This window comes from Schistocerca americana, chromosome 1, assembly GCF_021461395.2.
Source record: "Schistocerca americana isolate TAMUIC-IGC-003095 chromosome 1, iqSchAmer2.1, whole genome shotgun sequence".
NCBI classification, from domain to species: Eukaryota; Metazoa; Arthropoda; class Insecta; order Orthoptera; family Acrididae; genus Schistocerca; species Schistocerca americana.
Window position 1 is genome coordinate 1,027,631,893 of NC_060119.1, and position 808,602 is coordinate 1,028,440,494.

Here is an 808,602-nt window from a genome sequence, read left to right on the forward strand (position 1 = left end):
CTTATGGCTCTGAGAAGAGAATGTGACCTACCCAGCAAGCAGGCGCAGGAGTTCTACGGGGCAAATTACAGCCATCATAGGCGTCGGCGAGATAGTTAGGGGGAATCTGGGTGCAGACTTCTTATTCATTACAGAGCTCTCTCGTATTTCTAGGAACCGTTGTCTGCAGCTCTACTGTACTGCTGATTTAACACTGAAGACCGCGACGAGAAACAATGCAGCTTTACCAGTCACTATACAGGGTGTTTATAAACAAATATCGGGGTTTTAATGATTTATAATATTTTTTACATTAAACTTACAGTTATAAATGATATGTCAAATGAAAGAGCAACTCCAACAGTTTTACCAATAATCTTATAAATGTTCAATGTGAGCACCATTTGTCACACGGCCTTTCTTTTTTGGTGAACCTACTGTAACCTGCGCTTCTTACATTCATACACTATAGCAATTGCTCTTTCCTCAGCTGGAAGAAGATGAACCAGAGAACTTCATTTTCCAGCAAGATGGTACGCCACCTCACTGGCATAGCGAAGTACGCGATCGATTGAATTTCACTGTACCCAAGCGCTGGATAGGCCGCAAGGGGCCCAATGACGGGGCTTGCTTTGCTTGGCCTCCACGTCCACCCGACCTAACGCCATGCGATTTGTTCCTTTGGGGCTTCATCAAGGATCGTGTGTACGTGCCTCTGCTGCCAGCAGACCTCCCTGAATTAAGAAAGCGGATTGAACCATAACTGAAGACACACTTATCAACGGTTGGGAGGAACTCAGCTATAGACGTGATGTGTGCCGTGTGACAAATGGTGCTCACATTGAACATTAGAAGGATCTTTGTGCAAATGTTTGAGCTGCTCTTTCATTTGATATATCATTTATAACTGTAAGTTCAATATAATAAAATTATAAAGCGTTAAAACCCCGATATTCATCTATAAACACCCTGTATAGTTTAGGTTTTCTTAGTTGTCGCCCAGTTCGTGGAAAATAATCCCGATTCCTTGGTGCGGTTGCGATTTCAGCGTTGGTCAAGTTGGGTGCCAACCTGTACAGAACCGCTCCGAAATCATGACTTCAGTCAGTCTCGTCCCTGTTCAGGCCTTACTGAGCTGCTGAGATAAGGTACTGGTCTGATACCCTGGTGCACTGATTCAGTCGCAGAGTCCAAACAAACACGGCAGTAGCCCATGTGCCAGTCATCTGCCCCAGTTCCCGTAAGGAATGTTCAGAGGTAATGATATACACCCTGATCACTTCCTAGTTACTTTCTAAATTGAAATTAGGGTAAGATGGAGGAAACAAACGTCTGCAAAGAAAACCCAAAGCCAAAACTTGAAATATAAAGTTCATCTGCTACAGGAAGATAACGTAAGGCACTTACATCAGGAAAGACTCACACAGGAATTCCAAATGGTTGAAACTAAAGACAATATTGAAGAAGAATGAGAAAAATTAGAAACATCAATGCTGAAAATAGCTAATGAGGTACTAGGGGAAAGTAAAGTGTCAAACCAAAAAAGCGGTACGAAAATATAGAACACAGTAAGAGTTGACAATATTAAAGAAAAAAAAAATGCTCATGACACCTACTTACAAACAAGGACAAATGAAGCCTGCGAAATATATGAAAAGAAAAGAAATAATGCAAAGACATTTGCCTGGAGCGATTTAGGGAAATTTAAGTCAAGATGGCCAGACGCATATGAGCCGTAGTCCATTTGAAAGCCAGTACAATGTGTTTACCACTGCACCACCTCGTTCGCTAACACCCAACAACAATGGTTCAAATGGCTCTGAGCACTATAGGACTTAACATCTGAGGTCATCAGTCCCCTAGAACTTAGAACTACTTGAACCTAACTAAGCTAAGGACATCACACACATCCATACCCGAGGTAGGATTCGAACTTGCGACCTTCGAGGTCGCGCGCTTCCAGACTGAAGCGCCTAGAACCGCTCGGTCACTTCGGCCGGCCAACAACAATGTGAGCAATTAGAAATACATCTAATGTCAGCGAACGTGTAACTTCATTTACACGGATCACGAAAGTTACACACATCAAAGAGTTTTGCATCACCCCAGTTTAAAGAACTCCTGAAGATAGATGTTGACTGTGGATGTTGTACCACAGTCTGTTTGACTGTTCAGAGATGTCACTAAACCCGGCCAAAGATGTAAACAACCATGCATGAGCAGCGCCTATTAGACGGAAGGGGTCAGACAGCCGATCAGCTCCGGTTATTCCACCTGGAAGGAGGAACACGGCTTGTGTTGTCTGTAGTTCAACCATGCCTAGACGGTCAATACCACGGTTCGATCGCGTCCACATTGTTACTTTGTGCCAGGAAGGGCTCTCGACAAGGGAAGTGTCCACGCTGTCGGAATAAGCCAAAGACATGTTGTTTGGACATGTAAGAGATACAGAGAGACAGGAACTGTCAATGACATGCCTCGCTCAGGCCGCCCAAGGGCTACTACTGTAGTGGATGACCGCTACCAACGGATTATGGCTTGGAGAAACCCTGACAGCAACGCCACCATATTGAATAACGCTTTTCGTGTAGCCACAGGACATTGTGTTACGACTCAAACTGTGCGCAATAGCCTGCATGATGCGCAACTTCACTCCCGAAGTCCATGATGAGGTCCATCTTTGCGACCACGACACCATGCAGCGAGGTACAGATGGGCCCCACAACATGCCAAATGGACCGCTTAGGATTGGCATCACGTTCTCTTCACCGATGAGTGTCGCATATGCCTTCAACCAGACACCCGTCGGAGAAGTGTTTGGAGGCAACCCGTTCAGGCTGAACGCCTTAGACACACTGTCCAGCGAGTGCAGCAAGGTTGACGATCCCTGCTGTTTTTGGATGGCATTAGGTGGGGCCGACGTACGCTGCTGGTGGTCGTGGAAGGCCCTGTAACAGCTGTACGATACGTGAATGCCATCCTCCGACCAATACTGCAACCATATTGACAGCATTTGGCGAGGCATTCGCCTTCAAGGACGGCAATTCGCGCCCCCATCGTGCACGTTATTGAGTTCCTTCAGGATAACGACATTGCTATATTATAGTGGCCGGTACGCTCTCCAGACATGAACCCAATCGAACATGCTTGGAATAGACTGAAAAGGGCTGTTAATGGACGACGAGACCCACCAATCACTCTGGGGGATCTACGCCGATTCGCCATTGAGGAGTGGAACAACTTGGACCAACAGTGCCATGATGAACTTGTGGATAGTATGCCATGACGAATACAGGCATGCATCAATGCAAGAGGACGTGCTACTGGGTATGAGAGTTACAGGTGTGTACAACAGTCTGGACCACCAACCTCTGAAGGTCTCGCTGTATGGTGGTACTATATGCAATGTGTGGTTTTCACGAGCAATAAAAATGGCGGAAATGATGTTTATTTTGATCTCTATTCCCATTTTCTGTACAGGTTCTGGAACTCTCGGAACCGAATTCAGATTTTCAAATGTGTGTGAATTCTTAAGGGACCAAACTACTGAGGTCATCGGTCCACAGAGTTACACACTACTGAAATTAACTTAAACAAAATAATGCTAAGAACAACACACACACCCATGCACGAGGAAGAACTCGTACCTCCGGCGGGAGAGGCCGCGCAATCCGTCACAAGGCGCCTTTAGACTGTACGGCAACTCCGCCCGACTCTTGGAACCGAGGTGATGGAAAACTTCTTTTTTGTATGTGTGTACATAGCGCCGTTAGCTGAAAACGCAGATACGCCGTTTAACGATCCTCCACATCCTCCTCACTCTTATCTACCTCCAAAAAACCATGACCAGCTGGACAGACCAGGTGAGGTGCCTCCCATCGGCAGCGACTAGGATGGCTGTGCGTGGCACTCCATGTCTGCCTTCTTTCTGATGTTGCACTGTTGCCTTCTCCGCATGTGCCATGGGGTGACGTATTCTTGCAGAAAGACGACGGCACCGACTTCGATGTTCATTGATCTCCCATTTGGTCTTTTGACATAGTGGAAACAATGGAAGAGCTTGTGCTAAACCTTGACCTAGTGCTTCCACTGCTGACTCAGTGCTGTACTCAGACGGAGCCTGAATTCTCTCGTCAAGTCTGTTACGTCTGGAGGCTCGGGTGTGGAATGCTTGGATGTCGTCACTACAAATGGTGCGTGGAATGCAGCGTCCGCCAACAAATCTTCTCTACTGTAAATTAACCGTATAAATCAAAATGGTTCAAATGGCTCTGAGCGCTATGGGACTCAACATCTGAGGTCATCAGTCCCCTACAACTTAGAACTACTTAAACCTAACTAACCTAAGGACATCGCACACATCCATGCCCGAGGCAGGATTCGAACCTGCGACCGTAGCGGTCACGCGCTTCCAGACTGAAGCGCCTATAACCGCACGGCCACACCGGCCGGCCCGTATAAATCCATCTTGTCAATTAATTTACATTTCAATCGGAGAACATGGGGTGTGACCCGCCCCAGTTTTCAGAGTCAATTAAATTTTTTAATATATGTCAGTACCTGGGGCGTCTCCATCAGGAGATACTGTGGATCTGTGTGCGAGGTTTCAGTCTCCGGAAAATAAACTTGTGATGTTCATTTGGCCAGCGATCGGGCTGTTGTAAATGCCACGACGACCCATGTCATCATATATCTCTTATACGAAGTTTGAGGCGTTTTTCTTCTTGACGTACGATTCGCAAGATCGTCCCTATAATGTCTCCATTGGGGTGGCGAGGTGTTCGTTGAATTTCCGTAGTCCAGATACATGCAAAAAATTTTAAAGTATCGGGACTATAACTTAACCAATGATGTATCACCATGGGATCTGTCCCGTTAGCATTGCAACAGTAACGAAGATGTCTCATCGTCATTAATACTGTCAAAAATTCCAATCGTGACAGCGTAACGCTCTTCACAGTTGTTTGTCTGCTTATTAACAAAAGTGGCCAACTGACGAATGGTGAATTACTGAGGAAGAAGAAAAAATTATTCCACAGCCTTGTTTAACAGTCCATTTTCTGGAATGTGTGAGACTAATAATGCCTAGTCTAAAAATTGTTTATAGCTGCTATGATGAGTTGTATCAACTAGTTACCCCTTATTGCAATAAATGAAGCAATTATGTTTTAAGTTAATCATTAAAATTACGTGAAAGTAACAACCTACACTCCCGGAAATTGAAATAAGAACACCGTGAATTCATTGTCCCAGGAAGGGGAAACTTTATTGACACATTCCTGGGGTCAGATACATCACATGATCACACTGACAGAACCACAGGCACATAGACACAGGCAACAGAGCATGCACAATGTCGGCACTAGTACAGTGTATATCCACCTTTCGCAGCAATGCAGGCTGCTATTCTCCCATGGAGACGATCGTAGAGATGCTGGATGTAGTCCTGTGGAACTGCTTGCCATGCCATTTCCACCTGGCGCCTCAGTTGGACCAGCGTTCGTGCTGGACGTGCAGACCGCGTGAGACGACGCTTCATCCAGTCCCAAACATGCTCAATGGGGGACAGATCCGGAGATCTTGCTGGCCAGGGTAGTTGACTTACGCCTTCTAGAGCACGTTGGGTGGCACGGGATACATGCGGACGTGCACTGTCCTGTTGGAACAGCAAGTTCCCTTGCCAGTCTAGGAATGGTAGAACGATGGGTTCGATGACGGTTTGGATGTACCGTGCACTATTCAGTGTCCCCTCGACGATCACCAGTGGTGTACGGCCAGTGTAGGAGATCGCTCCCCACACCATGATGCCAGGTGTTGGCCCTGTGTGCCTCGGTCGTATGCAGTCCTGATTGTAGCGCTCACCTGCACGGCGCCAAACACGCATGCGACCATCATTGGCACCAAGGCAGAAGCGACTCTCATCGCTGAAGACGACACGTCTCCATTCGTCCCTCCATTCACGCCTGTCGCGACACCACTGGAGGCGGGCTGCACGATGTTGGGGCGTGAGCGGAAGACGGCCTAACGGTGTGCGGGACCGTAGCCCAGCTTCATGGTGACGGTTGCGAATGGTCCTCGCCGATACCCCAGGAGCAACAGTGTCCCTAATTTGCTGGGAAGTGGTGGTTCGGTCCCCTACGGCACTGCGTAGGATCCTACGGTCTTGGCGTGCATCCGTGCGTCGCTGCGGTCCGGTCCCAGGTCGACGGGCACGTGCACCTTCCGCCGACCACTGGCGACAACATCGATGTACTGTGGAGACCTCACGCCCCACGTGTTGAGCAATTCGGCGGTACGTCCACCCGGCCTCCCGCATGCCCACTGTACGCCCTCGCTCAAAGTCCGTCAACTGCACATACGGTTCACGTCCATGCTGTCGCGGCATGCTACCAGTGTTAAAGACTGCGATGGAGCTCCGTATGCCACGGCAAACTGGCTGACACTGACGGCGGCGGTGCACAAATGCTGCGCAGCTAGCGCCATTCGACGGCCAACACCGCGGTTCCTGGTGTGTCCGCTGTGCCGTGCGTGTGATCATTGCTTGTACAGCCCTCTCGCAGTGTCCGGAGCAAGTATGGTGGGTCTGACACACCGGTGTCAATGTGTTCTTTTTTCCATTTCCAGGAGTGTATAATTAACGAATGACAATATTTCGAGTCCAACAAATGTAATATAAAGTATATGTGTTTTTGAGCATACTATAATACTGTAAAATACATTATAGCCGTACATAATCACGATACGAAGTACGTTCAAATGATAAACAAATAACTCGCTTTTTCACAATGCTTTGAACGTAAGACACTGAACGCTTTTTTATAAAAACTTTATAGCAGTAACTTTTCACAAAACTGTCCTATGTGCATAGAAAAATGGATAAGTAGTTTGTGACCAGAGGTGGCTTGTTCTAGTCACTTTTCAGTCATCTTTTCTTCTTATGTGGTAGCCTAGGTGTTCAGCTTACTTGATGTGAATATGTAATATACTGTACTTCAGTATTTTAGCAATATAATCTTTCTTCTTCTTGAAACTTCCTGGCAGATTAAAACTGTGTGCCCGACCGAGACTCGAACTCGGGACCTTTGCCTTTCGCGGGCAAGTGCTCTACCAACTGAGCTACCGAAGCACGACTCACGCCCGGTACTCACAGCTTTACTTCTGCCAGTACCTCGTCTCCTACCTTCCAAACTTTACAGAAGCTTTCCTACGAACCTTGCAGAACTAGTACTCCTCAAAGAAAGGATATTTCTTCTTCTTGTTTATCGCAGCTTTTCCACCACATACTTCTCTTTAACGGAGCCCAGTCTTCTAGTTGGGAAAATATGTCCTGGCTATCACTAATGCATGAGCTTCAGGTTCTACAAAAATGCTCTAGCAACTTTTTGCCCTTTCTCTTTTGACATGTACCCATAGTACAGAAACCGGTGGGGAGAAAATGACACTTTGTCATGTTTTCTAGTGGTCCTCCTATTTTTTGAGCTGAGATGATGACATTTGTTTATAAATGGATCCATCAAGTGTTAAAATTCATTGTTTCTTTTGTTTCTGCTGCATAAACTTTAAAATGACCAAGGCTGCTGGATTCGGTGATAAGTTATATATACCGATCTGCAATAAGCACTCATTCGCCCATTGTCGTGGTCATATGGTAGATAAGAGTGCCCTCTAATGGGAACTAGTGACGGCTTTTACTAAATTTGTCACTATCTGTTAAAAACAGTAACATTTCTATAGCTGTATGACTGTGATTTTGACTTCCAAATGCATCTCCGTACAAGTGTCGGTCTTTTATGTTTTTGGAGACAAGGTACTCGATGTAATGGTTAGAAAGATGCCTACTGCATTAGGGTCTTTCTTAATTTGACCCACATGACAACAATAACAAATACCTTTCTTTGTTTTCATGGGCTGTATCTCAAAATTTAAAAAATCGTAGCATACTAAAACGCAATCAAGTTTTTTTGTTTTATTGCTTTTCATCATTATTTTAAACTCCAAATTCTGAGGTCCACATACTGATTCAGCACGACTCCTATCCTGACACAAGTTTATTTCTAAAATGTGACAACCCCTGGAGTTCTCCCCTACGAGAAACAATTGCGTAGTTAAATTCGCTTTCTACAAGCAACATAGCAATGACGACCTCCAGTTTTAATTTCAATTGATGCCTCTGTGTCAAGAAACTGAAACCTACAAAATATGCATTTCCAATGTTTGAGGAATTATCCGCTTTTAGAAATGAGCGATTCAGTTGGACATGAGACTCAGTATCTAGTGCGCCTGACACATAAGACCTCACGATATTGTCGCTCGGAAGCGTGACAGAAACGATAGGTGCAAATTTTACCCTCTTCGAAGTTTTGATACATCTTGGTATATAAGTTTGTAATGGCTAACATCCGGGTGTGGCATTGAGGCAAGATACCGAGGCAAAAATTTATTCCACCCAAATAGCCAAGAGTCTCTAAAGTTTTCCTATTGTGAATACTGGGGTTGGTAAGCCCAGGTGATCATAAAAAGTAGCGGTTACTTACAACGACCTTCTTCTGCTGCCTGTACTTTAACGGCGACTTGACACTGATCTGTGCAAACTATATCACCTACCACCAACAAGTGACAAATCTCGTGATCTCTTTGCCTTTTCATGTCCATAGTTCGACCTGTCTGCAACTGTGTACCTCTACGATTGCTAGGCTCATAACCACCTGAAAATGGCTTTGGTGGCTAAAACTGGTGGCAGTGTTAGAAAATAAAACTGCGGCTGGGGCTGTACTTTTTGCACCATTAATTACTACACTTGCAGATACCCACAACCATCATTTGTCACGTCCAACATATAGACAAAAAGTAAAACTCAGAAAAATTATTCACGATTTAGAAATGTTGTGTTTTTTGCTGTGTATAATACTTGCACGTATACAATGTAAAGTGAAAAATTGTATTTTTTTATAAAACTTTATTTGTTACTCAACTGTTTTCAGCAGAACATTCAGCGATTCGCCTTGTGAAACCTGAGCAAGCACTGACATGCGCGCGAGACGTCGTTTACCTCGAGAAGTGGAGGCTGTACACAACAAATTTTCAAGTACAGATACCATTTGGAAAATATAGTCCTTGATTTTTTACTACCTCCCAGTTTACAACGACAGGTAAAAATTTTTCATCTAGAACTCAATGAACAGTCGAACACCAAAGGTCAAAAATAAAAATAATTAAATGAACTTCCGGCATGATTGCTCGGAACCTTCGGTTGTCAGTAATTTGGTCGACCTGTGTTTGTATATATAAGGAAACTTTTCTCTCTGAGAAGCTCCTGCACATACGCTAATGAGAACCCTTGTTCACAGCGTGTAGTCTGCCAGCGTGTCACAGCCTTCACGCAATTTAATTGACTTCAGTGAATGAGAGTGGGCCTTTCCTAGTAATTGCCCTTTGTTACTAGACCTTTCCGGCTTCCACGGTGGTAATTAGAGTGATGCAGTACTTCCTGATTCCAGCGAAGCTTGCTACACTCGGGTAGCACGATTTCGTCGCGCCACCAAAAGTAATAATTCAGCAGAGATACGTGAAAGCAAAAATAAAGGGAAAAATGTTGCATGTGATGAAAAACAATAAAGAGTAGGACGGATTTCATTGTGAATAAAATATGACAACGCTGTTTTGCTTTCACAGAAATGTTAGTATCTACAGCGGCTTCCACGACCAGCAGAGTATTATATACACCCAATTAATTTAGCAGTAAGTTAGTGGCACAGTTTCCACGCGTCATCTGCACGATAAATCGTAGTAATGTGGAACAAGTCATTTCTTCATCTTCACACCACAAACGAATTCGTAATTTTTTTTTTTTTTTTTTTTTTTTATTTTTTTTTTTTTTTTTTTTTTTTTTTTTGGGGGGGGGGGGGGGAGTTACTCTCAGCCACGCGAGGAATTGGAGCTATGGGACAACCGATTGGTTTTAACAAACGATTGTTTCTTCTGTTCAGTCAATTTTTTTTTTCAGTCGAATAGAACAACCAAATGAAACTAGTCTCTCCGGACATATCAGATATATAAATGTTTTCACTCAATCTATGAAGTTTTCATACTTTTGGCATTAAATATTAGTTTGTTTTGAGAAGTTAATAGCTCATGCTACATTATGAATTTCTATTTAAATACATTAACAATAAGTTTATTATTTAAATTTACTGAAGCTCTGTCTGCTTCTTCCCGCAGGTTAGCACCAGTCATCGATAATTCTCCCCCCTGCGGGTCTGGGGTAAGAATAGGCCCGAGGTTTTCCCGCCTGTCGTAAGAGGCGACTAAAAGAAGTTTCAACCATTTCGGCCTTCCATGTGATGGTCCCCCTTGGGGTTTGACCTCCATTTTTCAAAGTTCTACAGAAGTACGAGCCTTTTGGGGAAGGACGCCTTACGTGGTGTACCACTGGTCCTCAGTGCACTAAGACCTTGCCACTCAGCATTGTAACGGCGTTGTAACCATACCCACTATTCCTCAAATTGGGCCTAAACACCTGATGGGTTGTACAAGTTACGCCCATAGTGCGTCCCCATCTGCACCTACGATCATGATGGACTTTCCATGGCACCAGAAATCCAGCACGGTAGCCAGCCCGTTGTGGTGGGGTCGTCATGTACCCTCTAGGTTGTAGCCCCCTGTCAACACAGGGATCGTACTGCCGATACCTGAGCTGCACCCTCCCCACGTCAGCCAAGGAGTAGATGCCAGTCTTCTTGGGGCATCAGGACTCCCGGCAACAGTCATCCTGCCAGGTGGCCCTTGCTGAGGCTGGGTGGCGCCCGTGGGGAGAGCCCCTGGTCAGAGTGGGTGGTATCGGGGCGGACGTTTCGCAGATGAAACGTCAACACGTTATCAGGTCGCTCTGCGCCTGAGTCTTTCAAAAGGAAAGGTACTGTCTCTGTCTCTGGTTCTGGTTCTCCTGCCCTTTCCCCCTTGGCCACTCCCCGGGAGGAAGGACAGGCCCGCCGGCTTGGGGCTAAGTACTTCCCCCGCTATTTGGTCTGTTCTCGAACCGATGGGGGGATGTTCGCCACCTCCAAGCCCATGTTCTTTGTTCAGCACATAGAGGACATCTTCGGGGAAATCGAGGCTCTCAGTAAGATGCGTTCGGGGTCCGTTCTGCTAGAGACCACATCCGCCACACAGTCGGTGGCGCTCCAGGCGTGCGACCGACTAGGGGACATCCCAGTGTCCATTGTCCCGCATCTGGCACTAAATAGGACGCAGGGGGTTATGTTTCATCGGGACCTCCTGCTGCAATCTGATGAGGAGCTCGGGGCCAACGTGGAGCGCCGAGACGTGCATTTCATCCGGCGAGTCCAGCGCGGCCCCAAAGACCGTCGCATCGACACCGGGGCCTTTATCCTCGCCTTCAAGGGGGACGTTCTCCCGGAGAAGGTAAAGGTGATGTATTACCGGTGCAATGTGCGACCTTACGTCCCGCCTCCTATGCGCTGTTTTCGGTGTTTGCACTTTGGGCACATGTCGTCATGGTGTGAGGCTGAGCCCCTTTGTGGCAATTGTGGACGTTCTCTTCGTGAGGAACATACATGCACCCCACCACCTCGGTGCATTAATTGTCCTGGCATCCACTCGCCTAGATCCTTAGACTGCCCATATCAGAAGTAGAAGAAGATTCAAGAACTCAAAACTTTGGATCGTCTCTCTTATTCTGAGGCCAGGAAGAAGTATGACCGCCTCCATCCCGTGACGTTGACCACTTCGTTTGCCTTAGTTGTGTCCACTCCTTCCACAGTATCCTCACCCCTATCCTGTCCCCCCTCCACCTCCTCCCCCTATCCGCGGTCTATGCCTCCACCTCCCAAATCCCTCCCTTCCAAATCCTTCTCCCCCATGGCCCCCGCCCCCTCTGCCCCAGGGGCCACCCTTCCTCCTCCTCCTCCCCCCCCCCCCCCCCGCCAACTGAGAAGCGATCCTCTTCTCAGGCGTCCATCGGAGAAACGTTCCGGACCCCAGCTTCCGAGGTCCGGCATTCCATAACGGACCCCGCGCGTGAGGACCTTCTTTGAGTCCAGCCCACCATCCCTGTGCCTCATCGGACTTCCAAGAAGGCCTCCAAGAAGAAGTCTCTATCCCCCTCTCCACCCCGGCGCGTTTCGTCTGACGCTCCATCCGTGAGTCGCTGCTCCCGCCTGTCTTCAGTTTCGCCGGGATGCTCTGCTGCCAGGCGCTCAGCTGGCCTCTCGTCGGCAAATGATGCTGCCCCTCCTACACAACCCGGGACAGAGGCCGCAGCTGGTGACGACTTGATGGAACAGGATCCACCTCCCGCCGGTTGTAGCGAAACCTGGCCCTCCGCGGCCGTCGAGGTGACCAGCTCTTCCCCCATCTCGTTCCCTCTCTTTTTTGACTAGCGATGGCCTTGTTACATTGGAACATAAGAGGTATTTGATCTAATCAGGAGGAATTACAACTGCTCCTCCGCCTGCACTGTCCACTCGTCCTTGGTCTCCAGGAAACCAAGATGTGCCTGACTGACTGTATTGCGTTTACCCACTGTACCTCGGAGCAGTATGACCTCATCCCTGTGGACGGTATCCCAGCTCATGGTGGGGTCATGTTACTCGTTCGGGACGATGTCTATTACCATCCCATCCGATTAACAACCCCACTCCAAGCAATAGCTGTCCATATTACTCTTTCTGCTTTTACTTTTTCAGTTTGTACCATCTACACTCCATCGTCATCCGCCGTTAGTCGGGCTGACATGATGCACCTGATTGTTCAGCTTCCCCCGCCGTTTTTATTGTTTGGCGACTTCAATGCCCATCATCCCCTTTGGGGCTCTCCTGCATCCTGTCAACGAAGCTCACTCTTGGCGGATGTCTTCGACCATCTCAATCTTGTCTGCCTCAATACTGGTGCCCCGACTTTCCTCTCGGACTCTACTCATACCTACTCCCACTTGGACCTCTCGATCTGTTCTACCACTCTTGCCCGTCGGTTCGAGTGGTATGTCCTTTCTGACACCTATTCGAGCGACCACTTCCCCTGTGTCGTTCGTCTCCTGCACCACACCCCATCCCCACGTCCTTCGAGCTGGAACATACCGAAAGCTGACTGGGGACTTTACTCCTCCCTGGCGACCTTTCCGGACCACGATTTCCTCAGTTGTGACAGTCGGGTCGAATACCTCCTGGCTGTTATCATCAATGCTGCCGAACGTTCCGTTCCTCGTACTACCTCTTCTTCACGTCGCGTTTCCGTCCCCTGGTGGAATGAGGCTTGTAGAGACGCTATCCGTGCTCGACGACGTGCTTTACGCACCTTTCGCCGCGATCCTACGTTGGCGAATTGTATTGGATATAAGTGACTCCGAGCGCAATGCCGTAGAGTCATCAAAGACAGCAAAAAAGCTTGTTGGGCTTCTTTCACCAGCTCCTTTAACAGCTTTCACTCCCTCTTCTGTCGTATGGGGTGGCCTGCGCCGGCTGTCGGGCATTAAGGCCCACTACTCGGTACCTGGCCTGACCTCAGGTAATGAGGTCCTCGTTGATCCTGTGGCTGTCTCCAACGCCTTCGGCCGGTTTTTTCGCGGAGGTTTCAAGCTCCGCCCATTACCACCCTGCCTTCCTTCCCAGGAAAGAGGCAGAAGAGGCTCGGCAACCTTCCTTCCACTCGCTGAATCTGGAAACTTATAATGCCCCCTTTACTAAGCGGGAACTCGAACGTGCGCTTGCACTGTCCCGGTCCTCTGCTCCGGGGCCAGATGCCATTCACGTTCAGATGCTGGCACACCTTTCTCCGGCGGGCAAAAGCTTCCTTCTTCGCACCTACAATCGCGTCTGGACCGAAGGTCAAGTCCCCATGCGCTGGCGTGACGCCGTCGTTGTTCCTATACCCAAACCCGGGACGGATAGACACCGTCCTTCTAGTTACCGCCCCATTTCTCTTACAAGCTGTGTCTGTAAGGTGGTGGAGCGCATGGTTCATGCTTGGTTAGTCTGGATTCTTGAATCTCGACGGCTACTTACCAATGTCCAATGCGGCTTTCGTCGCCGCCGCTCCGCTGTTGACCACCTTGTGACCTTGTCGACATTCATCATGAACAACTTTTTGCGAAGGCGCCAAACGGTAGCCACGTTCTTCAATTTGGAGAAGGCTTATGATACCTGTTGGAGAGGAGGTATCCTCTGCACTATGCACAGGTGGGGCCTACATGATCGCCTGCCCCTTTTTATTGATTCCTTTTTAACGGATCGAAAGTTTAGGGTACGTGTGGGTTCTGTATTGTCCAATGTCTTCCTCCAGGAGAACGGAGTGCCTCAGGGTTCCGTCTTGAGCGTAGCCCTTTTTGCCATCGCGATCAATACAATTATGGATTACATTCCACCTAATGTCTCAGGCTCTCTCTTTGTCGATGACTTCGCGATCTACTGCAGTGCCCAGAGAACATGCCTCCTGGAGCGCTGCCTTCAGCGTTGTCTAGACAGCCTATACTCATGGAGCGTGGCAAATGGCTTCCAGTTCTCTGAAGAGAAGACGGTTTGTATCAACTTTTGGCGATATAAAGCGTTCCTTCCGCCATCCTTACATCTCGGTCCCGTTGTTCTCCCATTCATGGAAACAACTAAGTTTCTAGGGCTCACGTTGGACAGGAAACTTTGTTGGTCTCCGCATATCTCTTATTTGGCGGCCCGTTGTACATGTTCCCTTAATGTTCCCAGAGTTCTTAGTTGTTCATCTTGGGGAGCGGACCGCACTGTCCTTCTTCGCTTGTATTGGTCCATAGTCCGATCGAAGCTGGATTATGGGAGCTTCGTCTATTCGTCTGCTCGGCCATCCCTCTTATGCCGTCTCAACTCCATCCACCATCGGGGGCTACGTCTTGCGACCGGAGCCTTCTACACTAGTCCTGTCGAGAGTCTTTATGCTGAAGCTGCCGAATTACCATTGACCTACCGGCGCGACGTACTGCTGTGTCGGTATGCCTGCCGGCTGTTGTCTATGCCCAACCACCCTTCTTACCAGTCCTTCTCCGCCGATTCTCTCGACTGTCAGTACGGGTTGTATGTGTCTGCCCTGCAGCCCCCCCGGAGTCCGCTTCCGTCGCCTGCTTCGACAATTGGATTTTGCCCTCCCTACCACCTTCAGAGAGGGTGATAGCCCGACATCACCTTGGCTCCATGCTCCGGTTCATATTTATCTCGACCTCAGCTCACTCCCAAAGGAGGGTACTCCGGCTGCAGTGTATTGCTCAAGGTTTGTCAGTCTTCGTGCTCGACTTGCCGGTCACACCTTTATTTACACCGATGGCTCCAAAACTGACGATGGTGTCGGCTGTGCCTTTGTCGTCGGGGCCGCCACCTTTAAATACCGGCTCCTCGACCAATGTTCCAGCTTTACGGCCGAGCTTTTTGCTCTCCATCAGGCCGTTCAGTATGCCTGCCGCCACTGCCATTCATCGTATGTACTCTGCTCTGACTCACTCAGTGCTCTTCAGAGTCTTGGAGCTCCCTATCCGGTCCATCCCTTGGTTCAACGGATACAGCAGTCCCTCCATTCTTTCGCTGATAATGATTCTCCTGTCAGCTTTCTGTGGGTTCCCGTACATGTAGGAGTGCCTGGGAATGAGGCTGCAGATGCTGCAGCCAAGGCTGCTGTCCTCCTGCCTCGGCCAGCCTCCCATTGTGTCCCGTCATCTGATGTTAGTGGGGTTGTTTGTAAGAGGCTTGTGTCGTTGTGGTGGGATGCTTGGTCATCCCTCCAAGGAAACAAGCTCCGGGCAGTAAAACCGCTCCCAACTGCTTGGACAACCTCCTCCCGACTATCTCGGCGAGAAGAGGTCCTTATGACCAGGTTGCAGATTGGGCATTGCCAGTTTAGCCACCCCTACCTGCTCTCCGGTGACCCAGCCCCGCAGTGCCCTTGTGGTCAGGCATTAACAGTGCGCCATGTTTTATTGTCGTGTCCCCACTTTAGTCAATCTCGTGTTGTCCTGTCCCTGCCATCTACTTTACCGGATATTTTAGCTGATGACGCTCGAGCAGCTGCTCGTGTTCTGCGTTTTATAATTTTGACTGGCTTGTCCAAAGACATCTAACTTTTTTACTTATTTTATCTGCATCTTTGTCAGGCCTTTCTGGTGTCCCCCCCTCTCCTTGAGTTTTGCTAGATTCCATGTGCTCTAATAACTGTGACTGGGCGCTAATGACCTCAGTAGTTGAGCGCCCTTAAACCCCACCAAAAAAAAAAATCGATGATTCTATTTCGGTAAATGCTGAGGTGAAGATACCAGGAACATTACAAGACACAATTTTTTTAATTGTTGGTGAACCCTCTTGTTTTTAAGCGCATATTTATCATTCTTCAGATTTTTTTTTTCGGAAATGTTTGTCGTCATTAGTTAATTATCTTTGAATTTCTTTAATTCACGTAATTTCACCATATGAACCATTCTAGCGCATGATGTACGTCGGATTGAGTTTATATTGACCATTTTTTACCCAGTTACATGATTGTTTTTGTTCCCGCGCCACTGAGCGTTTCGGTATTCTGATCCAGACCCGAAGTACGCTATTAAGAAAACACCTACTCACAAGCACGGACAAAAAACTGAGCTAACAGCTACTTATTGGCCCTGAATAAAAACGACTGTATAAGTGGCGACAGGCGATAGCGGAGGGCGTCAACAATAAAGATTTAATAGTGGCAAAACGATCGAATTTTTACGCTCAGAAATGAATGGACAGGACTGCATCGACTGTTTTCATGTGGTTTCTCCCATATACTGCTTTCACTTAAAAGAAAGACAGAATAACTCAACGCACAGGTAAAACTATAACCGGATCAGTCGATTTCTGTCCAACAACCGACTAAATCGTTTTTTTTTTTTTTCGGTTGGTACCATAACTATAAGGATTGGCAACAGCAACAAGATTCCTGTGAACATCAAAAGTTTTCTCAGTAAGACGGAGATGTACATTTCGTTCAGGAGAGGACAGTATGGTGAAAAATATACGCTCAGGAGACGACAGTATGGTGTAATATTGCCATTGTTTACATTTTATGTGGCTTAAGGATGTACATAACGATGTCATATCTCCCACTGTGTGCTGTCACGGTACAACATGGTAAGATGTTGAGGTGATGCCACTGACATACACACATCAAAAAAGTTTTGCATCACCTCGGTTTCAAGAGTTCCGAAACCTGTACAGAAAATTGGAATACAGATCAACATAAACATCATTTCCGCCCTTTTCATTGCTCATGAAAATCACACATTGCGTGTAGTACCACCATACAGCGAGACCTTCAGACCTAGTGGTCAAGATTGCTGTACACCGGTACCTCTCATACCCAGTAGCACGTCCTTTTGCATTGATCCATGCCTGTATTCGTCGTGGCACACTATCCACAAGTTCATCATGGCACTGTTGGTCAAGATTGTCCCACTCCTCAACGGCGATTGGGCGTAGATCCCTCAGAGTGGTTGGTGGGTCTCGTCGTCCATAAACCGCCCATTTCAATCTATCCCAGACATGTTCGATAGAATTCATGTCTGGAGAACACGCTGGCCAATCTAGTTGAGCGATGTCGTTATCCTGAAGGAAGTCGTTCACAAGATGTGCATGTGCGGGCGCGAATTGTGGTCCATGAATACGAATGCCTCAGCCAATATGCTGTTGATATGGTTGCACTATCGGTCGGAGGATGGCATTCACGTATGGTACAGCCGTCGTGGCGCCTTGCACGACCACCAGCATATGACGGCATATGCGACACTCATAGGTGAAGAGAACGTTATGTCAATCCTGAGCGGTCCATTCGGCATGTTGTACCGCCGTGTATGGTGTCGTTGTTGCAAAGCTGGACCTCGAAATGGTCGTCGGGAGTGAAGTTGCACATCATGCAGCCTATTGCGCACTGTTTGAGTTGTAACACGACGTCCTGTGACTGTACGAAAAGCATTATTCAAGACGGTGGCGTTGCTGTCGGGGTTCCTCCGAGCCATAATCCGTTGGTAGCGGTCATCCACTGCAGTAGTAGCCCTTGGGCGGCCGCGGCGAGGCATTCTGTCGACAGTTCCTGTCTCTCTGCATCTAATTCATGTCTGAACAACATCGCTTTGATTCACTCCCAGACGCCTGGATACTTCCGTTGTTGAGAGCCCTTCCTGGCGAAAGTAACAATGCGGACGCGATCGAACCGCGGTATTAACCGTCTAGGCATGGTTGAACTACAGACGACACGAGCCGTGTACCTCCTTCCTGGTGGAATGACTGGAACTGATCGGCTGTCGGACCGCCTACGTCTAATAGGCGCTGTTCATGCATGGTTGTTTACATCTTTGGTCGGGTTTAGTGACATCTCTGAATAGTCAAAGGGACTGTGTCTTTGAAACAACATCCACCGTCAACGTCTATCTTCAGTAGTCCTTGGAACCGGTGTGATGCAAAACTTTCATAGATATGTACATACCACTGCACGCACAGACAATTCCTCGTTCAGTACCAATGCAGTGGTTTCAGGTATGTTTTATGAATATTACCTGTCTCTCGCTAAATCAGATGTCTATTACTCACTAAACCCACAGCTAATGCGTGCCACAAGTTACACTGACAAACATCTGCGTAAGGGAGCAGGAAGAAAAACTGCATTTGATAAGACAACTACCTACCTACAGAAGTACGAAGTCAAATTATCACAGACATGACTCCTAATTGCAGCAGCAGAATATCAAATTACATCTGACATAGTATCTAGCTACAGCAGTTTACCCTCAAATTGCATTTCGGGTGACGTGTACTTGCAGCAGAAGGAAGTCAGAATACAACTGACGTGAAAATCAAATTACCTCTGAAGCGAAACCCTCTTGGAAACTCTGGTAGTCAAATTACATTTGGCATGGCATCTAGCTACAGTAGTAGGAAACCATATTACGTTGGGTATGGCATACACCTACAAGCTGTGGTAAGTCAAGTCTCATTTGACATTACGTCTACTTGCAGCAGCATGAAGTCAAGTTACATTTGATGTGATATCTATCGGCAGTAGTAGGAAGCCAAATTACTTTCTACGTGATACTTATTTACAGCAGCAGGCATTGTATTTTACTACCTGCTGCTGTTGGTTGTTTTTACATGGAACTAGTGGCACACTGAAATCGACCCTTCGGCTAACGACATCCTCCTTCAATGGACGAAAGCAAGTGACACTTCTGGCCCTCAGTTTCTTACACCATATAGGCTTGAAATCAATGGTACACTATTTTAATATCACAATAACTGGTGTGTCACAGAGACACTAACTAACTCCTCCCGAACAGGCTATGAAGGCCCAAATGTACCGACCGGCCGCCGTATCATCCTCAACCACAGGCATCACTGGATGCGGGTATGGAGGGGCATGTGGTCAGCACACCGCTCTCCCGGGCGTATGTCAGTTTCCGAGACCGGAACCGCTACTTCTCAATTAAGTAGCTCCTCAGTTTGCCTCACAAGGGTTGATTGCAGCCCGCTTGCCAACAGCGCTCGGCAGACCGGATGGTCACCCATCCCCAGCTCGACAGCGCTTAACTTTGGTGATCTGACGGGAACCGGTGTTACCACTGCGGCAAGGCCGTTGGCCACAGAGACACTATCTGATCAAAATCATCCGAACATCACTACGAAATGAGGAATTGACCACTAGATGTCACGAGCGGCGGACCCATGAGTATTAAAGGAGACGGAGTGTATTGCGCTGTCAGTGGCGTAGCAGTAACAGCTGAATGGATTGGTCAAGAGAGCTCCATGAAGTTGAACGTGAACTATTTATTGCTTGTTACCTGAGCTACAGTCTTCACCCGGTAGCTGAGTGGTCAGTGCGATGGAACGTCAATCCTAAGGGCCCGGGCTGGGTCGAAGATTTCTTCCGCTCAGGTACTGGGTGTTGTGTTGTCCTAATCATCATCATTTTTATCCCCATCGACGCGCAAGTCGCCGAAGTGGCGTCAAATCGAAAGACTTGCACCCGGCGAACGGTTTACCCGACGGGAGGCCCTAGTCGCACGACATTCACATTCACCTGAGTAACAAATCCATCAAGGACATTTCGACCCTTCCAAAGATGTCGACATGTGGTGATGCAATTATCTGAATGTGTGATGTCTGTCCTTTCGGACATGTCCGAAAGAACACACACCTTGTAGAATCTGCAGCTGCCAAACACTATATGTAAATCGAAGGGGATCATTGCTGTTGGCTGCAGCGGAACATTACGCGGAATCAGCCGCCACAAGCGAAAATGTGTACCGGACCGGGATTCGAAACCGAAATCACCTGCTTACTAGGCAGGTGCTTTAACCACTGCGCCATCCGGGACCAGCGTTGTTTCAACTGCGCGAACCATCTCGTCACGCCTCACGGCGGTTCCACATTCCCACCTAGCGTCACCTACCCGCAGTCCCTCTCCATTGGTTACTCTGAGATTCCCACAGGAGTTTCGGAGGCATTTGTACATTCCCACTGGAGAAGGTGGATCCACTGCCCAGCTAGGCATTTTCTTTCAATTTACGTAGGAGATGTAATTGTCAAATGGAAACGCGAAGGAACAACCACAGCCAAACCAAGATCAGTCGGATCTGATGCTCTGACGGACAAAAAACGTCGAGCCCTGGCAACGGTGATTGTAAAAAATCGCGTAAAATCACCAGAGAAAAATACTCGTTAGTTCCAAAGAACTACCAGCCGTCCAGCCAACATTGTGAGACTGCGTAAGGAGTTAAAACAATGGGCTAAATTGGCCTAGCAGTTATTCATAAGCACAAATTTCAGTAGTCAATGCGCTGCTTGAGATTATGTAAAGAGCGACGCCACTGGATAGTGGACGACTAGAAACGAATGATTTAGAAGATCTAATCGCGCTATAGCCTGTGGCGATCTGAAGGAAGCGTTTGTATTTGGCAAATGTCTTGAGAACGTTACCTGCCATCATCCGTAGTGCGCGCAGTGACGTATGGAGGACGTGGTGTTAGGTTATGGGGGTTTTCTTCGTGGTTAGGGTGTGGTCCCACTACTGCACTTAAGAAAACCCTAAATGCGGAACGACATGAGCACATTGTACAGTAGTGCATATTCCGTGCATTAGAGGAACATTTCGGAAACAATGATTGTCCAGATAGAGTATTCTGCAACGTAGCCCACATCAATCGTGAATCTCTTGTCAAGCTGTAAGTCCCAAGCGAATGGGAAAAAGCACAGTTGATTTGTATGTACAAGAAAGGTAAAATAACTGTGCAGAATAGTTAGAGACCAAGTACTCTTAAAATTCTGAGTTCGAATGTAACAAAATTTCCTTGAGACAGAAAAGCTTCTGTCAATGGATTTAGAAGGCATCGCTCTTGTTAAACTCAGCTTTCCGTTCTCCTATAAACAGTGGATGGAGGGCAACAAGTAAGTTCCACATTCCTAGATTTCCGGAAAGCATTTGACACGGCACACCACTGCAGATTAAAGATTGAAGAAGGTCACAGCATATGGTTTAGGTTCCCAAATATGTGAGTTTCTCCAAGACTTTGAGCAATAGAGCTCAGTAAGCGGTCCTCGATGGCGAGTATTATTCGGAAACGAGGGTATAGTCGAGTGCCCCAGGGAGTTTCGATAGGACTGCTTTTATTCTCTATATACATAAATGATCTTACGGAGAAGGGGAAATGCAATATACGACTGTCTGCTGATGGCGGTGTGGTGTACGGGGAGGACCCGTCATGAGTGACAGAAGGGCTATACAAGAAGACAGACAAAATTCCTAGTTGGTGAGGTGAATGGCAGCTTGCTCTAAATATAGAAAAATGTTAGTGCGGATGAGTAGGAGAAACAGTCCTACAGCGTTCGAATACAGGATTATCAGGGTGCAACTTGACAGTCTCTTTGATTAAATATCGAGGCGTAACGCTGAAAAGCGATATGAAATGGAAAAAGCATGTCGGGTTGGTAATGGGGAAAGCGAACGGTCGACTTCGGTTTATTGGTAGAATATTGGGAAAGTGTAGCTCATGTACAAAGGAGACGGCGTATAGAACGTTAGTACGACTCATTCTTTAGTACTGCTAGAATGTTTGGGATCCCCACCAGGTCGGATTAAAGGAAGACGTAAAAGCAATTCAGAGACAAACTGCTAGATTTGTTACCAATAGGTTCAATCAGCACGCAAGTATTACGGAGATTCTTCGTGAAATCAAATGGGAATCCCTCTAGGGAAGAAGATGCTCTTTGCGCGAAGCACTACTGCCCAAAATTAGAGAACTGGCATCTGAGGCCTACTGCAGAACAATCCTGCTGCCGCCAACGCACATTTCGCGTAACGACCACGAAGATGAGACGCGATAAATCGGGGCTCGTAGGAGTCACGCGGTTCCAGACTGTGGCGCCTAGAAACGCACGGCCACTCCGGCCGGCAGCAACAATTCTTGCAAGGAAGCCATCACCTTCTCGTTCAAAGCGCCGAAGAAGTTCTTCACAAGCATCAACACGTCGTTCTCTCAGTTCAGGAGTCAGCTGCCGTGGCACCCATCTTGCAGACACTTTGTGAAACTGGAGCACATCATGCACATTGTGGTGTGCTGACCCATGACTAATCTGTAAACATGCTGCAAAGTCATTCAGTGTCACTTGGCGGTTTTCCTTCACTATGGCTTCAACTGCTGCAATGTCCTGTGGAGTCACAACTCGTTGTGCCTGACCTGGACGAGGAGCATCTTCCACCGAAGTCACACCATTTGCGAACTTTCTACTCCATTCGTAGACTTGCTGCTGTGACAAACATGCATCACCGTACTGAACCTCCATTCGTCGATGAATTTCAATAGGTTTTACACCTTCACTACGCAAAAACTGAATAACAGAACGCCGTTCATCCCTGGTGCAATTCGCAAGTGGAGCGGCCATCTTTATACTGATACTGCGACGGTATGTGTGCATCTGCACTATGCTGCCACCTACAGGTATAAAATCCGAAGAAATTCTGGTCGTATGTAAAGTACACAAGCGGCAAGACGCAGTCAATACCTTCGCTGCGCACTGCCGATGGTACTGTTAGCGACGACTGTGCCGCTAAAGCGGAGTTATTGAACGCAGTTCTCCGAAATTCCTTCACCAGGGAAGACGAATGGAATATTCCAGAATTTGAAACACGAACAGCTGCTAGCATGAGTTTCTTAGAAGTAGATACCTTAGGGGTTGCGAAGCAACTCAAATCACTTGATACGGGCAAGTCTTCAGGTCCAGATTGTATACCGATTAGGTTCCTTTCAGATTACGCTAATACAATAGCTCCCTACTTATCAATCATATACAACCGCTCGCTCACCGATAGATCTGTACCTACAGATTGGAAAATTGCGCAGGTCGCACCAGTGTTTAACAAGGGTAGTAGGAGTAATCCATCGAACTACAGACCTATATCATTGACGTCGGTTTGCAGTAGGGTTTTGCAGCATATACTGTATTCAAACATTATGAATCACCTCGAGGGGAACGATCTATTGATACGTAATCAGCATGGTTTCGGAAAACATCGTTCTTGTGCAATGCAGCTAGCTCTTTATTCGCACGAAGTAATGGCCGCTGTCGACAGGGGATCTCATGTTGATTCCGTATTTCAAGATTTCCGGAAAGCTTTTGACACCGTTCCTCACAAGCGACTTCTAATCAAGCTGTGTGCCTATGGGGTATCGTCTCAGTTGTGCGACTGGATTCGTGATTTCACGTCTGGAAGGTCGCAGTTCGTAGTAATAGACGGCAAATCATCGAGTAAAACTGAAGTGATATCAGGTGTTCCCCAGGGAAGCGTCCTGGGACCTCTGCTGTTCCTGATCTATATAAATGACCTGGGTGACAATCTGAGCAGTTCTCTTAGGTTGTTCGCAGATGATGCTGTAATTTACCGCCTAGTAAGGTCATCCGAAGACCAGTATCAGTTGCAAAGCGATTTAGGAAAGATTGCTGTATGGTGTGGCAGGTGGCAGTTGACGCTAAATAACGAAAAGTGTGAGGTGATCCACATGAGTGCCAAAAGAAATCCGTTGGAATTTGATTACTCGATAAATAGTACAATTCTCAAGGCTGTCAATTCAACTAAGTATCTGGGTGTTACAATCACGAACAACTTCAGTTGGAAAGACCACATAGATAATATTGTGGGGAACACGAGCCAAAGGTTGTGTTTCATTGGCAGGACACTTAGAAGATGCAACAAGTCCACTAAAGAGACAGCTTAGACTACACTCGTTCGTCCTCTGTTAGAATATTGCTGCGCGGTGTGGGATCCTTACCAGGTGGGATTGACGGAGGACATCGAAAGGGTGCAAGAAAGGGCAGCTCGTTTTGTATTATCACGTAATAGGGGAGAGAGTATGGCAGATATGATAAGTGACTTGGGATGGAAGTCATTAAAACAAAGAAGTTTTTCGTCGCGGCGACATCTGTTAACGAAATTTCAGTCACCAACTTTGTCTTCCGAATGCGAAAATATTTTGTTGAGCCCAACCTATATAGGTAGGAATGATCATCAAAACAAAATAAGAGAAATCAGAGCCCGAACAGAAAGGTTTAGGTGTTCGTTTTTCCCGCGCGCTGTTCGGGAGTAGAATGGTAGAGAGGTAGTATGATAGTGGTTCGATGAACCCTCTGCCAAGCACTTAAATGTGAATTGCAGAGTAATCATGTAGATGTAGATGTACAGGCCATTCTGCACGCTGTTTGTAGCACGCTTACCAACTTACAGGATAACGGCGTGAAATTTCGATTTATTACAAATTTAAGGTTTTCATTTGACTCGCCCTCGTACGTCTTTTACCTAGACTGGTGACCGTACGCAGTATGACGCCACGGCTCCTCATCCCGCCAGAGACCACCTCTCCCGGAATGCGTGAGGGCGCCGCTCAGGCTGTGGGGTGTTCATCACGGAAGTCGCTGTAGCGACACTCGCCTCACGTTCCGCTGAGGGGCCCAACATGGCACCCCCATTTGTCTCGAGAGGGCTACGTGAGACGGCAAGCGCGGCAGTTGCTCAAACTGACACGGCCGCTAAGCAGCTCCCGTGTCACGTTACCGCCGAACCACTTCTTCTCCTTTGTCCTCGAAAGAGGGGACAATTTCTCTGTCAGTGTTTACAATAGCAACCATAGTGGCGACAGATGGACTGTTTTGAGTGGCTAGAGAAGTGACATTTTTTTTCTTGCGTTTTCCTGACATGTTGAGTACCAGCAACACTTCACTCTCAAAACTGTTTCCTAACCTTTCGGTACTTTGTTTCGTCCGGAATTCAGATGATAAAATTTGTCTAACTTTGAAAGTAATGCTTAAATATTAAACTTGTGTTTGTATTTGTTAAAGTTCGTGTTGGTGAATGTCCGGTTGCTATCTGAGAAATTGATAAAACTTCTTTTGATACCGAAACGCGTAAATCTCAGGGTAAGGCAACTGAACTGTGTTACAATTAAAATTTTGAACGCAAATATGCGGCGCTCACGCTACACGATGCGAACTTCAGTCTAGCCAGTATCTCATTCGACTGCGAGGAAGAAAACAGTTTTCAGTGAAATTTATATATCGTATGTGACTGCAAAACATATGACTCAGATTAAAATGTTTCCCCTGAATATTGTTAATCTTTATCTTTAGTCTTGCATACAATGACTGCACCAGAATTGTTACTGTAACTACACAGCAAATGAACATAAAAATTACCGCACCTGACTTTCTGACAAAATTGCTTGAGGACTCACAAAATAGCACTTTACTGACATTTTCCACTGGTATTAAGCCACTGACTTAATATATTGTATTCTATTGTATGTTAACCGGGGACCTAGAAACGACGGAGAGGCTCCGTCCCCGCCGCAGCCGCAGTAGTCCACAACCCCACGACGACTACCGAGGTCCACTTCACCCCGCCGCCGCCCCACACCGTACCCAGGGTTATTGTGGGTTCGGCCCCCGGTGGACCCCCCCAGGGAACGTCTCACACCAGACGAGTGTAACCCCTATGTTTGCGTGGTGGAGTAATGGTGGTGTACGCGTACGTGGAGAACTTGTTTGCGCAGCAATGGCCGACATAATGTAACTGAGGCGGAATAAGGGAAACCAGACCGCATTCGCCGATGCAGATGGAAAACGGCCTACAAACCATCCACAGACTGGCCGGTTCACAGGCGCTCCTTCCCGCCCGGAAAGCCGTGCCTTAGTCCGCACGGCCAACGGGGCGGGCCGACTTAATATACACTCCTGGAAATTGAAATAAGAACACCGTGAATTCATTGTCCCAGGAAGGGGAAACTTTATTGACACATTCCTGGGGTCAGATACATCACATGATCACACTGACAGAACCACAGGCACATAGACACAGGCAACAGAGCATGCACAATGTCGGCACTAGTACAGTGTATATCCACCTTTCGCAGCAATGCAGGCTGCTATCCTCCCATGGAGACGATCGTAGAGATGCTGGATATAGTCCTGTGGGACGGCTTGCCATGCCATTTCCACCTAGCGCCTCAGTTGGACCAGCGTTCGTGCTGGACGTGCAGACCGCGTGAGACGACGCTTCATCCAGTCCCAAACATGCTCAATGGGGGACAGATCCGGAGATCTTGCTGGCCAGGGTAGTTGACTTACACCTTCTAGAGCACGTTGGGTGGCACGGGATACATGCGGACGTGCATTGTCCTGTTGGAACAGCAAGTTCCCTTGCCCGTCTAGGAATGGTAGAACGATGGGTTCGATGACGGTTTGGATGTACCGTGCACTATTCAGTGTCCCCTCGACGATCACCTGTGGTGTACGGCCAGTGTAGGAGATTGCTCCCCACGCCATGATGCCGGGTGTTGGCCCTGTGTGCCTCGGTCGTATGCAGTCCTGATTGTGGCGCTCACCTGCACGGCGCCAAACACGCATACGACCATCATTGGCACCAAGGCAGAAGCGACTCTCATCGCTGAAGACGACACGTCTCCATTCGTCCCTCCATTCACGCCTGTCGCGACACCACTGGAGGCGGGCTGCACGATGTTGGGGCGTGAGCGGAAGACGGCCTAACGGTGTGCGGGACCGTAGCCCAGCTTCATGGAGACGGTTGCGAATGGTCCTCGCCGATACCCCAGGAGCAACAGTGTCCCTAATTTGCTGGGAAGTGGCGGTGCGGTCCCCTACGGCACTGCGTACGATCCTACGGTCTTGGCGTGCATCCGTGCGTCGCTGCGGTCCGGTCCCAGGTCGACGGGCACGTGCACCTTCCGCCGACCACTGGCGACAACATCGATGTACTGTGGAGACCTCACGCCCCACGTGTTGAGCAATTCGGCGGTACGTCCAACCGGCCTCCTGCATGCCCACTATATGCCCTCGCTCAAAGTCCGTCAACTGCACATACGGTTCACGTCCACGCTGTCGCAGCATGCTACCAGTGTTAAAGACTGCGATGGAGCTCCGTATGCCACGGCAAACTGGCTGACACTGACGGCGGCGGTGCACAAATGCTGCGCAGCTAGCGCCAGTCGACGGCCAACACCGCGGTTCCTGGTGTGTCCGCTGTGCCGTGCGTGTGATCATTGCTTGTACAGCCCTCTCGCAGTGTCCGGAGCAAGTATGGTGGGTCTGACACACCGGTGTCAATGTGTTCTTTTTTCCATTTCCAGGAGTGTATTACTTTCACAAACAACTCTCTGACAATCACTGTGCCTCACAATGGGCAAGGACTCTGAGGATAATTTTGTTGGCCTACCTGTGCGAACGGGACGTTCTTCTGTTCAACAACCTGTTAGTGTTAAGATAATGATGAAACTGGCAAAACGCAAATTTCATTTACCGTACTTGAGATGTGCAACACAAGACGGTATATTATCAGTTTACATAAAAATGCTTCTGCAGCACATAACTCGCGATGTGCAATGCGAGTATACAAAACACATTCGTAAAGGTAAAGAACGTAAAGAGGGGAACTCAGCTTAACGACTAATAAATGAGAACAAGATTCCAAGTTAAACTACGCTTCATTAAGGCACAACAACTATACACATTTTCAGAAGGTTCTCAGAACTAGACAAGTGAGCAAAATATTTCTTAATAATTTTCCTGTGCGCAGTTACACTCCTTGACACTTGTTTCATTTGTAAGACAAAACCGTATGTCGCATTGTAAAATTTCTACACCAGACTTCAATTATAGGCAATGTCCTACAGTAAGAAACTACACACTTACAAACATAAAAAACTGGATTACCTTACACGTTGGCTTATTAATTCCTTGATTAATGTAATCCTGCCTACTCAGTATTTTTCATCAAAACATATTATCTGTGGTCTCAGGAAGAGACTTACAATGAATATGCTTATATCGATACCACGGAGGTTGAGTGCATTTATCAAATTCAGAGCTTCATTCACATTTATGGCCAAAACTTCTTGAAAATCGTCATGGTAAATAAGACACTCCCCTTTCAACTTAAAATCTATAATAGTAACATGAGGGTGACAGGATTTTGACCATATAAATCCACAATTTGTCACGTAAAAATAAGACAACTGATATACAGTAGTGACATTAAATCTTAACACTTCGGAGAGATTCATTGAATAATGTAGTCAGGAGCTTATTTGAGGTGAAATACGTAATATAATTCACTAAAAATTTTCAGAAAACATGCATTAATGCCCACTATCAGAAAATTAGAAAATTAAAATTCAGTTATAAAAATTTAATCAAAAGCTCCAAAAACTCAAACAGAATACCCACAACTTAACAATTCAGGAAGTTTCAAATTACTTGGCACAAAAGTTATAGCACTATTTCTTAGTATTTTGTGGAACATCCTTCTGATGGTGAATGTCTTGAATTAAACATTTGTTACTGTAATAAATTCTTGGTTGGCATATAGGGCGACTTTTCGACGCGTATCATCTTCTCCTGGTGGAATAAACAGTTACCACTATTAACTCTCTGACGTATGGACTGACCAAATAACTGACTACGCTTCTAAAGCACCTTGTGGACCACTGCACTCACAATGTGAAGAACATGGTTAATTCCAAGACATTATTTAAGGACAGGTGGCAGAGGAAATTTCCCCAAATCCACTCCCGTATTTATTAGTGGAGCAGATGCGTCTTGGATGGCCGCGGGGAGTGGCCGCGCGGTTAGAGGCGCCATGTCACGGATCGTGCCGCCCCTCCCGCCAGAGTTTCGAGTCCTCCCTAGGGCATGGGTGTGTGTGTTGTCCTTAGCGTAAATCAGGTTATGTCAATTTAAGTAGTGTGTAAGTCTAGGGACCTATGACCTCAGCAATTTGGCCCCTTCGGAACCCATACATATTTGACCATCTTGGGTGAATGTCCTGTTAAGGTGATTGTGCGATAACTCTTGCAGTTATCAGCTCTTGCAACCTTGGAAATTGTGTGGATGATGTTTTCCCGGAAGTCTGACCATAAATCGCCAGTCTCATACATTCTACACACCAACATGAATAATCGTTTTGTTGCCTCTTCCCAGTGAAATTATAAATACTAATGGAATGTTGTTTACCCCTTTTGTTTTATTTGAATTTAAGTCTTCCAAAACTCGTCTAAATTCTGATTCTAATACTGGATCACCTATCTCTTCTTCTTCTATCACTTTTTCAAGTAAGTTCTCCCCCTCTTAGAGGCCCTTAGCGTATTCTTTCCAGCTATGCGCTCTTTCCTCAGCATTTAAAAGTGCATTCTTAATGTAACCACACTTGCTTTTAATTTCACTGAAGGTTGTTTTGACTTTCCTATACGCTGAGTCAGTCCTTCCGACAATCATTTCTTGAAGTATTTCTCGTATTACTCATGGATTTTTCGCAGTTATCTTCCTTGTACTTACGTTTTCCTCTCCAAAGTCTGTGATTGCCGTTTTTAGAGTTGTTGTCCATCCCTCTTCAATTGGACTGCCTACAGAGATTCTCTTTTTTGTTTTTTTTTGTCATCAGTCTACTGACTGGTTTGATGCAGCCCGCCACGAAATCCTTTCGTGTGCTAACCTCTTCATCTCAGAGTAGCACTTGCAACCTACGTCCTCAATTATTTGCTTGACGTATTCCAATCTCTGTCTTCCTCTACAGTTTTTGCCCTCTACAGCTCCCTCTAGTACCATGTAAGTCATTCCCTCATGTCTTAGCAGATATCCTATCAGTGTTTTCCACATATTCCTTTCCTCTCCGATTCTGCGTAGAACCTCCTCATTCCTTACCTTATCAGTCCACCTAATTTTCAACATTCGTCTATAGCACCACATCTCAAATGCTTCGATTCTCTTCTGTTCCGGTTTTCCCACAGTCCATGTTTCACTACCATACAATGCAGTACTCCAAACGTACATCCTCAGAAATTTCTTCCTCAAATTAAGGCCAGTATTTGATACTAGTAGACTTCTCTTGGCCAGAAATGCCTTTTTTGCCATAGAGAGTCTGCTTTTGATGTCCTCCTTGCTCGGTCCGTCATTGGTTATTTTACTGCCTAGGTAGCAGAATTCCTTAACTTCGTTGACTTCGTGACCATCAATCCTGATGTTAAGTTTCTCGCTGTTCTCATTTCTACTACTTCTCATTACCTTCGTCTTTCCCCGATTTACTCTCAAACCATATTGTGTACTCATTAGACTGTTCATTCCGTTCAGCAGATCATTTAATTATTCTTCACTTTCACTCAGGATAGCAATGTCATCAGCGAATCGTATAATTGATATCCTTTCACCTTGTATTTTAATTCCACTCCTGAACCTTTCTTTTATTTCCATCATTGCTTCTTCGATGTACAGATTGAAGAGTAGGGGCGAAAGGCTACAGCCTAGTCTTACACCCTTCTTAATACGAATACTTCGTTCTTGATCGTCCACTCTTGGTTGTTGTACATGTTGTATACGACCCGTCTCTCCCTATAGCTTACCCCTACTTTTTTCAGAGTCTCGAACAACGTGCACCATTTTATATTGTCGATAGCTTTTTCCAGGTCGACAAATCCTATGAAAGTGTCTTGATTTTTCTTTAGCCTTGCTTCCATTATTAGCCGTAACGTCAGAATTGCCTCTCTCGTCCCTTTACTTTTCCTAAAGCCAAACTGATCGTCACCTAGCGCATTCTCAATTTTCTTTTCCATTCTTCTGTATATTATTCTTGTAAGCAGCTTCGATGCATGAGCTGTTAAGCTGATTGTGCGATAATTCTCGCACTTGTCAGCTCTTGCCGTCTTCGGAATTGTGTGGATGATGCTTTTCCAAAAGTCAGATGGTATATCGCAAGACTCATATATTCTACACACCAACGTGAATAGTCGTTTTGTTGCCACTTCCCCCAACGATTTTAGAAATTCTGATGGAATGTTATCTACCCCTTCTGCCTTATTTGACCGTAAGTCCTCCAAAGCTCTTTTAAATTCAGATTCTAATACTGGATCCCCTATCTCTTCTAAATTGACTCCTGTTTCTTCTTCTATCACACCAGACAAATCTTCACCCTCATAGAGGGTTTCAATGTATTCTTTCCACCTATCTGCTCTCTCCTCTGCATTTAACATTGGAATTCCCGTTGCACTCTTAATGTTACCACCGTTGCTTTTAATGTCACCAAAGGTTGTTTTGACTTTGCTGTATGCTGAGTCTGTCCTTCCGACAATCATATCTTTTTCGATGTCTTCACATTTTTCCTGCAGCCATTTCGTCTTAGCTTCCCTGCACTTCCTATTTATTTCATTCCTCAGCGACTTGTATTTCTGTATTCCTGATTTTCCCGGAACATGTTTGTGCTTCCTCCTTTCATCAATCAACTGAAGTATTTCTTCTGTTACCATGGTTTCTTCGCAGCTACCTTCTTTGTACCTATATTTTCCTTCCCAACTTCTGTGATGGCCCTTTTTAGAGATGTCCATTCCTCTTCAACTGTACTGCCTACTGCGCTATTCCTTATTGCTGTATCTATAGCGTTAGAGAACTTCAAACGTATCTCGTCATTCCTTAGTACTTCCGTATCCCACTTCTTTGCGTATTGATTCTTCCTGACTAATGTCTTGAACTTCAGCCTACTCTTCATCACTACTATATTGTGATCTGAGTCTATATGTGCTCCTGGGTACGCCTTACAATCCAGTATCTGATTTCGGAATCTCACTAGAACTGATTTAGTCTTTCTTCTCTCTCATACTCATATTCTCCCGTAACCCTGTTTTCTACTTCTTCTCCTACAACCACATTCCAGTCCCCCATTACTGTTTGAATTTCATCTCCGTTTACGTACTGAATAACCCGTTCGATATTTTCATATACTTCCTCTATCTCTTGATCTTCGGTTTGTGACATTGGCATGTATTTGGTCTGCTATCGAGTGTAATAAGGAAAATCCTATCACTGAACTATTCACAGTAATTCACTTTGTTTCCTAATTTCGTATGCATAACTACTCCTGTTATTCCATATTCTGCTGCTGTCCATAAACTCTTACCTTCTTTCCACTTTACTTCAATCTCCTCCCGAAGAGGCGTCACTGGATGCGGATATGGAGGGGCATTTGGTTAGCACACCGCTCTCCCGGCCGTATGTCATTTTCCGAGACTAGAGCCACTACTTGTCAATCAAGTAGCTCCTCAGTTTGCCTCACAGGAGCTGAGTGCACCCCGCTTGCCAACAGCGCTCGGCAGACTGGATGGTCACCCATCCAAGTGCTAGCCCAGCCCGACAGCGCTTACCTTTGGTGATCTGACGAGAACCGGTCTCACTTCACTGACCTCGACTATATCTCGATTGAGTCTTAGCAAATTCCTTTTCAGATTTTTCAGCTTGTCTACCACGGTCAAAATTCTGACATCCCACGCCTTGGCTCGTATAAAGTTATCCTTGGTTATTAAATCTGTTTATCATGGTCACCTCCCTCTTGATATTCCCCTCCTGGAGATCCGAGTGGGCGCCTGATCTGAAATACTCGTATTTTGCCAATGGAAAGGTCATCATGACACGTGTTCAATTACAGGCCACATGTTCTGTGGATACACCTGATGTATCTTTAACTCATCGCTGATTTTTTTCACCTTTCAAGGGCAGTTTCCCAACCCAAGGACAAGAGAGTGCCCTGAAATTCTGGCCGCTCCGCTCCCCTCATTGACAAGGCCGTTGAAAGAATGAGGGTGACTTTTTTATGCCGGAAGTCTTCGGCCGCCATTGGGTGATGATTTTTTCAGAATTTCAGCAGTGGCGGGTTACGAACCTGAGACTCAAAGACGCTACCTCCAGACCATAAGTCTGTTTTAATTACAAAATTAAGTCAAATTTTCGAAGAACTTGGCACTAGAAGCCCACTTACCAATATGACGCTGCAACCCCTCTGTCCTGGATGCATGCACTGATTCTTCTGGTAGGGGTGTCATAAATCCGGGGTTTTTCTATCCTGAGACAAGATGTCACTCGACTTTTTTAACTGTTTCTTGATTTCCTGGATATTGTCACCGGTACAGTGTTGCCATTCAAGTCTCACACTTCTTAATAAGTAGTTCACGTTACCCGGTGGCAGCACTCCAGGCACCGCCATCTGTGTCGTGGTGTAAATGGCAGCCTACACATGAGACAGTAATGCCATAGTCTGACTGCTGCTATTGTGCAACGTCACAGAATGTTGCAGTTAGACCAGTACGTGTTCTCGAATGACAGTTGCAGATGTGAAGGAGTTAAAGTGTACTTGGTGCTCAGTACGGCGATCCTCCCTTGTTGTGATAGATGTGATCGACTGTGGCCTAGACATCTATCGTGCCTGCCCGCGCGTCCCGTTCAGTCCAACATAAAATTACCGCTATGTCCGAAAGCCCCACAAATCTGTATATGGCACAATCCAACTAGGTGGCCAAATAAAACCGACAATGAGGCCGTTTTCAAACTGCCAGGTACTGGTAACGCTGTCTCATTTGTGGTATCTCTGTCTCCTTCATAATGATCATACAACATCTGATGCTATTCACACCCCTTACGTAACCCAACAATCCTGCTAACACTAAGCACAAACATGACTAATGCGCTCTAGCAGCCGTTCCACTTGTGACACAAATGACAAATCTAATCTTTTACATTCTGCTTGTGGTGTATACGTATACGATGTTACACTGACATCCATATCTTATCTGTGCTTCACTTTTTTGGCGTGTAGAGTATATTGGCGGAGCGGACCTCAAGAAGTAAGTTTTTATGGAAGGTGAAGTAAATTTTGCGGAATGCTGCACAGATTCAGGACACTATTTTTCAGAAGTAAGTTTTACGGAATGCTGCACTATATTTTAAAGCGAAACAGATTCAAGACTCTATTTTTCACCATAGTTGCCAAAACTCTGTAAACAATGCACGTTCCGGTAATCAGTTGGCTCCTCGGTGATAGAAATCAACTCCTTGCTCACTGAGATATTTGAGAACTTCCGTGTGGACATCCACATTGTTCGAAAATCTATGACTCCTGTGAACCAATTCCTTTATCGCTGGGTTTTAACATCTGTAGTTGGTGTCAATGTCCTTTCTTCCCAGTTAGCGCCACCCACATCGTGTGGCCTTCTCAAATCCTGGCACCTTCTCACCTTAGCCGGATGTGCCACTGTATTTGGCCTGTATAGTGGCAGAATTCCGTGCTGAATCTGTATGCAATGTAGACCTTTTATCTACAAGAGTATCCGATCCGCCCCTCTCTCTCTCTCTCTCTCTCTCTCTCTCTCTCTCTCTCTCTCTCTCTCTCTGTGTGTGTGTGTGTGTGTGTGTGTGTGTGTGTGTGTGTGTGTGTGTGTGTGTAGATAGGTCTGATGGTCTCTTTGTGGGTCTTTGATAGGCAATTTAGTTTTGATGTTTTTATGTTCTTACACATAAATAGCTTGATATTTTTATAGCGGTGACTTTCATGGTTTTCAGGACTTTCTGTATGTTTCTTTTGTACACCGTAGTGAGATCGCTCACTCGTCTAATGGTGCTGTTGTCATCAACGAGCTATTTTGTCTTGCTAATATATTCCTTTCATTCATTAGTACTAGTGTATTTACTTCAACTGCCTCGGTATTGAGCGCATTACGCTTTTTTAGCATCTTGTTTTCTGACCATTTTTGTTCTGCTGTTTCTTTTGTATTTTGCATTTGATAATGGTCTTGTGGTCTCTGATAATGTGTTGTCTTGTTTGGTTGGCATTGAAATGTAATTCGTAAACACGGAAAAATGGCCACAAATCTTCTAGTCTTATTAAGCTTTTTAACTCACCAGCAATGTTTATAAATCTGTACAAAAATTTTCCGCTAAACATTGTCTAGTTCTTTGCTGTTTCCTTTACTTGTTGGTAAAATATTCTTTACTTTCTCCATATCAGCATTGCATATGTTCTACCACTGCTTCTTTTTCCTTCCATTCTCCATTCTGTGACAATTTTCGTAAACTGCTGTTATCAATCCAATTTGCTTTCCTCTTCCCACACCTTCATCTACATTCATATCTACTGATATACTCTGAAACCCCTGTGATGTACACTGTACCAGTTATTAGGGCTTTCCTTTCAGGTATGATTGCTTAAATATGTCCATGCGTATCGTAATTATTCTGATCTTATCTCCCTAATCCCAATGGGAATGATACAGGAGGGGGGAAATTGTAGTGTAATCATAGATTCATGCCCTACAGCTAGCTCTAGAAACTTTCTAAGTATGTTTTCATACGATAGTTAGAATCTGTGTTCAAGAATCTACCAGTACAATTCTTTCAGCATCTCTGTGACACTCACTGGTCAAAAAAACCTGTGATCATCCATGCTGCCCTTCTTTTCATACGTTAAATATCCCCCGTTAGTGAGATTTGGTAAGAGTCCAACACAGTTGAGCAGTATTCCAGGAGGGGTCGGATGAGTGTTTTGCATGAAATCCGCTTCGTGAACTGCTTGTATTTTCCTGGTATTCTACCATGGAACCGCAGTCTGGAACGTCCTTTACTTACGAATGTGCCTCTGTGATCGCTCTATTTCAGATCCCTACAGTTCGTTACATCCAACCATTTCTTTAAGTTTACCGATTAAAACTTTGGCTCACTGAAATTTTCGACATAGTATAGCACGTTTTCACGTTTTGTGAAGTATACAATTTTACATTTCCGAACATTTAAAGCAACGATGCCAATCCTTATACCACTTACTAATCATATCAAGGTTTGACTGAATATTTGCGGAGCATTACATTTTCCTGTGCTGCTATTTTAGCTTTTCTCTCTTATTTCTTGTTTTACTTTTAGTTCTAGCACCTTCAAAGTATTCTATAGGCTGGCTCACTCTTGTTTTTTGTGGCCAGCCAGCCACGTTTCCCTGTGCTGTTATTTTAGCTACTCTGTCGTTTTCTTTATGTTTTAATCCCTGGTATAGCACATTTCAGCCTTTCTCCGTTGTCCTAAGGCGTGTGAGGTAGAGTAAGTGTATGAGTGAACGTGAATGAGATGAGGATGAGTGAGTGAGTGAGTGAGTGAGTGAATCAGTAAACGATATTTTGTAGCTTTACTCCCCACGATGTGGCAGCATTTTTAGCCCTTTTATCCACATTCGTTTCTGGGACAAATGTCATTCCGTAGTTTCTGACACAAATGCCATGCGGTAGTGATGAAATATTGTATGTATCTGATTGCCCCGTTCTATGTTTTCAGTGTCTTATGTGAGAAATTTACGATTTGGGTCTCCCGTGATAGAAGTCTTCGGGCAGTTCTTGTTGCTTGCGGTCCTTACATTTTCTACTAATGTAATTCTCCCCTTTCATCTTCAGAGCCGGGTTCCAAAGTCTTCCAGCTGTTTTAATTTCTCTTTGTATTTTTTTAAATCTTAAGATTTTAAAGATGGCTGCTCTTCGGCATCTGTGCATGCAAGAACTCCAATCGATTGGAAATAACAGGCAACCAATTGCAAAATACGGGTTTGTTAAACTTTGGCCATACTTTTGAAAGTTTTAAAACTGGCTTCTTAGAAGGTATTGTACCTATTAACAAATATTACGAAATTGTGTGAACAACAGAGATGGTACCATTACAATAAGTAAAATTGCAGGAAATGTTTACAAATAATTTTAGTGGAGCATACTCACGTAGAATCACATTATCTATTCCCGATGAGGAAATAGTTGACTGTGTCTAATACATGATATATACATATATAACATGGCAACATATCCTACAGAGCGTAATTATGCCACGTACAGAGTTAGTGACATGCGCCTACCTTCTGAAGAGTAGAAGCACTAGCCAGAAAGGTGGCGCTGTTGCACATCCTGTATGCGCGTAACTGCAATGAAAAGCGTGTGTGATTTCACAAGTACGTTTTCATTACTAGAAGGAACATATTCATTAAAAAGTTAAAAAGAGGGAGAATGGAGGGGGTTAAAAGGGTGTGCCATTATATGGCTTATAAGGAGCCTATGGGTCAGGAAAACAGACCAAACATTTTACAATATGTGCAGAAATGCACGAGAAACACTTGTGCGTGAATACGCAACTGTAACAAGCATGCGTATCACGGCAAAAACACTTCAAGGAATTATTGTCAGCGTAGAAGAGGCCCAATACTTAACGTATTTTAAGTTGCCACCTGTCATGGAAGAATACTGTAAAAGGACATGCTGAGGAGGAGAAACTGCAACTATTAAAAGACAAATCCAAGTAGGGAAAGAGAAGGAAAGATCAACGCAAGTAGGGCAAAGAGAAGGAGGGGGGAAGGGGGAGGGTAGATCATCACTTGTGAAGCGGCATGCTAAGGGAAGTTGCCGTACTGCTAAAGCATGCTATATAAACAAACATACTAGAAGAGGGGAGTGTCACAAAATACCCAGCAAAACAAAGAATAAACGAAGCATTGCTAAGCAATGTATATACGCCCAGAAATCACGATGTTATAGGCAGAATAAAACGCACTAAAAATACAGAGGGCGGGGAGGGGGGGGGGGGGCTGAGTCTAAGGTGGTTGATTGCAGAAATGTTGAATAGCAACTTATCTGCGGATAACGAAGTCTTCATTGCAAAATAGGAAACTAAACGTTGTATTCTTACTGAACTTAGAATTCTGAAGAACGAAAACACCGCGCGGAGGCCAGCGCCGAGCGATGAACCTGGCTACTCGGCCAGAAGTAGAGGCTCACAAAGCCTTCCAGGAAATGTCAACTTACAAGCTTAAGCTGATCGTTTAAAGGAGCCACCGTTTTCCCACAAATCTAATCTACGCACTTTTGCAACTTCACACACAATACCAAGTTTGCAAAACATTTATTTATTACTGGTCACATTCCGAAAGATTTAGAGGATACCGTAATGTTAACAGGAAAAGAGTGTAGATTGGATTTAGGGAAAAGGCTTGAAATTTTCAAACGCTCAGAGCAAAACTGTGGCTACATTTTAAACGATCAGCTTCGGCTTGCAAGCAGATATTTCCTGCAGTTTCTCGGTCACAGTGTGTCCTCTCAACATATTCCTTCATATCAGGGGTCAAATTATTACCTCAAGTACTGGGCCTCTTATGCTATGATAATAATTTCTCGAAGCGTTTTTGCGGTGATACTCACGCTTGTTACAACTGCGTAGTCACGCACAAGTGCTTCTCGTGCGTTTTTGCACATATTGTAAAAAGTTAGCTCTGTTTACCTGAGCCTGCGGGCACTTTATAGACCGTATGACTTTAATGGCACACTCTTTTACCCTCCCCGCTTCCCTCTCCCTCTTTTCAACATTTTAGTTGATGTGGTAATTCTAGTAATGAATATGTACGTGTGATATCATATCACGAACGGTCTACCCGACGGGAGGCCCTAGCCACACGATATTTCCATTTTGTTATATCATATACGCTGCTCGTTGTAGCTACGCACATACAGCACACACTGTAGCTCCACCTACCAGAGGCGACCTATACATGTACTTCTTTTAAATAATGTCTTTCTAAATGGTGATTAAGTGGATGACACGCACATGTACTAGACGGAGTCAACGGCACCCACATCGTATATACGTACTATGTGATTCACTAAAATTAAACATTTGCTTTAATTTAGCTTACTGTAATGATATCATCTTCTTTCCACACAGAATGTCATAATGATTGTAGTAGTGTAGTAGCTTTATTCATCCGTAGATCTCTTTTTACAAGGATATAGCACATGTCAAAGTATTTAAAAATTTTGATCAATTTAAAATAAGCTAATTCGTATACACATATATTTACAGACTTCTAGTTAGAGACAATCATTAGATTTACTCCTGGTATACAATACTTTTTTTACAAATAACTTATTAAATAATGTAATGCCACATTGTTCACTCAAATCTCACTATCAGTTACTGCACACACTATACACACATTGTGTCATATCACTAACCTCACTACACACGCACACACTGGTGATCTCTGGGCCATTTTCTGTACCGCAGCTTCCCATTTACTATCCTGAAAAACGGAGTCAGCATCCCTCCATAGTGAGTCAGATGTAGAGTTCAGAAAGAGGAAGAGGTATTAGTACTGTGCTATCCATAGCTTGGGGATGAGTATTTCTAGAAAGAAAAAAAAGGACAAAAAATAAAGTGAAGGTGTTATGTGAAATGTTGGATATTTTCTAATCATTATTTTTATTATTTATTTGTATAACATTTTTTACCAGACCCCTACTCTGTTTTAGCTAAGTAATCCTTTAGTGTATAAAATGTATTTCATAACAGGTACTTTGTAAATAGGTGCAATACCTTCTAAAGAAAACAGTTGTAAAATTGTTGAAACCATAGTCAAGCATTAGTAAACCTGTATTTTGCAACTGGCTAGCTATTATTTCCAGTTCATTTAAGCTCTTTTTCAAATCTCTTCCTTCTTTTACTCTTGCTCTTATTCATGAATGTACCTTTGCACTTATTATACTGAAATTAAACTCCGTCCAAACATGCCTCCGAAGGACCAACAGTAGCGACCGACCGCTGTGTCGTCCTCAGCCTGTAGGCGTCACTGGAAGCGGATGTAGAGCGGCAACTGGTCAGCACGCCATTCTCCTGGCCTTTGTTAGCTTTTTGGTCCCACAAGTGCTGCCAACAGCGCTCGGCAGACCCACACGATCACCCACCCAAGTGGTACCCAAGCCCGACAGCACTTAATTTCGGTGATCTGACTGGAACAGCCTGGGTTCGCACCCTCCACTTCCATCTCTTTGGCTCAGTGAAGATGCACTCCTAGGGAGCACTACTTGGGTGATGGGGAGGTTATTGACGCAGCAAGACGTTGGCCGATGTCGACGAGCAGAGTGGTACCTTGCGGGCATACAGATCGTCCCATTAAGATGGCGTATGGTGGTCGCATTAACGGAAATTATGTTGAAAAATAGGGTTTTGCAGCCAAAGAAATGAGGAATAAAATGGCGTATTGAAATTCGGAATAAAACCGACGTGCTTTCACATATAAAATGTTGCCTTGTGAGCGTGGGTTTGATTTGCTATTCTGTTATTCTGCGCAACGGATTAATCTGAGATGTACACTTTACCCTGTGGCTCCTGCAAGATGCAATATCAACCCCCACACTACTACAGAAATCAGACAGACGCTCCTGACGTTCTAAAGAGAAATGCCTGAAAAACTTTCAGCAATAAATATCTTCTGGAGTCGTCCGCTGTAAGAAAATGACACAAAAATTCACAAAATTTCTTACGTATCTAGGGGGATACTTGGGTACTGGAGTAGTGCTAGTTAGTGTAAGAAAAACATGAAGCTAACGAAAGTTATTATTTATTTTGCATAAATTCTGAGAAATCACAATGGCACTTTTAGTTATGAATTGAACAAGTTATACACTGGTTCTTTTCGGAATGTGAAGTTACCTCTCAAGGATAGGATTCGCTAATGAAATTTCTATGCAAAGTTTAAGATGGTTCTTGACTTGGCAGAATGGCTGAGAGGCGCGCCTACTCAACTTGAATAATTATCCTTTAGAATGATGCTAGGTACAGTCGAGGCTGTTGCGTGTCAAATGCAGTGAAGTGTACTGTTGTGGAGGAAATATGTGGCTCGCAATAGCTGTAGCGTACAATACCGTAAGCTGTGATGACAGTTGTCTGCGCCGCTCGCTGCTGACAAAAAAGATAACTCTCGTTCTATCTGGACTGACCTCCGCCAGTCAAACTCTCCCTACGCCTTGATGAAGTCAACGGTTCCTATTCGCCTCTTGTCTAACTATTGGCGTGGTACACAGGTCAGATAACGAGTCCACCGTGATGCCACTCAAAAATTCGCGCGCAGGAGTTTAACTATAACTCTGTCCGTTCACACTGCACAATATGTGCGTCGGCCAACACAGTGTTGTTGTTGTGGTCTTCAGTCCTGAGACTGGTTTGATGCAGCTCTCCATGCTACTCTATCCTGTGCAAGCTTCTTCATCTCCCAGTACCTACTGCAACCTACATCCTTCTGAATCTGCTTAGTGTATTCATCTCTTGGTCTCCCTCTACGATTTTTACCCTCCATGCTGCCCTCCAATGCTAAATTTGTGATCCCTTGATGCCTCAAAACATGTCCTACCAACCGATCCCTTCTTCTAGTCAAGTTGTGCCACAAACTTCTCTTCTCCCCAATCCTATTCAATACCTCCTCATTAGTTACGTGATCTACCCACCTTATCTTCTGCATTCTTCTGTAGCACCACATTTCGAAAGCTTCTATTCTCTTCTTGTCCAAACTAGTTACCGTCCACGTTTCACTTCCATACATGGCTACACTCCATACAAATACTTTCAGAAACGACTTCCTGGCACTTAAATCTATACTCCATGTTAACAAATTTCTCATCTTCAGAAACGCTTTCCTTGCCATTGCCAGTCTACATTTTATATCCTCTCTACTTCGACCATCATCAGTTATTTTACTCCCTAAATAGCAAAACTCCTTTACTACTTTAAGTGTCTCATTTCCTAATCTAATTCCCTCAGCATCACCCGATTTAATTTGACTACATTCCACTATCCTCGTTTTGCTTTTGTTGATGTTCATGTCATATTCTCCTTTCAAGACACTGTCCATTCCGTTCAACTGCTCTTCCAAGTCCTTTGCTGTCTCTAACAGAATTACAATGTCATCGGCGAACCTCAAAGTTTTTACTTCTTCTCCATGAATTTTAATACCTACTCCGAATTTTTCTTTTGTTTCCAACACAGTGAACAACACTTAATTCGGAAGACTCAATATAGAGTTGCACTTCGATTCGCTCTCGACAGAGGCGCCCTCCCAGTGAAGTACTGAGGAGAGACTTGCTCCTCGCTCCAAGAGCGACAATGGAACGGCGCCTCTCCACGCCGACGTGGTTGAAATATTCGAGGCTGGCGTACACATGTACATTCCAGACATGACGGTCACAGGAGCTTTTAGTTCGGGACAGAAACTGCACAACGGGACGCCGGTCCCTTCAGAGGATGACCCAGCCTATATCTTTCAGTCTCTTCCATTACTCCTTCGGCTCAAGGTGTCAGAAATATCGTCTGCCAATCAGCATTGCTCTTCTAAAACGGGAGAATGACGTTTCGTTTAAGGCGACCAATCCGGAAACCTGTAGCTTTGGCGTTTGCTGTCTCCCCGTGAAAATCTCTGAAACTGTGTGCTATGTGTAAAGAATGCGTAGGCTGGCCGCTCCCACACAATGTAGCGGAATTTGCTTTTAAGCCGAATACGGGGTCGTTCCTCCTTTTCCTCAGGCGAACGCTGTCAGCTCCACGGGCAGCCACCGGCCGACATAGGCTGGGTCATCCACTGAAGGGACCAGCGTCCCATTGTGCGGTTTCTCTCCTGAACTAAAAGCTCCTGTGACCGTCATGTCTGGAATGTGTACGCCAGCCTCGAATATTTCAACCACGGTGCGCTTACTTGTTATTTGCATGTCATTTACATGAATTCATACAACATTGACTTTATCTTATCGAGTTTGGTTTCGAATGAAGCGTCTTGATGTGCGGAATATGATTGTGAGGGCGAGATATGTAAGCAATGAAGGTCAGGAGACCACGACGTCTTACAGCCTTACTTATTGAACGCCATTCATACAGAGAAAATGTCTGGAACTATGTGGAACAACAGGTAAAATATAGCAGGTAACATATCCGGAATTTGGCAACCCTGCGCTATCTGATTATCAATAACTGGCTTCAGCTGTATACATCATACCTTAAGGAGTGTCCAGAAATTCTTCTTCGCCGAACTGAGGCCATTGACATGGCTAGGAGCGATGTTGGACTGTATTAGCGTAAAATCTGGTGGGGGGTGACCAGGTTAACGAGGCTTCAGCCGAAGATCTGTCACCATACGTATCAAACAGACGTGAACATGCTTCAACTCGTCTCATGTCACCCATATTAACTATATTCTCCGTTTATCACACCTGCTTTCTCACCATTTCTCTCCTGCGCATGTGTCTCTCCTTGACTTACCGCGTGTTCATATTTCTTTCAATGAGTTTAATGACATCTTTCGTTTTTAGGGTTCTACACCGCAATGGATAAAAACAGAACCTCTTTAAGATCACTTTTGTTGTATGTCTGCCTGTGTGTGTGTGTGTGTGTGTGTGTGTGAGTGTTTGTGTGTGTGTGTGTGTTTGTGTGTGTCTGACTGTTAAGGCCACTTTTCCTCAGGAAAGGGTTGAGGTATCAAGTTGAAATTTTTGTCACATGCTAGAATCTACGGTCTTTCGGGCACTGTAAAAAATTTAAGCTTCTAAGTCAACACAGTCAGAAGACACGGCAGTATTTGTCACGTATTTTGATACTTGCAAACCTATAGACGAACTACCTACAGACGTATCAGACCTGGTGGACTTGCGGTTAAGCGAGTGCTTGGAAACAGAGAGATAACGGGACCGAATGTCTGTCGAACCATTGATTATTCCGTCTTTTATACTAGCTTTCGCCTCTCAACGGTGTGAGGAGTCGCCAGAAACAACATGGGGCTCGGATTTCATGTTAAACTGTAGGTCTCCTTTCCCGTTTGGACAACTGGTATAGATTAACAACAGGCAACTCGCCCAAGTGGCATCCAATAAAAAAGCTTGGACCAGGCCGTTGAACCGCATGAAACTACACTCCTGGAAATGGAAAAAAGAACACATTGACACCGGTGTGTCAGACCCACCATACTTGCTCCGGACACTGCGAGAGGGCTGTACAAGCAATGATCACACGCACGGCACAGCGGACACACCAGGAACCGCGGTGTTGGCCGTCGAATGGCGCTAGCTGCGCAGCATTTGTGCACCGCCGCCGTCAGTGTCAGCCAGTTTGCCGTGGCATACGGAGCTCCATCGCAGTCTTTAACACTGGTAGCATGCCGCGACAGCGTGGACGTGAACCGTATGTGCAGTTGACGGACTTTGAGCGAGGGCGTATAGTGGGCATGCGGGAGGCCGGGTGGACGTACCGCCGAATTGCTCAACACGTGGGGCGTGAGGTCTCCACAGTACATCGATGTTGTCGCCAGTGGTCGGCGGAAGGTGCACGTGCCCGTCGACCTGGGACCGGACCGCAGCGACGCACGGATGCACGCCAAGACCGTAGGATCCTACGCAGTGCCGTAGGGGACCGCACCGCCACTTCCCAGCAAATTAGGGACACTGTTGCTCCTGGGGTATCGGCGAGGACCATTCGCAACCGTCTCCATGAAGCTGGGCTACGGTCCCGCACACCGTTAGGCCGTCTTCCGCTCACGCCCCAACATCGTGCAGCCCGCCTCCAGTGGTGTCGCGACAGGCGTGAATGGAGGGACGAATGGAGACGTGTCGTCTTCAGCGATGAGAGTCGCTTCTGCCTTGGTGCCAATGATGGTCGTATGCGTGTTTGGCGCCGTGCAGGTGAGCGCCACAATCAGGACTGCATACGACCGAGGCACACAGGGCCAACACCCGGCATCATGGTGTGGGGAGCGATCTCCTACACTGGCCGTACACCACTGGTGATCGTCGAGGGGACACTGAATAGTGCACGGTACATCCAAACCGTCATCGAACCCATCGTTCTACCATTCCTAGACCGGCAAGGGAACTTGCTGTTCCAACAGGACAATGCACGTCCGCATGTATCCCGTGCCACCCAACGTGCTCTAGAAGGTGTAAGTCAACTACCCTGGCCAGCAAGATCTCCGGATCTGTCCCCCATTGAGCATGTTTGGGACTGGATGAAGCGTCGTCTCACGCGGTCTGCACGTCCAGCACGAACGCTGGTCCAACTGAGGCGCCAGGTGGAAATGGCATGGCAAGCCGTTCCACAGGACTACATCCAGCATCTCTACAATCGTCTCCATGGGAGAATAGCAGCCTGCATTGCTGCGAAAGGTGGGTATACACTGTACTAGTGCCGACATTGTGCATGCTCTGATGCCTGTGTCTATGTGCCTGTGATTCTGTCAGTCTGATCATGTGATGTATCTGACCCCAGGAATGTGTCAATAAAGTTTCCCCTTCCTGGGACAATGAATTCACGGTGTTCTTATTTCAATTTCCAGGAGTGTAGTTTCATCTACATATCTAGAGACTAGTTCCAGACACATAATTAAAATACCCTAGCAGCCGCACGAGATTGAAACGTCCCCTTTGAACAATTATACATGACTGTGCTTAAACTGACACACAATATTTTGTTAGCGCAACGCAATCTGACTTTCAAAATTCCCTACAAAAGAATGGCCCTGACTAACATTAAACTATACCTTTCACAAATCACTTACCTCACAAAAATCTTCGCTGCTCAAGCTACTGCAATACAGCGAGCGCTACTACTGCCAGCTAAATAAAAGATTCAAACTATGGAAGGTACTAACTACTGATAGGGATAGTTAGCAAGTGAAAGATATTAATAGAGAACAAACAATGTATTTACCTTGATATCATCATATATAAATATAGCAGTTCATGACAAATTTCAAAACTCCGCCATCTCTCTCCCCACATCCACCACTGCTGGCGGCTCACCTCCAACTGCGCAACGCTACGCGCTGTTCACATCCAGCTGCCGCTGCCCAACACTACAATGGCGAGTATTACAACAATGCACAGCAGCCACAGACTGCACACACCACAGCCAGTGATTTTCATACAGAGGTGGCGTTACCAATAAAAAAACCTAAACAGCCTACTTACATAGCCCCCATGCTCCCCACAAAAGATTTTACAAATTGTTTTGGGCAGTGGCCAATAATGATTTGATAAAATTTTTCATAATTACAATAACAAAGATATCAAATGCACACACTTATTGAGACAATGTTGGTCAAAACCTAAAATTTTCTCACAGTCTATAAAGACAGTCTTGATTCATCACAGTAAAGTTGTAGTGTTTTTCTTTTTTTTCAAAGTCTGAACAGTAAAAGAGAATGCACACAGAAGTAGTTGATTTCCATGCAGTCTTGAAGAAGTAGTGTCCTTCCATCGGAAAGACAGTGCTGACTCTTGACATGCAGACAGGTAATGGGCCACAACAGAGCAAACCCACAGCAGAGTCAATCGAAGTTTTGAAGAGTATTGGTAGGTAGGTCATCACAGAGTAGACCCACTGTGGTCCTGGTAGAGATTATGGTATTGGTGGGCCACCAGAAGCGCAGACCCACTGCAGTCCTTGTAGAAATAATGGTACCGGTGAGTCAGCAAAGGTGTAGACCCACTGTAGTCCTTGTGGAGACGGCCAGCAGCCGTCTGTTGCAAATGTGCAGGTGCACAATCACCATCGAAGAGTCTTGCAGAGAATATAGCAAGTCCATAAACCACAACTTGTGCACTCACAAAGTTTCTGGAATTGTCCTTAGAACCAGCAATGCTGTTATCCAGTCCCTTGCTGAATCATTAACACACGTGCAAACACTATCAGTCCCTACTTCTCACATATTGTCCATATACTATGACCAACGGAAATGTGTGCAGTGAAATGAATGCTTACAAGTTACTTAGTTTGATAAACTGGTGTCAATTACAATTTTATAACATGAAAATACAATAACAAAGGTACAGAATACATCATTAAAGAACATAACAATACAGATAACATTTGTAGTAAAACAGGCTTTACAAAAGAATAGAAATAGACATATACATCAATGTTACAGGAATTATGAGATAAGTAGATACATAAAATATCAGAATAACTTTTGGAACATCAACTTTACACATGAGCATTAAAACAAAACAGAATAAATAATGTCTAAACATCTTTACAAAGTAAATAACACATTATTAATGCCAATTGTATTTGAGGATAACAGTATTCCTCATCATAGTGAATGTAACTTAGTATTAGAAGAGAAAAAAGTTCTATGAAACAGAACACAGAGACAGGAAGAAAACAAATACACAAGGGTACACAAAAGGGAAAGGACAGGGTTTGTTTTACTGCAGTATTTTGCATGGAGATCTCCCTTTGTTCATCATTATTCCCAAAAAGTCCTATCTAAGCCTGCTTTCTGGATTCTGTTCATATTTCTTTCAAAATAATTATTTCTGATTGTACAATACTCATTTGGGCCCAAATCTTTTTCATATAACTTCGCAATGCATTCTTTACCTATTCTCCATAGTCAGTTTCTTATATAGTCTACCCCCTCTTAAGCTAACTTAAATCTACTGAGCTCAGATGCTAAACTAAGGGACGAGGCAATGCAGCAGCACATAAAACAATTAATATAAACAGCAATGAAAAAAAAATGGGAAATCGCAAAGCAAGCTACAGTAAATCTAAATTACCAAGCAATGCAACATTACAACTAATAGGAGCCAATGTGCAGCAACAAGAAAAATAAATGAGTAGTAAAACTGGCTTAGCAGAGTAACACAAAGTCAAATTCAGTAACACGATGCCTGGCAAACAGCAGTAACTTACCCGTATACCTAAACATGACATAGCTCAAGCAGAAAAAATAGTACACTAAAGATAACAATGCAGATAAGGGAAATGTATAATCACATCTTAATGTCTAAGTAATTAAAGTGGTGCACCACAACAACTTATTGTAAAAGAAATATTACCATGTACTTGAAAAGAATATTATGTATGCAGTTACCGTTACTAGTCCCTTCTTATTGTTCTTTCCTTTCCAAGTGCTCCTTTTTTGAAGAATGTGGATCACAAAATTATTATTTAATAGATCTGTTGACAGAAAGTGTTCACATTAGCAAATGCATTTAATTTTATTTTAAGAAACCAATGCTGCAACACAGCTGGAAAACAGATGTCAAATGAAATAAGCAATTACGCAAACCAAAGCATAAAAACACCATTCAATAGCTATGTGGCATTTCGTAAGTCAGTAGCTCTAAACTCTCGTAGAAAGACACTTGTCATTATCAGGTTTGCAGATGTAAGAATATTTCCCATCAATTCATAAGCATTTCAGTAAATATCATAAATTAAGAGCTCCACAGTGTAATCATATGTTTTCAAGTTCGACCGTGTCGTTTTTGCGATGCTTTCTACAAAGGAACGTCAATAGCGAGGATAATGGCCTCCCCCTTTTTTTTTCTACCTGTGCCGCTGAAAGGCTAATGGCTTTTTTTCGGGCGGCTGTCACCCAGGTGGGTGCCCGCGACGCATTACGTGCAGGTGGTCTCTTAACTTTCTTACAGAAATATTTACGACAGCAGTTTCCGCTACAGTGACAGTCTCACATAAAAATATTTCACAGGTCAAGAATTAGCGTTGCAAATCTGTAGAAAGAAAATCTTATAAATATAAGTGTCCAAATAAAATATTCATCAGCATTGTGATACAGTCACGCATTTACGCACATTTCATAACTCTTAAAGTACGATTCTTGGTTTCCAACATACTTCTTATTTCTCATATATGGTAGCATCATCTTATTGATCATAAACATATCTCAACAGCATAGTACACATCGTCGTCGTAATAATATCATAACACCTCAGTCAAATCTCAAAAACGTCGTAGCTTTCTGCAATAATTTCAACCTAAAAAAAATTCTCTGCTCATTTCAATAGTGTCATCTACCTCAAACGTACTTTAAAATCATGCTCCCTTACCAAATATATATTATTCAAAGCTCTCATAGTATCACAATGGTTCTGAAAAAATATGAGCATTTCACAAAGTACAGACAAAATACAATTTCATAAGTGTGAAGTTATCCAACTGTGTAATTGCGTAAACATCTGTCACTGATGTAATAAAAAAAGTTTATCTCTCAGTTACATGATCAGATAGCTGTGTAATTTGTGTGTTAGAGAAATATGGTACCGATGTGTAAAGTTGTATAAGTAAATACCATATTAGCTAGGGTTCCTTGTGGTTGCCACACACATGGTACACAAAGTAAGCATGTACCCCCCTGAGGATTAATGTAATTATACCCTCAGGTGTTACAGATTACAGCAATGGAATGAAATGTATCACGGAAAACTTTCTTTGTAATTCAAAAATCTTTAAAAATAAATGTTTTAAGTACAAAATTAATCACTCAAATACGTGTACTGTAGCGCTAAATGTGCGTCTTGTTGCAACATAATCTGTGTGGAAGTGTCGTGGTTATCGTCCTCCGAAAGCTAAGTTCTGCAGAAGTCAATGTACGTACCTCATAATACACAAAAGTGAAATGCTTTGCGTGTAAATGTCTTAGTTATTACGCTTATTGCCGTGATGAGGAAAGTACTGTGCTGTAACATATTGTTGTGCTACGGAAAAGGCAGTCTCATTGTAGCTATACCACAAAAGTTACTACTAAAACCTGTTTTACTTTCCAGAATAAAACAGAAAACTGTGCAGATATAAAACAGAAACACTGCAAAAGCAGCATTGTAAATTGTCACTCATTAGTAGTGTCGTGATAAAATCGTGTAGCTGTCACATAAACTAACCACTGTGCCATCTGGTATCTCACTGAAAGTACTTTAAATCCAGAATATATTTTCAAGTAAACCAAAATGTTGCATTAAAATCTCATTAGCAGTACTGGTAAATGTTCTAAGTATGTGAGCCTTATAGTCGTAACGTAAACGTGCAACTAACAAGCAAGAATGTACACGCACAATAACACTGTGTCGTCTGTTCACAATAACAATGCATTCGTAATTTCTGTTTAAATAAGTTCTCTTGGTTCATGACTGGATATTTAACTTCAGACATTGTTGCATGTTAACAGATTCTAAGTCTGACAAACATACTAGTAATGTAAAGTGAAAAGTTTTATGGCAAAGACAAAGTTAAAAAGCAGATTATCTTTCAATAAATGGTTTTACATGTGAAATGTGGTACAATCTTTTACTCTTCCTAGTGCACAGAGTTTCAACTTCAAAGCAATTATCATGTTGTATACATCGGTAAAGAATGCTAAAATTTTTCTCAAGGCTAGCGTCTTATGTTATTTTTCTCGGAGCGAGCGGGCGCACGCGGCTGCCTGCTGTGTGAGTCATTGTCTGTTGTCTCTCTGTTGGCGCGCGTCGTTATTGGGATTTGGAGACCTAACTTCTACAAATTCACCGTGACGAGAGGGCCCTGCTCTGTTTGAATCCCGCCAGTTCTGATGAAATTCAGGTCTGTCGTTATGATTATCTCGTCTGTCGTCATGTCGGTAGATTCCATAGTTTCTTCCTTGTCCGTCACATGGTGGAGAGTTTCTCCCTGAATCATAACTGCGCGCTGGTCTGTTGCGTCTGAAGTTATTCTGCCTCCCTTGATAATAATTGTTTTGGTTCCCATATTGTCTGTTTCTCTGATTGTCTCTGTGATAGTCATTACTACGGAAATGCAATCTTTCTCTGTAACTATTACTACTCTGCCAACGGTTGTCATACGGGTGGTGTCTGTTTTGGTCACGATTTGTGTTGTGAGAATAGCCTTGTCGTGTCAAGTTATTACTTCTTTCATCGCGGAATTGCGACAGATGTGACCTGTAATTCTTGTGTTCCTGGTTTCGCGTTCCGCGATTCAGTGTCAATTTCTAATTCTTGTAAGAGTCCCTGAAATGCTTCAATGTCGTCTTTGCAACGTCCTGCCAAAATAATATGTTGTAAATGTTCAGGCAGTTTGATTAAGCAAATTCGGATGAATTCTGAGGGGCTGTATGGGTTTGAAAGATACTGATTCTTATGCAACATGTCTTCAAAATATTTTATAAGACTGGAAAATTCAGATTGTTCGAAACGTTTCATCATTATGATGCTATGTTTTACTCGGTCTTGTGTGGCTTGAGACCAATATGCTGAGAGGAAGGCATGGTAAAACTCTCCTTCACTGTGGCAATCGTGAATTACCGATCGCATTCTTACAGCTGGTTCATTCTCCAAGTAGCCACACATAAATTCTAATCTGTGTTCTAACGACCAGTTGGGAGGAAAACAATGCGAGAATTGATGGAGCCATGCTTGTGGATGAATGTCGTTGCCAGAATTCTTAAATGTTTTGAATTTACGTGTAGTAATGAACAGCGTATAGTCAAAATCATCATGTCGGCGAGTCGCATATCGGTCATTGTTAGGTCGTGTCGGCCGTTCCATCTCAAAATTCGGTGCACATTGCCAATTTCTTTCATAACTTCCGAAATGCCCTGTGTTATTATTTTGTGGCTGTTCCGTATTTCTGTGTCCCTCTTCCCGTATTGGGGCGCGAGTATCCTCTGAAATACGTAATTCTTGTATTACCTGTGTCAGCTGATCTTGTACTTCCCGGATTTCTCTTTTGTACTGTGTATTGATTTGATTTTGATTCTGTTTGAATTTTCTAATTTGTTCATACTCTTCTGTGTCAGTGAAGGCTACAGGTCTTGTGTCATTCAGATCATCATCTACCTTTGTAGATAAGTTAGTGACCTGATCCGAAAGTTCGGCTACTTTCTCCGATAGTGAACACATTTCCTCAGTGTGTTTTTCTGAACCAAGTTTCAGAGTGTCCATTTGTGTTGAAATCGAATCTACTGTGTCCTTTAAGTTTTCCTGAGTTTTTGCAAGTTGCGTAACCGAATCGGTAGATGCAACTGAGTCAATTTTAGCCCACAAGGTCTCATGATTTTCATGAACAATGGTTTGCAGTTCTTTTATGGCTGCTTCGTGATTCTGTAATGCATTTTCATGCCGCGAAAAAATAGGTTGAAAATGCTCACAAATTTGTGTTTTTACGTCATTACAGACTTTTTGACATTTCGATTCAATGTTATGTAGCTCACTAGTTAAATCTTCACGTGTTTGTTCAAGTGTGGTGTCTAACTTTTGAAGATTTTGTCCCATTTGTCTCTGATTTTGTTCCATTTGTTGCATTAATTGCAATAATAATGTATTAGTGTCTGGAATCTGTTTCTCTATGCTTTTCGGCAGTGCATTTGCACCGGCAACATTCACATGTTGACAAGCAGAAAATGTGTCTTGACTTATTTGAGAAAACGGTGATAACCCAAAACCTGAATCTACAGTATTTGCGAAATTGTGTCCTGTCATTTCGGATTCCTGAGGCGAGCTGTTGCCGACCGATCGATCGATAATGCTTCCCTGTTCACTACCTGTTTCACTGTCTACACCATTGTTTGCAGCCCGCTCCATTTCCCTATGCACAATTACCAAATTACTACTTTGAACATCAGTTAATTCATTACTCGGTGGCGCTAACACACTGCTTTCATTTTCACTGTCATTTCTCAGTTTACTTTGGAGCCTAGTATTACGTTTTTCACACGCCATTATTGTCACAGTATTTCACACGACAACACAGAAAAACACAATTTGAAGATCAAAAATAAGAGAACACATTAACATAGCACTGAAAATAATATCTAGTTAATTGCAGCTGCGAAATACTTGGTGCAAATCTACATGCATGCCACAACTGTTTTACTGTACAACAATGAAAGACTGCAACTACAAAGGAGATTTTCTCTACAATTACGCGCTAGCAATAAACAATAGCTACACTACTTACACAAACTACAAGAAAAAATCAGAAGATTCCAGTGAGGTATCCTAGGCTAAGGGTCGACATATGAAACGTCCCCTTTGAACAATTATACATGACTGTGCTTAAACTGACACACAATATTTTGTTAGCGCAACGCAATCTGACTTTCAAAATTCCCTACAAAAGAATGGCCCTGACTAACATTAAACTATACCTTTCACAAATCACCTCACAAAAATCTTCGCTGCTCAAGCTACTGCAATACAGCGAGCGCTACTACTGCCAGCTAAATAAAAGATTCAAACTATGGAAGGCACTAACTACTGATAGGGATAGTTAGCAAATGAAAGATATTAATAGAGAACAAACAATGTATTTACCTTGATATCATCATATATAAATATAGCAGTTCATGACAAATTTCAAAACTCCGCCATCTCTCTCCCCACATCCACCACTGCTGGCGGCTCACCTCCAACTGCGCAACGCTACACGCTGTTCACATCCAGCTGCCGCTGCCCAACACTACAATGGCGAGTATTACAACAATGCAAAGCAGCCACAGACTGCACACAGCACAGCCAGTGATTTTCATACAGAGGTGGCGTTACCAATAAAAAAACCTAAACAGCCTACTTACAGGATTAGCCGAGCGGTCTTGGGCGCTGCAGTCATGGACTGTGCGGCTGATACCGGCGGAGAATCGAGTCATCCCTCTGGCATGGGTGTGTGTGTTTGTCCTTAGGATAATTTAGGTTAAGTAGTGTGTAAGCTTAGGGACTGATGACCTTAGCAGTTAAGTCCCATAAGGTTTCACACACATCTGAACATTTTACCCTAGTAGCGCGAGTCCTACTGGCAGTTATCGGATTTTTCTTCATCAAAGCATTTTCTCAATCTATGAGACATTCGTACTTCTCCTTGTTAACATCTTCATAGTTTCCATGCCTATGCTTAGACATTCAAAGGCTCTTCTTGTTCCCTTTCCTCTTCCGAATCCATACGATCCTCTGACAAATTGTCATCTGTGTCGCTCGCCTGTCTTCTTAGTATTACGTACGCATTGACATTGGCAATTTGATACATAAGACTGCACTCCTTTGTATTTGATTTTTCGGTACGTGAATGTTTTAAGAAAATCTTCTGTCAGTTTTGCTGTACTTTGTATTTTATTTGTGAGAAAAGATTTTAGTACACTATCTCCATGTGTTTGTCTGAGTTTCCTGTAAAGTCATATCGGCAATAACGCTCTGTTTTCGATCACGCAACACTTTTCCCCACAATCTGAAGCATTGTTGTCTCTCGAGAGAAACTAAATTACTAACACACGGTACTACTCTTTCATTTCCTCTTTTGACGATAACTGCTCAACATCTAAGGCAAGACTGACAAGAGATCTCGGTTTCTGAAAAAAATTATGTACAAACAAAACCTTGGAGTACATCCAACTGCAGTTTTACACAGTAAATCTTATCTGCCCACCGTACTTTTGCAGTTCTTTCGTATCTCGCCATGCGAATTAATTTTTTTGAGTACCTAACATGTTTTTATACTATGTCTGAACTAAAATGCTCTTGTGAGTTCCCCGATTCGCTGCGGAAACCTGTTCAGAATATCTTCTCTGTGTTATAGGTCGATGTTAAAGAATTTTTGTTAAGCAGCGAGAATATTACCCCATTCTTTATAGGATTTACATTTCCGACCATCTAAATAGTATGCCAGACCGCGATTCCTGGAGCTTGGGAGGCATTGAGGGTGGGGAGAGGGGGAGGGGGGGGGGGGAGGGCAAGGGTTGGGTTGTTTTGGGGAAGGAGACCAGACAGCGAGGTCATCGGTCTCATCGGTTTAGGGAAGGACGGGGAAGGAAGTCGGCCGTGCCCTTTGAAAGGAACCATCCAGGCATTTGCCTGGAGCGATTTAGGGAAATCACGGAAAACCCAAATCAGGATGACCGGACGCGGGATTGAACCGTCGTCCTCCCGAATGCGAGTCCAGTGTTTAACCACTGCGCCACCTCGCTCGGTATGGGAGGGCAAGGAATGACAACTTGAAACATTACAATGGTCCGTGAAGCGTACACGGATGGTGCAACCTCTTTACCACTACCCACGAAATGCAACGTTACACGTTAAAGTCATGTGACATCCTATTTTAAGTTATTAAAAATGTTAACAGTTTCGTGTAGCAAATGGTTTTCATTGGGTAAAGGCAAGCAAAGCGGATAGAAAATTATGAACACAGCGTCTTACCACACTGTTATGAAACTACTGATGACCTGGTAAAAATTCAACTATGTAGAAATGTCTAATTGATAATGCACTGAAAGATTTTTTTTAAATTTTCTAAATGTCTAGCATTGTTCCTATTTGATGTCGAGCTGTGGCCTTGTTTTCAGTTTAGTGACAACGAAAGTGTAAGGAGCTCCTTGCCACACCAGCGACCCCCCTCCCCCCCCCCCCCCCCCCCCCCCCCCTCGTCGTGTTCCGCCCAAATCTTCTGCCTTTTCCATCCGACCAATAGATAACTTTGGCAGTAAAACTAGTTTACCCTATCGAAGAGAATTGTTGGGAGTTGCTTGTGGTTTACGCCAATCGATCGTCCGTGAGCTGAGCTAAGAACTTGCGCCCGAACTACTTCATTAAGAATTATAGCTCCAGTGGGATATTCCATTAAAAGTTTCAAGGCGTACCTGATATGAAGAATGCTTTTAGAAAGTGAACGTGCGTCACATGTAACACTGTGCTATACACGCTCACAAAACATATGATTTTGTTTCTTTTTTGTTTGACACAAAAATTGTTGTACTTTAATTGAAACTGCAAATTGTTATTTCTTTTTGTTTATGTTATAGATATAATGTATAGAATTGGTAAAGACTATTACTTCAAGAACAATGTATACAAGAATTGTATGACCACACGATCTTGGAAGAACAAAGTGGCTTTCGAGAACGCAGGTCACGTGTACGTAACAGCTTTACCCGCAGAGAGAGGATGAAGAAGAGATTGGAATCTAAGCAGTTATTTGGTCTTCATAGATCCTGAGAAAGCATGTAACTCAGTCCTCCAAAGATATCATCTGAGGTCCTGTAGTCAGGGCAATTGCCAAACATTTATGTAACAACTAACATAAACCTCCAAAAGTCGCAGAATCTGTCATTAAAGTGGGGAAAGAAATTTCTAGAGAGCCCATCAGAATAACTAAAGACCTGAAACAAGGCTGCTGTCTGTCTCCGACTCTGTTGAAGATGAATGTGCAGAAGGCACTGGCTCCTTGAGGCATGTGCATGGTGTTTGAAGTAGGGGACCAGGGCGTGTACATACTTTTCTGTGCTAATGATCAGGTCCTCATTGTAGCAAACAATAAGGACGAAATGTTGAAGGCCACCTTTATGCTAATTTGTTAAAGAAGCTGCCTTAATAGACATATCTGTAAATATAATATGTTATTCGCAAAAGATTGTTACAAGCCGCATATTCTAATACTCTGCTCGAGCCGACAAAAGGAAATTAAAAACTCAAGATACATTTAATATTTTATTTTTGTTTCATAAACATTACTAATCCTAGGAGATGAGGTACTGCGAAAGCATAGCTGTGAAGACGAGTCTTGACGTATGCAGAAATTTAAGAGACCGGATAAACAAAGGCGTTTTATTCACATCAGTGGATGCATGAACAATCATAAATCAAGGATCTGGTCTATAAAAATGAGCTGCACACTCTGCCGAAGCTAAAGATTAGCATAGCAAAGGAGATTAGCAACATTACTGTCAGCATACTCTGTTACATAATGTGTTATGTGACGAGGAATCTTATAGATAGTTCAACGAGTCTTGTAGTTCTTCCTTGCTTTCAATGAGGATATCACTGTCACTGGCGAATCTTACCCGTGATGCCCCGTCACTCTGAATTTTAATCACACTTCTGAACTTTTGTTCTTCTTCGATGTAGACGTAGTGTAGAATGACTGAATCCCTAACCTTCGCCTTTTTTAATCCGAGCACTTTTCGCCTCTTCTGTTTTTACTGTTCCTCTTCGTTCTTATACGTATTGTATATTTCACCAGAGAAACAAAATTTTTGAGGATGCTCCACACTTCGACCGTCAGATACTAGACTAAAATCGGAACTGCTCTCTTAAACTGACGTAGGAGAATCTAGGGACTAACAAACATAGCGTTAATGCTAAGTTTGGAGTAAGCAAAATGTATGTTCCAAATTTGTGACACACACTTCACGAATAGAAGCTATAGGAAATTAAAGTGACATACATGATGCTCCTCTGCCTTTCGTGTATACTCTCATCACAGGGCTTCGAATGTGTTGCCATGAATAAGATCATCAACTACCAAGGTCACTGGGTCCTAGCACCTCAAGCTTTTAATCAGTTATAAAAGAATAAATCGTGTATAGCTCGTAGCTGTTTTACTATAAGGGTCGATCGAGAAGTTTCCGATCGAAGGACGTGGAGTCCAGAATCGATATGCCAATGAGGCATAATCTACGTGAGCATACAGGAAATCATCCTATAGACACGCCAGGTTGAAGATGGTAAAACATCGATTCCTGCTCCGTCCTGCACATCCGCGTCCGATGGAAATCGTCGACGCCTCAGAGCCTTTTGTAACGGACCGAAGGCGTGATATTCGCATGGGGAGAAATCAGGACTGTAGAAGCGGACTCTCCATTGTCTCCTACTTGAGTCTCCCAGCTGAAGCTGGCCTCCCAGATCGACCGGCGTTTAGTGCCAAATCACTTGCAGCATGTGCGAATCCACAAAACTAGGGAAGTGGTTGCTACGGCAACGACACGAACAAGGTAACGGCCAGGCTTATCTAAGACAAATTAATTGAGCGACATGTCAGACAGATGTATTAGCCTGTGATGTAGGCTAATCATTTTATCTTAGGGGCGCATTTACATTTCCCGCTTTTCTCCTGACGGTTGTTCTACTGAAAAATGGCATCAGGAGTTTCCCGAAGAAGTGGGAGTTACTTGGGCTCCAAAACTTGCTCATTGATCAGATCACTCTCAACAGAGCAGTCGAGGATTCTGTTGAGTACTGGGTTCACAGCCTTAATGTAATGGAAACAGGCCGAGTCATAAACCCAAATGCTTACTTTGAAATTGACAAACATTCTAAATTCAGAAAAGTTCTCCAGTTTAAATACCTTGGATCACGTTTCAACAGTAAAAATATCATAACAATGGATACAAATGAAAGAACAGCCTCAGAGTCAAGATGTCTGTACTCGCTAATTAACCCACTCAAAAGTAAAGCTTTGTCAATCACCACAAAAATGAAGATATACAACACTATTATCTGCCCCATAGTACTGTACGGTTCAGAAAGCTGGACGCTTACAAAGAATGAAAGAGAAACACTGAATGTTTTTGAAAGAAAAGTAATGAGAAAAATCTGGAGACCTGTGTTGGAGAATGGAGTATAGAGAATTCGAAAGAACAATGAAATTTATCAGTTAATGAAGCAACCCACTATCATCCAGAAATTAAAAGGTAGGAGACTGCAGTGGGCTGGACATGTGGCCAGAATGGAAAACAACAGAACCACCAAGAAAGCATTTGAAGGAACTCTCCAGGTAACAAGACCATTGGGCCGACCTCGTACAAGGTGGAAAGATGACAAAGAAAAGGACATCGCAGCATTAGGAATTTCCGCAGGGTGGAGAGAGGCTGCGAGAGATAAAAGGCGGTGGAAGCAGATCGTTGATGCTGTGCGTGGTCTACAGGGCCTGTGATCGCTGAGGCGAGAGAGAGAGAGAGAGAGAGAGAGAGAGAGAGAGAGAGAGAGAGAGAGTCAGTTGACATTTCGACTAACAGAAGTATTTATTGCAATTTCAGTTTTGACGATTTGTCGTTTTAAGGCACAGACGTTAATGCTATCTCTACAACGTTAAGGAGAGACGTGGTGGAACATAGTTTCCTGTAGCGTGAATCTATTTTTTTTTCTTTATTGTTATTACATTCTCCTCGCCCCATTGGATGAAGGGTGAGCTGCAAGCAATACAACATTCCGCTCTTCAGCCAAAAGCCTTAAAAATAATATAAATGAGGACGGAACAAACATTACTAAAAGTCGAAGCATTTACATATGTTTCTAGAAACTCTAAAAGAATTTTTTTTTTTGTCTTCCGACTGGTTTGATGCGGCCCGTCTCGGATTTCTCTTCTGTACCAAACCCTTCATCACAGAGTAGCACTTTCAATTAATTTCTAGGAAAATACCAGGCTCTGCTTCCTCTACAGCTTTTACCATCTATCATTCCTTCTAGTATCACAGAAGTTACTCCCTGATGTCTTAACAGATATCTCATCATTATGTCCCTTCTTCTTGTCAGTGTTTTCGATATATTCTTTTCCTCGTGGATTCTGCAGACAACTTCCTCTTACCTTACCAGTCCACATAATTTTCAACAATCTTCTGAGCACAATATCTCAAATATTTCGATTCTCTTCTTTTCCGGTTTTCCCACATTCCCTGTTCTATTGCTATACAACGCCGTGCTCCAAACGTAAATTTCTTCCTCAAATTAAGACCTGTGTCTGGTACTACTAGCCTTCTATTGGCCACGAATGTCCTTTCCGTCAGTGCTGGTGTGCTTTTTATGTCCTCCTTGTTCCGTACACCATTATTTTGCTGCCTTGGTAACAGAATTCCTTAACTTCTTTTACTTTTCGGTCCCTAATTCTTATGTCATGTTTCTCGCTGTTCTGATTTCTGTCACTTAACATTACTTTCGCCTTTCTTCAATTTACTCTAAGTCCAATTCTGTAGTCATCAGACTGTTCATTCTACTCAACGTATATTGTAATACTTCTCATCTGTACTGAGGATAGGAATGCCATCATTGAAGCTTATCATTGATATCCTTTCAGCTTGAATTTTAATCTCACTCTTGAACCTTAGTCCCATTATTGTTTCTTCTACGTATAGATCGAGCAGTAGGGATGAAAGACCGCATCCCTGTCCTACACACCCGTCAGTCTAAGCACATCGTTCTTCGTCTTCCCCTCTTATTATGTCCTTTTGCTTCTCGTAATTGTCGTGTATTACCCGTCTTCCCCTACACTTTACCCCAATCGCTCTCGGAATTTGGAATGCCTTGCATCATTTGAATTTGTTGAACGCTTCTTCTAGATCGAAAAATCCTACAAATGTGTCTTAATTTTTTCTTCTGTCTTGCTCCCATTATAAACCGCAACATCAGAACTGCCTCTCTAATGCCTTTATCAAACTGATCGTCATCTAACAGGTACTTAATTTTCTTTACCATTCTTCTGTATGTTATTCTTGTCAGCAACTTGGATGCATGAGCTGTTAGGTTGATTGTGCTATAATTCTCGCAGTTATCGGCTACTGTAATCTTCGAAATTGCATGGATGATGTTTTTCCGAATATTTGATAGTGTATCAGTAGTTTCATACATTCTACACACCAGTGTGAATAGTAGTTTTGTTGCCACTTCCCATAAAGATTTTAGAAATTCCCATGGAATGTTACTGATCCCATCTGCCTTATTTGAAAGCAAGTCTCCCAAAGCTCTGTCATATTCTGATTCTAATAATTAATTCCCTATCTCTTCCCTACCATTCAAGTTTGTTCGTTTATCATGTTCCCAGACAAGTCCTCCCCCTCAGAATTTTCAAATGTGTGTGTGAATTCCTAAGAGATCAAACTGATAAGGTCATCGGTCCCTAGACTTACACACTACTTAAACTGACTCAAACGTACACTTAGAACAACACACACACCCATATCCGAGCGAGAACTCATACCTCCGGCGGGAGGGGCCGCGCAGTCCGTGACATGGTGCTTCAAACCGCGCGGCCACCGCCTCACAGAAGCCTTCAGTGTCCTCTTACTACTTACCTTGCTCTCTCCACTGCATTTAAAACTGGATTTCCCATTGCACTCTTAATGTTGCCAACCTTGTTTTTAATTTCACCAAAAATTGTTTTGAATTTTCTAATTGCTGAGTCAGTCCTTCCAACATTCATTTCTTTTTCGATATCTTCACATTTTTCCATAAAGTATTGCGCCTTAACCTCCCTGCACTTCCTATTTATGTCACTCCAAAGTGACCTGTATTTCTATATTCATGAATTTCCCTGAACATTTTGTAATTCCTCCTTTCATAGACCGAGTGAACTATTTCTTCTCTTACCCATCTTTTCTTGACAGTACCGATGTCTGCTTTTCCACCTTCTTTGATTTCCCTTTTTAGAGATGTCCATACCTCTTCAACTGAACTACCTACTGAGCCCTTCATTATCTAGTATCAATGGTTTCAGAGAACTTCAAGAGTATCTCTTCACTCAAATTAGCATATAGTATCCCAATTCTTTGCAAACTGATTCTTCATGACTAGTCTCTTAAACTTCAGTCTGCTCTTCATCATTGCTAAACTCTGATCTGAATCTATATCTGCCCCTGGGTACGCTTTAAAATCCAGTTTTCAGAAGCTCTGCTTGACAATGATGTAATCTAATTCAGATCGTCCCAAATCTCCCTCTCATTTCTAAGAATACCTCTTCCTCTTGTGATTCTTGAACAGAATGTTCGCTATTACCAGATGGAATTTATTGCAGATCTCAATTAGCCCACATTTTCCCGTAATCCTTTCTTCTACCCCTACCCTTACAACCACTTTCCAATCTCACATGACTATTAATTTTCATCTGTCTTTACGTACTGAATCGCCTTCTCAGTATCATCATGTACTTTCCCTATCTCTTCAGCTTCTGGTTATGACGTCGACATGTATATCTGAACTATAATTGTCGGTGTTGTTTCGCTGTCGATTCTGATGAGAACTACCATATCACTTAACTGTTCACAGTAAATCACTGTCTTCCTTATCTTCCTATTCACAAAGATTCCTATTCCTGTTCTACTAGTTTCTGCTGCTGTTGATATTATCCTATACCTATTTGAACACAAATCGTTGGCTCCTTTCAATTTCACTTCACTGGTCCCTACTATATCTAGATTAAGCCTCATTATGTACATTTTCAAATTCGTTAGATCTCTTACCACATTGAAACCACGCCACGAATCATAGAACATTACCTTTCGTTGGTTATTCAGTCTTTTCCTCACGGCGTTTACAAAACATTAAAGCTGTTGCCGTGCTTTGTTGCTGAAATTAAAATCGAAGGACTTTATTACACGAGGTGCGACGATAAAGTCATGAGACTGATTTTCTTTGCAAGATATGGCAACTCTTCAGGCTTGCATAGGCACAATATCTTTGACCTTGGTCTAAAGCTGCTTCTAATCCATGCGACACATCAATGCAACCGCTCAGTCGTGAGGTGTTTGTGTCTCTCATCACGGAAATGGAACCGCATAATACTGCGCAACGGTGTGCCATTTCTTTTTGCATTAAATTGGATGAAAACGTGACTACAACTTACCGTAAGCTTCAGAAGGCTTTTGGAAACGAGGTTATGTCAAGAGCTCAAGTTTTTCGTTGGCATAAAATGTTTAGTAAAGGCAGAACGAATGTTGAAGATGAAGACCGCAGTGGACGACCATCAACCTCACAGACAGATGTCAACTTGACCAAGGTCCGTGAACTCGTACGAGCTGATCGAAGATTATCCGTGAAAATGATTGCAGAAGAACTGAACATCAATCTAGAAATGGTTCGTCTTATAATAACTGAAGATCTTGGTATGAGAAAGATTTGTGCAAATATGGTCCCCAAAAATATCACATCACAACAGCGAGAAACACGGAAAAATGTGGCAGCCGATCTGTTAGAGCAAACGGAATTCTATCCAGAATTGTTGAGTCGTGTTATCACTGGTGATGAAAGTTGGTTTTTCCAGTATGATTCAGAGACAAAACGCCAAAGTTCGCAATGATGCTCAAAGGAATCACCCAGACCCAAGAAAGCTCGCCTGTCAAAGTCAAAAGTGAAATGCATGCTTGTGTGCTTCTTTGATTCCAAGGGGATTGTTCATACAACACAAGATGTCCAACAAGCTGTGACAAGGGTCTTGGAGGATATTACAGAAGATGAGTTCGAGAAATGTTACCATCAATGGCAGAAGTGCTGGAAAAAGTATGTGCAATCAGAAGGGAATTACTTTGAAAGAGACGACCTAAACTTCACTAAAACGGTAAGCAACATGTATTTTCAAATGAGTCTCATTACTTTATTGTCGCACCTCGTATACAAGGGTGCGCTGAAAAGTAATGTCTCCGTTTTTTGTGTAAAATCAAACTTTATTAACACTTTACATCTTTATATTTCATCTCTACATATTTATTTCTTAACATAGTCAGCCTGGTGACGAACACATCTCTCCTATCGAGAGACTAAATTGTTGACACTGTCATTGCAGGATGTTTGACTTTGTTGACGGAGCCAGATCCTCATCTCCGCTTCCACCGCTTCGTCACTATCAAAGTGAAGTACTCGAAGGTGTTCTCTTAGTTCTGAAAAAAGGTTAAAATCGGATGGGGACTAGTGGGGGCTGTATCGAGGCTGATCGACAGGATTGAACTAAAGGCATCGGATTGCTGCAAGTGTCGCAGCCCTCGTGTGTGGTCTGGCCTTATCCTACTGAAGGACAGAGTGTTCCGTGTCTGGACAAACCCTTCGACTTCGTAAAACTCTATTACTATACACCATTTCTCAAGCAACTACACAATTACGTTAAACACCGCCATGTTACACGCTACAATTCGGAGCCCTCTAGTAGCAGTGAACAACATTAAATCAGCAGTTAAGTCATTTGCAAACCAACAGTTATAGCTATTCCAATTTATATATTTTTAGAGTGGGTAGTACCTCCAAGTACATGTGGATGGCAAGACCAAGCCATTAACAATTATTTTCCGCTATGCAGCAGCAGCAGCAGCGGTTCAGGTATTGAAGTGTGGACACATGGACACAAAACAGGTAGTCTATGCTGACGGTCATAGCCCGCTCACTGTTGCAGTTGTGACAGTGCAGAAAACACCAGGTCTTACAGTTTGCGACTTGTTTGTTTGAAGACTGTTCGACGCATAGAAAAAAAAAACAACCAGCACGCTGATGCATGTACTTATTAAGGTAAAATGTATAAAAACATCGAAGTCCAAGAAAAGAGTACAAGTCGGCTCCTAGCTGAGCTATTGCCGGCTACAGAAAAGGCGATAATGTTTCAAAAATGAGCCCAGTGCGAGTAGGACTGACGCACTGAGGGTTCCGTACAAATTCAGTTATAGACTATGTGATCAAAAGTATCCGGGTACCTGGCTGGAAATGACAAGTTCGTGGTGCCCTCCATCGGTAATGCTGGAATTCAATACAGTGTTGGCCCACCCTTAGCCTTGATGATAGCTTCCACTCTCGCAGGCATACGTTGAGTCAGGTGCTGGAAGGTTTCTTGGTGAATGGCAGCCCATACTTCACGGAATGCTGCACTCAGGAGAGGTATTGACGTCAGTCGGTGAGGCCTGGCACGAAGTCGGCGCTCCAAAACACCTTAAAGGTGTTCTATAGGATTCAGGTCAGAACTCTGTGCAGGCCAGTCCATTACAGGGATGTTATTGTCGTGTAGTCACTCCGCCACATGCCGTGCATTATGAGCAGGTGCTCGATCGTGTTGAAAGATGCAGTCGCCATCCCCGAATTGTTCTTCAACAGTGGGAAGCAAGAAGGTGCTTAAAACATCAATATAGGTCTGTACTGTCATAGTGCCACACAAAACAAAAAGGGGTGAAAGCCCCTCCATAAAAAACACGACCACACCATAACACCAACACCTCCGAATTTTACTGTTGGCGCTACACACGCTGGCAGATGACGTTCACTGGGCATTCGCCACACTCACACCCTGCTATCGAATTGCCACGTTGTGTACCGTGATTTGTCACTCCAACAACGTTTCTTCACTGTTCAGTCGCCCAATGTTTACGCTCCTTACACCAAGCGAGGCGTCGTTTGGCATTTACCGGCGTGATGTTAGGTTATGAGCAGCCACTCGACCATGGAATCAAAGTTTTCTCAGCTCCCGCTTAACTGCCATAGTACTTGCAGCGGATCCTGATGCAGTTTGGAATTCCTGTGTGTTGGTCTGGATAAATATCTGCCTATTACACATTACAACCCTCTTCAACTGTCGGCAGTCTCTGTCAGTCAACAGACGAGGTCGGCCTTTACGCTTTTGTGCTGTACGTGTCCCTCCTCGTTTCCACTTCACTATCACATCGCGAACACTGGACCTAAGGATGTTTAGGAGTGTGGAGATCTCGCGCACAGACGCATGACACAAGTGTAACCCAATCACCTGAACACGTTCGAAGTCTGTGAGTTCCGCGGAGCACCCCATTCTTCTCTCCCATGATGTCTAATGACTACTGAGGTCGCTGATATGGAGTACCTGGCAGTAGGTGGCGTGGCAGCACAATGCATCTAATATGAAAAACGTATGTTTTGGAGGGTTTCCGGATACTTTTGATCACATAGTATATGTATACAGATTGTTCATGCGTCTCGGAAACAGAGAATCTCCACGATTTTTTTTTTTTTTTTTTTTTGCTCTGAGCACTATGGGACTTAATTTCTGAGGTCATCAGTCCCCTAGAAATTAGAACTTTTTAAACCTAACTAACCTAAGGACATCACACACATCCATGCCCGAGGCAGGATTCGAAACTGTGACCGCAGCGGTTGCGTGGTTCCAGACGGTAGCGCCTAGAACCGCTCGGCCACTCCGGCCGGCTCGATTTTTGTCTGTTATTGGTATCGAAACTGGCAAGATATCGGTCCCCAGAATTCCAAGACAGAGTCCGTACGGTAGTTCCTGAGACTGGCCTGGACACAGAAAAATAAGCGAGCAGGGGACATCAGTTTATATCTGTAAAGAGAAAAGATTTAATAAAATATTTTTATTTACTTACTAAAGGAAGACTCCACTTAATTTTTTTCTTTTTTTTTTTTTGCACGTAGTAATATTTTTCTGTGACGGGTAATAAATGAAACGTATGTTGTAATGACATTAAGGATCTTCTTATGTAATATAGCTACAGTTTAACGTTTTTCGGAATTTTTTCCCTTTACTTATACAGTGGAACCTAGCTTCTTTTCAGATTTCATGATTTTAGGTCAAAGAGAAGTACGGTGTATGTTTTGATGAGTGAGTTTGCGAGTATCAAAGTATGTGATATAAATAGCCGAATCTTTTAGCAGAGTTGACGTAAAAGCTCCAGTCTCTCACATCGCCGAGGGACCATGGACCTTAGTATGTGACATAAATGTGAAGTTGATACGCTTATGAGTTCCTGAGAAAAAGGAGTCTTAACAGACCGACAATCGGATAATAAATGACTAATAAAATACTTTTGGTGTGTGATATAATTACAAATTAGCAATTTTCGGATTTTTACTGTTACTTACACAGTGGAAAATTGCTTTCTGCTAAATTTCTTGATTCTAGGTCAACGGAGAGCATCCTACAAGTTTCGATGAGTTATTTATGAGTATCAAAATAAGTGACATAAATAGCCGTATATTTTGATTGCTTTGACTTAGAAGCTTAAACTTTTTACACTCAAAAGGACCGTACACTCTACTAAGTGATACGTCCATCTGTTCCTAAGAAAAAAAGTGTTCCTGACAGTCAGACAAACAGACACACAGATGGACAGAGAGACGAACAACAAAATGATCCCACAGAGGCTCCGTTTCTACCAGCTGAGGCACGAATCCTAAAAAGAACACGGCACTTTCTTTAAAAAGCTGAAGGACCATCATTGGAAAAAAGCTGATTGTGGGAGGAGAAAATGCGTCTGAATCGAAACATGTGTGCTTACGCTCCCACATACTATGTGAGCATTGGCTATGTGGCAAACTCAATAACAACAATCAGCTTGCTTAAAAATAAAAAATACGTCCGCAGTTACACAGAATAGATTCGCTGGTGTATAGCTCTTGGTGGTTGGAATAGAATAGCGTTAAATGACTTACGTAGTGAGTTAGCCGTTCATTGTCCTCGTGTACACTATCTCTTCAGCTTCTGCTCGTAACATCGGTGTGTTTACGTGAAATGTTGCTGTTGGGCTCCAATATGCTGCCGATTTTGGTTATTCCAATCCTGTCTCTGAACTGTTCTTTGTCTTGCCCTGTTATTCATAACGAATCTTACACCAGTTTTCTGTTGCTGCTGATGCCGCAGAAATTCTTATTTTATTCCACTTCACTGTCTCTTATTACTTCTAGACTGAGTCTCTGAATTTTAGTTTACCGTTTTACTTACATTCGTCCTTTCCTAGTACATTCAAATCCTTACATTGACAACCGAATGGAGAATTGTACATTTCTTTGGTGCGTTAATTTGTCGTGGACCTCCTCCTTGGTGGTTTCCTCTCAGAGATCGTTATGCGAGTATATTCTGGAATCTTTTGCTAATTAGAGATCCTCATGATAATTTTTCATTTGTAAGTACCGATGGCAGATTGAGGTTGACTAAAACTGGTAATTTCGGCTACTGTTTCTATGACGCCAGTATAGTGCAGATCGTGTGTCTAACACTTCACTATTTTGCTTGATGATGAAACAAAGTGTCCTATTATTGCTGCTTTGACGGTATGTAGTAGAGTATAAAAAAGAAATAAAAAAACAAAACAGCTTCATGTGTGTCACGAGTAGCAACTCACCGCAATGCATACCAATGACTCAGTCAAAGCGAACGCTTCACTGGAAAATAGCTGAATATAACGCCACCTTTAAACGTTGCGATTAGATTGCGTTGTTATGCGGGTTAGTCAGCGACAGGGTGAGACAACAAGGCATGTGTATGTGGGTCTACTACCTCAAACATATGCGCCATACGGGGCAGTCCCAGCTGGGACTACGAGCAACTATGGCAGGAGTAGGTTACTTATTGGAGGAAGTATCATCCGAGAAAACGCGAAAAAAAGAATACGAAAACGCCTTCTTATTTATGAGACCTTGCTTACAACTGAAATCATGCTTATGAAAAGATAATACAAACCTTTCACGCGAGAAACGCAAGCAGTCGTATATATACACTGGTGTCCAAAATTAAAGCAACAAACGCAAATTTTGCAAGGTTACGTTTATTTTGACACAAGATAATATAAACAGGTGATAGTAAACTAAAAACAATGTAAAGAATACAGAACGGAAACAACTGCAACACGCATAGAGGTACATACACTACTGGCCATTAAAATTGCTACACCACGAAGATGACGTGCTACAGACGCGAAATTTATCCGACAGAGCATTCACACAAGGTTGGCGCTGGTGGCGACACATACAACGTGCTGACATGAGGAAAGTATCCAACCGATTTCTCATACACAAACAGCAATTTACCGGCGTTGCCTGGTGAAACGTTGTTGTGATGCCTCGTGTAAGGAGGAGAAATGCGTACCATCACGTTTCCGACTTTGATAAAGGCTGGATTGCAGCCCATCGCGATTGCGGTTTATCGTATCGTGACATTGCGGCTCGCGTTGGTCGATATCCAATGACTGTTAGCAGAATATGGAATTGGTGGGTTCAGGAGGGTAGTACGGAACGCCGTGCTGGATCCCAACGACCTATTATCACTAGCAGTCGAGATGACAGGCATCTTATCCGCATGGATCTGTGTCGGTATGCCTGCCGGCTGTTGTCTATGCCCGACCACCCCTCTTACAAGTCCTTCTTTGCCGATTCTCTCGACCATCAGTATGGGTTGTATGTGTCTGCCCTGCTGCCCCCCGGAGTCCGCTTCCGTCGCCTGCTTCGACAATTGGATTTTGCCCTCCCTACCACCTTCAGAGAGGGTGAGAGCCCGACACCACCTTGGCTCCAGGCTCCGGTTCATATTTATCTCGACCTCAGCTCACTCCCGAAGGAGGGTACTCCGGCTGCAGTGTATTGCTCACGGTTTGTCGAACTTCGTGCTCAACTTGCCGGTCACACCTTTATTTACACCGATGGCTCCAAAACTGACGATGGTGTCGGCTGTGCCTTTGTCGTCGGGGCCGCCACCTTTAAATACCGGCTCCTCGACCAATGTTCCAGCTTTACGGCCGAGCTTTTTGCTCTCCATCAGGCCGTTCAGTATGCCCGCCGCCACCGCCATTCATCGTATGTACTCTGCTCTGACTCACTCAGTGCTCTTCAGAGTCTTGGAGCTCCCTATCCGGTCCATCCCTTGGTTCAACGGATACAGCAGTCCCTCCATTCTTTCGCTGATAATGGTTCTCCTGTCAGCTTTCTGTGGGTTCCCGGACATGCAGGAGTGCCTGGGAATGAGGCTGCGGATGCTGCAGCCAAGGCTGCAGTCCTCCTGCCTCGGCCAGCCTCCCATTGTGTCCCGTCATCTGCCGTTCGTGGGGATGTATGTAAGAGGCTTGTGTCGTTGTGGTGGGATGCTTGGTCATCCCTCCAAGGAAACAAGCTCTGGCCAGTAAAACCGCTTCCAACTGCTTGGACAACATCCTCCCGACCATCTCAGCGCGAGGAGGTCCTCCTGACCAGGTTGCGGATTGGGCATTGCCGGTTTAGCCACCGCTACCTGCTCTCTGGTGACCCAGCCCCGCAGTGCCCTTGTGGTCAGGCATTAACAGTGCGCCATGTTTTATTGTCGTGTCCCCGTTTTAGTCAATTTCGTGTTGTCCTGTCCCTGCCATCTACTTTACCGGATGTTTTAGCTGATGACGCTCGAGCAGCTGCTCGTCTTCTGCGTTTTATAACTTTAACTGGCTTGTCCAAAGACATTTAACCCTTTTACTTATTTTATCTGCATCTTTGTCAGGTCCTTCTGGTATCCCCCCCCATCCCCTTGAGTTTTACCGGATTCCATGTGCTCCAACAACAGGAGTGGGCGCTAATGACCTCAGCAGTTGAGCGCCCTTAAACCCAACCAAAAAAAAAAAAAAAAAAAATATCCGCATGGCTGTAACGGATTGTGCAGCCACCTCTCGATCCCAGGGTCAACACATGGGGACGTTTGCAAGACAACAGCCACCTGCACGAACAGTTCGCAGCAGCATGGACAGGTCTGCAGCAGCATGGACTATCAGCTCGGAGACCATGGCTGCAGTTACCCTTGACGCTGCATCAGAGATAGCAGCGCCTGCGATGGTGCACTCAACGACGAACCTGGGTGCACGAATGGGAAAACGTCATTTTTTCGGATGAATCTAGGTTCTGTTTGCAGCATCATGATGGTCGCATCCGTGTTTGGCGACATCGCGGTGAACGCACATTGGAAGCGTGTATTCGTCAAAAAAAAAATGGTTCAAATCGCTCTGAGCACTATGCGACTTAACTGCTGTGGTCATCAGTCCCCTAGAACTTAGAACTACTTAAACCTAACTAACCTAAGGACATTACACACATCCATGCCCGAGGCAGGATTCGAACCTGCGACCGTAGCAGTCACGCGGTTCCAGACTGTAGCACCTTTAACCGCTCGGTCACTCCGGCCGGCATGTATTCGTAATCGCCATACTGGACTGTCGCTCGGCGTGATGTTATGGGGTGCCATTGGTTACACGTCTCGGTCACCTCTTGTTCGCTTTGACGGCACTTTGAACAATGGACGTTACATTTCAGATGTGTTACGACCCGTGGCTCTACCCTTCATTCGGTCCCTGCAAAACCCTACATATCAGCAGGGTAATGCACAACCGCATGTTGCAGGTCCTGTATGGACCTTTCTGGATACAGAAAATGTTCGACTGCTGCCCTACCCAGCACGTTCTCCAGATCTCTCACCAAATGAAAACCTCTGGTCAATGGTGGCCGAGCAACTGGCTCGTCACAATACGCCAGTCACTACTCTTGATGAACTGTGGTATCGTGTTGAAGCTGCATGGGCAGCTGTACCTGTACTCAATGCCCAGGCGTATCAAGGCCGTTATTACGGCAAGAGGTGGTTGTTCTGGGTACTGATTTCTCAGGATCTATGCACCCAGATTACGTGAAAATATAATCACATTACAGTTCTAGTATAATATATTTGTCCAATGAATACCCGTTTAGCAATTTGAATGGCCAGTAGTGTATTTTGTGACAACTAGATAATGTGCTTGCTATGGGGTGTGACCACCTCCGGCAGCAATTCAGGCCTGACAACGACGGGGCGTGCTGTATATGAAGTCATCAGTCTCATGTTGAGGAAATAACGCCCGCTCTTCTTGCAGAGCTGCTCGCAAGTTCTTGGAGAGTGGTTGTTGGATGTAACACGCCTCCCTTGTGCCTGCGAGACATGATCTTTGCAATTAAGATCAGGAGAGCGAGCAGGCCTGGCATACGTGCAGTATCTTCCGTTTGCAAGATATCATCAACCACATGTGCTCTATGAGGTCGATGATTATCGTCCATTAATACGAAGTCTGGGCCCACAGCTCCACGCAACAAGCGCACACAAGGTCCCAAGATCTCGTCACGACACCTGACAGCAGTTAAACCTTGCTGATTCATCCACACACTCTCATGAAGAGGTGTCTAATTGGTCAACATAATCCCTGCCCAGACCATTAGGGATCCTCCTCGATATCGGTCTGTTTGCTCTACGTTTGGGACCCAAAATCGTGTTCCAGATGCAAATCCGTTGGGAATCAATCTCCAGACAAAATCAGGGTTCATCTGTGACAAGAGCGTTGGTCCGCTGTTCGAACGTCCTGATGGTATGTTGCAGACTCCGCTCTAGACGTCCTCTTCAGTGAAGACGGTTCAGAGGTATGCATACACCAGGTCTCCGACACTACACCACTCTGCCGAAGCCTTCTATACACTGTTTGCCTCAATACAACACATCCAGTGGATGCTGCGGGGGCAGATGCCAGTTGCCGCGCAACGTCTGACGTAACCATCATTATTTCGACAGGTGCATACACTGTCATTTGCAAGGTACAAATGGTGTGGTATTCCTGCAAGTCATTTGAAAAAGACTAAATTATTGTGCACGTTAATATATTTGCTACTTTGTACAGCCGTGTACCGCAAGTCTCTAGAGGAACGGAAGGTTCCAAATGATTGGAAAAGAGCACAGGTAGTCCCAGTCTTCAAGAAGGGTCATCGAGCAAATGCGAAAACCTATAGGCCTGCATCTCTGACGTCGATCTGTTGTAGAATTTTAGAACATGTTTTTTGCTCGCGTATCGTCATTTTTGGAAGCCCAGAATCTACTGTGTAGGAATCAACACGGATTCCGGAAACAGCGATCGTGTGAGACCCAACTCGCTTTATTCTTTCATGACACCCCGAAAATATTAGATACAGGCTCCCAGGTAGATGCCATTTTCCTTGACTTCCGGAAGGCGTTCGATACAGTTCCACACTGTCGGCTGATAAACAAAGTAAGATCCTACGGAATATCAGACCAGCTGTGTGGCTGGATTGAAGAGTTTTTAGCAAACAGAACACAGCATGTTGTTGTCAATGGAGAGACGTCTACAGACGTTAAAGTAACCTCTGGTATGCCACAGGAGAGTGTTACGGGACTATTGCTTTTCACAATATATATAAATGACCTAGTAGATAGTGTCGGACGTTCCATGCGGCTTTTCGCGGATGATGCTGTAGTATACAGAGAAGTTGCAGCATTAGAAAATTGCAGCGAAATGCAAGAAGATCTGCAGCGGATAGGCAGTTGGTGCAGGGAGTGGCAACTGACCCTTAACCTAGACAGATGTAATGTATTGCGAATACATAGAAAGAGGGATCCTTTATTGTATGATTATATGATAGCGGAACAAACACTGGTAGCAGTTACTTCTGTAAAATATCTGGGAGTATGTGTACGGAACGATTTGAAGTGGGCCGGCTGCGGTGGTCTCGCAGTTCTAGGCGCGCAGTCCGGAACCGTGCGACTGCTACGGTCGCAGGTTCGAATCCTGCCTCGGGCATGGATGTGTGTGATGTCCTTAGGTTAGTTAGGTTTAAGTAGTTCTAAGTTCTAGGGGACTGATGACCAAAGCAGTTGAGTCCCATAGTGCTCAGAGTCATTTGAAGTGGAATGATCATATAAAATTAATTGTTGGTAAGGCGGGTGCCAGGTTGAGATTCATTGAGAGAGTCCTTAGAAAATGTAGTCCATCAACAAAGGAGGTGGCTTACAAAACACTCGTTCGACCTATACTTGAGTATTTCTCGTCAGTGTGGGATCCGTACTAGGTCGGGTTGACAGAGGAGATAGAGAAAATCCAAAGAAGAGCGGCGCGTTTCGTCAGAGGGTTATTTGGTAACCGTGATAGCGTTACGGAGATGTTTAATAAACTCAAGTGGCAGACTCTGCAAGAGAGGCGCTCTGCATCGCGGTTTAGCTTGCTGTCCTGGTTTCGAGAGGGTGCTTTTCTGGATGAGGTATCGAATATATTGCTTCCCCCTACTTATATCTCACGATGAGATCACGAATGTAAAATTGGAGAGATTCGAGCGCGCTCGGAGGCCTTCCGGCAGTCGTTTTCCCTGCAAACCATACGCGACTGGAACAGGAAAGGGAGGTAATGACAGTGGCACGTAAAGTGCCCTGCGCCACAAACCGAATGAAATGGTATGGATTTTCAGTAGTGGGAAGTTAAATACTTACTTAAGTAAAAATTTACGTCGTTCTCCGACATGTATTATAAACATTATAACGCCTATTTGATGCACTTTATCTTCGGAGGACTGGCACCCAGCAACCAGAAAGATGGCTGATAAGGGAGGAGAGCTACTGCACCATTTGCCACCTAACATGGGTAAGCAGAGTAATATTTATAATTTAATCCTAGCTTTCGATCGGAAGTTCCGCTTCTAAAAGTTTCTTCCATACCCCTCAATACGTCTTCTGTATACAAGTAAAATATCAGAGGCGCTAATCTGCAACACAGACATCCCATTTCAATTACATATTTCTATACATATACTATTACTCTCCTGTGTCTGTGTGCGACCTCTATCGCTTTACAATTACTAACATTCATTCCATCTTACATTTTCGAATGCTACCTGTATTTTCTGGACATAAAATGAAGCTGTTCTTTTTCGTTACTAAGATTAAGGTCATCCATTGCAAACATTGCACTAGCATAACATTCTTCCAGATGTCATTACTAAGCATCTCTCAAGTACTATGAAATGCAGAAGGTGGCTTTGCAGTGGTGCGCTCTGGCACGGAGCCACAGAGTCCTGACGACTGAGTGGCCTTCCAGCGGAATGCTTCTCAACGCCACATTCTTCAGGTGCGGAAGCAGCACTCTTGAGGAACTTCCGTGCTCCACAACACACTCGCGGATATTGTGACGTCAACACAACGCTGCTGCTGTTCCAGCTGCAAGGAAGCCAGCAACATCTCTGTGCAGAAGTAGATGACCGTTCACGCGAATGCCGTGTGGCTACATTTCACGTTATAAAAACTCCAAGAAAACTTAGCATTCAGAAGTTGCACCGAGCCATTTAGTTTGCTCTCACGCATATTTCTTGTTTTGTACATGGCGCAGGTGTTTTACTACTCCAAAACACATGACGCTTTCGCTCTGTCTGTGGTTATGACAGAATTTCGACGACAGGTCAGAGATTCATTTTCCGAGCGTCAGTCTCTACGTATTCAAATATTGTAATTTTGATCTTTCTCCATCATGTTTTTAATTTTACTCTTATTCAAGTTCGTGTTATAAGCACTTTCCCTGGATTGTTTCCTGTCTCCTTATTTTTTCCTCTTTTATAGGTACCACGAAAGATCTGTAACTCAGAGTACAAGGGACATTCAACCGAAACTGGTTTAGAAAAATAATTTGTTGTGGGCCACCGTGAAGTTTTCTCGCTTCAACTGGCCATTAAAATTGCTACACCAAGAAGAAATGCAGATGATAAACGGGTATTCATTGGACAAATATATTATACTAGAAATAACATCTCATTACATTTTCACGCAATTTGGGTGCATAGATCCTGAGTAATCAGTACCCAGAACAACCACCTCTGGCCGTAATAACGGCCTTGATACGTCTGGGCACTGAGTCAAACAGAGCTTGGATGGCGTGTACAGGTACAGCTTCAACACGATACCACAGTTCATCAAGAGTAGTGACTGGCGTATTATGACGAGCCATTACTCGGCCACCATTGACCAGACGTTTTCAATGGGTGAGAGATCTGGAGAATTTGCTGGCCAGATCAGCAGTCGAACATTTTCTGTATCCAGAAAGGCCCGTAGGCACCTGCAACATGCGGTCGTGCATTATCCTGCTGAAATGTAGGGTTTCGCTGGAATCGAATGAAGGGTAGAGCCACGGGTCATAACACATCTGAAATGTAACGTCCACTGTTCAAAGTGCCGACAATGCGAACAAGAGGTGACCGAGACGTGTAACCAATGGCACCCCATACCATCACGCCGGGTGATAAGCCAGTATGGCGATGACGAATACACGCTTCCAATGTGCGTTCACCGCAATGTCGCCAAACACGGATGCGACCATCACGATGCTGTAAACAGAACCTGGATTCATCCGAAAAAATGACGTTTTCCCATTCGTGCACCCAGGTTCGTCGTTGAGTACACCATCGCAGGGGCTCCTGTGTGTGATGCAGCGTCAAGGGTAATCGCAGCCATGGTCTCCGAGCTGATAGTCCATGCTGCTGCAAACGTCGTCGAACTGTTCCTGCAGATGGTTGTTGTCTTGCAAACGTCCCCATTTGTTGACTCAGGGATCGAGACATGGCTGCACGATCCGTTACAGCCATGCGGATAAGATGCCTGTCATCTCGACTGCTAGTGATACGAGGCCTTTGGAATCCAGCACTACGTTCCTTATTACCCTCCTGAACCGACCGATTCCGTATTCTGCTAACAGCCATTGAATCTCGACCAACCCGAGCAGCAATGTCGCGATACAATAAACCGCAACCGCGATGGGCTACAATCCGACCTTTATCAAAGTCGGAAACGTGATGGTACGCATTTCTCCTCCTTACACGAGGCATCACAACAACGTTTCACCAGGCAACGCCGGTCAACTGCTGTTTGTGTATGAGAAATCGCTTGGAAACTTTCCTCATGTCAGCACGTTGTAGGTGTCGCCATCGGCGCCAACCTTGTGTGAATGCTCTGAAAAGCTTATCATTTGCATATCACAGCATCTTCTTCCTGTCGGTTAAATTACGCGTCTGTAGCACGTCATCTTTGTGGTGTAGCAATTTTAATGGCCAGTAGTGTAGTTACATGAAGTTTCGGTAGGTGACGGCGCCACACGTAGCCTTCAAAATGGTTCAAATGGCTGTGAGCACTATGCGACTTAACTTCTGAGGTCATCAGTCGCCTAGAACTTCGAACTAGTTAAACCTAACTAACCTAAGTACATCACACACATCCATGCCCGAGGCAGGATTCGAACGTGCGACCGTAGCGGTCGCTCGGTTCCAGACTGTAGCGCCTAGAACCGCACGGCTACTCCGGCCGGCGTAGCATTCAAAATGCCGCCTGTAATACAGCCGCGTTCGAAGAAGAGAGCTTTCATTAACTCTCTTTTAGGAGAAAACTGGAGCATTTCAGATATTCATATGCGCTTGCAGAATGTCTACGGAGACCTGGAAGTGAGCAGGAACACGGTGAGTTGTTGAACGAGGCGTCTGTCAACATTGCGACAAGGTCGCGCAAACCTGTCCTTTCTCCAGCCTACAGCTGTGACTCCTACAATGTTCGTACGTGAGGACACTCTCATTCGAGATGATCGACGGATCACAATAAGACATCTCTCTGCAGAACTGGCCGTCTCTGTTGGTAGTGTTGACACACTCGTCCAGCAGTTGGGGTATTCAGAAGTGTATATCCACTTGGATCTTTATTTTTTTATTTGTGGTAAGGACTATGGGACCAAACTGCTCAGATCATCGGTCCCTAGGCTTACGAACTACTTAACCTAACTTAAACTAACTTCCGACGGGTGGGAGCCGTGTGAACCGTGACAAGACGCCACTGGGTTCCTCGCCACCTAACGGAAGACCATAAAGAACAACAAAGAGCCATCTGCGCTGAATTGCTTCCGCGTTACGAGCCTGCTCTTGACAGTTTTCTGTCGATCATTATCATGGTCGATGAAACGCGGATTCATCACTTTGAAATGGAAACAAAACGACAACCCATGAATTGGCGCCATACCAACTCTCCTCCGACGAAAAAGTTCAAAGCCGCTCGCTCAGCCGGTAATCTCATGGCGACTGTCTTCTGGGACTCTGAAGGGATTATTCTGTTTTACGTTCTTTCTTATGGCGCAACTGAAAGCTTTCTACTTACGTTTCAGATCTAGAATTTAATAATAAAATGGAAAGGTATGTAAGTAGACTGTTTAGGTTTTTATGTAGGCAACGCCACGTAGCTCCCTGTATGAAAATCACTGTGTGCGGTCTGTGCCTAGTTTGCATTGTTGGAATATTTGGGCAGTTCGATGTGAACAGCGGGTAGCGTTGTGCAGTTGGAGGTGAGCCGCCAGCCGTGGTGGATGTGGGAAGAGACATGGCAGAGTTTTGAGAGTGGACGATCTGGACGTGTGTCCGTCTGAAAAACAAAATTTGTAAGACTGGATGTCATGAACTGATATATATATTATGACTTTTGAACACTATTAAGGTAAATACATTGTTTTTTTCTCTATCAAAATCTTTCTGTTGCTGACTATGCCTATCAGTAGTTAGTGCCTTCCGTAGTTAGAATCTTTTATTTAGCTGGCAGTATTGGCGCTCGCTGTATTGCAGTAGTTCGAGTAACGAAGATTTTTGTGAGGTAAGTGATTCATGAAAGGTATAGGTTATTGTTAGTCAGGGCGATTCTTTTGTAGGGATTATTGAAAGTCAGATTGCGTTGCGCTAAAAATATTGTGTGTCAGTTTAGTGATGATCAGAATAAGTAAAGAGAGAAATGTCTGAGTACGTTCAGTTTTGCTCAGCTGTTTGAAAATGAAATAACGTAAGAGGTTTACCAGCACAGTAATTCATAAAATTTTCTAAGGGGATGCTTCAGGTACTGTTAATCAGAACTCTGGGAGAAGCTCTGATCTAAATGACAATAGATTTATCAAGCCTTAACATCACAAGACAAAAAAAGACTGAACATTTTTATTTGACAAACGCTTTCACTGACATGGGGTCTATGGTGGCCAAAGTGATCAGCTGGGGATCGACACACGGCACTAACCGGAACACAAATCTTTTTATCTGACTTCATACACGTGAATCCGGGTTATGACAAAAAAACTGTGGCAACATCAAGCATCTATATTCCACCATTGCAAAAAGAAAAATATGGTTCAAAAGAACAGGGTGCTAAGAAACATATATTGGAACCCTACGTCGTAGCAGCGAAGACCTTAGCCTCCTGCTGGTCAGGTCGGCACACCACGATGCGTTCGGCGGCTGAAGTCATGGACGGCCACAATCTGTTATTAATGGTGCGAGTCCAAAAAATGGAAGTACACTGTCTCGCGTTCAGTTAATTCGGAACACAGGTACTTTCCTGTGAGCCTCTGAAGCCCCGGTGGATTCCAGTGTGCAGTTGGACCTGTTTGCTGGTCTGCCAAACCAATTTTACTCTGTGCCACGACTATGCATCACGGAATACGTCAAAGTCAAGACAAATAAGTACACCCACGCATCACTCGTTGTATGCGTGATGCTAGAAGCAGTAGTTCTGACTGTTCAGGAGGCGACTGGCACAGGCTCTAAGTTGCACACTAGCAAAGGATGCAAGTCTTTCCGTTTAGGTAGAGACCTGCAGTTCTTTACTAGCAAAGCGCCAGTACAAGAGTGACGTCTCTTCTCTCTGTCTGCGTCCTCCTCAGCTCGGTGGCAAAGCACATTTACATCTTACACTTCCCCCACTTTAGCACAAGCCAATCTCGAGCTGTAGCACAGCATTCGGAGCTCGGAGAGGGGCCCTTGCTCTGCATACACCGATTTGACCAATCAGAGACTTTAAAGTCAATTGGGAGAAAAGGAGAAAAGATTCACCTTCACAGCCTCTTTCCTGCGTCTTTACGGCGTGTCTTTTGCTAACAACGTGACCAGGATCGAACCACACCCCTCCATAAAAAGCTTGTTATATCCCCTGTTGCGTCCATTTCAAAGTTTTCAAAGAACGGCCACAAACTCACTAAATGCCTTGTGCTTTCACGAATATATTTTGTAACAGTGTCTGTATGTCTGGGCCCCAGTGTCCTACCCCACGGAAATTCGCAGATCGCTCACAGTTGTTTTGTCGGCCTTCTGCCTAACAAGGGCCCAACCTCTGCTTCATTGCCAGTCTACTAAGCGCTGGCCATTGCAGCGGCGACTTCTCGGCGCTAGTCAGTCTACCTGGATGCGGCTGCCTCCCGACTGGCGCCAACTTAAGTGCCTGCACATTGAGGCCGCAGAACTCGGCCGTCCGGAAATGTTTCCACCCAGGTTTCACTGAAAAAACGCGCTTCCCTCAGCCCACAAGCGCCAGGCTCTTTTACTGCAGTTGTTTAAATCGGCACCCTGTTCCTTTGAACACAGGTAAAGCTTACTGTTATTCCTTCCATAGAGCATGCAAGCAAGAGTTTTAACTACCCTCCAACATTTCATCAAGATGTATGAAGTCAAATTGCAAGAAAGATCGTATTCCCTAAGAACATGAAGCAGCATAATATCAAATCAGAAGTGAGAGTAACCTGAAATCTCTCACAACGATCAACTCGGAAGTGTATTATGCTTCAGTGTATTATACTGCAGTGTATTATACCTCAGCGTGTTTCTCACCAAAAAAGTAGTAACGAATTTTTCCTTCGGCATGACAACCCAATATCTGACAAAACTCTGCGCATCTAAGAGGAGCTCACAGAACTAAATTGGACTGTTCTTCCTCATTCCCCGCTTATCCTGGATCTCGCACGTTCCGGATTGCATCTACTTGGCCCAGTGAAGGATGCACTCCGCGGGGAGCAATGAGTGTATGGTGGGGAACAGCAAGACGTTGGCTCCGTTGACCGTAGAGTGGTTCCAGCATACAGGTCCTCCCAGTTAGGTGGCATAAGTCCATGGAATTGAATGGCTATTATGGTGAAAAATAGGGTTTTGTAGCCAAAGAGTGTGGAATAATATGGTGTATTGAAATCCTGAATAAAATCAACCTGCTTTCAGAAAAAAAATGTGTTGCACTACAAACTAAACGACCCTCGTGTGATATACCAGTGAGAGTCACAAACATCCATCGCCGAGACGTATAAGGCAGGCTAGTGCATTAACTTTTGACGCACACGAAGACCAAACTATCGGGGATGATGTGGGAGGTGGACGGGAGCCGGGGAAAGAGGGGAGGGAGGGAGCCGTAGTTCTGCTGCAGGAGGGCACAACTGGTGAAAGGGATGCGGCCCGCTAATTTGTCATTCAGTTTATATTCAGAAAATACCATATTCTTTGTCAGAAACTACAGAGAAAGGGTAATACCAAGTATGCGGCTTCCTTTGTTATTACGTAATTTTAAAACTTAATTTTTGGTTTGCACATGTTATTATATCCAAATGACATTCTACGAAAATAATAAATCTTCTTTCGTCAAAATTTCTTATCCACTTACAAGAAATTAATAGAACCTGTAGTAGTTTCTCTTAGTCAAGCAAGAAGACCCAACGAGACCTACCTCACGGCCTGTTCTGGTTCTCCATCGGCATCCACAGCAATTGACTATTAGGATTATGACCGTAAAACCCCATTTCATATTACCATATGTAAGACTTAGCTACATCTAAATCACAGGAACAAATACTTCATGATACCGAAGGGTTGGTTGCAGTCCGATAATTATGTATGTCACATGGTTAGTGTCTCTGGTTGCTAACCTGACGACGAGAATCTGATTCCCTGTGATCACTTACGGCTTTTCTGCGACTGGAAGTTATGGAGCTGAGTATTCGCAATCTCAAGTGACCAAATAGGTTGTTGGAATAAATAAGGAACAACAAAGACCTAAACGACTATCCAGAGAGTTTCAGTGGCGTCGGGCGAATTTAGCCTCGCGGCCGAATCGTTATGTACGTACTCTTGTTATTGGTGACAGTTGGAGCGATACTAGCGCCTCAAGCGGAGAGAAAGCTGTTCGTTTCTTAACGTCGTAAGCGACCATTACGCAACATACGAATACTGTTTGTTTTTAATTATCTTTTATATAATTTACCAAATATTTTCATTATACAATATCAAGAGAAGTGAATACTCCTAAAATAAACCCTAAGACCGCCCAAACTCGTGAAAGAAATTGCGTAAGCTACAACTTATTCGTGAAAAAATATTTTCTAAATTTTTTTCCGTATTTCCATCTTGCCCCGAGTTTTCACTTCAACAGCATTCTGATCTGCTAAACAACAAATCAGGAGCGTTTTTTATGAACCTGGATTCAATTTTTTTTTTTTCAAATGTGGTTGTCTTTCTTTAATCATTACAACGCGGAAACGCTGTAACAAATAGCCCGGACCGGCGGCCATTTGTACTGCCATTCTAACATCTGTCTTACTGTAGGTACATTACATTATATTAAGCAAGGCTTGAATAACGAACCGGAGCTGGTGCCCAAGCAAGTTGCGCGGCCTGATTAATTCTTTGTGCAAAAGATTTTAATTGGGCTGAAATTAATGCTCAGCTAATTGCACCATTTGTACGTGCAAGAACAGTCATCAGACTGGAACGAGACTGATGGTTCAAATTGGTCTACCGAAGTGTCGCATCTCGTTTAAGATAAATTTTAACCGTTAGAAATAATTTTGCTTCGTTTGAATTTTACGTACAAAAAACAGGTTTTTCTGGGAGGTTTTGAAGCGTCCCACTTCCATATTTTAAACTTGTACGAATCGCTTCACACTCTGGATGAGGGTAGATAAATAGTGGCAAAACGAAATTTTTTCATCGAATAATCTTGTTCCGCTGTCGAGATATGATGCTTTAAAGTCGAGCTAAACGCAGTATGTAAAATTCGCTCTAAAATTCGCTCTGTCGTGAACTGAATGCGCGAAAACGGATTAAAATGAATCAAATAAATAGAAAATGCGTTCTTGCGATAAAATGGAAAACTCGCTTTCAAAAATCTAGCTTCATTCTGATTTTACGCAGAAAAAACTGGTGTTTTGTCTGTTTTTTTACGCACCACTTCTTTGTTTCAAACTTTTGCGAATCGGTACAAATTTTGTATGAAGGTAGGCAAATACGCGTCACTAATGCTCGTCCTTTTTTTTGGTGAAAGCTTTGGTCGTTGCCACATCAGTCGTCGCCTGGGTCAAAAATCTACATCCATTGCCAAGTTATGGAGGTCTAATTCCAAAATTGTTACAGCGTAAAAGTTGGGAACCAGAATGAAAAATGCTCCTATTATAGCACAAAAAAGGTGAATATGTCCGGGACAGAGTTAGGGATAGAAAGTAAGGGAACTACCTTTTAGATATATCTGGCAGCTTCAAAGACGTTTAAATCAAAACATCTTGACATATTCGCGCTATTTTACGAGGTAACCCTACTTTCCCAGCGCAATAAGCTCTCGTAGGAGCAAGCCGTTGACACATCTGCATCTTGCACTTTACAGACTGAAGTCCCTGATCCTGCAGCCGAACTCCAGAAGATTCACGAGCCATGGTGAGCAATAGACAGTATCACATGGGCGAAGAGAATACATGTAACAGCTAAAAAGAGTTTTTCTGAGTGGATAAATTTTCTGTGGGTGTGTTTGTTCCTGAGGTGACACTAAAAAGTTTTTTGGTTTCTGGGCGTGGGCGGTCGATTTTTTCCGCGAAGGGACCATTTCTCCCCCAAATTCACTCCCTGATACATGTGTGGTGAAGAGAGTAAACACAAATTTGTGTGCTTCTAGAGAGTGGGATGCATCTACAATAGGAAGTATCCGAGAATGTAGGTGCATGTGAAATAGGAACTATCCCAGAATGGGGCATGCATCCTAAACTTTAATGACACGTGCCGTTTTGAATGAAAAGTTGGCATGTGCCATGTTATACTTCATGACATCGTGTATCATGTTACTTAAGTTGACATGATGCATTTTATTACATGACATGGATACCAATACTAACAAGTAAAGGATATTGAATATTTCAAGATGTTTTGATTAATATGTCTCTGCCACTAGACAAGTCGAAAAGCTAGTTCCCTTTTTCTACATCCCTGACTCTGCCCAGGACACATTGGCCTTTTTATGCTAGGATAGGAGCATTTTTCATTCTGGTTAGTTTCTATGATATTTCAGTGGCTTTCTGTTCTTATTATGATGGGCACTATCCTTGTCACATAACAATTTTGAACATAATCCTACATTTCACTCGACTTTCCTACATATGAATAGGTTTATTTAATCTAACTAAGCCAACCGCGGTGGCCGTGCGGTTCTAGGCGCTGCAGTCCGGAACCGCGGGACTGCTACGGTCGTAGGTTCGAATCCTGCCTCGGGCATGGATGTGTGTGATGTCCTTAGGTTAGTTAGGTTTAATTAGCTCTAAGTTCTAGGGGACTGATGACCTAAGATGTTAAGTCCAATTGTGCTCAGAGCCATTAATCTAACTAATTAATTTTGGAGATTCTGATTGTTTGAGGGTCTGACTCAGTCAGAATAGAAGCTTTCGAAATGTGGTGCTACAGAAGAATGCTGAAGATTAGATGGGTAGATCACATAACTAATGAGGAGGTATTGAACAGAATTGAGGAGAAGAGGAGCTTGTGGCACAACTTGACTAGAAGAAGGGATCGGTTGGTAGGACATGTTCTGAGACATCGAGGGATCACCAATTTAGTATTGGAGGGCAGCGTGGAGGGTAAAAATCGTAGAGGGAGACCAAGAGATGAATACACTAAGCAGATTCAGAAGGATGTAGGCTGCAGTAGTTATTGGGAGATGAAGGAAGTTGCACATGATAGAGTAGCATGGAGAGCTGCATCAAACCAGTCTCAGGACTGAAGACCACAACAACAACGACTCAGTCCGATTGCTTTTGACATTTTATTATCACGGCTGCATAATATATCTCTTTTTGAGCCGCAACTGATATGGCGTTCGTGAACTGGTTTGGCTCGAAGTGTAGCAAACAAAACTTCACGTTATTACGTAGCAACACGAAGTCCTTCTGCTGTTTACTAACTATTTCATACTCCGAAAAACAAACGTTAACGTTTAGTAAATATGTGTACCTTACACGAGAATCAAAAATGAATAGCCCTGTAACACAATGTTTTACCTCTCAGGAGCTCTAACGAGTGACAAATGTCACAATCTACGATTATGCTGCAAGCTGAAGACATGAGTTAAAATATGTGCCACGGCTTGGACATGAACTTAGAGTTTTTTGTTACTAAGCAGAAATGCAGAACATTACATCATCGCACCACTATGGACAACGCTGCTGCACAAACTACATAAGTCGAATGCCCTCGACAACACAAATTCATATCTTCAGCTTATTTTCCCTCTAACCTGTCACTAGTGCCAGGGCTCTTCAGCATAGGAATAGCACCCCAGCGTTGGAAGAAATTGGAAAGTCCTGTACCACAAGTGGTCGTATAGATCTTATGATTACATTTTCTGTGAGACATTTAAGTCTCATCTTTATCTGCGACAATGCTGGAAGCTGAAGAAATGGATTAAAAGTTCTGTCACACCATGTGGGGCGACGGGTGGATATTTATTGTTGTTATTCAATAAAAATGTTTTGTTTGTAGAAAAGATGAATTCCTTGCCGTTTTAACCATATGTGGGGCGGCGAGTGGAATTAATTGTTATATAAATGTTCTTATTATTTATGCTGTCTTTTGCTGTTCTCAACACTGGCTCTCTAACTACAATATTGGCAACCAGAAAGTGATCAGCAAAACGTGAAGCCTGTAATTAGAATTCCTAGTGCCCACTTCATCTGAGAAATACACTTATAGCTACAACTTATAGCTCTGAGAAATTAGAAGATTGTCTGGGATTCATAATCAAAAACGATTTTGATTAAAAATAGTTCAGTATATTCTGAAAGTCACAGATGAAAAAATAGAAAAATCCACACAATCTGACTAACAGAGCAGTTCAGAGTCTAATGCGCTGATGCAACTATAACTGTCCAAATTAAATGTTTAAGTGAATGCTCGCCATAATTTGATGATTAGGTTCATCAAACGCCACGCTAAATAATGGTAGAATGTCTGTCCCGCGACGGCATGTGAAAATACGACATACGCAAACTGAAGATAGATAATTAAAGTCATCCCAGAATTAACACTTCACTCGAAAATGATTTCATGGTTACGCGTATCCCGAGTAACTTAATACGGCATCCGAGGCTGTTTATGGCAATGATACCGACGCAACGCAACCCCCGACACAGATGGTGTGCTATTCAGCGTCTGGAGAGAACTGGGGCCTTGCTTCCTCGCGCAGCGTTCTTATAAATAAAGCCGCGGTGCGGACGCCTAAGGGAACGCCTGATCAAATCGGTTCTACCGACTAGCCGCTGGGCTAGTAATGCACCACATTAAGTTATTGAATAAATCATAGCTTCTTTTGGTGATGGCCGATGAAGCTCTCAATTGAAATGTGCATTCAACACACAGGTAAGTAATCATAATAAAAGATTAACGTGGCTAAGTTAAATATTTTGGGCGAGAGAATTAATTTAATTACACTGCACGCAGTAGACGAGCTCTGAACTTGCCCTTTCGAGATACGCTATCGCTACAGTTTTATAGTTATTCATTTGAAACTTCTCACATGTTTATGGTTATAGGGATCTCCATTCTACTTAAATATAAACAGACTAGCCTCATTTATTAGCCTACTTAATCCATCTTGCATCCTTAATTTTTAAGACAAAAACCAGGAAATTATGAATTTCAACTAAAATCTTAATTTGTGAGATCCAACGTACTGTTTCTATTAAATTATTATGGAAAAGGAATCTAAATATAAATTTTTAAATCTCTAGCTCTTTTCTGTTACGCCAATGATTTTTACAGAAAAACGTCCAAATTTCGAAAATGGTTAAAGTTATCGAACTGATATTCAACATATTACTCCTGACATGCTAGAAACATTTTAGGTTATTTACTTGATTTTTAAAGTATTGCGCAACATTTATGACGTCAGAGCTAGTTACAGTGGACTGGCTGGCACACAATGGAAAGACTGATGTGAATTTATTACGGCGTGAGTAGGCTGCTTCCCTACAACCAGGGACTCGATTATTGAGTCATCAGCATTATCGCAAATATCTCGTGAAAAATTTAGTTATGAGATCTGAATGTCATAGCGTTTTTCATTAATTTTATTATTGGCGCAATTTAATATATATTCTCCCTCTTGCAGGAACCAAGTTACAGAGCTACGGTCGCAGGTTCGAATCCTGCCTCGGGCATGGATGTGTGTGATGTCCTTAGGTTAGTTAGGTTTAAGTAGTTCTGAGTTCTAGGGGACTGATGACCACAGCTGTTAAGTCCCATAGTGCTCGGAGCCATTTGAACCAAGTTACAGACCAGTTGGGTTGGGTTGTTTGGGGAAGGAGACCAGACAGCGAGGTCATCGGTCTCATCGGATTCGGGGTAGGATGGGGAAGGAAGTCGGCCGTGCCCTTTCAAAGGAACCATCCCGGCATTTGCCTGGAGCGATTTAGGGAAATCACAGAAAACCTAAATCAGGATGGCCGGACACGGGATTGAACCGTCGTCCTCCCGAATGCTACAGATCAGTATGAATGAAACTACTCATGTTCATCGGATATTGTAACTAACATAATAGTGTATAGGCCACATGACGTGCTGTTCTCACACTATGTAACAAAAGTGAGCAGGAGCGTTGCGGCTGAGATGTTACTGAGGTCATGTGAACTTTTGAATGTTTCTCACACCGTACTGAGGCGTTCTAACATTCTGCGTGGTGTATGTTTGTTCTACATCGTGTCTCCCTACCACTTTCGCGCAACGACGCTCTGAGCGTGATTTTTAGGGAATTGACTAGTTTGACCCTGGGACCTGTTGCTGGTAAGGAGACGCCAGACCACACATGACATGTGGAGTTCAGAAGAGTTCAGTGAGACTAGCGACGATATAACCAAATACTTAATGATTTCAGCGTCAGCTCCACTGCACTCCCTGTAAAAGAATCTTAATACTAACTAAATTTAGTGGAAGGGGTTCAAGGCTTTCCTATTTTTAGTTACCTGGTAAAATAACGTCGAAAAAGCAGTTAAATTTACCATTGGAAATTTTATTCTACTCACAAAACATTGTTTATAAATTGCACTATTGATAAAAGGAGATGTTTTAATACAGGATGGTAAAAACCAACTGCGTTCAACAAAAATGTGAAAGAATATTCCCTGAATGGGTTTCCAAGTTCTACAATGGATCGAAGGATGACCTATGCCATATCACATCTATAATCTAGGTTTATATTAAGTTTCACAAAAGAGAAAACTATCAAAATGGTCTACAGTGACCCTCAATTATCTTTAATTACTTATCTAACTTGTCGTAAATTACAGTGGCTGATGTGGCTTCTCAATAACTACATAACAGAAAAATCATCGCGTTTCAGATTTTTACTTCAAGTGGCAAATGTGAACACCATGAGCTTTAATTGACGATCGACACTAGTTTTACGCAAAAAGGGGGTGTAACAGATGAGACTTCTGCAGTTCTGAGTGAAGCTTTATGCGCTGTTATGCGGCATCGCGTGCGTTCATTACCTTATCGGTGTTCGTCAGGAGGCGGCGGTCAGCACAGCTCCGCTCACCTCACTGTCTCGGAAGTAACTCTCTCCTAACTTCTCCTTACTACAATTTACCGAAGGTGGTTTAAACAAACTATCTGGCTGTGTTTTCATCTGACCAATCAGGGTCTCAATGTTAACCTTAAGCTCCACCTACAAAAATTCTGTCTATCCAATGAGAAACGTTATACTTTTCGTGGTGGGGCAATGTTTTTCAAGTTTGCAACGTAACAGACGCGAAAAAGGTTCACACTAAAACTTGCAGCTGATGTGGTCCTTTTAGTGTTATCATAAGATCTATACTGTTCTTCTGGAGGGCTCTATCTTTTAACATGGGCTAGGGGGTGGTCCTGACGTAACAGAGACGCGAAAAAGTCTCGTACTAAAACTTGCGGCTGGGGTGTTCCTAGTGGTTAGCTGGCGACGTGGGTGTCCGTCCCTTATCGTAGGGCCTTCCAGCTTCACATGGTTCTGTTCTCAGCTTGTGTTCTGTTTTCTCCTGTCGGAACTGCGTCTGTCTCATGGTGGGAAGGTATGACATGCATTTAGGCGTTCTTGTGTTAGTCTGTGGTATTCCATTTGCTCACTCGTTACTTGTATTAGTTTGGTTAATTTAATGTCATGATCTATTCGGAGCTATGTGATATACTACGGGATTTGCTCATCATGTCAGGGTTTTCATGGAAGGTGTTGGATTTGCCTGACACCTTGCATATCACCACCATTCGAACTTAATTTTTGAACTGAAGTTAGGCAATGATTAAATCGTCTAAGCCAGTCAAAAATTATTTTGTTATCTAAATTTTGTTGCCTACTGTTCAGCCACGTTATTCTGTTCTATGCTAGTTTGTATTACTAATTTATATTTTTATATTCTTACATATTATTGTCAAAAATATGTTTATATTGACAAGGGAAGAATATTTTTATCCTATTATAATTATTATTTTTTAATTATTTTCTTTCTTTATTTAATTGTGAAGTTTTTTTTAAGAAGTTTGTTATCGAAAGTGAGGAGTCTATCACATCGATTTTCTTACAAATATATTTTTTCATAAATGTAGTAATTAAGTAAAATCTATTCCTAACACATTTTCTAAGTATCATGTACAAGTAAAATGTTTTTGTTTCTAGACATTCATTTCAACATCGTTACACTAACAAATAAGAATTATTTCCAAGAATTGCTTTGACAAAGAAATATACATACACAAGTATTGAGATGTTATCCTAACAAATTGTACAAATGTTAAGAAAGAAAGGAAAACATCCAACAAGGTAATTTTGTATTCTTTGTTTTTATAAGGAGAAAATAAGTAAAATATAGTTATTCTTTTATTTTTATGAGTAGAAATTAGTGGCATACAGTTTTAGTGTTTGTTATGCCTTACTTTTGTTCTTTATATGCTGCCCATTTCAGAAGTAATGACTTATTTTTATCGATAGTCTATTTTTTTACTTAAGTCCATAGTCAATGACTGTTATTTTGTAGTTTATTAGCTGTCTGGTGTACTTAACTTCTTTAGTTTTTCACACATTTCTTTTGCACAATTCCTACATCACATAATTTGATTTCACATGTTCACACAATCCTATGAATGTTTACGCATGAGGTTGGCGAATGTTTTTTGCATGAAGGTGATAGGCTTAAGCGAGACAGATGTGGGCAAGTATTTGATGTACAGCTTCGTTCGTCGTTCCTTGTTGGCTTTGCAAGTGTGTGTTGCTGTTGTGGAGGTCCCATAATGGAATGGAGCTGTGCGTGCAGAATCTCGTGGTTTACTGGCTTTGTATGTGAGAAAGTCATCGTTATGTGTCGCTTAAAGCGGTCGTTTTTCGTTGTAATAATTCGCAGACGACTAGTTTACAATAGGATAGGGATTTGGGAAGGTATGTCGTCTATTCTTCACCCATCTTCTTTCTTGGTCTCAATCTTGCGAATCTTCAACTTCTGATCTTCCTGCTTTTTCTTTGCTTCTTACTTGCTTCTTGGTTCTTCTCTGGGCAGGATATGGAAATATTTATTGATAACTAGTCACTTTGAAGTTCTCCTCGTAGTAACAGTTTGATAAATTGTTTGGCATGTCATGTTTACTTTGTGGAAGTTTTCTACAGTTCCGTGCATCAGCATGCTATTTAATAGCAGCAGTGTGACTTTTACACGTATTTTTTTGCCAGTGTTGGTTTGCCCATGCTGTCTTCTCGTCGGGCCGTTTTTTGCTCGCTCCGCTGAGTCTGGGGTTTCACGAGCAGTAAAAGTCGGGTGTTTGCTTGTCAGTCTCTGTACCGGTCCCTTCTGGCGTTCGGTGTCCTGTGGTGTCTCTACAGGGTTCCGCCACTGTGTGGTTCCGTGTTCTGTCCCAGCAGGGTTCCACTTAGCAGACAGATTTGTGGCCCACTTCCGATACAAGGGCCTTCTGTTGGTCTCGCTGTCCTTTCCTTTCTCTCGACGCTTCTGCCTTGTAGGAATCGTGTCTTGCTAATTATGTCCTTTTCTTTCTTGATACTTCTCTCGTTGCAACTAGTGGGTCGTTGCATCTTGTCCTTGCTGGAGTTTTTACAAAGGTTCTTACAAAAAGTTTTACTTATAATCATCTAACATATGTCTAGTACCTACATTGTTTTACGCCTTCTTAAAAAGCTTTACAAATTTCGGCGCCCTTTCCATGTTACAATTCTGAGATATTTTGAGTCTTCACTTCTCTAAAAATTCTCAAATTCGTTTTTTTATTTTTTGTGTAGTGTCGTGGCGTATAGCATTTTAGTATTTCATGCTGTTAGACTATCTACACTTTATCCCTTCACTTAATCTATGGTACTATTGGTGTTATTTTTGTTTTTGTTTTTATTGAAACTACTTTCTTTTTCCCACCTTCCTCTCTCTTCATTCATCTTTCTCCTGATGCTCTTATCTGCAACATAATCTTGAAATATTGTGCTGATTATTTACCAGTAATAAAATTAATCTTGAAACTTTTTGATATGGCTCCTGGAATACTTTATTCCTGTAGCTTAATGGGATTGTATAGGGCGGCACTCTAAATGGTTTGTGCTGATTTACTTCAAACTTGTACTGAAAGTGCTTAATACTGCCAGTCTTAGGTAAAAACACCTCTGCTTTATCTCATAAAATACCCTCTAATTCTCTTTTACTGTGTTCCAAAATACCTTGAACTTCTTGCAATTTTTCGTCGATATCTTTATGGACTTCTAACATGGGTTGAGGCGATTCCCCCTTTTGTGCATACCATTCTAATTCTTCATCCTCTTTATCTCGCATCATTCTTAATTGTTTGTTTACAACTGGTATTTCTTCTAATTTCAGCTTTTGCTCAAAGAGAAGTGTGACATTCCCAAATGTTACGCTACCTTTCGCCATATCTATTATCGCTAGTCTCTCATTTAAAAAATCTACACCTATAATCAAATCTACAGTTAGTTTAGGTATAATCACGAAGTTGGCTTCGATCTTTTCACCTTGACACAAAAGAGATAACCTTGTTTGTCTCGTAACTTCAACAGCATTGTTTCTAATAGGACCTCTTACTTTAATCTTACGTGTTTTCAGAACTGGCAATTCCTCATTGGCATTACACTGCATGAATAAATTTTCTGAGATCACAGTCAGTTCACGCCGGCCGAAGTGGCCGTGCGGTTAAAGGCGCTGCAGTCTGGAACCGCGAGACCGCTACGGTCGCAGGTTCGAATCCTGCCTCGGGCATGGATGTTTGTGATGTCCTTAGGTTAGTTAGGTTTAACTAGTTCTAAGTTCTAGGGGACTAATGACCTCAGCAGTTGAGTCCCATAGTGCTCAGAGCCATTTGAAACAGTCAGTTCACTTCCGCTATCAGTTACAATATTGACTGGGATATGCTTTACCATGGCCTTCACAATTGGTTGAATTTGAAAGTGTTGGTTCTGGTCTTCTTCTTCTTCTTGTATCAACGAATCCTCCACTGAATCATACATTAGTCTTTTTAGAAATTTCCCTTGTGAATTCGAACTTTCTGTAGGATAAGCATAGACTGCTACTTCTCTCTCTTTTATTTCCTCTTCTCTATTTCTTCCTTCATTTACGCTTTCCTCAACATCCTCTACTTCTTCCTCACCCTCCTCTATCTTCTCCTTCTTCGTCGCTACTTCCACATAATCGCATCTAAATGCTCTAATTATCGCTTCATAACTTCCTTCATTATATACGTTGGGTTGTATGCCCATTCGTAACTCATTTTCAACTTCTGTCGACTGCGCATTATCCTCATTGAATTCGCTTTCCCTGGTTTCCATCTCAAATAGCTCTGCAATACTCATTACTTCGTTTTTTCCTCCTACATTCGTTGTGCATGCCTCTGGTAATTCATCTTCCTCGTCAGTATTCTCCCAATTAATTTCGTCCCAACACGATATTGTTATTTTCTTGTCTTCGTTTCCATCTGGTCCCTGCGGATTTGTTTCTTCCTTCTTCTCTTCTCGTGATAAGATTTTTACTTCTCTGTTCAAGGTGCTGCAATTGTCCTGGGTCGGTGCGTCATTCTCTTTGGCATGGGCACTTAGCGGTCAATTCGAACGTTTATCGGGGTTTGGTGGTCTTACCTCCACCCCTTCCATCTGTATTCTCTTTTCTTGTTCAGCTTGTTGATAGTGGTTTCTTTGTTGATAATTTGTCGGTCTATTGGTTCTCCAGTACCCGTTCCGGTTGTCGTTATTCCCTCTGTAATAGTTGTTGCCGTTCCTGGGTGAATTATAGTTACTGCTGTATTCTCTTCTAAATCCATAACCGGTTCTTTGTTGAAATCTATTGTCGTGCGAAGTTATCACGAGGCTTGTAATTATTGTTTCTTCGTACTGTGTCTTGTGGATTCCACTGCTTTTTGCTTTCGTTTTCACGTGCGCTTCGTCTTTTTCTTGCGTCATCTTCCGAAAATATGAACTCTAGTTCCCTTAGAATACCTTTAAATGCTTCGACGTCATTGCCTTCACGACCTACTAATGACTGCTGGTATTTCAATGGTAGCTCCATCGCGCATAATTTAGTCAGCTCTCCGTCATTGTATGGTACATCTAGGCATTGATTTTTCTTTGCCATTAATTCGAAAAATTTCATGGGACTCTTCTCCCCTGAATTTTCAAAATATGGGTTCTGTAATAATTCGTACTTCACTCTGTTCTGTGCTTCGCTGGACCAATATCGTGAGAGAAACTTCTCTCTGAAATCTTCGTACGATCGGCATGTGGCTGCAACATTCTGCATGGTTTCTGCGACTGTTCCTGACATGTGTGCACATATAAAGTCTAATTTGTGTGCTAGCGTCCAGTGTTCTGGTAATCCTACTCGGAATTGATCAATAAAAGTTCGTGGATGTAATGAGTTGCCTTCTCGAAAGTGTTGAAATTTTCTGACTGTGAGGAAATGATCGTTGTCGTACTTCGTCATAGTTCCATATGAAATTCGCGATTCTTCGCCTCTTTTGATTCTGATCATTTCTCCCGTCGTTCTTTCTGGTTGTGGTAGATCCATTGGATATTGTCCACTGTAACATTCGCTTACCCTTGCGTAGTATCGTTGGAGTGGTACGCAATAATTTTCTTCCATCGGTTGTGAACGTGTAGCTGAATGCATTGCATCGTAGTCTTCGCGACCTGGCTTTCCATTGTCAGGTATTGGTTCAATATCTTGTCTGGCTAACCTTGCTGCTTCATTGCACGATCCAAACTGTCTTGAAACATACATTTGTGGTTCCGCATGTGTTTGTGATTACGTTTGTTCATCAAGAATTTCGAAACGTGTTTGTTGCTGTGCAGGCTGTCTGATTTCACGTATGTTACTTTCCGCCTGTGATTGGAATCGCAAATGCGTAATATCTTCGTTAATTGCTTGTTTTTCCGGTGCTGTTACAGATACGGATGTGGTTGCAGACTCTGTGCTTGTTCGATCCTGTTCACTACGCTCTTCAATGGTTTGCAACAACTCTGTTCGCAATTTCTGAAATTGTCGCTTCGTTTGCACTTCTATTTTGACTATGCGGTTATCATATCTTTTCGGCGCTGCTTTTGTGTAACACACTGTTTTCAACAATTTCACGCGCTGTACCTGCTGCTTGTCTAGTAATTTCGTTTATCTGTTTCTCTAGTTTCTTGACTTCTCCCTGGGTGTTGTTACGTAATGTTTTGATCTCGTCCTGAATGTCATTACGCAATGTTTGTACGTCCGCTTGTACCTTGTCAATGTCTGTTCTCAACTGATTGTGACCTGTTATTAAGTTTCCTATCATTTCTCGAGATTCTTTAGCCTCGTCTTCGATACGACTTACGTGTAACTGAAATTTTGTTTTGTTCTTTAATCTCACGCATTTGTCTCGTGGTTTCTGCATTCTGAATTAGAATTTGGTTCGCTATGTCTTTATTTTGCCTTGTCATGGTTTCCGTAATTTTTTGTAATCATTCTCCCAGATTGGTGGGTCCTATTGCGTTTTCTTCCGACGTCCTACGCTCTGTGTTTTCGCCCAAGTGTTGGTTCGCAATTGAACTGTGCTGTGACACATTTCTGCTCGCATTCCTTGTACTCTGTGGTGAGGGAGCTCTGATTACTTGCACTACGGGTTCTACGTATTGAAGACGCAAGTTAGAATCCTCATCGACTGTCTCTCTCTACTTTCCTGCTCCTCTGTCGTATGCTGACTTACGTTTTCCATGCCTTGACGTACGTTATCCTCGTTATGGTGCGTTGTATGTCCTATTTCTCGCGATACTGCATCGTCTGTTGTACTGTCCTCTATTCTCTGTCCATCTTCTTGCTGGGTCTCTACCTCAATTCGGTCAAGGTCTCGATCTGCCATTGCTAATCTTTCCGAATCCCTTATTTTCTGTTTTAAAAGCAATTCACGTGCCCTACTTCGAGTCAACATGCGCTCATACGATCTCACGTGTTTCATAAACTTTTTGCACACACGACTTGACAATCAATTCACTTACTTGTTGGGTCAGAACCAACTTGTTAACGATGTATCCGCCACCTGTGCGCATGCATTGGAGGGAAAACTTAATTCCAACATTATTAAAACTCACAACTTAATTATGCTATTGTCTCTGCTAGAATTCTCGCTTTCTACTGAATACTTTATTACTATCTATCGCTGCAGCTACTGTTTTCGACTATGTATAACTTTAAGAAAAAAATTTTTTTTTTTACGAAAATTTTTCAGCAGGATATTTTTCTGACCTAGTTAGGCATGTGGTCGACCTTCAATCATGGTATTTTACGATCCGGGCAGGGTCGCCATTCTCTAACATTCTGCATGGTGTCTGTTTGTTCTACATCGTGTCTCCCTACCACTTTCGCGCAACGATGCTCTGAGTGTGATTTTTAGGGAATTGACTAGTTGAACCTGGGACCTGTTGCTGGTAAGGAGACGCCAGACCACACATGACATGTGGAGTTCAGAAGAGTTCAGTGAGACTAGCGATGATATAACCAAATACTTAATGATTTCAGCGTCAGCTCCACTGCACTCCCTGTAAAAAAATCTTGATACTAACTAAATTTAGTGGAAGGGATTCAAGGCTTTCCTATTTTTAGTTAGCTTGTAAAATAACGTCGAAAAAGCAGTTAAGTTTACCATTGGAAATTTTATTCTACTCACAAAGCATTGTTTATAAATTGCACTATTGATAAAAGGAGATGTTTTAATACAGGATGATAAAAACCAACTGCATTCAACAAAAATGTGAACGAATATTCCCTGAATGGGTTTCCAAGTTCTACAATGGATCGAAGGATGACCTATGCCATATCACATCTACAATCTAGGTCTAAATTAAGTTTCACAAAAGAGAAAACTATCAAAATGGTCTACAGTAACCGTCAATTATCTTTAATTACTTATCTAACTTGTCGTAAATTACAGTGGCTGATGTGGCTACTCAATAAGTATATAACAGAAAAATCATCGCGTTCCAGATTTTTACTTCAAGTGGCAAATGTGAACACCATGAGCTTTAATGACCATCGACACTAGCATTACGCAAAAAGGGGGTGTAACAGATGAGACTTCTGCAGTTCTGAGTGAAGCTTTATGCGCTGTTATGCGGCATCGCGTGCGTTCATTACCTTGTCGGTGTTCGTCAGGGGGCGGCGGACAGCACAGCTCCACTCACCTCGCCATCTCGGAAGCAACTCTCTCCCAACTTCTTCTTACTACAATTTACCGAAGTTGTTTTAAAAAAACTATCTGGCTGTGTTTTCATCTGACCAATCAGGGTCTCAATGTTAACCTTAAGCTCCGCCTACAAAAATTCTGTCTGTCCAATGAGAAACATTATACTTTTCGTGGTGGGGCGATGTTTTTAAAGTTTTCAATGTAACAGAGACGCGAAAAAGTCTCACGCTAAAACTTGCAGCTGGTGTGGTCCTTTTAGTGTTATCGTAAGATCTATACTGTTCTTCTGGAGGGCTCTATCTTTTAACATGGGCTGGGGGGTGGTCCTGACGTAACAGAGATGCGAAAAAGTCTCACGCTAAAACTTGCGGCTGGGGTGTTCCTAGCAGTTAGCTGGCGTCGTGGGTGGCCGTCCCTTATCGTAGGGCCTTCCAGCTTAACACGGTTCTGCTCTTGGCTTCTGTTCTCGTTTCTCCCCTCGGAACTGCGTCTGTCTCACGGTGGGAAGGTATGACATGCATTTAGGCATTCTTGTGTTAGTCTGTGGTATTCCATTTGCTCACTAGTTACTTGTATTACTTTGGTTAATTTAATGTCATGATTTATTCGGAGCCATGTGACATACTACTGGATTTGCTTATCATGTCAGGGTTTTCATGGAAGGTGTTGGATTTGCCTGACACCTTACAGCGTACTGGAAATAGTGGGGGGGGGGGGGGGGGGGAGAGGTGATGCATTGACTTGGTTGAAGTACAAACAAGTGGATGTACTTGATTGGGCTGTGGCTTGCTGCATCCCTCGAAGCTGAGAAACGACAGCGAACGTAGCAGGACTGCGCTACAACCCTTGTGAGCACTCCTCACCCTTTCGAAAGACACAGCACATTCAGTTCTGCACATATAGAGGCACTACATCAATAATAAACGTAGCATATGGGGGGAAAACAGTAACTAGAGTGGGATCTTTAAAAACTTTAGGTGTCCAGCATTTATGAACTTAAAAAGTCTATTTAGTTATGAAACCATTCACACCACTTGACTCTTTTCTTATTTATTTATTATGCTATCGCCACTTCGAAAGTTGTGAGGTAAAGGGCGAGTCGTGGCGCCCTGAAAATATTCCAAGTTCGGAGTTGGTGTGGCCAGCTGTGGCCTCTCGGTGGGTCGCTGCCCGGCAGCGACCACATGGTGCCAAACGTTAGCAACAGGGGTAGCCCCAGCTGCGTGACTGGGAATTCCATGGTGACGTTGTGTCGATGAAGGAGATTTGTATGCTGAGAGTTCAAATGGCTCTGAGCACTATGGGACTCAACTGCTGAGGTCATTAGTCCCCTAGAACTTAGAACTAGTTAAACCTAACTCACCTAAGGACATCACAAATATCCATGTCCGAGGCAGGATTCGAACCTGCGACCGTAGCGGTCTTGCGGTTCCAGACTGCAGCGCTTTTAACCGCACGGCCACTTCGGCCGGCATGCTGAGAGTGCCAAAGATGGCGGACTCTGTGAAACCATCATGGCAGACATTTCACTGTTCATATAGAAGTTAATAGTAGCCAGATGAATCATGATACCATAAAATGAAACATATACATTACCATTATTTGCACAATGATTCTGAAGGTGTAATCAGATTTTCAATATCCTTATTAGTTTAAAGTTTAGTATCTGACTGTAAATTATACAAGTAACACCCAGCAACGAATTTCCAAAATCTAAACGGCTCATCCAATTTCGTTGATCTACGTGTCTTTGGAAAGCTACTAGTGTAAACTTAAATTGGTATGAAATACAGGCATGTAACTTGAATAGTACACGCGTTATTGGAGGTCAAAGTGGCTGATTACTATCGATCACGTCAGGCTATAAGTACTCCACAGTTACAAGAAAAAACGGTAGCAGCATGATTATAAATAAATTTATTCATCTATGTCTTTGTTTATATCCCATATACGTTATTCATGAAGAAACTTGTCAGTTATTTACTTTGTTTTAGAAAGCACAGAGACGTTAGGCTACTGGCCTGCTTTTGCTTGCTAATCCTTTGATATATGTCTATTTAATTTGTTTATGTGTTTAATAATGTTTGTTAGAGAGTGTTTATGGTCCAGCCGTAGGAATATTTATTTCACTTCAAGTTGTTTAATTGTAAATCCAGCATTTCGTATGTGCTTCAATAGGTTTGTGAGTATGTGTTGGCTTGGAAACATGGAGGGAGCGCTCTAGCCAATCACAGCGCTCGTGAATGGGGAGACTGGATGGAAGTGGGAGAAGAGCAGCGTTTGGAGAGAGGACAAGGCAGTTCTGAAAAGTGCGGCGTGAGGGACAGGCGCACAGGATGGGAGAAGATACTGTGGGAGTACTGCACACGACACGGGAGGTGCTGGATGCGACGGCGCGACAGACGCATGGAAAGACTTGGAGAGTGGAGCGGTTTGCGCGTGGTCGCGGCAGACAGAAATATTTCGGAGTGCCGACTTGTGAACTTGTGAGATATCCGTGGTTTCTACAGTGAAGACGTAGTATGCGTTTAGAAGTGAATATCTCGCGAGCTATGTTGTCGTTCATAACTAATTACGTGAAGTAGGAATCTACTGTTTCCCTGTTATTCAATTTATATTTTATTTAACTGCTGGACCATCGACACCTGTAGGTGTTTTGCAGAAATATATCGCATTCTCAAAAGTACTTCTACCATCGTACTCATCATTCAAAGTCGTTAAGATAGTATCTGCAGATTTTATTTAAAAGCAATCTTTCATTTATAAATTTCTGCGTTACATTTGCAGTTGGCCGAGTGATAGAAACTTTCGACCATTCGATTCATGTGTATATTCATATTGTATACTGTAAACACAGCAGTATGTAATGCGGCAACTAGGTATCCCAGCCCCTAGACAACGAAACCAGCCAAAACTTCTAATATTTCAACTCTGAGTCAGAGGATACGTAGTTGAGGGCCAGCATTTCATTTTTATTATTTAGAAAGCCACCAAAGTAGAGCCATTTTCCAGTGCAAGATGAGAAAAAGCAAATAAGTTTATTAACTCAAAAACAACTCATTTCGCCCGGATAGGGCATATCACGTTATCCGAAAATAATATAATATAAAATATAAATGTAGAATTACTGTAATGTTATCGTCCCCTTATATTTTCGGATAACCTAATGATGCCCCATCCGAGCCAAACGAGTCGTTCTTGAGTTAATAAAGAACACCATCCAATCTACGATTGTCTTCTTAAGTCATATATTTACAATATATTAGAAAAGGTACGCATATTTTGTAATATTTTGACGACGTCATGTCATCCAGCCATAACTGATGCTCACTGACTTGTTCTTACCTTGCACTCGAAAACGTCTCTGCAATCGAAATTGCGATAGTGAAATAAATAAAAAACAAAAAGTTACTGACAAATGGCCACAATGATTTCATTTAAAAAGTATATTATGGCTGTTGTCTCCAAGCAAGGAAAAACTACAAATCAATCTGGACCCACACTTCTGCACTTCAAGTCATTGTAAATACTGTAGAGTGACAAATCTGTGAGTTAATATTCGGTGGAATAATGTTCTACAGCAACACATCTTAAGAAAGCTTTTCTTGCTCAAAAACGTGTTGTAGGAATAATATGTGGTACTCACCCATGATCGTCTTGTACACATCTGTTCGAAGACTTTGCTGTCTTGATTACTGCTTCACACTAAATGTATTCTCTCGTCAAGCTTGTTAATAGTAAAACGTTAGAGTTCAAAACGAACAATAATGTACAGGACATTTATTGTAAAACCACCATAAGCTACCAAAATGTATTATTATTTTGAGACTAGTTTCGACATTAGACTCATTATCAGGCAGATTTTTAAAAAAATATGGTGCATACTACACGAATAAATTTTTAAAATATACTAAATAATTATTTAACACAGTGTTATTTAATATATTTTAAAATTGTAGACGTGGTATACACCACAAAAAGTTGTTTGAAGTCTGCCAAGCGATGACTTTAATATTGGAACTAGTCTCAGAATAATAAATATTTTTAGCAGCTTGCGGTGTTTGTACCTCAGGAAGTCTCGTGTGAAAGCTTTCCAGTGTGATTTACATAATTTAATGTTCCACTTAATTATAACATCATATAAAAAGTTACATTCTTTACTCAGTATTAAAGTTGACTTTAACCCAAAATGTGGTGTACAATGCTACCACCAAATTTTTTGATGACCTACACTACGACGTAAATTAACTAACAGATAGCAGAGTTCAGTTTGAAAAGAAACAGAAACAGTTTCTCCTTGAGAACGCTTTCTGGTCTGTAGGAAAATTATGCTTATCCACTGCGTATGTTTTAGAACCCGTGACTGTTAACTGAATGTAAATACATAAAACTGCAACCAGACACTTTTTTGAATTGTCATTTATTATTCCATGAACTAGTTTTAGGACCTTTCAGCTTCATCTTCAGATGGTTTTCTGAAAGCTGCACCACTACTTCTAGCATAATGTTGGGTGCTGGCTTTGCGACAAAGATGGAACATGCTTTAATGTATCACCATGAGTGGAATTTATCTGTCGATATGTTTGCAAAATTTTAGTTTTGTACTTACTGTCGGGTGCAGAAGTGCCGCAACACGACGTGGCATAAACTCGACTAATTCCTGAAGTAGTGCTGGAGGGAATTGACACCGTGAATCCTGCAGGGCTGACCATAAATCCGTAAGAGTACGTTGCAAGGCAACCCAAATATGCTCAATAATGTTCATGCCTGAGGAAAGGTTTAAACTCCGAAGAGGGTTGCTGGAGCCACTCAGAAGCAATTCTGGACGTGTTGGGTGTCGCATTATCCTGCTGGAATTTCCCAAGCCCGTCGGAATGAACAACGGAGTTGAATGTATGCAGGTGACCAGACAGGATGCTTACGTACGTGCCACCTGTCAGAGTCGTATCTACACGTATAAGGGATCCCATATCACGCCCACTGTACACGTTCCGCACCACTTCAGAGCCTCCACTAGCTTGAACTGTCCCCCGCTGACAGCGGGGTTCAAGGATTCATGAGGTTCTTTCCATACCCGTACACGTCCATCCGCTGGATACAATTTGAAACAAGACTCGCCCAAATAGGCAACATGTTTCGAGTCATAAACAGTCCAATGTCGGTGTTGATGGGCCCAGGCGAGGTGTAAAGCTTTTTGTCGTGCAGTCATCAAGAGTACACGAGTGGGCCTTCGGCTCCGAAAGCCTATATCGATGATGTTTCGTTGAATGGTTTTCACGCTGACACTTGTTGACGGTACAGCTTTGAAATCTGCAACAATTTGCGGAAGGGTTGCATTTCTATCACGCTGAACGATTCTCTTCAATCGTCTTTGGTCCCATTCTTGCAGGATCTTTTCCCGGCCGCAGCGATGCCGGAGATTTGATGTACTGCCGGATTCCTGATATCACTCGTGAAATGGTCGCACGGGAAAATCCCCACTTCATCGCTGCCTCGGACATGCTGGTCCCATCGCTTATGCGATGACTATAACACCACATTCAAACTCACTTAAATCTTGATAACCTGCCATTGTAGCAGCAGTAACCGATCTAACAACTGCGACAGACGCATGTCTTACATAGGCGTTTCTGACTGCAGTGTCGAGTGAGCAGTAGTATTGGAGAGACGGGCAAGAATGGTGGTCGAGTGAGTAGTAAACGGTAAATTCACCAGAGTATGATAAATGAGCGCGTCCCCCTGATCGTCTTGGGGTTGACCCTCATCGATACCGATTCGCGAGTGATATGAAACAAAAAGTGACAAGTGCCGAATTACGTGTTTCGCGTCAACCGCGTCGGCCAGCAACAACCATGGATTGCAGTGAGGATTGTTGTGAATGTTAACCATCATCATTGCGTGTGACGAAGTACTTAAAATCAGGAACCAATAACAGATATAACCTTAATTAAACGTGTGAGGCGAAGGTAGCAACTGCCTCAGAGTTTGTGTGTTGGTAGAAAATACATATCACTTTGTACATCGCATCCTTTATGGTCTTTAATAAGAGACAAACGTTCAGTCATTAACCATTCCGTCTCAGAACAGCCGCACTCGGTTGGAATACCCCCGAAACCACAGCAGGAAAACCGATAGCCTTTCATCCATTAAGCACACGGTCATAAAATAATAATAATTAATTGTTTGGCGCCTTCGGTAAATCACACAAAACCCAATAAAGGACGTAACGGGGGTGTTTCATGTTATAATCGGCGCGCGAGCTATGGGACACAGCATCTCCGAGGTAGCGATGAAGTGGGGTTTTTCCAGTACGACCATTCCACTGGTGTACCGTTAATATCAAGAACCCGATAAAACATCAAATCTCCGACATCGCAGCGACCGGAAGAAGATCCTGTAAGAACGGGACCAACGACGCCTGAAGAGAATCGTTCAACGTGACAGAACTGCAACCCTTCCGCAAATTGCTGCAGATTTGCCGGCCGGAGTGGCCGTGCGGTTCTAGGCGCTACAGCCTGGAACCGAGCGACCGCTACGGTCGCAGGTTCGAATCCTGCCTCGGGCATCGATGTGTGTGATGTCCTTAGGTTAGTTAGGCTTAATTAGTTCTAAGTTCTAGGCGACTGATGACCTCAGAAGTTAAGTCGCATAGTGCTCAGAGCCATTTGAACCATTTGCTGCAGATTTCAGTGCTGGGCCATCAATAAGTGTCAGCGCGCAAACCATTCAATGAAATATTATCGATTTGGGCTTTCGGAGCTGAAGACCCACTCGTGTACCCTTGATGACTGTACGACACAGCTTTACGCCTCGCCTGGGGCCACCAAGACCGGCATTGGAGTGTTGGTGACGAGAAACTTGTTGCCTGCTCGGACGAGTCTCGTTTCAAATTATATCCATCGGATGGACGTGTACAGTTATAGAGACAACCTCATGAATCCATGTCAGCAGAGGATTGTTCAAGCTGGTGGAGGCACTGTATTGGTGTGAGGCGTGTGCAGTTAGAATGATATAGGACCCTGTCGAAATACGACACTGACAGGTGAAACGTACGCAAGCATCCTGTTTGATCACCTGCATCCATTCATGTCCATTGTGCATTCCGACGGACTTTGGAAATTACAGCAGGACAATGCGACACCCCACACGTCCAGAGCTGCTACAGAGTGGCTCCAGGAGCATTCTTCTGAGTTTAAACACTTCCGCTGGCCACCAAACTCCCAAGACATGAACATTATTGAGCATATCCGGGATGTTTTGCAATGTGCTCTTCAGAAGAAATCCCCACCGCCTCCTACTGTTACGGTTTTGTGAACAACACTGCAGGAATGATGGTCTCAGTTCGCTACAGCACTACTTCAGACATTAGTCGAGTCCATGCCACGTTGTGTTGCGGCATTTCTGCGTGCTCGCGGATGCCCTATACGGTATTAGGCAGGTGTACCAATTCCTTGGCTCTTCAGTGTATGTACAATGAACCAATTAAGAACAGTAAGGTAATAATTACAATAAAGACAAAAATTAACTTCAACTGAAACTGGAAGCTTCACACTGCCCTTGGTACTGGAGCCACAGTACACCAATAAATAGAAGGCACAAATAAGTTCATAGAAGCTATCGTGAAACAGCTTAGTACTAACACTGGAAATAACTGTGGCCTTCTGAAAGTAACAAAAGTTACTACTGCTGCAGCAAAGCAGTACACATATGCATTATTCATAACAGGGAAAATCTATCGAGCTGACTTGTGCTGAACACATTACCCCATTCACGCGCCGTCAGGTCACTGTATTAACAGAACACGAGACATCTTCAATAAGCAGAACATTTATTTTCTCGGTCAATTTCTAATGAAAAATTGCTGAATCGGTTGTGAGACATCGTACAATAATCCCGTTTTCAGCACCTTCATTTTTGTCAAGATTCGACAGGTGGTGGTGCTATACTAGGCTTCAAAATTGGGTATGGAACGGAGATGCATTCCAAGCAGAGGGATAACACTGAGTTTCTTTTGGCGGGAAACCAGAGCATCGCAGATATTCGGGGGCATTTGAAGAACGTTTACGGGAACCTGGCAGTGATCAAAAGCACGGTGAGTCGTTAGAGAGGCGTTTGGCATCATCGCAACAAGGTCGCACAAACGTGTCTGATCTTCGGTGAGCCGGTCGGTCGCATACAGCTGTGACTCTTGCACTGTTGGAACGTGTGGACACTCTTTCGAGGTGATCGAACGATCAAAATCAAACACTACTCTTCTCGACGGGACGTCTCTGTTGGTAGTTCTGACACACTCGTCCACTATTTGGGGTACTGTTCGTCCTCATCCATCCTGCAGGTCGGATCTCGCATCTCCAACTTTCATCTGTTTTTTTCTCAATGAAGGATGCTCTCTGAGGGGAGCAATATATGGATGATGGGGAGGTTATTAATGCAGAAAGATGTCGGCTCGGACGCCGACCAGTAGAGTGTTGCCATGAGGGCATACAGGCCATCCCGGTAGGGTGGTGTAAGTACGTCGCTTTGAATGGAAAGTACCCTCCGCTTTTAACTGAAAGTACCCACCCCCACACACCATTAGGTGGTTTGCGGAGTATGCTGTAGATGATGTAGATGTTGAAAAATAGGGTTTTGGAGCCAAAAAATCAGATAGTAATATGATGAATTGCAATCCTGAACAGAACAAAACCGCTTTCAGAAAAAATGTGTTGCATTACTTAGTGAATGCCCCTCGCATATTGTGGATCCCTGTGAACATAACCCATTTACTAATAATTTATTGACGTAATCATGACGCAGAACAAGCACAAAATATGGGCAATCCGCGTGAATCTAATTACTAACAGTATCTAGCAAGAGAGCTCTCCACTTTGCACAGACACTCGTCCAAGCTGTGTAATATTATACAAGATACATAAAGCCTATTTTTGGGATGGGGTTGGGCACAACAAATACAATCAATTATTGCACATTATATCGACGCTCAGGATACTTCTGAACTAACTGCGGTATCGCTTCTACAAGACTGCAGTACCTGTTCAAGTCAAAGGTTACGTGTTAGAAATATGCTGGCATCGTGGCTACAATACATTTCGTGTATCGGACGTGGACGGAACATAGGCACACCATCTGCAAATTGATCAGCCACATTTTATTGTACCTTCAAAAGGCTGAACTCAGCAGACTCACAATAGTTCCGTGCACGCGAGCGGCAACGTAAATAACATGCTCTCTACTCGCGGGTCACCCACCGACCACACCTACGTTATTCAAGGCTCCACTCACTGTCTCTGACAGGTCCACAGTAACTCCGTGCATGCGAATGGCCGAGTAGCAACAAGCCCGCTCCCCACTCACGAGCAGGCCGCCGAACACAGTAATAACTGACCGTCACCGTCCACCAAGCGCGCCGCGCGCGCGCATAAATGCTGCCTATCCATAGAGAAAACTACACTAGCCAAAGGCAAGGAACAAGCAGTGGCGCCAAACCGGAAAAGACTCATCAATATATTGCTACAGACGACACGATATGCCTCCATAAAAATATTTTACTACTGCCCTTGTGAATTAAAGATGCAGGCAGATAACGGAAATTCTGAAAACTGTAGTTCCGGACGAAAAATCACTTGTGACAACTTCATCGGCACTATTCTGTGTCATAGAAAGCCTAGATTTACGAGGTATTAAAAAAAGAACTGATTTCAGTTGTTTGTTACAGACGAACTACAAAAGATAGAAACACATTGCGAATTTCACTGGATAGAGGAAGGTTCATAGTTTTGACACAGTTGCACTGTTGGTTGACTGTAGCAAGATGGCGACTACACCACAAAAGCAACCATTTTGTGTGTTGGTATTTGCACGAAGTCAATCCATTGTTCAAGTGCAATGTGCATTCTGCCGTCCATTCAGCAAGAAACCGCCTCTGCACAAGCGGATATATGACTGACCTACAAAGTTCTTGGAAGTTGTTTGCATGAGCGAAGGAAGAGCACTGGTCGGCGAAGATGAAAATGTCGAGCGCATCGGGCTGGCCTGGAACTTCAACTTTCCAAAACAACGGTGTGGCGTGTTCTGAAACGACACCTGCATATGTACCATTAAAGTTACAGCTACTGCAGCAACTCTGCCCTGGCAGCCATGACCAAATTTTGCATTTTAGTTTTTCAGGATATAGCAGAGGACAATTTTTTCTGAAGGACTCATCTTTTCGAACGAATCAACGTTTCATCTATTCGATAAAGTAAAGGACCGTAATAGAAAAATTTAGGGGTCACAAAATCCTGGTGTCTTGGTCGAACGTGAAAGAGACTCACAGAGACTATATATATTTTGTGGCCTTTCTGTTTACAAAGTTTAGGGATCTTTCTTTTTTGCGGAGATAACTGTGACAGGAATGTCATAGCTGGACATACTGACAAACTGGTTGTTTCCTCAACTTCAACAAACGTCCAGTGATTTCATTTTTATGCATTACGGAGCCTCCACTCCCCACCCCCACACATTAGTCTTGAGGTTCGGAATTATCTAACACCATCCCACAACGTTGGATCGGAAGAGGTGAACAACAAGATCTTATTCATTGCATTTGACCTCCCAGGTCACCAGACCTCACACCTTGCGATTTTTTTCTGTAGGGGTACACAAAAAGACAGATTCTTTGTCCCACCAATGGCAGCTACTCTTCAAGAGCTAAGAAATCGAATTGGTGACGTTGTCGATTCAATAAACAGGGATCTACTGATTCGTGTGTAGAATGAAATGGACTACTGTTTCGATTTTTCTCGAGCAACCCATGGTGCTGAAATTGAGTGTATGGTACTGTAAGGTAACAGGCGAGTTGTGGCGGCCTGAAAATATTCTAAGTTCGGTGTTGGCATGGCAGCACGGGCCGCTCAGCAATCCAGGGCTCGTCAGCGACCGAGTGGTGCCACACATTACGCGGAGCAAGAGGGGTAGCATAAGCACATGGTCCAGGCTGATCACGTGGCTAGGAATTCCATGTTAATGCTGTATCGCGGAATGGGCTTTGTGATGATGGAGATTTGTACGCCGTGGAGTGCCAAAGATGGCGGATTTTGTGAAATCATAATGGCAGACATTAAACAGCTCAAATGGTTCAAATGGCTCTGAGCACTATGGGACTTAACATCTATGGTCATCAGCCCCCAGAACTTAGAACTACTTAAACCTAACTAACCTAAGGACAGCACACAACACCCAGCCATCACGAGGCAGAGAAAATCCCTGACCCCGCCGAGAATCGAACCCGGGAACCCGGGCGTGGCTAGCGAGAAAGCTACCGCACGACTACGAGATGCGGGCATTACACAGCCCATGTAGATATTAATAATAGCCAGAGGAATTTCCAAAATCTAAACGCTTCATTCGATTTTGTCGATCGACGTGTTTTTAGAGAGCTGTTAGTATAAACCTAAATTGTTATTAATTACAGGCATGTAACTTGAATAGTACATGAGTTATTGGAGGTCAAAGTGGCCGATAACTATTGATCGCTTCAGGCCATAAATACTCCACAGTTTCACGAAAAAACGGTAGCAGCATGCTTATAAATATATTTACTCATTTGTGTCTTTGTTTATATCCGATATATACTATTCATGAAAAAATTGGTCAATTATTTACTGTGTTCTAGAAAGCACAGAGACATTAGGCTACTGGCTTACTTCTCTTCTGTTCCTTTGATATATGTTTATTTGATTTGTTTATTTATTTAATAATGTGTGTTAGAGCATGTTTATGGTCCGGTCATAGGAATATTTGTTTAATTTCAAGTTATTTAAATGTAAATCCAGTATATCGAAGGTGTTTCATTATGTCTGTGAGTGTGCGTTGGTTTGGAGACAGGGCGGGAGCGCTCTAGCCAATCACAGCGATCGTTACGAAAAGGACACGTGGAGGGACTGTGTGGAAGTGGGGGAGGAGCATCGGGTGGCAGAGGACAGGGATTACTGAGCAGCACGGCGCGAAGGACGGTCGCACAGGACACGGCGAGTGCTGATCGGGAAGGCGCGACGGCCGGTTGCAGGAAATACTGGGCGAGTGTTGAGCAGTTTGCGCGTGGTCGCGAGAGACAGAAATATTTGTAGTGCCGACTTGTGCTCTTGTGAGATTTCCGTGGCTTCTGCAGTAAACACGTAGTATGCGTTTAGAACTGAATATCTCGCGAACTATGTTGTTGTTCATAACTAATTACGTGAAGTAGAAATCTATTGTTTTCCTGTTATTAAACTTATTTTTTATTTAGTTGCCGGATCATCGACACCAATAACTATTTTACAGTAATAAAGGGCATTCTTAAAAGGACTTCTGCTATCTTCCTCATCATGTAAAGTCTTTCATTTATAAATGTCTATATTACGTTCAAAATTCGCGATTGCCGAGTGACAGAAACCTTCGACATTCGATTCATGTGTATATTCGTATTGTACACTATAGACTCAGCATTCTTTGGCTTGTAATGCGGCAACTACGTATCCCAGCCCCTAGACAACGAAACCAGCAAAAACTTTTAATACTTCATCTCTGAGAGTGAGGGTACGTAGTTGAGGGACATCATCATTTCATTTTGTATTTGATAGCCCGCAATGGTACAGTGTCTGTACGAACATAAAACTTTGAACCTTTATTTATCTAGTGACATGCGCAATGTGTTTCTGTTTGTAACAAACAACTGAAATCTGCTCTTCCTTTTTTAGTTTCCCCTTACCTTTGGAGGACGGCGAACAGATATTATAACACACAATACACTGGATCACTTTATTCAACTTCCAACAACCAAAAATACTTAGCTTGGAAACAGTCCACGATCACAGGAATGATAAATGTATTTCTTACTGTAGCTGCACTCTATAACAGATAAAATACAGTGTATTAGTCACAGCTCACTCTACAATTGACTAAAGCTTTGCTACGCAGTTATGACTAATGGCTCTGTTAGATCGCAGGCGGATCTGAAGTAAGACGCTGCTGCCGTCGTAGTCGATGATGGAGTGAGCGGCGCTGAGGTGCGAGGGCGTATCTACGCCAACCTCTCTCTTTGGTTGCTGCGTATGGCAGCGACTGTCCTTACCTGGAGTTCCGTCATGAAGTTTCAACATTGGCATTGGACCTCGTTCTTTGGACGTCACCACAAAAACAAACTGGAATAATTTCTAGATGAATCTTTCATTCTACAGCGGAGTGTGCTCTGCTGCGTATTTTCTTAGCAGATTAGAACAGTTTTCCTTACCGTCGTTTGTGGATTATATTGTCTTCATATTAGTAACAGTGTTTGAAGCATGAAATTCACTAAAGATAAAAAACTGTATTTGCTACAGAATGAATTTTCACTCTGCAGCGAAGCGAAAATTACGCAGGAATTCTGTAAATTTTGTAAAGTATAAGAGAGGCACTGAAAGAAGTGTGGCTGTGAGGAAGGGTCGTGTCTGGATAGTTCAGTCGTTGAGCTCGATGTTCACGAAATGCAAGCTGCTGCGTTCGAGACCTGGCATGAAACGCTATGTTAAACTGCTAGGAACTATGAAATCGTTTCTGCTCAATGACTCCCTCTATTCTATACATTAATTATATCACAGTTGGAGTCTGTTACATCATTCGATTACATTTAATAAATATTTTTCCACATCGGGTGCAATAGTTACAAATTTATTAAACTACCATTCCTTATTAATAAAGGAAATAAATTTCCTTTACAAGTTCTCAATCATTTTGTGAACAAAACCGTCTAGATCCCTAAATAAATTTCTGTACTTATTATAAAGTTTCAACTACTGCCGTCATCCGATATGTTCTATGAAGGGTATACTGGAAGGGTGGTTAGCGAAATTCATAAGGGAAGACACTAGTACTCATGGATGTACCTCTTTTTTTAGACTAATGACAGTGTCCAATGAGAAGTTCCGGCAGGCAGGTGCTAAAGAGGTCCAAAACTCACAAGATTCTCACAACAGTAAATTAAATAATAATGTTATCATATTCAACAAACATATTGGTGGATCAAAGAAAAAAGTAGATTCTCACAAAATTAAAGCAAAAAATAATGTTACCATTTTTCACCAAAATATTCCGGGATTGAAGAATAAAGCAGATGAGCTCCTGGTTTGTTTAGATGACATTAAATCTGATAATGTAATAGATATACTATGCCTGTCTGAACATCACATTGTCTGATATGGAAAAGGTAAATATCTGTGGTTATAAACTAGCTGCACATATGAGTAGAGAGAATAGGGCGAGAGGAGGAGTTGCCATATGTGTCAAAAGTTATCACTGTGTAAAAAGCTTAGATACAAAAATTTTTTGCCTAGAGCAACATATAAAAGCATGTGCCTGTCAGCTTAAAAAACTTGCATGCCTTGTTAGGCTATCTGTCAGGTAGGGGAAAGTAAATTATTATTTGTGAGGACTTCAATGTTGCTTTACTGAAAGAATGTAATAGGAAGAATGACCTGGAAGTCTTGCTCAGTTCTTTCAATTTGACATCTGTCATTAATTTTCCTTCTCGGGTAGTAAAGGACAGCAGCATATTGATAGATAACATTTTTATAGACCAAGATAAGTTTAAAAACATAAATTCGTGTCCTGTTGAGAATGGCCTTTCTGATCATTGTGCTCAGCTAGTTACAGTATATGACATAGCTCCATTCAGTAATTCAAAACTACCCTCCAAATTTGTACGTTCAGTTAATGACCCAACAATTAGAAATTTCAGGGAAAATCTTTAGCAGTTAGACTGAGATGAGGTGTACAAGGAACCCAATGCTAATTTAAAATATAACTTATTTCATGATAGACTTGTAAGAGAATTGAAAACTGTTTCCCCTAGAAAGTAGTTAAATCTGATTATAAGAAAACATGCAAAAAACCTTGGCTTACTAAAGGAATAAAAATATCTTGTAACCACAAAAGGGAACTGTATCTAACAACAAGAAAGAGTAATGACCCATAAACAGCCAAATATTATAAAAGCTACTGTGCTACATTAAGAAAGGTTATTAAAAAGTCCAGAATCATGTGCATCTTGTCTGAGATTAGTACCTCTGTTAACAAAATCAGAACAATTTGGAATATTATCACAAGGGAGACAGGGCAACCAAGAGTACAGGATGACGGCATTACCATCAAAGCGAATGGAAACTTGACAAGCAACAAGCCGAAGTCGAAAACATTTTGAATAATAATTTATTTAATGTTGTAGAGAAAATAGGATCTAAATGTTCATTAGAAGAAGCAAGGCAGTTAATGGAAGAAGCCTTACCCACACAATTTGATACACTTGACATTCCACCCATTTTTCCTTCTGAAATTGGGAAGATAATAAACTCTCTCAAGAATAAATCTTACATGGAGTTCATGGCATTTCCAGCAGGATAATAAAAGCTTGTTCCCAAGAGATAGGTGGGATTCTTAGCCACATATGTAATAGCTCTCTGAAGCAGGTATTTTCCCAGATAGACTGAAGTATGTCATTGTTTAACCATTGCATAAAAAAGGGGATAGGTCTGATGTCAACAACTACCGCCCAATCTCTCTTCTGACTGCCTTATCTAAAATTCTTGTAAAAGTAATGTATTGTACAGTAGCTTCAAACCTTTGTAAAAATAAAGTTTAACAAAATGTCAGTTTGGTTTCCAGAAAGGTTTTTCAACGGAAAATGTTATATATATTTTCACTAATGAAATATTAAATGCTCTGAGTAACTGGAAGCCACCCATTGGGATTTTCTGTGATCTCTCAAAGGCTTTTGATTGTGTAAATCATGGAATACTTCTAGATAAGCTCAAGTATTGTGGTATAAATGGGACAGCCCTCAAATGGTTTAAATCATACCTAACTGGAAGAGAGCAGAAAGTTGAAATAAGCAGTTCACATAAAATGCAAAAAAACTGGTGATTTCTCAAACTGGGGAACAATCAAGAATGGGGTGCTGCAAGGTTCAGTCTTGGGTCCTCTGCTGTTCTTAATATATATTAATGACTTGCCATTCTGTATTCACGAAGATGCAAAGCTGGTACTTTTTGCTGATGATGCAAGTATAATTATCACACCCAACAGGCAAGAATTAACTAATGAAATTGTAAACGATATTTTTCATAAAATCATTAAGTGGTTCTCTGCAAATGGGCTCTCATTAAACTTTGACAAAACACAGTATATACAGTTCCACACAGTAAATGGAATGACACCATTAATAAATATAGACTTCGATCAAAAATCGGTAGCTAAGGTAGAATATTCAAAATTTCTGGGTGTATGTATTGATAAGGGGTTGAACTGGAAAAAACACACTGAATATCTGCTGAAACATTTGAGTTGAGCTACTTATGCCATTAGGGTCATTGTAAATTTTGGCGATATACATCTCAGTAAATTAGCTTACCACACCTATTTTCATTCTCTGCTTTCGTATGGCATCATATTCTGGAGTAACTCATCATTGAGTAAAAGAGTGTTCATTGCACAAAAGTGTGTAATCAGAATAATTGCTGGAGCTCATCCAAGATCATCCTGCAGACACTTATTTAAAGAGCTAGGGATCTTCACTGTAGCTTCACAATATATATATATATATTCATTTATGAAATTTGTTATTAACAATCTGAACGAATTCAAAAGTAATAGCAGTGTACATGGCTACAACACTAGGAGAAAGGATGACCTTCACCACTCAAGGGCCCGCGGTAGCGTTCTCGCTTCCCACACCCGGGTTCCCGGGTTCGATTCCCGGCGGGGTCAGGGATTTTCTCTGCCTCGTGATGGCTGGGTGTTATGTGCTGTCCTTAGGTTAGTTAGGTTTAAGTAGTTCTAAGTTCTAGGGGACTGATGACCATAGATGTTAAGTCCCATAGTGCTCAGAGCCAAAAACCAAAAATACCACTCAAGGTTAAATCTAACTTTGGCTCAGAAGAGGGTAAATTATGCTGAAACAAAAGTCTTTGGTCACTTACCTAATAGCATCAAAAGTCTGACAGATAGCCATATAGCATTTAAAAGGAAATTAAAATATACTCCTGGAAATTGAAATAAGAACACCGTGAATTCATTGTCCCAGGAAGGGGAAACTTTATTGACACATTCCTGGGGTCAGATACATCACATGATCACACTGACAGAACCACAGGCACATAGACACAGGCAACAGAGCATGCACAATGTCGGCACTAGTACAGTGTATATCCACCTTTCGCAGCAATGCAGGCTGCTATTCTCCCATGGAGACGATCGTAGAGATGCTGAATGTAGTCCTGTGGAACGGCTTGCCATGCCATTTCCACCTGGCGCCTCAGTTCGACCAGCGTTCGTGCTGGACGTGCAGACCGCGTGAGACGACGCTTCATCCAGTCCCAAACATGCTCAATGGGGGACAGATCCGGAGATCTTGCTGGCCAGGGTAGTTGACTTACACCTTCTAGAGCACGTTGGGTGGCACGGGATACATGCGGACGTGCATTGTCCTGTTGGAACAGCAAGTTCCCTTGCCGGTCTAGGAATGGTAGAACGATGGGTTCGATGACGGTTTCGATGTACCGTGCACTATTCAGTGTCCCCTCGACGATCACCAGTGGTGTACGGCCAGTGTAGGAGATCGCTCCCCACACCATGATGCCGGGTGTTGGCCCTGTGTGCCTCCGTCGTATGCAGTCCTGATTGTGGCGCTCACCTGCACGGCGTCAAACACGCATACGACCATCATTGGCACCAAGGCAGAAGCGACTCTCATCGCTGAAGACGACACGTCTCCATTCGTCCCTCCATTCACGCCTGTCGCGACACCACTGGAGGCGGGCTGCACGATGTTGGGGTGTGAGCGGAAGACGGCCTAACGGTGTGCGGGACCGTAGCGCAGCTTCATGGAGACGGTTGCGAATGGTCCTCGCCGATACCCCAGGAGCAACAGTGTCCCTAATTTGCTGGGAAGTGGCAGTGCGGTCCCCTACGGCACTGCGTAGGATCCTAAGGTCTTGGCGTGCATCGGTGCGTCGCTGCGGTCCGGTCCCAGGTCGACAGGCACGTGCACCTTCCGCCGACCACTGGCGACAACATCGATGTACTGTGGAGACCTCACGCCCCACGTGTTGAGCAATTCGGCGGTACGTCCACCCGGCCTCCCGCATGCCCACTATACGCCCTCGCTCAAAGTCCGTCAACTGCACATACGGTTCACGTCCACGCTGTCGCGGCATGCTACCAGTGTTAAAGACTGCGATGGAGCTCCGTATGCCACGGCAAACTGGCTGACACTGACGGCGGTGGTGCACAAATGCTGCGCAGCTAGCGCCATTCGACGGCCAACACCGCGGTTCCTGGTGTGTCCGCTGTGCCGTGCGTGTGATCATTGCTTGTACAGCCCTCTCGCAGTGTCAGGAGCAAGTATGGTGGGTCTGACACACCGGTGTCAATGTGTTCTTTTTTCCATTTCCAGGAGTGTAATTTCTGAATGGCAACTCCTTCTACTCAATTAGATGAATTTTTGGATGTAGTAAGTGATTAATTGCCCCCCCCCCCCACCCACCAAAAAAAATATTAAGTGTCATGTAATATTTTGTGTGATGTATTATCTTGTATTGACACCTTTTATTAACCTGACCTGTTCCACATCATTACGTAGTGTCATATTCATGAAATATGGAATAAGTACTAATCTAATCTAATTAAAATTAAAGGAACATAAAGAGAGACAGTGTTTGTTATACAATTTGAAGCTGGAAAAATTAAAAAGTTAAAAAATATTTTTCTGAAGCTCACTTACCAAAAACTTGGACCTTGCAAAACAAGTTCAGCGTCAGCATTAAAACCTAGGCCTAACTCGGGTGCCGCTGTCGGTTGGGTTAAAGAATTATACAAAGCTGTAAGTTCCAGTTAACAGGTGGCGCTAGTGTGTGGTGCCTTGCCTTCAAATTTTACATTGTTTTATTAACCCGCTTCTTTAAAGAATGCCTGCCTCTTTATAAGTATTAAGTGAAAAGAAAAAATTAATAATAATAAAGTTTGAAGGTACCGTACCCCCACTAGCACCACATTTCAGCTGAATCTTACATCTTCTGTTCAGTTTTTTGAAACAAGCTGTTATCTGAAGTCCCTGTTACGTATGGTGTTTAATTCTGGACACTGAACCATTTTTACAAGTGCTATGTGTTTTGGTGAGTAAACTTTTGAAAAATATTTTCTTAAACTTGGCAGCCCTTTCAGCTTGATGTTGTGTAATAAACGCCTGTCGCCCTTTATGTTCCGTTAATCTTCATTGCAGGTACCTGATGATCGAGCAGAAACGGTGTAATAAATAACGAAATTTTACTAGGGATCTAGACGGTTTTAATCGCAAAAGATAACTCGATTTTCCGCATTTCTGTATTACAATAACCGATAAGCTGATCTCAGCGATGTACCATTTTCAATGCTCACTCTTAATAAGTACGTCAGTCGCTTAAATGTATAACTGCTGTCGTAAAAGATTCGAACGAGAACAGTTTTATTTTTGTATTTGGAATTTAAAATAAAAATCCGGTTGGCCAGCATGTAACCATGTTCCTACAGAGAGAATGTATCCTATTTGAAAACCATTTGACACGTTTCACGTCATAACGAGCTGTAGATGGAAATATGATGAAACATGATACTAACTAGGATTACAACTATAGTCCCGATCCCAGAGAAAGCCACTATTCAGTAGCGAGTGTCACATATCCTCCCTCAGTGTGGCTGTAGTAAAGTTTCGGCACACTATCTGGTGAGCAAAAACTGTACACCACAATCTCTTTAAGCTTACATGAAATGTATTCGTAGTTCCAAATACAAAACAACCATCAGCCGTGTGAGGGAATGACGACAATGAATACTTCTGCCGGACCGGGACCCGGACTCGGACTTCAAGCTTTACGTGAGAGGTCGTCTCAACCACTTTGCCTGTCTGTGAACGACTCCCAGACTTTCATATGTCGTCGTTCCTGCGTCACAACCCGTACTCGTACACACATTATGTAATTCCCGTGCAGATTTAATTGATAGTCGCTGCCTAGTATCTGCGGATAACTACCATATTGCAGTGCCTGTGTTATTAGTAAGAACAATGAAATGTTCCTTCAGACATGCGCGCAAGTTGTGACTCAGGAATCACAGCCGAAGGAAGCTCGGGTCTGGCCTCGACTCGTGCACGCATAGGCAAAGTGGTTAAGGCGATCGCTCGCATAAAGCAGGAAATCCAGGTTCGAGGCCTGGTCCAGCACAAATTTTCATTGTCGTCATTCTGTTATACAGTTGATGGTTGTCCACATTCGCAACTTCGAGTACGTTTCATGTATTTCGTAACGACTGCAGTCGCAGGCACTGCGATGTCGGCTTAAACATTATTTCATGGAAGTAGTCCGTCTTTATAAAGTCACATACTAAAAACTTCAATAATCCCCACAGATAAATACTGTAACCCGTACTGGAACTGAGGTAGAAGTTCCTGTACTATCCGGTCCTGGAATGTAGTACTGTATGGCAGTGAAACGAGAACCACCTCAAATCAATAGAAGAAGCACTCCGTCTTCAGGCCACGAGTGGCCTACCGGGACCATCCGACCGCCGTGTCATCCTCAGTGGGTCAGCACACCGCTCTCCTGGTCGTTACGATGGTATTCTTGACCAAAGCCGCTACTACTCGGTCGAGTAGCTCCTCAATTGGCACCACGGGGCTGAGTGCACCCTGAAAAATGGCAACAGCGCATGGTCACCCATCCAAGTGCCGACCACGCCCGACAGCGCTTAACTTCGATTATCTCACCGGAACCGGTGTATCCATTGCGGCAAGGCCGTTACCCAATAGAAGAAGGCTGTCGAAATGTAAACCGTTAATTGAACAGGAACCAAAAAGAATACGTGAGGCAAGAAGTCATCGGAAGCCTTTTACCAGAAGAAAATGACCAGTGAAACATCTTCCACGGCAGGCAGGAATTGTCCATTAGGTGCAGCTGGATTCGGACTGACTACCACGGAGTCAATCGCCACCGCACAGGGTTGCATTACCAGCCTCAACTGTGGAGTCCAACATTGGGCATGGGAGAAACGAAGAGATGAGATAGGAAAAACTAGAGCACAACCACAAACTGATGATTTAAAAGAATAAGAAGCTGGCTCATGTATTCGGATCATTGTCTTTCTCGGACATCTGCAACATCTGTAGCTCTGGGAGACATTCAACCCCATACTTTACTTCGTAGTTGAGAAAGAATGCATTAGCTGATGTTTCGCGCGCGAAGTGGAGTGAGGTGCAGGCTGAGTGAAGTGTAGTGGAGCAACGGGTACCAGGTCTGTGAGAAAGCGCGCCAGCTTAGTTGTTATATGAGGTGACTTGCTCCCACGACACGAGATGGATAGTTAGCGTCGGCCCAGCACACTAAGTCTCACAATTACGTTTATTAATCTTAGTTAAAGTGTAATACAGACTACATGAATTATCATAGTAGTTTCCTCTCAGTATTATAGTTATGAAAAAGACCACTTTAGCTATATGATAAATATTTATGAGCCAACTAGTTTCGCGGCGTTAGAGCCACATCTTCAGGCATACATCTTCATATAAACAAAGAGCAAAACGCATAAATGTTTCGTTTCGGTTATAATACAGTTGAACTATAAACGGAACTACACTGACGCAAAAAATACGTAACACCAAACAATAACTGTTAAAAACCATACATCAGCCATATTGTAAAATAATATATTTATAATATGTCCAGCACAAGTAAACAGTTGTGCTATTTTGTCTAATGTAACAAGCATCTCTGAACAATATGTATATGGACATGGCCTTTTGCGCAAGGTGCTTTATGTTTTTAAATACTTTAGCGATGACAAACCTTTTATAATGTGCTAATTTTTATCCACTTGATATCTTGTGCGTGAGGTTCAGCGTAAAATGAACACGTTTTACAACAAAAGATTTTTAAGACATGGAGATAACAGAAAAGATTGTTGAAACTGGTAGTCTTAAATAAAGAAGTATTTTATGCGATCTTGGCTGTTAAATGGTTTTTAACAATCAGAACAGATCGCCTTTGAGTACTCTCAAAACCAGGAAATTCAACCAAGAAATAATTCCCACGCACCTAACACGGATAAAACTGCGCCGTCAAGAACTTTCTCCGTGACATTTATCACAGAACGTTTAAACATAGTATCAGATTCCGAGCCACGGAAACGTTCAAACTTCGTCACATGCCGGGCAGTCACACTGCGACAATAAAGCACCGTCCAGCCAGCCCTAAGAAAAAGCCGGAATTTTTGAAGCCAACATTAAATGAACCAGAAACAATTCCTTGGGAACAAAATCCAACTGGCGACGAGTATAATGGATCGTTTCACGAAGCGGAGCGGGGCCAGCGCGTTGCTTGTTGCGACTGGCGGCAGAAGAATTAATATGATGCACAACATTGACAGCCGCTGGAACAATATGAACAATATTTTGATCACGGCTCCTCAGCAAAAACGACAATGCGCTTTGCAGTCTTACTCCACTGCTGAGAAGTTTTCCAACCTCCCCGTAGAGGTAAACTATTTGAGACCTTAGCTGATTCCATTGCTTTTTAATCATTGACCAGTAGCGTACTACGAGCAGACAGATGGAGCTATGATGGAAAGCCTGTTGTCATCTGCTACTGCCAATTTCTTTGTGGAAGAGTTTGTGGAACGTGTCTCGGAAACCTGTTTTTTTTTTAGATATGTAGACGATGCCTTTGTTGTTTGTCGCCGGCCGTTGTGGCTGAGTGGTTCTAGGCACTTCAGTCTGGAACCGGGCGACCGCTACGGTCGTGGGTTCGAATCCTGCGTCGGGCATGGATGTGTGTGATGTCCTTAGGTTAGTTAGGTTTAAGTAGTTCTAAGTTCCAGGGGACTGATGACCTCAGCTGTTAAGTTCCATAGTACTCAGAGCCATTTGAACCATTTTGTGGTTTGTCCTCATGACAGTGAGAATTGAAACGACGTTTTAAAATAGCTGAATTCATTCCACCCGAATGTTCGTTTCACGATGGAGGTGGAAACGATACCTGTCTTCACTTCTATGATGTCTTGGTCAGGAGGAAGATAGATGGTACGTAGGGTCATGCCGTTCACGGGAAGAGTACTCACACTGACTTGTATCTGCAGGCACACGGTTCTCAACATTCGGCTCAACGTGAACGGCTACTTCGTACTTTGGTTCACAGGACCCTGAAAGTTTGTCAGCTGAGTTAACCTTTCTCGAAATCACCTTTCGTCAGAATGGTTATAGTGAAAGACAGATTAGATGTGCGTTCGCTATCGACGAACTATGCACAGAGTGTCTGATGATAATACCGAGTTGGTGCTAAAGTCTCCGGCCTTTTTGCCTTACACAGCGGACATCTCGAACAGGATTGGTCGTCTTTTCCGAAAATATGATGTGAACTCTATTTTTCGACGTCGATCTAAGATCAGAATCTTTTTAGGTTCCATAAAAGATGATCTTGGTTTGCGTAAGGTGGGTAGCTACCGTATTCCTTGCAGTTGTGGCACGTCATATACTGGTCGGATTATTAGGACTGGGAAAGGTCGATGTACTGAGCGTGAGCGGCAGACACTACAGCCGAGCAAACCTGCCATTGTAGAACATTGTCTCGGCACCGGTCATCCTATAGAATATAACAACAAGGAGAATCGGGCATTCACGTCCAGTTGTTGGGATAGTTTTATTAAGGAAGCTGTGGAAATTAAATTACCAAATAACCTTATCAACAGACATGGTTTTGTTTAAATTCTGCATTAAATCGTGCTCTCTCACATGTCAAAAAACAGAGGGACAGATTTTATGCTACCTCACCTGATGATTATTAATTTCACTATCGATAACTTCTGACGTCGGCCATCTTTGTTTTGTGACGGCAGTTTGTGTGTGTGTGTGTGTGTGTGTGTGTGTGTGTGTGTGGGTGGGTGTGTGGGTGGGTGGGTGGGTGGGTGGGTGGGTGTGTTTGTTTGTGTGTGTGTGTGTGTATTACCTTTACGGAGTTTAATTGAGAACCGAGATTTTAAATTCGCTAGTACAGCGCTTACTTCCTGCAGTTTTGCCTCGAAAATGGCAGGTGTGCTCTTGTCGAAATATCGGCTGTTGTTGACAATGTCATTTGGCTGCATTCCCGTAAGTTCCGTGAATATTGCGCACGCGTGGAAAAACTAAGGTCTCACATTGAAGTGAGTTGTGGATTGTGTTATAATTTGCATGTATTCAACAGCAAAAAGAAAAGGGCCTCTTGGTAGAAAAACAGCGAGCTACGTCCAGTCTTTCCACACAGTTGCCCTCTATCATTTCAAGGTATGCTGCTAAATACGGGTAATCAAGGCGTTCGTTCGAGGCTATTACTTCTTTTGTGCTCCCGACCATCTTCCGTTAGCAAAACTAGCGTGCCATTCAAGTCGAACAGGAAAATTATGAATCAGTCCGCAGTGCCCACGTTGTCAGTCGTAAGAAGTTCAGGGCCCACTGAACAGGCTTCGGCACGCAGCTCACGTAGACTCACACACGAGGCTGTCGTATTTCCTCTGAGACCGTAAAGAAGCAGGACCGATGGCAGCGGACCAGGAAGAGGTCTTTCGTTTTCCCAAGGTGGCGAAGCGGCACAGATAAATAATGGCTGCTTAGTGCCGTAAGAGGTACAGAATGACGTTAGTTGAAGGGAAAGAAAGAGATGGTTGGCAACGAAGTAAGTTACTGCGATCTGCAAAAAGACACCACAGTACTTGAGTTGTGTTCACTGAACAGGTAATCCTGAATGTGAAGCGAAATAAATCCTACACAATTTCTTTCACCGATGCTATCAGTTTACATGAACTGTTCCATAGTTATCTGCAACGGGTCTAATAAACTGATGTTATAATGGTGTTATGTAAGTATTAGAAATTTATGATACTTTGAACCTCATATAGTACTAGTAATATTAATAGGATAATGATTAAAGATAATTCGTTAGTGCAATTATTATTGCGTGACACATTTCCTTCTTGTCTCAAATACTATACGATGCAACTGCACCTGTAAATTTAAAGTCTGCGAAAGCGCTGCCAGGAGCAAAGTGTCGTAACGTAAGCGCTGATTTGGTAGAACTGTGCTTCTCATTGTACTATTTTATGTTTTGATGATGGGGTACCAGCGTCCGAAGAAATTTATCGGGGTGGGGGGGGGGTGGGAATATGGAGGGGGCGGAGGGCAAATGTCAATTAACTGGGACGCAAATGTATGTGGAGAACCATATCCAGTAATGTATCAAATGTTGGGCCAACAGCACACAAAAACTCTGCCACTGCGTCAACGTCCAGTGTCGAAGATCACGTGCCCATTTCAGTCGTAACTGCGTTAACATTGGAACATGCTTTGGCCGTCAGCTGCGGAGGCCCATCGTTAAGAGTGTTCGGAGCACCGTGTGCTCAGACACACTTGTACTCTGTCCAGCGTTAAAGTCTGATGTTGGGTCCCCACAGTTCACCGCCTTTTCTCTTTTACCAGATAGCGCAGTCTAAGACGTCCGACATCTATAATGAAGGGTGGCCGCCAAATCCCACGACGTCTGGACATCGTTTCACAGAACTCCTAGAACACCTGACAAGTCGTGCCACCTCCGAAATGCTCGCGCCGAGTCTCTGGGCCATCACAGTCTGCACTCGGTCAAACGCAGATACATCGCGCGCGTTCCCCATTCTACACACGGACAACACCCTCACTCATCCTACATCCACCATTCATGTGTGTGACTAGCAGTCGTTCCTCTCCAGGTGGCGCTGCTATCGGCTGCACGGGTTTATATCGACAGTAGGACGGTAGTTATAATGTTCTGACTGATCAGTGTATATAGGATGTCTGTTTTAACTTGGAGCAACTGAATACCTCGAAAAATACGCATCATATGAACAACACATCCAGGTGAAAATGTAATATTTTGAAGGGTGATATGCCCGTGTTAAAACTCTAAAACTGACCGTCCCCTAGCCCACACATCTTTCCACCGGTGCTCCCCCCCACCCCCCGCCCCCACCATGGGGAGAGAGCCAGCTTTTTATTTTCAAATGGGAACAGCCCATTTTTATTACAGGTCCGATTTCTACGCCAAAATAATACCCAGGATTTACAAAAAACTTTATTTTCGATTCTTGGTAGATAGCACGGTAATCGAAAAAATTCAATTTTTCCGTTTGTTGCAATTAAGAACCTACTCATTTGATTGTGCTTTACATTTTAGATAAAAATATAAATTTACTTGTTCTGAACAGTTAATGTTACTGTTGAAAATGTAATTTAGTTTTGCAAATTTGATTTTACACTAATGCACTTACATTTAGAAATTTAAAAGTCTGAAATTACAGTTAAATCAATGCCATTAGCTGCTGACGGACATTGATATGCATCAATGGGGGCAGTTGAAAATGTGTGCCCCGCCCGGGACTCGAACCCGGGATCTCCTGCTTACTTGGCAGACGCTCTATTCTTTTTTTTTTTAGTCTCATTTTCTTCGTTTTTGTTCGTTGTATCTGCTCGGGGCGGACGTCGCAAGACACCCGTTTCAGTTCGTCGTTGGTCCATTAACTCACTATTTTGTTACAGAGGGCAGCTAACCCTCTGACGGAACACGCTGACTTACCGTGCCGGCTATCCAGCTGAGCCACCGAGAACACAGAGAATACTGCGACTGCAGAGATATACCGCCGGCACGCTCCCCGCGAGACGCACATTCTCAACTTATAGCCCACACACTACATTCGTAGCTCCCCTGCCATTATACGCATTACTCGAGGCAGACAATCCACCGAGTCCCGTAAGAGTTCAGGCAAACCGTGTGCATCCGCACTGAAGAAGGTCATCAGCCGGTTAGCCTTAAATAACAGATGGCATCTTCATATCGTTTAAGACATGTTCGAAAGAACAGATGCCACCTCCATATGATTTGAAAGTCTGGCACATGGTAATCTAGTTTTCTGTTCTGTTTAGGGTTGATTTCGGTGAACACCTGTACCATAAAGATATGTACGCCCCTCGAATTTTATCATGAGGGTGACTGATTTTGGTGTAAGTCTCGGAAAGAGACGATTGTGGATCATTTCTATATCCTTTGTTTTCTCTTGTCGTGTATTTGCAACGTGTCCAGTAAAATAATTAAGACCGAGCGGGGTGGCGCAGTGGTTAGACACTGGACTCGCATTCGGGAGGACTACGGTTCAATCCCGCGTCCGGCCATCCTGATTTAGGTTTTCCGTGATTTCCCTAAATCACTCCAGGCAAATGCCGGGATGGTTCCTCTGAAAGGGCACGGCCGACTTCCTTCCCAATCCTTCCCTAATCCGATGAGACCGATGACCACGCTGTCTGGTCTCCTTCCCCAAACCAACCAACCAACCATAGTTAAGAGGAGGAGGATATTAGTGTTTAACGTCCCGTCGACAACGAGGTCATTAGAGACGGAGCGCAAGCTCGGGTTAGGGAAGGATGGGGAAGGAAATCGGCCGTGCCCTTTCAAAGGATCCATCCCGGCATTTGCCTGAAGCGATTTCGGGAAATCACGGCAAATCTTGTAAGACGTATGCTTTGCCGGCGATGGGCGAGGCATGACAGAATCTCTGACCAGAGAGTAGTTTGTTGTTAGTTGTTGCTTGTCGCTAGTCTGCGCTTGTCTGCGCGAGTCGAGAGTAGTCTGGTGTAGTCTGCGTGAGTCGGCGGGAGTCGGCATGTGTCGGCTGTGAGCTCTGCTCGGTACTCTGGTCAGGACTCTGGAGGATGAGTATTGTTGTAGAAGGTAAAGAAGCAGCCTTGCGCTTATCTAATAATGTATGTTAATTGTAATTTATTTGTTCCAAAAAAATGCCCCAATAATAATTTTTATAATATAAAGTAACTCTTTAAAGAAAAGCATTCATTTCAATTTAAAGAATATTTCCAATACATGATCATTCCTTCCAAGAATCAAAAAAAAATATGCACCAGCATTGCACGAAGCTGTGTCGAAAAATATCTAATTAAGAGCAGATATATTTGCAGTTTTTATTGAGGTAGGAATTTTTGCTTTTTTTTATTCAGAATACAGGGCCGAAGGGCAGCGCTGCTGTCCTCATAAAATTTATCAGGTTACTAAACTCTTTTATTATTTTGGTCTTTAGGAATTTTTCTGTTTCGAACTTGACATTAAATGAGAAAAGATTTTTGTGGGAACATTAAATGTGAATGCATTTCTGCACACAGACTATAAATGGGAGCCAATTTTGTTCAGAGGTCACAATATTAAAAAAATTCATTTAATCATTATTTTTGTGCGGAGTTTAGGCATGGTTCATATTTTAAATATAAACAATTCTGTGGGGAGGTTACACTTGGCTCATTTTCATTTTTTAAAAAATTATTTTTGTGTTGGGAAGTTACAACCTAAATCAGGACGACCGGAGACGGGATTGAACCGTCGTCCTCCTGAACGCGAGTCCAGTGTGCTAACCACTGCGCCACCTCGCTCGGTAAATGATTAAGACCATCGACATTTCTTGTGCTGTGAATGCAGAAGTGGTTGATTTACATCTGAATATGACGTAAACAAGGGAAGCAGTATGTTTCGCGATGTATCTCATTTAGATGAAATAAAATGCGATGACACGTGTCAGCCCAAAGCTGTCACATACAGGTGCTTTCAGTGTAATTTGCGCTGCCTGCTGTTTATGGCCACAGGACACACAGAGCGTCAGAAACCACAACACAGGTACAAGAGAAAGCACAAACATTGTTTTTGTTGGGCAACGGATTGGCACTTGAAGCCCGTCACATGTGTAATGGAATTAGCTAAAATCGTAAATTAAAGCTTCATGCCATTTCAACAGCTGAACAATAATACTAAATGGAATATACGAAAACAAACCTGACATTCTAGTTTTGATCTGAAAACACAAGAGCCATCTTCACAGGCACATTACACTCCTTAGGTTAGTTAGGTTTAAGTAGTTCTAAGTTCTAGGGGACTGATGACCTCAGAAGTTAAGTCCCATAGTGCTCAGAGCCATTTGATCCAATACTGTTCTGTTATGTATGAATAGTGTTCTGTTATGTGTGAGTAATTTTATGTTACGTAATTGGTATGCATGGAGCAATGCAAATGGTTTTAACTCGAATTGGTCGTGTTCCGTCAGGCACTGAAAAGTCACGAGAAAGTAAGTCCAAAAATGATGATTTTAATTAATGAAATGTTAGTAGTTCGAATGTGTGTGAAATCTTATGGGACTTAACTGCTAAGTCACCAGTCCCAAAGCTTACACACTACTTAACCTAAATTATCCTAAGGACAAACACACACACACTCATGCCTGAGGGAGGACTCGAACTTCCGCTGGGACCAGCCGCACAGTCCATGACTGCAGCGCCCATGACCGCTCGGCTAATACCGCGCGGCGAAATGTCAGTAGTGACGTTGTAAGGTGTCAGGCAAATCCAACACCTTCCATGAAAACCCTGACGTGATAAGCAAATCCAGTAGTATGTCACATAGCTCCGAATAAATCGTGACATTAAATTAACCAAAGTAATACGAGTAACGAGTGAGCAAATGGAATACCGCAGACTAACACAAGAATGCCTAAATGCATGTCATACCTTCCCACCGTGAGACTGACGCAGTTCCGAGGGGAGAAACGAGAACAGAAGCCGAGAGCAGAACCATGTTAAGCTGGAAGGCCCTATGATAAGGGACGGACACCCACGTCGCCAGCTAACCGTTAGGACCACCCCCCAGCCCATATTAAAAGCTAGAGCCCTCCAGAAGAACAGTATAAATCTTACAAAAACACAAAAAGGGCCTCCCCAACCGCAACTTTTAGCGTGAGACTTTTTCGCGTCTCTGTTACGTCAGGACCACCCCCCAGCCCATGTTAAAAGCTAGAGCCCTCCAGAAGAACAGTATAGATCTTACGATAACACTAAAAGGACCACATCAGCTGCAAGTTTTAGCGTGAGATTTTTTCGCGTCTCTGTTACGTCGCAAATTTTAAAAACATTGCCCTACCACGAAATGTATAACGTTTCTCATTGGACAGACAGAATTTTTGTAGGCGGAGCTTAACGTTAACATTGAGACCCTGACTGGTCAGATAAAAACACAGCCAGATAGTTTTTTTAAACCAACTTCGGTAAATTGTAGTAAGGAGAAGTTAGGAGAGAGTTGCTTCCGAGACGGTGAGGTGAGCGGAGCTGTGCTGCCCGCCGCCCCCTGACAAAACACTGACAAGGTAATGAACGCACGCGATGTCGCATAACAGCGCATAAAGCTTCACTCAGAACTGCAGAAGTCTCATCTGTTACACCCCCTTTTTGCGTAATACTAGTGTCGATCATCAATTAAAACTCATGGTGTTCACATTTACCATTTGAAGTAAAAACCTGAAACGCGATGATTTTTCTGTTATATAGTTATTGAGAAGCCACATCAGCCACTGTAATTTACGACAAGTTAGATAAGTAATTAAAGATAATTGAAGGTCACTGTAGACCATTTTGATAGTTTTCTCTTTTGTGAAACTTAACTTAAACCTAGATTATAGATGTGATATGGCATAGGTCATCCTTCGATCCATTGTAGAACTTGGAAACCCATTCAGGGAATATTCGTTCACATTTTTGTTGAACGCCGTTGGTTTTTACCATCCTGTATTAAAACATTTCCTTTTATCAATAGTGCAATTTATAAACAATGTTTTGTGAGTAGAATAAAATTTCCAGTGGTAAACTTAACTGCTTTTTCGACGTTATTTTACAAGCTAACTAAAAATAGGAAAGCCTTGAACCCCTTCCACTAAATTTAGTTAGTATTAAGATTCTTCTACAGGGAGTGCAGTGGAGCTGACACTGAAATCATTAAGTATTTCGTTATACCATCGCTAGTCTCACTGAACTCTTCTGAATTCTACATGCCACGTGTGGTCTGGCGTCTCCTTACCAGCAACAGGTCCCAGGTTCAAACTAGTCAATTCCCTAAAAAACACGTCAGAGCGTCGTTGCGCGAAAGTGGTAGGGAGACACGACATAGAACAACAGACACCACGCAGAATGTTAGAGAATGGCGACCCTGCCAGGATGGTAAAATACCATGATTGAAGGTCGACCACATCCCTAACTAGGTCAGAAAAATATCCCGTTGAAAAATTTTCGTAACAAAAAAAAATTTTTTTTTGAACGTTATAAATAGTCGAAATCAGTAGCTGCAGCGATAGATAGTAAGAAAGTATTCAATAAAAGTGAGACATTCTAGCACACACAATAGCATAATTAAGTTATTAATTTAAAAAAATGTTTGAATTAAGTTTTCTCCTCAATGCAAGCGCACAGGTGGCGGATACATAGTTGACAAGTTGGTTCTGACCCAACAAGTAAGTGAATTGATTGTCAAGTCGTGTGTGCAAAATGTTTATGAAACGCGTGAGATCGTATGAGTGCATGTTGACTCGAAGTAGGGCGCGTGAATTGCTTTTAAAACAGAAAATAAGGGATTCGGAAAGATTAGCAATGGCAGATCGAGACCTTGAAGGAATTGAGGTAGAGACCCAGCAGGAAGATGGACAGAGAATAGATGACAGTACAACAGACGATGCAGTATCGCGAGAAATAGGACATATAACGCACCATAACGAGGATAATGTACGTCAAGGCATAGAAAACGTAAGTCAGCATACGACAGAGGAAAGTAGAGAGACAGTCGATGAGGATTGTAATCAGAGCTCCCTCACCACAGAGTACAAGGAATGCGGGCAGAAACGTGTCACAGCACAGTTCAATTGCGAACCAACACTTGGGCGAAAACACAGACCGGAGGACGTCGGAAGAAAATGCAATAGGACCTACCAATAGAATTATTACAACAAATTACGGAAGCCATGACAAGGCAAAATAAAGACATAGCGAACCAAATTCAAATTCAGAATGCAGAAACCACGAGACAAATGCGTGAGATTAAAGAACAAAACAAAAAAATTCAATTACACCTAAGTCATATCGAAGACGAGGCAAAAGAATCTCGAGAAGTGATAGGAAACTTAATAACAGGTCACAATCAATTGAGAACAGACACTGACAAGGTACAAGCGGACGTACAAACATTGCGTAATGACATTCAGGACGAGATCAACACCATACGTAACAACACCCAGGGAGAAGTCAAGAAACTAGAGAAACAGATAAACGTAATTACTAGACAAGCAGCAGGTACAGCGCGTGAAATTGTTGAAAACAGTGTGTTAAACAAATGTATCACAAAAGCAGCGCTGAAAAGATATGATAACCGCATAGTCAAAATAGAAGCGCAAACGAAGCGACAATTTCAGAAATTGCGAACAGAGTTGTTGCAAACCATTGAAGAGCGTACTGAACAGGACCGAACAAGCACAGAGTCTGCAACCACATCTGTATCTGTAACAGCACCCGAAAAACAAGCAATTAACGAAGATATTACGCATTTTCGATCCCAATCACAGGCGGAAAGTAACATACGTGACAATGGAAAGCCAGGTCGCGAAGAGTACAGTGCAATGCATTCAGCTACACGTTCACAACCGATGGAAGAAAATTAATGTGTACCACTCCAACGATACTACGCAAGGGTAGGCGAAAGTTACAGTGGACAATATCCAATGGATCTACCACAACCGGAAAGAACGACGAGAGAAATGATCAGAAACAAAAGTGCGATGAAGCTACCATTGAAATACCAGCAATCGTTAGTACGTCGCGGAAGCAATGACGTCGAAGCATTTAAAGGTATTTTAGGGAACTAGAGTTCATATTTTCGGAAGATGACGCAAGAAAAAGACGAAGCGCACGTAAAACGAAAGCAAAAGCAGTGGAATCCACAAGACACGGTACGAAGAAACAATAATTACGAACCATGTGATAACTTCGCACCAAGAAACGACAATAGATTTCCACAAAGAACCGGATATGGATTTAGAAGAGAATATGGCAATAACTACACTCCTGGAAATTGAAATAAGAACACCGTGAATTCATTGTCCCAGGAAGGGGAAACTTTATTGACACATTCCTGGGGTCAGATACATCACATGATCACACTGACAGAACCACAGGCACATAGACACAGGCAACAGAGCATGCACAATGTCGGCACTAGTACAGTGTATATCCACCTTTCGCAGCAATGCAGGCTGCTATTCTCCCATGGAGACGATCGTAGAGATGCTGGATGTAGTCCTGTGGAACGGCTTGCCATGCCATTTCCACCTGGCGCCTCAGTTGGACCAGCGTTCGTGCTGGACGTGCAGACCGCGTGAGACGACGCTTCATCCAGTCCCAAACATGCTCAATGGGGGACAGATCCGGAGATCTTGCTGGCCAGGGTAGTTGACTTACACCTTCTAGAGCACGTTGGGTGGCACGGGATACATGCGGACGTGCATTGTCCTGTTGGAACAGCAAGTTCCCTTGCCGGTCTAGGAATGGTAGAACGATGGGTTCGATGACAGTTTGGATGTACCGTGCACTATTCAGTGTCCCCTTGACGATCACCAGTGGTGTACGGCCAGTGTAGGAGATCGCTCCCCACACCATGATGCCGGGTGTTGGCCCTGTGTGCATCGGTCGTATGCAGTCCTGATTGTGGCGCTCACCTGCACTGCGCCAAACACGCATACGACCATCATTGGCACCAAGGCAGAAGCGACTCTCATCGCTGAAGACGACACGTCTCCATTCGTCCCTCCATTCACGCCTGTCGCGACACCACTGGAGGCGGGCTGCACGATGTTGGGGCGTGAGCGGAAGACGGCCTAACGGTGTGCGGGACCGTAGCCCAGCTTCATGGAGACGGTTGCGAATGGTCCTCGCCGATACCCCAGCAGCAACAGTGTCCCTAATTTGCTGGGAAGTGGCGGTGCGGTCCCCTACGGCACTGCGTAGGATCCTACGGTCTTGGCGTGCATCCGTGCGTCGCTGCGGTCCGGTCCCAGGTCGACGGGCACGTGCACCTTCCGCCGACCACTGGCGACAACATCGATGTACTGTGGAGACCTCACGCCCCACGTGTTGAGCAATTCGGCGGTACGTCCACCCGGCCTCCCGCATGCCCACTATACGCCCTCGCTCAAAGTCCGTCAACTACACATACGGTTCGCGTCCACGCTGTCGCGGCATGCTACCAGTGTTAAAGACTGCGATGGAGCTCCGTATGCCACGGCAAACTGGCTGACACTGACGGCGGCGGTGCACAAATGCTGCGCAGCTAGCGCCATTCGACGGCCAACACCGCGGTTCCTGGTGCGTCCGCTGTGCCGTGCGTGTGATCATTGCTTGTACAGCCCTCTCGCAGTGTCCGGAGCAAGTATGGTGGGTCTGACACACCGGTGTCAATGTGTTCTTTTTTCCATTTCCAGGAGTGTATAATTCACCCAGGAACGGCAACAACTATAACAGAGGGAATAACGACAACCGGAACGGGTACTGGAGAACCAATAGTCCGACAAATTATCAACAAAGAAACCACTATCAACAAGCTGAACAAGAAAAGAGAATACAGATAGAAGAGGTGGAGGTAAGACCACCAAACCCCTATAAACGTTCGAATTGACCGCTAAGCGCCCATGCCAAAGAGAATGACGCACCCACCCAGGACAATTGCAGCACCTAGAACAGAGAAGTAAAAATCTTATCACGAGAAGAGAAGAAGGAAGAAACAAATCCGCAGGGGACAGATGAAAACGAAGACAAGAAAATAACAATATCGTGTTGGGACGAAATTAATTGGGAGAATACTGTCGAGGAAGATGAATTACCAGAGGCATGCACAACGAATGTAGGTGGAAAGGACGAAGTAATGAGTATTGCAGAGCTATTTGAGATGGAAACCAGGGAAAGCGAATTCAATGAGGATAATGCGCAGTCGACAGAAGTTGAAAATAAGTTACGAGTGCGCACACAACTCAACGTATATAATGAAGGAAGTTATGAAGCGATAATTAGAGCATTTAGATGCGATTATGTGGAAGTAGTGACGAAGAAGGAGAAGATAGATGAGGATGAGGAAAAAGTAGAGGATGTTGAGGAAAGCGTAAATGAAGGAAGAAATAGAGAAGAGGAAATAAAAGAGAAAGAAGTAGCAGTCTAAGCTTATCCTACAGAAAGTTCGAATTCACAACAGAAATTCCTAAAAAGACTAATGTATGATTCAGTGGAGGATTCGTTGATACAAGAAGAAGAAGAACTGAACCAACCATTTCAAATTCAACCAATTGTGAAGGCCATTTTAAAGCATATCCCAGTCAATATTGTAACTGATAGCGGAAGTGAACGGACTGCGATCTCAGAAAATTTATTCATGCAGTGTAATGCCAATGAGGAATTGCCAGTTCTGAAAACACGTAAGATTAAAGAAAGAGGTCCTATTAGAAACAATGCTGCGGAAGTTACGAGACAAACAAGGTTAACTCTTTCGTGTCAAGGTCAAAAGATCGAAGCCAACTTTGTGATTATACCTAAACTAACTGTAGATTTGATTATAGGTACAGATTTTTTAAATGAGAGACGCCCGCAGCTCGTGGTCGTGCGGTAGCGTTCTCGCTTCCCGCGCCCGGTTTCCCGGGTTCGATTCCCGCCGGGGTCAGGGATTTTCTCTGCCTCGTGATGGCTGGGTGTTGTGTGATGTCCTTAGGTTAGTTAGGTTTAAGTAGTTCTAAGTTCTAGGGGACTGATGACCATAGATGTTAAGTCCCATAGTGCTCAGAGCCATTTGAACCAATGAGAGACGAGCGATAATAGATATGGGGAAAGGTAGCGTAACATTCGGGAATGTCACACTTCACTTTGAGCAAAAGATAAAAATAGAAGAAATACCAGTTACAAACAAACAATTAAGAATGACGAGAGATTAAGAGGATGAAGAATTAGAACGGTATGTACAAAAGGGGGAATCGCCTCAACTCATGTTAGAAGTCCATAAAGAAATCGACGAAAAATTGCAAGAAGTTCAAGGTATTTCGGAACACAGTAAAAGAGAATTAGAGAGTATTTTACGAGATATAGCAGAGGTATTTTTACCTAAGACTGGCAGAATTAAGCACTTTCAGTACAAGTTTGAAGTAAAACAGCACAAACCATTTAGAGTGCCACCCTATACAATCCCATTAAGCTACAGGAATAAAGTATTCCAGGAGATATCTAAAATGTTAGATGACGATATTGTTGAACCAGCTACCTCCACATATTACGAGATGGGAGCATCATGTTAGTGCTTGATTCCAGACAGATCAACACAATCATAATCACTGAGACAGATCGCCCAGAAAAATTAGAGGAATTGATACAAAACTTCCATGGTGCTAAGATATTTTCATCAATTGTTTTACGGAGTAGTTTCTGGCAAATAGAATTGGCCCCAGAATAAAGAAAATTTGCAGCATTTATCGTATTCGGTAGATGTTACCAGTTTAAACGATTGCCATTTGGGTTAAACATATCATCAGCAGCGTTTATTAGGGGATTTAATACTATACTCAGTCCTGAAATTTAAGAAAAAATTACTTGTTATGTTGATGATGTGATTATAGCAGAACCCTCTTGGGAACATCACAACGACACATTAAATCAGTTTTTACAGATCATGAAAGAGCATGGGGTCACAGTAAATATAACAAAATCCAAATTTGGAAGGCTAGAGGTCAAATTTCTAGGACACATAATTTCCGAGAAAGGGGTGATGCCCGACCCAGATAAACTAATGGCAATCAAAGAAGTCTGTACTCCATATAATAAGAAAGCTCTCAGAGGATTTCTAGGTCTCACCGGATTCTATAAAAAATTTATTTGGATCGACTCTCTCGCAACACCAGGCTTATGTGCATTGACTGGAAAAAACACGCCATGGGTATGGGATCAACAAGCCAATGAAGAATTTTTAAAAGTGAAAAACGCACTAACAACAGCACCGATTTTAGCACATCCTGATCTAACACAAAATTTTTGTATGGCCACTGATACCGCGAAAACAGGTTTAGGAGTTGTTTTATTCCAAGAATACGAACAGGCAGGGCTAAGATCATATAGAACAATTGCATTTGCCAGTCGGGTACTCACAAAAAGCGAGAAAAACTATTCAGTCACGGAGCTGGAAGCATTGGCCATACTCGATACTTCCTATTCGGAAGAAAAACAAAAGTATACACTGACCACAAAGCATTAAAATTTCTGTTATCCGCCAAACTAACTCATGGGAGGTTAGCCAGATGGATGTTAATACTACAAGAATTTGACTTCACTATTACACACATACCAGGACCAGCGAATGTATTAGCAGATACTTTATCACGATGTCCACAGGGTGCATCCAATAACATAGGTTTGGAAGCAGCAGAAGACCAGTTTACAATGTACTATATGAAACAAGTACCTTTCGAAAACTACATTACGACAGCATTGAAAAACATAGCCAAAGAACAGGACAAGGATCCCAAAATACTAGGAATCAAACACAAGTGTAGAAGTAAGGATTTTCCAGACATTCGACAGCACTATATCGTAAAAAACAATGATTTATTTTTTAGACGAAATGTTGCAACGAATGAATGGTTAATTAATATCCCAGATGAACTAATTAATAAGTACATATGGTATACACATTTAAGTAATGGCCACTTTGGACCAAAGAAATGCTTTTTAAAAATAAAACAAACAAGCCATTTTCCTAATATGGAAAGACGAATTAGAACAGTATTAGTCAAATGCAAAAAATGTATGAGGGCTAAACACGTCACTTTCCAAACCAAACCACCACCTATGTTTCCAATAATCCCTAAAAGATTCAAACAAATAGCTGCAACAGATTTGATGGGGCCTCTCACATGCACAAAAAATGGATATATTTTCATATTTGTCGATTTGGAACTTACTTCTAAATATGTTACCTTGACACCATTGAAACGGGCAACAGGTCTTACTATAAGTAAAGCATTTAGACAAGACTTTCTCAGACAAGTAGGTCGAGTGGAAAGAATAATTTCGGATAATGTCCCACAATACAAATCAGTGCAATGGCAGAACACGTTAAAACAACACAAAATAAAACCCATCTACATATCTAAGTACTAACCTAGCGTAAATCCAGCAGAACGATCTATGAAGGACATAGGCACTTTATGCCGATTATATGCAGGCAAAAGACACAACACTTGGGATATATACCTTAAAGATTTTCAAGAAGTAATAAATGAAATGCCACATAGCACTACACTACTACCTCCAGTTACTGTACTTAAAAATATTGAACCCCCGAACATAACCAGAGAAAATGTTAGATTTCCTATTATACCACGTAGACAGCACAAACAAGTCATAGCAACAGCACTCTCCAACATCAGAAAGGCAGCCATTAAAAGAAAAGAAAGAGGAGATAGAACAGCAATTAAAAGAACATTCTCAGTAGGCCAGAAAGTATGTGTAAAAACACACCATCTCTCCAGCAAACAGAAACACAAAATACATAAGTTTTACGCTGCATACAAAGGACCTGTCATAATTAGCCGAATTTCTCATGATAATGCTGTGGAACTAATGAACCCAAAAACAGGCAAAACCTTAGGCCTTGACCATGTGAGCCATATCAATAAGTTCGAAGATTAATTTTATTACTGGTAAATAATCAGCACAATATTTCAAGATTATGTTGCAGATAAGATCGTCAGGAGAAAGAAGAATGAAGTGAGAGGAAGGTGGGAAAAAGAAAGTAGTTTCAATAAAAACAAAAACAAAAATAACACCAATAGTACCATAAATTAAGGTGAAGGGATAAAACGTAGATAGTCTAACAGCATGAAATACTAAAATGCTATATACCACGACACTACACAAAAAATAAAAAATAAACGAATTTGAGGATTTTTGTAGAAGTTAAGACTCAAAATACCTTAGAATTGTAACATGGAAAGGGCGCTGAAATTTGTAAAGCTTTTTAAGAAGGTGTAAAACAATGTAGTTACTAGACATATGTTAGATGATTATAAGTAAAACTTTTTGTAAGAACCATTGTAAAAACTCCAGCAAGGACAAGATGCAATGAGAGAAGTATCAAGAAAGAAAAGGACGTAATTAGCAAGACACGATTCCTACAAGGCAGAAGTGTCGAGAGAATGGAAAGGACAGCGAGACCAACAGAAAGTATCAAAAGTGGGCAATAAATTTGCCTGCTAGGCGTAACCCTGCTGGGACGGAACACGGAGCCACACAGTGGCAGAGCCCTGCAGAGACACGACGGGATGCCGAACGCTGGAAGGGTCCCCAAGCACCCCGAATGAACGGAGCGAGCAAAAAACGGCCGGACCAGAAGACCACTTGGGCAAGCCACCACTGGCAAAAAAATATGTGTAAAAGTCACAATACCACTATTAATCAGCACGCTGATGCACGAAACTGAAGAAAACGTCCACAAAGTAGAAATGACATGTCCAAACCATTTATCAAACTGTTTCTAGGAAGAGAACTTCAAAGCGACTAGTTATCAATAAATATTTCCATATCCTGCGCAGAGAAGAACCAAGAAGCAAGTAAGAAGCAGAGAAAAAGCAGGAAGAACAGAAGTTGAAGATTCACAAGATTGAGACCAAGAAAGAAGATGGGTGAAGAATAGACGACATACTTTCCCAAATCCCTATACTATTGTAGACTAGTCATCTGCGAAGTATTACAACGAAAAACGACCGCTTTCAGCGACACATAATGATGACTTTCACGCATACAAAGCCAGTAAACCACGAGATTCTGCATTCACAGCTCCATTCCATTATGGGACCTCCACAACAGCAACACACACTTGCATAGCCAACAAGGAAAGACAAACGAAGCTGTACATCAGATACTTTCCCACATCCATCTCGTGCAAGTCCATCACCTTCATGCAAAAAACATTCGCCAACCTCATGCTTAAACATGCATAGGATTGTGTAAATGTGTGAAATCAAATTATGTGATGTACGAATTGTGCAAAAAAAACGTATGAAAAACTAAATAAATTAAGCACACCAGACAGCTAATAAACTACAAAATAACAGTCATTGACTATGGACTTAAGTAAAAAATAGACTATCGATAAAAATCAGTCATTAGTTCTGAAATGGAGAGTATATAAAGAACAAAAGTAAGGCATAACAAACACTAAAACTATATGCCACTTATTTTATCCTCATAAAAATAAAAGAATAACTATATTTTACTAATTTTCTCCTTATAATAACAAAGAATAAAAAATTATCTTGTTGGATGTTTTCCCTTTTTTTAACATTTGTACCATTTGTTAGGGTAATATCTCAATACTTGTGTATGTACATTTCTTTGTCAAAGCAATTCTTGGAAATAATTCTTATTTGTTAGTGTAACAATGTTGAAATGAGTGTCTAGAAACAAAAACATTTTACTTGTACATGATATTTAGAAAATGTGTTAGGAATAGATTTTACTTAATTACTACATTTATAAAAAATATATATTTCTAAAAAAATCGATGTGAAAGACTCATCACATTCGATAACAAATTTCTTACAAAACAAACTTCACACTTAAATAAAGAAAGAAAATGATTAAAAATTAATAATAGCCTAAAAATATTCTTCTCTTGTCATTTTTGAGAATAATGTGGAAGAATATAAAAATGTAAATTAGTAATACAAACTAGCATAGAACCAGAATAACGTGACTGAACGGTCGGCAACAAAATTTAGATAATGGAATAATTTTTGACTGACTTAGACAACGATTCAATCATTGCCTAAATTCAGTGCAAAAATTAAGTTCGAAGGGTGGTGATATGTAAGGTGTCAGGCAAATCGAACACCTTCCATGAAAACCCTGATGTGATAAGCAAATCCAGTAGTATGTCACATAGCTCCGAATAAATCGTGACATTAAATTAACCAAAGTAATACGAGTAACGAGTGAGCAAATGGAATACCACAGACTAACACAAGAATGCCTAAATGCATGTCACACCTTCCCACCGTGAGACAGAAGCAGTTCCGAGGGGAGAAACGAGAACAGAAGCCGAGAGCAGAACCATGTTAAGCTGGAAGGCCCTATGATAAGGGACGGACACCCACGTCGCCAGCTAACCGTTAGGACCACCCCCCAGCCCATATTAAAAGCTAGAGCCATCCAGAAGAACAGTATAGATCTTACGATAACACAAAAAGGGCCACCCCAACCGCAACTTTTAGCGTGAGACTTTTTCGCGTCTCTGTTACGTCAGGACCACCCCCCAGCCCATGTTAAAAGATAGAGCCCTCCAGAAGAACAGTATAGATCTTACGATAACACTAAAAGGACCACACCAGCTGCAAATTTTAGCATGAGACTTTTTCGCGTCTCTGTTACGTTGCAAATTTTAAAAACATTGCCCCACCACGAAAAGTATAACGTTTCTCATTGTACAGACAGAATTTTTGTAGGTGGAGCTTAACGCTAACATTGAAACCCTGACTGGTCAGATAAAAACACAGCCAGATAGTTTTTTTAAACCAACTTCGGTAAATTGTAGTAAGGAGAAGTTAGGAGAGAGTTACTTCCGAGACAGTGAGATGAGTGGAGCTGTGCTGCCCGCCGCCCCCTGACGAACACCGACAAGGTAATGAACGCACGCGATGCCGCGTAACAACGCATAAAGCTTCACTCAGAACTGCAGAAGTCTCATCTGTTACACCCCCTCTTTGCGTAATACTAGTGTCGATCGTCAATTAGAGCTCATGGTGTTCACATTTGCCACTTGAAGTAAAAATCTGAAACGCGATGATTTTTCTGTTATATAGTTATTGAGAAGCCACATCAACCACTGTAATTTACGACAAGTTAGATAAGTAATTAAAGATAACTGAAGGTCACTGTAGACCATTTTGATAGTTTTCTCTTTTGTGAAACTTAATTTAAACCTAGATTATAGATGTGATATGGCATAGGTCATCCTTCGATCCATTGTAGAACTTGGAAACCCATTCAGGGAATATTGGTTCACATTTTTGTTGAATGCAGTTGGTTTTTATCATCCTGTATTAAAACATCTCCTTTTATCAATAGTGCAATTTATAAACAATGCTTTGTGAGTAGAATAAAATTTCCAATGGTAAACTTAACTGCTTTTTCGACGTTATTTTACAAGCTAACTAAAAATAGGAAAGCCTTGAACCCCTTCCACTAAATTTAGTTGGTATTAAGATTTTTTTACAGGGAGTGCAGTGGAGCTGACACTGAAATCATTAAGTATTTCGTTATTTCATCGCTAGTCTCACTGAACTCTTCTGAATTCTACATGGCATGCGTGGTCTGGCGTCTCCTTACCAGAAACAGGTCCCAGGTTCAAACTAGTCAATTCCCTAAAAAACACGCTCAGAGCGTCGTTGCGCGAATGTGGTAGGGAGACACGATATAGAATAAACAGACACCACGCAGAATGTTAGAACGTTGCAAGATCTGATGTGTATTTACATAAGATACACTTCAAAACCTAACTGATGATGACTTGAGCTGCGACAGGAACGACGAAAGGAGAAGGAATGGTAAAAGCTCTAGCCCTTCCGGTGCTGACTTTAGGTACCCTGCAGGCCCTTGAGAACTGTATATGAGTTGAAGTTACTGACCAGGAAAAATACAATTATAAATCCTCGTGGCCTATGGATAAGAGTAATTTTGAAACAACACCATGCTTCTAATATCTAGGAAGTACTATAATCAACAGTGAAAACAAAGGCGGGTAGTATACGATAACAGAAGCAAATACATTCCAGTAAACTTGGATATGCACACCAGACGACTGCCAGATAGTTCCAAATGTGTGATTAAGTAACGCCACTGTCTTACATATGAAATACTGTCGTATTAGGAAAAATATAGACTGAGGTGACAAGTTACGGGATAGCGGTGTGCACATATATAAATGACGGTAGTAGTGCGTACAAAACGTATAAAAGGACAGTGCATTGGCGGAGTTGTCATCTTTACTGAGGTGATCGATGTGATTATGGTCCCATGACGGGAATTAACAGACTTTGAATGCAGAATGGTAGTTGGAGGTAGACGCATGGGATATTCTGTAAATCGTTAGGGTATTCAGTATTCCGAGACCCGCAGTGTCAAGAGTGTGCCGAGAATAAGAAATTACAGGCATTACCTCTTACCAGGGTCAACGCAGTGGCCGACGGCCTTCACTTAACGACCGAGAGCGGCGTTTGTGTAGAGCTGTCAGTGCTAACAAACAAGCAACATTGCACGAAATAACCGTAGAAGTCAATGTGACACAAGACGAACGTACCCGTTAAGACATGCGGTGAAGTTCGGCGTTAATGGGTTATGGTAGCAGACAACCGACGCAAGCGCATTTGCTAACAGCACGAAATCGCCTGCAGCGCCTCTCCTGGGCTCGTGACCATGTCGGTTGGACCCAAGTCGACTCAAAAACCGTGACCTGCTCAGATAAGTCCAGATTTTAAGATTTCACTTGGTAAGAGGTGATGGTAGAGTTCGAGTGTGTCCCAGACCCCACGAAGCCATAGACCCAGGATGTCAACAAGGCACTGGTGATGGATCCATAACGGTGGGCGGCCGTGTTTATATGGAACGGACTGGGTTCTCTGGATGTTCGGCTACTTGGAGATCATCTGCAGCCATTATTCCAAAACAACGATGGAATTTTTATGGCCGACAGTGTGCCATTCACTGGGTCACAAATGTTCGCGACTGGTTTGGAAAACATTCTGGAAAAATCAAGCAAATGATTTGTCCACTCAGTCCGCCCAATATGAATCCCATCCAACATTTATGGATCATAATCAGGAGGTTAGTGCACAAAATCCTACACCGGCAACACTTCCGTAATTATGGACAGCTATGGAGGCAGTATGGCTCAATATTTCGGGCAGGGGTCTTCCAACCACTTGTTGAGTGCATACCACTACGCCGGCAAAAGGAAGTCCAACGCGATATTAGGAAATACCCACGCCGTTTGTCACCGTAGTCTATCTGACACGTAAACTTTTCGATTCAGTCTCCCAAAAAATGTGTCGAATATTTTGAGAGGTGATAGTAGCTACTGAAAGTCCAATAAACACTAGGTTCGTAAACGCATACTTTCTGAGATCTGTACACTTGTTGATAGGAGAGATGGAACATGACGCTTGTTATAAGAGGTGCTCAACATGGCGTAAATCCATGGCAATGCATACTTCTGTGCTTCCTGTCTTTGAAAGACACCCGGGTGTTGTTGTAAGTACTGGCATGCATTGACGACGCGATCCCATACTGTCTAGACCACGTTGACTGGGCTGGGGGAGACTAATGCCTTCGAATGTCTCCGTAACAAAAATTCCAGGGGATTGAAGTCCGGAGAACGTGGAAGCCAAGGGGTGGGGTCTCCGCGGCCATTCCAACGGTCCTGAAATGTCAGCTTCAGATGTTCAAGCACAGTGTGCAGGAAATGTGTTGTTGCCTAATCGTGCGTAAACCACAAAAAATGGCTCTGAGCACTATGGGACTTAACTTCTAAGGTCATCAGTCCCCTTGAACTTAGAACTACGTAAACCTAACTAACCTAAGGACATCACACACATCCATGCCCGACGCAAGATTCGAACCTGCGACCGTAGCAGTCGCGCCGTTCCAGACTGTAGCGCCTGGAACCGCTCGGCCACCCCGGCCGGCAGTAAACCACATCTGTAGTCTTTACTAACACGGGAAAGGGCAGGCAATACGTTAACAAGGAGAAATGATGTTGATGTTCTCTTTCTGTAACTGCATAGGGAGTTTCATAACCTGTTGGTTATGAAAATTCAGAGTACCATCTCTTGTGAACTCCACCGCGTCGGTACAATCTTCGACAAAAACAGTGGATCTGCAGTGCACTTCCACAAGAGATATTGACAGAACAGCAATCGGCTAAGATGGTCTTCTGCCCTTAGTGCCTGGACACGCTGAAGATGATATGGCACCAACTATTCATGTAGCACCACCCAGATAAGATTATAGCTCATGACTTCTGCTGCCAAACGCCGCACACTGGTTCCAGGGGTTTCGTCCAGTAGCTGTCACACATGATCCTCCATCTGAGGTGTGCGGACTGACCGAGGCTATCCTCTGTTTACCTTGCGCGGTGCAAGAGAAACCGTGTCCTTAAAACAACCAGTTCTGCCGCCTTTTATAAAGGCGGCAGAACTGGTTGTCGGATGGTACTCTGCGTTGTGGATATTTTTTCGCGTAGAGGGCACGGGCTCACAGGCTACTTCCATTTGCTAACCCATAGCAGAAAATCGTATTCGTCGCATCACCTGTGGAGTAGAATTCTTCCATTACTAACATGTAGAAGAGAAAGGAAAATGCACATGTAATACGTCAGCCTCAAAATGGCTCTGAGCACTATGGGACTTATCTTCTGAGGTCAACAGTCCCGTAGAACTTAGAACTACTTAAACCTAACTGACCTAAGGACATCACACACATCCAGGCCCGAGGCAGGATTCGAACCTGCGACCGTAGCGGACGCGCGGTTCCAGACTGAAGCGCCTAGAACCGCTCGGCCACTTCGGCCGGCCGTCAACCTCAGATGCAAATGTAAACCAATCTTTACCTAGGTTTCAGTCAAAATAATTTTGTCTTCTTCAGATGCCAGTGGCACTAAACTATTGCATGCAAAAATTTGGCCATGTCAAGTACAAAACTGTAGCACCATAGAAACCAGTTACTACAGTTCAATTATCACAGTTGCTGACAGGGCTGCACAATGTTAAAAATTCTTAAAGGAAAATGTTCTGAACCATTTGTGTACATGACGGTTGAAATATCACAATAAAAGTAAACATAACAATTATGCCATTTTTGGTAGCTGACATGGCACTACGATACATATTCAGGGCTGCAAGTAATTCACTGCATAATAGCACACGTTAGCAGGATTGAAACTACAGTACCTACAACACAACGCAAACGACACAATTACCTGTAAACTACCCAATGCTCAGACTAATGTGTACAATAGAGACGTCGACACAGAGAGACATGTAGAGTACTAAACCCTATTTACGGATCACCCAGGCAGCGACTGTGGACTTAAACTATTTGTTTCCTCGATGTCAGTAAGCGACGCGAACATGTTCGCAACCGAACGTCTTCAGCCATTATGGACAAGTGTACAAAACTCAGGAAGTATGCTCACGTTTATTGGACTTTTTTTCTTGCTTTACTGGTAACTACCATCTCCAGAACATTCGACACTTTTAACATCCTTTATTTGGGTTTAAATTTCACTCGTGGCCTTCCTTACCAAGAAAGAAAACACTATTTCGTCATGTCATATGTCACAATTTACTATTCTCTTGTACCTGATGGAAGAATGTGTTCTACATATTGTCCTCGCATTTGGATGCTATACAGCACTGGTGTCAGCGGTGTGGACGAGTTCTTTCAACCCCCCACCCCCTGATCATATCACAGATCCTGTAAAGACTGTACGTTTAGATGTTGGAAGGGTTGTTTCCAGAAAGCAGACAAGTCCAAATATCGATTTTTTGAGTTAAACATGTCTTCTTTTTCTCTTTGGCCAGCTCTGTGTAATGATACTATTTCTGTCTCCAAGTAGCAAAATCAAATGGCTCTGAGCACTATGGGACTTAGCTTCTGAAGTCATCAGTCCCCTAGAACTTAGAACTACCTAAACCTAACTAACATAAGGACATCACACACATCCATGCGCGAGGCAGGATTCGAACCTGCAATCGTAGCGGTCGCGCGGTTCCAGACTGTAGGCCCTAGAACCGCTCGGCCACCCCGGCCGGCTCCAAGTAGCAGACAAGTCCAGAGATAAACACCCTTAAAATATTGAGGGTACTACAAAAACAAGACAAGACCCATATCTTTCCATCAAATTCCAGACTAGTCCTTGGAATAGTCTACTGTTTGCAGAATACAGCGGTAGAGTGCGTTACTGTGCGCTCCGCACTTTCGGCTGACATAGCCTTTAAACTTTTTCTTACAGTCTTGCAAGTTACTGTCTTAGTAGCCTTCGACAATAGAGGACACTAACTGTTGTTTGTGGTCAGAAAGGCAACAGGAAAAGAGGAAACGTGAATGTATCGTAACAGATGCAAAAGTACGAGGTGAATAACGTGTAAACCATGATCGGAACCTTGTCCCAAAGCGAATAGTTTGTGCCGATTGTAGGTAAGTTGTTCATTACCATTTGTTGATAATATTGTTGGTACTTATATACTTCAGTAGTTATATACTTAATTACTGTTCCATTCCACTGCTAATACAGTTCTATCGTATTCTTAGGCCCACAAAGTTCAGGTGCTTTAAAAATATCGATGATGGCAAACGGCAACAGATTTTGGAAGACTTTGATAGCTTGGGTACAAAGGACGATCAAGACTCCCATCTATATGGACTAATTACCAGTCACGTAATTTCAAGAAGCGGCCATGGAATACTACCCAATTTAAAAGAAGAAAATATGCAGCTGCCTATGCTTACAAAGTTCGCATAGAAGGTAAGGAAGTACTGGTGCCAATAAGGTTTTTTAAGCTTCCAAGCAGTTTTTAAGGACAGACTCAACAGATTATAGCACAGCTTATTGACAACTGGGGGGTCTCCGAAAAGCAAACATGTTCGTCCTACATCTAGACCGAGGAACTGACTGTGTGAAATATGGAATATCACATTACTTTATATCAGGCAAGAAAATCTCATTACTCGATTAGGGACAGTCCTAAGCGGTGATACCTTTCTCAAGAGTTGAGCGTTGCTGTCATACGTCAACATACTCTTAACTTGTATCAGATTGATGTACCCAGCAAATCATATTGGCCAATTTTCAACACTTTCAACACAGGCCTTGGATTCCTAAGGTCGGATACATGTGCAATAAGCGACGCACTTCAGCAGAAGATCAGTGCAGCTATAGATGCAGACGAGAATATAAAAGCCCAAAACATAGTAGAAAAAACACAAGACTTAAAGAGAGCTGATGCTTACGTGACAGAAAGATTTGTTATGAGAGCTAAGGTAGGTTATACAACTTGTCTATGCTTTGATTTCATGCAAAACCTTCCTCTGCAACACATTCAGAGTAGTCCTGGTTATTATTCACGGCAAGGATGACACAGTATTTTCTGCGTTCATAACTTAGCAGACGATTCTGTGAAAATGTATCGGTACCTGGAGCATGAGGCTAAAAATGGCCCAGATGAAATGACAGCCTTGATCTTGTATATAATGAATAACTTTCCAGAAGATCAAATGTGTGATGAACTGTTTCCAATCTCTGAATAGTGCCCCGGATAGAACGAAAACAAGACAATGATTCAGTTTTTGTACTGTGTGGTTCACGTTCTGAAACTTTTCAACCGTCATCTGCCTCTGCCGGCCGCTGTGGCCGAGTGGTTCTAGGCGCTTCAGTCTGGAACCGCGCGACCGCTGCGGTTGCAGGTTCGAATCCTGGCTCGGGCATGGATGTGGGTATGTACTTAGGTTAGTTAGGTTTAAGTAGTTCTAGGTTCTAGGGGACTGATGACCTCAGATGTTAAGTCCCATAGTGCTCAGAGCCATTTGAACCATTTGAACCACATACCTCTTCCCCATTAGAGGGAACAGGTTCCTCCCTAAAGATCAAGACTTTGGCCTAATTGGTAAGGAGAAAAAAAAAGCAAAATTCTTCTACTACTTTAAGTGTCCTAATCTAATTCCCTCAGCATCACCCGATTTAATTTGACTACATTGCATTATCCTCGTTTTGCTTTTGTTGATGTTCATCTCATATCCTCCTTTCAAGACACTGTAGATTCAGTTCAACTGCTCTTTCAACTCCTTTGCTACCTATGTCAGAATTACAGTGTCATCGGCGAACGTCTAAGTATTTATTTCTTCACCCTGGACTTAAATTCCTACTCTAAATTTTTCTTTTGTCTCCTTTTCTGCTTGCTCAATATACAGATCGAATAACATCGGGGATAGGCCACAACCCTGTCTGACTCCTTTCGCAACCACTGATTTCCTTTCATGCCCCTCGACTCTTATAACTGCCATCTGGTTTCTGCACAAATTGTAAATAGCCTGAAATTTCCTGGCACATTAAAACTGTGTGTTGGGCCTAGACTCGAAGTCGTGACGTTCGCTTTTCGCGGGCAAGTGCTCTACTCACTGAGCTACCCAAGCACAGCTCACGACCCGTTCTCATAGCTTCAATTCCCCCAGTACCTCGTCTGCTACGTTTCAGACTTCACAGAAGCTCTTCTGCGAAGCACACACTCCGCTGCACAGGGAAAATTTCATTCTGTAAATAGCCTTTCGCTCCCTGTATTTTAATCCTGACATCTCATGAATTTCAGAGTATTCCAGTCTACATTGTCAAAAGCTTTCTCTAAGTCTACAAATGCTATAAATGTAGATTTTCCTTCCTTAATCTGTCTTCTAAGATAAGTCGTAGGGTCAGTATTGCCTCACGTATTCCAATATTTCTACGGAATCCGAACTGATCTTCCCCGAGGTCGGATTCTACCAGTTTTTCCATTCTTCTATAAAGGATTCGTGTTAGCGTTTTGCAACCGTGACTTATTAAACTGACAGACCTGTAATTTTCACATCTGTCAGTACGTGCTTTCTTTGAAATTGGAATTATTATATTCTTCTTGAATTTTGTAAATATTTCACCTGTATAATACATTTTGCTCACTAGATGGAAGAGTTTTGTCATGGCTTACTCTCCCAAGTCTATCGGTAGTTCTAACGGAATGTTATCTACACTCGGGGCCTTGTTTCGATTTAAGTCTTTCAATACTTTATCAAATTCTTCACGCAGTATCATACCTACGTTCTTATCTTCACCTACGTCCTCTTCCACTTCCATAACATTGTCCTCAAGTATATCTCCCTAGTATAGGTCCTCTATATACTCCTACCTTTCTGCTTTTCCTTCTTTGCTTACGACTGGTTTTCCATCTGAGCTCTTGATGTTGATATAGGTTTTCTCCAGAGGTCTCTTTAATTTTCCTGTATGCAGATTCTATCTTACCATTAGTGATATACGCTTCTACATCCTTACATTTCTCCTGTAGCCGTTCCTGCTTAGCCATTTTGCACTCTTGATATCATTTCTTTGACGTTTACATACCCTTCCGCCTGACTCATTTATTGCATTTTTATATTTTCTCCTTTCGTCGATTAAATTCAATGTCTCTTGTGTTATCCAAGGATTTCTACTAGCCCTCGTGTTTTTACCTACTTGATCCTCTGCTGCCTTCACCATTTCATCTCTCAAAGCTATCCATTCTTCGGCCGCGGCGGTCTCGTGGTTCTAGGCGCGCAGTCCGGAACCGTACAGCTGCTACGGTCGCAGGTTCGAATCCTGCCTCGGGCGTGGATGTCTGTGATGTCCTTAGGTTAGTTAGGTTTAAGTAGTTCTAAGTTCTAGGGGACTAATGACCACGGCAGTTGAGTCCCATAGTGCTCAGAGCCATTTACCATATCCATTCTTCTTCTACTGTATTCCTTCACCCCGTTTTTGCCAATCGTTCCTTAATGCTCCCTTTGAAACTCCCTATACCCTATAATTCTTTCAGTTTATCCAGGTCCCATGTCCTTATATTCCCGCCTTTTTGCAATTTCTTCAGTTTTGATCCGCAGTTTACAGCAAATAAATTGTGGTCAGAGTGCACATCCACCACTGGAAATCTGGTTCAGAAAACTCTGTCTTGCCGTTATATAAGCAATCTGATACCTTTCGGTATCTCCAGGTCTCTTCCACATATAAAACCTTCTTTCATGATTCTTAAAACAAGAATTAAGAATTATTTAATATGATTGTGACTGCACACGCATCTGAATGAACAACTGCACATACACGAAACATGAAGAAATTTGCAGTTTTTTCAGCTTTGTTATGGACATGCGATGCAATAATATCATATCATTGTAGCACAAATGTAAACGTAAAATAACATCGGCGGCACGCAGCAGCCTTACCGTATTTATTAATGTGGATAATTCCACTGCGTTTGTCTTAAAAGAAACTGTGGGCTTTTGACGCATATGTGTCATGATTTCTAATAGGTAGTTTCATTAGTTCTTACAGCTTATCGCTTAAGATATAGAAAGCTTTAACATAATCTATGAAACGAATACTGTCTACTAAATTCTTCGTGTTTATCTTTTACCTGTTTTAGTTCAAAGACATTATCAGTAAAGACTCTTCCCTTCCAAAAAACGTAGCTGACTAGCAGATATACCTTGAAAGGTGTTTTGACATTGACAAAAGCACTTGAATTGTACAACAGCACGAAGAAGATGCGACAGATTGCACAACAGCTTCGGTTGTCTTCTCACCTTTCACTGATAGTGTCCGGTTTCCCTTTTCAAGTTTTTCGTATTACTTCAACAGATGTAAGAATACCTCTATAATTTATGCGTTGTTTGAAAAATTAGAAAGCTGGAAAATTTTAACACTGGAGAGGTTATGGGAGGACGTAAAATCGTTAGGAGCCTCATTGATGTTGATGATCAAACCATTGTTGCAAATAAGGGACTGATGAAATCTACAACCAAGAATACTGATTGGTCGTCTCTAAAGGAAACAAATCTGTGGATATTCGTGGGCAAATGGCTTATCAAATGAAAAGTTATGGTAAAAGACTAAATTATTGAATGTCTAATCTTAATTTCTTTGTCTAACAAGGGAAGCCATTGAATCTCCCGAAAAGAATTTGCATGAGAAGAGGTATGCAAATAAAGCAATATGTGCGAAGTACGACGTTTCGCAGTCGCTCGCAAACCCGGGATGAGGACATGGTACAACAAAGGATACAAAAAGCGGATATCAACAAGGGCAATGGCAGTAACATTTCATGTTTGTGTATTCTCCTATCTTAAATGCAGCGCAACAGACAAAATGACACCGTAGATCCAAATAATACATAGTCTTTGTACGTCTTACGGTCTCCATGACACACATTGCACAGAAACGAAACGTTACCGGTACATACTCTTTTGTACTTGCACTAGGAACATTGTCCTGAGCGTTCCTTGCACAATATGTCCAAATCTTAATGCGACTACCCCCGTCAGAACTATGAGCAGAATTCCAAATCAGACCATACACAAATAAAACCTGAGGCACACACACCCCATACATCAACGTAACAAATAAAAATAACAATACGAACCTTATATAACCTACGTTACTCCGCGGCATGGTAATATGGCGGGAGAAGGGAACGCTGTAAACAAAGTGTCAACGTACTCCAGAAGCAGGTCGCGACGGCACTCGAACCATATTCAGGGGTGGTGCACATATCAACTGCAGCAAAGATCACGTCCAACACACTGCGGAATGGCAGAGGCGTGTCCTGTGCCACGTATCCAGGCGCTTTCCATACATAGGTTGGTATAATGTTGCTCATAACTGATTACATGTGAAAGAATGCGACCTAAAAATTAAGATTACAGTATATTGATAATTTTTACTTATGGACCGTTTGACAGCAACTGAATAAAACACAATTTTAGTGCCATACGCGTTTCGCCTTTATTTTCTGCAAGGTATCATCAGTGGCAGGTTGCGTGGACGATTTCCTACATATTACGCTCCTGTTGTATTTTTGTCCCCTTTTTCTTATAAATGCCAATTTGCGTTTTTTTCCCACATTTCACAGTACTATGAACTGAACACTTGTTTCGATGCAACAGGAGAGTAATATGTAGGAAATCGTCCACGCAATCTGCCACTGATGATGCCTTGCAGAAAATAAAGGGGAAACGCGTATGGCACTAAAATTGTGTTTTATTCAGTTGCTGTCAGACGGTCCATAAGTAAAAATTATCAGTATATCGTAATATTACACGCAACTGACGAAGACAGGACTACAAAAGTTGAAGGTAAAAATGAAGAGTCTGTCACGCAGATTGATGGCATGATCCTCATCACAGCGCATGTACTCCCCCATGCGGTGCGCAAATGGTTTATACTGGTGAAAGAAGTACACGAGCAGAGGCTGGCAAACTTTCGGTGGTATGATCATTTTCTGCAACTGTCTGTCCCTGTTGCCGAAGGCTTTGGTTGGCAGGCTCGTGTCGCTTTGACCTGACCACTAATCCAGCTACAACGTGGCAGGACCCGTTATTTCTGGTTCCAGTACCTTCTGCATATGAGACAAAACAAGTGCCGTAGCCATCTTCCCACTACCACTGCAGTCATATTCTGTGTTCGGTGGTTCGTTGCGTTGTAACGTTTGGGACACACGTCTGCCAAACGTCTCATATGATTCCTAAAAGCAGATATACATATTTTGAAAGGTGTTTGGACATGGACAAAAGCACTTGAATTTTACAACAGCACGAAGTAGATGCGACAGATTGTACAACGGCTTCGGTTGTCTTCTCACCTCTCTCTGATAGTGTCCGGTTTGCTGTGAGTTCGTACTCAAATCTACATTGGTCGGTTTGAACATCATGTCGGCATCAATGTCATTGGCAATAAGATAGTCCGTCACCTTTTGCACAAACTCCAATGCCCTCATTCTCACGATAGTGTCCATTGTAACATCCTGCCTTGCAACGAACCGTGTGAACTTGAGTGAAGTTATTGTATAGCGGTTTACGAAGTGCTGCCTTTAAAATTAGAGATGCATAGAGCAATAGCTTCTTGTTTCGCTCACGTCTTTACACTCCAATAGTGAATTGAGAGTTCCATGTGGCGCGCCGCCTGAAATTTAGTATATATATGCTGGCGAATTCTTGCCGCCATGTGTTCTGTTCCACAATACCGCCATATTCAAGGACTGGAACAATTTGCCGCACCTTCTCTGACTTTGTGTTTGCGTGTAGTCGCTGCTACGGATTTGGGCGCAGCCTTCACAATGTCATACATCCTCTTCATTGTTCTTGGTGTGAAATGTTTATGAAATCCTATATGTCGCACCCTGGGGGCGGGGGGATGGTTCGTAGGGCCTGGAACTGGTTGCCACGTTTTGCACTGGCAATTGTGGAGTATCACTGTCGGACCACGTCCCTATCGTCCAGTCATTTGCAAGATCATCCTGTCACACCATAACATCTGTCCTTTAACGTCTGTCCTTCCAACATGACAGCACCTCAGCACATGTTTCTTCAACAGGTTCATCAACTGCTGTGCAATACGCCGGCCAATGTATGTTGGAGCCGTGTCGTATGGTGGATAACCCTCTGTCACCTCCGTGATTTGTGCCGCAGCACGGGGATTACACGCCATTTCGGTAATCTCACGGCCAAACGCCCTTCTAAAACTTCAGTGTTGAACCGACGAGCAGGCTTGTGCCCTGACTCATTACTTACTACTAACCACCTCCTTAGGTAAACATCACTGCCGTACGACACGTTCCACGCATGCGCCTGCTCACATGACCTCGCAATGCACGTCATATATATTGTCTGTTTTCCTCCAAGGTCTGCAAGTAATTATGGTGAGTGGCAGCGCTCGTTGTCTTGCACTCACGTTCTCCGATGGGACACACGTGGTTCGGCAGACATATTTAACTGCAGCCATCGCCCTTCGAAGCTCCGTCTCTCGTTTAGGATGTTCATACCATGTTTATCGCAAACTCTGTCACTGCACCTACTGGAGCGGGCGTCTCATTTGCATGTCCTAGTCCGAAGTTGTGAGCAGTTGTGCCATATGACTCGTCGCACATCTTGTTAACGGTTAGACACAGGCACAAAATAAGTGCACATCCTTATTGTTCGTGAAAGTCTAGCACATAATCTTGGTACACATGACCCCCTTCCTATTTCAGCTTTGTGAGCGGAATCGAAGATGGTGCATTTAAGAATGGCACCATTGATTACTATTAACACCATAAGGTACGGCCAGATCTCTATTACCAATATTATACTTCTAATCTTCCTTAGCCAACCCGTTTTCAAAAGTCAAGGCTAGGTATGGACTTTAACCTAGCACTGTATTGTGAGCGGATTCCTACATTTCGAGCAATTGTGGAACACCGTATTTCGCACATACTGTTTCCTTTGCGTGCCTGTTCACCTCTCAATGTCTCGTTCAAATTCTCGTCGGGAGATTCAATAACTTCCCTTGTAAGTGAAGTAGATACTTATCACAAAACTGATAGATTTAGTTCCAGGTGAGAAGAACGAAGGTGAATATACGGAATGATGCAAAGGATGAAAACAAAGAAAAAGTTAAAATCGAAGTAATGACATATGGTGCTAGTCTGCATTGTTATACATCACTGGAGAAAGTTGAAAATTTGAGCTGGGCCGCAGTTCAAAACCGGGTCTCCCCTATAGGTGGTGGTTAGTGTGTAACGTCCCGTCGACAACGAGGTCATTAGAGACGGAGCGCAAGCTCGGGTTAGGGAAGGATTGGGAAGGAAATCGGCCGTGCCCTTTCAAAGGAACCATCCCGGCATTTGCCTGAAACGATTTAGGGAAATCACGGAAAACCTAAATCAGGATGGCCGGAGACGGGATTGAACCGTCGTCCTCCCGAATGCGAGTCCAGTGTGCTAACCACTGCGCCACCTCGCTCGGTCGCCCCTAAGACTTCGAGCGTGGTGCGCATCTGCACTGAAGGGATCATTGGCCAGCCTTGCCTTAATTATATGTGTTGTGTCTATTCTTTCGGACATAAACATATAAATAAAGGAAAAGTTTAAGAAATTCGCCAAAAATGACAACAGAACTTTATGAAAGTGAAACATGGAGCATGACGTCGAAAGGTAGAATTCAAGCAGCCGAAATGCGTTTGTTATACCGGTGGAAGGAACTTCATAGCTTGATCCTATAAAAAGTCCGAAAAACTATCTCAAAGCTACAAGCTCACAGCAGACAGCTGACAAACACCGGAATAAATGGATAAGCCACAGGCTCCCCAGAAGTATTTTAATTATCAGCCTACAACGAAAAGAAGCGTCGGATAAGCAACTAAGAGGTGGATGCCAGAATATGAGATGCTTTATTGCCTTGTATCTGCAAGAAGTCTTGTTCAAGAATATTCTTTGACCACAATCGTCTTCCTTCTTTTTGTGCCATCTCCTGCATCGGCGCAGTGTCGACATGGTGATTAGTGGATTTGGCGTGGTTAATTTGAGGAGTGACCAGATGCCGTTCCTGTTGCTAAGCCGTTACTCCCGAGACGGAATGTGTGTACATCAACGGTCTGCGTGTAGTGGTAGTCATGTGAAGATGGGCGAAACTTTTGTACATGTTTGCGAATTGTGTAACTGAGGTTGGAGGGCCGGGGTGGCCGAGCGGTTCTAGGCGCTAAGTCTGGAACCGCGCGACCGCTACGGTCGCAGGTTCGAATCCTGCCTCGGGCATGGATGTGTGTGATGTCCTTAGGTTAGTTAGGTTTAAGTAGTTCCAAGTTCTAGGGGACTGATGACCTTAGAAGTTAAGTCCCATAGTGCTCAGAGCCATTTGATTTTGTAACTGGGGTTGGACTTGGGTATCATCCCGGTACTCATACAGTCTGTGGAATCCTAAGGCATCGACTGCACACCGACCAGCGCAGCCCTGCGAAACGGCATCAAGAACGCGTTGACCCTCGCGCCAATGGAAGGAGCGGGCAGCGCAACACGGCCAGGAAGACAGAGATCAGCGCCCCCTGTCAACGTGGACTTTATCAGCGGCTCATCGCTAGTAGGCAGGCAGTGTGTTCGAACACGCGATGCACAAGCAAGTGGATCGGAGCGAGTTGTCTCGACCGCACAACGATCGATTGATCGTCTACGACGACCATGCCACAGAGGAATAAAATTCGAAGACCAAGGCTGTGCACACGGTAACTTCTGGAGTGGCGCGAACGGACAACAACGGACGGTCCGGGCCCCGGCTGCGTCCTCAACGTCAGTGGTCGTGGTCTGGAACCCGCCACAGCTCCAGGGGAAAGACAGTCACACTAGGAACACACACCCCATCAACTATCAATATTCTACCGACTGAAGACCATCAGGGACAAAGAAAAACGATCGACGATCGAAGAAAACGAGTCCAACTGGCAGGTTTTCTATTTGTCCGAAACAAACGAACGGGACGTAAGAGGGAACACGCCTGCACTAACGATTCTCCCAGCACTGGAAATCCTTGAAGCCACGGTCACCATAATTTCTACTGACTATGGCCACATCACGCTGATCTCAAAGTACCTCACCCCCAATAGGCAATTCATTGGAGATGATTTCCTGGCGATATTTGACCGATTAGATAAAATCTTTATGTGTGCTGATCTCAGTTCAAAGCATTTCGCATGATACTCTCGAAGCAACAGCCCGAGAGGTGGAGGCTTTGTGCTTTGGAAGAAAGACTTGATGCTATCCGCGCGGGATTAGCCAAGCGGTCTCAGGCGCTGCAGTCATGGACTGTGCGGCTGGTCCCAGCGGAGGTTCGAGTCCTCCCTCGGGCATGGGTGTGTGTGTGTTTGTCCTTAGGATAATTTAGGTTAAGTAGTGTGTAAGCTTAGGGACTGATGACCTTAGCAGTTAAGTCCCATAAGATTTCACACACACACACACACACACATGATGCTACCACGTTCGCGTCTGAGGATCCAACGCACATTCTGTCGAACACCCATCGTAGATTGGATGTTCTAGATATGGCCATGCTTAAGAACGTGCGGCTGGATTTGCAACTGCAGACGATCAAAGACTTGACCTCCAACCACCATAATGTGACATCCATCACAAACGTCCACGAATTGGGACAAGTCCGGACGGTGGCTGCAAAAAAAAACAGTCCGACCCGCTGTATTCGTTTCATCTGCAGCCTATATTGATGAAACCATTGACAAACTAACTGGCCAATCTCGAAGAACATACAAACAGGCATCATTCATCACAATCTACCTTGCGCCTTATCAAGAGTACCTCGCTACCCTCAACAAAGATTTGAAAACTCTTAAAAATAGGGCCAGGTGACGCAGGCTGTGCTATGGAAACCCATAAGCTCGGAGGGAGATGAAATACCTCTCAAACGAACTTCGCTGACGTGCTTTAGAACATCGAACTGTGGTGTGAGGAATTAAAATGTCCACCATTCTGCCCCAGTCCCGTAACGAGTGCAGTCTTTTCCGCACCATACAGAATCCACGACCTCTGAATCGAGCGCTCCAGGGTCCCGCAGGACCGACGTATGACCCTCTCGACAAAGCAGAACTTCTTGCTTCTATATAAGAATATACAGCCTACAGTTGCAGGTCGACTTTATCGTTTACCTAGGTTTCAACGTTAGTAATAACGTCTTCTTTAGAACGGGCTTAAAGTGAATTTGCTACAGCTTGTTTAACAGAAGTGACAAAACCTTATGGTTATGCATCATTGACAAACTAACTGGCCAATCTCGAAGAACATACAAACAGGCATCATTCATCACAATCTACCTTGTGCCTTATCAAGAGTACCTCGCTACCCTCAACAAAGATTTGAAAACTCTTAAAAATAGGGCCAGGTGACGCAGGCTGTGCTATGGAAACCCATAAGCTCGGAGGGAGATGAAATACCTCTCAAACGAACTTCGCTGACGTGCTTTAGAACATCGAACTGTGGTGTGAGGAATTAAAATGTCCACCATTCTGCCCCAGTCCCGTAACGAGTGCAGTCTTTTCCGCACCATACAGAATCCAAGACCTCTGAATCGAGCGCTCCAGGGTCCCGCAGGACCGACGTATGACCCTCTCGACAAAGCAGAACTTCTTGCTTCTATATAAGAATATACAGCCTACAGTTGCAGGTCGACTTTATCGTTTACCTAGGTTTCAACGTTAGTAATAACGTCTTCTTTAGAACGGGCTTAAAGTGAATTTGCTACAGCTTGTTTAACAGAAGTGACAAAACCTTATGCTTATGCATCAAGTTTTATAAAGTTGACTTAGGAGATGGCTTGTTTTAGGCAAACATTTAAATAATAATTTATGTTCTGAAGAAGACGTTATTACTAACGTTGAAATCTAGGTAAACGATAAAGTTAACCTGCAACTGTAGGCTGTATATTCTTATATAAACAACTTCAGTTGCTGTCGCTGCATAAAAATGTTAAAAATTTAAACTTCTTGGTTCCACCTACGAAGTTTAGAAAGAGGTGGACACCCTAGAGGGTGATGGGGACGCAAATGGTATCACACAGCAGGCCGAGGTGGCCGAGCGGTTCTAGGCGCTACAGTCTGGAACCGCGCGACCGCTACGGTTACAGGTTCGAATCCTGCCTTGGGCATGAATGTGTGTAATGTCCTTAGGTTAGTTAGGTTTACGTAGTTCTAAGTTCTATGGGACTGATGACCTCAGAAGTTTAGTCCCATAGTGCTCAGAGCTATTTGAACCATTTGGGATCACACAGAGAGTACAATCAGTCAGGGAGACTATCCAGCAAGCAGAGCCACTTCTCGTGACCCTGGCGGAAACCCGATGAATAATTCGCAACTTTGGGGTTCACTCTGCACCGGGAACAGATGGCGTTACTCATGATCAAGTTAAGCACATCCCCCGGAAGCGACTTAATTTGGTCACACACATCTACAACAGCTGCAACAGCTGTCATTGGGTACTTTCCACAACCTTGGAACATTGCTCAGGTTGTGCCTATTCTGAAGCCTGGAAAAGATCTATGCCAGCCCTCCAATTATCGACCAAGCAGTCTCTTGTCGACAGTGACAGTGTCCAAAATGCTTGAAGGGTTGCTAGTCTACCGGATACAAACTGTAATCTTCGACCAGGATGTGATAAGGCTGGATCTCTTCGCCTTTCAACCTCGGCTTTCTACGTACCTCATAATACTGTATATCGCCTGTAATATGAATATGTCTAATTACACCTCGCCATTTCTTGGATATATAGACGGCGCACCAACGGGTCCGGCGTGACAAACTGATCATCAAATTGTACGACCTTCACGTCCTTCCTGGGTACTGTATCAAGTCGATCATCAGCTTTTTCAGGACACGAACAGTTAAGGTACAAGGTCAATGTTCCAGTCTCAAACACCTTTTGTAAAGAATCCCATAGGTATCGGTTTTGTCACCAGTTCTCTTTGTCATCTATGTTAATGATTTCCAGTTCTGCCTCTAGTGGTGCTTGCCAAATTTTCTGGTGATACAGCCCTGTTGACGGTTAGCCGACTAGTCCACGCCATTATTAACCGCCTCCAGCGACAACTGGCGTTAACTGAACAATGAATGGCCCAAAACTGTACTGAGCTCAATGAAGAAAAGACTGGGGGCATGATATTTACACGACAACGCCTCAATCTCCGCCTGATTCTGCACGGTTGACTATTCAACTGGACAGACAGAGTTAAGTATCTTGGTATTATCCTGGACAGGAAGCTACTTTTTAAACACATTTACGAGAGAAACGGATCGAGTAGCTACAACTTCTCCACCAGCTCTACCCTGTACTGGCAAGCACAGAACTACAGACCAGGACCAAGCTCCGCCTTTATTCCGCAACAGTCCTCCCAGCGCTTTTTACAGCTCCTTGACTTGGGGCACAGTTTGCCCCTCATTCTTACACCTCCTCCAACCAGTCCAGAATCGGTGCTTTCAGGTCATACTACGTGCACCTAGTTGGGCCCAGTCAATGACCTCCATCGTGAACTTGACATGGTACTCCTTAGGGAACACATTAAGATATTTTCTACAAAACTCCTCAACAACATTGAAGCGTTACGTTCTGCTAACCAGGCACCTTCAGTATGTCGACTCTGTGGTATCTGGACAATGGCACGGGGCCAAGATACTGGAGCAATAGAGGAAGATCTTCCTTAATGACGTCGACGTGAAGCTGATTGAAGACAGGTTGGAGAAAAACTGTGTCACGTAATTTTAACCATGGATAGCTGATGCCAGAAGGAACCAAATATACTAATGCTGTGTAGGTCGACAAAGCACCAGTTTTAAACTACTGAAATTTGTCACCAAGAGCACCGATTGGCCGCGGGATTGGCCTGATGCCGGATGCTTTGGACAAAGCATGACCACGAATGCTTTTCCTGCCGGAGATCGCAATGAATCCAAGGCGGCCCGCACGCTCGGTGCCCATCAACCGACGATCGGCAACAGGGCAATCCCACGGGCAATCGAAGCGCGTAGCGCCAAGTCTCTGTAGTTTAAAAATTGTTCATTGTCGACGTACACAGCATTAGTAATTTTGGTTCCCACTGGCCCATCCACCTTCACACCCCAGAAGTCCACCAATACGAATGATACGAATGGTAGTACTTTGGAAACACCAAAAAGAGTACTGAGTAATAGGAAGACGCTACGTAGCCTGCGTTCTGCGAGTAGTAGTGATATGTAAATGTAATTGCATGTAGGATGCTCAGGGAACACAGGAAGCCACCTCATAACGAGAAGTTTCTTTCCTTTCTAGAAATAAAGCGTTCATTAATCTGCAAGTGTTTTGTACAGATCATTTTGGATTCCTCCACCAGCCATCGCAACATCTCTCTTTCCTTGTTTGTGTCGGTGCTGCCTCCCACAGTCAAATGTGGGAAACCGCATAAAAACCACATCCAGGCAGGCCGACGCACTATACTGACCGTTGTCGTTAATCGATCAGGGGGTGGCACGTCTCCCGTACCGGAAGCTTCAACACGCACGGCTCACCGGGTCTTTTGCACACAATAATGAGCACAAATGGCTTTCAATCTCTCCGCCCTCGAATTCACCTTCCACTATGTTAATATGTGTCCGCCGGGGTCCTCAAAGGCTTTCGAAACACTTGCTTGCAACAATTTAAATAACGTAGCATTAAAATAACTTTATATGATTTCCAAATCTTATTGCGACCTGGCCTAGCCGTATACTGTCCATCACAGTTGTGCAACAACCTTTCTCCTTTCGCCTATAGTAAGTTGTGGAGACCAGAGAAAATCTAAATCAAGATCTGTGGACGGAAATTTGAACTCTTTTCTTTTTCCTTTTCTATGCGTTTGCCTACCCAAAGCGGTAGACACGAGTTCGGTTCCTTGTACTGCTAAGAAATTTTTTTCGGTGAAACGACAACACGTCCTCACAGCCTCCTGAACACAATTATGGGGTTCTTTAGTAGGAAGTAGACTACTTTTTGGGAAAGGAAAAATAAATGGTCTCTGAACAGATGCACACACTATATACCTCACCGTACGAATATAAAACGACGCCGTCAGGCAGTTGTGCATGAGTGTGCAGAATTTTCATGCGTGTGAGTTATGACGGATTTATTGGTTGTGTGTGAAAATGAGTGGACCGACAGAACTGGGTGGAGGTCACAAGTATATAGAAACTGATTGCGCTGGACTGCGACAGCAACACTCCACAACGTTATTTACATCTTGGCAGAACGTTGACTGAACGCTTATATTGCAGACCTTTTCTTGTCTTACTTAACTTGTGAATGAGCAAGCAGCTTCATACGGGTAGAGTGTACAACATTGTCACAAGACGGAAGACGGTGTGAGAAGAAGCCATCGCGGTAAGTTCAGTTTCTTAATTCAACGTGCTGTAGATGCCAAAATATCCAGACATTCAGAACGAGTTGTCTTGCGGTTTTCATTTGTCTTATGATCATCTAAGAGATTTTCTGAATTCATTTCTCATTAACGAGTCAGTTTTTTTCCCTTTCACGAACATAGACGTGCAGTAGCTCGTCAGTAAGTAATTAAGACTGCACAGATAACTTTCTTACATAGTTAATACGTTAAGAAATTTCATCATATAATATCGTGGTACACCCGCTATTTATTTTGCTGTATTAATTTCTTGCCCCATCTGCGTATTTTCGTAGTGAATACACTGATATCTTCCTAGATGTTTCTTTTTTCCTTTTTGGGGGGGAGGGGGGAGGAGGGAGGGTGTCATTAATCTTCTTACTAGTTTGATGTGGCCTGCCACGAATTCCTCCGCCATGTCTAACTCTTCATCTCGGAACAGCACATGCACCCTGTGTCCTGAAATAACTACTAGACGTATTCCAATCTCTGTCCCTACACTTTGTACCCTCTGCAGCTCCTTCTAGCACCATTGAAGTTAATACTTTTTGTCTTAACACGTGCTCTGTCATCCTGTCCCTTCTTCTTGACAGCGTTGTCGAAATATTTCATTTCTAACCGATTCTGCAGAGAACGTCCTCATTCCTTATCAGTCGACCCAATTTTCAAAATCCTTCTATAACACCACATCTAAAAGACTTCGATTCTTTCCTTTCTGTGCGGCTGATCCCGGCGGAGGTTCGAGTCCTCCCTCTGGCATGGGTATGTGTGTTTGTCCTTAGGATAATTTAGGTTAAGTAGTGTGTAAGTTTAAGGACTGATGACCTTAGCAGTTAAGTCCCATAAGATTTCACACACATTTGAACATTTTTTCTTTCCTTTCCGGTTTTCGCACAGCCCATGATTCACTACCATAAAACGTACATTCTCTTGAAATTCATTTCTCAAATTAAGGCCTGTGTTTGATGCCAGTAGACTTCTGTTCGACAGGAATGTCCACTTTATCTGTGATAGTCTACGTTTTAGGTCCTCCCTACTTCGTCCGTCATGAGTTATTTGCTTCCAAAATAGCACACATCCCTATCTTCTTCTTCGTAGTCACCAATTTTGATTTTAAGCTTATCGCTTTTTTTCATTTCTGCTACTCCTCAATACTTTTATTTGTCTTCGTTTTACTCTCAAACCATAGATGTGCTCATTAAACCATTCGCTCCATTCAATACATCCTGTAATTCTTCCTGACTTTCAATGAGGATAGCAGTGTCATCATGGAATCTTATCATTGATATTCTTTCACCGTGAATTTAATGCCGCTCCTGAGCGCTTCCTTTATTTCCGTTGTTGCTTCTTTCCTGTACAGATGGAACAGTAGAGGCAATGGACTGCTTCCCTGTCTGACACCAATTTTAAAATGACCACTTCGTTTCCGGTCATCCGCCCTTCCTGTTTGTTCTTGATTACTGTGTATAATGTGTATTACTCGTGTTTACTATAGCAGACTCCTATTTTTCTCAAAATTACGAACAACTTCATCTTTTTACATTGTCGAACACTTCTTCCACGTCTATAAACAAGCGTCATTGAACTAGAAAATACGTTATTCAGTATCTCATACAAAACGCTCCATCCCTTGGGTTGTAGCTCTAGCAAATAAGCATCAACAGAGCTTTTGATGACGATGGTGGTAGGTAAACGTGAGTTGATTCCTCAAAGTGTACATCGTTCAAAATTTTAACCTCTTCAAATCCATAACGGTCTAAATGAAATCCTTCGGCAAAGGCAAGAAGTTATATTGATACGCTCTAGTATTCGCGCTAATCTTATAACAATTTCCTCTCCAAACAAACAAGTATATAGGCTAACGCAACAGACTTTTCACACGACAAATCATTCCCCACAACTCGCAGGGTGACACATATCCCACATTGTACCACAAAACACGGAAGTTCGTCTTATCGCACTAAGCCTGTGAGCTTCCTAAGAACCGAGTGAGCAAGTGAGAGCAATCACGTACCAATACTCATCAGTGGTCGGGACCCAGGTCTAGTGTAAACTGTTAGCAGCAGTGTAAGGAGCACACAACGCCGACAGTAACAAGTTGTAAATTCCTGAAAACACGACTGATGCGTGCATCACGAAACAGAGGTACACGTAAACACAAGACGGATTCTGTAGTAGCGCAGGAAAATTAGATAGATAATACTGACTGCCATTTGGAACAATCTGAAAGTGAAACCTCAATAACCGTCTGAGTCCAACGATGTATACGAGCACGTATATTTTATTTATTTTCGTTTAATCACACTAATTTAATTGCACTGACCTACACAAAATCCTTCGTTTCAGATATGCAACACTTGATTTCAGCATACAATTACAATAATCTACACCAAAATCTATACTATCTGATCAGAAGTATTTGTACACCCTACCTATTGTGAAATTGACCACTAGATGTCACGACAAGCGGACACACCAGCCTAAATGGAGGTGGGGTGTATTGTGTTGTCAATAGAGAAGCAGCAACATCAGAATTAATCGGTCAGGAGAGTTAGGTGAATTCGAATGTGGACCAGTCATTGGATGTCACCTGAGTAAATTAATTCTTCATGGACATTTCAGTTCTTCTGCCCCAGTCGACTGTTGGTAATGTGACTGTGAACTGGAAAAGCGAAGGAACGACCAGAGCTACACCAAGAACAGGTAGACATCATATACTCACGGACAGAATCCGTCGAATATTGCGGAGTGTAGTTGTAAAAATCGAAAGGAATCAGCGGAAAGAATCTTTCGTGAGTTCCGAAATGCCACAAGGAGTCCAACTAGCACAATAATTATGCATAGGACCCTAAAAGAATGGGATACAATGGTCGAGCAATGCGTTTGGTAGCCGAGACATCACCGAGAGGTCGCTATCATGCTCTTCAGATCACCGTAACCCGATTTTAGCCTTGTAACTCGGACAGTTATTCCACTGGAACATGCCATTGTCGCCAGGAAAGATATCAGCCAAGAAGGTACGCAAGTGGTCCGCAATAATATTCACGTACTACACAGCTGCTATTGTATCTTCGATTACTACTGAAGCTCCAATGGAGCCCAGGCCAATGTCCATATTTCATTACCGTACAATGCTGTCCTCCAAACATACATTCTCAGAAATTTCATCCTCGAACTAAAGTCTATGTTTCATACAATTAGACTTCTCTTGGCCAGGAATGCCCTTTTTGCCAGAACTAGTCTGCTTCATGATGTCCTTGCTCCGTCCCTCATTGGTTATTTTGCTGCCTAGGTAGAAGAATTCGTTAACTCTGTCTACTTCATAATTATAAGTCCTGATGTTAACTTTCTCGCTTTTCTAAATTCTGCTGTTCCTCACTTTCGTCTTTCTTCGATCTACTCTCAATCCATATTCTGTACTCATTAAACTGTTCATTCCATTCAGCAGATCCTGTAATTGTTCTTCACTTTCATTCAGGATAGCAATACCATCAGCGAATCGTATCGTTGATATCCTTTCACCTTGAATTTTAAATCCACTCCCGAACCTTTCTTTTGTTTCCATCATTGTTTCTTCGATGTACAGTCTGAACAGTAGGGGCGAAAGACTACACCCCTGTCTTACTCCCTTTTTACTACGAGCATTTCATTCGGGGCGTAGACTCTCAATATTTCCTCTTGGCTGTTGTACATATTGTGTATTACCCGTCTCTCCCTATACCTTACCTCTATTTTCCCCAGAATTTCCAGTATCTTCCATATTGTGTATTACCCGTACCCGTCTCTCCCTGTACCTTACCTCTATTTTCCCCAGAATTTCCAGTATCTTCCACCATTTTACATTGTCGACAAATCCTGTGAACGTGTCTTGCTTCCATCAACACCAACGTCAGAAGTGCCTCTCTGGTGCCTTTGCCTATTCTAAAGCCAAGTTGATCGTCATCTAACACATCCTCAATTTTATGTTCCATTTGTCTGTATACTATCCTTGTCAGCAACTTGTATTCATCAGCTGTTAAGCTGATTGGGTGATACTTCTCGTACTTGTCAGCACTTGCAGTCTTCAGAATTGTGTGGATGATATTTTTCCTAAAGTCAGACGGTATATTGCCAGACTCGCACGTTCTAAACACCAACATGAGTAGTCGTTTTATAGCCGCTTCCCCAATGATTTTAGAAATTCTGATGGAATGGTATCTATCCCTTCAGCCTTATTTGATCTGAAGTCCTCCAAAGCTCTTTTAAATTTTGATTGTAATACTGGATGACCTATCACTTCTAAATCGAAACCTGTTTTTTCTTATATCGCATCAGACAAATCTTCCCCCTCATAGAGGCTTTCAATATACGCTTTTCACCTAACCTCTCCCTCTTCTGCATTTAACAGTGGAATTCCTGTTGCACTGTTAATGTTACTACCCTCGCTTTTAAATTCACCAAAGGTTGTTTTGACTTCCCTGTACGCTGAGTCTGTCCTACCGACAATAATTTCTTTTTCGATTTCTTCGCATTTTTCCTGCAGTCATTTCGTCTTAGCTTCCCTGCACTTCCTATTTATTTCATTTCTCCGCGACTTGTATTTTTCTGTTCTTGAATTTCTCTGAAGTTCCTTCTTTTATTGATCAACTGAAGAATTTTTTTCTGTTACCCGTGGTATCTTCGTAGTTAGCTTCTTTGTACACTTGTTTTTCTGTACAACTTCTGTGATTGCCCGTTTCAGAGATGTCCACTCCTCTTTATCTGTACTGCCTACTGGACTATCCGTTATTGCTGTATCTGTAGCCCTAGAGAACTTCAAGGGTATCTCGTCATTCCTTAGTACTTCTGTATCCCACTTCTCTGTGTATTTGTTCTTCCTGACTGATATCTTAAACTTCACCTTACTCTTCATCACTACTACATTGTGATCCCAGTCTATATCTGCTCCTAGGCACGCCTTGCAATCCAGAATCTAATTTCGGAACCTCTGTCTAACCATGATGTAATCTAACTGAAATCCTTCCGAATCCACTGGCCTTTCCAAGTATACCTCCTCCTTTTCTGATTCTTGAACAGGGTATTCACTATTACTAGCTGAAATGTATTACAGGACTCAATTAGTCTTTCTGATCTCTCATTCCTTGTTCCAAGCCCATATTCTCCTGGAACCCTCATTCTGCCAACTACCTTGTCAAAAAGGGCGGACAGCGGTTCAGTGCACTCTCTTGCCCTTGGGGTGGGAAACTGCCCCTAAAGGCGGAAGAACCAGCAACGATGAACTGCATGAGGATGGAGAAGGCAATGGAAACCATTGCATTAAAGACACACGACACGTATCCACATGGCATATGGCCTATAATTGGAAAAGTGTCATGTTGATCTCTCCATTGGCAAAAGATTCCAGAATAGTCCCCCATTCGGATCAAAAATGGTTCAAATGGCTCTGAGCACTATGGGACTTAACTTCTGAGGTCATCAGTCCCCTAGAACTTAGAACTACTTAAACTTAACTAAACTAAGGACATCACACACATCCATGCCCGAGGCAGGATTCGAACCTGCGACCGTAGCGGTCGCGCGGTTCCAGACTGTAGCGCCTAGAACCGCTCGGCCACTCCGGCCGGCCCCCATTCGGATCTCTGGGAGGGATCTACCAAGGGGTAGGTGACAACGAGTAAAAGCATGAATAATCAACCAAAGGATAACGTTCTACGAGTTGGGGCGTGGAATTTCAGAAGCTTGAATGTGGTAGGGAGGCTAGAAAATCTGAAAAGGGGAATGCAAAGGCTCAGTCTAGATGTAGTGAAATGGAAAGAAGACAAGGATTTCTGATCAGTTGAGTATGGAGTGATATCAACAGCAGCGGAAAATGGTATAACAGGAATAGGATTCGTTATGAATAAGAGGGTAGGGGAGAGACTGTGCTACTGTGAACAGTTCAGTGAAGGTTTGTTCTTCTCATAACTGACAGAAAATCAAGATCTATAATGATAGTACAGGTATACATGCCGACGCCGCAAGCTGAAGATGAATAAATAGAGAAAGTATATGAGGATATTGAAAGGGTGATACAATACGAAAAAGGGGGATGAAAATATAATAGTCATGGGGGATTGGAATGCAGTCGTATGGGTAGGTGTAGAGGACAAGGAATGAGAGAGGCGAAAGACCAATTGAGTCCTGTAATACATTTCAGCTAGTAATAGCGAATACCCTGTTCAAGAATCAGAAAATAAGGAGGTATACTTGGAAAGGCCAGTGGATTCGGAAGGATTTCAGTTAGATTACATCATGGTTAGATAGAGATTCCGAAATCAGATTCTGGATTGTAAGGCGTACCCAGTAGCAGATTAGACTGAGATCACATAGTGATGAAGAGTGGGCTGAAGTTTAAGAGATTAGTTAGGAAGAACACATACGCAGAAAAAGTGGGATACGAAAGTACTAAGGAATGAGGAGATACGCTTGAAGTTCCCTAAGACTGGAGATACAGCAATAAAGAATAGTCTAGTAGGCAGTACAGTTGAAGACGAATCGACATCTTTAAAAAGGGTAATCACAGAAGCTGGAAAAAAATTTAGGTACAAAGAAGATAACTGTAAAGAAACCATGGATAACAGAAGAAATACTTCAGCTGATCGATGAAAGAAGGAAGTACAAAAAAGCTTCAGGGAAATTCAGGAATACAAAAATACTAGTTGCTGAGGAATGAAACAAATAGGACGTGCAGGGATGCTAAGACGAAATGACTGCATGAAAAATGCGAAGAAATCGGAAAAGAAATGGTAGTCGGAAGGACTGACTCAGCATATAGGAAAGTCAAAAAAATCTTCCGTGAAATTGAAAGCAATGGTGGTATCATTAACAGTGCAACAGTAATTCCATTGTTAAAGGTAGAGGACAGAGCAGATAGGTGGAAAAAGTACCTTGAAAGCCTCTATGAGGTGGAAGACTTATCTGATGTGACAGAAGAAGAAACAGGATTCGATTTGGAAGAGATAGGACTTCCAGTACTAGAATCAGAATTTAAAAGTGCTTTGGTAAGATCAAGTAAGGCAGTAGGAATGGATACCACTCCATTAGAATTTCTAAAGTCATTGGGGGCGGTGACTATAAAATGACTATTCGTATTGATGAGTAGATACTATGAGTCTGGAGACATACCATCTGACTTTCGGAAAAATATCATCCACACAATTCTGAAGACTGCAAGAGCTGACAAGTACGAGAACTATCCCACAATCAGCTTAACAGTTCATGCATCCAAGTTGGTGACAAGACTAATATACAAAAGAATGGAACAGAAAACTGAGGATGTGTTAGATGACGATCAACTTGGCTTTAGGAAAGGCAAAGCCACCAGAGAGGCCATTCTGACGTTGCGGTTGATGATGGAAGCAAGACTAAAGAAAAATCAAGACACGTTCATAGGATTTGTCGACCTGGAAAAAGCGTTCGACAATGTAAAATGGTGCAAGACGTTCGAAATTCTGAGAAACGTAGGGGTAAGCTATAGGGAGAGACGGGTAATATACAATTTGTACAAGAACCAAGAGGGAATAATAAAAGTGGACGCTCAACAACGAAATACTCTGATTAAAAAGGGTGTAAGACAGGGATGTAATCTTTCGCCCCTACTGTTCAATCTGTATATCGAAGAAGCAATGGTGGAATTAAAAGAAATGTTCAGGAGAGGCATTAAAATTCAAGGTGAAAGGGTATCAATGATACGATTCGCTTATGACATTGCTATCCTGAGTGAAAGTGAAAAAGAATTACATGATCTGCTGAATGGAATGAACCGTCTAATGAGTACAGTAAATCGAAGGAAGATAAAAGTAATGAGAAGTAACAGAAATGTGAACAGCGAAAAATCTAACTTCATGATTAATAGTCAGGAAGTCGTTGAGGTTAAGGGATTCTGCAGCAAAATAACCCATGACGGACGAAGCAAGGAGGACATCAGATTCAGACTAGCACTGGCAAAGAGGGCATTTCTGGACAATAGAAGTCTACTAGCATCAAACACAGGCCTTAATTTGAGGAAGAAATTTCTGAGAATATATGTCTGGAGCACAGCATTGTATAGTAGTGAAACATGGACTGTGGGAAAACCGGAACAGAAGAGAATCGAAGTATTTGAGGTGTGGTACTGCAGACGAATGTTGAAAATTAGATGGATTGAGGAGGTTCTGCGCAGAATCGAAGAGGAAAGGTATATGTGGAAAACACTGACAAGAAGAAGGGACAGAATGATAGGACAACTGTTAAGACATCAGGGACTGACTTCCATTGTACTAGAGGGAGCTGTAGAGGTCAAAAGCTGTAGAGGAAGATAGAGACTGGAATACATCCAGCGGGTAATTGAGTACGTAGGTTGCAAGTTCTCCTCTGAGATGAAGAGGTTGACACAGGTGAGAAATTCGTGGCCGCATGAAACCAGTCGGAAGACCGATGACTTAAAAAAAATAAAACCTTTTCTTCTACTCCTTCCCCTGCAACTGCATTCTAGTCCCCCATGACTATTAGATTTTCATCTCCCTTTACGTACTGTATTACCCTTTCAATACCCCCATATACTTTCTCTGTCTCTTGATCTTCAGCTAGTGAGGTTGACATGTATACCTGGACTATCATTGTCGGTGTTGGTTTGCTGTCGATTCTGAGAAGAACAACCCTATCACTGAACTGTTCACAGTAACAGGCTCTTTGACGTACCTTCCTATTCATAACGAATCCTGCTCCCGTTATACCATTTTCTGCTGCTGTCGATGTTATTCTATACTCATCTGACCAGAAATACCTGTCTAATTTCCACTTCACTGAACTCGTAGTACGTTACCATTTCGTTTTTTTTATTAAATCTTTTTCTAAGGTCACCTCCCCCTTGGCAGACCCTTTACCGAGAAGTAAACAGTGGACTACTCCGGAACCTTCTGCCAGTGGTGAGTTCATCAAGACACTTTTCAGTTACAGGAACATGTGCTGTGGATACACATTATGTCTCTTTAATGCAGTGGTTTCCATTGAAATCTGCATCCTCCTCCCGTTGATCATTGCTTATTATTCCGCCTTTTACTGGTAGTTTCGCACCTTAAGGGCAAGAGAGTCAAAAATGGCTCTGATCACTATGGGACTTGACATCTGGGGTCATCAGTCCCCTAGAGCTTAAAACTACTTAAACCTAACTAACCTAAGGACATCACACACATCCTTGCCCGAGGCAGGATTCTAACCTGCGACCGTAGCGGTCGCGCAGTTCCAGACTGAAGCACCTAGAACCGATCGGCCACAACGGCCTGCGGCAAGATAGTCCCCTGAACGTTAGTCCGCGCCTCCGCCCTCTCTGATAAGGCCGTTGACTGACCGAGGGCGACTTCCTGACGATTTTTATTCTAAATTTATGCGGGGTTCGAACCTGGGACCGAGAGCGTTTTGATTGCTAGGCAAAGATGCCACACATTTTTAAATTTTTTTACGCATGATATTTGTTTTCCTTTCTTCATTTTGTTCGTCATTCTTCTCGCCGTTTGATCTGAGCGGACGTCACATGATACCCATCCAAGTTCATCGGTATCAATTCAAGTTCATCGTTAAATACCTCACTCAGAATTTTTATTACAGTTCTCTCTCTCACCGAACACGCTGAGCTACCGTGTCGAGTACCTGACCCATGGGTGTCCCTCCACCCTCCCATGCTGGTAATAATTCCGGATTTACCGTTGCCACAGATTTGAAGTCTGCATACTAGACGAAAAATTGAACCTTCCCCTGATATGTCGCCAATCTGATGCACTTCAAGTCAACTCTGCAATTAAGGACAAAGTTAGAAACAAGCGAGTGTTGCTAAACGTTTTAAGTCTCTCTCCAATAGCTTCCAAACTATTATTTTTTTATATTATAGCGAGACTTCATGATCATCCTGCACAATGAATCTCATAATTCGTCTAAATTTAAGATAAATGTTAAGTTTGTATCACGCTGTATCTCCTAAACTAAGTACGCAACAGAGTTCAGAGTGGACTTATTTGTTTCGTCTTGAACGACACCTTAGTTTGATATGCATATCTCTTCTTTGGCTACGTGCTATAGTGCTGGAGTTTCAAACCGTCCGTTAGCCGGCCGCTGTCAGTCGTCATACACATTAAGGAGCCTGACCGCGTGTTTCCGGTCGAACTCGGTCACCTCCTAACTGCTACACTAACAGCCATGTCTGTTTGCAGATTACTATTGACAAACAGGTGACGGTTAGCGTTGTCTGCAGCCCGACAGAAGGCCTCCTCCTCATTTCTGACGTCTGGCCACTGTCGAACGCGTGCACTTCACAGAGGTTTGCAGAGTATGACGATGTAAATATATTTTAAAAACGAACACAAACAGTCTCGACCGCAAAAACATTTGTTTCTTAACCATGCTCAGACCTTCATCGGTAGGCGGTGGCGATGAATGTGGCGGGTGTTGTAGCTCTACGAACGTCAACTGCTCAACGCACTCTCCATTCACAGCCGCCACCTACCACCATGGTGTGAGGATCTGACGATGGTCAAAACATGACTGAAACCGGTTACCATAAAAAAAATTTTTGAGGTCGAGACTGTTTGCTATTTTTACCGTATTTTTTGCCAGACCGCTGTTCTCCAGAAGAAATCTTCTCAAAATTACTGATGTACATACGAGGGGCGCTTGAAAAGTCCGTGCAAAAATAAAATCTACTTACGTGTTTAGGGTAAACCTCTTTTATTTTTCGACACAGTCTCCTTTCAGACTTGTACACTTCGTCCAACGGTGTTTTAATTTGTTGATCCCTTCCGAATAATAGGAATTGTCCAAGTCTGCAAAATAGCTATTAGTTGCTGCAATCACCTCCTCTTTGAATAAAATGTTCGTCCCGCCAGCCATATCTTCAAATTTGGGAACAAATAGTAGTCCGAGGGAGCCAAGTCTGGAGAACAGGGGGGATTGAAACGAGTTGGAATCCTATTTCCATTAACTTTGCGACCACAACTGTTGAGGTGTGTGCTGGTTCATTGTCGTGATGCAAAAAGACTTTTTTGCGGTCCAATCGCCGGCGTTTTTCTTGCAGCTCGGTTTTCAAACGGTCCAATAACGATGAGTAATATTCACATGTAATATTTTTACCCTTTTCCAGATAGTCGACGAGGATTATCCCTTGCGAATCCCAAAAGACAGTCGCCATAACCTTTCCGGCCGAAGGAATGGTCTTCGCCCTTTTTGGTGCAGATTCTCCCTTGGTAACCCATTGTTTAGATTGTTGATTAGTCTCAGGAGTATAGTAATGTTTCCTAGATTCATCCACAGTGATGAAACGACGCTTAAAGTCCTGCGGATTCTTCCTGAGCAGCTGCAAACAATCCTTGCAACACTTCACACGATTCCGTTTTTGCTCAAGAGTGAGCAATCGCGGAACCCATTTTGCGGATAGCTTTCTCATGTCGAAATGTTTATGCAAAATATTATGTACCTGTTCATTCGAGATGCCCACAGCAGTAGCAATCTCACGCACCTTAGCTCTTCTGTCATCCATTATCACATCATGCATTTTATCAATGATTTCTGGAGTCGTAACCTCCAAAGGGCGTCCAGAACGTTCAGCATCACTTGTGCCCATATGACCACTCCAAAATTTTGAAACCACTTATAAACTGTTCTAATCGAAGGTGCAGAGTCACGGTAATGTTTATCAAGCTTCTCTTTGGTCTCCTGAGGCGTTTTTTCTTTCATAAAGTAATGCTTAATCGCCATACGAAATTCTTTTTCGTCCATTTTTTGACGATCACTCGACTTCCTAGATTCACACGAATGCCAAACACAAAGAAATAGACCAATATGGCTGAAACTTGGTGTGTATTCTTTCCAAAGATGCTACTAACTAAACATGACCTCGATACGCGCCGGTGGTGCCATCTCTCGGACTTTGCACGGACTTTTCAAACGCCCCTCGTATAAACTGTCGGACTACGTCCAAACCCCCAATGTTGCGAATCTCACGCCTGCCACCGCTGGGTGACTGGTGCCCCGACCTCGGCGTCTGGCCTGGTCCCAGCCAGCATGTCAGACGCTCCTTCAGCAGCGCGTGGCCCCGGCGCGTCCCGCGGTCCGCGGCAGCTGTGGTGACGTCACGGATTATCTGCCCGCCGGCCGGCCTCGGACCCGCGAGTGAGGCGCCGACAAACACACGCACTACAGTGCTCTGCCGGCAGCGGAGCGGGACGCGTGCGAATCTCGCTACGGGCCGGAACACCACAGCTCGCCGTTCAGTGTGTGTGCGCACCAGGTATCGCACTTCGCAGCAGGAGAGGTAGCTGTGTTGCTAGTGCTTCTCCAGGTAAGTTTCCAGCAGCTTCCTGTATCTTATATTCAGCATGTAACTAAATTCCCTTTACATGTTTCGAGGACAAGTTCCTTACACCAAAACAAAACAAAAATCGATACTGAGAAAAACATCTTTTCCACAGCAAGTTCTTTGCACCAATTGTAATGTTATACGTGCCACTAACGTGCCAGGAATGGGGGTTATAATTGTTACATCCCACTTCTGACACCAATTGTAAAGTTATACAGACGCTAACGTGCCACTTTTGACACCAATTGTAATGTTAGGAGATGTTTTTAAGGGACTTCTGCAATCGATGTTAATGTGTAGCTTGGCAGGAAAGGGGAAAGAAGGCTGTTAAATATGCCTCGTGGCGGCAGTGTGCAGGAGGTTGAGCGGTCAGGATTTGATAGTGGGCATCCAGGGCTGCCGTTAAATGACAAAACAGGGAATTACGTACAATGAACAGGATATATTTCAATATACGGAGTACAAAGGGCGCGCCTAGGGTCGGAAGGTAGCAAGTTTAGGCCAGTCTAGGAGGTCGAATAATTAATTAAAATGCGCAGCGGAAGGGGAAGTGGTTCATGTTAACTTACGTTGGTGGCCGGTCGCGAAAGGCAGAGCCGGAGGCCGTGCCTTCCAAAAAGACGCCTGCTCTGCTCGAGGTCTGGATTACAAGAGAGAGAAGCAAGTGTGTTCTGCTCCGCAGGACGCTCTGGCGTCCACACACGTGATCGGTATCCCGCGCACGCTATTGGCTAAGATCAGTGGCGGACAGAACCGCCTCGGTTCTGAAAGGCAAGCGACTTGTGTCACGTAGACACGGCATGAATTACTTGGGGAGAAAACTGGTAAAGATTCCACTGGGCCTTTGAAATAAACCAGTTCCCTAAAATATTCCTTGACTGGCTGCCATCCTGTACAGTATTTTGGAAGGTGGTACTATGGACCAGAACAAAGAAAAATGGCAAGTAAACATCGGATCTAAAATGAAAACACAAAAAGCTATTAGCACTTGTCCAACAGAAGCGAGTAATGAGGATAAACAAATGTTCATAGCTCTTAAATTATGCATTTTAGAGCCCATGTTTACTGGAAAATCTTACCTTCTTTTGGTCCATACTGCCTCCTCCTAAAATATGTAAAGCAAAGAGCTTGCAGTAGAATAAATATGTTTCACAATATTGAAGGTGAACAAGGGCTCATACCTTTTAAAGTGTGGTACTTTAGACTCCATGTTTACTAGACATTACGCTCTTCATTTGGTGGAAGGAATCTGTCCTCAAAATATATAAAGGTAATTTAGCTACACCCTGTATAATCGAAAATGCTTGCCATAACGCGTAACTGTTCTTCAGAACACACGCTGGTTCAGTTTGTTATATCGTTCCAGAAGTCAATACCCTGTCGTCCATTTCAGCACCTGCAGCTCCTCGAAACTGATCGAAATTTTATAATCACTCAATCATTCTACTGGAGTAGAGTGGTGTTTAAGACTTATACAACTTCGTAGCGTTCTGCGGACCCCTGTCTATCTGAATGAAATCCGTTTGGGTATTAGGTCACCGTATTTTGAAACTAGGATAACTATTAAAGTCGACGTTTTCACCGTACTTTCAGTAGCTCTTTCCAGGGCAACCTGAGCAGGTCAGCTGTTCGTTTCATAATTGTTACAGTCATTTGTTAAAGGTATATATGAAGATAGTATCCGTTCCCGAAAGAACAGATACTATTAATGACCGTGCAGCTTCTCTAGAATGAAATGATAATTCAACCGACACCCTAGTTGCAAACAGGTGTTGATATATTTCATTGGGGACATGTTGAAAATGTGTGCCTCAACTGGGACTCGAGCCCAGTATCACCTGCTTACATAGCAGACGCTCTATCTATCTGAGCCACCGAGGGCACAGAGTATACTGCGCCTGCAGGGACTTATCCCTTGCACGCTTCCCGTGAAATCCACATTCCCAATATGTCCACACCACTACATTCGTAGTGCGCCAAACAGATGTTTGCCCGTCACATTCATTACTCGTGGCGGATTAATCTACCAAGTCCCGTACGACTTGGGGCATAGAGTGTGTGTTCGTACAAGGTCAATGGCCGGGTAGGTTAATCTGCCACGAGTAATGACTGTGATGGGCAAACCTCTATTAGGCGCACTACGAATGTAGTGGAGTGGACATGTTGGGAATGTGGGTCTCACGGGGAGCGAGCAAGGGATAAGTTCCTGCAGGCGCACTCTCCTCTGTGCCCCCGGTGGCCTAGATGTATAGAGCGTCTGCCATATAAGCAGGAGATCCCAGACCTTTTCAATCAACGCCTGTTTGCAGCTAGAGTGTCGATTTAATTATCATTTCATTTGTTAAAGGACTGTACTCCAAAATCTTAAGTTTTAGCAAACGAAGGAAAACATTCTGCAGGTGAGTAGATGGAATGTAGGAGAGGGGACTTTTCAATGTTAGCCATTACTGTAGCGTTGAAGAAATTAAGTCCAGAATCCTAGAATAAGTTTCCTTTCTTGAGGAAGTAATTCATATGCATGATCAAGTTATGTTTTTGGTAGTGTTTTAGATTATTTCTTTTTTTTACTCACACTTATTCACAGTTCTGTAACTCTAATCAAATTACATACAAAACGGTTTCATTGATCTTGAATCAGCAGCAGCAGCAGCAGTAGCAGCAGTGTTACGAACAGGATATTTCTACGGATTACTGTAAAAATACCTATATTCATGCGCAATACAATCAGTCAAACGATAAACATCCTGCATTTTTTCCTGTTAACAGCCACTGGTCCAGTGTCGGCCTTTCCAAAATTAGAAACATACACTCTGCTGGAAATACACACACCAAAAAAAGTTTTGCATCACCTCAGTTCCGAGAGTTCCGGAATCTTTACAGGAAATTGGAATAGAGATGAACATGAACATCATTTCCACCCTTTCTATTGCTCATCAAAACCACATATTGTATGTTGTACCACCATACAGCGAGACTTTCAGAGGTGGTGGTCCAGATAGCTGTACACACCGGTATCTCTAATACACAGTAGCACGTCCTCTTGCATTGATGCATGCCTATATTCGTCGTGGCATATAGAAGTTCATCAAGGCACTCTTGGTCCAGATTGTCCCACTCCTCAACGGCGATTCGGCGTAGATCCCTTAGGTGGGTCATATCGTCCACAAACAGCCATTTTCATTCAATTCCAGACATGTTCGATATGGTTTATGTCTGGAGAACATGCTGGCCACTCTAGTCGAGTGATGTCGTTACCCTGAAGGAACTCAATCACAAGATGTGCACGATAAGGGCGCGAATTGTAGTCCGTGAAGACGAATACCTCGCCAGTATGCTGCCGATATGGTTGCACTATCGGTCGGAGGGTGGTACTCGCGTATCGTACAGCCGTTATGGCGCCTTCCATGACCACCAGCGGCGTACTTTGGCCCCACATAATGCCACCCCAAACTAGCAGGGAACCTCCACCTCCCTGCACTTGCTGGACAGTGTGTCTAACGCATTCAGCCTGACCGGATTGCCTCCAATATCTCCGACGATTGTCTGGTTGAAGGCATATGTGACACTCACCGGTGAAGAGAACGTGATGCCAATCCTGAGCGGTCCATTCGGCATGTTGTTGGGCCCATCTGTACCGTGCTGCATGGTGTCGTGGTTGCAAAGATGGACCTCGCCATGGACGTCGGGAATGAAGTTGAGTCGTAACACGACGTCCTGCGGCTGCACAAAGAGCATTGTTCATCAAGGTGGCGTTGCTGTCAGGATTCCTCCGAACCATAATTCGTAGGCAGCGGTCATCTACTGCCGTAGGAGCCCTTGGGCGGCCTGAGCGAGGCATGCCATCGACAGTTCCTGTCTCTCTGTATCTCCTCCACGTCCGAACAACACCGCTTTGGTTCACTCCGAGACGCGCGTGTGTGTGTGTGTTGGGGTTTATGGGCGCTCAACATCGAGGTCATCAGCGCCCACTCCGAGACGCTTGGACACAAAGTAATGCGGACGCGATCGAAGCGCGGTATTGAACATCTAGACGTCTACATCTACATCTACTTAGATACTCTGCAAATAACATTTAAGTGCCTGGCAGAGGGTTCATCGAACAACCTTCACAATTCTCTATTATTCCAATCTCGTATTACGTGCGGAAAGAGTGAACACCTATATCTTTCCGTACGAGCTCTGATTTCCCTTATTGTATCGTGGTGATCATTTCCCCTGTGTAGGTCGGTGTTAAAAAAATATTTTCGCATTCGGACGGAAATTTGGTGATTGGAATTTCGTGAGAAGATTCCGTCGCAAAGAAAAAGCCTGTCTTTTAATGATGTCCAGCCCAAATCCTGTATCATTTTTGTGACACTCTCTCCCATATTTGGCGATAATTCAAAACGTGCTGCCTTTATTTGAAATTTTCGATGCGCTCCGTCAGTCCTAACTGGTAAGGATCCCACACCGCACAGCACTATTCTAAAAGAGGACGGACAAGCGTAGTGTAGGCAGTCTCCTTACTAGATCTGTTACATTTTCTAAGTGTCCTACCAATAAAACGCAGTGTTTAGTTAGCCTTCCCCGCAACACTTTCTATGTGTTCCTTCGAATTTAAGTTGTTCGTAATTGTAATACCTAGGTATTTAGTTGAATTTACGGCTTTTAGATTTGACTGATTTATCGTGTAACCGAAGTTTAACGAATTCCTTTTAGCACTCATGTGGATGACCTCACACTTTTCGTTATTTAGGGTGAACTGCCAATTTTCGCACCATTCAGATATCTTTCCTAAATCGTTTTGCAACTTGTTTTGATCTTCTGATGACTTTATTAGTCGATAAACGACAGCGTCATCTGCAAACAACCTAAGACGGGTGCTCAGAGTGTCACCCAAATCGTTTATATAGATAAGGAACAGCAAAGGGCCTATAACACTACCTTGGGGAACGCCAGATATCACTTCTGTTTTACTCGATGACTTTCCGTCAGTTACTATGAACTGTGATCTCTCTGACAGGAAATCACAAACCCAGTCACATAACTGAGACGATATTCCATAAGCACGCAATTTCACTACAGTATACGGAATCTATCTGAAATCCCTTGTCAATAGCACTCAACACTTCATGTGAATAAAGAGTTAGTTGTGTTTCACACGAACGATGTTTTCTAAACCCATGTTGACTGTGTGTCAATAGACAGTTTTCTTCGAGATAATTCATAATGTTTGAACACAATATGTATTCCAAAATCCTGCTGCATATACGATAACGATATGGGCCTGTAATTTAGTGGATTACTCCTACTACCTTTCTTGAATGTTGGTGTGACCTGTGCAACTTTCCAGTCTTTGGGTACGGATCTTTCGTCGAGCGAACGCTTGTATATGATTGTTAAATATGGAGCTAATGCATCAGTATACTCCGAAAGGAACCTAACTGGCATACAGTCTGGACCAGAAGGCTTGCTTTTATTAAGAGATTTAAGTTGCTTCACTACTCCGAGGATATTTACTTCTACGTTACTCATGTAGGCAGCTGTTCTGGATTCGAATTCTCGAATATTTACTTCGTCTTCTTTTGTGAAGGCATTTCGGAAAGCTGTGTTTAATAACTCTGCTTTGGCAACACTGGCTGCAATAGTATCTCCATTGCTATCGCGCCGAGAAGGCATTGATTGTTTCTTGTCGCTAACATACTTCACATACAACCAGAATCTCTTTGGATTTTCTGCCAGGTTTCGATACAAAGTTTCGTTGTGGAAACTGTTATAAGCATCTCGCATTGAAGTCTGCGCTAAATTTCGAGGTTCTGTAAAATATTGCCGATCTTGGGATTTAGCATATGTTTAAATTCGGCATGTTTGTTTCTTTGTTTCTAACCCTTTTTGTGTACCAAGGAGGATCAGCTCTGTCGTTTGTTAATTTATTTGGTATAAATCTCTCAAATGCTGCCGACACTATTTCTCGGAATTCAAGCCACATCTGGTCTACACTTGTATTATTAATTTGGAATGAGTGGAGATTGTCTCTCAGGAAGGCTTCAAGTGAATTTGTATCTGCTTTTTTGAATAAGTATATTTTTCGTTTATTTTTGGAGGATTTGAGGATTACAATATTCACTCTCGCTACGACAACCCTGTGTTCACTAATCCCTGAATCGGGTTTGATGCTCGTTATTAACTCGGTATTCTTTGTTGCTAAGAGGTCAAGTGTGTTTTCACGACCGTTTACTATTCGTGTGGGCTCATGAACTAACTGTTCGAAATAATTTTCAGAGAATGCGTTTAGCAGAATTTCGGATGATATTTAATGCGTACCTCCGGAATTAAACGTGTATTTTCGCCAACATATCGAGGGTAAATTAAAGTCACCACCAAATGTTATCGTATGAGTCGGGTACGTGTTTGAAATCAAACTCATGTTTTCTTTGAACCTTTCAGCAACTGTATCATCTGAATCTGGAGGTCGGTAAAAGGATCCTATTATTATTTTATTCCGGTTGCCAACAATGACCTTTGCCCATACTAACTCACAGGAAGTATCTACTTCAATTTTGCGACAAGTTAAACCACTTCTAACAGCAACAAACACGCCCCCGCCAACCATCTTTAGCCTATCCTTTCGGAACACCGATAGGTTCTTCGCAAAAGTTTCGGCTGAGCTTATATCTGGCTTTAGCCGGCTTTCAGAGCCTATAACGATTTGAGCATCAGTGCTTTCTATTAGCGCTTGGAGCTCTGGTACTTTCCCAACACAGCTACGACAATTTACAACTGTTATACCAATGGTTCCTGTATCTACGTTTAGCCTGTATTCAGCCTGCACCCTTCGTGGCTGAAGCCCTTCTTGTGTTTTCCCGAGACTCTCTAACCTAAAAAAACCTCCTCAGTTCACGCCACACAGCCCCTGCTACCCGTGTAGCTGCCTCCTGCATATAGTGGACACCTGACCTATTCAGCAGAACCCGAAACCCAACCACCCTTTGACGCAAGTCGAGGAATCTGCAGCCTACACGGTCGCGGAACCGTCTGAGCCTCTGATTCAGAACCTCCACCAGAGGGAATTTCTTCTGATCCAAAGTGACACACATCATTGGTACCGACATGAGCAACCACCTGCAGTTGGCTACACCCTGTGCTCTTCATGGCATCCGGGAGAACCCCTTCCACATCTGGAATGACTCCACCCGGTATGCACACGGAGTGTACTTGGTTTTCTTTCCCTTCTTGTCAGCCAAGTCCCTGACGGGCCCCATAACGCCTAACGTTGGAGCTCCCAACTACCAATAATACCACTCTCAGTGTTTGCCCGGATCTTTCTGGCTGAGTTGTTTCCTCTGAAACAGGACAACACGAGCCGTGTACCTCCTTCCTGGTGGAATGACGGGAACTGATCGGCTGTCGGACCCTCTCCGTCTAATAGGTGCTGCTCATGCATGGTTGTTTACATTTTTGGGCGGGTTTAGTGACATCTCTGAACAGTCAAAGGGACTGTGACAGTGATACAATATCCACAGTCAACGGCTATCTTCAGGAATTCCGGGAACCGGTGTGATCCAAAACTATTCTTGATACTTGTAAATGATTGAATGTATGCATCTTTAGCCCTCTTATGTATTCAGCAGCCACAACAGATGACTGTAAAACTATGTTCAAACTGCATAAAGGATTACGGTTGATACTCGACTTCCTGGAACATGTCTATCTTGTTATTCTTCCGACAACCGCCCCTTTCCTGCAATGCGACAGCCACCAGAGAGGTTGTAGATTAGGTTCTTTTAGCTTTGTGGTGAACGTATTATTTCTGGGAACACTTAACGATATTCTTTCACCGTATATATTCTGACAGCTCATCTGGGTACCTGTTTTACCACGAAAAATTTCCTGTCACACATTATACGAATGTTATCTAACAGGAAAAATACTGTTCCACTTCATTAAAATTTAGTAGCCGCGATAGACGCAGACATTCGAAGCATATACTAATGCTTATTTTGTTCTGTGTGGCCGTCGGAAGCAAATGTAGCTCTTCAACATTTGCTGGGACACATTCTTTCATATAATCAAACAGGAAGGAGTACACTTCATTTGCTCTTTTCTTAGAAATGCCTTCATGGCATACATGCATTCATTTTTCATGTTGTGTATACGAAATAAATTGAAATGCTTCCTGAAATATTTGGCGTAATACTTAAATGTAATGCCAGAACTGGGATGTTTTGTTTGCAGCAACTCGTACATAGCCTCAACTGTGAGCCTGGAAGTCGAATTTCTAAATCCATGTGAAGAGTGCAGTTACTCTTGCGCAGGAAATGGCTATGTGATCGTGAATGAGCTTCACATATGCAGATGGCATAGCACGGCTCTTGTTACCAGTTCCCCGCATATCTTCTGGACCACAATAACCAAAATGAGAAACGCAAGCAGTACGGCACACTTTATGTCATTCAGTCTTCACTGACAATAGAAGGGAGAACCGATAGAGGTACTCAAGGTATCTTCCGCCACACACCGTCAGGTGGCTTGCGGAGTATGGATGTAGATGTAGATCTTCCGTGAACTTTTCAAAACACCTGCCACAGCAGCTAGAAGGAAGGAAAACGAATATAACGTTACTTTGTCATCCTATTTTCAGACGTAATATACCGGGTGATCAAAAAGTCGGTATAAATTTGAAAACTTAATAAACCACGGAATAATGTAGATAGAGAGGTAAAAATTGACACACATGCTTGGAATGACGTGGGGTTTTATTAGAACAAAAAAAAAGTTCACAAAATGTCCGACATATAGCGCTGGACAACAAAACGTCAGTGACTGCTACCGTGACGGGTGAGAGGTACGCCGTTATGTTACAGAATGGCATCATCCTCAGCCTGGCTGATAAACACCTGCTGGAACGTATGATGTTTATGCAGGATGGCGCTACACTCTATATTGCTAGACGCGTAAAAGATCTCTTGCGCGCGTCGTTTGGTGATGATAGTCTGCTCAGCCGCCACTTTCGTCATGCTTGGCCTCCCAGGTCCCCAGGCCTCAGTCCGTGCGATTATTGGCTTTGGGGTTACCTGAAGTCGCAAATGTATAGTGATCGATCGACATCTCTAGGGATGCTGAAAGACGACATCCGACGCCAATGCCTCACCATAACTCCGGTCATGCTTTACAGTGCTGTTCACAACATTATTCCTCGACTACAGCTATTGTTGAGGAACGATGGTGGACATATTGAGCATTTCCTGTAAAGAACATCATATTTACTTTGTCTTACTTTGCTATGCTAATTATTGCTATTCTGATCAGATGAAGCGCCATCTGTCGGACATTTTTTGAACTTTTGTATTTTTTGGTTCTAATAAAACCCCATGTCATTCCAAGCATGTGTGTCAATTTGTACCTCTCTATCTACAGTTATCCGTGATTTATTAAGTTTTCAAATTTATACTGACTTTTTGATCACCCGGTACACTGGTAAAAGTAATAATAAACGTTGATATAGCTGTGAAAGCATTGTACCTAACTTGCATCGTTCACCGGTTTATCGTTCTGAAAAAGGTTTTCTTTACAGGTAATATAGCAATCACCTTTAGCTCTTCCTATTTTTATAACATTCTTTTCGTAATTTCCAGCATTACGTCCTCCTTTCTTTCTTTTATTGGTAATTTCACTACGTTCCAACTCAGTACTTCTCACAACACATGTTTAGAAATACTAACAGTTGAACTACGATAAGCGAAACGTAAAGCATAGAACATTAGGCACTCGACAGATGCCATGCGAAGATGATCACCATTGAAAGCGATTTATTCCAGGAGTAACACCTTTTTCTTGCAGAAAGTCGTATCTGTGTGTATAGAATCTAATATCGTGCTTAACTCATTTTGTTTAAATTTGGAGTAAGGCTCTTTCAATAACGACTTTAGTTTCTGTTTGATGTGGTTACATATTCAAAGGAATTTTATTCACAATAAGGTAGTTAATATTTCTTAATAAACCATGAAACGTTAAAGATACCGAAACATTTTCAACAAGTGACCGTGAGTTATGGGACATGTTTTTTGCCGCATGGTCAATATTTACAATCTCATTGTTTAACATAATATTCCTGCAATTACTCTGGTGTTTCGTAGTAGTGCAACAAATCTCTATTTAACGCTCTTCGCTCTTGAAAGACTGCTAGGAATGTATTGTTTTTTTTTTTCTTTATGTGGAAGTTTCCGGTAACTGTGATAGATGAAAGGAAAGCTTCGAACACCGCCTCATTTCACCGACAAACACATACAAACATCAGATTATCCAGTTGCGTTAGAATCCACAGCTTCCATTTCCAGTGCATTTGCAAAAATATTGGATGCAACTATGTTTACAAAAGGGTTCCTGTATCGTTAAACATGTTTAGTCAAGTTGTACGTAGTTTAGAGCCAAATTCAATTTATTGAACGTTTCATTCTCTACTCCAAGTAGTCTAACGGGCTGTTCGAAATCCCGACTATTATATATCATGAAAATGTACCACAGCTATTATCAGAATCATGTCTACGTTTCTTGTTATGTACGAGACGAATACCTAAAGTCATATTCGTAATAGACTACACGTTCTGGTATGTCAACAGAGTGCATAGTACTCCATGGCCAAAAGAAGTAATCGCCTATATTAAATTGCGAGTGTGACGGAAATTAAATAATCTGCTGTGATTATTATCGAATAAAAGAGTAAGTAACCATTGCAATAATGTCGAGTTGAGAGAGCAAACATGGCCAATCGATTGATAAACAGCCAACTCGAGATCCTGTCCCTTTAATAAGCCGGCGGCAAAGCTATAGGTTAGCACGGAATTTTGAATTCCGGCTGCAGCCTACACGCTAGCATAGACAGTAAGTACATTCAAGTTTACATGAACAGACGAGACAGAGAGGAAGGTGGTTCAAAACCTGCATGTTAGCACCTCCTCCGTAACAATAAGAAAAAATAGACAAATGGCAATATTTTCTTCTCGTAGTATGATTAAATGCATTTATCATCGCTATTTCGACCTGTTACGCCATTCTCAAGTGACAGATCACAGTGAAGGGTCTCAATGCGCGATCGTTATCAGGCGCTACTCCTGCTGGACGCTGAGTAAAAACTAAGTGCACTGATGACATGAACTGTACAGAAATCACTACACGAAGTGCCACGTTCTTATACAGAGGGGTCCAGAAAAACGAAAACACTCTTTGATAGTTAATATTTATGGAACAAAATGACTTACAGTTCTTGCCGTGTGGGATTAGCCGAGCGGTCTAGGGCGCTGCAGTCTTGGACTGTGCAGCCGGTCCCGGCGGAGGTTCGAGTCCTCCCTCGGGCATGGGTGTGTGTGTTTGTCCTTAGGTTAAGCAGTGTGTAAGCTTAGAGACTAATGACCTTAGCAGTTAAGTCCCATAAGATTTCACGTACATTTGAAGATTTCTGTTACAGTTCTTGCACGGGGAGAATGTTACTTTATGTGTTCAAAGCGACCCCATTAGCGGCCAGACAGCGTCGTCCCCTCTGGACTGTTGATGGAACTACGGCTGTCATTGTTGCCGGTGTGATAGCTGCAAAGGACGCCTCGATGGTTTGCTTAGGTGTTCAGTGCAGCTGGCTTCTGTTAATAAACTTATTTTGCAAGGTCACCCATTGGTAGAAGTCAAGAGATGTAAGGTCTAGAGACCGTGGTGAGTACTCAACAGCTCCTCTTCGACCTATCCATGGTCCTGGTAGATCTTCATTTAAGTAGGTTCTGACGTCTCTGCGGTAATGAGGTGGAGCGCCATCTTGTTGTAGGTAAAATCTCTCAGATGGCAGGTAAAATCGATATTTGCAGCATATGAAAATAGTCGTACACCTCAACAGTTACGGTACCTTCAAAGAAGAACGGGCCACTCAAACGATGACACACCACACAACATATTAACACCTGGTAGGTTAACTTGTTTGTCCATGTGAACGTGAGGATTTTCAGGAGCCCAGTACATCCAGTAGTGGAGGTTTGCTGTACCGTTCAGTCTGAATTGTGCCTCGTTAGACCAGATAACCATCCCTGAAAACCGTTCATCCTCACGAAGCTTGCCTTCAAACCAATCGCAGTACTCCATCCTTAGATCCGAGTCATCCTCGTTCATAGCGTGCAACGAGCTTGGAAAGTACACTTTCCACTTTGTAACCTTCAGAATTCGTCCTGGGCTTGATCAGCTTACAACGTGAGGCGTAACGCCTTTTATCGCCCCTGTCTAGAGCCTGTGTATTGGGAGAATGACTCATGCGTGCAGAGCGATAGAAGGTCTAAAGCGGGTTCAGTCGAGTACATGGAAGTTTCTTCCACCAGAGTCCAGTAGTGCTCAGAGACATTCAAGAGGCAGGTCAAGAGAATGTTTTTGTGAATTGTTCTGTTTATTTCTTGAAGAATTTCTTGTTTATTTATCTTTGTACAGTTTTGTATATGGTTTTAGTAGTGTGAATGACGCATGAATGTCGTCTAAAGTAAATTGTAGATCATTGTTCTACTGATAAACGCTGTACGAACTAGCGTGAGAAATTTTTAAGACAGTCTGCACGCAGACGACGGGGAATTTCGTATCATCATATGTTAAGTAAGGTTATGATAAAAGGAAAATAATTCGAGTGTAAATGAAAATAGTTAATAACGTAAAGTGTAAACAAAATATCAGAATGTTAAATATTTATTGCGGGCAAAAGTACAGTTCGAAAGTGTGTTATGTGTTGATTGGTTAGTCACCAAAAGCGCGGACTAATGTGCGAGTATACTGTTTCTCTATCGACCTAAAGAAAATGACCAATGAGAACGGAGTATTCTTCGCGCTTCTCGTCTCTTGAGGATATAGAATGCTTACAGCAGTCTAATAGTCGGAGCCCAGCCTTTCAATGACACGGTGGCGTGTAGTATGAGCTCCGAATGAAGTTATAGTTTGTCGGTTTTAGTTGTGCTATACGTCTCAAAAATGCTTTAAAGTGAAGGCATATTTATTCCGTTGCGATTTTTTAGAAAGTACTGATTTATTAAGTAAATTTGTATATAAGAAAATACAGTAATTCCGAGTGGCATACTGAGCAGATAAGTGACTAAAAACTTGAGTGCATTAGACACTGATAAACTTAATAATATGGCGAGCAGTTTCATTTAAAAACAATCAAAGCTTACTAGCTATTCAGATTTCGGGAAATACGCTAACGTGAATGAAAGGGTTTTTGCTTGACTGTGCTAGGATTAGCATGGGCTTGGCAACGAACGTGTAATTCTTGACTTCAGAATATACCGAAGTTTTGCCAGTATTTTCATCTTTCATTCAAAATCAAGACCTTTTCCCAATTCTTAGAATAGTTACGTTGTATGCAGTCTGGTGCGTGTTGCAGTACGGTAGGTTTCTGCTCGGCTTTCCTACCGGCGATCTGCTGCAACGGGTTCACAGTTCACAGTTTTATCGACCTAAAGAAAATGAACAATGAGAACGGAGTATTCTTCGCGCTTCTTTTCTCTTGAGGATGTACACTCCTGGAAATTGAAATAAGAACACCGTGAATTCATTGTCCCAGGAAGGGGAAACTTTATTGACACATTCCTGGGGTCAGATACATCACATGTTCACACTGACAGAACCACAGGCACATAGACACAGGCAACAGAGCATGCACAATGTCGGCACTAGTACAGTGTATATCCACCTTTCGCAGCAATGCAGGCTGCTATTCTCCCATGGAGACGATCGTAGAGATGCTGGATGTAGTCCTGTGGAACGGCTTGCCATGCCATTTCCACCTGGCGCCTCAGTTGGATCAGCGTTCGTGCTGGACGTGCAGACCGCGTGAGACGACGCTTCATCCAGTCCCAAACATGCTCAATGGGGGACAGATCCGGAGATCTTGCTGGCCAGGGTAGTTGACTTACACCTTCTAGAGCACGTTGGGTGGCACGGGATACATGCGGACGTGCATTGTCCTGTTGGAACAGCAAGTTCCCTTGCCGGTCTAGGAATGGTAGAACGATGGGTTCGATGACGGTTTGGATGTACCGTGCACTATTCAGTGTCCCCTCGACGATCACCAGTGGTGTACGGCCAGTGTAGGAGATCGCTCCCCACACCATGATGCCGGGTGTTGGCCCTGTGTGCCTCGGTCGTATGCAGTCCTGATTGTGGCGCTCACCTGCACGGCGCCAAACACGCATACGACCATCATTGGCACCAAAGCAGAAGCGACTCTCATCGCTGAAGACGACACGTCTCCATTCGTCCCTCCATTCACGCCTGTCGCGACACCACTGGAGGCGGGCTGCACGATGTTGGGGCGTGAGCGGAAGACGGCCTAACGGTGTGCGGGACCGTAGCCCAGCTTCATGGAGACGGTTGCGAATGGTCCTCGCCGATACCCCAGGAGCAACAGTGTCCCTAATTTGCTGGGAAGTGGCGGTGCGGTCCCCTACGGCACTGCGTAGGATCCTACGGTCTTGGCGTGCATCCGTGCGTCGCTGCGGTCCGGTCCCAGGTCGACGGGCACGTGCACCTTCCGCCAACCACTGGCGACAACATCGATGTACTGTGGAGACCTCACGCCCCACGTGTTGAGCAATTCGGCGGTACGTCCACCCGGCCTCCCGCATGCCCACTATACGCCCTCGCTCAAAGTCCGTCAACTGTACATACGGTTCACGTCCACGCTGTCGCGGCATGCTACCAGTGTTAAAGACTGCGATGGAGCTCCGAATGCCGCGGCAAACTGGCAGACACTGACGGCGGCGGTGCACAAATGCTGCGCAGCTAGCGCCATTCGACGGCCAACACCGCGGTTCCTGGTGTGTCCGCTGTGCCGTGCGTGTGATCATTGCTTGTACAGCCCTCTCGCAGTGTCCAGAGCAAGTATGGGGGGTCTGACACACCGGTGTCAATGTGTTCTTTTTTCCATTTCCAGGAGTGTAGAATGCTTACAGCAGTCTAATAGTCGGAGCCCAGCCTTTCAATGGTACGGTGGCGTATAGTATGAGCTGGTAAAAAGGACGAAAGGAACCGTGCCGCCGCACACGGTTTCCGGGCACCCTGGTTCACAGATTTTTGAGGTGACTTAGTAAAATGTTGCAGACGTTCTCTTATGCACATCCTGAACCGTACCGCCAGCTTCGGATTTATCCCTAATATGATAAATTGTTGTACATATTGATTGTCGTTGTACCTCCATCGATTTTCGTACTTCCAGTACCACTTCAGTTTGGCCCTGCGTTGCTTAAACGACGAACTTATTTCATTCACTGCTGCACTGTTTTCTGCTGGAAAACGCACGCCAGGCTCTGTCGAGAAAATAGGGAACTACGCTGCCGCCCAAAATTGCAACGATATGTCATGGGTAACCCTCGTTTCACTACAATTCCTGCAAACTTGACGTCATTTTGACGTCACATACAATATCGACGACCGCATCATCGGCAATCTACTTTCATTAGCATTCCATACGGGCCTCTCACAAGATTTCATGCGTGTCATTAAATATCACTTATTAACACATCAGCGATACAGGCCTTAAAGATAGAATATGATAACAAAGACCGGAGTTAAACATCGCCAGATTAAGTGCGAGCCTAATAAATAAAGTCGTGGGTGGTGGAATCGAAAGTTGTCGGCTCGCATCCCGATATATCCAATTTTTTTTTCTGTTAGCATTGTTAACACATTCTTTTACTTTCTTACGAAAGAATGTTCTGCAATACAGGATGTTATTTACATTCAGTATGTTATGAGAACAAAGGACGAAATAAATACATAGCTATTTCAGAGTACTTGGCTAGGCAGGAACCTAAGAGGACAGCTTAAATTACTGCGACTGAAACGAGCAACAATAAAATTCATGTTCTTCCTCCACATAAAATTTTGCTCTTTATTTCCGAATATGTGACGCCTGCCGAGTGTGTGTTTAGGTAGAAACCTAACACGGCAACTTGGATTGCTGCGAGTGAATCGAAGAGCAGTAGTATTCATATTCTTCCTTGTCACGAAGTCGATACCCGATCATGCGGTCGTCGACATTGCGCGTGACTTCAAAATCACGTCACTTCTGCAGGAACTGTTGGGAAACAAGCATTACCCTTTGTCATTTTGTTGCAAAAATGTTAATTGTCAAAGAGTGTCTACATTTTCCTGGACCCCTCTATACAGGGTGGAGAAAAACTGTGTCACGAAAATTTTAGCCCTGGATAGCTGATGCCAGTAAGAACCAAAATTACTAATGTTGTGTAGGTCAACAACGCACAATTTTTAAACTACGGAAACTTGGCGCCAAGCGGTCCGATTGGCCGCGGCATTGCCCTGTTGTCGGATGTTCTGGACAACGCATGACCGCTAATGCTTCGCCTGCCGGAGATCGCGATGTATCGAAGGCGACCCGCACGCTCGGTGGCAGCGCGCCAGCCTTCCACTCTGGGGGCGAATCCTCCGAGGTCTCGACACATCCATTATAGTTTCATGATAAGACGTACCGAGAACAAATCTGTCAACAGCTGTTAGTTCACGTACAGAAAGTGTTTTACAAATAGTTTCAGCCCCGAAAAGGGCCTCTTTTCTAGCTAGGATATTGTTTACTTAAAGCAAGTGCTCGAACTGGCACCCTGTGACGCGACACAAGCTTGGTAAAGTCGAAAGGTGTTCCGCCAAACTCTTTCAAAGATTCCTGGCATTGCCCTGATGTGATTGGCGACATGTTGAATGCGATCCATTAATTGCTATTCGTTTCTAGGTGGTCTACGTCTGGGTGGGTGAACTAGAACCTTGAAGAATCCCCACAGGAAAATGCCTGGTGGCGCGAGGTCTGGTGATCGCACGGGAGCCATGTCCTACAAAAACCTCTACCAATGACCCGGCCGTCGAAGAGTACATTTAAACATCCGCGCACAGCACGACTATTATGAGTGGCCACCCCATCATGCTGCAATCACATGCGTAGCCATATGTCCGGGGGACATCTTCCAGCAGGCTAGGTAGAGTTTCTTGCAAAAGGTGAAGGTAATTTGCCGCAGAAAGTCGAGGAGGTAGACGGACCGGCCCATTGAGATGGTCATCCACAATGCCTGCAAAAAGATGAGCGCAAATCGTTCCTGGTGTCCATGGATGTACGTGACCTGAGGGTTTCCCCTTGCCCACTAATTAACGTTTCAAGTGTTGTAAAGGCCATCCTGATGCGGGTTGCACTCGTTGGTGAACAACACAATGGCAGCGAAGTAGGTATCTCGTGCAACACGCCGCAGAAACCACCAACAAAACCCTAGCCTGTGTTCGTAGTTCGCCGCGGGATTTAGGTCTTGGTCAGGGTGGAAACTAAATGGATGCTGGTCGTCATCCCTCAAAACATGCCAGTCTAACTGATGAGTTACCCCCACGTTGTGTCCAACAGCTCGAGTACTTGTCGTAGGTGCTTCCTCGAAGCGCTCGAGAGCAGTCTGTTCAAATGCATCATCCCGTCGTGTTCAAGGTCTTCCAGCATCACCATGATATCCCGCTAAAGAGCGTGTTTCGTCAAGTAGCCGCTGAATTGCTGTAAACGGGTGTGGGTGGCGACTTGCTGGGTACCGTTTTTCATACAACCGCCAACCTTCATGCGCATTACCGTCGGCTAGTCCATAAACAAAAACCATATCTCGTTGTTCTTCAGAAGAATACTGTGCCGCCATGTTTACTGTATGACTAAATCGCAGGTGACGTGTGTATGCTCCGAAACGAAGCTTACGTGTGAATGCGTCTGAAGTGAGGTGGAGACAAACAGCAAGACCTATTCGACACGTGTGCGTATCACGTTGGGGCAGTGGCGGGGCGAAAGACGTTTGTATGTGTGAACCAAAAACCATAGCGCTGCCCGTCAACTGACGAACAGCAACAGGGCAATGGCACGGCCAATCGGAGCGCCGGGCGCCAGGTTTCCGTAGTTTAAAAATGGTGCTGTCGACATACACATCATTAGTAATTTTGATTCTTCCTGGCATCAGCTACCCAGGGTTAAAATTTCTTGCCACAATCTTTCTCAACCCTGTATAAGTGAGGAAGAATTATGATTTACTGTGTATATTGAATGCATAGTTACGTAAACATGTTGGAAACGAGGACAGCGTCCCCTTACAAACAACGATCATCACTGTGTAGTGAGCTGTCACTTAAGAAAGGCACGACAGGCCGAAATCGCGATGGTGACTGTACACATGTTGCCACAGTTCAGGTAGAAATACTCACTTCTAAAATATAACTACGTAGTAGCTGTTATGTTTTCTTTTGAAACTGTGGGAAGCGCTAGTTTTAGGGAGTGGAGCAATCTGGTTTTGAAATTATAGCGTGCACGGAAATTGCAATCACACCATTTTTTTGGCCTCAGTTGAAAACTTATTAACTTCAGAAGTACTCAATTCTAATGGAAAACTTTAATTTTTTTAACTGTAGATCTGGTAAACACTAAGGCATGGCAGTGAAGAGTTTAAATGATTTGTTTACAAAACATATTCGTATGTTTTTATACTTACTGATGAGTGTGGTTATGGGACATGTTATACTGCTGCTGTACTGCTGTTATCTAAAATAGTTGTTCTTGATAGGCATTAGATACTGCACAGTCATAACCTTCAGTTTTCTGAAGCTAGATAAAAAAAAAACTGTGGATACTATGCTGCATATTATTCTCACTGCGCATTTTTGAAATTTAAATACATTGGTTGCATTATTTTTGTCAACTTGTAGAATATTACCATATAGTATATGTCTCAGTATTAAGACATATTAGGCAACTTTCAGCACTGTTCGTAGCTACGGTGACTGCGTGTTTAGCGCCATAAAAATTGACTCCAATGAATATGCTGGCAAGTAATGAATTTCAAGTAAGGGGAAAACATTTGAAAAATCAGCTTTTTTCATTTACAGTATTTCAGGTTTACAAAATTTACCAAAAATTTGCCCCGAATATGGTGTAAATTTCATTGCCGTGAGGGCTAATAAACTCTTGTAAAACAGAAAGTTCAGTAGTTCTAATCCTATGTAGGGTCTCATTACAATGCAAGAATGAACACGTGGTCGACTTTGACGTAATTAAAAATGAAGTAAACAACTCAACTGAAGAAGATTGAATGACGGAAGCGACGGTGCCCTATTTTAAGAGCAATAGCGCCTTTCGCCGTTACCGGTATTCAACGTGCTGTCCTAATTTTATATTTTGGATTCAGGACGCAAATAAAAATTGAAAGTATTTTTTTTTCAGCACAACTACATCAATTTCGGTACGAAATTAGAGGTTTTGGCGGTCACCGCAGGTCATATGAGATGCTGTGGTTCGCTCCCACCACTGCGGAAACCACATCGACAAAAACCGCCAAATTCGTTACCAAACTGTTCCGTCGGCCCCAGGTAACAAAATGTTTTCCAAATGAGCGATCACTGGCGTCTGCAGTACGACTGAAATGTCTTTTTATTTTGAATAAAAATTATTTGACACTCTGCTCCAGGCAAGCGCCCAGGTTTGTAAACGCCCTAAACTGAACCAAGGGCCCTTGGAGTGTCAGAAGATGACACACAGAGGTAGCCTCCAATTGTACGCCGGTACGAGACCTGGAGCCATTCGTTCTAGCTGACGAACCATCGCCCAGCGGCTTTGCGTAGCTGATACAGCTGCTCAACCCCACATCGGACCAGTAGCTGGCGTGAGGACTGTCACAGCCTCGGCAAAATTCGTGATTCCCATAACAAGTCTTGCTAACGGCTGAGTGTAGAGCATATTTAAATGCTCTGGTCTCGACTGCTTCTGACAGGAACCTGCCCCCTGTCATTTACCAAAACTTTACCCCGAATATGGTGTAAATTGCATTGCCGTGGCGACTAATAAACTTTTATTAAACAGAAAGTTCGGTAGTTCTGATCCTATGTAGCAGGCGGCAGTGCAGCGTTGTGCTACGGCATGTGGAAAAACAGCCCACTGAAATGGTCGACTTCTGTACTGGCAGGTTTCAGCACCTAGCAGATCGCTTGCACGCCCCATTGATTGGCTGTGCGATTTGGCCTATAGCTGATGCCGCAACATTACTAACGTATTGCCCTACAACTGTGCTATAAAAAGTATTTTCTTTTGTGTTATAACCCTGGTAATGTACACTACTGTGTGGAAACACGAAGACCAAGAGATGTGGTAACAATGAAATTTATTCAACTAATTAGGGACATGACACTACAAATGATTTTCATTACAGGCCAGTACACGCAGTGTGTCTGCGGTGTCTGCAAGTGGTTTGTAGGCACGTCCTCAACGCACAATGCATCGTATGTGGCTCAGGAGGATCTGAAAGAACAAGTTTCCGACTGACCATATCCCACTCATGTTCCACAGGCGACATGTCAGACGAACGGGCAGGCCAGGGAATCAGAGGTACACGTCGTTCCCGGAAACGACTTGCAACTTCCTCGCCACTTGAAGTCGGGCTTTGCTGTACTGAAATATGGCAAGTAAAACGGCCTGCAGGAGGCGCAGTGTCTCAGGCTGTAAGATCTCCCTGATGTAGCGGTAATGGTTCAGATTGACCTCAAGAGATACACTATGTGATGAAAAGTATCCGGACACCCCAAAAAAACATATGTGTTTCATATTATGTGCATTGTTCCGCCACCTGTTGCCAGGTACTCCTCATTAGACATTAGACATCGTGAGAGAGAAGAATGGGGCGCTCTGCAAAACTCAGGGACTTCGAACGTGGTCAGGTAATTGGGTGTCAATTGTGTCATTCGTCTGTATGCGAGATTTCCACACTCCTAAACATCCCTAGGTTTACTGTTTCCGATGTGATAGTGAAGTGGAAACGTGAAGGAATATGTACAGTACAGAAGCGTACAGGCCGATCTCGTCTGTCGACTGACAGAGACCGCCGACACGTCAAGAGGGTGATAATTTGTAATAGGCAGGCATCTATCCAGACCATCACACAGGAATTCCAAACTGCATCAGGATCCACTGCAAGTACTCTAACAGTTAGGTGTGAAGTGAGGAAACTTGGATTTTATGGTCGAGCGCCTGCTCATATAAGCCACTCATCACGCCGGTAAATTCCAAACGACGCCTTGCTTGATGTAAGGAGCGTAAACATAAGACAATTGAACAGTGGGAAAACGTTTTGTGGAGTGACGAATCACGGTACACAATGTGGCGATCCGATAGCAGGGTGTGGGTATTGCGAATGCCCAGTGAACGTCATCTTCCACGTGTCTAGTGCCAACAGAAAAATTCGGAGGCGATGGTGTTATGGTGTGGTCGTATTTTTCATGGAGGGGGCTTGCACCCCTTGTTGTTTTGTGTGGCACTATCACAGCACAGCCGTACATTGGTGTTTTAAGCAACTTCTAGCTTCCCACTGTTGAAGAGTAATTCGGGGATGTCGATTGTATCTTTTAACACGATCGAGCACCTGTTCACAATGCACCGCCTGTGGCGGAGTAGTTACACGACAATATCATCCCTGTAGTGAACTGGCCTGCACAGAGTCCTGACCTGAATCCTATAGAATTGGGATGTTTTGGACGCCGACTTCGTCCCAGGCCTCACCGACCGACACCGATACCTCTCCTCAGTGCAGCACTCCGTGAAGAATGGGCTGCCATTCCTCAAGAAACCTTACAGCACCTGATTGAACGTATGACTGCGAGAGTGGAAGCTGTCACCAAGGCTAAGGGTGGGATAACACCATATTGAATTCCAGAATTACCGATGGAGGGCGCCAGGAACTTGTAAGTTATTTTCAGTTAGGTGTCCGGATACTTTTGATCACATAGTGTAGGAGGCAATGGTGCACCAAACCATCATACTTAGCGTTTGTCCCCTATGACGCTCAAAAATACACTCCGCCTGGGTGCGTTCACCACAGCAACATCAAACGCTTATGGGCCCATCACTGTAGGACAAGCTGAAATGGAACTCATCCGAAAACACTGCATTTTGACACTCAACATGCCAGTAACGACGTTCATGTGCCCATTTCAATCCTCGGTGTTGGTGGGTTTTGGTGAATGCAATCCGATGCAATGGCATGCATGTCACCAGTCCAGCCTGCAGAAGACGGCGTCGATCCACCGACACAGACATGACCACACTGGCTGCAGTCCTCTAACGTCGCGCCAACACTGGACGAAGCTGTTATGTCCTTTACGACCAAATGGAGAAGATTGCGGTCGTTTGATATTTTCGTCAGTTTTTATTGTCCATTACCCTGTCGGCCGTCTGCTCTCCACTAGTTCCACATACGCCCCACTCCTGAAACAGCGTTCCCAACCGCAGTGTCGCGGAACGACAGGCTTGCCACCTGGAGATCAATCATTCTGCCCTTTCGGACGTACTCGAATGCCGATATTCCTCTGTGTGTTGTCGGTGAGGCATTGGTGAACGCCAGCACGAAACGTGGATCCGTTAGTCCCAGCTGGTGGACCATCGCCCATATGCTTACCATTGCCTATATACGTACCACAGATGAAGCCTGTTTCGATATGGCAGTGTTGTGTTGTGTTGTGTTGTGAAGCAGAACGATGCAATCTTCTTACAGACATGCGTCCATGACCCAAGGAACAGGCACTGCGACGGCTACTACAGCGTTATGGAATACACTTATGCTCATAAATTAAGAATAATTGCAGAATGTGGTGCCACACAACGTGGCGCTACACAAAACTGGAGCTAATAGCATAGGCACATTGGGAACACACATGACACAGATCTGTAAGTCCACGGTATTGGTGATAAGTTGAGAAAACCGTCCAGAAACACATGTGCTACTAAACGCCACTGTTTCCTGCGCATGTACCCCGACATCAATATGGGATATGATCACCATGCACACGTACACAGGCCGCACAACGGGTTGGCATACTCTGGATCAGGTGGTCGAGCAGCTGCTGGGATATAGTCTCCCATTCTGGCACCAGTGCCTGTCGGAGCTCCTGAAGTGCCCTACAGGTTTGAAGACGTGCAGCGATACGTCGACCTGATGGCATCCAAGACGTGCTCGATGGCGTTTAGGTCTGGAGAACAGGCAGGCCACTCCATTCGCCTGATGTCTACTGTTTCAAGGTACTCCTCCACGATGACGGCTCGCTGGGGCCGTGTGTTATCATCCGTCAGGAGGATGGTGGGACCTACTGCACCCCTGGAAAGGCGGACATATTGGTGCAAAATGACGTCCCGATACACCTGACCTGTTACAGTTCCTCTGTCAAAGAGGTGCAGGGGTGTACATGCACGAATCATAATCCCACCCCACACCGTCAAACCACGACCTCCATACAGGCCCATTTCAAGAACATGAAAGGGTTGGTATCTGGTTTCTGGTTAACACCAGATGAAAACCCGACAGGAATCACTGTTCAGACTATACCTGGACTCGTCCGTGAGCGTAACCTGGGACCACTGTTCCAATGACCATGTACTGTGTTCTTGACACCAGGCTTTACGGGCTCTCCTGTGACCAGGGGTCAGTGGAATGCAGCTTGGAGGTCTCCGGGCGAATAAACCATGTCTGATCAGTCGTCTGTAGGCTGTGTGTCTGGAGACAACTGTTCCAACGGCTGCGTTGAGGTCTCGAGCAAGGCTACCTGCAGTACTCCGTGGCCGTCTGTGGGCACTGATGGTGAGATATCGGTCGTCTTGTGGTGTTGAACACTGTGGACGTCCTGTGCTGTAGCGCCTAGACACGTTTCCCGTCTGCTGGAATTGTTGCCATAATCTTGAGATCACACTTTGTGGCACACGGAGGGGCCCGTGCTACGACCTTCTGTGTTTGACCAGCCTCCAGTCGTCCTATTATTATACCCCTCATAACGTCATCAATATGTTTTTCTTTTCTTTTTAGAATTCAGTCTTGACCACACCACGTATGTTACAAGAACATAGGTGACCGGTTTCGGTCATGTCACAAGACCATCATCAGACCCAAGGCATCCTTTGGAGATGGTAGGTGGAGCACTCTTCTCAGCTGCTGTGATGTCAACTGGTTGACAGCAGCTGAGAAGAGTGCTCCACCTACCATCTCCAAAGGATGCCATGGGTCTAATGATGGTCTTGTGACATGACCGAAACCGGTCACCTATGTTCTTGTAACATACGTAGTGTGATCACGATTGAATTTTAAAAAGAAAAATTTTAAAAATCTTTGATCACTGTTCCAAAAAATGTTTATTAAAATTCATCAATATGTGTTCTTTGAGCCATTTTCAACACACAGTCACCATTAGCATGTCTGAAAACGTCTGCACACTTACTCGCTGCACCGTACTCTGACATGCACCAACACACCTCTGCAAATGTGGACTGCTGCCAGCGCCACCGTGCGACGACCGCAGGTCAAATGCACCGCATGGTCATACCCCGAGGTGATTCAAACCAGCAAACCCCCCACCAGAGCGTTGTTTCACCATGTATCAGCATTATCCTTAATTTATGAATGTGAGTGTACATGAAATGTACGTGAAGTTGCGAATACGGGCAATTATCACCTGTATAAGTGAATGACGACAGTCAATTTTTGTGCCGCATCGTGACTCGGGCCCGGATTTCCTGCTCTAGGCGAGCGGTCGCCTTAACGGCTTCGGCTAACCGTGAGCGACTCACGGACAGATCCTAGCTTCCATTATGTCGTGTTTCCCGAGTGATAACCTATGCTCGTACACACATTATGAAATTCCCGTACGAAGGTGGTCATTTTAACTGGAAGTCGCTGCCTGGAAAATATTGAAATAAACGATATCGGAATCGAAAAACAACTGCTATCACTTAGTAGCGGAAAAGCATCCGGACCAGACGAGATACCCTTAAGATTCTACAGTGATTATGCTAAAGAACTTGCCCCCTTTCTATCAGCAATTTATCGTAGATCGCTGGAAGAACGTAAAGTACCTAGCGACTGGAAGAAAGCGCAGGTCGTTCCCATTTTCAAGAAGGGTCATAAATCAGATGCGAATAATTATAGGCCTATTTCCCTTACGTCAATCTGTTGTAGAATAATGGAACATGTTTTGTGTTCTCGTATTATGACGTTCTTAGATAATACAAATCTCCTTCATCATAACCAACATGGATTCCGCAAACAGAGATCATGTGAAACTCAGCTCGCCCTATTTGCCCAAGAAATTCACAGTGCCGTAGACACTGGCGAGCAGATTGATGCCGTATTCCTGGACTTCAGGAAGGCATTTGATACGGTTCCGCACTTACGTTTAGTGAAAAAAATACGAGCTTACGGAATATCGGACCAGGTTTGTGATTGGATTCAGGATTTCCTAGAAGAAAGAACACAACATGTCATTCTTAACGGTTCAAAATCTGCAGATGTAGAGGTAATTTCGGGAGTACCGCAGGGAAGCGTGATAGGACCTTTATTGTTTACAATATACATAAATGACTTAGTTGACAACATCGGTAGCTCCGTGAGGCTATTTGCAGATGACACGGTTGTCTACAAGAAAGTAGCAACATCAGAAGACTCGTACGTACTCCAGGAGGACCTGCAGAGGATTAATGCATGGTGCGACAGCTGGCAGCTTTCCCTAAACGTAGATAAATGTAATATAATGCGCATACATAGGGGCAGAAATCCATTCCAGTACGATTATGCCATAGGTGGTAAATCATTGGAAGCGGTAACGACCGTAAAATACTTAGGAGTTACTATCCGGAGCGATCTGAAGTGGAATGATCACATAAAACAAATAGTGGGAAAAGCAGGCGCCAGGTTGAGATTCATAGGAAGAATTCTAAGAAAATGTGACTCATCGACGAAAGAAGTAGCTTACAAAACGCTTGTTCGTCCGAGTCTTGAGTATTGCTCATTAGTATTGGACCCTTACCAGGTTGGATTAATAGAAGAGATAGACATGATCCAGCGAGAAGCAGCGCGATTCGTCATGGGGACATTTAGTCAGCGCGAGAGCGTTACGGAGATGCTGAACAAGCTCCAGTGGCGGACACTTCAAGAAAGGCGTTACGCAATACGGAGAGGTTTATTATCGAAATTACGAGAGAGCACATTCCGGGAAGAGATGGGCAACATATTACTACCGCCCACATATATCTCGCGTAATGATCACAACGAAAAGATCCGAGAAATTAGAGCAAATACGGAGACTTACAAGCAGTCGTTCTTCCCACGCACAATTCGTGAATGGAACAGGGAAGGGGGGATCAGATAGTGGTACAATAAGTACCCTCCGCCACACACCGTAAGGTGGCTCGCGGAGTATAGATGTAGATGTAGATGTAGATGTAACTACGATATTGCAGTGCCTGCGTTGTATGTAGGCATGTCCGAAGGGAGATTGCATCGTTGTTCTTAACAACATACGCATGGCAACATCGTATTTATCAGCCGTACCGGACAACGAGTTCTCCTCTCTACAAGAATTACATAGTCTGTGTACGAGTGTAGGCTGTGACGCAGGAACGACGAAATATGTAAGTTAAAGTCCGGCCGTGAGTCGTGAGCGGATAGGCAAAACGTTTAAGACGACCGCTAGCGTGAAGCGGAAAATTCGGGATGGGGTCCCGGTCCGGCACAAATTTTCGTTGTCGTCATTCCCTTGCTGTTCGTATGCGCGACTGCTATTATATTTCATGAAGCCTATTTCACCACAGGCGGAATGCTACATAGTCGCTGCAGTCATTTTTGGGCCGACGAGAATCCGCACGCTAAATTTGTGAAGAGTCATCAATACAGATCATCAGTCAACGCGTGGGCAGGCATAGTCAGTGAATACGCACTAGGCCCGTTTCTTCTTCCTCTCTGCTTAAATGCATCAGTGTACACAGTGTTTATTAGAGGCATACTACTCAGGTTCCTGGAACATACCCCACTTGTTATTCATCAAGGGATGAGGTTCCAACGTGATGCATCTCCATCTCACTTTGAACAGAGGGTTCGTAAACACTTAGATCACACATTCCCTGAAAAGTGGATAGGCAACGTAGGTGTTGTTTCGTGGACACACATACACCTGGTCTCAACCCTCATGATTTCTTCTTGTAGGGCCATGTGAAAGTTCTTGTGTATGAGACGCCTGTCGAGATCGAAGATGATCATGCAAAAATTCGCACTACAGGGGCACTGTTCAAGCAACATCGGTGATATTACAACAGATACGATAGGACTGTACGCCGATGTTACGCCTGCTTTAACGCTGGTGGACGCCGTTTCGGCCAACTGTTGTAGATGTAGCAGTTTGTGAAACCTGTGCAGGTAAATGCAATAAATTATTACTGTACCGCAGAATCTGAGTAAACTATCTCTGTGAAGTCAAATTAAGTGCGCCATTACTTGTACATCAAAAGGGGAAATTACCTGAGGGTATTGGGGATCATTCAGAGTAAATTCTGTGCATCACGGTCATGATTCGGAAGTTGGAGCCCTTAGTTTGATCGCAGCAGGAAGTTAAGACGGAACTAAAGTAGATTTCCGCTTATATCTTTCGTCTCGGTCCTTTCCGAATTAGGGTCTCTTAGCTAAAACTGATGCAGATATTCTTCGCCATCATCCTTGAATGTATGTAACACTATTAAGCAATCACTTTGCATGTCTCTTCAAATGGCCGCGCGGGGTAGCTGCGCGGTCTTGGGCGCTTTGCCATGGTTCGCGCGGTTCCCTCGGTCGGAGGTTCGAGTTCTCCATCGGGAATCGGTATGTGTATTGTCCTTAGCGTAAGTTGTCAGAGTAAGTAGTGTGTAAGGCTTGGAACCGATGACCTCACCAGTCTGGGCCCAGAGAACTTCCACAAATTTCCAAATTTATCTTCCAATTAACTGCGAATCATTTCTATTCAAGTGTCCCCAGCTTACTTGTATTGCAAAACACGGATACTCTCGTACAAATGCTTTGCTTGAAAACAGTTGAACTATCGATCCTTTATAGGTCTAATATACATACGAACTGTCTTGATCGAAGGAATAAAAATTCTGGTACGTTGCCTTTTATCGAAGCCCATAGATGATTAAAATACCAAAAAAATACCTAATATGTATTACAACACTACCATTTGTAGCGATGAACTGTAACGAATCCCTCTGGCTGTGTTGGGAGATACATATGGAGGAATTGCGATACGCTAATCTGTGCGAGGCTACAAGGTAAAGTTACTGGCCTCGTTTGTAACATGCCCCGGAGTCGCACACTGCCATTTTCCTCTTTGCACTAACCCGTGTCCTTAAAATCGATAAACAGCTTCAAGGACGAGTGGCGCTCTTCCCTGGTGTACGATAATTTCCTGTTCTCGAGGCCATTCGAGACAAAATTAATTACCACATACGTGCGTCGTCTTCCCAACATTCGCAGCGTCATCGCCTTTTTTATGTCGTGACTACGTGTTTCATAATATAAGCCTAACCTAATTTAGGATGAACTAGTTTCGCCCAGGCCAAACTCGTTCATCCTGTTACCGCTAGGATAAAACAGTCTAGCCTAGGTCGAATCTGTTTATCCTAGCTAAAGTCTACAAGCTTTAGGATACACTGGTACGTCCTGGTCTGAACTAATTTTGCCTAGTCGGAACGCATGTCGCTGCCTGTACGAACGGGGAATCATCGAATCATCTCTGGTTCGCCCCTCGCGCCTCTCAACCGCTCTTCGCTTACACTATTCTTTGTTTTGAACGGTATTTTGCATCGACGAGTGCGCGTGTTAAGTTGCTGGTTGCGTTTAGAAGATTTTATTATAATCCTAGCATAATAATTGTGAGGCGTTTCATCATGGATGAGCCTTCGTGTAGCAGACAAGCCAATCAAAAGCTGTGGAGAGAAAAGTTTCTGGAAGAAGTTCTGCAGAGTGGAAACAAAAAATCTTCTCGTTATAACGTGTTATCAGTAGACGAATATGCGGTTTTGGTTAAACAAGTAGAAGAGGCGGAAATGTTGGAAAAAAGAACATAATTACAAAAAAGAAGACTGAAACGATTTGTTGTTTTGAAAATTCGTAATGTGAAAAAACTCATTGCACTTTGTTCCAGCTGATGAACTGTGATGTGATTGACGCAGCTTATGTAGCTGTGGGTCGTGGTGGCCGCGATAGCATGTTAGCCGAGACATCAAAAAAATATGCCAGTATCACAAAGGAAATGATACGCCTCTGTTTATCAATGTGTGATGTTTGTCAACAACAGAAGACAAAAAACAAAAGAGGGCTAATTTCAAAGCAATTCCCCATTCGGAAATGAATAGCAGATGCCAAGTCGATCTGATTGGTTTCCAAACACAACTAGACGGGAATTTAAAATTCATTCTAGTTTACCAAGACCCTCTCACAATTTTTTTTTATCCTTCGTGCGTTAACATCAAAGAGGGCTGAAGAAGTAGCCTATCATTTGAATGACATACTGCTAACTGTAGGGGCGCCGTTCACTCTTCAATCTGGTAATAGCAGAGAATTTGTCAATAATGTTGTAAGTGAACTCGCAAAGCTTTGGTCAGAACTGAAAATTCTGCATGTAAAACCAAGGCACAGCCAAAGTCAGGATTCTGTTGAACGTGCCAACCAAGACATTGTAAATATGATAAGTTCTTGGTTAAATGACAACAATTCGACGAAGTGGTCGGAAGGATTAAGGTATGTCCAGTTCATGAAAAATCGAGCTTACCACTCCGGCATAAAACAATCACCTTACAAAGCACTATTGTAAATCGAACCTTGAGTAGGACTTTCCACTTCCTCGTTCCCTCAAGAAATCGTAAATTATATTCAGGATGAAGATGATCTAAAGAACGCAATCGCGGGTGACAGCAATACTGAACACGAAGACAGTGATGATTATAACATTGTGAAAATTGATACAAACGACATTCAAAATGATAGAAAATTGCGACAGAAAATTTAAAAAAACGAACTAAAAGAACGAAAGCTTCCTCTGACCAATCCCATCCGCCAGCTGACATTGGAGACAACGTAATCATACCTATTCCAGATGTAGATAAAGGCAGAGGTGACGTTCGAAACATAATTGGAGTAATACAGGGTGAGCACAAAGTCTCGCCCTGATTATAACAGTTTATTACAGATTAATCGTTTGACACAATAATTTACATTTGATGCCGTTACATAGGTTAGTGTTACTAGTTTTTTTTTTAAGATTGGATTGGATTGGAAGGAACGGTCCAACACCCTGGCCACCCCGCTCTCCAGACATTACGCCCTTTGACTTTTCTTTCTGGGGCTATATCAAAGACAGAGTCTTCGTCGCACCAGTTGCTGACGCCGACGAACTGAAGGCTAGGATAGAAGCTGCTGTGGGTACTGTGACAGAACACATATTACGAAACACACGGCGGGGACTGGAATACAGCCTCGACATTCTCCGAGCGAGTACATGTTGAGGTTTACTAACGTCAGTTGTAAAAAAAAAAAAAAAAAAAAAAAAAAAAAAAAAAAAAAACTGGTAACAGTAACCTATGTAATCAAATGTAACTTATTATGTCAAACGGTTATTCTGTTAGAAATTTTTATAATCAGGGCAAGACATTGTGCTCACCCTGTACTTCAAAAGACTGATGAGAGCCTCTACAAAGTTGGCAGCAAACATAGCGTACTTCAAAAACATTATTTCAGGTATAATTTTATTAAAATTTTCCACAATTTTTTGTAATAAAATATTAAAATATATTTCTTTTAACTTCTTTTTTTATTTTTTAGAACTGATTTCGACGTCTGCAGTCATAAGTTTTTAGATGTAGGAGATATTAACCAGGATATTGAAATATCTTTAAGGACTTCTGCCACAAAACATTCTGTTGTATCAGAGCAAGGCTTCGTGAAATGCAGTTGCATGAAAAACTGTACAACAATCAAATGCAATTGTAAGAATAACACAGTACTCTGCAGTTCTAAATGCCACCAGAGCAAACCTTGCAAAAATAAGCAAATTGCAGATAAGGTGATTTCTGTGGACAGATGTGAAATTACTGATTAGTTAACAAATCATATTGACTATTTTATTTCTATTCCTTTATTCAAAAAAATGGCTCTGAGCACTATAGGACTTAAAATCTGAGCTCATCATTCCCCTAGAACTTAGAACTAATTAAACCTTAACAACGTAAGGACATCACACACATCTATGCCCGAGGCAGGATTCGAACCTGCGACCGTATCAGTCGCGCGGTTCCGGACTGAAGCGCCTAGAACCGCTCGGCCACCGCGGCCGCCCCTTTGTTCCGCTTACTTTGAAAAATTTAAAGAAGATACAAAATAGTTGAAATTAGTTCAGACTAGGACGTATCAGTTTATCCTAAAGCATGTAAATTCTAAATAGGATAAACCGATTCGACCTAGGATAAAGTGTTTTATCCTATCAGGAACAGGATGAACGAATTTGACATAGGCGAAACTAGTTCATCAAATCGGGCTTCCACGACTGTTTTGTGTATGCTTATGCGTTGACGTGGTTTTGTTAACAAAAAGGAAGGGAAGTTTAAAACGTAACGTCACATGGACTTGATTTGGTGACACACATTCGCTATGAATGCGGAAACCCCCTTTGCCACAGTCGCTTTCGTATGGAGGAGTGCTCCCGACCAGTACCCGACAATACCTGATGGAATCTGTAGCATGTTGTCCTATTCTGATACGACGAAAATCATTTGAAGTATTTACTTCTGCCACCTACCATTGACTTTACTCCGTTAGGGTCGTATTCTGCATGTGCTGTTGTAATTTCTACTAACATCTATTTACATCTACATCTACATCACTATATCTGCGCTCTGTAAGCCACTGTGAAGAGTATGGCAGAAGATACGTCCCATTGTACTGGTTATTAGGGCCTTTCCCTTTCCATTCCTGGAAAGAACGCGGGAAAAAATCTTTGAACGCCCCTAATCTTGTTCTCAGTATTCCTGCTGTGAAACACATCTCCTCTGTTGAACAAGTCCTCGTATCTCTGAAGTTATCGACTTTAAGGTCCATGTTTAACAGACCTTCTTGCTTGCATTGGTCCATAGTACCTTCTCTGAAAGTTGCCTACACTACGATCATAGAAACAATAGTACCGAAACGTGTACTGCAGCGTGAGATGTATCAGAACAAGTTTTGCCTATATTTTTGGACTCGTTCGTTTTAGTTATAGTGACGCTTACCTAAAATTGGTACATTTATCCTTCTCCATCATCGTAGAGAGTCTGTAACGTCATCAGCGAATCACCCTGTATATACATACATTTACAGGGGCCGGCGCCTATAGCTTTGACCCTCTGTAAGGTCGTTGGATGACGTTTCCAGACTTGGGTTTCTATTCAAAATATTACCTGCTCATTCCCATCTACTAGTTCTATAAGATTGTAACGGGAATTTCAGAACACCCTGTATGCTGGAGGTTGTAGTATATTTCTGGAGCCATCATATAAAATCTATTAATGGAACCATCCCACATAAGAAATCTGTCACTTGAGACCATTCGTGCTGGCCTTCTCCATATACGTCCAATGTCTGCTATTAGTCCTATTTGGTATGGAACCCACAGACTTGAACAGTATTCTAGCATGGACCGCAAGAGTGACTTTCGAGCAATTCATTTTGTAGTCTGCGTTTCCCAGTATTCTACCAATAAAACGGTCTGTCACCTGCGTTACCTTTGACTGAGCCTAGGTGATCATTCGATTTCGTAACCCAACGAAGTGTTACATCCAGGTATTTGAGAGTATTGATCAATTCCAGCTGTGGCTCATTGATACAGTCAAAGGATACTACGATTTTTCGTTTTGTGAAGTGCACAGTTTTACTTTCCTGAACATTATCATGTAGCTGCAGGAGGAACGACTGCTTTATTATTAAAACCTCTCAGCTGGATATGAGTTACAAAGCAAGAAACACAAGCAGTAATACCGGATTTCATGTTCCATACACTGTCGGCCATTATAACTGCGACACCATTAAGGACGCATGCAACGAACGTCAACATGGTATGAAGTGTCTACGTGCTTGAATATGCAAATGAATAGAATAGTACTTCGGCGCAACGGAATGATGTAAGGAGAAGTAACACCATCTACATTATCTACACCTACATAGTATTTCCGTCAGCCACCGTACGGCCCGTGGCGGAAGGTACCCAATACCACAACTACTCATTTGCTTTCCTGGCGAAAAACGACTCTTTATATGCCTCCGCATGAGCCCCAATTTCTCGTACCTTATTTTCGTGGTCTCTGATTGCAACTTATATTGGCACCAGTAGAATCGTTCGGCAGTCCACTTCATATACCGGTTCTCTAAATTTTCTCAGTAGCGTTCCTCGAAAAGAGCGTCGCCTTCCCTCCAAGGATTTCCATTTGAGTTCCCGAAGCATCTCCGTAATACATACGTCTTGTTTGAACCTACGGGTAACAAATCTAGCAGCCTGCCTCTGAATTGTTTCTACGTCTTCCTTCAATCCAACCTGCTACGGATCCAAAACACTCGAACAGTGCTCAAGAGTAGATTGCCTTGTGTCCTACATTCGGTCTCCTGTACAGATGAACCACACTTTCCAAAAAATTCTCCCATAAACCGAAGTCGATCATTGGTCTTTCCTACCACAGTTCTCATATGCTCGTTCCACCTCATATCACTTTTGCAACGTTAGGCCCAAACGCCGTGATTGTGTGAAGCAGGACACGACTAAAGCTGCATCCGAACACTACGGGTTTGTTTTTCCTACTCATCGGCATGAACTTAGATTTTCCCGCATTTAGAGCTAGCTGCCATTTATCGTACTAACTACATATTTTGTCAAAGTCATCTTGTATCCTCCTACAGTCTCTCAATTTCGACGCCTTACCGTACACCACAGCATCATCAGCAAACAACCACAGACTACCACCTACCCTGCCCGCCAAATCATTTATGTATATAGAGAACAACAGGGGCCCTACCACACTTCCCTGGAGCACTCATGACTATACCCCTGTCTCTAATTAACATTCGCCGTCGACGGCAGCACTCTAGGTTCTATAACTTGGAAAAGTCTTAGAGCCACTCGCATAACTGTGAACCTATTCCATGTCCTCGGGCCTTCGATAAAAGTTTGCAATGTTGCACAGTATCAAAAGCTTTCCAGAAATCTAGAGATATGGAATCTGCCTGTTGCCCTTCATCCACAGTTCGCAGTATATCATGTGAGAAAAGGGCAGGCTGAGTTTCGCACGAGCGATGCTTTCTGTTCGTGGACGTAGGCTTCTCGGTATCAAGAAAATTTATTGTATTCGACCTGAGAATATGTTCAAGGACTCTACAGCAAACCGAAGTTAGGGGTATTGGTTTGTTATTTTGTAAATGAGGAAGGTAATGAAGCGAATTTAACGTTCAGAAACTACATTTGAATGTTGTCTGTGGAAAGGTAGTGTTATGCTTCTTGTAAATCAGAGTTTACACCCCTGCAACTTCCCTGCGAACCAGGGTCAAATGGTTCAAATGGCTCTGAGCACTATGGGACTTAACTTCTGAGGTCATGAGTCCCCTAGAACTTAGAACTACTTAAACCTAACTAACCTAAGGACATGACACACATCCATACCCGAGGCAGGATTCGAACCTGAGACCGTAGCGGTCGCGCGGTTCGAGACTGTAGCACCTAGAACCGCTCGGCCACCCCAGCCGGCGCGAATCAGGTGCGTGCAGCCATTGCACGTAGGGGCAAGCGGACCCAAGCACCTGTGCAAAGTCACGCACGCACCCGAATTTGGGAGATACAAACAACATTCAAGCGCCTGTTCACAGTTCTCTCCGTTCGGTGCTTTATTTTACTGCTTCTCACGGTGAAGAGATTCAGTTCCTCGCACGCATTAAAATTTGTGTTTGCGTAACACATTGGCCGAATCGTCTAATGAGAAACACGTGGAATTTGAACAGTTTTACTAAATATTTCATTTTTCTGGCTGATTAATTCCATGGATTATAAATACAGTGAAACTAAATAATTGTCTACAGGTCCCCAGAAGTAAGAAAAACCTGGTATCAACAGAGGGAACCTGAACAAAATAAAAAGCCTTCGTTCGCACTTCCGACGATTCCATGTTGAACAAGAGGAGTGATTCTGGGGCACTTAATATGATATTCTTTACGAGCCACTTTGATTCATAAACGGACAGTAGTATGCATCACTAGGCCGAACCCAGTTCCTTTAAACTTTCTGATGTGAGTTCACTTCCGTATGGAAGCAACATAAAAACGACATAAACTATTTGTCAAAAAATCATCGTTGTCGTCGTAGCGACGGTTGCCATAAAATATTCGCAATGACTAAGTGTCGCCTCGCCTAGGTTTTATTTTCAATTTCTCATCACAAATCCACAAGCCATAATCCAAATTGTAGTTTTGCAACATTGGACCAAGCGCACACTTATGAGTCTCTAGTCTAGCGAATGTATACGGAACATGCGGTAATGCTGGTCCACAACATCGACTGGTTGCAAAGACCAAGCAGAATACCTTCTTTCCTTAGTCTGTGAGCAGTGTAGTGTTTACGGACCTAATACTCGGTTGTCTGTTGAAACCTCGTGAATGTTATGATTGCCACGTGCGATTAGGGATGCCTTCAAACCAAGAACACAACGTACACTCCTGGAAATGCAAAAAAGAACACATTGACACCGGTGTGTCAGGCCCACCATACTTGCTCCGGACACTGCGAGAGGGCTGTACAAGCAATGATCACACGCACGGCACAGCGGACACACCAGGAACCGCGGTGTTGGCCGTCGAATGGCGCTAGCTGCGCAGCATTTGTGCACCGCCGCCGTCAGTGTCAGCCAGTTTGCCGTGGCATACGGAGCTCCATCGCAGTCTTTAACACTGGTAGCATGCCGCGACAGCTTGGACGTGAACCGTATGTGCAGTTGACGGACTTTGAGCGAGGGCGTATAGTGGGCATACGGGAGGCCGGGTGGACGTACCGCCGAATTGCTCAACACGTGGGGCGTGAGGTCTCCACAGTACATCGATATTGTCGCCAGTGGTCGGCGGAAGGTGCACGTGCCCGTCGACCTGGGACCGGACCGCAGCGACGCACGGATGCACGCCAAGACCGTAGGATCCTACGCAGTGCCGTGGGGGACCGCACTGCCACTTCCCAGCAAATTAGGGACACTGTTGCTCCTGGGGTATCGGCGAGGACCATTCACAACCGTCTCCATGAAGCTGGGTTACGGTCCCGCACACCGTTAGGCCGTCTTCCGCTCACGCCCCAACATCGTGCAGCCCGCCTCCAGTGGTGTCGCGACAGGCGTGAATGGAGGGACGAATGGAGACGTGTCGTCTTCAGCGATGAGAGTCGCTTCTGCCTTGGTGCCAATGATGGTCGTATGCGTGTTTGGCGCCGTGCAGGTGAGCGCCACAATCAGGACTGCATACGACCGAGGCACACAGGGCCAACACCCGGCATCATGGTGTGGGGAGCGATCTCCTACACTGGCCGTACACCACTGGTGATCGTCGAGGGGACACTGAATAGTGCACGGTACATCCAAACCGTCATCGAACCCATCGTTCTACCATTCCTAGACCGGCAAGGGAACTTGCTGTTCCAACAGGACAATGCACGTCCGCATGTATCCCGTGCCACCCAACGTGCTCTAGAAGGTGTAAGTCAACTACCCTGGCCAGCAAGATCTCCGGATCTGTCCCCCATTGAGCATGTTTGGGACTGGATGAAGCGTCGTCTCACGCGGTCTGCACGTCCAGCACGAACGCTGGTCCAACTGAGGCGCCAGGTGGAAATGGCATGGCAAGCCGTTCCACAGGACTACATCCAGCATCTCTACGATCGTCTCCACGGGAGAATAGCAGCCTGCATTGCTGCGAAAGGTGGATATACACTGTACTAGTGCCGACATTGTGCATGCTCTGTTGCCTGTGTCTATGTGCCTGTGGTTCTGTCAGTGTGATCATGTGATGTATCTGACCCCAGGAATGTGTCAATAAAGTTTCCCCTTCCTGGGACAATGAATTCACGGTGTTCTTATTTCAATTTCCAGGAGTGTATTACTGAAAGTGCAACAAGGATGTCGAATGGATATGGGGCTGTAAAGATAAGAAAACCTAAGTTACTTTTGGAGGATAACCACAGAACTTCTCCAAAAACACCTAAACAAAATGTCAAATACGTTATGCGTTCCCTTCTTCAATTCATTACGGAGAATACACAATTTGAAGCACGAAATTTGCAACAAAAAATTCTTCTCTGAATGAAAATAACTGTAAGAATGATTTAACCTCAAATTTAGTAGTGGGTAAGGAAAAACCGAAAAAATGGCTCTGAGCACTATGGGACTTAACATCTTAGGTCATCAATCCCCTAGAACTAAGAACTGTGTAAACCTAACTAACCTAAGGACATCACACACATCCATGCCCGAGGCAGGATTCGAACCTGCGACCGTAGCAGTCCCGCGGTGCCGGACTGCAGCGCCTAGACCGCACGACCACCGCGGCCGGTGAAAAACCGATTATGGGGTTGTAACTCGTAATGAAATGAGAGCTACTGATCTGCAACTAACCACGATGACACCGATGAAAGGCAAATAAAAGTAAATCAGGAGAGCCCACAGCAGAATGCGTGTACTAATGATGCACAGAATAACATTCCTCTACCACACAGAAAAGAATAATTGAAAAGGAGGCCAAAACAGTGACGAAAACGTAAGTATGAAAACCAAGATAGAGAGACAAGGAACAAATGATGTCCCTGAAAATGTTTGGAAAAAATAGTAGAGGACAATGCTAGGAAAGAATTTGACTAATTTTATATTGTTAAATCTCTCCAGCCCAGGGTGCGGTGATTTGCTCAATGGTTTCTGAGTTTGAAACAAAACGCAAAAGAGTGTAAACATCAAACAACAGAAAGTTTAGCAGGCTATACGAACTGTATGAGACGATTGTATGTGAAACATTATCTTTACCGACTTTGAGGCTATCAAAGTGTTGAGTAAATAACGCTTTTCAAAGTAAGAAACGCCCTGAAAGAGTTGATGAGAGTCTTCAGTCTTCTGACTTGATGCGGCCCGCCACCAATTCCTCTCCTGTGCCAATCTCTTCTTCTCAGAGTAGCACTTGCAACCTACGTCCTCAATTATTTGCTGGATGTATTCCATTCTCTGTTTTTCTCTATAGTCTCTACCCTCTAGAGCTCCCTGTAATACCATGGAAGATTCTCTGTGATGCCTTAACAGATGTCCTGTCCGCTCCTTGTGGCTGAGTGGTCAGCGCGATGGAATGTCATACCTGACGGCCCGCGTTCGATTCCCGGCTGGGTCGAAGATTTTCTCCGCTCAGGAGTCATCATCATCATCATCATTTCATCCCCATCGAAAAGCAAGTCGCCGAAGTGGCGTCAACTCAAAAGACTTGCACCAGGCGAACGATCTACCCGACGACAGGCCCTATCCACACGGCATTTCCATTTTACAGATGTCTTAACATTCAGTCCCTTCTTCTTGTCAATGTTTTCATGTGTTCCTTTCCTCGCCAATTCTGCGGAGAACCTCCTTATACTTTACCTTACCAGTCCATCCAATTTTCAACATTCTGCTGTAGCACAAAAACTCAAATACTTCGATTCTCTCTTTCTAAGGTTTACCAACTGTCCATGCCTCACTGCCTTACAGCGCTCTGCTCCAAACATACGTTCTCAGAAATTTCTTCCTCAAATTAAGGCTTATGTTTGTTACTTCTCTTGACCAGGAATGTCCTTTTTGCCAGTGCTAGTCTGCTTTTAATGTCCTCCTTGCTACGTCCGTCATAGGCTAGTTTGCTGCCTAGGTAGCAGAATTCCTTACCTTCATCTACTTCGTGTTTACCAATCCTGATGTTCTGTTCCTCGTTGTTCTCATTTCTGCCACTTCTCAACTTTCGTTTTCCTTCGATTTTCTTGTCGATTTTAAAGCCGTTTTTACCGAAATTCAGCCTCATGAGAAGGACAAAAGCAATCTGTGTCACAGATTAGGTTATTAGAGTGATGATAATTTGAAGCTGCAAACGTATTAAGGGAAGAGAAAGCTTGTCGTTCGGAAAAAGCAGGAAAGACACAAGATTTGAGGAAGGAAGATATGCATGTAGCCGAGAATAATCCTGATGTGGAAACCTTGTGTTCTGATTCCTAAAAAAGCGTTGGCTGCCCTTAAGATTCCATCAACACTGTATATTATAAAAGGCAGTTGTGTGTGTATAATTTAGGTATTCACAGTGGCAAGGATAGCAAAGCCCACTGCAACGTCTTGGTTAAGAGTGAACCTGGCCGCAGAGCTCAGGAGGTTGGCAGCTGCCTCAAGAAAGGTATAGAAGAATATGTTTTTGCAAAGGAACTTATTCTTTGGTCAGACTCGCATGGAGGCCAACACCGCAACATAAAAATAGCGCTGTTTGTCACAAAGCTTTTGGAGAATCACCGCTTGCTAGAAGAGATTACTTAGCGCTAAAATCTACCAGGTCACAGACTTTTGCCCAGTGGCAGTGACTATGGAAAGAGTGTATGCACTGAAGCCACAATAGCGGTTGTACACTGTCGTTGACATTATGAATGTCATGAAAGCAAGTCGTAAAAAGAATGCTTTGGTTGTCCACGAAGTCGAAAAGAAATAATTCGCCCCAAAAGCTGGAAAAACAAATAGCAAACCGCAAATTTGAAACAGAAAAACCAAATATAAACTGGCTAAAAACTACAGGAAGTGGAAGGAGAAATTATAAACTCCTAAGCATTTACATGAAAATAGACCTTGACCAGGATAGTGCAGTTGAAACAAGCGTTCAGGAAAAGAGAAGAAAAAAGGAAGACCTCCTTCCCACCCATCCCTCCTACCCATTGCAACTGGGTGAACACTTAATTCCACTATGGAGAGGAGGAAAACTGCCAATTACGGTCGTATCGAAAGGCTCCATGGTGAGCTAAGAAAAGAGACATATTCGCGTCCGAGGCCGCGCTCATTATACGGCGCGCTGCGGACGGCGGCCAGTTGCTTACTCTCTTGTAGCGTACTGCGGCCATACGCACGTCTACTGACTAAGCAAATTGTCAGCATTCGAAGATCTTACATTTACCCGCTTTACTTGTGCCAATAAGTCTCCAGCAGCTGCACCTCTGTCGAATCTGGCTGGAAAGTGGTTGGTGAAAGTAGGCCATTTAAAATTATGTTGTTCATGGAAGGTTCACAATCCAAAACACTTTAATTGGACTTTAATATTAAACAACTTACTTTTTATCGCCAGATAGAGTCTCATTTACTGTAATTTAAGCACAGGTAAAGGATAAGCCACATACTACACTCGACGGCTGTGCTTTAATGATGATGATTACTAACAGTATTCTCAGATATTGTTGTCCACAGCCGTTTTACAAGTTACCATTAAACATTTACATTCCTGATTAACTGAATAGTGGACAGAGATTCATTTGAATGTGAAATTTTAGATACAATAACAATTGCTATTGAATTATGCTGTCTATTTTGCCAAAACATCCAGTTCTACTAAAGTAACAATGTTTTACTATACTCTAAATAATCGTTTTGAGAGATTCAGTAACCATTTAGGTAAGATAATTCACGTTTACCATTCTGTCTCAGGTGCACGTTCTGAATTAGATTACACGTTTCGGCCACTCTGGATATGGCTGGTTCAAATGGCGCTGAGCACTATGGGACTTAACATCTTTGGTCATCAGTCCCCTAGAACTTAGAACTACTTAAACCTAACTAACCTAAGGACATCACACACATCCATGTCCGAGGCAGGATTCGAACCTGCGACCGTAGCTGTCGCGCGGTTCCGGACTGAGCGCCTAGAACCGCTCGGCCACCGTGGCCGGCCACTCTGGATAATCTTCATGTCTAAAGTACTCTGATACGTGGTTATGAGTAGATAATAAGAGTTACTGACGCAGCTACTTAAATCTGAAGACGATATGATCCAGAATAATCGAAGTATGAGATCTAATTAAAAAATGTGCTTCTTAGACAGAACAAAAATGGTAATTATCTTTAAAGATGTTTAAGAAAAAGAATGAAAATTATTCCGAAACTAAATGAGAAAAAATTACTACCATGTTTCCAACATTAGTTATATAAAAGCTATAGTTATTTACATGTCTTCTTTCTCTAATTTACCCGAAAGTTCGTAACGGGGTATATGTTTGCATGTGAGGAATGATATTTTATATTGTCAGGATTTTGCAACTAGCACAGCTTTTAGATAAGCTAATCACACCAACAGATTCCGATTAACTAAATGAATGTACTGGATAATAAGGCTAAGTTGACTAAGCCCTGAGTTAATATTTGAGACTTTTGGTGTTGTGCACATCTGGACGATATTTGCAAGAAAAATAAAACAAGGGGTAACATCCACCTGCTTTGCTACAAGTTAATAAAACTTACTTTCGATTAGAATGTAATAATGTATCTTTGATTTTTATAGATGTTCCATGATGTGTCTTTAATCTTATTTGCATTGTTTCAGTTGTTTTTTGTTTCATAAAATCAGTAAAAGATATGTCCATGCTACAGCAGCTAGACTTCTGTTAACTCCAGCACGTTTGCAACAATTTTTAGCTTACAAAACATAATTTTCACTTTATGTAAGCTCCGTTTCAACAAGTGACCTCATGCAGTTGTTTTATACTATGAAATGCTTATGGTTTAATAATGCTATATTGTTATACTGGGTCTTCAAAACGGTTCAAATGGCTCTGAGCACTATGGGACTTAACTTCTGAGGTCATCAGTTCCCTAGACTTAGAACTCCTTGCACCTAACTAACCTAAGGACATCACACACATCCATGCCCGTGGCAGGATTCGAACCTGCGACCGTAGCAGCAACGCGGTTCCGGACTGAAGCGCCTAGAACCGCTTGGCCACAACGGCCGGCTATACTGGGTCTAATTCGCTGTTCAGTTATGCGTAATGACACCAAATTATATTCCAGTCTTTAAGTCTATGGATGCATAACAAAAGCTCACATGCGCCAATTAAGCTTAAGTTGGCTAACGACCATTTCTGTTACTTTTTCGTTGTGTTCAGAATTTAATTTTGTTGAGGTTCCACTACTACGAGAAACGATAATAACCCTTCTTCAGTACAAAAATTGGGAAAATTCAACAATAAATATATTTTCAAGGGAATGGAAATTTTTGGCTTCATTACCTCACACCTGATGTTTTGGCGCTTGGTCTAGTAATGCGTAACACTATCCGAATAGTTCGCATCGAAGAGAGAAAATAAAAGAATACTGAAATCTACAGCAGAAATGTACATACATAACGTACTTTTTTATTTGCAACTGGCATCGGAGACCCAAAATCGGATGGCTGATGTTTCTTTATTAGACGTAGCTAGTCCCTGTGTATTTTAGATCCATATAATGCTGAAAAAAGCTCCCCTCTGTTCTTCACAAATTTCAGTTCCAAAGGCTTCCAGCTTTGTCAGCGAATCGTGCTTATCAGAGTAACAACAAAATGTTTAGGCGTTTCAGATTCTTTCCAATGCTTCAGTCTAAGAACTCTCCAAGTGAAGAAAAACGATGCATTCATAACATAAATTGAAGGACATTCCAAGAACGCTGATTTGATGACTGATACTTCTTTTTCCCTTAATACAAAGTTTTCTCCTGTTTACAATTTATCATTATGATTACAAGTTTTGTGAGTTCATGAAATACAGATATTGTGCTTGTAGAAAGTTTAGGGATAAGTCTAAATTAAGCTGAACCGCATGTGTCCCTAAATTAACAACATTTCAGACAGTATCTTTCAATATGTGATTGGACAAATGAATGACAGGTTGTGATTTCAAATTTTATTTCCCTACATCTAATACTTTTGCAGATTTAAAATCTAGCACCTCTCTAATTCACACACACCCAATTTTATATATGCACACACACACACACACACACACACACACACACACACACACACACACACACACAAAGCACATGCTCAGAATGACTGCCATCTTGTAACTTTCTTCTGAAACTCATACACAGTGCTTGCAGGAAAGCTACGGCTTTGAAGTAATCTGTGTTGATTGGGCGACGTCTACTGCGGACTAGACTTTGGGGCAGTTCTATGGTCAGGAGAGAATAAATGCCTCAGACTGCGACTGGAATGACAATAATATTATTTTATCGAACGAGACTCGCATCAGCATGATCTATAGGGATGGAAGTGGATGCATTAGAAACTAGAATGTTGATCGCAGTATGAAGGCCTACATCCATCAATGGCAAAGTGAAAAAATGCCGAGTGTGATGGGCGCCAAAGGTTAAGTAATATGCAGTTTGGAGATGTCTCCCACAGTTGCAATCTAGACTTATTGAAGACAATCTGAACTGCAATTGCAACGTCAGTTATTTCTGGTTTTGCCAACTGTCCCCGTTTTCTTACGAAATGATGCCTATTTAAGGCAGAAATCTGTGTCCTGATCTATTTACCTTTGTCCCATAACATTAGACGAATTCAAGATCTGTGTTAAAGATGACATTTAAGTTGATGGTACAGTAAACCAGCAAATCACACTGTTTTGTATAATACTATTGCGAACTCAATAGCTGAGTATCTAAACTTCTCATCTGTAGTTATTGTGATTCAACAGCAGTTTAATATTCTTCTATGTTTGTTCAAAATGCACGATACTGATTAAAATTAGAGTATTCCACGAACTTCCAGCATGCTGCAGTAGCTTGGGTCAGTAACTTCTGTTAACCAGAAGAATGAAAAACCAGTCCAAGTTGCTACTTTTTATTCATTCGATGACTAGTTTCGGGCCAAGACCAATTTTCAAACCATCATAACAAAATCGAAAATGGCATTTCATGAGATGTGGAAAATGTGGAATGAACATTGGCAGTGCATAGAGATAACTACGAAAGTGTTGTCAGTGCAGGATGTTGTGCACGAGCTGACCTTGAGTTTTAGTCTTTTAGATAAGAGCCAGATGAAGAACAGTCCACAACAGAGGAGATTGGGGGAGAAGGCTCTGAAGGCCCCCATATGCAGGCCGACTAGTTGGCTGATGCCCCCTGACAAGTGCGTCTGCCCCAAACTGTTGAATTGCGAATGAGCAATTTTTCAGTGGTAGGGTCCATGGTCTGCGTGCATGAGCTTGATGGAGAACTGCTCACAGCCAACCCTGTCCACTACCTGCCAGTCCACACTCCCATCATTGCAGGCAGGTAGGCTCCATCAATCAGTCACCACTCCCCACACAGAGGGTCAACATCAGGTCGGCGAACGGTTCGGCACATCGGTCAGGCTGTGAATGAGCGGCTTTTGGTGTAGGGAAGTCGACCTTCCTAGAGAAGACAACTTTGATGAAAAACAAGGAAGGGAACCTTGCAAGAGCAAGAGAGATGGATCCACAGCGACGGTGAAAGCAACCGTTTAAAGCTTCCCATTCACAGCAGCTGACCAACCCTCTGTCAAATAGGTCTACCCCAACACATTCATCTTTGTGTGTACGATTTTATAGTGGCTGGGGCTGTTGTCCAGGTGCGTAAGTCCACTGGTGCACCACTACCTGCTGGATTTATCCAAACCTTTTATAAAATAACATTCTCTTCATTGATAGAAATGTCTGATGATAAACATACATTTTAAGTAGCTAATTAATTGCCTTGACCCAGAATGCATCAGATAACACTCTGGGCTTTTATATGGTACATCTGTGGTGGTTGGCATTGGGCCACAACACTGCACATGTCGTTTCACCACGTCCCACACATTTTTGACTGGTTACAAGTCTGGTGATCTGGCTGGCCAAGACATCCTGTGACACCAAGAAGGCACATGTTTGTGGAGCAGCATGTATTCGTGCATTGTCTTACTGGGAAATGGCGTCTGGGGTGTTGTGCAGAAAGGGTTTGGCTACGGGCTGCAGGATGTAGTTCACGTGGGTCACACTGGTCACAGTGCTGAGGACCCACACCAACTGTGATTTGTGGTTGTAACCAGTAGCACGCCACACTGTCAGGCCTTGAGTTGGAATTGTCTATCTTCTGCGAATACAGTCATTCCGAGACCGCTAACTCTGTCTGTGGTGACCCAAACTGTGGCCATCGTTTTCAAACACACAGAACCTACATTCGTCCGATGATGATAATCTTTGCTTTGTGGGGCGCTCAACTGGGCGGTCATCAATCCCAATTTTTAAACAATCCAATCTAGCCACTGTCACGAATGATGATGATGAGAAATGATGAGGACAACACAAACACCCAGTCCCCAGGGCAGAGAAAATCCACGAATCGGGAGGGAATCGAACGTGGGACCCCACGATCCAGAGGCAGCAACGCTAGCCACTAGACCTCAGGCTGCGGTCGGATTCATCTGAAAACACTATGTCATGCCATTCAGTCCCCAGTAACGTCGTTCCATACACCATTGCACCATTACCGCCTGAAATCTGGTTGTGTCCTCCAAACGAGTACCTTCACTATTTAAGAAAGCATGTTACTCAAAGAGCAGGCGGTACGGCTTTTTTCCATTTTTTTACTCTTTTTAATGCCTCCTCCTTGTGCCACACTCACCTCTCTTAAATATGTATTTTCAGTTGGGAGGGAATGTAATTTCAGAAAGTTCTTGCTGTTTAAGAGGGACGGTTCTTCCCTTCAGAAGCCGAAAATTAGCATAATACCGAGTCGTCATAAACGCTTTTGCTGTATCGCGCTAACGAATTCTACTTAAAAGATCGAAGTAAGTAATGCACCTCCAAATGAGGAAGTGAAGTAAGCCGGCCGGTGTGGCCGATCGGTTCTAGGCGCTTCAGTCTGGAACCGCGCGACGGCTACGGTCGCAGATTCGAATCCTGCCTAGGGCATGGATGGTCGTGATGTCCTTAGGTTAGTTAGGCTTAAGTTGTTCTAAGTTCTAGGGGACTGATGACCTCAGACGTTAAGCCCCATAGTGCTCAGAGCCATTTGAACCATTTTGAAGTGAAGTAATGCGGTAGAGAAACAAACCAATTCCGCAAAATTTTTAACACTATATAGAAGCAGCCTTAATGGCTCTCTCTCTCTCTTTAACTATCTGTTTGTCTATCTGCCTATCTCCATCTGTACTGGCGGTTTAAAGCTTAATGCTGGAAGCTTGAAATGTAGAACAACAGTACTGCTGGAACTGAAGCTGCAAAGATAGGTTCTAAGTCCCGCACGCTTAGCTCTGTCGTTAAGAGTGTTTTCTGGTTTCGTGTCCAGGGCTGGTGCATAGTTTTAATCTCTCAGTAACTTTAAGAAGAGCACCGACTCCGATTGAGAGGGAAAGATTCTTTCTGGATACAAACGTCAAGATGTGACAAAATCGTTTCCTTAGTATCCTTTATCTAGGAAGTGGCTTGCTAAGAAATGAGAAGGTTCTCTCCAGAACCGGGAAGACAGGAACATGAAAAAACACCGACTATAAGAAAGACTAGAAGATAGTGCATGTTTTAAAACATTAGGGAACAAACTACATGGTGGTAAAGGGAGCCATCATTCTCAAAAGCTGCACGGTAAGACAGAGATTATATAGAACTCATAATAGGCTTGTGTGTAGGGGCAACTCTGAGATTTACATAAGAGAATAAATCGAGGCAGGCTGCATCAGATCACTTAGGAGGCAGATGCCGGCCCCTCGTCCCCCCTCACAATCATGTCATTTCTCATCAAATACAAAGGGTTCTGCGTAATCTCCATAGACACAAATATCACCTGTTCCATGTTTCTATACATCAAGAATTATATGGTAGGGATTTCTAACGTTGTTTTGAGTATTGTCGTGGGTTCTGCCGGAAACGGAAGCGCGGAGGGACCAAACGGGAGCGACCCGCGAACAAACAAAGCGAACGGGAAAGGACGGACACGAACAATGACGGACAACCGAGCAAGACCTAACGAACAACAACACGCAAATAGCAACTGTGTCACAAGCGAAACCTCACGAATCCACAACGTCCACTCGTGCACAGGAACCAAGTAAACATGTTGTCAGTAGGCGAGAGGTCGACAGACTAACGCGAATATCAGACTGCCTGCTGAGTTTTTTTTCTTTGTTGTTATTTTAAGACCTTATACAAGGTAGGCCCGCACCAGCAATACTACGCCGCTCTTCGGCCACAGATAGTACAAGTGGAACAGAGGAAGACATAGAAAAACAAAACAAAATGATGGACAAAAAACAGTAGCCACACTAAGTAAAAAACATGGAGCCGTTCACAGGCGTATTAAAAAAAAAAGAAAAAAAAGTTCAGCACTGGGACATGAACACAGATGACTTGAATGGCATACGTGAACGATGGAGCATGGGCGGTGAAACACTACAGCACTAACACGATGGCACACACAAAAACCAATGGCGATGATCTCCAGCACGCGAATGTTCACTGTACGTGTACGAGTCCAGGGACTTGCCAAAAGGGAAAAGGGAGGAGGGAGTGGGGAGGGTGTAGATGCCAGTGGCAGATGAGATGGGAGGGGAAGGAAAGAAGGTAGGGGGTAGGGGAAGCCCGGGGAAGCAGAGGGAGGAAGGAAGGGAGGAGGGAGAGAAGGGAGAGACGGTGCCCATGGGAAAAGACACAGGGGGTGGAAGGGGAGGATCAAAGTTGGTAGGAGGGGTAGGTGGAGGGGATGAGGGCATCATCAGGGAGGGGGAGTTGGCAGAAGCCACCTTGGGTGAGGGTATGGAGAGTGGAGAGATGGAGAGCAAGCAGGACGTGGGAATACAGGTGTGGCAGCAGATGGGGGTAGGAGAGGGTGGGAGAGACAAGTGGATGAGGGGGATCAAGTTTATGGGAGGTGTAGAGGATCCGTATCTGTGGGAATGGAATGAGGTCATATAGGATCCGCGTGGGGGAAGGGAAGCGGATGCGACAGGCGAGGCGCAGCGCATGGCGTTCTAGGATTTGAAGCGATTTGTAAAAGGTAGGAGGGGCGGAGATCCAGGCGGGGTGGGCGTAGCAGAGCATAGGGTGGATGAGGAATTTATAGGTGTGGAGGATGGTGGAGGGGTCCAGACCCCACGTGCGGCCAGAAAGGGGCTTGAGTAGACAGAGTCGGGAACGATGGTGATATAGAAGTCGAGGAGACGGAAGGAAGGGGTGATTTTGCCTACAATGATCGCCTGGGTCTTGGAAGGATTGACCCTGAGTAACCACTGGTTACACCAAGTGGTGGACCGGTCAAGATAGGACTGGAGAAGGTGTTGGGAGCGTTGCTGGGTGGGGACGAGGGCAAGGAAGGCGGTGTCATCAGCGTACTGGAGAAGCTCTTGCTGAGCGAGAGGCAGGCGCTTAAATACCTGACAGAGTACGTTGCTATTTGCCTGCTGGGACCACGTGCTCCAACGTGGCGTCCTCACATTATACGCGGGCCAGGAGCAGGCGCGCAGCCACGGCTTACGGCGCGACGGCTGGAGAGACCTCTAGTGGTAATCGAGGTCCATGCCGTCTGGCGCGGATTCGAAACCCGCGGCGCTCTGTACCAAAAAAACAACAATTTTCTGTAGAATGTATTGTTTACTGATGAGAACACATTCTTAATTCACGGGAAGTAAATTTGAGACAGGTGCCCTGCTGGTCACTGGAAAGCACATGATCATGTTCTCCACCGACGACAGCAGAGTATCAATATGAAGGATAAGCGGACAGCACATGATTGGCCTTGGCGCAATGAACGGGAAAAATTGCACGCATTTTACCTTTATTATCGGAAAATCATTAGCAATTCTGCTGCCTTGGAAGGAAGTATAAAATTGGATGAAGCAAGGAGGACTTAAAAGCAGACTAGCACACACAAAGAGCGAATTCCTATCGAAAAGAAGTCTATTAGTATTAAACATCGGCTTTATTTTGAGACAGAAGGGAACCACTTTTGACAAAGCTTAGGTATCCGAGTAATGAGGGAATTAGTATATTTCATCAAAATATACAAGGTATTAGAGATAAAGTTAGTGAACTGCTTATAGATGTTGACTCTGAAATTATTGGTATATCTGAACACTTCTTAAATAAGGAGAGGCTTCCTTTACCAGGATACAGGTTGGCTGACAGCTTTTCGAGGAGCTCTTTGCGGTGTGGGGGAGTAGCCATGTATGTGAAAAACGGCATCCCATTTGAATCAATTGATGTTTCAAAGTACGGCACTGAAAAGGTGTTTGAATGTTGTGCAGGTGTGGTTAAATTTAACGGAGCTAAACTTCTAACTGTTGTTATTTATAGATCCCCAGACTCCGATTTCACTACATTTTTGCTAAAGCTAGAGGAGGTACTTGGTTCACTTTATAGGAAATACAAAAAGTTAGTTATATGTGGTGACTTCAATATCAGTTGTATTAGTGATTGTGCAAGGAAGAGGATTCTGGTAGATCTCCTTAATTCATATAATCTTATGCATACCGTATTCTTTCCAACGAGAGTGCAAGGGAATAGTAGAACAACCATAGACAACAATTTTGTTCATTCCTCGTTACTAAAAGGGCATTCTGTTAAAAAAAAAGGTGAATGGCCTTTCAGATCATGATGCACAAATTTTAACTCTAAAAGATTTTTGTGCGGCAACACGTGTTAAATATAGTCATCAGCTGTTTAGGAAAGCTGATCCAGTTGCTGTAGAGACCTTTGTAAACCTTAACAAGGAACAAGAGTGGCAAGATGTTTATAGCGCCGATACAGTAGACGATAAATGTAATGCTTTTCTCGAGACTTTCCTCGTGCTCTTTGAAAGTTGCTTCCCGTTAGAACGTTCAAAGCAGGGTACTAACACAAACAGGCAGCCTGGGTGGCTGACTAGAGGGATAAGAATATCTTGCAGAACAAAGTGGCAATTATATCAAAACGTTAGAAACAGTCAAAATCTAAATGCAGCAGCCCATTACAAACAGTATTGTAAGGTGCCTAAAATGTTATTAGGAAGGCAAAAAGTATGTGGTATGCAGATAGAATAGCTAAGTCTCAGGATAAAATTAAAACCATATGGTCAGTCGTAAAGGAAGTGGCTGGTCTGCAGAGACAGGTCGAGGATATAGAATCAGTGCGTAGCGGGAATGTCCGCGTTACTGATAAGTCGCATATGTGTACAGTATTTAACAATCACTTTCTGAATATAGCAGGTGAACTAAATAGAAACCTAGTCCCAACAGGGAATCATATAGCGCTCTTAGAAAAAAGTGTTCCGAGACTGTTACCTGAAATGCTCCTCTATGATACTGACAAGAGGGATATTGAATTAATAATTAAATCACTAAAGACCAAGAACTCTCATGGATATGACGGGGTATCTAGCAGAATACTGAAGTATTGTTCTATGTATGTTACCCCAGTACTTAGCCATATCTGTAACTTTTCCTTAAGGAGTGGTCGGTTTCCTGACCGATTAAAGTACTCGGTAGTGAAGCCACTTTATTAAAAGGGTGACATTGATAATGTTGACAATTTTAGACCTATTTCTATGCCATCGGTGTTTGCTAAAGTTATCGAGAAGGTTGTATATACAAGGTTACTGGAGCATTTAAATTCACATAATTTGCTGTCAAATGTTCAGTTTGGTTTTAAAAATGGTTTAGCAACTGAAAATGCTATATTCTCTTTTCTCTGTGAGGTTTTGGACGGATTAAATAAAAGGTTGCGAACGCTAGGTGTTTTCTTTGATTTAACGAAGGCTTTTGACTGTGTTGACCACAAAATATTACTGCAGAAGTTGGACCATTATGGAGTAAGGGGAGTAGCTTACAATCGGTTCGCCGCTTACTTTAAGAACAGAAAGCAGAAGGTAATTCTCCGCAATATGGAGAGTGGTAGTGATGTTCAGTCCCAATGGGGCACTGTTAAGTGGGGCGTTCCCCAAGGGTCGGTGCTGGGGCCACTGCTGATATGCCTTCTAGTATTACAGGTGATTCAAAAATATTTCTGTATGCTGATGACACCAGCTTGATAGTGAAGGATCTTGTGCGTAATATTGAAACAGTATCAAATAATGTAGTTCATGAAATAAGTTTGTGGCTTCTGGAAAATAATTTGATGCTAAATCACAGTAAGACTCAGTTTTTACAGTTTCTAACTCACAATTCAACAAGAACCGGTATTTTGATCAGACAGAATGGGCATATTGTAAGCGAGACGGAACAGTTAAAGTTCCTAGGCGTTCGGATAGATAGTAAGCTGTTGTGGAAAGCCCATGTCCAGGATCTTGTTCAGAAACTAAATGCTGCTTTATTTACCATTAGAACAGTATCTGGAATAAGTCACACTTCAACACGAAAAGTAGTCTACTTCGCATATTTTCATGAGCTTATGTCGTATGGTATTATTTTTTGGGGTAATTCTTCAGATTCAAAAAGGGTATTTTTGGCTCAAAAACGGGCTGTTCGATCTATATGTGGTGTAAGTTTGAGAACCTCTTGTCGACCCCTATTCAATAGTCTGGGAATTCTGACATTGCCCTCACAGTTTATATTTTCTTTAATGTCGTTTGTTGTTAGCAATATTAGCCTATTCCCAAGAGTTAGCAGCTTTCACTCAGTTAATACTAGGCAGAAATCCAATCTGCATGTGGAATGCACTTCCTTGACTCTTGTGCAGAAAGGAGTGCAGTATTCTGCTGCATCCATTTTCAATAAGCTACCACAAGAACTCAAAAATCTTAGCAGTAGCCCAAACTCTTTTAAGTCTAAACTGAAGAGTTTCCTCATGGCTCACTCCTTCTATTCTGTCGAGGAGCTCCTGGAAGAGCTAAAAAATTAAGCAAATTCCAGTGTTACATTGTTGATTTTCTTTATTTAAACTTACGACTTGTCACCTGAATATGTTTTTTTATATTTCATTTTATCTGTTTCTAATATCGTGTTATAATTTCATGTATTGACTCGTTCCATGACCATGGACACTTCTCCTTAATTTGGTCCCACGGAACAATAAATAAATAAAATAAATAAAGAAACGGTGAGGAGAGTAACATGTGGGTAACACTAACAAGGAGGCACGTCATGACTGGACACGTAATAAGACACGAAGGAATAACTTCCATGACACTTGAGGAAGCTACAGAGGATAGAACTGTAGAGGAAGGGAGAGGATAAAACATATCCAACAAAAAATTGAGGATGTAATCTGCAAGTGCTGCTCTGGGGTAGAGGGGTTCGCACAGTAGAAATTCATTGCGGGCTGTATGAAAACAACCAGGAGACTGGCGGCCCATATCGAACAAATCAGAAGACTGATAAAAAAAATTAATCTTGACAACTTTTCAAATGATGTGGTTTCAACATGGTGGATACCTTGCCCGTAATTTTTCAGTAGCATCACTTTGAATCGCTTATTTCCAAATCGGTCGATGGGACGAGGTAGACCCATTCAAGGGGATCCAGTACTATCACTTGATCTGACGCGACCCTCTCTGAGCGTCATGTAAAGCATGGGGCCTAGAAGGAGTTTTCAACGATTGTGGAGGACATGAGAGAGCAAAACACTGCTCCTCGTAAAGCGATTACTCCAGGTATGTTGACATCAGTGAGTTAGAAAGAGTCTTGATGCAAATGGTTCTCAACAACAGAAATGGGACGGCACATAATGTCTTAACTGTCTTTCGTTCATAATCTTTGACTTCATTTATTTCATATATTATTTTAAGGTACGAGTTTTACCTGCATGGTGGGAAGTTCTTACGGGACCAAAGTGCTGAGGTCATCGGTCCCTAGGCTAACACCCTACTTGAGCTAACTTAAATTAACTTACCGTAAGGACAGCACACAGACACACACACACACACACACACACACACACACACACACACACACACACCTGCATGGTGGGAAGTTCTTACGGGACCAAAGTGCTGAGGTCATCGGTCCCTAGGCTAACACCCTACTTGAGCTAACTTAAATTAACTTACCGTAAGGACAGCACACAGACACACACACACACACACACACACACTCACACACACACTCACACATGCCCGAGGGAGGACTCGAACCTCCGATAGGGGGAGCCACGTGAACCCTGACAAGGCGCCTTACACTGCGCGGCTACCCCGCGTGGCTTTTCTAGTATGTACTGGTAAAAAGGACGGAAGAAATATTTGTAATAATAAATTTCATTCTAGAAAATCTAATAATTTTGTCACTGATAAGCATTCCCAGCTCCAGATGTTGTCATGGACATCTGGCCGTTTACTAAACATTGTGGAAATACAGTATGTTGAAAATCATCATCCCTCTCTTCTGTCATTCCCGTTTATTTTTAAAGGCTTGTGACGATAGGTGGCAAGACTACCTCTTTTTTGTGCAAACATCCACTGGACCTGAGATCGCGCATCACACCATTAACAAATTGCGAGGGGTAAACACAGCTGACGTCACGATTGTGCTGAACTGAAAAGAGTAGTGCCGACCGAATAATGCCACACCGCAATACTAAATGAAATGCTGTGGTGTACCGCGTATTTCCGGCACGTTACGAGCGAAGCCGATACAGGCGGAGCATTGGCCCGCCCGTAGCCCGCCCTGGTTTAGATTTTCTCTTTTACATATGTCGACTAATATTATTACTAACGAAGATGATCAGTTTTAAGTATGGGATCGTATGTTTCATTCAGTAGAATAGTAAAATTATATACGAGTGGCAGTAATCGATAATTACATAATACATCACTTGAAAATACGCTAGTTGCTACATAGCCCTTAAGTGCTGAAGGTTGGACGTCGACTGACTTGAAAATAATAATGGAGGTGTTGAACCTTGGAACACTCAGATTATCGCCCCATTCGACCCTTTAAAAGAAGTTTATCATATTTTCTTATTCCATTTTTAAATGATGGTATTCATTTTTTAAGTGTAGCAGCCGGTCTTAAAATAACGAAAATTCCTTCGGAAAATTAAAGTTTTTCCAAATGTGAAGCCGGACGGAGAGGTCGGGCGGTTCTAGGCGCTACGGTCTGGAACCGCGCGACCGCTACAGTTGCAGATTCGAATCCTGCCTCGGGCATGGATGTGTGTGATGTCCTTAGGTTACTTAGGTTTAAGTAGTTCTAAGTTCTAGGGGACTGATGACCTCATAAGTTAAGTCCCATACTGCTCAGAGCCATTTGAACCATTTTTTGATCCAAATGTGAAAACATTTTCTCACGTACACGTTATGTACACAGGAAAAATGGTCTATTGAAATTTAATGGCGTTTCAACCGAGCCAACTTGTAAGTACTGTGTTCAGTCATCTGTCACTTACATTATTACTCTAGTACAGACCAATAATTAGTAAAGAAATGAAACAAAGCAGAAGTATTATCAATTATTAGTTACAAGTTAAACATGTTATGAAATTGAAGCTATTGGTATCTGACACAAATTTCCATATTTTCAGGACAGGTTAAATTGCTAAGACTTTAACGAAACACGGTTAATTTGCAAATATCACGTGTTTTACGGTGAAAGTTCTCCTTCTGGTTCAAAGTGCAAGATGATGCATGACCGGCGAAGTATGGCGTAACCATCCGCACTTTAAATAACTAGTTTTAAAAATATATAGAATTTTGCTTGCCATAAAATTCTGTAAATAAAAAATTAATAATATGTTATCATTACCTTTAACAAATTATTCAATGCTAAAATGTGTAGAACTCTAAATATTTACACATATTGCACAAAATAATCTCGTGTCCAGCAACAACAAAAACTCTATAAAATGGTGGAAACCTCTTTTGGTCATCTCTAGAGCGCATTTCTTCGTGTGATTCTAAAACCAGTCAATAGAATAAATTATCGACCAAATAATATGACGTATTCCTAGGCACTATCGTCTAGGTACAATATTCTCCCCGACTGATGGACCCAGAATTTCGTATGATGATTATCGGTGGCTGAATGACCAACATACAAATTTACATACTGAATGCTAACCACGAGCTTATATTGTGCATGTACTATTTGAATGCCCGGCTTTAAACAGTGGACTGAGCACAATGCTGACTTAAATGGAACTTAACTTGAATACTGGAGACTAACTGACATGCAATTGTACCTGAATGTCTTGCTAATTCTGATACAGAACCAACAGGTAGTAATTGCGGTCCTAGCTAGTTGCCGGCTGTCAATGGCTTGCGCACAACGCCTATTTACAGATGTGCATAGGGCAGCAATCACGAAATTTTAAAGTATAAAGATATTATAAATTAGATATTAACACGAAAGGCAGAAAATGTGTAGAATGCAGATATACATTAGGCAAAGATCCTGTTGTGGTTAACAACTGGCCGCATATTCTAAAATTGGCTTGAATATGAATTCGGAGATCTCTTATATACTACCAGTACTGTACATACGTCATGTATGGAACAGACAACACAAGAAATTATGTTCATGTTAAAAGTGGTACTATAGCAAGTGGAGCGTTTCAACCTGGCTATACTTAAAACTATCGCAGGATATGTGTAGGCCAAGTTTCCTTCTTTGTATCACGCATGTTTTGAAGTTTCGGTAACAGATTGCTGCAACTTCATAGCATGTGGTGGACAGATAGCGGGCCTGCAGTGGAGCAGTTTCACTTGCCCGTCATTTATTTGCTGTATACACGTATCTTCAACTGTATTACAAGCTTCTTACAAGCAGTATGCAGCATCCTCTTCCAACCTGATGACACTGGCCGTGGTATGAACTCCACGAAACACTGACAGAGTTAAAGACCCTCGTGCCAACAGACCGGATATCACACTGAACGAAGAATCCACAACGTCTGAGCAGACTGCATTTACCCCAGGTCCCATACTGTGGTAAAAATTAAAATAATGGGATGGTTCCACGATGGATGCCAAAAAACAATAAAACTTTAAACTGGAAACATAGATAGGATGTAACGATAACAATGCTTATTCATTATACAAAAGTGTTAGAGTAGATTAGACTGGGTAACGAGTCAATAATTGAGGATTCTGGGTGGGGGGAGGGGGAGTTAACCATTTTATCTCACTACATGAGAGAACTGGTGATGAATGACAGCTGGTGAAGTGTCGGCTCCCCATATGAGTGGTGTGGTGTTGCGCGTCTGTTTGCTGAGCCAGGGGCCCTCACCTCCGCATCTCCGTTTATCCACGGCTTCATGGATGATTCACAGAGCAAATTAATACGAGCTCTGTGCAGTTTCCTCCTTAATTGCTGTCCAGAAAAAGCCACCGTCCGGCAGCCAGCACTGCGCTATTGTTCGGGCTGCAGCACCTGTTCAGTATCTCCCACTGCTCATACAGCGTCTTTTGTCTGCACTGATTAGACTGCAGAGAATGCCTCCAAGGTGTATTTCGAGTTGAATGTCAGGTAGCGACAACGCAGTAGAATGTTCTTGAGCCCAATTATTAGAATGAAAGAAAATCCCCCCAACACTGGATCGAAAATAAGGATTGTCACTTAATTACACTAAACATCAGGATGAATCAGGAATCAGAAATGAAGTATGAAAATCGGGTGTAAGACAGACTGACACGCCACCAGTAGGCAAAGTCAAAATACCCTTCGCAAAACAATCACCTCATGACTTGGGATGCCCTCCATTGTTCAGGAACTCCTGCTCAGGAGTTCCTTTCTTCTTTCTCCCTCACTCATGTCGTTCAGGAAACTGAATTTCCTGTCGTGCTGTCTAGTTATTAATGGGCTCTAATTACAATTTCTGAGACTGAATGTCGACACTGGTTGATTCACCCTGCCAGTGCTGGTTGTAATGTACCAAACTTTTCGATCTCAGTTCGAAAAATTCCTGGTTATTGTTGGCTTTCCCACAGCTGTCTCATTCCGTCTCGAGTTGCGGCGCCAGCCTCATTCTACGACAAGTTCCCTGGAGGCTAACACGTCTGATTTCTTGGAAGCACTTGTGGATGTGTTGAGGAGGTTCTTCTCTAAACATTCTTGAGTCGCCAACAACGCTGCAGATTAAGATCAGATCCCTTTATTTTTAAAGGAAAGGCCTTTAAGCCGCCTAGCTCCCGCTCCTCTGCCACGTCACGTCTTCCGCCACACATATCCCAGATTCCTCTAGAACTTGGCAGCGTGCCCCAGCCGTCAGTACGTCTTTAAATGGGACACCCCTTTTAGAGTGAATCATAACACTAGTGAACAACACCTATTAAACCACACATATTCACGTTCTGTGGCTTTGGGGAATGTCTCACAGTGACAAAGCACAACTTAACTGGAAGCCTGTTGTTCAAAATATGGTTCAAATGGCTCTGAGCAGTATGGGACTTAAATTCTAAGGTCATCAATCCCCTAGAACTTAGAACTACTTAAACTTAACTAACCTAAGGACATCACACACATCCATGCCCGACGCAGGATTCGAACCTGCGACCGTAGCGGTCGCGCGGTTCCAGACTGTAGCGCCTAGAACCGCTCGGCCACTCCGGCCGGCACCTGTTGTTCACAGCATCGAGCCTTGAAGTATTGATATGTGTATATACTTCACATGTCCGACTGTTTCTTTCTTAACTACGCTGAACAATATTTCATTTGACGAGAGAAACGTAAAAAGGGAGGTTAGGGTTCAACATTCCATCGTAGGCAAGGTATACAAACTCTGACCGTACAAGGAAGGGGAGGGTTACAGTAACCTTTTCAAAATAAAACTGTACCGCCATTCCACTAAAATCAGTCAGGGAAACCATGGACAGCGTAAACCTGAGTAGTGGGAAGGGATTTCAGTCGCTCTCCTCAGAAGACGAACCCCATGCCTAAGCTATTGTGCTTATCGATCGGCCTGAAACAACTGCACTAGACTTGGTTACGATATCATCGAATGTGCAAAATATGGATCATTAAATAAAAATTGCTTCAAAAGTAAAGGGAAAGGAAAACAGGACGTTTTGATATATGTATCACAAAAATTAATTGCACCAGTACTGAAAGTATTATTTATATATGAGCAATCGGCCTCCATTTGCGCCGTCCGTAACATAGATAATGATATTGAGGCACAGCTTGGGCCTAACTGTGTCTAACTTAGGTGGTCATAAATATACACAGCCAGCTTAATACTGTTGGCAGTGATTCGTCCGTCAGTTGGGAACCATAGTTTATACGCCCTAATCCCTCTGTCGATAGTTTCTACTCTCTTCTTGTCTAAACTACACTCCTGGAAATTGAAATAAGAACACCGTGAATTCATTGTCCCAGGAAGGGGAAACTTTATTGACACATTCCTGGGGTCAGATACATCACATGATCACACTGACAGAACCACAGGCACATAGACACAGGCAACAGAGCATGCACAATGTCGGCACTAGTACAGTGTATATCCACCTTTCGCAGCAATGCAGGCTGCTATTCTCCCATGGAGACGATCGTAGAGATGCTGGATGTAGTCCTGTGGAACGGCTTGCCATGCCATTTCCACCTGGCGCCTCAGTTGGACCAGCGTTCGTGCTGGACGTGCAGACCGCGTGAGACGACGCTTCATCCAGTCCCAAACATGCTCAATGGGGGACAGATCCGGAGATCTTGCTGGCCAGGGTAGTTGACTTACACCTTCTAGAGCACGTTGGGTGGCACGGGATACATGCGGACGTGCATTGTCCTGTTGGAACAGCAAGTTCCCTTGCCGGTCTAGGAATGGTAAAACGATGGGTTCGATGACGGTTTGGATGTACCGTGCACTATTCAGTGTCCCCTCGACGATCACCAGTGGTGTACGGCCGGTGTAGGAGATCGCTCCCCACACCATGATGCCGGGTGTTGGCCCTGTGTGCCTCGGTCGTATGCAGTCCTGATTGTGGCGCTCACCTGCACGGCGCCAAACACGCATACGACCATCATTGGCACCAAGGCAGAAGCGACTCTCATCGCTGAAGACGACACGTCTCCATTCGTCCCTCCATTCATGCCTGTCGCGACACCACTGGAGGCGGGCTGCACGATGTTGGGGCGTGAGCGGAAGACGGCCTAACGGTGTGCGGGACCGTAGCCCAGCTTTATGGAGACGGTTGCGAATGGTCCTCGCCGATACCCCAGGAGCAACAGTGTCCCTAATTTGCTGGGAAGTGGCGGTGCGGTCCCCTACGGCACTGCGTAGGATCCTACGGTCTTGGCGTGCATCCGTGCGTCGCTGCGGTCCGGTCCCAGGTCGACGGGCACGTGCACCTTCCGCCGACCACTGGCGACAACATCGATGTACTGTGGAGACCTCACGCCCCACGTGTTGAGCAATTCGGCGGTACGTCCACCCGGCCTCCCGCATGCCCACTATACGCCCTCGCTCGAAGTCCGTCAACTGCACATACGGTTCACGTCCAAGCTGTCGCGGCATGCTACCAGTGTTAAAGACTGCGATGGAGCTCCGTATGCCACGGCAAACTGGCTGACACTGACGGCGGCGGTGCACAAATGCTGCGCAGCTAGCGCCATTCGACGGCCAACACCGCGGTTCCTGGTGTGTCCGCTGTGCCGTGCGTGTGATCATTGCTTGTACAGCCCTCTCGCAGTGTCCGGAGCAAGTATGGTGGGTCTGACACACCGGTGTCAATGTGTTCTTTTTTCCATTTCCAGGAGTGTATTTATCGACCATGTTTCACTTCCATACATGGCTACACTCCACACAACTCCTTTCAGAAAAGACTTCCTGACACTTTATACTCGATGTTAACAAATATCTCTTCTTCAGAAACGGTTTCCTTGCCACTACCAGTCTACATTTTATATACTCTCAACTTCGATCAAGTAACAAAAGGCATCTCCTATTTTAAGAGTCGTAGTGCTCGCAAATTCTAGCGCCGTGCCAGATACAATTAGTGTCAGAATCTGTCTCATAGGTTATAGGATAGCGCACGAGACTGCTCAGCCTTTGGCCCGGGTTCGATCCTTACTACCGTCCCGTGTTAAATTTTCAGGTCGCTGTCTTGAGCAGTTTTAGGAAAACAAACGAAGAACACATTTGGCGAGATCGTCTTTGGCGAGCAGCTTGAATCTGCGCGCGCTAGGGCCTCATTGGCTAACGTCAATGCTAATCAGATCGGAAGCGGCACAACGTAGCAAATTTTTTTCTTAACAATTATTTTTTAGCACAACCTACCCTACAACACCCTTACAAGCTATTCAGACTAGTTCTGACCATCCTGTACATGAAGGGGTTACTAACATTTGTTAAAGTGACACGAAACTATCAGAAAGATATTCAATCATTTTAAGGCAACCAATAAGATTTGGTGCATCTTCTCTTATAGAGGAAACGAATACAGATGCAAAGTGCTCCTTAAGGGTGAACCACAAAAGAACCAACGCTCAACATATTCAGGACTGCAGCATGTGACTCGAAGCTCTCTGCAGCTAAGACTGGTTGAAAGTTGCATGAAAGAAAGGAAGATACTCTACCTGCCGAAAGTAGATTCTCATTATATTAATTCTGTGGAACGCAGATTCTTTTTCAGTGAGCTGCGCTCGTGTCATTCGCGAACGTGAACAATGGATGAATACGCGCCTACAAACCGAGCATAAATTTCGTAAAGTTTAGAAATTTTTATGGAAGGAAGTGTTACAACATGTAATGGATTAGGATCGGGACGTGGACAGGAAAGATCAAACAAGTGACAGAGCGATTATGTTGATTTTATTTTAACCGCCGCTGTCGCAGTTTGTTCAATGTGAGCACCTGAGACGTGAACGAGATCCTGTTCAGCGCCAGATTTGCATCTGGTGGCCAAAATTAGAACTTTTTTTTCAGCGTCAATATGGTCAACAGAGAGGTATACCAAGATAAACGATACCAACAGCCCGTCTTCCACTCACGACACAGCATCGAAGTGCACGGCTTGCCGTGGTCTTCGGCGACGAAAGCAAATTCTGCCTGCAAGGAAGTGGTGCTCGTTTGCGTGTACGACATAGACCTCGTGAGCGCCGTCTCGTAGATTGTATTCGTCCAAGACACACTGGTTCCACCCCAGGCCTGATCGTCTGGGGTGCGATAAAACTATGAGTCTCACCCATCTACATCTACAGCTAAATGGATACTCTGCAAATCACATTTAAGTGCCTGGCAGAGGATTCATCGAACCACCTTCATAATTCTCTATTATTCCAATCTCGTATAGCGCCCGAAAAGAATGATCACCTATATCTTTCCGTACGAGCTCTGATTTTCCTTATTTTATCTTTGTGATCGTTCCTCCCTATGTAAGTCAGTGTCAACAAAATATTTTCGCATTCGGAAGAGAAAGTTGGTGATTGGAATTTCGGGAGAAGATTCCGTCGCAACGAAAAACACCTTTCTTTTAATGATGTCCATCCCAAATCTTGTATCATTTCTGTGACACTCTCTACCATATTTCGCGATAATACAAAACGTGCTGCCTTTCTTTGAACTTTTTCGATGTACTCAGTCAGTCCTATCTGGTAAGGATCCCACACCGCGCAGCAGTATTCTAAAAGAGGACGGACAAGTGTAGTGTAGGCACTCTCCTTAGTAGATCTGTCACATTTTCTAAGTGTCCTGCCAATAAAACGCAGTCTTTGGTTAGCTTTCCCCACAACATTTTCTGTGTGTTCCTTCCAATTTAAATTGTTCGTAATTCTAATACCTAGGTATTTAGTTGAATTTACGGCTTTTAGATTAGACTGATTTATCGTGTAAGCGAAGTTAAACGAGTTCCTTTTAGCACTCATGTGGATGACCTCACAGTTTTCGTTATTTAAGGTCAACTGCCACTTTTCGCACCATTCCGATATTTCTTCTAAATCGTTTTGCAGTTTGTTTTGGGCTTCTGATGACTTTATTAGTCGATAAACGACAGCGTCATCTGTAAACAACCGAAGACGGCTGCTCAAATTGCCTCTCAAATCGTTTATACAGATAAGGAACAGCAAATGGCCTATAACACTACCTTGGGGAACCCCAGAAATCACTTCTGTTTTACTCAATGACTTTCCGTCACTTACGACGAACTGTGACCTCTGTGGTGTCACTGCCAGACACCACACTTGCTAGGTGGTAGTTTAAATCGGCCGCGATCCATTTAGTACATGTCGGACCCGCGTGTCGCCACTGTGTGATCGCAGACCGAGCGCCACCACAAGGCAGGTCTCGAGATACGGAAGAGCACTCGCCCCAGTTGTACGACGACTTTGCTAGCGACTACACTGACGAAGCCTTTCTCTCATTTGCCGAGAGACAGTTAGAATAGCCTTCAGCTAAGTCCATGGCTACGACCTAGCAAGGCGCCATTAGCCTTACATAGTATGATAGTTATCGTATGAAATGTCTCATCAAGAACGTTGTAAACCAATGAGGAATTAAAAGTTAAGTATTCGAGGAGCTGCATACTTTTCTTATTAGCATTCACTACTTAACCTGTTCCAGAATTCACGCCCGTCTGCGTTAGATAGCGTGCATTTCGGCCTCCTCTATCTACAAGGTGTTGGCACATTTGCCAACACATCAACCTCTCTGACAGGAAATGACAGATCCAGTCACATAACTGAGACGATATTCCATAAGCACGCAATTCCACTACGAGCCGCTTGTGTGGTGCAGTGTCAAAAGCCTTCCGGAAATCCAGAAATACGGAATAGATCTGAAATCCCTTGTCAATAGCACTCAGCACTTCAAGTGAATAAAGAGCTAGTTGTGTTTCACAGGAATGATGTTTTCTAAACCCATGTTGACTGTGTGTCAATAGACAGTTTTCTTTCGAGCTAATTCATTACGTTCGAACACAATATATGTTCTAAGATCCTGCTCGATATCGACGTTAACGATATGGGCTTGTAATTTAGTGATTACTCCTAGTACCTTTCTTGATCTTTTTAAAAGGGACGCTAACCAGCGCTCGGTATGTGCAGAATGTTGATAGAACCGTTATTTTGCCGTTACTGAAACAGGAAGGTTATGTGTTGTTCCAACAGGATAATTCTCGCCCACAGACTGCTCGTGAAACTCATCGTGCTCTTAAAGACGTCCAGCAACTTCCCTGGCCAGTACGATCTCAGAACTTATCTCCAATAGAGCACGTGTTGGATATCATGGGACGCGATTTGACTCGTATGACTCGCCAGCCGAGAAAAGATCGAGCAGGCGTGGCATAACGTATCCCAGGATAGTATTCGCCATCTATACCATATACTGGATGCCAGAGTCAGTGCCTGCATTGCTGCCCGTTGAGACTACGCCACATAATAACGTGGGTGCTACAGCGTGGGTCGGTAACTTGTACTTCAGAACCGGATGTGCTATTGATCTGTAAATGTAACCATTTCTTGTAGTCCATATGCACTGATGCAGCAAGAAATCTTGAGTGAACTGGAAATCTCTCTAAACGGGTGTACTATATTCTTCCACCAGTGTATTTTCAGATTTCTGTAATATTAAATAGGTAGGAAATTAATGTGAGAAACGGCCTATAAGCCTGGATTACTAAACGACAAATCGATATTAATCCTTGTACCATGGACGAAGCCCTGATCGGAACGAGATCTAATCTTGCAAACAATGAGACCAAACTTGCAAAGCTAAAACTAGTGCAATACAGAATTATACCAATTCAACGCTAGCAAGCAGTACTCTGACCATAAATCTTGAATACTGCTGCTCCGAAATGGCCTTGTCGATAATGCACAAGACACTGACGTCTGACTTTAACACGTAGAACACGTTGGCTGCTGCCTTGACCAGTGGCAAGGACAAAGATCCAGCCTCAGAACAACCGATAAAGGAAGTGTGCTCGTCCGTGTTCACATGGGCAATGCGGACTCATATCCTAACGGCATCTGACTGCTCGGCAGAGCTCTGCTTGCAAAGTACATCGGGCAAATATGCTTCACCCTAGCACCTACCATACCGTAGCGGGGAACTGAAGCAAGTGTTCCCGAATCGAAGCCGCAGTTCGGGCGGATTAATGTGAAAACAGCCCTAATGATTTGGAAGGTATGACAGACAACAAAACGAAACGAAAGAAAAAAATGAAGTAACGTGGCTTAAATAACTTAACTCCCTAGTTTTCTGCATAAGGTCTACATCAAAAGATGGGAAATTACAGGCATCTGTTCAAGAATGTATGGTTCGTTCCTGACAAGTAGGAGCAACAATGCGGCAAGTTATTGGTTCAAGACAGTTGCATGAAACGTATGAAGTAGCGTATAGTGGGGTTATTTTTTCATTTACTTATTTTTTCAGCCTCGGTTGTTGTGTAATATTTCCTTACAAATAACCTGCGTCTATCTTTGGCGCTTAGTTTTTCCTCTTTAATTTTTTTACGTGGCAAAATTTTATCTACGTTCCTTTCCACAATTTTGTCGTATTTTTCCTTCAGCTAGCTTGGAATTTAATAATAACTTGAACTAGCCATTTCTTTTTCGCTCATCTTTCTAACAGGGATTCACAGTCCTCATCTGTTACTCCATTGTGTATGCAACACTCTGTCAGATATATGGCATTATTTAGTAAGTACAAACACAGAGTTGCATTGCCAATGGCGACTTCAGTATGGGAACGCTACACTGGCGCCAGTGAGCGATCTAGTTATTTTAGTACGTCTATGACTTCTTTATTTAAGGAGTTATGTGAGTTCCTTAGAAGAACAAAACAGTGAATAGATCGTCTTTGAGCTCTGCTAGTGACTTGCGTATCCCCTGGTGATAAATAACGTGAAATACGTTCCTAACACATGGCTTTCACATGGCTCAGTAGGATCAGTAGACCTATGTGTCTTACTGTGACACTTTACTAGGAGAGAGTGTTGTACCTTGTGGATAGCGTACCTAGGTATACATGATATTTCGTGGCTAGTGTTTCAGTTTAGTGACCAATTTTAGATTCACATGAAGGAATGCGCTCTAGAGACCGTCATAAGAAGTCAGCCGCATTTTATACTGTCTTTGTTTCTGTCAGACATGAGGTTGTGTTTTGTGGAGCTTTGTGAATATTTTGAGTTCTGCACATTTAAGTGCTATGTAATATGTGAGGGCTATTTGGAACGTATTCAGTTACAGAATTTTATGGTGTGTAAAATTCTGTAACGGACGAGAAGTGAGTAAAATTCTATATATTTGTAACATGCTCATATAAGAGTGGACGGTTTAAGCCATTTTTACTTGGTTTAATCTTTGGAACTTTATTAAAAGTGTTAACGTCCTTTCCTTTGTTCAGAGTCTTACATTTTACGCTAACGCCAAGGGGAACACTTCTGCTTTTCTCCTGTCCTTAACAGGTAGGGTTTATTGCTTCCTGACAAAAGAAAAGCATAATATTTAAAACGAGTGCTGGTTTCTAGTTTTGACTAGTGCTATCGACTATAAAAATATGGGATACTTCTTTTATACTCTGTCTGAACAGTAGGGCCCAACGGTACCGACATGTCGTCCTCAGACGATAGACGCCACTCGATGCGAATATGGAGGACATGTGGCCAGCACACGCTCTCTCGGTCGTTGTCAGTTTTTGTGACCAGAGCAGCTACTTTTCAGTCAAGCATCTCCTTAATTGGCCTCATAGGGACTGAGTGCACACACTTGCCGCAGCGCTCGGCAGACGCGGACGGTGACCCATCCAAGTGCTAGCCAGGCCCGACAGCGCTTAACTGCGGTGATCTGACGGGAACCGTTGTTATCTCACACTTTTTTGAAACATCCTGTATAATTCCCGGATAGCTGAGTGCAAAAATATAACAAAATGCTCTACTGAGAGAAATTCTCGCACGGATTAAAACAAGTATGTCCCACGGATATTACAAACTTAAAATTTAGAATATCGAGCATGTAATTCATATTTTGTAATTCTAATTTAAGAGCATTAAAAGATAAAGCTGTCGCGTAGAGTACACATTTCTTTACATTGATTAAGGAAGTGTTATCCCAACTTAAATATTTTGCTTTTGTTGAATTCCTTTTCAGTATTATAGGAGTACAACACATTCCACGGGGAAACATCAAAAGTAAAGCTGTTCATCTACCTGCAGAATGGTTTGAACACTACAGAGCTTCACTAGGCATGACTATAAATAAGCGTAATCGGATTTTAAAGTGTGGAACCCCGTTGAACTAGTCTTTTAGAATTTGATAATTGTGGCAAAAATTACCTTAGTTCTATGTGAAAAAGCGAAAATGGTACCGGTATCTCTATGAGATGTCTATGAAAAGTGACTACAAGTCATTTACTGAGGAGTTACTCACAGTTCATATATCTTAAAGGGTCACGGAATGTTACAATCTCTTAAAATCACACGAAAAAAATCTTGAGCAACAAAAATTGTGGCTCCATAAATTTTAAAGTATTTATTACAATGAAAAATTCCTTAAATGGAAAAACAGAACTTGGAACCCCAAAAGAAGAAAAGTCGATCCAATAAAAGATGGTAAACTCAGTGGAGGGTCGCCTGGCAACTGAAGATGTGCATAGCCAATACTGGGATCAAATAAAAGAAAGTCTAATGAGTAAAGCCGAACAATTAGCTCCCATGGTCAAAGCCAAAAAACTTGCCTGGTGGACAGCAGCATGTGACAGACCCCTTGACATAAAAATAAAGGCATAGCAACAGCGTCAATCACAGAAAAATGAACTTAACAGAAAAAAATTCCTAAACATTAGAAAATTAGTGAGGAAAAATATCAAAGGAACAAAAAAGCCCAAGAAAACCAACTCCTCTTCCAGATCAACGAAGAGCTCATCAAAAACAACACGCAAGCAACTTTTTTAACACTTTTAAACAACAAATAAGCAAATACATCCCACCAACCCTACAGCTCCAAGACAAAAACGGCAGTATTGCCCACAGCAACAGGGATAATTCCAAGATATTGGCAGAATGTTTCAAAAACCTTCTCAACTGTTAAGAACTCGCAGAAAAATTGACTTTAAGACCTCAACAATAACCGGCCTTAACTCTAAACCACCCTCCACCAAGGAACTGCAGAGAGTCATTTCAAATCCCAGAAGCTATAAAGCCTCTGAAGAAATGTGGATTAATGAAAGAGTTCAAGGTGAATGATAGACAGCTATGATCCACCCCACACCATAAAGAAGGGTCTAAAACAGACCTCAACAACTACAGACGGATCTGACTCCTAGACGTAACATACAAGACACTTTCAAAAGTCTTACAAACAGGGAAAAACCCAACCAGACCATCGATATGGAGAATACCAAGTGGGTTTCTTGAAAGGAAGATCCTGACGAGAGTAAATTCTAAACCTCAGAAACTTCATGCCCTATCAATAATTTAGATCAAAATCATACTTTATCACTTTCATTGACTTTCCGAAAGCATACGCCTCAACAAACCGGGAATGCCTTATCTCTATACTAAAAAAATTAAACCGAGACAACAAAACCACAAGCCTAATTAGAGAAACGCTTAAAAACACGTACTACCAAGTCAGATTCATGGCAGAATTCTCCTACCCTTCGGAGATAAAAAGTGCTGTACTGCTATTTAAATGTAGTCAAAAGTATGGAAAAAGTAGTCAGAGTATGGAACACGATTATCCATAGCGGAATCCGTCTAGGAACAAAAAACAAAGCCATTAAAGTCAATTACCTAGCCTTTAGATGTGGTAATGCCCTACTAGCTGAGACCTGGGAAGAAGGCGAAGAACAGACCCTCGAACTACAAAAACAAGCTGAAAAAATAGGTCTCAAAATCCGTTTGAGGGGGCCAAGATAATCACAGACGTAGAAAAGCCACCAAAATATTTTAAATTGGGAGAACAAAAAATAGAGATCGTTAGAGATTTCAGATTTCTTGGAGAGTGGATCAGCTGGAATGCTCTCGAGAAAAAGGCAAAGGAAACTGGAAGAAGTAAAGTTGAACTGACCTCCCAACTCTCCAAAAACACATACAACAAAAATATCCCCTTGTGGAATGAAAACATAAGACATTACAATACAGTAATCAAATAGAAAGCCGTGTACGCATCCGAAACACTGTCCATCACCAACCATGGCCCAGTTTAAAGGCTGGAGATCAAAGAAATTCTTGATCCCAGATTCCACAACAACGAACTAATTCACATAAAAAACAAAACTCTTTACCAAATACTGACAACCTCTCAGACACAATGAGAAAAAGGAGAATTGATTTTAAGGACACATCCTCAGAATGAACCCAGATGAACAACAAAAAAATCATTGGTGCAGAGTAATGAAATTTCAGGAATACTTTTGTCTAGGTAACATATTTAAGTGATTACCCTTGCAAGATCACAGGTTAAAACCGCCAGAATGTTGAAGGCAACCATGCAGACGTGCATACCTGTGTTGTGTAGATGGCGGATGACAGTTCGTGGGATGGAGTTCCATGCCTGGTGCACTTCGTCGGCCAACACAGGAATCGTTAACACTGGTTGTGGATAACACTTGAGTTGTCGTCTAATGATGTCCCATATGGCTCGTTTGGAGACAGATCTCGTGATGTAGCAGCCCAAGGCAACATGTCGATACTCTGTAGAGCATGTTGGGTTGCAACAGCGGTATGTGAGCGAGCGCTATCTTGTTGGAAAACGCCCCTGCAATCTCGTTTATGAATGGCAAATAACCAGTTTGATGTACAAATTTGCACTCAGGTTGCAAAGCATAACCACGATAGTGCAACTGCCGTCATACAAAATCGCACCCAGACCTTAACTTCAGGTATAGATCCAGTGTGTCTACAACACAGACAGATTGGTTGCAGGCCTTCAACTGGCCTCCTTTCAGCAAACACACGGCATCACTGGCACCGCGGCAGAAACAGCTTTCATCAACATAACAAACCTCCACCCCGTTCTGCAATGAGCTCTCCCTTGACGCCACTGAAGTCACAAATGGCGGTGGTCTGGATTCAGTGCAATACACGCTACTGTGCGTCTGTCTCGGAGCTTTCCTCGAAGTAACCGACTTATAACAATTCGTTGTGTCACGTGGTGCCAACTGCTGCACAAACTGCTCCTGCAGATGCAGTACGATGCGGCAGAGTCACACGCCGGACACGATGATCTTCACTCACGGTTGTGCCACGTGGCCGTCCGGATCCCGGGCTTCTTGAGACTATACGTTTTCGTATCCACCGCTGTCAGCAATCAAGTAGAGTGGCTACATTCCTGCGAAGTCCTTCTGCAGTATCGCAGAATGAGCATTCAGCTTCTCGTAGCCCTTTAACACGACGTCGTTAATACTCAGTGAGGTGTTGATAGTGCCGTCTTTAGTCATCTTAATGTCATTGTTCAATAACATCAACTCACCACGTCCAGCGTTAAACGTAGCTAATGCTCATGACCGTTACAGCGCGCATTTAAAGCAAATCGATTTGCATCCTCACAGTGGCGTTGCAAGCGCCATTCTTATACGACTTGCGCGAACGCTCAATAGACATCATCTTTCAGACGTAAAAACGAGCCTTCCAACTTTCGTTTAGGTCGCACAACTCCTTCTTGTTTTGCGGTTTTTATCCGCCACCGTAGATTAATAAAATAAATTTTTGATTACTTCCACAACATAAAAACCAACTAAATTGGATTATGGAAACGGAGAAGGACTTACTAGAATTCCAAATCACATAAAATATGCTCATAGCTTAAAAAAAAGATATCAAAGGTAGGTATCAAATCAAAATGAAAACCAAACGAACAACGCAAGTCTCTGAAAAAGAAACGAAAACAAGATCAAAAAGAATGAAACAGTTCTGAACTATAGAAAAGTACAAAACATTAAAATTTGATTGACTTAACGTAGCCCAAAGTAGGGTGCAACGAAAGAAGAAAAACGCTTCCAAGAACTTTTAAAACCAATATTAACCGCAAGAAATCACCAACTTACACGCAATGCGGTAGACATTAAATAATATTTACGTACGTCAAAATGTACTATATGGCAAATTTACAACTCACTTCGCCATGTGTTTTCATGTTCATTCTACATCAGTAAGACAATTATACGAGGACGTGCTGGAAAGTAACTCCCCCAAATTTTTTAAATGAACACTCGTAAGCTTTTGAAATAAAACAAAGGTTATTTACATTCTTTATTCTTCACTTCCACAAATTTGCAGCCCTCTGTCGCTAGAGGGTTCCGAATTGACGGTGTGTAACGCAACAATATCGGTGCGTGAGTAAAGAGAGCTGTAATCGAGTTTCGTATGCGAAGAGTTCGTCCACGCACGGAGCGCCCTCTCCCTCACCATGACAGTGCCCGCGACACTCGAGTGGCTCTAAGTCTGCAGCAATCCGACGCCTTGGCTTCACTGTCATCGATCATCCCCCGCACAGTGCAGACTCGGCCCCATCCGATTTTCATCTGTTTCCAAAACTTAAAAAATACCTTCAACGACTTCACATTGGCAGTGTGGAACTGAAGCAAGCAGTGGTGAGGTTGTGGCTCCGTCAAAAAATCAAACATTCTACAGTGAGGATATCATCAAACTGGTCTTTTGCTAGGAGAAATGTGTTCGTTGCCAGGGTGACTAGATCGATAAATAAAATATGTAGACATTAACAAACTGTAGAATGTAAATAACATTTGTTTTATTTAAAAAGCTTTAAGAGTTTTCACATTACAAATAATCGTTGGGCGTTATAATTCAGCACATTATCGTACATATTCTGAACTGTAGACGGTTATAGCTTCTGAATTTTGAGACATGATTAAGGATTTACATGAGACCCGTTCATTGCTGCTGTGTTTTACTGACTTGCTGCCTTCAGTGAATGTCTACGAGTACATTACATTTAAAACGTAATTCTTCTCAGAAGCCATGCTGTGCTCTAAAAATTCTGGCCTCGTTAGTTTATCCTGCCCGGCATCTATAAATTTTGATATTTATACACTGTGCAGTTTTAAGTTTAGGACCATTCAGGAATTAATTAGTGTAACTATTGCAACAAACATCATCTCTGAAAAATTTTACAAAATTCAATACTTCCCTCTTTGCGTGTTCATAATGTGATTAGAACTTCACATAAATGACGTCAGAATGATTTCTACTCAGTAACAGATAGGAAAGTCGATGCGGAGGTAAGCAGATCCGTTGTTAACAGACAGAAAACCGTATGAGACATAAAATCCGGTGTTCAAGACGATATCAGTCTGCTGGCGGAAGCTAGTCAGTCAGGAACAGCCAATCTCAAAGCTACTTCAGCCAGTTCACGGTTTTCCTATCACGTGACTGTGACATAGACAAATTGCTGCATACGGCGCAAGCGCTGACCCAATTCAGCTCGCGATCTGCACCGCCGATGTCACGCTCTAGAAGTTTTCTGTGCGTCCGCGAAGCCACGCCATGTCTTTCAAAAAGAAACCTTTACAAGTGAAGGAATGTGGCAATATGGACACAAAATAACTACAGATGATTGGAAAAAAAATATGGAACATCCAAAACGCAACATACACTATGTGATCAAAAGTAAAGTTTCGAGCGGTTCTAGACGCTACAGTCTGGAACCGCGCGACCGTTAAGGTCGCAGGTTCGAATCCTGCCTCGGACATGGATGTGTGTGATGTCCTTAGGTTAGTTAGGTTTAAGTAGTTCTAAGTTCTAGGGGACTAATGACCTCAGCAGTTAAGTCCCATAGTGCTCAGAGCCATTTTTTTTTTTTTACTTACAAGTTCGTTGCGCCCTCCATCGGTAATGCTGGAATTCAATGTGGTGTTGGCCCACCCTTAGCCTCGATGACAGCTTCCGCTCTCGCAGGCATACGTTCAATCAGGTGCTGGAAGATTTCTTGGGGAATGGCAGCCCATTCTTCACAGAGTGCTGCACTGAGGAGAGGTATCGATGTCGGTCGCTGAGGCCTGGCACGAAGTTAGCGTTCCAAAACATCCCAAAGGTGTTCTATAGATTTCAGATCAGGACTCTTGCAGGCCAGTCCATTCCAGGGCTGTTACTGTCGAGTAAACACACCGCCACAGACCGTGCATTATGAACAGTTGTTCGATCGTGTTGAAAGATGCAATCGCCTATTGCTCTTCAATAGTGGGAAGCAAGAAGCTGCTTAAAACATTAATGTAGGCCTGTGCTCTAATAATGCCAAACAAAACAACAAGGCGTGCAAGCCCCCTCCATGAGAAAACGACCACACCTTAACACCACCGTCTCCAAATTTTACTGTTGGCACTACATACGCTGGTAGATGACTTTCAACGGGCATTCGCCATACCCACACCCTGTCATCGGATCGCCACATTGTGCACCGTGATTTGTCATTCCACACCACGTTGTTACACTGTTCAATCGTCGAATGTTTACGCTCCTTACCGAGCGAGGCGTCGTTTGGCATTTACCGGCGTGATGTGCGGCTTATGAATTGCCACTAGACCATGAAATCCGAGTTTTCTCACCTTATGCCTAAGTGTCATGGTACTTGCAGTGGATCCTGATGCAGTTTGGAATTTCTGCGTGATGCTCTGGTTAGATGTCTGCCTATTTCACATTACGACACTCTTCAACTGTCGGCGGTCTCTGTCCGTCAACAGACCAGGTCGGCCTGTATGCCTTTGTGCAGTAAGTGCCCTTCACGTTTCCACTTCACTATCGCATCGGAAACAGTGGACCTAGCGATGTTTAGGAGTGTGGAAATCTTGCGTACAAACGTATGGCACAAGTGACACCCAGTCACCTGACCACGTTCGAAGCCCGTGAGTTCAGCTGAGCACTGTATTCTGCTCTCTCACGATATCTAATGATTACCGAGGTTGCTGACACGGGGTACCTGGCAGTAGGTGGCAACACAATGCGCCTAATATGAAAAACGCATGTTTTTGGCGGTGTCCGGATGCTTTTGATCACATAGTGTATTACAAATCTTAATACGGGACAGGAAACCCGTTGGCATTGAAAACAGGTTCCAGTCTTCTCGGACTGGGTAAATACAGGTCATGTATGGTTTTCAAGGGAATCTTATACTGATCTTCCTGGAAAACAGTAGCGAGTTCAGGTAACGATTACTGAGGTGGACAGCCATCACGCTCCCTTCGCTCCTACGTAGACCACAAGGGCTCAATAATACTGAGATTTGTTGACTGACGGTCAGCCGAGATGGTACAAGTCCTCCTCGTGAAGACTGGTCCTTCACGATGCGAGCTGTGTGAACACGATCCCTGTCGTCTTGGAACTCAACAACCCACAGGGAACAAAAATTCTACCATGGGATGGACCTCATCAGCTAAAATTACCACATAATCTTTGGATGTAATGCGACCATGTGGCATAGTCGTGGGGTTCATGGATATGTCGATACAGCTACCCATACCATCAACGAACTCTAACAATGCTTCATTCTTGGGAACTCGGCCAGAAGTTGGAAACAGTGTGAAACGATACTCATCTGAGCATATTAATTTCTTCCGTTCAACCACTCTCCAGGTTTCTCGTCTTCGGCACCACGTTTTGCTGACACAGGCATTTGCATCACCGATGAGTGGTTTTGCAATTCCAGCTCGCCCTGCAGTTCGCTCCGCCCGCGTTGGTTTGGTGCCGACAGGGTTTGCAAGTGCGACATTAACTTGTGCAGTTACTTTTGCATCTATCGTCCACTTCTTTTTCATCACAATGACCGTCTGTCACGACCACACAGAACACACATTCGTCACCTTTGTGACTTAGCGGATGCTTTGCCGCGTACCCTCTATGCAGTATAAATTTTGAAACACCAAACAGTTTGACTCCCTTGTTTACGGAAGCATCCATCATATAATCATCAACAATTTTCCACCTACGAATTCACTGAGCTCCGACATAGTGCACTCACAACTACACAAGACACCGTTATAACCACGAGTGACGCTTGAAACTTACTGAGGACATCGTGCAGGTGCTGTTCGTTGTCAAATACAACAGCACAACCTACAGACTTGGCTAGCGTCAGTATTTATAGTAAAACATGCATTTCTCACGGGGTTTCCATTTGTTTGTTCAAGCCCTGTCAGTATTGCTTCTGGAAGAAGAATGATGCGATAATATATACACAGCCCTGAGGCAGGTTCGTGCGAAGTAGAGAGGCTTATTTAAGAGAAGAAGACACAATGTTTCAATAGTAAGTTAAGAGAGGTGGTGTGGGATGAGGTGTGTATAGAAAGAGCTGCTAATATCATATTCCATTTTTTCCGTAGTAATTTTGTGTCGACGTTTGACAGCTGGTTTCCTAAAAAGTTATCTTGGAGGTCCATTAAAAAAAAACTAAGACGTGGATAACCAAGGGAATTAAAATCTCATGTAAGAGGAAAAGGGAACTTTATGTAAGGGCCGGAAAAAGTCAAGATCCGACATTACTTGCGTACTACCAAAAATGCTGCTGTATTTTAAGAAACGTCATTAAGAGCCAAGAAGTATGTACATTCTGGCAGTCAATAAGTACTGACGGTTAATAAGATTAAAATTATATGGTATATTGTTAAACGCGAGACTGGACCGCCAGTTAGTGTACTAGATACCATAACAAACTGAATAACAATATTGTGACTGATAATTCACAAGTTGCTTGTTCTTTAACGAAAACTTTTTAATGTAGCATAAAGATAGAATTAATTGATTCTGTTGAAGATGCAAGAGAATGATTAAAATGTCATTCCACGAAACTTTAAGCAGATAGATACAGCACCAACCTCCTTCACTGAAATTAATAGAATTATAAAAATCTAAAACGCAAACGCTAGTATATTATTGGTGGAATTTCAAACAGAATTCTGGAAAGTTGTTCTAATCTATTAATTAATGTAATGCACAACTGATACAGGGAATTCCTCCAAAAAGACTAAAATATGTAAGTGTTAAACCTCTTCATAAGAAAGACAAGAAAGATTAAACAGTTATCATCCAATTTCCTTATTGATATTTATTCCCAAAATATACGAAACAGTAATTAATTCAAGAGTAGTCTCACACTTAAGTGGAAACAATTTACTTAGCGTAACACAGGTGGGGTTCCAGAATGGTTGCTCGACTGCCAATATTATTTATACATTCATCCTTAAATAATAAAATACCGAGCACTGGTATTTTTTGTGACCTATTCAAGGCGTTTAATTGCTTAGATCATGTTACTGTTTAAGAAAAATTCAAGTTTTGTGGAACTGAGGGCTTTAAACACAGTTGGTTTGACATACTTAAAAACAGGATGCCAAAAGTCGTGCTGAATAATTCAAAAATGTTGGAAAGGTAGCAAATTTTAATGACTGGATAGAAATCACAACGGTCATTCCAAAAGGCTTAATTTCGGGTCCATTCCTATTCCTTACATATGAGTATAACTTTCCACGTAACATTCAACAAGCAAAACTGGTACTTTTTGCAGATGATACTAGTGTTATAATAAATCTCATTACAGAGAAAGGAGCTAAAGTTTTGTAAATAATATTTTCCAAAGAATTATTAAGTGGGTCTCTGAAAACGGATTCTCCCTTAATTTTGAAAAACACACTACATTCAGATGTGTACAACAAATAGCCATGCAGCAAGTGAGCATGAGTCAGTAAATAGGGTAGAATGCTCCAAATTTCTGAGTCTCCATATTGATGAAAACTTTAAATGGAAGAAGCGTATTACTGAGCTTCTCAAACAAGTAAGTTCAGCTATTTTCGCTCTTCATATAATTGCTAATCTTGGAAACAAACGAGTTAACCTCCTAACATATTTTGGGCATTTTCCACTCAACGTCTTACAGAATATTTTTCAGAGGTAATTCATCACTTAGAAAGAACGTACCGGTTGCACACGAGCGGGCAGTAAGAATAATTTGTGGTGATCACCCACGGATGTCAAGTATGTACCTCGTCAAAGAGCTAGGCACTTTAAGTGCGCCGTCACAGTACATATATTCCCTAATGAAATTCGTCATAAATAATCCATCATAGTTTGAGAAGAACGATGGGTTATAGATAAGACCCATTGTCAGAAAGTAAAATGGCCTTCACTACCCATTAGTAAAACTGTCAATGGCTCAGAAATATAATTCAGTATGCAGCAACAAAAGTTTTTGATCATTTTTTCCAATACCATAAATTGTCTGGCAAGTAGCAAAGTAAGTTTTAAATCTAAATTAAAAGCATTTCTCCTGGATAGTTCCTTCTATTTCATAAACGAATTTCTGTTTAAAAACTGGTAGACGTGAAAAAACGAGTTTTTATATGTATTTGCATTGGTAAGACTATAAAAATAATTTTATTTTTAACGTTAACACAAATCATGTATACGTATCATGTAAACTGACTCGTTGCACATCATTTCTATAAAAGAACCGTTGAAGTTATCTATGTAACTAACTGCCAAACATAAATTAGGGTGTATTTCTTTCGGTGGAGAAGTAGGTTGAAAAAGATATTGCACGTCACAACCTCATTAGCAGAAACAAAACAAGCGCATTTGCTATGCACACATTTTAATTCTTAGAATTTTATTTCCACATTTAACTTCATTTACTATACTGTATGGTACTGTAATTTGCAGTCATTTTTAATCAGGCATCAAAACTTTTCTTGCATGTGATTTAAATGTTCAAAGTACTTAATTTTCCAGTCACTGGATTTGCACGAAAATAAAATCACTAGCTCTTATATTTTATAAATATTCTTCAACTATTCAAACTCTTAAACAACAAAGCAACTGGTTCAGAACACTCACCATAGATTTCTTTTACTATAATAACAGGGGGAGGTGCTCCTATGCTTTGGGCAAACAGGCACATGAGAAAGTATTTAGCGCATTGTACTTTTTAGTGGCAGTTATTAGGCCGTATCTGATACATCCATTCTGATTCTTCTAGTGTAGGCCTTTCTAGAAAAGTCTTCCTCCTGTTTATTTCACCAGCGAATTAATTTACAACACCAAAATTTCTTTGTGCTTCTTATTTCCTGGAGACACAGAAAGGTTTCAGACAGATTATATAAAGGTAAGGCAAAGATTTAGGAACCAGGTTTCAAATTGTAAGACATTTCCAGGGGCAGATGTGGACTCTGACCACAATCTATTGGTTATGAACTGTAGATTAAAACTGAAGAAACTGCAAAAAGGTGGGAATTTGAGGAGATGGGACCTGGTTAAACTAACAGAACCAGAGATTGTAGAGAATTTCAGTGAGAGTATTAGGGAACGATTGACAAGAATGGGGGAAAGAAATACAGTAGAAGTAGTATGGGTAACTTTGAGAGATGAAATAGTGAAGGCAGCAGAGCATCAAGTAGGTAAAAAGACGAGGGCTAGTAGAAATCCTTGGGAAACAGAAGAGATATTTAACTTAATTGATGAAAGGAGAAAATATAAAAATGCAGTAAAAGAAGCAAACAAATAGGAATACAAACGTCTCAAAAATGAGATCGACAGGAAGTGTAAAATGGCTGAGCAGGGATGGCTAGAGGACAAATGTAAGGATGTTGAGACATATATGACTAGGGGGTAAGATAGATACTGCCTACATGAAAATTAAAGAGATCTTTGGAGAAAAGGGAGCCACATGTATGAATATCAAGAGCTTAGCAGGAGAACCAGTTCTAAGCAAAGAAGGAAAGCAGAAAGGCGAAAGGAGTATATGGAGAGACTATACAAGGGCAATGTACTTGAAGGCGATAATATGGAAATGGAAGAGTGCGTAGATGAAGATGAAATGGGAGATATGATACTGCGTGAAGAATTTGACAGAGCATTGAAAAACCTAAGTCGAAACAAGGCCCCAGGAGTAGACAACATTCCATTAGAGCTACTGATAGCCTTGGGAGAGCTAGCCCTGACAAAACTACCAGCTGGTGAGCAAGATGTATGAGACAGGCGAAATTACCTCAGACCTCAAGAAGAATGCAATAATTACAATCCCAAAGAAAGCAGGTGTTGACAGATGTGAAAAGTACCGAAGTATGAGTTTAATAAGTCACTGCTGCAGAATAATAACATAAATTCTTTACAGACGAACGGAAAAACTGGCAGAAGCCGACTTAGGAACGATCAGTTTGGATTTCATAGAAATGTTGGAATACGTGAGGCAAAACTGACCCTACGACTTATCTCAGAAGATAGGTTAAGGAAAGTCAAACCTACGTTTCTAGCATTTGTAGACTTAGAGAAGGCTTTTGACAATGTTCACTGGAATACTCTCTTTCAAATTCTGAAGCTGGCAAGGATCAATTACAGGGAGCGAAAGGCTGTTTACATTTTGTACAGAATACAGATAGCAGTTGTAAGAGTCGAGGGGCATGAGAGGGAAGTAGTGTTTGGGAAGGGAGTGAGACAGGGTTGTGGCCTATCCCCGATGTTATTCAATCTCTGTAGTGAGCAAACTGTAAAGGAAACAAAAGAAAAACTTTGAGTAGGATTTAAAATCCATGGGGAAGAAATAAAAACTTTGAGGTTCGCCGATGACATTGTAATTCTGGTAGAGACAGCAAAGGACTTGGAAGAGCAGTTGAACGGAATGGATAGTGTCTAGAAATGAGGATATAAGTTGAACATCAACAAAAGCAAAACGAGGATAATGGAATGTAGTCTAATCATAACAGGTGATGCAGAGGGAATTAGATTAGGAAATGAGACACTTAAAGTAGTAGACGACTTTTGCTATTTGGGGAGCAAAATATCTGATGATGGTCAAAGTAGAGAGGATATAAAACATAGACTGGCAATGACAAGAAAAACGTTTTTGAAGAAGAGAAATTTGTTAACATCGAATACAGATTTGCCAGGAAGTCGTTTCTGAAAGTATTTGTATGGAGTGTAGCCATGTATGGAAGTGATACATAGATGATAACTTGTGCAGACAATAAGAGAACAGAAGGATTCTAAATATGGTGCTACAGAAGAATACTGATGATTAGATGGGTAGATCACGTAACTAATGTGGAGGTACTGAATAGAATTGGGGAGAAGAGGAATTTGTGGCACAACTTGACTACAAGAAGGGATTGGTTGACAGGACATATTCTGAGGCATCAAGGGATCACCAATTTAGTACTGGATGGCAGCGTGGACGGTAAAAATCGTAGAGGGAGACCAAGAGATGAATAGACTAAGCAGATTCAGAAGACGCAGAAGGATAATTACTTGGAGGTGAAGAAGCTTGCGCAGGATAGACTCGCATGGAGGGCTGCATCAAACCAGTCTCTGGAATGAAGACCACAACACAACAACACATCCAGTAAACTGTTGATTTTTTTGGAATGATATGTGACTTTTAGTTCTTAATGGCTTTGGCTCATAGATTTAGTAGCTGCGGCACCCACAAGGCGCCAATCGTACAGAATTCTTCTCTACTGTAATAACCGATGTCAACGTGTATATGAGGTAAGCAATTATCGATGACAACAAGTATCAGGGCAATAAAAACACGATAGCGCAAAGTAAATTTCATCTAGGGTAGTAGCACTACTGGATTCACTGTGAGCCCCGTAATTCTGGTTCTAGTCACATTTAAGACAGAAAATGTTATTACACGCTCATGTAAGTTTCTCTCATTTTACAGACGCACGCCATTACTGCCTGGCAGAATTAAAAGATTCTTCTGAGCAGCAGTGTACATCTCTCAGTGGTAATGGAATTCCTCCGTGTCTGCCAACCGCAAAACTGAGCCGCCGCCTTTAATACAGATCCGTTTTACGACGTTGTTTACGTCAGTGACGACGTAACCCACTTCTGTGCTCATACCAAATGTACTGTAGATCCTACACTAAAATCTGAACCCTTCAGTTCACTATTATAGGTATGAGAACAAGGGATAAGTCCTAGTATTTTCCCATAATTCACCAAATTGCTATTTTCGCCTGTAGGTATGCGATGTTTTGTTTATACAGTTCATTTACTTCTACACTTCTTACACCGAATTCTGAAGGAAATACAACCACAACAAACAAATCTTTTCCTGCATTAGAGGCTAAATACTTGCAGCAACTTCGGTGAATATCACCACATTCATTGTATATTTCTGCTTAAGAAAGTTTTGTCTCCTCTTTTTCCTTTTCTTTCGTCGACGTTCACACTCGAAAGTAACAACGTGACACTACGAAGTAGTGACCTCAGATCGAACTGTGGCCACGTACTAGCCATCGGTTTGCCTTTACTTGTAATATGGATCACAGCTGCAGTGTAAAGCTGGCTCGAAATGTACTTGAAAATTTATATCAATGTTTCATACGAAAATTTCCGTTTCGCGCACAATCAGTAAATGATGTCGTTTTTTCTTTGTGATATTGGTACTGTAGTTTGTTAGTAGTGTATCAGATTTGTCACACCGTATCAGTACGAACATCTCTAAGAAACAATAGCAGAAGGCTACTACAAAAAGACGACATTAGTTCAGTATGGTGCAGTTAATAGTCCGCACGAGCCATACAGCGGTGAGATGGAAGATTAGGGTCGTACATGTACTTTATACATGTGTGCTCCACAAGTCACCTTGTGGTATGTGGCGGAGGGCACTTTGTGTTTCACAATCCCCTCTCCCTTTCTTATTCTAGTCGCGAAAGGTGTGCGTGAAGATCGGTGAGGCCTCCAGGTGAACTCCAATGTCTGCAATGTTATCTTCATGACTTTTCTTCTCTTTTTATTTTTTTTCTGGCCATTCTCGCGCCACATTCCCATCGTCAACGGTCCTGCAAAAGATTCACAATAATACAGTACATGATTCTATACGCTATGGACTATATACGATAGGATTTGGTACGTATTTCCAAATGTGAGCTAGAATGTCCAGCGCTTACGTGTAATTTCTTTTTGTTCAAAATGGTTCAAATGGCTCTGAGCACTATGGGACTTAACATCTATGGTCATCAGTCCCCTAGAACTTAGAACTACTTAAACCTAACTAACCTAATGACATCACACAACACCCAGTCATCACGAGGCAGAGAAAATCCCTGACCCCGCCGGGAATCGAACCCGGGAACCCGGGCGCGGGAAGCGAGAACGCTACCGCACGACCACGAGCTGCGGACTTTCTTTTTGTACCCTCAGATTTTTTGTAGATGTTTATGCAAATGTTACTTAATGTTTAGCTGGTTTGCAGTTCGTCTGACCAGAAATATGTTCGTTCGACGATGACGTCTCATGGATAGGTCTGACATATTTTAACATTCCAGCATCAACCTGAGAATGGCTACAAAGCGAAATCATTATCGTGTAAAATATATGAACAATTAACAACTACACGGCGGAAATTTATTTTAAAAAAATCTCCAGAAGGCGTTTGCAAACAGCGAAATCCCCAGATTCCTAGATCACTTGACAACCCCGGTTTAATACTGACAGCATATGCAGAACGCGACGTTCACTCCAGAGATGTTTCTACTCATGTAAAAAGGTATGGAGGTAGAAAAAGGGTTTATCATTACGTCGCAAAATTGAAGCCGTCGTCCGACATCTTGACACATGTAGAATTTAGTGGCCGTATCGCAAATAGCATCCGGTGCGTTGGTTGTGTGGAGGTGAAACTGTTTCATCATTATGCGTCGTTTACTGGTGTACTAATGGATCCGATCGTAATGTAAAGTTTAAAGGAATCACGTTTCATTCGTAAGCAACATTTTCTTTTGTATACATGAGTTATGGTTGCACTGTTTGCTTTTATTCTTTCCCGTGTTTTTCATTGACCTGACATCCTAGCCACTCTGTATCAACGGTCTCGTACTAGCACAACATACTGCTACACTATGTGATCAAAAGTATCAGGACACCTGGCTGAAGATGAATTTCAAGCTCGTGGCGCCCTCCATCGATAATGCTGGAATTCAGAGTGGTGTTGTCCCAAACCTAGCCTTCATGATAGCTTCCACTCTCGCAGGCATACGGTCAATCAAGTGCTGGAAGGTTTTTTGGGGAATGGCAGCCCATTCTTCACGGAGTGCTGCACTGAGGAGAGGTATCGCTGTCGGTCGCTGAGACCTGGCACGACGTTGGCGTTCTAAAACATCCCAAAGGTGTTCTATAGTATTCAGGTCAGGACTCTGTGCAGGCCAGTCCATTACACGGATGTTACAGTCGTCTAACCACTCCGCCACAGGCCGTGCATTATGAACAGGTGCTCTATCGTGTTGAAAGATGCAGTCGCCATCCCCGAATCACTCTTCAACAGTGGAAGCAAGAAGCTGCTTAAAACATCAATGTGGGCCTGTGCTGTGATAGTGCCACGCAAAACAACAAGGGGTGCAAGCCCCCTCCATGAAAAATACGATCACACCATAACACCACCACCTCCGAATTTTACTGTTGGCACTATACACGCTGGCAGATGACGTTAACCAGGCACTCGCCATAACCACACCCTGTCATAGGATCGCAACATTGTGTACCGTGATTTGTCACTCCACACAATGTTTCTCCACTGTTCAATAGTCCAATGTTTACGCTCCTTACACCAAGACTGGTGTCGTTTGGCATTTATCGGCGCGGTATGTGGCTTATGAGCAGCCACTCGAGCTTGAAATCCTAGTTCTCACATTAGTTACGTGATCTACCCATCTAATCATCAGTATTCTTCTGTAGCACCATATTTAGGATGTAATAGTACCTGCAGTGGATCCTGATGCAGTTTGGAATTCCTGCTGGATGATCTGGATAGATGTCGTCCTATTACACATGACGACCCTATTCAACTGTCGGCGGTCTCTGTCAGTCAACAGACGAGGTTGGCCTGTACGCTTTTGTGCTGTACGTATCCCTTCACGTTTCCACTTCAATAACAAATCGGAAACAGTGAACCTAGGGATGTTTACGAGTGTGGAAATCTCGCGTACAGATGTATGACACAAGTGACAGCCAATCACCTGACCACGTTCGAAGTCCGTGAGTTCCGCGAAGCGCCCCATTCTGCTCTCTCGCGATGTTTAACGACTACTGAGTTCGTTGATGTGGAGTACCTGGCAGTAGGTGGCAGCACAACGCATCTATTATGAAAAACATATGTTTTTCTGGGGTGTCCGAATACTTTTGATCACATAGTGTATATGACCGCCGGCCGGGGTGGCTGAGCGGTTCTAGGCGCTACAGTCTGGAACCACGGGACCGCTACGGTCGCAGGTTGGAATCCTGCCCCGGGAATGGATGTGTGTGATGTCCTTAGGTTAGTTAGGTTTAAGTAGTTCTAAGTTCTAGGGGACTGATGACCTCAGAAGTTAAGTCCCATAGTGCTCAGAGCCATTTGAACCATTTGTATATGACCGCTCTATTGTTGGTGCAGCATCTCATTCCCTAAATTCCTGCAGCTGATAATTATACGTTGTTCACATTTCCTCTCTCTTTAAAAAACAGCTTGGCTAGAACAGCCGGAGACAGCGGTCAGGTGTACGTGAGTTTTGTGTGTAGGTTTGTATGAATGTGTGTGCGTGTGTGTGCTTCGTTTCCTTTGTGAAGAAGGCTTTCGCCGAATATTTATGTGAACACTCCTCTCATCGTGCTTGCCTGCTGCTTGATTTGCGAGTCATACTATAGTTATTCCCTACTGTAAATAATCTACTGCACTTCACAGGAACAATGATACATAATTACAATACCAGAAGAAAAAGGGCATTCATTACGCCACATTAAGGTTGTCTGTAACACAATCAGTGAGTCTCAACGCTGAAACTATAATAGATATTTTAAGGGAAAAGAAAAATTCCGTATGAAATAAATATATCGAGTAGCGGCACAGAATTAATTTATTTACATGTGATAGGCATAAGAGGTAATATCTCCGATAATTTAATTTATGAAACGGAAGACAAAAACTTACAATTAGTCTTCTTTTCTGTCGGTTAGAGTTTGGAGAGGAACGACTTAGCGTAATCTACAAGACGCTGTACGGTCATTTAGTCCATAAAGTAAGTCGTCAAAAGTATCGGTGTTTTATTTAAAATGACAGTATACCAAACCTAATTCCATCTGCAATAAACAATTTGTATTTGTATAGTAATACATTGCAACAATCAGTGCGAAGATAATTGATGAAGCATAATGGTCGTTAAGTACCATTTTATTAGTGGTCTCGTATCAGATAGCGTCCGTTCACAGCAGCAACCCGTATCTTTTAAATATCGAACTCTGATGTTTCCTTGTTCAGCGACCGTAGAAACTCTATTTGAGAGAGCGCAACTCCAACCTGTAATAAGAATATTTACATAATTTATGAATAAGACAATTTTTATCGGTGACTTGCGTGAAAGGACTACAGTAATTGTGTGCTAATATTTATTTTATTTGTTGTTTCATGCTACAATACTGTTCATGATAGAACGGCTGGAACCGAAAAGTAAAATTTATCTGACGAGATAATTAAAAGCACAATTTAGGAGAGAAGAACCAGAAAAGGTAAGGCGTAGCAATGCTTAGCTCCAGCACATTAGCAAGAGCGCATGTGTGTCGTAGACTTCATTACGTGAAATATTGCCTAGTTTGAAATTGATGCAGCACTTTTCATTTCAAAATTCATATAATATACACTCACACTACAACAGAGTGTAACAATAAGTCGTAAACCATTGTGTGGGGCGGCGGTTAGAAAATTTACTGTTGTATAAATGTTTGAATGTTGAAACACTTCCCGGCCGATTAACCATATGAGGTTCCTATTATTTATGCTGTTGTTTGCCGTTCTCAACACTGGCTCTCTAACTACAATATTGGCAACCAGAAAGTGATTAGCAAAACGTGAAGCCTGTAATTAGAATTAATTCCTAGTGCCCACTTCATCTGAGAAATACACTTATAACTACAGCTTATAGCTCTGAGGAATTAGGAGATTGTCTGGGATTTATAACCAAAAACGATCGTGAAAAAAAAAACTTTCTCTATATTCTGAAAGTCACAGCTGAAAAAAAAAAAAAAGAATCCACACAATCTAACTAACAGAGCAGTTCAGAGTCTAATGCGCTGATGCCACTATAATGGTCCAAATTAAATATTTAAATGAATGCTCGCCATAATTTGATGATAATGTTCATCAAACGCCACGCTAAATAATGGTAGAATGTCTGTCCCGCGGCGGCACGTGAAAATACGACATACGCAAACTGAAGATCGATAATTAAAGTCATCCCAGAATTAACACTTCACTCGAAAATGATCTCATGGTTACGCGTATCCCGAGTAACTTAATACGGCATCCGAGGCTGTTTATAGCAATGATACCGACGCGACGCGACTCCCGACACAGATGGCGTGCTATTCAGCGTCTGGAGAGAACTGGGGCCTTTCTTCTTCGCGCAGCGTTCTCATATATAAAGCCGCGGTGCGGACGGCTAAGGGAACGCCTGATCAAATCGGCTCTCCCGACTAGCCGCTGGGCTAGTAATGCACCACATTAAGTTACCGAATAAACCATAGCTTCTTTTGCTGATGGCCGATGAAGCTCTTAATTTAAATGTGCATTCAGCACACAGGTAAGTAATCATAATAAAAGTTTGACGTGGCTAAGTTAAATATTTTGGGCGAAAGAATTAATTTAATTACGCTGCACGCAGTAGACGAGCTCTGAACTTGCCCTTTTCAGATACGCTATCGCTATAGTTTTATTTAAATGAAACTTCTCACAGCTTTATGATTATAGCGGATCTCCATTCTACTTAAATATAAACATCCTAGCCTTATTTATTAGCCTACTTAATCTATCTTGCTTCCTTAAGTTTTAAGACAAAAACCAGAAAATTATGAATTTCAACTAAAATCTTAATTTGTGAGATCCAAAGTACTGTTTCTATTAAATTATTATTGAAAAGGAATCTAAGTATAAATTTTTAAATCTCTAGCTCTTTTCTGTTGCGCCAATGATTTTTACAGAAAAACGTCCAAATTTCGAAAATGGTTAAAGTTGTCGAACTGATATTCAACACATGTTGATTTAGTATTACTCCTGACATGCTAGAAACATTTTAGGTTATTTATTTGATTTTTAAAGTATTGCGCAACCTTTATGACGTCAGAGCTAGTTACCGCGGACTGGCTGGCACACAATGGAAAGACTGATGTGAATTTACTATGGCGTGAGTAGGCTGCTTCCCTACATCACCCTCTACTGAAATTTTTTGTTTTTGAATGCTAATGAACGAAAAAAAAATTTAATTACAAAAAGGGAAGCAAGAGTACAGCTTAACTTCCTATGAAAATTTATAATTGAAATGTAAACATATAGAAATATTAAAAGAAACTGATTACCTACTTGAATTATTTAAGTTGTTGGCATGTTCACTGCCTCTTAAGCAACATTATCCCTCAAAATCTAAGCAAAATTAATGAAACACTTTGGCATACATATTGCCTTAAACAAACAAACACATAAAAATATGTAAAATTATGAAAATCTTAAATCCATTAAATACATTTTTACATACACAAATTAAAAGAAATAACAGTTATTCAAGATACATAAACAGATGATTATATCTTAGCAGTCTTTTCTAAACCTGAAAGAAAATTTCACAAATGATTTTTACACGCGTGGTTGTAGCCGCTTTGGCTGGCGTTCTACATTTCCATTCACAAGGGTAGAGGAGGGGAAGTTGCTATGGTGTGCGTCCTTCACGTTCACTCTAAATTACATGGGGAAAGGGGAGGGGTCACTGTGAGTTGTGTCCAAGTCACTCCACACTTTCACGCAGCTACCAGGCTGCCATTATCTGGTTTGTCCTGTAGAACAAACAAACAGAGTGCCTCAGACTCTGTTCACTTAATATCTAAGGGTGGGTCACAATGAAATGGGGATATATACATTTTATCCTTCAATACGTTACTGGAACAAATTTAACAGAACTTTTTCAATTTTACTCTCGCAGTTACTTAACTGTCATGAAATCGGTAAACAAATGGCTCAAAACGCCATTAGTCACGTACTAGAGAAAATCTATGCTCAAGGCATACAATCATAAATCATATTTAATCTCAATTTATTATTTCTGGGCCGGAACACTGAACCAATGCTCGGTACATTCCTGACAAATCTGTATTTTATTCACTTAGCTGACTCATCTTTGATTACCTTATTCTTAGAGATAGTATGAGTATATTTGATTAGTGGTTGTTTTCTCAGCTTCTTTGTACATGAGAGTAACTTTTGGTAATAGTACAATTCTGAGTGATCAAAACACACTACGTTTAATTGACTACTAAATCCATTTATTGGTCCTCTGCTGCTGTGTCAGTTGCAATTATGTACTTACTTCATCGAAATGTATTTATGCTGAGCTATAAATAATGTTTCACATCTGCCATTATGTTACTCAAATATGTTGCTAGTGTATGTACTTATTTAACACTCACTCTATTAACATTTAAAGCATAGGATAGCACATTTATTCCATATCTATAGTGTATTGCAGCTGATCAGTTTGCTCACGTGGCAATCCATTTCCACTCGATCGGACGCTGAAACCACAGGTAGTCTCTCTCGACCTACCACTAAAGTGCATCAAGTAATTATGGACGAGCGTAACGCTAAATTCCTAAAAAACCTATAGGACACCATGAGCTGCTCTGTCTCATCTAACATAAGGGTACCTATGGTCGCATTCACGCCTCCAACTCATAACCTCAATACATGTAGGTGTGTCCTGTCACACACTACACCAAATAACGGCCAGCTCCAACCTTATAAATACTTCACGGACGTGTCCTTCACTTCTCAACCACAAACACTGTTCAATTCTATTACACTGCCATTCCTTGCTACACAAGGTGAGTTCATTTTTACAACTTATCTGCATATTTTTCATAACACTAAGTAATCTCTTTTACTATTAATTAGTTAGCTCTACAGCATACAATAGGTTTCACTGCCACTTCAGATCCTACTTGTACACGAATCAGTATATCTTTTTAAAATATTATTGTGGGACCATTTCCAATAAAACAACACTTTGTACTTACAATATTACCAGGGTTCTATACATAATTGTTACTCAAATACATTTATATCTTAATTACATCATACTTCTCTGTTGTTTATGTTACTGTTAGGTTTGTCACATTAGGTATTTTCTTCACTAATCGGTGGATAGAATGGTTCCAGAACTCATGGCTTGATAGCCATGACGGAAAATTTTTGTATTGCAAAGAAAGAGTCGAAACTTTGGTGGATAGGAAAGATGAAGATTGAGTGAGACCTGAAAAGGAAAGAAGATCTCACACAGCTGGGACTGCACAGCTGCCACACTGTGTAGAGGCTACAGCACAACCTCCTCGCTTCAGAATTCATTAGCTTAATGCTGGCTTGCTAACCATAACGGAAGATTTTAATGTGTTGGAAAGAAGAGGTCGAAATTTTATGTGGATAGGAAAGATGAAGAATTAATGAGACCCGAAATGGAAAGAAGATCTCACACAGCTGGGACTGCACAGTTTTCACACTGTGTAGAGGTTACAGAACAACCTCTCCCCTACAGCATTCATTGATAACCTTTGACCACGCCAGATCGATCTGAAAATACCTTATGATGCCTTTTTAGAACCTTTCTTAGTTCTTCCTTCTGATTAGCTGCAATTTTATCGATTTCCTGCAATTTAGCTTCTATTTTGTCCAAAATAATTGCTTCTTCTGTGTTCAGCTTATTTTTACTAAGATTAACACCTTCGTCCCAGTACCTCCTATCTTTCAGAACTCGTATAGGCAGGCTCCCAAGTTTCATCATTAGTTACTACATGTTTATCACTAAAAGGTACTGTAATTACTCCGGTTATCGGCAAGACCATTTTTAACTGGCTTCTTTCAAAGTCAACAACACTCTGATATTTTGACAAGAAATCTATGCCAATTAAAACCTCAATACTAAGATTGTTTACAACTAAACATGGATGATCAATTAAATTACCCTTAATGTTAAAGGGCAGCAAAGCTTCTTGCTTTACCGTTTTTGACACCTTGCCAGTAGCACCAATTATTCTTAGTCCTGATACCCTTGTCTTTACCAGGTAATGCACCAAAGAAGGACTGAGATATCGCACTCACCTCACTTCCACTGTCTAAGAGACAACGTACATTGATACCCAACATATTCACTATTATTATAGGGTGGCTTATTCTAGGTTGTACAGGTAGTTCCTCAAACTCATCCAATAGTTCCTTTTGGATTTGTATCCAACTAAAGTGATCGACATCTGTCTTCATAACATTTAGGTCAAAGTGTGTAGGGGTTTCCTGAATTACATTTTCAGCTGCCTTTTCCAGTCGATCTATTAATTTCAAATCGAAACACTGCACGACTTCATTACATTTAGTTTGCTGAACATCACCCAAATTACTGTAGTCTGAGCGATTCTGCGCCTCCAGACCCGGTATAACACTAGTTACAGCTAAACCACTTTTACTATTATCGTCGGGTTCCTTCTCCAGTGACAACTGGTCACAGCTACTGGGTTCATCGACCCCCAACAGGCTACCCTCTACCTCCTGTCCTAAATCTATTAGTACAGTATCAACATCCTGCACAGGCACTTTAGATAAGAGCACATCATCCTCATCGTAAATATAAGCATGAATTTCTTCTGCTTCTTCACCTGACAATTCAGTATTTTGTAGCTCCTCCCTATCGTTACACTGCTGCGCCTTCTCTTTCTCTTCCCACTTAGAAAGCGTCTCTAACACGGTATCTATCAAATACTGTGAGTGATCTAATATTTCTGCTGTATTCTTAGATGCTACCTACTCTTCATCCACATGTTCAGTCTGAGTATTCTGATCTGTCTTACCAATTCCCGTAACTACTGGCTTAGGAAAAGTAACCGCCCAGTGAGCGCCAGTGTCCTCATAGACGGGAACTAGTTTTCCTGCCTCGGCCTACTACTGTTTCCTTTATTTTCATTATAGTTAACTGGCATAGCATTGCTTTCCGTACTGTTGTTTACATGCATAATTTTGTTTGGAACAAAATTATTATCACTTGGATGCCAAGGTTGGTTCTGATAATTATTTCTCCAATCCCTACCTCTCTTAGGATGACGAACACCTACTGTTCTGATGTTCACATTGCCATTCTGCTCGTTCTTAAAATTACTACTAGTGTTATTAGCAGCCGGCCGAAGTGGCCGTGCGGTTAAAGGCGCTGCAGTCTGGAACAGCAAGACCGCTACGGTCGCAGGTTCGAATCCTGCCTCGGGCATGGATGTTTGTGATGTCCTTAGGTTAGTTAGGTTTAACTAGTTCTAAGTTCTAGTGGACTAATGACCTCAGCAGTTGAGTCCCATAGTGCTCAGAGCCATTTTTTTTGTTATTAGCATTTCTGTTATTACGTGCTTGCTCCTCATTGGCAGCAACACGTTTTACACGTTCCAAATATTCAATGAAACGATCCAGATTGTCTCTAGGGGCAGATATAATTCTAGTTTGCCAATACCATGGCAGTTTGGCTTCAAGACCTAGTATAATCATTTCCGGTTTTAGCTTTTCGCCCAAATGTGATAAACGTGACATCCATGACCTAGCAAACTCTTTAATAGGTTCCTTGCCTGCATTGAAGCGTTTTCCACTCCAAAATTCTCTCAACACTTCATTTTGCTTATTGCTAGACCAATACTCATTAATGAAAGCTGTTTTAAACTCCGCTAATGTTTTACACTTCAACATAACATCAGCTGACCAACGCATGGCGTCACCTGCTAAATGGCTTCTAATAAATGAGATTTTCTCTCGTTCAGACCAAGTTGGTGGAATCACATCTTCAAAATCGTTCCAGAAATCTAGCGGGTGGATATTTTTATCTGGATCGAACTGCAAGAACTGCCGACACCCGATAAAAGCGGCGTTTGCAGCTACATCTTGTTGCATACTACCATTACCAGAAGTTAGTGAAGCTACTTTACTCTCAATGTTAGCAATGTTAGTACTGATATTTTCTACTCTCATTTCAACATTATCTACTCTTTGCACAATATGTGTACTTCTGCTTGACATATGTTTACTTTTATATTAACATCTTTAAATCTACCTGAGCACAGTTCAGATTCCGCCTCGATCTTTTCTGTTAACTTGTGCTCCAGCTTCGCATCTTCCATTTGGAAGTCTCTGCAAACCTCAGCAACTTCGGATTTTACTGTTTTATACATTTCAGAAAATTGTTGAGCAACCTTTTTCTTAATATCCTCATGGTTGTAATCAATTTTATAATTCAAACTGTCCAGATCCTCTTTCAACTTATTGCAACTACCCTTGAAAGAATTTTCTAATTCAGCTTTATTGGATTCTAATTTATTGTCCATTGCCTCAAACCGTTTATTAAAATTGGTTTGGCTGGCCACAATCTCATAATTTAATTCAGCATTACTGCTTTTGACCTCAGTTATTTCAGACTTTAATTCAGCTGTCATTTTTGCATTACTGGCAGCTATTGCTTGTAATATAACATTTAAATCAATAGCCCCAGTATCTTTGGGTTGCTCACTAGCTGGTTTCTTTTCACACTCAGGTGACGAAAAACTAGCTCCAACACCAGAATCATCAAAACTAAATGAAACTTCTGATTGATCAGTCATATCTAACTTCTCCTTCTTAAACTCTACCATCTCTGATGACTGTTTCATTCTTAATTCATCAGAGAAACTATCATCCAATAAATTAACAATTTCTGCTTTCTGCTTTACTAAAGGGATCTCTATTATTGAATCATTGCCCCTTCCCACACTACTGTCAGAAGACAATACTTCATATTTCACTTTAACATTACTATTTTCAAGCATATTTACACTTGAACCATTGTCTGGATTTACAGTTCCTTCAACAGACATAGGTTCTGATTTAAGTTTAACCTCAGTTTCTTTTGGCGGTTCCATCGCCGACAGTCTTTTAGTGCAGGTTAGTAAAATTTTTAACAGCTTTTCACTTAACTTATTTCCTTCTGCACGACGTATGGCATTGCCGGTGCGGTGTACCAGGACTACTGATACGACGCAGCTCGCTGAATTGCAGACGGCACTCCGACGGCTGTTGCGTGTTTGCGTGGCCCGCAACTGTAGGCGCGGCTCCGGCTGCTCCGGCGGACGACTGCGCAACTGCAGGCGTGGCTCCGGCTGCTCTGGTGGACGACTGCGGTGAGGCGAAATTGGCTTCTCCCGATGCCGGCAGTGCCGCTAGACTCAGTGCCAGCTCCGTCAATCCAGATACGTCGTTAATCCAATTGCGTCATCCACATACACACGTAACACTTTCACTGTTCTATTACTCAGTTGCGTGTCGCATTTCACTCATGTATCCCAATATTTAAAAATCACTTTCCCTTTACTCAGTTTCTTCCCGGCCAATGCACCAAATGTGGGGCGCCGTTAGAAAATTTTACTGTTATATAAATGTTTGAATGTAGAAACACTTTCCGGCCGATGCACCATTTGTGGGGCGGCGGTTAGAAAATTTACTGTTGTATAAATGTTTGAATGTTGAAACACTTCCCGGCCGATTAACCATATGAGGGGCGGCGGGTGGAATTAATTGTTATATAATGTTCCTATTATTTATGCTGTTGTTTGCCGTTCTCAACACTGGCTCTCTAACTACAATATTGGCAACCAGAAAGTGATTAGCAAAACGTGAAGCCTGTAATTAGAATTAATTCCTAGTGCCCACTTCATCTGAGAAATACACTTATAACTACAGCTTATAGCTCTGAGGAATTAGGAGATTGTCTGGGATTTATAACCAAAAACGATCGTGAAAAAAAAAACTTTCTCTATATTCTGAAAGTCACAGCTAAAAAAAAAAAAAAAAAAAAGAATCCACACAATCTAACTAACAGAGCAGTTCAGAGTCTAATGCGCTGATGCCACTATAATGGTCCAAATTAAATATTTAAATGAATGCTCGCCATAATTTGATGATAATGTTCATCAAACGCCACGCTAAATAATGGTAGAATGTCTGTCCCGCGGCGGCACGTGAAAATACGACATACGCAAACTGAAGATCGATAATTAAAGTCATCCCAGAATTAACACTTCACTCGAAAATGATCTCATGGTTACGCGTATCCCGAGTAACTTAATACGGCATCCGAGGCTGTTTATAGCAATGATACCGACGCGACGCGACTCCCGACACAGATGGCGTGCTATTCAGCGTCTGGAGAGAACTGGGGCCTTTCTTCTTCGCGCAGCGTTCTCATATATAAAGCCGCGGTGCGGACGGCTAAGGGAACGCCTGATCAAATCGGCTCTCCCGACTAGCCGCTGGGCTAGTAATGCACCACATTAAGTTACCGAATAAACCATAGCTTCTTTTGCTGATGGCCGATGAAGCTCTTAATTTAAATGTGCATTCAGCACACAGGTAAGTAATCATAATAAAAGTTTGACGTGGCTAAGTTAAATATTTTGGGCGAAAGAATTAATTTAATTACGCTGCACGCAGTAGACGAGCTCTGAACTTGCCCTTTTCAGATACGCTATCGCTATAGTTTTATTTAAATGAAACTTCTCACAGCTTTATGATTATAGCGGATCTCCATTCTACTTAAATATAAACATCCTAGCCTTATTTATTAGCCTACTTAATCTATCTTGCTTCCTTAAGTTTTAAGACAAAAACCAGAAAATTATGAATTTCAACTAAAATCTTAATTTGTGAGATCCAAAGTACTGTTTCTATTAAATTATTATTGAAAAGGAATCTAAGTATAAATTTTTAAATCTCTAGCTCTTTTCTGTTGCGCCAATGATTTTTACAGAAAAACGTCCAAATTTCGAAAATGGTTAAAGTTGTCGAACTGATATTCAACACATGTTGATTTAGTATTACTCCTGACATGCTAGAAACATTTTAGGTTATTTATTTGATTTTTAAAGTATTGCGCAACCTTTATGACGTCAGAGCAGTTTCTTTCGGTCTTAGATTCACTTGATATCATTGAGGAAGACATGCGGAGTGCGCGGAATAACAGTTACGGCACGCCTCAGTCAGAAATGCGAACAGCGCCGGTTAGTCAACCTAATCCGTACACACACAGAATAATGTCAACTGCGTGGTACAGCAAAACATGCAACCATCTCCGAGTGCATGCAATAATAACATGCCACACATTCAACTGGAGGCAATCAAAACAAAAAATGAGAAGCCGATAACAATAACAACAACTATCGACATGGAAATAATCACAATCACACTCAACATAGCACGCAAAACTCACCGTATCAAAACATTCCGAAACCACAGTATTACGGAAACAGTTACAGACATGGCGGTTTTCCATACTTTAATTGCCGGCAAAGTCACTGGCAACCACCACCAAGTGTTACGCAGCAAATCAGTAATGAAACATGGCCACCCAAACAATAATCATATGACAAATCAAAACACGACTTCGCACACACAAAGACAACAGAATGGTGACTGCAACAGACAATATTCGAGTGTAAGGATTGTGAAGGTGTCGAATGAAGACACCCCAACAACCACACATTCGACAAACTAAGTAAGGTCACAGCTCACCCCCAGGTGGTGATTGAGGTATGCGTGGGGGACGATAATACAATAACAGACATGTTTCACGCACCAAATGAAAAACAGTACTGAGACGCAAGTACAACTAGCGATTTAAACAAGCCACACATACTTCTACTAAGGAACAATCACGAAGCAAGTATAACAGACGAGCTACTTGAGGATCATACTCAGTGCCGATGACAAGTAAAAGAGATCGTTCTAGCAACGACTAAATGTACTGTAGTGTTATGACTGATACAGGAGAGGCCGTTTCTCACAATTTTTGTAAGCAAATGGTTGAATTAGGATCGATATCTGAATTATCGATTCAAAAATGCTACGGTTGGATGCAAATCAAATAGAATAAGTAAGCAAATGTTTGTTATTACGGAAGTAGGAAATGGCACAATAGAATGTCCGTTCCTTGCTGTAGAAAACCTGGTAACAAATTGCCTGATTGGCGTATATTTATTGAGAGAGAATGACAGTATAATTGATTCCTCTCATGGTAAATTTTTATGAAGCACAACGGCACTCAGATCGACATTAGTCTGGATAAGCAGGGAATGAACCATCATAAAAACTGTTCGGTGTACAAGATTCAGTTAGTATGTGAACAAGATGACATTACTAGCAATGAATCTGTGTTTGATTCATTACTAAATTACATCTACCTATTTACAAAGGAACCAGGTGTGATCAATACGAACGTACATAATATGGAAGTTAATCCTGATGAAATCTTTTGCTGTATCACATATAAGATTCCTCTATGCACGCAGCCTGAAGTGCGTGAAGAAATCAAGAAATGCTTAAGTGTAATATCATGGAAACATCAATATCTCCTAATTGCAGTCCGTTATTAACCGTAATCAAACCGAACGGAAATATATACTTAGTCCTGGCTGCACATGCGATCAACAAAATCATCGTGTCAGTTCGCACAAAAACAGAAAATTTCGAAGAACAATTGCAGAAATTTTTAGGGTTAAAATACTTAACTGTGGATTTAAAAATTTCGTTTTGGCAAGTACCGTTAAGCAAAAAGTCAAGGAAGTATACTGCTTTTATTTTTAATGGCCACAGGTACCAATTTTGTGTGTTACCATTCGGACTCAATGTGTAAGTTTAGGTGTTTTCATTACTGCTCTAGACAGTCCTCTACGTTGATGACAACCTTATAGCCACACAGACACGGGAAGCTCACATATACATTTTAGAAGAGACATTATGTACATTCGGACAAGCTGGTGTTACGGCAAATCTATAGAAATCAGATTTTGCGGGAAGTAAGTTTAAGTACGTGGAACACATAATCAGTTGTGAAGGCATTAGACCAGATACTAGTAAACAGGAGGCAATGAACAATTTTCCTTAGAAAAAAATTAAAATATTTAAATCTTTCCTGGGTCTAGCTTCGTGCTTAATCAGATGCTCAACAGCAAACACTTGATGGCGCTTTCAAAGAAGAATCATGCTTGGGTTTGTACGTAACAATGTACACGAGATTTTGACAGAGAAAAGAAAGCATTGATAAAGTCAAATATTTTGACTCATCCTGATCTTAATGAAGATTTCCGTATTAAAAACGATGCAGCATGCACAGATCTTGGATCATGTCTATTTCAGGTTATAGAAACCGGGGGCAAAGAAGAGTAAAAAGTTGTTAGTTTTCCTAGTCGAACTTTTGGTGAGTGCGAATATACTTATTCAACCACAAAATTGGAAACCTTGTGAATCATATGGGCTTTTAAGAAATTTAACTATTATATTTTTTGGAAGATACTTGAAGGAATACACTGACCACCAAGAGTTAACCTTTTTAATGACATGTAAACTCGATGAATTCTTACATATGAAGCAGTAACTGTAAACAAAATTATTAATTAATTATTTTGTGTGAAGAAAACTTATGTTAAAATGACACGTTCCACATCATTACGAAATGTCGTACTCATGATCTATGGAACAAGGATTAATGTACGTATGTACATCCACGATTATCGCGACTGGCAATGACCTTGCAGAACTACTCGCTTGAAACAGTGTATATTAAGGGTACGGACAACATAACTGCAGACGAGTTGTCACATCTACCTCAGGGACTATCTCATGACGCAGATGATGTGGAACATATGAACAATTATCGCATCATCCTCAGGCGAGACGAACACTACCGTCAGCATTATGTAGACGTGTGTAGGAATAAGTCAGCACTGCAGAAGGCTGACAGTAGGTGGAGCAAAGTAAAATCGGCAACAGCAAACAAACCCTGACCATCCTATTTGAAAGCGTTGTAAACAAGATCAAGATGTATTGTTCTACCGTCGACGTTCAGACAGTAATGAACGGTGCGTCTGTGTTCCAAAAGAATCAGAAACAAATCTTATCTGGCGTATATATTTTACTTGGGGACACCACGGCACAAATAAGTCTATGTAGGAACTAAATACTTACTGTTATTTCACAAACATGCGGTGGAAATTTCACGAACTTCTCAAAACATGCACAAACTGTCAAAAGGCAAGGCCTGAGAGTCGAGGTCTAAAGTATAATTGCGTTTGATTATTCCCAGTAAACCTAAAGAATTTGTAGCGTCAGACATAAGTGGACCGTATCAAAGAAATAGAGACGGTGTCAAGTATGTACTCGCTCTGCGTGAACTTTTCTCAGAATATGTGAAACTATATGCCACAAGATGCGCGACAGCAAACACAGCCATTAAACGGGTAAGTAGGGATTATATACCTAGCACTGGCAAACCTATCGCCATCCTTTCGGACAGTGCATCACATTACACAGATTATAAGTGCAGGAAGTTCTTGAAAGATAATGACATCGAAATTATCCTTGTCTCAAGGTTTAGCCCTCAATCTAATCCGTGTGGAAACGTATTCAAGGAACTAAACCGTTTTATGCGAACGTACATATCAGGGAATCATACCAAGGGTGAATTATTTGCCTCTTTTCGAGGATACAATAATTTCCCAATATATTACTCTAATTATACACCTACAGAAATTATGTTACATGTAAAATAGAGTAACGAATGGTGATCCCCTTCCGAAGGTTCCTGTACAACCGGAATCTCACGGCAGCAAGATATGAGGTGTATTAACTACCCTCGTAAATAACGCCAGGATCAGAAAACACGAATTTGACAGAACTATAAAACGAACTCAGAAATTTACAACTGACACACAAGTACTTTTGCCATTAATATTGTGCATTGAAGCGACATGACGCTAAGTGGGCGCTTCTTTTTCAAGTCCTTACGTCACTGCTCGCATTCCACATGGTGGGTCATACATGTTACGAATCCTAGAACAAGCAAAATAGTTGGATTATACCATCATAGATATTTGCGTAAGTTTCATGTAAAAGCATAAATTATTTCATTAAGAAACAAGCAGGCAAATGGATCACAAACCACGAATGTAAAGCACGACGCGGTGTCTACAGATTACAAATACACACATTAAAAGAAGTTTTGTATCTAGCCGGTTCCCAGACCTTCTGAAGATAGACGTTGACTGTGGATATTGTATCAGACACAGTCCCTTTGACTGTTCAGGGATGTCACTAAACCCGCCCAAAGATGTAAACAACCATGGACGAGCAGCTCCTATTACACGGAGGGGGTCCGACAGCCGATCAGTTCCAATCATTTCACCAGGAAGGAGGTACACGGTTCTGTTGCCTGTAGTTCAACCATGCCTAGACGGTCAACACAGCGGTTCGACCGCGTCCGCATTGTTACTTTGTGCCAGGAAGGGCTCTCAATAAAGGAAGTGTCCAGGTGTCTCGGAGTGAACCAAAGCGATGTCGTTCGGACATGGAGGCGATACAGCGAGACAGGAACTGTCGATGACATGCCTCGCTCAGGCCGCCCAAGAGATACTACTGCAGTGGATGACCGCTAACTACGGATTATGGTTCGGAGGAACCCTGACAGCAACGCCACCATGTTGAATAATGCTTTTCGTGCAGCCACAGGACGTCGTTTTACGACTCAAACTGTGTGCAATAGGCTGCATGATGCGCAACTTCACTCCCGACGTCCTTGGCGAGGTCCATCTTTGCAACCACGACACCATGCAGCGCGGTACAGACGGGCCCAACAACATGCCGAATGGACCGCCCAGGATTGGCATCAAGTTCTCTTCACCGATGAGTGTCGCATATGCCTTCAACCAGACAATCGTTGGAGACGTGTTTGGAGGCAACCCGGTCAGGCTGAACGCCTTAGACACACTGTCCAGTGTGTGCAGCAAGGTGGAGGTTCCCTGATGTTTTGGGGTGTCATTGCGTGGGGCCGACATACGCCGCCGATGGTCATGGAAGGCACCGTAATGGCTCCACGATACTTGAGTGCCATCCTCCGATCGATAGTGCAACCATATCTGCAGCATATAGGCGAGGCATTCGTCTTCATGGAGAATAATTCGCACCCCCATCGTGCACTTCTTGTGAATGACTTCCTTCAGGATAGCGACTTCGTTGGACTAGAATGGCCAGCATATTCTCCATTCATTAACCTTATCGATCGTTCCTGCGATAGATTGAAAAGACGGACGACATGACCCACTAACCACTCTGAGAGATCTACGCCGAATCGTCGTTGAGGAGTGGGACAACCTGGACCAACAGGGCCTTGATGAACTTGTGGATAGTATGCCATGACGAAACCAGGCATGCATCAATGCAAGAGGACGTGCTAGTGGGTATTAGAGGTACAGCAATCTTGACAACCACCTCTGAAGGGCTCGCTGTATGGTTGTACAACATACAATGTGTGGTTTTCACGAGCAATAAAAAGTGTGTAAATGATGTTTATTTTGATCTCTGTTCCACTTTCCTGTACAGGTTCCGGAACCCTCGGAACCGAGGTGATGCAAAACTTTTTTTGATTTGTGTATATAAAATCATCTAAGGTACTTTATTTCAGGACAGCAACTAAGAAGAAAGACGAGATGGCGAGGAAGAGAACTTTATTACAATACAAATGATCTCTATGTGATTAATCATCTATTTAATTTTATTATGTTGCATAATGAAAGTTATGCCAGTCACTCAGAGATTTTCTGTGCGACAGTAATGACAGATGACTGAGCGCGTATGAACGTGACACAAACATTCTTAGAAACGAATTACCTTTCAAAACACATAATGAAACCACACACTTTCAGAATATAATGGAAAATGTCAAAGGATGCAGACAAATGATGTAGACGAACTAAATCATTACAACACATTGGAAAACAGATTAAGGTCCACAAACACATCAATTACTGTATCTTGTAGCTCGATTAGGAGAAATTTTAACTGTTGCTTAAACTGTAGTGTTTGATGCATAGATAAGCTACTGAGCTCATGTATTGGTGCGCCGCTTGTGCTGGGCTTAATCTTTTCTTTCAGGTTTCAGCAGTTATTAAAGAAAGCCTATGGAAACACAAAACTGCTGCTAAACAGAAGTGTAGTAGATTGTTTACAATGACAAAAGTAATTAGACAGAAAACATTTAAAAGAACGAATGAAATCATGTATATGATGACAGTAATGTTATAAGGCGCCATAAACTGTGATAAATTCAATCACTGAAGTTCAACGTAGTGTACAATGAAACATATGTAAGCCTATGGCAAGTAGCAAAAACAAATATAAACGTATGAACACTACGGGTGTGAGAAGTCGTGAGGAATTTGGAGGGCGAAATGTTCTCAGAAACGTGACGACAACCCACCTGCCAAGTACAAATCCAAAACAGGGGTCGACCAAGAAATTCTGTCACTCTTCGACGCGGTTCCGCAAAGAACGAGTGTGTTATGGCCTTTGTTCTCAAGTGAATCGCAACCGCGAAGACCACCGTTGTGTGCGCGTGTTATTCCGCAAAAATAATTATATGTAAAATAATTGTATGTAAAACATTGCATGAACATGGATTACGACAAAATACTCTTTTAACGATGACGTCGAATGAATAATTAACTTCAGAAATACTGACCTTATAACGATTTTAAGTTTGTCTGGGCAATGAATAGACACTGCATATGATGGACTATCTGCAACTACATTAAAAATCAATAAATTGATATCATCAGTACATATATATTAAAATATAAGCAACATTATTTTGAGTATGAAAAACGAATTATATTTACTGTACCATCTGTTTTATATTTACTTCGTTAAAATGTATGATTTCCTCTTCTATTGATGATCTTTGTGTAAGAAGCCAAATATTTAATCACGTACGACAAGTATTAAGCCGTTGCACACTGTACTGTGGAAAGACTGGAGCTATTGTGCATATCAAAGACTGTTGAAATATGAACGTTGCGTGACGTCGGCTGGACGTGTTCTCCTAGCATTGAGACTACAAATAATCCTCCAAGAAGCTCGGCACGAGAATTTAAATTTGATTATTGTATATAAATGTAAAAATAAACTGGTATATGCATGTTCTGAAGAATATTGTAAACAAACGTTGTAAGTAAATAGTTCGACTGTAGTTTGACATTCAGGCTCGCTATTTATGGGGCAATATAACAGATCATTTAAGGGAAAAGAAAAATCCGTATGGAATAAATATGCTGACTACAATCAAATAATGAATTTATATTCATGTGATAGGCTTAAGAGATAATATCTCAGATAATTTTATTTCTGCGACAAAAGACAAAAACTTACAATCATTATTCTTCTGTTCTCTATGTTAGAGTTTGGAGAGGAACGTATTTGCGTAATCTGCCAGATGCTGTATAATTATTTAGTTGATAAAGTATGTCATCAAAAGTATCGGTGTTTTATTTAAAATGACAGTATGCCGAATCTAATTGCTTCTGTTATAAACAATATCTATTTGTACAGTAATATTTCGCAGCAATCAGCGCGAAGATAGTTGATAAAGTATAATGGCGGTTAAGTATCCTTTTATTAGTGGTCTTGTATCATATACGAGGGGCTTATTTCAATAATGGTACAAGTCCATTACCTCCACTTTTCTGTCTATAACGCTTCTGAAATTAATGAGCCAACAAACAGAAAGAAAGGTTCATCTCTAGCAAGAAGCCATATACTTGAACATTTCTGGTATCTCAACTGCAGATTTTTCAGCGCTCATTTAACTTTAGGACTCTGTATCTCAATATGAACAAAAATTGACTTGTACCACTATTGAAATAAGCGCTTCATATGTGTCCTTGCAGACCAGCATTCTGTATCTTTTAAATTCGAAGTCTGATGTTTCCTTGTCCGGCGACCGTAGAAATTCTATTTGAGAGACCGCGACTTCGACCTTTAATAAGAACATTTATGAATAAGACAACCTTTACTTACACTTACTCAGTGTTACAAAACGCCTGGCAGACAGAAAAGTAAAATTTGAACTTTAACTGAAAACACTTCTCTTTTATAACTCCTCCTACTCTGTAGAAGACTATCTATTATTGTAATGTATAAGTGGTGATGACTAGGAATTACTAACATGTGTCTGCATCTAATTAAAGAACGAAAGACTAAAATGATCAACATGGAGGCGTAGTTACAAAAAAATCTACGTTAATATAAAGTGGCCATTCCACATCATTAAGATTTATCGTGAAAATAAAACGTGGAACATGGAAGTCCGGCAGGGGCGGCCGACCGGTTCTAGGCGCTACAGTCTGGAACCGCGCTACCGCTACGTTGGCACGTTCGAATCCTGCCTCGGACATTAATGTGTGTGATGTCCTTCGGTTGGTTAGGTTTAAGTAGTTCTAAGTTCTAGGGGACTGATGACCTCAGAAGTTAAGTCCCATAGTGCTCAGAGCCATTTTTTTGAAAATGAAAGTAAGTAACTGACTAACCAATATGGTATGAATTTTAAACTTCGAAAATCTCAAAATGAAATGTAAAAGTAAATTGCAGTAGATGATCAAAGTAGACTACATTGTAATATTGATAAGTTTGGTTGTTCCTGAAACACTGACAGTTACTGGCGAGAAATATTCCGGGAAAAGAAGCAAACAGGCTACTTTTCGAAAGGTAGACCTATATGTTACACGGATTAGGTTATCGTTATCAAAAGAAAGGTTTCTTACATGCATGTTAAAGCAAAATATCCATTATACTGGGTCTATGCGTTTGACCCCCCTCCCTTAACCACATTTGTAGTATTTCACAATGTTTAGCAAGAGATACAGTAGGATGCCTTGTTTCTTTCCACATTGCACATGTTTATGGGCTGTCAAAGAACACGTAGGTAAGTTTTTTGCAAACGAGAACATTAAAAATGTTGTGCATACGGATTGAAAGCCGTGAGTGTAACGAATAAAAAACTGTAGCGGTAGCGAACAAGCATTGGTTTGAGAGTTCCAGCCTCATCTGTTGTCAAGTAAAAGTGAAATTAAATGGATTACGAAAGCGTGATTTTCACACTACTTCCTTCTCTTCTTGGTTATTCGAAATACACTACTGGAAATGGAAAAAAGAACACATTGACACCGGTGTGTCAGACCCACCATACTTGCTCCGGACACTGCGAGAGGGCTGTACGAGCAATGATCACACGCACGGCACAGCGGACACACAAGGAACCGCGGTGTTGGCCGTCGAATGGCGCTAGCTGCGCAGCATTTGTGCACCGCCGCCATCAGTGTCAGCCAGTTTGCCGTGGCATACGGAGCTCCATCGCAGTCTTTAACACTGGTAGCATGCCGCGACAGCGTGGACGTGAACCGTATGTGCAGTTGACGGACTTTGAGCGAGGGCGTATAGTGGGCATGCGGGAGGCCGGGTGGATGTACCGCCCAATTGCTCAACACGTGGGGCGTGAGGTCTCCACAGTACATCGATGTTGTCGCCAGTGGTCGGCGGAAGGTGCACGTGCCCGTCGACCTGGGACCGGACCGCAGCGACGCACGGATGCACGCCAAGACCGTAGGATCCTACGCAGTACCGTAGGGGACCGCACCGCCACTTCCCAGCAAATTAGGGACACTGTTGCTCCTGGGGTATCGGCGAGGACCATTCGCAACCGTCTCCATGAAGCTGGGCTACGGTCCCGCACACCGTTAGGCCGTCTTCCGCTCACGCCCCAACATCGTGCAGCCCGCCTCCAGTGGTGTCGCGACAGGCGTGAATGGAGGGACGAATGAAGACGTGTCGTCTTCAGCGATGAGAGTCGCTTCTGCCTTGGTGCCAATGATGGTCGTATGCGTGTTTGGCGCCGTGCAGGTGAGCGCCACAATCAGGACTGCATACGACCGAGGCACACAGGGCCAACACCCGGCATCATGGTGTGGGGAGCGATCTCCTACACTGGCCGTACACCACTGGTGATCGTCGAGGGGACACTGAATAGTGCACGGTACTTCCAAACCGTCATCGAACCCATCGTTCTACCATTCCTAGGCCGGCAAGGGAACTTGCTGTTCCAACAGGACAATGCACGTCCGCATGTATCCCGTGCCACCCAACGTGCTCTAGAAGGTCTAAGTCAACTACCCTGGCCAGCAATATCTCCGGATCTGTCCCCCATTGAGCATGTTTGGGACTGGATGAAGCGTCGTCTCACGCGGTCTGCACGTCCAGCACGAACGCTGGTCCAACTGAGGCGCCAGGTGGAAATGGCATGGCAAGCCGTTCCACAGGACTACATCCAGCATCTCTACGATCGTCTCCATGGGAGAATAGCAGCCTGCATTGCTGCGAAAGGTGGATATACACTGTACTAGTGCCGACATTGTGCATGCTCTGTTGCCTGTGTCTATGTGCCTGTGGTTCTGTCAGTGTGATCATGTGATGTATCTGACCCCAGGAATGTGTCAATAAAGTTTCCCCTTCCTGGGACAATGAATTCACGGTGTTCTTATTTCAATTTCCAGGAGTGTATATCAATAAAAAACAAGTTACATTAACGAGACCAAATGTGTCGCATTGCAAGAGCAAATGCGCATTTAAGAACAAAAAAACGTTCATAATTGCCTTTTGACGTTGTGTTACTCATGCAAGCACTGTAATTATTAGCATTTACAGCAGTTGCAGCGTGCGTTTTGGGCTATTTAAGATGGCTGCAGGCCCAGCCTGCTCTGGCTTCATAGAAAAAAGATCCGAGTAGTAGTCTAAACGAACTAACAAACATAAAAAAGAAAAAAATTATAAAAAATTTCACAGATATCCTCACTCACCGATGAAATAACGGGCTAAGCAAAACGCAACCGAATTAATATGTTAATTCTATTTAATGTGTTTATAATCAGTAAACGAAATAATAGAAAGAAATTAAATACAACGATTAGATCACGGTCTATGCGTCACTTAAATCACAGAATACAATATGCACGAACACATAGAGGTATACCTCCACACAGGAATCAATATCTCTGACATTTTTGACGGCGAAATGCGTTGCTGGTATTGCACAGCAAGCCCACAACATAACGAGGACTTGCTAGGAACTAGCTAAAATTTAAAATGACATATGTAAAATCATGTACAAAAAATTCTATCATGGTATGAAAATTCCATGCTAGTACTGGACATTCCAGCGCAAAATAGGAAACGCATCCCGAATCCCATTGCATTTAGTCCGTAGTATACGGTAATATGATTGTATTAATGTGTATCTTTTATTACATCGCTGACGACGCGCATGTAGGTTCAATTGCGGACCGAGAAAAAGAAAAACAGATAGGCAGCCTTTTTTATGTTGTTCATAAACTAAGTCATTTGCCATATCTGGATATGCAAAAGAGTTCAATCGCACAAAGAAGGTAAGTGAAATGCCATCTATGTTTCTACATGAAGAATGACTACTGAGAGTGTTTCCCGTTCCAAAATCACATTTTATTTTCATTATTTATGAACGTGTTACGCATTTTGTGAGAAAGAGAAACGTCTTCCACCACGTGTCGGAATTCGACAACAGCAGTGACGGAGACTGCAGCTTACCATTTCGCTATACTGCTGTTCGCGTTATAGTCGGAGTTATAAGACCGTCATGCGAATATGGAATCTATGTGTCCAGGAGGGCCGTACTCATCGCCGTGCAGGATCTAAGTGGCCCTGTACAACTAGTGTTCGATTGGGCCGACATATTTTTTGTTCGGGCATGCAGTATCGTATGTCATCTACCTTTCGTCAGGAAACGACTTGTTTTGAGCAAAACAGTTATCGATGCGAACAGTGAGACGACTTGAGGAATGCCATAGACAGCCAGTATGGCGAGCACCGCTATGTATCGCACATTATTACACAATTTGCAACGACCGGCTCCGAATTACCGCAGTTACCAGATCTGTTACAAAAGAGAAAAAAAACACTAACGTAACAATAAAAGATTTAACTGGCTGAGCGCCAAGTCTATAGAAGAAAATCTAAGAATATACAAAAACGATAACATAGCTGAAAGTCGTGATATAAATTTGCGGGTATTCTGATACAACCATCAGCACCACATAATTTGTGCACACAGGTACATGAGAATGTCCTAGCGATTGCTTGAGCGCGTCGTATGCGTATAAAAACTTGAGGTGTAGCTTGTAGAGTGCGCTAGGCTGAGGCACATAAGTGACCAGCACCATAGATTGAACAGTTTACAGTTAAATATTCGCGGTCTAAGGCGCTGCAGTCATAGACTGTGCGGCTAGTCCCGGCGGAGCTTCGAGTCCTCCCTCAGGCATGGGTGTGTGTGTTTGTCCTTAGGATAATTTAGGTTAAGTAATGTGTAAGCTTAGGGACTGATGGCCTTTGCAGTTAAGTCCCATAAGATTTCACACACGTTTGAACATTTTTTGAGTTAAATATTCGTAGTCATAAATTAAAATACACTATAAACGATTTTTCCACAAGATATTCTGTTCGGAAATATTCCACAACTAGTATTGCAAATTCTCGGAACTTCTAATTCGTACAGAGAAGAAAAATCACAAGACTAATGAACGCAGAAACGCTCCCTTACACCTTTAATAAATAATAAAGTTTTTCATCGTCTTTGACTTATTTAACAGATCATGTCTCACCGTCATCATCATCATCATCATCATCATCATCATCTCAGCCTTTTCCCACATCATGTGGGATCGGCGTTGCTTTGCTAGATCCTACTCTTCCATAAATGCCTATCAAGTGCGTTTCTCTGAGCCAGCCTTTCTCCCGTAGGTCCCATGATATCTTGTCCTTCCATCTCAGTTTCGGTCTTCCTCTTCTCCTTGGTCCTTCGATTACGAGGTCGTCAATTCTTCTCCCCACGTAGTACTCCCCTCTTCTCTGCACATGTCCATACCATCTTAGCCTACTTTCTTGGATCTTCTTCCCTATGGGCCCCAAGTTCACTGTTCCCCTGATGTACTCATTCCGTAGTCTATCCTTCTGTGTCACCCCACTCATCCACCTTAACCTTCTCATTTCTGGCACTTCCATCTTTTTCTCTTGGGCTTTTTTGATTGACCAAGTTTCTGCGCTATACGGCACCGCAGGCCTCACCACAGACTTGTAAAGCTTTCCTTTCATTCTGTAGCTAACCTTCTTATTATACAGTACTCCGCTCAGTTTCCTCCATTTCATCCATCCACTATTTACCCTATGCTGTATTTCGGCCTCCAGTCCTCCATCACTTTGCATGTAAGAGCCTAGATATTTTAATTTCTTGACTAGCGTCAGTTGTTCTGCTTGCAGGTTTATATACAGGTCTTTGGCATCCTTTGTACACATATACTCTGTTTTCACCCTGCTAATTCTCATTCCCCTTGCCTCTAGAGCTTTTCTCCACTGTTCAAGCTTGTCTTGAAGTGCCTCCTGGGTGGGTTCAGAGATTACATCATCGGAAAACATCATGCTCTAAGGTGCCCATTTTTTTGCATCTTTGACTAGTAAATCCATGACAAGGTCAAAGAGATATGGGCTGAGAGCAGATCCCTGATGCAGTGCTACTCTCACTGGAATTGCCTTTGTTGCACCTGCACTGCTCCTGACTTGTGTCATTGCACCTTCATGCATGTCTTCTACCTGATATATTTTTCTGGCAGGCATTTACATCTCAGACGTCTCCATATCTCTTGCCTCGTCACTCTGTCATATGCCTTCTCAAGATCGACAAAGTTCATATGCAGTTCGGCTTGTACTTCTCTGTGCCTCGCCATCAGTTGCCTTAGTACAAATTTTGCGTCGGTTGTTCCTCTTCCCGGCATAAACCCAAACTTCTCTTCATATATTTCAGTTTCTACACGCAATCTCTTCTCAATTATCCTTTCTCAGATCTTCATTGTGTGGGACATCAGCTTTATCCCTCTATAATTGCCACAATTTTGGATATCCTCCTTCCCCTTCCATATGGGAACCAGTAACTACTCCTCCGCGCATGCGGTATTCTTTCTCCTTTCCAGATCATTTTTGTTGTAACAATGTTTTGTAGGCTACAGACAAACTTCGTCTGTGAAATTCTGTATGTCGCGTTCTCGTACAATTTACTGTACTTTTCACAATGGTACTCCCTTCAATTATACAGCGCAATAATAGTCGTTAATTCGAGAGACAAACATACAGAACAATTCGTACGACAGCAAAATCGGCAGTTACAAGAGATACAACCTAAGGTCGAACATTTGACACCTTTCAGTTCAGTTACTCTAGCGATTGCCGTCGATATCAGAAAACAGAGTCATTTGTTGACTTATTTCACAGTCGCAGGTTAGGAGTTAACCAAATACGATTTGTGTGGAAAAATGTTGTTTAAACTTTTAGTCGGAGTGGATTCTTAATTCCGTGTTTTGTGTATCTTGACAATTTGTTAATGACTTCTTGCTAAAATGCAGCATTCCGTTTGAATACAAGTTTGACAAAGCTTTTCATTAGCGACAAGGCATTCACCCTAGGCTTAGGTTTTTGTATAAAATGTAAGAACGTGAATGATGAAATCTGTATAGCGCAGTCAGCTGCTCTCTTAAAATAGCTTCATTCATGTTTTCGACTCACGGTTACTGCCCAGATAAACGCTGTCTAAAACTTGATGCAGTGGGTAGTTACAGGTAAAAAACGGCTTCATAAACTATAAGTGTTGTGTGACGTGCTCTCAGTGCTGGTGAGGTACGTCACTCTGAATTACTGCGCCAGCGTTATGTTCCAAAGCCGCTACGTTATACATTAGCCAACGTTCAGAAATTATATTTCAGAATAACCGACAGATACCTTGGTGAGAACTCTGAATACAAATATACAATATTTCCTCTAATACACTCTCTGCCTGAAGCTCGATCCAAATAGCGATACAGTATTTGACTGTGTTGATTACTGTGTGACAAGTTCGTCACTGCTACGGAATATTCCAGTCTGGAGACCCAATTAACCGACAGTAACTGAAAATCAGCTGGTCGCCACTACATGATACGATTTCAGGGTTTGACGCCTTGATGAGACTGTTGATGAGACAGAATCTGCAGCCGTCGGTCGTGAGCTATAATACCGCGCAAATGAATACAGTGTAGTTGCTTGATTGGCTGCCGCTATCGGAGATAGCGAGTTCGTCGCCGATTGGCCTACCTGATCGGATGATGTCATCGTAGTCTTGGATTGGCAGGCAGGAGGCGCGGCAAAAGTGCCTCCGCCGAAGTCGACCTCTGTTGCGCAGCCGTTCGACCGATGGTGACTGCGTTGCAGGCGTGGTCGGCAACCCGGAACACAGCGGTGTCAGACGGGATGCAAGCAGCGAGGGTACCCGGAGTATCCAGCAATAAGGGAGTTGTTATTTTCTTTGCACTCGAATAGCCCATAAAACTGAAGCGATTACAGACATTTAGAAGTCCGAACAGGTAAGAATTTTCGCCAAGATGCGAACTGTTCACTAAAGGTCAGGTAGTGAACAGCTACGAGGTGCTTTTACAACTCTGCTAGCCCAGCAAAAGCCCGTGTAAACTTCCAGGAATTCCTTACTGAAATGGTGGAAGTTTCGCAGTTAAAGGATTACCAAGTGCTTCACGGATCGTTATTCAAACTACACACGGGCAGGCAAAGGCTTGCTTCTAACTATTCGCATCTCTTTAGATCCTACTGAATCGTGGAACAGATTATTTTAGCAGTTTATGTATATTTTACTGGTGTTTGCTTTACATATGATTACAGGAAACAAATGCCGAAAACTAGATAAAATATTTTCTATTCGAAGATGCAAAACATGCACGAATTCGTTTTGTTTCCTATTATGTTTACAATATGCCGCATTTAAGCCACAAACACCTAGCTGTCCTGTTGATTCAACCTTCGTCCCGGAGGCAAGCAATAATTGCATTAAAGTTAACTATACGGACAGAACCTAGCAAGAATGACGGTTTTATTCTTTTTCCTGACAGCTTAGCTTGCGGCTGCAACAGACAGCTACGTTTCTTTGTCTCAGACCATTGTGCCTTGTCTAAAGTATAATGCTCTCTGAGCCAGCCTAAGAACAATCTCTCTCAGATACAGTTATATTCCATCGGTAATTAAATCGGTGTTCAACGTGAAATACGAGGGTTATAGCAGAAACTGCACCTGGGTTTTCTCGGTGACACTGTCCTGACATTGAGACACAGTTATGCGTTGAGAATAAAATTTCCCATTTAACCGTTGAGAATAAAATTTCTCATTTAACCATCTTGCATGTAATTATCCAGAGGTAAAAATATAATAAATTTTCATAACTAACAAAAAGAATTCAAGTTTACATAACTGAAAATTGCGATTTCCTTTTAACGCAATGTGGTACTGCAGTGGTACGAGCCTAATGGGAATGTTGTTTAGTATTCTGAAACTTCAGCAAGAATTCGAATTGACTCTGAAAATGAAATACATAGTAATTACCAATGCATATCCAGTTATTCCCATAGCAAACAAGCTTAAGTATTATTCTGATTGTCAAAAAAAAGTATAGAGATTAAAGAATATAACACTGTTTGTAGCAATATTTAACTTTTTTCAGCATTTCTTTACTTCTTTCAGGGTATGGAATTTTTTCAAACAGTAATATAGACAGTATTTTCTCACTTTGTCAACGCCTGTCCGTAACATTATTTACCAAATTCGAGACAATATCTCTGATAAGGGGCAGGGATTTTACAGATGTCTCTGTTTATAATAAAATGATAAATGTTAAGGTAATAGTTATCTTAGGATTTGCTATAATAGTTCACTTGGACGATATTTGATTCTTACAACCGGACGAATACTTAATTTCCTCCTTAAACTGAAGATCTCCAGAAATTCGTTAAATAAATTATAGCTCGGAGACATATTGTCTTTCTTGTTTTCTTCTTCTTCACTTTTGGCATTGGCTTTCGCCTGTTCTAGCTTCACACTTCGGTCCGTTGTCTACGTGACACATTACCTGTTCAAATGACTTGCCATCATCAGTTCGCTTCATTTTTCCCATTTCTGTCATTATTGTTCGCTATTATGATTTATACTAGAGTACATTTCCATGTCTTATGTCTTCATTTACCTTCAAATATCGAGTTTTATATGATCATTTGCTAACGATTTGTATCAAGCCAAAGACATGACGACTGAATTAATATCATTTGAAGTGCAGTTATGAGGATTTGGATTCAAATCGTCCAGTAGTTGGTTTGAAAATTTCAGTGTACATTTGGTCTGTTACTGTTGATAAACTGATCTGTTGCTGAGAATCTTCTAAGAACATTCAGCAGTTTTCCTAAGTAATTCTGTATTTGTTGCTTTTGCTCTTTTTTATGCGATATAATTTTGGTCGTTTTCGGTAGTCTACCTAACCTGATGTTTTAACTTCGGTATGTTGTAGTAATTCCGCTTCATACAGTTATATTTCAAACACTACAACTATCCTTTAAGTGGCGCATATTCCATTCATAACACATTACACAATGTGAATGGTAGAAAAATTGAAAGGAAGGCTCGAATCGAAATAACCCGTCGATGCCGAAAGAGACGGGTCTGCTAACACGGACTGTACAACTATGGGAAATTGTGTGGGCGGTGGGCCTTCCGCAGGAGCTAAAGCAATATTCAACCAAAAAGTTTTGGGGAAACCACAGAAAACTTCAGTGAGAATAGTCGGGAGATGCAATTCGTTCCTCCCAACAACTAGTCTAAGTGTAATTACTGACGACTCATTTCATTTTATCTCAGCTAACCTGCTCGATCTAACTATTAAACTGCAGTGTAGCAGGACGAAAACTGGAACTTCCCTGACTTATAAATAAAACTAAATCATCGTACATTGAGGGATCTTTCTCTATCTGCTAAAACGTGTTTACAGAAGTCGGGTTTTAACTTTCAAATGACGAAGGAATGTTCACAACTGTGTTCATTAATTATAATTTCTCCCAAAGTACTCAAAGTTGTGCCCCTGACAAACGTTTACCGAGTCAACCTCAAGGCATTAAATAGTCTTCCGTGGATAGAAGTACGTCTACTGCCTGTATTTCGGTCTTTTTAGACTTGTATTTCTGATCCGTATTTTGGAACGCAACCTTCGTTGTTAGTGTTCCCAAAACTCACTTGAGCTCTTCGTCATGAAGTAATAAAAGAAGTCACACCTACACATTGCGAGAATCAGTATCTCTGTTTGTCACTGGTGAAATTCACTCATTTGTTTGGTTTCCACTGCACACAGATTGCCAATATCCATTGAAAACCAAACAACTTAGAGGAATTTCGCGTAGATCACCAGTCATTCGCAGTATGCAGGTTGCGACTGCTTTACCACGTTGTGATTAAAGCCCTCAAGAGAATTTTGAAACCCTATCATCGAGCTTTCGTTCCCTAAAGAAAATACAGACAGTCCGTGGACCTACATTCGTAAAATGTATATCTTCCACTGTCTCTGCGTACTATTAAGGTTTCGTCACAAAAATATTTTTCCGTGGTTCTCTGAGCAAAGCAAGGTTTTACATAATAGAAACACAGCGACAGAAATACGATGATTACGACATCGGTTACAATGCACCTCACAGCGTCAACATTACTAACATTACGTACAGAAAAGCTGACAAAGACAAAATAAAACTCACCTGCATACATACGGATCATTATATTTATAACATACTCATAAACAAACGATACATGTTAGCAACATTTACCAAAGACGAATCTAAAATTCAATAAGTCGTGACCGTTACCCCTTCTAGTATCTGATTGCCTGCGTTTAATAATCTGAACAATGATGCGAATCAGATGTCAGTTATTGTTAGAAAAGTAAGTATTTCTGCTACTAACAATATAAGCTATTTCAATATCGTGTAAGTATTCACTGTGAAGATATATGAAAAGTGACACCTGAATTTTGGTCCAGACTTTTAGTAGCCAACTCACTTTCTAGACGAATGTCATTGGTGGCCAGTAAGACCGAAATAAGTTCCGTTCGAGTTCTGATTTCTCTTATTTTATTATGATGATCATTTCTCCCTACGTAGGTGAGTGTCAACAAAATATTTTCACATTCGGAAGAGAAAGTTGGTGATTGAAATCTCGTAAATAGACCTCGCCGCAAAGAAAACCGCCTTTGTTTCGGTGACTGCCACCCCAACTCGCGTATCATATCAGTGACACTCTCACTCCTATTGCGCGATAACACGAAACGAGCTGCCCCTCTTTGGACTTTATCAATGTCCTCCGTCAATCCTACCTGGTAAGGATCCCACACCGTGCAGGAATATTCCAGCAGAGGACTAACAAGTGTAATGTAGGCTGTCTCTTTAGCGGGTTTGTCGCATCTTCTAAGTGTTCTGCCAACAAAGCGCAGTCGTTGTTTCGCCTTCCCCACAATATTATCTATGTGGTCTTCCCAATTTAATTGCTCGTAATTGTAATTCCTAGGTATTTAGTCGAAATGACAGCCCTTAGATTTGTACGATTTATCGTATACCCTAAGTTTATCGGATTTCTTTTAGTACCCATGTGGATGACCTCGCGCTTTTCTTTGTTTACTGCCAAATGCCACTTTTCGTACCACACAGAAATTCTCTCTAGACCATTTTGTAATTGGAATTGATCGTCCGATAATTTTACTAAACGGTAAATTACAGCGTCATCTGCAAACAATCTAATGGGGCTGCTCAGATTATCACTTAGATCGTTTATGTAGATCAGGAACAGCAGAGGGTCTATGACACTACCTTGCGAAACGCCAGATATCACTTCTGTTCTACTCGATGATTTACCGTTTGTCACTACGAACTGTGAGCTCTCTGAGAGGAAATCACGCATCCAGTCACATAACTGAGACGATACTCCATATGCAGGCAATTTGATTAATAGGCGCTTGTGAGGAACGTATCAAAAGTCTTCTGGAAATCTAGGAATATGGAATCGATCTGAAATCCCTTGTCGACAGCACTCATTACTTCATGGGAATAAAGAGCTAGCTGCGTTGCACAAGAACGATATTTTCTGAATCCATGTTGATTATGTATCAATAAGTCATTTTCTTCAAGGTGTTTCATAATGTTCGAGCACAGTATATGCTCCGTAATCTTACCGCAAATTGAGGTCAGTGATATGGGTCTGTAATTGAATGGGTTACTAGTAATTTCCTTTCTTGAATATTGGTGTGACCTGTGCTACTTTCCAGTCTTTAGGAACAGACCTGTCGTCAAGTTAGCAGTTGTATATGATTGCTGAGAAAGGCGCTATTGTGTCTGCATACTCTGAAAGGAACTTGATTGTTATACCATCTGGACCGGAAGACTTGCCTTTCTTGATTTGAGTTGTTTCGCAACGCCTAAGATATCTACTTTTATGTCACTCATGCTTCTGTAATGCGTAGTTTAAACTGGCGCGCACTTTCGAACACATATATGCTTGACTCCTGACAGATTTGTAGAAACGCATTTTTAGCACACAACTGTATAAATTATCTTTTGTTATGAATGATTTGATGTATTATGAAACAGGCGTGATCACGTAAAATGAGCGTTTGTACTCCAAATGGACCTACACTGTCCAGTTCATTACTATTTCGCTACTATTAAACAATAATGAAATAATAATGAACTGGGCCATGGCATAAAACACGGAAAATCTCATAAAAGAGCACAGTTATTAAACATTTCTGTGCTCTTTTATTAGATTTTCTTGGTTTTATGGCCAGAGATACTCATGCAGTATGGCAAGATAACAAATGCACTTTGTATTTTCGAGTGATCTCAGTTTGTGTAATGTTATTTAGTTGATATATAGCATCCAGAGATCAAGCTCTGGTCGAGTTATCGATGACCGTAATACACTCCCGGAAAAAAGTAGTATACAAATTTAGAGATTTCCAGTTCATTCAAGATTTATGAAATGAATACATTTACAGATCAATGGCACAAGCGGTTCCGAGGTGTCAGATATCGGCACATGTTGAAACACCCATATTAGCTGCCTCCGGCATCCAATCGATCGTACAAATAGTGAGGTCCTGGGATACGTTACGCAACGCCTGGTCGACCTCTTCATGTAGTTCTGTAAGAGTTGTTGGTTGGTGAATCGCACGAGTCACTTCTCGTCCCATTGTATCCCACACGTGCTCGATTGGAGACAAGTCAGGAGATCGCGCTGGCCATGAAAGTTGCCGCACTTCTGCAGAGCACATTAAGTTTCACAGTGTGTCGGTGAGCGTTATCCTGTTGGAACAACACATCACAGACTGCGTAAGGCTTCCCAGGGCACCGAACGTAAGGCCTCCTCGATCAGTCTGGCAAACAGGTTCAAGGTGCTGTCTGTGGTTGACATTGTCCTTCATCTATGTCATCATCCGAGCCATCACAGTGGGTGGGATTACTGGTAGTTAGGTGCTCCAATGTTAGGCTTGTTATGGGGCACCCTAGGGACATGGCTGCCAAAGAAGGGAAGAAAGCCAGTGAGCACTCCATGTGCATACCGGGTGGAGTCGTTCTAGACGTGGAACGGGTCCTTCCGGATGCTATGAAGAGTACGGGGTGCAGCCAACTGCAGGTGATGGCTCACTTCGGTATAAATGATGTGTGTCGCTTCGGATCGGAAAAGATTCTCTCTTGTTTCGAGCGGCTATTAGAACTGCCAGTATTGCCTGCGAAATGAAAGCAGAGCTCACCATTTGCAGCATAGTCAACAGGACCGATTGCGGACATCTGGTGCAGAGCCGCGTCAAGGGTCTGAATCAAAGGCTCAGACAGTTTTGCGACCATTTAGGCTGCAGATTCCGCAACTTGCGCCGTAGGGTGGTGGGGTTTCGGGTTCCACTAAATAGGTCAGGAATCCATTACACGCAGGAGGCGGCTACGTAGGTAGCGAGGGTCTGTGTAGCGTGATCTGGCGGTTCTTTTTTTTTTTTTTTTACGTTAGAGGGCCTCGCGGAAAACAAAAAGGGTTTCAGTCTTGAAGAGTGTAGGTCGAACACAGGAAGAACGTAGATCGGTATAACAGTTGTAAAGTGTCGTAACTATGTTGCGAAAGTACCAGAACTCCAAGCACTCACGCTCAAATCGTTATAGGCACTGAAAGCCGGCTAAAGCCGGAGGATCTAATGGTGTTCAGAAAAGACAGGCTAAATACAGTTGGCGGAGGCTTGGTTGTTGCTATTGGAAGTAGTTTTGACTTGTAGAAAAATTGAAGTAGATAGTTCCTGTGAGTTAGTATTGGTAAAGGTCATTCTTGGAAACCTGAATAAAATAATAATTCGAACCTTTTTCCGACTTTCCAACTCAGATGATACAGGTGCTGAAAGTTTCAAAGAAAAAAATACCCGATTCATACAATTATAGTTGGTGGTGACTTCAATTTACCCTCGACATGCTGGGAAAACACATATTTAAATCCGGAGATACGTATAGAACATCAAGCGAAATCGTACTAAACGCATTCTCTGAAAATTATTTCGAGTAGTTAGTTCAGGAGCCTACTCGAACAGTAAACGGTTGTGAAAACACACTTGACGTCTTGCAAGCAAATAATCCTAAGCTAATAATGAGTATCAAAATGGAACAGGGATTAGTAAACAGCGGGTTGTCGTAGCGAGACTGAATACCGTAACTGTCAAATCCTTCAAAACTAAAAAAAATTTATCTGTTCAAAAAAGCGGATGAAAATTTACTTGACGCCGTCCTGAGAAACAATCTCCACTCCTTCCAAATTAACAATGTAAGTATAACAGATGTGGCTTGAATTCAGAGTAACAGTATCGTCAGCAATTGAGAAATTTTTTCCAAACAAGTTAATAAACGACCGAACTGATCCCCCAAGGCGCACAAAACAAGTCAGAACAGCAAAGAAGACGAAGTAAATGTTCCAGGATTCGAATCAAGAACAGCTACCAACATGAGTAACTTGGAAGTAGATTCTTCGTGGTAGTAAAGCAACATAAATTACTTAGTAAAACGTCTTCCGGTCCAGACTGTATACCAGGTAGGTTCCTTTCAGAGTATGGTGCTGCATTAGCTCCATACATAACAATCATATGCAACTGCTCGCTCTACGAGAGATCCGTATCCAAAGACTGGAAGGTTGCACAGATCACACTAATATTCAAGAAAGGGAATAGGAGTAATCCACTAAATTACGGGCCCAAATCATTAACGTCGATATGCAGCACGATTTTGGATCATGTGGTCGAACATTATGAATTATCTGGAAGAGAACAGCCTATTGACACACAGTCAACACGGGTTTAGAAAATATCGTTCTTATGAAACACAATTAGCTATCTACTCACCTAAAGTGTTGAGTGCTATTGACAAGAGACTTCAAATTGGTTCCGTATTTCTAGTTCTCCAGAAGGTCTCTTACACTGTTCCACACAAGAGGCTTGTTGTGAAATTGCGTGCTTATGAAATATCGTCTCAATTATGTGACTAGATTCGTTATTTCCTGTCGGAGAGGTCACAGCTCGTAGTAATTCACGGAAAGTCATCGAGTAAAAGAGGAATATTTTCTGGCGTTTCCCAAGGCAGCGTTATAACCCATTTTGTGTTCGGCCGGCCGTTGTGGCCAAGTGGTTCTAGGCGCTTCAGCCCAGAACCGCGCTGCTGCTACGGTCGCAGGTTCGAATCCTGCCTCGGGCATGGATGTGTGTGATGTCCTTAGGTTAGTTAAGTTTAAGTAGTTCTAAGTCTAGGGGACTGATGACCTCAGATGTTAGGTTCCACAGTGCTTAGAGCCATTTGAACCATTTTGTCCATTTGCTGTTCCTTATCTACATAAACGATTTAGGAGACAATCTGCCTGGCCGTCTTTGGTTGTTTGCAGATGATGCTTTCGTTTATCGACTAGTAGTCATCAGAAGATCAAAACTAATTGCAAAACGATTTAGAAAAGATATCTGTATAGTGAAAAAAATTGGCAGCTGACCCTAAATAATGAAAAGTGTGAAGTCATCCACATGACAGCTAAAAGGAGTCCGTTAAACTTTGGATACACGATAAATCAATCAAATCTAAATGCCGTAAATTCAACTAAATACCTAGGAATTACGGTTAAGAACAACTGAAATTGGGAAGAACACAGAAAATGCTGTCGGGAGGTGAACCAGACTGTGTTTTATTGGCAAAAGAGAAGATGTAACGGATTCACTAAAGACTACCTACACTAGTCTGTCCCCTTTGGAGTAATGTCGCAAGCTGTGACATCATAACCACATAGGACAAACGGTCTGCATCGAGAAAGTTCAAAGCAGGGGAGCACGTTTTGTATTATCGACAAACAGGGGAAAGGATGTCACAGTCACGATACAGTCACAGGGTGGACATCATCAAAACAAAGACGTTTCGCGGTGCTGCGAAATATTCTCACGAAATTTCAATCACTAACATACCCCCCTAAATGCGAAAATATTTTTGACGGCGACCTTCATAAGGAGAAACGATCATCATAGTAAAATAAGAGAAGTCAGAGCTCGCACGGAAAAATATAGGCGTTCGTTTTTTCCATGCGCTATTCGAGAGTGGAATAACAGAGAGCCGGCCGCGGTGGTCTCGCGGTTCTAGGCGTTCAGTCCGGAGCCGCGCGACTGCTACGGTCGCAGGTTCGAATCCTGCCTCGGGCATGGATATGTGTGATGTCCTTAGGTTAGTTAGGTTTAAGTAGTTCTAAGTTCTAGGGGAATGATGACCACAGATGTTAAGTCCTATAGTGCTCAGAGCCATTTGAACCAATAACAGAGAACTATCGTGAAGTTGTTTCGATGAGCACTCTACCAGGTACTTAGATGTGATCTGCAGAGTATCATGTAGACGTAGATGTAGATGTAGGTCACCTTCCTGTTGCAAGAACGGCGAAAGAAAGGGTCTAACAACAATATACTGCACGTTCCGAGCGCTGAATAGCTTTACTTCCAGAAACACCAAAGGTGAGCCAGAGTTGTAGCTTATCCCACCCCAGACCATAAGGCTTGTGATAAGGTCAGTATGTCTTGGGTGAGTGCACCCTACACTAACCGGATCTACGTCGTATGCACGAACGATTGTCACTTGCGTGCAGGCAGAATCGGCTTTCATCGCTGAAGACCACGGCTCGCCATTCCATCTTCAGAGTGATCCTGTGGTGGCACCAGTCAAACCGTGTACGTTGATGCTGTGGCGTGCCCGTTGTCCCACAACCGGTTCGCAAACGGCCCTTTATCTGTGATGCACGATCTGCCACTGTTGCCCTTACAATACGACGATTCCGGTGGGCGCCTGTGTTGCTTGAACGTCCAGAACGTCGTCTACAGGTGGGAAATGTCTACGTGACCGCTGATACCAGCATCATTCCACATCTGACGCATCACGTCCAGCTTGTGTGGTAGCTCTCCGAAAGGACCATCCCGCCACCCGGAAGGCCGCAATTTGACCCCTTGGAAACTCGCTCAGTTGGTTGTCGGAAGCACGAGTGCATCTCCGTGGCATTGTTACCAGATTGCTTCACAGGTTTGCACCATACTGAATCTTCTGACTATAAGGATTTCCTACCAAAGGGTAGACACATGGCGTTCTGGTAGCTATGCCACTACGCTATCTGTTAGGGGACGACGTTGAAACAATGATCAGTACATCAACAATCTCCCATGTGGCGTGTGCTGTCAAAAGATCAAAATCGACATCGTCTTTCCAGGTGTACTAATTTTTTGCCAGTAGTGGAGTTGATCGGTAGATAATTGATAATAATACTCTTTCATAGCATCCCTCCACGTGTGGCATCATGGTAGCATCCATAAAGCAGAAAAATCTGTGGGATGTAAACAGCGTATTGGGTTTGTCCCCGACATCAAAGAGTAGATATCAAGGGATTTTCTATGGTACGCTGTTTACATATTGATAGAGACCGAAACTGATATTAGAGGGTATTTTTACTGTATTGGAAAGATTTATTTGTAAGCATAGCCGTGAATAATTATGGTTACTACGGATGCATACTGAAATACATAAAATGGGAAACAGTTACTTCTAGTGAGTTTGTTCCACAGAGACATGTGACTTTGGAAGCAATGCATGTGAACGACAAAAATTGTCTCCGACGCATCGAAATTCGTCTGTACTACAATCGCAAAGAAGATGCTCGACGAGATGGCTTATACGTTGAATTGCTAGAAATCGAATGCTGTTAACCGATATTGCTCCTTTACGGCTGCTACCAAGTTCAGTTAGTGTTTACTAATGGTTTAGTGCATTAATAAAAAAGATAATTTCGAACTCACTTACACTTATCATTTCAGCGATCGTCAACTCAGCTTGCCACTTATGCTTTCGTTCATTCAGACGCACTACCAAATTGTAGTCTACTCTTTGAAGTTGGCAGTGGAGTGAAATCAATTAATGCCGACCGATGTTACTCGATTTCTGTCGAGTCAAGTACCTCTATCAGCCACCTCGCCTAAGCATTGCGCCAGTAATACGTATCGTAATAAGCAGTGACATTCGACGCTCATTTCATTTATTCGAATTTTAAAACGCACACTTTATGTGGTTAAACGTTGAAATATGCATTTCATTACAATATTCATTAAGCATCGAGAGTATAGAGGTTTCTTTTCAATTAATTACTGTCTTCTTGAGCAAAAGTAATACTTTAATGTAAGGAACATCTAAAATCTTAGCCACGTGTAAATCGATCCACAAAATTACATGATTCGCAGCTGATGTGTGATCTTTTAAGTGCATTTACATCAGTATACTGTAAACATTGTAATGTTTTGCAATTTATACGCTAGTTGCTTTTAGATTCAATTGTAAACATTCGTGTAATTATGCATTGGGCAGGTACTACTGACGTGCTGGAGCGTATGTCGAAACTGGTTGCAGCAAAAGATAATTCATACTGCTGCATGTTCAAAAGGACTTCTTGCACGTAACAACTGTACCTTGTCTCTTCTTCAAAATATTACGCTTTACAGATATTTTCTTACAAGTATCACACAGATTATTTACATCAATGTTACCTTTTTATTTGTTATTCGCTTTTAGCTATAAAAACTGAAAGGATGGACAAATATGGCACGATAACATTTTACCTTCGCCATAGGAACACTTTAGGACGTAAATTCGTAAATCGATCTTCAGACCGAAGATGTTGCACGTATTCACTTAAATTGTTAGACAGAGTTAACAGTTAACCACTCGTTTGTATTAAAGTAGTTAATTAAGTTGGTGAATTAAGTTAAATGGCTACCTTCCCTTTAAGATTTTGATGTCATCTTGTGCTGTAAATCTGGCTATGGTATCACATGCACGCCTGGCTGTATCTGGTAGTGGCCAAGTGTCGACGGTTCCTTTAAAAAACTGACCCTTCCTTTCTCACAGCGCTTGCGCTGACGTAGGATGTGATTTACATTAGCAATTGTTACGTCATCAAGCTCACACTACGTTGCCTCCAATACGGCGATTCTTTAAAAATGGGAGGGGAAAGATCCAAGAGCGCGACGCGTTCTCACAATGGACGCTATTATTTTCCTTGAATGTCTGTAATTTATAAACCATGGCTGTCTTGTTATGAACAGCTGTATGCTTTCAAGGCTCTTACCTCTCGTTTCTTTTCTTTTTTTTTCCTACAGTTTTCCTGGCGCGAAAGAATCACTTGTTGTTCTACTATCAGGAGGAGTGTTATGTCCATGTGTCTCCCACTGCTAATTGCATCTCTCGTCATTGTATTTAATGTCGAAATGAGATTTAATCCATACAAATTCTATAATTTGATCAGCTTCTTTACTTGACGATAGAGGTCTACTACGTGGAGAGCGAATTTACCAGTTATTTTGCTCCAATTACTGAAACAATTGATTTAAGAACGCTTTATAAGCCAGTGATTATTACCGCCTTGTGGAAGGTTCAAATGGTTCAAATGGCTCTGAGCACTATGGGACTTAACTGCTGAGGTCATCAGTCCCCTATAACTTAGAACTAATTAAACCTAACTAACCTAAGGACATCACACACATCCATGTCCGAGGCAGGATTCGAAACTGCGACCGTAGCGGTTCCAGACTGAAGCGCATAGAACCGCTCGGCCACATCGGCCGGCCGCCTTGTGGATTTTGAGGTATCTTGCATATTTTAGTGCCTGCATAACAGCAATTACTTCAGGTATATGGATGTATCGCATTGTAATAGAAATTTAGTTTCTTTCGCATTTTGTGGACAGAAGAAAGCGCATCCTGTATGATTTTCCGTATCCATTTTTGAGCCATCTGCATATAATTGAATATATCCTGTCCACTTTTCTTGCAGGTACGGCGTAGGCGAAAACTCCCCATATCCTTATCCTTTGCTGAAATAATCGACATGTGTTACACATGAATATTGTGGTAACAGCTGTGATAATCATATGGGAACATTGGAAGGAACTCAGATATTTCCAAAGTTTGTATCGGTTGTAGATACGAAACTGCTGTTCCCTGGTATTTTTGTAAAACCGGATTTAAGAGAGCGTTTTGCACTTTTTTATCGGTGGATGGTTAGTATCAGCCATTCTGTATAGGATATGACGATCACACAGCATTGTTCCGTGAATATCAAGAATCATTTCCAAGGGCATTATTGGGGGAAGAAAGCTTAGCTCCGAGACAGACATGTAGGCTTTTTTACTGCAGTTTGTCCAGCAGCACCTGTACCTTGTATCAGCATTGTGATAGACCATGCATGCGTAATCTATATTCAAACAGTACTTGGAATAACGTAACCAGAATGTTCGGTGGGCTCCCAACCACCTTGTCACTGGTCTGGGGAGGTTCAATGCTTTTTCGCATGTTCTGACTTCGGTTTTGATATCAAGTAACCAACTCATTCTTGAATCAGACAGAATGTCAAGAAATCTTGCTTGGGATTTTATTTGTATTTTATGGGCAGCTAGTCTTACACTGTTCAAACAGCCTGGACAGTTTGTTGTGCAAAAGGAACAACTACCGAAAGTGTTTACAAAGCAATTCAATAGGCAGCACAGTTTAAGTAACACTTAAGTAATACCAACTCAGAAATATAATGCCCATAAAAGATATCACTTTTTCGAACCTCTTCATTGTCTCCAATTGCGAGGCATAAGTCTGAAAGTTGGCTCTTTTTGAATGGTGCATAAGCGTGGTGACATGCGACGTCACCCTCTGGCTCGGCGAAGCTTCAAACGAAAAGGTGCTAAAAAAGGCCACATTTCATAAGTTCACGTGAAGTGAAAAGTGGGTTAATGATTGCACATTTTCACCAAACGTCACCAAAGTCCTCCCCAACATCATCGGAGACGTGTCACACGATGGCAGTGTCGTCCACTCCCAGTCGTCACACTCCCACTTAGCCACATTTCATCACTTCTTTCGACGCCTCTGCGATGGAAGTTAGTACCGCGTCACCCAGCGTTGAAATCATACTGTTTTCCTGCGGGTGGCCTAGGGAAATATATGAGACACAGCCGCTCAGAATCAACACGACAAGCCCACAGGAAGGTAGCGCAAAGGATTTCAAAGAAAAATCCTTTCCCTTGGTTTGCAGAGCAATGAGCAACAGAGTGACGTTATTGATAACGTTTGATACTCTGACACATCCTGGACGATTCTACCCTACTCTAAGGGCATCATGGGACTGCAACGCCATTGAACTCAATCTGTAGTCCAATCGTAATTTTTGCTCTGGTCTACAGAGTGATAGCACTACGGACTGTTTAAAACCATTCGAAGAAATGTGAACTTGATACGATGCAGCACAGGGTGTTTATTCTTTTTCAGCCCTCGTGTTTCGCGCCCTCCTGTGATGTGATCACGGAGGGGAGCAACATTGGCACAAGCGTGAATGAAACGGCAACATCCTCGGTGCCATCCACGCACGTTAAAAATGTTCCTGACGGGGTCTTTGATATACACTGAAGCGCCAAAGAAACTGGTATAGACATGCGTATTCAAATACAGAGATATGTAAACAAGCAGAATACGGCGCTGCTATCGGCAACATCTACATAAGACAACAAGTGTCTGGCGCAGTTGTTAGATCGGTTACTTCTGCTACAACGGCAGGTTATCGAGATTTAAGCGAGTTTTAGAGTGATGTTATACTCGGCGCACGAACGATGGGACACAGCATCTGCGAGGTGGTGATGAAGTGGGGATTTTCCTGTACGACCATTTTACGAGTGTATCATGAATATCAGGAATCCGGTTAACATCAAATCTCCGACATCGCTGCGGCCTGAAAAAGGTCCTGCTAGAACGAGACCAACGACGACTGAAGAGAATCGTTTAACGTGACAGAAGTGCAACCCTTCGCAGATTGCTGAAGATTTCAACACTGGGCCGTCAACAAGTGTCTGCGTGCGAACCATTCTACGAAATATAATCGATATGGACTTTGGGAGACGAAGGCCCACTCGTGTACCCTTGATGACCGCGCGACAAAAATCTTGACGCTTCGCTCGGGCCCGTCAACACTGGCATTGGATTGTTAGTGACTGGAAACATGTTGCCTGGTCGGACGAGTCTCGTTTCAAATTTTGTCGAGTGGATGGACGTGTACGTGTATGGAGAAAACCTCATGAACCCTTGGACCATGCACGTCAGCAGGTGACTGTTCAAGCTGTTAGAGGTTCTGTAATGGTGCGGGGCGTGAACAGTTGGAGTGATATGGGACCGCTGATACGTCTAGATACGCTTCTGACAGGTGACATGTACGTAAGCATCCTGTCTGATCACCTGCATCCATTCATGCCCACTGTGCATTCCGAGGGACCTGGGAAATTCCAGCAGGACCACGAGACACCCCAGACGACCACAGTTGCTACAGAGTGGCTCCAGGAACACTCTTATGAGTTTAAACACTTTCACTGACCACCAAACTCCCCAGACATGAACGTTATTGAGCATATCTGGCATGCCTTGCAATTTGCTGTACAGAAGAGATCTCCACCCCCTCGTAGTCTTACGGATTTATGGACAGCCCTGCAGGAGTCATGCTGTCAGTTCCCTCCAGCACTACTTCAGACATTACTCGAGTCCATCCCAATTCGTGTTGCGGCACTTACGCGTGCTCGCGGAGGCCCTACACGATATTAGGCAGGTGTACCAGTTTCTTTGCCTCTTCAGTGTACATGTAGCCAAGTAGTGCCCTGCGCCTTAGGTCAGGCAACCCTACCTACGAGGTGTGTTACAAATCTTACCCTTTGAGCTACGCTATTTAGAAAAGTGACAATTTTTTTAAGTGTTCACGAACCAGTCCCCATAAAAAGACGGTGAAACTAACAATAAAGGTGCTAAGGTCGAGACAGTTTGAATGAGACTGACTGCAAACAGTGACTCACTTTATTTGATTGTCTTTCACGCCATTCCCGCCCATACTTTATGTAAGAAATATTGTTTTAGTACAATGCCCTTCTCAAGCATTTCCGAGAATTCGACGTTCACAGCCGTACAAACCTATTTATTACCATACCAGAGAGCCATCCAACACTGCAGCGGCTTTATTGGAACCAGCCAAGGCGTCAGAGTCCACCTGTACCACATCTGAGTCTCTTCAGCCTTCTTCCTAATCTTACGCTATTCACTAATAGGGTGCTCCTTCAATCGCAGTTGATGTTACGGGTAACGACTCCATTTCAAAAATATAGTAAACGTGCTTTCCAACGTGCAGTAATGAACAAGCGTCCTGGGCGACTATATAGTTTGTGCACCAACAAGTGTTATCAGTCCCGTTATCAAAATGAAGAGGTTTACATCACAGCAGGCAGTAAAACAGGCAATACCTAACCTATTCCACAAACACTGGACAAATACGCTTTCTACGTATGTTTCAAAATCAATACGAAATGATACGTTCGTGTAGATATATTTTGGCTAGGCTGGCGGCGGTTATTTGACTAGGAGCTATGTAGCAGGCCAGAAGAGGAGCTGTTGCTGACAGTCAGTGGGGAGAAAGCCGCGCGAGCTTGAAAGGAAGGGAAGGGCTCGGGCAGTACAGAGGGGACCAGTCGACTAACACCCAGCACAGGATATTGGAAAGTGTTGATTTTGGAAGGCAGCAGGTTTTCCTGTTTGGTAGTGGTTACGTTGTGGGCAGCCATGTGTAAAGTCATGGATTCTTTTGGCCATGTCCATTGCTGTTCGATGTGGTGGTGCCAGGTTTTAATTCCGCCACGAAAGTACTTCGAGGTTGCCCTACTGCGTGGCAGTGTAGCAGTTATCACCTTCATATAACGGAAGTTAACGGTGAGGGCCTGTCTGCTGTATTGTACACTGAGTGACAAAAGTCGTGGGAAAGTGATATGCACGTAAATAGGTGACTGTATTGTAGAGTCTTGTTCCGCAAAGAAGCAAGGAAGAGGATGTTGTCATGAGTGGCTGGCATACTCTTTCTACAGCACAAATGCGCACATGGATTAACACGGTTCTTTATTTACATGAACAGGAAGCTACTTATCTTGAATAGAGCCCATATATTGTGGTATAAGCTCATCAGTAATAATCGTCTCGCAGACAATATCGATAATCTTGCTATTACAAACTTTACCGAGCGAGGTGGCGCAGTGGTTCGACACTGGACTCGCATTCGGGAGGACGACGGTTCAATCCCGCGTCCGGCCATCCTGATTTAGGTTTTCCGTGATTTCCCTAAATCGCTCCAGGCAAATGCCGGGATGGTTCCTTTCAAAGGGCACGGCCGACTTCCTTCCCCGTCCTTCCCTAATCCGATGAGACCGATGACCTCGCTGTCTGGTCTCCTTCCCCAAACCAACCAACCAACCAACAAACTTTAGTCTCACTGCTAGTCCCGCTCTAATCACTAATCTGGTCGCTCTGTACTGTCGTAGCCTGTTATGAACTGAGCCCGCTCTGCGAGTATGCTGACGGACACCAAACAGGAAGAGTGAAAGTGAGTCAGTTAGTCCCTCCGGTCAGTGGTGGCAGCCTAAATACATTATTTCAAGAAGGCGTTGGTTGCGTGTGGCTTATGATATGTCTCTGGCCTCTCCTGTAATAGGTGCGCTTGAGCCAGTGCCTACTAATCGATCTTCGTTTCATCTTTGCCGACCGGTGTGCTGGTGACAGCTTACGCTTGAAGGAGCTGTCATTCGTACTCAAGTGATTCATGTGAAAAGGTTTTTGACATGGTTATGGCCTCATGACGGGAGTTAACAGACTGTCAACACAGAATGGCAGTTGGAGCTAGAGGCATGGGACATTCCATTTCGTAAATCCTTACGGAATTCAATATTCCGAGATCCAAAGTTTCAAGAGTGAGCTGAGATATACCAAATTTCGGGCATTAGATCTTACCACGGCCAACGCATTGGCCGACGGCCTTCACATAACAACAGAGAGCATCGGCGTTTACGTAAGTTGTCAGTGCTAACAGACAAGCAATACGGCCTGAAATAACAGCAGAAATCAATGTGGGACGTACCACGATTGTATCCGTTAGAGCAGTGTGGCGAAATTTGGCGTTAATGGGCTATGGCAGCAGATGACTGACGCGAATGTCACTTGGTCTCTAGATGACTGGAAAACTGTGGCCTAATCAGATGAGTCCTTATTTCAGTTGGTAAGAGGTGATGGTAGCGTTCGAATTGCACCCAAGTAGTCAAGGCACTGTGCAAAGTGGTGGTGGCTCCATAATGGTGTGGGCTGTGTTTACATGGAATGAAACGGGTCCTCTGGTCCTACTGAACCAATCATTGACTGGAAATGCTATATTCGGCAACTTGCAGACCATTTTCAGTCGTCCATGGACTTCATGTTTCCAAACAATGATGGGATTTTTATGGATGGCAATGCGCCAAGTCACCGGGACACATCTGATCGCGACTGGTTTGAAGAACATTTTGGACAGTTGGAGCGAATGATTTGGCGACCCGGATATCCCGACATGAATCCCATCGAACATTTATGGGGCACAATCGAGGTGTCAGTTCGTGCCAAAATCCTGACCGGCAACACTTTCGCAATTAGGGGTGGCTAGGGAGGCAGTATGGCTCAATATTTTTGCAGGGGACTTCCAACGACTTGTTGAGTCAATGCTATGCCAAACTGCTGCACGACGCCGGACAAAAGGACATCCGACAGGATATTAGGAGGTATCCCATGACCTTTGTCACCTCAGTGTATAATAACAGACAAGGGAATGGTCCAGTCCTATATGTCGAAACATATCCTAAAATATTTCACGCACAAGAAATGCACTGTCATATCTTCAGCTGCTAAGGCGCACTGCAAATATTTTTTTAAAGATGTTAAAGTTACTCATTTTTGCCGAATCAAGAATCGCCAGTAACAGCAGTTTGTACAGCCCTAACGCGCAAATCGGAGAATAAACAGATGCATCAGTGGCAAGGGAACGTAGATCAGAGTGCATACACGTGATTTTTACGCACTTAAACAATACCAAAAATGTCTCAGATCATTAATGTTTTGAATAACTTGCAGTTCATATCGACAGAAAAACTGTTTTTACACAAATGACTACCAGGGGAAAGAAAATCAAGGCAGTGCATGATGTTACATTACAGACGACTTAAATTGCATACTTTAAGAGATATCAGCACTTCTTCATCATCGATATTGTGGAACAAATCTCATCTACTGCAAGCTCTTTGCTTTCCACATTTTGAGAGATGGCAGTATGGATTGACAGACCAAAAAAAGTCCATTAAACGAAGGTTCTGCGGTCTAAGGCGCTGCAGGCATGGACTGTGCGGTTGGTCCCGGCGGAGGGTCAAGTCCTCCCTCGGGCATGGGTGTGTGTGTTTGTCCTTAGGATAATTTAGGTTAAGTAGTGTGTAAGCTTAGGGACTGATGACCTTACCAGTTAAGTCCCATAAGATTTCACACACATTTTTGAAACGTGGGTTCTAAAATTCATACCTTAAGAGCTATGAGCACTTGTTCAGTAGAAGAGATTTTTTTTCACAGTAGTCAAGATGATCAAGTGCTCATAGCTATGAAGGTATGCATTTTAGAACCCATGTTTACTGGACTTTTTTGGTCTTTCAATCCATACTGCCATCTCTCAAAATGTGGAAAGCAAAGAGCTCGCAGTAGATGAAGTTTTTTCCGCAATATCGAAGGTGAAGAAGTGTACTGTGATAAGCAACCTGCTCATGTACAAATAACATACGATATTCAAGGGAGAGAATGTCATTGTATGACAATCAGTGAAACAAAGTGAAATATTTTGGCGACCTCCACCTACATAACGAGAAATGGCCACCGCAACACAATAAGAGAAATCAGAGCTCACGCAGAAAGATTTTTGTGTTCATTACCTTTGTTTTTCCCCGTGTAGACCTATATACTATTCAGCAAACAGATTTGCTTGATCGCACTGAGTCGTTTAGCGAACAAAATACAAACATCGGGTCAGATTTGTGACAGGATTCACCAATTTTATAATAAGTGGAACTGCAGTTCATGAACGAAATCGACAGATGTAGTCAAACTCTCAAGGAAGGATTTAGGTGTTTAAAATGTGCTTTGACCATTTTTTCCAACATAGAATTGGAGAGTGGAATGGTCAATAAATAGTCTTTGCACCCTACATCAAGCACTTTGATTTGAACTGCAGAATAGTGTGGTGCAGTTGTTTTGATGTAACATAGCGATGTTTGGAGTAAAGGGACACAATTTTTTGTTTTTGTTTTCTCTAACTGAGAATAGTATCAGAAACCTAAAAGTATCTCTTATATGAATAGATTTTGACACAAAATTCACTGATTTTGGTAGAAAGGCACTGATTTCGACTGAAAATACGCTGATTTTTCTTACATTCTCAAACATCCATCTGATACCCTGTCAGAAATTCCACCCTCTTCACATCCGAATGTCTCATGGACTCTCTGCACCACTGCAGGAATGTGATGTTAAAACACGTGTTAAAATATCTCCTTTAGCGACCCCTAGCCGCGAGATGACAGAATATACGATAAATGGTCTCTAAGAAAAGTGACCTTTTTAAGTGTGTTGTATGATGAATTGGAGAATATATGTGTGACCCATCTACTCTCATAAATACCAGTCGTTATAGATATTCCATTGGACTTTTACTATAATCATTGCAGTAGCATGTCGTTTAATAATGTGTGAACCATCTCTGAAGATGCTTAAAGTGAGTCAGGAATAGAAACAAAGCGTTAATCTGGACTGGATCAAAGCATTTATCTGGACTGGGTTTGGAAAAAAACATCGATTCAAGTTATGACCTTTACCAAGATATTAATCATTTATATTACAGGCAAATTCTATCTGTAGGAGCCTAATCCAATGAGATGATTTTTTTAACTAAATTGGACTCTATTAGATCCCTGCGTGCACAGCCACCAGCGAGAATTTCAATATCAAGAATCGGACAGCAATCAGTCGCAAAATCCATCGTTTATCTATATTTCGACTATTACATAGTCATCATCGGAGCTAATAAAAACAAAGATATGTGGAATCAACAACAGATAAAAAAAATATCAAATATCAAAGCTACTGCAATCAATAAGAAAGTACATAGCAATAACACACCAGTTGCCAATAGGTGATGTAGGCCCCAACGTATCAAAGAAAAACAGAAATAAATGATACAGGTATGCATGTGACTGACAGAGAACTGAGGTTTTTGCTTACACCATCGCAAGTGGCAGGACATATACATCTTTGAGCACCTGTGGTGCTCTCTATTGAACTATACATCAAAAAACATTTTTATTGTAATATTTTTTAAATTCTTTTTGTAATAAAACCAAGCTGATAATAAGATCTTTTAAAAATGTATGTCAAGGATTTACAATGTGGTATGGTGAAACGAAAAGTCATTTTACATGGGAATAAAGACAGTATTGCACAAATACTTTATACATTTAATATTAAGAGTAATATTTTAGAATCTATTCACAAAAGTACCTACAATAATAGATTTAAGATCAGCTAGGATACTTAAATCCATTTAAAATTCAGGGATGTATACACTAGAGTAAAATAGCGTAAAAGTGTTCCGTATGGGACTTGAGGTGCCTCCTCTGGACTTACAATACAATCTGGTGCAAATCAAAGCAGCAGTCTGTTACAACACATGTATTGGATGCTAAATTTACAACCACTTCACAAAATGTATTTGTTTTATGTAACAGAAGGTCTGAACAAATGTAGTGAGTAAAATCTAACATATATAAAATAGTGAAGTATATGAAGTAGTGTCATAGAGGCCTTGAGCTGCCCTCTGTGGACTTAGCTATGAATAAAACGGTATTCTGTAGAAAATCTAATATAAAGTCAAATATTTGAACAAATATACGTTATATACGATACGACATTTCAGTGCTTGTGCTATTCTGATTACAATGCAAAGTTCCTTTGGACATGCATGCACCAGAATAACACAGACACTGATATATCATATATATCTGCCGATACCGGGCAAGATACTTTCAATTACAATGTCTGGCCTGTAAGGGAATATACATAATGGATGTACGAGCACTGGTCGCAGACACAGGGGTTGACGACATATGGAAGTCTGAGTGTGGCTCTGCGTCGTGCACAAATAGACAAACGGTAAGGCGACCGATCGCGATAAGCGGGAAATCCGGGTTCGAGTGCTGGTCCGACACAAATTTTAATTGTCGTCATTCCATTCTACGGCTGATTGCTGTTCTTATTCGCAATTGAGAATTCATTTAATGTAAATATACATTATGCCCTTTCATATCCGCGTCTCTAATATAGGGTCTGTACCGTGTCAAAATATTTCTGAATTTTTAAAAAAATAATATATTCAATGAAGAACGTCGTAAAATGTTATTAACATCATAGTCACAGATTACCTTTTCAATAACCAGAGGGTGTATTGCACCGGTGACACAATCTCAGACCATCCATCAGTACATGATAATGATGAGCTGAAATAATGTTCGAAGGCTTTATCCAGTTCTAAACTCAGCCCAGTTGCGTTTTGTGTGTGTGTGTGTGTGTGTGTGTGTGTGTGTGTGTGTGTGTACACGGACACGTGCGCGTGCGTCACAGGTACCCCCCAGACTCTTTCTTGAACCTAACGTGGTTGGGTCCACTTCCAAACACTATGACAGACCTGACGCAAGTCTTCCTTCGCACCCTACTCTGGACCTAATGGGACTGGGTACCCTCAGGGCCTGGGCTTAGGTTTCTGAGATGGATCCACCAGTGTTAATTCCAGCTAGTGTTCAGAGGCAAACGCACCCCCGTCGGTACCTGAGTAGTGTTCGAAGGTGGACCCGTGCACGTTGGGTCCGGGATATTGATCAGAGGAGAAGCCGCCTCCCGCCCCCCTCCACCCCCCCCCCCCCCCCACACACACACACAAACATACGAGAAAGTAGAAACAGGTTGTTAGGTGCTCATGGAGCTAGATTTCGTAAGATTCAGTAGGCGTGAAGGAGTATTTAAGACAGCTAAACACACATTCAACTACCATGTGCTAAATAACATTGTAACGCACTCCAGCTATACCACAATCCGTGTGTTTTAGTTCAAGTAACAGATTTATTGAGAAAATAACTTCTTTCTACTCTCAGTCATGGTTTTCTTTATTAAGTGCGAACTGCTTAGCAGCGCTGGATACACATATCAGCGCTTAATATAAGAAAATACCTCCGTGTCACCTTCTTCCTTTTTCAAAATATTGATTCATTACTGCTTTTATAACTAGAGGCATCAGTGGTCGGGTGGCCATGCTCCATAAGTGATAAAGTAGGAATGGCTTTTACTTCGATTGTTGTAAGGAAAAGACATTCTGCAGTACACGTTTTTAAATGTGCTTCAAAGTCCAGAACACGGATCTGTGACTCAAAACTTCACTTAGGACGCGTTTTGTAAAGATTCTACCATCCAGGGGCAATTTGCCATACAGTCAACGTTTCCTGTACGAGAGATAAAGTTATGAGTTGCATTGGAACCCAACGCAAGCACTACTCACACCGCACATTTATTTAGCTCCTAATTATTGCAAAGAGTGTATTATAGGAACTGTCACGTGGTTGTGTTATTATTATTATTACTATTATAGCAGAACCCTTTACACCTGAGTTGTATACACCAACCTTTTTTTTACACGAATTTTTGACGTACAGCAAAAGTACATTGAATAAGATTCTTTAATTAGGGTTAACTTTGTTAAGCGTTATCAGTCATTCATGAAGCATCGGGGTCCGTTTAGCCACTATTTTGTATCACTCACCTGCCGGCGTGCGCATCATGTTAATGAGGCTGTGATAGGGAATTTCGTGCGGCTCTGAATCTTGTATATTCTTTTAGCGGTTTATTTTCTCGTAGTGTTAGCGGTATATATATTCAGTGGCTAGTTGGGGTCGAGGCAGCTGTCTGTCAAATGGAATGTCCCTGATTCATCGTGAAATGTTTCCAAGAGAAAGAACAAGAATATTATGCAGCACTTTATCAAAAGCGAATCATTTAAAATGCAGATAATACCATTTACAGTGCAGAGATAAAAAAACCAGCCAAGGAATTGCTTTTGCAGATGTTATAAACCACCGAAAACAATGCTGTCAGACTGACCAGCCTGCTGGATGAATGGCCGCAAATCCCATCCTCGTAAGTAATGAGTTTATTCACAAAATAACATTTTTTCTTCTGTCGTTCACGATTTTTTTAATATGTTGTGTTTCGATAATAGATACACGTGATGTTAATGTTCACTAGCATATGTCCAGATACTTTTGATCAGATAGCGTAAGCGCAAAGCAGATCACACCACACTGCAAGCAAATAAGAGGGGAGCAAGTTCGCATGTGCACTGTTCAAGTGGCAGGAGGTATACACTGTTCCTAACCGAACATCGGTTTCAAAGTCAGCCATATCGACCATCCCACTCTCGAATAACAAGTGGGAAAAACGAACAGTGTGTTCCATAGTCTTATCGTAGCTGTGCACAGTGAGCTGCCACCTCACAGGAATATGCTGCTGTGAGAATTAGTGGTGGCCTGCAAATGCGATACTGAGCAGTGTATAATTTTTACTAACTTAATTTACCATAAACAACACTATTAACAAGATACTCTTAATGGAATGGAATAAATCTGTGTTACGCATCTGATCTCATTTGGTGCCTCGCTGCCGGTGTCAGCAAGTGGATTTAATATAAAATATATTATTACATCTTACAAAATCAGTCTGCATCTGCGCATAAAAAATGAGCCAATATTGGTGTCATGTGACCGCTAGTTGTTATACCGAAGCTTGTGCGACAACTGCCGTAGACCGCACTGTGTGTGTAGAGTTCAAATGGTTCAAATGACTCTGAGCACTATGGGACTTAACTTCTAAGGTCATCAGTCCCCTAGAACTTAGAACTACTTAAACCTAACTAACCTAAGGACAACACACACATCCATGCCCGTAGCGGTCCCGCGGTTCCAGAAATGGTTCAAATGGCTCTGAGCACTATGGGACTCAACTGCTGAGGTCATTAGTCCCCTAGAACTTAGAACTAGTTAAACCTAACTAACCTAAGGACATCACAAACACCCATGCCCGGGGCAGGATTCGAACCTGCGACCGTAGCGGTCTTGCGGTTCCAGACCGCACGGCCACTTCGGCCGGCCGCGGTTCCAGACGTTAGCGCCTAGAACCGCTCGGCCACCCCGGCCGGCTTGTGTAGAGTACTACCGGCCCTCTTTACATGCACGCGCACTATAACAAGACAGGCGACTCGCAGAACAGTGCAACTTATCAACTGCTACAGCCTCTATGCAGTGGCGGAGCCAGATGCTGCCTCAGGCCGACAGCGCGGTAGCTCGCAAACACTAGCTGCCCCTGCATGTTTGCCACATTCCACACTCTCCAGTGTATAGCCCCAAAATGCATCAAATGTGAGTTGAGACCGCAGCCTTAATGACAAATCGGAAAACTGTATTTTAAGAAATATTTTTTGCATGAGAGAAAGTGTCTAGTATTCTGTACTGGACCACAGCGTGTGGGATGCTGTCTTCACGTGTGGAGACGAAGGATCAGTCCCCTGGCATGGACAGTATGAGTACGGGTCAGAAGATAAGGCAGGTCTGGTGTTGCCCTGGTCCTCACAGAGCAGCAACACCCGCAGCAACAGGTGTGCTGCAGCATGCGTGTCTCGGTTGGGCAGCACTGTATTATGTGATGGAGCCCATCACCTTCAGTGTGACTGTAATAAAACACTGCTACATGAATGTCCAGGGGAGCCACAGTCGTTGTTAAATCTATAACAAGGGAGCTATCCGTATAATTTGTTTAAAAATGGCTCTGCACCTCCACACTACAATTGGTCAGCAGCAAGAGTAGAAAGAGTTGTGTTAGGAGAATGAACCTGAAGTCCTCCGCAGTGTAACTGTTACATATAAAAAGTGTACTTTGTCTAAAATACTCTCTCACACAAATTGTTGGGCTAGATCCACCATCTTCTTTATCCTATTTCTAAAAACCCGTCTGGACATCCCACAGGCTTTGTAGACATCAATTCCCTATTGTATCATGTAGTATCAATAATAATAAATTATGAGCCTACAATCGTATTGCTACACATGTATGGAGACATCCAGAAACGTTCCTTTTTTTTAATTTCAGATCATTTGACACTGGACTATGTCCACTGTAATATTATAGGTACGGATTCATAACACAAATCATAGGCAGCCATGTATGAGAGTGACATAAATCCATCATATTTTGTCACTTCGACATCTTCGATCAGCCATGTTTGATTTTGGCAGTCATACTGCGTCATAAATATACTAATTAAGAGAAGGCTACCTTGGAAAAACATCTGTCAACCATCTTGGACAAAAATTTGACCCTAAATAAAAACTGTATAACAATGCAAGTGGTACAGAACGACTGGGGAAGAAGAGATAGACAGAGAAGGGACTGGGGGAGTGTCTAGATATTCAAGATCAGTAGCCTAGTCAGTAGAATAACAGCCCAGCTTTTATACGTAAGGCAATTGGCATACATGAAGAACGGGAGAGGAAAGTGGAGGGGGTGTCATAAACCATCCCCAACCTCTATCAAGCAGACGAAGAGGGGGTGAAAATTGGGCTCAGGCTGATACAACCCCCATCATCAGATCTACCACAAATCTTCATGAACCTACTTTATAGAGAGGACACGCCTCCGATCTCCACAGTTTATGATGAGGCGTGGACGTATCATACTTCAGTCACTTCCTACGGATGCTCATAGCTGTAGCACACAAGCAGCAGACCATTTCCACCGTTTCCAAGATGCTCGTTCCCTGGTGCCAGTCTGTAGCAATCTGCCATTCGTCAAAATCGATTACGTCAGACGATTCACTTGCATATCTTATCGTATTTAGAGTGATTCCACATCCGTCACTGCCCGCTTAATATACTTTCCTTACCACGTTATGTGCCTGCAACATCACCGTGCAAGGTGGGCAGTGGTCGTAGTATACTGGCCCATCAGCATTGTATGTTAATACACGATGTACTTACAGAGTGAAATTTCTTGAAACAGAGGTTATCTTATTCGTCCTCAAAGTTCAGACGTAAAGTTTAATTTTTAGGCTATCCGTACTGTGGTGGTCCCATGACAAAAGCCGTAGGGATCACATTGCCCAGATCTTTGCCATGAGATGCTGTACCTCTCTGTGTTTTAGTCACTTTACTGAAAATTCACAGACTAAAAACTTTCAGACACATTTGAATCTTAAATTTGAAAATTATATGTAGCATACGACAAGCACTACAGCTCATTTCTTGTTTATTTATTTTCTTATTCATCTAGGCAAATCAACTGATTCTATGACTCGACTTTTTATTTGTGCTACATTCTTTCTGTGTCTTAAATACACATTTGAGACTTATTAAATGTTATAAATACCTGACATTATCAGCTGGAGGGCGATCATGTATTCAATGTAAGGAACGCTTCAGATATGAAGTTTTTATTGTGGTGATCGCATTGTAGTGGCGACTTCTGCCACCGAATGTATCAGGATGACCAAATGTAGCGGGAAGAGGTAGAAGGCACTGTATTAAGACTCGTTGGAGCTTTCCAAATGATTTATTGTTTCCAACCACAGTGCCCTCGTACACCTCGGTCTGCGTCACAGGACCCCACAATGCTGAGGAAGCACCCCAGCAGCCCGTGCAATGCAATGCTGTGTCGAGCCGGCCTCGTACGCCAGTGGAGTTGCGGTATCGTCAGGATGCCGGCAGCCGACTTGGCAGTCTACATCCCTGCCGACTCTGCGCTGCTCGGTGTGAGCCGCAAGCGGCCTGCTGACAACTGCAAGATGGTCCGCATCGTGTTCCCTCACTGGGTTGGCTTAGGACCCGGTGACAACAAGTGCCCGTGATCTGGAGTCCGAATCTGTGGCCCTCACCTCGGGATGCTTACGGCGTGTGTTGGAAGCCAGAAAGACTGCCCGCGGTGGCGAGCTGTGGAGTGGCCCGCCGCTGGCTGGCTATGGACCCCACGTTGGCCTCAAAGGGTCGAACCAGTAGCCTACCGTGTACTGGAATGCTGGCGCCCCATCTGCTGCTGCCTGTAGCTGGTGGTGTGGCATGCCCTGCCATCCAGGAGAGCTGCCACACTTGAATGAATCTCGTTAGAAACCCGCACCTATTTATACGCGGCTGTGCGCCTCTCTTTTGCCATACACCCCACTTCGCATCACGTACTCATAACATGCTAGGTTGGCCAGTGGGCCCCTTGAGCCTGCGACTTGCGACATGCAAAACCGCTACATAGACTCTTTCAGCAAACCTGTGGCCTCTATTGTACTTCGGAACTGTTGGTATGCCTAACTCACTGCAATCCGGCCTGCACCTGGCTGTAACTAGTGCTCAGAATATTGCACAAAATTAACATTCCCTATCCTAAACGGTGTTGCAGCTACAGCATATAGATACATACGAACAATGCAATGAAAACCATATCTGAAGCTTTCTTTACTAATTAAATGTGATTTTCAGGCCATCTTCAGTAGTTGCTCTACTAAATAGTTCCACTCGTTGTCGAAGTGAATCTTATTTTGATACATAAGGAAATACAATCTTATGAGTAAAATTAAGATGCTTCGGATACGTTTAATTAACACAAGATTCTTTCTTTGTCCTTACAGTTCAAGGATCTGAAAACTTCCTTTAGAACTGCTAACAATATTTTTGGTTCTGAGGAATCTCCTTACCGGCACTTCTTTCATCTCGTAGTTTCCCACTGTCTGATGAGACTTAATAGAAACTGTCGCATTGACATACATATTATAAGCTCGTACTGAAACAATGCCTTATTCGTCAAGAGCTGCTAGTGTGGAATTTGTTGGAACTGACAAGGAGACTGCACCTACTCCTCATGAACGATTTAGTCCTAGTTTATGGTACTGTATACGCAATGCTTGACCAGAAATGAGAGTGACGGAAATGGGAGCTCTAGGTAGTCAAGCGTCCAGAAAAAAATAGAGTCTTGGACGAGGCAAGAGCTACTTTTGTCTGTGTGGTTTCCAGGCAGTGGTTACCACAGCTGAAAGAGTATGGAACGACAGTCAATGGATCGCGTGTGCGAATTCCTATTCGAGAATTCTTTGTTATTTTCAGTTTTTACCTTACTTAGGCTGCAAATGAACCGAAACTACGCTCGGTATGCCGTATTTATTAATATTTTCGTAAAAAGTACGAAAGGAAAGGCTAACGACGATTACTAAAAATAAAGAAAGGTTCCTGCAAAGCGACTCGACACCACGAGCCTTGGATTACTGTTCTGTACTCACTCTTCTTATTTTATTTATTTATTTCTTCCTTCTTCTGTCGTTCTGTCAACTGCTTTACAATTTTTCCTCTGCATTTCTGTGCGGACGTCGCATGACGCTTCTAAAATTCGATCGATGAAAACATCGCGCAGATTTTTCTCTTTTTTCTTTTTAAATTGTTAATACAGAGGACGGTCAGTTCGCTGAACGAACACGCTAAGCTACGGTGCCGGGCATACCCGCTGCGCTAACCGCTACCGTGAAAGTATGCTAATGTAAATGGCTGACATGAAATGTATTCACAGTTGCGAATACGAAGAAACATCAGCTGTGTAAGGGAATGATACATTTCATGCATGCATGTCCGAAGGAACATTACATCGTTCTTCTTAACAACACAGGCAATGAAATACTGTATAGTAACGTAAATGGCTCATGTCTCGCTCGACTCTCGCCAGAAAGTGATTTTTTTTCTAAACACTTGGACCTCTGCAGCTTCCTCTTCTGCCACTTTCATTTCTCGCCAAGACCTGTATATAACACAAATCTGAAGGAAATCGGCGGTGACGAGTAGACGCGGTTTCCTTGTTAATCAAAGGGTATGTAAAATTGTATAAATCGCAGTCAAAAGGTCAATTCATATGCTTTGCTCCGTTTTGTAATTGTACTCACGATCTGCCATTAATCTATATTCACAAGTGTTGTGGGGTACGGAGGCGGTGGGGATGGACGTTGTGACATCGACCGTTTCACTGCTCCCTTCTTTTGCTCTAAGACAACATTGAACGGTTATAGGGATGGGCATAGTCATCAATCAGCAAACCTCTCATCCGTTTTATGTCGAGCTGTTACTTTTCCAACTATTCCTCCTGGTCCTGAGTCAATAGTCTCTAGTCTTACAAGAAATTATTAACATATCCGGCGTCGAAACTACGCCTCAGTGTGCGATTGTAATTGAATAAAATTGTTCATTTATCACACAAATGACAAACTGACCATGTCTTTGAAGGTAACAACACTGCTAAGTTCTGTATGAACCAGTTTAAAAAATGTCAAAATTGGTTTGTTTTCTTCTAGTATAATATAAAAATGATTTCATTTTCCTTACAGACATTTACAAGCTACTATGAAGAATCTGTTACCTTGATTTAGAAATACACTTAATTACTACAGTAAATTATGTACTGTCCTCGTTTCAGAAGGATAACGCACTGTTTTGTTTAATTTATATCAATCCTACTAATACTGCTACTACAACTGTTACTACTACTACTACTACTACTACTAATACCACTATTATTAAACACTGTTTTCTTTAACTATAGTTGTTCTGTTGCTAGCAGGAACGAAAATAGCAGTTTTCTTGACGGCTTCTGAAACAGAAGTATTACCATAGCGGGAATATTATATTTTAGTTACTAGAACGTTCGTCCAGAACCTCACTGAATGACAAGTATTCTTCAACTCTTATTTTCCACTCTTTTCCTGCTGGAATTTTGATAGATACGTTGGTCTTTGCCAACTCTAGCTTTTATCTTTTATGAAGTACTTTCCGTGCTCTGTTTGTGCGTTATTTCCTCCTATTTGTTTTCGACGGCCATATGAGGGTAGAGCCGTCTTCTGGACGTTTGCCGGTATAGCTGTTCTCCATGATATTGCAAAACTTGTTTACGCCATAAAAATGAAAGTGGCCTGTGTTTATTGTCGTTTATTGCCCCCGTGCGTCCGCCACCGTAACAAATATCTGAAGATGCAGTAGGACAAATCTTTTGCAGATTTATGTTCATTACTTAGCCGCGCTGACAGAGGACCAGCAAAGGAACGTCCAGGACCCCCCCGCTCACCTTTTCTCCCCCCCCCCCCCCCTGTCACTCTCTCTCTCACTCGCTTTCTGTGTGTGTGTGTGTGTGTGTGTGTGTGTGTGTGAGAGAGAGAGAGAGAGAGAGTGTGCGAAAGAGAGAGAGAGAGAGAGCACGTGAATTTGTTCTTTTAACGCAATATTACTCGGTATGGTTCGCATCTCCTCTCTTTTCAGAAGTTAATCTCTTCAAGTCCCGGTTAGAGCACTGGACTCGCATTCTGGAGGACGACGGCCCAAACCCGCGTCCAGCTATCCTGATTTAGGTTTTCCGTAATTTTCCTAAATCGCTTCACACAAATTCCGGGATGGTTCCTTTGAAAGGGCACAGCCGATTCCTTCCCTATCCTTCCCTATCCTTCCCTATCCTTCCCTTCTCCCGTGGGACCGTTGACCTAGCTGTTTGCTTCTCTCCCCCCTCCCCCCCACTACACATTCTCAGCTCCATCATTGCATCACATCCGATAGACGCTAAGTAGCAGTTGATAAGACAAATTCGGGACTGTTTCAACTACGAGTCCGTGCAGCAGAGCGCAGGCCATTTGCAAATCCCTTAGATTAAGGAGACGAGTAATAAGAATGGAAGTGTGTATGGCAAGATGAAACCTCGTTGGGGGCCAAGCTGATCCCCGAGTATGCAGAGAGCCACAGTCAGTCCAGCACTTCCCCTCCCTGTTCGAGTTTGACAACATGTATACTGGAAGACTTTCATTTCGCCAAAGATAGTGCTGTCGGTCTTGCAAGTATCTGGACTTTAATAAATTAATTATTTTTCAGAGATTAGTTAAAACAAATGTTTTCAAAGTTTATTTTCCATCGTTACTAAGCACTTTCTTTAATCCAGAATGAGATTTTCACTCTGCAGCGGAGTGTGCGCTGATATGAAACTTCCTGGCAGATTAAAACTGTGTGCCCGACTGTTCTGGAAACATCCCCCAGGCTGTGGCTAAGCCATGTCTCCGCAGCATCCTTTCTTTCAGGAATGCTAGTTCTGCAAGGTTCGCAGGAGAGCTTCTGTAAAGTTTGGAAGGTAGGAGACGGATACTGGCAGAAGTAAAGCTGTGAGGACCGGGCGTGAGTCGTGCTTCGGTAGCTCAGATGGTAGAGCACTTGCCCGCGAAAGGCAAAGGTCCCGAGTTCGAGTCTCGGTTGGGCACACAGTTTTAATCTGCCAGGAAGTTTCACTTTCTTTAATGTTTTCTTGGTATTTTTAAGTACTCTGGCACATGCATAATTTATAAACTGTTGTTATAAAAATACAATTTCTATGGTTACTGTATGCAAAACAAAATAAATGTATAAGAAAAAGCCTTTTCGGTAGTAATGTGTATGGAAACTCAAGCCGAGTATTTTCTTGAAAACAATCATGAAATGATTGTAGATTTTGTCAGATCCATGGGCTTCGACTGGACTCGAAAGATGACGCTGTCGACACCTGGGAAGTTAACCATTATCGTTACACTCAACCCTTGGAAAATAGCACCCTTGCATAATTTTTTTGCCAGCTAGGGAGTGGGTTCCCTACAGCGTAGTTGTGTGACTCACCCACCCTAAGTCTACGAGGCCGAACCGAGGCTGGAAGAGCAAAGCGAGGCATGAAGATTAGGGCTTAGCGCCTCGTCGACGACGACGTCATTAGCCGAAACACTAATTTGGATTTTGCAGAGAAGGGGGAAAGAAATCGGTACTTTCAGAGCAAAACCACGGAAACTTTAATCTGGATGGGCGATGTCCTCCAGAATGCGAGTCCTGTGTGCTAAGCATTGCACCAACCATTCGGTACCACGGCTGGGGAATGAGCGAGAGAGTTCAGAGATGGGTTACAAGATGTTTTCGTAACCCATGCTGAAAATTCCGCTCATGACCTGCCGAAACCTTGTATGGCTGTGCCGAGTACAATACTGCCAAACTCATGCCTGGGAATATTGTTATCAGCCTGGCTTTACTAATTTGGGCCAAACTGATTATCTTAACAGTAGGCGTACGACTGCTGGTAGTTAACAGCGGCACTTCAGATAGACAACGCCGACTCAATTCTACCAGATTTGCTGTCCAATGGCGACAGGACGGCAGGAAATCTGTCCTAGCCACACGCTTTGTACAATGCACTGATCAATTACACATTTCTCAACGGTGCCCATGTACTGCTAACCTAATGTTCCTGGTAATTAAAATACCAGGAGAAGACCAAAGCACAGTTAACTGACAATATTCTCACGTGCTACTCAGCAGGGTGCGGGACGCTCAGACTGTGAATGTATGTCACTAAGCACCTCCTATTTGTATGTGTCGGAATACTGGTATATCTTTATGTCTGGCTGTAATACCTAAATCTCATCCTAACTTACTGCTGTAATGTTCTGTCTAGGTGACGCGTTTAGACCTGCACAAATATTCGTTCTCTGTAGCAGCTTTTGAAACAATTCTTACAGGGCGAACAAAAGAACCTTTTATTGTTAATTTAGATACATAGTCATTAACATGCATTAAAGTGGGAAATCGCAAATGTGTACCAACGGCAGTTTGTTATTTCATATTGTGTTACCAGTAGGATTTTATAACATACTACCTCTGTATATCCTGTGCTACATTTTCGTCTTGTTTACTCGTTTCGGTATACCACGGATGTAAAATTTGTTTCATGTCGGTATCTGTCCTTTGTTATGTATCTTCGTACCAGGGTATGACTTAAAACTTATGTATACTATGAACTGTAGCGTAACATTTCGAGTTGAGATGACTGTTTAGTCACGTTCCGAAATCCAATAAATTAAAAAAGAAATTACGCACTCCCTTAAACACAACTCGCTAAGGTCTGACAACGGAGGCAATTAACGCAGTAAACACAAAATCTCAGGAGACGACCACGACTTTGCTCCAGTGATATTTCCTTGAATGCGAAACGTGACGCTGGAGGTAAATCGGATATGCTTCCCACTTGTTCAGATTTTCTCAAAGGATGCAGACGCCGGAGGCCACACCGAATGTGTTGACCAAGCATCATAGTATATAAGTAGCTGAATCTGCTCTTTATGAAACTTTTGAAATTCTCCACTCTCTGAAATGTCTCCCCCTGTGCCTCAATCTATCGTCGAGGCTGCTCAGGCAATTTTTTTTTCGTTCAAATCGGAAGCAAAAGCTTCATAATACTGACGGGCTCTTTAAGAGTACGAGTCCTTAAAATATAAACATTAATGATGCGACGTCGTGTTGTAAGGAGCACTGTTATCTTCAATGTTGTAACGTATCGACATTGTACTTCATATTTATCGCCCGCTTCTGGAACTTTCGAAGGCGAGCGCGCCTTTTCTCTGAGGGAGCATTGTCTTGCTGTATAATGGCAACAATGCCCCAGCAGAAGTTGTTACATGCCTTCTTGATGTGTACAAAGTCGAGTCGTTGTTGTGTTTCAGCTAGGAGCGGTAGCGCCGAGCCACGTCGCTGATAAATCAGGATGAAGAATTTGATAGGGAGTATTATTAAGAGTTGAAAGTGTAACTTCGATTCGTAGGAGAAAGTTATTCGAGTTATTCAGTTGTTTCGAGAAAAGGCGAGCGGGATTAGTTATGAGTTGAGTTGTAGAACTATGGAAGACTACTATAAGTCAGCGCACACTACAGTAGTTTTCCTAGTAGCTTTGAGCAGTTACGATCGTACCTGTGTTACCGGTACGTTGGGTGTATTGCATACCTCTCGGGCATTACGTCGTAATGTATGCGATCAGTGTCTTAGTAGATTCCTGTTGAAGCTAGAAGCATTGAACCGTCTATAAACTGAGGATATACAAAAGGCCAGGTAAACTACAGAACATTTTTGTTCCATATAGTTATTCCTCCTGTATGTCTCTTAAGAATAAACAGTATTTACAGGAAAACTGAAATTGTCAATGTGTAATTGAGATTTTATTCAAAAACAGTTGATCTGTAACGTGAAAAAGTTCTTATATTATACTAACAATGAAGAAAACGATACAGATTTTATCACACAGAGCTAAAAATACCATTTCTTCGTCAAAAAGGTAAATCAAAAAAAGCAAGCAAAAATACATCAAACATTACCTCAATACCTTGTCGAACTTAGTAAAATATGTTTCTGTTGTTCATAAGTGATTCACGTTTATCAATAGTAACAGGAGACTCTTGCCTTTGAACATGACGAGGAATATTCTATTGATTACAAAATAAAACCAGTAATTATGTACATTTCTATGTGTTTCTGCAAGTAAACTGTACTTGCATCGGAAGTATTTGCGTGGATGACATAAAAGCTCATACGTCATGTGATCAACTAATTTTTATTACTTATAAGATGCAATATATATTCTGTAAGGATATAAAATACACAGTCGACTAAAACTGAATGATGTGTGGCTCTAAGTATGTGTAAAACAAACAAAAAAAGGGGAAGTCGTCGGCCTTCACTATCTCTCTTATACATTAATTTACGTTTCTTTCCCTACCAATTCCGCCAATGCTATCGATAATCCTACCATTTAATACTCACTTATGTAGCGTACGTGCATCGAAACTAACGAACTGTAGTTCTGGTACAGCAGAACTCTAGTTATGAAATTTAAGGTTGAAACAATGTAATGTTTGTGAATCAGTAATTTTCGTGGGGAAACATATTGATAGTAGAACATAAATAAAAAGCTTATTCAATTACTGTGGAAACGCAATGTAGCAATGGTTATTTCAATATGAATGTGAAACAAGTGTACCTGTTATCATGAGGCAGGATGGACTTGGGCATTGTTAGAGAAACGTGTTAACGTGCAAAAGGGACGATAAAACAAATAATTTGACTTTTACTGTTATTATTTCAAAGCGATATTTGTCATGACTTAACTGAATAACTTATATATTTGAGGAGTATAAGAGACACGTCTTCGTATTAGGCGCATGGTCCGATTTATTTCGCAACGAAGCTCGTTCTCTATGTAAAACTCCCATACTCGAGTCCAGTAGCAGCAAAGCTTAGTCTACTATAATATAATCTAATGTATAAATTATATATAATTAATCTAATATAATATAAAAATAACTAATAGACACTACGGAACTTTATGGTGTTATTGCATACCCGATGTTGTCGGTTCGGACTGGCAGAGGTATAGTCATGCGCGGTCGCAGGTTCGAATCCTGCCTCGGGCATGGATGTGTGTGACGTCCTTAGGTTTAAGTAGTTCTAAGTTCTAGGGGGCCTGATGACGTCAGATGTTAAGTCCCAAAGTGCTCAGATCCATTTGAACCATTATAGTCATGAAATGTTTCAACAAGTCAGCTATTTTGGTTGGTAGTCATTTGCGTTCATGAGTTGCTGTGACGTGATGCGCGTACCTGCGCTGTCAGTCGACGTATAAAGAAAAGCTTGTGCATGATGCATCCTTGATACTCACAATACTTGTCCTCGAAGGGCAACCGCTAAATTAGACGCCACCGGGGACTGATATAATCCTTCTGTTGATCTTTCATATAGTCCTACCTGGTCTAGTTTCAGTGGTGGAACTCTACTAGAATGTGTCGATTTGAGGGATCAGGAAAGGTTACAATACAAGTCTTCTAACAGAAAGGACAGCTGAGGTCAACACCATCTGGGGTACGAATTTCCAACATTTGCAGCTGCCTTCCAATCGTCTCCGAACAGGCAGTAGGCTAGTTTTACAAGCACTGTCTGGTGATATAGCGTAGCAACTAAATCTGCTATTTGTATTATATATACGTCTCTCACCTCTGCAGTTTGCTTAAATAACATTTTTGTTCAGCTTAACATCGTGATAATAACGACGTTCCTAAAGGCCTTGCATGATTTTAATACAGTAGGAATCACGCCTCCCGTAATGTAGCATCGTAGTTTAGACTGTTTCCACTCGTAACAAAGCGAGTTGCATAGCGCACGGGGAGGGGGTGGGGGTGCGAGTGAGACAGGTGTATGTGGAATTTTTACCTGAAGCATGCAATACACTGCCCTTAACTGCAAGTCAGTCGTAAACGCAACGTCGCCAGAACGTTAAGTCAGCTATCCGTTGCACTGGGAGCAACATTCTGGAAGCCTTGTGGCGTACGTAGACCGTCCATAGACCATGTTACCGGAGGCACATCCATAGTTCTGCAGTGTCGCGTTCTGTTTTAATTAACACTTTAGTACTGAAATCGAGTTAGTTGGTCGCTGGAAGTTTATGAGGCTGTCGCCTTACAGATGTCATCCACGAGCAGACCAGGGAAGTGCCCGACTGGCTCTCGACCTTGGCTACGTGGCGCCATTGTGACGTCACCGTTTATCTGAGTCCACTTCCTGCAGGCCCGTGGCGCTTCCGCAAAAAACAAGCGGGCAGGCGGCGCTGTGCAAAGCAATTCCACGCAGCAACCGCCTGTCTGCACACGCTGCCACGGCGGTGTGACTTGCAACGCAGCTGGGCGATCACTGTTCAGCAGCTAACACGCTTCCTCCGATGAGCTTAAAATTATACCTGATTACAGTTTTTTTGTGAATAGATTGCTTAATTTCACTTATCATCACTGGCGAAATTGAAGCTGTGGGGACGGCTCGTGAGTTATGCTTGGGTAACTCAGTTGGTAGAGCACTTGCCCGCGAAAGGCAAATGTCCCGAGTTCGAGTGTCGGTCCGGCACACCGTTTAAATCTGTCAGGAAGTTTTATATTAGTGCACACTCCGCTGCAGAGTGAAAATTTCTTTCCGGTATCATCACGTGATTCGGCTATTGCTATCATCAGATCCAAAATTTAAAACTCGTGAAAGAAAGTTCAGTCACAGCCGCAACAAAAACTGCCCCGAAGTGGAGCGTTTATTGCAGCTGACGGTAACTTCACGGCTTCCATGTCTTCTACAGTGCACCCATTTGTATAACCCTTTGTATTCGAATGGCGGGGGAGGGGTAATAAAACAAAAGACGTTATAGACACGTGGAAGTCCAATTATAGGAACTCTTGGAATGCCCTTTCAGAGAACAGAAAACAGCAGGTCCTGTCAGAGAAGTACTGCACGAAGGATTTACGAAATTATCACTGGTAATGCCAGCATTCTCGATTGAAAGTAATCCATCGTCATTCCTACATTGCAACGTTGACATTCAAATTTTATATAATTTAACGCCTCCCTCTTTTCTGTTAAAATCGTTACAGTCTATAAATCTGAATATCCTCTCTATACCTGTGCGCACGGTAATGCGGTGTTTTTGGTCTGACACTCGTTTCACTGGATGTTTTTCATTATCACCCTCAAGGTAAACATGCCGATTTATCCATATATCTGCTCTTTAGTTCAACCAGGTGGATGTTAACTCTTCTTTTCGTGGTACCAATATAAAACAGTCCACAAAGACAAGGAATTTTTTATATAACTGGTGCGCCAAAGGATGTCGTATATGTTTTCTCGATCTTAAAACATTCTTTCATCCTACCAGTTGGTCTGTCGGTAGTATCCACACCATAATTGCTCAACACCTTCCCAATGCAACCTGTAATCTTACTAGCGAACGAAAGGAAAACTTTACCCTTGGGCGGCCGTTGCTCCTTGTTAATTCCTGTTTTCCCCTAGGGCGAAGTGCTTGATCTATGTCCTTGTTAGAGTAACCATTCTTCTTGAATGTCGACCGTAGATGTTCAAGATCATCTTTTAAACAAGGCAGTTCACAAATTATGTATGCTCTGTCTACCAATGTTTTTTGTCTCGGATGGTGGTTAGAATCTTTATGGAGGTAACGGTCAGTATGTTTGGCTTTCCTAATTTCTTATGGACCTATCGGCCATATCGGAAGATGTTTACCAAGAGGGTGATTATAAAATAAAATTCAATGAGACGAGTGTCATATCTAAAACATCGCATTATCATGGGTGCATGTATAAAGAGGCTGTTCAGATTTATAAGCACTGGAATAATTTTAACAGAAAAGAGGAAGGTGTTAAATTAGACAACATTTCGATGTCAATGTTACACCGTAAGAATGACGATATATTTTTTGCAGTTGAGAATGTTGGCTTTACCAGAGATAATTTCATAGATGACGTCATATGATGGACTGTAGTGTGCTCTACAATGCCTATATATCCGGTGCCCCCCGCCCCTTCCCAGAGTTATAGTTCCAGTTCGCCACTTTACCTGTGGAGATGTCTCCTGTAGTCGGAGATAAAATGGTACGGTATGTTTTATGCATAGACTACGATCTATCAGCCTGGAAGTTTTACGTGATATCACTACCGGTCGAGGAACCTGACATTGTATGATCTATATTTCTTCGATTTGAGGAAACCAAACGAAGAAAACGGTTGGCAACTATATCTGGTAATCTACTTGAGTTTGTGCACGTGACTACCTGATTGGCTAACTTTAATGCTAAATGAATCGGAAACAGCGCAACATATCGATTTTTTTTCTTAACATACATTTCTCAGCACGTACTCTCCTGAAACACCCATACAAGTTTCTCATCCAAAGGAACCTATTCCCTGGATCTCTTTTCGACTGACTAAAGGTGCCCTAATTTATCATCTACCACTCGTTTCAACTCGGACTTCTCATTATTTCCATAGTTCCACACACCTTCTGTTCGTGTGACACCAATGACAGCCACAGAACAATCGTTTTCTAGAACGTCCTTTATCACACAATCCTCGAAATTCAACTCTCAGTACTTGTTCAAATGGCTCTGAGCACTATGGGACTCAACATCTGTGGTCATAAGTCCCCTAGAACTTAGAACTACTTAAACCTAACTAACCTAAGGACATCACACACATCCATGCCCGAGGCAGGATTCGAACCCGCGACCGTAGCAGTCGCGCTGTTCCTGACTGAGCGCCTAGAATCGCTAGACCACCGCGGCCGGCTCTCAGTACTTGTCATGAACAGTTTCATATCAAAACTTATCATCATTTTACGGTAATTTATAAATCCCAGCCCTAGGTTAGCATCTAATAGGGGCGGAACAGTGAAGAAGTTTGCCCACATTGCTCATGATTGACACACGAAATCGATTCTAGCTCGTCTCTTCACTTTCATTGCTTTCCTCATTTCTTCTTCTCTCACTTTTATCTCCTACCTTGGAAATTTAGAGCATGCTTTCCCTCGTAGACATTTCTCATAAGCACTATTGCTCGTCAGGGACTGCCAGCGTCAAAAATACAATGAATTTCGTTACTGCTAATTCCTACTCTAATTACAGAATAACCTGGAATCTCCACATCATCTCCCTCTCTTAATAGAACTACTGTTAACTCTTCAAAACTAATGTACAATAATACGAGTAGCTGATAATTATTTACACTATCGCCTTTCCAGATTCCTCCAGTCAGTTCCTTGCAATACTGGTTTAACACGCACTTATTTCTTGAATTGGCCATGAGTACTTCCACAATTTCTTGTGGTGCATCACGTTTCTGTACTTTCTCATATCTCCCAAAATCAGGCCTATCACTGTAAGAGCCTCTTGGAGACCGCCAGCCTCTCTTTGACCCATTGTTCCACCTTTCACCAATCATATTCGAATGATAGCGAGAATGTCAAATTCTGCTTCCCTCCAGACAATGCTCTGAAGTTGAATTATTTCCGGCTTGCTGCACGAGGACTTTTACCTTGTTGCCGCAGCCACAGCCCAGCTCTTGTAAGAGACATCAAAATGCCCTTACATCGTTCATGCACCTCCTGGCTGTGACTTTCTTGGAGACAATGAGGCAGCTTCGTCAACCAAATTCTCACTAGCCCGCCGGCTCATATGACAAATCAAGGTATTGATTTCACTTCGTCATTTCCTTGAAATACTGTCTTGGGTTACTATTATTTGATTCACTATACGCCTCCATCATGGAAATTCTTATTTTTTACCTCACCCTAGATACTCTTGCACCAGAACTCAGATAGAAATGTGTATCTGAAAGCTTGGTACATTTTACAATCTTATATGATTGCGTAGAAAGTCATCTTACAGGTGCCCACAGACGAAATTTATCTTGAACAAGGGAACGAAGACATGGGTAAAGCTTTGTCAGCTCATCAAGGCACATTGTAGCTGTTTCTCTGCCAAGGGACAGGGCATAAGGCTTTCTTCTGGACCGAGGACAAGTCGTATTGAGGATTGTCCTCATCAAAATCAGTCAACTCGTCCAGTTCATTCTGTGTAATATGCATGGATGTCCATTTAATTTGACACAACCTTTCCTGTAATTCCTTTGTTCTGATTACTTTGAATTCGCTTCTTTCTTGTACTGAACGCAGCACTTGTAGTATTGCACCTCACATCTTGGTTGCAGTTCACAATTCATCGGGGCTCACCTAACACTCCCCGACGCTTCCTGTTTATCTCAATCTGATTCTGCCTGTATTGTAGCAGCAACTGGACTTCTGCTCTATCGCCTACTGCTATGAGACATGTACAATCAGAACACTCACCTGTACAGACAGGAGAGAAAGTCGCTCAATGGCAGTGGCTTGCGACTCTAGTTTATCCCAAGACATCTACTTCTTGCTTCGGCATTTTGCGCCTCAGTCTTTTGCCCTAGCCTCTTCTCCTAATCAGTAGTCTTCACTTTAATTTTCTTGTACAGATTGACTAACTCTGCACTTTCATTCTCTTTCCTAGGTTCTCACTCTTCACCTGTAATTGCTGCATAATTAGCTTCTGAAAAGCTCTAGAGTCAATCCTGGATACGATGATGATGTTTGGTTTCGGGGGTTCAACTGCGCGGTTATCAGCGCCTGTACATATTCCCAACCTTTGATCAGTCCAATTTACCATTTTCATGAAGGATGATGAAATGATGAGGACAACGCAAACACCCAGTTATCTCGAGGCAGGTGAAAATCCCTGACCCCACTGGTATTCGAACCGGGGACCCCGTGCTCGGGAAGCGAGAACGCGACCGCGAGATCACGAGGTGCGGACAATCGTGGCTATAACAGGTGAGCCAGAGCCTGGCACTGTTCACTCGGGTTCAGGGAACTCGTCCTGTACCTGCCATGCCAGTCCGTCTGGCACCTCTAGACTGCAGGCTAATCTCCTGAGAGATGTCCGGAGGGGCTCGGCCCATGCATGGCGTTTGCGTCAGTGTCTAAAACCTTCGCTCCGCATTCTAACAATTGCATTGTGTCCACTGACAAAACTATTTCCTTCTGGGAACACGTCTCCCCGTCGCTCCCACTGCCGACCCTGTCGACACTTTCTCCATGTTAACGGTTCATGTCTGAACACCTCTTAATTTGAGACTGAATTTATTGATGGATATTCAAAACAGAAAACAAACATGACAAAACTTAGAAGGAATTCTAAATAAAAACTGTTTCACTATTTTTTTTGTCATCAATCTTCTGACTGGTTTGATGTATCCCACCACGAATTCCTCTCCTGAGCCAATCTTTCCGCCTCAGAGGAGTAGCACTTGCAACCTACGTTCTCAGTTATTTGCTGGTGTATTCCAATCTCTGTCTTCCTCTACAGTTTTTACTCTCTACAGCTCCCTCTACTACCGATGACGTTATTCTCTAATATTTTAACAGGTGTCTTATACTTATCAGTGTTCCCATATATTCCTTTACTTGCCAGTTCTGCAGAGAACCTCCTCGTTCCGTACCTCGGAAGTCTACCTAATTCTCAACATTCTTCTGCCGCACCACATCTCAAATGTTTCGATTCTGTTTCGTTCCGGTTCCCCCACAGTTCGTGCTTCACTACCATCCAATGCTGTACTTCAAACTTACATCTCAGAAATTGGCTTGATACTAGTAGACTTCTCTTGGCCAGGAATACCCTTTTTGCTAGTGCTAGATTGTCCTCCTTGATCCGTCCACCATAGGTTATTTTGCTGGCTTGGTAGAAGAATTACGTAACTTCATCTACTACGTGATCACCAAGCGGGATGTTAATTTTCTCACTGTCCTCATTTCTGATACTTCTCATTGCTTTCGTCTTTCTTCGATTTACTTTCAGTCCATACTCTGTACCCATTTGACGGTTCATTCCAATCAGTAGCTCCTCTACTTCTTCATCACTTTCACGAAGAATAGCAATGACATCAACGAATCTTATCACATATCCTTTCACTTTGCATAGTAACTCCTATTTTGAACCTTTCTTTTACACTGAAAGAGCCAAAGAAACGGGTGCACCTGCCTAATATTGAGTAGAACCCCCGTGAGCACGCAGAAGCGCCGCAACACGACCCGGCGTGGACTCGACTAATGTCTGAAGTAGTGTTGAACGGAAGTGTCACCATGAATCCTGCAGGGCTGTCCATAAATTTGTAAGACTTTGAGGGGGTAGAAATCCCTCCTGAACAGCACGTTGCAAGGGATCCCAGATATGCTCAATAATGTTCATGTCTGGGGAGTTTTGTGGCCTGCGGAAGTGTTTAAACTCAGAAGAGTGATCCTGGAGCAACTCTGCAACAATACTGGACGTGTGGGGTGTCGCATTGTGCACCTGGAATTACCCAAGTCCGTCAGAAAGCACAATGGACGAGAATGGATGCAGGTGATCAGACACGTGCTTACGTATGTGTCAGCTGTCAGAATAGTATCTAGACGCTATAGGGGTCCCATATCTCTCCATCTGCACACGCGCCACAGCCTCCACCAACTGGAACAGTCCCCTACTGACGCGCAGGGTCCATGGATTCATGAGTTTGTCTCCATTCCCCTACACGTCCATCCGCTTTACACAATTTGAAAGGAGACTCGTCTGACCAGTAACATGTTTCCAGTCATGAACAGTCCAATGACGATGTTGAAGGGCCCAGGCAAGGCGTAAAGCTTTTTGTCGTGCAGTCATCAAGGGTACACGAGTCGCATTCGGCTCCGAAAGCCCATATCGATGATGTTCCGTTGAATGGTTCGCACGCTGACACTTGTTGATGGCCCAGCACTAAAATCTGGAGCAATTTGCGGAAGGATTGTACTTCTGTCTCGCTGAAGGATTGTACTCAGTCGTCGTTGGTCTCGTTCTTGAAGGATTTTTTCTGACCGCAGCTATGTCGAAAATTTGATGTTTCACCGGATTCCTGATATTCACGACACACTCTTGAAGTGGTCGTACGGGAAAATCCCCACTTCGTCGCTACCTCGGAGATGCTGTGTCTCATTGCTCGCGTGCCGACTATAACACACGACGAAAAGCACTTAAATCTTGGTGACTATAGCAGCAGTAACCGATCTAACAGAACCAGACACTTACATAACCGTTGCGGACCGTAGCGCCGTGTATCTGTATTTGAATACGAATGCCGATGCCTGTTTCTTTAACCCTGCAGTGTATATCCGTCATTGCCTCTTTGCTATATAGATTGAAAAGTAGGGGCGTAAGACTTCATCACTGTCTTATACCCTTTTTAATCAGAGAGCTTCGCTCTTGGTCTCCCACTTTTATTGTTTCCTCTTGGTACCTGTAGGTATTATATATTACCCGTTCTCCCCTATACCATACCCCTATTTTCCTTACAATTTCGAACATCCTGTACCATTTGACGTTGTCGAACGCCTTTTCCAGATTGACGATCCTGTGAACGTGTCTTGATTTTTCTTCAGTGTGGCTTCCATTATCAACTGCAACGTCAGAACTGCCTCTCTGGTGCCTTTACCTTTCCTGAAGCCAAACTGATCGTCATCTAAGACATTCTCAGTTTATTTCTCTATTCCTCTCTATATTCTTCTTAGACACGTGAGCTGTTAAGCTTACTGTGCAGTAATTCTGGCACTTATCAGCTCTTGCAATCTTCGGATTTGAGTGGATGATGTTCTTCCGTAAGTCAGATGGTATACCGCCAGACTTACAGACTTATACATTCGACACGCCCCTTCCTTCCCCCCCGCCCCCCCCCCCCTCAGTAATTTTAAAAACTACGATGGAACGTTGTCTATCCCTTCTGCCTTATCTGATCTTAAGTCATCCAAAGCTCTTTTAAATGTTGATTCTAATGCTGTATGCCCTATCTCTTCCCTGCCGACTTCTATTTATGCTTCTATCGCATTAACAGATGGTCATCCCACTGATAACGGTCTTTAGTGTACAATTTCCACCTGTCCACTCACTCTCCTGCATTTGACAGAGGAATTTCAGTTGCACACTTAATGTTATCACCTTGCTTTTAATTTCAGCGAAGGTTGATTTGAATTTTCTATATGCTGAGCCATACCTTCATACTATCATGTCTTTTTCGATTTCTACACATTTTTTGTGCAGCCATTTCATTTTAGCTTCTCTGAACTCCCTACATATTTCACTCCTGAGCGATCTGTAATTCTGTATACCTGAAACACCCTGAACATCATTGTACTTCCTTTTTTCGTCGATCAACTGAAGTATTTCTTGTGTTATCCATGGTTTGTTCTCAATTACCTTCTTTGTACTTATGTGCTTCTTTCCAAATTCTGGCTATGGCATTTTTAGAGAGGTCCATTCTTCTTAGCTGAACTGCCTACTGAGCTATTTCTTATTGCAGTACCTATAACCTTAGAGAACTTCATACGTACCTCTTCGTTCTTTAGCACTTCCGTATACCACTATTTTGCGCACAGATTCTTCCTAACTACTGCCTTGAACTTCAGCCTACTCTTCATCACCATTAAATTGTGATCTGAGTCTCTATCTGCTCTGGGTACACCTTACAATCCAGTAACTGTTTTCAGAATCTTTGCCTGGTCATGGTGAAATCTTCTCAGAAATATACCTCATTCTTTTGTGGTTCTTGAACAGAATACTCCATATTTCTAGCTGAAATTTATTGCAGAATTCAGTTAGTCTTTCTCCTCTCACCTCTCTCTTCCGTAATACTTTCTTCCACTCCTTCCCCTACAACCCCATTCCAGTCCCCCATGACTATTAGATTTTCATCTACCTTTACGTACTGAATTACCCGTTTAAAATCTTCACAAATTTTTATTGTCACATACTATTGTTGTCGGTGTTGGTTTGCCGTCGATTCTTGTAAGAGTAACGCTCTCACTGAACTGTTCACAGTAACACACTCTCTGCCCTACCCTCCTATTCGTAACGAATCCTACTCCTGTTACACCATTTTCTGCTGCTGTTGTTATTACCCTACAATCATCTGATCAGAAATCCTTGTCTTCTTCCCATTTCACTTCACTGATCCCTACTGTATCTAGATTGAGCCTTGCATTTCTCTTTCCAGGTTTTCTGGCTTCCCTACCGCGTTCAGGCTTCTGACATTCCACGCCACGACTCGTAGAACGTTATCCTTTCGTTGGTTATACAATATTTTTCTCGTGGTCACCTCCTCCCTGGAATTCGGAGATCCCAATGGGAGACTATTCCGGAATCTTTTCCCAATGGAGAGACCATCATGACACTTTTTAATTACAGACCACATGTCCTGTGGTTACACATTATGTGTCTTTAATGGAGTGTTTTCCATTCTGCAACCACATGCCGTTGATCACTGCGGATTCTTTTGCCCTTAGGGGCAGCTTCTCATCCCATGGACAAGAGAGTGCCCTGAACCTTTGTCCGCTTCAGCGCCCTTTTTTGTCAAGGTCATTGACAGAGCGAGGGTGACTTCGTATGCCGGAAGTCTTCAGCCCCCAGTGCTGATGATTTTTATTCACAATTTAGCGGTGGTGGGGTTAGATCCGGGACCGAGGACGTTTTTAAATACTAATCAAAAATTCTACCCCTCAATCTCAGGTGCACATTTCCCACTAATTACTTACATTGACTTTCATAAGAACTATTCTTGCACAAAGACTATACTTAATGCTTTTTCCTTCGACCACTCACTGATAGTCCACCCTCCTCAAAACGCATACACATAACTGTTGTAAGTAGGCTGTTTAGGTTTTCTTTTGGTAACGCCACGTAGCGCTCTGTATGAAAATCACTGGCTGTGCTGTGTGCAGTCTGTGGCTAGTTTGCATTGTTGTTCGCCATTGTAGTGTTGGGCAGCTTGATGCGAACAGCACGTAGCGTTGCACAGTTGGAGGTGAGCCGCCAGCAGTGGTGGATGTGGGGAGAGAAATGGCGTGGTTTTGAAATTTGTAAGACTCGATGTCATGAACTGCTATCTATATTATGATTTTTCAACACTATTAAGGTAAATACATTGTTTGTTCTCTATTAAAATCTTTCATTTGCTAACTATGCCTATCAGTAGTTAGTGCCTTCCGTAGTTTGAATCTTTTATTTAGCTGGCAGTAGTGGCGCCTGCTGTATTGCAGTAGTTTGAGTAACCAAGATTTTTGTGAGGTAAGTGATTTGTGAAACGTATAGGTTAATGTTAGTCAGGGCCATTCTTTTGTAGGGATTTTTGAAAGTCAGATTGCGTTGCGCCAAAAAATATTGTGTGTCAGTAATTTTTCTAAGGGGACGTTTCATATGGCGACCCTGCCAGGATACCTCACTGGAATCTTCTGATTTTTTCTTGTAGTTTGTGTAATTAGTGTAGCTTTTGTTTATTGCTAGCACATAATTGTAGAGAGAATTTCCTTTGTAGTTGTAGTTTTTCATTCATGTACAGTAAAACAGTTGTAGCATGCATGTAGATTTGCACCAAGTATTTCGCAGCTGTGCTTGCAATTAACGAGATATCAATGCTATGTTAATGTGTTCTCTTATTTTTGCCCTTCAAATTGTGCTTTTTCTGTGTTATCATGTGAAATATTGTGACAATAATGGCGTGTGAAAAACGTAACACTAGGCTCCAAAGTAAACTGAGAAATAATAGTGACGACGAGCGTAGCTTATCAGCACCACTGTGTAATGAATTAACTAATGTTCAACATAGTAATTTGGTAATTGTGCGTAGGGAAATGGAGCGGGCGGCAAACAATGGTGGAGACAGTGAAACAATTAGTGAACAGGGAAGCATTATCGATCGATCGGTCGGCAACAGCCCGCCTCAGGAATCGGAAATGACAGGACACAATTTTGCAACTACTGCAAATTCAGGTTTTGGGTCCTCACCGTTTTCTCAAATACGTCAAGACACATTTTCTGCTTGTCAAAATGTGAATGTTGCCGGTGCAACTTCACTGGCGAAAAGCACTGAGGAACATGTTTCAGACACCAGTGCATTGTTATTACATTTAATGCAACAAATGGGACAAAGGCTACAAAAGTTAGACACAATGGAACAAAATCTTCAAAAGTTAGACACAATGGAACAAAATCTTCAAAAGTTAGACACAACGCTTGAACAAAATCAGAAACAAATGGGACAAAATCTTCAAAAGTTAGACACAACGCTTGAACAAAATCAGAAACAAATGGGACAAAATCTTCAAAAGTTAGACACAATGGAACAAAATCTTCAAAAGTTAGACACAATGGAACAACACCAGAGACAATCACAGCAACATTGAGACGCAATGGAACAAAATCTTCAAACATTAGACACCACACTTGAACAAACACGTGAAGATTTAACTACTGAGTTACATAAAATCGAATCGAAATGTCAAAAAGTCTGTAATGACGTAAAAACACAAATTTGTGAGCATTTCTAACCTATTTTTTCGCGTCATAAAAATGCATTACAGAATCACGAAGCAGCCATAAAGGAACTGCAAACTATAGTGCATGAAAATCACGACACCCTGCATGCTAAAATTGACTCAGTTGCATCTACCGATTCGGTTACGCAACTTGCAAAAACTAAGGAAAACTTAAACGACACAGTAGATACTCTGAAAATTGGTTCAGAAAGACACATGGAGGAAATTAGTTCATTATCAGAGAAAGTAGTTGAACTTTCGGATCAGCTAAATAATTTATCTACGATGGTAGATGATAATCTGAATGACACAAAACCGGCAGTCTTTAATGACACAGAAGAGTGCGAACAAATGAGGAAATTCAAACAAAATCAGAATCAAATTAATACGGAACACCAAAGAGAAATCCGGGAAGTACAAGATCAGTTGACACAGGTAATACAGGAATTACATACTTTAGAGGCCATTCGCACTCCAATACGGGAAGAGGGACATTGAAATACGGAACAGCCACAAAATAATAACTTAGGGTACTTCGGAAATTATGAAAGAAATTGGCAAGGTACACCGAATTTTGAAATGGAACCGCCGAAACGACGTAATAATGACCGATATGCGACTCGCCGACATGATGATTTTGGCTATAAGCTGTTCATTACTACACGTAAATTAAAACATTTAAGAATTCTGGCAACGACATTCATCCACAAGCGTGGCTCCATCAATTCTCTCATTGTTTTCCTCCCAAATGGTCATTAGAGCACAGATTAGAATTTATGTGTGGCTATTTAGAGAATGAACCAGCTGTAAGAATGCGATCGGTCATTCACGATTGTCACAGTGAAGGAGAATTTTACCATGCCTTCCTCTCAGCGCATTAGTCTCAAGCTACACCAGACCGAGTAAAACATAGCATCATAATGATGAAACATTTCGAACAATCTGAATTTTCCAGTCTTGTGAAATATTTTGAAGACATGTTGCACAAGAATCAGTATCTGTCAAACCCTTACAGCTCCTCAGAACTCATCCGCATTTGCTTAATCAAATTACCTGAACATTTACGAGATATTGTTTTGGCAGGACGCTGCAAAGACGACATTGAAGCTTTCCAGAGACTCTTGCAAGAATTAGAAATTGACACTGACAATCACGGTACGCGAAAACAGGAGCACAACGATTACAGGTCACATCCGTCACAGTTCCACAATGAAAGAAATAATAACTGGACATGACAAGGCTAATCTCACAACACAAATCGTGACCAAAACAGACACCACCCATATGACAACCGTTGGCAGAGTAGTATTAATTACAGGGAAAGATCGCACTTCTGTAGTAATGAATATGACAGAGATAACCATAGAAACAGACAATTTGGGAACCAAAATAATTATTATCAAGGGCGACACAATAACTTTTAGACGCAACGGTCCAGTGCGCAGTTACGATTCAGGGAGAAATTCTCCACCACGTGACCGACAAGAAAGAAACTATGGAACCTACCAACAAGACGACAGGCGATATGATCGTAACGACAGAGCTGAATTGCATCAGAACTGGCGGGATTCAAACAGAGCATGGCCCTCTCGACAAGGTGAACTTGTAGAAGTTAGGTCTCCAAATCCCAATAACGACGCGCGCCAACAAAGACACAATAGGCAATGACTCATACCGCTGGCAGCCACAAAACGTACTTATGAAACTGACGACGCAGCTGCCGTAGCTAGTAATTACGTAAAAATGGAAGACATTAGGGACATCTTACTCCAGGAGCACGACGTAAAACATAACAACATTGCATATCCTGTGATTCACATTACTGTAAATGACGTAAAATTTACGGCACTGCTTGACTCTGGCAGTCCCATTTCAGTAATTAGTGAAACAGTCTTTAGCAAATGCAACAAATCGAACGATTGCCCCACACTTCCGTTGCGTAAGATTAAATTACAAGGTGCAATCTTTGGAAAAAGTGTAGATGTACGCCAACAAACCAACTTAGAATTCTTTTGTCAAAGCCACAGCTTCTCCATGAACTTTCTTATTGTCCCATTATTGTCGACGGAAATTATATTGGGAGTAGACTTTTTTAATGAATACAAAGCAATCTTAAACTTTCATGATGCTGAAATAAGTTTAGAGAAAGAAGGTAAGTCAATAGCTTTGAAATTTGAAGATTGGATCTCAAACCATGACGAGGAAATTAATCGGCTTTACCTCCTGTTAGACAACAGTATGGAATTTTCGACGGAACTTGACACTAACAATCACTCTGCAAGTACTGACAGGGATGATATCGATGGCGCATTTGATACTAATGAGTTAATTCAGAATAAAATTCAAACAATTGAGAATTGTAATGACTCTGATAGGCAAGACCTTTTTGAGATTTTACAAGCACATTCCACAGTTTTTACTCACAAAACAGGAACAATCAAGGGATTTCAATACCAATTTCGTGTTCGTGTGCATACTAAATTTTGTGTTAGACCATGCGTAATTCCGGCACATTATAGGGACCGTGTTAGAACAGAAATACAATCTATGCTTGATGAGGTTATTATTGAGCCTGCAGTAAGCTCATACAACAATCCATTACATGTTGTTGAGAAGAAAAATGGATCGATCAGGGTTGTCTTAGATTCGAGACAAATCAATACTATCATCATTCCTGAAACAGACAGGCCGCAAACGTTGGAAGAACTTCTTCAAAATATTAATGGTGTAAAAGTGTTGTCTTCTATTGATCTCAGATCCAGCTTTTATCAGATCGAACTTCATCCAGAATGTAGAAAATACACAGCTTTCCTTTGTTTCGGCGTTTGTTATCAGTTTCGGAAACTTCCTTTTGGTTTGAACATTTCTTCGGCAGCATTCATTCGCGGGCTAAATCCCATATTACCTGAGTTATTAAAACGTCACATCACCTTATATGTGGACGATATTCTGATAGCAGAAGCCTCATGGGAACAACACAATCACATCCTCAACAGCGTGTTACATATTTTTGCAGAATCTGGAATTACAGTTAACTTGGAAAAGTCTGAATTCGGTAGGACAAAGGCGAAGTTTTTGGGACATATTATTTCTTCTGAAGGCATTCAGCCGGATCCTGAAAAGTTAGAAGCAATCAGAGCCATTCCAGTTCCATCTACAAAAAAACAAGTCCGCAGTTTTCTAGGTCTCGTAAATTTTTACCGTCGTTTTCTGAATATGCAAATTCTAGTTACACCAAAACTTTGTTCTCTCACTGGAAAAAATACTATTTGGAACTGGGATGAACAAGCACAGTTGGAATTCAATTCTTTGAAAGAAGCGTTACTTAACGCGCCAATACTAGCTCATCCAGATCTGTCACAAGATTTCTGCCTTAGCACGGATTCTTCTAAAGTCGGTCTTGGTGCCCATTTATTTCAAGAAGCCATAGAAAATGACGCTACTGTTCAGAAAACCATTGCTTTTGCTAGCCGAGTGCTAACAAAATCTGAAAAAAATTATTCCGTTACTGAATTAGAATCTTTAGCTATCGTTTGGGCATTTAACAAATTCCGTTTCTTTCTTTCTGGTAAGCACGTAAAAGTATACAGTGATCATCGTGCATTACAATTTCTTATGTCTTCAAAATTAAATCATGACAGGTTAAAACGTTGGGCATTGTTTCTGCAAGAATTCCACTTCACAATAGTCTACATTCCCGGCAAGGAGAACATTGTTGCGGACGCACTGTGACGCGCACCGGCTGGGCTTGAGAAAAGTAACACAGAAGGTAACCTCGAGAAAAATTTCAGTATTGTTTACATTCAGAAAGTCGCCTTTGAAAACTTCGTCACCACATCTTTAAAGGACATTGCTCATGAACAAGATAAAGATCCGATTTGGAAAGACATCAGAAGTAAATGGCATGAAAAGACACACACACAGATTCGGCATTATTATCTGGTTAGAAACAACATACTGCTCAAACGCTGCACTGTTGATGACAAGCTGTGGGTACTTTGCGTTCCAGATGATTTTGTTAATAAGCTCATTTGGTACATTCATTTCAGCTACGCACATTTTGGTCCACGAAAATGTTATCATATTCTTCGGACGACTTGTTATTTTAACAATATGGAAAAGAGAATTCGAAGAGTCTTGTCTATTTGTAAACTTTGTCAAAAGGCGAAACCATCTACTATCTCACATCGTGCTCCGTTGTTTCCTATCATTCCTTCTAAATTAAAAGAATTTGCTGCTGTTGATCTCTTGGGACCCCTTGTCAGAACGTCGAATGGATTTTCGTACGTTCTAGTCGCTGTTGAACTTACTTCAAAATTTGTTTCTTTCACTCCGTTACGTAAAGCCACTGGATGGTCTGTATCCAACGCCTTTGTTAAAAATTTCTTACGTGAAGTTGGCCACGTTGCTAAAGTCATTTCAGATAACGGACCGCAATTCAGATCTGCTGTTTGGTCACGCATGCTTCGGAACCATAAAATCAAACCTGTTTTTATTTCATTGTACTCACCACATTGTAACCCGTCTGAACGGATTATGAAAGAAATCAATAAGCCTTGCAGACTTTATTGTCACAGAAAGCATCAGCATTGGGACAGATATTTACACTTATTTCAAAATGTGCTGAATGAAATGGCTCATGACTCCACTGCTTTACCACCTACTCTTGTACTGAAGAATGAAGAAACACCGAACAGAATCAGAGAGCTTGTACCTTTCCCGAATACACGTAAACTTCGACACAAAGACATAATTGATTTGGCTATTAAAAATATATAATCTGCAGCAGACAAAAGGAGAAAACTACACGGTAAAGCAAATGCAAAGAAATTATGTATTGGTCAGAAAGTTCTCATTAAAGCTCATTCATTGTCACATAAGAAGAAACACTTGAGTCACAAATTCTTTCTAGTTTACAATGGACCTTACAGAATCCGACGTATACCACATGATAACTGCGTTGAAGTTGAAACTCTGTGTACTAGTAAGAGTAAAGATTTACACCACATTTCACATGTAAAACCGTTTGTTGAAAGATATTCTGCTTTTTAACTTTGTCTTTGCCATAAAACTTTTCACTTCACATTTCTAGTATGCTTTGTCAGACTTAAGAAACTGTTACCATGCAACAATGTTTGAAGTTAAATATCCAGTCAAGAACCTGGGCAACTTATTTAGACAGTAATTACGAATGCATTGTTATAGTGAACAGACGACACAGTGTTGTACATTCTTGCAACAAGTTGCACGATGACGTAATGACTATCAGGCTTACATACTTAGAACTTATACTGCTAATGAGATTTTAATGCAACGTTTTGGTTTATTTGAAAAGATACTCTTTATTTGAAGTACATTCGGTGAGATTAAAGATGACTTAGCATCTGGTTTCTTTGATAGCTACACGATTATATCACGACGCTATTAATATGTGACACAATTTACATTGTGTTTTGGTTTATTTGAAAAGATACTCTTTATTTGAAGTACATTCGGTGAGATTAAAGATGACTTAGCATTTCGTTTCTTTGATAGCTACACGATTATATCACGATGCTATTAATATGTGACACAATTTACATTGTTGCTTTTGCGGTGTATCTGTTTTATATCTGCACAGTTTTTCTGTATTATTCTGGAAAGTAAAACATGTTTTAGTACTAACTTCTGTGGTATAGCTACAATGAGACAGCCTTTTTCGTAGCACAACAATACGTCACATTATAGTACTTTCTTGATCATGGTAAGGTACGTAATAACTACGATATATATACGCAAAGCATTTCACTTTCGTTTATGATGAGGTAAGTACATTAACTTCAGCAGAACTTTACTTACAGAGGACGATAACTACGACACTTCCACAGAATTATCTTACAGCAAGACGCACATTTAGCGTTACAGGACGTGCATTTGAGTGATTAATTTTGTACTTCAACCATTTATTTTTCAAGATTTTTAAATTACAAAGAAAGTTTTCCATGATACATTTCATTCCATTGCTGTAATCTGTAACACCTGAGGGTATAATTACATTAATCCTCAGGGGGGTACACGCCTACTTTGTGTACCATGTGTTTGGCAAGCACTAGAGATGGGCAAAACTGTTCTTTTCAGAGATTGGATCAGAACTGTTCACTCCCTGAAGTGAATTAGCTCTTTTTCATGACTCACCACTCATTTACAATAGAAAATAAATGGAAGACACATTGTCCTTTAAACTTGGTTTATTCCAGTACTACACCTGTATTTTGATCTTATTTGATCCTATTTTTAAGTAACACAGGTAATTAGTAAGAATTTTGTATTGTTTATTGAAATTTCCACGATATGACAAAGTTTTTGATTATTGATTTATTTTGCACTATCGTGGTTTTTTGGGTGATCGGAAAATGTTGTAACTTGAGATTTACATTAACAATATATTTGGCTATAATGTATTAAAATTTCATTAACCTCATACAAATTCATCGCAAGCCATATATTTTTAAAGTGAACGTTTCCTTCCGAAGACGCCTAAAATCGCAAAATCCGTACCAGAATAAGAAAACAAAAAATATAAATTTGACTGTAAAACGAAAGTGCTGCATATAGCCTTACGCAGAATAAAACAAGGAAAATATTGGTGTATCACATTTTGCGATACGTTTATCGGTTCGCTCGTAATTAAAGCGTAAATTCGAGTGTCCATAATAAAAATCCTATAGTAAGAGGAGTCATCAGGAACCTAATCTAATCAGTTTAAACAAATAAAAATAAAATAAAAACAATTGATGTATACATAACATAATAATGTAATATACAAAGCGGTATTACTACGAAGAACAATATCCAGTAGGGACGAACTCCGATGCAGAGGCGCTGAGTCGAGCGGGTCGAGTCGCGAACTGTATTACTGCGTGAGCTGAGACTGCAGAGACCAGAGTGACACCTGAGTCGCTTTGCTCAACGCTCTGGCTAGAGTCGAGACGGTGGGGTGAGCGTTGAGCGGGCGAGTTCCGAGGGTGGGGGGAGCGGTGAACTCACCCGCTCCGAAACAAATCGTCCGTTCCCTTGCCAGCAGGTTGTTGCAAGTAGTTCCTATGTTATCCGCTAGGTGGCTCTCTGTCCTGTTGCTCGCATCAACTGCCCAGAGGGCAGGACGTGCGACTGAAACGATCGCCGACAGAGTGCGATGCGAAGTTAAGCTGCGCCAGACACTGCGCGCGGCAGACGACGCACATGGACGGCACGGCATATGTGAAACACAAAATCCAATGGGGCACTGCACAATGCAGGCAGCCAAGGTAGAAGCAGGGCAGAGGCCGGCGCTGGCTGTGTTGTGTGGCGTGCACTGTGCTCTGACCAGCAGAGGCGCTGCTGATATGCTCCGTCTCTCTCTCTCTCTCTCTCTCTCCTCTCTCTCTCTCTCTCTCTCTCTCTCTGCCGTGGGAAACGTTTGGAGCTACCGTTCTTTTTTTCTGAATCACTGATTGTTCACTCCTTTGAAAGATTCAACTCTATGAATTAGTTCAAGAGCGCATCCCCCATCTCTAGCAAGCACAAGGAGCCCTAGCTAATATGGTATTTGCTTATACAACTTTACACATCGGTACCATATTTCTCTAACACATAAATTACACAGCTATCTGATTATTTAACAGAGAAACAAACATTTTTTTATTGCATCAGTGACACATGTTTACGCAATTACACAGATGGATAACTTCGCACTTATGAAATTGTATTTTGTCTGTACTTTGTGAATTGTTCATATTTTTTCAGAACTATTGTGATACTATGAGAGCTTTGAATGGCGTATTTGGTATGGGATCATGATTTTTAAAGTACGTTTGAGGTAGATAACACTTTTGAAATGAGCAGACAATTTTTTTTAGGTTTTAAAATATTCTGAAAGCTACGACAATTTTGAAATGTGATTGATCTGTTATGATGTTATTATTACGACGACGATGTGTATTATGCTGTTGAGGTATGTTTATGATCAATGAGATGATGCTATATGAGGAATCTGATTATGCTATGTATTTATTATGATGAAATATTGAAGACGTTTTGATGAATATGTATATGTGTAGTAAGGTAAGGAATAAGGAGTAGTGGTTAGGGACTCTGACTTGTGAAAAAAGATGTTGGAAACCAAGAATCGTACTTTAAGATTTATGAAATGTGTGTAAATGCGTGAATGTATAACAACACTGGCGAAAATTTTTTTGACACTGTTATATTTACAGGATTTTGTTTCTACACATTTGTAACGCAAATTCTCGACCTGTGAAATTTCTGTATGAGACTGTCACTGCTGTCGTAAATATTTCGGTAAGAAAGTTAAGTGACCTTCACGTAATGCGTCTTGGACGCCCAGCTGTACCACCTGCCTGGAAAAAAGCCATTAGTGTGTGCCTTTCAGAGGCACAGGTGGAGAAAAAAAGAGGCCACTATCCTCGCTATTGACATTTCTTTGTAGAAAGCATCGCAAATACGACACGCTCATTACTTGGAAACATGATTACTCAGACTTTGTGCTACTTACTGAAATGCTTATGAATTGATGGGAAATATTCGTACATCTGCACACCTGATTATGACAAGTGTCTTTCTACGAGAATTGAGAGAATTTCTACTGACTTATGAAATGCCACATAGCTGTTGAATGATGTTTTTATTCTTTGGTTTGCGTAATTGCTTATTTCATATGATATCTGTTTTCCAGCTGTGTTGCGGCATTGGTTTTATAAAATAAACTTAAATGCATTTACTAATGTGAACACTTTCTGTCAACAGATCTATTAAATAATTATTTTATGATCCACATTCATCGAAAAAGGAGCTCTTGGAATGGAAAGAACAATAATAAGGGACTAACAACAGTAACTGCATATATAATTTTCTTTTCAAGTACTTGGTAATTTTTTGTAGAATTAGTTTTTGTGGTGCACCACTTTAATGACATAAATATTAAGATGTGAACAGACATTTCCCTTATCTGCATTGTTGTCTGTACTGTAATATTTTTCTGCTTGAGCTTTGTCATGTTTAGATGTAAGTTATTGCATTTGCTGCTGCTGTTTGCCAGGCATAGTGCTACCAAATTTCACTTTGTATTACTCTGTTAAGCCAGTTTTACTACTGATTTATTTTTCTTGTTGCTGCACATTGGCCCATATGAGTTGTAATGTTGCATTTGCTTGGTAATTTAGATTTACTGTAGCTTGCTTTGACGATTTCCATTTTTTTTTTTCATTGCTGTTTGTATTAATTGTTTTGTGCTGCTGCATTGCCTCGTCCTTTAGTTTAGCTCTGAGCTCAGCAGATTTAAGTTAGCTTAAGAGGGGGTAGACTATATAAGAGAATGAGTTACGATGCATTGGAAGAAATGCATTGAGAAGTTATACGAAAAAAGTACAGAAAGCAGGTATAGATAGGACTTTTGGGAAATAATGAAGAACGAAGGGAGATCTCCGAGAAGTAAAGAAAGTTTTGTTTGCAAAATACTGCAGTAAAACAAACCATGTCATTTCCTTGTGTTATCCTACTATGTGTTTGTGTGCCATTGGGTATTTGTGTTCTTCCTGTCTTTATGTGTTTATCTAATGAGAGTTACGTTGTAGAATTTTTCTAATAATATGTTATTTTCTTTGTAAAGATGTTTAGACATTATTTATTCTGTTCTGTTTTAATGCTCATGTGTGAAGTTGATGTTTCAAAAGTTATTCTGATCTTTTATGTATGTACCCATGTCATAATTCCTGTAACACTGATGTATATGTTATTTCGATTCTTTTGTAAAGCCTGTACTACAAATGTTATCTGTATTGTTATGTTCTTTAATGATGTATTTTGAACCGTTGTAATTGTATTCTTATGTTGTAAATTTATAATAATATAGACACCAGTTCTTCAAATTAAGTTACACTTCACTGCACACGTTTCTGTTGGTCATAGTAATGCACAATATGTGAGAAGTTGGGACTGTTAGTGTTTGCACATGTGTTGATATTTCAGCAAGGGACTGGTTAACAACATTGCTGGTTCTAAGGACATATCCAAAAACTTTGTGAGTGCACAAGTGGTGGTTTATGAACTTACTATATAGTACAAGACTCTTCGATGGTGATTGTGCACCTGCACAGTCGCAACAGATGGCTGCTGGCCGTCTCTACAAGGACTGAAGTGAGTCTGTGCCTTCGATGGCCCACCAATACCATTATTTCTACAAGGACTGCAGTGGGTCTGCACCTCTGGTGGCCCACCAATACCATAATCTCTACTAGGACTACAGTGGGTCTGCTCTGTGATGACCTACCTACCAGTATTCTTCGAAACTTCGAATGACTCTGCTGTGGGTTTGCTCTGTTGTGGCCCATTACCTGTCTGCATGTCAAGAGTCAGCACTGTCTTTCCGTTGGAAGGACAACACTACTTCTTCAAGACTGCTTGGAAATCCACTACTTCCGTGTCCATTTTCTTTTACTGCTCAGACATTGAGAAAAACACTGCTATTTTACTGTGATGAATGATCAGGACTGTCTTTATGGACTGTGAGAAAATTTTAGCTTTTGACCAACATTTTATCAATAGGCATGTGCATTTGATTTTTTTGTTATTGTAATTATGAAAAAAAATTTTCAAATCAGTATTGGCCACTGCCCAAAACAATTTGTAAAATTTTTTGTGGGGGGCATGGGGGCTATGTAAGTAGGCTGTTTAGGTTTTCTTATTGGTAACGCTACGTAGCGCTCTGTATGAAAATCACTGGCTGTGCTGTGTGCAGTCTGTGGCTAGTTTGCATTGTTGTCCGCCATTGTAGTGTTGGGCAGCTGGATGCGAACAGCGCGTAGCGTCGCGCAGTTGGAGGTGAGCCGTCAGCAGTGGTGGATGTGGGGAGAGAAATGGCGGGGTTTTGAAATTTGTAAGATTGGATGTCATAAACTGCTATGTATATTATGATTTTTCAACACTATTAAGGTAAATACATTGTTTGTTCTCTATTAAAATCTTTCATTTGCTAACTATGCCTATCAGTAGTTAGTGCCTTCCGTAGTTTGAATCTTTTATTTAGCTGGCAGTAGTGGGGCTCGCTTTATTGCAGTAGTTCGAGTAACCAAGATTTTTGTGAGGTAAGTGATTTGTGAAACGTATAGGTTAATGTTAGTCAGGGCCATTCTTTTGTAGGGATTTTTGAAAGTCAGATTGCGTTGCGCCAAAAAATATTTTGTGTCAGTAATTTTTCTAAGGGGACGTTTCACTGTAACCAACAACACTATAGTAAAACGCCGTTCCTCAGAGCTGTTATGTGCAATACAGGATTATATTATATTATAGATTAAATTTTCGAATTATCAAAAATTCCGTGACATAAAAAAGAAATTCTGGGAGGCATCGCCAGATAAAATCTGTTATTTATTCTTTTAACATTAATTCTGAACTTTAACACTATTCTAGATACAGGACACACCTTTCGGCAAATCTAATAGACTTGGTGTAGCTATGATGCTTCCTATTAATAGCAGACATGCCTCTCTCTTGTAAATTTCGTCTTAAGTCGGTAAGAGAATATAACGATATCTGGCTCCATGATTTAGCTAAAGCACACAATGGAATCTTATTAAACGAATTCAGTACGACTGATCAGAAATGAGCTTCATTGTTAACTGCTTCTTCTTCTTCTTCTGCTTCTATCACCGTAGTCTAGGCCATAGGCCTGTTCCGTCTTCTAAGTATACAGCTATCTTTTTCTTGGTCTTCCTACGGACCTGGTAGCTAAAATTCTGAAATTTAAGGCTTCTTTTGGTAGTCTAGAATCTGGCATTCTTTGTAGATGTTCTAACTAGTTTTGTCAATTAGATTTGATTTTTCTAATTTATTGCATATATCCCAAGTTCTGCTCTTAATCTATCTAATCTTGTGCAGACCTTCCTTCCTCGTAGAAATTTCATTTCTGATGCTTAGAATCTACTTTCTTGCTTTCCAGCAGTTGTCCAAGTTTCACTTCTGTGTATTAAAGTGGACGCGGCCATTATCTACTGAAACATTATTTTTCTGTCTTTTCTCATTTTGTTTCTCAATGTTCTATCGATTGTTCTGCGTATCATCTGATATTTCTGCTGTTTGTTGTCAATGTCGAGTTCATTCTGGTAGCTTATAATATTTCGCAGTTTATTGAAATAACTTACTTTTATTTCCTTTAATGAGCTTAGTCCTCACCGATTTCGTCCTTTTGAAAGCCATCGCTTTTGTTTTTGGTATGGATATTTTCGTATTATACTCTTTAGAAATTTGGTTAAGCTTATGGCTATCCTGTACAATTGCGAGGTCATCTGCAAAAAAGCATTGTATTAAAGAATATGTTATTTGATAATTGTAAGGCAAGATCAATTTGTTGTTTCCATGTTTGAATCACGTCGTCAGTGTATTTATTAAAAAGTGTGGACGATGTGCTACCCCATTGTCAGACGGCTTGAATTGTTGGTATGTCTTCAGATATAGCATGATTAGTCTTTATTCTTATTTTTGTACCTCTGTACAGGCTTTCTATCACCATTATTATTTGCTGTAGTTATCCTTTCTTGTGTAATAAATTTCATAAAATTTTCCTATCTACAGGGTCGAAGGTTTTCTCTCAGTCTATAAATACGATGCGTGTTTCGCTATTGAACTCTCTTGGTTTCTCTATAATTTGTTTACGTGTGAAAACATTATCAGCACAGGATCTCGCTTTACTGGAACTATTTTCTTCTTCAGATAATTGATTTTCGGTGATAATCTGTTGGCACTGATTTATTATTTTGGCTTAAATCTTGTTTCTGTATCTGCTGATGTTATACCACAGTAATTACTGCATTCATTTCGTTTCCTTTTTTAAAGATTAATTCGACATCTGCAACTGTCCATAGTTTTGGGATTTGGCGTCTTTTCCAAAACCGCCCAAATTTAAGTAGTTTTTGCGGTTACGCCGTCTGGTCCTGTTACTTTCCGGTTTTTCAATTTTTGTTTTATTCAGAGCATTGTTTGGTTCTTGGATCATTGTAAGATCGCCGCCATATGGTTTATACATTTCGGGTGGGTCTGTCGCCGATGCTTGGTTTTCATTACACCAAATCTGTTCAAATACTGTTATTATAATCTGATACGCTAGCTTCTTTTCCTCAACTGCTGCTGCGATATCTTAGTTCCACACTCTAACTCCCTTCTTATTTCTCCTCTTATTCTTTTCTTCTAGTGATTCATTTGCGGCCTGTTCGACACACAGCTTTATATTTTGCCATTCTATTTCCAAACTGTCACTTGTATCTGTCTGGTTTAGGCGTAGATTCAGTCTGTTTTAGTGTAGATGTTTTATGCTCTCATTCTGTAACAGATGAACGTTAAACCCTTCCTCCCTTTTTGTTTGAACTCTGTTTGTTGTCTAACTCTGTTGTCTTCCATCCAGCGAGCTTAGCTATTTTAGCTACCACTAGGTTGTGGTCCGAGTGACTGTCGCTACCTCTCAAAACCCGAATGTCATGAACTTGATTGCATACGTTACTGTTGGCCATGATCTCTGAATTTATGCATATCTCTCTTCCAAAAAAAATAGTAATTTTCAGTCCATTACTTGAGGCAAATGTACAAGAGAATGTCCATTATCATTTATGTGTTGTTCGCCAAAAGTTCCCGCGGTTACAGGCACCAGATACTGGATTATTTCCTACTCTGGCATTTAAATCTCTGCAGGTTAATAGGTGATCTTTCTTATTTTACTTATCCACTCCTTTTTTGTAGGGTTTCACAAACAACTTCAGTCTTTTTTTTTGTCTTCAGGAGCGTACACCCCAATCACTTTTAAACGCTCTCGACCCATTCTGAATCTCGATGTTATGATTCTGTCATTTATTTCAGTATAATCTTCGATTTCAGATTTCTATTTACTACAAATATAGCTACTACACTATTGCTCTTTTATCACTTCCTGCACCTCTGTAAACCTTTAAGTATCCATGTAAATCTGCAGTTCCTCTCACTTTTTATTTGTTTCTGTAATTGTTGCAATATTAATGTTTCTTTTCTTCCATTCTCTACGTGATTGTGTGTGTGTGTGTGTGTGTGTGTGTGTGTGTGTGTGTGCAGGCTTCCGTGTCGCAATGCTGAGCTTTTCCACTATTCCGAACCGTTTGTCCTTTACTTGTTTGAGTCGTCTTCTATTTAATCCATCACCTACCTGCAAGGCAACAGCGTTTAATTTTTCTTTGGGGTTATTTCACTTGAAAGGTTGTCTTCACCATGCCTAAAAGCCCTTCACGCCCCATGTCTGAACCCTCTTGGAGGCCCTCTAATATAAAGTCTTCAGTTACCTCGTTGTGGATTGCTCTTCGTCTGGCTTGGGGGACCCTGCAAAGAGCTTAAGGGGACATTGTACGTCCTATGCCGCAAAGTTAAATCATCGAATTTTGTGACCCATTATCTTGGAAACTTATGACACCAACTTACAATTTTCCATAATTATTGAATGCGCCTTTGTAGATACACTAAACTAGATTGTATTGTTGGGCATGTTATCCTTTTTTTCAAACACTCAATTTAATTATTCTAGTTCCATATGTGTTAAATCTCACACTGGGCATGCTGTGAAAATTTCATGTCTCTACCATCAGTACTTTTTTTAGAAAACGGGTCATTTACTGCAAAAAATATAGTTTAGACATATTGAGGTTTAGAACTTTTTTTATTACAAATTCTTATACAGACGTACATTTCTGCGTCTTTTATGCGCTAGAACAGTCTATGTCTTCTTCAGTGTCACAACAGCCCAGTGCTTGCCACCTCCTTTTCTTTCTTGCTTCTTTTGCCATTTGCTGAGAAGCTAACTCTGCTTCACGTACGCGAAGCTCATCCAGTTCCCGCAGTCCTTTAGCTGTGTTTTGTCCAAATCTTACCCCTAACTTCTCCAGAACGTAAAGTCTTTTATAGTTCTCACCATTAAAAGTTATTATAGCATCAGATACTGCTAACTTTAGAGTCGTAAGGCCAACAAGTACGTTTTAGGAACATGGCAGCACACAACATTATTGAAGGACTCATTCACATTCTGGGCCTTCACATGTAAAAACTTCTTTAGTAGCTCAGGATTTGCCAAATCTCTGTAAATAAGTTTGATTGCCATAATATCATTACTTTTACCACTGTCACCCGTTTCTAAAGTTACTTTCCTTTTTGGTGCACTAGGAAGTGTGGTCACTTCAAAAACATTATCTTGGTTTCCTTCATTGCTAACACACTTGTTTTCAAGTACTTCAGAAGAAAATGCAGGTCTCACATATCTGTTACCCGCAAATTTGCGTTTCTTAAAGTTACTTTTACGCTTAGTCATTGTATTTACGTACAAAAATCAATAGAAGTTAGCTTACAACAAAAACAGCCGATAATCACACTACGTTCAACGAAAACTAGTATCAGAAAAAAGGACTGATTTGTTTATTCTTAATGCCAACTTCCGAATCGTAGCGGTAGGTACAAAACAAAGCAATTCACAGCCTTCTAGACTGGGCAGAGACCGCACAGGAAACGGTGTTCGATGCGTAGTGACCAATTTTCATCTAAAGCGCTGGGCGAGTTCATTCGTTTGTTTGGAAGGGGAGGATAAGAAGTGTTTGCCACATTTCGGCCAGTGGACGATCACAGAATCGAAGCACACTCTACAATCTTTCTCAAACGATTTCACAGAAAGTATTGGGTAAAAACATTTCATTTTAACTTTTCTTGTAGATTTAGAAGTCAGATTCATTATGATGTGCCCACTATTACGTTAATGGTCATAGTTACTGTGATATTTACGCGTAAGTAAGATGCTGCGCGAAATTCGAGAAAGTTTCCAATGAAAAATAGGCATCGCTATGATTTTGCGTTTGATGAATATTTCATGATACGTTGCTGCATATTAAATTTAACAAAGATGTTGAATTTTATTTAGATTTGGATGGGGGTCTCTTATCTGTCACCAATCCCGTAACAATTAATCTGACATGCTCACTCATTCGCGATTGCGCTGCGCCAGCGATAGAGCCAGAGTGAAATATTCACATCATTCCTCATATATCATAAACGGTCTGTGATATCGAAATGAGATTTGAGCAAATCATAGGAGGCTAAGAGGAGAGTATTTTGCCGTATGGTTATTTTGGAAAGCTTCATTATCTACAGTGTTATTTTTCGTTGGAAGTATGTAATTTTTAAGGGCCATCGATGGTTGGTAAAACGTAAGTGAAGACATTACACGTTTATTTTGTACCAAGGAAAAGCGTTTTCAAAAGATACTAACCTTACTTTTCCTCAGCTCCTCGCTTAATAAACCACTGTCTCAGAATACTCTCGTAATTGCATCTGCACGTCTTAATGAGGTGAGACTGTGTAAACTTTGCTGTGTTTGGGCAACAAAAGCAAATTTTAACGTAGTAATAGGAGAAATTAGTACGTTTGACTCAAAATTCGCTACTCGTGACACTTCTCTGAAATTTGCAAATTGTAAACTAGCCAGTCGAAAACAAATTGCTGCATTGTCGGTGAAATTCTTTTTAGATACTAACGAAAGCAGTGGTGACAAAAATGTGAGTGTAGGCTTTAGTTTGGAACGGCTCTTCCCCTCCAGCGCTCGACATTTTCCCTACAGCACCTGTCCGTAGCGTCCCCCCTGCCCCCTTCTGCTTTCCACTCTTGCATCCTGCCGTGTGCGCATCTACCGGCCATCGTATTCTGTATGTGATATAAAGGGACGAGCAAACCTCCTTACCGTAGTGAGGTGGCAGTCCTCGAGAAGGACACTGACAATATAAAAGACTTTTTCAAGCTGGACAGCTATACTCATTGGTCACAGGAGATGAAGGGCATCAGTGGAAAGCATGTAAGCAAATAGAAAAGCGAATCATACTCCACGAAAAAAATTACATTTATTAACACGAGGTATTCACCCCACGAAGTTAGCCATCATTTAACAAGTGAAACTAACCTAAATATTATTATTCCCTCTAGGGGTTGATTTCTTGACGAATTCTGTCGATCTTATTCTGTCAGCAAAGGAAAGTGCAATCGGAAAAACGGGAAACAGTTGATCTTGTGAACGCATTAAAAGCTCAAGCGCTCGCTATAGCAGTCGAAGGAAGTCACTAGAAAATACACTGAAGCGCCAAAGAGACTGGTATAGGCATGCGTATTCAAATACAGATATACACTACTGGCCATTAAAATTGCTACACCACGAAGATGACGTGCTACAGACGCGAAACTTAACCGACAGGAAGGAGATGCTGTGATATGCAAATGATTAGCTTTTCAGGCAATCACACAAGGTTGGCGCCGGTGGCGACACCTACAACGTGCTGACATGAGGAAAGTTTCCAACCGATTTCTCATACTCAAACAGCAGTTGACCGGCGTTGCTTGGTGAAACGTTGTTGTGATGCCTCGTGTAAGGTGGAGAAATGCGTACCATCACGTTTCCGACTTCGATAATGGTCGGATTGTAGCCTATCGCGATTGCGGTTTATCGTATCGCGACATTGCTGCTCGCGTTGGTCGAGATCCAATACTGTTAGCAGAATATGGAATCGGTGGGTTCAGGAGGGTAATACGAAACGCCGTGCTGGATCCCAACGGCCTCGTATCACTAGCAGTCGAGATGACAGGCATCTTATCCGCATGGCTGTAACGGATCGTGCAGCCACGTCTCGATGCCTGAGTGAACAGATGGGGACGTTTGCAAGACAACAACCATCTGTCAGAACAGTTCGACAACGTTTGCAGCAGCATGGACTATCAGCTCAGAGACCGTGGCTGCGGTTACCCTTGACGCTGCATCACAGACAGGAACGACTGCAGTGGTGTACTCAACGACGAACCTGGGTGCACGAATGGCAAAAAGTCATTTTTTCGGATGAATCCAGGTTCTGTTTACAGGATCATGATGGTCGCATCCGTGTTTGGCGGCATCGCGGTGAACGCTCATTGGAAGCGTGTATTCGTCATCGACATACTGGCGTATCACCTGGCGTGATGTATGGGGTACCATTTGTCACACGTCTCGGTCACTTCTTGTTCGCAGTGAGGGCACTTTGAACAGTGGACGTTACGTTTTAGATGTGTTATGACCCGTGGCTCTACCCTTCATTCGAACCCTGCGAAACCCTACATTTCAACAGGATAATGCACGACCGTATGTTGCAGGTCCTGTACGTTCCTTTCTGGATACAGAAAATGTTAGACTGCTGCCCTGGCCAGCACATTCTCCAGATCTCTCACCAATTGAAAACGCCTTGTCAATCGTGACCGTGCAACTGGCTCGCCGCAATACGCCAGCCACTACTCTTGATGAACTGTGGTATCGTGTTGAAGCTACATGGTCAACTGTACCTGTACACGCCATCCAAGCTCCGTTTGACTCAATGCCCAGGCGTATCAAGGTCGTTATTATGGCCAGAGGTGGTTGTTCTGGGTACTAATTTCTCAGGATCTATGCACCCAAATTGCGTGAAAATGTAATCACATGGCAGTTCTAGTATAATATATTTGTTCAATGAATACTTGTTTATCATCTGCAGTCCTTCTTGGTGTAGCAATTTTAATGGCCTGTAGTGTATGTAAACAGGCAAAATACGGCGCTGCGGTCGGCAACCCCTGTATAAGACAACAAATGTCTGGACCTGTTGTTAGATCGGTTACTGCTGCTACAATGGCAGATTGTCATGATATAAATGCGTTTGAGAGTAATTTTATAGTCGACGCACGAGCGATGGGACGCAACATCTCCGAGGTGGCGATAAATTGGGGATTTTCCCGTACGACCATTTCAAGAGTGCACCGTGAATATCAGGATCCGGTAAAACATCAAATCTCCCACATCGCTGTGGCCTGAAAAGATCCTGCAAGAACGAAACCAACGACGACTGAACAGAATCGTTCAACGTGACAGAAGTGTGGCCCTTCTGAAAATTGCTGCAGATTTCAGTGCTGGGACATCAACAAGTGACAGCATTCGAACCATTCAATGACACATCATCGATATGGGCTTTCGGAGCCGAAGGTCCACTCGTGTACCCTTGATGATTCCACGACACAAAACTTTACGCCTCGCCTGGGCCCGTCAACACCGACATTGGACTGTTGATGACTGTAACCGTGTTGCCTGCTCGGACGAATGGACGCGTGTGAGGGACGGGAAAAACCCACCGTGGTACAACAACAAAGTTAGGAAACTACTGCGAAAGCAAAGAGAGCTCCACTCCAAGTTTAAACGCAGCCAAAACCTCTCAGACAAACAGAAGCTAAACGATGTCAAAGTTAGCGTAAGGAGGGCTATGCGTGAAGCGTTCATTGAATTCGAAAGTAAAATTCTATGTACCGACTTGACAGAAAATCCTAGGAAGTTCTGGTCTTACGTTAAATCAGTAAGTGGCTCGAAACAGCATATCCAGACACTACGGGATGATGATGGCATTGAAACAGAGGATGACACGCGTAAAGCTGAAATACTAAACACCTTTTTCCAAAGCTGTTTCACAGAGGAAGACCGCACTGCAGTTCCTTCTCTAAATCCTCGCACAAACGAAAAAATGGCTGACATCGAAATAAGTGTCCAAGGAATAGAAAAGCAACTGGAATCACTCAATAGAGGAAAGTCCACTGGACCTGACGGGATACCAATTCGATTCTACACAGAGTACGCGAAAGAACTTGCCCCCCTTCTAACAGCCGTGTACCGCAAGTCTCTAGAGGAACGGAGGGTTCCAAATGATTGGAAAAGAGCACAGATAGTCCCAGTCTTCAAGAAGGGTCGTCGAGCAGATGCGCAAAACTATAGACCTATATCTCTTACGTCGATCTCTTGTAGAATTTTAGAACATGTTTTTTGCTCGCGTATCATGTCATTTCTGGAAACCCAGAATCTACTATGTAGGAATCAACATGGATTCCGGAAACAGCGATCGTGTGAGACCCAACTCGCCTTATTTGTTCATGAGACCCAGAAAATATTAGATACAGGCTCCCAGGTAGATGCTATTTTTCTTGACTTCCGGAAGGCGTTCGATACAGTTCCGCACTGTCGCCTGATAAGCAAAGTAAGAGCCTACGGAATATCAGACCAGCTGTGTGGCTGGATTGAGGAGTTTTTGGCAAACAGAACACAGCATGTTGTTATCAATGGAGAGACGTCTACAGACGTTAAAGTAACCTCTGGCGTGCCACAGGGGAGTGTTATGGGACCATTGCTTTTCACAATATATATAAATGACTTAGTAGATAGTGTCGGAAGTTCCATGCGGCTTTTCGCGGATGATGCTGTAGTATACAGAGAAGTTGCTGCATTAGAAAATTGTAGTGAAATACAGGAAGATCTGCAGCGGATAGGCACTTGGTGCAGGGAGTGGCAACTGACCCTTAACATAGACAAATGTAATGTATTGCGAATACATAGAAAGAAGGATCCTTTATTGTATGATTATATGATAGCGGAACAAACACTGGTAGCAGTTACTTCTGTAAAATATCTGGGAGTATGCGTACGGAACGATTTGAAGTGGAATGATCATATAAAACTAATTGTTGGTAAGGCGGGTACCAGGTTGAGATTCATTGGGAGAGTGCTTAGAAAATGTAGTCCATCAACAAAGGAGGTGGCTTACAAAACACTCGTTCGACCTATACTTGAGTATTGCTCATCAGTGTGGGATCCGTACCAGGTCGGGTTGACGGAGGAGATAGAGAAGATCCAAAGAAGAGCGGCGCGTTTCGTCACTGGGTTATTTGGTAACCGTGATAGCGTTACGGAGATGTTTAATAAACTCAAGTGGCAGACTCTGCAAGAGAGGCGCTCTGCATCGCGGTGTAGCTTGCTCGCCAGGTTTCGAGAGGATGCGTTTCTGGATGAGGTATCGAATATATTGCTTCCCCCTACTTATACTTCCCGAGGAGATCACGAATGTAAAATTAGAGAGATTAGAGCGCGCACGGAGGCTTTCAGACAGTCGTTCTTCCCGCGAACCATACGCGACTGGAACAGGAAAGGGAGGTAATGACAGTGGCACGTAAGGTGCCCTCCGCCATACACCGTTGGGTGGCTTGCGAAGTATCAATGTAGATGTAGATGTAGATGTACATGTATGGGGACAACCACATGAATCCATGGATCCTGCATGTCAGCAGGGGACTGTTCAAGCTGATGAAAGCTCAGTAATGGTGTGGAGGGTGTGCAGTTGGAGTTATATGGGACCCCTGATACGTCTAGATACGACTGTGACAGGTGACACGTACACAAGCTCCCTGTCTGTTTCCCTATATTCATTCATTATCCATTGTGCATTCAGTAGGACAATGTGATATCTCTCACGTCCAGAATTTCTACAGAGTGGCTCCGGCAACACTCTTTCGAGTCTAAAGACTTCCGCTGGAGCGTATCTGGGATGCCTTGCAACGTGCTGTTCAGAAGAGACCTCCACCCGTCGTACTCTTACGGATTTATGGACAGCCCTGCAGGATTCATGGTATCAGTTCCTCCAGCATTAATTCAGACATTAGTCGAGTTCACGCCATGTCGTGTTGCGGTGTTTCTACTTGCTCATGGGGGCCCTATACGATATTAAGCAGGTGTACCAGTCTCTTTGGCTCTTCAGAGCAAATTCACCAACAATTCCTACGAATTATGGATTGCCGTCAAACCTGGCTTCTGACCATTTATTCTGCCCAAGAGAATCTGTAGAGCACAATGAAGAAATTCTAATGGGAGTGACTAATGAAAAAACATGTCGCCCTTCCAAAATCCCAGTTGAAAACAGATAAAATTTACACACGCGGAAATCAGCTACCTATCTCTCTTGATAACTGGATTTAATTACTGCACTGATTATCTAAATTATGAAAGGCAATGTTTATGCGGATTACCAACCAAAAATGTTTTATCCTAAATGCGCCCGAGATCACCAACCGTCACTCACCACACCGTCAGATTGCAACTTACAAGGGAACCTCCCCATCGCACCCCCCTCAGATTTCGTTATAAGTTAGCACAGTGGATAGGCCTTGAAAAACTGAACACAGATCAATTGAGAAAACAGGAAGAAGTTGTGTGGAACTCTGAAAAAAATAAGCAAACTATTCAAACTGAGTAGTCCATGCGCAACATAGGCAACATCAAGGAACGTATGCGCTCAGGAGCGTTGTGGTCCCGTGAGGAGAGTGAGCAGCTGCGAAACGAGAGGTTCTTGGTTCAAGTCTTCCTTCAAGTGAAAAGTTTAATTTTTTATTTTCAGACAATTTTCAAAGTTTAGGCACTCACACATAACCAACTTCGCTCTCCAAAATTACAGGACATGTTCAGATTTGCTTAGACATATGCAGGATTTGACGGTCTACACACGGAAAAATTTGAAAACGTTGAAAACATATGTTTTGACAGAGCACAGGGAAAACTGTGCGACTGTGAAACAGTTGCATTCATTTCTTGCAGTTTATGTGACAAACTCTTATGTTTTACTCACTTTTTTGGGAGTGATTACCACATCCACAAGAAAACCTAAATCGGGCAAGGTAGAAGAATCTTTTTACCCATTCGCCAAGTGTACAAGTTAGATGGGTCGACAACATATTCCTGTCATGTGACGCACATGTCGTCACCAGTGTCGTATAGAATATATCAGACGTGTTTTCCTGTGGAGGAATCGGTTGACCTATGACCTTGCGATCAAATGTTTTCGGTTCCCATTGGAGAGGAACGTCCTTTCGTCTACTAATCGCACGGTTTTGCGGTGCGGTCTTATTACAGTTAACAGAGACGTCAATGAAAGAACGGACAGATCATAACTTTGTGAAAATAAAAAAAGTAAACTTTTCACTCGAGGGAAGACTTGAACCAAGGACCTCTCCTTCGGCAGCTGCTCACGCTAACCACGGGACCAAGGCGCTCCTGAGCCCACATTATCCTTGACGTTGCTTATATTGCGCATGGACTACTCAGTTTGTATAGTTTGATTATTTTTTCATAGTTCCATACAACTTCTTCCTGTTTTCTCGATTGATCTGTGTTCAGTTTTTCAAGGCCTATCCACTGTGCCAACTTATAACTAAATCTGAGGGGGGTGCGATGGGGAGGTTCCCTTGTTAGTATTCCCGAAAGTTTCTAAAACATCCCAGGTTCTGCGCTCTAGTGCAAGCTCCCTGAGCGGGGGGTGGGGGCGGGGGAGGTAGAGGGGGGAAGGTGGCTGCCAACCAATTTTCGTAAAGAACGACGCCAAACGCTTCATCCAATCAGTTGGACGATAAAAATGCTGGCGCCCGTTGCTCAGCTCCCCACCCATTTACTGAACAAAAATTCGAACAGGAATTCGGTGGAAATTTCCGTAGTTCGCACGCAGGGCTAACTGACCAATCACAAGACGAACATTTAAAAAGAGTGGGATCAACACTGCTATCTCCAGTCCAGTCACGCCACATTCCAGTTTTGAAAGCTAAAAATTCAACGGACGTTCTTACGTTTCTACAACGTGAAACCAAGGAAGCTATACTGACTCTACGATGACACATGCATCCCAATTAACCACATACTCATACAACACAGAGCTAACCATTATCAAGTTACGGGTAATCAGTAAAATAGAATGCTCATAAGAGATAAAAGGAATTGCATGTCCGTTGGAACCTCGCATCGGAATTCGGAACAACACAGGCACTGCCATATCGTATTTATGCGCCGACACTGGGCAAGGCTTTCAAACAAAATGTCACCCCTGTACGGGAATATACATAATTGATGTACCAGTACAGGTTGTAGACACATTGTTAACGACATATGGAAGTTTAGGTCTGGACGTAAGTGGTGCTCTGGTAGGCAAATGATGAGGCCCGCGATAAGCCGAAAATTCGGGTTCAAGTCCCGTTCCGGCACCAATTTTTGTTGTCATCATTCCATTACACAGCTGATGGTTATCCATATCTACAACTGCAAATACATTTCTTGCACAAAATCAATAAAGTCAAGACCCCGCACAATTCTTCTCCCAGGCATGGTTATATGATAAGCAAACAGCAGCAAAGCAGTCTGCTGAATTATTTGAAGCCAAGTTAATCATTACAAATAGTACTCTTGCGAAAGGCGGCTGAAAGAGTCTAATAATATATTTCTCTGATTTCTTGACAAACTGATAAGTCATTTGGGAGGAAAGTTATATGTTCGTTACTATTTAGTTGTCGCGTAGTCTTGGATTTTCAGCAGAATGCTTCTCTGTTATTTTCAACGCTTCATTTATAGCCTCTGTCAAGGAGATTTGAGGCGACCACCTTAGCACACATTGTTGTTGTTGTTGTTGTTGTTATTGTTGTGTTCTTGAGTCTGAAGACTGATTTGATGCAACTTTCCATGGTACTCGATCCTGCGCAAGCCTTTTCGTTGAATAATTACTGCAACCTACATCCTTCTAAATCTGCTTACTACATTCATCTCTTGATCTCCCACTACCTTTTTTATCCTCCACACTTCCTTACAATACTAAACTGGTGACGCCTTGAAGTCTCAGAAAGTATCCTGTCAATCAGTCCCTTTTTCTAATCAAGTTGTGCCACAAATTTCTTATCTCCCCAGTTCCATTTAATAGCTTGTCATTAGTTACGTGATCTGCCCGTATAATCTTCAGCATTCTTCTGTAGCATCACATTTCAAAAGCTTCCATCCTCTTTTTTCTAAACTGTTCGTCGTACACGTTCCACTTTCATAACTGGAAACACTCCATGCAATATCTTCAGAAAAGACTTCCTAACACTCCCATCTGTCTTCAATGTTAACAAATTTTTCTTCTTAAGAAATGCTCTTCTTCCCAGTGCCAATCTACATTTTGTATCCTCTCTTCTTCGACCATCATTAGTTACCTTCTATCCAAATATCAAAACTCATTTACTTAAGTGTGTCGTTTCCTATACTTCAGTATTGCTTGATTTAATTCGACTACATCCCATTACCCTTGTTTTCCTTTTGTTAATGTCCATCTTACATCCTCCTTTCAAGACACAGTCGAGTCCATTCAACTGCCCTTCCAAGACCTTTGTTGTCTCGGGACAGAATTATGATGTCATTGACAAACCTCAAAGTTTTCCTTTCTTCTTCCTGAACTTCAATTCCTATTCTCAATCTTTCTCTGGTTTCCTTCACTGTTTGCACAATGTATTGCGCAATGTACAGACTGAATAACATTAGCGATAGTCTACAACCCTGTCTCACTCCCTTCTCAACCACTGCTTTCCTTTCATTCTCCTCGAGTCTTACAACTGCCGTCTGGTTTCTGCACAAGTTGTAAATAGCCTTTCGCTCTCTGTATTTTATCCCTGCTATCTTCATAATTTCAAAGAGAGTATTACACTCAACATTGTCAACCGGTTTCTTTAAGTCTACAAATGCTATAAACATAAGTTTGTCTTATTTATTTATACGTCAAATTCCGTAGCACTAAATTGAGGAGCAAATCTCCAAGATCATGGAACTTGTCAGTACATGAAATTAAAACATAAAAGTAATAACAGATAAAAATAAAATGTTTATGAAACCGAAAGAAGTGAAACCATAAGTTTAAGTAAAGGCATCAACAATACAACAAGAATCGGTTTGATTTTTCAAGGAACTCCTAGACAGAATAGAAGGAGTGACCCGTGAGGAAACTCTTCAGTTTCGATCTGAACGAGCGTGGATTACTTCTACGATTTTTGAATTCTAGTGGTAGTTTATCGAAAATGGATGCAACAGTATATTGCAAACCTTTCTGCACGAGTTACGGAAGTTCGATCCAAATTCATGTTTTATTTCTACCGAGTATTAACTGTGGGAAATCTGCTTATTCTTGGGAATACGCTAATATTGTTTACAAGAAATGACAGTAAGGAACATTTATATTGAGAGGGCAACGTCGAAATACCCAGACTCGTGAACACGGGTCGAAAAAAGGCTCGTGAACTTACACTACTTAATGCCGAACCGCCCGTTTCTGAGCCAAAAATATCCTTTTAAAATGGGAAGAGATACTCCAAAATATAATACCATACGACATAAGGGAATGAAAATAAGCAGAGTAGACTAATATTCGTCTCGAACGATCATTCACTTCAGATACCGTTCGAATAGTAAAAATGGCAGCATTAAGTCTTTTAACAAGATTATGAACGTGGGCTTTCCACGACAGTTCACTATCTATCTGAACACCTAGAAATTTGAACTGTTCAGTTTCACTAATCACATTCCCATTCTTTGAAATTGAAACGTCAGGTTTTGTTGAATTGTGAGTTGTTGTTGTGGTCTTCAGTCCTGAGACTGGTTTGATGCACCTCTCCATGCTAATCTATCCTGTGCAAGCTTCTTCATCTCCCAGTACCTACTGCAACCTACATCCTTCTGAATCTGCTTAGTGTATTCATCTCTTGGTCTCCCTCTACGATTTTTACCCTCCACGCTGCCCTCCATTACTAAATTGGTGATCCCTTGATGCCTCAGGACCTGTCCAACCAACCGATCCCTTCTTCTAGTCAAGATGTGCCACAAACTTCTCTTCTCCCCAATCCTATTCAATACCACCTCATTAGTTACGTGATCTACCCACCTAATCTTCAACAGTCTTCTGTAGCACCACATTTCGAAAGCTTCTATTCTCTTCTTGTCCACACTATTTATTGTCCATGTTTCACTTCCATACATGGCTACACTCCATACAAATACTTTCTGAAACGACTTCCTGACACTTAAATCTATACTCGATGTTAACAAATTTCTCTTCTTAAGAAACGCTTTCCTTGCCATTGCCAGTCTACATTTTATATCCTCTCTACTTCGACCATCATCAGTTATTTTGCTCCCCAAACAGCAAAACTCCTTTACTAGTTTAAGTGTCTCATTTCCTAATCTAATTCCCTCAGCATCATCCGACTTAATTCGACTACATTCCATTATCCTTGTTTTGCTATTGTTGATGTTCATCTTATATCCTCCTTTCAAGACACTGTCCATTCCGATCAACTGCTCTTCCAAGTCCATTGCTGTCTCTGACAGAATGACAATGTCATCGGCGAACCTCAAAGTTTTTATTTCTTCTCCCTGGATTTTAATACCTATTCCAAATTTTTCTTTTGTTTCCTTTACTGCTTGCTCAATATACAGATTGAATAACATCGGGGACAGGCTACAACCCTGTCTCACTCCCTTCCCAACCACTGCTTCCCTCTCATGTCCCTCGACTCTTATAACTGCCATCTGGTTTCTGTACAAATTGTAAATAGCCTTTCGCTCCCTGTATTTTACCCCTGCCACCTTTAGAATTTGAAAGAGAATATTCCAGTCAACATTGTCAAAAGCTTTCTCTAAGTCTACATATGCTAGAAACGTAGGTTTGCCTTTCCTAAATCTTTCTTCTAAGATAAGTCGTAAGGTCAGTATTGCCTCACGTGTTCCAACATTTCTACGGAATCCAAACTGATCTTCCCCGAGGTCGGCTTCTACTAGTTTTTCCATTCGTCTGTAAAGAATTCGCGTTAGTATTTTGCAGCCGTTACTTGTTAAACTGATAGTTCGGTAATTTTCACATCTGTCAACACCTGCTTTCTTTGGGATTGGAATTATTATATTCTTCTTGAAGTCTGAGGGTATTTCACCTGTCTCGTAGATCTTGCTCACCAGATGGTAGAGTTTTGTCAGGACTGGCTCTCCCAAGGCCGTCAGTAGTTCTAATGGAATGTTGTCTACTCCCGGGGCCTTGTTTCGACTCAGGTCTTTCAGTGCTCTGTCAAACTCTTCACGCAGTATCGTATCTCCCATTTCATCTTCATCTACATCCTCTTCCATTTCCATAATATTGTCCTCAAGTACATCGCCCTTGTATAGACCCTCTATATACTCCTTCCACCTTTGCTTAGAACTGGGTTTCCATCTGAGTTCTTGATATTCATACAAGTGGCTCTCTTTTCTCCAAAGGTCTCTTTAATTTTCTTGTAGGCTGTATCTATCTTACCCCTAGTGAGATAAGCCTCTACATCCTTACATTTGTCCTCTAGCCATGCCTGCTTAGCCATTTCGCACTTCCTGTCGATCCCATTTTTGAGACGTTACTATTCCTTTTTGCTTGCTTCATTTACTGAATTTTTATATTTTCTCCTTTCATCAATTAAATTCAGTATTTCTTCTGTTACCCAAGGATTTCTAATAGCCCTCGTCTTTTTAGCTACTTGATCCTCTGCTGCCTTCACTACTTCATCCCTCAGAGCTACCCATTCGTCTTCTACTGTATTTCTTTCCTCCATTCCTGTCAATTGTTCCCTTATGCTGTCCCTGAAACTCTGTGCAAATTGTGAGTTATAAACTGTAAAAACTGAGTCGTACTGTGATTTAGCGTTGGTTTACTTTCTACAAGCCAAGAACAGAAATATTTTAGAGTTATCCATAATACTAGAGGAAACATAATTTATATAAATAAGGAACATGAATGGCCTCAACACTGATCCCTGGGGTACCCAGAGTGGACCATACCCAACCCATACTCTACATCACAGCCATTCTCAACATTGTGAATAATGACGTTTTGCTTTCTGTTGCTAAGAGATGAATCAGTTGTGAGCTACTCCCCGTATTCCGTAATGGTCCAACTTATTTTGTGACCAACACTGTCAAACGCCTTAGTTAAATAAAAAAATATGTCTAGGGTTCGAAACCTTTTGTTTAACCCATCCAGTACTTCACAGAGAAAAGAGAATGTAGCATTTTCATTTGTTAAACGACTTCTAAAGTGGAACTGTACATTTGAAAGCAAATCGTGTGATATCCTTAAATACACAGCCTTTTCAATACCTTTAGCAAACGCTGATGACGTAGAAATAGGTGTAAAATTGCCTGCATTATCCCTTTCTCCCATTTTATAAAGCAGCTTTACTACTGAGTACTTTAATCGTTCAGGAAACTGACCATTCCTAAAGCAAAAATTACAAATATGGCTAAATACAGGGCTAACACGTGCAGCGCAGTACTTTAATATTCCGATAGGCACTCCATCATATCCATGAACGTCCTCATTAGTCTTTAGTGATTTAATTATTGTCTCAGTCTTCCTCTTGCCTGTATCACAGATGAGTATTTCAGACATCAATCTCGGAAATGCATGTGCGAAGAGAGTTATATGACTCCCTGTAGAAAGTAAATTTTTATTTAATTCGCCAGCAATGCTCAGAAAATGATTGTTAAATACTTATTTATCAGTAACAGAAATACTTTTACTACGAATTGACTTTATATCGTCGACCTTTTGCTGCTGACCAGACACTTCCTTCACAACTGACCATGTTGTTTTAATTTTATCCTGTGAATTAGCTGTTCTATTTGCGTACCACATACTCTTTGACTTCCTAATAACATTTTTAAGCACCTTGCAGTACTGTTTGTAATGGGCTGCTGTAGCTTGATTGTGACAACTTCTAGCATTTCGATATAATTCCTGCTTTTTTCTACATGATTTCCTTATCCAACTAGTTAGCCACCCAGGCTGCCTTTTACCGCTAGTACCCCTTTTAGAACGTTCTAATGGAAAGCAACTTTCAAAGAGCATGAGAAATGCGTTAAGGAAAGCATTATATTTGTCATCTGTGTTATTGGCACCATAAATATCCTGCCACTCTTGTTCCCTGACGTGGTTTAAAAAACTCTCTATTGCTGCTGAATTGACTTTCCTACATAGTTTGTGACATTTGCGTGAGTACAAAAGCCTTTTAATGTTAAAATTCGTGCCGCATGATCTAAAAGGCCATTCACCCTTTTACTAACAGAATGCCCATATATTAATCAAGAGTGAATAAAAATATTGTCTATGGCTGTGCTGTTGTTCCCCTGCACCCTAGTTGGAAAAAAACACGGTCTGCATCAGATCATACGAATTTAGGAGATGTACAAACATCCTTTTTCTTGCACCATCATATACAAAATTAATATTGAAGTCACCACATATAACCAATTTCTGGTACTTCCTATAAAGTGAATCAAGAACTCTCTCTAGCTTGAGCAGAAATGCTCTGAAGCCAGAGTTGGGGGACCTATGAACAACAACAATTAGAAATTTAGTTTCACTAAATTCAACTATCTTCAAAGATAGGTCGTGGGGTCAGTATTGCCTCTCTTGTTCCTCCACTTCTCTGCAAAGCAACCTGATCTTCTGTGAGGTCGACTTCTACCAGTTCTTCGACTCTTCTGTAAAGAATTAGTGTTAGTATTTTGCAGCTATGACTTATTAAACTGACGGTTCGGTAATTTTCACACTTGTCAGCAACTGTGGTCTTTTTACCTGGAATTATTATATTCTTCTTGAAGTCCGAGAGGGCTTCGCTTATCCCCTACAGGTTGCACACTTGATGGAAGAGTTTTGTCATGACTGTCTTTCCCAAAGTTATCAGTAATTCTGTCAGAATGTCGTCTACTCCCTGGGGCTTGTTTCGACTGACGTTTTTTCTCAAATTCTTCTCCCATCTCATATTCAGCTAAGTCTGATCCACTTCCGTAGTGTTGGCTTCAAGTTCATCTCCCTTGTATAGACCCTCCATCTTTCAGCTTTCCCTTCTTTGCTTAGGATTGGTTTTCCATCAGAACTCTTGATATTCATACTGCTGCTTCTCTTTTCTCCGAGGACTTTATTTTCTTGTCGGCAGTATCTGTCTTCCCCTAGCGAAATTTGCTTCTAAATCATTATATCTGTCCTCTAGCCATTCCTGCTTAGCCATTTTGCGCTTCCTATCCATCTCATTTTTTAGACATTGTTATTCTCTTTCGGCCCATTCTTTGCTGTATTTTTTATATTTTCTACTTTCATCGATTACATTCAATATCTCTCGTATTATACAAGGATTTATACTAGGCCGTGTGTTTTTACCTATTTAATTCTCTGCAGCCTTCGCTACTTCATCTCTTAAAGCTACCCATTCGTCGCCTTCTGTATTCCTTTACCCTGTTCTAGCAATCGTTGCCTAATGCTCACTCTGGAAATCTCAACAACCTTTGGCTCTTTCAACTTATCTAAGTCCCACTTCCTCAATTTCCTACCTTTCTTCAGTTTTATCTACAGTTCATTGGCAATAAATTGTGGTCAGACTCCACATCTTCCCCTGGAAATGAGTTGTAATTTAAATTCTGGTTCCCAAACTCTGTCTTACCATTACTTAAGCAATGTGGAAGCTTCCAGTGTGTCCAGGCCTCTACCACGTATGCAACCTCCTTTCATGATTCTTAAAGCAAGTGTCAGTGATGATAAATTATGCTCTGTGCAAAATTCTACTAGGCGGCTTCCTCTTTCAGTCCTTTCCCCCAGGCCATATTAACCCAACTATTTTCCTTTCTTTTCCTGTTCCTGCTATCGAATTCCAGTCCCCCTCACAACTGAATTATTGTCTTCCTTAACTATATGTCTCATCATATATTTCTCCAAACTCTTCATATCTGCGGAGCGAGTTGGCATATATTTTCCGAATCTGGACAATCTTCCAGATCAGACGAGGATTCACAACATTCGTAACACGCCTGAAAGGTTAGTAAAAAGGATAGTGTACAGGTATAGCGCTAGGGAGCCTATATAAATATTTTTATTCATTATTTTGTTTTCTTTATTATGTTTAGTAACGGATCTCAGTACATTCAGGTATTGCAAGAACGTAAGTGTGTTAATGACTCTGATATGGCTTTACTACATGAGAAAGTGTTAGCAACTATCGAAACTGCACAATAGAGTGGTAGGTCGGTGATGACGATGAGGTTAATGCTGATTGTTGAGTTGTGGCGGTTGTCGTATGTATAGACTCGTGTCAAACATGCAAATCAGTATGTCCTCCGTGTCGTGTTGAACAGCAGGAAAACAGTGATTAATGTTGAGTATACTGTGAACTGAACATTCTGCATTATGCGTGTATGAACGGAGTTTTCGCGTGTGCTGTGAATTCAAATCAACGGGTCCCTGGCAAACAATGCTTGTGCACAATGTAAGGTTTGAATACTTCGAGAACTGTGTTTTGATGTGTATAGCCCTTCAAATGTGTCGTATCAATCACTGAACAGAAACTGTTTCGCTGATACAACGGAGTAGAACATTGTACAGGCGAATAGTCTCCCATAATTATGACAGTATTTCAAATCGTGCGCATTTTGTTACTGCAGTTCCGCGGCATGAAGCTCACGACGACAGCTGCGACAGTACCGGAGTCCTATTATTATTTGCAGCAGATGTATAACAGATTTGGAGTCATTATTTTCAAAGTAGAATCGTCAAATACCAGCACTGCGTGTGTTCTTCCCCACATTAACTAGGAATCCTACAACGATGTGAGTTGCAGCCATTTACTGTTAAACACTATCAGTCTCTCAGTTACAAAATTACCTGTTGTTTCTCATAACAGTATCAACCCACTGTCCACGCAAATTAAGTTGACACTGAACAGTATAAATGTAGTGTTTTCTCCACCTATCTCCTTATAGTTATTTTACTATGTAATAAAATAGTGGTCGCACCTGTTCTCAATCACTTAGTGTATCACCCAAGTTTCGACGATTCTGAGATTTTACATAATTTATGAATAATTGTGTCAAATGAATAGATTTGCAACCAGCCGTTATGTGGCGTGCTCTCAATCCTATCGTAAGTATGCTTTGTTGCGATTAGCGGAGAACAGCAGCAGTATTCGAATTTAACAGCTGTTGTCCTGTACGCCGGCCGGTGTGGCCGTGCGGTTCTAGACGCTACAGTCTGGAGCCGAGCGACAGCTACGGTCGCAGGTTCGAACGCTGCCTCGGGCATGGATGTGTGTGATGTCCTTAGGTTAGTTAGGTTTAATTAGTTCTAAGTTCTAGGCGACTGATGACCTCAGAAGTTAAGTCGCATAGTGGTCAGAGCCATTTGAACCATTTTCGTCCTGTACACGTGTTCTGGAGCATGTTTGTTTACATTATAATGTGATTTGTATGGTTTGTCTCGTCGGTGTATGCCGAGTAATTAACCACATTTTTCGTTACATGCATATTTATTATTCAACAGCCACGGTACTTTGTATTTATGGCAACTATAATGCCAGAAAACGATGTTTATTTAATTTTATTGGTGCTGGTTTTGTGCATGTTTGCATAAAGGTGCAAGGCGAGTATATAAGTACAGCTTCAGGGCTTTTGAGTTGCACGGTAAATTTAACTTCATTCTTGTAGCTCAAAACCTAATATGTACAATTTATCACCATTAACTAATACATTTACGTTAAATAAGGGGGGGGGGGGGTTGTACAAAGCACGTGACATCAAGAATGATCAGTCTGAATTCAGAGATCAGCCTTATATTAACGTTAATCCTAGATTATTTCGTCGTGAAGTACAATCATCTTCGGCTGGCGTTATTTCTCGGATCGAGTCAACTTAAGCACAGTCGTCAGATTACAACCTTATTGGCATTACAAAACAACGTTTTTGTTCTGCGCAAATCCGAGTTAAAAAGAAGTACATAATGCCATTAACACAAAAAATGTTAAGTAAATACGTGAAAACGCCACTTTCAGATTGCTAAAGCTCTAAATACTTTTACGCTTTCTTGGGTTAAGAATGAGCGGCATTGTAATTAATGAATACAGGTAACAATCGGATCTTATAACAGTTTTTGGCGATGACTCGTAGTTAATGTGATTAGTTTCAGGCATTTTACAAGCACTTAGAGGCAGTGTAAGAAATGGAAATTTTAATATTTGCATTGAAAAGTTAAGTATATGGAGCTTGACTGCAGCCAATAACGATTAAACATCTTTTTTAAAACGGTTCTCTAGCCTCGTATAGCGGTACCTACAGAGCATTTATTTTTTAACTACAGAACAAGTGCATAAAATGTTATGCCAACTGCACACACGTTGTTGAACAATTCCCGTTATATGCATAATAAAGCCAGTGGCTTAGCGGTTGCTTCCTATAGTGCATTTCAGAGGAAGTCAGGTTCGATCGAGGGTCATTTGTTGGAACTTTTTTCTCTTTGCCACTTGCTTCGCCTCTGGCAGTGTTTGTTAATGTACAACATACTGAGCTGTTGAAGTTTACATCTCACGAGAGGAATCTATCATATTTGCACTCCGAGTTGAAACTCAGTCTTATTTGATGGTTTTCCTCTCTCTCTTACTGTCGCCGAAGTTGTGACATCAATATTTTTGTTACATCTTGAAAAACAAAGGAATAGTTAGGAAAAAATAAGCATTTCAAATATTATTAAAAATAGCTTTTATGATTACAATTCACATGGATTAACACTTTCCTCTTTTGTTTCTTTGTTTTTTTGTCCTCAGTGTCGACTTAATGGCTGAAAAAATAGGGGGTGGAAGTGCAGTACTGTCTACTGTAAATGATGTAGCCGACATGTGCACTTTTGCATTTCACAGTTGTTTACTTTCACTTTTCACAGCCCCCCCCCCCCCCGTTTACTTTCACTTTTCACAGCCCCCCCCCCCCCCCCCGCCATATACAAATTTAATATGGCCAGTGCACTATTGTTTAACTTTCGATAAGCCTCATCAATCGTTTTCAGGCGAACATCCACATACTGCTACAATAGTTTACTGTTGAATATCTATGAGCAGTAAAAAATCTAACCACAAAGTTCAAAGTTCTTGAAGAATAGAAAGTTACGTATGGAGCAGACACTGTCATTGTTTTAACACACTGTCTAATAGTGTAACACTTATTTCACAGTTAAGTTGAAGCATTGTTGTTAGTCTAATCAACACAGGTGTCTCGTCTGAAATTCGGCTGTGGACTGACTGTCTTGGTACCAAAAATCGGGTCCTTATATATCTTCACAATAATAGGTACTGAAACTACACATTGTTCGAAGTTTAATTTATAGAAATTACAATTTAAACTTAACTCATTAAATTAACTGAATGCATCGAAAAATTACGTCTTTTAACAGTTTATTCTACTACAAGAGTTAAGCCGAATTATTTTGTTAAATGATGAAACTTACAGATATCGTTACGCAAACAATACTTTTGACGAAAGTGTTAATTACTTTTGAATTAATTAAGGGCTGGCTTTGCTAAAATGTTTTCAAATAGAGCCAAATAGATCCTTTAAGAATACTATTAGGGCCTAGTTGTTCCTCTAAATGTTTATAATTAGTACAGAATTTATATTTGTTTGTATGTCAACAATAGAATTTAAGTTACGAAACAATAACTGATTCTACCCCATAACAGTAGTATTAAGTAGGAATAGTCGAAACAAATTTAAAAATCAATTACATCCATAAAAATAAGCACAAAATTAGATCTGGTGTTGTATTCATTAAAACTGAGGGCCAACCTTCCTCTTTTATGAAAATGCAGATTATACTCACGTATGTTAATCTTAATTAGCCAGACATGAAAAAATGAATTTTAAGGAGGAAGAGGACAATACAAGAGGGGAAGTAAAAATATTCCAGCATGCTTCGTCACAGTTGGCAAATATGCTTCTCGATTAGAAGACGCAAACCAATTAACAGAACTGCAGCAGAATATGTAAGCAACATACACAAAATAGTGAGAGCTCAAAAAGAAACCTATCTTCAGTTTTTGGACAAATTTTCGTCACCTTGCGTAAGCCTGGAGACATTTCTCTACAGTATTGACTCATTGGGTGGGCAAATCGATAGCTCCTTATACGACGGCTTGTTTGTTGATGAAATTAGAATACTGACGTGTTCATTTAAAATAATTCTGGTAAAGTGAATGTCGTTAAGTTAACTTTGTCCATTTCAAATATTATTAAAAACAGCTTTTATCATTACAATTCACGTGGATTAACACTTTCCAGAAAACTGTGACATTCACACAGCAAAGGAAAATCACAAGTAGATGTGATGCAGTTTAAATACACAGCTTTATCCATAAGCAATTGCCAGCTCTGTCTTTCGAGAAAATGTTCCGACATACGTAGTTCACCACGAATATCGTCTGATAACCAGTAGCTACATTAACGAGGTTGTTCTAATTATATTCACACTAAAAAAAAATGTGGCTGTGGCATGTGCCTTCGCACATTGCCCGTGATGCTCCGTATTTCTAAGATATCGACATGGAGAACGGCAAGATTCTCTTGAAGCATGAAAGTGAGTAGCAAGGCAGAAAATGAAATACTGGAATTTATATGTTTGCAATTATCGATTACCGTTAGCTATATAAAACTCTATGAAGTTTGTGGTGATAAAATCTAGTTTTAATACGATATAAAATGCTCATTGCTTTTGTCACTAAAACCGCTGTATTTCACGATGTCACAAAAAATATTGATGCCACATAATTTTCTTGAGAAAAAAAGAGAGAAAAAGAACATAATATTGGATTTAAACAAGGGACGCATACATTCAAAGCTGTGCTCCCAACCACTGCGCTACCAGCTCACTTAAGTACACGCTGCGCAAGCGGACTGATGAAGCGAGGTCGAAGCTTCGACCGTACGTTTCTCGGAAACTATTTACTGATGGTACGTAAGCCAAAGTAGGCGTCCCCTTATTTTCACCATTCCTTCACCCTGTTAAGTTCGGACTGTATCTGAAAGCTACCAATGGTAGGTTCCCCTAGCCAGAATAAAAATAAATCGCGCCGCAGTTATAGCTGCAGCACTTGCCTTGCACAATACAATACAGGTTTGTACAAAATGATCTGGACACTTTGAAGTGATTGTAAAAATGTGTGTTTATATGATTACGTGTACCTGTATTATATTATTATATATATGGAAATAGCAACTCAAGAAGTTCTTGTGTCATGTTTACAAATATTCAGTGTGTGAAAAGAAAAGTCACACGGCACACGCCCAATCTACAATCCAAATCGACCCACACTCGCCCTAAGGTGTCTGCATTGATATCAGTCATAGCTACCCTGATACGTCCGCCTTTACAAAGACATCGTGTTTTTATTTAAACTTTTGTACCTAAGGTCCTGAATCTTCGACACGCATCAGTTGCGGACTCGCTATTGCAGATCTCAGTTACCCAAACTGCCTTCTCCATTGGTCTGGCCACCATGTTGCTGGAGATCATTGCAACAAAAAAGCTTCTTGTGTTGCTGTAGCCATACATATAATCATATAATACCTTAACTCAATACAAACATTTTGAACTATCACTTGAAATTGTCTAGACCATTCTAAATAATCCTGTATAGCTATCGGTGCATCGAATGGGGAGCCTGAATGAATTGTAGGCAGCAGTGTATTCAATGGTATTAAAAGTATTCAAATTACCGCATATAACATCGTAGGTGTTGGAAACACGAATAAATTGTGGCTTCAGCCCTAAAATTAGCTTCTGCCCCATTTCTGTAACCGTAGGTCTATCGAGATTACCGCTACCAAGTTTATGAATTTCAACACTGAGAAGTTTTGACACAGTTTTTGCTCCAGTTTATGTAATCACAATGAGATGAAGTGTAATATCTGTAAAATGTGTCTTAAATTATATCCTCTCATGCGCAAATGCTTTCTTGGTCTTACGGTATATTGATAATTTTTACTCTTGGACCGCCTAACTACAACTGAATGAAACAATTTTCGTGCCATACGCGTTTCGCCTTTGTTCTCTGCAAGGCATCTTCAGTGGTCTGGAATATGTACATAGTTTTACTATTTAGTTTACATTTTGGGGCAATATATCTATAGGTTATAGACGTTCTGGTACTTAGTTTTTCTATGACGTAGTAATATAGGTTCCGCGGACGATTTTCTACATGTTATGTTTATGTTCCATTTTTGACGCTGTTTCTCTTCTTATAATTGCCATTTGGGTTTTTGTTGCCCACACTTCACAGCAATAAGACCTGATCACTTGTTTTTTTTTTTTATTTTGATTTTGTGTGTGTGAAATGGCATTTGTCTAGGTTTCGTGTGTGTGTGTGTGTGTGTGTGTGTGTGACCAGAAGGCGAAGGGGGAAAGAGAGAGAGAGGGAGGAAGGTATGTATTTATTTTAATGTGGTTGCACGTGCAAGAGGGATGATTTTTACCTTACCTTTTTTTTATTATGTGTAATAAGGAGTCTGTACAGACGTTTGTTTTCAGCGATGGCTTTTTGCATGTGGAAGTTTTCTTGCATTAGGATAAGATATTTGTCATTGTCTTGTTATCACTGATATAACACATTTTCAAACATTTCCGGTCACGATTTACCTGTTAGTTCTGTGAATTCCTTGCATTTTCTTTGTCGGCCGTAATAACATTTATCAGTTCCTTGCCTTCAATTGTGTCTTTATGCTAACCGAATCCTATTTCCAGCATGAAATCAGTTTTGACTGGGAAAAAGTTTGAAGATCGCAACTCTCCTGCTTCCTTTTATCTTTACAATACATCTTCGATAATAAGTACTGTATATCTAGGATGTATGATCAGTAACTTCGATCGCAGCCCTATAATCGTGCAAATAGCTGATTTTAGCGGTGTTGCAAAGCAGGTTTTGTGCTAATTTAAATCAACACTAAACTTCCTTCGGTGGATCCAAGTTTATTGTTATTCAATAGGACAGAGTCTGAGCAATGTTCGATTTCTGAACTAAGGCCGAAATTGACCTTCACCCAGAAATGTTTATACAATCGGCACCCCGATGTAACATAACGAGATTAGATCACCATTCGATTGCGCGATCATTTACACTATTTAAATTTAGGTCGGCTATTACCGTTTTTTGCAGTAGCATCCGTCAGAGACGGAGAGAACGAATTTAAATAGGCATGTGTCAGTGTAGCGTGCTTGCTAAGTGGTTCACGGGTAAAGTGGCATACAACAAACCAGATGGTGTCAGGTTCGATCACCCGTCGCTTATAGGATTTTTATCTGTCAATTATCAATTCTTTTACCACTGGCAACGTTCGTCGTTGTGAAAAATAAGTTGACAGAGGTTCGGAAGCCTCATTAAGCTGTGGGCCACCATGTACCTGGCTGGAGAAGTCAGTTCAAAGGTCGGATGAAGACAACGACATACTACCACCAGCAGGACGATGCCTAGTGAAGTACTGTGGGGTTCAGAACAGTCTTCTGATTCATAACTGCTTTACTTGTTGCTAAGTGGTATGAAGTATAAAAATTGCATAGTAGGGTTTTGCCCATACACTTTTATTTTTCTCTCTTCTGTTAGTCGTGGGAATAACCCCCAGAACTCTTGTGTCTATCCTCATCTCACTCAGTATATCAAACAGCCTGTGTCATCTGTTTATTGACTGTCTTAAGCTAAGAGAAGAGTCGTTCTAGTACGGCTTTAGCTTATCAAGTTTCCTGGAACTTTTCCCTGATATCGTAAGTGACTGTGTTTCTCTTTCGTTTCAGTTTGTCTTGAGTGGGTTCCGAACGCATTGCTCTCCAGGCTGTGTCATTTAAATTTGAGGTAGTAAAACTATTCGTTAATTTCTTGCCTTATAAAAACTTCCACAAATTTTGTAGTAGTTCAGTGTTAGCATAATTTAAACAACGGCAAGCTGATGACATTAAAGTTCAAGGACGTCTCCATAAGCAACGTTTGAAGACGAATAAGGGTCCATCGCAAATTATTGGTTAATTACTATTACGAAAATAAATAAGAAAAGCTTTGACCCTATCTGAAGCGCGGTCTTTGAATTTCAGGACTTCCGATAGTATACACAGTGGAAACAAATAGACGTAACAACACTACTTCTTCATTCCCGAGACGTCTTCACCTGTAGTGAATTATTCTTTCTATTTCTTATCGTCTCTTCGTCAGTCCTTGATCCTGTAATCTATTTTTCAGTTGATAACTTAGATTATTGTGTTTCCTTGATTATTTAAAGTTCATATCACATACATAAAGAAAAACAAAAAACAATTCTTTTTAGCTCATACTGACAGTAGCTTCGTACCTTTTTATGAAAAGAACATCTTTGGTTCTTGTACTGTAGTTAGAGCAAGTAACTTTCTCAATTACTCTCTAGGACGGCGATGCTTAAAACGCAATCCACACATAAATGTTCAGTTTTTCCTTTACTGTCACCATGCTCATTCTATCTTTTGTATCGAAACAGCTGTGATGGTAGATTTGTTTGTATTCTTTTTCATATTCTCTAGTCCATCCACATCTCATCACTGGCTTTACCTGATATGAGGTATTTTCCGTTTACGAGTATCCCTGTGACAAATGGAATCAACATCAACAGAAACCAGTAGCGCTGAATGCATTTGATGATAGAAAAAATCTGTAAGCGATTTTACAAATATCATTTTTAGTTTGTTATAGCCAAGGCTTGTTTCATTATGTTGCGTTAGCCAGTTCTACATTAAGCATCTTACAGATATTTTTCTTGTTGTTTTCAGTGGTACATGATCTTCTACTGATATTTATCCGAGTATTAATGAACACAATATTTTTTCTTGTTGACTTTATGGATTCCACGCACCTTACTCGCCATAGTACGTGTGATGATGGTTAGTTGTCACTATTGTTTCATAATTTCTCCGAGTTCTACAGTTATACTGCGATGGCTCCGTGATGTAATACACTGTCTGTTAAAAAAAAACGTTAAGTACCCAGAAGAAATGGATGTCAGTATAACGTCGTACACTTATACGGAGTGTTCAAAAAGTCTCTCCGCAGTGCCGTATGATAGCCGCGCGTGCCGTATGGTTGTTCGCCTGCCTGGGTTACCTTCAAGTGTACTCTCCCAACTTTCCACTGTTTCGTTTATCTCAGCCAGCGTCAGTAATATCGTTGGTGTGCGTCGTTACGTGTTGACGTGAGCGTTTAAGTTTAGTTCCTTTGTTCGTTTGTTTCGTTTTGTTACTGTTTATTTTAAAATGCTAACTATTGAAGAACGTGTCTTTTTAGTCGAACAGGTGTTAAAATCTGGCGGTAAATACACAGTTTCAGTTCGTCGAACATTTAATTCAGTTTTCCCGGAGACAGCAGTTCAACATCGTGATACTGTGCAAGATTTGATTAACAAATTTCGAAGTACGGGTTCCGTGACACATGCACCGAGAAGTGGTCGTCCTAGAGTGACGATATTTCCGATAAAATGTCCATGAGCCCGAGCAAGTCAGTAAGAAAACTCGACCAGCAAATCGATGTTAGTGTCGGTATGACCCACACAGCTGTAAGGAAAAATTAGAACTTTTCCCATACAAAGTAGCAGTCATGCAAGAACTGAAAAATACTGATCATGGCAAGAGACTGCATTATTGTCAATGGTTCAAAAATTTCGTTCAACAAAATGGAAAGGATATTCTTAATGAAACGTTTTTCACTGATGAAGCGTGGTTTCATTTATCCACTCGCATAATTCTCGTACGGGGAGTACTGAAAATCCATTGTGTATTCATGAGGAACCACTTCATTCTGTGAAAATAGGAGTTTGGATTGCAGTTTCGAGACGTCGGATTGTGGGTCCCATATTTTTCAACGAAACAATAAACGCACAACGATACTGCAGTGATATTCCGTACACATTCATAGGAGAATTTGTGTTAAGTGAAATACTGAACATTTATTTTCAACAAGATGGTGCAACCGTGCATACAGCTCGTGTTTCAGTGTCACTGCTTGCTGGTGTTTTTGGTGATCACATAATTTCACAGGAACTTTGGCATCCACGGCCGCCTGACCTAACACCACCTGACTTTTCCTTCTGGGGTGCAGCGAAAGCAACTATCTATAAAAACCGTCCAAAATCCGTCGATGAATTGAAAACTGCAATATCCACTTTCACTGCTTCTGTTACGGAAGAAATGTTACAGCTTGTGTTTGGGAACACGATTAGGCGAACTGAATTGTGTATTCAACAACTGGGGGGACACTTTCAACATTTAATGTGGAAATTTGTAAGTAAAAATGAATATTCAATAAATTAATAACTTGTATTTCACTGAGGTTCATTTCCGTTTGTTCACTGCGGCATACGGCACGCGCGGCTAACAATCATACAGCATTGCGGAGAGACTTTTTGAACATCCTGTATGTTATAGGGGATACGTAAAGGATTAGAGTTGCATTTCTCTGACAGGTATAATGGCCAACAGAGTACATGAGCGTTGTTCGTGTTTAGTGTTACGATGCCAGGTAGTGCATGTAAGGGGCGTGAACCGTGTCTGATGCTGAGTTATCACTGCGAAGGACGCGGAGGTGTCGCAGACTCGTGTGGAACATCGTTATCAGCTACTGACGCAGTTTGAAACCGACCTCATTGTGGATCTCCATTTGGCCGGCTCATCAAATCCTACAATATCCAGATATGTAGGGCATTTCGCAGTGTCAAGGGCCCAGTGGTGGGCTGCATGGGAACGTGAAATAAGGCGTAATCGTCATCATTTCTCTGGTCGCCCTCGTCGCACCACAAAGGGGCATCGCCGTATTGTGCACCAACCACTTCATAACCCACTCAAATTTGCGCCTCTCATACGAGTACAAGCAATGGACTCCCTCCAGCATTCTGTGTCATCACGCCCATTGGTAGGAGACTAGCAGTGGTCGGACTAGGGAATTACCGTCCCATGGGTAGGCTGTTGTTAACCCACAACACAAACGGCTGCGTTTGGAATGGTGCCGTGATCGGGAAGAATGCTGGCTCTGAGCACTATGGGACTTAACATCTATGGTCATCACTCCCTCAGAACTTAGAACTACTTAAACCTAACTAACCTAAGGACATCACACGACACCCAGTCATCACGAGGCAGAGAAAATCCCTTACCCCTCCGGGAATCGAACCCGGGCGCGGGAAGCGAGAACGCTACCGCACGACCACGAGCTGCGGACTGGGGGGGGGGGGGGGGGGGGGCAGGGGGAAGAATGAAGAATGCTGTTTGCTGATGATGCTGTGGTGTACGGGAAGGTGTCGTTGAGTGACTGTAGGAGGATACAAGATGACTTGGACAGGATTTGTGATTGGTGTAGAGAATGGCAGCTAACTCTAAATATAGATAAATGTAAATTAATGCAGATGAATAGGAAAAAGAATCCCGTAATGTTTGAATACTCTATTAGTAGTGTAGCGATTGACACAGTCACGTCGATTAAATATTTGGGCGTAACATTGCAGAGCGATATGAAGTGGGACAAGCATGTAATGGCAGTTGTGGGGAAGGCGAATAGTCGTCTGCGGTTTATTGGTAGAATTTTGGGAAGATGTAAAGGAGACCGCTTATAAAACACTAATACGACCTATACTTGAGTACTGCTGGAGCGTTTGGGATCCCTATTAGGTCGGATTGAGGGAGGACATAGAAGCAATTCAGAGGCGGGCTGCTAGATTTGTTACTGGTGGGTTTGATCATCACGCGAGTGTTACGGAAATGCTTCAGAAACTCTGGTGGGAGTCTCTAGAGGAAAGGAGGCGTTCTTTTCGTGAATCGCTACTGAGGAAATTTAGAGAACGAGCATTTGAGGCTGACTGCAGTACAATTTTACTGCCGCCAACTTATATTTCGTGGTTAAGGCCACAAAGATAAGATAAGAGAGGCATATAGGCAGTCATTTTTCCCTCGTTCTGTTTGGGAGTGGAACAGGGAGAGAAGATGCTAGTTATGGTACGAGGTACGCTCTACCACGCACCTTATGGTGGATTGCGGAGTATCTATGTAGATGTAGATGTAGAGTGGCGTCGCATTGTGTTCTGCTATGAGTCGCGGATCTGCAGTACACTGAATGACCATCATCGATGATTAAGTTGGCGACCTTAGGAGAGGTCATGAGCTTCCAATGTTTTGGAGAGGCACAGCGGTGTTACCCCTGACGTCATGGTGTGGGCAGCCACTGGGTATGGCTTCAGTTAACTAATGGTGGTGGTTGAGGAAACTCGGCACAACGGAACGTCACGGAGATCTTGAGTCCTCATGTTTTACCTTCCATGAGACAGTGTCGTGGTGCCATTTTTTCTCAGAACATTGCTCGTCCGATTTGGCACGGTGTCTCCATGAGCCGTCTGCGCACTCCTGTGGCCAGCAAGGTGCCCAGATCTGATGCCCGAAGCACATGCTTGGCACCAGCTCGACTTCGTCCCAGTGTCAGTATCCAGGATATCAAGGACCAATAGCTGTGTGCCAGCTTGCCTCAGGAGAGGATGCAACGTCTTTATGACACCCTTCCCAACCGAGTCAGTGCATATATCCAGGCCAGAGGGGATGCAACGTCATGCTGATAAGTGAATCGTACTGCCCAGTTGTTTGTAAAATGGTTTAAATGGCTCTGAGCACTACGGGACTTAACTTCTTCTGAGGTCATCAGTCCCCTATAACTTAGATCTACTTAAACCTAACTAAGGACGTCACACACATCCATGCCCGAGGCAGGATTCTAACCTGCGACCGTAGCGGTCGCGCGGTTCCAGACTGTAGTGCCTAGAACCGCTCCGCCACTCCGGCCGGCAGTTGTTCGTAAATTTGACTCGATTTTGTAATACATACCTCTCAGTCCGTGAAGTTTCATTTCGTTTCCTCCTCCACTTCTGACTGGTTCACATTTTTAGTCAGACAGTGTAGTTATATCTGTAGATAACGTATTTAATGGTTGTATAACTGTCGGAATACATTACTGACGTAGAAATTATATTGAACAAATTGTAAACATTTACTGGATAATCAGAATACGTCTTCGAAAGATTCTCGTGGTTTTCCTTATGCAATGTTATCAGTAAGATATCGATTTATAAAATGAATCTGTCAGTGATTAATTGCTCCAATGGCGAGGTAACGTTATGCACTGTCATTACCGCGAGGGTGAATGTGGTTCATGATGATAAAATTTAAGGTTTTTAGAGCGTTTTTAAAGGAGTGAATCATCAAATTGTGATTTCCTATCTTCTGAACATCCTTCTAACAAAGAAGTGTTGTGCTGCGGTTTATAATTAAGACTAGCTGATAAGAGACGCAAATGACTAGGTCACAGAGTCATTCGCGCAGTACTATAATGGGCGAATTAGCAGCTGAGAAAATGCACATCACTAATTTGCGCTAATGGGCATCCAGATGCTGGCAGCCCCACGCTCATGAATAACCTCACAGCTCTCCGCGAATCCCTCCATGACAGGGGCGCTAACCACAGTCTCTGACTGTTAAGAAAGACGAAAATTTCAAACGACCTTTGACGGAAGAAATATCTCATCGGCTCCAAAATGTAGATGACTTGTCATTCTTCTTTCTTTAAATACAACGGAACATATTTAGTCATAACATCGCAATGTTTTCTTAGACAAAATCTTGTACTAAGTCCCGTGTAACAATTCCATCTTCAGCAGAAAATGCAATTTTTGGGCGGAAAATCAAATTCCGCTTGAGATTCATTCGCTTTGATAACCGGTTTCAGGTGCACTCCATTTTCCAGTGCAGCGGTATAGCCATGCAACATGTCGCTCGTTCGTACTGGGAAATACTAGTTATTCATTTATTCATTCGTTTATTAATTCAATTATTCATTGCGTTCGACAGGTCCCGTCATGAAGAAGAGTCTTCAGGGATGTGGAGCGATGGTATACATTAATAATGTGAAACAGCAGCTATAAATTGCATCAATAATTGACTATTGTTAACCTGTTCCAAGCTATTAGTGGGTACTCAACCTAAGTTTAACGCAGTGAAGTTAACAAAAAAGGAGCTACTTCGGAAACAGCATTTGCTTTCCCAGTTATATGAAAACCAGAGGCCCAGTGGGAAACTTTCGGAATTTTATAGTTTCAAATAATGACAAGATTTGGAATACGTGTAGTCGCTCGGATAGGGTTAGTTACGAGAATGAAGAGTAAACGTCTTTAAAAATGATCCGTACGACGTGAAATAATAACTCTGAATTTATAATACATCCTTTTATATACACTTCCATATGCCCAAAAATATGTTTTGCACTCGGAATGTTCGCCCCGGCTTGTAGGACGGGCAGAGATGAGGGGGTGTTAGTAGTGGCACATGACGTGTAACTGTAACTCGACCAATATTTTCAATTAAAGTAAGCACGTTAGGCCGTAGTAGCAATAGGTAAATAGCAACTCAAGGCGGCAACAAAAAATATGTACGTTGTTTCGGAAAGTATATTCGTTTAGAAAAGTCAACTTGTACACGGGAGGAGGTAATGCACTAGCGCAGTGGTCACGATTATTATCTATGACAATACTGTATAAAAATTATTCAGTTGATAAGCACTTTGAAACAAGTAAAATTGTATTTGTAATAAGATAGTATAAAGAGTCTCATATTCGTGAGGAATAAGTTATTTTCGTAAATATAGGTGCATCCATAAGTGGTAAGTTATAGCGCAAAATAGGAATGCAATGTCAGAATCCTATCAAAAAATCTTTTAAACGGTACCTCATTCATCCCTGTACGATTAGTATGCGTTGAGAAAAAGGCATGTTGACTTGAGTAATAATATATAATAACGATCAACTGTTAAGGGGCCTACACACGTTCGACATTAATTGACAATACTAGTTTGTCAAACATTCGATATATTTAAGCGACCTCACACCATCAATAACACTGACAAAAATTGTCAGTTGACAATGCGATTTTACACGTTTAAGATGTATAACGCCCCAGAAACAAAAGCGAGCTCTGCAGTCGTACCAACTAACTTGCAAGCAACTGAAAACATCGAAACACAGGAAATTCTTCCGAGAGTAGTTCAAAAAAAGGACTGATCACAAGTTGATTTACTGACTGAAATCAGAGGCACGGACTCGAAAGTTTTCATCTGCCTATATGTTCAGGTAATTAATATGCAAAATATCTTTCACGGCTTATGATAATTTGGTGAAACTGGTATGCATCAGAGGGCTCTTACTAGTCACTGCAGGTACGTGACGTATTTTTCGAAGTGCAGGCGTTTTTCCAAACTGCCATGTAATTCATCGACCTAGATATTTTTTCAAACTAATAAAGTAAACAGTATAGTGGAGAATCCTCCGTTGGTCAGCCTATTAAAATTCTTTTGTACTAAAATACTACTTTGAAAAATTGAATCTGAGGTGTGGTATGCACAAAGGCGAACTGAAAACGTAAACAGTGCACTGTAACGTCTGTGGCTGGTTCAGAGAGCTCTGTCGGTATGTGAATGGAGATTATTCTCAAACCGTTAATACATGACCTCACGCTTTCAGTCTGTATTGACAATATTGAGAATATTTTGAAGGCCAGCAGTAAATCTCGTCAATATTTTTAGTGTGGACGATACGTCAATACACACCCTCAAGCGGTCAATATATGGACGGTTTGACAGAGTTATTGAACGTGAGAGGGCCCTTTAAGCGCCGTAGGCTGTTGGTAAAAGGTTATAATTTAAGAGAAACTCAGTCAGTTTTACATAACCGAATGTGCGAATACTGCTTTGTTATTTCCCGCTTGCAGCGCCACGTAGGAAAAATGGTGGCTCCTGAGCGTAAAGCGGTTTGTGGTCTGCACTTTGCTAAGAGTAAATCTGTAAGCCGGGCGGTGTGACCGAGCGCTTTAGGTGCTTCAGTCTGTAACCGTGCGACCCCTTCGGTCGCAGGTTCGAACCCTGCCTCGGGCATGGCTGTGTGTGATGTCCTTAGGTTAGTTAGGTTTAAGTAGTTCTAAGTTCTAGGGGACTGATGACCTCAGATGTTAAGTCCCATAGTGGTCAGAGCCATTTTTTTAAATCTGTAATTTCAGTTCAACATGCGCTTCGTTTAAAGTTTAATTGTGAGCCCCCACTTGGTAAAAACATATGCCGACGGTATAATCAGTTCGGAATGACAGAATGTTCCTGTAAAGGGAAAAGCAAGGGACAATCCAAAGTGTCTGCTGAGGATGTCGACCGTGTCAGAGCATCTCACCTCTGAAGTCCTAAGACGTCTGTTAGGAAAGCAAGTCTTGAACTTGCGAAAGACGTCAGTGTGGAGTCTTTTAACAAAACACATTCATACATACTGGCTACAGTTTGTATAAGCCTTAAAGCCAGATGAGTATTATGTACTTTATAGCTTTGCACGTGGGGTGTTGCATCGGGAAGACGAATTTCTTGTCCATGTGGTGTTCACTGATGAGACATGTTCAGTGACGAGATACTATTTTATTTGAGTAGGAAATTTTCCGGTGAAGCTACCGTAACGGGGATGGCTTATCTGGATAAGTTGCAAGAGTAGCTCTTTCCCCGATTAGAAGGTGAGCCTGAAAATTTTATTGTGCGACAAACTTGGCATTTCTTTGTATAAGAGTGCTTCAACGTCGAAGTCCCTAACTGCTGGATGGTCTGAATGGTCAAACAGAGCTATTTTCCACTGATCTCCACTCTCACCTGACCTCGCACCATGCGGCTTTCTTTCCTTTATAAAAGAAAATGTCAACGTTCGGCCACTACTTAATGATTTGCCAGAGTTGAGACACGGAACTGAATAGGCTATTGCTTCCGTTACTCCGCACATGTTAAGCAATTTGTGGGGAGAATTGGATTTTAGGCTGCATGTGTGCTGTGGAGCTGAAGGTGCACGCATCGAACATTTGTAAGAAAAGCTAGTTTACTTTACCTTTAGTTTCGTGCATCATTTGTTGTAAATGTTCTAAATTAAACTGTTATAATATACCTCTGAAACTGGGACATTCTTTTATGGACACCCTGTATATTTCTCCATTGTTCCGAGTGATAAGAATTCGACTGCTGGTCACCACAGGGAAGTCTTCTCTGTTACGAAGCTGGAGTGCCGTCATCCATCCGGCGCCACTGCCTCAGCACACCCATGGCCACTAAAAGATAAACTTTTGTTTATCCGACAAATGAACGCTTGCAGCGAGGTTAATAGTAGTGACCCAAATGTTTATGAAGATTTTTGTGCGAGACTTAGTACACAGTTTTTACAGCGAGCTCTCTAGTTCGACGAAACCTTTGAGTGAGATTTACGCAGCTTGGCCGAGGGTAAATATAACTAGTTGCCAGACGGGTGTGACAAATTGCGTTTAAATCTGGTAGATCTACAGACCGAGTCCTCTAAGCAGTGTAGTTTACGTTTGACGATATTTTGCAGCGAACGCTTCTCCACCAAACAAAAACTGTTGCAGTTGTTTCAAAGAAAATGCCTTTTTGCATGCTGCACATCGAAATTTTTATTTGTATATTTGCACCCAGACACGTTTCGCCTTTTTTACAAGGAATCTTCAGTGGGTGTCCTGAAATAGTACATGATTTGTCTATTTTTACACGTAGGTTATGGTTTCACATCCCGGTTATAGATTTAAAAACAGTTCCTTAACGTGTTTTTATGAAATGGAAAGGTCCTTATAGGTAACTTCTAATTCATTGCATCTAAGCAAGCTGCATTTTCTCATCTGGCAACTAGGCGGACATCTTACAGTTCACTGTTTACGTTACACATCACTGTAACTGCCATCTTTTTAATACAGAGTTTCATTAGTTTTCCTAAGTGTCACTAACATTCTCAGTTTTCTGCATTCAACTGTTTTGTCAATGTGTGCGCGCGTGTGGGGGGGGGGGGGGGGGGGGTAGCGGAGAAATCAGATCAGATGTGTAATCATTTGTTGGGATTTCTGTCTATTATATGATCAATCAGTGAAAATAGTGAGTTGTTAGTCATATTTACTTGGTCATTTAGTAGTTGTTTCTTTTCAGCCTTTGTTTTGTATATATGATAATTTTCTTGTAATGTTAGGAGATATCTTTCATTATTTATTCTAATTATTTTCATATCATTTTCTCTTGTAGTAGGTTTGTGGTTATTTTCTCTTAAATGTTCTACAAAAGTTGAGTGGCTCGTTCCATATTTCCATGCTCTGATATGTTCTTTGTTCCGAATGTCAAATGTTCTGCTGGTTTGTCCTATATATCTTCTATCATATGTGTTGCACTGTAGTTGGTATATACCTGTATATATCTGTGTTTTTCGTTGTTTTTGGAATGTGCCTTTGGATTGAATTGTCTGTTTTGAATGATGTGTTTATCCCTTGTCTTTTGAAAATGTTTGTTATTTTATGTGTGAGTTTGTGCTGTGTGAGTTTGCACTCCTCTGACTCACTTCCTAGTCAGGTAACACTGGTCACAAAATGAAGAATCTGAATGGTGTTCTTTGCTAAGTCATAGGTGCTGAATTCGAAAATTAAATTATCTTTTCGTAATCAGACTCAATTTTCTTATGACAAGCTACTATATCTATCGAAATCTTTGAAAATGCTGCACTTTTATTATTCTTTTTTGGCTTAACTTGGATATTGCGCTGCTTTAATTGTTGAAAAATAATCTAAATATCTACAAGGAATTACCTTAGATGACTCTCAGTTCAGAAATTTACCTTCCGGAAAGAAGGTTGGTTTGGCAGTAATGCCGACGAGTCGTTCTTGAACATATCGAATCACGCTGTGTTTGGTGTTGGCACTTGCATCTCAGCAGTGAGGGTTTTGACTATTGTCGGAAACGACTGCTTGTTGTTGTAAATTCATGAAGAATTGTTAGCGTTTTGTGTTAATTCAGAAGAAGAAATCTAGTTCCCTATGACTTCTCGCTATTTCAGACGAAGAATCATCAACAGTAACAAACAACACAAAACAAAGTTTTGTCTACAAATGTCTACAACTGGTCACTTAATAGTAAAAGTAAACGTAAATTATGTAACGGGTAAATGTTTGTTTCCAAGAATTAAGCACTATCGGGAAAAGATAAATGGAAAGAGAAGTTGTGAACAATGACAGTCAAGTCCCCCCTTTGTTGATTGGGCAGGTGATTCAACAATAGTGAACAATAAGTGCATTTGATCTGCAAAGCCTCAGCCGAGCTTACATCTGGTTGTAAGAACGCAGTCTTTTGGTGGAACTGGCAATATAAAACCGGAAAAAATATCGTTTGCAAATTGTTTTGTAAGGTAGGATCATCAGACGTCAGGACGACAAGGAATCACAGTCTTAGCAGCAAGAACCATTTAAAGGTTTTGGCAGCGACTTCGGGACAATACAAAATATGGAACACGTGAGGCAATACTGACCCTACGACTTATCTTAGAAAATAGATTAAGGAAAGACAAACCTACGTTTCTAGCATTTCTAGACTTAGAGAAAACTTTTGACAATGTTGGCTGGAATACTCTCTTTCAAATTCTAAAGATGGCAGGGGTAAAATACAGGGAGCGAAAGGCTATTTACAATTTGTACAGAAACCAGATGGCAGTTATAAGAGTCGAGGGGCATGAAAGGGAAGCTGCGGTTGGGAAGGGAGTGAGACAGGGTTGTAGCCTGTCCCCGATGTTATTCAATCTGTATATTGAGCAAGCAGTAAAGGAAACAAAAGAAAAATTCGGAGTAGGTATTAAAATCCATGGAGAAGAAATAAAAACTTTGAGGTTCGCCGATGACATTGTAGTTCTGTCAGAGACAGCAAAGGACTTGGAAGAGCATTGAACGGAATTGACAGTGTCTTGAAAGGAGGATATAAGATGAACATCAACAAAAGCAAAACGAGGATAATGGAATGTAGTCGAATTAAGTCGGGTGATGCTGAGGGAATTAGATTAGGAAATGAGACACTTAAAGTAGTAAAGGAGTTTTGCTATTTGAGGAGCAAAATAACTGATGATGGTCGAAGTAGAAAGGATATAAAATGTAGACTGGCAATAGCAAGGAAAGCGTTTCTGAAGAAGAGAAATTTGTTAACATCGAGTATAGATTTAAGTGTCAGGAAGTCGTTTCTGAAAGTATTTGTATGGAGTGTAGCCATGTATGGAAGTGAAACATGGGTGATAAACAGTTTGGACAAGAAGAGAATAGAAGCTTTTGAAATGTGTTACTACAGAAGAATGCTGAACAAACCAGTCTCAGGACTGAAGACAACAACACAAAATATTTGGCGTTACGTATTAGCACATTGCCTTTTCGAATGTTAATTCGTGCTTTTATAACCAGAATCGCTAAGTAATTCGAGTGCAACCCTTAGTACTTTTTCCATTAGCGAAAGGACCAACTCCAAACGATACTTCGTCTTCCATTTCAGAATGTAACAGGCTGAACTTTCACCTATGGAAATAAAATATAATTTCTATCATCTTGAGTCAAGTGTTCTAGTGTATGGCGTAGAGATTCTAAGTTCGATTACCATGACGGTCATGGGTTACTGTAAGGTGGGAAGGTCTGGAGTAAGGTCCGCTCAGTCTGCTGAGGAAAAATGAGAAGCTGCTTGATTAAATAAACAATGAAACTGAAATGCGCATGGCCTCAAATCAAAAGACTTGCACCACGCTTGGTGCCACTCAACATTTATAATTTCTGGTCGAACATTAAGTTAATTGTGAAAACCAACAATTTAAAAAACAAGAACAAAATTATAAAAATAGCGCACAGTATTTTTCTTCAGCATATTCCGAATTCGGTTCTGTTTTCTTTAGCGGGATTTGCACCTTGCGCAACCATCATTTCTCCTTGAGGATGTGGATTTCCTATACGTGCGCAGTTCCTCAATCGCACGTGCCGGGCTACAGTAGTCACAATAAACATTTGCTGCATGTTCACCAAACGACGTCAGAAAAAGCTTTGAGAAGTTTCAGGTTCTCTCACGTGTACCGACTGAGCCAATTGGAGCATTGATCGCTTTTCCTTGAACAGTAATCTGCTAATAATAACAGTTAGAAATGTTATTCCTCCGACACATTCCTGCAGTACTGCAGTATTTCATAGGTACTAGACATACCAGCTAAAATCATCGAAAATGTGCCAGAAAGAAATAAAATGGTTTATTTATCTATGACTCTCTCCGTGACTATAAACAGACATGCCTGAAAGGAGAAAGTGTGCCTCTTCAAAGAGAAATTCTTGATCATTATACACTACTGGCCATTAAAATTGCTACACCACGAAGATGACGCGCTACAGACGCGAAATTTAACCGACAGGAAGAAGATGCTGTGATATGCAAATGAGTAGATTTTCAGAGCATTCACACAAGGTTGGTACGGTGGCGACAACTACAACGTGCTGACATGAGGAAAGTTTCCAACCGATTTCTCATACACAAACAGCAGTTGACCGGAGTTGCCTGGTGAAACGTTGTTGTGATGCCTGGTGTAAGGAGGAGAAATGCGTACCATCACGTTTCCGACTTTGATAAAGGTCGGATTGTAGCCTATCGCGATTGCGGTTTATCGTATCGCGACATTTCTGCTCGCGTTGGTCGAGATCCAATGACTGTTAGCAGAATATGGAATCGGTGGGTTCAGGAGGGTAATGCGTAACGCCGTGCTGGATCCCATCGGCTTCGTATCACTAGCAGTCGAGATGACAGGCATCTTATCCGCATGGCTGTAACGGATCGTGCAGCCACGTCTCGATGCCTGAGTGAACAGATGGGGACACTTTGCAAGACAACAACCATCTGTAAGAACAGTTCGACAACATTTGCAGCAGCATGGACTATCAGCTCGGAGACCATGGCTGCCGTTACCCTTGACACTGCATCACAGACAGGAGCGCCTGCGATGGTGTACTCAACGACGAACCTGAGTGCAAGTATGGCAAAACGTCATTTTTCGGATGAATCCAGGTTCTGTTTACAGCATCACGATGGTCGCATCCGTGTTTGGCGACATCGCGGTGAACGCACATTGGAAGCGTGTATTCGTCATCGCCATACTGGCGTATCACCCGGCGTGATGGTATGGGGTGCCATTGGTTACACGTCTCGGTCACCTCTTGTTCGCACTGATGGCACTTTGAACAGTGGACGTTACATTTCAGATGTGTTACGACCCGTGGCTCTACCCTTCATTCGATCCCTGCGAAACCCTACATTTCAGCAGGATAATGCACGACCGCATGTTGCAGGTCCTGTACGGTCCTTTCTGGATACAGAAAATGTTCAACTGCTGCCCTGGTCAGCACATTCTCCAGATCTCTCACCAACTGAAAACGTCTGGTCAATGGTGGCCAAGCAACTGGCTCGTCACAATACGCCAGTCACTACACTTGATGAGCTGTGGTACCGTGTTGAAGCTGCATGGGCAGCTGTACCTGGACACGCCACCCAAGCTCTGTTTGACTCAATGCCCAGGCGTATCAAAGCCGTTATTACGGCCAGAGGTGGTTTTTCTGGGTACTGATTTCTCAGGATCTATGCATTCAAATTGCGTGTAAATGTCAGTTCTAGTATAATACACTCCTGGAAACTGAAATAAGAACACCGTGAATTCATTGTCCCAGGAAGGGGAAACTTTATTGACACATTCCTGGGGTCAGATACATCACATGATCACACTGACAGAACCACAGGCACATAGACACAGGCAACAGAGCATGCACAATGTCGGCACTAGTACAGTGTATATCCACCTTTCGCAGCAATGCAGGCTGCTATTCTCCCATGGAGACGATCGTAGAGATGCTGGATGTAGTCCTGTGGAACGGCTTGCCATGCCATTTCCACCTGGCGCCTCAGTTGGACCAGCGTTCGTGCTGGACGTGCAGACCGCGTGAGACGACGCTTCATCCAGTCCCAAACATGCTCAATGGGGGACAGATCCGGAGATCTTGCTGGCCAGGGTAGTTGACTTACACCTTCTAGAGAACGTTGGGTGGCACGGGATACATGCGGACGTGCATTGTCATGTTGGAACATCAAGTTCCCTTGCCGGTCTAGGAATGGTAGAACGATGGGTTCGATGATGGTTTGGATGTACCGTGTACTATTCAGTGTCGCCTCGACGATCACCAGTGGTGTACGGCCAGTGTAGGAGATCGCTCCCCACACCATGATGCCGGGTGTTGGCCCTGTGTGCCTCGGTCGTATGCAGTCCTGATTGTGGCGCTCACCTGCACGGCGCCAAACACGCATGCGACCATCATTGGCACCAAGGCAAAAGCGACTCTCATCGCTGAAGACGACACGTCTCCATTCGTCCCTCCATTCACGCCTGTCGCGACACCACTGGAGGTGGGATGCACGATGTTGGGGCGTGAGCGGAAGACGGCCTAACGGTGTGCGGGACCGTAGCCCAGCTTCATGGAGACGGTTGCGAATGGTCCTCGCCGATACCCCAGGAGCAACAGTGTCCCTAATTTGCTGGAAAGTGGCGGTGCGGTCCCCTACGGCACTGCGTAGGATCCTACGGTTTTGGCATGCATCCGTGCGTCGCTGCGGTCCGGTCCCAGGTCGACGGGCACGTGCACCTTCCGCCGACCACTGGCGACAACATCGATGTACTGTGGAAACCTCACGCCCCACGTGTTGAGCAATTCGGCGGTACGTCCACCCGGCCTCCCGCATGCCCACTATACGTCCTCGCTCAAAGTCCGTCAACTGCACATACGGTTCACGTCCACGCTGTCGCGGCATGCTACCAGTGTTAAAGACTGCGATGGAGCACCGTATGCCACGGCAAACTGGCTGACACTGACGGCGGCGGTGCACAAATGCTACGCAGCTAGCGCTATTCGACGGCCAACACCGCGGTTCCTGGTGTGTCCGCTGTGCCGTGCGTGTGATCATTGCTTGTACAGCCCTCTCGCAGTGTCCGGAGCAAGTATGGTGGGTCTGACACACCGGTGTCAATGTGTTCTTTTTTCCATTTCCAGGAGTGTATATTTGTCCAATGAATACCCGTTTATCATCTGCATTTTTTCTTGTTGTAGCAATTTTAATGGCCAGTAGTGTAGTAGTTTGATTACACTCGAAGCCATAAAAAAATGACGCACTCCGAGGGAATTATTGGAATGATACTGAATCGGTAAATGTGATATACATGTGTAGAAAAACAAATGATTCCAATGTCAGAAAAATTGGCTGGTTTGTTCAGTCTAAAGAGCTTCACAAATTGAGCAATTCAATAACGCCTGCGTCCACCTCTGACCCTCATACAAGCATTTATTCAGCTTGGCATTGATTGACAGTTCTTGGATGTCGTCCTGATAGATATCGTGCCACATTCTTTCCAACTAACACGTTAGTTTCTCAAAAGCACGAAAACAAGCAGCAGAAATTCTCGCAGTGTGCGGGCGAATATTATCTTGCTGAAATGTAATACCAGGTTGACGGCATGTACAAAACGGGTCGCGGAATATCGTCGACGTACCGGTGTTCTGTAAGGGTGCCGCAGATGACAATCAAAGGGGTCCTACTATGAAATGAAGTGGCACTCTAGACCATCACTCCTGGTTGTCGGCCCGTATGGCGGGCGACAGTTAGGTTGGCATCCCACCGCTGTCCGGGACGTCTTCAGGCACGCCTACGGGATAGATCCTCTTTGACTGGAGTAGAATTGTCTTTAGTGACGAGTTCCGCCTCGATATGAGCCCCCATGACCAGCTTAGGAATGTGTAGAGGCGCCCCGGACAGCGGTAGCATACCAGCCTGATGCCCGCCGTGGATTGCCACTTCCTTTCATAGCAGTCATCCTTTGGTATCATCCGTGTCGCCCTTACAGCAAAGCGGTACGTCGACGGTATTCTACGCCCCGTTTTATTGTCCTTCATAGCAAGCCATTCAACAAGATAGTGCCCCGAGCATACGGCGAGAGTTTCCACCGCTTGTCTTCGTGCTTGCCAAACTCTACCTTGGCCAACAAAGTCGCCGGATCTGATCCCAATCTAAAACGTTTGAAGCATTATGGGAAATCCCAATTCAGGCTTTAGACGATCTAACGCGCCAATTGGACAGAATTCGGCACGATATCCCTTACAAGGACATTTAATAACTCTATCAATCAGTGTCAAGTCGAATAACTGCTTGCATATGGGACAAAATTGGACCAATGCATTTCGACTCGCTCAATTTGTGAAGCTCTTGGTTCAAATGGCTCTGAGCACTATGGGACTTAATATCTGAGTAATAAATGACGACCTGTTTAGCGCTACACTGGGGGCCCCATGAAGCTTATATTGCCCCTGGGAAGTAATAGCAAAATGTATGTAATAAAGTGCAACGCGCAAGTTTGTAATGCCATGAAGTAAAGTTGTGGTGATGGACGGTGAGTACAGTCACTTACCTATATGAATTGTTAACTAAGCACAATCAGATGTCAGATATTAAATATGTTCACCAGTAGCATTACACTGGAACGTGAAACGACGATACAAATTATGTTTGCTTGGCAGGGATTCGAGCCTGGCACCTTTCACAATCTGCTTATAGCTACAAACAGACGTGAAATTCTTAGTGTTTCTTCACCACTAACGAGACGTCAACATGTTCAACTAGACGTAACGCAAAAAATAGTTCTGTATTGCCTGGAACTCCAACCCCATCCATATCGTCGTTGTTGACCCCACACGAAAAGGTGTCAACTACCAAATCCACTTTTGCTAGTGGTTTGGAAAGCGCCGTTCGTAGAGACCTGGAGGAGTTTGGTATCATGAGGAAACAATGAAACGATTGGACAGTAGCATCTCGAAGGGTTCAAATCCAGAGAAAAATTGGAATCGGAGCTCAAATTCCAGTCCAGTGCCAATATTTTCAAAAATTCAAGGACACTTGAAATAAGAAATGAAGGTCCTGTGACCTAAAACTACCTGCACATCATCAGATAGTTATCAATAACGAGGTGGAATTACTAGTGTAAGAAAGCTTACTAGAGCCAGAGTTTCTGCAAGCAGCGACTTCCGTCTCCTGACAGCCAAAACTAATCCGACTCTGCTCCAGTCAGTAGCAAATGGACATGTTCAATGTTGATCTGAAACCATGACACAGTTCTGCTTTCCTTACTAATCGTTACTGGAGGTGAAGAGGATATGTTTGTGGCTGTTAAAAACTGGTCCATCCAGTGGGAATGAAACCCACGTTTAATTAATATAGCCATTTGTTGTATAGTGCTACGATGAGACAATAGTTGTATTACTACAGTGAATGGAGGAAAAGGTGCAAATATGGACATCCTCTTTTGTTTTTGGCTTGAAGGTACTTTCTTTTATAAAAATTCTAGATTAACAACTATAAGAAGTTTAAGATATTATGAGAGGTGAAACAACGATTAGTATCCATTATTTCGACTCGAAAACAAAGATTTACAAAAACCTTGTAAAATGGAACTTAAAAATGGGGGTGCAAACACGGACATCCACAAAAAGGTGCAAGAAATCTTTTGAAATATTTTAATGAAATAGGTTAAAACTACAAAATGGTGGACTAGTCTACAAAAAGCAACTTTCGCAGAATTATGCATGAAATCTGAAATTATTTACGGTAACCACAAACGTAAGTAGCTCCTTCGGCACCAGCACAATCTAAGTGTGCCCACATTTGGCACATAACACATTTAATCCACACCTCTCCTCTCCTGTCTTGAGGGAACTTATCATCATAAAAGACGCAGCTTGCATCGCTTCAGTCCTGTGTATCCCCATCGTTCACATCAAGGTCATTATCTCTGTCCACCAGGTGAGGGCTGCAGAAGCCTGAAGAGCCTGGTGATGAATCAGGTAGTTTTGTGGAACAAATTTTCCGTTTTTGAAGGACTTTGGATTTTGCACCTCTGTCCGCAGGGCGGCCTCTAACCCCGGAGAAACTCAACGACCTGTTCTTGGCAGCACTTTTGTCAAGCGACTTTGTCGTCTGATTTTTGTATGGCGTTCGAGTGATGTGGCAGTCGGTTGCTGCTTTTCGTCCCCGCGTTGTTTCTCCTCTTAATGGTGGGGACAGGAGATATGCCAAATGGTGAAATTGCATTTGTTGAAGTCCCTTTAGAACTTCCCGATGTTTCAATGGCTTCATCAGCTGGAATAGGTACAGCTTGAAGTGACTGTACATCAGGATAACTCGAAGAAGAAGCAGACGATGTCGATTGTCCACAGACAGCAAGTAAAGGAGCATGTGATTCAGAAACATTAGGTCTATGTTCCACTGTGGAGCAAGTTTTCCCTACAGCCAAATCAGCAGCTATGAAATCAGCGTATGTGAAGATCTAACGGTTCATAGGGTATAACCTGATTACTTTGTATTACGAACACACAACACCGTGATTCCAATACAACATTAATTTATTTCTCTCCAAGGAACGTACATCATGGAATATAAAACATTAATTTAAGGTTAATCAATATTTCCAGAGTGTCAAAAAAATGGTTCAAATGGCTCTGAGCACTATGGGACTCAACTGCTGAGGTCATTAGTCCCCTAGAACTTAGAACTAGTTAAACCTAACTAACCTAAGGACATCACAAACATCCATGCCCGAGGCAGGATTCGAACCTGCGACCGTAGCGGTCTTGCGGTTCCAGACTGCAGCGCCTTTAACCGCACGGCCACTTCGGCCGGCTTTCCAGAGTGTCTATAATTACAAATATCAACCCGCAACACCCTCCCCACCCTGGTCAACTTCTAGAGGAATGACCAGTTGAACGGGACGTGAGATTATGGATCCTTCTGAAGTTCGTAATGTTACAGTTCGTATTTTCCCATCTCTTCCTTCATGAAGATCTTCTATCCGCGCCTTCCTCCACATGTGTCGTGGACGAACATCCTCTTGTAGAAGAACGACATCACCCAGCTGGAGTCTTCCTGAACCTGGCCTTGGTTGATGAGTTTCATGGAAGTTTTTGAGCAGGGTCAGATATTCTTTCTTCCACCTGTTCCAGAAGTGTTCTACCATCTTCTGCAGCCGTTGAAATTCCTTGTACAAATCCTTTTTAAATGGTGGTTCTGGACGAGTAGGTAGTGTTGTGAGTCGATCACCTACAAGGAAATGTGCGGGCGTCAGTGGCTCAGATTCCTCTCCCCCTTGCGTAATTGGTCTATAGTTTAGTGCTGCTTCTATGCTGACCATGATTGTGTTGAGACCTTCTTCGTCCAACTGTGACTGTCCTAAAACTTTTCTCAGGCAGCGTTTGACAGATCCCACCATCCGTTCCCAGAATCCTCCCCACCAAGGCGCGCGTGGGGCGATGAATTTCCAAGTGATGGCTTGCTGGGCGAGGTACTTGTGCATCATCTTGCTTGCCATGAGAGCCTGCCAGAGCTCCTTCAGCTCTAAGTGCGTGGCATGGAAGGTAGTAGCATTATCAGTGTAAATTGTGCTGGGCACTCCTCGTCTTCCGACAGACCTTTGTAGGGCTTGAAGAAATCTGTCAGTTGACTTATGTGAGCATAGATCCAGGTGTATGGCTCGTGTTGTTGCGCATGTGAATAGAGCAATATACGCTTTCTTCGTAATATGTCCTTGTCTGACATATAATGGACCAGCAAAGTCAATACCTGTTACTGTAAATGGTTTCAGTGTTGAGACTCGTTCAGCTGGTAATGGATCCTCAATTTGTTGAACAACGTGAGCTTTCACCATCTTACAAGGTAGGCAACGGTGTAGAACATGTTTAATTGCCTGTCGAGCTCTAAGGATCCAGAACTCTGTTCTCAGTTCAGATAACACTATGTTTACTCCAAGGTGATGCAAACGAATGTGAGTCTGCTGGATCAGTAAACGTGTGAAATAATGATGTCCTTCCAGAAGAATCGGGTGGCGTTGATCTCTGGGTAATTCTGCAAACTGCAGCCGTCCACCGAGACGAATAAGACCATTATCCAAGAATGGGTTGTAGCGAGCCATCTGAGAATTACGTGGTAGAGGCATATTGTTGTATAGTGCATGCAGTTCGAGCGCAAAATGTTGCTGTTGAACAACTTGAATCCAGTAAGTGCGTGCTCTACCCAAATCTGATGCTGTTAGTTCTCCAGATGTTCTGTTTTCTTTCAATAAGTGCCGTTTAAAGTGAAGTACCCATCCTGTAACTCTTAACAGCTTGAAGTAGCTACTGTACCGTGTAGCTGTTAAAATAGGAATCGTTGTTTGTACTATGAAGACTTGGTCTGTTAATTTCTTCTTTTCTGGCAAGGAGTGCTCTTCCGTCTGTAAAATTCAAGGCCACTGTGTTCTGTTCTCTGTTAACCAAGCAGGTCCATGGAACCATACAGAAGCATGGTGAAGTTTATCTGCTGTGGTACCTCTGGAGGTTCGATCAGCTGGATTTTCGTCACCAGGGCAGGTATTTCCGTAATACGGTTTGACACAAAGGTTTTCCATCGATTTGGGTCATGTTGTATCCATCCTAAAGCTACAGTTGAGTCAGTCCACAATGTTGCACGACTTGCATTATAGCTCGTGGCCTTACAGAAATAATGAAGTAGTCTTGATCCAAGAAGTGTCGCCAGATGTTCCAGCCGTGGAAGAGTTATTTTTGGATGGGAGCTAGTCGGTTTTTACTGCAAACTAAATGGATTGATACCATATTTGTTGTGGTGCACCGTACATAAAGGACTGCTCCGTAGGCCTTTTCTGAAGCGAAGCAAAAGACGTGGATTTCTGGCTCAGTGTTTTCAGATACACCAACCCATCGGGGCATTTTTATGTATGAACATGATGGCAATGTTGATACCCACATTCGCCAGCGTTTGCTAAGATCAAGGGGTAAAAGCTCATCCCATTCAATTCTTCTTGACCAAATTTCTTGAAAAATTATTTTTGAAGTAAGGGACACAGGCGACAACAAACCCAGTGGGTCATAGAATCGAGCCGTGTTTCGTAGTACTTCTCGCTTAGTGGCAGGACGATTTATAACATTGTCGGTAACATTGTTGTGAAGAACAGTGAGCGTATCAGTCTGTGTGTTCCAGTGGACTCCCAGTACCTCCGTATCTGTAGTGTTTATGACACCTTCTGATTGCCATATTCCAATCAGTTGGCTTGAATTTGTGGCCCACTTTGCCATTGGTAGACTGATCTGTCCCATGAGTGATGTAAGCTCATAATATAAGTTAATTACGGCATTGTCATCTTTAGCACCTGCTACAAAATCATCCATGTACAAATTATCTTCAACAAGTAAAGCAGCTTGCGGAAAATTCGTTTTGTGCATTACAGCAAGTTCTTTCAGTGTGACGGAAATAAGAAGCGGACTGCAGGTAAGTCCGATAGGTAGCCGGGTGAAGCGGTATGTAATCCTTTCGTCAGTTGTAATATAGTGTCCTAGTTGATCTACGATTATTTTGTACCAAAAAAAACTCGTGAGATCGCTATCTTCCCTGTGAAGAACCAACTGTAGAAATGCTTGTTTGATATCGGCAATTAAGGCTACTTGATGTAGACGATATCTCAGTAATATTGAAAGAATGTCAGGAAGTAAATTAGGACCTATTTCTAAAGAGTCATTCAATGAACGTGTATTCTGTTCGTGCGACGAACCATCAAATACAATCCTCCATTTGATGACACCTAACTTTTATTGCATGATCTGGCAGACAAAATGTGTCACGCAATTTCTGTCCAGAAGGGGTGACTTCCACATGTTTCTTCTTGATGTGTTTGCGCGTCGTAAATTTGTTTCAGTTTCTTGACCTTCGTTAATTTTTTCTCCAGTGAAGCAAATCTCTTCTCTGCTTGCTGAAGATTATTAGATAACATAACGTTGGGTTTTCTGGGGAAAGACACCACTCTTCTTTTGTCTTCGATGCAGTAGGATTTTGAGAAATCTTGCAATAACGCCAGTTCCTTCTGATTCAGAGTTTTTGTTTCATCTTCTGTGATTCCCATTGTTTCTAAATTCCAGAAACGTCGTAAAATATCGTCTGTTGTTGTCGCTGCCTCTAAACTGATGTAGTTTGCCGTCACAAGGTAAGCCGTGGTGCTTGATTTGCTTCCACTAAGAATCCAACCTAGAGTGGAAGGTACCAGAACAACTGATGACGTTAGTCGAATCGGAGGGGAATCTTTAACGATTTTCCAATAGTAATCTGCTCCGATAAGAATCTCGATGGGAAGATCTTCTGTACCATCCCTTAGATCAGCAAACTGAAGTCTCCGCGTGCGTACAAGTTTTCTTAAATCGGAAGGCACAGTTGGGTGCGCGGAAAATGAGTATGTGCTTTCAAACGCAGTCATAGACGTCTTGGAATTAGTCCATGTACCCTGTAGTGTGAATTCTACGACTCTACGATGCATTGAAGTTGCGGATGGCATTTCAAAGGCGTTGACAGATAGATCACGATGTTCTATAGTTCTTAAACCTAGCTCATCAATCAGGAACTTAGAAATGAAGCTTGACTGACTACCGCTATCCAGAACGCAGCGAGAAAGTTTGCTTAATCCTGCGGGTCCACTGACCCAAACTCGAGCTGTCTAAAGATAAGTAAAACCTGCTGAACTTACGTCGATTCTCCCTACAAGTGTAGAGCTAATTTGCTGAGAAGATGAAGAAGAGGCAGCAATGTCAGTACAGATAGCTTTGTGATGACTTTTCTTGCACTTAGAACACGAGACCTTGCCCTTCTTACTGCAGTTTCTAGCATTATGACCTCGGTTTAGACATATAAAACAGCGATTATCTTGCTTTAGTTTATCGATACGTTGTTGGCTATCAGTTACTATGTTGCTGTCTTGGGCCCAATGAGAGCGAGCTTCGCAAAATACGCAATATGGTTGTACCGGTACTTCTCGTTTAGGCTTACGCGGATTTCTCGCTTGCTTTGAATCTATGTGAAGCGCTGCTGCAGTGGGCGTGAAGCTAGGGGATGACTGATATTCTGTACGAATCTTTTGTGCAGTGAGAGCACCACGAACTTCTTCTTCCAAAAAGTTAAGTAGTTTCAGTAATCTCCTTCCGCTACTTCGGTTCTTCTAGCATGAATGACCCATTTCTGGCACATTTCAGCGGTAAATGCACGCAGAATTTTCGGAGTGAGAATTTTACCGTATGCCACGACGTCTTATCCTAAGGCACCCAGTGCTTGAATACGACGGTTGCATTCCAGGAATGTACTGTTCAGCGTTTCAGGTGTCGCTGACTGTACAGGCTTTAGCGCATCCAAATAATCGAGGTGCGCCTGTATAATGCGATTGCTACTCCGTATCTATTCAGTAAAATTTTCTTTGTTTCTTCATACGTGTTAGCCGTTATAGGTATTCCATCTACCAGCAACTTCGGTTCACCTGACAGATATCCTCGTAGGAAAACATGTTTGTTTACTGTAGAAAGGGATGGGTCTTTATCAATGGTCGATCCAAATTGTTCCCATAAGCGGGACCACATTTCGACATCTCCACAAAATGAATCAAGCTTAATTGCTGGTAGCTTGACAGAGTGGAATACAGTTGGTTGTGTGAGCACTGGTGGTGACGTGATATTCATTTGTGACGTTATGGCTGAAAGCTTGTAATCAATAGCTTTTGTAGCCTTCTGTATAGCGCGTTTGACTTTGTCTATATATTCCTCACAGCTCAGCACGTTTGCATTGTACTCATCGTCAGAGAGAAAATTATGAATAGCGTCATCTAATGAAACGAGCTTCTCTAGAGCTTCTTGAAGACGTTCCCTGTAATGTTCAAAATCATCAAACGGGCTTTCTGTGGTAAGAGCATCAACAGCCGCACAAAACCGCGTAGCATTAGTCCTCTCCCTAGTTCGCTTTCTTTTGAAGTTTGCTAACTGTATCTCTGATTCGTCCTGCAGTATGTCTTACTAAAGACGGCTGTTGTAAGATTGTTAACGAGTGCGCTTGTGAATAGCTTAAAGGTTTAACAAGCAGCGTTTGCGCAAACGTAAGTGAACGAAAACCTTTTAACAAAACTAGCTACTCTGAGTGCAAGTTTCAGGCTTGCAATACAAAGCCGCATAAATTGTTTTGAAGCAACCAGTTCATGCGATCATATTATATTGGAATGGACTTAGCTTGTGATGCGGTCCGACGTCGTCTCTTGTTTCCTACAGCGTGAAGTAAGCCGTTAATTGTTGAAATCACGCAGGAAATCGCAAATTCTTCCCGGGTTTCGGCACCAAAATATTACGGACACACAACACCATGATTCCAACACAACATTAATTTATTTCTCTCCAAGGAACGTACATCATGAAATATAAAACATTAATTCAAGGATAATCAATATTTCCAGAGTGTCTATAATTACAAATATCAACCCGCAACACTTTGAATCCGTTTATTGCTATCTCAGCTGAATGAGTACGAAGGTAGGCTTAGCCAAAAACCTCCATAACGTAGTAAGGTGTAAGAGGACGCCCGTTGTGATGCAACCATACTCTCACTGACTCGCTGTAGTACGTTTTCAGAGATCCAATGAACGTCTTATCTAGAGGCTGCAGTTTGTTGATGCAAAGTGGAGGAAGTGAGATGATAGTGACGTAGTATTTTTTCGCCAAGTCAATCGCATCTGAATTTCGAACGTGGCTATAATGACCATCCAAGATGAAGAGAACATGCCTTTCTTCAGTCAGACATATTTTCTCAATGAAGTGAACGAACCATTCCGTGAACAAATTGTTTTGAACCCATCCTGAAGGATGGGCTCTACCAATTGCCCCAGGGGGGCAGCCTCTCATTAGAGCTTGGGACATGTTGGTTCTAGACAAAATTATCATTGGCAGGACATGATGTCCCGAAGCGCTCATGCATGCGATAACTGTGATTGTAGCCCGTCTTTCTGCACACGTGAGAGCTGCAATTTGTTTCTTCCGTTTCACTCCTACCACTTTTGGAATTTTGCTTTGGACAATGAACAGGCCTGCCTCGTCCACGGTATACACTCGGTCTGGTGGATATGAGTGTTTGTTGAAAGCGTCTGCCAATAAATCAAAGAAAACCATCACACTCTCTTTATTGAAGCCTAAGGCTCTGGCATGTGAAGTCCCACAGGGTTTGCGAATTGACAGCTGATCCTTGTGTCTCTCAAGAAAAAGGACATCCCAAGCTCATCCTACTTCTCCTTCTCTGAAAGGGGTTGCCAAAGTATTTCCCTAGACAAGTAAAATGCCATTTTTCTCAGATCCACCGAAGTGCACGCAAAGAATTTTTGCTCCGTCTCAAGGAGATAAGAAATTAGCTGTTGTTCGAGGTCTGCATTTAAAATCGATTTCCTTCCAAGCTTTATCTCTTGAATCGCTTGCTCAGGGATTTTATCAAGAAGTCTCTGCAAAGTGGTACGAGGCACCCCGAATGTTCTTGTAGCACCTTTCAAAGAAGCCTCCTTGCTTTCACAGCTGCTATGGCACGTAACATCTGAGATTCATCCAACTGATGCCTCTGGTTCTTACATTCATAGCGCTTCTTCGTTCTCAGCATTGTGCAAGGACGAACAAAAGCACTAGGACCTATTATCACAATTTGAAAATTCTATTTGTTTGTTGCTGTGTGAGTTGTATAGGGCCTATATGATCTTTAAACAAAAATCGACTAACCAAATCCCCATAAAATTATTTAAATGCTTTACATTGTTTAAGAGAAGAGATGATATAATTATGGGCCCTCCTTAAATAGGGACCCATTTTTACACCAATCCAATTTACCCAAATTTACACCAACCGTTCTTAAGAAACATGGCCACTATCACGTCTAACCTACAAGCGTGTAACGTAAAACGTATTGGCACTGGACTGGAATTTCAGCTCCGATTCCAATTTTTCTCTGGATTTGCATGCTTAGAGATTATACTGTCCAATCATTTCATTGTTTCCTCATGATGCCAAACCCACCAAAGTGTCTACGAACGGCGCAATCCTAACCGCTAGCAAAAGGTGATTTAGTTGTTGACACCTCTTCGTATGTGGTCAACAGCGACGATATGCGTGGGACTGCAGTCTCAGGCAGTACAGAACTAGCTTATATGTTGCGTTACCGCTTGGCGAGCATGTGCACATCTCGCTACTGGTGAAAAACACTAAATGTTTCATGTCCATTTGTAGCTATAATAGTGAAAGGTGCCAGGTTCGAATCCCCGTCAGGCTAAAACCATTTGTATCGTCATTTCACGTTCCAGTATCACGCTATTATGAAAATATGTAACATCTGAAATCTGATGGTACTTAGCTAACAATTCATGTAGGTAAGTGGTTCTATCCCCCCTCATCATCACAGTTTTACTTAACGGTGTTTTACGCTTTTGCGCTGCACTTTATTACGTAACTTACTTCTCAGAACGTTACTTCTCCGGGGCAATATAAACATCATGTGGCTGTCAGTGCAGTGCTAAATGCATCGTCAATTATTTCCAGGTTCGGAATTTGGCCTTGTAAACTGATACTGGTAAATGATATTTTACATCTCCTTGTGCCTAGTCGAGTCTCCGTCAGACGTGCAAGCTGTGTTTGATTAACAGTGGGTGCAAATTCGGATCACGAACATCAACTGTTCATGTCATTTAATGAGTGTGATAAGACTTATACAGTGTTGCTTATCATAATGAAGTTACATTTACAAGCGATAAGGACTGCTCATCTGTTATAACGTGTTTTCTGATATTTGTTGTATGACGGAATTTGTTTACGTCTGGAGTGACTGCCATAAATAGTAAGTACTTTAGTAGTCTCTTGTGGTACCCACTGTGTATAGTCAAACGACTGTTCTGTAAAGGGTTTAGAGGACCTGCGAAGCCGCTTGCTATGTTGGCTGCATACAGTCAGGTGCCGCCTAGTCAGGGGTGACCTGCTTTTATGCTGTCAAATGTACATGATATCTCCGTCTATTGTCCCATTCTGATAGTTGCTTAGTGGTTCGTGGTTATTTTTCGTAAAATGTATATGCGGTCAGTTACGTAAATACAAGAGTATCGTCAACATAATAAGTTTTAAAAACATTAGTTGGAGTAGAATGCAATAACCATGCAGGTAACCTCCCATACATGTGCCATTTCACTAATGCAGATACAAAATAATGTTTATGCATCCACGTACTATTAAGCTCAACGGAGAAAGCTTAGTCACATCCCACACTGGTCGCTTTGAAGCACTGTAGATGGTGTAGAACTGGTAACAGCAGGCAACGTAACCCTCCTCGGCCGACCTAAGTCATGGCATTGAAGTGATGCGTACGTTCCAGACGACTGTATGGAATAATCTCAGTTAAATGGACCGACGTGGACGCGTAACAGAATGTTAGAAAGTAGCTATTGTTTTCTATCGTGCCCGTGACCATACCGTGAATTATGTTTCACGATTTGATGGAGTATCATAGAGAGCAGTCAAACGTGTGTACGAGAAATGTTGTTCAACTCGTAGGCTATGCGACCGAAGGCATTAAAACGTGCGTCCAAAAATACAGCGTTGTAATTATGAGGGTTTTTCTTTCATGTCACTCTTGCGTCAGATAAAGTGTTGGGTTACACAGTTTGCGATAATGAGAACATGGTATGAGTCAAGAAAAATTTCAAAAACCATTATAATTGCAACACAGTAAACGCGGCATGCAACTAATGTCAATTTGACATGAAGCTTAAATGTGCAAATGACTAACATTTCAGTGCAATCGGACGAAGTAGGCAGAAGTAACGACATTTACTTTCTGTATGTAAGAATAGATTATGTAGTTATTATCTCATGCAGATCTCATTTGAATATTGATCATTTGTGAGAAGATCAATTTATGCATCTTGTGCGGAGAAACATAGTCGACACGCATCGTGTCAGGAAATGGTTTTATTAGCACGAAGACTGAGGTACAATTTAAGTTATCGACTGTCGATTGTTGAAGCAAAGATAATCGCAGCACCTTGCAACAGACACTGTGATTCTAAACTAACTTGATATTAAGTAAATTCTATTTTTGTTTTACGCAGGACATGTTTCTAACATGAACACAACATTGCTTACTGTTTGCTGTTTTCGTAGATGCCGAACAAACCTTGTGAAATTGCATTTTTAGATCTCTGTAAGAAAACTGCTATTGTAATGTTGAAATCAGATAAATCTATTACTCCATATTATGTCACCATAAACAGAGCATCTGTAACAACTAAAGATCACGATAGGGCAGTAGGTTTCATGGGGCACCTACTCTCTCGCCTAATTACATAACAGTAGCCTGTTCTGACAAAGGAATCACGGCCGAATTCACCAACGTCAATTCAAATTAAGCACATCATAAAATACTGCTATCTCTGTAAGTAGTTGTTTAAGATGCTCCTACCGTTAGTTGACTTTTTTGATTCTGCTGCTAGTTTCTAGAAGCATATTACTCGGATTATAAAATACGGCTGAGAACCGCGGGCAGCACGAACACCCGCGGGCCGCCGTTTGACGACCATTGGGTTATTGCGTGTCATTTCGGATCCTCTTAATGCAGATTATCGGAAGCTTTCTGCCGGTTACTGCAATTTGTGTTTTCAGTTGAATCCAGGGGGTAGAGAAGTCCAGAGAAATGTAGACACTCTCTGCTAGTTAATATCTTTGAGTCAAAATGTCATATCGTTTTAATTTTGCGCCATCAGATGACAATGCAGCGATAAATGAAGTAAGATTGTCGTTTGAGTAACGCAAGGGCGTATTGAAGGAGTACTTGGAGTTCGCAAACATGATGGAGGTACAACGGCAATGGCATAATGTCTACGGAACTCAGCCACCAACACCTACAACAATTATTAGTATTCGGGATGGATTTAAAGCCGTTGGTGCTGTTCGGGACGAGCATAAGGAAAGGTCTGGCCGGCCAAAAACATCAACAACTGCAAATGCCAGCACTGCTGTGTTCTGTGTTGCAACACTTTACTAGGTCACCTCAAAAATCTGTGAAAGGGGGGGGAGGGGGACGTGCGTCTCGCGGGCCCCGAGGAATCGCTTCATGACGTCATCAGTAAGGCTGAAAGCGTGACAGCGCTGCCTGGTGACTAGACCTGTAAACAACTCTATTGACGTAAGTGACGTCACACGTTGGCCACAGCGTTTGTACAGACTTGCCATCAGCTATTGTTTTGGAACGTCAAATCAATCCAGATTGTTTGAATGAAGCTTCCATTAACAGAATTAAATGTAGAAAGAAGGTTTGAACGCGAATAATCTGGATTATGGTGACATATTAATCCGCAGCGTAGTCAAAGTTAAACATTAGAGTCTTACGTGATTGATTGAAGCCAACTGATAACAAATTATTGGTCGAAAGGCAGAGTGATTTATAGCATAACACATATCACGCATTGAGGACAATGTGTATAAATGTTTTTAACGCATTAACTGCAGCTTACCAGTGTAGGCTAACTACCACTGAGACGTTTGCAGCACGAATTTGTCTTTGAACCCATACCAGCAGTAGCAAATGCGGAAAAACAAATCAAATATGGTAAAGGATACGTAGTGGAACGCCCATTGCATTTTTCCAGTTTGTGTACGATATCTGTAAATAATATGCATCAAAACACGTCGGATGATTGTTCATTTTCTAATATATTTTTTTTTATTATGAGAAATGCATTAAATGTGGGAAAGTGCATTTAAATGCGCCGCAAACAAATATTAGGCAAAGCCACACGTCTGTCTGTTATCACAACCGTTATTTCTCATTCGCTGTTTTCCACAACTGTCGACGAAATTATCGCTTTTCAACCTAGTGTAGACCTCAGACTATGCTACAAATAGTTATTACTCCAGCCAAGGTTTCTAGGGAAAGGGGGGGAAGGGGGCGAAATCCAGTATAGTGCTCTAGCGCAGATGTGTGCTCTTGCCCAGTGTGTGTTACCGATATGCTTAAATTTTGATCGCTGTTTTTCTGTAAACAAACAGCTATATGCCAATCACATCTCCCTGTATGTAGTTTCTCAAAAATCCAGTTTATGTGATCTTAAGATAAAAAGAGCTCAATGAGGGAATATTAATAGATCCAATCAGTAAGGCTACTGACATCTCCAAATTGTAAGACTGCTATAGATGCAAGTCACTGATTGTCAAAGTGTATCAGTGGGACAAAACATTTGAAGTAAATCACAAAGCTTAGGTTAGTTCAACTGTTACTTCTTAATGTAGTAGGCAGTCACAATTTTCTTCCGTATTTTGATGTACATACATACTACACAAGCAACCAAATGGTACCTGGTGGAGGGTACCTTGTACCACCACAAATAATTTTCTTTCCTGTTCCACTCGCAAACAGAGAGAGGGAAGAAAGGCTATCTACCATCCGAGCCCAGATTTCTCATGCCTTCTAAATTTTCTCAATAGTGTTGTACAAAAAGAACATTATTTTCCCTCCAGGGATTCTCATTATACTCACACATAGTTTGAAACTACTGGTAACCTATATAGCATCCAGACTCTGAGTTGCTTCAATGTGTTGCTTAAATCAGACCTGGATCTCAAACATTGGAGCAGTACTCATGAATGTGTCACATAATTGTTCTATATGGGTGGTGTAAGTGATCTTCCCCTCATTTCCAGTCACAAACTATATTCATCTTCCCAGAGGAAGGAAGTAAAAACCCTGAAAGCTAGAAAGGTTTTTTTTTTAAGTGCTGTTTTTCTCTCATACTTTGTACAAGTCATTTCATAATTTTACAATGAGTACTGTCAGCTGTACATATAATGGTAACATTAAAATCCTGTTAATTTGAACCTTAGTGTTAACATTAACTAGCAATTGCATTCGTGAGTCGAAACATTATGTTTAATTATAATTATAGAAGGAGAAGCTAATAAAATATTTTTTTTCCTTTGTATTTTTTTATTACCTTATGATTTTCAGTTTTCTGCCTGATGTCTAGCAGCAACCTGTTAAAGACTTTCAATCAGAATGTGATATTCCATTCTGAATCGTAGGCAGGGATGTATAGTCTACATGGACATTGTTTTTACTTCCAGTATTTTGCAAGTTCATTTCACTGAACAGAGTAAAATTACCCCTATTATGAACAACAAATACTATTAGGGAGTAAATATGTTGACATGTAAGTGAAAGACTCTGAAGGGCTCTGAAAAGACTTCTGTGAGAAGCTGCACTATCAATTTTACACAATAATTTTACTCACATGGATAAAAAGTTTTGTTAACTTGCCACATCAGATTTGAATAAAATCGCAAGCTTTTCATAACAGCCTCCATCACCGTCACCAGTAATGGTACTGGTGTGGTGTACTGTAGCAGCACATTAAAAGTGAAACTTCCTGGCAGATTAAAACTGTGTGCCCAACCGAGACTCGAACTCGGGACCTTTGCCTTTGACGAGCAAGTGCTCTACCATCTGAGCTACCGAAGAACGACTCACGCTCGGTACTCACAGCTTTACTTCCGCCAGTATCTCGTCTCCTACCTTCCAAACTTTACAGAAGCTCTCCTGCGAACCTTGCAGAACTAGCACTCCTGAAAGAAAGGATATAGTGGAGACATGGCTTAGCCACAGCCTGAGGGATGTTTCTCATTCTGGAAACATTAAAAGTGTTTCAATTGAATTGATTCTGCAGTATTTCTCTTGCTCATGTCCTTGACTTTAATGCTACCAAGATATGTTCTTGTACAGTAATTAGTTTCCATGTTATAACATGTTAAATATAGAAAGTTTAACTGTAACCAAGCAGTAGTTTTCTTTGATGACAATATCAGTTCCAGTGCACAACTGAATTTCAAAATGTCTGGTGGGGGGGGGGGGGGGTGAAAATCCATTACTGCTGCTATCTTGTGCTGACAATGAGATGACTTTCATAGAAATACTGAATTATTTCATTTGTAATACAGTTTCATAGTTTTTGTAGTTGCTCATGACTTTTACACTTGCATGCAATAGATGTAGCATCAGCATACAGAACTATCCTTGAATTTGGGGAGCAGTATTTTGTCATTTACATAAATTGACAAAAGAAAGTATCCCAGTACTAAGTACTGGGTACCCTGTATTACATATCAGTAATTTTAGATCAGTGTATGCCACTCGCCATTCTTAAGAGTGAAAACTGATTTGTGTTAGATAAGGTTTTATTAAACTGTGAACAATTATCAGCATTATTACCCAGCCGTTTTCCCAGAGTATTTACTATCTCTCTCTACAAGCAATTGATAGAGATTAGCTTTCCCATCTATAGCTTTTCGCAGAAAGTTCAGTAACACCTTCAACATGTAAGGAATTGAGCACCAACTATTGGCACTTTTGCAACATCACCATAAGGTTTGATATCCCTACTGAAAGAAGAGCAGAAATTTTTTGTTAATTGGTGCATAATAAGGTTCTTTTTTGGTATACCAGTTCTCAGTAATAACTGAAACATCTGGTTTATTAAAACGTGCTATTATGTCCAAATCATTGTGCTTACTTCCTAGGCTCGTAAAGTTTTGGAAGATGATCTTTGTTCGCAGGTTGCATTGTCACCACATGTTTTTTCTTTTTTCTTTTTTTTTTGTTTGTAACCATAAATATCCTCATTAAGTAAATCAGATGTACTTGTCAAACTGGGAAGAGGACACAAAAAGGTCACACATGTACAAAATAATAATAAAAGGAAAGATTCAAAACGAGTTTCTTACAGCAAAATGTAAAACTTAATTGTTTTTGGATATATTACTTACTTATATCCTTCATTCAAAAACTTAAGAAGGCTGTTAGTTTAGTGTCTTCAAGGCATAATGCTGTTTCACTGAGCATCGCAACAATCAAGCCTGAGATAGTAGTGTACTATGATACTACCTATGAAGAAATTGATGCACTGGATGTGAAGTGCACTGTTTAGTCTACCCAGCAGGTGTTCCAGAAGATGGCCCTGCACTATTCTATAGCATCATGAATATTTGTGTGGTATATACATTAGTGATACATTCATCACTGACAGAAAATTTAATAATCACATTTTTCCTTCAAGTTTCTGAAGTGGCAGTTGATGAGATCATATCTGAAGAGACAGCTATCAACCCACACTTTCAGCATGAAGTAGGACTACAATTACCAGAACTCTGAAATGTGGATCTAGTAAACCTAGAGTTGCTCTAGGAAAATAAGTAAAATGTGACATGTGTCCCAGATCAAAGATGAGAAAATGAAAGGTTGCTGTATTAGTTATAGCACACAAATATGCAGTTACTAAGAAGTGTGAAATGACTGTGTTCAAAGCTATGTAGACTTGTTTAATTCCTGGTTTAAGTCATTCACATTATTTCATTGCTGTGTTTCCTGCTGCCATCCATTAATATCAGAATGTCAACAACTACTTTGTTACTTTAAAATCTTCAACATGTTCACTGTGGCTGACACAAAGGTCAATAAGAGCTACTAGCCACGAGCTTTTAAGTGTCAGCTGCAGTGAATGTGCAAAACAAGAAAATTTTTGCAATTTAATTTAAAGTCCTATTTAGCTTAGCTTCCTTTTTCAGGCATGTTTATTTTTAAATATTAAAACTGATGAGAGTTTCATTACAAGACCCCTAATTTTGAAATCTGGATGACATCACCCCAGCACTGCAACAACATATGCACCATACACAACAGGTTCAATGCAATCTCTCCTCTCCACAAATTTGCATCTCAGATGGGTTATATGTCATATATATGTTATACATCATATAATACTACAGTTAATTTTCCATATATCTGAGCAAAACGAGTTATTGTGTGTCCATGTTTATCTCTTCTAGGCATTGCATCTTTCCCTAACTTCAGTGTGCTTTACAATAAAATTTGTATGAAAAGTTTTCTGTATAAATTACCTATTCTACAGCTAATGCTTGTGTAACCCAGTGTGCCATTCAGGTGGGTTTACTGGTGTGTCAATATAATTGTCAGGTTTGGTTTGAGAGGGGTTCTTGAAATATATTCCCACATAAATTATTATCTATTCTCGGTTGCAAAATATATTACACACTGTCAGTGCCATTTCAATGCAAAGATTTTAAATCATGCTGGGGAATATACCAATAACACAGTTGCAGTATACCTCAGAAATTTAATTTTAGTTGCTCCAACCAATGACAATTACGGACCAAGTCTTGCACTGCCCTGTTTTGTGTATTAACCCGTTGGCTGGCATGAAGGTGCCGGTGGTCACAGCAGATTGCTCTGCTGGGGCCAGCACTGATATGGTAACAACCAGGTATCAGCCATTTTACACTTTAATCTTACCGAGGATAAATATTTACTTATATTTGATATCCCTTACCATTTCAAGACAATTTTTCGGTTTGCAGCATTTTTATTTAAATGACTACAGAGTTATTCATGAATTCAGTCTTAGATACATATTTAACATAATATATTTAACTGTGTAAAGGATAATTCCTGAAACAGTAATTAGCACTATAGCTGTATCTTTTTAGCCAAGGCTGTACAGATGCATATACTTCACACTAGTTCCTAAACGACTGCTTAACACATTGACTACCATGCTGCTGACAGCAGAGCAGCACACTTACTGCTGTATTCCAGACCTAATCATGTCAGGGCCAAGAAATGCAGAAGATAATCTCTCAGGGAATACTATAATCTAATAATGTAAACTTATAACTAAAAAGGCCATTTCCAATTATGTCTACCAAGCAAATTATGCTTTGAGTCAGTGATTTCTTTTGCCATAACTGACCAGTGAACACGCATGCCATAGGATGGTGAATATTTATACTTTGCCTGTGAGAAGCAGCTATGCACATAGTCCAATTTATGTTGAAATTATCACCTGGGTATTTTAATTAAATTTGGTCTACTATAAGCAACATGATAAAGGAATCAAAAGAAAGACACACACAAAATTAATTTCTTTATTAACAATGCTCGGATTTCCACATCACCATAGAGGTACCAAGCTGGATGCGTTACTCGTTTTTTTACATGGCGAGTTTCCCCAGTAGGCCTATAAACCATGAAACAGACAAAAAAGCTACTTCTCGTTGTCTTCTCTTCCTTGGACTTTCACTTCAGAAACTCTGAAACATCCATTACAAAAACACATTACACCACTCACAAACCTGGATTCAGTCACTGCAATTCATATCTATTTTACTGTCAAAAATACTGACTATGATCAATGATTAATTGTGAACATTCAAAAGTTTTCAAATGTGCATGTTACTGTTAGAATACAGTTACTACACAATTTTTGACCAGGAAAAAGTTACGATGATTGCAACTTAAATACCGAAGCCATTTGTTACGAGAATACGCCGTTACCACAAATAATCCACATAGATGCATTGAAAGAAACTTTACTGAGTAACATAATGCATCAGAACACTATAGGCACAAAGAATGAAATTTCTGTAGATTTACTACATTTTACTTTTCTTGCGCATGATAACATTACTAACGGAAGTTACTTACCGTCCATTGTCTGGAATATAAACTACCCTTTCTCGTCTGCAAACACGTGCTTTTGCAGCAAGTATTATCAATTTTTTTCCGTGATTGAAAAGCTTTAACGCACTCAAATCCCGCCATCATACACAAATCCACAAGGCATCAGCATGCCATGTTCAAAGAATATCCGCGTTTCGAAAACTACCAGCGATATTGGCTTACATGAGAGACGACGTCATGCCATGATATGACGTCATGATTCCTCGGGGCCCGCAAGACGCTTCTGGGAGGGTGGCGGGTGGGGGGGGGGGGGGGGGGGGTAAGCCGATCAAGCGTACGACGAATTCTGAAGCGTGTCAAGTGGAAAGTGTACTTTTCAAGATCGACGCACGTTATGAAAGAGGACGACTGCGAGTACTCTTAATCGTTTGCAGGGATGTTTCGCGACGACAAAAGATTGCAGAGATGGTTATATTGGCTGACGAGGCGCATTTCAGACTGAACGGTTCTGTAAACCGCCACAACTGGGAGTACTGGGCTCCTGAAAATCCTCACGTTCACGGGGACGGAAATGTTAATCAACCGGGTGTCAATGTCTGGTGCGGGCTAACTTCCAAGAATGTTTGTCTATCGAAGCCGCGGGCTCCAAACGATAAATACCGGACGTGCGATTCTAAATCTTTCACGCGACTGTGGTGGCGGGCGTTATGAGCATGTTTATACTGGTCACTGCAGCAACGACAAAAGAAGAGCGTCACTAAAATACTTGTAATTACAAAGGAAACGACTTACCTCTCTCGTTGTCGACGTTGTAGTCATGAGAAAGTCCATTTGATGTGTGCGCTACGGCAGCATTCTCTTTTTGGCGTAACCTGAGTAGATTCTGCCAATGTTCAAAATGGTTTAAATGGCTCGAAGCACTATGGGACTTAACATCTGAGGTCATCAGTCCCCTAGAATTAGAACTACTTAAACCTAACTAACCCAAGGACATCACATACAGCCATGCCCGAGGCAGGGTTCGAACCTGCGACCGTAGTGGTCGCACGGTTCCAGACTGAAGCGCCTAAACCGCTCGGTCACACCGGCCGGCTTACAGATTTACTCTTAGCAAACTGCAGACCGCAAACCGCTTTACGCTCAAGAGCCACCATTTTTCCTACGTGGCGCTGCAAGCGGGAAATAACAAAGCAGTATTCGCACACTCGGTTATGTAAAACTGACTGAGTTTCTCTTAAATTATAACCTTTTACCAACAGCCTACGGCGCTTAAAGGGCCCTCTCACGTTCAATAACACTGTTAAACCGCGTGGTTCCGGACTGAAGCGCCTAGAACCGGCTCTGCCAATGTCACGCAAAAATATGGGTAGAGTGTCACATGCGTCAACTTTTCCTTGCAACCCCAAGTTATGGAAATACAGATACTGAAACAAAAAAAAAGGGGTTCAAATGGCTCTGAGCACTATGGGACTCAACTGCTGAGATCATTAGTCCCCTAGAACTTAGAACTAGTTAAACCTAACTAACCTAAGGACATCACAAACATCTATGCCCGAGGCAGGATTCGAACCTGCGACCGTAGTGGTCTTGCGGTTCCAGACTGCAGCGCCTTTAACCGCACGGCCACTTCGGCCGGCGATACTGAAACAAGTGGGGTTTGTTTCTCTCTCTCCTGGACGCCCTTCTCTTTTAATGTAAGATTTCACTGATTTCCACAGCCGCTCGATGTTCTGCATGTGCACATTGGGGTCACCGGAAGACACGAAGCCTATAGTACGGTTGGCGAACTCGTGGTTGAAACCTTCTGCTTTCAGTGTCTTGTAGGAGTGAAAGACGTCTGTAATCACTTTTCCACCGGGCAGTATAAAGTGCTTTCTCAAACCGAGAAAGGCAAAGGTCCCGAGTTCGAATCTCGGTCCGGCACACAGTTTTAATCTGCCAGGAAGTTTCACCAATAGTTTATCATAACGCCCGCCACCACAGTCACGTGATCTATTTAGAATCGCACATTCTATATCTATCGTTTGGAGCCCGCGGCTTCGATAGGGAAAATTCTTGGAAATTACCCGGTGTGGTCTGTCATCGCACGGTTCGATTGGCCCATTCTCCTTTGAAGGTACCGTAACTGGCGAAGTGTATCTTCATGTGCTGCAAACATCGATTTCACCTAGCATCCGAAAGGTGTTTGGAAGTGAAAGACTTTACCTACAATAAGATGACTCTCTGCCTCACTAACACAGAGATGTCAGAGCCTACTTGGACGAAAATCTACCTGGACGATGGATACGTCGAAGAGGAGCTGATGAGTACCCACCACGGTATCCAGACGTTACAACTCTTTACTTCTACCATTGCAGGACCTTGCAAAATGAAATTTATCAACAGAAGCCAGCTACACTGAACGAGCTACGAGAAAGCGTCGTGGCGTCCTGTGCGGCTGTCACACCGGCAATACTCGCAGCCGTAGTTCTGTCAACAGTTCAGAGGGATCGACGTTGTTTGGCTGCTAATGGGGGTCACTTGAACACATAAGGTAACAATCCCCCGCGCCATTTAACAGTACGTCATTTTTTTTCATTAATATTGACTATCAGTGAGTGTCTTCATTTTTCTGGACCCCGCTGTACACGCCACTCCCTATGTGCTGCTTGGTTAATCGAATAGTGTTTTTCCCATTCTCGCTTAAGGGGGGTAGGACGTCAAACGGGCCGTCTTGGAGCAGGTAAGACACCAAAGGACATTTTAATTTCCAGTGTTTATACTTTTACGAATAAATTCATAAAACTTTGTCAGCATGACCAAGAAGGATTAAGGATTCACAATCATAGCAGTGGAAGTTCAAAAAAAAATAACAAAATAATTTTTTTTTACATGTGAAAGTTCATCATTTCTTCACTTCTATTGGCTGCGTTCGTTGCTATAGGTACACGTTTCTTCATAAGTAAGAGAAATTCTTCGATGAATTATGCACAGCATACAAACCATACTTATAGGTGTATGAAACTCTAGAAATCATTTAATTTATGAAAAAATGAATGTGCTGTTACATTTTAAACTTCATGTTTAAAAAAAACTCAAATTTTATAGCTAATTATCTCAATTTTTACCACAGCTTTTAATAGATTTGGAAAGTTCTAGAGTTTCATACACCTGTAAGTATGGTTTGTATGCTGTGCAAAATTTATCGAAGAATCTCCCTTACTTATGAAGAAAAGTGTACCTATAGCAACAAATGCAGCCAATGTGAGTGAAAAAAGATGAAATACGAATGTAAAAAAATAAATTATTTTCTTATATTTTTGAACTTCCACCACTGACAAAGTTTTATGAATTTATTTTTAAAAGTATAGACAGTGGAAATTAAAAATTCCTGTGGTGTCTCTCCAGCTCCAAGCCGTCCCGTTTGACGTCCTACCCCCCTTAACCAAATTAATCGTACGTCTCTTTTGTGGAACACTTATTCCAGCCACCATTAGTTTATTAAAGCGAGTGTAAGCGTAACACTGAGGTATGCAGCTTTTGATTTAAAGTCGAGAAGCAGTTTTCCTGCACGCGGTCCCTCAGGACGTACACGTTATATTAACGTGTGGGCAAGACGCGAGTCACAGCACCAGAGGGAAAGACAGATTTTCACTCCGTTGACGCGACGCGGAAGCACGGCGGCCGGACGGGGAAGGCGGCGGATGTGGCGTGCAGTCTCCTGCCGACGCCAGTGTGCGTCCAGCAGAGCTCGCGGCGCCCCACACATACAGCATTGGGCCAGAATGGTCTACCTCAACGACTATCGAAAGGTAAGCTCACACTTGTACACGAATACCAGACCAGCTGTGTCACTGGACTGAAGAGTTTCTAGCAAACAGGACCTAGCACGTCATCCTCAACCGTGAGAATCCGTCAGATGTAAAAATAACTTCGTGCGTACCGCAGTGCAGTGTTATTGGGCCACTGCTTTTCACAAGATATAGAGCGTATTAGAAACAGAGTGTAACAGTTCGAAATGTTGCTGTTGTTGTTATGGTCTTCAGTCCTGAGACTGGTTTGATACAGCTCTCCATGCTACCGTATCCTGTGCAGCTTCTTCATCTCCCAGTACCTACTGCAACCTACATCCTTCTGAATCTGCATAGTGTATTCATCTCTTGGTCTCCCTCTACGATTCTTACCCTCCACGCTGCCCTCCAATGCAAAATTTGTGATCCCTTGATGCCTCAGAATATGTCCTGCCAACCGGTCCCTTCTTCTTGTCAAGTTGTGCCACAAACTCCTCTTCTCCCCAGTTCTATTCAATACCTTCACATTAATTATGTGATACACCCATCTAATCTTCAGCATTCTTCTGTAGCACCACATTTCGAAAGCTTCTATTCTCTTCTTGTCTAAACTATTTATCGTCCATATTTCACTTCCATACATGGCTACACTCCAAACAAATACTTGCAGAAACGACTTCCTGACACTTAAATCTATACTTGATGTTAACAAATTTCTCTTCTTCAGAAACACTTTCTACATTTTATATCCTCTCTACTTCGACCATTATCAGTTATTTTGCTTTAAGTGTCTCATTTCCTAATCTAACTCCCTCAGCATCAACCGATTTAATTTGACTACATTCCATTATCCTAGTTTTGCTTTTGTTGATGTTCATCTTATATCCTCCTTTCAAGATACTGTCCATTCCGTTCAATTACTCTTCCAAATCCTTAGCTGTCTCTGACAGAATTTCAATGTCATCGCCGGCCGAAGTGGCCGTGCGGTTAAAGGCGCTGCAGTCTGGAACCGCAAGACCGCTACGGTCGCAGGTTCGAATCCTGCCTCGGGCATGGATGTTTGTGATGTCCTTAGGTTAGTTAGGTTTAATTAGTTCTAAGTTCTAGGGGACTAATGACCTCAGCAGTTGAGTCCCATAGTGCTCAGAGCCATTTGAACCATTTTTTTCAATGTCATCGGCGAACCTCAAAGTTTTTACTTCTTCTCCATGGATTTCAATACCTACTCCGAATTTTTCTTTTGTTTCCTTTACTGCTTGCTCAATATACAGACTGAATAACATCGGGGAGAGGCTACAACCCTGTCTCACTCGCTTCCCAACCACTGCTTCCCTTTCATGCCCCTCGACTCTTATAACTGCCATCTGGTTTCTGCACAAATTGTAAATAGCCTTTCGCTCCCTCTATTTTACCCCTGCCACCTTTAGAATTTGAAAGAGACTATTCCAGTCGACATTGTCAAATGATTTCTCTAAGTCTACAAATGCTAGAAACGTAGGTTTTGCCCTTCCTTAAACTTTCTTCTAGGATAAGTCGTAAGGTCAGTATTACCTCACGTGTTCCAATATTTCTACTGAACCCAAACTGATCTTCCCCGAGGTCGGCATTACCAGTTTTTCCATTCGTCTGTAAAGAATTCGGGTTAGTATTTTGCAGCTGTGACTTATTAAACTGATAGTTCGGTAATTTTCACATCTGTCAACACCTGCTTTCTTTGGGATTGGAATTATTATATTCTTCTTGAAGTCTGCGAAAGGTGGTAGTAACCACAAAACAAGAAAGCGAGGAGTCCATGTTTATTGAACATTTTTTTTATTTTTTATTTTTTTTTATTTTTTTTCTCGAAACAAAACAAGGAAAAAATGTGCAATAAACATGGACTCTTCGCTTTCTATGTTATGGGAGGAAGTACTATAGATCAAAACAAAAAACAAGTCCTTCGGATATTGGCTCCAAAATGTACACCATAAGAGCTATGAGACTCTTTTATCTTCGATAGTGTGAAACACAGCTCTTTCGCTGAACAGGTGCTCGTACCTCTTAAGGTATGCATTTTAGATCCCATGTTATGCTGGACTTCCTTCTCTTGTTTTGGTGGGTCTGCCACCTCCCAAAATGCTCGACACTTTTTTTTAAACACCCTATTAAGTGACCTAGTGAATAACGTAGAATGTTAGATGAGGCTTTTCGCGGATGACGCTATTTCTACAGAGATGTCACAATGTTAGAAAACTATAGCGCAATACAGGAAGACCTAAAGAAATCGACGCTTGGTGCAAGAAGCGGAAGTTTACCTTCAACATAAATATAACGTATTACGTATAGAAAAGTAGAAAGACCGATAATTGTATGATTACACTATTACAGAACAATCGTCGGAAGCAGTCACATACTTAAAATACCTGGGAGTATGCGTATGTAGCGATTTAAAGTGGATAGACCATATAAAACTATTGGTAGGTAAGGCAGATGCCAGGCAGAATCATTGGCACATGTAGTCCATCCGCAAAGGAGGAAGTTTACAGAACCCTCGTTCGACCAGTTTTTGAATGATGCTTGTCGGTCTGAGATCCGTACTAGATAGGACTGATAGAGAAAATAGAGAAGACCCAAAAGAGGAGCAGCGCATTTGGTTACATGTTCATATTAGATCATGAGCCAACTCCAGCGGCTGACGTTGCAAGAAAGCCGTTATACGTCACTCGCGGTTTACTGTTCCAAGAAGAATCAACCAATATATTGCTTCCTCCTACATATATCTCGCGAAAAGATCAAAAAGGTAAAATTAGAGAGATTCAAGCTTACACGGAGGCTTAACAATAATCGTTCTTCCTGGGAACTATTCGCTCTCGGAACAGGAAAATGGGGAAGTGATTGTGGTCCACAAAGTACCCTCCGCCACACAACGTAAGGTAGCTCGCGAAGTGTAGATATAGATGTACTAAGGACGTATTGTAATATTTCTGCACCATCCCACTGGCTTCAAACAGCCCAATGTTTCTGTCCAGACTGTAGCACTCTCTCCATCTTAGCACGTGTATTCCAAGAGATATGCTCAGTGACGTAGGAACTGTGTTAGTTTCGCAAAAAAGATTTCCCTTCGTTACTTCTGCTGCGGCCTTACGGTCAGCCTCAGATAACGTGCACCCACGATGTTTTGTCATCAAGTTACACGATTCTTGGAAGTAGTTCTTCCCCAATACAGCAGAAACTGTACGCTGTGTTTCATTTCTCTGTCTTCAGGATTTTTTTATTGGAATGAAACAGTTCCTGGTCCATATGGGGAGTTACCTCTGTACGTCACTTCTGCCTCCATAGATGTTCGATACCAAATGCTACACGACTGCACCGCTTCTACACGTAAACAGACGATCTGTGGCATGGTGCTTCTTTCTTCCGCTTAATAGATCCACTTCATAGGTCATTACCAATTTTAGTTTTATCATCAGCGGTGGAACGGTGAGTTGCTCATAAAGTGTAATGCACAGCGTGCCAGATTCCGAGACAGGCATCCAATCCTCGTCGCGGATTAAAGACCGTGGCTGGTGCCTCAGAAAGCGTGGGTGTGGTTTTTATGCAGTTTCTCTCGCTCGTTTAAGCAAATACTGGATTGGTCCCCAATTTCTGTCTCAGAAAATACGATACCAAACAGGTAGGCCTATAATACGGTCACAACCGGAATAAAATTCACACAATTCAGACAGTGGCGCATCCACTAAAGGGGTGAAACACCCGAGTATAACATTTCTGAATGAATACCATTGAAACGATATAAAACAAAACAAAAAAACTTCGAATGTAAGTTCTATGATTTTAAGATACGTTACAACGGTACACCATGATTTGTGAGAAAGTCATTTTTCCGCAATCCCCCGCCCCGTTTTTCATATCATCATCTAACAGCAGAACGTATGACATCATTAATACCAAATTCAGTCATATATGATGAAGCGGTATTCCAAAGACACATTTGTCAGAAATAAGCTAGAAATATGGTGTACGCGAGCCCGATATGTGCCACGTGCATGTTGGCTTGTTTTTTTAAAAAACCTCTCTCAGACAAATATAGTCCGAATGTATATTCTATATATTTTTTTTCTTTTAATTCCATGAAATATAAAAATCTTGTGTTGTTTCGTGTTTTCTTTTTACATTTGGTATTCCTTTTTTCCAAGTTGTAAACTTTTCAGATTTATTTATGTTACATTTCAAATTGTTTGTACATTATTGTTGTAACATTATTATAAATATGTACAATAATGAGCAAGCCCAGAATCTTTCGGCAGTTTTGGCATTGAAGTGGACACACAGCGATACAGAGGTATTCCTAGCTTTTGTCTGTCAAATTCTTTGGAATACCATTTCATCATGTATGACTGAATATGGTATTAACGACGCTGCACGTTTTGCTAACACGTTTTGCTACTACTCAAAAATCGAAATCAAAAATGATATGTAGGAGAGAGGGGATTTCGAAAAACATGATTTTTCGACAAATCTGAATGCATTGTTGTAACGTACATTAAAAGCCATAGAACTATTACTTGAAGTTCTTTTAATATCTGTTACCGTTTCAACGGTGCCCAATCAGAAATATTAAAGTCAATTTTTTTTTCAAGAGGTTGTGTCACATCCTTGACGGCCGTATGGATACGTATAAAAAAATCTTAGTTTGCTCCACACAGAAACATATTCAAAGCTGATCAAAATAGAAGTGTATTCCTTGGGTAACTTTACTTGCAAGATGGAGGCCATCAGGTTGCAAACCAAATAAAAATAAATTTGCCAAATCCTGTGTAAAACGGACCCCGTACGTACTAGAATGAGCACAAAGTAATAGAATAAGAAGAAACTACTTTTGACGATTTCTACTAAGTTTCAGGCAGTTGTTTTGGACAGTAACAGACTGAGTGAATACATCGAAAGTACAAATAAAGCTAAATCATTTTACTGATCAGCTTGTCCAGGTCCAAATCACACTCGAGTTTTCAAATGTCACATTTTTTGCGCTAGTTTTGAAGCAGGTAATTAGATTCTTTTCCAGAAATCTGAAACATCCATTGTAAAAGATTTACAATGGTGGACACTTTGTTTCCTGCCTGTGCATGGTGGCCATCAGATACGATGATCTTGGGCCGCAACGCTCATAAAACTTCATTTAGACCAGTACTGACAAGGGGAAGGCCTCAGACACGGCCAACCGATTCGGCTCAAATTTGGCAGGTCGCTTGTGTACAACCTAAAACGAAAGACTCTAAGATATTTTTGGTCAACACCCCCATGATTTTGAGAAAATCACCCCTGAAGGTTATGACGCTCAATCGACTGAAAATTGGAGGGATCGATAGATAATTGTAAAAAGGCATTTTTCATCACCAGGTACGGGGTCCGCAAACGCAAACTTTTCCAGAAATCGAGGAAAGAAACTTTTACAACTGCTGCTTCTGTACCCACATGGTAAACGCTCTTCGCCGACAGCGCCGATAGCGTAACGGCCAAGGTAAAGCCGGCACGGTAGCTCAGTGCGTTCGGTCAGAGAGCTGGTTGACCTCTGTAATAAAAATAAATAAATAAAAATAAAAATAAAAAAAACTTAGTGGAAGGATCAACAAACGTACTTGAACGGACTTCCGCAACGACCAAACCCAACGATCAACAACAAACAAAACGAAAAAAAGAAAAAAAAAACGTAACTGTCTGCGAATCGGAAAACCTGGGTTCGAATCTCGAAGAAACCTAGCGGATGTTATCCTTTTCGTTTGTATTTTTCCATATCTCAATTGATAGGGATAGGAGGGTTATTTGCCTACCTTATTATTATCATTCCTTATTGATTTACTTACCTTATTAACCCTCCTATCCCTATCAATTGAGATATGGAAAAATACAAACGAAAAGAAGAACATGCGCTAGGTTTCTTCGAGATTCTAACCCAGATACTCCGACTCCCAGCCAGTTACCTTGGGCGTTGCGCTATCGGTGCTGTCGGCGAAAAGAGCTTACCATGTGGGTACAGAAGCGTAGGTTGTAAAAGTTTCTTACTTCGATTTCTGGAAAAGTATGCGTTTTCGGACCCCATACCTGATGATGAAAAATGCTCTATTTACAATTATCTATCGACTCCGCCAATTTTGAGTCGTTTGCTCGTCATAATATTTAGGGGTGATTTTCTCAAAAAAGCGCGGGCGTTGACCCAAAATATCTTAGATTCCTTTGTTTTAGGTAGTACACAAGCGACTTGCCAAATTTGAGCCGAATCGCTTGACCGTGTCTGAGGCCTTCCCCTTGTGAGGCCGGCCGGTGTGGCCGAGCGGTTAAAGGCGCTACAGTCTGGAACCGCACGACCGATACGGTCGCAGGTTCGAATCCTGCCTCGGGCATGGATGTGTGTGATGTCCTTAGGTTAGTTAGGTTTAAGTACTTCTAAGTTCTAGGGGACTTATGACCACAGCAGTTGAGTCCCATAGTGCTCAGAGCCATTTGAACCATTTGAACCCTTGTGAGCTCCATGAGCTGAAGGAGTGAGCGCGGTGCGTAAGACTATACAAAGACATATTTGGAAGGATAGTCTTTGGTAAAGCTGTCATATTAGCGAGAGGCATTCGGAGTTTTCGCTTGTGTTTATGACTTTCGAGTGATCTTTTCCTCTTATACTTCGTACCAAAATGGTCAAGAATTATGTTTCGTATGGTTCAGTAATTGATGGTCGACAGAAAGCGTTGTTCTGTTTCCACAGTTAAATTAGCTAAGCTGCATGCGTGAAGGAAAATATTCAACTGACACAATAAAATGCTACTAGAAATGTGAAATATATTCAGATTTCCTCATTCGAGTGCAGAATATATAAATAAATGGGTGACACTACGTACGGGGAAATAGATACCGTTGAGTTACTTTTTGGCACTCTTTTACAAAAGACATACTGCAGACAGGAACCGATAAACAGCTGCTGAAGGACGACAGTGTCCCGAGGTTATTCAGTTTTATCGACCATTTACAACAGAACAATCAATCAGGCCAGTATATTAGAGTTGTTATGTTTGACACATCTTGTAAACATTTAAGTATTGCAGTGAAAAATAAATACAGAAATAAAATCTGCTACAAATACTGTTAGTGATTTGACAGTCTCCTTCCTTCTCGGAAATTGTAGTTTGCAAACTGAAAACGTTAATTTTATTATTGAGTAGTACATAGCAAGTTTAATGCCAGTACCTTTTGTTTTGCTTGTAGTAACCAGTTTTGCTACTTAAGTAAGTTCACAGAACTTTTTTTTTCATCTTCCCGTTTCGTTTCCATCAAATTCCATTAGCAGGAGCCAAGAATGGTTACGTTAAAATTGTTCATTAGCGAAATGTTCACGACCCATTTAGCAACATAATTATACAGGAACATGTCTCAAATCGTTGCTTTACTCATTTTGTGTCGATGCATTGTCTCCTAATACTGTGAGTTAGATATGGAAGGGGAAAGAAAAATATCTTCTGTACAGAAGGAAGCTTTTTGAGCACAACGATACCAAAATTACATATTCGAACAGAGCAGAGCAGGTGCGAAGTGGATCTTACAGAGAAGGATTAGCAGATACAAATTAATAAGACGGGCCGACCACCATACTACCGCACCAGTTTGTAGACAGGATGATGTGGGATTAAAGGGTACACCTGCTGTCATATGAAATCTCACCCCACACCATAACTCCAGGTGTTGGTCCAAAGTGTCTAGTATGCAGACAGGTTGGTTGGAAGACCTCAACTGGCCTCCTTCTAACCAATACACGTTCGTCACTGGCACCGACGCAGAACCAACTTTCATCAGAAAACATAACATACCTCCACTCTGCCTTCCAATGAGCTCTCGATTGACACCACTAAAGCCATAGATGGCAGTGGTTTGGGGTAAGTGGAATGCATGCTATAGGGCGTCTGGCTCTTTGAAGCAACCGATTTGTAACAGTTCGTTGTATCATTGCGGTGCCAACCGCTGCTACAGATGCTGTACGACGCACCAGAGCCATACACTGAACACGGTATTCTTTCCTCTCGATAGTGCCACATTGCCTTCCGTAGCCCAGTCTTCTTGTGACTGTACAGTTTTTTGATCACCACTGCCAGCAGTCATGTACAGTGGCTACATTCATGCCAAGTCTTTCTGCAGTTTGGCAGAAGGCACATCCAGCTCCTCATAGTCCTATTACACGAGCTCGTTCAAACTCAGTGATGTATTGATAATGGAGTCTTTGTCGCCTTAAAGACGTTCTTGACTAACATCAACTCACCAGTCCAATCTCAAAGGGAAGTAACGCTCACTACTGTTGCAGTATATATTTAAAGCAAACATGATTTGCATCATCAAGTGGCACTATTAGCCCCACTCTTATGCGAGTGGCACGAAATTTAAAGAGACACCAATTTTCGAATGTAGAAACACGCCTAACTGCTCTCGTTTATGTCGCACAACTCCTCCGTGGTGTTTCGATTTGTTTTCCGTCAGTGTATTAACGTAATTTATGATGTCAGATACCTTGCAGTATGTGGCTGCATTACTATAATTTTACCAGATCTGTATCATCCCAACATTACTAGTGTCATATTATTTATTATTATTAGTTGTATAGTATTTACACATCACTTTCGAAATACATTTTCCTTCTCATCAAAGGCGTAATCTTAAAATACTCTGCACGTGACCCCTGGGCGATGCTAGGTAAGCAATAACATTGGCTGCTAGACAATCTTACCGAGCGACGTGACGCAGTGGATAACACACTGAACTCGCATTTGTGAGGACGACGTTTCAAACGCGCGTCCTTCCATCCAGATTTAAGCATTCCGTGATTTCCATAAAGTGCTCCAGGCAAATGCCAGCATGGTTCCTTTGACAGGGCACCGCCGACTTCCTACCCCATCCTTTACACAATCCGAGCTTGTGCTCCGTCTCTAATGACCTCAATTTCGACGGGACGATAAACCCAATCTTCCTTCCTTCCCTGACAATCCTCGCAATCTCCTAGCACAGCATATCATTGACTGATATCGTAGTGTATGTGTTAAAATGAGAGCGTTGTGGTGTTGGGAGAAATACTGTAACTTAATCACGTCACTGCATATTGGCCAAATTTCTGTAAATATTAACAAAATATGATCTAACACAGTATGACAATACAGTGTATGACTGTGGCACAGCTGAGTTACTGGAATTTAATGACTTCATAGCAAATTCTGTAAGCACTCCCACCACCCATTACTATTACAAATTTTGAGTAATTTTCTGCAATTTTATCGATTTCTCAGACTTTTCAAGACTTTCAACGATAGACACGTGCAAAAACGACATTAACAATTAGCACAGCGTGATTATTAACAAACGCACCCACATCCCACGATAAACAAATACCACAATGCTCAAATACACATCTAGATTACGAAAACTCACTCCTGCTTTATTAGTGTGAAGCGTCACTACAGTACTGCCTTAGGGAATCTATGCCACTATCGGATTATAGAAAATTTGTAAAATAAAAAATGGAAAATATCCAACTATGTACATACATCGCTATATTTACACTGTAAACAACTTCTCCACAAAACTGTATAAAACAAACTTTAAAAAATGCGATGTGGAGGCCTGCTCAGGACCCTCTCCCATTGTCAATAGCTGGCGCTGCACGTCTCCCACTTATACCCCAGCTGCAGGTAGGGAGTAGAACCGACGCAGGCATAGGTATCTGCGAGTTACCCCTACGGCACACAATGGCCACCATCTACTGTCAGTACCGCAGGCACACACTGTAGAGAGTGCGAGTGAGAACAAGAATATCTCTGACGCTATGTACAAACCATCGATAAGTCGCCCAAACAAGGTACATAGCAGGCAGGAAGAAGTAGCTGGCAGAAGTGCGTCAATCACGAGACGAAACCCACGCCAAAGAATACTGACTCAACCTCAGTAAACAGCAACTTCCCAGAATACTGTCTGCAGTAACTGCTCTCCCCACGTTTCGGACTGCGTCCACCATTAAATTCTGTGTCCATCACATTGGTAAGGTTAGCTTGGAGAACACACTCAGAAGTTTTCTTAAAATGTGGGTAAGAGGGACACAATATGAGCAATGCACTTAAAACGATATCTTCCAAGATCTAGAACTACCAAAAAAAAAAAAAAAAAAAAACAAAAAAAAACTATTCCTATGAATGACTTGTCCCCATGTTACGAGTTTATACGTGTGGTCACAGTTTGTTAAAAAACAATAGCATTAGCAATACACGTCCCACTGCTGTTTATAAGCTTGGCAAATTTTCTCTAAAGACACGCACATAAAAAAAATCGAAACTCATCTCTTACCACAATGGGATATAAAAGAAATTACGTCAATATCGCACGTTAAACAACTAGAACAGTTTGATATTTTAACGGCGACACTTGCATCTGTAGTTTAACAATTTCCATAATGCATCATTTAACAACAAATATACATCAGCTACCTACCAAGTCTACATGCTACTTGCATTATTAATGTATGATGTCACTATAGGTTTGTCGATAGTGGACTTATAATTTGCACGAAAAATCCATACTGTAGAAATCAGTTTCCCTCACCACCTGCATAAAATTGACGTTGCTGGGAACCAAGTCTACATTAGCAGTGTTCAAATCACTGTAAGATATATAACCAGCTATAGAAAAATCCAAGTTTTAACACTCACAACACAATGTTAAATTTTCGGAACGATGTTACCTCCATTAAACTATATATATTACACTAATCTAGATTTAGCCATTAGGTCATTTTCGAGTGTGTACTGAAATGACTAAACAATAAAAAATTTAAATAACGGAGAGGGGCATAAATACAAAGAATAGAAATTACTGTACGAATTACACGCCTTGCTAAATTATTTACATGTAAAAAATCGTCGGATCTGTGTGAAATAGTATTCAGCCTCGCGAAGTACAAATCAGGCTACATAAATCAGTTGTTCGTAAGTACGTGTGAGCACATACCTGCGACACACAAAATACCTGGAAAATTGGAAGCCTGGCAAATGTAGTGAAGCTGTGATGCAAATTAAACGTCCAAGACACAGGTTTAAGCTTCATTACACAGTGTCTGAACATCAACTGTCAAGAATGTAAGTCAAACGATCTTGAAAAGCCATCAGAGAAACATCACAATCTGCACTACTTCATCTATGATACGTCAAGGGACAAAGTAGTAGAATTGTTTACTTGATATGCTGAGTACATTAATTTTGCCATAAACACTACATGACAGTGTTTAGCCGGCCGAAGTGGCCGTGCGGTTAAAGGCGCTGCAGTCTGGAACCGCAAGACCGCTACGGTCGCAGGTTCGAATCCTGCCTCGGGCATGGATGTTTGTGATGTCCTTAGGTTAGTTAGGTTTAACTAGTTCTGAGTTCTAGGGGACTAATGACCTCAGCAGTTGAGTCCCATAGTGCTCAGAGCCATTTGAACCATTTTTGACAGTGTTTAGACTATGTAGCGTGGAGATCCAATTTCAAAGCTCACATGTAAACAAAGTAAAATACTTTAACGTACTATAAATACCAAGAATCATGGCGATTCAACCTCATGAGACAATTATTTGTCCAATAACTGCTGTGTTATATAATAAAAAGCTGTAGACATGGTTACAAAATGACGAAAACTTTATGTAAAACATCTAAAGGTTTTTACACTAAGACAAACACTCAAAAGACAGCAGAGTAAAAAAGGAAATGAGGGGTGTGGGGGGAGGGAGGGGTATCGCGAGGGGGGGGGGGCTAGGGGAGACAAAAAGGGGTGAGGAGGCGTAGGAGGGCATGTTGGAACTATTTACATACTTTCAAGGGCTTTTTCACTCTTCAATAGCTGTTCTGTATTCCCATTCGCCACCTTTCACGATCATGGCAGCCATCCTACACTCCTGGAAATGGAAAAAAGAACACATTGACACCGGTGTGTCAGACCCACCATACTTGCTCCGGACACTGCGAGAGGGCTGTACAAGCAATGATCACACGCACGGCACAGCGGACACACCAGGAACCGCGGTGTTGGCCGTCGAATGGCGCTAGCTGCGCAGCATTTGTGCACCGCCGCCGTCAGTGTCAGCCAGTTTGCCGTGGCATACGGAGCTCCATCGTAGTCTTTAACACTGGTAGCATGCCGCGACAGCGTGGACGTGAACCGTATGTGCAGTTGACGGACTTTGAGCGAGGGCGTATAGTGGGCACGCGGGAGGCCGGGTGGACGTACCGCCGAATTGCTCAACACGTGGGGCGTGAGGTCTCCACAGTACATCGATGTTGTCGCCAGTGGTCGGCGGAAGGTGCACGTGCCCGTCGACCTGGGACCGGACCGCAGCGACGCACGGATGCACGCCAAGACCGTAGGATCCTGCGCAGTGCCGTAGGGGACCGCGCCGCCACTTCCCAGCAAATTAGGGACACTGTTGCTCCTGGGGTATCGGCGAGGACCATTCGCAACCGTCTCCATGAAGCTGGGCTACGGTCCCGCACACCGTTAGGCCGTCTTCCGCTCACGCCCCAACATCGTGCAGCCCGCCTCCAGTGGTGTCGCGACAGGCGTGAATGGAGGGACGAATGGAGACGTGTCGTCTTCAGCGATGAGAGTCGCTTCTGCCTTGGTGCCAATGATGGTCGTATGCGTGTTTGGCGCCGTGCAGGTGAGCGCCACAATCAGGACTGCATACGACCGAGGCACACAGGGCCAACACCCGGCATCATGGTGTGGGGAGCGATCTCCTACACTGGCCGTACACCACTGGTGATCGTCGAGGGGACACTGAATAGTGCACGGTACATCCAAACCGTCATCGAACCCATCGTTCTACCATTCCTAGACCGGCAAGGGAACTTGCTGTTCCAACAGGACAATGCACGTCCGCATGTATCCCGTGCCACCCAACGTGCTCTAGAAGGTGTAAGTCAACTATCCTGGCCAGCAAGATCTCCGGATCTGTCCCCCATTGAGCATGTTTGGGACTGAATGATGCGTCGTCTCACGCGGTCTGCACGTCCAGCACGAACGCTGGTCCAACTGAGGCGCCAGGTGGAAATGGCATGGCAAGCCGTTCCACAGGACTACATCCAGCATCTCTACGATCGTCTCCATGGGAGAATAGCAGCCTGCATTGCTGCGAAAGGTGGATATACACTGTACTAGTGCCGACATTGTGCATGCTCTGTTGCCTGTGTCTATGTGCCTGTGGTTCTGTCAGTGTGATCATGTGATGTATCTGACCCCAGGAATGTGTCAATAAAGTTTCCCCTTCCTGGGACAATGAATTCACGGTGTTCTTATTTCAATTTCCAGGAGTGTATTTCATATCTCTCTTCCTCATGTTTCCAATTACTCCCGCTCTTCATGTTAACCTCGGCCGTCCCCGCTTCCTCCTTCCTGGCGGCGACCACTCCAGAATTGGTCTTGGCCATCATCCGTGCTCAATTCTCCGTATGTGGCCATACCAATGAAGAGCTCTGGTCTCAGTTCTTTGCACGACTAATTGTTCCATATCCATTATTTTCCTAATTTCATCATTTCTTTTCTCTGTGTCGCGGAAGTACTGGCTGCCGTCCTTATTTCTTCAATCTCTACTGCCTGTACTCTGCTTCTCTGCCGCTCTCCATAGGGTCTATCCTTCTGCACCGTACACTGATCAGCCTAAATATCATGACAACCGACCGTCTATCGATATAAACCCGACCAGGCAATAGCTCTGTCGGCTGGCGTGGATGACTGCTAGTCAGACACATACACGGTGCATGTAGTATCAGTGAGCGTGCTGTCCGTTTATAGAAAGGGGACGTCTCGCAATCTATCTGAGTTTGATCGAAGGCAGATTGTGATGCCCTGGAGGCTCGGCAAGAGCATTTCGGGATCTGCACAATTTGTCGGCTGTTCTAGGAGTGCTGTGATGAGTGTCTTCAACATGTGACGAAACCAAGATGAAACCACGTCCAAAAAAAAGGTGAAACCACGTCCAGATGCCATGGGGTTGGGCCACCACCGCTCTTTACAGATGGATGTCGTAGGCTGTACGGACTGGTATAGCAGGACAGGCGGCGATATGTGGCGAAACTAACATCAGACTTTAATGCTGGGCAGAGTACAAGTTTTTCTGAACACACAGTGCACCGAACACTCCTAACGGTGAGCCGCCGCAGCCGAGTACGCATGCATGTGCCAATGTTAACGTCACGACATCGCAACTGTCAATAAAATTGGCACATGATCATCGGCACTGGAGCGTTGCATCGTCTGATGAATCTCGATACCTTCTTCATCAAGCCGATGGGAGGTTGCGACTTCCAGGGGGACAGCTCCTTGACGCCTGTACTGTGGGGTGGAGAAGAGCTGTCGACGCCTTTGTCATGCTCCACGGAACATTCACGTGGTCATCCATGGGTCCAATGGATCTCGTGCAAGACATTATGGTGCCCAAGGAGTATCGTAAATTGATTGGAGACCACGTACACCCCTTCATGACAATCATGTTTCCAGGCGACAGTGGCATTTCTCAATAAGATAATGTGGCATACCACAAGGTCAAGAATGTGATGAAGTGGTTCGAGAAATACAGTGGCAAGTTCCAGATGATGAACTAGCCCCCGACCTCGCCAGATCTGAAACAGACGAACACATCTGGGATATGATTGAACGAGGCGTCAGAGCTCATCGGCCCCTTCCCAGAACTTACGGGAATTAGTTGACTTGTATGTGTAGATGTGGTGGCAACCCTCTCCAACGGCCTACCAAGGCCTCATTGCTTCCAATCCACGACGCGTCGCCACTGTTGTCCGTGCCAAAGATAGACATACCGGCTATTAGGTAGGTGGTCGTAATTTTCTGGCTGATCAGTGTATGTTGATATATTTTCCACTGCTGTTTACAGAATCCTCTTCTTTGTTTCTTTTGACATTGCCGGACTCCACAGAATTCCATTTATCGTTTTAAATGCTGCTCTTGCCTGCTGGATTCTGCATTCCACATCTGCTTCACAGCTTCCTCAGAAACAGATAATCGACACAGAATTCCATTCAGCATTTTAAATGCTGCTCTTGCCTGCCGAATTCTGCCTTCCACATCTGCTTCACAGCTTGCTCAGGAACAGATAATCGATCCTAAGTTTCTGAACTGCTTTACAGCTTTAATAATTCCTTGCGGCAGTTCTATATCCATTCCATCTCCTCTAGTAGCTTACTAGATGTCCAGTTTTGCTCATATTTTTTTCTAAACCTGCCCCCTTTAGATACTTCCATTAATTTCTTTATCATAAATGTGACATCCTCTCTCCTTTGTGCTGTCAGTACTTGATCACTGGAAAATGATAATGAGTGGATAGACTAGTATCCCATACCTCTGAGTGACTGATTCCAACGTTCCAGTATATACTGCATGTACGGTGTAAAGAGGATCGGTGAGATACTGCAACACTGTCTGAATCCTTCCGATGTTTAGAATGCCTCACTCAACTTTCTCCCTACTTTAACTGCTACGTACGATTGATGGTATAATCCTTCAGTGAAGGATATATGTTCTGTTTCTACTCCTATATTTACTCCGCCGCTTCCGCTACTCTGTTGATGGGTACAGAATTCAAAAATATTGGTGTCCTGCTTGACCCTTAGAATAAACTTTCTCACTTTTTTGTCTGAAGCTAAAAATATGATTCATAGAAGATTGTCCAACTGTAAAACTTGCCTGCTCCCCTTGCATTTTTCCCTAAATCTAGTTCTCCAACCTGCTTTTGAATAAGCACTAAAAAGTTGTATTGTACACACTACTCTCATGGTATTTCCTCTCCCTCCACAATCTGACTGAACAATTCACGTACAAGTCTTACCATTTGAGGGGACCTATATTTCCACAGTGCCATTGCTCTTCCTCCCAGTCAACATGCCTTTCCGTTCTTTGTCTCTTTCAGCATCTCTTTTACCTCTTGCTCTAGTATAGGTTCAGTATTACCTAATGTACTTATTTTGTTGTAGACTTCTACCACGTGGTCCCTTCTTTTTTCTATCAGGAGTTCTTCAAAGTGCTTTTTCCACAGTCCAATAGGTATAGACTGTATTATGGGTGTGAGACTGCTGGCCGTTTCCATCTTCCTTATTGTCAACCGTGCCTCGCCGATTTCCTATATCCCTTAATTTCTTAGCCCCCGTTTTATATAACTTATAAAATTTGCCCATCCTCCTCTCCCCCAGAGCATAACAGTATGTGATACAGGTTGAAACCACCGAAATGAAAATAAAACGTGAAAAAAATGGTTCAGATGGCTCTGAGCACTATGGGACTTAACAGCTGAGGTCATCAGTCCCGCCGGCCGCAGTGGCCGTGCGGTTCTAGACGCTTCAGTCCGGAACCGCGTGACTGCAACGGTCGCAGGTTCGAATCCTGCCTAAGGCATGGATGTGTGTGTTGTCCTTAGGTTAGTTAGGTTTAAGTAGTTCTAAGTTCTAGGGGACTGATGACCTCAGATGTTAAGTCTCATAGTGCTCAGAGCCATTTGAACCATTTTTCATCAGTCACCTAGAACTTAGAACTAATTAAACCTAACTAACCTAAGGACATCACACACATCCATGCCCGAGGTAGGATTCGAGTCTACGACCGTAGCAGTCCGCGGTTCCGGACTGAAACGTCTCGAATCACTCGGCCACCGCGGCCGGCAACGTGAAAAACAAGCGGGCGTTTGTCTGTTCCACGGTTCAGTCTTATACTTGTTCAGACAGTAACACTCATTATGAATCAAAACAAGTGGCCGATGCATTAGGTCTGAGCAGTAGCAAGAGATGCCCAGAGTACTTAAATGATCTGTTGGAATCTAACGAAAGAACTGCTATTTCTGATGAGCTGTTGTAATGGAGAATACAGCTGTCTTACTAACGTTTATTATAACTATGCGAGCTAAGATCCAATGTATCGGCTGCTTGTTTGCCTTCATAATGCGTACTAAGTGCTCACTTGTGAGGTGTGTAATACTAGCCTACAAGATACCAGGAGATGTGCAGAGAATGACCTACACAACGGCCACACTGTGTCACATGATGGCACATCTGACATTGATTATTCAACCAACAGTATTACATGAACATGAGAGATTAAAACTAGCACACATGCAAGTAAAATGAATTCGTAGTACCAGACCACAAGCTGTCCTCGAGCTACTATAGCCCTAAGTGGCAAAATAATTGTGCACTGATTTTCATCAAACAATGTAAGATGTATATGTTTACTTACACCGAGGTGACAAGTCATGGGACACCCCCTAAAATCGTGTCGGACCCCCTTTTGCCCAGCGCAGTGCAGCAACTCGACACAGCATGGACTCAACAAGTGTTGGAAGCACCCTGCAGAAATATTAAGTCATGCTGCCTCTGCAGCCGCTCATAATTGCGAAAGTGTTATAGGTGCAGGATTTCGTGCACGAACCGACCTCTCGATTATATCCCATAAATGTTCGATGCGATTCTTGTCGGGCGATCTTGGTGGCCAGATCAGTCACTTGGATCGTACAGAATGTTCTTCAAACCAATCGCGAAAAATGGTGGCCCAGTGACATGGCGCATTGTCTTCAATAAAGAGTCCATCGTTGTTTGGGAATATGAAGTCCATGAATGGCTGCAAATGGTCTCAAAGTAGCTAAACATAGCCATTTCAAGTCAATGATTGGTTTCATTCCATTTAAACACAGCCCACACCATTATGGAGCCAACACCAGCTTGCACAGTGCCGTGTTCGCAACTTGGGTCCGATGCTTCGTGGGGTCTACGCCACACCCGACACCTTCCGTCACCTCTTACCAACTGAAATCAGAACTCATCTGACCAGGGCACGTTTTTCCAGTCGTTTAGGATCCAACCGATATGGTCACGAGCCCAGGACAGGTGCTGCAGGCGCTGTCGTCCTGTTAGCTAAGGCACTCGCGTCGGCCGTCTGCTGCTATAGCCTATTTCGTCCGACGGTCGTTAATTGATACGTTCGTAGACGGCCACATTAATTTCTGTGAGTATTTCAGGAAGTGTTGCTTGTCTGTTAGTACTGATTACTCTACGCAAACGCCGCTGCTTTCGGTCCTTAAATGAAGCCAGTCGGCCACTGCGTTGTCCGTGATGAAAGGTAATACCTGAAATTTAGTTTTTCGGCACATTTTTGACACTGTGATTCTTGGAATATTGAATTCCCTAACGATTTCTGAAATGGAATGTCCCATGCCTCTAGCTAGATGACTTGCTACAGACGCGAAATTTAACCGACAGGAAGAAGATGCTGTGATATGCAAATGATTAGATTTTCAGAGCATTCACACAAGGTTACCGCCGGTAGCGACACGACAACGTGCTGACGTGAGGAAAGTTTCCAACCGATTTCTCATACACAAACAGCAGTTGACCGGCGTTGCCTGGTGAAACGTTGTTGTGATGCCACGTGTAAGGAACAGAAATGCGTACCATCACGTTTCCGACTTTGATAAAGGTCGGATTGTAGCCTGTCGCGATTGCGGTTTATCGTATAGCGACATTGCTGCTCGCGTTGGTCGAGATCCAATGACTGTTAGCAGAATATGGAATCGGTGGGTTCAGAAGGGTAATACGGAACGCCGTGCTGGATCCCAACGGCCTCGTGTCACTAGCAGTCGAGATGACAGGCATCTTATCCGCATGGCTGTAATGGATCGTGCAGCCACGTCTCGATCCCTGAGTCAATAGATGGGGACGTTTGCTAGACAACAACCATCTGCACGAACAGTTCGACGACGTTTGCAGCAGCATGGACTATCAGCTCAGAGACCGTGGCTGCGGTTACCCTTGACGCTGCATCACAGACAGGAGCGACTGAAGTGGTGTACTCAACGACGAACCTGGGTGCACGAATGGCAAAACGTCATTATTTCGGATGAATCCAGGTTCTGTTTACAGCATCGTGATGGTCGCACCCGTGTTTGGCGACATCGTGGTGAACGCACATTGGAAGCGTGTATTCGTCATCGCCATACTGGCGTATCACCCGACGTGATAGTATGGGGTGCCATTGGTTACACGTCTCGGTCACCTCTTGTTCGCACTGTCGGCACTTTGAACAGTGGACGTTACATTTCAGATGTGTTACGACGAATGGCTCTACCCTTCATTCGATCCCTGCGAAACCCTACATTTCAGCAAGACAATGCACGACCGCATGTTGCAGGTCCTGTATGGGCCTTTCTGGATACGGAAGATGTTCGACTGCTGCCCTGGCCAGCACATTCTCCAAATCTCTCACCAACTGAAAACGTCTGGTCAATTGTGGCCGAGCAACTGGCTCGTCACAATACGCCAGTCACTACTCTTGAACTATGGTATCGTGTTGGAGCTGCATATGCAGCTGTACCTGTACACGCCATCCAAGCTCTTTTTGACTCAATGCCCAGGCGTATCAAGGCCGTTATTACGGCCAGAGGTGGTTGTCCGGGTACTGATATCTCAGGATCTATGCACCCAAATTGCGTGAAAATGTAATCACATGTCAGTTCTAGTATAATATATTTGTCCAATGAATACCCGTTTATCATCTGCATTTCTTCTTGGTGTAGCAATTTTAATGGCCAGTAGTGTATTATTCCGCATTGAAAGTCTGTTAATTCCCGTTGAGCGACTGTAATCACTTCGGAAACCTTTCACATGAATCACATGAGTACCAATGACAGCTCCCCCAATGCAGCTGCCCTTTTACAGCTTGTGCACGCATTACGACGCAATCGTTATATGTGTATATCGTTATCCCATGATTTTTCTCATCTCAGTATGTGTAGATTACAACGACGTTAGCTAGTATCAAAAGACATCTTTGTATATTCGCCTAGGTATTGCCTGTGCGTTGATCTGTGCAATCGAGATTCTATGGTGCAACCTTTGAAGTCGTACATCGTAAGATGTTTAATCGCTGCACACAGTAAAAATTAGTAATGTGTCTTAAAAAAGTATCAAATAGTAATGCCAAAATGTGTATCCAGCCAGACTTTGAGCACCTTATATAACAAAGTTCTGTTACGTGAGAGTGCGACACCATGTTATCTGCATGGTCTTCACACGGTGTACCTTTTATACGTCTGTTGCATTTCAGACTACAAACCGATGTACTAAATTTATGTTCCTGCACCCAGACGTTACCTTTCCTTAAATGTACGCTTGTGACACCTGCTATTGTGAATCTGGTCGATGTAGAATATTAACATAGACAATAAGCAACGAATGACACATGTATTAAAGTTAGCCTTATTCAGTTACGAGTTGCATTACTCTTAGTTGATGGTTTTTCTTTGTTATCTTTCACCTAGACTTTGTGGTACAAGTCAGAGTATCGGGACGTACAGTATGGAATAAGTAAATAAGTACTTTTAGCCCTTGAGATACTGGTCTTCGACACATATTATTAATTTGTTCCCTATACTTTATAAAAGTCAAAGTGCTATCATTTTTATTGATATGCATAATGTTTACCTGATAATCATCCAGACCCCGCGTGACCTGTTCAGGAGGAGATAAGCGTACTGCGTAGGTCTTGCTTTAATGATCTTTGGCAGATATTTTGAATTTGCTCTGTATACGTGGCCACAATTAAGTTTGCTGTCCTTTCTATCGCTGTATGGTCTTTACCTAATAATCACCCAGACATCTGGTGCTGTTTTTAGATGTACTAACATATTAACTATTTCCTTGACAATGATATTACAGAAGACTCTGTTGTAAGTACAATAATTTTTTCTCTTTGGTTATGCGAAAATAAAGTTTGATTTAATCTGTGGTAGCTCTATCATGACATAGGAAATTGGACACATAGATAATGTAGGAATTCTTGGTTAGTAGTAGTTTCGGCTACATATAACTCTATAACAAGTATGTATAGATAATCTAAGTGACATTAAATTGGTTTTAATAGTGTAACCCATTTAAAACAGTTTTTCTATTAAGATTTCACCTAGACACAGGCTGATTAGTTAGATGTGTCTAAACATTGAATTACTCTCATAACGACATAAGTGTACCATATAGATTTTCATTAGTGACCTCCATTACAGTCTATGGGTTTAATTCGTGTATAAGATGGAAATTAGGATGGTGTCCTCCTAACTGATGTAGGGTCTATACTTAAAATAAACTAGACATCGGGTGACATATTGTAACAGTAAAAAACTTGTCAAAACGTCATACAAGACACAGTTGTGAGTGCATAAATTAAATGTATCATGTGGTACTTTCAATCAAGACATAGGCAGTTGTACTCTAAGATATCGATTTAGTCTTAGATACAATAGTTTTATCCTCGTTCCTGCTACTATTAGGCCTGCATAGAGAACCTAAGCCATATGTCTTCTGGTTTTTGACTGTGTAATTTTTTAATATTGTAAGAAGTGTTTTTGTAAAATAATTAAATATGTTATTTTACAAAAAATGTTTTTAATGGTAATGTTTTCAGGCTTGGCATATATCCATGCTTTTGTCCATTGTAAGTTGGTGTTATCGAGTAACACCACCAAAGTGCCATGTGGTGGGCTTACGTAACAGTTAGAATGTTTACTCTCATTCTCAGTCAATTGCCATCTGTTGATGTGTTTGATGACTTGTAGTCGCGCATTAGTATCTACATCTACATCTACATCTATACTCCGCGAGCCACCTTACGGTGTGTGGCGGAGGGTACTTATTGTACCACTATCTGATCCCCCCTTCCCTGTTCCATTCACGAATTGTGCGTGGGAAGAACGACTGCTTGTAAGTCTCCGTATTTGCTCTAATTTCTCGGATCTTTTCGTTGTGATCATTACGCGAGATATATGTGGGCGGTAGTAATATGTTGCCCATCTCTTCCCGGAATGTGCTCTCTCGCAATTTCGATAATAAACCTCTCCGTATTGCGTAACGCCTTTCTTGAAGTGTCCGCCACTGGAGCTTGTTCAGCATCTCCGTAACGCTCTCGCGCTGACTAAATGTCCCCATGACGAATCGCGCTGCTTTTCGCTGTATCATGTCTATCTCTTCTATTAATCCAACCTGGTGAGGGTCCCATACTGATGAGCAATACTCAAGAATCGGACGAACAAGCGTTTTGTAAGCTACTTCTTTCGTCGATGAGTCACATTTTCTTAGAATTCTTCCTATGAATCTCAACCTGGCGCCTGCTTTTCCCACTATTTGTTTTATGTGATCATTCCACTTCAGATCGCTCCGGATAGTAACTCCTAAGTATTTTACGGTCGTTACCGCTTCCAATGATTTACCACCTATGGCATAATCGTACTGGAATGGATTTCTGCCCCTATGTATGCGCATTATATTACATTTATCTACGTTTAGGGAAAGCTGCCAGCTGTCGCACCATGCATTAATCCTCTGCAGGTCCTCCTGGAGTACGTACGAGTCTTCTGATGTTGCTACTTTCTTGTAGACAACCGTGTCATCTGCAAATAGCCTCACGGAGCTACCGATGTTGTCAACTAAGTCATTTATGTATATTGTAAACAATAAAGGTCCTATCACGCTTCCCTGCGGTACTCCCGAAATTACCTCTACATCTGCAGATTTTGAACCGTTAAGAATGACATGTTGTGTTCTTTCTTCTAGGAAATCCTGAATCCAATCATGTTTGTATATTGCATTGCTTTTATGTTTGACATGCCGACTTCCAGTAAATTTCACTACACTGACGCACATGTATGTGGTATATCGCCATTTGCAGTACTGAAGAAAAAGATGCTTTGATGTTATAAAGCAGCGTTGCTTTTATGTTTGACATGCCGACTTCCAGTAAATTCCACTACACTGACGTACATGTATGTGGTATATCGCCACTTACAGTACTGAAGAAAAAGGTGCAGTGATGTCATAAAACATAAGATATGTTGTGGTTCTTCCATGTATTGGGTTAAATGAAATATTCGTGTAAGTATTTCATCATGCTAGTTAACTGTTTATCCTGTCATCGTGAGTTCTTCCTGTAGCAGGTCTGATCGTGTCAAGAAGGTCTTGCCGAAACCAGTTACCTAATAAATGGTTTACTAGCAATCTTGGAGTTTAAAATTTCTTCAGACCCCACAATATTGCAGTTCGCCTCCATACTGATATAACGTTCTGTGTTAAACAGAAATATTGTAGAAACTTGGAAGCTATGACATTTTTTTGAGATGCTGCTAGCAAATAGGCTTTCTCAGGAAAGCTTTCCAATTTGGAGCACTGAAAATAGTCTGCTTGGGTTGTTGTTCTTCCTTATTTCCTGGTTATAGCTTGTGTCATGTGGTCCAAAGGATGTCAAGTCTGAAGCCCGTACATACAGTGTGGTGGGAGACGCAACAGAACAACTCCGTTTTCGTTGGAAAGTTCAAAGGTATGTGTGCTCTTGTAGCTACTATGGCCATCTAGTATTGGAAGTATTTTTTTTGTGTTTGGCTCCACTATGGAAATTAATTGTTACAGCCATTGTACACATAATTCTGCAGTCATGTAACGATTTTCATTGTGCAGATGCAGCGTACCCACTTTATCTGCATCGTACAGTATTGGAGATGGAATTCAGCTTCTTTCGAAGAAATACACTCCTGGAAATTGAAATAAGAACACCATGAATTCATTGTCCCAGGAAGGGGAAACTTTATTGACACATTCCTGGGGTCAGATACATCACATGATCACACTGACAGAACCACAGGCACATAGACACAGGCAACAGAGCATGCACAATGTCGGCACTAGTACAGTGTATATCCACCTTTCGCAGCAATGCAGGCTGCTATTCTCCCATGGAGACGATCGTAGAGATGCTGGATGTAGTCCTGTGGAACGGCTTGCCATGCCATTTCCACCTGGCGCCTCAGTTGGACCAGCGTTCGTGCTGGACGTGCAGACCGCGTGAGACGACGCTTCATCCAGTCCCAAACATGCTCAATGGGGGACAGATCCGGAGATCTTGCTGGCCAGGGTAGTTGACTTACACCTTCTAGAGCACGTTTGGTGGCACGGGATACATGCGGACGTGCATTGTCCTGTTGGAAGTGCAAGTTCCCTTGCCGGTCTAGGAATGGTAGAATGATGGGTTCGATGACGGTTTGGATGTACCGTGCACTATTCAGTGTCCCCTCGACGATCACCAGTGGTGTACGGCCAGTGTAGGAGATCGCTCCCCACACCATGATGCCGGGTGTTGGCCCTGTGTGCCTCGGTCGTATGCAGTCCTGATTGTGGCGCTCACCTGCACGGCGCCAAACACGCATACGACCATAATTGGCACCAAGGCAGAAGCTCCTCTCATCGCTGAAGACGACACGTCTCCATTCGTCCCTCCATTCATGCCTGTCGCGACACCACTGGAGGCGGGCTGCACGATGTTGGGGCGTGAGCGGAAGACGGCCTAACGGTGTGCGGGATCGTAGCCCAGCTTCATGGAGACGGTTGCGAATGGTCCTCGCCGATACCCCAGGAGCAACAGTGTCCCTAATTTGCTGGGAAGTGGCGGTGCGGTCCCCTACGCCACTGCGTAGGATCCTACGGTCTTGGCGTGCATCCGTGCGTCGCTGCGGTCCGGTCCCAGGTCGACGGGCACGTGCACCTTCCGCCGACCACTGGCGACAACATCGATGTACTGTGGAGACCTCACGCCCCACGTGTTGAGCAATTCGGCGGTACGTCCACCCGGCCTCCCGCATGCCCACTATACGCCCTCGCTCAAAGTCCGTCAACTGCACATACGGTTCACGTCCACGCTGTCGCGGCATGCTACCAGTGTTAAAGACTGCGATGGAGCTCCGTATGCCACGGCAAACTGGCTGACACTGACGGCGGCGGTGCACAAATGCTGCGCAGCTAGCGCCATTCGACGGCCAACACCGCGGTTCCTGGTGTGTCCGCTGTGCCGTGCGTGTGATCATTGCTTGTACAGCCCTCTCGCAGTGTCCGGAGCAAGTATGGTGGGTCTGACACACCGGTGTCAATGTGTTCTTTTTTCCATTTCCAGGAGTGTATTTATGCAGGTGGAATGTACAGTCGGAAGTGGGACACACTACAACAGTTACGTGAATTCCACTCATAACTCTTTATGGCACCAACTTGTTTTTAATTATTTTTTTTAATCAAAAATTCTTTGAGGTTTCTGAATGTTGTGAGCGATGATTCGCCAAAATCATACATTTGTAATGGCGGAAGTGTTTTCGTTGTCGACTACCTCTTGAAGCAGAGAGAAAAATTTTAAGACTTGTGGCTTATTAACAGCCAGTGAACATGCTGCACTGGTTTGTTCTGGTTGCCGTAGACTTACCTCAGGTTTACGATTTCGGAAACGTTCCAACGCTGCCATCTTAGTATCTTCCTTAAAAGAAGGATCACTTACAGTTCTCTGAGACGCCTCATATGCTATATGTCGAGTGTCAGTTCAGGTTAATCCACAAAGATGCGATTCAAGGTCTAAAATATGGACTAGCAGCTTTTCAGTCTTGTGAGCGTACATTATGAAATCGAGCATCATCTTGACCGCTTTTCTCACCTCGTTCTTTCCAGAACAGCGTAACCTGAGGTACACTGTACACCAAAGATGCTAAAGTCATCCCATCAAACTCTTTGTAACGGCAGCAACAGCAGATGTCACGTCGCTTCCATTCCACGACAATCTGTTTGAAGTCTACTATGTATTTATTCACCATTGCCTCCAAAAATTATTTCATGATGTTATAAAAAGTATTATTTTTGGTTGCTAATTACTGTCTTTATTTCTAATACGCTTTTTTTAAACTAACACTCTGTATTTCAGCAGTCGATAATGTATGTGACGGAGCCAAGGAGGTTAAAATAAATTCTAACCGCCTTGGATGGAACAGCGCAAAATCGACGTAGTCCTGTGTCATTTTTCCCACTTAAACACAAATGTAATCTTTGGTCATAACCTCAACCACTAAGAAAGACGCAATTGAAATATTGCTACAGATTTCAAGACTTACTGTTTTAAAATCTTCTTCCCCTGATAGTAAATCTTCCTTACAAGTGATCAACACTACACAACTTGGAAAGTTTCCTAACGGGAAGACTGGTTTCGTTGACCTCGAAAACGATTTCCCGCGCCTCACCTCAGCAAAAGCAAGTGCGCAAAGATTAATGGTTTGTGGGGTAGTCAGTACAAACTATCGAGTAAAAAGAGCTCTATGGCATTAGCAAGCAATCAACAATGTTGTGCTATTGTTATAAACATGTCTTATGTATTTAAAAAAATGGAATATTTGCTTGATATCAATTTAAGTTAAAGTCAAGAACTCTTTTGCTAGCTGTTCCGATCGACGTTGCTCCAGTAATTGACAGCTGACACTGAAATTACATCTCAAATGCTGACAACTTAGAGTACGAAACACATCAAAGTAGAAGACCAGTTTGAAAGAAGCGATGCAGAATTTGCAGGAAAAAACACCGAAATCTTTAAACACAACGACGCCGCACTGGAAAGTTCACGCATGGACTCATCAGGCTACTTCTCCAGTCAACGGAAGCTAGTTTTGCAGCTTTATATCGAATCGCCGAGACAGAGAAATATCATACAGCAGGAGAGGAGATCATTAAGCGGTGCTTATTAGTTGCGCTGAAGATAGTTTCAGGACAGCAACACGTGGAAAGGATAAACAAGATATCTCTTTCTAACAATATTATCGGAAGTCGTGAGTTTGGATATTTTGGACACGGTAGTCAACGAAATAATATTAAGTTATTTCTTTGCACCGCACTTGGATGAATGGACTGACGTTCTAGCTTGCTTCCAGCTGCTTGTCTGTGCTCGATGCATGCAAGACGACGGCCTGAAAGAGGAGTACTTCTTGTTCCCGTAATCACGAGACATTACTACAGCAGCGAATATGTTTTTCGATCAGCGAAGAAGTTTGTTGAGGAAAATTAGAGACGTTGGTCAAAGTTGGCACGTGTAAGCACTGACAGAGCACCTTCCATGCTTGGCATTCTCTCCGAATCCACGTATTGGTGAAAGAAGTTCTCCAAATACAACGTTCTGCCACGCCGGTATTATCGTTTCGCTCTGACAGTGAAAATATTCCACCTGATATGTTCATTGAACTCACTCATATAGTGAATATTGTAAACCCTATTCGAGACAGTGCAACGAACACAAGAGTTCTCAAAAATTGTGAAAAGAAACTGAAGCAAAATTCGATGTCCTCTTGTTCCACACCGAAATACGACGGCTATGACGTGGTAATATGTTGCACAGAGTGCTCGATTTGCAACAAGGAATTGCTTTGTTTCTGAAAAGGGCGATGACGGAAAAGGAGAAACACTTAACGTGCTGAAATAACAGATAATATATTTATACTGACAGGAAAAAATCGAGTTGTTGAAGATGCAGAAGATGAAAATCATGTGGCCTCTTGACAATGGAGATTTTGATTTCATTAATAAATGCCACGGAAGACTACAGACTTTAACAACTAGCACTGATAAAAAACCATCCCACATCAAGAAGGAATTGTCCGAGATAAACGAAAGTTGGTCGGCGTGTTTCTACATCTGACAGACAATGTCTATTCAGATTTCGTGCCACTCCCATAAAGCCTAGTTTACACGACGACATTGGGTTGCGCCACTCGTTGTGTGGAATGAGTTGCACGCAAGTGGTTTCATACATGACTGTAGACACGGCGACACCAGTATACACTTCAGTTTCGTCGTTTTGTGGGTCTCTGAGTCGTGTCTGAAATGAAAGTTTTGTCAGCTGCACGTCGCACGAGTTGTGAGGGAGTTAAAGCTTGTTGCGTGGAATCGCTGCATAAGAAAAAAATAAGAACCGTGTTTCGATTCTTGACTAGCTGAAATAATTTATAACGGAGGATCCATGAAGTTGTTTTAATTACCTTAGAATGTCACAAGAACTGTTCACGTTTCTTCTAAATTGAGTTAATTATGCAATAAGGAATAAAGGTACTGTAATGCATGAGGCACTGTCGCCAGAACTGAAATTACATATCATATTGCGTGCATTACAATCGAGAACACTCGGCATGCTATAAGATACGGTTTTAGTCGGTGATGACGCTATTTCATTAACACAATAATTATTACTGTTAATGTTAATAATTACTGAACATTAGCAACAATAATTATTCGAAGCAGGCCGCATTAAGAAGAGAATGGTTTGCAAACTACTCTCTTGAAGATAGATCTGTACAGTGGCAATATTTCAAAATTCTAACATACGTGGACGGGGAGCACTGCAGCGACATTTTAAATAGATGAATATTGAATAAAGAATGCAGCTTCTTGAATTTGTATAGCCTTCCCTCCTGTCAACAATGTTCCTTAACAAGGAGTTGGCTTACTCGAACGGCGGGATTTTAGTCTTGTTGACAAGAGCATTGCCACAGCTAGAATTGTACTTGCTTGCATTTTTCTTAACTCAGTTGTATATGTGCTCGTAACTCATTAAATTTTCCCCTGCAGCTCAGACATTGTCAAACCATCTATGTTATGATCGCACATGACGGTCTCAGCGGCAGCAATATGTTGCTTGTTTTTGTAGATATCCAAAAAGCGAACATTAATTTCCATTTCCCACTTCACATTTCAGTTTGTCTACACTCTACGATACACATAACCTCAAAACTCATGCAACTAGTGTCGCCAAAGTAGGAACACGCCGAAAGTGTTTAGTTTCACCGAGTTGCGCAAACGCTAGTAGCGCCACTATGAGGATGCAAATCAGGTTTGCTTTAAGTACACTCTGCAGCGATCGTAAGTGTCAGTTATCTTCGAAATTGGACGTGGTGACCTGAGGTTAGTCAAGAATGCCTTTAAGGTGCCAAAGATGCCATTGTCAACACCTCACTGAGTATGTATGAGGTCGTGTAATAGGGCTACGAGGAGCTCGATGTTCCTTCTGAAATATTGTAGAAAGATTTGACAGGAATGTAGGCACCGTACAGAACTATTGGCAGCAGTGCTCACGGATATACGGTTGCCAGAAGACCGGGCTCTGGACGGCCAATTGGCACTATCGAGGGGGAAGACCTTCTGGTTTCGTTATGGCTCTGGCGCATCGTACTCCATCTGTAGCAGCAATTTGAGCAGCAGTTAGCAGTACAGTGACACAACGGAAACCTACAAATCAGTTACGTCAGGGACAGCTCCAAGGCTGACAAACTGTAGCATGCATTCCGCTGATCCACCATCTCCGACTTCAGTGGTGTCAAGCAAGAGCTCACTGCACAGCAAGGTGGACGTCTGTTGTGTTGTGAAAGCTAGTTCTGCCTCGGTGTCAGTGATGGCCATGTGTTGGTTAGAAGGCGGTCAGTTGAGATCTGCAACCAATCTATCTCCATGGTAGATACGTTGGTTCTACACCTGAAGCTATGGTCTGGGATGCAATTTCTAAGACAACAGCAGCACTCTCGGGGTTGTTCCACGCTCCCTGACTGCAAATTGCTACGTCAGTGGTGATTCGACCAGTTGTGCTGCCATTTGTAAACAGCATTCCAGGGTATGTTTTCCAACACGATAACGCTCGGCCAGTTGTAACCCAGCACCCTCTACAGAGTGTCGACATGTTACCTTGGCCTGCTCGATAAGCAGATCTGTCACCAGTCGAGCACATACGGGATTTCATCGACGACAACTCCAACCGTCATCCACAATATGCATTAACCGTCCTCGTATTGACCGATCAAGTGCAACAGGCGTGGGGCGTCATCTCACAAACACCTCCGGCACCTGTACAACACAATGCAAGCACGTCTGCATGCTTGCATTCAACTTTCTGATATTAATGTACTAGCATTTAACTTTGCAATGGCTTATATCGCGCTTACATTTAACTGTGATCTTGTAATGTTAATCACTTAAATATATTACCCAGACAAATTATTCCCGAAATTTCATTACTCTCATTTTTTGGTGTTGTGAATTTTTTCCATCTATGTATTTCGAAAGTGCCATATCGTTCTTTTTTATTTGTGGAAATAATTACGTTTGACCTCAGATTGTAAGGAAATATAGCGAATAGTTTGACAGCACAAGACCAAGTTACCAGTTTCCTTCACAGAATAGACCTTTATCAGTGCAGGACTGAAGGCCAAGACAACTCAATTTTGCCAGAGCTGATGGTGATTCTCGACGTCAACAATGAAATCTTACTTGCCGATTCATGTGACGGCTCTTTGTCTGCTAGCCGGTTGCCCTGCAGGAAGCTGTGCATGTTTCCCGTTGACAGGTCTGGTACTGTTTTTCTTGTGAGGCCCAGTCAGGTTTCATGCATGCTACCTGCTCTGGACAATCAGGAGTCCCGTTTGGTCACTGACGTCACAGCCTACAGGGCGGGAATTCTGAGACAACGCCAGTTAACCCTCGAGACCAAACAGAACGTCACACGCCCGACGGCCGACCTGCGATCTTTCTCAAACGAGTGTAAAGAAACTTTGATAAAAAGATTTGATTCTTGGACATCTTAAAGCTTCATTTTTTTAGCTTCGTGATGAACTGCCTGTCATTTCGTTAATGATTATATTTATTGTGATATTTTAGGATTTAGTAGACTACTGCAAGAATGTTGGGAAGTTTGCAGTGAAAAGTAGAGGTTGCTATGAATTTTCATTTGGTGCTTGTTAGGTCATATGTTGCGGTGTATGAAATGTAGCTAAAATTTTGATTTTTTTCTTTATACTTTGGAGAATTTCTCTGGAACGGATCGTATTTAAACCGCTTCGTCCCGAACTCGAGCGCAAGTGAAAAAGCCAGAATGAAATATTCACGAAATTCCTCGTATCTCGTAAATGGCTTCAGATATCTAAACAATATTTTTGCAAATGAAAATATACAAAGAGGAGAGTATTTTGCCATTTGAGTAATTGAGAAATTTCCACATCTACCACGATATTCAAACGGTTACAGATTTTTTCAATGAATTGTAATATTTAAGTGCCATCGATAGCTGGTGAAACAAGAATTACTGTGGTTTTGGAATAATATGCGTGAAGAAATTACAGTTTATTTTCATACCAAGAATGGGCATTTTCATAAACTATTGACATGTCTTTATATCAGTTGGTGTTTTATGATTCTATCGCAATTTCAACTGCATTAGAATGTTAGTGAGATGAATATTTATAAATTCAGTTGCATTTTGACGAAGGAAACTGATTAATGTGGCAACAAGGAGTCTTACATATTACCCAAAACTTGTCAATGATAACGTTTCTCTGAAAAAAAAAAAATAAACTTGAGGACAATTCCGGGGAAAATAATTTGCTAATCCTGTTGAAATATTGGCGAAATCCTCTACCCCAATGTATTTTTTATAACGAATGGTACGGATTGAAACTGGGCAGTTATCCAAGAAATACTAAAACAGCTAACAGCACGTAGCATGCCATTCCTTCTTTCCTGTCCCTATACAGAATTACGGGGTTGTACTTTTTCACCACAAACATCTTTTAATTAGCCAAAGATATTGGTAATCTGTTTACGTCATGATGTGTAGTTGACTGGATTTTGCAAAATTAAATGTTTTTATATTTCTCAGATAATTGAGATACAGAAATGAAATTATTTGGCCAGTGTCAATCCACAACACTCTGGGGTGTAGGATTCCATTAAAATTTTGAACAGAACTATCGATTTATTCTCGCCAGACTTCTTATTCCCTCTAATTTTCTTCAGAGTGACGTTATCAGCGGCGAGTTTTGTGTAACACGTACCCTTGTTGCCACATTCAAATATGCTTCTTCGCCGAAACGCAGCAGAGTTTGTAAATACTCACGTCACTAACATTCTAATGCAGCTGAAATTGCTACAGAATCATAATACAACAACTGATGGAAAGACAAGTCAATAGTTTTTGAAAATATCCATTCTCAGTATAAAAATAAAGTGAAATTTCCTCACATATGTTGTTCCAAACCCACAGTAACTCTCATTTCCACAGTTATCGCTGGTGCTTACGTATTACATAATTTCACTGAAAAATCTTTAGTAGCATCAATATTGTGGTAGATAGGGAGGTTTCACATATTAATCATATGGCGAAAAACTCTCCTCTTTGCTTATTGTCATTTGCAAAAATGTTGTTTAGATATCTGAAGCCATTTACGAGATACGATGAATTTTGTGAATATTTCGTTCTGGCTTTTTCACTTGAGCTCGATTTCGGGACGAAGCGCTTTGTGTATGATACATTTTCTAGAGCAAAACCTTCAAAGTTTAAAGAAAGTTCAATATTTTAGCTACATTTACATGTACGAAACGAAAATTCATAACAACTTCCATTTTTCACTGCAAACTTCCCGAAATACTTGCAGTAGTCCACTTAATATTAAAATATCACAATAAATTTTATCCTTAATGAAATGATAGGCAGTTAATAATGAAGCTGACGAATGAACCTGTACGATGTGCAAGAATAAAACTTTTTTACCGTTAGTTTCCTTACAATCGTTCGAGAAAGATTGCAGTTCGGCATGCTCGCGCGCCCTATTGTTCATGGAGTCAAACCAGGCAGCTAGCTTCCGCGCCAAATCATACACCGTATGAGAAGTTCAGCATGCGAGGTAGCCGGCACTCCCACCTGCTGGCCATCAGCCATACGCGCCATCAAATACACTTGCTGAGAGCCTTACTTTATGTGAGGCGGGCTTCAGCAGTGTAAGGTGCCGGCTCAGAAGCACCAGGCGAAAGCCACCGCTCACTCATCAGTAGGGTCCGGATTTTAATGGCAAGTCATATTTTTTTCTGAACTATAAAGTGAATTTTAGAACAATTTTTGCACAAATCTAGGCATTTTGGTGTCGAAAAATGTATTTTGATTGTGCAATATAAAGTCATATTTCAACAAATTTTAGTAATAGGTCATATTGCGGCTAACGTTTAATATAGTAGGTTATATTTCCGTCAACTTTTGCCAAAAATGCATATACCGTGTTTCTCGTATCCTACGGGACACACGAATAAGAAAAGGAATATGTTGCTCACGAGACAACATTTCACGTGCTATTATGAAAGATAAACAGATAAATTAGTACACAGCTTTATTTCTCAGGACTGTAGCAGAAAATCGGTGTACCACAACAGTCGTTTCGTGAACATAAAACATTGTTGCGCAGAATCGACAATACGCTCTCAGAGCCATCAAAGGCGGCTTCTGCCGTAATAATCGTCGCAGTCGCACAGATGTTACCAGTAACCAGTTTGAATACAGCCTTTGCCTTGTTCAACATGCCTAAAGCAAAGTTGCGAGGATATGTTCGAAAATTTGGAGAGAAGTTCTTTAGTACTGATGGAAAAATACTATTTTGTGAACTGTGTGAAGTTAAAGTTAGTGCAGAAAAGCGCTATAATGTGCAACAACACTGTAATACCGCTAAACACAGCAGCTGTGTGAAACGAAGTGCTGAAAATAACAGCAGGCAAACGCTGTTATTTGAACAGATAGGTCAATCGTCAACTGTGCAATCATTCTGCAAGGATTTGTGTGAGATGATGGTGTCCTGCAACATCCCATTGGAAAAGCTGAAGAATCCACACTTCAGACGGTTCTTGGAGAAGTACACAACACATCCTGTTTCTACACCGAGAAAGAACTATTTATCCGTATGCTACAATGATGTGCTCAACAAAATACGAATTACTATTGCTGAGCAAAAGATCTGGCTGTCGATAGAAGAAACTATGGATAATAGTGGGCGATATATTGCAAATGTTGTTGTTGGTGTTCTAAAAGTTGATGGCCCTGGAGATATGTTCCTACTAACGTGTGGAGCTCTCGATAGAGTAAACAATTCGACGACTGCTATTTTGTTTGACAGCTCTCTGATGCTACTGTGGCCGGATGGTGTGAAAAGAGACAGCGTTTTGCTGCTTGTAACAGATGGTACTTCATATATGGCTAAAGCAGCCAAAGGGCTTCAGATTCTCCACCCCAGTATGGTGTGCGCCACTTGCCTTGCACATGCGTTGCACAGAGTTTCCGAAGGGGTGCGATCAAATTACCCTGACATGGACAAATTAATTTCCTGTGGCAAGAAAATCTATGTGAAGGCTCCGCTAGGGGTGCAGAAATTCAAGGAACAAGCACCTTCAACGCCCCTCCCACCTAAACCTGTTCTTACACGATGGGGTTCTTGGCTTAATGCTGCAGAGTATTACTGCACCAACTACACCCAAATAAAGACAATCTTCTGTGAGCTTATAGCGATGAATCAATTGCTACCAAAATTGTGAAAAAACTTTTTACAGATACATTGTCTCAAAACTTGGCATACATCAACGCCAATTTTTCAGTGATATCAAGCCGGCCGGAGTGGCTGAGCGGTTCTAGGCAGTCTGGAACCGCGCGACCGCTACGGTCGCAGGTTCGAATCCTGCCTTGGGCATGGATGTGTGTGATGTCCTTAGGTTAGTTAAGTTTAAGTAGTTCTAAGTTCTAGGGGACTGATGACCTCCGCTGTTAAGTCCCATAGTGCTCAGAGCCATTTGAACCATTTTAGCCAGTGATATCAAAAGCCTTCAAACGACTGGAAGCTGTTGGCACTCAGCTATGTGAGGCCCCGAGTATTGTGCAACATGTCCAGAGTCAGCTGAGTCGAGCTCGTGGTCATGTGGCTGACAGAGTGAAAACCAAATCGCAAAGTGTTCTCCAACGGAATCCTGGATATTCTACACTGTGCAAAATTAGTGGCAGTCTTTCAGGGAATGCCGCAACATTTGAAGATACTGAAACAAAGCTGAGATCCAGTGACCTGGCTGCCGAAGCTGAACTCCAGTGACCTGGCTTCCTTCAAATACGCCCCAGTAACGTCTTGTGAAGTGGAGAGGAGCTTTTCCAGGTACAACACTATCCTCAGCGACAACTGTAGATCTCTGACAACGAAAAACCTGAAAATGCACCTTCTGATCCAGTGCAACTTTGCAGATACTGGAGATTGACATACAGTATTAAATAGTGTAAAACGTTTTAAATACTATGTAGAAATAAAAACATTGTTTTACTGTTTCGACAGATGATCTTTTCACTGTACTTTGTGTTTAGAAAATAAAACATTCAGACATTCAAATTATAAGTGCAAATTAGCCACAAACCCTACACAAAGAACGAACTATACTTACAGTATTATGAGAAGTGAATTTTGTATTACTTTATGGTGAATAAAAAATTAAATAAACAAACAAGAATGCTTTAAATAAACTTATATTCAGTGGTATTTTATTTTTTAAGGTCATATTCATGTAAGTTTTACAGTACTGGCCATTAAAGTTGCTACACCACGAAGGTGACGTGCTACAGGCGCGAAATTTAACCGACAGGAAGAAGATGCTGTGATATGCAAATGATTAGCTATTCAGAGCATTCGCACAAGGTTGGCGCCGGTGGCGACACCTACAACGTGCTGACATGAGGAAAGTTTCCAACCGATTTCTCATACACAAACAGCAGTTGACCAGCGCTGCCTGGTGAAACGTTGTTGTGATGCCTCGTGTAAGGAGGGGAAATGCGTACCATCACGTTTCCGACTTTGATAAAGGTCGGATTGTAGCTCATCGCGATTGCGGTTTTTCGTATCGCGACACTGTTGCTCGCGTTGGTCGAGATCCAATGACTGTTAGCAGAATATGGAATCGGTGGGTTCAGAAGGGTAATACGGAACGCCGTGCTGGATCCCAACGGCCTCGTATCACTAGCAGTCGATATGAAAGGCATCTAATCCGCATGGCTGTAACGGATCGTGCAACCACGTCTCTATCCCTGAGTCAACAGATGGGGACGTTTGCAAGACAACAACCATCTGCACGAACAGTTCGACGACGTTTGCAGCAGCATGGACTATCAGCTCAGAGACCGTGGCTGCGGTTACCCTTGACGCTGTATCACAGACAGGAGCGCCTGCGAAGGTGTACTCAGCGACGAACCTGGATGCACGAATGGCAAAACGTCATTATTTCGGATGAATCCATGTTCTGTTTACAGCATCGTGATGGTCTCACCCGTGTTTGGCGACATCGTGGTGAACGCACATTGAAAGCGTGTATTCGTCATCGCCATACTGGCGTATCACCTGGCGTGATAGTATGGGGTGCCATTGGTTACACGTCTCGGTCACCTCTTGTTCGCATTGTCGGCACTTTGAACAGTGGACGTTACATTTCAGATGTGTTACGACCCATGGCTCTACCCTTCATTCGATCCATGCGAAACCCTACATTTCAGCAGGACAATGCACGACCGCATGTTGCAGGTCCTATATGGGCCTTTCTGGATACAGAAAATGTTCGACTGCTGCCCTGGCCAGCACATACTCCAGATCTCTGACCAACTGAAAATGTCTGGTCAATGGTGGCCGAGCAACTGGCTCGTCACAATACGCCAGTCACTACTCTTGATGAACTGTGGTATCGTGTTGAAGCTGCATGGGCAGCTGTACCTGTACACGCCATTCAAGCTCTGTTTGACTCAATGCCCAGGGGTATCAAGGCCGTTATTATGAGTAGTCAGGCCACTCTGCATTGTTGCCAAATTTATTGAAGATGGCGGCGATGACGTCATCCGAGATGGCGGCATGTAGACTTGGCAACATCGCTTGACGTCATCCAAGATGGCGGATTTTGGCGGGAAAATAGGCCAATTGTGTATGTCTACTAAACTACCCTCCATAAAAACGGCGGCAATTTTGAATTTTGGTGGGAAAATAGCCCAATTGGGGTAAGTTCACTAACCTAAGCCTCCAGAAGAAAAAATGGTGGGAAATTTGAATTCCAACAGGATGACACATGCAAAAACCGTACTTGTCTTTATTATTATTCATTATTGTTGATTATCATTCATTATCATTTATTATTATTTATGTTCATTTATATCATTTATTATTATTTATTATTATTAGTGGCCTACCTCCACTAACATAGAAAACGATGCCAAGTTCAATCATTTATTATTATTTATACAATACGCCTGATTTTGGCGGCAAGAAAGCCATTTCCCTTACAACCATAACAAAAATTCGGCCACAGGTTAAATTCCAACACGATAATCGGTCACACATACTAAATAGGCCACCTCATCGTACTAAATTTGAATTTTCTCGCAGTCACTTGTTGTTTCACTCATAAGCTATCAAAATCTCGTCAAATAATAATGATATACTGCACTTCCACTAATCTAAGTCAACTCCTGTGAATTCGTGGGAAATGGACTGAGGTCTTTATTTCAAACAGTACGGTCATCACTAGTTCTGCAACATAACATATTCGAGATCGCAGCAGCATCCACCGTGCTCGCTATTAGGTCTGGAGTTCAACTGTGTTAGTTCGTATCTCAGCCACCCGAGGACGTCGCCGTGACGTCATTTAAGATGGCGGCAAGAAAGCCAATTGCATATGGCTAGAACGCAGGCTATATCACGTGACTGAAGCATCCAGATAGAACACTGGAAAAAAATTGACCTTCAGCAACTTGTTCTTCTCTAGAATAAATGAGTCAACGTTTAAATCGTACCTAGTTACAGCTCTATCTCAGTCGATCATCCCGTACACTCTCTGTTATCTTTTAACACAGATGTGAGTAAGTTTAGACGGGAATGATTCTCTGTCCTCCTGAAAAGCATCAAATACAGTATTCAACTCTCGTGTATCACTGCACCTTAGTAGACATACACTATAATACGAACTCAAAGAGAAAAAAATTGACTACCTTCCTGATTCCGCTCGCTTCGATGTCATCGTTTTCCTACATTCGTCTTGTTGCCGCATACTTGACTCCATGTACAAATTGCTCCCTGCGAACCAGAAAATAAGCAAGCATGTCCTCACTTTCACCGCATCTCGGTCCATTTTAGGTCAGTTTATACGTATGCACTAATTAGTTTTCGCATTTCTTGCGATTTTATGTCAGGTCGATCCACACTACTGCGACGTAACATATCGTTCTGTGTTGTAAAATTGCCTGTAAATGTAATTGCCTGTCGGACGTGTGACTTGGTGTGGGACAGGTTGATTGCACGCGTCTGTTATTTTGCTATGCGTTATTTGGACAGATTATGAGTACTGATGGTGTTTACCGTTATGTGTACTGCATTATTTAGGCGCAGTTTGATATTGTGCACTGAAATTAGGAGCTGTTTGCGTGTCTGCCGACTGTGTAACTTCACACCAGGTATCTCAGGGCGAGTGTTTTTTGTATGAGAGTGAGAGGTACACTCGATGCGTAAATAAAATGTACGTTAAGTATTTGTGGGACGATACAGAATATGAGAGAGTTCGAGTTGGTTGTTATTTTTTCTACTTGGAGGGTTTGTTAGATCGAATTGCTGAGGCGAGTAGCGACGAGAGCGTGAGGGATGTGATTGCAGCATAACTCCGTCTCTCAGCGGTTAACTAAAGATGAGGCGAGCAATGTTCTCGGCTTAGGTACCGGGGGTGTGCTCTGGCCATGTGCTAGACCGTGTGGATTGAACAACAGTATTAGGGTCATAGTTTAGCTACAATATTTATAGAGGACTATGTCCGACACGAGTATAAAGGTCCAGACCGTGCTGTGGGCGGTCTCGCGCTCGTGGTGTGTGAGAGAGGCAAACCAGACGATTTTGAGTCATCACAGGGGACTTAGGTTAGTGGCTTCGTTTGCCACAATTTTCTTGTGTTTGGTAGCGAAACACGAACTGACCATCAGAATTGAAGCTTGGCTTATTTGTATAGACAGAATGTGATATAAGTTAATGTAGGTTAGTACATGTTAGTGCACATTAGTAAACGGAAGCAAGCATTAGTACATGTTAGCCAACGAATATGGGTCGGTAAAAGGACGTGGCGGTCTGTAGGGACTTTAACTACACTCCTGGAAATGGAAAAAAGAACACATTGACACCGGTGTGTCAGACCCACCATACTTGCTCCGGACACTGCGAGAGGGCTGTACAAGCAATGATCACACGCACGGCACAGCGGACACACCAGGAACCGCGGTGTTGGCCGTCGAATGGCGCTAGCTGCGCAGCATTTGTGCACCGCCGCCGTCAGTGTCAGCCAGTTTGCCGTGGCATACGGAGCTCCATTGCAGTCTTTAACACTGGTAGCATGCCGCGACAGCGTGGACGTGAACCGTATGTGCAGTTGACGGACTTTGAGCGAGGGCGTATAGTGGGCATGCGGGAGGCCGGGTGGACGTACCGCCGAATTTCTCAACACGTGGGGCGTGAGGTCTCCACAGTACATCGATGTTGTCGCCAGTGGTCGGCGGAAGGTGCACGTGCCCGTCGACCTGGGACTGGACCGCAGCGACGCACGGATGCACGCCAAGACCGTAGGATCCTACGCAGTGCCGTAGGGGACCGCACCGCCACTTCCCAGCAAATTAGGGACACTGTTGCTCCTGGGGTATCGGCGAGGACCATTCGCAACCGTCTCCATGAAGCTGGGCTACGGTCCCGCACACCGTTAGGCCGTCTTCCGCTCACGCCCCAACATCGTGCAGCCCGCCTCCAGTGGTGTCGCGACAGGCGTGAATGGAGGGACGAATGGAGACGTGTCGTCTTCAGCGATGAGAGTCGCTTCTGCCTTGGTGCCAATGATGGTCGTATGCGTGTTTGGCGCCGTGCAGGTGAGCGCCACAATCAGGACTGCATACGACCGAGGCACACAGGGCCAACACCCGGCATCATGGTGTGGGGAGCGATCTCCTACACTGGCCGTACACCACTGGTGATCGTCGAGGGGACACTGAATAGTGCACGGTACATCCAAACCGTCATCGAACCCATCGTTCTACCATTCCTAGACCGGCAAGGGAACTTGCTGTTCCAACAGGACAATGCACGTCCGCATGTATCCCGTGCCACCCAACGTGCTCTAGAAGGTGTAAGTCAACTACCCTGGCCAGCAAGAACTCCGGATCTGTCCCCCATTGAGCATGTTTGGGACTGGATGAAGCGTCGTCTCACGCGGTCTGCACGTCCAGCACGAACGCTGGTCCAACTGAGGCGCCAGGTGGCAATGGCATGGCAAGCCGTTCCACAGGACTACATCCAGCATCTCTACGATCGTCTCCATGGGAGAATAGCAGCCTGCATTGCTGCGGAAGGTGGATATACACTGTACTAGTGCCGACATTGTGCATGCTCTGTTGCCTGTGTCTATGTGCCTGTGGTTCTGTCAGTGTGTTCATGTGATGTATCTGACCCCAGGAATGTGTCAATAAAGTTTCCCCTTCCTGGGACAATGAATTCACGGTGTTCTTATTTCAATTTCCAGGAGTGTATTTCATTTCAAGTCCAGGTGGGTGTGGCAGTGGCGAAAATTGATTCCAAGTCTAGGTGGACGTGGCAGTTTTCCGCATCAGAGAGGTTAATTAATTGATCAGATTAATTAAATAGTCATGCGGACTTTGTTACATTCACTTGCGGAGGTACTGAGCTAGGTGCGCGCGATGGCTCATGTGTACGGACGTGTGTTTTCGCCAAGATCCTGGATTAGATAATCGAAGCATGTGGGTTGAATAATGAGAATCAGGTGATCAGTTAACCTAGTGAGAGCGTTCTTTGTCCGACAGAGCCACATGGTCGAACACGCGTTGTGACGTCGAGGAAGTTTCCAACTCGGTAGAAAAAACATTCCAGTTCGAGCGTGTCGGTTCCTGTCTATCGGTCTTGAATTGCAACGTTTATGAGGGTGAGGGCGTCCTTTGTGCTCCACCACACGTGCTGGTGGCGCGGTATGTGGCGTGAGGGTGGTTTGGACAAAGCAAGTGTGACAGTTCCTGTTCGTCGGAGCTAGGAATTTGCGAACTTTAGGACCGATATAGCTTTTAGCGTGTCACGTGATAGAACTTTCCAAACATTTCGGGCGGTTGTGTGAGGTAGGTATCGGCAGGTTCGAACCTGTTCAGAAAAATAAATTTGGGGTGGAATGTGTCCTTTGTCCAGCACGTGGTCGACAGGTTCCATCCTGTCCAGCGTTAAGTGCTCGCGGGAGCAGAAAGATGTTTACGTAGCCGGAGTCTGAGGCGAACGCGGCTGACCGTTTGTGGCTGGACCCTGAGGCGCCGCTTGCCGCCTACCTGGCGCGCTGGCCGGGGGCTGTGCGGGCACTGCTGGTCGCTTGACGTCAGCCGGCCAGGGAGCTGCCGATGGAGCGGGCTCAGCCGGCCACGCGTACGTCAGCTGCGCTCTGGAGTTTGCTCTGGAGCATGGACAAGTCAGTTGGGACACACCTGCATGACCGTAATGCCTGAAATAAAGAGTCATTTTCCACCTTGTGACTTAGCGTAGTACAAGTGACGAGATTTTAATAATGCATGTCCGGGTGCTGATTTAGAAATACGTGGCCAGATTTGACTGTCCAGCAAAGCAGGTTGCGACGGGTGTGACGTCAGGGCAGATTCCCCTCTCGAGCAAGCAACTTTGACGACGAACGTGTGGCGGGGCGTTGCTTGTCCCACAAAGCCGCGTGGTGGATCTCGAACCGACCGGCCGAGTGGCGGCTTGCTGGCTGGACCAGCGGCGCGCGTGGGCTACTGCCGACCGACCTCTGCTGGCGACGACGTGAACTAAACCATTTGGGCTCTGGAGTTCGTGGTGTGACCATCTCGAACTCAGTTGGGACACACCTGCATGACCGTAATGCCTGAAATAAAGAGTCATTTCCCCACCTGGTGACTTAGGTTAGTACAAGTGGCGCGATTTTAATAATTTTGCGACGGAAGTATAAGTGACCGCGAAAATTCAAACTTGGTGGACGTGACCCAATTGGCTTTCTTGCCGCCATCTTAAATGACATCACGGCGACGTCCTCGGGTGGCTGAGATACGAACTAACACACAGTTGGACTCCAGACCTCGTAGCGAGCATGGTGGATGCTGCTGCGATCTCGAATATGTTATGTTGCAGAACTAGTGATGACCGTACTGTTTGAAATAAAGACCTCAGTCCATTTCCCACGAATTCACAGGAGTTGACTTAGATTAGTGGAAGTGCAGTTTATCATTATTATTTGACGAGACTTTGATAGCTTATGAGTGAAACAATAAGTGACTGCGAGAAAAATTCAAACTTAGTACGATGAGGTGGCCTATTTAGTATGTGTGACCGATTATCGTGTTAGAATTTGAACCTGTGGCCGATTTTTTGTTATGGTAGTAAGGGAAATGGCTTTCTTGCCGCCAAAATCAGGCGTATTGTATAAATAATAATAAATGATTGAACTTAGCGCGATTTTCTATGTTAGTGGAGGTAGGCCAATAATAATAATAAATAATAATAAATGATAATAAATGAACATAAATAATAATAAATGATAATAAATTATAATGAATGATAATAAATAATAATGAATAATAATAAACAAAAGTAAGGTTTTGCAGCCATTATCGTGTTGGAATTTGAATTTGGAGGGAATTTTCTAGTGGAGGCAGGTCAATAATAATAAATGATAATGAATGATAATAAATGATAATGAATGTTAATAAATGATAATCAATAATAATGAATAATAATAATAAAGACAGGTACGGTTTTTGCATGCATTATCCTGTTGGAATTCAAACTTCCCACCATTTTTTCTTCTGGAGGCTTAGGTTAGTGGACGTAGCTCAATTGGCCTATTTTCCCGCCAAAATCCGTCATCGCCACCATCTTGAATAAATTTGGCAACAATGCAGAGTGGCCTGATGCGAAGGTTGCCCTACTACTATTATGGCCAGAGGTGGTTGTTCTGGGTACTGATTTCTCAGGATCTATGCACCCAAATTGCGTGAAAATGTAATCACATGTCAGTTCTAGTATGATATATGTGTCCAATGAATACCCGTTTATCATCCGCATTTCTTCTTGGTGTAGCAATTTTGATGGCCAGTTGTGTAGGTCATAAATGCTTGCATATTTCACTGTTTGTTAGGTAATCAAAATCTGGGCCCTATTCATCAGCCCCGGCCAGGGTCTACGAGTAGAGGCGTGCTTGCACCCCTACGCTCGGTATCAAAACCACTAAAAGGTCTTTGTAACGCTGAAAAGTGTTTGCCCAGGGACCCCCTCGTCTCTGTAACCAACCCATTGACCGCTTCATCTGGTGTCAGCAGGTAGTCTTCGAGCCCATCACTAAGTCGTTTCTTGACAACAGTACGAGCAACAACAGCTATTGTATCTTCATTGCTGGGTGAGTGCAGTCTTTTTGTTTTGTTTTTGTTTGACTGCGAGTGTCATGACTAGTCAGTGAGTTTTTCTCAGGGGCTGAGTTGTTACTGTAAGCTTTGTGTGTGATACAGGAACACAAAGAGTAATGCGAGGAGGATTACTTGTTAGTGTTAGTTTTCTGGTAGTTATGGGCAATAAGGGTGTCATGAGTAACAGCTATTATGTAGAGGTATATAAAAAACTGTTAATCATCAGTAGTAATTTGGCGGGAGAAGCTAAGTTAAGTAGTTGTTTTGCTGTATAAAATCAATGAGTAAAAGAAGCCACTCAGACGAGAGCAATATGTTAGTGTTGCAGTTAAGTGGTCTCGTAATTTTATTTTGTTTCGTGTGGAGCAAGGCGTATGACTCGATATCATAGCATGCAAGGCAGTGCGGAGTGTTTCAGTGTTTTTTTTTTCTCGTTTATGATTGTGTAGCTCATGGCCTATAATCATTTCATGCAGTATCACAGGATCAGTACAGCAAGGTCGTTCATACCAGACGAGCTACGAGGGAGAAGATGTTGAGAATTTTAAGGTACAAAGTAGATAGAGTGCGAGTGGAAAGCATGGACAAGAATAAGAGATTAGAAGCACTTGATACTTAGATGGAGGAAAAGACGTAGCCCAAGACTCCAGAGAAGAGAAGACAGAAAGAAAAAAGAGGAAGCAGAATGGAAGAAGGACAATGCTGAAAGGGAGAGGAGCAGGCTTGCGGATAATTTACCTGTTCCTACAGAATGTCCGACTACAGTTGATGTGGTTAAACCTGTCACACCTGAGGAGAGCAGGACAGAATGTTCGGATTGGTTACACGATTTTCTTGGTAGGAAGACTAAATTAACTGTGCATTGTGTCGAAATACGACTTTCTGGGAATTTAAGTAAGGCAGAGAAGAATGACGTTGTTGAAGTTAAGGAGAGTAATGTACAATTCCTGCTCCGATATCCAGTGAATTGTGGAGTCTGGGGTAACTGTAGTGCCAGACGGAATGAGTGTGGACCGTACCGAAGTGATTCAGTGAAGTGAAAGCAACAGGGGTGATTCATGTGACGTACTGCCTGTCCCACTGGGTGATGGTGGGTTCCGTGTTGAGGCCAGAGAGTCTAGGCCGGACACCCAGGGAAGTGCAAGCGCCTCTGATTTTTGTGTTGTGCAGAGTGGAACTACCGACGGATTTGTTGTTTTATATACTACAGGGAATACACGAGAAGTTGTTGATACTTATGTTGCAGGCGTTGTGACAGAAACGGTGCAGGCACGCACGTTTCCTCAGAATCAGGGTGAATGGAGGAAAAGTAAGAGAAGGCGTGGCTGTAGAGTTGATAATCAGGTGGACAGAGCTTAATCTGGTGAAAAGTGTACGTCAGAGGTTCGGAATGCAAAAACGAGCGCAGGTACTGAGTCACAGCCGTGACGCGCGGAGCGAGCTTTTCATAACACAGCCATAGGCTGGTGTATGGGATGAGCATGAAATGGGTGAAGGGTGCAAAGCAAGCCTGACTGAACATCATGCCAAAATTGACCGACGGTGACAAAAATCCGTTATCAGTGTGGAGACCTCACGACGTGCATCTAGTGTAGAAGACGAACCACTTAAGCTATTTACAAATACATTCAGTAATAATTCGCATGACACAGTGCCGGCAGACAACGGGAAGTTGTTTTGGGTAGGCAGGAGTATCAGAAAATTCATTAACGAGTGGTACAATGAAAAGAGTAAGTGTAACTACATGTCGAGGAGTTGGGAATGGGAGTACTATATTTAAGGATAGTTTTTGGAGTATGTTGTCTTGGGAAGCGTAAGATGAACTGTTGTCCGAAGGACAAAGGTCCGAAAGCTGTGCCAGAGCAAAGGGCGTAAAGTTGTAATGGAGCCAGACCAAGTTTTGTTGCCGGTGACATATTAAAGATAATTGACTAAGAAAGAATGAGAGTCATTTTAGCTTGTAAGTGTGAAATGGAGAGCTAGCTTTTGTGTGCATGAGCATGGTAAGGGGCCTAGCAGTGGAATATGTTTCGTAGAATTTGAATTAAGGACCGGGGAGAAGACTATTGAGAAATCATATGAGTTTGTGCAAAACAAACGAGAGACGAAAGATGGATTTATGGAGTCAGGGACGATTTAGTACTTATTTTACGAATTAAGGGTAGAAGTAATTATAATAAAAAGCTGGGGATGAGACCCGAGCAACCAGATCTTCTCCATGGGATGGGGGGGGGGGGGGGGGGGGGGGAGTGTAGTACCGCGACGCAGTCTTTGGACATAAAACTATTATCCTTTAACAAAAGTAAAGAGAAGTAGCAGGGAAGCGCCATAGAGCATAGCGTTAACAGCTGCAGTCGGTAGCAGCCACTATGGTGACGTGTGGGTCACAGTAACAGACCACAAACTGATAGCACTGCAAGGACAGCTGAGCTCAGTGGTAAACGAGCCGCGTAGCGGGAACAGTGGAGCAAGTGGGAGAGGTATCATCACATCAAGTTGAGTCTCTTGTTATGGAAACGTGACTAGGAGCCGGGTTTTAGTGAAACAACTAAGTCCTGGAGGCATATAAATAAGCCTGGATTTTGAGGCAGGGAGCACTTGTCAACGCCGAAGGCCAGCAGTACCACCACGATGCGACGCAGGACAATGAGACGACTGGGCTCCGACAGCCTCAGTCATGAGTTTGAGACCGCCATCTTTACCTGCCACCACCGACGCCAATTGCGAGGGGCTATAATCCGAGTGGGTTACTATCACAGCACAACACAACGCGATTCTGGCTTCAACGGCCGTGGCCTACAGAGGTTGCCGTCCTAAGCAGCGTAGGGTGCCGGCTCACCTGCACCAGGCAGAAGCCCCCCCCCCCCCCCCCCTCCTAGAGTCAACGACTAGAGGCGTGCCTGCCTCACAATGCCATCCATGTATCGAAATCCATAAAAGTTCTTTGTAACTGTTAACAGTGTTTGCGCTGGGCCTGTCACCTCCATTCACCACTCCACAGCTTAAAGATGGACTTGGCAACATTTCAACAAAATATTGTTGGCGAGTATCCCATTCTATCCAAACAAGTCTTATGAAAACATATTCTATTTGCCACTACTTGCAGGTTTAATATTTTAACTACTGTATCAATCAAAACAAAAGTGGAGAATGAAATGAACTTGGAACATGATGTATGATGTGCATTGGTAGACACCAATCCTAAAAAAAAAAGAAAGAAAGAAGCAGTACCAAACATTTCATTGACTTATTCTATACCTAATAAAGGATCGAGACAAAAAACAGAAGTTTACTTATTTGAAGGTTAGCCAAATATCTTTCATCTTACCCATTTTTAAGCCTAAGGTTTTTCTAGATGCTAAAATTCGTTGGCTTGTTAACTGATATCTGATCTCGTAATGGGTAATAATCACTGAAAGACTGATAACTGAAGTTGGCTGTGCGCCGATACACCTGTATACACTCCTGGAAATGGAAAAAAGAACACATTGACACCGGTGTGTCAGACCCACCATACTTGCTCCGGACACTGCGAGAGGGCTGTACAAGCAATGATCACACGCACGGCACAGCGGACACACCAGGAACCGCGGTGTTGGCCGTCGAATGGCGCTAGCTGCGCAGCATTTGTGCACCGCCGCCGTCAGTGTCAGCCAGTTTGCCGTGGCATACGGAGCTCCATCGCAGTCTTTAACACTGGTAGCATGCCGCGACAGCGTGGACGTGAACCGTATGTGCAGTTGACGGACTTTGAGCGAGGGCGTATAGTGGGCATGCGGGAGGCCGGGTGGACGTACCGCCGAATTGCTCAACACGTGGGGCGTGAGGTCTCCACAGTACATCGATGTTGTCGCCAGTGGTCGGCGGAAGGTGCACGTGCCCGTCGACCTGGGACCGGACCGCAGCGACGCACGGATGCACGCCAAGACCGTAGGATCCTACGCAGTGCCGTAGGGGACCGCACCACCCAGCAAATTAGGGACACTGTTGCTCCTGGGGTATCGGCGAGGACCATTCGCAACCGTCTCCATGAAGCTGGGCTACGGTCCCGCACACCGTTAGGCCGTCTTCCGCTCACGCCCCAACATCGTGCAGCCCGCCTCCAGTGGTGTCGCGACAGGCGTGAATGGAGGGACGAATGGAGACGTGTCGTCTTCAGCGATGAGAGTCGCTTCTGCCTTGGTGCCAATGATGGTCGTATGCGTGTTTGGCGCCGTGCAGGTGAGCGCCACAATCAGGACTGCATACGACCGAGGCACACAGGGCCAACACCCGGCATCATGGTGTGGGGAGCGATCTCCTACACTGGCCGTACACCACTGGTGATCGTCGAGGGGACACTGAATAGTGCACGGTACATCCAAACCGTCATCGAACCCATCGTTCCACCATTCCTAGACTGGCAAGGGAACTTGCTGTTCCAACAGGACAATGCACGTCCGCATGTATCCCGTGCCACCCAACGTGCTCTAGAAGGTGTAAGTCAACTACCCTGGCCAGCAAGATCTCCGGATCTGTCCCCCATTGAGCATGTTTGGGACTGGATGAAGCGTCGTCTCACGCGGTCTGCACGTCCAGCACGAACGCTGGTCCAACTGAGGCGCCAGGTGGAAATGGCATGGCAAGCCGTTCCACAGGACTACGTCCAGCATCTCTACGATCGTCTCCGTGGGAGAATAGCAGCCTGCACTGCTGCGAAAGGTGGATATACACTGTACTAGTGCCGACATTGTGCATGCTCTGTTGCCTGTGTCTATGTGCCTGTGGTTCTGTCAGTGTGATCATGTGATGTATCTGACCCCAGGAATGTGTCAATAAAGTTTCCCCTTCCTGGGACAATGAATTCACAGTGTTCTTATTTCAATTTCCAGGAGTGTATTAGCCAAATCTAACATAGGGCGCTTGAGGCTAAATAAAAAGTGAGCAGAGAATATACAGGGTGTTCAAAATAAAGTGTCAAAAACTTGGAGAGGAGGTAATATTCGTCGAAGCAAGAAAAATAAGTCCAATAAACATGGGTCTGGAAACATATACTTTCCGTGATAAACACGCGTTTATAGGAAGGGCTGCGCGACGCTTAGTTGCGAATATAAGCGCAGTCGTTGCATCGGCGCTCCATCAAATGTGTCAGCAAGGTATTATGATGTTTCGCTCTTAGCACTCTACTTACCATTAGGTGGTCTGCAGCCGGTATTGTGGTTCGAATCGTGTTGTAGGCTACGTTAGTTTTCGTAAAGCGGAGATTCACTTATATGTTTACTGTTACTGGGCTGTTTGTACGTACAAATGGCGTAGTACATTTACAATTACATTTTCTCTCTTCCACCACTTGTTAGCAATGGAAGCCTACTATTCGACATGTGAAATGGCAGTTATGATGTTCTGCTACGGTTTAGCAAATGAAAGAAGTCTGCGAGCCCATGCCCTCTATGCTGAAAAATATCTGTAGCGTTGAGTGCCCTCTGATAATCTGTTCTGCAGACTTTTCCAGTGCACCTTGGAAGACTGACAGTGGAAGGCCCCGTTCAGTCCTCACGCCTGATATGGGGAAGCGTGTCCTACGTATTATAAACTGTCACTTGTATATCTGTTTCACAGCTAACTTTATATACCTTCACTCCACAAGGGATATAAACTTCTTTAGCCTCTCCGAATAATCATTTTCTTTCAAACTTCCGTGTAATAAAGTCCATAAAATCTCAATAGCGTAAGCTCAATAATCCAGATACCTTCCAGTCTCGTGGCAAATGAGACGCGAGATAAACGAAACTTCAACGCCAGAAAGACTTCACTTCACGTAAATAAAATTTGCTTTCCAAATCAGTCACTCGTAAAATTCATCTTCAAGCACACTTCCAAAAAAATCTTCAAAATTATGAACGTTAGCTTTTTAATAATTTTTTGACAGCAATTATTAATTGCACTGCGGTAATAGATACACGTCTCAGACAGAACTAACACTTATAAACAGATTTCAACTTCTCGCAGCTAAATCAAGACAAGAACTCGAGACATATTTTAATTCACTACAATTCAAAACTACACTACTTGCCATTAAAATTGCTACACCACGAAGATGACGTGCTACAGACGCGAAATTTAACCGACAGGAAGAAGATGCTGTGATATGCAAATGATTAGATTTTCAGAGCATTCACACAAGGTTGGCGCCGGTGGCGACACCTACAACGTGCTGACATGAGGAAAGTTTCCAACCGATTTCTCATACACAAACAGCAGTTGACCGGCGTTGCCTGGTGAAACGTTGTTGTGATGCCTCGTGTAAGGAGGGGAAATGCGTACCATCACGTTTCCGACTTTGATAAAGGTCTGTAGACTATCGCAACTGCGGTTTATCGTATCGCGACATTTCTGCTCGCGTTGGTCGATATCCAATGACTGTTAGCAGAATATGGAATCGGTGGGTTCAGGCGGGTAATCGGAACTCCGTGCTGGATCCCAACGGCCTCGTATCACTACCAGTCGAGAAGACAGGCATCTTATCCACATGGCTGTAACGGATGGTGCAGCCACGTCTCGATCCCTGAGTCAACAGGTGGGGTTGTTTGCAAGACAACAACCATCTGCACGAACAGTTCGACGACGTTTGCAGCAGCATGGAATATCACCTCGGAGACCAAGTCTGTGTTACCCTTGACGCTGCATCACAGACAGGAGCGCCTACGATGGTGTACTCAACGACGAACCTGGGTACAGGAATGGCAAAACGTCATTTTTTTCGGATGAATCCAGGTTCTGTTTACAGCATCATAATGGTCACATCCGTGTTTGGCGACATCGCGGTGAACGCACATTGAAAGCGTGTATCCGTCATCGCCATACTGGCGAATCACCCGGCGTGATGGTATGTGGTGCCATTGGTTACGCGTCTTGGTCACCTCTTGTTCGCATTGACGGCACTGTGAACAGTGGACGTTACATTTCAGATGTGTTACGACGCGTGGCTGTACCCTTCATTCGATCCCTGTGAAACCGTACATTTCAGCAGGATAATGCACGACCGCATGTTGCAGGTCCTGTATGGGTCTTTTACGGCTACAGAAAATGTTCGACTTCTGCTCTGGCCAGCACATTCTCCAGATCTCTCACCAATTGAAAACGTCTGATCAATGGTGACCGAACAACTGGCTCGTCACAATATGCCAGTCACTACTCTGGATGAACTGTGGTATCGTGTTGAAGGTGCATGGGCAGCTGCACCTGTACACGCCATCCAAGCTCTGTTTGACTCAATGTCCAGGCGTATCAAGGCCGTTATTACGGCCAGAGGTGGTTGTTCTGATTTCTCAAGATCTATGCACCCAAATCGCGTGAAAATGTAATCACATGTCAGTTCTAGTATAATATATTTGTCCAATGAATACCCGTTTATCATCTGCATTTCTTCTTGGTGTAGCAATTTTAATGGCCAGTAGTGTATTAAATTCATTTCTCTTCATTATAAATTTAGGGTTGTGTGAGTCGCTTCGGAGGTGGGGTAGGGGGAGAGTTTGCAAAACTGCCGTCGCTTTACGCCACCGTAGACCAGGAAGGATGGCTGCGTAACGGTAAGGAAACTGGTCCTACTGCGACGCCTCACGCCTATACCATGAAACAATAGAAAGAGCGTGTGTTTCTTGCAATACCATATTACAATAAGAAATATACGCAATCTTTTCATTTTCGATAACGTGCATGTGTCGAGTGACGGAGGCTGATCGATGTTACAGTCTAATTTAATTCAGACTTTAGAAAATGGAAAATAAGTCAATACTGAAACCATTCCACTAAACAGTTGTACGCAGTACAATGGAAACTTGCATTTTTACTGCCACGTGAGAATGTCCTCAACTTTACAGGTATGATGAGGTCAGCTGTTTAAGCCACAATTCGAACCATTCGATGTGGCATTTATTCAGATACAAGAGGCATTCCCATGGACAAAAGTTTGTTAAATAACGGAAATGTCCTGAAGAACACCCGCAGTTGTATCCCCAATCTTTGCAATTGTAATCTGACACTTCCGCTTCATTTGTGAACAGTATTTCATTTCCAAAACTTGTGACACGTTCGTCGCAGTCTACGGGAGCGGCTCTGCCATTGCTGTCTTCGTGTTATCTCTGAGGAAGTGAGTAAGTAATATCGCAGCGCTGTACGGGTCTATAAATACATCACTCTCTTCCGCGATGTTTCCTGGCTGTTGACGAAATAGCATCTACAGTCGCTGGCGAACAGGATTTTATTTAATTATGTATACTTCTGAGGCTTTTCTTACTAGGAACGTGGCCAGTATTGAATTTTTATAGAAAACAGTGACCACTTTAACTGAAAGATGACGTACATCCTTCTGTGCGACTTTAAATTCGTACCAAGACAGGACTCGTAGACGACCAGAGAATAAGTCACCTCGGTATGGAAGAGCAAAGATGGATGATCAGAAGTGAAGTACACGCAACACCCGCACGTCTTTTCCTTGACTCTCTGATTCTCAGTTTTCAAACACTAGAAGTCTAAAAGCTTTGGGCAGACCGCCTTTTGAACGCATACGTTTATTGCTGACGCGTATACGCTGTTTCATCACATGAGCTTCATATCACCATTATTCTATTCTTCCTGATTTTATTACGATTTTTGTGAGAACGTATCCACACTGTAGCAATACATGGCCACAAAAAGAGCGAGGATCACAGTAGCTAATGATGATGCAATAATAAGAGTATATCCCGAGGGGGACACATTAAATATTGTGGTGTCATAGGGTTCAATGTCGCCCATTCCTGTTCGTGATCTAAATGATTTACTTGGGATACTGTGGAACTCTCCAAAGTTGTAATGTCTGATTACGAATGAACACATTGATAAAGGATTCAAACACATCCATAGTAGACACCACCGAGAGTGTAAGTGAATGGTCTTACAGCTGGTTCACAGCCAACAGCTCCACTTCTAATCTTATAAAAAAAACTCATTTTATACAATTCCAAACAAATCAGAATATCTTACAGGTACTAGAAGTAGAGATCAATGGTCGTACGCTTGATGAAGCTCCAAGTATGAAGTTACTGGGCACCCAGGTGGACAGTAAATTGACGTGACACCAGCATGTCAATAAGTTAACAAAAAGTCTTAGTTATATCTGCTTTGCGCTTAGAAACCTTCTCATTTTGTTGACTTGCAGACAAGAGTGCTAGCATATTCACTCAATATTTTTGTGAAAAACATACTTCTTCTACAAATGCATGAAGTAAGAATATTGTATAAAGAAGACAACTGAAGATCTTTGAAAATCTTCGTAAACTTCCATTATATGCTAATACCTTACTCTTTCACGGTATTTATGGTTAATAATAAGAATGAATTGAGGATTAACTCTGCAGTTCACAACCACAATACTAGAAATAAATATAATTTTCATGTAGACTATGCATTCATCTTTAGGGTTCAGAATGAACTTTTTAATACTCTGGTACACAAGTTTATACCTGTTTGCTAGTGGAGCATCAGGCATGAAATTTGTAGACCCCAAATCTTCAAAAGCAAAGTGAAAGAATCACATTAGCCATTTAGCGGTGCCTTTTTACAAAATGCAGCAAGTTACCAATTATTTAGGTGCAATTATCTAGTTAGCGTATTATCCGTGGTTGATTCAGTGATTTAAAGAAAAGGGAGAAAAATAAGCCTCAAATCCTCTGATAACATTTGAATCAATATTTTCTTTTAAAATTCACTATGCTGCGTATGACTCATGTGTTATCATATATTTCAAGACATTGATATGCGTTGATCTGTCATTAGAGTAAGGTGGAAGAAATTTGTTTGACTATACACATGTTTTGGCTGTCTGGGAGGTATGAATGAAAAACAGAAAAAAATTGACAGTTATTTTCTGAGAGTGAGCTAAAAACAAATAGTAGCGAATACTGTGTGTTTTAGTTTTGTAAACAAGCTGGTTCAAATGGTTCAAATGGCTCTGAGCACTATGGAACTTAACTTCTGTGGTCATCAGTCCCCTAGAACTTAGAACTACTTAAACCTAACTAACCTAAGGACATCACACACATCCATGCCCGAGGCAGGATTCGAACCTGCGACCGTAGCAGTCGCGCGGTTCCGGACTGCGCGCCTAGAACCGCGAGACCACCGCGGCCGGCTGTAAACAAGCTGTCAGTTCCCAGTGAGTAATGTGTAAATATTGCAGTAGCCTTTCAAATATGACATTTTCCATGTTTTGTAAATATAAAATACAAGAAACTATCAGCCTCGATTGCGATAATTACCGCAATGGAGGCTGATAGTTTCTTATATATTAGATTATCACGATTGCTGACTGGGCTGCAATGTTGAAAGTACTAAAATTTTGTAAACGTCATTTTCTAGTAAAACTTGTATTTTGGATTATCCAGATTTTTCGTTTAACCATGTAGTCTTTGATTCATATTAACCTGTATGATCAGGAGTTTGCTGTGGCAATTTTCTCGTAATACACAAGTAATCTATGCGTAGTTACCAGAATTATTAGAGTAGGTAGATTAGCACCAGTTTTAATTTGTTGTTTATGCATCTTACAGAAGTAGCCAGCTGTGGTTGTTTTTGCCTGTTAATGCATAACCTGATGTATCCTACAGACTTTCCTTCATGATGAAACTAACAGAATACGAAGTCTGAATGAATGGATCCTCTCAATCTCTACTTGTATTGCAGTGACATTCCACCATGCCAATATCTGCAGCGAGATCCCACCCAAATAGGAATATTATTCCATCCATGAAGTTTACATCATCCTCGTCTTGCCTTCATACTCCTGGTCAATCCATTGTGGCTACTGCCACTTGTTTTTAAATATATATCTTCTTTAAGGACACTGAGGGCTGAGATGTGCTGATGAGATGCGTCTAATTCACTCTCCCCTCCCCCCCCCCTTTTTTCACCTGCCCCTCACCCTGTTGCACAGTAACACCACAGTCTTTGTATGCTGTTTTAAGGAAAATTAAAGAAAGTGAGTATCGCCTCATAAAAAAGTTTCATAGATTTCCAGAAAACCTGCCAAATGGCTATAAAAATTCTTAATGTGACGACAGTTGGTGACTAAAACTTGTAACTGGCTCTCTGTGTAAAACAATTATAGCTTGTGTCTTCGACTACAATGCAAGAATATGGACTGGCTGAGCAGGAAAAGCAAAGACTGTGCAATCTCTTCAACAACAGTCAAGGTTCGAACATTGAGTTCATGGAACCTAATACCTCTCCGTTTCATAATAAGTGTACCGTACTTAATTTTCAAAATCATTCTGCACCTCCACATTATTGTGTAATAGATGGTGCACATCTTTTCGGGGCTTGCTGTGGTTATTACCTTCAGAATAAAACAGTTAATGGTCTTCAGTCAAGACGACATAATGTCATATAATGAAACAGCCAAATACTGTAGAACATTGTGACTGTTTTGAACTGCTTATTATACTCGTAATTTCAAGGAAAACCATGTATATTGAAACTGTCTACCTAAATGTGAAGCAAAATTCTTTATCTTTTTTCAGCGAGAGATGGAAAAGCAGAAGGAAATTTTAATAATAAAGGAAATTGAATGCAGAAAATTAAATGCATCGAATGCACCAGGTAAGTCAACTACTCATAATAATTTCCGTTTTGTGTACTGTCATTTAGGATTGTAGATCTAAGGGTTGTTGTAAGTAACTGATCATTGATTAACGTAACTTTTCAAATAACTTACGGGAATGCAGCCGGATGGCGTAGTCGACAACCGCATTTCACGTCACCTGGCTGCGTTCCCGCCAGTTAATTTGAACATTGTATATTCTGGGAGAAACTCATGTGTCACTATTTGACATTTTATTGTTATTTGCATCACTCCCATAACTGAAGTATTTGCATTGTACTGTATATTTATTGATCCAGCTTTGGCATACAGTACAGCTTGTACAAGTACTATTGGACACGTCAGAATAACGTGTCATTCAATATAAACGCAAAAGGAAAACGCATATAATCATTCTTGAACTCTGAGTTGTGCTGATTGATATAAATGAAGAAAAATTACTATTGTTCCAAATTTAGAAATTCTTGTACAGAATAAAAACAGTGCTTCATTACGAATACCTTTAGTTTTTTCCCTTAAATACTAGTTCTGGAGCAATATTGTTTCATCTATTGTATTATTGTGTAATGTGACATCGCACTGCATTATACTTTTGATGTAGGATAATGTTCTGGAAAACATTTGATAGATATTGACAGTTCTCTGGTTCCACAATTGTGCACAGCCCTGTTCTGCATTTTTCACCAATTTTTTGTGCACAGCCCTGTTCTGCATTTTTCACCAATTTTCATGAGGAAGTTCCCAGCGAATAAAATGGTTTCAAGAAGGAGCAAACATGGAACAGTTATATCGCCAAGCTCATTAAAATGAGGTTTACAGGATTCCATTTTTTAAGGCCACAAATTATCCTCAGTCGCCTTCTTTACTTTATACACTGAAGAGCCAAAGAAACTGGTACACTTGCCTAATATCGTGTGGGTCCTTGCAAGAACACGGAAGTGCCATAACAAGACGTGGCATGGTCTCGACTAATGACTGAAGTAATGCTGGAGGGAACTGACACCACGAATCCTGCAGGGCTGTCCATAAATCCGTAAGAGTACGAGGGGGTGGAGATCTCTTCTGAACGGCACGTTGCAAGGCATCCCAGAAGTGCTCAATAATGTTTATGTCTGGAGAGTTTGTTTGCCAGCGGAAGTGTTTATACTCAGAAAAGTGTTCCTGGAGTCACTCTGTGGCAATACTGGACGTGTGCGGTGTCGCTTTGTGCAGCTGGAATTGCCGGAGTCCGTCGTAATGCGCAATGGACATGAATGGATGCAGGTGTGAGACACGATGCTTACGTAACTGTCACCTATCAGAATCGTTTCTAGACGTATCATGGGTCCCATATTACTCCATTACAGAGGCTCGACCAGCTTGAACAGTCCCCTGCTGCCATGGCAGTGTCCGTGGATTCATGAGATTGCCTCCATACCCGCACACGTCCATCGGCTAGATACAATTTGGAACAAGACTTGTCCGACCAGGCAACATCTTTCCAGTCGCAAACAGTCCAATGTCGGTCTTGATGGGCCCAGGCGAGGCATAAAGCTTTGTTTTGTGCAGTCATCAAGCGTACACGAGTGGACCCTCGGCTCCGAAAGCCCATATCGATGATGTTTCGTTGAATGGTTCGCACGCTGACACTTGTTGATGGCCCAGAATTGAAATCTGCAGCAATTTGCGGAAGTGTTGTACTTCTGTCACGTTGACCGATTCTCTGTGGTCGTCGTTTGTCCCGTTCTTGCAGGATCTCTTTCCTTTCGCTGCAATGTCGGAGATTTGATATCTTACCGGATGCCTCATTCCACGGAACATTCGTGAAATGGTCGTACGGGAAAATCCCCACTTCATCGCTATCTCAGAGTTGCTGTGTCCCATCGCCAGTGCGCCAATTATAACACCACGTTCAAACTCACTGTTGTGATAACTCGGGAAATTATTTTCTGACATCAGATACCGGTCGCCTCATGTCGGGCGCCAAAACTGTAGTGAATTCGAGAAATTAAATGAAATTAAACACGGAGGGTACAAAATTGAGGGGTTCCTGTATGAATATAAAAGATTGCTTATATGTTCAAAACATGAAAGAAATGTTTTTTTGTGCTGTTTATACAAAACAAAAACAAAATCACAAATCTCAGGGCCGATTTGACAGGGTACGGACACGACTCAGTTATTAAGGGGAAGGAGGAGGGAACGAATCGTCTCACCATTCTTGTTATCATTCGTCGTTTACTGCTGTTGACTGCACCCGGGAACTCTGCCCAGGGAGTCGGGCCCCTTCCTCCTCCACGGCAGCTCGCGGCGACTTGGCGAAAGTGGCTGCGGTATTAAATCTCTTAAATCTTGATAACCTGCCATTGTAGCAGCAGCAACCTATCTAACAACTGCGCCAGACACTTATTATCTTAAACACAAGATAGACGTTGACTGTGGATATTGTACCACAGACACAGTCTCTTTGACTGTTCAGAGATGTGACTAAACCTGCCCAAACATGTAAACAACCATGCATAAGCAGCGCCTATTAGACGGAGGAGATCCGACAGCCGATCAGTTCCAGTCATTCCTCCAGGAAGGAGGTACACAGCTCGTGTTGTCTGTAGTTCAACCATGTCTAGACGGTCAACACCACAGTTCGATCGCGTCTGCATTGTTACTTGGTGCTAGGAATGGCTCTCAACAAGAGAAGTGTCCAGGTGTCTTGGAGTGATGTTGTTCGGACATGAAGATACAGAGAGACTGGAACTGTCGACGAAATGCTTCGCTCAGGCCGCCCAAGAGCTACTACTGCAGTGGATGACAGCTACCTACGGATTATGGCTCGAAGGAACACTGATGGTAACGCCACCATGTTGAATAATGCTTTTCGTGCAGTCACAGGACGTCATGTTACGTCTCAAACTGTGCGCAATAGGCTGAATGATGCGCAACTTCACCTCCGACTTCCATGGCGAGGTCCATCTTTGCAACCACGACACCATGCGCCAACATGCCAAATGGACCGCTCAGGGTTGGCATCACATTCTCTTCACCAGTGAGTGTTGCATATGCCTTCAACCAGACAATCGTCAGAGATGTGTTTGGAGGCAACCCAGTCAGACTGAAAGCCTTAGACACACTGTCCAGCGAGTGTAGCAAGGTGGAGGTTCCCTGCTGGCATTTTGGGGTGGCAGTATGTGGGGCCGACGTACGCCGCTGGTGGTCATGGAAGGCGCCGTAGCGGCTGTATGATACGTCAATGTGATCCTCCGACCGATAGTGTAACCATATGGCAGCATATTGGCGAGGCATCTGTCTTCATGGACGACAATTCGCGCCCCAGTCGTGCACATCTTCTGAATGACTTACTTCAGGGTAGCGACATCGCTCGACTAGAGTGGCCAGCATGTTCTCCACACATGAACCGTATCGAACATCCCTGGGCTAGACTGAAAAGGGCTCTTTATGGACGACGTGACCCGCCAACCACTCTGAGGGATCTACGCCGAATCGCCGTTGAGGAGTGGGACAATCTGGACCAAGAGTGCCTTGATGAACTTGTGTATGCCATGATGAATACAGGCATGCATCAATGCAAGAGGACGTGCTACTGGGTATTAGAGGTACAGGTGTGTACAGCAATCTGAACCACCGCTTCTGGAAGTCTCGCTGTATGGTGGTACAACATGCAATGTGTGGTTTTCACGAGCAATAAAAAGGGCGGAACCTAAAATGATCGCGTCTGAAGTTAATCTGCCCAGTCAAGCAGTCAAGGCTATTTTCGAGTACAAAAAGAGTGCAGAAAAGCTCGCAATGACGATACAGCATACTCACTTCAGTAGAAATCGTCTCAAAGATAACTCATTCCAAATTATGTCAAGACTGACTTCAAAACAAACACGACAACTGCAAAGAAAACATTGGTAAACGCACGAAAACTCTGGCTGCAAAACGAGCTGAAAGAACTTTATATTAAAAAACAAATGTTCAACACACAGCTTTATAATGCAGAATTACGGTTGGGAAAGTTGCTTCAAAGACTAGAATATGATTCCGTAACCGAGAAAGTCAGATAGTACACCGAGTTCATCGTACAGAAAACAAAAGAAACAAAAGCTACACGGAAGAAAAAACTAGCCAATCTTATAAAGCAACAGTTACCTCCCAAACTGAACCAAAACAGCCGAAGGAAACACACATTCTACACTACGTTTCCTCAACAACACGAACATAATATTCACTGCAGAAGAAGAGGCACTACTCTGCAAAGGTTTAAAACTCAATGTTCAAGCTCCACTGGACCAAAAGAACCAAGAAAAGCTCATCACTAGTGTCACACAGATCTTAAGCATCGCCCCTAAGAAGCAAAATGACAGAATAGCAGCCTGCCACAAACTTAACGAAATCATTGAAAAGCAAATTGCAGAACCATTCCCAGCATACAAGAAAAAAGAAGCCCTTACATGTACCATTGAGACTAAATTAATCATGAATAATGCAATAATTGTAAAAGGGTAACATAACTGTTGTAATGAACACAGCAACATACGTTGAAAAAACTTTAGACTTCTTCCAAACCAACGACATAATAGAAATACATAAACATCCAACAGCCAGAATACAAAAAGAGATCAAACACATTTCAAACTACTACAACTTTCTACTCACTATCCAAGAAGCAAGAAACACTGTAACAATGAGCCCACAAGCACCTTGCCTTAGATCACAACCAAAGATCCACAAAAATAGGACCCCCATCAGACCTATAGTGAACTGTAGGAACAGCCCAACATGCAAACTCAATAAAATACTCCTCAGCATTCTCAAAGAAGCATACACATTCAATAACGAGAGAACACTTAAAAACACAACAGAATTTACACAACATGTCAAAAACATAGAAGTACCTGATGGAGTCACACTTGCCTCATTTAACAAACAAAATCTTTATTCCTCTGTGACAGTAGATCACACACAGCAGATAATCAATGCCAACCTGAAAAAGCACAAAAAATCCCTTCAGTTCACATTACTCAACTAATGGAACTTCTTGAATTCGCACTTTCACACGACTATTTTAAATTTAACAATAAAATCTACAAACAAACAGATGCTCTGGCAATGGGCTCGAATCTGTCTGTATTGCTAGCAGAGATATTTATAAGTAACTTAGAAGACAAAATCCTGAATTTCAACCACCGTCTCCTCAAAAATATCATCAACTACTAGAGATATGTAGATGATACCATCATTTTAATCAAAGGCACTATAGATGACATCAGTGAGTTGAACCAGTTATTCAACAACTCCCATGAAAACATAAAATTCACAACACAACACACACTACAACCCATAACTCCTCTTGTCACCCCACAGCCCACAAAATAGCAGCATTCCGGTGCGTGATCAACAGAGCTATACAACTACCACTCTCTGAAGAAAAATGTGATCAGGAAATTGAAATAATAAAACAATCAGCTATTGCGAGTGGTTATAACAGCTCCATAGTGGACACCCTAAAACACTCAATAATGGCAAAGCCATCACAGCACAAACAAAAGAAAGAAAGTAACATCTTCCATACAATCTCCTTTCTAGATAACATTTCATATCAAACTGCCAATGTCTTCAAACGAAAAGGCATAAGCATATCCTTTATCATAGACAACAAGATAGGACAGGAGCTACCCCACAACGTCAGCACACGAAACCCACTTCATCACACAGGTGTGTATAAACCTGAATGTTTGGACTGTGACTGCTTCTACATAGTCCAGACAGGCAGATCGTTTGAGGTTAGATTCAAAGAACACATGGCAGCACTAAAAAACAAAAAATACCACACAACAACAATAGCCACCCACCTGCATGAAATAAAGCTCCATGTTAACAACACAAGTACCAGCATCCTACACATCCAACCAAAACCCAGAAAAATAGATATCCTTGAAACTCTCCAAATATACAAACACCAAACAAAACAACCTGAATCCATATTAAATGACAAAAATGACGATATTTACAGTAGTATCATCTCTGTTTTCATTAAATTGCATACACACATACACATACACACACACGCACACATACACACACACACACACACACACACACACACACACACACTTTAGTATTTACCATAAATATTTAGTTATGTTACCATGACAGCTGCCAAGAGTACAAGAGATTGACCTCATCTATCTACTTCTCCATCTACGTGATTACTCTGCTATTCACAACGAAGTGTCTGGCAGAGGGTTCAATAAACCACCTTCAAGCTGTCTCTCTACCGTTCCACTCTCGAACGACATGCGGGAAAAACGAGATCTTAAATTTTTATGTGCGAGCCCTGATTTCTCTTTTTTTTCGTGATGATCATTTCTCGCCATGTATGTGGGTGGCAACAGAATGTTTTCACAATCGGAGGAGAAAACTGGTGATTGATATTTCATGAGGAGATTCCGTCACAACGAAAAACATCTTTGTTTTAATGATTGCCACTCAAATTCACGTATCTTGTCTGTGACACTATCTCCCCTACTTCGCGAAAATAGAAAACGAGCTGCCCTTCTTTGTACTTTTTCGATGTCATCCGTCAGTCCCACCTGATGCGGATCCCACACCGCACAGCAGTAGTCAAGAACACTCGACTGTTTACTCACTGAAACGACATTCCAACTAGACGTTTACTTGGGAACAGCGTTATAGCCGAAACAAGGTTACAGGAAAAAAGGAACATTACTAATTAATTTTTTTCACCTTACCTGGAATTACTCATTATAATACATTTGAATTTACAGGCGTTGGGTACTATCTCGTCCCTAGTAAGCTGTTTACTGATATTTGTTGCGTCTTCGTATTTGTTTACATCTGAAACGATTGCTATACAGAGCTGTGTTTTCTGGAGGTCACTTGTGATAACCACTTTGTATAGTCAGACGACTGTACCGAAAAGTGTTTAGAGATCCTGCAAGACATTTACGTTATGTATGCTGCCTGTATATCTGGCGCAAAGTGATTCAAGTCATTGAGATACTTACCTGATGCGACACTGTGGGACACGGCCTATATCCAATTTACCTGTACACGTTTAACAGGAAAGACTATGGGGTCTGTCTGTGTGTGCCTACAGCAACACTCGATCATTATCTTTAACTGTGACGCCCTATATTGGAATTATGGAACCAGTAGAGACTAACCAACCACTTTACGATCTTCGAAGACATATTGATTGGTGGCAATAGTAGACAATGTTGCTATTACCATTTACCAGCAAGAAAAAGAGATATTTTCCAGTGTTCGGTAATTACAGAATCTCTCCCACCCTGCACAGCATCACCTTAGGAGCGATAATGTGAATAACGATTGCTAGCGAGTACATCTAGCGTTGTGGAACATGCGAATGCAAATGTGCAGTGAAGATCACAGCGACACTTAAGGCAGGACCAGTAGTAGCACATCACCCCACAGCGGCGTACGAGTAGCTCTACCTCGGCGACGAAGGCGAGGAGAAGGGTATTGAAGCGAAGTGTGAGACAGTGCCTTAATCAGTCCCTATGGTTTTTCCGGTGCTGTTCTTTGTTTCTTTTTTATAAATTACAAGAACTAAAAAGTGATTCTATGGCAGAGATAGCTCTGCTCTGGTGTGCATCTCCTCGTCTGCATCGCCATGGTGGAACTACGCCACCATGGGGTTGACATGGTACTCCTGGTTCTGCCTTCAGTGTCGTTGTGATCTTCGCTTCACCCACACATCCCGTATACACTGAGCGTGTCCGACCTCCCTTTTCCCAACTTAATCCAGCAACTCAAGGTGGCATAGACTCAACAAGTCATCAGAAGTCCCCTGCAGAACCACTAAGACATGCTGCCTCTATAGGTGTCCATAACTGCGAATATGTTCCCAGTGCAAGGTTTCGTGCACGAATTGACCTGTCGATCATGTCTCGTAAATTTTCGGTGAGATTCGTGTTTCGCGACCTGTGTGGCTAAATCGTGGGTTCGATTTGTCCAGAATGTGCTTCAGACCAGTCGCGAACAGTTGCGGCCTGGTGACACGGCCCATCGCTGTTTGAGAACATGACCTCCACAAGTGGTTGGAGATGGTATCCAAATAGCCGAACATAACCATTTCCAAGTCAATGATCGTTTCAGTTGGAACGCAGGATCCAGTCCATTCCATGTAAACGCAGCCCACACCATTACTGAGCCACCACCATCCTGCACGGTGCCTGATTGACAACTTAGATCCAGGCGTTGTGGGGTCTGCACCGCAATCGATCCCTACAGGCAGTTCTTACAAACTGAAATCGGGACTCATCTAAGCAGACCGCGGTTTTCCATTCGTCTAACCGATTGGTCACAAGCCCAAGAGGGGCAGTGCGGTGCTGCTAGCAAAGACACTCGCGTTGGTCTGCTGCTGCCATGACACATTAAAGCCACATTTCGCCGCACCGCCCTAACGAATACGTCGTAAGTCCCACATTCATTTGTGCGCTTATTTGACGCATTGTGCTTATCTGTTAACACTGACAACTTTACGCAAACGCCACTGCTCGCAATCGTTAAGTGAAGGCCGTCAGCCACACCGTTAACAGTCGTGAGAGGTAATGCTTGAATTTTGGTGTTCTCGGCACACTCTCTATACCGCGGATCTCGGAATATTTAATTCTCTAACGATTTCTACAATGGAATGTCCCATGAGTCTAGCTCCAGCTAGTCCGAAACCATTTCACATGATCACCTGAATAAAAATGACAGCTTCGCCAATACACTGCCCTTTCATAAATTGTGTACGCGATACTATCACCATCTGTATATGCGCATGTCGCTATCCCACGACTTTTGTCACACCAGTGTATACAAGGACAGCATTCATTTTACCTGTCTCCCTACATGTAGACCTTTCCTTTACAATCTAGGTTCATATGGCTCATATTACGGAATATCCTCGATTCAGTATACAATAATCAACTACATCGGTACCGGAACTGGGGACCTAGAAACTACAGAGAGGCTTCGTCTCCGCCGTAGCCCTCAGTGGTGTGGTACACAACCCCACAACAGGCTACAGCAGTCCACTCACCTCCCCCCCCCCCCAACCCACACACACACACCGAACCACTCCCCCCCCCCCCCCCCGGTTATTGTGCGGTTCGGCCACCAGTGGACCCCTCTGGGAACATCTCACACCAGACGAGTGTAACCCCAAATGTTTGCATGATAGAATAATTATGGTGTATGCATACATGGAGAAAGTGTTTGCGCAGTAGTCGCCGACATAGTGTAACTGGGGCGGAATAAAGGGAACCAGCCCGCATTCGCCAAGGCAGATGGAAAACCGCCTTAAAAACAATCCACAGACTGGCCGGCACACCGGACCTCGACAGTAATCAGCCAGGCAGATTCATGTCAGGGACCGGCACGCCTTCCCACCGGGAAAACAGTGCGTTAGACCGCACGGCTAACTGGGCGGGCGTGAATACTGTTCGTGTGTTTCCTTTTTTATTAACTATTACTTACATCTACATCCATATTCCGCAAGCCACGGTGTGTTGTATGGTGGAGCGTATTTTGTGTACCTCTATCAATTACCCCCTTTCCTATTCTATTCACAAATATCTCACGGGAAGAACAGTTGCATCCACGCGGGCTCAAATCTCTCTGCTCTTATCTACCTGGTCTTTACACGAGATAAACATAGGAGGAAGCAGTATATTTGTCGACCCTTCCAGGAACGTGCACTCTGGACACTTTAACAGTAAACCATACTGTAATGCGGTGTCACCTCGCCTTTCCTGTTCCACTCACAAACTGTTTGAGGGAAGATTAATTGCCGGTAAACCCCCCTTGTGGGCTCAAATCTGCCTAATTTTATCTTCGTGGTCTTTTCACGAGATATACATAGGAGGAAGCAGTATTTAAAAAATGGCTCTGAGCACTATGGGACTTAACTTCTGAGGTCATCAGTCCCCTAGAACTTAGAACTACTTAAACCTAACTAATCTAAGGACATCACACACATCCATGCCCGAGGCAGGATTCGAACCTGCGACCGTAGCTGTCGCGCGGTTCCATACTGTAGCGCCTAGAACCGCTCGGCCACCCCGGCTGGCGGAAGCAGTATATTTGTGGGCTGTTGTAGGAACGTACACTCTTTGCTCTTTAACAATAAATCATACTGCGATTCAGTACGTCTCTCTAGCAGCATCTGCTGCTGGAGTTAGTTGATCGTCTCTGTGACGCGTTTGTGCTTACTAAACGAACCTGTAATGAAACGTGCTGCTCTTCTTTGGAGCTTCTCTTTGTCCTCTGTCAATCCTACCCCATACAGATCCCCTACTGATGAGCAGTGTTCAATTATAGGCCAAACCAGGTTTTGTGAGCTATCTCCTTTGTTGATGGACCGCATTTCATGAGGATTCTTCCAATGAATGTCATGGCCGACTGCACCAACGTCGAATAAAAGTTAACTGTGGTTAAATCTGCATTTAACACTGGCCAGTTCAAAATTCGTCTGCACCAACTTAGTTTAAAGTTAAACGAGAAAGTTAACTGCGGTTAAAGTTGACTGTGGTTGGAGGCTCATTTATCTTGAATTGATCACGCTTAAAATAAGGAAACACATACCATATTAAGATGGCGGCGCGTTTTGATGTTTCAGATAGCACAGAAGATGAAAAAATGTTATATCTTGACCATGTAAATCATCATCACAACTGTATTCACGTACTTCTGGAAAGGGGAAATCCTTTCAAAGAAGGAAATTTGAAGAGAAATTTCGTCTTTCAAAAGAAACAGTGTGGTGGTTACTACAACAAATCAACGAGACTTTGGAATTTCCTGCTCACCAGAACATCTCAGTCTCGCCCACTAATAGACTTCTAATGACATTAAGGGTGCATTTGGAGCGCATTACTGGTGCATTTAATACAACTTCCACTACAGTGCTAATGTTCACTCGACAGCAAAAAAAGTGGGCCACTGCTGAATGCAGACAACATAACGTAGCTGACTTGCAAATCCTCTAAAGACCGAAACCCTCTTGGGTACAATCGATTGACTATACACAATGGTTACCACAAGAGACCACTAGAGAACACTGCTCATTATGGCTGTCATCCAAATGTAAACTAATACTGTGATGCAACAAATATTAGAAAACACGTTTTGGAGGTTAGACAGCTGCTAACGCTTGTAAATTAAACTTATTTACAACAAGTGACACTTCAGAAGTCTTACCATGCCCATTAAATGACATGACGAGATTTTGTTCTTGTTCTGAATTTGAACGCAGTTTTAACCAAACAAAGCTTGTGTGTCTGATAGAGACTGAACTAGGAATAAACAGACTAAAATATCGAAGTTTTCACCAGCATAACTTTAAAAGGTCGAATGCCCATATCTGGAAATAAATGACGATATTTTTAGCACTGCACTAAGAACCTCATGAAGCTTATATTGCCCCTGAAAACTAACCACAAAAAGCATGCAATAAAGTGCAATGCACAAGCGCGAAACGCCATGAAGTAAAGTTGTGGTGATGGACAGGGAGTAGAACCCAGTACCTGTTTGAATTGTTAACTAAGCACAATCGGACTTCAGGTATCAAGTATGCTCATCAATAGCGTGATGTTGGAACCTGAAACGACGGTACAAGTGATTTTTGCCTGGCAGAGATTCGAACCCAGCACCTTTCACTATTGTCTTGTAGCTACGAATAGACATGGAACATTTATTGTTTCTTCACCAGTAGCGAGATGTGCACATGTTCGGCTAGAGGTGCCAGGGGCTCCAACCCAGCGCATATCGTCGTTGTTGACCCCACATGAAGAGATGTCAACTACTTCGTTCGCTTTCACTAGTAGTTAGGATCGCGCCGTTCGTAGATACCTGGAGGAGTTTGACATCGTGAGTAAAAAACGAAATGATGGGAGAGTATCATCTAGAAGGTTTCAAATCCAGAGAAAAATTGGAAACGGAGCTCGAATCCTAGTCTAGTGTAAAAATTTTCAGATCTCAAAGTCACTTAAAATAAGAAATGAAAGTCCTATGACCTTACATGAGGATTGGTTCGTGAACTAAAATAACATTACTAGTGTAAGAAAGCTTACTAGAGACAGAGTTTCTGCAAGCAGAAACTTTGTCTCTGACGGCTAAAACTAATCCAACTCTGTTGCAGCCAGTAGCGAATGTAGATGTTTAATGTTGATTTGGAACCACAGTACAGTCTTGGGTTCTTTACTTGTTGTTACAGAGAGAGAAGAGGGTATATTTGTGACTGTTAAAAACTGGCACCCCAACGGAAATAGAACCCACACCTTAGTCATTACAATCTATACTCAGTCCAACCAACCACCGAATTTTATATGTCTTAGCATCAGTTTTTATCATAATGGGGTACGCAGCACGTGGTACAAAAAGTGTTGATTTGCAGTTCAGCTGTTGTTGTGAATAACGTATACGTTGTGTAATAGTCTACAGCACGTAGTGCGAGCGCGAAGTGGTGATATTAAACCCTTCCTTATCCTTTCTGTTTTAAGTCATATTGCATCTGTCTGCTAAGAGCATCAGTCTGACAGAAGGTCAGAGACAGTTTCGCTATTTTTCTAACCACCTAGTAACAGAAAAAGCTTGGTGAAACAGGTTTATGAAAGGTCTCGTGGGTGTCGGTAATTGTTAAGACCAATTTCAGCGCCATCAGCCATCAGCCATTTGATGCAGACCTGCTTCTATCCAAATGAGTGTATGATCTCCAGCGGACTTTTCTGCACTCTAATTAACAAGTACATAATTATGAAACATTTTGTATGGTACACTACTGGCCATAAAAATTTCTACACCAAGAAGAAATGCAGATGATAAACGGGTATTCATTGGACAAATCTATTATACTAGAACTGACATGTGATTACATTTTCACGCAATTTGGGCGCACAGATCCTGAGAAATCAGTACCCAGAACAACCACCTCTGGTCGTAATAGCGACCTTGATACGCCTGGGCGTTGAGTCAAACAGAGCTTGGATGGCGTGTACAGGTACAGCTGCCCATGCAGCTTCAACACGATACCACAGTTCATCAAGAGTAGTGACTGGCGTATTGTGACGAGCCAGTTGCTTGGCCACCATTGACCAGACGTTTTCAGTTGGTAAGAGATCCGGAGAATGTGCTGGTCAGGGCAGCAGTCGAACATTTTCTGTATCCAGAAAGGCCCGTACAGGACCTGCAACATGCGGTCGTGCATTATCCTGCTGAAATGTGCGGTTTCGCAGGGATCGAATGAAGGTTAGAGTCACGGGTCGTAACACATCTGAAATGTAACGTCCACTGTTCACAGTGCCGTCAATGCGAACAAGAGGTGACCGAGACGTGTAACCAATGGCACCCCATACCATCACGCCGGGTGATACGCCAGTATGGCGATGACGAATACACGCTTCCAATGTGCGTTCGACGCGATGTCGCCAAACACGGATACGACCATCATGATGCTGTAAACAGAACCTGGATTACCCGAAAAGATGACGTTTTGCCATTCGTGCACCCAGGTTCGTCGTTAAGTACACCACCGCAGGCGCTCCTGTCTGTGATGCAGCGTCAAGGGTAACCGCAGCCATGGTCTGCGAGCTGATAGTACATAGTGCTGCAAACGTCGTCGAACTGTTCGTGCAGATGGTTGTTGTCTTGCAAACGTCCCCATCTGTTGATTCAGGGATCGAGACGTGGCTCTATAATCCGTTACAGCCATGCGGATAAGATGCCTGTCACGTCGACTGCTAGTGATAAGAGGCCGTTGGGATCCAGCACGGCGTTCCGTATTACCCTTCTGAACCCATCGATTCCATATTCTGCTAACAGTCACCGGATCTCGACCACCGCGAGCAGAAATGTCGCGATACGATAAACCGCAATCGCGACAGGCTACAATTCGACCTTTATCAAAGTCGGAAACCTGATGGTACGCATTTCTCCTCCTTACACGAGGCATCACAACAACGTTTCACCAGGCAACGCCGGTCAACTGCTGTTTGTGCGTGAGAAATCGGTTGGAAACTTTTCTCATGTCAACACGTTGTAGGTGTCGCCACTGGCGCCAATCTTGTGTGAATGGTCTGAAAAACTAATCATTTGCATATCACAGCATCTTCTTCTTGTCGGTTAAATTTCGCGCCTGTAGCACTTGATCGTCGTGGTGTTGCAATTTTAATGGCCAGTAGTGTATAATACTGTGTTTTAGCACCTTCCATGGCGATTTTGTATGGCATATTACTATAAACGTTTTAACAATGGGCTTACTTTGTTCAAGTTTATAGCATAGCTCGAGCCTTGACAACTTGAACATTTCTCATTTTTTACTTGTTTCGGAGCGTTGTTTATGCATCAGAAAACGGACTCTAAAAACGAGTAAAGTTTAACATTTGTCCCATTGTGTTCTTTTGTGTTTAATAAAAGGGTGAAAGCAATGGAGGCAATTCGAAATCCCGTTTTCCCTGTATGGAGTGAGTGCTTTCGAGAAAGCCAAGTTATATCGTTTCAGGTATGATCAGTTTGAGATAAATTAATCACCACATTCAGGAAGACAAACAGGCGTTGATGAAGGACTTGGAATTTACTACTACGGTCAATTACGGTGTACCTGTTAATTGGCAAGTGTGACGACCAATTGACCTTCATGTGGAACTTGCCTTCGGTAGTCATATTGAGGTTAAAAGAAAGGAAGGAGGACTACGGTACAATGGCTCGTCGAAAACGAGATCAGACGCGAACTGGGAAAGGTGGGAAAGAAAGTCATCTGTGCACTTTCAGAGGATTGTTCCTTCCATTTGCTACAATAGATTTTAGGAGGTCACCGTAAACCTAAATCAGTGAAGCCTGATTGCGATTTGGAGTACCATACGGTAACTTCATAAGGAGAAAATAGTGGGTAAGCCATAATAAACATTACCTCAAACGATGGCCTGTATAACTCCACAAATTTTATTGTTATTGATATACATCTGGTGGCGCAAAGTAGGTTTTTTGTGTTACGAACTGCTTCACAGGGATGAGTACTTTGTAGTTGACATTTTTGGCAACAAATGAGATGCCTTGCAGTCGCTGAGTAACATAAGCGACATGGAAGACAGCACCAAGGAGTTTGGTTGACAAACATGCATACTGCGCGTCTTCTCATCTGATACCCGCATGTGTTTACCTTTCTCGTCCCTTATCGGTCAACCATCAATAAAGTTACTTTCCGCTGTCTTTTGTTTGTTTTGTTTTGACAGTTGCGTTAAACGCGGCTTAACTCAGAATCAGCAAGTTGTTGTGAATAACGTATTCTTTGTGTAGTAGTCTACGGCACGAAGGGTCAGTTCTTTGAAAGTGCACAGATGACTTCCTTTCCCACCGTTCCCAGTTCGCGTCTAATCTCGTTTTCGACGAGACATTGTACCGTAATCCTCCTTCCCTTCTTTTAACCTCAATGCGTGGATTCGATAAGACGGTAACGAGGTGGAATGTATTGTTGACAGTTTCTCTGATATTTGTGTCTATTTTGTTAAGTAATTAATGGAAAACGCTTTTAATGTGCACTACAGTAATACAACTGATGCATCGTCATAATACCATACGATGAAAGACTATCTTAATTAAACGTGAAGTCTTTTGTCATACTCAAGGACCTTTGTCGGACTACAACGTAAATACGACAATGTGGCTGTGAGAGTTGTTACTGAATGAAGTACAGGTCGCAGATTATTCAGTGATACGATTTCATTAACAAATTTGTGTATTTTCAGTAGGGGTTCCGCAGTATTTTACGTTTCTTACCTCTACATCTGCTGGTTACTGAACGTAGCGAGACGTCTTAGGATGACAAAATTTCTAAAGATGTCGTTTTCTGTTCGATAGAGCTGTGTGTAGCTCTGTCACAGAGGACTTAAAATGTTACTCTCGCGCCAGTTTGGAACTGAGAGCTATTGCCTCTTCCTCTTTACAGTGCGTCGACATTTTCATGGAGAACGCGATCAGTTGCTGCGTTCATCGCCTCCTCATTGCCCTTGTGATGGCTGATACAGATAATTCGCAATGTAGGCAACGAGATTAATTGTAGTAGCTGCATGAAAGTAATCTCCCCTGTCTGTAAACTTGTATTTGATCAGTCTGTGACACACCAAAGAAAAATTCATTCAGAATCTTTGATTGGTATACCACGAATATACAACCACTTGAAAGATAATTCTCTATCATTCTAGGAAGTAACAAAACTATCACATCGTCATCAGACATGTTACACTCTGTTGTCATGATCCTGTCATAGTTGTACCAGGAAGATTATGTTTATTCCTCGAGTGGGCTAACAATTCAGGAGTGCACCTTCTGCATCAACGATGCAGCGGCTTAATTAATTTTCCTACCACGTCATGAGTACTTTTCAAGTATTTATGATGAGGGAGAAGAAGGGAAATTTGCACAGACCACAGCACTGCATACGAAAGAAAATAACCGTAATCCACTTAGTTACAAATATATTTCATTGATAATGACATGTAGAAGGACATGTGAATAATTACTTTGATGCAACGTTATTAAATACCCCGAAATATATTAGATATTGACATCTAACCAGCATGGATTTGGGAAGCTGACACTTTTTCACACAACATACTGTGTAAAGGGTCTCCCAAATTGATTTCGTATTTACAGAGTTCCAAAAAGGCTTTTGTTATCATTCCTCATAACCTGATTCCTACCACGTTGCTTTCCTACAGGCTATCGCCTGTTGTGGACTGGATTCGTGATTTCCTGTCTGAAGGGTCACAGTTTTCAGTAGGTGACAGGATGTCATCTAATGAAGCGGATGTGATGCGTGTGATTCCACAAGTAAAGTGATGTAGACCTTCTGCTATTTCTAATATATACAAACCGTTTAGCAGACAGTCGTAACATTTGTCTTAGATTTGTGTCAAATAATGCTGCCATCACATAAAGTCCTCAGAAGAGCAAAGCGAATTGCAAAATGATGTTGAAAATCTTCACGGTGCAGATTGTGACAATTGACCCTACACAATTAGATGAGGTAGGTTCCCCACATGACTACTAAGAAGGTTTCATCAAGCTTCGAGAAGTCCATAAATAAAATAAATTTGAGGGTTATAGATTTAACAAAAGTCCTGGGGCTAACAAATATAAACAGCATAACTGGGAAACATCACGTGTTGTGACGGAGGTGAAACAAAATGTAGAGTGTATAATAATTATGTATAATAACTGTGTGTTATTTATGGTTGTCAAAGCAGAAAAATACGTAAAGACTTGTCATAGGTTAAGTGAATATTTTAGAGACATTGACATATGAAGCCACAATATTCGGAAGCGGCAGGAGTAGGACAAGGAAATCCGGCACATGTGCCGATATTGGTGGACACTTTTCTGCCCAACGTGAGAAGGCCGATAACCAGCAGAGTTTGCGCAGCAGCAGTCAACAGTTCGACAGATTATTCTGTGACTTATCCAAAGCATTTGATTGTGTTAACCATGACATTATTGTAATTGTAACTTCTCTAAATTACAATTCTATGGTATAAATGGAACAGCATATGAGTGGTTTAAGTCATATCTACAGAACAAGAAGCAAAAAGTCTCATTATATACTTCAAGTGATTCAAAGGAGTTTGCCACTTCATCTGACTGGGGTGAAATTACGTGTTCCACAAGGTTCGATCATGGGTCCCCTCCTGTTTTTGATATATGTGAATGACCTCCCTTCTTATGTGAAACAAGATGCTGAACTGACACTGTTTGCTGATGATACAAGCATAATTATTAATCCAGTAAAAGAAAGTCTGGTAGAAAATGATACAAATAATGTCTTTGGAAAATGGGCTTGCTCTGTACTTTGAAAAAACACAGTACATCCAATTTTCTGCTGCAAAAAGTATAATTCCTTCAATAAACATAACACATCAAAATAAGTCAGTAGCCAGGGTAGAGCATACCAAGTTTTTGGGTGTACATATAGATGAGAATCTTAATTGGAAAATTCATATTTTGGACCTCCTAAAGCGACTAGATTCAGCAACTTTCGCAATCAGAATAATTGCCAGTTTTGAGGATGTAGAAATTAGTATGCTAACATACTTTGCATACTTCACTCTCTGATGTCATATGGAAGAGTATTCTGGGGCAACTCAACACTTATTCAAAAGGTATTCTCTGCTCAAAAGAAAGTAGTTAGTATAATGTGTGGGATTCATAGTCACACATCTTGTAGGCATCTGTTTAAAAGGTTAGGAATTCTCACAACTGCTTCACAGTACATCAGTCAGTAATGAATTTTTTTCTCAACAACATGGACCAGTTTAAAATCAACAGCGACATTCATGATTATGATTACAATACCAGAAAAAAGAAAGACCTACAATATCCTTTAATTAACTTATCTTTGGCACAGAAAGGGGTAAAATATGCTGCTATAAAACTTCTTGATAAATTACCAGATGAAATAAAATGTCTGACAGACAGCAGTAATAGTTTAAAAAACAAATTGAAATCATACCTCCTTGACAACTCTTTCTACACCATAGATGAATTCTTGAATATGAGTAAATAAATCTGGAGATATGATATATGCATTCTGTGCCATTTAAGGTACTGGGATAGATAATAGAAATATTTAGGTATAACACTATAATGTAAAAAAAAAGAAAAAAAGAACTTGTTTCCTGTGCGCATTTCTTGTGCATTTGACACGTTCCACGTCATAACGGTTTTCCGTGCTATTGATCAATGGAACACATAACTAACTAAACTAGACTAAACTAAACAACGACCGAGCAGCTGGGCAATGCTTCCAAAGAGACCAACGACCATCGCTGTTCGCACATCAGTGGTCAATGCTCCAGGAACTGTCAGTACACTGAACTCACGTGCGTGACGTATCTGGCGATGCGGAGGAGACGACAGGGAAATGCCCGATCACACTATCACAGTGGTAAAACAATGGAAAACCAGCACGTGTGTCGACATTGGTCACGTTTCTGCCCAACGTGAGAAGGATAGATCAAAGACCGAAGAGTAAGTTGCCGCCTAGAAACATCCCAACATTGGCAAAAACACCGAATAAATACCTCCGACAAACGGGCATGAGAGGGTCCTCCGAGAGAAGAAAGAAGACACGAGGAAACGTCGCCTGAACGAAGGTTAGTCAGAGGACGTCGTATTTCGCTACAACGATTTTGCCGCCACGCTGCTTGACAGATGTCAGTACCGCGCCAATAGGTCAACGCAGAAGATGCCATCCCAGATGTTACCAGCAAGAAGTTCGTGTGGTACTTATCCAGGTGACTGGTGAGGACAAAGGGACTGCGGCCTCACCAAATGGGTCTCCTGTGAGCCTAGGAATTGATGAACTCCGCCAGAGGACGCCAAACCTGAGGGTCGCTGGTTCGATTCTGTGATGGAGGACCCCACGCCACGCTGTAGCCGCTTGTTAATAACGCAGCGAGATAATTCATAAGGAGAAGACCGCACCGCCGCCGCAGTGGGTCACGGTCACGGTACTGAGGGAAGAACACGACGCCTGGCACGCCGCTGAAACACGAGCCGTCGCCGCATCAGCGGTCACTGAATCTGCGCGCTACGACTCCGCCGCTCCGCAGCCGCGAGGAATTGAGCGAGTTGAAACACATAGTATTACCCCGTTTGTTCAAAGGGTCTTATGTCAAAATAAATGACTGTTAGTGGAACCACCAACGTTTCTCTCACACCTCACCCACTGAGCCAAGGAAGGAGCCCACTCTACCTCCACAAAGTGTCGCTTTCCCTCCAGCCATCCCCGACAAAATAACGACCTTAGCTCGTCTCTGTCACTGACATTCATTATCTAGTGTCACTAAACCTCGACCTGCTACGAAATGTTGGGTTACTGACACAGCCATTAGAAAACCGAAGAAGTCTACTAAGGAGACCACGAGCACTACGGTTGTTCGGCCTCTTCTGGAATATTGCTGAACACTGTGCGATCATCACCTGACGGGGTTGATGGAGGCCACTGAAAACGTTGAAAGAAGGCAGCTGATTTTGTAGTCTAGCGAATTAGGGGAGAGAGGGTGACGGTTTTTTTTTCCCCCTTGACGTTGGAGAGGGGGAGGAGGCAGGGGGACGAGTTGGGGACACAATATCAAAACAAACGCTTTTTCACTGTATCGCGTTATTTCAACAACATTTCAGCCACGAACCTCCTCTTCTGAATACAAGCTTCTGCCGTACAAAGGATGATACTACAACTGTAGTAACATAAGAGAAATTAGAACTCCCGGACATAAAGTTTTTGCTGTTCATTTTTCTCGGGCTTCATATGTGAGTTGACTGGTCGCGAAATTGAAGCGATTCTGTGAACCCTTAATGAACTGCGAATTACAGAGTAATCGTGTATCACTGTGATGTAAATGAAGTGCCTCAGCAGAACGTAATTTCCGTTGTGCTGCACTTAAAGTTTCAGATACACTAAGTATACTTTGTAAGTGCTAAAATGTGAATAATATACCGTGTACACCCAATTATTTGGCAATATTGCCACTAAAACTGTTTACTTTTAAAATCTGTTTAGCTATCTTAGTAGAACACGTATTTTCTTAAAGACCTTATGCAGAGTACTTATAAGAAAGAATAGTTTCTTGCATCATGTTTTTGCTAGCTAGTTGAAATATTTTGCGTTAGCTACATTTATCATGAGTGTATTCTTTAACTTATTTTTCGTTAAATATTTGAATGAAACGTCGAAAGTAGATGTTCCTCCTCATGTTGTAGCAAAATAGCTCTAGCTGCGTTAGTTTGTGTCGTAGACTTGGGTAGGGTACATGAAATGGTTGGTACTTCAAGGAGTAAGCATGGCTTTGTTAGGACCCATAGTAGCCGCGACTCGTAAGCGACGGGAGATCCAGCCTGGATGGCTGTTTGGCTGGCCAGCAAGATACACTACGTGATCAAAAGTATCCCGACACCTGTCTGAAAATGACTTACAAGTTCGTGGCGCCCTCCATCGGTATTGCTGGAATTCCATATGGTGTTGGCCCACTCTCTCAGGCATACATTCAATTAGGTGCTAGAACGTAAGATGGGGAATGCCAGCCCATTCTTCACGGAGTGCTACGCTGAGGAGAGGTATCGATGTCAGTCGGTGAGGCCTGGGACCAAGTCGGCATTCCAAAACATCCCAGAGGTGTTCTATAGGATTCACGTCAGGACTCTGCGCAAACCAGTTCATTGCAGGGCTGTTACTGTCGTGTAACCACTCCGCCAGAGGCCGTGCACTATGAACAGGCGCTCGATCATGTTGAAAGATGCAATCGCCATACCCGAATTGCTCTTCAGTAGTGTAAAGCAAGAAGGTGCTGAAAGCATCAATGTAGGCCTGTGCTGTGATAGTGCCACGCAAAACCACAAGGGATGCACCCCCCTCCATGAAAAACACGGCCACACCATAACACCACAGCCTCCGAATTTTACTGTTGGCGCTACACACGCTGGCAGATGACGTTCACCAGGCATTCGCCACACCCACACCCTGCCGTGGGATCGCCACATCGTGTACCGTGATTTGTCTCTACAACCACGATTCTCCACTGTTCAGTCGCCCAATGTTTGCGCTCCTTACACCAAGCGAGGCGTCGTTTGTCATTTACCGGCGTGATGTGTGGCTTATGAGCAGCCACTCGACCATGAAATCAAAGATTTCTTAGCTCCCGCCTAACTGTCATAGTACTTGCAGTGGATCCTGATGCAGTTTGGAATTCCTGTGTGATGGTCTGTATAGATGTCTGCCTAGTACACATTACGATAATCTTCAACAGTCGGTGGTCAACAGACGAGGCTGGCCTGTAGTACGCTTTTGTGCTGTATGTGTCCCTTGACGTTTCCACTTCGCTATCACATCGGAAATAGTGGACCTATGGATGTCTAGGAGTGTCGAAATCTCGCATACAGACCTATGAAACAAATGACACCCTATCACCGGACCACGTTCGAAGTCCATGAGTTCCGCGGAGCGCCACATTCTGTTCTCTCGTGATGTCTAATGACTACTGAGATCGCTGATATGAAGTACCTGGAAGTAGGTGGCAGCACAATGCACATAATATGAAAAACGTGTGTTTTGGGAGGGTGTCCGGATACTTTTGATCACATAGTGTACAGCCTGGTGCCGAGGTGAGACCGAAGCGAGCGAGCCGGCAGTGACAGGCCAACAGACCCCCACTCCCCACCTCCTTCCCCCCAGCCAGGGACAGGCCAGCACAGCCACAATTATTCATGGCTCTGCCTCTGCCTCTCCCTTCGACATAGGCATGTTTAGTTCCTCTCCTGGCATCAATATAAGATTGGCAAGCATAAACACACATCAGGCCGTCTGTTGTAAAGGCTCACTGAGAGACATCAAACTGAGAACTGTCGCTCTTATTGGCGAAGGTGGATGTTCCATCAGAGTAGCTGGCAGAAGGTGTGGTGTGGCATATACCATTGGAACGAGATGGTGGAGGAACTACATTGAAAGAAGCCCTACCAAAAGAGCTCCTGGCTGAGGCAGGAAGAAAGTGAGCTCACAGCAGGACAGATGAACGACATCTTTAGAAATTTTGTCATCCTGGGACGTCTCGCTACGTTCAGTAACCAGTAGATCTAGAGATTGTTGTTGTTGTTGTGGTCTTCAGTCCTCAGACTGGTTTGATGCAGCTCTCCATGCTACTCTATCCTGTGCAAGCTTCTTCATCTCCCAGTACCTACTGCAACCTACATCCTTCTGAATCTGCTTAGTGTATTCATCTCTTGGTCTCCCTCTACGATTTTTACCCTCCACGCTGCCCTCCAATGCTAAATTTGTGATCCCTTGATGCCTCAAAACATGTCCTACCAACCGATTCCTTCTTCTAGTCAAGTTGTGCCACAATTCAATATCTCCTATTCAATACATCCTCATTAGTTACGTGATCTACCCACCTTAACTTCAGCATTCTTCTGTAGCACCACATTTCGAAAGCTTCTATTCTCTTCTTGTCCAAACTAGTTATCGTCCATGTTTCACTTCCATACATGGCTACACTCCATACAAATACTTTCAGGAACGACTTCCTGACACTTAAATCTATACTTGATGTTAACAAATTTCTCTTCTTCAGAAACGATTTCCTTGCCATTGCTGGTCTACATTTTATATCCTCTCTACTTCGACCATCATCAGTTATTTTACTCCCTAAATAGCAAAACTCCTTTACTACTTTAAGTGTCTCATTTCCTAATCTAATTCCCTCAGCATCACCCGATTTAATTTGACTACATTCCATTATCCTCGTTTTGCTTTTGTTGATGTTCATCTTATATCCTCCTTTCAAGACACTGTCCATTCCGTTCAACTGCTCTTCCAAGTCCTTTGCTGTCTCTGACAGAATTACAATGTCATCGGCGAACCTCTAAGTTTTTACCTCTTCTCCATGAATTTTAATACCTACTCCGAATTTTTCTTTTGTTTCCTTTACTGCTTGCTCAATATACAGATTGAATAACGTCGGGGAGAGGCTACAACCCTGTCTCACTCCTTTCCCAACCACTGCTTCCCTTTCATGCCCCTCGACTCTTATAACTGCCATCTGGTTTCTGTACAAATTGTAAATAGCCTTTCGCTCCCTGTACTTTACCCCTGCCACCTTTAGAATGTGACAGAGAGTATTCCAGTCAACATTGTCAAAAGCTTTCTCTAAGTCTACAAATGCTAGAAACGTAGGTTTGCCTTTTCTTAATCTTTCTTCTAAGATAAGTCGTAAAGTTAGTATTGCCTCACGTGTTCCAACATTTCTACGGAATCCAAACTGATCTTCCTCGAGGTCCGCTTTTACCAGTTTTTCCATTCGCCTGTAAAGAATTCGCGTTAGTATTTTGCAGCTGTGACTTATTAAACTGATAGTTCGGTAATTTTCACATCGGTCAACACCTGCTTTCTTTGGGATTGGAATTATTGTATTCTTCTAGAAGTCTGAGGGTATTTCACCTGTCTCATACATCTTGCTCACCAGATGGTAGAGTTTTGTCAGGACTGGCTCTCCCAAGGCCGTCAGTAGTTCTAATGGAATGTTGTCTACTCCCGGGGCCTTGTTTCGACTCAGGTCTTTCAGTGCTCTGTCAAACTCTTCACGCAGTATCGTATCTCCCATTTCATCTTCATCTAGATCCTCTTCCATTTCCATAATATTGTCCTCAAGTACATCGCCCTTGTATAAACCCTCTATATGCTCCTTCCACCTTTCTGCCTTCCCTTCTTTGCTTAGAACTGGGTTGCCACCTGAGCTCTTGATATTCATACAAGTGGTTCTCTTCTCTCCAAAGGTCTCTTTAATTTTCCTGTAGGCAGTATCTATCTTACCCCTAGTGAGACAAGCCTCTACATCCTTACATTTGTCCTCTAGCCATCCCTGCTTAGCCATTTTGCACTTCCTCTCGATCTCATTTTTGAGACGTTTTTATTCCTTTTTGCCTGCTTCATTTACTGCATTTTTATATTTTCTCCTTTCATCAATTAAATTCAATATTTCTTCTGTTACCCAAGGATTTCTATTAGCCCTCGTCTCTTTACCTACTTGATCGTCTGCTGCTTTCACTACTTCATCCCTCAGAGCTACCCATTCTTCTTCTACTGTATTTCTTTCCCCCATTCCTGTCAATTGTTCCCTTATGCTCTCCCTGCAACTCTGTACAACCTCTAGAGATAAGAAACATAAAATACACCGGATCTCCTACTGAAAATACACAAATCTATTAATGAAATCCTATCACTGAATATTCGGTTAACTGTATTTCATTCAGCAGCTACTCTCACATTCACATTGTCGTATTCACATTGTAGCTTGGTAAAGCTACAGAAGTACGACAAAAGACTTCACGTTGATTAAGATAGCCATTTTTGTATGATATTATGATGAGACCCCAGTTATATTATTGTAGCGCATATTAATAACGTTTCCCGTTAGGCTATTGAAAAAAATAGATACAAATATAAGATAAATTGTCAACAATATATTCCACCGCGTTATCGAAAACCATTTGATGATGTGCGGGTAATTTTTCGATCCCATGCAGGTAATGACTTGCTGATTCTGAGTTAAGCCACGTGTAAAGCACAATCACCAAAACAAAAACAAACAAAAGAAAAAAACTAACTTCTTTGGTGGTTGATCGATAAGGGCGAGGAAGGTAAACACATGCGGTTGCCAGGTTAGAAGATGCGCAATAGGTATGTTTGTCAACGAAGCTCCTCGGTGCTGTCTTCTATGTCGCTTATGTTAGTTACTCCTCGACTGCAAAGCATCTCATTTATTGCCAAAAACGTCAACTGCAAAGGAATGTCCCTGTGAAGCAGTTTGTAACACAAAACGCCTACCTACTTTGCGCCACCAAATGTATATCAACAACAATAAAATTTGTTGACGTATACAGACCATTGTTTGACATAACTTTTGTTAAGGCTTACCCACTGTTTTGTCCTTATGAAGTTACCGTATGGTACTTCAAATCGCAATCAGGCTTCACTGATTTAGGTTTACGGTGACCTCCTTCAATCTGTTTCAGCAAATGCAAGGATCAGCCCTTTGAAATAGCGCAGATGACACCCTTCCCCATCTTTTCCAGTTCGCGTCTAATCCCGTTTTCGACGAGATGTTGTACAATAACCCTCCTTTTCTTTTAACCTCAATATGACTTATGAAGGCAAATCTCACACAAAGGTTAACTGATCATCACATTTGTCAATTATCGGATACACTGCCATTGACCATGGTAGTTAATTGAATGTGGTGATTAATGTATCTCAAATCAGTCATACTTGGAACGATACAACTGAACTTTCTCGAAAGCACGCATTCCATTCCATACAGGGGACAGGTGTTTCGAATTGCCTCCACTGCTTTCATATTAAACACAAACAGAACACAATGGTACAAATATCAGACTTTACTCCGTTTTAGAGCCCATTTTCTAATGTATAAATGACGCTCCTCATAATGCCAGAAATGAGAAATATTCAAGTTGTCATGGCACGACCTATACTACAAACTTGAACAAAGTAAGACCATTGTTAAATACGTTTATAGTAATATGCCATACAAAATCGCCACGAAGCATCCAGAAACACAGTATTATATAACACAAAATGTTTCATAATATCGTACTTGTTAATTTGAGTGCAGAAAAGTCCGCTGGAGATCATAGACTCTATGCCTGATATATCGTGATCACTTGGGTGGAAGCAGGTCTGCATCAAATGGCCGATGGCTAATGGAGCTGAAATTGATTTTAGCATGACCAACACCCATGAGCCATTTCGTTAACATGTTTCATTAAGAATTTTCTGTTACTGGGTGACTAGAAAAATAACGAAACTCTCTCTGACCTTCTGTCAGATTGATGCTCTTAGCAGACAGACGGAATGTGCCTTTAAAAAGCAAGGAAAAGGATGAGTTTGATATCACCACTTGGCCCTCGTACTGCGTGACATTGACAATAGCTGATGTGTAAGTCAACACATCTCTCCCCATGTGCTGCTTACCCCTTTATGACAAAAACATGATGCTTAAACATGTGAAATTCGGGGTTGGTTGGACTGAGACTAGCTTCAAATGACTCAGATGTGGGTTTGATTTCCACTGGGGGTACCAGTTTTTAATAGCCACTAACATACCCTCTTCATCTCCAGTAACAGCAAGTAAAGAACCCAGGACTGCACTGTGGTTCCAATCAACATTAAACATTGATGAAGGTTTCTTGGGTCTCCAGCAGGATGGTAGCATTGATGTATCGCGATGTTTCGGGAAGTGTCATACTACCCATCTTATGGCGAAGTCTCGAGATTCGCAGAGAGTGGAGTATTCATATGTGCGGTCACCCCTCTCCACTAGACCTCGGGATGCTGTGGTGGACCAGCAGCGTGGGCACGGTGGTGGGGGGTAGCGGTCGCCCTGGCGGCCGCGATCAGTTCTCAGTGTAAGCATGAGTTTCTGGAGGACCTCAACAGCATCCACACGAATATCAAATTTACTGTGGAAATGGAGGAAAATCTTTGGCTACAGATGTGACAGTTATTGTGGACAGGCTGTATGGAAGGGACTTCTTGGTATGTAATGCATGGCAGCTGTCGAAGTGGAGGTACTGCTGTTGGTTGATACATAGGTTTGATGTGGAAGGAAGTTCTGATGTAGTCATTAACAGCACATCAACTGCAGCACCTCTCCCAGGGTTTGTGACCATGATGGTTGGAAGCTAGACAACTAGAAACTGTGGCCTAATCAGATGAGTCCTGATTTCAGTTAGAGCTGGTCCAGCTGAACTGATTGACTTGTAAAGGTTATGTTCAGCTATTTGGAGACTATCTCCAACCATTCTTGGATGTCATGTTCCCAAACAAAAATGTCATGTCAGGGGGCCACAGTTCATCATGAAAAACATTCTATACAATTCAACTGAATGGTTTTGCCACCAAGATCATCCAACATCAATCCTCTCAAACTGAATATTAAGGACATAATCTAGATGTCAGTTCATTCACAGCATCCGGCACTGGCAACACTTCCGCAATTGTGGGTGACGCAATATTTCTGCAGGGGACTTCCAGCGACGTCTTGAATCCATGTCATGTCAAGTTGCTGCACTATGCTGGGAAAAAGAAGGTCTGACATGGTATTAGGTCTTCTGCAACCCCAGTTTTACAGAGAGATGCAAGTCGATGGTTGATATTTTTAATTTTTGTATTTTAATTTCTTTCCCTGGAAGATTATTGAAAATGAAAACTGCAGCATACTGCACAAATTGCTGCAATTTTTAAAGAAAGTTCTTCATGCTGCAGTTATTTTTCTATCTAATTTTCATCATGCCATTTTCTTTTGAATAAGTCTGTGTTATTAACCATAAATCCCATGTGTACAGGGCTGACAGAATTACACAAACACATTGCACATTGTTCTGAGAGCCATTTTCTGAGCTAAGAATATTCTTTGTAAATTCTTACAGTATATGGCTAAATGATTTGATACAGTGAAAGTATGCAAAGTAACAAGTTTCAGTGTCAGATGCAGAGGAAATTATGCTAGTAGTATAGATAGCAGCGTTAAGTTTCTATACGGGATCATAATCTCATACTGTGAAGAGAGTTTTTCGTTTATTTTGGGTACAAAGAATTTGAAATGATGAACTTGAATGATTATTTGAGCTCTTTCTGAGAGTAAAAGTTTACTTCTACAACAGATCTGTGTCTGCTCTTTATGCTGTATGCTCTGTGCTTTGTTGCTGTTAAGTGTTAATTTGTTTTCTGCAAGTCATGAGCTAATCTTATTCACTTCCATACTTGCTGTACCATTCACATTAAATTCCCTGTCTCTCATAATGACACTTGTGTCACTTGAAAATAGAACAATATTTGAATCACTTGCCATGTAAAGAAGCAAAAATGAAGTACCTATGAACAAGAAAGTCTCCACAACATTGATGGTAATACCATGTGTGCTATAAAACAGATTACATTTATCTGTAAAATGTGAAGTAAGATTCCTGAAAATAATTTTAAAAAATATTTTTATCATCGATAGTTTTAATTATCACATTAAAGAAATCCAGGTGCAATCATGAAACTTGGTGATTGTGTCAGCCCTCTTCATATTCACCCATCAATGCATTATATTTTCCCCACAGTGGATGATTTGGTGTAGACCTTGGCTGTAGAAGTCTGCATTTTCAATGTTCATGAAATGCATGACCTCAAAAATCATCTTATTATCTTGCTGTAAGTGCCTGCCATAAATGGTTTCTTCACATGATGAAAAGGAAAGAAGCCACTGGGTGTCATGTCAGGAGAATATTGGGAGCATGAAGTGGTTGAGGCAAAATTTGATAGCACAAAGAAGCATCAAGTGTGACTCCTTCTTGTGTAGAGTGAGCTGTAGCATCACTACAAACCAAAAACACACTCTTTGATGTCCACACATGACTCTTCATTCATCACAGCTCATCAGGAAATTTCAGCAGTATGCACTTGTGTAAGTTTCCCCTTACAAACATAATCTCCCATAATCTGTTTGCTATTCACCATTGTAGTCCCAGAAAACACTCAGCATCACCTTGCCTGATGCTTTTCTTTTCTTTTTTTTTCGTTGTGTGTGTGTGTGTGTGTGTGTGTGTGTGTGTGTCTGTGTGGATTGCTATGGGACAGGTACAGCATTTCTGCTCTGCCTTGATTCAGTGGACTTTTTGAATGGGTGTGAGCAGTCTTGAATACCTAGCAGATAGCTACTTTTGTCATGTTCAGAATGTCATGCAAAATATTGAAAACTGATTTTCACTTTTTTCCCTATCAACTCAGTTGTGCTGTGCTGGTCTTCGAAATTTCTGGGCACCCATTTCCCATGTGATTCTGAATTCTTCACAAAGATATGGTCTGCACTTCATTCTTCATCATTGAGATTTTTCTGGCCCCACTGGAAGTATATGCACCACTTAACCAATGTGTCATAAGATGATGTATTGTTGCTGTACCCATCTGTGACCTCATCATGTGTTGTTGCAGTATTGTTTCCCTTCAAATACTAGAAAGAAATTGCTACACTGTACTTCATTTTATCAGTGAGTTACATTATTTTCTTTTGGCTCCTGTAGTGACATGCTGTGGTGCAGGAAATTTGATGATTATCAGCACCAGAAACATATACATGCAAAAACACAGAAAACTTAATTGTAATTCTTCAGGATTTACCAGCTATTTGCTGACGTTCTTGATATAGGAGGGAGGTTAGAGTTCAATATCTCATCAACAGTGAGGTCTTTAGCGACTTAGCAGAAGCTTGGGTTACAGAAGGATGACGAAGTAAATCAGCCACGCCCTTTTCAAAGGAACCATCCTGGCATTTGTCTGGAACAATTAAGGGAAATCATGGAAAACCTAGATCTGGATGGCCAGACAGGCATTTGAACCACTGTCCTCCCAAATGTGAGGTTATTGATTTGTTGTGTGTACTGCAGTTGTATCATAACCTTCCTTGCATGATATTTCAGTGATGAGACTCACTGCATGCATCAGGTGCTGCCTGTTTCAGGTAGCTCCTGATGAAGGCAATGAGTCACATCACCAAAATATCATACAAGAAAGACTATGATATCTGACAGTACACTCAAGAATTCAAGACTGTTGAAATTAATTTACATGATAATTAAAACTTTATGATTACCCCTTGTATTTAAACAAGGCTTAACAGGCTTTGGAAGACACAATTAAACCCAAAAAGTTTGTGACCAATTAAAGAACACAATTGAAGAAAAAGAAGTGGAACTGCTGTATCACCAGATCTTGCATCTCCAGATTTACTTTAGCTGGAGTTGCTTAAGAAAGAAAGTATACCTTTAAATACCAACAATTCATGCAAGTATGACTGAAGTTATTGTAAACATTTGCAGAGATATTGACTAGAAAATGCTATTGCATCATCAGGAATCTTTATACAAATAATAGGCCCTATCAGGACATCACTTTTTTAACAGTTATTTTGGGTCTTCATGGAAGATGAATAAAGATTCCCATGTGGAGTCAACCTTCTTTTTCATTGACAATACTGCCATAATGACCATTGCAGTCTTGAAGGCCCTTGTCATTCACATCAGTTTTGTCTGTACTGTTTACCTTTTGGCCACATGTATAATATAAACAATTAATACCATGAAAGGAAAAGTTAATTGTGTATCATATACAATCATGCAAATAGCTTATAGTTACCAGCTCTGATATACGAGGTGCATTCAAGTTCTAAGGCCTCCGATTTTTTTTCTCCGGACTGGAAAGAGATAAAAACATGTGCATTGTTTTAAAATGAGGCCGCGTTCATTGTCAGTACGTCCCAGAATGGCAGCACTGTACGGCAGATGGAATTTTACCGCCGGCGGCAAGAATGAGAACTGTTTTAAATACTTAAAATGGCGACGTTTTCCTTACTTGAACAGTGAGCAATCATTCGTTTTCTGAATTTGCGTGGTGTGAAACCAATTGAAATTCATCCACAGTTGAAGGAGACATGTGGTGATGGAGTTATGGATGTGTCAAAAGTGCGTTTGTGGGTGCGACAGTTTAATGAAGGCAGAACATCGTGTGACAACAAACCGAAACAACCTCAGGCTCGCACAAGCCGGTCTGACGACATGATCGAGAAAGTGGAGAGAATTGTTTTGGGGGATCGCCGAATGACTGTTGAACAGATCACCTCCAGAGTTGGCATTTCTGTGGGTTCTGTGCACACAATCCTGCATGACGACCTGAAAATGCGAAAAGTGTCATCCAGGTGGGTGCCATGAATGCTGATGGACGACCACATGGCTGCCCATGTGGCATGTTGCCAAGCAATGTTGACGCACAACGACAGCATGAATGGGACTTTCTTTTCGTCGGTTGTGACAATGGATGAGACGTGGATGCCATTTTTCAATCTAGAAACAAAGCGCCAGTCAGCTCAATGGAAGCACACAGATTCACTGCCACCAAAAAAATTTCGGGTAACCGCCAGTGCTGAAAAAATGATGGTGTCCATGTTCTGGGACAGCGAGGGCGTAATCCTTACCCACTGCGTTCCAAAGGGCACTACGGTAACAGGTGCATCCTACGAAAATGTTTTGAAGAACAAATTCCTTCCTGCACTGCAACAAAAATGTCCGGGAAGGGCTGCGCGTGTGCTGTTTCACCAAGACAATGCACCCGCACGTCGAGCTAACATTACGCAACAGTTTCTTCGTGATAACAACTTTGAAGTGATTCCTCATGCTCCCTACTCACCTGACCTGGCTCCTAGTGACTTTTGGCTTTTTCCAACAATGAAAGACACTCTCCGTGGCCGCACATTCACCAGCCATGCTGCTATTGCCTCAGCGATTTTCCAGTGGTCAAAACAGACTCCTAAAGAAGCCTTCGCCGCTGCCGTGGAATCATGGCGTCAGCGTTGTGAAGAATGTGTACGTCTGCAGGGCGATTACGTCGAGAAGTAATGCCAGTTTCATCAATTTCGGGTGAGTAGTTAATTAGAAAAAAAATCGGAGGCCTTAGAACTTGAATGCACCTCGTATGTTTAGTTTGATAGATGGTGCTCTATTTATCAACATTTCTGAGGTCACAGCATGCTGAATTAAGTTACTTCCCTATATTGTAATAATTCAGTAGAAAATAGATGATATTCCTGATTAAGTTTCAATAAATCATTTTGTAATGTTATTTTCACCTCTGTATTTGCAAATTACTGTAGATAGTTATCAAGAGCAACAATACTGTTACCTTTCTTTACGTTTTGTCCCAGGGACGTGTGAACCAGTATGGGATACAATTTCATGCTGGCCAGAGACAGAACCTGGACAATACCAGATTCTACCATGTGCAGACTATATTCTAGGTTTTGATCCTATGGTAATGATCATATTTTGTCAAATATCTTTTGATGATTAAGCTTAACACTTAATCACACAATGAAATTTACAGTATTTCACTGGCATTGGGGCAAAACTTTTTATTTTTTAAATGCTATCAGCTTGGTTATCATGTTTCACAGAATGTTATTGACCTTTTTACTCTCTTTCTAATGTAAATTTTCATATGAGTTTGTTACTATAACTACATGTTTTTATTGAAATACTGCTTTTTCATATGGTGTCATTATGTTGAGCAAGGAAATCCTGATTACATATTGCAATACATTAAATTTAACAACAATATCAGAAGGATGTATTTCCATTCACATACAGGAGGCATTGAGACACAAAAAGGCACAATAAAAAGACTTCCAAACATTTAAGCTTTCAGACAAAAAAAGGCCTTCTTCCAAAATAGAAACATACATTCAAACAAGACTTGTGCTTGCTTGTATCAATAAATTATTCCAAAATAACTCCAGCAAAGCAATGACTTACTCAAGTCACACTCTGTTATGGGATCATTTCTCCCTTACATCCATAATACGCTGTCCACCACAGCTTTCTATCATCCTCCTAACCCTTGGAACATCCTAATCAAACCATGTAACAGTCTCAGCATTTCTGGTCCATTATCCATACCACAATGTTCCTACTCTGCAACTAATCCCACTCTAAAATCAATCACATGCACTTGCCCTTACCACTTACTCCAGTTGCATTACTAGTAAATCCTACAGTATCATATAAAGAGTAACATGTGAAACCATGCATGAGATCACCACATGGCTTTTTAGATAAGAAAGAATACCTGAAGCTAGGTGCATACATCAGTGGGCACAGAAGAATTGACTGCCTTAAGGACAACCAGTTCTCAGTAGCTGAGCAGACTTCATCATGACTGAAGAGACTGAAGTATCTGATATACCGTATGAGCCTATTGGACCCTCTCACTCAGCACTAGTTTCCCGAAACTCTGGAGATGGGAAGCTTGCTCTCAAACATATTTTTACATTCAACACCCCCCCCCCCCCCAGTCTTCTCTGCTCCCCCCTTCTGTACTATGCTCCTATTAGTAGCAGTACATTATCCTGAAGGAAAGTTTCATTGCTTTTAATATCTTTTTGAATTCTAAAAGAATTCGACTTACTACCACACTGACATTTTTTTACTGATGTTTTATAATTTGAGGGTATCAAAAATGAGGTTTGTGACAGGCTTGCAGATTTTTTATAGGAAGGATGCAGCATGTTAATTTGGATAGAGAGCCACTGATAGATGTAGCAGTAACTGCAGGCATTGCCTAGGGAAGTGTGTTGAGACTCTAGCTGTACACGTTGTACAGTAATGAGTTGGTTGATGATAGTAATAGAAACCTCAGACTTTTCACAGATGATACTGATATCCTTAATGAGTAGTCTGAAAACATGTGCAGAAATATTCAGTCAGATCTTAATATCTAAAAGCAATGTGAAGATTGGTAGCTTCCTTTAAATATTCAGAAATTTAAATTCATGTGTTTCAAAAACCACAGAAAGGTAGTCTTGTATGACTAAAAAATAGAGTCACACCTGGAATGGGTCAACTCATTGGTGTAATCAGTGTGGAGGTACTGAAAGTAATGTTCACATAGACTCACTTGTTGGTAAAGCAGGTAGTAGTCTTCAGCTCACAGGTAGGACATTGAGAAAATGCAATCAGAAATGTGAATGCATACAAAATACTGTCTGAAACATCCCAGTACATTATGCAAGTGCAGTGGACCCATACCAAATATTACTAACTAGGGATGCTGAACTTTTACAAGATGGGCAGTGCGAAATGTTACAGGTCTGTTTCTGTAACAGAAGAGCCTAATGGAAGTGCTGACAAAACCTAAACTGACAGGCCCTTGAAGATATCAACTATCCTGTGAAAGCCTACATAGGAAATTTCAAGAAAAAGTATTAAGTGAACAAGCTAGGAATATATTTCAGTCCCTTATGTATCACTCTCTTACAGGCCCAGAAGACAAGATTAGATTCAATACAGTGCCTGCTGAAGCAATAAAGCTGTCATTTTATCTGCACTCTGTATGTGGGTGGAAAGGGAAGAAATCCTAATATTAATTTCAATGAGAAGTACTCTCTGCTGTGTTCTTTACAGTGGTTTTAAGAACATGGACACAGATGTAAATATAACTTTTCAAATTAAAGAAATATTGCTACACCCATTTTGTGTAACACACTCTCAATTACATAAAAAATATGGATACACTGCAATCACATGATAGTTCACAATTCCAGTCCACTGGGTCACGTAGTGTAGTGTGAGCATGGTAGAGACTTTAGCACAACATAATCTGAAGTGTCTTACAGTGGCTCAGTAGTAAGGTCTTATCTTCAGATTGATGTCAAAGCAACCAGGCCCCCTGTGATATTCTGCTGGCATCTCTTACCAACTGCTGGAGGAGTTCCTCCTGGCAGACATTGCAGCATATTAACCTAGCTGTCAAATGACAGAGATACAGTATCCCTCCCCTCTTTAATCTGTATGTATGACCAGAAGTGTACTCATCAGTATCATGATCACTCTACTGGTATGGGGGAGGTTTGGGTAGGCAAGTTAGCTAAGGGTTCACTGTCCATCTCAACACATGATGTTACTGTGTCCTCTTCTTGTGGCTAGGCATTATGCTGATCTCACGATTGCCCAGAACTACTATTCTCATATCTGGGTCCATCATGGAAGTTAGTGGTGCTGGATGTGGAGCACACTATTCTGCAGGACTGTTTTGCAATATTTTATGGAGCTATGCCATGTACTGTAACTAGCTGTGTATCATGATCAGACAGACCATTCATAACAGGAAAAGTTTTTATTTGTTTAAACCTATCTTGGTCTACAAAAACATTATCTATCAGTGTTCTGCTTTCATGTAGCACCAGAGTAGGATAATCAATAACTGATGTCAAATTGGAAGAACCAAGTAATACTTCACAGTCAAGCTTTCTGCGAGACTCTTTCAGAAAATCTACATTGAAATTGCCACAAAAAAGTTGTGTATTGTCTGTATTGAACTGGGGACCTAAAAACAATGGACAGGCTTCATCCTGCTGTAGCCCTCACTGGTTCACTACCCTACAACAGGCCACAGCAGTCCACCCAACTCCCTGCTGCTCCACGCCGAACCAAGAGTTATTGTGTGGCACGGCCCTTAGCAGACCCAGCCCCGGGAATGTCTCATACCAGATGAGTGTAGCCCCAAGTGTTTCCGTGGTAGAGTAATTATAATGTATGTGTACATGGAGACAGTGTCTGTGCAGCAATCGCTGACATAATGTAACTGAGGCAGAATAAGGGGAAGCAGCTCACATTTGCTGAAGCAGATGGAAAACCACCTTATAAACCATCCACAGGGTGGCCGGCACACCAGACCATGACCCTAATCCACCGGGCGGATTCGTGACGGGGACCGGCATGTCTTCCTGCTCGGGAAGCAGCGTGTTAGACCGTGCAAGCCGGGCGGTCTCACAAATAAGTTACTTCCACATCTGACAATGACTCTCCATCCAAGAGAACATACTGTGTACCAAAAAGTTATCAGTCCAGTTGCAAATTTCACTTGGAAGTCCATATGATCATACTTTTCACAATAAGTGTAGGTGTGGTACTGAGTCAGATGCTTTATGAAATCAAGAAATACTGTATCTACCTGACTGCCTTGATCCAAAGCTTTCAGTATGTCGTGTGAGAAAAATGTATGTTAGGTTTCACATGATTGATGTTTTTGGAATCTTTGCTGGCTGGCATGGATAAGATCATTCTGTTTGAGATACTTCATTATTTTTAAACTCAGAATATGTTCTAAGATTCTAAAACAATCCAATGTCAAGGATAATGGATGGTAGTTTTGTGGATCTTCAGTATTTTTCTGATCTACTCTTCCTTATCTCAGAGGAAAACAAACATACTGGTGGTGTCAAAGTGGAGAGGAGTGTCACAACTACACACATTTACTATTACTTACCTTGCGGTTTGGTTTCACCCTGAAAATAAGCTGTTTGTCACTCCATTTTATGTACACAGTCTACTGTCAATGCAGGGATGCACTTTCTTTCATAATAGTGCATTTAGAAGAATGAGAGTGTTGTTTTATCTCTAAAATTAATTTGATGTTATTTGACAGAACTTTTTAAGTTTCTGCTGTTAATGTATTATTAATTGCCACACACTAGTGCAAATTAGCATTTGTAGTCAACAATGATGCCAAAGTAATATCATTTTCCTGGTACACCCCTAAATGATATCACAGTAAACATAAAAGACATCAGAATGAAACTGGTGTCATCAAGCTTAATCACTTTTGCAAGTATAAGCTTTCATCAGTACGACATATGAGATTTTTGTTGCTGCTGCTACCACATGGGGCTTAGACAGATGGAGAGATAATACAATACACTACTTGACCACTTTTCCAATTAAAAATTACTGTAATTCGATTTCACAGATGATCATATCCAATTGGCTCTCATGATCTTATAAGTTAATGTGAGTTTCCCTACATTAATATAGTGTACCTGTGGCTGAGTGAGGTAAATGTAATGAATCAAACAGTGCTGCAGCCACAGTTCTGTATTCAGGGCACTGACCACCACAGTCAAAGACCCATACTGACACAGCACCCTCAGTATCAAGTCATTTTTGTGTTCCGACAGACTTTCGTGATACAATGACCAAGTCCTCAAGAAACTTCCATGTCATGGAAGAATGCACCAGCGCAACCTCTTGCACATAATTGGCTTCCTGACATGAGTCTTTAAGTCCCTGGGGTTAGCCAGCCATTATTGCACAGCTGAGCTATGTTATGGTGCTCACTCCGTGTCAGGTGCAGTCATGAAGATAGTGATATAAGTATGATGTAGCTGCTAACATCGGCACCATCCCTTGTACTCTTGACTGCTGCCTGACTTCCCATGCTCTTGGGATCCCTGTGCCCTGCCACCCATGTTTCAGGGCTTGAAATGAGCTCTCACCAGCTCTGCACCACTGAGGCCTGATGCAGCCAGCTGTAGCCACCAATCCTCCAGTGTGGAGTTTGGGGCACTGTGTCACCCTACTGTCAAATGAGCACCTTTACTGGGACAGTAGCAGACACTGCATCAGGTCTGCTATGGGCTCAGTCACACAAGATGCCTATGAGGCCCAACACAGCTTCAGCGAGGCTCAGTATGCGCTGCCGCTGACAAGAATGATGCTGCGAGGACAGCTGCACTGGAAGACACTGCAGTGACATATTTTCCACACTTGACAAGTTACAAATAACTTGGAATGAAGGGCAACCATGGCAGTGATTAAGTATTGTAAATGGTGAAAACCACAACAGCTGCATCAAAATGATTTATTAACAACTACTTTCATGGCGTTATGGTCACATCCTCAGCTAACAGACTGTTGACCTAAAAAAGATACTTAAATCATAATTATAACTGTCCTAAAGCAGGAACTACCTAATTAATATAGTGTTGATTAGCAAATGAGATATACATACCTTTCAATACTAATGTTCTTAAAATCTTCATAAGGGTAAATAATACAAGCTGTACTCTTACCCTCCCACATCACAATACATTGTCTTAGTATCTTCACTATTTTCAAAAGCTTTGAGTGGTGTAAGATACACAAAATAATAACTTTCTTTTCATCTTCATTATCTCGTTGTTGTTGTCAGTGGCTCACAGTCTTGTCTAGGGGTACATTCTTGCAGCTGGAATTTCGATTTCTTAGGTTCTTGATGACCAAAAAGCTGATGAAGATTTGTCTGTATTATTCTTGAATTTTATTATTTGTCACATCTTTCAACATTACACTGTTTTTTACATTTCACACATTCAGAAAAAACCAATAAGAACATATTTGGTGACAAACTCCATCAGAGGCATGCCCACCACTACTTACATTCTGCAATACTCACAATTTCCAAAAAGTTTACAAAGCAGAAGAGTTTAAAGACTTTCTTTACCAAAGAAGAATCTTCCCTAAAATATATCATTATTTTGTAAATCAATCTAGAAATAATTTTAATAATTATTGTCAGATTGTAAAGTTAATAATATGAATTTTAAGTATGCCAGAAATTCTGTAATTTCAATTATTTTTAAAAGAAGAGTAATTTTAACTGTTAGTACATATTGATTGTAACACATTAATTTCTTTTTATACATTTTTAGCCTGAAATATAATACATTGTATACAAAATCATATGAATTCCTTTAGCTGAGATAATTTTAACCTATGCAAGAATTGATAGTATACATGGTATCAGTTATCTCTATAAAAAAAAAAAGAGATAATGTTAGAGGAAGGTGACTTGTTATAATATCCCCCTCACAAAATTTGGAAACAGAATGTTTACAATATTTTGTGACAGACTATAAGGTTTGCCAGACATTCTAAGGTGCCCAGGATAGCAGATAGATGTATAGAGGTATCTGATACACAACATATAACGGAGAACCTAAAATATTTACTATAAGAATCATAATCTATATGTATATCAGGATATGGCATTCAGATTTTCAGATCTATGGAACATACTGTTACAAGACAAATAATAGAAGGTAAAAACTACAGCATCACCAAAATGTAGAAAAATAAAGACAATGTAAATTACTAGAATTTATAAGTTTTAAGTTAAGATCTATACAATGAAACCTTCAAAATCTTCAAAAGAGAAAACATTTCAGAGCATAAGTGTATGATGAGTAAGTCGACTCAAAAAACTCACAACGATGAGTACAGACCAGAAGAATACACTCAATCATGGGCAGTAATCAATCAGCCATATAAATCATAGTATTTATGGATGTATTGACTCATGAATGAACAAAATAATGGAAAAATATTAGGGCCTGAATTTATGATGTGGGGACCAACTCAAGAAATCCAAACCACACTGGGTACAAACCAGGAAAAAAGGTTCAACACAACAAAATGAATAAAGTTCATAATCATATCAATGAGTTAAATTATATCCAAAGAATAACTGTGAGAAGCATCTAGCTTCAGTCAGTGGTCGTACACTCTCCTTTAGTACACGCACACACAGTCATGATGACTAGGGGTACCCAAAACAGAGCTAAGGATGAGTCTGTCCACAACTCAAGATCCAACCAGATATAATACTGCAATACTCAGGATATATTCAGGTAAACATACTCACAAGTTAGGTTTGAATGATGACACAATTCAGTAGCGTGAAAACCAAAATTCAAGTATGAAAGCAGACATACATACATCTTATTATATTGTCCATACTAGTAAATGTCTTCTACACTAACCTACATACACAAAGACCTAGAAGATTTGTTTACAAATGGTGAAAAAATACATACTGATTTAAAGTTACATAATGATTGGAGAGTCACCCCCAATAAAAAAATATAATTTAAAAAAAACCATGCATTTATGCTGAATAACACTGTCTTTATCAGTCTTGGTTAACAATTCACAAATATCAGACACAACACACATTCCAGTTGACAGATGCTCGAGTATGTTACCCAGCACACACAATCTCTTGCAAGACGACTGGTCCAGCAGGGTACAGCCATACAGCAATGTGGAGAGTGGATTTACCCCCATCTTTCAGCTTCTTCCTTAGAGTTATCATTACACACTCCAGTGGATAGGTAACTTCCTGTGTAGCATTCACATCAAATCCTGAAACATTGTTTCATGCACTAAAAATGTTGTTCAATACCTTCATAACATCACACGAGGTATGCTCTCTAGCTGCATTTTATGTAGTCAATTATATGGGATTTATGTCAGGTGTGATTAAAAAGTGTTCACTTATGAAAGATTAATAATCAGAGTTACATGCAATAAAAAATGGACTAGTAAGGTAATGCACACAGATATGCTCAGATACTATTCCTAACCTTTGCAGTACAAGTTATGAGTATTGTTCCATTTCAGAACTGTAAAAAGCTCTACTCATTCAGTCTCACGGCATCTATATATTAAATTCTAAAGCACAAATCCATTACAGAACATAATTACATAGTGTATCGTAGAGTTTAATCCAGTAAATACAGAACTTCAAAAATCACATCAACTCACATACTAAGTAACAGAAAACAAAACACAGTTGTATAGTCTTATGCATATACAGATAGATTTAAACTAAGTCTGTATATAAGATAGAACTCTAGGAAAAACATGATCTTACATACTACATTCATGGCAATGGAAAAGGTACAAACAAACAAAGATTAGATACTTATGAATCATATCTATAGGCTTTCAGTTCAGTGATGTTGCATAATCCAAAGAACTTCTTAGATTTTGGATACACAAGTCTGTATGCTTTAGGATGTGGAATACAAGAACTTTGAATGGTCCAATATAAATATCAAAAAATTTATTTATCTCAGATGTCAATACTTTAGAATTCTCTTTGGCTTTCACCAACACAAGATCTCCTACTTCAAACTTACAAAATCTACTTTCACCATCATGTCTCTGCTTTCTCCTATCCCCCTGTTTTTTCATAATCTTCCTCAGACAATAGATAAGACAGAACTTTAAAATTACATGATCTTACATACTACATTCAAGGCAAACAAAACTCAGTTACATAGCCTAAAAAATTTACAAACACAGTGAATATTTTCTTCTAGGCTAGGTATTATTACACATTCATGTTCATATCTCTTGTTCTGTGTACTACATGTTACCAGTACTTGACATCTTACATACCTGCTTTGCTTACCACTAGCTCCTCTTATCTTTACATCTAAAATGGTCATTCCCACAAAATTCTTCCTGTACTGGATTTTGCCTCTAAAATGTTCAGATACACCACAAATCAGGCTACCTGTATCAATCAAACAGTTCCCTTGCCACTGATCAATCGTACTCTTGATGTAAGGACATCCAACATCTGAATTATCATCTCTGTCATTAGACACTTCATGTAAAAGATCACTTTCAGTTTCATAAATGCTACATCAGCACTGTTTTTACAGGGTTTTATCATCTTTACTGGTATCATAGCATTACTTTGGTTACACATGTTGTCAGGTAATGATTGAACACACTGAATGGGTTCTATAGCACAACTAACATCACTTATTACAGAAGGAACAAAAAATACATTACTGTCAAAATTACGCTTTCTACTTAGATCTTCTTTCACTTCATTCCACCAATTTGGATACAGATTTTGACTAACCACAGCTAACTTATTCCAGAATGCAAATTTATCTATGTTATCATCAATAGGGTAAGAAACACATTTAAAAAAAAAATTCACCTTTATTCTCTGAGGTTACAGATAACCCACCTTTACAGTTTGGATCATTAGTCTGGATAACATTAATGAAAAACTGCTTTGACTGGACTGGTATTCCATGACTCTCGCTTACATCATCACAAACATCACCTGTCTTACCTGTATTCACAAATAACTCTGAAACTTTATTATTCTTAAACTCCACAAATACCTGATACTCATCATCATCATTACCATCATCATATTCTTCCAAAATTACTTCATCAATAACATCATTAACAACACAATTCTCATCACTCTCAAAGTCACACACACTTCACATACATTCATTTGCAATAAACTATCAGTCTCAGACTTATCAGCCTCAGTCAGTTCACAGCTCTCATTCACGCCTACATCAAAAATACCACCTAATTCATATCCAATACAGTTATTACCCATCTGACATCCATCAATAACACTGTTTTCTGACCAAGAGAAGAAATCATTAGAACACACTACATAAAAATTGTCATTACTCTGACATTCAGGTTTGTGATTAGTATCTACACCATTATAATTAAACATAGTATTCCAAAACTTTTGATCAAAACATAAATGAGAAATCTGATGTTCCTTCTGTTCAACTTCAGACACCTGTGCTACATTATTCATACTATTATTATTGTCTAAATGTACATGTAAATTGGGCGTCCTGTAGTTGTTGTGTTTCCTCACCCCAACACTATGGACCTTCATTGAGGCAAACCACTGTTCCCCAAATAGTTACCTCTATGTTTTTTCTCCATCAAGGGATCACAAATTTAGCATTGGAGGGCAGCGTGGAGGGTAAAAATCGTAGAGGGAGACCAAGAGATGAATACACTAAGCAGATTCAGAAGGATTTATGTTGCAGTAGGTACTGGGAGATGAAGAAGCTTGCACAGGATAGAGTGGCATGGAGAGCTGCATCAAACCAGTCTCAGGACTGAAGACAACAACAACAACATGATATTGCCCATGGTTATCCCCACTATTCCTGTTCTACTGAGGTTCAAAATTTCTGTCTCTATCACCATTTTGTCCCTGACTGAAATTACCATTATCTCTGTTTCCGTAGTTGTTACCATTGTGATCTCTATCATTTTGATTGTTATGGTATATGTTTCTTTCTGCTGCCCTATCCAGCCTGTCTACATATCATAAAAATTGTTCTAGACAATGTCCATGTACTAAATCCCACTGCAACCTTTCTGGTAATCTCCTTTTTAGTGCATCGATTAATGCCATTTTGCCAAATGGCCTGTGAAGGTGTGCTAATTTCTTAAGGCGATTCTTACAAAATTCTTTCAGTGTACTGTCCCTATTCCTATAAATTGTACCATTCAGAAATTCACTTTTAATTCTTCCCTGTTCAGCTTGTGACCACAATTTATTTAAAATACTTTTCTTGAAACTTTGGTATGTTTCCCACTGACTTAAATTTAGATTTACCCAAGACAGAGCTTCGCCTTCAAGACATCTTTTAACAAATTTAAACTTTTGGTCATCAGTCATGCCTGATGCAAAACTATGTCTACAGTGGTGTCAAAAATCCACTGGATGTAAGCTATCTGATGGAAAAGTTTTGGTTGGAATGTTGGACCACACGATACCATTGTTTGAATACAGATTATTGTTAATGAAATTTTCCTGAACTACTGAAATTTTTTGATCTATAACATTTACATCATTTAGCATACTGTTTTCAACATCAAAAATTTTTTGATCTAAACTACTAAACTTCTGTTCCATTTTTTCCTCTTCTGTTGAACTCTGATGTCGTTAACATTCTTCTCCTGTTGCAAAGATTGTGCAATATCTCATTTTCCAAAACAATAAATTTATTTTCTAATACATCGACTTTTCATTCACACTTTTTAATCCATCTGACAACCAATTTTTTACCTCCAAAACCTGATTGCTAAGTTGGTCTATTTGATATTGTACTGTAGCGACGCTGCCGCGCGCTAATTCAAGCTCGCCGGTGTGTGTGTGTGTGTGTGTGTGTGTGTGTGTGTGTGTGTGTGTGTGTGTGTGTGTGTGTGTGTGGTGTGTGTCAGTGCAGTGCTGTGTGGTCGTAATTACTGTACACAACGTCGGTGTAGTTCCGCGCCCAGCCTCTAGAGGCGCTGTATTTTCTAGCTTTTATATACTTTCTGTTTATTATTATTATTCCTTGTTTTTTGAGTTAAGGAGTAGTTCCATGCCTCCTGACCTGTGTGGACGAGTACTGTTTTCTCTCCAATAACTACAGAAGTTTTCCCAGTATTAATGATCCTTCTGTAGAGGCCGGAAGTAAATTTTGTAACTTCGATCAGTCCATGCATGCCGGGCGTCGTCAGATACGCGCTCGCAATAAAGTTATTGTTGCTGAACTGAAGGTCTTTATTCTTCTGAATCATGTTAAGCAAAGGTCGGACAGCCACCAGTTTAGCTGAACCCGACAGTACCTTGTCCATTTTGTCATTGTCTTCAGTTTTCCGTTTATTTTATTGCCCTGGTAGTGAAGTAAATTTTTCAGTTAACTGATCATTAACTGTACTAAATTTGCTATTGTTGTCTGTCTTCATTTCCTCTAATTTTACTAAAATCAACTGCAAAATATCGGTTTTCACTGTCCCTTTGCTAACTACACTTTCACTTGGTTCAAACATGTCTAGGCTTGTCCTACAGATTTCGCATCTGCATCACTATCCTCATCTCTATTCATTTTCCTAGCAATCACATGGGTTCACCAAACCTATTAATTTCACAAATAGTTTGTACTTATCTTTGCTGGTGTTCTTCGTAGTACTTGTCAAGTCCTCTTTCAATTCATCCGGTTTGTCGTTGTTGATATCATATGAAATTCTCATCACTGTTGATATGACTTTGTTGGGCAGTTCTCGGATCTCCTTTCGTCAAGCAATTGGAGCTTCCAAATCTTCATTTACATAAAAACTGCAAACACACATATCCAAAATCCATTCCTCTTTTGCAACAGACAAATCTTCGTTATCAGTCAACAGATCATGGCTAACGCCACCACTTGTAATCTTACCCTCCCACACATCACCATTAAATTCATTGTCTTAGTATCTTCACTATTTTCAAAAGCTTCAAGAGGTGTAAGATATACAAAATAATAACTTTTTACTCATCTTCATTATCTCATTGTTGTTGTTGATCATGGCTCAAAGTCTTGTCTAGGGGTACATTCTTGCAGCTTAAAATCTGATTTCTTAGATTCTTGATGACTAAATAACTGATGAAGATTTGTCTGTATTATTCCTGAATTGTATTCTTTGTCATATCTTTCAACATCACACTATTTTTACACTTTCCACATTCAAAAAAACCAATAAGCACATATTTGGTGACAAACTTAGGAAACATCTACTTCCATCAGAGGCACGCCCACCACTACTTACATTCTGCGTTATTCATAATTTCCAAAGAGTCTACAAACCAAAGAGTTTACAAACTTTCTTTACCAAAGAAGACTCTTTGCTAAAATATATCATTATTTTGTAAATCAATCTAGAAATAAGTTTAATAATAATCATCAGATTGTGAAATTAATAATATGAATTTTATGTATGCCAGAAATTTTGTAATTTCAATTATTTTTAAAAGAAGAGTAATTTTAACTGTTGGTACGTATCACTTGTAATTTCTTTTTATACATTTTAGCTTGAAATATAATACAACGTATACAAAATCATATGAATTCTTTTATTGAAACAGCTGAGATAATTTTAACCTATGCAGAAATCGATAGTACATATGGTATTGGTTATCTGCATAAAAGAAGGTAATGTTAGAGGAAGGTGACTCGTTATAAAGTCACCTATCTTCCTGCAAAAATTGGCAACACAAAGAACACAACCATCATCAGTAAAATAATCTGTGAAACTGGAGAAAGATGTAGCCCTAGGAGCAAAAACTGTTAAATAAGAACTGCCATCATAAAGCTTGGAAAAGAATGTCCAGCCTAAGTAAGCTTGTGGGACATATGTGGTACATCTTCTCAGGTATAGATAGAACGTGCAGCTGGGATTGTGTCACCATCCACTTTTGGCAGATTTTGACTGACGACAAGGAACATTCACAAGTGACAGTTGGAGGGGAGGGGGACACATAACACATAAGTTTCCCTCTCTTTCTATGCCTTTCATGAAATCATTTCCAATCTCCATCTGTATCTTAACATTATACACATTATTCTCGTACTGTGTTTTGGTACTGTAATATCTGCTTGTTAATTGTAAAATTGTTAAGACCTGATATCCCTGTTTTTTGTTGTTTACAGAGGTTTCTCTGTTTTCCAAAGCTTACTCGCATTTATACATTGGTTTAGATCGGCAATTTGCTGTTGCTTTTTGTGTTTGTTTGTGGCCTCTGGCCCACTATGTTGATTTCTCTTGTTCAGTGGGTTCTTCCTAGGATGGGACCCACTCATTCAGTCACTGGTGGTGCTGGCTGCTGTGCCTGAGCAGATGTACCACAAATGTCCAGTAAGCCCATTAGGTTGGGGATTTGTCTCCATATTTTATGATGGCAGTTCTTATTCAACAATTTTTGTTTCTTGTGTTATGCCTTCCTCCGGTTCCACTGGCTATTTTATTCATGATGGTTATGTATATTATGATGTCAGTTTTGTGCAAGAAGATAGGAGACTTCCATAATTTACCCTTATGGAGATTTTAAGGGCATAATGTGTTGAAAGTTTCACATACCTTACATTATATTAATTCCATAGGTTCTGTTTCAGGATGGTCTTAATTACAATGTTGGTATCTTCTTTAAGTCAGCAGTTTGTTATCTGAAGATGTGGCTATAATGTCATGAAATGAGTCATGATTAATAAATCATTTTAATGCAGTTATTGCAGTTAATATCATTTAGAAAGCACAGAGCAAGGTCTCAGAGATTAATTCCCATAGCCAAAAAGACTGAATGATTGTAAATAATAAATTATAAAGGGCATTTGTATCCACCAGCTGTTTTCCTCTGCTGCACCCACATCCATCTCTGGCAGAAAATCTGCCCAACAAGAAACCTGGGTGTCAGGATGGTACATTGTTTAAAATACTTTTAGATAGTTCCATTATTTGCTTACCTGCCTCTGACATACATTTTTCCAAGGTGTGTGTTCCTTCATATCTGCTACACAATGTCTTCGTTTTGATTCTTCACACACAGCCTTGCTTTGCATGAAATGAAGTGGCTCATTTATCCACTGATTTTTATGAATAAAAAAATAAATTAGCTATGAAATCAATTAATATGGTGACACACCCACTTCTTTCTCTGGCACGGTGGCAGAATTTAACATAAGCTAATTTTCTGAACATGGGTTGAGGGTTCTGATGTATAGTGTCATTCAATAGTTGGCCTTCAAGATTAAAGTGAAACATAGTGAGATTATCAGTTAAATAAATCATTGCTTACAGAGTAGCATTGAGAAATGTGTGTACTGCTTACATAACTATGTTACAACCTGTTTTGTCTTTATAATTCTTCTGCAGCACCATTTTCAAATTTTCTATTCTTTACCTGTCTATATTGTTTATTGCCCATGTTACAATTCAGACAAAATAGTTTCACAAAAGAAGCACACTGATCAAGAAATTAGGCTCCCCAAAGAGATATGCTACTGATTCCATTTGACAGCACTCATAGCTCTGATAATGGCTCGAAGTGAGCAATGAAGAGGGTCCACAAGCTTCTTCAGGTATGCCATATTGAGTTGAAGTCAACATTGATGTTTAGATCTTGAAGAACTACCAAATTGTGGGGATGTTGACTGTTACATTTCAGCTACTGTTCCAAATATCCCCACAGAATCAGGTGATTCAGCAGGCAGTTAAGTACAGTAGTGTGTACAGAGTGTTCGTCAAAACAGTAGTCTATATATGCAGCCCTACAAATGTGGTTGTTGTTATATTGTAAGATGGAAGCATTGTGTGTGCTTTGAGCAATGGCCTTTTATAAGGTATCCAACACCAATGTGCAATTCATGCATTTTTTTCTGCAATGTTCATTCAGAAACTGTTTGGGAGGAATCTGCATTCACTGACAGCAGAAATTCACTATTGGGTTTAAAACCAATTTTCAGGGATGAGGTGTGCCACTCATCTCCAGTCCCTATCAGTTAGGATTCTTTTATGACCACTGTTCTTAACATTGTGTCACATGGCTGTGAATGGTACACCAGTCTTTGTAGACATGTTGGACAGCTCACGTTGATACATCAACAAATCAGACAGCTTCAATCAGGGTGTAGTTTCAGGCCTGATCAAACACAATAGCTCCTTTCTGCCATTCTGTCACATTTACATCTACATCTGCATCCTGAAAGGGGGAAACAATACAGAAAATGAACAATATCTGACTCAAGGCATGTGCTGTGATCCTATGAATCACAGTTTTGCCTCTTTTCGAATGATACAGGGTACTGAGTACACAGATGACCCAGTGAAGCATTTAACCTGCTGTGTATGGAAGGGGTAGTTCAGTCCAGGAATATTTCTGAGATATTTTTGAGGGGTATTCTGTCCCATGACTTGCAACTCCTCAGTCACGTCACTGTGTGCATAAATTGGGATGTTTATTTCAACATTCTCAGTAGTCACATTTTGCCCTGTCTTCCACCTCTTCATGTATAACATACTGTAAATGCTCACATCTTCAAAGATGACATCAATCATGTTCATATGGCTTCACATATATGAGGACTGCCTTTTACTTATTGTACATTGTCTCCTTTGTAATACTCTCCTCGACAATTGATACATCACTCCCAACACTGTTTCCTCTTCTGGAAGCAGTCTTGGTATGCCCCTTGTTGGATCATGCAAAGCACTATCTGCATATTTTCTTTTATCTGATCTGCCATTGCAAATCTTTGTCCTTTCAATGGGATTTTTATCTTTGGAAAAGTCCACAGGGACCTCTTAAGGAACATCTTATTCTCATTTGCACAATCCAAGTGCTCCTCACAAAATTGTGAGGTGAAGGTCTTTCTGGTCTTGACTCGTCAGCTGTGGGATGAACTTGGTGGCAACAAAATACTGTGTCTGGATTTCATGAGATGATACAACTGAAATGTCACATTTTTCTGCAATTTCTTGGACAGTCAGTCTTCTATTGGCATGCACAATTTTGTTGATGTTCCCCACAGGAGCATCGTTGGTAGATGTTGGAGGGTGCCCTGAATGAGGTTCATCTGTAACTTCTGTCCAGTCATTTTTAAACAATGTGAACCATCTATAACACTGAGTATGGCTTAAGCACTCTTGAGTTTCATCAAAATTTAATGCAGACACATTGCCCCTCTAATTCTACCAGCTCAAAATTCACAAACTGTGTGACACAACATTCTACTCAATACAGCACCGAATATTACCTAACAGACATACAACAATGAATCTTGTAGAAGTTATACATTAAACACAGGCATATGCAGGTATACCAACTGGATTTTGTTCCAACACACCATAGGCACGAAATTTCAGATGACCTGGAATCTTTTGAACAGACCTCATACATTCCAGGTGAATCAGGCACATGTAGAATTGCATGCACAGATTCAGTACAACAGACTGGCAGGGACATATCATGTCACTCCATGACTTACAGCAGAAGTGGAGGGTCATATTGACACTTGGTTCAGTTCTACATCAGGGGATCTTTTTAGGGGATGCCCAATATTTTGTATGTTCAGCTTGCTTTCTAACAGTCAAATTTATATAATATCTTATAATACTTCTCTTTTCCAGATAAGGCCAGTTTGCATTTATTGGATGAGATTTATTTGTGTTTCTGGTTACTGAAATTCATTTTGATTTATGTGTTTGACATTGCATCAGTTTGGGGGTGATCTAAACATTACATTATTTTTGAAGAATCAAGTCTGCCAAGCGGTTCTTTTTATTACTATGACTGATTTCAACAGAACTACATGGTCATCATCAGATCTGAAAGTTACATAAACAAAACATCCCACGTGAAGGTGACTTAAATGTACCCAGTTTCATATAGCCACCATGTACACTACTTCGATGTTAGAATGTACCTTGCAACATTATTACTTGTACATGCTTGTTACAATACTGAAAGCCGCATAATGATGTTGCCTCACATAAAATGTGATAGGGAACATCACCATATCACAAATAAAATAAAACAAAATTAAAACATACAGCATCACGTGCAGTTGTCTCATCATACACTATTCGCTTGACACCACAGTAGCAATTTTGCTACTATAATTCTCCCTCAGATGAGGAAGTACACATTTGTTTACATAGTGGTGTCCAACAATTGATAAATGTTTCTACAACTGGGAGATGATGCTTATTCAGATTTTGCACGAGTAACTTAAGAGAGGCACTAGTTGCACCACTAGGAGAATGCAAATCAGGTTTGCTTTAAGTACACACTGTAATGAAAGGTTTGCTTTAAACACACATTGTAATGATCATGAGCATTATTTACCTTTGAGAATGGATGTGGTGAATTGATGTTAGTCAAGAATGCCCTTAAGATGACAAAGACACCATTATCAACACCTCACTGACTTTGAACCAGGTCTTGTAATAGGGCTACAAGAAGCTGAATATTCCTTCTGCAATATTGCAGAAAGACTTGACAGGAATGTAGCCACTGTATATGACTGCTGGCTATGGTGATCACAAGAATATACAGTCGCAAGAAGACCAGGCTCTGGATGGCCACATGGGACAACCCGAGAGGGTAAATCATTGAGTTTGGTGTATGGTTCTGGTGCAGCACATTGCATCTGCAGCAGCAATTTGAACAGCGTTTAGCACTACAGAGACACCATGAACTGTTACAAGTCAGTTAATTCAAGCACAGCTTTGAGCCAGATACCCATAGTATGCACTACACTGACTACAAACCACAGCCACTCGTGACTTCAGCGGCTCAAATGCTCATTGGTGGGCAAGGTGGAGGCCCAATGTGTTTTCTGATGAAAGCTTGTTCTGCCCCAGTGCCAATGACAGCCATGTGTTGGTTAGAAGTAGGCCAGCTGAGGACCTGTAAACAACCCTTGTGCATGCTAGACACACTGGACATACACCTTAGATTACAGTCTGGGATGCAGTTTTATATGACAGCAATAGTACTTTGTGGTCACCTTCTGCACCCTGACTGCAGATTTGTTTCAGTCTGGTGATGCCACCTGCTGTGCTGACATTCATGAACAGCATTCTAGGGGGTGTTTTCCAACAGTATACTACTCACCCATACCACTGTTGTAATCCAACTTCCGCTACAAAGTGTAAACATGTCCCTTGGCCTGCCTATCATTAGATCTGTCGCCAATCAAACACATATGGTACATCATTAGACAACAACTCAATGTCATCCACAGACAGCATCAACCATCTCTGTACCTGCTGACCAAGAGCAACAGGCATGGAACTCCATCTGACAAACTAATATCCAGCACCTATACAATACAATGCATGCACTTTTTCTTGCTTGCATTCAATATTCTGGTGGTTACACTGTTAATGTACTAGCATTTCACATTTGCAATAGCTTATCACACTCTTATCCTGTGATCTAACAATCTTAATCACGTATATATGTTACCTAGACAAATTGAACTCCTGAAATTTCATTACTCTATATTAATTATTTTTTGGTGTTCCAATTTTTTTCTGCAAATGTATATTGTTTGAAGTTGATTTTATAAAAATTATGTAAAATAGTAGGCAGCCTATTGTGTCAACATACTTTAAGGCATCATCTAATTTTGTGATATTTCTGTTGTTTTTGTTCATTGATTTAAAAAAATTCACAGGTTTTTTAAACATTAAAATTGTTTAAGAGTATTAAAATCATAATTTCTTTAAAAATTCTTGCTGCAGGACATTTAATTTAAATACTGGTCAAATGCGGTGTAAAACATTTAATGATTATATTGTTTAACTTTTACAGCTTCCTACCTGCAGTAGGAATTATTACCTTCCTACCTGCAGTTTGTGTGGTTCAAGGTACAATTTGTGTGATTTGTGTGATGCATTGTACAAGACCATTTTGTGCCATCTTTTAAACCAGCATTGAAAAAAAAGGGCAATGCCAAACATGGTGGACTCTTTCTCTTTACAACTATGATAAAAGTATACTTTACTAAAAGTAATCAAAGGTATAACAGCCTCCTCCACACTCCCCACTAGCACAATGACATCACTCTAGCTCTACTTTGGCAGGAAATAGATGCTGTGTGCCAACTAACTCCTTATACTATCTGACTCCCATCTACCCCAAGGATGTTTTGAAGTTTTGTAAATCTCATATTTTCCCTGATACCTTTCATATGAATTATAGGAGCTACAGCATTGTTCAAACTATCTAAGACTGTTCTTGAACGCAAATGTTCTACGCTTAACAGAGAAGTTTTTGCTTTCATCACTTCCTCCCAGGTTTTTATCATTACCATTGTTATTCCCTCATTTCCAGTGGTTTTTGCACTTTTCATACACCGCATCACTTTCTCTACATTTTCTGGTGATAGTACTTCCACAACCCACTCATTTTCGCAATACGTTGTCAGGGTATTTCTTTGCTTAGTGGCAATATTTAATTTCTGAAGAAATCCTCAGACACCTGTATGAAGTATGAAGTATGAAGTATGATCCCCTCGTACATGCTAACAGATCCATAAGATATCTCCACTGATGTGATGTTTACCCATTGCAAGTGCCTAATTTGCTTTCTTCACTCTTTGGTTATTCTCAATGTTTTCTCTTATGACCTTCTCATTATTCATTCTGACAGATTTTTGTTAAGAGTTTCGAACAGTATTGTTTAGTTCAGTCAATTCTATTGAACTTCTATTTTGATTTGTTTTTATTTCTTATCTTTCCTTCGATTTTGTGGTCTCCAATGAAATTTTATTTTCTTTGTTCCCTTCACTCTTTAAACATCTCTAATTGTTTCCAGTATAATATTTATTAAATTACCATTTCTTATGTTTAAATCTACAGATTCTTCATTTTCTTGAGGCAGTTTTATGGGTAAAAAAATAGTTATATAATAGGAATAACACTAAATTAACAAAAATTTTAGTGTTGTTCCTCTTATATACTGGTACCTAAATTATTTGAATAAATGGAACTGGGTTTGTGCCTCAAGAGTTTTGTTCTTTACAACTTACTGTTCAGTTTTATTTTGCTTCTTACTAGTGTGTGGTCACTGGAAACCATGAAGTGGTTTAAGACTGACAGATTCTACTTGGTTTGTCTGTTGTTTGACAGCACATAGTTTCATTTTTAATTCGAAATGGTCCTTTTTTTGTCCAATTTTTGCCTGAGATTTTTATTAAAAATGTTTCTGTGATGAACATTTGCTTCTTATTAGAGAATTTCACCAGCATGTGTCCTCTATTGTTCCTGGAGTAAAATCTGAAATTGCCTACTGAAAAGTCATTTGACTACTTTGACCTCATTTTTGCATTAATGGTATCCTTTAGTATCCTATAGTGTGAATTAGTTTCCTTTACTAACTCTTGTAACACTTCGTAAAAATTTTCAACTTTTTCTTTTTGATCCAATGTTGATCATGCATAAATTTCTGCTATTTTAATAAGTGTTGTTTGCTTATTATTAATACTATTCTTGCTATTTCTTCGTTCAAAACCAATAATTCAGTCCTTAATTTTCTGGTTATTGCTAAAACCTTCTAGTGAGTATATGTATTGATCTGTGTCTCTATAGCAATTATTTTTAATCCACTTTGTTTTTTTCTCCTCTGATACATCAATGATATCCCACTTGATGCTATTTAGTTCTGCTTTCAACTACAGTGTTCTATTTATAGTCCCTGTTTGGAGTATGGTAGAAGCAGTCAAGTCAAAAGTAATAGTATTTTAGTTTCTTTATGTGTTTGGGTCCATAGTCTGATGTAATTTCTGTCTGCTAAAACTGTTTTTAATGTCTGTTGTAGGCTGTGATATGCTGTTGATACAGACAACCTCTACTACATCATGTATTACTGTCCAGTAATGTAATATGTGATTTAGTGAAGTTAATCTGTATAAAAAATTTGTCACAGCCTATGGCAGACATAAATAATGAGTTTAGTATCCATGATATTTTATTTATTTATTTATTTATTTATTTATTTATTCTTTGCCCATGGACTCCAGCTGAAAATCCAGCTGAGAGTATTGGGTGTGTCATACAATAGCCTATTAACATCAAACTTGATTTCAATATATATATAAATGAAACAAATGATTAAACAGAAATAGTCCATAATCATACAAAGGTTTTACATGTTTCACATTATATGTACACACAAATCAAAAAAAACATACAGAAATGATAATTTTTACAGGTACATTTCAGTAATGATATGTTTAAACACATCTTAGTATTCACTCAAACTGTATATACATTTCTCTGTGAGATATAGTTTCAAATGATTTTTAAAACATTTTAGATCTGTTTCTTTTTTAATGATTTTGGGGAGTTTATTAAAAAACCTTTTGCCTGCTTCTTCTGGGGCAGTCATAGACAGTTTTAGATTTCTGTTTATCATGTAGTAATTTTCATTTCCTCTTGTACCGTGTTTGTGTACATCTTTATTTAGGAGGTGTTTATCACTTGACCTTACCACCATTATGCTTTGGTATATATACAGTGAATATACTGTCATAATATTATAGTGTACAAAAGCTTGCCTACAGGTCTGTCTTGGTGGTATTTTTGCAATGCATCTCACTGCCCTTTTCTGAATTGTGAATATTCTTTTTAGGTAGCCAGCTTGTGCATTTCCCCATATATGAACCGAATAAGACAAATGTGGGAAGACAAGTCCATAATACATTGATCTGAGGACTTTATCATCCACAGTCTTAGCTGTTTTATGCATGATGAAGATCTGTTTGTTTATCTTTTTACACAGTGCATCTATGTGCTCCCCCCATGCCAAATGTTTGTCTATTATAGTTCCTAGAAAATTTGTGCTGGTTACTTCTTTAATAGTGTTTCCATTTATACTAACATTTATATTATAATTTTCACTATGCTTGGTCTGAAATACTACATTCATTGTTTTAGACTGATTCATAAACAGGTTGTTTTGTGTTAAATATTTATTTGCATTTTCAATAGTCAGGAGTGCTTCCTTCTCAAGCTCCTCCTTTGTGTCAGCTGTGCAAATGATTGTTGTGTCATCAGCATACATTATAAGTTTCTGATTTATATAGTTAGAGAAGTCATTTACGTAGAGTATAAATAGTATTGGCCCAAGCACAGACCCTTGCGGCACACCGTGTTTAACTGTTTGTAATTCTGATATGTAGTTTGTTATGTTTCCCCCACTAGTATGTCTGATTTCTGTGCATTGTTTCCTATTTGTAATGTATGATTTAAGTATGTCATAGCATTTTCCTCTAATTCCATACTGATATAATTTCATCATTAATTTTGAGTGGTTCACACAATCAAATGCCTTAGATAGATCCATAAAAATCCCACAAGTCTTTTGTTGCCTGTCAAGTAAATTAAGAATGTGCTCAATTATATCTGTTGATGCTGTTTTTGTTGACTTCCCTTCTCTGAAACCATGTTGTGATGAATGCAGTATACTGTACTTTGTTATAAAACTTACAATTCTATTCTTTATTATCATTTCATAGATTTTAGCAAATGTTGAGATCAATGATATTGGCCTGTAATTTCCTAATTCATCCCTGTTCCCTTTCTTAAATATTGGCTTCACTTTACTTACTTTCAGTGAATCTGGAAATATACCTTCTTCTATCGCTGCATTCAGCATGTGTGTCAATGGTTTTAATATACATTCTCTGCATTCCTTTATGAGATGTGATGTGACACCATCCAAGCCAGAAGAATGTTTAATTTTAAGTTGTTTTATTAGGTTTGACACTTCTGCATCTGTTGTAGGTATGAAAACCATAGTATGATTTGTATGTGGGGGGTTTAACAATTTACTTACTGCATTTGTTTTATTTTGACTTATTAATTCGTCTGCTACAGTAATATAATATCTGTTAAAAGTATTGGCTACTTCTAGAGGGTTTGCGTTGCTTTTCCCACTCATCAGTGGGCAGATGTCCTCTGCCCGATTTGTTACTTTTCCTCTCTCTCCATTAATGAACGACCATAAACCTTTTGAGTAGTTCTTTCCCTTATCTATAGACATCCTGATGAATGATGCTTTAGTTTCTCTGATAAAACTACAGTACTCTTTCTTTTTTATTTTATACAGTGTGTTGTAGGCCTCATTATTTTTTTGTTTGGAGAGGTCATAATACACTCTCAGATTATTTCTGGCATGGATTACTTCTCCAGTCACCCAGCTTTTCTTTTTTTGTTGCTGTTTGACAAGCCTTTTACTAACAGGACATGTAACATCATAATAATAATTGAATAAAGAATAAAACTGGTTCCATTTGGTGTTTGCATCTTTAGCTGCATATATTGTTTCCCAGTTTTCTGCCTCTAACATCTTTTTTAGCAGATTTATGTTATGTGGGTAGTTCTGTCTTCTCATTTCCCATATCTTCTGCACTGAATCACTAGTCTTTATATTTATGTCTATCATGATTGCAAAATGGTCTGCTAATGTGGAGTTTATTACCTGTGTGTCACAATAGCATGTAGGAATATTTGTTATTACATGATCAATAATAGTTTCACTATGCTTTGTTACTCTGGTTGGTTTATCTATTTTTATTTTTAGATTGTATATGCACAATAAGTCCAGTAGGGTCTTAGTATTGTCTGTATTTTTACTCGTGTCTATGTTCAGATCTCCTATAATGATCAAATAAGCATATGTTTTTGAGAGGTGTTGGATTATATCTTCCAGCTGTTCAAAGAAGGTTTTAATTATACCATTTGGTGATCTATACAAACCTAATACACAACATAAATTCCCAGCAATTTTAGTTTCCAGTGCTGTAGCTTCAAAGCTCAATTCTATAGCATATTTTGTTATATTTATGGCTTTAGTTGATTTATAGTTAGAAAAAATAGCAACCCCACCACCTTTATAGGAAGTTCTGCAAAAACTGGCTACTTTCACATAATTCTTCAAGTTGTACATTCCTATGTGATTTTCTTTTAGCCCATGTTCTGTAACTACTAGAATGTTTGGCCTATACTCCTGTAATATTACCTCTAGTTCCTCTGTTTTATTGTTTATGTATTGAACATTTTGGTGAAGTATTCTAACAGTTGGCTTTAAATGTAATAGTTCCCCTTCCTGTAATATACTAAGCACTTCACTTGCTCCCTTTGCTTCTGGTACTATGCAGTGATTTTTTTCAGTTTGTGTCATTAAACCTGGAACGTATCTTTGTCCGGTGTTTATATTCCTCTCACTATTGTCACACTGGTATTTAAAATGGACAGTTTTACTTACATCTTTTTCCATGTTCTCTTTCTGCTTACTCGGTACCATAAAAAATTTTCACTTAGTGTAGCAGATCTCCTAGTTCTCAGGCATCTGTCTTGATTGGAAGCTGCTTCTGCTGTTGATCTCCCAGGCCTCAGGCACCTCTTCTGTGTGGTTGCTGTTGCTGGTGGCTCCTGTGCTCGCCGACTTGGTGACTGCCCTTCTTTGTTAGCTGCTGCAGCTAATGACCTTCGTATGTTTTCCTCACATGCATTTTCATTGCCTTGAGGTAGTATTATGGGGTCTGCTGTTCTGGATGCTGCTGCTGATGACGACAGCTCTGCTGATGATTGTGGTGATTCTGCTGCTATTGGTTTATCAGACACTGCTGCTGAGAACATCTGAGCCTTTGCTGCTGGTGTTTGTTGTAGCTCTACTGCAGATAATGATGGTTCCACTGTTACAGACAACTCTTGTTTTGGCGGAATTGGGATTGGAGACACTTCCATTACAGATGACTCATTAATAAATTTAAGTATTTCGGCACTAATAATCTTTTTCCCTTTTACGTTCATGTGGAGACCATGTCTTGTGAAGTGCTCTCTGTGAACACTGTTTATCTCTACAAAAGTCGTATTCTGGAAACCTCGACATATTTTCTCAAATAGCCTGTTTGCTGTAACAATCTCGATGTTTACGCACGAGTTTTCCATCAGATCGTGCCTCCTGGGGATACTAACAATGTAGAAATGCACTTGAGGCATCCTTTTGATTGTTTCCTTTAGGATTCTCGTTGCACGCCAAGTTTCATTACAGTAAACATCATTTGCGCCTCCTATTATGATGCAGCTGTTACCCGTCGTTAATATGTTGTCACTGTTTTTCAGAATTTCGCGTAATGGCGCGCCTGGTTTGATGATGCCTGTTACATTAAGGTCTGGGTGATTTCTTCTCATAATTTCCGTAACTCCTCTCCCATGACTATCTGCAAAAATATATGTCTGTTGCTTGTATCCTTGCTTATGCATAACGTGGTTGTTTACTTTTTTTTCCTTACGAATATTTACCATGTGTTTTTCTCCGTTTAATCCACTTGTATATTTTTGTGTGGATAGTTTGTTCATATTTTTATCCATAGATGCACTATTAACACTTTCTTTTTTTGCGTTTAATTCACTTGTGTATTTTAGATTGATCAGTTCGTTCATATTTCTAGTTACAGTCGTACTGTTTACACTTTGTACATTTGGTTGTGCATACCTACGAATTTTATGGCTAGCATTAATGAGATCTTGTTGCCTTGACGATTCAGACAGTTCCCGTATGGTTAGTACCAAATTTTCCATTGTTTTTATATATTTTTTTATAATGTCAAGTTCTTTTTGAAGTTCGTCATGCACGCTATCTTCTATTCCCGCGTAGCACTTTTCACTCGCGATCTCGCGGCCGTTACACTCTATGTCACATTTACACTGTATTTGTAAATCTTCTTGAGCATAACAGCGTGAATGGCACCATTTATGTTTAAACACGCATATTCTAACTCCATTTAGCACTGTTTCGTCACAAACAACACACTTGATTGAAATTAGGTCCTCAAAAACTGCAGAGCGGTTTAAAGTTACGTGTACACTTGCCGCCATGTTCCAATTTACTGCATGTATCCCTAGTAGATAGTCAAACTTCATGTAGCAGTGTTTGGTTCGAGATCTAGCTAGTAGTGCATCTTATTACAAACACGCTGCTCATGTTCCTTCAGTCCTCTACCTCCAACATGCATTAACCTAGGCCAAGATTCAGACAGATATCTCAGGAATTCACAAATAGCAAATTGTCCTCCAACAATCTTCTCCATAGTACATTAGCCAGCAGGCTGGACATATCTGGTGAGACATATGTCCATCACCAATCCTCAGCAGTGCTAGACTCACAGCACTTGCAGCTGACCTTTGATTGTTTCTAAATGCCAGTGATGGCCATCTACATAGTCAGTTTCCTCACTGAACATGTGCTGGCCAAGGGTAATCTTGTTATGCTTGGTCAGTATCAGGTACTAAGTCATTAATCAACATCAGTCACTAAATCAGTTAGTTTTCTATTGTACAAAGTAGTGAAATCTGTTTGGAAGTTTTCCCTAATGCCTGCATCCAAAGCACCACAAGAAAATTACCTCAATTAAATCATGTAATAGATTGAAATAGCATCCTGTTGTTGGTTGTTAGAAATATATTTTATGAAAAAGTGTAATGTTAAATTCTGCTCCTAGCTTTATTCTTGATACTTTCAAAAGAGGTAATTTTTATTGATTCATTCACCTAAAAGTAATAACTAATTCACATATCAACAGAAAAATGCGACAAAGTACTGTTACGAGAATGGAACGTGGGAGCATTGGAGCAACTACTCACAGTGTTCTGATGGCATGTACGTCACAGTAACTGAACAGTTTGATGAAACCCTTAACGATTCTTCAGTTGAGGTATGAAATTTTAGATTTTTTAAAATTATAATAAACAAATTTTTTGTAACTGTATGGGAGGGCTGAGCATACAAGACTATGGTATGTTCAGAACTTTGAAGCCTGGATACAATGTGACTGTTATCTGTAGATGATATAAAGTAAAAATCCTTGACTATGAAGAGATGAAAGACAAAAACTTGCAGTTAGTTGTGTCATGATCACAGGTATACAACTTTACCTCCTGTACAGTTCAGGTGTTAAAATGGAAAAATTTATAAGAAATAAGTAACAGTTTGATATAATCTCTTTTAACAGTGATCATTAGCAAGTTTACCAAATTAATAGTTCATCAAATTACTTGAGCAATAGTAAATTGTGGTACAATGGAGCTACAATGGGGTCATAATCTTATCACTATCGCTGTTCTGGAAGAAAAACCATGTGGAAGAAGAATAATCCATTTTTACACAAAATTATAACTTGTTATTTCCTTAACACTCCTGTCTTGTAGTTTTCTTTCACATAATATTGTTGTTCGTGAATGTAAAGTGTTTTAATTGGCAATGATAAATGAGTATTTTCTTGTATGAGGCAAAGCTTACCATTACAAAAAGGGAATTACTTAGCTGATTCAATTTTTTTTTCTTCATAGAATGCCAATTTTTACCTTCTTTATAATTTTAGGGGAAGTAATGTTAATTACTTTAGGTTGGCATGACACTCATTTACAGTGAAGACTCTTGCACTTAGCTAAACAATTTTTCTGTTTTTGTAACTAGCTGTTCCCAGGAATGCATTGCTATGGCTCAGTCATGTTAAATGGAAAAAGAAAGAAAACAGAAAACAAACATTTCTAACATCTATGGGAATTGTATGTACATGCAAATCTCCTTCCCCCCCCCCCCCCACACCCCCCCACCCCCCCCCTCCACCCCTCACCCACCCACCCTGTCTGCGTCTCCTCCTTCTCCCTTTTTCTGTCCATATTCTTCATATTCTTCTCACTCCTCACTCTCCATCTCCTCCTGTCCCCTTTCTCTGTCCATCTCCTCATTTCTGCTTTCTATCTCCATTTCCTCTCACCCTTTGTCGATCTCCTCTTCCTCACTCTCTCTGACTTTCAGCCTTGTTTATTGTTATTGCATATTCAACTTGTTACCATGAGCTTCTTATCACTTATACAATTTTCCTGTTTGTCAACAATATTTTGTTGTTATATATTTAATATATAAATGTATTTAATATATAAATGTATTTATATACACTACTGGCCATTAAAACTGGTACACCAAGAAGAAATGCAGATGATAAACGGGTATTCATTGGACATATATATTATACTAGAACTGATATGTGATTACATTTTCACACAATTTGGGTGCATGGATCCTGAAAAATCAGTACCCAGAACAACCACCTCTGGCCATAATAACTGCCTTGATACGCCTGGGCATTGAGTCAAACAGAGCTTGGATGGCATGTACAGGTACAGCTGCCCATGCAGCTTCAACACGATACCACAGTTCATCAAGAGTAGTGACTAGCGCATTTTGACGAGCCAGTTGCTCGGTCACCATTGCCCAGACGTTTTCAATTGGTGGGAGATCTGGAGAATGTGCTGGCCAGGGCAGCAGTCGAACATTTTCTGTATCCAGAAAGGCCCATACAGGACCTGCAACATGCGGTCGTGCATTATCCTGCTGAAATGTAGGGTTTCGCAGGGATTGAATGAAGGGTAGAGCCACGGATTGTAACACATTTGAAATGTAACGTCCACTGTTCAAAGTGCCGTCAGTAGTCTGTTACATTACAACGTGTAACCAGTGGCCCCCCCTACCATTATGCCAGGTGATACGCCAGTATGGTGATGACGAATACACGCTTCCAATGTGCGTTCACCACGATGTCGCCATACACGGATGTGACCATCATGATGCTGTAAACAGAACCTGGATTCATCCGAAAAAATGACGTTTTGCCATTCGTGCACCCAGGTTCGTCGTTGAGTACACCATCGCAGGCTCTCCTGTCTGTGATCCAGTGTCAAGGGTGACCACAGCCATGGTCTCCAAGCTGATAGTCCATGCTGCTGCAAACATCATCAAACTGTTTGTGCAGATGGTTGTTGTCTTGCAAACATCCCCATCTGTTGATTCAGGGATCGAGACGTGGCTCCATAATCCGTTACCGCCATGCAGATAAGATGCATGCCATCTTGACTGCTAGTGATACGAGGCCATTGGGATCCAGCACGGCATTCCGTATTACCCTCCTAAACCCACCGATTCAATATTCTGCTAACAGTCATTGGATCTCGACCAACGCGAGCAGCAATATCACGATACGATAAACCACAATTGCGATAGGCTACAATCCGACCTTTATCAAAGTTGGAAGCATGATGGTACGCATTTCTCCTCCTTACACAAGTCATCACAACAATGTTTCACCAGGCAACGCCAGTCAACTGCTGTTTGTGTATGAGAAATCGGTTGGAAACTTTCCTCATGTCAGCACGTTGTAGGTGTCGCCACCGGCACCAACCTTGTGGGAATGCTCTGAAAAGCTAATCATTTGCATATCACAGCATCTTCTTCCTGTCAGTTAAATTTCATGTCTGTAGCATGTCATCTTTGTGATGCAGCAATTTTAATGACCAGTAGTGTATTATATACAGGGTATCCCAAAGAAACAGCAACAGATTTTAGACACGAGTTCCTCACACCAAAACAAGAAAAAAAAGTCTAGTAAACAAGGGTGCTAAAGAGCATACCTTAAGAGATATGAGCACTAGTTCATCGGATATACTATGAAACATATTTCTTCTACTGCAAGCTTTTGCTTTTCATATTTTGTGAGGCGGTAGTGTGGACCAGACCAAGAGAAAAACTCTAGGAAACATGGGCTCTAAAACGTATACCTTAAGAGCTATACGTAGTTATTCAGTAGAGGAGATCTGTTTCACACTAGTGAAGATAAACAAGTGCATTTTAGACCCTAAGTTCATTAGACTTTTTTTTCTTGTTTTGGTCAATACTTCCTACTGATTACCTGACAGAGAAATCTTATTATACTGTGGATGAATACCTGAAAGAAAATGTGTACCATCACTAAACGTATTATGTCTAGAAGTAGTTCAATTGATTTTATTGTGCATTTGGGCATTAGCACACTTTTTGTAACAACAGATTGGCTGTACATGTATTTACTCTTGTGGGCCTAATATCTGATTTAACTTTGTGCTCTTATCTTTAACCTTTATTTGAAACTCCTTTTTCTGTCAAATGGTAGTTATATTATCTAGCTGACATTGTATCTGTTACTGTATTTATAGTATGTCTTACTTAAACTATATACAATTTGCCATTGAAATGCCCTTGTATTTATTGTAAGTTTAAATTGAAACCTGTACAATTTGACACGTTCCATATCCTTGTGATTGACTCACTAACTGGATCTACGGAACAAGAAATAAATAAATAAATAAATCCCGAATTATGGAAATCAAAGACCTTGCAGCAGAGGAGATCTGTTTAATGACATTTTAAAACCCATGTTTACCCCACACTTTTTTACTTACATCTGTATAAGGAAACTGTCCTTAAAAGGTGCTGGAGTTTTTATGGGACACCCTGTATATTAAATTATGTAGAGTATATCTGGCCGAATGTTCATTAGAGTATTGCATAAAAATTTAAGGTAAATAAGTCAAGAACTTTTTGACATTTTTGGTAATAGCACTTCTCCTTTATATTTCACATATTTATTTATATAAGACATATACATTAAAAATGGGCATATAAAAATACATTCATATTCAAACGCAACATTGTGTCAAAATTTCAACACAATCAATGAAGAACATCTGGATATTTAAGATTTTGAACAGACAAAGCATATAAATTTTTATTTATATATATGTAAATGTTCATTTGTACAAAATTACAAATCTCCAAAAGTTCTTCACTGATAATGTTGCATTCTAACATGCATGTGTTTTTGTATACTTACTGAATCATCAAATGTTCATCATTCAGAATCTTAACTCTTTGAAAGTTCTTCAGCAATTCCTTTGAAATTTTGACACAAAATTGCATTCAAATTTGGGTATACAATACTGCTTGTAATTCCTGATTGTCAGGCAGTGCACATTCTGTGTCATGACAGTTGAACATCCCATGGTCCACTGTATAGAAATTGCTTCGAACCATTCTCAAATGGTATTCGCACAAGATCCATATGGTACAGCAGCTGGCACCATAGGATCCACAACATGTTGACTTCGCTGTCCACTTTCTCTTAAGTATTGAAGTTGACGACGGCTGACCCTGCACCATCCTATGGACAGACAAAGCTCATTTTTCTCTGACAGTGGAGGTGAACACACAGACTTGCTGAGTGTGGGGATCTTCACCGCCAGTCACTGTGCATGAAGTTGCTCTGTACAGTGAATGTGTCTTCGTATGGTGTGGCTTCATGGCTATGTTCATCATTGGCCCATTCTTTTTTGAAAAATTTGGCTCTCAAGGATCAAAGAGGTGCAGTGTGACTGGCCAGCATTACTGGGATATGCTTCACCAGCATGTCATACTCACCCTACAGGAGAGAGATGCATTGAACAGTTTTCATTGCAAGATGGGTCCCCACTGCACATCGCTCTTGAAGTTCACCTGCTTCTCTGAAAAACATTTGAAAAAGATCAAATTATCTGCCAATTATTTCCAATTGCTTGGCCGGCATGATCACCTGATCTCACTCCATGTGATTCCTGGTTGTGGGGCTACCTGACGGACAGGGTTTACCAAGGGAACATTCACACATGACCTGAAGTCCAGCATATCATGAGAGATAGTCAGCATGCTTTGTTCTACTGTGCAGTATGCAATCCTGTGCTTTCAGACTCTCCTGGACACTGACAGGTGCCATATTGAGCCACTTTTGTTGCAGTAATGGTACCGGTATGAAATGGTATGATAAACCGTAGTTGCACATTTAAAATCTTTCAGTTGAACTGGTTCTGCATTATTTATATTTCTCTTCCCCATGTCCTGGACATTAATGTTACCAAGTTTGGTCCTTGTATGGTAATTAGTTTCTCTATTATAACTTATTAAATAGGGAAGGTTTAATTATAACCACCTGGTAAATAAAAATGTGTGTGCTTGAATACAATGATATGTCAAAATTTCAAAGCAAGTGGTGAAGAACTTTTGGAGATTTGCAATCTTGTACAAATGAACATTTACATTCTTATTTACATAGATTACTAACCTGGCTTTCAAGAAATGTATACATGTTGATGTCTATATTTCTGGGAGAGTTATACCTTTAAATTCTTTAAAATGCTTCCTCTGTGATTTTCTGTTGGTACCCTGTTTCATTGTCCTTATTGATTATTTTTAAGTTTAAAAATTATTGCTTTGCTAAACCTTTATTTGCACTGAACAGTGCGCCATAATGCTGCAGGCTCTTTGTTTTTGAATGTAGACATGTATCGGAAGCACCAAGACTTATTTAATTTCATGAGTGTCATAACAGTACAACTGGGTGTGCAACAGATTATGACTGATTTGATCAAACGCTTTAGACAGATTTAAAAGCAGCCCACAGTTTAATTCTTACCCACTGTATGGAATTAAGGTCGAGACAGATGTATCAGTTTATATGGTTTTTTTCTGAATCCATTTTCAGCATTCCAAAGTATTTTATTTTTATTCAAACAGTTCAGCAACCTTTTCATTAAAATATTCTGTTAGTTATCATTCGTCTTTACCTTCTTATGCATATTAGCCACCTTCCTTTACCTAAATGCTGTGTCAATTTTTGTTACAAGAAATTCATAATTATGACTGTAATCATTTCTACTTATTATTTTAGCCATTTAAGTCAACTTCCCCACTTTCATACTTTCTTATTCTTCTTTTTCTGCAGCTTGAGTTGTACTTAGAAGCTAAACCATACACTAGTTTCATGAATTAGCTGTCTCCTAATAAGGCCCAGTTTGTAATATAATAAGACCTACAGAATAACCACTGAAGAAATAATTACACTGTTAACCTCACCACTGAGGGCCTTAAAACTCCAAAACATAATTTTCATTCTTATATCAACCTGCCCTTTTTCGTCATTGTCAATATCAAATCATGTTACTGCTTTTTTCATAGCTTTCAGCTTGTAGCTGACATCAAATGCTCATGAATTTTAAGGTCTCTTGAAACGTAATGTTTATTAAAGAATCACAGACCAACTTATAATATTGGTAAAGTTTACTGGCCATGGATAATGTTGAGGACTACTACCACTGATGTGGCTAAGCCTGACATGCTTGTAGATAGCATTCTGGCTAGCTGAAATGACAGAAATGGGAAAACAGAATTGCTGGCAGAGCTGTGAGCCAATTTCATTTTATGCTTGGGCAGACATGTATGCTTCCTGTACCTTTCAGTAGAGCTCTTGACAGTTCTTGGAAGAACTGCACCTAGTAGTTACAGTCACACTCTCACTGGTGGCATCACAGCTGTTAGAGTAAAGCTTTTGTTACCGTTTGTTGGTATCTATCTTAGCCTGAAACTGCTAACTCAATGATTTTTGCTGTGTGAGCATCATTGTCATTGGAAACTTGTTCATTTTGTTGCTGTAGTCAACAGATATTGTTGTGTGCATTCTTGTGTGCCCTGTAAATTTATCAGACTCTAATTGAAACATGGTAATGTAGACAGTATATCACAAATCATTACAACTGTTTTTGCATTATACTGAAGATTTAAGGCACTGATAAAAGATGAATTTTCTAGGCAATGTTTATTTTTATATTTTGCTTTGTATCTGTTGACGTTCAATAGCAATCAAGTAAGTGTACATGGCGGATACTTTTCACAGACATCATCAATAAACAATGTTCTAAATCTGTCGTGTTAGTTATGATGGCTTCATATATAAATGAAAACAATGTTTCTTCAGAAACCAATGAAATTATAAAGATGCTTTATTCTTTACAGACATATGTGCAACTTTCAACAGACATTTCCAAAGCAGGCTACAGTATTTCAATGGTATCACTTATTTTTGCATTCACCATTTTGGCATCTGTCAGGTATGTTGTATTGTGTTAATTATAATCACACACACACACACACACACACACACACACACACACACACACTAGCAGTCAGATATCAACCAACATTTTCATAAGAAGTTGTAGAATTTTCTGAAGGAACTAATACAATCAAATATTGCATGACGACAGTTCACATTATAAGCAGTATGATGCCTCAGAGTTGTTGGCTTGCTGCTGAGGACAACTGTGCAACAACTTTTGTTACTGCCACCAAATATTTCTCATTTTAGATACAGAAGGAAGTACCCTATCCAATCTTATATTGCATGTGTGATCAGTGATAGCTCTGGGGATTTTGTATACTAAGGTAGATGATTAACATTTTGAAAGAAGGCAGGGAACAACTGCATCTTGAGAGGAGCATGCTACATTGCTGGAATATGGGGTCCTGGAACAGACACAACCCTCAGCTGCACCATCAGTGTTCCACGTATTTAGGGGCAAACAAAATTTGCATTTTGTGACAAATGCAAATACAAACGTGAATTCTGCATCAAAAATGTGAAGACATAAAATGCTACTTTATAGAAAATTGTATCTAGATGAACTATTTTATCAGAGATGCTTTGAAACAGCTTTATTTTCTGCATATAAATTTTCAAAATGTAACCAATCTTCGGTTACTGGTATTGCACATCATGCGGCAAAATGAGTTTTGAAAGATACTGTGTCTAAGAATGTATTTGCAAAATAAAAAGTGCATGACTGCAATGACGTGCCATTGTGCTGGATTTTCAAGTGCTATGCCAACTGTGAGTGGCAGAATGGTCTGTATAAGATATAAGCCTCCATATGAGCCCTAATTTCTCATATCTTGTCTTCATGGTACTTACACACAGTGTATGTTAGCAGCAGTAGTATCATTCCACACTCAGCTTCAAATGCAGCTCCTCTAAATTTTCTCAATAGTATTCCTCAGAAAAAATGTTGCCTTTCCTCCAGGGATTCTCATTTAAGTTCCTGAAGCATCTATGTAGCACTTGCTTGTTGTTCAAACCTACTGGTAGCAAAACTAGCAGCCTGCCTTGGAATTGCTTTTATGTCTTTCTATAATCTGGTATGTATGGATCCCAAACACTCAAACAGTACTCAAGAAACGTTTGCACTAGCATCCTATATATGGTCTCTTTCACAGATGAATCACACTTCCCAAAATTCTCCCAATAAACCAAACTCAACCATTCTTCTTTCATACCACAATCCTCACATGCTTGTTCCATTTTATATCACTCTGCAGCATTACACCCAGGTATTTACACATTGTGAGTGTGTCAAGCAGGACACTAATAAAGCTGTTGCAAACATTACAGGTTCGTACTTGCCACATCATGTAATGTAGTAGTCAGCTGTGAAACCTAACAACTTATAACAAAGAAATGTGTACATTTAACTGGTAGCTAAAATTAAAAAGTTGATGTAATGTGGAACACTTTATACTATGCCAAAATTCTTCCCAATAACATAGAGCAGAGTTATTTTCAGTTCTATTTCTATTCGAAGTACCTTGTTGGTTCTAACTGTAGCATTGTCAGCTATGGGTAGCATGGTTATGTATGCTTATGAAAGGTCAAAATTAACATTCTGCTGGTTTTATAGTTATTGACTTGGGCAGCAAAATGAAAAGTAATGTCGAGAAACACCTTAAATCACAGACATATACAATTCGCTGTCGTGAAAATCCTGCTACTTCTCAAAATGCTGCTGCTTCTTAACACAACAATCACTTGTTTAAAATTTGAATACAGCAAAAAAAAAGCTCCTTTTGGGATTTAAAAAGCTCTCCAGGCTAAAAGTTCCCCAGTCATCACTTTTTTAACCATCAGTTTCAGACCACCAGGCATTCAGGCTTTATCTTCATGCACATAACATGATAGGGTTTTAAATTTGTGCATCTAACCTCTTACAAACAAAATTAGATGTGGATTCTGCTGAAAACAAAAGTCATTTTTGCCAAAAATATTCCAGTCACTAAACATATTACATGGAATTCAAATCTTGCCCTTGGGATCCTCTGGCACCCATCTCAGCTTGAAACAGCAACTCGCCTCCACTAGTTGTCATACGTCCTGTATAGAAATCTTGTAGCTGGGGCACATCTGGTGCCTCTCGAGGCTATGTACCACAAGCAGTATCTTACACTGCTTGGCCCTTAAACCAGTCCTGTATGTTGGTTAACACAGACTGCTCAGCAACAACACAAGCCATGTCTTTGGATGGTGGTAAAAGATAAACTTTATTCAATGTAGGCTAGACAGTATTATTATCTTGGATTACAACCACATGTTAGAGAGACCTGGATAACAGATAGTTTGTCCATTACTGCAAATTACTGCACCCAAGAGATGATTTAAGGAAGAACTGTTTTAGGCTTCTCCTAGTGTTACTTTGTATTATTTGTATGAAATATCAAATTAATTGCATTCACTGAAATGAAATGAATGGATGATGGAGGTGAAATCAATGAAAATTCTATGATAGAAATAATATCCATGAAAAACATTCTGAAATAGTAAAACTGGAATGATATGGATATAATAGAGGGAAACATTCCATGTGGGAAAAATATAACTAAAACCAAAGATGATGTGACTTACCAAATGAAAGCGCTGGCAGGTCGCTGGACACACAAAATTCTAGCTTTCGCAACCAACGGTTGCTTCATCAGGAAAGAGGGAAGGAGAGGGAAAGACGAAAGGATGTGGGTTTTAAGGGAGAGGGTAAGGAGTCATTCCAATCCTGGGAGTGGAAAGACTTACCTTAGGGGGAAAAAAGGACAGGTATACACTCGCACACACACCCATATCCAACCGCACATACACAGGTGTGTCTTATTCCTAGTATTATTCCTAGTATTAATACTGTGTACTAAGCAGTTAGTTGGAAATAGAGTTGAATTATTTACAACAAACTTCATTAAGGAATAAATATACTGAGAAGCTGTGGTTAGTATGCCCAATTCTTTGAATAGGTTTCGATATGATGTTGTAAAAATAAAGTACCAACAAAATGTCAGTTTGGTTTTCAGAAAGGTATTTCAACAGAAAATGCTATATACACTTTCACTGATCAAATATTAAATGCTCTGAATAACCGGACATCACCCATTGGTATTTTTTGTGGTCTCTCAAAGGCCTTTGATTGTGTAAATCATGGAATTCTTTTAGATAAGCGAAATCATTATGGTTTGAGGGGGGCAGTGCACAAATGGTTTAATTCGTACTTAATTGGAAGAATGCAGAAAGTTGAAATAAGTGGTTCATGTAATGTTAAAACATCAGCTGATTCCTCAAACTGGGGGGCTCTCAAGTACGGGGTCCCACAGGGTTCGGTCTTAGGTCCTTTACTGTTCTTGATATACATTAATGACTTATCATTCCACATTGATGAAGATGCAAAGTTAGTTCTTTTTGCTGATGATACAAGTATAGTAATAACATCCAAAAACCAAGAACTAAGTGATGTAATTGTAAATGATGTTTTTCACAAAATTATTCAGTGGTTCTCAGCAAACGGACTCTCTTTAAATTTTGATAATACACAGTATATACAGTTCCATACAGTAAGTGGCACAACTCCAGTAATAAATATAGACTTTGAGCAGAAGTCTGTAGCTAAGGTAGAATTTTCAAAATTTTTAGGTGTGTTCATTGATGAGAGGTTAAACTGGAAGCAACACATCGATGGTCTGCTGAAATGTCTGAGCTCAGCTATGTATGCTATTAGGGTTATTGCAAATTTTGGTGATAAGAATCTCAGTAAATTAGCTTACTATGCCTACTTTCATTCACTGCTTTTGTATGGCATCATATTCTGGGGTAATACATCGTTGAGTAGAAAAGTATTCGTTGCTCAAAAACGTGTAATCAGAATAATTGCTGGAGCCCACCCACGGTCATCCTGCAGACATCTATTTAAGGATCTAGGGATCCTCACAGTAACCTCACAGTGTATATATTCACTTATGAAATTTGTTGTTAATAATCCAGCCCAATTCAAAAGTAATAGCAGTGTGCATAGCTATAACACCAGGAGAAAGGATGATCTTCACTATGCAGGGTTAAATCTGACTTTGGCACAGAAAGGGGTAAATTATGCTGCCACAAAAGTCTTTGGTCACCTACCAAACAGCATCAAAAGCCTGACAGATAGCCAACTAACATTTAAAAATAAATTAAAAGAATTTCTAGATGACAACTCCTTCTGCTCGTTGGCTGAATTTTTAGATATAAATTAAGGGGGGCAAAAAAAAAAAAAAAACTTAAACATTAGTGTCATGCAATATTTTGTGTAATGTAATATCTTGTACAGAAATCTTTTATTAACCTGACACGTTCCACATCATTATGATCTATTGTATTCATGATCTATGGAACAAGTATTAATCTAATCTAATCTAATCTTGAATATAATAGAGGGAAACATTCCACGTGGGAAAAATATATCTAAAAACAAAGATGGGAACTTGCTCTTCAATATATCCTCTCTTCCCGTTATCCACCAGGCCTCAATCTCTGCTAATTTCAAGTTGCCGCCACTCATACCTCACCTGTCATTCAACAACATCTTTGCCTCTGCACTTCCGCCTCGACTGACATCTCTGCCCAAACTCTTTGCCTTTTAATATGTCTGCTTGTGTCTGTATATGTGTTGATGGATATGTGTGTGTGTGCGCGAGTGTATACCCGTCCTTTTTTCCCCCTAAGGTAAGTCTTTCCGCTCCCGGGATTGGAATGACTCCTTATCCTCTCCTTTAAAACCCACATCCTTCGTCTTTTCCTCTCCTTCCTTCTTTCCTGATGAAGCAACCATTGGTTGCGAAAGCTAGAATTTTGTGTGTATATTTGCATTTGTTTGTGTGTCTGTCGACATGCCAGCGTTTCGTTTGGTAAGTCACATCATCTTTGTTTTCAGACTAATCTAATCTTGGATTTACATGAAACACTACTCTTAATTATATGCTTCTGTACTCTAAACTTTTTTCTCCGTTTGTGGAGTTACCCCAAAATATGATACCATGTCACATAATGGAGTGAAAATAAGCAAAATATACCAGTTTTTTATATTTGTATCTCCTATGTCTGACATCATTCGCATTGCAAACACAGACTTGTTTAGGCGCTATAGCAATTCATTAGTATGCCGCTCCCAACTAGATTTATTATCAAGTTGTAATCCCAAGAATTCTACACTCTCAACTTCTCCTATTTCCATGTTATCATACTTTATACACACACTAGAAGGAAATCTCTCTGAAGTTCTGAACTGCATATAGTGGGTCTTTTCAAAGTTTAAGGTCAGTGAATTGGCTATGAACCACTTATTAATATCAATAAAGATTAGATTAGCTGCTATTTTTAAATTTATATTTGATTTACTATTTATTGCAATGTTTGTATCATCTGAAAATGAGACAAACTTGGCATCTGGTAATGTAACAGATGACATGTCATTAATATACACAAGAAAAAGTAGTGAATCTAATATGGAACCTTGGGGAACACCACATGTAACTTCTTCACAGTTTGACAATGTCTGATTGCCTACTGCTGAAGTGTTAAGTAATGACATCCTTTGTTTTCTATTAGTAAGATATGACTGAAACCACTTTGCAGCACTGCCAGTGATGCCATAATATTTTAAGTTACTTAAAAGAATGCTGTGATTCACACAGTCAAAAGCCATTGACAGGTTACAGAATATACCAGTTGCCTCTAATTTGTTGTCTAATGAATTAAGGACATTTTTGCTGTAAGTGTAAATAACTTTCTCAATATCAGAACCCTTAAGAAACCCAAACTGTGACTTTGACAGTATGCTATTTTCACTAAGGTGCTTAAGTAGACCCTTGAACATAACCTTTTCAAAGATTTTTCAAAAAGCTGGCAAAAGTGAGATCGGTCAGTAATTTGACAATATTTCTTTGTCCCCATTCTTGTGGAGAGGTATAACTTCAGCATATTTACACCAGTCCAGGAATGTTCCTGTGATAAATGACTGATTACACAAATAACTTAAGATACGACTAAGCTCACATGAACACACTTTTATTAACTTTGTTGATATGTTATCATAACCACTAGAATGCTTTGATTTCAAGTACTTTATGATGGAGTCTATTTCTTTGGGTGATGTAAGTGTCAGTTCTATTTTACTGAGATAGCTTGTGTGCACTGGTCTCAGATATTCCATTGCATCATTTACTGAACCTGACAACCTCATGCTATCAGTAACAGAGACAAAATACTTGTTTAAATGGTTTGCAACACAACATGCATTTGTTACATCTACATCTACATTTATACTCCGCAAGCCACCCAACAATGTGTTTGTATCATCTGCAAATGAGACAAACTTAGCATCTGGTAATGTAACAGATGCCACTGTCATTACCTCCCTTTCCTGTTCCAATTGCGTATGGTTCGTGGGAAGAATGACTGCCGGAAAGCCTCTGTGCGCACTTGAATCTCTCTAATTTTACATTTGTGATCTCCTAGGGAGGTATAAGTAGGGGGAAGCAGTATATTCGATACCTCACCCAGAAATGCACCCTCTTGAACCTGGACAGCAAGCTACACCGCGATGCAGAGCACCTCTCTTGCAGAGTCTGCCACTTGAGTTTGCTAAACATCTCCGAAACGCTATCACGCTTACCAAATAACCCTGTGACAGAACGCGCCGCTCTTCTTTGGATCTTCTCTATCTCCTCTGTCAACCCGGTCTGGTATGGATCCCACACTGATGAGCAATACTCAAGTATAGGTCAAATGAGTGTTTTGTAAGCCACCTCCTTTGTTGATGGACTACATTTTCTAAGGACTTTCCCAATGAATCTCAACCTGGCACCCGCCTCACCAACAATTAATTTTATATGATCATTCCACTTCAAATCGTTCTGTACGCATACTCCCAGATATTTTACAGAAGTAACTGTTACCAGTGTTTGTTCCTCTATCATTTAATCATACAATAAAGGATCCTTCTTTCTATGTATTCGCAATGCATTACATTTGTCTATATTAAGGGTCAGTTTCATTTATTTTTAGAGCTATTTGTTACTCCTCATTTCTGCTCCTACCTGTCTCTGACTTAACTATATCCGGTATTGTTTTCATTTTATTGCCGGATGTATTTATCTTCTTCTCATAATGCAGGTGTTCAGATTTATGGATAACCTTCTTCCATATTTTGCAGTAATTTTTGTAATGAGCTATAATGCTAATATCAAAGGTGTCCCTACATATGAGATAGAGTTTCCTTTTTGTCTCACATGATATCTTTATCGCTTGTGTGATCCATGGTTTCTTATTAGACTTCTGCTTAATTTGAGTTACCTTCAGGGGAAAACAATTTTCAAATAAGGTGCTAACTTTATTAATGAATGTTCTGCATTTTCCATTTGTGTCTTGGATGCTGTAAACATTCATCCAATTAATTTCTTTGAGCAATCTCCTAAATTTTTCAGTTTTTGACTGTTTTATTGGCCTTCTGTACTCTGTTCTGATAGATGTTTTGCCCTGACAATGCCAGACCAGAGCTTGGACACTGACTTTTTTTATAAACAGTCTCTTTGCTGAGAGAAACTTAAAACAGTCATACCAATAATCTCACTTCTGAAAACAATATCAGGCAGGCCTAATGTGAGAAGTTATGCATCCCATTGTGCAAAATTTTGCAAAGGTAGTTCAATTTCTCCAGGACATGATATAAGATAGATAACCATTGGGCTGGAAAGACAAAATTTGATGTTGGGCTATGCTTTCCTGACTCTGCTACAATTCTGGGATGAAACTGTCATCAGCATTAACAGAGTTCAGAAAAGTCTTCAAGATTCTGTACATGATATAAAATCTCTGTGTAACAAGTACCAAGAGCAAAGAGAGGCCTTAGTGGCAAAGTTGCTTCAGGAAGGATCAGATATCGATGAGAAAAGTAAAATTCCATCTTCCATGAATGTTTCAATCTTAGATGCCATTCCCTATTTGGAAATTACTGTTTCATATTCCAAATGTATTGAATTTTTTCAGTACATTTTCTCTGACAGTCTCCCACAAGTCCAGTTCCTCATCCATGATGTGGGAGATGGGCAATGGCATGAAGAAAGGGATTGCCTGTAGCACAGTACAATGGGGACTGTGTGTGCCCTCAGACTGCTACAGTATCTATGAAGGCCCTACAGAGCCCTGAAAAGTGGTGGCCAAGGGGGCTCTGGTGGAGTCAGCAGTGGATAATCCATTTGCTTTCAACACTCAAATGAGGCCTGGATCAAAACCAATACCGAAAGTGACAAAGCCTTTGAGCAGATCTGCCACGTACGATGACCAAAATGGTCATGATGAAAGACACACCGAAAGAAATATACAAGAACTGGGCTATTAATGCTGTATCCTTAGAAAAGTATGCAAGAAGTAAAGTGCTGGGAAAAGGATGTGGTAGTCAGGAAAAGACAAAAGAAGAACTGGTGTCACACTAATAGTAGCTAAAGAACTGGCAAATGATGTACTTATTGTAGAAAATGTGATTGACACAATAATTAAAGTTAAGATAATGATAGAAGAAGATATTCTTGATGTGGTCTGGATGTATGCTCCTCAAATAGGCTGCAAAACAGATGAGAAGGAAGAGTTCATCTCTAAACTGGAAGATGCTTTAACATCTATCAAGACTGTCATTATGGGAGACTTTAATGATAGAATTGCAGATGATAGAAGAGCATATGAAACAGTCATAGGAAGCCGCAGAGAAGATCATATAAATGAGGAAGATAAGGTATTACTAGACACATGTCTGAGAAGTGAATGTATAATTGGTAATGGATGGTATAAGAAAAGAGATAGTCACATGTGAACCAAATGTGATAGGAATTTAGAATGTAAATCCACAACAGACTATTTAATAATAACTAAAGAAATCACAAGAAGCCTGACAGAAGTTGAATCAATCCCAAGCATTAATCTCAATGGAAACCACAGACTACTGGTAGGGATACTGAAAAAAATCAGAAAACTTACATATGGGGGGAAAAGAGAGGCAAAAATCAAGGCCTGGAAACTGAAAGATAGAGAAACCTGAGAGACAGATGGGGAGAAGATTAAGGCACAGCTTCCTAAAGATGAGAGGAAGGATGTGAAGGATGAATGGAGGAATTTCAAACAGGCCCTTGTCAATGCAGCAGAAGAAACATGTGGAAGGACATGGACAAAAATCAGATACAAAGAACTCCATGGTGTAATGAGAGAAAGAAGTTTTTAAAGTACAGAAAGAACTATATGAAGGATGGGATGAAACAAATGCACATGATGAGATAGAGGGAGATGTAAGAGATATTGCCATTACAGATAAATAAAAGAGAAGATCAGCAGCTCTTAGATGTAGAGAAAAATGGCAAAGCTCCTGGAGTAGATGACATCACAGTGGAAATGATCAAAGCCACATGAGCTATCAGAATTCACCGACTGCATAGAATAATGAGGATCGTATGGACATGTAGAAGGATTACTTGTGATCAGACAAAGGATAATTATTGTACCAGTCTTTAAGAAGAGTACCAAGTTCCTCTGTGAGAATTGCAGAGGAATAGCTCTACTCTTGCACTGCATGAAGATTTATGAAAAGATAATTTTACAGAAAATCAGGAAAGAGATAGAACCATAATTAAGAGAACAAAAAGGATTCTGACCTGGAAGATGTCATATTTACAGCCAGACAAGTTATAGAAAGGAAATGTTAATTTGGTAAAAGCATCATATTTGCATATATATGTAAGGCTTATGAACTGTTAGAAGGAAATACTCATGGCCAGGTCTGAATAGACTGGAACTGTCAGAAGGAATGCAACTGAGAAACATGTACAAAAAAAATTACCAAAAGTAGTATAATAGACAACAACAATCATAATAGTTTATAATGTTATAATGGACTGAAGGATTTGGCAAGGAAGTGTACTCTCGCCAGTGATTTTTAATATAGTCATGGACAACATCATAAAAAAGTTCACCAAGAGTCAACAGCAGATAATATGAAAATCATAGAATATTCAGATGATGTGGTGACAGGGAAGAAAATGAGAAGAAATTTGAACAGCTAAATCCCTGACAGGCAATAATTGAAGAAGCAGGCATGGAAATAAGCTTAACAAAAATTGAAGTAATAAAAATCAGCATAAAAAAATGAAAAAAGAGAATTAAGCATGTAAGTTGCAATGGGAAAATTATGAAGGAAGTAGTTGCTTTCAAGTATCTAGGAAGTAAATTAACCAAAAAAGAAAACATCAATGATGAAATTTAGGAGAGAATAGAAAATTGGTCAAAATTTTATTACTGTGTATCAGATATAATTAGAAATTGGAAAAACCTGCCAAAGCAAATATCATGATAATGAAATATTATTATCTTCCCATTTTGAGCTATGGATCAGAATGCTGGAAATGGACAAAGAAAGATCTGAGCAGAATACAAGCAACAGAGATCCAACTTCCTAGCAGATTAAAACCAAGTGCCAGACCGAGACTCGAACTTGGGAGCTTTGCCTTTCATGGGCAAGTGCTCAACCAACTAAGCTACACATGCATGACTCACAACCCTTCCTCACAGCTTTACTTCCTTCAGTACCTCGTCTTCTACCTCCACAATATCCTATCTTCCAGAAGTGCTATTCTTGCAAGGTTCGCAGGAGAGCTTCTGTGAAATTTGGAAGGTAGGAAATGAGATACTAGAAGAAGTAAAGCTATGAGGATGGGTTGTGAGTTGCGCTTGGGTAACTCAGACAGTAGTTCACTTTCCCATGAAAGGCAAAGGTCCTGAGTTCGAGTCTTGGTCTGGCACACCATTTTAATCTGTGAGGAAGTGTCATATCAGCACACACTCCACTGCAGAATAAAAATTTCATTCAGGAAACAGAGATACACTTTTTACTAATGATCCTGGGTAAGAAGAGAAGAGACAGGATAAGGAACAAAACAACACAAAACACCCTGCAGATCAAATCCCTAAAAGAAACTATGGAGCACTGTAGGCATAAATGGTTTGACCATATTAAAAGAGTGGGACCAGGAAGACTCAGAAGTAGAACAGACGGAATCTGTGCGAAGTCCAACAGGAAGACCATGAACTAGCTAAAGAGCCCAGGTGGAGGAGGATGTGAACTAAAGGGGCCAGCTGTGGGAGGAGATGCTAAAGGATAGACTGTGGGAGAAAAGGGAATCTTGAAAGTGGCCCTGTGAAAAACCTGTACAAGCAGAAATGTTTCAATAAGAAGAAGGAGGAGGAGGAGGAGGTGGAGGATGACGATGATGACAACAATGATGATGTCAGTGCCAATGACAATGACTTCCTCTGAAAGAGTGTCTGCCATCAGACACATCTGAAGTCTCTACGCTAACTGCTGCTGGACTGGTGCATGCTCCAAACAGGCAACTGTAAAATTCACTTTTGAGCCAAGAGATGCTTAACCACATACTGTCACACCTCACAGATGTTTTATTTCTTCTCGTATTGACCGCAGCAAAAGTTAACTCATATCCCTAGAATTCTTAAATTTCTATCCGTGGATTCCTCATGCAAATGAAAAATCCAAGTTACAAATGCTGAAACAAAGCCATGATCAAAAACATCCAGTTCATCCAAGAAAGATGACAAAAGTATAATAAAGTTTAATTAATACTGTGACACATCTTTAATTAGTGTGCTGTGTGCCTAACCTAAGTCTAACCCATGCAAAGGCGTAAATGATTCTATAAATGGTGGAGCTTATGGAATGTAAATACTTCTCTTGGGGGAGATTGTAGAGAAATACCTCTCATATGTATCAGTCCTCTTGCTTGGTGTATGGGTGAAAGTCTCTAATATTAGCAGCAAGCATCAAAGAATGTTCATAATCTACCTAAGTGTGATCTACCATTGTACAAAGGTGAATGTGGACAACATTAACGGTGATGCATTATAGAATGTTAGCAAAGCCCTACTGACAATCAAATCTTATGTAAGAACTTTGAAACAAATACAAAAAAATACATCTGTCATAATGATCATAGGATAGCAAACTTTTGAAGCGATGTACGGTAAAATGTAGATAAAAATCACTGCCAAAACTTAGCATAATATTTTTCAGTAATGCATAGAAAATGAAAAGCTTACTAACAATGTTAGAGAAAATTTTAACTGTGAACTTGACCACAATTTATGAAAAATGAGCTGTTTGAGGCTGTTTGTAATAGATACATCATAATTATACTCACAAAAGACAGTAAACACTTCCTAGTAGACTATCAAAAAATGTAATCATAAGTACAAATGTAATCACAGAAACAGACTCAAGTTTCTTTATGCTGTATTATGCTACTAGTGCATGGAGTCAGTCATGGATATGTATCCTCTCCCAAAGCAGCAGGAACTGTTGACAAAAAATTGGGTGGTCAGTAATTTTCTAAAATTGATTTGTCTGAAGCATATCTGCAAGTTCCTCGGGTTCCTGTGGATGAATAGTCTTGGCGAGTTCTAGTTTTGGATAGGCCTTTTGGTGTGGCTAGCTCCCCTGCTATTTTCCAATGATTTTAGACAACTGACTATGTCTGTCTGGTATTCCATTAATTATCTGTATGATATTGTTGCCAAGGGCTCCTGCACAGTAGATCACTTACAAAATTTGTACCCTTTATCTTCTGTCTCACAGTCCTCATGCTTACAGTGGAACCTTTGGAAATCTCTTTTTTCTCAGCCTTCCACTGTTTATTTGGGGTTTAAAGTCTCATCGGATGGGGTTTGCCCTGTGCCAGACCACATCTCTGCTGTTACATCTATGCCTTGCCCCTTGTCCGTGGAGGAGCATCATGCCTTCCTAAGGAAGGTATCCTCCTACCATAAATTCCTGCCGGGCAGCCACATTGGACCACCTGTTGTATGTCTTGTTAAACAAGAATGTACCTCTTTGCTGGAGCCTGGAATGTGAACATGCTTTTCAAATATTGTATTCCAAACTACTCTCATCCCTATGTTTAGCTATGTTCCCTCCAGACCAGTACTTAGTTTTGGTGATGATGCCTCACATGACAGCCTCTATGCAGTCCTAGTGCACTGATATGCTGACAGCTCTGAACGATCTGTTGCTTTTGCCTCTAAATCTTTCAATCCAGCCCAGCAGCACTCTCAGGTGGTAAAAAAGGCTCTTGCCATAGTCTGTGCTCTCCAGAAAACTCATGTTGTTTTGTATGATTCCAAGTTTCACCTTATTATTGACCACATACCTCTTGGTTTCCTTGATGAACCTTCACACATCCTTGCCTGACAAGACAGTACACTGCCTACAACACTGGATGCTGTTATTGTCTATGACAATTATGAAATCCATTTTTTACCTACTTCTAAATGTGCCAATGCAGTCACCTTGTCCTGCCTTCCTGTGGGTCCTGATCCTGACTACAGTTGTGGAGAATTGCTTTGCTCTTATATTGATACTGAAACACATGCCACAGTCATTATTTTCATAGTTATGAGTTTGTCCATTGCAGCTGCCATTGCCTCCAACCCAGTTCTCTGCCAGGTGGTTCTGTTTGTTCAACAGGGCTGGCCAGATAAAACACTGGGTTGGGCTATGAAATCCCTTTGAAACTGTTTTTCCTTATGATATTGCCTTTCTGGTTTTCATGGTGTATTGCTATTGTCCAGGGAAGACCACTCCCAAAGTAGTCATTCCCACTGCATTATGGCACCAGGTCCTATGCCTTCTCCATCAGGGCCATTAGGTAGTTTACTGCACTAAACTGTTAGCTAGGCCAGGGATTGGTGGCAACATTGTCTTGGCTTGTGAGCAGTGCACCCTACATAAAGCAGTCCCAGAGTGCCTCTACCCCACTGGCCTGCTCCGTACCAGCTAGGGGAATGCATTCATGTATACTTTGTGGGTCCCTTCTTGAATTCCTATTGGCTATTTCTTGTGAATGCATTTTCCTGGTGTCCTTACATTCTGCAGTGTGTCAATGTCAGCTGCAGTCACAATTCATCTGCTTTTGAGGGATTTTTCTATTGAGGTGTTGCATTGTGCCTTAATTTTTGATAATGAGCTCCAGTTCATTTCTCACACCTTTCAACTGTTTTTTTGCTGTCAAGGCATTTGTCATGTTACATCTCCATCATTCCACCCTCAATCAAATGGTGAGCATATGTTCAAGTCCCAAATGAAAAAGTTTTGTTCGATTCTTTGCTGGATGATGCCCTTCTCCATTTTCTGTGCTCTTATCACTTCACCACTATTGGGGAGCAGATCCCAGCTGAGTTGCTTCATGGTCAGCAGCCACTTATGCTCCTTCACCTTCTGTGGCCTGTGCCACACCTGTCAGGTTCAACCGGCTGCTTCACACCATGACTGACGGGTGGGGCGTGAAGGTTGGGTTGCCGGCCCAAGTGGATACTGGCCATCAAAGAGGCCATCTTTGAGATGTCTGTATGGCCAATGGGTTGGTGGCATGCTACTTTGATTATTTGCACCTCTGCTCATTCCCAGAAGCTACCTCTTCATGTGTGCAGCCCCCATCACTGCAACCTGCATCACCTCCTGTGGAGGTGTCCCCATCCCATTGACTGCCTCCTGTACATGCAGCAGCCTGGGGTTCCTGCTTCCTGATGCCAGGTGCTGACCAGTCTCCAGACTCACGTCCATTGCTGCAGCCTGCTGTTCCAGTTGGGCCGCCTCCACTGGTTCCCTCACTATCATCGCCTCAGCCATCATTGCTGGTGGGTCCAGCTCCATCTCCTCCACACTGGGTCCTACCTTCGGATGACAATGCAAACATGGCGATGGCACCCTCCTCCTTGGTGCTGTCATCAACACGATGTCCCACCCCCCACCATGGAAACCATATTCCTGCCATACTGTATCTGACAGATATGTCTCTCATTGGATCACCAGCTTCTCCTCCCTCATCTGGGTGCCTTCTTTGCATGAAGGAGAAGTGTGCCGTACCCTGCTATTAGTGTGTGTGAGTTTTAGTATGCCAAGTGTAGCGTGGCCATGTGTGTCTACTTAAATCAACTGCCAACTGTTTCAGCATTAGCCGAGCACTAAGGCCACCCGCAGGAAGCTTGCACATGGCATGGCATCCCCCACACTGTCCACCAGTGACTTGTGTCTATATATACAAGGAGCTGCATTGACTCACACTCGCTATGTTGTTTTATTTTGTAGCACTCACATCAATTGTTTTGTGTATCGCTTATGCTGCACCTTCTGTATGACTCTTTTGTCTTGTTATGTGTGAGGCCAATTTGTGTTACTGTTCAGAGGTTTATGAATAAAGCCATATTTGTGTTACTTCACTCAGTGTTGTGTTTTACATGGTTACTGCACATTAAGATTAAATGTATGAAAACAGAAAAATTTGCAAACTTTTCTAAACATATTTAAAATATATCTATTGAACAATATTAATATACACATCTTAAAGTTATCACTTACTTGAAGAACATGTCCACATGAAGCAGGTAAAGAACCTCACAAAAGTAATAATAGCATGATATATAATTTACGGATTCATCTTTAGACAGAGCACTTGCTTAAAGGGCTGAGAAAATGCTAGTCACACAAAGCTCTGCTGTTAGTGAATCACAACTATTTCAAAAGTTTTTTACTGAGATGTCACACATGTATCATCGTCAAAACTTGTGGCTTGTTGTGGGTAAGAAGGCATGAAACATTAGAGAAGTGGTGTAGCACTGCATTCTGTATCCATGCTCGATGAACAGAGGGGGTGTGGCAGCATCCTTGAACTACACTCCAGCAATGATGTAGTGCAATGAGCATGAACTGCTTCATGCAAGGCACAAGTCCAAGTGTGGGCAATTTTACCTTGTATTCTTACTGCTGAAACACAACTTTTTTAAGGTTTCATGCTATCAAAGCTACATCAGCTATTATATGTACAAGCATAAAGAAACTATTCTATCAGCTAATATAACATTCAAAATAATCAATTTTTCATGTAATTGGATAGGTGAAAAAAACCTATTGCAAGCTACGATCTCCTGTGAGAATCTCAGAGTAGTAAACATGGAGTCAGTGGATAGGAACTGCAGATAGGTGGCACTTGGTGGGATTATGGATTGCCTCTGTGGTGTGCGGAGGTAGTCCGCGCAGTTGCAATAATGCTGTGTCTTGGTTAGCAGTGGTTAACACCCCTACCTAGTAAGCAGGAGATCCTGGGTTTGAGTCCTGGTCTGGTACACATTTTCACTCATTGCTGCTGATTCCACATACTGTTCTGCTGCAAGTGACAGCAGTGATCCCCATCAGTTTACACATAATGTTTGATAGCTGCAGATACTGCATGGTGTCTGTTCTTTTAGACACGTCTGAAAGAATAGACACCGCACATTCATATAATTGATACACCTAGCTGGACAATGGATCCATCTTCTTCAGTGCATCATCAGATGCACAAATACCTCCAATCTCCTGTGGGAATCTCAGAGTTGTGAATATAAAGTCAATGGACAGGGATTGCAGATAGGTGGCACTAGGAGGTAATGTGGATCAACCATGAGGCATGTCAAGATAGTCCATGCAGTTACAGTAACTCTGTGTTTCAAGTGGTGCAGTGGTTTATGCACCTGCCTAGTAAGCAGGAAATCCTGGGTTTGAATCCCAATCTGGTACACATTTTCACTCATTGCCACTGATTTCACATAACATCCCACTGCAGTTGACAGCAGTGATCCCCCACAATTTACACTCAGTATTACCCTGGTCTTAAATGTGTTAATCAGCTACTTTTATAAGACCATGACTTACTAAAATCATGCACTGAAATGAGATTCATTCTGTCTGAGATTTTTCCCACTGCTCAAAGAATAGCTTTTCATCACCCTCAGACCCTATGCTCCTTCTATATCCATCCCTATCCCATGGCTTATACCCCTGTGACCATCCCTGCTGCAAGACTTGCCCTATACACCCTCCTACCATCACATATACCAGCCCTGTAAGTGGCAAAACATATGCTATCAAAGGGAGGGCCTCCTGTGAAATGACACATGTCGTATACCAGCCCTTATGTAAATGCTGTTCAGCCTGTTACATTGGCATGACTACCACCCAATTATTTTGGTTAGGATAATGGACATAGACAGAGGGTGTATACTGGCAACACACAACATCCTGTTGCTGAGCATGCTCTACAACGTAGCAGTCATGACCTCAATGCCTGTTTCACCACATGATTCTTCCTCCAGACACCAGTTTCTCATAACTCTGTGGGTGGGAACCAGCATTACAACATGTTCTTGGTTCTCACCACCTACCTGGCCGAAATTTACATTAATTCCTTTCACGTCAGTATTTCTTCACGTAACAACTCCTTTCTTCACTCCAGTTTAGTTTTCTACATCTTTCATTTTCTGACCTATCTGTTTATCACCGTTCTCCCCTCCCACCTCTGTTACGTACAGTACGCTTAACATTTCACTCTTATTAACTCATGCAGGATGTTTTAGTAGTAATCTCTGTCTTGCTCATTGCATGGTCTTCCACTTCTAAGTTCTCAGGTTTTTAAATCTCATCCATTGCAGTCCCAACAAACTGTCTTCCCTTCTCATTCTGTCCGTTAAGTCACTGCTGACCCAGGGTTCTGGGTGACTTTTCCAAACTGTACCTCTTCTGTTAATCCTCTCCAGTCCTTTTCCTTCACCACTCTTCATTACGCTTCAAGTCGTCTGCTGGAAGAAGAAGCCTCTGGCTCCAAAAGCTTGCATAAGTTAAACCTCTTTTTGTGTGTGTTCTCCTGTTACCACTTGGTGAGTAAACTTTTTTATCTATCCATTTACATTATATTCTATCAGCTAGTTTGACTTGATTGGAAGGAAATCTACTGGTGAGAATGACTCAAACATCTTAATCTCAGAATCAGACATAATCTCACATGGAATTTACTCTATACTGAAGCATGGTAATTAAGGGAGAATGAATCTTACTCTGCTTGGAGCATACACTGTGCTGAATGTTGACAATATTAGGAAAAGGATAGACAGCTACTCACCATAAAGATGACCCACTGATCTGCATACAGGCACAACGAAAAGACTGTTATACATTATAGCTTTTGGACAAAGCCTTCTTCAGCAAAGAAAACATGTACACATTCACATAAGCAAGCACACCTCAGCTCTGACCAGAATGTGACTATCATGTGAACAGCAATATGGAGTGGGGCAGGGAAGGGGAAGAGATAGCAGGGAATTGTGGGAGGATACAAGAGCACTGTCTGGTGGGGTGTGCAGGGACTAGAGAATGCCATGTACCGTGTCGGGAGGTGGTATGTGGTGGGAAAAGCAGGGAGTGGAAAAGGAGAGTAGCAGGAAATGAGACAATCAGGGAAGCAAAGCAGTAGGTTACCATAGGTTGAGAGCAGGATAATTTTGGGATTGGAAGAATGTGTTGTAAGGATAACTCTATTCTGCACAGTTCAGAAAACCTGGTGATGGAGGGGAGGATCCAGATCAGTCTCAACCTATGGTAACATACCATCCCACCACTCTTCACTGAGCAGTTTCCACCCTCTCGTCCTATCACCTCCTCCCTTTTCACAGTCCTTAACCATCTACCCACCCATCCTTTCCCCTTCCCTGCTCCTCTTTTTCTGTGCTCCTTTCCCTTTCCACTGCCCATTTTGTCCCCCACACCCCATATCCTGACACTAGTCTCTGGTACCTGCATACCCTAACAGACAGAACTCTTCTCTCCCACTTCCCCACCACACTCTGGAATGCTATTCACGTGACAGTCACAGTCAGAGCTGCTAATGGCAGTGGTCACATGTGTGTGAGGTGTGCTTGCTTGTGTGTTTAATACTATCACAGCTCTCTCCTTTTCATACAGACTCCTCATTCTCTTCCAATATTTTAAGTATCTTATAACTAATTAGCTTATCTTGATTCTCCTTGCTGTAACAACTACGTAATATCTCACTGACCTCAACAGGTATCAATTGATTTTCATGTACCTGTTTCACCAATTCCAAATCATCATATCCTACTGTTCTATTACTCATATCATTATTTAGTAATTTCACATAAACCAAACCATCTAACTCATCATAAAATACAACATCAGCAACAGCATCAAAATACACATTAGCAACATCATCTGCAACCACTTCAACTACACGTCTCCTCATCACAATCACTATCAAAAGTACTAGAACATGTGCCAGCAGACACACAAACATAATTTAACTTAGGTATATGATTCTTTCTTTTCTCCACATCTTTTTCAGATTATAGCAAAAATTTGTCATCATAAAGTAAGTTATCTAAACAGTACTCATCAGAATCATCATAAATGTTGCTATTACTAAGCACATAACTCTCATCAAATAACTTAGTCAAATTATCTGTACTAAGATTAAATGTATTTCCTGTTTTACTAGTCTTTTCCCTCATTTCCATCAGCATGAAGTCCCAAAATGCTTTATCATAATCAACTCTGTTTATCTGGAATTATTGTGTCTGTTGTGGTGTCTGTGGCCTGAATCCCACGTTCTTCTCCTGCCTCTATCTTGATTGATTGATTTATTTATTTTATCCATCTTTCAGCATTAACATGAAATCTACGTCATCAGAAGAACTACAGCTATTTGTACATTATGTTTTACATAACAAAATATTACATGGTAAAAGTATAACAATGTTGTACCATATTATCTTATAATTGCCTCTACATCCATATCTATACATGACAGTAAGCCTTAATTTATTAGCATTAACATGCAACTGATGTCGTCAGAAGAATTATAGCTAATTGTACATTATGTTTCATATAACAAACTATTGCATGGTAAAAAAAATGTAGCAGTGTTGTACCCTATTAGCTTATAGCTGCCTCTACACCCATATCTATACATAACAGTAAGCCTTAGTTTATCAATAAATTAGATCATCTTTACAACTATTCTGAAATTATTCTATACTACAGAAAGTATTTACCTTCATCCACACTTTGGTTTTAGTTTTAAATATGTTCAGTGAAACCACTTGAGCCTAAATGGGTAAAGTGTTGAATAATTGTATGCCTATGTATTCATAGCTAGATTGGGTTTTCTTAAGCCTGGTAGTGGATATATCAATCATATGACAGTGGCACGTAAAGTGCCCTCCGCCACACACCGTTGGGTGGCTTGCGGAGTATAAATGTAGATGTAGATGTAGATATTTGATTGTCGAGTATTGTGTTGATGAACAGATTTCCTTATAGTGTAGTGGTTTAAGTTTTCTTTTATGTTTAATAGGGAACAATATATGTAAAGAGATGGGACTGTGAGAATTTATAAGTCTTTAAAATAAGGTCTACATGAGAACTTGTTGTCAGTGATTCCATAAAGACATCTAATTGCTTTTTTTCTTCCAAGTGAAAATTTTTGGCTCCTGGGGAGTTACCCCATAAAAGAATGCCATATTGTAGATGGCAGTGTAAGAAGGCATAGTATAAATGAAGTAATAAATCTTGTGTAATACATGTGTGTATTTTGACTAGTAGGTAGATAACTCGTGATAGCTTTCGACACACATAATATGTATGTGTGTCCCACATTAATTTCGAGTCAACATGTATTCCTAGTAGTTTAATAGATGATAATCAGTGTTACTGTTTGACAGACTGAAGATTATATTGGCAGTCTTTTCATGGTTCATAGTTAACTCATTAGCCTTAAACCAGATATTAGATATTTCAAGACATTCTTCACTTTCCTCCTTCAATTTGTTTATATCCTTTCTGGTACTAGCCAATGTTGTGTCATCAGCATAGAGGATAGATTTATAGGGTATGTTACTCGGAAAGTCATTTACAAATAATATAAATAGTAGAGGGCCAAGCACTGAGCCCAGAGGAACACCTCATTTTATACTTAGAGTCTGTGACTTTTGGCCTTTATGCTTTACAATTTGTTTTCTATTGCTGAGGTATGTTTGAATTAGTGAGAGTTCCAAGTGTTTGATTCCAAAGCAACATGGTTTATCTAATAATTTGAGGTTAACTGAGTCAAAAGCCTTACTCAAGCCAATTTGAATGGCTTTGGCAGATAATTCTGACTCAAATGCTTTGACTGTCAATAGGTTTGACCTAAATCCATACTGAGAATCATTTAATATATTATTGTCTGATAGGTGTATAGCCGGCTGCTGTGGCCGAGTGGTTCTAGGCATTTCAGTCCAGAACCACACTGTTGCTACAGTCGCAGGTTCGAATCCTGCCTCAGGTATGAATGTGTGTGATGTCCTTAAGTTAGTTAGGTTTAAGTAGTTCTAAGTCTAGCGGACTGAAGACCTCAGATGTTAAGTCCCATAATGCTTAGAGCCATTTGAACCATTTTTTGATAGGTGTATGCATATTTGCTGCAGTATGCAGTATTCTATTATTTTTGAAAGAATAGGCACAAGTGAAATTGGTCTATAATTATTGATACAGGACTTGTCACACTTTTTGTAAAATGATATGACAACTGTCTTTTTGAGACATTCTGGAAAGTGTCCACTAGAGAGCGTCCAGTTTATCAGTATGAAAAGAGGATATGATTTGAGATCTAAAATTTTTTTTTAAATTACAAAGTTTGACAGGTGATAAACATTTTCAGATCTGGAGTATCCTAATTTAGGGGTTGCTTTAATTATATCAATTACTTGTACTTCTCTCCATTTACAAGCTGATACTATGTTTGTAATGTTCCGTTGAAAATTTCTGCCAGATGTGGGGTGAAAAATAGGTGTATGTGTAGAATTGGAATTCTTGTTGCCCTGAGTTGAGAGGCTAAGTTTGGCAGAGTTGACAAAAAAGTGATTGAAATCATCAACAGTGATGTTAGCAGCATTTGTGTTGTCTTTATAGTTTATGTCCACACCTAGCTCTGCTTTTATTACTTTCCATGAAGCCTTACATTTATTGTGTGATTTTTTAATGAAATCACCATTTGGCTTACATTTGGCTATTTTTAATTTTAGATCTGTATTTTGTTTTTAGGTTTTTGTAAGTTTCTTTATCTAATGATCCCTTTTTGACCTTATCGTGACAAGTAATTACCAATAGTCTCAGTTTTTGTAATTGAGGTGAAAACCACTTCTGTAAAGTTGAGTGGCTAGGTTCCCTTACTTTTTTGTTTTTTAACCTTTGGACAGCATGTATGGAAAATTCAGAAATGATTTTGAGGAATGTTCTGAAGGCTTCATCCACATTTCTGGAGGAATGTGCCCTATATTAGATTGTCAAGAGAGTAGAAATGCCTTGCAGGACTTTCATTACCACAAAAGAGATAGGATCTTAACATATTTACTAAATTAACATTTATGGCTGTCATTTTCCTATTGTCTATGTTTAGATCCCAAAAATTAATATTTCAGTAACTGTCCTTGTTTTGTTCTGGTGGTATTGTGATAACTCCCCATTCTGAAAATTGTTCTCCCAAGCTCAACCTAATTTATCTACGTATTTCAGAAATTCCTCAATAGTGTTGTCTGGTCTGTAAATAAGACTCCACTGAACATGGTCAGGTGAACGCCACTTCAGCACATCAATTTGGATTAATGCATCAAGTGATTTACGTAAATGTGCTAAAGTCCTAAGCTGATTTTCACAAAATTCTCTCATTCTCATATCTCCTTTGCAGTATCTAATTATATTCAAAAATTCTGATTTTATTCATGCCTGCTTACTTTCTGACCAAAATTTGTTTAGAAATAATTTTTCAAACTCTGTAAATGTCATTTCTGTGTTAACATGCTGGTTAGCCCAGGATAAATCTTCTCCATCTAAAATAGATTTAAAAATTTCACTTTCATATGTTCTGGCATGCCTGGTGCAAAGCTGTCCTTGCACCAGTACAAGTAAGTGACAGGATGGAGTTTAAAATCACCCAGAAAAATTTTGGTAATAACATTACTGCAGTTGTTCTGAAACATGTTATTACCACTATATATACTACTAAACATATTAATCTCTAGATTTATTACTTTAGAGGTGACTGCTTGAAGACTATTTGTTAATTCATTCACTTGCTGTTTACTGAAGAAATTTGTTCTAAAACAAGTATAGAATTTAATTTTAGTTTCTTGTCAAGGAAATTATTTTTGGTTTCTATATAAGTCTGTTTGTTATGCAACTCTGATTTTCTTCTGTCAAGTTTGTCAGTGACAATCTTTTCTGTTCCTTTTACTCATTTGTTGACTAGGCCAACATGTTTGTTAACTAGCTGTAATTCAGTAACAGCAAACTTCTTCAGACAATCCACCTCAGATTCTACATTGGATACTGTTTCATGTTCACTGTTTATTTGTTTATTTGCCTTATTAACATCTTCCCTAATTGCTTCTAGCTTCTGGTCCATTTTTTGAGAACATTTTTCTGAAATTATTTTTGACATTGTCTCTACTTTTTTTATTTTGCTCTGACAGTTTACTATCTAGTAACTTAGAAAAGTGATCTAATAGGTGTTCTGGTTGTTGAAATACAAATAAAGGTGAAATTATACCACTTGATGAATTCTCGTGGCTTTGAATGTTTGGATTCGGTGTCAATGCACGCAGCTGTTGACCCGATCTTGTTGTGATTCCGCCTTGGTCACATGCAGAAAACGTATTGCTTCTACTCATTTTGACTAATTTTGCACAACTTGATGAGATGATAAAAAAAAAACCTTCCAAAAACTATCTTTCCTATAATATTTGTGAAGTATGTCACACACAATTATTTGACTGACTTTATTATGTAATTTCTCTTCTTATCAGTTAACTGTTTCAATACTCTGTTATGTAAGTAATATTTTGGTACTCATCTGACAGTCCATGCTGCTGGCTGTTAGTGTTGGTCCATTTATTCACATGCCCACTTTTCCCATATGGGTCCTTGTTTCTGTTCATGTCCCAGTATATGGTAAAAAATTATTTCACCCAAAACTTAATAACCATTAGCATACAATGAAGTTTTATACATATCCCAGCTCTTTTCACGACATTGTAATAAAACATGGTGAAAATGTTTTTTCAGGTGTCTGGAATGTGTATCGTTGTTTAACACAAGGAAAACAATGTTAACTATACCACGTTTTACCACACATTACCAGGATAAAAAATATTCTCCACCAGTTTTATATGTACCTCACGTAATCTGGGGTGTTGCCTCATGATGCTGCCATAGATTCATTTTGATGTTACTGCATCATTACATGGATATCATGTAATGGTTTAATTAAGTTTTAGGTATTCTTGTTCATTTCGCATGCTAGATGTTCAGCGGCATATGTACAAAGTCTAACTACATGCTGTTGATACAAAATTTGGTCTAAGACTGAAGTATGGCAACTTACAAATTGCCTCTATTTATATGGTTTTAAACACTTACTGTCATTGTTACATATAAAATTTTGCATTTATACAATTAAAGTTTTTACATACTTCTTCCCAAATTACATATAAATTTACATGGAATAAAAGAGAATAATTTCATGCAAAGACAGGAAAGAATTTGTTTCTATTAAGACTATAAATTACATGTTTTATCATTGCATCAATATATTTCATTAATTTAACATATAGTATTTAACTAACTTAAGGAAAAATCATGCTATCATTTTCAGTTGAACAGAGTGATTAGTTTTATTGAATGAATGGCCCAGAAGCAACTAATTAACTTTTCAACGAGTAAAATTTTACATTTCTATATGGTTGTTATTACAGTTGTATTAAGGAACACCAATTAAAACGTGAGTATGCTTGATTCTGACTGAAAAATCATCTTGTCATATTTTTATTAGGGATTCACACAATTTCTGGTTTCAAAACATAAAAATACCTTACTCTCTATGACTTGGAAATATCGGAAATTTAATGGTTAATTACTCCGCAATTTCAATAGCAAAATCAATCCTACCATGTACCTGAAAGTTGTCTTGTGTGTGAATTATGATGATACATTAGTTTTTAATCCAACATGTTTCCTTCATTCCATATACTGGTGAGACCCAATGTAAACAATGTCAAAACAACAGTTCAAATTAGTGTAAATTATATATATATATTATGTATATTATATACATACCCTATTTGGGAGACTAGAAATGAGATTGGAATAGGATATATGGTCCCAAGAGGTTGTGGTATTAAAATCTTACTGGCAGAATTTTGACATGGTTGTTCATAATTATAATCTGATTAAGAGGTAACATTGCATGTAATTATTGGTATGAACTGTAATAACACGATTCACGTTGTCTGTCGCACTTTACATAGTGTAGACCGGGAACTGTCTGCTAGGAATGCCCGATGTCAAATTGACTGGGTGCGGCCCGTGCTGCCTGAGTTGTTGTTCTTCCACTGGCAGAGGGCGCTGCTAATTCTTGCATGCGCTCTGGTGGCAGGGACTTTACTTGCGGTAACTACTGTCCATGACGCACCGTGCCGATGTGCATCTCCCGCGATCTTTCTGGTGGCTACTACATTGACTTTAAGCTGAATATAATGATAAATGAACTTGTAAATGTGTTCCACATGATTACTAACATTTAATTAAGAAGAAAAAATTGTACATTATTTGAATCTAACACACGTTTGCTCCATAATAATTTGTGTATATATCCAATTTCTACTTCAGAGCCTCATATTCCATGTAGCACCTTGCCTCTCATTTAAAATATTTGAAAAAAAATTCACATTACCTTTACAACCGAAGTTTTTGCTTAACACTCTCTCTTACCTCTGAGAATGGATTAGAATTTTTAATCATTAAACAGGTCTGAGGAACAGTTTATATCACTGGGGTTTATTGTGAACTAAAATATAGGGTATCGATCTTAAGCTGTTATTCATTTTTCACTTTAAAAGGCACTAATTTACGTTTTTTTTCATTGCAGGACATTGTGGTGCCCTCGAAATATTTTGCACATGAACTTGTTTCTTTCATTTATTTTGAGAGCATTTGCTTCACTACTTAAAGAAAGTAGTTTTGTTCTTTCTATTGGCCTCCCAAGCAATGTAGTAGAGAAAAGTGGTATATATTTCTTCAAAGAACAACCTGAGGTAAGCAATGAAACTTTGTAATATCTATATCTAGAAAGATAATTGTTTTATCTCTTACAACAAATACAGTTATTGTCACTTAACTTGTGTCCATTTCCTTCTCATCAGATTTTCTCATATATTGAATATCTAACATTTATTACTATCGTCATTAGTGCTAATATAGATTGTTTCATAGTGAACTGATCATGGCTTAGATGCCTGAATCAAAGGTGTACAAAAGCCCCTATTAAAACTAAACAGATTTAGAAACTTGCTCACTTACAAGCCGAAGTACTGTGCAAAATAAAGCTAAAGCGGTCCAGAAGATGAAGTGAGATGATAGCAATTGAGAGAGAGCCCACCAATGCATAGTCTTATATTTGTCCTCTGTGGAAGTTCACATGATCAGCCAGCAATATTGGCAGTGCTCTTGCTGCTGATGCCCTTGCCAGATGTGGGTGATTTTACACATACCCATACACCTGTATCTTCCATTTGCACACCTGGTAGGGTTACTAAAGAGACAGCCTTATAACTGTTCCATATGTGAATAAGAAAATTATTCAGTAAGATCTGCAAAGCGTAACAAAACACTCAGTTTTTGTCTGTTGATCATCCACAAACAGACAGTTTCACAAGACATGGATTTCACCTAAACAGAAGTCTGGAAATTGTAATGGGCTGGCATAGATGTCTTCAGGAGTGACAGTGTTAGAGCCAAGTGTGTGGTACTCTGTGCAGTGCCAAGCCTACGACTTGCAGTTTATGCAGCCAAATCCTGGAAATGTTGAATGTAGCCAGCAGAATAAGAAATAATGTATCCATAATATTGTTACCTGCAGAAATGCAGTCAATAGCACAACAAACATAATCATCCCTATCACATCCAATTCCAACTGCACCAACACAATTATCACAAATCACAGTGAAAATATAATTATCAGCAGCAGGACTGCTATTATTACGAGCAGGAAAACTACCACCATTAGCTGCAGCAGCAGAACCAGTATAACCAAAAACAGAAGATACTGAAGGAATATAGGCACGATCAAAACTGCCTTTCAAAGGCTATGGCAGCATAGATATACATGTTAGGGCAGGTGGAGTGGTCATTATTCATGGATTTGACAGGTATGCTCATTGTAAGCAAAAACATCATATGAACATATGCCCTATTCTGAGTGGTTTCTGAGACAGAACATATTTAATGGATGTTTGATTTTGGGCTAGATGTGTACACATGTGTCTTACCCATCTGACCTCTTTTAGAAGAGCAAATGATGGGACATAATTATCTTCATTTTTTTGGAAAAATTGTTGTTGAACTCCTTGAGTATGTTTCTTTGGTCACGAAGGCTATAATGTACTTCCACCATGATGGAGTCTCTCCATGCTGCTGCTCTCATCATGGAACATGCAGAGGTACTCAGACAAGCCACACAAAATGTTCTTTCAAGAATACTCAGATGCAACAAAATTGATGGTGGGGTATTAAAACATTTATTATGAACTGTACAATGACTGTAAGATGATGTGTACAATAATTCTTAGAGGTGAATGTGTTAAAAATATATCGTTTTCAACAGATACTTTGCAAAATGCATGTTGCAAAACTTAACAATATTATGAAAAGGAAAGTTAGTACTCACCATATAGCGGAGATGCTGAGTCACAGATAGCCACAACAGAAAGACTGTCACAAATAAGTGCCTTCCTGTTTCCTTAAATAACGTACTTATACGACGAACAGTCCGGACACTTCAATGATGTCATCCAGGATACCGAGCAGCATACTTAGCACACACCCGTTGGACATTTTGATCACAATAGCCATACATCAACACAATATTGACCTTTTCCGCAATTGGTACACGGTCCATTTTAACATGGGTAATGTATCACGAAGCAAATACCATCCACATTGGTGGAATGTTGCATGATACCACGTACTTATATGTTTGTGACTATTACAGCACCATCTATCACAAAGCGAAAAAAGTGGTCCAACTAAAACATTCATATTTCTTTACGTACTACACGAATATGTAATAAAAACTGGGGGTTCCTATTTTTAAAAATGCAACTGATATCCGTTTGACCTATGGCAGTGCCATCTAATGGGCCAACCATAGTGCCATCTGGTTTCCCCCTTCAAGCTAGACGAGTTTCGTTCTTTGTAGTTTTTTTGTTTTATGCTTATTTTGTGAGATTTTGGCCTGGTCACGACCAATGGACCACCCTGTTCAATCAGTTTTTTTTATGTAAAACTTTTGATTAACATTTTATTCATTCTTTTCTTAATATTTGGGAACAAATTTTTATGTTTCAAGATATTCATCTATAGTATAACACCAATTTTGCAATAAATATTTATGGACAACTGTTTTAAATGTTGACATGTCTTTTATTGTTTTAATGTTATTAGGTGGCTTATTGTATTGTCTGTATCATGTTTAGAGTAGTACATTCTGTTTTAGTGTTGTGTATGCATGTGGAACATGTATATCCTGCTTTCTCCTTGTGTTATACAGGTGGATACTCTCGTTATTTTATATAAGATTGTTGCTATTTTCTAAGATTTTCCAAATAAATATTATTACTTGTAAGATATATAAACATGGTAGTGGAAGGATGTGAAGTTTCTTAAATAAGGGGTTGCAAGAGATTCTTGAGGCAGCATTTTCTATGGCTCTTACAATTCTCTTTTAGCACATAAAATAAGTTTTGCTGGCAGATGCATTTCCCCAAAACATTATGCCATATTGGAGTTCCTGGGCAAAGTATACACTTCGTAGTGTCTCTTTTGATGTGCAACCAGAAAGAATTTTGATAGTATACCAAATGATATTCAGTTTATTTATAATGTATTTTGCATGTTGGATCCATATTCCGAGAAATTTTGTAGAGCTCTTAGTTTTCAAGGATTCTGGTAAACAACTCTATGTCTGGTGTTAGTGGACATTTATTTTGCACTTTGTGTAAGTTCACTGTGACTGTTTTTTCTGTGTTTATTACTTAACTGTTTCCAGAAAACCAGTCTGTAATGTGGGTGGTACACTTTATAATCGCTTGCAGTAATTCTTCTCTGGTCCTTTCTTTTATTATCAGATTTGTGTCATCTGGAAGTTTTATGTAATTATGGTATGGACTGGTCGATTCCAAGTCATTCACAAAGAGTAGAAACAGGTAGAAACAGAATTGGACATAGAATAAAGCCTTGTGGTATGCTGTACTTAATGCTCTGCTTTTCTGAGTGGTAGGACTTTCTCTTGCTCCCTTCTTGGATAGCAACCTCAACTACTTGCTTTCTATTTTGGAGATATGATTTTATCCATTCACAAGCTGGACAGATAATACCTACAGATTCAAATTTCTTAAAAAAGATGTGATTTATGACATCAAATAGTTTGGAGAGGTCTAGAAACATGGATGAGATATGCTCTTTGCTGTCTATTGAATTTAAGGTTTCATTTAGGAATACAAAAATAGCGGTCTCAGTAGATTTAAATTTTCAGAATCCTTTTTATGTATTTGAGAAGTAATTATTTTTTCTATGAAATTGATCAATCTTTTGTAATAGATTTTTCAATTATTTTGGAAAAACCAGATAGTATAGAAATAGGCCTATAATTTGATACTTCTGTTTTTATCCCTTTCTGGAGCAGTGGTTCTACTCTTTCTCTCTTCAATTTTTCTGGGAACGCCCCTTCTGATAGAGAACAGTTACAGATGTCGACAAGTGGCCTGGGTATAAGGGAAGCACATTTCTTCAAGATGTAGTCAGGGTTATTGTCAGTAACAAAAGAGAATTTGGGCTTCAGTTCTTTGATTATAGCAAGCATTTCCTTATCATTGGTAGGATATAGTAAAATAGATTTATTATCTTAAGTACAAATGGATTGATTTCTGGGAGTACATTTGGATTCGATTTATAAGATATTCAGCTATCTGTGTAAAGTAGGAATTAAATTTATTTGCAATTTTTGTAGGTTCAGTTATCACAGCTGACTTTTCCATTAGGCAGTTCATCTTAAGGAAATCTGCCTGTTCTGCTGCAGTTTCCTTCCTTACAATATTCCATGTGGCTTTCATTGTATTGGAGGAATTTTTCATGCATGTGTCATTTGTCATTATTTTTGCTTGTCTGACATCTTTGAAGAACTTTTTATAGGTTTTGTAATAAGTATCAAATTCTGGTGACGTGAGCTGTTTGGAAATGTGTGTAGTAATCTTTTTTTGTTTGAGGATACCAGAATCCCAGAAGTGATCCATTTATTTTTTTGTTTTCCTTGTGTATATTTTCCTCTGTGTTAGAGGAAAGCACAATTCAAAATAGTAGGAACAATTACTGATGAAGTTTTTATATTTTTCATCTGTGTGTTTGCAGTTATAAATCTCTTTCCAGTTTTCTTTGTTCAGGTAATGGAGAAAGTGATTTATATTTTCATTACTGTAGTTTCTACCAGGTTGTGTGATCCCCAAAGCACATATTTAGTGTTTCTATTGTAAGTTCATTTCTGTGTTTACAAATATCTGATCAATGGTGGTGGACGAGGACTTCTTGATATGAGTTGTTGTTTCTACAGTAGATTTCATGTTAAAAGTTTTCAAGGGATTCAGAAATTCATTATTTTCTTTGATGTTCTTTGCAAAGTCAATATTAAAATCACAATGTAAAATAACTCTTTTGTTTCTTTGTGTTAGCCTATTAAGTGAATATTCCAAAAGTTTTAGGAAGATACTTATGTCACCAGTTGGAGCTCTGTATAAACAAATAACGGCTAGTTTAGTGTCAACAATCCCAACTCCTGATAGCTCTACAGCTTTTTCGTTCATTATTTCAACAACAAATTTTATATTTATGAAGTTTGTATTATTTCTTACAAATGTACAATTTCCACCAAGCTTAAGAATTTTTTACAGAAATAACAATCTTGCACAAAGTTATGGAGGGACACAATACATAACTTGTCCTCATCAAGCCAAAGTTTTGTGAAACATGATAATGAGGTAGTTTTTAATTTGTTTTCTAAGAAGATTTGGATTTCAATTATTTTACTAGCTAGTGATAGCACATTTTGATGAAAAAGAACCATATTCATACTTCTGTACTCTACCTGTGAGTTTAGAAATAAGATATTACAGTGAATTATCTGTGAGTTGGCAGACTGATTTTTCACAGTTTTCTTTTTTTCCTGGCTTGAAACCATAAAAAATTGTCATTGAATGGAACAGATGTATTTTGCCTATGGCTTCGACGTAAGGTGTTTTGCATTGCTGCTCCAGTTGTTGTTGTTTCTGCTGCTACTACTAGTATTATTATTGTTGTTGTTGTTGTTGTTGTTGTTGTTGTTGCTGCTGCTGCTGCTGCTGCTACTGCTTCTGATGATCATGTTGCTGCTGCTTCACTTATTTCTTGTGTTTGCTCTTCCACAACTACTGTGCTGTTCTGTGAGCTGCTTGCATTTGGGGTTTTCACTTGCATTAGCATAAGCTCACATTTGTCTTGGAGGATTGCAGCTTTGCTGACAGCAGATTTTCCATTTGAGTCTCCAGATAATATGCACTTCTTGTCCATGAGAGGTATGACTCTTGTATCATCACATTGCACATTTGAGATTTTATTTACTACATCTAAAATGTTTGTTACTACAAAGGTTTTTTCAAGTTTATTTAGGTGAAAACTGTGTGTTGTTTGAAGTCTTTTTCCAAAATTGCTTATGTTCACAAATGTTATATTTTAAACCACCTGCAAATATTTGCAACTCTGTTTCTGCACTTTCGATATCTTCATCTACACAGGATGATTCTCTCAAGACATAACGATGTGGCACTGAAAAAACAATAATGTTTGTTTCTCTCAGCTCATATGATTTTTTTTTAATGAGATTAAAATATGCTTTTTTTTTCATTCCTTGTAACATCATTTGATCCTTCCAGGAAGTCCTTTTCACTCAGTGAAGAAATTTTGTTCCTGAGTCATTGATGTAGCAGCACTGAATTTTGCTCCTGGGTTTATTGTACAATTAAAATTCTGACTGCTTGTGCGCTGAAATTCAGTGGCTATATTTTGGCCTTGGCTGTCTGCATGCGATTTTACATGTACGTGCTGTTCAGAGCATACCAATTTTCTCCCTACCTTTGCTGTGCACGCTGTCTTGTTTGGCAATATTTGTTTTGTCTTTTTTGCTAACATAAATCAATAGTGTGTCGGGTGAACAGCTTATTGGTGGCAAATTTTTTTGAGAGCACTTTCGCATATGACATATGCATTTAATATTGGTATGCATTTTAGTAACGAAGGCAAATGGTTATATAAAATAGCTCCAGTATGATACACTCCTCTTTTGCATAAGTTTGTATTTACTGTGTTCATGTATAGATTCATCTTCTACCTAGTTTCATATGTGTGTATATCACAGTTGTGTCTGAAGAGATTTTCCTTTCTTAAGATTCTCCCTTCTGTGAAAATTAGTATTTCATGTATATGCAAGCAAGGCATTGGCAATATTTTGGGAGTTTTAAAAAGGGGTCTACAGGAATCCTTGCATTTAGTTTTTTTTATCACCCTGATAATCTTTTTCTGTATTTTAAATGTTCTCACAGAATTTGTGGAATTCCCCCAAAAAATTATTCCATACATAAGTCCCACTTCAGATCTGCCTGAACAAGAATGCATAGAAATTTTGTATGAATGACATTCGACACATTTTTGCTTCAATAGTGAAAACCAAGTTTGCAGGTTTTGTGTGATGTGGAAGTTAACTGCCACAGGTTTTTCAGAATTTATGATGAACCTATTGGTCCTGAACTAGTACCTTGAGGTATGCATAACTGATATTGCAGCCTCCTGCAGATTTTCCTCATTCTGTGATTTAATTAGAATATTAGTGTCATCTGCAAATAGTACAGTACATCCATCATGTATTTTACTTGCTGAGTCATTTATTTACAGCTGTAAAAACAAGAAATTTTTTCTGTAATCTGCTGATGATTACTGAGGTACAACTGGAGCCACCTTTCAGACTGACCGCTAATTCCATAATTACCTAATTTATGCAAGAGAATGCCATGATCAGTAACATCAAAGGCTCTACTTAGATCCAGAAATATCCTAGATACATATTGCTTGTCATCCACTGCTTTTAATACTTCATTTGGACTATAGTTAATAATATCACCCTTCTTATACAAAGGTGTTACTTTTGCAGTTTTTAGATTATTTGCAACACACCACTCTCAAAAGATGAATTTACTATGTCTGTTAGTGGTTCCACAATAAATGTTGTGCTAAATTTGGTATCTAATCAACAGCCACTGAACATTTATTAGGTAATTCTTACAGGATTCTTGACAGTTTCTCAGGTGTTGCTGGATACATGAAAAATGTGTTTGGATGAATTTTTTGATCTGAGTGACTGACAGGCTGTTTGTCAAGGTGTGTATTTATTAACTTCTGTGCTATATTAGAGAAATAATTGTTGAAAGCACCAGCCACATTTTTGAGGTTAGTTAGTTTACTTTATTCACAATCAGCTCTATATTACTGTGATTAACTGGCCTGGTGCCCATTTCTTCCCTTATAACTTGTCAAGTTGCTTTAGTTTTATTCTTGAACTTACACAATATTTTGTCATTTTCTAGTTTTTTTTTTTTTTGCTTTTGAAGTAACTCGTGTTAGCATTCTTTTGTATTTTTTTGAAATATCCAATAAAGTCAGGATTACTATTTTGCTTGGAGTACTCATACAATCTCCTTTTCCAAAGGTTGGAACTTAAATAGTGGCAACTGCTTATTCACAGCCAATACAAAAGAGTTACATGTTTGCACCTGTTACTTTCCCTCAGCGTAGTCACCAGCATTGTGTGTCCAGTGATGGGGAAGGCATAGTATACTGTTAGCAGAGCCAGTTTCGTCGATCGTGCGAATGGAGTGGTCTACTGCCTGTTGAATTTCTGGAACAATTCTGAAGGAAATGTCATGAAGTGGTTCCTTCATCTTCAGAATCAAATCAAAGTCACAAGGACTTAAGTCTGGGAAGTATGGTGGATGGTACAGTACTTCCCAGTCCCATCAACCAAACAGAGCAGCCACAGCTTGCGCTCTATGCTCCCGCGCATTATCGTGCAAAATGATGGGTGGGTTGTGCAGAATAAAGATGCAAAGCTAGTTCTTTTTGCTGATGATACAAGTATAGTAATCACACCCAAGAAGCAATAATCAGCTGAGGAAATTGCAAATAATGTCTCTCAGAAAATTATTAAGTGGTTCTCTGCAAATGGACTCTCACTAAATTTTGAGAAAACACAGTTTATACAATTCTGTAATTTTTTAGGTTAGAAGGCCTCGGGAAAGTACGGGGTGGGCTGCAATCTCAAAGGGTGCATGGCAAATACAGGACGTGCTTGGATCAAGGAACAGTCGGAATTGTAGTTGTAAATTGTTTTAGTTGTGCTGGGAAAGTCCCTGAGCTACAAGCACTAATAGAAGCACAGAAGCTGAAATCGTTATAGGTACAGAAAGCTGGCTAAAGCCTGAAATAAGTTCTTCAGAAATTTTTACGAAGTCTCAGACGGTGTTCAGGAAAGATAGATTAGGCAGAATTGGTGGTGGAGTGTTTGTGTCTGTCAGTAGTGGTTTATCTTGTAGTGAATTCGAAGTAGATACTCAGTATGAATTGGTATGGGTGGAGGTTATACTTAACAGCCGAACTAAGTTAATAATTGGCTCCTTCTACCGACCCCCAGACTCTGATGATATAGTTGCTGAACAGTTCAGAGAAAATTTGAGTCTCGTAACAAATAAATACCCCACTCATACGGTTATAGTTGGTGGGGACTTCAACTTTCCCTCGAAATGTTGGCAAAAATACTTGTTCAAAACCGGTGGTAGGCAGAAAACATCTTCCGAGATTGTCCTAAATGCTTTCTCTGAAAATTATTTCGAGCAGTTAGTCCACGAATCCACGGGAATTGTAAATGGTTGTGAAAACACACTTGATCTCTTAGCCACAAACAATCCAGAGCTAATAGAGAGCATCATGACTGATTCAGGGATTAGTGATCACAAGGTCGTTGTAGCTAGGCTCAATACCATTTCTTCCAAATCCACCAGAAACAAACGGAAAATAATTTTATTTAAAAAAGTGGATAAAGTGTCACTAGAAGCCTTCCTAAGAGACAATCTCCATTCCTTCCAAACTAACTATGCAAATGTAGACGAGATGTGGCTCAAATTCAAAGATATAGTAGCAACAGCAATTGAGAGATTCATACCCCATAAATTGGTAAGAGATGGAACTAGTCCCCCATGGTACACAAAACAGGTCCGAATGCTGTTGCAGAGGCAATGGAAAAAGCATGCAAAGTTCAGAAGAATGCGAAATCCCGAAGATTGCCTAAAATTTACAGACGCGCGAAATTTGGCACGGGCTTCAATGTGAGATGCCTTTAATAGGTTCCACAAAGAAACATTGTCTCGAAATTTGGTAGAAAATCCGAAGAAATTCTGGTCATATGTGAAGTACACAAGCAGGAAGACGCAGTCAATACCTTCACTGCGCAGTGCCGATGGTACTGTTACCGACGACTGTGCCGCTAAAGTGGAGTTATTGAACGCAGTTTTCTGAAATTCCTTCACCAGGGAAGACGAATGGAATATTCCAAAATTTGAAACACGAACAGCTGCTAGCATGAGTTTCTTAGAAGTAGATACCTTAGGGGTTGCGAAGCATCTCAGATCGCTTGATACGGGCAAGTCTTCAGGTCCAGATTGTATACCGATTAGGTTCCTTTCAGATTACGCTGATACAATAGCTCCCTACTTAGCAATCATATACAACCGCTCGCTCAGCGATAGATCTGTACCTACAGTTTGGAAAATTGCGCAGGTCGCACCAGTGTTTAAGAAGGGTAGTAGGAGTAATCCATCGAACTACAGACCTATATCACTGACGTCTGTTTGCAGTAGGGTTTTGGAGCATATACTGTATTCAAACATTATGAATCACCTCGAAGGGAACGATCTATTGATACGTAATCAGCATGGTTTCAGAAAACATTGTTCTTGTGCAACGCAGCTAGCTCTTTATTCGCACGAAGTAATGGCCGCTATCAACAGGGGATCTCAGGTTGATTCCGCATTTCTGGATTTCCGGAAAGCTTTTGACACCGTTCCTCACAAGCGACTTCTAATCAAGCTGTGGGCCTATGGGGTATCGTCTCAGTTGTGCGACTGGATTCGTGATTTCCTGTCAGGAAGGTCACAGTTCGTAGTAATAGACGGCAAATCATCGAGTAAAACTGAAGTGATATCAGGTGTTCCCCAGGGAAGCGTCCTGGGACCTCTGCTGACACCTGATCTATATAAATGACCTGGGTGACAATCTGAGCAGTTCTCTTAGGTTGTTCGCAGATGATGCTGTAATTTACTGTCTAGTAAGGTCATCCGAAGACCAGTATCAGTTGCAAAGCGATTTAGAAAAGATTGCTATATGGTGTGGCAGGTGGCAGTTGACGCTAAATAACGAAAAGTGTGAGGTGATCCACATGAGTTCCAAAAGAAATCCGTTGGAATTTGATTACTCGATAAATAGTATAATTCTCATGGCTGTCAATTCAACTAAGTATCTGAGTGTTAAAATCACGATCAACTTCAGTTGGAAAGACCACATTGATAATATTGTGGGGAAGACGAGCCAAAGGTTGTGTTTCATTGGCAGGACACTTAGAAGATGCAACAAGTCCACTAAAGAGACAGCTTACACTACACTCATTCGTCCTCTGTTAGAATATTGCTGCGTGGTGTGGGATCCTTACCAGGAGGGATTGACAGAGGACATCGAAAGGGTGCAAAAAAGGGCAGCTCATTTTGTATTATCACCTAATGTGGGAGAGAGTGTGGCAGATATAATACGCGAGTTGGGATGGAAGTCATTAAAGCAAAGACGTTTTTCGTCACGACGAGATCTATTTACGAAATTTCAGTCACCAACTTCCTCTTCCGAATGCGAAAATATTTTGTTGAGCCCAACCTATATAGGTAGGAATGATCATCAAAATAAAATAAGAGAAATCAGAGCTCAAACAAAAAGGTTTAGGTGTTCGTTTTTCCCACATGCTGTTCGGGAGTGGAATGGTAGGGAGATAGTATGATTGTGGTTTGATGAACCCTCTGCTAAGCACTTAAATGTGAATTGTAGAGCAGTCATGCAGATGTAGATGTAAATGGTATAACACCATCGATAAATATAGACTATGAATGGAAGTCTGTTGCTAAGGCAGAATACTCAAAATTTCTTCGTGTGTGCATCGATGAGAAATTGAATTTGAAGGAACACATCGATGATCTGCTGAAATGGTTAGGTTCAGCTACTTATGCTATTAGGGTTACTGCAAATTTTGCCAATAAACGTATCAGTAAATTAGCTTACTATGCCCGTTTTCATTCATTGCTTTCATATGGCTTCATATTTTGTGGCAATTTGATATTAAGAGAGAAAGTATTCATTGCACAAAAGTGTGTAATCAGAATAACAGTTGGAGCCCACCCAAGATCACCTTGCAGGCATTTATTTAAGGAACTCAGGATATTCACAGTACCTTCACAATACATATATTCACTTATGAAATTAGTCATTAATAACCCATCCCAATTCAAAAATAACAGCGTGCATAGCTACAACACTAGAAGAAAGGATGAAATTCACTATTCTGGAATAAATTTCACTTTGGCACAGAAAGGGGTGAAATATGCTGCCACAAAAATCTTTAGTCATTTGCCAAATAATATTAAAAGTGTAACAGAAGGCCAACCAACATTTAAAAGCAAATTAAAAGAATTTCTGAATGACAACACCTTCTACTCAACAGATGAGTTCTTAGATATGAAGTAGTAACTGTGTGTGTGTGGGGGGGGGGGGGGGGGGGGGGTTAATGATTTTGCATAAAGAAAACTTATGTTAAAGTGACTTCCAGGTCATTATGAAATGGAACAAGGATTAATGTATGTGTGTACAAAACTGTAACTCTAAGGTTTCTGTCCACATTGAGGTCTCATGCTAAATCTTTAGATGTTTCCAGAATAATCATAATTAACAACTGACTAGACCAATAATGTTGCAGCAAAATACAGTTATGTCTCACATCTTACCTTTTAGGATATAACAAAACAGATTCTATGGGTACATGTACAGTAGTTTTCTAAACATGGCCAGAATTCATTAATTTCTATACACTGAAACAGATCCAGATACATTTAATGTGTAAACAGCGAGCAAGTTACTTCAGGACCAATGTCAAAACTTCTTCAAAATAGCAATTTTCCCCCAAATGTAGTCTTTTTTCCTTTAATTGTCAAATATCCTCAATCGTCCCCAATAGTAGTTCATCAACACAACATAGTCATCTTCAGCTGGAAGAGATATTTCATTATTTAAACTTTCCTAGCTTCAGATAGTGTAAAATATGTAAAAACAAAAAAAAATCGTGTTTTATGGTACAAGATTTTCAAAGTGTAAAAAATTTCGTCTCTTCTCAACCAAAGAAAGTCACAATAAATTTCCTCATTAACCAGACAGTAGAATTATTGTGAGATTGCACTTAGCACTAGACGTCTTAACTTGTAGCTCAAAAGACACTTAACCTATTGAGACAGTCAAAGAACATGTGTAAAGGTAGACAGGTGCTCACCTGCACCTGCAATATGAGAAGATGAATATCAGAAGTAATACTGCAGCTCATCCTCATCATCACTGACTTCTGCATCTGTTTCTACTAATGAAAATCTCTTTGCATATGACAATTTTTTCACATATATACACAAAATTTTGGTGCAATGTTGTCTTCATCCAAGCTTCATTTTCTTTTTAGCACATTTGTTTGAAACTTTGCAAGTAATCACATTACCGGCAACTCTGATTTTGTATGTCTTACCCTATAATGAACTTTACAACAGTCTTAAACATTTACAATAATAATAATAATAACTTCCAATGTCAGTTAAATTAGGCAGAAGTTTGTCACGACTAGACTGAGGTAACATCATGAAACTGTTCTCACTTATGTTACAAGCATTTTCAATGTAATGGTCTGATAACTCCTAGCACTTATTTAAATATACCTTCTGTCAAGTTATCTTCTTATATTTTTCTAAACTTTACTATTTTGAGCTTAAAATAAATCTGCATTTGCTATAATTGCCTTTATCGAAAATAGACCCCCCCCCCCACACACACACACACACACACACACACACACAAATGCAACTCACACATATGACTGTAGTCTCAGGCAACTGAAACCACACTGCCTTGTTTGTTCCTATACTTTTCTTAGTGTCTGAATTTTCATCTTATACCACAAGGGCAGCGTTAGCAATTTCCATTGAATTTTCTACTTCAACGCTCAAAATCGTTTTCACTGTCGTTATTAATAATGCTTCTAACTGTTGCATCACTAAGTCCTCTTTCAGTGCCTCATTTTTAAGTCAGAGATGTTTTCATTATAAACTTCAAGTTAGTTTTCAGTTCTGCTAAGTCTTTTATTATTTTCCTCCATTAGCAACCTAAATTATTCACTGATGGAAGCATTGCCCTCTTTAATTTGCAACAAAAGCATTCTGAACATTTCAGTTGTATCTAATTTCTTTGATCCTTCTGAATGTTCTAAAGACTGATCCAGCATTAACCCCCATGACCCACTGTCCTCTAAATTTTTCGCTTTGTTTTCATCATGTTGAAAAAGTTACATTTTATTTTCTGCAATCAAAAAATTAATTAGAAATACACTACACCACTTATAATAACATACTTTTCTCATAAAGTTCCAGTCCAGATCCCTGACTGTTTTCAACAGTGTGGCCCAGTTGCTCCTCAGTTTTCCACAAGCTTCATCTCAGATGCACTGTTCTTTTTCGTCATCATCCAAACTTTTATATAGTGTGAAATTTATTCATAACATTCACTGAAAAACAGAATATTTATTAGTATTTCAGTCTAAATCTCAATGATCGTGTTTGATGCCCCCAAATATAAACAATCTTTCCACAATGGTTTACTGATGGTAATCATAAAAATAAATTGATAGTTTCAGTGCTCCCAGGGTTAAAATTCATTTATCAAAACTTTTCAGAAATTGGTGTGGTTTTTAATTTATAAATGACTGAACACTTTTCTTTTATGTTTGATGATTTATTTTGCTGTTTTTTCTCCAGTTCAAACATAATATTTGTCACACTTGTCATAACATACACTACTGGCCATTAAAATCGTTACACCAAGAAGAAATGCAGATGATAAACGGGTATTCATTGGACAAATATATTATACTAGAATAACGGCCTTAATATGCCTGGGCATTGTGTTAAACAGAGCTTGGATGGGGTGTACAGGTATAGCTGCCCATGCAGCTGCAACACGATACCACAGTTCATCAAGAGTAGTGACTGGTGTATTGTGATGAGCCAGTTGCTCAGCCACCATTGTCCAAACTTTTCAATTGGTGATATATCTGGAGAAGGTACTCGCCAGGGCAGCAGTCGAACATTTTCTGCATCCAGAAAGGCCCGTACTGGACCTGCAACATGCAGTCATGCATTATCCTGCTGAAATGTAGGGTTTCGCAGGGATCAAATAAAGGGTAGAGCCACGGGTCACACACATGAAATGTAACGTCCACTGTTCAAAGTGTCATCAATGCGAACAAGAGGTGACCGAGACATGTAACCAATGGCACCCCATACAAATCACGCCGGGTGATACACCAGTATGGCGATGAAGAATACAGAACCTGGATTCATCCGAAAAAATGACATTTTGCCATTCGTGCACCCAGGTTCGTCGTTGAGTACACCATTGCAGGTGCTCCTGTCTGTGATGCAGCATCGAGGGTAACCGCGGCCATGGTCTCCGAGCTGATAGTCCATGCTGCTGCAAACATCATCAAACTGTTCGTGCAGATGGTTGTTGTCTTGTAAACGTCCCCATCTGTTGACTCAGGGATTGAGATGTGGCTGCACGATCCATTACAGCCATGTGGATAAGATGCCTGTCATCTCGACTGCTAGTGAGATGAGGCTGTTGGGATCCAGCACAGCATTCCATATTACCCTCCTGAACCCATCGATTCCATATTCTGCTAACAGCCATTGGATCTCGACCAACGTGAGCAGCAATGTTGTGATACAATAAACCACAATTGCAAAAGGCTACAATCTGACCTTTATCAAAGTCGGAAATGTGATAGTATGCATTTCTCCTCCTTACACGAGGCATCACAACAATGTTTCACCAGGCAATACTGGTCAACTGTTGTTTGTGTGTGAGAAATCGGTGGGAAACTTTCGTCATGCAGCACATTGTAGGTGTCGCCACTGGCGCCAACCTTGTGTGAATGCTCTGAAAAGCTAATCATTTGCATATCACAGCATCTTCTTCCTGTCGGTTAAATTTCGCATCTGTAGCACGTGGTCTTCATGGTGTAGCAATTTTAATGGCCAGTAGTGTAGTTCTTCAAATTAGATTCATATCTTTGATATATGACATAAAGCGTGGAACAATGAACAAGTACTTCAGAACAAGGCACAAAAAATATCATGAATGAAGTTTTATAAAGCAATGTCTATCCTCACATTGCTCTACAGAGTGAGTCATGGGTCATTTACAAACAAGAAGACAGTAAGGTCCAGGCAGCTGAAATCAGATTTCTTAGGGCTGTGCAAGGTTTTACCAGAGCAGACAGATTAAAAAACAGTGACATTAGGAAGGAATTAAAGATATTTAATTTAGGAAGCAAAACTGAAAATGGAGTGAACAAGTTAACATAATAAATTGCAGCAGACTAGCTTAAATAAGTCAGAAGCTATAATCCAGTAGAGACCAAAAGAATCTGGGATGGCCGAGGAAGAGATGGGCACCACAGTGGAGGAAGGCATAATACTTTAAGTGGAGAAGAAGAAGGAAAAGAAGAAGACTATTTTTCATCCTTCCTATTATTGCCAGCGGAATATTCCAAGTCATTGCCAGTGTGACAGATGTGCTAACAACACCTTTTCATATTCCAGTAATCTTGACATTAAAAGAGTTTGCAATTAATACTGATGAAAACTCATATATGAGCATGCAACTGTATATTTACTACAGCAAGAAACGAGCATGGGAAATTGGGGCTGGGATAATGACAATATTATGAAAAGGAGGGATTGCTACACATGTTATAGAGGGGGTGTTGAGTCACAGACAGGTACAACAAAAAGACTGCTGTACATTCAACCTTTTGTCCAAAAGGCCTTCTTCCATTCGTCCAAAGTAGAAAACACACACACACACACACACACACACACACACACACACACACACACACACGACCACTCTCTCTGGTCACTGAGGCTGCAGCCACACAGAGTGGTCATTTGTGTATGAGTTGTCCTTGTGCAAAAGTGTGTATGTTGTCTACTGCAGAGGAAGGCCTTTTGGTCTAAAGCTCACTCTTTTTAAGAACCTTCAACATCACAGCACATCAGTAATCGTTGGTTAATATATTAAAAAACTAGAAACCTGCCTCGATTGCGAAAAAAGCACCTAGTGTTAACCTAGGTTTCGGCGTAGATAACTACACCTTCTTCAGAACAATAAAACCCACAAGTGCCTAAGAAGACCTTTGTCAATGATTAAAAGAACACCATAGCTATACATTTATAAATGAAAATAAGGAAAACACAAACAGTGCATATGTACAAAGTCAAAACCACTACTTATCTTACACCATTAAGTTACGTAGTGGTTTTGACTTTGTACATATGTACTGTTTGTGTTTTCCTTTCTTCGTTTATAAATGTATAGCTATGGTGTTCTTTTAATCGTTGACAAAGGTCTTCTTAGGCACTTGTGGGTTTTATTGTTCTGAAGAAGGTATAGTTATCTACGCTGAAACCTGGGTTAACACTAGCTGCTTTTTTCGCAGTCGAGGTGGGTTTCTAGTTTTTTAATAAACTCACTCTTTTTGTTGTTCCTGTTTTTTACTCAATGTCTTCTCTATTTGGTAAGTAGTAATCTATTCATCCTTTCATAATATTATAGAAAAAAAGATTAACTGTGAACTCAGAGTCAAACAACCTTGTAGGTTATAGCCCAGTAACTTGTTCACTGTCTCAAATTTAAAAACACCATTTGTAGAAGCTGCTATTGCAGTTTATAATTGCACTAAAAGATGTTGTTTTTGTGCCAGTTGTGTGGTTATGTGTATTCAAAAACCATAACTGTTAATAGTTACATATGTCTAACATAAATTGTGCATTTAGAAAAATTCATTCAAAAAATTCAAAAAATTGTAGGGAGATGAAATAACTGACCAGCACTTACCTTCAGTACTGTGGATAGACACATTTAAAATTCTTCCTTTTGAAGAGCCAGTTATTCTGTCTCCTTGTAATTTTATAAAGTGCATGTATTCTGATGGTCTCTTATGCAGGGACAAAGTTAACCAGCTCAAATGTGCAAATATATAAAGAAAATGTATTTTTCTTTTTAAAGTTCACCATACTCCATGTAAACATCATAGAAATTTATAATTAGGAGGTCTTTATTTACACTAAAAACTGAGATGTTGAAATTTTGTTCCATCAGATAGTAAGACTCTTTCTGTTATAGTTTATACTTAATATATTTAACATCTTCCTTGTCTCTTCCAGAGAATTGTATGGGAATGCAAATTAGTAATCAGTATTTGGCAATATTTCATCCTAGCTAATTATAGCTGGATATTGATGGAAGCCCTCTACCTACACAATCTTGTTTTCAATGCTCTTTTTTCGGACAGAAGCAGTGTGATACTCTACATCATTTTAGGTTGGGGTATGTATGTTCTTATTATAACTTACTACAAATATAACTGCCACAATATGCCAACAGTGCTCTCAGGATGTTCTCATGGCTCATTTGTAGAAGTACTGTGGGTATTATATATGCACATAACTGTAGTAATGGTGGTTTCAAGTTTTGGAAATATTACTAATAACTTGGCAAGCAATTAGAAGTGACAATGAATACATGCTAAATAAATATATAAATTGGTGACAGATAAAGAAAGTGTAATAATTGATTCCGCACTGGAAGGCTAAAAGTGACATATTTCAGTATCATAATTTTAGAGGTCTGGTTTTACTAGTTGAATTATTTGTGTGTTCCATGGGTTATAATTATCTCTTGCTTTCATGTGGAGCAATTCACTTGTTTACAGTTACAATACATATTTTAAGAAAAACACACAAAATTTTCTGCACCAGCTGATAAACATTTGTCATTAGTGATAATTTGCTTACTATTCCCAGTGCTCCCCCCCCCCCCCCCCCCCCCCCTCTCCCCCTCCCGCTCCACCCGCTTCCACCAGAAGCCCAATGTGTGTGTGTGCAAGGTCTGTTCAAAAAATTCTGTACCTTTGTCCACAAAATTTTTCTATGCTTACCTATTACTTATTGACCATGGTCTCCTTCGGAATACTCTCCTTCACAATTGATACACCACTCCCAATGCCATTTCCAGAAGCAGTCTTGGTAAGCCTCTTTCTGAATTGTGCAAAGTGCCATCTGTGAATTTTCTTTTATCTTGTCTATTGTTGCAAATATTTGTTCTTTCAATGGGGTTTTCAACTTTGGAAATAAAAAAAAGTCTGCAGGGGCCAGGTCTGGAGAGTACAGAGGATGAGGCAGCACAGTGATAATTTTTTTTTTTTTTTTTTTTTTTTTTTTTTTTGCAATAGTCAAACACCAAAAGGAATGAATGTGCAGATGAGTTATCATGATGCAGGAGCCATGAATTGTCTCACCATATTTCAGGCTGTTTCCTTTTCACATTTTCTCACAGGCAATACAACACGTCCTGATAGTATCTCCGATTAACAGTTTATCCCTGTGGCATGAATTATTGGTGAACTAATCCTTAAAAGTAAGAAAAAATAAAGTGACAGCATAGCTATGACATTTGACATAACCTGATGAGCTTTTTTTGGTCTTGGAGAACCTTTCCCAGCCCATTGTGAAGATTAAACACCAGCCTTAACATTATTACCATAGATCCACATCTCATCATCAGTTATGATTCTATTAAGGGATATCTCAGTCTCATTTGTGGGATCCAAAACCTCTTCACAAACTATGAGGCAAAGGTTTTTCTGGTCTTGACTCATGAGCCATAGGATGAACTAGGCAGCAACACAATGCATTCCAAGATGCTGTGTCAGAATTTCATGACATGATCCAACTGAGATGTTACATTCTTCTGGAATCTTATGGACAATCAGTCTTTGATTGGCGTGTACAGCTTCATTGACGTCCCTGACATGAGCATTTTTGTTAGATGTTGAAGGGTGTCCTGAATGAGTGTTGTCTTTAACTTCTGCCTGGCCATTTTTAAACCTTGTAAACCACTTGTAAGATCAAGTATGGCTTAAGCACTCATCACTGTAGGCTTCCTACATCATTTGGTGTGTCTCCGAAAAGGTTTTCTTGAGTTTCATGTAAAATTTAATGCAGGCGTGTTGCTCCTCTAACTCTGTCATCTTGAAATTTGCAAACTGTGTGACACAATGTTCTACCCAGTACAGCACTGAACAATAACTAACAGACATACAACAATCAAACTTCAGTAGTTACATATTAAACATGGGCATGTGCAGGGATGCCAACTGTATTTCACTCCAATGCACCAGAAGAGAAATTATGAACATTCCAAAAATTTTTGAACAAACCTCATATATAAAAGCAAGAGAAAATGATACAGATGAATAAGCCACTTTTGGTGGAGCAGGAGGGAACTGCAGGAAAAATGAAAAGAAATAAGTAAATGGAAAATTTAAAGACTGTTCATCCAAACTCAGAAGCAATGAAGAAGAAGAAGAGCAGTGAGAAAGAAAGAAAATGTAAATGATCAAATGTCTGACAAAAAAAGAACAAAAGGAAAAAAGAAGAAAAAAATTATTTTGACCACCCATGAAAAGAAGAAGATGTAACAGTAGGAAGAACAGAAAATAAAAGAAAACATTCAAAAGACTGACCAAAGAAAATGATTGCAGAGAAAATTGATTTACCTAAAACAATAAATTACAATATGAGACTATTTTTGTTCATGGCATCACCTTATAGTCCCGTAGCAATTCAACAAACATCCTCTAGAAGTCTTCTGGTAGATTGCATAGGTGTCCCTTTTGCAGTAAGTCTACCCTGGTATCAGTGTATTTAATGTAGTAATAAATCAACTTTTTAGCAAATTTCCAAGAGATCAGTGGAATAATGTGTGGTCATTATGATTACCTATGATCACTGACTGATAAGGAGTGGCTATACACCGCCACAATATATTCCTGAAATTGACTGTCTGCAGCCACCTGAGGTGTAATTAAACTTTTAGAAATGTGGGATTATTTCTGAACTTGCTTTAGACACCACAGAGATAATTAATCTTCAGTAAGAAAATATATATCCACAAAGAAGATAATAATCTGCTTACCTTGCATGCTTCATTGTGGTTGCAATAAGTACTAGTAAGACTGTGTGGATGTGTATAAAAAATTTCTGAGACTGGGTTTAATACTTCTGAAGTTACAATTTAATTTTCAAACCAATCAAGGTTCAATTAATTTGAGCACTAATAATGAAACAAGTGTATTAATGAAATATTTGTAAGTCTGAAGCAGTTTCAATTGCTTCGAATTCTAAGTCCAGATCACTAAAGAAGAATTTTAAATCTCAAACTACACAGCTAGAAATAATTCAGAGTTAATAAAGAACAGTCTACACTGCTGCAAATGCCAGTTCTACAAACAGTAATTCTATCAGGCTTCAACATTCACTCGGAAATGTATGAAGTACAGAAGTTACAATTCTCAAAAATGGATAACTTTTTTAACTCTACAACCAAGACTCATGCTACTCCGTTAAGACATGCAGCTTTATTGCCATCCAGACTGACACAGACCTATTCTCACATCATAGTAACAGTGATCTGTGTTGTCTGCTTCCATGCTATTATATCTTGGCACAGTAACCTCTCCCTACATCACTAAGAAATTTCTTTGACAACATTTAAACTGTGAAGGCTACATGCTGATCAAAATTTCAGATCAAAAATTCTAGTAGTTGCTTAATTAAGAGTTCTTGCCTACCATGTTTTTTTTGTGAAATGAAAGAAAATTATTTAAGATTAATAGTAAGGAAGCATACAGTATGATATGGTGATAAACATCATTATAAATAATTAGACAAGTAATCTATGGAAAATAAAACTAAGTGAAAGACCTCACAGTCTACATTCCTCACTGAGCACATTCCTCACACTGTTTCCTGTAATTATTATAAATAGCTGCATCTAGTTTTCTGTCAAGTACATAGAATCTATAAATGTAAGGAGGTATTATTACTACTACGTACTTATCATTCCAAATTCTTTTGCATGTGTTAGATGTCTGTTCTTGATTATTTGTAAAAAAATTAATATTGTTTATAAGCAATTTACTATGTCTGGTGACTAATTAAGTTAGCACATCACATATATCCCTACACCATTTGACAGAACTCAAGAAATATTATCTTCGCACCATGCTAGTCACTGGCAGACATTAATTTTGTACTATTTGATTTGATTTGATTTGATTTGTGCAGTAACACGATTCACATTTTCTGTTGCACTTCACATAGTGTAGACCAAGAGCTGTCTGCTAGGCACGCTCGATGTGAACAGACTGGGCACGGCCCATGTTGCCTGAGTTGTTGTTGTTCCACCGGCAGAGGGCGCGGCCGAATTCTCGCGTGCCCTCTGGTGGATGGGACTTTACTTGCAGCAACTACTGTCCGTGACGTGCCGTGCCGATGTGCACCTCCCACGATCTTTCTGGTGGCTACTGCACTCCTCCTTCGGGCGGTGAAGCCACTGTGTCCCACTGTGTCGGAAGTTGGAACGTCGTGCAGTAGCGATGACCTCCACATCCATTGAAAGTCTAGAATTGGGGGTAATCTGCCAACCCTCAAGCCGGAACCTTCGAATACGGTTGGTAGTGACCCACATGAAGACGCCCCCGTTGTCCCACCACCGGAGCCCGGGACAGAACGGGCGACAAGCCGTCAAATTCCAGATCCCGGTCCACCTCAGGAGGGGCAAGACCCAGTGGCGGGGACGATGGGGAAGGGACGACCACAGGTGAACCAGCATCCTGAGAAACTGGGCCTGCGCGGGGGGCCGGCTCTTGCCGGGGCATCTCTAACGATTGTGATGCCAGTGCTGGAGCTACTGGAGCCTCCCAAGGCTGAGAACCATCGCAGTGTGGCGGGGTCACAGGTGGGAGGGGTGGTAGTGTCCCCTGAGAAAACAACACAGGTGACGGCAATGGGGAAGCCAGAAGGGGTTGGAAGGTGGGTGGCCAAACGTGGATGTAGCTGATTTTGGTGATGACGTATTTCCCGGTCCCCCAACTGCAGGGTATAGAGCCGGCGGCCATTGTGGTGCAGGACCACCGCCGATATCCAACGTGGATTGCGACCAAACCCACGTGCCCAGACGGACACACCCGGTGGAAAGCCGGGTACCCCGTTTTGCGAAGACTGGCAAGGACCAGACTGGAGGAGGTGCAGCAGAGTCCTAGGTTGGTGCCTTTGGAGGAGCTCTGCGGGGCTGCGTTCTTCCATCGGTGTGGTCCGGTATGCCGTCAGGAAAAACGTCAATGCCACCTCCGCAGGAAATTCGTGCACATACTTTTTAATCTGCGTCTTAAATGTGCACACCATGCACTTGGCTTCCCCATTCGATTGTGGATGAAAGGGGGGAGAGCAAACATGCCAAATACCGAAGGGCCTACAAAAATCCTGGAAGGTCTGCAAAATAAACTGACGTCCATTGTCCAATACCAGGGTGACTGGCAGACCTTCCACAGAAAAGATTTTTGCTAGTGCCTGAATTGCAACTTATGAAGTGGTTGAGGAGCAGCGAACCACATATGGGAATCAGGAATAAGCATCAATGACAATGAGCCAAAAGCCATTGAGAAACAGGCCCGCAAAATCTATGTGAACATGTTCCCATGCTTGGGCTGCAGGCAGCCATGAAGAGAACGCTGACCTGGGAGACGCCTGTTGGCTCGCACACTGGGAACAGGCGGCCACCAAGTGCTCAATTTCTCTGTCAATACTGGGCCAGTACACATGTCTGCGAGCCCAGGTTTTAGTACGGGAAACACCCCTCATGTAATAACGTGAGGACCTCCCTTCGCAAACTTGCAGGAACAACCATGCGAGGAGCTGTAGCTGTATCATCGGTAGCCAGAAGGAGAACTCCTTCCAAGACTGAGAGGTGGTCTCGTAGAACAAAATAATTACGAAGAGGGTCCAAGGCCCGGCCTGGAGGTTGGGACGACCACCCCTACTGAACGAGGCGAACTACTTGCCGGAGAACTGGGTCAGCTGCCGTTTCCCTGGCGACTCTAGAACTAGTGATCGGGAAGCCATCAACCACTTAGTGGGATGCCACATCCAGATGAAAACACATAATCTCCTCCCGATCGAACTTAGAATCCGGGCCCACCGGAAGACGGGAAAGAGCATCGGCGATGGCATGCTGTCTGGTAAGGTGAAAATTAATGTCATAATGGTACTTAGAGAGGAACGAGGCCCAGCGCTGCAGTCTGTGGTCCACCCTATCCAGAATCTGAGAGGCTGGGCCATATAACGATATTAATGACTTATGGTCAGTGATTAACTGAAACTTCGTGCCATACAAGAAAGGGTGAAACTTGGTAACAGCGTAGACAATGGCCAAAGCCTCTTTTTCCACCTGGGAGTAATGGGCCTGCATGGGACTAAGAGTTTTAGATGCAAACGCCAGTGGCTGCTCGGAGCCATCCATGTTGCGATGGTCCAGGACCGCCCCCATCCCATACTGCGAAGCATCTCTAGCCAGGACCAACGGCTTATTGGGGTCAAAACCAGCCAAACAAGGCGCTGACGTGAGGAGGCCCTTCAACGAGGTCAATGCTTGCTCGCATGCAGGCGACAAGTCAAAAGGAACACTCTTGTGCAGAAGGCAATACAGGGGGCGGGCTATGGTGGAAGCCCTGGGAATGAACCAGTAGTAATAGGCAATCTTGCCTAAAAAAGCTTGTAACTCCTTCAGCGAAGCGGGCCACGGAAGGTTGACGATAGCTTGGACCAAACTTCCTAGCGGCTGGACGCCATGCCGAGAGATGGTGTAGCCCACATACTCAACGGACGGTTGGAAGAAGTTCGATTTACACAGGTTGCAACGCAGGCCCACGGACCTGAATTTGAGAAAGAGGGTTCGAAGGTTGTGCAAGTGTTCCTCCGTGCTGCGGCCTGTGACAATTATGTCGCCCAGGTAATTAATACAATGAGGGATTGTCGACGTGACGTGCTCAAGATAACGCTAAAATATCACCGGGGCACTGGATATTCCGAAGGCCAACCGCTGGTATTGGTAAAGGCCAAACGGGGTGTTGACGACCGCCAGCCGTTTGGAGTCCTCATCAAGTGGTATCTGATGATAAGCCTCCGAAAGATCGATTTTTGAAAAATATTGGCCTCGCGACATGGCAGAGAACAATTCATCAGAACGAGGCTAGGAATAGGTGTCCACCACCAATTGGGAATTAATGGTAGCCTTGAAATCGCCACAAAGACATAATTTTCCCGAAGGTTTCCTGACAATAACGAGGGGTGAAGCCCACTCACTAGAAGAAATGGGAAGAATGACCCTGAGGGCTGTCAGCCGATCTAGCTCTACTTTTACCTGAGGGCAGAGAGCCAAGGGGATCTGCCTCGTGCGTAGAAAACGTGGGTGACCCAACGCCTTCAATGTTAAGTGAGCTTCAAAGTTTGAAACACACCCCAGGCCAGAGATCAAAGATTCCAATAATTGATAGGGAACATCTTTGGAGACCAACTGTATGGTGTCTGCGATAGAAAAACCAAAACCTTGAAAGGCATCAAATCCAAAAAGGTTAGTGGAGCTCGCATCACTGACAACAATAAAAGTAAGAGGCAGAGTGACTGATTTGTAAGTAATGTTGGTAGTGAATTGACCCAGTAGGGGAATGAACTGTTTACCATAACCACATAGACGCCGGTAAACTGGCGCCAACAGGGGCGACCCAAGGTCAAAGTAAGTTTGTGCATTCAATAAGGAAACTGCCACGCCCGTATCTACTTTCAGTTGTAATCGGCGCGACCAAACCAACACCTCGATAAAGAGTTTGTGTGCCGATGTGTCGAGAACCTGATCTGATGAAACTTCCTGAATGTCAACGTCCATGTCCTCTGTACCTGCTTCCTTCAATTCTTTTGAGGCTGAGAGGCAAACTTTAGCAATGTGTCGTTTTTATTACATTTGCGACAAACAGCCCAATGCTGGGGGCACTCTGACCAATCATAATGTATATAGCACGATGCACAGTATGGTAACAGGGGCTGGCGGTCGGAACTCTGTTTATGCGCCATGCGGGAGCAGCCGTAATGGCCGGATTGTACTGCTCGCACGTCGTCCACCCCAGACGCAGTGGACGCGGATGCGCCGCCCTGAACCACTGCGACGTCGCACCACGCTTCAAACTGTTGACCTGCAGCGTGAGAGACTTCATACGATTGAGCAATGGACAGGACTTCCTCAAGGGAAGGGTCTTCTAACTGCAGGGCCCGTTGCCGGACCTCCCTGTCAGGGGCCGAACGAACAATGACGTCGCGCACCATAACGTGGGCATACGACTCTCGCGACTGCTCCGTGACAAAATGACACTTGCGACTAAGACCGTGCAGGGTAGCGACCCACGCCCAGTAAGACTGATGGGGCTGCTTCTTGCATTGATAGAACTTGACCATAGCCACCACAACATGCATGCAGCAGTGATAATATGAAGACAGCAGTGAACACAATGCGTCAAAAGACAAGGATGAGGGTTCCTGCAATGGCGCTAGCTGCTGCAAAACGTGATACAGTGAGGGAGATATCCAAGACAAGAAAAGAGCATGACATACCTTTGCATCAGCAACATGAAACGCCTGGAAATGCTGCCAAAGACGATGTTCATAAGCATCCCAATCCTCCGCCGTCTCGTCATACGGGGGAAAGGGAGTAGGGAATGGCGCTGGAGCAGACTGTGTGGAGAGCAACGCCGAAAGCACTTGTTTCATGGTTGCCATGAGCTCTGTCTGCTGCTCAAACAAAACCGGCACAAATCCTCCATGCCGTGGATAAGCTGCGAAACCGGAACAACGACGCAACACGCAAAAGAACAATCCCATCCTCGTCACCAATTGTGTAGTAACACGATTCACATTTTCCGTCGCACTTCACATAGTGTAGGCCAGGAACTGTCTGCTAGGCATGCCCGATGTGAACTGACTGGGCACGGCCCATGCTGCCTGAGTTGTTGTTGTTCCGCCAGCAGAGGGCACGGCCGAATTCTCGCGTGCCCTCTGGTGGACGGGACTTCCCCCGCGATCTTTCTGGTGGCTACTTCAATTTGATTTTTTATTGGTCAAGTTTTATCATACAGCAAAACTTGTACAATTGATATTGGACAGATGAAATAAAAGTTACAATAATACATAGTATTAGCAAAATAGTAGGCAAATTAAAAATAGGTACCTATTACAATTAATTTTGTTATGTATTCAGAAATTCTCTGACAGAATAGAAACAGTGCTTTATTAGAAATGCCTTTAGTTTAGCTTTAAATATTGGATGAGTAGCATTTTTTATTTCCTCTGGTATCTTATTGTGTAGTATTACACCAATGTTAATTATACTCCTCTGATAGGTGGTTGTTCTGTGATATTTGATGTATATTTGATTCCCCTCTGGTACTGTAGTTGTGTACATTTTTGTTCTGTAGCAGTTTGCCTGTTTTCAGGAGGTAGTCCCTAGTGAACAAGATAGTTTCATAAATGATTAAACTTGGAACATTTAGAACACCAAGCTCAGTAAAATGGGATTTACAGGACTCCATATTTTTCAGGCCACAAATTATTCTTAGAGCTCTTTTTTGCATTAAAAACCTTTACACTGTGAGTTGAGTATCCCTAGAAAACGATCCCATATCTGACTAGTGAGTAGAACTGAGCATAGTATGCCTGCAGTACTGTTGTTTTGCTTGCTGTAGCCTTTAAAACTCTTAGGCCATAGCACACATATGATAGTTTTCTAGAAAAGTTATTTATATTGTGTGTCCCACTTTAAGTCTTGCTGAACCCATAGACTCAAACATTTTGTGGCACTTACATTTTCTAGGGGATCATTTTTTAATTGTGCTTGAATAGAGATTTGATTAGACGGAGGAATTAAATGAAAATCAACACACACAGTTTTTTCAGTATTTATAATGCGTTTGTTTTTTGTGAACCACTCAGAAAGTCTTTTCATAGAACTTTCTGCTGTGGACTGCAAAGTTTCTGGTCTGGATCCATTGAGCAATATGCTGGTGTCATCAGCAAACAGGATAGTTTGTGTGGGACTCATATATTCAACTAAGTCGTCCACATAAATAAAGGAGAGTAGTGGACCTAAGATTGAGCGCTGCGGTACACCATATTTTATTGGTAATTCGTTAGAAAGAAATGAGTTGTTTCTTGTTTTATTCATTTTGTTGAATTCATAGTGAAGTGATACTTTCTGCCTCCAGTTTTTTAGGTATGAACTCAACCAGCTATGGGCTACACCTCTTTCGCCTTGACTTTCTAATTTTTTTGAGCAGAATGTAATGGTCCAGGACATCAAAGGCTTTTGATAGATCTAGAAAAATACCTGCAGCTAATTTATGTTGATCAAGGGATTTTAAGATGCAGTCTAAGAATTCGAAAATTGCTGTTTGTGTAGATTTAGTCTTTCTAAAACCTTGTTGTTGTACTGTAAGAGGTGCATATTTATTTATGAGACTTAAAAGCCTGTTGTAGAAGAGTTTCTCTAGAGTTTTTGAGAAGGAACTTAACTGTGACACAGATCGGTAGTTTGATATTTTTGAAGAAGTACCTTTTTTTAGCAGTGGTGAAACTTTTGCTATTTTAAAAATATCTGTAAAAACACCAGTTTTTAAAGGGAGGTTGAAAATGTTTGCCAAGGGGTTTGCTATGTGGTGATCACATGCTTTTAATATGAAATCAGGTACTTCATCAAGATCACTTGCATTTTATTGCTTAATGGTTTAATTTTACTTATAATTTCATTGGAGTTTGTTTCATAAACATACATAGAAGCAGTCGAGATCACTAACTTGCTGGAGAAACTTGGGACTGGTCCTTGACAGTGTACTTGAATGAGGTCTTCAGCTAGTGAAATGAAGTATTCATTGAATTTTTCCACAACTGAATTTGGGTCTGTGACTTTTGAGACTTCTAGTGTTAATCATCCATTCTTTTTCTTTGGAGCTGAACTACAATTCTTTCTTTATAACTCTCCATGTGGATCTCATTTTGTTAGATGAGTTTCTTATCAAATTGTCATTCCACATAATTTTTGCCTCTTTGACTACTCTACCATAGATTCTTTTGTAGGCTTTTGAATAATCTGTGAATTCTTGGGTTACTCTGTATTTCTTACAATAGTACTGCAGAAATCTGTTTCTCTCACTGGAAATTTTTATGCCTACAGTTACCCATTGCTTATTATTGTTAGGTTTTACTGTTGTTACTAATTTTGGAAATGCTACATTAAAATAGTGAAGAAAGATGCTCTGAAAACTCATGTACATGCTTTCAACATTGTTCTGAGTGGCAATGCTTTCCCAGTTTTCCTTTGCCAGTAAGAGATTAAAAATTCTAATGTTGTCTTCAGAAAAGGTTATTTTTTCAACTACTTTTTCGGAACTACTACTACTTGTAGGCATTTCTATATACAGCAGCTGTGCCTCATGTTCACTATAACCCATGCTCAGTACTCTGCTTGTGAAACTGTAATTTGTTTCTGATATGAATATTTGGCCAATAATGGAATTTGTGCATTCTGTTAAACTTGTTGGGCAGTGTCTTGTGGGGATCATATTGAATGTGTTGGTCATATTTATTAAAGCATCTCTGGTGCTGCTGTCTTTTGAAAAATCAATATTGAAATCCCCACAAAGCACTATCCTCATATTTAGTGTACAGATCCTGTTCAGCAGAACCTCTAGTTTATTCATGAAGACTATCAGGTTTCCACTTGGTGCTCTATATATGTTAATAACTATGAAACTAAGCTCTGGCAGTTTAGTAATGGAAAGTTCAAAGTCTTTTTCAGTTGGGTCAATATAACTTTTACTGACATCACAGAACTTCATTTGTTCTTTCACAAAGATAGCAGAGCCACCATGTTTGGAAAACTCTAGGCTAAAATGACTTGCTAATCTATATCCTGAGATTGAGGTTAATTTTACTTCATCATTTCATAGCCAGTGTTCTGTAATGCAAATTATGTCTACATTTAGTGCATACTGGAGTAGTACTTCCAACATGGAAATTTTATTTGTGAGTGACTGAACATTATGGTGTAGTATAGCAAAATCTGGGTATTTAGTAACTTTAGTTGAAATGGTTTCTGATTCTTGATCTAATGGCATTTCTAATACAGCACTTACCCTAAAAAGTGTTCGCTATCTTTCTTGTGTGTGGCTTCTGTTTGCTGGTGGCAATCAACAGGTGAGTTAATTTCTGGAGATTGTATAAGTTTTGCTTCATCCACATCTGTCCTCTTTGGTTTAAACCATTTCATAATTTTCATTTGGCTGATGACTTGATTGTTTGTTTCTCACCTAATCGGTTTAAACCACTTGGTAATTTGTATCTGGCCGATGGCACAGCTTGTAACTCATCTAAAGCACTTCTTAATCTCCATTTGTTTGTCACTTATACTTTTTTCTTCACTCTTCTTCGAGATGCGAGTACATATTTTTTTGGCTAGTAATTTCTTTCCTGGTGTATTTAAATGAAGTCCATGGACTGTATGGAACCTTCGCTCCAATCTGTTTATATCTACAATATCGACATTCTTAAAGTTAGTGCACATTTCAGTGATACACTCATTTGCAACATTAATTTCATGGTTCACACATGAGCAGGGTGGTAAATCATGTTGATGTGGGATGTTCATAATGAGTACATTTGTGTGGGTTAAATTATTTAAACATTTCCTCATTTCTGTAATAACCTTGTATGTCTCATTTCTATAGACGCCGTTTGATCCTCCTATTAACACAGCAAAATCATCTTTATTCAAACTAGCAATGTCAGTTGATGTTGTTAGATCTGTTATTTCACTCAATGGAGTCCCTGGCTTTATGAAAACAGATGCCTTGAAACTACATGTTCTCATCAACATTGCAGAAATTTCACAGCCGTGACTATCACCTAACACACAGATTGTTTTGTGTTTCACTCTTTTTGTAACCAGAGGATTTAAGGTTCTTCTTCTCACCTGACTAGTGTTGCTTTTTCACCACATGTATTATAAATGTTCTTCAGTTTGCAGTTTCGCTGGAGATGTGTTTTTTAATGTAGTTTCCTTTTTTGCACTGAAGTGTGTGGTAGTGTAGGTGTGCGCATTTATTTTTGGAATTTTTAAAATGTCTCCTGATGCAGTATTTTCACTGTTTGACCTACTTACAATGAGCAACGGTTTGCCTACATTGTTTTCCAACTTTTCAATCTTTTCCGACGTGTTCACTAAATCTACTAAATGACCTAATCATGTATTTTAAAACAACAATAACTCCTAAAGTTATCAGACCAGAGATTTCTCCTTAGAATATCCTTTTCAAAAGAATACTCCTTGTTTTGTTGTAGACTAACTAGTTCCTGGTAGAAATTATTGACTCAAATTGTATTCCATTTTCTGTGTACAACACAAGGTGCCATTACTACGCAGTCACCTGTTTGTACCCTTGAAAATACCTCGCTCATCATACAAGAGCCTCTTTGCATATTAACCAACAACATTTCTTCTTTCAACATCATTCTATTTAAGCTGCTTTATGCATTGAGCTAATTGTCATCAGATATGTACATTACAATTATATCACAAATGTTTGGATTCAAATATCTTGTACAATGAGAATACATTTGGAAATGCAAAACAGCCAAGAATGTAAGACACAACAAAAGGTCATTGAAATGTTTTTGGTTCTTGCTTCTACAACGTTACTGTTGTTACTGTGAGCACCGTTCTTACATGGCCACAACACACTTCCAAGCTACTACATCTGAGAACATGTAACTCACAGCAGGTGGACTCATGAAGCTCCTTGTCCTGCTTTGCAGATGTGGTATGTCCATGTACCTTGCATCATCTTCACATAATAATAAACTATTTCTCTTACAATATGCTTTCTGAAATTTAACTACTTATACAAATATTTATTAATGTCACAACCATCTTTCATTATTTAGAAGGACTGAGAGTATGACCCATCATCTTCCCTAAAATAATGTGTTACACCTCAAGGTACATTTTGTAGTTCAGTCCACACTCAATCCTAGAAGTTTTCGTATTTGCTTATTTTTCTTCACATTTGGCAATTACAAGTTGTATCATAAAACTTCCTGGCAGATTAAAACTGTGTGCCTGACCGAGACTCGAAGTCGGGACCTTTACCTTTCGCGAGCAAGTGCTCTACCATCTGAGCTATCGAAGCACGACCCACGCCTGGTCCTCACAGCCTTACTTCTGCCTGTATCTGGTCTCCTACCTTCCAAACTTTACAGAAGCCCTCCTGCGAACCTTGCAGAACTAGCACTCCTGAAAGTAAGGATACTATGGAGACATGGCTTAGCCACAGCCTGGGGGATGTTTCCAGAATGAGATTTTCACTCTGCAGCAGAGCGTGCGCTGATATGAAACTTCCTGGCAGATTAAAACAGTGTGCCCGACCGAGACTAGAACTCGGGACCTTTGCCTATCGCGGGCAAGTGCTCTACCATCTGAGCTACCGAAGCACGACCCACGCCCGGTCCTCACAGCCTTACTTCTGCCAGTATCATAGTTTGAAGTGCACATTAAAACTACAGGTCCTCCTATAACTTGCTGGAAAGGAAGTTCAGAGATCAGAGGAAGGTGTGGGCACATTACATCCATTAGAACCTTGCTTAGTAAAATGCTGCATCCTTGGATTAAGGACAGCTTACATTACAGTGGTTGTAGACAAACCAAATAAAAATGTTGCAAGATATGATACAGAGACTGGATGGCACTGGGAGAGAATATGGCTTTGGAATTAATGTAGAAAAGACAAATGTCACATGAATGTCTTCAGATGATACACTGTTAAATTTGAGATTGGGATCAAACAATCTGGAAGGCAATCTGGACACCTTTTAATATGTGATAGGCATCATCCCATTGAAATTTGTTCCTAACTTGCCATGGTCAAAGACGCAGTCATAAAGTAATCTCTACTTTCTAGTAATATTGATATTACGAAAAAGTGGGTTAAGTGTTATATATGGAGTGTGGAACTGTATGGGAGAGAAACTTGGACACTAAGGAAAACAGACAAAAAAATTTTAACAAGTTTGAGTTGTGGTGTAGAAGAAGGATAGAAAATATAAAATGAACAGACAGAATAACATAGATAGATGTGCTGACATGAGTTGGTGAGAGGTAGTCAGTTGCAGAAATATCATCTACAGATAACACAGTCTGATAAGCCATATTTTGAGACATTAATGTCTCTTACTTGATGATACATAAGTCAGGTTAGGAGAAAAAACTCAGAATGTGAAGAAGAAGAAGAAGAGCAGCATTGATTGATGAATTAAAGACAAAGAACAAATATCAGCTGTTGCAGAAACAACTGAAGATAGAGATAAATGGAGGAGAAGAATCATAACTAAAACCTGATGTCTTAAGGATGAGCTTTCCTAGCCATCTGTGGAACTGACAGCAGACAGAACACTGTAGATGATAATGGTAACAGTATTTAGTTAATATCAAGTGTATAGAATGCATTTTTCAATGTAAGTACATAAGTAAATAAATAAAAATCATGTTGTCTTTTTTGTTCTAGGATTGCCTTTGTTGTTTCTTATTCCATGGATTATATGCCGTATTTTCTTAGAAGATGACTTCTGTTGGACTTTAAATTTAAATAAACATATATATGCAATTATATATGTTCCCACGGCTGCCTCAAATATTGTAAGTTTAGATGAATATTATTTCTTATCTTTTGTTCATATTTGTTCATATCAAAGAAAGCATACCTGAAGTCACTTAGGAAGATTTAACAGGAGAGTAGCAACAATATCTAGTATTGAATTTCAGCATAATTTCTCAATGAGAAACTTTAACTATGTGACAAAAGTAATTGCAGTATTTGTATGGCCTGCAAAAATCTTGTATATGCAATAATAGAAAAACATGTTTTTGGCTTGTCATTTAATTTTCTTGTAACTTGTAGCAAAGATGAATAAAAGTAAAGCAGAGTCACCATAACTTCAGCACCAGTGGTGGATTTCCTAGTGCCCTCAGAAACAGACATTACATTCTATGTCTTTCTTTACAAAAACCCTTTTCTTATATTTGTATTTTTATTTGTATTTGTATTTCTTTATTGGTCCTGTAAATCGTGTTTAGGTACATATTTTGCACAAACGATGTAGGACAAGTCAGGTTGGTACAGTATATACAACATCATACACATTGTTATTTTGAAAGAATAAATAATTAAAAATTATTCAATACATGTTGAATATTGATGACAAATTTAATATGTGGCGTAGAGCGCCATAAAAATCGATATTTGTTCTGTGCATAAGTGTGCTATCTTTGAGGAGAGGGCTTTGGAGAGCATGTTGGACGCTAACGGCAGTTAGCCTCCGGACTTGTATCTGTGTAGACGCTAAGTGTGAATAAATCTGTATATGAGAGAATTCTAGTTGTTTACCTACAACTGTACCATATTCCCTCACTGGTGACCCCGTTTTTGTGTAATACGCGTCCGAGTTACCGCCTGAAGGTTATTTACGCGCCTACCGCGTCGGGTTTCTCCGCGATCGTGAGGGCCTTTGTTCAGCTCCAGACAATGGCCTTTCAGCATTCACCGCCGCCCGGATTCCAGCAACATCTCTCCAGCACCCCTGCCATCGTAGTGGACATGCCGCAAGAATCTTCAGAATCCTTCAGCCAGAACATGCAGTGGAATTCATCGAGTGCCGCCAGTTTCTTCCAACTGCCAACGGTCGTGGACTCTGGCTTTGTTAGCCTGGACCTTCCCACATGTTCTCCACAGAGGGTTGGTCGGAACGTTTCTACTCCAGTGTCGAACACACAATTCAATACAGTTCGTGGCGTTGAGCGAGGTTTTGCTACTTTGGAAAATCCAGTAGTAAATTCAAACTCGAATCAGTTCCCGCCACGTGTGTATCCTTCCGCGCCGGCTAGTCAACAGGTGTTCAATGCTCGCCAAACAGCAAATATCACACCGAGTGTGCATCCTAGTGGACGTGTGTGGGATCCTTGTGTTGCTTCTAATCAGGTCAACAATTCTGTGCTGGATAGTAATTACACCGACATCTACAACCAGTCCCACCACTCACGGTCGAGTGAATACTGTGTGCATAACGGACATTCACCGGCGTACTTAATCACTTGTGGCTTCTCTCCGAGCTACCACGTCAATGAGAATGCACATTTTGACTACGATCCTCACACCGTTCGAGCGCCCGTCGCGTCCGTCGCTTCTGCATGCTCTACTTCCGTCCGAAGTAATAGGCGCACCTCTGCAGTGACTGCAGTGCCGAATCTGCCGAAGTTACCAGACTTCAAACTCGCTCACCTGGAGTTCTGGTTTAACCTGGTTGAGCAAACATTCAATGTCTGTGCTTTGGACGACGACGCACGCTTCGCCTGCCTCATGAACCATCTTCACGACCGCGTCGATTTAATTTATGATCTGGTCAAAGCACCCCCCCTAGCAGGGAAGTATGCTTTGGTGAAACAAACGATACTGGAGCACGTCTCTAAAACCAGGAGAGAAAATGTGCGACAGCTCATCTACGAAGAGCATCTCGGCGACAGGTCTCCGTCCCAGCTGTGGTGGTGCATCCGTCTTCTCGTCGATGAGCAAGTTATGCCTGATCACACTGAAAAGCTGCCTTTGCCTGTCCAGACTGCAATCTCTGCGTATGAAGATAGGCCAGTAAATGAACGTTTACGCGCCGCCGACAGAGCATACTCCGCCAGGCAACGTGAGCTCCGTGCACTGAATTCTGGACGTGACCGCACTAAGACGCTTTCTGACGCCACGCCCTTGTCTGGTGCTGCTGATAACAAGTTTTTTAAACTAGCCGCCCTGCCTGCACCTTCAACTCCTCGCAACGACAGTGCATCGGCCTCTGTGGAAGACTCTGGGGGACATACTCCGTCACCTAGCAACTACCCACAAGGGCACAGGCCCGCCCAACCTTACTGTTTCTTCCACGTGAGACTCAGGGAGCAAGCTCGCAAATGCCAGTCACTGTGTTCTTACCCAAACTCCAACCGCAGGTAGGCTACGGTGCCACCTCCTGCGATGTAAACAACGGGCACCATCCCACGTTGCACTCCGTTTCGGACAATAACAGTAAGTGTGGTCGAGTCTATGTTCGCGATTTACGATCAGGTGTATGTTTTCTGGTAGACACTGGCGCAGATGTCTCTTTGCTGCCGGTTCGCCTAGCAACCAATAAAGTGCAACCACACAAAACAGAACTTCGTGCAGTGAACTTGTCTACCCTACAGTGTTCGGGTTCCACTTTGTATACAGTGAAACTTTCGCCCGAGTGCAAGCTGGAGTGGACATTTCTAGTGTCAACAATTGAAGAACCTATTCTCGGAATTGATTTCCTCAAGCACTATCAGCTGTCACTAGATTTTGTGCAAAATACTGTGTTTTACCCCTCCCTTAACAAACATATTCCTTTCGCTTTGCCGAGTGACAGTTCGGCTAACACCAAACATGTGTGCTGTGCTAAGAAGTGTGTAAACCTATCCTTGGAGCTGCAATCTTGGACAAACAAGTGGCTAGTGGAGTGCGCCAAGTCTTCTAAGTTGCGGATGGAACGTATGGAAATGCTGCTGCATCTCCGCGACGTACACCACAAGTTGGCCTCCACACAACAACGCCTCGCGGCACTACAAGCAGACGACTCATCGGCTACAGACAAGGTCAGTCCGTGCCAATCTGGTGTTCCCGTGCCCGCACACGTTAACGACAATGTTGTGAACTCTGTAAACTGTGTCAGCACCCCCTTTTGTAATGATCGGGTATGCCCGAGTGCTCATGCTCCTTGCGTTCCGAATGGAAAATTAACTTGCCAAGCTTGTGGCAATGAACTGCGGCCATCTGCTGTCCGGCCACGCCCAATCGTGCCTACAGCGCTCGTAGCGGCACGGCCCGCTACCAAGAACCAGTGTACCAACCTCGCCCATGTTAACATGTGTGCGGCCTTTACGCAGCCTACGAGCGGGTGGCACACCTGTATTTCCGTGTCCTCAGCGCCACAGCTTGGCCCGTCCGCCACTGCCTGCTCCACTTCACGGACATCTGACTATCGTGCCGCGCCACGTATTGCAGTAGTCACTAATGGCACAGTTCATCGGTTACGTCTAACCGATGGGCCGCCCATATCGCAACGTCTACGCCGCCTCAAGCCGGAATTTATGAAAATTGCAAAAGAACAATTGGATGATCTGTTACAAAAGGGAATAATTGAACCTTCTTCCGGTTGCTGGGCTAGTCCTATCCTGTTTGACCAAAAGAAAGACAGTACTTGGCGTATGGTCGGAGACTATAGGCGTTTAAATGCCCGCACCATCATTGATAAATATCCGGTCCCACACATCGCAGACTTCAATCATGCGCTCGCAGGTGCAAAGTACTTCTCTGTTTTGGACTGTAAGCATGCATTTCATCAGATTCCTATGGCTCCGGAGGACATTGAAAAGACTGCCATAACCACTCCCTTCAGGCTGTTCCAATACAAATTTATGCCGTTTGGGTTGAAAAATGCACCCAAAACGTGGCAGCGTTTCATCAATCAAACTTTATCCCATCTAGACTTTTGTTTCATATATATGGACGACATATTGGTTTTTGCTTCTACTTTAGAACAGAGTGAGGAGCGTGTTCAAGTCGTGACAGATATTTTAGCAGCCGCTGGTATTGAATTGAACAATAAAAAGACTCAATTGCACCAGTCATCCATCACATTCCTAAGTTATGTTGTGTCATCGGACGGTCTGACACCACCACAGGACAAGATCAAGCCTGTTCTCGAGATGCTACGCCCTCAGACCTACAGGGAATTACGCAGGTTCATCGGAACAGTTAATTATTACCGGAAACATTTGCCAGCTGCTTCTGCGGTGCAGGCTCCTCTCACAGATGCTCTCGCTGGCCCACAAACTTCTGGCACCCGCCAGGTACCATGGACACCAGACATGGGCAAGGCATTTAAGGAACTCAAACAGCTGTTGGCCTCCGCTGTCACTATTGCTCACCCACGGGCAGACGCCACAATGTTTATCACTACTGACGCTAGTGACAATGCTATCGGCGCAGTACTGAGTCAGACATACAACGATGTTACGACCCCCCTGCAGTTTTTCTCAAAAAAGCTAAACAACGCACAGAAGAAATACTCAGCATTCGACAGAGAACTACTTGCAGTTTATGAGGCCATAAGACACTTCAGAACTGATGTTGAGGGACGAGATTTCTATGTGCTCGCTGATAACAAGCCGTTGGTTCCTGCCATAAAAAATCCTGCGGCTGATCCGCCCCCACGACGCTTTCTTCACATCGATTACATCTTGCAATTTACAAATGACATTCGTTACATCCGAGGAGCGGACAATGTGGTCGCTGATTTTCTCTCGCGTGTTGGTGCTGTCACAACCTTAATTGACTTAACGGACCTACCTCGGTTGCAATCGGCAGACACCGATACCATGCAGTTAATTTCAGACCACAGCTCCTCTCTCCAACCGGTACGCTCTACTTTCCCTGGCATATCTGACTTAGTGTGGTGTGATGAATCGACTGGTACATTGCGGCCATTCATTCCTAAGCCCCTTCAACGCCAGGTCTTTGACAAACTACACACATTAGCACACCCCGGTGTCAAAGCCTCCACCCGTCTGGTAGCTGAACGGTTTGTCTGGAGAAACATGTGCCGTGACTGTCAGTCTTGGGCAAGGGCATGCATGGTGTGTCAACAGAACAAAGTTTCCAGGCACACTTCTCCACCCCTTGGCTGTTTTGCCCAACCTCCAGGCCGGTTTCACCATGTTCATGTCGACCTCGTAGGCCCTTTGCCCCCCTCCGAGGGTTTCCGTTACTTGTTTACAGCTATTGACAGGATGACTCGGTGGGCTGAGGCTGTGCCTATTCCGAACATTACCTCTGAGACAGTAAGTCGAGCATTCTTAGATTCGTGGATCTCTAGATTTGGCTCGCCTGTTTACCTCACCACTGACCAGGGGCGACAGTTCGAGTCTTCAGTTTTCTCTGACTTATGTAAAATGTGTGGTATTGTCAAAATTCATACTTCTGCATACCACCCCCAAAGCAATGGGCTTGTCGAGCGATGGCATCGCACCCTGAAGTCTGCCCTGCGTTGCCATGACTCACTATGGACAGAGGCACTGCCCTTCGTGCTTCTTGGCCTTCGTGCGACTTTCAAGGAAGACCTCAAGGGGTCCGTAGCCGAGTTTGTATATGGCCAACCTCTGGTTTTGCCTGGAGAATTAGTCACTCCGACCCCACTTCCACGGCCCTCTGAACTCCCTTCACTTCTCGAGCGGGTGTGCTTGCACTGCAGCAAAATTCAGCCGCCACATCCAGCTGCCCATACACCTCCGCGCGTGTACGTACCACACATGCTAGACTCTTGTGAGTACGTGTTTCTCAGAGATGACTCAGTCAAAGCCCCGCTTCAGTCGCCCTACACAGGTCCTTACAAGTTCGTCAAACGCTCTGAGAATAACATGGATCTCCTCATAAAAGACTCTGTAACCACGGTCTCACTCAACCGAGTGAAACCAGCTTTCATTGAGCCTCAGGTGAACCTCCCTGATTCTGCCCCTATTTCTCCCACTCCTGCTTCGAGCGGCCATCCATCTTCCCACACCATGCATTTGGGTATTGATTTTCCACAGCGTGTTTCTCTGCCGAGCACTGCTCCTTCTCCGCGTTCATCTAATTCGAGTGGCCAATCTTTTTGGGGCTTCACTCCTCACAGCCCTCGCAGTCGAACTGCCAACCACTCGGATTCTACCATTGTGTTACCATCTTCGTGTGACAGCTCTTTGTCACACCGTTCAACCCACGCTGGCTCCTCGTTGCCTTCGGTCATGCTCCCTCGTCTGTCAGCTGATCGCCCGAGGTTGTCTCCTGCACAGTCTAGTGCACCTGCCACCCCCCTCTTAGCAGATGCTTCCCCCTGCCATGGCTTTCCCACACCTCCCTGCCTCCCTACCATTGCTCGTACAGGTGCCATCCAAGAATTCACAACACATGTGCACCCTGATGACATACATAAATTATCTGTTGTCGTAGATGGCGATACAGTGTGTGTGGTACTCGCATGTGACAATATTGATGGAGGAAGTGCAGAATCTCGTGTGGTGCGCCACTTTAAATTGAGCAGAAGTGCTGCGTGTGGCAATTTGCGTGTCTTTGTTAGGCCTTCTGGTAAGGTGATTCTCCGCCTGCCGGCTGACGAAGTGCTACACCTTCACTCCAGGACGGGACGTCGTCTTCAGCCGCCGGTGTCGCTTGCTGCCTTCACCATCGACGTACCGGGCTTCACCCCCCGGACTCCTACCAGTCGACCGCTTCCGCCTGATGCAGAAGAACTGTGCGTTACCTTCCTAACTTCTCACCCCCCCCCCCCTCCCATTCACGGGGATGTACTCCATACTGCGCGGGGGGGGGGGGGGGGGGGGGGGGCGGATGTGGCGTAGAGCGCCATAAAAATCGATATTTGTTCTGTGCGTAAGTGTGCTATCTTTGAGGAGAGGGCTTTGGAGAGCATGTTGGACGCTAACGGCAGTTAGCCGCCGGACTTGTATCTGTGTAGACGCTAAGTGTGAATAAATCTGTATATGAGAGAATTCTAGTTGTTTACCTACAACTATACCATATTCCCTCAAATATAATGAAATAAAATGATAGACTTATTAAGAATATTTGAGCAGCTACACTACACTTTTCTGGTACTCTAAAAACTCAGAAACAGAATAGAAGTAGTGGTCAAGCAAGTACTCTTTCAGTTTCACTTTAAACTTTTGTAAATTTTGCATCTGTTTCAAATAGGGTGGCATGTGATTGTACAGCATTATGCCAGTATGATACACTCCTCTCTTACAAATGTTTTTACTTACTGTATTGACATGCAAGTAATGCTTCTGCCTAGTATCATGAGGGTGGTAATCACAGTTATACTTGAAGATATTTCCATCTTTTAAAATACTCCCTTTTGTGAAATTTAATATTTCATACATATATAAGCAAGGGAGAGGCAGTATATTGAGACTTTTAAATATTGGTCTACAGGAGTCTCTGTACTTAGCATGGTTTTTTATTCTAACAATCTTTTTCTGTAGCCTAAATGTTTTGTTTGTACCTACGGAGTTCCCCCAAAAGATAATGCCATACATCAGCAGTGACTGAATACTGCCATGGTACATTGTGATCACAGACACACAGCTTGTATTTTGTGCAAGGATTCTTCCTGCGTACTCAAGTGTGTTTAGCTTTTTATTTACATGGTTAAGATGTGTCTCCCATTTTAGGTTTTGCTGGATATGTGTACCTAAAAATTTTGTGTCGCTCACAGATGAGACAGTTTTTCCATCAATTTTAAAAATTGGTCTTGCAGGATGTAGTTTCTGTGAATTGTGGAAATTGATTGTCACTGTTTTTTTCATTATTTATTATTAGCTTGTTTGTTCTGAACCATTGTGTCAAATTTTGTATTATTCCTGTAGCTGTTTTTTGTAGGCATTCTTCATCACGTGATTTGATTAGGATATTTGTGTCATCTGCCAAAAGTACTGCTGTCCCTTTAGTTATTTTTTCTGACAAATCATTAACATAAAGAATGAAAAGAATTGGCCCAAGGACTGACCCTTGAGGAACTCTATGATAGATGTTACACTTGCTTTGATGATAATATCTGGTATTTCATCAGTACCTGCTGAATACTTATTGGGTAACCTTTTTATAATGACAGATAATTCCTCAAGTGTTGTTGGAGACGTGAGTGGGGTTCTTGTGAGAATTTTTGTATCTGACTGGAGTATATTGCTGTCTGGTTGTGAGTTGTAATGTTTGTAATCAGGTGGTGTGCAACATTATAAAAGTAGTTGTTAAATTTATTAGCCACTACTGTGGGGTTGATTATTTTATTGTTGTTTTCATGAAGTTCTATATTTTTGTGGACTAATGATGTAGTACCTGTTTCTCTTTTTATGATACTCCAGGTTGCTTTAGTCTTATTCCTGGAATTTTTTATTTGTTTGTCATTTTCCATTTTCTTTGCTTTTGTTATAACTTGTCTAAGTATTTGTTTATATTGTTTAAAGTAGTTGATGAATACAGGATTTTTGGCTTGCTTTGAGTATTCATATAAGTTCCTTTTATTCTGGCATGATATATTTATTCCTGTTGTGATCCATTTATTTGGTTTGTGCACAGAATTTGTAAGTGACGTTTGTTTGGGAAAGGCTATTTCAAAAAAATGTTTGTATGTGGCCATAAATTTATCAAACTTGTCATCTGTGTTGTTTGAACTGTAAACATCAGTCCAAATTTCTCTTCTCAAGAGAGAACAAAAGTAATCTATGTTTTCATTATTAAATTTCCTCACAATAGCTCTAGTTTTCTGGGCTTTCATGTTTCCTGGAATAGCGATTGTTAGTATTTGGGCATTGTGATCACTAAACCCAGTGTTTGCAGTCTCTGTGTTGCAGACATATTTATCTGTATTTACAGACGCCTGATCTATGGTTGTTGCAGAAGTAGTGGTTATATGAGTTGGGTTGGTTGTAGTTGGTTTTAGTTTAAAGGACTTCAGAAAGTCTTTGATTTCATCTTTAAATTTACTAGGTTTGGAGAAATCAACATTGAAATCTCCACATATGATAATATTTTTTTAAGGGTGTTGAAGTCCTATAACAGCTCTTCCATATGATTATAAAACACTTTTTTACCGCCATCTGGTGACCTATATACACAGATGATTACAGAATTGCTAGTTGGTGGTTCTGCTATTGAGAGTTCTATGTCTCTTTCTTTAGATAAGCTGTCAAATTTGGTTATGTTAGTGAAGTCTATATCTTCTCGAACATATATGCAGCTACCACCATGCCTGAGTACTTCTCTACAAAATGTGGCAGCTAATTTAAACTGAGGTAGCTGTGCTAGTTCTTTCATGTCTTTATTTAGCCAGTGCTCAGTAAAGCATAAAACGGAAATATCACTCATATCATTTAACAAGATTTGTATTTCATTCAGTTTATTGGAAAGACACTGAACATTCTGATGGAACAGTTTAAAGTATGAAGCAGGGACTATATTGTGTCTTGCTTGACCACTTACCTCTTTTTTACATCTAGTATTGTTAGCTGTAAAAAATCCTCCTTGATTTGAGGTGTGGGTGGTGTCTTCTTGCTAACTGGTTCCCTGGATTCTGGGCCCTGTCTTTCTGTGCTGTGGTGCTTCTAATGGTAATCCACGTGTCAAGTAGCATTTGTTTCATTTTAGGCACTTGTATTGCACTGGTTTTCACATTGTATTTATTTTGGTGAAACACTGATTTCTTCAGGTAGACTGGTTGATTCAGAGAGAGATGCATCTGGTTTGTACGACTGTTAATTTTAATTAACGAAGACAGTCTATTGCATCCTTGCTCCTTCCCCTGTCTGTTCAAGTGGAATCCGTGATGTGTGAATTTATCACGAGACAGTCTTTCCATTTCAAAGTTTATGGATATTCTACTTTTGTTGCAAGATTTTGAACAGTTCACTGTTTGCACTAAATGGTGATTAACCATGTCAATTTTTTTGTTTATATATTCTTTGTCGAATCTTTGGGGAATTGGATGCAAAATGATTTTTGTCTTGTTACGGAGTTGGAGAACACTTGGTAACACGTTATCAATGCTTTCCACAATGTTGTTGTAGGAGTCTTCAGTATCGTTCGACCCAGCGATTAAGATAAAAGTATCACTCGCATTCAAGTCTTCTGCTAATTTGTCAGTTTGATTAAAAACTTCACGGAGAGGAGCATTTTGTTTAATAAAACTTTGAATGTCATATTTTGTGTCTAGTTTTGTCTCCAGAATGTTTCTGCAGTACCTGCCTTGGCTGTCACTCACTATTAAAACTTTCGGATTCCATACTGCATTCCTTAACTCGTAACTTTGTTTCATATGTTGAGGTGCTTTATCTTCTGGAACACAGTTGGTATCGTTCATTACAGTTTCGTTTTTACTGGTTGCTGTGTAAACGCTGCCTTCAGTTACACTCACACATTGCATTGGCTCTTTACCAGCTGACATCAGAACAGTTTCTTTATCTGAAGGTGCACTTACTTGTTTGGTTGCACTTTTTCTGGGTACCGTTGGCGTTGTAGATACATTATAACACGAGTGCCTTTTTAGTTGTGATTTTAAATTGTGTGTGTTGGATGCACTTTTTATGGTACACCACTCTTCACTGCTTACATATCTGCTTAGTTCTTGTTCTAACTCTCTGATTCTTGCTAACAGAACGTTTCTATCCTCTTGCAACACTTTAATTATTTCGTCTTTTGATGCTGAGTCCGTTACAAGTTTGTGATCACCATGTGGCACCATGTTCTTCATTTTTGATCGTGTAAACATACCTTTACATTTATTTACTTTCACAGTGCACGAGTAGCACAGATTGTCCTTATCACCACCATCTCTTACACATTTTGCACATAATAGTCTTGTATTTATATCAGTTTTCGTGAGCTTTGAATATGTTACACTTTTACTCTGCACCATCTTTCTATGATTTCCATTCATGAATTTAACAGAATCAGATGGAAACATTAATTTGTCATTATGATGAACAGTTGTTCTGTTCAATGAGTTTCAGATAAAAAGAATGTGACATTTTTTAACCACTGCTTTATTTGTTTTATTAGTATGTGACTAGTTTCTACTTTTAGGCCATTTTCAAATTATTTTCTGTACTGTAACAGGTATTTAGCAGTATCGGCATGTGGTTCTCTGGTGGAGGTGCAGAAGATGTTGGCAGTTTGATACTGTTTGTTGATTTTATTGCTAGGTATAGTGAATATCTGGCTGTGAGAGGCATGCATCAGGTCACTAGTAGTGAACATCCAGCTAGAGTGGGCTGGTGTAGAGTTGCTAGCATCAGTCCTTCTCATCTGTGTGGTTCTGTAGTGAACAACCTTGCTTAGCTATACATTCCAATCTGCTTCACAATACTGTGTCAGGTGATGGTACCTCAACTCTTCTGACTGTGGCTTGAGCAGGCTGATCTTCAGCACAGCAGTATCCAGCACCGTTGCACAGACCAGTGGCTGGAGAGTGGCAGCTAGTGATAGTGGATCTTAATGGCATAAGGCTGGGAGGGGCTTTCTTCAACCTTCAGCCCATCTAATCTGTGGCTGGACCACCAGCTGGCAGTCCAGTCAAGATGATGAAATGACATTAGTGGCATCACAGCAGCAGCCTACATGCAGCGGACTCAAGTTCTAAGCCCAGCTGTACACAGGCCCAGTCCATTCAGATGGCTAGCTTTTGCGCATGACAGGTCATGCCTTGTTGCTGCATGCATCAAGTACAAGGCTTGCCTAGCACTGCCAAAATTTCTTATATGCTAGTCATTGCCCGAGTGGCTGGGTCATGGTTGCAGAAATACTGATTCTACACATGACAGTAACAGACCGCAGCATGGGCCCGGATCATAACATTTCTTACCATGTTGGAAGAGTTAGGCCCACTGAATGTCTAATCTGACAAGTCTGGCCAAAAAGTGGCACATATTCATTTATGTTTTACACCTTACAAAATCCCGATTCAAACACAGGTCTGGAGTACGAACTGTAGGTTAGCTGCTACACTCTTATAGTCTTTTCTTTCCTATTTAATATTTACACTTTTTATGACATTTACACTTTTTACACCATTTCACCTTCATGACACTTGGTCATTGAGTGATTCCTGAGTTTTTGCACCATCTCATTTCAACTTTTCAAGGCTCTCTTCAAGGCTGAGTCATTTCTTTACCTGCATCAGTACTTCTGGTATGGCCATGCAGGTTGAAAATGGTGAGGATGGGATCTGGGCAACTCTACACTTGAGGTAGCTACAAACAATGTACTATTGCCATGACTATGAATGCAACTGATGTGGTAGTTCCTACAAGCAGATGATACGTCTGTTTGGTTTGGTGTCTTTTTCTCATGCCCAGGCAAATATTCCATTGATACATGGCCATTCTTAGCAGCCAGCATCTAGTCTAGTGAAGCTCGAAGGGTTAGGTCTAAGGTGTTATTTAGATATGGCAGTTATTCTTTAGGCATAATTTAAAAATGTAAGTCTGAATAAGTAAAGCAGCAAACAAATGTTATTCAGGGTTGTTGTTTCAATTATAGTGGCAAGTAGTCAGAAAGTAGGTCCAGAAATGGTGCAGCAGGTACCATTAATCAACAGCCTTGCCCGTGCAATTTTAGTTTTTGTGTGCTACTTAAGGGACCTTGGTCATAACAATTACATATGATTACTTCTGTGTCTGTTACTGAAAAGAGCCAATGTGACCTTACCTTTTGGAAAAGTTCAGTTTTACTTGCAAACACAACCCTGGGGCACTCATTCATGGGCCTCTGAGCATGGAATGGGTTGAGCTTACATGACGCTTGGGCCTTATGTATTACCTTTGTGTGTGTGTGGGAGGGGGGGGGGGGGGCAGATCATGACCCAATCAGCCCACTTGTTTGCCGCAGCAACTTAGAAGTGGAGAGCAGTGGGTGGGATTTCCTGTCGGGCACTATTCTGTAAAGCTCCCAACACCACCAAGTAGGAATGAAATACAACCTCCAGTATGGTACCTTCACTGGTGATGGCAAAATTAGCCCACCCTCAGTTAGTTTACTAGACTATCCCATGACCTTAGAGCATATGGATATGTCAGCGCAACCAAAGTGGTACAATGTTCCTTTCACCTGACCTTACCTTCTCTCCTTACCACATCCCTCCCCCGTTTTGAAGGAATTGCTACCAATGTGAGGCAGTGCTTCAGGGGTTCCCTTGAGTGGATGGACTGACCCTAATGTACAACCATGGTAGAAGTTGAGAGTTTCAGTTTTACATTAACTGGAGAAATCATTCAGTTAGTTGAAAAGGCTCATGGTACTTGTAATGTTCACCTGCTTTCTTTCTCCATTGATAGTCCACAGTGTTGATGTAGTGCATTGTTATACTGGCTGAAAAATGAAGGGATGGAAGTTCAACACTGACTACTGTAAATGATGTAGCCAACAGTTGCACAGTTGCGTTTCACAGTTCTTTACTTTCAATTCATAAATGCCAATATTGCACAGTTATATGGCCTGTTCACTATTGGTTAACTTTTGATGAGCCTCATACATAAACATCAGCATACTGCTACAATAGTTTGCTGTTCAACATCTACGAGCAGAAAATACCTAACCATACAGTTCACTATTTCTCAAATATATTGAACAGACACTGTCATTGTTTTAACACATGGCCTGTTTATGTTACACTAATTCCACTGTTCAGTTGACACATCGTTGTTACTCTAGATTGATACAGGTTTCCTGTCTGAAAGTCAGCTGTGGACTGACTGTCTGAGGACCAAAAATTGGGCCTTTATATATCCTTACAATAATAGGTACTAAAACTATACATTGTTTGATGTTTAATTTACAGAAATTACAATTAAAACATAACTCATTCAATTAACTGAATAAATTGAAAATTTCCGTCTCATTAACAGTTCCTTCTACCACCAAGGCTAGGCTGAATTATTTGTTTAAATAATGAAATTAATTATACAAACAATAATTTTGACAGATGTGGTAATTATTTCAGAATTCATTGGTAATTATTTCAGAATTTGCCAATGTTTTCAAATGGAGCCAAATAAATACTTTAAGAATCCTAATAGTTCTTCTTCCTAATGTTTATAATTAGTATAGAATTTATATTTGTTTATAGGTCAACAATAGAATCTAAGTCATGAAACAATTACTGATTTCACCCCACAACAAAAGATATTAACTAGGAATAGGCAAAATAAATAGGAAATTAATAACATACACAAAACTAAGCACAAAATTAGATCTGGTGCTATATTTCTTAAGAGTGAGGGCCAACCTTTCTCTTTTATGAAAGTGCAGATTATATTCATAATGGTAATTAGTCAAAAATTAAAAAAATGAATTTAAGGAGGCAGATGGCAGAACAACAGAGGAAGTAAAGAGATCCCAGCTTGCTTTGTCACATACTGTGTTATTAACTTCCTTGTTTTCCCTTTAAATACATTGCGGTTAGTTGACATTACCACTATGTGACATGGTACTTGGTGGCTTTGGTTTTGCTTTATGTGCACTTGCCACTCCAGGACTTTTAAATTCATCTTCTGAACCTGGCACCATATACACTTTTATCTCTTATCAAAGTTTTGGATGGGGGATACATCTTCCCCATGGTGCCATGTACAAAGTTCAAAAGGGGAAGAAACAACTGTTTATGGTTATAAGCCCATACTTTCATGTATCTTTGAATTATAGTCTGCTTCAAAGTACAATAGTAGAGTGTCCCAGTGGTGACTATTTACTACGTAATAATTTAACATTTTTCCTATTGTGCTGTGCATCCTCTCTGTCCTCTGAATCACATGCTGGTATACTGGACTATGCCTTAACTTTCTAATCCATGAAAGTTGACACAATTGCTTCACTAGTTCAGAGATAGGTTAGTGCCAGTGGTTAAACATTGTCTGAGCTACTGTTTCTGCTTGCTGTTTCAGCCTAGTAGCCATGGATAGAAATCGTGAAAATATAGCAATGCCCCACTGATGACTATGCAAAGGGACCAAGATGTCCATACCAATCATTTGGAATTGTCTATCAGCCACGTGTAACCTTTGTAATGGAATCTGTTGAGAATTAAGCTCAGCCCTTTGCACACAGAGTACACAATCTTTGACATACTGTTCCTCTCTGAAACCTGTCACAAAACTTCTTCCTGTAAACTTGTCAGCACTTTTTGTGTGTGTATATATACATGTGCATGTGTGGTCGTGTGTGTGTGTTTGTGTGTTTGTGTGTGTGTGTGTGTGTGTGTGTGTGTGTGTGTGTGTGTGTGAACTGAGCATCCATCAAGAATTGCTGACAATCCCAGTCACAGGCCTAAGCATAGTCTGCAGATATACCAATATGTTCCACAGTGTGTATCTTGTGATTCAATCTGCTTTCAGTACCATGAATCTTTCCAGGTTGAAGTAACACTTCAAAATTATTGAGTTTTTGATAATTTGTAATAAAATAAGTAACAATCTACCTACCTCTAGACAATGTACTAGTCATCCTGATTTACCAAGAAAGTCACAGATACAGGGTAAATAAGCCCTAGGACTAAAGGGAAATCTGGGAAAATCTTGGGAATTTTCTTATACAGGAAAAATCAGAGAAAAACTCAGGAGTTTTTCAGAATTCCATAAATTTTGTGTTGCTTTAGTTTCCAGTTAAATTTTTGTGATTTAGACTGATAAGAACTGACACTTGAACAAAGAATTTTACTTTATCCCACTACTGAAGAATAATACAGTAGCAATACAACTTAAACAAAAGAATTGCAGTAATACAACGTAAACAAGAGAATAACACCAAAATCAAACACCATTTGCAAAGAAAATGCACCATTTACAATTGCAAAACACAGTGCACACATAAATGTCTGCTGACAGCTAAATGTGTAAAAGACTATGCAATACTTGGTAACAAAAAACAGCTTTCAATGCAGGGTCCATGAGAAATATGGCCTGGCAAAGAATTTGTGATGTCACACCAGCTGGCTTGTCTGCCACACTTTGTGAATGCTTGGCTCCATGCAGGGCACTTGGAAAATCAATTGGTAATTGAAAAGGTACCCACTAAAGCCCCCCCCCCCCTCCCAATTAACCATGGACCTGGGGAGGCTTGCATGCCTCAGTGATAGAAATAGCTGTACCATACGTACAACTGCAATGGAGGGGTATCTGTTGAGAGATCAGGCAAATGTGTGATTCCTAGAGAGGGGCAGCACCTTTTTCAGTAGTTTCAGGGCAACAGTGTGGATGATTGACTGATCTGGCCTTGTAACATCCACCAAAATGGCCTCTCTGTGCTTGTACTGTGAACGGCTGAGAGCAAGGAGAAACTACAGACATAATTTTTCCCAAGGACATGCAGCTTTACTGTATTGTTTAGTGATGATGGCGTCCTCTTGGGTAAAATATTCTGGAGGCAAAATAGTTCCCCATTTGGATCTCCAGGCAGGGACTACTCAGAAGGACGTCGCTATCGGCAGAAACAAAACTGGCATTCTACGGATCAGAGCATGCAAGGTCAGATCCCTTAAATTGGGCAGGTAAGTTAGAAAATTTAAAAAAAGGAAATGGATAGGTTAAAGTTAGATATAGTTGGAATTAGTGAAGTTTGATGCAGGAGAAACAAGACTTCTGGTCAGACGAATACAGGGTTATAAGTACAAAATCAAGTAGGAGTAATGCAGGAGTAAGTTTAATAATGAATAAAAAATAGGAATGCAGATAAGCTACTAGGAACAGCATAGTGAATGCATTATTGTAGCCAAGATAGACACGAAGCCCATGTCTACCACAGTAGTACAAGTTTATATGGTAACTAGCTCTGCAGATGATGAAGAGATTGAAGAAATGTTGTATACATGGAAGAGGTAAGGAGTCACTGGAAAGTTTCAGGTTGATTATAGAATGGTAAGATAGAGATTTCAGAACAAGGTTGTAAATAGTAAGGCATTTCCAGTGGCAGATGTCAACTCTAACCACAATTTATTGGTTATGAATTGTAGACTAAAACTGAAGAAACTGCAAAAAGGTAGGAATTTAAGGAAATGGGACCTGGATAAACTGAAAGAACCACAGGCAGAAGAGAGTTTCAGAGAAAGCATTAGGGAACGACTGACAAGAACAGCGGAAAAAGATTCAGTAGAAGAAGAATGGGTTGCTTTGAGAGATGAAATAGTGAAGGCAGCAGTGGATGAAGTAGGTAAAAAGACAAAGGCTAGTAGAAATCCATGGGTAACAGAACATATGTTGAATTTAATTGATGAAAGTAGAAAGTGCAGTAAAAGAAGCAAGTGAAAAAGAATACAAATTTTTCAAAAATGAGATCAACAGGAAGTGCAAAATGGCTAAGCAGGGATGGCTAGAGGACAAATGTAAGGATGTAGAGACTTATCTCACTTGGGGTAAGATAGATACTGCCTACAGGAAAATTAAAGAGACCCTTGGAGAAAAGAGAACCACTTGTATGAATATCAAGAGCTCAGGTAGAAACCCAGTTCTAAGCAAAGAAGGGAAAGCAGAAAGGTGGAAGCAGTATATAGATGGTCTATACAAGGGCGATGTACTTGAGGACAATATTTTGGAAATGGGAGAGGATGTAGATGAAGATGAAATGGGAGATATGATACTGCGTGAAGAGTTTGACAGAGCACTGAAAGACCTAAGTCGAAATAAGGCCCCGGGAGTAGACAACATTCCATTAGAACTACTGATAGCCCTGGGAGACCACCCATGACAAAACTCTTCCATCTGGTAAGCAAGATGCATGAGACAGGAGAAACATCCCCAGACTTCAAGGACAATATAATAATTCCAGTCCCAAAAAAGCAAGTGCTGACATGTGTAAAAATTTACCGAGCTATCAGTTTAATAAGTCACAGTTGCAAAATACTAACACGAATTCTTTAAAGACAAATGGAAAAACTGATAGAAGCTGACCTTGGGGAAGATCAGTTTGGATTCCATAGAAATGTTGGAAAACTTGAGACAATACTGACCCTACGACTTATCTTAGGTGATAGGTTAAGGAAAGGCAAACCTACATTTACAGCATTTGTAGACTTAGAGAAAGCTTTTGACAATGTTGACTGGAATACTCCCTTCCAAATTCTGAAGGTGGCAGGGGTAAAATACAGGGAGCAAAAGGCTATTTACAATTTGTACAGAAACCAGATGGCATGAAAGGGAAGCAGTGTTTGAGAAGGGAATGAGATAGGGTTGTAACCTATCTCTGATATTATTCAATCTGTATATTGAGCAAGCAGTGAAGGAAACAAAAGAAAAGTTTCGTGCAAAAAAAAAAATCCTTAGAAAAGAAATAAAAACTTTGAGGTTTGCCGATGACATTGTAATTCTGTCAGAGACAGCAAAGGACCTGGAAGAGCAGCTGAACAGAATGGTGGACAGTGTCTTGAATTTAACACATTGCGTACAAAATTATATGAATTTAAAAAAAAAAAAAAAAATCTGATGCAATGTTGATTGACCTGTTCAAAATTCAAAAATTAGTTCTGTTATCGAATATTTCTGTTGAGGAAAAGTAATGCTAGAGGAGGGTGTCCCTTTACAGTATGCACCATTTAACACCAGTACCATGTACCCTTAATCTAAATTGATTAAACAGACAATGTCATCTTAAGTAATATACCCCATTCATGCCAAAGGCAAAAAAAACCTCAAAATTTCATATCTTAAAAGAATAACTCAAGGACACTTAATAACTATTTTTATTAGTAACTGTAATGCTAATACTTTACTAGGTACCTCACAGGTTGACATCAGCCATGGCTTTCACGGCCACCACACCACTCAGCTCAGATTACAGTTAATCACTTAATTACTATTTATTTGTTTGTTGGTTCATATATGAACTACCATTGGGTTTTCCCTTGCCTTTAATTGAAATCGTACTCTCTGACCAAAAAATGGTTGTGGGATTTCATTGAATACCACTTTGCCTTAAATTTGAACATAATATAGTGAAAAATTTATTGGTCACTGACTCCAAAATGTTTTAAACCGTACAAGTTAAACATCTACTTTTCTTTTCTTGCAATTGGGTCAGTTACACAGTTTCTTTTGGGTGTTATTGCATGTCACGCTTTGTAGAGATGTTGGAACTTGGAAGTTAGTCCTTCACTCTCTATAGTCTTCTTTACTAATACCAAATCCCCTAATTTATACACTATTGGGGTGCACCTTTCCCATTCCTTTTTTCTCTCATTCTCTCTCTCTCTCTCTCTCTCTCTCTCTCTCTGTCTCTCTGTCTCTTTCCAAGCATTAATCCTGACTTGTGGGGTCTGCTGTTTCACTACATCTCCTCCATTTCTCCCTGTTGTTGACGTCTTTTGGTCTTAAGCCAACAACATGCATGTCTCCCCTGACGTTGTCAGTCCATCTCTTTGCCAGTCTTCCTCATGGCCTTCTTCCTCCTGGGTTGATATGGAGTGCTGTTTTTGTGACTGACTTGTCTTGCTTTCTCATGATGTGGTCATACCAACAGAGACGGGCTTCCCTCACTTTGTCAGTGGTCAAATTGACACCGAACATTTGCCGGATGTCTGTATTTTTTACATGATCACATCGTGTCAGCCCCATGGACCATTGAAGCATCTTCATCTCCATGGTATATAACATTTGCTCTTGTTGTTTCAATGTAGAGTGACACTCAGTCCCATACTTTGCTGCTGGGCATACCATGGCCTAATGTACCTTTGTCTCTCCAGTGACATGTCTTCACTTGAGCCAAACTGCATTCACCCTCATCCGAGTATCAAGAGTTGTGTCACAGTTTGAGGTGATGACATACCCTAGGTACTTAAAATGCCTGGTCTTCTGCAGGTCTTATTCGCCAATACTTTGGTGCCTCTGGTTTGGGAGCCACATTCTAGGTACTCTGTCTTCTGGACATTGAGGTGCAGTCCATTTTCAGCCAGTCTGTCCTTTCACATTTGAACCTGGTGCTGGAGTTCAGGGTGGGCTTAATCAGCAAGTACCACATCATCTGCATAAAGAAGGGTCCAGAGATGTGAAGTCTGTATGTCAGCTGTTGCCGTATTCCTGCAAAGAATGAATAGCAATGGTGAAAGGGCAGAACCCTGATGAACACCCACAGTGATATCGAACGGTGGAGAAATTCCAGCAGGACTCCAAACAACACTAGGGGAATTACGGTACAAAAGTTGTACCCAGCTTACGTACTCTTCAGGGATGTCATGGCAGTGAAGAGCTTGCCAAATAAAATCATGTGGGATATGATCGAAAGCCTTTCTAGATCTAGAAATGCCATGTGTACACTCTTGTGTTTTTCCATCAAAAGGTGCATGGCATGGATAGCATTGATGTTGCTGCATCCCTTAACAAATCAACACTGGTTTGGTATTACAGAAACAATACTTCTGAATGTGCTATCAAGTACCCCATTCAAAGATCTTTCAAGTATGATAGAGGAGTTGAATAGGGTGATAAGTCGAGCAATCGTTCATGTCCCCTTTTCCCTTCTGGATTGGAACTGTTATGCTAGTTGTCCATTCTTGTGGAAGCTGTTTTTCAGTGATGATTTGGTTGAAGAGTGAGACAAGGAATTCTGAAGCAGCCTTCTGTGCATTTTCCTGATTTCCACTGGTAGGTCATCTGGGCCAGTTGCTTTTCCATTTTTCATCTTGCTGATGGCATGCATTACTTCTTCAGGTGTAATTGAGGTAGGATGAGGACTAGTAATTGGTGGATGCATAAACTCTTTGTTGCTGATGTTATGAAAGTAGGCTGTCCAACGCAGGAAAATAGATAATTTATCTCTTAGCAGCTTCAACATTTGTAGTCCTGTCTTCCTCAGTAGCATGTAATATTATGGTATATTGATAATTTTTACTTATGGACCATCTGACAGCAATTGAATAAAACACAATTTTAGTGCCATATGTGTTTCGCCTTTATTTTATGCAAGGCATCATCAGTGGCAGGTTGCATGGACAATTTCTTACATATTACACTCCTGTTGCATTTTTGGTGTTGTTCTTCTTCTTATGAATGCCAATATGCAGTTTTTTTCCCACATTCCACAGCACTATGAATTATGAAACATTGCATTGAAACAATCGTTCAGTTCATAGTGCTGTGGAATGTGGGGGAAAAAACACAAATTGGCTTTCATAAGAAAAACAACAACACCAAAAATGCAACAGGAGTGTAATATGTAAGAAATTTTCCACGCAACCTGCCACTGATAATGCCTTGCAGAAAATAAAGGCAAAACGAGTATGGCACTAAAATTCTGTTTTATTCAGTTGCTGTCAGGTGGTCCATAAGTAAAAATCATCAATATACCGTAATATCTCTTAGCAGTTTGGTGTCAGCTCCCGTGATGTGCATGACATGTCCAATGTCTTGAGTTGAAAGGTGACATGACTTATCGAGATGGTAGATGTTGTTTTCTCTCGATGGTGTGTCAAGCTGGTCATACAGTGTCTGGTAATACTGATGTTCTGCCCTTTTTGCTGCTGATTTCAGGTTATGATATTTCTGGAGGTCAGTGTCAATTCGTGAGTTCCATTGAGTCCTGTATGCCATCTTCGTCTCCTTGATTGCTTGCTTGACTTCATCTGTCCACCGCCAGGTTTGTTTATCAATGTATTTTCTTCCAGGTATGGTTTTTCCCAGCGTTTTTGTCACTGCTTGATGTATTTGTTCCACAGCATCTTTCGATATATCTACAACCAACTGATCGGTCTTCACGGAGAAGTTTGCCAAGGCTGCCATCAACATGTTTCGCTGGGTATTCATTCGCCACCACTTAATTTGCTCAGTCCCAGTCTTAGGTTTAGGTTTGGGTTGTATAACACACTTATGAATATCAAGGACAAGCAATTGGTGCTGATGGGCAAAGCAGTCATACGGAATTACTTTGGTATCCATTACCAGCATCATGTCTTGTTGACGAACTAGCCAATAATCAAGCTGAGTAGCATGACCTCCACTTGTATAAGTAGCCAGATGTGTTGGCATCTTTTTAAAGTATGTGTTCGTCACAATGAGATCATGAGCTTCTGCAAAATCAAGTATCTGACATCCATCATCGTTCCGTACACTGAACCGATGTCCTCCATGGCATCTCATATACCCTTCTTTGTGAGCCCTGACATGTCCGTTCAAATCTCCTCCAACAATGATAGACTCATCCTGGGGAATTTCTCAAAGGAGGGTTCCCAGACTGTTCCAAAACTTGTCCTTCTCATCCTCAGTGTGTCCAGTTTGAGGTAAATAGCAAGATACAATGTGGGCAGTGATAGCTGTTGAATCAATCTTGATAGACATAAGCCTTTCTGACTCCCTGTTGACACTGGTGACATTGTTACAGAAGTCCTGGTAGACAACTATTGCTATGCCATTTCGTGTACTGGTACCATGATAGATGAGTTTGCATCCATCGCTGATTTCTTTTCTCTTTGAACTTTTCCATTTGGTCTCCTGGGTGCAGGCAATGTTGACACATCTGTTTTTAAGCATTTCTGCTAGTTCACAATGTCAGCTGGTCAATGAACCAACATTGAGGATCGCTAATCTCATTAGTTGTATAGGTTGAACTAACTTCTTTAACCTACCACATCCATGAGTAGGTAACCCACGCCCATTTCTCACATCACTCAGGCACAATTGGTGTGTATTGCTACAGGAGGGCACCCTAGCATGTTCTGAATTTAGCCATAGATGCAACAAAAGATTCCTCAACTGACGGGTCCCTTCGTCTGTCACTGATGGCATTTTATAGCTACTGACGGCAAGTTATTAGGCGACCCCTAACCTGCATTAATTAATGCCTTTTTGATATTTGTCTATGGTACAAGAGTAATCCACACAGTCTCTTCAGGCCAGTTCTACTGGTGCTGTCCTGGTAACCATATGGGAGTGTTCATTCAGTATTCTTTCAAAACCACCCAACACTCTCATTCCACTTGGAGTGTTTATCAGTACAATATGTTTGACATTAGCTTCCTAATTCTCACATCTCGCATTGGCGGTGTTAGCCTGTGAGTGGTACCATGATATGAGGATATGATTGATTTTTTCCCATGCTAGGAACTCCTCAAATTGACTTCAGTCCTACCAAATTGAGATTTAGATAATTTCAGGTCAATTTCCTGTGAATATAATCCAGATATTAGTTTATCCGATGTGTACATGTGATCCTCTCAGGTTTTCAATATTATTACCGTGTCATCTAGATATGCCAAGATCTTGTGTTTCAGATCATCTCCAGTTGCCTTATCAAGAGCTATTATGAAAACACTGAGGTGTTCAATCCAAATGGTAGAACCATGAATTGATGAGCTCTGTCCTCAAATAGAAAAGCTATATAGTCATGTGACATCTTGCTGATATCCAAATGTTAAATCGATAGTACTAATGTACTTTACCTCTGCAAATCTTTTCAACTCATCTGTCATGGGCTGTCTGTCTGTTTCTGGTTCTGTTATTCTATTTAGTGTTCTCTCCTCAAGCACTAGCCTGACTGTTCCATCTGGTTTCTTAATGATAACCAGTGGGTTATTGTAACAACTGTTAGATATTTCTGTTACATCCAAAACTATCATCCTACGAATTTTATGCCGTACAGTCTCATTTACTGTTGCCGGTATTTTGTATTGTCTCACGTAGAATGGATCATGAGTGTGTATTTTTCTATTGGCTCATATAAATTTTAACATTGCAGAACAATATGAAGTGGGACAAGCATGTAATGGCAGTTGTGGGGAAGGCGGATAGTCGTCTTCAATTCATTGGTAGAATTTTGGGAAGATGTGAAGATGTAGTTCATCCGTAAAGGAGACCGCTTATAAAACACTAATACGACCTATTCTTGAGTACTGCTCAGGCATTTGGGATCCCTATCAGGTTGGATTGAGGGAGGACATAGAAGCAATTCAGAGGCGGGCTGCTAGATTTGTTACTGGTAGGTTTGATCATCATGCGAGTGTTACGGAAATGCTTTAGGAACTCGGGTGGAAGTCTATGGAGGAAAGGAGGCATTCTTTTCATGATTCGCCACTGAGGAAATTTAGAGAACCAGCATTTGAGGCTGACTGTAGTACAATTTTACTGCCACCAACTTATATTTCGTAGAAAGACCACAAAGATAAGATAAGAGTGATTAGAGCTCATACAGAGGCATATAGGCAGTCATTTTCCCCTCGTTCTGTTTGGGAGTGGAACAGGGAGAGAAGATACGAGTTGTGGTATGAGGTACCCTCCGCCACGCACTGTATGGTGGATTGCAAATTATGTATGTAGATGTAGATTTAGTTGTGTGATGTTCCTTGTATCTGATTTAAACATCCCTATCTGTCTGGGAAAGGAATGGCTATTAGATTCTGAAGTTATTTTAGACATTTGTACAGGATCTGTAGCTTTCCCATGTGGTGATGATCAGCAACTAGTAACATTACCATTTGATTTCATGGCAGCTAGTCACATGCATGTAATACTCACAACAGAAACTGTAATACATCTAACGGAAATGCATATGGTCTCTACATATACAAAAACAATATTAGTGTGTATGTCAAATCTTCAACTGTTCCTGGTTTCAACAAAAATATCTCTTTATGACTGGTAACCAACTGAATAATGTCTGATTTCTCCTTTGCATGAAGTCCTAATGATTTATCAATATTAGCTAATATATCTTCCACTTATATTGTTTCTGTATATAATAGAGGCCATATGCATTTCTGTTTGATCTATTGCAGTTTCTGTTGTGAGTATTACATGTATGTTACCAGTTGCCATGGAATCAAATGGTAATGTTATTAGTTGTTGATCATCGCCATATGGAAAAGTTACAGATCCTGTACATTCCTTTCCCAGATGTATAGGGATGTTTAAATCAGATACAAGGAACATCATACAACTAAATTTATATGTGCCAATAGAAAAATGCATTAATATTTTAGCCTGCACCAGGTTACTACTTTTTCCTGTATTTCCCATCACCTTCACTCTGGTGACCAGCAGTGTCATGAATACATGCAACAAATTTCAGGTCATTAAAAAATTCTGGTTCACAACACAAATTTCAATGCCTAATCCATAATTATATCTACTGGTACTTCACCTATCATAATGTAACTTTTGTCAGATGTAATTTTTAGTTATACATTGATTCTCATATAATAAATTATTCATCATCATATTACCTCTATCATACCTAACAGTCATGTGGAACCTAATAATCATATGGGATTCCAATGATATTGACTTGACTGAAACACTTCAGAAGTCGAGCCTGTCTTCTGAAGCTTATAAGTTTTCCCTCTGTGTGCTGTTATGAAATTCTTGAGTGTTTTGATCTCCTTCAGGAGTACTTTGATTAGCATCTTTCCAATTACACCTTTATCTATTGTTACGCTGGTTATTGCATTCATTTCTCTACTCTCTTTCTCTCCTAAATTGACTGTTAGCTTGTGCTTATCTTCTGTCCCTGATCATGTTCCTACGGTTATTGTTTCAACATTCCTGCTGGCTTTCTGTCATGTCCAGCTGTTCCAAATATTCTAAAACGATCTTAACTTTTCCCCAGCCTTTCCCTAATAACTTATTTCATACTCTTCACGGTAGGAGGCTGATAATAACTTCTAATAAGTGCTCCTCACAAATGTGATCACTGAGGCATTTGGCTTTATTTAGTTGATAGTCAACAAAATCCCTGTATCCCATCGATTCACTGCTGTTATATGGTTTTGACCCCAGTAGTTCCAGGTGAAGTTACTTCTGTACTTCCCACTCCAGTATTTAGCCTTGAATTCACTTTCAAAATCAATAAAAGACTTGAAATCATCTACCATCAGCATACCATATTGTGCTTTGTTTTACAATAAATGGCTGGCTATGAATCTAATTTTATTCTGGTCTGACCACGTGCTGGGTAACATACTTCAGGCTTGAGGAATAATGAAGTATGTATATTTCTGCCTGGTGTAAATTTAGGAACTTTATGGTTAATTCCTTTACTAAGTATTGACATAAAATCATCACACATACTACTTTGTTGATTGCTCTTAACTAATTCCTCATCCCTATGCTTTCTTTCTGGTTGTGGGCACTACTGAGTGGATGCATCATCACTGTTGGACAATAAATGTGGGAGTCTGTTGTTACTATTACGAGTCATCAACCTAGTGTCTGCTGGTCTGACTGCAGTGTCTGGATATGGGATGTCTTGTGTATGTGAGGTATTATTCTGCTGTGAATGTAATGTAGTTTCTTTGTGCTCATTACAGCATTCCACTGTTTTTGAATGAATGTTAATTTTATTCATTAAGAACAATATTGTTTCTATATCTCTTCTGTCAATTTTTGCACATTCATTTCAGTCTTCTGTTTTGAGCTGTTTAATTATTATGTCTTGACAGAATGAATGTGTTGTAACTGCCACTCTACCTTGTCATCTAATAATTCTAATTGTGTATCTATTTCCTCTAAGCATTGGAACACTAGGTCAAGTCTAGTTTCCAATATATCCATTCTCACATTGACCTGTGTCATAGGAGTATTGATATTTAATTCCACCTGTTGTAATCTGGTATTCATTTGGTTTAACCTTGATTTAAATGGGTAAAATTGTTATCCATCTGATCTGTCATTGTTTCTGTAACAACCTGATGACAAACTGATTCCATCTGTGAAAATTGTGATTCCATCTGTGAACATTTTTGTTGGTCCATTGCATGAATGTATATAATAATGCTTCGGCTGTTTGATGACCTTCTAAGAGACTCATGATTGTTAAACTCATCTCCAACTATTTAGTATATCAGCACAAAGTTACTGCCATACTATCGAATTAAATAGGGGTGGCCCTGACTTTAAAAGAACTTTAGAGGTCAGAGGTCATTTATTAGTCACTAAGTGCTAGTTATGCACCAAATTCATTCAGTGCAACATATTTACAACTGTACAAACACACAAACATATCTCATATTTGACCCACTGGTAATTAATTGCTATAAAGGTAGATGATGTGCAATCTTAAACAATGCACTGCACTGCTGTGAGATGACAATGTGGAGAGTTGAAATGTGTGCATACTAATGTATGTTTATGATGCTGGGTGCTGAAGCAGACAACTTATGTACTCGTTTTCAATGACTCTTCACAGCCTTAAACTGGCATGCTGCAAATGTATTTAAGTACTGCTCGATTCACATTTAGCAATCTGTAGATGCAAACCAGCCACAACATGTGATATTTTCAATGAATAAAGTCATTACCAATTGTTTATATGCATGGCGACATGTTGTTGATTCATGTACTCTGGTTAAGTTGTTCTTGAAAATTATAGTTTTCACTGGTAAATATTAATATTCTGCTTTATAACAGAATAAAGCACATTCAGTTGCAACTTTAGTGCAATTCTCACTGTTTCTTGTGTCATAACTGCATGCTGTATCACTTAATCGATGTCCATTTTTGTCATTGCAATTGTAATTGCACTTTGCAGATTACTATCACTACTGATAACAGTTGTGTGTGTGTGTGTGTGTGTGTGTGTGTGTGTGTGTGTGTGTGTGTGTGTGTGTGTGTGTGTGTATGTGTATGTGAATTTTCTGCATAATTTGCCTGCTTACTTCGTCTTCTTTACTTCTGTGAAACATCATACATATATTTGTATTTTTTCCTGTGTTGGATTTCATCTCCATTAGTGTTCACTGGTACACAAATCTACCAGATGCAACAATGCCATTGTGCAGCTGAATTAATAGACTGTGTCAGCTTTGAATATTCTTGCCTGAAATCCGTAACTAATTCTTCTTCCTCCAGTACTCCAAGTTAGCTGTCAGTGCACCTAGTGAAATCTCTGCTTCTAGTGAAAACATAATTAATCATGCTGATGGGCACTAGGCAGCTTCCATCAACCTCTTGTGCATATGATAAACTGTGGCATATAAAACACTGTGCTGTGTCCAGTTCTTCGCTCCCTGTCAAGGTCTCAACCACATATAAAGTATAAAAAGTCAGATCTACTGCTCTATCCACCCAGATAAGCTTTCCTGTAGCTTCCAGTGTTATATCCAGTGAGTTGATTCTAAGGGACCATGTACATAGCTTAGGTGTGCCTTGTGACTGTTTGGTTTTTTTTAATAGTAAAACTGGAATGGAATGATGTTGCATCCATTCTGACTGTGCAGTGTTCAAGGTTGACTTTGTATGATATTTAATCAGAAAATGTAGCCACATTATGACATTGTAGCTAAGGTCAAGCCTAGGGAGTACTTCCACACAAGGCCAGAAGTCTATCACCCTCCCACTTGGAAATTCAACAATGTGGGACCGAGTAAGTGAATACAATGCCAACCTGCACCACTTAGCCTACAATGAGATGGTTAAATTTTTTTTTAAATATCAAGTATGTGGACTTGCTATGGGTACCTGCAATCATCCGTTTGCACAGACTTCCTTCTACATACCCAGTTAAACAATACTCTGCCACTGATTCCACAAAGGGGTGTCTCAAGCTTACATTAACTGAGAACACAGCACAGTGGCTGCATTGTTCTTTCTGTTATGTAACACTGTGCTGTGGGTCTACACTGCAGCTACCTCCCTTGTGTTTGTGGAAACCTCCACTGGTTTTTCTCTTCAGAGTGTCCCTCTCATTTACACTTCTAACACTGAAGCTTCCCACAATTCCACTGAATACGGCCAGGCTAACCGCATCTATAAAATGCTATCTGAGCATTAAAAACTACTCTTTTCACCCTGAGTTTGGTCACTATGTCAATCTAGGTGAAAACTGTTGCAGTTTCTACAGACTCGTTTAAAGTTTGTGGAAACTCCGTACACATTTTATGCAACATCTCAACAGGGAAACCCCCCCAAAAATGCATCTAGCATCCTTTTGCTCAGCCTGCTGCAGAATGTCCCTATTGATCTGTCAATTCCTAATATGTATTAGAATTTATTTTCCTAATATGATCCATAAAACCTTCCACCACTTCTCCCCACCTTTGAGCTACCTCATTAACTTGTTTCCAATAGTATCAATATGTGTTCTTCTTCATGTAGTGCTCAACCAGTCCTCCTGCAAGTCCTGGGATGACTGAACATTTCACAACAACGTCTTGTGACATTCAACAAACATCCTAGCACCAACTGCTAACTATAATTGAACCATATTTAACAACTGCACATTTTTTCAGATGATGTAACTTACCAAACAAAAGTGCTGGCATGTTGATAGACACACAAACATACACACAAAATTCAAGCTTTCGCAACCAACGGTTGCTTCATCAGGAAAGAGGGAAGGAGAGGGAAAGATGAAAGGATGTAGGTTTTAAGGGAGAGGGTAAGGAGTCATTCCAATCCCGGGAGCAGAAAGACCTACCTTAGGGGGAAAAAAGGACAGGTATACACTCGCGCACACACACACACACACATATCCATCCGCACATATACAGACACAAGCAGACATATGTAAATGCATTTTTTTTTTTTTTTGTTTACACATATGCTGTATTTTTGGTTTGACAGCTTTACATTTTAATCAACAGTTTGAGACAGTTTTAAAAATGAAATTATAGGGGAAGCATGTTGAGGGTGAATTGATAAGTATGGTAAATTTCTGTAAAAAGAAAATGATGCTTGGTAAACATAAATTTTTAATAATTTTATGCACAATGACTAATGGGAGTAAGGAGCAATGACTTATTATTGGCTCTGTAAACCCATGGGATGTGGTGCACTTAAATTTGAATGAATATTTTGACTGCAGCTGGGTGGTATACCATCTGCATAATAGGAATGCAGACCAATTCTCTATTCCTATTTCTAAGGATAATGTCATGGACAACAAATACACAGTTGTAGAACTAAGACAAACTGAACCAGGAAACCTAAACATCTTGGACATTTTACTGAAAACAGAAAACTGGGAAGGGATTTATAATGAAAAAATAAATAAGAGTTGGGTATCTTTCTGTGAAGCTATGAATTACTATATAAATATTAGTGTCAAAAATCAAACAAAGTAAACTCCTGGTAGGAATATGACCGCCATCTCCAGCATCTCGGACCGGTCATGGGTGCATGAAGTGTGCTTGCTAGTGTGTGGGTGAAAGGTGTGTGTGTCTCTTAGTGATGACAGCTGTGGTCGAAAACTTTATGTGGGTGTCTTTTCATTGTGCCTGTTTGTAACTTGATGTGTCTTCTTTACGGTAAGTAGCAATCTGTCTTTTCTTAAATTGTTGTTACTAGTGTCAAAAGATATGCAGAAAAGTACAAAAAAAGCCTGGTAGAAATCGCATCACTCCAAAAATTAGTCGGGGTAGGGAGGAGTTAATGGGAGTGTATAAAGATTATCAGACAAATAAATACCAAGTGGAGATGCTGAGTCGCAATATGCACAACAAAAAAATTCACACAATTGTGGCTTTCTGCCATAAAGGCCTTTTGTAAGCAGTAGACACACATACACAAACGCACACACACACTCACGCAAATGCAACTTGCACACACGTCTGCAGTCTCAGAGAGCTGAAACCACACTGCAAGTAGCAGCACCAGTGCATGATGGGAGTGGCGACTGGGTGGGGGTAGGGAGGAAGCTGGGGCAGGGAGGGGGACGGATACTATGATGGGAGTAGTGGACAGTGAAGTGCAGCAACACTAAACTGTAGAAATAGCCATAAAGGATAGGCTTGTAAATTTCATCCAGAAATAAAATACCTGGTGCTTCGCAGGATTTTTACATTAAACTCATAATTTCAAATATTACAGCAAATGAAAGAGCAACTCAAACTGCTTCTCTTACCTGTGCTCAACATGAACAACATTCATCCCATAGCACACATTGAGCCAATAGGTGAGTTCTTGCCAGACCTTGATCAGTTTGTCTGGAGTAATTGTTGCAACAATTGCTTTAATTGTGTTTCTTAAGTTCGGTAGATCAGCTGGTAGCAGAAGCATGTACACAGGATCCTTTATGAACCCCCAAAGGGTAAAATTGTATGGCATCAGATGAGATGAATGTGGAGGCCATTGGCACAAGCTCTGTCATCCAACCTCTTGCAGCCAATCCAGACATTGTGTATAATGTCATTTATCGAATTGCTTACTGAGTTATGCCAGTGAGATGGCACATGATTTTGCTACCAACTAAAGTTCTGTGGTTCTTCCAATTGAGGGAAACCCCATAGCTACAGCACATCAAGAGAAAAAACACCAGTTACAGTTTAGCCATGAAAAAAAGAAAGGCCCATAAACTCTGCACTGGTATATGGCCTAAAAATCAAATAATTTGTGGAAGTCCTATTGCAACTGTACCACCTTGTGTGGATTTGCTGACCTCCTGATGTGCAGATTATGTGTGTCCCCATTTCCACTTAAGTGACTGTTGATTCATCACCAAAGATGACATGGTCGAGAAAATCTTCCTTCTCATGCAGCAACATTTTGTTTGCAAAGTTGGCACATAAACCATGGTACATAGGTTTTAAATCTTGTAAGAACTGCAAACAGTAAGGAAATAGTTGAAAACATCTCATTAGAAGTACCCACACAGATGTCACTGGAACTGCTAATTCATCACTAGTTTCTCGAACTGATTTCGTGGGGCAATGCATGAAAAACTCTCTTACTCATTTAACACTTGGTCATAGGTGTGAAAAATAGTGTTCACATTGGACACTTGGAAGAAAAACTGTTTTAGTTGATCTTCCATTTGCTGTATCACTTACAATCATATGTTGAATGTGATAAATGCTACTAAGCCTTAAACACCAATATTCACTTGAAACACCTGGTGTAATAAATAATACACAGCACAGGTTCAGAAAAGGTTGAGCCATAAAGACAGCAGCTGCAGACTTCACAGCATATGTAGTCAGGGGACTGGAAAAACAGAAACAAGTATGTAGTATACTCCTTGACATGTCAAGGACCTTTGACTGTGTATGTCGCAGACATCCGTTAGAAAAATTAAATCAGTATGGCTAAGAGGTAGAGCAATAAATGTTATTGATTTATTTATTGAAAATAAAATATAAAAATGGCATCTAATTGGATACTGTGCTTTCAGTATTCAAAGTGGTAAAATAATGTGTTCTATTGATTTAGCATCGGCACCATTACTATTTATTCTATATGTAAATCACATGACTGGTGCTGTAAATGAAACAGTGGTCATGTATACTGATGACATATCTCTAGTAGTAGATGGATAGGCCATTGAAAAATTTTGAGGGTGCAATGTTTTCTTAACTGAAAGTTAAGCAACTTTTATGTGAACACAAAACGAAGTTAAAGTAGGTAATCCTCATAACCAGCTTTGTGTCTCAAGTATTTCAGAAGCTCCTTATAGCAAGATTTTAGGATTGACAGTGGACAGTTTCATGTCATAACAGATTCATATAGATATAAATCTGTTCAAAAAATAATACAAATATATTTCTCCTGTGAAAAATGTCACAAACTGTTGACCATGATACTTTATAGTCTTATTTATCCACTCTCTTCTTACTATATACCCTTGTGTGGGAGAGCAGGTAACATACATATAAGTAGGTTACTCATACTGTTGTATAAGGCAATTATGTGCATTAGAAACCTATCACCAAAGCTGTCCTGCAGAAACCAATTCACAGAATTCCAAATACTAACAGTGCCTGCACTGTAGATATTTGAAACAGCTAAATCCTAAAAATAAACTATACAGCTTTGATGAATAAAAATATAAGTATTTGTGAAGGTAACTACCCCATGTATACAGATAGTCACAAGTTAAGTGACAAAGATCTTGAAATGAACACTTTATAACAAACTTCCATGCAGCATTAATAACTTAAAAACACTATCTACTTCAAATAAAAACTAATAAGCCAACTGGTCTCAGGCTGTTGCTACAATGTATGGGAGTTCTTTGAATAAAGTGTACAAATCCCTTAAATAATCAAACAATTGAAAATCCAGGATCGAATGAACAATATTATGAAAAGTAAAGTTGCTACGCAAGCACGCGTGCACACGCATAACTCACACACACGTATGACCACAGTCTCTGGCAGCTGAAGCCACACATTGAATGTTTTAAATAAGAGATTTTTCTACAAATGCCATATAAAAACATGTAAAGATGTTGTGCTGCCAACTATATATTCTTTTAACTGTGTCTGAAACTGTTTTGTGTGTGTGTGAAATACAGAAAACTCATTATAACTGTTTTTATTTTACATGATGTACACTTGTAATTCTACACAGTTTTGTCATAAAAGCCTAAAAAACAGTGTACTTTTATTTTTTTATGTAAATACCAAACACTTTTTAACACATGTACTTATATCCTAATGTATCCAATATCACTAGAATAAGTGGCCAAAGGATGAAAAATAAGTAAATTAAATAAGAATATTGAGTTTAGGGTATACCACTTCACGGTATTTAGTACTTTGCATGCCTGGTGGGGTGTTTATGCACTATGAATTGTAGACCTTCTCAGCTGTAGTTTAGTTGACTGTTCACTCTTTTGTTGATCATGTAATATGTCCCTTAACTGAATGGTGTCAAACTTTTTGTATAAGTGCATAAAAATTAGTTAAAATATATGATTATTGAGTGAACTGTTTTCCAGATAAAGGAAATTTTTGGGGACTTTCCACCATAACTCTTGACCATTTATCACTGGAAAAACGAATTTAAAAATAGTTGTGCGAGTGATACAGATTCGCCATGCTCTGGAGTTTCACTTGATGTTTTTTCTGATGAAATGGTAGATAAAATTTGTGATATCCTAAGCGATGATCTTCTCAACAACTAACATAAAATGAATGTAAGATAATCAAGCTTGTAGAGCTAGACTTACACGCATATTTAATGTTAAAAATCTGTAAGATCTGCTAACAGTAAACCATTTTCTTTGTTTACAGATATGTTTCATATTATTCATTAGGCTTGTCAGAGTTATCTTAACAAAACTGCAATCATCAGTATGTGAGCAGACACAAATCTACAGGTAAATTATTTTCTTTTCTTTGATTTAATTATCATTTTCATTGCTGGAAATAATAATTATATTTCTCATTATAAGAATGATGTGAAGTTCTTGTGCATCTTCCCAATTACTAGACGCCTGGCAAAATCAACACTAACACTTATACCATTGTTTGGAGTGCACTATGTAGTATTTCTGGCATTTGAAAATTCAAAAATTGGGATCCGAGCAGAAATGGTGGTCCTCATTGCCAGCAGTCTATTTAATTCTTTCCAGGTATGTTGGTTAAACATGTCTTTAGGTTACCTGATTTACATACAAATAACTATAAATTATAAAACAGTTATTTTGATGAAAATTATTTTTACTATTGCACTTATTGTGTATAATATGTTGTATTAATGTTTGCTTGTACTTCTGTTCCTTACCGAGCGAGGTGGCGCAGTGGTTAGCACACTGGACTCGCATTCGGGAGGACGACTGTTCAATCCCGTCTCCGGCCATCCTGATTTAGGTTTTCCGTGATTTCCCTAAATCGTTTCAGGCGAATGCCGAGATGGTTCCTTTGAAAGGGCACGGCCGATTTCCTTCCCAATCCTTCCCTAACCCGAGCTTGCGCTCCGTCTCTAATGACCTCGTTGTCGACGGGACGTTAAACACTAACCAACCACCAACCAACCATCTGTTCCTTATGTATCAATAAGGCTACAAGTCAGCTTCATGAGTAATTTAGTACTTACTATTCCCAAAATTAATTTTAAAGTATCTAATTAAGTCTACTAATATGTGAGAAAGTTCTGGTAGAATGTACAGCTGCACTGTGCTGGATGTTCAAACAATGCTGGGGTTGCAGTCTGGCAGCTGGGAGTTGTGTCAGGTGGGATGAGTGGAGAGAGAAAGAGGCTGGAAGCAGGAGGAGGTGTTGGGGACAGGTAGCCAGTGGCTCAGAGAGAGGTAGCAGGTATGTAAGAAAGGAACGTGCAAGGAGGGGTAGCAGGTGCATGAGTCAGGCATGTGCCACATGGGTACCAGAGCTCGTGAGATGTGAAACTCATCCAAGATTTACTCTCCTTCTCTTGATCCATTCAGTGGAATTTTTTCTTTGCTACCAATCCATCCAAACAAGGTTAACCTAATACCAACAGTGAACGTTGCCTCTCCCAGTTCACACTAAGATCCAGCCATGACCCTTCCATCTAACAAATCTCAGTTACCTTCAAAGAATTCCTTAACTCCAACTTGATCACCATCTATTTCCTTGTCCATTCTCAAGAAAACAAACCCCACAACAGAAGGAAGAACAGCCTTTCCTAAACGAACACCTGCACATAGCAATTCCTCCTCAGAACATAACCTCCAATCCCTATTGAAATGCCTAAACCCATCCCAGAATCTCTTCCCTGAATCCATCTCCTGCCTTACCCCAGTGACCCTCACACACCAATTGTCTACATGCTTTCCAAAATTCACAAACCTTACAATGCTGTACATTCCATTGTAGCTGGTCATTGTGCTCCCACTGCAATAATTCTGCTCTGGTTGACCAACATGTCCAACCAATTGCCAAAAGCTTACCCTTTCACATCAAAGATACTAAATACTTCCATCACTGATCTTCGACCATCCTTACCACATTATCACCTGGATCCCTAGTTGTCACTGTTGATGCCATCTCCCCATACACCAATACCCTTCTTGTCTATGGCCTTGCTGCTGGTGAACACTACTTCCATCAAAGTCCTTCTGACTCCAAACACACTGCCTCATTTCTCATACACCATACCAATTATATACACAAACACAACTGCTTCTCCTTTGAGGGAATATATACAAAAATATCCACAGCCCAGTCATGGGCATCCACATGGCACTCTCCTATTTTAAGATGTTAATGGGCAATTGGGAGGAAAATTTTGTGCTCTCCCAAAACCTCAAAACCCCTGTTTGGTTAAGATTCATTGATGGTATGTTCATGATTTGGACTCAGGGCCAAGACATCCAATTGTCATTCCTGCACACCCTCAGCACTTTCTCTCCCCCCTGCTACAACTGGTCCTCCTCAACCAAATGTACCTTGTTCCTGGTCACTGACCATCACTTTTCTGATGGCTCCATCCAAACTTCTCTTCGTATTAAATCCACTAATCAACAACAGTACAAGCATTCTGATAGCTTTCATTCCTTGCACACCAAAACTTTTTAGCTCTACAGATTAAAAGATAATCAGCAGGTTTAATTCTACATCTACATCTACATGGATACACTGCAAATCATGTTTAAGTGCCTGGCAGAGGGTTCATTGAACCACCTTCACAATTCTCTATTATTCCAGTCTCATAACGCGTGGGAAGAACGAACACCTATATCTTTCTGTACGAGCTCTGATTTCCCTTATTTTATCGTGATGATCATTACTCACTATGGAGGTGAGCATCAACAAAATATTTTTGCATTTGGAGGAGAAAGTTGGTGATTGGAATTTTGTGAGAAGATTACGTCCCAATGGAAAATGCCTTTCTTTTAATGATGTCCAGCCCAAATCCTGTATCTCTCCCATATTGCACGATAATACAAAATGTGCTGCCCTTCTTTGAACTTTTTCAATGTACTCTGTCAGTCCTATCCGGTAAGAATCCCACACTGCACAGCAGTATTCTAAAAGAGGACAAACAAGCATAGTGTAGGCAGTCTCCTTAGCAGATCTGCTAATAAAACACAGTATTTGGTTAGCCTTCCCCACAACATTTTCTATAGTTTTCTTCCAATTTAAGTTGTTTGTAATTGTAATTCCTAGGTATTTAGTTGAATTTAAGGCCTTTAGATTTGACTGAGTTATCATGTAGCTGAAGTGTAATGAATTCCTTTTAGCACTCATGCGGATGACCTCATACTTTTTGTTATTTAGGGTCAACTGCCAATTTTAACACCATTCAGATATCTTTTCTAAATCATTTTGCAATTTGTTTTGATCTTCTGATGACTTTATTAGTCAATAAACAACAGCATCATCTGCGAACAACCTAAGAAGGCTGCTCAGATTGTCTCCCAAATCGTTTATGTAGATAAGGAACAGCAAAGGGCCTATAACACTACTTTGGGGAATGCCAGAAATCACTTCTGTTTTACTCAATAACTTTCCGTCAATTACTATGAACTGTGACCTCTGTGACAGGAAGTCACAAATCCAGTCACATAATTGAGACGATATTGCATATGCACACAATTTCACTACAAGCTGCTTGTGTGATACAGTGCCAAAAGCCTTCCAGAAGTCCAGAAATACATAATCAATCTGAAATCCCTTGTCAGTAGCACTCAACACTTCATGCTAATAAAGAGCTAGTTGTGTTTCACAAGAATGATGTTTTCTAACCCCATGTTGACTGCGTGTCAATAGACCATTTTCTTCAAGGTAATTCTTAATGTTCGAACACAGTATATGTTCCAGAATCCTGCTGCATATCAATGTTAATGATATGGGCCTGTAATTAAGTGGATTACTCCTATTACCTTTCTTGAATATTGGTGTGACCTGTCCAACTTTCCAATCTTTGGGTACGTATCTTTTGTCAAGCGAACAGTTGTATATGATTGTTGAGTATGGAGCTAATGCATCAGCATATTCTGAAAGGAACTTAATTGGTGTACAGTCTAGACCAGAAGACTTGCTTTCATTAAGTGATTTAAGTTGCTTCACTACTCCAAGGATATTTACTTCTGTGTTACTCATGTTGGCAGCTGTTCTTGATTTGAATTCTGGAACATTTACTTCGTCTTCTTTTGTGAAGGCATTTCAGAAGGCTGTGTTTAGTAACTCTGCTTTGGCAGAACTTTTTTTGATAGTATCTCCATTGCTATCGTTCAGAGAAGGTATTAATTGTTTCTTGCCACTAACATCTTCACATACAACCATAATGTCTTTGGATTTTCTGCCAGGTTTTGAGTAAAATTTCGTTGTGGAAACTGTTATAAGCATCTCACATTGAAGTCCATGCTAAATTTTGGGCTTCTGTAGAAGATCACGAATCTTGGGCATCCTTTGTTCATTGCCTTGTAATACATTACACCAGCCAAAATGCAGCACCACCGTGAAGGCTGTTCTCAAACAGAGGATGAGTTGGTTGACATTTGTAAGCATCTGGAAATCATCGTGATTGCTGTCAAATGATTGACAGGTGCTTCGAATCAGTGTGTTGGAAGAGCTCCAAAGAGTTGTGTACCGGCAATGCCTGTACCAGAGGTACTTCAAGTACTGTCCTAGCCTATGGATCCCGTCTCCTCTGCAGAAAGTACAGGATCTGTCATTACACGTCCATATGACTGTGAGTGGCACATCAATGGTAGATCTAGGCATCCCGTACAGGGTGGACGGTGATCAGGGACGACTCAGAGTGTTGTATCAGTCCCCTAACCAACAAGTCTGAGGTTCTGTCTTTCACAGAAACTGAAGCTTAACAAGTGGGGCTCACTTCACCTTTTGTGGGGAAACCTATTTTTTCTGGTGTCAGGAGGAGGCAAATGCAAAAGTATTGGGGCCTATTAACCATCTGCAGTTCAAATGTATGATGAATGATGGTACACCTTAAGGACATGGCAGCAAGGGACAGGAAAGGACACCAGGTGCACTCAGTGTGTATGCCTGTGGGCCTCATTCAGCATGTTGAAGAGGCTGTTCCAGCTGTGGCTTCCTGGACTTGTTCCATAGGGTTGAGTACTGTAGAGCCCCCTAAAAAGGTCAGGTATGTGCTACACATCAGAGGCTGGTACTCAGGTAGCTGACTTTGTATGGTGTGCGCACAAATGTTTTTTTGATTAGATGACCCTCCAACCAATCCAGATAACAATATCTGTAGGAAACCCAGAAGTATAAGTGTAAGATCAAAAGAAATGCCTCCCATAGGTGAGAGTATTAAAACCCTAATAGTAAACTGCCGAAGCATTTGCAACAAAGTGCCAGAGTTTGAAGCACTCATGAAAAGCAGTGAAGCTCACATAACACTAGGTACAGAAAGTTGATGACCTCCTCAATGCCAACCAGCATGGTTTTTGAAAACATCAATCATGTGAAACCCAACTCGCACTTTTCTCACATGACATACTGAAAGCTTCTAACGCTTTCTTCGATGACAAGAGACAGTGCTGTGTTGGGTTGCATGACTCTTATGTCTGTTCCAGTTGACTCATACAATGCATGTGCAGCTGATCCTCTTCTTTGGGTCATCATCTATGCCACTCTCACTGTTTAATTCTTCTCCGAAGACTGTTTCACATTAAAGGGAATAATATTAACCAACTCTCTATTCTTGAAATAAACTGTGTATTCATAGAATCTTTTCAGTTCAACAACAATATTTTTTCAACTCTCATCCACAAAGTAACAATTATTCTATACAAGCTCCAGCAAGCCAACTGGTTCCAAGATAAATATCAGAATTGACAAAACACCCATGCAATTACGAGGTGCATTCAAGTTCTGAGGACTCCGATTTTTTTCCTCCGGACTGGAAAGAGATAGAAACATGCACATTGTTTTAAAATGAGGCCGCGTTCATTCTCAATACGTCCCAGAGATGGCAACACTGTACAGCAGATGGAATTTTCCTGCCAGCGGCGAGAATGAGAACTGTTTTAAATACTTAAAATGGTGACGTTTTCCTTACTTGAACAGCATGCAATCATTCATTTTCTGAATTTGCGTGGTGTGAAACCAATTGAAATTTATCGACAGTTGAAGGAGACATGTGGTGATGGAGTTATGGATGTGTCGAAAGTGCGTTCGTGGGTGCGAAAGTTTAATGAAGGCAGAACATCGTGTGACAACAAACCGAAACAACCTCGGGCTCACACAAGCCGGTCTGAAGACATGATCGAGAAAGTGGAGAGAATTGTTTTGGGGGATCGCCGAATGACTGTTGAACAGATCACCTCCAGAGTTGGCATTTCTGTAGGTTCTGTGCACACAATCCTGCATGACGACCTGAAAATGCAAAAAGTGTCATCCAGGTGGGTGCCACGAATGCTGACGGATGACCACATGGCTGCCCGTGTGGCATGTTGCCGAGCAATGTTGACGCGTAACGACAGCATGAATGGGACTTTCGTTTCGTCGGTTGTGACAATGGATGAGACGTGGATGCCATTTTTCAGTCCAGAAACAAAGCGCTAGTCAGCTCAATGGAAGCACACAGATTCACTGCCACCAAAAAAATTTCGGGTAACCGCCAGTGCTGAAAAAATGATGGTGTCCATGTCTGGGACAGCGAGGGCATAATCCTTACCCATTGCATGCCAAGGGGCACTACGGTAACAGGTGCATCCTACGAAAATGTTTTGAAGAACAAATTCCTTCCTGCACTGCAACAAAAACATCCGGGAAGGGCTGCGCGTGTGCTGTTTCACCAAGACAACGCACCCGCACATCGAGCTAACGTTACGCAACAGTTTCTTCGTGATAACAACTTTGAAGTGATTCCTCATGCTCCCTACTCACCTGACCTGGCTCCTAGTGACTTTTGGCTTTTTCCAACAATGAAAGACACTCTCCGTGGCCGCACATTCACCAGCCATGCTGCTATTGCCTCAGCGATTTTCCAGTGGTCAAAACAGACTCCTAAAGAAGCCTTCGCCGCTGCCGTGGAATCATGGCGTCAGCATTGTGAAGAATGTGTACATCTGCAGGGTGATTACGTCGAGAAGTAACGCCAGTTTCATCGATTTTGGGTGAGTAGTTAATTAGAAAAAAAATTGGAGGCCTTAGAACTTGAATGCACCTCGTACATACATGCTGCCTCATGCAGAGCCAACACATGAAGTAAGAGTCTCCATGCAATACACGCTTCTTCATGACACCAAAAACCACATAACATTATACAAGCACTCTTCGACTTTTTGAAATAAATTCCAAGGCACTGCTGGTAACCACTTGTCGGGACAGCTCCTGGCTTCTCGTGACAGCTGTCCCTCCTCCACACACAGATATGTAAAAAGGCTCTCTCTTCCTCATCATTAAAATATCAGGTGTTTGAGATGGTGGAGAGCCAAGTGTTTGTAGAAATTACCCGAAATTTTCAAAGCACTACATATCCCTCCCCTTAGCTCGAACACGTGATATTTTACACATATTCATCACATACATTAATATTTGTTGTTGTTGTTGTGGTCTTCAGTCCTGAGACTGGTCTGATGCAGCTCTCCATGCTACTCTATCCTGTGCAAGCTTCTTCATCTCCCAGTACCTACTGCAACCTACATCCTTCTGAATCTGCTTAGTGTATTCATCTCTTGGTCTCCCTCTACGATTTTTACCCTCCACGCTGCTGTTCAATACTAAACTGGTGATCCCTTGATGCCTCAGAACATGTCCTACCAACCGATCCCTTCTTCTAGTCAAGATATGCCACAAACTTCTCTTCTCCCCAATCCTATTCAATACTTCCTCATTAGTTATGTGATCTACCCATCTAATCTTCAGCATTCTTCTGTAGCACCACATTTCGAAAGCTTCTATTCTCTTCTTGTCCAAACTGTTTATCGTCCATGTTTCACTTCCATACATGGCTACACTCCATACAAATACTTTCAGAAACGACTTCCTGACACTTAAATCTATACTCGATTTTAACAAATTTCTCTTCTTCAGAAATGCTTTCCTTGCCATTGCCAATCTACACTTTATATTCTCTATACTTCGACCATCATCAGTTATTTTGCTCCCCAAATAGCAGAAGTCCTTTACTACTTTAAGTGTCTCATTTCCCAATCTAATTCCCTCAGCATCACCCGACTTAATTCGACTACATTCCATTATCCTGATTTTGCTTTTGTTGATGTTCATCTTATACCCCCCTTTCAAGACACTATCCATTCCTTTCAACTGCTCTTCCAAGTCCTTTGCTGTCTCTGACAGAATTACAATGTCATCGGTGAACCTCAAAGTTTTTATTTCTTCTCCATGGATTTTAATACCTACTCCAAATTTTTCTTTTGTTTCCTTTACTGCTTGCTCAATATACAGACTGAACAACATCGGAAAGAGGCTGCAACCCTGTCTCACTCCCTTCCCAACCACTGCTTCCCTTTCATGCCCCTCAACTCTTATAACTGCCATCTGGTTTCTGTACAAATTGTAAATAGCCTTTCGCTCCCTGTATTTTACCCCTGCCACCTTCAGAATTAGAAAGAGAGTATTCCAGTCAACTTTGTCAAAAGCTTTCTCAAAGTCTACAAATGCTAGGAACGTAGGTTTGCCTTTCCTTAATCTAGCTTCTAAGATAAGTCGTGGGGTCAGTATTGCCTCATGTGTTCCAATATTTCTACGGAATCCAAACTGACCTTCCCCGAGGTCGGCTTCTACTAGTTTTTCCATTCATCTGTAAAGAATTCGTGTTAGTATTTTGCAGCCGTGTTTTATTAAACTGATAGTTCGGTAATTTTCACATCTGTCAACACCTGCTTTCTTTGGGATTGGAATTATTATATTCTTCTTGAAGTCTGAGCGTATTTTGCCTGTCTCATACATCTTGCTCACCAGATGGTAGAGTTTTGTCAGGACTGGCTCTCCCAAGGCTGTCAGTAGTTCTAATGGAATGTTGTCTATTCCCGGATCTTTGTTGCGACTCAGGTCTTTCAGTGCTCTGTCAAACTCTTCACGCAGTATCACATCTCCCATTTCATTTTCATCTACATCCTCTTCCATTTCCATAATATTGTCGTCAAGAACATTGCCCTTGTGTAGACCTTCCATATACTCCTTCCACCTTTCCCTTCTTTGCTTAGAACTGGGTTTCCACCTGAGCTCTTGATATTCATACAAGTGGTTCTCTTTTCTCCAAAGGTCTCTTTAATTTTCCTGTAGGCAGTATCTATCTTACCCCAAGTGAGATAAGTCTCTACATCCTTACATTTGTCCTCTAGCCATCCCTGCTTAGCCATTTTGCACTTCCTGTCGATCTCATTTTTGAGACGTTTGTATTCCTTTTTGCCTGCTTCATTTACTGCATTTTTATATTTTCTCCTTTCATCAATTAAATTTAATATTTCTTCTGTTACCCAAGGATCTCTACTAGCCCTCGTCTTTTTACCTACTTGATCCTCTGCTGCCTTCACCACTTCATCCCTCAAACCTACCCATTCTTCTTCTACTGTATTTCTTTCCCCCATTCTTGTCAATTGTTCCCTTATGCTCTCCCTGAAACTCTGTACAACCTCTGGTTTAGTCAGTTTATCCAGGTCCCATCTCCTTAAATTCCCACCTTTTTGCAGTTTCTCCAGTTTTAATCTACAGTTCATAACCAATAGATTGTAGTCAGAGTCGACATCTGCCCCTGGAAATGTCTTACAATTTAAAACCTGGTTCCTAAATCTCTGTCTTACCATTATATAATCTATTTGAAACCTGTCAGTATCTCCAGGCTTCTTCCATGTATACAATCTTCTTTTATGATTCTTGAACCAAGTGTTAGCTATGATTAGGTTGTGCTCTGTGCAAAATTCTACCAGGCAGCTTCCTCTTTCATTTCTTACCCCCAATCCATATTCACCTACTACGTTTCCTTCTCTCCCTTTTCCTACTGACAAATTCCAGTCACCCATGATTATTAAATTTTCATCTCCCTTCACTATCTGAATAATTTCTTTTATTTCATCATACATGTCTTCAATTTCTTCGTCATCTGCAGAGCTAGTTGGCATATAAACTTGTACTGCTGTGGTAGGCGTGGGCTTCGTATCTATCTTGGCCACAATAATGTGTTCACTATGCTGTTTGTAGTAGCTTACCCGCATTCCTATTTTCCTATTCATTATTAAACCTACTCCTGCATTACCCCTATTTGATCTTGTGTTTATAACCCTGTAGTCACCTGACCAGAAGTCTTGTTCCTCCTGCCACCGAACTTCACTAATTCCCACTATATCTAACTTTAACCTATCCATTTCCCTTTTTAAATTTTCTAACCTACCTGCCCAATTAAGAGATCTGACATTCCGCGCTCCGATCCGTAGAATGCCAGTTTTCTTTCTCCTGATAACGACATCCTCTTGAGTAGTCCCCGCCCGGAGATCCAAATGGGGGACTATTTTACCTCCAGAATATTTTACCCAAGAGGATGCCACCGTCATTTAACCATACAGTAAAGCTGCATGCCCTCGGGAAAAATTACGGCCGTAGTTTCCTTTTGCTTTCAGCCGTTCGCAGTACCAGCACAGCAAGGCTGTTTTGGTTAGTGTTACAAGGCCAGATCAGTCAATCATCCAGACTGTTGCCCCTGCAACTACTGAAAAGGCTGCTGCCCGTCTTCAGGAACCACATGTTTGTCTGGCCTCTCAACAGATACCCCTCCGTTGTTGTTGCACCTACGGTACGGCTATCTGTATCGCTGAGGCACGCAAGCCTCCCCACCAACGGCAAGGTCCGTGGTTCATGGGGGGACATTAATATTTATCACAACACTAATTTACATTTCAATCAGTATACAATATATCTCTTTTAGTCCTTGTGTACTTGTTTTTGTTGTGGTCTTCAGTCCTGTTTTTCTTCATTTTGACAATAACTATCTGAGCATTTCACCCGATGTTGGAGCTAGTATTTTTACATCCAGGAATCATGCGGACGACCTTTTTTATTTCCAATCACAAACTCCAGGTGGCATAGACTTTTGATTGGCTCATTGTTTACTATACTTCTCTAAACTATCTTTGCTTTAGTACTTAACTGTTTTATTTCCTACAGTAGCTTGTAGTCTGGAGGAAACTCTGGAGAAAAAAGTGAACGTGATCTTTCTGACACTCATAACTCCTAATAATGCTGTTGTTCAAACATACCAGAATGCTCTCTATAAAACTGTGTGACTTCTGTCATGAAACTGTCCTTTCCTTTAGGCACAGTACCTATATTTTAACTCCTAGATGCTCCTATGGATGCACTAACTCCTTCCGCATTGGTACGTACACCTCTTTCTTATCCCCATATTCTATTTTACAGTTCAATCCCCTTCTTGGTGCACCTGCCTGCACAGTATACGTCAGCCTCTCTTCGATCTGCCTATCTGCCCTTTTCTTCATTCAATAAAAGCTGGGTGTGCCCCCACTCCTTTGTGAGTAGGCCCCATGGTTCATTGCCCTAGTATACGTCTTTATGTATACTGTTGCTAAATATTACCTGGCAAAATTCAATTCTACTTCACAATTCACTTTTACCTCTGAGTACCTTATTTGATCCCCTAAAGTCCTCCACTACTTTTCAGCTTCTACCCTTTCAGCAGACCTCATATTTATATATAATTCAATATAACATACCTTTCTTTATTCTATACTTGTCCCACTATCCTACAAATCATCAGAACAAATGTTCGACTGATATTCCTAGATAATTATCACCATTAGTTCCTCCCTGGCTTATGCTCATTAGTTCTTCCATACTTTTTACTCTCCTTCATTTCTCACACTACCTTGTGCAATGTAGAACTGTCTCTGTTCTTATACCTATGTATAAATATATAAGAAGTGACAAGAGAAAAAAAAGGGATGATGCAGAACCATCATATATCAACCATACAATATGTGCATCTATCCAGATGTACATACGTCTTTATTCCTCTCCCCATCTCATGAAGGGCTTCACTGACAGGCAATAACCCCCCCCCCCCCCTTCCCATCTCCAAACATAGTCCTCACAGATTTCCTGTGACATATCCTCACACATCCTCATTCCCCCCACCAACCCTAAGAATCAACTACAAAGGAGCCTCCCTCCCCCCCCCCCCCCCCCTGCCAATCTGTCACCTAATATCATCCTGCAATGGAAAAATTGAACCATACTCTTTGCCAGGGCTTTGATAAACACTCATCAAGCCCTGAAATGAGGGACACCATACCCAGAAATCTTCCCATTCCTCCTAAAGTAGTGTCCCATCGCCCACTCAATCTGCACAACATCCCTATACCACTCCCAATTCAGAGTCCTTGCCACAGGGATATATATTGCGATGGTAGACTAAGGTGCAAACGTGCCCGAAGCACACCACCCAGCACATCCTACTTGAACCCTGTCACAGGCCTATCCTATCCCATCAGAGGCAGGGCCACCCGTGAAACAAGCATATCATATTCTAGCTGTACTGCAATCATTGCACAGCAATTTATTTGGGCGTGACCACCAACCTGCTGTCCAACAGAATGAATGGCTTCCGCCAAAATGTAGTCAAGAACAAAGTTGAACCCCCAGTGGCACAACACACCACTGAGCACAACATGAGGAGTTCAGTGGTTGCTTCACAATCTGTGCCATCTGGATCCTTCCAGCCAACACCAGATTTTCTGAACACCGTAATGCGTGTTTTCCTTACAACAAATACTTCACTGCCATAATCCTTCAGGCCTCAGCCTCTGCTAACTTACTGTCTTGACACCTCCTACCCAACAGTTTCATCACCCTCTCTACTGTCGCTCCTTCCTAGGCCGTGTCTCCATTTCATCTTCATCGTGCTCCATACCTCACCTTGTTCCTGCAGCTGCCACCACTCCCTCCAGTATTTCTATTTTACACACCTCCTGCCTCCCAGCAAGCTTCTAGCTACCCACCACTAACCCCTTCTCGTGCTACCTGCTCCACCCCCCCCCCCCCCCCTTATCTCTCTCTCTCTCTCTCTCTCTCTCTCTCTCTCTCTGTGTGTGTGTGTGTGTGTGTGTGTGTGTGTGTGTATGTGTGTGTGTGTGTGTGTGTACTGTAGCTTGTCAATGCATTTCTTCTGAAAGCTAAAAAAGTTTTCATTGTCTTTTGTGTGTGCCTGTCAGTGACTCAATGCCTCTGCTACCAAGTTGGTCCTGTGTAAGCAAAGATATACATAAAAAAACAAAGAGGCTCCAAATACCTGCAGCCAATTTAATAATGGAACATTAGTGGATATAAGTAAACTTGGAAGAAGATTTCACACAACTCATGACCTTCACCTCAACATAGTGGGAGAGAATTTAATTACCTGCAAGATTTTATAAATAGTAGGTAAAAAATTAAACCTGGAGCATTATATTCCAGAAGTTGTACCTCTCAAGGACAAAAGTAATTCTACAAACAAGAAATGTTGGGTAACAGAAGTGCAAGGAGCCAACTACAACACAAATGAGGCTACCACATGGACTTGCTAGGTGGCAGAAAGCACTCAGAGGTCAATGAGACAAAAGACGACTCCAAGCAAGTGCACATATGATTTTTGTGGACAGAATCTCTCCAAACAAAGATGAGATACGTGATGTAATTAAAATGGTCTTAGGAAATTTGGATGTTAATTTAAAATCCAGTAGACAAATAAATTGTAGTGACAAGTTTCTTTCTATACACCACCAGAACGTCCAGTCAGTCACAGACAATGTTTTAAGATTGAGGTCTTACTAAATATTGAACTTAATTTTGTCAGTGTTCTATGTCTCTCAGATTACTGGTTAAAGGCAGATCTGATTGATTCACTTTCAATACCATGCTAGACACTTGCAAATTACTCCTGTGGAAGAAATCACAAAAATAGTAGTACTACTGTTTTAATTGAAACTTAAATACAAAACTATTGACAGTTTTCAGTACTTCATTGAAGAAAAGTTTGAAGCAACAGCTGTACAAATCAGTGGTGCAAATACAACTCACTTATTGCTCTGCTAATGGGAATTTTGAGTTATTTTTCAATAAACCTGAAACATTGCTTAGTATGATACATGTAGGCATGAAATCAACAGCAATATGTAGGCAGTTAAACACCTTTCCTTGGAACAAGCATGAGAAAAAACTATCACTCAACCATATAAATACTTTGATTTAAACCAAACTAACAATTAGAATAAGAATTACAAAAACTACTGTTACTACTGTGGCCCAGATATTCGCAAACACAATTTATACTGCAAAATGCATAAATATAAATACAAGAGATCATGAAGTGCAAGTGGTAACCCTCTCAGACTATTTAGTGCCAAACCAACATGATAAAGGAACCATGACTAAGAAATTTCAACACATAGAGTGTAGAAATGTTCAATCACTTATTGTCAAGAGAGAGATGGGAAGATGCATTACACCAACAAAAACTTTGAAAAATTTCGAACAGTCCTAAGTATGTATTTATAACAAACACTTTCTGTGATCCTTAATCCAGTGGAGTTTGCAAACAGACATCTCACAAATCAATCTTAGAAAAGTAACTTCCTGCACCAAACCTGTCCATGAGTTCCTCAGGGCGAGGTAACAGGTAAGTGTCAGCTACTGTCTGTGGGTTGACTATAGGCTTGAAGTCAACACAAATGCAAATGCGATCAGAAGGCTTAGGCAGCAAAACAAAAGGACTTGGCCATTCACTAGCTTGAATGGGAGCAATTACACCATTCTCTTGCAGTTCTTTCAATCCCTCATGGTACCATACTATGCCAGCCTTTTCAGAGGCTATCTAGAGAAATCATTTCCAGCCAACCAGAATCCCAAACACTTCACCTACTTCAGATTCATTGATGACATCTTCGTGATCTAGATCGGGGATTCCTCCAGAACCTCAACACCTTCTCCCCCATTCACTTCACCTGTTTGTCCTGAATCCAAAAACCCACCTTCCTTTATGTTCCCCTCCACTTCAAAGATGCCACATCAGTTCCTCCATCCATATCAAACCTACCAGTCACCAGCATACTTCCACTATGGCAACTACCACCAACTCCATACCAAGAATTCCCTTCCATACAGCATAGTCACTTGCACTCATTGCATCTATAGTGATGTGCAGTCCCTCTCAAAACATACTAAGGGACTCACTGAGGCCTTCACAGACAGTAATTATCATTTCAATCTTGTATAGGAACAGATCTCCCATGCCGTATTTCTCCAGTCACCCACCAGCTGCCAAAGTTCCACCATATGGCCACACAGGAATACTCCTTTTCTGACTCAGTACCACCCAGGACTGGAGCAAATGATTGACATTCTCCGCCAGGGTTTCAACAACCTCTCATCATGCCCTGAAACGAAAATTGTGCTACCCTATACCCTCCTCACCCTTCCCACAGTGGTATCCTGCCACTCTCCAAGTCTACACAATATCCTCATCGATTCCTACACAACCCCTGCTCTAAACCCCTTGCCTCTTGGCTCATATCCCTATAATAGACCTAGATGCAAGACCTGTCCCATACAGCCTCCCACCACCACGTACTTCAGTCCAGTCACAAGCATCACCTATCCCATCAAAGCCACAGCCACCTGTGAAACAAAATCATGTGATCGACAGGCTAATCTGCAACCACTGTGCTTCATTCTATGTTGGCATGACAACCAAAAACCTGTCTGTTTGCATCAGTGGCCACTGACAAATTGTGGGGATGAAAGAACTGGACCATCCATTTGCTGAACATGCTGCCCAACACAACATTCTTTATTTTAATGACAGCTTGTGCTCTCTGCATCCTTCCTATCAACACTAGCTTTTCTGTATAATGCAGGTGGGAACTTTCCATCCCCCACCTATACCCTGCTCTCCCTCCTGTTCCCTGCCCCAGCCTCCTCCTTACCCTCACCAACTGGGATGCTTCTCTCATCACACATAGTTGCATGTAGTCTGGCCCCGGGAGCCAGGGGGAGTGGTCATGTGTGTGTGAGTGTGTGAGCTGTGTTTGCATGATGTGTGTGTGTGTGTGTGTGTGTGTGTGTGTGTGTGCACGCATGAGCCTTTCTATGCATGCATGCAAGGGTGTGTGGGGGGCCATTCACATGCATGTGCATTGCTGTGCTTGCTCAGGTGCAAATGACATCCCACAATCTGCAGAGATTTTCTGAATGAATAACAAATTTCAATCCAGTGAGTGGTCTTCTGTAATCCTAACTATTTAAATACATATTATTCAATTTGTTTTCTGTCGGCATTTCATATACTTATATGAACTCTAATAACAGTTTTCAAAAATAAACTTAGATGGCTTGATTTACTTTTCCTTGTCTGATAACATTATTACTGTGATTCTTCAGTTTCTCCCAGCATATTTGTCGCTCAAACAGTCCACGGGTATACTGCCGGTTCATAGTGTTCAATGGGCCGTCCGCCCTCAGGAGCTCAGTTCATCAGCGCACTTGATGATGGCGACACGTCTGATCGCCGAAATATTGTGCCCGTTGGACACAATGAACCGACAGTATACCCGTGGACTGTTCGAGCAACATTATTACTAGTCTGTAACTGTGCCAAGAATATCATTAGTGCTTTATTAACTGTATTAATTGTTTACAGGGTTTCCTTGTGGCACTTCTTTATTGTTTCTTGAATTCAGAGGTCAGGACAGAGCTAAATAAGACACCTTTTCAGTGGCCCCAAAGAAGAAGAAGGAACACCGATGCTAGCGATGGTATGATATGTAGAATGTAGTGTTGTAACTGTATACAACCATCCAGATGGTTGTATACTACTTATATTTTATTTCATGAGTATGTCAGTGACAACAGTATAGAAGTTCACAGAAGACAATGAGATTTGCACAGTGTACATGCCTAAATGTTGTGTTACTTCATAGCTTTGTACATGGCTTTCTAACAAAAGTTTTGAAACTGCTACATCAATGAAGCAATTGACAATAATCCCACTGCATTTTTCTCTGTATTTGTTTTTATCATCTTCAGCACAGTTGTTGTTCTATTGGATAGCTTTGCACAAAGTGACAAGTTTTAGAGTATAATTTTTGTCTTCAGGCGATATTAACTGTTACAGTACAATAAAATCACAATAAAAGGAAAATTTAATTTAGCACTCTATAAAATTACAAAGAGATGGAATAATTAGACAGTACTTACCTTTATGAGATGAAATTCCCAGGTACTTGTTGAAATAAATTCTTCAGTGTAAAAGAAACTACACCCATCTTCCAAGCCTTACATGTTCTTTTCTCAGGGAGGAAAGAGGAATAGAGTACATCTCACCTTGCAGTATACGTAACCTTCCAAACTACTCTGTTTCACCTCTCTTATTATGTTAGACATACAATACACTGAAGCACGAACACGCCAGCTTAATTTGCCCATGCCCTGAGAAAGATTGCTGTGGCACAGTCAAAGCATCAACTGTTTTGGTATTTTAGCATTTTAATTATTTTGTAAGCTGAAACTGAAGTGTATGGAGAGGGATTTTAGTGAGATTAATAATGACTGTGGAAACCCATATATTTATAGAAATTAATTTTCAGTTAAAACTTGTACATGAATTCTTTTAATTTTAATATATAAAATACTAAATCCATTTAAAATTATAAACCACAGTCTTAAAGGTATTAGTAGTGTAGAATAAATAAGTTTAGCTTTAGCCAAATAAAAGAAAGTATTTTTAATTCAATGCAGAGTGTCTGTGATGGAAAGGGTCTTAGGAGAGGAGTGAGTGTGCATTCATTTTGTTTTTGATACTAGTTTTTTTCTTTTTATAGATGAAATTAACAATTTCTATAGCCATGTTGTACTGTCAATGTACTCCAGGCATCAGTGGTAAAGAGATATGGGAAATGGTAACGTCTAATAGAGTGAACCGGTATAGGACATGGAAAAGAGGCTTGACCTGTTGCTTCAGTCAGACATAGATGAGCATCAGGTAATGCAGTTGTAGACAGGTCACAATAAAATTTCAGCAAGAGAAAGAAAGTTTTGTTGTTAGGCAGCTACGCTAGAGATGTTGATCAACTGTTGGATGATAACTGCTAATATTAGTTCCTGAGTAAGTGATATTAAAAAGGAAAGGGGGAAGGCAAGTACTGTCATGACTTGAAAAATATCAAAGGTTACCAATCCCACAACACATTTCGAAAGCTTCTATTCTCTTCTTGTCTAAACTATTAATCATCCATGTTTCACTTCCATACATGGCTACACTCCATACAAATACTTTCAGAAACGACTTCCTGACACTTAAATCAATACTCGATGTTAACAAATTTCTCTTCTTCAGAAACGCTTTCCTTGCCATTGCCAGTCTACATTTTATATCCTCTCTACTTCGACCATCATCAGTTATTTTGCTCCCCAAATAGCAAAACTCCTGTACTACTTTCAGTGTCTCATTTCCTAATCTAATTCCCTCAGCATCACCCGACTTAATTCGACTACATTCCATTATCCTCTTTTTTCTTTTGTTGATGTTCATCTTATACCCTTCTTTCAAGACACTGTCCATTCCATTTAACTGCTCTTCCAAGTCCTTTGCTGTTTCTGACAGAATTACAATGTCATAGGCAAACCTCAAAGTTTTTATTTCTTCTCCATGGATTTTAATACCTACTCCGAATTTTTCTTTTGTTTCCTTCACTGCTTGCTCAATATACAGATTGAATAACATCGGGGAGAGGCTACAACCCTGTCTCACTCCCTTCCGAACCATTGTGTCCCTTTCATGCCCCTCAACTCTTATAACTGCCATTTGGTTTCTATACAAATTGTAAATAGCCTTTCGCTCCCTGTATTTTACCCCTAACACCTTCAGAATTTGAAAGAGAGTATTCCAGTCAACATTGTCAAAAGCGTTCTGTAAGTCTACAAATGCTAGAAACATAGGTTTGCCTTTCCTTAATCTAGCTTCTACGATAAGCCGTAGGTCAGTATTGCCTCACGTGTTCCAATATTTCTACGGAATCCAAACTGCTCTTCCCCAAGGTCGGCTTCTACTAGTTTTTCCATTCGTCTGTAAAGAATTTGCGGTAGTATTTTGCAGCTGTGACTTATTAAACTGATAGTTCGGTAATTTTCACATCTGTCAACACCTGCTTTCTTTGGGATTGGAATTATTATATTCTTCTTGAAGTCTGAGGGTATTTCGCCTGTCTCATACATCTTGCTCACCAGATGGTAGAGTTTTGTCAGGACTGGCTCTCCCAAGACCGTCAGTAGTTGTAATGGAATGTTGTCTACTCCCGGGGCCTTATTTCGACTTAGGTCTTTCAGTGCTCTGTCAAACTCTTCACGCAGTATCATATCTCCCATTTCATCTTCATCTACATCCTCTCCCATTTCCAAAATATTGTCCTCAAGTACATCGCCCTTGTATAGACCATCTATATACTGCTTCCACCTTTCTGCTTTCCCTTCTTTGCTTAGAACTGGGTTTCTACCTGAGCTCTTGATATTCATACAAGTGGTTCTCTTTTCTCCAAGGGTCTCTTTAATTTTCCTGTAGGCAGTATCTATCTTACCCCAAGTGAGATAAGTCTCTACATCCTTACATTTGTCCTCTAGCCATCCCTGCTTAGCCATTTTGCACTTCCTGTCGATCTCATTTTTGAGATGTTTGTATTCCTTTTTGCCTGCTTCATTTACAGCATTTTTATATTTTCTCCTTTCATCAATTAAATTTAATATTTCTTCTGTTACCCAAGGATCTCTACTAGCCCTCGTCTTTTTACCTACTTGATCCTCTGCTGCCTTCACCACTTCATCCCTCAAACCTACCCATTCTTCTTCTACTGTATTTCTTTCCCCCATTCTTGTCAATTGTTCCCTTATGCTCTCCCTGAAACTCTGTACAACCTCTGGTTTAGTCAGTTTATCCAGGTCCCATCTCCTTAAATTCCCACCTTTTTGCAGTTTCTCCAGTTTTAATCTACAGTTCATAACCAATAGATTGTAGTCAAAGTCGACATCTGCCCCTGGAAATGTCTTACAATTTAAAACCTGGTTCCTAAATCTCTGTCTTACCATTATATAATCTATTTGAAACCTGTCAGTATCTCCAGGCTTCTTCCATGTATACAATCTTCTTTTATGATTCTTGAACCAAGTGTTAGCTATGATTAGGTTGTGCTCTGTGCAAAATTCTACCAGGCAGCTTCCTCTTTCATTTCTTACCCCCAATCCATATTCACCTACTACGTTTCCTTCTCTCCCTTTTCCTACTGACAAATTCCAGTCACCCATGATTATTAAATTTTCATCTCCCTTCACTATCTGAATAATTTCTTTTATTTCATCATACATGTCTTCAATTTCTTCGTCATCTGCAGAGCTAGTTGGCATATAAACTTGTACTACTGTGGTAGCCATGGGCTTCGTATCTATCTTGGCCACAATAATGTGTTCACTATGCTGTTTGTAGTAGTTTACCCGCATTCCTATTTTCCTATTCATTATTAAACCTACTCCTGCATTACCCCTATTTGATCTTGTGTTTATAACCCTGTAGTCACCTGACCAGATGTCTTGTTCCTCCTGCCACCGAACTTCAATAATTCCCACTATATCTAACTTTAACCTATCCATTTCCCTTTTTAAATTTTCTAACCTACCTGCCCGATTAAGGGATCTGACATTTCACACTACGATCCGTAACGCCAGTTTTCTTTCTCCTGATAGCGATGTCCTCTTGAGTAGTCCCCGCCCGGAGATCCGAATGGGGGAATATTTTACCTCCAGAATATTTTACCCAAGAGGACGCCATCATCATTAACCATACAATAAAGCTGCATGCCCTCGGGAAAAATTACGGCCGTAGTTTCCCCTTGCTTTCAGCTGTTCGCAGTACCAGCACAGCAAGGCCGCTTTGGTTATTGTTACAAGGCCAGATCAGTCAATCATCCAGACTGTTGCCCCTGCAACTACTGAAAAGGCTGCTGCCCCTCTTCAGGAACCACGCGTTTGTCTGGCCTCTCAACAGATACCCTTCCGTTGTGGTTGCACTTACGGTACGGCTATCTGTATCGCTTAGGCACACAAGCCTCCCCACCAACGGCAAGGTCCATGGTTTATTGAAATACAAAAATACCTTGATATTGTTTTGTTTTTGTTCAAGATTTGACATGAACTCTCACTACTGTTCGTCTATCACTGTAGCACTTCTATTAACCACAATAATGTTTCCAATTACTGTGGCTTCCTTGAAAATGATACGACCCCATCAGTCCCGAAAAGTTTCAAGACTGTATTAATTAAAAATAGAGAAACTTTTGGTTTTAACAGTTCAGCTGTTCTACATAGTATTCCTCCACTTGTGCACAATGCACAGCATGTTCAAAGTTCTGACCCCTCATGTGAATTGTTATATTTGGGAATAATAAGAAGTCATTTACCACCAAATCAGGTGAATATGAAGGGCAGTTGAGAGCTGTCACTCATTATGTGCCAGAATCTGCACTACATTTGCAGCCAGGTGAATGGGAGCAATGCCATGCAGTAAGAAGAAATCCCCTCCCTTTCATTGTTGCAGACAAACCATCTGAATCATCTTCTGCAACCAATCCATGGCACCCAAGTTATAGTGCAACTTTACAGAGGTGCCAGTAGGAAAAAATTCCCTTTGGATAATGCTATAACATCAACAAGGTGACAAACTATGTCTTCACTCTTGATTTTGTCATTTGCACCTTCTTTGGTCTTGACAAATCATCAAAGAGCCATTCTGCCCTTTGTCTTTTGTGGTAGGTTTGTTTTGATAACAACAAGTCTTGTCATCTATGATGATTTTTTCCAGAAAAGAAATGTCTGCATTTTTTATTCCAGTCAAGTCACAGCAGGTGTACATGCATCACTGTTTTTGTTTGCAAGTTAAAGTGTGTTGGACAAACTTCGAACACACTTTTCTCTTCTTCAAAACATTATGGAGAATGTCTTAAACACTTGTTTTACAGATGTTCAGGTCTTCAACAACAGTTCAGCATGAGACATGGTGATCATTTTTTAAAAGAGCGAGGATTTTCTCAACATTTTTGTTGTTTGAACTTCAGGGTGTATTGCCTGACCTCTCATTGTCCTTGAGCAACACCTGTCCTTTAAGATGTTTAAACAGCTCAAACACTCAACCATAAATTGAATACTTTAAATAATTAGTACAATAAGCCTTTTCCATGGACTCAAATAGCAGCATAGCCACTTTGCTGAGTGAAATTGAATGACTGCTAGTTGCTCCACAGCAGTTTATGACACAACAATGTTGACAAACTATGGCCATATGTCCACTACTTAACACTGCCTACTCACAACTGACCAGTGGAATGCATTCTTGTTGTTTACAGCTGTCAGTTCAAGCTGCCAGTGTAGCTACTATGCTGATGTCACTTACATGTCAGGTATAAAATTAGTCATGGAACTTTTTGGATGGACAGTGAAGTCAGACCACTTCAATGAATTTTTAACAAAGTTTGCAGTAAATTTGCACATTTCTCAGTAAGAGTAACTAACCAAAAGAATGCAGAAAATTGTCTTGGTAATTCAATCAATATAGTCCGTGGATGTAATTCTGATTGGGGAAAAATCATACACGGCTTCCCCAAAGCCCAGTCTTACACCCCTGACATTGTTCCTCATATACATAAATAATATTCCATCTAGTATGCAACAAATAGAATTAGTTTCTTTTGCAGATGACACCAGTGCATTAAACAATCCAAGCATATAAACATGAACAGAAGAAATGGTACACAGTCTTCTTAAAACTATCAGTGACTCATTTTCTGTGAATGCTGTCACCCTCCATTTTAAAAATACACAGCATATCCAGTTCTGCACATCTAGGGGTACTACACTAATGATAAGTGTAACACATGGTGAGGAAGTATTATATGGGGTTGATACTTCAATATTCTTGATGAGAATTTAAGCTGGAAAAACACATTTTGGAACATTATAATTATCAGATTTGAGCTCAGTGTAGTAAACAAATTTCCTGTGCTTAATCGAAAATTGTTACATAATATTTCTTGATAGAGAGTTGAAAATTAGTTGAGACATGTAACTCAGAAGACTGTAGACTGATTTAATACTAGTTAGTTAGTTTCAAGTTCATGGATCATTATGCACGATAAATAGTAATGATGTAAAAGAGTCATTTTACATTTACATTGCAGATTGTAAATATGGCTATATGCTGAAACTTATAATTATGTTTTTTCTTCTTTGTTTAAAAAAGAAAATATGCAGAGGTTACCACCTTTTACACATTACAATAATAGAAATTTTTCTACTGAGTAGAAGGAGTTATCAGTGAGATATGTTTTTCAGTTTGTTTTCAAATTTTACTTTGCTGTCTGTCAGACATTTTATATCATTGGGTAAATGATCAAAAATTTTAGTTGCAGCACTGTACACCCCTTTCATGCAAAATACAACATTAATGTGGAGTAATGAACGTCATTTTTCGTTCTGGTATTGTAATTATGTGCATCATTACTCCTTTTCAACTGTAATAGATTATTTACAACAAACTTACTGAGGGCATTAATATACTGTGAACCAGTAGTCAGAATGCCCAACTCCTTAAACAGATGACTACAAGATGATTGTGGGTGAGCACAACATACACTGAAGTGCCAAAGAAACTGGTATAGGCATGTCTATTCAAATACAGATGTATGTATACAGGCAGAATAAGGCACTACAGTCAGCAACACCTATGTAAGACATCAAGTGTCTGGCGCAGTTGTTAGATCAGTTACTGCTGCTACAGTGGCAGGTTATCAAGATTTAAATGAGTTTCATTGTGGTGTTATAGTCAGTGTATGAGTGATGTGACACATCATCTCCGAGGTACTGATGAATGGAGATTTTCCCCTGTGACCATTTCATGAGTGTACCATGAATATCAGGAGTCTGGGTTACATCAAATCTCCGACATAGCTGCGGTCGAAAAAAGATCGTGCAAGAATGGAACCAACAATGACTGAAGAGATTCAATCAATGTGACAGAATTGCAAACTTTCCACAAATTGCTACAGATTTCAATTCTTAGCCAACAACAAGTGTGTGAACCTTTCAGTGAAACATCATCGATATGGTCTTTCGGAGCTGAAGGGCCACGCATGTACCCTTGATGACTGCATGACACACAGATTTACGTTTCGCCTTGGCCTGTCAGCACCAACATTGAACTGTTGATGAAACTTCCTGGCAGATTAAAACTGTGTGCCCGACCGAGACTCGAACTCGGGACCTTTGCCTTTCGCGGGCAAGTGCTCTACCAACTGAGCTACCGAAGCACGACTCACGCCCGGTCTCACAGCTTTACTTCTGCCAGTATCTCGTCTCCTACCTTCCAAACTTTACAGAAGCTCTCCTGCGAACCTTGCAGAACTAGCACTCCTGAAAGAAAGGATATTGCGGAGACATGGCTTAGCCACAGCCTGGGGGATGTTTCCAGAATGAGATTTTCACTCTGCAGCGGAGTGTGCGCTGATATGAAACTTCCTGGCAGATTAAAACTGTGTGCCCGACCGAGACTCAAACTCGGGACCTTTGCCTTTCGCGGGCAAGTGCTCTACCAACTGAGCTACCGAAGCACGACTCACTGTTGATGATTGGAAGCATACTGCCTGGTTGGACGAGTCTCATTTCAATTTGTATTGAGCAGATGGATGTGTACAGGTGTGGAGACAATCTCGTGAATCCATCGACCCTCTTCTGAGCTTAAACACTTCCACTGGCCACCAAACTCCCTGGACATGAACATTATTGAGCATATCTGGGATACCTTGCAACACGCTGTTCAGAAGAGATCTCCACCCCTTCGTACTCTTACGGATTTATGGACAGCCCTGCAGGATTCGTGGTGTCAGTTCCGTCCAGCACTACTTCAGTCATTAGTCGAGTCCATGCAACATAATGTTGCGGCACTTCTGCATGCTCGTGGGGGCCCAACCCTATATATTTGGGGACAAGAAAATTTTGCAAAAACTATAATGTGAAAAATAATGCGAAATTGGCAATTTTTAATGAAATGTCACAAAATTGGCAGTTTTTAAAAAATATGGAGAAATGTGTCATTTTCGCTTGTAAAAAAAATGTTATAAATATGAGGTCGTCAATCTGCCGATTTTCATAACTGCTAGTTATTTAATATCGCAATTGCATTTTGACATCTTATTTCCTCAAGGCTTAGGTTGGTGTACAGTCTTAATATACATGATCATTTCCTGTGTAGCTATGATCTGATGTCAGAAGTAATATCAAAAGTGCAACAAAAATTGGCAAAAAACAACGAATTTGAAGAAAAATAATACCAAATTTGACAAAAACACTGAATTGATAAAAAAACTATAGAATCTGGCAAAAAAGGTAAAATCAAAGTTGGCGAGAAAGGTAACAACGAATTTGGCAAAAATAGCAGCCAATTTGGCAGCAAATACCACCAAATTAAGCAAAAAATAGCAGCGAATTTGCCAAAGAAATAACTGATAGAAAACAACACAAATTTTGAAAAAAAAAAATAAACCTTCAGAATTGGCAAGAACCTCCAAATTAGCTAAAAAATTCCGAATTTGCAAGAAAATAACCTCAAATTCAGCAAAAGAATAAAACCAAAAAGATACAAATGACAAAAGCAGCAATTTTAGCAAAAATAGCACCAAATGGCAAAAACAGTGAAGTTGGCACAAAAACCCGAAACTGACAAAAAAAAAACACCAAACTTGACAGACAACGAATGTAACAAAAAGATAGAAAGTTTAAAAACGGCCGAAAATAGCACAAAATTTGGCAAAACAGGGAGATTCGTATGAAAATCCAAAATTGGCAAAAAACACCAAACTCGGCAAAAAACGAATTTGACAAAAATATAAAAATGACAAAGCAAGCAAAAAATAGCACCAAATTTGCAAAACCACCTAAACTGGCATGAAAATGCGAAATTGGCAAAAAACAACAAACTCGGCAAAAATTACCCCAAATGTGGCAAAAATAGTGACACCTAATTTGTAAAAAAATTGCATCAAATTTAGCAAAAATGCAACTTAGCAAAAAATGCAACATCGAATTTGGCAAAAGAAGATAACATCAAATTTGTCTAAAAATATCACCAAATTTGGTCAAAATTTAACACCCCATTTGGCCATAAAAAAAAAGATTTTTTCTTGCCCCTATGTACATTAACTCCCCACCAAGTGTTACACTTATCAGTACCAGTCTCATATGCAAAAAAGAACTAATTCTGCATTCTGCTTTATGCATATTAGAAGGAAGATCATTCTCATATATGAGTAACAATAGCAGACCTATTATTGAGCTTCAGGGAGCCCCATAAGTGGTTTCTGCCCAGTCAGAATTATGATCCCAGATTGTGTTGGTTGAATTACCAAGTACAGCTTTGTAGATTCTTATATTTAGATATGACATTGTCTATTGGTTAGCTGTACCATTAATTGCATAAAACAAATTTATCTAGGGGAATAGTTATGTACACAGTCAAATACCATGCATAGGTCACAGAAAATACCAATCAGTGCTATTTTATTATTTAATGCTTGTTAAATTTGTTGAGTGCATGTATAAATGGCATTCTCATTAGAGCAACTCTCCTGAAACATGAACTGCGATTCGCTGGGGACATTATTATTACTTAGGTGGGATACTCTTCTAGAACATGTCATCTTGTTAAAAAATTTTGGAAAATGATATCAGCAGTGAAACAAGTTGGTAGTTCTTGACATCCCTCCTACCATCTTTCTTTAACAGTGACATATTCCAGTCTCTTCAGAAAAATGCTTCAAGTTAGTGATGCATTACATATTTCAGATAGGACTGTACTTATCAAACTAATACAAATCTTTACTACTCTACTGCAAAAACCATCAAAACCAAATGAGATTTTATTTTTGAGAGAATATACAATTTTCTTAATTTCAGAAGGAGAAACTGCTGATAAATTCACATAACTGAATTTTGTGAGAGTTAATTTTTCAACATATTATTGTGATTTTTCTCTAGAACTGTCTGTCCCTATATTTTTTACAACATTTAAGAAATAATTATTAAATGTGTACGCTATCTATGAGTCTTCACTTAAAGCCCTTCCATTCAGTTCAGCAGTAAGGCTATCCTGTTCTATGGCTGGTTGTCCTGTTTCTTATTTCACTACATTCCATATAGCCTTACGTGCGTTGTCAGAATTACTGATTTCTGATGTTATATGCATGTTACTTGATATTTTTTAATAACCTTTGTTAGTAATTTTGAACAGTTTTTGCACTGCGCAAATACCTTAGGATCTGTACTTCTTCTTACCAACAGATACATTTTCCTTTTCCTTTCACAAGATACTTTAATCCCTCTAGGAATCCATGATTTTTCCATGGCTGTTTAGTGTCCTTTCTAATTAGCTTACACAGAATGCTGTTTTCAAAGAATGACATGAATTTATGTTAGCATAAGGTTCATTATAAATTTCATTCTAGGTGATCTCTTGTAAGCTATTCCTAAAAACATTTGTGCTGAAGTCATTAATTATTATAACTGATTTCCACTGAGGACTATCTATACTGTAAGGCACTAAGATCATTTTTCCTACCAGAATCCTTTACAAAATTTACACTGAACTCACCACAGATTATTAATTGCTTGCTTCTGACTGATAGAGTAAGCAATACAGAAGCAGACTATTATTTGGTATTAATTCACAAGCACACACTTCTTTGTGCTGATCACTACAAAATCTACTTGTATCAATGTTTTTGAACTTGTGCTCTGTCTTAATGTATGTGACAACTCCTCCTTTGGTTTTGCATGAGTGAGATGCTGGAATGTAATTTTTTACATGTAACTTATCCAACCCCATGGGTATGTGGTGAATGGATAGGCACAAGCTGTCTGGCTTTTCAGAGCTCTCTAAATTTTCTACATGGATAAGAAGCCCTTTACATTATTATGTAGTTCTCTAATAATTTCATGAAATAAACTAACCTTACTTTTGTGTGCATTCTTAAGCATTTTGTGGGACCCTTCTGTCATTTTGGCTTCTTTCAAAACAGAATGCCTGAATCCTAATTCTCACCTAAAAGGTACCTCCCCAACACCAGTCACCACAGGGATTTTGCTTTGTGTGATGGCACGTTGAAAAAAAGACTGCTAGATGTTATTAGTTCTCAGACTAAGTTTTTCATTCTCTCTCTCTCTCTCTCTGTATCTTCCATCTCTCCCTTCCTTCTTTTTCCACTGGTTTGATGTGGTCTGCCATGAATTTTTCCCCAGATCTCCTACCACCCTCTCCCTCCTTCTTGTCAGTGTTTTCCATATATTCATTTCCTCACTGATTGTCAGGAGAATGTCCTCATTCCTTACCTCATCAGTTCCCCTGATTTTCAAAATTCTTCTGGAGCACCACATCTCAAATGCCATGATTCTCTTCTAAGAGACACACATATTCAGACTTGCACAACTCATGGACACGTGGCCACTATAGTTTCTTGGAACTAAGGTCTGACTGTGACTGCATTTGTGGTGGGCAGCAATCTTTGCTGGGATGTGTACACTACTGGCCATTAAAATTGCTACACGATGAAGATGACGAGCTACAGACATGAAATTTAACCGACAGGAAGAAGATGCTGTGATATGCAAATGATTAGCTTTTCAGAGCATTCACACAAGGTTGGTGCTGGTGGTGACACCTACAACGTGCTGACATGATGGAAGTTTCCAACCGATTTCTCATTCACAAACAGCAGTTGACCAGCATTGTCTGGTGAAACGTTGTTGTGATGACTCATGTAAGGAGGAGAAATGCGTACCATCATGTTTCTGACTTTGATAAAGGTCGGATTGTAGCCTATTGCGATTGCGGTTTATCGGTTTATCGCAGCGTGACATTGCTGCTCGCGTTGTTTGAGATCCAATGACTGTCAGCAGAATATGGAATTGGTGGGTTCAGGAGGGTAACATGGAATGCCGTGCTGGATCCCAGTGGCCTCGTATCACTAGCAGTCGAGATGACAGGCATCTTATCTGCATGGCTGTAACGGAGCATGCAGCCATGTCTTGATCCCTGAGTCAACAGATGGGGACGTTTGCAAGACAACAACCATCTGCACGAACAGTTCGACGACATTTACAGCAGCATGGACTATCAGCTCGGAGACCATGGCTCTGGTTACCCTTGATGCTAAATCACAGATAGGAGCGCCTGCAATAGTGCACTCAGCAACGAACCTGGGTGCACAAATGGCAAAACATCATTTTCTCGGATGAATCCAGGTTCTGTTTACAGCATCATGATGGTCGCATCTGTGTTTGGCGACATCGTGGTGAATGCACATTGGAAGCGTGTTGGTATGGGGTGCGATTGGTTACACGTCTTGGTTACCTCTTGTTCGCATTGATGACACTTTGAACAGTGGACATTACATTTCAGATGTATTACGAACCGTGACTCTACCCTTCATTCAATCCCTGCGAAACCCTACATTTCAGCAGGATAATGCACGACTGCATGTTGGAGGTCCTGTACGGGCCTTTCTGGATACAGAAAATGTTTGACTGCTGCCCTGGCCAGCACCTTCTCCAGATCTCTCACCAATTGAAAATGTCTGGTCAATGGTGGCCGAGCAACTGGCTCGTCACAATACGCCAGTCACTACTCTCGATGAACTGTGGTATCATGTTGAACCTGCATGGGCAGCTGTACCTGTACACACCATCCAAGCTCTGTTTGACTCAATGTCCAGGCATATCAAGGCCGTTATTACGGCCAGAGGTGGTTGTTCTGGGTACTGATTTGTCAGGATCTATGCACCCAAATTGTGTGAAACTGTAATCACATGTCAGTTCTAGTATAATATATTTGTCCAATGGATACCGATTTATCATCTGCATTTCTTCTTGGTGTAGCTGTTTTAATGGCCATAGTGTAGTAGTGGCATAGAAGAGCAGTGTGGGGGTGGGGAAGATACTAGCACTGCATTTAGCGACGTGTTGAGGACAAGATAGTAGACTGCTAATTGCAGAACCAGGAGGCTGCCATTGGGGGGGGGGGGGGGGGGGGGGGGGGGGGATGTAGGAGGGAGGACTATTCTTGTATATGGAGGGTGGAAGCAGGGAAGGGGATAGGCTTATGTGTGATGATCACAGATAGCTAGGCTGTATGCAAGGGTCTAGTTGATGTAGAATGGGAGGGCAGCTGTTGAAGTGAGGGTATTTTTGATAGGTGACACATTTGATGTGGAAGTAGTGATTTAGCCATTCCTGCGGTTGATTCTTCTAGATGGTCCATGATAAGGTTCATATGGAATGGAGGCATGCTGGTGTCAAAAGAGAAGTAATTGTTGTTGAGGGTATAGTTTGTCATGGTGATGAGGTCTAGAGTTGGTCAGGCAATGGGGACGATTTGAAGAGCGGCAGGTTCAAATGGTTCATATGGCTCTGAGCACTATGGGACTTAACTTCTGAGGTCATCAGTCCCCTAGAACTTAGAACTACTTAAACATAACTAACCTAAGGACATCACACACATCCATGCCCATGGCAGGATTCGAACCTGTCGCAGGTCGTCACGCGGTTCCAGACTGTAGCACCTAGAACAAGAGCGGCAGGAAGTCCAGCTGAATATCTGGAATGGTGTCACTGTAGCAGGGCTTGCAGATACATGTATCTGACAGCTGCTGGAGCCCTCTGCTCATAATCCCTGAAGTTCATAGTCACATTGGTGGAGCCTTTGTGGCCAGTAAGATTACGCAATCAGGATCAGTATTTAAATGATGGATTCAAGTCCTGTATAGCCCCTTCCTAGGCCAACCCATTCATGGGCTATCTTGCGGAGTCCTTCCTAACAACCCAAAATCCAAAAAAATGGTTCAAATGGCTCTCAGCACTATGGGACTTAACATCTTAGGTCATCAGTCCCCTAGAACTTAGAACTACCTAAACTTAACTAACCCAAAGACATCACACACATCCATGCCCAAGGCAGGATTCGAACCTGTGACCATAGCAGTCCCGCGGTTCTGGACTGAAGCACCTAGAACCGCACGGCCACCGCGGCCGGCCCCCGCAAAATACAAAACCCCTCAACTGGTTCAGATCTGTTGATGATGTCTTTTAAGATCTGAACCAAGGGTGGGGACACTCTATCCACATTTCTCCAGAGTCTCAACGTTTTCTTCCCCATTTGCTTCACCTGAACCTCCTCAGTGTAGTAAACCACATTCTTTGATGTTGACCTCCATCTCAAAAATGGCTACATCAATACCTCTACCCACATCAAACCTATCAGCTACCAACAATAACTTCACTTTAACAGCACATCTGCTACCAATTTCTTTCTACCGTCTTGCCACCTGTGGTCAGCACATTTGTAGTGAAGAGCAGTTCCTCTCCAAATATGACAAGGGTCACACTAAGGCCCTTCACACATTTTACAGAAACAGATTTCCCACACGTAGCCTCCCCAGTCAACTACCAGCCTCCACATATCCACTGTCTGGCCACACAGAAACATAACCCTTGTGATTCAGTATCATCCAGGGCTGGAGCAACTGAATCACATTCTCCACAATGTTTTCAACTAGCTCTCGTCATGCCATGAAATGAGAAATATCCTCCACACTAGTTACCCGACAGTTCCACAGTGCTATACCACTGTCCACCCAACTTAAGCAATATCTTTGCCCATTCATATTACACCTCTGCTCCTATCCTTTGTCCTATGGCTCAGATTCTTCCAATAGATGCAAATTCAAGATCTGTCCTATACATTCTCCCACTACCACTTAACTAAGACCTGTCATATGCATCTCCTACCCCATCAAAGGCAGGAACAACCTTTGAAAGCAGACATGTGTTCTGCCAGCTTAACTGCAATCACTATGCCTTGTTCTTTGGCGGCATGATCTCTAAAAGTATCTGTCTGCATGAAGGACCACCACAAAACTTTGACCAAGATAAAGTTGGACAACACATTTGCTGAGGATGCTGCCCAACACAATACATTTCACTACAGTGACTGCTTCACAGCCTGTGCCATCTGGATTTTTCTCACCAAAACCAGCTTTTCTGAAATGCGCAGGTAGGAATTCTCCCTGCAACATACCCTCCATATCTTCCTCCTGGCCTCAAACTTTGCTAGTCCCTGTCCTTCACCTGCCTATCCCCCTCCCTGCTCCCAATCCAGCTCCATAGATAACTGCTGTCTTACCATTACATCTACAGAATCTTTGCCCCTTCTCTGCTTATCTCCTCTCTCTTCCCCCCCCCCCCCCTTTCTCCAGTACAGCCGCCTGATGGTGCATCTAGCAGACCACTATTTTGTCCCCAGACAGCACTATTATCTTTCCCCATCCCTACCTTGCTATCACTCCCCCTCCTGCTCGTGCCTCTTCTTTATTCCTGTACCCAATGCAATAATGATCACTGGTCACCTCAGACACAGTGATAATCAGGCCTTAGTGCCCAGAGATTACAGTGACAATGTGTGTGTCAGTTATGCATGTGTAAATGTTTCTTTTGTCTATGCCAGATGAAGGAATTAGTCCAATAGCTAATAATATCTAGCATATAATCTCAGTATTTGTCTGAAGTACCATATTCAAATATCTTCTGTTCTCTTCTTGACTGGACTGTTTATTGTTCACTTTTCCCATCTGTACAAAGCTTCATTCCTGAGAAATATCTTTAGAAAAATCTTCCTAATGTATAACAAATGTCTGTTTTACAGAAATGTATTTTCTTCCTGTTAACCATTCTTCATTTTATGTCATCGCTGCTTCAGCCTTCATTAGTTATTTTGCTGCCCAGATAGCAGACTCAAGCTACTACTGTTAGTGTCTCACTTCATAATTTAATTCCCTCTAGCCGTGCCCCAAACGGCTTCTGAACTAATGTTGTGTCATCAGAGTTCTTAATAGGTATAGTTAACTAATTAAATAGCTTAATTCCCATGTGGAAAATTCCTTTCTGGCATAAACTTGAGTTTGCATGTACTAAATACAGGTTATTTTCCATCTGTGTGTAATGATTATAGCTACTTTTGCATTCATGCATGTCATAGACAGACATAAATTTCTTTTCCAAATATCTCATTGGCTCCATTCACAGCCTGTTCAATGTATAGACAGAATAACATAATGGATAGGCTACAACCTTGTCTCATGCCCTTCTTCACTGCTGCTACCTTTCATGTACATCAATTTTTATGCTTGCAGTCTGGTTTCTGTGCAAGTTGTATAACTTTTATTTTATCCCTGCTACCTTCACAATATCAAAGAATGTACTACAGTCAACAAATATCAAAGAATGTACTACAGTCAACAAATATCAAAGAACGTGTTCCAGTCAACAATTTCAAAAGCTTTCTCTAAATCTGCAAATATTATAAGTGTAGTTTCGCGTTTCTTTAATGTATCTTCTAAGATAAGTCATAGGGTTAGTATGTCCTGGGTGTTCCTACTTTTTTCTGGAACAGAAAATGATCTTTGCTGAGGTGAGCCTCAAACAGTTTTTCCATTCTTCTCTAAATAATTCATTTTAGTATTTTGCAACAATGGCTTATTAAACTGGTTGTCCCATAATATTCACACTTGTCAGCACTTACCTTCTTTGGAATTGGAATTATTACAGTGTGCTGTCAAGTTCATCTCACAAACCCTTGCATCATATCTTATTTTCATTTATTTCCTCTTCCACTTTTATAATATTTTATTGAAGGCCAGTTCTTTTGTGTAGCTCCTCTGTATGTTTCTTTGTCAAAATATTTAAGCCATTCCTTTCTTGATGTCATTTGTGACAATGCTCCAGAATCAATGATCCACTCATTCTGGTTGAAAACGGAATACCAAGTGCACAAAACAATCACTTTTCTGTTCCCTTTGTTTCTTTCTTTGACAAGTCTTGCTTCTGAGGACATTCGGACTTGAAGTGACCATACTTCCAGCAATTGAAACATTTCACTTCCTTCTTTTCTTGCTTGTCTTTTAAGAAACCCTACTGTGATTTCTTATAATTCTTTGTAAATAAGGCACTATCACTGCCACCTTTGTCCAACTTGAGGTATTCTTCCACACTACATTCAGCAACTTTGCTTTGATATTTTCTGATGTGAAATTTTCATCCACTGTACTGGGCTCTATACCCATCCAGTGTGGTAAACAAACTTTTGGTAAATCTCTAAGCATAACCAGTGCAATTATCCCATCATCAACTGGTTTGTCGATGTTCTGCAGTTTGCTGGCTACATCCAACATGTGAGTAACGTAATTTTGAATAGTCCCTTCGATTTTGGATAGTGTAGTATCCAGCAGAACATCCCAGAGATTAATCCATCTGGTTTCATTCTTACCAACAAGCAGGTTTTCCAAAGTATCCTGAGCTTCATTTGCTTTTGTTGTGTTTTCCACTTGCGCATACAGAGATTTATCCACATGCAAAAGAATAAGTGTCCACGCATCTATATCCTTCTCTGCATTCGTAGCAGTACTTGCACCAATGGTATAATCCCATAATTTCTCGTGCATTAGAATGAGTTTCATTCTGAACTTCCATGTGTTATAATCATCCTTGTTTCGCAGTTTGTCTACCACTGGAGTAGTGGTTTTTGTCAATCTTACATTTGAAGCCATTTTCAGACACTTGAATTCAAAGCACTAGAATATGAGACTGATTTCTTCTGAAAATTAGAGTTCAAATGCTGATGAAGTTGACAAAACACAAATCGAAACAAGTATCACACACAACGCGGGCACATAACCTAACACGTTTCTTCAGTTATTTATCTTCCTACCCACACAACAAACATAGATTTGCCGTTCTGGGCCCATAACCTGTTAGCAGAGCAAGATTAGGCATTGAAAACGAGAAGTAACAGATTGTTCATAATACTTATATTCTGATAAAAATACACTAGATGTAGCACAATTAAGATAGTGAACATCAAGATCAAAAATAGTCTACTCATCATACTCGATGTATACAAACAATGAGCCAGATTTCCAACATACCAAAAATGAGACAAAAGTCATCACAATGTTTACATACTGATGTCACTGAATTTACATCTGCCATGGTTTATTCACTAGATTTTGATCTTGTAATGATTTCATTTGTGTTTTGTGCTTTAACTTTGCAGCAGTAACATTTTCCAGGTTGAACCACTATACTTTTAATTGCACTGAATACACAAAGACTCATTATTTTTTACATTTTTTGCAGAACTCGATTTTCGTGTACACCTTATAAGAATGTAATTGATTTTTCAATTTATTTTGACTACTCCTAGTCAATATCTTTCGTTATAGGGTGAATTCAGTAATTGTTTCTATTGTTGACTTATAAACAAATGTAAATTCTGTACTAATTATAAACATTTGGAAGCTGCAACAGTGGCATTCTATAAGTATTTATTTGGCTCTATTCAAAACCATGTTAGCAAAGCCAGCCCTTAATTAATTCCAAAGTAATTACCAATTTCGTCAAAATTATTGTTTGTATAACTATATCTGTTAATTACATGACTGAAACAAATAATACGGCTTAACCCTTGTAGTAGAATAAACTGTTAAAAAGACAGAATTTTTCTGTATACTGGTATTCAGTTAATTGAATGAATTATGTTTCAGTTGTAATTTCTGTAACTCAAACAATGTATAGTTTCAGTACCTATTATTGGGATGATATATAAAGGCCCAGTTTTTGGTCTCGAGACAGTCAGTCCACGCGCGAGTTTCAGATGATGAACCCGAATTGTTAGATCGACAACAATGCATCAACTTAACTGTGAAATAAGTGTAAGACAAATAGGCCATGTGTTAAAACAATGACAGTGTCTGTTCAATATGTACTGTATTATTCTGCAAGAACTTTGAATTGTGTGGTTAAGATTTTACTGCTCTTAGACATTCATCAGTAAACTATTGTAGCAGTATGTGGATGTTTGCTTGAATGTGTTAATGAGGATTATAAAAGTTAACTTATAGTGGACTGGCCATATAACTGGTTTTTTTTTTTTTTTTTGGGGGGGGGGGGGGGGGGGGGGTTGTGAGCAGTGAAAAAGAACTGTGAAACGCAAATGTGCACCTGTCGGCCACATCATTTAAAGTAGTCAGTGTTGAACTTCCACCCTCCCATTTTTCATACAGTATAGCTACACAGTATATTGATACCAAGGACAATCAATGAGGAAATAAAGCAGGCGAATGTCACAAAAGAGTAAGAAATTTCTCAGCTATAAAGTTCTGGAAATGTTGATTGCAGTTAGCACAAGATGAAACAGCAGAACCAACTGTAGCATGCCAACCACAAACAGTAGCATATCAGCCACCACCTGTTACAGCAGCAGAACCATCACCATCAGCTACTATAGCAGAGCCACCTATGATTAATCAGGACAAGGCAGTTGAGAAGTAAAGTTGAAATCGGTGGGATTAGAATTAGGATAAAATTCTGATATGCTCTCATAATCACTTTCTTAGGTATTAATAGCTCATTTTTGCACAGAAAAATGTAATTATTGTAGTGCAATGGATCCAGGAACTCAGAAAGAGCTTAGTTTTGTTTGTTTACTCTTCAGGAGAACTTTGTACGAGCCACAATGAAGCCCTCACAGTTAATGCTGTTCTCAGGTATAGATGAGCTGTTTCCTGTTTATAAGCAGCTGCAAATCTCCTGAAATGTTGTTATATTTAAAGCTGCTGCAAATTGTGTGTTTGGCAGGCTGCCAAGAGACACGTAACAGAGACACCGAAGGTATCTCAACTATTATACTCTCCTGTGGATACTGTCTCCTCTTCATGATTTAGAGGATCTAACACCCCTTGTTGCCTATGAGTAGTGTGCAAGTGGTAGATCCAAGGATCCTGTACAGGGGACGCAGGGATCAGGGAGAACATAGTGTACTGTACTACATCTATGTAGTATGACCAAGTATGACATTCTGACTTCCATGGAAACTGACAATAAGAACTGTACCTGTAATATTGTCAGAGATACATTGCCACTGTGTGCTCTTGCACTGACCTGCATTAAATCAACATAGTTATTAGTTTTCAGTTCTCTGAAAAAGAGGTTGAAGTATATTGTTCACACACCTTTAAGAAGTTATGGTATGGCAGAAAAAGACCAGTCCATTAATTTGTATGATGTTAACTGCACAAAACACTCTTGTGTTGTCATATGGAGTCTCTATGATGTAACTAATGAGGAGTCCCAGGACTTCAACGTTGATTGTTCTTCAAGTTCACATACTGCATTAAATGCAGCCATGTTTTGTCAGAAAAAAATAACATGTCCGGATCAGCCAGTATTTGGTTAGCAGGAGTGATGGTGTAACATTTCTCACTACCAGTGTTTTTGAAAATGTCTTGGATTAAATCACAAATTGATGCTCTTCCATCCATGAGGTCGAGATATTAATCTTGGCTGTCTTCTTGATGCTATTTCAGAGGAGCAGTTGCTGCATCAGATTTCATGCCTTCCCTTCTCTCATCATCATGATGATACTACACTATACACACATCCATTACACTCACCTGAATACTGAAACTATGCATACAACACAACTCTCACATATCTGTAAGAAAAGAGGCTATTTTGCAAGGCAGAAGAACATCCTTTCCAATGGGCAGCTGAACCTACCCTGTGGGATATTTCAGCAAACAATTCCATATGACATTTAGGTTTACACTGTTTGGGTCTTGCAGTACAGGAAGTTTTGAGAGACTATGGTCCACTCTGTGATGTCTTTGTAACTGTGAAAGATGTCTCATATATAATTCTGCAAGCCACAAAAAGCGAAAATGTATATGTAGATGATGTGCTATATCCATGGTCGACAAGACAAATCCAATTGTGAACTTCAACATCTGATACAAGTGTGTACAATTTGGTTAGTTGTAAGGATAAAATCTTTCAGTAAATGGTGACCAAACTATTGAACACATAGAGCTGAAATAGATATGACAGACAGTTTGTCGTGTAAAAAACAAATGACAGAGTTTTTGTGAGATCAAAGCTATTTCAAATGGATATGGAGCAGCAGGCAGATTCACTGAACTCTCTACATCATCTTCTTTGATTACAAGTTTCCATGTATGGTAGCAATTATTTGTTGACCCTCACAGGGATCATATGCGACGAAATATGAACACATTTGAAAATCATTGAGGAGGCTTCTTATGAACCTCACTAATTTTTGATTTATTTATTTTGGTGATAAACCATTCTGAATGTTTTAGACATTCTGTTTGGTACTCTTGTTTATTCTTTAAAACAAAACATTCACAAAATTAGAAATTTAAGAAGCCTATGAGGCAGCCTATTCTGCATGTTAAATTGACACTTGACTTATACTAGTGCACTATGTCCATCAATACCACAGAAACAAAATTTTATTTACTTCAATAATATCTCCATGTCAGTCTGAAAACTTCTCATCTAACTCACATAGTTCATTAAAAGATCAATTTTTTGTTCAGGAGGAATTCTCCTGTTGATTGTATTATGTCAATTTATACAATTTTCAAACAACATTTAGACTATTGTGCAATAATGAAAATTAATTGAAAAATGTGCTACAGAAATTATTTCAGACAAGTATTATCTAAAGCTGCTTGAAGAAATATGGCAATCAGCCTTTTTATTTTAGAGTTTTATTGAAGCCAAATGCATTTTCAGTTTTCACCAATCTCCAGATCATTTAATACAATTATACCTTCATCAGTACAATATTTTAATTGACTGCATTTTAAATGCTGTTTTTTTTTATTTTGTTCTATAACTTATAATTCTCTTTTTGCTTTTATATTCTTAGCACAAACACTTTTAGTTTCACTCAATGTTGTGCACCAGCGAAGACTGATGAAAGCCTGAAACATGTCTTGGCATAAATAAAGCTATTTAAAAAGTGGCTGGTTATATTTATTCAAGTAATTCAGTTCACAGCTATGGAGCTCAATACCCATTAACATGGGTAAATTAACTTTTCTGTAAATTTTTATCATTGCAGAGGCACTAGAAAAGTTCTCCTTCGCTATAAGATATACATAACACAAAGAAGGAATGAGTGAATGAATTGAATGATGTTATTGTGTTTGTGTTCATATGTTTCTGTGCAACATGAATACTGCTTTCTAGTACTATACTACTTGTTACAGCCATTATCTACTCAGGGCTTATGCTTGTAAATACTGCAAGTCTTGTGGACATGGACTTTTGAAGCTGCTTTGCAATAGCCTGGCTTCAGTCTTAGCTGCAGGGTACTCCTGTGTCACATAGAATATACAAAGGTGTCACAGATTCACTAAGAAGTATATGACATTTATATGTTTGACTTCCGATTGTTGCTTGGGAAAAGATGAACATATGATCAGCAGAATGTACTACTTTCTTCCAATCATTATTGTGGCATTTAACATCATTTGCATGATCCCTATGACACTGGTAATTTTTATTTACAAAATTATTTAATTGGATGGATAGAAAATCTACTCACCAAGTGGTGGCAGAATTTTTAATGTTATTATTATTATTGTGGTATTTTATTTATTATTTTAGAAAGAGTTTCCTCAATATGTTGACTGAGTTTTGTTGTGACCCGTATCTGCCAACCCCTCTGTACTTTGTGACAATCCTCTTTCCTCTTCAATGTTCAGACATGCCAATTGCTGATTAGATCCTTTCATCCATACTTTGGTGTTGATGTCATCCTTTGAGTCATTATTTCAGCAGCACCTGGTATACTGATTATCTGATTATGTAAAACATATCAATCAGTGGCAGTGTTTGGCAATGATCCAAGCACATTACCGTACTCCAAAGGCACTAACAATTCAACTTCTCTCATGAAGCTAGCTGATCAGTAATAGACTGTACACCAAGGGGTATATTCTTTGTTGCAATATTAGTCATCTGCTCACACATTTTGAAAAATTTTTAATGCAAAAATATATTAAATTTAACTACTTCCATCACTGTAGGGTTAACAAACACATTTTGATATGTTAATGGAAATCCTCGATACAAACCAAAATACAGAAAGATAACCAGGTGGCAAATACTGTAAGCACTGAACAGTGCATAGCAACAGAAACAAATACCTCAACATTCAGATATGAGTTCACACACACACACACACACACACACACATGGTGTAGACTGCTAGCCATACTGATGTAGCTGTGTGTGTGTGTGTGTGTGTGTGTGTGTGTGTGTGTGTAGGCACACATGCGCATGATGGTGAGTGTTGGGTGCAGCATGCATGCATGCACACTCACTGAAACAGAATCCAAGTCTGAACTCAAGTTTGGATGCTGATCATGATTTCAACTTGTTATTTACATCTTATTCATGTGTTTTTCCACTGCTCAATAATTTTACTATCTAGTGAAGATTGTATTTTATTAGCAGAATCTTCCGTCGGTTCTTGGTAGAACAACATTATAATAAATGAAAAGCACCAGTTTGCTTTTGTTCTACAATATTGTAGAACAAAAGCAAACTGGTGCTTTTCATTTATTAAGATTGTATTTTGTGATTCTGTTATTTGGGAATAATACTGATCATATCCATAGCACTTAGTAAGCGACATATCCTTCTTGAGTCATGCTATATGGCAAGCACCTAAGAGAGCTCAGTCTAACTTAGCTACTAGTTCGGTGTGCCTGATGGTTCCTGAACAGGAGACCGCTGAGCTTAGCCAGACTTCTTTAACTGCAAAATCTTTGTATGCTTCAGCATTCCCATGTAATGCAGAGGTGGAATGTTGTGTGTTACAGGAAACAAAGGCCTTGGTCTCATTGCCCATATTACAAGTGTGGTCCATGAAAAAAGAAAAACAAAAAATAAATAAAATAAAATGAGAAGTACCCAGAATGAGTTGCAGCTGCTGTTACCTGCCTCATAGTTTATTTCCATATGCCAAATCCTATGAAATGTTCATGTGTTTGTGATTTTGATGTACTACCTTCATGTGTAAAGGTCTTCAGGCAACCTGTGGGAAGTGTGGTTCACCTGCACATGAAATGGGTATCTGCCTCTTTGTGTCAGTTACTTGGGCAAGCTTCCTGCAGATAGACTATGGTCTTCATAAAAGGAAAAATATGCATGAAATCAAAGTTTCAGAACATATATCATAGTTTACATGATTTAATATCATTGAATTACTTAACATCCTAAAGTTTGTCACCTCACTGGTGTAACATTCCATTCTGCAGACTAGAGTTGACACTAAGGCAGTGATAGATACAGGTGATAAAAAATGCACCTACATTAAATGCAGTTACAAAATGGAATCATAACCTAAATGTACCACTGTATCCAGTGTGGAAGGTCCAGTGCATAGAAAAATATGTCACCAGATCTTCCCAAGAGGCAGTCAGAGGAAAAAGAAGTAATATTACTGTAACTAAAGCTTCAGCATTGTCTCCAAAAGACAAACTTTTAATGAACAGTGCTAATAAATGAAAAATAATAACACTAAAACTATGACATCATGCATCCTTTACAATGTCTGATGAACCACTAGAGAATATAATGATATCATGTATGAAGTTTGCCTAACAACTTCCCGTACTTCAGAGTTACCTCACCTTGGCAGAAGGGTAAGGATCAGGATCAAATAAAACTTAACTGATAAAGTGACCCCCATTCTGGATCGGTATATAAAATGACTCAGGATTTATGTGAGGGAATTGAGATTCTTTGCACAGGTGAGGCATCGATACCCATATATTAAAGGCCTGCAGAAAAGTTGACCTCAGCAGGTAGAGAGCTAAAATAGTAGTGACAATATTTGTGTCAACAAAAAATACCTCTGGTCACTTCTCCCTCTCAGCACAATCTAGCAGTCAGTTGCTGCTACAGTGCATATGTCATATATGACAATGAACTGTTCCTTTTACCTGCCACTGCATGAAGCCATCATTGATGAGGCTATCAACAAACATATCCTACAACTCCCTCAGCTTAGGTTCTGTTTGTGGAGATGTTGATGTACACAATATACAATCAAGGTTCACCACCATAATCACCTGGGCAGAACAATATGTCTCCCAAAAATGGATGAAATTATGCACTTCAGCACCATTTTAGAATTGCTTTCTGCCATCATTCTTTCAGTATGTCCTCCTGTGCTTGCAAACACTACCCAGTGGTATCTGGTTAACAATTTACAATCTAGTGAAGCTCTCTCCAACTGGATGTTCCTGGTAAATAGAACAGTGCTTGAAAGAAAGCCACTAAAATGGATACTTAGCAAAGTAAACTACATTGTACAGCCAGCTTCCTGCATTTTAAGATCAAAACGAATTAAATGAATAAAAAATTGGACCCACCAAACTGCTAATACAGTTCTTCAGAACTTATATGAAGACAGTCTGTCACCTGCTTGTGTAAACAGTCCTGCTCTACAAACAAAAGCTGATGTATGGCTCTGTTTAGGTTCAAATGTCAGTCACCTGCTGAAAGTCTGACAGCTTTTGATGTGGTGTTGACAAAGTGCCACTGAATTATTAAGGATAAAAGGAACAGATATTGGTAACAATTTTTCATTTCCTTAAAATCTTCATTTGTGTGAGATACCACCAGGAGTCTTTCAATTATAGGTGCAAGATGACCTATTAATGCTGCATTGATGAATAACATTATTCAAACTACCATTCAACCTATGGCAGTGCACCTCACTCAAATCATTACTGCTGGTAGCCAGGGTTCAGTTTTCTGCTAAGTGATTGCATTAGCGAAGTGATTGGGAGACTTCAGTTCCATAAACAGTGAAGCTGACAACTGCCTTTTCTCTGTGTGAGCTGGATTCAGCCTTTTCTGTAGCATTTGATACCTCACTATGTAATAAGAAAAGACACAATAGTTTATTGAGGCAACATACCACAAATTTTATTGTTATGTATTAAATGGGACCATTTTCTGAGTCATGGAAACAAGTAATTTCAAATCTTCTCCTCACACTTGGGAAGGAACAGACATATGAAGAGCTATTATAACTTTTCCCTCATTAGCCATGTAGGAAACATCTTACAGTAAACAGTCAACTGCTACCTTCCTTGTATCTTAGAATTCACACAGCTCCTTAGTCATTTCAGTGTGTTTTGCACTAGTGGATAACCTAACCCAGGCAGGGGCTGGTCTATAACACCCTATTCTGCACAGGCATGACTTTATAGTTGTTTTCTTTGATCTTGATTAGGCCAGTGATACTTCACAAAGGTACAGTATTCTTAGATAGCTCCATTCATATGGTTTCTGTGGAAGTCTACTCATTTATTGTAATTATTTCTTTCCTCATACTACTTTTAATACTGAGTTAGTGATATCCTATCTGATCAGTCTGGGGAATACAACAGTGTTCCTCAATATAGGATTTAGATGTGAGCCTCTTGTAACTAACATTCCCTTTAGAAGCTCTATTTAGAGCTTCATATTTGTGGATGAGTTTTTGACTTTCTAATCATCCTTCACTCCCTCAGGTGCCATGTGGCTGTTGTAACTCACAATTACAAGGCTGTAGGAGTAGGTAAAGCATATTGGTTTTAAATTTTCTTCTTAGAAATATATATTCATACTATGTTTTTAATATTTCTGAAACTAGAATGCGATATACCATTTTAAATTTCAAAGATTTAAGTTTCTGGGCCTCAGTTTTGATAACAGACTTGTTAGAGTGCTACATCTAAGGGATCTGAAAGCATGGTCCCTTAAAGAACTTGACATAGAAATATGCATCAATTACAAGACAATGAAAACAAATTAAGCTTATTTGCTCCAGGATTATAAAAAAATTATTATAATTGATTGTGGTTGCTTGATTTATTCATCTCACTATGTTTCTCACCAAAAGGAAATTAATACAGCCTACTACAAAGGAATTAGGCTGGCCACAGGGGATTTTAACACAACTCCCGTTCACAGCTTCTGTACAGAGGCTGCTTAGCCACCAGATTCTATCAGACGGTAAAGCTTCAAGATATAGGAGGCCAATAAAATTTATGGTTCCCCCATCACCAGTACACCATAGTATTTCTCACATATACAATGAGATGAATTTTTAACAGTCAGAGGTCAGTGAGGTCTTTTTGAAATATTTATTTTTCTTCCAACATTGGAACAAATAGTCACCAAAGCTCCTCTGAAGATCCAGGAGACCTAGCATTAAAATAAAATAATAATAAAGGTAAAGCACTGTAAATGTTATTTTTTGAATATTCAGCTTAAATTTTAGATAAGCACTGCAATTTTATTACAGTGCACATAGATGGGTCTGAGCAGGAGAGTCTGAAGTCTTTCATTCTGCTATTCTCACTCGTATTGCATTACTGAGGTACAGTGTTGAAGCTATATGAAATCCTGAGCCATTATCAAAGAAAGAATTTTCTGATCTGCTCCAGGTACATAATTTGCCCCCAAACAATTTGTCTGAGGTACCTAGCAGAAAAAATTATTCTGCTGCCACATGACCCCCTCTACCAACTAAGAATACAGCTGTAGGTTTATCACTCTGCTGGATGCCAGGGCACATAGAGCTGCAGTAAGCTTATCAGGGATGCACTATAATGGAATTTACTGTCCCTCTTGCAGGATATTAGCATTCTAGCTAGTTAGTTACATATTCCAATGATCATTTTGCATGACAGTTCATAATGATGTGGAACGGGTCATTTTATATTCACATTGCGAAATAATTTGTACATATGGTTACATTTGAACATTTCTAAGGTCTTTTTTTCCTATTAAAAAAAAGATATACAGATGAGATACCCACCACCTTTTACATGTTACAGTAATAAAAATTCTTCTACAGAATAGAAGGAGTTGTCAAGAAGAAACTTTCTCATTTTGTTATCAAATTTTGCTTTTCTATCTGTAAGACATTGAATATCACTGGGTAAGTGATCAAAAAGTTTTTGTTTGCAGGATTGTGCACCCCTTTTTGTACTGCAGACAAGCTTAATGTGGAGTAATGAGCATCGTTCTTGCTTCTGGTATTGTAATTTTGTACCTCGTTGTTCCTTTTGAACTGTAGTGGATTATTTATAGCAAACTTCATGAGGGAATAAATGTACTGTAAAGAAGTAGTCACAATGCCCAAATCCTTAAACAGATGTCAACAAGATGATTATTCTTACAGCACATTTTTGCACAATGAATATTTTTTTTCTTAAAGATGAGTTACCCAGAAAATTATACCATATGACATTATTTAATGAAAATATGCAAAACGTACTGCTCTACCTATACCCAAGATTTGCAGTGATTCTAAGTGCAAATGTGGCTGGACTAAGGGGTTCCAATGTGCTTTTTCCAAACACTTCTAAGCGCATGGATCTGCTATTGTATTTTAATATCAAGTATTTTATACTACTTGTGTGTGTGTGTGTGTGTGTGTGTGTGTGTGTGTGTGTGTGTGTGTGTGTGTGAGAGAGAGAGAGAGAGAGAGAGAGAGAGAGATTCAGTTAGTTTATTTTAACAAAACTTTCAATAATTATTTTAATCACACTTGTAGTGTGACCACCAAAGATTCAAATGTAGAGAACACCAGAAAACCCACCCATCAACATCATCACCTGATTCTGTTGTTTGAACAAAGGAATACACTGCACATAATATCCTTTCCTGGTTGTCATATGATATTATTTTTATCATTACAGATCATAACACAGTACAATATATTATTTTTGTATGCTACTGCCATCCAAAATATCCACAGTAAAAGAGGAACTATTAAAAGCATAAAATTATAAATCTTATTATTATCACTTATTGTCTAGGAGTGTTATGAAGTTATTTAAATCTCTCTTTTCTCAAAGAGAAGAACAAAATAGATAAATTTTCAAACAAACTATATGAAATTCTAATATTATTTTCCATGTTTTTGCAGGAAAAGCATTCCTATGAGTCTCAGCTGCAGGCACTGCAGACAAGAAAAAATAATTTTAAAGCTACTAAATCATAAATTTGAAAAGTTACTGTAACAATGACTTCCTGACTGAATTAGAAATTTGTTACCCCTTAATGTGTTCAATTTAAGCTAGTATTTTGCAACAATAAAAGCATGTGAATGTCTGTACTCATAATGAAAGGTGATATATGGACTGAAAGAGGTGTTTAACTTGTGAAAAATTGTGTACATGAAACTTCCTGATAGACTGAAATTGTGTGCCGGATCAAGACTGGGAACTTGGGAACTTTGCCTTTCATGGGAAGTGCTCTAGCAGGAGAGCTTCTGTGAAGTTTGGAAGGTAGGAGACAAGTTACTGGCAGACATAAAGCTGTGATGACAGGTCATGAGTTGTGCTTGGGTAGCTTAGTTGGTAGAGCACTTGCCCGTGAAAGGCAAACGTCCTGAGTTCAAGTCTTGGTCCAGCTCACAGTTTTAATCTACCAGGAAGTTTCATATCAGCTCACACTCTGGTGCAGAGTGAAAATTTCATTCTGGAATTGTGTACTTGCTCAACTGAATGCTTAAAGTTGCATAATCTAAAATAGATCTCTTACAGTAATACTCCATTAGAATTTATCTCCATCTACATAAACAATGTATCATCATCATCTCTCTTAAATCATGTAATATATTAAAATTAATGACAAAGATGTTGTTATTTTCTATTTGACACTGACACAAAAAATTCCTTATTAGAAAACATTTTTCCAGTATCAAAATTCATTAGTAACATGCAGTGACACATCCCTCAAACAAAATAAATACAGTTATTTTTCCATCATTTAAATGAAGAAGAAACAATTTCATTTACAGCAGTTAAAGTTTATTTCAAAGACAAATATGTTTTTGACAAAATTAGAGATATGCTGAGTTTTTTTTCTATAGCAACCTTGAGTTCTTAGACATAAACATTACAGTTCAGTGTTTTACTGTTATCTAAGAGTTATCAGTGGATTCAGCTACCCTCACACCAGTGAAGAATGCATTAAGAAAAATTTTCTCTACTGATAGTGTTCTTTGCAGTTTCAGCAATTACCATAAATTTGATACCTGTAGTGCCAGGTACCCAATCAAAATATGCAAAGACATTATTTAAGATATAAACTTTTGTGCACATTTTGTTTCTGGTAATTAAGCCACTGTAAATCATTTACATCAGACATAACTCTGTCTTTGACTAGAAAGTAAGCTAGTTTGTTGTTTAGTTATTTGCAGATTCCATGGATTTTTTATGTTCAGCATGTTATTATTATTATTATTATTATTATTATTATTGTTACTTACATGCATACTACAGAGTTTTGTACAGTACATCTCTCTCTCTCTCTCTCTCTCTCTCTCTCTCTCTCTCTCTCTCTCTCTCTCTCTCACACACACACACACACACACACACACACACACACAACCATATCAGTACACATTCCGAAATTGTCATGTAGAGTAGAGAGAGTTTGTATTTCAAGTTAGTTTTATTATCCTTTGAATCTTTTACATCACTCAGTTTGTGATCAAAGATTTTTACTCTTTTGTGTTCCTCAGTAAGATTGACTGATGTACATTGTAAATCATTTCTCCTTTTGTATTGTATGTATGAATATCACTGTCATTCCATTCAGCTGCCCCTCTAAGTCCTTTACTGTCTCCGATAGAATTACAGTGTCATCAGCAAACCTCAGAGCTTTTGTTTCTTCTTCCTGAACTTCAGTTTCTACTCCAGATTTTTGTTTGGTTTCATTTACTGCTTTCTCAGTGTACAAATTGAATAACATCGGTGATAGGCAACAAGCCTGTCTCACTTCCTTCTCAACCACAGCTTCCTTTTCATGCCCCTTGGCTCTTGTATCTGATGTCTGGTTTCTGTACAAATTGTACATAGTCTTTCACTCACTGTATTTTACCTCTGCTACCTCCAGAATTTCAAAGAGAGTATTCCAGACAACATTGTCAAAAGCTTTCTCTATGTCAAAAAATTCTATAAACACAGGTTTGCCTTTCTTTTAAGATAAATCATTGGGCCAGTATTGCCTCACATGTTCCCTCATTTCTCTGGAATCCAAACTGATTCTCTCCAAGATTCACTTCTGCCAGTTTTTCCATTCTTCTGCAAAGAACTCATGTTAATATTTTGCAACCATGAAATACTAAACTGATAGTTTGATAATATTCACACCTGTCAGCACCTGCTTTCTTTGGAATTAGAATTATTATATCCTTCTTGAAGTCTGAAGGTATTTTGCCTATCTCACACATCTTGCTCACTAGATGGAGGCTATCAGTAGCTCAGATAGAACATTGTCTTCTCCTGGGGCTTCGTTTCGACTTAGGTCATTCACTGCTGTGTCACATTCTTCTCACAGTATTTTGTTCCCCCATCTCATGTTCATCTATGTCCTGTTTCGTTTCTATACTATTGTCTTCAAGTTCATCTCCCTTGTATAGACCCTCTGTACACTGTTTCCACATTTCAGCTTTCCCGTCTTTGCTTAGAACTGGGTCTCCATCTGAGCTCTTGATATTCATACAGCTATTTCTCTTTTCTCCAAAGGCTTCTTTAATTTTCTTGTAGGTGGTATCCGGTATCCACCTTTCCTCTAGTGATCTATGCTTCTAAATCATTACATTTGTTCTCTGGCCACTCCTTGTTAGTCATTTTGCACTTCCTATCAGTCTCATTTTTTAGACATTTGTAAACCCTTTCACCTGCTTCATCTGCTGCATTTTATATTTTCTCCTTTTATTAATTAAATTCAATATCTCCTGTGCTATCTGAAGATGTCTACTAGGCCATAACTATTTCATCATGTGATGCCTTCACTATTTGATCTCTCAAAGCTACACATATGTAATAATGATAGATATAGTTAAGACTGAAGCATCTGATTGCAGTTATTTAATTCTTAAAAATTTTCTATGTAATAATGATAGATATAGTTAAGACTGAAGCATCTGATTGCAGTTATTTAATTCTTAAAAATTTTCTTACATTAAATGGTGGAACAAACTCTGTATATTTTCCAAGAGAAAATATGTATGTAGTAAATTAACAGACTCTAAATACAAACAAGTTTAATTTGGATAAAGGTAACTGATTGCAAATATACTGAGAACATTACACAGGTAAAAAGGTTGTTGATCTTCAACTCACTCTCTCCACAACAATTAACATGTCTTTCCCCTGCGAAATATTAAATCAAAAAAGACAAGTACAGGTAATAAAGTTTATGATGAAAAACACTAAAGATTTAGGGAGTGGATGATAATTATAACTGGTGTGGAAGTTCAGGCTTTGATGTGACAAAAGAAAATATTCTTAAGTGAAAAGAAAAGATTCATCTTCTTAAAAAAGATCAGCCCTGCCAACAAAGACCTTGGTCATAAGCAGGGCCTGTTTTAGGCCCAAGCATTGCAAAAGGCCACTTGGGATGCCAAGCTGAGATGTGTGTGGGATGCCAAGCTGAGATGGGTGTGAGAGACACCTCTAGTGCAAAATTTTTACACTGGGTGTATCACATCTAGTAGTGAAAACATTCTATTTCTGTACCCACTTGAATAAGATTTATTTTTAAAGGCCTTAACAAGGGCCCAAAGAACAGCAATTAATGTATGATGTAAAGAAAAATGAGGGAAGCACCAAATGATTTCTTACTTATGTGAAAAAATGAAGGGGGCGGAAGTTCCAAATGATGGTGGTGTGGAAAAGTGTTCTCAACCTGGTTCTAGTCATTACCTCATCAAATCTAAAATGGGTTACATCATACACATAGGTCTACAAGGGTCTAAATAGGAATTTTGCAGAAAACACGGTTTTTAAGAAGTTTTTCTGAATTAATACTAAGGAAAATCAATTTCTCAATTTGCACATTAAGAAAAGACATAATAAATAAATTTGTGCACTGCACTCAAGTCAGAGTGTGTATGGCTCAATGTTGCTTGTCTTTATTCTGCTGCATTTTTGAGCTTGACTCTATTTTTGTAGTTTGAAATTAACACTGTCTATGAAGCATTATTGTTTAGAGAATATGTTCACATGCTGCTGCACTGGAACAAACTCAGCCATCCATTACTTAAATGCCATCCGACAATAGAAAGCTATACCAAAGGAACAAATTGGCGACACTTGTGTGTGTGTGTGTGTGTGTGTGTGTGTGTGTGTGTGTGTGTGTGTGTGTGTATGTGTATGAAGTAAAAGTTCATGGTGTGTTGCCTCATATTGAGTAGTGCACTTAAAGTGTAATTTTGTCATGCCTATACCAAAATTGGCAAAAACTGGGCTTCTGTGGCAGTGGACCGGGGAAGACCAGTTTTGCAACTAAAAGCTGAGTAATTCTTTTCCAAGTCTGTAAAAAACAAGAAAGAAAACACAAGTTATTTTCATCATTCATGTTATCTACCAGTCTTTTTGCCAGTCTTCTTCTCTCAGATTTTCAAATTGAAATTTAAATTAGTTTATGGACATGCATAAGTGATTCTACTGTAGTTAACATTTTCATATGATCACAATCATATTTTAGTTATTGCCATCTTCTTAGTGTTCATTTGATTTAGTTTGTCAAGTCATGATAAAAAGTCACATTTACTTCAACACAAAGAGTCTGCAGCTCACCTTACAAGTTACTACAAGAAAGAACAAACGACAGATTAAACCTTTAATTTCCTCTATGACAAGTAGTTCAGTGGACAGCTTTAATATAGACTTGTTGGCTAATATGCCACATAACATGGTAAAGAACCCTACTTTTAAGGGCTTCCTGGGAAGTATCGGTAGCCACAATATACCAGATGAAAGGACATTGCGCAAGCATTATTTGAAACAGGTGTGTGAAAAGATTATTGCTGATATAAAAATAGACATAGTGACCACTATACTTGGCTTTCACTTGATGAGATCACTGACAGTTTATCAGATTTATAGCTAATGTCATGGTTTGGCTATTACACTGAAGCACCAAAGAAACTGGTATAGGCATGTGTAATCCAATACAGAGATATGTAAACAGGCAGAATACGTTGCCACAGTCAGTAGCACCTATATAAGACAACAAGTGTCTGACAGAGTTGTTAGACCAGTTACTGCTGCTACAATGGCAGATTATCAAGATTTAAGTGAGTTTGAATGTGGTGTTAGAGTCAGTACTTGAGCAATCTCTGAGGCAGTGATGAAGTTGTGATTTTCCTATACAACCATTTCACAAGTACCATGAATATCAGGAATCTGTAAAACATCAAGTCTCCGACATCAATACAGCTTGAAAAAGGTCCTTCAAAAACGGAACCAACGATGACTGAAGAGAATTGTTCAACATGACAGAAGTACAACTCTTCCGCGTATTCCTTCAGATTTCATTTCTGGGATATCAACAAGTGTCAGCATGTGAACCATTCAATGAAACATCATTGAAATGGGATTTTGGAGCCAAAGGTTCACTCATGTACCCTTGATAACTGCATGACACAAAGCTTTATGCCTCACCTGGGTCCATCAACACCAACTTTGGACTATTGATGAGCAGAAACATGTTGTCTGGTTGAACGAGTATCATTTCAAATTGTATGGAGTTGATGGATGTGTACAGGTATGGAGACAACCTCATGAATCCATGGACCCTGCATGTCACCAGCAGACTGCTCAAGCTGGTGGAGGTTCTGTAATGGTGTGGGGCATATGCAGTTGGAGTGATATGTGATCCCTGATACATCTAGATATGACTCTGATAGGTGACACATATGTGAGCATCCTGTCTGATCACCTGCATCCATTCATGTCCATTGTGCATTCCAACAGATTTGGGCTATTCCAGCAGGACAATGTGACGCCCCACATGTCCACAATAGCTACAGAGCGGCTCCAGGAAGACTCTTCTGAGTTTAAACACTTCTGCCGGCCACCAAACTCCGCAGACATGAACATTATTGAGCATATCTGGGACATCATGCACTGTGCTGTTCATAAAAGATCTCCACCCTCTCATACTCTTATGGATTTATGGACAGCCTTGCAGGATTCACCGTATCTATTCTCTCCAACATTACTTCAACATTAGTCGAGTTAGATGGGAGGTGAGAAAACTTTGATTTCATGATCGAGTGGCTGCTCATAAGCCATGCATCACATCGGTAAATGCCAAACAAGGCTTCACTTGGTATAAGGAATGTAAACATTGGGTGATTGAACAGTGGAAAAGCGTTGTGTGAAGTCACAAATCACAGTACACAATGTGGCGATCCAATGGCAAGGTGTGGGTATGGCGAATGCCCACTGAACATCATCTCCCAGTGTGTGTAGTGCCAACAGTAAAATGGTGTTATGGTGTGGTTTTGTTTTTGATGGTAGGGGCTTGCACTCCTTGTTGTTTTGTGTGGAACTATCACAGCACAGGTCTACATTCATGTTTTAAGCATCTTCTTGCTTCTCACTGTTGAATAGCAATTTGTGGATGGCGACCGCATCTTTGAACACAATCAAGCACCTGTTCATAATGCACAGCCAGTGGCAGACTGGCTACATGACAATACATCCCTGCGATGGACTGGCCTGCACAGAGTTCTGACCTGTTTCCTACAGAACACCTTTGGTATGTTTTGAAATGCCGACTTCATGCCAGGCCTCACCGACTGACATTGATACCTCTCATCAGTGGAGCACTCTGTAAAGAATGGGCTGCCATTCCCCAAGAAACCTTCCAGCACCTGACTGAATATGTGCCTGTGAGAGTGGAAGCTGTCATCAAGTCTAAGGATGGGTCAACACCATACTGAATTCCAGCATTTCCAATGGAGGCCACCACAAGCTTGTAAGTCATTTTCATCCAGGTGTCTGGATACTTTTGACCACAAAGTGTATGTTGCTTAAGTGTTTCTTCAACTGGTGGGTCTTGATTCCTGGATGAACGTCCTATTGCTTTGTGCACATGTTGTCCAACCTTGGCCCTCTGAAAATCGAAGGACATGTTTGCACAACTACAGCAATACTTCTTTGTATTGGGCCAAACAAATTTGTCCATTATCTGTTTGATGCTGGTGTTCATTCCCAGATGAGCCAGCCTATGGATGATGTCAAATAATCCCCATCGCAATTTCTTGAGTACAAAAGTTGCAGTTTTCACTGTGATATGTTGCACCAAACTCGGAAATGTTCACCAGCAGATAGTATTTGCCGCAGACATAACCCGAATGTACTATCATAACAGAATTTGGTGAGTTGTTGGTATGTCTTTTGCACTGCAAGTTAACTCCCTGTGGCCAATAGCCTCAGAGATTGATTCCAATCATGGCAGGGAATCTTCCATGACATTCTCAGGTCCTTTTATATGCTGCAGGTCTGTCATGAACTGGGTGATGAATTCAAGTTGTCTAAATTGTTGCGGTGAGCACCCATCCTTGTTACTGCTGAAGGCAAAAGTAATCATCTTGTGGTCTGTGAAAACTGTGAATGGCCTGGCTTCCACTTGTGGCCAGACATGTCTGACAGCTTCATAAATTGCTTTATATAAATGACATAAAAAATCCTAATATTTCTACCAAAATAATGTTGTTCGCAGATGACACTAGCATAATTATAAGTGACGATAAAAAATCATTAACCACCACAACTGATATAGTCCTGAAATATATTCAACATTGGTTTAATGCTAATGAGTTAACACTTAATCTAAGTAAAACAAATTATATACAGTATGGCAAAGCAACTCAAGATATGGACCTCCAGTTAAAACTAATGGATAAGAAGATAGAGAGTGTACAATCCACAAAGTTTTTGGGCATGCACATTGATCAAAACTTAAGCTGGAAAGACCATCTCAAGTACTTATCCCACAGACTTAATTCGGCATGTTTTGCATTGAGGATATTATCTAGAGTATCCAGCACAGACTGTACTAGACTAGTGTATTTTTCTTACTTTCAGTCCATCGTGTCTTACGACATAGTGTTCTGGGGTAAAACTAAATCAAACTTAACAGATATCTTCAAATTTCAGAAAAGAGCTATACGAATCATAACACATAACTCTCCAAGAACTCATTGTAGGCCCCTTTTCAAAGAACCGCAAATACTCACAATACCATCACTGTATATTGTTAAAAGCATTCTGTGTACAAGAGCACATATGAAAAAAGTACGTACGCAAAACTTTCTATGACATAGATGAGAACTTTGATTGTGTGTAAATTTATTGCCAAAAATTTTAATTTATATGTCTAAATTTGTACTTTTAAAAAATGCCTTGAAAGTGATATTCCATTATTATGTCTGTAGTACTTGTACTAGTATGATAACTTTGTTGTGACAATTCCTACATCATGTAAATGATTTACAGGAAGATAATAAAATGAAATGAAACGAAATGAATGCAGATATAATACTCAGACTGCCCACCATGCAGAAATATACGGATTTTAAACAGTTACTCCTTGCCACTCACCATATAGTGGAGATGCTGGGTCACAGATAGGCGCAACAAAAATACATCTTTGGGCCATTAAGGCCTTCGTCAATGATAGATGTAGCCACACACACACACACACACACACACACACACACACACACACACACACACAAACGCAACTCTCACACACAACTGCAGTCTCAGGCAACTGAAACCACACTGTGAGCACCAGCACCAGTGCATGATGGGAGTGGTGACTGGGTGATGGTAAGGAGGAGGCTGGGGCAGGGAGGGGGAGGTATAGCTTGGTGGGCGTGGCAGACAGTGAAGTGCTACAGGTTAGACTGAGGGCACAGAAGAGGTGGGGATGGAAAGTATCAGAAAGGGAGAGAAGTAAAAAGACTGAGTGTGATTGTGGAATGATGGTTGTGTAGTACTGGAATGGCAACAGGGAAGGGGCTGGATGGGTGAGGACAGTGACTAACTAAGGTTGAGGCCAGGAGGGTTAAAGAACATAGGATGTATTACAGAGAGAGTTCCCACCTGCACAATTCAGAAAAGCTGGTGTTGGTGGGAAGGATCCAAATGGCACAGGCTGTGAAGCAGTCATTGGAATGAAGGACATTATGTTTGGCAGCATGTTCAACAAGCATGTGGTCAACCTATATGAAGCAAGAATAATAAGGGACCAAGAACACTGTCCTGTGGGACACCTATTTCCAATTTCTTTGCATCTGAGACCCACTTGATTTTCTGATTTTTATGTTCTGCGATGATTTCTACCACCTGAGTTCTATCTTGAAGGTAAGATTCAAACCACTGCTTCACAACTCCCCTTACACCTATTGCCTCCATCTTGTTTAACAGAATTTTGTGATTTACTGTAGCAAAAGTTTTAGATAAATCTAAGTTAATTCCCACTAAACATTTTTTAGTGTCGAGACTCCTGACAATCTCTTTGGTATAGGCATGGATAGCTGATTCTGTGCTGTGGCCCAAGCGAAAGCCATGTTGATTGCAGCTTAGAAGTTTGTGAGCATCTAAGTAATTTATGAGTCTGGTTTTCATTAATTTCTCTAGAATTTTTGAAAATGACTGGAGAAGAGATATTGGTCTATAATTTTCTACCTTGTATGGATCTCCTATTTTAAACAGAGGTCTAACCTTAGAGATTTTCAACCTCTCAGGAAACACACCTTCGCTGAAAGACAAATTGGCAATATGTACCAGGGGCTTTATAATTTGTTGGGCAACTTTTTTTATTATTGACACAGGCACTTCATCCACACCTGCAGACATTTTTTATTTTAGACTCTTTATCATCTTTAATATTTCATTATCATTTGTGGGAGTTAACAACATACTACTGTCTACTTTTGGGGCTGCTAATTTCTCATGTTTAGTAAAGTTTTTACTTAATGACACTGGTACACTTAAAAAGTAATTATTACTGTAATTTGCCAGAGTTTCATCTTTTAATTCAATATTTTCACTATTTCTGTGTACTATTTCCTGATCCTTGAGGCCCTTACCTGTTTCCCTTTTCACAATTTCCCAAATAGTTTTTGATTTATTGCCTGATTTTCTTATTAATTTATCATTACTTAGTAATTTTGCTTTTGTAATTACTTTTCTATATATTTTTTTGTAATTTGTTACATGTTCTTTAAACTTGGGATCAGTCCAACTTTTCAGTCTATAGTTAAGCATTTTCATGGTCCTGGAGGACCATAGTATGCCCATATGTGTTTGTTTTGACAAGTTTCTTAGGAAAACACATTTCAAAATTCAACATAAACAGGGAAGAAAAAACATTATATGCAGTGTTTGTGCTAGTTTGTAACAGTACTTCTGCCCATGATTGGTTAGTCAGTGTATTTATATAGTGACTGCAACTATTTGTGGAGAAGGTTCTTTTGTACATTTGGTATGAACTATTTTTGGTCACAGGGGCTATGGGAAATTTAAGGATGAGTGCATTGTGATCAGATATTCCTAGGTCAACATTTATTACATCTGTATCTATGGCATCTATATTTGTGAAGATATTATCTATGATACTTTTTGAAGAGTTTGTTATTCTTATAGGGTTAGTTATATGTGGATACAAATTGAAGCTCTGTAAAACATTCAGGAACTGATCTTTGGATGCACCTTCAGTCAATAAGTTGACATTAAAATCTCCACTTATAATTATTGTTGATTTTTTATAATGTAATATTTTGAGCAATGTCTCTAACTTATTTCTAAAAATTTCAGGATCACCACATGGTGATCTGTACACTGACATTATTATTAATTTACTCTTTTGCATATTCAACTGTATTGCTGCAGCCTCAAAATGTTTTTCTTCACTCAAGGATTCAGTTACAGTCATATTTTTAACCTTTACTTCAGGTTTTACATAAATGCAAACACCACCCTGTCTTGTTTCCTTCCTACAATAATGACTTACTAATTTGTATGGGGAAATGCAAATATTTTCTAGTTCATAACTCATGCACCAATGTTCTTGAATGCAAATACAATCTATACTAGCTTCACTGGCTGCAATCTCAAGTTCTAATATTTTATTTTTGATGCACTGTATGTTAAGGCTCATTATTTTTAAATTATTGAAATTAGATTGAGAGGAGTTTGTACTTATGTGTCCCAATGTTACTGGCTGTTCCTTGCTGAGGCTGGGTTCCAAAAATCCTTAAGAATTACACGTTTCCTGCTCCTTGTATCTTACCCCTGGACATGCCACCATACTTGTTGTATCTGTAGTTGTAGCTGCTGTTTCAGTGGATGATGGAGGTGTTTCTGAAGCTGATGATTCAGTGGATGTTGGAGATGCTGCCAGTTTTGATGCTGAGTCCGTTTTTGTAACTGATGTTCCAATTGATACTGGAACTTTTGCTGAAACTGTATTTTCGTTTAAATCTTGAACTACAGTTGGCACTGACGTTACTGTGGACGTTGAAGCTGTGTATGAAGCTGATAAATGAAGCTCCGATGGTGTTGATTTTTCTTCTGTTGATGATATCTGAGTGGCATTTTGTACCACTGGTCTTGCCTCTGTTCTTCTCATTGATGGATTAGTCACAGATTCTGGACTTGATTTTGAACCTGCTGGGGAAGGTGGTACTTCTGCAGATGATGATAATGGTTCAGCTGTTTTTGATGATTTCGACACTACTGACAATTTGGCTGATGTGGCTGCTGTACTGGATGGCACTTCAGATTTTTTTACTTCTTCTAATGTCAAAGAATCTTCTGTTGCTACCAATGACTGTGGGACATCAGCCATGATCTGTTTCATTGTCGAGTGCACTATCAGCAATCATAAATATGGTCTCTTCATTTACAATGCCATAGAGTTGGAAAGTCATATTGAGCATTGCAAGCCATAATTTGGGTTTATCAGAATGAGATATGGTGGATGTGTCTTCTTTTCACTACTGTTATCTGCTGAACGGCCAGTCCTAGATGCTGTAGTAAAGTTCAGTGCAATATTTTCCTGGTTTTCAATGTTGCATTGTAAATCTTCATTGTGGTTCAATAAAGCATCGTGCCAATCTGTAGTACTCCATGTGTCATGTGGACATGCCGTCTTTGTGGTAGAAGGTACTGAACAGTGCTGCATTTTCTCGTCTACAATGGAATTCAATATACGGAGTCCCCACATGTCAACTACAGTTTATGCCTGTCTGATAAAGAGATCAACAAAGCAGCCGAGCAATAACTTTTCATTTCTTTAAGCTCAAATGTGAATCAACAGAAAAAATCTAAGTCAATGCAAAGAATACTCATCAAAATCAAAGAATAAAGCAGATTGTCTGTGCGCTTGTTGCATTCACAGGCGTTCCTCAGGTGATTCCCACAAGATCACTGGAAATTCTGCTTTTGTAAATAATAATGTAAAAGGTAGATTAGAAGCTACATTTTAACAGTTCTTGTTATAAACATGAGTGGAAGCATTAATATTGTGTGGAATAATGTAAAATAGTGCAAAAAGTATATTTTTCTAATTGCACCTATAGTCATAATCTTCGACCTAAATTTATGCATGAGAATCACACAGGAAAGAGTAAAATAAATTTCTTTTTCATTTGTTTTGTGACTGATATGTATGGACGTTGCTGCAGGTTAGTTAAACAAGGAATGTTTTGTGAAAACTATAGGTTGTGGTTTCACTGGGGCAATCGTAGATTATACAAGAAAGACCAGAAAATCAAGGAACAGGAGCTGAAGATTTGTCCCCTTCAGGCAGAGTTAGAAATTGTAACAAACTGAATTAAGGCAGTTGAAGGGGAGGGAAGAAAAAAAAGTAGCAGGCAGATGGTGAACAGGGGAAAAGGTTGTAAGCAAATTTGAAATTTAGTTAAGTAATAGATTTTGATTGCTACCAAAATTAGAGAAGGAAAGGAGCAGCTACTGAGCATGCATGTATGGGTTTTGGGGAGGTACCATGACCAGCTCTGTGGTAGCTCAACGGTAAAGTGAGTACACATTGAACTGAGAGAACTCCTTCAGATTGATGCCAGATCTCATATCCAGTAATCACTATCACTTTCACAGGAATATTCTTCTCAGGGCCTCCACCAGAATAGAAGGGGTAAGGACAAGTTAGCAGATCTATTAGAGAAAACACAAAGTGGACTGCTAACACACACAAGCAAATTCCAGTGGTTATACGGGCCAAGTGAGACACCAACATTAAGGCAAATACCAAAATCAGACAGACAGCAGTAAAGAAAATTAAATCAACAAAGACTCTCAGTTCATCTTATAATGATAGAGGGAACAATGAAGTCAAGTTGCTTCATCTGAATATTTGGGAAGTAAAAAGTAAAGTAAATCAGTGGTTAATTTATTTGCAATATCTTAGTAGCTGGAAAGAAATTGATATAATGTCTTTGTCTGAATGCCGTAGAACCACAGGGATAGAAAATTAAAATGTAAGTGACTATATGTTAACTGCCTATTCATGTAGAGCCAATATGGATAAAATAGGAGTTGACACATTCATAATAAAGAGATATAAATGCAAAAATGTGGAGATAACCAAGTTCTATGTCAATTATGATATAGAAGTACGTGCTTGTGAAGTTGCTATAGAGAACTATAAAATTTGTAATTGTTACAGTAAACAGATATCCACTGGGTAGTTGGGAAATGTTCATTAAGGTACAGATTATTTATTTATTTGTCCATATAAATCTCTTTTTAAGTACATATATTGTACACAGGATATTGGACAGAAAGCCTTTTTAGCTATTGGATTTTCAAATATCAAACATAAATTTTATAAATTTTTATGACAAATTGGATCTATACAGTTAATAATTACAAATTTTTGAAATACTGTATATTTATAACTTATTTCTACAATTAAAGATACAAATTACATTTTTTCTTTCATAAGATACTGTGAGACTGAATAGTAGCAGTTTTTCAGAAGGTAGGATGTCACAGACTTTTTAAAGCTTTGTAGTTCAGTAAGAGATTTTATATGTCTTGGTAATCTGTTGTAAAGTTTTGTTCCTGCATGATATACACCTTTTTGGCATATGTGGTGTTACAATGATTGACATGTATGTCACTGTCTGACCTGGTACTGTAATCATGGACACTTTTGTTATGAGGAAAAAGGTTTTCTTTTCTCAGTATGCTTTTTGTGACATGCGTGACTATTTCCAGTATATAAATGCAGGGAAGTGGTAGGATCTTCAGATCTTTAAAGAAAGGTTTGCATGATTTTCTGCTGCTCACTTGTTTCATTATTCTTATAATTGCCTTTTGTTTCCTGAAAACTGTTATGGCCTGATGTACATTTCTCCAGAAAATGATACCGTACTTCAGTATTGAATGTACACGAGCAAAGTATACAGCCCTCTTTCTGCACTAGTACTGTTGCAGAGAATTCTTACCACATAGCTCATTTTTGCTAGTTTTGAATTTAGGGCTGTGATATGAGTGTTCCATTTAAGATTTTCCTGGATATGAATCCCAAGAAATTTAGTTTCATTGACAGAACTAATGTTTTGGTTATCTATACATATTACAGGTTGTGCCGGATTTTTATTTTTATCAGTATGAAAATTCATGAGTACCGTTTTTTGGGGATTAACTATTAGCCTGTTTATGGTAAACCATTCAGACACTCCTTTTGTAATATCTTTTGCAGATGCAGTAAGATTTTCCTCATTATTCCCTTCAATCAATAGACTGGTGTCATCTGCAAACAGTACTGGTTCAGAATCCCTAACGTGTGATGGGAAATCATTAATGTAGACCAAAAAAAGAAAGGGACCTAAAATGGACCCCTGTGGAACACTATGAGTTAGTCCACATGGTTCTGAAACATGTACCTGGAATTCATTTCCTTCTGTGTGCTTAATTTCAGTTACCTGAGAACGATATTCCAAATAAGATTTGATCCACTGATTTGGCACACCTCTTACACCATACCATTCGAGCTTCCTCAGGAGTATAGAATGATCAATCACATCAAAAGCTTTTGTTAGGTCCTGGAATAAACCTGAGATATTTCTGTGGTTGTCCACTGCATTTAAGACATGGTTTATCAGATTGAAAGTGGCAGTTTCAATTGATCTCTGTGGTCTGAAGCCATGTTGACATCCAGAAATAATATTATTCTTGTCAAAGAATGTAATTAGTTTTGAAAGGAACACTTTTTCAATAATTTTCGAAAACCCTGACAATAGAGACACAGGCCTATAGGTACCCATACATTGATGATCACCTTTTTTATATAGGGGTATTACTTTTGCCATTTTCAGTTGCTGAGGGAAGACACCACATGATAAGGATGAATTGCATATGTCCAATAAAGGTGAAAGTATTTGTCTTGCTGTTATTTTTATAATATAATCTGGAATATCATCAATACCAGTTGAATACTTACTCTTCAGTGAATTAATGGTATTTAGGAGCTCTGTTGGGCTTACTGGACTGAGGAACATGGATATATTATTTATTTCAATAGACGAAAGTTCTTTCCATGTTGTATTAGGTGGATTTCCAAATTTTTCCTTCACTAATTTCCCAGCAACAGTTGCATAGTAAGAATTGAAACTATTTGCAACTTCCCTAGGGTCAGTGACAGTCTAGATTATTAATATGTGGTGATTTTAATGTAAATTTCTTGAAAGAATCTGACAGCAAAAGTGATCTATAGGTGCTTTAGCCACTCATAATTTCACATCAGTCGTAAAGTTCCCTACCCAAGTTGCTTTAGATAATAGTATCCTTATCGACAATGTATTCATTCAGCAAACAACATAATTAAATTACAAATGAAGACAGTGAGGATAACATCCAACATTTTACCCAAAGCTTATTGTAGACCCAATTTCAGACAACTGAAGATTATGTTTCTGCCAACACTGAATGCACCTGAAGAAGGACTATTGTAGTTACCAGCAGGATGGCATGTACAATACCAGAAATAAATATGAGCTGGTTTTATTGCATTTTAGCACTTAAAAATCTCAGAAGTGGCTTGTAAACAGATCATTTAAATTATTCAGTGTCATTCCTCTGTGCACCAGCGAGCTATTACTATAAAAATTAGAAATTTTTAAAATTTTTGCATCTTTGTATTTTACTTGACTGATTTATTGGTGATCATGGAGATAGAATGGATTCACCTGTTTGGTACTCCTTAAATTGCATAATTATTTATTTTTCACAACAGAATATCACATCAAAAGCTTCGCTAAGGTCAAGAAATATTCCAAAAATGTTGCGTTGATTATCTGCTGCAATTATTACTTCATCTAGAAAGGCAAAAATAGATGACTGCCTGACCTGCCAGCTCTGAATCTGTGTTGTAAATCACTTATTAGTATTACTTTTCTTTTAGAGATGCTGTCAGTATCTCAAGATAAGGCTCTTCAAGAATTTTACCAAAGCATGACAAACTGATACAGGGCTGCAGTTCTCAGCTTCGCATATGTCTCCTTTTTTATGCAGAGATGTTACTTTGCAGTTTTCAGATTTTTTGGAATATACCACCCACAAATGTTAATTGGAAATTAACTGTTAGTAAATACTACATTTGCTTTGATTACAATATCCAGTGTTCCATCAGGATCCTCTGAATAAATTTTGGGCAATCTTTTTATAATCATAGGCAATTCATCAGGTGTTGCAGGAGACATGAGTAGTATTCTTGTATGAATTTTTAATCTGTTTGTAGTTTATTGCTACCTGGTTCTGTCTATTGTTGTTTGGCAATAAGATTTTGCACTGTAGGCTATTTGAAAAGTAAATGTTAACTGTACTAGCCCCTAATGAGAGGTGAATCATTTAACTGTTATTTTGATTACGTTCTATGTCACTGTAGTCTAATGACATTGCACCTATGGTCGTTGAAGTTGCTTTTGTCTTGTTCCTGGAATTTTCTATTTAATGTCATATTTTAACCTCTTTGCTTTTGATATCACTTGTCAAAATATTTGTTCAGATTGTTTAAAATAATGAAGACAAGATTTGTGGTTTGCATTGAGTAGGCTTAAAATATTCCATCATTCTGGCAAGATATTTGCATTCCTGCTGTGATACACTTGTTTAAATCTCACACAGAATTTTTAATGATGATTATTTGGAAAAGGCTGTTTCAAAACAGTTTTTGTATGTGACCATAAATTTATCAGATTCCATATAGAAAAAAAAAACACTGATATCCATCTGTTGTAAAAATGGTTCAAATGGCTCTGAGCACTATGGGACTTAACATCTATGGTCATCAGTCCCCTAGAACTTAGAACTACTTAAACCTAACTAACCTAAGGACAGCACACAATACCCAGCCATCACGAGGCAGAGAAAATCCCTGACCCCGTCGGGATCCATCTGTTGTAGTATTCTAGATCACATTCTGAGCTGAAACATAATGAGGTTTCTTGAACAGAACTACCTTCTCCTTGTCAACCAACAATGATTCTAAATAAATAGCTCATGCAAACACCAACTCACACTTTTATCGTATAACATCCTGAAAGCCAAAGATCAAGGTAATCAGGTAGGTGCACCATCTCTTGACTTTCAAATCCATTTCACTCAGTACCACACATCAGCACATATTAACAAAGATATGATCATGTGGAGTCTCAAATAAATTTCTTAATAGGGAGAATGCAGCATGCTATCTTTGAAGAGAGTCCTTGACTGTTATAGAAGTAACTTTGGACATGTGCCAGAGAAATGTGTTAGCACCTTTGGTCTTCATGTTGTATATTAATAAGCCGTCAGACAACATTAACAGTGACCAGAAACTTTCTGCAGATGATGCAGTTATCTATAATCAAGAACTGACTGGTTCAGAAATGTAAAGCTGTACTCTTCATAAAGCACAAAAATGTAGCATTCTATGTTTTATATATCACTGAATCAGAATTACAATAAGTCAACTCATAGAAATATCTGGGTTTAACCATTTGTAAGGATGTGTACTGTAATGATCACATAGGTTACAGTTGTGCAGTTGTGCAGGTGGCAGACATAGGATCATCAATAGGGTACTGTAAAAAGGCAATCAGTCTACACAGGAGGTAACTTACTGAAATACTTACATGAACATGATAGAACACTGTTAGAGTGGCATTTATTCCAAATAGGACTAACAAGTAGTATTAAATGTATATAAATTTGAAGCACAAAACATAATTAGAGATGCTGCATGGAGTGAAAGAGGCAAGGCTTGTTTATTTCAGCACCACTCCTCTCCCCTTGACAGGGTGTTTGATGGAGAGCTTGATTCCTCCACTCTCCAGACGTTTATATTAGTGCTCCAAGAAAACTGGAAAGACCGCATTAGTCTGCCTAACACATACAGTGTGCACATGCTTTCCTTATATCTGTGGTTTGATCCCACAAAAGAATACCACACAATGACTGGTACAACAAACTTAAGTCTAGTAAACAACTTTTTATAATGGGTGCACTAGCTATGAAGTGGCCCACAGTAAGAATCCAATAACACATATGAAGAGGTGAATGTGTAATGGAGTTAGAGCTGTCTAGACCTGTTTCTAAAAGTTGTGGCCAGCTGGTGAGAGTGTGAGGACGAGAGGCTGTACACACAGCCATGTGTGATGGCATCTAACAGTTGTCGGACTTCTAGTTGCGTCTCCTGACTTCTATGGCACACCTTGCAACTGTGCACCTGGATCTTAAGTGTGGATCTGTGTGGGTCACATGCTTTCCTTATGTCTGTGTTTTGACTCCACAAAAGAATACCACACAATGACTGGCACAACAAACTTCATTAAGTCTAGGAAACAACTTTTTATAATGGTTGCACTAGCTACGAAGTGGCCCACAGTAAGATCCAATAACACATACGAAGAGGTTAATGTGTAATGGAGTCAGAGCTGTCTAGACCTGTTTCTAAGTGTTTTGGCCAGCTGGTAAGAGTGTGAGGAAGAGATACTGCGCACACAGTCATGTGTGAGGGCATCTAACAGTTGTTGGACTTCTAGCTGCGTCCCCTGACTTCTGTGGCACACCTCGCGACTGTGCACCTTGACCTTGGATGTGTATCTGTGTGGGTCACTACAGTCTCATCATACTACCTGTAAATCAGTAGAAGGTGGAAAACTTTAAAATACATGCAGTTACTGTGAACCTTAGGAGTCTACGAATACTGCGTACAGTCATACTGTAATTGACATCACATCTATTTTGCCAAAGAATGTTCCTGTAGTACAACAAATTTAGTTGTGCATATTTTGTCTGATACCAAAAGTACAAACTAGCTCATTTTTCATATGCACAGCAATTTAGTATTAACTGAATATTTTCCATGCTCTCAAATGTCGTGCAAAAGGTTTATGTGTTTCTTTATTTTGGAATCTGAAATCACTTTTTTGATTGATACAGGTTCAGTCAAGACATTAATTAATCAACAGACCTGTCACCAATCAGGTGCATCACATTTTTGCCTGTCCCCCTAAACAGCCAAAGGATTATAATAGAAAAAACTGCAGTGTTCATACTTGACACAACATGGTTACATAAAAAATAGCTGTTATAGTGGTTGCCATGTAAGTTCAATAAAATATTCATGTTGAGATGCCTTCATAAACTTTTGCTTTAAGTACTAAGTGATGTAAATATGATTTTTGATAATATTGCTTTAAGTAGAACTGACAACTTCTGTCACAGTAATGTCACATTATCTTAACTACGTCTTAGTTATGCTTACTGCCCTGTATCACACTCTGGCCAAACACTATCCCACATCAGTTTTTGAGAATGACTGGAGAAAACCCAGAGAATCAATTCAGTAGGCTACATAGTATAGAGCACATTGAATCTGTGTCAGCTAATGGGTGAGACAGAGATACAACTGTGCTTGAGAAATTCATGAGTCTGTATGTAGCTACAGAGATTTTAAACCACAATAAATTTGCAGTCTGCCACAGAAGTATAATCCATCATCAGCAATGATCAGCTACTTTCAAAACTAGCCAGTTCAAAAATGTGTGTGAGTTCTTAAGGCACCAAACTGTAGAGGTCATCAGTCCCTAGACTTACACACTACTTAAACTATCTTAAATTAACCAATGCTAAGAACAACACACACATCCATGCCTGAGGGAGGACTCGAACCTCCAGCAACAGGGGCCGCTCGGTCAGTGACATGGTGCCTCTAATCGCTCGGCAACTAGCGTACTTCTAAAAAGAGACTTGCAGATGTATATCTGGAATCACCGGTAGCTGAGGTTTCACAGTGTGTGTCTGTATGAAACACACAGTTTTGGTTGTGAAGCACAAAGCATGGTCAATCTGAAAGGCCACATGCATTAGCAACACTTAAGGAACAAATTTCCAGCCTTCCTCAGTAAGATTAAGTATTATATTAAATTTATTCGCAATGTACCCCAGTTGTGCAGCTACTAAACAGACTTAGGAGCAAATGCTACTATGCATTCCACTCATGAAAAAGGAAACTTAAATCTCCCTTATGCTTAGCAATATCCAAGCCAGGTTAGTGACTGGTAATACCAGCATATGCATCAGACTAACACTCAATTGGAGCTGTTATTTATTCAAATTACTGATAACAGTTGTGGAAACCTTGAGTACAACAAGAACATATTGGACATAATAATAAACAATTTACTTGTCCACCATCTTTTTTAGAAAATTATCATTTGAGAATTACCTGCAGGATGAAAGCAGTAGTGACAGAAAATATATTTCATGCCATTGCAATCGAGTAAATATTAACTTACTAACAGTAGATACACAGCATCTCTGTAGCATAAATGAGGTGGCAGCAATGTTTTTCAAAGTATCAGCTATCTGTCTAATTTACTTGATCAGTTTTAGATGGAATAAACATGAATAGTATTAAGCGGTATAGCCAAAGTTTATTGTTAATGTGGCATACAGATTAAACTGCTGTGATTTCCCCAGCTTTCATTGATGTATACTGTGACATGTTCACATCCCTGAACGTCCTTCTTCCCAATGGAATCTAGAGAACACAATGACTGCATTAGTGAATGCAGTGGGATTAATTGTGTATTCAAATTAATACTAACACTTGTGCATGCCCAGAGTCCAGTATGAGGGGTATACTGTACAAAGTAATAGAATAAGAAGTACTCATCATAACCTGTTCCAAAAAAATTCCACATGTCCATATGGAGTAAAGTTTCATCTGGCAACTGACCACAAAACAGGAGTCATTTTCATATCCTCCAACATCACACAACAACAGAGCAATATTGACAAAGATGGGTACTTTTTCCTCAACATGTACAACTGTAAAATTTATTGCACATTATAATGTAGCAGACCAGGAAACACTATAATGATGCAATTGATGCCAATACCGATTGTCATCCTGTTACACAGGTCACATACAAGACACGAATTTTATAAATTACTGTTAACACTGACATACTTAATTTCACTTCAAAATTAGTTTTTAATAGCCATTATGCTTAAGTAGGTTTGCTTCCTGTTTTAAAGTTATCTTTATTTTACATAAAAGTACTTTTACAGAAAATTCTAGAATATCAGTTTGTGGCATCGATAGGTCATATCGACCACACAAATTACAATCTTTGGAATATTAACTGTTCTGTCGATCCGCCATGTTTAATTCCGTCTGCCTTTGTACTTCATGCAGTGTTCATTTGTATCAGTCTTTATGGTAAAATATATGTGTATATAGAAAACTTGGGAACTGTTTATTACATATATTATGATCCATATCCAGAACTCCCATATTGGTGACCCTGGACAAAAAAGTTCTATGTCTTCTGCAACTTCCGCACTGGTCATATAGAATCAACAGGTTTCACGTCTGACGCCATGGCTACATCACTGAACATTCTTTATGAAGATTTGGAGGCCCAGCTCTTACAACCAGGTGAACACAACCTTCCACCATTGGTTATTTCACAGCTAACAGACAATGATCTACAATCTTCTACGAGGATAACCTCTACTTTAGCAACTCCACAACGACCAAGTGTTACACAGTTACCTCAAACAATGGACTCAGGCTTTGTTTCACCGGGTTACACCCAACAACAAGTTGAAAGTGAAGTGGACAATCTACTAAATAGTGTGACAATCAATCACTCACATGAAGTTCAAAGGGACTGAAATTCGCGCACATGCTTTGATCTTCTATGCACCCTGACATCGGTTGGAGCAGTGCCGTGTGCAGTGCCGCCATTTGTTCAAAATGCACATGCAGTCAACTATTACCAAGCTATGCCAGCCTTGCCTTCCTCACAGATCAGTAAAAGACATTTTATGCATCCAGTTCGCCACAACAAACTACTGTATCGGCGGCCCAGTTTCGCGACCGTGAGGGTACAAGTTCACCCAACATAGCCTCTTCACCCAGCGACATTGTACTGTGACAGTGCAACCACTAACAGGTTTCACCAGTGTTTTATGGTCCTCCCACGAAGGGTGCATGGCCAGTGTGTGCAGAAAACTCTCATTGTTGCCACTTTAAGCTCGACCCCCCCCCCTACCCCCCCCCCCCCCCCCCTTCACCCATGGGGGGTCCTCGATTCTGACCATACAACTGCTCGCTCCTTGCGCAGTACCGTCTGCATTTGCCGCACCGGCCTTGCACATCATTTCCGAGTTGGACAATGTCAGTGCTATTCCTACAATTTCCTGTCCAGTTTACAGGCCCTCATTTTGTACTGCTCGCCTGTTCGCTCCCACGGTACTGACCGTGCCTGCCACGTCGTGATTTTGGGTGTCTTCAGAGACATTACAACCAGCCGTTGTTCCGAACATGTGTGCTAGTAACATTTCCGCTCCGGTGATGCTGGATCCCAGCACGAACTCTTGTGCAGCGAGACCGCAGGCCTTCCAAGACACGCCGAAGCCACCTTTGCCTCCACCTCTAGGCTGCCTACCTAAGCTACCTCCCCTATATGAGGACAATCCAGTTTCATGGTTTGCACTGGTGGAGGACCTCTTCGAGGTGCATCAAGTGACTGATGACAACTCCAAGTTTCTATGTTTGGTCACACACCTTCACAATCATGCAGATTTAATTTGTGATCTCCTACTTTTGCCTCCACCACCACTGAAGTATGAGTTCACCAAGAAAACAATATTGGATCAACTTGCCTGCTCGCCACAGCAATTGGTAATTAAGATTCTGTGCGAGGAGCACCTGGGGGACTGCACTCCATCACAACTTTGGTGCCACCTCAGGTTATTTGTGAGTGAACACATGATGCCAAACATCACTCTGTGGGCGGTATGGTCTTTCCAGTTACCTACCGACCTACAGATACCCCTACTGCTGCACTCTTTCGAGTCTATTGGTTCTTGCCTATGCATCACAGATCAGCTGTACGTGCTCCTGTGACAGAAACACCCAGCTCATCCCCCATCGCTGTGTGCCACTACTCCTCCTGTTTACTGGCCATCTGCAGGCAGGGGCAGGCCCCATTCTGCTTCCATGCCTTCTATGCTGCCAGGCAGTACTCATTTGCTCTCTCCTCATTCCGAGCACTCAAGACTCGCCCACGCCCCATACGTCCTGGTTTACATCACAGAACAGATCAACATGGACAAGCCTCCCCTGCTATCACAGTCACCGTCATCGGCACATCTGGCTCATCCGTACTGTTGGTTCTGCAAGATTTTTGGGGCTGAGGCCAAGAAATGGAGGTCACCTTGCCAACACCCAAATGCCAACTGCAGGAACTAAGTGACTCCGAGTCCTGCGCGGAACTTTACATGCGTCCCCTGACACTGCACTCTGTCCGCTCGTCCTCTCGGCCGAGCAGTCATTTCTACTTGACAGATATTTCATCGCAGTTTGTCTACCTAATTGACAATGGTGCTGACGTGTCTATCATACCTTGATCATTGGCTCCTACCAACTTTTCACCAATGAAGATTCTCCTATGAGCTGTCAGTGCATCAATGTTGCAAACTGTCGGTTCTGTGAAAGTGATGGTGCAACTATCCCCTTCTCTGTGTTTCCTGTGGATCTCGTACATCGCCAACATCGACGAACCAATTCTCAGTATGAATTTTTTGTCCCATTACAAGCTCTCCCAGAAAGTAGTCCAATGTTCAGTCTTACACCACCCGTCTAACACTCAGATACCATGTTCCAGCACCCATGCTCCTCATTCTACTTCCGCCGCAACATGGGATTTGGTTCACGAGTATTCCACCCTCGCAGGCAGGATTGTGACCTGTGTCACTAACCTACTTTCAGAATACAACTCAGCGGTGCACCTCTGCTGGGAGAACGATGAGCTGAAACAACGCATTGCTCACACTTACAACAAGCTCGTTTCGGCCTGCAACTCACTGTTGAAACTGCAGTACACAGTTCCTTCACCAGATCGAACTTCATCGCCAAGCATCATTCCAAACACTCATCAGGACAGTTCAAAAACATTCATTGCATGTGATGATTCATGTTCAGTGACCTCTGCACCATCCTAGCGCCCACTACATGCAGTGCCTCGTGTTTCAAGCAGTGTCTCTAATAACAGTTGCTTGCACAGCACGACCACGCCCACTACACAGGCAGCCACCCCGCTTGTTGATAAACATTCCCCCTCTCCCGCACACCAGCCAAGCAACTCAGTGGCCATCGCTGTCCCTTGTGCGACACCAGTGCCTCTCTTGCCCGCGCCGGTTACCCAAGGCGTAGTTAACAACAGACAGTCACTGCATGCCCCACTCCGCTCTGTGCTGCGTGTGCAGCCGACTTCTCCAAATGAGCGAATGCTGCACTCGCGTAATAGGCATGTGACTTTCGTGCTGTCTTTTCCCATTCGTGCTAATGGCTACACCTCATCACGCCTCACTCGTCCCAGAACTCCACGTCAGTATGTTACTCAGCCTCATGCGCAATTCTCAGTTTCTTCTGTCACCAATGGAACAACACACAAGATAATTACCACTACCGGCCCTTGTATTAGACACAAGTTTAGACACCTCAACTCCGTTAAGTTGCACGCGGCCCGGCAGCAAATTAACGAACTTCTGGAGGCAGGCATTCTCCAGCCATCAGACAGCAATTGGTCTTCACCAATTCACCTCGTCAACAAACACAATGGTTTATTAATAATTTTTACTTATGGACCATCTGACAGCAACTGAACAATTCAGTTGCTGTCAGACAGTCCATAAGTAAAAATTATTAATATACCGTAATATTACACGCAACTGAGGAAGACAGGACTATAAAAGTTGAAGATGTAACCACAATGGTTCTTTTCGAATGTGTGGTGATTGCAGACATTTAAATGTTCACACTGTCATGGACAATTACACAGTGCCAAACATAAACAATTTCGGTATATTGATAATTTTTACTTATGGACCATCTGACAGCAACTGAATGTGCCTATAGGCGCAATGACAAAAATGTAAATAAAATAGCTAACATATGTACATATTCCAGGCCACTAATGATGCCTTGCAGAAAATAAAGGCAAAATGTGTATGGCACTAAAATTGTGTTTTATTCAGTTGCTGTCAGACGGTCCATAAGTAAAAATTATCAATATACTGTAATATTACACGCAACTGAGGAAGACAGGACTATAAAAGTTGAAGATAAACAATTTCACTCATATGTTATCAGGTGCCACAATCTTCAGTGTGATTGGCTGCAAATGTGCTTACCACCAGTTCCCGTAGCACCAGAAGACATTCCAAAGAGTGCGATCATCACACCACTCGGTTTGCTCCAGTACAACTTCATGTCATTCGGTTTAAAGAATGCGGCACAAACATGACAACGTTTTATTGACTCAGTCTTACGACGATTCGAGTTCTGTTTTGCACACCTGGATGACATACTCATTTTCAGCAAATCGACTGAAGACCACAAAGATCATTTATCCCAAGTCCTCCAGACTTTGGCATCCAATGGTGTCGAGGTCAACAAAGAAAAATTCCAATTGCATCAGTCTTCTGTGACATTTCTGCGTTACACTGTCTCCACAGATGGAATACAGCCTCCCAAATCCCTCATGCAGGCTATCACATCTTTTCCACCCCCAGCTGCGTACAAAGAACTCAGACGTTTCCTAGGTACTATGAATTACTATTGCCGTCATCTACCTTCTGCCGTTGCCGTGCAGGCCCCGCTGACGGGCTCACTCTCTGGCAAACAAACTTCAGGCATTAAACCAGTCCATTGGACTGAACCCATGCTAGAGGCCTTCAGGGCTCTTAAAACTGCTTTAGCTCACACAGTCGTACTCGCCACCCTGATCCCTCTGCCGATTTGTTCATCACTACGGACGCCAGCGACATCGCGGTCGGGGCAGTATTACAACAAAGCATAGGCGACACAGTTTCACCACTTCATTTATTCTCCAAAAAACTGTCTACAGCACAGAATAAATATTGCGCTATTGATAGAGAGCTCCTGGCAGTGTACGAGGCCATCAAACATTTCCACACTGACATTGAGAGCCATCTTTCTTCATTCTTACTGATCACAAACTGCTGGCGGACGCCTTCTGCAAACCACTGCTACAACTGTGGATGAAATAAACTTGAGTAGCATTCTGCTATGAATAGTCCAAATATTTTGTGAAGCACTACATGCCTCATCAGATGTTTATCATCATTTCCACCTATGGCATAAGTTTAACCACAACAGTAGTTTACAGTTGGTTTGTGGACAAAGAAAACTCATGACTGCTTCCTAACTTTACATTCAGCTTGGCACATTTACTGTAGCAAATGTGTATTATACTCTAAGAAGAGTGCTATATTTTAGGTAAATGCATCTATACATCTGTGGACCCCATAAGCATCAGTCAAGAAGAAAAGAAAAAGGGTGTGAATTTTTAAGGTCAAAAATTATATCCTCTGCAGTCAATTGGGACTGTCTCAATCTCTATGGGGTGCACCACAGTTAGCATGTTTACACAATATTGTGTCAAATTGGGGAGATGAGACCTGACTTTGTTCAATCCTAGGCCGCTTAAAAGTCAATTTTGGTGGGTAACTTTAGGTTTGTTTGGGGAGTTCTCCCCATATTCATCTAGTTAGGAATGTCTATCCTAGGCAATACTTTACTCCAACAATCCAAAAAGTATAGTTTTTAAAACAGATTTTATTCAATTTTAATTGTATCAGTCAACATTAAATATGTAAGATATGAAAATAACATGACCAGGTTTGAAGTTTTACAAGCAAACAAAGTTTTATATAAGGTGCCACCCAAAATATCCCAGAAAGTTATTGTAAAAATCAGGAAACTATACTTACATCCTAATGTCCTCTGTCACCTTCAAAACAGTCACCTTTGGCATGTATGTAAAGATCCTAATATTGTTCCCATTTTTGGAAGCATTCCTGGAAGTCTGCAGGATGAAGGATCTATTGTGATTCCACTTGTATGTCTTCAGCCGTGCCAAAACATTGCCTTTTCAGTGCAATGTTCACCTTCAAGAACAGATGGAAGTCACATAGGGCTAGATCTAGTGAGTAGAGAGAGTGGGGGCTATTGCCATGTTGTTTCTGGTCAGGAATTCCTTCATGGTGAGAGAGCTGTGCACTGATGCATTGTCATAGTGCACCAATCAGTCTTTCTTTTTCCACAACTCTGGCCATTTTCACCTAACATTTTCTGTCAGTTGCCTCAAAACCTCACAGCAAAGATGTCCATTGACAGTCTGACCATGTAGAAAGAACTCCTTATGCACAATTCCCTGAATGTTGAAAAAAATGATCAGTGTTTACCTCATGTTGCTGCAAACTTTTTGAGCTTTTTTTCAGCCTTGGAGAAGAAGGTGTTTTCCATTTTGATGACTGCTGCTTCATTTCAGAGTCATGACTGTACACCCAAGGTTCATCACCTGTTACAACTCTGCATAAGAACTCTGGACACTCTTGAACTCTTTGTTGCAGTTCAGTGCCCCTCTGAATCCTGAGGTTTCATTGGTCAATGCTAAGAAGCTGAGGGACAGCCTCTGCTGCAACTCATCTCACATTTAGTTCAGTGGCTAGAATTCGTTGACATGTACCATGAAACAGCCCACATCTGTTACAAACATCCTGGATTGTCTGCCTTCAGTCTTCATGAATCATGTCATGCACTTTCATGATTATTTCCAGTGTAGTGCACATTGACCATCAACCAGAATGTTTTTCATCTTCCACAGATTCTTGGGCTTCCATGAAGCGCTTTAACAACTCAAATGTTCTTTCTTGACTGAATGCAATCTCACCAAATGTCTCCATCAGCATTTGGTGGGTTTCAGCTGCAGTTTCCTTCAACTTGAAACAGAAATTCATGTAAATTAATTGTTACTTTATGTTGTACTTCTATGTCAGAAATCTGTTGTAATGAAACTAAAGAAAATTCCAGAAAATTAGATTATATGAACGTATCTTCTTGGTTGTAGCTTCAATTTATACTATATATGAATACATTAAAGTCCCTAACTCACTTTCACAATGCCATCATGGCTATTATGTGTTTTAGGTAAAAATGTATATCTCCAAAAGTACTGAAGTTATTGATTTGAATTTTAACAGTATGATTGTGTTATCCATAGCATTTGGTGTACTAAGTATGAAAAATATTGATTAATATTTAAAAGTACTTCTACAGGTTCACAGAGAGTACTGTATATGTAACATATTGCATGCAGGATTAAGCAAGTATACAGTTAGCTAGGCCCAGTAGCCAGCATCAGCATGAATACCAAATCTGCTCTCCTCCCGGCTCCACGGTGAGCTACACTTTCAATGCAAGATGACAACTCGTAATAATTTGAAATGTTATGCTATGCCATATCACAGAGTTCTGAATGATTCACTATATTTTTGGCACCCAAAGGGGACTTCGATTTGATTTCATTCTCACGTTTTTGCTAGTGTGAAAACATTTAAATTTTCGGACATGATTCAGAAAGAATTCCTATTTCTCTATTAGAATATGCTAAGCTTTTTGAGTATGAGGTCAGGTGTATGGATAGAGAGTTTGTGTGCTGAAAGCATTGCAAATGTGAGTATGAAGTACACATAGCAATTGCTAGTGTATTTAGTTTCGGTTATCACAGCCTTCTATGTATTTTGTAAGGTAGTTTTAGAAAATATCATTTGTTTCTATGGGTATTCTGTTCCCCATTTTCGTTGTTCTGTTTGTGGCTACCAGCACTGCCATCAGCATTGTATTGTCTGTATCTGTACTTTCTGTTGAGTGCTTTAAGTTTGTGGTTTTTGTTTTTCTATGCACCTGAGATCTGGGAGATTGATAGATATGGAAACTGATATTACACTGGAGGAGAGTTTCGATGTGGGTGAGGAAATGCCATGCACATCTGTGGGGAATATACAAATTGAGAGTACATTACAAACCATCAGGCGAATGGAGGAGAGATCAGGTGCGAATGAGGAGATGGCTGGCACATCTGTTTGCCATACAGTCACAGTCCACTGGATGGAATTTTCTTGGTATTAGAAAACCACACATTGTTGTTCATCACCACGAGTGAGGGAAATAAAACACGATTTGAAAGACTGGAAGCCAAGATAAAATTTTGCATTCAGAAGCTTGATGGACAGACTGCTGAAATTAAGCACGACTTGCTTAAAAAGAAACGAAAAAGATATGGTCAGAAATCACCAACAGCCTGGATAAAGAGAGCAAAGAGTGTGAAACGAAAGTCAACAACTCAGAAATGAGATAAATGCAAAGATGACAGACATTTCCATCCGTACGGATGAGAAGAGTAAATAACCCAAGAAAACACAAACACAAGTGTCAGTCCTTGAGCAAGAAATGTCTGAAATGTGACAAGGTAATGTCCTTGTAATGCAGGTCATGTCAGCGAATTTGCAGACCACATTCTTGATTCACGTGGTGGACATACCACTGGTCAAGTTCGGCCAAATGTGCAGTAGCCAGTTGAAGGCATACTTAAAGAACTTAGATGCCTATCTGCATGTGAAAGGTAACGCTTTCCTCGTTGCATGGCAGACTGCCGACCAGGAGGAGACTGCCTGATCTGATGTAGAAATTTGCAGGAACAGTAGTTACAAGGATTTCTGCACTCAGTTTCTGGCAATGTACTGTAGCATGGCCACAAAGGTAAATGCAAAGAAAGCATATATCAGGGACAGTATGTGTCGCACAGTCATGCCAATCCATGGCAACACATACTGCTCACTTTTTTGTTCTGTTGGGATACTTGAACAACAAAATGACAGGTGAGGAATTGTGTAGTGTGATATGCTCACATTTTCCTGCTCAGGTACAATGAGCACTCATCAGAGCACTGTCAAGAGAACAGTTCCTCGATATTTTAATGTCTTTGGATGTCATTGAGAAATAGGATTGCCAAGGGATGGTACATGCTAACACAATGAGGGAAGAAAATAACATGTTACAAAGGTTTGTTACTCACAATGACAGGTAGAATTGGCACAACAACAGACAAAGGACAGAAGAATGGAATAGACAAGAGCTAAATAGACGCCATGGTCCACACTAGGGAGAACAGGGCAGGAATGAAGTGCTAAATCACAGACACTATGTGAATTGTGTACAAGCATCACATTACGACAAAGGACTTGAGAATTATGGAGCTTCACCACCACTGGCCCCACCTCAGGCAGATGTGCATGAGGTCACAAAAGTGACTGGCCAAAGACAATGAGGTATTGCAGGGGACACCTCAGTAGTGAAGGGACATTACGTATGCAGTATGAGGTACCAGCGATAGCAAGTGGAAGACGACAGTGACTAGTACTATGATTTCCCAGAAAAACAGAACAGTCGGTGTCCCATCTCTGAGATAACCATGGAAGGAATTAAGACAAGAGCATGTCTGGATTTCGGGTCAGAAGTGACAGCATTTTCAATGTGTTTTTACGTGATACTGGTAGAAATAGGCAGTAAATTAGCTGAGGTACCTGTAAGAGGAATCTCACTAATTCCTGCTTTTGAGGCAAAAAGGATAAAGGTAGAAAAGCAGGCCTTCATGCTGCTAAGCAACGGAAGAAGTGGCTTCCAGGTGAATTCAGATGTCATCTGTGGGTTGGCACTCGATTTTATAATCGCTAATGATATACTCTTGAGTAGAGTGGTGATCATCAACTGGAGCACTAAAACCATGGTAAATTTGTACAAAGATCTGGTTGCTTGGGGTACAGATAGCACTAAGGCCACAATTAATTTAGTACAATGCAAGGAGGCCGAGGAAAGTTCATAGGTGGGCCACAGTAGCTAGAAGGTGATTTGTTAGAGGTAACATGCATTCCAGATGAAGTCAGTATGCTATCCAAAAGTTGTGATGAGAATTCAATGAACACTGCCAACTAAAGAGAATCTTACAGACATGATGCAACTGGTTGTGGGTTAGAGACCACTGCACATGAGCCTTTAGGATTTAGACTGCCAGAAGCTGTTAATGAGTACATTCTCATGACACCCCAAGTCACCCATGTGACTACAGAAGACATGTTCCAAAAGGAACATAATAACAAGCAGAGAGAGAGCACAGTCAAACGCCGTGACAATAAGGGCGCTGATATAATGACAAAAGTTGAAGGTGAAGCCCGCACTGCAACTAAGAGGCTCATGTGAAGCAGAGAATGTGAAAGAAATTTCAGAGTGGCTGGGAAGCACTGTGATGTGCGCCATGGAAGTACAAGTATAGTACTTGTATATGCCCATTAGCCATTAGTAGAAAATAATGCTGTTCCATCCATGATTGAAAAATTTGTGGAAGGCAGGCAGTTTTCAGTGAACCGCAGGTGTTTCTGTGCGATGTAAATTAATCACAACTCACACAGAAACAAGAAACATGGTAGATGTCATCCTGTGTACAGACGATCAGCCAGAGGTGGGTGTGGAGAATGCAGAGGCTGATCCAACTGTAGTACTTAGAAAAAGTATACAAGGTGGCCTATAACTGGGCCAGGAGCGGAGAGAGGGAATGGAGAAAACAATCATGGAATTCAAGGATACATTCTCGTTCCTAATGTGAAGGTTTTAGGAAGTGGTCCACAAATTTAGAGTAATGTGTGATCGGTTACCAATAATAAAAAGATACTCAGTGGCCTGGAAGCACACCAGAAAAGTAATACAGAGGATGAACCCCAAATTAAAGGTTATGTTTCAAGTAATTATGGTAAATTTACCCTTTCTGCAGTAGAAGCACTAACAAGGGTAGCTGTCAGGAATGTCACCCCTGAAAATTGTCAAATGTACGGAGAGCATCATAGAACGAGGGTGGTAGAATGAAGCTCCTTTGGAAAATTCAGTGGAGTAGATGAAAATTTCATTAAATGACAATAGTGGCAGTGATAATGACAATGAAACTGACATTTCAAGAATCCATCTTAGCAACCTTAGCAACAAGAGTGAAATCAGAGGGGTTTTTTCATTTCCCCAAGGAAATGGAGCACGGGAGATACAGCTGTGGTTTTGGTGTGCACAATTTATGTCAGTAAGTAACTACATAACAAAATCATATCATTGAAAGTTTTGAAATTTTAATCATCTCAGGAATCCAGTCAGTATCACTCAAATTAAATATTACTGTTTACATTATAGCTGCTGTAATATGCAGACCCTGTTATTTGTATTGCTTTTGTTCTTTCCAAACAGTAGAGGTAGGCCTATTTAAAATATGTTTCCCCACCATGGTGAACACGCTTAATCTTATTGTTGTGTTAGAATGAAGTAGGCAGATTAGAGAAATTAGATAGGTTTATTACAAACCTATAGGATCTGTTTCTCATGTTGAAGCCATATTGGCATCCGATTAGTAGTTGAGCCATGAGTAGACCATTTATTAGATATTGACTCTAATTAGTCCTCTGTGAGATTATAAAGTTGACCTTTTAATCAAATACACAATACACCATATTGCCAGGAACACACATTTTTAGAGACTATTTATTCAGCGATGTTACATAACGAAGATCAAAGAGAAAACATAAACTACCATACATATAACACATCAAATGTAAAATATGATTGTTCCCAACACCTCCACAAGTTCTCGAGATGTAAATTCGTGAACTCTGCAAGTCCCACAGCTTGACAGCACCACTGATGTTTACCTTTAGGCAGTGCCTTTGTCAAAAAATCAGCTTACTGCTTAACGGTACTTACAGGTTTCAAACTGAATTTTCCTGTTTTAAATAAAATCACGAATATAGTGGTGCCTCACGTCAATGTGTTTTGTTCGAGCGTGATGCACACCATTGTGACTCAGTGCAATGGCACCTCTATCATCACAGCATACATTTACTGTTTTTTCACTATGCGTAACACACAATTCACGTAGCAGTCCTTGAAGGAATACCGCTTCTTGCGCTGCTGCTGATAGAGCCATATACTCAGCTTCTGTAGTTGATAGAGCGACGGTTTGTTGTTTTGAAGTCCAGGAAACTGCTGTCGCATCTAACTTGGAGATATAGGCGGTCGTTGATAGCCGCTGATGGAAGTCTGATGCATAATCAGCGTCACAGAAACCTTCAATTTCAGTTGTTCCACGTTTTGGGTACATTAGTCCTACATTGACTGTGCCTTTAATGCATCGCATAATTCGTTTGACCGCTTCCCAGTGGATTTTCCGATAATTAGAATTGAATCTGCTTAGAACCCCCACAGCATATGCAATGTCCAGTCTTGTACTTTGAGCTAAATACAATAGTGATCCTACGGCTTGCTGACAAGGAATGCGATGTAACACAAGGTTTTCCTCATCTGTCAATTTATTTTCATATTTTTGCAGCTTTGAACCAGGTTCAAATGGATATGCAACCGGATTACAATGTTCCATACCAAATTTCTTGAGTATGTTTGCTGCATATTTGCCTTGATCAATACTAATCGTCCCTTGTATCCTGTTTCGTTTTATTCTCATGCCAAGACACCAACTAAGTTCACCAAGATCTCTCATCTTAAACTGATCCATTAATCCTTTCTTCAATTCTTTCTTCCACTTATTATTTCTATTAGAGAAAATGATCAAGTCGTCTACATAAACAGCTATAATATTTTGTTTCTCAATTCTGAAGTAAATGCAAGAATCATATTCTGACTTTTTTAGGTTCATATTATGTACTGTCACATCTAATTTCGTATTCCAAACGCGTGACGCCTGTTTTAGACCATAAATTGCCTTCTTCAGCTTGCAAACCTACATCTCCTCCCCCTTCTTCACGTAGCCTTCAGGTTGACGAATGTAACCTCCTTCATCGAGATCACCATATATGAACGCAGTTTGAACATCCATATGTTCAATGTCAAATTCAGCTGATAAGGCTAACAGGTTGCGAAGTGAAGAATGACGAACAACAGGCGAGAACGTTTCATCAAAGTCTATTCCTGGTATTTGGGAATAACCTTTCGCTACAAAACGAGCCTTATAAGGTTCAATTTCACCATTTGACGTTTCTTTCACCTTGAACACCCATTTCGAACTAATTACCTTCCTGCCTGGTGGTAAATCAGTCAAAATCCATGTTTCATTTTCAAGTAAAGATTTATATTCATTATTTAAGGCTTCCATCCATTTTTCACAGTCATCACAATTCATTGCTTCTTCATACGAATTTGGTTCAGAAATACAAGCAAGACAAGCAAAATCATCATTAAAATATTGAGTATTTGGTTTTCTTTCACGTGATGATTTTCTAATTTCTGGTTGCATTTCTGGCTGCGCAACTTCCGTGTGACTATGTACGTTGCTATTTACAGTTTTGTCAGTGTCACTTAGTGCTAGTTCAAGATAAACTGCATTTCTGTCAACTTCAGCAGGTTGTGTCAGTTCAGTTGCCTCTTCAATGATGTAAGGTGCTGGCGCTAGTTGACGACTGTCTATACGATTATCGTCTATTGGGTTATTGTTTGAAATACTGTTTCCACAAGTGCACTTTGAGTTTTCGATGAATTGCACATCACGGGCTTTCACAATTGTCTTTGGTGAATTTGGATCAATCAGACGATATCCTTTAGAATCTTCGCAATATCCAACAAAGATAAGTTCCTTAGATTTGTCTTCTAATTTCGTCCTTTTTTCTTTTGGTATATGTACAAATGCTCGACATCCAAAGATTCGTAAATGACTCAAATTTATCCGACGACCACTCCATAATTCCTCAGGAGTGACATTCTTAACAGCTTTTTTTGGAGAACGATTCTTCAAATAAATTGCTGTGTTTACAATTTCGGCCCAAAATTGTCTACTTAGACCTGCATCTGTTAACATTGATCTTGCTTTTTCAGTGATTGTCCGATTTAAGCGTTCTGCAACACCATTCTGTTCTGGCGTGTAAGGAGTTGTTGTTTCATGTTTAATTCCAATCGTCTTTAAAAACAATATTTTGATTTTTCGACCAGTTTCATTTTCTACTCGTGCTTTGAATTCGATGAATGTGTCACAGACTTATGTTGTTGATTTTAACATATAACCAAAAGTTTTTCTTGACAGATCATCTGTAAAAGTGAGAAGATATCGTGACCCTCATTGGTCTACAAACATCAGAATGCACAATGTCAAGTAGATCTTTTGCTCTTCTACCTAGAATATTATAGTGTAACAGGAAATGTTGCAAAATGGTTCAAATCTTACATCTCTAGCAGGAAACAAAGGGTGTTATTAGGAAAGAGACATGTATCAAGCTATCAGGCACCATCCAACTGGAAACTAATTACATGTGGGGTCCACAAGGTTCCATTTTGGGGCCCTTACTTTTTCTTGTGTATATCAATGACCTTTCATCAGTAACATTACCAGATGCCAAGTTCGTTTTGTTTGCTGATGATACAAACATTGCAATAAATAGCAAATCAAGTGTAGTCCTAGAAAGATCAGCTAATAAAATATTTGTGGACATTAACCACTGGTTCCTAATAAATTCTTTGTCACCAAACTTTGAAAAAACACACTACACACAGTTCAGAACTTGTAAGGGGTGTCCCATGAGTATATGTCTAACATACGATGACAAGAAGATAGAAGAAGTGGACAATGTTAAGTTCTTGGGATTACAGCTTGATAATAAATTCAACTGGGAGGAGCACACCACAGAACTGCTGTTTGCAATGCGAATTGTGTCAGACATAGAGGATATAAAAATGAAAAAGCTGGCATACTATGCTTACTTTCATTCCATAATGTCATATGGTATTATTTTTTGGGGTAATTAATCAGGCCAATCTAAAGTTTTCTGGACACAAAAATGTGCAGTAAGAGTTATATGTGGTGTGAACTCAATAACATCCTGCAGAAGCCTGTTTAGGGAACTAGGGATACTAACTACTGCTTCCCAATATATTTATTCCTTAATGAAATTTGCCATTAAAAATACACTCCTGGAAATTGAAATAAGAACACCGTGAATTCATTGTCCCAGGAAGGGGAAACCTTATTGACACATTCCTGGGGTCAGATACATCACATGATCACACTGATAGAACCACAGGCACATGGACACAGGCAACAGAGCATGCACAATGTCGGCGCTAGTACAGTGTATATCCACCTTTCGCAGCAATGCAGGCTGCTATTCTGCCATCGAGACGATCGTAGAGATGCTGGATGTAGTCCTGTGGAATGGCTTGCCATGCCATTTCCACCTGGCGCCTCAGTTGGACCAGCGTTCGTGCTGGACGTGCAGACCGCATGAGACGACGCTTCATCCAGTCCCAAACATGCTCAATGGGGGACAGATCCGGAGATCTTGCTGGCCAGGGTAGTTGACTTACACCTACTAGAGCACGTTGGGTGGCACGGGATACATGCAGTCGTGCATTGTCCTGTTGGAACAGCAAGTTCCCTTGCCGGTCTAGGAATGGTAGAACGATGGGTTCGATGACGGTTTGGATGTACCGTGCACTATTCAGTGTCCCCTCGACGATCACCAGTGGTGTACGGCCAGTGTAGGAGATCGCTCCCCACACCATGATGCCGGGTGTTGGCCCTGTGTGCCTCGGTCGTATGCAGTCCTGATTGTGGCGCTCACCTGCACGGCGCCAAACACGCATACGACCATCATTGGCACCAAGGCAGAAGCGACTCTCATCGCTGAAGACGACACGTCTCCATTCGTCCCTCCATTCACGCCTGTCACGACACCACTGGAGGCGGGCTGCACGATGTTGGGGCGTGAGCGGAAGATGGCCTAACGGTGTGTGGGACCGTAGCCCAGCTTCATGGAGACGGTTGCGAATGGTCCTCGCCGATACCCCAGGAGCAACAGTGTCCCTAATTTGCTGGGAAGTGGCGGTGTGGTCCCCTACGGCACTGCGTAGGATCCTACGGTCTTGGCGTGCATCCGTGCGTCGCTGCGGTCCGGTCCCAGGTCGACGGGCACGTGCACCTTCCGCCGACCACTGGCGACAACATCGATGTACTGTGGAGACCTCACGCCCCACGTGTTGAGCAATTCAGCGGTACGTCCACCCGGCCTCCCGCATGCCCACTATACGCCCTCGCTCAAAGTCCGTCAACTGCACATACGGTTCACGTCCACACTGTCGCGGCATGCTACCAGTGTTAAAGACTGCGATGGAGCTCCGTATGCCACGGCAAACTGGCTGACACTGACGGCGGCGGTACACAAATGCTGCGCAGCTAGCTCCATTTGACGGCCAACACCGCGGTTCCTGGTGTGTCCGCTGTGCCGTGCGTGTGATCATTGCTTGTACAGCCCTCTCGCAGTGTCCGGAGCAAGTATGGTGGGTCTGACACACCGGTGTCAATGTGTTCTTTTTTCCATTTCCAGGAGTGTATATCACTTTTTCAAACCAACAGCTCAATTCATGGAATCAATACTAGAAATAAGAATAATCTTCACAAGGATTTAAAGTCACTTAGTCTTGTACAAAAAGGTGTGCATTTTTCAGGAACACACATTTTCAATAATTTGCCAGCAGCCTTAAAAAGCTTAACAACCAATGAAATTCAGTTTAAGAGAAGCCTAAAGGATTTATTGGTGGCCAACTCCTTATACTCCATTGATGAATTTCTCAGTAAAACCAACTGATTTGTTGGTTATTAAAACAAAGATGATGTAACTTACCAAACAAAAGCGCTGGCATGTTGATAGACACACAAACATACACACAAAATTCAAGCTTTCGCAACCAACAGTTGCTTCATCAGGAAAGTGGGAAGGAGAGGGAAAGACGAAAGGATATGGGTTTTAAGGGAGAGGGTAAGGAGTCATTCCAATCCCAGAAGTGGAAAGACTTACCTTAGGGGGGAAAATGGACAGGTATACACTCGCACACACACACACACACACACACACACACACACACACACACACACACACACACACATATATCCATCCGCACATACACAGACACAAGCAGAAATTTGTAAAGGCAAAGAGTTTGCACACACTCTTAAATATATATAATAGAGGGAAACATTCCACATGGGAAAAATATATCTAAAAACAAAGATTCTGTAACTTACCAAACGAAAGCGTTGGTACGTTGATAGAAACAATAAGAAACACGCACACAAATTTCAAGCTTTCGCAACAACCGTGGGTTACGAAAGCTTGAAATTTGTGTGTCTGTTTGTATTTGTTATTGTTTCTATCAACCTATCAACACTTTCGTTTGATAAGTTACAGAATCTTTGTTTGTGCAGAAGTTATATATATATATATATATATATATATATATATATATATATATATATATATATATATATAATAGAGGGAAACATTCCACGTGGGAAAAATATATCTAAAAACAAAGATTATGTGACTTACCAAACGAAAGTGCTGGCAGGTCGATAGACACACAAACAAACACAAACATACACACAAAATTCAAGCTTTCGCAACAAACTGTTGCCTCATCAGGAAAGAGGGAAGGAGAGGGAAAGACGAAAGGATGTGGGTTTTAAGGGAGAGGGTAAGGAGTCATTCCAATCCCGGAAGTGGAAAGACTTACCTTAGGGGGTAAAAAGGAGGAAAGAAGGACGGGTATACCTTACCTCAGGGGGGAAAAAGGAGGAAAAAAGGACGTGTATACCCGTCCTTTTTCCCCCGTAAGGTAAGTCTTTCCGCTCCCGGGATTGGAATGACTCCTTACCCTCTCCCTTAAAACCCACATCCTTTCGTCTTTCCCTCTCCTTCCCTCTTTCCTGATGAGACAACAGTTTGTTGCGAAAGCTTTAATTTTGTGTGTATGTTTGTGTGTCTATCGACCTGCCAGCACTTATATATATATATATATATATATATATATATATATATATATTATACATAACTTCTGCACAATTTCAGTGCAGTAAAGTGTTCATTGTAAATATGTGTGCGTGTGTGTGTGTGTGTGTGTGTAAGTACAATCTAACTTCTGCATCATTTCAGTGCAGTAATGTGTTCATTGTAAATAAGTATTATCGTAGTTGTATTACATGTTTATTACCTTATAAATAAATAAAAACTTTTTTATTTTAAATTCAGTGCATTAGTATTTGTAAAATGACTCTTTCAGATAGTGTTCCTTAAAAAATGACGCTCATTCCACTTGGGACCTGTGGAGTACTACATTAGCTTATTTGTTATAGTTGTAAATATTTGTCATGTATTGTTGTTTTTCTGACGTTTTCCACATCCTGGAGGACCGCCTCACTACCGATCAATTGGAATGAAAGTAAATCTGATGTAATCTAATCTGATGTTTTAGGAAAAAGTTGTCGAGACTGTTTACCTTTTATGCAGGGAATACACGGATCTAAATTGACGTTCGTCCAGTTCAGTCCGTCAGCCATTTTTTCTTTTAATAAATGCATGCTTACACAATTCAAATGTCCCAATCTTCGATGCCACAATTCATAACTGTTAATTTCTACAACATTTGCGTAATGACGCGCTTCATCTAATCGATACATACCATTCATTTGAGTTGCAGTTGCTACTGGTGTTCTAGAAACAATTATATCACTTTTATTGTATACACCGCAGTGCACATTGTTAAACAATACACACAATCCACGTCTTGTCATCTGAGTAACCGACAGTAGGTTGTAAGCAAGGCTTGGAACATACACAACATCATTAGCAGTTATCTGTTTATTCTTGTCGTCACAAGTAACTCGAAGATGAACACCGCCTTCTCCAATAGCCTGAAGATTGCTGTTATCTGCTACTGTCACTTTAGCAGCTGTGGTCGATTGGAAAGTGTTGAATGTGTCTCTTTGCTTCGTTATGTGTCGTGAACACCCGGAATTAACGGGTAGAGTGGCTATAGGTCCGCCATGTTTGAAGCAAATTGAAGTTCTGGCCGCCATGTTTTCTTTAGTCAAGGCATTCGTCTGCTGTGTCCCGCCCCCTTGTAACTGCGTTTGACTTACTTGAAATAGCCCATACTAGCTTTATTTTTTCTAAAACAAGCAATAGACAGCAGTGATTTCAGTGTAATATGGCTAAACTTCTCGATGTAGGTAACACTACAAGACAACTCAAATAAGTCTGTCCATCCACTATAACGTTACTTGTTGCCCATAAATTAATGCAATTAGAGCAGGTACCACCAGAATATTACGGTGAAACTTCTAAACATGCTGTGGTTAACTATTAGAAACAGTAACAGGCGCAGAAATGCGATATTTTTGTCGCTATTTCAAAGTAAACAGACAAAGCCTCAAAAACCAGTACACTGTGAACGAGAATTTATTTGAAATATGTGTTACAAGTAGTTAACACAAGCATAGTAATTCAATAACAAAGTCGAAGCGTTCTTGGGTGGGGTAATTTCACAAATTTTCGTAAGTAGCTGTACGCCTTGGCAGAATAAAAGTGTAGGGTCAGGGCAAATTTCCTTATTTGCTGAGAATAATGGCATACTTTAGCACTGTACTGAAGTTCCAACAGCTCCTTCAACAAACCAACTACATGTTCACTGTTTAACATAACAGAAACTGAACTACATAGCCTTCTTCTCAAACCAGCAACTAAAGTCTGTAACTACAATATTCTTCTTTTGTGTCGTACACTAAGTTGCTTCATTTGCTTTATCCGCTTCTTTAGTCGCACATTCTCTGCTTGTACTCTGTTATATTGTGTTTTCAACTTCTTAGGGCTTGGTAGACAGTAATTGTGGTCAGCAGAAACAGATGTGGGTCCGACAGGCACTGAAAGAATGTAGTTACATCATAAGTTTATAACAGAGTTACACCATAAGATTATAATAGAAAGTATGTAATTCAAAGTAATAAGAACATGGAGTACAATTAAATTATTAACTTACTTTGTGCTGATGATGTCACTGTAATAGCACTATCTTACAAATTGTCGAAAGATCGCTTTCTGGGTTGTGGTCGTAATACTTTATCTTGCTTTTGTAAATGTGGTGGAAAGTTAAAGATAGTAGGTACTGGTTTTGACAAAAGGCGTCTCTGGACATTTGTGTGGTACATATATTTCTCTTCAAAATGAGCTGTAGTAGGAAACCAGTTTTCTCGCTTCATATTTATAACCCATCTTTTTGTAATTTCCTTATCTTTTAAAGAAAATCTGTAATCAACGATAAATAAATTACTTCCTGCATTTGTCTTAAGCATAATTACAGTTCCAATGCAAATGACTCTTTAATAAACATTAAAAAACGTGTGTCGTATTTCGGTACTAATATACTTACTTATAATATGAAATATTTGTTGTTTTATCGCTGCGACTTGTGCAGTTGAAAGCTGAACACACTGCAGGCATGTTGACTTTATATTTTGTAACAAAAAAGTCAACTAGAAAAGTTAAATATTGCAGTAATATCACAACAGCTGACACACTTCAAACACAAACAACAGTAACGCTTTCCTAATGTTTTGACTAAGGAGAACATGGCGGCCGAGTTAGCGTTGGTTGCCGCTAGGAGCGCTGTAACTAGTATCTCAGCCACTCTATGAAATTTTAACTCGTTGCCCGGAATCCACATACCAGCCATCACTATGATGCGAAGATGCAGTTAGAGCCATTAACACAGTTTCGTTTTCAGTACTCACTGCATTCGCAGAAATTGAAAATTTATTTGGTTTCTTCTTTGCTCTACACTCATTCGCCTTGTGACCAGGTTTCTGACATTTATAAAACTTAAAGGCTTGATATTTCGCACATCACGTTGGATATTTGTCTTCTGGTGTTTCCTGTCTTGCTTACTAGCCACCAGCGCCGAATCTGTGGTCTCATTTGTTGATGCAAACTGACGTTTCGTTGATTCTTGAATTAATCGCTGACCTACTAATCACTACTAATCTTGACACCCGAATTCTCAGTTGCCATAATCAAGCGTTGGAAATCTGCTGGAGGTCCACTTAGCATAATTGCAGCTACAAAATCATCGTCCATCGCAGAGTGGCGCGGTGGAAGCGAGCTGGGCCCATAACCTATTAGATATTGACTCTAATTAGTCCTCTGTGAGATTATAAAGTTGACTTTTTAATCAAATACAGAATACACCATATTGCCAGGAACACACGTTTTTAGAGACTATTTATTCAGCAATGTTACATAACGAAGATCAAAAAGAAAACATAACCCAGACAAAGCTAAAATTGAACATAGTGTAACTCTTTCAGAAAATATTGATGCTTTTACTTATTTATGAAGTAAACAGTTTGTCTGTTTGAGTGAGTTGAATGAAATGTAAGATTATGCATGTGTTCCATGTTTGATGCGGCAACGGCATTCCATGTGCTCCTGTTGAAGTGTCAGTCCTTAAGTATGGACAGACTATAGTAGATGTACTGCACTTGTGCAATTCAATGTTTTCTTTATTTATTTATTTAACACGATCTAATTAGATTAGTGTGTGATTTGTGCTTTTACCAGTGGGGGGGGGGGGGATGTCTGAGGGGGTTAGTATAATTATATATGCTACTAGCTTGCACCGTGGCGTTACCCATGGTTAAACAGTTATGCCGAAACTCACTATTCTAGTGTATGCGCTATCAGAAAAGCCATCCCTTCTTATATCTTTAAAAGTACATTATAGGTAAATCTTATTTACAAAATCATCTACATACGGATATACAAGGGGAATTCGAAAAGTAAAGGCACATTTGTGAAAAGCTGTACTTATTCTGATAATAGAAAACTGGAACATGCATTATTTTTCTACGTGACCTCCCTGGACTTCAATGCAGTTTTTCCGACGTTTTACGAGTTTTTTTATTTCATCAGAAAATACTCTTATCGGTTGCATCTGTAACCAATTTTGCACCGCAGCAATGACATCTTCATCACTTTCAAATCTTCTTCCCTGTAGTGCTTCCGTCAATGGTCCACACATGTGAAAATCGCTTGGAGCCAGGTCTGGACTGTATGATGGATGTTCCAGCACCTCGAATCTCAACTCCTTTATTGCGTCGGCTGTTTGTTGGGCAGAATGAGGGCGAGCGTTATCTTGCTGTAGGATGACACCTCTTCGTAGTTTTCCACGTCGTTTGGATCTGATTGCAGGTTTTAGTTTTGTACGCAATACATCACATCCACCATACAATACAGAACTGGCTCTAAAGCCTCGGTTACGCTGTGGCGACATCTTGCAACATTGTGGCATGCTACGGAAATGGGGCGTGCGTCGTCTTGTCAATTAGTTCTAAATGTTTTGAAATGCTTAAATACTACATCACACTTTTTCTAAATTAATAAGAAAACATATTAATAGTAAACTTTCAGTGTTCGGTTCCATAAATTTAAATTCTATGTAAAGTTTTAGTCCAGTCTGTGGGAGATAAACATCCCAAGTTGAGATGCATGAACTAAAGCCAGAGGAGGGGATGGTCTGATGCAGAGGGGGGCGGGGGGGGGGGGGATGCCCCCCAATCCCCCCCCCCCCCCCCCTGCAAATCGCACACTGAATTAGATCCATCATGCCCTCCCTTACATTGGACTGGGATTTAGCACATATAGTACCTTGTTTACATCATAGTTTCCTAAAGAATAACAATTTTAATATGACAAATAATATTAAAATGATCTGAGTGTCTGAACTGGCAGTGTTGGTAAATAATACTGGCAGAGTTAGGACTACTGCAACTGCCACTAATAGTGATAGTAACGATAATTTAATAATAATAATAACAATACCAATAATGATAGTGGTGGGTATGAAAAGAATTTAAAGGTGTACAAGATAGACATTGTCAGATATGGTGAGTTCAGGGGAAAGGAAATTTAAGGAGATGCACCAGCTAAGAATACTGCGAAAAGATGAAGATCTAATTGAAAAGAAGAATGTACAAAGTAAAGAGTGCATACAGGAACAATGCTAATCCTTATTGTTGCATTAGTAGGAATGTCATTTACTGTCAGACTGAAGATGTTATTCAGTTCTTTAATATAATGTGGGAGGCTGTTCCAGAGTTAGATTCCTGCTACTGAGAAGTATTTTGAAAAAGTGGCTGAATGATGAAGGGGGAAAGTGTTTCTGCCATGTTGTTCAGATACGAGTATTAAGTTTGTGGAGAGATATGGGGGACAGTGTTCATTATAAGACAATAGAGGGTATGGAAATCTCTGTGCTTGTCTGCATAAAGCCAGAACAGCTGTGCATAGCTGATGAAATATGATCAAAGGGTCAAACAGCACAGATATTACAAACACATAACAAGATATTACAAACACATAACCAGTTCCAGGCCCCATGAACTTTCCTGAGAAAGACCTTATAGGATAACATTGCAGTAAGTAACTGGCCGTATACATGCTTGTACAAGTTTCTTTATAAGCACAAGAGGGAATAGTTTTTTATATTTTGATAGGGCATGGGGAGATGCTGATACCATCTTGCACATTGTAGTTATTGCTCATTCCAATTTAGATTTGCATCTGCTATTACTTCTAGACTCTTTGCTGAAGGAGAGAAGTTGATATTTGACCCATTTAGGGTTAAAGATGGTAGGGATTCCTGGTACCACAGGCTAATGAGCTTAGAATGACGAGCAAGTATTGCTTGGATTTTGGGTGGGTTGATGTGCCCATCTCGAAAGCGCACATGAGTTGGTACTGAAATTCTCTATACCTGTCTTCAGGTTTATTGATTTTGCACTTAGATACAAGTGGAGGTTTTTGGTGTACATGAGGCATTTGCAGTAGGATAAAAGAGATGACACATCATTTACACACAACGAAAAGAGTATGGGATCTAATGCCAAAGCCTGGGGATGCCTGATGCTATTTGCCTCCCTTGTGACTTTATAGTGCTGGACATGATGCATTGCTGGTGAGATGCCAGCTATGAGCTAAACCATTGCACTGCACTTGGCAAGAAATTTAGGCTGCTAAGTTTGGCAAGTAAAATGTCAAAGTCAGCAGTGTAAAGCCTTTGTTGAAATCTAAGAAGCACACAGTAGTTGCTTCTAATGCATCCACAGCAAGCTTCAGGTCATTTGTTATCTTTATTAAGGCAGATATTGTGCTATGATGTTTACAGAAACCTAATTAGTATTTGTGTTGTAGGTTTTTTGTAGTTAGTAAGCCTTGGACAGTGCAAGAAGAATGCAAATAGGCTGGTAATTAGAGGCTGCTGTGGCAACATCCTTTTTAGGTAGTGGCTTACCTAATCACTGTTTCCAGGCCTCAGGGAAAATGCTTTTGGTTAAGGAGTGGTTGGAAATATCAGTTATGGTGGGCAGTAATGGTTCAATAATAAGCTTCATAATTTGGAGTGTGGGGTCATCATGTCTAGTAGATGCTGATCTGATATGAATGATGGCATTTTTGAAGATACTGCAGGACCCATGCTTTGGATAGAATTTTTTGTGGCTACAGTAATTTACCCCCCTTGCCACACAGGTTTTTCCATAAGGGCAGCTGGTCTATTTCTGTTGTCATTTAATGTATGGACAAGTTACAGTTTTGCTTTTCCTGTAGCTTGACTGACTCTGCCCCACTTCTGCTTGCAAGCAATATGATTTTCAGGCATGTGGCATAGTTTGTATGCGTATTGTACAGTATCACTGAGATTCATGAGCTGTTTTAGTTCTTCGGTTAGCCAAGATGCAGGTTTCTTTCTTAATTTTCCAGTCTTTAGGGGAATATATTTGTCGTATACTTTTGTGAGTTTGTTAGTAAACCCATGAAGCTTTTTGTTTACGCCTGAGAAAGGAATAGAAGATGTCCCCAGACTGTTTCTTGCACTTCAGTTGTAATTTCAGGTAAATTAATGCATTTGAAACCCCGGTAGCAGACAGGTGCAGTTTCTTTCTGGGATATTCTAGTGAGTACACCATGAAAATCATGTAATGGATGGACATGCCAGATGCATGTATTTGAGGGGTAAAAATTACTCTGTTTGAGAAGTTCATTGCAAGTATATCTAGGAGAATATGAGTGCTGTTCATGCGATGGTGTGGCATCATGAGATGTTATGCAGCTGCGGCTGTTTCAAATCTGCATCACGGGTACAACAGTGATGGCTGAGCAACTCCTTGGTGGTGCTGCACATCATGACATAAGCACCAGTGCAAGGAGAGAGTGTTGCAGCACCACACATTGTCACATCATTTGAGCCAAGGAGACAAGACTCTGGTGCTGGAGAGCAAGTGGGCAACAAGCAGTTGTCAGACGCTATAGAGGATTTGATTGCATGCTGTGGCTGCCATAATGTGGCAGCTGCAACATGGAGGAGTGAGCTGGCCAAATACTTACTGTGGCTAAGCGCAGTTCACTTCAGGGCTAACTGGCTGGTCTTTTCCCCAGACAGAACCTGGAGGCAGCGAAGTAGTGAAGTACATCGTAAGATGGGGCTGTTCTCTGCTGGTTGGGTGTGAACTGAACATATAATAAGTCAGTTGTCAGCTGTTGTATGTAGTGCACATAATTCAGTCTGATTGGCACATTATATTAATGGCAGTCACTGTTTGCTTTGTGACCACATGTGTGAACTGTACAGATGCAATGGCCAAGTTTGTGTATCACCAGTGCATTTTGTCCCCTTTCAGTTTGAAGTCATTTGACTTTTCACTCATTTTTCTGTAACAAACGTGCACTTTATTTAATTGCCAGGCTTTACTTCAATTTTCAGAAAGGTTGTCTAGTCCAGTGGCTGTATTAATAAATGTTTTGACTGCCTAAGCATTTCTCCTGAGCTTCCATTTTATATGTTCCTGCATGGGCAGACGTTGTTTTTCTAGATTATTTTATATTTCCTTTTAAAAACACTGTGTATTTCATTTTAAAATTTTAAGTTGGATTTTCTCCTTGCTCAATTGACAAGAAAAGCTGATCTAATCTAGTAGATTTTCATGAGGTGCTTGGTTCAAATGATGACAATGTGTAGTGCTGCAACACTCTCTTCAACTGGCCGGTCTTCTATTTCTGATTTAAATTACTGATGCATTTGTGAGCAAGTTATAGAATATTTAACATGATGCGATTTTCACTCTGCAGTGGAGTGTGCACTGATATGAAACTTCCTGGCCGATTAAAACTGTGTGCAGGACGGTGACTCGAACTCGGGACCTTTGCCTTTCGCGGGCAAGTGCTCTACCAACTGAGCTACCCAAGCACGACTCACGCCCCGTCCTCACAGCTTTACTTCTGCCAGTACCTCGTCTCCTATCTTCCAAACTTTACAGAAGTGCACACTCCACCGCAGTGTGAAAATCTCATTCTGGAAACATCCCCCAGGCTGTGGCTAAGCCATGTCTGAAATATCCTTCCTTTCAGGAATGCTAGTTCTGCAGGGTTCGCAGGAGAGCTTCTGTAAATCTTGACACTAAAATTAACATCCCTATCTCAACCAATCCACCACAAGACATACCAACATGAGATATATGTGCCAGCTAGGGTTTTTTATCATTAGGTACTGAAAATGACATGGGTGCAGAACTTAAGAAGACCGGCCAGTTGAAGAGAGTGTTGCAGCACTACACATTGTCATCATTTGAACCAAGCACCTCATGAAAATCTACTTGATGAGTTCAGCTTTTCTTATTTATTTATGTAATGATATAGATTCTCTGTCAGTTTCCCTTGTTGAATACTTCCTATCCTAAGTCACACATAATATGTATTGTGTATGAGTTACATGTGTGGAGGCATTTTATTGATGAAAACAAAACCTGTATGAGTAGCCCATTTTGAGTGTCATGTCTCACATAGGTTGACTCTTACATAGAAGATAACAGCAAACAACCACATTTTATGGTGCTATTTACTTATTTAAATAGTGCTGTTACCACTTTTGAACTAACAGGTTCATCTTCAGATGGCTAGTTCATGTAAAATGTATCTTAACATGAACTAGCCATCTTATGATGAACCTGTCACTTTGAAACTGGTAGTGGCACCATTTAAATGAATAAATGCCAATGTAAAAAATGGCTGGTTGCTGTTATCTCTGTGTAAGTGTCAGCCTGTATTTTGCACACAGAAACAGGCACAGAACGTCAGTTTTTGACAAAGTAGCATGACAGGTCTCAGTTTCCATGATTTCACCATAACGATCAGAATTCACTTTCTTATTTTTGGAAAGGAAGTTAATGAACACAGTGATCTTTCAGTCTTGTAATACAGTTCAAATCCAATATACATGCCTGAGTCTAGTCTTTCACTGTGATACAAATGCACTAGTTTCTTGATGCATTCTGGTATAAGTAAGATATCACATTTAATCACCTACGATAATCCTGTTCAAGAACTCAAAGCTATCACCACAACATCACTGGAGCGACAAAATTCTTTTATGCTCACTTGCCACATACTTTTTCAAACAATATTAAAACTTTTTGTGGCAATTTTGTGTAGCAAAGATGGAAATTCCTCCAGGATATAGCTGTCAAATTTTTAAACTTGAATATTGATTTTCCACAATGACTTGCTGCAACTTCAGAAGGTTCATTGATGAGTTATGGCTGCCCAACATTGCTTCATTTTTCTTATCTTCATCTGCCTAATATACTTGGTAGATTTTATAATTAATTTTGTTCCAAAGTATCTTTTGTGTAGTGAAACATTCAGATCTAACCTGGTAGATGGCAGGGGAATAAATATAAACTGGCACTTTTAGCCATGTCAGTGGTGAGTGTGCAAGTGATGAGGATGTACTAAGAGTAGCATCCAGGATCTCTCATACCTATGTATTTATCTACTGCAATGTATGACATCATTTGTTTTATTATTGTAATGTATTTATGGTACTTTTTAGGTAATCCTAATATTCAAACTTTGATCAATAGGTGAACACATTTATTTAACTACTCCAATGTTGTGCATTTTAAGTATAGATTTATAGGTCTTTATGGTCAATGAAGATAATGTTAATTAAGGTTTCTAACTTTTGCAGTTCACCGATGTAAAATCCCTCTTGTGGTGTACCCAGCAGCAGGCAAAACTCAGGATCAGTACCAGTACAGCACATGGTGTAAATGAAATGAAGATAAGAGCCAGAAGACATCTTACAAGGATGAGGTTTTGCTGCATTTTGTTGAGACACATGGAAATCCATATGTTCAGGATATCATTTCCCTTGTTAAATAAGAAATTTGGGTAGCTGTTATGAGAGACTGTAATACTGATTAATTTACAATTGATTACTAGCAAACATATGAAAAAATGAATGTAGGCAATTGAATTGTATTTGAGGCTAGTGATATTTAATACAGTTCTTGAAAGAAATCATATTTGAAATGATGGTGTGAAAGAAAAAATCCTTTTATTTACATCTGTAAAATTATTTATTTAGTATGATCCATATCCCGCATTTGGTCTTTTATGTAACATTAAACCTACACAGCTTACCCAGGTCCCACATCACTCTTCCTTCTGACTTTGAGGAGAGATGATATGTTGAAATAAAAATCTGCTTAGTTTTAAGATAGCAGTTTCTTTTAGCAAAAATTGAATTGTGCAGTGGAACTACAAACAAATCTCTTTTTGAGAAATAAGGAGATCAGTAGCATTGGGTTTGAACAACTCTGAGAGCAGATGACAAGTGTGTGAGGTATTGCTGGTGTGAAGAGGAAAAAGGTTCATGCAGCAGGTTCTGGGATGGACCTAATGTTTTGAGTTGTTGGACATCATGGTGGAGTTCTCAAATGGTATTATAATGGTAAGGCTTGTGGTGGAGATGTCAAAAAGTTGGCAGAAACCTGCTCAAATCTGCAGGGGCACCAAGCTTGTCAGCAGGAGGAAAGTAATGTTATTCCAGTCTCTCAGTACTTCTCTACTCCCATCATTTGTCCTGCATGTCTTTGATACCTCACAGCTGCCACAGCCTTTCCCTACCCCCCCCCCCCCTCCTACACATACAAAAATAATCCTATGACCCTATATAGTACCAAATGGACCAGCTTCTGGTGGCCATAGTGCCAGGTGGGGTGGATAGAGGGAGATGGAGGCAGGAAGAAGGCGTGGGGGCAGGTGGCTAGTAGCTTAGCAGGAGGCAGCCAATTTGCTTGTTAGGAATGAGGGTGGGAAGGGTGGCAGGTACACAGGCTAAGATGTGATGCACGGCTATTGGACCTGGTGGGTAGTCTTAATGCTGTAGGCGATGTGGATACATGAATTGGAGTTAACAGATGGAAGCAGCGTTGGTAACGTCGACATGCTTCCGGCTAATGCTCAAAGTTGCGGCGACATCGGGGTGCTGGGAACATGACATGCTTCACCTTTGGTGCCTTTGGAATCCCCTGGTGACCTGAAAGTTGCTGCATTTTCTGATACATAACAACTGGCCGGTCCATCCTCACTCGCGAGAGGGTTTCAGACAGTGGTGGATTTGAGTGTCACTGGGCAGAAAGTAAAAGAGGGAGCAGGTCTTGCGGCTGGCTCCCTGCACCTCAGGAAAAGGTACGTTGTACCACCCAGTGTAGATGATAACTCTGAACCAGCATGGGATGCTTCTCCTGTTGGGCCAGCAGCCGATTTTCCTGCCCAGTCCAGACAAATGCAGAGGGTGGGTATGCTTGTCATTGGGAGCTTCAGTGTAAAGCAGGTGATGGAGCCCCTCAGGGAAATAGCAGGCAAGTGGGAAAGAAAGCCAGTGCACAGTCAGTATGTTTTGAGGGGGTCTCGCCTGTGACTTGTAAGAGGCTTGGCTGGCAGCTGTCGAGCGCATTGGTGCAAACGACTTCATGTGATGGCACATGTTGGCATGAATGACACCTGCCACTTGAGATCTGAGGGCATTCTTGGCTCCTTTCTGCAAATGGCTGATTTGATGAAGGTGACTAGTATCGCACACAAGGTGCAGGCTAAGCTGTCTATTTGTAGCATGTACTCATTGTTGATGGCAGTCTTCTGGCTTGGAGCAGAGTGGAAAGTCTAAACCAGAGGCTCAGACAACTCTGCGATAGTATTGAATGTGAATTTCTCGACCTCCGCTATAGGGAACAGTATTGTAGGGTTCCCCTTAATAGGTCAGGCATACACAACACTCACGAAGCGACTACTATGATAGTGGAGTATGTCTGGAGGGCACATGGGGCTTTTTTAGGTTAGAGAAGCCCTCCCTTGGGATAAAAGATGATTTGCCTAATAAATTAGCCACAATGTCCTCAGAGAATATTCATCATAGCAGATCAGAGATAGGAGAGATTAATATCATTTTAGTAAACTGTAGGAGCATTCAAGAAAGGTTCCAGCATTAGTACCACCTAATGGTGGTTATAATTCACAGATATTATCAGGAACAGAAATATGGTTGAAACCAGACGTTGATGATAATGAAATCCTATGTTCAAATTGGAAATTTTCTGATAAGGATAGGTTAGTCACCAATGGAGGTGGCACATTTATCTTAGTAAAGAATTCGATAAAATATAGCAAGTTTATCATGGATCCCGACTGTGAATAATCTGCGTGATGTCAAGCATCAAAGATGGGTTAAAAATGGTAATCCTGTGCTTTTGTAGACCGCTTGTGTCAGGCGCTCTAGTGGTACAGCGCATCGAACAGAATGTGTAAAATATCGTTAATAATTATCCTGTCCATGCCGTTGTAATAGGGGGTGACTTCAACTTGCCAGGTATAGTTTTGGAATGTTATGCTATCGAAAATGGTGCCAGATACAGGGATTCGTGTGACATTCTCCTGGATGTCTTTTCCGAAAATTAGTTTGAGCAAATAGATAACCAATGCATGAGGGTAATTCTTAGACCTTCTGGCAACAAACAGACCTGAACTTATCGAATCAGTTAATGTAGTGGAACGTATCAGTGTTCGTAAGGCTGTGATAGCATGTATGAGAATGTGTCTGACAAAGAATGTTAAGAAAGATAGGAAGATATTTTTGCTTAGCAAGAGTGGCAGGATACGAACTGCAGATTATCTGAGCAGTCATCATCAAACATTCAGTGATGAGGATGAAGATGTGGAAAACAAATGGAAAAAATTCAAAGGAATCGTGCAGTGTGCCCTAGACAAATACGTTCCCAGTAATGTATTGAGGGGTCGGAAAGACCTCTATGGTTTAATAGCCATGTTAAAAAAACTTGTATGTAAACAAGGAGAACTTCATCTCAGATTCAAGAGAAGTAAAAACCTAGTTGACAAACAAAAGCTGAATGAAGCAATAATGAGCGTAAGGACAGAAACGAGAGGAACCATCAATGACTTTTGAAAGTAAAACATTGTTAACCGATCTGAGTAAAAATGTTGAGAGGTTTTGGCCGTAGGCAAAATCAGTAAGTGAGTCAAAATCATCCATTCATTCACTCAGTGACCATACAGGCACCGAAGCAGAAAATGACAGAGAGAAGACCTAAATACTGAATTCGATCTTCCAAAGTTGTTTCACCACGGAAGGTCGTTATACGTTTCCTCCTTTCAGTCATTGTACGAATGTTGAAGTGGCCAATACTGAGATAATCGAATGCTGAATAGAAAAACAGCTACAGTCACTTAATGGCAGAAAGGCATCAGGACCAGATGAGACTGTGGCGGCCGCGTGAAGGGCTAAACTGCGGCACAGCCAACACAAGTAAGCAACGCCCGGCATTCACGAGTGCAGCTATACCGCTACACCAAATTTTGGCAACGGTGTGTCGCACACCGGACGCACAGAACAAACCAAGTAGACAGTGAGAGCTGGTCAATGCAACGCGACACACGTCTCCACTTCACTGTCGATGACCACGTGTGTCGAATCAACGTGACTCCCTCGCAAACGCGTACGTGCAGTGTGAAACACAGTCGCTCATTTCGCGGAGTGCACCCTTCCGTCTGACAGTGCCTTCCTCCCTTCTGCAGACATCGCAGCGCTTCCATTCGCGCCAGGAGCTGGACATTCGGTGACGCAGCCTTTGTCTCACTTAGTCCACGCGGTCGCGCCATGCCTCATCACTGGAGTGTATACCCTCTGGGATCTGTGATCGAGCCGTACTGCTAGGGCAACATGCCTGTAGAGATGAACGTTAATGATGCATTGCATTTGTAACATAGTGTAAGTCTTCCGACGAATAAATGTGTCACGATCAAAACTGCTCTAGTCATTCCGTCACCAAGCCTCTCCCTTGAACACAGTGCATGGGCACGACAATAAAGCTGGTTCACCACATGTTAATAACAGTAAGCGGTGATACCACACATCCCCACTTCACTGGTGACCCCGACGTGACCCAAGGCTAAAAACACATGGTGACGAACGTTCGTTGGTACGAGTGATGTGGAACCGCGAGTAGGCTGGCCCGTACACGTCTGCACCCGAACAGTGCTACATAGACTTTTTTTTTTTAACATACTTTTTTTGTATTGTTTTTGCGCATGAGTTTAGTTCCGAACAGTCTAGTATTATTTTATTGTGTTTTACTTTGTCATGTTATTTTCACTGTGTGCTTTCCCCTTGTGCGAGGACTCAACTCTAAGCTAAGATGGTGACATTAGAAGAGTTGCAAAAGACCATTGAAGACCTGCTCGCGCGCAACAAGCGACTGGAGAGTGAGCTACAAGCACGGGCTACACACGCGGACACCGTGCAGCCACAGACAGCTCAGGACAATTTTGGTGTGCAAATCCCCGCCACACCGATGCCTCCTACAATCACCAGAGCATCCACAAGCACTGGATGGGTGTTGATCAGGCTGCCTCTCTTATGGCACTGTGGCCCTGTAATGTGGTTCAGCCAAGTGGAGGTGGTCTTTATGAGCAACCACGTAACAGGTGACCTGACAAAATTTGGACACGTAGTGAGCCAGCACAATAAGAACTACGCGGCCAAAGTGTGGGATATAATCAAAGCCCCGCCGACGCAGTCTTCCTACAAATGACTCAAGGAGGAGCTGATCCGGCGGATCTCGTCGTCCAAGGAACGAGTGCAGCAACTGCTGCGGCAAGAGGAATGCGGCGAACTGAGTCCCTCACAGTTCCTGCGCCACTTGTGGAGCCTCGCACAGTCCGACATGGTGCCAAATTCTCTGTTATGCACTATCTGGGTGCACAGTCTCCCAGCTCAGGTGCAGGCAGTGATAACAGCACAGACGGAGATGCAGCTGAACGTCGTCGCTAACTTGGCCGACCGAGTGCACGATACGCTGACAACAGCGCCTAGCACCGCGGCCACGGCAGCTCACGACACCGTCCCCTCACATCGGAAGCTGACCTGCATCAGCTAGTGCAAAACTTGGCTGCACAGGTGGAAGCTCTATCCTCGCAAGTCGACCGGTTGACGCGCTCGCAGCAAGAGGGTAGCACGCACCGCAGCAGCAGTAGAGCAGGCACGGCTCACACAGTCGACAACGTAGCAACAGCCGCTCCAACGGTACCCTGCAGACGTCAGAGCAGGCACAAAGCGGCTACTGCTAGTACTACGCCCATTTTGGCAATGAAGCAACCAGGTGCCGCGCCTCTTGCTCGCACTCAAACGCCAGCTACGACCGGGCCTAGGCGCAACCGGCTGCAGTGCGGTTTCGAAGCATCTGTTTGTCGCGGAACGGGGTGTGGGCATGAGGTACCTTGTTGACACGGGTTCGGACCTCTCGATATTCCCCCGTTCTATGTTACGAGAATGCAGGTGGGTCGAGGCACTCTCCCTCACAGCAGCGAACAATTCAGCTATTAAAACTTACGGCACACACAGCCGCAATTTAGATCTAGCTCTACACTGCACATTCTCATGGACTTTTACTGTGGCCGACGTTAATGAGCCGATTCTGGGCGCGGAGTTTCTCGGCCACTACAGGCTGCTAACTGACTTCTCAAACTACCAGCTCATTGGCGAGACAACAAATTTAAGGATAGCGGGACAGTGCCAGCAGGCCACATTCTACAGTGTTAAACCTGTGTAGTGCCCCAGCCCTTACGCTGACATCCCTGAAAAATTCCCCAACCTCACCCACCCAGCCAGCGCACCGAGAGATACTAAACATTAAACAGTGCACCATATAATAACAACACTCAGACCCCCCCACATCGTGTCGCCCACGTCGCCTCCCACCCGATAGACTTGCAGCAGCAAAGGGAGAATTCGATGCCATGCTGCGGCAAGGCATTATTCGACCATCGAGTAGCCCATGGTCATCGGCGTTACACTTAGTACACAAAAAAGACAGTTCGTGGCGCCCGTGTGGTGACTATCGCACCCTTAATTCGCAAACGGTGACGGACAGTCCCACACCTGCAAGACTTCAGTTATGCTTTGGCAGGCTGCACGGTGTTCAGCAAGATACATTGTGTAAAGAAGTACACCCAAATTCCGGTGGCGCCTGAAGACATTAAAGAAACAGCTATTGTAACGCCCTTTGGATTTTTCGAAAGCCTGTTTATGACTTTAGGTCTTCGGAATGCTGCCCAGACTTGGCAGCGGTTCCTGGACGGCGTCTTGCGAGGCTTGCCATTTTGTTTCGCGTACCTCGACGACGTCCTGGTGTATTCCAAGTCGCTCGAGCTCCACTGCTGCCACCTAACGACCGTCTTTCAGCACCTGAGTGAAGCTGGCATCGTTATTAATCCAGCGAAATGCGAATTCGGTGTGACGGAAATCGTGTTCCTTGGCCACTTAATTACCCCCACCAGATCGACGCCAATACCGGAGAAAGTGCAAGCGATACTGAAAATGCCATGTCCGCAGACACAGAGAGAATTACGCCGTTACCTCAGCATGATGAACTTCTATCGTCAACACCTGCCCAACGCAGCCGCCGTGGAAGAGCCATTGATTAAGGCGTTACACGGTCCTATCTCAAAGGGAAAGACCCCTTTTAATTGGACACACGTAATGGAGCAGAGGTTCACGGACTCAAAACGAAATATAGCAGAAGCGATGTTGCTCGCGCACCCAGTACATGACGCAGACTTGGCCGTAGTCGTGGACGCCAGTGAGGCTGCCATCGGTGCGGCGCTACAACAGTGCGTCAGCGGGAGCTGGCAGCCTCTCAGTTTTTTCTCTAAAAAGCTGTCCGAATTGCAACGTGCTTGGAGCGCTTATGACCGAGAGTGGCTTGTGGTGTATGTGGCAGTGAAATACTTCCGACCGTCCGTAGAAGTCCGACAATTTGTAATTTTCACCAACCACAAACCGATTACCCACACGTTCCAGAACAACCACACCAAGCGTTCACCGCCCCAACTCCATCAATTGGAGTACATGTCGCAATTCGCGACAGACATCCGACACATTTCAGGGATAGACAATATCGTCGCCGATCGTTTTTCCCGAGCGTGAGCCGTCATCTCATCCCCTGTGAACTTTGAGGACGTCGCCCAAGCACAGGAGAGTGATGAATAACTGCACCACTTCCGTCACGACACTTGCAGCGGCCTCCAACTGGAGCTGGTGCCTGTCCCCAGCTGTGCATGGAAGATTTGGTGTGGCATCTCAACCGGCACGAACTGACCATTTCTTCTGGAGAAATTCCAGCGCAGTGCCTTCGATCGCGTCCACAGACTGTCACACCCCGGCACCAACACCACTGCGACACTCGTGGCTGCCCGTTTCGTCTGGCCCGGGCTTCGGAAGTACTCCCGAGAATGGGCGTACACTTGGATGGCATGTCAGTGTGCCAAAGTCAGAAGGCACACCCATGCATGCATGGGCACCTTCCCTGATGCAAGCCGCCGATTTGCGCACGTGCACATGGACCTCGTCAGCCTGCTTCCTCTCTCTCAAGGCAAGCGGTATCTGCTAACTATGGTGGACCACTTCACTCACTGGCCAGAAGCAACGCCCGTCGCGGACATCACCACTGAGACCATCGCCACTGCATTCGTCGACACCTGGGTGTGGCATGCTTTGGGTGTCCCAGTCACGTGACAACTGACCGTGGCCGCCAATTCGACTGCACGTTGTTCACGCACGTCGCCAGACTGTGTGGCATCTGGTTACACAGGACAACAAGCTACAATCCGGCGTCGAATGGCATGGTCGAACAGTTCCACAGGACTCTGAAATCTGCCCTAACCTGCCACAACACCTCGTGGCCAGAGGCACTCCCACTGGTGCTGCTCGGCCTGCGAGTAACGCCGAAGGAGGAGATCAATGCGTCACCTGCCGACCTTGTGTACAGACAGCCTCTCACAATCCCGGGCGATTTTGTCAAGGAAGTATCACTCCCACACAACGCCGCAGCACCTACTCTGGCAGAACGTCTGCGCACTCACATGGCCGGCCTCTGAGCACATGCACCGACATGGCATGGCACGAAAAAGGTATTCGTGCACGCCGACCTGCAGGGCTGCACTCACATCATGTTACGTACGAACGCAGTACAGCCAGCTCTCCGGCTGCCCTACAGCGGACGACATCACGTGATCGCACGAGGAGACAAAACGCTTGTCATCAAGTGCAACGGGAAGCCGTCTGCAGTGTCAATCGATCGCGTCAAACCAGCTTACATCTTGCCCACTCCAGTAGCCACGCGTTTCTTCGACCTGGCGGAAGATCTGGTTACAGACGACACTCCCTCTGCCAGCGGTCAGACGGAGCGCACACCCGTAGCCACCAGTGATGCACAGCTGCAGCCGCCTGTCATTGCGTCGCCATGTGCAGCTCCCACCACCCCGCCTAGGCAGCCAGCATGGGCGCCCAGAACGCACCCACCACAGGCGCACCGGTCGTCCCCACCACAGCCACCAGTGGACTACGTCACGCACACCGGCCGCCGCGTCCGATTCCAATGGCCATGCTGCATCACCAACGCGCCGCACTACCCAAAACACTAAACAAGTGTCCGAGCCCCCGAAAGCCGTCAGAATCCGGCGAGCACGAGCCGCCATCCAATGTAGAGATCTGCCTCCAGCTGCCCGCGCCCTCGGCCGGTACCTCCAGTCGAGCCCCGGGCAATGCCACCCGTGTCCATCGCCACTCCCAGACCCGTGTTCGCATCCCTCTGCCTCCGCCACGTCGGGCATTTAGGCCAGTTCGGCATCTGCGTCAGTTTAACGTATTCGCATTGCTGTTGAGCTCCGGGCATCGCACACCACACCGCCCAGCTTGCCCGTCACGGCTCCTGGACCGGCGTTCGATTCCCGATGGTACCACACTTGCGCATATTCTCTGGACCTCCATTGTCTCGAACGTCAAGGTCAGTTCGAATGCTGCTCTGTGTTGCTGCAACTGAGCCACTCAGTGAACTTGTGGAACGTTGTAACGTATGAACACTTGGACTTGCCACTCTGAACAATGTAAATAGTGATTTTTTTCTGTAGCTCTTGTGGATGTTTGGCATTATTATTAAGATGTCAGTGCCTTCGAGACCCCATACCAAATGACCTACAGCGCGCGCCTTCACTGTTTATGGTATGGACAGTTGCTGCCAGTGCTTCACGCCACTGTCACTAGCTGCACCCACCGCACGCTCACCGGTCCGGCTCGCTGACGTCATGGGGCACCGCCCTTCCAACACTGACCGACCCCTGCCAAGGCTGACACACTGTCATCACGAAGCGCACCAACTTTAAATACACGTGCTCCACAGAAAGATTGCCATGTTTTAGCAGATACAGAGCTCCGCTCTCCAAGGGTGGATCTGTGTGGCGGCCACACCGTTCAAATGCGTGTAGGGCTGAATGCATGAAGTAAGCGACGCCCAGCATTCACGAGTGCAGCTGTATCGCTATGCCGAATTTTGGCAATGGTGCGTCGTGCACTGGATGCACAGAACAAAGCAAGCAGACAGTGCGAGCTGGTCAACGCAATGTGACACACGTCTCTGCTCCACCAGCTTCACCGTCACTGATCACGTGTGTCGAGTTAACGCAACTCCCCTGCAAACGAGTATGCGCAGTCTGAAACGCAGTCGCTCGTTTCGCGGAGTGCACCCTTCCGTTTGACAGTGCCTTCCTCCCTTCTGCAGGCATTGCGGCACTTCCGCTCGTGCCAGGAGCTGGACATTCAGTGACGTGGCCTTTGTCTTGTTCGGTCCACGCGGTCACGCCACGGCTCATCACTGGAGTGTGTACACTCCGGGATCTGTGATCGAGCCGTACCCTTAGGGCAACACAGCTGTACAGACGAACATTAATGGTGGATTTCATTTGTAATGTGGTGTAAGTTTCCGAAGAATAAATGTGTCACAACCAAACCTGCTCTAGTAATTCTATCACCAAGTCTCACCCTCGAACATAGTGCGTGGGCGTGGCAACAAAGCCGGTTCACTGCATGTTAATGACCGTAAGCGGTGATACCACACGTCTCTGCTTCAAGATATCTATAAGACTCTACAAAGATTATATGAAAGAACTTGCTCTACTTCTAGCAGCTATTTTTCGCTTGAGCAACGGAAGGTAACTAGCGACTGGAAGAAAGCACATTTTTAAGACGAGCCGTGGGATTGACGAACAAAATTACATCTGAGACTGCATTCAAGACATCCTTGCAGGCAGAACTCAACACGTTGCTCTTAACGAATAAAATCGACAGATGTCAAGGTCCAGTGTACTCCAAGGAAGTATGAGAGGACTGTTACTGTTTACAGCAAATAGTAGAAAGCATCGGATGTTCTCTAAGGCTGTTCGCAGATAATGCGGTTGTGTATAACAAAGTAGCAACTCCAGAAGATAGTAACGATTTGCAGAATGACCTCCAGAGAACTGATGAAGGTGCAGGTTCTGGCAGTTGACCCCGAACATAAATAAAAGTAACATTTTGCGCGTACGTAGGAAAAGAAATCTGCTACTGTATAGTTACACTGTTGATGAGAAACTGCTAGAAACAATACCTGCCGTAAAATATCAAGGAGTAACTATCCAGAGCTATCTTAAGTGGAATGATCACATAAAGCAAATAGTGGGAAAACCAGATCCCAGACTCCATATCATAGGAGGAATCTTAAGGAGACTTGACTCATCCAAGAATAAAGTGGCTTATAAGGCGCTTATTCGATCCATTTGCCAGATAGGACCGATAGAAGAGATAGAGAAGATCCAACGACGAGTGGCTCACATTTCGTCACGCGATCGTTTAGTCAGCACGAGAGCGTTACTCCACTGGCAGACGTTACAAGAGAAGCGTTGTGGATCACCGAGAGATTTACTACTGAAATTTCGAGAGAGCACTTCCCAGGAAGAGACGGACAAGATATTACTTCCCCTCCCCCCCCCCCCCCACTCCCCCATATATGGCTCGCGTAATTGCCATAGGGAGAATATTCGAGAAATTAGAGCCAATGCAGAGGCTTACAGACAATCGTTCGTCCCAAGTTCTGTTCATGAGTAGAAGAGAGTTGAAGGGCTCAGTCAGTGGTACAAACAGTGCCCTCCGCTACACACCATTAGGTGGCTTGCAGCGTATGATGTAGACGCAGATGTAGAGGCGATGGCAGTGATGATGGTGTTATGATGTAGACTCTGGAGCTAAGTAAGACAATAATGGTTCTTGATTTTAATGACTAATGATTTTAAAATGTTTTGTTTGTCAAAATATCAGTTTCATATACATTGTATGAAAACGTCCTGGCCTTTATTGATTGATAATTCGGATCCCAAGAAATACACTTGTTATGAGTGACATAACTATAATTTTGGCTAGATTGCCCATGGACAACCAACTCTTCAGTTTGTTTGTTCTGAACTTAAAGATTTTCTCAGCATTTACTACACTCTAATAACTCGCGAGAATGTGGCCGGATAAATTTGTCAAAAGCTCCTAATTCCAACAGGTAACCGCCTTAACTTTCATGGCACAATTTGGAAAATGTCTTAAAACTGGTGAGTGTGGGTTTGACTAGCGCACTGAGGATTCTGTAGAAACCTTATCTTTAATCTCTATACAAAAAGGCATGTCCTGTCTGACTCACTGATTAACTGAATGACTCTTCATCGCCCAGCCCAAACCACTAAGGACAGAAACTTGAAATTTGGAGAAAATGTGGGTTTTATACTGTAAGAGTCGTTTAAATGGAATTTTTTGAAAGTCCGATCCTAAGAGGGTGAAATACAGAATGAACTTATTTAAAAAAAAAAAAAAAAAATGATGGCCGCTACTACGGAAATTTTGAAGCTAGACCTATGAAAACTGGAATCAGGTGTCTCGGTCACAAAAAAAGAAATATGTGTTTCAGCATTTTTTGAAATTTAGGGGAGAGTGGGGGAAATACACGCACCTAAGGAAAAATCGATGTGAACCATTCGTTACGTCATTAAAACCTACGAAAATAAGTACATACCATACAATGGACATTTCTCCACATATTCCAATCGTCTGTAAATAGTTATAAACAGTATCTTAATTTTGAACATTAAAATAAAAAAAAGTGCAAATGCGTGGTATTCCCCACCCCTGAGGGTAATGACACGCAAAGCACTGGGTAATAACACGTGAAACAAACAAACCATAAAAATGTACAATAATTGCTATTTTTATTTGCTTATTAGTTACCACAAATAGTAAACAGTATATTTAAGAATGAAATAATGTAATTCTACAAACATCTCTTATAATTTTTGTATTTTACATTTTTATTGATGTGAAAAGAGTTCATTTTCTCATACAGCAAAGATCGCACTTGCAACCTTTTGGAGTGTTCCAGCCACTACATTCTTCATGACTCCATCTGCTACAAGAAATACATCGTTACCATAGTTCTCCATCTTTCCCAAACTCTCCACAAACTAAACAGACATCTGAAATCGCCAATGGATCAATATCATCCATTTCATCGTCATCACTAATGCTCTGCAAGTCCAGATTTAGGTCATCCTCGCTGCTACTTTCATTTTCTTGGTGGTGTTTCTTCTTATATAATGTCTGTTTCTTCTTTGAGACTTTTTTAAGTTGCAGATTTCTCCACTTATCTGCTTTATCCATAAGATTTCTTTTCTTGTTTCCTTCAGCTATCATTTTCATGGCTGCTTTTTATTTTTTTATTGATAACTCCGTTAGCAGTTTATTTTTCTCTGGAGTTGCTGTAAGGATCACTGACTTTTCCTTAGGCTTTCCCTTGGCTTGTTTCGTCTTAGGAAGAACTTGTTTTTGTTTTGGAACAGGAGATATGTCAAATACACTAACGTGCTTGACACATGCACTTTTAGTTGATGTTGTTGTGACCTCTTCTAGGCCTACTAGAAGTGGAACATCTTATGCTGAAGATCCAGGAATCTGTTCTTGACTCCTTTTGGAGATATGTAGCTCGTTTGTAGATGCTACCACTTCATTTCCATTTGTTGCATTCGGAACCTCTTCATCTTCAAGGACAACATCTCTGAAGATCTCACATTGTTGTAAGTCGTCACACTGAAATTTGTTTGGATTGAAAGGGCAAATCCCACATGCCTTAAACCCTGACTGCCCTTTGTCCATGGTAGCGACCTTAATATATGAATTATGAAAAAGTTCTGCTAGCTCATATGGTGTAATTTTTTGATACACCTGTGGCTTCATATACATGTCACATTCACGATTGAAGGCTGATTTCAAAGAGGGAAAGAATGTAACATCTAGTGGTTGAAGCTTGTGAGAAGTGTGAGGAGGTATGATTACCATGACAATAGAATGTTTTTTACAAAATTCAAAAATGTCAAGTGAAATGTGGCTGCTGTGATTATCTAAAATCAGCAGCACAGGATCAACAATAGTTGATTTTACGTTGTTCTGAAAATGTTAGAACCATTCGGAAAATAATGGCTCATTGGACCAGCCATTGACGGAACAACCATATATTGCTCCAACTGGTCCACCATTACTTAAGAGATTTGAGCTCCTCTTCCTGGGGAAGATAAACATAGGGGGGATGTTGGTACCAGCAGCACTGAGACAACATATCACAGTCACGTTTTTCCCCCTTTCCCAAGACGTGGCCCAACCTATTTGTTTAACACCTTTAGGAGCCAAAATTCTGTCGGGCTTTTGTACAATATTTATGCCCGTTTCATCGACGTTGAATACTTGCCCCTCTTTAAATTTATATTTTTCAAAGACACGTTCTAAATTTTTAAAATATGCGTTAACCTCTTCTTCATTAAATGCCTGTATTCTGTTAATGCTAGTTGCTTCAGGTTTTCTCATGCTAATACTCGGGTTTCTTTTTAAAAATAGAGCTAGCCAATCCTTTCCAGCTAACCTAGATGACTTATCAAAATTGTTTGCAATGTTGTTAGCCTGTGCATACTCAAACGCAATCTTTTGCAGCTGGATGCATGTAATGCCATAGAACAGCTTGGCCATTGTAATAACATGATCCCTAATCTCAATTTCCTGTTCTGTCGAAAATGTTGGGTTTCTTCCAAGTTTTGGACCCTCGGTATTTTTAACCTTCATTCTCGTTCGCAGGTAGCTTCATGAATCCCGAAAGCTCTTGATACTTCCCTTATTTTTCTTCCAGATTTGATGGCATCAAGAGCCTTACAAAGTTCCTCTTGCATCCGTTTTGCTTTCTGGGTTTTTCTTTTATAATATCTACCCATCTGAAATTTTAAAAAAAACCTCGTTAGTATTGAAAATATAACCTACAAAGGGGAATACCACGCACTTCAACAGTTGCGTGGCATTACCCCACCGTAAGTTCGATGACTAACCTTCCTAATTCAAATAGCAGGACAAATCTACGATTAAATTAAAGGTTTAATCTAGGGTTAGCAGTTTATACGCAAGAATTACATTAAAGCAACTTATAGTAGCACTTACCTTGCAAAATACAGCAAACCAAAATTACATGAGACACGCCGAAAATAAACAATACTTCACTGCTCCAACAATGCCACTGGAAAATGGCTGGCGTAAGCTGCATAGTAGTTGTTACTCCTGCCGGCAGGGTGTAGCAGCAACTGGGAACAGCTTGCGTCATTCAAACTGCATAAATCAGCCTGCGTGGGATTACCCACATGCGTGTAATTCCCCAACCTTCCCCTAAAACTATGAGACTGGAGTAGTGGGTGAAAGCTTTTTTTGAAAACATAACATTATTAAAGAACTACTGATTTATTGATTCACTCTATAAATCTATCCAGATTGTGGGATGCAACACACACATTAACACACACACACACACATATATATATATATATATATATATATATATATATATATATATAACACATTAACACACACACACACACACACACACACACACACACACACACATATATATATATATATATATATATATATATATATATATATATATATATATATAGGGTGTTACAGAAAGGTATGGCCAAACTTTCAGGAAACATTCCTCACACACAAATAAAGAAAAGATGTTATGTGGACATGTGTCTGGAAACGCTTAATTTCCATGTTAGAGCTCATTTTAGTTTCGGCAGTATGTACTGTACTTCCTCGATTCACCGCCAGTTGGCCCAATTGAAGGAAGGTAATGTTGACTTCGGTGCTTGTGTTGACATGCGTCTCATTGCTCTACAGTACTAGCATCAAGCACATCAGTAGGAAGCATCAACCGGTTAGTGTTCATCACGAACGTGGTTTTGCAGTCAGTGCAATGTTTACAAATGCGGAGTTGGCAGATGCCCATTGGATGTATGGATTAGCACGGGGCAATAGCCGTGGCGCGGTACGTTTGTATCGAGACGGATTTCCAGAATGAAGGCGTCCCGACAGGAAGACGTTCGAAGCAATTGATCGGAGTCTTAGGGAGCACGGAACATTCCAGCCTATTACTCGCGACTGGGGAAGACCTAGAACGACGAGGACACCTGCAATGGACGAGGCAATTCTTCATGCAGTTGACGATAACCCTAATGTCAGCGTCAGAGAAGTTGCAATTGCACAAGGTAACGTTGACCACGTCAATGTATGGAATGTGCTACAGGAGAACCAGTTGTTTCCGTACCATGTACAGCATGTGCAGACACTATCAGCAGCTGATTTGCCTCCATGGGTACACTTCTGCGAATGGTTCACCCAACAATGTGTCAATCCTCATTTCAGTGCAAATGTTCTCTTTGCGGATAAGGCTTCATTCCAACGTGATCAAATTGTAAATTTTCACAATCAACATGTGTGGGCTGACGAGAATCCGCACGCAAGTGTGCAATCACGTCATCAACACAGATTTTCTGTGAACGTTTGGGCAGGCGTTGTTGGTGATGTCTTGATTAAGCCCCATGTTCTTCCACCTACGCTCAATGGAGCACGTTATCATGATTTCAGACAGGATACTCTACCTGTGCTGCTAGAACATGTGCCTTTACAAGTACGACACAACATGTGGTTCATGCACGATGGAGCTCCTGCACATTTCAGTCGAAGTGTTCGTACGCTTCTCAACAGATTCGGTGACCGATGGATTGGTAGAGGCGGACCAATTCCATGGCCTCCGCACTCTCCTGACCTCAACCCTTTCGGCTTTCATTTATGGGGGCATTTGAGAGCTCTTGTCTACGCAACCCCGGTACCAAATGTACACACTCTTCGTGTTGTGGATGGCTGTGATACAATACGCCATTCTCCAGGGCTGTATCAGCGCATCAGGGATTCCATGCGACGGAGGGTGGATGAATGTATCCTCGCTAACGGAGGACATTTTGAACATGTCCTGTAACAAAGTGTTTGAAGTCACGCTGGTACGTTCTGTTGCTGTGTGTTTCCATTCCACGATTAATGTGATTTGAAGAAAAGTAATAAAATGAGCTCTAACATGGAAAAAAGCGTTTCCGGACACATGTCCACATAACATATTTTCTTTCTTTGTGTGTGAGAAATGTTTCCTGAAAGTTTGGCCGTACCTATTTGTAACACCCTATATATATATATATATATATATATATATATATATATATATATATATATAATACATCTGTGACAATGGAAGAATTCATCTACATACTTTGCCGTGATCTACAATCAATCTAACCTAACCTAACCTAGGTATCATTTGATAGGTTGTACATTGTATATATGAATATTTAAAGAAGACTGACATTGTCACGTATGCCTTGTAAATAACTGTTAACGCTTTTGCATGAAAGCTGATAGAATGTCTTGCTTATCAAAACAGCATAATGAATGATTGCCTGTACTAGTAGAGGTTGGAGTGCCAGTGGAGATGAAACAACAGGCGGAGCTCAAGCCCTGGCTGGAAAAAAGCCCGCACAGGTGTGCTGGTCCTCCTTGACACAGGAAGTGCCAAGACAGACAGCCTGGACACCTGGGCACGGAAACACAATACAGCGGTGACTGGCCAGTGTTGTAGCTAGGTCAGAAGAACTATACATCAGAAACCATGAAAATCTTGGATGCAGCTGTGAGGAACGAGGAAGTGCCACCTCGGAAATCACACAGGCTGGGTTATTTCCGAGGATTTTAGTCAGAGGCGTAACATTGTATGAGTATAGGTATTTTCTCGAAAACTTTCCGCGCTGGACGACAAAAGACTAAAATATGGTTGGTCAGCATTCGGAAGAATCTGTAGAGAGGGAGAATATTCTGTAGTTTCGAGAAGATGATTTGTTTTCTGAGTTATGAGGGTGGGGAGCTGAGCCTTGCTGGGGAGCCAGCAGTGGAAAAAAGAGGTCTTCCGTTTTGAGGCCCCATGTTTGACAGTCGCTCAGTATCCGCTTTTTTGGTACAGACAAACTTGCTCTCTTTGCTCTCACGACAGTTTATAGTTAGAACAGTTAGGCACTGTACTGTTGCGAGCTTATACGATTCTGGACTTCGCCTTCAGGTTGGAAGTCATTATTGAGTACGTAGCATTCAGTGATTAAAAGCACTTCTTCTGCCTATACTTACATTGAGACGTTATTTGAACTTCGTCCTTGTGGCTGGGAATTCGTGTTTCTCGTCTGTAGAACACAGAGAGAAGAAGACAGTATTAGAGTATATTAGTCAGAGGACCGCCTTCTGCCATCCTAGTGTTTGAAAGCATTTTATTCTGTGGCTGGAATTCTTCCATTGTCACAGATGTCTACGAGAACCATCACTCCAATGCACCGGACGCAGTACATACAGTGATATTGCTAATTGCTTCAGCTTATTAGGGCTATAAAGCTAAACGGCTGTGATAACGTTAGTTTATTTCCACTGAGGTTCCACACCACCATAGATCATCTTTGAAAGTAGTGTCTTCTAGTGTTTGGAACGTAGATGATGTCAGTCATTTCGCATTATTTATGTTAGATCGCGTGGCCATAAAAAGAGGCAGATTTGGGCAATTGATTAGCAATTTTTAGTTATGAAATATAGACGTTTGTAACAAAGGGTTCTTTTTAATCTACAGTAAATGTATAATATGAAATAACGTTTATCATTTAGTAGTATTAGTTGCCTTAATCATTCATTTATGTTTAGGTTGTAATTTGTATGTTAAAGAGCATTAAGAGATTCCAAGATCTGCTTCAAGAGGCAGTCAGACAGGGCCAAATCATTATTTTAGCGTTCATTATTTTCCATTGTGCGCATTCATTTTACACCTGCCCAGAATAAGATCATAATTGTTTCAGCAGATACATGAATTTTAGCTTTATCCACAAAGGTTCTTGCAATAGCTGCACTATATTGTTTCATGTCTTCGAATCTTAGATGATCTAGAAATTCTGCTACTAAACAGAAGTAATGATCCAATAAGAATGCCCTTAGGGTTTTACAAAAGAGTAAGAATGATGATACGTCTTTTACTTTATATGGAAGACTATTTTAAATTTGTACAGCGTTCTTTACTGTGGTGGTTTTATAGGCTGATGTTCTTATTGACTGGACATGAAATTTTTCCTTTTGTCTTGTTTCATGTTCATGGATATTAAAAATTTTATTTACTTCTTTTAAATTCTTTATAGTATATTCACAGATTTCTAGTATATACTAAAGTATATTTAAAGCTACATCTATGAACACTGGTACTTGACTTTTCGGTTACAAATAAAAAAATACGTGATCCAGTGTTTTTGGAGACTAAACCCCTAAGGGAGTGAAATAGGGGATGAGGATTTTTATGAAAATATTTTGGGTTGAAAGCATTTTTAAAGCTAAATCTATGAAAATTTAAATTTGGCTTCTCAGTTAGAAATAAAAATAAGTGTTTCGCTGTCTTCGGAAACTCAGCTCCTATGGAGGTAAAATGGGGGATGAAAGCTTTATGGAAATATTTCATTTTGCAAGCATTTTTGAAAATAAATCTATGAAAATTTGTATTTGATTTGTCTGCATGAAATAAAACATATACATGTCACTGATTTTGGAAATTCGATGAAATAAAAACAAAAATTTTTTGCAGGTTATACAGTCTATGCGAGTGAAGCAGTGGGCAGTAAGCTAGTTTTGTGTATCTAGACGGTTCTTCCATTACAGAATCGAGAGTCTCGACGATTTTTGCTTGTTATCGATATTGATACTGTCAAGTTATCGGTCCCAGGAGTTCCAACACTTTAGAGAATGTTTTAATTTCAAGTTTGAAGATGGATAACAAGTGTCAATAGAAATTCTTTTTCATGTGATAAAATTGCAAATTAACAATTTTCGTTTGCTTGCTGTGTGAAACCTTTCTTCTTGCCAAATTTCATGATTCTATGTCAAGGGGAAGTATCGTATAGGTTTTAATGAGTGAGTTTGCGATTGTCAAAATCTGTGACATAAATGGCCGAGTCTTTTGATTGCATCCATTTGGGAGCTTTATTTTCTTACGTCACGAACGCATCATAGACATTAGTATGTGACAAAAATTTTAAATTGATACATCTTCTCGTTACTGAGAAAAAGGGTTTTGAATAGTCAGACAGACAGATAGATGGATATCAAAATGATCCTGTAAGAGTTCCGTTTTTACCAATTGAGGCACAGAACTCTAAAACAGAGAGAGTTATCTATCGAGGTATTAATGATTTGCGAAGTAGGGGAGGGTGGGACGCATTGAACCATAAAAAATATTTATCCGTGTTACTCATCCAATAATTTTATTACAGAGTTGTGATTTACAGATGTTACAGTTTAATCACTCAAGTATCAAATGACCTTATATGATTGCATTGTCACTCATTGTTTTTTAGTTGCAGGCCTTGGAAGAAAATTTGGTACATGGTTCATTGTGCCCCACATGTGGGGTACAATGAACCACTTTAAACAGGTTCATTGAAAGAACCTATTTAGCATACAAAGAAAGTGTAAATATACTTTAAACATAATGTGTACATGTGCGAAATCTGTAGGCACACAATCATGTTACTTATTTTGGAATTACCGAACATCAATGGACTTGGCGCTGATTCCAAATTTGAAATATGATATTTGTCTCTTTGTCACACCATCTATAGCACATAAAGTATGTTGCTATCTGGAACCAAAGCTTCATCCTTTACCTAATTCTTTCTCCTGCTCCACAGAAAATACCTTACAATTGTCATAGTTTGGTGTCACTCTTTCTCTGGAACCCCATTTAATGTCTTGAACATATCAATGAAGAGTTGGGTAAGGCATTAAATGTGATTTATCTGCATGGTGAACTGCCATGCCCTTATTAAGAACATCCTGTACAGCTTCTTGCATAACGTAATGATCAGTTTTACCTCTGTCTGTCTTCCTGCGGTATGAAAGAACCATCTACAAACCTGATAATATAAAACAGGACTGCTGAACGTCTGTGATTTAAAAGTTTAAAAAATTCCTACACATATGTTTTACCCATGCTAAGGAAACAAAGTACAGAGTGCTTGTGTTGGACAATTAAAAGATTCCTGGGGCACAATGAACTCTGGCTCATTGTGCCCTGGGAGAGCTTGGTTCAATGTGCCCCAATAGTACATATTTCAAACAAAGCTCATGTGAGGTTATGTGTGAACATTGTTAATATTTGAAGATCTATATAATTAAAATACAGTACTGATATTGTTACAATGAGTTACTTTCTCTAAAATTTGGTGACAAAGGATTGAACAAAATTCAATCTATATATGTCCCCAAAAATTACTTCACTGTCACGAAACTAACATATCACCAGTACAACACTAATGGCGGGAACTAGATCCTGCAGAAAACAAGTGGCAGTTGATAGAGCAGTACTGACAACATATGCACAGAGGAAAAAATAATTTACCATCTTAAACTGAAATTATGCTACCTGATTCATTGTGCCCCGTGGTTCAGAGTGCCCCACTCTCCCCTAGTTGTCAGGCAACATTCTCTCTAATGACTCAAAGAAGATACTAAATATTTTGTTTGTCCCATGGTTAATAAACACGATCTCTCACTGTATAGCGAAATACTTAAAATACTTTTTGTCAGCAAAAAGTAAGACAACATACTGATTATTTACACTATAGTCTTTTGCATTCATCTGTGCTACCAATAATCCCTGTTTGTGAACACTGACTTATGAGTAACAACATACAAACACACCCACATACACCCATTATGATCTTACACATTTTTTAAAAAATTCGGTGGAGTGGAAGAGTAGTCCACCAAATATAATGATTTCAGTTACTGTATGAAACTAATTTCGTTATTGTATCAATTACACTCTTAACTTCCATGAGTAAGTTCTAAAAGATTTTTGTGTTGGAATGTCTCACCCATTTCTGTGCATAATTATGAATGGTTTATAATTAGTCTAAAGAATTTCTCTTCCTATTATTGTAACTAATGACAAACATTACCATTGTTTTCGAATTGCAATTGACCATTGAAAACTGAACATCAAATAGTCACAGATATGAAAAGATAACTGTAAGTGGACATAAGCTTTCACAAAATGTAAGTAGACACACTATGGAGAGAGGAGGATTGCCACATATGTTAAAATGTACCATACTGTGAAAAATGTGAAAACTAAAAAAAAATTATGTAGAGCAACATATAGAGGCTTGTGTGTGTGAGCTTAAACTGAATAATGATACTTTTATAATTGTACATGTGTGTAGGTCCCCATTCCGAAGTTTTCAGCTATTTTTAGAAAACTTGGATTTTTTATTGTGTGATTTGTCAGACAGATGAAAATAAATTATTGTTTGCAAGGATTTCAATGTAGCTTTTCTGCAAGAGTCCATTAATAAGATTGACCTTAAAGTATTACTTGGTTCTTTAAATTTAACATCAGTTATTGGTTTTCCTACTCGAGTGGTACAGGAAAGCAGCACACTGACACATAATTTACTATAGGCTGAAATAAATTTAATCAAATAAAAACTTCTCCTGTTAATAATGGCCTGTCTGATCATGATGCACAGCTAGTTACAGTATATGACGTAGCTTCATACAGTAATACAAAAAAGTGTGTTCAATTAACGATTCAACAGTTGCAATTTTTAGGAAAAGTTGGCAACTGTTAGAACGGGCTGTGGTGTACAGGGAACCTGATGCTAATTTAAAATTTAACCAGTTTCATGATACCTTAGTGAATATATTTGAAAACAGTTTCCCGAAGAAAAAAAAGAAACATAATTGTAATTCTTTAGACTAATTATATGAAGAAAGTGTAAATATTGTGTTTCAGGGAATTATTAAGTAGATCTCTGCAAATGGACTCTTACGAAATTTTGAGAAAACACAGTATGTACAGTTCTGTATAGTAAATGGCTAAGCCTAACTAGAGGGATATAAATAGCTTGTAAACAGAAAAGGGAAATGTATCTTACAGCTAGAATGAGTAATAATCCAGAAACAGTCAAACATTATAAAAACTACTCCGCTGTAATAAGAAAAGTTATCAAAAACTGTAAAAGAATGTGCAATATGCCTGAGATAAGAACTTTCGATAATGAAATTAAAACGATTTGGAATATTGTTAAAAGGGAAACAGAGCAACCAAGAGCACAGGAATACTTTATTTCTATTGAACTCAATGAAAAGTTTCTTAACAAAAAGCCAGGAGTAGAAAACATTTCTAACAATCACTTTTAAGTGTTGTAGAAAAGATCAGATTCGGCTATTCATTAGAAAATGCAAGGCAGTAAATGGAAGAGGCAATACCTATGCAATTGGATAAAATTTAAATGCAACCCACCTTTCCTATGAAATTAGCATAACAACAAATTCACTCAAAAGTAAAAGCTCACATGCAACTGATGGCATTTCCAGCAGAGTGCTAAAAGCTTGTTCCCAACAGATAAGTAAGATTCTCAGCCACATATGCAGTAGCTCACTGAAACAGGGCATTTTTCCAGACCGAGTGAAACACGCTATTATTAAACAATTGCATAAAAAAAGGATAGTTCTGACGCTAGAAACTACCACCCAAGCTCACTTCTGACAGTTTATCAAAAATTCTTGAAAAAGCAAAGTATTCATGAGTAGCATCACATTATTTGTACAAGTGATGTACTAACAAAATGTCAATTTGGTTTTAAGGAAGGCTTTTCAACAGAAAATGGTATATATACTTTCACTTATCAAATATTGAACGCTTTGAATAACCAAATATCGCCCATTGGGCTATTTTGATACCTGTCAAACGCATTTGACTGTGTGAATCATGAAATTCTTCTAGATAAGCTTACGTATTGTGGCATTAGAGGGACAGTGCACAAATGGTTTAATTAATATTTAACTGGAAGAATGCAGAAAGTGAAAATTAACGGTACAGATAACAAAAATCAGCAGAGTCCTCTAACTGGGGAGGTATCGAGAATGGGTTCCCACAGGGTTCATTCTCAGGTCCCTTATTGTTCTTAATATATATTAATAACTTGCTGCTCATGTTCATGAAGATGTGAAGCTAGTTCTTTTTGTTGGTGATACAAGTATAGTAATCACACCCAACAAACAAGAATCAGCTGAAGAAAGTGTAAATATTGTGTTTCAGGGAATTATTAAGTAGATCTCTGCAAATGGACTCTTACGAAATTTTGAGAAAACACAGTATGTACAGTTCTGTATAGTAAATGGCACAGCACTATTGACAAATATAGACTTTGAATGGAGGCCTGTTGCTCAAAAGTTCTGGATGCAACTGTTGATGAGAAATTGAATTGGAAGAAACACTTTGATGAGCTGCTGAAACAGTTAGGTTCAGCTACTTATGCTGTTAAGGTTACTGAAAAGTTTGGTGATAAACATATGAGCAAATTAGCCTACTATGCCTATTTTCATCCACTGCTTTCATATGGCGTCATATTTTTAGTAATTCATCATTAAGCGAAAAAGTATTCACTGCACAAGAGTGTGTAATCAAATGAGAGATGGAAGCCACCAAAGATCCCAATGCAGACATTTATTTAAGGAACACAGGATATTCACAGTACCTTCACAATACAGGTATTCACCTATGAAATTTGTTGTTAATAACACAACCCAATCCAAAACCAATAGCAAATTGCATGGCTACAACACTGGAAGAGAGGATGATCTTCACTGTTGTGGGTTAAATTTGACTTTGGCACAGAAAGGATGAATTATGCTGCCACAAAAATCTTTGGTCATTTGCCAAATAGAATTGAAGGTTAATAGATTCCCAGCCAGCATTTAAAAACAAATTAAAAATTTCTGAATGACAACTACTTCTACTCAATATATGAATTTTTAGATATGAAGCAGTAATTGTAAAAAAAATGTAATGAAAACTTATGTTAAGCTAACACATTCCACATCATTGTGAAATATCGCATTCATAATCTATGGAACAAGTATAAATGTAATGTAATGAACCAAAGTTCATGCAGTAGTAAATGTACTGTAAAGCTGTTGATATTATGCCTAACTCAATGGGCTGTTTTCAAGAGATTCTAGAGTGGACATTACATATTATCCTTATTATACACTTTTGTGCAAGGAACACTTTCTTCCTGTAAGAAGACCTATGAAAGAATATGGTGTCATAATAAGTTAATAAACCAAAACAGAAAAAGTAAGACACCTTTTTGACATTTTCACCTACAAAGATACTATTATGCATAATGGAAAAGTTGCTAAACTTGGATGACTAAGATCTGTAAAATGTGAACCAATAGGCGATTATGTATTATATTTTCAGTTATAATACAGTCAACATCGACCAAAAGAAGAAATTTTGTAACCAATTTAAATTGTTTCGTCATTAGATGACCGTCTTCTTTAAGAAAAGTGATACTTTTTTCTTCACAAAGCTGCGCCCGACACAACGCAGACCAAAGCTCTGGAGTAGCTGACGTATTGTCATGAACAAATGGAGTAAGATTTTTCTCACACTAACGTTTGATCGAAGAATGATTATAATATTTTATTCAGATGCTAGATCTGAAGATACAATGATCAAAAAACCCCAACACCAAGAAATAATTAATGTAGGGTAACGAACTTTTGGGATTACATTTGTCTATGTAACATATTTAACTGATTAATGTTGCAACATCACAGTTTAGTGTAAGTCTGAGAAAAGCCATTGCAAACGTGAAATACTGGTACATTAATAACTTATATAACTGCCAGAATTCAGGCATGCAAACTTACATGCTTTGTGTCGTACATGCACCGGATGTCAGTTTGTGGGATGGAATTCCAAGCCTGTTGCACTTAGTCGGTCAACACAGGAACGATTAACGCTCATTGTGGATGAAGCTGGAGTTGACGTCTGATGATGTCATATACACGTTTCACTGGACATAGATCAGGTGATCATACAGGCCAAGGCAACATGTGAACGCTCTTGGATTTATGGCACCCTTCCAAAATGAGTCAGTGCAAGCATCAAGGCCAGAAGATGAACATCGTCATATTGATAAGTGAACTCATACTGCTAAGTTCTCCATAAATTTGACTAGATTTTGTTATCACTGAAATTACAATTCATACCCTCTCAACCGATGAAGTTTTATTTCAGTTACTCCCCTCCTTCTAAGTGCTTCACAATTTTTATCAGACAGTGTATTTCATATGAAAACTTTTTAATTAGTCAACATTTTTGCATCTATTATCATAAACTTTTACCTGTGTTACTTTTCACGCTATTTGTAATACAGCCAGTGTACAGATGTTGCACTTGGATGAGTGGTGCTCCTCTCAGCGTGGTGCCCCAAGCAGCCACTTGTGTTGCTTGGGCCATGAACTGAGTCTGCATATAGCTGCCAAATGATCCTGCGTAGAAATGTGTGTAAATGACTCAGTTATGTGTAGTAGCATCGAAAGCAGCTGTTAACCACTTTGGTTTAAATATTTTTCCTTCATTTAGATTCCAAATCAAAGATCAAATTAATCTTGCGTCGAATTCAGTATCTTTAAATGCTTTAGACAGTTTGTACAGTAAGCGACAATTCGAGTTAACATTGGATGTGCAAAAAAACATCCCTGTCCACTCCACTCTTAAGACATCTGTACAGCGACAGCTCTCTTGGTCACGCCCAATATATTTCATTTTAACTTGTCTTTTATTAAAATTTATTTATGGACTTACTGTATGTTGGTAGCAGCAGTGGATGTGACTGGACATCCTGTTTTTTCCTCGTCCTTCGTCCTTATTTAGCGCTTTTGAATTGTGCAGTCCATTGGTAAAAACTTTGCTGTGATGAAACACTGCCACTGTAATGTGCTGAAGGTCTTCTGTGGGTTTCAACACCTGGCACGACTCCACATCATAAAACAACGGATTACAGGACACTGTTCTTCATCAGTGCAAATGGAGAGTGTAGCAGCATTGTTCTCTCTGTTAAGATTGAAAAGCAGTCTAATGCAGCTCTGCTAAAACCAGCCTCATGGAGTATCTACAGATTACTTGGTGAAGGATGGAAGTGCCATTGTCAGCTCTCAACTGCGGCGTTCAAACGGCTGCAGGCAAAAACAATGATCGTTAAGGAGACATGGCCATCTTGGCCTGTAGTTTTACCAGTATTTTGAAATTTAGCAACTCAGAAACTTTGATAGATGTTGGAAAAAATTTAAAAACTGTGGAGTAGATAGTGGTACGAATATTGATTTTTATGTTATGTGCTGAATTACATGCAATTTTTATTTTAGGTACACTGTACTTCCACATTATTCAAAATAAAACAGTAGACCAGAAATATTTACGAATTTACTGTTTTACTTGTTTAAAAAAAATTTTTTCTCCTGATAATTTAAGAACATAAGACATGCTTTAGCTTAAAGCATTTAATGTGTTGCTCGATAATGTGGTTCACTGTGTGGGCAAGCACTTTGTTATTATTCGTACAAAATTTTGTTTTTGTAGATTTAATAGTGAATGAAATAATAACACCTAAGTATGCAAAAACGTTTGTGCATGTCATCTTCTTCTCAGTGATAACATGTCAAAACATTCCAGCTCCATAATCTTGTTGATTCTGAGTGTCTGTTTCATCCTCTTTAGTATTCTTTCTTTTCTTTGTTATTCTGGCCTCATTTGTCATACTTCACCAGTTTTTCAGAGCTTAGCAACATGTTGCCCATTTACTTGCAGCAAGTCACATTTCCTGTCGTCCACAGTTTTGATGCCTAGTCTGCCACAGTCTTTAATCTGGTTGCTACTGCATCATTAAAATGTATCATGGCATCCATCACATCAATCTGAAAAGCTGACACGCCAACAAAACAATTTTTGGCAACTGTTCACAAATGCATATTTTAAGCTGTCATTAGGATTCTATGTTTTGTCTTGTAAACATTCCTCCATGAGTTTATAATCTGAAAGATCTCAATATAATGGGTTTAGTTCTGTGTGTGTGTGTGTGTGTGTGTGTGTGTGTGTGTGTGTGTGTGTGTGTGTGTGTGTGTGTGTGTGTAGAGAGAGTGAAGTGTTATGAAACAATGTGCGTATAGTGTGTTCAGTGATTGGTACTGAGATATGAGTGAACAGTGTGGCATTACATTATTTGATAAGTTATTTGTAAAAAAGTATTGTATACCAGGAGTAAATCTAATGATTGTCTCTTACTAGAAGTCTGTAAATATATGTCAATACGAATTAGCTTATTTTAAATTGGTCTAAACTCTTAAATTCTTTAACATGTCCTATATCCTTGTAAAAAGAGATCTATGGATGAATAAAGCTGTTACTACTACTACTACTTCTACTACATAACCGTTTCTGGCATGGTGTGCGCAGGTGTATATTTTCGTCGATTTGTCACTCAGGCAGCAGTCGCCAACCGAGACAGACCGAGCAATATCATCTGTGTGCTTTAATAGATCCGTTTCTTGAGTGTCTGCGTGTAAATTTAATATCTAATAGCAACAGTTGTCGCGTTTTTCGTTTGTGATGGAAAGTAAACCGATTTTGTGATATATTACAAGCACCTGAGTGCTTCGGTGGTTAGGTTTTTGAAAATCTGTGTATTACTAGACACAATTCATGCATTTTTGTCAGGTTCTACAGTAGAGTTGTGCAGCACATGCCTACAGTCTGTTTATCTGCATAGTTTAGTTTTCCACGGTCTTTAGTATGGACAGGGACTGCGATTGTTGTGTGTGGATGCGAGCCGAGTTGCTGGCAGTTAGCTCTCAGCTTCAGGCTGTGATGGCTTCGGTTACACAGCTTAAGACTGCAGTGGATGGGCAACACTTCTGTGGGCCATCCATGGGGATCCAACGGACGTCCAGCACGTCAGAGTCCTCCGATCGGTCCTCACTGGTGGCCAACCCAGTCACTGCTGGTACTGAGGCTGACCCCTCACCTGTGGTCGAGTGGGAGGTCACCCTGGGGTGAAGCAGGCGGCCAAAGACTTCCCCAGCAGCCGCACGTAAGGCCTCCCCAGTTTCAGAGGAATCCAATCAGCCTGCAAGATCGGGGCAATCACAGAGGGTGGGATTATTGGTAGTTGGGTGCTCCAATGTTAGTCGCGTTATAGGGCCCCTTAGGGACTTGGCTGACAAGAAGGGTACGAAATCCAATGTGCACTCCGTGTGCACACCGGGTGGAATCATTCCAGATGTGGAAATGGTCCTCCCGGATACCATGAAGAGCAAAGGGTGCAGCCAACTGCAGGTGGTGGCTTATGTCAGTACCAATGATGTGTGTCACTTTGAATCAGAAGAGATTGTCTCTGGTTTCGAGCAGCTAACAGAAGTGGTAAATGCTGCCAGTCTTGCTTGTGAGATGAAAGCACAGCTGACCATTTGCAGCACAGTTGACAGGACCGATTGCGGACCTCTGGTAGAGAGCCAAGTGTAGGGTCTGAATTAGAGGCTCAGACGGTTCTGCGACCGTGTAGGTTGCAGATTCCTCGACTTGCGCCAAAGGGTGGTCGGGTTTCGGGCTCTGCTGAATAGGCCAGGTGCCCACTATACGCAGGAGGCGACTGCAGGGGTGGTAGGGGCTGTGTGGCGTGGACTGGGCGGTTTTTTAGGTTAGAGGATCTTGGGAAAACGCAAGAAGGGCGTCAGTCACAAAGTATGCAATCTGAACACAGGAAAAACGTAGATAAAGGAACCATTGGTATAACAGTTGTAAATTGTCATGGCTGTGTTGGGAAAATACCAGAGCTCCAAGCACTAATAGAAAGCACTGATGCTCCAGTCGTTATAGGCACTGAAAGCTGGCTAAAGCCAGATATAAGCTCAGCCGAAATTTTTGTGAAGAACCTAATGGTGTTCGGAAAGGATAGGCTAAACACGGTTCGTGATGGCATGTTTGTTGCCGTCAGAAGCAGTTTAACTTGTCGCGAAATTGAAATAGATACTTCCTGTGAGTTAGTATGGGCAGAGGTCATTGTTGGCAACCGGAATAAAATAATAATTGGATCCTTTTACCGACCCCCAAATCAGATGATACAGTTGCTGAAAGGTTCAAAGAAAACTTGAGTTTGATTTCAACACGTACCTGACTCATACAATAATAGTTGGTGGTGACTTTAATTTACCCTCGATATGTTGGCGAAAATACATGTTGGTGGTGACTTTAATTAACCGTCGATATGTTGGCGAAAATACCTTGTTTAACTCCGGAGGTACGCATAAAATATCGACCGAAATTATGCTAAATGCATTCTCTGAAAATTATTTCGAGCAGTTAGTTCATGAGCCCACGTGAATAGTAAACGTTTGTGAAAACACACTTGACCTCTTAGCAAAAAATAATCCTGAGTTAATAATGAGCAACAAAACCGATTCAGGGATTAGTGAACACAGGGTTGTCATAGCGAGATTGAACATTGTAATCCCCAAATCCTTGAAAAATAAACGAAAAATATACCTATTCAAAAAATCAAATAAAAATTCACTTTTCGGATTCCTGAGAGAGAATCTCCACTCATTCCAAATTAATAATATAAGTGTAGACGACATATGGCTTAAATTCAAAGAAATAGTATCGGCAGCAATTGAGAGATTTATACCAAGTAAATTAACAAACTACGGAGCTGATCCTCCTTGGTACACAAAACGGGTTAGAACACTGTTCCAGAAACAACGAAACATGCCAAATTTAAACAGACTCAAAATCCCAAAGATTGAGGATCTTTTACAAAAACTCGAAATTTACCGCGGACTTCAATGCGAGAAGACTGTAACAGTTTCCACAACGAAACTTTGTCTCGAAACCTGGCGGAAAATCCAAAGAGACGCTGGTTGTATGTGAAGCATGTTAGCGGCAAGAAACAATCAATGCCTTCTCTTCACAATAGCAATGGAGATACTATCGAAGACAGTGCTGCCAAAGCAGAGTTACTAGACACATCCTTCCGAAATGCCTTCACAAAAGAAGACGAAGTAAATATTCCAGAATTCGTATCGAGAACAGCTTTCAACATGAGTAACGTAGAAGTAAATATCCTCGGAGTAGTGAAGCAACTTATATCACTTGATAAAAGCAAATCTTCTGGTCCAGACTGTATACCAATTAGGTTCCTTTCGGAGTATGCAGATGCATTCGCTCCATACCTAACAATCATGTACATCCGTTCCCTCGACGAAAGATCCGCACCTAAAGACTGGAAAGTTGCACAGGTCACACCAATATACAAGAAAGGTAGTAGGAGTAATCCACTAAATTACAGGCCCATATCGTAAACGTTGATATACAGCAGGATTTTAGAACATATATTGTGTTCGAACACAGTCAACATGGGTTTAGAAAACATCGTTCTTGTGAAACACAACTAGCTCTTTTTTCACACGAAGTGTTGAGTGCTACTGACAAGGGATTTCAGATCGATTCCGTATTTCTGGATGGCTTTTGACACTGTACCACACAAGCGGCTCGTAGTGAAATTGCGTGCTTATGGAATATCGTCTCAGAACAAGAGGTTCGTAGTAATTGACGGAAAGTCATCGAGTAAAACAGATGTGGTTTCTGGCGTTCCCGAAGGTAGTGTTAAGGGCCCTTTGCTGTTCCTTATGTATATAAACGATTTTGGAGACAATCTGAGCAGCTGTCTTCGGTTGTTTGCTGATGACGCTGTCGTTTATCGACTAATAACGTCATCACATCAAAATAAACTACAACACGAGTTAGAAGAAAAATCTGAATGGCATGAAAAATGGCAGTTGACCTTAAATAACGAAAAGTGTAAGGTCATCCACATGAGTGCTAAAAGGAATTCGTTAAACCTTGGTTAGCTGATAAATCAGCTAATCTAAAAGCCGTAAATTCAACTAAATGCCTAGGTATTAGAATTACGAACAATTTAAATTGGAAGGAACACACAGAAAATGTGAAATTTTTACAAAAAATTAATATCAAAATATTGTACTATAATTTTGAAATTTTAAATACAGCATCTCTAGTCCTGCCTACAGCAATGTGTTACATGAATGAAAATGCTGTATCGTAACCCTGCTTCAAATTTTGATCTGAATTGTGTTCCAAATCACCCCAAGACTTGGGGTGATTTGGAACACCTCATATTTTGAACTGTAGTTGCATTTGAAACATGTGGGGAGGTGGATTGGAAAATGTGAAACACATCTAACAAGCATTTTACCAAGAAAAATGCATTTATACTACGTCAACTTTGTATTAATTATTGCCAATTAATATTTTTTATATTAGTGACCAGCTTTATTAACCATTAAATCTCTGAGCTTACAAATGCTTATCTACGACAATTATTTTACAAAAAACAAACCATATCATTCATTACTTAATACAACACTTTACATCACATGATGTCAAGGCCTTCAAGAGTTTTAAATATCATTCTACCTCGTCGAAAATCAGTTCTTCGCACCTTCATCATAACTTGTGCTTTTGACACCACACACATGTCTACAACATCAGGGAAAAAAAAGTATTCTTGCTTCTCACTAATTTTTTTCCTCATGAAATTAACTTGAATGTCGTCATGCAGCTCGATAGCCTCAATCCTTCCTACATGTAATTTTGAATGGTTAGTCTCTGTAACAGGAAACTTAACCACGACAAAATCATTTTTGGCCAGAGTCATTGGAGATGCCTCAGAAGGTCCAGGTCCATATTCCTCTTCAGTCGTTGCCTCAGATATTATAGTTTCCTGCTCCAAAACTTTGGGATCATCAGCTTCCTTCTCCTTGCTGTCCTCTCCAATATTGTCTGAAATTTCTGTCTGTGACATGACACTTTTCGCAGGGAGAACTTACAGTTTTCTACCACGAGCTTTTTTGGGTTGGGAATTAACAGATCCATAACGAACATCTTTCAAGTGTTCCACAAAGGCTTCAGACCATACCTGCATTCGGTCACCTGTTTCATTTTCCAAACTACTAACAGGTAAGAGAGAGAGAGAGAACTTTTCTTGGATTGAAAGGTATGATACCAGAAGCACGAAATCCTGCAATAACATTGTCTCGAATTTTCTCACCCATGTAGTGAAGTGTCGCCTTCAATGTCTTAGGGAAGTCGCTTTTTGGAAGCACACCTCTATTGCCTTTCTTCCAATCAGTCAAAGCTTTTCGCCAAGCTATCTTCATTGGGCGAAAGAATGCCACGTCTAGAGGTTGGCAGATGTGTGTTGCATTTGGTGGGAGCAACACAAACTTAATATTCTCCTTCTCACATTGAGAGACTACAAACAAGGAAATCCGGCTTGAGAGATTGTCTCCTATCAGAACTTTGACCCCCTCAAGCCTTCTAAGATACAGCAAAGCTATTGTCTGAAACCAGTCTTCAAATATACTGAGGTCAAACCATCCACTTTGGTTTCTGTTGTAGGCTGTACCATTCACTCCACCTTCTGTCCAGGTTGGATACAGATGAGTGGCCTTGTAAACTACATAAGGTGGGATAAGATGTCCATCTCCTGCAGCAGCTATCATTACAGATGTGCTTGTTTTGGATGAGTCTATGATTCTATGAGGATGTTTACATCCCCTCTTGACCAACACTCTGATAACACCAGGATCATCGGAGAAATTAGTCTCATCGTAGTTGACTATGTGGCTAGGTGGAACACCTCTCACAGTCTCCTCCAAATTTTCGAAATAGCTTGCTATGACTTCTCTGTTCACTTGAGCTCTAGCTCTCTTTACATTTTCACTCAAACGGACAGTAAGATTGTGGTGATGTGAAAGCAGACTTTTTACCCACTCATATCCAGGCCTGTTGTCTTCAAAAGTCTTTTCCACTCTTCCCCTTCGGTCCAAGTAACTCTTTACAATATCCCTTATCTCACTTGTTGTTAATGGCTGACCCCATTCTGCTCATTTAAATAATCCACTGACTAATGTCTTCTCTTCTTCTAAGCTCAAAACAGTTTGTCCACCTATTTTCAAAGGATTTTTGTTATTTAATTTCCTTGAAAGTGTACTAGGTGGTGTACCATATTTTTTGGATGCATTCCTGAGTGATAATTTACATGCCTTGACATCACTGACAGCTTTCTGCACGCTTTTCTCGCTGCGTTTTTGATAGCCAGCTGGCCCAATCTTCTTTTGTATACCCGTGGCATGCTCCAATTCACCCTGAAAAAATATGATTTTCTGCATTTATGCCTGCAGCTAATGAATAACATAACCAAACCTAACCTAACTTTTCAAACATCATCACTGATAATTGTCCTCCACATTCCAATCTCAGAGAACTGTATTATTATTACCAGAATAATAACAGTCCAACAGTTTGTTTACAGAGTTTTAGAAAAAAGGTAAAGTTTACACTTAAATACATTTTTTTTTTTTAAATCACATACATCTTTGACACATACAATTTTTATATCACTGGAACAACTAATATCTGTGGTAACTCTAGAGGGTGGTTTCCATTAGTTACACCAAAGTATGCCTCCACAGCGAAGATGATTTGTTGAAATGGATGCCGTGTTCCATTTCACCCCATTAGTTCCAAATCACCCCAAGTGACGGTACTTAGAAAACGTGACAGATCTACTAAGGAGAGTGCCTACACTACATTTGTCCGTCCTCTTTTAGAATACTGCTGCGCGGTGTGGGATCCTTACCAGATAGGACTGACGGAGTACTTGGAAAAAGTTCAAAGAAAGGCAGCACGTTTTGTATTATCGCGAAATTTGGGATAGAATGTCACAGAAGTGGTACAGGATTTGGGATGGACATCATTAAAAGAAAGGCGTTTTTCGCTGCGACGGATTCTTCTCACGAAATTCCAATCAACAACTTTCTCCTCCGAATGCGGAAATATTTTGTTGACACCGACTTACATAGGGAGGAACGATCACAAAGATAAAATAAAGGAAATCAGAGCTCATACGGAAAGATATAGATTGATTGATTGATTGATTTTTATTGTTGTAGAGACCTCAGAGATCATCTGAGGCATTACAAAAGTCAATATTACATAGTATAAATGTTACACAAATAATTACAAAAACAAGAAAAATATTACACAATATAAATATTACACAAATAATTATGGTACCTTCACACAAAAACATAACAGAGAAACTTCTGGTACAAACTGATATTGCATACTAAATTTAGCCAACTACAGACTTCCTCATATGTAGAAGCATATAAAAACTGATCACAAAGTGTAGTCATACCATATTCTTAGCCTCCCTTAAAAATTCATCAGTTTCGTAAATGCTGAGCTCAAGAAGAAATTCTTTCACTTTTTTTGAATTGTTGAATTGGAAGATCCGTGATATGTTGGGGTATTACATTAAAAATTTTTATGGAGTTGTATAAGAAGCACTTTTGTGTTTTTTTTATAGTTACATCAGAAAGAAACTAGGTCCTGCTTGTTATTTGTGTTATAATTACGTCGCATGTCATACTGTTGATAACTCGGATAGTTTTCCTTAATATGCATTACACACTGTAGTATAAATATTGCTGGCAGGGTAATAATCTGTAATTTTTTAAATCTTGGCCTACAGTGAGCTCTGGGTGCCAAGCTACATATCAGTCTTATTGCCTTCTTTTGTAGTGTGAAGACGTTAGCTGCCTTGCTTTGATGTCCCCACAGTATTGTACCATAGGAAATGTGACTGTGTATTAAAGCAAAATAAACCAATTTAAGTACTGGCACGTTTAGACAAAGACGCAGCTTCCTTAGAGCAAATATTCCTTTGCTAATGCTGCTTTCCACTTTTTCTATATGGCTACCCCAGGATAATTTTGAATCAATTGAGATTCCAAGGAAATTAACAGCATTTGAGCTCTGCTCAAGTTCAGTGTTATTATTCCATGATACATACAGGTCTTGTATTTTGTTTTCGGCTGACACAAAGGGAATAAGCTTTACACCAATTTTCAACTTTGACAGTGCACTGGTCTGCTTCATGTTTCACCTTCTGTGCTGTATCTGCAGTTATACAGACTGCAAGATCATCTGCAAATAAGTAAGTCCTAGTTGACGGCCCAACTATGTTACATGGTAAGTGATTTATATAAATAATAAATAGAATTGGGCCAAGTACAGAACCTTGTGGGACACCCATGCCCACAGGTAAGTAATCAGATTCTGCACCATTAAAAACCACCTTCTGCACTCTATTACTTAGATAAGATTTTATTAATTCCAGAGCACTTCCTGTAAAGCCATAGAATTGCAGTTTGTTCAATAAGATTTCATGAGACACAGTGTTGAAAGCTTTTGATAAATCAAAGAGTTTATTCTGAACCACTAGCTTGCTTTCTAGCTGCTTCACACACTGTGTTAAAAGTTATAAGGCAGATTTAACAGTTCCTAACCCTGTTCTAAAGCCAAATTGACTATCAGTGAAGATTTTGTTTTCTTCAAAGTATTTTACTATTTGATTATTTAATATAGCTTCTATCACTTTAGACAAGATTGGTACAATTGACACAGGCGACACAATTGACACAGGCCTAAAATTATCACAACTTGAGAGGCTGCCTTTTTTGTGTATTAGAGTGACTTTAACAAACGTTAGTGCCTTTGGGAACTGAGCCTCCAAAATACATGTATTTACTACATGTGTTATCAATTCTGACAGTTGAACTGAATCACACTTTAACCTGGCTGAACTTAAACCACAAATGTCATTACTAAAACTGTTCTTCATTTTCCTTAGTGTATTAGTAACATCCTGTACCTTGACCAGTTTAAAGCTAAATGTACTTTCAGGCTTTGTAGTGTTTATCAGGTAGTTTTTATGGTCAGTGACTATATTGGAAGTGCCAATCACCTTTATTATTTCTTGCACCTTCTGAGTGAAGAATGTATTTAACTGTGCAGCATTCAGATTACTGCTTTCAGCCTGTGAAGTCATTTTCCTGTTGCACTGACTGTTAATGATATTGCACATTGCACGTGTCTTATTTTCAGATGTTAGTATTATATCTTCATTTTTTTTACACCTAGATTCCTTTAAGGCCTGTCTTAATCTTTTCTTTTTCACTGTGAGCATGTCTTTAAATACTTGAGAACCTGTACTTCTGTACCAGTCATAATATTGATCACACTCTCTCTTGATCTTCTACACCTTTTCATCCTTGACCTTATTTACTCTAAGTGCCTTTTTATTATTTAGTAACTTAATGGGAAAGGACATCTTAGCATATACAGAAAGAGTAGATATGAGTTCTTCCACCTTTCTATCTATTGCATGTTCTCGATAAACCTGTAACCAATTACTTTTATCAATACGAGACTTAAACATATTTAGAGTATCATAATTGACCACACATACTTTCTTTCCTGCCATGTTCACTGAGTCAGTGTTACAATTTCTTGTTATATCTGTTCTAAGAAGTAGTGGCCAGTGGTCAGATACCGAGGTCTTAATTACCTCGCATTAACTCATTTGGTACAACTATATTGTCAATACAGGTACCAGTATCTTTATAATGTGGCCTTGTTATTTCAGTGGTTGTAATATAAAGATCAAAAGAATTTAATAAATTATTTACATATGTTTCATTTCATTTCATTTTATTATCTTCCTGTATATCATTTACATGATGTAGGAATTATCACAACAAAGTTATCATACTAGTACAAGTACTACAGACATAGTAATGGAATATTACTTTCAAGACATTTTTTAAAAGTACAAGTTTAGACATACAAATTAAAATTTTTGGCAATAAATTTACACACAATCAAAGTACTCATCTATGTCATAGAAAGTTTTGATAAAAGGTAATTTTTAAGTTCAGTCTTAAATTTTACTTCATCTATTATTGCCTTCATGTACACTGGCAGAGCATTGTAGAGTTTTATTCCAAAATAACTTACATGCTTTTGGGTTTGTGTTGTCCTTACCCTTTCTACATACAAATTCTTACGAGTTCTAGTATTATAATTATGGCAGTCCTCATTTGTACGTACTTTTTTCATATGTGCTCTTGCACACAGAATGCCTTTAAAAATATACAGTGATGGTATTGTGAGTATTTGCAGTTCTTTGAAAAGGGGCCTACAATGAGTTCTTGGAGAGTTATGTGTTACGATTCCTACAGCTCTTTTCTGAAATTTGAAGATATCTGTTAAGCTTGATTTAGTTTTACCCCAGAACACTATGCCATAAGACACGATGAACTGAAAGTAAGCAAAATACGCTAGTCTAGTACAGTCTGTGCTGCATACTCTAGATAATATCCTCAATGCAAAACATGCCGAATTGAGCCTGTGGGATAAGTACTTGAGATGGTCTTTCCAGCTTAAGTTTTGATCAATGTGCATGCCCAAAAACTTTGTGGATTGTACACTCTCTATCTTCTTATCCATTAGTTTTAACTGGAGGTCCATATCTTGAGTTGCTTTGCCATACTGTATATAATTTGTTTTACTTAGATTAAGTGTTAACTCATTAGCATTAAACCAATGTTGAATATATTTCAGGACTATATCAGTTGTGGTGGTTAATGATTTTTTATCATCACTTATAATTATTCTAGTGTCATCTGCGAACAACATTATTTTGGTAGAAATATTAGGATTTTTTATGTCATTTATATAAAGCAAGAATAATAAACGACCGAGAACACTGCCCTGTGGGACACCTATTTCCAATATCTTTGCATCTGAGACCCACTTGATTTTCTGATTTTTATGCTATGCGATGATTTCTACCACCTGAGTTCTATCTTGAAGGTAAGATTCAAACCACTGCTTCACAACTCCCCTTACACCTATTGCCTCCATCTTGTTTACCAGAATTTTGTGATTTACTGTATCAAAAGCTTTAGATAAATCTAAGTTAATTCCCACTACACTTTTTTTAGTGTCGAGACTCCTGACAATCTCTTTGGTATAGGCATGGATAGCTGATTCTGTGCTGTGGCCTGAGCGAAAGCCATGTTGATTGCAGTTTAGAAGTTTGTGAGCATCTAAGTAATTTATGAGTCTGGTTTTCATTAATTTCTCTAGAATTTTTGAAAATGATTGGAGAAGGGATATTGGTCTATAATTTTCTACCTTGTATGGATCTCCTTTTTTAAACAGAGGTCTAACCTTAGAGATTTTCAACCTCTCAGGAAACACACCTTCACTGAAAGACAAATTGGCAATATGTACCAGGGTCTTTATAATTTGTTGGGCAACTTTTTTTATTATTGACACAGGCACTTTATCCACACCTGCAGACATTTTTGATTTTAGACTCTTTATCACCTGTAATATTTCATTATCATTTGTGGGAGTTAACAACATACTACTGTCTACTTTTGGGGCTGTTAATTTCTCATGTTTAGTAAATGACACTGGTACACTTAAAAAGTAATTATTAATGTAATTTGCCAGTTTTTCCTCTTTTAATTCAATATTGTCACTATTTTTGAGTACTATTTCCTGATCCTTGAGGCCCTTACGTGTTTCCCTTTTCACAATTTCCCAAATAGTTTTTGATTTATTGCCTGATTTTCTTATTAATTTATCATTACTTAGTAATTTTGCTTTTGTAATTACTTTTCTATATATTTTTTTGTAATTTGTTACATATTCTTTAAACTTGAGGTCACTCCAACTTTTCAGTCTATAGTTAAGCATTTTCATGGTCCTGGAAGAATTTCTAATACCTGTTGTGATCCAGGAGTTAGCATGTGTATGCCCATATGTGTTTGTTTTGACAAGTTTCTTAGGAAAACACATTTCAAAATTCAACATAAACAGGGAAGAAAAAAACATTATATGCAGTGTTTGTGCTAGTTTGTAACAGTACTTCTACCCATGATTGGTTAGTCAGTGTATTTATGAAGTGACTGCAACTATTTGTGGAGAAGGTTCTTTTGTACATTTGGTATGAACTATTTTTGGTCACAGGGGCTATGGGAAATTTAAGGATAAGTGCATTGTGATCAGATATTCCTAGGTCAACATTTATTACATCTATATCTATGGCATCTATATTTGTGAAGATATTATCTATGAGACTTTTTGAAGAGTTTGTTATTCTTGTAGGGTTAGTTATATGTGGATACAAATTGAAGCTATGTAAAACATTCAGGAACTGATCTTTGGATGCACCTTCAGTCAATAAGTTGACATTAAAATCTCCACTTATAATTATTGTTGATTTTTTATGATGTTATATTTTGAGCAATGCCTCTAACTTATTTCTAAAAATTTCAGGATCACCACATGGTGATCTGTACACTGACATTATTATTAATTTACTCTTTTGCATATTCAACTGTATTGCTGCAGCCTCAAAATGTTTTTCTTCATTCAAGGATTCAGTTACAGTCATATTTTTAACCTTTACTCCAGGTTTTACATAAATGCAAACACCGCCATGTCTTGTTTCCTTCCTGCAAAAATGGCTTACTAATTTGTATGGGGAAATGCAAATATTTTCTAGTTCATAACTCATGCACCAATGTTCTTGAATGCAAATACAATCTATATTAGCTTCACTGGCTGCAATCTCATGTTCTAATATTTTGTTTTTAATGCATTGTATGTTAAGGCTCATTATTTTTAAATTATTGAAATTAGATTGAGAGGAGTTTGTACTCATGTTTCCCAATGTTACCGGCTGTTCCTTGCCGAGGCTGGGTACCAAAAATCCTTAAGAATTACACGTTTCCTGCTCCTTGTATTTCTTACCCCTGGACGTGCCACCATACTTCTTGTATCTATAGTTGTAGCTGGTGTTTCAGTGGATGCTGGAGGTGTTTCTGAAGCTGATGATTCAATGGATGTTGGAGATGCTGCCAATTTTGATGCTGAAACTGGTTTTGTAAGTGATGTTCCAATTGATACTGGAAGTGATGTTCCAATTGATACTGGAACTTTTGCTGAAACTGTATTTTCGTTTAAATCTTGAACTACAGTTGGCACTGACGTTACTGTGGACGTTGAAGCTGCGTATGAAACTGATAAATGAAGCTCCGATGGTGTTGATTTTTTTCTGTTGATGATATCTGAGTGGCATTTTGTACCACTGTTCTTGCCTCTGTTCTTCTGGTTGATGGACTAGTCACAGATTCTGGACTTGATTTTGAACCTGCTGGGGAGGGTGGTACATCTGCTGCTGATGATAATGGTTCAGTTGTTTTTGATGATTTCGACACTACTGACAATTTGGCTGATGTGGCTGCTGTACTGGACGACACTTCAGATTTTTTTACTTCTTCTAACGTCAAAGAATCTTCTGTTGCTACCAATGATTGTGGGACATCAGCTCTTCCTATTTCCGCTAATGTTGATACTTTAAGGCCGTTTTCAGACAGGGTAATAGTGTTTCGTTCTACTTTAGAGTCTCTAATAGCAGTCGATATTTCAGCACTCATGGCTTCTTTCCCTTTCATGTTTCTGTGAAGTCCATGCTCTGTAAAATGCTCTCTGCAATCACTATTTATCCCAACATATGTAGCATTAAGCCCGGTCCACACGCAACGATCTGTCTGCGCAGACATCGGCGCAGATGTCTGTACATGCAAAAGATCGCTGCAAATGTGGTGTGTTCACACGACACAAACCTCAATCTACTACTCGCCCGCCATCTGTCGGTGTAGAAAAGAACTATCAGTGGCAAGCGACTACGCTCCCCGAAAACGTCAAAATTTAATTCAGTTATTTTGAAAAATAGAAATGGAGGAAGTTCTGTTGTGGTCTGTGTTCGCAACTTGTGTTGCAAAAAACATTCAGACCAACCGCAGGAAACAGAGAAAGCGGTCAAAATGGTGCAGACAGTGGCTGCTAAAGCGAAAGCAGTTTTGTCACGTAAATTTACTGCGAGAGTTGCAGGGCGAACCTGTTTTGTTTTACATAACCTCGTGTTCCATTTCCTCGCACATTGGCACTCCAATTTCATCTTCAATTGTACTCCTGCTTGGTCTTGGCGTTTCTTGATCACTAAGAAAGCCAAGTATATCAAAATACCATAACGTTGGCTGGTATACTGGATCTACTCCTACACCAGATCTTCTAGATTTCTGAACTTTGGATAGCTCTTTTCGGTAAACAGTTCGCTGACAGACTAATTTACTTGACTTGCCTTCATGAACTCATCTTTCAGGAAAGCGTAAATAGCTTCACATGTGTTGGGTATTATTTCACTCAATGCTTGTTTCGATATCGCAGATGAAAATTCCAAATCATTGTAGCTCCTTCCTGTTGCCAGGAATCTTAATGATAGTGCCAGGCATTCATGAGGAGAAATTTCCCTTCTCATACAAGTATTTTTCTCATAATATGAGGGGTTACATGCTTTAAGAGATAATTATAAGTTTCGACATCCATCCGCAAATAATTTCGCCAGTTCGCAACGAAATTATTTTTTTATTACCGTTTCTCTGTTTGCCGAGGCGCCAACTGCCCGCAATTTTTCAATTAGAGCATTGTATGCTGCTGTCTTTTTGTCTCGGTCACTATATTCTTTACTTTTAATCTTCCACAAACATGGGTGGTTTCTGTATATTTCAGTGAATTCACTTACAAACTCTCGAGAACACTGACGAGTATCAGCCATTTTAATGCCCTGTGCACACAAATACAAACACTAAACTGAGCAAACAGCTGTTTCGCGCCAGATTTGCGACGATCTCCTGTCCACACGCTCCAACTTGTCTGCGCAGGTGTGGTTTGAACCGACAGATTTGAGAGGTTTCGCTCAAACCTCCAACTCCAACTTCCAGGTTTGCACACACCTCAGGTTGGTGCAAATCTTCTGTTCACACGCAACGATCTGTCTGCGCAGATGTGATGTGCGCAGACATTTGCGCAGACAGATCGTTGCGTGTGGACGGGCCTTTAGGATAACCTCGACATATCTTAGCGAAAAGTCTGTTGGCGGTAATAATCTCAGTATTCACGCAAGAGTTTTCCATGAGATCATACCTATGAGGGATAGTGACAACAAAAAATTTCACTTCAGGCATTTTACAAATTACTTGCTTTAAAACTGTTGTAGCACGTCTAGTTTCATTGTGGTATACATCGTTGGCGCCTCCAATTATCACACATGTGCTGCCATTCGTCATAGATTGATTACAGCTATTTAAAACTTCACATAGTGGCGCTCCTGGTTTGATTACGCCAGTTACCTTGAATCCTGTTTTCTTAGAACCCATAATTTCGGCTACACCTCTTCCATGGCTGTCTGCTAGAATAAGGATTTCATGTCTATTTTCCAACGTGTGTTTTTTGTTTTGTTTACAAATAGCAGGCCGATTTGTTTTGCTTTGTGAGCGCAATTTAGCGTTGATCACTGAACTGTCCGTGTGGATGATGGTACAATTTGATTGTTCTTTCTCCTCTGTGCTATTTTCAAGTACACTAAACCTAGTTTTAAAATAAGTTCCGCTGTTTTTGTTTTTGGTCGTGTGCCGCTTATTTGACTGGTATTTGAGAACTCTTGTAGGCTAGATTTTGAGGAATTTCTCACACTTATTACCAAGTTTTCAAGCATTTTTGCGTATTTTATAATATAATCGAGTTCTTTCCTAAGTTCGTTCTCTACATTCACTTGCAAACCTGCCCTGTGCATTTCACTGGCTTTGTCCCGCCCGTTGCATTCTATACCGCAGTCGCACTTATTTAGAACTTCCGATCGTGAGAAACAATGGATATGGCACCACTTATGATTGAACGCGCAAATTCTTAATCCATTTAACACAATTTTATGGTATATGGTACACTTCACTGACGAAATACGATCACAAATTACCGAGCGATTTGAAACTACGTGTATACTCGCCGCCATCTTGGACAGTTCTTCTATGTTACTGACAGTATGAGTTATAGATAGTGAACAACTGAAAATTCAAATTGAAATCTCCACAGATTAGTATCCTACACTTATACTTACAGACTGTCTCACATAAAGACACTAACTTGTTAACAAAATCATCTGTTGAATTGCCTCCAGTCTTAGTTGAATACAAAGCTACAACTATTCAATTTAAATCTATTAACCTAACAGCTGCAATTTCACATAACATTTCTAGAGATAATGCTTTAACTTTTGCTATTGGTTCATATTTAATCCCCTTTTTTTATAAATATAACACACCCACCATGATTTTTATTAGTTCTACAGTATTTGTCAGCTAGGGTGTAGCCCTCAGGGCAGTATAGATCTATTTCATCATGCTTTAACCAGTGTTCTACGAGACAGACTACATCTAAGTGATAAGTCCCTATGACATCTTCCACTACTTCCAACTTATTAGATAAACACTGTACATTCCAGTGAAGGACATTAAAATTGTCTGATCTGTGCCTGAGTCTGTTTACCTTGAGATCTTCCTCCCCCTTCGGCCTACCACTAAAAAGTCATTTAGATGGGAGGGAAGCACTGCTTTCCGTTTACTCACCCTGTTAGTATTTGGTCTTGTTACTGGGATTAGTGATGATGCTGATTCATCTGCTGCTGCTGCTGCTGTGGTGGTGGTAGTGGTTCTGCCATGACTGATGGTGGATTGTCAGCTAATGTTGTGACTATGCCTACTGTTGCTGTTGATGAGGATTGTCTTGCTTCAGTCGATGCTGGTTTTTCTGCCACTGGTGAGGGCTGTGCTGAACCAGCTGATGATGGTGGTTTTGTTTCTGATATTGATAGTGGTTTTTTTTGTTGCTGTAGTTTTTGATGGTTTCACAGCTGTAGTTGGTGGTGGTTGCTGTACTATTATTTGTGGCTGGCACGGTAATCTTGGTTCTACTGTTGTCATCAGTGTCTCTAAAATTTTATAGCTGAGAAGTCTCTTTCCCTTTCCGTTTACGTGCTTACCATTTCTTGTAAAGCAGTCTCTCTGTAGGTAGTTAACAGGCAGAAATTGAGCATTGTCATACATTTTGCATATGTTCTCGAACTGTTTGTTGGCTTTCATGATTTCTTTATTTACACAGGTGTTCATTCATTTCACGCACTATATGAGATTGGAATAATAGAGAATTGTGAAGGTGGTTGGATGAACCCTCTACCAGGCACTTAAATGTGATTTGTAGAGTATCCATGTAGATGTAGATGTTTCACAGCTATTACACTTGCACCATTAAGTGTTTCTTTTTGTGCAGAGGCCGTTATTGGATGCTCATCAGTGGATATTCTGCGAAACAATGTTGCCCAAATTGCTTTGCCCATCTAACTGAAATCTACACTGTGTTCCTGATGGCTAGACCATAATATTCTGTGAGGGTTTCTATTTCTGATTTGGTTAGTTTGCTTTTACCACCAGTTGCTTTGCTAGCAGAGAGGTTTTCTTCCAGTCATGTTGTTGCTGAGTTTCCTAAATCTTGCCGCTATTCTCTTCTGCACATCTCCTATACATTCTATTTCTTTAACTTTTGTTACACCATATGATTTAGCTGCCACAATACTGTTGAAGTCTTTAGAGTCACGATCATCAAGGTAATGAGCATGTCACACACCACATCTAGCAACTGAACTACTAAGATTATGAATGTCCCCTTGCTTTCCATACCACCACTAAACTCTTCACAGTTTGTGTCATATTTGTGTTCATTTACCTTATTGGTATAACCTTCACAGTGTTTTGTCAGACAGTCATAGTACAGCATCTTAACTGTATCTAAGGACGTAACTTTGGCAACTCCATTCAGTGATGTACGGTCTCTCTTCTGCCAGGAACCATCCAATGTAGGAATAATGTCAGTAGACTGACATATATTCACAGTTCCTTTCATTGCCCTCTGTGTAGATGCTTCACTTGCTTCTGTTATGGCATTATGCATACGTTTATAATGTTGTTGTTGTGGTCTTCTGTCCAGACACTGGTTTGATGCAGCTCTCGTTGCTACTCTATCCTGTGCAAGCTTCTTCATCTCCTAGTAACTACTGCAACCTACATCCTTCTTAATCTGCTTATTGTATTTATCTTTTGGTCTCCCTCTACAATTTTTACTCTCCACGTTTCCCTCAAATACTACACTGGTATTCCCTTGATGCCTCAGAATGTGTCCTACCAACCAATCCCTTCATCTAGCAAGTTGTGGCACAAATTCCTCTTCTCCCCAATTTTATTCAGTACCTCCTCATTAGTTACATGATCTAGTCATCCAATTCTCAGCATCCTTCTGTAGCACCATTTTTCGAAAGCTTCTATCCTCTCAAGTCTAAATCATTTATTGCCCATGTTTCATTGCTGCACATGGCTACACTCCATAAATATTTTCAGAAAAGACTTCCTGACACTTAATTCTATATTCAATGTTGACAAATTTCTCTTCTTCAGAAACGCTGTCCTTGCCATAGGCAATCTACATTTTATATCCCCTCTACTTCGACTTTCATCAGTTATTTTGCTTCCCAAATATCAAAACTTGTCTACTACTATAAGTGTCTCATTTCCTAATCCAATTCTCTCAGTATCACTTGACTGACTACATTCCATTATCCTCGTTTTTCGTTTGTTGATATTAATCTTATGTCCTCCTTTCAAGACACTGTCCATCCCTTTCAACTGCACTTCCATGTCCTTTGCTGTCTCTGACAGAATTACAATGTCACTGGCAAACCTGAAAACTTTTTATTCCTTCTCCATGTATTCTCATTCCTACTCTTCATTTTTCATTTGTTTCCTTTACTGCTTGCTCAATATACAGATTTAATAACATAAGGGATAGGCTACAACCCTATCTCACTACCTTTTGAATCACTGTTTCCCTTTCGTGCCCGTCACCTCTTATTACTGCCATCTGGTTTCTGTACAAATTGTAAATAGTATTTCGCTCTTTGTATTTTACACCTGCCACCTCCAAAATTTGAAAGAGATTATTCCAGTCAACATTGTTTAAAAGCTTTCTCTAAACCTACAAATGCTATACATGTAGGTTTGCCTTTCCTTAACCTATCTTATAAGATACGCTGAAGTGCCAAAGAAACTATATAAGCATGCGTATTCAAGTACAGAGATATGTGGCGCAGTTGTTAGATCAGTTACTGTGGCTACACCAGTAAGTTATCAAGATTTAAGTGAGTTTGAACGTGATGTTATAGTTGCCGCAAGAGCTATGGCACACAGTATTTCTGAGGTAATGATGAAGTGGGGATTTTCCCATACGACCATTGCATGAGTGTACCGTGAATATCAGGAATCCGGTAAAACATCAAATCTCTGACATTGTTGCGGCCAGAAAAAGATCCTGCAAGAACGGGACCATGGTACCTGAAGAAAATCTTTCAACGAGACGGAAGTCCAACCCTTTCGCAAATTGCTGCAGATTTCAATGCTGGGCATCAGCGTGCAAAGCACTCAACAAAACATCATCGATATGGGCTTTCAGAGCCAAAGGCACACTCGTGCACCCTTGGTGACTGCACGAAACATAGCCTTATGCCTCGCCAGAGCCCGTCAACACTGACATTGGACTGTTGATGACTGGAAACATGTTGCCTGGTTGGACGAGGCTTGTTTCAAATTGTATCGAGCAGAGGAGATGTACAGATATGGAGACAACCTCATGACTCCATGGACCCTGCATGTCAGCAGGGGACTGTTCAAGCTGGTGGAGGCTCTTTAAGGTGTGGGGCGTGTGCAGCTGGAGTGATGTGGGACCCCTGATACGTCTAGATACGTCTCTGACAGGTGACATGTACGTAAGCATCCTGTCTGGTCATCTGCATCCATTCATGTCCGTTGCGCATTCCAACGGTCTTGAGCAATTCCAGCAGGACAATACGACATCCCATATGTCCAGAATTGCTATACAGTGAATCCAGGAACACTCTTATGAGCATAAACATTTCCGCTGGCCACGAAACTCCCCTGATGTGTACATTATTGAGCATATCTGGGATGCCTTGCAATGTGCTGTTCAGAAGAAATCTCCCTGCCTCATGCTCTTACGGATTTATGAACAGCCCTACATGGTTTATGGTGTCAGTACCCTCCATGTCACGTCGTGTTGCGGCACTTCTACATGCTCTCAGGTGCCCAACACGATATTAGGCAGGTGTGTCAGTTTCTTTGGCTCTTCAGTGTAAGTTGTACTGTCAGTATTGCCTCGCATGTACCTACATTTCTACAGAATCCAAACTGATCTTCCCCGAGGTCGGCTTCTACCAGTTTTTCCATTTGTCTGTAGAGAATTCATGTTACAATTTTGCAACCGTGACTTGTTAAATGCCGCACGGGATTCGCTGAGCGGTCTAAGATGCTGCAGTCATGGACTGTGCTGCTGGTCCTGGCAGAGGTTCGAGTCCTGCCTCGGGCATGGGTGTGTGTGTTTGTCCTTAGGATAATTTAGGTTAATTAGTGTGTAAGCTTAGGGACTGATGACCTTAGTAGTTAAGTCCCATAAGATTTCACACACATTTGAACATTTTGAACTTGTTAAATTGATAGTTCGGTAATTTTCATAGTTGTCAACACCTGCTTCCTTTGGGATTGGAATTATTATATTCTTCATGAAATCTGAGGTTATTTCGACTGTATCATAATTTTGCTGACCAGATGGAACAGTTTTGCCGTGGCTGGCTCTCCCAAGGCTACCGGTAGTTCCAACGAAATGTTGTCTACTCCCGGATCCTTGTTTTGCCTTAGGTCTTTCACGCAGTATCATATCTCTCATTTCATCTTCATCTACGCCCTCTTACATTTCCATAATATTCCCCTCAAGTACATCGCCCTTGTATAGACCCTCTATGTACCCCTTCCACCTTTCTGCTTTCCCTCCTTTGCTTAGGACTGGTTTTCCATCTGAGCTCTTGATATTCATACAGGTGGTTCTCTCTTCCTCAAAGGTCCCTTTAATTTTCCTGTATCTATCTTACCCATAGTGGTATATCCTCCTACATCCTTACATTTGTCCTCTGGCCATCCCCACTTAGCCATTTTGCACTTCCTGTCGATCTCATTTTTGAGACGGTTGTATTCCTTTATGCCTGCTTCATTTACTGCATTTTTATATTTTCTCCTTTCATCAATTAAATTCAATATCTCTAGTGTTACCCAAGGATTTCTATTAGCCCTCGTGTTTCCACCTACTTGACCCACTGTCGCCTTCATTATTTCATCTCTCAAAGCTATTCTTCGTCTATTGTATTTCTTTCCCCTGTTCTTGTCTATCGCTCCCTAATGCTCTCTCTGAAACACTCTACAACCTCTGGTTCTTTCAGTTTATCCAGGTTGCATCTTCTTAAATTCCAACTTTTTTGCAGTTTCTTCAATTTTAATCTACAGTTCATAACCAATAATTGTGGTCAGAGTTCACATCTGCCCCTAGAAATGTCTTACAATTGAAAACCTGGTTGCTAAATCTCTGTCTTACCATTACATAATCTATCTAAAACCTTCCAGACCCTCCAGACCTCTTCCACATATACAACCTTCTTTCATGATTCTTAAACCAAGTGTTAGTTACGATTAAGTTATGCTCTGTGCAAAATTCTACCATGCGGCTTCCTCTTTCATTCCTTACTCCCAGTCCATATCCACCTACTCCTTTTCCTTCTCTTCCTTTTCCTATTAAAATTTTCATCCCCCTTAACTATCTGAATAATTTCTTTTATCTCATCATACACATCATACATTTCATCAATCTCTTCGTCATCTGTGGAGCTAGTTGGCATACAAACTTATACTACAGCGGTAGGTGTGGAATTTGTGTCTATCTTGGCTACAATAATGCATACACTATGCTGTTCATAGTAGCTTATCCATGTTCCTATTTTTTATTCATTATTAAACCTACTCCTGGATTACCCTTATTTGATTTATAACCCTGTATTCACCTGACCAGAAGTGTTGTTCCTTCTGCTACCAAATTTCACTAATTGCCACCATATCTAAATTTAACCTATCCATTTCTCTTTTTAAATTTTCTAACCCACCTGCCTGGTTAAGGGATCTGACATTCCATGCTCCGATCCATAGAACGACAGTTTTGGTTCTCCAGATAACAACATCCACCTGGGTAGTCCCCATCCGGAGATCCGAATGGGGACTATCTGAAAAGTCTGCTGCCACTCTTCAGGAACCACACATTTGTCTGACCTCTGTTAGATACCCCTCCGTTGTGGTTTCACCTATGGTTACCTGTATCCCTGAGGCATGCAAACTTCTCCACCAACAGCGAGGTCCGTGGTTCATTGGGGGGTTGGGGGTAACAGATATAATATATCTCAGATTTGACAGGTAGCAGTGGGAGATTCATCATAGCACAGAATAACTGGGCTGGTTTCCTTCCCTTCCCAATACTCCTTGTGGCTTAAGCAAGGCGAATATTCACTTCACTGTGTTTTGTGCATGTTACAGGGGATGTCATTGCACATTTCGTTATTTTACACACTTGATATTCCTCTACAATTTTTCTGGATAGGCCTCTCACTAAATGATAAAGAATTTTTCACTATTACAGTATTTACATTTAGCAACTAACAAAAGCATTCCTGAAACTTAGACTTACTAATTAAAATGTAACTTTTAGTTTTGGCGTAGTGAGTTATGATAACATCTTCATTTTATTTTATTTTATTTTTCAAAAGGAATAAGGCCCTTAACACAGCCTACCATTGAAGGGGAGCCATCTGTACAAATGTCTAGATTCGACTTCCGTGTTAACTGCCACTTATTAAGACAATCATTTATAATGCTGAAAACGTCCTCACCTTTAGTAGACACACTTACCTCTTTGCAAAAAAGAAATGGATATACTATCTGATCTTGATTAATGAAATGGACAAATGCTAAGAGTTGTGATTGGTCGGTAATGTCTGTCGATTCATCAACTTGCAATGCAAAGTTTGAGTGCTTGAGTTTATTACTGCATAAATTTTTCTTGATATCAGTAGACATCTTTATAATACGCCTGTGAACTGTATCATTCGACAAAGTAATCTTGCTTATTTTCATAGCTGCTTCATTTCCTAGCATTGTCATGACCATTTTTTTTGCAAGCAGGCAAAATAAATGACTCATCTATAGTATGAGCTTTGATACTCTTTAGTATTAGTTCAGAGACTTGTTAGGAAGCGATACCCACATACATTTATGGATGCACCCTGTAATATTTTAAGAAAACATAAGGTCAAATATAAAACAACATATAGCTACTCAATTTTATCCATTTCATGACAGGTATAATACGGAAAGAATCCTTCAGTTTTGTCGAATATTTCAGTTTGGTTAAGAAAATAAGGTGGCTTTCTTTCATTGTAGTGTTGACAGTATTTGGAACATTTCATGCCGACTGTCTACACTCTAATCTCTGATAATCTTAGCCATCTAACAGTAGCAGCTGTTTGGGAACTGGGCAAAGGTAATTCAAAATAATAAGTGATGATAAAGCCATTGCTGGCCCATCGAGGTCGTTCCTTACACCACCGAGAAGTGTAAAGATTTCTAGGGAAAGTTTAATTCGCAATGGGGTGAGAAAAATAATTATTCGTATGGCAGAATGCTGCGGTCTGGAGAAACAGAATGGCCAGGCAATTGTCACATTACCACAATCATAACAATATGCAGTGGTGGCAGTGATTAATTCATTTAATAATGAATATAAGTGTATTTATAAATTTAACACTTTATCCATGGTAAAGTTCGGTGTTGACAACACAGTCACTTATTTAACATGTTATAAAAAACTTTTAGTCCAAAACTCCAACCATGGACTGCAAGTTTCTTACAACATAATGCTTCATAGTCATTCATAATTAATAAATGCCTCAAATACCATTTTCCTCAACTCCTTGCACTACAACTGCATTAAAACAGCCTTACCTTAATTTCACTAAAGCTGCTATCTAAGCCCACATGAACTGATGTGTAGGTTTCTAACTGCCACTGCCCTTCTGAAGGTCTGAAACATGAGTCAGTTGGATCCTCAGCTACCCATTCATCAATATATTGTACAAACAGAATACCAATGCTTGAAATCATCATGGCACACAGGAAAGAAGCTATTTGGGTCCTTTTTCACTAACAACCATTCATGGAAAACCCAGTGGGATCAGTCATTAGTAGTCAACACATATATAGTTGAGAACCTTCCCATTCAGATACAAGGATTTGATCTCCACAGACATCAATGAACAATCATGAAACAGGTTCGAAACAGACAAGGAAGATGTGATTACCTGCAGCACAAGTGGGTGTGGACTCGTTCTGCACATTGTGACTGTGGTGACTCCTGACAGTCAGTCCACCATATCACTGCTGATGTTCTCTTTGAACATACAAAGGAACAACAACGGACTTTTAAGTGCATCTAATTCAGTGATCAAATGGACCTGGGGACTAGATCTAGGGGTGTAAGATTGTAAGAGCTTGTGATTGTCTATATTTGACCCCAAATATTATACATTAGTATGTGTTTTCATCATAAATATCACTGATAAATATATCACCCTTCACAAATTCTGTGTACTGAGTTCTTGTTGTGTCTGACAGGGACAGTAATATAAAGAAGTCAGAACACTCACAGTCTCTGTTTGAAGAAAACAAATATTCCACTACTCATATTTGTACAGCTACAGTGAAGGGTAAATGTGATCAGTCACAAGATAAAGGAGGAATGGAGCTATTCCAGTCCAATGCATTCCCCCTCTCCACCTCTATGTATGCATCATTTCACCTAAATTAGGCAGTATCCTTAAAAAAAGTACTATGCTTAATTAATTTTCTGGCTACCTACAAAAACACATGCTCTTCTGGTTGTGGTAAAGGATGATCTGTGTTCACAAAAAGCTGTAGTCTACAGAGTGCTGTGTTGGTGTGGAAAAGCTTATATTTGTGATACTACACATACAGTACATGAAAGTGGCACGTAACAATTTAAGCATACCACTGTATAACATGCTCTTTATTGCAATTATAGTCAACATTTAGTCATGAAAGTATATTGAATGCACCTGAAAATCAGAGAAAAGTGCGACCTAGTGACAAAGCTGGCTTGGTTTCGGGTCACAGTAGTGGCAGTACACCCTTATGTTTAAGCCCTTAAGTAAATCAACAAATTATACTTTGTGCAAACAAATCTTTTGAAGCAGGTTTATATTGACTATTGACTTTTGTAATGCCTCAGATGATCTCTGAGATCTCTACAACAATAAAAATCAATCAATCAAATTATAAATAGATAATGTAGGACTAAATCACTAAAGGTTAATAATAGTAGCCAACACCACAGAAATCTGTTATTACTGAAATATCTGGAGAGTCACTAGGGAATTGTAGCCTCAGGACAAGTGCAGATTCTACACAGTTAATAATCAACACTAATACAGAGAAGTCTATATAGTTGCAAGACATGTGTGTGTCAGAAAATGTGCAAATTTTTACAGATTGATGGCACTATATTTTCACTAAACCAAAAGTAAAGCATTAAGTACTAATCATCAGCTAAAATAATTATATGACTATCCACACAAAATGTGTGTCAATGTCTATCAAGCACACCAGAAACTTACAAAGAACTGCAGCAAATAATTCATAAGTCCAGAATTGCAACTGTCCCAATATAAAAAGAGTTTGATCCAAACAAGTGCTCAGAATCAAATATGAAACTGCCTGCAAAACTATGCTGAGCTAGACATACAATGATAAAGTATAACCAAGTGCTCAGTCAAAGTTACGCACTGGGGTACAATGTTAAAATTATGAACTCACACTCGAAGGCAGTCACTTTGCCTTCAAGAGATGTGCTAAGTCTCAAACTTCCACACAAAAAGTTATGATATTAAATAACATACCCAACTCATCACTAGAAATCAAACTCCTTAACATTACTTACAATGGCACAGACCTTGCCCCTGTCTCCAGCCATTCTCGTGTACTCATCTTTAGCACACAGACCTATGGCCTTTTATGCTTTCACTGTGAGTTGAATGATAACAAATTTACCAATTTTAATAAAACAGCCACCATTCAAATTTACCAATACTTACATATGTAAACAGCCAACAGGCTTGCCCCAGTGGTAACATCAGTCTGCATCGAAACACCAAAGTTAAGTGCTGTTGGGCTTGGCTAGCACTTGGATGGGTGACCATCTGAGTCTGCTGAGAGCTGTTGGCAAGCAGGGTACACTCAGCCCTTGAGAGGTCAATTGAGGAGCTACTTGACATAGAAGTAGCGACTCCAGTCACAAAACTTGATAATGGCCATGAGAGCCATGTGCTGGCCACATGCCCCTCCATATTTGCGTCCAGTGATGCCTATTGACTGAAGATGACACAGCAACTGGTTGGTACCATTGGGTCTTCCAAGGCTTGTTCAGACAGAGTTTTAGTTTAGTTTTGCATGTATAAACAGTATATTTAAAGGATTGTCTTTCTTTGACTGTCATTTCCACCCTCACATAATACTAGAAGTACAACAGGGTAGAAATTATTCATGAAAATTTAATACATTATGAAACAGAATTTCTGGCCACTAATTACCTTCAGGAGGCAAAATGTGTAGTACTGAGGATGGACACAGATAAAAGTTAAAGTGACACATTATGTTGCTTTTGGAACTAATGGTTCCTTCCTTGGTTGGGAGAGGGATAGGTTTGGTTAAAGAGGAAGGGTTGGATACTCAGACCCCAGGATGAAAGAGTACCACCTATAGTGTGAACAAGGATAAACAAAGATCTTTGTTCAATGTTACATTTGTTGATGTTAAGGATACTTGTCAACCTCTGCACTAAGTGCTGATCCTCTGCAAACCTTATTGCATTCTACCACTATTTTATCTACCTATAACAGTGTCATCAGCAAACTGCCTCATGGAGCTTCTGATGTTATCCACTGGTCATATACAATATCTGTCTCATGAATAATTATGCTTTGTAACATTCCCTTTGGGGTATGTTTCAAACTATGAGATTCATCCACTAAATATGTTTCCCTCCAGTCGTGAACAGAAAGAAAACTCAGTTTAATAGAAAGATTTACCAGAATGGATACAGGCAGTGTTGAGCAATTTTTCAACATATTCACAACCAGAATTCACCTATCTGTTAGTCTAAAACCGCTGTCTCCAACTGAATAGGAATTTCTTGAGGTTCTGGAACAGATGAAAATCACTGGGAATTAGATCTGGACTGTAAGCTTGATGATCAGTCACTTTCCAGCTGAACGTTTGCAGGAACTCTATTGTCCATCAAGCCATGTGTGGCCAAGCATTATTGTGCAGCAAGACAACATCTGCAGTAAACATCCTGCGTTGCCTGTCCTGAATGGCCTGTCACAATTTCCTCATCGTTTTGCATTAACATTTGGCATTAATCATCTCACTGCTGGTAGGAATGTCAATATAAAGAACTCTCTGTCTGTCCCAGAACACTGAACACAGCACTTTCCACACCTACACAGTGTCCCTAAATTTCATCTTGCAGGGAGAGCTACTATGAAGCCAATGCATTGATTGCTGCTTGGGTTCTGCAGTATTGCATGCAACCAAAGTCTCATCATATTTCATGATCCAGTTAGAAACTCATCACTACTTCATGGTACCACCATAGAAAAGTCAAAGCTGCCCTCCTGTGCTTTGCTTTGTGTTCTGGAATTAGTTGCTTTGGCACCCATCTGGTATGCAGTTCCCAAAAGAACAGATGCTCCCTTATAATTTCATGCAATAGGGAGTGGTACACCTATGGAAACTGATAGGCGAGCTCTGCAATTGTGAAGTGACGATGCTCTGTAACACATTCCCGCACAAACACCATAAGATTGCCTATAATAATTTTGGTGACCTGCTGCCAAGTCTCTGCACCAGTGATGCACCAGCTGCTCGCTTGTGACATTAGTACCACAGACTTGGCATAGCTTTCAATTAATTTCATTTGGCACCCTGTTCTGTGTTCAAAAACTTTGTCAACAACTGTGCTTCACATATACCCAAAGCTGCAATACCAGATTCAGTTTTCAACTCCTTCTATGATGGTACTGTGAGATCTTGGAAAGTTCTGTTAGTGTATGTACCATGCTGTGTCATTATTCTATCATGTACATGCAGTCACTTCATACAACATATGGCTTGCTAGCTATCAGACGGGAGGGAAACTTACTTTACAGATGTGCCTCATACTTTTATGAAAGAAAATTTTTCATCATGAAGAATAACATATTGTATTCTATTTGCTACAAGCTCTTCAATCTAAAATCTAATCACAAAGCTTGTCTAGTAGTCTGTATGCTCATATGTGGTTCATTAGGTAACTGCAGAATTGTTTTTCCCAAATTGTGTTTCCCGAAGTCAAGGAACGGAGTGCCAGCCATAGTGCTGCTTGAGTCTTATTGATGAACAGAGGAAGGTGGATCTCATAGGATTGTTGTTTGTAAAGTTCATGTAAATTGCGTATAAAATTCATTCCCAAGATGTAGAACAGATTGGTGGCAACGATTTTGGCCTATTATTGAGTGCATCCATTACATGATCATCCTTAAAAACAGGAATGCCCTATATGTATATGGTCCTGTCACATTAATGTAACCACCATCTCTCACAGACAGCAGGTAGCAGCACTAACAGTAGAGGGTGTATGAAGTGTGTCCAGATGATGTGGAAACAGTGCACTCATTGTAATGCAGGAACAGAGTAATTTATCTTATGTCTGAAAGGGCATGATCACTGGCTTTGGGCCACAGGTGGAAGCATTTCCAAAATGGCTAAATTTGCGAACAGTTTGTGTGCCATCATGGTTAAATTACACTGCACTTGGCAAAATGGTGCTATCCACATTCAGCAATGACACAACTGTGGCACACCATGGGCCATAGATGGCAGGGTTGAATGTATATGGGTGAATAGAAGTGCAACTGTTGACCAACTGGTCACCTAGATGAACCACGGGGCTGCCAACAATGGCTCCCAAAAGACTGTTTAGTTAATGTTGCAGTGTATGGGCCTCCTCAGCATGCGCCTGCTGTTTGTCAGTGACAAAGGCTGGAATGTGCACATTAATACCTTAAACTGGACATCCAGTGAGTGGCAGTAGGCAGCCTTTTCAAACAAATCATAGTTTATGCTCCATCGGTGTGAAAAGACTCAAAGCAAACATGCTGAACCACTACCGGAAAAGTACAGGAGGGAGCATCATGATCTGGGAAATGTTTTCACAGCATTGCCTGAGTAATCTCATATTTCTGGAAGGTACAATTGATGAATAAATTAACACAAGTGTGCATCTATCCTTGTGGACAAAGGCCACCCATAAATCCAGTTTATTTTTCCTCAGCAGTATAGCATCTACCAACCGGACAATGCAAGCATCACACAGCTTGTGGTGTATATCCATGGTTTGGAGAGCTCCAGGATGAGTGGTAGGAGAGAAGAAAGTTCTTTAGCATGTTCTATATAGAAGTTCTTCGGCGTTATTTTCACTCTTTTGAGGGATTTTAGTTGGTTCATCTATCCTGTGGTCATTTGTTTAGATATCTGTCTGTAACGAAGCAGGCTCAGATATTTTTACTTCCCCTCCTGTTTTGCCATCTTCCTCTTAATTTGTTTTTCATTTTTGACTAATTACTACTAACATACATTAGTATAATCTGCATTTCCATAAAACAGAAAGGTTGGCCCTCAGTTTTAAAGAATATAACACCAGATCTAATTCCGTGCTTAGTTTTATGTATGTAGTTGATTTTCTAATTTATTTCGATTATGCCTGGTTGGTATCTATTGTTATAGGTGAAATCAGTAATTGTTTTGTAACTTAAATTCTATTGTTGACTTATAAATAAATATAAATTCTATTATAATTATAAGTGTTTGGAAGACAAAACACTAGCATTCTTTAAGTATTTATTTGGCTCTATTTGAAAACATGTTAGCAAAGCCAGCCCTTAATTAATTCCAAAGTAATTAACAGTCTTGTTAAAAGTATTGTTTGTGTAACTATATATGTTAATTTAATAGAGGGAAACATTCCACGTGGGATAACTATAACTAAAAACAAAGATGATGTGACTTACCGAACGAAAGCGCTGGCAGGTCGATAGACACACAAACAAACACAAACACACACACAAAATTCAAGCTTTTGCAACAAACTGTTGCCTCATCAGGAAAGAGGGAAGGAGAGGGAAAGATGAAAGGATGTGGGTTTTAAGGGAGAGGGTAAGGAGTCATTCCAATCCCGGGAGCGGAAAGACTTACCTTAGGAGGAAAAAAGCACAGGTATACACTCGCACACACACACATATCCATCCACACATATACAGACACAAGCAGACATATTTAAAGACAAAGAGTTTGGGCAGAGATGTCAGTCGAAGCGGAAGTGAAGAGGCAAAGATGATGTTGAATGACAGGTGAGGTATGAGTGGCGGCAACTTGAAATAGCGGAGATTGAGGCCTGGTGGGTAACGGGAAGAGAGGATATATTGAAGAGCAAGTTCCCATCTCCACAATTATAATCCCTATGTAAGAGATACATAGGGGATTTTGATGTTGCTGAGCAACAGTCATACAATATTTTTAAACGAACACACCGCAACTTGACTATTTTACTGTTTATTTAAGTACAATCCAGGGTTTGGTCTTTTACGACATTTTCAAGTATTTGATTTTATGACTTTAACATATATTTAAAGATACTGAAGATGTTGTCAAGCTAAAAATTGGCCATAAATTAAGAAAAATATTGGCTCCCCACAAAATTCCTGATGTAAAATAACCATCTTGTAACAGATCACTAAATAATCATGGGAGAACATCATATTTTATGTTGATGAGCCTGTTTTTACCGGTGTAAGCCTGTTTTTACTAAATATGATGTTCTCCCATGATTATTTACTCATCCATTACAAGATGGCATTTCATGGGGAGCCAATATTGTTCTTAATTTGTGGCCAACTTTGAGCTTGACAGCATGTTAAGTTTCCTCAATATATGTTAAGGACATAAAATCAAATACTTGAAAATGATGACATAAAAGGGCAAAACCTGGGTAGTATTTAAATAAACAATAAAACTATCAAAAGGTGGTGTTTTCCTTTAAAAACCTTTGACAATTCATGCTGCCCTTCTCTGTGTATTTTCGATACCTCTGTTGGTCCTATCTGGTACGGGTCACACACTTGAGCAGTATTCTAGAACTGCACGACTGATTTGTAACCAATCTCTTTTGTAGACTGATTGCACTTCCCCATTGTTCTACCAATAAACTGAAGTCTATCACCTGCTTTAACCACAACTGAAACTATGTGACCATTCCATTTCATATATCTACAAAGTGTTACTCCAAGGTATTTGTATCAGTTGGCCAATTCCAACAGTAGCTCATTGGTATTGTAGTCATAGGATATTACATTTTTTTTTTAGTTTTGTGAAGTGCAAAATGTTACATTTCTGAACATTTAGAGCAAGCTGCCAATCTCTGCACCAGATTAAAATCTTATCAAGATGTGACTGAATATTTATGCAGCTCCTTTCAGACAGTACTTCACCATAGACAACTGCATGATCTGCAAAAAGTCTAAGGTTACTATTAATTTTGTCTGCAAGGTCATTAATATACAACATGAACAGCAAAGGTACCAACACACTTCCCTGGCTCACTCCTGAAGTTACTTGTACATCTGACAATGACTTTCCATCCAAGATAACATGCTGCATCCTTCCTACCAAAAAGTCCTCAATCCAGTTGAAAATTTCACTTGTTACCCCAATGTGAGCGATTGCACTGTGGATGGCACTAGATGGAGAGCAAAAACATAATTTATTGATATAGATGACACTATCTCAGTACGGGCAATTTCAATGATGCCATCATGACATAATGCAGCCAATTAGATGCAATCTTCTGGCCATAAAAGTGAGAGCCTTACAAGTTTCAGAACCATTAAGCTCAGCTGCTGACAATGATGAGGGAAGCAATCATCAAAAGCTTGGGATTTTATTTAAATTTGACATGGCAAGTAAACCAAGAACTTCTTATCCATGTCTCTTGGTGATTTAGTTTCAGCTCTCTGAGACTGAAAAGACGTGTGTGCAAGTTGTGTTTGCGTGAGTGTGTGTGTGTGCGCGGTTGTGTTTGCGTGAGTGTTTGTGTGCGCGTGTGTGTATGTGTGTCTACTGCTGAGAAAGGCCTTAATGGTCGAAAGCTAGGAGTGTGTGAATCTTTTTGTTGTGCCTATCGCAACTCAGCATCTCCGCTATATGGTGAGTAGCAACTTTCCTTCTCTGGTATCGATTTAAACTAGATTTATCATTAGAGTCAAAGACATTTCATTCAATAGCAACTGGACAGGAAATTAAACTAACAGGAGGAGAAACTGAACAACGTATAAAATCATGGATTGAGAAAGATCTAGAGGCACAAATTTTTGTAGGTTTGAATGGCAGTAGCAACATTGCCTGGAAAAAGAAGCAAATTAATAATCAGCTAGTGAAATACTTAAAATATGATTTATAGCAATTTTATGTCTTATAGCAAGAAACCATATTTGAAAATTGAAGGTTTGTGGAGAAATTTCTTCAGTTACAAATATGGTACTAGTAAGTCAGCTTTTCAAAAATTCATGCAGAGCCAAGAAAATGTGAAACATTTCGCAGCAGAAGGTGGAGTTGTGGCACAGAGTCCACAAATTCTTGGAATGTTACTATCAAAAATTCACCACTTTTGTTCTGCATGGCATAATGCAGTAGCAGCCAAAAAGGATCTTGAAATGTATTGGATATTTGTGTCTGGAAGAACCTGGATGAAAGGTGACAGAACAGTCAAACGTGTCCTGAAATGCATGTATCTCAGAACAAATTAAACATTTTTTCAAAGCAATTCAGTAGAAAAAGTCTATAGTTCAGTTTTTCAAATGTGACAAAAAAGTGTGTATAAAGAAACATTGTAGAAATAAACAATGTGCGAAATACTTTGCATATTGTAGAGACAATTATTCACATAACACCTACAAACAAAAAGATCATTTTGCCAGGGAATGTTCAAATGCAACATTAGACAGAAATGAGACAAGTGAACAATCTGATTGTAGAGAATTAAAAAGTTTCAAATGTATTAGCCACTGTTGGATTATGTATTGCTAATACAAATGACCTGACTTTGTTACCCAATCAAGAAAACATTTGGTACAAAGGATGTGGTTGCCATGCAACACATGACATTTAGAAGTAACTGGTTAATAAATTACATAAAACTGAATCAATATCCAAAAGTACTGATTGGTGATGCTACTGAAATAGAAGGAATTGGAATAGGATACTTTCAATTAGCAGCTTTCAGTGAGTAATGATGGTATTTCATGGGTCTGAAGAACATTTTATATGCACCAGATATAACATGTAATTTATTTTCTGTTACTGAAATTTTAAATAAAGGTTCTGTTCAAACTGCAAATGCAAACATCTCAGTTTTCAAAAGGGTTGACAGTCAGGAAACTGCAGCAATGGACTGACATTAACAACAGCAGTATAAAATATTGTTTCATACAAGAGAGTCTAACAAATATATAACAGCAACCTCAATTAAAATGTGGCATGAAAATTTAGCTCTTCAAAATGTCATATATGTCATACACATGCTAAAAATAAATGTCATTTGATTTTATTGATGAATGGAATGAATATACATGCTTTGGTTGTACTTAAGGCAAACAACATCACAACCACAGCTCTCATCTAACAAATATGATGTTTGCTGAAAATACTTGGGATATAATTCATGGTGACCTGTGTGAAATGAATTTCATATTGTTAAGAGCATCAAGGCATTTTTTGTTGTTTGAAGATGATTTTTCACATCTCCAAACTGTTTATTTTCTGAATGTGAAAGGTGAATCTGTTTTCCATATTTCTGTCTTAATGAAAAAGGTATAAAATTAGTTTGGGATGAAAATAAAATGGGAACCATAAGACAATGAGATCAAAATCAAGAGTTATTTCTTTTAGAGCTTCTAGATAAATTTGGGAGTTATTTACATCAAGACAAAACACACACACACCTCAACAAAATGAAAGAAATCAAAGAGAAATGTGCTTATTTGTAGAGTCAGCACAATCAGCAATACATGTATGAAACCTGAATGAGATTCTGTAGGCTGAACCAACAAATTGTGCTGGCTTAATGCTAAATCAAACTAGAGAAGTTCAATAACCCTGTAGAATTGCACTTTGGACACAAAATATATATTTGTCTAAGAGAAGTTTCAGGTGTGACTGCTGTGTTCTCACTGAGGATCACAAACAGAGAAAGATTGAAAAGAAATCAATGAAAGGAACCTTTTCCAGATATGATTTGGATTTTCTCTGCTACAGACTACACCTTCCTGATGTAAAAGACATTGTTGCCTCTGATAATTTCATATATGATGAAAGACGAGATGATAAAGAAAATGATATTGTAGTTAAGACTTTCACAACAGAAAAGAAGAACGAAATTGAGGATCCTAATAAAAGTCAAAACTTGAAATCATAGAAAAAAAGATACCAATGAGCACGAGGAGGGGTTAGACTACTGTACACCCACATTTACATCTACATCTATATCCATACTCTGTAAACGACAGGGAAATTCACAGCAGAGGATAAATCCCACTTTGTCAGTTATTAGGGCTTTTTTCCAGTCCATTCACATATGGAATGTAGGAAGAATGACTGTTTAAATGCCTTGCTGTAATTAATCTGACCTTGTCCTCATAACCCCTACGGGAGTGATAAATAGGGGGCAAAGGACATGGTTTGGTTGTTGCAGTTCAGAATGATACTGGGTAACAAGAGGGCACTCCTTTGTGACTGATTCTTGTGGGTGATGGGGAGATTAAAGGTGCTTGAGGATACAGCATAGAAAATCTGTTTGTGAACTAGGCTTGTGGGCTAGTGCCTGTCTGTGACAATCCTTGTGACACCTTCAGCATACTGGGCAACCGAGTTCTCGCTGCTGCAAAAACATTGTCCGTGGATGGCTAGAATGTATGGGAGGGATTTTTTAGATTAGGGTATGTCAGGTAAATGCTTGTTCCATAGAGCTCGAGCACAAAATTTCATAATGATGTGGAACATGTCATTTTAACTAAAGTTTCTGTACATGTCATAATTCAATCCTTTTTTAAAATAATTTTGTGATTACTAATTACATTAAAATTTTATCTACTGAGTAGAAGGAGCTGTCATTCAGAATTTCTTTTAATTTATATTTAAAAGCTAGTTAGCCATCTGTCGGACTTCTGGTGATATTTGGCATGAGATCAAAGATTTTTGTGGCAGCATAATTCACCCCTTTCTGTGCCAAAGTTAAATTTAACCCATAACAGTGGGGATCAGAATTTATCCTGGGATTGTAGCTATGCGCATTGCTATTAGTTTTAAATTGGTGTGAATTATTAATATAAAATTTTGTAAGTGAATATGTATGTATTGCGAAGGTAGTGTGATTGTCCATAGTTCCTTAAATAAATGTCTGCAATATGATTTTGGGTGGGTTCTAGCTATTATTCTAATTTCATGCTTATGATGAGTTACCTCAAAATATGATGCCATAAGAAAGCAGTGAATGTAAACACACATAGTAAGCTAATTTACTGCTATGTTAATCATCAAAATTTGCAGTAACCCTAATAGCATAAGTAGCTGAACTCAAATGTTTCAGTAGATCACCATTGTGTTTCTCTTTCATCAATGTATACACCTGTAACTTCGGAATATTCTACCTTAGCTACATAATTCTGCTCAAACTCTATATTTATTGATGGTGCCATACCATTTACTGTACAGAATTGTATGCACTGTGTTTTATTAAAATCTAATGGGAGTCCATTTGCAGAGAACCACCTAAAAATGTCTGAAAGTCATTATTTACAATTTCCTCAGTTAATTCTTCTTTGTTGGGTGTGGTTACTATCATCAGCAAAAAGAAATAGCTTTTCATCTTTATGAATTCGAGTGGCAAGTCATCAATATGTTAAGAACAGTAAGGGACCCAAACTGAACCCCGTTGGACCCCATTCTTGATGTCTCCCCAGTTTGAGGAATCTGCAGATTTTTTCACATTATGTGAACTGTTTATTTCAACCTTATGCACTCTTCCAATTAAATTTGAATTTGTGGGAACTTGGGATATGGACAGGTGCAGAAGATCAAATACACAATCCATACATAGAGTACACACTTTTTATTGAAGACAATTATATGAGACACTGCACATGAACAGAGCACAGTGCTTACTCAACAGTCAGAGTGAGTCCACAAAGCCACTCTCACTGGCCAGTGAGGTGGTTATGGACGATAGCGCCCCCCCTCCCCACCCTCACTCCCCCATGGCAGTTTGGAGCACAGGGCAGGAAATGAAGGAGCATCACTGAGGTCAATGAGGTGATATGGCAGGTAGCCGATGTTGGGCACCCTGTATGGCCAGTTTGGCTGGCCTAGAAGGGAGGCATAGCTGGACCATTTCTTGCACTTATGAATCTCTTCTGATCACTCATGTCTTGGCTGGGGTTGGAATCAGGCACAGCTGAACTGTTTCTCGTAGGCAACGAGCCGCATGACCAGTTGCGCCATAGCTGCCTCTTTCATGAGACACGTCTGGATCATTTCTCAAAGTCGTGGTGCTTATCATAAGACTACTGAGCATTGGTATATCTGTGGCTGATGTGAGAAATGTCTTACGTGTCCACACGGGATGCCAGTGATTCAGCCAAAGAGAGGGGGGGGGGGGGGGGGGCAGGCAGTGGGGTAAGGGTGTGAGTGTCAGTGGTGAGGATGTCGGCATGTGGCGTCCATGTGTACCAAAGGGACTCTGATATGATCAGAGTGATGGCGTATGTTGAGAGGGTGGTGCAATTGATGTGATACACTAATTGTGCAAACTCTGACGGGCTTGGCCTGTGCAGTGACTATCCATGATGGGTTGGAGGTTGGGAGGAGGCAAGAGTACTGGGTACCAATCTGTTTTGGGTTGTTGTTAAGTCAGTGTAGGGAGAGACGCAGTCATAGAGTCTGGCATTGTTGTGTTGAGTGAGGTCATCTCAGGAACTGGCACTGAAGTTGTCAGTGACAGTTGGAGGTGAATAATGCAGTTGACAGTGGTCACACTGGCATTGTGTTGTGTTTGATTCCTCTGATGTGTTCTGAATGTGACATTACAGACCATAATCAACCTGTGGTAGGTGTATGGTAATTGAATGTGGGACCATGTGAATGTAGTCAATCAAACTGGTGATGTCATGTGGAGATTGGTAGTGGATGGTGATTGAGCTGCATTCTGGTGAGAGAGACGGTAACAGTGTGGTGTCCAGCCAGAAGGGCATGCCCAGAGATGCCAGTGCCAGAGGAGCCAGGTGGCAAGAATAAACATTGTGTACTGTTGAGTGTGTTTTGTTGCGTGTCCGGGATCAGTAACAGTGCAGATGCTGTGTGGTTCATGTGTGGTCAGACTTCGTGTAGGCATGACTGGTCGAAGGGACCGAGATTGCATGTGTGCTGCCACACTCATTATCATGATGGTTGTTTGTTGAGCCCTTGAGCTGCTTGCAGACGGTGGTAAGGGCAGTGGATGTGTCATTATTACATTGTGGGAACAACGTGATCCCCATATGGAGTGTGTATGCTGACACATGGCAGTCAGTGTAGTGTTGATGGATCACCATGAACTCATCTGCTAACAAGGTACACAACTTGAATATATTGATGGATGTACGACTGTCTCAGTGCTGTCTGTCTTGAATAGTTGATGTACCAGGGAGGGGCGGAGGTGTCAGGGCAAAAGGTCCTGGGATTCAGTGACCAATGTGATGTACAGGAGTGATGTACAAACAAGGACAGGAGGAATTGGCATAAAAAGTCCATTTCTAGGTCTAGTTTTATGATGCCCTTACAAGAGAATGTCCATGTGAGGCTCCAAGAACATGACACATGTAGAGTTTGGGTCATGGATCCGTGAACTGTGATTGATGTGCTGGCATCTTCATGTGTTTGCAATGCTGTAGGTTCGTCCATTGTCGATGAGCTTTCAAACAGGGGTGAGTTTATACCAGTGCTGATGTCTGCTGGAAAATGGTTCATTGAAAGTAGAAAAAAGGAACAGGCAGGGATGGAAGCCTCTCAGAACACTCATCATAATAAAAATTGGTGAAAAGATCACATTCGCATGCACAGTCAGAGGTGTGAAATGCAGTAGCAATTGTTGTCACTGTAGTGAGGGAAGACTAACTGTCATGCAGAAGGATGAAGTGACTAGGATAGACTTCTCAAACAGATAAACCTGTTACGGGCACTATTGAGTAGTCACAAACTGAGTGACAGTCGCATGTGGATGTATCAGCACGAAAGGCTTGATCACACAGCTCATTGTTACTTGGTTTGACAGACTGCAAGTCATTGCACTGGACTGCAGGGCGCGGGGATGGGGGGGGGGGGGGGAGGGGGAGGGGGGGCGTAAGATACCAGCTCGTGGCCAAACCAATTCTGCTTGGGTGCGATGCAGTTGATTGCATGGAACTGCTGCGGAGGCACAGCGTGGTTGATGATGTTCTGTGCAGTGAAGATCATAGAGTGCTCAGCAGCATTCTGCCCTGGCCTGGGTGTGACACTGATGGGGAAGTTCTGTGCAGGTGTGGGAGCGACCTGCTCAACGGAATTCTGTGCTCGGGAGGGTGCAGAGCAGGTCACAGGGAGAAGGGGGTTTGTAGATGTGCGAAGGTTGTCGCTCCAGCCAGTTGCTGTGACTTCAAAATTGGAAGCAATCAGGCATAGTTGGTTGGGCTCAGCTGCTGTGTGGAAGAAGGATGCAGAGAGTGTTGCTGTGGCGCTTGGCAGTGAACAGTGCCATCAAAAATATTAGTATCAAATTAGTGATTCATGAAATATTTTGTCTGGATTAACCAGTGTATGTTCTGTGGTCATTTTCAAACACTGGGCAACCAGCGGCAGCAAGGGCAGGTCAAATGACTTTTTGTGTGGTGCAGAAGACGTGTTAGATGTGCTGTCTGTGGTGGATGAAAGAGAATCCATGCAGCCAGAATGGTGCAGTCCAGTCATTGCATAGAGTTTCTCAAAGTAGGATGTGGCGATGAGGTTCCACAGTGGATCGTTTGTCACTTTCAATTGTTTGAGACTAGTGTTGTAAGTGGAACCACAGTATTGAAACATTTCACTAGCACAATTGATGTCTAAAGATGGTGGAAGAGTCAGCTGAGAGTCACTGAACGGTCCGGAATGGGAACCATTGGTGTGGCATGCAAATTTTGGTGTTCAGCAGTTATGTGTGGGTCACATTGTCGTTAACTGTATTGGCATAAATATTACCTCATACACAGTTGTCTTGAGTCATCGAGGTCGAGGTCATCAATGCAGGAACTCGGGATATGGACAGGTGTAGAACATCGAATACACAAACGGTACATAGAGCGACACACTTTTTATTGAAGATAACATGAGGATTCAGCACACGAACAGAGCACAGTGCTTTCTCAACAGTCAGAGAGAGTCCACAAAGTCGCTGTCACTGGTCAGTGATGATGATGATGATGATGATGATGATGATGATGTCATGGTCATCATGGTTGGTAGCCACCGCATATTAAACCATTTGTGCACTGTCCACTCATATCACAATACTTAAGCTTATCTAGAAGAATTCTGCACTTTACACTATCAAAAGGTATGAGAGAAAACAAAAAATCTCTGTGAGTGATCAGTTATTTAGAGCATTTAATATTTGATCAGTGAAAGCATATATAGCATTTTCTGTTGAAAATGCCCTTATTTCTTTTTTTTCAAATAAGTGAAGCTACTATTGAATACATTACTTTTTTCAAGAATTTTGAATAAACCTGTTAGAAATGAGATCGGGCAGTAGTGGTTTGCATCAAATCTGCCTCCCCTTTTATGCACTGGTCTAACAATTGCATATTTCAGTCTATCAGGAAAAATGCTCTGTTTCAGTGAACTGTAACATATGTGGCTGAGAAGCCTAATTATATGTTGGGAATAAGCTTTTAGTACTCTGTTGGAAATGCCATCAATTTGATGTGAGATTTTAGTTTGAGCGAGTTTATTATTTTCCTAATTTCCAAAGGAGAGTTGGGTAGAATTTCAGTTTTAAAAAATTTCATAGATTTACCGCTTCCATATATAGTTAACAATTACATTTCATTGTTTTCATACGGAAACTTTTTCAGACATGCTTACAAACATATCATGAAATATGTTATATTTTAAATTAGCATCAGGTTCCCTGTACGCCTCATTCCAATCTAACTGCTGCAAGCTTTCCCAAAATTTGCAATTGTTAAATGATTAACTGAATGCATCATTTTGGAGAATTGTTTAGCTTTACTGTATGGAGCTATGTCATACACTGTAATTAGTATCATGATCAGAAAGACCATTCTTAACAGGATAAATGTTTACTTGCTTAAATTTGTCATGGTCTCTGAAAATGTTATCTATCAGTGTGCTGCTTTCCCGTACTATCCAAGTACAAAAATCAATAACTAATACCAAACTGAAAGACTTCAAGGTCAGTCTTCCTATCAGACTCTTTCAGAAAGTCTAGGCTGAAACCTCACAAATAATAATTAATTTTCCTCTGTCTTCCAGATAACATAACAAAAAATCCAAGTTTTTCAGAAATGGCTGAAAATTTCCCAGTGGGAATTTATGCACAGTTACAGGTATAAAAGTGCCATTATTTAGTTTAAGCTCACAGACATTTGCTTCTGTATGCTGCTCTACACAAAATTTTTTTGTTTCTAAATTTTTCACACTATGATACATTTTAACATATATTACAACTCCTCCTTTTTCCATATTGTTTCATACTGTTTCTAATTATATGTGCGGAAGGCTTTTAGCCACTTACACTAACATTCTCTGTATCTGTGACTTGTACAATGCTCAGACAGACATAGTACATATAGTAGATCCTCAGTTTCTAAATCTTCCAAGCAAACAATAAGATCATCTACTTTGTTCTTTATTCCCCCGATATTCTAAACAATATTGACATTATTTTTCACTGTACTTTTATAAGAATCTTGTGATATGTTAATGTCTTTAGTACCTGTCCACATGAACTTCGCATTAAGCCAAATTCCTTTCAACGTTGAAGCACTGAACACTGATCTTAGCCTAAAAAAAGAGGTACTCCCATAAATAATTCCTTAGGGATTTTGCTATTTAACTAGCCAATTGACCCTTCCCTTTCCTACTGAGATGAAGGCCATGGCTAGTAAAAACCTTATTTGACCCAGTAGACACCCAAAGCAATCAGTCTAACTCCATGTTGACCCTTCTTACAGAGGTGTTCACAGCTGGGACTGATCATACTGCATGAAAGCAGACACTATTCCCACATTTCAATGGTTCGTTGTAGAAGCTATTTTTACCAAGTCACTCTCAACATTGTAACCTTGATCCCTAGTAATAGTGTTTTACTGCTCAACCAACTATCACGACATGATCCTGCTTTGTAAATCTCTTGCACAAGGATCCTACATCCTCTACCACTTGCTGCACTGAGCTAGATCAAGTTTGTGACATTGTACGTGTCACCTAACTTTCCTCCTACTTTTCTTAAAACATCTGGTTTGCTAATGAAAAGTTTTTGGGTATTAACTACACATACGTCTACATGAGCCTCTTCTTATTAATTGAGGTAATGAGGCAAATCTATTTTTGTGCCACTGAAGAAACTGTCACATACTGTTCCCTTTCTGTGGCCTCTATTCTCTGCTACCACTTTCCACTTATCTGTATCCTTCTCCCCCTTAACGTCATCAGTTCCTCCCTTGTACTATCAAGTTCAGCCTTACAGGCTCTATTCTTCCCTTCCTGTTCAACTATTTTCCTGTCTCTTGAACACACTTTGTAATACTGAGGAAGAGTCACATTTACTTCCCCAGTCCTCATGCCACTACATTCTCCTCTCCCCCATGCATGAAACCATCTGTCACAACAGCTGCATATAACACCAGAACTAACTTTCCTCCAGCAGCTCAAACACTTTGCATGCATGGTTGCTTACAAATTTCTGGTGCAGAGGTAATAGCAGCAGTTGAAAAGCAGATAGTGTTGATGGAGTTAATGTGGACAGATGTGTGGATGGAGCAATCAGAGATGTAGTGGTGAACATCCAGGAAGATAGCACACTGGGTGAGGAGAACCAGGTGAAGTAGACGGGAGAGAAGGTGTTGAGTTTGTGAAGGAATGAAGACAGGATGTCTTGGCCCTGAGTCCATGTCATGAGAATATCATCACTCAACCAGAACCAGATGGGGGTTTGAGGTTTAGGGAGACTAGGAAGGTTTCCTCTACATGGATCATAAAAAAGTCAGTGTAACAGGGTGCAATACAGGGGCCCATGCCTGTGTCATGGATGTGTTTACATAGCGTCCCCTCAAAGGAGAAGTTGTCGGGATATCTTTGGTAAGGTGTACAAGGGACGACGTAGTGGGTTTGGTATCTGAAGGACTTTGGGTGAGTTACTGTTTGATAGTGTCAAGGCCCTGAGCATGACAGATGTTGAGTGTATGGGGGTGTAGCATCAACAGTGACGAGTAGCTGCCAAGGAGGTAGAGGGATGGGGATCACAGAGAGTTGGAAAGAAAGTGCTTAGTGATCTGATGTGAGAGGCTAGGTTCCAGGCAGTTGGTTGGAAGTGTTGGCCAACAAGAGCAAAAATTCTTTTGATGGAAGCACAACAACCACCTTTAATGAACTGTTGGCTTTGTGGATTCTGGGGAGCATGTAGAAGGTGGGTGTGCAGGGTGTCATCAGTGTGAGAGATTCTGGGATGGGCCTACAAATTTCAGTAGGGGATGGAAACTGTGTTGGACTCCTGGAATGCAATCGCTACAGCAGAGCTTTGAGGTGGAGAAATTAGATAATTGGCAAAAGATTTTACAAAGCAGGTGAATTCTTTCCAGCTATTATGGAAGAGCGGGAAGCAGACTTTATGCAATTAAAGAATGAATACCAGCTAGGGTGAGACATGAATGGGTGAAAAAGGCATGAGAGAATAGTAAGGATAAATTAGATGACAACTGCAAGGAGATTTATACAGAACATGAGTGGATAGTGGAGAACTGGCGTGATGCTACAGAGTAGTATGAGACTGAAAGTCAGAATGAAAGAGTGTATGAATTAGTAACTAGTGACACAGATGTAAATGAAGTATAAGCAGATTAATCTGAAGTGAGTGAGGCTGAAACGGTAAGTAGGTAGATGGAGACTTAAGCTGTTGGGAAGGTAAATGATTTGGAACAGGAAGCTGATGGGAAAGGAACAGTTGAGTTATTGGTGATTATTACTGAAGTAAATGAAGAGCAGTCTATTGAGACCAAAGTAGCTGTGGTAACACAATGTGTTTATCAATACTAAATGAAATGGTTCAGTCTCATTGATCAGTTTATTGAAGAACAGATGTGGGGAAGCTTTGCCCATTAGAAATAAAGTGAAAGTGAACAAAGTTGACCACTAGTGTAGGGGTACGTGAAGCTGCAAAAAAATGTGATTCTGTTGAGCACAAAGCTGCTGTTTGTGTGGACGTTGAGGCATAGTGTGTGGAAATAATGAATGATGTTCTTGACATAGTAGATAATAGTGTGAATGGATGTCAGAATAAGAAAGAAGATGAGACTTTGATAATTAACAGTAGTGTAGGTGATCTGCCACTAATTGAACCTAAAGTAAATGACACTGAAAACAAAATGTGCCAAAGTTTCAGGTAACATGCTTATCTCAGTCAATGACCTGGGCTAGTGCATACAAATATGGGTGTAAATACTGATATAAGTGGTGGTGGTGGTGGTGGTGGTGGTGGTGGTGGTGGTGGTTATGGATGCAGTGAAGTAAGTAATGTTAATATTCAGGATCTGGGGATCAATTAGAAAACTGTTGATGTAAATAATGGTACATCTGATGTTGAAACAGAGTTTATACTGATAGTAAACAAAAATGTTGGCAAAGGTGATGGTCTTATCAACAAAGAATCCAAAGCTTTGATAATTAGTAATAAGGTATATGAAACACAACTGGTAAATGTCAATCGATGTAAATCACGTTGTGCTGAAATGTGAACTGAGAGGAGAAAAGTCACCAAATTAAATTAACTTGTTCACAAGTCATCAGTGATTGATATGTACAGAGCATTGGAGATACATTAAATAGTGAACAGTTTGCAAACACTAATATTTGGTGTGAAACTGCAAGAAATTATTTTCTGTGTAAATTTGAAAAAGAAATTTTCCGTATCAAGCCCAAAAATTAAATTTCAATTCTTGTGTGACAAGAACACTTTTCAATGAAGGTATACAGGAAGCAGTTTGTAGTAACATGAATCAGGAATTAATCTGCAATGCAAATGAAAGGAGAATGTACATTTTCTTAAACACAAGTTTTGTTCTGAAATCAGTAATATAAAATTAGGTGGAATAGCAGAGGATCAAATTAATTGTGAACCTACCAGCAAGTAGGTGGTTCAATGCTCTGTATTGAATTCATTACATGGTGATAAAACTTCCCTGAGCTGGATGTCTCATCCCTCCTTTTTCCTGAGGCACTCAACCTCTTCTAATATCCAGCAAGTAGCATGTAAGTTGGTCACTACATGTCTCCAACTTTTGTGTTACCTTCAGTATGGTTATATGACTGAGTGCAGAATTTATTCTGTGCTGTTGGACTGTATTGGAGAAATGATCAGAAGTAATGGAAGTACAAAAGGATGGAGGCAGGAACAGTATACAATACGTATATGGTATTTGGCAAAATTGATGAGGAGCTGTGTGTATTTTAGTTGTGAAGGTCATAATGAGAACACTTTTGTTTCATCGCTACTAAATTTCTTTCAGCCAAAAGGTAAGGTAAGTAGAAAATTAAAAGTGTGTCAGGATATGTGAAAAATGCAACAGTAGCTGAAACTCATATTTAAGATCTAAAGTAATGAGCTAATGTTTGGAGTCAGTAAGAGAGAACATCTTGAACACATGATTTAGTGCTATTTGTGGCAACATACAAACGTTTCGTGCACAGTGAAATCATTTATGTAGAGGTTTGTCCATCTGTGTTGAAATGTGTCATGCTATAGCACTTCTGGCATCATTAAAATAGAATAATGTTAAGGTAGAGTTCCCTGTAGTAATGTATGAGGAATTGAAAAGAAATGTTTGTATATGTATTTCCCTTCAGGCCACAGTTAAAGTAATGTGATGGTATGAAGTACGTATATTGTATGTTATGTAATGAGAGTAAAACTTGCCTATAATAATAGGGTTTGTTACTGTGAAGTGTAGTTCTGTAGATTCAGTTTTGTACATGAGGAGCAAACCAGGTGCTTATTTCTTAAATAATATAGTAATGAGGTAATGATGAAGGAAGGATATGAGGTATAATGATGCATCAACCAAATAATGAAGTAATAATGAGAAATGTGTTAGGTAGGGTATTAATCATTGGGGGGGGATCTGCCCTACAGTATGGTAATTATTGAGTATGCACTGCTCTAGATAACAAAGGTTAGGATTGAAATGATATGATGAAACTAACAGATATGTATGAGTAATATAATGCTAACTGTTTACAGGCAGGTATAATTTTGCTATAGCAAAATCTGCTCGAGCTAAGCAACATTTGCTAGTATTTATCTGCGTAATTTCATGACACTGAAAATGGAAAGTTGATGAAAGAGTAATATTTTGAAAAAGTACTAGTTATATATTGCTGCATGTTCCGTTCTACACACTACTGGGAAATTTTATTTTTGTTATGGGTAATGACTGACTTATGGTTACGAAGATACTTTAAAGGAAAAATAATTTTGCTAAATAACTGATAACAAGGGTTCAGAAGTAATGTGAATATTCTGACAAGAGTGGGCGATTTGGCGACGTTTGGGGAATTTAATGAGTATTTAATTTTCTGGTTGAGTGAAGGCAGTAATCTAATTTGAGTGAAGTAATTAATGATTTGCAACAGCCTCTATCTCCTTAATTTAACTAGTGATTATGTCAGGGTATTGTGATCAGGGTTTTGTTCTCTTAGTAATATGTAAAATACATGCTTGGTTATTTGAAATATAAAATTAGATATTTGTGTTCCGAGTCCAGAGAAATGAAACAGTGATATGCCATCAAGTATAGGAGGATGTGAAACAGATTCCATTCTCTTTATATGTGAACTATTGTGACAATTTGAGAAATTGTTAGTGTATATAATGGATGTCTCTAACAATGAAACATTTTCTTATAGGTTTAGTTATGACAATTGATTATATACTGAAGAGGATGTCTTGTTTTGCTTTCTGTGCACAATGATGGAGTATAGCCATCTCCAAAGACTCTGATGAAATTAGAGGACACGGGACAATTATTTGGAGCTGAAAAAGCTATGGACACAGTCTCATCTACATGTAACTGTGAAAAGTGAATTTGCAATCAAAAAGTAGTGAAGTAACTAGAAGCTGGGAAGTTTCTTTCTCTTGTAAAAAGTAATAAGTGTATTATCTTTTTAGTTTGTTTTCTCTTGCTATGCATCTTCTGATTTTCAAGGAAAAACATCTAACTACGAAACACAATTTTCTTCTGTGTTATGTTTTGACCAGTTTGTATTTTTTAATTTTTTATTGTAGGCTCATGTCCAGTTACAACAACCAAAATAATTTTGAATTTGAATGTGTGATTCCTCACCCCCCCCCCCCTTCCCCCCAATACATATGAGGGCTATTCAACAAAAAATGATCATAATTTTTTTATGGTTATAATGGTCATAATTTCTCACACTAAAATTTAATCTTATGATATTCTGTTAGCTTAATGCACAACAAACACGCCATAGTAGTTTCATTGTTGGGACTGCAGGCAAGGTCAGACATGTTCAGTATCACCTTCCACTGCAATGGAGGTAAACGTGAGGAACAATACGCGGCTCTGAAATTCTGCTTTCGTCTCAATAAATCTTCAGCTGAGGCTATACACTGTTACAGGAGGCCTATGGGAAGTCTGTTCTTCCCTAAAGCACAACTCGAAGGTGGTTTAAAATGTTTAAAAAGGGGAGACAATAAATTTCAAAGGTAGGTGGATCCGGTGCTCCAGTCACTGTTCTTACGGAAGAAAACATCAACACTGCTGCTGTCATTGTGAGAGAGGATTGATGAATTTCTTTCTGAAATACTAAACATTTCATTGGGTGCCACCCACATGTTGGTGACAGAAAAATTACAGGACACGAGTTTGTGCGCGATGAGTTCCAAGGCTGTTGATTCCCAAACAAAGACATTTGCGTGCAGATCTGCATGCAGTTAAAGTTGATGTTAGAGGAAGATCCAGAGTTTCTTTCAAACGTAATCATGCTGATCAAAAAAGCAAAAGTGGTTGCTTCTGCTGGGAAAGTTATGGTCATATCATTCTTTGATACTCGTAGAATGGATTATCAGCATTTGTACCTGCACACACATCAATAACTGGACAATACTAAAGGGATATCCTGAAAACATTGCAAGTCCATATCAGATGCAAAAGACCACATTTCCGTGAAGCAGGCTGGATGCTGCACCACGATAATGCATGGCCGCGTATTGGCAATGTTGTTGCTGAATATCGTGCAAAACTCAACATGAAGTGAATCCCTCACCCTCCCTATAGTACGGATTTAGCCCCATGTGACTCTTTTCTGTTTCCTAACACGAGAACAACTTCATGGGAGGCATTATCAATCATCAGAAGCAATGGTGAAGGCTGCAGAGGCGATTTTGAAGGACCTCTCAAAAATTGGTTTCCAGCATGTATTTGAAGACTGGCACAAACACTGGGACAAGTGCATTGCATTCATGGGAGACTACATTGAGAAGGGCCATCAAAATTACAATTACGAGTAAAGGTATGTTGTCAAAAAAAATTATGATCATTCCTTATTGAACAGACCTCATCTATATTATATTAATTTTTTTCCAAGTTTTGTGATATCTTCAATAATGGTACCTTTACGACAAGTGTACAGTACAAAAAATCTCAAATACTGACGCAGGCCTTATCAACTTAACTCTGTTACCTATTACATTCCTTTGGTTGTAAGGAGTTTTCTAGTTTGCCTAAAAGCTCAGCTTATTACAAAACATCATTACCGTATTTACTAGAATCTAAGCCGCACCTGAAAAATGAGACTCAAAAGCAAGGAAAAAAAATTTTCCCAAATCTAAGCCACACCTGAAAATTGAGACTCGAAATTCAAGGGGAGAGAAAAGTTTTAGATCGCACCTCCAAATCGAAACAAAGTTGGTCCATTGTAACATGAGACACAATTTAGGTTAAATGGATGAAGATACAGCTACAGTAGTTTGGTTAGAGTCGTAAGCTTAACATTTAAGTTTACTACGTGGCCATTGTTATGTGTCAGGTGCTCCATCCGTATTTATACAGGTACCCTTCCTTTTTCACGTGCTTCGTCTGGTTTGAATTGATTGCTAATTTTGCTTTGATCTGATGAGTGCCATTGTCTTTGTTATAGGTGTTTACATCACTCTAAGCTGAAAATGCATTATTGTACTGTGTCAGTACACTGCTGCTTTCTTTGATAATGATCAACAAGAACCAAATAATAGACTGCATACGATAGAAGATGTTCTGAACGAGAGTTAAGCGAAAATTTTTCTCAGTTTGAAAATCTTTGCAGACGCCTCTTTAGTACATTACATTCTGCACAGAAATTAAGAGTCATCTTAGATTTAAAAAGCTAATCAGTTGCTGCACTTCGTTTCTGACTGTATCACTATACAGCTTAAGAATAATACAAATATAAACATGACATGATATGTATATTCTTCCAAGTTTGCTGTTGTCTCTCTCTAGTTTCGTAGTTTATTAGGCAGACAGGATTTAAATGAGACAGCAGCAAACACAAAAGAATACATGACATAATGTTTACATTCTTCTACCTTTTCTTTTAATTTATTTTCTGACGCAGAGGTTTTGGTGCCAGTATTTATCTTTGTGCCTGCAAAGCATGCCTATGTAGCGCTACATATATTCGACGGCAGAAGTTAGTTTTGGCGGCACCTACCAACATTTTTCAGAACTTCCGTTTACTCTGCACTCGATTCTAAGCCCAGGCGGTTTTTTGGATTACAAAAACCGGAAAGAAAGTGCAGCTTGGATTAGAGTAAATACGGTAATTATTGATTTGTTTGTCACTGTTTGTTGGTAAACATATACCTGATTACTAACTTCCCAACAGAGTAGACAAAAAAGGCATGTAAATGACTGTAGCATTTCTCCAGCTAATGATGAAATAAGTTAGCAACTCTTGCACTTGTATAGTTTCAGAGTGAATAGCTTAGTGAAAACATTGTTACTCAAATAGAATCCTGTATTTAGGCAAATTAGCTAGTGTAATTCGACAGAAATTATTGTTCTATCTAAAACCTACCATTCAAACAAATCTTATTCCAGTATTCAGTCACTCACAAATATAAAAACTTTAATTGTAACTTGTGAAAAGCTAGTAATCAACAATAAGTCAATTCAACTCTAATTATCAAAAATTTATACAAAGTGTATGTTGGAAGCCACTTTAAATCACTCTGCAACGAGTTTACAGGGAGCAACTTTTATGTCCAAAAATATAAGATAATTTACTGCAGATGGTGTAATATAAACTACAGATCAGAAATTGTATTGGAATTTATCTAGATTTCATACTCAGAACTTATTCAATAAACCAGTGAATAATTCAAACAACTGATTGGACAGCGAGTGTGTAACTATCAAAATGTAAAGACCAGGTTACAACAATCAGTGTCCATGGATACAGTAGGATACAAAATCAAAGCCTCTGTGCCATTCCTGTCACAGTTAGCATTGAATTGGAGAGAGCATGATCCCTCTTTGACAGTGGTGTTATTAGGCGTCGGTGACTGCTGATGGCCAGATGCCTGTGGTGGCCCCGCAAAGAAGTTATTGACGCTGTTAAAATTTTAGCTAATTAATTGTCATCTCTACTTGCATATGAACATAGTAACATTTATCTGGGGTCATCTGGCAACATTATGATAGCTGAGTCCCATTACAAGATGTATCTAAGGTGTACACCTGTGAGGCAGCACACCAAGCATACAAGTTTGGGGCTACAGGCTGGTTCTGGTAGGTCTACTACATGGCAGTAACGCATGGAACTCTAAGGAGACTGTTTTGTTGTAAAATCGTCCATACAGACTAAAAAAATTTTGTAAGATACATTATTAAAGTGTATATTTAGAGAAGAAGCTGATTCCCATATTAAAGAAAGATGCATGTTAAACAGAAAATACACTTACACTTACTTTTCTATATACCATATTCGCAGCCCACTTGGTATGCATAGTTTTTCTGAATTGACACTTTGATCCAACAACAAACAAATGCAACAATGCTCTGTGGAAGAGACAATACAGGCAGGATCATTGTCTTAGCCAGAAGTTACAGCTCTGAAACCAATCCTACCAAGTGACACTTCACTCTTTTCTTCAAGCTATTGTAATAATGGCGTGTGACGAGGGGCTCCCGTCGGATAGACCACTCGCCTGGTGCAAGTCTTTCGATTTGACGCCACACCGGCGACTTGCGCATCGATGGGGATGAAATGATGATGATGATTAGGACAACACAACACCCAGTCCCTTAGCGGAGAAAAAATCTCCGATCCAGCCGAGAATCGAACCCGGGCCCTTAGGATTGACAGTGTCGCGCTGACCACTCAGCTAACGGGGGCGGACTTCAAGTTATTGAACTGATACAAGTGAACAAGTCATATCTGAAGGTGTGGTTGTATCGATTTCAACCATACATACTAAAGGAACCTTATCCTATGGTAAGTCAGTATACAAATATATTTCTTGATGTATTTATTTGGCTGCTGTCACATGACAGAATAAAAAAATATATATTCTGCCATGTATGCTAATCACACAGGCTATTAACTCTATATTATGTCACTGAGTACTTGAAGTACCCTACAGTACTTATTAACGTACTTAACACAAAATGTTTTTTAGATCAAGTCAGGACACTCAAGAGACAGAGACATAGGGAGAAAATGGGAATCTGGTGCATCAAAAAGAAAAAGAAAGGCTGAGATGATTATATCCATTCAAGCTATAAGTTTGAGTATGATGAAGTCTCTTAAGAAAACTTCCTTCAGGTGTAACTGCTCCAGAGGCCTCCGATGAAGCTCTTATCCAAGTGTCTTTAGTTTCTTAAAACTAGCTTCAGGGTCGAATGAATTTGTTATCCTTTCTGATACAGCATCTGAGTTGAGTGAAACTGCTATGATCTGAGATTGTGAGATGAATAAAAACTTCAAAAATGATAATCAAGAGCAAACCATTCAAGTAAGACAGTCGTTTATAGAATTAGATCCAGGAAAGTGGATATTTCTAGTAACAGATTTGCAGCATCATAATTTAATTCAAAATTGTCCCCAACACGCTGTAGAGAAACCTGATGAAAGTTGCCCCAAAGATGTAAATAAAATACATTTTACTAAATTTAATTTAACTAGAAAATTGAGTAACAGTGAAAACCAACGTCTAAGACGGTTAGCTTATGCCACATCTCAAGACAAAGTTTATTGCTTTCCATGTCGACTTTTTTCACATTTGCAGACACAGATGGTAATAGGAGGATGTTGTGACTGGAAATATCTGAGTAGGGAATTGCAAAGACATGAACAAAGTCAAGGATACATGGAGTGCACGATTAGATGGATGGAATTTTATAAAAGAATCAAATATGGAAAAACAATACATAAGGAAAATAAGAGAGTGGCTAGGGAATCACAAAAGTATTGGTACAGCTTGTTTGAAAGACTGATTAATGTTATAAAACACTTAGCTTCACACAAACTGGCATTTAGAAGGTATCAAGAATCCCTTAACCTGAGCAGTAGCAGAAACAGTGGAAATTTTCTAGACCTATTTAAACTGCAATCCAAATATGATGTAATACTAAAAGAGCATTTGCAACATATTAATGAAAAGCAAATTTGTCAGCATTATCCGAGCCATGAGACACAAAATTAATTAATTACATTAATGTGCAATTCTGTTATCAACGAAATTATAAACAGCGTCAAACAAGCAAAATATTATGCCTTCATGCTTGACTGTACCAGGGATCTGAACTGTGTGAAACAAATGTCAATAATATTAAGATTTTGTAATTTCTCAACTGGAGAGATAGAGGGACATTTCGCTGGGTTTATTGCCATCGCAGAAACAATGGCAGAGGATTTAACAAATGCTATTTTAAATGAAGCAGAAAATAATGCCCTAGACAACCAAAACTGTAAAAGACAGGGATACGATAATGACGCCAATATGACTGGCATTAATAAAGATGCTAGAGCAAGAATACTCAATCTTAATCCATGACCTTTGTTCACGCTGTGCAGATGTCATTGTTGGAATTTGCTTTTACTAGATGCTGCTACACTTCTACAACAGCTAAAACGTTTTTCAGCTTCATCAATAAAGTTTATGTCCTTTTTACACAAGCAATCATTGGGATCTTATAAAAACTAAATTCAAATTGACATTGAAACCTCTGTCTGAAACATTATGGGAAAGTAGAATCTGAGCTGCAAAAGACATATTTTTGCAATTTAATGATGTCATCGAAACTGTGAGTGACCTGAAAAATAGAACTGATGATTCCAAAACTCTTAGCAACTGTGAAGCTATCATGAAGGAAAAGTTAACTTTTGAGATTATTGCTGCAATACATGGATGGTATGAGATTTTACTGCATGTCAACAATTGAAGTAAACTATGAAAATTGGTTCCAGTGAACTTGAAAGTCGCTATTGACACTTTATGTTTATTTCGTGACTGGATTCAAGGAATTCTGTAAAACAGTATTTGAAACAAGTGTTGCAGAAGCTTGATTGTTTGTAGAAAAACACAGTTACAAAATCGAGTCTCAGTTAAAGAAATAAAAATAGTACAGAAAAAAATGAATGTTTGGTTATGAACAAATTGATGAACCTATACAATCTGCTGACATGCTGTACAGAGTTAGCTTTGTTAACACAATAATAGATGCTGTAATAGTCAACATAATGTCGGTTCAAACCACTCGATGAATATTTTGACTAACTACGTTTTATTTATGATATGAATTATTTGAAATCTTCAACCAAGGATGACCTTCACAAACATTGTAATGATTTAGGTACAATACTTCGAAAAGCTGAAAATAGTGAATATAGCCTTTCAAACTTTTAAAATCCAACATACGGGACCCAATAATGTGGTTATTTAGTGCATATTACAAAATAATTTGGAAGAATCATATCAAAATTTTTACATAACAATCAGAATGGCGCTCACAGTTCCAGTAAGTACAGGTTCTGCCGAGAGAAGTTTCTCAAAGTTAAAACTGACTAAGACATACTTAAGAAGCACAATGTGCCAAGAAAGACAATCTGTGCATTGTCAGTACCATCAATTGAAGTGGCGATAGCAGTTGGTATTAACTATATCATCATCTTAAAAAATTAATATAATAATTAAATGTGTGACACACACACACACACACACACACACACACACACACAAAACTGCAGTCTCGGGCAACTGAAACCACACTCAATGTGGTTTCAGTTACTTAGTTACTTGACACTGCAGTCATTTGAGCAAATTGTGTGTGTGTGTGTGTGTGTGTGTGTGTGTGTGTGTGTGTGTGTGTGTGTGTGTGTTCGGGCAGGGGGGAGGGGGGGGGGGGGGGGACGGCCAAAAGCTTTTTGCATAATATTGTTACATTCCATCCTGGATTTTCCATTGTTTTATTTTCAGTGTATAATTCAGCTCATTTAATTTAACATTTCCTTTCTCACTGGAAAGTGAAAGGGGCCTCACAAAGCTGATTCATTGCTGACATTCAGTTTTCACCTAGCACTACCACTGCCCTTTGAGAATAGGAAACTTATGGAACCAATATGAGCACCAGTAATTGAAATCTGAGCAAGATCGAAAACTTCTTTAAACCTGTTTGTTCACACTCTTGTACCATTACATCCACGAGATTAGACTTTATGAAAGTGTTAATTTATGTTCACTTCAATAATTCAGCCATCATGCACTCGCACATGCACCTTAAAAAAAAACACTAAATACTTCAGTAGACATAATTTTAACAGAATATTACATCTTCACATTCCCAATGCTCTTCATTGTAACTTCTTGTCAAAATAATGAAGTTACGGATTAAAGGAAGGTTATGTTTTAATGTGTCATTAGCAATATTATTAAAAACTGAGCAAAAATTCAGATACAAGACATGCTGCCATATGCTTTCTGTGGGAACCACCCCAGCATCTGCTGGAAGAAATTTTGGGAAACTACACGAAATTCAAATCATGATGGCAAATTGGGAATGCGAACCCTATTTCTCATTAACAAGACTTCACCATAACGGTCATTGCACCATCTCACTATGTGAGGTGTAGGGAGAAGTGGAGGCTACAAGCTATACAAATAAAATGTAAATGTTAGTTTAAAATTGTGTATCCCCTAAAGGTCTTCACAGATTGCTTTGAAATTCTGACAGAACATTGCACTTGAATACTCTTTATGTACCTACTGGAATGCCACCTGGTATCTACATAATATGTATGTAATAAAAGGGGAATCATTATAGAAATATAAATGTTGGTTTGTTCAAGACTGTTATCTCCAAAAAGTTCTTTACCGATTCCTTTTAAATTTTGTCACAACATTGAATTCTAATACTGGTACTTAAATTCTTCAATATACGTATATTTAGGGAAAACATTTTTTTTTAACAATCTCAGAATGTACCTTTCCAACTTATTTACAATATTTACACATTCCTCTAATGTATTTTTAGACACAGACAGACTATACCCTCCCCCCATTAACCATGGACCTAGCCATTGGTGGGGAAGCTTGCTTGCCTCTGCGATACAGGTAGCTGTACCATAGGTGCAACCACAACGGAGGTGTATCTGTTGAAAGGCTAGACAAACATATGAACATGGGCAGCAGCCTTTTCAGAAGTTGCAGGGGCAACAGTCTGGATGATTGATTGATCTGGCCTTGTAACATTAACCAAAACTGCCTTGCTGTACTGGTACTACGAACGGCTGAAAGCAAGGGGAAACTAAAGCCGTAATTTTTTCCAAGGGCATACAGCTTTACTTAATGGTTAAATGATGATGGTGTCCTCTTGGGTAAAATATTCCAGAGGTAAAACAGTCCCCCATTTGAATCTCCGTACAGGGACTACTCAGGAGGAAATCGTTATCAGGAGAAACAAAACTGGTGTTCTTTGGATCAGAGCAGGGAATGTCAGATCCCTTGATCAGGCAGGTAGGTTAGTTAATTTAAAAAGGGAAAGGGATAGATTGAAGTTACTTATAGTGGGAATTAGTGAAGTTTGGTGGCAGGAGGAGCAAAACTTTTGGTCAGGTGAATACAGGGTAATAAACACAAAATCAAATAGGGGTAATGCAGGAGTAGATTTAATAATGAATAAAAAATAGGAGAGCAGATAAGCTACTACGAACAGCATAGTGAATGCATTATTATAGCTAAGATAGACATCAAGAACACACCTACCACAGTAGTACACGTATATATTAAACTAGCTCTGCAGATGACGAAGAGATTGAAGACATATATGATGAGATAAAAGATATTATTCAGATAGTGAAGGGAGACAAAAATTTAATAGTCATGAGGCATTGGAATTCGATAGTAGGACTAGGAAAAGTAGTAGGTGAATATGGAAAGGGGGTAAGGAATAAAAGAGGAAGCTGTCAGGTAGAATTTTGTACAGAGCAGAACTTAATCATAGCTAACACTTGGTTTAAGAATCATGAAAGAAGGTTGTATATGTGGAAGAGGCCTGGAGACACTGTAAGGGTTCAGATAGATTATATAACGGTAAGAAAGATTTAGGAACCAGGTTTTAAATTGTAAGGCATTTCCAGGAGCAGATGTGACTCTGACCACAATTTATTGGTTATGAACTTTAGATTCAAACTGAAGAAACTGCAAGAAGGTAGGAATGTCAGGAGATGGGACCTGGATAAATTGAAAGAACCAGAGGTAGTAGAGAGGGAGCGAAAGTAATACAACAGAACAAGAACAGGTAGCTTTGAGAGATGAAATAGTGAAGGCACCAAAGGATCAAATAGGTAAAAAGACAAGGGCTAGTAGAGATCGGGGTGGGTAACACAAGCGATATTGTATATAATTTATGAAAAGAGAAATATAAAAAGGTAGTCAATGAAGCAGGCGAAAAGGAATACAAACGTCTCAAAAATGAGATTGACAGGAAGTGCAAAATGGCTAAGCAGGGATGGCTAGAGTACAAATTTAAGGACATAGAGGCACATAGCACTGGGGGTAAGATAGATACTGCCTACAGGAAAATCAAAGAGAGCTTTCGAGAAAAGAGAACCACTTGCATGAATATCAAGAGCTCAAATGGGAAACCAGTGATAAGTGTCGAGGGGCACAAAAGGGAAGCAGTGGTTGGGAAGGGAGTGGGACAGGGTTGTAGCCTATCCCCAATGTTATTCAATCTATACATTGAGCAAGCAGTAACAGAAACAAAAGAAAAATTCAGAGTAGAAATTAAAATCCATGGAGGAGAAATAAAAACTCTGAGGTTTACTGATGACATTTTAATTTTAATTCTGTCAGAGACATCAAAGGACCTGGAAGAGGAGCTGCACGGATTGGGCAGTGTCTTTAAAGGAAGATGTAAGACCAACATAAATGAAAGCAAAACGAGGACAATGGAATGTAGTCGAATTAAATCAGGTGATGCTGAGGGTATTAGATTAGGAAATGAGACAAAGTAGTAGATGAATTTTGCTATTTGGGGAGCAAAATAACTGATGATGGTCAAAGTAGAGAGGTTATAAAGTGTAGATTGGCTATGGCAAGGAAAGTGTTTCTGAAGAAGAGAAATTTCTTGGCATCGAGTACAAATTTAAGTGGCAGGAAGTCTTTTCTGAAAGTATTTGTATGGATTGTAGCCATGTAGGGAAGTGAAACACGGGCGATAAGTAGTTTAGACAAGAAGAAAATAGAAGCTTTTGAAATGTGGTGCTACAGAAGAATGCTGAAGAGTGGTGCTACAGAAGAATGCTGAAGATTAGATGTGTGGATCACGTAACTAATGAGGAGGTACTGAACAGAATTGAGGAGAAGAGGAATTTGTGGCACAACTTGACTAGAACAAGAGATCGGTTGGTAGGACTCATTCTAAGCCATCAAGGGATCACCAATTTAGTATTGGAGGGAAGCGTGGAGGGTAAAAGTCTTACAGGGAGTCCAAGAGATGGATACACTAAGCAGATTCAGAAGGATGAAGGTTTGCAGTAGTTATTCACAGATGAAATGCTTGCACAGGATAGAGTAGCATCGAGAGCTGCATCAAACAATTCTCTGGACTGAAGACCACCACCACCACCACCACCACCACCACCACCACCACCACCACCACCACCACCAGACTACATACTTTTTCATATATAGGGTTAGAGCACTACTACAGAATCTGAATTTTCGATAACAACAAACAAGACTCAGAAAGATAGAGGAAGGAAGGAAGGAGGAGGAGGAGGACATGGACAAAGGAAGGGGAGGGGGAGATGGACAAAGACAGGGGAGAGAAGGAGATTAGGACTTATGTCCAATTCCCATACATATTAGAAATATGTGCTTTCTCTTTTCTGCATTTTCCATTTAAGCAGACTGAGCAACAGCCAAGCTTGGCTGGTTAGTAGTAGTTTTATATAGAATCCAAACAATAACATTTTTCATAAACTATTTGTCAGAAAGCACACTGCAGGTTTTACAACCAGCAAGTTGCTTAACATACATAAGCCACAGCCAATGTTGTTATCCAGAACCAACTGTTCTGCAACGGTGTTTTAAGGGTGCACAGTTCTCTTCTCAGGGCATAAGTGAATGAGTGATGCCAGACATTAGCCACAATGCATACATGTTTGTAGGCATAGAACAGGGAATGTGTAGTAAATAACAAAAAATTTCAGTTGATTTGCTGTAACTGTACTTCTGTATAAAATAACTTACATTAATTTTTATTTACAAAATATGCTAAATTTATTCACATGTCACATTTACATCTTACCCTTCTTTGTTAAAATAATTATATTAAAAAGGACCATAACATGGTAGTTTGAAATCAAATGATGAAAGTCTTTTCAAAGTTACAATTTTTTGCATACTGGGAGCTTTTAAGTTCAGTTATTTTAGTGCAATCATGAGCAGTGAAATTTTGTTTTTAACACTTTCACAAAATAATTACGATACATAAATGCATAATTTAGCTACAGAATTTACCAAAAAGAAAAGATGTAAGATAACTTATCACCCTCATAATAAGAAATATATTTTACCTGAATGGACATTCACTCAAGTATTAAACAGAACACTAACAATTCCATTACATTATACAAATGTAAGAGGACTAACAAATCTGAGTGATCAATAATCCTGCACTTCTATATACACACATGCACACACAACAAAAATACAGACACATAAACTTGCGACTATCGAACACTATGATTATACTTATGACATTTAATGTGTTTATCCAACACAACATGTGGTAATGCTGTCACTGGTACTTAGCAGTCACTTTCATTAAATAGGAACAACACACACAATGTAAAAATTTCAGGATAAATATCCTTAAAAAACATCAAGTTTCATTGTTAATACATTTTGCATTTTATATAATTAACTGGAAAACTACGAACATAATTTTTTTTTTTTTTTTTTTTTTTTTTTTTCAGAACATGGTTTCAGTTAGTTGCTTTGAGGTATGAATAAACCCGACCCAAATCATATTACACTTTGGCATGGCAGCCACAAGGGTAGCTATACATACACGCTAACACATTTAAAATATGTGAGATGATTTAAGTGTGACACAAACATACAACCATTCATTCTATCATAAGCACAAGATAAACAAAATACTTTGAGCACTTGAAATATAACTTATGCTAAATCATTAACAAGGGATGCTACAAAATACAAAAATGCAAATTGTGCTACTAAAAAAATGGAATAAATAACATGGCAAATGCCTCAGGATTAAATCATTTACACGAAATGCAAAACAATATTTCTTTGGTTGTTAGTTTAAAATGTTTACAAACATCAAAATATACATGTGTAGGCATAAAAGTAAAAAGTATAAATTAAGAATGTTGCAGCCTTATGAAACTTGTTGCAGAGAATGTTAATTCAAACAAATATTCCTTTATAAATGAAGTATTTGACTGTATGACCACTAAGAGATAACTTCATAGTGGCTTTCTGGTAACATTTTTGAAATCATATTCTAACCCTCTCCAAATAAAAAAAGTTAAGAGAAACCCGCACTTTCATAACAAAATCTCTCTGTATTTGTTCCTAATTAAGTGTATAAAGTATTATAAAACTGTACCAAAAATATATTGTGAAAACTGTGGCTATGATTCAGCCAATTAAAAATTACAGAAAAAGGAAGAATTACCATCAAAAGCACATTGCTCAGAACCTTATGTCTTCAAAATTGTGTGTGTTCTGTCCATCAGAAATCACTATCTTCATTCACATACAATAAGGCAAGAAGGCATACAAACCATAAAAGCCTTAAGAATACAACAGAATCTGTCCAATAATGGACAGAAACAACAACAGGTTAAATAAGCAATGGCAGAGAATGAAATTCATGCACTGACTAAGTAGGTAGGTACATTGTTCTAAACTGCGGTATTAAAAGAACACTTGTCATTATCCTTCCATACACTGTATCACATCAAATAAGCCTTAGAACAGAAATAAAAGAATCCAAGAATGCTCCATTCATAGTTTCATGAGATACAAAGGAAAGTGGGAAGGTTGCAACTCCCAGTTATTGTTGTTATGTTTCCCAATATTCAGGAATTACTTCAGCAGGTAATGGCAATACTTCACACAGAAATCCAACATCCTTAAACTTAAAGCTTTGGAAGTTATTTTTATTGGGCACTAATAACAAACAAAATGTAACTGACAACAGTATTATAAAAACTTTAAACCATGCCATACTAGGTGATTGAAGAGAGATGACATTACTGCTATAACCTTCCAACTTATTAACCCAACATATCACACTGCCCAACAAAGTAATTAAATAGCAAGAATGGCCGACTTCATTGATCTGCTTACAAAGTTGTAGAAGTTGTCACAAAATTGTATGACTTAATCTAATAAAATTAATACATATCTGATATTTCACAAAGGCAGGCAAGTTTCTTGGCAGGATGCGCTTTGCAAAATAGATGAAAAAGGTAATGGAGAAATTGGCGCGCACACACACACACACACACACACACACACACACACAAATCACTAGAATTAGTTCAAGTGTTGAAGTTCATTCAACAGTAGCTGAGTAGAATGTAATGAAGCAAATGATTAACACCAGACAGGTTACCACTGGTACGGTGAAAGTAAAGAGACAATAAAGCCATAAATAACTAGACTATACTTAAGCTTATCAAGGGAAGCAGGATATACAATAAATGTTAAGGATGATACACTAAACCAGCTGGACATGTAGCTACGAAATTAAATCAGCCTACTTGAGGAAAGACCATCTAAGTTACAAACAGTTATGGAAAGTACAGCAACTACATTAGGAGAGTGAGTGAAAATTCACAGGTGGACAAAATCTGTTTAACAGCAGACTTTTCACTTCTATGCAAAATTTTCATCACCTCACTATTAAAGGTAATGCGAGAAGATAATTGTCAAAGTTAGCACATGGTCAGTCTGACATGATACTTTCAAACTGCTGAACATGGGCATGTGTAGAAAAATTGAGAAGGAAATTATAAATGTGGTGGGCAAAGGTAGTTTGAATTCAAAAGGGCCTAGCGGAGCAATTTTGACACTATGCTTAGCAATGGAAGGAAGCATAAAAGAGGATGACGAAAAAGAGAAGGGAAGTAAGTTTTCAGATTTAACATCCTGTCACCAAGGTGGTCATTAGAAACTGAACACAAGCTGAGATAGGGCAAGTATAGAGAAAGAAATTGAATATGACTTTATAGATGAAACCATCCCAACATTCACCTTATGCAATTTAAGACATCTACATAATGGTAGATAAGGATTTAGCCTCCCCCCCCCCCCCCCCCCCCCTGCCTCCACCACCTCCAATAAATGAATGCTAATCCTCTATGCTACCAGCTGTATTTTTGCTTTCAGCAACCAAACAGAAAAGTCACCACACTTTCACAGCATTGTATTTGTGAACCTAGAGAAATCTTCAGCAGTGTAAGTTGAAGTATGATATTTGAAATCATAGGGATCACTTACACCACCTGACTAACAATCTTTAACAACCACAAAAACCCAGTGATGAATAAAAATGTGCAAATCCTGCAAAGAAAATTTGACGTTATAGAAGATAGGAAATGCAGGATTGCAACTATCCAATGAAAGAGATTCAAGAGAAACTGACTATTTGAATAGGCAGGGAGACATAGGAGAATTACTGCACAAATAGACAGTCAGCGACACGATAACCAGCAAAAAAGAAACAAAGCATTTGATATGTGATCATCTAAAATGAACATGTAGTAGACAGTGTGTGTGCGAAAAGAATATATCAAAAATTCCTACCAGAGTAAGAAATAGGCTAGTGGGACATCCAGGAACAACCGTCTTAAACAGTAGGAGTGGATGGGGAAGGCTTAGTGGCCTACATCTGGGGAAAACACACACACACACACACACACACACACACACACACAACAAGACAATTAGTCTAAAACAGTGGAACAAAGTACAGCCTACTTTTCTTTGATAGCCTCACAGTGTATCACTTTTTGGGTATTGTGCGAAACTACTTCTACATTCCATATATACGAAGTTTCCATGGTGTTTGTGCTACAAATATTTCATAACACTGTGCTCATATTTCAGTGTATACAACTAGAACTAATTTCACCCTCTCACATACTGTAGTAGTAACCATTTTTTCCAAAACATTCTAAGTTGATCATGGAGTGTGAAGTCTCTCCTTGCATGTTTTACAAATATAACCCAGTCATGGTACAAACATTAACCACAATGGATTATATTAATTTTTTTCCTTTCTTTGTTTCTTTAATTAAACCAAACCTCACTGAGCAATTGGTTTTCCTTTGTTTGAAATCAGAAGCTATTTCACATGTTATCAACAGATATCCACAGGTCTCCAATAAAACCCTGTCCTGGCACAGAGGGGTGTTTATAATATATTAACTTGTGAGTTTAGTATTGCCTGTGATGACCCTGGAAGGTTTTATCTGCACTTAAAGGATTTTCTCAGTTGCAGCTGGCTTGCTCTTATCTCATTTATTTAGGTGTTACATTTACATGAACAATATATAAATGGTTACATTTTTTTTCTGTTCAGCAAAAATGTTGCAGCTCTGTTATGGTGAAAGCAGTTCACAAGGATGACAATTCGGGAAAGACTGATGAGCACATTGTTTTCACAAGTCACAAATGTTTACATGTTAATGGATGACAAGTCATGTTCTGGAAATTTGTTAACTACCAAAAGAGACAAAAACATTGATTCAGTTTGTTAATTTTCTCGAGAACCAATGACTGACCACTGAAAATAAGACAGCATTAACTAGACTGTGTTGGGGCTCAGGTCAGTGAATTTTAAAAAACTCTGGGAATGAGGATGATTGTTACCAAAATTGTCCATTGACTTTGAATGACCAGCCAAAAATGACAATTTTCTTGCCACACCTATCTGACCTAGTTTTGAGCACTTACTTGTTGTTTCCATGTATGAAAAAGCAACACTATGATGACGTAATTGAGTCAAAGTTCATCATCATCATCATCATCATCATCATCATCATCATCATCAGAGAACAAATAATATAATTCTTGTGAGATTATGGACTGCTATACATAGTTCCAGAAGAAATGCGCTAAAATGTATCGAACAGGAAAGTCATAAATATTGAAAGAAGAAAGTGATTAATTAAGATATTTACTGAGATATAAATTTAGGAAACATACGAATATGCCAACTGGGAGAGAGAATTTTTGTGCCTCAACGAAGAGAGCTGACCACGAAAAACCGCATTTTCCAGGTGAAAAATAAGCTTTTTTTTTATAGAAGTCACAAATATTCTTTAAAATAAACACTTCCTCACACCATGGTGGTACTACACTATTACAGTGTAACATAAGCTTGCGCATGTGAGTGAGGGGGTTTTTTTCTTTAGTTTTTGGAAAAAAAGATAATGTCTCTAAATACTATATCAAATGGTTTTCTCATGATTCCAATATTTTGATCTAGTTATACTCTAGTAAAAAAAAAAAAAAGGAAAAACAACAACAACAACAACAACAACAAAAACAACAACAATGTCTCACCTAACAGATTTGATTTAAAAAGTTTAACGCAGGGTGTTTACATTTGGTGCATACCATGAATACTGGCAAAATTTAAGGAACCAATATTCAATAACAACTGATAAACATTTCTGCAGTTTCTTTTACACTCAAAAGTACATACAGCAACAAAAAGAAATTGATCTCTGGTGACTGGATTAAAGAGGAACACAATCTATAGCAATACACAATCACCTCTATAGACTATCATGTACTGGCCTATGTGCACAGGCAAACAAGGTGTTACATTATTGCAGGCTACAGCAACTGGATTATTATTCCAGTTTAAATTAAGTCATTACCTACAGGATAAGAAACAACAACAGAATCTTGTCTATGGTTAAAAACTTTACAAACGGCAAGTATCTTACAGTCCTTATCTCCTGACTAGGTCAACATATGAGAAAGAAAGAAA

The 808,602-nt window shown here is 41.1% G+C and overlaps 1 protein-coding gene across 3 annotated transcripts; it reads left to right on the top strand.

The window, feature by feature from the left end:
* Window positions 1-170,527: 170,527 nt before the first annotated feature.
* Window positions 170,528-668,690, top strand: LOC124549065 (parathyroid hormone/parathyroid hormone-related peptide receptor-like). 3 transcript variants are annotated; one of them, XM_047125215.1, is made up of 12 exons: window positions 407,798-407,875; window positions 462,559-462,637; window positions 494,945-495,051; window positions 522,083-522,214; window positions 529,195-529,289; window positions 555,190-555,355; window positions 573,023-573,185; window positions 588,355-588,485; window positions 622,361-622,446; window positions 622,560-622,701; window positions 638,679-638,793; window positions 667,980-668,690. In XM_047125215.1, the coding sequence occupies exons 1-12, from the start codon at window positions 407,849-407,851 to the stop codon at window positions 667,994-667,996; spliced, it is 1,260 nt and encodes a 419-aa protein (XP_046981171.1). In that variant the 5' UTR covers window positions 407,798-407,848; the 3' UTR covers window positions 667,997-668,690. The 3 variants fall into 3 exon arrangements, with proteins under 3 accessions (XP_046981173.1, XP_046981171.1, XP_046981172.1); XM_047125217.1 differs by lacking the exons at window positions 407,798-407,875; window positions 494,945-495,051 and adding an exon at window positions 170,528-170,547; XM_047125216.1 differs by lacking the exon at window positions 494,945-495,051 and having other exon boundaries at window positions 407,834-407,875.
* Window positions 668,691-808,602: the final 139,912 nt, after the last annotated feature.

Bases quoted from the DNA above. Each gene is read 5' to 3' on its own strand.
- LOC124549065 (XM_047125215.1), top strand. From the start codon at position 407,849: ATGGTCTACCTCAACGACTATCGAAAG. The intron at 588,486-622,360 runs GTAAGTTTAGAT...CTTTGTTTACAG, and splicing joins CCACGGCTGCCTCAAATATT to ATATGTTTCATATTATTCAT. The intron at 622,702-638,678 runs GTATGTTGGTTA...AATTGTTTACAG, and splicing joins GTCTATTTAATTCTTTCCAG to GGTTTCCTTGTGGCACTTCT.